A 1,136,207-nucleotide genomic window follows, 5' to 3' on the forward strand; every position below is an offset into this window, starting at 1 on the left:
AATAACCAAAGGCTCAGCGTGCCATGCCGGAACCAGATTAGGGCCTGAAGCCATCCTGCGGTGTTGCGGCCAGCTCACAAGAAAGCGAGTTGAAGAAAGGAGCTCAGGGGCACTGTAATTCACAAACCTGCAGAGTTATAAATGACAGCTATCGTCCAAAAATATACTGAAGTAAGGCTGCCAAGAGGACTTGAAAGCGGGGCAGAATTGCAGGAAACCGATTTCAGGAGGTAGACTGGAATTGCATTGAAAGCATAGGAAAAGAGGCAGAACGTCCACAATGATGCACTTGGCCAAAAAGGGCGTATGCGTTTTTTCCTGAATATATTCAGGAAAAAACGCATACGCCCTTTTTGGCCAACCAAGCAAGCTTGCAAAGGAAATCTGCACTACAATGAAGTCTCACTTCCCCCCGGTCAAAAGGGCCATCTGAAAAAAGTGTAAAATCCAGAAAGGCAGGACAGGCCATGGAGAACTGGGAGCCTTGTTATGCTGATGGGCGGGATGTAAATTGCCAACAGACACTCGGGAGAAGTGTATGGTGTTTCCTGAAACATCTAAAAAACAAAGCAACAGAGCCTAGGGCACTTCCACTTATGGTCCTATAGCTTAGGGAAATTAAAATCAAAAAGACACAGCCACCCCAAAGTTTGGGACGCCTCTGTTTACAAGAACCTCGTTTACAGTACAAGTTCAACATCGCAGAAAGTGAAAAATGGATAAAGAAGTTGTGGTATTTACTTACAAAGCAATATCACTCAGCAATGAAATCTATGTCATCAGGCCCTTAGCAGCACAATGAGTGGATTCAGGTATGATGATTCTAACTGAAATAAGTCACACAGAAAAAGAAACATCATAAGATATCAGTAATACACGGAATGTAAACTTGGCTACACAGGAACTGAATTACAGAACAGAACAGGGTCTCAAATTTAGAAAACCAACTTATGCTTGCTTAAGGGGAAAGGTGAGTTGGGGTGCTGCATAAAACCAGAGATTGAAATGAGCACAGATAAAGTTCCTTAAGCCAAATATGGAATAGACAAGAGCTACTCCTTGCTCAACGAAATGGACTCAACACCGCATATTAAACGCCTAAGAATGTACCTGACTAGTAAGTATCTTAAAACCTATGGATTGCTATGTCTCCGAAAGAGAATCAAGCATGTGTACAGGGGCATAAACGCAGCAGTGATAGGATTGGAGAGGTTCGGTGAGCAAATGAAGACCCTTTGAAGTCATATTGCATGGTACCCATTCCACGGGTTTCAACTACCCAGGTTTAAGGTATTCTTCCTTCAGCTAAAACATGCATGTGGAACCTAGAGTATGATCAACCATGTGATCGGGAGACGTGTTCAAATATGTCTCAGTTTTCGTACCCTGGTACTCGGGTGCAACATTCCAGACGCTTTACTAACACTCTCCCGACTTGGAGAGTCAGTCCCTTTAACCTCCTGTTTGGCCCAGTTTGCAATTTCTGCGGAAGATGAACAGGAATAGCGAGAACCAATGAGAGACTAGCTGGAGGTGTCTGGACGGGCAAATTTAACTCTCATTTCCCACCAGGAAGAGGAATTAACCAAAGGCTCAGCGTGCCGTGCCGGAACCAGATTAGGGCCTGAAGCCATCCTGCGGTGTTGCGGCCAGGTCACAAGAAAGCGAGTTGAAGAAAGGAGCTCAGGGGCACTGTAATTCACAAACCTGCAGAGTTATAAATGACAGCTATCGTCCAAAAATATACTGAAGTAAGGCTGCCAAGAGGACTTGAAAGCGGGGCAGAATTGCAGGAAACCGATTTCAGGAGGTAGACTGGAATTGCATTGAAAGCATAGGAAAAGAGGCAGAACGTCCACAATGATGCACTTGGCCAAAAAGGGCGTATGCGTTTTTTCCTGAATATATTCAGGAAAAAACGCATACGCCCTTTTTGGCCAACCAAGCAAGCTTGCAAAGGAAATCTGCACTACAATGAAGTCTCACTTCCCCCCGGTCAAAAGGGCCATCTGAAAAAAGTGTAAAATCCAGAAAGGCAGGACAGGCCATGGAGAACTGGGAGCCTTGTTATGCTGATGGGCGGGATGTAAATTGCCAACAGACACTCGGGAGAAGTGTATGGTGTTTCCTGAAACATCTAAAAAACAAAGCAACAGAGCCTAGGGCACTTCCACTTATGGTCCTATAGCTTAGGGAAATTAAAATCAAAAAGACACAGCCACCCCAAAGTTTGGGACGCCTCTGTTTACAAGAACCTCGTTTACAGTACAAGTTCAATATCACAGAAAGTGAAAAATGGATAAAGAACTTGTGGTACTTACGTACAATGCAGTATCACTCAGCAATGAAATCTATGTCATCAGGCCCGTAGCAGCATAATGAGTGGATTCAGGTACGATGATTCTAACTGAAATAAGTCACACAGAAAAAGAAACATCATAAGATATCAGTAATACACGGAATGTAAACTTGGCTACACAGGAACTGAATTCCAAAACAGAACAGGGTCTCAAATTTAGAAAACCAACTTATGCTTGCTTAAGGGGAAAGGTGAGTTGGGGTGCTGCATAAAACCAGAGATTGAAATGAGCACAGATAAAGTTCCTTAAGCCAAATATGGAATAGACAAGAGCTACTCCTTGCTCAACGAAATGGACTCAACACCCCCGTATTAAACGCCTAAGAATGTACCTGACTAGTAAGTATCTTAAAACCTATGGATTGCTATGTCTCCGAAAGAGAATCAAGCATGTGTACAGGGGCATAAACGCAGCAGTGATAGGATTGGAGAGGTTCGGTGAGCAAATGAAGACCCTTTGAAGTCATATTGCATGGTACCCATTCCACGGGTTTCAACTACCCAGGTTTAAGGTATTCTTCCTTCAGCTAAAACATGCATGTGTCCCTAGAGTATGATCAACCATGTGATCGGGAGACGTGTTCAAATATGTCTCAGTTTTCGTACCCTGGTACTCGGGTGCAACATTCCAGACGCTTTACTAACACTCTCCCCACTTGGAGAGTCAGTCCCTTTAACCTCCTGTTTGGCCCAGTTTGCAATTTCTGCGGAAGATGAACAGGAATAGGGAGAACCAATGAGAGACTAGCTGGAGGTGTCTGGACGGGCAAATTTAACTCTCATTTCCCACCAGGAAGAGGAATTAACCAAAGGCTCAGCGTGCCGTGCCGGAACCAGATTAGGGCCTGAAGCCATCCTGCGGTGTTGCGGCCAGCTCACAAGAAAGCGAGTTGAAGAAAGGAGCTCAGGGGCACTGTAATTCACAAACCTGCAGAGTTATAAATGACAGCTATCGTCCAAAAATATACTGAAGTAAGGCTGCCAAGAGGACTTGAAAGCGGGGCAGAATTGCAGGAAACCGATTTCAGGAGGTAGACTGGAATTGCATTGAAAGCATAGGAAAAGAGGCAGAACGTCCACAATGATGCACTTGGCCAAAAAGGGCGTATGCGTTTTTTCCTGAATATATTCAGGAAAAAACGCATACGCCCTTTTTGGCCAACCAAGCAAGCTTGCAAAGGAAATCTGCACTACAATGAAGTCTCACTTCCCCCCGGTCAAAAGGGCCATCTGAAAAAAGTGTAAAATCCAGAAAGGCAGGACAGGCCATGGAGAACTGGGAGCCTTGTTATGCTGATGGGCGGGATGTAAATTGCCAACAGACACTCGGGAGAAGTGTATGGTGTTTCCTGAAACATCTAAAAAACAAAGCAACAGAGCCTAGGGCACTTCCACTTATGGTCCTATAGCTTAGGGAAATTAAAATCAAAAAGACACAGCCACCCCAAAGTTTGGGACGCCTCTGTTTACAAGAACCTCGTTTACAGTACAAGTTCAACATCGCAGAAAGTGAAAAATGGATAAAGAAGTTGTGGTATTTACTTACAAAGCAATATCACTCAGCAATGAAATCTATGTCATCAGGCCCTTAGCAGCACGAGAGGATTCAGGTATGATGATTCTAACTGAAATAAGTCACACAGAAAAAGAAACATCATAAGATATCAGTAATACACGGAATGTAAACTTGGCTACACAGGAACTGAATTCCAAAACAGAACAGGGTCTCAAATTTAGAAAACCAACTTATGCTTGCTTAAGGGGAAAGGTGAGTTGGGGTGCTGCATAAAACCAGAGATTGAAATGAGCACAGATAAAGTTCCTTAAGCCAAATATGGAATAGACAAGAGCTACTCCTTGCTCAACGAAATGGACTCAACACCGCATATTAAACGCCTAAGAATGTACCTGACTAGTAAGTATCTTAAAACCTATGGATTGCTATGTCTCCGAAAGAGAATCAAGCATGTGTACAGGGGCATAAACGCAGCAGTGATAGGATTGGAGAGGTTCGGTGAGCAAATGAAGACCCTTTGAAGTCATATTGCATGGTACCCATTCCACGGGTCTCAACTCTCCAGGTTTAAGGTATTCTTCCTTCAGCTAAAACATGCATGTGGAACCCAGAGTATGATCAACCGTGTGAATGGGAGACGTGTTCAAATATGTCTCAGTTTTCCTCCCCTGGTACTCGGGTGCAACATTCCAGACGCTTTACTAACACTCTCCCGACTTGGAGAGTCAGTCCCTTTAACCTCCTGTTTGGCCCAGTTTGCAATTTCTGCGGAAGATGAACAGGAATAGGGAGAACCAATGAGAGACTAGCTGGAGGTGTCTGGACGGGCAAATTTAACTCTCATTTCCCACCAGGAAGAGGAATTAACCAAAGGCTCAGCGTGCCGTGCCGGAACCAGATTAGGGCCTGAAGCCATCCTGCGGTGTTGCGGCCAGCTCACAAGAAAGCGAGTTGAAGAAAGGAGCTCAGGGGCACTGTAATTCACAAACCTGCAGAGTTATAAATGACAGCTATCGTCCAAAAATATACTGAAGTAAGGCTGCCAAGAGGACTTGAAAGCGGGGCAGAATTGCAGGAAACCGATTTCAGGAGGTAGACTGGAATTGCATTGAAAGCATAGGAAAAGAGGCAGAACGTCCACAATGATGCACTTGGCCAAAAAGGGCGTATGCGTTTTTTCCTGAATATATTCAGGAAAAAACGCATACGCCCTTTTTGGCCAACCAAGCAAGCTTGCAAAGGAAATCTGCACTACAATGAAGTCTCACTTCCCCCCGGTCAAAAGGGCCATCTGAAAAAAGTGTAAAATCCAGAAAGGCAGGACAGGCCATGGAGAACTGGGAGCCTTGTTATGCTGATGGGCGGGATGTAAATTGCCAACAGACACTCGGGAGAAGTGTATGGTGTTTCCTGAAACATCTAAAAAACAAAGCAACAGAGCCTAGGGCACTTCCACTTATGGTCCTATAGCTTAGGGAAATTAAAATCAAAAAGACACAGCCACCCCAAAGTTTGGGACGCCTCTGTTTACAAGAACCTCGTTTACAGTACAAGTTCAACATCGCAGAAAGTGAAAAATGGATAAAGAAGTTGTGGTATTTACTTACAAAGCAATATCACTCAGCAATGAAATCTATGTCATCAGGCCCTTAGCAGCACAATGAGTGGATTCAGGTATGATGATTCTAACTGAAATAAGTCCCACAGAAAAAGGAACTTGTCATAACACATCACTTATAGAGGGAATGTAAACATGGCTACACATGATCTGAATTACAAGACAGAACAGAGTCTCACATTTAGAAAACAACTTGTGCCTGCTTAAGGGGACAGGTGAGTTGGGGTGATGCATAAAACCAGAGTTTGAAATTAGCTCAGATACGGTTCCATAAGCCAAATATGTAATAAACAAGACCTACTCCTTGCTCAACGAACTGAATTCAACACCCCCTATTCACCACAGAAGAATATATCTGACTAGTAAGAATCTTAAAACCTATGTATTCATATGTCTTCGTAAGGGAATCAAGGGTGTGTAGAGCGGCATAAACGCAGCAGTGAAAATCAGCTAAACCCCATTGTTAAAATAAATTTCAAAAACAAAACACAGGGGCTTCCCTGGTGGCGCAGTGGTTGAGAGTCCGCCTGCCAATGCGGGGGACGCGGGTTCGTGCCCCGGTCCGGGAAGATCCCACGTGCCGTGGAGCGGCTGGGCCTGTGAGCCATGGCCGCTGGGCCTGCGCATCCGGAGCCTGTGATCCGCAACGGGAGAGTCCGCAGCAGTGAGAGGGCCGCGTATCGCAAAGAAAAAAAAACACAAAGACAGCAAAAGAGAGAGAAATTCTTACAAAATTCGTTCAGGGGTTGTGATGCAACCTGGATTGACCACATCTACACCCACAGCCAGGTGAGACATAAGGCTGGACACTTGGGACTGAGAGGATTGGTGCGGCTGGGTGAGCGAATGCAGACCCTTTAAAGTAATGCTGCGTGCTACCCATTCCATGGGTCTCAACTCTCCAGGTTTAAGGGAATCTTCCTACAGCTAAAACATACATGGGAAAGCCAGAGGGTGGTCCACCGTGTGATCGGGAAAGGTTTCTAAAATGCACGTCATTTTTCCTCTCCTGGTGCTCGGGTTCACCATTCCAGCCTCTTTACTAACAACCTCGCCACTTGGAGAGTCAGCGCCTTTAACTTCCTATTTCTCACAGTGTGCAAGTTGTGCGGAGAATGAAAGGAAACAGCGGGAGCAAATTAGAGATTTGGTGTAGGTGTCTGGTCGGGCACATTTCACTCTCATTTCCCATCAGGAAGAAGAATTAACCAAAGGCTTAGACTGCCACCCCAGAACAGAATAGGGCCTGAAGCAATCCTGCAGTTTTGTGGCCAGCTCACCGAAAGGGAGTTGAAAAATGGAGCTCAGGGCCACTGCAGTTCACAAACCTGCAGAGTCATAAATGACAACTATCGGTTAAAAATATATTGAGTTAAGGCAAAGAAGAGGATTCGAAAGCAAGGCAGAATTGCAGGAAACTGATTTCGAGAGGTCGATTGGAGTCGCCTTTAAATGAAAAGCATGCAGAACTTCGACAATGATGCGGTTGGCCAAAAAGTGTGTATGCATTTTATCCTGAATATACTCAGGAAAAAACGCATACGCCCTTTTTGGCCAACCAAGCAAGTGGGAAATTCAAATCTGCACTACAAAGAAGTCTCATCCTAACACGTACCCTAACCCTATCCCGCTACCGTACCCTAACCTGTACCTGAGACCCTAACCCTAACCCTAAGCTGTACACGAACACTAACCCGTACGCTAACATGTACCCTAACAGGAACACATAGCCATACACTAAACTTTATCCTAACCCTACCCCGTGCCCTAACCCTTTCCCTAAACGATACCATAACCCGTACCCTAATCCTAACCCATCCCCTAACACTAACCTATAACCTAACCCGCACCCTAATCCTAACCCATACACTAACACGTACCCTAACCCTAACCCGTTGTCATACCCTAACCTGTAACCTAATCCATACCCATTCCCTAACCCTAACCCTAACCCTTACACTATCCCGTACCATAATCCTAACCTGTACACTAACACTAACCCGTACCCTAACACTTGCCCTACTCCTAACCCGTGGTCATACCTTAAACTGTACCCCAATCCATACCCATTCCCTAACTCTAACCCTAAACCTTACCCTAAACCGTACCCTAATCCTAACCCGTACACTAACACTAAACTGTACCCTAACACGTACCCTAACCCTAACCCTTTGTTGTTCCCTATCCTATACCATAAACTGTACCCGTTCCTTAACACTAAACCTAACCCTAACCCTTACCTTAACCTGTACCTAACACTAACCCATACACTAAACCTAACCATAACCCTGAACGTAAACCGTACCCTAATCCTAACCCATACCCTAACAGTAACCCATACGCTAACACTAACCCGTACCCTAACACTAAACCATAGCCATACCCTAAACTGTACCCTAACACTAACCCGTACCATAACCTTAACCCTAAACCATACTCTAAGCCGTACAATAATCCTAACCCGTATCCTAACCCTAAACCCTAATCCTTACCCCTAGCTTAATTTTGTTTTTTTGTATTTAAAAAAGTGTTTTCTTGGGTTAAAACAAACTAGCAGAACAACAAAATAGGGGGCTTCCCTGGTGGTGCAGTGGTTAGAATCTGCCTGCTAATGCAGGGGACACAGGTTCGAGCCCTGGTCTGGGAGGATCCCACATGCCGTGGAGCAACTAGGCCCATAAGCCACAACCAGTGAGCCCTCGCATCTGGAGCCTGTGCTCCGCAATAAGAGAGGCCGCGATAGTGAGAGGCCCGCGCACCGAGATGAAGAGTGGCCCCCCCACTTGCCACAACTAGAGAAAGCCCTCACATGGAAACTCAGACCCAACACAACAAAAATAAATAAATAAATAATAAACTCCTACCCCCCCAAAAAAAAGAACAACAAAATAAAACAGAAAGTAACCTGAGTGTCCCTCAAAAAGCTAAGTCTGAAATAGTTGGTACTTCTTTTCTATGGACTGTTATGTAGCCTATAAAAAGTGTGAGAGCTAAATCTGTTTTTCTACAGTGAGAAGCATGATATTCCAGATGTATAGAACACCTGGATAAAATGAGAAATCTACACATTGTGCTGGTCGTTTCAGTAAATGGGAAAGGATGGCAAGTGGTAAAATATTATCTTTTCCTTTAATTTTTTAAATTTCACTTGTTACAAAGAACTTCAATTATAATTGTAATTTAAAAAAGTAACAATGGAAATTTAAAAGAAAAAATATATATTGTGTGTTCAGTTACATTTCATAGAATTATGAAATGCTCCACCCTCTGGCCATTACCTGCAAAAGCAGCTTTAAAACCTATGCTAATTGTCACTTCATATGAACAAGTCCTGCAGGGCTGTAAAGGAAACCTGCCCTCATCATGCCTTGAGGGAGGTAAAGGCCAAAGTATTTCAAAATGTGGCACATATTTCAAGAAAACCATTTGAAGAACTAAGCTGTAATAACCGTTTGAAAAATAAAAGGACATGCCTGAAAGCTCAATTTCAAAGGATTATGAGACACATGCAAATCCAACCACACAGAGGTATCAGCTCACACCATTCAGAATAACCATCAGGAAAGAAACTACAAACGATCAATGCTGAAGAGGTTGTGGAAAAATGCATACCCTTAATTTCAAGTGGGACGAAACCTGGTAAGAGCCACTAATGGGAACAGAGTGGAGGTGCCTTTAAAAGGTAAACATTGAGCTACTATATGAGCCAGCAGGCCCACTCCTGGGCCTATAACATAAGAAGACAGAATTGGAAAGACACAGGCAGGCAAATCTGCAGCAGTATTACAATAGCCAAGACATGGAAGCAACCAAAAGTCCATCAACAGATGAGTGGACAAAGAGGAGCTGTTACATGTAGAGATGGAATATTAGCTCGGGAAAAAAATGAAACAATGCCATTTGCAGCACCATAGATGAGTCTAGAGGTAATCATGCAACTTGTAGTAAGTGAGAAAGCGAAAGACACCTAACGTATATCACTTATGGGTGTTACCTAAAAATTGATACCAATGAAGATATTTCCACAGAGAAAGGCAATCACAGATTCATTAAACAAACTTATGGTTCCCCAAATCGAAAGGTGTGAGGATTGGATACATTACGATATTGGGGTTAACAGAGATATACAAACACATGTGAAATATATTATCACCAAAGACCTACGGAATACCAAGAGAAGACTACTCAACATTGTGTCATAACCTACCTGGGAAAAGGTTCCATAGAAGAATAGATATATGTATATGTGTGAAAGAACCACATCTTGCACACCTAGAAAAACAACAAAAAAAAACATTGTAATCAAAATTTGCTGCGATAAAAAATAAAAATTAAATTAAAAATATGAACAAGAAATAATGAGACATAAACTGAAAGGAATTTTTCCTGGCACATTCCATTCTAATTTTCAACCTAGAACAGGACTTCCATTAAGGCTCTGTTGCCCTGGTAACCAGATTTGGTAAAGGAGAAATGCTGTCGCCTTGTGGCTGTTTCACACAACAGCAGCTTTAAACCAAGAGGTAATGGTCACTCGAAATTCAAAATATGTGCAGCACTGTAAAGGACACCGGGCCTCAAAAAATGTCCTGGGGTCGTAAATCGACCAGAAAATTCAAAAGACGTCAACATTTCAAGAAGACAATGTCAAGACAATGGTCACTCGAAATTCAAAATATGTGCAGCACTGTAAAGGACACCGGGCCTCAAAAAATGTCCTGGGGTCGTAAATCGACCAGAAAATTCAAAAGACGTCAACATTTCAAGAAGACAATGTCAAGAGGCATATTTTACGCACATTTTGTCTTTTCTTTTTCTTCTCCTTAAAATAAAAGGGAATTGAAACATGGGCAACATCAGCAATGAATAAAGCCATGCAAATCCAATTACAGAAATGTTCACCTCACAGCCGTCAGAATGTTCTTCAGCAAAAAGTCTACAAAGAATAAATGCTGAAGGGGTTTCAGGGAACTGTGTACCCTCTAGCGGCTGGGGGGATGTAAACTGGTAACAGCCAGTAGTGAGAACATAATGGAGGTGCGTTTAAGGGTAAAAATTGAGCTACCATGTGATCTGGTAGGTCCTTTGATGCGCCTATCACCTGAGCAGAGCAGAATGGAAAAGACACAGGCTGGCAATCCTGCCCTGCAGGAACATTTAACATAGCCAAGACGTGGAAGAAACCAAAATGTCCATCAACAGAAAAATGCACAAAGAGGAAGTGGTCCATGTAAACAATGGAATATTAGCCATGGAAAACAATGAAACAGTGCCATTTGCACCACCATATAAAGACTTAGAGATAATCACCCAACTTGAAGTAAGAAAGAAAGTGAAAGACAGATATCCTATGACATCACTTCTAGGTGTTACCTAAAAGTTGATACTCATGAACTTATTCCCAAGAGAAGGAAAAGCATGGATTAAGAAAAAAAAATTATGTTTAACCAAATGGAAAAGTGTAAAGAATGTGTGAATTAGGATATGGGGGTTAACACACATGTACTAATACATATGAAATATATAATCACAAAATACCTATGGAATACCAAGAGAGGTCTAGGCAACACTCTGTAATAACCTATACGGTAAAGAATGCAAAGATAAATGACAGATACATTGATATAATGAACCAGATTCTGTACACCTAGGAGAAACAAAATATTTTTATCTAGTTTGCTCTGATAATTAATAAAAATTAAATTTATAAAACAAACAAGAAGTAAGGAGATACAAGCTCTTGGGGATGTGCTCTGGCACATTCCACTCTAATTTGCAGCCTACTAACACGATTTCCAGGAAGGCTCTGCTGCCCAAAAACCCAGAGTTGGAAATGTAGAAATTCTGCTGCCTTGTGGCCGTTTTCCGCAAGAGCGGCGTTAAGCTCACAGCTAATGGTCTCTTAACATTCACAAGGACTCAGGGCTGCAAAGGACACCTGCCCTAAACAACTGTGCTGAGGTAGGGAATGGACAATAAAATTCAAAACTGGCAAATTTTTCAAGACGATAGTATGAAGAGGTAAGTTTGACTCACTCTCTTGTTTAAAAAAAGGAAAATGGGTGAAAGCTCAACCTCAGGAATTATTAGACTCATGCAAATCTAATCTACAAAAAGGTTTCAACTCACACCAGTCGACTGACCATCAGCAAAATGTCTACACACAATAAATTCTGAAGGGGATTTAGAGAACTGTGTACCCTCTAGCTGCTGGTGAGATGTAAAGTGGTAACAGCCAATAATGAGAACAGAAAGGAGCTACGATTAAAAGTAAAAATTGAGGTACCATTCGATGCAGCAGTCACACCACTGGGCCTCTCACCTGAGAAGACCAGAATCGAGAAGACGCGGGCTGCAAAAGCTACACTGCAGCCTTATTCACAATAGCCAAGACAGTGAAGCCACCAAAATGTCCATCAACAGATGTATGGATGAAGAAGAAGTGGTCCACGTACACAATAGAATATTAGCCATGGAAAACAACGAAACCCTGCTATTTGAGGCACCATATATGAGCTTGGACATAATCACAGAACATGAGGTAAGTCAGAAAGCAAAAGACCTATATCCTACGATATCACTTATAGGCGTTATCTAATAACTAACACAAATGAACATATTTCCACAGAGAAAGACACTCACAGACTTAGAAATTAAGTATGCTTATCTAAAAGGAAAGGTGGGCAGAATGGATAAATTAAGATTAGCGTTACCATACGTATACAAATACATATTACAAACATATATCAAAAAGACGGACCATATAGCAAGGGAGGTCTAGGGAACACTGTAATATTTTACATGGGAAGAGGATCTGAACATGAATAGACATATATATTGTACAAATGAACTAGATTGTGTACATCTGGACAAACAATATCTAATCATTACCCCGATTAAATAAATTTTAAAAACCAAGAAAAAGTAATGAGACATAAACTTATGGGCATTCCTCCTGGCACATTCCATTCTAACTTAAAACCTAGGACCACGACTTCCAGAAAGGCTCTGCTGCCCTAGTACCCAGATTTGGGAAAGGACAAATGCTGCCTCCTTGTGGCCGTTTCCCACAACAGCAGCTTTAAACCCAGTGCTAATGGTCACTAAATATTCACCAAACTTGCAGTTCTGTAATGACATCTGCCCTCCAAAAAAATCCTGGGGTCGAATATCGACCAAAACTTCAAAAGAGGGCAACCTTCCAAGAAGACAGCTTCAAGAGATATATTGTACTCACACTTTATTTTTAACAGAAAGGGAAAAGGCGTGGAAAATGATGAATTTTAGGAATTTTTAAAGTCATGCAAACCCAAATTACAAAAACCTATCAGGTCACAGCAGTCAGACTGGCCATTAGCAAAAATGCTGCAAACTATAAATGCTGAAGGGATTGTGGAGAAGTTCGTACCCTGGGTTCTAAGGGAGACATGGTAAGAGCCACTAATGAAAACACAATGGAGGTGCTTTGAAAAGGTAAACATTGAGCTACTAGTCAATCAGTCACACCCACTGCTGGGCCTATCACCTGAGAAAATGAGAATCAAAAAGTCACAGGCTGGCAATCTTGCACTCCAGCAATATTTAATATAGCCAACACTGGGAAGCAACGAAAATGTCCATCAACAGAGGAATGCACCAAGAAGTGGCCCATATACACAATGGAATATTACTCCGATAAAAATATAAATTAAATTTTAAAAACAAACAAAAGTAAGGAGACATCAGCTTTTGGGGGTTTATCCGGGCACATTCCACTCTAATTTATAACCGAAGAAGACCACTGGCCAGAAGCTCTGTTTCCCTAGTACCAGCATGGGGAACAAAGAAAGGCTGCCGCAATCTGGCCGTTACCTGAAAAAGCAGCTTTAAAGCCTGTGCTAATGGTCACTTCATGTGAAGAAGTACTGCAGGGCTGTAAATGAAACCTGCCCTCAAAATGTTTTGAGGGAGGTAATGGCCAATATATTTCAAAATGTAACACATACTTTAAGAAAACATTTTGAAGAGCTAAGCTGTAATCACAGTTTGAAAAATAAAAAGGACATGTCTTAAAGCTCAATTTCAAAGGATTATGAGTCATATGCAAATTCAACCACAAAGAGGTATCAGCTCACACCAGTCAGAATATCCATCAGCAAGAAAACTGCAAACAATAAATGCTGAAGCCATAAAAAGAAACGAAATTGAGCTATTTGTAATGAGGTGGATAGACCTAGAGTCTGTCATACAGAGTGAAGTAAGTCAGAAAGAGAGAGACAAATACCGTATGCTAACACATATACGTGGAATTTAAGAAAAAAGAATGTCATGAAGAACCTAGGGGTAAAACAGGAATAAAGACACAGACCTACTAGAGAATGGACTTGAGGATATGGGGAGGGGGAAGGGTAAGCTGTGACAAAGGGAGAGAGAGGCATGGACATATATACACTACCAAACGTAAAATAGATAGCTAGTGGGAAGCAGCCACATAGCACAGGGAGATCAGCTCAGTGCTTTCTGACCACCTAGAGAGGTGGCATAGGGAGAGTGGGAGGGAGACGCAAGAGGGAGGAGATATGCGGATGTACGTATATGTATAGCTGATTCACTTTGTTATAAAGCAGAAACTAACACACCATTGTAAAGCAATTATACTCCAATAAAGATGTTAACAAAAAAATAAATAAATAAATACTGATGGTGTTGTGGAGAAATGCATACCCTCAACTTTAAGTGGGATGTAACCTGGAAAGAACCACTAATGAGCACAGAATCATGGTGCATTTAAACGGTAAACCCTGAGATACCATATGATACAGGAGGCCCACTCCTGGGCCTATAACATAAGAAGACAGAATTGGAAAGACACAGGCAGGCAAATGTGCAGTGCAGCAGTATTACAATAGCCAAGACATGGAGGCAACCAAAAACTCCATCAAGAGGTGAGTGGACAAAGAAGAACTGGTACATGTACAGATGGAATATTAGCTCGGGAAAAAAATGAAACAATGCCATTTGCAGCACCGTAGATGATTCTAGAGGTAATCAGGCAAACTGTACTAAGTCACACAGCAAAAGACACATATCCTATAATATCACTTATAGGTGTTAGCTAAAAATTGATACCAATGAAGATATTTCCACAGAGAAAGGCAATCACAGATTCATTAAACAAAGTTATGGTTCACCAAATGGAAAGGTGTGAGGACTGGATACATTAGGATATTGGGGTTAACATAGATATAGAAACACATGTGAAATATATAATCACCAAAGACCTACGGAATACCAAGAGAAGACTACTCAACATTGTGTCATAACCTACATGAGAAAAGGATCTGAAGAAGTATAGATACATGTATATGTGTAAAAGAACCACATCTTACACACCTAGAACAAACAAAACATTTTAATCAAATTTGCTCTGATAAAAAATAAAAATTAAAAAAAGAACAAGAAAAAAAAGAGAGAAAAAAAGGAAAAAAAGAACAAGAAGTAATGAGACATACACTTAAGGGGCTTTTTGCTAGCATACTGCATTCTAATTTACAATGAGAACACGACTTCCATTAAAGCTCTGTCATCACTAATAAAGCAGCTTTATAAGCAATGTTGAAGGTAGCTTAAAAGAATTCTCACTAATTATTGATAGTAACAAGAAAACAAACAAAAGTAAAAATCTCACGGCAAAAAGTATACATAGAGTAAGAGTAGTAGATCAAACACTTATTAAACTTCTGTAAAGAATAAAAGAAAACAGTAGTATTTTTTTTTTAAAGAGAGGGCCGAAATAAATCAGAAATAAAAGAGATGATGTTACAAGAGCCACCACAGAAATACAAAGTATCCTAAGATACACACAGGGTAACTCAGGGCTCAGACTGGACACAGCCCACTCTCCACTCCCCTGTACATGACTTACAGGAGTCTCAGGAACTGAGGAGGGGGTCCTTGAGGAGAGGCACAAGATAGAAGATGTTAGGCATTAACATGACTGCATTCATCTTAAACGTGCCTGAACTACATTCACACGAGATGATTTTGTCCTGTATGTACATCAGCACCTCTAGTCGGAACTGCAGATCTTTGGCTTCACCACCTCTATGACAGCATTAGCTTTACCTGCTGTGGACCGTCTCCTATAGGATTTCTAGACAACAAAACATCGAAGCTTCACAGGACCCAGAGCCTGTGCGACTCCACTCCGCGTCTCAGAGTCTCAACTGCACTCAGAGACTCAGAGTCTCAACAGAGACTCCACTCTTGGAGGACACACACAAAGTAGTGTGCACATCAGGACCCAGGGGAAGGAGCAGTCACCCCGTAGGTGAATGATCATACCTAGCTGCTAGTTTTAGAGGGTCTCCTGCAGAGGCGGGTTATGGCTGTGGCTCACCATGGGGACAACGACACTGGCAGCAGAAGTTCTGGGAAATACTCCTTGGCGTGAACTCTCCCAGAGACCAGCATTAGCCCCACCAAGAGCAAGGTAGGCTCCAGTGCTGGGTCACCTCAGTCCAAACAACCAACAGGGAGGGAACCCAGCCCCATGCATCAGCAGACAAGCGGATTAAACTTTTTATTAAACTTTTATTTAATCCACAGACAAGCAGATTAAAGCTCTGCCCACCAGAGCAACACCCAGCTCTACCCACCACCAGTCCCTCCCATAAGGAAGCTTGCACAAGCCTCTCAGATAGATTCAAACACTGGAGAGCAGACAGCAGAAGCAAGAAGAACTACAATTCTGCAGCCTGTGGAAGGAAAACCACATTCACAGAAAGATAGAGAAAATGAAAAGGCAGAGGACTTTATACCAGATCAAGGAACAAGATAAATCCTCAGAAAAACAATGAAATGAGGTGGGGATAGGCAACCTTCCAGTAAAAGAATTCGGAATAATGATAGTGAAGATGATCCAAGACCTTAGAAAAATAATGGAGGCAAAGATTGAGAAGATGCAAGAAATGCTTAACAAATACCTAGAAGAATTAAGGAACAAACACCTAGAAGACTTAAAGAACAAACAAACAGAGATGAACAATACAATAACTGAAATGAAAACTACACTAAAAGGAATCAGTAGCAGAATAACTGTGGCAGAAGAACGGATAAGTGACCTGGAAGACAGAAAGGTGGAAATCACTGCCATGGAACAGAATAAAGAAAAAGAATGAAAATAAATGAAGACACCCTAAGAGACTTCTGGGACAACATTAAATGCAACAACATTCGCATTATAGGGGTCCCAGATGGAGAACAGAAAGCACTCGAGAAAATATTTGAAGAGATTATAGTTGAAAACTTCCCTAGCATGGGAGAAGAAATAGCCACCAAACTCCATGAAGCACAGAGAGTCCCAGGCAGGATAAACCAAAGGCGAAAAATGCCGAGACACACAGTAATCAAATTGAAAAAATTAAAGACAAAGAAAAATTATTGAAAGCAACAAGGGAAAAATGACAAATAACATACAATGGAACTCCCATAAGGTTAACAGCTGATTTCTCAGCAGAAAATCTACAAGCCAGAAGGGAGTGGCATGATAAATTTAACGTGATGAAAGGGAAGAACCTACCACCAAGAGTACTCCACCCAGCAAGTATCTCATTCAGATTTGATGGAGAAATCAAAAGCTTTACAAAAAAAAAAAAAAAAAAAGCTTTACAGACAAGCAAAAGCTAAGAGAATTCAGCACCACCAAACCAGCTCTACAACAAATGCTAAAGGAAATTCTCTAAGTGGGAAACACAAGAGAAGAAAAGGACCCACCAAGACAAACCCATAACAATTAAGAAAATAATAATAGGAACATACATATCGATAATTACCTTAAACGTGAATGGATTAAATGCTCCAACCAAATGACACAGGCTCACTGAATGGATACAAAAACAAGACCCATCTATATGCTGTCTACAAGAGACCCATTTCAGACCTAGGGACACATACAGACTGAAAGTGAGGGGATGGAAAAATATATTCCATGCAAATGATAATCAAAAGAAAGCTGGAGTAGCAATACTCATATCAGATAAAATAGATTTTAAAATAAAGAATGTTACAAGAGACAAGGAAGGACACTACATAATGATCAAGGGATCAATCCAAGAAGATATAACAATTATAAATATATATGTACCCAACATAGGAACACCTCAATATATAAGGCAACTGCTAACAGCTATAAAAGAGGAAATCAACAGTAACACAATAATAGCAAGGGACTTTAACACCTCACTTACACCAATGGAGATCATCCAGATAGAAAATTAATAAGGAAACACAAGATTTAAATGACACAATAGACCAGATAGATTTAATGGATATTTATAGGACATTCCATCCAAAAACAGCAGATTACACATTCTTCTCAATGGCACATGGAACATTCTCCGGGATAGATCACATCTTGGGTCACAAATAAAGCCTCAATAAATTTAAGAAAATTGAAATCATATCAAGCAGCTGTTCCAACCACAATGCTATGAGATTAGAAATGAATTACAGGGAAAATAACGTGAAAAACACATGGAGGCTAAACAATACGTTTCTAAATAACCAAGAGATCACTGAAGGAATAAAAGAGGAAATCAAAAACTACCTAGAGACACATGACAACAAAAACATGATGATCCAAAACCTATGGGATGCAGCAAAAACAGTTCTCAGAGGGAAGTTTATAGCAATAAAAGCTTACCTCAAGAAACCAGAAAAATCTCAAATAAACAATCTAACCTTACACCTAAAGGAACTAGAGAAAGAAGAACAAAACCCAAAGTTAATAGAAGGAAAGAAATCATAAAGATCAGAGCAGAAATAAATGAAATAAAAACAATAGCAAAGATCAATAAAACTAAAAGCTGGTTCTTTGAGAAGATAAACAAAAATGATAAACCTTTAGCCAGACTCAAGGAAAAGAGGGAGAGGACTCAAATCAATAAAATTAGAAATGAAAAAGGGGAAGTTGTAACAGACACCACAGAAATACAAAGCATCCTAAGAGACCTCTACAAGCAACTCTATGCCAATAAAATGGACAACCTGGAAGAAATGGACAAATTCTTAGAAAGGTATAACCTTCCAAGACTGAACCGGGAAGAAATAGAAAATATGAACAGACCAATCACAAGTAACGAAATTGAAACTGTGATTAAAAATCTTCCAACAAACAAAAGTCCAGAACCAGATGGCATCAGAGGTGAATTCTATCAAACATTTAGACAAGAGCTAACACCCAATCTTCTCAAACTCTTCAGAAATTTTCAGGGGAAGGAACACTCCCAAACTCATTATATGAGGCCACCATCACCCTGATACCAAAACCAGACAAAGATACTACAGAAAAAGAAAATTAGAGACCAATATCACTGATTAATATAGATGTAAAAATCCTCAACAAAATACTAGGAAACAGAATTGAACAACACATTAAAAGGATCATGCACCATGATCAGGTGGGGTTTATCCCAGGGATGCAAGAATTCTTCAATATACACAAATCAATCAATGTGATACACCATATTAACAAATTGTAGAATAAAAATATGGTCATCCCAATAGATGCAGGAAAAGCTTTCGACAAAATTCAACACCCATTTATGATTAAAAGTCTCCAAAAAGTGGGCATAGAGGGAATCTACCTCAACATAATAAAGGCAGTATGTGACAAACCCACTGCAAACATCATTCTCAATAGTGAAAAACTAAAAGCATTTCCTCTAAGATCAGGAAGAAGACAAGGATGTCCACTCTCACCACTATTACTCAACATAGTTTTGGAAGTCCTAGAGACAGTAATCAGAGAAGGAAAGGAAATAAAAGGAATACAAATTGGAAAAGAAGAAGTAAAATTGTCACTGTTTGCAAATGACATGATACTACACATAGTGAATCCTAAAGATGCCACCAGAAAACTACTAGAGCTAATCAATGAATTTGGTAAAGTTGCAGGATACAAAATTAATGCACAGAAATCTCTTGCATTCCTATACACTAACAATGAAAGATCAGAAAGAGAAATTAAGGAAACAATCCCATTCACCATTGCAACAAAAAGAATAAAATACGTAGGAATGAACCTACCTGAGGAGGTAAAAGACCTCTACTCAGAAAACTATAAGACACTGCTGGAAGAAATCAAAGATGATATAAACAGATGGACGTATAAACCATGTTCTTGGATTAGAAGAATCAATATTGTGAAAATGACTATAGTACCCAAAGCAAGCTACAGATTCAATGCAATCCCTATCAAATTACCAGTGGCTTTTTCTACAGAACTAGAACAAAAAAATCTTAAAATTTGTATGGAGACACAAAAGACCCCGAATAGCCAAAGCAGTCTTGAGGGAAATTAAAAGAGCTGGAGGAATCAGACTTCCTGACTTCAGAGTATACTACAAAGCTACAGTAATCAAGACTATATGCTACTGGCACAAAAACAGAAATATAGATCAATTGAACAAGATAGAAAGCCCAGAGATAAACCTACGTACCTATGGCTAACTCATCTATGACAAGGGAGGCAAAGATATACAATGGAGAAAAGACAGTCTCTTCAGTAAGTGGTGCTGGGAAAACTGGACAACTACACATAAAAGAATGAAATTAGAACACTCTATAACACTATACACAAAAATAAACTCAAAATGGATTAGAGATCTAAATGTTAGACCAGACACTATAAAACTCCTAGAGGAAAACATAGGCAGAACACTCTATGACATAAATCACAGCAAGATCCTTTTTGACCCACCTCCTAGAGAAGTGGAAATAAAAACAAAAATAAACAAATGGGACCTAATGAAACTTCAAAGCTTTTGCACAGCAAAGGAAAACATAAACAAGACCAAAAGACAACACTCACAATGGGAGAAAATGTTTTCAAATGAAGCAAATGACAAAGGATTAATCTCCAAAATTTACAAGCAGCTCGTGTAGCTCAATATCACAAAAACAAACAACCCAATCCAAAAATGGGCAGAAGACCTAAATAGACATTTCTCCAAAGAAGATATACAGATTGCCAACAAACACATGAAAGGATGCTGAACATCACTAATCATTAGAGAAATGCAAATCAAAACTACATTGAGGTATCACCTCCCAGCAGTCAGAATGGCCATCATCAAAATATCTACAAACAATAAATGCTGGAGAGGCATTTACTGGAGAAAAGGGAACGCTCTTGCACTGTTGCTGGGAATGTAAATTGCTATAGCCACTAGGGATAACAGTATAGAGGTTCCTTAAAAAACTAAAAATAGAAGTACCATACGACCCAGCAATCCAACTACTGGGCATTTACCCTGAGAAAACCATAATTCAAAAAGAGTTATATACAACAGTGTTCATTGCAACTCTACTTACAATAGCCAGGACATGGAAGCAACCTAAGTGTCCATCGACAGATGAATGGATAAAGAAGATGTGGCACATATATACAATGGCATATTACTCAGCCATAAAAAGAAACAAAACTGAGTTATTTGTAGTGAGGGGGATGGACTTAGAGTCTGTCCTACACAGTGAAGTAAGTCAGAAAGAGAAAAATAAATACCATATGCTAACAGAAATATATGGAATCTAAAGGAAAAAAAGTTTATGAAGAACCTAGGGGCAGGACAGGATTAAGGACACAGACATAGAGAAAGGACTTGAGGACACGGGGAGGGGGAAGGGTAAGCTGGGACGAAGTGAGAGAGTGCCATGGACATATATACACTACCAAATGTAACATCGATAGCTACTGGGAAGCAGCCACATAGCACAGGGAGATCAGCTCGGTGCTTTGTGACCACCTAAAGGGGTGGGATATGGAAGGTGGGAGGGAGATGCAAGAGGGAGGGGATATGGTGATATATGTATAATTGATTCACTTTGTTATACAGCAGAAACTAACACTCCATTGTAAAGCAATTATACTCCAATTAAGGTGTAAAAGGAAAAAAAAAAAAGAAAGAAAGCCCAGAGATAAACCTACACACCTATGGTCAACTAATCTATGACAAAGTAGGCAAGACTATACAATGGAGAAAAGACAGTGTCTTCAATCATTGGTGCTGGGAAAAATGGACGGCTACATGTAAAAGAATGAAATTAGAACACCCCCTAACACCACACAGAAAAATAAATTCAAAATGGATTAGAGACCTTAATGTAAGACCAGACAGTATAAAACTCTTAGAGGAAAACATAGGAAAATACTCTAACTTAAACCACAGCAAGATCTTTTTTGATCCACCTCCTAGAAAACTAAACAAATGGGACCTAATGAAACATAAAAGCTTTTGCAAAGCAATGGAAACTACAAACAAGACGAAAAGACAACCCTCAGAATGGGAGAAAATATTTGCAAACGAATAAATGGACAAAAGATTAATCTCCAATATATATAAACAGCTCATGCACCTCAATATTAAAAAAACAAACAACCCAACACAAAAATGGGCAGAAGATCTAAATAGACATTTCTTCCAAGAAGACATAGAGATGGCCAAGACGCACATGAAAAGCTGCTCAACATCATTAATTATTAGAGAAATGCAAATCAAAACTGCAATGAGGTATCACCTCACACCAGTTAGAATGTGCATCATCAGAAAATCTACAAACAACAAATGCTGGAGAGGATGTGGAGAAAAGGAACCCTCTTGCACTGTTGGTGGGAATGTAAATTGATACAGCCACTATGGAGAACAGTATGGAGGTTCCTTAAAAAACTAAAAATAGAATTACCATATGATCCAGCAATCCCACTACTGGGCATATACCCAGACAAAACCATAAATCAAAAAGACACATTCACCACAATGTTCATTGCAGCACTATTTACAATAGCCAGGTGATGGAAGCAACCTAAATGCCCACAGACAGACGAATGCATAAAGATGTGGTACATATATAAAATGGAATATTACTCAGCCATAAAAAGGAATGAAATTGGGTCATCTGTAGAGACATCGATGGATCTAGAGACTGTCATACAGAGTGAAGTAAGTCAGAAAGAAAAAAACAAATCTTGTATATTAATGCATATATGTGGAACCTAGAAAAATGGTACAGATGAACCGATTTGCAGGGCAGAAATAGAGACACAGATGTAGAGAACAAATGTATGGACACCAAGAGGGGAAAGCCGTGGGGGGGTGGCGGTGGGAGGAGTTGGGAGATTGGGATTGGCATGTATACATTTATATGTATAAAATAGATAACCAATAAGAACCTGCTGTATAAAAAATAAATAAAATGAAAAATAAAATTTTTTTAAAAACGGAAAAAAGTTATTCCCTTCATACATGTATTTATATGAATGAATTATTTCCATGCTTATATCTATAAGTACAAAAAAGAGGAATAAAATCTACCTTGAACCAAAAAAGAAAAAGAAAAGAACCCACCAGTTATACAGAGGAAAACACTATCAGGGTACTTGCTCCAGTGGTAAACAATTCTGAAGTTGGTCAGAGGTGGGAAATCGTCTCCCATTCAGCCAGCAGCCCCCACGCAACAAGCGTCCTCATTGCAAAGCTGGGGCACCGTGCCGAGGCCTCTGTGAGTAAACGTGAGCTGAGCCCCAGGCCAGCTGCTGCTGAACTGTTCCCACACTTCCCAGGTAAAACACCTCAATATGTACAAGGACTTGAAAGCCTACAGGAAGGGCCATGGAGCCACACCAGCGACAGCATGCCGGCCGACTTGGTGTCTGCAGGTCAGCCAGGATGGTCCTGGCCCTGGGTGCTCTTCTGGAAGATTTCCATTTCCCTGCCTGAGATACCCGTCCTGTCCCGGCCCCCACTGCTTTTTTCCTTCCTCACCTCTGCCCAGGGAGAAATTCCAGCGGCAGTTACGGGTGACACATCCTCTTCTTTAGCAGGTGGCAGCCCGGCAACTGCTGCAGAAAGTCCAGCAGAGCCCCACTCACACTGGGACACCCACAAAGCAGTGGCCTCTCGCTCCCTCCCACCAGCCCAGCCCCGAGACTGCTGACAGGGCAGAGAAAACGGCGTCAGGCTCTTGCTGCCTGGAGCGGTGTTTCTATTGATCTCAACCCAGGCACACCTGGGGAGGGCTGACCGGCACGGTCAGGCTGCCCAGGTCAGCCAATCATCACCCCTCAGGGGCTCACAGTTGCAGAAAATGGAACTTGCTGAACCGGCCAGGTCCAAGGAACAGGTGTGGGCTCCTGAGAGTCAGGATAGACAAGGGGCTGCAGCTCTGGCTTGTTTTCTAATCATTTTATCTGGCCCATGAGTGGGAGACAACTTCAAGAAGACCCTCTCCTAATGAGAGGAACCCAGGAGTCATGGAGAGGAGGGGTGGGTGGTGGGTAGAGACAGAGGCCTGGTGCCCCGGGTGCAGTGGAAGTCTCTGGAAGACCAGGTGGAGGGAGGCCGCACAGAGTGATGCTCCGGGTCACAGACGTGTCCCGGAGCTGCTGTTTGTTAGTTCAGGTCCTGCCCTGAGGTGCTCTGTGTCAGCTCTGACCGACAGGTGGGCTGGGGGTGCTCTGCAATGAGGGCTACGTGCACAGTTCCTGTGTGTCCAGCCCTGACAGGGTACCTGCCCAGGGGAGCTCCGTATCCTTGGAGGGGCCGGACCACGAGAACCCCGTGGGCTGCTGGGTGCCAGCCCAGGTGAGCTCCATATCCTGGGAGGGGCCTGACCACGAGAGCCCTGTGTGCTGGGGCGGGGGCGTGTGTATGAGCGTCCTCTCTGCAGCCGGCACAGAGTTGCTTAGCAACTTCACTGTGGGCAGTGCTGGGATGAAATGAGAACCGAGAGATGCCACGGGCCCCCTGAACTCCTGTCCACCTAGAGTGATGAGGTCAGTAAGCAGGTGCTGGCCACTGTGCTGCATGAGGGAGGCACCACGGGTACCTCTTGTGTCTTCCACCTGACACCACGGAGGCTTCCCCAGGACAGAGCAGACAGCCTGTCTGGGGCAGGTGGGAGCTCCTGGTGACGCTGCAGGGGACATGAGAGGGACGGACCAGGCAGGAGGAGGTGGGAGCCCAGGCAGAGCCATGGGGCTCGGGGCCGAGGTGGCCTTTCTGGGTCTGAGCTGAGAGTGGTTGTGCAGGTGGTGAGTGTGATCCAGGAAAGCTGCCCTGGTGACGTGAGGCTGATCGTGCTTCAGTGACAAGCTTCCGGGTGACCCCAGAACAGGATAGTGAGACGGATCCTGTTAGAAGAAGGTAAGTGAATCCCCCCAAGAGGAGGCTCTGTGAGCTGGTCCCAGGAGGGGGTGAAGGGAACAGGCGTGGAACCTGCGGGGAGTGAGCAGTCCCCCTGGGCGGGCGGCGGGTGCAGACCCCACTCCGTGTCCCACAGCTGTGCTTCCAGCTGGATTACTTGGCTTCTCGGAGCCTCAGCTTCCTGGTCTGCTCATGGGGTGATGGTAGCATGGACTGACTAGTAATTTGCTCAGAACAGGGTAGTAACGGGTCTAGTGGAAATTCCACAGAACACCGTCAGTATGGGAATCGCAGGCCCTGTTTCCCGCAGGTCTGTCTTCAGGATTGGGAGAGCAAAGCCGAGCAGACTTGCAGCAGAGCCTGGGGACGGGCTCCGTTTGGTGGGTCCCCCTGTTTCCTGAGTCTCGGAAGGAGCAGCTCCAGCGGGCAGTGGCAGCTTCATCCCACACCTGGGAGCATCCAGACCTCAAGGCCCTGCAGCCCCGAGCCCTGTGTCTGGGCCCCCGGGAGGCAGACAGGACAGGCCGGCGGCCTCCTTGCCCTCTTCCTGCCCAGAACATTCGGGGTCCAGGCCGTCATTAGGAAGAAGCAGGGATGGGGGTGTCCCATGTGGGAACAGGACATGGAGCGGCTTGTGCACATGGACGTCCACACCGGGAATGTGGGTCGGTGGGCCGCGGGCACAGGGAGGGGCAGGCAGTGGGCCTGCGGAAGCAGGGGGGGCCGGGGGTCCTGCAGGGGGGCGGTGCGAGCTTCGCCTGTGCCGGGCCTCAGACTCCACGGGGCTTCCCTCCCTTGGTGACTGGGCAGGAGGGGCCGAGCAGCGTTGGTGGAGGGACCCCTCGCGTCCCCAGGCCCTGGCAGCATCAGCCCTCCAGGCTCTGGGTCAGGGAGCCTGAGGGGCGCAGGCCCAGCTGTGCCCGCAGGGAGGCCTGGAGGGGTCGGGCGGGAAGAACGGGTATGGTCTCGCCTGTGCGGAAGCTCCCAAGCCAGTGTCCAGTGGGAGCCCTCATCTCGCACGTGGGTTTCAAGTCCATGGCTCAGATCACCTTCTAGCCGCTTGGTTTGTTTTCTAGACACAAAGTCCTAATATCTCCTATGTCCCCTGCCCGTGAAAAGGCACGTCTGATCTGGCACCAGGTGCTGCCTCTGGTCCCGCTTGACTTTCTGCCCAGCAGCCAGTGTCACCACGTCACGACTGTCAGGGGTGTCAGCCGTGGGGGGACGAGAGCACACGGTGCAGGCCCATGAGGGGCCGTGCCGTCCACGGAGCTGGTGCTGTGGCTCTAGGTGTTCCCTCCCCACCCCGCAGGCAGAGACCACCGTCCCCTTACAGACTGTTACCAAGTGAAGTCATGTGGACCCTGCTCGGGCCCCAGCCTGCGAGGCGCTCTGCCCCAGCGGGGAAGGTTTCCTTTTTCCATGTGGGTTCAAGTAGGCAAATAACAGAACCAAAGCCGAGACCAACACAGCACAGGCTCCATTCAGTGGCCAAAGGGTGGAGAAGCGGGAACTGAGCTCACAGATCACCTTCTCGCCCTCCTGGAGACAGTGGTTTAATTTTAAAGAGTAAAGACAAAGGGAGGAGGAGTGAGGCTAGTGGTGGGATGAAGAGGCCTTCCGGGGAAGGGGCGGGGCTTCTTCCAAGGGGCTGGGGTACCACCTCCTTTTACCCGTTTCTGGTCCTTCATGTCCAGTCATGGCCGCCGGTAGGTGTGTCACTTAATATGCCGATATAGTAAACTCAACACGTGATGAGACTCAGGGTCGGTTGGAGGTCACACTCGTTGCCATCCTGGTCCCAGCTGGTTCCATCTGTTTGTTTCTGGCTTCCTTTCTTACCTCTGGACCCCTTCACTTAAATACTTAGGGGAACTCCTGCTGAAGGTGGGGGTGTAGGACAGCCCTGTGAAAGGTGGGTGCACGGGGCTTGAGCAGGGCCTGGAGCAGCTCTGACAACAAGAGGAGGCTGAGACGGGTGGTCAGTCTGACGCCCGCACTGGGGCCTGTGGTCGGCATGCGGAGGGGGTCAGCCGGGGCACGTATCAGGGAAGGTTCTTGGTGTTTACACAGAAGATGTGAACGTGGGCCCACATGCACAGCTGCCTGCAGATGCTGCTACAGAAACCCCTGATTCTTTCCTCAGAAAACTGGTGGGCGGTCATTCAGGCAACAGGGCAAACTGCTTGCTCTGGAGGCTCTTGTGGGGAAGTGGGGGCATAGCAACAGGGGCTCAGCCTGCATAACCCCAGAAGCCCTCCCAGGACAGCTCCAGAACCGCTTCTGGAATGGCAAGGAAAAGTGGGTCTTCCACCTACTAGACGTGGAGGAGAGGGCTGGGGTCTGCAGGGCCACCCTTACCTTCAGGTACTGGCTGGGAGGCTCACAGGACCCAGCACATGCTTGTGACTTGTGTCCTCACAGCTGAGATGGGTCACAGCACGCAGTAGGGATGCCCGGGAGGGAGGGCCCCTGCTCCGGTCACCTCGTGACCCTTCATGCTCCCTCCTTCCCTCGAGGGTCTCTAGGGTGTCTCTTCCCCCAGCAACAAGGGCAGAACCATTACAGTTACCCCCACCCCCGTCCCCCCAGGGAAGCTCATTAGAGGCTTGGTACCCGGCTGGCGGCTGGTCACGTGGTGTGCTCTGCCCTCACCCTCCAAAATGCCGGTGCCCAGAAGGGGAGCCGGGGTTCAGCATGAGCCACATGGTTTGTGCACACAGCACAGGCGCAGGGGGCTGCCCCCAACGGGAGGCGGGAGGGTTTAGATCAGGCCAGGGAGCTGCTCACCAGCTGCATTAGCTTCCCAGGGCAGCTGTTGACAAACGACCACAAACGGAGGCTCAGAGCAACAGAAACCTGTCCTGTCTCAGTCCCAGAGACCAGACGTCTGAGGTCAAGGTGTCCCAGGCCCGTGCTCCCTCCGGAGGCTCCAGGGGAGGGTCCTTCCCGCCTCTTCCAGCTTCTGGGGGCTCCAGGCGTCCCTGGGCTTGTGGCCTCATCCCTCCTGTCTCTGCCTCCGTCTTCACATGGTGTCTCCTGTGTGTCTGTGTCTCTCCTCTAGTCTCTCAGAAGGACACTCACTGATTCAGGGCCACCCGGATCCAGGATGACCTCATCTCCAGATCCGTAACTAATTATACCTGCAGAGACCCTACTTCCAAATAAGGTTCTTTTCTCAGATTCTGGGAGCCATGACGTGGACATAACTTTTGGGGGGACCTCCCCATTCAACCCACCATAGCACCCAGTTCCCAGATGCCAGCCGACCTTCCTCAGGACAGCATCAGGCTGGTGATGTTCTGTCTTTCTGCATGGAGTTGTCTCTTGTTTCTTGTGGTAACAGTGAGGTTGGGTGGGGGGCACTTCTGGCTGACCTCCCGGTCATCCCAGGGACCATGCTGACGTGTCCTTCCTGGGAGGGTGCGAGCACGGCCAGGGCTCCCTGGGAATACTCCACACAGACCGCTCGGTGGTCAGACACCTGCATGGGCTGGACCGGTCCCTGGCACCTTCTACCACATCCACAGCCTGGTGGACTCTGTGCGGGCCTATGACCAGGAGGTGTGGACCGGTAGGATCGGTGGGAGCCCTCCTGCCTGCCACATGGCCTCCAGCCCACCACAGACCCTCCAGTCCTGCCATGGACAACCCCATCGCATTAACCCCCAAGAGGCCTTCTGGGAGGGGTGAGAACTTGACCATGAAGAAGACAGGGCAAGCCCTAACTGCAGCAGGTGGAGGCAAGTACTGGGGGTGCTTGGCTATTTGTCCCCCAAAGACCCCGAATGTGGGCTCTGACTTGATGGGTCCACCTCCACCTGGGCTCACCTGGGGGGTCGCTGCAGGGAGAGCGTGTCCTTGGGTGATTTTCCAACTCTCCCCACCCCCAGCTTCCCCCTCTGGGCCCCCCTGGCCCCATTAATAGTCTTTAAATAGTGTCTCTCACCCATCAGGCCTGCGTGGGAGATTTTAATATTGTGTGGGAGTCCAGTGACCAGCGCCCATGTGTCCTGTGTGTCTTGGGAGGGGAGGGAGCCACGCTCTCACATTCCTGCCCCAGTGCACCTGGGGTCGGGGGCAGCAGACCCAGGCTTTGCTATGGCAGAAGCTCCCTTTCTGTGAACAAGTCTTCCCCGACTCCTGTTATCCTCACTGGAGACTCAGGAGGCCACAGCATCGGGGCACCTCCAGCACCAGGACCCCACCCTAGGGAATCTCTCAAGAGCAGGGACCAGGCCTGCAGGCGGAGGGGAGGAGGGAGCCGGCCACTTAAGGATCCCCGGGGCTAGGAAGCCTCCTACGCAGGAGGGCCTTGGACTCAGCTTAACTACCACCCAGGGTCTCCTACCCCTCCCCTGGTAGGGGGGCCCTTCAGATTCCAGGGCCCCAAGATCCTCCCCACTGACTTCTGACCCCAACTGCAGAGCTGGGGACCCAGAGACCCCCCTCCCCGGCTTATTTTTTCTTGGAGGCTCCCAGAATTCCCTGAAGCTGTTATACCCAGGGTATATTATGGTGAAGGATGCAAGTTAAAATCTGCGAGGACAGGGGGACGAGCAGGGTCCAGCCTCCTCGGCTGTGGCAGCCCAGGGAAGCCCACCTGAGTCCTGAAGTGCAGGGTTTATTGGGGTCTGTCACGTCAATGTGGGACCACCATTTGCCTGACCTTAGCCTCCAGCCCCCGGGGGGGGACTCAGGAAGTCCCACCGCGCATCACGCCGTCAGCACAGACCAGCCTGGAGCGAGGCCCACGGAGCACGGACACTCCCGTCAGACTCAAGGTGACCTCTGGAGCCAGGACAGAGGCCCGGCCTCTCTGTGGGCAGGTGAACCCACACCGCACAGGCCCTGGTGCAGTGCCCGTTCCGTGGGGTCAGCTGGGTGCACGCAGGTCAGCCAGTGTCTGTGTGTCTCAGCCTGTAACCACGGACCACACTGTCCTGCTCTGCTCACAAGAGCGAGGCCAATGGAGGGACAACAGGGGTGGGAACAAAGCCGGGTCATGGTCCGGCTGGGTGAGAAAGGGTCCAAGGAGCGAGAACCCGGCTGCCCTTGCCTGGTGAGCCGAGAGCTGACGTCCACCCTGTGGGCAGCCCCTCTCCCCACGTCCCGAGGTAAGGCTGCCTTTCCTGCACCCTGGGCAGTGTCATGCCTGTGTATACAGCAGGATGCACAGCAATGCACGCAGCAGGCCTGATGCCTGCCCTTGCCATGTACCTGGGGGCTTGGTGAGGGTGGAACATCCCGACAGGACACGGGCCGACCCCGGGGAGGATGTAGGGGTGAAGCATTTGGGAGCCTCTGGAGGGGATCCTCACCTGTCTGCACAGGTGGACTGAGGACACAGACCAAGGGTGGGCAGGTGGGGAGCCCAGGAAAGGTCCTGGGTCATCCCTGAGGCTGGAGGAGGGGTGTGGAGCTGACGGTGACAGCGGTGGGGACGAGGGGCTGATCACAGGACAGTGCGGAGACAGAGCATCCGAGGCAGCGGGAAAGGTGAAGACTGTGCCCGATGGCAGGACGGAGAGACCAGCAGGCGGCGCTGCAGGTGCGGGTAGCAGGGCTGCTCCCTGCAGGGCAGCGCCAGAGCCCCGCACCGCTGGAAACCACGCAGTGTCCAGACAGAACCCCAGAGGATGGGGGCCCGGATGGGCGGGAAGAGTTTGGAAAAGTCACCTTATCTCCACATGTCCTGGGGGAGGGGTCCCTGCTCCAGCCTCGTTCCTTAGAGTCTCCCCACCTGGGGAAGTCAACACACTCAACAGCCGGTCATGCACGGCTTGGAATTTGTCCGGAGGATGAAGGGGAAGCGGGGGAAAGAATGAGAAACAAGCTCCACGTGTTTGGACAGCACATACCACTCTAATTTCCAATCAGGAAGAGGAATTTCCCAAAGGCTCAGGCTGCCCCTGTAACCAGAATGGGGCTTAAAGCGATCCTGCCACTTTGTGGCCGGTTCCAGAAACAAGTTGAAGACAGTTTCTCAGGGGCACTGCAATCCACAACGCCTGCAGTGTTGTAAATGAAAACTATGGTGGAAAAATATCTTGGGGTAAGTAATTGAAAAGGACTTGAAAACAAGGCAGAATTGCAGGAACCGGATTGCAAGACGTAGATTGGACTCGTCGTTAAATCACATGAAAGCTGCTCAACATTGCCTACGATTCAGTTGGCCAAAAAGGGCGTACAGGTGTAAATCCATACGCCCTTGTGCCAACCAAACATGCGGGAAAAACAAATCAACACTACAGAGATGCATCGCTTTGCCCCAGTCAGAATGGCCACCCTCACAAAGTGTAAAAACCAGAAATGGAGGAGAGGACGTGGAGAAAAGGGAACCCTGCTGCACTGATGGTGGGAATGTCAACTGCTAACAGCCACGCTGGAGAAGGGTATGATGTTTCCTAAAAATTCTAAAAAACAGAGCTATAGGGACTTCCCTGGTGGCGCAGTGGTTAAGAATCCAACTGCCAATGCAGAGGACACAGGTTCGAGCCCTGGTGCGGAAAGATAACACATGCCGCGGAGCAACTAAGCCCGTGCGCCACAACTACTGAGCCTGTGCTCTAGAGCCCATGAGCCACAACTACTGAGCCCATGTGCCACAAGTACTGAAGTCCAATGCCTAGAGCCTATGCTCAGCAAGAAGAGAAGCCAGTGCAATGAGAAGCCCACGCACTTCAACGAAGAGTAGCCCCAACTTGCTGCAACTAGAGAAAGCCCACATGCAATAACAAAGACCCAACACAGGCAAAAAAAATTAATTAATTTTAAAAAATAGAGCTACAGAGCATACGGCACTTCCACGCCTGGGTGTATATCTCGGGATAACCATAAATCCATAGGACACAGGCACTTCAACTATGAGTGCAGCCCTTTTGCAGGAGCCTCGACTTGGAAACAATGTAAATGTCCTTGGAAGGAAAAAATGGATAAAGAAGATGTGGTACTTCTGTACAATGGAATATTACTCAGCCATGAAATCAAGGAAATAAGGCCAGCTGCAGCAACTCAAGTGGACTTAGGTACAATCATTCTAAGTGACATAAGTCAGACACAAAAAGACACTTAGCATAAGATATCACTTATAGGTGGAATCTAAAAATGGCTACACATGAACTAAATTACAAAACAAACAGAGTCACACATTTAGAAAACAAACTTATGGCTGCTAAAGGGGAAAGGTAGGGTGGGGTGAGGCATAAACCAGAGGGTTGAAATTAGCACAGATACCGTTCCAAAGACCGAATAGGTAATCGACAAGACCTCCTCTATAGCTCAAGGAACTGGACTGGGCACACTCTGGTCACCAGAAAAGAATATGTACGACTGGTAAGAATGTGAAAAAGAATTTATGGATGTCTCTCTGTAAGTGAATCAAGTGGATGTGCAGCAGCAAGAAAGACAGCGTGGAAAATCAGCTACATCTCATTATACAAAATTCGTTACAAAATTCGTTCAGGGGCTGTGATGAAACCTGCATTGACCCCATCTAGATCCACAGCTAAACGGGACAAGAGCAGAGGGCTCAGTCTCTGTCTCTAGGTTTACAGTCTAATGCTAGCTCAAGTCATTGTACCTCTGTTCATACACTGCTGATTATTTTCAACAAATCACAAAGATATCGGCGTTTTATATTGACTATTTGGTGCTTGGGCTGGAGTAGCAGGAAGCACCTGCTGCTATTAATCCAGGCTGAGCTATGCTAACCTGGAGAACTACTTGGAGATGCCCAAATCTTTAACATAGTCATAACAGTCCCTGCACTTGTAATAATATTCTCTACAGTTGTACCCATTATGATTGCAGGGTTTGAAAACTGACTTGGGCCACTAATAACTGGGGCACCTGAGGAAACATTTCCCCAAATAAAGCATATAAACTTTTGACTACTTCCCCCATCATTCTTACTCCTACTCATATCACCTGTAGAAGCTGGTTCTGGCACAGGTGGAACCATGTATTCAGCTCTAGCCTGCAATCTGGCCCACACAGGAGCCTCTGTCGACCTAACCATTTCCTCCTTACATTTAGCAGGTGTCTCTTCAATTCTTCGTGCTATTTCTTGTATTACTATAGTCTTTAATCCAAAACCAGCAGTCATATCCCAATACCAAACACCATTATTTTTCCCCATTATTTGTTTAATCTTCCCCAACTATAGCCATATTACTATAATTACCACTCTCAGTCCGAGCAGCCAGAATTGCCATACTGTTAAGAGATAGAAATCTCAACACTACCTTCTTTGACCCTTCAGGAGGAGACCGAATCCTATACCAACACCTATTCTGATTCTTTGGTCACCCTGAAGTGTGTATTCATGGCCTACCAGGGTTTGTTATAATTTCACATATTGTTACATACTATTTAGGACAAAAACTGCCTTTCATCTATTTGAGAATATTATGAGTCATGTCCACCGGCTTTTTAAGATTTCTCTTGTGGGCCCATCTTATATTTACCATAAGGATAGCTGTCGACTCAGTAGCATACTGTGCATCAGCTACCATAATTAACTTCTATCCCTACAGGAGTAAAGGTATCTAGCCGATTAGCAACTCTTCTTTTAATTTTTTTTTTTTTTTTTTTTTTTTTTTTTTGCGGTACGCGGGCCTCTCACTGCTGAGGCCTCTTCCTTTGCAGAGCACAGGTTCCGGACGCGCAGGCCCAGTGGCCACGGCCCACGAGCCCAGCTGCTCCGCGGCATGTGGGATCCCCCCGGACCGGGGCATGAACCCACGCCCCCCGCATCGGCAGGCGGACTCTCAACCACTGCGCCACCGGGAAGCCCTAATTTTTTTTTTTTTTTTTTTTTTGGCTGCGTTGGGTCTTCGTTAATGCACGCCGTCTTTCTCTGGTTGCGGTGAGCGGGAGCTACTCTCCGCCGCTGTGCGCGGGCTTCTCATGGCAGTGGCTTCTCTTGCTGCAGAGCACAGGCTCTAGGCGCGTGGGCTTCAGTAGTTGTGGCTCACGGGCTCTAGAGCGCAGGATCAGTAATTGCGGCGCACGGGCTTTTTGCTCTGCAGCATGTGGGATCTTCCCGGACCGGGGATCAAACCCGTGTCCCATGCATTGGCAGGCCTATTCTTAACCACTTCGTCACCAGGGAAGTCCCTGATCAGCAACTCTTCACGGAGGTAATATTATATGAGCTCCCACTCTATTATGAGTTTTAGGCTTTATTTTCCTTTTTACAGTAGGTGGTTTGACAGGAATCATCTTAGCCAACTCATCCCCGGACACTGTCCTCCAGGATATATACTATGTAGTAGCACACTTCCATGACATAGTGTCCATGGGAGCAGTCTTCACTATTATAGGAGGCTTTCTACACTGATTCCCACTATTCTCAGGTTATACACTTAACTCAGCATGAGCAAACAGTCACGTCACAGGTATATTTGTCGTAGTAAATATGACTTCCTGCAGCACTTCCTTGGCCTCTCAGGGATGTCACTACGTTAGTCTGAGTACCCTGAGGCACACACTGCATGAAATATTTTGTCTTTAGGCTCATTCATCTCAGTAGCAGCAGTAATGCTAATAATCTTCATATTTTGAAAAGCATTTGCATCCAAACGAGAAGTCTCAGCAGTGGAAACTGCTACTCCTAACCTAGAATGGTTACACGGATGCCCTCCACCATATCCTATGTTTGAAGATCCTACCTATGTAAATGTAAAATAAGGAAGGACTCAAGTCCTTTTCAACCAGTTTCAAACCAACACGATAACAATTATGTCTTTCTCAATAAATGAGATAAAAGTTAAAAGTGATGTAACTTTGTCAAAGTTAAATAATAGGCTAAGTTACTGTATATCAAAAGATATATCAATTTCTTCTAGGCTCTCAAGATGCAACATCACTTGCATTACATGTTCATAATCACACATTAATAGTTATTTTTAAAATAAGTTCTCTAGTCCTCTATATTATTTCACTAATATTGACAACTAAACTACCTCATATACATACAATAGATGCACAGGTGGAGAAAATGTGAACAATTTACCAGCCATTATTTTCATCTTAATTGCCCTATCATCATTGTGAATCCTTTACAAGATACATGAAATCAATAACTCTTCCCAAACCATACAAACTATGGGTCAGTAATGATACTGACGCTACAAATACACAGATTATGAAGATTTAAATGTTGACTCCTCTGTAATCCCCACATCAGAGCTAAAACCAGGAGAATAATGACTAATAGAAGTCAACAACCCAGCAGTATAGAGATAGTCATTGGATATTAGTTTCATCTGAAAATGTTTTACACTCCTGAGCTGTTCCTTCTCAGGCCTAAAAAGAGCTGCTATCCCAGGATGCCTAAATTAAAGAATCCTAATACCGACAGGACCAGGCCTACGTTGTGCACAAGAGAGCTTGTTTTCCTGAGTTCAAAGACAGGACTGAGGGATATGGCTGAGATATGGGGTGAATCAGGAGCCCATGGGGATGTACTGTCCAAGCTCCAGGATAGGAATGGGCCTCTGGGGTCCCCGGCCACCCACCGCACCCTCCCGAGCAGGATCTTGGCAACATTCCCTGTCAGTGATGAGGCAGCCCTAGCACTTGTCATGCCCCAATGCTGTGTCCTATGTGGGTCCCATGCTCTTGGGACCACACCCACACTCTGCAGGTCCATGCTGCAGGGTCCTTTGTGCCTCAGGAGTGGAGACCACACAGCATGCAGTTCCCTCCCCAACCAGCAGGAGGAGGGGAGGAGAGCAGGGGCACCAGGGGAATCTCACTCAGACAACAACACCCCAGGGGTGCCAGCGGGGCCAGTGATGATGCAGATGAGGCCCAGGCCAAGAGATGGAACCAGAGGACCCAAAAGGCAGCTGGTCAGGTCCTGGCTCATCTGCACCCCGGACACCTTTGTCCCTCATACACCCCCTTCCTCATACACCCTCTCCTTAAATGCAGATTCTTCAGATGCAAACAGGCAGATCTTCAGACCGAAAGTCAGCTCTTCCAAAGTGACCCGTCAGCAAACACTGCAGGATTCCACTCCAGTGGGTGCCCTGGAGTCGACAACTCAGGGACTGAAGTGGATATCGGTGCCAGGGGCAGTGGGAGGGGAAGGGGAGTGAGACTTTCATGGTTGTGGAATTTTGGTTTTGCAAGATGAAAAGTCCTAGGAATGGTGGTGATGGCTCCACGAGAAAGTGAATAGATCTGATGCCTCAGAAACGTGCACTTTAAATGGTGACGATGGTAAAGGGAATGTGACATGTTTTATTTCACTTAAAATAAATTCTTAAAATAATGTCTTGTGAATTGAGATTCCATTTCGACTCCCCTTCATCACAAATGTCGGAGGCCCAGACACAGTCGCCTACCTTAGGGGCCATCACGGTACCCTCACAGAGCACGTGGGAGACCATTCTTAGGGAGGGCTAGTCTGTGCTCACCTGACCTCTGTCCAGGGGGACCCAGGCAGTGGAGACCCCCGTAGATTAGACATATGATATGCTATGATATTAATATGATACCACCAAGTGTTGTTACTCAAAAGAACACAGAGTAGCAACCCACTCAAACATGCCTGACCTCATATGAATGTGAGAAGATTAAGAGAAGAAAAGGAACCACAGGTTAATCAGGGCAACACACTTAATGCAGAGGTTGGAAATCTCAAAGGGGACAAGACACACTGCAGGCAAAGAGCACATATGCAGTCTCCCCGTACATGTGATCCTGACCCATGCAGATGTGGTGAGACCCACACAGTCCGTGCACCCTTTACCTGGGGTCGCACATCCACACTCATCACGGTGACCCCACCTCCCCAGACCCTGCACCTAAAGTCACACGTTCTCTCTCAACAGGTGACCCATCGTACCCAGACCCCTCCACCTGAGTCACATGTCCACAGTCCCAGGGTGAACCGCCCTCCCCAGACTCCCCCAACTGGGGTCACATGTGCACAGCCTCCAGGGTGACCTCACCTCCCCAGACCCTGCACCTGGGGGACATGTCCCCTTGGTCAAGACACCATGGCTCTGCTGGTGGCTCCCCTAATGCGGAAACAGGCTGTGTTCCTGGGACCTCCTGGGATGGGAAAAAGTGGCAGGTGGGTCTCCTCTCCCCACACTTGTCCCAGAGAAGTCCTCCTCTTTTCCCTTTGATTCTGTTGATTTTACCTGTTTTTAAAGCTTTCATGCTAGAGGTGAACACATTACTTGGTTCTGGCAGGCTCAGTCCCTTCTTGTCTCACTTACTTGTTGAGAAAACTCACAGGACAGCAGGGCTGAAAGCTGAGGGGCAGCTCTGGACGCTTCTGAGTAGGGACGGTAGACTGGAAGGAGAGCTCAGCAGCAGCCTCAGCTGTTACCCATCGGCCTTTTGCCCGATCTGCCCTGCAATCAATTCACCAGCTAAACCTGCTTCCCTACGCACCATGCACGTGCTGGTGAATTGGAATTATTGCCAGGTAGCCCCCCTGCAGATTCTCCACGAGCCCCAGGGAAGGTGAACCTTGCAGGGATTAAGACTGAGGCCCCGACCATAGCACTGACCCTTGGGAGGACCAGGTAACCACACTCAGAAGAGAGGCTGTTACTTAGACAAGCCCACCTCAGCTCCAGACCCCAGACATCTAAGCACTGACCTTCAGATGCAGGCATGGAGCTTCCCAGTACTGAGGCCAGGCCGGGTCTCTACCCAGGTTCCCATAGTCCTAGCGTACACAGAACATGGTCAGGTCTAAATCTTCTTATTATAGACAACACATGGTCAGCTCTAAGCATAATCAGTAGACAGGACAGGCAGAGGTCTAAATCTACCGTGTAGACAGAACTTGATCATGTTTAAACTAGCTTAGGGCTGATCTCATAGGAGGTACAGATCACCCACATGGGTCTCTCATCTTTGGACACCCACATCAGGAAACTGAACAAAATCTTTGTCATTAAACATTTCAACAGGCAAAACAGAAATGTTACCAATTTCTCTGGCCACCTGATGGTCCGGATCCACGGGTGAGCCACGAACTTCTTAGAGTGCAGCCCAGTCTGCTGCCAGGACAGATAAGAAGTGGCCTGATTCCAACCTCCCAGGCTTCCAGAAGGAGGCGGCCGCACTGGAAGCCCAGGCAGGACAGGCCTGCATGGTCCGGGCCGGGAGATCCGGTCTGTCCATTCCGCTGGCCGATTCCAGGCGGGGCGCTCAGGGCCGCTGAGAGCCCTGCACTCAGGTCCTGCTTCCCTGCAGCATGTGCGTGTGTGTGTGCGTGTGCGTGTTTGTGTGTGTAGAGGGGGCGGTGGCTGATGGCTCCCATGGCTCCCGTCCCGGGCACCGTGCTGTCTTCGAGGGGAGGCACGGGGAGAGGTAGGGGCACAGAAGCCGTTGGAGAGGAGAACCCACCACGGAACTCCTTGCACACTGGCTTGCCCCACCCGCGGACCCGCCTGCCCATCGTGGGCCACATGTCATCCCCCAGCCCCCACCCCCGAGGGCAGGGCACCTGCTCTTTCAACAGCACAAGGTCTCACATGAAGGAGACCCAGTGCGGACTGTCACGCCCCCACTCCTGATGCTGAGTTTGGGAGAATGAACCCCCTTGACTGGGCGATGGGACTCTGTGAGGAAAGAGGTGGCAGCCCCATCCAAGTCGGGGCCTGGCTGAGAGATGGGAACACAGGAGCCAAGTGCAGAGCCTGGAGGCCAGGCCAACAGGAGGGGCACCCCCAGCCTTGGCCGGGCTCTCCAACTGTGACATTGTAGCTTTAGGGGACCTGGGGCAGGTGACTGAATGTAATGGGGGTCTAAACTGGACCCTGAATGTGGCTTAAAGAAGGTGTGCAGGATGTTACTGAGACAGTGACAGTCATTGGAAAACAGACTCTGTGTCAGGACATCCTGCTCCATCCATTTAAATCCCTGAGATCTGTGACCTTTACGTGGCTACGCAGGATTGTTAGAGCAGCTGCGTGTGGATATATCTGGGGCACGATTCAGTCTGCAACCAATTTGCAAGTGGTTCCAGCAAACACACAGTTGTGCACACAGGCAAGCACAGCACACACACAAACATATGCAGGTGCACAGCACAAATATATTCACACACTAGCATATGAACACACATGCACGCATATGCCCATGCACACATTAACGTGTGCAAGTGCACATACCTATGCACATGCACAGCACATGTATGCAAACAGGCACATGCACATGCATAGCACACACACAGGGACTAAAGTGAATACCGTAAAGCATTAATTCCTGAACACAAGTGAAGCTGACATGTATTCTTCCCTTTTTCTTAGCTTTGATGTTTTTCACAATAAAAAGTTTAAGAAAAAAGTTAGTGGCAAATGACTTTTGATTCATAGGACTTTCTGACGTTATTCCACAAATATTAGGACATGAGAAATGAACGTAGATATTACATGTGTCCATTAACGGACGAATGGAGAAGCAAACATGGCCCATCCATAAAAGGGAATGTTATTCAGCCAAAAGAGGAAGGCAACTCTGACGCAGGCTGCAGCAGGGATGACATTTGAGTGCATTATGCTCAGTGATGTAAGCGAGACACAAAAAAACAAACAGTGCTTGATCCACTCATACAAGGCCCCCAGAGCAGTCAGAACCATAGAGACAGAAAGTAGGATGGTGGGTGCCAGGGGCTGAGGGAGGGACAATGGGGGCTGAGTGTTTAATGGGGACTGTTCTTAGTTTTGCAAGATGAAAAAGTTCTGGAGGAGGATGGTGGTCAGGTTTGCACAACAGTGTGAATTACTTCTTGACCCTGAAATGTGCACTTAAAAATGGTTAAGATAGTAAAGTTTATGCTTTGTGTATTTGACCACAATTTTTTTAACTTTTTTAAAAACAACAGGAAGTAGTCCATGAATACCACAAGATGCACAACTTCACTAACAACCGAGGGGTTAAAACCATAAGAAAACGACTGTGCACACACCTACCAGAATGGCAGACATGAAGACACAGTATCAAATCTCAGCAGCATGTGGAGCAATGGAAAGCCTGGTGCGCAGCGGGCGGTGCAACCACTTCTGAAACAATCGGGCCTCAGAGAGCGCACTCCATGCACACAGACCCACAGTGTTCCTCCCAGCTGAACACAAACCCCCCAGCCCTGCACCAGGACACACGGACATGGACTCCAAAGCCACAGGAGCCAAACCCGAAAGCACCTGGAGGCCATCACAAGCGGATGCAGAAATGAACCATGCACGCTGCTATGAAGGAATATTCCACAGCAATGGAGTACGTTTTGTTTAAAGGTAGTAAAACTACAAAAGTTATTTTTAAAAAAACTATATTCACAAGATGAAAGAATCTCATGGACACAATGCTGAGCCATCAAGAGCAACAAAGCAGCAAGCACGGTCCACCCACTTACGGACTTTGGAACTAGGCAAAGCTGGGCTGCGTTGTTTAGGGATGCGTGCTTGGGCGTAACCTATGAGGACAAGTCACTGACACAACATCAGGAGAGCAGCTACCTCACGGCGGGGAGGAGGCTGGGACGAGGGAAGGACACTCCTGGGTGTCCACTCATCAGGTTCTGTTTCTTGATGTTTATGATTATTCTTTACATGTATATAACCTAATCCTTAATATGTACTTACAGCTTATCATTTTGGTTTATTAAAAAAGGGGTCTCCGCAACAAAGTAGAAGGAGACCTGCTTCTCCCAGGGAAGAAAAGGAATAGTTTCTACCAGTGAAATCTCAATACCATGGCTGCTTCAACCATCAAGCCTGACAGCAACTCCCGTGAGAGGGGCACCAGGGCCACGACACTCAGAAGGAGGCTCTGGGACCTCAATCCTGGGTCACTGCCTCTGAGGAGCCCACGGCACCTGGTCAAAGTTCTCAGTCATTCTGTGCACGACCCTTTTGCCTTGGTTGCTCTGGCACAGCTCGGCCGGCACCATCGCTGGGAGAGAAAGAAACGTGCAGAAGAGGGAACCGGATTTCCAGCTGACCCACGTCCTTCTACGGAGACGATGCCACACTCTCTAAGAGATGACAGCAAGGCCACGGAATCCAGCCTCTCCGCCTGAGGCCTGGCCACACTAGCACCCCACGCTTCTGATGCCACAGGGAGAATTTCACAAGGTGCCCTCAGACCACCTCGTTTGACACACGGGGCTTTCAGACCCGCAGGTCCTGTCCGACCCCCGCACCTCTGCTGTCACATTCTGGAGGTGGGCCTGGAAGCCTCCAGGTTTTCGCTTTTGGTAACAGGATTTCTTTACCACACAGTTAACCCATTTTAAGTATTAAGCTCAGTGGTGTTCTGCATATTCACAGGGTTGTGCAGCCACCAGCACAATCCATTTGACAACATTTCCATCATCTCCCCAAACCCCCACTCTTTAGAGGTCACCCCTCATTTCCCACAGCCCCGGCATCCCCGGTCTACATTCTGTCTCTGTGGGCTTGCCTGTTCTGGATGTCTCATGTACGTGGAATCCACTAATTGTCTTTTTCTGTCTGGCCTCTCTCACTGAGCGTCATGTTTTCGAGGTTCATCCTCATCATAGCCTCTGTCAGTGCTTCACTCCTTTTCCATGGCTGAGTCACCCTTAGTCTCTCTGCTTTTAACTCTATAATTAATTGTGTCGTCCTGCCTGCACCACACAGGGCTGATGAGGATTTCACCTTCCGTCATTCTTGGGCTGTAAGCTGAACTTTGAACCAACACCATGGGATCTTGTGCAGAGGCTGAAAGCCCAGCCCCACACGGTGCACAGTCGCCGTGTGTGACCAGAGCCCAGGAGGAAGGGTGAGATGGGCCTGCCTGTTTACGGGACCAGCGTCCTACGGTCTCATGGGAAACCAACTCGCTCGTCAGCGTCTCATGAGAGCTGCTCCCCACCGTGCCAAGCGGGCAAGACAGATTGGTCAGGGACCACGGTGCTGCCTTCAGTTCAGGCCCACTCATACTAACTGTCTAGTTGGAAAGTGCTGAGGCTCCAGGGGAGGGTCCTTCCTGCTTCTTCCAGCTTCTTGGGGCCCCAGGCATCCCTGGGCTTATGGCTGCATCCCTCCCATCTCCACCTTCATCTTCATGGGGCTTCCCCTCTGTGTCTGTGTCTCCACTCATCATATAAGGACACAGTTACACAGGATTGGGACCACCCTAAGGCCCCTGTCTCACCTAGTTACCTGACCAGGCCCTACTTCCAAATGAGGTCCTGGCCTGAGCCCCTGGGGTCAGGACATGGATGTCTCTTTCCCTGGGGGTACATAATCCCCCTTCAGTCTGAGATAACAGTAATGTTGCCCAGGAAACAAGCCAGCCCCTTACCTAAGCCAGCCCCTCGAAGAGGTCTGAGCCTGCCTGGTTTCTTGGAAACTGACTGGGCAGGAGAGTGTGGCTCAGGACCCCAGTGTGAAGGACACCAGGAAGCACCCGTGTGAGGCTCCCCTTCGCAGCTGCAGCACTGGACCAGCTCATGAGGTCCAGCAGGGCAACCCCGAGCTCCTTAGAGGACTCGACCCAGGTGGAGTGGGGGCGACAGGCAGCAGTGAGTGGGTGTGTGATGAAGTATATGTGACGGGCCTGCAGTGAGCAGGTGAGCACATCTGTGTGTATGACATCAGGCACACGTGATGGGTCAGCAGTGAGCACACATGTCTGAGATCAGGTGAGGTACACACTCACGTGATCAGGTTCATGTGGCATCTTAGCGGGCAGAGCACCACAGGGCTGCAGTGCTGCCACAGGCTCGAGCCACTGACCCTGCCTGGTGTGGAGCATCCCTCCCCCACCACGTGCCCCAGCAGCTCCCACGTCCGCAACCGCGCAGTGGCTGCACCTGCGCAGAGTACTTCCCCTGGGCAAGTACTTCTTGAAAAGGGTCACCTCCGTGGTGACGGCGACCTTCCTCTTCTGCTGCTTCAGCGGGGGCCGCCCCTGACAGTGGCAGTTTGCACCAAGGCATCCGGGCCACAGAGGGCTGGTCCCTGCACCTGAGACCAAAGAGAAGGACTTGAGGGGCTGCACTTTCTCCCACCAGGAGCCCCATATCCAGGGGGGCCAGTAGGGGCATGTCAGACACACAGGGCCAGACATTCTAGTTCATCTTCCCGCAAGCCATGTGGGACCTCAGACCACGTAGGACAAGGCGCGTGTCGAGGACCATGTCACCACTGTCGCTTGGCCAATTCAGTTTGCACTCTTGTGAAATGCTGCTCATAACCGGCTTTTCTCTACGTGAAAGCTGAAAAGAACGGCTTGTATTTAAAAAGTGACACATTTGTGTGAATTTGACGAAGGGGTAGTGCAACCAAGCACACGGCTATTTAAAAAGTGACCCATTTGTGTGAATTTGACGAAGGGATACGTGCAACCAAGCACACAGCTTGGTAGGAGGTTACTGCTATTCAGGAGGGACAGATACCCTAATGGTTTTAGTGCTTTTCTAAATGTGGGAAGAGGCAAGAATCCAGGTTCATACAAATTTTCTCCTGAAAATGTGGAACTCTCTGAGGGCCACTTCTGGCCCAGGGTACAAAGTGTCTCATCCCGATCTTAGCCCTGAATTCCTTTCAGGGTGTCCTGTAAGTCAGTGATTGTGGTGGTTGAGGACTTAATTCTTGTACAACTGAATGGTGGGCAACTTTCCTTATGTTACAATCCCCCCTGTTTTGGTCGTAATTTTGACCAAGGTTTAGGAGGCATTTCATGACCAATTTATCCCACGGCACCTGGAATACTCATTCCCAGTTCAGGTGAGGATTTCATTGATAGGCCACTCAATGTGCTGTTACTGGACTAGGCCCTGTTAACAGTAGCCCAAAGCCACTGGGTTACCTGTCCTACAAGTCTGTTATGGTCCAGGAAACGGTTCCCTCTTGTAGCGTCTTCCCATATCTAGAGTTATACTAGTAAAATCACTGATCTTATAGAACTATGTATTTGACAATTGTTTTAGACACTGTCCTGTGCCTGCCCGCCCTTCCTGGGAAGGACCTGCTCGTGATTTTCTGAGCTGCGCATCTGACTCTGTTCTACTTTACACACAAGTTATTTCTATATGGCTTTAAGATAGGCTGAATTTTGCAGGAATAGAACAACGACGTGATTCTAGGAAAGCTTGTTCACACAGTTATTCAGAACTTTACCAAGAATTCTCTGACAGTTTGGAAAGTCAAATCTCCTGGTAAAGTGGCTCAGAGTTTCTGAATCGCCAGTTAATGCACCAGGATTGCTGTCACCACAGTAATTCGAATTCTATACAACAATGCCTATTTGTCCTCATTTAAAAACATTAAATATAAAGTTTGAATCGAGTTGAATGTTACCTGCCTTTTCTTAAATCTAAATTGAAGAAAAATTTAAGCAAACATCTAATTACTTAGTGTAGTTGAAGCCAAGCATTCACCTATTAAATTATGTATTATTTCATTAAAATGTATTTGTCTTTAATTCTCCTCTCTATTGTAACTGTAGCTGCATATACACATATACATAATTTTACTTAAATTGTATGTGTAGAGAGATTATCTTATCTCTGCTTCTGATTTCAGAAAGTGAGGGGAGCGTTACAAAGTACTTGGTATAAAAGGGGTGTGTCTGATGGGCTGACAGAACACCCATGACATAGCATTTCATTCCCTCTAAGGTACTAGAATCCAAAAGACAGACAATAGAAAGAAAGAGAACTTGGAACCTTCAAACAGCGCTAGTGGGAATGTGAAATGGTGCCACCATTTTGGAAGACAGTCTGGCAGTTCCTCAAAATGTCAAACATGGAGTCACTACAAGACCCAGCAATTCCACTCCTACGTATAAACCCAAGAGAAAGGAAAACACACGTCCACACAAACACTTGTACATGCATGTTTATAGCAGCATGATTCACAACAGCCAAAATGTGGAAACCACCCAAATGACCATCAACAGGGAAACAGAGAACAGATAAACACGATGTGCTCCATCCACACAATAGAATATTACTCAGCCATGAAAAGGAGTGAAGCACTGACACTCGCTACAGTGCTGACAAACCTCGAGAACACAACGCTCAGTGACAGAAGCCAGACACAGAAGGACACTGTCTTAGTCGGCTTGGGCTGCCATAGCAAACTACCAGGCTGGGGGCTTCAACAACAGAAATGTATTTCCTACAATTCTGGAGGACAGAAGTCTGAGATCAGGGTGCCACTACGGTCAGGTTCTGGTGAGGCTCTCTTCTTGGTTGTATGTGGCATCTTCTCCCTGTGTCCTCACAGGGAGAAGATGTGAGGGAGCTCTCTGACGTCTCTTTTATAAGGACACTAATCCCATAATACGGGCTCCACCCTCATGACCTCATCACTTCCCAAAGGCACCACCTCCTAATACCATCTCCTTGGGGGTAAGGATTTCAACATGTGAATTTTGGAGGGACACAAACATTCAGCCAAGAACAACCACAAACTGATTCCATTTATATCAAATGTCCAGAACAGGCAAATCCACAGAGACAGGAAGTGGGTTAGTGCCAAGGGCTAAGGGAGGGGGAAGGGGGGTCTCCTTTTGGGGGGATGAGAATGTTTTAGAACCAGATGGAGGTGGTGCTGGCACAACACTGTGAATGTGATAAATACCACTGAGTTGTTCAATTTAATGGTAAATGGTGAATCTTATGTTACATATATTTTAATCACAACTAAAAAAATAATTATTCATCACATCAACAACTTGACACCTCAGGGAATTTCCATTTCTGCCAAGAGATCCTGTCTGCTTGCCCAGGTGATTCCTGGGACCCCTGGTGACCTCGTGGGGGCCATGGAGTGTAAATGAGGGCATGAACAACCCCTCACAGGGACGATCCAGAGGCAGACCCAGGGCTCGTCCCCAATAGCACAGGACAGAATCCATTTGGATTTATCATCACACTGTGAACAGTCCCATGGGGCCGGTGGCCATGTACTGCCTGATTGCAGCCCTGGACACCGGGGCCGTGGCCCGATCACCCTCGCCCCAAGGCTGGGACCTTCCGGGTGAAGCAAACGGCGCTTCAGTCAGTCCTCGGGAGCTGCAGGAGCACGGGCCCAGCCACAGAGTAAGGCCGGAGCACTTCCAGCTACCTGAACACCCACATGTTAGAAACAGGATTTTCCCGTAACGCACGGGGGACTTGAAAGTGTGTTTTCTCAGGTAAACTGATAACACAGCCCCCTCCATGTGTGGATGCCGCCCTTATGGAGGCAGAATTGAACCCTTACCCCTCCCCCACCAGAACTGACCTCCAAGGCCTACTGGGGGTCCTCCCCAAACCCTGAGGATGTGTCCTGCCTGAGGCTCCTGACACAATATACTCCCACTCAGGCCAGCCTGCAGAGGTCACCAGAGGTCGGGATCCAAAGCAGCAGGATGTGACCCTGGACACAGGCATGTCCACGCTACACAGAGGGGTCCCTACGAACAAGTGTCAGGTCACTTCTGAGGGCCACACCCTGTCCCACTCGAGGTGCAAGGCCCACCCCACTGCTGGCCCACGTCCCTTTCTCTGTGGCACCTGTGGGACTCAAGCCTGCACCTTCCCCAGCCCTGCCTCCCCACCATGTAAGGCTATCAGCATAACTGATGCTATCTGGGCTCGTCCTTCCGCTGACCTTACCAAGGACTGTACTGTGTGGTCAATCACTTCTCTGTCCTCAAGGCTTTTCTAGTTAATAGAGGCTGTTTAGTAATTATCAGGTGGCCTCTACGCTTTGTTAGTCCCCAAACAAGGAAGACCTTTGCTGACGTGTTCCCGGCGCCCATGAGGCCAGTTACCCATTCATGAACCTTGACTTAGGAATGTAAGTCCTGTTTCCAAGCACCCTCCACCCACAAGTTAACCATAAATTGTCCCGGTGACCCCGTGGCCATGCAGAGTGCGGCTGCACATGCTTCCGATCGTTGTCCACCACATCCCAATCCCACCCTGTGAGTAAACTACCCAATAATAAACTGATCCATTAATTACCTGGAGCTTCCTGCCTCGGTTTTCGGTCTCACGATGCCCTGTCAGTTCGGTGGGCACTTCTCGTTCCCTCCATCCTCTAACACCTCAGCTAGTACTGTGGGTTCAGTAGTGTTCCCCCCCCAAATTTATATCCATTCCGACCCCAGAATCAGGCCTTATTTCTGGAACAGGGGTCTCTGCGGATGTGGTTAAGATGAGGTCATACTGGATTAGGAAGAGCCCTAAATCCAACAGGTGGTGTCCTTATAAGAAGAGGGAAATCTGGACACAGACACAGAGGAGAAGCCACGTGACGGTAGAGGCAGAGGTGGGGGTGATGCAGCCCCAAGTCCAGGGGCGCCAAGGATTTCTGGAAACCAGAGAAGCCGGGAGAGGCCAGGGCAGATTCCCTGAAGTTCCAGCAGGAACCAACCACACCTTCAGTTTGTATTTCCAGCATCCAGGGCTGCAAGAGAAAAACCTCTGCTGTTGTGACTCCCCCGGCTTGTGGCATGTTGCCACGGTCACCCCAGGACCCCCACACCTGCCAAATGATGAGACACGAGGCATCTGAGGAAAGAGCCCCTCGGTATCTGGATGAGCATCTCTACAAACACCTGGGTCCTGAAGATGGAGGACACGCAGCCGCCTCCCCACCCGAGCTGGGCGTCGGGCTGCCTTGCTGTCCCGCTCGCTCCTGTCGTATGTCCAGTGGATGATCAGCCTCTGTTGATGCAGGCGCCCCACCGCTGTCCTGCGACGTCCCCGCGCACCTCCCACCCACAGGCCGTGCTCCGGCTGTGGCCGCTCAGCAGCCTCAGCTTGGTTGCAGTGACGGGTCAGGGGACCCGCTGGCCCCGCCCAGCCCAGGGGTGGTGCCCGAAGCAGGAGGCCCTGGGCAGCCGCCCTCCGTCCCAGACCAGGTGAGGCCTGAAGCAGGCACCTCGAGCTCCTCAGGGCCCTGGATGCAGCCCCAAGTGCCACCAGCCCACACACTCCCCGGCAGGCTGGAGGCTCTGTGTCCCCAGGCACAAGACCCTTCTCGAAGGCGGCCCTGGGATGTGTCTTCAAACCGCTCCACGTTTGTCCCAACCTGGCTGGGATCCCACGGCCGGCCGCCTTCGTAGGAGCAGACAGAGGGCATCCCTGAGGCCCCCGTGCCTCTGCCCCTAAGTGACCCCACCCGGCGCAGACCAGGCCACCCGCCTCTGACCGCCACATCCCTCCACCAGCTCCGGCTCGGCCCTCTAGAGACTCCTCACTCCCCGGAGGTCAGGGCTGACCGCCCCTCGGCCACCCTCTCACCTCTGCCTGTCCGTCCATCCTCCCTGAGTCAGGACACCACTTCCTCCGTGAGGCTCCTGGATTCCGGCCTGGGGCCACACCCCCCCCACGCCCCCACGAGCTGTATCGACCACCAGGATTGGTCACCTCAAGAGGCCCCGGAAGACGGACTCCCCAGGACATCAGAATGTGACTTTGTGTGCAGATGAATCACCGCAGAGGTGGTCGGGTTGAGACGAGGTCACTGACCTGAGTGTGGGGGGGGGGGGTCCTCATGGGGGGAATTTGGACACAGACACATGGGGGAGAAGGCGATGTGACAGCAGAGACAGAGCTGGGGCTGGGAGTGGCATGGGACCGACTGACCCCAGAACCCGCGAGAGGAGACGGCCCCCAGCACCTTGACCTCGGGCTTCAGACCTGAGAATAAGCATCCCCTGTTCCAACCCGCCCCGCGGTGTTCTGTGACGGGGCCGCAGGAATCCCACACCCGGCCTGCGGGGGGTGGCGCTGTGCTCGTTGACACCCCAGACAGTCACCGGCCACCGCCCCTCTGGGCATGACCCCCACTCCTCCTCGAGGAGGGACCCAGGGCTCAGGACCCCCGTCCCACACGTCCTTGTCACGGCGACCTCCCCCCCTCACCCAGCCACCCCTGGGGCATCTCAGACCCCAGAAAGGACCCGCAGCGGAGTGGTGACCACGGTAAGTGGCCACAGGCCACCGCACCTACCCTGAGACCTGAGTGTGGCCATCTGAGAAGGGACCTACCAGCCCCCCGACCCAGGCAACCCGTTTCACAGGGCAGATCCTCGTGCCGAGTTCCTGGAAGGGGGTGTCGAGCAGGGGTGACTGAGGCCTGTAAACATGTGGGCCGGAGAGGTCCTCCCCAGGAGCCCAGGCACAGTGAGCCCAGGACGTGTCCATCCCTCCCCTGCTGTACCCCACGGAGTGAGGATAAAGCCCCAGTGACCCCCAAGAAGAGACATGACACCCAGCGGACTAGACCATCCACAGACCAGGGACTGAGTGTCCGCCTCATTCCCTCAGAGTGAACAATGTCTTCACCGGGGCTTCCCGACTGGCCCATGTCCCCATAAACACCCAGCTTCAGTGAACCAGCCAGACAGAAAACCCCCTTCCAGGGTCCCCTGTGTTAATAGACCCAGCCTTCGGGGGAGGCGGGGCCGGCCTGAGAGAGGATGGACTTGCTCCAGCACCGGACAATCACTGCCCGTCCCCCTGCCCATCCCCCTGTCCCTCTTCTGCGCCCTGTGGCCTCACCCCCTCCGGAAACCCTCCTCTCCAGGCTCCCAGCACTCACATTTCCCACCTCCACCCCATCACTCTCCACTTCAATTTGCCTGTTTCCCCGCTGGGTGAAGGACAGGCTGAATGCCCGGCACTGGTGTTTTCAGCAGTGTAGATGTGGCTTCCCTTCTCTTCTCGGCTGGGGTCTGGGACACCAGGTGGGTTCCAGCGGTGCGGGGCTAGGCGCCGCCCAGCAGGGAGCAACCCTGATACTCGCGCCTACAGCGTCGCCTGCTGGTCTCTCCGTCCTCCCATCAGGCACAGTCTTCACCTTCCCCGCTGCCTCGGATGGTCCCGCTCCACACTGTCCGACGATCCTCCCCTCTTCCCCACCGCTCTCACCCCCAGCTCCACACCCCTCGTCCAGCCTCAGGGGTGACCCAGGACCCTTCCTGGGCTCCCCCGCCTGCCCAGCCTTGGTCGGTGTCCTCAATCCCCCTGTGCAGACAGGTGAGGATCCCCTCCAGATGCTCCCAAACGCTTCACCCCAACATCCTCCCCAGGGTGGGCCCCGTGTCCTGTCGGGATGTTCCACCATCACCAAGACCCCAACTCCATGGCGAGGGCAGGCATCAGGCCTGCTATGTGCACTGCTGTGCATTCTGCTGTATACACAGGCATGATCCTGCCCCAGCACTCAAGAAAAGCAGCCCTACAGTGGCATGTGGGGAGACGACTGACTGCAGGGTGGATGTCAGCTCTCTGCTCACCAGGCAAGGGCAGCTGGGTTCTTGCTCCTTGGACCCTTTCTCACCCAGCCTGACTGTGATCGGCTTTTTTTCCAACCCTATTGTCCTTCCATTGGCCTCACTCTTGTGAGCAGAGCAGGACAGTGTGGTCAGAGGTCACAGGCTGAGGCACACAGGCACTGGCTGACCCTCGTGCACCCATGCTGAGCACACGGAATGGGCACTGCACCAGGGCCTGTGCAGTGCAGGTTCACCCACCTACAGAGAGGCCGGGCCCCTGCTCCTGACTCCGGGAGGTCACCTTGAGTCTGACGGGAGTGTCTGTGCTCCATGGGCCTCGCTCCAGGCTGGTCTGTGCTGACTGCGTGATGCATAGTGACGCTTCCTGAGCCCCCCGGGGGCTGGAGGCCAAGGTTAGGCACATGGTGGTCCCCACACTGACATGAGAGACCCCAGTAAACCCTGCACCTCAGGACTCAAGTGGGCTTCCCTGGGCTGCCACAGCCAAGGATGCTGGACCCTGCTCGTCACCTCTGTCTTCGCTGATTTTCATCTGCATCCTTCACCATAATAAACCCAGATTGTAACAGCTTTAGGGAGTTCGGGAGCCTCCAAGAAAAAAGGAGCCGGGGAGGGGTTCTCTGGGTCCCCGACTCTGCAGTCAGGGTCAGAAGTCAGGGGAGGTCTTGGGCCCTGGAATCTGAAGGGCCCCCCTACCAGGGGAGGGGTAGGAGACCCCGGGTGAGTTAAGCTAAGTCCTAGGCCCTCCTGGGTAGGAGGCATCCTGGCCCCCCGTGGATCACAAAGAGGCCAGCTCCCTCCTCCCCTCAGCCCCCAGGCCTGGTCCCTGCTCTTGAGAAATTCCCTAGGGTGGGGTCCTGGTGCTGGAGGTGCCCTGATGATGTGGCCTCCTGAGCCTCCAGTGAGGATAACGGGAGTGAGGGAAAACTTGTGCACAGAAAGGGAGCTTCTGCCAGAACAAAGCCTGGGTCTGCCACCACCCCACCCTGCCCCCAACCCCAGGCACACTGGGGGCAGAAATGTGAGAGTGAGGCTCCTTCACCTCCCAAGACACACAGGACACATGGGCGCTGGCTGCTGGACTCCCACACAATATTAAAATCTCCCACGCAGGCCTGTTGGGTGAAAGACACAATTTAAAGACTATTAATGGGGCCAGGGGGGCCCAGGGGGTGAAGCTGGGAGTGGGGAGAGTTGGAAAATCACTCAAGGACGCGCTCTCCCTGCAGCGACCCCCCAGGTGAGCCCAGGTGGAGGTGGACCCCTCAAGTCAGAACCCTCATGGCTCAGACACCCATATTCTGGGCATTTGGGAGACAAATACCCAAGCACCTCCAGTACTTGCCTACACCTGCTGCAGTTAGGGCCTGCCCTGTCTTCTTCATGGCCAAGTTCTCACCCCTCCCAGAAGGCCTCTTGAAGGCTAATGGGATGGGGGTTCCATGGCAGGAGCAGGGATCCATGACTGGATGGGGGTGTCCACAGCAGAACTGGAGGGTCTGTGGTGGGCTGGAGGCCACGTGGCAGGCAGGAGAGCACCCACCCATCTTGCCGGTCCACATGTCATGGTCATAGGCCTGCACACAGTGCACCAGGCTGTGGATGTGGTAGAAGGTGCAGTGGTCCAGGGACCAGTCCAGCCCATGCAGGTGTCTGACCACCGAGTGGTCAGTGTAGGGTATTCACAGGGAGCCCTGGCCGTGATCGCACACTCCCGGGAAGGACCAGCGTGGTCCCTGGAATGACCAGGAGGTCAGCCAGCAACGCCCCTGACCCAACCTCACTGTCACCACAGGAAACAAAAGACAACTCGGTGCAGATAGACAGAACATCACCAGCCTGATGCTGTCCTGAAGAAGGTCAGCTGGCATCTGGGAACTGGGTGCTATAGTGGGTTGAATGGGGGGGGTCCCCCCAAAAGTTATGTCCACATCACGCCCCCCAGAATCTGAGAATGGAACCTTTAGTGGAAGTAGGGTCTTTGCAGGTATAATTAGTTATGGATCTGGAGATGAGGTCATCCTGGATCAAGGTGGCCCTAAATCAATGACAGTGTCCTTCTAAGAGACCAGAGGAGAGACACAGACACAGAGGAGACAGCAGGTGAAGACGGAGGCAGAGATGGGAGAGATGTGGTCACAAGCCCAGGGATGCCTGGAGCCCCCAGAAGCTAGAAGAGGCAGGAAGGATCCTCCCCTGGAGCCTCTGGAGGGAAGGTGGCACTGGGAAACCTTGATCTCAGACGTCTGGTCTCCAGGGCTGAGAGAGGACAGGTTTCTGTTGTTCTGAGCCTCAGTTTGTGGTCGTTTGTCACAGCTGCCCCAGGAAGTTAACGCAGCTGGTGAGCAGCTCCCTGCCCTGATCTAAACCCTCCCGCCTCCTGTTAGGGGCAGCCCCCTGCGCCTGTGCTGTGTGCACAAGTCATGTGGCTCATGCTGAACCCCGGCTCCCCTTCTGGGCACTGGCATTTTGGAGGGTGAGGGCAGACAACACCACGTGACCCGACCCCCAGCTGGGTGCCAGAGCTCTAATGAGCTTCCCTGGGGGTGTGGGTAAATGTCATGGTTCTGCTCTTCGTCACTGGAGAAAGAGACACCCTAGAGAACCTTGAGGGAAGGAGGGGGCATGAAAGGTGATGAGGTGACTGGAGCAGGCGGGGCCCTCCCACCTGTGCATCCCTGCTGTATGCCATGACCAATCTGTGAGCACACAAATGTGTGCTGAGTTCGTGTAAGCCACCCAGCAAGTCCCCGAAGGTGAGGGCAGACCTGCAGACCCCATCCCTTTCCTCCAAACCTAGTAGGTGAAATACCCACTTCTCCTTGCCATTCCAGAAGTGGTTCTGGAGCTGATCTGGCAGTGGTCCTGGGGTTTTGTAGGCTGAGCCCCTGTTGCTATGCCACCACTTCCCCACAAGAACATCCAGAGCAAGTGGTTTGCCCTGTTACCTGAATGCCCCCTTCCACCAATATTCTCAGGAAAGAATCAGAGGACACTCATTCATATGCCCCTCCCAGCACAGAGGGCTCTCGTGGGCAGGCCCCTCCCAGGATATGGAGGACACCTGGGAAGGCACCCAGCAGCCCACGGGGCTCACATGGGCAGGCCCCTTCAAGGGCACAGGGGCCATCTGGGCAGGCACCACTACAGGGCTGGGCACACAGGAACCATGCATGTAACCCTCATTGCAGAGCACCCCAAGCCCACCTGTCGCTCAGAACTGACACAGAGCACCTCAGAGCAGGACTTGAACTAACAAACAGCAGCTGCGACAGGTCTGTGACCCTGGGCATCACTCTGTGCGGCCTCCCTCCACCTGGTCTTCCAGAGACTTCCACTGCAGCCGGGGCACCAGGCCTTTGTCTCCACCCACCACCCAACCCTCCTCTCCCTGACTGCTGGGTTCCTCTCATTAGGAGAGGGTTTTCTTGAAGTTGTCTCCCACTCATGGGCCAGATAAAATGATTAGTAAAGAAGCCAGAGCTGCAACCCCTTGTCTATCCTGACTCTCAGGAGCCCACACCTGTTCCTTGGACCTGGCCGGTTCAGCAAGTTCCATTTTCTGCAACTGTGAGCCCCTGAGGGGTGATGATTGGCTGACCTGGGCAGCCTGACCGTGCGGGCCAGCCCTCCCCAGGTGTGCCTGGGTTTAGGTCAATATAAACACCGCTCCAGGCAGCAAGAGCCCCTGCAGCTGTGCCTGACGCCATTTTCTCTGCCCTGTCAGCAGTCTCAGGGCTGGACTGGTGGGAGGGAGTGAGAGGCCACGGCTTTGTGGGTGGCCCAGTGTGAGTGGGGCTCTGCTGGACTTTCTGCAGCAGTTGCCAGGCTGCCACCTGCTAAAGAAGAGGATGTGTCACCCATACCTGCTGCTGGAATTTCTCCCCGGGCAGAGGTGAGGAAGCAAGAAAAAAGGCAGTGGGGGTCAGGAGAGGAGGGGTAGCTCAGGTAGATAAATGGAAAGCTTCCAGAAGAGCGCCCGGGGCCAGGACCATCCTGCCTGGCCTGCGGGAGCCAACTCAGCAAGCGTGCTGTCACTGGCGTGGCTCCAAGCCCTTTCCTCCAGCCTGTAAGGTCCTTACACATATTTAGGTTTGCTTCCCTGGGCAGGGTGGATAAAGTTCAGGAGCAGCTGGCCTGGGGCTCAGCTAAGGTTCACTCAGAGACCTCCACACCAGCTTTGCAATGAGGACGCTCCTTGTGGGGCTGAGGTGGGTGCCAGCAGGCAGGCTGCTGGCTGCATGTGAGAAAATTCCCCACCTCTGACCAACTTCAGAATTGTTCATCAGTGTAGCAAGTGTCCTGATAGGGTTTACCTTTTCTCTTTTTTTCCCATCTTTATTGGGGTATAATTGCTTTACAATGGTGTGTTAGTTTCTGCTGTATAACAAAGTGAATCAGCTATACGTATACACGTATCCCCTCCCTCTTGCATCTCCCTCCCTCCCACCCTCCCTATCCCACCTCTCTAGGTGGTCACAAAGCACCGAGCTGATCTCCCTGTGCTATGCGGTTGCTTCCCACTAGCTATTTTACATTTGGTAGTGTACATATGTCCATGCCACTCTCTCACTTTGTTCCAGCTTACCCTTCCCCCTCCCTGTGTCCTCAAGTCCGTTCTCTAGTAGGTCTGTGTCTTTATTACCATCTTGCCCCTAGCTTCTTCCTGACTGATAAGGTTTTCATCTGTGTAACTGGTGGGTTCTTAATTAGCAGCTTGAATGGTGATATCAAAAGTCCTGAATCAGGATTGAAATACTTACCCCCCACATGTACAGGTGTAAGAACCTAGGGAGGCCGTGTGCACACAGCACCCTTAGGGCTTCCAAATTGACCCCTCCACATTCTGGTGTCCAACCACTGCTTTCGGATTTCTGGGGGCCCAGTGCTGACTCTATGGGTTCCATAATCCAGCCTCTGCCTGCCTTAAGTAAGACCCACATTTCCAGGATCCTACAGAGCAGGGTCTGTGTGACTGTTCTGTAGCTTCTCTAACAAATGACCACAAGCTGGGTGGTTTAAAACGACAGGAATTCATCCTCCCCCAGTCCTGGAGACCAGACATCTGAGATCAAGGTCTTGCAGAACTAAAGTCCCTCTAGAGGCTCCAGGATAGGGTTCTTTCTGCCTTTTCCAGCTTTTGGGGGCTCCAGGCATCCCCAGGCTTGTGGCTGCATCCCTCCTGTCTCTGCCTCCATCTTCACATGGCTTCTCCTCTGTGTCTGTGTCTCTCCTCTTTTGTCTCTTACCAGAACCCTGTCATTGGATTTAGGGCCACTCTAACCCAAGATGACCTTATCTCGAGATCCTTAACTACATCTGAAAAGACCCTTTTCCCAAATACGGTCCTGTTCATGTGTTCTGGGGGGACACATCTTTTGGGGCCACCATTCAACCCATTATCTGTGCATGAAATAACCCTCTCATTTTAGGAGATTGCCAAGGTCCTGTATAGACTGGCACAGACATCAACCATGTGAGTGGGGGTCTGGGGAGAATGAGGACCCAAGAAGCACCTGGAAAGGATCAAGTCGTGGTGAGCTCTTCCACCATGGGGCCATGAAAACAGCCACTCCACTCTGTCCGTGGAAAGGGTCCCAGTGCCAAGTCCAAAAGTAGTTACCTTGCAAAGCTGGCTCTTCTGGGATTTCATCATCAATAGCATCATGTAACCAGTAACTATGGTCTTGGAGGAATCGCTTTCTGGTGTGTGATGACGGCACTGTCACTTTAGGTTCATCAGACCTAGAATAGGAATGTCTGAAGGAGAAGAGTTTGGGAGATTGTGGAGGAATCTTCTTAGGGAGATTTTGAACCAATCTTCCCTGGTTGTCAAGGAAACCAAGCAGGTTTGTTCAGGTTGTCAAGGAAACTGCTTTGAAGCACCATTACCTGAGTGGTGGTCTCAGCATGAGCTGTGGTTTGAGAAAAGTGTGATGAGACTAAGCCTTAATTTCTGTGACAGCTGGGGAGGGGTTTGTAAAGTACCTTGGTTTTTAGGGCAAAGGTTCACTGCTGGAACCAAGTGTCTCCCAAAATGGGCCGAGCCTCAAGGTGTTTCTTTCCCCTTCATGCAAGAGTCCAGGGCAGGTGGGTGTCAGGGCCCAGGCTCTGTTCCCCTTGTTTCTCCTCCCTGCTTCTGGGTAGAGAGCTCCAACCAGCAAGGTGGGATGACCATGTGGGCACCAAGCCCTCTGTCCTACCATGCAGACTGGCCAAGGCCCTCACCTCCTCCAACACTTCCCCTTTGTAACAGGAGACACTGTGCCCCAGCTGCAAGGGGTGGGAAGGCTGGAAGGTGCAGGGGAGCCATGAACAGGGAAAAGGGAAGTGGGTTCTTGTGGGCAGCTAGGCAGCCCTGCCGTGAGGGTCACCCGGACACCAACACACAGTCTCTGGGTCCTGTGAAATGTGATTACACATCAGCATGATCTCTTCGATGCTCTGTGGTTCTGGAAATCCTATAGGAGGTGGTTCACAGCCGGTAAAGCTAATGTTCTCAGTGGAGGTAGTCAAGCCAAAGGTCTGCAGTTCAGACAGAAGGTGTCGATGTACATACAGAACAAAACCATCTAGTGTGAATGTAGTTCAGGCACGTTTAACATGAATGCAGTCATGTTGTGCCTAAAATCTTCTATCTTGTGCCTCTCCTCAGGGACCCCCTCCTCAGTTCCTGAGGTTCCTGTAACTCACATGCAAGGGAATGGAGAGTGGGCTCTGTCCAGTCTGAGCCCTGAGTTACCCTGTGTGTGAGTCTGCTCGGGGATGCCATAACAAATACCACAGACAGGGCAGCTTAAACAACAGACCAATCTCTAGCCCTGGTTGCTGTCCGCAGGCTGGTTTCTCCTGAGGCCTCTCTCCTTGGCATATAGACAGCCATCTTCTCCCCATGTTCTCACATGGTTTCCCCCTGTGCCTAAATGTGTCCTAATCTCTTCTTGTAGGACATCAGTCCTATTGGATTAGGATCCACCCTACTGACTGCATTTTACCTTGATCATCTCTTTAAAAACTCCATCTCCAAATATAGCCACACCCTGGGGTCCTGTGGGTTAGTGATTCAGCATATGAATTTTGGAGTACACGACTGAGCCCACACCATCCTGCTTAGGAAAAAACACATGTCTTGGTCCCTCTTTCCCTCAGGTCACATGGGAATCATGCGATGGCTCAGGGAGAGGCCACTCCTGCAGTGTTTGTGTCCCAGCTGGGGAACCCTTCTCTGCTCTATTTGATCACACAGCAGCAGTGCCAGCCCCTTCCTGAGGTGAGCAGTTCTGGGGTTTTGTGCCATATTGCCTGGCTTCCTGAGGTGCTCAGTGTCAGGGAACCAAGGAGACAGCAGTCTAGTAGGGATGCCGGGGACTCTCAGGGCAATGGCAGATGTCTCACCAGACACCACAGCAAATGAGGGAAAACCTTTGGGGGGAATCACAGGAGGGAGAGAGTCACAGTCTCATTTATGCTTCAGAAAGACCACACTGGGGTGGGATATGAGATGCACCATGAGGGTGTTACCAAGTCCGAGCTCACACTGTTCGCTGCACGACAGGCCAATGAATCAGAGACGAGGTGTTGAGGCAAGGAATATGACTTCATTCGGAAAGCCGGCAGACCGAGAAGATGGCAGACTAGTGTCTCTGAAAAACCATCTTATCGGGGTTTGGATGCCAGCTTCTTTTATGGAACAGAAGGGGAGGAGATGAGGAAGTAAAGTAAAAACGTCATAAGATTTGCAAATGTCCCCTGGAATGGCCAGCCTCGGGGAGGTGATGTGTCAATTTCTTCTTTCTCGATGCCATACACAGGTAGACAGGGTCAGAATGTACGAAGGCACTTTGGTTTAACATTCAGGCAGAGGGGCAGGGTTCCCTGAGGCAGGCCATTATGTATGACTATAATAACAAAAGCAACAAAGAGCAAAGGTTAAAGTCAAAGAAACAGATCGAACTTGGAGTCCTATTTAGCTCTTCCCTGTTAAAATTCCCCACTGTCAATGTCCATTCCACAGTCTTGTGGAAAAAGGGATGACAACGTTCTAACTGCCCAGTCAGATGGATCTTTCTGGGAGTGTCCGCCATTGGTGTCAGTGTTCCAAATGGTGAGATTTGTCTTTTGTTCCGCTTTGGAAGTGTCTACTTTACACCTGTAGATTTAAAAATATTCACAGGAATATTTTTAATATTCACAGCCCTCAGGAATTTTGAGGGCTTCAAGCCCAGGAGGCCGCATCTCAAGTTAAGGAATTTAGCATTTTTTTTTTTTTATGTATAGGAAGATGCAAGAGTCTGGGCTCACCAAAATCATTTTTTTTGATATGTACCACAGCTATCTGGGACCTGTATCCTATATTTGCATATCCTGAGTTTCCTCAGAGCTCACCGGTTCATGTTCGAGTGCTGCAATCACTGATGACTGATCCTCTCCTCCTGGTCAGGAATTTGACCAATATTAGGGAGACATTTCATGATCAAATTTTGTCCCTTGGTGCTGGGAGGCCCACCCCAGGTCAGGCAAAAATTCTCAATATGCCACTCCAGGTGCTAATTTTCGGATTAGGCCCTATTGATAATTAAAGATTCTCTGGCTCCTCTGTCTAATTATGATAAAGTCAACATTTTCCCTTGTTGCTCCTTCCCATAATTAGAATCACATTATTACAATTATTTTATGTTATAAAAGTGATGTACTTCCTTAAGATTTTTAGCCACAGAAGTTTTGCTGGAGGCCTGGTTACACACTGGGTACTGCAAGAGACAACAATACTATAAAATAGACAGGATATAAGTAATGCAGATAGTAACACTGACAAAGACAGAGTGCAGCAGGGAGACACTTGGAATTTGGAAGTAAAAACAAATAAGACTATGATTATCATAATATCAAGTCCACAGGAAAGCCAGGTGGAGATGACAAATTCTGACAGGATCCAGTAGAGAGAAAAAGATAAAAGTTTTGTCTTTGTTTACAAAGTCATACTTTATCAACTTGTTGTAGGTCACAGCAGAAGAGAAAATGTTTTTCCGAAAAACAAAGATTAAAGCCAATATATTTCCCAAAGTCATAAAGTTATAAATCATATTTACCAGTTTATTCAGTCCCATGTCATTAATTCCTGTTGATCTGGATGAAATAATCAGGTTTCCCATTAGTTTTGTCATTTGTTGCCCAGTCCACTGATATTATCTAAAGGCTATCAGAAACATATTTGTTAAAAAGTTCCTTTCTATCAGTCTTCTTAAAAATCTTCATTTTGTAGAAGCATCCGGACAAAATTTAAAATAGGATGGTTATGCTGGCGAGGGCCTGCACCCTGCTGAGTACTCACCGCCTCCCACCAAGTGGCTGGACTCCAACACTGACCAGGGACTGGGTCTTGGTGCTCCGGCCTGGTGTCAGGCCTGAGCCTCTGAGGTCAGAGAGCCTAGTTCAGGACATTGGACCACCAGAGACCTCCCGGCCCAACAGAATAACAATCAGCGAGAGCTCTCCGAAAGATCTCTGTCTCCACACTAAGACCCACCTCCACCCAACGGCCAGCTAGCTCGAGTGCTGCACACCCCATGCCAAACAACTAGCAAGACAGGAACACAGACCCACCCATTAGCAGAGAGGCTGCCTAAAATCATACTAAGTTCACAGACACCCCAAAACACACCACCAGATGCGGCCCTGCCCACCAGAAACACAAGACCCCGCCCCACCCACCAGACACAGGCGCTAGTGTGCTCCACCAGGAAGCCTACACAAGCCACTCACCCACTAGGGGCAGACACCAAAAACAAAAACAACAGTAACTATGAACTTGTAGGCTGCAAAAAGGAGACCTCAAACACAGTAAGTTAAACAAAATGAGAAGGCAGAGAAATATGCAGCAGATGAAGGAGCAAGGTAAAAACCCACCTGACCAAACAAATGAACAGGAAATAGGCAGTCTACCTGAAAAAGAATTCGGAATAATGAGAGTAAAGATGATCCAAAATCTTGGAAATAGAATAGACAAAATGCAAGAAACATTTAACAAGGACCTAGAAGAACTAAAGATGAAACAAGCAACGATGAACAACACAATAAATGAAATTAAAAATACTCTAGATGGGATCAACAGCAGAATAACTGAGGCAGAAGAACGGATAAGTGACCTGGAAGATAAAATAGTGGAAATAACTACTGCAGAGCAGAATAAAGAAAAAAGAATGAAAAGAACTGAGGACAGTCTCAGAGACCTCTGGGACAACATTAAACGCACCAACATTCAAACTATAGCGGTCTCAGAAGAAGAAGAGAAAAAGAAAGGGACTGAGAAAATATTTGAAGAGATTATAGTTGAAAACTTCCCTAATATGGGAAAGGAAATAGTTAATCAAGTCCAGGGAGCACAGAGAGTCCCATACAGGGTAAATCCAAGGAGAAATACGCCAAGACACTTATTAATCAAAGTGTCAAAAATTAACTACAAAGAAAACATATTAAAAGCAGCAAGGGAAAAACAACAAATAACACACAAGGGAATCCCCATAAGGTTAACTGCTGATCTTTCAGCAGAAACTCTGCAAGCCAGAAGGAACTGGCAGGACATATTTAAAGTGATGAAGGAGAAAAACCTGCAACCAAGACTACTCTACCCAGCAAGGATCTCATTCAGATTTGATGGAGAAATTAAAACCTTTACAGACAAACAAAAGCTGAGAGAGTTCAGCACCACCAAACCAGCTTTACAACAAATGCTAAAGGAATTTCTCTAGGCAAGAAACACAGGAGAAGGAAAAGACCTACAATAACAAACCCAAAACAATTAAGAAAATGGGAATAGGAACATACATACCGATAATTACCTTAAATGTAAATGGATTAAATGCTCCCACCAAAAGACACAGATTGGCTGAATGGATACAAAAATAAGACCCATATATATGCTGTCTACAAGAGACCCACTTCAGACCTAGAGACACATACAGACTGAAAGTAAGGGGATGGAAAAAGATATTTCATGCAAATGGAAAACAAAAGAAAGCTGGAGTAGCAATTCTCATATCAGACAAAATAGACTTTAAAATAAAGACTATTAGAAGAGACAAAGAAGGACACTACATAATGATCAAGGGATCGATTCAAGAAGAAGATATAACAATTGTAAATATTTATGCACCCAACATAAGAGCACCTCAATACATAAGGCAAATACTAACAGCCATAAAAGGGGAAATCGACAGTAACACATTCATAGTAGGGGACTTTAACACCCCACTTTCACCAATGGACAGACCATCCAAAATGAAAATAAATAAGGAAACACAAGCTTTAAATGATAACGTTAAACAAGATGGACTTAATTGATATTTATAGGACATTCCATCCAAAAACAACAGAATACACATTTCTCTCAAGTGCTGATGGAACATTCTCCAGGATCATATCTAGGGTCACAAATCAAGCCTTGGTAAATTTAAGAAAATTGAAATTGTATCAAGTATCTTTTCCGACCACAATGCTATGAGACTAGATTTCAATTACAGGAAAAGATCTATACAAAATACAAACTCATGGAGGCTAAACAATACACTGCTTAATAATGAAGTGATCACTGAAGAAATCGAAGGGGAAATCAAAAAATACCTAGAAACAAATGAAAATGGAGACACGATGACCCAAAACCTATGGGATGCAGCAAAAGCAGTTCTAAGAGGGAATTTTATAGCAATACAATCCTACCTTAAGAAACAGGAAACATCTCGAATAAACAACCTAAACTTGCACCTAAAGCAATTAGAGAAAGAAGAACAAAAAACCCCCAAAGTTAGCAGAAGGAAAGAAATCATAAAGGTCAGATCAGAAATAAATGAAAAAGAAATGAAGGAAACGATAGCAAAGATCAATAAAACTAAAAGCTGCTTCTTTGAGAAGATAAACAAAATTGATAAACCATTAGCCAGACTCATCAAGAAAAAAAGGGAGAAGACTCAAATCAACAGAATTAGAAATGAAAAAGGAGAAGTAACAACTGACACTGCAGAAATACAAAAGATCATGAGAGATTACTACAAGCAACTCTATGCCAATAAAATGGACAACCTGGAGAAATGGACAAATTCTTAGAAATGCACAACATTCCAAGACTGAATCAGGAAGAAATAGAAAATATGAACATACCAATCACAAGCACTGAAATTGAAACTGTGATTAAAAATCTTCCAACAAACAAAAGCCCAGGACCAGATGGCTTCACAGGTGAACTCTATCAAACATTTAGAGAAGAGCTAACACCTATCCTTCTCAAACTCTTCCAAAATATAGCAGAGGGAGGAACATTCCCAAACTCATTGTACGAGGCCACCATCACCTTGATACCAAAACCAGACAAGGATGTCACAAAGAAAGAAAACTACAGGCCAATATCACTGATGAACATAGATGCAAAAATCCTCAACAAAATACTAGCAAACAGAATCCAACAGCACATTAAAAGGATCATACACCATGATCAAGTGGGCTTTATTCCAGGAATGCAAGGATTCTTCAATATATGCAAATCAATCAATGTGATACACCATATTAACAAATTGAAGGAGAAAACCATATGATCATCTCAATAGATGCAGAGAACGCTTTCGACAAAATTCAACATCATTTATGATAAAAACACTGCAGAAAGTAGGCAAAGAGGGAACTTTCCTCAGCATAATAAAGGCCATATATGACAAACCCACAGTCAACATCATCCTCAATGGTGAAAAACTGAAAGCATTTCCATTAAGATCAGGAACAAGACAAGGTTGCCCACTCTCACCACCCTTATTCAACATAGTTTTGGAATTTTTAGCCATGGCAATCAGAGAAGAAAAGGAAATAAAAGGAATCCAAATAGGAAAAGAAGAAGTAAAGCTGTCACTGTTTTCAGATGACATGATACTATACATAGAGAATCCTAAAGATGCTACCAGAAAACAACTAGAGATAATCAATGAATTTGGTAAAGTTGCAGATACAAAATTAATGCACAGAAATCTCTGGCATTCCTATACACTAATGATGAAAAATCTGAAAGTGAAATCAAGAAAACACTCCCATTACCACTGCAACAAAAAGAATAAAATATCTGGGAATAAACCTACCTAAGGAGACAAAAGACCTGTATGCAGAAAATTATAAGACACTGATGAAAGAAATTAAAGATGATACAAATAGATGGAGAGATATACCATGTTCTTGGATTGGAAGAATCAACATTGTGAAAAAATGACTCTACTACCCAAAGCAATCTACAGATTCAATGCAATCCCTATCAAACTACCACTGGCATTTTTCACAGAACTATAACAAAAAATTTCACAATTTGTATGGTAACAAAAAAGACCCTGAATAGCCAAAGCAATCTTGAGAATGAAAAACAGAGCTGGAGGAATCAGGCTCCCTGACTTCAGACTATACTACAAAGCTACAGTAATCAAGACAATATGGTACTGGCACAAAAACAGAAAGATACATCAATGGAACAAGATAGAAAGCCCAGAGATAAACCCACGCACATATGGTCACCTTATATTTGATAAATGAGGCAGGAATGTACAGTGGAGAAAGGACAGCCTCTTAAATAAGTGGTGCTGGGAAAACTGGACAGGTACATGTAAAAGTATGAGATTAGATCACTCCCTAACACCATACACAAAAATAAGCTCAAAATGGATTAAAGACTTAAATGTAAGGCCAGAAACTATCAAACTCTTAGAGGAAAACATAGGGAGAACACTCCATGACATAAATCACAGCAAGATCCTTTTTGACCCACCTCCTAGAGAAATGGAAATAAAAACAAAAATAAACAAATGGGACCTAATGAAACTTCAAAGCTTTTGCACAGCAAAGGAAACCATAAACAAGACCAAAAGACAACACTCACAATGGGAGAAAATATTTGCAAATGAAGCAACTGACAAAGGATTAATCTCCAAAATATACAAGCAGCTCATGCAGCTCAATACCAACAAAACAAACAACCCAATCCAAAAATGGGCAGAAGACCTAAACAGACATTTCTCCAAAGAAGATATACAGATTGACAACAAACACATGAAAGGATGCTGAACATCACTAATCATTAGAGAAATGCAAATCAAAACTACAATGAGGTATCAGCTCACACCAGTCAGAATGGCCATTATTAGAAAAATCTACAAGCAATAAATGCTGGAGAGTGTGTGGAGAAATGGGAACCCTCTTGCACTGTTGGTAGGAATGTAAATTGATACAGCCACTATGGAGAACAGTTTGGAGGTTCCTTAAAAAACTGAAAATAGAGCTACCATATGACCCAACAATCCCACTACTGGGCATATACCCTGAGAAAACCATAATTCAAAAAGAGTCGTGTACCACAATGTTCATGGCAGCACTATTTACAATAGCCAGGACATGGAAGCAACCTAAGTGTCCATCGACAGATGAGTGGATAAAGAAGATGTGGCACATATATACAATGGAATATTACTCAGCCATAAAAAGAAATGAAATTGAGTTATTTGTAGTGAGGTGGATGGACCTAGAGTCTGTCATACAGAATGAAGTAAGTCAGAAAGAGAAAAACACATACCATATGCTAATACAGATATATGGAATCTAAAACAAAAAAATGTTTCTGATGAACCTAGGGTCAGGACAGGAATAAAGATGCAGATGTAGAGAATGGACCTGAGGACAGGGAAGGTTAAGCTGGATCGAATTGAGAGAGTAGCACTGACATATATGCACTACCAGATGTAAAATAGATAGCTAGTGGGAAGCAGCTGCATCGCACAGGGAGATCAGCTCTGTGCTTTGTGACCACATAGAGGGGTGGGATAGGGAGGGTGGGAGGGAGACACAAGAGGCAGGGGATATGGGGTTATATGTATACTGTATAGCTGATTCACACTGTTATACAGCAGAAACTAACACAACATTGTAAAGCAATTATACTCCAATAAAGATGTTAAAAAAAAATAATAAAAAGACATGAAAAAATTGTCAACATCATGAATAATTAGAGATATGCAAATCCAAACAACAAAGCAGTATCACCTCACACCAGGCAGAATGGCCATCAGCAAAAAGTCTACAAACAGTAAGTGCTGAAGAGGTTGTGGAGAAATGCATACCCTCCTATGCTGTTGGAGATATGTAAACTTTTAACAGCCACTAATGTGAACAAAATGGAAGTGTCTTTAAAAGGTAAAAATTGAGTTATGATATGATCTGCCAGACCCACTACTGGGCCTATAACTCGAGGAAACCAGAATTGAAAAGGCAGAGACACCCAAACGTGCACTGCAGCATATTTACAACAGCCAAGACTTGTAAGCCACGAAAATGTCCATCGACACATGAATGGACAAAGAATAAGTGATACATGTACACAGTGGTATATAAGCCCGGAAAAAGAATGAAACATTGATTGCCCTTTGCAGCACCATAGATGAGCCTAGAAATAATCATACTGTGTGAAATAAGTCATAAAGAGAAAGACAAATATCCTATGATATCATTTATGGGATTATCTAAAAATTGATACCAAGGGGGCTTCCCTGGTGGCACAGTGGTTGGGAGTCCAACTGCCGATGCAGGGGATACGGGTTCGTGCCCTGGTCAGGGAAGATCCCACATGCCGTGGAGCGGCTGGGCCTGTGAGCCATGGCCGCTGAGCCTGCGCCAAGGAACATATTTTCACACAGAAAGACACTCACAGACTTAGAAGACAAACTTATGGTTAAACAAAAGGAAAGTTGGGAGGAATGGATAAGTTAGGATACGGGAGTTAACATACATATACTAACACATGTAACATATGTAATCACCAAAGACCACCTTGTACCAAGGAACGTCTACTCAACACTGTGTAATAACCTACATGGGAACAGGATCTGAAGATGAATAGATATATGTATATGTATAAAGGAACCAGATTCTCTACACCTATAACAAACAAATTTTTTTTTCAAAAATTGTCCTGAGGTCGGTAATAGACAAAAAAGTTCAATACAGGGCAAATTTTCAAGAAGACAATTTCAAGATGTAAATTTTACTCACACTAAAAAAAAAAAAACGAAATGGCAAAATGCTCAATATCACAAATTATTAGGGTCATACAAATCCTAACTACAAAAAGGAGCGGCAAAGGGATGAGACACAAGCCCTTGGGTGTTTGTCCAGGTACATTCCACTCTAATTTCCGATCAGCAAAAGGACTTTCCCTAAGGCTCAGGTTGCCCCAATTACCAGAGCGGGACATGAAGATATCAGGTTGGTTTGTGGACAATTCCCAAAACAACAACTTGAAAACTGGTGCTTGGGGGAACTACATAGTCATAAGGCCCTCGAGGCTGTAAATGACACATGTGTCTTGGGGTTATTTATAGAAAACAACTTCAAAACGAGGCAGAATTTCAGGAACCAGATATCAAGATGTAAATTTCCCTCAGAGTGATTTTATTATTATTTTTTAAAATGCCCACCAGAAGCTGCTCAACATCGGAAATTGTAGGTAATGCAAAAAAAGACTGCAACGAGGTATATCACCTCTCACCTGTCAGAATGACCATCACCACAAAGTCTCAAAAGAATAAACGCTGGAGAGAGTGTGAAGAAAAGGGAACCATGTTATACTGTTGCTGGGAATAAAATACTAACAGGCACTCTGGAGAACAGTATAGAGGTTCCTTAAAAATAGAAAATTAGAGCTACCTTAGGATCCAATAATTCCACTTCTGGGTGTAAATCCGGGGAAAACCAGGAATTGACAAGACACATGCACCCCAACGTTCACTGTAGCACTGTTTCCAAGAGCTTAGACTAGGGAGCAATGACAGTGTCCACAGAAGGATGAATGGATAAAGAAGATGTTAGACATATATACACTGGAATATTACTCAACCATGAAATGAATGAAATAAGGCCAGTTGCAGCACCTTGGATGTACCTACATGATCACACTAAGTGACATAAATCAGACAGGGAAAGATAAATTTCGTATGATATCACTTAGAGGTGGAATCTAAAAATTGATACAAATGAACTAATTTACAAAACAGACAGAGAGTCACAGATTTAGAAAACAAACTTATGGCTACCAAAGGGGAAAGGTGGCGGGGGTGGGGGGGGGGGATGGGGAGGCATAAACCAGGAGGTTGAAATTGGAATACATATTCTTATGTAGAGAAAATAGATAATCAAGAAGGACCTACTGTATAGCACAGGGAATTCGACCCCACAGATTCTAATAACCAAAAAAGAATACATAAGAATATGTAAGAATCCAAAAAAGAATATATAGACATCTTTGTATAACTGATTCCAGTTGTTGTACTCAAAAAAGGAACACAACTTTGTAAGTCAGCTATACTCCATTATACAATGAAAATTAAATTCCAAAAAAAAAAAACAATAAAAAAACAGAGAGAGAGAGAGAGAGAGAAATGGTTTCTAAATTGCTTCAGGTGCAATGACCCAAATTGGCATCACATCCCTGGAGCCAGAGCTGGCTTGGGTGCCAAGGCTGTGCTGTCATGGGGCTGAGAGAGCTGGGGAGGAAGTGCCAGCAAATGAGGTGCCCCTAGAATTGCACTGCCTGATCCCACTACAAGGATCCAAAATCCCCAGGTCCAGGCAAGCCCACCTACTGCTAAAACATGGCTCAGACACCGAAAGGATGGGGGATGCCCTGGGCTGGAAGAGATTTAAAAAGTCACCTAGTCTCCACTTCTGCTGGTGTTGGGGTTCCCACCTCTAGACTTTTTTTAGAGCCACCCCACAGATTAAGACAGTACCCTCAACAGCCGGTTGTACAGCATGGAATGAACGGGAAGGGGGGAAGGAATGAGACACAAGCCCTAGGGTGTTTGGACAGGACCAAGCCATTCTAATTTCCAATCAGGAAGAGGAATTTCCCGAAGGCTTAGGTTGCCCCAGTAACAAGAGTGGGACTTGAAGCATCCTGCCCCTTTGTGGCAGGTTCCCGAAACAACAAGTGGAAAACCAGTGCTCGGGGGCACTGCTATTCACAAGGCCTGCAGGGTAGTAAATGACACCTGTCCTAGAAAAATGTATTGGAATAAGAAATTGAAAAGGACTTGAAAATAAGGCAGACTTGCAGGAACTGGATTTCAGGAAGTACATTTGACTTGGCATTAAAGCCCATGAAAAGCTGCTCAACATTACCAATGATTCGGTTGGCCAGAAAGGGCGTTCAGGTTTGTGGCCAACCGAATATGCAGGAAATGCAAATCAACAATACAAAGAGGTAACACCTCGCACCAGTCAGAATGGCCATCCTCACAAAGTCTAAAAACAAGAAATGCTGGAGAGGGCCAGGAGAAAAGGGAACCCTGCTACGCTGATAGTGGGAATGTAAATTGCTAACAGCCACTCTGGAGAACAGTATGGCGTTTCCTTAAAAATCGAAAAAAATAGAGCTACAGAGGATACAGCACTTCCACTGCTCGGGGTGTATCTTAGGGAAACCATAAATCAACAGGACACAGGCACCCAATGTGTAGTGCTGCCCTGCTTTCAAGAGCCTCTACTTGAAAGCAACTTAAATGTCCTTGGAAGAAAAAATGGATAAAGAAGATGTGGTACTTATATACAATGGAATATTACTCGCCATGAAATGAAGGAAATGTGGCCATTTGTAGGAATTCAGATGGACCTAGATACGATCATACTAAGTGACATACGTCAGACAGAGAAAGAGAAATATCACATGATATCACTTAGGTGGAATCTAAAAATTGATACAAATGAACAAACTTACGAAACAGTCACAGATTTAGAAAACAAACTTATATTTACCGAAGGGTGGTGTGAGGGGGGGAGGTATAAACCAGGAGGTTTAAATTAGCATACATACCCTTACATAGAGAAAATAGTTAATCCATAGGGACCCACTGTATAGCACATAGAACTGGAATCAATGCACTGTAATAGCCAAAAAAGAATATATGAGAATGGCAAAAATCTGAAGAAGAATATATAGATGTCTCTTTGTAAGTGAATCAGGATGCTGTACAATAGAAAGAAACACAACATTGTAAATCTGCTACACTCCATTAGAAAAATAAACTTAAAAACAAAGAGAGAGAGAGAAAGTGTTCCTAAATTCATTCAGGGGCAGTGACCCAACCTGCTGTCACATCATCTGGAGCCAGAGCTGGATGGGGACCCATGGCTAGACTGCCGTGGGGCTGAGAGAGCTGATAAGGTTCTGCCAGCAGATAATCCCCATTGGATTTCTACTGCCTAATCCCCACTTCATGGGTCCCAAAACACCAGGTGCAGGGGAGCCAACCTAAAGTTAAACATGCCTGGGAAACCCAAAGGATGGTGGACCCTCTTGGTGGGGGGGCGCGGGGGGGGAGAGATTTTAAAAGTCACCTAATATCCACATCTCCTGATGGTGGGGTTCCCACCTCCAACCTCTTTCCTTAGAGTCTCCCCACTAGGGCAACACAACAGACTCAACAGCCAGCTTCGCACGTGTTTAAATTTTTCCGGTGGATGGAGGGTTGTGGGGGAAGGGAGGAGACCTTAAGCCCTGGAGTGTTTGGACAGGCACAGGCCACTCTAATTTGCAATCAGGGAGAGGACTTTCCCAAAGGCTCAGGTTGCCCCAGTAACCAGAATGGGGCTTCAGGAACTCCTGACACCTTGTGGCCATTCCCCGAAACAACAAGTTGAAAACCGGTGCTCAGGGGCACTGCAATTCACAAAGCCCGCAGGGTTGTAAATGACACTTATCCTCGAAACAAGACTTAGGGTAAGTAATTGAAAAGGACTTGAAAAGGCAGAACTGCAAGAACCGGATTTCAAGAGGTACATATGACCCGCCATTAAAAAACATGAAAATCTGCTCAACATCGCTGATGATTGGCTTGGCCAAAAACGGCATTCAGCTTTATCCATAAGGTATTAACGAAAAAACCAAATGCTCTTTTTGGCCAACCCAATATTCGGGAAATGCAAGTCAACACTACAAAGAGGTATCAGCTCACACCAGTCAGAATGCCCATCATCACAAAGTCTAAAAACAAGAAATGCTGGAGAGGACGTGGAGAAAAGGGAACCCGGCTATGCTGATGGTGGGAATGTAAACTGCTATCAGCCACTCTGGGGAACATTATGGAGTTTCCTTAAAAATCTAAAAAACTGAGCTACAGAAAATACGGCAATTCCACTCGTGGGCACATATCTTGGGAAAAGTATAAATCGACAAGGCACATGCACCCCAACATGAAGTGCAGCCCTGTTTAAAAGATGCTAGACTCGGGACTTCCCTGGTGGCACAGTGGTTAAGAATCCTCCTGCCAATGCAGGGGACACGGGTTCGAGCCCTCGTCTGGGAAGATCCCATGTGCCGTGGAGCAACAAAGCCAGTGCGCCACAACTACTGAGCCTGCACTCTAGAGCCCATGCTCCGCAACAAGAGAAGCCACCGCAATGGGAAGCTCGTGCACCGCAACGAAGAGTAGCCCCCACTCGCCGCAACTAGAGAAAGCCCGCGCGCAGCAACGAAGACCCAATGCAGACAAAAATAAATTAAAAAAAAAAAAAAGATGCTAGGCTTGGAAGCAACCTAACTCTCCTTGGAAGGAAGAATGGATAAAGAAGATATGGTATTTATGTACAATGGAATATTACTCAGCCATAAAATGAAGGAAATAAGGCCAGTTGCCGCAACTCGGATGGATCTAGATACAATCATACTAAGTGACATAAGTCAGACAAAGAGAAATATCATATGATATCACCTAGGTGGAATCTCAAAACTGATACAAATGAACAAACTTACAAAACAGAAGCAGAGTCACAGATTTAGAAAACAAACTTATGGCTACCAAAGGGGAAAGGAATGGGGGGGAGTATAAACCAGGAAGTTTAAATTAGCATACATGCCCTTACATAGAGAAAATAGGTAATCAATAAGGACCTACTGTACAGCACATAGAATTGGACTCAACACACTGTAATAACCAAAAAAGAATATATAAGACTGGTAAGAATCTGAAAAAGAATATATATTTGTCTCTCTGTAAGTGATTCAAGTGGATGTACACCAGAAAGAAACACAGCATTTTAAATCATCTACATTCCATTATAAAAATAAAGTTAAAGTACATAAACAAAGAGAGTGAGAGACAAATTGTTACTATTTGTTCAGGGGTGGTGAGGCAACCTGGTGTCACGTCATCTGAAGCCAGTGCTGGCTTGGGTCCCAAGGCTGGACTGTCATGGGGCTGCGGGAGCTGGTGAGGATGGGCCAGCAAATGCAGCCCCATTGGAGTTATACTGCCTGATCCTCACTCAATGGGTACAAACTCTCCAGTTGCACGGGAGCCAACCTACAGCTAAAACATGTCTGGGACACACAAAGGATGGTGGACCCCGTGGGCGGGAAGAGATTTGAAAAGTCACCTCATCTCCTCATCTCCTGGTGCTCGGGTTCCCCCCTCCAGCTTCTTTCCTTAGAGTCTGCCCGCTTGGGGAAGGTTCACCCTCAACAGCCAGTTTTGCATGGCTTGGAATTTGTCCGGGGGATGAAGGGGAAGGGGGAAAAGGAATGAGACACCACCCCTAGGTGTTTGGACAGGCACTTGCCACTCTAATTTCCAATCAGTAAGAGGAATTTCCCGAAGGCTCGTGGTGCCCCAGTAACCACAATGGGGCTTGAAGCAATCCTTCCGCTTTGTGCCTTTTCCCGAAATAACAACTCAAAAACTGATGCTCAGGGGCACTGCATATTCACAAGGCCTGCAGGGTTGTAAATGACACCTGTGCTCCAAAAATGTCATGGGATAAGTAATCAAAAAGGACTTGAAAAGTAGGCAGAATGCAGGAACCATATTTCCAGTGGTAAATTTTACTCCCACTGTTTGGAAAAACAAAGTACATGAAAAGCTGCTGAACAATGCCAAGAAGGAAGGAAATGCAAATCCGCACTACAACGAGGTATCACCTTTCACGAGTCAGAATGGCTCTCATCAGAAAGTCTAAAAGGAAGAAATGCTGAGAGGGTGTGGTTCCTCCAAAATCTAAAAATTGAGCTAGCAGAGGATACTGCAATTCCACTCCTGGGTGTCAATCTGGGGAAAACTATAAATCGACAAGATACACCCAAACATTCACTGTATCATGGTTTACAAGAGCCTCAACTTGGAAGCAATGAAAAGTGTCCACTCAAGTATGAATGGATAAAGAAGAGATGGTACATATAAACAATGGAATATTACTCAACCCTAAAATGAATGATATAAGCCCATTTGCAGGAACTCGGACAGACCTAGATAGGATCATACTAAGTGACATAAGTCAGAGAAAGATAAATTTCATATGATATCACTTAGTGGTGGAATCTAAATATTGATACAAAAAACTCACTTACAAGACAGACACTGAATCCCAGACTTAGAAAACAAAATTATGGCTACCAATGGGAAAGGTAGGGGAGGGAGGAGGCATAAATTAAGAGGGTTAAATTAGCATACATACCCTTATATAGAAAAAAGAGATAATAAGTTTCTACAGTGTAGCACGGGGAACTCAACAAAACACACTAACGACCTCAAAGAAAAAAGAATCTAAAAAGATATATAGATGTCTTTGCATAAGTGATTCAACTTGCTGTTCACCAAAAAGAAACACAACATGTAAATCAGCTATACTCCTCTATACAAATAAAATTAAATTACAAATAAGGAAAGGGTGGAGAGACGGGCTTCCCTGGTGGCGCAGTGGTTGAGAGTCCGCCTGCCTTTGCAGGGGACACGGGTTCGTGCCCCGGTCCGGGAAGATCCCACATGCCGCGGAGCGGCTGGGCCCGTGAGCCATGGCCACTGAGCCTGCACGTCCGGAGCCTGTGCTCCGCAACGGGAGAGGCCACAACAGTGAGAGGCCCGCGTACCGCAAAAAAAAAAAAAAAGCGAGGGAGAGAGAAATGGTTATTCAGTTTCCTGAGGTACAGTGACCCACCCTGGACTCACATCAAAGGAGCCAGAGCTGGCTTGGGTCCCCAGGCGGCACTGTCATGGGGCTGAGGGAGCTGGGGAAGTAGTGCCAGCAACTGCAGCCCCCTTGGACCTGTACTGCCTGGTCCCCACTACATGGATCCATATTCACCAGGTCCAGGCAAGCCCCCCTACAGCTAAATCATGCCTCAACACCCTAAGGATGGTGGACCCTCTGGGCTGGAAGCGATCTGAAGATTCACCTGGTCTCCACATCGCCCGGTGTTTGGGTTCCCACCTCTAGCCTTTTTTTTTTTTTTTACAGTCGCCCCACCTGCAGGAGACAGCGTCCTCAACAGGCGGTTGGGAGCTTGGAATTAGTCCAGGGCATGCTGGGTAGGGGGGAGAAGGAATGAGATACAAGTTCTTGAATGTTTGGGTTGGCACATTCCCCTCTAATTTCCAATCAGGAACAGGATTCTCCCTAAGGCTCAGGTTGCCCCAGTAAACAAAGTGAGGCATGAAGAAATCCTGCCGCCTTGCGGCCGTTTCCCGAAACAACAACTTGAAAACCGTTGCTTAGTGGCACTGCATATTCACAAGGCCCTCGAAACTGTAAATGTCAGCTGCGTCTTGAAGCTAGCCATCTAAAATGACTTCAAATTAAGGCAGAATTTCAGGAACTGGATTTTAAGTGGTAAATTTTACTCCCACTGTTTGGAAAAACATAAAGCACATGAAAAGCTGCTCCACATCACAAAGAGGAGGGAAATGCAAAATAGCACTACAATGAGGTATCACCTTTCACGAGTCAGAATGGCTCTCATCAGAAAGTCTAAAAGGAAGAAATGCTGGATGGCAAGTGGAAAAAAAGGAACCCTGCTACAGTGGCTGCTGAGAATGTAAATTGCTAACAGCCACTCTGGAGAACAGTATGGTGGTTCCTTGAAAATCTAAAAACAGAGCTACCAAGCTACAGACCTACTAGAGAATGGACTTGAGGATGTGGGGAGGGGGAAGGGTAAGCTGTGACAAAGTGAGAGAGTGGCATGGACATATATACACTACCAAACGTAAAATAGATAGCTAGTGGGAAGCAGCCGCATAGCACAGGGAGATCAGCTCGGTGCTTTGTGACCACCTAGAGGGGCGGGATAGGGAGGGTGGGAGGGAGGGAGACACAAGAGGGAAGAGATATGGGAACATATGTATATGTATAACTGATTCACTTTGTTATAAAGCAGAAACTAACACACCACTGTAAAGCAATTATACTCCAATAAAGATGTTAAAAAAATAAAAATAAAAACTGAGCTACCAGAGGATACTGCAACTCCACTCCTAGGTGTCAATCCAGGGAAAACCATAAATCGACAAGACACATGCAACCCAACGTTCACTGTAGCGCTGTTTATGAGAGCCTCGACTTGGAAGCAACAAAAGTCTCCGTCGAAGGATGAATGGATAAAGAAGATATGGTACGTATAAGCAATGGAATATTAACCATGAAATGAATGAAATAAGGCCAGTTGTAACAACTTGGACAGACCTAGATATCATCATACTAAATGACATAAGTCAGACAGAGAAAGATAAATTTCATATGATATCATTTAGTGGTGGAATCTAAAAATCAACACAAATGAACTAACTTCCAAAATGGACACAGAATCACAGACTTAGAAAACAAATTCATGGCTACCAACGGGAAAGGTGGGGGAGGGGAGAGGCATAAATTAGGAGGTTTCAATTAGCATACATACCCTTATATAAAGAAAACAGATAATCAATAAGGACCTGCTATATAGCACAGGGAACTCGACTCAACACACTGCAATGACCTCAAAGGAAAAAGAATCTGAAAAAGAAAATATAGATGTCTCTGTATAAGTAATTCAAGTTGCTGTACACCAAAAAGAAATGCAACATTGTAAAACAGCTATACTCCTCCATACAATTAAGTTACAAAAAAGAGAGAGAGAGAGAGAGATGGTTACTAAATTTTTTGAGTCCCAGTGCCCTAAACTGGCATCACATCCCTGGAGCTAGAGCTGGCTTAGGTCCCCAGGAGGCACTGTCATGGGGCTGAGAGAGCTGGGGAAGTAGTGTCAGCAAGTTCAGCCTCCTTAGACTTGTACTGCCTGGTGCCAGCTACACGGGACCAAATTCTCCAGGTCCAGGCAAGCCCGGCTACAGCTAAATCATGCCTAGCACACCCAAAGGATGGTGGACCCTCTGAGCTGGAAGAAATTTGAAAAGTCACCTGCTCTCCACATCTCCTGGTGTTGGGGTTCCCACAGCTAGCCTTTTGTTTTCTACAGTCGCCCCACCTGCAGGAGACAGCATCCTCAACAGGCAGTTGGGCGGGGCTTGGAATTAGTCCAGGGCATGATGGGTAGCGGGGGAGAAGGAATGAGATACAAGTCCTTGAATGTTTGGGCTGGCACATTCCCCTCTAATTTCCAATCAGGAAAAGGATTCTCCCTAAGGCTCAGGTTGCCCCAATAAACAAAGTGAGGCATGAAGAAATCCTGCTGCCTTGTGGTCATTTCCCAAAACAACAACTTGAAAACTCGTGCTTAAGAACACTGCAAAATAGATAACTAATAAGGACCTGCTGTATAAAAAATAAATAAATTAAAAAATTTTAAAAAAGAACACTGCATATTCACAAGGCCCTCAAGACTGTACATGACACCTGTGTCTTGGGGCTAGTCATCTAAAATGACTTCGGAACAAGGCAGAATTTCAGGAACCGGATTTCAAGTGGTAAATTTTACTCCCACTGTTTGGAAAAACATAAAGCACATGAAAAGCTGCTCAACATGGCAAACTAGGAAGGTAATGCAAATCAACACTACAAGGAGGTATCACCTTTCAGGAGTCAGAATGGCTGTCATCAGAAAATCTAAAAGGAAGAAATGCTGTGGAGGGCGTAGACAAAATGGATCCCTGCTACTCAGCTGCTGGGAACGTAAATTGCTAACAGCCACTCTGGAGAACAGTATGGCAGTTCCTTGAAAATCTAAAAACAGAGCTACCAGAGGATACTGCAATTCCACTCCTGGGTGTCAATCCAGGGAAAACCATAAATCGACAAGACACATGCACCCCAACGTTCACTGTAGCACTGTTTACAAGAGCCTCGAATTGGAAGCAACGAAAGTATCCACTGAAGGATGAATGGATAAAGAAGATGTGGTACATATATACAATGGAATATTACTCAACCATGAAATGAATGAAATAAGGCCATTGCAGCAACTCAGACGAAACTAGATACAATCATACTAAGTGACATAAGTCAGACAAAGAGAAATATCATATGATACCACTTATAGGTGGAATCTAAAACTTGGTACAAATGAACAAACTACAAAACAGAAACAGAGTCACAGATTTAGAAAACAAACTTATGGCTACCAACGGGGAAGGTGGGGGATGAGGGGAGGCATAAATTAGGAGGTTTAAATTAGCATACATACCCTTATAGAGAGAAAACAGATAATCAATAAGGACCTACTGTGTAGCACAGGGAACTCGACACAACACACTGCAATGACCTCAAAGGAAAAAGAATCTGAAAAAGAATCCATAGACGTCTCTGTATAAGTAATTCAAGTTGCTGTACACCAAAAAGAAACACAACATTGTAAAACAGCTATAGTCCTCTATACAATTAAAATTAAGTTCCAAAAAAAAAGAGAGAAATGGTTACTAACTTTCTTGAGGTGCCCATGACCCAGCCTGGCCTCACATCCCTGGATCCAGAGCTGGCTTTGGTCCCCAGGTGGCACTGTCATGGGGCTGAGGGAACTGGGGAAGTAGTGCCAGCAAATGAGGCACCCCTGGAATTGCACTGCCTGATCCCACTACAAGGATCCAAATTCTCCAGGTCCAGGCGAGACCCCCTACAGCTAAATCATGCCTCAGTGCCCAAAGGATGGTGGACCCTCTGGGCTGGAAGAGATAGGAAAAGTCACCTGGTCTCCACATCTGTCAGTGTTGGGGTTCCCACCTCTAAAAACATAACCTTGAGTGAAATAAGGTGCAGAAGAGTACATACAATATAATTCCGTAATTCCTAAACTACATGGCTTAGGCATGTGTGTCTAAGTGGTAAAATACTATGAAGAAAAACAAGTAAATAATTATCATATAAGTGAGAACAGTAGTTACCTTTTGGAGGAGGAACACTTTGTAGTTACAAATGGATACATGAAGCACAGGGATAGTTTCTGAGTTGCCAATACCATTCTATTCCTTGACTTGGATGGTGGTTAACAAATGTTCACTCCATAGCTGTTTCTTAAACAATGTATATAATTGTATGAATGTTTCTGTATGTATATTACAGGTGACCCCTGCACAATGAGGGCATTAGGGGTGACAACCCCATGCAGTCAAAAATAGGAGTACTTTAATCTGCGCCTCAAAAACAAAGGAATTGATAAATGACTCACCCAAGGGCATGAAGCTGAAACAGTTTGGATAGCATCAGGACTCAAACCCTAGTTCTTTTGATTCCACATATTGTGATTTCTAATTGAACACAAACTTTTCCCCACACTTAAAGATCTATAAAATGAAAATACAAGTACTATATTTATTGGGAAAAAATCTGCATATTAAGTGGACCCATTCAGTTCAAACCCATGTTGTTCAAGGTTTAGCTATCTATATCACAATAAAAAATTGTATGAGTCATACTATTAATTTGTTAATTTATTCAATAAATACTTATGGAGCAACTTTAGGATGAAAGGCACAGTTCCAACGAGCATACAGTAATAGAAAGAGAAGGTCTCTATTCTCATGGAGCTTACAGCTTTGTGGGGAGATAGTAAAAAGTAAGCCAATAAAAAGTAATTTCAGATTACTATAAAGAGTACAAAAAACAGGGCTACATACAATAGAAGGAGGCGTTGGGGATGAGAGCCTTGAGCCAGATTTGTCAGAGCAGGACTCTCTGAGAAGATGACATTTGAGAACTGGAGAGTGAGGTGCCTCATATAATAATTTGGAGTAAGTGAAAGGCACATACTTAGGGGAAGTGCCTTTCAGGGAGAGAAAATAAGTTCAGAGCTCAGAAAAGTCTGGAGAAGGAAAAGTGACACGGGAAGGACCTGCAAGCTAACATCAAACATCTGAAGGATTTGCTTTGGATGGACTCAAGGAAGTGGAGTGAGGATCAGCAGGTAAGCCGCAACTAAGGCGCCCGCAGGCTGCGTCTAAGACCCAGCACAACCAAATAAATAAATAAATAAATAAATGTTTTTTAAAAGAAAATATCAACTTAAAATCATAGACTGTCAGAGCTAGAGGAGACTAGGAGCAGACAATCTGAATGCCCTTGTTTTACATGAAGCCCAGGGACAGGGCAGGGACTGCCAAAGAATTGACAGTACAGCCTGTAATGGCAGAGACAAGCTTTAATCTAAGCTTGCTACCTCCTCCTCCAGCGCTGTACCGTTATTTAACTTGTACTCCTCTCAAAAGCCATACGTGTTAGAACTGGCTAAATGTGGCCAGTCCACAAAGGTGTCAGGAGGCAGGCCACAGAGGAATTTTTTTTTTTTTTTTTTTTTTTGTGGCAGGCGGGCCTCTCACTGCTGTGGCCTCTCCCGTTGCGGAGCACAGGCTCCGGACGCGTAGTCTCAGCGGCCATGTCTCACGGGCCCAGCCGCTCGGCGGCACGTGGGATCCTCGCGGACCGGGGCACGAACCCGAACCGCCCGCATCGGCAGGCGGACTCTCAACCCCTGCACCACCAGGGTAAGCCCCCCACGGTGCAATTTATATTCTTTATTGACAGTTAAAACTTGTGCAACTTGCAAAACCACAGTGACATCTAGTGGTGCTATTTGATAATGCAACTTTTGATGCAACCCTCGGTTTAAGCAAGCTTGTCGTAAAAAACCAAATATTGTTCTGTCATCTGGGGTTGGTCTGCTTTCTCATAAATAGGATTAATTTTTAACAGAAATATAACATACATGAAGTTGTGCCTTCCTTAATGCATCACACCGAAAGACACATGGTGATGCATGCCCTCATTGTGCAGGGGTTGTAAGGTCGGATCTTAACAAACGGCACCGCGAAACAGAGGAAAGCTTCAAGTGAGCTTTATTAGGGAGCGCTCCCGGGCGAGGTTCACTGGTCCGAGAGAAAGGGGCCAGAGAAGTCGCACCCGGGCGAGGGTTGGGCAAGATCTTATAGGGGAAGAAGGGAAAGGGGTGTGGTGAATCTGGGAGCGCGCAGGGTATTTCTTATTTGGTGGTCTTTTCGGGTATCCTGGGGGACCGTTGGTCCCGCCCCTCGAAAGGCGGGACGGCTGGGCTGGGTTCAAAGTCCCCAGGTCAGTTCCTGGAACTGGGTGGTCCGGAATGTCTCCAGGGCAGCTTCTGGAACTGGGTGGTCCGGAGAATTTCGTTCTGATGCAACCTGTGAATCTGATTGTGTTCCCCTGCCTCGGGCCAGTTGGCCTTACAGGGGTCACCTGTAATATACATACAGAAACATTCATACAATTATATACATTGTTTAAGAAACAGCTATAGAGTGAAGATTTGCTAACCACCATCCAAGTCAACGAATAGAATGGTATTGGCAACTCAGAAACTATCCCTGTGCTCCATGTATCCATTTGTAACCACAAAGTGTTCCTTTGGGGACACATGGTCCCCATCATTGGTGATACTAACTTTGATGACTTGGTTTACCCGCCTTAAAGTTACTCTCTTTTCCTTTCTAATTAATAAATGATTTATGGAGCAATATTTTGAGGCTATATAAATTTCTTTTTCAAACTTTCTTCCGCTAGTTTTAATATTCATTGATGATTCTTGCCTGAATCGGTTATTACTTATAATGGTTGCAAAATGATAATTCCATAATTCTGTCATTCCTTCCTACATTTGTATTAGTTATTATTTTACTGAAAGAAGAGATTTCCCTATTCTCTTATTTATGTTTATGTTCCTTAGTCTGGATTCATGAATTCTTACATCATCTATCACCTATACAATAGATTATATGTACAGATATTCAGTATGGCTACCATACTGGACAGCAGAAACAAAAGATTTCTTTAGGTTTTCAACCAACTATGTCTTCTCTTACCTCTGGAACTTTGTCTTTGCTGTTGTTCCCTCTCACTCGAAGACCTAATCCCAATAGATTATAGATTATGAAAGAATTAATGAGTATGTTCATGTATGCATTATATGGTACACATTATATATGTTAGATATGTTGTAGATTATATATTCATGTATATATTATAAATTATAATGTTTACTATACATAATCTATACTCTATCACTATTTTTATTTCTCTTAAAAATACAAATGTCATGAAAGTCAAAAAAGTATGAGAAGGGTGGGAGGGAGGGAGACGCAAGAGGGAAGAGATATGGGAACATATGTATATGTATAACTGATTCACTTTGTTATAAAGCAGAAACTAACACACCATTGTAAAGCAATTATACTCCAATAAAGATGTAAAAAAAAAAAAAGTATGAGAAACTGTTCCAGATTAAGGAGATTGAAGAGCTATGACAGCTCAATGCAATGTTTAATCCTGGATTCAGTTTAGTTATCAAGGACATTTTGGGATAATTAATGAAATTTGAGTAATCCTGTCAATCACCTAGCATGGATTAAATAATGATACTGTACTGGTGTTAAATTCTCTGTCTTGATCATTTTACTGTGATTATGTGAGAAAACATCCTTGTCTTAGGAAATATGCTGTAAAATACTGAGGGGTAAAGCAGCATTATATCTTCAGCTTATTTTCAAGTGGTTCAAAAAATAATAATATTACTCGTGTACTGAGAAACAAAATGATACGCAAATGTGGCAAAATGTGAACAATTGGTGAATCTGGGTGAAGGGTACACAGATTTTTTTGTACTATTCTAGCAACTTTTCTTTAAGTTTAAAATTTACATCAAAATAGTAATGACAAAAAAAGGTAAAATGTTTTAAGGAATTTGTCTTATTAAAAAACAAATTTAAAAAAAGATCAAAGTAAATACATAAACTTGCACCTAGAGGCTTTAGAATTTCAAAGTTTTAGCTACTAAGCTTCTTTCCACTGCTGCTCTTTTCATTAGGGAATTATCTTGCTAGTCAAGGAAATCTATTATAAATTACTAGTTCAAATTCCTCAGATGCCTGAAGAATCCCTCAAAGGTACACATATTTTATAAAAGCTCACACATTTAATATCATCATGTACAAAAGACTTTTATCAAGGCTGGGTCTGGCACTGAACCCAACCAACCAACCGTGATTACCCTTAATTTGGAATAGAAGTTGGCTATGAAAAAAAATTTAGTGGAAGAGACTTCACTAAAAATCTGGATTCCCGGCTGGATGCTCTGGCGAGATTGGAACATCTGGGCCCACATTCACTTCTGCTCAGCAACAATCAGCTGGACTCTCTCCAATGTGGTAGTTACTAGGCACATGTGGCTATTTATATTTAAATTAATAAAAATTAAATAAGATTGAAAATTCGATTCCTCAGTCTCACTAGCCACGTTTCAAGTGCTCAAGCCACATCTGGCTAAAGGTTACCCTATTGGCCATTTCCTTCATCGTAAAATGTGCTCTTGAGCTGCATTACCTGGAGGGTAGTGGGAGGGCTGCCTCTCGCAGTTGGAGAAACAGCTCTTCAGGTCTCTGTGGTCCCCAGCCAGCCCACTTCATCCCTTTATGTTACCTCCCTGACCCCTGTAGGCATTTGAACTTGAGAACCTTGACTACCATGTGCGTTAGGGTTTCTGCTTAGTTTTGCAATGTTTTGGAAAATACCACCAACCTTATCTGGTCATGAAAGTATAAAAGGAGTAAGAGCTAGAAGTGATCTGAAAAAGTGATTACAAAAGTAGAGATAATAAACCTGGATAGTGTGTGTGTGTGTCTGATCCTTGGTAGAAACTATTCAAGCAGGAAGCAAACTGTGGTTAGAAAGTGCTGTGCATATGTAATCAATGTTCAACAAAACGTGAGCAACAGCACCTGTCAAATGGAGTAATTCCTGAGTATGTGACCTGCAGGGGTCAAAGGTAACATAAATCACGGCGTCTTGGTAGGACTCGGTGAAGTAGGGGGTCAGGGGAGTCAATGCCAGCTTAAAGGGCAGGAGCCCCTAAGCTCCTGTTGAATATTACAAGTGGGAGTGGGCTTCTACTTTCTGATTTTTCCAGAGAACTCAAGAACCCAGATTCTTTTTTTTTTGCGGTATGCGGGCCTCTCACTGTTGTGGCCTATCCCGTTGCGGAGCACAGGCTCTGGATGCGCAGGCTCAGCGGACATGGCTCACGGGCCCAGCCGCTCCACGGCATGTGGGATCTTCCCGGACCGGGGCACGAACCCGTGTCCCCTGCATCGGCAGGCGGACTCTCAACCACTGCGCCACCAGGGAAGCCCAGGAACCCAGATTCTGTATGTGAAATCTCCTAATTTTTAAATATTAACTCAAATTTTTTAGAAACACTGTCCAAGCAAAATAAAACAAGTTTACCAGTCAGATTTGGTCCCCAGGTACCAGTTTGCCAAGTCTGAGTCCATAGTTTGGTGGTGGCAGCAGAGATCCACTTGCCAGGCTAAGTCAAGAGAAGACTGGACATTGAGAATATGAAGGTTTAGGGTGGGGGGAATTGTGCAAAACCCAGGGACCCTGATTGCAAAGGCCCCCACCTCATCAAGATCCAACTGCAGGGCATTCAAGTGACAGGGCAGTAGAGAATGCTGATCTTTTGAACACTGATTCCCAGACTTTGATGCACATAGGGATCCCTGAGGAAGCTTTTCAAAATCCTGATGTCCAGGTCTCATCTCAGCCTAACAGAATGTCTGCGGGAAAGGGGGGACCCCAGAGGATTCCAATGTGCAGCAAAGTTTGAGAACCACTATGCTAAGGGATGCTCTATGATTCCAAGAACCTGTCTCCACAACATTGATAAAGCTGGTCTTTGGAAGTAAAACATGCTTCAATATGCCTTACAGAAGGCAAGAAGACTATTTCAATTTTAAATATTGACGGTTTCTCACATTTGGTGGAAAATGAATCCAGGAGTAACAAGCTTAAACCCCCTCCTTAGTCACTTTGGACTAAGAACAATGGACTTCACAAACAGCCACAGGTAAGCTGAGAAACTGGGCCCCCCATAAAGGAACTCATCACACTTTATTGTTCTTATTTAACTGTATATCTTCTGAATGGACTATGAAAGCTCTAAGAAGGCAGGGACTACACCTGGCATTGAGCTCATGGCTGGTGCCCAGGAGTTACTTACAAACGTGTTGATTAGATGCCCTGGGGACACAGGGAAGGTAAACTAGTTGGGGAACGGGGAGGATGTGAGATGGGATACTGGTTGGAGCTATGTTTCTACAACACCTTACACAGAACTGAGAAAATATCAGTTATTCATATCAAAGAACACAGGCGGAGTTTGGAGATCATCTGTCAGCTACTGAACAAATGAAACCTACAAAGTACCCAGCACAAAGAAGTGTCCAGGAGGTAGTCCCTGAGATGTCTTCCTTATCACCTCCACCGATTTTAAGGATAAGAATGAAAAATTCTAAAAGCATGCATCTGTGAACAGGCAGGCACCATAATGTAATTATTAAGTAGACTCTGAAGCCAGACTGCCTGGGTTCAAGTACTTAGCACTTTGGACTTTGAGCAGGTCATTGAACTCCTCTGTGCCTCAGTTTCCTCATCTGGAAAATGGGGATGATAATACCTACCCTCAACAGATGGGTATAAGGGACAAAGGAGGTTTTTTTTGTGTGTAAAGAGATTAAAAGAGAACCTGGAAAAGGGCAAGGGATAGCCATTATTTTGCTGGAGAATACAAGAAAAATAGAGGATGTAATGCTACTTTGGATTAAACATGTCAGATATTTGGAAAACAGGGACCACGAGCTCAGTTAACTAGAAAGCAGGTATTCATAATGCCTTGGGGTCAACCCTAAGGGAAAAGGGAGGGGATTCAGTTCCCTGGTTCTCAGGCCCTATCTAACTCTCTTTAAATACAAGGCAATAGTCACTGGAAAGATGGGGTGGCTCAGTGAAATGACTGTGCTCACACTGATCCCCTCACCCCCATGCTGGGGGTGGTCAGCCGGGGACCTTCAAAGTCCATGTCCTACAACGTCCATGGTGTGTTATTAATTGTGCCTCCACATTGGATTCTAAAGGCATAACACTGGACCTGAGTCCACTGAACTCCCACCTCTGTCTTCAGAGGTAATGTAAAATGTATGCACATCCATCTGACAAAGCAAAATGTTTGTGTTTGCATTTGTGACCTAGGAAATGTCTGCTCCATATTTCAGTAAAAGGACTCTTTTTCTAAGTAGTTAATACTGCTTTTTTTTTTTTTTTAAAATAAAAGTTGGGGTTTTTTCTTCCTCCCAAATGACCAAGTGTACTTTGGTTGCTCCTTTCACTTTCCACTCTAGACGCAAATGCATTTCTTAGGTATCATTTCTTCAAGCTATTATTTGCTTTTTTTTCTTAAATGTGATAGAAATGACAAAAACCTAAACCCCTAACATAAAATAAATGGCAGTGGCATGAAGGCAGGCTGTGGGCCTGTGAGATACAGATTGAAAGTTTTAAATGTTCTCATGATACAAAGTAGCTCAGTTAATTGATTTCCTTCCCTTGGCAACATACTTCCTCACACACATGGCCTTTTAGGAATCAATCCTCTACTGTCAGCAACACTAAAACACAGAGGCTCCCATCTTTCAGGCTGACTTCTGTTTGAGTAGCACATTTGGTTTTTACAAATGTAAAAAACTGTGCTGCTTTTTTTTAAGGGAGAGGGAGGAGTTTCAGGGTAATTTAGGGAAGGCTTTGGAAAAGATTAAACAACTAGAGAGAAGACAGGGATTTATGTATATATTTACATCTATCCCTCACGTGTTGTCCCTCAGAGCTATGTTAATACTTATCTAGGGAAGGAAGCAGTTTTATTTTAAAATTCTCCAAACCAAGACTTGACTCCCAGTCTTAATTACTTTCCATCTGTCCTCACAGTGTGATCACAGGGTCTGCATGATTTGTGGTTCTAACAACATGCACAGCATTTTCCAAATAAATGGTACAAGGACACCTTACAGCCAGCAGCTTACAACTTCCATGTCTTGATGGGCTGTAGCTTGCCATACATTGATTTATTCTGCACCCCAACTTTTATTTACTTGCCCTTTTCCCTTTTTAAGCAATTCACCAAAATTTTGATGTCAACTTGATAGTTTTAAATTTTATAATATCCCAGAAATTCTGCTTTATCTTTTCACTAAAGCTTACATATAATACCTTTAAATGTAATGAAACGGCTCTCGTGAATGCAACGTAATAGTCACAGGTATTTGGATATAGTTTTGAGGTGAGCAGATTATAAAAGAAAGAGCACCAGACTGGAATTCAGGATATCCAAGCAATGTTCCCAGCTCTGCCATCAACTGTGTGGCCTTGGACGAGTTGGTAGTTTGCTCTCTTATAAAATAGGATAAATGATCGAAATCTCTGAAGGCTGGTTTACCTCCAAAAATTCTATGGTTCTTTAATTCTGTATGCTTGTGGAAAAGAAACTGACAATGTTTTACCTTCAAATATAAATAGTTTCAGACATTTCTGGGTGGCTAATCAAACAAAGCGGTCAGTAACCTAGGTCAGATCTCATGCATGCACCTGCACTGATGTGCCAGCCAGGCTTTGCTGCTTCACTGCAGAAGCCCTGTAGACTGTTACATCAGCTGCAATCCTTAACCACAAGTGTTCCTCAGAGGCAAACATCTTCATGTCTATTTCTTCTCTAAGAATCTTCTTCCGTAAAAGCAGTAGTTCCAAAAACAAGGACCCCCGCCCCCCCTCACTAAAAGAGCAGGAGTATTTGTTCCAGATCAAACACTCTCACCTTCCAGTGGAATCAGAATCATCTGCAAAATCTGTAAAAAGGTAAATACTCAGGCTCCATCCCAAACCTACCCAATGAGAAGCTACAGGGTGGGCCCAGGCACTTGTATTTTTCACAAGCTTTCCACCTGCTTCCAATGCCTAAAAAAGATGGAGAAACACTGTAACAATTTGGTGATATCAACAATGCAAAATTCAGATGTAGATCCAAACTGAAAATACATTCAAGTGAAACACTTGGTCATTGATTTTTTTTAATGACTAATGTAATTAAAGGCAAATGAGGTTTATCCACATTGCTTCTGGTTCTCATATTTTTCATTTTGATCAATACAGAATATTTGCACTATACGATTTTATTAAATGAGAAGCCAAACTTGCCCATTAATCACAGCATCTCTCATGTGAACAGAGGGGTTTGATGACTACAATCTAATTTTCTAGAGCAGGTAGGGGTGGGGAGGGTATCTGGGGTGGATTAGAAAGCCCCCTAGACCCACCTCAACTCCTGGCAACTGCCACCAGGCAGGAATGAGTAACTTCAAGGGGCCAGCTCTTCCAATTTTCCAAAAGAAGCTAGAAAATTTGTATGTATAGTCTTGCAACTTTTAAATGGTTGGCAACTAAATCAAATGGTTTCTTCAGGGCTTCCTTGGTGGCGCAGTGGTTGAGAGTCCGCCTGCCGATGCAGGGGACACGGGTTCGTGCCCCGGTCCGGTAAGATCCTACATGCCGCGGAGCAGCTGGGCCCGTAAGCCATGGCCACTGAGCCTGCGCGTCCGGAGCCTGTGCTCCACAACGGGAGAAGCCACAACAGTGAGAGGCCCGCGTACCGCAAAAAAAAAAAAAGGTTTCTTCAAACATCATCTAAAAATGCACCATTGAGGCCCAACAACAAAACAAAGCAAAGTTCATCAACCCAGATTTCACCTGAATACTGAAGTTTTTAAGTTCTGTTCTACGAGTTCTGAGTTCTGTATCCGAATTCGGTTAGATAATCAAAAATTATCTCACAGAAATTACTTCCAGCTGACACGTAACATTATGCTCTCTGCCTCTAGAACTAACAGAAGTCTCTGCCATTTTTGAACTAAGGGGTTTACACAAGGAGCTACGTACTAAGTCCCTCTGTTCACTCAGTAGGTATGCAGAGGGCTCCTGCCCTATGCCAGGCACTGAGAACACAGCAGTAAACTGAAACTTAGTTAAGTTTAATATTTGGCGTAGCACATAAAAAGTACATAAAGCTCATCACTCCATCGGCGGTAAAGATTAAAAATACAGATGGGCAAAGCCTTAAGAGCAAAATGGTACCTCAAAGATTATTTTTTCAGATGAGGTTGAAGTCCAGAAAAACAAAGGCTGGCCAAGGATCATACAGCTTGAAAGGGAGTAAAAATGATAACCCAGAGCTTCTGCCTTTACTCAAAGCTCCTCTCACCCCTTTTGCTGCCTATTTCCCTAAATACAAGGGGACTGATAAAGGATCGTCAAAGGAAATTAGCAGGCTTGATGCCCATCAGAGATGGGTTCAGTTTGGCAAGTTGTCATTTGGAAAATAATAGAATATTCCATCTAGAAATGACTCAGAATTTCATCTGCATTCATGGAGATTATTATTTCCAGCTAGTCAGAGGCCATTCTCTCTTACCTTAGAACATATAAAACAATAGAGAAGCAAGGAATTGCTTATATCTATTAAGAATAGAAATAAAAATTAAGGGTCATACAGCCAACATTCATAAAAAAATAGGTTAGGAAAAGAACACCAAGATCAGTGTCGGCGAGATTAAGTAAGATGAACAGGACACCAGGAGTGTGGTTAATAGCAGGGTTTACTGTCTTCACTGGCCATGTCCTACCTTTTACTCTCAACCATACTGCAACCGAATGTCCAGTCCACTGGAGGAAGGAAAGAAAGTATTTTTCTGAGTGGCCACAATCACTCATTGTATAAACTGCTCCTAGTATTTCTGATTATTTTCTAAGTAAGTACTACCTACAAATACAACCCTGTTTTTAAGAGTATTCTCTATCTTCAAAGGTGGGAGAAACAGGTGTGCCTTAACTGATAAACTACAAAATTGTTTGGAATGTATTTGAATTTCAGAAGCTAATGACAGGCACTGGACTTCAAAAAGAGATGTGAAAGAGATCCCTGGGTGGGCAGGGTGCTTGTCAATGGGGGTAGTTCTGCTATCACTGAATATAAAAGCATCTTGAAGAGACTAATTCCAAAAGTGAGATTATGGGTGATTTTTGGGTTTTTTAATTCTTTACTTTCCAAATAATGTGTTGAAAAAATTAGGGAAAAGTATTTTTTAAATCATATAGCATTTAAAAAAATAATCAAAATCTAATAATTCCTGTTTTCAACCTGCCACAATTCTAAAACTGGAGAAATTCTATTTTTAATATGAAAGCCAGAGTAGAAGCAACTGGAATGTAAAACTTGTTCTTTACAGCTTCCCCCCCCCCCCCCCGAAGATCAGCACATGATTTAGTAAGACTTAAGTCTCTGTAAGGTTCTTGTCCCATTACCACAGACATAGAAAAAAGCCTTCCCACTTAAACCGGAGACTACAAAATTTTTCCTTCCCCATTAACCAATTAAATTTACAATTTGACATATGTCAAAACCTTCTGAGAAAGCAGAGTGTTTCCGATGTAAAAGGCTTATGAAAACAGGGCATGTTCTTAAGAGAAAACACGGAAGCCCTAATGAGGGATTTCAGGGAGCCACATGTTCAGTGTTGGAAAATCAGACCTCTAGAGACATGCTGTGCAAATAGCATGATTTAGATCATTAGGACAACAGTTTTACATGAAAAAAATGAAAAGCAACACAAAGTGGAAATATAAGTTGAACGAGTATGACAGTTTCAACTGTTTAGTACTAACTTTGATGTCAGAGTTCATAAGGTGATAAAGTTTTTAAGAGGGAACTGATCATGACAGAAAATACATATACACTGTCTGAAAAACAGTGGAGATCATTAAGCAGACAGGGCTTACAGGGATGTGATATTTTCTCACTTAATTTGATCAAGTATCATAGAAGGGAAATTGAATCTAATTTTCTGGTTTTCTCTTTAGTAGTACAAACTAGGTGGTTAAACTTTATGTCTTCTTCTTAAATCAGAAGTCTGACAGTGAGTTGAATACTATTAAAAAAAAATGACCAGAAAACAGAAATTTGAAAGACAGATGGCATTATACAGTGCTACTGTCCCAGCATATCAGAACAAGGAACAAATTAAGTCAGAGATGCTCAACTGGTATATTTTCAATCATTCACAGGTGTGCTCCCAGATTTTGAATAACGTGTAAATAAAAAATTAAGTGGTGCTTCCATTGAGATGTGACAGTCATCAGCACAGCTGATGCGTTCTCTTTCCAGGCCCAGGAGGAAGACTGAACTTCCGCACCCTCTTGTGCAGGTGGGACCACAGCTCTGGCCAGGGGGTGGTGCATCCACTGCTGGGAGGAGCAAGTAACTGCTAGAGGACAGCCTTCCAGAGCCTTTTCCCTTGCCATGACCATCAGGAAGGTTCAAGTCAGTGACTGTTCCAACAGCCTAGATCCCTGAGTACCTGCACCAAATACAGCACCCCACCCACTCTCCAACAGACACATATGCAGTGTGTGGGATGTAAACCTTTGTTTTGAAGCCATTGAGATCTTGAGGGGTTTTGTTACTACAACATAATCTTGCTCTCCTGACTGAAACAAAAGGATATGCGCTGATAAAGAGAGTTATTTGCCCACCAGGCTGCTGGGCTGAGAGGCTCATGTGACTTGGTTAAGTACAGCTGGGGTCTCTGTGCTATTAGGAGGTTAAAAAGTGGTTTGTAGGGCTTCCCTGGTGGTGCAGTGGTTGAGAGTCCGCCTGCCGATGCAGGGGACATGGGTTCGTGCCCCAGTCCGGAAGGATCCCACATGCCGCGGAGCGGCTGGGCCCGTGAGCCATTGCCACTGAGCCTGCGCGTCCGGAGCCTGTGCTCTGCAGTGGGAGAGGCCACAACAGTGAGAGGTCCGCGTACCGCAAAAAAAAAAAAAAAAAAAAAAAGTGGTTCGTAGGGGCTTCCTTGGTGGCGCAGTGGTTAAGAATCCACCTGCCAATGCAGGGGACACGGGTTCCATCCCTGGTCCAGGAAGATCCCACATGCCGCGGAGCAACTAAGCCTGTGCGCCACAACTACTGAGCCTTCACTCTAGGGCCCACGAGCCACAACTACTGAGCCCGTGTGCCACAACTACTGAAGCCCACACGCCTAGAGCCCGTGCTCCGCAACAAGAGAAGCCACCACAGTGAGAAGCCCGTGCACCACAACCAAGAGTAGCCCCCGCTCACTGCAACTAGAGAAAGCCCGTGCACAGCAACGAAGACCCAACACGGCCAAAAATAAAAATAAATAAAATAAAATAAATTTATTTAAAAAAAACTGTTTTGTAATATGAAACTATGACAAAGAAACAGTTTTATGAAAACATCTGAGAACTTTTCCTGAAGTCTATATGAGAGAGTCAGTCCTTTGGTGCTTAAGGATGGCCGAGTTCGCTGTGCCATAAATAATTTCAACTTCATATGCAATTTTATTCCTTTAAACAAGGCACCAAACATTTAATATTTGAATATGTACCTTTTACACAAGGGCTGAAATTCAGTTGTTGTTGTTTTTTTTTGAAATTCAGTTTTAAATCCAAGATTGCTGCTAGGTTTTTGGACAACAGCCTGACTACCACCAGAGGGTGCCATCTGCTGTTTTCTGCCTGACCAGGATCACCAAAAGGACGGTGAGAAACTTCCGGCTATACCTGGGGAGAAATCCATTCTGGTCTAGCCACTTCCTTTCTAATTGTAAAATCATGCTGGTGTCAGGCTAGTTGGATAGAATCACCCAGGAAGCTATGAAATGCACATTCTCAGGCACCCCAAAGGCTAACTCAGTAGGTCTGAAGTGGGGTTCAGAAATGCGTAATTTTTTTTAAAAGTTCCCTAGATACTTCTGATGCAGAGCTAGGTTTGCTACCACTGGTGTAGAAGATTTCAAAGAACTGATCCTTTTCAATCAAAATGTTTTGCCATCTGCAGGGCATTTTTTGACAGGGATCAAGATATCAGAAGCCCAGCTGGATAAGCAAAACCTCCTGAAAACAGAATTTCGTTAAGACACCTTACAATAATAATTATCACAGAAATAAAACATTGTTATCTTCAAATTTAAATTTATTAAGACATTCAGCTATGTCTGTCAGTCTACATCCAAATTTGCTACTAAAAATAAAATAAAGTCACGTCCCACATTAGGAATACCGAGTCTGAAAAACACTTTTTGAGCCAAGCCTATTGTATAAATAAATGACTAGTTTCTTTTCATATCAAAATTCCCATAAAAAATTACATTCCCCCCCTCCCCAGTTCTACCTGTAGCCATGATGAATGTAAAAATTTAAATATGACAAATCCTTGTCAAAGAAAAGGTGCAAAGTCTATTAACAGCTTTAAAAGTGGCATTTGCAGAGTGTGATCATACAGTTATGTACTCATTCCCAAAGTGCAAATATTGCCATAATTTAACACTGTTTTGATTCAGTTGCAAGAATTAAACATTACACAGGATTGAAAAGTACACTTAGGGCCTTTATCAGTGCCCTAAAGCCCTTCCCACTTTGGTCTCCTATACTAACGTGGACTCCAAAGTGTTCATTAGAGTTTTAGTTTACTTCACACAGCCAACACAGTATACGATGTATTAACAAAAGTTTCATATACATCAAAATATTGAAGACTCCATCATAAAGTTCAAGAGTCTCAGATTACATGAATGCACCCGCAAGGCCCAAGTGCCCACCCACCCCCTCCCCCAAAGCACATACGAAGTATGAACGTGCTTCAATCTTTGAATACAATCAATGCTTTTACGTCTTTGATTTCATTTCAGTGCTGTACAAATAATCACCTGACTGAGTTCCAATTAACTGAGGGAAAAGGGGGTAGAGAAAAGGGCTGGTCACCACTCATACTCTGTAACAAGAATGGTCCTGTCCCATAGAAAGTGAAATATCAGTTCCACTTCTGCCTGCTTCCTCCCACAGTGTCCTCACGCTCTTTATCCTCCTTTCTTTAGCCCCTTTCAGACACTCAAATCTGATTTTATTTATCCCTTACAAATCAGGGGCCGTTTCTGAAGTTGCTGAGGTTGAATTTTCTTGGCAAACCTCTACCAAACATCAGCATAGGATATATAAATACATTTTGATTAGCATACTTTGCAAAATTTCTCCCACAAAGTCAAGGGGATGAAAGCAGGTGGTCTCCACTGAGAGTACTTCCTGGATTAGATCCTTGGAATGTCAAGTTTCCTGCCTAATCACCTCATACATTCACTCCTCAAATCTGGGCACGAACTCCGTCGTGAGTTAACTTCTCCTCCAGAGTAGCAAAGCATTACTCCTGCTGCTTTTCTTCTAGGCTGACCTCAACAGGATGTGCTGCATCTTTTGCGCTAAGAGGATTTTCCTTGGGATCACAAGTCCCTTCCTGGCTATCTGATCTTCTGGCAATGCACTCGTCATTGTCCCTAGAACCTTCTTGCACTCCAGTCCCCTGAGGATGCTCCTGGCCTGGGGGTACAGTACCTTCCTGAAGCACATTTTGCTCAGCTCCAGCAGGAGGCTGTGGAACCGGGTCAGCCCCTAACCCTGGCAGCTGCGAGGAGTTTTTGAGGTGGCAGTGGCACAGAGGGCAAGTCTCCTGGACATACAGCCACTTCTTGAGACACCCTGCGTGGAAGAAATGACTGCAAGGTGTGATCACAGCAGATTTCATGTCCTAAAACGGGGGAAAAAGATAATTCGTAAATGTCTATTATCTAAAATCTTTACTGCTATGCTCGAGTTCTAGTTCCAACATTTCTTTCTCACAAATTCTCCAGAGAAAATTTGCAACACAGATCTTAGAATAAAACTCATTTTATATTTTTGTAATAATCTTCTTGCCATCAGAGACCCCTTTATACAAATAATACATGAACCACTGGCTAAGCAATTTTTAAAAAGAAGTAAAAACCAAAAATGAGGAAGAAACGACCTTCGTAACGGGGTTCGGACTTAGTATGAAACAAAGGTTATAAAACTGTAGCAGTATGATCACTGGGTCTCCACGAGTATAATTATAACCTCAGGAAATCTGATGAAGATTGGACTTTTTCCACTTTTTTCCTTCAACACAGCTCAACACATTATTCCATGATGAGATTATTGGCAAGGAGACAAAATCAGCCACATAACACCAGGGTATTGGCAAGGAAGTGGAAACTTCATTAGGGACAATGTACATCCCAGTTTTCACGATATAAGCCAGTGTTTTTTCAAAGTGCATCAGAATCACCTGGAGTGCTGGCTAACCATGCATATTCTGGGGCCACCCCAGACCTACTGGATATCTGAAGATGGCATTCACAAATCCATAGGTAAAGCAAGCCACCCATGTGACTTTAATGCACACTTAAGTTTAATAACCACTGGAATAAGAAATGGTATACTTTGCACTAGTAGTCCTTGCATAAGATATATTTGGGGAGGGAAGGCTAGGGATATGAAGTTTAAATTGTAACAACATACATTTGGTTGATCAACCATTAATTTTGTTTAAAGTCCCAAAACAAGGAGTTGTGGCTATAATAGAAATTCCTTGCCAAGAACTGGTAACACCTGGGAGTCAACTTTTAAGCAGAAAGCCATCCAAGGAAGAGCAGCCAGCTAGGAAGGTAAGCAATTTGAGTTTTATTTTCAGTGTGATATCAGCAGGTAGTTCAAGCACCTCAAAAAAAGTGATGTGACAACAGGAAATACAAAAAGAGGACTCTCAAATCCCAGAGATGGTATATTTAGACATAGGCTGTTGAAGTTGATGTGCCACAAATCTGTCTTGGATATGCTTTGTCCTGCATACAACAAGGCTACCGAGCACAAAGGACCCAAAAGAAGACAATGACCACTTAACTTTGGGGGAATCTACATTGCTCCTCAATCCCCGCAAATGCAACAACAACCTGGAAAATATTATTTTGCTAGTACCCAAAAGTATGCTCTAATAACAATCAAAAAGTGGCTGCTTAATTTTACTCTTAGGAAAAATTCTTATTCTAGATGGCCTTCACGCACAAACACATACACATCCCATCTACACTGTAAAGCAGCCTTGGAGCAAGTACCTCCTCTGTATACTCATTAACACTATCTATAGTTTTTTTCCCACCAGCCCACACTTTTTAAGAGTGATTTGAAAGGAACAGTTTGTGCTGTGGCCCAGAATTTCTGCCCATACTTCCAACAGTACAGTTAGCTGTAAAAAGCTTCTTACTCAATCACCCTCCTGCACAGGTGACTGGTGACTAAACTCTAGGCCTGTTGTTTGTTACTGTTGTATTTCCAAGCGGATTTAAATACTATCTTTCAATTCTTGCTAGAAGGCAGTCATCAGCTATTGAGGGCTCACGTGCCAAAGATGCCAGGGAGGCCAACCATAATGTACACCAACTGGGTGCCTCTGCCATATCTCCTGCCCCCCACTTCCACACAGAGGCTGCATCCACCTCAGATATACCTCAGCCCACAGGGAAGCGCATACTCTCTCCACCTACGTCAAGTGAATGAACGTTTACTCCCTACCCTGGAAATACCAGAGGGAAAGAGTCAGAATCTTGGCACACCACTTTTCAGAAGTTGCTGACTCCTGAATGATAATATGTATTTGATAGTACGTGTGTGTGTGTGTGTGTGCATGTGTGTGTGTGTGTGTGTGTGTGTGTATGTGTATGTGTGTATATTCAGGAGTAAATATAAAATACACCTGACCTGTTTTTCCTTTATTTATGGGTGAGCAATAATGTTGAAAATAACAATAAATTAGAACTTGAGGAACTAAATTTAAAACTTACTTTAGAAATAAAATGGAAATATTTTATCAGGTCTTTAATAATATCTGAGGCCCACTTTTTTTTTACCCAGGAGATAATTTCTGCCTGGAAATTTAACTTGAATTTGGATAATGTGGTTAAAGTTGCAAGGGATACACGGTATGAACCACCCAAATGGCTTCTTACTGTATGAGTTACCTGATAACAGATGGCACAAATATCATTGTGTTTCTCAAGCTGCTCTTTCGTAGCAATGGGTAATGATTTAATCTTATTCACAGCGTCCCTTCGGAGAAGGAAGCTCTTCCATCCCAGTTGGGCCCGAAGCCACACATTATAGTAGGAATGGATGAAGATGATCATTGAGCCCATTACTGTCCATTCTCCAAAGATGGTCTCGGAGACGCCATAGGCCACCACACAGAGGGCCACGAGAAACTCCAGCAGACGGTAAGTGCCGTTCACATAGTAGATGACATCATCCATGTTTTCTACTGGCTCTTTTCTGAATTCCTCAACCATAAATAAGACATAAATAAAAAGTGTTCCTAGAACCTGAAAAAAAAAAGATGTATATAATCACTAATAAAGTTTTTCCTAGACTTTAAGTGATAACACATTACTAATATCTTTAGTATACCAGATTTCATATCCATAGGAGACACTGGTACAATTAAAATGTGGGTGATCTCAGTAATACAGATCTTTGATACTGAAAAGTACCCTGAGATATAACTTTACTAAAATGATTCTGATTAGTAATCAGTCTTCTCTGACATTCTTTCCTTCTTTCCCCTGGTCACCAAAACCCTCACAATTCTATCTAAAATTTCCTAATTCTGTACTCATATCTATTCCTCAACTTTCAAAGAACCTTTACTTCTACAAGAAACAATGAATAAATCTTTATTGCCAGTGCTACGTTTTTCTTTTACTTGTTACTGATTAGGCAGCCAAGATACACTTTTAAGTTACAGTAAGTTTATCCATTCCATGGTAACATTGTGTGTGTGTGTGCGTGTAAAGTATATATCATGTCCGTGTAATACATACACAGGTATCATTTATTTATATACATTATGAAACTATGGATATTTTTGAGTGGGCAAAATGTGCTCCAAACAAGCACTAAAATCTTTTAATATTTTATAGTTACTTATCTATTTAAGATTTACATGACAGTTCTGTATCATATCATTTTGAAAAAGAGATATTGCAAAGTTTAATTACCTTGATTAAAAAAAACTGCAGTGACAGATAGGCTTAGTATTTTAATAACCTACCTTCTAACGCCTATGCTCAAATAATGTAATGCATTCTAGTAAAGAGGATGGGAAGTAATCACCTAAATAGACCACTTATCATCATTAATCTTGAAAAAGTTTAATTCCTTTCCTGGAAGGAAAAGTAAGAAAATCAGTTATTATATAAAGTTAATTAATCCTGGGCTTACCTGAAGAGAGGTGAGAATGCTGCTAGAAATAATGATAAGAAGCCAAAAATCCATGTGGAAAAACTGGCAAATCATATAAGCCATATATGCAGGGAACACCAGTAAAAATAAACAAAGGCTCACAGCACGGAAGTGTTTCCATAAACTCCTAGAGAAAGAAAAGTATCCTTTTAACATGCCTGTAACCTAGCAGCACCACTAACCAATCTTGTGCCATGCTTCAATTTCACAGCATTTTACTGCACACCCTTCTCCGTGCCAGTCACAGTGCTAGATTTCAGGGCAAGTCATGTCAAAGGCTTCAAAGCACCTTTTCTCTTAACACCCCATACTCAGTCAATTGACAAGTACCACCAATTCTTTTTTTTTTTTCTGAATAGTTTGCTTTCAATCTCATTCCCATTCCAAGCAATCTCAAAGCGATGTCAGGCTTTTATAGCATTAAACTTCAACAATTTTAACAGTAATGTGCTGTCTTAAATTGTGACGTCCTCTCCTCACCTGCACCACCCTGGATGAAAATCTCTGCAGCCGTGAGTGCAGTGTTACTAAGAGGAATGGCTCTCCTATGAGCAGGGGTATTACCCCTCACATCTGTTGAGGTTGGGGAAAAACTATGAACCACTGCACTTTAAGACCTACTAGCTGATCTTCCTTCCCTTCTAGCCCCTGTTCCTAGAGAGATTAATCGTTCTAAAGCTCTGCTAGCATAATACTGTCAATACCTTCTCTAAACTTCCTAGCCTGGCATTTTAGGTCCTCCACTCCCAATTTTTTTTTTTAAAGCCTTTTTTAAATTTATTTTTCGGGGGCTGTGTTGGGTCTTTGTTGCTGCACGCGGGCTTTCTCTAGTCGCGGCGAGCGGGGGCTACTCTTTGTTGCAGTGTGCGAGCTTCTTATTGCGATGGCTTCTCTTGTTGCAGAGCACGGGCTCCAGCAGTTGCAGCATGCAAGCTCAGTAGTTGTGGCCCACAGGCTTAGTTGCTCCGCAGCATGTGGGATCTTCCCAGACGAGGGCTTGAACCCATGTCCCCGCACTGGCAGGTGGATTCTCAACCACTGTGACACCAGGGAAGTCCCTATCACTCCCAATTTTTTGGTCCAAACTTGCCAACATCTGTCCCTCACTACAAGCAAAGATGGTTAACTCTCTTCCCAAAAAGACACAAGCACTCTTAAAAATCCCACCAGAAATGCCTGCATTCCACTCTCTCCTTTTCTAAACGCTTTAGACTAGCTCAAGCTAAACAAATATATTTATACAGGTAATGATATCCTTTCCCCAGGAATCACCTACCCTCTCAGAATTCTTAACATCTGTACCAAACAATCATACAATAAATTGAAGCACTGCTTCAATATATAGATATTTATATATAATATTTTATACATTATGTATCATATACACCTAAACATTCTTACTTATATTTTTATTTTATATTTATTATTTAAATAAAAATATTTTATATATATACACACATTTAAAAAAAGTCTTATCACCCATATTTAATCTCCTCAAAAATAGGATAACTCCAGCTCCTAAGCACAGAGGCTTGTTTCAAATAAGTGCCAAATAAAACTTGAAAACTTATTTCTGCTTGATATTTTTCAAATTATTTTCCATCAATTACTACCTTTTCTTACCTACCCATCTATCCACCCAAGTGCAAAGCCCTATGATATAAGCAGGACAAAAGTTAATTGTGGTCATTACACAGCAGAACTGTTCCATGTATAACTTTATGCTTTTAAGACACCCAACAAGTCAAGAAATTTCTTAGACTTAGATTTCAGCTTCTGATTCCACTTGAATCCTCCTTGTCAATAGTGGAATACACAGCAGGAGTCCCCTAGTTATGGCAAAAGGAGAAGGAACATAATCTTTTCTTTTATTTAGCTCTTCGTACATTGTACTATTCTAACAGCTCATTCCTTAAATATACCCCAAATTTAATACAGATTGTAAACCAACTTCTAAAAGAAAAATGACACAAAACCCTCCCCCAACAAGTGCCTTAAGCAGAACCTTGAAAAAATCTTTTTGTGCAATAATAAAAAAGGTATGATTTCCACCCCCTACAAGTTTATTATTTACTTTATATATCCCATTTATAAGACAAATGATGATGTAATGACTTATTACCCCAAAAGGGGTTTAAAGAGGAAAAAAAAAAAGATGCTAGATACTTCCATTTCCTTGGTAAATAAAAGCCAAAGTTGGAGTAATTTTTTAACATAAGGATCACAAATCTAGAAAGAAATCAGCGTGAGCCCCAAACAGCCATCCCCTCTCTTAAAAAAACTCAATTACAATCTATGTAAACTGAATATCAAGTCCTAAATCATTTAATGATTCTCTAATAAAAACAAACACAGATTATTTAAAAACATTACGAGGAAACATGAATTTCAACCAATATAGTTTAAAGCTCATAGCCACAATAATTATGCTGTTTTAATTAAATATCAGCATCTGTGGTATGTTCTCAAGTCCATGTGAAGTATCTCAAGGAGACAGAAGAGTAACATAAATCATCCTGCCTACCTTTAACTCTACTACAACATAGGTGGGAGGAAAAATAACCACACTAAGTTAAATGCTATACTGTGTGGGACTGTCCACCGTTAGCAAGTCTGATAAGAAAGTAAATTATTATTCTGGTTAAAATTAAAGCTAGGTACTTTGGAAAATGTTTTACATCTTTTCTTGTCACACATTTTTCTTATGAGAAGTTAAGGGACAAATATAAACCTGCCACAGTAGCCCTGCTTTGAGATTCCAAACTTTTACTTTTTTTAAAGAAAAGCAGGCAGTAGTTATAATAGGGCAATTTGCCCTAAAACTTTAAATATATTTTTCAAAATCAAGCTAGCTGTGATTCACTTATATAATTTACATATACATACAAACATATATTTATACATATACAAAGAAAAGTAAATATAACATGATGCCAACAGTTTTAAACTTACGTCTGATTTCTATGTTTTATATATACACAAACATTACATACATATTTATCCTTATTTAAGCAGTTAAAATTCAATAAAAATCTAATTTAAAATTAAACATAAAACGAATAGTGGGGCTTCCCTGGTGGCGCAGTGGTTGAGAGTCCGCCTGCTGATGCAGGGGACACGGGTTCGTGCCCCAGTCCGGGAAGATCCCACATGCCGCGGAGCGGCTGGGCCCGTGAGCCATGGCCGCTGAGTCTGCGCGTCCGGAGCCTGTGCTCCGCAACGGGAGAGGCCACAACAGTGAGAGGCGCGCGTACCGCAAAAAAAAAAAAAACAAAACCAAAAACGAATAGCGGAATTTGAAACTCTGCTATATCATTTGAATACAGTAGACTCTAGTTGTAAAATTCCTTGCTAACAAATGTAATAAAATTCCTGGATAAAAGTAACAATTATATCTACAGCTAAAACTATCTGAGACACATTTTTAAGTTTAAACACTGGAAATTACCTCCAGTCTTAGCAACACCAAGATGTGTGAGGATTTTCCCCTAATAGTTACTTCCTTAACGACAGAGAGAAGCAGAGTTTCAATATTACCATTTAATTGTTAACCTAATGTGAGAATTAGGAAAATTTTCCATTTCCTTTTTTAATGGTACACTTAATTGAATTAATTACAAACCTGGTACACTTAATTGAATTAATCACAATCCTCTGTTCAGAATGCACTATCGTCATTGGTCTGTGCATGTCCCCCTTTTTTATTAGTTCGTAAGCCAATTAGCTATTTTAAATACCTGAAATGTAGCAAGCATTCATGAACCCATCTCCCCGTACAAAAGAGGCCCTGGACCATGTGGCAGGCCAGCCTAGTCCATGTCCTGCCTCCCTCCACCCAATGAAACCATTTCATGAGTCCTGTACTCTTCACTCTCTTGCCTGCTTCCCTTTCTACAGTTTTGTTTATCCATATGTACTCCTAAAGAGTGTATTTTAAAATTCTGTTTTTGACATAAAAATAACATTCTAGGGCTTCCCTGGTGGCGCAGTGGTTGAGAGTCCGCCTGCCGATGCAGGGGACACGGGTTCGTGCCCCGGTCCGGGAAGATCCCACATGCCGCGGAGCAGCTAGGCCCGTGAGCCATGGCCGCTGGGCCTGTGCGTCGGGAGCCTGTGCTCCGCAATGGGAGAGGCCACAACAGTGAGAGGTCCGCGTACCGCAAAACAAAACAAAACAAAACAAAACATTCTATATTGTCATCTTTGGGGATTTACTTTATATATTGCTATGAATCATTCAAAATGTTTAATGCATCACTATGTTTTTAACATTCCACTGTGACTATTATCACATTTATTCACCCCCTTTCCTGTTTGATTGGCACATGATTTGTTCCCAGGTTTTTGCTATTGTGAGTTGTGCTATGAACATTCTTCTACATGTCCCTCCTGAACATGCACAAGAATGTCTTGAGTATCTGCGTAGGAGGAGACAATGCTAAACTGTTTTCCAAAGTGATTACACTAATTTACACTCCCACCAGAAACGTGGGATATCTGGGGACCTATGTTTTCTTCTACCCTAGGTATCAGCTGACTTTCTTTCCTCTCTCTCCCTTCCTTCCTTCTTTTCTATTATTTATTCATTGCCACTTCCACAGGTTTAAAACAGTATCTCACAGCAGTCTTGATTCACATTTCTCTGACCACTAAAGACACTGAACCTCTCTTCATATTCATTGTTTCCGCTTTCACTAAAAGGCTGATGATGTATTTTATCCACTTCTCTCACCAATCTGAGCTATTTACATATATATTCTTGATAGTAATTCTTGAGGAAGTGTGAATACTATAAATATCTTCTCCCAGGTTTGTAACATCATTTCTAATACAAGTTTCCTTTAGGTTTAGAAAATGTTATTAATTTTGATAGTTAGATTTATCATTCTTTTCTTTCATAATCATAGTCATTCTTAGTCTCAGTCTTTCACGGCCAGTTCCATCAGTTTAATAATTTTTTTTTCCTACTTGAAGGTCCAAAATATACTACTCTATGCAGATTTAATTTTTTATTTTGACATTTAAGGCTCTACCATTCTGGAGTTGATTCTTTTGTTTACGGCTGTGAGACAGGAATCCAATTCCACCTTTTTCCAATTAGAAACCAATTTTTTCCAGCTACATTACAGAAGAGAACCACCTGCCCCACTCATCTAACATGCCACTTCGGCCATACACCAAAGTCCCATATATATATGGACCTGTCTGGGGGCTCTGTTCCATTGGTCAAGTTGTCTATACTTGAGCCAATTATTATAAAAACTTCACAGTATCTCCTATTGTGAGTGAAATAAACTTTATCTTTCTCAAATTGTCTGTTTGATTTCAATATGGATTTATACTGGTTTCAAAGAATGAGCAGGGGTGGGGGGATAGTCTTTCTATTGTCTGAAAGCATTTGTTTAAAACAGGGATATCTGCTCCTTCAAAGTTTGGTAGAACTTGCCTATAACACCATCTGAGTTACGATGTTTACCATTTGCTTCCATTTCTTTAACAGAACTATCCAAGCTTTTAAATTCTTAAGTCAGCTCTAATAAGTTTCATTTTTCTCACAACTTTTCCATTTCATTTGTTTTAAAAAGTACTGCCATTTAACTGTTGATTGTACATTCTAATTACCATAGGCAGTAGTGGGAGAGAAGTAAGAACAGAACCTTAACTGTTCATTCCTATCTCATCCTGTCACAGCCAAGAGCCTCTCTTGCCTCAGGCCAATTAATGCTGCTACAGACACGAGTAACAACAGTGACACCAATCCAAAATAACCACTCCACACCAACACACAGGGCTTCTCAGTCTTGCTTCTTTCCCTCTAAATTTCCTCTGTATTTGATCTTGGAGGAAGAAGCCAGTAATGATGCTAGTTCAGCACCCTGGAAGGACCCAGAACTGAATTTACTGGTGCCTGTGGCAGTGAAATTATGGTCTTATTTCTCTCTCTTTTCCAAACTTTCTATTGTATTATATCAGTCTTTTAATTGGTATAATTAATAATACTAAAGGATACTGCCAGAGATGACAAAATAGTAACTGTACTTAGGTCAAAACCCCAATTTAAGTGACTATTTAACTAAGTTCACCATTGAATTCAACATCTTAAATGCTTCTGCTGAGAAACCTTAAACCTAAAAACCAAATCTCAAATAAGTATAATGATTAAAATTATCTGAAACATATCCAAGAGCTTTGAGCTTATTTAAATTAAATTGACTCTTTCAGCCATTCTATGGGTTTGACAAGTTTTCAGAATATTTGGCACTATGGGATATGGGGATAGAAAGATAAATCTGATTAACTATAATTAAAATGTTAATTTCCTTACTTATAAAGCACCACCAAGGAAGCAATTAAATCGGGTATTTCAATAATCAATAATCAGAGTATGTAGAAGCATGCTGGAAAAAAATAGTGGCACTGAGTTTTAAGCAATTCCTTATAGAAAATCCTTGTATAAATTACCATAAGCCTACCATTAGGTAGGTTACACTCCTACCATTCTTAGATATCCACTGAATTATACATATTTACATCATAGTATCTTAAAGAGCCAAATAATTTGACTTTTATTCCTTATGAAAATTTCTGTAATATGAGATGAATATGAATCCAGCTGGTCCCATAAGGTGTCAAGAACCCCCATTATAACCTCAGTTAGTTGCAAAACGCCATCAGATGAGACTGTTATTCCATAAATGCCTATCGTTTTTTTGGTTTTTTTTTTCCGGTACGCGGGCCTCTCACTGTTGTGGCCTCTTCCATTGCGGAGCACAGGCTCCGGACGCACAGGCTCAGCGGCCATGGCTCACGGGCCCAGCCGCTTGGCGACATGTGGGATCTTCCTGGACCGGGGCACGAACCCGTGTTCCCTGCATCGGCAGGCGGACTCTCAACCACTGTGCCACCAGGGAAGCCCCATAAATGCCCATCTTTATGATTGTCTGAAACCTTTATTTTTCTCTCCTTCATTTGCCCTTTCTCTCAATGCTTCCTCTCCTTTAGCACTGCACAGAATAAAATTGTATATTATTTGTTATATTTACTGTGCTGAATTTTATGCTCTACATTCTTAATTTTAAAACTGTATAAGTATAAAAAAGTACTACATTTCTCTGAAGAAGAAAAAGCTGATTTGTAATTACTTGGCCTTTAATGTGACTTTTTATATACAAGAATGTTGAGAAAAAAAAACAGGAAAGTCAAATACATACAAAAAATAAAAAGGTAAACTTGTTAATAAGCTAATACCAATTATTTATCCATCTTGTCTCTAAACAATACCTAGATCTTCAGACAACAAACTTATGTAAACAATATGACAAAAATTTCTTTTAGGAAGTTTCTTACTTGTCTCGAGATGCTCCCAGCGCCAAAACAATAGGATCTGCAATCTCTAACATAGACTGCAGGATAGAAGCTACAACAATGAAAAGGATAATACTGAGCAGGAATGCCCGGTGAACAACCTGCAGCTCTATCAGACCAGTCTGCACTGCCAGGATTAACAGCGTAACTCCTTCTGTCATGCCCCTAGAAAAGCACACATTTTTGGAAAAACAAACAATAATCAGAATCACATTTAATTCCGAGGGAAAATAATCCAAAGGCTTAGACTGTTATTACATATTTGTGATCTATTCTGACTTCGACAAAAGAACTTGATCAGAATATTAATGTCAGTGTAATAATATACAAGCATAATGTATCACTACATGTGCAAAACATAATAGCTATAATTTTAGCATACAGTGAGAAGAAAAAAAAGCAACTTCTCAGATAAATAAAAGTATTCAAACCAGGCTTGGCTAACGAGTCAGACACTCCTACCATTCTTAGATATCCACTGAATTATATACATATTTACATCATGAGCTATATCCCGATTATAAAATAGAGAACCACAGGTGAATGTCTCTATAATCTTGGAGTAGGGAAGGTCTATTTAAGAAGACCATAAGAACCAGAAACATAAACAAAAATACTTTTTTTGAAATTCAATTTCCATATGGAAAATATATACAAAGTCCTAAGACCTTTTTATCCTATTGACTTGAATTATAAAGAATCTTACAAATAAACGAGAAATGAGCCAAGGACAGGTACAGTTTTCAGATACACAAATTAGCAAATATTTCAAAGCCTGATGACCCAAGTACTGACAAGGAATGTAAAAAAATATGGGCAGACTAATGTTGAGATATAAACAGGTAAAATGTTTCTGGAGAAGAATTGCTAATAAATTTAAAATGTACATATCCTTCAATTCAATAATATTACTAGTAATTTACCCTATGGATGTACTACAAAAGTTAAGATATATAGATATAGATTTTTAAGATACACACACACACACACACACACACACACACACACACACAGATTTGAGAGATAAAGTGAACAATGGAACATGTTATGTGACATCATGGGGATACAATCAGTAAAATCCAGACTGAAAAACTAAGTAGGACAAACAATCCGATGTCTTCAACAAATAACATTAAAGGGAAAAAATAAAGAGATAGCAGGAAACTAAATATTGAAAGAGACTTAAGAGGCATACCAGTCAACTACAACATGGGCATTATTTGGATCCTGAGTTGAGCAAACAAAATGTTTTTTAAAATTTAGACAGATAATTAGGGAAATATGAACACCAACTGGGTATCTGATGTCAAGGAATTCTTCTATCAGAAATGAATGCTCTATTGTAGTTATGGTTTTTTCCTAAAAGATTTAGAGGTAAAATAATATTATATCTGGGATTTGCTCCAAACAAATGCAGCTAGGGAGGGGGTGTTATGGGACAAGGTAGGTGGAATTGACAGGGGCACACAACACACAACACTGGCCATATTACTGGAGATGGGTGCCAGGTACATACATAGGGGTTCATTTTACTATTTTCTCAGCTTTACTGGTTTAAAATTTTCCTAATTAAGGGTTTAAAAAGAGAGACATGAACAAAGACACTCATAGCAGCATTATTTTTAAATAGCAAAAAAAAAAAAAAAGATACATTATTTTTGCAATACTATGCATTCATCGAAAAGAATGAGGTGTATGTGTTGACATAAAAACAAAACAAAAAACCTATCTAAACCATATTAAGTGACAAGATAAGGTACAGAACAATGTGTATAGTATGTGGAAAAGACTATATATACTTTTCCCTATAAGAAATGTTTTAAATTACCATCTATAGCTGTTACCTTTGGGGAGAGGAAATGGGAAGTAGGGGAAGAAAGTTGTCATTTTCCATTTTGTGCTTTCTGAATGGTATGAATTCTGTGAACTTAAACATGAATTATTTTTCTGTCTTGTCCCCACTCCCTTTTTCCATTATAAAGGTGTTAGCTGGGACTGGCAGGAAAATTACAGAGCATAGGTTTTTTCCTTTCTGTCATTAAAAAACTAATACACAACAAATTAAAATTTCCCCTCAATTTACAAGGTACTCAGCATCTACTAATCATGAAATAGTCCATAAAAATTTAAATACTTTAAGAAGAGGTTACATAAACTTATATAAATGAAACCATTAAACCTCTATGTTAATTCAGATAACAGAAATCATGACAAGTTCTAGAAGTAGTTTCCTAATACCTGATCTTAGTGATTTAATAACAACTGGAATAACTATTCTGCATCCTCATTAATGCATCCTTTGAAACTTCAATCAGTATCAAAATTATGTTCAAACATAAAAAAAAATCTTTAAGAAAGTATCGAATTTAGAAATCTGATTTTAGCAGAGCAACACAAACGTCAAATGGGAAAAAGCAAGCTATCCAAAAATCTCTTAAATAAATCTAGGAAAGGAAAGTGTCTAATATACATTGTTATGTAGATATAATAAAAATACATCTTTTATACACAGAAATTTAGTTATTTTTTCATAGTATTTTAATCTAAATATTGCAACCATTCCAAAAAAAAAGTCCTCAAAATTCCATTTCCTCTAAAATTCATCAACAAAGAAATTCATCATTCCTTCTTCAAGTTACATAAGATTTAAATGTCTAGAGCTATTCAGGGTGAAGAACTTACCGATTCATGGCAGGATCATTCATGAAAGCTCGATAACCCTGCAAGTAAAACTTGCAGAGTGTCAGAACACCCAAGGCAACAAAAGAAACCGTGAAGACCAAACCCAAAAGTGAGTAAGGAGTGCTGCAGCATTCAGCAATACTAGAAAAAAAGGGGGGGAAATATTGTCCGATAAAAATTGTTTATTTGGAATTGAAACATCTTAGGCCTTTAAATAACCACCAAGCTTGATCTGATCCTCAATGAAAACACCCAAAATTTGAGATGAAATCACCTAACCACTCTGTTAATAATTTAAATCCATTCTTATTATTATCCTAACCTCATTTTTCTAACTCTTTGGCAAATATTCAGCACATAGCACCAAATCTGAAACACAGTCTTTTTTATTTTTATTAACTATCATCTCCTTCAAAGGTAGTAAAACTCTGAAGGCTTAAATCTTGTTCAAACCTTAAGAAAATCTAATTAACATGCTGATAATATTCAAAAGAAATGTATATAGTTGCCCATTGTTCTTCTGAAAGGTTCTGGCTGTTCAAATTGATCAGACTGTACTGCTAATGTGGTTCCTTGTCAAAACTCCTTCTCTGACCAAACTGCTATGGGGTAGGGCCTGTGCAGACTCTGCAGCCCCTGACTCCTCTCACTCCAACAATGTCTTCCATGCTACTGGTGCTTTACATTTTAATTAATTTAGGCGTAGGTAAATGCAGGTCTTTTCTGGGTTATTTCAAAAGCATGTCCAAGAATATAGCCCAAGACCATTTCAAAATAATTTTAATAGCAATTTTTAATAAGGAGAACTGGACTTGCACTAAACCTTGGAAATACTTTCATATTTTATAGAAATACATTCAATACTTTTATTGAACACATTTGAGAATAATTTCACAAGTATTTTGCAAATATATGTAATATTATGTACCAATAATTTGGATTTAGCATTTACAAAGCAACTAATAAAAAAACATTCAAAGCATGGTATCAAGTTTTGAAATTTCAGTGAATAATGTCTTGCATGGATGAGGAATTCATTCAGGCAAATCAGTATCTGCCCTTTACTATGTAGCTCCATGCCTCTGCTACACGGTTATCCTTCTTACACAACTGTTTTTAAGTTACTTTTTATGTGAAAACATCTAATTTTACGTAGACCACTGTGCATTATGATGAGGAAAAAAATGTCTGGTTTTCCATTAGGAGCCAAAATATCTACCAATCATGGTAGTTGACAGCTAAAGAATAAATAATTTTATGGCATTCTTAAAAGTCTAATTTCTGAAATGTTTGATATTTTTCTCAGAAAAATCATTATATACCATGTTTCAACAAATTGTCCAGTAATTTAAAAATATGAGGATCATGGCTAAAAATAACACTAAAAATTTTACTTCATTGCCATTGGAAAAGTCTGAAAGTTTTACTGAATGTCCAAACAATTTCTCTATTCTTGTGTCTATTTTTAAAGAAATCTTTTTTACCCAAACAGTATGATTTAATTACATTTTCAAGAGGAGCACATTCTTTTTCTCTTACTTTAAAAAAATGTGTGGGGAAAAAAAAAAATGTGTGGTGCTATTTTTCAAGAGCATACTAAAGAAAACAAAAGGTTTCAACCTAGCTTTGGGGAAGTGAAAGAGGCTGGGAAATTTATAAAACTTTTCTTCCCATCTCTCCTCGATGAGACATTTTATTGATTTTAGTTTCTATTTCCTGGCTGCAAAAAAACCCTTCTTTTTGTTTTTCAGTTTGTTTGCCATGCTTTGTTGGTTTGTTTTAGTCAGGGTATCCTGGTAAACTTGTGATCCTCCTTTTTGAGAGTAAGTTGTTCATTGGCAAAGCAACATACACACATAACCTAACGCACAAGTGCATCAAGAAGGACAAAGAACAATGCTTACAGAGACACAAATTAATGAAAGAACCACACAGGAACTTCTCTATAAAACACCAAATTAAAATATTCTTATATAGAGAAGGGGCAATCTATCCTATGTATGGAAAAGGAATAAAGAAGAAAATTATTTTGGCAAGATATCTAAGCCTCACCTAAAATTGCAGCATTATTTTCTTACTTTGTTAAGTCCAAATTCATTCATAGCTTACTGATTTGTTAAGCCTCTTACATTATACTATGCTTCATTTGATTGTGCTTCACAATGGATAATAATCTGGTTTAAAACATGACCAGGGCTTCCCTGGTGGCGCAGTGGTTGGGAGTCCACCTGCCGATGCAGGGGACGCGGGTTCGTGCCCCAGTCTGGGAGGATCCCGCGTGCCGCGGAGCGGCTGGGCCCGTGAGCCATGGCCGCTGAGCCTGTGCGTCCGGAGCCTGTGCTCTGCAACGGGAGAGGCCGCAGCAGTAAGAGGCCCGCGTAATGCAAAAAAAAAAAAAAAAAAAAAAAAACATGACCAATCCCAGTCCCACACTTAGGTTATCCTAACCACTGAACTGTATATCTCTCTTTCTCTTTAAATTCAGTTACTTTTTGGACCATTTTAAAACTCTGCATAAAATCTCCATGATACTTACATAAAAACAAATAGCAGTGAAACAATGAATTGGCCATTAAAATGTGTTTGATATCAGTTTATTGCATGTTTATAAAAGCTACTTTTTAATTAAAAGTCTCAGAAAGTACAAAATCTGACTCAGTACCAATAAGTTTATTTTACTTACTTGTCAAAATAGGTATCGCCCCATGACATTTTTATTGCTGTTTAACTTTGTAACGTTTTCAATCTTAACAAGTAACATGCTCCTTAAAGAGAGTAAATCTGTCTTAAACTTCTCCTCCCCTACACCACTTGGTGCACAACACTCCATCACTTTGGATGGCTGCGAAACAACAGCTCTACTAACTAAAACTCTAAAGTTGTATTCGCCTATACTTCCCAGGAGGAGAGTTTCTTTCTTGCCTTTTAAAGTGACAATGAGCCAGGGAATGAAGATGTAGACCCATCTGCTAGATTCTGAGGGACTGAGATGGAAACTTGAAATTTAACAGTGACAAATGTCTAGATAAGCTCACAACAAAGATAATGAGGTAGAAAAAGGACTCTAATGACTTAAGATTTTTTTAAAATAATTTATTTTAGAAACCAAGTCTTAGAATTCCTTTAGGTTAAATAGTAAAATACTATGATATACTCATTTTACCATTATTTGACTCTATATTAATACGGAAGCAAAACATTGAAAATAACAGGGCATAGTGAAAGTGTATAGGTAAGTCATAGGATTTGGACTCAGATGGGGTTTGAGTGTCAGCATCCCTTCTTTTGGCACTGGCACCTGGGCAAGTTACTCTTGGTACAATTTCCTTACCTCTGAAATGCTAATGATAATAAGGTACCTTTCTTGCAGGGCTGCTATAAAAGTAAGTATGAAGAAGTGTTTATTAGTGTGGCTGGCACATATTAAATACTCAAAGTGATAGTTATTTTTAGTAACATATTTCTTTTCCAGTAGTTTAACTTGAAATTGAAAAAACATTTTTACAATTTGCTACATACCTTTCCACAAATCATTTGCTGTACTACGGTCTACAGTGCAGCCAAATATACCACCATTATTATATTAGCACCTCCTTACACTGCCAGACCTAGGCATCCACTGAGTGAAAATCCTATTTTAATTGAATATGAAGCACTATAAAAAGAGTGACAAAAGTTAATTTGAAAAACTTACTATTCCTAGATCAAAGTTTTCTCTTCCTAGGGTTATATATAGTATCGTATACTCTTATTAATTACCTTGTGAGGAAAAGGAAAAGAAGCCTCTCTCGTGATGCAGGCTGATCCCGAGTACTGAAATAGGAGTAAATCTGAAGAGCAAATAAGACGAGCCAGAAAACCATGAACAGTACAGGGACTACCAGCTGATTCCACAGGGACATCCCCAAGGCTAGAAGGCCATATACCTCCACTACCTGAGTAAGAAAATAGGACTTTAGGAAAACACCTCGTATCACTTCAATAAACACATTTAAACACAAAAGAGTTTAACCTAAAGTACTGAAAGAGAAAAACTGAGTAGCTTTTCTTTTCTTGCAAGATTATTTCAACTAAATTCCTTCAAAGTTAGCTCTATACATACAAGTAGGAATTAGCATGTCTTTGTTAATTTTCTGACTTTGAATTATTATTAACTGTTGACACACATTCATCAAATGGCAACAGTAAACTGCCCTAAGAGTTCAGGGATAATGTCAAAATAAAGTCACAGTCAGAGTTAAACTACGTCAAGGGAGTGTGAGGAGCCTTGGTAAACTTACTCATGTCTAATCAAAATGATCAGGACTAGCATGAACAATGCAATACTGCTTGAGGGGCTAGGAGGAAGGGAAATATAAAAGAATTTTCCAGAGTTTATTCAGGAAGGTCACAGATGAGAAGTAGTTTGATGGAAGACAGAATAATCATTGGAGAAGTTTATGATGGAGCAAAGACAGGAAGTCTGTTCCCTCAGACAAATCACTTCCCCTTGCTCCTACTGTGTATTTATCAAGCAACATTTCTCAAATGATTTGGTTTGCCAAGTGTATTAACACCAGAGAAAAAGGTACACCTAAAAAAAGTTTATTAAACTACTATAAGTCAATAAATTAGCTGTCTAGTTTATAAAACAATTCCTTATGAGACTGATTAGGAGGAATTAATTCTCATAATCTGATTCAGCCTAGGAGTACAGCTGTAACCAAGTTTCTGGAGTTACTAAGCCAGGGACTGGACCCTGGTAACACAACAAGGTTCTGCCAAGTAGGTTACAAGCTCTAACCTAAACAGCCAATTGGTCTTGCCGGAATGCTCGGTGTGACACCAGAATTTTTCAAAAACTATAAAGACCTTAAATAAAAATACACTGACTTGTAGCTTATTCTAAATTTACATTTTTTCATCTGTAAATCAAATATTTTTTCTAAAACTGAGTCATGATTAACCCCCATTTTTTCCCAACTAGAAAATATTGCAAGAAAAAGGAAATTGTCCAGCTAGCTGCAAAATTACTATTAGCAGCAAACTGATCACTGAGAGGTAGAGTACTTTTCCTTCTTTCCATTCAAGGAAAAGACCACTAAAATACCTGACAGTTTCCACTTCTTGTCTATCCAATTCTTTCCAGGTCGCGAATTTCATAACCCATACTTTATTTTCAACTGCAACACCTTGTGCTACAAGAACCTTATGGCAACCAAGAAGGTAAACATGACACTGAAAAACGGAGGCTTTGTCCTTATGGTAACTAAATAAACAGTATCCAAGTAATATTTACTGAATATCTACCACTTCTTACAAACCAGGGTAGTTCCACAAGATTGAATTCAAATAAAAAATACATAAATTCATCATTCTGACCCTGCATACAACAACCCTTCCCCACGAAGAAACTGTTCAATGAGAGTATGAAAATAACTTCATCTTCCTCTGAAGATCTACTTTCAAGAAAGTTGCTCAAGTTAATCATTATGTAAGATGAAGAAATCAGTAGAATCAGGGTAAGGCCGAGAGCTTAGGAAATTTTTCTGGGAAAATCTGCCCCTGGGGCCACAACAATAACAACAAGGAAAGGATTCATTTAGTAGTATCAGTTTGACCAATCTGAAAGCTTCCTGTACCTTAGGGTCACGCACACAGTAAAGAGCTAGGAGAGAATGCCCATTTTAATACTCTCTTTATACCAATGTCAGTTTTAAGACCTATTTTATATACTGAAATTCACTGATTAAATCAAATGAACTATTTATCTCCTCAATACCTACTGTTTGTGTCTGGAAATAATCTGTTTGAGAGCAAAGGCTGATAAAAGTAGGAGAGACAGAAGCACGTTATGTTGGCAAAATCAGTCCAAGCACCACATCTAAATGAAATCTGTCATACCATAGCCCAGAACTATTTAACTTCTCAGTCTATTAAACAAACGTAAGGAAAAAACTGTACTCACGGTAGGGCTATAATCAGGAAAAAAACAGGATTTGACCTCTAGGTATTCAATTCTACATCATTCTTGTCTTTGTTATCATAGTTAACACTGAATATCATCTACCTGGCACTGAACTCATTCAAATCTCACGGCTACCCTATGCGTTAAGTACAACAGTTATTATTAGCTCCATTTTACAGATAAGTAAACTTAAGTGACTAACCCCAGGTTACACAGCTGGTAAACAGCAGCATCAGAGTGAGAACCCAGACCATCTGCTTCTGGAGAAGCACTTACTTAACTTTACTGCCTCTCAATAGAACTTAATAAAGAATCTCAGATGCTCCTAATTAGGTTGAAAACAGTTACTATTTTGAAACTGTCAAACATAATGTTACCATGACCATGACTGTGAAATAAAAGTGAACTAAATCTTTAATATACTTAATATTTATGTAGAATTTTATCTACACAGTCTTACCTGAACCAACTCTCTGTATGCAGACTTGGCAAGGTTATAAGGTACTAGAAGGTTAGACCCAAGAAAATAAAGAACTTCCAATCCAGTAAAAATCATAGCAAATTTGTTGATGATAACAATTGTCTCCAGAGGAACAAGGCAGAGGCGTGCTAGGAGAGGAAGCATGTGAGCTGAAAAGAGCCAAATCTGCTTCGTTTTCATGACACAGGAGCATAAAGTACACACCACCAACTGACCTAAAATGGGGGGGAGAACATATTTAATTTCGAGATTTGGTAATCACAAAATAAAAACAAAACACTGTTGAAAAGGATGATGACACAGCTTTTGAAGGAGTTTAGTTAGGATCTCTTAGATAATATTTTAAATCAAATTTTAATTTCATCTGACCAAAATTACATGTTCTGTGAATTTTGGGCACCCATTCCCTAGGACTAACTTAAAAGAAGCAGCACAAATATCCACTGGTCTTCATCACATTCCAGATGACATATATAATATGGCAATTTTTTAAAATGTCTCATTCAAAAAAGAATTCAGTTACAACTAAATATATTTAGCTCCTTTTACAAAGGCCCTCAATATTTAACTGTTCTCCTCTAGAGGTGAAAGTATAAAATCCAAGAGATACAGTTACTTGTCCAAGATCATGCTGTGACAAGATTTATTCTGAGGTTTTCAATCTTTAATTGTTTCTACAGGACCATGCAAGCCTTCCCAAATGACTCAATAATGAGAAGTTAAAACTGAGAAGTTTAAACAACAAATTCTTCTCACAGAGGATTATGCATGATTATAGAAAAGTTAGGAAATACAGAGAAGGAAAAAGGAAAAAGAAGCCTCAATCTCCTACAATCCTGTCACCCAAAGGTAGCACTGTTAATGTCGTGTTCATTAAATAAGGTATTGCACGTAAAGCCTTAGCATTTTATCTGAAACCTAGGCAGTGCTCAAAGTTATTCATATTGTTACCTTTTCAGATTTATTCTATGCATGTGAATATACACAAATGTTTTATATAAAGGAGATTATAGCATACACACAATCAACTTTTTTCATTTAATACATATTATGCATATATCTCTCAAATAAATAAATAAAGGCTTTTGTTGTTTTTTTAGTTAAAAAACTGAATGCACATGACAATATTAGCATTTGGCTATTTTCAAATGTTTCATAATTATAAAATGCTTTGTTATGAATAAGCCTGTACATTTATGACATCATTGTATAAACTACTTGGAGCACATTTCCTAATATTTTCTTAGCCTAAATTCCTATAAGTGGGATTACTGAGTCAGAAGAAACATTTTTTAAGGCTTTTAACACATACTGTCAATTGCCCTACAGACACAAAACACACAGTGTACAGGGGTGCCCATTTTCTCACCTACCTGTCAACAGTGAAAATAATTTAAGAAAGGGAAGGGCAAGGAATATTTTCTAAGTTTTTGTTAAATTTGTATTTTGTCGTTTACCAGTAGCACTGAACATTACCAATAAGTAATGGGTTGGCCAAAAAGTTCGTTCAGGTTTTTCCGTAACCTTACAGAAAAACGCAAACGAACTTTTTGTCCAATCAACATGTAAACGCATTTGCAATTATTTGGCAAAACGTTTGTTCACATTCTTTGTCTATTCTTTTACTAGGATATGTAGCCTTCTGTTGTTTGATCAAGATATTAACCTCCTTTATCATATGATTCTATTTTCCCAATCTGTCATTTGAGTATTTTAATAACTTTTTCTCTCATAGTATAGAAGTTTGTATTATAAAGAGTCAAACCTATCAATCTTTTCCTTAATGGTTTCTACTTCTGGTGCCATGGTTAATTATATGGCTCCCCCTACTCAAGATCATACATGTAATCACCTATATTTTCTTTAATTTAAAAATTAATATATATGGAAATTATTTTAGAATAAGGTAAAAAGTAAAGACCTATGTTTGTTTTTCCAGATGTGTAGTCAGTTGTCTCAAAACTAGCTATTGGAATCATCCAATTCTTTTCTCATTAATTTGAAATGCCACTTTGGTATACTTCAGAATCTTCTGTGTATTTTGTGTCTGTGTCAGAACTTGCTAATTTTTTTCAGTGCTCTACTCTGATGACAGTGCCCACTATTCCTTTTCACTGACTGGACAAGTCTCCTCTTATTGCTCCTCTCAGAATTTCTTAGAAATTCTTGAACATGTCATCTTCCAAATTAATTTAGGAATCAGTCAAATTCTCTTCCTTCTTGCCAATGAAAAGCAAAACAATATTTTTAGATTCTAATTTGTGTTCTATCCATATTATTGTTAGAAGAATTAAAAAACTGCAACTATTTTTATACAAAGCTGAAAATTTATTAACAATCTACTACACTGTATGTAACATATGTGGTATTTTTTCCCACAAAGTACTAATTTTAGCCTTTAAAGAACTGATATTCAAATCACATGAAAAACATTCATAAAGGCATTAAGAAAGAGAAAAACACCTAATAATAAAGAAAACTGAGGCAGATCCCCCCCCCCCCCCCCCCCCCCCCCCCCCCCCGGCTTGCTCTCACCCTCTGCTCCCTTGCAGTGTACTCAATAGATCTCGCTTTCTACCCTCACTTCTGGCTCGGTGAATTCTTTTACCACCCACATTGCCAGCCCCATCACCACATTCCACAGCATTTTGGTGGCCCATACAGGGAATGCCTCTGTCTGCCTTTTCTAATCAGTCTTCCAATAGTAGTGATCGGCCTAATGACTTGGGGCAATTGAAGGTCCCCGGCCAGGGTTATTGCTCAGCGGGACCCAAGGTCTCCAGACGGGCTCCGACTCACTGTCACCCCAAGGGCTACATTCTGGAAAGTCTTTTCTCCTCTTCAACACTGCCGATGGTCTAAGGTCCCTGGAGACCAGGGATTGCACATCCTGACTCTCTGGCGGACCTAAAGCCCAGTCCCATATCGACTGACTGTCCCTGCCCGATGGGGTGGTAGTGTCCTTTGGGCCTAGCTTTGGGACTCCTCACTTCTAACACCTGGTGCATTCGGCAGCGGCAGCTCGTCTGGGGCAAATCCAGGCACACTGTGAGATCCTCTTTTCTCTTTCCATCCTGATCCACCAACGTCACCAAGTACGTCAAACAAGTTGCTACAAAACCAACTTCATTCCATCAAGCTACAAATGGTGACAAGACAAGGATTCCAACCTCTAGAATCAATACAGTTGACTACTCTCAAACAGCCCTCCCAAAATTTCTATTCACACAGAATCCCACAGCCCCACAGCCGACCAGCAAAGCCAACTGGGACCCAATGTCACCCTTTCTCAGCAGGAAGTAGCCCAAGATGATGTCGTTGCCCAGATGTCAATGATTTGACTCTGCTGATCTGACAGGGGGGAAATGTAGAGCTTAACAAAAGAACAGCCATCTTAGGCTGGGGCGGTCCTTTTAAGATAAGACAAATGCACTCTCCCCCCAACGGGAAATTATCAGTAGTCACAAGCAGTTGGCATTCCAGGCAGATAGAGCTATGACACACCCAGCCCTAACCACCAAACGGGTGGAACATTAACCCAAGGGTGACCAGAGGGGACCATAAAAGAAGCCCAGTTTCTCTCCCCCAGCGTAGACCCCCTCTTGGTCTCCCCCGCAGTGTACTCAATAAATCTCACTTTCTACCCTCAGAAAAAAAAAAAAAGAAAGAAATAGAAAAAGAAAACTGAGAAGAGGCCACCTAGTAAGATAAGTCAACAAAATCTTAGGGGCTAGAAAACAACTATCAGGCCACTACTCTTTCCCCACCCTGAGAAGAAGACTGAATTTTGCTCTCCAGAAAGGCTGAAATAGGCTCCTGGGCACTGTGCACAGCTCAGGGCAGAGGTGAGGTGCAGTGCCCAAATGAAAAACGGAGATTAAAATAGAAGTCTGCACCCAGAAGGATGAGATCACTCTAGATCTCCAAACACTGCTGCCATGTTTATTGCCACCCAGCTCTTGTCACTGACACTAGCCTCCCCTACAGGAGACAGAAAGATTCTTCTTTGGGGAAACTGACCCAAGTCCAAGTGAAAAGACCTACAAATACACACACTTAGGGGTCCCCCCAAAAACAGCCAGTCGCACTTGACACCAAATGTGAAACATACCCGTTGGTAAGCCTTAAAGAGATTCCAATCGACAACTTAATAACTCACTTTAATACAAATGATCACACAAGGATATTTAAGTAAAACTTACAGTTTATCAGCCTCATATGGGGTCTAGGCATCAGTATTTATAATTTTTTATGTAATATAACCAGGTGATTCTAATCCAGGCTTAAGAAATACTGCTGTCCCAGGTAAGGCAAAGACCAAAACAAATGGAGAGAACGCAAGGAACAAAAGAAAGCTTCAGGGGCTTCCCTGGTGGTGCAGTGGTTGAGAGTCCGCCTGCCGATGCAGGGGACACGGGTTCGTGCCCCGGTCCGGGAGGATCCCATATGCTGTGGAGTGGCTGGGCCCGTGAGCCACGGCCACTGAGCCTGTGCTCCGCAACGGGAGAGGCCACAGCAGTGAGAGGTCCACGTACCATAAAAAAAAAAAAGAAAGCTTCAAAGTAAATAATATATCTAAGAAATTTAAAAGACTGTCACAATAAAAAGAAAACAAACTCCAGGATATTAAAATATATAACAACAAAAGGGTTGTAAGATAAAGTTGGGAAATCTCAGAAAGTAAGACAAAGAGAGAGACAGAGAGAGAGAAAAAGGAAAATGGAACAGTAAGAAAATTAGGGGCTCAATGTGGGAGGAACCTTACCAATTAAGAGAATTTCCAGAAGGGGACAAAAGAGAAAACAGCAGGGAAAAGTTAGGTGAGTTGAAAGGAGAAAGGCCTCTGCGGAATGATACCTGAGAGTAGAGAGGAGTGGTACAGGAGAAAACCGATTTTTATCATAAAATTGTGGTATTTCTTGAGTTTTAAAAGTAAGTATATTTCTTTGATTAAAAAATTAGCTAAAACTCTGAAAGAAATAAAATACTCAGAGGAAATGCTTTAATATTAAGAATGATTAGGAATTTTCATTCTGGTATGTCTTACTTTCACTGTACTCACAGCTATGATATTTAAATTTCCTTTTTCAAATTCTCAGAGCTTTCTGAGAATCTGCTCCCTGTGTTATAATCGTCAGTTTGGCTCAAATAAAATTCTCTTTTTTCTTCTTAAAAAAAAAAAAAATTTCCTTGTTCAGCATGCTGTAAACTTCCTTTAAGCTCTGAAAATTCCCATAAGTCTAGGACAGCACATTCGGTGTTCAGCTCTGGGGTTACAGGCTTCATTTAATTTATCTTCTTTCACAGAAGACTATGACTCATATGCTGTGATTCTCTTTAAGAGAAGACTACTCCTCTTATTTAGATGAAAGAAGGAAGGAGTCATACTGTTAGTGGAAATCTTTCCTATAGCTCCAGGAGAAAAGGAAGTTGTTTAACTTGACATGCCTATTCCAACTGACAATTCTGAATAAATCAAAATCACAATGTACTCTTTGGATTTCAGAATTCCACTGTAAGAACTATCTCCAAGAAGTCTGTAATCCTAAGAAATGATGGCATATTCAAATTACTTAATTTTTCATTAAAAGTTCATTAGTGAAATGGAAGAAAAGGAGTAGAAAGTTACTTTAAAATCAAAGTCTAAAGAAAATTGCTACTTAATAGTTTACGGATTTTGTTTTATTTCCAATTAATTGAATCTTAGTTGAGTAAACACACTATCATAACCACTGATAGGAAAAATTTAAGGAAATATACAGATTTATACTAAATTGCGTCCATTATAGAATAAAAGAGAACACTTTATGAGTTTTCTAACCTAGCAAATATTTTCATACTTGGATGTCACCACTACTGAATATACCAATTCATGGGATATAGCCATAAAGCAACATTATTTTTGTGTCCTACTGTCTTAAAAGCCACTCTGTGAACTGAGTGTTCTCCTGCCCCTAAGGCAAGTCCCATACCTTTTCTAATCTAGCACAGGTTATACAATCTAATCTAATCTAATCTAATCTCAATCTAATAACAAACAAAACTTTGAAACTGATTTAAAGTTGAGGGTTTTCCTTTATTCCAGCTGAGGCGTCCTACGGCATAACAGAAAACCTGCAATTGTGAGAGGGAGTAGAGAGGTTAAGGCAATCTTCTTCCTCTTTCTCTGCCAGCACAATCTCACACTTTTCCTGACTTACTCACGACTGAAGCAGGCAGGGAAGGAGAGGGAGGGAAGTAGAAAATTCTTACTGAACTATGTTCTTACAATGGTATGGTATTGGTGCTCCCTACAGTTGGCGTATTTAAAATGGATCTCCTTTCTCCTGGGCACTTTTAAGGATTCTTCTGATTGTTCCCATCACTGTGGATCTCTCATCTGCAGTACCCTTGATGCTTGTTATGTACCCTCCTCTGGCTGTTTTTGGTTCTTTCCTCAGCTCCTTAAATTCAATCCCTGTTGGAGTCTTCTCATCCTTTTTAAGGGCCGTCTTGGGAGGACCTAAGAAAATTCCATTGACTCTTGGGGCCCTCATCTAGTCCATAGTAAACTAACATCCTTTGCCTACACAGATTAGATGATACAGGAGAACCTCTCAAGACATTTTCACTCCACGGTCAGAAACTCAACAGCCAGCCAGCCAGCCCAGTGCTGGCCTTTATATCAGACTAGAATTATAATACAAGCCATATATATAATGTTTAATATTCTGGTAGCATCATTTTATAAAGGTAAAAAAAAAGTAAAATTAATTAATAATATATTTTATTTAATCTAATATTTCCCAAATATTATCACATAGACATTCAATCTATATTAAAAAATTAACAAGACAGTCTACATCGTTTTTGTACTACGTTTGAGAAATTGGATGTGTTTTACACGACAGTATATTTTAATTTGGACTAGTCACATTTCAAGGGCTCACAAGCCACATGTGGCTTGTTTTGGATGGTGTAGCTTTAGATATTGCAGGCCTAGGTTGGACACCAGTCTCTAGTATCCCCACTAAGCCACAAAAAAATGTGTCTCCAAATGGTCTACCAGTAAATTCTCTAAATGAGAAGGGCCCAGCAGGTATTTTAGAGAAAACAGCTCCCTAAAGAAATCCTCCTTCAAATCCCAACATTCAACCTCTTAACACCCTCTACATGGGTGAATTTAAGAATTACATACTATGGGCTTCCCTGGTGGCGCAGTGGTTGAGAGTCCGCCTGCCGATGCAGGGGACACGGGTTCGTGCCCTGGTCCGGGAAGATCCCACATGCCGCGGAGCGGCTGGGCCCGTGAGCCATGGCCGCTGAGCCTGCGCGTCCAGAGCCTGTGCTCCGCAACGGGAGAGGCCACAACAGTGAGAGGTCTTCTCTCACTTTGTTTTTTGCAACTTTGGCATGGTAGGGTCTAGTATTTCACTTTGGACTGTATCTATATTGTTTTGGGGTCCTAGCCAACACTTCTGTTTTAAGCATTCTGCTACCTGAATATTTCAATCATGTCTCAAGTTCTTGATGTTTCTGGCACTTTATTTTTGACTACAGGATAATGGCTTTCAACAACAGTAAACAATACTAAGACATTACGTATTTCATTTTAATCTTACAAAGTAATTATTAGCTTTATTTTAAAATTAATCTTCCCAAATACTTACATTACCCTTAAAAAAACACAAGCAACTACAGGCTATATGTGATCATAAACATGTAAAATAAGAAACACCTATGTATGAAAGAAAAAGACTAACATTTAACAATGGCTATGTTTTGAAAGTCATCATGAATAACTTTTGAGTTTTCCAGTTTTTTGTATTAAGTATGAACCAATTTTAGAAAATAGTAATTAAGGTTGGTTGGTTCCGACGTACACTTTTAATTCTTTTATAATACTTACCTATTAAGGCTGTGGTAAACCGATTCATGGAGAGAGGTTCTAAATACATTGGTCCTTCATAGGCGGACTCCAGTTCACTCCTAACGTAGTCCCTAAATAAGTAAAATGATAAGAATGTATTAGATACATTCCAAGCACATATGGGAGATAGAAGCTGCTATAGCACAGCATTCTTATAAAAAGCATATTATGTTAATAACACCTCTATCCACATCTATACTAAGGAAAACTTTAGGTACAAAAAATTATAGAGGGATGGCCTTCATCTCCTTCGTCCATGCACTGGAAAGAGAATTTACTGAAACTGAATTTTACTATGCAGAGAAGCAGCCAAGGCTCTACTTTGTGGGATTTTCTTTCTTCCCACAACCTTATTAAATAATTTATGCCCAGGAAAAAGCCAGTTGAGATGCCATCTCTCAACCCTACTACTTAACTGATAACACCTAATACTATTACATTGAATTTCCCCTCTTTTGACTAGCTTCCATCATCCCTCCCATCTTCTTTTCCCCAAAGTTTTGTCCCAAGTTATACTTAACTAGTTACAGGTAAAATCACAAACTAGCTAGCAAACTAGCTTGTAGCAGGACAATCCTTAAAAACTGTCACTTTCAAGTCTACAGGGAATCTATAATTAGAATTATAATATTTTGTAGGCTACAAACTTATTTTGAGATAAATTTTAAATCAAATCAAATATTCCTTTTAAAATTTAATTCATTTAACATTGATCACTGAGAAATAACAAGATTTAAGTATTGGCCGAAGAGTCTTTACACTATGAGAAAACAGAACTTTTAGGGCAGAGGCAGGAAGCACAAAAAGGGAGAATTTACTTTATTATCAATAAGTTCAGTGGTAATAGTAGAACATGGTTGTCTTAAGTTCTTCTGACATCAAAGTAGGAAAGTTTGTGTTAAAAAAAATTCTCCTTTTCTTCAATTGCTGAATGCTTTATTCACTGTACTTTAATAGTTTTAATGTTTCAAGTATTTCTGAAAAACTCAGATGGCTGTATTTACTTTTTCCATGAAATTACTTCCTATTAGGCAATCAAGTTGAATTCCTTCAGCATAACATAGCCAAACAAGAAATGACCTTTACATAATCAGCAAGGAGAGTATTGCCAAAAATCAACATTAAAAACTAAAATAAAAATTTAAAGCAGTTTTGGGAACAATTATAAAAACCAATGAATGACTAAGCTTCTTGGGTGATTTTGCAATTCTCCTCTATAACTCTAGGAGGATTATTTTTAACAAATAAAGTCTCTTTCTAGTAAAGAGAAAGCCAAATTCTCAAGGGGAATGATTCTAATGCAGTGGCTGTCAACCAGGGGTGATTTTGCCCCTGAAGGGATAGTCTGCAATGTCTGGAGACATTTTTAGTTGTCACAGCTTGGAAGGGTGGAGGGGTGCTACTGGCACCTAAGCCAAGATGTTGCTAAAACATTCTACAGTGCACAGAACAGCCCCCACAACAAAGAATTACCCACTCCAGAAGGTCAGTGGTTGAAATCCTGTTTTAATGTAGAGAGACACAAACGCTACACGTGCAAATTATATATAAATATCTGATTACTAGAGTAGTATAGGTAACCGTCAATGTAATTATTATATTTTATATAGCTTTAAGATAGAAAGCTAAAGAATTAAGAGAATTATGAAGTTTAAAATAAAATAGACACATAACTACCATGTACGCTTACGAAGTCTTTGAAAATGCTATTAAAGAAATAAATTTATATTTTAGAGAGATGTAGCTCTGAGTCCCAGTACTACCTAGGCCTTTAAAGCCAAATAATTTCTTTTTGGCCATAGCACATCCCTCTCAAATAGATCCAGTTTAAAGAGAGGCCACGTGGGACTTCCCTGGCAGTCCAGTGGTTAAGACTTCGCCTTCCAATGCAGGGCGTGCAGGTCTGATCCTGGGTCAGAGAGCTAAGATCCCACATTCCTAGCGGCTGAAGGACCAAAACATAAAACTGAAGCAATATTGTAACAAATCCAATAAAGACTTTAAAAAAATTAAATTAAAAAGTAAAAAGAGGCCAGGGACAACCCATAAAGACAAAAGGCAGGTTGGTGTTTGCCACGGGATGGGGGGAGGGGGAATGGAAACAACTATTTAAGGGTTGCAGGTTTCATTCTGGGGTGATGAAAATGGAATTAGATAATGGTGATGGTTATACAACATTATGAACGTACTATATGAACTGTTCGCTTTAAAAGGTTAATTTTGTTATGTGAATTTCACCTCAGTAAAAAAGGGGGGCCTACAAGAGCACTACCTCCAAGGGGAAAAGCCAAAAGATGGACCAAAAGGACCTCAGTCCCAGGAGCTCTCTCACAGAGAGGGGTGAGGGGAGGAGATGACAGAGTTGGGTTCCCTGTCTTATTTTCTCTCACATTTGCTTTTGTCATCATATTACTGATGTTTCATAAGAAACTCAGGAAACTCAACATTATCAAGAATTTCTTATTGCTGAGACATTTGCTAATTGTTTTGTATTATTTCCTAGCCTACTTCAGCTTACCCTCTTTTTAAAAGCCTCTTTTTCTTTACTCCCTTACCTTAAATTCTAATTTCACATAACAAAACTTCTAAGGAAAATTAATATTTTCTATACGTTTTTATTCTAACTCAAAAAGAATCTGCTGTATACCTATGTTGCTAGCACACTGCTAGGCCCTGAAAATACTGCGGTAGACAAGAAAGACACAGTTGCTGTTAGGATGAAGCTTACAAACCAGGAGAGGAGACATACATTAAACAAATACTCATGCTAACCATTATTAAGTTACAATTGTGACAAATGCTGTAAGAAAAAAATACAGAATGCTGTAATGGTCTTTTAAATTTTTATTTTTATATTCACAACTCTATTTAAAAATTATCTTCTATTATCTTCATTTCTAGATTCATATTTTTCCATTTAGCTAGTTTTTTCTGTCTTTTTATTTTAAATATCACTTATTTTACCTCTCATTCTATTTCATAGGGTTATTTTAAAGGGTTTAATGCAACTATTTCCTTTTCTTTTATCCTACCCTATGTTTCTTTGGTGGTTTTGTTGTTGTTGTTTTTTTTTTTTTTTGCGGTACGCGGCCTCTCACTGTTGTGGCCTCTCCCGTTGCGGAGCACAGGCTCCAGACACTCAGGCTCAGCGGCCGTGGCTCACGGGGCCCAGCCACTCCGCGGCATGTGGGATCTTCCCGGACCGGGGCACGAACCCGTGTCCCCTGCATCAGCAGGCTGCAGGTGGCAGGCGGACTCTCAACCACTGCGCCACCAGGGAAGCCCTGTTGTTGTTGTTTTTAAAGTTTCCTCTTAACTTTCTAATTCTTTTTATGATTTTCTTTTTAGTTCTTTTTCTCTTTCCATGTTTCATTACTCTGTGGTTTGTTGAGATTATAGGACACTAAGGGACGACTACATTCCAGAATAATCACCAACCTTTAGGCCACAATGACAACACCCTGAGTTTAAGCAGTTTCTGCCCACTAGCTCTCCCACTTTGCCCTCTTCTAAGACCCTATGAACAGCTCTCTCTCAATGCTGCAGCCTCTCCCAGGACTGCCCGACCTATCATTGCATCAATCACCCTACCAAAGAAATTAACATCTTTCCTAAGCACCTCAGACCCTCTCCCCTTTGCTCAACTCCTATCTCTCAAGACAGTCTTCAGAATTTCTCTGTTTGGCTGACTCACCAATAGGCCCCACCTCAGTAAAGACAGCCAGACCCAGAAGGCCTGCAGTCCCTTTGGGTTGGCCGAGCTTGGCTTGCCAGAGCCAGGGCAGTGGCTTTGGTGGAGGCTAAACTACTCGTCTTGCCAAGCAGCCACTACTTACCTATCTCTTCTGAGAGAAGAATCTGAGCACTGCCTCCCAAACTATACAGAAAAACTGGTGAAAAAAAAAAACAAAACTGGCAACATTAACAAAGATCTCTATATCTAAGTGATGTACAACTTCAGGGAATCTCATGCTGGCAATGAAAACTCTTGGTTACTCAGTTTCAACGGAGTGGGTCACTTACAACAGTAAAAAACAAGACAGTAAGCCTAAATAAGAAGGATCCAGAGAAAGAATTATCCAAAATTCCATGAGTCATTTTAGGCCAAAATTTATTCTGAGGCAAGAGCCATGAAATTCTATTTTTAACAGAATTTTATACCTATTTTAAGACTGAATCAGATGGAATGTTCAAAAGCAGTATCAGAATTTTTAAATTTAGATTTAAAGAGTAGAATGCATTAAGTTAGTCAGAAACAAGAATTCCTGCATTCTGCTTGTAACTGAATAAAATCTTCCCCTTCTTAAACCTCTTTTCTCACTTGTGCAATCTGTGCAATGCTAACAATTAACGCTGAGCACCAGTAAACTGAACACTTTGAAAATCCACTTCTCTACACCCCTTGTGGTAGGCTATTTTCCTGTTGTTGCAACTATTTGGGGGCATAAGGAATGTGTAAGATGTATAAAAAGAGCCCCAAGGATAGCTTACAATAGGAAAAACTCTTGCTATAAAGAGAAGTATACAAGTTATAAAAAAATAAATAACAACAAAACCTAGGAGCTTATCAATTCATCAGCTGATTAAAGACCTTTATTTCTAAGTCTCTCAAGCAACCTGGCTGCGTCACTGAACAACCTAGGAACAATCTGTACATTCTGGCCACTTAAAGCTTTCAAACAATATTAATTCCAAAGAAACCTAATCTATTTGTACACAGAACAAAGTGGTGAGCCCTCCAAGTTATCTTTCGCAATATGTGCGAAAAAAAGGCACTGCTCAATTTAAGAGATCCCAGATAATGAGATTTTTTTTTTTTTTTTTTTTTTGGGCCGCACAGTGCAGCATGCAGGATCTTAGTTCCCCAACCAGAAAGTGCAGAGTCCTAACCACTGGGCCACTAGGGAATTCCGAGATGTTCAAACACCGGGATTTGAGTACCTACCACACCCTAAGCATTGTACTAGCAATTGAACAGTTCATCTACCCAGTTTCATCATTTAAATCTTCTCTGCCACACGGCCACCCTATTTTCTCTCTTCAGCTTCTTTCTGACCACCTACTAAATATTTAGTGCCTTGATCTGATAATGTTCAAAAGAAGAGAACATATCTGACACTGAAATGGACCAATTTTATTCCTGTCAAAATTAGGAGTTGAGTGTATAATGATAAAATTCATTTTACAATTCCTTTATCTAACAACAGTTCTCAAATGAAAAAATCTTGTTCCCCGGGTGACAACGTTCGGCAATTAGTGATACTTTCTGGTTTCACAATTGTGCAGAAGGGGTATTCTGCAATCTGTTAGCAGAGACAGGGTGTTGTTAACATCCTGTAATGCACACAACTGCTTCATAGCAAAGAATGACACAGCCCAAAATGCTAACAGTTCCAAAAGAGACAACCCCTCATCTATAGCTTTGAATTACACAAGCTTTCATAAAATGGAGACCTAGTTATCTGTATTGACACATAAGTAACTCTTGGGAAAGTTTTACATTTGAAATCATAGTTACACACCCAAGACAAGGATGAAAAAGAGTACACTTTTATCATTTGAGACCCATGGGCTCTTAAGTCATACATGTACAAAATTGATACATTGGTTCATAAACCTAACAATAACACAAGGCATTTAAGAATAATGAAGTTTAAAATTTTAGAGAAAAACACTTAACTGTGGATGTAAACCATGAAAACACTCTCACAGTAATGGTCATGTCACTTTGTACAATTTCTCTTTTTTTCCCTGTAGTTCTGGATTGTCTCAATTTTAAAGTAGTGTTGACGCTGTAAAATACATTCCTTAGATCACTCAAAATGAAAAGCATAGTTTAGAATTTTAAGTATTAAAGAACCTGACATTTATCAAATTCTAATGAGTTCAATTAGAATATTAATATTAAATGTTCATACTGAGCTGTGCCCATGGATTTTCTAAAGTTTAATTCTTGTGAAATGCAAGTTATACCCATTTTATAAACATATTCTAAACTAGTTTTTATTCACTTAAGGAGAATCAGCTTCATTATATGAGTAAAGGCATACCTTGGAGATACTGGGGGTTCAGTTCCAGACCACCACAATAAAGTGAATACCACAACAGAGCAAATCACATGAATTTTTTGGTTTCCCAGTGCATATAAGAGTTACGTTTACACTATACTGTAGTCTACTAAGTGTCCAATAGCATGACGTCTTAAAAAAAAGTACGTACCTTATAATTTAAAAATACTTTGTTGCTAAATAAAAGCTAACCATCAGTTGAGCCTTCAGCGAGTCATAATCTTTTTGCTGGTGGAGGGTCTTGCCTCAAGGTTGATGGCTGCTGACTGATCAGGGTGGTGGTTGCTGAAGGTTGGGGTGGCTGTGGCGATTTCTTAAAATAAGACAACAATGGATGGAGGACCTTCAAGATGGCGGAGGAGTAAGACGTGGAGATCACCTTCCACCCCACAAACACATCAAACTATATCTACATGTGGAACAGCTCCTACAGAACACCTACTGAACGCTGGCAGAAGACCTCTGACTTCCCAAAAGGCAAGAAACTCCCCAAGTACCTGGGTACGGCAAAAGAAAAAACAGAGACAGAAGAATAGGGACGGGACCTGCACCAGTGGGAGGGAGCCGTGAAGGAGGAAAGGGTTCTACACACTACAAAGCCCCTTCGCGAGCGAAGACTGGGGTAAGGGTGGTGGGGAAGCTTTGGAGCCACGGAGGAGGACACAGCAAGAGGGGTGCAGATGGCAAAGTGGAGAGATTCCCGCACAGAGGATCGGTGCCGACCAGGCTGGGAGCTGAGGCTCGGGCTTTGGAGGTCGGATCCCAGGGAGAGGACTGGGGTTGGCTGCCTGAACACACCCTGAAGGGGGCTAGTGCACCACAGTTAGCTGGGAGGGAGTCTGGGAAAAAGTCTGGAACTGCCTAAGAGGCAAGAGACCATTGTTTCGGGGTGCACGAGGAGAGGGGATTCACAGCACCACCTAAATGAGCTCCAGAGAACAGCATGAGCCACGACTATCAGCGTGGACACCAGAGACAGGCATGAAACGCTAAGGCTGCTGCTGCAGCCACCAAAAAGCCTGTGTCCAAGCACAGGTCACTATCCACACCTCCCCTCCTGGGAGCCTGTGCAGCCCACAACTGCCAGGGTCCCGTGATCCAGGGACAACTTCCCCGGGAGAATGCATGGCGCGCCTCAGGCTGGTGCAACATCATGCTGGCTTGCCCCACATTCCAATTATAACTACCGTAGCCCTCCCTCCTCCCAACCTGAGTGAGCCAGAGCCCCCTAATCAGCCGCTCCTTTAACCCCCTCCTGTCTGGGCAAAGAACAGACACTAGAGGGCAACCTACACACAGAGTCGGGCCAAATTCAAAGCTGAACCCCAGGAGCTGTGCAAAGAAAGAAGAGAAAGGGAAATCTCTCCCAGCAGCCTCAGGATCAGTGGATTAAATCTCCACAAACAACCTGAGGTACCCTGCATCTGCGGAATACCTGAATAGACAAGGAATCTTCCCAAAATTGAGGCCGTGGACTTTAGGAGCAACTGTAGACTTGGGGTTTGCTGTATGTGACAGACTAGTTTCTGATTTTTATGCTTATCTTAGTATAGTTTTTAGTGCTTATTATCACTGGTGGACTTGTTTATTCGTTTGGCAGCTCTCTTATTTTAAAATTACTTTTTAAATTTTAATAATATTTACTTATTTTTTATTTCAATAACTTTATTTTATTTTATTTTTTTCTCCCTTTTCTTCTGAGCCGTGTGGCTGACAGGATCTTGGTGCTCCAGCCGCGACTCAGGCCTGAGCCTCTGAGGTGGGAGAGCCAAGTTCAGGACATTGGTCCACCAGGGACCTCCTGACCCCACGTAATATCAATCGGCGAGAGCTCTCCCAGAGATCTCTGTCTCAACGCTAAGACCCAGCTCCACTCAAAGACCAGAGAAGTCCAGTGCTGGACACCCCAAGCCAAACAACTAGCAAGACAGGAACACAACCCAAACCATTAGCAAAGAGGCTGCCTAAAATCATAATAAGTTCACAGACATCCCAAAACACACCAGTGGACGTGGTCCTGCCCACCAGACAGACAACATCCAGCCTCATCCACCAGAACACAGGCATTAGTCCCATCCACCAGGAAGCCTACACAACCCACTGAACCAACCTTAGCCACTGGGGACAGACACCAAAAACAACAGGAACTACGAACCTGCAGCCTGTGAAAAGGAGACTCCAAACACAGTAAGATAAGCAAAATGAGAAAACAGAGAAATATGCAGCAGATGAAGGAGCAAGGTAAAAACCCACCAGACCTCACAAATGAAGAGGAAATAGGCAGTCGACCTGAAAAAGAATTCACGTAATGATAGTAAAGATGATCCAAAATCTTGGAAACAGAATGGAGAACATACAAGAAACGTTTAACAAGGACCTAGAAGAACAAAAGAGCAAACAAACAATGATGAACCACACAATAAATGAAATTAAAAATCCTCTAGAAGGAATCAATAGGAGAATAACTGAGGCAGAAGAATGGATAAGTGACCAGGAAGATAAAATATTGGAAATACCTACTGCAGAGCAGAGTAAAAAAAAGAATGAAAAGAACTGAGCACAGTCTCAGAGACCTCTAGGACAACAGTAAACGCATCAACATTCAAATTATAGGGGTTCCAGAAGAAGAAGAGAAAAAGAAAGGGACTGAGAAAATATTTGAAGAGATGACAGTTGAAAACTTGCTTAATACAGGAAAGAAAACAGTCAAACTAAAGTCCAGGAAGCACAGAGAGTCCCATACAGGACAAATCCAAGGAGAAACATGCAAAGACACATATTACTCAAACTATCAAAAATTAAATACGAAGAAAAAATATTAAAAGCAGCAACAGAAAAGCAACAAATACCATACAAGGGAATCCCCGTAAGGTTAAGAGCTGATCTTTCAGCACAAACTCTGCAAGCCAGAAAGGAGTGGCAGGACATATTTCAAGTGATGAAAGGGAAAAACCTACAACCAAGATTGCTCTACCCAGCAAGGATCTCATTCAGATTCAACAGAGAAATTAAACCTTTACAGACAAGCAAAGGCTAAGAGCCTTTAGCACCACCAAACCAGTTTTATAATAAATGCTAATGGAACTTCTCTAGGCAGGAAACATAAGAGAAGAAAAAGACCTACAATAACAAACCCAAAACAATTAAGAAAGTGGTAATAGGAACATACATATCAATTATTACCTTAAATGTAAAGGGATTAAATTCTCCAACCAAAAGACACAGACTGGTTGAATGGATACAAAAACAAGATCCATACATATGCTGTCTACAAGAGACCCACTACAGACGTAGGGACATATATAGACTGAAAAAATGGAAATCAAAAGAAAGCTTGAGTAGTAATTCTCATATCAGACAAAACAGACTTTAAAATAAAGACGATTATAAGAGAAAAAGGACACTACATAATGATCAAGAGATCGATCCAAGAAGAAGATATAACAATTGTAAATATGCACTCAACAGAGGAGCACCTCAATACATATGGCAAATGCTAACAGCCATAAAAGGGGAAATTGACAGTAACACAATAATAGTAGAGGACTTTAACACCCCACTTTCACCAAACGACAGATCATCCAAAATCAAAATAAATAAGGAAACACAAGCGTTAAATGACACATTAAATAAGATGGACTTAATTGATATTTATAGGACATTCTATCCAAAAACAACAGAATACACTTCTCAAGTGGTCATGGAACATTCTCCAGGACAGATCACATCTTGGGTCACAAATCAAGTCTTGCTACATGTAAGAAAACTGAAATTGTGTCAGGTATCTTTTCCGACCACAGAGCTGTGAGACTAAATATCAATTTCAGGAAAAAAAATCTGTAAAAAATACAAACACATGGAGGCTAAGCAATACACTACTAAATAACCAAGAGATCACTGAGGAAATCAAAAAATACCTAGAAACAGATGAAACTGAAAACACGATGACCCAACACCTATGGGATGCAGCAAAAGCAGTTCTAAGAGGGAAGTTTATAGCAATACAATCTTACCTCAAGAAACAAGAAAAATCTCAAATAAACAACCTAACATTACAGCTAAAGCAATTAGAGAAAGAAGAACAAAAAAGAAAGCAGAAGGAAAGAAACCATAAAAACCAGATCAGAAATAAATGAAAAAGAGATGAAGGAAACAATAGCAAAGATCAATAAAACTAAAAGCTGGTTCTTTGAGAAGATAAACAAAATTGAGAAACCAGACTCATCAAGAAAAAAAGGGAAAGACTCAAATCAACAGAATTATAAATGAAAAAGAAGTAACAACTGACACTGCAGAAATACAAAGGATCATGAGAGATTACTACAAGCAACTCTATGCCAATAAAACGGACAACCTGGAAGAAATGGACAAATTCTTAGAAAAGCACAACCTTCCGAGAATCAATCAGGAAGAAACAGGAAATATAAACAGAACAATCACAAGCACTGAAAACTGAGACTGTGATTAAAAATCTTCCAACAAACAAAAGCCCAGGACCAGATGGCTTCACAGTCAAATTCTATCAAACATTTAGAGAAGAGCTAACACCTATCTTTCTCAAACTCTTCCAAAATATAGCAGAGGGAGGAACACTCCCAAACTCATTCTGCAAGGCCACCATCACCCTAATACCAAAACCAGACAAACACGTCACAAAAAAAGAAAACTACAGGCCAATATCACTGATGAACATCGATGCCAAAATCCTCAACAAAATACTAGCAAACAGAGCCCAACAGCACATTAAAAGGATCATACACCATGATCAAGTGGGGTTTACCCCAGGAATGCAAGGATTCTTCAATATACGCAAATCAATCAATGTGATACACCATATTAACAAATTGAAGGAGAAAAACTATATGGTCATCTCAATAGATGCAGAAAAAGCTTTCGAAAAAATTCAACACCAATTTACGAGAAAAACTCTCCAGAAAGTAGGCATAGAGGGAACTTACCTCAACATAATAAAGGCCATATATGACAAGCCCACAGCCAACATCGTTCTCAAGGGTGAAAAACTGAAACCGTTTCCACTAAGATAAGGAACAAGACAAGGTTGCCCACTCTCACCACTATTATTCAACATAATTTTTGAAGTTTTAGCCACAGCAATCAGGGAAGAAAAAAAAATAAAAGGAATCCAAATCAGAAAAGAAGTAAAACTGTCACTGTTTGCAGACGACATGATACTATGCATAAAGAATCCTAAAGATGCAACCAGAAAACTACTAGAGCTAATCAATAAATTTGGTCAAGCAGCAGGATACAAAATTAATGCACAGAAATCTCTTGTATTCCTATACACTAATGATGGAAAATCTGAAAGAGAAATTAAGGAAACACTCCCATTTACCACTGCAACAAAAAGAATAAAATACCTACGAATAAACCTACCTAAGGAGACAAAAGACCTGTATGCAGAAAACTATAAGACACTGATGAAAGAAATTAAAGATGATACAAACAGATGGAGAGATATACCATGTTCTTGGATTGGAAGAATCTACATTGTGAAAATGACTATACCACCCAAAGCAATCTACAGATTCAATGCAATCCCTATCAAACTACCAACAGCATTTTTCACAGAACTAGAACAAAAAATTTCACAATTTGTATGGAAACACAAAAGACCCCGAACAGCCAAAGCAATCTTGAGAAAGAAAAACAGAGTTGGAGGAATCAGGCTCCCTGACTTCAGACTATACTACAAAGCTACAGCAATCAAGACAGTACAGTACTGGCACAAAAACAGAAACATAGATCAACAGGATAGAAAGCCCAGAAATAAACCCACACACATATGGTCACCTTATCTTTGATAAAGAAGGCAAGAATATACAATGGAGAAAAGACAATCTCTTCAATAAGTGGTACTGGGAAACTGGACACCTGTATGTAAAAGAATGAAATTAGAAGACTCCCTAACACCATACACAAAAATAAATTCAAAATGGATGAAAGACCTAAATGTAAGGCCAGACACTATAAAACTCTTAGAGGAAAACATAGGCAGAACATTCTATGACATAAATCACAGCAAGATCCTTTTGACCCATCTCCTAGAGAAATGGAAATAAAAACAAAAATAAATAAATGGGACCTAATGAAACTTTAAAGCTTTTGCACAGCAAAGGAAACCATAAACAAGATGAAAAGACAACCCTCAGAATCAGAGAAAATATTTGCAAACAAAGCAACTGACAAAGGGTTAATCTCCAAAATACACAAGCCGCTCATGCAGCTCAATATCGACAAAACAAACAATCCCATCCAAAAATGGGCAGAAGACCTAAACAGACATTTCTCCAAAGATATACAGATTGCCATCAAACACATGAAAGGATGCTCAACATCACTAATCATCAGAGAAATGCAAATCAAAACTACAATGAGGTATCACCTCATGCCGGTAAGAATGGGCATCATTAAAAAATCTACAAACAATAAATGCTGGAGAAGGTGTGGAGAAAAGGGAACCCTCTTGCACTGTTGGTGGGAATGTAAATTGATACAGCCACTATGGAGAACAGTATGGAGGTTCCCGAAGAAACTGAAAATAGAACTACCATATGACCCAGCAATCCCACTACTGGGCATATACCCTGAGAAACCATAATTCAAAAAGAGTCATGTACCACAATGTTCACTGCAGCTCTACTTACAATAGCCAGGACATGGAAGCAACGTAAGTGTCCATCAATAGATGACTGGATAAAGAAGACATGGCACATATATACAATGGAATATTACTTAGCCATAAAATGAAATGAAATTGAGTTATTTGTAGTGAGGTGGATGGACCTAGAATCTGTCACAGAATGAAGTCAGAAAGAGAAAAACAAATACTGCATGCTAACGCATATGTATGGAATTTCAGAAAGTGCTACTGATCAATCTAATGGCAGGGCAGGAATAAAGACGCAGATGTAGAGAACAGCCTTGAGGGCACTGGGTGGGGGAAGGGGAAGCTGGGATGAAGTGAGAGAGTAGCACTGACATACATACACTACCAAATGTAAAATAGATAGCTAGTGGGAAGCAGACGCATAGCACAGGGAGACCAGCTCCGTGCTTTGTGACCACCTAGAGCGGTGGGATTGGCAGGGTGGGAGGGAGAGCAAGAGGGAGGGGATATGGGGATACACATATATGTACAGCTGATTCACTTTGTTATACAGCAGAAACTAACCCAACATTGTAAAGCAATTATACTCCAATAAAGATGTTAAAAAAAAAAAGACAAGAATGAAGTGTTCCACACTGAGTCTTCCTTTCATGAAGGATTTCTCTGTAGCATGCAATGCTGTTTGATAGCATTTTACCGGCAGTAGAACTTTTTTTTTTTTCGGTACGCGGACCTCTCACTGCCGCGGCCTCCCCTGTTGCGGAGCACAGGCTCCGGACGCGCAGGCCCAGCGGCCATGGCTCACAGGCCCAGCCGCTCCGCAGCATGCGGGATCCTCTCGGACCGGGGCACGAACCCGCGTCCCCTGCATCGGCAGGCGGACTCCCAACCACTGTGCCACCAGGGAAGCCTGTAGAACTTCTTTCAAAATTAAAATCAATTCTCTCAAACCCTGTTGCTGCTTTATCAATTAAGTTTATGTAATATATAATATTCTAAATCCTTTGTTGTCATTTCAATACTCTTCACAGCATCTTCACCAGGAGTAGATTCCGTCTCAAGAAACCACTTTCTTTGCTCATTCATAGGAAGCTACAGTGCTTCAGTTTTTGTTGTTAGATTCCAGCAATTCAGTCACATCTGTAGGCTCAACTTCTAATTCTAGTTATCTTGCTATTTCTACCACAGCTGTAGTGACTACATCCACTGAAGACTTAAACCCCTCAAAGTCATCCATGAGGCTGGAATCATCCTCCAAACTCTTGTTAATGTTGATATTTTGACTTCTTCCCATGAATCACAAATGTTCTTACTGGCATGTAGAATGGTGAATTCCTTCCAAAAGGTTTTCAATTTACTTTGCCCAGATCCATCAGAGGAATCACTATCTTCAGCAGCTACAGCCTTATGAAATATATTTCTTAAATAAGTCTTGAAGATCAAAATCAAAATTACTCCTTGATCCATGGGCTGCAGAAAGGATGTTATATCAGCAGGCATGAAAACATTCAATTTTGTTATATATCTCTGACAGAGCTCTTAGGCAACCAAATGCATTGCCAATGATCAGTAATATTTTGAAAGGAATCTTTTTCTGAGCAGTAGGTCTCAACAGTGGGCTTAAAATATTCAGTAAACCATGCTGTCATCCAGGTTTTGTTATTCCATTTATAGAACACTGGCAGAGTAGATTTTAGCATAATTCTTAAGGGTCCTAGGGTTTTCATAATGGTCAATGAGCATCGGCTTCAACTTAAAGTCACCAGCTGCATTAGCCCCTAATAGAGTCAGCCTGTCACTTGAAGCTTTGAAGCCACTGACCTCTCTAGGTATAAAAGTTCTAGACTGCATCTTCTTCCTTATAAATATAACACTGCGTTGTCTACACTGAAAATCTGTTAAGTGTAGCCACCTTCATTAATGATCTTAGCTAGATCTTCTGGATAACTTTTTGCAGCTTCTACATCAGTACTTGCTGCTTAACCTTGTACTTTTATGTGATGAAGATGGTTTCTTTCCTTAAACCTCATGAACCAACATCTGCTAGCCTCAAACTTTTCTTGGGCAGCTTCCTCACCTCTCTCAGCCTTCAGGGAATTGAAGAGAATTAGGGCCGTGCTCTGGATTAGGCTTTGGTTTAAGGGAATGTTGTGGCTGGTTTGATCTTCTCTCCAGACCACTAAAACTTTCTCCATATCAGCAATAAAGCTGTTTAGCTTTCTTATCATTCATGTGTTCACTGAAGTAGCACTTTAATTTCCCTCAAAAACCCTTCTTTTATATTCACAACTGGGCTAAGTGTTTGGCACAAGAGGCCTAGCTTTCAGCCTATCTCAGCTTTCGACATGCCTTCCTCATTAAGTTTAATAATTTCTAGCTTTTGATTTAAAGTGAGACACATGACGCTTCCTTTACTTGAACACTTAAGAGACCACTGTAGGGTTATTAACTGGCCTAATTTCAATATTATTGTGTCTCAGGGAATAGGGAGGACCAAGAAGAGGGAGAGAGATGGGAAAAGGTCAGTCAGTGGAGCAGTCAGAACACAGAGCATTTTCTTAAGTTTGCCATCTTATACGGGTGCAGTTTGTGGTGACCTAAAATAATTACAATAGTAACATCAAAGGTCACTGATCATAGATCACCATAACAAATATAATAATGAAAAGGTTTGAAACACTGCAAGAATTACCAAAATGTGACAGAATCATGAAGCATGAGCAAATGCTGTTAGAAAATTGGCACTGGGGCTTCCCTGGTGGTGCAGTGGTTGAGAATCTGCCTGCTAATGCAGGGGACATGGGCTCGAGCCCTGGTCTGAGAGGATCCCACATGCCACGGAGCAACTAGGCCCGTGAGCCACAACTAACTGAGCCTGTGCGTCTGGAGCCCGTGCTCCACAACAAGAGAGGCCACGAATAGTGAGAGGCCCACGCACTGCGATGAAGAGTGGCCTCCGCTTGCCGCAACTAGAGAAAGCCCTCGCACAGAAACGAAGACCCAACACAGCAAAAATAAATTAATTAATTAATAAACTCCTACCCCCAACATCTTCTTAAAAAAAAATAAAGAAAGAAAAATGGTACTGATGGACTTGTTTGATGCAGGGTTGCCACAAACCTTCAATTTGTAAAAAAAACTGCAATATCTGCAAATCAAAGCGAACCCCAATAAAACAAGGTACGCCTGTACATGAATTAAAGCAAAGAGAGACCCAGCTTTTCAAGAGTTTATGAAACTTTCAATATAAGGAATACTTGCAAATGTCTTTTTCTACAGCCAATTTTTGACATATCAAATTAATTATTTAAATTATCCAAGTATTGATTTTCCTTCTCAGGATCATACTACACTCTACCTTGATATAACTAGACTGGAGTGACTGCTGGAAAATATTTGCAAATCATTTAACTGAGAAGGCACTTGTATCTAGAATATATAAAGAATTCCTACAACTCAATTTTTTAAAAAAGACAACCCAATTAAATAATGGGCAAAGGATCTGAATAAACATTTCTCCAAGGAAAACTTACAAATGGTTAATGAACACGTGAAAACATGCTCAACATCACTAGCCATCAGAGAAATGCAAATCAAAAGCTCAATGAAATATCTCTCCACGCTTACTATGATGGCTATACTGAAAAAGACAGATATCAACAAGTATTAGCAAGGATGTGGTGAAACTGGAACACTCATACACTGCTGGTGGAAATGTAATAGTGCAGCCACTTTAGAAAATAGTCTGGTAGTTCCCCAAAAGTTTAAACATAGATACTATATGATCCAGCAATTCCACTCCAAGGTATATGCACCCCCCACACAAAAAGGACACCTACACAAAACCCACAAATGTTCATTCGTATCAGCCAAGTAGCAGAAACAACTCAAATGTCCATCAATGGATGAATGGATAAACAAAATGTGTTATATTCATACAACAAAATATGATCTGGACAGTAAAATGAAGTAATGATACATGCTACAACATGGATGAACCTTGAAAACATGCTAAGTGAAAGAAGCTAGGCACAAAGGATCACATACTATACAATTCAATGTATACGAAATGTCCAGAATAAGCCAATCCATAAAGACAGAAAAAAGACTGACATGCATAGGGCTAGGGGAAGGGGATTGGTAGGAAATTGGAAGTGACTGCCGATGGATACAGGGTTCCTTTCTGGAGTGATAAAAATGTTCTAAAATTGTTTGGGGTGATGATTTACACAGTTCTGTGAACACATTCAAAACCACTGAGCTGTACACTTGAAACAGGAATGTGAATTATATCTTAATAAAGCTGTTACTTTTTTAAAAAGATACTTGTTCAGGAAGCTGCCACATGAAATATGAACCTTTATGCTTTTTAAACTAAAAAATTCAGCCTTAATAGTCTATAAATGAGACACCTTCAAGACACAAAATTTATTAAACATGACATTTTATTAATAATTCAAGGATTAACACATCTTTGCTAATCTTTTTGAGATAGTACCATGTAGTGTAAATTATACTAAAAAGAGAAATACTAAAATATTCCATAACTTGAAATTTGTTAGTTTAACATCAAAACTAACTCCATAAGATAGGCATTGTCTTACTTTACAGTTTCGAAGAATCAACTTGCCAGGGTAACATATTTACTAAGTAGGGAAACTACTTCATATCCTACTGATTGTAAAACTAATTTTCTTTCCACTAACCATGCTATTTCCCTAACAGGACAGAACTAGGAATCCGAAAACCTGGATTCAAGTTAAAGTCTGGGATCATGCCTTCCTAGATGTTGGCCAATTTCAGTTTTTTCATCTGTAAATCTCAAAGGATTATAAGAAGGATCAAAATGAAATAAAAAACAAGAAATGTTTTTGCACACTGTAAAATTTTATTACAATTCTTTTTACTGTTTAAAATAAATATAAATTTTCTGATAATGAAAACAAACTTTAAATATTGGAAAAAACATTCCTATAAACTAAAAGTAAAACGTTGAAATTGGCAGAGAAAAATGGTTAGAAAAAGGCTTTCTTTATCTCTGACACTGTTAGGGTCCCCTTTATCCCTACATAACAGAATTTTGATCTCTCTAGAAAAGCCTGGATGATAATACTGCAGATAAAAATAGAGCTACAAGGTTTTAGCCATCACTACATCACTAAACCTCATGGAAACAAAAAAAACATAAGGGGAAAGTGCTGGTTCACTGTTCTTTCACCAGGAATTATAATAACATATAAAAATAACAATTTTAATAGCTCTACCTTCAACTTTCAGATTTCTTTGATTAATCATCAAAATCCTATCAACTCTAAAAAGCTAGCATTATATAGCTATACCATGGAATACCCTGCCATGAAAAAAAATCATTTTTTAAAGACTAACAACACAGGAAAATGCTCACAAAACATCGCCGCATAATAAAAGCAAGACATAAGGAAGTTAAAATTCACTGAGCACTATGATGCGTCAGAAATTTTTTTTTTGCGGTATGCGGGCCTCTCACTGTTGTGGCCTCTCCCGTTGTGGAGCACAGGCTCCGGACACACAGGCTCAGCGGCCATGGCTCGCGGGCCCAGCCGCTCCGCAACATGTGGGATCTTCCCAGACCGGGGCACGAACCCATGTCCCCTGCATCGGCAGGCGGACTCTCAACCACTGCGCCACCAGGGAAGCCCTACATGCTTAATCTTAATGAATCTTTATAATAGCCCCTTAAAATATTATCAGCATTTTACAGGTGAAGAAACTGAGATGTACCTTTCTGATAAGTGACACTAAGGTTACAGAGCAGTAAATGAGAAACATGGATTTGAACCTATCCAATCCCCATCCGTTCTTCCAAAAGATATGTCATTCTTAGGTGCCCAAACACTCATTTTACACACTAAAATGGTGACTAAGGAGCCCATACTCTAACTACTGCATTATACTCCGTAGAAACCATTTTTATTTAAAAATGAATAAGTTAAGATAGGTTAGTGTCTCCAGCTTGAGCTGAGATTCAGAAGTGTCTGGGTAAGGCCACAGGAACAGACTGTGTCAGGGTTTGGGGCCGGTGGTCCTGGAATGGGAAGGATATCCTGTTGTCTGAATCAGTGCTGGCCCTTGGACTCCTAGTCTAGGCTCTATGGAGAAAGATGCTAAAGGAAAAGGCTCAAGTTGGTCCTGTGAAGGAGGCTAAGAAACAGGGACATACTTGTGTGACACGAAATTAGAAAAGCCGAGAGTAAAGCAGCTTGATTTGAAACACTGTGACAATTACAAACACGCAGCACTGCTCTTGCAGCTCCATATTTTGCAATTCTGACATCCAAGAACATACCCTGGGCAAGGATAGCCGCAGAAGTTAAAGAGTAAGATGCCACCCTCCAGGTACCATTTTGAGCAGAGGAAATCAACCAGATAGGAACAGAGGAGAGGAATCTGAGAAGACTGAGTTTCTGGGAAATATTTGGGGGACTTCAGGAAATAACTAGATGAAATAAGGAAGATGGCGGTCCTGCTTCAGCAAGAGGGACCAAGAGTCAGTGACTGTTAGTAATTGTCACTCTTTTGTACCCAATGAAGTGGTGAAAAGTAGAAGGTATTAAAAAACTGGAAGGAAATAACAGAATCTTAACAGGTCTATCTCAGGGTGGCATAATTTCAGGTGATTGCTACTGCCTTTAAATTTTCTATATTTCCCAAAAACTGCCTACAGCGAACAGTATAATTTTATAATCAGGGGGAAAAAGGTTTTTTAAAAGTCAACCATTCAATTCTAGTAATACAAAAGTGCTATTTCTAAGATTAAATTTCAAACGTACACCAAAATCTGTGTTTCAAACCTCTAGAAAATTATATCTTGTTATATATGCAAAGTAACTGCCACTCTTCTTAGAACTGGGAGTACATTTTGTTACAGTTATACATTTCAATCAAAACAAAAGAAGTATTGTACCCACAAAACTTATTCTACCCCATTACATTTACTGTTAACAATATTAACAATTTTAATATTGTTTCAAAGTAAGAAGCTCATATTCATTGGCAGACCAGAGTCTTAAAATTTAGGACCAGCAGACCAAGACAAACAGACAATACTTCTAAAGAGGCAGAAGTTCTGAGCTATACAATTAACCTCATGAAATAATTTATATCAATCATCCACTATATACATGGTTGCACCTTACGCTGATAACTCATGCATCATAAACCGACTTCCTAAAATGATGACAGTAATGAAGTCCATAATTGTTAAATAGTTCCTATAGCCTGTCTTTGGATATTCTTTTCTCAGGTAATAAAGAAAAGCTCATGGGTATCTTTGTAAACATACCCTTAAGGTCCATTTCATAGTAAGACTGTTTGTAAAAGCAGAAAAAAATTTTGAGACATAACCCCAGCTATTAATCCTGTATGATAATATTCATTTAGAAAACAAGTATCAAAAATAAAAATCTGTTTTGGATACCTACCAAAGCCTCAGTTTCTTAACAGTGTTCATGAAAAGTATTTTACTGGTAAAGGAAAACTTTAAATTCAGTCATACATTTCAAAAATGGCTCACATTCTTACCTGGAGATTTGATGTCCAGCATAGAGGAGCAGGGCAGTCAAAACATATAAGTAAAGCTGAACCAGATGCTGCCTGGGCAAGGTTAGTAGCACAACACTTAAGATATAACCTGTAGTAGAAGTTAAGAGAAATACAAATAAAATTCGATTCTAATTTAGTCTTCCAGTTAATTACAATAATAAAAAGAGCCTGAAGTAAATTACTTCCCAATTAGGTTTCAACAACTTTGAGCTTTTTTACTTCACTACCAAAGCAAGTTTAGGACAGCAAAATCAGTATGGATTTTTCTATTAAAAATATAAAGCATTTTTCACTTCCTTTGTAGATTTTTCTACTTTATAATCACATATATCACCCAAAGGTACAAGAGGATTACTCCATCATCTACCTTTCCTTGTCTCCTTATTTCTTCTATGCCATTTCTCTCATTCTCTAGTCCAAGAAGAACTGAGTGTCTTACTGTCTCTCTCTATGACTGCGCCTTCTCTGACTCAGATTTTATTTTTCCAACTCCGAAGGACCCTCTACCTCCTATATCTTCAATCATTCCCCTGACACCATCCTCACCTCTCTTTTCAAAGGATGTGCAGGGCTCTTCTCCCTAGTCTTAAAGAAAAACTTCTCTCCACAGATTTCTCCTTTTCCTGTTACCTATTTTTCTCATTCCACTGACAAATGTTATAAATTATCTGTACCAAAGCCTCTATTTTCTAACTATTATTCCCTCTTTACCCTTTACAATCTTAGATCCTCTACAAATCCCCTTTTCTTTTCTCTAAAGAAACTTGAAAGTCAACAATTACCTACTTGACAAATCTAAGACTCAAGTTTAATCCTTGTCCCAGCATCTGAAGCAACTGACCTCAAAACTTATTCTCTAGGGCTTCCCTGGTGGCGCAGTGGTTGAGAATCTGCCTGCCAACGCAGGGGACACGGGTTCGAGCCCTGGTCTGGGAAGATCCCAAATGCTGCGGAGCAACTGGGCCTGTGAGCCACAACTACTGAGCCGGCGCGTCTGGAGCTTGTGCTCTGAAACATGAGAGGCGGCGACAGTGAGAGGCCCACTCACCACGATTAAGAGTGGCCCCCGCTTGCCAAAACTAGAGAAAGCCCTCGCACAGAAACGAAGACCCAACACAGCCATAAATAAATAAATAAGCTTTCATTTAAAAAAAAAAAAAACAAAAAACTTATTCTCTGGCTCTGTGACGTGGATTTCCTTTTACTCTCTAAATCCTTCTCTCTACTTTCTTTTCACCCTCTCAAGTGAACATAGAAAATTTAGTTCCTGAACAACTTCTATTCTCTATATAAAGTATCTAGCTCAAAGAATCTATTTTCTTGTTTCAAATATACCATTCCAGATGACACGATAGTTCTGAGAACCCACTACATAAGCAAAAAACCTTTAATCATTTCCTATTCTAAGTAGACATCTCGTAGCTCATGATGCCTGAGATATACTCCACTTAAATGTCCTCATATACAATGAGTACAAATCCTCCTCCCTCAACAAGCTAGCTCACCTCACCCTCTTTCACTCTCCTAAATCCCATTCACTCTGACTCAAACCTGAGTCCCCTGTTATCACCCAGTCCCACTGAGTCTTCCTCAACAGATCTCTTACGTTACCCCTCCTTTCCAGACCCTATGCCCCATCTTAATCCGCTCTGTAATGTCATAATTTATTGATACTAATTGCTATTTTTCTTTGTCTCTTCCCATCCTTATCCATCCTATGCTTTGTTACCAGGGTAATAGTCCCAAAACTATCACTTTCATTGACACAACCCTCTTGCTCTAAAACCTTCAAAAGTATTGAACCTCTCAGTGTAACATTCTATGTCTTGCAAAAATCTGATCCTAGTTTATTTTCCCCTTATGAATGAGTCTTTATTAGGGCACAGATGTCCCTTCTTAGCACCTAATGTCTCGCTCAGGCTGAATCGATCATACTTAAAGCTAAACAAACAGGAGTGGTGCTAGAGACTACAGACTTCCCACACATCCTAACTTCAAGAACAACCCAGCAGAAGCCAGAGATATATATTTCTATTTGCTTTTCACTTCTTAAAATAATTTCCCCAAAATAATTATGTTAATCCCTATCTCACAGGACCTTAGAAGTATTTAAAAGGATATTTATTATATCTAGCAAGCATTTTTACTGTTTGTGGCTGAAGGATTTTCTAATCAGTCTATTGCATGAAACGTTTCCTTAAATTCTTGACTTTTAATGAACTATCATTTTCCTTTCCATATATTATCTTTCCCTTCTCCAGCACCTCTCATAAAATGAGCTCTAGATCATCTAGATCGAACATACTCATTTCATTCATTCTTTCAATTATTCAGTCATTCAACCAACATTATTATGTGTAAAGTATGATCCATATGCATTCCTAGACATGGAAAATCCAAAGAAAAAATAAAAAGATTCACAGTCTAGTGAAAAAACAAACAAGAACAAAAGTATGATACATTACTGGTGCTCTATTAAACAAAAATTAGAAGGGCTATGGTTAAGTGATTAAGTTTGACCTGGACCTCAAAGAATGAAAGGATCTTTACTAGGCTAAGAAAAGGGGGAAACATTCTAAGAAAAAAGAACACAGCAGGTCCAAAAGCCATGAAAGCACGAAGGATATTTTCAGGAGACAGTAAATTCTATAGGCTAGACTAAATTCTGGTGTAAACAGAAAGAGTATTGGGAGGGTACTGGGAGATGATGCTGATAGAACTGGTGGCTAAAGCCTCAGTATAAAGACTAAAATATGATAATAAGGAGCTTAGCCTGGGCTAATGTTCTCAGATCCTTTAGATACCATTTTGGTGAGGTAAGAAAACAAAAAACAACAAAAACCCTGTGGCTCACCTATACCCCCATTTTCACAATCCAGTGAAAAAATAATTCTGTGATAATAAAATATATCACACAAGAAGATTTTTGAGAGATTATGAATACTTATGCTGATATAAGAGCAGTAGGAATAAATCATCTGAACTACAATAAACAGTTGATCCTTGAACAATGCCGGGGTTAGGAGCACCAACCCCTCCCCCTCCTCTTCAGTAGAAAACCTGAGTGTAACTTTACAGTTGGCCCACTGTATCCACAGTTCCACACCCACGGATTTAACCAACTGTGGATCATGTAGTACTGTAGTACGTATCTATTGAAAAAATCCACATATAAGTGGACCTGCACAGTTCAAGGGTCAACTGTATACATAATCTAATTATTTGAAAAATACAAAACTACTGCTGATGCAAATATGCATCACTATTCATGCTACAGGATTATCCAAACAGAACACAACAAACTAAATTGATAATGATGAAGCTAACCCAACAGTAATGCATAATTAAAAAGCAAGACTGGCAGTATTTAAAAATGATGACCTGCTTAAAATAACATTGATGAATCTTCCTAACAAAATATAGAAATTTCTGCTATTTAAAGGATTATTTTAGCAGTGGGGGAAAAAATGAGGACATGGAATAAAACAGTAGCTTTGAATATAGAGTTGGCAGGGTCAGCTATGAGATACATATTCAAATAGGTCTTAGTGGTGATCTACTGGTGAGTGGTTGAGAACAAGGAAGTGAAGATGGTTCTGATGTTTTTAGCTTAGATAATTGAGAGGATGGCTTTGCTATTAAGACAGGAAATACACAAGAAGGAAGAGGATTGAGTTGAAGTAAAGATGATGAGTTCAGTAATAAGTTGAGGTGTCTGTAGAATATTTAGGTGGAGATATCTAACGGTAGTTAGAAATTCATTTATTCAGCATCAGGCACTAGCTCAGTACTGGGAATACTGAGATAGACAGACAACCCCAATCCTACCTTAAAGGAGTTAACAGTCTAGTTAGGAAGATAGATGAGCATATGGACCCTTAGAATTCAGCACAATAAGTGCTATGGTGGAGGTACGAACTGGATACCGTGGGATCAAAGAGGAGGAACACTACCATAGACTAAGGTGCTCAAAAAAGCTGTGAAAAATGTAGATAGAGATTTGTAGCCAAAACTATGTGAAATCACCCAAACAACAGAAGATGAAAATTAAACACAAATTCTGGAATATCAAGACTAAAGAAGTCCAAAGAAAAAAATACAGCAAAAGAGTCAGAAGGAATGGTCAATAAGTTAGAAGAATCCAGAAATATTTTTAAGAAAGAGAAAGTGGTCAACAGCTTCACAAACATGGAAAGGTCTGCAGAATAGGGATATAAATGAAGTCTGAGTTTTACATGTTAGGTCACTAATGATTTTAGTGACTGCAGTTACAACAGAACTATTCTCACATCCACTCTTTCCTTTGCTATTGCTACCATGCTAGCTCTGGCTCTCATTACCTCTTGCCTAAAATCCTAATTGGTCTTCTTACCTCCAGTTTCTCCCCTCCCCAACCCATTACCCTATACAACATTGCCTAATCAATTTTAAGATGCAGCTCACCTGCTCTAAATTCCTTACTGACCCATCATTAGCTACCAGATTAAGCGCAATACCTAACATCTGTATTCAGGGCTTTTCACAAATGGCCCCATTCTTCCTTTTCAATATTATTTCTATTCCCCTTTTTATATCTCATATGCTGCAAAACAGTTCTATAATTAACATTCCACCAATTACATCTGGACAGTCACTTTTCTTTGTTGTTCTCAGACAGAACCAACACTGGAAAGCTTCTAAGTTCAAAGGTACAATTATACTCCATAAGCACAAACATTAACACTGGTCACCTTGATTTTTAAGCTCTTAATAACAAACAATTAGAGGCTATAAAGGGGAAAAAAACTTATAATAGTAATAAAAAAGATAAAATACCTAGGAACAAACTTAACGATAAGCCTAAGACCTATATAAAGGAAACTTTAAAACACCCCAGAAGGACTCAGAAGAAATCTGAACATAGCAAGTCTCTCTGTGTTAAGGAAGAGTTAGCATCCTTAAGTTCTCTCTTCATCCTAACTTAAAATTTTAATAGTTTGCAATCTCAGCAAAGAGGTCAACAGGGTTGTTTTTGGAACAAGATTAGATAATTCTGAAGTTTATATAGAAAACTAATAATAACAAAAAAACTCAGAGAGGGAAATAAAGAAAAATGAAGAGACTAATTCTATCAGACAGTAAAATATAATCTAAATCCTCAATAATAAGAAACTAAAAAAACAGAAACATGTTTAGAAATGGAATAAAACACACTGTACAAGCAGATAAATTCTAAATGGAGCAAAAGACTTAAATGTAAAAACAAAAATAATGCAATAAAACATGACAATTCTTTATAAACTCAAAAACAGAAAAGGCTTTTTTAAATTGATTCAAAATCCTAAAGCTACAGAAAAAAAATGATAAATTCAATCACATAAAATAAATTCTGCATGTCAAAAAAATCTTAAGCAAAATCAAGAGAACTGAAATTGGAAAATATAATTCCAACTCATCACACAGGGTTTATTTCCCTTATACCAAACTCCCATAAATTGGTACGAAAAGGCTAACAAACCCATAGAAAAGTGAGCAAGGGACATGTACTGACAACTCTCAGAGGAGGAAATACGTTTTTTTAAAACACGTGAATAAATTCAATCTCACTCATAAGAGAAATACAAATTAATACTACATTAAAAAACAACCATTTTTCACTTACTGAGCAGCCAAATACTAAAGTTTGATAACTCTGTTTTGATAAGGATGTAGGATTTCAGGAACTCTCATCCACCATTTGTGGAGGTACAAAATAGTAAAATCCTATGGAGAGCAGTATCAGTCAATAGTACAAATGTATATATACTCTTTAACCCGGCAGTTTCACTTCTAATAACTTATCCCAAGGCTATATTTGCACCTGTTGAAATGATGGCTATACAAAATTATTTAGTACAACACTGAATGAAACAGCAGAAGACAGAAGCTATCTAAAACGTCCTCCAATGAAGTAATTCGTGCAATAAATTACGGTACAGCCATACAAGGGTATTATGCCACTATGAAACAGAATTGGAGGGCTGGGGGGAGAGTGAGGCCTCAACAGTTAATCAGAATCTTAAGATTTGGCAGAACAGATAGTGTCAACGTAAAAAAACAGTAAATATCTAAAAACAGCAGTTATGGCTCTATGATACATCATTAAGTTAAAAGTTTCAGAAGAGTAGTATTATGCTATCATCTGTACTAAAAAGGGAAATATATACATTTGTACTTCTATATTATACTTACATTTATATACCAATATATCTTTATATTTACTTATACATGCATAAAAATATCCATAGAATTATACACAAGGAAATAAAAAGAGCTACTTGTTGGGACTCAAAGTGAGAACTTAGTGGATGAGGAACAGAGATAGGAGGAAGGCACTTTTCACTGTGTACCTTTTATGCTTTTTGGTTTATGAACCATAAACTACCAATTTAAAAAATTTATTTAAGGGTGAAATTCTGTAAACTGGAACATTACATAAACACTACATAATACTGACACAGAGGTTACTCTAACCAAAAAACTGTTCAAGCTGAAAATATCTACTCATGTAATCACTGAGCTTACTCCACCATACCATGTAATTAAATGTATTTAAGGAGGCTCAATTGGGGCGTCCCTGGTGGTGCAGTGGTTAAGAATCCGCCTGCCAATGCAGGGGACACGGGTTTGAGCCCTGGTCCAGGAAGACCCCACATGCCGTGGAGCAACTAAGCCCGTGTGTCACAACTACTGAGCCTGTGCACCTAGAGCCCGTGCTCCGCAACAGGAGAAGCCACCGCAATGAGAAGCCCGCACATCGCAAGGGAAGAGTAGCCCCTGCTCTCCGCAATTAGGGAAACCCCACAGGCAGCAACGAAAAATAAATAAATAAATAAGAATAAAAGACGACTGAAAGCCTCCAAATTCTATCTGAATGAGGCTAAGCTTGTAAAAGTATTGATGTCTTTCCTTAAGGAGGGCAGAAATTCCAATGATCTGTCCTTTGTTTTTATTTGCATAGAACTGTATTTTTAAATAAATAAATAAATAATAAATTCTTAAAAAAAAAAAGACGGCTCAGTTGAGTTCCCAAAGTTATAAGCTGGTGAGTATGAACTACAACTGTACTAGGACCCATACAATTTCTGCAATTGATGTTTCTGGTTATTAGGCAGCTGTTTTTATAATAAATATTTCAATCTATTCAGAAATAATACATATGATAACCACATTTTTTTTTTTTTTTTTTTTTGCGGTACGCGAGCCTCTCACTGTTGTGGCCTCTCCCATTGTGGAGTACAGGCTCCGGACGCACAACCTCAGCGGCCATGGCTCACGGGCCCAGCCGCCCTGTGGCATATGGGATCCTCCCGGACCGGGGCACGAACCCGTGTCTCCTGCATTGGCAGGCGGACTCTCAACCACTGCGCCACCAGGGAAGCCCCGATAACCACATTTTTAAAACCACAGTACGAATTACTTTAGCTGATCAAGCTAAAACTCTAAGCCAAGTACCCAACTGTTCTACTACAGACTGGAATTATTTTCCATATATTGGCTAACATACAAGCCTTGAATAAAGGGCTGAGAATTAGTGTTTTGCAGCATAAAAGAACCTTCTCATTTCAGAGACTTTCCCAAGGTAGTGCCAACTAACAGAGATGAGTTTATTGTACCCAGATGTTCTGCCTCTCGTGCACTGTCTTTTCTACTATACCATACTCCTTCCCACAATGGCTTACTTGGTAATCTCTTAGAGCTGTAAGGGGTTCTCAGGGCTAAGCTCTGAAACGCAGAAAGTTCTTTTATAGATTAAAATAAGTCTCATAGAGACAGGACAACCCTTAACAATTTTATAAAGATAACCTTCACAAATTTTAAAAAGATATACTTGCTGACAATTCTAATAATAAAAATATTAATAAAACCACTACAGTACATCATTCACACCACATCTTGAATTATAAAACAGCAATGTTAAATGAAAATATATTGTTACTATCATTACATATAAAACAAAAACTAACCTAAAAATTAAGAATCATGACTTTTATTCTAGATGGATTTTATCTGCTTCCTGCCTGTATCTCTTGACTTTAATTTCTTTAACCTTTAACTCTAATTTCTTTCCACATTATTTCTACCACTAACTCCAAATCATATCAATTATATTTCAAGGAGTACTTTAATATTATAATATCATTTTCCATATTTCATTTAACTGAAATGAATACTTTATCTTCAAATGATACTAATGTTTTAGAACAATAAAAATACTGCATTTTAAAAAGCTTACTTTCTGAATTACTACCAAACCCCAAAATAATGACAAATTAGAACAGGCCAAATGCCTGGAAAGGTATTTCCTGTTATTTATTTTATTCATATTAAAATCTAAAATGTTTTCTTCTATGTACATCAATTATATCTTATAAACCTAGAAGAAAAAAATAAATTAAAAAATAAAATGTTTTCTTCTGCCTTCTAGTTTCATACAGTAAAATCCAACACTATCTGTTTTCCTCTACCCCTAATAATTCATGTGCAGTTGTAAGACAAATAAGACTATAAACAAGATTCATACTCATCGACTATATTACTGTCATCTCAATGTAAAAGGACTTCATTTTACCCAAATTTAAGAATATTCAAAGACATAAAATAAATCAGAATGCTCACTAGAAGCTTAAGAAAGATGCTGTAGACACTTACCTACATAATGCATATTAAGAGCCAAATACTTATACTGGAAAAGAGGATTGTTATTGAGGCTACTCCTCTGGATCTGCTGGAAGAAGGAGCTGACATCCCATCTGTACAGGACATCCAACAGCATGATGCTTGGCACCCGCAGGGCCACATTTAACACTGCCTCCAGTTTCTCCTTTGCAGCCATGTTTTTTTCTTGGAGCAGACCTAAAATTCAGGAGATACAATATATAAAAATAAGTCACCTCAAATAGCTTTCAGATATCCTCTTATCAATCTAATGGATTCTCACATACTACACAAAAACTATGTTACAATGTAAAAAAAGCTCCTTAGACACATCTACTACTTCTAGATATTTAGGAAATAAGCTTTGTATTGTGTTTTCACATGGACTCTCTCAGGTCTGCTCAACTTTAAGACTCTGATGAAATGTTCAGACCTCAAAATGTGTTTATAAAAAGCTCCTGGGCTTCCCTGGTGGCGCAGTGGTTAAGAATCCATCTGCCAATGCAGGGGACATGGGTTTGAGCCCTGGTCCAGGAAGATCCCACATGCCGCAGAGCAACTAAGCCCGTGCGCCACAACTCCTGACCTTGCGCACCACAACTCCTGACCCTGCGTGCCACAACTACTGAAGCCAGTGCTCCTAGAGCCCGTGCTCCATAACAAGAGAAGCCACCACAGCGAGAAGCCCGCGCGCCACAACAAAGAGCAGCCCTCGCTCGCCGCAACTAGAGAAAGACTGTGCACAGCAACGAAGACCCAACGCAGCCAAAAATAAATAAATAAATAAATAAATCCCATAAGCTGCGCGGCATGGTCAAAAAAAAGCTCCTAATTCCAAATTTAGGCATTTAACAAAACACCCTATAAGAATACTGTAACCTTTGTCCAATTACCTTGAAAAGAAAAATTCACTCCTATAAAGATCTTTGAGATTTATGCAGCTTTTAAAAAAGAGGGCAAATTTTAAATAGTTATTACATGAAAAAGCCTAAGTTACTCAACAAGCATTTCATGATTGCACATTTAGCACACAGCTTCTCGTCTATCCTTTTCCTTATTACTTAAAATCAAAACTGAAGTACTGAATTTACATGATATAGATACAGTTCAGAGAACTCATGATATAGGTAAAGATAACATTATTTGCAATATTGTTTCCTTGAATCATTAAAATTAAATTCTTAGTCTGAAATTCCCACAATCTGCCTTCAAAGTAGGAAAAAGCTCATTAAATTCTTCCCCTGACACACCAACATGCTGGCACATGGAAGAAGTCAGGCATTGTGAGTCTGCAGCCTGTGTCTTTGCTTAGCTGTTGATTACTAGTGGTGGAATGGGGAGAAGAAAAAAAAAGAAAGGAAATGAAGGATCTCCCAGACAATCTACTATTTAAAAGGACAATTTGGCGTAATACTGCTTTATATGATACAGATGCAAATTAATCCAAGGAATTATAGACAAGAGAACAGAACAAACTAAAGTGGTAAAGGACAATTTTAGGACTAATGATAATTCTAGATTGTTGGCTCTGACAATATTCTTTTAAGAACTTTGCTGAGAAAGCAAAACACACTTCTAGCTTTGGCAGTAATTTCAGACACTACAGGACAAATGAAAACATTGATTTCTGAAGAAAATTATAGTGACAGATTACTATGCTATGGTTAAATATTTGTCAGTATTTCCATTTCACCCTCTAATTTTCATAGCTTCCTAGCTCAGATAGCTGGGGGAAAAAAAGGCAGCTCAACTTAGCAAACGATTAATATAAGTTTTTCAATCACTTAAAAACTGATTTATTATATATCATTCCCACTACCCAAATGTTATGTATATCCTATCAATAATGTAGAATTAACATTTTTATAAATAAGAACTATAATTCTGATTACTTTAAAAGAACAAGACTGCTTTAATAATTTTCCTACATAAGAAAAAGATAATATTGTGAGAGAATCACAACCAAATAGCTGTGTCCTAAGGAGAAAAAAGCACTGAGAAATAAAATCTCTAATCAACATTTATTACAAATTATGCCATTTAGGAACCTAAATTTCTCAAAGCTCATGATATCATAAAGAAAAAAATATATATTCTGGGAAGAAATACACCAAAATATTCACATTAACAGCCTTCCAACAGTGGCCCTGGCGTGGTTTTTATTTCCCTCTATCTTTTTCTGTTTGCCAAATGTTTCAGTATACCCATGTATTATTTGGTGGGGAGCAGCCAACTTGAAAAAATAAATTCTTGGTAAAAAGTGTAATGTAATGTGCCTAAGCTAACTAGATGACTTAAGGAAATACACAGAAAGTAACTACTTACTCTGGTGGTCAAACTGATAACTGAATGCACTCTTGGAGTTCATTTCAAAGTACACAAATGGGGCTTCCCTGGTGGCGCGGTGGTTGAGAGTCCGCCTGCCGATGCAGGGGACACAGGTTCGTGCCCCGGTCTGGGAAGATCCCACATGCCACGGAGCGGCTGGGCCTGTGAGCCGTGGCTGCTGAGCCTGTGCGTCCGGAGCCTGTGCTCCACAACGGGAGAGGCCACAGCGGTGAGAAGCCCGCGTACCGCAAAAAACAAAAACAAAATACACAAATGATAGATTTTTCTCACAAACCACCAGTCACCAGTGTGACTGGACCTAGGTAAAAATATCACTGACAGGCTTTATTCTATAATGGAAAAGTATTTTTCCATATTCTAGAATCCAATATAAATCACTACTGCTTTTGTAAGTAACAACAACAACAAAAAGAGACAATTACTGAGTTAATATTTGTGGTCCAGGACTTTGCTGGTGGCGCAGTGGTTAAGAATCCACCTGCCAATGCAGGGGACACAGGTTTGAGCCCTAGTCTGGGAAGATCCCACATGCCACGGAGCAACTAAGCCCACGTGCCACAACTACTGAGCCTGCGCTCTAGAGCCCGCAAGCCACAACTGCTGAAGCCCGCAGCCCTAGAGACCATGCTCCGCAACAAGAGAAGCCACCGCAATGAGAAGCCTGCACACCGCAACAAAGAGTAGACCCCACTCATTGCAACTAGAGAAAGCCCGCGCGCAGCAACGAAGAGCCAACGCAGCCATAAATACATACATACATACATACATAAATTTTAAATATTCGTGGTCCATATGTATTTCATCTGACTTAGAGCCTTTGTACGTTTTTAATGTTTTCGTTATTTTTAACTGTGCCCACTTCACTATTTATTGTAGCTCTTACAGGGGTAAAGAAAAAATTTAAACCAATCTTGCATTAGAAATCAAAATTTGAAATGCTAAGGAAAAAATCTCCCAGTTCTTACAGAGGACCATATTTCTATTACAAAAGGCCATTATCAGAATGGTATACATTCCCTCTTAATTACCACTACTTCTGCCTCACAAACGGAAGAATAAAAAGAAAATCTTGGGTTCCTAAAGCTATTGATACAGAAGAACGTCCAAGACAGATCCCTAAACTCTACTGCCTGCAGAGAACGAAATATCCCCTTTAATAACAAATATATTGCTTACTAAATGTTTCATTTATTTCTGTATATGAGTGATATTTCAGTACATCGCTGGCAAACTGGCCATGTATAGGGAGGGACATGGAGGAAACAAATTTAACACATAGAAAACCAAATCTAAAATGTTACCCACAAGAGCTGTGGAAACAAAAGAGGGGGGAAAAAAAACACATTTTGAACCTTTCTACAGCAGAAGTGCCACATGATAGGGTGGTGACCATCACAGATAAATACCATACACCACACTCCAGCACCACACACTAAACCAACACCTAAACAAAATGTTGAAATATATCTTACTTGCAGATACCTGAAATCACTCACACGTGCCAAATGACTAACTTAAAAACATGAAATAAAAATGGAGCCTTCTCTACTGGGGTAAAGAGATTATTATACCACTAAGATGTTTGGTTCAAGCCTAATTTATCTTTTTCTTAGATTTGTTAGTGCTAATGAGCATATTCTAAGTCAGAGGGAGCTCAAAATTCTCTTAAAACCAAAACAATACCAAATAAGCCTCAAAAATAAGCACAAGAGCTGAAGGCAAAGAAAATTCAAAGGCCTGACACTCTCTAAAGCCAAATATATAAGATACTTCCTGCCTTGTGCAGTTACGTACATTTTGCTTTCTGTGCATGATTTTTTTTTAACATCTTTATTGGAGTATAAGTGCTCCACAATGGTGCACCAGTTTCTGCTTTATATCAAAGTGAATCAGTTATACGTATACGCATATCCCCATATCTCCTCCCTCTTTCGTCTCTGTCCCACCCTCCCTATCCCACCCCTCTAGGAGGTCACAAATGTGCATGATTTTTAAATTTCCTCCTTGAAATGTGGAAAGAACTGGGAAAGTAACACTCCACCACACCATCTCAGAAAGTAATGAAAACTAAATGCGACTCATAGATGCTTTACACAGTAAAACAGCTTTAAAGAAAAAAATCCATCCTTTCTTTCCAATAACGGCAAAAAAAAAAAGGCTCAACAAAAGCTAACCAAAAAGAGGACCAAACGATTTCATTAAATGACATTCCCAGGCTTGGAAGCAGCAAATTGCTACTTACAAACACAAGAATGCCCTGTACAAGTATAACATTGCACAGTTCATCCTTCATGTTTGTGGTTAGGAAACACAGGGGGCCTCATTCTACACTTCCCTGAAAACACTACATTTTGGTTTTGAATATGAAGAAATCAAACAAATCATCAACAATATGAAAAAACCTAAGTTTTTAAAGTCATAGCTCTTCTCATCTGCTGAAGAATTATGTTAAATAAGAAAAAGAAATGAAAATGTTATCTTACCCAAAAAATGAACAGAATTCACATCTCCTGGACAAAACAAAGAATGCCATATAATCCAATTTAAAATTATTCAGTAGAGTATTAGATAATTTAATGCCAAAAGTTTTTACACCTTTTTCCCTCAGCACAGAAGAAAAACTATCATTCATCATCAATCCCCTTTCTTTGTCCAATCCAATTTGAAAAACAAAACAAAATTCTACCATCAGCTAAAGCCAATCTTCAGAAAGACAGATTTTCTGGCTGTCCATATCCCTGAAAATGTCAGAGGGCAGAGCAAAAACCTAAAATCATAAGTAAACTCAGCCAAAAACTTAGATACCAGGGAGAAGAACGCACTTCTTACATAAGCATTGGCACACGTTTTAAATATAGCTGGTCCTCCCCACTCCCACTCATTGCTAGCTAACTTTGTATGTACCTGATTTCCACATAAACTACTAGCAATTCTGTGGTTTCTGGTCATCTCCAAATCGACAAAGATAGGGAGTCCACTCTGAATACAAGGGCCATCCTTCAACTTAAGCAGCCAGACAGAGGAAATAAAAACTGCTATCTCTGTCATTGGGCACTCAGCCTGGGTCATGACTGCAGCACCGACAGCTCATCCTTTGGGCAGGATTCAAGATTCACCAGAACTGCACAGTCCGTATTTTAAAAAATAAAGACACACAGTCCCTCTCCTTTCCTTTCAAACTAGTTTCCTGTTTACTGCAGACTGAGATGCAAAGCCATCCATTAATCTTTGATGCCTTCTCACTGCAAAGCCCCCTTCCTCTCTCCCCGCACCTCCTCCCCCGCCCCCCACGCCTGCTGATCTCAGTTGCGTTTGAACTATAGTAACCCCAACCCAGCTCGCTGCAAAGCAGGCGCTGCCGCGGGGCTAAGGGATTACGTCCACAAAAACTCTGCCAGGAGAGAGGCCCGTGCCAGGGAGCTCCCCTCCTGTCTGGCCAAGGGTGCTGGCTCCGCCGCGCCACGCACCAAAATGATTCTGAAGAAAGACACGGGCGAAGTTCTTCATCCCTGAACAGAAAGGGGACCCATTGATGAAGGAGGGCAAGGGTCTCGGGGTCCTTGGTTGGTAAAAGCATAAGTGGAGGGGGATGCAGAAAGGATGGCAAACGAGAGTAAGCGATGGGGACAAAAAGGGATGAGGACCCCTTTTACTGTAAAAAAAGGACTGACAGACGCGATGCAGAGCAAATGGGTCCCCAATTGAAGAATGACTTGGCAGGCCTTTCCGCACCCCCAAACAACCTCAAACCGAATGAAAGGGGAGAAGCTGAGTTTGGGGCTGCGTAAACCGAAGAAGACTAGGGTGAAATAAAAGAGGGAGGGAAGCTTGTGAGCAAAGCGGACAAAAACGAAAAAGAAGGAAAGTTGGAAGTGGGAACTGGAAGAAAGGAGCTAGAAAGGAGCAGCTAGGAAAGGGGCAGCTCAGGAAGGGGCTTACAAAAGGCCCCGAAATGGGGTACTGGAGAGGCGATGGGGGAGCGCTCGGAGTGAGGGCATCTTAGGAATGCCGGGGGAGATGAGAGATAGCTCCAGGAGGGTGGAGGGTGGAAACGCGGCAGACAAGGCCCGGGAGCCGGGAAAGGGGGCTCTAAGCTGGGCCCCGGGAGGGGAGGGCAGAGTCGGAGACAGCCTAAGGGGGGGCCAGGAGGACGGCGGGAGGGACTGGCGGTTGGGAGGGAGAGAGGGGCGCTGCGGGTGAAGAGGGGATGTGGACGCCGCCGAAGCTTGGGAGAAGAGGAGGGAGGCGAACGGGGGAAGGGGAGAAGGGGGAGAAGAGGACAGAGCGGGCGACTGGATGGGGGAAGGGAGGAGGGAAGGGGAAGCGGGGTAAGAGAGGATGTGGCATGCGGACCGGGCACCGGGATAGGAATGGCCCGGCCGGGGCGGACGGCTCGGTCACCTCAGGCTGCGGCCTCCTTCCCCGCGGGGCAGCGCCGCCGGCGGACAGACGGACTCCGCAACTCCCCGGCTCTCTCGCCTGCCCTCCTCTTCTCCTCGGGCGGCGGCGGCGGGGGCCGGGACGGCGGGGCTCACAGCGGCGGCTCCTCCGCGCCAGGCCTTGGATGCAGCGTCTTGGGAGGCGGTGGCAGCGGCGGCGGCAGCGGCCCGACCCGTGCGGTCACCATCGTACGCGGCGGCAGGCGCTCGCGGGCCGAGCTCTTCAGCAGCCGGCGGCGGCCATAGCCTCTTTCGTTCACTCCTCCAGCCCCCGGCGCTCTGCGGCGGCTGTGGCCGGGCTCTCGCGCTCTGCGCCTGCGCGCGGCGCTGCCAGCGCGGCGCGCCCCTCCCCCGCACGGGCGCGCGCGCGCACACGCGGTCACTCGCAGTCTCTCTGGCCGGGTGGTTCCCGCGCCGCCTCCGGTAAGTGGGCGGGAGACACAAGCCTCCCGCAGCCCACACAGGCGGGCTCCCGCCGCAATGGAGACGCGTACCACGCCGACATCTGCATGCGCACTGTGACACGCGCCATTCTGACACGTGCTCTTTCACACTCCCCAAACATCAGGAGCCACACGCGCTCACACCTATACTTACCTGACAGGACCACGTGGGAGAGTTAGTTAGAAGGGTTGATCCTCACCCGATGCAGCCGCAGAGTAGCAATGATGCCAGAATTTTTTTTAACCCCCTTACTGACTGGCCTAGACTGTCAACTCCTTAGCGTCAGAGACCACATCTGTGATGGCTCAGCAGTGCCTAGCACAGAATAGGCGCTCAATAAACTTCTGTTGAATAAGTGAGTGGATGTATGAATAAATGAATTAGACCTATTCACTATCTGTAATTTTAAAATTCCGACCCCTTGGTTTAAAGAATTTGTTCAAAGAATTTTACTGTAGTATGAAATCAAGTAGTATGTGTTTGTCTTTTAGTCCACAGTTAAAAACAGATTAGTGTACACACCCCCTTCCCAAGGTTAGGAAATCCATTTGTTCTGTCCAAGTCCCTAGCACTGACCAGCAGTCCTACCTTAATTTAAATGTGAACACACCTTGTGCAGCAGGAACTGTTCCACACTTACCCAGGATACAAAGCCTGAAACACGTTGTGCACAGAATGAATCAAGGATGTTGCTGGTCTTCTGGGCTTTGGCAGGACTCCTTATTCTCCAGTTTTTCTACTTTCCTGCCTCACCACGACCCTCCACAAATGCCCTCTCCCTCGGCCCCTTCCCAAAAATACCCCTACACTGTTCCTTGCTTTGTCTTTGGTTAGTTCCTAGAGAGCCAGTTGCTACCAGAAACCAGTCTGGCCTTTGAGGTTGGCAATGCCTACATACACAGAAGATACACACCTAATAGTGGATAAAATGTTGCCACTAGATTGGAGCATCTTGAAATTGTAAAGCCTCAACTTCTGTGTGTTAGAAAAGAAATTAACATCCTTCAACCTAGATTCGTGTTGCCGGCTCTCCTTGGAAATTCAAGCCTCTGGCTTCTGTACTCTAAACGATAAATCCCCAATCCTGAGCAACCTTTGTATCTGGCTAAAATTGTAAATGCAAACTCAACATTTAGCAGATGTAATTCCTGTAGGCATCAATCAATCAAATTCAGAGTAATTTCCCTTCCACCAGTTTGATATCTCTATAGAAAACAAGTTTTTAAAATTCCTGGGAATTGCGTTAACTCTTTATAGCCCCCTTTCATCCTGGTGCCTTAGACTACTTAAGATTAATCGTGAAGCCTGCTACATTGCCAGGAGGCAGTTTTATGAGTCTCTTTATATAGCCTGGTAAATGAGAAATTACAGAGGCCACATGACTAATGACTGGAGTAGGAAACTGCCCAAGATAGCAAGGCCTTTCCTTTGATTTCCTCCCTGTTTTAACAATTTTACTACTGACTCAGTCAAGAAAACATAAGGCCAGAAACAAGATTACAATGAAGTCAAAACCTATATAAACAGATTCGAACTGGATTTATTTATTCTACTAGGGTGAATTACAGAATCTTGACAGTATTATTTTAGCATTGTTACTGGATTTGTGTGTTTTGTTTAAATGGAGGAGACGCCTACCTCAGCTCTCACCTTTCCTTTTTTAAAGGGAAAAACACATTGGTGCGAAGCCCTATAACCCTCACTGTAAGTTCTCTGGACTGGTAAAAGCAGGAAAAAGTCACGTGTCTTTTTCACATTTGATTTTTACAGCAGCTTCCTGTAAAACGCTGGAGCTCAAAACAAGCAAAGAAAATTACTCTGGTAATTAAAGGGTTACTGCTGTTATTGCTGCTAATCCAGTTTCGGGAAAGCTCCACATAGCCAGAAACAGGTAACCAAATCAAACTAAAGAGAAAAGCAGAGGGAAAAAGAACAGGGGGGTGGGGTATTAGAGAGGACTGCTCAAATAAAAGAAAGCAATCACAGTGCAGAGTAAGTACTTTCTAGAGGCACCCAAACCCACACAATCAGGAAAGGTCAGGAGAAAAACATGGTAAGTACCTGGAACCAAGCTTAAGGAAATACCCAAATGCCACAGCTTAGTCATAGAAGGAATTAGCTTCATGTGCTAGAAGGAAAGAAGTGGAGTGTTAATGACTATGGAATAGTCATAAACAGTTCAGGTTTCTAAAGGTTATCTTACTATTCACTAACTGTATTCAACATGGAGGAGGAAGTCAGTTCCAAGTTTGGAAGAGCGCATATTTTTTACAGTTGAAGCCATTCCAAAAGGCAAGTCTCTGAATTCCTTATAGAACCAACTCTTGCTAATAATCACATAGAAATACTCCTTTGGTTCCAACCTGCAGATAAGCGGTGGCCAGTTATGCCCTGCCTTTTAGATCCAGAGATAAAAGCTCATATACCAGACTTCACATAATGGGGCCAAAATCCAAAGAACTTGGATAGCCAACATTGGAAATACGGGGAAAGGAAAACTTTCATGAATTCACTTATTCACTCATTTTATTCATTCCTGATGGTTTCTGGGAACTTCAAGGGTTTTCTCTGTCCAATTCAAAGAGTTAACTCTCTAGAATAGAAGAGTCTTGATATATAAAATCTCATTCAACCTGGCACCTCCACAGTTTGATTTTGAAAGCCAATTCTAAGAGAAAAACTATAGTTTTCTCCGGTAACATGGGTCAGTAAAGGGGAGAGTCACTCTTTTTGAGATATAATTGAGATATAATTCACATACCATACATTACACCTATTTTAAATTGTAAAATTCAGTGGGTTTTAGTATATTTACAGAGTTGTGCAGCCATCACTGCCATCAATCTTGGAACATTTTCATCACTATCTCCCTTCTGAAAAAATCCCTGCATCCATTAGGAGGTCACTCTCCCTTCCCCCTAGCCTTAGGCAACCACTAATCCTTCTGTCTCTACAGATTTGCCTATTCTAGGCATTTCGTATAAATGAAGTAATATAAGATGTGGCCTTTCACATCTGGCTTATTTCACTTAGCATGATGTTTTCAAGGTCCATCCATGTTGTAGCATATATAGGTACTTCATTTCTTTTTATTGCCAAATAAAATTCTATTGTTTGAGTATACCACATTCCATCTATCCATTCGTCAGCTGATGGACATTTGGGTTGTTTCCACTTCTTGACTCAGAAATAGAGCTGCTATAAACATTCATGTACTATAAGCTTTTGTGTGAACAAATCTTCATTTGCCTTGGGTATATACTTAGGAGTAGAATTAAATTGCTGGGTTATATGGTAACTCAATGTTTAACTTTCTGAGGAACTGCCAGACTGTTTTTCAAAGTGGCTGCTCCATTTTTACATTCCCACCAGCAGTGACAAGGAAAGATTTACTCTTAGATTCAGATGCCCCCTATTTGTTAGATGTGGGACCCTGCGCCAAGTATACAAACGCCTCCATTTGTCATCTGTAAACAGGAATAATGATAGTATCTACTTCACAGGGTTATAATGAAAAATAAATGAAACGATGTATGCTAATATTCCTGGTACAAAGTAAGCCCTCAGTAAATGTTATTAGTTCCCTTCCTTCTGCCTTTGGTATTTGGTTGGCAACATTTATTCTGTAATAAAGTCAGATAGAGATAAAATTATAACTCCCTATTAACAATGCGATGCATACACATAGTTGGTGCTGAGTAAATATTTTTCATGGATAGTTGGAAAAGCAATAGCACTTGTATATTGTTTTTTTTTGTTTGTTTTTTTTTTTGCGGTACCCGGGCATCTCACTGTTGTGGCCTCTCCCGTTGCGGAGCACAGGCTCCAGATGCGTAGGCTCAGCGGTCATGGCTCACGGGCCTAGCCACTCCGCAGCATGTGGGATCCTTCCAGACTGAGGCACGAACCCGTATCCCCTGCATTGGCAGGCAGACTCGCAACCACTGCACCACCAGGGAAGCCCTGTATATTGTTTTAATACCAAAATAAATTTATTTTTTTCTACCTCTTGTGGAACTAAGACCTAGACTACAGGAGGAAAAAGCATAGAAACACATCAGCTTTTTGTTTGGTCAAGATTTTTTAGATTTTCCCTCAAACATTTTTTTTTTATTTCCCCAACTTTTTATTTTGAAGTGTTTCAAATATACAGAAAAATTAAAAGAATATTACAATCATCGCTCACACACTCACCATCTAGAATCAACAATTGTTAAAGTTTTGAGCATTTGCTTTATCTATATGTGTGTGTCTTTTGTTAAGCTATTTGAGAATAAGTTGCATACATCAACACATTGCACCCCTAAATGCTCTAGCCTGCCTGTTCTAAAAATAAGAGCTTTTTCCAATATTACCAAATGCCATTACCACACTTAAGAAGATGAGGTATAAGTCCCTAAATCTTTTACTGTCCAGCCAATACTCCGTTTTTCCAAGTTCTCCTTGAAATATCTTTTACAGATAACTAGAACAAAGATCCAGTCAAGATCTTTTCTAACCTAGATCCAATCAAGTTTCACTCATTGCCTTATTGTTATGTCTTACAAGCCAGCTTTGCTTTTAATCAGTCTGAGCGCTTGTGGCTATTTTGAATCTCTAACATCAGCAGAGAAAAAAAATGTTTTGTTGTTGTTTTAAGATTTAAGCTCAGCTGGTGTACCTCTATCCTACCCAGCCACCTTCTTTGTCTTGATTCTGAGTAAGCCTGAGATGGTTAATAGTATAAAACTGTGTGTTACTTTTGAAGCATGATAATATCCAACTAAACAGAATGGATATTGATTGTCATAGACATTACTTATTTTGCCTCCTCAATATCTATTTCTCTCTCTCTCTCTCTTTTTTTAATACTACCTTGAATGTTCTAGCCATGTAGCCTATTGGTTATTGGCCATGGATGGATCCATCAGTTTATCCTATCTCCCATAGTGATTAGTCCAGGGAAGGATCCATGACCCAAGTCAAGCCAATCAGGGAAGACACAATAGGGCTTATGACTGAACTATTGAGAGAGTAAAGTTTCTCTTTCCTGCTAGACCTAAAGAAGGAATCCTATAATTTCATGGACTACAGGCAGCCATCCTGGATCCAAAAGGGAAGAGCCAGTCTGAAAATTTTCCAGAGGAAGTAAAAGAACCCGAGGCGTAAAAAGAAACCAGGACCTGGTCACAGTGTATAAGCACTGATCTAAGCCTCATCTGCAGCCAGCATGTCCACCCCCTATTCTTTAATTATATTAGTCAATAAATTATCTTTTTTGCTTAAACCAGTTTGGGTTGTGTTTTCTGTTATCTGCAGTGAAAAAAGTCCCAAGGCCTTCAATCCTTTTAATTTGCTGATCAGTATAATATGCTGTTATGAAGATAAGGAAGTAACTACAAAAAATGATGATGATAAGTACAAAGAAACACAATTGTACAACTGAACAAGTTATTGAGAAACACAGCCATTTAACTACTATCCAGAAATAGAACCTTGCTAATACTCAGAAGTCTCCCATGTAGTCTTTCCTATTCAAAACTGTCTCAGTAACCACAAAGGTAACCATTTTTCTGATGTAATATAGTGACTTTCTCTTCTTTGTTTGACCACCTAAGTATGAATCCCTAAATACTGTTGTTTCCTTTGCCTGTTGGTGAATTTTTTATACATGAAATAATATGGTAACTGTTGTTTTGTGTCAAGCTTTTTCTGCTTTACATTGTGTTTGAGATTCAGTTATATTCTTGGGTGAAACTGCAGTTCATTCATTTTCACTTCAGTATAGAATTCTATCTTATGAGTATAACACTATTATTTATTTATTCTTCTATTTATGAACATTTGGATTCAGGAACACCCAAATTCCAGTTTGATGCTACTATGAATGATGCTGATATCAACACTTCTGCAGTTGTCTCCTGGTGCACATGTGCACACATTTCTCTTGAAGAGAACTGCTGGCCCAAGGGTCCGCAGGTGTTCAACTTTCTTAGATAACTCCAAACTGTCTTCCAAGATGTTTGCACCAATTTACACTCTCAACAGCACTCTGTCAGGGTTCCTATTACTCTATATTCTAGACTGCAATTAAGATTGTCAGTCCTGGGCTTCCCTGGTGGCGCAGTGGTTGAGAGTCCGCCTGCTGATGCAGGGGACACGGGTTCGTGCCCCGGTCCGGGAGGATCCCAAATGCCGCGGACCGGCTGGGCCCGTGAGCCGTGGCCGCTGAGCCTGTGCGTCCGGAGCCTGTGCTCCGCAACGGGAGAGGCCACCACAACAGTGAGAGGCCCGCGTACCGCATAAAAAAAAAAAAAAAAAAAAAAAAAGATTGTCAGTCCTGTTAATTTTAGCCATTCCAGGGGAGTTTTTAGCTTGCATTTCCCTAATTGCTGATGAGGTCAAGTATGTTTTCATATATTTGGTGGCCTTTTATATTTCCTCTTTTGTGAATTGTTCAAGTCTGTTACCCAATTTTCTCCTGGGTTATTTATCTTTTGCTTTTTGTTTCGTAATCCTTTGTATATTCTGAATGCAAACCCCTTGTTAATTATATATGCTGCAAAAATCTTCTTTTGTTCTGTAGCTTCCCTTTTCATTCTCTAAGTGGTATTTTTTTTTGATGAACATAATTTATTCATTTAAATTTAATATTTTTATGTTTAATACTTGTTTTAAGCGTGTTTTCCTCCTTCTCCATAGAGCCTTCCCTGTCATAAATCAAGTGTACATATCTGAGGAGCTCTGTTTCTGAACTTTCTGTTCCAAACAACTGATTTGTTTGTCTATGCTTGTGCCAATACCAACAGTTTCAATTACTCTGGCTAAAGAAGAAGTCTTGATATGTGGTAGAACAAGTCTTCGCACCAGGTTTCCTTTCTTCTGTTTTGTTTTCTTCAAGAGGATCTTGGCTCTTTGCATTTTCTTATCAATTTTGGAGTCAAATTTGGAATTTTGGCTTGTTGAGTTTTCCAAGACACCACTGAGATTTTAAGTTTTCAGCATAGAGGTCTTGCATATCTTTTATTACATAAATTCCTAAGATATTTGAGGATTTTTATGCTATCACTAATGATAATTTAAATTGTATTTTGTTAGACTTTGAGGATATAACAGTACATCTCAAGAGTCCCTGCCTTCCAGAACTTCCAGTCTCATGAGGTTAAGGACAAACACAGAAATGGCTTTAATACGAAGTGGACTGCATTGGTTATGACAGGTAGGCAAAGGTTACCATGGAAATACAAATAAAAGAGATTAGCCCATTCTATGGGGTCATGGGGTGAGAGGAAGGGAGAGACATTCTAAGTGTTGAAAATAGACAAGGGTCAGATAGGTGAGTAAAAGGTAAGGCAAACAGAGGGGGAGGAGAGAACATACTTCACACACACATTTCAGAATGGTAAGATGGAACACTTCCTACCTCAGTGACAAATGAGGTGCCAAAACAACAGATTCAGAGACTAGCATAAGTATAAGGCAAATTCCCCCATGGCCATAATTTATAAAAGGAATGTGAGTCAACTAGTTCCAAGACTCTCCAATGCTCAACATCACTAATCATTAGAGAAATGCAAATCAAAACTACAATGAGGTATCACCTCACACCAGTCAGACTGGCCATCATCAAAAAATCTACAAACAATAAATGCTGGAGAGGGTGTGGAGAAAAGGGAACCCTCTTGCACTGTTGGTGGGAATGTAAATTGATACAGCTACTATGGAGAACAGTATGGAGGTTCCTGAAAAAACTAAAAATAGAGCTACCATATGACACAGCAATCCCACTACTGGGCATATACCCTGAGAAAACCATAATTCAAAATGAGTCATGTACCACAATGTTCATTGCAGCTCTATTTACAATAGCCAGGACATGGAAGCAGCCTAAGTGTCCAGCAACAGATAAATGAATAAAGATGTGGCACATATATACAATGGAATATTACTTAGTCATAAAAAGAAACGAAACTGAGTTATTTGTAGTGAGGTGGATGGACCTAGAGTCTGTCATACAGAGTGAAGTAAGTGAGAAAGAGAAAAACCAATACTATACGCTAACACATATATATGGAATCTATATACATATTTGAATCACTTTGCTGTACACCTGAAACTAACATGACATTGTAAATCAACTATAAGTCAGTTAAAAAACAAAACAAAACGAAAAAAGCCAGCTAGCTTCCTCTACTTGAAGTAGCAGTAGCAGTAGGGTGCTGATTGTTCAGATTCTACAAAATAACTAGTAACCAGTGTGGAAGCAGCCTGCGCACTCTGCAGCCAGGGCCCTATTCTAGTCACTGTATGCAGTAGTTTCCCAGGGCAATTAGAGAATCAGTGATACTGTGAGTCCTCTTCTATCAATTATATCACTTTCTGTTATATGTCCATATATCCTTTTCAATAAAAAGCTTCAGGTGGCCTCCACCCAGGTGGGGTCTGATGTAGCTGCTGGTTGACCACAGGCCTTCACACATGGAGAGAACTCTCACTTTTTGAACAGAGATGGAGGTATTTAACTAATCTCTTAACTAGACACATTCTAATTACAAATCAAGACTGTTATTTGTGACCTAAAATGAGTAGCACTGTCCATTAATTAAGATGTCTTGGGATTTGCCCAAGTTTGCATTGGAGGGCAGGGCAAAATTAGCTCTTCTGAATAAAAATGCTAAGGGCTAGTGGGTGACAAAATTGGGTTGTGCTTTGACTACATCACGAATATTGCTAGGTATGCCCAGAAAGTGAAGTACATGCAAGAAATGACAAGCATACAATTATGACAGGATCTCAGATTTACAGAGGGAAAGTGGGGAGAGATAAGGTAAACTGGGGTCTATTTGGGAGTTAAGGAAAGACTTTCCAAGCCATACTATGGAGTTTGGACTTTAACAGGAAATGGAGCACCGCTGAGGAGTTTGTGCAGGAGAGTAGTTTGTATTGGGCATTCACTCTGCTCTAGGTTCTGTACTAGGTGGTTTACATGAATTATCACACTTAATCTCACAAAAACCCTAGGAAGTAGATAGGATAATTATCTCCATCCTTAAAGTGAGGGAACTGAGGTAGAGAGAGGTCAGGTAACTTGCCTGATGTCACACAACTAAGTAGTCAAGAGCAGAGCTCAGTGGTGCTTTGTGACCACCTAGAGGGGTGGGATAGGGAGGGTGGGAGGGAGGGAGACGCAAGAGGGAAGAGATATGGGAACATATGTATATGTATAACTGATTCACTTTGTTATAAAGCAGAAACTAACACACCATTGTAAAGCAATTATACTCCAATAAAGATGTTAAAAAAAAGAACAGAGCTCAGATTCAACGCAGACACATCTGGGTTGGTTGTGTTGTGTCCCTGACCACACTGTACCCTGACCTCTGTTGGACTGACTGTACCAGAGAGCTAATTGAGTTTGTTCACGAGGCACATCTCAGAGTCTAGAACACAAACTCCGCTGGTCTCCCTTTGGTAATGAATACATTGGTATTAGTTTTCCCTAAACTATCTATATAAACCGGAAGGAGAGTAACACTTCAGGAGTATTCCCCGTGAGCACTCTTTGATGTCTGTACAAGGTTGCACAAATTGAGAAAGTTTGCCTTGGGCCATAGACTTCAGAGTACAGTGTGGAAAATTGCCTTTTCTTAAATAGGAAATAGAGATGGTGGTTAAGAGAGTGGAGTCGGGAGTTATTCCACCTGGATTCACAGCCTGGTTCTGCCACTTCCCAGTTGTGTGAGTTTGAGCAAGTTATTCAACCTTCCTGTGCCTAATTTCCCATGTAATAACACCTACCTTGTAGATTAAATTTTATACACACACACACGCACTATACATATATTGCTTAGAACAAGGCCTAGCACAAGAAAAGCAGCAGTAACTATTGTTATTGTTATTATTGTTGTTTCTATTTTGGCTCATCTTGCTAATAACTTCACTATTCAAAGATATAAAGATACGAAATGTCAGTCAATATTTATTAAGCACATTCATAGCCATTTGTTAGATGGTAGATAGGATATAAATGAATCAGAACACACAATTCCTGCAGATGTTAAGTATGATATATATGAAACAGATACTTCCTGCCTTCAAGCCTCTTATTGATGTTAGATGGATGGACTACTTATGATGCCTTGTATTAAATTTACTTTGTGTGTATTTTCTCCTTTGCTTGATTATAAACTCTTTCAAGGTATGAACCAATGTTTATTTTTCTTTTGAATCTCTCACCTTCTCTCCCTTCCGCTTAGGATATTGTATATAGCTAAGTCTTTTAAAATCTGGTTGAGTGAACATGAAGCAAATGAGGAACAAATTTATAGGGTTACACACCGTTGGGACAGTGTAAATGGAATGACTTCATGCTTAGTCTCTCTCCCCCATTCACTGATAACTTTACACCTGGCTCACTGAGTCCCTCTCTGTCTCTGCTTATGTCCTCATTCTTGGTGACTTCAACAACCACACAGATAATCCATGTGTTTTTTATTCTTTTTTTAATTATTATTGAGATGAAATTTACATATGATGAAATCAACCATTTTAAAGTGAAAAATTGAGTGACATTTACAATGTTGTACAACTACCACCTCTACCTAGTTCCAAAACATTTTCATCACCCCAAAAGGAAACCCCATACTTATTAAACAATTGTTTCCCATTCTCCCCTTCCCAATCTCCTAGTTTAACCCTCCCACTTAAATGATCTTTTTCTCCAACCCACCTACATCCATAGTTACCTCTCAAATTGTCTTTAACATCAACTTCCAAAACCTTTATTTCAAGCATCTTTCTCTCTGGTCACTCCTACAAACATTCTGATTCTGTTTTTTATAGTGCTTACACTCGTGTTCTTCTCAGCATCAAGCTTCCAATCCACTGAGCAGACCAACTCTTTATATACCCCTCTTAGGTCTTTACATCTCTCTTTACCCACCATAAATTCTATAGTCTACCATTTAAATTCTTGCCTGTAAATGTTCTTAACTTTCTCTCCCCTCTATCAGCTCTGCACCTGAGAAGCTGATATTGCTGGATAAACTGCACAACCGATCACTAATCTCAAAGCTTAGCCCTCAGCACTGCTCCACAAGCCCACTGCATTATTCTGATAAGTTATTCTTCATTCCCCAGAGTGGCTCACTCTACTTTCTACTCAAACCTCCAATACCACCCACCCTCTGTCTCCTCCACTCACTTTCAGCTGAGTGAGTAGCTGAGAAAATAGAAACAATCTATCAAACTCCTCATCCTTCCACTGGGAATCTACCAGCTTTAGAATGATATTCTGGGCCTTCCTTCTTCCTACAGTGGGAGAAAGTTCCCTGCTCCTATCAAAGACCAGCTCTCTACCAGTGATCTGAGTCTCAGCCTCCCTGGCTTTCTAAGGACTTAAAAATCTGCAGTAATTCCCTTTCTCCTCTGTACCGTCAACTTTTCTCCCTACTGGATGATTGCCACTAGCAATATAAACATACTTAGGTTGGCAATCTTTAGAAAAACGTTTTCCTGACTTCACGCCCCACTACCATCATCCCCACAGTGAACATATTCTGAAAAGCTGTCTATAGCTACTGTCTCAACTTCCTTACCCCCCATTCTCCCCTCAATCAGCTCCAATCAGAATTCCATCCCAAATATTCAGCTGAAACTGTTCCAAGCAAGGGCATCAAAGACTTCCCCGTTGTCATATCCAATGGTCCCTTGTCAGACCTCATCTTATTCTACTTCTCAACAGCATCCCATGGGTCCATCAATCCTTCTTTGGAAAACACTTCCATTTCTTGATTTCTGCATTGAATTTCCAGGGCTGCTGTAACATATTACCACCAATGGGTGCCTTAAAACAACAGAAATTTATTTCCTAACAGTTTTGGAGGCTGAGAGTCCAAAATCAAGGTATTGACAGCGCCATGCTCCCTCTGAAGGCTCTAGGGAAGACTCACGCCTTGCCTCTTTCTAGCTTCTGGCAGCCCCTAGAAATCCTTGGTGTCCCTTGGCTTATAGATGATGTATCCATCATCACGTGGCCTTCATACAGGACATCAGTCTTTAGATCCAGGGCACACCATAATCTAGTAAAAAGCTCATCTGAACTTAACTAACTATACATACAAAAACTTTATTTCCAAATATGGTCACATTCTGAGATTCCAGATAGACATGAATTCTGCGGGGGGTGGGGGGACAGGGACACACACACACACACACACACACACACACACACAGACACACTATTCAACCCAGTACATGTTCTGTGACTGTGCAGTCTGCTGGCTTTCCTCCTACTTCCTGGCTGGCTCCTTCTTGCTCTTCTTTGGTAGCAACTTTGTTTCCCCTGCCTCAGCTCAAAATGTTGCAACCACCCAAGTCTTGGCCCAGGGTCTCCTTGCCTTCTCTAAATGCACTCTCTCCTGAGGCAATATTATCTAATACCATGATTTTGAAATTCCACTGATGACTCCCAAATTTATGCTCCAGCCCTCACCTATACTCAAATCCCAGCCACATATTGATAATAGTAGTTAACATTTATTGAATACTTACCATGTGCCAGGTCCTATAGTAAGTGCTTTATATGTATTAATTCATTTAATCCTTAAAACAAACTTATGGGTTGAGTACTCTTTTTATCCCTAATTCATAGATGAAGAAACTGAAGCACAAAGGGGTTAAGTAAATTGTTCAAGCCCACATAGCAAGGAGAAGCCAGGATTTGAAGCTAGGTAAATTGGGTCCAAAGTCTTCTCTCTTGACCACTATATACTCTGGCTTTCTACTGGGCTCCAGGCTCACATATTCAACTATACACTTGACATCTGCGCCTAGATGTCTATAATAGACATCTTAGACATGAACTAAATAGAATGTCCCTTAATCTTAAACTACCAGCTTAATCTTTCCTTCCCTGTTTCCCCATCTCAGTATATGGCACCACCAACACCCAGTTGCTCAAATTAAAATGTGTAGAAATCAAATTTGATTCTGCTCTTTCCCCATCCACCCTTTCCTCCATTACCACCCCCAACAAATCCATCAGTGAGCCAATCAATCAATCAATAAATCCCTGATCTGTCCATTTCTCTACATTTTCACTACCATTCCAGCTCACACTGAGTTATCATCATCTCTCGAGTTACTGCAATTACCTTCTACCTGGTCTTTCTGCTTTCACTTTTGTAGTCTATCTGTAATCCAGCAGCTAAATTAGTTTTTTGAAACATAAATCAGAATGACACACCCAAGTTTCAAAGCCTCCAAAGTACCTGCTTACATTTAGAATAAAATGCACACTCTTATTCTTAGCCTACAAGTCCCTGCTTGATCTGGCCCTGCTCACCACTCTGCCCTCAATCCTACCACTCTCTTTTTTGCTCATGCAGCTCCAGGCACGCCCTCACCCCTGCTTTTCCAGAACACCTTAACCTTGTGCCTGTACCAGGTCCTTTTTACCTGTTCATCTTCAAGCTGGAAATGCTGTCATAAATGCTCTACCCTAATATCGTCTTCCCACTATGCAGGTCTCAGCTCAGAGTCCTTTTCTGAACCCTTGTTTAATTTTGTTCCCCAGTCACTCTCTATCACACCGCCCTATGTTTGTGTTTTAATAGCATTTATCACTATTTGAAAATACCTTATTTATATATTTGTTTATTTGAATAGACACATCCTCTGTCTTAATTACAGTTATATCCACAATGCCTAGAATGGTGTCCAAGGCATAACAACTGTTCTGTATATATTTTTAAATGGATGAATGAATGAAAATGAGTGAATATATGAGTGAGGTCAATCACGGAAGGCTGTTTGGAGGTCAGTTTTAAATCATAGTCTGAAAGTAGGGAAGATGATGAATTATTAGAGTGGAGAAAGGACATTTTTAGCAAAGAAGATATTCAAAGAAGTGATCCAGTCTTGAATAAGTGACAAACAGAGGCTAGTAACCATACTAACTCAGGTGATGTGGAAAGTTGGTCAATACCCAAGTAAAATTAGTTTATCAGAGCAGGAAGTCATCATCATTTGGTTAATCATACTGAACGTCAACTTAAGGAGTTTAAATTCATTTATGCCTTCAACAGATATTTATTGAGTTTCTGCTGGGTGCTAGGTACCATCTAGGTGCTTTTTATACAATCATGAGCAAGAGAGATATAATCTCTGTCCTCATGGTGTTTACAGTCTAGTGGAAGATTGACATCAAATAATAATATTCCATAAACATTTGCAATTGCCAAATAAACCATGAAAGTGTATGCTGGGTTAATATTTTGATAACATTAATCAATGTGGTTTCTGTTCCCAGTATTTTCTGTTCCCCTTTGGTCCTTACTCATTCACTCAGCTTAGTATTCTGTATGTAATGACTCAGAAAAGGTATGACACAGCAGAACCCAATATATAACTAACAGTAATCTTGTCCCAGCTTTTGTCTTTAAAATTCCAGTCTTCAGGAGGCACAGAATATAACTCTGGCATGAAGAGTGATTTTGGAAAATACTTGATGAGTCAAAGCAAATCTTCCTGGCCCAAAGACTAGCACATTTCCAGGTTGGAGAAGAGGAGAATCAGATGGGAAGTGATTAGAGCTTAGATGTTGCTGGATCTCTGGGCAAAGGAGCCTCTATCCTCTCTCATTGCCAGCCCATGATCTGGTGAATGACAGAAATCCAAGGTAGGTTTGTGGTGCATGAAACCAGAAGAGAATGGTGGTCCCCTTCTCACATGGAGCCCAGCAAGCCGACCAACCTCAGAGTAGAAATGGCTTTGTGATAGGTCTAGGCACTTGACTTTTGAAGCCTCACTTAGTCGCCAGTGCTTCTCTTTGGTGCAGAAAAGCAAAGTGATCCAAGGGCACGGAGGAATAAAACTCAAAAAAAGCTTAGTATTGTTTTGCTGACAGCAAGCCTGTCATTTTCCAACAACAACCAATTCTCTAATTCTCTGATACCAACAGGGTGTCCAACAATTCAATTCAATTCTGATCCTAACTATGTGGAATTAGTGCCTACACATAAGTTAAGGGAGTTTGTGGCTCAGTCCAACAAAAATGCCCCTACTTTGCATGCCAGCCACAAATGGGATCCCCAAGCTACTCACAACTGCCCAGCTGATTACACATTTGGGAATTCCCACTCTTCCCCTTTCCCCAGGTTCAGTAACTCACTAGAACAACTCATAAAACTAAGGAAAGCTCTATACCTACCATTACAGTTTTATTATAAACATACAACTCAGAAACAGCCAAATGGAACAGAGGTATGAGGCAAGGGGTGGGGGTGGTGTGAGGCGTACATAGAGAGCTTCTATGTCCTCCTTGGGTGCACCATCCTCCCAGCACATGGATGTGTTTGTTCACCAACCTGGAAGATCCCCAAACCTTGTTGCTCCGAAGATTTTATTAAAGCTTCATTACATAGGCATGATTGATAAAGTCACTGACCACTGGTGACTGAACTCAATCTATATAGCCCCTCTTCCCTCCCCAAGGTTGGAGGTGAGGCTGAAAGTTCCAACCTTCTAATCATGTGGTTGGTTCCTCTAGTGACCAGCCCCCATCCTGAAGCTATCTAGAAGCCAAGAATCACCTCATGAGCATAATTTCAGGTATGCAGGAAAGGGGCTTGTTATGAATAACAAAAGACATTCCTATCAGAAATTCCCAGGGTTTTAGGAGTTCTCTGCCAGGAACCAGGAACAAAAACCAAATATATATATATATATATATTTTTTTATTATAATACACACAGAGAATTTTCCATAACTTAGCGTGGTGCAGGAGCAGCAGAATGGATTGCCCCACACCTAAGGGATAAATGGAAGAAGACAGGCAGAGCTGTACCTGGAGGGTCCTATAGGTGGGAGCCAGAAGGTGACAGAAGAGGCCAGTGTAGGCTGTTACTGAGAAATTGAGGTGACAAGGGACTTCACAGCAGTCATCAGCTTGAATGAATGACAATCAAGGACCATATTCCCCCTCCCCTAATGTCGTGGTGCTAAGTAAGTCCCTGGGACCCCAGGAAGAAAAGGAGGGTGAGTAATGATTCTAATATTGTTTTTAATTTCTGGTTGAATGGAGGCTCATATTATTAATTAAGGTCAGTTATATTTTTAAAAAGTAAGAGTTTTTTCAGAACTGAGTTTGTAGATGGAGATCCATCTCTGTCATTAAACAGGGCTGTAGAAACTGTACGAGATATGTGAAAATCCAATTGGATGCTATTTAAATATCAATAAGAGATGAGCTGGACCAGCTAGGAAGAATAAGGTAATTTAGAAATAATTTAACTTAGAAGATAGTTTAAGAGGTTAAATAAGTTCAATTATAAAGTGAAACAACCTAGGTGAGGGACTATAGACTCAAATTTGGTTAGAATTAGGGAAGTGGATATGGGACCCTTTCTGGCTACGGAATCCCTGTTATAATGAACAAACAGGCCTCAGTGTGCTGGGAGAACACAAAAGCCTAAGATAACCCCAAATTGCTTGGTTTAGTGTAATTGTCTGCTTCATCCATCTGCCCATTTTAATTCCAGGAAGATTTTTTTTTTTTTTTTTTTTTTTTTTTTTGCGATACGCGGGCCTCCCACCGCCGTGGCCCCTACCGCCGCGGAGCACAGGCTCTGGACGCGCGGCTCAGCGGCCATGGCTCACGGGCCCAGCCGCTCCGCAGCATGTGGGATCCTCCCGGACCGGGGCACGAACCAGTGTCCCCTGCATCGGCAGGTGGACTCTCAACCACTGCGCCACCAGGAAAGTCCTATGACTGTCTTATATTTATAAAAGTATGGGTGCATTCTGAACTGTCATATATATTTTTTAAACTTTTTACTTTATATTAGAGTATAGTTGGTTAACATTGTTGTGTTAAGTTTCAGGTGTACAACAAAGTGATTCAGTTATACATATACATGTATCTATTCTTTTTCAAATTCTTTTCTCAAAAGACTTTGTAGGTTGTTACAGAATATTGAGCAGAGTTCCCTGTGCTATACAGTATGTCCTTGTTGGTTATCCATTTTAAATATATCAGTGTGTACATGTCAATCCCAAATTCCCTAACTATCCTTCCCTGCCACACTTTGCCCCTGGTAACCGTAAGTTCGTTCTCTAAGTAATTCCAGGAAGGTTTAGAATTGCAATTAGAGATAATGGAGTAAATGATGATAACTGATTAATTCAAACTTATTATATTGATATATTGTGGTAAGTAGAGGAGTAATAGGGGTATGCTTGCTGTTTAGAATACTTGTAGTGTTTTGGAGAATTTTGTATATTAGCAAATCAAACAGAATTGCCTGTGATTTCAAATTGTAGTATAAATTGAACAATCATTTGATTTGTGATTTTAAGTTCAGTTAATAAGAACATTTTACTAAATTTAAAGACAGTATTGAAATACTTAAGGGAATCTAATATTCACCATATTTATGTGTTTAATATATTAGTTACTTAAATTATTTTTGTTAGACAATTGAATGACAAAATAACAATTACACTAAATTTATAAATGTAATTTAAAATGTTTGAGAAGCTAAAATTAAGTTTGTAAATGACCTCACACATTAATGAAGGTCTCCTTAAAAGTAAATGCAAAAAGTCTTGTCTAGTGGCTTCCCTGGTGGCACAGTGGTTAAGAATCCACCTGCCAACGCAGGGGATACCGGTTTGAGCCTTGGTCCGGGAAGATCCCACACGCCGCAGAGCAGCTAAGCCCGTGCACCACAACTACTGAGCCTGCGCTCTAGAGCCCAGGAGCCATAACTACCGAGCCCACGTGCCACGACTACTGAAGCCTGTGCGCCTAGGGTCCGTGCTCCATAACTAGAGAAGCCACCGCAATGAGAAGCTGGCACCACAACAAAGAGTAGCCCATGCTCACCACAACGAGAGAAAGCCCGTGCGCAGCAATGAACACCCAACACAGACAAAAATAAATAAATTTATTTATGGGAAAAAAAAAAGTCTTGTCTACTTATAAATAGAGCAATGTATTTTTATTTTGAATTCAGAGGCTTGTGGACAAAAAATATTGCCAGCTATTTCAGTAAACAAAGAATGTTGACTGCCATTCCAGTAAACTACGAATGTTGCCCACAATCAAGCCATCAGCCACTGCAGGTGTCTCCAACGGTACACCCTGACGGGAATTCATGATGGAGAAAACAGGATGCCGGCCCTAGATAGTTAAGATGCATATCTAAGGAATGATTTCAGTTAGCTCAGACTTTTGCATCTTCCCATACTTAGAGAAGCACTAAAATCATTAACTTGAAATGTCTGTTTTTTTTAAGATTAGCAACAATCTTTTCATGTTTGACAGCTATTTTTTTTTTCAGCCAGAACTCCTATATATCCTGGTTCCTCCCTTAAGTTTTATGAGCTATTTGAGATTTTTGATATTATAACCTTAGGTGGAGTATTAAATTTTAAAATCAAACTAATCATTGCTAATCTTTTCTAGACACAAAAACTGCCACCAAAAATCTTACACTGACACAACCCACTATAGTGCCTTGAAGACAAAGAGTATGATGCCATGAAAGAGAGTAATTGAAGGAGTTTAATTTAGATTAGGGGTTCAAGGAAGGCTTCTCTAAGAAAATGTGTCGTGAGCAGAAACCTCAGAAAAAGGGCTTACCAGGGAAAGAAGAACAAGGAGAGGGGAGTTCCAGGTGGGATCCTGGAAAGAGTTTTGTGGGGTGGAGGAACTGAACAAGTCCAGTGTACCTGGAACAAAATGAATCAGAGGGAAAGAAACACAGATGGGGCTGGATGGAGAGGGAGTTTGGGCCTGGTCATACAGACCTTCGGAGGTCATGTTAAGTAATCTATTATACAAATACAAATACTATACAAATTCCTAAATGTAACGGAAAACCACTGAGGATTTTAAAGAGAGGCCATAGGTGCTGAGTATGGGCACTGTACCACTCCATGGGACACTGCTGAAAAAGTCCCTAGTGTGGCACATTGCCTCCCTGAAGGTGACACAGTAAAATTAGGGTTTTTAAAAGAACACTCTGGGTACTGTGTGGAAAAGAATTATAGGGCCAGAGTGGAAGCAGGGAGCTCATTTAAATGACTAATGCAGTCTTCAATCAAGTGGTCTAGCATAATATTTGTGATAAGGAAAATTGGACAGATCGTATTTGCTGTTTCCATGGTAGGCAGTAGAAGCTCAGGTAGATTCCTAAATTTGAGAGCAACCTGTTTTAAATGTGCTTCAGAAAAATTAGTCTTCCAGCCAGTGGCAGGCCAGAGCTGATCTGTAGCAGCACACACTGGCTCATTAAAGCTAATTGTGTACACTTCTCCTTAATTCCTCATTCAGTGACACCAAGTTAATAGTCTGAAATCTGTCTTGGTCGGGATATTTAAACCATGGAAATTGGCAAGTGCTACAAATGGAGCTTCTTTCTCCAAAGAATTGGTTGTGATACATTTACCAGCATACCACTCCTTCCAGCTCTTTTTGATATTTCAGCACTAGAATACTATTTATAGAATCAGTGCATAAGATATGGTTTGAAGTTATGGAACAGTCACAAGGCTGCTATAGTTAAAATGAAAGAGATAATTATGAGAGACACTGGGAAGAAAAAATTCTGTAAGATTTGATGGTTTATAAATGGCAGCAATGGGAAGAGAGGAACAGATTGTATTTTATCACCTGGAATAAGGAATCATTTCCATATCTGGTGAAGATAACAGAGAGAACATTACACAGTTTGGTTCCCTGTCATATGTATTTTAAATGTTCCTGCTTCAGCTGTCAAGGATTTTAAGTACCTTTTTAAAATTCCACATTATTGTAGCTCAGAGTTCTGAATTCTATCACCATTTACTGGTGGAATTAAATGAATGGAATAATAATTGAATCCCAAACTTTGAGTCACTGAGTGTAACTGTCTTGCCAAAACAAAAGCTCTGCAGTGATCTGGAGAAGAACATTCTTTAAAACTCAAAAACATCTTCCACTTTGTGATGTCTCAGAATCAAGGCAGCATGGGTGGAGACAAACCCTGGCTTTAAATAGATGTGTGGAAAGTTCACATAAGGGCTTCTAAAGGGCATCAGCCAAGGAAGTAGAAGGAGATACTAAGGGATTGCTCCAAACATTTTTTTACATGAAAATAAGTATTCTGTAGAATTGAAAACTTATGTCCCAAGAATAATACTAAACACCCTTTATCATAAACTCATACATCCAGCGTTTCAGAGGTACTAAATGTGTTAACTCCTAATTAATATTAAAAATATAATTACATAAAAACATATAAATATATAAAATACATTAAAAAACAAATTCAAAATGGATTAAAGACTTTAAATGTAAAACCCGAAGCCATAAAACTAAAAGAAAACATAGGCAGTACATTCTTCAGTATCAGTCTTATCAATACTTTTTTGGGGTATGTCTTCTCAGAAAAGGGCAACAAAAGCAAAAATAAACATATGGGACTGCATCAAACTGAAAAGCTTTTACACAGTGAAGGCAGCTATCCACAGAATGAAAAAGCAGCCTACTGAATGGGAGAAGATATTTGCAAATGATATAACTCATAAAGGGGGTTAATATCTAAAACATATAAAGAACTCATACAACACACCAAAAAAACCAAACAACCCAATTAAAAAATGGGCAAAGGACCTGAAGAGACATTTTTCCAAAGAAAACATACAGATGACCAACAGATGCTCAACATCATTCATCATCAAGGAAATGCAAATCAAAACCACAATGAATATCACCTTATACCTGTAAGAATGGCTATTATCAAAAAGACAACAAATGGCCTTCCCTGGTGGCGCAGTGGTTGGGAGTCCGCCTGCCGGTGCAGGGGACGTGGGTTCGTGCCCCAGTCCAGGGGGATCCCACGTGCCACGGAGCGGCTGGGCCCATGAGCCATGACCGCTGAGCCTGCACGTCCGGAGCCTGTGCTCCGCAACGGGAGAGGCCACAACAGTGAGAGACCCGCGTATCGCAAAAAAAAAAAAAAAAAGACAACAAATAAGTGTTGGTGAGGATGTGGAGAAAAGGAAATCCTCTTACACTGTTGATAAGAATGTAAATTGGTGCAGCCAGTATGGAAAACATTTGGAGGTTCCTCAAAACATTAAAAATAGAACTACTATACAATCTAGCAATTCCAGTCCTGGGTATTTATCCAAAGAAAATAAAAACACTAATTCTAAAAGATATATGCACCCCTGTGTTCATTGCACAATTATTCACAATAGCCAAGATATGGAAGCAAGCTAACTGCCCATCAACAGATGCATGGTTAAATAAGATGTGATATTTTATACATATATATAATATATATATATAATATATAATATATATACACATATAATATATACACAAAGGAATATTACTCAGCTTTAAAAAAGAATGAAATCTTGTCATTTGGAAAAATAAGGATGGATCTAGAGGATATTATGCTAAGTAAAATAAGTCAGACGGAGAAAGCACATATCATATTATTTCACTTATATGTGGAGTCTACAAAACAAATGAACAGTCATTGATACAGAGAACAAACAGGTAGTAGCCAGAGGAGAGGGGAATGAGGGGAACTAGGGAAATAGGTGAGGGAAATTAAGAGATACAAACTTCCAGTTTCAAAAATGAGTCACAGGGATGAAATGTACAGCATGGGAAATATAGTCAATAATAATGTACTATCTTTGTATGCTGACAGATGGTAACAAGACTTATCACGGTGATCATTTTGTAATGTATAGAAATATCAAATCACTATGTTGTACATCAGGAACTAACATAGTGCTGTGGATCAAGTATACTTCAAAAACAAAGAAACAAACTCAGAAAAAGAGATCAAGTTTGTGGTTACCAGAGGTGGGGGTGAGGGGAAATTGGATGAAGGTGGTCAAAAGGTACAAACTTCCAGTTATAAGAGAAATAAGTACTAGGGATATAATGTAGAAGGTGATTAATATAATTAACACTGCTGTATGTTATATATGAAAGTTGATAAGAGAGTAAATCCTGAGTTCCCATCACAAGGAAAAATGTTTTTTTCTTTTATTTTGTATCTATTTTAGTTGATGGATGTTCACTAAACTTATTATGGTCATCTTTTCATGATGTATGTACGTCAAATCATCATGCTGTACACCTTAAACTTATACAGTACTGTATTTCAATTATATCTCAATAGAACTGGAAAAAAAACAAAATAAAGAAATAAAGTGATAATGATTTTGTTATTTCTTAATTCTTTCAGCAAAACTTTGTTGAAGGCTTCCATGTGACAAGTAGTTCCCTAGATCATGGAGATAGGAAAATGAATAATTTGGGCACACTAATTGGGGAAGATAGAGTCATAAACAGACTAGAGTACAATGTGGACAATGAAGGAATTCAGTATTTAGAAGATACTACGGAAGCCCAAGCAGTGCACACAACTCAGTGTTGGAAGAACAGAGGCGGCTTCTTGGGGAGATGATGTTAATCTGAATCTTAAACTTCATCTTAACCAGGTGAAATGTGTGTATGGAGTGAGGAAATTCCAGGCAGAGAGGAGAGCATGCCAAAAGACACAGAAGTGAGAAATGACAGAGTGATGCAGCTTTAGATCCTTACCTGAAAGGCAGATGAAATAAGTGAGGAGGTTGGAGACTTTCAAATTTTCAATGGTATATCAAGGAGAGGGCAACTGGAGTGGTTTGCCCCAGGTGCAGGCAAAAAGGGGGTGCACTATCTGTGGGGTATTTGAAAGCAATAATGATTAAATTGCCAACAATTCTAAACAATAATAAAACACACTCCTCTCTTTCAAGGTGGCCACCCCACTGAATGCACCACTGCATGTTTTTCCTGAAGATCTGGGGCAAGGAAGTGACATAATCAGCTTCCTGACCCATGCAGATACAGAGATCCTGGTGGCAGTAACATGTCAGTGAGAGAACCTTTTGTTTTATCCCTACTCACCATCCCAGACAGATGAAGAGCACCTCCAGTGAACATCCTCAGAGCACTAAACACTTTTCCTTAGTAACTTTAGCAGTTTATAATCGTATCTACCAAATGAAGGAGAGAGAAAGAAAATGCAGGAGAAAGGTTTCCAGAAGATACATAGAGTTCGGGATTAGTTGAGTTGTTATTGGCTTGTGGGAGATCAAGAGGAGATATATAGCAACTGGACATAGATTTTGCACTGGAACTGTAGATTCAGGAGTCATTAACCTAGAGGTGGTGGTTAAATCTTTGGGAATGGAAGAGGTAACCTGGAAAAACTGAGAGAGACAGTGGGCCAAAGAAGGAACACTGAGAAGCTGAAAATTTCATGGGCAAAAGATGGAACAAAAGTCCAAGAAAGAGACAGTGAAGGGATGCTCAAAGACCTGAGAAGAATCTGGATAGCACAAAACTGTGGCAAGACTTCCCAGGACCAAGGGGAGAGAGAGAATCTAAGATAATTCCAGAGAGTTAAATATCAGTAAGTGTCCTTGAGGAAAGAGGTCAAACTCGCAGTATCTGTATTGGGAGGTGGCTAGAAGGTTGGGAATACAATGGCAAAAACCCTAGAAGCATTTGAGAATTACAGACTCTCATTATATGGCTTAAGTGGATCTATGGTTTCCCTACCCAAGTCCCATATTGAGCCCAGGAGGTGACAAGATCCCAGAGTTTACCCACAGGCCAGGGTGTAAGGGAATAAAGTGGACATGGCCCAGTATGGCTCAGGAGCCCGGTGAGTGTCTCCCTTGCCTTAAAAACAGCGTGTGCCCACCAAAGAGACTCACCAGACCAGAAAAGTCAGGATCCTAGGTGGACGGATGACCAAAGGCAAGGTGGGATGAGGCACTCTCAGAAGATGCCATTTTTCTAAGAGCTGGGGCCCGGATGTTCCCCACATGTGACTCAACATTACTTCAGCCTGTGCCCCCCACCCTGCCTCCACTTAAATATTATCTCAGAAAAACTCACATTATCTAAGGATAAGTTTTTGTCCCTGGGTGGAATAATAACAAAAAATAAAATTAAGGTCCAAATATAGAAAAATAAAGTCACATTTCTTACATATTTAAGTTTGTGCACTGGAATCCATATGTTTATTATTATAGAAAAAAAACAGCGTAAACTTTGTAAATCTGAGACTCATTGGCTCTTTTCACTATATGACATTGTGTTCAAAGAAGTACAATCCAAACAGCTAAGAACAATGCAAATGAAATTCTGAGCTTTAGCTTGCACTGCTCAAAAATCTTCTAACCCTCCAGGAACATTCTTCCTCTGTGCTTTTCTCTCTTCCACATTCTCCTCATACCTACAGTTTGCACTGATATTTTGCTTTCTAAATTCCCTAATCTTTCTTTCTTAGTTTTTTAGTAGATCGATTTAACTTCCCTTTCCTTCTTCCCCTCCTCCTCCTCTTTCTCTTTTTCTTCCTTCCTCCCTCCCAAGGTAGAGAAGAATTGTGAATCTACTCAGGCAAAGAGAGCAGCACCTTTATAAGAGGATAGTGGGGAAAGAGAAAACTAGAAAAACTTAAAGGTTAATTTCTTAACCACATCTCTTAAGAAAATATGGATAAGCAAAAGAGGAAACTAAATTACCTGAAATTCTACTACTGTAAACACATTGATATACTTTCAGACTTTTTCCTATTTATAACACACAAAATATAAATGACAAAAAATAGCTTCGTAATATATATACTTTTGTAGCCCCATTCAAGCAACTTAACTATATTATGAATTTCTTTCTGTCTTACGCTTTATATGCACATCATCAATTTTAAGAGCTACATGACATTCCATTGTTTGAATATGCCATAATTTATGAACTTTGTCTCCACTGTAAGACACTTAGGTTGTTTCCTCTGTTATACAATTATAAACACTGTTGTTGTCCTTTATTCAGTTGTGCAATTATGTTCATATGATTAATTACTAGGTGTGAATACTCTGGTCAAAGAGCACACATACTACATTAATTTTCTAGGGCTGATGAAACAAAGTATCACACCTGGGTGGTTTAAACAAGAGGAATTTATTGTCTCATAGTTCTGGAGGCCTGAAATCCAAGATGAACCTGTTGGCAGGGTTGATTTCTCCTGGGGACCGTAAGGAGAATCTGCTCCATGCCTCTCTCCTAGCTTCTGGTGGTTTGCTGGCAATCTTTGGCGTTCCTTGCCTTCTGCTGCATCACCCCGATCTCAGCCTTACTCTCCGCATGGCACTCTCCCTGTGTGCCTGTTCAGGTCCAAATTTCCCCTTTTTATAAGGTCACAAGTCATATTGGATTAGGGGGCCATGCTACTCCAGTATGACCTCATCTATAATGACCCTGTTTCCAAAGAAGGTGACATCGAGGTACTAGATGTGAGGACTCCCACGTACAAATTGAGGGGACACAATTCAACTCATATCATATCTTTAATACTTTTTATATACGTTTAATAAAATTTTAGAGTGCCTCTTTGAGAGATGTAAATGCGGTAGCACTGACAGGACTTGGGGTGACTTATTATAATTGGGAAAGAGATCAGAGGAAAGGAATGTATTGGGTGATTTCTAAATACTGTCCATGAGCAACTGAGTAAAATTCAGGAAAAATATACTGGGAGAGTGAATCTGGTTGGTGATGAGTTACGTTTTAGGTAAACTGAATCTGAGGCATTACAGAATCAACAAGTGGAAAGGTCTAATGAATAGCTATATTCAGAGTTTAGGAAAGACACCAGCACTGGTCTGGAGTTTAGGAAAGACACAAATTTGTGAATCATCACTACTTAAGGGGAAGTTGAAAGTCATGAAATCACCCACTAAAGTCACCCAGTAACATGAGATAGAAAGAGGACCAAGGACAGAATCCTAGAAGGAAAGAATGAGTGAACTTAATAAACAGAAAAGGTTGGAGAAGATGGGAGAATGGGCTGCTGTCATTGGAGAAAGGAACATGGATGGGATCTTGGAATTGGATATAATGAATGTTTCAGACAGTGGAGATTTCATAGAATATTAACAAAATTTTTTATTGAGGTGAAATTCAAATAACATAAAATTCACCATATTAATCATTTTAAAGTTTACAGTTCAATGTCTTTTTTTTTTTTTTTTTTTTTTGCGGTACGCGGGCCTCTCACTATTGCGGCCTCTCCCGTTGCGGAGCACAGGCTCCAGACACGCAGGCTCAGCGGCCATGGCTCACGGGCCCAGCCGCTCCGCACCATGTGGGATCCTTCCGGACCAGGGCACGAACCTGCGTCCCCTGCATCGGCAGGCGGACTCCCGACCACTGCGCCACCAGGGAAGCCCAGCTCAATGTCTTTTACTACCTTCACAGCATGGCCCAGCACATCCTTCACTTCAACAATAAACATCTCTAGACAAGTGCTGGATTTTGGTTTTTGTCCACACAACTTGAAAACAGAAGTGATGCAGCTTCTAATGAGCCTATTTCTGAAGATCAGAATCATAGGAAAAATGCATCTTTGCTTTCTCCTAAAGTAATTTGGATATTTTCTCTCTTGGCTTCATTCCTATTAAACGATCATTCCAAGCCTCAAATGGAAGATAGAATTATAATTCTTAAGATACTGTCTTACAACTGTAGACTATTTAAATGTGAATCTTAAAAGTAAATTGCTTCCATTTTATTATATTTGTAGGTAGAGTAATTACAGTATTTTTGTTGTTGACACATCCACTAAAATAATCCAGAAACACAGTAAGAATTTTGTCTTCTAAAATAATTTTGATTATATTCTCTTTTAGTTTCATTGCTATTAGTTAACTGATATAAAAGTGCTCAAATGGAAGCATGATAGAAATATTCTCAGGATGTTTTACACACATACATTATATGAATGGGAGTTTTATTAGTAAATTGCTTCCATTTTATTCAATATCTACATATACTATTTTTTGATGTTGCTATTTAACAAGTCTCTTCTATTGGTTGAGCAAAACACAATAATCTTTTCTCTTAAAGTATTTCTCAGCGTTCTCTTCTTTAGTTTTTCTGCTGTAGTTATGTGATTACACAATTGCTCAAATGGAAAATCAATGGAACTGTAATTTTAAAAATAGTGTTTATAAATTTATGTAAAAGTGAATGCCATCTTCTTCTATCTGTAGACAGTATGAAAACAGTATTTCAACTCTTGTTGTTTACTTTAAAGTCCTCAATAACATGAACTGTAGTTGTAGTAAGAGTTTTACATGAGCAATTATAACACATAGAGACATTTGAAATTCAAAGTCTAGTTCTTTATACCAGAGGCTGAATTTACTCTAATTAAAGACTAATGTCTTTATCAAAACAAATTTTAGCTAAAAAAAAAAGCTGTGTTAAAATAATTTCCTCTTCTGTATGACTTATAAGAGGCAATCTAGGAAAAAGGTACATTCTCAATTTTCTTATGTCAATCATGCTATATGGATTCTTGGGGATCTGGGTTTTCTTTTACCATTACAACCTTATACCAATTAAAGACAAAATATATCTTTAAAATAAAGGAAAAAAGTCTGCCTATAATGTACTTTAGAGACTTACAGAGACAGCAGAAGCAAGAAGAACTTCAATCCTGCATCCTGTGGAACAGAAACCACATTCACAGAAAGATAGACAAGATGAAAAGGCAGAGGGCTATGTACCACATGAAGGAACAAGATAAAACCCCAGAAAAACAACTAAATGAAGTGGAGATAGGCACCTTCCAGAAAAAGAATTTAGAATAATGATAGTGAAGATGATCCAGGACCTCGGAAAAAGAATGGAGGCAGGGGCTTCCCTGGTGGCGCAGTGGTTGAGAATCCGCCTGCCAATGCAGGGGACATGGGTTCGAGCCCTGGTCTGGGAAGATCCCACATGCTGCGGAGCAGCTAGGCCTGAGAGCCACAACTACTGAGCCTGCGCGTCTGGAGCCTGTGCTTAGCAACGGGAGAGGCTGCTACAGTGAGCCGCCCATGCACTGCAATGAAGAGTGGCCCCTGCTCGCCACAACTAGAGACAGCCTGTGCACAGAAACGAAGACCCAACACAGCCAAAAATAAATAAATAAATTAAACAAACAAACAAACAAAAAAAGAATGGAGGCAAAGATCGAGAAGTTGCAAGAAATGTTTAACAAAGACCTAGAAGAATTAAAAACAAACAGAGATGAACAATACAATAACTGAAATGAAAAATACACTAAAAGGAATCAATAGCAGAATAACTGAGACAGAAGAACGGATAAGTGACCTGGAAGACAGAATGGTGGAATTCACTGCTGCAGAACAGAGTAAAGAAAAAAGAATGAAAAGTAATGGAGACAGCCTAAGATACCACTGGGACAACATTAAACACAACAACATTCACATTATAGGGGTCCCAGAAGGAGAAGAGAGAGAGAAAGGACCTGAGAAAATATTTGAAGAGAATATAGTTGAAAACTTCCCTAACATGGGAAAGGAAATAGCCACCCAAGTCAAGGAAGCTCAGCGAGTCCCAAACAGGAAAAACCCAAGGAGAAACATGCCGAGACACTTAGTGATGAAATTGGCAAAAATTAAAGACAAAGAAAAATTATTGAAAGCAACAAGGGAAAAATGACAACATACAAGCAAGGGAACTCCCATTAGGTTAACGGCTGATTTCTCAACAGAAACTCTACAAGCCAGAAGGGAGTGGCATGATATACTTAAAGTGATGAAAGGTAAGAACCTACAACCAAGATTACTCTACCTGGCAAGGATCTCATTCAGATTTGACAGAGAAATCAAAAGCTTTACAGACAAGCAAAAACTAAGAGAATTCAGCACCACCAAACCAGCTCTACAACAAATGATAAAGGAACTTCTCTAAGGGGGAATCACAAGAGAAGAAAAGGACTTATAAAAACAAACCCAAAACAATTAAGAAAATGGTCATAGGGGTCTTCCCTGGTGGCGCAGTGGTTGAGAGTCTGCCTGCCGATGCAGCGGACACGGTTTCGTGCCCCGGTCCGGGAAGAACTCACACGCCACGGAGCGGCTGGGCCCGTGAGCAATGACCGCTGAGCCTGAGCGTCTGGAGCATGTGTTCTGCAACGGGAGAGGCCACAACAGTGAGAGGCCTGCGTACCGCTTAAAAAAAAAAAAAAGAAAAAATAGAAAATGGTCACAGGAACATACATATCGATAATTACCTTAAACGTGAAAGGATTAAATGCTCCAACCAAAAGACACAGGATTGCTGAATGGATACAAAAACAAGATCCATATATATGTTGTCTACAAGAGACCCACTTCAGACCTAGGGACACATACAGACTGAAAGTGAGGGGATGGAAAAAGATATTGCATGCAAATGGAAATCAAAAGAAAGCTGGAATAGCAATACTCGTATCAGGTAAAATAGAATTTAAAATAAAGAATGTTACAAGAGACAAGGAAGGACACTACATAATGATCAAGGGATCAATCCTAGAAGAAGATATTACAATTATAAATATATATGCACCCAACATAAGAGCACCTCAATACATAAGGCAACTGCTAACAGCTATAAAAGAGGAAATCGACAGTAACACAATAATAGTGGGGGACTTTAACACCTCACTTACACCAATGTAAAGATCATCCAAAATTAAAACAAATAAGGAAACAGAAGCTTTAAATGACACAATAGACCAGATAGATTTAATTGATATTTATAGGACATTCCATCCAAAAACAGCAGATTACACTTTCTTCTCAAGTGCGCATGGAACATTCTCCAGGATAGATCACATCTAGGGTCACAAATCAAGCCACAGTAAATTTAAGAAAATTGAAATCATATCAAACATCTTTTCTGACCACAATATTATGAGATTAGAAATGAATTACAGGGAAAACAACGTAAACAACACAAACACATGGAAGCTAAACAATACGTTACTAAATAACCAAGAGATCACTGAAGAAATCAGAGGAAATTAAAGACTACCTAGAGACAAATTACAATGAAAACACGACAATCCAAAAACCTATGGGATGCAGCAAAAGCAGTTCTAAGAGGGAAGTTTATAGCTATACAAGCCTACCTCAAGAAACAAGAAAAATCTCAAATAAACAATCTAACCTTACACCTAAAGGAACTAGAGAAAGAAGAACAAACAAAACCCAAAGTTAGCAGAAGGAAAGAAATCATAAAGACCAGAGCAAAAATAAAGGAAATAGCAACAAAGAAAACAATAGCAAAGATCAATAAAACTAAAATCTGGTTCTTTGAGAAGATAAACCATTAGCCAGACTCATCAAGGGAAAGAGGGAGAGGACTCAAATCAATAAAATTAGAAATGAAAAAGGAGAAGTTACAACAGACGCCAAAGAAATAAAAAGCATCCTAAGAGACTACTACAAGCAACTCTATGCCAATAAAATGGACAACCTGGAAGAAATGGACACATTCTTAGAAAGGTAGAACCTTCCAAGACTCAACCAGGAAGAAATAGAAAATGGGAACAGATCAATCACAAGTGATGAAATTGAAACTGTGATTAAAAAGCTTCCAACAGGGCTTCCCTGGTGGCTCAGTGGTTGAGAGTCCGCCTGCCGATGCAGGGGACACAGGTTCGTGCCCCGGTCTGGGAAGATCCTACATGCCGCAGAGCGGCTGGGCCCGTGAGATATGGCCATTGAGCCTGTGCATCTGGAGCCTGTGCTCCGCAACGGGAGAGGCCACAACAGTGAGAGGCCCACATACCGCAAAAAAAAAAGAAAAAAGAAAAACTTCCAACAAACAAAAGTCCAGGACCAGATGTCTTCACAGGTGAATTCTATCAAACATTTAGAGAAGAGCTAACACCCATCCTTCTCAAACTCTTCCAAAAAATTACAGAGGAAGGAACACTCCCAAACTCATTCTATGAGGCCCCCATCACACTGATACCAAAACCAGACAAAGATACTACAAAAAAAGAAAATTACAGACCAATATCACTGATGAATATAGATGCAAAAATCTTCAAAATACTAGCAAACAGAATCCAACAACACATTAAAAGAATCACACACCATGATGAAGTGGGATTTATCCCAGGAATGCAAGGATTCTTCAGTATGTGCAAATCAATCAATGTGATACACCATATTAACATATTGAAGAATAAAAACCATATGATAGGGCTTCCCTGGTGGCACAGTGGTTGAGAGTCCGCCTGCTGATGCAGGGGACATGGGTTTGTGCCCCGGTCCGGGATGATCCCACATGCTGCGGAGCGGCTGGGCCCGTGAGCCATGGCCACTGAACCTGCGCGTCCGGAGCCTGTGCTCCACGGTGGGAGAGACCACAGCAGTGAGAGGCCTGCGTGCCGCAAAAACAAAACAAACATAAAAAAAACCACCATATGATCATCTCAATAGATGCAGAAAAAGCTTTTGACAAAATTCAACACCCATTTATGACAAAAACTCTCCAAAAAGTGGGAATAGAGGGAACCTACCTCAACATAATAAAGGCCATATACGACAAACCCACAGCAAACATCATTCTCAATGGTGAAAAACTGAAAGCATTTCCTCTAAGATCAGGAATAAGACAAGAATGTCCACTCTCACCACTATTATTCAAGATAGTTATGGAAGTCCTAGTCATGGCAATCAGAGAAGGAAAAGGAATAAAAGGAATACAAATTGGAAAAGAAGTAAAACTGTCTCTGTTTACAGATGACATGATACTATACATAGAGAATCCTAAAGATGCCAGCAGAAAACTACTAGAGCTAATCGATGAATTTGGTAAAGTTGCAGGATACAAAATTAATGCACAGAAATCTCTTGCATTCCTATACACTAATGATGAAATATTTGAAAGAGAAATGAAGGAAACGTTCCCATTTACCATTGCAACAAAAAGTATAAAATATCTTGGAATAAACCTACCTAGGGAGACAAAAGACCTGTATGTAGAAAACTATAAGACACTGGTGTAAGAAATTAAAGATGATACCAACAGGTGGGTAGATATACCATGTTCTTGGATTGGAAGAATCAATATTGTGAAAATGACTCTACTATCCAAAGCAATCTACAGATTCAATGCAATCACCATCAAATTACCAATGGCATTTTTTACAGAACTAGAACAAAAATCTTAATATTTGTATGGAGACACAAAAGATCCCGAATAGCCAAAGCAGTCTTGAGGGAAAAAAAACCGAGCTGGAGGAATCAAACTCCCTGACTTCAGACTATACTACAAAGCTGCAGTAATCAAGACAATATGGTACTGGCACAAAAACAGAAACATAGATCAATGGAACAAGATAGAAAGCCCAGAGATAAACCCATGCATCTATGGTTAACTAATCTATGACAAAGGAGGCAAGGATATAAAATGGAGAAAAACAGTCTCTTCAATAAGTGGTACTGGGAAAACTGGACAGCTACACGTAAAAGAATGAAATTAGAAGACACCCTAATACCATATACAAAAATAAATTCAAAACGGATTAGAGACCTAAATGTAAGACCAGATACTATAAAACGGTTAGAGGAAAACATAGGAAGAATACCCTTTGACATAAATCACAGCAAGATCTTTTTTGATCCACCTCCTAGAGTAATGGAAATAAAAACAAAAATAAACAAATGGGACCTAATGAAACTTCAAAGCTTTTGCACAACAAAGGAAACCATAAGCAAGACGAAAAGACAACTCTCAGAATGGGAGAAAATATTTACAAATGAAGCAACTGACAAAGGATTAATCTCCAAAATATACAAGCAGCTCATGCAGCTCAATATCAAAAAAACAAACAACCCAATCCAAAAATGGGCAGAAGACCTAAATAGACATTTCTCCAAAGCAGATATACAAATTGCTAAGAAACACATGAAAGGATGTTCAACATCACTAAACATTAGAGAAATACAAATCAAAACTACAGTGAGGTATCACCTCACACTGGTCAGAATGGCCGTCATCAAAATTCTACAAACAATAAATGCTGGAAAGGGTGTGCAGAAAAGGGAACCCTTTTGCACTGTTGGTGGGAAAGTAAATTGATACAGCCACTATGGATAACAGTATGGAGGTCCCTTATAAAACTAAAAATAGAATTACCATATGATACAGCAATCCCACTACAGGGCATATACCCTGAGAAAACCATAATTCAAAAAGACGCATGCACCCCAATGTTCATTGTAGCACTACTTACAATGGCCAGGTCATGGAAGCAACCTAAATGCCCAACAACAGACGAATTGATAAAGAAGATGTGGTACATACATACAAAGGAATATTACTCAGCCATAAAAAGGAATGAAATTGGGTCATTTGTTGAGACATTTGTGGATCTAGAGATTGTCATACAGAGTGAAGTAAGTCAGAAAGAGAAAAACAAATATTGTATATTAATGCATATATGTGGAACCTATAAAAATGGTACAGATGAACCGGTTTGCAGGGCAGAAATTGAGACACAGGTGTAGAGAACAAACGTATGGACACCAAGGCGGGAAAGCCACGGGGGGTTGGGGGTGGTGGTGTGATGAATTGGACAATTGGGATTGACATGTATACACTGATGTGTGTAAAGTTCATGACTAATAAGAACCTGCTGTATAAAAATAAAATAAAATAAAATTAGAAAAAAAATTTTTTTTTTTTTTTTTGCGGTACGCGGGCCTCTCACCGCTGTGGCCTCTCCCGTTGCGGAGCACAGGCTCCGGACGCGCAGGCCCAGTGGCCACGGCTCACGGGCCCAGCCGCTCCGCGGCATGTGGGATCTTCCCGGACCGGGGCACGAACCTGTGTCCCCTGCATCAGCAGGTGGGGTCTCAACCACTGTACCACCAGGGAAGCCCTAGAAAATTTTTTAAAAAAGAAAGTATTTACAAAATGCCAAGATTGTCTTGGTAGTATAAGTAAATTCAGTATATAACACTATTGTTATATGAGAAATTAGATGTAAAACATAAAAAGAAAAAAAAAAAGACTTACAGTGCACACTGACAATTAAGACTGCAATTTCCCTAGGGAGGAGACGGGAAAAGCAGGTAACAGATGTGTTTACACTCAGATCTCATCTCTCCCATATACTTGCCCTCCTTCAGGGCATTTTTTCTTCCTTCTGCCAGCTGGTAGTTTGTGATACTGCAGGTGCACAACAAATGTTGAGTGAGTTAAATTCCAGTTTGAACCCACAGATACTAATTATAGTTATTTTTTATGATGTTTTAAAGACTAAAGAATACCAACAACTTCATTTTCCCCCACAAATGAATTATGAATGCAATAATAGCATTCTAAGTATTTGGAAGGGGTGTTTAAATTTTTCCTTTTGAGTGGTGTGATTGTAAAAATTTCCATGCCCAAGTTATGGATTATTTCAATTCCAATACAATAAAATATGGGGAAAGGCAAAGAAACTTTTACAAAATCATAACGAAGATATAATAGTACAGAGAAGTACTGGGAGAGGCAGAATAAAGGGTTGAAAAGGCATACTCTAAAGCTACGTTACCCAGTACAGTAGCCACCAGCCACTTGTGGTTACTGAGCACTTGAAATATGGCTAGTATGAACTGAGATGTGCTCTGAGTAGAAAAGATACAATGGAGTTCTTTTTTTTTCCACATCTTTACTGGAGTATAAATGCTTTACAATGTTGTGTTAGTTTCTGTTATACAACAAAGTGAATCAACTATATGTATACATATATCCCCATAACCCCCCCCCCTTGAGCGTCCCTCCCACCCCTCTAGGTGGTCACAAAGCACTGAGCTGACCTCCCTGTGCTATGCAGCAGCTTCCCACTAGCCATCCATTTTACATTTGGTAGTATATATATGTCAATGCTACTCTCTCACTTCATCCCAGCTTCCCCTTCCCCCACCCGGTGTCCTCAAGTCTGTTCTCTATGTCTGTGTCTTTATTCCTGCCCTGCCTCTAGGTTCATCAGTACCATTTTTAAAAATTCCATATATATGCGTTAGTATATAGTGTTTGTTTTTCTCTTTCTGACTTACTTCATTCTGTATGACAGATTCTAGGTCCATCCACCTCACTACAAATAACTCAATTTCATTCCTTTATATGGCAGAGTAATATTCCATTGTATATATGTGCCACATCTTCTTTATCCAATCATCTGTTGATGGACGTTTAGTTTGCTTCCATGTCCTGGCTATTGTAAATAATGTTGCGATGAATATTGCGGTACATGTATCTTTTTCAATTATGGCTTTCTCAGGGTATATGTCCAGTAGTGGGATTGCTGGGTTATATGGTAGTTCTATTTTTAGTTTTTTAAGGAACCTCCATACTGTTCTCCACAGTGGCTGTATCAATTTACATTCCCACCAACAGTGCAGGAGGGCTCCCTTTTCTCCTCACCCTCTCCAGCATTTATCATTTGTAGCCTTTTTGATGATGGCCATTCTTACCTGTGTGAGGTGATACCTCATTGTGGTTTTGATTTGCATTTCTCTAATGATTAGTGATGTTGAGTATCTTTTCATGCATTTGTTGGCCATCTGTATGTCTTCTTTGGAGAAATGAAAAGACACAATGGATTTCAAAGACTTAGTATGAAGAAAAGCAGATGAAATATCTCATTAATTTTTTATATTAATTACATGTTGAAATTATAATATTTTGGATATATTGGGTTGAATAAAAATTGTATTAAAATGGATATTTCCTGTCTTTACTTGTTTTATGTGACTACTGGAAAATTAAAAATTATACATATGTGGTTCAAATTATGTTTCTATTGGATAATTTTGCTGTGCAGTCAAACTATCTGGGTGCAAATCTTCCACTAACTCCTTGGTATGACTTAAGCACTTCACTATGTCTCGGTTTCCTTATCTGCACAATGGGTGTAATGATAATACTTAACCTGTTAGAGGCATTTCTTAGACATGCTGATATGCGCAGGTGTCAGCGGTTAGTAACTTAATAATAAGGGAACCAGCAGAATGATCAAAGGGTGAGCAGTTCAGAAAACACAATTGGAAGTGGGATATAACTCAGAAATGGAAGGATCACTGGAGCAGCTTATTGAAACAAACAAACAAAAACCGAAAGCAAAGAGGCACCTAATTAAGTAATGTCTGAAGTTCCATTTCTCATGATCATAAAAGCACCATGTCCAAATCAGTTGATACAGAAGACATCTGGAGAGAATAGTACCAGATATCAGATGTGCTGACCATTGATTAGAAATAATAATCAATACGACTAAAAAGCAGTGCTAATGATATGTCTGTGACTGTTTATTGGAGTCCTAAGTTTGCATTCTCCAGCCTTGTTGAGGGATCAGAAACTGAATTAAACCAAGGTTAAAAGTAGAACATCAAGTAACAAATTGTGCTTTTAAACAGACAGCTGCCCGTGATTTTCTCAAACAATGAGTAAAATGCAGAATATACAGTTTGCTCTTTAGTTTGTTATGACAATTAAGTGAAGTAATACAACTAAGGTGCTTACATGAATAAACAATAGCTGTTATCATTGTCATTGTTAATTAGCAATATTATTATGGGAAAGTAATGAAGAAAGAAGTTATACTTAGATTCACTATACCAAAAAGGGAATAGTAACTGTGACTCATGTCAAAATCAGAGTTATTCAAATGTAATCAAATTCTGAGGGGGTAATTCTAAGAAGAAAATAATGGAGAGATTTGTGTTAATTTTTTAAAAATATTTGAGAACCATGAACTAATTTGGAACTATTTAATATTTCTTCATATGTTAGTAGCAATGATAGCATAAAATACACTTGCAGGTGGTAGAATTTAAAATTTGTGTAAATCCAGTTTGGCAGGTCCTCAAAAAGTTAAACAATAGAATTACCATATGACCCAGAAATTCCACCTCTAGGCACCTACCCAAATGAATTGAAAATGTATGTCCACACAACTTGTACACAAATGTCTATAGCAGCATTATCTATAATGGTCAAAAAGTGGAAACAACACAAATATCCATCAACTGATGAATGAATAAACAAAATGTGGCATAGTCACACAATAGAACCATAAAAAGGAACAAAATACTAATACAGATGAGAATATGGATGAACTTTTAAAACACTATGATGGGCTTCCCTGGTGGCTAACATGTCGCAGAGCAACTAAGCCCGTGCGCCACAACTACTGAGCCTGCGCTCTAGAGCCCGTGAGCCACAACTACTGAAGCCCGCACGCCTAGATCCCGTGCTCTGCAACAAGGGAAGCCACCGCAATGAGAAGCCCGTGCACGGCAACGAACGGTAGTCCCCGATTGCCGCAACTAGAAAAAGTCAATGCGCAGCAACGAAGACCCAACACAGCCAAAAATAAATAAATAAATAAAATTAAAAAAAACCCCACAACACTATGTTAAGTGAAAGAAGCCAGACGCAAATCCACACACTGTATGATTCCATTTATATTAAATGTCCATTGTAGGCAAACCGGTTGAGACAGAAAGCAAATTAGTGGTTGCCAAGGGCTAGAGGAAGAGGGAAATGGAACACCGAACAAATATTGGATCACTTTGCAGGGTAATGGAAATTTTCGAGGTTAGATAGTGATGACGGTTGTGAATATACTAAAATTCACTGAATTGTACAGTTTAAAATGGTGAATTTTATGGTGTTAAGAAAACGTAAAATAAATATTCGTTCAAACAAAATAAAATAAAATTAGTGTAAATCCAAAGAGCTGAGATATGGATGGAGAGGATGAAAATGAATGATTTGCTTACAGATAAAATGTGACTATTACTAAAGAATAGAGTGGATGAATAAATATTGAATTAACTAGAATGTTAAGAAGAGAAAAAGAATAATATTGAGACCTGTCAGGAAGAGAATTAACACCCTTAACTATCAGTATAGAACATACTTCAGGAGTGGCTGTTTGACCTACAGGGAGGCCTTCTTCCCTGAGAACCCTCCCCAGTAGCCAAGGCAGGCTTAGGCAGAACCTGATGCCCTTGAAGGAGTTGAATGGTGCAGAGACAGACATGTCACCTAAGTTACGCCACCACAAGATCTGATCCCAGGATTTGGGGATTTGAAGTTGAGTGATACAGAGACTGGGAGTCAGAGTCATATTAATAGCAGTACTCTAATGATAAGGTCTGTGGATTTATTGTGAAAGATCTTAAACTTGTCTTGGTACCTGGTTCAGCAACATTTAATTAATACCCTCTGTCAGGTACTGTGCCCTTGTAATACTTCCCTTCTTCCCCACCCCAGTCCCCACTTTTTTAACACAAGCTAGCCTGATTAAGTTTCTGTTAGTTAACACCATAAATAATATTTCAAAACAAATCACTTGAGGTAATACTTATACAGCATCAAGAAAAAAATGTATCACTTTGATGTTATCAATGAAATTTTAAATACTAAATGTAAATTCTCTATGAAATTTATTTCACTACGAATAATGAAGCTCTGGAAATTCCAGGAAGGATAAACACAGACCTGAGAGAAGTAATAAAAGCTATCAATGAAAAAGAACATGATTTTTCCATTTGGCTTTATGAAAATGCACTACGTGATCTTTATATTTCTAATTTTGAAAGTGAAAGGTTGATGGAAACCATGACACAAATAGGTCCATAAGCTGTTGTTTGAGAACTATTGAATTAAAACCTAGAGTTTTTTTTTTTTTTTGGGGGGGTACGCGGGCCTCTCACTGTTGTGGCCTCTCCCGTTTCGGAACACAGGCTCCGGACGCGCAGGCTCAGCGGCCATGGCTCACGGGCCCAGCCGCTCCGCGGCATGTGGGATCCTCCTGGACCGGGGCACGAACCCGTGTCCCCTGCATCGACAGGCGGACTCTCAACCACTGCGCCACCAGGGAAGCCCTTAATGATTTTTTTTTATGTGGACCAGTTTTTTTTTAAGTCTTTATTGAATTTGTTACAATATTGCTTCTGTTTTCTGTTTTTTCAGCCTCGAGGGATGTGGGATCTTAGCTCCCCGACCAGGGATCAAACCTGCACCCCCTACATTGGAAGGCAAAGTCTTAACCACTGGACTGCCAGGGAAGTCCCCTAGATATATTTTTTTTAAATAAATATACTTATTTATTTATATTTGGCTGCATTGGGTTGTCGCTGCTGCACGCGGGCTTTCTCTAGTTGGAGTGAGCGGGGGCTACTCTTCGCTGTGGTGCACAGGCTTCTCATTGCGGTGGCTTCTCTTGTTGCAGAGCATGGGCTCTAGGCACGCGGGCTTCAGTAGTTGTGGCACATGGGTTCAGTAGTTGTGGCTTGCGGGCTCTACATGCAGGCTCAGTAGTTGTGGTGCACAGGCTTAGTTGCTCCGTGGCATGAGGGATCTTCCTGGACCAGGGCTTGAACCCGTATCCCCTGCATTGGCAGGCAGATTCTTAACCACTGTGCCACCAGGGAAGCCCTAGAGATTTAAAATATAGAATTTAAAAGCATCTTTTGGTTATTCGATTAGCTCATTTTTATAAACAGGTATTGAGGTCAGGGGAAATTGATTACCTCAAAGTCAGGATAATTTTAGGCAAGGCTGCCTCTAGAACCCCATCTAATGCTTTTTGGACATTAACACATTGCTAAAGAAAGGTTTCCTGACAATTAGAAGTATAATGAATAAAACAATGGTAAACTATTCATTACAGATAGCTTATTGGTGATCAAAACTTGCTTTGTCACATTGTAAATGTTTAGATTCTAACAGTCTAGACATTTCATTAATATTTATTGAAGTTGGGAGACATTAATTTATCCACTTATGAGTCACTGTGGATATAAAAAACAAATAAATGAAATTGCCCTCATAATGTGCAATACTGCAACATAATAACAATTTGATGTTCTTGTTTACGATTTCAAATTGAATGTTGATTAGGTTGCAGTATATCATACTAAATTTTTCATCTCAGAAATAGTTCATTAGTCTAGAATGTGTGGGTAGGGACATTTGTAATTATTTCTCACATGATTAAGAAGATATTGTCTCCTATGCACATGACTTTGGATATAAACCAGAAGCACAGGTTTTACAGTTAACACTCTCCATGTGTAACTGCCTGCACGGATAGTGTACTGTATATCTAGAATTTTTTTTAAGAGGATAGATCCCATGTTATGTTCTAAATCCAATTTAAAAAATTAAGCCTATTTTTAATATATATATATGTGTATATGTTTTGTTTATATATGTATGTGTGTGGATATATATATATATATATATATATATATATATATATACTCTGTTTTCAAAATGAAAATTTTAAAAATCCCTTTTTTCTTAATTTTAAAAGTAATACAGAGACTTCCTGTTCCAGGATGAGGCAGAGTAGTTGCATTTCTCCCCATTCCTTCTGCCAAGTACAGCTAAAAACCCTGGATGCTATAAAACAAATATAAGAAGACTGAAAGGTGGAGAGAAGGCAGATTGTCTAGTTACCTGGAAAGACAAGGGAGTGAGTTCTCTAGTTACCTGGAAAGACAAGGCAGTGAGTTCTCTGAGTTTTCTTTTTACTTCATAGTTGGGGTGCTAGAGATACTGACAACCTGGAAATGTCAGTGGGCTCAGACAAAAGCCTGTTCTCTCTAGACAAAGAACCGGGAAAGCCACAGCCTAGCAAGGCAGAAAACATTTAGTTAATAACCACTTGTGCAGAAAGGAGTCAACGTGGGAGGCCTGAGCCTGTTGTCGCCAGAAAATCCTGTTTGCGAGGTTGGCCCTTGGCTGGCATCTGGGAACTTCACTGATATTTTCCTGCACTAATATTAAACCTTCCCTAAATGAGAAGAGTGTCTCACTGTGCCTAGATTGTTCATGGAAACCACGTGGTTTATGCTGCTCACCTGCTTTCCTTTTGGGAGTGTGAAATTGATATTAGCAAGTGAGTACCTACATGACCAGACCTCCAAAAACCTTGGGTAAAGAATCTCTAAAGAGCTTCCCAGGAGAAAACCCTTCATATGTGTTGTCACAATTCACTGATTGAAAAACTGAGCACACCATGGGCCATTCCACTTAGAGAGAACTCTTAGAATCTTGTGCTTTGTTTCCTCTAGGCTTCATTCCTTGAAACTTTTCCCTTTGCTGATTTTGCTTTGTAACCTTCTGCTGTAAATCTCAACTGTGAATACAACAATAAATTGACTCCTGTGAGTCCTCCTGGTGAAGCATTGAACAAAGGAGTGTTCTTGGAGACCACTGACACATTGCCATACTCCAACCAAATATCACAAGAAAAAGTGGTGGTTCCACCACCTCTGTCAGCAGTAGCCCAGTGGGAAGTCTAGCCTTTCACCCTTGCCAGGCTATAATGAGGTACTCCAACTCCCTTCCAGGATGGTGTCAGAGAAGACTGAGTGGGAAGCCAGAACTTTTACTATCTTCCAGTGGAGGTCATGTGGGGTGTAGTGATGAAGCACCCCTCTACCTCCCAACTTGGGTGGTATCACTGGAGGCTGGTGGAGAACCTGAACCCTCACCCCTGTACAAGAGTAATGGGGTGCCCTTTCCTGCCCACATGGGGTGTCAAAGGAGGCCTAATGAGGAGCTTGGATTTCTACCACAACCACGAAAAGTATGTGAAGAAATAATGTCTAAAAATTCCCAAACTGGCAAAAGACATAAACATATAGAATAAAAATGTTGAGTGAATCTCAAATAGAATAAACCTAAATAAATCTCCACCAAGACACAGCATAGTCAAACTTCTGAAAGCTAAAGACAAAGAAAAAAATTCTTGAAAGCAGCAAGAAAGAAACAATAGCTTATAAACAGCAGGAAAAACAATTTTTTTTTTTTTTTTTTTTTTGGCGGTAGGCGAGCCTCTCGCTGTTGTGGCCTCTCCCGTTGCGGAGCACAGGATCCGGACGCGCAGGCTCAGCGGCCATGGCTCACGAGCCTAGCCGCTCCGCGGCATGTGGTATCTTCCCAGACTGGGGCACGATCCCGTGTCCCCCGCATCAGCAGGTGGACTCTCAACCACTGCGCCACCAGGGAAGCCCAGGAAAAAGCAATTTTATTGACAGATTTCCCTTCTAAAACTATGGAGGCCAGAAAGAAGTCGCACAGTTTTCAAGTGCCAAAAGAAAAGAACTGTCAATCCAGATTCTATAAGCAGTAAGAATATGCTTTAGTAATAAAGGAGAAGTCAAGACATTCTCAAATGAAGCAAGCCTGAAAGAATTTGTTGCTAGCAAACCTATCCTAAGAGAATGACTAAAAGAAATTCTCTAAACAAAAAGGAATCTTGGGACATAAGGAAGAAAGAACAATGGAAAGAATAAAAATATAGGTAAATACAACACTTTCCCTCTTGAAATTTCTAGGTTGTATCTGATGATTGAAGTAAAAATTATAACGTTGTTCAATACGGTTCTCAATGTACGTAGAGGAAATATTTAAGACAATTATAAACTAGAGACAGGAAAGGAACTTAATTAGCAGTGAAGATGTTTATACGTCACTGGAACTAGTAAAATATTACCACCAGTAGACTGCTAAGTTATGTATATATAATAGAGCAATCACTAAAAATTTATACAAAGAGATACACTTTAAAACAATACAGACAAATCAAAATGGAATTCTTAACTCATCTTTGAGTAACCAACAGAAAGACAGGAAAAAGAAAATAGAAAAACCAAAACCAGAAAACAATAAAGTGGCCGACTGAAGCCTTAAAATATCAATAATTGCATTACATACAAATGGTCTATTTTATTTGTAAAAGCCAAAAAGTGGAAACAGGGCTTCCCTGGTGGCGCGGTGGTTGCGAGTCCACCTGCCAATGCAGGGGACATGGGTTCGTGCCCCGGTCCGGGAGGATCCCACATGCCACGGAGTGGCTGGGCCCGTGAGCCATGGCCGCTGAGCCTGCACGTCTGGAGCCTGTGCTCCGCAACGGGAGAGGCCGCGGCAGTGAGAGGCCCGCGTACCGCAAAAAAAAAAAAAAAAAAAAAAAAAGTGGAAACAACCACAATGTCCAATAGGTGGTTAGACAAACTGTGATAAATCCATACCAGGGAATCCTTCTCAGCCATAAGAGGAAATGGACTACTGATACACACAATAGCTTGAATAAATCTCACAGGCCTTATTCTGAGTGAAAAAGGCCAATCTCAAAAGGCATATACCATATATTTCCGTTTACATAACATCTGGAAATGACGAAATCATAGAGATGGAAACCAGATTAGTGACAAAGGGTTAGGAATGGTGAGAGAAATGGGGGTGGGCTTGAGTATAAAGAGGGAGCACAAGGTGTATCTTTGTGGTGATGGAAGAAGTCTGTACCTTGATTGCAGTGGTAGCTATATGAATCTACATGTGATAAAATGGCATACAATTATATGCACACACATTGTACCAATGTCAATATCCTGGTTTTGATATTGTACTATAATGACATGAGATCATTAGAAAAAAGTGAGTGTACACATAATCTCTTTTTGCAACCTCCTGTGTATACATAATTATTTTAAAATATGTATAAACTGTATACACGTGTATATATCTAAAGCACAGAAAAGATTTTCAAGGATAGGCCTAAAAATTAATACTGGTAAGGATATGTTTATACTATTTTTGTTGTTGTTGTTGTTTTTGGCCATGCCACAGAGCATGTGGGATTTTAGTTCCCCGATCAGGGATTGAACCTGTGCCCTCTGCAATGGAAGCAAGGAGTCTTAACCACTGGATCACCAGGGAAGTCTTGTACTATTTTTTTTAAGTTATTATTATTTTTTGGCTGCGTTGGGTCTTTGTTGCTGTGCACGGGCTTTCTCTAGTTGCGGCGAGCGAGGGCTACTCTTTGTTGTGCTGCATGGGCTTCTCATTGTGGTGGCTTCTCTTGTTGCGGAGCACAGGCTCTAGGTGCGCGGGCTTCAGTAGTTGTGGCACGTGTGCTCAGTAGTTGTGGCTCACGGGCTCTAGAGTGCAGGCTCAGGAGTTGTGGCACATAGGCTTAGTTGCTCTGCGGCATGTGGGATCTTCCCGGACCAGGGCTCGAACCCGTGTCCCCTGCATTGGCAGGCGGATTCTTAACCACTGCACCACCAGGGAAGCCGCCTTGTACTATTTTTAAAAAAAGAGAAAAAGAATGCAAAATTATTGTAAAAAATTCAAATACAGAAAAATATAAACAAGGTGAAACTCACCTGCTCTATGATGCCATCGAGAGATAATTTCTTTCATTCATTTAACAAATACTTACTGAGTGCATCCTATGGTGCCATGAACTGTTAACATTTGCTGTGTATTTCAGAAATTTCCCACACATCCAGAGTCAATTACAAATTGTAATCATTATAAATCACCGATGTTATTATATGTATAATATGTATTATTATATAATCTCTCTATTCTCTACATTCTATTCATCCATTATTCATCCATTTGCAAATATGTATTGAGTACCTGCTTTAGCCAACATCATGCTATGCTCTGAGGATACAGTGGTGAATAGAGCAGACATGGTCTGTTTCCTCACAAAGCTTACAGTATAGTAAAAGATTGTCACTAAACAAATTGTCTGAAATAGACAATTACCGATTATGTCAAGTTTAGACAAATGCAAACAATGCTTTGAAATGCCCAACTGTGAAAGAAAGGATAGTAGTTATGACGGCAAGATACTGTAGCATGTTTATCATTGATGGAAATGAGCCTGTAGAAAGAAAGAGGTTAAAGATACAAGAGCAAGAGAGAGGGATACTGCATTTATACAAAGTTTCCTGAGAGGGAAGGAGCCAGAGCACAAATATAAGGGTTGACTTCGGGTAGAAGGAAATTGCCGCATTGAAACAAGCAAAAGAAGTGAGGACAAGTGCAGATATAACTTAGTTTGTAGATTTGGAGGTCTGAAGTTCAGGCAATTCCTCTTTGAGACTTTCTATTTTCTTAACAAAATATGAGACAATGTCATCTGCCAAAAGCAAGAATGTAAACTGGAAGATCTGAGGTTGGAAGAGAGTTGACGTTTTAAGTAGTCGTTTGGAAGAGAGTTGACGTTTTAAGTAGTCGTAGAAAGCAAGATGAATAGAGAAAGGCAGTAGTTCACTGGCCAGGGTGAGTTAAGGGCCCGCAGAGTCTGTTCTATGGGGTAGATTCTAAACATTTTTAGTTAATTGCAGTCAGGGAAAAAAACAAGGGTATAAACATTAAAAGAGAGAAACAAAGTGCTGTAGTGCACTAAATAAAAAAAAAAAGAAATTAGAAAGAGGATTGTTTTTCAACTGGAAGGACAGGAAGAAAACGGCCTGAGAAAGGGAATGAAGTAAAGAAGTCAGGGGAAGATGAAGATACATGCAGAGGGGTAGTAGCTTTCTGTCTGGGGTGCAGGAATGTCCTTTTGTCTTCCAATCCAAACATGGGCACAGTGGTATCAGCAGTTTACCATCTGATTTTTTTTTTTTTTTTTTTTTTGCGGTACGCGGGCCTCTTACTGTTGTGGTCTCTCCCGTTGCGGAGCACAGGCTCCGGACGCGCAGGCTCAGCGGCCATGGCTCACGGGCCCGGCCGCTCTGTGGCATGTGGGATCTTCCCGGACCGGGGCACGAACCCGTGTCCCCCCCATCGGCAGGCGGACTCTCAACCACTGCGCCACCAGGGAAGCCCGTACCATCTGATTTTTTGAAATTGTTCCACATTTCTTTTAATCACTTAGACGTGACAACCTATCAAAACCCTATGCAGGAATTCCCAGGCACCTTTAGTTGCTGCAGAGAAGTATGAGTGAAGCACAAGTATATCATCCTCCACACATTAGAAAAAGGCTCTAGTGAGCAACAGGAGGCAGATGTTTAATTTTTCTCTTATTGGAAGTTGTGAGTGGCTGTGAGCCCCTTTTTAGGTCCACTTTATATACATTCCTAGTTACCACGAGTCCAGTTCTTTTATTCAATGTTATCTTTCAATCCACTCCAAGTGTTTTCTTAACATTATTTTTGATTTAATGAATGTTTAGTTAAATATAAATGGACTTGGAGGAACTGAAATATAGGCATGATAACTTAAAATCATCTGGTAAATGGACCAAGTCTAGAAATGGACTTGGAGGAACTGAGATTTGGGCATAACTTAAAATCATCTGGTAAGTCTCTGCTACCATTATTCTCTGAGAAATACTACTGTTCAACACTTGGCTAGATAATTTGTAATTATTAAATTATTTACACTCTAGTAATACCAGACTTATCATTAGGCTCTTTGTACAATGGCTATTCCATGATTAAAAGGAATCTCCTTATGTATCCTGTTGTTTAGAATTAGTGAAGCTTAAAAATGTTTTAGTTCACCGTTCTGTTAACAAAAACAAGTTTCTCTAACCACAACAGCAAGAATATAAAGTCGCCAAGAAGCTATTTGGCACGTGAACAAAGCAAAAAAGATTGGTTTGAAAGAAAATTCATTCTGGAGTCCAGTCCCTTGTCTTTTGGCCATCTCTTTGGCTAGACTGCTAATGTGTGACTTTTGTACAAATTCTTTTAACTTTGGGTTTTCCGTTTCCCATTTTTTGAAGGATAGCGGGAATACTTGTTACTGAAAATACGTTTCATTTTTTAAAATGAGCAGATACTCATACATTACTAGCGCAATAAAAATTACCAAAAGAGGGAAGGAAAACGTAAAATAGTTTGTGTGTCTTAACTAAAAAACTGTTAAGACACAAAACTTGGCTCTTTGTTTCCATTCCATGACAGCCAAAAGGGAAACATGGATCAGTAACACTGCTGTCAAGTAGAAGCAAAAATACAAGTAATTCAAGGACCTAGTGCATACTTGGGGCCAATATTATTTTCTCCCTTTCCCTTCCTTTTCAAAACCTAAGTTTTGTTTGCCGCCACATACAACAATCTAGTGGGCAATTATTAACTTCTTTTTCTTGCCTATCATAAAGTGATGCACGTTGGGAGTTCGCTGTACCAGACAGCGGCTGCTCCGAATTTCCATTAAACCCTGGAATTCTTTTCTCAGGGTTTGTAATTGGCTTTCTTAGCATTCTGCAGGAAGATGGAATGGACCTGGGAACGGGCGGGTGGAGACTAATTCGATACAAGACTACAGTAATCTCGATGCAGCTCTCATGAGATTTGCTTCCTTGGTTCTCTGAGACTTGGGCTTGCCCCTTCCCTGACGATCCTGTTTCCTCTTCCATTGGGTAAAACGGGTAGAATTCTAAACTCCTGAATTGGTGGCCCCTGGTGCCAGGTAGAGTTCTCAAGTCTCAAGTCTCAAGACCTCAAATATCACCTTTCAGGCCTCATTCGGAACATGAAAAAGCCACACAAGTTTTAGGCCCGAGTCCCAGGAAGATCTCAGCACACCTAGCTCCGACTTTGGAGAAACAATACCAGAGACGTCATACCCCCGGCAGGGCCTACCCAACTCAAAAACCCGCCAGCGGACGCATGCGCAGAACGGGCGAGGGACGGAAGCCATCCAAGACTCGCAGGCATCCGTACAGCGGTCACATTATCGGAAAGGCCTGGTTCCCTCGTCGCGGTGAGGAAGTCCCTGGCAACGTCTATGTAACATCGTTGCCCGGAGAGAAACAAGGAAAGCGACCTTCCGCTCTCTGGCGCGCTTCCGTTTCAAACCCTAACTTCCGGTTCGTTAGCCGGTTCCGGTCCCCGCCTCTCACTTCCGGTCGCCTTGGATTCCGCTGCGGTCGGTTCCTGCGTCCGCTCCTGCCGGTTCCGCCGCGCTCCAGGTGAGGGGACGCGGGGCACTCCGGCGCGCCGTGGGGCTGGGGGACCACAGCTTTGCTGTCTCGAGACCCGGCCTCCACTGTGGCCGGGCGGGCGGGCTGGTGGCTGCTCGTGGGGGCCCCGCCCGCGGCGGCCCAGGCCTCCGGCCCCGGCCGGCTCTTCACAGGGGCCGACGCCCTCCCATCCAGCCTCGTCGCCTAGGTGGAGGGCTTCCGGCGCCTCAGTGGATTTTGCGTCCCCAAACCTTTATTCCTCCCTCTTCTGGGGTTTGTCCGTCTCTCCCTCCTCCCTGTTGAACGGATTCCGGCCCTCTCGGGTTTTGGGGTCTCTGCCTGCTTTCTGTGCTGTCTCATACCAATCACTTCCCACAGCTCTTTCCTCTGCACTCCCTCGCAGTTGCTGCTGCCCTGCTCTCCCGAGGAGGAGTTGACAGTACTTCAACAGTTACCCTTTACTGGGCGTGTTTAAATTTAACTCCCTCCCCTCAATTCCCAAGGTGTTAACTTTTGCTGCTGTTACTTTCAAATTAACCGCCTTTGCTACTTTTTAGTTGTGTGGTCTCGGGCAATTTGTTTTTCCTCTTTTTCAATTTTCTGGTCTGTATAATGAAGACAGTAGTTGTCAGTAGGATTGTGAAGATTAAATGAGATTATTCAATTAAGTTGTTGAGCATGTTATCATTTTCCTATCTTCACCACCATTCGTATTGCTTTTTATAGTATACAAAGTGATGTCACGGCTGTTATCGCAGGGATTAACGCTATTCTTGTCAAGTAAACATTCCTGCCCTGACTAGGCAAGTCACCACTGTATGTTAGGGGGAAGAATTTACCCAAACAGCCGTTCTTGACTGTAGTTTCACCATAAAGGTGTGCTCCTTGCTTACTTGTTCGGGTTTGATTGCCACATTTACCCCTAAAATCATTTTTCAGTTTATAAATCTGATAGGGTCCGCAGTGATACAAAACATTAAAATTGTGTAAGAAAGAAGGCTAAATGTGAAAACATAAAATGACTCATGCATTTGCATTGCATTGCTCCATTGTTGTTAATGATCTGAATATTGAAGGAATGAGGTTCAGTAACTGAAAAACAGTTTTAAGGACTTTATGCAGTAAAATTTTTTATGGTGTTTGTTTTGTTGTGCTTGGTCCTTTAGAGCAATTGTCAACTTGGAGATCCCACTTGTGCCATGGGTGATGATATTTGTATACTGCTTTACTAAGCATATAGAGCCCATGCCATCTGGCACATTTTTTTTTTAAGGCTGAGAAAATTGAAGAGCCTAGAGCGCTGGCTCTCAAACTTTAGCATGCCTCAGAGATGGGGGGAGGGGGAGACAGAGACTGTTAAAACCCAAATTGCTAGGTCTCTTCTCTCCAGACCCAGTTACATTCCCAACAAGTTACCAAGTGGGGTCAATGCTGTTGGATGGTCTGGGGACCACACTTTGAGAACACTGGTCTAGAGGTGCAGTGACTTGTCCATGCTTACCTAGAGTTCAGGTGATCTCACTTCACATGTTCTGCTCTGCCCAGCACAGTATGCTGTATTAGTGCTATTTGCATTCCTAGCTCTTGTAAATTTTCAGTTTTATTTCCACTTCTCTCAGAAAAATAATATTTAAATGATATTTCAGTTTGACTCAAAAGGGCCATTTGGCTTTTTATTGAGGATTATAAGGTTTGTTAGAGCAAGTTCTCTCCAAATAGAATACATTGCCCTAAAGTAACACACCTTCTTTAAAGTTTTAGTAGAGCAGGTTGTAAACATAGAATAAATGTAAGTGAATTTACGGTGCTCTTTTCTAATGGGCATGTTGAAGACATCTTAAATTTTCAAATTACGTTTGCATGTTAAGATTTATAATTTGCCTTCTTTCTTGCAGTTGGTTGTAATACTTGAAGAGTGAAGTCAAATGTTGTATTAAATATATGACAGCATTTGGAAATACCACTACTTTGAGATTAGAAAATCTAGTTCTCTGACCTGTTGGGGGAACCAACTTATGAAAACTGGTAGAAAGCTTTATGGGGGGAGGAGACCTACATGCTATTGTTGATGAGTGGCAGCTGCTATATAACCTTTGTGTACTTATATCTGTGCCTGTAGGTTTTGTATTTACTGATATTTGGTGCCTTAACTCCTGTAGGTGCAATTCAAGAGAGACAGTTGTGTAAGGGAAGAAAATGAGATTTAGTCAGAAGACTTGTTCTGTTATCAGCTATGTGCCAATGAGCAGATTACATAACCTCTCTGAACCCCTATTTCCTTAATTGTAAAAGAGGGACAGTTCTTATCAAACAACCTTGTTAAAGGAGATTGAGTAAAAACTGTCCAGTGTATTAAATATGAAACAAATAATGGCCATTTACTATTTAGCGCAGTGCCTGGAACACTTCAGTTCTAGTTTTTAGAACAACTTATGTAACCAGTACTTACTTGTTTAGAGCTTACTATGTGCCAGGTAGTATGTGACTTACAAAAATTAATTTATTCCTCTTAAGAACCCTGAGAATTAGGCAGTATTAGCATCCCTGTTTTACAGATGAGGAAACCTAGGCACTAAGAGTCAGTTAGCTTTCCAAGGTTAAATAGCTAATAAGAGGGAGAGCTGACCTCTGAACCCAGGTAATCTGTCTCTAGAGTTTATGCTCTTAACAACTCATTGTCCTACCTTGCAAATGGTAAATGAACATGGACGGTCCATCATGGAGGAACTTGCCAGTAGCATAAACCTGATCAGAGAGGGAGGAATAGTTAGCTCATTTATTGCAGCTTTCCACTTGAACCAGGAGAATCTGATAGAATATTAGGAAGTTGTAACTTTAAGCCAAAAATTGAGAGGGTGGGAGAATTTTAACTTTGACTCCCGATAACTTTTGGCATTCTGATAACATTTCTGTAAGTAGAAAATCCTGTTTCTCTATCATCAAGTTGTAAAATAGGACTCAAATGACAGTTTATAAAACTTAAAGTTGCAAGTTTACATACATCTTTGATATATCTGTTTTAACTTGTGTATGCCTTTCTTTCTAGGTATCTTTCTGAACAAAAGCTGCCTCATCGTATGTTTCAAGGATGGCTCTTCCTATCATTGTAAAATGGGGTGGACAGGAATATTCAGTGACCACACTTTCAGAAGATGATACTGTGCTAGATCTCAAACAGTTTCTCAAGACCCTTACGGGAGTGCTACCAGAACGCCAGAAGTTACTTGGACTCAAAGTTAAAGGTAATTTTCTCCCTTCTTCAAATTTATTGCATTGATATATTTATGAATCTTTATATTAGCTATTATCTGTTCACTTTAATAAGTCTTTCCCCTTGGAGATTTCTTTGATAGGGATATCCCTAAATTTTTTTTGATGGTACAAGTAAGAATATTTAAGGATACCTGAAAATACCACCACTATTAAGATTACTTTTGATTTCCTCTGACAGTTGATGTTTGCTTGTTAAACCTGTGACACGGAAGTCCCAGGTAAACAGTGTAATTTCTTTCTTTCTTTCTTTTTTTTAAGACTTATGTATTATTTATTTATTTAATTAAATTTTTTTTGGCTGCGTCGGGGTCTGGTCTTAGTTGCGGCACTCGGGATCTTCGTTGAGGCATGCGGGATCTTTCTTTGTGGTGTGTGGGCTTCTTTCTAGCTTTGGTGTGCGGGTTTTCTTTAGTTGTGGCGCGCAGACTCCAGAGTGCATGGGCTCTGTAGTTTGTAGCATGCGGGCTCTAGTTGAGGCGCACGAGCTCAGTCGTTGTGGCGCGCGGGCTTAGTTGCCCTGCGGCATGTGGGATCTTAGTTCCCTGACCAGGGATCGAACCCGCATCCCCTGCATTGTAAGGCAGATTCTTTACCACTGGACTACCAGGGAAGCCCCCAGTGTAATTTCTAGTATCTGTCTTCTAGCACAGCCTTTTCATTACAGTTTGGGCCTTTTATTCTCCCCAAATTATCTTTTCTGTTTCAAAAGTAATAATGATTTGTAAATTATAGGCAGTGTTCACATTCAGTTAAAAGGCATTTTCACGGTGTTTGTCTTATCATTGAATGTTGAGTTCTGAGTAGCAGTAAATGTACAGTTATCTCAGGCACTCAATTTTCAGGACTTTCTGGAAAACAGTCATCTTCATCTTGAACAACAGAATAAAACATGAATTTATTTTGTTTAGTTAGTTGAATTAAAGGTGTTCCTCTAAGAGTTGGGGAAAAATTCCAACCTTGTGTTAATTACTACTTCTTAGTGTGTTAGAAATTGCTAATTCAGCAGTAACAGTTTGTTAATTTAAGGAAAAAAACTTGCTGTGGAATCTGTACCAAACCTTTTAATGTTAGGGTTTTGTGTAATGGGATAGTGAAACCAGCACCTGAACTTTAGTGAGAAAACAGTCATTTGCTTGTATTGTAGGCAAACCTGCAGAAAATGATGTTAAGCTTGGAGCTCTCAAACTGAAACCAAATACTAAAATCATGATGATGGGAACTCGTGAGGAGAGCTTGGTAAATGTTTACTTTTGTTACCATTTGTCCCTTTGAAGATATTATGGTTTATATCACACTGTTGTATCATAGTTTTAATTGTGGTAAAATTGTCAGTTTAGCAGTCGGTGAAAAGTAAAAGCTGCACACTGAATGTGTTATTAACTCAGCAGAAACCAAATACTGGGAAATTTGTTAGTGTATAGCTAGATGTAAGTGTAGTAGTAGTGCTAATGGTCAAATTTAACATGGTAAATCTGCCCAGTGAACATATATAACGAAATATAAAATGTGGAAGTTTTCCCGTAGTGTGTGCTTGCAAGACTCTTGGACTCAAATCGTACCTCTTATTTGTTTTTTATGCTATGAATGTATTTGTTATGTTAATGATAATATGGCCAAACAAAACTATTTTTCATCTTAATAGGAAGATGTCTTAGGTCCACCTCCTGACAATGATGATGTTATTAACGACTTTGATATTGAAGATGAAGTAGTTGAAGTAGAAAATAGGTGAGTACTTTTCATCATCAAAGGAAATTGGTTGTAATTTGAGAAAAAGTGAATATTTCATCTGATCTTATTTTTCGTTAGGGAGGAAAACCTACTGAAAATTTCCCGCAGAGTAAAAGAGTACAAAGTGGAAGTTTTGAATCCTCCCAGGGAAGGGAAAAAACTTTTGGTACTAGATGTTGATTATACGTTATTTGGTAAGTCACCTAAAACTGTGCTCCATCTCTGTTATCCACAATGGCATTTTCCCCTTTTATTTGTTTGTTTTTCCCTTGCAATATGAAATATTTGAAAGCTTTTCTTTTTATTTTAAAAGTAAATCATTTTATTGTAAGGGAAAAAAGAAGTCATCCGTAATCCCAAGATCCAAAGATGACCACTCATATTTTTATGTGCATCTTCCAGGGTGTTTGTATGTATGTCCTTTTTATGTTTACTTAATGATATATTGAACATCACAGTCATTTAACATTCATTGTGAGTTAAATATATGTATTTTTTGGTCAGGCGCTTTTCTAGTTTATGGATGTGTGATAATTTAATCAAGTGATTCCCTATTGATTAACACTTAACATTCTATGATTATTTAAAAATCATTTTTGATATTTTATTCCTGGTTTTCTATTTAATTATGTTCAAGGCAGATTCTTTTCTTTTTTTTTTTTGCGGTACGTGGGCCTCTCACTGTTGTGGCCTCTCCCGTTGTGGAGCACAGGCTCCGGACGCGCAGGCTCAGTGGCCATGGCTCGGGCCTAGCCGCTCCGCGGCATGTGGGATCTTCCCGGACCAGGGCACGAACCCGTGTCCCCTGCATCAGCAGGCGGACTCTCAACCGCTGCGCCACCAGGGAAGCCCCAAGGCAGATTCTTGAATTTAAAATTTCATGTCAACAAAAAAAGCAATTTGTTCTTTCATCCTCTAATATTGCCAGAAATGATTAGTTAACTCCTGATATTAGAATGGATTTATTTACCTCTAATCCTTAACTTTAAGTACATGTCATAAGTTAGCGTAAATTTTTTTAAAAATTTGATTATTAAGTTAATCAAACCTGTTATTTTGGTGAAATATGATTATATTTGGTAGGTAAATGGCTAAAAAGTGAGTATATGTGGCCCTAGTTTGTTTTTCATATCCTAAAATAACATCTACGTTTTAGAGATTAGATGAGAAAAAAATTTACTGTTTATTATATAAGCCTGAATTCTGGATATTGGTCTTTGCAAATTGAACAGAATTGATCAATTAAAATTGGATTGCAAGAATATTGAATTGCGTGTTTTGAAGACATCCCTTTGTCAGCTGATGTAAGTTAGTCTGAAGTAGTTTGCATTTGAGTGTTCATATTACATTTCAGAAGTTTAATTGATATTGGGTACTTGTCCATGATAATAAACTAATCATCATCTCTAACTGATTTTCTTTTAGACCATAGGTCTTGTGCAGAGACTGGGGTAGAATTAATGCGGCCATATCTTCATGAATTCCTAACATCTGCATATGAGGATTATGACATTGTTATTTGGTGTAAGCTATATTTCTTGTTTAGATTTCCATGAAAATAAGTTGTTCCTTATATTACTCTGCTTTATAAAATGTGACTTAAATTTTATATTTTGCAAATTTCTGATGAAGCATGTTTGACTTTCTTGCATCACAATATAAACATGTGCATTTGCCAAATACCGCTGAAATAATTAAATATAGGAAGAGAGTAGATTATGGTGTGAAAAAAAAATGGCCTTATTTTCACAAGACCCCACCTTGATTAGGATCTTTTCTTTCTGATCTTTGCTGTAGAATCTTTGATGCTTTAGTATATTGTTGCTTTCTCCTTTCTTCATCACTCTAGTCTCAAAACACTTGGAGAAAGATATGTATTTAAAAAAATTTTACCGTGATGTAGTTCAGAAATAAAGGCAATATGAATTTACTCAAGGAAAATTAATAAAATTTTTATTAAATTTTATTTATTTAATAAATAAAGCAGTGTTACTTTAGCAGGGCTAAAGCAGTGTTACTCAACTTGTGGTCTGCCATTCCAGGAACTTACAGGTCTGTGGTAACAGTGAGTTTGCTCCAAAAAGTAAATTTATTACATTACTGAACGCACTGTTAGTTCAGGTGACAATCTTTTTGTGGTACGACCTTCTGAAAAGGGAAGGGGAGTGTATTGATTTACATCTCACCTTCCCACAGACATTTAAAGTTACGTCTTGGCAATGTCATAAGCAGAAAAGAGCTATCCTAATTGTGAATTAAATAAAATCCCTAAAGATGGTAATCGTACTAGGTTTTTGATGAGAGGCCACATAGTTGTTCTGCAGTTTGCAAATTTCCTTTGTATTTTCTTTTATTATCAGAGTATCTCAATAGTTTAGTGTTATTATGAGTACATAGCCATTATAATTCAATACATAGTTAAATACATAATTTTCTGGTTTTTAAGATACAGAGGAGAAAGCTTTCTGGGAAATAGGGTTTTGTTCAGCAACTCTGACATCTGAGATGACATTTGAGAAAAAAGTTTATCCTCTAAATGTTATTAGAGTAGACTTAGGGACTTTGAGGACATTTTACAATCATATGCTTAAAATAAATTTTTTTTTAAAATAAATTTCATGGTAGTACGTTGAGAAGGGCACCTCATTTTGGAGCTAAATAGACTAGGGTTTTAATCCTGGCTCTGACCTTACTTTGTGACACTAGGCAGGTCAGTTAATTGCTCTGAGACTTAGCTTCCTCATCTGAGAAATGAAGATAAATAAATCTACATTACAGGGTAGTTGTAAGAATAAAATATTGGTATAGCAACTAGTAACATGTCTGACATGTAATAGTTTCTTAATAATTAGAAACTCTTTTCATTAGCTGTAAATCTTTCTGTTTTTCATGTGGGGATTATAGTCCCCAAATATATATTGAATTAAAAAAATTGTTTTTCCCTGTCGCCTGATTGTTGTCATTGTAGATACATCACTCTCTAAAATTTTAGTTCAACTGACCAGTTTTGCATGTAAGGTGATTTTGGTTCTTGTATGTGTGCTAAAGATTTTTATTTTGAGGACTCAGCTCCCTCTTTGCCCTTAAAATAATATACACACACTCATACACACTTTAAATAATTGAACTCCTTTTTCCATTTTTAAACATTTTACTTTGTAATACCTATATAGTTTAGTCCAATAACTTGAGATGAGTAGGGCACATAAAACTGAAGTTTGAATTTTTATCAGTGTTCTCAGAAGTGGTTGGTGTGTGACAGTGAGCAGGAACGTGACATAGATAGGGTTTGTGAATTTAGTTGCCTCAGACTTCTTGTTAAAAGCTGCTGGACTCAATGAGCACTAAGTTTGCTGAGCCTGGCAAAATGCTAATTTTCTTTAGCATTTTTCGACAGTCTTCAGCCTAGCAGTCTTCAACATAAACTTTTGACACATAACATTAATCTGCTTATATTGACATATATACCTGTGTGTTGCCTGGCAGTAGGAACGCAGAAGAAAATGGAGATCCAGGCACCCTAAATTCAAGTTTAGAACTGATAGAGAACAGTATTAGGGCTGTTTTTAAAAGGGTGGTTAGGTCTTGATTTATGAATTCCTAGGTTCAGAGTTCTTTTGAGCATTGGTTACCTTATCTTTTAGATAAAAGTTGTTTAAATGTTATTGTCTTGAAGACACACTAAAATAAGTTTATTTTTATAAACAGTTAAAAGGAATTTACCATAAATATGCTAGGGATTATTTGTGATGTATTTGAACTTATAGTCTTGCTTAGAAAACTTAACTAATTTATACAGAAGAAAGATTTTTTAAATGAAATTCAAGCTTTTCATACATATTGTGTTATCATTCCTCATGTTTTAGCTGCAACAAATATGAAGTGGATTGAAGCTAAAATGAAAGTAAGTGTTAGAAAACAGTCCATTTAAGAACGTTTTGAAACTGCATTTGTCTTTTTAGAAAGTTCCGAATTGAATTAATTTCATTGTCATTGGAGGGCATTTAGTAGCAAAACAAATGCCAGTATCAGGAGTTAGAGGTGTGTTTAAAGTCTGCTTAATGGTGGTTTGCATTGATTACCTATGTCTTTTTCAAGAAAAAGTACAGCAAAGCTTCCTCTCCTCTTTCTTCCATTTTACGCTAATACTTTCTTTTCCTTCTTTTCTCTGGTGTGTGATACTTAAAGGAGTGATGTTCTTCTAAAATATTAAATTGGGAAGTAACCTGTTTCTGGTAGTACATTGAAAAGGGCCCCTCATTTTAGAGCTAAATAGACTAGGGTTCTTTGGACTATCATTTATCAATTTTGCTTCGTGAAACTAAAATGTTGCTAGTTGTTGAGCAAGCTGTGGTAGCCAGGGGGTAGAAAGTTGGCATTATGGGAAATTATAGCTGGACTTTTCATAAAGCCTGGGATTTTCCACATTATTATATTTTAACCACATGAATATTTGTATTTATAGGAGCTGGGAGTGAGTACAAATGCAAATTACAAGATTACCTTCATGTTGGACAGTGCTGCTATGATAACAGTGCATACTCCAAGGAGAGGATTAATAGATGTAAGAAGTCATTTTACTTTTTATTTAAAGACTTGCTTGTTTTCTGGTGTACTTTTATATTTATATTGATGGAATAAACTACACAGAGTTTAGAAATATATCTGAGTGGATAATAAAGTATCAGTTGAGTTTTGACATAAGATGTATTTCAGGTTAACAGATATGAATTTTAGTGACAAAGTTAAGGATCTTGAGGAAGGACTGTCAAGAAAGGTCATGGTTAATTGTCCCGTGATGATAACAGCACAGTGTTGCTAAAGACAGAGTAGGTGTGAAAAAATACTGAATGTTGTCAAGGAAGATACTAGAAACAGACCAGGACACACTTGCCCTGCCCTCTATGAAACTGATAAATAAAAGCAGGTATATCATGATGCATGTACTTTGGGGTTATGTACGTGAAGCCCTAGAGAAAGCAATAAGAACCATCAAGAAAGAGTTGGGCTAAAAAGATTAAGGTTCTTCACTTTGTTTACGTGTCAAGTAACTAGTCATATTATGAACTTCTGCGATCTGCAAGGCCCTGTAATGGGCACTGTTGGGAATAAAGAGATGAGGAGACATGGTCCGTACCTTTTGGAAACACAGACTAATAGGAATTGGGGAGAACTTAGCAAACTAGGAAAGCTTAGGGAAGACAGTATTAAAATTGTCAAAGTCATAAAAGTCATGAATAGAATTATGTGTGTGTAGAGTTTTCAATAAAGGAAATACTGCGTACATCAAGGAAAAGTATAATTTATTACCTACTAAAGTGGTACATGTACAAAGTCTAAACAGTAAAAAGAAGTTTGGGAAGTGTTAAACAGGAGTGTTTATAATAATGAAAAATTAAAGGAATAAAAAGAAATCCTCAATAACAAATCCCTACAACAGTAGGGAGTTGGTTGTACACATTTTTTGTTCGTCCATTTAATGGAATGCAGCTAATTATTATTATTAATTAATTAATTTATTTTTAGCTGTGTTGGGTCTTTGTTTCTGTGTGAGGGCTTTCTCTAGTTGCGGCGAGCGGGGGCCACTCTTCGTTGCGGCGCGCGGCCTCTCACTATCGCGGCCTCTCTTGTTGCGGAGCACAGGCTCCAGACGCGCAGGCTCAGTAGTTGTGGCTCACAGGCCCAGTTGCTCCGCAGCATGTGGGATCTTCCCAGACCAGGGCGCGAACCCGTGTTCCCTGCATTGGCAGGCAGATTCTCAACCACTGCGCCACCAGGGAAGCCCCGCAGCTAATTATTTGATGCAGTATTTAGTGCTTCAGAAATTTTTCATGATACGTTATTAAAGTTAAAGAAGTATTTTAGCAGTATTTGCAAACTGTTAGAAAGTAGTTTTTAACCGTTGTTTGGTTCAGGGGTTCCCTTAGCTTTACAAAAGATCTGTGAACTCTTTGAGGTTGCGGCTGTTTATCAGAAAGACTGGAGAAATATATCAGAATATCTAGTTGCATTCTTTGGTACTAACTGGATTATAGGTAATTAAATATTTTCCTTTGTGCTTTTTTGTGTTTTCGGATTTTTTTCTACAGTCAGCAATATTACTTCTCTAATAGAAAACAAGGTAGCTCATGTTTTGGAGAACATATGGTGCTTGACCTAATTGCAAAATGACAGCACTATTTAAGAAGATGTAGGATTTCTAACCCTGGGTGTCATAAAGCTCTTATATTTTTTGAGGCTTTATGTTGGCTAAGAAAACCAAGAATCTGGTTTATTGTGTCAGTTTCTGTATATTTGGCTTCAAGTATTTGGGGGGTTTGTTTCAGTAGTAAACAAATAGTGCAAACAAATACAGCAAATAAAATTTTAGTGAAATTAAAATATTTGAATAACATTTTTTGCAGTAATGAGGACACTAAGAAAAAGGCTTTCTCCGTATTAAAAGAAATTATAGAGGAGAAAAAACATTTTAAAATTAATGACAACGCTTGTCACCATTTATTTCCTACCATTTAATCTCATATAATTATTATTATCATCATATAATCTCACATTACCGTCAACGAGACTACTGCCTTCAGCAAAATGTACTTTTTCTTCTAAAAGTTAATGTATTTAAAATATTTTTGTGAGTGTGTAAAATATGTTCACATGATTCACAAATAAAGTGTATAGTGGAAAGTATTCCTCCCTCCTGGACCCTCCAGCCACTTAACTTTCCTTCCTTCAAGCAATCACTATTATTTCTTGTGTGATCTTGCAGAGAATTTATGCAAGTATCAATAGATACGAATAACTGAGAAATTACCTTTTTGGAGGCTCATTTTAAGAATTCAGAAATAAAAGCAAGAATTTACAAATTACGGTGTTTTGAAGTGAAATAATCAGATGCCCTAGAAATTGTGCACCTATACCACTGAACTAAGGAGAAAGTCCATTTTTCCTTTACAAAATATTTAAATATTGTAATAAAAGAACCAGGTACATTGTCATTAAGGTTTTCTAGTTTTGAAAACAGACCCCATGTGAAACCTCAAGCCCTGAGGGGACATGTGAATGCTCAGCAGACATCTAAACAAATACTAGATTTTAAAAAAATTAAATACTTTTTTTGATCCCGAATCTTCATATTAAAATTATAGGAAGTCTTATAATGGGCTTAGTTCCATTAGACACGAACAGACCTTTCAGAAGTTGACATTGAGAGATATGTTGTGCCTTACAGTGTGTTGCATCTTGATTCTGTTCTGTTCACAAAGCCAGCCATCACTGACTGCCTCATGGTAAAGGAACGCTCTGGCATAGTTGTGCAGGGCATCTTGCAGTATTTCTGCTTTTAAGAAAGGATGAACTATTCATGAAACTTGAGTTAAATCTAAACTTTTATTCTAAGGTAAAGCCTCTTGGTGTTATATGGGGAAAGTTTTCGGAGTTTTACAGCAAAAAAAACACCATCATGTTTGACGACATAGGAAGAAATTTTCTAATGAACCCACAGAATGGACTAAAGGTAAGACATAATTTTACTTGCTATTCTCACATATGCTGGATTATGTAGTAGAACGTTAGCACTATTGAATTTCATAAATTTTTGGAAGTAGTGTATTATCCTGTCAAGAAAAGCTTAAGTGTTTAGAAAAATTCATATAAAATTGAGCATTCTCTCTTTTTGCTTGGTATCTCCTTAGTTAACCAACTCATCCAGATGGTTTGTTTTTCTAATTTTTTTTTTACATAAATTTATTTTATTTATTTATTTTTGGCTGTGTTGGGCGTTTGTTGCTGCGTGTGGGCTTTCTCTAGTTGTGGCAAGCGGGGGCTTCTCGTTGTGGAGCACCAGCTCTAGGTGCACAGGCTTCAGTAGTTGTGGCATGTGGGCTCCATAGTTGTGGCTCGTGGGCTCTAGAGCTCAGGCTTAGTAGTTGTGGCACATGGGCTTTGTTGCTCCGTGGCATGCAGGATCTTCCCGGACCAGGGCTCGAACCCGTGTACCCTGCATTGGCAGGCAGATTCTTAACCACTGCACCACCAGGGAAGCCCCCATCCAGATGTTTTATTTTCAGTTAGCTCTGTGGAGCAACATGAGCTTACTGACATTGACTTTTAGCATCAAAAGTGAAAGCATCAGACATTCTATTAGGGATACAAATCTTGAATTTCTGATGTTCTAGTTAGCTGGAAAGCTGGCAATAAGGGTATTTTTCCTTTTTTTTTTTTTTTTTTTTTGCCGTACGCGGGCCTCTCACTGTTGTGGCCTCTCCCGTTGCGGAGCACAGGCTCCGGACGCGCAGGCCCAGCGGCCATGGCTCACGGGCCCAGCTGCTCCACGGCATGTGGGATCTTCCCGGACTGGGGCACGAACCCGCGTCCCCTGCATCGGCAGGCGGACTCTCAACCACTGCGCCACCAGGGAAGCCCTGATTTTTCTTTTTAAACTGAAACTAATAAAAGGTTTTTGAAAATTCATATAGTGTAAGTGGAGAGCTTAGAATTATGAAATGCTAGAGCTAGAAGGAACCTCAGTCATCTTTTATAGAAACAATCTGAGGATCAGAAAGTTCATGACTTGCCCAAGGTCATGATTGTAACTGGTTAATGATAGAATTTGAGTTAGAACCCAAGTAACTTGGTTTCTAGGCCAGTGTTGATCTTAGCATTAAGTCACATGCAATCTTATGTAGGCATCATAGTGATACTTAACCCTGGTAGCAGCGTAAAATTGGTAAGAGAGAAATTTGAAACTTAAAATTTCTGGTACCTGTGGTTGCCTATGTGTAAATACATTATGAAAATGGAAAAGATAGCTCTATATTATGGTACAATGCAAATGGAGTCTCCATTTGAAGTGTAAATCCTGATACTAAGATACTTTTAATTTCAGTCCTGAACTTTTCCACCAGCTGAATTCTTTCTTTTATGGTTTTTTTTAATTAATTAATTAATTTATTTTGGCTGCGTTGGGTCTTCGTTGCTGAGCGCGGGCTTTCTCTAGTTGCAGTGAGCGGGGGCTACTCTTCGTTGCGGTGCGTGGGCTTCTTATCGCGGTGGCTTCTCGTTGCAGAGCACGGGCTCTAGGTGCATGGGCGTCAGTAGTTGTGGCACGTGGGCTCAGTAGTTGTGGCTCGCAGGCTCAAGAGCACAGGCTCAGTAGTTGCGGCACACGGGCCTAGTTGCTCCACGGCACGTGGGATCTTCCCGGACCAGGGCTCGAACCTGTGTCACCTGCATTGGCAGGCAGATTCTTAACCACTCTGCCACCAGGGAAGTCACTACCAGCTGAAATCTTGATAACTTTAAAAGACGAGAGAAAAACTTGAAGAAGGTAGATTTTTGAAGCTCTCCATACAGACTGTTGATGTCGTCTTTAGTGTACAATGAGGGTAGTTTAGGGACTGAATATTAATCTAGGTAGTGAATTGTCACAAATATAAGAGCTGTTGACTTGGAAGAAAAGTACTTGGGGTAGACTGGTGATTATTCTGTCCTTTAAAAATGATTTCTGTTTGAGGCTTTAGGAGAAGTGCTTTTCCTGTGTGTAGTTTACGAGGTATAAGGTACAAAAGTATGTTCTTCAGTCTTGAGGAAAGATTCAATTGATCTAAGCCAAATTTTGTATGAAAGTAGTGGTGTCTGTACTGGAAAGGAGGTAAAGTCATGGTATTTAAGGAATGATTAATTTTTTTTTAACTGAGGTATAATATTAGTTTCAGGTATACAACATAATTTGTGATTTGATATTTGTTTATATTGTGAAATGATCACCACAGTAAGTCTAGTTAACTAACATCTGTCACCATACATAGTTACAGAATTTTTTCTTCGGATGAGCACGTTTAAGATCTGCTCTCTTAGCAACTTTCAAATATGCAATATGGTATTGTTAACTATAGTTGCTGTGCTATACCTTACATCCCCATGACTTATTTATTTTATAACTGGAGGTATGTACCTTTTGACTCCCTTTACCCGTTTCTCCCACCCACCCATCTCTGGCAACCACCAGTATGTTCTTTCTGTTCTCTGTATGTATGAGCTTGGCTTTATGTATGTGTTTTGTTCTTGTTTTTGTTTTTAGATTCTACATATAAGTGAGACAGGGAATGATTTTTGAGAAGCGCTTTAACTTAAAAAAAAAATTATTACTTTCATGTGTGTTTTTAGAAGAAACATTATTTTCCCAGCCAACATTTGGGCCCTCCTCATCTCTGGATGCAGACAGATGATGATATAAACTTCTAGTTCTTCATGTTACTTTAGAGCAAGTTGTTTGTTTGTTTGTTTTTTAGCAGAGTACTCAGTAGAATCATTGAAGGAATTCCTAAAAATATGTACGTTTCTGCCTCCAAAAATTCTAATTCAGGAGAGGTATTTTTAAGCATTCTACAGGTAATCTCTCGTATGTCTCCTTTTGAAAGCCTCTTTTAAGAAGGTAGTAATTAATGATCTGCCCACATTGACATAGAAGTGGTTTTGAAATTGTGAAATATTCTAAATTCTGTTTTGTTATCACAGTTCCATAATGTTTCTGGTAGAAATCTCAGAGATTTCACAGAGATCTTAAAGACTGCTTATTTTTAAAGTAGTTAACTTCTAATATAAGCTTGCTAATCATAAGGTTTGAAATATATAACATAGGAGGCTTTGTCAATTATGAATATAGTACTGAACTAAAGGAACTTGAATTTTGGTCATGGATTAATCAGTAGTTACTCTGAACTTCACTTTTATTATCTATATCGGGAAATGGTGATTTAAGAGAATGCAGATAATCTAAACATTCTTAATTTCCTAAAAATGTTTTTTGATATGAGACAGAGGTGGTAATATATGTTGCCTGCCCTTCTAGTGATCACTTAGATCATTCTTGAAGAATGGAACAGTGATTATACTGAAACAATTGAAGTCAGTTAGGTGAATTTTTTCCACTTAACTAGTTTAACTTTTAGATCCAGAATCTTTGGGGTATTTTAGTTTTGTTATTTAATAGTGCTTAAGACCAAATGTTTAGAAAGTAAAAGTAACTTAGCAGGGCCTTGGGTTGAAAATCTTATTTACCAGCCACTGACTCTGTACTTTCTCTTTCAGTCTAATCCCTTCTGCTTCTATACTTGGAATCACTTTGGTACATTGTATATTAATAGTTTAGAAGTCAATATATTGCCTTTACAATCTTTTTAAATGAGGGAGTACTTTAAAACATTACAATATTGCCCAGGATTATGCTGAAACTCATTTCACTACATTCTGATATCATGCCTATTTACACCTAGCTGTAGGGCTTAAGCAGGTCCCTGCAGAGAGTTTTCTTGATCTCCTGCAGTCACTGCTGCTGCTGTGAAGCAGCACTGCCCGCACTGCCTGTTTGGAATTAGGATCTCCTACAAGAGTTTGCTTCTGTGCAGACTCTGACAGCTCTTATTGGTGCCCTTCAGCCAGAGCTCAACTGACTAACAGCTGTGGAGGTCCTTGGCCTTAAACTGTTCTGATGTGAATAGAACCTGGAACGTATGGGAAACTTTTCTTCTGTCCGTTTCAAGCTGGTGGTGTGTTTTTCCAATGACAGAGAAGTAAATAAGAAAATATTTAAAACCTCTGCTCTTGATAGATACGGTAACGACTCCTATGGGCTCATTGTTCTCAACAGGTGACAATGATTAAATGTCATCTGTTTTTAAATGTCACTATGTAAAAGTGACCGGTTTGCATTTTCTCCCAATCACAATAAGGATATATTAATGCTTTACTAAAATGATTTATTCAATACTTACAGGCATATGTGTGATTTTTAAAAGATATATTTTTTTTATAATGGAAAAGTTCAAACATAAAAAGAACTACATTGAATTGTATAAACTAACCCCCATTGTATGCATTATCCTGTTTAAACAACTTGTTAATTCATGGATGTTTGCTCCATACCTTACCTACTTCCCTCTCTTTGATATTTTGAAGCAAATCCCAGATACATTATTTCATCTAAAATTAGTTAAAAGTTTTTGAAATGCTGTCTTGAGTGCTATATAGATGAGCTGGTGTCTTTAAAAAAGTAGAACTCTTTATTGGAAGTGTAACATAAAGAAAAGTGCATAAAATGTGCAGTTTAACAAATTGTTTTACATAGAACATATGTAACTACCATTCAAGTCAAGATGTAAAAGCCCTTACTAATTATAGTCTTCAACCCTGTCCACCATCCTGACTTTCATGCTTTTGAAATGAATACTTTTTATCATAAAATACATTGAACTTAAAAATTTAGAAAATATGGCTGATTTTTATGGGAAAACTCATATAATTAAAAATATTTTAATGGAGACTTTACTGATAAAAATGCTTATGATAAAATGTGAGTGAAAGTAGGTTATACAAATGTGTAATATTATAGCTATATAAAAATTTCATAGAAAATACTGATGTAAAATCATCAGTGTTAAAATTTATCTCACTCCTCTGTAGATCCAGCATGTATTGGGTACCTTTTTATGAATGAAGTGATGTGAATGAGATTATTTAATTAGTAAGAAGCAACTGGATTGATAGAAGGGGGAAAAGTCTAAGCAGTTTTGCAAAGTAGAGAAGCCACATAAGGTTCAAGTGCTATAAGACAGCTGGTGTTGTGAGGTTCAGACTGAAAAGATAACAGAAGGTAAATTAAGTGGAAGAACTTCTACTGTAAACATACCATGACTGTCAGTGAGATAATGTAAAAGTAATTCTTAGTATTGACAGCCTTGGTGATATTTTAATCTCATTAACTGTAATTTAAGTGATAAAATAGTGTAGATTTGTACTGGTTTTCTTACTACAATGTGAAGTGTTGGATAACGTTTGTTTTCTAATAGATAAGACCTTTTATGAAAGCACACCTAAATCGAGATAAAGACAAAGAACTTTTAAAATTAACCCAGTACCTCAAGGAAATAGCAAAATTAGATGACTTTTTGGACCTAAATCACAAATATTGGGAAAGGTAAGTGCTAATTGCTTATTCATTTCTTCTTTACATTAATGAATGAAAAATTGTCTGGCAGCTCTGGTATACACATAACTCTTATTTTTTGTTTAAAATGGGTGAATTCTAAAGCTATTTTCTAATCCAGTGACATCTACCCTGGAAGTATTTTTCCCTTTCTCTTAACCTCTAACTTGTTCATAAACCCACATCTCTTAAGATCTTTAATACTTCTCTACTAGAGAGGATTTAAGAGACTAGTACATGTTTGTGATACTACCTGTTAATTATTTTGTGACATTAAATGGGTCACTCTTTTATGAATCTGTTCTCATACTGTAAAATAATGTCAGGATAAAATAAAATATACTAAAAAGTTTTCTGTTAAAAATTACAAGTAACCTCTGTGTAGCAGAAAAAATAGAAAATTTATTCCTTTAGGGAAACAGTTACTTGTGATTATGAAAGATAACCACTGTTACCAGCTTGGTGTCTAGTCTTCTAGTCTTTTTTTCTGAGCACAAACATAAGTACAAATCTACATATGGACTGCATGTAAACCTCAAGATTTTGAGGCAGGAAAGACCTCTGGAGAAGTGAACAGGATTATTATGTACTGCAAGTACTTTTTTGGAAGTAAATCTTTGAAGAGCTGATTTCACCAATACAGCAACAAAAGAAACTTCATGTAATATAACACTTTGGCTTTTCAAATTACACTTTTGGCTTTTCAGATCACTCATATACTTATGTACTTATATACCTACATAATACTTATTTATATACTTCTTATTAGAGTCTCATAATCCTATTAGGAGGGTAAGGCTGGCATTTTTTTTTTTTTTTTTTTTTTTGCGGTACGCGGGCCTCTCACTGTTGTGGCCTCTCCCGTTGCAGAGCACAGGCTCCGGATGTGCAGGCTCAGTGGCCATGGTTCACGGGCCCAGCTGCTCCGTAGCACGTGGGATCTTCCTGGACCGGGGCACGAGCCTGTGTCCCCTGCATTGACAGGCGGACTCTCAATCACTGCACCACCAGGGAAGCCCAAGGCTGGCATTTTTATCCACATTTCCTGTAGATGGTGTAACTAAGTCATAGAGATAGTAAATGCCACAGTTTGAGCAAGTTTTACCATCAAAACTTGTCCAGGTCTCTTGATTTTAAGAACTCTTTCCCCACCCCCATAGCTCTGAGTGTATAGTAATTCATAAATGTGAGAAATAGAGATGTAAAAATTTTAATTTGTTGGTAGACTCCTATAAAATAATATGAAGAAAAATTTGCTTGGTGAATTAACATCTTTGCATCTTTACACTCTTGATCAGAGTTCTTTAGCAGCTTTGGCTCACTACCTTTATGCAAGAAGATCTTCAAATGGACTTTTAGTTTTGGGGGGAAATTATAATACTAGTTAATATATTGCTTTCACATTTGGAAGTAAGGCAGTGTGGAGTGATAGTGTGTAGCCTCCAGAGCCTTGTTTTCAATCTGAACTCTGCCACTTTCTTGCTGTATGAACTTGGGCAAACTGCTTAACCTCTCTGTGACTGTAAAATAGAAATAAGTTCTCACTGAACACTCAGAACTGTTGTGAGGACTAAATGAATTAATGCATGTACTTAGAACAGTGCTTGGCACATAAATAACACATGTTAGCGATTATTAACAGTTATTACTTACCTTGAAAAGTTTTGTTATTAAAATAAACAACTTTCTTTAGGGAGGAGAGTTAGATTGTTAAGTTAAATTTAGTGTGATACAGCTTAGACATCTTATTTTATTTCTTGCAGGTATCTCTCAAAGAAGCAAGGACAGTAGTTACAAGCTATACTGGCAGTTATTGAAGATACTTGAGATCCATGAACTTCTTTTTGCTTTTATGCTAAAGATCATTATGATAGTGCTGGACACTGCAGCAAATATCAGACTGCTTATACTTGGTCTTCCAGTTTTTTGTAAATTTAATTTTATATTTTTTGAAGATCATAGCAATACGCCAAAAAAAAAACAAAAAAAACCCCACCTTTTTCCCCCTGTATGAATATACTGTAACTCTTGAAAAATATTTTCTCCAACATAGAGTACTGAGTTTTATTCCCACACACACACACAAAAGTGGACAAAAATGTATGCTTAACAATGTCATTTTGTGACTTTGGAAATAAGTATGTCTTGTGTGTTTGTCTCACTGTGTTGTTGTCTAAGCCCAAACCCACCTTGAAACTACTGTTTTTAAAACCAAAAAAAGAAAAGTTTTTAGTAAGGAACCTAGTTTAGTATGCTTAAAACCACTGAGAGTTTTTCTTATTCCTTTGTCATAAACACAATTTCTCTTATTACTCCACTACCTACATCTCTAAATTCTGAGCTGTCTCAGTTTGGTGTGTATGTGTGTCAGTGTTCTTTGAGTAAAACTGGAAAACGTCTGCTCTGATACAGATATGTCATAGTGTGACAAATAGAAAACATGAGACTGAGGAATGAAACTAAGGAACAAGAGTGTGTTTCTTTGTGGTGGCCAAGTAGAAGCACTCCTGCCTAAAACCGTTGTCCTAAAAGCAGTTAAAGGCAGTACATTTTAAAATGGGACGTATCACTGGTTCAGTCCTAAAAAGCATGAACAAAAAGTTTTTGTTCTGTTCCAGCTCTGTCTTCTCTAAGTGCAAACACTGTGTTGCAGTGAAAATATCTAGCCATAAGATTAACGAAATTTATTTGCAATGCTTTTGCCTGCAGATATGTATTGTGACCACTGTTTTGTGTTGACAGTATTGCTTTATACAGTTCTTCTATTTGAAAGGAATCTGGTTCTTTCAAATAAACATGGTATGTATTGTTCCTACGGGGGACTATTTCAGTGGTGTAAATAATAAATTCCTTTTCTTAAAACATCAGTTATCTGCTCTGTATTATCCCAAATATTTTGCCTCTTTGTTGAATCATGAAACAAACACTAGGTTCAGGCAGGCATCTCTTGAAAAAAATTAAATGTGTATGGTTTCAAAAGTTTGGGAACCCCTAATTAAGATGATTCAATGAAAACGTCTTAATTATGAGGCTCAATTTAAATATTTAAGGATCGAATAGAATTTTTTAAAGCATTTCATTGGCACATTTTCCCAGTGTGAAAAGTAGTTTATTATTCCAAGGTAAGGAAGGCTTTATCCTTTTTAAAAAACTGAACACTTAAAACTATTTATATAGGTTGATAAAGAGCAAACATTTTCTAAATCAGTATAAACTGAACTGCAAAAATTAACAAGCCTCAGGAAGCAAAGCAAAGTAGGTTCTAAAAAAAATATATTTTCTGCCATTAGGTGGTGCCCAAACCAAAGTTTATTAGCAGGTATGCTAAATTAAGCAGTTCTAGGAGAACATTGTCAGCTTATTGAAATCACATGTCTTTGTGTGGTTAATACATTCATAGAGTGTGAGAATTTTAGTGTGTCTTATGTGTCTCATAATTTATTGAACAGATCTATCTCTGTATTTCTATGTATGTGGCGTACACAGCAGAACGAGGAGATGACTTAATTCAGATGCATGCTTTAGTGAAATAGCAAATTAATTTTATGATGTATATGTTCCAGACTTGCAAACAATTAGTGCCTAATAAAGTATATTTAATCTAAAAACTGCAGAACATCATTAAATCTTTGATTTAGAAGGCAGTTTGAGACCTGGTAGCCCCTCAGGTCCTTTATGAAAATCAAGTTACTGGATTAATGATAGCTGTAGGATTTACTCAGTTTTAAAGGTAAAGAATAGATAAGCAGGTCATTACAGTAAGGAACTGCAACATGATCTTCATTCATAGAAAGGAAAATGGTTGTCTTTTGGGAGGAGGTGGAGCTGTGTGGGAATAGGGATTGGTAAGGAAGGGTATGCAAAACAACAACACATGGGAAAATGCAAATTATATAGGGTTTTTCTTGGTTTTTTAATGAGTTAGTTGCCAAGAATAGTAATAAAATATGTGAATAGTGAATAAACTGGTTGAGCATTTTTCTCATCCCAAGCAATCAACAGAACTCTCTCAAGGAACAGATTGTTAGTTTTCCCTAAAGTATTGATATATCAAAATTTATTAATCTGGGCTTCCTTGGTGGCACAGTGGTTAAGAATCTGCCTGCCAATGCAGGGGACATGGGTTCAAGCCCTGGTCCGGGAAGATCCCACGGAGCGAATAAGCCGCAGAGCAAATAAGCCCGTGCACCACAGCTACTGAGCCCGTGTGCCACAACTACTGAAGCCCATGCACCTAGAGCCCGTGCTCTGCAACAAGAGAAGCCACCGCAGTTAGAAGCCCGTGCACCGCAACAAAGAGTAGCCCCCACTCACTGCAACTAGAGAAAGCCCGCATGCAGCAACGAAGACCCAATGCAGCCCCAAATAAATAAAACTAAAAAAAAAAATTATTAATCTTATTAGCTGGAATAGCAGCCCAAGTGGTGTCTCTAGAGATTAAGTGCTTAGATATTTATGTAAGGATATGCTGGGTTTAATTTTATTTTTGGCTGCATTGGGTCTTCGTTGCTACGCTCAGGCTTTCTCTAGTTGCGGAGAGCGGGGGCTACTCTTCCTTGTGGTGCGCGGGCTTCTCATTGCAGTGGCTTCTCGTTGCGGAACATGGCCTCTAGGCGCACGGGCTTCAGTAGTTGCGGCACACGGGTTCAGTAGTTGTGGTGCACGGGCTTAGTTGCTCCGTGGCATCTTCCCGGACCAGGGCTCAAACCCGTGTCCCCTGCATTGGCAGGTGGATTCTTAACCATTGCGCCACCAGGGAAGCCCGATATACTGGTTTTTAGAATTGCCTTGGAAAAGCTGTGTGGGGCTGTGTGGGAATGCTAAGTATATAGAGCTTAAGGAGAAATCCTTGAAGATTAGTTGGATAGATTTATCAGAGACCTCTGAGAAACTAATGCATCTTAACAATTGGAACAGAAATCAGTATCAGGCATCCCGTAGATTTAGAAAAGGGTGTCAATCATTTAATGTCAGCGAGGTTCCACGTAGAACGTAAAATCTTAAAAACCTCCCATGCTAATGATTTTTTAAAACTCTGGATGTAAGCAAGCACTTCTTAAATGCTAGTATAAGGATATTTCCTGATACACAGTGTTACTTATTAAAACACTGATTTCCTTCTGAAAAGCTTTAAAAGTTGAACCTGTAGTTTGTATTGATAAAAACTATGGGAAACCAGTCTTTAAAAATACCAAAAACAAAGATATTTCCATAAGTCAATATTGCCACAACAAACACAGATTAGATTGTGTATAATTTGTGATGCTAAAGGCCAAATTGATGACTTTTCAGGAATATATAGATTATCAAAATGAAGTAATTTTTGATTGAATGCCAATCACTTAATTCTATTTACAGTTCTTTTTTATGTTTCACTCATTATAATGCCTTTGAGATTTTTTTATTTGAAGTAGAGTTGCTGTACAATATTTTATGAGTTACAGGTATACAATATAGTGATTCACAATTTTTAAAGGTTATACCCCATTTATAGTTATGAAATATTGGCTATCTTCCCTGTGTTGTATAATATATCGTTATAGCTTATTTTATACCTAATTGTTTGTAACTCTTACTCCCCTACCCTTATATTGCCCTCCTCCCTTCCCTCTCCCTACTGGTAACCACTAGTTTGTTCTCTGTATCTCTGAGTCTGCTTTTTTTGTTGTTATATTTACTAGTTTGTTGTATTTCTTAGATTACACATATAAGTGATATCATAAACTATTTGTCTTTTTCTGTCTGACTTGTTTCACTTAGCATAATGCCCTCCAAGCCCATCCATGTCGTTGCAAATGGCAAAATTTCCTTCTTTTTAATGACTGAGTAGTATTGCATTGTATATCCATTCATCATTCATTGTATATTCCATCTTTATCCATTCATCTGTCGATGGACACTTAGGTTGCTTCGAAAAGATATGTGCACCCCAGTGTTCATAGTTGCATTATTTACTATTCCTAGTTCTTAATTCCCTGGAGTACTTTAGATTGCTATCACTTCTTGTTGTATAATTTGTAAGGAGAACAGTGATGATTTCCGAGATGAGGCCTTAAGAGGAAAGGGCAAGCAATTTGTCAGAAAAACACTTGGGGAGAATCCCTCCTTATGAGTGGTGGTACCTTGGGCAAGTGTCTCTAACTCTTTGAACTTTTCCTTCTTCACAAAAGTGCTAATGCTATAACCCATAGGCTGTTGCAAAGGTCAAATGAGACAATGTTTAAGCACTTTGAAGCAGCAAAGTCTTGTGTGAATTAGATGTTATTAAAAGTAGTTTAGAGCATGTGGCTATGATTGAACTATATCATTGAAATTATAATTAACAGGAGTGTAGTATTAAAAGGAAAACTTTTCTTAAGTATATTTTTTACAAATATTACCTTGGCTTTCTAAGAGTTCTGAACAATCAAGGAAAGTAGAATGAGGAAACTCTTATGATCTAGATGTTTTTGTAAATATCCAAATGCTTTTAAGTCTGCAAATGCCACTTAATAATGGTCTGGATGGAAGATCTGCTGCCACCCCCCGCCCCATAGGGGTGTATATGTTTGAAAATTTCACAGTGTTGTAATACGTCTTGTATAGTGGAATATTAACATTATTTTAATCTGTTCACTGAAATTAGAAGCTTGCTAATTTTGCCATGCTATGTAAAAAATAACAAATCGTTCCAAAGCAATGCATTTTTTAAAACATCTTTTTTTCTTAGAAAGATACACTAAGGTAAATACTAGTTTTTTCCCCGACAGCCTTGGCAGAATAAACTGTCTATGCAGGAACCAGGCAATCAACATTTAACTTGTATTTGTTAGTACCTACTGTGTGTTTCAGTCATGTTCTTCAGAGGTAAGCAACAAGATTCTCTACTCTCAGAGTGTATATTCCAATAAGGAAAACAATTAAAAAAATTTTTTTCAAAGAGTGAGAAGTGCTATAAATAGTAATATGATAGAAAGTGTGAGGGGTGGTGGAGTTGTAGAGTGGTGATTGACAATAGCGTGTGCTAACATGGGACAACCTGAACGGTAAGAGGCATCGCTCACAATATGATGAAGAAGAGTATCGGACAAAGCTAAGAGCAAGTGCGAGACCTTAAGGCAGGAACAAGATGGGCAGATTCAGGGACTAGTGGGAGGCAAGCGGTGATGAGAGCTGAGAATGGAGAGGGTGGCAGAGCCCATGGGATAGGTAGGATTCTGTAGGTCATTGTAAGTAACCTGGTGAATTCTGAGTGACTAAGTGAAATGGGAACAAGTGAAAGGTTTTAAGGAAATGACAATTTTTAAACAATCTAATTGAGATATAATTTACGTACTCTTAAGATTCATCCATTTGAATTCAATGTGCAGTTCAGTGGTTTCTAACATTTACGGAGTTGTGCAACAATCACCATGATCTAATTTTAGAACCTGATTTGTTGTTTAAAAGATCATCCTGGCTCTTGTGTGGAGAATGGATTATAGAGGAGTGAAAGTATAAAGGACAAGATCAGGAGGCTACTGATGTTAACCCAGGTGAGAGATTTTCAAAGTGACCGAAGGAAAGTTGGCATTTTTTCACTCCTTCATTGCCTCATTTCCCAACTACCTGTTGAGCCCCTGTTTTGTGCTGAGCCCTATGGCAGGAACCAGGTCTCCAGTGATGAAGATGATGTTAGCCGTGATCCCCCCCGCCCTGTGGAGTATGCAGCAGTGCATGGACTGTGTCTCCTCGCAGGTTTGATGAGGCTGCTTATCTCACCACACTTGCAGGGAGAGTCTCTGAGTGCAGCCTGCTAAAACAGACTTGTCTTATGTGACATGTAATCACGGCAGTGACACCCCACCACGTTTGCCATGTTCTGTCAGAGTCAAGTGACAGGTCCCTCCCACACTCAGGGGAGGAGATTACACAAATGTGTGAACACCAGGAGGCAGAATCATGGTCTCTCTGCCACAGTCCCTGAGCCTAATCTGTAAAGTTGGTATAAAAATAACCTATTTCACAGGGTGGTTATGTGGATTCAGAATGAGGTGTATAGCAAACTCAGCCCTTTGGGCTTCACCACTTGCTAAGAGATTTCATTTGAAGAATAGAGAACTCACATATCAAAGTCAACATATAAAGAGCCTTTCTCACTTCACCCGCCACCCACAGTGAAAAAGCCCTCTGTGCTGTCCAGAAGTGGACCCAGGATGGAGTGTCCAGCATGAGTGTGAGTGGCCTGTGACAGTGTCGGGAGAGTGCTCAGGAAGATAGATCAGTGGCCCCGCCCCTTCTGTTTCTCTGGGGAGTCGCAGTGAGAACATCCCCTTCTAGCCATTTAATACACAGGCAGCCAAGAAAATCATTTACAGAGTATTTTGCTTTCGTGCTCAATATACTGCCACTTTTTCCCAGTATCTAATGGGGTTACAGTGTGTGCCCTAAATCTATGGCTGACTTCTCCCAGATATTTCCTTAACTCCCAATCCCTTGAACCCCTTCCTCCGGCCCTCTGGGGGCTCATATCCTGCAAACTGATTCAAAGGTGCTGTGTTACAATCAGATCTTTCAGAACATGCACTTCTATAAAGTTTTTGACATTTTAGTCAAAGCAAAAACAAAAAATAAGCCTGAACTTATTCCCCTCTACTGGGGGGATTAATGAAGGAACACTTAAGCACTATTGTATGTATCACTCAACTTTAAAAGACATTTTTTTTGGTCTACTTTATTGGTTTTGTTTTTTTGTTTTTTTTCCCCTTGGCAGTGAGAGTGCGAAGTCCTAACCACTGGACCTCCAGGGAATTCCCAAGACATCTTTTTTTAAAAAAAGAATATGAGACTGTTAATATTCTTTCTTTTCCCCTAAATGGTTCTTTGCTCAGAGAGGAATGGATATGCATCATTGTTTTGGAGGATTTGTTTAGTTAACGTTAGACCTAGTGGTTAATTTTTTTTTTTTTTTTTGGCCTTGAGGCTTGTCGGATCTTAGTTCCCAGACCAGGGATTGAACCACGTCAGTGAAAGCGCTGAGTCCTAACCACTGGACCACCAGGGAATTCCCTAGACCTAGTGGTTTAAAAGATCTTTAATAGCTATGCATGATTATTTTTATTTTTAAGGGCTATTTTATTTAGGAAATAAATGTAATTTTTAAAGATTATATAAAATCTCACCACCTAAAGATAGCCACGATTAACATTGTGATGTACTTCCAAGCTTTTCTCTATGTTCATGTGTGCTGGTGAAATACATGTAAAAGAATGGCAAGATATTGCCTCTGTGGCTCTCTGTGCTTGAATTAGCCCATGTGGTTATTTTCAGATCCATATAGTTAGAAAGCCTCTGGAAGCAGAAACCATATTTCTTTTTCTTTTGAATTCTTTCCAGGTACATAGTAGGCCTCTGTTCTTGGTGGATATATGACAAATGTGAGTTAAACTGGTGAATGTGTAAACAAGCTATAAACTATGCACTTACATAATGTCATTATTTTAAACATTTGCTTCTTTAAATGCTTCCAACTGTAACAAGACTCATGACAATACAAGATATGTATTATTTCCCTTTTCTTTTTGCATCCCTGCATATTGATTTTTTCCATCTACCTTTATAGGAGGATACATTGAAATAAGGAAAATATTTTCATGAAAGCTTAGTGTAAAGAAGAAATTTGTAAATTCTAGTTACTGATGTGATGTTGGATGGTTGAACTGCTATAGTTTTATGGCTCATGATATACGAGAGAGAGTTTCATTTGTTTCTTAGGTACATTGTTTAGTGTAGTAGTAACCTGATTCATGTAGTTTACAAATGCTTTCACCAGGCAATAATAGAAGTGCACACAGTACCATATCTAAATGCCATAATCCTTTCTCATAAATTGATAGGGAATTCTGGGAGCTGAAGACTAGGTGATTGTTCTGATTAGGAGTACACTGATAGGTATCATACTAATGCCACTGAGCAGCAAATCATCAAAAGCAAAGTGCCACAGTATGCCTGCTGCCGTCCAGTTCACTGAGTAACTAACTAAGCATCCCCACATCCAGCCCCACTGTGGGACCAAGGGAATGTGCATGGGAGCCCATGTCTCTAGGAAGTCCTTCCAGGGCCACTAATCACTGACACTTATCAAACAGGGCCCAAGATGGGCCCGTATTATCATTGCTCCATCACGCAGCTGTAGCCTGCATGAGAAGGTAGTGAGGTCTGCTAGGTGATCCAAGACAGGGAAGGTCCTTTGGTCTGAGTGATTAGAGGAACTCAGCTGAGTCATGTGTTGGAGTGCAAGCTTGGATCTGAAACAATCTTTTTTTTTTTCCCCGTGTTGGTTATCTATTTTATTTTAAATATTACATTTTTATTTTCTCATGGAATACAAAGGTGACCTTTATTCAAATGGTGAAGAAGAATGACTTCTAGATGATGTCCAAAGGTGATACAACTTTTTTTTTAACATCTTTATTGGAGTATAATTGCTTTACAATGTTGTGTTAGTTTCTGCTGTATAACAAAGTGAATCAGCTATACGTATACATATATCCCCATATCCCCTCCCTCTGGCATCTCCCTCCCACCTTCCCTATCCCACCCCTCTAAGTGGTCAGAAAGCACTGAGCTGATCTCCCTGTGCTATGTGGCTGCTTCCCACTAGCTATCTGTTTTACATTTTGTAGTGTATATATGTCCATGCCACTTTCTCACTTCATCCCAGCTTACCCTTCCCCCTCCCCGTGTTCTCAAGTCCATTCTCTTCGTCTGCATCTTTATTCCTGTCCTGCCCCTAGGTTCTTCAGAACCTTTTTTTTTTTTAATTCCATATATATGTGTTGGCATACGGTATTTATTTTTCTCACTTACTTCACTCTGTATGACAGACTCTAGGTCCATCCACCTTACTACAAATAACTCAATTTCGTTTCTTTTTATGGCTGAGTAATATTCAATTGTATATATGTGCCACATCTTCTTTATCCATTCATCTGTCGCTGGACACTTAGGTTGCTTCCATGTCCGGGCTATTGTAAATAGAGCTGCAATGAACATTATGGTACATGACTCTTTTTGAATTATGGTTTTCTCAGGGTATATGCCCAGTTGTGGGGTTGCTGGGTCGTATGTATGGTAGTTCTATTTGTAGTTTTTTCAGGAACCTCCATACTGTTCTCCATAGTAGCTGTATCAATTTACATTCCCACCAACAGTGTAAGAGGGTTCCCTTTTCTCCACACCCTCTCTAGCATTTGTTGTTTGTAGATTTTCTGATGATCCCCATTCTTGGATCTGAAACAATCTTGAAAGCACCACGTAGATGGAGCAGGGCAGGGCTTGGCCCTGACGAACATGGGAGTCGACAGACCCAAGTAGGATATCCAGTCCCACAACTTATGTGGGGTCTAAGGTAAGAAACTTAACCTCTCTGTATTTATTTCCTATTGCTGCATAACAAATTACCGCAAACTTAGTGGCTTAAAACCACACACGTTTAGTCCCTCATGATGTTAGGAGTCTGAGCGTGGCTTAGTTGGATCCTCTCTGTTCAGGGTCTCACGAAGCTGCCACAAGGTATCTGCCAGGCTGGATTTTATTTGGAAGCTTACTGGGGAAGAATCTGCTTCCAAATTCATTCAGGTTGTTGTCAGAATTCATTTCCTTGAGGCTGTATGACTGAATATATGACTGAAGTCCCCCACTTTTTGGTGCTTGTCAACTGCCCTCAGGTTCTAGAGGCTTTCCGAAATTCTTTGCCACATGAGCTTCTCCCATATGGCTGCTTACCTCATCAAACCTGCAGGGAGAGTCTCTGAGTGCAGCCTGCTAAAACAGACTTGTCTTATGTGACATGAGGTAATCACGGCAGTGACACCCCACCACATTTGCCATGTTCTGTTAGAGCCAAGTGACAGGTCCCTCCCACACTCAGGGGAGGAGATTACACAAATGTGTGAACACCAGGAGGTAGAATCATTGAATTATTTTATGGTCTCTCTGCCACAGTCCCTGAGCCTAATCTGTAAAGTGGTATAAAAATAAGGGTGGTTATGCGGATTCAAAATGAGATAACATGTAGCAGGTGTTTGCATGGGTGCCTGACACATAGTAAGCATTCAGTAAATGTCAGTGATGATGATGGTGACAATCATTGGTGATAACCAATGGCTATCCTGATAAATGCTTACAATCTTCCTAAATCATGGAGACCCTTGTAAGAACTCATGAGAGTATACAGAATTTCAAGTTTTGAACTTGTGTTTTTCAAAGGAGAGTGTCAAGTCAGTTGTCTATGTGATATGGGGAGGATGGTGATGGCATTGATTATCTAAGGCAGTACAAAATTCAGGAATAATATCTAACTTGACTTTGAAATAAATTGTAAGGGTTTTTTTTTTCTTTCTGATTATTTTTGCTTAGGCAAATTATTCCATATTACAGAGGAACTCTAATTACTCTAATTTACTTCATTCCTTCCCTATTGATGGACATTTAGTTTGAATCTATATTGTTACCAACAGTGCTGCAATCAACACCCTTCTATGTATTTTCTGTACATTTGTGTGTTCCTGTAGGAAAAAGTTATTCAACCATTAATTGACAGCTTGTTATGTATCATATCAGACATTGTGCTAAGTGCTGAGTAAATAAGACAGATATGCTACCTTCCCTCATGGTCCTTATAGTCAATTAAAGATTACAGGCATTAAACAGGCATTAAATAATTCCAAGTATGGGGTGTGTGTTATAGGAGGACCTAATATAGTAGGGAGGAGGGTGAGTATGTTGCAGGACAAGGGGAGCAAGAGAACGGTCATGTCCCTGGTCTTGGGTGAGTCCCTAGAATGGGTGCCATGTGAGGGTCCTTGGCTTTGCCCAGGAAAGAATTCAAGAGCAAGCCAAAGCAAAGTGGAAGCAAGTTTATTTAGAGAGATACACATTCCATAGGCAGAATGTGGTCTATCTCAGAAGGCGAGAGCAGCCCTGGGATATGGGGTTGTTAGTTTTTACGAGCTGGTTAATTTCATATGCTAACGAGAGGGAGGAATATCCTAATTATTTGAGGGAAGGGGTGGGGATTTCCACCCCTTCCCTCAAATAATTGGGCCACTGCCCACTTTTTTGCCTCTTATGGTCAGCCTCAGAACTGTCATGACTCTGGTGGGTGTGTCATTTAGCATGCTAATGTATTACAGTGAGCATATAATGAGGCTCAAAAGCTACTGGAAGTCACATCTTCTGCCATCTTGGGCCTAGTTGGTTCTAACCAGTTTTTGCTGTATCCTGTTTTTCTCAATAGCTCTGTCATTCTTTTAATGGTTGCACCCTTCTCCCTCCCTTTCCCTCTCAAGGTGAGGTCAGATGCAAGGACATGAAGGTAGCAAAATTTGGAGCGGCCAGAGAAAACAGATAGGCCATCTCCAGAAAAGGGATAAAATCTTGTGATCCAGGGAATGAGGATTTTGACAACATTCCTGGGGCATGGGATTAAGATGGGGAAGGGTCTGGTCTTTGGTTGTCACTTAGCCACACTGGTATCTGCTAAAGTCTCTGAAATCTACTCTGGACCTTGGTCACTGGTCCACATGGGTCATTGCCACCTCAACCCTTGTTCCAAGTCAGGTCCAGGGATGTTCCTTGTTATGCTCCGTATTTCTGCTGAATGCACAGAATTTCTGCGTTTCCTCAGCCTTGAATCACTCTGTGAAGCTAAAACCCTGTGCTATCCCAGAGCCACTCTCAGCAGACTTCATAATTTCAGCCTTCTCCCTTCACAGAAGAGGAAGCTGAGCCTCTGGGAGACTGTCTAGATTCTCTCTGCCTAGGCACACCACATGGACATTTCTTCTCTGAGATCATGGTACCTCTAGTGGGCACTACCTAAGAAGTGAGGCATGCCTTCACTTTGCTCTCTGATCTCATGAACCTTCATGGATAATTCTCCATGTTCCCCTCCTGGGCTCATTTTTCCTCATACACTCCCTCGTCCTCAATTCCAAAGAACCTAATCTTCTTGGGAGGAAGCTTTGATCTAATTCATCACCTATGTTCCCAAATTTGTTGCATGGCTTTTGAGATTCAAAAGCCCAAAGCCAATTACTTTGTTCTCTCCTCTTCTCTGAGGTATCCATTCCCCAAGGCAATGAATGCCTGAATGAGGGAGAAGAGCAAGAAGTGCAAAGAAATACAGGGAAAAAAATGTTTAATATTTCAAATTTATCAATCCATCATAAACGGTATGTTGCATCCGGTAGCCATGCAATAAATATGTGTGTGTTTGAATCTGTTAAAGGATCAAACAGTTTTCGGAGGGACTTTCTTGATGCCTTTAAATCAGGCTGTTAGGGAATATTTTCCTTGGGAAAAGATGATTTATGAGTGGCAATCACTGATAAAGAAAATATTGTTTAATACTCACTTTCCTTGGATGCATCTAAGCCCTAAAGCAAGAATTACTTAAGTTTAAAATTAGGTACATGAATATTCATAGCAGCATTACTCATAAATAGCCAAAAAGTGGAAACAACCCAAATGTCCATCAGGTGATGAATAGATAAATATAATGTGGCCTATCAATGCAATGCAATAAAAAGAATCCATACTGATACATGCTATAACACGTTTGAACCTTGAAGACATTATGCTAAGGAAAAGAAGGAAGTCACAAAAACTGCTTATCATATAATTCCATTTATATGAAATGGAATAAGCAAACCCACAGAGGCAGAAGGTAGATTAGTAGTAGCCTAGGGCTGCCAGGGGAGGAGAGAAATGTTGGGATTGGGGATGATGGCTAAGTGGTGCTGGGTTTCTTTTTGGAGTATTGGAAATATTCTAAAATTGATTATGGTGATGGATGCATAACTCTGTGAATATACTAAAAGCCATTGAATTGTATGCTTTAAGTGGTCAGTTACATAGTGTGTAAATTGTACTCATTATAGCTGTTAAAAAAAACTTGATATTTAAATTGTAGTAGCTTCAGTTTATAGAGTTAGAAAAGTGAAGCCTAAGATGAGAGTTTGTTTCTATGTATTTGAATAACTTTTTCATTATTTAAAAGTGAAATGTTTTCCTTTTTGTAGATCTAGGGCTGAATGTAAACTCACAATTTCCTTATTGGTATATATTAGCCTTTTGGGGGTCAGTACTCAGTATTTCTCTTACCCAATGAAGTTTTATTACCGAACACTAGTTTGTGTGCCTGACACGCAGTGAGGCCAAACAAACTGAAATGCCACAGTTTGGGTCAGGGAAAGTGTTACTGAGTCCAAGTTCACTCTGGTCACCACACGACAGACCAATAAATTGGGAGACGAGGTGTTGAGGCAAGGAATAGCGACTTTATTCAGAAAGCCAGCAGACCGAGAAGATGGTGGACTAGTGTACCCAAAAAACCGTCTTACTGGGGTCTGGATGCCCGTTTCTTTTATAGAACAGAGAGGGGGAGGAGGTGAGGAAGTAAAGTAAAAAGGCCATTTATCTTGCAAAATATCTCCTCACTTGGCCCTCATTGGGGAGGGGATGTATTAATTTCTTCTTTTCTGCAGCCATTCGCAGGTGGGCAGGGTCAGAATGTCTCTCTGTGAGCTGAACAAAGGCCTTTTAGTTTAACAGTCAGGCAGAGGGACACGGTTCCCTGTGGCAGGCCATTATGTATGCTTATGGCTATAGACAGTGATTATAATAGCAAAAGCAACGAAAAGCAAAGGTTAAAGTAAAAGAAACAGAACCAACACGGAGTCAGAATTTGCTCTTCCCTGTTACAAAAGGTTTATTGCATGGCCAAGCAAGGAGAACCAGTGGCTCACACTCAAAAAATCCGAACTCCCCAGTGGTTTTCAGGGAGAAGATTTTATAGGCAAAATTTGGAGTGAGGGCTGGAGGGTGTGTAACTGTTTTCTGATTGGTTGGTGGTGAGGTAATAGGGGGTGTTACAGGATTGTCAATCATCAGCTTTCTGGTTTCAACCAGTCTGGAGTCTCAGCATGTATAGTTACCATCTTGCACCTGGGTGGAGGCCTTAGTTACTGCAGAAGAATTCAAAGATACTGTTATGTATATCCCTTGAGGAGGAACCAGGACCCTGCTTTAATAGCTGCACTACTGTTTCTTGATTGCTCCTCCTTTGTTTCTGCATTCCCTCACTTTCCCCGATTAGCAACTGTTTGAATCTGCTCTTTGGAACTAAGGGAAAGTCTAGGAGGCTGAATGAAGCCTATTTCCTACAAACGAGAAATGGAGGACACACAAAGGATTTGTACCTGAGAGGGTCCCACAGGGTCCTGCTCGGTTTCAGTTTCAAAATTTACAAAATTGGGGCTTCCCTGGTCGCGCAGTGGTTAAGAATTCGCCTGCCAATGCAGGGAACACGGGTTTGAGCCCTGGTCCGGGAAGATCCCACAGGCCACGGAGCAACTAAGCCCATGCACCACAACTACTGAGGCTGCACTTTAGAGCTCGCGAGCCACAACTACTGAAGCCCGTGCGCCTAGAGCCCATGATCCGCAACAAGAGAAGCCACTGCAATGAGAAGCCCGCGCACCGCAACGAAGAGTAGACCCCGCTCACCGCAACTAGAGAAAGCCCGCGTGCAGCAACGAAGACCCAACACAGCCAAAAGTAATAAACAAATAAATTTATTTTTAAAAATTTACAAAATTGAAATTATTCAGATTTAATTTTCAGAATTTATTTATGTACAGAAAATATACAAACCAAAAGCATTTGAAGGCAATAGTGAATTTTTCTGACAAGTGATACAACATTTGTAGTTTTCATGTCATGATCCAGTTAAATCCATTTTGTTTTATTACTGAACCAGATTTAGGTCTGCTTGCCTGCTCAGTAAAGCCAATCTACTGACACCAGGTTGTGTGAAGGAAAGTGCTGTGTTTATTGCAGGGTGCCAACCAAGGAGTCCAGGGCAGCTAGTGATCTAAACTCCTCCATGGGTTTCAGCAAAGGATTTTTAAAGGCAGGGTGAAGGAGGGGTGTCCCAGGGTATGTGATCAGCTTGTACACAATTCTCTGACTAGTTGATGGTGAGGTAACAGGGTGGTGTCACAGGGGTTAACATTATCAATCCTTAGGCTCCAGTAGGTCTGGGGGCTACATGGTCATCAAGTAGTTAATTTCTTTCATTTGGTGGGGTTTTAACATCTGTAAAACAACTCAGTGAATATGATAGGGACAGAGTAAAGGGACAAAGTAGGTGATTAAATAGTTAGTCCCACTAAGGGATTGTAATTAAAGAAAAAAGTATGGGAGACCCCTGTAAATTAATGATTACTGAAGAAAGCTTAACCACAAAACCAAGCAGTCTTGCTTAGCAACAAAACCATGCAACAGAAGTATGAGACATGCCCCAAAAGAATAAAACAATGGTGGCATGAGACCCACATCCTGCCCAGTGAGCTAGTAAGTTAATGATTCCTAGAACATGCTCCTCTGCGCACACCAAAAAAAAAATATAAGGAAAAGGTGACAATATACTAAAACCTGAGATGACTTGCTATTTTTAACATATGTTGTTGCCTTTTTGCTTATTTCAATTGTGCCATGACAGTCCCAGCTTGACCATGTAAGGACAAGAAAACTCCCCTGCCTGACGTGGAGGAGGAGCTGATGATGGAAGCGTGACATCTACCCAAGAATGAGGAAGAAGGTGGCCTTCTCCCTACTTTTCCTTTGATTATAAAACTGTAGCCCACTAAGTTCTCAGGGCATGGCACCCTCTCACCCTCCCACTTGTAAAAGGTGTCCTATTCTATTTTTTTGGCTGAGTTGGGTTTTCATTGCTGTGCGTGGGCTTTCTCTAGTGGCAAGTGGGGGCTACTCTTCGTTGCGGTGTGCAGGCTTCTCATTGCAGTGGCTTCTCTTGTTGCAGAGCACGGGCTCTAGGTGTGCGGGTTTAAGTAGTTGTGGCACACGGGCTTAGTTGTTCCACGGCATGTGGGATCTCCCCGGACCAGGGCTCGAACCCGTGTCCCCTGCATTGGCAGGCGGATTCTTAACCACTGCATCACCAGGGGAGCCCAAAAGCATCCTATTCTAATAAATCACTTCTTACCTATCACTTTGCCTCTCACTGAATTCTTTCTGCACTGAGACATAAAGGACCAGAGCTTCTTTGAGCCCCCTAAATGCCACCTAGCGATTTCAAATGTGCATCAGATACTGTTATCTAAGTACTTCAGAGAGGAGCTAAAGCAGAGGATATGGGGGAAGGCCCCATAGGGTCCTGCTTGGTTACACTTTTTTCCCCTGCTCCGTCTTCTCTTATTATCCATTATTCCGGTAGAAAGAGCAGGCTGTCTAAGTACAAGTGGCTGGGGTGAGAGTTGGTAGCAATATAATTCAGTTGCTGGGCCAGGCAAGCATGTTTTGAAGTCTGACCTCTTCAATACAATAACATTTTTGCATGATTAAGTCTGCACTGTTTGTTCCAAAACATTACCTTGCAAAGCAGGATGGTCTGTGCCTAGACAGCATCCCAAGCTTGGTTCTCCTGGTTTGTGAACAAGGATCTGAATACTGAAGGCTTGTATGGAGTTGACCATGGACTGGATCAAGCACAAATGGCCACACCAGGGATGCGCACAGGGAAGTGGGACAGCCATGCCTCACATTTCCTATGATATTAGCGCTAGCAGGTTCTGCCTCTAAGGACCCAGGGCTTATAGGCCAGGGCACATCAATGCATTTGCAGACTCTAGAATCACCATTAGAAAGTCATGTCCTCCAAGGCTTATGGAGAGGCTGCTTGTCCCTCACAGAGCTTGTGTGGACAGAGGATGGACTTCAGTTTTAGATTATGGCTAATTGGAAAATATTTTACTTTCTGGACTTTTTGAGCAGGGTAATCACTCCTCCTCCAAGCCCCTAAGCGGCCCCCTTTAACTCCACTGATAACAACTGCATGAAAGTGTCTTTTAATTTTTAAATACATGTTCGAAAAATACAGAGAAGTCGAAAGAAAGATATTTTTAAAAAAAACATACTAAGATATACCCACTGTTATCACTTTAGTATGTATTAGTGCTGTCCAACAAAAAGAGAAGATGAACTAGAAATATGAGCTGTGCTTGTAATGTTAAAATTTCTAGTACCACATTAAAAAAGGTTAAAAGAAACAGGTGAAATGAATTTAAATAGTACTTTAACTTAATATATACAAAATATATCAACAGATGATCAACATTAAAATTAATGGGATATTTTACATTCTTTCATACCATATTTGAAGCCTAGTGTGTATTTTGCTTGTATAGTATATCTCACCACATTCCAAGTGCTCAGTAGCCACGTGTGGTCAGTGCCTGTAACATTGAACAGTTCAAGGCTGTGTGTGTGTGTGTGCGCGCACACACACACGTGCGCACTGTGAACCTTCACTCAAATTTGGTTCCAATGTTGTACCAAAGGAGGGAGCACTCAGCCTCTCTTACCAGCGTGCCCAGGTGTGCGTGGGGGGCAGAGATAAGAGGGAGAGGCGAGGCTTAAAAGCTGTCGGTTGTCAATCAACAAAAAAAGGACCTCTCTCTGTGTGTGTGTATATATATATTAATATCTGTCTGTCTATCTATCTATCTAGTTATATAAAGTATTCTTCCAGATGAGGAAAGATATTCAAAACTACATGTTAAAAAAATTAAGTGGGGGGTAAATTGGAAGGCACAAAAAGCTTAAGACTTAGCAGAAGAAGACTGTTTTATATATAGCAAAAATGGACCAGTTTGGGGATGGACACACAACAACCACTCCCACTAGCAAATGTGGCCCAATCATGGCTCCTAAGACAGAACTGAGACCTGGGGCACTTACTTGCTGCTCCTTTTCCTGGAACGTTCTCCATCCCCCTACCCCGGGCTTCTCCCTCACTTCTTTCCGTCTCTGTCAAGTCTTACCTCCTCTACCTCATCTGAGAGGTCATCCTATTCGTTGACACCATCTGAATAGAGGTTCCCTTGCCCCTGTTATTCTCTCTTCCCTCTTGGCTTCATGTTTCTTTGAAGCAGCCACCACTTACAGGATTTGTTATTTTGTTTGTAGTTGATCTCCCCCATGAAACTGGAAGCTCTGTAGGGCAGGGGTTCAGGTCTTTTTATTCACCACTTTGGTCCCAGCACTTAGAGAAGAGGCTGGCACACGGTAGGTTCTCAGTGTGCAGTTGTTGAATGAATGCCTGATTGATTAGGAGAAGGAAAGGTTGTGGATACTTGGAAAGAGGAGCCAGCAGGCCCCACCATTGGTGCTAATAAATGTTTTCATAAAACACGAAGTCATGATTTTTCTTTTTTTAAGAAAAGCAATTTTGTTTTCAAGTACCTAGAATGATATTAGGCTAACTAAGGATTTCTGGAATGCTTTGGGATTTCTTTTAATGAATAGATGAAAATTATATCTAATTAGCATTAATTTTTATGTGTAAATGGGTACATCCAAATTGTATGAAAGCAGTTCTCTTGAATAATTTAAACATCCTCTTCACCCAACAAAGCATTTAGCACACTCTTCCCTCAAAGATTTTATTAATGGGAACTGAAATCATGAGGTCGAAATGCAAAATAAAAGATTTTTTTTCTTTATGCAGGCACGCAACTGAATACCTCAGAAGTGGGTAGACCCAAGAATCAGATTATAGGGATCCTGGGAAGTTAACTCAATGGCCTCTGATAACCTCAAATTTATTTAAAAAAATATAGGAAGAAGGGAAAGCCTTCTTTGTTGTAGAATTCAAATTAATATATAAAGAATGATGGAAATAGAAAATCACCATCAGGCAAAACTATTGCTGCAGGCAGATGTCATCACTGTATGCTAAAATTAGTGGGTGAAAGTATGATGAGAAAGAGGATATTAACACAGCCTCAGAGTATCTCTCCACAAGATAGCTATATTAATTCTCAAGGGAAAAACAGAACCTTCACAGTGGAGAATCATGGGAGACACCACCTACACCAGGTGATCGAAGTTAACATCACCAGTCCTGAGGATCTGTGCATTAACTCTGAGGACCACCTGATGTGATTCACTGAGAAGGCACAATATCACTGCGTGGGATCCTTGGCAAAAATGCAGAATCCACATTTTTTTTTTTTGACCATGCCCCACAACATGTGGGAGCTTAGTTCCCCAAGCAGGGATTGAACCCATGCCCCCTGCATTGGAAGCGTGGAGTCTTAACCACTGGACCGCCAGGGAAGTCCAAGAATCCACATTTAATCATGAGGAAATACCAGGCAAACCCAAACTGAGGGACATTTTACAAAATAACTGATAGCTGCTCTTCAAAAATGTACTGATAACGAATGATTAAGAAAGATCAAGGAATTTGGATTTGAGGTGATGATGGGGACATGAAATTATATGCCATGTTGGATCCTGGTTTAGATCCTGGGCCAGAAAAAGGACATCGGTGGGACAATTAGCAAAATTTGCATAACATCTATGGATTAGTTAATAGTCTTGTATCAACGTTAATTTCCTGGTTTAAATACTTGTACTAAGATTATGGATGATGCTAACATTAGGAGAAGGTGGGTCATAGTTATAAGGCAACTCTTATACTATTTTTGCAATTTTTTTCTATGTCTGAAATGAATTCAAAATAAAAACTCAAAAAAAGATAGGTGTATTTACTTGGTAATCTGAACTAAGCATAGTAATAATGTTAACAGTAGTAATACTAGCTGTTATGGGTTGCATTTTGTCCCTCATTCCAGTTCACAGGTTGAAGTTCTAATACTCTCAGGAATGTCACCTTATTTAGAAATAGGGTCACTGCAGATGTAATTAAGTTAAGGTGAGGTCATACTGGAGTCGGGTGTCCCCCTAATCCAATATGTCCTTACAAAAGGGAGAAATTTGGACACAGGCAGGAACACAGGGAGAACACCATGTGGAGATTAAGGCAGAGATTGGGGTGATGTAGCAGAAGTCAAGGAACGCCAAAGATTGCCAGCAAACCACCAAAAGCTAGGAGAGAGGCATGGAACAGAGTCTCCCTTGCAGCCCCTAGAAGAAATCAATCTTGCCGACAGCTTCATCTTGGACTTTGAGCCTCTAGAACTGTGAGGCAGTAAATTTCTGCTGTTTAAGCCACCTGGTTTGTGGTACTTTGTTACATCAGCCCTAACAAACTAGTACACTAGTTAGCATTTATTGAGAACTTAGAACGTTGAGCTCTTCACATGCATTATCTCATTTTATCTTCACCCCATCCCTTTGCAGAAGGCGTTATTATTGCTTCCAATTTATAGCTGAGAGGATTGATGCATAGAGTGGGTAAGTAACTTGCCCTGGCTCACACAGCTAGCAAATGGCGGGGTGGGTTAAAACCTCTATAGTCTGACACCAGCATATTCCTATCCACTGCACACACTTCTGGATTCCAATGACAAAGATTTCTTATGGGATGTGAAATGGTTACCTTTGATTAATTTCTCTCTGTACATCATATATAAATTCCAGAGATGAAAAATAGTCAAGTGCACACGTGGGTACCCTATCCTTTTCCTTACCACCCATTCCTCCACAACCACCCCAGCCTGGTGGAATCAAATGTCTGCCTCCTTGGAAACACTGAACTTCCTATGTCTTAGTTCTCCCAAGAAAGGAGTGTTAGTCATTAAGGAGAGATTCCATTTTGAATGTGAGCAACTAATTTAAGCGAATATTTGGGATTAAACTCAGTCATTCAGATACATGGGAGACTGCACTCTGGGGCAGTGGAGCTACTTAAAAAAAAGTGGAGAGCAAACATTTCCTCTATTTTAAAGCAAAGAATCTGAGAGAGAATTGCCCACTGGGTTTCATTTGTTTGCCTTCTTGAGTCATTCCTTCATTCAATTAACGTTTATTGAGCACCCCTGGGCTTCTTGGCGCCGGGCTCAGCCAGCATAAACTGACAAAGAAGACAGTCCTAGCTTTCAGTTAGTCTCTCATTCAGGGTTGGTCCCAAGGCAAAAAAGCTGGAGGTGAAAGCTTTTGAAAACAAATCCCCGTTTCTCAATTCGTAACCCATCTCCTCATAGGCATTGTTTTCTGAACGACTGAAGCTAATTTTCTTCTATTACATGCTGGTGATTCCCAGCTCCCTATCTCCAGCCAAATTTCACTTACAGGCTCCAGATCCATATATCCAAAGTTTATTGGATGCTCCAATTGGTTGTCCCATATATATGTCCACAGATGGAACGTGGAACTCATCATCTTTATTCCCTAATCTTTGTACCTTCCCCATCCTCCTCCTCCCCTCTCAGTGAATGGTACCAACAGTGACCAAATTGATCAAGTCAGAAACCTCTCAGTTCCGTGTAAGTAAGGACTGTTTGTTTATGCTGAGGCAACATTCTGTGTCTAGCTCAGTCTTGGACCGTGTACTGTGGAAGATACTAATAACGACGTGATGAGCGAATGAATGAATGGGCTTCATTCTTGCATCCTTGATTCTTCTCTCTTAGCACTCATGTCCAACCCATAGGCCCTGTCACTTCTCTCCATCATTTCTTTCAAAGTAGTCCTCTCATCTCCATCCCTTACCAGCATTTTCCCAGTCCAAACTGTCACAATCTCTCACCTGGACCACTACTGTGACCTTTACCTGGTCCTCTTGGCTTCTCTCTTGCCACCACCCAATCTGTTCTCCATGTAGCAACTTGAGTGAACTGGTAGAAACAGAAATCTGACCCCATCACTTCTCTGCCTAAAACCCTTCAATGACTTTCTGTTGTCATCGTGATGAAGCCCAAGCTTGATATTTGAGGACCCACTTAATTTAGTTCCTACTTATCTCCCTATCCTTATTTTTCATCTTTCTCCTTTCCTTCTCCTCCTCCCCTACTTTGCTTCAGCTAAAATGAATTTTCTGCTGGTTTCCAAACATATCTTTCCCTCTTCCAGACTTGTGCTCATGTTAGTTGCTTCACCTGGCAATTCCTCTTAATTCTTAAAGCCACAGCCTGGGTACTTTGGGATCTTGTTTTAGTTTGCTGCAACAAATGGCCTATATTTAGCTGCTTGCAGTAATACCCATTTATTATCTTGCAGATCTGAAGGTCACAGGTCTAGGTAGCTTTGGCTGGGTTCTCTGCTTAGTGTCTCACAAGGGCAGGGCTGCATTCCTTTGTGGAAGCTCTGGGGAACAATCTGCTTACAAACTCTTTCAGGTTTTTGGCAGAATTTAGTTCCTTGTGGTTGTAGCAGTGAGGTTCCCATTTCCTGGAAATGTGACCCCTCCATATTTAAGCCAGCAATGGCAGGTCAAACCCTTCTCATTCTTCAAAAGTCTGTGACTTCTCCCTCTAGTGCCATCTTTTTGACTTTTAAGGGCTCATGTGATTACACTTGTTCCACCTGGATAATTTGGGATAATCTCATCGTAGCCACAGGTGCTAAGGACTAGGGCATGGACATCTTGGGGGAGGCATTATTTTGCCTATCACAGATGCCCACCTTCAAATCTAGGTTCTGTGTCCCTCCCTTTTGCTCCAGTGGCAGGCACTGCTGGTTGCCTCATGAATAACTGTTTCCCACTCTCAGCTACTTTCCTGCTATCAGAGCCTGCCTCTCACTTTAGAGGGTGAAAATGCCAGGTTTTTGCTTTCCCAGACTCTCTTTTAGGTAGGGCATGTGCACATCTGCCGGAGGACTCTGGGAAAGATGTCTTCTCTGATTAAAAAAAAAAACTTAGAGAATGGCCTTTCTGATCTTCAGCCATGGTACTATGAGGACATGATGTTGGGGGCTGCAGAAGCCATCTCGAGGGGCACACGTGAGGACAAAAGCCAGCACACTGGAGCTAGTGGAGAAGAGAGTTGAGAGGAGTCAGAGTTCTTGATGACATCATTGAATTACTGAGTTACATCCCACCACAACTTACCTCCAGGCTTTTTCTTAGGTTGCCCTAATTGTTTGTTATTGCTCAAGCCACTTTTTAGTGGCTTAAGCCACTTTTTAGTTGACCTGCCCACCTTGCTCATGTACTCTCTCCTGCACCTATGTACCTGGCACAGTAAACACCTAGCAATTATTGGCTGAATGAATGAATGAATGAAAGCTCTCCCTCTCCTTCAATTTCCTCTACTCCAAGTACTCTCACTATGACAAGGGCTGCCATGTATGGTTGGGCAGGCTGTGTGCTGCACAAGGGTCCCTGGTCTAGGGGGCAAATAAGGGCTGAAATCTAGCCTGTTCTCCACTTGGTAAGCCAGCAACCTGGCATGGGGCCATGCCTGCCCAGGGGAAAGGACACTTTTTTTCTTATTAGCAGTAAGGTACTCTAGGCTAGTAGCAGTACTGTGGCAGCCTAAATTCTGACTTTTCTTTTCTGATAGGGTGCATGCCCTTGCCATTTGTTTTCCACTCTCCCAAGGAGTGAAGCAGAGGATCCTCTTTGGGTCCTGAACACCATGTTCCAATGAGCGCAGTGACTATTTTGAGAAACTGATTAGTACTAAAGTGCTTGTGGAGCTCCTAGGTTTTAATGTGCAGCCCTTCTCTGGCAATAGGCTGGTCATTTTAACACCAGTCTTCTGGAAATTATAACTTAATATAACAGGAACTGCCAAAATGGGAGTCAGGAGACCCAAATTCAAGCGTCAGCTCTGGCATTAATCAGGCTCTGAGTGCTTGGGTAAGGCAGCAACATTCTCTGGCTTTCAGTTTCCTTACCTATAAAACTAGAGGTTCTGGGCTTCCCTGGTGGTGCAGTGGTTGAGAGTCTGCCTGCCGATGTAGGGGACACGGGTTCGTGCCCCGGTCCGGGAAGATCCCACATGCTGCGGAGCAGCTGGGCCTGTGAGCCATGGCCGCTGAGCCTGCGCGTCCGGAGCCTGTGTTCTGCAATGGAAGAGGCCACAACAGTGAGAGGCCCGTGTACCACACACACACACACACACACACACACACACAAACCTAGAGGTTCTCAAACTGTGTCCTGCAGACTTTAGGGATGTTGAGGTGCCACCCCAGGGCTCTCAATGGTGAATAGGGAGGTGGGACTGAGTGGGTGGGAAGCTTCAGTCAGAGCAGTTCTGCTTTTGTTTGCTTTACATGTAGGACTTTATAAAAAATTAATTTTTAATTATGCAGGAAATCTACTAATATATCCTTCCGGTAAGGAATTAGAACATTGTAGACACAATTAAAGCCCCTTTGGTACCCATCCTCCCCAGTCCCCTTGTATGTTGGAAATTCATTTAAGATTTCCATTTGAACAAAGGGATCCTGGCTCAAACAAGTTAGAGAACCACTGGTCTGCTTAGCCTCTAAGGACCCCAAAAGTGCAAAAAAGGGGGATTTCAGAGAAAAGGGCAAGCCACTGCTGGAGAATGTTCCACAAGGTTGAGTGGAAACCCATGCAATGGTTTGCTGAAATGCAGTGTTGCTCTGGGTGCTGTAATTTGGGGGCAATGTCACTGCTGTGTACTGGCAGTGTACCCAGGAGAGGGCTGGTGGGTGGGAGGACATAGATTTATGAGTTAGAATGGAAAGGCTTGTGTACATGTCCCAAACCTGCCCTCATTTCCATGGGGAGGGAAGATGAGGTGGCATTAGGACTGCTTCTTTTGGGCCTGACTTCAGAAAAACAGCAAAAGCAACTAACATTTGTTGTATACTTGCTGGGTGCTGGGTGCTCCGAGCCTGGTCTCAGGTAGCCCTCACAGCATCCCTGGGAGGTGATGGCACTGCCAGCATACTTGTTTTAGAGGTGAGGACACTGAGGCAGGAAGAGGTTAAGGAATTGCCTAGGGGCACATCACTGGTTAGTAGAGTGTGGGGACTTGAGCCCAGGGCCAGATGCACCCCACCCCCACCACTCTGCGCTACTACGTCCAGGCACTGCCTGCTGCCATCTTAACTCCATCCCACCTGTTTGAGTGCTGGGTGTAGGAAGGGCAGAGCTGACTGGACACTGTGGTTTGTCTAAGATTTATCCCCCTGACTTTCCCTCTCCCTCAAACTCCAGGGCCATGGGCAGAATGCTCAGTTCCCTGGAGCTCCCCTCGCTCAGGTTAGCAAGCAGCCAGGGAAGACGGCAGGTGGGCTCGAGTGAGGGGCAGTGGAGAGCCGGTTTGTGCTCCTTATGAAAGGAGATGGGAGATTAGCAAGAAGTTGCAGAGCCCTGTGGCCCATCCTGCACGGGCCCCCACCAGGTGAGAGGATGAGCACGACTGCAGGCCCCGGGATCCAGGCCTGCGTGGAGGAAAGTGCAAATCAATTCTGCTTCCTGCAGAAGGAGGCTTTTCAGTATGCGTACCTGGTCTCCTCCCCCTTTGGCCCGAATGCTGATTTTATTTTTGCATTTTATGAGCTTGAGAGAGGGAATTCATTTCCTTGGTATAATATGAGCCTCTGGAGTAATCTTGTCCAAATATATTTTGCTCACAGATTCTGTCCTGGAAGAGGGGCCGTACTGAAATGAAATGGAAAGAGATGATTAAGACCTGATTTATAGGTAAGGTGAATTGGAAGATTTAAGCCAAATTATTGCATCCAGGAAGGTGAAAGGGAATGACAGCCTCTTCCTAGGAGCTGGAAACCTTTATAAAAAGAAATATTTAGGGTGCACGTACTCTTATGCCAGCCAGGCTATATTTTAATATATTCCACCATGTTTGTCCCCTTTTTCTCTCTCTCTAGACTGTACAATCCCCGAAGGCAAGAACTGGGTTCATTGCATCTTGGGCAATTTTATTTATAAGAAAGGGATTCTACACTGCAGAGGCTTTTTAATCTCAAGGGACTGAGCTGTCTCTTTCTTCCCCCTTGGCTGATTAATACTGCCTCCATCCCAACCTAGTTCTTAGAGGCATTGGGGCCTCCTAACAATGATTCCTCCATCTCCCCACCCTCCAAAAGCACAGGGTCTAGAGTTATGCTTCTTTCAGGTGACAAGTAGTATGGTAAGAATATTAACACCAAGCTTTTATTGAGTACTTCCATGGATCAGGTATTTTTAAAAAACTAATTTATTTATTTGTTTTTATTTTTGGCTCTGTAGGGTCTTCGTTGCTGTGCTCAGGCTCTTTCTAGTTGCGGCGAGCAGGGGCTACTCTTCCTTGCGGTGTGCGTGGTGTGCATGCTTCTCATTTTCGTGGCTTCTCTTGTTGCAGAGCACGGGCTCTAGGCGCACGGGCTTCAGTAGCTGTGGCTCGCGGGCTCTAGAGCGCAGGCTCAGTAGTTGTGGCGCACGGGCTTAGTTGCTTCACGGCATGTGGGATCTTCCAGGACCAGGGCTGGAACCTGTGTCCCCTGCACTGGCAGGTGGATTCTTAACCACTGCGCCACCAGGGAAGCCCTGGATCAGGTATTTTTCTAAGCATTTTCTAAGTGTTATTTCATTTAATCCTCACAACTACCCTGTTAGATAGGGACTGTTATTATCCCATTTTACACATGAGGAAACTGGGGGCTTGGGTTGCTCAAAATCACAGAGCTAGTCAGTGGAAATAGCTACCATTTTCTGGGTACTTACTATGGACCAGGAATTGTGCCAATCACATTAAACCGGTGATCTCATTTCATAGTGCTCTTAACCCTCAGGAAGTGGCCTCCAGTGCTTAGAATTTAAAGCTTAAGCCTTTGGAAACCACGTGGGGGCAAGGTCTTTTTCACTCCTGTATCCAGAAAGTAGAGGATGGTGCCAGGGGCAGAGTGATGAACAATGTTTGTGGAGTGAATGAAGGAACAGCAAAGGTGTCTGTCCTATGGGAGCTACTTGCCCAGACCACCCCTCAACACACACACACCAACACATGTGAATCCTCCTGACACTCAGGTTGCCCTTGCAGCAGGCTTCCTGACCATGGCTACCTCTCTGCAGGCAGGTAGGGTATCACCAGGACCCAACCTGGCATCGTTGGAAATCAAGTACTCCAGGCCTTCCCCAAGGTCGCACCAGCTGTAAGGGGCAGAACCAGATTTTCTGATGTCAGTCCCTTCCTGTGCTGGCCTGGCTCCTTTTTCTGACTTGGCCAACATCCTCTCATAGATGAGGATCTGAATGTTTAGGAGGATGTCTTTATTCAATTTTCAGTTTATTCATTTTCTATTTTAAAAACAGAGAGTTGTTGTTTAATGGGTACAGAGTCTGGGAAGAAGAGTAAGTTCTGGAGGTGGATGGTGGTGGTGGTTGTACAACAATGTGGCTGTACTTAATATCACTGAGCTCTACACCTAAAAATGGTTAAAATGGTAAATTTTATGTTGTGTGTATTTTACCACAATTAAAAAAACACAAATATGGGTCTGCTTTTCTAACACAACAAGACGGCTGGGGTAGGTACTCACAGGGGTTGGTTCAGTTCCTTGATGATATCACTAGGGTCCCAGAGTCTTTTTATCTTTCCTGTCTTAGCATGATGGCTTCTATCCTGGGTGCAAGGCATCCTCTGAGACTTCTTAAATTTCATCTGCTGAAGAGAGGAAGAAGGAGGGGAAGGGTGATGTAAGCCATAGCTTTGTCTTTTAACAGAAAAACCCCCAGAAGAATTTTCTTACATCTCATGAGCCAGAACTGGGTCTCATGACCTTGCTGGGCAGCAAGAGCAACTGGAAAAGTGATTACTTAGCTTCCCAACCTTTGAGCTGAGGAGGGACATCAGGGAAGAAGGCAGTTGGGAGTGAGACCTGATTGTGTCCAGTGACCTGCCGAAGGTTACATGGTCACATAGCAGGGCTGGGTAGGCCCAGGGCCCAGGCTCCCGGTGCCCCGTCCTGAGCTCTTTTGCTAGGACATTTGATGCATTTGTAGTGGCTAGTTTCCCAGTAGAAAGGACTGTCCTGGAGAATATTTTTCAAAGAGAAAAACTCTCCATTGCTTACATGTAACTGAAATTAATCAACTGCTAAGAGGCTGTGTTAGGAAAGCACTGGGCATTGGTGGAGCCAGGGCACCTGAGCGGTGCCCCAGGCTTGCCAGAAGTTTTGGGAAATGTCCCCAGGTCTCTGTGCTTATGAAATGCGATTATGTTTTTCTTGTTTACTGTTGTTCATTAAGTGCCCAGTAAGCATTTTGGTATCTCTAGATGAAAGGCCCTTAGAAGAATGCATAGTTGTTACTAACCACCCATGTGCTATCAAGTGTGGGTTTACTAACACAAGATGATATGTTTCAAATGTTGGATTAGAATGATAGAAATTTTACACTATCCCTCCAGGCCAGGAGTAGAGTGCAATAAGGGGTCCAGGTGACACTTAAAATAAGGAATGTAAACAAACATCCCTATTATAATTACCTTGCCATTGCAAGGAAGCCAGATGTGTGCACTTGGCTTTTGAAGATAGCAGAGAATGGACACCATTCTCTCTGATCCCACCACTTGTTCTTTTCGTGGCCAGGGCCTGCCAGTTCCGAGGAACTGGCAGGCCCTGGCCATCCTTTGAGCCCAAAGTGGGCACCTCCCCTTCTCTGTCGAGTCTTCCTGGGTGACTCCAGGTTATACTGATCCTTCTTCATTTTTACCCCAGGGCACCATATACACCATGTACACTGAATATTTTCACATTTCGTGGTATTGAAGTTAACTTTTCAACCCAGTCTTATAGGCTTTGCCAGGAGTGGGCACTGTTTCGGGGTGGCAAACCCAAAGTGTTTTGGAACTCCTCAACCCCAGGGCCTAGCCATTGGCCAGACAGATGGCAAACCCTCCATAAACACTGGAGTTGGACCTATGGGATGGGCTGCCCATGCCTCTATCAGGTGGGAAATTTGTTTCATGATGCTTTGGAAACCAGTAGAGTTGATTCCAGGTTAGAAGGTGACAGAAGCAAGAGTATCCAACCCCTGAAGGGGCATAATGCAGTTTAGTGCCCTTGCAGAGTCCCCCGTGGTCAGATCACAGGGACATTTCCTGAGCTTGGCAAGACACTGACTTTCCTATAAAGGGAAAGGGCCCATTGTGCAAAACCAGAAATGAAATTGCTTCATGGTGGGGCAGTCCTTCAATGGTAAGGGAAAAATAACACAGCCCTGGTAAGCGTGGGAACAGGATACCCAGTCAACTGAGAAAGCCCAAAATATTATTGCAAAGAAGAGTTATATTTTTATTCACCATCAGAATATAAAAATAAATAAGTAAACAGAAAATAAATGGAATCATTTTACAAAAAGCACATTCATTACTTAAAAGTAGCATTTTAATGGCTCGGAACTTTCTAGTCATATCCGCTTGTCGTGTTCCCTCATGCTAACAAGTAAGAGATTCATGGCTGTTTTCTCCGCGTCTGTCTGCTTCTTTGTGTGCCTATTAAGGAACAACTGGCAATTCTGACAATTTTGTCCTTAGCCATAACTACACTTGTCTTCTCTCTTGAATCATAAGATCTTTTTACTTTCCAGACACTTACGCTATCTCCACGTCATTCTCCTTCGTCTTACAGATAGAAGGGGGCAGGGGCTGCCAGGAAGGGTGAAGCTGAATTTCAATTCCAATCATCATTTTTAGCTCTTTCTAATTTCAGGCATCCAAAGACTAAACTTGTTTAGAGGTGCAAACAGCTCTGAATTATCACCACTACTTCAAGGAAGTCTTCATGGACACGGGAACTAATATCTGCTCTCCAGGACCTCCTCAAAGAGTTTGTATCTCCATGTCTATTTAACTATCTCTTGTGTTCTAATCCATTACAAATATATTATGGCGCTGGCATCAGAACACTGTGTTCTTACTGGTTGCCATAAAACTGATGCACTTGCAGCCTCGATTGAAAAGTTGTCAGTATAAATAACACATAAATTCACATTTTGCATAATAGGGCCCATTCCTTATAAATCAGGTCATGAGTATATGAAACATATATCTTGGCACACAAATGTTAAATAACAGTAATAAATTAATAAATACATAAATTACTTAAATAGGTAAATAACATAAAAGTCAGCTGTGACCTGCTAGCTGTAAACTGTATAAATAAATTAGCTGATTGTTTCGGTGGGCATTTAGCATTTAAATATAAAAATACAGCAAAGATATCTTTATAATCGTAAAAAAAAAAAAAAGCAAATTGGTAGAAAATATCTTTAGGGGGAGGGTCCTGTTCCATTGCACCTTTTAAAAATTTAGCATAATGTCTTCCACTTTTCTTCCAAAGTTTCATCCTGAGGTTAAAACCTGAAAAAGAATGGCGAGTGTCTATGAGGATCTGAAATTCAGTAGCAAACCCTTCTTATTTCACACAACACATTATCTGGGGCAGTTGGATTTTGGGGGTTCCTCGTCAGAAGGGTCCAGCCCTTTCTTATGTGGCCTAGGATTTTGCTGATACCATGCTTACCAGAGGCTATCTTGAGAGTTTTCTTTTCTTTTCTTTCTTTTTTTTTTTTTTGGCCGTGCATTGAGGCATGTGGGATCTTAGTTCCCCAACCAGGGATCGAACCCGTACCCCCTGCATTGGGAACACGGAGTCTTAACCGTTGGACCACCAGGGAAGTCTCGAGAGTTTTCTTATTTATTTATTTATTTTTTTGTGGTACGCGGGCCTCTCACTGCTGCGGCCTCTCCCGTTGCGGAGCACAGGCTCCGGACGCGCAGGCTCAGCGGCCATGGCTCACGGGCCCAGCCCCTCCGCGGCATGTGGGATCTTCCCGGACTGGGGCACGAACCCGTGTCCCCTGCATCGGCAGGCGGACTCTCAACCACTGCGCCACCAGGGAAGCCCTCGAGAGTTTTCTTAAAAGAATATCTGATCATGTCATTTCCTTTCTTAAAGCCCTTCAGTGGCCCCCAGTGGTCTCCAGATAAGATTCTAATTCCTGGAAACAGCTTGCAGGACACCTATGCTCTGACTCTTGGCTACTTCTCTCTCCCACTGCCTTCCCTTCCGGAAGGGCAGGACCTGTGCCTGCTTTCTTTACTGCAGTGTCCCTGTGCCCAGCATACTGCTTGGAATACTATGGGCATCAATAAGTATCTGTTAATGAACAAATGTATGTTTCTGCCTCTGGTGACTGCGTGCTGGGCATCCCACCCCCTCTTTCCTGTCCCACACAGTCCCCACCATTGTCCTGCACCTGGGTACAACTGAGTGTGCAGGGCTGGGCTGGGCTTCGCAGGCTTGCTCACCTAACTGCAGGATACAGATGCCCATTCGCTCCAGTATGAGCTGTAGTAGCGGTCCCGGGCTTGCACGCGGATGTTGGCATTTTTGTGGCACGTGACCTTGGCTGAGGTTTTGTCCGTGAAGAGTTTATCTTTCTGCAAAGGAGAGGGAAATTTTTGGCAACGCAATCACAAGGTGGGCTGGGCATATTTTGGCAAAGTACAATCTCCCAAAACAGCCACACCTTGGTCTCAGGGCACCACACTCGCAGTTCATAGGGGTGTGTGTAGAACTTGTGCCACCTACTGACAGCAGCTCTGAACACAGATGCGGCTTTTCTACTTTATAAGTCCAAAGCCCTGAGGGAGAAATTGTTTGGTCCAGTTTTCATCTTTCTAGCACAGTTGCCTTGCATGAAGGCCCCATGTGCACACACCGCAGTACTAGGTCAGTGGTGGGACTGAGACAGATTTGCTGTCCCCTGGATATTCTGAAATTCCATATCCTGATCCTTTTATCAGAATAAAATCTGTGTTCAAGCCCAGGCATTGCTATTTATTAGCTATGTGGACACAGGAGAATATCTTAGACTCTCTGTTTCTCAATTCCTCATTTGTAAGAGAGGGATAATAATACTTACTCCCTCATAGAGTTGTAAAAGTTAAAGTAGCAAGGTATTTAACCATGCTCAAAGTGCTCTATAAATACTACCTGTTAATAATATAGATCTTATATTGGGAAGTACATATCAAGATTTTAAATAATTTTTAGGTAAAATCTACTCCAGAATAGCCCTTCCCTTCCACAAAAAAATTCTCAGGGAGTACCTGAATCACTGAATTTCTACCACGTGCTAAACACTGTGCCGAATAAGGCCTTTGTTTAGTGATTTCTAAAACTGGCCCAAGGAGTCTCAGGCTCTATAAGAGGGCCTCTAGAACCTTGGGATTATGATGCTCAGGCAAGAAAGTTTGAAAGCCATTGTCTTAGCCAACATTCTGTTCAATAAGATAATTTCACAATATATGGGACAGCCGGGAATTATCTATTTTGGATGAGACACAGCATGAATGTTCTATCACCCATTATATTTGTCAATTTGAAACATTTTTAGGCTCCTAGAGCCCAGATTTCCTATATCAGGACCAATTCTGAGAGCAAGATAATGTTCAACCATACTGGTGGCAGTAGGGTGTTAGGTGCATGGCCTTTGTGTCCTGGTTGTGCCACTTTCTAGCTGGGTGACCTTGGGCAAGTCACTTAACTTCTCTGAGCTTCAAAATCTTCACTAGTGAAGTGGTACGAGTAACACTGCCTGCCTTTCTAGGGTTACTGTGAGAATTAAGTGAGATACGCAGGGAAAACCCTTAGCACTGTTTCAGGCACATAGAAAGTGCCAAATAAACATTCGCTGCTATTATCATCATTAATCTCCTTGATGTGGGCCTACATAAACCTGACTACAGAATAGACAGCACCTGAATCACATCTTACCCTTTCTCTCTTGTTCTTGCCCTGGACCTGAACACAAAATGTCAGGGAGAAGTAGGAATGTGGGGTGCTCCAGGTGTCAGGGTACTCCCAGCTGACCTCCACATGCTGGGAATTCTTTAATGGCTTCAGCTGCAGGTTCTTGGGTGGGTCTGGTTTGACTGTGGAAGAGAGAGAAACACCCTTTATTTTGCTAATGGGGCTTTGGGGTAACATAGTTCTGGCTTCTGGTCCCCCTTTCGCCTTTGACCAGCTCTGAGTCCATATCATAGTTACTTAACTTCTCTGAGCACCTGGTTGGCAGACATGAGACACCCCTGCGGCTGGCGCTCACGCTGGTGCCTGTACAAGGCAGCTGTCACCAACTGCTGCCTCCTCTATCGCTGAACCTGAGAGAGGCTCAGAATCCTTCTCATCCCTGCGCAGTCACAGGGGCCCTGGTGGTGGAACCACCTCTGCGTGGTGCTCAGAGGAAAGTTCTTAGAGACAAGACACTCACGTCTGGGCTTGCAGTGAAGGACCACCCTCTCTGTAATCAATTCCCCTCTGCACCAAACTCGGAATTGGGCTGAGCCTCTTGCTGGGGACCAGATGAGAGATTTTCCACTTAGTGCTCTTTCTTTAGCCCTTTCGTGGAATCTGACACCGACTTGTCCTGTGGCAGTTACAGCCAAATTGTCTCTATGCTCGGTCACTCATTCATTCAATAAAAAGCCCCCATTATGTGACAGCCACTGGACTGTGCATGGAAAGCACAACAGTGAGTGTCAGAAAGACTCTGTCCTCGAGTAATGTACATTTTTCTAGGAGGGGAGGGGGAGGGGAGAGAGTCCATGGAATGGGCTTGGGCTCTCTGGATCTAGCACCTCTCCACACAAAGACCAAGACTCCTAGCAGATGCTCCACAAATATTCTTTCCTCTTCTCAACACAGTGGCATTTTCTTTCCTTTAGGACTCAGCTAAATGCCACCTCCTCATAGAGACCTTCCTTGGTACCCTATGTGAACAAGACCCCACCCTCTCCTTTCCACCAAAGGCAATCTCCCCACAAATGCTAGAGCAGGTTCTGTGATTCTATCACTTTTTATTTCGTGATGCATGTTCACTGGATAAATGGTAAAGGAAATGACAAATGGCAAAAATCTCCATCTTCCAACTGAAAAAAACAGACATCCATTTTGGAGGGGTTTATATTCCAATAAAGAAATCTCTTTTTCAAATGCTACAGAAAGATTGGTTGGGAATAATTGCAGTTAGTAGGGGAAGCCCTGGTTCTGCATATGAATGTTATGCTTGAGGGGCTGCTCTTGAATTCATCATGGAAGGTGCCTGAGCAGCAGAATAGAAGTGTAGCCAAGAGCCTGCTTTTTCTAGCGGGGCAGATCCAGGTCTGAATTGCTATGTGTGAGTTCTGGGGCAAGTTGTTTAACCTAGCTAGGACTCAATTTCCTCTTCCTTAAAATGCAGACAATTGTATCTACATTATAATTATTTTTCGGGGCGGGATGCAGAATAAAAGAGAGAATGCGTATAAACCCCTAACCCCAGTGCATGGAGCATTGTTAACATGTGATGAACCGGCATCTATCTTTATTAAGCACATATAATCAAGCAAACTCACTGATGTCCCTGATGAAGAAGCTGCTGGTGTAGTTTTCATACTTGAGCTTATGAACAGCTTCCACCACGACCTCAATGGGCAGGCTCTCCTCGGCGGCTGGGCAGGCGCTGCCCTCCTGACACCCCACTGTGTACTTCTTATACTCCCTGTGGTCCACTCTGACCCTCTCTGCTGAGAGCGTCGCTGCTCCACACGTCACCCCTCGGGGGTCAGAGGAGCTGAAATCAAAGACAGATATTATCCTGTGTCACATGATTGCAGGCACGTCCCTACCTGTTGTAACCAGACAGCTGTCTGAGGACAAAATTTCTCCAACTGGTTTGATTTCTCTCAAGGGGGTAAGAAGCTGCCCTCCCCATGAGAACAAGCGTTGCTTTGAGAGGTAATAATTGGTTTGGCCAAAAAGTTCGTTCAGGTTTTTCCATAAGATCTTACAGAAAAACCCTAATGAACTTTTTGGCCAACCCAATACAAATGTTTGCCTCTGGCTTAAATGAATCTGAAAACTTTTAGATCCAAAGCTCCTGGTTAAATCTCCTTATTAAAATTTTTAACTCATTTTCTGGATTTTAATGACAAAATCAATACATACCAATTTTAAAAAATTAAAAAGATAAAGATGGTGTATAAATGAAATGTGTATGTCTCTTTTAACCCTAATCCCCTTTTTAACCCTAATGTCACTCCTTAGATATAAATACTATTCCTGGCTTGTTGTAGCCCTCCAGACATTATTCTGTGAATATTCAAAGCAATCATATATCCACATGTATCAATATATATGCATACACACATATTTATCTATATATACACACATAGATTTTATTTTTATGAAATAATATCAAATTATATATATATATATATATAAAATTTGGTGTACATAATTCTGCAACCATCTTTCCCCCTTCTGAACATATTATGGGGGGTGCTCCATGACAGACCACATGGATTGGGTTATTCACTTTGAGGACTGCACATTAAGCTGGGGTATAATGTACCACACTTTACTTAACATTTGCCCTGCTGATCACCAAGAACACCACAATGAACTCTTGCATCTATGTCTCTCTGCACTTGTATAAGCATTTCTTTAGTAAGCATTTTCATGTTAAAGATAGAATAGTAAGACCCCAAAGGTTAATTTACTCAGTTAAATAGTGGCCAGGTCAGGATGATCACCTAGGGTTTACTCTGTTTTCCTACACTGTTTGGGAACTTTGATGAGAGGGAAGGAAGTCACACAGCGGGTTAATGTAGGTTCTGTACTAAGGGAATTGGTTTCTCGGGGTAAGCCCAGCTGCATAGGACAAACAGTGAACTTCAGATTGGTGGTGTCAGCAGAAGAAAAAGGAATTGAAGTGGCCCTGGGAAGATTTCTAGAGGCCTCACAGAGTTTTGGAGTCAGCCTCAGGGCTTGCAAGATCTATGCCTAGAGCTCTTGTTTCTATTTTCGACTGGAGGTGCAATTTCGGCAAGTCCTTCACAGCTTCAATTTCCCCTTTTATCACCGCCATCCCCACCCCTGCCGTGGTGCTATGAGCCTTAATGAGGCATTGCCAGGCAATTTGGATGAGTGGGTTCAAACACAGCAGAGGCTCTTCCCAGGCCCCAATAATATCCTGTTCTAATGCATACATTTGTTCAGGCAATTAGCTTAAATCTCCATGTTCTCTCCCTAATTTAGACAAGGGTGTGTGTGTGTGGATGGGGGGTTAAAAATATAGGATTGGCTTTATTTTCTCCCTTATCATTAACTGATGGGCCATTGCTAGGTTGCCCTTATTTTCTTATCGAGAAAGTTCTAGCAAAATGCTGAGAAACCCGAATGGTTTCACTTACCCTGTGCTGCTTTGGACACTGAATTTCAAATCAGTACTGATTGCTGTCAGCCACCAGCAGGTGAAATGTCCGGAATAATTCTTTGCCTCACATTTTATAAAGCTCTTATTTTTGGGCTCTGGATTTGAAAAGAACAAGAATTCAATATTTAGGGGTTTTCTTTCTTTTAAATTGCAAAGATTTTTATTGCGATGAATCACAGGCCACCAAATGGTACAAGATTGAAGATCTTCCATTTATTTCCTTGGAAAATCTGCTGTTCCCCAGGCAGACAGTCAGCGAGGACTGGGAATGTCCCAATAGGATGCTGATTCTGTATGCCACACACCCAACATATCGGAGGGGGGTATTAATATTTTTCAAGGCTATCAGCCCAGTGCTGAGTTACACACTATGCACATTAACTAACTCCCATTAGCCATCCAATAATATCACTGTCATTTAAAAAGAACCTCAGGAAAAGCATCTAGACTTCCCATGAAACTCTCTCAACAGGAGATTTTGATGGTTGATAACCCAAAGTGTACAGCAAAGGAAAATGTAGGTTTCGGGTGGTTTCAGTAAGACACTTGGTATTACTTCATTAACTATACTAACCATGTCTTGCCTTTTAAATTTTTAACTTTTTTATCTCTTATGGAGCAAAAGAGAAAATTGATGCTACCCAAGGGAATGGAATTACCTTTCTGGTCCTTTAAGATATCAGTGGACCAGATTCCGTCTTCCTTTTTGTGAAGCAGCAGGAGCGAATGGCTCAGAACCTCGCCTCCTTTGTGACAGGTGTACTGCCCAGCATCTCCAAACTCTTTGATTTGGATGGTCAAGGTTTTGCCAGAACCCAAGACCTCATCGCTCTGGTCTGAGGTCCAGGTGATGCCATCTTCTTCAGGGGTATCGCAGGTGAGAACCACCATTTCTCCAGGGGCGTCAGGATACCAATCCAATTCTACAACATAAACTGGAGAGCACAGGGATTGGAGAACCAGACTGTGATTTTTGGATTACTCGGTATCTGGATGGCTAAAGCAGCACAACCTTGCTCATAACAGCAAATGCTTGGTAAGATGATCTCAGGTTTTTGGGCACCATTTGAGTTCAAGGTTGTGGAAGAGAGAAGCAAAGAGTTTAATAGCTGCCATAAGCTCATTAACTGCCAGGCTGCCGTGAATAATTAACCTCTGATTAGCTGGCAGATGAGGAAAACCTTGATATACTGAAAAATGCAAACAGCACAATATTCTTTCCCGAAGGCCTGGTGGATGTAAGAAACTTCCAGCACAGTTCACATTCAGAGAGAATAAGTGTTGAGAAAGACTGACCAGGACTGAGATCCTGTCCCCAATAGCTGGCTGGGGAATTTGGAGAAAGATACTTAATTACCATGAGCCTCAGTTTCTTTGTCTGTAAAATGACAATAATAATAGTATCTGCCTTGTAGGTTTGGCTGTGAGGATTAAATGAAAAAAGCGTGTAAAACACTTAGCACAGAACCTATCACTCAGCATTGGTTGTTATTGTTATTCACACACCAAAGGTCAGACAACTGCATGAGAAAATGCCTTCCAATTTTCCACGGGGATTGAAGGATTTATTTCCAACTGCGTGAAACTCACCAATGGAGATTTTCATTCTCTCTGTGTTTTTAAAAGCTATTTTACCTTCTTAGAGGCAGTTCAGTAGATCTTAATCTTTCCGTTTTATAGAGAAGGGTACTGAGACCAAGAGGTTAAGCAAGGTTACATCAAGTGAGAAGCACAAGAGTTATATCTCAGAACTTCTGTCTCTGCAGCTTTGCATTGGATCTTTTTTTTTGGCTGCACCGTGCAGCATGCAGGATCTTAGTTCCCTGACCAGGGATCGAACCCCGGCCCTTGCTAGTGAGAGTGCAGAGTCCTAACCACTGGACCACCAGGGAATTCCCTGCATTGAACCTTTAATACCAGTATCTAAACTGGCACTTGAGGAATGGCCTAATATAGTATTTCAAAGAGTATTTCACATCAAATCTTCATTCATTCATTCATGCACCAATTATTAATTAAATAGAATTGTTTAATGCAGTACTTCTCAAAGCATGATCATCCAACTACTACCAGCATCACGTGAGACTCTGTTAGCATTGCAAATTCTCAGTCGCTGAATCAAGAACTTTGAGACGGGCCCAGTGACCTGTTTTTAACCTCTCCAGAAGATTCTGAAACCCACTCTAGTTTGAGAGCCACAGCGGTGAAAAGCCTGGATGTTGGAACCACACAGGTCTGAGTTAGGATTCAGCTCTGTCTCTTACACTGGCCTGTGGCCTTGGGCAAGGCATTCAATTACTCTAAGCTTCAGGGTCATTATCTTTAAAATAAGCAACATATTAGTACTTGATCCAGAAGGTGGAGATGTGGATCACATAAGCTAATTTATATAAGAGCTTGACACTGCCCTTAAATGAGCTGTAACTGCTAGCTCTTGAGATTGGCGTCCAAATGTAAAGCTGTTGTGTAATATAAACTTCCCACTTGACATCAAAGGGCTTTAAAACTACTGAATGGGTAACAGAGACAAGAGGTAAAAAGCATCTGGGCCCCAACTCTTGGAAAATGGTCAGCTGTGCTGACATAAAACCATGTGGCACCTTTGGCTTTCTCTGGTTTCTGTGTCCCACTGGTGACTGACCAGCAAGGCTATTTTCCTGTCACAACTAAGATTCAGAAGCCGAAGACCCTTGCCCAAGGGCAGGGGAAACAGCTGCAGGCGGCAGCCTGATGAGGCACATCTAGAACCTAATGCTTAGCTGCATCTCATCTTGTCTCCAAAGCTGCACGCCCTCTCAGTGTTTCTCATATTGACTTTCTGGAATTTCTGTGGTTTACTAAATCAGAAGTAACTAAGGGTGTACTATGAAAGGGCCAAAGCTCCTGAGCTCACTAAAAATCCCAAGGTTGGAAGGAATCTGGCATAATCATCTGGCTCAGGGCTTTGTCCTTATTCAAGGGAGGGTCTAAAACACTCAGAACCTCCTGGGGCAGAGCAGGGATGGCTGGACTGTCATCTTCCAGAAATTCTTAAGAATGGAGGAAGAGCCCCAAATTTCTTTCAGGGACCGAGTTTAGTGTTGTATTCTCCTCACTATTGAAAGATCATTTCTCATCATCAGCTGCAATGTCTTCATTTTAAATGTATGCCTATTTCCTCTTGCTCAGCTGTCCAAGGACAGAGGAAACGATTGCTCATGTCATTCTGGTAAAACCTTCTTCAAATACTTAAGTTCATAAGCGTTGAAGTGAGACAGAATTGGGATCAAGTTCCTGTTCTACCCTTACCAGGTATGTGAAATTGGGTAAGTTAGTTAATCTCTGTGGCCTCTATTTTTAATATCTTTAAAATGGGGTACACACAGTCCCTATCTCTTATGGTTGTGGTGAGAATTAAATGAGATGCTGGCCTCAATAAATATCAACTATTATTATTATTTTATTATTAAAGACAGTAATTGCCAACATTATTATGTTGGCTTCAATGAGAAATATCTGAGCGTCTTTCAGGAACAACTAACAATCAGTTAATACATACTTAACGTGTGTGAGATACTAGAAGGATAGAGGGAGCACCTTATTCTAATAATACCTATCTATTATTCTACTAATAATTTTTATTGATCACTGGGAAAGTCAACAGGTTCTCCTGAATCACCAGAGACATTATTTTAAATAACCAAAACAATAATACTAATTAACATTTACTATCACTTCATTATCTGTTGAGTTGTCTTCTGCATTCACTAGTACATTTAATAATCTATGTAGTAGATATCACTTCGTAATCCTCAGTTTACAGTCGAAGGAACTCAGGCTCAGAGGTGACCCAGCTCAAGGTCACATAACCAATAAGTGGCAGAATCAGCCTTGAACCCAAGTCAGTGTGGGTCTAAATTCCATGCTTTCCCCAAAGTGCTTGGTCAGAGGTAAGTCATCTCGGTGCCAACTGAGGGGGTAATATTGCGTGGTGGAGTGGAAGATGTTAGAACATAGTTCTTATACTTTTCTAATCTTTCACTTTGGAATCTTAATCATATGATACAGCTGGTTTTTAGTAATACTGGCAAAATCCATATCTCTTTTCCCACCATAGTCCATAAAAATCTTCTTCTCTGGCATCTAACATGAAAGCCAAACAGTATAGATACCCTCAAGCCATACAATAATAGATACCCTCAAAGGTAGAACAAGGACATAGGGCCTGTGTTATCCCAGAGTGATGGCTTTCACTAGGAAGACCCAAGGCCCGCCCATTTCAGTCTGATTTCCCAGCAGGGGCTGCCTGACAGTCCTGTCTTAGATCCTGGGGCCTTCATAGAGAATCAGGAAAGGCTGGTTACCATTTTTCTCCAGTTCCCATATAGCCATGATGGGAGGTGCCAGCAAAACCAGGGAAAACCAGGAGACAACCAACTGCTGAGGGTACATCTGCAGGAGGGGGAGAAACAGAGGAGGAGACAGAGGAAAAGAGAAAGAAGAGGAGGGATAAGAGAAGAGAGAATGTCAGTAGTTATGCAATCACCTTTGGAAACCATATTCACATTCTATGTACATTGTCTTTAATCTTTATCTTCCTCTTTCTTCTCTACACTGTCAGGTTAATACTCAGTGAATTCCAGGAGCCCTCTGCCAGTCTCTGGGTAAGAACATCTCCAAATAGAGAAGCGCAGACGATCTGCAGCTGAAAGACCTTATGGCCAGCTATCTGATATGATGCTCTTATTTTTAAGATGAGAAACCTAAGGCTCAGAGAAGCAATGTGACTTGTCTAGATCAACATTCAGTCATTATTTACTTGGTACTTCCTGTGTAAAGGGCACTGAGCTAGAGCAGCTGAGAGTGAAAAATGATTTTTACCTGGACCCCGACTTTTAGGAGCAAATGCTTTCATTCAACAAATATTTCTTAAGTCAGTGTGTTAAATGCCTACCCTCCAGTAGGGGAGATGAGCTACATACCCGTATTACAGCAGCACAAGGCAGTATATGCGGTGACACCCAGGACTAAAGGACTTGGGTTGGGGGGCATAGGGAGTAATACTGAAGTGATCTTTCAAGTTCTGGCAGTGAGTCCAGCCCTTGTTGGTGAGGTTTCCTTTCTCTCCCTGCTTAAGACTGTAACTGTTCTAAACACAAAGATTATTTCCTCCCACATAAGGTAACCAGTAGTTCTCAAACTTGAGCATATGTCAGAATAACCTGGAAGCCTTGCTAAAGCACAGATTGCTGGCCCCCATTCCCACCCTGACCCTAGAATGTCTGATTCAGCAGGTCTGGTGGGGCCTGAGAGTCTGCATTCCTGTACGTTTCCAGGGGAAGCTGATATTGCTGGTCTGAGGACTACTCTTTCAGATCCATTGGTTTAATCCATGTTCAAGGTTGAGAGCCCCTTCTTTGGAAGAAGACCATAGAATATTGATATATTCAACATGAAAATGAAATGCATACTTTTGTGCTAAATCAGTTTCACTTATAATGAAACTCAGTCTAGATTAGTATCCAGGGTTTATGAAAATCTTCAGACTGACAATTACACCCCACCTGTGAATTAGGTGGAGATGATTATTATTTATTTTCAGTCTGATTCACCTCCTTCCATCTTGGAGAACACCGACGTTCTGTAGGAACATGGTTTCAGAAACCACTGGGCTATATGAAGAACAAGAATCTTTTCACAGTTTTCTGTGAAATACCTTAAAAATAAGCATCCCTTGGTTGGGGTAACAGAATATTGACAAATCATGGCTTTGTCAGAACTGCTGCTAATCCTAGGGCAACTTTGCCACGTATTTTATTCCCTTATATCATAAAGGTTGTGAGTGGCAGAGTCAGGAGCAGAAGTCAGGCCTTCCCGTACACTCTTGTCAGCACTCTTGTCACTGCAGCATGCAACTTTCAAGGGCACATCTATCAATTTAGTCCAAGTTATGACTGTAGCAAAGTTCTAGTTGCCATGGAGCACCAGTTAGTACATTTGTAGGCTTGGAGTCCAGCAGCATGGACCTGAATTCTGGTTGCACCACTCATTAGTTGTGTGAGATCAGCCAAATTACTCTCTGAGCCTCAGTCTCCTCATCTACAAAATGGGTATAATACCCATCTCAAAGGGTTGTTGGGAGAATGCAATGAGATGACATATTATAGAAGCCAACCAAATGTGTTAGCTTGTACCCAGCAGAAGAGATAAAGGAAAAATTTGATTTCTCTCTGTGTTGTCTGTGATGGATAAACAAAAAAGTCATGCCTGGCTGTAGGGAAATGCCCACAGAGGTACTGCAGTTGCACAGGCCTATACAACTCAGATGTCAGCACTCTGGGAATGGAAATGGTAGAGATTCCTGGCACCTCCTGGTGAATCCTTTATGCTCTCTTAACACTGTGGTTTTCCCTTTGGCTAAGTGCCCAGCACTTCCCCTCTGGGCCTCAGATGCATCTGAGAATTTCAGGTGAACAACACTTTAGGGTCAAGGGAGCCCTGGTGATGGTTCTAAGAAACAGCTCCCATTTTTGTATCACCTACATTTTAAACCACAGGACACTGGCAGAAGGTAGAGATGGTGGTGGGTCACTTTCTTAATCAAACCCAGGGGAAACCAAAAAGGGGCAGCATGCAGTTACCCTGCTGTTTTCTAGATCATCTGATACCAAGGGCTTGGATTCCGGTTTGACCACTCACTAATCATATGATAATGGCCAAATTACTTTCTAAGCCTCAGTCTCCTCAGCTGTAAAATGGACATAATACCCATCTCAAAGGGTTGTTTGGTTGTATCCCACAGATCACATTTTCTCGGCCTGCTAAATTTGAGAGTTTTAAGGATTAAACGTTTTAAAATGTAATTTCATAGGTTTTCTAAACTCTTGAAACCCTTGTATGAGGGACGCAGGGACCCCAGGTCCTGTGGTATGTTAATGCTCCCTAACTCTGGTGCCAACATGGGCATGCCAGTGACACTTGACTAGGCATCTCTTTTTTAAGTTTTATTTTGTTCATTTCTTTTTAATTAGAAAAGAGAATTATTATTTAAAAATAAAAAGACATAGTCACAGAAGGCTTGTGTAGCATATGCAAAGGGTCCCATTTCTAGAGACAGGCAGTGCTGTGTTGGTATCCCAGCTCTGCCACTTGTTAGGTGTGTGACTCTGGACAAGTCACTTGATGTCTTTGAGCCTCATACTCTTAATCTGTAAAATGGGAACGCTGCTGTGATGAAGAGGTAATGAAAGAATTCACATAAAGTATCCAGCATGGTGCCCTGATGAAGTCAGGACTCCTGGCTGTTTCCTCTCAAAGCCCCATTCCTCCTTTGACAGCGCTTACATAACACAATTGCAATCATATAGTTACTTCTTTCATGTTTGTCTTCCCCACCACACTGAGCTCTCTGACGGCAGTGATCATGTCTGTCTTATTCCACACTATGTCCCTGGAGTCTAGCAGGGAGAGTCTAGCTCAGAGGGATTTCATTAATTATTAGAAGAATGAATGGACAGAAATAGTAAAATTTCAGACTCCAGTAAAATGAACTCTAAGAGGCTGCCCAAATTCTTTCTAATACCTTGAAATTCCTTATTGAAAAAAGTGGGCCATCAGCTCAGGTTTAGTAATCTCTTTGTTAAAATGATATTTTAAACTGATCATTATTTTTTTAACCTGAAAATTATTGCACACGATTTACCTAGGCAACTATAAGACACAGTAAAGATTATCTTTTTTTTTTCCTTCTCACAGATTTTAAACTTCAGAAAGTAGTTTTAAACATTGGTGTTGCTTTCCAGTTTTTAAGTGATTAGTTAATCCAAAAGATCTGGATAACTTAACTGTCAATCCAGTTGACTGTCACAAGCCCACGACAAATATGGGACCAACTATGCTTATAACATTCAATTATGAGGTATAAGAATGAATTCATTTACTTATTGGATTCATTATTACTTACTGAATAAAAGGCTTTTAAAAAGTTTACAATAATAAGGGAAGCACCACTCACTTTATACAATCCTTTAACTTATGAGCATTAATATTGAGGAACACACTTTTATATACATACCACTTTAAAACAAGACAAACCTTTCTATAAAATGTGCATTTGTTCACAGACCTTAATATACAATTATTATTAGTTGACTTTTAAAATGAATACTTTGTATATTAATCCCCAAAGCACTGACTTTTCACTAGTGTCCCAGCAGGTAAGTCACCAGGAATGCTTCTAGGAATTCACCCACTCCACAATGCCTGGTACAGGGGTAGCGCATGAATGGTGTCTACCCTTGGACAGCCTGTGGGCCTGTGGAAGGGGTGAGAGGGCTTGGGCAAGTGCTTACCTTGCTTCTGGTCAGGCTGCAGTGTTCCCTGGGTCTGAAACCATTTGTTTCTTCTGCTGCTGCTACTATTGGAGCTTATATACCCTACTCCTACCAAGCTTTCTGATGGAAACTTAAACTAGAAACTGACTTGTTCCAAGTTGCAACACTGAAAACAACTCTCACAACCTTCTGGGGAATTTCAAGAAGTTCCTTTTTTTTTTCTCTGTGTGTATCAATAAGGCAGAGGAAACACAGGCATCAAAATCCCAGGTAATGAACTAAGAGGAAATGACTTTTGGGTGGGGAAAAAGGAAGGAGATGGGATGGTCACTTCTTTGGGTTGACATCATGGCCAAGGTGGTTAGAGACAGTAACAGGCAGCCTCCCTGGGCTCCACAGACTAGAGGAGAAAGAAGGCCAAGGAGAGGTCACACAGGAGGATGAGTTCAGGACAGGATCCAGCAGTTGTATGCTAGAGGGTCCAAAAGCAAAATCTATGGTTCTCCTGAGGTTAAAGAGGATGAGATGAAGTGCAAAAGATTTAGTATGTCCGGAGCATCCTCCCCCCACATTACTCCTGTAACATCTGGATTTCAGAAACACACTTTTACCACCCCTTGTGCTTCATGCGCCACACACACACATGCATATTCATACAGACACAGCCTTCGGAAGGTGATAAATGTGTGTATTACTAATAACATTCAAATCTGTAGGAATACTGCCTATGCTCATAGGTACTCACTCATAGATGGATGGGAGCAGAAAGTGAAATATCCACAGGCATATATACAACTGATGCCACACTCAAGGCACACCACTTTGGGCACCCAGACTATATCTTCACACTCATTTTCACACAAATCTATGTCCCTAGGAGCTCTACACAGATGCACAGAGTTAGCAGAACTATCTAGAAATTTCCAGCTGAATTTGACATTGCTAAGAGGAGTGCAAAGGCGTACACCGGCGTTAGACACCCCGACACCCATCTGCACACGAACAGGAACATTAACACGAACACCTACACCAAGTACTACAGGCAGAAAGATGCGGGCCGTACTCAAATACGTACGCTGCCGACAGAGGGCGCTGCAGCGAGGCGGTCCCCGCGTGGCGACCCGGGTCCGGGAGCGCGCCCTCTGGTGACTTCTCCATCCCGGCCTTTGGTCCCAGCGGCGGGGGAAGTTCCTGGGACCGGCCGGGTTTAAGGTGGGTGCAGATTTCCGCACTAACTTTCCTCGCAGTCTCAGTCGGGGAAAACGGGGAACCCGGGCGAGAGCGGCGGAGCTTCCCAGCTGCACACTTCCTCCCTCCCGCCATTTGTCCGGGCCGTGGGAGGGCGGGGGCCCGCTTAGCTGGCAGTCCCACTGGTTATCCGGCCTTGAGCGCTGGCTTGGGCGGAGACGTTACCTCCAGCTCAGAGGGCCTTCTCCTGTCTCCTCTGCCCTCTAGGCTTGAAGGGGGAACGGAAGTTCTTCTCAAGTCAAACAACAAAGCAAATGTCATATATCTAAGATATTTGATTATGTGAACAAAGTAGGTTGCATTGCATGTTGGTGGTATGATCCTGTGTGTGTGTGTGTGTGTGTGTGTGTGTGTGAGAGAGAGAGAGAGAGAGAGAGCGCGCGCGCGTGAGTGAGCAAGCGCATGCGCTTTTTACAGTGGGCGTCCCTGAGGAGTATAGCTAGGAGGTGATGGGACCTTTTCACAGTTTGACTTTTTGTTGTTGCTGTTGTTGTTATATGATACACAGACTATTAAATATGTATCAAAATATGTACCAAGTTGGGGGGGGGTTCTTTCTGTAAAAATGCTTTCATTTCCCCCTGCAAATCATCAACGGTTACTGAACAGAAAATTTTAAATGAATTTGACATGAAATAGTTCCACTAATTCATTTACAATGGTAGCACCACTACAGATGAGCCCTTTTGTGACCCTCCGTAAATATATACATATGTAAAATAAGACAAAACATTGAAAAAATGTGCTCATAAAAGCATCTTCAAAATTTTTAAAAATTGATCTGAAACATAAAATCTAAGTGAAAATAGCATGCTAGTTATGCAAAAAAAACTTCAAGGTTAGCCTTGGCCCCCGCTTTTCCACTGAGATTGCAGCCCCAGGGTGAGTCTTATATGAAAAGTGTGGGCCCACCATTGTTCACCAATGCCAAGTAGGCAAGTAGTAGGTGTTTAAGAACATAGGCTTTGGAATTAGAGACCTGGATTCCAGCACCTGCTCTAAAAATTACCTAACTTCTCTATGCCTCAGTTCCAACATATGTAAAGTGTGATTAATAATAGTACCTGGTCTTAGGTTTGTTGTGAAGATTAAATGAGGTATGATGCAATGCACTTAGCACAGCATCTGGCTGAGTGATTAATAAAGCACTGCTCTTACTCATTTATTCATTTACCCTGCTTGTCCCAGGTAACTCACTAGGGGACATCGAAGATGGCAAGAGGAACGAAAGAAGTCAGGGAATTCACGTGAGGAACGAGGATTAGGGCTCCTAATCGTCCTCATGCCGTGAAACCACATGACTACAGTTGGGCCATTACTTTGGCTCTGAGCATCCAGGTAGCCAGGATGAGGAAGAAGAACCTGTACTTGCGCCACCTCTGCCCCAGAGGATTGACTACCTATTCTGATGAGGCCACTTCACCCTCTGAGGAAAGTAGTTCTCATACTTTATCTACAGATAAGAAAAAAATTCAGGTTTGGGGGACCCACCCTCAGAGATGGTGACTCAGTAGATCTGGAGTGGGGTGCAGGAATTTGCATTTTAACAAGTTTGCAGGTGATTCTGACATGGGGACTGTGGTCCACACTTTGAGACATGTTACACAACCCTTGTGCTGTAGTGCCTGGAGATACATCCCATGCATTACTCATCTCTGGATACCCTACAAGGCCAGCCAGCACTCTGGTGATGTTAGCCAAATGCCCATGTCCTGATTTCACAGAAGAGGTTTATCGCCCTGTCCCACTTCACCATTCAGACACTGACCCCAGGCAAACTGAACCAAAGCTCATGATCTCCCTGTGGCTTTTCCTGTGGGAAAGGAAGCTCTGCTGACAAACAGCAGGAGTGCTGAGCTGTAAGATAGAGAGGATCCCCCTAGAAACTGAAAATAACTTGAAGAATTTTTTGACCACAAACCTTTTTTTAGAAGAATGCTCCGAACTTCTAAAGTTTCAAATAAAGGGGAAGCCACATATACTTTTTAAAATTGAAATATTTTTAGAAAATTACACAAGCAATACATGTATGCATGCTATTGTAAAAACTTCAAACCATACAAATAAAGGTAGAATAAAAAGTTGAGGCCCTGATTCACGTGGCTCCCAGAGGTCACCAGTGCCAACACTTTGGTGTATATTACTCCAGGGTCTACTCTTGGTTCTTTTCTATGCCTTTCTTTCCTCTTCCTCCCTACCTCCCTCCCGCCCTTCCTTCCTTATCTAAATGGGATCATACTGTACATATTCTTCAGCAAATTGCTCTTTCCTTGTGACAGTCTGTTTTGTGTCCGGCGGCCTCCTATGTCTTCCTACAGGTCATCTAGAATATTCTATCGCTTCAGGCTTTGTTCCCCAGCCGGCTTCTCTCAGGCTCCTAAAATGGCTCTTCAATTCCAGGCATTAATCCACACAGGACAGCATCTGGGATAATAAAAGACTGTCTTTTCTGGTGTGTCTCTCTTAGGAGCAAAGAATTTGTCCCAGAAGCTCCCATGGCCTTCTCCTTGTCTGCTTGGTCCCCTTGAGTCAATCATTGAGAAAGAGGATGGGCGTACAATGGGCGTACAATGAAAGTGTTAGCCAAGTCAGGTTTGCCCCTGAGCTGTTAAAGGATCCAGATCCCACAGGAGTGGATACTCCAGTGAGGTGGAAATGGCAGTGCAGCAAGAGTCAAATGTGTCTCATAGGTGAGCCCGACTGGTTAGTGCTGCCAATGAAGTGAAGAAATATGGCCATTTTGTGGCTCATGAGGACCAAGTCTTCTTCCCCCAAATGGTCAGCTGCTTTTGAAGGGACACTTGGAGTTTAAAGGCATTGTCAGTAATTCCCACCTGCCATCTCAGAAATGTGTGCTCTTGCAGAAAAAAGACTGGAAGATTTTATAGACAAAAATTTAACCGTATATTTATATATCTGAGTGGTAACAACTGTATGTGATTTTTGTCTTCTTCTTTGTGATTTCCTAAATATGCCAATATCTCCACAATGAACTTGTATTACTTTTCTAGTTGGAAAAATGCCATTGAAAAAAGAGATGAATGAAATATACAAAAAAGGCAGAATGTTTAGTGGTTAGGAATTTGCCTTCTACAGCCAGACAGACCTGGGTTAGAACATGATCCGTATGTCAAATATAATTGAATGTGCTCCTGGATTATAACCTTCTCCTGGGATGAAATTTGCCAAGTCACTGTGAAGTGCTATGCTTTATGGGTAGTGATGGAGAGGCATCTGTCCTAGGTATGCTGCTTCCTAGAGGCAGAAGACTGCCTGAAGTAATCTCATTCAATTATTTCAAGTGTCCTTCAAATGCCTATTTTTTGTTTTAGTGCTTTGTAAAAGATCCCTAAAGTCAGCTTCCTTTTTACAGAGACTAAGATGTCTTCACCAGCCACCTCCCCTTCAGCAATGACTCTGATCACATTTCTATAGTGTCATCCTTCTCTCCCTGGCCTGTGCTTTGAAGGCAGCAGGTGTCAGATGTAGTCACTTCTGAAGTTCATCATCCAAGTGGGCATCTTTGACCTGCTCTACTGGACTGACTGCAAAGTAAGTCAAATATTCCACTCTGAAATTGATTTTTCAATTTGAATATGGAAATCTTTTTCTCTTCCTCTCTAAGTGCAATTTTATGTTAATCCCAGTGAAAGGAATGGGTGTGTGGACAACTGGAAGGAAGTGGGTGTGTCCTGGGCTGTAGAATTGCTGAGGTGTTTAAATGCTTATGCTAGAAAGGTGTGGGGACAGTTGGTCTGGTCTTGCAGTTATCAGAGACAAGGTAGAACAAGGCAAAATGGGACAAAGGTGGAGAGGGCAGGCATCTGGGGCAAAGCCCTACCATCTACGGTCTGATGGTCCCTTTCTACATCAACTCAAACCAAAAGACAATTATTGCATATCAGCTGGCCACCCCTGCATTTGTAGGATGAATTGTTAAACCACCATTTAATAAAGCATATTCCTGTTGCTACTCAGCCTGGTGCACACAGAATCCTCTAACCAAGAAGTAACATGACTAAAAATCAGGGCCTGTGATTTGGTGCATCTTCCATTGTGACTGTTGATTTGAAATTCCCATTTGAGGCTACATTCATTTCTCTATTCACAGGAATTTATATTCTTCTAGGCTGTTATTATATCTTGCTCTGGAAGTCTGCTCAGGAAGATAACTATTGACCCTAGTCTCTTGCCCTGTCATTTTCTCGCCAATGTTTGGGTTTAAAAATTCTATTTATCTATCTTTATTTTTGATGGTGCTTTAAAAAAATAACTCATGCTTCTGGTTTAAAAAAATCAAATAGTACAAAGGTTATTAAATGTGTTTACTTTCTTGAGGTGCCTCCTGGACTCCCCAGTGTGAAATTGTTTATACCACAGCCAAGTGAGGCTGTGCTAAACTTACCCTTCACATTTGGGGATAGTCTCTTAGTCATTGTACTTGAATATGTAACAAACAAATAGACAGAAACTTAATTTTATTTATGTTTTTTTTACCAGGTGAAACATGTTCTTTTAGGCCTTGGGAGATAGAATTGTAAGACTTGGGCACTGCCACCAATAGGTTATGCTCATGTTGGGTAGACTTGATAAGGCATGAAAGTTATATGATGCCAAGACAAAAATGTGGCAAGGCACTGAGTGGGTGATTAGTAACCAAATGAATTTATGCGTAAGGCATTATCATGTTTGTGGTGTAAGCACCAGTGGTGATGAAACACCACTCTGTAGGCATTGAGAGGCCAGAGAAATTTAGCAAAAAGGAAAAACAGCATCCTCAAGTATAGCAAGAAGCAGCACAGCAAACAGACCCTAGAGTTGAACAGTCTTGTGTTTTGGCCTCAGCTCTGTTCTACTAGCTGGATGATCTTGGGCAAATTCCTTCAACTCTCTAAGCCTCTGTGTCCTCATCTGAGGAAGATGGCAATGCTCATAGTACCTACCTCAGAGGAGCTATCAGGATCGAATTATGTTTTGCGTACAAGGTGGATCAATAGATGGTAACTCTTTTTTTTTTTTTTAACATCTTTATTGGGGCATAATTGCTTTACAATGGTGTGTTAGTTTCTGCTTTATAACAAAGTGAATCAGTTATACATATACATATGTTCCCATATCTCTTCCCTCTTGCGTCTCCCTCCCTCCCACCCTCCCTATCCCACCCCTCCAGGAGGTCACAAAGCACCGAGCTGATCTCCCTGTGCTATGCGGCTGCTTCCCACTAGCTATCTATTTTACATTTGGTAGTGTATATATGTCCATGCCTCTCTCTCGCTTTGTCACACCTCACCCTTCCCCCTCCCCATATCCTCAAGTCCGTTCTCCAGTAGGTCTGTGTCTTTATTCCTGTCTTACCCCTAGGTTCTTCATGACATTTTTTCCCCTTAAATTCCATATATATGTTTTAGCATATGGTATTTGTCTTTCTCTTTCTGACTTACTTCACTCTGTATGACAGACTCTAGGTCTGTCCACCTCATTACAAATAGCTCAATTTCGTTTCTTTTTATGGCTGAGTAATATTCCATTGTATATATGTGCCACATCTTCTTTATCCATTCATCTGATGATGGGCACTTAGGTTGTTTCCATCTCCGGGCTATTGTAAATAGAGCTGCAATGAACGTTTTGGTACATGACTCTTTTTGAATTATGGTTTTCTCAGGGTATATGCCCAGTAGTGGGATTGCTAGGTCATATGGTAGTTCTATTTTTAGCTTTTTAAGGAACCTCTATACTGTTCTCCATAGTGGCTGTACCAATTCACATTCCCACCAGCAGTGCAGGAGTGTTCCCTTTTCTTCACACCCTCTCCAGCATTTATTGTTTCTAGATTTTTTGATGATGGCCATTCTGACTGGTGTGAGATGATATCTCATTGTAGTTTTGATTTGCATTTCTCTAATGATTAATGATGTTGAACATTCTTTCATGTGTTTGTTGGCACTCTGTATATCTTCTTTGGAGAAATGTCTATTTAGGTCTTCTGCCCATTTTTGGATTGGATTGTTTGTTTTTTCGTTATTGAGCTGCATGAGCTGCTTGTAAATTTTGGAGATTAATCCTTTGTCAGTTGCTTCATTTGCAAATATTTTCTCCCATTCTGAAGGTTGTCTTTTGGTTTTGTTTATGGTTTCCTTTGCTGTGCAAAAGCTTTGAAGTTTCATTAGGTCCCATTTGTTTATTTTTGTTTTTATTTCCATTTCTCTAGGAGGTGGGTCAAAAAGGATCTTGCTGTGATTTATGTCATAGAGTGTTCTGCCTATGTTTTCCTCTAAGAGTTTGATAGTTTCTGGCCTTACATTTAGGTCTTTAATCCATTTTGAGCTTATTTTTGTGTATGGTGTTAGGGAGTGTTCTAATCTCATACTTTTAAATGTACCTGTCCAGTTTTCCCAGCACCACTTATTGAAGAGGCTGTCCTTTCTCCACTGTACATTCCTGCCTCCTTTATCGAAGATAAGGTGACCATATGTGCGTCGGTTTATCTCTGGGCTTTCTATCCTGTTCCATTGATCTATCTTTCTGTTTTTGTGCCAGTACGATACTGTCTTGATTACTGTAGCTTTGTAGTATAGTCTGAAATCAGGGAGCCTGATTCCTCCAGCTCTGTTTTTCGTTCTCAAGATTGCTTTGGCTATTCGGGGTCTTTTGTGTTTCCATACAAATTGTGAATTTTTTTGTTATAGTTCTGTGAAAAATGCCAGTGGTAGTTTGATAGGGATTGCACTGAATCTGTAGATTGCTTTGGGTAGTAGAGTCATTTTCACAATGTTGATTCTTCCTATCCAAGAACATGGTATATCTCTCCATCTATTTGTGTCATCTTTAATTTCTTTCATCAGTGTCTTATAATTTTCTGCATACAGGTCTTTTGTCTCCTTAGGTAGGTTTATTCCTAGATATTTTATTCTTTTTGTTGCAATGGTAAATGGGAGTGTTTTCTTGATTTCACTTTCAGATTTTTCATCATTAGTGTATAGGAATGCCAGAGATTTCTGTGCATTAATTTTGTATCCTGCTACTTTACCAGATTCATTGATTAGCTCTAGTAGTTTTCTGGTAGCATCTTTAGGATTCTCTATGTATAGTATCATGTCATCTGCAAACAGTGACAGCTTTACTTCTTCTTTTCCTATTTGGATTCCTTTTATTTCCTTTTCTTCTCTGATTGCTGTGGCTAAAACTTCCAAAACTATGTTGACTAAGAGTGGTGAGAGTGGGCAACCTTGTCTTGTTCCTGATCTTAGTGGAAATGCTTTCAGTTTTTCACCATTGAGGACGATGTTGGCTGTGGGTTTGTCATATATGGCCTTTATTATTTTGAGGAAAGTTCCCTCTATGCCACTTTCTGCAGGGTTTTTATCATAAATGGGTGTTGAATTTTGTCGAAAGCTTTCTCTGCATCTATGGAGATGATCATATGGTTTTTCTCCTTCAATTTGTTAATTTGGTGTATCACATCGATTGATTTGCATATATTGAAGAATCCTTACATTCCTGGAATAAACCCTGCCTGATCATGGTGTATGATCCTCTTAATGTGCTGTTGGATTCTGTTTGCTAGTTTTTGTTGAGAATTTTTGCATCTATGTTCATCAGTGATATTGGCCTGTAGTTTTCTTTCTTTGTGACATCCTTGTATGGTTTTGGTATCAGGATGATGGTGGCCTCGTAGAATGAATTTGGGAGTGTTACTCCCTCTGCTATATTTTGGAAGAGTTTGAGAAGGATAGGTGTTAGCTCTTCTCTAAATGTTTGATAGAATTTGCCTGTGAAGCCATCTGGTCCTGGGCTTTTGTTTGTTGGAAGATTTTTAATCACAGTTTCAATTTCAGTGCTTGTAATGGGTCTATTCATATTTTCTATTTCTTCCTGATTCAGTCTTGGCAGGTTGTGCATTTCTAAGAATATGTCCATTTCTTCCAGGTTGTCCATTTTATTGGCATAGAGTTGCTTGTAGTAATCTCTCATGATCCTTTGTATTTCTGCAGTGTCAGTTGTTACTTCTCCTTTTTCATTTCTAATTCTATTGATTTGAGTCTTCTCCCTTTTTTTCTTGATGAGTCTGGCTAATGGTTTATCAATTTTGTTTATCTTCTCAAAGAACCAGCTTTTAGTTTTATTGATTTTTGCTATCTTTTCCTTCATTTCTTTTTCATTTATTTCTGATCTGACCTTTATGATTTCTTTCCTTCTGCTAACTTTGGGGCTTTTTTGTTCTTCTTTCTCTAATTGCTTTAGGTGCAAGGTTAGGTTGTTTATTCGAGATGTTTCCTGTTTCTTAAGGTAGGATTGTATTGCTATAAACTTCCCTCTTAGAACTGCTTTTGCTGCATCCCATGGGTTTTGGGTCATCGTGTCTCCATTGTCATTTGTTTCTAGGTATTTTTTGATTTCCTCTTTGATTTCTTCAGCGATCCCTTCGTTATTAAGTAGTGTATTGTTTAGCCTCCATGTGTTTGTAGTTTTTACAGATCTTTTCCTGTAATTGATATCTAGTCTCATAGCGTTGTGGTCGGAAAAGATACTTGATACAATTTCAATTTTCTTAAATTTACCAAGGCTTGATTTGTGACCCAAGGTATGATCTGTGCTGGAGAATGTTCCATGAGCACTTGAGAAAAATGTGTATTCTGTTGTTTTTGGATGGAATGTCCTATAAATATCAATTAAGCCCCTCTTGTTTAATGTATCATTTAAAGCTTGTGTTTCCTTATTTATTTTCATTTTGGATGATCTGTTCATGGGTGAAAGTGGGGTGTTAAAGTCCCCTACTATGAATGTGTTACTGTCAATTTCCCCTTTTATGGCTGTTAGTATTTGCCTTATGTATTGAGGTGCTCCTATGTTGGGTGCATAAATATTTACAATTGTTATATCTTCTTCTTGGATCGATCCCTTGATCATTATGTAGTGTCCTTGTCTCTTCTAATAGTCTTTATTTTAAAGTCTATTTTGTCTGATATGAGAATTGCTACTCCAGCTTTCTTTTGGTTTCCATTTGCATGGAATATCTTTTTCCATCCCTTAACTTTCAGTCTGTATGTGTCTCTAGGTCTGAAGTAGGTCTCTTGTAGACAGCATATATATGGGTCTTATTTTTGTATCCATTCAGCCAGTCTGTGTCTTTTGGTGGGAGCATTTAATCCATTTACATTTAAGGTAATTATCGGTATGTATGTTCCTATTCCCATTTTCTTAATTGTTTTGGGTTTGTTATTGTAGGTGTTTTCCTTCTTTTGTGTTTCTTGCCTAGAGAAGGTCCTTTAGCATTTGTTGTAAAGCTGGTTTGGTGGTGCTGAACTCTCTCAGCTTTTGCTTGTCTGTAAAGGTTTTAATTTCTCCATCAAATCTGAATGAGATCCTTGCTGGGTTGAGTAATCTTGGTTGTAGATTTTTCTCCTTCATCACTTTAAATATGTCCTGCCACTCCCTTCTGGCTTGCAGAGTTTCTGCTGAAAGATCAGCTGTTAACCTTATGGGGATTCCCTTGTGTGTTATTTGTTGTTTTTCCCTAGCTGCTTTTAATATGTTTTCTTTGTATTTAATTTTTGACAGTTTGATTAATATGTGTCTTGGCGTGTTTCTCCTTGGATTTACCCTGTATGGGACTCTCTGTGCTTCCTGGACTTGATTAACTATTTCCTTTCCCATATTAGGGAAGTTTTCAACTATAATCTCTTCAAATATTTTCTCAGTCCCTTTCTTTTTCTCTTCTTCTTCTGGAACCCCTGTGATTCGAATGTTGGTGCATTTAATGTTGTCCCAGAGGCCTCTGAGACTGTCCTCAGTTCTTTTCATTCTTTTTTCTTTATTCTGCTCTGCAGTAGTTATTTCCACTATTTTATCTTCCAGGTCACTTATCCGTTCTTCTGCCTCAGTTATTCTGCTATTGATCCCTTTTAGAGTATGTTTAACTTCATTTATTGTGTTGTTCATCATTGCTTGTTTCATCTTTAGTTCTTCTATGTCCTTGTTAAATGTTTCTTGCATTTTCTCTATTCTGTTTCCAAGATTTTGGATCATCTTTACTCTCATTATTCTGAATTCCTTTTCAGGTAGACTGCCTATTTCCTCTTCATTTGTGAGGTCTGGTGGGTTTTTATCTTGCTCCTTCATCTGCTGTGTGTTTTTCTGTCTTCTTATTTTGCTTATCTTACTGTGTTTGGGGTCTCCTTTTTGCAGACTGCATGTTCGTAGTTCCCGTTGTTTTTGGTGTCTGTCCCCAGTGGCTAAAGTTGGTTCAGTGGGTTGTGTAGGCTTCCTGGTGGAGGGGACTAGTGCCTGTGTTCTGGTGGATGAGGCTGGATCTTGTCTTTCTGGTGGGCATGTCCACGTCTGGTGGTGTGTTTTGGGGTGTCTGTGGACTTACTATGATTTTAGGCAGCCTCTCTGCTAATGGGTGGGATTGTGTCCCTGTCTTGCTAGTTGTTTGGCATAGGGACCAGCACTGTAGCTTGCTGGTCGTTGAGTGAAGCTGGTTGTTGGTGTTGAGATGGAGATCCCTGGGAGATTTTCGCCATTTGATATTACGTGGAGCTGGGAGGTCTCTTGTGGACCAGTGTCCTGAAGTTGGCTCTCCCACCTCAGAGGCACAGCACTGACTCCTGGCTGCAGCACCAAGAGCCTTTCATCCACACGGCTCAGAATAAAAGGGAGAAAAAGTAGAAATAAAGAAAGAGGATAAAATAAAATAAAGTAAGATAAAATAAAGTTATTAAAATAAAAAATAATTATTAAGAAAAAAATTTTTTAAAAAGTAGAAAAAAAAAAGGATGGATAGAACCCTAGGATAAACGGTGAAAGCAAAGCTATACAGACAAAATCTCACACAGAAGCATACACATACACACTCACAAAAAGAGGAAAAGGGGAAAAAATAATAAATCTTGCTCTCAAAGTCCACCTCCTCAATTTGGAATGATTTGTTGTCTATTCAGGTATTCCACAGATGCAGGGTACATCAAGTTGATTGTGGAGATTTGATCCGCTGCTCCTGAGGCTGCTGGGAGAGATTTCCCCTTCTCTTCTTTGTTTGCATAGCTCCCGGGGCTCAGCTTTGGATTTGGCCCTGACTCTGCGTGTAGGTCTCCAGAGGGTGTGTGTTCTTCGCCCGAGGGCGTCTGTTCTTCAGACAGGACGGGGTTAAAGGAGCCGCTGCTTCGGGGACTCTGGCTCACTGAGGCCGAGGGGAGGGAGGGGCACGGAGTGCGGGGCGGGCCTGCGGCGGCAGAGGCCGACGTGACGTTGCATCAGCCTGAGGCGCGCTGTGCGTTCTCCCGGGTAAGTTGTCCCTGGATCACGGGACCCTGGCAGTGGCAGGCTGCACAGGCTGCCCGGAAGGGAGGTGTGGAGAGTGACCTGTGCTCGCACACAGGCTTCTTGGTGCCAGCAGCAGCAGCCTTAGTGTCTCATGCCCGTCTCTGGGGTCCGCGTTGTTAGCCGCGGCTCGTGCCCGTCTCTGGAGCTCCTTTAAGCAGCGCTCTTAATCCCCTCTCCTCGCACACCAGGAAACAAAGAGGGAAGAAAAAGTCTCTTGGCTCTTCAGCAGGTCCAGACTTTTCCCCGGACTCCCTCCCGGCTAGCCGTGGTGCACAAACCCCCTTCAGGCTGTGTTCACGCCGCCAACCCCAGTCCTCTCCCTGCGCTCTGACCGAAGCCTGAGCCTCAGCTCCCAGCCCCGCCCGCCCCGGCGGGTGAGCAGACGAGCCTCTCGGACCGGTGAGTGCTGGTCGGCACCGATCCTCTGTGTGGGAATATCTCCGCTTTGCCCTCTGCACCCCTGTTGCTGTGCTCTCCTCCGCGGCGCCGAAGCTCCCCCCTCCGCTTCCCGCAGTCTCCGCCCGCGAAGGGGCTTCTAGTGTGTGGAAAGCTTTCCTCCTTCACAGCTCCCTCCCACTGGTGCAGGTCCCGTCCCTATTCTTTTGTCTCTGTTTATTCTTTTTTCTTTTGCCCTACCCGGGTACGGGGGGGAGTTTCTTGCCTATTGGGAGGTCTGAGGTCTTCTGCCAGCGTTCAGTAGGTGTTCTGTAGGAGTTGTTCCACGTGTAGATGTATTTCTGATGTATCTGTGGGGAGGAAGGTGAACTCCGCGTCTTACTTTTCCGCCATTTTCCCCGCCGTCCCCACTACACATTTTTATGTCCACAGCGATTTCTTGAATGACAGTTACGTGCTAAGTCACTGTGCTAAGTTCAGTGGACACAGCTGTGAGCAGACAGACTGTGTCCCCACAGAGGTAAACATGTATATGCAGAGGATAAAATCATATGAGGGAAATGAACTGTGGGTGAGACAGGATAACAGGGAGACCTCACTGTAATAGGTCAGGGGAGGCTTGTGGTCCAGTGTTTAAGACTTCGTGCTTCAAATCTTGGGGGCACAGGTTCAATCCCGTATTAGGGAACTAGGATCCCACATGCCGCACAGTGTGGCCAAAAAAAAAAAAAAAAAAAAAAAAAAGGTCAGGGGAGGCCTTTCTGATGAGGTGGAATTTAAGATGGGACCTGAGTGTAAACCAGGATAAGAGGCAGCAAGACGTGCCAGCAAGACGTCTCCATCATGGGAACGGGCTTGCTGTGTGTGAGGAACTGAAAGGAGGTCAATGTGAGCAGAGCACGGAGGACAGAGAGGAGGGACGCCCAGCAAGGCTGAGACAGGCCTGGGCTAGATGCTATATCACAAAGACCTTGTGTACTGGCACCTTGAGCACCAAAAGGTAGAAAAGCCACTGAACTGAAGCAGCCCCAGCATCCAAACCAAGATCAGGTACAAATGAGGTCCCTGAGAGCTGCAAAGCATTATTGACTGGACCAGAGGTTTCCAAACCGTCTCAGTTTATGGAGCCCTTAGTACCCCAGTGATTTTTTTCATGGTGCCCTTAGGCCAAAAGAAATACATAATGGTTCCATTTATTAAGTAGTTAGTTCCAAACAATGTAATGTCTTTATGTCCTAACAACTTTTTAGCAGTCATTTGAAAAAATGATACTCATAAATTGAAAGAAAATAATCCTATTTTTATTGCATTGTTAAATCACCTGGTTACTAATGGGATGCACATGCCTGTTGGGCACTGGACAACAACTCAAACTTTGGAATTAGATTGGACGCTGCCACCTTCATTTCCTGTTCCACAGACTTCCTTATGGGACTTGGTTTTTTTTTTTTTTATCACAGTTACTGCAGAAAACATGATTTTGCAAAGCTATGCCATCATTGAAAGGAATGCAGCATGATGTAATGTTGACATTGAACAACCCTAAATTGGTGCAGTGTTCAACAGATGCTGAGTATTTCAAGTTTCCCTTAGGGAATTTCAGGTAGCTCCTAGCACTTCCGTGAATTTATATGGTGCCTTGGGGTGACTTGGTATACAGTTGGGGGACCACAGAAATAGACATATTACTTTCAGACTATGGAACGAAGATATTCCTTTGCCACTAAATCCTTTCTCAAATCCATATTTGAGCACATAGTAACATTATGTGTGAGAATTCCAGGAAGGAAAATCACCACCTTTCTGGAAATTGTGTCCTATTTGCGCATAAATCAATAGGGGTGGCCCCAGAGTGCTAAGCCAGCCTGGCTGCTTTGGATAGAGGAGAGGAGGGGAAAGGTGAGAAATGAGTACAGATCTTCAGCAACAGCATGAAAGCATGTGCTGTTGAACAGAGGAAATGAGTATGCAATGTGCAATAGAGATTTGGGAGCCCCTGATGAAGCAATGAATGCCAGGATTCTGAAGGGTTGGTTGTTGTCAGAACCCGCAGTTAAACTGGCTAAGCCTTGGGGCGTTGCCCCTAGTAATCAGGAACATCCGGCCAGAAGATGATTATAGAACATGCAGAAAAGGAATTCAACACCTAGCTCTACCAACACATTCCTTTGGTTGCTCTCATCTGTTTCTTTTTTTTTTTTTTTTTTCCGGTACGCGGGCCTCCCACTGCTGCGGCCTCTCCAGTTGCGGAGCACAGGCTCCGGATGCGCAGGCTCAGCGGCCATGGCTCACGGGCCCAGCCGCTCCGCGGCATGCGGGATCCTCCCACCGGGGCACGAGCCCGCGCCCCCTGCATCGGCAGGCGGACTCTCAACCACTGCGCCACCAGGGAAGCCCTCATCTGTTTCTTTAGATGGATGCCATTCTTGGTGACTGAGAGAAAGTGTGAGGATTAGTGAGCAGATGAGCAGACCTGTATTTGGAATGCTCCAGAACCTTGATGCAGTATAAGCACTGTGTTGTTTCAATGAATGAACAGTAGCCAGTAGAACCAGTTGACTTTAAGGCAGTTTAACTTTCTCTTTCTGCATGACATCATTTATGCAAATTTTCCAGGCTGGTTGAGACACTGATGAAACCAGTTTGCATGGAGATAACCTTATATCATCCTTGTGATGGCTGGACCCAGGAAATCAGCTGGAGAATCCACAGTATCACTCAGAGGTGAAATGTGTCCTCATTGGTCAACACTTTAGGCATGAGAAAATCCACTCTGAATGAAGAAGCGCTCTTAGATTGGCTTAGGCCATCTCCTTCTATCTGGTAGATGATCAGAGAGAGAGAGAGATACTTCCCTGGGGGAAATCCCTAGCCTTGGAAATTTTGCACTTGTTGGCATATTGAAGGGTCCAAGTTCTCTTTGCAAGGTGTAGTCATCTGGATTCCCTCTTGGATCCACTGACTTGTCACGGTTTGCCACATGGAGAGTGGTTCCAGTGGTCAGTTAACAAAATTAAAAAAGCATGTCTTTATTGGAGGCTGGGAGTGGGGATGGAAAATAGCAATATATCCCTTCGAACATGGATGACCTGGACTGGAGCCACCTTTCCTCACTACATATTACATTTAAAGTAAGCTCGTGCTACCTTTTGAGGTGGAATATAGGGCATAGTTAAACGTAATGGTCTCTAAGAGCCCAGATGCTTAAACACCGACTACCATTTATTGTTTATATGGCATTGGGAAGGGTACATGATCTTTCTGTGCTGTACTTTCCTCATGTTACAATGGGGATGGTTTTTCTAGTACCTACCACAAAGGGCTGTTGTGAAGATTGGAGGAGATACTGAACAAAGAGGATTCATATGCTCTATGAACAGGACCTGGCTTACAACAGACATTCAGTACTTGTTTTTTTTTCGTTTTTTTTTTTGAGACTCTTGTCATCCAGGACTAGATAAATAGATGATAAGGTTCTTTGAGTCAAGAAGCCTATTTTCTCTTTCTCTTGTAAGTCCTTCAATCTTTAGAACAATGTTGAGCACAGAATTGGTGCTGTTGATTAATAACTTATAAAAATATTTCCCAGTGAATACTCAGGCACTTCTGAAAGTTGCAAGAGCTCTCAGGGTACTTGGTCATAAAACTAACAAACACACCAAGATAGTCCTTGATTACAGTTCCAGATGCTCATATCTCATTTTCTTCAATATCCACTTGACTATTGTATTTATTTATTTTAAAATATTTATTTATTTTTTGTCTGAGTCGGGTCTTAGTTGCCCCACGCAAGATCATTTGTTGCGGTGCGTGGGCTCCTCTCTAGTTGTGGCACACAGGCTCCAGAGTGCGCAGGCTTAGTAGTTTTAGTGCGCAGGCTTAGTTGCTCTGCGGCATGTGGGATCTTATTTCCCAGACCAGGGATCGAACCGGCATCCCCTGCATTGCAGGACCGATTCTTAACCATTGGACCAGCAGGGAAGTCCTGAATATTGTATTCTTTGTTGTATTCTTTGTATGTCTTTGTTGAGATGATCTCATTGTTCTATTGGAACTTTTTGGAGTTAAGGCTTGAAGTAAAGACCCCTTATTAGCCTAAACTTGCAGGATGACAAAATCTAGGGCTTTTAGGAGCCAGGTAGAAAAGGTAAACAGGGCTTCCCTGGTGGTGCAGTGGTTGAGAGTCCGCCTGCCGATGCAGGGGACACGGGTTCGTGCCCCGGTCCGGGAAGATCCCACATGCCACGGAGCAGCTGGGCCTGTGAGCCATGGCCGCTAAGCCTGCGCGTCCGGAGCCTGTGCTCCGCAACAGGAGAGGCCACAACAGTGAGAGGCCCGCGTACCGCAAAAAAACAAAACAAAACAATAAAACAGTAAACAAGTGAAGGATGCCGTGTATATGGTTCTGGATGGTCCTGGAGACATCAGAATACTAGGACAGTCATGTCACATCTAAATGCATTCAAATTCAATTTTTCAAAATTTAGACTTCATTTTTAATATCAGTTTAAGGTTTACAGCAAAATTGAGGGGAATGTACAGAGATTTCACATAAACCCCCTGCCCCCCACACATGCACAGCTTCCCCCATTATCAGCATCCCCATCAGAGTGGTACCTTTGTTAAAACTGATGAACCTACGTTGACATGTCATTATCATTCAGAGCCCATAATTTACATTAGAGTTCACTCTTGGCATTGTACGTTCTGTCGGTTTAGACAAATCTGTAATAACATGTATCCATCATTGTGGTATCATGTGGAGTGTTTTCACTGTCCTAAAAATCCTCTGCACTCTACCTATTCATCCCTCCCCTCCTCAACTCCTGGCAGCCACTGATCTTTTTACTGTCTTCATAATTTTGCTTTTACCAGAATGTTATGTAGTTGAAATCATACAGTATGTAGCCTTTTCAGGCTGGCTTCTTTCACTTTGTAAATATGCATTTAAAGTTCCTTTGTGTCTTTTCATGATTTGATAGTTCATTGCTTTTTAGTGCTGAATAATATTCCATTGTCTGGATATACCATAGTTTATCTATTAATCTACTGAAAGACATCTTTGGCAACTATGAATAAAGCTGCTATAAACTTTATAAAAACCATGTGCAGGTTTTTGTGTGGACATAAGTTTTCAACTCCTTTGGGTAGATACCAAGGAGCATGATTGCTGGCTTGTATAGTAAGAGTATGTTTATTTATATTTTATTTTTGGCTGCGTTGGGTCTTCGCCGCTGCGTGCAGGCTTCCTCTAGTTGTGGAGAGCAGGAGCTACTCTTTTTTTTTAAAAAAAATTAATTTATTTATTTATATTTTATTTTTGGCTGCGTTGGGTCTTTGTTTCTGTGTGAGGGCTTTCTCCAGTTGCGGCGAGCGGGTGCCACTCTTCATCACGGTGCGCGGGCCTCTCACTATCGTGGCCTCTCTTGTTGCAGAGCACAGACTCCAGACGCGCAGGCTCAGTACTTGTGGCTCACGGGCCTAGTTGCTCCGCGGCATGTGGGATCTTCCCAGACCAGGGCTCGAACCTGCGTCCCCTGCATTGGCAGGCAGATTCTCAACCACTGCGCCACCAGGGAAGCCCAAGAGTATGTTTAGTTTTATGAGAAACTGTCAAACTGTCTTCCAAAGTGGCTATACCTCAATTCAGTCTTAAAAACAATATTGTAATCAGTACAACAAACATGTGTACGGGTGGAATTTGACTGTACTGACTGATTGTAACCTCTGGAAAGGGTGCATAAAACTTGCCGAGGTATAATACAGCTCAGAATTCTACACTAGGAATCATAGTGAATACAACTTCTCTTGATATTTCCTTGGTCCACATGAAAAATACGATGAATGAACAATTATCTCCTTCAAAATGCTCAGGACAAAAGTGTTTTCTATGCAATGCAGGTACCAAACACATCCAGGAAGCTAGGGATCCTCTCCAAGGAAACATGAAAACAAGTGCATTTATTTATTTATTTATTCAGCCATTCCTTCATCCATGAAACTTTTATTGAATTCCTAGTGTATTGTTTGGTTGAAAGTAAATCCCTTTTCTTTTTCTTTTTAAAAAAATATTTAATTTATTTATTTGGTTGTGCTGGGTCTTAGTTGCGGCAGGTGAGCTCCTTAGTTGCGGCTAACTGGCTCCTTAGTTGTGGCATGTGAACTCTTAGTTGTGGCATGCACGTGAGATCTAGTTCCGTGACCAGGGATCAAACCCTGGCCAGCCCCCTGCATTGGGATCACGGAGTCTTAACCACTGCACCACCAGGGAAGTCCCTAATCCCTTTTCATAAGGAGTTTACAGTTTAGCGGTGGAAATAAGCCAAGGGCTCAGATGTCTATTAAACAGGACAGGATGAGAGAAGGCTCACAGTCCAAATGAACCGCTAGGGGAACAGAAGGGGTGGAGAGACCACGCCCACTTGGGAGGTTGAGGCAAGATTACATGAAGGAGGAGGAGTCACAGTAGATTTGAAGGAGAGGCTGTACTGTTACAGGAGAAGAGGGTCAGTCGGGGAGGGCTAGGAAAATGCAGGGGCCCAGTGTCCAGGAGACACCCATTTGTTCTACCCTGGAGTTTAGTGTCCACAGGAGGAAAAGTGAAACAATGAAGCTGGAAAGATGACGGCAGACAGGTATGCAAATAATTGACAAGAACAGTTGAGCACTATGAGCAAAGCCCAATTTAGGACCAGACAGAGAAGTAAAATTCTTGCTCTTCACTGAACGTGGGCTGTTTACCCTAAACTCTCTGTGCCTTGGTTTCCTCACCTGTAAAATGCGGATAATACTAACGCATTATTATTTACTTCTTGTAATGTTCTTACAAGAACTAATGCTACTTACTGAGTAAAAACCATGTGTCATGCTTTATGTGCATTAATTTATTTTATTGTTACAACAGCCTTATGAGGAAGATACATTATAATCCCCACTGATGTCTGAGGAAAATGAGGCATAGAGAGAAGAAGTAACTTGACAGATGTCACAGAGATAGAAAATGGCAGGGCAGGGATAATGAGATACTGTCTAGTGTATGATTTGGTCAAGATCAAACATGTGAGCTCTTAGCTTAGTGCCTGCCAATAGCAAGCGCTTGATAAATGCTAGCTATTAATATTATTATTATTAATTCTATTATTATTATTATTTGGCTGGAGAAGTCATCTCAGGCTTCATGGAGGAGGTGACATTTGCAATCAGCCTTGAGGGTGGGTGGGCTTTGGCCAGGTGGGGATGGAGCAGAAGGACATTTTAGACTTACGGACATAGCAGGAGCTTTGCAGCTTTGGGATAGAGAATCAGGGAGGAGACCTGGAGGCTGGATCATAGGCTCTAAGGGAAACAGGAGAGAAGGTTTCAGCTGGTGGTAGTGTGTCAGCATTTGAGTTTTAAATTTAGGCAGTGAGGGAGATCAGAGCTTTGTTCAATTTTCTGTCTGTGAACGAAGCTGCCTGCTCTTGAGGCCATGCTGTCCTCTGGGGGCAGCTCTGCAAACCTGAGTCTGTGCAGCCAGGTACCCAGTTCTAGGGGTGCTGCCCAGGCCAGAAGAGGAAACGTCTTGGAGATCAGGAGTCTCCACTCAAAAGTCCAGCTTTCATTCTAGACTCATCCCTTGATCAGGACAGGCTGTCATTGAGTACTTGTGTGTGCTCAGAGATGAAGGGAGGAAAAGAAACTGAATAGCAGGAGGCCCTCTGCAAGTCTTGTGACTTTCTGCACCATCTCTCCTGCTGATACTTCCGTTTAAGATCCAAAAGGGCACAGCTGACTTAAACCATCTCCAGGGCCAGATATTCCTGGGTGAAAATGAGGGGCTTCTTGGGAGGAAATGAAAGAAGACAGAGATGTGGTTTTGCCTTAAGATTTTCTAATGTGAACTGCTGGACGGATTCATTTTGAAATAGAAAGATGGGCCTGAAAGTGTGATGTAAGTGCAGTCATTTGGAGTCCCTCCTGGAGAACACACAGAGGTGAGTAGGGGTTCTCCAGAATTACCTTGATGGAGTCTTTGGCTGGGAAGTGGGAGTGGAACGTGCGCAGAAATAGAAACCAGACCACCAGTCCCGTGTTTTCCAAAGGGCAAGTGCTATGTGAGGTAATTTTAGACTGTAAGGGAACAACCCATTAAACAGTTACAAATCACAAATGAGAACGTTTTTCCATTTCATAGTTTTTCTGAAGGCATCGAGGAGGAGGTCTCAGTTTGGGGCTAGATGTGTCTTTAATGCCTCTCCACCACTTGTTGATCTCTTTAACAGAGAGTGGGCCTCAGGTGCAGAGGTTTTAGAAGGCAGAAGTATCAATTCTAGAGGGTCTCATCCTTGGCTCACACTGCTATTTCTTGAAAAGAGCTTTAAAAATTACTTTTGGGGGCTTCCCTGGTGGCGCAGTGGTTGAGAGTACGCCTGCCGATGCAGGGAACATGGGTTCGTGTCCCGGTCCGGGAAGATCCCACATGCCGCGGAGCGGCTGGGCCCGTGAGCCACGGCCGCTGAGCCTGAGTGTCCGGAACCTGTGCTCCGCAATGGGAGAGGCCACAACAGTGAGAGGCCCGCGTACCGCCAAAAAAAAAAAAAAAAAAAAAATTACTTTTGCCTGGTCTTCTCCTCCTCCCTCCGCTGGAATTCTGTTTTAATAGGTCCGGGGTACGGCCTGGGCATTGGGACTTTTAAAAACTCTCCAGGCAACGGTTTCTGATTAGAATTTTACATTGTATTTATTAATCTATTTTTGGCAAGTGATGGTTTTCTATTTCAGGTAATGAAGTAAAATTTCTTCTCAGTATCAATTGACTTAAGAAAATTAGTAAGTGCCCATTTAAAAAAAAAAAAAAAAAAAGATTGAGCTTTGTTAAGTTTTGTTGATTTGCTAAACAAATGTGAGGAAGGAAATAATGGTGCAGGGAGGGCTAGTTGGCAGATTTACTGAGGGCTGGATTTGGGGCATCTTAGACCAGGCTATTTGGAAGTATTGATTTCCAGGTACCATCTTCTCTCTCTTCCCACCAGAATGACCCACTGGTTTCCAGTAAAGTTATCATAGCCTACAGTAATGATTGATTTGCTCCAGTGATAAACTAAAGAACAACTCACAGTCCCACCAGGGCCTCCAAGGGTTGCATGTTCTAACAACAGCTGGACATCTTGTGTTCCTGCCCCCTCAGTCAGGATCTTCCACACGTTGGTGTGTATGGAGGAGGTGCTGGCCTGGCTCTCTGCAGACTGAATTATAGTCCTGGTTCTGCACCTACCCGCCGAGTGTCCTCCTCCATGGGCTGCCGTTTCTTCAGCAGATAAGTGAGGGGCTTGGACCAGTTGAAGACGAAGTCCAAACTCAGATGCCTTCAGCACCAAAGAGGTGACCCAAAGGTAAGGCTCTGCCGAGGGAATTGGGAGTGGTTGGGCCTGTGGCCAAGTGGAGAGCACAGTCTCACAATAAAGATATTCAGATCCAATTTCTAAAAACCATGGTGTGGTCTAAACAATAAATCTGCAAGATAACAATTGGCAATTCTTGGATGCGGTAGTTTCTAAGATCCCTTTTAGTTCTAAAAATAAGTTTACGATAGTAAAATAAATTCAAAGTTTCTGCTAGAGGTTTTTGATATGATGGCTGTATGTGGTAATACCCAGGGGCTTCCTTGATAAAAAGACCCAGCATTTAAAATAAGAGCTAAGGTTCACATGCTAAATTCTCTAAAACCATTATCTCATTTAATCCCTGCCACAGCCCTGTGAGGTCAGTACTATTATAACTGCTTCATAAAGAATGAGGAAATTGAGGCTCAGAGAGTTTGTCTTTTAAGTAAGATCTCTAAAACAGCACCATCCAATAGAAATATAATGTGGGTCACATATGTCATTTTGAATTTTCAAGTAGTCATGTTTAAAAAAAGTGAAAAGAAACAAGTGAAATTAATTTTAATAATATATTTTATCAACTTGGAACATTATCGTCTCAAAATATAATCAATGTTAAAACTAATTAATGAGGGACTTTCTTGGTGGCACAGTGGTTAAGAATCCACTTGCCAATGCAGGGGACACGGGGTCGAGCCCTGGTCTGGGAAGATCCCACGTGCTGCAGAGTAACTAAGCCCGTGGGCCACAACTACTGAGCCTGCGCTCTAGAGCCCGTGAGCCACGACTACTGAGCCCGTGTGCCACAACTACTGAAACCCACACGCCTAGAGCCCGTGCTCTACAAGAGGAACCACCACAATGAGAAGCCCGTGCACTGCAACGAAGAGTAACCCCCTCTTGCCGCAACTAGAGAAAGCCTGTGCACAGCAACGAAGACCCGACACAGCCAAAAAAAAAATTAATGAGATACCTTACATTCCTTTTTGTACTCAGTCCTTGAAATCTAACGTTTTCTCCTTTTATAAGACATAGCTCTATTGAACTGTAATTCACATACCATACAATTCTCCCATTTAAAGTGTACAATTAAATGATTTTTAGTACATTCACGTATGTGCAGCCATTTCCATAGTCAAGTTTAGAACCTTTTCATCAACTTGAGATGAACCCCATATTCTTTAGCTGTTATGCTCCTAATAACCTGGTTGCTTCCCTATGCAACCACTCATCTACTTTCTGTTTCTATAGGTTTCAATTCTGGACATTTCATACAAATGGAAACATATAATATGTGGTGTTTTGTGACTAGCTTCTTTTCTTCTTTTGTTTACAAGCTTCATCCATATATAGCATATGTCAGTGCTTCATTCCTTCTTATGCACAAATAATATTCCATTGTATGATTGCATCACATTTGGTTTATCCATTTGTCTGTTGATGGATATTTGGGTTGTTTCCACCTTTTTGCTGCTTTGAATAATTCTGCTATGACATTTGTATGCAAGTTTCTGTGTGGACATATGTTTTAATATCTCTTGGGGTTGTTACCTAGGGTTGCAATTGCTGGGTCATATGGTAACTCGATGCTTGATCATTTGAGGAACTGCCAGACTGTTTTCCAAAGTGGCTATACCCTTTTACATCCCCGTCAGCCGTATATGAGGGTTCCAATTTCTCTACAGTCTTACCAACACTTGTTGTTCACCCGACTTTTTTTTTTTTTTGTGGTACGCGGCCTCTCACTGTTGTGGCCTCTCCCATTGCGGAGCACAGGCTCCGGACGCGCAGGCTCAGCAGCCATGGCTCACGGGCCCAGCCGCTCCGCGGCATGTGGAATCTTCCCAGACTGGGGCACGAACCCACATCCCCTGCATCGGCAGGCGGACTCTCAACCACTGCTCCACCAGGGAAGCCCCTACCCAACTTTTTGATTCTGGCCATCTTTAGTGGATGTGATGTGTTATCTCATTGTGGTTTTGATTTGGATTTCCCCATGACTAATGATATGGAGTGTCTTTTCATGTGTTTATTGGCCATTTAATACCTTTCTTGTAGAAATGTCTATTCAGATCCTTTGCCCATTTGTTAATTGGATTATTTGTCTTTCTATTATGTAGATATATGTGTTCTTTATGTATTCTAGGTACTAATTCCTTATCAGGTATGTGATCTGTGAATATTTTTCTCATTCTGTGGGTTGTCTTTTTACTTTCTTATTTATTTATATTTTATTTTTGGCTGCTTTGGGTCTTTGTTGCTACACACAGGCTTTCTCTAGTTGCGGTGAGCGGGGGCTTCTCTTGTTGCAGAGCATGGGCTCTAGGCGCACAGGCTTCAGTAGTTGTGGCTCGCGGGCTCTAGAGCACAAGCTCAGTAGTTGTGGCGCACGGGCTTAGTTGCTCCGCGGCATGTGGGATCTTCCCGGACCAGGGCTCGAACCCGCGTCCCCTGCATTGGCAGGCGAGTTCTTAACCACTGCGCCACCAGGGAATGTCTTTTTACTTTCTTGATGCTGTCCTTCAAGGCACAAAAGTTTTAAATTTTGATAAAGTTCAATTTATCTATTTCTTCTTTTGTTGCTTTTGCTAAAGCTCTAAGATGGAGGTATATAGTGATAGACACCTACATTAAGTAACAAGAAAGATCTCAAAGAAATAATCTTACTTTACACCTTAAGAAACTAGAAAAAGAAGAGCAAACTAAGCCCAAAGTTTGCAGAAGGAATGAAATAACAAAGATCTGAGTGGAAATAAGTGAGAGACTAAAAAGACAATAGAAAAGATAAATGAAACTAAGAGTTGTGTTTTTGAAAAGATAAAATAGATAAAACTGTTAGCTAGATTTACCAAGAAAAACAATGAGGACTCAAATAAATAAAATTAGAAATGACATAGGCGACATTACCCATATGAAAAATATGATGAATGAACATTTTTCTCCTCTTCAAAGTACTCAACATTTTTCCCTTCTTTCTTGAGATAATCATGATTTTTCTGCTTACTCTTTTAATATGGTAAATTACATGTATAGGTTTACAAATGTCAACTCAACTTTACATTCCTGGAATAAACTCTACTTGATTGTGATACATTGTTCTTTACATATTGCTGGCTTTGATGTATCAGTGTTCATGGGTAAGATTAGTCTGTAATTTTCCTTCCTCAGAATACCCTCCTCAGTTTTTAGTGTCAAGGCTATGGTGGCCTCAAAACCAGTTGATGAGGGTTCCATTTTATTTATTGTAAAGTCTGACATGATTTCTTCTTTATATGTTTGGTAAAACTCATCAGTAATGCTATCTGGGCCTACAGTTTTCTTTTGGGAAGGTTTTAAATTATGTAATTAATTTATTTTATGGTTATAGTATTATTTTAATTTTCTCTTTCTTCTTGTGTCAGTTCTGATAATTTATATTTTTTTAGGAATTTGATTATTCAAAAATTTGGAATTTAGAAATATGTTTCAATATATTGTCCCTTATGATCTTTTTAATGTCTAAAATATCTAGAGTGATGCCCTTTTCATTTCTGATATTGATTATTTTTGTCTTCTCTTTGATCTCAATTTGTCTCACTAGGGATAAGTTTTTTATTCAATTACTTTCTACTCTTACCATTTTTTTCCTCCCACACTTTCTTTGGGTTTAATTTGTTATTTCATGTCTAACTTCTTGAGATGGAAGCATAGATCATTGACTTTTTTCAGTCTTTCTTTTTTTTTAAACATCTTTATTGGGGTATAATTGCTTTACAATGGTGTGTTAGTTTCTGCTTTATAACAAAGTGAATCAGTTATACATATACATATGTTCCCATATCTCTTCCCTTTTGCGTCTCCCTCCCTCCCACCCTCCCTATCCCACCCCTCCAAGCAGTCACAAAGCACCGAGCCGATATCCCTGTGCCATGCGGCTGCTTCCCACTAGCTATCTACCTTATGTTTGTTAGTGTATATATGTCCATGCCTCTCTCTCGCCCTGTCACAGCTCACCCTTCCCCCTCCCCATATCCTCAAGTCCGTTCTCCAGTAGGTCTGTGTCTTTATTCCTGTCTTACCTCTAGGTACTTCATGACATTTTTTTTTCCCTTAAATTCCATGTATATGTGTTAGCATACGGTATTTGTCTTTTTCTTTCTGACTTACTTCACTCTGTATGACAGACCTTTCTTCTTTCTTAATATAAGGGTCTTAAGATTGTAAGTTTCCCTATAAGCTTGATCTTAATTGGTGCCCCCAAATTAATTAATTATTATTGGTTATCTATTGTTACATCACCAGTTCCTATCAGAGTGCCCAGTCTCCCGTATGTTCAAAGTATTCCAAAGGCTTCTTATTTCATTCAGGAGAAAGCCAGAATCCTTGTATTGGCCCACTTGTCCCTCCGTGATCTGCCTTCTACTTCCTCATTGGTTTCATCTCCTATTGTTTACTCACTCCTGTATTCATCCCAGATTGGCCCTCCTGCTGTTCCTTGGAAACATCAGATACACTCTTGTCTCAGGGCCTTTGCACTTGCTGCCACCCATATCTGGAAAGCCTATACTACAAATAGATGCCTGGCTTGCTGCTTTCCTTCATTCGGGTCTCTGTTGAAATGTACCTTTTCATAAAGACCTTCTGTGACTACCTATATAAGATAGCACCCTTTAGCATACTCTGTCCTCTTTACCATTGTTTATTTTTCTTCATTATGCCTTTTGCCAACTGACACCAAATTATCTGTTTTTTTGTTTTGTTTTGTTTGGCTCTCCTCATCTCCCCTCTCTAGAATGTAAGCTCTCTGAGATGCGAGATTTTTTTTTTTCTGTTTTATTTATTGCTGTATCTCCAAAGTCTAGAACAGTGTCTGGAATATAGTAGATAATATACAATTATTCATTGATTGAATGGACTCTGTGCTTGGAGTAGATCTGGATTAAATATTTCTGAATCTATCATTTATCAGCCATGTGAACTTGAGCAATCAAATGAAACTTTCTTAGCGCCAGTTCCTTTATTTGTATAATGGGGATAATAATGTTGCCCTGAGATACTGAATATACAAGTTCCTTATGAAGTATAAAATTATAATGAGACATTTTTAATATGATAGTCAGAAATGTCTTAACATGTTTAAATTTCTTTCTCTTTGGACTTCCATGCTATTAAAAATTCACTCCTTTGGGATAAGGCATTTTGTTGCATTTGGCTCTAGTTGAATTATAAGTATGTTTCTTGGAAAGGATAACATTTTTATGCTTCTGTAGCTTTAACAAGTCAGCAGGAATTCACATAGAATTCATTGTCCCTGAAGGCATGGGATATAGGAGAGGTGTTTTTCAATGGAGAAAGCAGCAAGTAAGGATCTGAAGCATGGGGAGAGGAAGTTCTGGAAGGGCAGTTTTAAGTGCACACTGGGGAAAAAATTAAGAAGTCTTTCATTAGTCAGGTAAGGATAGGTTATGCTACAATAAAAAAACCACCTCAGAATTTCAGTAGCGTGACCAAGAAAAGGTTAGTTTCTTGTCCATATAAAGTATGCTGTGAGTCCATGCTACCCTCCAGGGGATGGGGGCAGGAATAGTTGTGTTATTATATATGTCTGTGTGTGGGACTTAGTAGGAAGTCTGAATTAAATAACTTTAATAAATTTAATAAAGTTTTATAGGATAATTGCAGTCCTATGTCCTGGCAGAAGATTTTAGAGTTTATGTAGGAATATACTTGAATATACTATTGTGATTCTGTAGCCCCTTCCACATAGAGTTTAGATGCAATTATTGCATTCTCCAACTAAAAGTTGTGTCATATATCTTTTGTGTGTGTGTGTATGTGTGTGTGTGGTGTATCTTGATGAATATATTTGTTTATGCGGGAATGGGACACATTATTTGAATTAGAACTTTAACTAAATGCTACCATTTATTGAGCACTTTCTATGTACCAGGTACACTCCCAGGTACCAGGGGCTTTAGACATCTTATCTCATTTATTATAATTCTGAAAACAGCTCCTTGAGGTAGGTACTATTGTTGTACGCACTTTATAGTGAGGAACCGATGTTCAGCAGTGTGAAGTAATTTGACTTTAGTCACACAACTAAGTGGCAGAACTTAGACCAAATTCAGGTCTGCTTGGCTCCAGAGGCCATGATCTTAACCATAATGCAGCGCTGCCCACCCCTCCCCATTTCCAGATAGTACGCCCTGGATGTATAAGTGCCGTTAAGTTTATCAACAAACCAAAATTGATGATGACAACATGATGATGATAAATGTAGTAATATGGTGGTGGTTATATTTGATTTGACAGCATTTGGGCCTAAGTTAGACTGCCAAAGGTGTCCTGTTGTATGTGTAACATTCCCAACATTATAATTACTCCTTTGGGTTCAGACTTTGCATGTGGCAGACCCCAGTTAAAATGCAAATGTATTTCCTGGGAGCAATAATAAGTTAACACCAATCATTATGACTGCATCAGCAAGAAATAGCCAATTTCTATCACCAGGGAATAATCAAGCAGAGAAGACAAAATTTAAAATAGTCAATGTGCTAGAAGGTAATTTAATGTAGTATATACTCAAATGAGAAATTAAATATAATTAGTGGAAGTTATATTTCACGTAAACATAATGGGTAGGCCAGTGAGGGAAGGGTCTCATAATGGGCAGTAATTATCAGGAGAGGTTTCTTGGAGTAGGTGGCACTTGATATGAGTCTTGAATTCCTGGGTGACTTGAAAACCATATGTTTGTCTCATAATCCTGATTTCCTAAACACTCTGTAGTAATTCTCTCTTATTTTTTTTTCTGCCTGTAACAGTCTATCTTTCTCCATATTCTTTTCTCTTCTTTCTCTACACTAATTTAAAAAATGTGACTTGAGTGGGAGCTTCATCTTTTTAAAGATCTTTGTCCTAGATAATGTTTAATGGTTCACAGATAGGCACTTAATCTGATATGAGCCAGTCCTAATACCCAAACTTACAGCCATAGTTGATGAGTTCAGTGGTGGGTAGCTGACCCAAGATTAGCCAGTTAGATCCATTTGTAGGATTTTTGAATTTGGGACTAGAGAAAGTAAGTCTCAGTTCCTCTGTGGGTTTGTGTATTGTGAGATTTGAGATACGGAAGCTATGAATATAGTTCAAGAAAGAATAAAGTCGACCTACAGAATGAAACACATGAGACACACAGAGAGGGTCTTGGTGGAATTTAAGTTTCTGATTCCAGAGGTCTCTGAGATCCACCATTAAGCACTGATGTGGTTATTCAATCTTCATATGAATAATTTCTAAATAATCTCCTCCCCCACTCCACCCCCCAACCCCCCATCTATCTTTTGCCCTTAGCTAGTCTGAGTTGAATTTTTGTCACATGCAACTAAGAGAGTCCCGGCGAATACTGTATTTTGTTTTATTGTAACTTCATGTTGAAATAGGTAGAATAAGAGATTATCTTTATTTCATAGAGAAGAAGATGAGGCTCAGAAAATATTATGTAGTGAAGAAACTGAAAAATATGAGAAGTTGATCCAAAATTTCTCACACTGGAGAAAACACTGGTAGGTACAGGGAGATGCAGGCAGGAAAAGTCTGCTAGTTTAGGAAACTCAGTGTATAAAGTATGAATAAAGTAGCTTTCCATTGCTGTGGGTATTATGAGTGCTCTGACGCCGAATTTGGTATCATTTTAGCTTGCGTTTTTCGTTTTTTGTTTTTTTGTCAGCAAAAGCTTGGCTTTTGAGGGAAAAGGAGGAAACCCAATTCCACCACAGCACCTATTTCCCATTTTACTTAAGGTCCATGGGGTTACCCAGGTGTGAAGTCAGTCATAACTCTCTGTACCTCAGGGGTGTAATACTGACAAGGATGGCTTTTGACAAGGGCTGATTTCAAAATGAAACTGAATGCTGATTGTCTCACTCTTATCAAAGCACGCTTGAATCTATATTAACCTAGGGACACCAAGAGATGCAGAAAGAACAATCCCTGGAGTTTAAGGACAAACTTTGCTTATGCCATCTTTAAGTAAAGAAAAGAAAAAGAACTTAGGACATTTAACAATTTATCTCCTCTTTTATTTCAAATAAGATTTAAGGTGGTTTAAAGGATATGAAAATATAGGAAGACAATAAGTTAAACGTAGAAGAGAACTGAAAAAATAAATGACCATAAGAGTTAGGAGTGAGGCTCATAAACAATGAATATGATACAATCCTATACATTATGTGATAACTGGTCCCCAATTTAGGCTTTAAGCTTTCTTGTCAGTGCAAACAGGGAAACCTAATTGATTACACAGTTTGCAATGTTCATGAGATAAACCAAAGCAAATCCTTGGGAGAAGTACAACTGCATCTGATCCTGTGACCAAAAACAACGTGTCCCTGGTTTCTTACAAAGAGAGTACTGTGTTATATAATGTAAAAGGCCTCGAGTGCTCCTTCCAGGAGACCCAAGGATGAGATTCACAGCCCTGGCAGTATTACTTCTCAAATTTTAATCATCTTTATAATTTCTGCTATATCTACATTTAAAAAATTATTAACCTAATATATTTCTAACATACGTTTCACTTGGATTCCATTTTTATTTTATTTTTTTATTTTTATAAATTTATTTATTTAATTTTGCCTGCGTTGGGTCTTCATGGCTGTGCGTGGGCTTTCTGTAGTTGCGGTGAGTGGGGGCTACTCTTCGCTGAGGTGCGTGGGCTTCTCATTGCGGTGGCTTCTCTTGTTGTGGAGCATGGGCTCTAGGTGCACGGGCTTCAGTAGTTGTGGCACGTGGGCTCAGTAGTTGTGGCTTGCGGGCTCTAGAGCGCAGGCTCAGTGGTTGTGGCGCACGGGCTTAGTTGCTCCACAGCATGTGGGACCTTCCCGGGCCAGGGCCGGAACTCGTGTCCCCTGCATTGGCAGGCGGATTCTTAACCACTGTGCCACCAGGGAAGTCCCTTGGATTCCATTTTAAACTTAATTTCATCTTAGCAAGGTAGATGGTCTAGTTCTAGTTTTTTAATACCCTTTAAATTAAGTTTATAAGTATTAAAATGAAAAAGTCTATTATAACCCCAAATTTTCTGATGTACCCCCTTGGTGCTACACCTTGGGAAACACTGGCTTAGGGAAAAAAAGAAATCCAACATTTGAATAACCATGACCTCATTACATCTTAATATCTCTCTTATGAAGTATTATGACCATCAGTGTTGAGAATTCTGAGGTTAAAGAATTTTCACAAGGTCCCACAACAACCAAGCCAGGATGAACCTCAAGTCCTCTGATGAAAGTCAAGTTCCAGCTTCTAGAGGAATGCATGGAGGGCCTTGTCCCCAAACCAAAGTTCAGACCCTCCTTGACCGTTTGCCCCTTTGCTTCCTCCCAGAATGCCTCATCCCCTGCTTGGTCCATAGTGATGCCAACCTGTGGTTATTGGAACCTGGTCTGCCAGACCAAATGGAGGAAGTCTGCCAGGCAGATGTGGAACCCAAAAGAGGAACTTCACCAACTGCTGTGGACAGCTCTAGCACTTCATGCCCCCGTGGACTTTTGGGGAAGTATTTTTGTGGCTCACCAGTCTCTCATTAGACAAAGGTCACTTGTCCTGTCTTGGCCTTCTCTACTGGTGGAAAGTACGGCTGGGAGATTTGGAATGGTTGCTGTTTGACTTTGATTCTTGGCACGACTGTCACCATGAGCTTTTTTGGTAAGATCACAAGCTGAAGTTTGTTGTTGAGGATTGCAGGATTCCTTCTAATCTTCGGGAACGTTTTGAATCATAACTGGCAGTGGCTTTCTGATGGCAACTTGAGCAAGCTCAGGGGGAGAAGCCATCACCCTCTCTCACACGAATATGACTTTGGGTAAATTACCTTGAACTCTTTACCTAGGGGTGTAATCTACATTCTTTCTGAGCCCTGATTTATAGTGTAAACATTTTTCTTCTTATTTTAATGAATAGAAGTAACGTTTTCTGCTCCATCCTTCTCTTAAAGAGATTTTAAAGTCTCTTATAATTAAAAAATCTTTATTATTTAAAAAATTTTTATTTTGCTATAGTTGTAGATTCACATGCATCTGTACAAAATGCTACAGAAAAATCCTGTGTACTTTTTTACCCAGTCTCCCCTAATGGTAACATTCTTAAAGAGATTTAAAATTTGCTGAGGTATAATTTAGATATGATAAAAATCACTCTTTTAAAGTGTACAGTTTGATGAGCTTTGACAAATATATACAGCTGAGTAACTGCTATCACAATCAAAAGATAGAACATTTCTATCATCCCAAGAAGTTTCTTCATGCCTCTTTGTAGTTAACCCCCTCTCCCCATTCCCAGCCCCTAGAAACCACTTATCTGTTTTCTGTCCCTATACTTTTGCCTTTTCTAGACTGTCTTTTAAATGGAATCATACAGTATGTAGTCTTTTCTGTCTTTTTATTCACTTAGAATATTGCTTTTGAGATTCATCCATGTTTCTGAATGAATCACTGGTTTGTTCCTTTTTATTGCTGAGTAGTATTCCACTATATGCCACAATTTGTTTATCCACTCACCAACTGATGGACGTTTGTGTTTTTTCCAGTTTGGGGCTATTAGGAATAAAGATACAATAAACATTCCTGTATAAATCTTTGGGAGGACGTATGTTTTCATTTCCCTTGGGTAAATTCCTCAGAATAGAATTGCTGGGTTGTGTGGTTAATGTCAGGGTAATGCCAACCTGGTAAAACAAGTTGGAAAGTGTTTTTTCCTCTTTTATTTTTTGAAAGAGTTCATGTAGAATTGATACTGTATCTTCTTTAAATGTTAGGTAGAATTCCCTAGTAAAACTGGAGTTTTTCTTTGTGGGAAGGACTTTAACTACGAATACAATCTCTTTAATAGATATAAGGCCACCCAAGTTTTCCCTTTCTTCTTGAATGAGTCTTAGTAAGGAATTTGTTTATTTTGTCTATGTTATCAAATTTATTGTCAGGAAGTTGTTCATGAAATAACATTATCCTTCCTAACATCTGATAGATCTGCTGTGACAGTCCTTCTTTTATTCATAACATTGGTAATTTGGGTCTCTGTCCTTTTTTCTTGATCTGTATATATAGAGGTTTACCAATTTTATTGATCTTTCCAAAGCACCAGCTTTTGGTTTCATTGTTTTGCTTACTAATTTCTGTTTTCTATTTCAATGTTTTCTGCTCTTATCTTTATTATCTCCTTCCTTTTATTTACTTTGGGTTTAATTTGCTCTTAATTTTTTAGTTTCATAAGGTGGAAACTTAGATAATTGATTTTAGACCTTTCTTCTTTTCTAGTGTGAGCATTTAATACCATCAATTCCTCTTCAAACACTGCTTTAGCTGGATCCTACAAATTTTTAAGATTTCTTATCATTTTAATTTAAACATATGTTTAATTTCCCTTGTTATTTCCTCTTTGACCTGTAGATTATTTAGAAGTGTTCTGTTTATTACCCACATATTTAAGAATTTTCTTAGTGTCATTCTGTTGCTGATTTATAGTTGACCACCATTGTCATCAGAAAATATACCTTTCTGTATTTTTAATCCTTTTAAATTTATTGAGATTAGTTTTATGCCCCAGAATATGGTCTACTTTTGAATATTTCATGAACATTTGAAAAGAAAGTAAATTCTCTGAGATGAAGTATTCTATACATTAGGTCAAGTTGCTTGATAGTATTGTTCAAGTTATCTATATATTTAATAATTTTTGTCTAATTTTTCTATCAGTTATTGACAAGAAAAAAGTTGAAATCTCCAACTATAATTGTTGATTTGTCTGTTTCTCTTATTGGCCATGATGTGTTCACATACTTCATCTGCCCCATTCTCTCTCTTCTTCTGGCACTCAGTTTCATTTATGTTGGGCAATTTGATATGGTCTCACAGCTCCTGGGTGTTTTCCCACTGATTGTTCTTCTCTTTTCATATTTGTAAAAATAACCTCTATCTTCAAATTCACTTATCCTTTCTTCTGCTGTGTCCCATTTGTTGAGAAGACTGCCTGGGCAGTTCTTCATCTCTGATGTTGTGTTTTCATGTTTAGCATTTCCATCTGACACTTTTTTAATAGCTTCCATCTCTTTGCTGAAATTCCCCATGATCCATACATTTCGTCCACCTTTTTATTTATTTTATTTATTTATTTTTTGTGGTACGCGGGCCTCTCACTGTTGTGGCCTCTCCCGTTGCAGAGCACAGGCTCCGGACACGCAGGCTCAGCAGCCATGGCTCACAGGCCCAGCCGCTCCGCGGCATGTGGGATCTTCCTGGACCGGGGCACGAACCCATGTCCCCTGCATCGGCAGGCAGACTCTCAACCACTGCGCCACCAGGGAAGCCCTCGTCCACCTTTTTAATGCTAAGTCCTTTAACATATTCATTAGAGTAGTTATAATGTCCCTGTCTGATGCTTCTAACATCTAGGTTATTTCTGGGTCTGGTTCTGTTGCATATTTTATCTCTTGACAGGAGGGTATTTTTTTTTTTCTTGCTTCTTTGTGTCTCTTATTATTTTCAATAAAGTGCTGGGTAAAAGAACAATAGAGACAGAGATAAATAATATATGATGCGGGCTTCCCTGGTGGCACAGTGGTTGAGAGTCTGCCTGCCGATGCAGGGGACATGGGTTCGTGCCCCGGTCCGGGAAGATCCCACATGCCACGGAGCGCCTGGGCCCGTGAGCCATGGCCGCAGAGCCTGTGCTCTGCAACGGGAGAGGCCACAGCAGTGAGAGGCCCGTGTACTGCAAAAAAAAAAAAAAAAAAAAAAAAAATGATGCCCAGAATGGCATTATGTGCCATGGAATTTGTTAGTATTTAAAACGCTTTTTGGCCATCCAAGGTGGGTGTTATTATTCTCCCATTTTAAAGGTGAGGAAAGTGTGGGGAGGGGAGGACAGCAACACAGTGCCAGGGATGAACTTGGTTTTGAATTATGGCTATGTGGCTGATCCCTTCCCTAACTGTTATGTGGGATCTTGTGGCACTGGGAAGCATGTCTGTGGAGCGGTAAAGACTGGAGGCTGGGAGGCCAGTCACAGCTGTCCCAGCAGTGCAGGGTGTGGTGTTAAATGCCCACCAGGGATCATTAATTCAAACGCTTAGAGTATACACGGCTCATTTAAGTGAATACACGTAGGCAGAAATATACGGCTCAGTATTAAAGACAAACTAGGGAGTGATGGGGACCGTGGTGAACTGGATGCACATGCTCCTTTCCAGAAGGACAGCTGTGACTCAGTTCTGGCTGACGGTGCCAGGTGCAAAACCAAGATTAGTGTTACCAGTTCTTGTGATGTTTTGATGGAAGCCAGAAATCTGAACTTAAATGTGAAGTATCCTGATTTTAAAGGTTGGCCACAGGTATAATTTTTAAAAATGTTTATTTAGGCCATACCATGAGGATTAAGCAAAACATGTCTGTAGGCTGTCAGCCTATAGGCCACACAAGCCTGGGTGGTGGCAGAGAGACTGCCCAGGTACTGCTACAACTGTGGACATGCAGTTTTACCAGGCATGTTTTTGGTCAAAGGGCTAAATGGCAGACTCCAGAGCATTTTCTATCAACATGAGACCATTCATTAGGTTTACTCATGGCTTTAGACTTTGCCAGCCTGGAGGTACATCTGTGTTTACTTTGATATCAATACCTGCCTTACTCCATATTTCATTTTTCTTTCTTTTTCATTGCAAATTCTTTTTTTTGAATTGAAGTATAGCTGATTTAGAATGTTGTGTTAGTTTCTGGTGTACAGCAAGTGATTCAGTTATATATATATATATATATATACACACACACACACACACACACACACACACACACACACACATATATATGTGTACATTCTTTTTCAGATTCTCTTCCATTATAGATTATTACAAGATATTCAATATAGTTCCCTGTGCTATATGGTAGGATCTTATTGTTTATCTATTTTTAATATAATGGTGTGTATCTGTTAATCCCAAGCTCCTAATTTATTCCTCCCCTGCTTTTCCCCTTTGGTAACCATAAGTTTGTTTTCTATGTCCGTGAGTCTGTTTCTGTTTTATAAATAAGTTCATTTGTATCATTTTTTTTAGATTCCGCATATAAGTGATAGCATATGATATTTGGCTTTCTCTGACTTACTTCCCTTAGTATGATAATCTCTAGGTGCATCCATGTTGCTGCAAATGGCATTATTTCATTCTTTTAAATGGCTAAGTAGTATTCCATTGTGTATACATACCACATCTTCTTTATCCATTCATCTGTTGATGGACACATAGGTTGTTTCCATATCTTGGCTATTTGTAAATAATGCTGCTATGAACATTGGGGTGCATGTATCTTTTAGAATTATAGGTTTCATCTTTTCTGGATATATGCCCAGGAAGGGGAATCTCCATACTGTTTTCCATAGTGGCTGCACCAATTTACATTCCCAACAGTGTAGGAAGGTTCCCTTTTCTCCACACCCTCTACAGCATAATCAAATTTGTAGACATATTGGTGATGGCTATTCTGACCAGTGTGAAGTGATACCTCACTGTGGTTTTGATTTGCATTTTTCTAATGATTAGTGATGTTATGACTTGCTCCATATTTCTACTTGTCTCCTACAGTCTCTCCCCAAGGGTGGCTGTTTACCCATGTATGCTCTGAGTAAGACAGTTTGAGAAAAGCATTGTAGCATAGTGGTTCATAGCTTGGTTTGCTTCTTTGATCTTCCATTTTCCACCTTTGTCAGAGGATATGTTTTTTACTCTCTTTGTACCAGTTACTTATCTATAAAATAGGAATAATTTGACCTACCTCCAAGGATGGTTGTGAGAATTATAAAAGATAAATATTGAGAGTTTGGAAAAATATCTGACATATAGTAAGTGCTCTACAAATGTTAGCTATTATCATTTAAATTTCTTCCTTCTTGGCCCTTCTATTGGAGGCATCTATCTTCTGTTTCTGAATTATTGGCCCCCTGGGAGAATTCACTTGGTGTTGCCCAGAACCCTCAGGATGCCAAGGCTGCATTTATTAATTCATTCAAAATATCCATCAAGACCTGCAGGTGCAATTCTGTTCCAGGCATTGGAGAGTTATCAGTGGTGCACACAATAGAAGGAGCTTGCATTTTAGAGCACAAGACTGACAATAATTGTGAAAACAAAGAAATGAGTGAAACTATTTCCAAGTGCTTATTGTTACGAAGAAAAAGAAAATGGTGATGTGATAGAGAATGAACAGGTGGCTACTTTATTTTTTATTTTTAAAATTTTAAAAATATTTATTTATTTATTTTTTTCTGCGTTGGGTCTTTGTTGCTGCACGCAGGCTTTCTCTAGCTGTGGTGAGCGGGGGCTATTCTTTGTTGTGGAGCACGGGCTCTAGGCGAGCGGGCTTCAGTAGTTGTGGCACACGGGCTCAGTAGTTGTGGCTTGTGGGCTCTAGAGCGCAGGCTCAGTAGTTGTGGCACATGGGCTTAGTTGCTCTGCGGCACATGGGATCTTCCTGGACCAGGGATCAAACCCATGTCCCCTGAATTGGCAGGCAGATTCTTAACCACTGCGCCACTAGGGAAGCCCCAACAGATGGCTACTTTAGATTGAGTGCTCAAGAAAGGCCACTCTGAGGAGTATCATTTGACATGAGGTTTGAATGACAAGAAAATACCTTTTCATTTAAAAATCTAGAGGAAGAGTGTTTCAGGCTAGTGAAATAGCAAGTACAAAGGCCCTGAGGCAGGATTGAGCTTGGTTTGTCCAGGCAACAGGCAATAGGTCAGAGTGGCTCAGAGATTAAGGGGATAGGAGGAAAGGAGATGAGGTCACTGAGCTAGCCAGGAACCATACCACACAGGCTTGGTAGACCAAGGCAAAGATTTTGGTTATATTTTAAGTCCTAGGTGGAGGGTTTGAAGCACAGGAGTTACAAGACTTTATTTATATTTCAGATGACTCACTCTTGCTGCAGCATGGAAAGACGGATTGGAGGGGAAGCAGAGAGGCCATCAGCCTCACTGTGAACTACTGTGGAATAGGCAAGGGAGGTAAGGGAGAATGGCTCTTTCCTAAGCTGTTTTTTCTTATTCATTCATTCATTCATCATTCAGTGGCTCTTTCTTGAGTGTCTGTTATGTGTCAGCAGTGTGTTAGGCCCTGGGACTACACTGATATATGATATTGTCATGAACTTTGCTACCATTGAACTTTCAATCAAATGTGCCTCTTGGTTTCCTGGGTCCTCACACAGTGCTGTCTGTACACATGATCTTTAGTGAACATTAATCCTAGAGTGGTTCATCTCAACCACATGCATCTTCATGTGGGCTCACCACTGGGGCGAGTAACCACGTAGGATTCTTTCCTCTGTAGGCACCCGCAACATCCTACCTCTCTTGGCAAAACGCAAGGGATGCAAATGGGGGCATGCAAAACGGATAAGGTGGGAGAAGGAGACCTCTGAGCTTATGTGCCAGAAGCCTAGAACCTCCTGGAAGCCTGAATGCGTTTGTGAGCATCAGGTTACCCGGGCCTCTACCTCCAGGGGAACATGGAGGGAATTACAGATCATAAAGGTGACTTTTCTTTCTGGGCTGTTCTCAGTAAGGTCATGTTTTTTTTTTTTTTTTAGAGAATTTTTTTAAGGTAGTGAAACAACATTGCCTAGTATGGAGAGCACTTTTTCAGATTTAATTCACAACTACAGGCTCTCGTGTGAAATTCAGGGTGTAACCACATTTCTCAAATGGTAAAGAAAATGGGCAATCAGCTTTTTTCAAATGAAACCAAGCACCTAATAACTGTCTTTCACTATGAGATAGGCCTGTGAAACAAACTCCCAAGAAAGTCTGCTGGGTGGGCTAAACTCCTCGATATCTTCTTTACAGAATAGAAATGTCAGTTACAATTTTTCATGGACAGAGGGAGGTTCAAGTTCAAGGAAGCAACGGGGAGTGGAACAATGATTTAGGAGGTTCTAAGTGTCTTTGGAATGAACACAAAGAGGAAAATACTAGGAAAAGGACAGGTGGAAAATCAGTTTAAGCCAGTTCCAGAATTTTTCTCACGGCAATGGAATCCTTTTTTCAGAATATTCTTCAGAGACCCAACATGAAAAAGAGAAAAAATAGGATCTGTTTTGAAAGTGGGAGAGTAAGTAGGGCTCAACCTGTTGCCATCCACCACACACCTCTCCATCCCTGGCAAGTGTTAGAGCCTCAGACCTTCAAGGAACCCAGCTGGAACCTTATTGACTTAAACCACAATACAGAACAAAGACTGTGTTAATTTAAATTTTATTTAGAGTATACCATATGCTAGGCAAGTTGCTAACAAAACAGTTTACATAACACAGTGTTACCCTTGACCCCATGAAATGAGTATTGTTACACCTGTTGTCAAGATGAGGAAACTGAGGTTCAGGGTGGCTAGATCATATGGCCAAACTTACACAGTTGCTAAGTGGCAAATCTTGGCTTCAAACTCAAAGCTGATACCAAAGAGTCTGCTTTTTTTTTTTTTTGCCACGCAGCGTGGCATGTGGGATCCCAGTTCTCTGAACAGGGATCTAACCCATGTCCTCTGTGGTGGGACCATGGAGTCTTAACCACTGGACTGCCAGGAAAGTCCCCAGAGCTTCTGCTTTTAACTAGTAAATTCTCCTAGCTCTCTCTCTTCGACAGATTTCTTCAGTTCTCATCAGGAGCACAAGCATTTCCAGGAATGTTTACAGAAAGGAGACAGGGAGGAGGAGAAGGAGGAAGAAAGAGGAATGTGGAGGGAGGCAGAGGCAGAGGGAGAGTAGGACTTAGACAAAGAGGAAGTTAGTGTAAGATGATAAAACCCAGGGAGCCAGCTGCTAAGCAATGAAACTCCATGGAAAATCCAAAGAAAGATAATACCACGAGGAGAGAGAGAAAGAGGAGGTGGGGTTCAGCTGTAAGGTCACTGCTTACTAGTGACCAAAATGCCAAGATTTCAGCCAGGGCTGGACCCCCCTGGTTTCTATTGTGATCTGGTTGACTTAGTCATTGAAAGTCAAGTTAATGGTGTCATTGAAAGTCGGGTTAATAGTCACGAACAAACAGATTAGGAGACTGGCCCAGGGCACAGGAGTCTCACCAGTGGACCAGCTAATTGGAGCTGGGCAGTCCTTTTGGGCACCCAGCTCATGAGGCCAGACAGTGCCCAGCCCCTTGGTGGTGGCTTTCCATGATGTCAGAGAATCATTTTGCCCCTGTTGACTGAAGTTTTAGCTAGGTTGCTGAGATGACTGGCTGGGTTGGGCTCCATGGGCTGACAGTGAGCTGACCCAGGGGACAACCCAAAAGACAAGAATAGGCATTGTTCTTCAAAAGAATAAAGCAGGGAAAAGAAACTAGTGAGAAACCTCTTAGCTTGTTTGTTGTTACTGGTCTCTGCCATTGGCTGGTTCACTTGTGTGGAATCAGTGGCCAAAAGCAGTAGTATTGACACCATGCAGCACCCAGGTCATGGGTAGCATTGGCGGCATAGCTCCTACCGCTATTAGGAGTTGGCTGGGTAACTGGGTGACAGTTGTAGTGGAAGTGCCTGCCTTGAGTGATAAGGGGCAGATCACTTCCTGATTCTCTGCCTCCGTTCACCCTTCTGAAGCACCATAATCACATGTGTTCCTTACCTACTTCTTTAGGTAAGGGATGTAGAGTCACAAGGCAAGAGTGTTGGAAAGCATCTTGAGTCTTCTGGGAAGAAAAGGAAAGAAACATTCAATGAGGACATACTGTATCCCAGGCAATTCACATGCCTTCTCTGATCAGATTTTTTTAAGGATAGGCAGTATTAACTCCATTTTATAAGAGATATTCAGAGGTTTCTAAGATTTGGAGAGATTGTATTGTCTGTCCAATTCTTCCACTCCTTTTTCCATCCCCTTCTTCTTTAGGTGCCTGTATACTTATAGATGCTTAGCCCTAACCAAAGGGCACCAGGATAGGTACCAAAAGGCTGGACACTAGCCCTGGCAGGGCCACTCCGTGGGCCAAGCAGATAACATGGCTGTGGGTGGCAGTCAGGAAAAGGATAACAGGGAGAGGAGAGTGATAATGAAAAGTGCATATAAAGGCATTCAGGTGTGAGAAAAACACACCATTACAGCAGTGAACAGGATAAATAAAGCCAGAGTTTTTCAGTTTACAGCATCCTGACTAGATCATCTCTTAGGTCATTTTGAGTTCCAATGTTTAATTTTTTTTGCCTCCCATCAAAACTAGCATATCCTTTTTCTATTCTCTTCAGGCTCTGCTTTCTGTTGGTAGAAGTGGGTGGTGGTAATGAGCTAATCAGATTAGCTAATCACTACTGTGGGCAAATTAGCTAATGGGCAACTCTTCCCATGACTTAATGCCATAATTGGATTAAAGCACCTCCCTTCTGATGTTGACCTGGGGGACTGACAAATGGTGGGAATTCACACTTCTATACCCAGAATCCCTGCAACTACACCCTGGGAACAGCACCCAGCACAGGGCTGGACAGGAACTGACATGTGACCCAGCTTTGTTTCCCTGCAATTATGGCATCAATAAAATGGCCAGAGCCTAATGATTGGACAAAAAACTCTGGTTTCCGTATTATGTGGTGGCCCCATAGTGGGTGGGAGGTGGCAGGGGTGGGGGAACCATGACAATGTTAAAGTCATTTTTCCCCAGTTTTATTGAGAAACAGTTGGCATACAGCACTGTGTAAGTTTAAGGTGCACAGCATGATAGTTCGATTTACATAGATTGTGAAATGATTACCACAATAGGTTCAGCTAACATCTATCTTCTCATACAGATACAATAAAAAGAAAAGAAGAAAAGAGTAAAGGATAAAAATTTCTCCTTGTGATGAGAACTCTTAGGATTTACTCACTCAACAACTTTTTTATGCTGTATACACTTGAGTGTAGAAAACGTTGTAATAAATATAGAATGAGGGGGCTTCCCTGGTGGCGCAGTGGTTGAGAATCCGCCTGCCAATGCAGGGGACACGGGTTCGAGCCCTGGTCTGGGAAGATCCCACATGCCACGGAGCAACTGGGCCCGTGAGCCACAATTACTGAGCCTGCGCGTCTGGAGCTTGTGCTCCGCAACGAGAGGCCGCGATAGTGAGAGGCCCATGCACCGCAATGAAGAGTGGCCACTGCTTGCCACAACTAGAGAAAGCCCTCGCACAGAAACGAAGACCCAACACAGCCAAAAATAAATAAATAAAAAGAAAATTATTAAAAAAATATATATAGAGAATGAGGGATCTGGAAGGAATTTTCCATAATTGTGGAAGCTGAGGCCCCAGAAAAATGAATACGTGCACTATCTTGGGTTTGTATAATGTTTTACTGTTTACAAAAGGGCTTTCCTGTTCATCATGATATTTGATCCTCTTACCAACTCCCCATATGGAAACAGAGGTAGGCAGTATTATTTCCACTGTACAGATGAGAAAACTGAGGTTCCCAGAGGTTGACTTTCCCAACAGCCAGTGCACTCATTGTCTTAGGGGCATTGGCATGGCAAGCCTTATACCTCATTGGCATCAACAGTCTTGTGGTTGGATTTCAGGTGTGGTGAGGAGAGGGTGGAGATGTAAGATAATTCCTCAAATTGCAGTACTTGGAGAGGCTGGCTATTTTGCACAAGCTGACAGCCAGCTCTGGTTCAGGTACTCTCCTGACTTCACTTACCAGGTTTAAATTGGCTCCTGGCCCTGGGTTTCCCAGGCATGGAAATGGCACCATCACTGCTTGAAGCAGAGGAGCAAGTGGAGCGCCTGGCACTCAGATGGCATTGCTCTCCCACACCTGAGCAGGTTGGAGGCTGGGTCAGTTCTCCCCAGTGTCTGTGCTTCACATGCTGGAGCCAACTTCTCTTCACACTTTCCTTCACCCTTCCCTTCATTCTGTGCTATGGAATCAGAAATGTCTGTTTCCTAACTTCATCTCTTTTGCCTCCATGGCAAGAAAGTCAGAGTTGGTCGAGGTCAATACAGTGACCCAGATGCTGTGCTCCTGACATCGGTACAGAGGCAAGCGGTACTTTGAGTTCACTCTTGAGGACCACACAGCTCAGTGGGATGGTTGGTCAGCCACATAGCAAAGTGAGTGAGTTAGGAATTGCATTTGGCTTCAAGTCACCGAGAATCAAAGCAACAGGGTTTAAACAAGTCTTTTGTTTCTTCCACATTCCGTGAAATTTGGAGCTGGATGGCCCAAGGCTGGTCTGGTTGCTCTGTCAACGTGGTGTCACCATGATCCCAGGTTCCTTCTTTTCTTCTGATCCTTTTTTTTTTTTCCCGTAGGATTGCTTCATGGTCAAAAGATGGCTGTTGGAGATCCAGTCTTCGTGTCTCAAACAGGAAGAAGGAGAAAGGGCCAAATGCAAATGGTACATAATAGCAGAGTATACCCTCTTTGAATGATTTCCTGGAAGCCCCACACCAAGGTATTGACTTACATTTCCTGAGCTACCCTATCTGCAGAGGGGTCTGGGAGAGGTTTCGTTTATCTTATTTTTTTTCTTAAATTGGATTGTTATCTCTGACAATACAGTCTTTGATATTACAAAAGAGGAGGAGAAGGGGTGTTGGGTAGATCGCTAGCAGCCTCAGCTAATCTGGGCAGTTTCAGGGCGTGGTGGTGTATTCCATGCATTCTGCTCAATGTGTGGTTTAGCTAAATAATGAAAACACTCTAGGCCTCAGTTTTCTCACCTTTAAAATGGACATAATAACACCTACCTTGTAGTGACTAAATTTTATAGGACTCATGAAAGTTCAATGAGAAGGTGTACGCCAATGTCTTAGAGCTATGGAGGTATACTGTAAGTGTCCAATAGGTGTTAGTTGTGATGGTGAGCACAGGAGATGGTGATGATGCAGATCCTGAACGCAGTCTGCCTGGGTTGTATCCCACCTGCAGCACTTTCTGCTCAGCCATGAGTGCGTTACTATGATTCAGTTTCTTCAGTGGTAAAATAGTAGGATGAGAGAATCTGCCTCTTTAAAATGCTCTCATATTGGGATGATCCGTGTAACGAGCTTAACAGAGTGTGTGGTGTATGACAGGTACTCAAAGAATGCTGTTCATTAAGATTGGAAGCACGGAGAACGGGAGTGTAAGGCTCAGCGAGGTGCAGTATCTGGGTTGTATTCAGGCCAAGGTGGGAGCCGGTAAAGAAGGTGGGGAGGGTGTCACAAGCAGAGCGAGGGGCATGCAGGTGTGAAAGCACGTGGTGTGTGCTCAGAGTTCATGGTGAGAAACATCTGGTGCGTCTGGGCCCCAAGGTCAAGGTAGGAAGCAGGACAGGCTGAGGTGGAGAGGAAGGCAGTGTTTGGGACTTGGACAGCTTGTATGACATGATGAGGAACCCACAGCCCTGCTGCCCCATCTCCTGGGGATGATTTCTGAGGGTGGATGCGATCACATTCACAGACAAGGAATTAGCTGATCTGAACAATGCTTGGATTATTGGCGTCTGTCAGCTGCTACCTGTTAACCAAAGGCCCAAGGCTCAAACTCCGACAGGCTCCTCTGGGAACAGGCCATGAATCATATAATGATGGCCACTTTGGCAGAAAGGGAATGCTAATAGCTGGAGGCTGATCTTATGACTGGAAGAAAGGAAGGCTGTCGTAGGTTTTCACAGGGATAGAAAAACAAGTTCACTCTAGGTTTCTACAGGGCTTTATTCCCCATTAGCAGATAAGAACAGATGTGTTTATCCGATTCCCCTAGAAATTAAGGTGTTAAGGCAGCCGAAGAGGTAAATTCTGAGGTGAGAGGAGGAGGAGGTGCTGGGGAGACAGGGGTACATTATAGTTAAGCGACGATAGGGGCAGCGAAGGGCCAGCTGGGGCCTCAGCAGGGAGGTTGAGTAGAAAGAGCACTTGACACAAGTTCAAAGTCTTGGGACCACCTCTGACCCCAAGTTCCCAGAAACGATGTACAGTGTTCTGTAAAACATGGATGATAACACTTGCTCGACTGGCCTGACCAGGCTGTTTGATGAAATGAGAAAATATACGTCTGCAAAGACACTTTGTGAGGGGCATCTAGAATAAAATCCACCCTCCGCCTCAATCTCCCAGGCCTTCTGACGGATTATAGAACACACCAGCCTCTTTCCCACCTTTGTCCACATGTTCCTTTTTCTGCCTAGAACATTCTTCTGCCAGTTCTTCCTACAGTTCATCTCAGCTTATATGCCACTTCCTCAGAAAGGCCTTCCCTGCCCTATTGAAAGCACGCACTCCCCTTTGACCCTCTCCTGCCCAAGATAGCTTGTGGTTAAGGACTCAGGCTCTGAAGCAAGTCTCTGGGGTTCAAGTTCAGCTCTGACACATACCAGCTGTGTGACCTTGGGCAGTCACCCAAACTCCTTGTGCTTCTGTTTCCACATGTATAAGATGAAAATCATAATAATATTTATCTCACAAAGTGGTAGAGACAAAGATGACTTCAGTAGGTGTCAGCTATTATTACTGTTCATCAGAGTGCTCTATTTCCTTTCTAGAACTAACCATGTCTGTAATTAATTTGTCTGTATATGTTTATTATCCAACACTCACCCTTTTCCATAATGGGCTCCCCATGAGGGCAGCGATCATGTCTTGCTGATTCATTCTTTTTTTTTTTTTTTCATTTAGTGTTTGTGTTGTTGGGGTTGGGTACACGTGTTGGTATCTATCTCTGAGCACAACTTATAGGAGACAATCTTATTTATTTATTTATTTATTTTTATTTATTTATTTTATTTTTGGCTGCGTTGGGTCTTCGTTGCTGCATGTGGGCTTTCTCTAGTTGTGGTGAGCGTGGGCTACGCTTCATTGTGGTGCACAGGCTTCTCACTGTGGTGGCTTCTCTTGTTGCGGAGCACGGGCTCTAGGCACACGGGCTTCAGTAGTTGTGGCGCATGGGCTTCAGTAGTTGTGGCTCACGGGCTCTAGAGCGCAGGCTCGGTAGTTGTGGTGCACGGGCTTAGTTGCTCCGGAGCATGTGGGATCTTCCTGGACCAGGGCTCGAACCCGTGTCCCCTGCCTTGGCAGGCAGATTCTTAACCACTGTGCTACCAGGAAGCGCTGATCCATTCTTATATACCATGTGTATAGCACAGTATAGCCTGGAACCTAGAAGATGCTCAAGAAATAGTTGTTGGATGAGAAATGTACTGAATGAGCATTTCCCAGAACCAAGCCCTGGGGTGACCCAGGCAGTCCCGGGACCAGCCAAGGAAGTGGTCAGATGGCCCTGCTTTGCATTTCATTCTCCCCTTGGTAAGGCTTTCACTTATGTAATGGAACAGCAGTGAAATCCCACGATACCTAAGTGCTTCCCCTCCAGCCAGCCCAGTATACGACCACAAAAAGGAGGAAGAAAAAGTAAGAGAAAGAGAAGAGCTCCAAACCACATGCTTCTTGGGACAGAAAAATGAGCTCTGTTTTCTCCCAGAGTCATGTGAGGGCACAGTGGCAGACGGGGGGCATGTTTTGCTGAGCTTCAGAGCAACCAAGCAGTGAAGAATCAAGGGCCCCAGCCTGAGTGTCAGCAGTTGAGGCTTTTTCCACCTCTGCACCTAACTTGCTGTGCAACCTTCATCAAGTCACCTTCCCTCTCTGGGTCTCCTAAGTGTCCTCATTTGCAAATTGAGGGGATTGGAATAAATGATTAAGGTAGAGCCGTCATGCAGTCCTGGTTTTGCCTATAGATCTGGCATAATTATTAACAATAACCTCTTTCATTCTCTAAGTGACCTGTACTAGGTGATAAATTATAAAATCAGTTTGATTCAAATCACACTGTTTCCATTTTTTGGATATGATAAACAATACTGCAGTGAAGTTCCTTATACATTCCTTTATTCAACAAATATTTGATAAGCATCTGTTATGTACCAGGTATGGTTCTATGCTCTGGGGATACTGGAGGAATAAGATAGATAAGATCTCTGTGTGGAAAATACATTCTTGTGAGGGAGATAGATAATAAATGAGAAAACAACAACAACAAAATAAATTTTAGATAGTTATGAAAAAAATAAAGGAGAACAGTGTGCTAGATAGTGATAGGAGGTGCTACTTTATAAAGTGTGGTGGGGGAAGGTCTCTTTGAAGAGGTCACGTTTGAGCTGAGACCTGAATGATAAGAAGGAGCCAGTTATGCAAAGTACCAGGGAGAATGTACAGCAAATGCAAAGACCCGGAGGTAGGAACAGCTCTTTGTGTTTGAAGAGTAGAAACAGAGACAGTATGACTAAAGTATAGCAAGTGGTTGGAAATGAGGTTAGACATATAGGCAGGGGCCAGATCATATAGGGTCAAGGAGTTTGAGTTTTGTTCTTAGTGCAGAATATCTGGTTGTATTTTAATCACTGGAAAATCATAGAATAAAACTAGCTCTATGTAGAATGGACTGTGAGCAAAAAATTTCGTGTATCTGGTTAGCTACAGCACAGAAAGCCATAACTTCACCCTCGGGTGTGTGGCACCCTGGGAGAGAATGAACAGCAGGGTCAGAGAGATCTATGTTCAAATTCCAGCTCCATTGGTATATATTCAAAAGAAGTGAAAGTGGGGTCTCGAAGAGATATTTGTATGTCCACGTTCATAGCAACATTATTCACAATAACCACGAAATGGAAGCAACCCATTCATGGATGAGTGGATAAACAAAATGTAGTATATAAATACAATGGAATATTGTTCAGAATTGAAAAAGGAAGGAAATTCTGGCACATGTTAAGGAAGGAAATTCTGACACATGATACAATATGGATGACCCTTGTGGGTATTATGCTAAGTGCAATAAGCCAGATACAAAAAAACAAATACTTTAAAGTTCCACTTACATGAGGTACCTAAAATAGTCAGATTCAGAGAGACGGAAAGTAGAACGGTGGTTGCCAAGGGCTAGGAAGAAGTGGGAATGGGGAGTTGTTTAATGGGCATGGAGTTTCAGTTTTGCAAGATGAAAAGAATTCTGGAGATTGGCTGCACAGTAATGTGCATGTACTTAATACTACTGAACTGTATACTTAAAAATGGTAAAAGATAGTAAATTTTATGTTATTTGTGTTTTACTATAATTAAAAAAAATTTTTAAGTTCCAGCTCCATCACGTACGGGCAGTGTGATTTGGCCGTTAATGTCTCTGAGCCTCAGTTTTTGCATATGTAAAAGGGTGACAGTAATACCTCCTAGCTCTTGTGTAGACAGGCTCAGAGGCTGTCTATTCCAATATTCCACTGCACAATTTGGAATCTCAGGCTTCCCAGCCTTCCCAGGCAGCTAAAAGACCCTTTCAGTGAATCTTTTTTTTTTTAAACATCTTTATTGCAGTATAATTGCTTTACAATGGTGTGTTAGTTTCTGCTTTATAACAAAGTGAATCAGTTATACATATACATATGTCCCCATATCTCTTCCCTCTTGCATCTCCCTCCCTCCCACCCTCCCTATCCCACCCCTCTAGGTGGTCACAAAGCACCGAGCTGATCTCTCTGTGCTATGTGGCTGCTTCCCACTAGCTATCTATTTTACGTTTGGTAGTGTATATATGTCCATGCCACTCTCTCACTTTGTCACAGCTTACCCTTCCCCCTCCCCATATCCTCAAGTCCCTTCTCTAGTAGGTCTGTGTCTTTATTCCTGTCTTGCCCCTAGGTTCTTCATGACCTTTTTTCTTTTTCCCTTAGATTCCATATATATGTGTTAGCATACGGTATTTGTTTTTCTCTTTCTGACTTACTTCACTCTGTATGACAGACTCTAGGTCCATCCACCATCTTGATTGAGTTGCCCTTGTACCTAATACACAGTAGATGCTCAATGAACATTTGTTGATTGACTTGCTGACTGGATCCGCTTATGTAGTAGACATGATCTAGAAGGAGCCATATGTGTAGGGAAATATGTACCTGGTACCTAGTTGGCATTCCATAAATATTTATGGAACAGGTGAATGAACAAAGTGGATGACACATCTGGCCATGAATTGTAAAACAATCTGCCTGTTCCAAAATATGTGAGAGATTTTTTTTTGTTATCTGGTACCATAATAGTTGCTTCAGAAAGCAAACTAACTGAAAGCCCTGCTGACTGAGTCTCGTATTAACATCTGTATTAGTTTTCTGTTGCTAGAAAATAACTTCCACAAGTACAGTGGTTTAAACAACACCAATTTATTACCTTACAGTTCTGTAGGTCAGACTTTTGACATGGGTCTCAGCAGGGTAAAATCAAGGTGTCAGTAGAGCTGTGTTCATTACTGGAGGTTCTAGGGGAATGATCTGTTTCCTTGCACATTTGGATTGTTTGCAAAATTCAGTTCCTTGTGGTTGTAGGACTGAGATGCTGTTTCCTTGCTGGCTGTCATTGAGGACTATTCCCAGCTTCTAGAGCCACTCACATTCCTTGATTTGTGTCCACTTCCTCCATCTTGAAAGTCAGCAACTCTTCTTCCCTCTCATCTTTCTGACCCAGCACAGAAAGGTTCTCCATCTTTAAGGAGACAGGTAATTAGATTAGGTTCACCTGGATAATCCAGGCTACTCCTCCCATCTCAAGGTCCTTAACGTTAATCCCACTCATGAAATCCCCTGGAAAAATTGAAAGATTCTGGGGTTAAGTCATGAATATCTTTGGAGGGTTATTACTCTGTCTACCACTGCATCCAGTATCACTTTGGAAGGATTGGCTTCTCAGAGCAGGTAATTTTCTCTCAGCAAAGAGCTATGGGAAATGAGGCCAGTGAAAGGGAATTTTGGATAAAGGGAAGAGAGATGAGGCATTGGCCATAAATGTGTTAGCAGGCCTGTGAGGGATGCGACAGAAAGAGGTTCTTGGCTTCATGGAATCCAGGTTGCTCAAAGAAGAAAGAAATACTTAACAAATGCCAGAAAGTTAAACTTTGTGTGTCTTACAGTTTCCTTTCTGATTCTGATCTGTTCTGCCAAGGAGGAAGTAATCTTCACCTGCCATGAATAACCGTTAATACCTTGCCCCATGTTTTTGTTTTTTTTTTTTTTTTTTCTGCTGTATGCAGGCCTCTCACTGTTGTGGCCTCTCCCGTTGCGGAGCACAGGCTCTGGACGCCCACGGGCCCAGCCGCTCCGCGGCATGTGGGATCTTCCCAGACTGGAGCACGAACCCATGTCCCCTGCATCGGCAGGTGGACTCTCAACCACTGCGCCACCAGGGAAGCCCCATGATTTTAATTTGTTGATTGATGGGTTGTTATTGGTTCATTGCTACCAATAATTGAAGGATGTTTTCTTTGCTGGCTTGGTAAAGCTTCCAGATGTTATCAGAGCAGGCATGACTTTGGCTCACCCAGCTCATGGCATTGGCTCTGAATGCTGTCATTGGCTCCTATAGTGGGCTCAGCCACTAATCAAGGACCTGGTGGTGTGTGACACAGACCTTTACATCATTTCTGGATCTTCCTCTCCACAGAGTCCAGTAAGTTATTTTGCTAAGATGCTGTCTGTTTCGAGTCTTTTTCTTTCTTTCTGTCTCTTTGCCATCCTCCTTTCTCTCTCCTTCTTCTATTCTTTTCTTTCTAGTTTTCTGTTGTTTTAGGATCAAAATAATGGAAAAGAACAGAAACCAATTCAACTCAGGAAATAATCCAAAGGTGTAAGAAGGACTGTGCAGGGGCTTCCTTGGTGGCACAGTGGTTAAGAATCCGCCTGCCAATGCAAAGGACACGGGTTCGAGCCCTGGCCCAGGAAGATCCCACATGCTGCGGAGCATCTAAGCCCGTGCACCACAACTACTGAGCCTGAGCTCTAGAGCCTGCAAACCACAACTACTGAGCCCACGTGCCACAACTACTGAAGCCCGCGTGCCTAGAGCCCGTGCTCTGCAGCAACAGAAGCCACGAAAATGAGAAGCCCGCGCACCGCAACGAAGAGTAACCCCCACTCACTGCAACTAGAGAAAGCCTGCACACAGCAACGAAGACCCAACACAGCCAAAAATAAATAAATAAATTTATAAAAGAAAAAGTAGTAGTGTGCAAAGTTGTGCGGTGGTTTGATATATCAAATCCACTTGCTTATGACAAAAATGAAATTGTTTTTAAGAGGGAAGTTTGTTTTGATATAAGAATGAAGTTGTCTTTATAAGTAAAGTTGTTTTGATATGAAGAAGCTGCATCAGGATGACATCTCTTGACATTCTGTGGCTGCCGATAAGCCCTCAGTAGCTCAGCTGCCCAGGGGCGCCGCTGGGGGCTTAGCAATAATATGAAGAAGCATCTATGGCCAGGGGACCTTTAGACTATAAATACCCAGAGTTTGTGAGGACAATCTGAGAGTTTAGGTCTGGGCAGGGTGACCCTTTGCTGACCTAAGCAGCTCTCTGAAGGCCTTGGTGCATTAGTTACTGTGTGGGTAACAGGGTAAGGGCAGTGGGGAAAGTGGTGCAGCGCCTCTTTCAGGAGATCATCTTGCTTGTCAACACCGGCGTCTTGGTTCCCCAGCAACGTGCTCCAGCAACAGGGAACTTGCGTTTTGCTGGTAGCTGGATGTCAGGCTCTCAGTTGGTTAAGCTGACTCTCCCAGGAACCAACTCATGTAGAAAGGCACACCTCAGTTAAATTGGGACTTCATTCCTTTCATCTCCTCTTGCCTGGAACAATAGTGTAATTAATCTATTGTTGGTTTGGAGTATGTTATTTCTTTATTGGCTTATTAAGAGATATTATCCTGTATGCTATTAACTTGTGAAATTATTATAATTCCTGCAGTGAACCTGTGTTAAATATTGACAAGACAGTCTCAGACTCTGAGCATAATTTCCCCCCCCCCCAAAAAACAAAGTTTACTGCTGTAATCTTCCCTGTTCTGATAAAAGGAGTTTATAGCAAAGGAATATATTTCCTGGTTCTCTCTGGGGGAATGAGGCAATAAGAGGCTGAAGGACCACTGCCTTGGGGAGTGGGTGGTAGTTTGCTGCCTGTTGATGTAATGCAAACTAAGGCCAGAGGGAGGAAATGGCCACTTCTGAGGCCACAGGTGGTTATAGATTTCAGGTAAAGCGTGGTTGTAATTCTCCCACATGTCGTCCTGGAGAGGGATGGTGGGGAGATTCTTGCTCACAGTTTGTTCCCAGAGAAGTTATGTGTTGGGCTTGGACCTTCTAGATTCTGCACAGTGGGAAGCCAGAGTCTCATCAAGTGTTAACAGAGGTCACAGCTCTTGGGAACAGAGGTTGTGACACAGAGGAAACTCCCCCCTCACCCTGTTTCCAGGAAGTTTCCAGGAAGGAAACTTCCCTGACCACACCCTGGCTTCTCTCACCCAGTCACACAAATCATTCCAACAGAGGCAGCTCTGGGCAGGACATTTGGAAAAGGCATTAGAGGGGTTGAAACCGTTTCTGTGGTGTCTTCAAGAATACTCCTTGGGAAACCCAAAGGAAAAAGAGATAGTGGAGCCAAGAAAAGCTACTAGAACTTTCTTCGGCTTGAGGTATTTTATATATTTGAGCCATAATAACCAAATTAATATCAAGAATTATAATATGACTGTTGAGGCACAGTTATGTGCTAATCATGGTTTTACATGGATTATCTTTAGTCATTACACTAACTCTGCAAGGTAGGCATTATCTATATGCTACAGATATTGAAGTTGGGAAAGAGAGGGATTAGGAGAAATGTCAAAAACCATCATGGTTTTACATGGATTATCTTTAGTCATTACACTAACTCTGCAAGGTAGGCATTATCTATACCCTACAGATATTGAAGTTGGGAAAGAGAGAGATTAGGAGAAATGTCAAAGACCACAGAGCATGTGTGGTGGGGCTGAGATTCAAGTTCAGGTTCATTGATTTTAAACTTTATTTTCTCCTTCCTTCCTTCCTTCCTTCCCTCCCTCCCTCCCTCTCCCCTCCCTCCTTATCTCCCTCCCTTCCTTCCTTTCTTTCTTCCTCTTCTATTTTGATTTTGCCATGCTTGCTTAATATCTTCTTTTAAAAGAAAAAAAATGTCACGCACTTAGTGGAGTTCCCTTTGTGTCCCTCCCTTGTCTCATCCCCCTGCCTTCCTATCTAGAGGCAACCTGTCAACTGACCTTAGTGAATGTCACTTCAGTCCTTCATTATATATGTCCATGGCCATAAATATTATATAGTATGGTGTGTTTTAAAATTTTACGTATATGAAAAAGGGCTAAAAGTATTTATTTACACAGAAAGAAATACAAATGACTATTAAGAAGAGATTCACTGTCTCATTCATCAAAAGAGCAATACAAAAAAAAAAAAGAGCAATACAAATTAAATCACATTGAGATATTTTTTAAACCTGTCAAGTTGGTCAGTACAGGCACTCAAGATTTGGTAAAACAGTGCATAGAAGATGTTGTGGGGAAAGGGGCACTCAGACTGATCGTGCATGAGAGAATTGGTATAATCTCTATAAATGGTAATTTGACAATCTCTATCATAAAAGCAAATGCAGAAAATTACAAAGGAAATTCCATTTCTGGGAATTTGCCTTTAGATACATTTGTGCTTGTTCGAAAGCACATGTGTTTAAGGTTATTCATTGAAGTATTGCTTGTAATAAAAAAGACTAGAAAAAATCCACATATCTATCAATAGGTGACTGGTTGAATAAATTGTGGGGCATCCCCTTTATGGAATCCTCTGCAGTTCTAAAAAAGAATGAAGACACTCTCTATGCTAATATGGAAATTTCTCCAATACATATTAAGTGAAGACAAAAAAAGTGCAGAAGAATGTGTATAGTATGCTACATTTTGTGCAGCAAAGGGGAAAATGAGCCTGCTTATCCACTGGTTTTTGTATGTGCATAAAGAAAGTCTGAAACTTTACATACAAAAAACTAGAAACAATTTTGCATGTGGGAGGAAAGAGGGGTGAGAGGAGGGAAGGAACATATTTAAATAAATTCCTTAAAGATTTTTTTGAACAGTGTGGATGTACTATGTTACCTATTCCAAAAATTAAATTAAAAAGTTAGAGTGGTATCATACAGTACATGTCATTCTGCTACTAACCTTTTCCAGTTTGCTTTATGTTTTCGAGGCCTATCTATGTGGTCATGACCTTAATCTTTCTATTAATTATGCTGCCTTGAACTGTAGGATCTTACAACTGAAAACGCTCCTTGGGATTACCCAGCTCTCAACTTTCACATTACAAGAAAGAAAACTGAAGGTGCAAAAATGGCAAGTAGTTGGCCCAGCAGGTCAGTGGCAGAATTGGGGTTGACCTCAGATCTTTCCACCCTGACTGGGAGCCTGGCTGCCTTTCTACCCCCTCGCCCAGTGCCCAAAACACCTCCCGATTCTAAAAGGTTAGTAACTTTATGTGTTATCCTTTCCTAGGGACATCTGCCTTTAAGAAACAAAACAAAGATAAGCAACAACATTCAACAACAAACTGAGTGGTCACCATTTTATGTAATAGGGATTATTCTGCCCTTAGAAGTCAGAGAGAGATTCTTTGGGGTGAGGGGAATGGTTGGCGGGAACGCTAACAGTGGTGGTGTTGGCAGCCAGGGCTGGAGTAAACTTTCTAGTATCTCCTCTCCCTTCTCCTCCAAAATAAATAAATAGGAAAAGAAAAGGCAAATACAAACAAAAAGCAACTAGGTCATCATAAGATAGGTTCTGCCTTCAGCTCAGGAAGGAACTAATTAGTGGTTTGGATTGGTGATGGTATTGTTGCAAATATTGTTAAGGTAACGGAATGTTATTAGATTTTTTGTTGCCATAGAGACAGCCAAAGCACTAATAAGCCCCTTGCCCTGCCCCCATAGCGAAGGAGACCTCTGCTGGTCAAGTCCTCTGGTCCATTCCTCTGCCATTAGGCAGGACCCCATTAACCATCCTGACAGGTGAGGACCTTTTAGGATTTATCTAGATAAATGACTTCAGACTTTCTGGAGTTGTTATAGTCAAGCACTGTGTCAGAAGTGGTGAGGATACAAAACCATATAAGATACATACTTTTAACCTCAAATTAAATGGCATGGATGGGTACCTCCCCAAATTTTATACCAAAATGTTTGTAACAGTGGAGGAGCAGCAACAATGTGAAGCAGCCCTTCCCAAGCTTGGAATTTTGGTCACATTTGGGATTTTCACATACTATTTCATGCAAATGCTGGAATCCACTTCTTAATATAAATATGTTTGCTTTAATGTCCACATTTACGTTCTATTAACCATTTTTTCTCCCCAGTCTTCTAGTAAAATCGATGCTCCAAGAAGATACCCTGGGTTGACCAGTGACCTTGGATATCTTATATGTGGATCCCAGCCTGGATCTTTGTGTACTCAAGTTTGAGAAGCATGGATTAGCCAGGAGTTGGCAAACATTTTTTTTTTTTGTAAAGAGCCAGACAGTAAACATTTAGGCTTTGTGAGCCATACCGTTTCTGTTACAAATACTCAACCCTGTCTTGTGGTGTCTCAAGAGCAGCCACAGACAATATACAAATGAATTGGATGGCTGTGTTCCAATAAAACTTTATTTACAAAACAAACAGATTTGGCCCATGGCCTGGATTTGGCCTGCAGGCTATAGTTTACCAACTCCTGGGTTCGACAATAAATGCCCAAGAGATTATAAAAGGCAAATATTTTCAGCTGGGACAAATAAGAAAGAAGAGTGGGAGCAGAAATTCTATTGATCATTGAAGGCTACACAGTATTTCAAAGAGCAGAGAGGACATGGCAGCATTATTAATAGAGGGCCAGTATAGACAAAAGTGAATATTTTTAAGTTTACGTATAGGTAGGGGACAGGAAGTACAATAAGTAAATCAGTTTGGCTTGAGGAAGGAACTCATGTCCAAGGGAAGCATTCTAAAATATCAGGGCTGGAAGGGACTTTGCTGATTATTTGCTTCTCATTGTATTTCCCATTGATGGGGAAATCAAGGTCAAAAGAGACCCCAGATCTGGAAAGAAGCTGAAGAGTGGTGTGCCTTGAATACTAAGGTAAGGGATCTCTGTTGTGCCAGGTACCAGCTAGTGATGTTTCAGCATTTCATCATTTGAATGTTTATTCATTAATCAACTTCCTACATATCTTGTGACCAGATGTCCCAAGAGAATTTCCTTTGAGATGGAGTTAATTCTCACCCATTGTATACCATTGTGAACTACCCCGTAGACATAGTGACAAGACACACCTGGAGCAATCAACAGGACAATTGCCAAGGATCCAGAAACTTTAGCTTCTCCTCCTGCTGTCAACTTGCCCTGTAACCTGGGCGAAATCCTGAGCCCTCCTCTGGTTTTCCCCTTGGTTAAACAAGAAGCACTCATTCTTGTCCTTCCATCAGAACTGGTGACCTGTTATTTTGTCACTACTCTGCCCCTTTCTCCCACCACCAACATCAAAGTCATAATGACCAGAGGACCCTGGAGTGGGAGGTGCCACAACTTTGCGTGACCCCGATGTTCATTCACTGATTTGTTTTCCCACTAATTATTGACCACTTCCCATGCACTGGTTGCTGAGGATAAACAATGAACGAGGTAAGCAGGCTTCTGCCCTCACAGAGCTCACATTCTAGTGGTATGAGATGGTGGGGAACATAATGTACAAGTCAACAAATAAAAGAATTTCAGCTGGAGATAAGTCCTGTGAAGGAAATTGAAAAAGGTATTGTGATAATGACTAGAGGGGCTCTTTTGGCTGGTCTAGCAAGGGAAGACCTCTTTGAGGAGAGACTGAAGGATGAGAAGAGCCACCGACGGAGCCTTCTGGGCCAAAGGAAGAGCAAGGGGCAAAGGCCATGAGTGTGCACTGTTCGAGGTACAGAGGGAAGGCGTGTGTGTCTGCAGGGTGGTGGGTGAGGGGAAGATGGATGGTAGACAAAGATGAAGAGGTTGACAACATGAAATTGATGAGTTTTCATCTGGGCAATCCAGTGACTCAATCTGGTTTATATTTTTAAAAGAGCATCCAGGCTGTTACCTGGAGAATGACTTGGAGGGATTAAGAGTAGAAGTAAGATAATCAACAAGCCTTGTCCAGGTGGGAAATAATGGTGGTCTAGATCAGACAGTAGTAGCCATGGAGACTGAGAGAAGTCACTGGATTCAGGATATATTTTGGAAGCAGAAGAAACAGGACCTGTTGAGCGATTAGACGTAGGCATTTGGGGTCGTGCTGGTGGTGGTACTAGGTGAAGGGAAAGCGGAAATCGAGGATGACCTCTCGGGTTGGGGCTTGAACAACCAGTAAGTTGTGGTATCTTTTACATTGTTTGTAGAGACTGGAATGCTAGTTTTGGGTGGGGAGTGTGGGGAGTGTGGGCAGTCAGTTGGTCCAACATGGGTGTGCTGAGGCGAAGATGCCTGTGACACCTCCAGGTGGGGATGTGCCGTTGGCAGCTGGAGATATATTCTTTGTACGTCTCCAGTCTTAAAGGGTTAGTATTCTCTCTAACACCCAAACAGCAATCTCGTGAGAGTTGATTTGCTTGACTACACCTTTTATATCTCTTCCCTGGAATGTCTGGGACATTCTGTGAATGTCTGTGAATTCCATGGATCCGTCCTAGATTCTACATTTCGCCTCCACCAGACATCCTGCTCCCATCTCTGCCCAACCCTTTGCTACCACATGACTTCTCTCCTCATCCTGCTTGGTTCCAGCATGGACGCATTTAAGGGACCTGATACATAGTGGCAAAAAGCTCTTCCCATCAACAGCGAAGGCCTATTTCCCCACATTCTTACCAACATCGGGCAGTATTATTTGCCAATTTGATAGGTGATAGATGGTGACGCGTTTCAATTTGTATTGCAAAGATGTGCTTTTAAACAGTAAAGCACTCTCTCTGTGTAAATTGCAATACACAGAATCATTCAAGTGTTCACAATCACGATTAATTATTCAGAAATTTCAGGGTGCAGATAATAACAGTGGCTACCATTTGTTTGTTGAAATCCCTCAGTGTACCAGGCACTGCAGTGGTGGTACCTCTTTTAATCCCCATAGCATCCCAAATGTTGTACATGTTATTATCATCTCTCATATAATGGATGAGGAAACTGAGGCCAAGGAAAATGAAGTAACTTGTCCAAATGGCATAGCTGGGAATCACACCCCAGGTCAGGGAGAGTGTTCCTAACCATTGCCTGCGTTCCTTCTGCTGTCCTGAGAAGGGGGCCAGCCCAGGACTGCTCCTCACCCAGGATGACAGCATTAATTGAACTCCTTCTGGAAATTCTTATCGCTTCTTAGCCTCCCCTTCTAACCTTTCTGTTTTCTCTTCCCAGGTTTCTAGATCCTTTGGGGGGTTTACTTCTCATTGACATCTGATCATTATAACTCTCTCTGATCCTCCCTCAGCAAAAACATCCAATTCTACAGAGTTCTATAGAAATAAAATGGGACTGAATAACCTGTAATACAATTGGACCAAGATGATTTTAAGCATTGTTAAACAGGGTTTGAGAGCACACAATTGGTGATGTTTGTGTTTGAAACCCTGGCAATCTGAGGCTCCTTAATAAATTGGGTATAATTGGAGTTATTGGGTATCAGCCTTTTAAAGACTCAATTCTGATGGCCAAATGCCCTTCCAGGTAGACTGGACTCCCGCCAGCTGCTTGAATGTGCCCACTTCACATGATGATGTTCTTTCAGGCCTGGAGAGCTGCAATCTTGATCCATTGGCCATCAAAGGCAAATGCTACAGGGGAAAGAAGGGGGGCTGTCAACAGAAGAAATTGCAGCCTCAGTAATTTGTGTGGAAGTGAGTGACAGAGCATGACTACCCCACTTACCTCTTGGGGGTGATGAAAAGTTATGAAGTGAGTGTGTATGAATGTCAGACCTTTTAAACCCATGTTTATTGCCAAATCCTTCCCTTCTGACTCTTGAGTCACTGTTCCAGCCACCTGTTTCTCATAGCAACCTGAAGTCCTAAAATCATGGGGTCTAGGATGTCACCCTAATTCCTCTCAAGGCATAGCTGTCCCTTTCGAGTAGAATGAAAGTAATATCATGGCTGATAAATCAGGAACAGAGAATTAGAAAGATGGGCTATTTGAAAACCAAAACTGCCTATTATACGCTCTGTCTTGGAAACAGGAAGAGGAAGATAGACTGAGAGGGGACGTTAGTTTTTAGTAACTTTTTTAAAACTAACAACAGAGGAAAAAAGACCAGAACCACAAACAAAGTTAACATTTCGTACTTCAGAATCATTTGATCGTTAAAAAACTCCCTAGTCTTAGGAGGGGTTGTCCCTAGATAAGTGGTTCTGTTCTGAACTGGGTGAACATGGATGAAATATAGGGTCTCTTCCCCAAATCACTCCTCCTCAGTATCCCATGATGATGGAAATCCCCGGGGTTAACTTTTGTTTCCTTTTGGCTAGAGTTAGGAATCTCATTTAATGCATTCCACTACTGTGTCTCAGTTTACAAATGAGCTAATTGAGGCAGGGAGAAATAAAACAATTAGAGCAAGTTCATACAGCTGGTAAACCACACAGCCCAGGATTAGAACCTGGATTCGTTTGATTCCAAACTCTATCACACCAGTGGGCCCAGTATGTATTCACTCTTTTAGGATTGGGTACCTTCTCTGTCAACTCCGTTACATGGTTCACTAAGCAAGTAGCCAAGAGCTCAGACTGTGATGGACTTTGGGGTCAGGAGGGAGTGGGTTTGAGTCTTGACTCCATCACTGATTGATCAGTTGTGTGACTTTGGAAACCTAACCTCAGTCTACTGAAAAGGAGTCTAGGCTGTGAGGATGAAGTCCAACAAAGCATGTGGTAAATATTTCACAAGACTATTTTAATATTTTAAAACTATATATTCTCTAGTCATGAACAAGCAATGACAGAACCGAAGAATAGACAACAGTGATCAGAACAGTAACTAACACTTACTGAGCGCCCAGGATGGATTAGACACTGTGCTAAGTCCTCTCCATGTACTATCTTCATTCGTTCTCCTAACAATTTAATGAGGTCTGTACAGTTAACAACCTCAGTGCACAAAGAAAAAGCACATCCAGCTACAAGTAGAGGAGCCAGGAACTGAACCTCGGTGGATGGACCTGGGAGCTTGTGCTCACCACCAGGAGGTAAGCTTGCATGGGCCTTCTTGGGAAATTGGAAGGAGGTGGTGATACTTAGGGAGGGTACATAGGGGGCTTTGGTCCTGGGGGCAGCACGTGGGCTTTGGGCATTGCAGGGCGGGGAAGAAGGTGACAAGAACAAGGGTAAGACAAGAAACCCATGGAATGGGGAGTTGGGTGTTTGAAGCAGCTGTCACCTGTAAGATGATGTTGAGGTAAAGCGACTGAAGCTGAATTCCCAAAGTGAATCTATTGGATCTACTCTTTCCTTAGAGATGGTCTAGTCCGGTGGTCCCTTAGAGTCCCCCAAGGGGTGGGTGGATGGAGGTTGTGGGGTGAAGGCTTAACAAATGGATCTTCAAAACCCTCTTGTTTACTTCAGCCATAGGAATTCCACTTTTTTTCTTTTGAGGTACAACTTAAATGACATAAAGCACAGGAATCTCAAAGATAAAGCTTGATGAGTTTTTATACATGTATACATCTGTGTAGCCACTACCCAGATCAAGATAAAGAACACTTTCTGCACCCCTGGGCAGGCTCTGTGCTGTCCCCTCCCAGTCAGTATCCTCCCCAGAGGTAACCACCTACTTGATCTTGCCTGTTTTTGGACTTCATGTAAATGGAATTACAAGGTTTATCCTCTTTTGTGTCTGGCTTCTTTTGCTCAAAATTATATCTGAGAGATTCATCCACGTTTTTGTGGGTAACAGTAGCCTGTCCTTTTTTGTTGCTGTGTGGAATTGTATTGTATGACTACACCGCGATTATTGATCTTTTCCACTGTTGATGAACATTGGCGTTGTTTCCAGGTTTTGGTATTATGAACATAGCTGCCATGAACATCCACGCACAAGTCTGGTGGTGGACAAATGAACGCATTTCTGTTGAGTGTATACTCATGGATGTATCATGGGGTGGCTGCGTGTTTAGCTCTGGTGGGTAGAGCAGCTTTGCTTTCGAATAGATGTTGCATAGAATGGGGAATCCTCATAAGGTTTCACTTGGGGAAAGGGTGTGGTTGCTTAAATTTTTTTTTTTTTAAAGAAAAAGTTTAAACTCCTCCAGTGTAATCCTCTGCATTTACAGATGCAGAGACTGAGTCTCAGAGAGGAAAGTGATTTGCTCAGACTCAAACTGCAGCAAAGCCACGTCTAGAACCCGACTACTAGACTGAAAATGTCTTATGGGTTTTTGAGCTCTCTAACATGGGGGCTAAATATCACTCAAACTGGATGCTGGTCAGATGTGGAAAGGACACCACAATTTAAGTCAGAAGCCCTGGGTTCAAGCCCTAATATTGTCACTACACAATGTGTGACCCAGGAACGGCCTTCACCATGCCCTCCGATGAGACGTCCCTTCCTGCCCTGCTGGACCTCGGCTTCTACGTAGTCCTAGAGAGCAGGACCTCACAGAGAGGCCCCAAACCACGTATCCTGGCACCACTGCAGGAGAAATGTCAATCTTCCACGTGTCTGTGTTAGTCCACTGTCCCTTTAAAGATTGTGCCTGCCTCTGTGTCTTCCCTGACAGGTCCATGGGAAGGCTTGTCCCGGTTAGGTCCCAGCTGCATCTTTTTTAGGAGTCAGTTCACGACTAGTTGCAAAGCATTCTGGGAAACAAGGAAGATTGCAATGAATCCTCCTTGTAATGGAGAGAGTGACGGGTTTACACCTGATCTCGGGACCTCGCTTCCACCCAAGCTCCTCACACAGTCAGTCCTCTGAGGGCTATAGGAATTGGGTGGAAATAACAGCAAGGGTGGGCACTTTCTTTCTTTCTTTTTTTTTTTTTGCGGTACGCGTGCCTCTCACTGTTGTGGCCTCTCCCGTTGCGGAGCACAGGCTCCGGACGCGCAGGCTCAGCGGCCATGGCTCACGGGCCCAGCCACTCCGCGGCATGTGGGATCTTCCTGGACCGGGGCACGAACCCGTGAGGGTGGGCACTTTCTAAGTGTCAGCCTCTGTTCAAGGCTCTACCTGTGTTAACACCTTTAGTTCCCACCGTGTGTCATTGAGGGAAGAATAGTTGTTATTCCCATTTTACAGGTGAGACAATCAGAGAGATTAAGTAACTTGTTCAAGGGTCAGCCAGTGAGCGGAAGAGGGGGATTCAAACTCCAGAGCCCATCCTCTTAACTGCTGTCCTCTGCTGCTTCTCCATTTTCAGATATGATGTTTATTATTTTTGCAATGATCATAGCTCCTATATTATTTCCCATTTCATAGATGAAGAAACCAGGGTTCAAAGAGTATTCACAGCTGCCCCAGGTCACACAGCCAAGCGAGTGGCAGAGCTGGGACTTGAACTCACGTCCGTCAGACTCTGCAGCCTGAACCCTGCCTCCCAGGAAGGGGAAGGAGTGAGAAAAGATAGGAAAAGGTAAATATAGGGGCCCGGCTTGGAATCCCTCACCACAGGGCAGGTGTTCCCCAGCCTGTGATGTTTGGGTCCGTTATCTTCAAAAGGATGAGTTTTGTTTTCATGGTTTGGAAATTCCACAGTAGGACACAAACGTCATGAGCAATGGCTCTGCCCCAGCTACACCCACCTCCGCTCTTGGCCAAGACTGCTTTCAGGATGTGACAGCAAAATCTTGCCTCAGAGTTGGAGCCTGCAAAAGTCAGGGCTCCCCTCTGGGTCTGGGGAATAGGTGTTTCAGGAAGTGGTTTCATTCTGAGTGGAGAAAACTGCTGTCCAAACCCCATCGCATGCCACATTTCAAAATTCTGCTTCAAGGTGATGGTATCGGTGTGCATCCCTGATGAGTAACAGGCACCAAGTGATGGAGCTGGAATCGTTGTTTGGTGGCCACCAAAGGCTGGGGAAGAGCTGAGAGGCTGGCATATAATGAATTAGGCATTGCCTGGTTTCCTGACCAGCATCACCATCAACTGATGCTCAACATGCAGAGCTGGCCTTGAGGGAATCCAGGATCAGTGTGACAATAACTCACATTTATGGAGCACTTGTTATGAACCAGGAGTCAGGCTGAGTGTGATACACACACCATCCACCGAATGCTCAGACAATACTGTGACATCGGTTTTATCGCTCCTGGTTGAGAGATGGGGAAGCTGAGAGTTTAAGTGGCTTGCCGCAGGGTTGAGCCTGGATCTGAACCTAGGTCAGACTCTATGTGCACAAACTGAACACGTGCACCTTGACTGCCGTGTGGAGCATAGACTGTACGGGGGCAAGGGTGGAGCTGGAAGACCAGTTAGGAGGTGACTACAGTAGTCCAGGTGAGACAGATGGATGCTCAGACTAACATAGTGTTGGAGAAGTATAGTTTATTTACAGTATTATATTAGTTTCAGGTGTATAACTTAGTGATTGAATATTTTTATAGATTATACTCCATTTAAAATTATTGTAAAATATTGGTTATATTCCCTGTGCTATACAATACATTCTTGTATCTTATTTATTTTATACCTAGTAGGTTGTACCTCTGAATCCCCTTCCACTATCTTGCCTCTCCCCACAACCCTTTCCCACTGGTAACCACTAGTTTGTTCTCTGTAGCTATGTCTGTTTCTGTTTTATTATAGTCATTTGTTTTATTTTTTAGATTCCACATATAAGTGATAACATACAGTATTTGTCTTTCTCTGTTAGACTTACTTCACTAAGCATTTAACCCTCCAAGTCTATCCATGTTGTTGCTAATGGCAAAATTTCATTCTTTTTTATGGCTGAGTAATATTCCATTGTATATATGTATCACATCTTCTTTATCCATTCATCTGTTGATGGACATTTAGGTTGCCTCCATATCTTGGCTATTGTAAATAGTGCTGCTATGAACATTGGGGTGAACATATCTTTTTGAATTAGTGTTTTCATTTTCTTCAAATATATACCCAGGAGTAGAATTGCTAGATCATATGGTGGTCCTATCTGATCATACACTCTTGGTGTGAATCTTGGTTTAACACCTGACTTCACCACTGGACTCTAAGTGCATGAGGACAGGGGTGGGGCTGGTTTGCTCACCAGTGCATGCTTCGTGTCAAGCCCGGGGCGTGGCACACAGTAAGAGTGCAACACAAAATTGTTGACTGAGTGAATGAGCAGGTGTTTAATGCAGTGAATAAATGAGCAGATGGCTTTCCTTTTGCAGAGCAATGCAGGCGCCTCTGAAAGGTTGTTTGAAAGGCAAATATAATACCAAATCTTATTCCATTTACTTTAATTACAGTACTAAGGAGGGGGAATAAATCTTGCCCTTGAAGTATATTAAAGTCATATTTTAAAATCTGGATTGTCTCTTCCACTCACTTATTTTTTAAAATGATAATTTCCTGATAAGACATAAATAAGTTCCTGACGTGGCTCCACCACTAACTAGCTGCTGATTGTAGACAAGTCAGTTGAACTCTGCCTGTCAGTATCTACCTTGTATGGGTCGTGGGAGACTGTGAGTTGGTGGTGTGAAAGCACTTTGAAAGCAAGGTCTTATTTATTATCCATTCTTCTCAGCCTTGTTAATAACAAGAAGGAACAGGCTGTGTGCCAGAGAGAGTTGAGTTGATTTGCAGGGCTGGAGGATTGAGGCCACAGAAAGAAATGAAAAGGAATGAGATTGGTTGAGAAATACTTAAGGTGGGGGGATAAAGGGGAGAGGGGGCCAGAGATCATGAAGGCTGGGGGTTTATGTCTACCAGGCTAAGCAAAAAGGGGGAGGGGACTGATGGTTTCTGAGCTGGGGAAGGTGACCTGAATAGAATCACCCTGCTGGCCAAATTCCCATATGAGGGAAGGAAAAAGAATAATCCCCCTTGGCTGGCCCTGTGGTTACAAAAGAGTGATGCTGGGCATCCCCCAGGTGACCTTGGCTGCTCAGGGCTGCAGCTCTGCAGGCAGGTCTAGGAGGCTGCACCCTGCCTGGCAGCCATGGGAGGGCAGAGCACCAGGTGAAGTCCACTGCCCAGCACAATCTGGGTTCAGTCACTGGGAGTGGGCAAGGAAGCCCCCAGGCCCAGATCAGGAGCAAAGCCAGAAGGGCAGAAGCAGGAGAGGCCCGCGATACAGGGCCCTGGAGCCAGGCAGAGAGTGTGAGGAGTAGGCAGCTCAGAGGGGGCATCCTGGAGAGCCCTGCCTGGGTAAAGGGGCAGTGGCTCCACAGCAGCAGGTTGCTGGTCCCCTGAAGGAATGGGGCTCCATCATTGCCAGCAGGCTTTTCCAGGGAGCCTGGTTTGTTGTTTTTTTTTGCGGTACGCGGGCCTCTCACTGTTGTGGCCTCTCCCGTTGCGGAGCACAGGCTCTGGACGCGCAGGCTTAGCGGCCATGGCTCACGGGCCCAGCTGCTCTGCGGCATGTGGGATCTTCCCGGACCGGGGCACAAACCCGCGTCCCCTGCATCGGCAGGCGGACTCTCAACCACTGCGCCACCAGGGAAGCCCGAGGCTGGGTTTTTAATGTGGAACCATGCTTTTGGAGGAAAAACAAAAACCAACCAAACAAAAACGCCCTGCAGGTCCAACAGGACTTCTGATGGCTGTACTTGGGATTCCCATTTGTGATCCCATTTGATCCCTTCCCTTCCCCCTCCTCCTCCTAGGGAAAAAGCCCTGCAAACTCAACTAACGAATCCTCTCTCTTTATGAGGGAAAGATAGTCTCCTGTCCTGCTTACACAGAACTGCTGTTGTCAGTTACTTCTCCCCCAGCCCCGTTCTTCTCACTGGAGCATTTAGTAGCAGCAACGTTGGTATTAACTGGAGTCAACTGAAAAAGAGACATTCATTCATTCAACAAACCTCCCTCTAGGTGTCATATCCCTTGGCGCTGCGGACACCTTGGTGATGAACACAGAATTTACATTCCAGGGGGCGAGGCCGACTACTAGAAGTAAACAAACATAAAGTGTCAGCTTGTGATAGGCACTATGAATAAAGATATGCAGGGAGAGGAGAGTGAGTGACTGAGTCAGTTATTTTAGTTGGAAGACCTGGAGAGGCCTCTCCACCCTCCCTCCCTGGCTCGCTCTCAGTGATTTAACAAGATTTCACGGGGCTTCCCTGGCCTCACTCATGGATGCTAACGAGCAGCTGGGGGTTAGCTGAGTAGCTGCAGGGATTAAAAAAGGGTTTCCCCTTCACCCCCTGGCCTCTGAAGTAGGCTCAGCCGCCAAGGGGAGCAGGTGCAAAGCTCAACTCCTGATTACCAGTAAGTATTTCCATTTGCCTGTACAGCTGGAAACATCTGACCCGTTGCGTCTGCTGGGAGGAAGGAGGCTGCCGGCTGCAGGACAGCGAACAGCAGCGGCAGGGGAAGCTCCAGGCTATGGTCATCCATCTCCTGCTCAGACTGCCTTACTGGAAGTGGAACAGACAGACACACAGGACAGGGTAAGTCAGAGTAGGCCTCACTGCACCAATGTGTCTCCCCCCGACCAGGTCCCCCCCACCCCCGACGGAAATCTTGCTATTGGATGGTCTCATTTTTTGAAGGTGAAATTGCATCTTGAAATCTCTTCTTTACCAAGGCAGATAATTGTGGGAGGTGTGACTACTTCCCATCTCAAAGAGAAAAAGTTCTTACCGTGACCCACAAGGCCCTGTGTGAAATGCAGTCCCCACTCCCTGGGTGGACTGCATAATCTTTGGGGCCCAGTACAAGATGACACACTGGCCCCTGCATTATTGTGACCCCCCTGAGGGCAGAGTTCTGTCTGTTCCGGTTGGATGGCTGCTCTATTGCCAGTGCCTGGCCCCAGACAGAGGCTCACTATGTGTAGTTGTTGAATAAAGGCACAGTGTTCGAGGCATGACGTGGATGTGTTGGTAGGGTTTCTTTTAACATGTGTTAAGGACTTTCTCTGTGTCAGGCATGGGACTAAGGCAGTGGTTTTCAACGTTGGCTACAAATGAGAATCACTCCAGGAATTCTTAAAAATCCCAGTGCCAGGCTCCACCCCGCACCCATTCTATCAGAATCTAGAGAGGGAGGTATTTTTAAAGATTCCAACGTGAGGCCAAGCTTGACGACCAGGGGGCCAGCTGTATTCCATTTGTTGTCAAAGGCTGCTGTACATCGGGATCACCTGGGCAGCTTGGCTCAGATGCCTGGGGCCATCTTCAGAGATTCTGGACCAGTAAGTTTGAGAAGGGGCTGTCCTGTTAGCAAAATCCCCAGGGGCTTTTGCTTACACTGAAATGTGAGAACGTGAATTATCTTGTTGAACCCTATGTTTATGCCCATTTTACAGACAAGAAAAAAAAAGAGACTAAGAGAGGTTAAGTAGTTTGTCCAAAGTAACAAGGCAGGTAACTGGCAGAACTGGTATTTGAACCCAGGGCTTCTGAAGCCATGGTCTGGGCTTACGCATTGGCTCTCCTGCCTTTCCTCTGTGATGAAAACCTAAGTGTGCTCCAGGAATAGAGGGGCAGGTTGGTTGTGAAAATTAAATAAAAATTAAGGGGGTGCATGTAATACTATTTTGAAGATGGGTAAGGGGGGAGGAAACAAGTCCAGCAGGGAACTGACCTTCGTCCCTGGGGTCACTCAGGTTTTAAGGGGCAGAGCTGGGATTCCACCCCTGGTTTCTGGACTCCAGATCTGGCCTATTTCCCCCAGACCCTTAAGTTCCACATTAGCAAATGAATCACTAAGTACCTAGGGCATCCAGAATCTTTGTTGCTTGCGCATAGTAGGTTCTCAAGCAATGATGCCTAAATGAGTAGCCATAGGGATGGCTGGCTGGCTGGGTGGGTGAGGGAGTAAGGGAGTGAAGGGGTCTGGGTGGCACACTTGTCTCTCTGGTGGAGTTACTTTCTCTATTTTTCAATTAGGTTGGAACCACTAGAGGGCGGGATTGGACAAGAGAAAACAGTGGCTTCACCACTGTTTCTAAGACTGGGGAAAATAATACGTTTGTGGTGTGGATTTAAACCAAAAGGGGAGGCTCTAATTCACAGAGCAATTAAAGTCAGCATTGCTTTCCCCTGGGCTTGCAGGCTTCTGAGAACCTTTTTCAAAACCACAGGAACACGTGTGGCCACCTTGGCCTTTCTAGATTTAAAATCAACAGATCAAGGGGAGGGGGGCCCCACATCTTGGTTGCCCTGAAAAGTGGATGTTTATAGATAATAGGGAGTTTTTTTTAAAAAAAGATGTTTTGTAGCTTCCCAGGCTTTTACAACATTGATGGGAGTTAATGTTTCGAGAAATGGCATTATGATGAAGTTGTATGCTGAATTCATTTTCCGTAAATAAAACCATATATTTTCACAGATTGCTTTTTCTGCCCTATCATGGGGGGTGTGTGCTCTCAGTGGATGAACATTCTTTCCCCTTACTCCACCCACCCCCTCTCCTGTCCAATAAGCCCTGGAGTAAGATAGACCTGGCTTTGAATCTGGGCTATGTTGCCACTGGTTGTGTGCCACTTACGTTCTTGGAGGTCAGAGTCATCAACTGGTAAAGAGGGAGAGGGATGATATTGCAGGTTTGTCATGGGGGTTCAAAGAGAACACGGGGAAAGGTCCCACCTTGGTGCCTCAGGCAGAGCCCTTAGCACATGGGAGCCATCTTTCATGTTACACCCCTTTTGCTTGGGACCAAGGTCAAGACCAAGAAGTAGGCACAAGTCTCCTTGGGAACTCCTTCTAGCTTCTGCTCCTTCCCCTTCTCTCTTCTCCTTTTGCATGAGGCACAAAAAGTTCTGTTGTCAAAAGAACAGCTGAGTCTTCAGTGAGAATTAACTAGTTGCTCCTCCCTGGGTCTACCACCAACTCACCCCAAGATTTGTGTTTTAGGAGATACCTGAATTGGGAGAGAGACCCAGAGGAAAGAATTTCAAATGGTGACCTTTACAACTTAGTGCTAATAATCATTATAATTATAATAACATTTGCTGGCACATATGATATGGTCTGCACTGTGCTAAATGTCCTATACGCATTATCTTCTTTAATTCTTATTGCAAACCCTGTGAGGTAGGTGTTTTGTTCTGTTCTTTTTACAGATGGGGAAATGGAGGATCAGAGAATTTAAGAAACTGGGGCTGAGATCACACAGCTATTAGGTGGCAAAGCTGGAGTCAAACTCAGGTCTGACTCCAAAGCTTGCCGTTGAGAAGGGGGCTGGGAATAAAATACGTGCCTCATTCATGCCACTCCACGTTGAGGTCACAGAGAGGTGTAGCGTGTCAGGGAAGTTGAAGGGAAGGAGAGGGCGCATGTGACAGAGACCCAGAAAAACTTGATGGAGGTGGTGCCATTTGAGCAGTGCCCTGCGGATTAGGTAGGGTTCCAGCGGGCAGAGGTGAGGAGGGAAGAGGGCTTTACAGGTGAAGGAATCAACAAGACCAAAGGCAGAGAGGCGGGCAAGCATGGGGTTTGTTTGGGGGACATGGATGTCTTCAGTAATGCATCACCGTATAAGGCTGGTGCTACCTATCATGATTTGCATTTTATGGAGGAGGAAAGTGAGGCACAGAGAGGGTAATTAACTTGGCTAAGGTCACACAGCTAAGTAGTAGACCTGGCATTTGACTGACTCTAGAACCTCTTTAACGTGGAGATCACATATGATCTCAACTTAGTCACTAAGAGACTGCAGCTTCTGGAAGGATTCCAGGCCCAGAAGCACAGCCACACCCAAGGCAGCCCACCAATGTGTACCCCACCTAGAAGTGGGTGGGGGCCAGGAGAGGGGAGAATACTGGAGAATACTGGGGAGCAGGACAACTATAGTAAGGCTGTACCTTTGCACCACACCTGCCTTTCTTTTCCTCTGCCTTGGCATCCGGTTACTCTCTTGCATTCTTTTACACTGAATAATAATAATAGCTCATTAACCACATGCTGAGCCTGATATAATAATGCGGTAAGAGGTGGAAGTTGGTTTAGAAACCTGTGGGTCACGTAGAAGATTCAAGTGCAGCCACCACTCTCCTGCTTCCCTCCCTGGTGGTTCTCTTCCTGGTCTCACAACAGCTCCAGAAAGGTCCTTGAGGCTCAGGGAGTCTGACTGGCTTGCCGGGCTTGAGACTGCTGAGCAGACTGGGAGGCCGGATCCTCACCCCTGGCCCAGTGCTCTCTCTGTTGCCCCTGCCCTCCAGCCCTCAGAGCCATTAGGCACTACCGCTCCCTCCTGTCTGTCCTCAGGCGGCAGTTGCTCACGGACCCTGAATGTCCCCAACACCACCAGAGATCCTGGCCTCAGGCTCTTGTCACCTGAGAACTCTGCCTAAGGGGGCAGGAACCCCAGGCCACTGGCAGATCTGTTTATGTGGGTTTTAGGATCCATGGAACCCTGACTCGTTTCACATCTGTGACCAGAAACCGCCTTGGCCCTGGAGGGATAGCCACAGAGGGACCAGGTGCAAATGGAAATCTCTTTTAGAGGAAGGTGAGGGGTGAGGGGCGCCGGAGGGGATTCCCAAGGTAGTGGGGAAGGTGGAGACCCACCTCCGTGTCAGTTATTCATCCATTCACTCAACATACACACATCGAACACCATATTCTGTGCCAGGGCAGTGTTGAAGGTGCTACAGAAACAGCAGGGAATAAAACAGATAAAATCCTTGCCCTCGTGGTCCCCCCTCCCCCATTCTGCTGGAAATGAGGGGGGCACGGGTGAGCAAATAAAGCAAATACGTAGTAAATTAGATGATGGTGACAAGTGACATGGATGAAAACAAACCGGGGAAGGGGGGCAGGAAGGGCTGGTGGGTTGGATTCTGTCTGCACATGCACCCTCATTCTAGTTCCAGATGGAGCTAGAATCAGGTTCTCTTTCTTCTAATCAAGCAGGTCATTATTCAGAGAACCCAGATTCACTCCATTTAGGTAAAATGCAGACAAGTCCAATATTTGGCAGGAGACACTCAGAGCCAAAGAGGGACTTAAGGGTGAAGCTGTTCTCTGCTCCATATGGGGCCAGTGCACAGAGCTGAGCTGACAGGGTGCAGGGGGTGCGCCCAGAAACCCGGCCCCCCTCAAATGGTGCGGGTGGGAACAGTACTTCTGTTAGTGGATCTCAGTGCTAAAGCGCAGAATGGACACGTGTCCTGGTGCCCCAGAGAAACAGAGGGCTTCTTGCTGGATGTTGTGGAGGTGGCCAGGCAGCTAACGCGGCGGGGAATTCTGGGACTTGGTTTTCCCTGACACGAGGCTATAAACCCAGAATGTGGCTATAAGCCCATCAGGTTGTTACATGTTAAACGGGGCTCTGGTACCCGAGCCAAATCAGCGTCAGTCACCTTCTATTTAGGGCCCACAAGCATCTCCTATGTTCACAGTCCATATGGAGGCCCAAGAAACACAGATTTATGAGACAATGGCTTTCTTTTGGCCATATAGTCCCATTCTGAGTTACTGGGGCTGGGCTTCAACATATAAATTTGGCAGGGGACACAATTCAGCCTACAGCAGATGGGCAGTGGCTAGATCAAGAAAGGCCCGGGAGCTGCGTGAAGGAGTGTGGACTTCATCTGAAGGCAAGAGGGAGTCTCGCATAGAGTGGCGATGCTCGTGTTTGCATTTTACAGAGTTCTTATAGAGGCAGCGAGGGGAAAGACTTGGAGAAGGACAGGGATGGGTTCAGAAGTGCTGGGGATGCTCTCTAAGAGAACCTGGCAGAGGGAAGGTGCAGGGGGTAGAGACAACAACCTGTGATGGGTCACCTGGGGTAGAGGCTGGCAAGGTGAGTTAGATTTCTGGTTTGGACTCCTGGTTGCACCGTGGAAATCGTCACTGAGAGTCCTGGAGGAGAGCTTGGTCCAGGTGAAGGGGTCGGAGATGGGTCCAAGGTGGTGGTGGGGACATGCTGACTTTGAGGGGCCGGTGGGACATCTGACTGAGTGGAGGCTGGTCTCCAGCTCTGGAAAGAAAGCTGGACTGAGACATGGATTTGGGACTCATTAGCTCTGGGGGGGTAATTGAAGCCACGGAATGGAGGAAGGAGGGGTACTGGCTGTAAGTTTGAATATTCGGAAGTGAGCTGAAAACTCTTCTTGTTAAAGCTGGAGATGTGTGTGCCCAGAATAACTAATGCTCTGCTGATATGGAAACCCTGCTAATTTTCATGCCCATGTTCTCCTGTCTGAGGAGGCACTGGGGGCCTGGGGTGAGGAGAGATCCTTGGGTCTCCTGGATGTTAGCTCCCTTCCTGAGGCCCGAGAGGAATCAGCTCTTGAGACTTAATGAGTCACTGGATGCCCTCCTAGCTGAGTCAGCCCAGGTCCCCCTGCTGAGAAGGGCTCCAAGTAGCTCTTGGAGAACCACCTGCCTTGTTTATCAGAGGGGCGGGAGGGCAGGGGTGTGACTCCCAGGCCAGTGAGATGCAGTGTCTGGTCTACACAGGGTCAATAATGATGCCAGTGAACAAAAATCATTTGCTGGGCTTTGAGGGTACATAACATAATTTTGGTAGTCATAGCACATTCGTCTTTTTAAGATGTCTTTCTTGGACTGCTTTTAAAATAATAACAGCTGACATGTATAGAGTCCTCATTGGATGCCAGCCGATGTGCAAAGCATTTTACCTGCGCCGTGTCAATTCATCCTCACAGCTGGACACTGTAGTTGTGCCCATTTTGCTAATGAACACACGGAAGCTCGGAGGGGGACGGAGCTTGTGCGAGGTTGTGTGGTTTGAAGTAGAGGGGCCTGGATGATCAGCCCAGCAGGCTGATGTCAAGCCTCCCACCTTGTCACGTGGCTGCTGCCCAGTGTGTTCATTTGTGGAAGGCAGATCTTTGCCTCCCCTGTTTCCCTGGCCTCACAAACACACCCGGGGCTCATTCCTAGCTCCCTCCCACGGGCTGGCATATGACTTGGGCAAGTTGCTTACCTCTCTGTATCTCAGTCTTCCTTCTTTAGTAAAATGAGAAAATAGCTCCCACTGGAACAGGACTTTGGAGTGAGTTTAAGGATAATGAGGCATAATTAGCTCCATGCTTGGAACATAGTAAGTGTCCGTGGCAGATGGTACTGCCCAGAGATGGCCATGACAATATCTATTCCATCCCACAGGCTCCTTTTCTCATGTGATGGTGACACTTTTGCATTGACCATTGGGTTTAGATTGCCTCTGCTTGAACCAGGATGTACCTTGGTAATCACCTTGGCCAACAGGGTATGATGGAAGTGATGCTAGGTGACTTCTGAGGCTAGATCATAAAAGTGTCTGCCTAGCTCTCTCACTCTGTCTTGAGACACATGCCCAGGGAGCCATGAGCCAACACGTAAGTTGTGTGGTTACCCTGTGGCCGCCATGCTGGAGAGAGCATGTGGGGAGACCCCTCAGAGGTAGAGCCCCAGCTCTTCCAGCTCCCAGACCTTTGAGTGTGTCCAAAAAGTGTATCAACTCCTATTGGCTGTTTGGGAGTTAATGAGTGGCAATAAAGGCTAATTGGATCATCTGAGACCAGAAGGTTTGGACTGTGCAAATGAGGGACAACCAGGATGAAAGCCCTGTATGTGGCAGCTTAGGAAGGGGCGTTCATCCCTCATCTCTTCCCTGCGAGCCCTCTGTAGGCTAAGGTAATAAGACGTCCTTTGTTACATCATTTTAAACTTTCCCCAACACTTCCATATCAATAATCTCATTTCAGCCACATCATATGCCTCCAGGATGGAGTAGGACAGGGATTATTTACTCCATACTCTAGCTGGGCAAACTGAGGCACAATAAGGGGAGGTGACAAGATTCAAGAACATACAGTTGGTTAGGGGCAGAGCAAGGAAAGTATATTCTCCTTGCCTTCAAAGCCTAGTTCTTCAACTTGCTAGCTGTGTGACCTTAGGCAAGCTACTTAACTTCTCTGTGCCTCAGTTTTTTCATCTGTGAAACAGGGATAAAGATGGCACTCCTTTAGAGGGTTGTGGTGAGGATTAATTTAGATATTTCATGTGAAGTGTTTAGGACAGTACTAGCACGTAGGGGAAAGCTAGGAAGTGGCTGAATTGGGGTTTCAATCAGGTAGTCTAACTCCAGACTCCACACTGGTGAGCCCAAGTCCTGGAAATTCCCACCAATCCCCCAAAAGGAGGCCAGATAGCAGTATCCCAGGTACTCCCACCATTTCCCAGAGAGCCTAATTTTTGAGTCCATCTTGGCCACTCTTCTCTGTTCACTGAGCCTTGAATACACGATTCCTGAACCGAAGGCAGCACCATCACCTCCTCTTCTGTTAGTGCAGCCCAAGATTTCATTGTTTTTTTTGGCAGTCAGATCACACAGTTGACTCATCCTGAGTCAAATCCTAAGTGTTCTTACCACAGGTGCTAGCCTCAAGCTGCTTTCCTACCCATCTAGGATGGGTGCAGTTGGAGATTTAACAAATCTGATGACAGCATTGTGCAGTTTGTTAGGTTTTGCTTGTTGGCGTCTCCTGCTTGAGAAAGAACCCAGATGAGCTCCTCCTTCCTGGGTACCTGGGGATACCCTCTATGCTTCTAATATACCCTCCCTTTTCTCTTAAGTTAGTTTGAGTGGCTTGCTGTTACTTGCAGCCAAAAAAGTAAGCCATGGACTGACTTCTGGGCAGTCCACAGGTAGGCAGGAAGGAGGTGTGGCATGGATGTCATGAGTGGTAGAGTGTGGAGAAGGCAAACACTGGGAGCTTGTGCCACATCCCACGTCCAAGCCCGTGGCTGGCATTGCAGTTGATCACGAGTCTTTTTCCTGCTGAGTCTGGATATGGCCTCAGATTTGATCAACTGTCTCTTGAATAGGACAGAGACAGTGTTCTAAGAGGCATAATTAGTCAGGCGTCTAGAATTTTGGTTGTTTAGATGGCTCCCTAGCTCTCTAAATGTACTGCCATCTAACCCACATTTTTCTAGCTTGCCCACAAGGATGAAATGATATTTTTGTCATGTCTAATTTCTTGCTGAACTACAAATTCTCTAAGTGGCCACATTGCTTGATCCTACTAGATTAGCAACACTGTGTATGGTGCTTGCTCAGATGGTCACTGGGTGGTTGTCTCTGGACCCCACAGTGGGTGGGTGGGTCAGAGTGGATGGAACCCAGTCCCAGAGCCCAGTGGGCACCACTTTTGCAGTTGGTGGTGAGATGCCAAGTCCTGTGAGGGGATATCCACCAGGTGCCTTTGCTCAGGTGACATATGGCACACGGCAGATGGACTCTGGTATGTCTGCAGCTCTCTGCGTAACTCCTGCGCAGTATCAAAAGACGGTGCTGACTCAAGTGGAGGCTGAGCCACCCCCAGATGCTTTTCCACCTTGTCCTTGGATCCTGCAAGTTATGTCCTAATTGGTCCCCATTCTTTCCCCACCTCAGTCCCTAGTCTAGGGACACCTTTCTATTCTGGGAAGAGGTAACTTCACCCTTACTTATATTCTCTCAAATATATTGTCTATGCGCAAGCCCTTCTTATTCGCCTGTGCCTAGGCTTTGGAAGCTCGAAGTTAGTCATTAACTTTTCTCTTTTCCTCTGCTTTCTTTTATGCCATCGCTTCCTTGAGGGAAGGAATGCAGACTGCCGGGCTGAACAAGAAAGGAGAGAGGCACAGGGGTATGAGGAAATGCCAGAATGAAAAAGCACATCGGTGCATGTTTTAGAAATGTAATCCCACTACACAGGTTATACAAACTTGGTCAAGCCAGTCTGAGCACATTAGGGGAGTTTATGGTAAGAGTGAAGTTTAGGGAGGGCAGGGGTAGAAATTTGTCACAGAGGACGGGGATCAGGAGCCAGGCAGCATCGGAAGCTTGGAGGAAGGCGCTCTCACCGTTGTCACTGTGTTGGGTGCCGCCGTCTCTCATCTCTGCCCCACTTGGAATGTCTACATTTTTTTTTTTTAACATCTTTATTGAAGTGTAATTGCTTTACAATGGTGTGTTAGTTTCTGCTTTATAACAAAGTGAATCAGCTACACATATACATATATCCCCATTTCTCTTCCCTCTTGCATCTCCCTCCCTCCCACCCACCCTATCCCACCCCTCTAGGTGATCACAAAGCACCGAGCTGATCTCCCTGTGCTATGCGGCTGCTTCCCACTAGCTATCTATTTTACGTTTGGTAGTGTATATATGTCCATGCCACTCTCTCACTTCGTCCCAGCTTACCCTTCCCCCACCCCATGTCCTCATGTGCCTTCTCTACGTCTGTGTCTTTATTCCTGTCCCTAGGTTCTTCTGAACCTTTTTTTTTTTTTTTAGATTCTATATATATGTGTTAGCATATGGTATTTATTTTTCTCTTTCTGATTTCACTTTGTATGACAGACTCTAGGTCCATCCACCTCACTACAAATAACTCAATTTCATTTCTTTTTATGGCTGCGTAATATTCCATTGTATATATATATGCCACATCGTCTTCATCCATTCATCTGTCGGTGGACACTTTGGTGGCTTCCATGTCCTGGCTATTGTAAATAGAGCTGCAATGAACATTGTGGTACATGACTCATTTTCAGTTATGGTTTTCTCAGGGTATATGCCCAGTAGTGGGATTGCTAGGTCATATGGTAGTTCTATTTGTAGTCTTTTAAAGAACCTCCATACTGTTCTCCATAGTGGCTATATCAATTTACATTTCCACCAACAGTGCAAGAGGGTTCCCTTTTCTCCTCACCGTCTCCAGCATTTATTATTTGTAGATTTTGTGATGATGGCCATTCTGACAGGTGTGAGGTGATACCTCATTGTAGTTTTGATTTGCATTTCTCTAATGATTAGTGATATTGAGCATCCTTTCATGTGTTTGTTGGCAGTCTGTATGTCTTCTTTGGAGAAATGTCTATTTAGGTCTTCTGCCCATTTATGGATGGGGTTTTTTTTTTTTTTTGATATTGACCTGCATGAGCTGCTTGTAAATTTTGGAAATTAATCCTTTGTCAATTGCTTCATTTGCAAATATTTCCTCCCATTCTAAGGGTTGTCTTTTGGTTTTTTTAATGGTTTCCTCTGCTGTGCAAAAGCTTTTAAGTTTCCTTAGGTCCCATTTGTTTATTTTTGTTTTTATTTCCGTTTCTCTAGGAGATGGGTCAAAAAGGATCTTGCTGTGATTGATGTCATAGAGTGTTCTGCCTATATTTTCCTCTAAGAGTTTTATAGTGACTGGCCTTACATTTAGGTCTTTAATCCATTTTGAGCTTATTTTTGTGTATGGTGTTAGGAAGTGTTCTAATTTCATTCTTTTCCATGTAGCTGTCCCCTTTTCCCAGCACCACTTAGGAATGCAAGATATTTCTGTACATTAATTTTGTATCCTGCTACTTTACCATATTCATTGATTAGCTCTAACAGTTTTCTGGTAGCATCTTTAGGATTCTTTATGTATAGTATCATGTCATCTGCAAACAGTGACAGCTTTACTTCTTCTTTTCTGATTTGGATCCCTTTTATTTCTTTTTCTTCTCTGATTGCTGTGGCTAAAACTTCCAAAACTATGTTGAGTAATAGTGGTGAGAGTGGAGGAATGTCTACTTGACTCCTCTCTCTCAGGAATGTCTTTCATGGCTGTGGTGGGCATATGACATGTGGATCCCCAGCGCTGCCTCTAGCTCAAATGGTGCTTTTGTACCAATTAGAAAAGCTGCCGTTTCACAGAAACCATCTACTGAGGACTGTCTTAAAAACACACAAATAAGGGAGGACCACAGATGTAAATGTCCCCTCTAGAGTTGTTTAGTGAACCACTTGTAGAGTTGTGTGCTGTGACTGCAAGGATGCCTCCAAGTATCCTCAGAAGCAGTCACAGAGAAAAATCAACATTCTTGAGTCCTAGCCCCCAGAGAGAAAGAAACTTATCGGTCCAGTCTGGGCCAGGTGTCTGCCTGTCTGTGCTTCAGACAGCTGTTGCAGGACGCAGGCTCACCTGTACATGCATGTCTTCAGACAATTGGCTGTGAAGGTTGGGCAGATCACCCCAAAATGCACATTATAGAGGTTCATCACGTTCATGTTAGGGTATTTCTTTGACAAATCTCCCAAATTTAACACATCATTTAAAATACTGAATTAATAAATCTCAGGATAAAAGTTCTTTAGCAGGATCAACGTGGTAGTTTCTTTTGGGGCCAGTCACTCTACAGGTCACCTAATGCATCCTTGTCTGGTGCTGTTGCTTAAAATCGGATGTATCAGCTTAAATGTCACTTCTTCAGTAAACCTTACTTGATCCCCTATAGAAAACGATGTTCCCTTCACTCAAACAAGGTAAATGAAGGGTGCTTTTCCAAAGGTAAGGGCAGAGTTAAGGGACTCCAACAGGGAAGTTGATGCCTCCTTGGAGCTAGCAAGAGCTGGCAGCCTTACCTCTGTTGGACTTGAATAGGCAGGGGTGGGAGCAGCTTTTGGGGCCAGGAGAAAGTGGTGGGAGTTGTAGGGATTGTGTAGAGGTTGCCTGGCAGGACCTGTGACCTCAGGTAGAGGGAGGCAGCTAGCCCACCAGGGAAGGAGCTGGGAAAGTAAATATCTCGCCTTCATTCTCTCCTCCTCTCCAATCTCCTGCCAGTGCCTTGATTGGCTGAATCTAACTGGAAGCTAGAGGACAAGAGATCCTGTTGAAACAATCCATACATGTCAGCCTCCCGAGGGCACAAACGATGGAGAGAGATTGAAAATGGATCTGGGAGTGGCAAATGGAAAATATCCAGCACGTCCCAAACTAGGTACCTCCGCTGTTTGCCACTCCAGCGGAGTGACTGCATTTCCCCATCATAATGCTCATTCTAATTTATTGTATCTATTGGGAGATTAAGCATATGGTAAGGATTGTGTCCAACTTGTTCATTGCCCTGTTTCCAGTGCCTACCACTGTGCCTGCTTTGCAATGGTGTGCAATAGAGCTTGGGAAATGAGTGGGTGGATATGTCTGATGTCCTCTCACGGGCCATAAATGTCTTTGGGAACAGTGAATCTCCCAGCACAATGATTGCACATAAAAGGAACTATCTGGTGAATGAATATCTGTGCAACTGTGTGAATGGATGAATTCTAAGGATGGGGCACCTAGAAAATCCCATGGTGCCAAGTTTATGTTAGGATTCAACCCCAGATTCATTAAATTTATCAAGACCTGTTCCTTCCTGAGAGGCACGAGAGCTTATACCTGCGTCATCTTCTCCCACCCTGTATCCACACCACCTTGATCTGGTAGCATCCCCTCCATTTCCTTGGAAGCAGACTAGGGATGCTTACCTCAACCCTAGTTGGGGAATAAGCTGTGACCCAGGCTGAGATGATCAGACTGTCTCTGGGAATCAGCCTCTCAAATCCACCGGAGATGGGAAATGTACCCCTCTCCTTGCCTTCTACCTTTTTTTTTCTTAAGTTGATAGGAGGTAGTGTTTGTTGCATGCATTCAAAAACTGATACACTTGAACACCAGGAGGAGGGTTCCAGACTTACCAGGCCATATGGTGATGTGGTTAAGGTCTTGAACTTTGTAGCTGTACTGCTTGATTTGAATCCCAGCTCTGCCGCTTCTTAGCTGTGTGACTTTAGGCAAGTTACTTGTCTTCTCTGTGCCTCAGTTTCTTAATCTTTAAAATGGGAGGATTCAATGAGTTAAAGCATGCAGAAGCATGTGCCTGGAACATGGTGAACACTCAGTAAATATCATCAGGGTCTTGACCATCCAAGCAACTTGAGAAAAAATAATTGATGGAGTTATACTTCTTTAAACAATGGAGAAAAAAAATCACAATCATGGAATAAATTGGAATGAATTGGACATTTCTCAAGGGTTACTTGTATCTTCCCACCCACTCTGCTGTAGGGTAGGTATAGAGAAAAAAAGGATCTAGAGCTATTTCTAAAGGAGACATTAAAAAAATGAGCTGCTGCGTTTTTAATTTTTCAAGAAAATCTAGAGGCCAGTGGCTGTTTCTGGTATTTCCTCTTCTTTTTCTGCGAAGTTCATGGGTTCTTGGCTCTAAATAAGCTTAGTTCTCTATAGCTTTCCACAAGGAAATTAAATTTTCAGGTCGTGCACAAAAGTTTAGTTATCACTAATATAATCATCGGTGCTGTCACTGCAGGGCTGTAGGATTCAAGACGGGGGAGGATGGGTTTTGACAGCAATAAAATATTTCCTCCTCTGGCCCTCCCTCTCAGACACGCAAACACGTGTCCCTCAAGTACACACCAGCACAACCATACACGTCTGTGCACAAAGGTATGGGCTTTCTCAGGAACAGTTATTATCCTGAGTGATTGTTTTAAACTCAAGCCAACCAGCCTTTTGGGGTGCCTAGTTAGCCTGAGCCAAGCATTGAGGGCACGGGAGAGAGGGGGTGCTCTCAGCATGATTATGTCCTGGTCCTGCCTTCCAGGACATTCCACAGTGATGTGCAAGGGGAGAGAGAGACACGTACCAGGATCTAATAAAAGGTAGACGGTGATAAGGGCTACTTGAGAGGTTAAAAAGTTGCTGAAGTTTGCTTTCTTTTTTTAACTTATTTTTTATGTGATTCTGGAGTATTTTCATACACTCTCAGTGTAGTTTTTGGAGTCAGCCAGCCTTGTTCTGTATCCGTCTGGATTTGATTGTGGGATTTACTACTTAAGAGTAGTGACACTCTCTGAGGCTGGTTTCCTCGTCTGTAACAGGATATTAATATCACCTCTCTGTATGTGCTAAGATTGCGTTCTGCTGCAAATAACAAAGGTCAGATGACAGTGGCTTAACTGAATAAAAACTTACATTTCTCGGGCTTCCCTGGTGGCACAGTGGTTGAGAGTCCGCCTGCTGATGCAGGGGACACGGGTTCGTGCCCCGGTCCAGGAGGATCCCACATGCCGCGGAGCGGCTGGGCCCGTGAGCCATGGCCGCTGAGCCTGTGCGTCCGGAGCCTGTGCTCCGCAATGGGAGAGACCACAACAGTGAGAGGCCCATGTACTGCAAAAAAACAAAAACAAAAAACAAAACAAAAACTTACATTTCTCATGGAAAAAGTGGTTCAGAGGTGGGCAATCTGGAGTTGGTACCAGTGCTCAAGGGACTCCTCAAGGATCCAGGGTCTTGCTGCCCCAGCATCCAGGGCCACAAGGTAGCTACTCCAGTTCCAGGCAAAGTGGTAAGAGGCCATCTGTGTCTGTCCCACTTTGGAGAGCTTTCTGGAGAGCCCTACTTAGTGACTCCATCTTACCCTTCATTGGCCACAGCTATGCTGGGATGACCAACGCTACCTGCAAAGGAATCTGGTATATCAGTATTTTAACTGGACGTGTTGTTGCCTCAAACAAAACTGAGGTCCTGTGAGGAAGCAAGAGGGGGAGACCCCAGCATATCTGCCACACTGTGTTGGGGATTGTTGAGAGGATTCCCTGAGAAATGTCAAACTCTTGGCCCATTGCCTGACATGTAACTATCATTACCACCTGAGACTCTTTCCAATGTCTTCCCCAAGGAGGATCCCCCAGCAAAGTGGCCATTGGAGACTTAGGCTCCCCACTGTCCTGGGACTCCCCCCGCCCCCGCTCGTGTGAATCTGACTCATGCCTCATAATGAGGCAATCTCAGCTCCTAGACAAAGTCTTCCCTCATCTCTCTGGTCCTCAAAGGCATCACCTGCTCTTTTGAAAACCTGTAGCACGAAACTTACTATATTACTCAAATGTAATTTAACATATGTTTCCTGGTATGACTAAATTTATATCTCTGTGTTTATTTTTTCTCTCAATAAGATGATAAATTTCTTGAGGGCAGAAATTACGTTTTATTCCTGCATCCCTGCCTCAAAGCTTTCATTACTGGTTCTGACACATAGTAGATGCTCATGTTGAATAGACTGTAGGGTATCGTGAGGTTGCTAGTATGGCTGGGGTTATGGTACTCCAGAGATTTATCCACATATGTGCGATAATGAATCACATTCTTTGGGTCATTTGCTATTTTGTCCACATTGGTTTTCAGAGTGGAGATGGACAAGATGTGGTCTAGTAGACATGGATTGTGGTCACTCTCTGAAAAAGAGCGGGATAAAAAGCAAGGTTTAGAATGCCAATATGGAATCAAGTATTCACTCATTCATTCATTCATTCATTCAACTGAGTGCCTGCTGTGTGCTAGGCACCATGCTGAGTTTGAACCACTCGATCCTGTGTCCCTTCCCACAACTTCTTCCCATCCTGAGTCAAGATGAGCTCCTTTGCTCAGCAGTACTTACTTTCTTTAGGTTTTCACTCAAGGGGACTTCCCTGAGCCCATCAATTTCAAAACCATTTCCTAATCTCGACTCAGCCCCTTGCTTTCAAGGGGAGCCCTGACAAATAATTAAGAGAGAAGAACATGAAGTAGGACTACTGTGGGTGGGAAAGCCCCATACATACATGCCCCTTTTTTCACCAGCTCATGTTCCTGGTCCCCAAATGAGCGATCAGTACCCCCTTTTCTCCCAGTTCAGTGGAAAGGAAAGGATTTGTCTTCAAGCAGATTAGATTTCATCCCTCAAAATGAATGAATTCAGCAAATGATTTCTGAGCCCTTATTATGTATAAAGTACTATGCTGGTATGGGTGACAAGAACACAGAGATATTAAATCAGTTAAGTAACTGACTCAATGTTTGATTAGACTGTGCTAGCTAATGGGGGTATCTTCATCTTTGTAAGAAAGACTGATAGAGCACTTTCTCTGTGCCAAGCCCTGTGCTTAATGCCATACCTAATTTTTCTCCTCTGAGGATTTACATCAATACTCTGAGACAGGTGGAAGGTAGAATAACTAACCTTTATCTCCTCCACCCCACCCCCTACCTCCTGCTTCCTGTTGAATCCACGAGGGAAGGGAGAGGGTTGGAAATCTAAAGTCAGGGTCTGAAATTCTGGGAAGAGACCACTTGTTGGTGGGGTGGCCTTTGCCAACATGGGGTGACTTCAGTAGAGCAGAAATGGCAGCATTTTTGGGTGGCAGAGGCCTGAGATATCTCTCCCACACCTTGCCTCTGAGTCTCTTTCAAGCCCAGAGTGGGTAGATGAGATCTAAAAATGTCCCCATGTCCCTTGATAGGGGAGAGGAAGTTAAAAAGTCAGAGCCAGATGCCGGCCATGGGGTCACTGTGATGTGGTTTGAGGTGATGTCATGGCAGAGTCTTTGTATGGATGAGCCATAGTTGGGGCCTCGGGATCAACAGAGCCAAGGAGATGCTGAGTCACATGGAGAACAACCTGCATTTACTGTGCCACTATTACATCAGCTGTGAACACTTTAAAAGTGGGTGTGACAAGGGAGAAGCCAACACCCAAGCCCAGAGTGATGAAGAATCTCAGTGGAGGCCAGCCATGATGTTGGGTGGTACCTGGACCTGCCAGGATGACAGGCTTTATCTGGAACAGATGACCTTCCCATGAGGCCAGGAGGGTGGGAAAAATCCTCCTGGGAATTTAGCTTCCCCCTCAAGGGAGACAAGAAGGAGAGAGAGAGGGGAGAACTTTCAATTCAGTGGAAATAAATTACCCCAAAGAGACGGGCTTTGGCCAGAGAAGTGTTGGTGTTATCTTAAAGTGGAAAGATTAGAGTTTTATTCACCATTTGCAGGAAGAGTGGTTCCAAAACTGTGGTTGAGAAGTTTATATCCACAAGAGGAATTTAGGTAAAAACATCCTCAAATATTTCCTTTTCTAGTCTTCTACTCTTGGCTTTCCTCTCAGAGAGCCTCCTCGTAATCTGAAGTGCCTGCCAGGACCAAGTAGATATTAAATCCATGAATAATGGCTGAGGCTTCATTTGTTCACTCCATGGTTTCCCGGAGGGAACATGTATTTCATAGTCATCTTTTAATCAATGGAGAAATGAGAGGATGACTCACCCTTCAAAGCTGAGGGGGAAGACATGATGCCTTTGACTAGAGTCCCTCTGGCTTCTGGTTCCTTCCAGGTAGGATCAAGGTGGCCCAGTGAGGAGGCCACAAGGGAAGGGGCAGGAGGTGCTGGTGAGAGAGGTGGTGGCTATTTTGAACAAGGGGCTCTTCCTGTGAGGGGCTCCATCTTTACTCAGACCCAGGCTCCAACTCAGAAGTTCGGCTCCCTTCTCCAACACCCACTGTTAGATTCACACACTCACATACAAAACCACTCCTCACCACAACAGCTAGCAATGACCCTGCCCTAAGGCCCTTGCCTCTTCCAGAGGCAGGAAGAGGAAGGAATTATGGAAAAAACAACAAAACCAAAAAAACCTACTCCCTTCCTGGGAGTATAAGCAATTCCAGTTAATTTCTTTTGCACCAAATGAGGGTGCCGAGGACATTGAAATGGGGTGACCTCCACGGTGTGTGTTCAACTTACAGAAACTCAGTATACCAATTTACAAACCAGATCAATTAAGAGCTGATTATGCACTTTATAGGCAACTGCTTTGCTTCAGCCTGTGATTCCTTTGAGCAGTTGCTCCCTAGGCATTTAGGAATTTGCTTATAGATCGTGACTATTGATGGAAGGCAGAGGGAAGCAGAAAAATAGTTAGGAGGCGTTGTCTGCTATAGATCCAGGAGGAATGAAGAAAAAAGATGAAGTACCTCTGAAATCATGTAGATCAATGGGAAAGCAGGATGGACTTCCCAAATTTAATGTATATGCAACTTTGCATAGCATTATAAAATAATAGCTTTTGCCAAAACCTAACATTTACTTTATACAACGAACTTGATAGTTTACTTGCATGCATCCTCACAAGATCTGTAAGAGGTAGCTATTATTGTCCTCATACTGTAGATGAGTAAAACAAGGCCCGGGATGTGAAGAAACTTGTCAAAGTCCCAGATGTTTCAAGTTCACATTACTCCATCGATCAATAGTCATAAATCCAACAGTTGGTATACGTCTCTCTCCCTTTCTTTTTTGGTACGAAGCGCAAAGGGTTAATGAGTATTCATGTCTCTATTTGAAAAATGTTCTTTAAAAAGGAAACTATTTTTGGATAGAGTGAATTAAAGAGTAAACACAAGTCTCACTGCTGGTTTATTTTCACTGAGTGCACACACTCCTCCAACGATAATTCATCCAGGATGTGAGCTGGAACTCATTAGAAGTCACTGGGCCTGGGGGAGAAGATAAAACCATGATTAAAGACATCTGCGCCCTTCAGGACAATTTATTATCTTGGATTTCTTTTTTTTTTTTTAATTTCATTTATTTTTGGCTGCGTTGGGTCTCTGTTGCTGCTCGTGTGCTTTAGTTGCAGAGAGCGGGGGCTACTCTTCATTATGGTGCATGGGCTTCTCATTGCGGTGGCTTCTCCTGTTGTGGAGCACAGGCTCTAGGCACATGGGCTTCAGTAGTTGTGGCTCGCGGCCTCTAGAGCACAGGCTCAGTAGTTGTAGTGCCTGGACTTAGTAGCTCTGCGGCATGTGGGATCTTCCTGGACCGGAGCTCGAACCCATGTCCCCAGCATTGGCAGGTGGATTCTTAACCACTGTGCCACCAGGGAAGTCCCTTGGATTTCATTTTTAATAGGAGATGCTAATTCATACAAGAAGTCCCCGGGGCAAATGAGTGGTGCACTGTAATTATTGTGGGTCTCTGCAGTGTCCAAGTATGTGCTGGCTCCTGGGCTGGGTGAGGTACCAGGTCTGCATGGAGGTGCCAGGCCTGGGAACTCCCTGGAACCTTGACCAGCCTGGCGTGGTGGAAGGACGATCTCTCTCAGTGCCACGAAACAGAACATGACTCCAAGTGATCCCTTATGAGTTGGATAATTTTTTCTCAAAAATTTCTCTGGTTATCACAATGGGAGGCTAAAAACTTGGCCCTTGAGATCAGGTTCAAAGCATTAAGATAGGTAGCAGGTGGCAGAGAGGCGTGACTATACTGAGAGTCAGATTCTCCCAGTTAGCAAAGTGGATGATAATGATCCACAATGGACCTCAAGCCCCTCGTCTGCAAAATGAGGAGGTGATGACACAGCCTCAAGGTCCTTTTCAAATCTGTGATAGAGTTAGAAATGTAAGGAATTGGGGGAGGCATCCTGGAGTTCAATTTCTTGCTCAGTCCCTTCCTTTACTGGGATGTTGGAAATATGTATAACAACAGCAGCAAAATAATGTTGGTTATTTACTGATGGTGAGACATAATGCTAAATTTTGTAAATATTGAGGCAATCCTATGAAGTAGGCATTGCCATTATCTCCATTTCACAGTGAGGGAACTGGAGCACAGAGGGACTAGGTGACTTACCCAAGGTCACATGGGTCCAGGTAGTATAACTTCAGCACCTGCATTCCCAGTCACTACAGTCTTCATCTGTAAAATGGGAGTAATGACATATCTACCTCAGAGGGTTACAGTGAGGATGAAATGACATCATGAACTAAAGTGCTGAGCATAGTTCCCGGCACATGATAATAGCTTGTTAAGTAAATTGGGTTTGTTTAGCTTGGAGAAGCTAATGAGAACAGGAGACTTAAATTATTGCCTTCAAATATATGAAGGATTTTTAATGATTCACTTATATTTGATGAATATTGAGCCCCTACAGAGCCAGACTAAATGCTTTGTATTATTCTTTTTTTTTTTTGCGGTACGTGGGCCTCTCACTGCTGTGGCCTCTCCCGTTGCGGAGCACAGTCTCCGGACGCGCAGGCTCAGTGGCCATGGCTCACGGGCCCAGCCACTCCGCGGCATGTGGGATCTTCCCGGACCGGGACACGAACCCGTGTCCCCTGCATCGGCAGGCGGACTCTCAACCACTGCGCCACCAGGGAAGCCCTGCTTTGTATTATTCTTAAGTCTGTGTCATTCAGGAAGAGAATTTAATTTTAAACAGGAGAAATTTAATTAGCCATAAAAATAACTTGACCTTTTTACTGGGTATAAAATAACAGAGTAAATGATTGCAATCAGCTGTGAAGGTTGTATTCATGGTGTTTAAATGAATAGCTTCCAGGTACAATTGTGCAGGTTGTATACTGCACAAAACCAGGGGCTGCCATTTACACCATAGTGAATGTGTGAATAAGCATTCTTTGGAGCTACATAATACACAACCTGCATGGCCCTTTGTGGCAGTCCGGCCTATTAGTCCTGAGGTGTTTAGACTGAAGCTCGTCCTATTTCAGCTGAAGGAATCATGGCTTTGAATAAAAGTTGAGAGTTGAGATAATTATCTAGGAAAGGTAAATATGTGGCTTATACAATACAACTCACCATACAGGGTTCCATGGCAGTCGTAGATAATAGATCATGGCCTCAGAATCCCTCTCAACACAACGCTCCAGGGAGTTGCTATCCATAAATCAGATCTGTCACTTTGGCTGAAACAAAAGTTGTTCAGCACAGTGATGAGTAGCCATTCTGGAGTCAGAATGACTGGGTCCGAACCTGAGCTCTGCCACCTATGATACTGGTGATCTTAGTGAATCAGAAGGGCTGCTTTTGGCTGCAAGTAACAGAAACCAAACTAAAAGATTACAGAGAGTGACCCTCTTGAGAAACACTGTATCACCAAAGCTCTTGATGGAACAGGATAATCATGTATGGAAAAACTTGAACATTGATGACTCAATGCAGAAGTGATTCAGGAGAGATTAGACGTTAAGTGTAAAGCAGATTTAGGAATACCTTGACTAATTTACTTCATATATATATTTAATCAATGTATAAGAGTGATAAGTGGTAGAAAAAATCTAGGAATAAGTAAGTCTAAATGCACTCTTTCACCAAGTATAATATAAAAATTCTAAATGATCACAGTATAGTGTCATAGTTTACTTGGCAGCATTTTCTTGTTTTTGTTTGTTTGTTTTTGCGGTACACGGGCCTCTCACTGTTGTGGCCTCTCCCGTTGCGGAGCACAGGCTCCGGACTCGCAGGCTCAATGGCCATGGCTCACGGGCCCAGCCGCTCCGCGGCATGTGGGATCTTCCCGGACCAGGTCACGAACCCGTGTCCCCTGCATCGGCAGGCGGACTCTCAACCATTGTGCCACCAGGGAAGCCCTACTTGGCAGCATTTTTTTCTTTCTAGTTGGACACAATGCAGTGGTTCATCTTACAACTGATGGCCTCTTAGGTTAGAAGAAATGCAGCTTATCCTATCACAAGAAGGCCAGAGGGAGGGCAGTGCCAGGGTTGGCTAATTCAGCAACTCACCAACGTTGTTAGGAGCACGGTTTCTTTTCATCTTTCCACACTGTCATCCTTAGTCTGTCAGCCTGTTCTTTTAGGTGGCTCCCCTCATGGCCCCCAGATGGTAGCCCCAATTCTAGGTACTGTATGCCGGTGACAATGTCCAGGGGCAGATAAGGGAGTGCCTCTCCTGTATCTTGCTTTGGTCTGCAAGGATTCCTATCAGACTTCTCTTCACGTCTTGCTGTCTATAATTGTGCCTCACGTTCCTAATCGTTGTCAGTGGGAATGGGGTGAGGTAATGATAAATTGTGTTGCAGACAGAAGGAAGCGTATGTGCAAAGGTTAGGAGGCAAAAGGCTCTCTGCTTGTTTTCCAAGTGTAAGTCTTGCCTCTATAACCAGAACATAAGCTCCTCAAGCTTTTAAATCTTCCTAGATTGTAAACAACACCTAGTACAGAGGACTTGCTCCCCAGAAACCTTGCTGACTGACTAACAGCTGTCCTAATCTCTGAGGTAATTCAGGCCCAGATTTTCCTTTTCTTCAATGGCAGGTGGGGATTTTACCTATCTAGCTTTAGAGCGGCGTTGTAATTATAATAACAATCAGAATAAGAACAGTACCAATAAATGCTAACACTTTTTCAGTCCTTACCATATATCAGACACTATCCTAAGCACTTGATATGTGTTATTTAATCCTCAAAACCACCCTTCAAGGTAGTTATCAATATTATTATCGCCATTTCATTCTTGAAAGAGTCATTATGGCCAGGGGTGAAGTTGAGGTATAGGTTTCCTCTCCTGCAGCATATAAACGGAGAGTAAGAGAGGTAGTGATTCCCATGGGGAAATTTGGGGTACTGTATTAGAAGAGGGGTTTTGGATGCTGGACCACAAAACAGTAGAGTTTCACTATACAATGAACAAATGTGTGAATGAATAAATTATATAGGACCAAGTAATAAAATCAGATATTGAGAGGAAAGCGCTATAGAATTTGTGGCAGGGCAGAATAATGCACACCGCTCCCCCTCCCCCCAAGATGTCCCCATCGTAATCCCTGGAACCTATGAGTATATATTACCTTACATAGCAAAGAGGAATTTAAGTTGTAGATGGAATTAAGGTTGTTAATCAGCTGACCTTAGAATAAGGAGATTATCTTGGTATGCCCAGTGTAATCACAAGAGTTCTTAAAAGGAGAAGACAGAGGCAGAAGAGGATGTCAGAATGATGTGATGGGTAAAATACTCAACTCACTGTTGCTGGCTTGAAGATGCAGGAAGGGGACCAGAAGCCAAGGAACACAGGCATCCTCTAGAAGGTAGAAAAGTCAAGGAAATAGATTCTCTCCTAGAGCCTCTAGAAAGGAATGCAGCCCTGCTGATAAGTTGATTTTAGCCCAGTGAGACTCATTTTGGACTTCTGACCTACAGAATTGTAGGATAATAAATTTGTGTTGCTTCAAGCCACTATGTTTGTGATAGTTATAACAGCAGTAGAAAATTAATAGAGTTCAAACAAAATAAATGATATTCCGGACAGAATAAATGAGTGAATAAATGAATGAATGATACAGGATCATGTAATGAAATCAAGGTAGAGAGAAGACTGCCATAGAGTTCAAAGGAGGGAGAGCTCTTTGTTGATGTAGTCAAGGAGGGTTCTTGGGGAAGGCAAGATTGTAATTGTAGTATTTTGTAAGCTCAACAAAAGGGGAGAAACTCCTGGCTGAGGAAAATGGAATGTTTCAAAGGCAGGAATGAATTGACATATTGGGAACTTCACTGAAATTGCATGTTACGATTGGAGAAGAGTATGAGATGGGGTTGGGTAGGTAAGAAAGAGGTGACTGTTGGAGGGTCTACAGATCTGGGATAAGATATTTCTATTTGTTCCGGTTAGCCAAGAGAAGGCAGTGTAGGCTTTTGAATGGAAACCTTTTGTGATGAAAACAGTGGTGCTCCGTATGGATTAGGGACAGTGGAGAGCAGAGCTGGGCCAGGCTGGCAGTGTGGAAATGGAGACAGGCAGTCTGTCTCTAGGAGCAATGCCTGGAACTCAGCAGTTAAATAGAAACGAGGGAGTCAGCAGAGAACCGTGGAAGGCAGGGCCTCTTAACCTGGGGTTCTCCTCTGTCTGTGACCTCAGGTCATCAAAGACACTCCTAAGATTAGATGCAAAATTTAGAGTGTTTGCAAGTTTCCCTGGGAGAGGGCCCACATCCTTTATTGGATTCTCAAAGGGCTCTGTGACTCCAGAAAGGTACAAGCCACTGATGTAATTTTAATTCACTGTATTGAAGAATAATATACATATAGAAAAGTGCAATATTATGAGTGCACAGCTTGCTGCATTTGCACAATCTGAATATCCCTAAGTAACCAGCACCCAAATCAAAAAACAGAACCCTGCCAGGACCCCAGAAGGTGCTTCTCAACCCCTTCCTATCATACCACTGCCCCCTCCTGGCCACCATAACCACTGCCTTGATTTCTAACTCTACTAAAGTGTGATGCTGGGGCTGCATGGGGCTAGCACCATAGGAATTGAGCCACCATTTCTAGGAGCAAGTATAGGCTAGAAAACCACCTATTGTGGTTTTCCTCCAGCGGTTTTAAGATGGAATTGGATGAGAAAACCACTTTCGTACTTTCCAGACATCCCCACATGGCTTTAGCTCAGGGCAGAACCCCTCCAAGCTGACCCCCTCCTTGGGTCTATGACCATCTGACTTGCTGCCAAGGCCGGGCTCTCCCCCAGGGCCTAAAATCTCTGTGCTTCACTCCGTTTGCTGCATTAGTCCCCATAATCCTGGGGGTTGGGCCTCGGGAAGAACAAAATCTAATTTGGGCATTTCATTTTATGAGTTGATCATTATTTGGTTTCCTCTCTGGTTCAGAATCAAGGGCCAAGAACACAGGCTCTTAAGTACATAGTTACCGTGGCGTGTTTTCACGCTGCAGCAAGTGGCTAAAATGCGTTGGAGGGTAAGAGGATTAGACAGAGAACAGTGTCTAGTAAATATTAATAGGAAGTCATCCTGCGAGGTGATGCAGAACATTCCAGCAGACCCGAGGCCGGAGGAGACATAGACAGGACGTAATAGGGTTCAGGATCTATCTATTTGCCTTTTCAAACAATAGTCAAATGAATAACGGTAACTGGATTTCAGATACGGCTTCTGCCTAAGCACATGAAAGCAGGGAACCCACGCAAAAAGAAATGAGGTGAAGCTCTTTGTGGTCTCACCAAGAATAATGGATATTGTCAGGGAAAAAAAAAACCAAGCAGGAAAATTAAATTTCCTCAGAGAAACAGGGAGGGTGTGGGGAGGGAGGTGAGACAACCATGACTTCCTTTGCCCGGGTCCAGTGAGCCAGCCCTCCCTGCCAGCCAAGCCAGGTACGCGGGCGGGTCACTGCCCATCACAACCAATTACCAGGGGCTGCCCTAATTCTTGAGTTCTATTGGGATTTTGTGGTATTGATTTGTGCTAGGCTCAGCATCGGCTGGGCTTTCAAACTCTTTTTGTTTTGGAGAGACTTTCGTTAAGATGGTATTTGTTCTCCTGGGCAGACCTTGAGCCCAGGAACAACTGTGAAGGTGGTGGGATTGGTTTGAGTCACTCTTCCGCACTCTCCGTCCCCTCCAGGCCCCTTGCACTTTGTATTTTCCCTCCGCTGCCCCTCACACTCAGCTCTCCCTCTTTCTCCAACCTGAATTGGCCCTACAGGCCAGGGAACTCTAGCCCTTTCCGGGGCCCAGGCTGTGTTATTTATCTACCTATCTATCTATCTATTTATTTAACACCTTCTTTTTTTTAACACCTTTATTAGTGTATAATTGCTTTACCATGGTGTGTTAGTTTCTGCTGTATAACAAAGTGAATCAGCTATAGGTATACATATGTCCCCATATCCCTGCCCTCTTGCGTCTCCCTCCCACCCTCCCTATCCCACCCCTCTAGGTGGTCACAAAGCACCGAGCTGATTTCCCTGTGCTATGCGGCTGCTTCCCACTAGCTATCTATTTTACATTTGGCAGTGTATATATCTCCATTCCGGGCTGTGTTTTTTAATGTAAAAAAGCTGCCATGGGCAGAGATGGTACTTTTAGTGTACCCTCTGTGTGTTTTTTGTTTTGTTTTATTTGAGAAAATATATGGCCAAAGCTAATCAGATTTCAGAAAAGCTCTTTAAGGTGCTAATTCATTCCTAATTATAATAGGAAATAAAATATATTTATTTGAACATAAAATAAATAACATTAAAAAGGTGCTTTAACATAAAAAATTAAGGTACCGTGAATACTTCCATTTAAGTGTGGTAGAGTGAACAGCTCTATTAATCTGGGTTTCCTCCCCAAACCCAGCTAAAATGACGTTAATTAACTGAAGATGGTAAAACCCATAAAGACAAAGAAAGAAAATGAGAGAAGTCAACAGGCTGGAAGATGGGAGGTAGGAGTGATAAGGGGCTTCTTAAAGAGTTAGGGAAGCTGAGACCTAGGAACATTTAAGGTGGGGGGCTGTAAAGAGCATGTTGACTCACCCCACAGAATGTCTAGAGATTCAGGAATTGGAGGCACTGGGCTCCTCTGCAAGCCAGGGTGCAGGTGTCCCGAACATAGGATGAGTTTAAAATCTGATTAAGGAGCAGTTAGACCCCACGGCCCTGCTCCCAGTCTGAGCAGCTGGGCAACTCTCCCTTTTCATCCCAGCTGAAGACAGAATGTGTCTTCTCTGGAGAGGTTGAACTTGAGAGGTTCTGGGCTTGGGACACAGCTGAGCACAGAAGTGATGTGCTTCATTGGAAATGGGTATTAAGTGAAAGGCTCTTCGTTGAGTATGGAGGGCCTCAGCTTCCTTTCATCACTCAGCTCCCAGAATGCTGTGGTCAGCCTCACACCTCTACACAGGTAAGATGGATGGTGGTTCTCAGGGGGACTGGACCAATGCAAGAAACAATCCTACAGCTACTGGGTCCTTCCTGGTCAGTGCTCCCCTTGTAAGTGAATGAACAGTCAAAGCCTTTTAGTCTGTTTGGGCTGATTTAACAAAATACCATAGACTGGGTAGTTTATAAACAATAGAAATTTATTTCTTACAGTTCAGGAGGCTGGGAAGTGGTTTGGTGAGGGCCCCCTTCTGGGTTCATAGCTAGGACCTTTTTGCCGTGTCCTCACATGGTTGAAGGGGATTCAACCCTTTGTGGTGTCTCTTTATAAGAGCATTAATCCTACCCATGAGGGGTTCCATCCTTATGACCTAAGCACCTCCCACAGGTCCCACCTCCTAATCCTATCACATCAGGCATTAGGATTTCAACATATGAATTTTGTAGGGGGCACAAACATTCAGACTATAGCAGCCTCCTCTCATTATAGCCAAATACTGAGGATAGCTTCTAAACAGAAACACAGAAACTGAAAGAAAATAATGGGGAAAACAAAATATGGAGGAAACTAAGACAATGCAGGGATAAAATGAACGGCTTAAAAAATTAGTATCTTCAGGGGCTTCCCTGGTGGCGCAGTGGTTGAGAGTCCGCCTGCCGATGCAGGGGACACGGGTTCGTGCCCCGGTCCGGGAAGATCCCACATGTTGTAAAAAGTACTCAACTTTCTAATAGTTAAAAATGTGTTAAATGGAGTAAAAGTTTCAATAAAAAACTGTGTGATAAAGTAGAGGAAATCTCCCTGAAAGTTGGTGGAAAGGAGAGAAAAGAGAGAAGACAGGGAGAGAATAGAGGATCTATCTTGGAAGTCAAACATCAGTTAATAGGAATTCTAGAAAAGGGGAAAAGGAAACTAAAGGAAAAGATAATGTCAAAGAAAGAATATTTCCTGTAACTGAAGGACCTAAGTTTCTAGATGCAAAGTGTCCGCCGAAGTGTTCAAAATAAAGACAGCAATAGGACCCTCACAGGGTGCATCATTGTTGAATTCCAGAATGCCAGAAACAGACACCTTAAAGCTTCCAGAGAGAAGAAACAGGTCATGTACGAAGGAGAGAAATCAGAATGGCATTGGGCTTCTTAACAGCTACACTGGAAGCTGGAAGTTAGGGAAAAAGTGTCTTTACATTGTTGAGAGAAAACGACATTTATTCTGGAATTGATTTCCCAGACAAGCTGTGAATCAGTTGTGAGGAATGAAAAAAGACATGTATGATCTCAAAAATTTTACATCCCATAGCAGCCTTTCTCAGTTTGTGTTCTACCCTATTGAAGAAGTACAATAAGAGAGAGAAATTCATGGCATACAGGAAATAGGGGATCCAACACAGATGAGAGCTGAAGGGAATTCCCAGGCAGATGATGAAAGAGGTTCCAAAATGACAGCTGCTTAGCTGGTCTAGAGAGCACCCAGTACAGGTTGGAACTAAAGGATGGAGGGTTCCAGGATGGGTGTCCCTAAGCAAAAATGTCCTTGAGAGATTGCCAATGGATTTGGGTACGCTGAGAGAAATTCTTAGAATTCCACGGGAATGTCTCGGGATAAATTAGTAACAGGCACATAGGAAGCTAAGCAAACAATAATCTCAGTCACAATGACAACAAAAATAAGGCAAGACAACTGCAGGAAAATCAGAAACTTGTGGAAGAAAGAAAATGAAGTCATAGCATGGCCACTTCTATGAGCAATACACACACAGTTATATCATTTTAAGTGCTACATTATGGTTAACAAAATCGTGATCAGAATGTGTTAGGCGAGTGGAGAGAGAGGACGGGCGTATGGGGAGGAGAACCGTGGAAGAAGGTCAAGGCCACGGTGGGAAGTCTATAGAAAATGTCTAAAATGGAACATTCAAGAAATACTGGTTCATGAATTTTATTTTCATGTATGAAAATAAATATCTGGAGAAGCATTTCAAAGAGCTGAAAGTCACTGGCCTTGGAGAGGGAATCAGGGGTACAAAGACTGATAAAGGGAACTCTTGTTTTTCTGGCAAAGGCCCCGTGGAAATATTTGACTTTTTAAAGGTTTTATAGTAATTGCTCTGATAAATTGAAACTTAAATTTAACAGAGGAAAAAAGGATCTTCTAATCTCACCTTCTACATATTAATTGTCAGTAGTTCGGTGAATATTCTTTTGGCCTTTTTTTCTATGCATACTATAAAAAATATAATTTTTAATCTTCCCATCTTTGGATAGTTGTCTTAATGCAAATTTTCTTCCATTTTCTTTTTCACTTGTATCTTCAATACGTTTTCCATGTTAGAGAGGTTAGTAATACTAATACATTTTATTGAATGTATGTTTCAGTAATCACAACTACAACCTTATACTTTGGGGAAAGAGCACTGCCTGTGAGTGGGAGAGCCAGCCCTCAGGGCCCCTTTTGCTTTGGGGCTTCCCTTCAGCTGACTCACCATTGGGTGTCATGTCCAAACTCCTATTCAGGTATCAATCAGTGAGGGTTTAATAAATTATGGCTCCTCCCAGACATATCTGCAATTTAATGGATAACTCCTGAAGATTAAATAACAAGCATATAACTTTAAGAATGAGCGAGTAATGAGAAAATTCCAGGTGCTTTCACAGAAAGTAGAAGGGATTGTTTTTGTGTAGAGAATTTCCAGTATAAATATTTTCCTAACCCTGCTTCTTGTTCTAGAAGAGGGACTTCCCCATTGTGCGGGGTAGTGCTCTGCGCTCCCCGTGGAACTCCTCTCTGTTTTCCCCCAACCCCAGACAGCAAGGGTATGGGCACATGCTCCAGGCTTGACACCCCTCTGCCCAGAGCTTTGACTCTTGAGAGTAACACAGAAATGAAGAGATGCTATTCGTGGTGGTGTGCTGTGTTAGCACCACATCCCTGCTCTTCTTCCCGGCACCCTTGTCTTGTCACTGTGCTGTCATCCACTGCTGCCTGTTCTTGCTACACCCTCTCTGGCTCTAAGGATGGGGTATCTGCTTTCCCCGTACATCTCCATCTTTGGGCTGAGCAGAAACCTGGTCCCTCAATTTTCACAGCGCCAAGAAGCCAGGAGGCAACTTCTAAGGGGAACATAACGATGGCTAGGGACAGTGGAAGAGGAACACACATGCAAGAGCAATACCGCACAGGATAGAACTGCCTCTGGGTCTAGGGCAGATCTGCCTTGCTCACAGCCTACCTCTGTGTTACCTGGAGCAGAGACTTTCCACTTCTGACCTCCTCTTTTCTGGAAGTGCTCTAGGTATCTTTCAAACCCCAGAGAGCAGAAAGTATTTCTTCTCATGCCTGTATAAGGACTGGTCTCTTCCCAGGAGTACTGGGAATGCTATTTCTCTTCAGGGCGAACCCCATCCTCTTTAAGGAATTTTGGTCAGGTCCCGTGGCCCAGACAAGACTATCACAAAATAGTTTGAGATGGGTACTTTTCCTAAACTCTGGGTGATTTAGTCTTTCTTATGCTCACCTGTCACCCTAACACCCTGCAATTACCAGTACGGCCTGGGATTGGCAGTTGGAGATCTGCCACTCAACACATGTGTCTGCCTAACCAAGGGAGGACAGACATGCAAGTCTCAATATGTAGATGGGAGTCGCAGTCCTGGCAGCCAAGTGAGTGCCCAATATCCATGTGCAACAGCTCTGGTTAAAGCTGGAGTAGAATATACGGCTCAGGCTCGAGGCTAATTAGGCCTCTTCTTTGCGTCCTGAATCTAAATCTGGGGACCACATACTCAGGCATGCTGACAAGCAGTGGGAGACATGCAGCAGATCCCACATCCATTTGCCCAACCTGCAGCGTGGACCGGGATGGCAAGCTTGCCTCCACTATCCAGCCGGGATGGGCCAGGAGAACCAGCCGGAGTAACACTGCTCACAGTAAAATGTTCAGGGATGGTCAGTTGTATTATCCTCCCCTCTTCCTATGCGGAGCAGTAGATAGGGGATGGAGAGGGGGACAGAAGCATGTCCTTCCAGGAGGGAGAAGGGGAAAGGCTGCCCCACAATACCTAACAGAGTGTCTGGCGCTTGGTGTCTGCTCAGTAAATGTTTATGAATGAGAAGCAGCAAATGATCAGAAGCTAATAAGAAACACAAGACAAAGAGGAGCTCAGAGAAGGCTTCATGGAGGAGGGTCACCTAGAGTCATCTTCCCCATCCCTCTGTGGCCTGAGACTGGGGCATAGCTCATCTGAGATTGTATAATTAAAATGTCCCCCTAAGTAGCTATGGAGGTCTATGGCCATGGGAGCAAAATTATCTGTCATCAGTTCGGTTGGGTGTTGGCTGGAACTTTTGGATCCATTAGTAATTGTCACTGAAGTTGAATATAAATAAGTGATATGATCTAGATGTCCTTAAATTTCACCCCACTAAAATTACCTCATAAAACTAGGACCTTCTGCAGGATTACTGACAAAAAGAAAAATAAATCTCAATAAAGCTTCCATGTACCCTTGACTAACAACTGAATCATATCCAGAAGTCATATACCAATTGTGGAGTCCCTCACCCACCATTCTGATCAGTAAATCACTCCAGCAGCCAGCGCACACCCACACATGGATTTTGGATGACAAGTGGCACAACTGGAAAAACTTGAATGTCCCTGGAATCAATGGCAGGAAGGAGGAAGCACACTGAGTGAGAGAATTGAGTGCGGAGAAAAGCTGGACAAGAGACATCCAGGGGGTGGTGAGCACACCCAATTGGCGGATGAGCTAATCTGCTCATTAATCACTCCGCCGCTCTGTCTACAGGAAGCATTTGATGCTGGTTTCCCAGAGAAACTGTCTTCTTAGGGGCAGAAGGTTATTGACAAGAATTCACAGGTGCTTAGGGGATATTCCTAAAAATTGTGCATGACCAACAAGTGTGCCCCTGTGTGCCTGTGAGAAACAATGTTTAGACTGACCTGCTCAGTTCAGGCCTCTGCTAAGAAGGCAGCATTTTATTTTAATTAATTGATTGATTAATTAATTAATTAATTAAAAATTGAAGTATAGTTGAATTTACAATGTTGTGGCAATCTCTGCTGTACAGCAAAGTGACTCAGTTACACACAGAGAGACATTCTCTTTTTTATATTCTTTTCCATTATGGTTTATCACAGGATATTGAGTATAGTTCCCTGTGCTATACAGTAGGACCTTGTTCTTTTTTTTTTTTAACATCTTTATTGGAGTATAATTGCTTTACAATGGTGTGTTAGTTTCTGCTTTATAACAAAGTGAATCAGTTATACATACACATATGTCCCCATATCTCTTCCCTCTTGCGTCTCCCTCCCTCCCAACCTCCCTATCCCACCCCTCTAGGTGGTCACAAAGCACCGAGCTGATCTCCCTGTGCTATGCGGCTGCTTCCCACTAGCTCTCTATTTTACATTTGGTAGTGTATATATGTCCATGCCACGCTCTCACTTTGTCCCAACTTACCCTTCCCCCTCCCTGTGTCCTCAAGTCCATTCTCCAGTAGGTCTGTGTCTTTATTCCTGTCTTACCCCTAGCTTCTTCATGACCATTTTTTTTTTCTTAGATTCCATATATATGTGTTAGCATACGGTATTTGTTTTTCTCTTTCTGACTTACTTCACTCTGTATGACAGACTCTAGGTCCATCCACCTCACTACAAATAACTCAATTTCGTTTCTTTTTATGGCTGAGTAATATTCCATTGTATATATGTGCCACATCTTCTTTATCCATTCATCTGTTGATGGACACTTAGGTTGCTTCTATGTCCTGGCTATTGTAAATAGAGCTGCAATGAACATTGTGATACATGACTCTTGTTGAATTATGGTTTTCTCAGAGTATATGCCCAGTAGTGGGATTGCTGGATCTTATGGTAGTTCTATTTTTAGTTTTTTAAAGGACCTTGTTCTTTAACCATCCTATATATAATAGTTTGCATCTGCTAATCCCAAACTCCCAGTCTGTCCCTCCCCCGTCTTCCCCTTGGCAACCAAAGTCTGTTCTCTATGTCTGTGAGGCTGTTTCTGTTTTGTAGATAGGTTTATTTGTGCCATATTTTAGATTCCACATATAAGTGATATCATATGGTATTTGTCTTTCTCTTCCTGACTTACTTCACTGAGTATGATCATCTCCAGTTGCATCCATGTTGCTGCAAATGGCATTATTTAATTCTTTTATGTGGCTGAGTAGTATTCCATTGTATCTTCTTTATCCATTCATCTCTCAGTGGACATTTAGGTTGTTTCCATGTTTTGGCTATTGTGAATAGTGCTGATATGAACATAGGGGTGCATGTATCTTTTTGAATTTTAGTTTTGTCTGGGTACATGCCCACGAGTGGGATTGCTGGATCATATGGTAATTCTGTTTTTAGTTTTCTGAGGAACCTCCACACAGAAGCCAGCATTTTAAACACTAAGAGGACCAGCTGGCCCTACCTCAGACCATGCTTCTCTCACCCCACCCAGTCAAGAAATCTATACCAGTGACCTAGTTCTTTCTCAGAGTGGTCATGCCAACCTCACACTTTTGTTGCTGGGGCAAGGGCAGGCTCTGAGTGCTTTGGGATAAAGGAGGCACTTAGAATCTATGCCTTTCCCTTGGCCACCAGATGCAGAGTCCCACATTTGCCAACAGAACCCTCCCCCCATCTCTGTAGGCAGGCCTCCTTCCCTTCTGCTGTGGCTGGGCTTCTACCATGTGACAGAGGACATAGGGGCATGGCCACAGTCACCTCCAAGTGCACAGTCACCAAACCTAGCAACCTCGGGAGAAAAACAGAGGACTTAGAGTTCAGAAGACTTAGAACAACGGAAAAGACTCTATTACTCTGTCTTGGGTCCCTTGCCCTGTCTTTGAACCAGTCTCTCCAGCCAGGGAAATGGGGATGGGCCATATACTAATTATTTCGGAGGGATGGAACTGGATTGGCAGTCCCACCAGGCTAACAAGGGAAGCCTAGTGAAGCAGCAGCAATGCCATGAATGGAGGTGTGTGTGTGGGGAGGCTGTTATCCAATGAACCAGAGGAGAGAGATTAGATAAAGCAAAGCAGCAGATGTCTCGCACACGAGGGAAATCAGAACAAAATGAGCAGTAAGGTTTGGCAGAATGTGGAGAAATTCTGAAGTAGATGGCAATACCTAAAGATTTCTTTAGGGTGCTAGAGGCTTTAGGTGTGGATAGGGAGGAAGTTGGTAAGACATTGGCCAGGCCCTGACATTGCTGGGAAAGTGACTGCAAGAGCCAGTCACGCCGCTTCCTACATAAACGTCAGCAGACTATGCCTGGCTGGAGGGAGCACGATACTGACCCTTGGTGGCTTCTTGGGTTAAACTTATTTTCTCTAACTTAAATGACAAATGTGTCGGGGCCTCTTTCTCACTGCTTTAGGAGGTTTCTTTCCCATTGCTGGTGGTCATTCAGCTGTCAGGAAGGCTGCCAATTTACGAAAAGGAAATTTAGTGCTTTTGTTTAAACCCTGGAGAAATTCATTGCATCCAGAAAGGCAGTTTGCATCATGGCACATTGGGCTCTGATGGAACCCATGAACAGGGAGGAGGGTATTGAATGTTTAGAAACATGAGAGTGACCACAAGAACCACAGGGAAGATGGGGTCAGCTGAAAGGAAATCTGCTGATTTCCTAGGAGGGGGAAGTAAATAAAAGTGACGTGGTCCAGGTAATATTTTGGTGTGGCAGTACATATCAAAATCATAAATTTGTTTGCCAGGTGTGGTTCCTGAGGCTGAATGTTAAAGGGTGCTTGGAGTGTTGTGTTAAGAAGGATTCTGAAGCAGTGTCTGGGCTCAGCCAGAAGCAGTGCTATAATGGATACAGGGAAGCATTCCAGTGTCATCAAAATGGAGCATGGTGGTATATATCCACTATATTTGTCTTCTTCAAGGATGCAAGAATCTAATTTCCAAGGTGTTATCCCAGGAAACAATTACAATGGAAGAAAGAAATGCTGTATGCCTCAAAAGTGTTCTTCTTGCTCTCATTTACTGTAGCAGCAGTTTGTCCTACAGAAGGGTAATGGTCACTTGTCAGAATTAAATTGTTGACCATGAAGATCATGGAGAAACACAGGAAAATGTGGGACATACTAATGTTGCGGAAAAAGAAAACATTTATATGCAAGAAATGATTGCAAATAGGTATAAAAAAGACATATAATAAATACATATTTGTGTGCATGTGGGGGCCATTTCTTTCATGTTCATTAGTGTATAGAACCCAGTTCCTATCACACAGCAGGTACAGTAAATACCTGTTGACTTTTTTATTGCTAACTTTATACATTTTTACAATAAAATAGTTCCCCAAAGAAGGAATAAAAGCTAAAACAAAAAATCCAAACTGCTGAAAATTAATGTGTTTGCAGAAATAACAATTTGTTCTGCTTTCTCCAGTCAGCTTAGCATCACACTTAGACTCATTCTAGGACTTCACTGAGTAACTCCAAAGACATCTGTTAAATTCTTCCAGGCAGTCACATTTATCAATAAAGACTTATCCACTCTTCTTTTACTTCCAGATGCTCAGGCTTGGGCTTCTGAAATTCTGAAAGCACCCTTGTTTATTTTTCTTCCAGAGATTGTTGAATTGCCCCAAAGAAAGTTTTTCTTTCATTTTGTGTAGTCAGAGAGGTAACTAACTATAAGAATGACTTCAGTAGCATCTCCAAGGCCAGCTGAAAGCTTTTGATGGAATTCAAAATTCAGATCTGAAGTCTATGAATATGATTACTGAGTGATTGACAGATCAAGGCCAGGTATCAAACAGACCTCAGATGCTGACAAAACCTCTGCTCACTGGAGTGAACTCCAAATATATGGACAAGTGATCAAATACTGTGTAACTTCACTAACTTCAGAAACTCTCATAATATTCCCTAATTCCATCAAACAGTAATTATTCTTTTCTCTGAACTACACAAAGCACTCATAACCCTCAACTAGGAAATTAAAGTTTGTTTTCAATTTCCTTGGGCAAGGCAAATGCAAGGGTAAATTCACAGTCTGTAGCATGTCTGGCACTAGAAAAGCATTGGAAATGTGATGGGGAATTACAATGTAGGAAAATCACCCAAAGACAATGCAATATTTAGCTGATGATAATCTCAGAAGATGAGAGATGAGGACAGAAGCCGCTGGATGAACAGGCAGTATCTCTGGGAGCAAAGAAAAAATGGAGAGGGGAGGCAGTTATTGCAGTGGTTTAGACCAAGAAGAAAAAGCCATGGTGTATCTGTCTATACCAGTCTAATATACTAGAAAACACAACATCTGTCTGTTTCACTGGGTCCAAAATAGTCAATTTACTGTCACATGTAATTTACTCATTATACAGTAATAGTTTTCTGTCTCTCTTTACTACTCACCTAAATATCTTCTGTTCCTAGCCCTTTGTTTTTAATACCATCATTTTTAAAATTATAATAATTCTTGCATGTATCTATTCTACCGATTTTGCTGAACGTCTACCGTGAACAGGCAGTATGTGAGCATAACGGTTAGAGAGTGAGCAATAAAAAATGGTCAGGGACACAGGTAATTACAATTTGGTGGTATGATACCAGGATGAATTAGGTGCTCTCAAAGCACTAAAGAGGAGGCCTAACCTTGGTTGGCAAAGGCTTTCTGGAAGTGGTGACAGATAGTCTAGTTCTGAAGATAAAATGGCTTGGGTGGTGCAGAAGCATCCTATATCACCTACTATCCTTCTCAGATAAAAGAACTGTTAAGGTTCGTGCCCCGGTCCGCGAAGATCCCACATGCCGCGGAGCTGCTGGTCCCGTGAGCCATGGCTGCTGAGCTTGCGCGTCCGGAGCCTGTGCTCTGCAACGGGAGAGGCCACAACAGTGGGAGGCCCGCGTACCGCAAAAAAAAAAAAAAAAAGAACTGTTAAAATTTATGTGTGTTTTATTCTAGTGTTTTTTTTCTATACACAGACAGGTAGGTAGATATATAGATATGGTAATAATAATGATTATACAGATATACATAGGTTTATAGAACTGTGATCATAATCTCTGGACCTTTCAGTGCTGTCTTTTCCATGCTTTTAAATATGTATTGAAAACATGGATTTTGATAGATAAATAATACTGTATTGAGTAGATGTTTCATAATGTAAGAGAATGTTTGATCATTCTCTTTGGGTTCATCAGAGTTTTTGTTTCCAAGCCACAAAACCCAACCCAGGCTAAATTAAGTGGAAGAGGAATTTACTGGAATAGTATTACGTAGTCATAGAATCTATGGAAGGGCTGGGAAAATAGGCTAAGAACAAGAGCAGGAATCAAGATAGACCCAGCACTGGGAACTGTATTTAGGGTTGACCACAGAAACAATGCCTTTAGCATTTATTGATACTTAGGTGTCAGTGTTCTGAGAAGGAGCATCTTTCTGACCAAGCCTAGAAAGTAAGTCTTACTTACTTTTGTAAGTACTTACTTATTGTAAGTCTTTTGTAAGTACTTACTTATTGTAAGTCTTACACCAGACTTACAATAAGAAGTGGGGCCCTGTGTCCCATCAAGACTCAGCCAATAGGGCCTTCCCCAAACAGGAAAGGCATTAGGATATGGCTAGCAGAAAAACCCCAGGAATATCCAATACCTCCTTATTGTTGGATGTTTATTGTTAGTTGTTTCCTTTTTCCTTTGTATTATAAAACTATTGAATGTTCTACAGAATCGTTGAACGTCGCTCTGATTATCTCCTTAAAATACATTCCCTAGGGGAAAAAAAAATACATTCCCTAGAAATGGAATTTCTGAATAAAAGTGTGAACATTTTTAAGTATCTTGATACCTATTGCCAAATTACTTTTCTGAAAAGTTGTATCAATTTAAACTCACTCTTGGAGTGTGGTATGTATGAATGCGCCCATTTTCTGTGCCCCACATTGGGCATTATCGTTTTTGGGAACCTTCCTGTTCACTCCTTTCTAGTCTGTACTCATATATTCAGCCTGTACCTCTTTAAAATTACATTTTGAAGTCAAAGCACCTAGTAGCACAGCAAACAGTTCAGTAAATAAGTTGTTTATTTTCTTGAGTTTATTTGAAGTAATTACCTTTATTGATTTTCTTCCCCATTAATTTGATTAATTCAGGGGCTGCTGCTTTTAATACGCTGTAGAGAAGCTGTTTCTTTTTCCATTCTGGAAGGGAACTGTTTACAAAGCAGTGAGTGCGTCTGATATAACAGAGGATTGAATTCTGCAGGTGAGGTTCTGAGGCTGTTGCTTTCCTGGGCATCTTCCTCTCAGACCTCCTGGCAGCAGGTGAGGGCACATCTCCAGAAGTAGGTACTTTCAGAGAGCCATGGCAGTGATGTAAGTCCAGCAGCCCTTAAACTGGGATGAATATGAAACCCAGAGAGGTGATGAAATATTTCATGAATCTTCTATCAACTTAGAAGAACATCTCTTTTAGCAAGAAATTGACAGGCATGAAGAATGTTAGGACCTGGGCTTCCATCAAGAGGATGCAAGTGGGGTCCAGGAAGAAGCACTTAAGGAGAAGTCTGGGCCCCAGAATGCTAGTCCCACTTTGCCATCAACTAGCTGTTTGGTGTTGGAGAAGCCACTTAACACCTCTCTGGATTTCACCAGGGAGTGGGCCATAGGATCTTAAGGGAACTTTCTCTTCTGATAGCCAAAGATTCTAAAGTTACTTACTTTGGATTTTTCAACATTGTTTGACTTCAATTGGCAGTGGTACTCAAACCATATCTTTCACTTTGCTGTCAGGTAGGAAATAACTGAATCATTAAACACGTGTCTTTTCCCCTTACCCTTGGGCTCAGAGCTTCTCTGGGGCCTGCAGGACTAGCCAAAAGTCAGGCATAAAACAAACTAAATTCTTCCAGAGAAAGCCACTTTTTTCCTCTATTTGCATAATTTGATTCTAATGTTCTGCCCTTGTCAAGTTCTTTCCTACTTGTAGACATTTATGCAATGGGTTATAACTGTATTATTTTATTGTTGGTCATTAACCATGGGTGAGTCACTTTTTAAAATGGGCTTATGTGGCTTATTAAGTATCCCGTTCACGAGGACTAGAGATAAGTCTGGACTAGAGATTTTGGATCACTGACATGAACAACCATCAATGGGTGTCTGCTTGGCAGGCAGCCAGGTTGGTGCCAAGCTCTGATTGGTTGGATGCTGTCATGACCATGTGGTCTCAGGTCCGGACGATGGTGCACATTCATGGGACAGTGGGCAGGGGTAACCTTTCTGTGAGGGGATGTTCAGCTTATTGAAAAGTTTACATAGCACAGAATTGTTTTCAATTTTCCCTAAGTAACTGCCTGGCAAGGCCCAGAATTGGATCAGATCCAATTCTGCAGATAAAATGCCCCCAAACACATTTCCCCTGGAGAAAGACTGAAAATGTATGCACATTTATATCTGTCTATTTAAGCAAATCTCATTAACATGAATGGTGCAGAAAAATATACAGTGATGGAGTGGTTCATATTCTCATGCTAGTCTGGAAGGGACTTCATTATGGTCCAGCAGAGGTTAGCATTTACTAAGGCTATCAATACATGAGGTTTTTACAAATATAAGACCCTAGTCCAGGGATAGCAAATACATGGTACTTGAGCCTCAACTGTCTTTCCCAAACCCAGAGCAGACATCACTAATGGAAGACAGCATTCGTTCCTGCTGAGACACCAGTCAGACATCCAAGGAAGAACCTAATCTCTCTCCCTGCCCCAAGGTGTCAACCAGCTTGTCCATATGGGAAGTCACCTCTCTTGGAGAGGAAAGGAGATCCTGTTACTTCTTGGATATGACTGATGGAACAAAATCGAGTGCTTCTAAGCTCATCAACCAATGTACCAGGATGTTAAATTGATTTTCATTGTATTCTCAGAGGCTTAACTAAGTCCCCAGAGTTGAGGGCAGTGAGTGATAAGTACTCATGATTTCTGGGGAAAAAAATGTGCTAGACACTAGACTCATCCCTGGAGAATTACTAAGAGTCAGCAAAAATGGTGCCTCCTGTCTATTGCTTACTTCCAGCCTACATAAGAGGAAGACCAGAAATTGGAGAAGATGGGGTTAACAGAGGGGATGTCTTAGGAGAGCACTTTGGTTTTCCCCCCCACCACTACCACTTCCAGACAAATAAGAGAACTCTAGAATGAATATCTGGAGGTACTGAGGGTGCATCCCCTTGCCTAGAACACTCTGCAGGCAGGAGGCTGGCTGGAACTGTCTGCGATGTGGAGTCAGGAGGGAGGGGAGCAGTGGCAGCAACAGTCCTGTGTCATTTGTGGGACAGGATGAATGTGTTTCCCGTGGGCTGGGTAGGCACAGTAGAGGATAGGCAGGATTCAGCCACTCTGAAAGGGCTTCCACCCCAGAGAGCTGCCTGCCTACTCCTTTTATCCAAGTGTAAGTTCAGAGCTTACATCCTCAGAAATGCCTTCTCTGACCACCTAGACTAATACAGTGCCCCCTCCAGTCAACCCTTTATTACACCTCCTTGTTTATTTCCTTGGTAGCACTCTGGTATCTGTCAAAAAAAATTTTTTTTGGGGGGGGGTGGGGAGGAGTTAAGTGTGGAGAAGTGAAGTTTTAGAGAAGGAATCTCAAAGAGGCCACTTTTTTAAAAAATAAATTTATTTATTTTTGGCTGCATTGGGTCTTCATTGCTGCATGCGGGCTTTCTCTAGTTGTGGCGAGCGGGGGCTACTCTTCGCTGCGGTGCGCGGGCTTCTTATTGCCGCAGCTTTTCTTGTTGCAGAGCATGGGCTGTAGGCGCATGGGCTTCAATAGTTGATGCGCGGGCTCAGTAGTTGTGGCTCGCGGGCTCTAGAGTGCAGGTTCAGTAGTTGTGGCACACGGGCTTAGTTGCTCCGTGGCATGTGGGATCTTCCCGGACCAGGACTCGAACTTGTGTCCCCTGCATTGGCAGGCGGATTCTTAATCACTGCACCACCAGGCAAGCCCGAGGCCACTCTTTAAAGAGTAAAAAAAGTTCCATGAGAGCTGGGACCATATTCATCTTATTCACCATTATTCCCAGTGCTCAGAATAGAACCTGGTCCATAGTAGCTGCTCAATAAAAATATATAGAATAGTAAATCTGTTCCAACCAAGAGCCCTAAGAGATCAATAGACAGCAACTGGTTCTGCGAAATGCAATTTCTCAAGTCTACGGCCTGCTTGTCAGTGTCTGAGTTAGAAGGGTTTAGTGGAAGAAGAGGGTAGGAACTCTCAACTGGAATAAAACTTGTGTCCTCCCCAGGTTTCTATTTTTCCTATGCTTCACTGCCTGGATAATTGAGAAGCAACTCTTTAGCGAAGTTCTTTCCTTCTATCCTGGGCTCTCCTAGTCTGCAAAGTCTGCTGCCCCCTGGAAACTCACAAGGGCTCTCAGTCAGTTTTGACTGATTTGCTCTGCAGTGATGCGCTCTCCTCAGCCTTGATATGCCTCCAGGCTTCAGGGTAAGTTGAGCACCTGCCCGGATGTTTGGAGACAATCTAGAAATTTGGAAACATACAAAGGCTATACATTTGCTAGTACTGCTTGTGGCTTTCTATACATTCTCCCGTGGGATGTGAAATTAAAATCATTTAACTTAAGCAAGTGTGTTTCCTCAGTGATAAGGACCCCAAATAAACACATTTATGAGAAGAACATGGGAAAACCAGGGTAGTTTTTAAAGTCATTCATTTTTCCATGCTTCTGATTAGAATCACAAATGAAATCTCTAACAACCCCAGTCATATAGTGATGAAGGAAATCATAGCCTGTCCTCTCTGTAAGATCTTTTTTTTGAAAGACAGAAATAAAAATCCCTTACCTTTGAATAGCACTTTGCAGTTTACAAGGATTTCTACCTATGTTATAGCATTTGATTGAAAAAAAAGTAAACCATCGGATAAATTTTAAAGCCCTCATAAAGCTGAAGAATCTTCTGGGTGTTCAGTAAATAAATGAATGCCTGTTTGAGTGCAGTGTTGAGACAGAACTACCACTGCATGTTCCCTTTAGAGTTAGGATTATACATCAGATTGACCTTGAGTGACAGATCACGTTTAAAAAAATCAGGTAAGGCTGTCTTGAAAACTAAAAGGTACAAAAAGTTCCAATCAGGTCCATGTTTAAGATTTTCTGGGCCCAGAGTGAGAGTACCTGCAAATAGAGGTTCACTTACATATGTATGAATATTTAAAAATGTGTAAACCAAGCCAGGAGACTGCTAAATAAAATATATTCCATCCTCCTACCTTGATAAGTAGACCTTCATAATGCTCTGGAAGGCCGGCTTTGAATTGGGAATTCTTGAACACCTCAGAGGAGTTCCCCTGTAGAACATGGTGGGGTAAGGAGAGTCTGACTTGGGTGCCCCTCCTTTTCTTCCACTCTCCATCCTGAACCACAAGGGACCTTGAGTGCAGGTGAGTGCACACCCAGCCCTACACCAAGCAACATCCATACCCTCTCAGGAAAGTGGACCCTGGGTAAGAGGTCTGCATGGTCCCAGAAGTGAACTCAGGGCTATTTAGGCAAGAAAGAGGTGGGTGCAGGAGCTAGGTAGACAAGTTCCCTAGGGCCCTGGGAGTCCTCACTCCATGGGGAGAGGTGTGGTCAGAGGAGGGAGCAGACAGGCCTCTCTAAAGTGCAGGGGCCTGGGCAGGGCCCCTCTTGTCCAGGTCTAAAGGAGGTACTAAATCCAATGATAGTTGGAATTCAACTGAGTGTTGTTTGCTCTTCAGCTTGTATCTAGTTACCCTTTACTTTAAGTAAACATTTATAAATGCTGCACTAATCAAGGGCCTATTTAAAATGATGCTCAGTTTAGTTTTGATTTTTAAAAATTATTTGAGGCTACTTGGGATGGAGCATCTAATAGTTAGAACACATGGACCTAAATTAGAAGTAGGAAGATAAAGTATGCTGGCACTAGTCTATACAGATGAATCAAAAGAGCAATAACCATAATAATAATGCCTTTAATAGTATAATTCTCTGGTTCCGAAGCTCTTTCATTTATATATGTATCACTTTATTCTTATAAGAATAAGCGTCAGTGCTTGAAATTTGAAAGATGCATATTCCAGGCAAATAAAAAGGAAACCCTGCTTGACATTTTGAGGAATACCTTTACAGAGTCCATTGGCCTGAGGAGGCAGTATAGAAGGAAGAATCAAAGATGCCAAATAGACTTCAACTTGGGGCCAGCTCTGATCTGTCCATAGTGGCTGCCTGAAGTGCTTGATTCAGAAAGTCTCAGGCCATGCCCAGCCTTAGTGGCTGGTATGAATTAGGTCAAGGGAGGGGCCGGGATGGCATGTATGCCATGAAGGTGCCACCTCTGGGCTTGAAGAATGCATGTGACAGACAGTAAGGGTAAGCAGGATTCTTGGGGTCATCCTTAATATTTTGAGGTTGTCAGTAAGGAGGAAAATCAATCCAAATTCTTAACAAGAATTCTGTTATTCTTGAATATTTGTCTTCCTCAAGCAAAAATGATCCATTCCGGGTTTCTTTGAGAAAGATGCTGCTTTCAACATGCTTTCCTGGTATGGAAAAAGATTGGCTAGACACCTGCTAAGGTGTTCATTGGTGATAACTGGATTTATATGAGACTTGGGTTCTCTTCTCATCTCTGTCACTAACTAGCTGTGTGACCTTGAGCAAATCCCTAACCTCTGGACCTCTATTTCCTTATCTTCAAAACAGGGATATTATCTCAGTGATCTCTCAGAATTTTGTGAGGCTTAAAAGAGATAGTACCAAAGCAAGCCTTTGAAATTAAAAAAAACGAACAAACATTGTATAGATGTAAACCATTTTGACTCCACTTAAAAATGAGCAGATTGGACTAGGGTAGCGTTTCCCAAAGTGTGTTGCTTGGAACATTAGTTTCATGGGATGTCAATAGGTATTGCACTAAAGCCATCAAACAAACAAAAACATGTTCTGTCGTGAAATAAATTTAGGAAACTCTGGGCTGAACAAACTTAAACAGGCATCATTACCACAGGAATTATTAGCTTTTACTATTTTTTAAAAAAATAAATTTATTTATTTATTTATTTTTGGCTGCATTGGGTCTTCGTTGCTGCGCGCGGGCTTTCTCTAGTTGCGGTGAGCGGGCTTCAGTAGTTGTGGCACACGGGCTCTAGAGCACAGGCTCAGTAGTTGTGGTGCATGGGCTTAGTTGCTCCGCGGCATGTGGGATCCTCCCAGACCAGGGTTTGAACCCATGTCCCCTGCACTGGCAGGCGGACTCTTAACCACTGCGCTACCGGGGAAGCCCAGCTTTTACTATTTAATGTGCACTGTGAATCTTTAAAATTGAACAGTCCTTTGGAAATCATTGAACAATCTGCTCTCTAAGTTCCCTCAAACTTGAATGCTCTCTGATTCATGTATTTATTAACAAAGGTTTATACAGCCCCTCTTATGGGCAGACACTATTCAGTGTACAAAACAGAGACAAGAAAATCCCTGCTTTCATGGAGCTTACATCCTAACGGGATTTGATGTCACTCATCTAAAGGATGCTTGTGCTTAGAGAAGAGACTGCTATCCCTTAACTCAAAGAAATGAAACTTTCAAGTAGAATTGTCACACACAGAGTGGGGAAGGGCAGTTTGTGGGCAGGTAGGGACGACTGCTCTTAATTGTGACTTCTGTAACTCAGCATCTGAGCTGAGGTTAAAACATGACCTTTGATCTGAAGAAGAAGATGGCTACTGCTTCCTGGGGGCACAAGATCACATTCATCCATTTATTCACTCATCCATTTATCAAATACCTCTGGGCATGATATATGTCATACATGGAAGTGTGCAAGACACAATCAGTACCCTCAGAGCCAAATTCCAGGTGGGCAGGCAGATAAAGATGTGAGTTTGCAACTCAGCATGTTCTGTGTGCTATAGTGGGGGTGTAAAGGGTGATATGGGAGCATGTTAGCAGGGTGCCCAACCTCACACTTCAGAGAAGGCATCTCAATGGACGTGACGTTTAAGCTGCATTATCCAGAGGTTGATAGTTTATTTAGTGAACTGGCTTAGGGTGAGTGGGGGAAAATGGTGAGCAGGAAAAGTCTTTAGATAGTAGAAACAGCATGTGGAAAGGCCTAATGGCACTCCCACTGAACTTGTGCAACCAGAGTGGAATGAGCAGGAAAAGATAGCTTCACGTCTATCTAGGATTCTGTGCATGACATTCTCTGAGAAAGCATTTTGTTGTTGAACTAAAACTTGAAAATCGCTGGGGTTTTTGAAAAGGAACTTCCTGAAGCCCCTGCCATCTTTATAAGTCTTAGATTCTTCCCCTTCTATCAGTCTCCCTCCCCAAAGTGTTTACATCCTCATGGGGAATTTTGGAAGATTTAGAATCTCTCAATTCTCAAACCCAAAGGAACACATTACTACTGGCACATATATTCATTAGAACTATTTTGGTGATAAATGACAGAAAACACAACTCAGGATGACTTTAGCAAAATAGTATATCATCTTACATAACAGAAAAATCCGGAGAAAGTTTGATCTCGAGGCTCTAGACCCAGTCTCTCTCCATCTCTTACATTCTCTGTCCTCCAGGTATTCTTCATTTTTAGGCTCATATGGTGGCAAAATGGCTGCCAGCATCTCTATATCTACATCTTCCATGTCCAAGTCTAGTGGAAAAGAGGGTTGTTTTCCTGAAACTACCATACAGGTATCTGTACTCACTCTGATTGCACCACCTTATGTCATGTGCACATCCCTGCACCAATCACTGCGGCCCCCTGGGATAAAATTACAATGATTGCACAGGCCTGGATCACATGATCCAATCCTTAAGCAGGAATTCAACTGAATAAATTTTAAAAATCTTATTGGCTTTATTTGTGATTCATGAATTGAGCAGCTTCCCATCGAGCACGAAGAAAGGAGCTCTGAAGAGCTGTACAAAATGAAAGACTTTTACAGGCAGAAGGGGGCAGGACAAGTTACTAGCAAAGAGTGGATTGTCTGTGGCAAAATCACCTTCCTTTATGGGACAGCAAGAGTCTTGACTGGTTTAAGATCCCACTCCTGGAAGAGGTTGAAACTGTAATTAAGTTAGGTATTATGTCTCGGTTTGGTGACTTGGGATTAGTATAAGTGGCTCCATTTTGGGCCTGCTGTCTCCTTTTTAAACTTATAGTCCTTACAGCGATCTGAAATCTTCCTCCTTGTAACTCTCTGCTGGCTTCAGTTCTCTCGTGTCCATAAAGAGAAATCCTTAGTTCATTGGCGGTAAAATGGTAGACTATGGCCAAATCTGGTCCGAGATGAGATCATTGCCCAGCACACTGTTTTAAATACAGTCGATCGTGGGTGCTTCAGGCGGGCAGGCAGGGTCTTTTCCCTGTGGTCTCCACAAGTCCCTGTTATCATATTCCCTGAGAGCTTCAAATATTTATGCCTCCTGCCTGAAGGGATTTGATTTTGCAATTCTGGTCTAATTCTTTCATGTGGTATTTGATCAGGTACTTGAAGACTGTAGTGTGACAGATAAAAAAAAAAAAAAAGAAGAAAAAAGAAAAGAAAAAGAATGGAACATGAATTTACACAGCCCAGTGAATTCTTGTCCTTCAAAGAATCACCTTGGGGGTGTTGCACACTTTTTCCAACGATACTGCTTTTGCTGGAAAGGATTTTCAAACTCCTCTTGGAATTGTTTTCAGAGCCTGAAGCAGATTCTTTGAATATCCTCACTGCTGGCAAATCCTCATTCTTTAAGAGTGGTTCTGATTTTTGGAAGAAGCCAGAGTCATTGAGAGCTGAGTATTGATGAGCAGGTTGGCTGACACGGCTGCCTGCCTCATGCTTTTTTCTGTGTCTAGAGCAAAGTGCAAGTAAGCAGTCATGAGGCTGAGGTCCTTGTAGGCTCATTTACAATTTTTTTGTTGTGTTTTTTACTTATTTATTTTTAATTTCATTAATTGAGTAAGCAACACGTTTGCGTGGTTCACATTTCAAAGGGCACTATAGGATAAGCGGTGAAAAGCTTGTTTCCCATCCTTGTCCCCCGGCCACCCAGCTTTCCTTCCAGGTTTTGTATGTATTCTTCCAGACAGTCTCTGTGTATCCCTTAAATGTCTTGAAGAAGGCCCAGAGAGGCATCTGTAAATAAGTGAAGTGCTCGCTTCGGCAGCACATATACTAAAATATAAATAAGTGAAGCATTACTTGAATGCCTTTCAGGATCACTTCACTACATTGTATATAAATTCTGATATGTTTATGCCAAATACAAGTCTCATTATTTTCTAGTTATCTGACATTAGGTGTAAACTGTTGCCTTCCTTAGGGATAAATTGGGATCCTGAGAAGTCTCTGTAATGGGAGGTGGTGTCCTGGCTTAGTCACCTGAGCTGTGTGAGAGACCTGGTAAGTGACTTTATCTCTTTGAGATAAAGAGATATCTCTTTGGTTTCCTCATCTGTAAAATGCAAAGCAGCCCCCTCATAGGTTATTGTGAGGATTAAGTGAAATGATGCATGAAAATGATCCAAGGAGAATGTGATGGTGAATTTTTAATGGTAAATTTGGCTAGGCTATGACGCCCAGTTGTTTGGTCAAACACCAGTCTAGATGTTGCTGCTGTGAAGGTATTTTGTAGATATGATTACCATTTACAATCAGTTGACTTTAAGGAAAGCAGACTACCCTCCATAATATGAGCAAGCCTTATCCAATCAGTTGAAGTTTTCCAGAGAAGAAGGAATTCTGTCTCAAGACTGTAACATAGAAATCTTCCCCAGAGTTTCCAATCTGCGTGGCCTGCCTTATGGATGTCAAAGTCAAGACTGTAACATCAACTCTTACCTAAATTTCCAGCCTGCCGGCTTGCCCTAGAGATTTTGTACCTGCCAGCCTCCACAATCATGTGAACTAATTCCTTGAGAACCCTGACTGATGCAGCGGGAGAAAACTCTGGATTTTTGAGTGTGTGTGTGTTGGGGAAGGGATTGTTTAAAAAACAAAACAAAACAGGTTTTGGTCCTGGCTCTTCCACTGGCCAGCTGAAAATCCCTGAGCAAGACTTGGTACTATTGAGCTTCTAGTTTCCCCACCTGCCTAAAGCCTCTCAAGGTTGCTGGAAGAAAGATGCTATGAAAATGATTTGTCAAGCATCACACACATGCAGATGATTATTATTTGGTTATGCCTTCCTTTGAATGAACACATACCTTTAGGGTCACCCTTTGGTGGCCCCCAGACCTACATCTCCCTAAGATGTCCCTTTCTTGGGCATTGATTCTTATCTCTGTCTCGGGCTGTCGAGCCCATACCTGGGAATGAAATCCAATCCTGCAGCGAGTAGTTGTCAAAGGGGCTGCAGAGCCTCAGAGGGCTGTGCACCCACAGGCATGGGGAAGTAGAGGAGGAGGGTAAGAAAAAGTGGAGAGAGGAACTTGTGGAGGTGGGAGCAGGGAAGGGAGAGGGAGGATGAGAGAGGAAGGGGGTCATGTGCCAGGCTGGCTTCCAGGGGGCCAGGGCTGATTTGCTGGGGTAGCTGGGTCTGCACTGCAGATTGCAGGCTGATTGCAACAGATTAGCTGGGACTTAAAAGGGGCCTCATCAGAGCACATGAATACAGCACTGAGTGTTCTATTTCTCTCATCCTGGGGCTAGAGCCAATCAAACAGGAGAGGGCCAGAGGGTGGCGGGGAGAGGCACCATGAATAACCTGCCTCCTTTAACATCACAGTGCCTCAAAATACCACTTGGTCCCATTTCCACTTTTTTTTTCCTCTGCCAGGGACTCAAGGGCTGGCACTTGAGAGGGGTGAAACTTTCTGTAGCGTCTGAGACTCCCCCCATGTTGCTGCCCACCCCATTCTGATGTTCTTTATCTCATCACTCAGCCCTCTTCTTTCATACCACTTATCACAAGCTGAAATTATTTGATAAGCAATTATTTACAAAAACCCCTGCTCTTTCCACTAGAATGTGCCATGAGATCAGGAACCTTATCTAACTTGTTCATTCCTGTAGTTCCAGCTCCTGGCAGGGTAGTACATGGTAATGCTCAAAAAATGTTCATTAAGGAATGGGGTAGATATATAACGTCTACCGAGCACTCTCTCTGCGCCAGGCAAGGAGCCCAGAGATGTATATGCATTTCTCCTCTTAATGATAGTTCTCTCAAGGAAGTATGACAATCTTTATTTTACTGATAAGAAAACTAAAGCTCAGACTGGTTAAGTAACATGTTCCTGGTCACACAGTCAGAGCTGGGATTCTAATATGGGTTTGACAAAGTATATAGGCTCTTAATCACTATGCCAGGAATAGAATATGCTTTATCTGCAGTGCCAGCGTTAATTGACTGGCGGTTGCTTCCAGGAGCCCTTTAGCTAGAAGAATTCTGAAGCAGTTTCCTGACTTAGTGGGAAGAATGCTGAGATCAGTTAGTAATGTCTGCAAGGGGTGAGATGGGATGTCTAGTGGTAGTGGTACATGTGCTGTCTATTTGCCATTCTTACAATATATGATATCACCTCCCTAAAGATGTACAACAGAGGCAAAGAAAAAAAAAGAAGAGAGAGAGAACAACTAGGAGGCAGAGTGCTTGGCTTCTTTTCTGTCCCTAGTTTTTCACTCCTTCTTGCATTTGTCTTTTCTTTGCAATGGGAACACAGCTACCTACAGGATTGTTTGGAGGACAGGAATGTAATCAGAGGTAGGAACTAGCTTTGAAGGGTCTTGCAAGCAGAGGTTGAGATATTGCTTCATAAGCTGACATCGTGATGATGGGGGGGTCCTCAGGTAATGTGTTATTTCTGTGGGACTCCAATACTTCTGTGCAAATGTGCTGTTGTTATTTCCCAAAGGCCCTTCAGTGAACAAAGGGAGCAGGGAGTGTGGGGAGGTAGGTGACAGTCAGGCTGCTGAGCTGGATTTTGGGGATTGGTGCCTGGTTGCAGGTAAGGCTTTACAATCCACTGGTCATGGGGTGATCACCACGTATTTACTCTGCCCAACAGAAACCTGGGAGGGGGTACAGTATATTGTTTAAGATTGGGGCTTGTAGATTTTAGGTCCCAAGTTTGCCACTTACTGTGTAACCTTGGGTAAATCATATAACCTATTTGAGCCTTGGTCGCTGACTTAAAATAGCATCTGTCTTAGGGGCCTATTGTGAGAATTAAACGAGACAATGTGTGGAAGGGAACAATTTGGCTCTGGTATACAGCAAGCACTCAATGCATATTTGTTATTGTCTGTGAGGAACCTATATGCCTATGTGGAAACTGGAAAATCAGGGCAGTTATCTGAATCTATCTGTGTTGCCCCAAACCAGGTGATTGATGGTTTTTCATTTTTGTTTGTTTTTTCCCCTAGTTTACATCTGGGTGTTTTGAATACCCAGCCTCAGTATTTTCAGGACCTGAAAAGAGAAGGGCAGGGTTGTTCAGACTGTGTTCAAATACACAGTCTGAGGTCCTTGTTGCTGCTGTCAGGCCTCTCTCTAAACAAGGGGAAAATCCATCCTCCCACTGCGTGCTGAAAACTGTGCTTTGAGAATATTAAGTTGGGCGTTGCTTCATTTGCCCACAATGGAAACCCACTGGGCCAGGACAGCCCTCCTTCCCCTCATTTTCCATAAGAAATGGCTTAGATCGCGGTTACCTGTGGTGATGGCTGTCATTTATTGAACACTAAGTGTGTGCTGGAACTTTATGCTCTTGACAGCCCTCTAAGGCAGCCACTATTCCCATCCTGGTTCTACAAATGAGACGATTGCAGCCCAGTATGTTTGAGTTACTTGTCCATAGCCAGGTAGTGGCAGAGCTGGGATTCAAACCCAGGCCAGCCGGGCCTCAGCAGCAACATGCTAACCACCAGACCACACTGTCTTCCGGAAACTCTGGCTTGATGAAGATGTCTGTTTGGCAGGGGGAGTAAAATGCCAGATGTGTAAGTCAGGGGCAGTGGAAACCATGGAGGGATGGGAGCTGTGGTTCTTACTCCCTGCTGCACATCTGAATCACCTGAGGAGCATTCATGAGCTAGGGATGCCTGGTCTGACCCCCAAAGACTCTGATGCTCTTGATCTTGAATGAAGGTGGAGCTTCGCAGGTGGTTCTGACAGGTTTCCAAGCTTGAGGACCACCGGAGCAGCAGAAGAAGGTCAGGAGGGGGTTAGCAAATTCCTCATGGTTAGGAACCTTTCCACTTCCTCCTTGGAAGGGGCTGATTCACATTGCAAGTGGTGTACCTTTATCTCAGTATCCCCATTTGCAGTGTGTGGGCAGTGGAGTTTGACAACACTGCAGGGTGCTGGGTAGATAAACAGCTTGTAAAGTGCCATTTAAATGGAAAGCATTGGGATGAAGTGTTCCTGGGGCTTTTCAGTTTCAGTGTGGTGGTACTCTGGGCCACATCCCTAGCAGTTCTGGATCATCAATAACCACTTGGGACCAGGATTCGAGGTATCTGCTTGCACAGCCTGGGGTAAGCGGGGAACTCTGATTGCCCCATCCTTTGGCTGAGGAACAGTGTGAGTGGATGCATAATTCGAACCATTAACTTGCTCTCAATATGGAGAATGAGATTTGTGGCTCCCTGTCACAAAGGAAATACGAAGCAGTAAACACACTTCCAGTTATGGATGGGGCTAAACACACCATTAAACTGAATGCTAATGGCTGTCTTCTGCTTCCTGTGAACATTTCACCGTGGCAACCAGCAGGTGCCCTTTTCTTGCCTTCTCTTTCATCTTCCCATAATTCTCTTCTGCCACAGCTTTTCGGATGATAATGGGCACATGCCTGAGATAGTAGTTAAAAGGAGAATTAGAGTTTTTTTTAAAAAAAGCAAGTTAGATTGGAGTAGATTTCCAGCTTCTCACACTATTTGCTTGTAGGATGTAGCAGTCTCAGGTACTGAGAACAGGCCAAGACAGGTGAACATCTTTAATTGATGTATCTTTATTTATTTTTTTAAAATAGATCTTTATTGGAGTATAATTGCTTCACAGTACTGTGTTAGTTTCTGTTGTACAACAAAGTGAATCAGCCATATGCATACACATGTCCCCATATCCCCTCCCTCTTGAGCCTCCCTCCCACCCTCCCTATCCCACCCCTCTGGTCGTGGCAAAGCACCGAGCTGATCTCCCTGTGCTATGTGGCTGCTTCCCACTAGCTATTTTACATCTGGTAGTGTATATATGTCGATGCTACTCTCACTTCGCCCCAGCTTCCCCCTCCCCACTGTGTCCTCAAGTCCATTCTCCATGTCTGCGCCTTTATTCCTGCCCTGCCACTAGGTTCATCAGTACCATTTTTTTTTTTAAGATTTCATATATATGTGTTAGCATACGGTATTTGTGTTTCTCTTTCTGACTGACTTCACTCTGTATGACAGACTCTAGGTCCATCTACCTCTCTACAAATAACTCAATTTCATTTCTTTTTATGGCTGAGTAATATTCCATTGTATGTATGTGCCACATCTTCTTTATCCATTCATCTGTCGATGGACATTTAATATACTGCCTACTGAGGGCATCAAGCCTGGCCTGACTTCTTTTTTTTTTTTTTGTGGTGGCCTGACTTCTGAAGCTTGGTCACTAAATTGTGGAAGCAGCATAACTTAGGGCTTAAGAATAAGAGCCCAGGAGTTTGACATTTGGATATAAATCCTTTGCTGTTGCCTAAAAGCTGGGTAAATTTCCCTCTATGTGCCTACTTTTCTGTAAATTGGGGATAATAATAACCACTGTCTTATAGGGCTATTGTTGGGGGGCAGGGTGGAGGTGGAGTGGGGTAAGGGAGTGGGCTGGTTAATGAAAAATGAGTATAAAGTTCTTAGTATAGTGCCTGGCACAGAGGAGGCGCTCAGTAAATGGTAGCCATCCATTCTGATGATGATGGTGATGAGTAACATTGGCTGGGCGATTTTAGGCCGTTAACTTCCCTGAGCTGCAAATCCTTCATCTGTACAAGGCAAGCTAACCACAGCACCTGGGTCATTTGTTTAAAGCTCTAGATAAGAATTACATGATGAAAAGTACTAGGCACAGGGCTTGGCACATAGTAAGAGTTCAATAAGGACTTGCTGAATGAATGGAAAAAAAAATGCTATACTGGCTGAAGAAGCTCAATCATCAGACCCAAAACGTTTAATATTAGACACAGAGAGAAAAAAATACCAGTAGCCCTGGACTTTTTGTCAGTATCATTTTTTTAGCAGCTGTGGACCTTCCTTTGCTTCCTCTCCTTGTTGTGCCCTCTCCTTTCAGTGCTTACCAAAAGCCTGTGCTGAAAAAGAGAAAGCATGATTCTGACATACATAAATGAAACCCCAGTATCACAATGGGCACTGAGCAAGGCCTCAGACGGGAAGGGCCATAAATAACAGAGCTGTCTGTGCACAGTTGCTCAGCTAGCAAAGCTGGCCATGGGCTCTTTGTCTCCTGCCCCAGCCCCTCAAGTGTCCAGCATCCTCACCTTGCCCCCCCCCCCCCCACCGCCGTCGAGCGCCCCCTCCCAGGTCTGCTCTGCAGGGCAGTGACTCATCCTCTGAATCTGCCTACTCTCAGTCTTCTGCCAACTGCAGCTCCCCTAGCTGTCCCATCCCAGCCCTCCCTGGAAGAAAACAACCTGGTAAACCAGGGACTGGCATAGCTGCTTAGTCAGCTACTCTTGGGAGTAATTGAAATGTTTTTGGATAGCATTTATGGTTTTAATTTCTAATTATAAAAGGGATACATGTTTATATTAGAAAATTTCGGGAAAAAAGTTTGCAGAAAGAAACCAAGCACACAGAAGAAAATAAAAATCCTGAGGCCCAGGCAACAACATCCCAGGCCAAGTTAAATCAGCATTACTATGGATGGGGTCCTGTATCGTTAGTGTTTTTTTAAATTTCAGAGGTGATTCCAGTGTGCAGGCAAGCCTGAACAATCAACTTACAGATACTTGCCAGTAGCACTTTGAAGTATTTCCTGTATTTTTTATTTTTATATTTGGATCATACTGTATATACCATTTGAAACCTGATTTTGGGAATTCCCTGGCGGTCCAGTGGTTAGGACTTCACACTTTCACTGCTGAGGGTGTGGGTTCGATCCCTGGTCACGGAACTAAGATCCCACAAGCTGCACAGTGTGGCCCCCCCCACAAAAAAAAAAGAAGAAAAAAAAGAAACCTGATTTTGTTTTCTTTGGCCTAACAATATGTTATGAACATCTTCCCAAATCATTAAGATTCTTCTATGACATGATTTTTAAAAGTGGCTGTGTAGTTTTCCATCTTATGCATGCACCATAATTATTTTTAGCCTATTAGCTATTATTAGACATTTTTCTAAAATTTTGCTGATTGAAATAATACTGAGATGTATTTCTACTCCTATCTGTGATCACTTACTTAGCTAACACATATAGTATATAACCATATGCTGGACACTATTCTAAGGCATTACATATGTTTCATTTAATCTTCACAACCAGCCTATCAGGTACCTACTATTATCACCCTCATTTTAGAGATGAGGAAACTGAGGCTCAGAGAGGCCATGCTCTGGAATTAAAATTGCGGGATCAAAAAACATGAACATTTTCAAGGCTTTTGAAACACATTGCCAAATGGCCCACCACAGAGGTTTTATCCTTATTATGTGAGACATATGTGAGACAGAGCAGGGGGTCTTTGAGTTTGAAAATAATTCTATAACCCAATGAAATCTATCAATTTAAAACCTCTCCTTATTGTAGGTCTTTTATGTATGTTAAAAAAATCTTTTATAGTAGGATTTAAAAAAATGATATCTATTAGGTGTTAAGTGTGGTTTTATCATTTGTAAGCAATGTGCCAAGCATAAGAGCTGGCATTGTTTTGTGGTGACAGGGAGGGGGGACTGACCAGAATTCTTCACTTTGTGGTCTTCTCAGGGGGCTGACTTCTAAGGACGAGCCTGAGTATTCATCCCTCTCCAATTCTCTTCTGTTTTCTAACTCTCTTCTTTGGGAGAATGTTTTTGGTAAAGTAGAGGAATATCTCCTGGAAGAGGTGCTACAAGAGGAGAGGTGGCATTATCAGGTAGAGAAAAATTTGTTAGGCTTCTGATGAAGTGACCCGAAGCCTCTTCCTCAAGGGAATCTGATTCGACTCCCTCCAGCTGCTCATGGGAATGAATGGAACTGGTTTTCTGGAAGCTCAGGAAGGAGGGCAGAGGGGCCCTCACAGCCGAGAGGACAAGGCAGCCCCAGGAAAGTGCAGCAGATAGGTGAGAGAGAAGAGACTTCTAGAGGCCCCTTGAGGGGCTCCGTAGGCCCTGAGGTGTCTCAAATACAAAGCTTTGTGTACCACCCCCCTGGCTTCTCTGTGTATTTGTCAAGTTCAATCATTAGCTTGGCTATTATTATTTTTCTTTTGGAAGAGGATTGCAACTCTATAAGACTCTTCCTGTCATCCCCCCGACCACACACACGCTGATAGTACAGTACCCACATTTCTGAGAGGTTTCCTACTTACAGCAGGAGAGCAAAAGAACTTGCCACTACTATGAACTCCTTGAGGACAGGGACCCGTGTCTTTTTGTTTTTTTAATTATATTCATTCTCAGTGGCTCTGGCAGGTCATAATTTTCATTTCTATTCACAGAACACCCCATCCTGTTAATTGACGCTTGGATGAGAGTTATGTTAGTGAGCTTTACTTTGGTTGCTACAAAAGCTCAATTCAAACTCTATTAAAAAAAGGGGGAGAGTCTAGGATGGAGAGGAAATATGGTTGAATTCAGAGTTTTGAAGGATGTTGTCTGTCTGTCTCTCTCCTTCTCTGGGCTGGCCTCATTCTCTTAAAAATGGGCTCCCTTCACAAGGTCCATGCCTTCTCTTGGATTTTATGTGTGAATACTGGGTGAGAAAAGTCCTCTTTTGTCTTGGGCCCAGCTAATCTGGGTTGATGAGTCTGGGAGCTGCCTGTACCTGTCCCTTGCTGTGTGATCCCAGCTTAACCTCGTGGAGAGAGAGGACTGTTCTCCCTAACATCCATATGTCAGTCCTAGAGAGGGACTGGCTGACTTGGCTTGAGTCACACCAAATCAATCAACTACTGCATCTAGAGGAATAAAGTGTAAGAGAGGCCGGACCCTTTATATGGCACCTTATGTGGTAACAGGCTGCACCTGGCACCCACAGAAAAGGACTGGAAAATAGTGTCAGGAAGATAAACCAACAAAGAACTGTGTTCAGACTCACTGTGTCCCTGGCCTAGGATTTCAGCTGGTCAAATTAATTTGGGTTTTTATTCCTGTTGTTAATGGCATATTCCTTCTAGTACTTTTCAGTCTGTAAATAAGGTAAACACTTGTTTTCATCAAAATCTGAATTTTTAACCCTTCTCCTTCAGTCATTGCTTCCCTGTAATTTTAAAATATGCAGATATCTTCACATTTATTGCCAGATTTTTCAAATAATGAGGTCAGTCTTTGAAGCCTCCATGTCTAGACCAGTTACTTGCTCTAATTGCTTTTAAATATGGGGTCCGGACACACTCCTCCACTGAAGCAGCCTCTCGCAGGCCACTCATGACCTCTGGGTCGCTGAATCCATTGTTCTTTCTTGGTCACGTTCTCCTGGCCGTTGCCAGCACTTCTTAACGTGTAATCTTACTTTTGAGTGCCATCTCCATTTTGGGAGCAAAGAATGTCCTCATGAAGGACCTGGAAAAGCTGTTTGGCACTTCTGCCTTTTGGGGCTGTCTCATTTTGTTCTCTGTCTATAAATAGAAGAGGGACTCATTGTTTGCCCCTCCACCTTTCATCTGGCTATATTTTGCCTTTGGCTGGCAGAATGGACTTGTGGAAAGAGCACAAGATTTGGAATTAGATAAACTTGGGTTCGCATCCCGGCTCTTACTGCTTACTTGCTGTGGGGCCTCCAGTGAGATGATTTCTTTTTTTCAAACTTCTTTGAGCATCAGTTTTCCTCTCCTGAAAATGGAGGGAAACAATAGCACCTGCCTCGTAGGATGGCCCTATAGCTTCATGAGTAATGTGGAGGCACAAGGCCCAGCACCCCAGCAGATACTCAAAAGATGTGGATTCTCCTACTCCCCTCAAAAGATATTTGGTTTGTCCTCTGTCCCCTTGGGAATAAGCTCTGGGATGAATCACCACATTTATATGTCCTATAAAAGTTGCCAATCTGTTATATATTTTTAAATATATTCATGCTTTCTATATTCTAAAGCAGCTGGCCATTAGAAACAAACTTAAAGCTAACTGCTCTTTGGTTAAGCCTTCCCTACTCTTTCTTCTATAGAACATGGCCTTTTTCTTTTATTCTTTCTTGTGTACAGACATTTCTCCCTTGCCCTCTCCCCTCCATCCAGTTCAGCATCTGTTCCATTCTCCCGTGGAAAGGGCACACTCCCTTTCAGGAACTGTTCCTCTTTCACAGCATCTGGTTCTGGGGGGGGGGGCGGGGGGTGGCTAAGGAGAGTCATGTGACCAAAGCTCGACCAATCGTAGTATCTCATTCCCTTGCCATAGCAGTTGGCTCAGTGGTGGCCACGTGATCCAAGTTTGGTTTATTGGTGTCCTTCTCTTGAAATTTTACTCGTGGGTTCTGGGAGAGAGAAATCTTCTTTCTCCTTGGGCGTTGCTAATCTGGATTGACGAAGCCTGGAGGTGCTTCTGCCTGGTCTCCTGCTGTGTGGATAAAGCTCTTCCATCTTAGGAGAGAATGAATCCAACACATGGAGAGAAGCAGGGAGCTGAGATATGGGGTGAGGAGAGAGGGGGAAGGGTGGGAGAGGTGATATCATCATTTGATTTCCTGAGGACATACTACTCCTGACCTTCTAAGATATGAGCCAGAGAATTCTGATTTTTCCTTAAGCCAGATTGGGTTTGGTTTCTGCTCCTCTTGAAGTCAGGCCCCCTAATAAATTGATCGGTTTGTTTAAATTAACGGCTACCTTATAAATGAGACGTGTATATGTCACCACAAAATCTGACAGCCAGTCAACGTTACTGATAAGGCATAGAGTCATATACTGAGTTCCTACTAAGGGCAAAAGGATCTACAAAGCCCCTTTTACATTTGTATCACTGGAACCCTGCCTAGTTCCTGGAACATAGAAGGTCCCAATATGTATATAGGAATAAAGCAGGGCATGAAGGAGGATCTGATTGGTTCAGCTGGCCAGTCACCATCCAGTCCAGGAGAGTCCCATTGGCTAGGCCGCTGACTCCCACGGGGCCTTGGCCAGTCTACAGCTCGGCTATCAGTAAGTCATGCCAGTTGTGGGTAGGGATCTGTGATGCAGAAAATAACCTCTTTTGCATAAGGAATTGTTTAATTTGACTGTGGGATAGCAAGTTCTTGAGTTTCACAAAGGGGACAGAATAGCAGCCTGGCACTTAGCTTGGCTTGTCCAGGCCATTTGAGCCCTCAGGGAAGGGTTTGGAGAACTACTGGGGGAGTTCCAGGAAAAGCTGAGCTATTCCTGTCCTGCTGAGGGTCTCCCCTTGGGCTTCTCATCCAGAGGAGAGCAGTGACCCCAGACCAAGGGGGGAATTCTGTGAAGCCACGGGAGCCTGAGTACCTGCCAGAGGATGGCTGACTCCAGAGTGACCTGCTGAGGCCTGCCGGTGAGAAACAAGCCCATGCCGTGGGGAGGCCAGCCAGCCAGCGCAGCAGCCATCTGTGCTGGGGATGAGAGCCTGGGGAAGCAGTAACGCTGCTGGTGGCGGCCTGTCTCTGGCCGTGTCCCCAGGCCTTGTTCCCACTGTAAGCTGACACTGGTGGAGCGGGGCCTCTCACGTCTTCCTCAAGGGGTCAGGAGGGCTCAGGGGCAGAGTCTATTCTCAGACACTGAGCAGCTGCCTGTAGGGGCTGCAGAGAGTGTGAGGAAAGCAGCCCCTACAGAGGGGGCTTGGTGAGGAGGACTTGGAATTGGAGGGTTGGCATTTGAGGCTGATTTTAATCTTGGCCCTGTCTCCACAGCAACAGAGTAAACTGGGAGGCAGTGAACTGTACCCAGAGGGGTACCGGATAGAGGTCTGGAGACTCAGGGATTCACCCAGTTCTCTCCAAGCAGTTGTGGGACCAGGGCCAAGCCTCAGTCTCCTTATGGTACATTGAGGGAACTTGGGTCACATGCTCTTGGAGGATTTCTCTTGGTGAGTAATCACACCTCCCATCAAATGATTGATCTAAATTCACTTGCTGTGTTGAGATGACCGATCTGGAAAAGGTAGGCCTCACAGTTAACTTTCTTTGTAGGCAGTAGGGGATGGATGAGAAGCAACATTATTCCAAACATAATGACAGTAGTAATAATTGTTACAATAGTGATAACAAAACAGCCATTTAATTTAAAAAATACGCACTCTAAACCAGGCACTCTATTTTATGGTACATTAGCTTATTGATCTTTTACAACACTCCTCTGGGGTGGGTGTTATGATTCCTGTTTTGGAGATGAAACTATTGACCTTCAGAGAGGTTAAGTTACTCGCCCAGCATCTCACTATTAAAAAGGTGGCAAAGCTGGGATTTGAAGCTAGGTCTGCTTGCTTCTAAACCCTATGTTCTTGTGTACTCTGTTATCAAGTGGATGAGTGGTGCCTTCTACTCTCTGCTGTGAAAACATAGATACATAGAGGCTCAGAGCCCTGCCTAGAAGACAGGGCTGATTGTTTTTCAGTTGTTAGTATGTCATACAAAGCCATCAGCAACACAGTCCCAGACTTTTTTTTTCCAACTTCATCCCTCACTTTTCCCCATCACCCCCACCAAACTCACGGTCCACTCAACACACATTCCTGCTCAGGCAAGATTCAGGTGCCATCACATTTTGAAAGATGTTCTCTGATTTCCAAGCAGTTAACCACAATACCCTTTTGCTTCTGCTGTGGCATGTATCATATTCTGTAATTATGTTTTAGTCACCATTCATTTAATGAATATTTGCTGGGGGATTCTGTGTGTTTGGCATTGTGTTAGGTGCTTGTGAATTTTTCCCTGCCCACTTTCCCTGCCCTCCAGGTACCCAACACATACTAAAACTCACAGATTTCTTTTCAGAGATGTGTCTTATTTCCCTTGAATCTCAAGTAACTGACAAAGCCTGATATATTGAAGATGCTCAACAGCTATTTGAAAAGTGGACGCATGACCCAGAACCTACCTACTTTTGAATAACTGCCTGTTTCATCCCTATAGATCCCCCAATAGATTTTTAGATGCTTGTAGACAGGAGCTGGGTTTTATTTTGCTTTTGTCCCCATTGCTGGGTCCAGAGAAGGAATTTAATACATGTTTATTGAATGAGTCATTAGTGAGAAGGATGAGTTCTGGGGAATGAATATGCTAATTCTGCAGGTGTTGATCAAGCACCCACCATGCAGATACCACCAAGATCATTGCTTGAGTGGGCACCATGGTGAGTAAATACCATGTTGATCTTACGTCCTCAGGATGCTGAGTGTCTAGTGATCGGCTTATGCTTACAAACTAACATGGGAAACAGCAGAGAGAGAAGTCAGGCACCAACCAGACACCTACCCTGTCCAGAATCACTGCTGGTCCCTGGCCACGTCCTCAGCCCCCCTGTGGCTCTGATTCCCACAGCTTCCCTTCCTCAGAGGGCTCTCTGCCTCTGGGTAGAAATGAATGTGGCCTGTGAAAGAGCCCTGAGTTCTTGCAAAGATGATTGCCCCATCTAATTCAACATGAAATAAAGTAGACGGAAGGATTGTGACCCTTCCTGAGCCCAGAATCATTGCTCTTACTATTGGAAGGAGCTGGAACAGGTCATTTGTCCTGATTCTAATATTCTGTTTGTAGAAATCATTGTAATAGGGTGGAACTATGTTAACACCTGGCCACAGAATTCTTTTTTGGAGGAAAACTATCTTGGGACCCTGAGGACAAAGTTGGCAGGGACAAAGTGATGAAGAGAGAACTGATTTTTTGGCATAAAAATAAATAGGGAGTTTGCAAGAAGGAATTTGAAAGAAGAGAGGAAATAGAAGGGAGAGGACCCAGCAGGGGAATATTGGAAGTTGAAATTTGCATTAGTGGAAATTTTAAGAACAGGGATGTGTAATTTTATTTATTTATTTATTTATGGCTTTGTTGGGTCTTCATTGCTGCTCGTGAGCCTTCTCTAGCTGTGGCGAGCAGGGGCTTTTCTTCGCTGCAGTGTGCGGGCCTCTCATTGTGGTGGTCTCTCCTGTTTGGGAGCTCAGGCTCTAGGCGTGTGGGCCTCAGTAGTTGCAGCACATGGGCTCAGTAGTTGTGGCTCGCGGGCTCCAGAACGCAGGCTCAGCGGTTGCGGCACACAGGCCTAGTTGCTCCGCGGCAAGTGGGATCCTTCCGGATCAGGGCTCGAACCCGTGTCCCCTGCATTGGCAGGCGGACTCTCAACCACTGCGCCACCAGGGAAGCCCGGGATGTGTAATTTTTGACTGCGTGTTTTTTGTGTATGAGTGTTGTAAATTTTCTGTCTTCAGTAAAGAGACACACATACTTACACACACCCCTGTATAAGTGGGTCTTGGTGGGAGGAGAAAAGAAAGAAATTGCAGAAAAATTGCTGAGTTTCTTGTTTGTATTGGCACAAACAGCTCACACAGGATGGTGAGATTATCTATAAACTAAAATAATTCAATGGAAGCAGGTGATTAAGACAAGAGGTAATAGATATCCTCAGAAGGGTGGGTAGGAATGAGTATTGTGCATCACGTGTAGGATGGGGTTTCAAACCAATTTTTTATTTGACCTTCAAAGAACAGCAGCATTCACTAGGGTTCTTTGGTTTTAAGTAACAGAAATGGATTTTGGCTAAAAAACAACTAAAGGACTTTATTAGGTGGATTCTGTGTAGCTCACAGAACTGAAGAGAAAATTGAATAGTCAGGTCACACTGAGTAGGAAGTAGAGGATACCTCTTCAGGCATCCCCACGGAGGTGAGTCAGCCCAGCTTTTTGCCATGCTAGTGAGGTTCCCACCAAGATCAGACCTCAGAGAGAGGAAGTCCTATGGAGGAGTCTGGGTCACATGTGCTACCATCCATCCCCCTACTTGGCTGCAGTAACATGGAGTCATTGATCGTCATCATTGACTGTCTTCTGAGAGAATAAGAGGAGACTTTTCAAAGAAAGGAAAGGGGGTGCTTTCGCCTAAGCTCAGAGGAAGGGATGCTGGGCAAGCAGAAATAGCAAATGTCCACACTTACAGGGTACCTCAGCTAGGAGATGTTGCTGCTCTATGTATTGTTTGTAAAAATACTTAACACAAGCACCTGGTACAAAGTTCAACATGCAAGAAGGTATGAAGATACAGTTGGGCTTCCCTTCACCTCTGAGCTCAGTTTGTCCCATAGAGGCCACCACTCTTTCCTGTGTCTCCTTGCACAACACACACACACACACACACACACACACACACACACACACACACTCTCTCTCTCTCTCTCTCTCTCTCTCTCTCTCTCTCTCTCTCCAGCTGCCACTGTGAGGGCCTGCTCCCCAGACTCTGAGCCCTCTGAGGGCAGAACCTCCTTATTTGCCTCTGGGGTACTGACAACTAGAACAGTTTGGCTCCCTGCAGAAGTTCAGCAGCCAATTGCTAAGAGCCAAATTCTTGCAGGAAAGAGAAGGGGGAGGGAAGGGGGACAGATTCTGTCTGAGATCACTTGGTGCCTCGCTCTGTGATCTATGAGTTGCTTTTAATTTCCTGTGCTTGGCCGCCAGCAGCCTGATGAAATAAAGGAGATAGCAGGGCTGGCCCTGCCTGGCCTGGGGCTTGTCTGCTTGCTGCAAGGCCATGATCTCCAGACCTTGAAAAGACAAGAGCTGAGTGTGCTCCCCTTCCCCGCGCCTCTCAGCCTCCTCTATGTGGAGGGGGTGCAGAATGGGCTGCTCGAAACCAATACGCTTCCCAGGGGGCAGTGCAGAGTTCACTCCCTGGGCTTTGGGGGCAGACAAGGATGGTTTGGCTCCTGGCTCTGTTGCCTCCTGACTGGTTGCCTCATTCTCTGAGCCTCAGTTTCCTCAATCATAAATGGAGGATATTAGTAGGACCTACCTCACTGAGTTCTTAGGAGGATCCAAAGAGCATGAATTCAATGTATGAAGCAAGGTGCCTGGGACCTGGCACATACTAAGTTGGTGGTTGGTATCAGTATCATTCTTTCTGTTTACCACATGGTCACAAGGATCACTCTCAGCAAAATGGCCCAGTTGGTGACTTTGTCTTCTACCTTTCCTTTGAACACACCTTTCCCTTCCAGGTACAGTGTGGTCTGATCTTTCCTCATCTCTTCTGACATAGACAATATTAACTCCTTCTACTGCCGCTGCTGCTACTGGCATTCCTACCAGCATCACCACCTGCCACTGATTCAGTGTTGACTTTGTACCAGGCATGGTGCCCTGAATGTGGGGTGTGCCATCTAATCTTGACAACAGCTGCTATTCCCACTCCAGGCTGAGAAAATGGAGTCACAGAGAGTCAAGGTGATTTCCTCCTGATTGATTGAATAATTAAAATTAGCAGTCTGATGGTCGTTTACAGAAGGACGTAGAGATTTAATGGATTATCTCCATCATTGGGTTTGTATTTTCAAAGTGTTCTTCAGAAAGAGGTCAGAGCTTACTCTGAAGGAATGAGTTGATGATGGGAGCAAGTTAATCTTCTTTGATGGGTTTGGGGAAGAAAGAATTGTGTGGGGGAAGAAGGAATGCTTTCCTACTACTCTTGAAATAAAACAGACGCCATTGCCCGCTCCATCTGAAATTAAGATCAATCCTAAATGTATCAATGAGAGAATAGTGCAAAATTCCCTGCTGCTTTTTTGTGGAACAGGTAATAGAGTGGTCATTCCCTGAGAATTCTACTCCCTGGTGCATGAGATTGGTTAATAAACACAGACTCAAGATCTAAAGAAAACCAAAGACCTTGCCCCAACTTCAGTGAAGTTCCACTGTTGGCTGCTGAGCCTTCACCCTGAGCAGCCACAGGGTTTTCTGCTCGTAGATGCAGCAGGTTGTTGCTGCAGCGACCTGCTGACCTGGTGCCTGGCCGATGACAGGGACAGGACAAGGGAAGGGGGAATCAAGACAGTAGGGGCTGGACACTGACCCCAAACATGACACATCATTTAGCTCCATCGGCTCTTAAGGGATGACCAGTCTCGTTCTTTTTACAAAGACTTCCAAGGAGTGGGAAGTGATCAGGCTTAGATTCCATACCCACAGTCAGTGACTGCCTTGCCCAGAATTCACTTGAATTAGTGTCTTCGGTGAAAATAATCAGAATATGAAATATTTACACAGCTCACTGTTAATCAAGGGCTTTCACCTTCTTCTTTCCTTCTTTGCTTCCCTCTTCATCTTTCCCTCCTCCCTCTCCCAACCTTGTGTGTTTCCAACCTTTTAAAGATGAGTAGAAAGGACATCTCATGCCCACATCACACTAATGTGAGTGGCAGAAGGGGGACCGAGAGTCTAAATGCCAGCCTTAGCAGTGGGGCAATCCTGGCTCTGTTACTGGTAGCCATAAGTCCAAGAGCAAGTTTCTTCATCTCTCTCATCCTTTGCTTCCTTGTCTGGAAAAGGACAATAACAGCAGCTACTTCAGAGGGTGACTCTGAGGGCTAACTGAGGTATATAAAGTGTTTATCAGAGTACCTGGTAGTTAGCAAGTGCCCAGTGAATGTCACTTTATCCCTACAGTCCTAAACATTGTCACCATGTAGACTGTGTGCAAGTCAGCTGACTTTATGTGTTGGACTTGAGTTTATACTGTGCTTTGCATTGTAAAAGATATATTTTGCAATGCCAATTAAAATATAATTCACTTTTCACTTGGCGAAGATGTTACTAGCCAGTGCTTGTGAGCTTGTGGTGAAATGGGAGATGGGCCTTCTCATCAGGGCTTGCTGCATTCACACAGTGGCAGGGGCACCTTACTGTCTTACAAGGAGGTGAGCCTGGTTCTCATGCACCAATGATGGGATGGATCATGGTGTTAACTCTGGGAAAGCGAACTTTGATGTTGTGCTTTGAATGCTGTAGAAAGTTCCACTGGAGGCAAAGCAAGATAAACTAATGTCTAAAGATGATAAGAAGTGACCTGTAGGGATTTGGACAAATCAGTAAGCATTCTTCAGGGAGTGGCATTAAAACAAGGGAAAGAAATTGAAAATGACTCATCCACGTGTGTGTGGTCAAGTGGAGGAGGAATGTTTCAGACTGTTGTTCATCGAAATGGAAGAGTGACCCCTGAAAACTGGAGTCCTTAAAAAACTACCTGTCAGCCCATTTGGATGACTCACAGACCTCTCGACCTTACCTGTCCACACCTGCATTCTTGATTCCATCCCACCCACTGAACCCACTGCGGTTGGCTCCACATGTGCTCAGTTCAAAAACCCAGGAGACTTCCTCAAGTTCTTCATTTTCCTAACCCCCATCCAAGTGATCCGAATTCCTGTGTTTTCCACCTCCACCATGCATCTCTCATCAGTCCCCTTGTCTTCTCCCTGCTACTCACCTCATAACCTGTACAACTACAAACACTGTAACTGCTTTCCTTGCTTCTGCTTTTGCTTCTGTGGATCCTTTATCCACACAGCAGGAAGTGACTTTAGGGATCTGGACAAAGACCTGGAGAGGGCCTTTGACAATATAAATCAGGTCACATCACTTCCTTGTTTAAAATCCTCATCAGTAGGATGAGGATGGTGAGCACACCTTCCTCCTAGGGTTGATGTGAGCGGTAAAGGAGAGACCTCACCTTCAAGGGTCAGCACACGTGTACTCAGGAATAGTAACTCTCCTTATGGGGGGCATGATGGTCCCTGCCCTCTTGGACCAGATTCCTTTGATATTGACTAGGAGACAAGGGACCTGTCCTCATTTGCTCATTAGTTACCTGACTTCATTAGCTATGTAGTCTTGGATAAGCCACTTAACATCTTCTGAGTCTCAGTTTTGTCATCTGTGAAATGGGAGTAACAATAGTACCTGCCTCTAGGTTCTGTGTATTCATTGAGATAGTGCATAAAGTGCTTGGCATGATGCCTGTCACGTAATAAGTGCTGAAATAATGGTAGCTGTGAGTTCCTGTTATAATTGTTATGTCTTGTGCCTGTCTGGGAGGTGGTTGGCTTTCACCAACCACCATCTATGGTGCCCCCCACTGGCATGATTGCTACAGTTTGCCTACCTTTGGCTTAAGGACAAGACTCCAGTACTCATTATCTGGCAAATAAAATAAAGATGGACATGCTGGGAGCATTTTCTCTTGCGTCTGCCTTGGCTCCTTGCTATTTTGGAACTGTGTGCTGTGTACCTTTTGCAGGTGAGGCCGCTGCCATAGCAGGACTGGGATGCCACATGCAGGGTAACTGGCTCTGGGTTCTCCACCCCATTGTAGACTTTGGCATTCAGGACTTTGGTGGAGGGCTGCCATGGTTGCATTCCTCAGAGCAGCAAAGAGAAGAGAAAACAGTGCAACTCTTGCCAATTTCCTTGAGCTCCAAGGGAAAGAAACAAGTAACATGAGTAACAACACGAAAATGAGATTGGGTTGCTTTGGAATGAGCTGAAAGCCTTAGGGACAGGTTCCTGAAAGCCTTCAGGAACATCGCTGTTCCATCTTGGCTGCCCAGGGTTTTTTATTCTGCTGGGTGTAATACACTAACAGAAGGGAGGTAGAATTTCAATGACGGGGGTAGGGGTGGAGACAAGAGCCCTAGTGATGTGGTGGCTGCGGAGAGGGAATAGACTGTGGGAAGACTGGAGAAAGTAGTGATGCTATGGTAGACTAACAGATTTCCTGTGTAGTGTGTGACATAAACCTCTGACCTTCCCCAATTCAACTCACCTGCATTCATCTCCAAGGTATGGGGAATTGGGTTTGTTTTGGGGAATGTGGCAGAGTACGAATGTAAAATCAAGGTTGGCATTAAGCAAGAGCAGAGGCAGTCAAAGGGAACCCTGCATGTATTGATCACTATTGTATAAAGATGCAGTAGCTTGCTTAATTATATAGATCTCACCCTCCACATGAAATTTAAAAAGCGGTATGCAGAAAGTACTCAGATTGCTGTATTAGTGTGAATTAATAAGAAAAGCTGGTTGGCATAAACCTCTCCCCCTCCCACCCTTACTCCTTGGAAATAGAAGCAATATTGTTTAGCTAAAGTCAAATGGAAGGAGATTATATGGACTCTTTGGAAATGGGGAGGAGGAGATAGGAAGTATTTCTTCAGACTAGAGAGAGGCAGAAGAAGCTGCTGATACCTTGAGACTTTTTTTTTCTTTTTAAATCCATTGCAGCTTAAAGAAACATTCCAAAACTTGGTGACGTAGAACAGCAACAACGTTTATTTTGCTCATGGATTGGTAGTTTGGCCAGGATTGGGTGGGAACAGTGTGTTTCTCTCTCCACTCAGCTGGGGCGGCTGGAATCCTCTCATGGTTTGTTCATTTGCACGCCTGGCAATTCATGCTGGCTGCCCTCTGGGGCCCTGTCTGGGGCTGCCAGCCAGCACACCTACACCTCTTCCTGTGGCCTGGGCTTCCTCTTCACCACATAGTGGCCAGGTTCCAAGGGTGAGCACTGTGGGAGTGAGAGCCAGGCAGAGCTGTGTCGCCTTTTCTAACCTAGCCTGGGAAGTCCTGCAGCATCACTCTAACTGCATTCTACTCATTAGAAGTGAGTCACCAATTGTATTAATTTGCTGGGGCTGTCATAACAAAGTACCACAGGTTGGGAGTCTTAAACAACAGAAATTTATTTCTCACAGTTCTGGAGTGTAGAAGTCCAAGATCAAGGTGTCTGCAGGGTTGGTTTCTTCTGAGGACTCTCTCCTTGGCTTGTAGATGGCTGTCTTCTCCCTGTGTCTTCATATGGTCTTCTGTGTGTGCGTGTCTCCTGATCTCCGCTTCTTACAGGGGCACCAGTCGGACTGGATAAAGTCCCAACCTAATGGCCTTATTTTATTTACCTCTTCAAAGTACTATCTCTGGATACAGTCACGTTTTGAGGGACTGGGGGAGTAAAGCTTCAACAAAGGAAAGCTTTATTCTTTGATTTAAACATGGAGCTGGGACAAAGTGAGAGAGTGGCATGGACATGTATACACTACCAAATGTAAAATAGATAGCTAGTGGGAAGCAGCCGCATAGCACAGGGAGGAGATATGGGAACATATGTATAACTGATTCACTTTGTTATACAGCAGAAACTAACACACCATTGTAAAGCAATTATACTCCAATAAAGATGTTAAAAAAGAAATGGAGAAACGAGGCGAGCTCGCACTCTAGAGCACGCGCTCTCCGCAACAGGCCGGGGGCGGGGCTGCTTTCGTCAGCGGGGAGGGGAGGGGCCGGAGTCCTCACGGGGCTGGCACAGCTGTGCTGCTCCCGCTCCAGCTCCAGTTCGCGCGCGCGCGGCGTCTGCACGCAGCCGCTGCCGCCGCCATCTTGGATTGAGGAGTGAGGTGCCGCCCTTTAGCACTAGGAACTCTGGTCTGAAGTGCTGGGTGCAAGGCCTCCGCACGCAGCCAACTGGGAGCGAGTGAAACCAGACTAAGCACAAAGGAAAAGAAAAAAAAGGTTAGACTTTGTTTTATTACCGGATTCTGTTTTATTCCGCGGGAATTGTTAATGGGTTTTTCTGGTGACAAGTCCCTCCTCTGTCCCGCTCCTCATTCTTGAGGGGCGCTGAGGGGCAATGGCCCATCTCTGTAAATGTTTCCTGCTGATTTCGGGTGTCGTCATAACCCCAGGTAGAGGAGCAGAGCTTCTCCCCGGCAGCCTTTAGATGTGTTTGATTGTCGCCAGGCCTCAGCCCTGTTCGTAGCCCTGAACGACCATCATTTGAAGTTTTATAGGTTCTAACTTTTGGAGACAAAGGATACCATACAGTTTAGGATGCGTGGCCCAAATATTAGTAAGAAGTTAGTGGTCATTAAGGGGCCCAGGAAAGGTAAAAACCAAGCGATGCCAGGAGGGCCTCTTTCACCCCGCTCCAAATTATGCTGAATAGTTTGAAAGTAAGGCCGGTCTTGTTTGCCACCGTTGCCACAGTGGCTGTTACCTTTTTTTTTTTTTTTTTGCGGTACACGGGCCTCTCACTGCTGTGGCCTCTCCCGTTGCGGAGCACAGGCTCCGGACGCGCAGGCTCAGCGGCCATGGCTCACGGACCCAGCGGTTCCGCGGCATGTGGGATCCTCCCGGACGGGGACACGAACCCGTGTCCCCTGCATTGGTAGGCGGACTCTCAACCACTGCGCCACCTGGGAAGCCCTGTTACCTATTTTTATGGTGACAGTGTTATGTAAGGTTCCCCTGGCCAAGGTCACTAGCACCCCTATGAGTGCAGTGATTCCTGCAATTAGTAGTCCTTCCCTGTTTCAGGTTGGGCATGACAGGTCAGTGACGTTCTAGCCTTCCTCAGTATCCCTGGTCACACTTTTGTTGTTGTTTGGAAGAGAAGCTTCAGGTCAGGGAGAGGTTCATACGCGTAGTCAGGGGGGTCCATTGCCACAGTATGTCTTTCTGGAGTTTGGGGCTTGGGGTGGGGGTCTCTTCACTTGAGTATGATGTCCCCACAGAGTCATCCTCTGCAACTTCAGGGCAGAATGAGAGGTTAGGATCACCAAGTAGGGTCCATTCCACTTAGGAGTGAGTTGGTCATGTGGGCTGCCGGTTTTCCAGGTTTTTAGGTTCACCCAGCCACCTGGCCAGAAGGAGTGGAAAGCCAGGTCCGTGGGTGCTGGCAGCACTTGGTTACCGTATTCTGTGAGGATTTTCATGGTTTCTCCTACCTAGAGGTATACTTGAGTTGTTCCATTTCAAGGGTGTCCCTTCTCTCAGGCTTGGGGAATGGGTCTAACGTACATGAGTTCAAATGCAGTTACCTTTAACTTATCTGTTGGAGCTAACTTCATGTGGAGCAGGGCAACTGGGAGTAAACTTAATCCAATTTTCTGGAGTCTACTGGTGCAGCTTGGCTAAGGTTCATTTTAAGGTCTAATTGGATCTCTCTACTTTCCCTGTTCATTGGGGTCTCCAGGCTGAGTGTAAGAGTGTAAGGTCTGTTTTATTCCTAGTGAACTTGTTATCCTTTTTGTCACCTGAGACACAAATGCTGGGCCATTATCACTTTGTAGGGATCCTGGGAGTCCAAACCTAGGCATTATCTCTTTTAGTAATACTTTAGCCACTTTGGCTGCCATTTCAGTTCTAGCAGGGAATACTTCTACCCACCCTGAAAACATGTCCACTAGTATCGAGAGATACCTGAAGTTGCCTGATGCCATTGGCATGACAGTGAAATTGATCTGCCCAATTCACACGTTTACACACACACAGATTAGACTATTTTATTACATGGATTCTATTTTTATTCCCCAGGAATTTTTAATGGGCTTTGCTGGTGATGCCTGGTCAGAGGTGCCCATGCCTCCCTCTACCCTGCCCACAAGTATCCTTTCCCATAGAACCTGTATGTTATTTACCTCCCTTTTTATATTTATTAAAATGCCACCAATGAAAGATTCAATTTTGTTGTCATATTCCTCTGGAAGGCTTGAGGGGCGATCAGTTGGTTCATTAATTTTGTAACAGGACATTTTGGTTGAATCTGGGACTCATTACCCACCCCTCCATTAGTATGAAGAAGCCTTGATTTCTTCTGGGGTAAGATGGCTGAGCTCTTTGTCCTTATATGGTTAGGAGCACAGTGCCCCCCTGCTCCCCCCAGGAGAAAGACATAGAAACTCCACCTTAATCTCCTGGAGGCTCAGAGTTTGAAATTTGCCCAGTGGCCTGTAGTAACCTCACCATAGTCAGATTGCAAAGGGCGATGAGGCCCCAGAAAGAGAATTCTCTGTGAGTGTGAAGGAGGATCGAGTAGATGGGCTGTCTTTTGAATCAAAGGTGAGACACAAAAGGGGTGTCATTTTGGGTCTGTGGGAGAGGCTGACCCAGCATCATTCCTGGCACTTTCAACAGGTGGAAACACAACCCACAACCTTCCATCCACCCTTCTTTCAGCCTCATATCAACTCCAAGTCTCTGGCACCAGAAAGGACAAACTGCCCAAGTAAATGCCTATTCTTTGCCTACTCTTCCCCCATCACATCAGTTTCCATAGAGCAAAAAATTAATAAATTTGACTACATAAAAATTCAAATGTCTTTATGGAAGCAAATTCCACAAAGCCGAGAGACAACAATAAAATGATACACAATATTTGTAACACATACAATAGACTAAGAGGTAATTCCCTTATTTTACAAAAAGCTCATACAGATCAATAAAAATAAATATGAACAAACCAACCAAGAAATGGGCAAAGGATATGAAAGGCAGTTTACACAAAAGCAAATGCAAATAGCCAATAAATGTATAAAGAGATGTTCAACTTTCTTCTAATTAAATACATGCAAATCTAAACAATGAGATGCCATTTTTCATGTATCAGATTGGCAACAATCTAAAAAGTTTGGTAATACCCGATGTTGTTGAGTGAATAAAGAAACAGAGACTCATTTACAGTTGATGAGCATGTTATTGGATGTACTATTTTAGTTGGGCATTTGGACAATATCATTCCTAATTGTAAATGCATATACCCTTTGATCCATGGGCAAGAGTTTAATCCACACATACATTCACAAAATATACCAGATTATAGCTACAAGAATGTTCCTTGCAACATTGTTTGTAAAAGGGCCATAAATAGGGTTGGTTATTCCAGTTATGGCATATTCACGTGATGGAGTATTTTGCAGCCATTATAAAGAATGTGCTAAGCCATTTCCAAACTCTTAGAGGAGAAAAGCAAATTGTAGAACAGTATGCACAAAATGGTCCCATTTGTGTGAATAAAAAAATATATATGCTAATGTATGCATAAAACACTTCTGGAAAGATTGATACAAAAAAATTTTGAGAATGGGATAGTAAGGAGTGAGAGAAAACTTGTTTCATACACTTCTATTCATGTTTTTTAAAAAATGATTTGCATGTCTTCATTTTATTTTTTTGGAAAGGTTTACAGAAATCTCCCTATAGCATAATAACCTATTTACATGTCTGTGTTCCATATGAGTGTGAACTTACTGGTTAGGGTAGGGCCCAGGAGAGGACACCTCTGCATGGGCCAGATGACATGTAGCAATGCCAGCCTGATTTATGACATCACATGAGATACTGGTGGGAGGCTTGGGAAGCTGAGGTCTTCTGTGAACAAAGTAGAACAAAAACAGTGAAATGTCTGGGTTAGTGTTGAAACTCCTCTGTACTTACAGACTGGTGGCAGGTAGGAAAACTTGGATCACAGTGATACATATGCTTTATCTCCAGCCCCCCAACTTCTGGCCAGTTCTGGTTACAGTTTTAGGTAGGATTGTAGTTTGGGGCAGAAGTTAAATGTGCCATCCATTACTGAAGGAAAAGAGCGTTTTGCAGGTGTCAGTTCTTGAATACAGTACCCCAAGGATGAAAGGGCAGTGCTTTGACTACATCCTATGACTTATTTTCCAAGCAGGAGTACTGGCCCATGCAGGGACAAGAAAGAAGTCTGGTGACTGTAGGGTGATTCTGCATAAGAGCATAGTGAAGATACATGGCATCAGACCACTCTTGTATGCAATGAGTATCAGGAAGAAAAGTGTAACCTGTCATGTCAGTCTTACAGCCAGAGTGTGTGGCCAAAGAAAGAATGTAAAAATTTTAAATGAACTCAAGTTTTTTACTTCCAGTTCTCATTTACTGTGGAAATAACACACAATTTGTGACAGTTCTTGAACTTGAGCAGGCATCAGAATCACCTGGAAAGCATTTTAAAAAGATTGCTGGGCCCTATCCCCAGAGTATCTGATTCAGTAGGTCTGAGATGGGGCCTGAGAATTTGCATTTCTAGCAAGTTCCTAAGTGATGCTGATGCTCTTGGTCTTAGGACCACACTTTGAGAACCACTGGTTTAAAGGACACTTTATCAATTTTTTTCTCTCCCATCAACGACCCTTACATCCCTTAGCTGTTCTCAGGATCTGTCCTTAAAACTCACCTAGAAACCCATCTTCTTTTATGATCCCTAAACCTTATACCTCTTTTCCCCTTTCCCTTTTCCTGCCATGTGCAAGTGCCAGAGAATGCATCTGGCCTCCCTGAAAGGGTTTGTTCCCTGAGAGGAACACATTAAACAGGCAAAGCCAGACTCTTTCAAGGACAGGGAGAGGACTGGGAATACTCATTCTGTTCATTTTTGTCTACTCCTCAGACGAGTGGAAATTCATCTTCTATCAGGGGCTGGGCATACCCCGAAGCACGCAGCAGGGGGTAGCTTTGGTCTCTGAATCTGCCCTGAGGCTGCCTGAGGATGGGGCCATAGAGGGTCCTTGTCGCCTCATTCCCAGAAGGGAAATTTTGGCAAGAGTAGAGAAAAGCCATCCAGAGTGCTTGTTTTTAGAAGCTCACTCAGTGGGGCCTGGCTCCCTGCAGAGCCCTCCCCGCTCCTCTTTCCTGCTTCTCATTTTCTTATTGCCAGGGCCTCTCTTCTGCCTCCTCAGCTGGGTGCTCCAGGGGGCTGCCTTCTAGGGCAGGGATTATCCCAGAGGGGACCAGGGCTCCTGGGGAAACGGAAGTTGGTTAATTCTTTTGTTGGAAGATAATAGGACCTTTCTTCTTCTTCTCTCCATTTTCCAAGTAGGAAAGAAAAGAAGGAAGGAGAGAAGGGAAGGAGGAGGAAGGAAGAAAGGAAAGAGGGAGAGAAGGAATCTGGTTTACAATTGACTTAGGTAGTATGGGTTGAACAAACCCTGTTCAAAATGCCATCCTTCTTCCTCCTCTGAGTGACATTAATCTCCTACTAGACACAGCTCTTGTGCAAATTCAAAAGTACTTTTCTGGAAAAAGGGGAAACTCTTTCCAGAGGGCCCAGCTGTTAAATGTGTGGTCTCATAGAGCAGTGCTTCCTAAACTTTGAGAGTATAGGAATCTCCTGGAGGGTCTTGGTAAAATGCAGATGCTAATTCAGGAGAGCTGGGTGGGGCCTGAGACCCTGCAGTTCTAACAAGCTCCCAGGAGATGCTGACGCTGCTGGTCTGTGGACAATACAGTGTAGCAAGGTTGTAGAGTGCTTAAAACTAGAAGCAACCTTAGAGATAAATTTGAATCCCATCCTTTTACAAATAAGACACCTGGAGCCCTGAGTGGTTGTGTGACTTCCCCAAGGTCACACAGCTGGTTAGTGGCAGAACCACTATTACCAGTTCAGCACTCTTTCTACTTCCCCAGGAAGGAAGCAAGGCAAGAATATAAACCAGGTGCCAGACACAGAATATGAATGCTTAAAAGGAGCATCTGGACCTGGGGAAGCCAACGTCCAAGTCCACTCTGCCAGTGGTCCCCAGTTTGGGACCCTGGACTCTGATCCTCTTCACTAAGGAGCTGGTTGCTACTGAGCAGTCACCTGACAGCCACAGATTTGGGAAAAGCAAAACTGCTGGTGTTTTTCCAAGTCTTGGTTGGGCCTGGTAATTTATGGTGGTTGTCAAGTTAGAATCTTTTTTTTTTTTTTAAGTTAGAATCTTAAGTGAGTGCCTTTATGGTCCATCAGGTACCTCCTGAGGAGACAGAATTGCCTGGAATAATGGGGCTGTGCTGGGAAAGCTGGCATCCTCACCAGGACAAACCCTCAGGAGAAAATCTAAGAAGAATTGAACGGTATACTAGAAACCCAGTGGATGTTTGATTCCGGAGAGCCCTTGCACCTTCCAGGCCCTCTCATTTTCATATCACTCCTCTTCATCGATTTGAAAGTAGCACTTTGTTCAAGACACCTGGGAATCCTGGAATTGGAAGTAAAGTTTCCCAGGAGGGAAAACATTTGTTCTGTAGTGCTGATCAAGCTAAACCGCTGTGACGAGCTGGGTTACTACAAGAAGGCACCCTAGACTGGATGTTTAAAGACCTAGATTTCAGGCCTGATTCTGTTACTTATCAGCCCTTGTGAGGGTTTCTGGGGAAAATGGTACTGTTCATTCATTCATTTGTTCACTTACTCATTTATTCAGTCAATCCACAAACATTTATTGAGCACCAATGCATGCATCAAACTTCAAAGACACAAAAAACCCTCTATGCTCTCAAGGGATTCATAGTCTAATAGGAAAGATAGGTAAATCAACTGTTTATTATAATATAGCTATGGGAGGTGCAGGAGGAAGCATGGTGCTTGGAGCATAAAAGAGAAACAGTGACATCAGATGTGTTGGTGGGAGAAGGCTTCCTGGAAGAGGTGATAGTTGAATTGAGTCTTGAGAGAAGACTGGGAAGGGTGGAGTCACAGAAAGGGTCTCCTAGGAAGAGAGAACAGTATGCACATGGCTGGGGCCTTGGAACTGCACAGATCACTCGGGATTGCTAGTTTTTATGTGCAGTTGGACCACAAGGTTCATGGTGGTGTGTTGTGGGTGGGGTCAGGCCACAAGGACCTTGTGTACTAAGGTAAGGCCCAGTTTCAATTAGATAAAGCTGTGAAGAGAAATTTTATGTAATTAGTTAATAATAATAATTGTAATCATCATAATTACATTCATTAAACCTATTACTAAAAGAAAAAAACCCAAAAAAACTCTATTACTATTATTTAATCCTCACAGTAAACCTATGAAGTAGGCATTGATATTGCACCTGTTGTTGCGTAGATACGAAATTTGAGGCCCAGGGAGGGTGAGTAACTCAAAGCCATGCAGCTGAAGTTCTGATACAGAGGGCTTGCTCTTGGCCCCATCAGATCCAGAGCACCCTTTCCTAACAAATATTTTTAATCCTCCTTTATTATTGTGAAATGAAATTCAAACATGATATTCATTTAGATACATAATTTTAAAAAACAATATAATGCCCACCTGTAATATAAATAAAAATAAAACAAACATAATTTATAATAGAATAATACATATTTCAAAGTGGAAATGCTCAGACCTGACTATTCTAGAAGCATTAGGAAGTAGTTGATGGTTGTACATATATGTAGAATCACCTTGAATGCAAGAGCTATAGATGCAGACTTATATCTCTGTGTTGAAGGAATGAAGTAAATATTGTGACCAGTGATGCTGGGAGTGAACTGATTTTCTGAAATAGTGAGCCATCCTTGGTAAAGTTTGAATGACAAAGTGCAGTATTCTCTCAAAGAGTGGTGGCAGAAGTGGGATATGAACCCTGATCAGCTAATTGCACAGTTTGAGCAAATAACCCCTACATGGGGATGATTGCTCCCTCATGGAGGTTATTTCATGTCTCAGGGGTGTTGTGGGTAGCTGGGAGGGGCCTGAAGAGACCCCAGGGAGACGAGGGTATGGTGTTGCTGAGCTCAGGGTTTCCCATAGAACTTTGCGATGAGAAGTTGGGCTGCCTTGCCTCTTTGACCTTGTTTTCCCAGTGCTTGAGGTCTCTTCAGTTCTGGGCTCTTGACTGAGTTTTCCCACTCCTTCATTAGAGGCTTCTAAGTCTTTTGACTGAGCTATAGCAGGACTCTAACCTCATCTAGCAACAGATGGAACATGTAACACTTATTGGACTTAAAGAATAAGACTTGAGAACAAGAGACTATTCAGTAATTTTTACAAGTGTTTGCTGAACCCCTGTTTTTTTTGTTTTCTTTTGTTGTTAGCAAACCATGCCAAACCTTAGTGGCCTAAAACAACAATAATTGAGTATTTCTCAAGATCTTATGGGTTGAGGTTGAGGAGGTTCTTCTGCTTCACATGGTGCTAGCTAGGGCACTCAGATGCCAGTAGGTCACGAGGGACTGTTTATCCCTTACATATGGCTGCTTGGGCTCCCTCACAGCATGGCTGCTAGATTCCTAAATGAAGGCCTCTAAATGGCCAAGGCAGAAGCTGTGGGTCTTTTTTAAGGCACAGCCTCAGGAGTTACACAGTCTCATTTCAGCAGTATTCTTGTAGTCAAAACAGGTCGTGGGGCTAGTCCAGATTTAAGGGAAGTTTAATTGATGATAAATTGCAGAGAATTTATGGCCATCTTCACTTCACCAAAACCTACTATGTTCAAGGCACAGTGCTAGGTTCTTGGGGATATTAATGGTGAGCAAAATCAGACATAATCTTTACTCCTTGTGAGTTTATAGTCTAGTGGCAGGAGAAGGAAATCAATTAGCCACACAGGTACTTGCATAAATCAGAGGGCTAGGTAGGGAGGTGTTTGATGTTGTAAGAGCATAAAAACAGAGAACAAAGTCATAACAAAGAAAGTCAGAGAAGACTTAACCTGAAAAATTAATACTCAAGCTGAGATCTGAGAAGTCAGTGAAGGCATTTAAGTTGTTTGTATGCCTACATATGGTAGCTCCTTAACTAATTTTTGTTGAATGAATGAATTAATAAAAGAGTGATGGGCATGTGCAAAATCTCTGTGGCAGGAAAACCAGTGTGGCTAGAGAGTGGAGAAATGGAGGGTGTGGTATGAGAGAAGGCCAAAGGAGGACAGCCCGTTGTAGACCCTTGAAGCTGTGTTGAGGTCTTGGGTCTTCAGCTTCAGAGTGATGGGTTTTAAGCCAGGACAAGATGATCTAATAAGGTTTGGGCTTTGAGAAGGTCACTCTAACTGTAATATGGAGAATCAAATGGTTTGGAGTGGTAGGTGGTAAGTGGGAGGAGCATAGATGAGGGATAGAGGGAGGATAGTTAGGATGCTATACAGTAGTCCAGGCAACTGGTGGCAGTGTGGCGACCAAATGATAGATGTAAAGTTAGAGAAAACTCTGAGGAGCTCTGTCAAGACTGGGAAGGAAACGGCTCTGAACTGGTGGCCAGTTCCTCTTGTGTCAGCTCCTACTGCCCTGGGAGCCTGTGGAACACACAGGTAGTCTGGACCAACCAAAAGGCTCTGAACCCTGGAAGGCAGCTTGTGGCAATCTCAGAGAAAGTCACAGGAGAGGCAAACACAACTTGTTTTCACCCCCAGAGCTGTAGTTCAGGCTGGGGCGCCTTCTTTCACCTCAGGTTCTGAAGAGGAATATTGATTTCTGCAGCTGAGACTCTAATTGGGGCATTTATTTTCACTTGCAAGTCTCTCCTCTTATCCTGTTCTTACCTGGGGGCAGTGAGACCATGGCTGTGGAGATCGATGGCTGTGAACAGGATGAGGTCGAGGAGAGCAGGGTTCTTTACTCAAGTGTATGCTGTTCCAAGGTGGTGCATGAGTCACTGTCAACTCCCTGAGACACAGGAGCCACAGAAACAAGGGCCACACATCCAGGTTTCTCCATCAGCGGCATGGTGAGAGTGTTGCTTTTAACTTTTTTATTGTGGAAAGTTTCAAACTTACTCAGAAAAAAGAATAGTATCATGAAGCCCATCGTAAGCTCTAACAATAAGCAGCTCATGGCCTCTCTCCCCTCCTCTCTCTCAATTTGTATCACTTGGAAGCAAATTCTAGACAGCATTTAATTTCATCTGTAAATATCCTATTTTTTAAAATGTAGGGACTTTTTAATTTAAAAAATAAGCTTGAAACATTAACAGTCGGAAATATATTTTTAATTATGATACAGTGTTATGCATTAAGACGATTCTTTGATATCATCAAATAATTAATAGATGTTTGTACACTTTTCCCCAATTGTTTTATTTTAGAAGTTTCTGTTTAATTTGTTCACTTGAATCATATCCAAATAAAGTTCGTACACTGTGATTGACTATTATGCCTTTTAGGTCCCTGGTAATCTATAGGTTTCCCCTCCATTGCTCTCTTTTTAAATTTTTTTCTTTCAAGACTTTTGTAGAAGAAACTGGGTGGGGTGTCCGGTAGAGTTTCTCCCACCTTGATCTTACAGTTGACATCTCTGTGGTGGCATTTAACAGATTCCTTGTCCCTTGTGCTACTGTAAATTGGTAGTTGGATGTTGAATTTTGATTACATTTATAGTCAATTTTTTTTGGCAATGCTGCTTCATTGGTGGTGCTCTGTTCTTCTACCAGGAGGCACACAGTGTCTGATTGTCTCTCTGCAATATGAGCAGTCATTGATCATTGCTTAGATCCTTTCATTCATATTACAAAGTGGCATGGACTAATTCTTTATTTTCTTTAATTGTTCACTTAAAATTTTTTACTTCTATTTTTCTTTTTTTTGAATTTTATTTATTTTTTATACAGCAGGTTCTTATTAGTTATCTATTTTATACATATTAGTATATATGTATATAATCCCAAAATCCCAACAATGGGAATGTCTTTTTGTTTTTTTATTCTTTATTTTTTTATACAGCAGGTGCTTATTAGTCATCCATTTTATACACATCAGTGTATACATGTCAATCCCAATCTCCCAATTCATCACACCCCCACAACCGCCACCCTCTGCTGCTTTCCCCCCTTGGTCTCCGTAACGTTTGTTCTCTACTACTGTGTCTCAATTTCTGCCCTGCAAACCGGTTCATCTGTACCGTTTTCTAGGTTCCACATATATGCATTAATATTACTATATTTGTTTTTCTCTTTCTGACTTACTTCACTCTATATGACAGTCTCTGGGTCCATCCACATCTCTACAAATGACCCAATTTCGTTCCTTTTTATGGCTGAGTAATATTCCACTGTATATATGTACCACATCTTCTTTATCCATTCATCTGTCAGTAGGCATTTAGGTTGCTTACATGACCTGGCTATTGTAAATAATTCTGCAGTAAACATTGGGGTGCATGTGTCTTTTTGAATTATGGTTTTCTCTGGGTATGTGCCCAGTAGAGGGATTGCTGGGTTATATGGTAATTCTATTTTTAGTTTTTAAGGAACCTCCATACTGTTCTCCATAGTGGCTATATCATTTTACATTCCCACCAACAGTGCAAGAGGGTTCCATTTTCTCCACACCCTCTCCAGCATTTGTTGTTTGTAGATTTTCTGATGATACCCATTCTAACTGGTGTGAGGTGATACCTCGTTGTAGTTTTGATTTGCATTTCTCTAATAATGAGTGATGTTGAGCAGCTTTTCATGTGCTTCTTGGCCATCTGTATGTCTTATTTAGAGAAATGTCTATTTAGGTCTTCTGCCCATTTTTGGATTGGATTGTTTGTTTTTTTAATATTGAGCTGCATGAGCTGTTTATGTATTTTGGAGATTAATACTTTGTCCGATGATTCATTTGCAAACATTTTCTCCCAAAGAGAGTTGTCTTTTTGTCTTGTGTATGTTTTCCTTTGCTGTGCAAAAGCTTTTAAGTGTCACTAGGTCCCATTTGTTTATTTTTGTTTTTATTTCCATTACTCTAGGAGGTGGATCAAAAAATATCTTGCTGTGATTTATGTCAAAGAGTGTCCTTCCTATGTTTTCCTCTAAGAGGTTTATAGTGTCCGGTCTTACATTTAGGTCTCTAATCCATTTTTTTAAAAAATTTATTTATTTTTGGTTGTGTTGGGTCTTCGTTTCTGTGCGAGGGCTTTCTCTAGTTGTGGCAAGTGGGGGCCACTCTTCATCGCGGCGCGCGGGCCTCTCACTATGGTGGCCTCTCTTGTTGCGGAGCACAGGCTCCAGACGCGCAGGCTCAGTAGTTGTGGCTCACGGACCTAGTTGCTCCGCGGCATGTGGGATCCTCCCAGACCAGGGCTCGAACCCGTGTACCCTGCATTAGCAGGCAGATTCTCAACCACTGTGCCACCAGGGAAGCCCTCTAATCCATTTTGAGTTTACTTTTGTGTATGGTGTTAGGGAGTGTTCTAATTTCATTGTTTTACATGTAGCTGTCCAGTTTTCCCAGTGCCACTTATTGAAGAGACTGTCTTTTCTCCATTTTATATCCTTGCCTCCTTTGTCATAGATTAGCTGACCATAGGTGCGTGGGTTTATCTCTGGGCTTTCTATCCTGTTCTGTTGATCTGTATTTCTGTTTTTGTGCCATACTGTCTTGATTACTGTAGCTTTGTAGTATAGTCTGAAGTCAGGGAGTCTGATTCCTCCAGCTCCATTTTTTTCCCCTCAAGACTGCTTTGCCTATTCTGGTCTTTTGTGTCTCCATACAAATTTTAAGATTTTTTGTTCTAGTTCTATAAAAAATGCCATTGGTAATTTGATTGGGATTGCATTGAATCTGTAGATTGCTTTGGGTAGTATAGTCATTTTCACAATATTGATTCTTCCAATCCAAGAACATGGTATATCTCTCCATTTGTTGGTATCATCTTTAATTTCTTTCATCAGTGTCTTATAGTTTTCTGCATACAGGTCTTTTGTCTCCCTAGGTAGGTTTATTCCTAGGTATTTTATTCTTTTTGTTGCAGTGGTAAATGGGAGTATTTCCTTCATTTCTCTTTCAGATTTTTCATCATTAGTGTATAGGAATGCAAGAGATTTCTGTGCATTAATTTTGTATCCTGCAACTTTACCAAATTAATTGATTACCTCTAGTAGTTTTCTGGTGGCATCTTTAGGATTCTCTATGTATAGTATCATGTCATCTGCAAACAGTGACAGTTTTACTTCTTCTTTTCCTATTTGTATTCCTTCTATTTCTTTTTCTTCTCTGATTGCCATGGCTAGGACTTCCAAAACTATGTTGAATAATAGTGGTGAGAGTGGACATCCTTGTCTTGTTCCTGATCTTAGAGGAAATGCTTTCAGTTTTTCACCATTGAGACTGATGTTTGCTGTGGGTTTGTTGTATATGGCCTTTATTACGTTGAAGTAGGTTCCCTCTATGCCCACTTTCTGGAGAGTTTTTATCGTAAATGGGTATTGAATTTTGTCAAAAGCTTTTTCTGCATCTATTGAGATGATCATATGGTTTTTATTCTTCAGTTTGTTAATATGGTGTATCACATTGATTGATTTGTGTATATTGAAGAATCCTTGCATCTCTGGGATAAATCCCACTTGATCATGGTGTACGATCCTTTTACTGTGTTGTTGGATACTGTTTGCCAGTATTTTTTTGAGGATTTTTTGCATTGATGTTCATCAGTGGTACCGGCCTGTAATTTTCTTTTTTTGTAGTATCTTTGTCTGGTTTTGGTATCAGGGTGATGGTGACCTCATAGAATGAGTTTTGGAGTGTTCTTTCCTCTGCAATTTTTTGGAAGAGTTTGAGAAGGATGGGTGTTAGCTCCTCTCTAAATGTTTGATAAAAGTCACCTGTGAAGCCATTTGGTCCTGGACTTTTGTTTGTTGTAAGATTTTTTTTTTTGCCGTACGCGGGCCTCTCACTGTTGTGGCCTCTCCCGTTGCAGAGCACAGGTTCTATACGTGCAGGCTCGCGGCCATGGCTCACGGGCCCAGCTGCTCCGTGGCATGTGGGATCTTCCCGGACCGGGGCATGAACCTGTGTCCCCTGCATCGGCCAGCGGACTTTCAATCACTGCACCCCCGGGATAGCCCCTGTTGGAAGATTTTTAATCACAGTTTCTATTTCATTACTTGTGATTGGTCTGTTCATATTTTCTATTTCTTCCTGGTTCAGTCTTGGAAGGTTATACCTTTCTAAAAATTTGTCCATTTCTTCCAGGTTGTCCATTTTATTGGCATAGAGTTGCTTGTAGTAGCCTCTTAGGATGCTTTGCATTTCTGCAGTGTCCATTGTAACTTCTCCATTTTCATTTCTAATTTTATTGATTTGAGTCCGCTCCCTCCTTTTCTTGATGAGTCTGACTAAAGGTTTATCAATTTTGTTTATCTTCTCAAAGAACCAGCTTTTAGTTTTATTGATCTTTGCTATTGTTTTCTTTGTTTCTGTTTCATTTATTTCTGCTCTGATCTTTATGATTTCTTTCCTTCTGCTAACTTTGGGTTTTGTTTGTTCTTCTTTCTCTAGTTCCTTCAGGTGTAAGGTTAGATTGTTTATTTGAGATTTTTCTTGTTTCTTGAGGTGGGCTTGTATAGCTATGAACTTCCCTCTGAGAACTGCTTTTGCTGCATCCCATAGGTTTTGGATCATGTTTTCACTGTCACTTGTCTCAGGGTATTTTCTGATTTCCTCTTTGATTTCTTCAGTGATCTCTTGGTTATTTAGTAACGTATTGTATTTCTGTGTTTTATACTTTTTTCCCTGTAATTGATTTCTAATTTCATAGTTTTGTGGTCAGCAAAGATGCTTGATAAGATTTCAGTTTTCTTAAATTTACTGAGGCTTGCTTTGTGACCCAAGATGTGATGTATCCTGTAGAATGTTCTGTGAGCACTTGGAAAGAAAGTGTAATCTGCTGTTTTTGAATGGAATGTCCTATAAATATCAATTAAATCTATCTGGTCTGTTGTGTCATTTAAAGCTTGTGTTTCCTTATTAATTTTCTGTTTGGTTGATCTGTTCTTTGGTGTAACTGAGGTGTTAAAGTCCCCCACTATTATTGTGTTACTGTCGATATCCTCTTTTATACCTGTTAGCAGTTGCCTTATGTTTTGATGTGCTCCTATGTTGGGTACATATATATTTGTAATTGTTATATCTTCTTCTTGGATTGATCCCTTGATCATAATGTAGTGTCCTCCGTTGTCCCTTGTAACATATTTTATTTTAAAGTCTATTTTATCTGATATGAGTATTGCTACTCCAGCTTTCTTCTGATTTCCATTTGCATGGAATATCGTTTTCCATCCCCTCACTTTTAGTCCGTATGTGTCCCTAGGTCAGAAGTGGGTCTCTTGTAGACCACATATATATGGGCCTTGTTTTTGTATCCATTCAGCAATCCTGTGTCTTTTGGTTGTAGCATTTAAGCCATTCACGTTTAAGGTAATTATTGATATGTATGTTCCTATTACCATTTTCTTAATTGTTTTGGGTTTGTTTTTGTAGGTCCTTTGTTTTTCTTGTGTTTCCCACTTAGAGAAGTTCCTTTAGCATTTGTTGTAGAGCTGGTTTGGTGTTGCTGAATTCTCTTAGCTTTTGCTTGTCTGTAAATCTTCTGATTTCTCCATCAAATCTAAATGGGATCATTGCTGGGTAGAGTAATCTTGGTTGTAGATTCTTCCCTTTCATCACTTTAAGTATATCATGCCACTCCCTTCTGGCTTGTAGAGTTTCTGCTGAGAAATCAGCTGTTAACCTTATGGGAGTTCCCTTGTATGTTATTTGTTGTTTTTCCCTTGCTGCTTTCAGTAATTTTTCTTTGTCTTTAATTTTTGCCAATTTGATTACTATGTGTCTCGGTGTGTTTCTCCTTGGGTTTATCCTGTGTGGGACTCTCTGCGCTTCCTGGACTTGGGTAGCTATTTCCTTTCCCATGTTAGGGAAGTTTTCGACTATAATCTCTTCAAATATTTTCTTGGGTCCTTTCTGTCTCTCTTCTCCTTCTGGGACCCCTATAATGCGAATGTTGTTGCGTTTAATGTTGTCCCAGAGGTCTCTTAGGCTGTATTCATTTCTTTTCATTCTGTTTTCTTTATTCTGTTCCGCAACAGTAAATTCCACCATTCTGTCTTCCAGGTCCCTTATTCGTTCTCCTGCCTCAGTTATTCTGCCATTGATTCCTTCTATTATATTTTTCATTTCAGTTATTGTTCATCTCTGTTTGTTTGTTCTTTAATTCTTCTAGATCTTTGTTAAACATTTCTTGTATCTTCTCGATCTTTGCCTCCATTCTTTTTCCAAGGTCCTGGATCATCTTCACTATCATTATTCTGAATTCTTTTTCCGGAAGGTTGCCTATCTCCACTTCATTTAGTTGTTTTTCTGGGGTTTTATCTTGTTCCTTCATCTGGTACATAGCCCTCTGCCTTTCATCTTGTCTATCTTTCTGTGAATGTGGTTTTTGTTCCAGGATGCAGGATTGTAGTTCTTCTTCTGCTGTCTGCCCTCTGGTAGAAGAGGCTATCTAAGTGGCTTGTGGAAATTTCCTGATGGGAGGGACCGGTGGTGGGTAGAGCTGGCTGTTGCTGTGGTGGGCAGAGCTCAGTAAAACTTTAATCCACTTGTCTGCAGATGGGTGGGGCTGGGTCCCCTCCCTGTTGGTTGTTTGACCTGAGGCAACCCAACACCGGAGCCTACCTGGGCTCTTTGGTGGAGCTAATGGTGGACTCTGGGAGGGCTCACACCAAGGAGTACTTCCCAGAACTTCTGTTGCCAGTTTCCTTGTCCTCATGGTAAGGCACAAGTACCCCCCGCCTCTGCAGGAGACCCTCCAACACTAGCAGGTAGGTCTGGTTCAGTCTCTTATGGGGTCACTGCTCCTTCCTCTGGGTCCTGATGCGCACACTACTTTGTGTGTGCCCTCCAAGAGTGGAGTCTCTGTTTCCCCCACTCCTGTCGAAGTCCTGCAGTCAAATCCCACTAGTCTTCAATGTCTGATTCTCTAGGAATTTCTCCTCCCATTGCTGGACCCCCAGGTTCGGGAGCCTGACGTGGGGCTCAGACCCTTCACTCCAGTGAGTGGACTTCTGTGGTATAAGTGTTCTCCAGTTTGTGAGTCACCCACCCAGCCGTTATGGGATTTGATTTTATTGTGATTGCGCCCCTCCTACCGTCTCATTGTGGATTCTCCTTTGTCTTTGGATGTGGGTTATCTATTTTGGTGAGTTCCAGTGTCTTCCTGTTGATGATTGTTCAGCAGTTAGTTGTGATTCTGTTGTTCTTGAAAGAGAGAGTGAGATCACGTCCTTCTAGTCTGCCATCTTGAACCAATCTCTGCATGGACTAATTCTGTATTTCATCTTTTTTTTATTAGCTAGACTACCTCTATGCAGAGAAACTTCAACTCTTTGGTTATAGTGAGGCATAGTTCTTATAGGAAAATATAATTAATACTCAGTTATTTTCCTTAATTTACCAGTTTTGTAAATAATATGTTGGTACGACAGCAACCTCTATGGGTGATTAATGAGTGTTTTTACATATCATGAATTTAAATATATTAGATGTGATTTGTTGGTCAGATGCTCAAATTATTCCATCTTTGGCTGATGGGAGTCTCTTCAAGTTGGCTCCTCAGTCTTTTTGATATAATTGTTATAATCTTTGATAGCTTCTTTGCTTTCTGGGATGACAGATTTTCTAGTCTCATTTTGTACATTTCCTGCCCCAGACATGAAATCAGTCATTTCTCTGAGGAGCCTTGGTTTCTTTTAGTGAGAAATGGTGTTTAGAGAGAACAGTTTAGGCACAGAAGTGCTCATTGTTTCTGGATTGTTGGTTTTAGGCCTTTTCCATGGCTAGAACTAGGAAATATGTATCATACTGATATATATCATACAGATAGTTTTTTTTAATAGCTCTTTATTCGAGTATAATTGCTTCACAATACCGTGTTAGTTTCTGTTGCATGACAAAGCAAGTCAGCCATATGCATGCACATGTCCCCATTATCCCCTCCCTCTTGAGCCTCCCTCCCATCCTCCCTATCCTACCCCTCAAATTCAGATTTACAGGGCTTTTACTCACTAGCATCTATCTTACACCCATCTTTCCTTTCTCCCATGTTGAAAATCTTGGTTTTCCATGATGCAAAATTATTGATTTGACGACTCCTACAACAGTCTCAGAGTAACAATACCAACACTACTGGCATCAATACAATTACTAAAAACAGCTTCTTTTCCCCCAGTTCCTTTTGTCTTTAGGATATGTCTCAGTGGGGATGTGCAGTCAGTTAACTATGCTTTTTATTTTTTATTTTTATTTTTATTTTTTTTTTTTTTTGATGTTGCTATAAAGGCACACACAAAAAATCCTCTGCCATTTTTTTTTTTTGATTACAAACTTTTTTTTTTTTTTTTTTACAATGGTATGTTAGTTTCAGCTTCACAACAAAATGAATCAGTTATATATATACATATATTCCCATATCTCTTCCCGCTTGCATCTCCCTCCCTCCCACCCTCCCTATCCCACCCCTCCAGGCGGTCACAAAGCACCGAGCTGATCTCCCTGTGCTATGCAGCTGCTTCCCACTAGCTATCTACCTTACGTTTGGTAGTGTATATATGTCCATGCCTCTTTATCGCTTTGTCACCGTTTACACTTCCCCCTCCCCATAGTCTCAAGTCCATTCTCTAGTAAGTCTGTGTCTTTATTCCTGTTTCACCCCTAGGTTTTTCATGACATTTTTTTTTTTAAATTCCATATATATGTGTTAGCATACGGTATTTGTCTCTCTCTTTCTGACTTACTTCACTCTGTATGACAGACTCTAGGTCTATCCACCTCATTACAAATAGCTCAATTTCGTCTCTTTTTATGGCTGAGTAATATTCCATTGTATATATGTGCCACATCTTCTTTATCCATTCATCCGATGATGGACACTTAGGTTGTTTCCATCTCTGGGCTATTGTAAATAGAGCTGCAATGAACATTTTGGTACATGACTCTTTTTGAATTATGGTTTTCTCAGGGTATATGCCCAGTAGTGGGATTGCTGGGTCATATGGTAGTTCTATTTGTAGCTTTTTAAGGAACCTCCATACTGTTCTCCACAGTGGCTGTATCAATTTACATTCCCACCAACAGTGTAAGAGGGTTCCCTTTTCTCCACACCCTCTCCAGCATTTATTGTTTCTAGATTTTTTGATGATAGCCATTCTGACTGGTGTGAGATGATATCTCATTGTAGTTTTGATTTGCATTTCTCTCATGATTAGTGATGTTGAGCATACTTTCATGTGTTTGTTGGCACTCTGTATATCTTCTTTGGAGAAATGTCTATTTAGGTCTTCTGCCCATTTTTGGATTGGGTTGTTTGTTTTTTTGTTATTAAGCTGCATGAGCTGCTTATAAATTTTGGAGATCAATCCTTTGTCAGTTGCTTCATTTGCAAATATTTTCTCCCATTCTGAGGGTTGTCTTTTGGTCTTCTTTATGGTTTCCTTTGCTGCGCAAAAGCTTTTAAGTTTCATTAGGTCCCATTTGTTTACTCTTGTTTTTATTTCCATTACTCTAGGAGGTGGGTCAGAAAGAATCTTGCTGTGATTTATGTCATAGAGTGTTCTGCCTATGTTTTCCTCTAAGAGTTTGATAGTTTCTGGCCTTACATTTAGGTCTTTAATCCATTTTGAGCTTATTTTTGTGTATGGTGTTAGGGAGTGATCTAACTTCATACTTTTACATGTAGCTGTCCAGTTTTCCCAGCACCACTTATTGAATAGGCTGTCCTTTCTCCACGGTACATTTCTGCCTCCTTTGTCAAAGATAAGGTGACCATATGTGCGTGGGTTTATCTCTGGGCTTTCTATCCTGTTCCATTGATCTATCTTTCTGTTTTTGTGCCAGTACCATACCGTTTTGATAACTGTAGCTTTGTAGTATAGTCTGAAGTCTGGGAGCCTGATTCCTCCAGTTCCTTCTTTCGTTCTCAAGATTGCTTTGGCTATTCGGGGTCTTTTGTGTTTCCATACAAATTGCAAAATTTTTTGTTCTAGTTCTGTAAAAAATGCCAGTGGTAGTTTGATAGGGATTGCATTGAATCTATAGATTGCTTTCGGTAGTAGAGTCATTTTCACAATGTTGATTCTTCCAATCCAAGGACATGGTATATGTCTCCATCTATTTGTATCATCTTTAATTTCTTTCATCAGTGTCTTATAATTTTCTGCATACAGATCTTTTGTCTCCTTAGGTAGGTTTATTCCTAGATATTTTATTCTTTTTGTTGCAATGGTAAATGGGAGTGTTTTCTTGATTTCACTTTCAGATTTTTCATCATTAGTATATAGGAATGCCAGAGATTTCTGTGCATTAATTTTGTATCCTGCCACTTTACCAAATTCATTGATTAGCTCTAGTAGTTTTCTGGTAGCATCTTTAGGGTTCTCTATGTATAGGATCATGTCATCTGCAAACAGTGACAGCTTTACTTCTTCTTTTCCGATTTGGATTCCTTTTATTTCCTTTTCTTCTCTGATTGCTGTGGCTAAAACTTCCAAAACTATGTTGACTAAGAGTGGTGAGAGTGGGCAACCTTGTCTTGTTCCTGATCTTAGTGGAAATGCTTTCAGTTTTTCACCATTGAGGATGATGTTTGCTGTGGGCTTGTCATATATGGCCTTTATTATGTTGAGGAAAGTTCCCTCTATGCCTACTTTCTGCAGGGTTTTTATCATAAATGGGTGTTGAATTTTGTCAAAAGCTTTCTCTGCATCTATTGAGATGATCATATGGTTTTTCTCCTTCAGTTTGTTAATATGGTTTATCACATTGATAGATTTGCGTATATTGAAGAATCCTTGCATTCCTGGAATAAACCCCACTTGATCATGGTGTATGATCCTTTTAATGTGCTGTTGGATTCTATTTGCTAGTATTTTGTTGAGGATTTTTGCATCTATGTTCATCAGTGATATTGGCCTGTAGTTTTCTTTCTTTGTGACATCCTTGTCTGGTTTTGGTATCAAGGTGATGGTGGCCTCGTAGAAGGAGTTTGGGAGTGTTCCTCCCTCTGCTATATTTTGGAAGAGTTTGAGAAGGATAGGTGTTAGCTCTTCTCTAAATGTTTGATAGAATTCGCCTGTGAAGCCATCTGGTCCTGGGCTTTTCTTTGTTGGAAGATTTTTAATCACAGTTTCAATTTCAGTGCTTGTGATTGGTCTGTTCATATTTTCTATTTCTTCCTGATTCAGTCTTGGCAGGTTGTGCATTTCTAAGAATTTGTCCATTTCTTCCAGATTGTCCATTTTATTGGCATAGAGTTGCTTGTAGTAATCTCTCATGATCTCTTTTATTTCTGCAGTGTCAGTTGTTACCTCTCCTTTTTCATTTCTAATTCTACTGATTTGAGTCTTCTCCCTTTTTTTCTTAATGAGTCTGGCTAGTGGTTTATCTATTTTGTTTATCTTCTCAAAGAACCAGCTTTTAGTTTTATTGATCTTTGCTATTGTTTCCTTCATTTCTTTTTCATTTATTTCTGATCTGATTTTTATGATTTCTTTCCTTCTGCTAGCTTTGGGGTTTTCTTGTTCTTCTTTCTCTAATTGCTTGAGGTGCAAGGTTAGGTTGTTTATTCGAGGTGTTTCCTGCTTCTTAAGGTGGGCTTGTATTGCTATAAACTTCCCCCTTAGAACTGCTTTTGCTGCATCCCACAGGTTTTGGGTCGTTGTGTCTCCATTGTCATTTGTTTCTAGGTATTTTTTGATTTCCTCTTTGATTTCTTCAGTGATCACTTCATTATTAAGTAGTGTATTGTTTAGCCTCCATGTGTTTGTATTTTTTACAGATCTTTTCCTGTAATTGATATCTAGTCTCATGGCGTTGTGGTCAGAAAAGATACTTGATACAATTTCAATTTTCTTAAATTTACCAAGGCTTGATTTGTGACCCAAGATATGATCTATCCTGGAGAATGTTCCATGAGCACTTGAGAAAAATGTGTATTCTGTTGTTTTTGGATGGAATGTCCTATAAATATCAATTAACTCCATCTCGTTTAATGTATCATTTAAAGCTTGTGTTTCCTTATTTATTTTCATTTTGGATGATCTGTCCATTGGTGAAAGTGGGGTGTTAAAGTCCCCTACTATGAATGTGTTACTGTCGATTTCCCCTTTTATGGTTGTCAGTATTTGCCTTATGTATTGAGGTGCACCTATGTTGGGTGCATAAATATTTACAATTGTTATATCTTCCTCTTGGATCGATCCCTTGATCATTATGTAGTGTCCTTCTTTGTCTCTTCTAATAGTCTTTGTTTTAAAGTCTATTTTGTCTGATATGAGAATTGCTACTCCAGCTTTCTTTTGGTTTCCATTTGCATGAAATACCTTTTTCCATCCCCTTACTTTCAGTCTGTATGTGTCTCTAGGTCTGAAGTGGGTCTCTTGTAGACAGCAAATATATGGGTCTTGTTTTTGTATCCATTCAGCCAATCTGTGTCTTTTGGTGGGAGCATTTAGTCCATTTACATTTAAGGTAATTATCGATATGTGTGTTCCTATTCCCATTTTCTTAATTGTTTTGGGTTCGTTATTGTAGGTCCTTTCCTTCTTTTGTGTTTCTTGCCTAGAGAAGTTCCTTTAGCAGTTGTTGTAGAGCTGGTTTGGTGGTGCTGAACTCTCTCAGCTTTTGCTTGTCTGTAAAGGTTTTAATTTCTCCATCAAATCTGAATGAGATCCTTGCTGGGTAGAGTAATCTTGGTTGCAGGTTTTTCTCCTTCAACACTTTCAATATGTCCTGCCACTCCCTTCTGGCTTGCAGAGTTTCTGCTGAAAGATCAGCTGTTAACCTTATGGGGATTCCCTTGTGTGTTATTTGTTGTTTTTCCCTTGCTGCTTTTAATATGTTTTCTTTGTATTTAATTTTTGACAATTTGATTAATATGTGTCTTGGCGTATTTCTCCTTGGATTTATCCTGTATGGGACTCTCTGTGCTTCCTGGACTTGATTAACGATTTCTTTTCCCATATTAGGGAAGTTTTCAACTATAATCTCTTCAAATATTTTCTCAGTCCCTTTCTTTTTCTCTTCTTCTTCTGGAACCCCTATAATTCGAATGTTGGTGCGTTTAATGTTGTCCCAGAGGTCTCTGAGACTGTCCTCAGTTCTTTTCATTCTTTTTTCTTTATTCTGCTCTGCAGTAGTTATTTCCACTATTTTATCTTCCAGGTCACTTATCCGTTCTTCTGCCTCAGTTATTCTGCTATTGATCCCATCTAGAGTACTTTTAATTTCATTTATTGTGTTGTTCATCGTTGCTTGCTTCATCTTTAGTTCTTCTAGGTCCTTGTTAACTGATTCTTGCAATTTGTCCATTCTATTGTCCATTCTATCTCCAAGATTTCGGATCAACCTTACTATCATTATTCTGAATTCTTTTTCAGGTAGACTGCCTATTTCCTCTTCATTTGTTAGGTCTGGTGGGTTTTTATCTTGCTCCTTCATCTGCTGTGTGTTTTTCTGTCTTTTCATTTTGCTTATCTTACTGTGTTTGGGGTCTCCTTTTTTGCAGGCTGAAGGTTCGTAGTTCCTGTTGTTTTTTGTGTCTGTCCCCAGTGGCTAATGTTGGTTCAGTGGGTTGTGTAGGCTTCCTGGTGGAGGGTACTAGTGCCTGTGTTCTGGTGTATGAGGCTGGATCTTGTCTTTCTGGTGGGCAGGTCCACGTCTGGTGGTGTGTTTTGGGGTGTCTGTAGACTTACTATGATTTTGGGCAGCCTCTCTGCTAATGGGTGGGGTTGTGTTCCTGTCTTGCTAGTTGTTTGGCATAGGATGTCCAGCACTGTAGCTTGCTGGTCGTTGAGTGAAGCTGGGTGCTGGCGTTGAGATGGAGATCTCTCGGAGATTTTTGCTGTTTGATATTATGTGCAGCTGGGAGGCCTCTTGTGGACCAGTGTCCTGAAGTTGGCTCTCCCACCTCAGAGGCACAGCACTGAGTCCTGGCTGCAGCACCAAGAGCCTTTCATCCACAGGGCTCCTTAATTTGGGACGATTCGTTGTCTATTCAGGTATTCCACAGATGCAGGGTATATCAAGTTGATTGTGGAGCTTTAATCCGCTGCTTCTGAGGCTGCTGGGAGAGATTTCCCTTTCTCTTCTTTGTTCTGACAGATCCCAGGGGCTCAGCTTTGGATTTGGCCCCGCCTGTGCGTGTAGGTCGCCGGAGGGCGTCTGTTCTTTGCTCAGACAGGACGAGGTTAAAGGAGCCGCTGATTCGGAGGCTCTGGCTCACCCAGGCCGGGGGGTAGGGAGGGTCACGGAGTGCGGGGCGGGCCTGCAGCGGCAGAGGCCGGCGTGACGCTGCAGCCTGAGGCGCACCGTGCGCTCTCCCGGGGAGCCGTCCCTGGATCCCGGGACCCTGGCAGTGGCGGGCTGCACAGGCTCCCCGGAAGGGCGTGTGGCTAGTGTCCTGTGTTCGCACACAGGCCTCCTGGCGGCGGCAGCAGCGGCCTTAGCGTCCCATGTCCGTCTCTGGGCTCCGCACTCTTAGCCGCGGCTCGCGCCCGTCCCTGGAGCTCTCTCAAGCAGCGTTCTTAATCCCCTCTCCTCGTGCACCAGGAAACAAAGAGGGATGTAAAAGTCTCTTGCCTCTTCGGCAGGTCCAGACCCCTCCCCGGACTTTCTCCCGGCCAGCCGCGGCGCACCAACGCCCTGCAGGCTGTGTTCACGCCGCCAACCTCAGTCCTCTCCCGGCGCTCCGACAAAAGCCGGAGCCTCAGCTCCCAGTCCCGCCCGCCCCGGCGGGCGAGCAGACAAGCCTCTCGGCTGGTGAGTGCCGGTCGGCCCGATCCTCTGCGCTGGAGTCTGTCCGCTTTGCCCTCCGCACTCCTGTTGCTGTGCTCTCCTCCGCGGCTCCCAAGCTCCCCCACTCCGCCTCCCGAAGTCTCCACCCGCGAAGGGGCTTCCTAGTGTGTGGACACTTTTCCTCCTTCACAGCTCTCTCCCGCTGATGCAGGACCCGTCCCTATCCTTTTGTCTCTGTTTAGTTTTTTCTTTTGCCCTAACCAGGTACGTGGGGGGTTCCTTGCCTTTTGGGAGGTCTGAGGTCTTCTGCCAGCGTTCAGTAGGTGTTCTGTAGGAGTTGTTCCACGCGTAGATGTATTTCTGGTGTATCTGTGGAGAGGAAGGTGATCTCCGCGTCTTCTGCTTTTTATTTTTTAATTATTTATTGTTTGGCCGTGTTGGGTCTTTATTGCTGCGCGTGGGCTTCCTCTAGTTGCGGTGAGCAGGGGCTTCTCATTACAGTGGCTTCTCTTGTTGCAGAGCATGGTCTCTAGGCACGCGGGCTTCAGTAGTTGTGGCTTGTGGGCTCTAGAGTGCGGGTTCAGTAGTTGTGGCGCACGGGCTTAGTTGCTTCGCGGCATGTGGGATCTTTCCGGACCATGGCTCGAACCCGTGTCCCCTGCATTGGCAGGTAGATTCTTAACCACTGCACCACCAGGGACGTACCTAACTATGCTTTAAAGTCACTTTGAATAGTTCTTCTCTCTGTGGCTATGCCAACAACTGGTTATACATTTAAGTTTCTTTGCTTCATTTTACCTTGTATTTTGTGCTTTGTACAACAAGATATATTTTTTAGAAAGTCCCTGCCACTTCCACTCATTTCCCACCTTCTTGCTATAAGTAACCACTTAAAATTTTATGATTTATCTTTCTCTTGCATAGATACTGATATAGATGGATAAATAATATTTCCTGTGTTTAAGTTGTATCCACACTCAGATAAACTATAGTATATTATACATACTTTTTATGATTTTATACACTTGATAATATATCCTGAATCACAAAAAATACTGGGTTCAAATCCCACATGTGTCTCTTACATGACCTTGGGCATGTATCTTATGCTGTTTGAGCCTCAGTTTCTCATCTGTAAAATCAGAGCAATAATATCCACCTTCAAGGGTTGTTATGAAAGTTACATATGTGTGTTAAGTACCAGCACAGCATGTGACACATAGTAGATGCTCAATATGTAGTAGCTTTAATGGTTCTAAAGATTCTGTATTTAATTTTTATGTGCCTCCCATTTGATGACACCCTATCATTCCCCATCAGTATCCTACAGTGAAGCTTAAGAGGGGTGGATGGGCAATTTGAGTCATTGCATAAAGATTCAAAGAATTAGAATGTTAATACTGGCAAGAGGCCTGAGAGAGCTCAGCAACTACCCTGCTTATTTTGGGGGGAGAGAACTAGAGACCTAGAGAGAGCAAGTGATTTGCTTCAGGGTACAAACCAGGATGGGAAAAGTCTGCTGGTGATGCCCAGCCCGAGTCTTTTTCAAGGTAACTTTTCTCTAAAGCAAAGTTCATCTTCTGTAGTTGGTAGAAGTTTCTCTGTACATTCCTGCATTCTGTCTGTAAAAAGAGAAGCTGGGTGAGGGATGGGTCAGGGAAACTATGCCTTGAAGAGAGTTTCTTCCCTCCCTTGGTATGTAAACACAGTAACATGACTGGGGCTGCGCCTTATCACGGAGCAAGGGCTCATGAATACATCCAGTTGGGGACTGTGGCAATGATAAGGAAGTTCATGGAGCAGTCCTTTATCCTCAGGGGGCTTTAGAACAATTAAAAACAACTGCAAGTTCATTTAAAAACCAAACATGGGCTGTAAAAATGTGTGTCAGTGCTTAAAACAATAATGCATTTTAATAGCATTGTCTTGTTTTCATTACCTCAACCTTTGGAGATTGTAACTGTTATTAAATACTTCTGTTTTGTATATATGGAAACTAAGATTTAAGTAGGTTTTGTGACTCTCTAAGTTACACAGCTAATGAGCAGGAAAGCTGGGTTTAAATTCAGATCTGTAGTTCCCAATCCCATGCTCTTCCTCAGATGCTCACAAGCTGTTGATGCATTTCCATTCTAACCTGTTTCTGAGTTCGTTTGTTTGGGAACAAAGAGAAGGATAAAACAGAAAGGGTATATTCTGGAACAATTTGAAGGCACTTGATATTTTACTAATTAGCTCAGCCATTCTTTCATTCATTCTCTGCTTATTCAGTGCCTTAAGAGTCTGGACTCTAAAGCCAGACAGCATGGTTGTTTTTTTTTTTTTTTTGCGGTACGCAGGCCTCTCCCTGTTGTGGCCTCTCCCATTGCGGAGCACAGGCTCCGGACGCGCAGGCTCAGTGGCCATGGCTCATGGGCCCAGCCGCTCCGCGGCATGTGGGATCTTCCCAGACGGGGGCATGAACCCGTGTCCCCTGCATCGGCAGGTGGACTCCCAACCACTGCGCCACCAGGGAAGCCCCAGACTGCATGGGTTTGAATCCTGGCTCTACCGCTTACTAGCTGAGAAGGTGACTTCCCTTCTCTGTGCCTCAGTTTTTTCATCAGTATACTGGGGATAATAGTGCCTACCTCGTGAGTTGTTGAGTTCATTTGTAAAAGCTCTTAGAACTATGCCTCCTCCATGCTAAGAGCATTATAATCGTCCTCATGTTGCTCTTGCTGCTGAGGGATGTGTTTGGTGATCTGTGTTTCAGTGAAAAGAATCAGGAGTCCTGGGCTCTGGGTTAGGTCTGCCCCCAAGAGCCACGTGACCATGGGCAGGTTATCTGTCACCCGTGAACCTCAGTTTTCTCACCTGCAGAAGGAAGGGCTTTGACTCCATGATCTCTAAAGTCCTTCTACCTTCAAGTTTCAATGTTTTGAGGGGTCTGCCCTCTCTCCTTATCACAAATATGGGAACCCATCTTAATAGCATAGTCTTTATAGCTGGAAGCTCATTTAAAAAATGTTCCTATTTCACTCTTAACAGAAAAGGAAAGGGAGGCTGATGCCTTTTCCCCCCCAGTCTTTTCTTTTTCTTTTTTAAATTGAAGTATAGCGGCTGTACAATGTTACATAAATTATAGGTGTACAATAGTGGTTCACAATTTTTAAAGGTTATACTCCATTTGCAGTTATTATGAAAGTATTGGCTATAGTCCCTGTGTTGTACAATATAGCCTTGTAGCTTATTTTATACCTAATAGTTTGTACCTCTTACTCCCCAACTTGTATGCTGCCCCTTTCCCACCTCCTTCTCCCCACTGGTAACCATTAGTTTGTTCTCTATATCTGTGAGTCGGCTTCTTTTCTGCTATATTCACTAGTTCGTTGTATTTTTCAGGTTCCACAGGTAAGTGATATCATACAGCATTTGTCTTTCTCTGACTTACTTCTCTTAGCATAACACCCTTCCAGATCCATCCATGTTACTGCAAATGGCTAAATTTCATTCTTTTTGATGGCTGAGCAGAAGGAAGGGAAGTTTATGGCCTTTTCTACATGTATTTCTCTAAGTGTGATCCTCAGACCACCCACTTCAGAACTACCTGGGCTGCTGTTAGAAATACAGATGCCTGGGCTTCAACCCACCCACTGAGTCAGAACTTCTGGACGTGGAGCCTGGATAACTACCTGTTTAGTAAGGATTTCAGATGAATCCTATGGCAACTCATGTTTGAGAACTACTGGAGAAGGGAAGAGATGAAAAAGAATGTCAGCTTTGGGTCAGATAAACCAGAGCAGGGTTCTCAAACTTGAATGTGCACTTTAGTTAGTTGAGGATCTTGTTAAAAATGCAGATTCAGATTCAGGAGGTCTGAGGTGGGGCCCGAGAGTCTACATTTCTTGCAAAATTCCAGGTGAGGCTGAAGCTTCTGGACTGCAGACCACACTTGAAGTAGCTAGGCTTCCTAGCTCCATTCATGAGCTGTGTGACCTAGGGAAAAGTACTTAATTTTTCTCAGTCCCAGGTTCTTTATAAAGAGGGAGAAAGAAGTGCCTCCATCATAGGGTTGTTAGCTGGATTAAACCAAATAACGTATAGAAAGCTGCCTGCCACACCACCTAGCGTGTTAGCAGTTATAAAAGGTGTAGCCCCATCTGTATATCTATATATCTGAATACTACAGAGAACAAAAGTTCCATACTCTCAGGGAGTGGGATGCTGGGGATGTGCTTTTTTTTTTTTTTTTTTTTTGCGGTACACAGGTCTGTCACTGTTGTGGCCTCTCCCGTTGCAGACCACAGGCTCCGGATGCGCAGGCTCAGCGACTATGGCTCACGGGCCCAGCCGCTCGGCGGCATGTGGGATCTTCCCAGACCGGGGCACAAACCCGTGTCCCCTGCATCGGCAGGCGGACTCTCAACCACTGCGCCACCAGGGAAGCCCTGGGGATATGTATTTTTAACTGAGATCTGTAGGTGACTCTTATGCGCAAGAAAGTTGATAACCCTGCACTCTGTCAAGGACAGGAAAAATCCCCAACCTAATTCTGAGTTCTCCAAAACCCACAGGCATCGGTTTGAAAATGTTTTACTTAGGAAACCATGTGGTGAGGCCTTCAATAATGCTGTTGCTCCCCAAACAGCACAAATAATGAGAGTTTTTTGAGTCAGCTTTCATTGCTTTATAAGCAAATGTACATTGGAAGACTCCTGCTTCCCCTCAGGATGTCAGAAATGGACCCAAATCATCAAATGCATGAACATGGCAATCTAACTCTACTATCCAGGCATGCATGCCAGGAGATAAATGGGAAGGGGTGCCTGGGACAATGCCGAGTCATTGGCTCAGAGCTCTTGACCTTGACTGGGGTTCCTATGGGAGAGAAATCTGTTTGTACAACAAACCATTTCCCTTTCCATGTGGGGCCTCTGGCTGTAACCTGACCTGGATTTAGAATCTGAAGTTTTCATTTATTGAGTTTGGGAAATGCAATTCAGCAAATCTTTATTGAGCATCCATCATGCCAGGCGCTGTGCTAGGTGCAGGGACCCAAGACTAGCAAGACAGTTAACATCTCTGGGAGGGGAGGTGGCAGGACATAATAAGTACATAAACTAACAAATGAATAAATAAGACCATTTTAGATTCTGACGAGGGCTAAGAAGGAAATAAGCAGAGAAATACAATAGGAAGAGGCAGAGTGAGACTGTAATTTGAAGAGGTCAGGGAACGCCTCTTTGAGGAGATGATAATTTAGGAAAGGCTCATATCATGAGCATGAATTGGCCCATCAAAGAGGAGAGGAAGAACATTCCAGGAAGAAGGAACAGTGTGTGTGTAGACTCTGAAGAGGTCAAAGAACTTGGCTTGTTGGAATAACGGGAAAAAACCCAACATGGCTGGGGAGTGTGTGTGTGTGTGGGGTGTGGGTGGAGAAGTGGCCCCAAATGAGGTTGAAGAGATGACTAATAAGAATAGATGATACTTCTTGAGGACTTACAGTGTGCCAGGCCCTGTTCTAAGTGCTTTGCCTTTAGTAATTCCTTAATGCTCACAACAACACTTATCATATCCATTTCACAGATGATGAAACTGAGGCACAGAGTGATTAACCAGGGTCAAAGTCAGGTAGGACCTGATCTGCTAACAGTTTGCAGTGTCTGTCTGTTCCCTGCAAAATATGAGATAAGAAAGCCTAATTTGGGGACCCTTGTTCTCATGCCTTGTTTTTTTCTAGGCACCTCTCCTCACCCTTTTGGTATTATTACCTTTTCACCACCCCCCACCTTTATCTCCCCATCCCCACCCCCATTGGTTACACAGAATATTATTGATAGAAAGGAGAATTTGAAAGGCTGGAAACTGGAAATGGGGATTCTTGTGCTTTTGGACTACCATGCATAGCCAGCTAGTTGTTATTAATAATTTTTCTCTTCACTTATAATGACATTAAATAATTATTCATTAAGTGCAGTGTGGTACAGTGGTTAGGGTAAGGAATCAGATGGAACAGATTTGAATGTCATTTCCCCCATTCATTATATATCCTGGAACCTAAGAACTTATCAGTTATTAGAAACATCATTAAGGTAATAAAAATGGATCAGGGGAAATACACTATACCAAAAATGTACATCATTTACGAGATTATCTTTATTCCAGAGATGTTAAAATGTGAGGGTGAATAAACATGGTGTTTTGGAATCAAGGGAATAGGGTGTGACAGTGGGGCGATTTCTCCAAACCTCAGGTATGTTATCTACAAAATGGGTGCAAGGACCCCTACCTTGCCAGGTTATGGTGAACAGGTCTAGAATTGTGAGCACAGGCAGACTGAGTATGTTCTCAAGGTACCAGGGAAGAAGGACAAGAAATGTGAAAAGTTCAGCTTTGATGAATGAATTGCGAATTTTGCAAAGATACATCAAGAAAGAAGCTATTTTAATTTCAAAATGTATTCAGGCTTTTAAAATTTGTTTTGCCACGTGTAGTTATCTTTACGTTGAATATAGTTGAGGGGGTGCACTGTCATTTTTCCTGTGCCCAAGTCTTCTGGAAGTCTTATCTGAACCCCGTTGGGAGGAGTGAATGAAGTAATTGCATGGTGAGTGATCAGCATAGTGCCCAGCACATAGCAAGGGCTTTGCACATGCGGTTTTTTCATCATTATTTCTTCACATCAGACCTTGGGTTCTCCACTGGGAAGATATAAAGAACCATGACTAGGGTGAACAAATAATTGTCACCTAAGCGGAGGAGTTTTGAGAGTGCAAGAAAGTACTATTATTAATTAAACAGTAATGATGGGTATAAACTGAAACTATCCCTGGTAAGCCAGGATGTGTGGTTTCTGTAACCACAAAGCCCAGATCCTATTGTTCAGGAATTTACTGGCTACTGGAGAGATATTAACAAATCCATTGCCCCCACGTGCCATGGGGTTCAAAGCCTCTCCAAGGCATGGACAATAATCTACCTATGTAAGAGTTCTTTCTTACGTCAAAGTTTCACATAACAAAAGATTTTGGTTTGTACGTGTGACTCTATTATATTAGAATTTTTCTTTGTAAAAGCTTCAGCAAGCCATGGGGATACCGTTCTGTGTGATGTAACAGAAATTCCTCTCCCACCTAGGGAGAAAAGACTTTCATTCTAAATTACGATGTCACAAGGAGAAGAAAGCCAATTAATTTCAGACTCTGCTAACCTGGGATTTGTGTTAAATTTGGCAGAGGTGGGGACTGGTCTTCCCTTTTGCTTTAGCTATTGGTAAATGGATTTGTAAAAATGGATTTGTTTCTTCCATATGCATGAAGTGGAAGCCTGGACATGGGGTTTAGAGGGAGTTAAAACTACATAATAATAATAGCTGATATATTCTGAGTGCTTACTGTGTCTCAGGTACTGGGCTAAGCTTTTCATGTGTATTAATTTATCTAATTCTCACCTCAGCCCTATGAAGTTGGTACACGATGAAATTGAGGCCTAGTGAGGTTTGCTTAATTTTGCACAGTTAGTAGGAAAATGATGGAGCCATGAAACAAGTTACTATTCTCTACTATATCTCGAGAAAACTAAAATATCTTACCTACTTTTAATTGACATGAGAGGTTATCCAGGGGATGCAGAAAAAAATAAAACATTGTGTAGCTAAAGTTTACCTTCACTATGAAGCCCACTGCACCTTGTATGTATAACTTATATTCTAATTATAAATTTTCATTTTGTCTTCCTTCTAGACTTTGAGCAACTTGGTTATATGCAGATCTGTCACATTTGGTGTCCAGCACATTGCCTGGAACTCATATTAGTGCTCATTACTTTCTTTACTGATTGATATTTATTGTTTAATATTTACTGTAGGCCCTCTGTATGTCAGACATTCTGCTAAGTGTGGGGATAAGCAATGAAGAAGACCCACCTGGCTCTTGTTTGAATCAAGCTCGTTATCCCACACCCCTAATGCATCATTGTGCAATGAATAGTCACAGGAAGGACAAATTGAGCCACAGAGCTGGAGGAGCCTTAAATTCTAACATGCCTCAGAGTCTCAGGCAAGACAGAGCCTTTAGGTTGAGAATAAGGGGGAAAAGTGAGCTGTTGACTAGGCAAGAAAAAATAATGCAGTTTCTCTCAAACCCTAGGGTATATACAAATCATCTTAGGTACTTGTGAAAAATGACGATTCCAGGCACTGCTTCCAGAGGATATGATTTAGTGGGTCTGCAGCACTCAAGGTCATTGATTCATTTACTCAACAAATATTTCTTGGGATCCTACTATGTGCCAGTCACTGTTTTGGAAACTGGGGTTCAGCAGTTAATAAGCTAGACATGTCCTTACCTGTAAGGAGCTTACATCCCAGTGTAATCTCTATCAGAGAAGATAAAGATGAGTAAGATCATTCCAAATTGGGAAGAATGTTATGAAGTAGGGTTGAAGAATGGCCTGCAGGGAGGGGTAAGGGATTACTTTATACTTTGGCATCAGAGAAGGCCTCTGTGAAGAACTGACATTTGAGTTGATTCTTGAAGCGTGAGAATGAACCAGCCATACACAAAGCTGGGGAAGAAGGTTCTAGGTAAAGGTTCTGTGGGATTGCCATGTTCAAGGAGCAAAAAGGAGACCAAGATTGGACTAAAATGAGCTACAAGATGAGGTCAGAGAGAGAGTCAGGTGCGGGATCATGTAACACCTTGTAGGCCACGATAGTGAGTTTGGATTTTATCCTAAGAGCAGTGTGAAGCTTTAGAAAGTTTTGAAGCAGCAGAAAGCTATTATCCTTAGACTACACTTTGAGAAACACTGATAGTGTGGCTTGGCCTTAGCCAAAGAAACAGTCTCCTGGGAAACTCACCTTATCACCTTCCCACCCTGTCCCCATCATTTGCTCTTCTCAGGGTAGCTACCATATGCAGTGGTGGTCATCTTTCTCCGTCACTGTTATTACCTGAGTGCTAAGTGGACACATTTGGCTGAGGCGCCGTGACAAACAGTTGACACAGTCACCTCATAAAATGGTTGTAGCTGATGAAGTAAGGGGCGTACGCTCCTTCAGAGTCCCTGGTGTCCTGAAGAGAGAAAGAACAGCTGTTTCCTCTGTGCTCATTAAGGACTTAAGCCTTCTTCATATTAAAGAGTTTCCATAAACAAAACCAGAGATTACTGGATGTTCCCACGAAAATTGTGTAATTGAAAGTCGTCTGTAAAAGGGGGGCTCTTGGTGTTGGCGAATGGCATGATCCAGAGGCCTGGGGGGCCAGAGGGCCAGGGCAGATTCCCAAGCTGCAAGGGATTGTCCTTCTGGATTAACGTTGTTCTTGAAGATGAGTCTGAACCTGAGGAAGTGATCATAATAATGCCTGTTTCCCAGCCTTTGCCTCAGACTTTTGATCCAGCACTGAGTTTATCCTGCATGGCCGTGCCTTCTCTCTGAGCAGCTCTGGGCCACTCTTGAACTAGGGATGCACCATCAATTTACCTTGCCCAGGTGGCAGCAGACTTTTCTTCTTGTGCTGTTCTTGCCTTGGGGAGTGTCTCTGTCTTATATCCCCCCAATGCAAGATTACTGAGAACTTCTGGAATCTTCCAGAGAATTCAGGTGACATTAGATGGTGCTACCGAACAAGTCCTCTGTAAATGTTGTGTTATGTATCCTTGAGACCCAGGCCAGCCCTCCATCCTCTTCTCTGAGAGCTGCCTTCCCTTTGGCTGCCATGTTTATAGGATGTGATCCTTGTCTTCCTGGCCAAGGCTGACAGGATGAGGTATAGACACCTGAGTCAGTGTGGGCCAAACAAGTTCTCTGTCCTGAAAGATTGAAATGAAGATTCAGAGATGCCATCCATTTCCAGTTGGTTGCTAGAATCAAAGACATAGGAGCTCTGGATCTGTGTTGTCTAGTTTCTGCCACTAAGCATTGGTCATTTGAAATGTGACCGGTACAAATTGAGATATTCTGTAAGTGTAAACTACATATTAGATTTCAAAGACTTGACATGAAGAAAAAATTTAGACTATCTCATTAAAAATTTTTATATTGATCACATGTTGAATTGTATTTTGAATATATTGATGAAAGCTATATTTAAGAAATAATTTTACTTTTAAACTGATTTTTTAATGTGTCTACTAAAATTTTTAAAATTACATTTGTGACTCACATTGTATTTCTCTTGGAAATTGCTACTCTTGATCTTGTCACATGTTCCTGGAGAAAGAGAGAAAACTGATCCATAGGGAAATAAGAATGAAGCACATGCTAAGAGAGATGCAGATACACATGAACATATGGCTCCAGAAGGAGAGAGAGAGATTGAGGGAGAGGGGAAGAGAGGGAGAGAGGGGAGGGAGGGGGAGAGAAGAAGGGGTGGGGCTGGGGGTGGGCCAGAAAGAGTCAGAGACAGAGAATCAGACAGAGACAAAGTAACAGGAAAAGTCTGCCTGGGTTCCTGATGACAGTTCGGTTCTTGGTTTCAGTCCATGGAGAGGCCTGTCAGCATTTCCAATCATTTGGTTCTAAGATGCAACTCCATGTTCTTTTAATAAAATGTCCTTTTTGGCTTAAGTCTATTTGAGCTTACTTGCAGTGAAAAGAGATACTTCTGAGATGCAATGATTTATCTATCCATTGCTGAAACACAGGGATAAGGTGAGAGTATAGATACCATCACATAGCCTAAGATGGCAAATAGCTGGCACATTTGCTACCAGTTTCTTATCCATGCCATGCTGGACATTCCTAATCAATCACAACCCCAGGCATGACTTTAGAATCCTTTTCAATGTTAGATATCTGGTTAGCCACCCTCAATAGAGTAGAAATGGCATATGAAGAAAATCCTATTTGTTATTCTTGAGAAAAATCACTGAAGTAAAAGCCTGAGGAGACACAGATTTTTGGTCCAGTTGAAACATGAACTTTTTTTTTTAAGTCATTTCATTTTTCTAAGCCTCAGTAGCCATGTCCGTAAAATGATAGTACTTACCCACAGGGTTGTTGTGAGAAATGGGTATAATAATAGACACTGTAGCCCTTGGAAGTAAAAACACAGATGCGAATTGCTGTTCTGACCAAGGCCCTCAGCTTTCAGGGCCAATCAGAGTCTCTCCTCCTCTGCCCTCAGCCTCAAGACATCTTCGTAGTAGAAGGGCCCTGGGTTTTGAAAACAATTCCTAGTAACCGTTGTAAATGAAATGGAGCTGTTTTCAGAAGCCAACCAAAGCCCATCAATTTCAGGTCTTCTTATTTTATTGTGTTTTATGTTTATTTTCTGCACATAGGAAGTTAGCACTAAGAGGCAGTACTGACAAGAGTCATTTTGGAAAATGACTCATCTGGAGTTTGCTGGAGGTGCCTGAAATTGGTAGAACTTCAGCCTTTGGGAGAAAAAAAGGAGGGGTGTGTGTGTGTGTGTGTGTGTGTGTGTGTGTGTGTGTGTGAGAGAGAGAGAGAGAGAGAGAGAGAGAGAGAGAGAGAGAGAGAGAGAGAGGGAGAGGGAAATTGATTTATGTTCCTAAGTTCTGTTCTGTCGCTGAAGCATCTGGAAAGCAGTTCTCAGAGAGCAAGAGCACAGTATGACTGGGTCTGGGTCTAATACAGTTGGTATTTCTTCTTGCGATATTAAAGTGTTTGTTGAAGAGACAGGGCTGTGGATTCAGACTAATGAAATCTACTCATAATTATGGCAGGAATGTAGGACAGATTTTGTTTCAGATGATATTTCTCACTTCCCCAATTAGCAAAATCAAAATTGTGAACACATATGATCTAATTTGGGGCTTCAAAACTATGGCCACCATACCCATAATGCACTGCTTTCCTCCTTCAAGCCCAGAGGAGACTGTCGTTGTGGCCATTTCTGAGTTATAAGCATGACCAAGGGGATGTATCTATCAGACAGTGTCCATCGTCCCATGTCCTGGCTTCAAGAGCCTTCGTCCTAAGAAGTCAGGAAACAACATAGTAACCTTGATAATAGCTAACAGTTATGTTGCACTTAAAATATGCCTTATTCTATCCTAAACGCTTTACACGTATTCACATAGTTGAATCCTCACAACAACCCAAAAGGTTGTTATTATCCCTGTTTTGTAGATAAGGAAACTGAGGCAAAGAGAGATGGGGTGATTTGCCCACGATCCTTCAGCTGGTGAGTGGAAGAAGTCACACTCCCAGTGACTCTGTGAAGACCTGGGCCACTAGGCAGGGAGAAATGAATTCCAGAGCTATTATGAGGAAGGGTGAGCTCTACTCATCTCCAGAAATAACAGTGCAGAATGTCAGAGCGGAAAAGGAAGTCAGTGACCGCACTGTCCTCCCGGCTTATTTTAGAAATGAGGAAACTGAGGTCCAAAAAGGTTAAGTGATTTGCCTGAGATCATGTAGAGAGTCAGAGGTAGAGCCAGGGAGACCACTCAAGTGTCCTGACTCCTGTTCTGTCGTCAATCCATGATTCCCTCACTGCTGTGTGGTCCTGATGGTAAGTTCCGTCCAACTGCTGCCCGTGGCCTTTCAGGTTAGGTCTCTTAGGATGCTTCCTGCTCCTGTGCTTTGGCTGATCTTTCCTGCAAAGGGAGAATTGAGGTCCCAGTCTTGGAGTTAAAATGTCATTTCTGACTCCTGTCTTTCATCTGTCATTGTCATCAGTCCACCCTTCACTTTCCCATCAGACTTTTTCTCACAACTCTGCCTGACAGTTCATCCCTTCTCTTCTCCAGAGCCTCAACAGTCCTTCCTCTCCCCTAGGATGTGGTGGTGTAGAGGACCACATCCCTGGGCCACAGTGATGGGTCTGGGGTTGTGCGTGTGACCTCATCTGAGTCAATGATACTCACTCTTGAGACTTAGCAAAGGGTTATTCTCTTTCCTAAGGAGTTGCTAAACTCATAGGATATAAGCCTGGAGGGCAACCTGAGATCCTGTCAGAGAACAAAGCAACACAGTGACAATCCATGGACTTAATTATATAAGCCAATAGTTTCATTTTTCACTGAAGCCAGTTTGAGTTGGATTTCTGAGAATTTATAAACAATTCTGCAATACTCCTAATATACCAATAGATTGGTATTTTCTCAAGTTTGTTCCTAGACTCTCCATTACTTAGATAAATATTGAGTATCTACCGTAAGTATAGGTAACAAAGACCGATAAAGATGAGCAGGACACAGTCCTTGCCTTCAGTTGCCTACTAGTCTACCAGGGGAGCGAAGACTCATACTTAAGTGTCTAACATACAAACTAGAAGGTAAAAGTGGCCTGGGGGATATGCAAACAGTATGCTGTGGAGGTGTAAAGGAGGAAGAGTCCACACTCAGTTGGAGAGTAGAGTAAGGCATTTCTTTTTTTTTTTTAAATTAATTAATTAATTTTTATTTTTGGCTGTGTTGGGTCTTTGTTGCTGAGCACAGGCTTTTCTCTAGTTGTGGCGAGCAGGGGCTACTCTTCATTGCGGTGCGCGGGCTTCTCATTGTGGTGGCTTCTCATTGCGGAACACAGGCTCTAGGCACGTGGGCTTCAGGAGTTGTGGCACTCGGGCTCAATAGTTGTGGCTCGTGGGCTCTAGAGCACAGGCTCAGTAGCTGTGGTGCACGGGCTTAGTTGCTCTGCGGCATGTGGGATCTTCCCGGACCAGGGCTTGAACCCGTGTCCCCTGCATTGGCAGGCGGATTCTTAACCACTGCGCCACCAGGGAAACCCAACATTTCTTATAGTACATAGGATTTGAGATAGAATTTGAAGATTGGGGAGGAACAAGAACAATTCCAGACAAAGAAACCAACATAAAGTAAAATGTAGAAATGGAAACCTTCTGGATACAAAAGGGGAATAAATGGAAAGTCCAGATCTTTCAGAGCAGGTATTTCAAAAGGGCAGGTATCAGAAAATTCAGTTCATTGTGTCAAATATGAGAAAATGTGGCCACATTAATATTATACTAATGTCATTTCACCTAGGACCATGTCAGTTTGGTAAACAGCTGTATCTTCAAAACGTTAAATTTTTTTGAATAAATGAATGAATGTTTACCCCTTTCCCCCACTACACAGAAACCCCATGAAGGCAGCAACATGTTCTTGATCTCCATTTTATCCCCAACTCATAGAGCAGTGTCTGGCAGAGTGAATGCTCAGTAAGTATCGTTGAATAAATTAATGAATATTATGGAAGGCTTTCAAAGTCAGACCAAGGGCTTTGTACCCAGCTCAACAGATAATGGAGGGTCCTCAAAAAATTTAAGGAAAACTCAATATTTAATGAGCACCAACTATGTGCCATCCACTCTGCAGATGTGTGACATGATCAAGGCTGTGCTTTAGAAAGAGAGACTGGGTAGCAGTGGAGAGAAAGAAGAGACATTGGAGTAGAGAGTCAGCTAACCTCACTATTAACTCATATTGAAAGTTATTGGAGCCTGATCGTGAAGACAGTGTTATTAGAATAGAAAGCGGAGGACAGCTGTGGAAGTAAAATGGCAGGTTTGGTACCAGTCTCAGAAAAGAAGTTGGGAAGAGGTTCTGAGGGATTGTGCGGCAAATTATATTTTCCAAAGATGGCCACAACGGTATCTTCTTTCCCACTACGTCAGAAATAAAGCCTAATTCCCCTACTCTTGAATCTGAGTGGGCTTATCATTCAGTTGCAACCAAAACAATATGGTGGAAGTGACATACGTGACTTCTGATGGGAAGTCATAGAAAGTGACCCAACTTCTGCCATGCTGTCTGGAATAATTTTACCCTTGATATCTTCAGTCACCATGTAAACAGCCTGACTACTCAGAGGTTGCCATGCTCTAAGAAAGCCCAAACTTGTCCCCATGGAAAGACCGCAAAGAGACCCCAAGACCACACTCAGAGAGAAAGAGAGAGATGCTTGAATGGACCCAGCAGGTGCAGCCATCCCCTCACTGTTCTAGCACTATTAAGAGATACCAGGGAAGAACCACCCAGCTAAGCCCTTTCTGAATTCCTGATCCACAGAAACTATGACAAATAATAGGTATATTTGGTTCCAGTCATGTTGAGTATACAAAAGGATCCTGCAGACATGATATCCAGCTGTCTGTGAGGAATGTGGATCTGACATTTATAAGTAAAGGCCAGACTAGGGACATAGATTGAAGTGTCAGTTGAAGAGATGTGAAGCTCTGAAGTTGTGGGAATAGATAAGTTGTCAAGGGAGATAAAATAGCCAGAATAGAGGAGGGCCCAGAGCCACATTTGGTTGGGTGAGGAAGAGAAGCTGGTGTAGAATAAAGAGATGTTATTAGATAGTTACATAATTATTAGTTGGTTCATATGCTTACTGTCTCGCTTCCCTGACTAGACTTCAGATCCGTAAGAGCAATGATCAAATCTGGTTTTGCTGCATTAATAAGTACATTAATCAGGTTTGCTACAGTAACAAACTACCCCATAATCTCAGTGGCTTTCAGCAACAAACACTTCTTTTTCACTTTTGTAATACTCATGTTCTGCTGTTGGTCAACAGTAGCTCTGTTGCAGGCAGCCATCTGCTCCATGTACTTTCTCGTGCCAGGATTCAGTGGAGAGAACAGTCTTTATCTGGGACATGCTGCTATTAGGAAGGAGAGGAGGAGCAAGAGGTCTGCAGAAATTGGTGATAGCTCTGAAAGCTTCTGCCTGGGTGTGGCGTATGTCACGCCTGCTCCCATTCCTTTGGCTAGGGCTTGACACATGGCCAAGCCAAAAGCAACCTCCAGGAAGCACAGCAAGTTACATTGCTATGAGTGAATGTGTAACCCTCATACAGAGATGTGGGTGAGGGTGAAAGATTGCAAACCACAACTTACCCCTCCCACCAAAGTAACCCTCATACCTAGTACAATCCCTGGCACCTAGCAGGAGCTCACAAATATTTGTTGAATGAATGAGTGCTTGAACATGATCAGGGAGGTAGGAGATCAAAGGATAGACATTGTTCAGAAACTCGAGGAAGATTTGACCTCCTAATTTCAAAGAGAATCTGAGAGCAGAAAACAATAGACTTTATGAATCCAGTGAGCTCATTTAAGTGTATTGCACATATAGGTGGACTTTTTTTTTTTTTTTTTTTTTGCGGTACGCGGACCTCACCGTTGTGGCCTCTCCCGTTGTGGAGCACGGGCTCCGGACGCTCAGGCTCAGCGGCCATGGCTCATGGGCCCAGCCGCTCCGCGGCATGTGGGATCCTCCAGGACCGGGGCACGAACCCACGTCCCCTGCATTGGCAGGCGGACTCTCAACCACTGCGCCACCAGGGAAGCCCCTGGACTACCTTTTTTCATGGACAGTTTCACAGACGCCTGACTCAGGTGTGGATCCTGCAAGAGAAATTCGTTTGCCCACAGTTCCAGGACACTTCTACTCTGCATCCTCTCTGAACACCACCCTTCCTTGGTTGCTAGTTCCATTTGGATCTCTTAGAAATGGGAGCTGTTTGGTGTGAGCTTAGGATGAAAATGCTCAATGCACCTAGAATTATGTGAACTATCAAAGAATTATGTGAAAGGAAAGACGTCATTCTCCACATCTTGCTTGGAACAAGATCGGGTCATGCTCTTTGAGATAGCAGAGAGGTCATTGCAAAACTAGCTGTGGATATGGAGGGGTTTCAGACTGGGGGAGAAAAGGGAGTGGGAGTTGGCCCTGTAAACAACAGAATGAATGAGAATGCTTCTGTGTTTTAACTTAGAAATATCCATGCAAGCCATGCTTGTTAGCTGTTTTAATTTTTAATTCAAACTAATGAAAAATTGAAATGAAATGAGAGGTTCCATGAGATTTAGCCAAACTAAATAGGTCTTGTGGGATCTGACTGCAAAATTAGTTATGGATGGCTTTTGGCAAAAGCCACTACTGAGATTAAAAGACCGCCTGCCTGTTCCTAAAAGGTGGTGGTGTGCACTATGAGGCCCCGGGTGGTCTTTTGCAAGGTTCCCTGTTGTTGTCCTGTTTATAATTAACCTAGAAAATAAAAATTAAAAAAAATATGGAAATGGCATAGAGATGCAACAATCTGTGAATTAGAAACCATGAGAAAAGCAACCACTGAATGATTGCAATACCTTCCTTACATGGAGCTGAGTATCTCACATGAATTTGTCTGTCTTCAATATCTGAAACTATTTTGGGTAATGAATTCTGATCCCCTGAGTGTCTGGGCCTTAACCTTACCTTGAACCCTCAGTGTGAGCAGGAGGGAGAAATTGGAACTTAGTCTTCTTTTCCTTCTAGCCAATGGGTAGTTTAGTAGAATTTCATGTTAATGCAGCAAGAACCTGTGGATTAAATCCAGTTAGTTTTGTTCTGTCATTTAGATTTCATACATCATTCTGGCTTGCCACCCATCTTGAAAATTGGGTAAAAGGATGAACACAGATTATTCCTCATTGCTAGTAAGCCTTCAAGTGTTAGTGCTCCATGTTCCTGCCACACTGAGCTGCTCGGTTCCCCAAGCATCTAAGCTCTTTCCAGGCTCAGGGCCTTTGCAGGGCTGTTCCCCCTGCCTGGTACATTTTATTCTGCTCTCTTGTCCCGGCTAACTTCTCAGGTCTCAGTTTTAATATCCTTTCTACAGAGAAGATGTCCCTAACTCCCTGTACTACTCCCCATTCCATCTGCACTGTGTTCTTCCTCCATTGAGCTTGCTCATGGCACTGTGCTCTTTCACCGTTTGTGATTCTCTATTTGCCTGTTTGGTTGTTTACTGTGAGGGCAGGGACAGTATCTGTTTGGTTCCCCACTGCTTCCCTAGCACCCAGCAGAGTGCCAGGCATGTGGCTGCTTATAGTTGCTGGATGAATAAAAGTTACAGTAAGTAAGATATTATAACAGTAAGTTAGTGAAATCCAGGAATGTTTCACTTTAGAGATGGAAAGACCTTGGAGGTTATATGGCTCTAATACCAGATCCATGTTACTTGATAGCACTTTTGTTTTTTTCAGTCTATTCTATGAGTATGCCACAGCTTATTTATTCTTCTGGCAATTGGCATTTGGTTTGTTTCTGGTTTCTTGCTATAATAAACAATGCATGTATCTACATTCCTATGTATGTTTCTTTGTGCACATTTGCAACAATTTCCCTAGAGCATATGCCTAGCAGTGGAACTGCTAAGTAATAGGATAGGCATATCTTTATCTTTACAAGATAACACCATTTATTTCCCAGAGTGGCTGTTGGCAATCATCACTCCCAGTAGCTGTGTCTGAGTGTTCCTGTTGCTCCAGTTCCTTAGCAACATTTGATCTGAACAGATTTCTTAACATTTACTAATCTCGTGGGTGCAAAATGGTGGTTTCAATTTTCATGAGTCCCATCTGTTTAGGCCAGAGGTCGCCAACCAGCTGTGCATGGCTGAATGAGGCCTGCAGTCTGGATGCCATCCATGGATGTGTTTTGTTTGACCGAAGGGTGTTTTTGAACCAAAAAATTGAATTAGTTGCCAGCATTTGAAAATTGGAAGATTTCACTTAAGAATCTGGATTTCTGGTTTTTTTTCTTGAGGGAAAAATGAGATGACATCACTACACAGAACCCTTATTCACACCTGACAACAACTGCCTCTGCTTGTCAGGCAGGGGATGTGCTTTGAAAATCGGTCGGAGTTTTACAGCCAACCTATACCTTTTGGTTCTCTTAGCTTCCTGGCTCTTGTAGGTTTTTAACTTGTCTGCCCTGTTTTGCGTCTTCATCAATAGAGAAAGGCCTCAGAAGTGGGTTGGTGGTAGAGGGTACCCCCTCCACCCAGGTTAGACCAGGAATAGCCCTGCACAACAGAGCTCTGGACATATGGTTCCAGATAAAGTCTAGAACAGTAAAACAGGTAAAGCAGCTCAGGGCTCCTTCTTTCCTAAAACCTCTCCATTCATTTTCGTGTGCTGTGTGCTCCCCCTTCTCCTACCCCTTCCTTGGATGTTGTCTTCCCTGACTCTGAACTTCTGAGCTTCTTGGTCTGCACTTCTTTTGAGCCACCTATTTCTCTTCACCATGTATTATGGTTATTTGTGTGCTTGCCCCCTTTCCTCTCTTTTGCTGAAAGCTCCTTGAGGTTTGGGACCATGTATTTATATGTCTGTCATTTTAATGTTTATATTTGTTTTTTGTTCTTCACAGTACTTTAAAGTGGTGGCTTGCACACATTAGTTTCATTCATTCATTTCAACACACATTTACTAAGTGCTTATATGCCAGGCTTTGTGCTAGGCACTAGGACCATGAGATGCCATCATTGCCTTCAAGGGTGTGACAGCACCCTGGGAGAAAGGACCACATTTGTTCATGCATTCAGTCTCTCAAACAACAGACTTACGTTGAATGCTTACAGTGGGCCAGGCACTGTGCTAGGTGCTGGGAAGCAAAAACAGACAAGAGGGACTTCCCTGGTAGTGCAGTGGTTAAGAATCCGCCAGCCAATGCAGGGGACACGGGTTCGAGCCCTGGTCCGGGAAGATCCTACATGCTGCGGAACAACTAAGCCTGTGCGCCACAACTACTGAGCCTGAGCTCTAGAGCCCATGAGCCACAGCTACTGAAGCCCGTGTGCCTAGAGCCCATGCTCCACAACAAAAGAAGCCACAGCAATGAGAAGCCCACATACCCCAACAAAGAGTAGCCCCCGCTCACCGCAACTAGAGAAAGCCTGTGCACAGCAACAAAGACCCAATGCAGCCCAAAATAAATAAATTTATTAAAACAAAACAAAACAAAAAAACAGACAAGATCCTTGCATCTTGGAGGTTAGAGACTAGTGAGGAAACAGATATTCAGTTGCCTGTAACTCAAGAAGCTGACCTAGTCTGAGAGTTGGAGGGGGGCAGGCAAAGTGAGACTTGAGCTGAGATTGGCATGATAAGCATATGTGAAAGCCTTATGATGCGAAGGAGGAGGCCCAGCTCACAGACCAGGAAGCAGAGTCATTGTGGATAGAGCCTAGAGTTTTAGGCACAGGGTAGCGGGAGATGAAGCCGGAGATGGAGATATGGACTAGACCCCAAGAGGAAATCAGTGCAGTCTAGTGTTTAGATGCTAAAATGGAGGTGCATAGAATGGAGACATTCAGTTTTTGATTGAATTAGTGCACAGGTAAGTGAATATGTGGATGACACTTCTAGAAACTCACCATCTAATAGGATAGATAGGATGTCTCATAAACAGTTATTGTTGTTCTTTAATCAGGAAGGGGCAGGATGGATGTTGAACATTTCAGAGACCTGCAAATTCTTCACTATCTACAATAGGAAGAACGCAGTGAGCCTGGAGATTTATTAAAGATGGGTGGCTCTTTGCCCTCACACCTGACTGAAAAAGGAATAGCCTTCCCCAGGCTTCTGTAGTCCCTGAAAAGAGGAGGATTGTTGCCTGTAGAGGATTAGCTGAAATAGGTCCATAATGGGCCAGCCCTAAGTTATTGACAGCACTTGGCACTTAGCTGTAAGGAGCAAGTCTTATTTCATAAGCTCTTGCCTTGCCAGTGTACCTCAAGGTTTCCGAGGTGAACAATCCTAATAAGTAGGTTTTTTCCCCTCCCTCTGCAGCGTTCAGGCTGACTGAAAGCTTCCTGCCCCTGAGTTGATATTCTAGGCCATTCCTGTAGCAGACCTTAGTCAGGAACACAGTTGAAGACTAAAACATCCTTGGGAAACCTCCCCCTTGATCCAATGACACTCTTAAGAGTGGAGGAACTTTTTTCTCATAGAATTTATCAAAGTTGATTCCTGAAAATTATAGCTAAGATGTATAAGCCCCTGCTGTCCTGTGGCTGGGTTGTTTGTTTGTTCTGTTGTTAGTTTATCAGATATTAACAAGAGGAGCCTCCTGTTGCACTGATGCCTGGTGCCATGTTGGGCCCTTTGCTCACTCCATCCTTTTGCCTGGAATGCCCTCCCTCTTTTCAACAGTCCTGTCTTCCAAGAAGCCTTCCCCAATAATGCCAGACCACAGTGCTACACCTCCTTCCTGACCTCCCTATAACTCTTACCAATTACTCTATACTTCAGTATTTGATTATATTATTTATTCTTGCACTTTTTAATATGTATATGTCTTGGTTCTTCAACAAGATTACAACTTGAAAATAGGCCGACAGGTACTTGTTGAATATAATGAATGATATGTAAAACTTAAGGACAAGGACTGAATTATATCCTCTTTGCTGGCCCCTACTATATTGAGTCCATTGATGGGATCATAAGAAATATTCAGAAAATATTTTTGTTTGTTTGTTTGTGTTTTGGGTTTTTAAATTTTGTTTTGTTTTTTCCTTTTGTGATTGGTTTATTTCACTTAGCATATGTCTTCAAGGTTCATCCATGTTGCAGCATGTATCAGAATTTTCTTCCTTTTTAAGGCTGAATAATTGTGTAGACTTTTTTTAATTGAAGCGTAATTGATTTACAGTGTTTCAAATGTACAGCAAAGTGATTCAGTTATATATATTTATTCTTTTACAGATTCTTTTCCATTATAGGTTATTATAAGATATTAAACATAGTTCCTTGTGCTATGCAGTAGGTCCTTGTTTATCTATTTTATATATAGTAGTGTGTATCTGTTAAACCCAAATTCCCAATTTATCACCCCCCACTTCCCCTTTGGTAACCATAAGTTTGTTTCCCAAGTCTGTGAGTCTGTTTCTGTTTTGTAAATAATTCATTCCTATTCTTTTTTAGATTCCACATATAAGCGATATTATATATGTCTTTCTCTGCCTGCCTTACTTCACTTAGTATGATAATCTCTAGGCCCATCCATGTTGCTGCAAATGGCATTATTTCATTCTTTTTGATGGCTGAGTAGTATTCCATTGTGTGTATATATACCACATCTTTATCCATTCATCTGTCAATGGACATTTAGGTTGTTTACATGTCTTGGCTGTTGTAAATAGTGCTGCTATGAACATTGGGGTGCATGTTTCTTTTTGAATTAGAGTTTTCTCTGGTTATATGCCCAGCAGTGGGATTGCTGGATCATATGGTAACTCTATTTTTAGTTTTTTAAGGAACCTCGATACTGCTCTCCATAGTGGCTACACCAATTTACATTCCCACCAACAGTGTAGGAGGGTTCCCTTTTCACCACACCCTCTCTAGCATTTATTATTTGTAGACATTTTGATGATGGCCATTCTGACCAAAGTGAGGTGGTACCTCATTATGGTTTTGACTTGCATTTCTCTAATAATTAGTGATGTTGAACATCTTTTCATGTGCCTCTTGGCCATCTGTATGTCTTTGGAGAAATGGCTATTTAGACCTTCTGCCCATTTTTTGATTGTGTTGTTTGTTTGTTTGTTTTGATATTGAGGTATATAAGCCATTTGTATATTTTAGAAATTAATTCCTTGTCGGTCTCATCATTTGCAAATATTTTCTCCCAGTCTATAGGTGTCTTTTCATCTTATTTATGGTTTCCTTTGCTGTGCAACAAAAATACATATTTTGTATATCCACTGAAGCTCACCAGAGGTGATTTGTGAGATTGAGGGCACACAGCTCTGGTCCCAGCTAGGTCCAGCCCCATGATCACACACTTCCTGCCAAAACGACGCTGACTTCCCTCCCAGGTCATGCCTTTAGACTCTGTACACAAATTCTAGAACTGTTGATTTGCTCCTTTAAACTACCTTCAATTTCAAAATGATCGGCTTCACTTGCCCTGGTCTTTTTGCATGAGTCTACTTGGAGGACACTTTTGAGCCAAGGGCTTGAATATTATGGTTTTAGTTGTTTTTTATTATTACTGCTACTTTCTAATATACCTCAGTGAAAGTGTAAAGTCATCACAAAGTAAACGGTCTAAATCTTTTATAGAAGATGATGAGATTAGCACAATGTCCGTTTAAAAGCACTTCCACAAAACCCGAAATTGAGCTGCCAGCTGCTCCCACCATTTTTCGGAAATACTCAGAAAATATTTTTGAAGCAAATTAAATGAACAGAAGTTAGACTGAAAAGCACTATATCACAGTCTTTAAGAGCATAGACTATGGAATTAGGTTTCTAAGTTACCAACTAAGAACTTAGACAAGTTCAGTAATTTCTCTGTGCCTAAATTTTCCCATTTGTGAAATGTGAATTTTAGTAGAGCCCACTTAAAAAGGTATTGATGAAGACTGAAAAAGATAATGCATATACACAAGGCTAACCCATAGCTGAGATTAGCTGCAAATGAGAACGTGAACAATTTAACTGTGCAGGAATATTGAGGGTTTGACTAGGGCTTCCCATTGTAAGAGGAAGCAAAGAAGTTGATGGAGCTTAGTTTATTGGAGCTTAGAATTAACCTCAAAATACAAAAGGCCTCCAGGGACCATTCCAGAGTGAGAGACAGATGAAAGGTAGTGTGTGTAAAACAAAGTAGGATAGAGCAGACCGGTATTTTCTCAGATTAACAACCCTCATACCAAGTCAGTGTAGTTATTCCCTTTTCACTCTTTTTCCATTCTCAGAAAAGTGTGATGGAATTTTCATTTGATAGAATCATTTTGGTGGTCCTCGTTCAGCTCCACTTGAACCTTGGCTAATCTCGTTTTTTTTGTAAAGAGGAGCATGTACCTCGGGCTGTAATCCTTTGATAGAATACTGTATATTTTTAGCTGGAATTCAATATCATTATTCTGCTATTAAGTTTTATGACTATCTTTTTTTCAAATAATAGCCGTGTTTTTAATTTTTTTCTTTATTATTATTATTATTTTTTGGCTGTGTCAGGTCTTAGTTGAGGCATGTGGGGTCTTCGTTGAGGCATGTGGGACCTTTTCCGTTGCAGTGCATGGGCTTCTCTCTAGTTGTGGCATGAGGGTTTTCTCTCTCCAGTTGTGGTGCATGGGCTCCAGGGCCCAGGGCTCTGTAATTATAGCATGCAGGGTCCAGAGTGCATGGGCTCTGTTGTTTGTGGCACGCGGGCTCTCTTGTTGAGGCGCGCAGGCTCAGTAGTTGCGGCGTGCGGGCTTAGGTGCCTGGTGGCATGTGGGATCTTAGTTCTCCGACAGAGATCGAACCAGTGTACCCTGCATTGGAAGGCGGATTCTTTACCACCAGACCACTGGGGAAGTCCCTATGACTGTTTTTTATAAGTAATACTGTCTTTACCATTAATAGTACACGTAATATAAAGTTTCCTTTTACATTTTTTTAGCAAAAAAGATAGTTTTTTTATACACCTTTATTGGAGTATAATTGCTTCACAATGTTGTGTTAGTTTCTGCTTTACAACAAAATAAATCTTCTATATGTATACATATATCCCTATATCCCATCCCTCTTGAGCCTCCCTCCCACCCTCCCTATCCCACCCCTCTAGGTAATCACAAAGCATTGAGCTGATCTCCCTGTGCAGCTTCCCACTAGCCATTCATTTTACATTTGGTAGTGTGTTTATGTCAGTGCTACACTCTCACTATGTCCCAGCCTCCCCTTCCCCTGCTGTGTCCTCAAGTCTGTTCTCTATGTCTGTGTCTTTATTCCTGCCTTCCCACCAGGTCCATCAGTACCATTTTTCTAGATTCCATATATATGAGTTAGCATATGGTATTTGTTTTCCTCTTTCTGACTTACTTCACTCTGTATGACAGACTCTACGTCCATCCACCTCACTGCAAATAACTCAGTTTCATTCCTTTTTATCGCTGAGTAATATTCCATCGTATATATGTGCCACATCTTCTTTATCTATTCATCTGTCACTGGACACTTAGGTTGCTTCCATGTCCTGGCTATTGTAAATAGTGCTGCAGTGAACATTGTGGTACATGACTCTTTTTGAATTATGGTTTTCTCTGGGTATATGCCCAGTAAAGCATTAATGCTTCCATATTGCTGGGTCATATGGTAGTTCTGTTTTTAGTTTTTTAAGGAATCTCCATACTGTTCTCCAGTGGCTGTATCAATTTACATTCCTACCAACAGTGCAAGAGGGTTCCCATTTCTACACGCCCTCTCCAGCATTTACTGTTTCTAGGTTTTTTGATAATGGCCATTCTGACTGGTGTGAGGTGATACCTCATTGTGGTTTTGATTTGCATTTCTCTAATGATCAGTGATGTTGAGCAGCTTTTCATGTGTTTGTTGGCAATCTGTATGTCTTCTTTAGAGAAATGTCTATTTATGTTTTCTGCCCATTTTTGGATTGGGTTGTTTGGTTTTCTGATATTGAGCTGCAAGAGCTGCTTGGATATTTTGGAGATCAAGCCTTTGTCAGTTGCTTTGTTTGCAAATATTTTCTCCCATTCTGAGGGTTGGCATTTTGTCTTGTTTATGGTTTCCTTTGCTGTGCAAAAGCTTTTAAGTTTCATTAGGTCCCATTTGTTTATTTTTATTTCCATTACTCTAAGAGGTGGGTCAAAAGGATCTTGCTGTGATTTATGTCATAGAGTGTTCTGCCTATATTTTCCTATAAGAGTTTTATAGTGTCTGGCCTTACATTTAGGTCTTTTGAGTTTATTTTTGTGTATGGTGTTAGGGAGTGTTCCAATTTCATTCTTTTATGTGTAGCTGTCCAGTTTTCTCAGCATCACTTACTGAAGAGGCTGTCTTTTCTCCATTGTATATTCTTGGCTCCTTTATCAAAGATAAGGTGACCATATGTGTGTGGGTTTATCTCTGGGCTTTTTCTCCTGTTCCATTGATCTATATTTCTGTTTTTGTGCCAGTAACATACTGTTTTGATGACTGTAGCTTTGTAGTATAGTCTGAAGTCAGGGAGCCCGATTCCTCCAGCTCTGTTTTTCTTTCTCAAGATTGCTTTGGCTATTAGGGTTTTTTTGTATTTCCATACAAATGGTAAAATTTTTTGTTCTACATTTGTGAAAAATGCCATTGGTAATTTGACAGGGATTGCATTGAATCTGTAGATTGCTTTGGGTAGTATAGTCATTTTCGCAATGTTGATTCTTCCAATCCAAGAACATGGTATAACTCTCCATCTGTTTGTATCATCTTTGATTTCTTTCATCAGTGTCTTACAGTTGTCTGCATACAGGCCTTTTGCCTCCTTAGGTGGCTTTACTCCTAGGTATTTTATTCTTTTTGTTGCAATGGTAAATGGGATTGTTTCCTTAATTTCTCTTTCTGAATAGGAATGCAAGATATTTCTGTGCATTAATTTTGTATCCTGCTACTTTACCAAATTCATTGATTAGCTCTAGTAGTTTTCTGGTGACATCTTTAAGATTCTCTATGTATAGTATCATGTCATCTGCAAGCAGTGACAGTTTTACTTATTCTTTTCCAATTTGCATTTCTTCTCTTTCTTTTTGTTTTCTGACTGCTGTGGCTAAACCTTCCAAAACTATGTTGAATAATAGTGATGAGAGTGGGCACCCTTGTCTTGTTCCTGATCTTAGAGGAAATGTTTTCAGTTTTTCACCATTGAGAATGATGTTTGCTGTGGGTTTGTCATATATGGCCTTTATTATGTTGAGGTAGGTTCCCTCTACACCCATTCTCTGGAGAGTTTTTTTCATAAATAGGTGTTGAATTTTGTCAGAAGCTTTTTCTGCATCTGTTGAGATTATCATATAGTTTATATCCTTCAGTTTGTTAATATGGTGTATCACATTGATTGATTTGTGTATATTGAAGAATTCTTGCATTCCTGGGATAAACCCCAGTTGATCATGGTGTATGATCCCTTTAATGTGCTGTTGGATTCTGTTTGCTAGTATTTTGATGAGGTTTTTTGCATCTATGTTCATCAGTGATATTGGCCTGTAGTTTTCTTTTTTTGTGACATCTTTGTCTCGTTTTGGTATCAGGGTGATGGTGGCCTCCTAGAATGAATTTGGGAGTGTTCTTCCCTCTACTATATTTTGGAAGAGTTTGAGAAGGATAGGTGTTAGCTCTCTCTAAATGTTTGATAGAATTCCCTGTGAAGCCATCTGGTCCTGGACTTTTGTTTGTTGGAACATTTTTAATCATCGTTTCAATTTCAGTGCTTGTGATTGGTCTGTTCATATTTTCTGTTTCTTCCTGGTTCAGTCTCGGAAGCTTGTATTTTTCTAAGAATTTGTCCATTTCTTCCAGGTTGTCCATTTTATTGGCATATAGTTGCTTGCAGTAATCTCTCATGATCCTTTGTATTTCTGCAGTGTCAGTTGTTACTTCTCCTTTTTCATTTGTAATTCTGTTGATTTGAGTCTTCTCCCTTTGTTTCTTGATGAGTCTGGCTAATGGTTTATCAATTTTGTTTATCTTCTCAAAGAACCAGCTTTTAGTTTTATTGATTTTTGCTATTGTTTCCTTCATTTCCTTTTCATTTATTTCTGATCTAATATTTATGATTTCTTTCCTTCCACTAACTTTGAGGGTTTTTATGTTCTTCTTTCTCTAATTGCTTTAGGTGTAAGGTTAGATTCTTTATTTGAGATTTTTCTTGTTTCCTGAGGTAGGATTGTATTGCTATAAGCTTCCCTCTTAGAACTGCTTTTGCTGCATCCCGTAGGTTTGGGGTCATCATGTTTTCATTGTCATTTGTTTCTAGGTATGTTTTGATTTCCTCTTTGATTTCTTCAGTGATCTCTTGGTTATTTAGTAGTGTATTGTTTAGCCTCCATGTGTTTGTAGTTTTTACAGATGTTTTCCTGTAATTGATATCTAGTCCCATAGCATTGTGGTCAGAAAAGATGCTGGATATGATTTCAGTTTTCTTAAATTTACTGAGGCTTGATTTGTGACCCAAGATGTGATCTATCCTGGAAATGTTCTGTGTGCACTTGAGAAGAAAGTGTATTCTGTTGTTTTTGGATGGAATGTCCTATAAATATCAATTAAGTGCATCTGGTCTAATGTGTCATTTAAAACTTGTGTTTCCTTATCTGTTTTCTGTTTGTATGATCTGTCCATTGGTGTAAGTGGGGTGTTAAATTCCCCTACTATTATTGTCTTAGTATCAATTTCCCCTTTTATGGCTGTTAGCTTTTGCCTTATGTACTGAGGTGCTGCTGTGTTGGGTGCATAAATATTTACAATTGTTATATCTTCTTCTTGGATTGACCCCTTGATCATTATGTAGTATCCTTCATTATCTCTTGTAATAGTCTTTATTTTAAAGTCTGTTTTGTCTGATATGAGAATTGCTACACCAGCTTTCTTTTGATTTCCATTTGCATGGAGTATCTTTTCCATCCCCTCACTTTCAGTCTGTATATGTCCCTAGGTCTGAAGTGGGTCTCTTGTAGACAGCATATATATGGGTGTTGTCTTCATGTCCATTCAGCCAGTCTGTTTCTTATGGTTGGAGCATTTAATTGATTCACATTTAAGATAATTATTGATATGTATATTCCTATTACCATTTTCTTAATTTTGGGGGGTTTGTTTTTGTAGATCCTTTTATTCTCTTGCATTTCCCACTTAGAGAAGTTCCTTTAGCATTTGTTGTAGGGCTGGTTTGGTGGTGCTGAATTCTCTTAGTTTTTGCTTGTCTGTAAAGGTTTTGATTTCTCTGTTGAACCTGAATGAGATCCTTTCTGGGTAGAGTAATCTGGGTTGTAGGTTTTTCCCTTTCATCATTTAAAATATATCCTGTCACTCCCTTCTGGCCTGCAGAATTTCTGCTGAAATATCAGCTGATAACCTTATGGGGATTCCCTTGTATGTTATTTGTTACTCTTCCCTTGCTGCTTTTAATATTTTTTCTTTGTATTTAGTTTTTGATAGTTTGATTAATATGTGTCTCGGCATGTTTCTCCTTGGGTTTATCCTGTATGGAACTCTCTGCGCTTCCTGAACTTAACTATTTCCTTTTCCCTATAATCTCTTTAAATATTTCCTCAGACCCTTTCTTTTTCTCTTCTTCTTCTGTGACCCCTATAATTCGAACGTTGGTACGTTTAATGTTGTCCCAGAGGTCTCTGAGACTGTCCTCAATTCTTTTCATTCTTTTTTCTTTATTCTGCTCTGTGGCAGTTATTTCCACCATTCTATCTTCCACCTCACTTATCCGTTCTTTTGCCTCAGTTATTCTTCTATTGATTCCTTCTAGAGTATTTTTAATTTCAGTTATTGTGTTGTTTAAAACTGTTTGTTTGGGCTTCCCTGGTGGCACAGTGGTTAAAAATCTGCCTGCCAATGAAGGGGACACGGGTTTGAGCCGTGGTCCGGGAAGATCCCATATGCCGCGGAGCAACTAAGCCCCTGCGCCACAACTATTGAGCCTGCACCCTAGAGCCTGTGAGCCACAGCTACTGAGCCCACATGCTACAACAACTGAAGCCTGTGCGCCTAGAGCCAGTGCTCTGCAACAAGAGTAGCCACTGCAATGAGAAGCCCACTCCACGCAACGAAGTGTAGCCCCAACTTGCTGCAACTAGAGAAAGCCTGTGCAGAAACAAAGACCCAATGCAGCCAAAATAAATAAATAAATATATTTTTAAAAAAACAACAAAAAACTGTTTGCTCTTTAGTTCTTCTAGGCCCTTGTTATACGTTTCTTGTATTTTCTCCATTCTATTTACAAGATTTTGGATCATCTTTACTATCATTACTCTGAATTCTTTTTCAGGTAGCCTGCCTGTCTCATCTTCATTTGTTTGGTCTGGTGGGTTTTTACCTTGCTCCTTCGTCTGCTGCATATTTCTCTGCCTTGTCATTTTGTTTAACTTACTATGTTTGGGGTCTCCTTTCAACAGGCAGCAGGGTTGTAGTTCCTCTTACTTCTGTTGTCTGTCCCCAGTGGGTGCGGTTGGGCCAGTGGCTTGGGTAGGCTTCCTGGTGGGGAGGACTGCTGCCTGTGTTCTGGTGGGTGGAGCTGGATAGTGTCTCTCTCATGGGCAGGGCCATGTCTGGTGGTATGTTTTGGGGTGTCTGTGATCTTAATATGATTTTAGGTAGCCTGTCTGCTAATGGGTAGGGTTGCGTTCCTGTCTTGCTAGTTGTTTGGCATGAGGTGTCCAGCACTGGAGCTTGCTGGCTGTTGGGTGGATCTGGGTGTTAGTGTTGAGATGGAGACCTCTGGGAGAGCTCTCGCCGATTATTACTCCATGGGGCCGGGAGTTGTCTGGTGGTCAGCATTCTGGACTTGGCTCTCCCATGTCGGAGGCTCAGGCCCAACCCCCAGCCGGAGCACCAAGACCCTGAAAGCCACACGGCATGGAAGAAAAGGAAGAAGAAAAACAAAACAAAAAAACCAAAATCAAACAAAAAACGAACAGACAAAACCCCAAGACAACTGGTAAAAGCAAAGCTAAATAGACAAAATCACACAAAGAAACATACACACATGCAGTCACAAAAAGAAAAGGAAAGAAAAAAAAGAGAAAACAAAGAAGAGAGCAACCAAACCAATAAAGAAACCCCAAAACGAAAGCAAACACTAAAAATTAAACTAACAAAAAAATAAAACCAGAAACAAATTAAATGCAGAAAGCAAACTAAAAAAAGGCAATGAAAGCGTCAAACACACAAAAATGATAAAAAAATGTAAAGACAAAGATGAAAACAAAAGAAAAAATACAAAACAACAAAGTAGTAAAGTAAAAATAGAAAAATATAAAATATAGTTAAAAATAAAATGAAAACAAAGCAAAACAAAGCAAAACACAAGGAAAAAACATAATATAATGAAAAAGTACATTAGAAAGGGGAAAAAAAGAAATATATTAAAAATAAAAGCATAAAAAAGAAAAGAAAAAGTAAATAAAAATTAAAAGAACAATAAAAAAGAACAACAGAACAGCAACAAAAGAATTAATGATAGTTTTCAGTGTCCTTGCCCACACAGTGAGCCATGGCTAATCCCTGCCTGCCCAGGAAGTCCTCCAGTACTTCTAGGTAGTCTCTGGACTTGTTATGGGCACTCTGGGGCCATCTCAGACTCTGATCTGGCCTTAGTCCTGAATGTACTTGCCCCCAAAGTCCACAGCCTCAGTTGTGGGAACACTCGTTGTCTATTCAGGTATTCCACAGATGCAGGGTTTACCAAGCCAACTGCGGGGATTTAATATACTACTCCTGTGGCTGGGTGGGGATATTTCCCGTTCTTTTCTTTGGCTGCACAGCCCTTGGGGTTCAGCTTTGGTTTTGGCCCCGCCTCTGTGTGTGGGATGCCCTCAGGCATCTGTTCCTTGCCCAGGCAAGAGGGGGTGAAAGCAGCGGCTGATTATGGCTCACTTGCTCACTCAAGCCGGGGGGAGGGAGGAATATGGCAGTCACACCTGGGATGTGTGGGGAGAGCCTGTGGCAACAGAGGCCAGTGTGAAGTTGCAAGAGCCTGAGGCATGCCGTGGGATCTCCCAGGGAAGTTGGCCCCGGATCGCGGGACCCTCAGCAGTGGGGGGCTGCACAGGCTGCTGGGAGGGTGTGGACAGTGACCTGCCTTGCACACAGGACCCTTGATGGCAGTGGGAGCAGCCCCTGGGGTTCAAGATAGCAGCTGCGGCTTGTGCTCGTGCTCCCGTAGGTGTTGCCCTGCCATCTGTGAGCGCACAGAGCCGAAAGCTCCTATGCTTCCCCAAGGCACCTTGCAACAAAGGTCTCCTGCCTCTCTGACAGGCCTAGGTTTTTTCCTGGACTCCCTCCCGGCTAGCTGTGGCTCACTAGCCTCCCCCAGGCTGTCCTCACGCAGCCAACCCCAGTCCTCTCCCTGGGATCTGACCTCCGAAGCCCGAGCCTCAGCTCCCAGCCCCCACCCGTCCTGGTGGGCAAGCAGACAAGTGTCTCAGGCTGGTGGGTGCTGGTCAGTGCCGATCCTCCATTTGGGAATCTCTCCATTCTGCCCTCCGCAGCCCTGTTGCTGTGCTCTCCTCCGTGGCTCCGAAGCTTCCCCACCACATCCCCACCACTGAGGGGGCTTCCTAGTGTGTGGAAACTTTTCCTCCTTCACAGCTCCCTCCCAGAGGGGTAGGTCCTGTCCTGATTCCTTTGTCTCTTTTCTTTCTTTTTTCTTTTGCCCTACCCAGTTACGTGGGGAATTTCTTGCCTTTTTGGAAGTCGGAGGTCTCCTGCCAGCATTCAGTAGGTGTTCTGTAGGAGTTGTTCCATATGTAGATGTATTCTTGATGTATTTGTGGGGAGAAAGGTGATCTCCACGTCTTACTCCTCCACCGTCTTGAAGGTCTCCCTGAAAGAGATAATTAAAAATTAAGTAGGGCTTCCCTGGTGGCGCAGTGGTTGGGAGTCTGCCTGCCGATGCAGGGGACACGGGTTCAAGCCCTGGTCTGGGAGGATCCTACATGCCGCGGAGTGGCTGGGCCCGTGAGCCGCGGTTACTGAGCCTGCGCGTCTGGAGCCTGTGCTCCGCAACGGGAGAGGCCGCGATAGTGAGAGGCCCGCGCACCGCGATGAAGAGGGGCCCCTGCTTGCCGCAACTAGAGAAAACCCTCGCACAGAAACGAAGACCCAACACAGCCAAAAACAAATAAATTAATTAATTTAAAAAAAAATTAAGTAAATTTTTATAGGAGTATAGGAGCTCCACAGTAAAATAAAATATCACAAAGGTGGAACAAAATGACTGACTAGAAAATCCTTGGGCTGATGGTTTGGGACTGAGTTCTATACCAGCTCTGCCCTTCAGGCGTTATGCAACCTTGGAAATTTATTTCCCATTCCTGAGTCCCCCATTTTCTGATCTGTAAAGTGAGTGAGTTGGACAAGAGAGAACTGCCATGGTTCTGTCTAGCTTGAATATTCTAGCATTTGGTCAGGGGAAGTGTCAGAAAACCTTCCTTGATGGTGGAAGGATGACTTGGCTTGGAAGGATTTGCTTTGCAGGGAGGTGGGGAACAGTGAGACTGAACAGAGGCACCGTGCCAGGGACACGCAGGGTATGTTTATTCTGTGGCTATATTTATTCATGCTCACCAGCCCTAAGTTGCCATCCTTATTTTAGGGCTGAAAATGTTTGTTTCAGGCACCCAAACTTGGAATAACCCAGTAAATCTATACCAACATGTGGCCAATTCATCTCTTTCTTATTTCCCCAGATTTCCTTTCCTTATGACCTTGGAAAAATATGTATTTACCCCTCCTAAAGAAAATGCTCAAAAAAAAAAAAAAAAAGAAAGAAAATGCTCTGGGTGGGTCCTGTTCTCTATTTTCTGTCTATTATGCCCATAGCTATCACTTACCAAGCTTTTAGCATGTACCAGGCACTCCGTAAAGCACTTTAAGTATATTATATAGCTTAATCTTGCAACAGTTTTGAAGAGGGAGATATTGCTATTTTCCCCATTTCACAATGAGGAAACTGGGGCTCAGAGAGCTTAAGTGACTCACTCAAGGTCACATAGCTTGTGAGAGGCAGAAATGGGATTCAAATACAGGTCTGTTTGATTCCAAAGCCCATACTCTGAAATCATTACATTATACATTATTAGCATTTTCTATATCAGTTTTTGTAATCTTAAAGTGAAAATCAAGGAGTTGCGGATCTAAAATTGAGGGTTTCTTTCTTTTTAAAATTTAAATGCTTTAAATATATGTTAATAGAGTGGGATTCTCTCACATTATTAAAATCACAAGTGTGTGGGCTATGCCAATACAGGAAAATGTTTAATGTGAAATAGCCCTGGGGAAACCCAGTGCACAGGGGAGTGTATGATTGCAACTCTGCTAAAGTAATTTTAATGTACAGTGGCACAGACTGCAGAATTTTGAAGGATTTAGATAGTTCAGAGTTTAATGTGTTTTAGACTTTTTTTCCTGCAAGTTTACTTAACTCCTAAATATGCAAATTTATATGGAGAAGTAAGGACTTTTTTTTTGAAAGTGAGTAAACAAGAGTAATTTTTTTTTTTTTTTTTTTGCGGTACGCGGGCCTCTCACTGTTGTGGCCTCTCCCGTTGCGGAGCACAGGCTCCGGACACGCAGGCTCAGCGGCCATGGCTCACAGACCCAGCCCCTCCGCGGCATGTGGGATCTTCCTGGACCGGGGCACGAACCCGTGTCCCCTGCATCAGCAGGCGGACGCTCAACCACTGCGCCACCGGGGAAGCCCAAACAAGAGTAATTTTTAAAGGAGCCCCACTATGGCTAGACCTCTGGATTCACACATTATAGGCCCACCTGAAGTATTTAGTGAGCAGGTAATTCCAGGAGAGAATTAAAAATCTCTCCTTAACTCCCAGTCCTTTATTGTCCTGAATCAACTTCATTGAATCAGAATTTAGTAAGAATGTTCCTCTTCCCAGAAGTTCGTAAACATTTTGGGTAACCAACCATATGAAAAATACACATGTGAACGTGCGTGTAATACTTTGCAAACAGTTTCAGTGGACCCATGGGCCCCTGGGCTCAGGTGAAGCACTGTGCTAAGAAAAAGTCTTCTGAAGTTCCAGCCTGGACAGTTGGAATAAAGTTGGAGTGAACCTGGAAGAGTCTGGGTTTCATGGCAGGAGAGCAGAGGTGTTCATCCCAGTGGTCTCTTACCTTGGTGTGGGGGTCTTGTGGGTGTTTCTTACAACGGACGTTCATGACTGTTTCATCTTCACAACCACCTTCCAGTCTAGATAGAGCAAATGATTTGTACTACGGTTTTAAGAGTGCAGATTTGGGAGCTAGTTGCTAGGATTAAAATACGAACTTTGTTATTTACTACCTATGTAATATTGGGCATGCTAGTCAATTTTTCTAAGCTTGTCTCTTCTTCTGTAAAGGGCAGATGATGATAATGATGAGGAGGACGAGGACATTTGGTAGCTTCCTGGGTTGTGACAATTCAATGATACATGTCATGTTAGCATTTAGCACAGTGTCTGGCTGTGAGAAAACCCTAAGTACAGTCGCCCTCCATATCCACAGGTTCCAAATCCTCGGATTCAACCAACTACGGATCAAAAATATTTGAAAAAAAAAATTCCATAAAGTTTCTAAAAGCAAAACTTGAATTTACATAGCATTTGCATTTTATTTATACCTATTTACATAGCATTTACGTTGTACTAGGTATTATAAGTAACTTAGAGATAATTTAAAGTATACGGGAGGATGTGTGTAGGATATCCGCAAATACTGTGCCATTTTATATCAGGGGTTGAGCATCCTTGGATTTTGATTTGGGGATTGAGGAGATCCTGGAACCAATCTCCTATTGATACCAAGGGACAACTGTAAACGACTTGCTTAGGCTGATACAACCAGCAGTGAGCCTCTATCTCAGATCATTCATCAACTCCAAGTCCACTCCTTATAATTTATGATAAATTATAATGCATTCGTTTTGTATTATCTTTCTACTGCATGTAATCATGTAGCTGTGTAACTTTATATCGTTTTCCCCTTTTTTCTCTTTCACATTTATTAGGCAGTTTTTCAGAGAAATTAGTGAAATGGATCATGAAGTATTCCTGTCAATAAATTATTTCATAACAAGGTTAAAAGTTTGTTCCTAAGACATACTTGTAAAATTTTGTCATTTAAATCAAAGGCTACACTGAAGAAAGCATGCTAATAATTTATGTGAAGTTGCTGGTGACTAATTTCAGCCCCATCTCTGCCATGCTTCCTCCTTGTTCTCTCTGAGATCCTCCTTCCCTGATTCTGCCCTGAACAGGCTCCCTCTCAGCACCCCCATCTTTCATATCTTGGTTCCAGTGTTACTTCCTCAATCTTCCCTAACTTACCCCCCGCTCCCCTGTCCCTATCCCCACCTAACTAGCAGTCCCTCTGCTTTAAATTCTCCTTTTTTATTGTTTTATCTCTTTTTAAAAATTAAATTGAGTAATTATTTGACTCATACCTGTTTTATCTACCAGACCGTAACAGACAGGAAAGTAGAGCCTGTATATTGTGCACTCACTCTGTGCTTAACTTTTGGTTGAATAAACAAATAAACAGTTTTGTCTGGGCACTGACTCTGTGCCCAGCCCTGGAACAGCACATATTGTACCTCTCATCCTCCCATCAAATTTTTGGGCAGGTAGTGTTTTATTCATTTTATACCTCGAGAAAGTGGAGGGTCTGAGGGGATAAATAACTCACTTCAGATTACAGGGTAGGTAAAAAGGCAGAGGCCCGCTGCCTCCCATGATTTCTTGAGGCTCAGGGATACTGCAGGCAGTGAAAGACTGCAGTCTCTGTAAACTCTGGAGGGCTGGAAGCAGGGTTCATGGAATTCTCCAACACCCCAGAGAGCAACAGTCCACTGCTAGTCAATTAGAAGAGCAATCATCAGAAACCCAATCCCCCTGACTAATGAGGTGCCCAAAATTGAGATGTTACTTATAATCTCTTTCTTCCTAGACTATCTGGACCAAAATTCGAAGGTATTAAAGAATCATTTTCATTTTTCTAAAAGAAATCTAAACACTTGAACGTTAAAAAACAACTTGTCATCAGAGAGAAAGTTAGAATGGCTTTCAGTATTAACTTCTTAATGATGTTTGAAATATGCCGATCTTGTTGGAACAGGTGTGCCACAAATGGATGGTTTCCAATGTCCTGTTAAACTCTGGGATGTCTTAGAGGCTGTAAAAATAAAATTCTGAAGATAATTTCATTCTGGCAAAGGCTGGGCAATCATTCTGGATTGGACCAAAATAACTAATTGGCTCAGGCATAGAGGATCAATGGCATTCTCCAGTTGGTGAACTTCTTATGTGAAGATTAAATGGAATCATGAGATTGTAATTAGTCATAATTATAGCAATAGTTTCGTCTGTTTTTGTCTCTTTGCTGAGGCAGTTGCCCATGATGGCTTTGGAATAACTTGTTCCTGAGCCTGGGAAGGGCTCTGAAAAGGAAGTTTTCCATTCAACTCTCAAATACCCTACTTACGCATTAGGACAAAAATGAGTTACTTTTAGAGTTACTCATTTCAAAAGCTTTTAAATTTCTTCTTCCTCAGATGGAAGTACTGGGTTAGGGAAGCACCGAGGCCAGCTATAGGGTGCAACCAACTTCCTCGCTGATGGAGAAACACCAGGCCTAAGGTGGGAAGACCAATAATAAGGAATGAGACCAAGTGGAAATTCATTCCCCTCGGGAAGTGCTACCTCACACCAGGCCCTTTGCATGACTGCTTTTTTGCTCTTTTCCAGCTGTGGGGTGTTAATGGGAGGTAAATTGCTACCAGGATGTCTGGAGCACATCCCCTGTGGGATACTGGTTCTACTCTTCCATCTCCCATCTGATTGCCGAGTTCTGTTCTTTTCCTCCTCTCGATAAGAAAATCCTTTGGTGAAAATATCTGTCACTTCATTCCTTTTGTGAGCCCATTCTTTAAAGAGATGGAGAGTAATGCGAGTCCTGGAAAATTCTAGAAACCCCCTACCCTAGGCAAATGCACACTCTTTGTTTGACTCCGGGCCCTACTGAGGTCTGGAAACAGAAGACAGGGTTAGGGTGCATTTTACAGCTTCTCTAGAAGGAAGGTCTATCTTGTGAGTTTTTTAAATAAATAAATCTATTTATTTATTTATTCATTTATGGCTGCGTTGGGTCTTTGTTGCTGCACGTGGGCTTTCTCTAGTTGCGGTGAGCGGGGGCTACTCTGTTGCGGTGCGCAGGCTTCTCATTGCAGTGGCTTCTTTTGTTGCGGAGCACGGGCTCTAGGCTCACGGGCTTCAGTAGTTGTGGCTCGTGGGCTCTAGAGCACAGGCTCAGTTGTGGTGCATGGGCTTAGTTGCTCTGTGGCACGTAGGATCTTCCTGGACCAGGGCTCGAACCTGTGTCCCCTGCAATGGCAGGCGGATTCTTAACCACTGCGCCATCAGGGAAGTCCCTGGAATTTGCTTTCTTAAAAGACTCCCAAGGTATTCATTAATGTTTGAGATCAAGGGTCATAGTAATGAGAGCTCAGACTTTAAAATCAGACGGTCTAGATTTGAATGTGGCCTCTGCCATTTACTACTTGTGTGACCTTGGGCTAGTAACTTAGCTTCCTTTCAGCCTCAGTTTTCTTATCAATAAAATGAGGACAATAATACCACATAGGATTGTGAGCATAAAAGATAATGTGTGCATATAAAGCACTTAACCAAGTGCTTTTATATAAGAAGTATTCAGTATGTATTTTTATTAAAACCTAAAACTATAAGAGAAGAGAGCAGGCCTAAGAAAGCTCACAAGGAAGAGATAAATATTATGTTTGAACTATGGCGCACCGCAGAATATGACATAACATGCTTTTTTGTTGGTGATTAAATAAGGAATGCAAAGGATGTAAGCAGTATTAGTTTTTTTTTTTTTTTTTTTTTTTAGTAGTATTAGTTTTATCATGACTGTTTCCTCCTTTTCCCATTATAGTAATGCTTTTACTGTGTGCCTCACAACCACATTGCCTTACTCCTCTGGGATCCTCTCCCATTGACCCCTGCCCCTGTTATTGAATGAAGAAATTAGATTCATAGAGATGACCTCCCACTCTTAGCTCTTGACTTGAGCTGAATCCCCCATAGAGAGCGCTCTGGCTGGGGAGTGGCGGAGGCACCTGCTTTGTCCTGTGGGCGCCTGGTTTTTGTGCCAACAGCCTACATGTTGGGAGGAATGTCTGGGACTTCAAGTTGGCATTTGCTAAGTGTCAAAGCTCTGAGCAGTTCCTTTCTAACTGAGCCCCAGGGAACCTCAGGGCCCAATGTATTAAGCAAATGAAGAATCTTTGGGCCCTAGGTCATGCTGATGGATGCAGCACTCTAGTCCTGCCTGCCAGATCTGTATAGGTATCAAACATTCCAGAATCTGTTCAGTACAACTTCTCAAGTGAAAACAAAGCCAGCAAGCCACATAACAAGATAATAACTGCAGGAGCAAAATGACTGTGTTTGGCTGTGCTGTAAACATGCTTGGAAGAGTTTGAAGGAATGTCTAAACCTGAAAGACAAGTTGGGCCTCATCTTTAAAATTTCTTTTAACTTTGATTATTTAAGATTTTTAGATTCCAGGTTCTATCATGTTATACAAAATCACTTCTCTTAGGAAGTCTCTCTATTCCACTGAATTTCCAACAGTTGGAAACAGGATGGGTGACATCTGCAGTTGAAACCAGGCCATGTTATCAAACAGTTGGCAAATCTAAGTTATTCTCTTCTCACCAGAATGGGTGCAGGGTTGCATGTTAATTTACAATTACTCATAAAGTAGACGGCAAAGGCTTCTCTTTTGTCAATGCTTGGACACACAAATTAGGTAATATTGAATGGGCAATGAATATTTCATTTTCACCTTGCCTCATGGTGCCAGTCACCTTAAACGAGACCAGTATAACCTCAGCAGTGCCTCACACTTGGTTAGATACCCCAGACTTGCTGCATGTTGGCCTCAAGTTGTCAGCTGAATTCTGTCACTGACCCTGCAAGCATGGAAGCAGAACCACATAAGCCTTTCTCCAGTTTATGCTGGGTATGAACTCCAGTATTTCCAAGTGGTCTTTGGTTCTGACTGTATGACAGAGCAAATTCATAGAAAGACTGAATAAAAAATAGAATTTTTTTAACATCTTTATTGGAGCATAATTGCTTTACAATGGTGTGTTACTTTCTGCTTTATAACAAAGTGAATCAGTTATACGTATACATATGTCCCCATATCTCTTCCCTCTTGCGTGTCCCTCCCTCCCACCCTCCCTATCCCACCCCTCCAGGTGGTCACAAAGCACCGAGCTGATCTCCCTGTGCTATGTGGCTGCTTCCCACTAGCTATCTATTACGTTTGGTAGTGTATATATGTCCATGCCACTCTCACTTTGTCACAGCCCACCCTTCCCCCTCCCCATATCCTCAAGTCCATTCTCTAGTAGGTCTGTGTCTTTATTCCGGTCTTGCCGCTAGGTTCTTCATGACCTTTTTTTTTTTTCTTAGATTCCATATATATGTGTTAGCATATGGTATTTGTTTTTCTCTTTCTGACTTACTTCACTCTGTATGATAGACTCTAGGTCCATCCACCTCACTACAAATAACTCAATTTTGTTTCTTTTTATGGCTGAGTAATATTCCATTGTATATATGTGCCACATCTTCTTTATCCATTCATCCGGCGATGGACACTTAGGTTGCTTCCATGTCCTGGCTATTGTAAATAGAGCTGCAGTGAACATTGTGGTGCATGTCTCTTTTTGAATTATGGTTTTCTCAGGGTATATGCCCAGTAGTGGGATTGCTGGGTTGTATGGTAGTTCTATTAAAAAATAGAATTTTATAAAACATCTGGCACGAAAGACAGAAAAATCTCCAGGTGCAAGAAATGAAGATACAAATAAAAGCCAGGACAATAATGGAGGGCTGGCATTTCAGCAAAATTTCTGACCCAGATACAGGCTCCAAGACCTGAGGGTTGGGGACCTGACACCCACTAGAGGTATAGGAGATGTGACCTCAAGCCCTCACTAGGTAGGAAAACTAGAACTAAGCTTTGGCATAAAGCTGGGAACCTTGACAAGTTGTACTTCCCATGGAATGGCAACAACTCTACACTTGAGTCTAGGAAAGAAGAAAGTTTGCCACTTGTCTAGGGTCCTGGTTTAAAATAAGAAAAAAAGTTACATCCAAGAAACTAAAACCCCAGGTCTGTGCCACATATGGGTATGGTATCCAAATGTGTACTGCTGATAAGTTAGCACAAACTGCTCAGGTCAATTAGACATCTAGGGTACAATCCAAGCAATTGTAAAACTATTTTATTTGGGATATTTTTACAACTCAAGGCATAAAGAACGCACAAAAGAAAATTAACCACCATGAGAGAGAGCCGGCAGTACAGCAAAAGGATAATTAGTGCCCCAAGAATCAGAAATAATAGACATAAATATGAGACTGTAAAATAGGTATATTTGAAATGAATAAAGATGTGAGAGAAGGAATAGTATGATAAAAAGAAGCAGAAGATTTTAAAGAAATATACAGATAGAGCTTGTACATAGGTTGGCCAAGTGTCTCGCTTTGCTCAGGCCTGAGGGACTTCCCAGGACATGAGACTTTCACTGCTGATAGAGTCTCTGGCAAACCAGGATGGTTGGTCACACTGTTTCAGCTGGTACTTGAAGATACTTTTAATAAAGGGACCATTTATAAACTTGTGGACAGAGTTTGGGGAACCCAACAAGGAAGGATGCTCTACCCTGAACCTAACAGTAATGGGGAGCCATTATCACCCCTAAGCCTGAAGGGGCAAGGAGAGGATGTGGTTACTGAAACCCAGATAAGCTAAATAAATAAGCTCCGTGGAGCGTGCTGCCTGCTAGGAGCTTTTAGTGGAGAGAAACACAACAATTTCCTCTTATCTTCCCTCTGAGCTCCTGTTGGGGCCTCGCATTGGCTTAACTCAACCAAAAACCAGAGGACAAAGGAGCCCATTGACATAGGTCATATAAGTCACCCTACTGAGACACAGTGACACAAGGTAAAGAAGGATGCAGAATGGATCTTGACTGGCAAATGAAAAATAACCAGGACAAACACACAGTGAAATTGACCATCTGAATACCTGTATATGAAACCTCTTGTGTTTAGCAGGTCATACAATATCAGAATGAGGAGAAAGAGTATCAGGGTGAGAATTAGAAGAACTGAGCCTTGGTGACACATCTGGGATTCACAATCCATGGGACTCTGAGAAAATATCTTTCTTTACATCACATTATCTATTAATTATGAAATCTTTCTAGAATAGAGGTCTCAAGCTGGAAGTCCATGGATCAAATCTTAATGCATATGTGTATTGTTTGGCCAATACAATATATTTTTTAAAATATTTATTTATTTACTTGGCTGCACCAGGTCTTAGTTGTGGCATATGGGATCTTTGTCGCTACACGCGGATCCTCCTTGCGGCACTCAGGATCTGTTTTTTAGTTGCAGCATGCGGTCTCTTAGTTGTGGCATGGGGGAATCTAGTTCCCTGACCAGGGATCGAACCTGGGCCCCCTACATTGGGAGCCCGGCGTCTTAACCACTGGACCCCCAGGGAAGTCCACAATATTTTAAAATAAACTGAATGACTGAACAACATTGAAAAAGTCGGGAGAACTCACCTGTTTAGGCAGCACCCCCGCCTCCCAGTTCCCAAGGCCCCACCTGGCCCACTTCACTCATTTGTATTACCTTCCCGGTCCCCATGGGAGTTTGAATTTGCAACCCTTGAAGGAGCTCTTACAGCTTTAACAATCTGTGAAATTTAAAGCATGCTGTATATTTTGCATAGTTTTCGAATCTAGGTAGATTCTGAAGTTGGCAGGTGTTTATTTTTGCATATCTTTCTTTACATCTTAAACACAGCACACATGCAGTTTTATGAAGCATATGGTTTCCATGTGCCTAACTACACTTTGTTGATTTTTCCTTTTCCTAAGTTCTCCAAAACCCCAATAGAATAAACACAAGCTGCCACTTGGAAAACAATTCTGAGGAAGAACCCAGCTGGGGTGGAAAAAGTGAGGGGACCCAAAAAGTTGCCAAGTGGCCATATTCTGGGTATGAGTTTCTACAGTTTCTACAGTTCATGAAGACCATGATTTTTTTTCTCCCCCTTTGCATGGTATACGGTGAGCATGGGTGTGACACAGCTCAGGGGTGGGATTGCCTTTTACATTTTTGGCTTATGGTGGAGAATGGAGCAAAAAAGTAAGTTCGGCCTTTCTGTGGCAGACCTTGAATAGAAACACCTGGAAATGTTTTTCTGGGTGGTGGGCCCTGGGTTTTACACCTCCTGCCAATAGTCATGGCCGGAGGTCACAGCAAGAAGAAGATTGTTTTCCAGGCTCAGGGAAAATATAAGTCAGAAAAGGAGTTTTTCTCCACAGACCAGCCCTGCTTAATAGATGCTAACAGTGAGCTTGTCAGGCCAGGGAACCTTGAGGTAGGCATTAGTAGGAATTGCAGTAACATTCCCAGAGGGACTGAGAAACTGGCACTGTCTAGCCAGCATTTGGTACTGAATCTGACTGCTTGCCAGACTCACGAAGGATTTCCCCTTCAGCCCTCCCTCAGCACTTACCCTGTACACTGTTTCAGCCATTGCTTGAAGATGATTAGGCCAAAGGATTAAAGTGTTGAAAGAGAAGCTTCTAAGTCCTTTTCCAGAATAAACAAAGATTCTGGGTTGAACATAAATTGTGAACGTGTATTAATTATCCTCTGGACAAGACTTGTTCTAATCCCCTTTGCCTCAAGGAAAGGTGAACGTGTTTTTGAGTGTTGCAGGCTGAATTGGTACCTGATGAAGTTGTAAAGGAGAAAATTTTGTCTTACGGTCTCCTGTTCCCTTGCATTGCCCACCATTTGCCATTCTTATGCCTGCCTGCATCCCTGGCACCTCCTGTTGTGTTCATGCACCTGTCTTACCTGCTAGCCACCTGTCAGCCCCCACCACAACTTACCTCTCCTGTGTGCCCCTGTGTCAATGAGGTTTCCTGCTGGGTTGGATGCCCATAGAACTTAGTGTCCAAACCAGGACAGTTTTTTTAGAAAAATTGGAGTATAGTTGATTTAAGACACTGTGTTAGTTTCAAGTGTACAGCAGCGTGATTAAGTTATTTTTTAAGATTGTATTCCATTATAGGTTATTATAAGATATTGAATATAATCCCCTGTGTTATGCTGTAAATCTCTGTTGCTTATCTATTTTATGTATAGTAGTTTATATCTGTTAATCCCATACTCCTAATTTGTCCCTTCTTCTTCCCTTTGGTAACCATGTTTGTTTTCTATCTCTATGAGTCTGTTTCTGTTTTATATATAGATTCATTTGTATTATTTTTAGATTCCACGTATAAGTGATATCATATAGTATGTGTCTTTGCCTTACTTCACTAAGTATGATATTCTCTAAGTTCATCCATGTTGTTGCAAATGGCATTATTTCATTCTTTTTTATAGCTGAGTAATATCCCATTTATATATGTAACACATCTTTTTTTTTTTTTTTGGCGGTATGCGGGCCTCTCACTGATGTGGCCTCTCCCGTCGCGGAGCACAGGCTCCGGACGCGCAGGCTCAGCGGCCATGGCTCACGGGCCCAGCCGCTCCACGGCACGTGGGATCTTCCCAGACCGGGGCATGAACCCGTGTCCCCTGCATCGGCAGGCGGACTCTCAACCACTGCGCCACCAGGGAAGCCCTGTAACACATCTTTTTAATCCAGTCGTCTGTTGATGGGCACTTGGTTGTTTCCATGACTTGGCTATTGTAAATAGTGCTGCTGTGAACACTGGGGTGGGTGCATGTATCTTTTCAAATTAGAGTTTTCATTTCTTCTGGATAAATACCCAGGAGAGGGATTGTTGGATCATATGGTAGCTCTATTTTTAGTTTTCCAAGAAACCTCCATACTATTTTTCATAGTGGCTACACCATTTTCATCCCACCAACAGTGTAGGAGGGTTCCCTTTTTTCCACACCCTCTCCAGCATTTATTATTTGTAGACTTTTTGATGATAGCCATTCTGACCAGTGTGAGGTGATAGATCATTATGGTTTTGATTTGCATTTCTCTAATAATTAGTGATGTGGAGCATCTTTTCATGTGTCTGTTAGCCATCTGTATGTCTTCTTCAGAAAGAAGTCTATTTAGGTCTTCTGCCTATTTTTCGATTGGGTTGTTTGTTTTTTTGATACTGAATTGCATGAGCAGTTTGTATATTTTGGATATTAACCCCTGTCAGTCACATGGTTTGCAAATATTTTCTCCCATTCCATAGGTTGTCTTTTTGTTTCATTGATGAAAACCAGGACACTTTTAAGAGTAAAAGGGTGTTCTTAATAATTATACCTACATGACAGTATTTTATATACCCAGAGAACATACTTGTATTTCCACACGGGCCTTCTAGCAATTTTTAAAAAATTAAAGTGTAGTTAATTTACAACGTTATATTAGGTTCAGGTGTACAACATAGTGATTCAATATTTTTATAGATTACACTCCATTTAAAATTATAAAATATTGGTTGTATTTCCTGTACTGTACATTACATCCTTATATCTAATTCATTTCATATGTAGTAGTTTGTGCTTCTAGTGATATTTATATCTTGAACCCAACAAAGTTCTCTAATGTTGTGGATTCTGATACTCTGGCATAGTAGCAGGTAAGTTGAACAATTTGGGGGCAGGTAGGGCTTTTGTACCTGGTCAAATAAAACCAAGTGAGTCTAGGGAGTCCCATTTGGAAGTAAATAAATCTGACAACTACCCTTAGAAACTTTTAATTTAATTTGGAAAGTTAGTACTGGTGGGGATGAAAAAGTCCTTGAGACAGGTTTAGAGAAAAAAAGTGATGTGTATTACTTTTTTTTTTTTTTTTTAGGCCGCACCGTGTGGCATGTGGGATCTTAGTTCTCCAATCAGGGATCAAACCCATGCCTCCTGCATTGGGAGTGTGGAGTCTTAACCACTTGACCGTCAGGGAAGTCCATGTATTACTTTTTTTTTGCGGTACGTGGGCCTCTCACTGTTGTGGCCTCTCCTGCTGCAGAGCACAGGCTCCGGACGCGCAGGCTCAGCGGCCGTGGCTCATGGGCCCAGCCGCTCCACGGCATGTGGGATCTTCCTGGACCGGGGTATGAACCCGTGTCCCCTGCATCGGCAGGCGGACTCTCAACCACTGCGCCACCAGGGAAGCCCCCAAGTTTTCCTTTTAAGCTTTTTGTTAGTTCATTGTGTTATCATCCACCTCAGACAACCATGAAATTAAACAATTCCTTGTAACTCTTTTTGACAAATGCCCATAAGGAGAAACTGGGTGAGTTCTGACTTAGGTCAAATAAATACAGCCTTTCCAGTGAGATCTTCCAGAGAACCACCAGACATGTCAAATAATGACAGTTCTTTGAGAGTGGGGCTTTGAAGTAGCTCCAACCCCACAATACCTCCTTCAGTGGGTGCCAGGATGCTGGTTTTTACCATGATTTGGGACTATTAGCATTCAAGCATATCTGAAGCTGGAGAGTGGGGATGGAACAAGGCAAGTTAAAATGCTACAAAGCTTGTGTTCTTGTTGACATTCATTTGTTTTTCTTGAATAAATGCTCCCCAGATTTCTGCTAGACTGTTTAATTTCCAGAGTTCTGAAGAAATTGATTCTAACCATGGTTTTTTTTTTTGCCAGTTTTTCATTGCTTTTATGGAGGAGAGGATCTTCAGAGATCCTTACTCTGCCTTTTTCCTCATTTGCTTTTTTTAAATTAATTAATTAATTAACTTATATTTGGCTGCGTTGGGTCTTCGTTGCTGCATGTGGGCTTTCTTTTTTTTAGTTGCGGTGAGCGGGGGCTACTCTTCATTGCAGTGCGTGGGCTTCTCATTGCGGTGGCTTCTCTTGTCGCGGAGCACGGGCTCTAGGCGTGCGGGCTCTAGAGCGCAGGCTCAGTAGTTGTAGCACATGGGCCTAGCTGCTCTGCAACATGTGGGATCTTTCTGAACCAGGGCTCGAACCCGTGTCCCCTGCATTGGCAGGCGGATTCTTAACCACTGCACCACCAGGGAAGCCCCTCATTTGGTTTTAATTTGCATTTCCATAATGACTAATAATATTGAGCATCTTTTCATGTGCTTATGTGCCATTCTTATATTTTTTGATGAAATGTCTGCTCAAATCTGTTTTCATTTTTTACAAATTAGGTTATTTGTCTTCTTGCTAGTGAGTTCTGAGAATGTTTTGTGTATTTTGTATATAAATTCTTTATCAGATATATGTTTAGCCAACACTTTCTTCCAGTCTGCAGTATATATTTTCAATTTTTGTAATGGTATCTTTCAAAAGCAATTACATTTTTTGGATGAATCTACATTTATAAATTTTTCCCTTTTATGGTCCATGTTTTGTGTCCTTTCTAAGAAATCCTTCCTTAACCCAAGGTCACAAGATTTTATACTAGAAGGCTTATAACTTTACTCTTATGTTTAGGCTTATGATCCATTTTGAGTTCATTTTTTGTATATGTATATCCACTTGTTCTTGCACCATTTGTTGGAAGGCTATCCTGTCCCTCACCGAATCACCTTGACACCTTTGTCAAAAATCAATTTACCACACATTGTGGGTCTGTTTATGGATTATTCTGTCCCATTGTTTAATACGTCTCTCCCTACATCATTATCACACTGTTTGATTACTGTAGTGTCACAGTAAGTCTTGAAATTGTATGGTTTAAGTCCTCCAGTTTTCTTCTTTGAAGAGTTGTATATTTAACTGCCTGCAGTATTTCAAAAGTGGTTGTGGATTTTATCCTCCAAACAGCAGTGCATTCAAGTTCCAGTTTCTCCACAAACCTGTCAGCATTTGGATTGCCTATCTTTTTTAAATTTCAGGATTCTAATGGGTATGAAGTGGTACCTCACTGTAATTTTAATTCGCCTTCCCTTGGTAACTAATGATTTAGAGCACCTTTTCATTTGCTTTTTGGCCATTCATATGTCTTTTGTGAAGTTTCTTTAATTGGGATTTTTGTTTTTGTACTCTTGATTTATTTTTATACACACAGTCACACACATATTAATCCATCTTCTCACAGTCTATGACTTGTTTTTTCATTTTCTTGATTGTGTCTTTTGATGAGCATTAAATTTTTAACTTTGATGAAGTCCATTTGATCTTTTATCTTTTACAGTTAGTGCTTTATGTTTTGTATCTAAAAAAGCTTTGACTTCTCCAAGGTTGTGGATTATTTTCCTAAGTTTTCTTCTAGAAGCAGTAAAGTTTTATTTTTTATATTCAGATCTATGATTCACTTTGAATTATATTTTTGACCATATAGAGGTTAATTTATTTTTTTTTCCCAGCTGTTTATCCAGTTGTTCCAGTGCCAGTCCGTACTCTTTTTGAACTGCTTTGGTGATTCTTTGAGGGATATTAAGCAGAGAAGGAATGTGATGTATTTTTTTAATTAATTAATTAATTTATTTTTGACCGTGTAGGGTCTTTGTTGCTGCGCGCGGGCCCTCTCTGCGGCGAGCGGGGGCCACTCCTCGTTGTGATGCGCAAGCCTCTGTGGTGGCTTCTCCCATTGCAGAGCGTGGGCTGTAGGGCGCGCAGGCTTCAGTAGTTGTGGCGCACGGGCTTAGCCGCTCTGCGGCACGTGGGATCCTCCTGGACCAGGGCTTGAGCCCATGTCCCCTGCATTGGCAGGCAGATTCTTAACCTCTGCACCACCAGGGAAGCCCGAATGTGATGTATTTACTGATGTGAGGGAAGTGGATGGGAAGCAGTGGGGAGATCCATGAGGAGGCTACTGCAGCAGTCCAGACTTGATGTGATAGTGGTCACAACCAAGGCAGCAGTAGTGAAGACAGAAGAACTAGAACTGTTTGCCTAGACTAATAGTGACTGATTTGTATTGATCCTGCATGCTTCCGACTTTTACCCATCTCTACAGTTTCAGCACACAGAAAGGGACAGCATAATACGTTAGACAATAATGAGTCAAGTGTCAGGAGATTTTTGTTCAGGCTCTACCACTGAGACTTAACTAATCTTGTGATTTCTCATTGAAACCTGTTTTCCTATTAAAAACTAGGGCATCAGTGATACCCTCTTCTACCCTAAAATTATGATTCTCTGCTGTTCTCTGAATACTCCAGGAAAGGTGGCCAATGAATTCCTGATGTCAGTAAACTCTCTTTGATCCTTACCTTATTTGAGCTCTCTGTAAAGTGAAAACTTCATGAACTACTACTTTCTTCTTGAAACTCTCATCTTGCTGGGCTACAGTGCCTCCACTCTCCTGATTCTCCAGTTTTTTCTCGGGCCAGTTTTTCTCAGTCTCCATCAGTGCCTCCTCTCCCTTTGTTCAATTTCTAAATGTTGATTTCACCACAGTTCTTGTTATGGCCATCTTCTAATTCTGTATCTCTTTTGGGCTGTCTCACTTATATTCATGACTTCAGGTTACTGAGATGCTATTGACTCACAGATTTCTGTCTCCAGGTAAGGGCTTTCTCTCTTGAATTCTAAACTTAGTCAGCTTTTACATGGTCATCTGTACTCGACTATCTCCGAAGTCCAAAACTTCACTCATTAACATCTCCCCCTAAACCATCTTCCCTCTTTGATTCCGTGATGAATGACACTTATCCAACCTCTCAATTTCAGATGCCTGTGAGTCATCCTAGACTCCTCTCTCCTTGACTCTCCACACCCAATCCCCCAAACCCTTTTTTTCCTTTCCTTAATATTTTTCATGCTTCTGTCTAAATTGGAACACTTCAAGAATGAAGGGGGCACAGTTAGTAGTTAATCCAGGACAACTGGTGTAAATCAGGACTGCTCTAGGCAAACAGAGATTGTGATTAGCCTAGAGCTGAGACACAGGAAGAATTTCCAGAGTGGTATGAGAAAGTACACAGCTTTTGGAGAGCTGCAAGAATTGCATTCTGGCTAGTGTAGGGTGTGTGTGTGGGGGGTGGGGGTAGAGTAGTGAGAGATGAAGCTGGAAAGGTAATTGCAATGTCAGGTTCTGCAGGTGTAAAATGTCTTTTACCTTTAGAGTTAACCATGAGTGGTAGATGTTATTGGGAGCCTGCTTAGCATTCTTTTCCTCCCCTTCCTAACAACAGCCATTCCCATGTAACCACATGCTTCAAGAGAAGCTGATCCTACCCCAGCTCCACTGGTGGATTTAATTGGTCTAAAGGTCACAACTGTCCCTTTGCCAGGATTTGTTTCATGGTGCATATGACCCTACTCTAGCCAATGGTATACTAAGGGAATCTCTTGGAGGGTTTCCAAGGAAAGTGTTCTCATTCCTAACAGAAAAGCAAAGGGATTGCCATGTCTTGATGTCATGCCTGTAATGGCTGCAGCCATTTTATTTCCAAGTCTGAGGTTGAATCAGTCATTGATGGTAGAGTGAAGAGATGGAAAAAAAGCAGGATTCTGGATGACTGTGTGAGCTGCTAAGCAACCAATCCCTTCCCTACCTCTGGACTTCATTAAATATGAAGTGATACTTGCTTTATTACCTAAGTCCTTTTTGAGTTGGAATTTTCTGTTACTAATAACAGAATAACCAATAATGATCTGAGATTCTGAGAAACTTAAGGATGTGAGATAATGGCCTTGATTTTGTGAGAACTGGGGCAAGTGTGACCTGCCTGTTACTTCCTGTCTCTGTCACTTGTTTGACAACTATTGCTGCTATTTACTTTCCCTTGTATTGTTGTCTTTCTATTATTTTTTGAATAACCAATAGTCTGAAAACTTTTTGAATCAAGGACAGAGGTAACGCCTTTTACTTCTTTGTAGCCCCACAGCCTTTCACATAATCTACACGTTTCTGTTTATTTATTCCACTCACACAGATTCTTTCAGAAGATGACTAAAATGTTACCTCTAAATGGAGATAATAATTAGTCTCATCTTCACTGGCTTCCTCTTGAATGTGGAGGGAATTACTGGATGAAAGAATAGGAACGTGGTGGCCATGTGGCCTGTTGCCCCGGAGTACTATTTGGAGATCAGCCTGGCATGGAAATGACCAGATGTTTGAAGTTGAGCCACTGGGGAGTGAAAGAAATAAGTTAGCTGTCATACTTCCCATTTGCATGGACAGTTTCTGCATTGCAAAGCCACTGGTGCCAATTATGTCACAAGGCTGCAATTGATCACTTAACCCCTTCCTAAACTTGGAGCTGGAAGACCCTGGAAGGTCAATTAGACCTCCTGGGTGTGGGTACACTAGTGTCCATCTGTTACAGGCATTCCTGGGAGTGGTGGCTCAACTCAAATCACTACCCAGGTACACAGGTGTTCCTGGATCTGATGGAGTCACCTGTAGAACATGAGGAATGGCCAGGTAAAAGTAACAAGCAGGGAAGTAGAGGGGTTTATTAGGCAGCTCTGAAGAAGCAGAGGAAAGATGATGGTCTAAAATTTGGGGTGTACCAAAAATAGGCATCTTACAGCTTAGTTGAAGACAGAAGCAGAGTCTCTTTCTTCCCTCCTCTTTTTCTTTGGACATTGATTATTTTTTTTGAGGATACTAGTAATATACGTTTTTTTGTGAAAAATTTGAGAAATGGAGGAATAAAAAGAAAATAAAAATCACCTATACACTTACACCTATACCTAATGTTTCAGTATATATCCATTTGGGTTTTTTCCCTAGTTGTGTGCTCACTTATTCAGTCAACATTTCCACAAATATTTAATGCTTCTGTGTGTATCAGGCACCTTGCTAGGCACTGGGAATACAGTTGTGATGAATAATATGCATGATCTTTTACCTCATGAAACTTTGGGTCTAGCAGAAGTGACACACAACTGCACTAAGAAGTATTTAATCTCAAATTCGGCAAACTCATCAAAGGACAAACCCTGAGTCTTTTGAGAAGATGGGGGTCCTAACCTAGCCTGTGGTGCATCTGGGGGATCACCTAAGGAAAGGACCCTGAAACTGAGACCAGAATAGTGAGAAATCGCTGGCCAGAAAAGGCAGGCATGTGTTGAGCCAAGGAGATAAGGGCAGTGGGCAGGCAGAAAGCAGAAGGGAACAGGAAGACTCTTTGTGGAGGGCACAGCTTTCCTGGGGTCCTGATGAGGAGACAGTGACTAGATGGGGGATTTGTGGAAGTTGAAGAGGGAAATAGGAGTCAGATCTTATGGGGCAAGTATTAGCAAACTACTGTCCTTGGGCCAAGGCCAGCACACCACCTACTTTTTAAAATAAAGTTTTATTGGAACAGAGACATATGTACTCACTTATGTAATGTCTTTGGTTGTTTTCATGCTGTGATGTCGAAAATGTATAGTTGCTACAAAGACTGAGTGACCTGCAAAGCCTAAAATGTTTACTATCTGGCATTTACAGAAAAGTTTGCTTAACTCTGCTTAAGGTCTTGCAGTTGGGCATGTGGCGACTTTTTTTTTTTTTTTTTTTTTTTTTGCGGTAGGCGGGCCTCTCACTGTTGTGGCCTCTCCCGTTGCGGAGCACAGGCTCCGGACGTGCAGGCTCAGCGGCCATGGCTCACAGGTGCAGCCGCTCCGCGGCATGTGGAATCTTCCCAGACCGGGGCACGAACCCGTGTCCCCTGCATCGGCAGGCGGACTCTCAACCACTGCACCACCAGGGAAGCCCGTGGTGAAATTTTTAAATCACAAATACAATGGGAAGGCTTTGAGAGGAAAGCAGGGAAGGAGCCTAGTCAGATTTCCTTTTAAAAGGAGAACTCTAGGCACAGTGGTGACCCTTTGCAGATACAGGGAACCTAAGAGTGTCCAGGAGAGAAGAGCTGGTGGTTTGGACTAGGGTCATGCCAAGTGGACACTGGCAAGTGCACACAGAGAGAAGTACATACATACCTTGGAGACGTTGGGTGTTTGGTTCAAGTACACCACAATAAAGGGAATATTGCAATAGAGAGTCACATGAATTTTTTGGTTTTCTAATGCATATAAAAGTTATGTTTACACTATACTGTAGTCTAATGCATATACTAAGTATGCAGTAACATTATATCTAAGAAAACAATGTACACACATTAATTAAAAATAGGTTATTTCTAAAAATGCTAACCATCATCTGAGCCTTCAGCGAGTCGTAGTCTTTTCCTGGGGGAGGGTCTTGCCTCAGTGTCAATGTTTGCTGACCGATCGGGGTGATGGTTGCTGAAGGTTGAGGTGGCTGAGGCAATTCCTTAAAATAAGACGACAATGAAGTTTGCTGCGTCAATTGACTCTTTCATGAACAATTCTCTGTAGCCTGCATGTAATGCTCTTTGATAGCATTTTACCCACAGTCGAGTGTCTTTCAAAATTAGAGTCTGTCCTCTCAAACCCTGTTGCTGCTTTATCAACTAAGTTAATGCAGTATTCTAAATCTTTCAGTGTAATTTCAACCATCTTCACAGCATCTTCACCAGGAGCAGATCCTATCTCAAGAAACCACTTTCTTTGCTCATGCATAAGAAGCAACTCCTCACCCATGAAATTTTTATCATGAGATTGCAGCAATTCAGTCACACCTTCAGGCTCCAATTCAAATTCTAGTTCTCTTGCTATTTCTGCCACATCTGCAGGGACTCCCTCCACTGAAGACTTGAACCCCTCAAAGTCATCTATGAGGGTTGGAATCAACTTTTTCTAAACTCCTGTTAATGTTGATATTTTGACCTCTTCCCATGAATCATGAATGTTCTTAATAGCATCTAGAATGGTGGATCCTTCCAGGAAGTTTTCAGTTTACTTTGCCCAGATCCATCAGAGGAATCTTTATTTATGGCAGCGATAGCGTTACGAAATGTGTTTCTTAAATAATAAAACTTGAGTGTTGAAATTCCTCCTTGATCCATGGGCTGCAGAATGGATGATGTGTTAGCAGGCATGAAAATAACATTAATCTCATTGTACATCTCCATCAGAGCTCTTAGGTGCATTATCAATGAGCAGTTATATTTTGAAAGGAATTTTTTTTTCCTGAGCAGTAGGTCTCAACAGTAGTCTTAAAATAGTCAGTAAACCATGGTGTAAACAGATGTGCTGTTGTCTAGGCTTTGTTGTTTCATTTATAGAGCACAGGCAGAGTAGCTTTAGCATAAGTCTTAAGGGTCCTAGGATTTTTGTAATGGTCATTGAGCATTGGTTTCAACCCAAAGTTACCAGCTGCATTAGCCCCTAAGAGAGTCATCCTGTCCTTTAGAACTCTGAAGCCAGGCAACGACTTCTCATTTCTAGCTATGAATGTCCTAAATGGCATCTTCTTCCAGTATATCCAATATAAGGTTGTTTCATCTACATTGAAAGTCTATAGTTTAGTGCTGCCACCTTCATTTATTATCTTAGCTAGATCTTCTGGATAACTTGCTGCAGCTTTTACGTCAGCACTTGTTGCTTCACCTTTCACTTTGATGTTATAGAGATAGCTTCTTTCCTTAAACCTCATGAACCAACCTCTGCTAGCTTCATATTTTCCTTCTGCAGCTTCCTTACCTCTCTTAGCCTTCATAGAATTGAAGAGAATTAGGGCCTTGCTCTGGATTGGGTTTTGGCTTAAGGGAATATTTTGGATGGTTTGATCAACCCAGATCACTAAGACTTCCTCCATATCAGCAATGATTCTGGTTCGCTTTCTTATCATTTGTGTGTTCACTGGAATAGTGCATTTAATTTTCTTCAAGAACTTTTCCTTTGCATTTACAGATTGGGCTAAGTGTTTGGCACAAGAGGCCTAGCTTTTGGCCTATCTTGGTTTTCGACACGCCTTCTTCACTAAGCTTCACTTCTTGGTTTCTAGCTTTAGATTTAACATGAGAGATGTGTGACTCTTCCTTTCACTTGAACACTTAGAGGCCATTGTAGGGTTATTAATTGGCCTAATTTCCATATTATTGTGTCTCAGGGAATAGGGAGGCCCAAGGAGAAGGAGAGAGATGGGGAAATAGCCGGTCAGTGGAGCAGTCAGAACACACTGCATTTATCAAGTTTGCAGTCTCATGTGGGTGTGGTTCGTGGTGCCCCAAAACAATTACAACAGTAACATCAAGATCACTGATTACAGATCACCATTACAAATATAATAATAATGAAAAAGTGTGAAATATTTTGAGAATTGACAAAATGTGATACAGAGACATGAAGTGAGTGAATACCTTTGGAAAACTGGCCCTGATAGACTTTCCCCGTGAAGGGATGCCACAAACCTTTAGTTGGTAAAAAATGCACTAAAGTAAAGCATTTTTTATCATCTGTAGATGGATTTGAGATCTCTTTTAGGAGTTGTGTGGGACAGGGCTTGGTGACTGACTTGGTTAGGGGAGCTAAGGAGAGAGAGGCATCCAAGACCATTCCCAGACTTCCACCTGGTGCACCTGGTTGGATGAGGGTGTCATCAACTGGGTAGGGAGCACTGAAGCAGAAGCAGGATTGAGAGGGAAAGGCATGAGATTTGAGCCAGCACCCCCCTAGTTTACCATAGTGGGTGAGTATAACCCATCCCTGTTGTTTGACATGCAGATTATTTGTATTATTTTCTTTAAGAAATAATTTTGTGATAACCTCCTTTGTGCATATCTCTGATTATTTCCTTAGGATACAATTCTGTAAGCAGAATGGTTGGATAAAAGGTGATGCAGGGCTTCCCTGGTGGCGCAGTGATTGAGAGTCCGCCTGCCGATGCAGGGGACACGGGTTCGTGCCCCGGTCCGGGAAGATCCCACATGCCACGGAGCGGCTGGGCCCGTGAGCCATGGCCGCTGAACCTGCGCGTCCGGAGCCTGTGCTCCACAGCGGGAGAGGTCGCAGCAGTGAGAGGCCCGCGTACCGCAAAAAAAAAAAAAAGATGATGCACATTTTTAAGCTCTTTGGTCTGTATTACTTAATTGCTCTCCAGAAATGTCATTTTAATTTATACTTCTGCCCATCTGTGTGGCTGCGGCCAATTTTGGTTCAATAGGCACCATATTGCCCAGAGTTGGGTGTCAGAATCTGTCCTATGACTTAAGAAAAAAAAAAAATCTCTATTGCTTCCAGCTCAAGGTATTACTGCTTGAAAAAATTTCCATGTTTGAAGGGATTTTTGTAGTGCTGGCCTATAAGTTGAACTTTCTGTGGTAGATTAAGAGCTGTGGTTGACATCCAAAGTAGGAATCCTGGCACATGAGCCTTTCCTGTTTCACCTCTCCTTGGTGTGATAAAAGTTAAGTTACAACCTGAGTCACTTTATACCCCTAGTATTTGTTAGCTGGTGTTCTGGGCCACATCTCCTGCCTCCAAAGAGGCTTTTGTTTTATGTGGCACTTCCATCTCCTGCCAAGCTCAACAGCCTTTATCCAGCCTAGCAGTGTCAGCTGCCACCCAGTAGCAGCTGGACTAATGAAAACTTTTGGCACAAGGAGCAGGTTTATATCATAAAGGAAGCTTTCTGGGATCATAGTGTAGCGAAGTGGGAGGTCTGGCTTTGGAGCTAGGTAGCCCTGGACAAGAACCCCAGAATCACCTGTTACTGGTTATCTATCTTGAGAGGCCACATGACTATTCTGACTTCACTTTCTCATCTGTAAAATGGACTTTTAGTAGCTAGCTCATGAATTTTCGTGAGGGGTAGCAATAAAGCCGGTCAGGTACTGAGTCCAGTGCCTGGCCCTGAATGGGATAAATGATACTTTGTTAAAAAATAAAGCAGGAGTGGAGGTGTCTATGGAATTTGAGGGGGCCGCTCAGCTCCCTAAACTCTGAAACTGTAAAATCTCTTAACGCACCAAATTGATCACAGTTCCTTATTTAAGATTGAGGAATGATGTCTGAGAAGGGAGAAATGATAAGTGAGGTTAATTTTCCAATCCCTGATCAGCTCCCAAACAGAAGTAAGATAATCATGGATAAAGTGCAGTGCAGATGCCTTTCTCACCACCTGGATGTACCACCTGAAATTCCTACTGCATATTTAGGTTAAAATGTTACTCTTGTTAAAATCCACATATCTTTTACGGGAGGTGGAAGATGAAGTGGATGTAAGCTCTGACACTTATTAGCTGTGTGACCTTGGGCAAGTTACTTCATGTCTCTGTGCCTCAGTTCCAGCTTCTGTAACAATGGGAATAATAAAAGGGTTTGGGGAGGAATAGATAAGATAATGCCTGGGACATAAGTGCTCAATAAAAGTTTGCTATTGTTAGAAGCTATTACTAAACTCTGAGAAGAGGAGGGTGATGAATGACTCTACTGGGAATATATTTAAGTTGCTTTCTCTTTCATGTAGGTCAGTCTTCATAGGCTTTCCAAAATAGTCACTGTTTACCATTCCTGTTTCACCTAGGAGGGCGACAAGTCTCAAAGAGATTAATTGGACCTGAGTCACATAGCTTCTGCAAGATGCCCTCAAGAAACAGGATATAATGCCCACCCCCTTTCAGCTGTGATCCTAATAATCCTCCCAAATAACTTTTCAGCCTTCGCAAGAGAGGGCTAGAGGTGGTAGCCCTTGAAATCCACCTTGGCCCCTTTCCAAGACAGTCTGTATTGGAGAGCTCCCCAATGCTCTCCCTTTTGCAGGAAGACAGGGCCCTTGGCCTGCAGAGTGAACTGCAAAAGCAAGGTCAGATCCTAAACCCACAGGGCATAGAGATTTTAAATCTCAGCTCCTATGGCTACGACTTGGCATTTAGAGATGAAAAATCATCTCCAAAACTACGTAGGTGACTTATTTACAGATTATTGATCCCATTGTGTACTATGGCCAAATCCACTTCTGCCCTTACTCCTGGTAATGTGGGGGAAATAGCATGGTTGCTGTATCTTGGGTACATTTCCATCTGCCAGGCATTCTCTTGGTTCCCAGGGGCAGTGAGTCAACAGTCTGTCAATACTATGGATTTAGTGTCTTGATGTGGGTTCCGGTGTGCGAGTTTTTATAATGCTTTACACGCTTTCACCCCTACTGGCCACAATTATGATGTCAAACCCAGAGGCCAGACACAGAAGTCTTCACTCTCCTCCAGCTCTAGATCTTCTGCCTGATGGAGTCAGGGTATCCTTATTTCATTCAACAGGTAGTTTATGAGTGCCTATTCTGTACCCAACACTGTCCCAGAATAGAAGAAAGGAAGTCTCCAGAAAATTTGGTGTAATTCAGATGAAACTGAGCTCAGACAATAATAATTATAATATCTCCTATTTATTAAGTACTTACTTTGTGCTATCCACTCTGCTGGGAACATTAGAGTTCATCCTCCCCAAAGCCCTCAGTTGTATGTCTACTGTCATTCCCATTTTACTCTTAATGAAAATAAAACAGGTTAAAAAGCGGGCCCCAGATAGCACAGCTGGGCAAGTGGTGGAATTGGATTTCAAACCCACTACAATTGATTCTTGTTATTTATGATAGTTATAGTCTATAAAGTCTCCAGTGAGTTAGTGAATACTGAACCATTGCTTTTAGGGGAAATACAGGGGTAGGGTCCTCTTGTTGTCCCACACCAGCTGTAAATGTGTGTGTTGGGTGACTCAAATTGGTCACTGCTTTGCACGTGTCTGTAACCGACTGCATAGTGCCATGAGTATTGATTTTGGAGTTATAAATAAATTTTAGCAAGCTGGCAAATTCAGAAATATGGAATCTGTTAGTAATGAGGATTGGCTGTAATCTTATTCCAGGGCATCTTTCTGCTCTTCTTCACACTTTACACTGCTGTGGTTGGCAGCCTCTAAGATAACCCCCAGTGATTCTCACCTCCTGGCCTTCGTGCCCTTGGTAATCCCCTACCCTTGAGAGTGTCCTAGACCTAATGATGGATTTCTAATAAATAGAATGTGGCTTAAGGTAATAAGATGTCACTTTCAAGATTCAGTTACAGAAAGACTATGGCTTCCATCTTGGACATTCTCCCTCACTCTCTTGTTTGCTCTGTGGGAAGCCAGATACCATGGTATGAGCTGCCCTATAGAGAGGCTAACAGGTCAAGGAATTGATAGTTCCAGCAGAGAAATGAGACCCTTGATACAGCAAAGAACCAATTCCTGAGTGAGCAGATCCCTCCCCAGTCAAGCTTCAGATGAAACTGTAACCCTGGCCAACATGTTAATTGTAGCCTTGTAAGAAATCTGAGTATCAGAGGCAATAAGCTAAGACAATTTTTAAAATATTTTAAAATGTTGTATTAAGCCAACATGTGTTAAGTTTTAGGGTAATTTGTTACATAGCAAAAGATAACTAATGCAACCAACTACTTGTAAGCTGGATTTGTTATATTGCATAGCATTACCTACTATGAGCTAAGTTCTTTATATGCTCTATTGCATTTGATCTTCACAGTGACCTGGTAAGTGACTAATGCTACTCTCATTTTATAAATAAAAGCAACTGTCCATCAGAAGGGTTGGTTAACTTGTCCAAGGTCACACAGCTAAAGGTGGAACAGGTTTTTGACCTCAGATCTGATGAACCCCAAGCTAGATTTTTTTTTTTTTTTTGTGGTATGCGGGCCTCTCCTGTTACGGAGCACAGGCTCCGGACGCACAGGCTCAGCGGTCATGGCCCACGGGCCCAGCCGCTCCAGGGCATGTGGGATCTTCCCGGACAGGGGCACGAACCCGTGTCCCCTCCATTGGCAGGCGGACTCTCAACCACTGCGCCACCAGGGAAGCCCCCAAGCTAGATTTAATTTGCATAATACTGTGGAGCTGACAGTGGAATGCAGACCACCTTACTTCATTTTTTCCACTTATTTGTCATAGAAACAATGACCAGGTCCATCAACCCACAGTCTAAGTAAAGTTAAGATGAAACTGAACAAGACTGGGGGTGAAACACAGTGATACTACTCAGTGTCTGCCACTACTCCTTCCTAATCTTCATCTACTGAAAAATCCCTTTGAGCCAAGGACTGTGTCATTGTTATTCCTTACAAAGTCACCAAGCCTGGAATCTAGCTGTATTAGTTTGCTAGGGTTGCCATAACAAAATACCACAGAATGAGTGTCTTCAGCAGCAGAAATTTATTTTCTCACAGTTCTGGAGGCTGTAATTCCAAGATCAAGGCACCAGCATGGTTGGTTTCTGGTGAGGTCTCTCTTCATGGCTTGTAGACAGCCATTTTCTCGCTGTGTCCTCACATGGCCTTTCCTCTATGCAAGCATGGAGAGAGCAAGCTCTGGTATCTCCTCCTCTTCTTATAAGGACATGAACCCTATTAGATCAGATTAATTACCTCCCTGAAGGCCTTGTCTCCAGTACCTCACACTGGGGTTAGGCCTTCACATACGAATTTGGTTGGGGGTAAGGGACATAATTCATTTCATAACACTAATCGACACTTGTTTAGTGTTGATATAATGACCATTATGTCCAAAGGTAGAGGTTAAGAATGCCATTCCCAGAGCATGAGCCTGAACCCTGGTGCTGAAAGGAACCAAGGGGATATCCAGCAATCCAATCAACTCCTTCTCTCTCAAGTACTTTGTCCCTAACAGATGCATAAAGACTGTAACCCCTGCATGGAATGCCTGTACTTAGGGTATGTTTAGCATTAGTAAATAGCCCAATGATCCCAACATCCTCATTTTACAAATGAGGACCCTGAAGCTCAGAAAGATACAATGACCTGCCCAAGGTCATAGAGCTGGTTAATGGCAGGGGCAGGCCTGAGTCTAAGTGTTCTGGCTCCCAGCTTTGTGCTTCTTCCCTTTGGCCAGACTGGGAGATGGGTGTCCTGAGAAACTCTTAAAAGGAGAATACTGAACAATCTTCTGGAAGTGGGTGGTGTACTGTGTGGAGGGGACTGTGGATGGTGTTGGAGGAATGCACTTACATCTCGGTTGGGGGAGTGTGTTTTGTGTGGAGTGTGTGGCATGTGTATGAGATGTGGGATATGTGTTGGGTGTGTGGGGGCATGTGGAATGTGTAGGAGTGCCTGGGGAGGTGGAGTGTTTACAGGTGTAGAGGCTATGTAGTGGGTTTGTGTGTGTCACGGGTAGTAAGTGTGGGGTATGTTGTGCTTGTGTGTGCAGGCACATGTATGTGTGGTCTGTAGTGTGTGTGGAGTGTTGGTGGGCGGCACAAGTCAGCTCAGGCTGCACTTTTGTCTTCCTCATTTTTCAGTGTCTTCTCTTGGGCCCCCTCTTCTGGCATAAAAGCCCCTCTTGCAACCCAGAAGGGTAGGGATTGGCAAACTTCTTCTGAAAAGGACCAGACAGTAAATACTTTAGGCTCTGTGCACCATATGGTCTCTGTTATAACTATTCAACTCTTCCATTTTAGCTTGAAAGTAGCCATAGACAAAATGTAAACACATGGGGTGGCTGTGTTCCAATAAAACTTTATTTACAAACAGGCTAAATTTGACCTAAGGGATACAGTTTGCAGAACCCTAGAATTAGATTCCAAACCCAGGTTCTCAGATTCCAAACCTAGGACTCCTCATGGCTCTGTCAGCGACCCTTCCTTCTGGCTGTGAGCCTCAATGTCACCACCACCGCCGCCAACACTGTCATTTTCCTGCTCCTTTCAAGCACTGTACTCTTCACCTTGCAGGCATTATTACATTAATCCCTTCAAAAATACCAGCAGGTAAGTATCACTCACCATCTAACAGATGAGTGGACTGAGGCTTAGAGAGTTAAGTAACTTGTCCAAGGTTACTGTAACTATTTAGTGACAGATTTGGACCTGGCTCTCCTGAGTTATAAATCCCAAGCTCTCAATAAATTTTCTACTAGCTCTTAATAGATGGTTTTATTCTAGCACAATGAGAAAAATCACCAAAGTGAAAAAGAATATAAAGTAACAAGTTGAATCTCTCTTTTTCTTTTTTTTTTTTTTTGTGGTACGCGGGTCTCTCAGTACTGTGGCCTCTCCTGTTGCGGAGCACAGGCTCCAGACGCGCAGGCTCAGCGGCCATGGCTCACGGGCCCAGCCGCTCCACGGCATGTGGGATCTTCCTGGACCAGGGCACGAACCTGTGTCCCCTGCATCGGCAGGCGGACTCTCAACCACTACGCCACCAGGGAAGCCCGCAAGTTGAATCTCTTGATCTCAGTTGTAGGCTTAGGGATCTAGAGCCATGATCACTAGGCTAGTGGTTACCTGAAGGGTCAGCATCAGACTCTCCTGGGGAGATTGTTAACATGCACATACATTCCTGGGTTGAGCCCTCAGAGATTTTGATTTCATAGACACAGGATGTGGCCTAGGAATCTGCCTTTAGACCAGAACCCACCGTGATTCTGGTCTAGGTATCCTAGGTCCAGTGGGAGGCATCACAACTTCTGAGATTCTGCTAGAAAACCCTGTAATCAGTGTTGTAACTGAGATGCTTTGAGATGTCCATCTCTGGGTCTCTGGTCCTGTTGAACGACTCAGTGGCAGCACAGTTTTTGCTGATACACTGCTGATAATGACCTAATGTTACACCCTTAGCATAACTGTTCTACTTGAAGTCTAGCCCTAGGAGGATGAAGAGACGAAAGAGACGAAAGGTCTGTTGTTCTTTTTTCCATTCCTGTGTCCTCTAGATCAATTCCTGGCATGTCTATGCATACCAAATGAGTTAATTTTATCAGAAACCTTTAATACCTTAATGTGGACATCTCTAGCTGCACTGTGGCTTTGGAGGGGGAAAAAGGGGATCATCTGCATTTGAACCTTCTGTAATATCACTAATACAAATAAGTAAGGGATGACTCTACTTAGCACACAAAAGTTTGGCATTTATGGGAATGTGGAGGTTAATGCAGATTTGGAACAAATGATTTTTTTCCTGCTTGGTGATTTAAGCACTCACATCTATCTCCTTACAGCAGCATCTTAGCTACAGCGCGAGGCAGTGAGAGCTCTGTTTTGAAAGGTGGTCCTATACTTTCAAGTTGACAACTTGCTTGCCTTTTGGTCAATCCCCAGTGGCCTGCTCCAGGCCCATTCTTTGCAGAGGTGTCCCACTCTCCCCATGAATGAGACATGGTTGTGCCACTGCAGTCTTGCAGGTGCTGTGCATCATTCTGAGCAGGTGCAGGGCTCCTTGGCTTCCACTTCAAGCATGCCGTGAGTGCTCAGTTGGGACCACTGGCTTTCTCCCGCCTGACTTCTCATCTAGTGGATATTGCTTGTGTAGGGGTGGTGGACAGTGAACAATGTCCTGTAGTTTCATGAAGATACTTGTTCTAATCAAATATTTCAAGGTCCAGAGTTCCGAATCGCATTGCCATAGGTGCTGTGGGAAGAAGTGATGTAAGTGTGTGTGTGTTTGTGTGTGTGTGTAAAACAGATCAAGTCTATCTCCTCATCTGTTAGAATAACAGAAAACAGCTCAGGCAGAAACAGGAAACAGAGGTCAAGAGGTCCCATTTGTGACACAGAATAACCTGTGCCTTAGGATATTTCATGTAATGACTTTAAATCACAGGACGTAGGAGCACAAATGCTGGGAGAATCTCGGCTCCACTACTCACTGCTCTGTGGTCTTGGCCACCTACCATAACCTTCATAAGTCTCAGTCTCCTTATCTGTAAAATGAAAGTAATAAAAGTGCTTCCCTCATTGGGTTGTTGCAAAGAAGAAATGAAACAGTATTTGTAAAAGTGCTTACATGCCTGGCATGCAGTACGTGCTCAATAAATGGTAGCTTTCTATTCATTGGATTTTCATTCACAAAACGTTTATGGGCTGCCTTTTATGCACCAAGTACTGTTTTTAGGTACTGAGGCTAAAGCGGTGAACAAACAGATAGGAATCCCTGCCTTTGTGTCTAAAGGGTCAGAAAAGTAAATGGAACTTACATGGTAATAAGGGCTATTGCAAGCACAAAGCAGAGGACGGTGCTGTGGAATGGTAGGGTGGGCTTGGCTTATTTTCCTGACCTCCCATGTGGGAGCTGTGTGAGGACCGCAGTGTGGGATACAAGGAATGGCTTGGGAGTATTGGCAGGTTGTGATGACTGGAGAAATCTTGGATAGGAGGCATAAAGAGATTAGTTCTGACCTGACAGTGTTGAGGCAGAGAGCATTCGGGGGCGAGATGGGGGTGACGGTCTTTCAGGAGCACACAGAATTCTGGGGTCCTCTCTTTATCCCTACGATTAGTTATTGGAGGCTAGGGAATGGGTGCTTTTATAGGCCATGATTATTATCTTAGCTATAAAAGTTTCCTAGCTTGGGATCAATGAATGGGGTGAAAGGGGCTTCTGGAAGTCCAGAAGTTTTATGCCAAATAATGTACGTTTGTGCAGGGAGAAAGTTCATAAATTTAATCTCATACTCAAAGGGGTCTGTGACCAAAACAGGGTTGGAACTTCTTGTCTCCGTGATTCGTAGGAAGGATGCGCACACCAGACAGTGCCAGTTTATGGCTGAGGTCCTCACATAACTATGAACAGTGCTTCCTTTCACTCTCCAAGCTGTCTAGATGACTTTTTGGTCTTTCAAGGTTTCAGGCCCCTACCTTACTTCTTTGTCTAACATAACGTCTACATCTCTCAGATGACTTTCAGCCCTGGATTGAAAAGAAGAGTCTAGAACTCTGTTCAAGTAGGGTGTTGGGGTTACTAGTTATACCACTCAGTAACTGCCTAGGCTGATGTCCCCAGGTGCCACCTGGCTGGAGAGGAAAGAACATGAGCGGCTCTAGTTTAGGAACCAGCGGTAAGCTTTCAGAGGACTCCTTCCAACGTCATGGAGAGTGTGATTCTGCTCTTTTCCTTAAGGCCACTCTCCCTTGCTTCCTCATTCGCCACAGATTGTGATAACCTGACGTTGTGCTGATTCAGGCAGTGGACAGGATGAAGCAAAAAATCCAAAGCACCTTGGTAATCAACAAGATAGATGATTAGAGCTGACAGCCCCTAACACTGGGGACTTAGGTGGCGAAAATCCCCAATCTCTTTCCACTGAACTGAGCTTGAGATATGTGTCTGCATGTCCGAGGGGCTTAGCTACAAGGGTGGCTGTAATATCCTTCCCTTAAGGCACTAAAAACATCTGAATTTTGCTTCCTAATCATTAAAACAAACAGAAGTAAAGGGAAAGTAAATGTTCAAGAGCATAAAGAACCAACAGAATTAAATATAGTTGATTGAGTTAATTTTAGAATGCCCACCCCCTGATTTTCTACCACTTATTTATTTATTTATCTCTTTGGTCTGTTTATGAGTTTACCATTCTCTCTGCACAAGAAAAATTTTGGCTAATGACTTTGAACTCCTTTGAGTCTTCTAACCTTGGAGAGCCAGGAAATAGAGTTGGGTTCAGGATAGAGGGAGAGAAAGAATAAAAGATCAAGAAACTGGAAATCAGAGTGTCCATTGAGACACGTACTCCAGCCTCATTTCTCTTTGTCATTTTTGGGGGGCTTGCTGCTTAGGTTTGGAGGTCTAAGGCCTTCTGTGAATAACATTACATTTGCTCCATGGTTTTGGTGTAATAAGTGCAAAACACCTGAGGTATGCTTTCCAAATGACGCCTATTTCTTATAAAATTATTGAATGTAACAAAACATTATCCAATATGAAACTATCTCATTTAAACCAAACCTTCCTCTTAAGGTACACCGTCACATAGGCACATACACATTCCTTTGGGACAGAGGGAGGCCACAGTACCTCAACCTTTCCATGGGAGCTTGATACAGTCCATGTGAGGGTGGATTGAAGTTCTCTTTCCAGCAGTCGCCCAGCCTAGCACTGGGGATTGGATCTAGGGTGAGGTCCAGAGTCCCCAGGCAGAGACAGGACCCTCAAGCACCAGGAGAGCATCAGGACAGCATGAGCCCTGCATGGGGAGCAAGTGTCATGGCGCCGTGGAAGCGCAGGGTTCTCATACTTGGTACACCCTGCTAGTTTGGCTAGTATACATGCTGGCTCCATCAGTTCCACCTGTCAAGCTGTAAAGGCACAGACTTTACATTTTTGCAAATCAGGCAACTCTAATGTGTACATCCTGGAGTACATGGTGGCCCTCCTGGCAACATTGGTATGATAAGGTATTACATGACTTTGAGTCATAATTTAACATATACACCATACTTTGAAAAGGCCATGGTTCATGTTCGGTCTGCAGGCATAGTTATTTGTTGTTGTGTAGTTTTTGCCCTAAGAGTGTTTGGGGGTTTTGTTTTGTTTTATTTTTTTGTTTTAATCTTTATTGGAATATAATTGCTTTACAATGTTGTGTTCGTTTCTGCTGTATAACAAAGTGAATCGGCTGTATGTATACACATATCCCCATATCCCCTCCCTCTTGAGCCTCCCTCCTACCCTCCCTATCCTACCCCTCTAGGTGGTCACAAAGCACTGAGCTGATCTCTCTGTGCTATGCAGCAGCTTCCCACTAGCCATCCATTTCACATTTGGTAGTGTATATATCTCAGTGCTACTATCTCACTTCGTCCCAGCTTCCCCTTCCCCCACCCCATGCCCTCAAGTCTGTTCTGTACGTCAGTGTCTTTATTCTTGCCCTGCCACTACGTTCATCAGTACCATTTGTTTTAGATTCCATATATATGCATTAGCATATGGTATTTGTTTTTCTCTTTCTGACTTACTTCACTCTGTATGACAGACTCCAGGTCCATCCACCTCACTACAAATAACTCAATTTCGTTTCTTTTTATGGCTGAGTAATATTCCATTGTATACATGTGCCACATCTTCTTTATCCATTCACCTGTTGATGGATATTTCGGTTGCTTCTGTGTCCTGGCTATTGTAAATAGTGCTGCAGTGAACATTGTGGTACATGTATCTTTTTAAAATTTAAAATAATTTTTTACTTATTTATTTTTTTTACATCTTTATTGGAGTATAATTGCTTTACAATGGTGTGTTAGTTTCTGCTTTATAACAAAGTGAATCAGCTATACATATACATACGTCCCTATATCTCTTCCCTCTTGCATTTCCCTCCCACCCTCCCTATCCCACCCCTCTAGGTGGTCACAAAGCACTGAGCTGATCTCCCTGTCCTATGTGGCTGCTTCCCACTAGCTATCTATTTTACATTTGGTAGTATATATAAGTCCATGCCACTCTCACTTCGTCCCAGCTTACCCTTCCCCCTCCCTGTGTCCTCAAGTGCATTCTCTATGTCTGTATTCCTGTCCTGCCCCTACGTTCTTCAGAACAACTTTTTTTTTTTTAGATTCCATATATATGTGTTAGCATATGGTATTTGTTTTTCTCTTTCTGACTTACTTCACTCTTATGACAGACTCTCAGTCCATCCACCTCACTACAAATAACTCAATTTTGTTTCTTTTTATGGCTGAATAATATTCCATTGTATATATGTGCCACATCTTCTTTATCCATTCATCTGTCAATGGACACGTACGTTGCTTCCATGTCCTGGCTATTGTAAATAGAGCTGCAGTGAACATTGTGGTACATGACTGTTTTTGAATTATGGTTTTCTCAGGGTATATGCCCAGTAGTGGGATTGCTGGGTTGTATGGTAGTTCTATTTTTAGTTTTTTAAGGAACCTCCATACTGCCCTCCATAGTGGCTGTATCAATTTACATTCCCACCAACAGTGCAGGAGGGTTCCCTTTTCTCCACATCCTCTCCAGCATTTATTGTTTCTAGAGTTTTTGATGATGGTCATTCTGACTGGTGTGAGGTGATACCTCCTTGTGGTTTTAATTTGCATTTCTCTAATGATTAGCGATGTTGAGCATCTTTTCATGTGTTTGTTGGCAATCTGTATGTCTTCTTTGGAGAAATGTCTATTTAGGTCTTCTGCCCATTTTTGGATTGGGTTGTTTGTTTTTTTTATATTGAGCTGCATGAGCTGCTTATATATTTGGAGATCAAGCCTTTGTCAGTTTCTTCATTTGCAAATATTTTCTCCCATTCAGTTTGGGTTTTTATTGTTGTGGTTATTGTTGTTTTTGACACTCACATTTTAAAGGAGTGAGATTTCACATGATCTGACTTTTGTTGTTTGTTTCTTTTTTTTAATATGTTGTCTTTTGCCTTTTAAAAAATAATTAGTTAATTTATGGCTGTGTTGGGTCTTCGTTTCTGTGCGTGGGCTTTCTCTAGTTGTGGCAAGCGGGGGCCACTCTTCATCGCAGTGCGTGGGCCTCTCACCACCGCGGCCTCTGTTGTTGCGGAGCACAGGCTCCAGACACGCAGGCTCAGTAATTGTGGCTCACGGGCCCAGTTGCTCCACGGCACGTGGGATCCTCCCGTACCAGGGCTCGAACCCGTGTCCCCTGCGTTGGCAGGCAGGTTCTCAACCACCGTGCCACCAGGGAAGCCCTGTTGTTTGTTTCTCTTATCACAAGGTCTAGTTTCCCTAAGTCCTTATTAGCAGCAGCCAAACAGGAGCAGCCATTTGCTCTCCATTTAGCCCCCAGTTCTGCCCGGCACAGTTCTCTGTCCTTGCAGCCTTGTCACTCTGCCACCTTGATTTAGAAGCCCCTGTTCTTCTCCTTGGTAAATTTGGTGGCCCATAAGTCCCCTCCTGTAGAGTCTGGCTAGTCCAGACTGGTGATATCCAAGGCTCTATCTAAGGAAGGAACTTTCGAAGGACCACCTCAACTCTTCCCAGACAGTAGGTCTGTTCTGGTGGCTGCCATCTACAGAGCTTGGCACACGGCGAACGAAGTAGACCCGGGATGAAGATCCACGTTCTCTGATCCTTGGCCCAGACTATTCTCTGCTCCTTTTTATCTTGTTATCATTTTGAGTGTGTTACCTTGGTGTGACATCTATTTCTCCCGCTCCCAGTGGAGGCCCCTTAGTATGTTTTCACTCTCCCAGCTAGTCAGTGGTCATGAATTTCACAAGTACTGCAAATGTGAATTGTCTGGGTTGCATCTCCCAGTTGGAGTCTATGGCAGTCAATATTTTCCCAAGATGTTATCTCTCAGCAAGACTGAAGCCAAAAAGTGTCAAGCAGGCAATCAACAAGTATTAGTCTCCTCATCTTTGTTCCACTTTCTGAAGAAGTATTACATTTAATTCCTCTTAGAGCAGGTGACAGACATCTGCTTAAGTAAAGGGGGAATTTATTGGCTCCAGAAATCCAAGCATGAATATCAAGTCATGGGAAGGGCAGGGTCACAGCTGGGCCTTGGAAAAACTAGAAGCAGAAACTCAGCAATATCAGGACTCTTTGTTCGGTCCTCGCATCTACTATGCCCTGCGTTGGCGTCGTTCTCAACATGGTAGAAAAATGTCCACCAATGTTTCCTAATTTTACACTTTCTGCTTCTGTCACTGGGGAATGACTTCCTCATTGTGAGTTCTCCAGAGCCTATGAAAATTCTCTGATTGGTCTAACCTAGGTCAGGTGCAAGTCCCTGAACCAGTCAGCCATGGCATGGGTGGGGAAGAAGGGAGGTACTCATTCAGTGTGAACCAGTCAGCTGTGAGCTGGGATGGCTTCTGTTCTACTAAGAAGATAGCTTCCCCTTGTGGAAGGGAGTAAAAGTGCAGAGCATAGTCCCAGAAAAGGAGGGAGGGAAAACCTTGGAAGACTGTCTTAATCTGCTGGTGTTGCCATAATGAAATATCATAAACTGCGTGGCTTAAACAACTGACATTTATTTCTCATGGTTCTAGAGGCTGGAAGTCTGAGATCAGGTTGCTGGCATGGTTGAGTTTGGGTGAGAGCTTTCTTAATTGCTCACAGCCGCCTTCTCTCCGTGTCCTCACTTGACTTTTTCATTGTGCGAGAGCCCAGGAGGGGAGTGAGAGAGAGCACTAGCTCTCCAGTGTCTCTTCTTAAAAGGGTACTAATCCCATCATGAGGACCCCACCCTCATAACCTCATCTAACTCTGATTACCTCCCAAAGTCTCCATCTCCAAATACCATCACATTGGGAGTCAGGGTTTCAACGTATGAATTTGGGAGGGCACAAACATTCAGTCCATAACAAAGAGTAAACATTGTATCCAGTGTATCTGCCCACAGGATCTTACAGTTGAGTGGGGGGTTAAGGTTTATGTATAGAAGCATTGGTGATAAACGACTGTACTGCATATAGCTGATGTGTCATTGATTATTTGGAGGAGGCATGTGAAGAGGGTGCTCGTGTAATCAAGGATGACATCACACACAGTGCTGGCCTTCTCAAATTGGAATCTTGGGATAGAAGGAGCTTGAATTAAAGCTGATCATTTTTCCTGGTGCCTCAGTTTTACTCAGAATTGGGTGTGGGAGGAGTACATTAAATCCAACATACAACACAGATACGTTATAAAGGATAATACGAAATTTGTATAACCTTTAAGATAAAAGTACAGTTTAGAAGATGAAGAAATTCAGGTTTTGTGGCCTGGGGTGCCAGTCCCCTTCCCAATACAAATTGATACTCTACTGTGTCAATAAAACTTTGGTGAAGAAGTTTAAAAAGCCTGGAGGGTAACTGGGAGTTCTTGAACATTGTTTATTAAGAACTATATGGCCTTGGAGTACTTAGTAGCTCCTCTGGCCTAAAAGAATTTGAAGTGGGTGGGGAGGGATGAGACAGACTATAGAAGGAGATCCCTGAGTTCCTTCTGACGACAGCATACTGTGTAGATTTTGTTTTCTATTTTACTTTGGGAAGCAGGATTTCTGCAGTGGCGCCGCAAACCAGATGAGGTTTAATTAGCTTATAGTTCTATAACCTCAGTTTTGGGATCTCCAGACTGTCCTTGTGATTTGCATATCACCTTCAGGACTTCCTAGATAAATGTTGCTTAAGTAATGCAAATGAGTAGAGCTATTTTGCTAATTAGAGGGATTAGATTTAAGGACACCAAGCCTCAAACAAGACAGACTAGAGAGAGAATGGAATTAGCTGGGATGAGGTCAATAGAGGTGGGAGGCCTGTGGGTAGCTTTTTTAGTGGAGAAAGAATTAGTTTGGAAACTTGAAGATCTCCCTAGGATGGCTCAGCAGCACCTACTTTGTTGTTTTTCCACCTATTCCAATGGAAGCCACACCCTTCTCATCTAAGGCACACCTCTTCACATGTGCCCTGAGCACCTTCCTCCCATCCTTATGTTGGATCAGTTGATTGCCAGTAATTGTCACTTCTCTTGTATACTTGCAGCCTCTCCCTCTCCGCTGGTATCTTCTTCCATCTACATTAAAGGTGGAGAGGCTCTTCTCAGCTGTCTCCCATGCTCTTGTTCATTCCCCTCCAGCCACACTAGCCTCCTTGCTTCCCGGCTTACTCCTGCTGCAGGACCTTGGCAGTTACTGCTTCTTGCTGGAATGCGTTTCTCCCAAATATTCGTAAGTTTCCTTTCTTCTTTCAAGATGTTGCTCAGTTGTCATCCTCTTGATGAAAACTTCCTTGGCCTTGAAATCAAGAATTTCTACTCTCCTTCCTCAAACTTATACACATTCCCACCTTTTTATCTCCTTGGTACTTATTATTATCTGCTTTACTATATATTTTTCACTTTTTAATCTTTATTCTCTTTCTCGCCCACTGGAATATAAACTACGTAGGACAGGGTTTTTTTGTTTTGTTTTGTTTTGTTTTTTGTCTTCTGTTTACTAGTGGAATCCTAAGCCTGGCACATAATAGGGACTCTATAAATGTTCATTGAATGAATGAATTTAGTCATTTGAGTATCACCGCTACAGTTTTTGCCAATATGTTTATTTTAATTGGCTCACTTTTTAAACTCAAATTAATTTTCTTACATGGAAACTTCATATCACTGTTATTAATGGAAAAACCAGTATCATTTTTTTATAAGTAAAAAGTATGCCTCAGCATGTTTATAATAAATACATAGCTATTAAATAAACAAACGTTTATTTCTGTATCACCCAAACTAAACTTAATTCCAGTGGTATTGAAATGACATTTTGGGGAACATTGCATTAAATGCCCATATTTCTTGAGGTTCTGCCCTAAATGGCCTTTTTTATATAGTATCCACGGGTAAACTTATCAGTAGCAAATGGTCTCATTTTCCACATTGTTCAGACAGCAATTCTCTGATACCAGCTGGGTGTCCTGTGATTTATTTCAATTCTGACCCTAACTACCTGGAGTTAGTGCAGACCCCATACGTTAAGGGCAAAGTCTTTGAGAGACTGCCCCCACTTCATACACCAGCCACAAGTCTCAGGGACTACCCACACTTCTGAATGGCTATAAATTTAGGGGTTCCCATGACCCCCTCATATTCAATAATTAGCTAAAACAAATCACAGAACCCACTGGAAGTGCTATACTTATGGTTGTAGTTTTATTATTAAGGATATAACTCAGGAACAGCCAAGAGATGCATAGGGCAAGATCTGAGGAGAGGGGAGGGACACAGAGCTTCTATGCCCTCTCCTCATGGAATCCAGGTACATCAACCTCCCATTACAACAATGTGCTCACCAATCAGGAAGCTCCTCTGAGCCTGGGTGTCCAGAGTTTTTAATGGAGTTTTATTATGTAGACAGGATTGAGTAAATCACTGGTCATGTGATTGAACTCAATCTCCAGCCCCCTTCCCTCACTGGGGGTTAGGCTGGCCTAAAGTTCCAACCCTCTAATCATGTGTTTGGTCTTTCTGGTGACCAGCTCCCATCCTGACACCATCTAGAGCCCACCAAGAATCATCTCATTAGCATAACAAAGACATTCCTGTCATTCAGGTAATTCCAAGTTCTTTTTTTAATTAATTTTTATTGGATTATAGTTGATTTACAATGTTGTGTTAGTTTCTGCTGTACATCAAAGTGAGTCAGTTTTACATACAGCCACTCTTTTTTAGATTGTATTCCCAGATAGGTCATTACAGAGTATTGAGAAGAGTTCCCTGTGCTATACAGTAGGTACTCATTGTTATCTATTTTAGATATAGTGGTACGTATATGTCAATCCCAATCTCCCAATTTATCCCTTTGTGCCAGGAACTGGGGACAAAGACCAGATATATTTTTTATTATATCAGACACATATATACACATGAATCACAAATTCGTTATCTCAGCTCATATCTCTCCTCTGAAATTGAGACTCTCAGATCCAGTTGCTACCTGGGTGTCTTTTTTAAGGATACCACGGTTCCTCTAATCTATCAATGTCTAAAAATAAAGCCCTCTCCCCATCGCACCACCCTATCCAACGGATATACTCTTCCTCCTGTATTTCCTCTTAGTAAATATCATATCGCCGTCCACCCAGCTGCCCAAATCTGAAACCTGGGTTTTACCCTTAATTCTTCTAGCTAACATTCTATACTGTTCCCTCATCTTTGAATGTTAATTCCCTGTCTCCCCTTCCTGTCCTACTTATCTAGATTTCAGCTTAAAAGTCATGGTGCCCAGGAAACCTTTGCTGGTCTACCAAGACTGGTTAGGTGTTCCCACACTTCCACAACCATGCCACTTATCACTCAGTGTAATAATTTCCTGTTTGTCTTTCTTGCCCACTAGCTTGGTGAGGGCAGTAATTGTGTCTATCTTACTCACTTTTGTATCCTTGCATCTGGCACATAGTTAGCACTCAGTAAATATATACTGAATGAATGAATGAATGAAACGGTCCAAAATTGGAGCATTTCAAAATAAGATTTCTATATAATTATTTTCTATACTAGTGATTACCCACTTGCTATAGGTGATGCTCTGGTTTAATCTTATTTTGAGAATTAAATGATTTATGTATTTCATAATACCTGGCTTATACGTGTCTTCACTCATACATTTATTACTTGGCTATTTATTGAATATCTGCTGATGGGGGAAGCAGTGCCCTGGGGCTGGGGATGAGTGGTGACCCTGTCAATCTACTAGGAGAATCATATGTAAACAAATTGGAATAAAATATGATAGATCCTATGAAAGAGATATGAGCAAATTGCTATGGGAAATACTGAGAGTGGTAGATTGGATTACTATTCCCATGCCCTCTGCCACATACTTTCCAGTGCATGTCACAAGAGTAGGCAGTATATATATTCTCATCCCATTCACTTGGGACTTGGTTATGTGACTTGCTTTGACCAATTAATTTAAGCAGAAGTAAAGTCACAATGTGCCAGTTCCAAGCAGACAGTTTAAGAAAAGAATAAGTTTTTGTCAGATATCTCACAATTTGCCCGTAAAGAGTAAGTTCCAGGTAGCCATTGCTCTCTTGGCCTGAGTCCTGGAATAAAGACACATGGAGCAGATTTAAATTTAAGCCATAGATTGCAGTTTAGCTTAGGCTAGCTGAGAGGAGCCACTCCTCAGGCAACCCACCTTCCCAAAAAGTATGAAATAGATACTTTTTGTAAGCCAGTGAGATTGCGAAGGGTGGTGTTTTTTTGCACAGCATCATCACAGCAGAAATCTGACATACACTGAGTATTCATCTAATGACTTTGGTGAGGGTATGAGACATAAGGAAAAGGCTATGTGGCTGTAGATATTTCCCAGGACACAAAATGCCCCCAATCCCCTGCAGGTTGCAGACTGTTAAAGAAAAAGTCAATGCAGTGAACTCAATACTGTATTCCATACACCATGAAGCCCGGGATCCACACATGGCAAGATTTAAACACAGGGGCTTGCTAAAGGGATCTGACCTATTCATACTGGAAAATCTATCTTGTATTCACAGATATTTCTCCCACAGCTTGAGTTTTCATAACGCAAACTAGACCATGTGGCATTGATCAATTAAAACATACAGTTTGTGCAGAACATTAGGGCTCTGATGTAACCACAGGGGAATTGGTACCACTTGAATGAGAAAAGCTGGTCTCCCAAGGCAGGGAAGCACATTGCTACCAGTCAGGGTATTGAGTTTCTCAGTGTGGGTTTTCTTTTGTTGGCCCTTCGTAGTTGTGAATTCAGCTACAATTTATTTCATTTTGTGCTAACAATGGATAGCAAGGGGATAAAACTGTGTAAAAGAAGCTCTTTAATTCCTAATCTCTTTTTCTCCACTGCTACAACTTTCTTGTGTTTTTGTTTTAAATGGGAAGCAGGGGAAGCAGTCAAGGATAGTAGTTATGAAAAAGCCCTATGAATTAGACTTCTCTGAATTAGACTTTGAATCCAGGCCCCATCAAGAATAGCGTAAAAATAACTTAAGCTCTCAGCCTCCGTTTCTTCATCTGTAAAATAAGGATAATAATAGTGCTTATCTTGGGATTATGAAGAGTCAGTGAAATAATCTTGTGAGGTTTAGCACAGTGCCTAGCAGACAATAAACAGTCAATAAACAATAGAATTTATTATAGGGAGAATTTTGTTAGTGCAGTTTTTCTTAGGAAAACAGCTGTTCATTATAGAAAGACAGGCTGTGGCATGGCATTTACTTTGACTTTTTTACTATCGAAGAAAAAAACCTCAGGACCCAAATCATGATTAGCTTTCTCCACTTTGGTTCTCTGAGAGGAATAAGGGTCAGTGACACAGAAAGTTTGGACTCACCGCAAAATGAACACTTCCGGAAGCTTCACTTGATTGAGGTCAAAATAGACTGGGCTCTCTGGTAACGAACTGTGGGCAAGTTTCCAAGTGCACTTGGGATCCTTCCACACATACCACACTGGAGTGACAGCAACTGTGCTGTCGAGCGGCCAGGGTGAAATGTTTCTCCAGTGAATTTGCCAGGAAGATAAGAAGAACATTCCAACAGCTAATGTGTTGCCCAAATGGCAGGTCACCTCATTCTCAGGTCTACTTTTTTCCTGACTGCAGAGAACACCAGGGTGGACAGCCTTGGGTTTACGGAAAATGTGGTTGCCAAGGAAAGTTAATTCTCTCAGAAACTACAAGTTGATAATGGTTCAGATTTTCAAGAAAGAGTTTGTTATAAGACATATTTGACTGTTTATCTTGAAAGATTCTACAGCGTGTGCAAGTGTGTGCATGCATGCACATCGCTGGTACCTCTTGTTTGAAATGAGCAAGCAATTGTAACTTACAAATTATATGAATCAGCCATTTGAAATATGTCTCAAATTCCTCCCCTGGAGAAATAGAATATTTTCCCCACCACCCAGGCATTCTGTTTCCAATTCCATTTACTTTCTCTCAGCCACTTCAGAATGCGTTGAACTCAAGTGAAGCTAGAGAAATTTACAAATTTATTGTCTTTAATACAGAGCTTGGGACTTGCTCCCATTGGGAGGGAACAGTATATATATGCGTGTATGTGTGTGTGTGTGTGTATATATATATATATACACACATATATACACACATACATACACACACATACACACTCTTGAGTTCACTCAGAAAAGAAATAATTAATTTAATGTGTAATCCTAGAGCAAAGATCAATATGACTCACCTGAAAAATTAACAAAGGGTCACAGTAAAAATCCACTTTATTTTTCTAAAAGAAAATGTAAGACATTTTACCTCGCCAAGAAAAAAAGGATATGTGTGTGTGTGTGTGTGTGTGTATATAATTATTCAATAAATAAGATAAATTTAAAATATGTACATAGTAAGCATACCTCATGGAAGGGAAGTGGGAGAGAAAGTAAAGAATAAAAGAAAAAGAAAAAGAGGAAGAAGAAGGCATAGGGAGAAAGAGTAAAAGTGAAAAATGAGACGGATACAGATGACACAAATGCATAAATGTAATACCAGACATTTTCAGAGGGTAGCATTACTCTCTAATACTATTCTAAGCCAGCTATTAAGTTTCCTAATGCTGGGCCTCAGTTAGGACATTTAATTTGGGTCTCATGCTCTGTGGCCTGATGAAATTTAGTAAGTGGTCAGACCCAGTTCATGGTCCAGGGTTTCTCCTGCTCTGCAGTAGAATCTGATCGGAGATGGATGGTATTCTCTTGAATTTAGTAACTGCTGAGAGCAGTTTGTATCCCTCTTTAAAGGGACAGTACTGAATGGCAGATGAGATTAAATCTTCTTTATATACAACCATTCTCTTTTATTTGTTACAATAAGCAGGAATTTCTCTTAAAGAAAATAAACTTATAAAACAAAAGCATCTCACACATACACACACCTAGAAAGGCAATCAATCGGAGAAGACCTCATAAAAGGGACTAAGAAGGAATGTCTGGGGTTGAGGCAGGAGGAAATCCAGAAGAGATGGTGTCACCAAGGGAGTAGTTTACCTACATCACCTGTACTTCTACTTAATTTTTTCCTGTAGTTTTACTGAGGTATAATTTATACATAGTAAAATGCACACATCTTGAACATACAGCTCCATGTCTTTTTATCAAGTAAACCCATGTAACCACCACCAAGATCAAGATGTCGAATATTTTCATCTCCCCAGAAAATCATCTCATGCCCCTTTCCAGTTAATATACTCTCCCCCGCACTCCCCAAAGTAGTCAATAGTATTCTCACTTCTATCCCAATAGACCAGTTTCCTCTGCTCTTTAGCTTCATGTAAGTGGATTCAAATAGTGTCTAATCCTTTGTGTTTCACTTCTTTTGCTCACCCTACACTTAAAAAATTCATTCATGTGGCTGTAGGTATCAGTAGTTCACTCCTTTTGCTGAATAGTAGTCCATTGTATGAATATGCAACATTATTCTGTTAACGGACATTTGGGGATGTGATGAATAAATGCACTGTGAACATTCTTTTACGTCTTTTTATATCCACTGTTTCTCTTTGGTACAGACTAAGAGTATAATTACTAAGCCATAGAGTTGGTGTCTGTTTAACCTTGTGAGAAGCTGACAGTTTTCCACAGTGTTGTGTTAGTTTATGCTCCCATCAGCAATTTGTGAGCATTCCAGTTGTTCCATGTCCTTACCAACATTTGGTACCATTAGTCTTTTTAAGTTTAGTCATCCTAGTGCCTGTGTAGAGTGGTTTCTCATGGTGGTTCCAATTTGCATTCCCTTGATGGATAATATCACTGATCCTTTTCATATGCTTATTGGCCGTTCAGATACTTTCTTTTGTGAAATGCCTGCTATAGTTTTTTTCCCATTTTAAAATATTGTGTTTTTATTTTTAAATTATTCATTTGTTGGAATGTTTAATACATTTATGTTAATACAGTTACCAATAATTTACTATCTTGCTATTTGTCCATCCACTTTTCCTGTCTTCTTTGGGGTTGGTCAAGTATTTTCTGTTTTTCCATTTCATCTTCTCTAGTGGCTTTTGCCTATATGTCTTTGTATTATTTTTAGTAATTAGTCATCTAGAGATTATAATATTTATCCTTTAGTTTATCACAGTCCACCTTAAATTACTAGTATACCAATCTGTAAACAATGTTAGAACCTTATAAAACTATAATTCTGTTTATCCCTCTTCTGCCTTTTGTCATCTATTTTACTTCTGATATAAACCTGAGGCTATATTGTTATACATGCTTTAAACAAATAGTCTTATAGAGAAAAATTTTTAAATCTTCCTCTATATTTATGCACATACTTATCCTTTTAAGTGCTTTTCATTTCTCCCTGCAGCTGTGGACTTAATCTGGATCATTCCTTCTTCAGCCTGCAGACTTTCTCTAGCTTTTTGTACTGCAGGTCTGCTGATCTGCTGATTGTAAATTCTCTGTTTTTGATTGTCTGAACATGTTTGAATTTTGCCTTCATTTTTTTGTTATTGTGGTTGTTTTAAATTAATTAGTTTATTTTTTTGGCTGAGTTGAGTCTTCATTGCTGTGCGCGGGCTTTCTCTAGTTGCGGCCAGCGGGGGCTACTCTTCATTGCGGTGCGTGGGCTTCTCATTTTGGTGGCTTCTTTTGTTGCGGAGCACGGGCTCTAGGTACGTGGGCTTCAGTAGTTGTGGCTTGCAGGCTCTAGAGCACAGGCTCAGTAGCTGTGGCACACGGGCTTAGTTGCTTTGCAGCATGTGGGATCTTCCCGGACCAGAGATCGAACCCGTGTCCCCTGCATGGGCAGGCGGATTCTTAACCATTGCGCCACTGGGGAAGTCCCTTGCCTTCATTTTTGAAGGATATTTTCACTGAGTAGAACATTTTAGATTCACAGTTTTCTTTTTCTTTCAGCACATTCAAGATGTTGTTCTATTGTTTCCAGTGAGAAATCAGTTGTAATTGTTGTTGATATTCCCATAAATGTAATGATTTTTTTCCTCTCACTGATTTTAAGATTTCCTACTTATTTTAGATATTTTAGCAGTTTGACTATAATGTACCTAAGTGTGGTTTTTCTTTGTATTTATTCTGTTTTGTGTTTGTCATGCTTTTAAACTGCATGGGTTGAAGTATTTCATCTGTTTTGGAAAATTTGGGGCCATCATCAATTCAAATATTTTTTCTTCTCTGTTCTCTCTCTTTACTCCTGAGATTCCAATTACACTTATGTTAGTTGAATTGATATTTTTCCACAGGCCTTTGATATTGTTATTTTTTTCACTTTATTTTTCTCTCTTTACTTAAGTAACCTCTGTTGACTTACCTCCAGTTCACTAATCCTTTGTTCTGCTCTTTCCAGTCTGCTGTTAAGCCCATCCAAAAATTTCCTTTTCCTAAGATACAGTATATTTTAGTTCCAGAATTTCTATTTGGTTCTTTTGTAGAGTTTTCATTTATTTGATGACATTCTCAATCTCTAACCCCATTAACTCATTTTTTTCCTCTAAATTCTTTAATGTATTTGTAATAATTGTAAGTCCTTCTCTGAAAATTTCATCATATGGCTCATCTGTGGGTCTGAGTCTGTTGATATGTTTTTACATCTTTTAACTATGGGTCACCTTTTCCTGCCTCTTCACATGTCATAGTTTTTTTATCGTATGCCAAACATAGTAAGTGAAAGACCAGGAGAGACAGAAGTAGATGATCATTTCCTCCAGAAAGGGCTGACCCTTTTGTTTCACATGCAGCTGTTATTAGAGGCTGATCTCATCAATCTAATTAGCATTTGAGCTGAATTGGGATTAGGTGGCCAGTAGAATTAGTTTTAGTTCACCTCTGGTTTAAATGTCTTCAGGGAGACTGGCACGCCCACTACACTCAAACAGGGTTTGGGGATGTAAGCACTATAAGACCATGGGATCTCTCTCTGCTTTCCTCACTTTATTCTAGGCTTTCTGATAATTCCACTTATTGAATGAAATGCCCATGGGGGAAAATTGGTAGTGGGGAGGGCTAATTCTGAGTCTGGGGCTCTTTCAGATTCCAGTGTGCCATGCCAGCCTTTGCACAGCCTTTAAAAGCTTGCCTGATTTCTCCTTGTTCCCACAAAGCTGCTCTGCGTATAGCAGTCCTGCTTCTCCCGCAGACTCAGCAACTCCCTATAGATTGAAATGGTCTCCAGTCTGTGCTCATCTAAAAAAAGTTTTTCTCCCTGTCTGCATTTCAGTTTATTTAGATCTTTCTTTTCATTTACAGACTTCAAAGCTTTAAAGAGAAGTAAGATTTTTTTTTTTTTTTTAGTATACCTGGGTTTTTGTTGTTGTTATGGAGAGATGGTGTTTTATGAACCTCAGTATCCTAACTGATAGTAGAATTCTCGAATTTGATTCTGTTGAGTTAAACAACAGATTCCTTTAACAACACATTTTATTTTAAAAATAAGATGATTAATGATATATGAAGTTATAATCCACTTGCAGATGATTTTTCCCAACTGTAGTGCCCAAAGCCAGCTAACCTTCAAGATCGTACTTATTGCCTCCTTGAGAGGTTGACATAGAGATGATATGAAAGACCTAATTTATAGAAGGGAAATGAAGGGTAACTAATATTTGTTAAGTGCTGGGATGTAGTGTGTCCCTAAGAGCTCTGCTTGGCCCTTTACATACCATAATTTTTTTAATGCAAAAATGTTTATTGGGTATTTACACTGGGATGGAGGAAACTGGTAGCACTGGAGTTTGCATGGGAACCACAGGATCAAGATTCCAGCCAGGGAACGCGGATAGAGATGAGGAATAGGTCTTTCTGAGGGAGGAGGGGAGCCAAGTAGTTAGTGCTGGACTTGGGAATGAATTTACTTGTTCCTGATTTAGTGTGTACCAGGAGCCAGGAAATGAGGCATCTGGCCCCCGCACGTATGATGTACACGCTGATGCTTGCTTCCTTGTTCAAAAATAGGACCCCGTAGGCGCCACCACAGTGGGAATCTCGAACGTAGGACAATCTCACAAATGTGGAATGCTTAGCGACCCTGAATTTCTCACTACATTATGGACATTTCACTTACTTTCTCTGTTCTGTTTCCTGGGAAAGATTTTGTTTGTCATGGAAATAATGACACCACATGGCAGTGCCCTAAGGTGAAGGGCTGACTTCGATGCTTTTAATGCAGCTTGGGCACAACTGATGAAATTTTGGGGAAGCTACATTATTCTCTGTGGGAAATGGTACACTCTGAGTGATGTTCTCCCATAGTTACAGTGATGCCTGCTGAAGAGAAAATGAGCAGTTTCTTCCTGCTCTTGTCACTTAGCCCTTATTTCTACTCTGTGCAATTTCACTTGCCATACATTTTCTCTCCTCTCCTCTTCCTTTTCTTCCGACATCCCACACCCTTCTCTTCCCTTTCTTTTTTTCTTTCTTTTCCTTCTTTCCCTATACTCATAAGTCCTGTTGGTTTCACTAATATTCCTTTATTCCTAACTTGGGGTGATCAGTGTTATCTTATTATCTTCTTATGCTTTCCATAGTGCACTTATATTTTTCAAAGCCCTTTGAGATGTAATAATAATAACTATGATGATGATAGCTAATACTTGTATAGTGCTTACTTTTGTTGGTTGCTGTTGTAAGTGCCTTACATGTATTAAGTCATTAAAGCCTAACAAATCCATTTGAAACAGGTATTATTTTTATCCTCTCTTTGCAGATGGGGAAACTCAGACACAGAGAAGTAATTTGCTCATTCAATTTACAAGTGGTGGAACTGTGATTTTAACTCAGGCAGTCTAGCTCCAGGGTACATGCTTCTTAGAACCATCCTAAATCATCTCTCATTTAAACTACCTTATAATTCTTATCCTAATCCCATGGGAAGATGCTACTCTTCTTACTTTAGAGATGAAGAAACGGAGGCTAGAACTGACCACAACACTCTGAAATGAGGGACTTGCAGTGACTTTCTGAGGAGGATAGGTCTTCAGCCTTGGGGGTGGGAGGGAAGTATGTGTGTGTGACCTTGGCGTGTTAGTTGTAAAGGAAAGATCCCTCCCTTACATCTTTATTCCAGGCCAAATGTAGCAGTTGGGATACTTTGGTCTGAAAATAATAGAAAACCTAACTAACAACAACTAAAATCATAGTTAGATTTATTTCTCACGGAAAAATGTAGAAGTCCCAGGGATGGTTGGTAACACAACAAGGTCATTAGAAGCCAGGCCTTTCCATTCTGCCATCCTCAGCATTTTACTTTTTCACCCTCATCCTGGAGGCCTCATGAATGCAAGGTGGCTGCCTCACCTACAAGCATCACATTTTCTTCTAACCATACAAAGACAGAAACAAAGTCAGCTAAGATGTTGAGAAATTGCCTTGTGTGTCTCTCTCTCTTTATCAGGGAGAAAAGTATTTCTCAGCATACTTCCCCTTCCATTTCATAGACCGGTACTCGATCATGTGGCCTCAAGGAGAGGCTGGAGAGTATCTGACAAAAAGAGTATGAGTTTGCCATGATTGAATTAGCAGGAGCAATCATGATTCACTTCCCATGGCTGTGTACTTCACAACCCAAACAAAATCAGGGTTCAGTTAGTGCTATATTGTGTGCATGGTAATTTACTTTAAAATACTTCAGTATAAGTGGTGTGATGTGTATGTGTGCAAGTTAATATTAATCAGCACTCTAGGAATGAGTGGTTAATTAGTATATGAAGAGTCCTTATCTGAATGATTACCTTTGGGTTAGTTAATTAGCATAAGGAATGTTAGGAATAATATTTTATTGGTGAAATGAGTTGTGTTTAAGATCAGTTAGGAGTGAGGTAGCAAGACCCACAAACTGTGCACGAACAAGGTAGAAGAAATGAACATGCTCAGCTGTCAGTACCAGAGGTGGAAGTTCTGGAACCCCTTGGCCTGCATCCTTCTGTGGAGGAGCCCCCTACCTGGTCTGGTAATGAGGCCTCTGATTATGCTTGAAGGGCATCTGTTTCTGAGGGAGTCGCTCCTGCAAAGGGCTTGCCAGGGAACCTAAAGGCAGAGAGAGGAGTAGTCTCTCCTTAGAACCAGAGTGTTTGCCTTCTTGCTAATAAACATCTGCATGCTTGGTGATTTTTGCCTGAGACTTGGTTTTACTTGAAGATGCCACCATGGAACAAGGTTGCAGGAATAGGACTCTTTCACCTCCTCCGGCCTCTAACCACCAGAGGCTACCAACACACACTAAAAGGAATCTGATATTTGCCAAACGGTCAAATTAGCTTAGGTCTGTTCACTTGAGTCTGCCAGGGAAGAAAAGGTGATGGCTGTTGATGAGACCACCAGACCAATATGTCACATATAACAAGGTTTTAAACAGAGATCATTTCAAGGAAGGACCACAATACAAGAGAAATGAAATTCCAAAGTGAGATAATAAACCAAAATACAACATAAAAAAATAATCAGTTTCAGGGTACTGAATGATCAAGAGTAGAGTTGGAAGAAACATTTGTGACAAACCATCTTTGGATTGATCTGATGCTATTTGGTGAGTCCCACCTTCCAGAGGGAGAGGTGGTGGGTAGTTTACCCCTTACCTCAAGTGTAAGGAGAGAGCTTTGTCAGAACCTCTTGGCATGGTGGTATATGTCCCTTGGAGATGTGGTAGGCATGACAGACTAATGTTTGATACACACTTGAGAGATCTGAAGGATTTCTAGGGGGAGATGTCAAGGCAGAAGGAAATGGGAGTTGCTAGTGTGTTGGGAGCAACTGCTATCTCCACCATTGGCAGGTGAAAGGTACATGGTTACTGGGGACCAGATGTAGAATCCATGGTAGGAATGTTTGCATGGGGCTATCGAAAAAGGAATCTTGCCCCAAAAAGCTTCTTCCAGAAAGCAAGTTACCCCAACAGAGAGCCTGTATGATGTGTCCCTTCAGAAAATAAACTGAAGCAGAGGAGGGCAGTGGGGAACAATCATATGAAGGAGAGAATTTGCCTGAATCATGAGACTAGCAGGCAGAGGGATACAACTGGAGAGCCAGAGTGCTCAGAAAATAAAGAATGGATGTAAACCTCTGGCGGGCCCAGAGATCCCAGAGTCATCTTACAACGGTTCCAGAGAAATAAGTACTTTCCTTCTTCTCCTCCATCGACCTCCTTCCATCCCTTTCCATACTCCAACCATGGGGAAAACAGAAGCCACGCTTAGCAGTTTGAGGAAAGAGAAGTAGAGAAAGAAATGAAAAGGTGACCCCATGTCCATTCAGGAGGCAGGAGGCCGGCCTGTGGCTGTGGCCCCACTTGAAGGAAAGGAGAAAGAAACCATGTCTCGTTTATAGTCCACTTTTGATTATCACAAGGGAGTAGGCATCTTAAGTACCCAAATGAGACCATGTTTTCTAGTTAAGGTGGTGTTAGGACTTGTATTTACCCAAGAGTGTTACAAAAAGTCATGGGCCTGCTGGAGTTTCCATCTGCGTCACTGAGTATATTTAAAAGGATAGAGGGAGACTCCTCAGATGGCATAAAGGGACACCCTCTCCTATTCCTTCCCCAGGTCTTTATTACCTCCTTTGCTCTTCACCCTAGCCTTCCATTTCTTCTTTATCTTGGTTTCTAGATCAGTTATCTATTGCTGTGTAACAAGTTACCACAAACTTGGTGACTTAATAAAAGCACATATTTGTCATCTCATCATTTCTGTGGGTCAGGAGTCCAGGCCTGGCTTAGCTGGGTGCCTTTCACAAGGCTTAAACTGAGGTGTGGCGGGGACTGTGATCTCTTCTCAAGGTTCCACTGAGGAAAGATTGGCTTTTAAGCTCATGCAGCTGTTAGCAGAATTCAGTTCCTTGTGGCCTACTGGACTAAGGGCCTCAGGCTTCTTGCTGGCTGATAGATGAAAGCTACCCTCAGGATCTAGCCATTTCTTTGTAGAAGGCTCTGCCCTCAGTTCTTTGCTGCATGAGCCTTCTGATCATGGCCACTTGCTTCACCAAAGCCTGCAGGACAGAGTCTGTTTTGCAAGACTGGTGTTACAAGCTTTTGTAATGTAATTGCAGATTTGACATCCCAATACCTTTGTCATCCGTTCTATTGGTTGGAAGCAGGTCACTGGAGAGCTTATACAGGGTGTGAATACTAGAAGGCAAGGATAGTTGGGGGAACATCTTGGAGTGGGTCCACCACAGCTTCTACTGTCTGTACCTTGTGCAACAGTAGCTTGGGAGACAGGGATGGGAAAAGTTGCTAAAACAGCTTCAAGGTGGAATGTCTACTAGTCAAATATACTGTCCTATTGTTGAGGCCAAACAACTCATGCAGTGCAACTCCAGTGGATGATTATGGTAGAAAGTGTCTGTCCCTTCTCTCAGTTTACTCCAGATCTCCTGCTGTGCCAGCTTGGAGTGTTCCAAGGCTCAGAAAAGGCTGGGTGTGAGCTCCAGTCAAGGCAAGGGCTGAGAGGGTAAGAAAAACCATCCCAATACACTGCCTTGTATGAAGCACCTGCTAAAGGCCAGGCTTGTGCAATGCACTTTACGTGTATTCTTTTAAATAGTCCTCACAACCTGATGAGGGAGGTACTCTTATTAGTCCCATTTTACAGATGGAAAAAAATGGAGGCTTAGAAAGTCTGAGTAACTTGCCTGTGGTGAGTGACGGAGCCAGGACTTGAAATGAGGTCAGTCTGCTTCCGAGCCTGCTCTTACCACCACCTTAAAGAAAGTGCAGGCACCTCGACAAGTGGAGGGAGCATGCAAACTGCTCTTCACTGGGAATCGGGAGGTCTGGGTTCCCATGTAGCCCAATCTCTTATAATCTGTGTGATTTGGAGCTCCTTACTTGGCCTCCTTGGGTCTCTTTTTCAGTCTGTAAAAAGGGAATCATAAACAATTTCATTTTCCATATGCAAAAAAATGAACCTTGACCCTTACCTTGCACTATGCACAAAAATTAGCTTAAAATGGATCAAAGTCCTAAATGTAAGAAATAAAACTATAAAACCTAAGTCAGGCAAAAATTTCTTAGATGTGCTATCAAAAGCAAAATCTATGAAAAAAATTGATAAATCGGACTCTATAAAAATTAAGAACCTTTGCTTTTAGAAAGACATCATTAAGAAAACAGATAAGTCACAATCTGGGGAAAATATTTGCAAAATATATATGTGATAAAGGACTTGAATCCAGACAGTAAAATAACTTCTTATAGCTTAGTAATAAAACAACCCAGTAAAAAATGGCAGAAGATTTGAATGGACACATTACCAAAAAAGATACTGGAATAGCAAATAAGCATATGGAAAGATGCTTAACATCATTGGACATTAGGGAAATTCAATTAAAGCTACAGTAAGATATCACCACAAGTTCACTATGCCATATATTAATTATATCTTTGAATCTTTACCAAGACCTTTTAAGTGAGGCTCTTTTTATTTCCATTTTACAGGTAAGAACACTTACTTGTGTTAAATGGAGACTCAAGTTCACATAACTAAGATGCAGGGCAGCAGGCTTAAAACTCAGCAGTCTGGTTCCAGTGCCCAAGTGCCATCATGACTCTATTATTCCACTCCAGTGTCAGTTCCTAGAGGACAAGGACCTTGTCTGTCTTGTGCACTGCTGGAGCTCCAGCTCCTTGCAGGTAGTAGACACTCAATGTTGCTTATTGAATGAAAACCAGTCAGTGCATGGTGGGGCTCAGGCAGCGCTTTTTCCTACCATCAAAGAACCTTTGTGAACAGGCAAGTCATACCCACTATGATTTGTGATGCCCTTTTATGACACTTTTTGTTTGGTCTCAGAAAACTCTATACCTAGTCTTGGGTGGGTCCTTTCCACCTTCTTCTTTTCCCTTCCTCCCCTCCTTTTCCCCTTCATTCATCTTCTCCTTCTTCTTTTCCTTATTTCCGATGGGGTAGTGTGACTTTACCTCACTCTGTCCATTGGCAGAGGACACATGGTGATTCTAACCTGCAGGACCAGCCATGGGGCTCCCTGGATCAGCACCACCAGAGAATAAGTGTGCATACCCTTGAGGCTGCCTGGCCTGCCCCGAGGCCCTGTTCCACGCGTGGCAAGCCTCTGTGGGCCTTCACTGCCCTGAACTATGAGGGAGCTGACTGGCCCATCCCTTTTGATCCACGGAAGGTTTGTCAGCTCAAAGTCCATCCAATGAGGATCACAAAATGCTCCTTTCTAAGAGAGGGCACAGAAGGGTCTAAAAACAGCCCTTGTGGAGAAGGGAGGCAGCAGGGTCCAGGTCAGGTAGGACCTGGCACCATGCAAGCTAGCTGGTAACTGCCTTTATCTGGCTGAAGATAGAAGAGATGGGAAACAAAGTCTGCTTCCTCCCCTGCTGAGAAGGGAGGATGGGGGTTAAGCTGGATTTGCTTTTAACTCTTGAATCAACATTGAGGCTGCCTTGTCTGCCAGGCCATATGGTTTGCAGAGGGACAGTCACAGACTGGATTTTGGCAGATGGAGGGAGCTATGCTGAAAATGACAGAGTCTAGCAACTGGGGAGGCAAGGGGGCTGGAAGGCGAGAACGTGGCGAGGAGGCTGGGAGCAGGAGGAAAACCTCAGGGAGAGGCAGGAGGCAAAGCAAAATGAAACATTTTTGGATAAATCTGGTAAAGAAAGGGGGAAAATATTATTTATCTTAGAGGGGAGAATATCAAGGAGCCCTGAATAAGGATGCTTGCATGGCTACACAATAATTCCCAAGCTGCTGCTGCTTTTTTTTGCCACATTTCTGTGCTACCTATACTATATGTCGTTAATGTTTGTCTTTATACTGACTCTTGAAAAATTTAAATAAATTAATTTAAACAGGAAAATGTCATCACTGCCACATGTGGAAAGTTTGTTATAATTGGATGGTGATCATAATCATAAGGAAAAGGAAGACAATATAGTAATATTAAATTCTAACTAGATACTATTGCCTGCTGAAGACTGGTCTTGGACCTCCTCTTCCTTAAAAAAAAAGGAGGGGGGTATTAACAATGTTAAAAACAATAGCATCAAACTGGGACTTCTTCTTTGATATGATCAGGAAGTTTGAAAAAGTAACAATTTTCCTCACTGTGTGAGTCAGTGTTGTTTAATGCAGTAGTATATCAGTGATTCATGTTTCACTGGAGCATTTCAGAAAACCATGAGGGAGAGGGCAGAACCAACAGGGCCTTAGGAATTAGGAGATGGGGGTTTCAGTTCTAGCTCCGTCACCATCATCTTGGACACACTTCTTTACTATGGGTCTCAATTTTCTCATCTGTTGGGAGGAATAGAGTTGAACGTCCCAAGAGATAGCAAATTGGTTTCAGCTTTCGGAGTTACATATTGAGAAAGATTCTGAAGCTGTATCCAAGCTTAGTGTGGGAAAGAATGCCATAATAGATTAGTGATGTCTGCACAGGTGCAGAGCTGGAAATGGTGAGATGAATGTTGCCATCTGCTATTCCTAGGTTAGAAGGTCTCTAGGGTACCCCCCAATTCTGACAGCCTGTCATTGCATGATTTCTATAATCAACCAAGAACAGACTTGGCTTGCTTATTTGCTCATATTTGATGGCAAAGTATGAAGCAAGACAATTTTTCTAAGTGATAGGCACACAATTCAGTTCAATCCAAAACTCATTGAGCACCTGTATTATGCCAGGCCCTGAACTGGGGATATAAAGATGAATAATAAGATTTAGTTCCTATCCTGGAGGAACTCACAGTCCTGCCCAGTGTAAGGAGGGTTGGTGACAAGACAGATGAATAGATTTCATGTAGGTTTCAACATGATGTAGTAAGTACTATGTTAGAGGTACATGGGAGCTGCTGGAGCAGCTCAGAGCACTCGATCAGACGTTCCCTAGAATCATATCCTGACCTGAGGGGTAATGAGGTCAGCACTCTGGCAGTTCTCAGGGGTTCATGGAATCTGACTGTTACAGGTTGAATTGTGTCTCTCAAAAAAGATATGTTGAAGTCCTAACTACTGGTACCTGTGAATGTGACCTTATTTGGAAATAGGGTCTCTGTAGATTGTTATGAGCTGAATTGTTGTGCTCCCCTCCCCGCCAAAGGAAAATAAAAAAGGTTATGTTGGAGTCCAAACCCCCAGTACTTTAGAATGTGACTTATTTGAAGATAGGGTTTTTATAGAGGTAATTAAGGTAGAATGACATCATTGGGGTGGGCCCTGATCCAATATGACTGATGTCCATATAAAAAGGGGAAACTTGGACACAGAGACAGACATGTATAGAGGGAAGATGATGTTAAGAGACACAGGGAGAAGATGGCCATCTAGAAGCCAAAGAGAGACCTAGAATATATCCTTCCTTCATGGCCTTGAGAAGGAACTAATCCTACTAAAAACTTGATTTTGGACTTCTAGTCTCCAGAACTGAAAGACAGTGCAATTCTGTTGTTTAAACCACTCAGTTTGTGATACTTTGTAACAGTAGCCTTAGCAAATTAAAACAGTAAGACTGGTGTCCTTATATAGGAAATTTGAGAGACACACACAGGGAAGAACACCATGTGACAATGGAGGTAGAGATTACAGTGATGCATCCACAAACCAAGGAATGCCAATGATTGCCAGCAACCACCAAAAGCTAGGAGATAGGCATAGAACCAATTGTCCTTCAGAGCCCTCCAGAAGGAACCAGACTTGCCAACACCTCGACTTCACACTTCAAGCCTCCAGAACTATGAGAGAATACAATTTGTTTTAATCCACTCACTTTATGGTGATTTGTTATGGCAGTCCTAGAGACTAACACACCGACCCTTTATCTTGCCCTCTCCTTCCACACCATCCCACCTCTTATTCCTCTTCTTTTGGAAAAGGTACTCACAACATAGATTATGCAGGCCATCAAGATGAACACAATGTTTAGTAGGTGAGAATGTGAGGAGATTGTACCTTCGAAATGTTGACCTATAGTTTTACCCTGTGTTTTATGTAACCACTACCACTTTTCCCATGCCATCCCTCACATTTGGACAGCTGGATGCCAGCTCTCATTGCTTCAGAAGAGTGCACAAGTAGGTCTTGGTTTTGAGTTTACAGGGTGAAGCAGAGAAGCCTTACGATGGGAGGAAGAGAACAGAGCAGTGATCGGTGTGGGCAAATAATCAGAGATAGATGAGAACAGGGCCCTCTCAGTGGGTGCCACATGGGTACCGGGCTGTGGCGCTAGGTTGAGCCCTCCTCAGCCCTACTGTGGCCTGTGCAAGACCCCTGAAGCTCAGACACAATCCAGGGGAGACCAAGGGAGCAGAGAGATGCAGGCTTGACTGATACTGCTTCCACCTCTAGCAGAATGAGATGTGTACTGGGGGGCAGGGTGAGAAGAGGGACCCAGAATATAAATGAAGTTCAGTTTAGAAAACCCAAAGTGGCTTTTTTTACACTCAAAGATTGAGCAGAGAGATGTATACCTGCCACAGGAAAGTGACTCTTTTCTTTCCCCAGAGGGGAAATATGCTCAGACATGATTTGCATGTTTGAGCTTGTATTTATTATTATTACTTTTTGGTAAATTTATAGAAGTAAAACATGTATCAAAGCAAAAGTACACAGCTCGACTAATATTCACAAAGTAAACTCACCCATGTAACCGGCACCCACACAACAGAACATGACTAGCATTGCAGAAGCCTTCGCATACCCCCTTCTAATCACACTATTTCCCCCTAGTGGGTAACTACTCTCCTGACTTCAAACAATCGTTCAGAATGTTTTCTTTTCTTTTCTTTTTGGCCGCGCCACGCGCCTTGTGGGATCTTACTTCCCTGACCAGGGATTGAGCCCATGCCCTCGGCAGCGGCAGTGAAAGTGTGGGGTCGTAACCACTGGACCACCACGGAATTCCCTAGAATGTTTTTAAACTGTATATACATGACATCAATCAAAAGGGTAGTCTTTTGTGTCTGACTTCTTTTGCTGGACATGTTTGTGAGATTCATCCGTGGTGTCACATGTAGCTGTAGTTCATTTCATCCTGTGACTATAAGGTGTTTCCTTGTATGACTATTCCAGGATCTGTGTATCCACTCTGCTGTAGAGAGGCATTTGGGCTGTTTTCAGTTTTTAGCTGTTACATATAGTGCTGCTGTGAACACTCGTGTACGTATCTTTTGGTGTACATAGGTGAGCATTTCTGTTTGGGATAATCTGAGGAGAGGAATTTCTGGGTGCTAGAGTATGGTTCTGTTTTAGAAGACACTGCCAAACAGTTTCCAGACTGATTGTATTAATATACAAGAGTGCCGTTGTCTCCATATCCTTCCCAATACTTTTGTTTCTTTTTCATTTTAGTCATTCTAGTTTATGTTAGGATTTTAGCCAGCTTGTTTCTTGGGTTAACACAAGTAGTGAGTTCTAACACACATTAGTGAGGTACTAATTCCAAGACTGCGTGGCATTTTCCTGGTCACTTCCTGTTGTAGGTGGCCCCATCCTCTCCTCTACTGCCTCTGCTAGGGAATTTGGGAACACAGGGACAACTCTGTTCTCACCATCATAGAATATTGGAACTGAAGTGGTGTCTTTCAAGATCATCTATCTCACTTCTTCGTTATACAGATGAGGAAACTAACTGAGCAGGAGGAGATGAGTTTTCCAGAATTTTCCAACCACTAATACCTGAGGCAGGACCAGGACTCAAGCCTTCTGATCCCGAATCCACTGGTTTTTCTGCCTCCCTGTGCTGTTTCTTCATTATAATTTCCAAACTTAACTACCAAACTGGACATTGGTTATTCCTTGGAGAGAGAAATAAATGCATATCAGACAATGTCTGGAGTATGAGCCCATCCCTTTGGGTGGTGAGGACAGCCAGGGTGAGTGTTCCTAGATAGAATGGATGAGCTGCATTCCTCAGCCTAGTTGTCTGCCCGGGGATTGAGATGAGATTGCATTTCAGAGCTTCCAGAAGCCTCCCTAATCCTCATTTCTCATCAGCCTTGGCATCTGCCCTCAAACTCTGTGTCCTAGTTCCCAGACAGAGCCATGACATCAGTCAGGACAGAGTGTGGTGATTGTGCTTTCTCTCCCTGTCTCCCCACGTCATGTGTCTTTTTATGTCAATAAACTTATTTAGTCACTTGTTCTTATGTGAGGAGAATACTAACACTTACTGGGTGCATAATCACATCATTTAATTCTCAAAACAGCCTTGCGTGGCCAGCACTATTTTATCCCTATTTTACATATGAAGCATGGAAATTTTATAGAAGTCAACTTGTCCAAAGACCCAAGAAGTGAAGTGTTTGAGCCAGGACCTGGTCCCGAGAATTCAAGGCCACACTCTCAAACATGGCTCTGCAGCCTCCATTGCTGCAGACCATTAACATGGGAGTGAGTAGGGAGAAAATGATGCTCAGGGCATGCCTTTCTTTAAGAAAGACATGTAAAGGAAAATCTGAAGCTATAAAGTAGATGCAGTTCCTTGTAGTAGAAACACAGTGTTGTTTAAATCCAGCACTCCACTGGGAGCACTTAAAGTGTTTGTTTTCATGGAATTTACTACTTGACTTAGGGACTTGGCAGCATCAGAGAAATTCAACTAGAGTGTTAGGGAACTTCTAGCCTCCAGTGATCATTGGGAAATCTCTTCCTCGGAAGTGGGGCAGGGAGGCATTGTGTAATCATAGATTTTGGAGCTGCTTCACAGGCAGAAATATCTCTGGGTATAAAAGTGGGGAAAGAGAATTGCATTACACAGGACAAATTCAAGAGGACTTCCTTCACCAAAATGGAGGTATACCTGCCGTTCTTTTCCTGAGAGTAGAGAGGAACCTATGTCAGAAATAAGGTTCTACAGGGAGAAGTCCAATGTGCATCTTGCTCTGATAGTGGAGTAGAGAAACAGTCAGATCAACTTCCATTAATTAGAGAGGATGTTTAGGAAACAGAGTCAAAAACATATAAAATTTACATGGAATTTTGCTGAGGGTAGAGTTCAGTGTTGGATATTTTGATTTTAAACTTTTGCAGTCTGCTTCCCACAGCATCCCTCATTTCACTGTCCCCACTCTTCTGCCTAAAACCTGCCAATGGCCTCGCGCTGCACTTAGAATAAAACTTAAACTCCTTCCCATGGCCTACAAGTCTGTACCTGAACTGGCTACCGTCTGCCTTCCCAGCCTCTTCTCATTCCATTCTCCCCACACTAGTCTGGTTTCTGTTCCTTGAACAAGCCATACTTGTGCCCAACTCATGTCCTTTGCATTCATTGGTTCCTCTACCTGGAATTCTCTTTCTTGGCTTTTGCATCACTGGCTCCTCATCTTTCCAGTCTCAGATCCTGTTCCTCAACTTAGACAGCTTTGCACTTGTCTGGTGATCCTACTTCCTTCATAGAACTTAACATAATCTCTAATTACCTTGCTTATGTGTCTCTTTATTTGATTATTGCTTGTCTTCACCCACCAGATTTCAAGCTCCAGAGGTGAAAAGAACTTGTTTTTTTGTTTGTTTGTTTGTTTTAAACTTGGTGTCATTAGCATTTAGAGTAGTGCTAGGGATTGCTGGACATTGGGCATCAACTTGCTAAATGAACAAATAAACTGCTGGTAGAACTAGATATCTCACTAACCATGTAAAGAATATTCAGACTCCTGGTTCCTACTAATAAACCCAATTTTAAAAAAGAATAGAATCATTCCTTTTTTGAAAACCAGCCTAAGCCTTCTTTAATGATTAAGAGTCCCATATCCCAGATGTAAACCTGTCAAATACAAAGATCTGAAATGCAGATGGGATCATTCTTCAGTGACAGCATGAGGGGCTTTGTGAACTCACTCCACAGTGAATCTGGTGAAAATTATTTGAAAACAACCATTTAAAGCCTCTGGAAATGGTCCTAAGAGTATATAACAAATGAAGAAAGATGTGTTCAAGAGAATCTATGAAAATTTTGTAAGAAAAGTGAGAATCTTTGGGTTTTGGGAAAAAAAAAATTGCCTCTATCCCCATTCCAAGGTCAGTGAAACTTCACTCCATACTGGTACAGCCAAGAACCCAGGACTCCTTCTACCCCCATCTCCCAGCTGGAGGGCTTTCTTCCTGGGAGGAGCATTTCAACATTTCTTATCGTGTCCACAGTGACCTGTTGCTGAGACTAAGTCCCAGTTAAGTGTGGTATAGAGGTGGAGGCTCCTTCTTCTGCCCCTTCCCCACTCATGGAATGATGCTCTGGCTTGGGCATGGTGTGCACCCTGGTTGCCCTTGCCCTGGCTCATAAGTTTGGGGTTTCATGCCAAGAGAAGCAAACTGAGAAGACCTGTGAGACTATTGTACCCCTCCACTGAGTGCTCAGCTCCTAAAGTGGGAGTGTTACTCTGAAAGAAGCATGCCATTGTCTCTATTCCCAGCTCCAGAACTCTGGTTTCAAGATTCTCCCTGCGGGAGAAACAGGCCATAAAACAGATAGCATCTAATCTCTTCCCAAAGGAATCAACTTTGTTTGCAACAGAGTGTGGAGTTCAAGCCAAAGGGTACTCTCAAAAACAGTGGGGGTAGTGGTGAAAAGCAATTGGGAGGAGATTCTTAGATTCAAAGAAGATATAGGCTAAACTGTAGGCTGACTATACCTTGTGGGAGAAAGCTAGGAAAGGAGGCAGCTGGGAGGAGCCCTCCTTTAGTCAGAACAAATATCAAACACTGACCTCAGGAACTGTTTCTTCAAGGGAGCCCAAATCTGATTGGATTAGTCTGCAGAGCAATTTATGCCCAAGGGCTTTCTTGAAAACAATAGAGTAATCAGCTAGCAATCAGTAGAGCCTTACTGGGCATGGTCGGAGAAGGAGACGAAGAGCACTCTGACAAATCATTGTCATCCAGCATAACTGTGTGTGTACCCCAAACTGTGCTTCCCTGAATTGTAACATCAGAGTCTTTACACTATGACAGAGTGGGGGTGCAGGGGGATGGACTTCACTAAAATAATCCAGCCAATCACTAAACAAATAAATAAGTAAAATTAATAGCACCAGGGCATAAGGAAGTACCCAGAGCTACTACAATGTATTATCTAAAATATCCAGTTTCCAATAAAAAACTATGAGACATGCAGAGAAACAAGGAAGTATAATCCATTCACTGGAAAAGAAAGCAGGCAATAGAAAGTACCTGAGGAAGTGACCAGATGTTGGATTTAACTGAAAAAGTCTTCAAAGTAGCTACTATAGATGTGTTCAAAGAACTAAAGGAAACCATAGTTAAAGAAGTAAAGGAAGATATGACATTATTGCACCAAATAGAGAATATTGATAAAGAGATAGAAATTATAATAAAGTACTAATGGAAATTCTAGAGCTGAAAAGTACAATACCTGAAATGAAAAATCGCTAGAGGAAGCAACAGTAGACTTGAACTGGCAGAAGTAATAGAAAACTTGAATATAAATCATAGAGATTATGCAATCCAAAAAAATAGAGAAATGAAGAAAGGTGAATAGAACTTCAGAGAAATGTGGAACACCATTAGGTATACCAACATATACATGATGAAAGTGCCAGAATGAGAGGAGAGAGAAAGAAACAAACATATTTGGAAGGATAATGGCTGAAAACTTCCCAAATTTACTGAAAAACACTAATGTACACATCCAGGAAGGACAATGAATACCAACAGACTGAACACAAGGAGAGTGACAGACACATCATAGTAAAAATGCTGATGGTCAAAAACAAGGGGAAAATGTTGAAAGCAGCAAGAACAAAATGACTCTTACTTACAGGGGAACCACAGTAAGATTAACAACTGTTAATCAGTTGTTAATCTACTGTTTCTCAGTAGAAACAAAGGAGGCCAGAAGACGATGGGATAACATATTCACAGCAGTCAAAGAAAAAACTGTCAACAAAGAGTCCTATAGTTAACAAAGCCATCTTTCAAAAAGATGAAGGCAAGATAAATAAAATGTTTAAACAGTCCCAGATATACACATATGGAGAGAATTTGTTGCTTGAAGACTCATAAGAAATATTAAATGAAGTTCTTCAGGCTGAAAGCAAGTACTTCTTGAGTGGTAATGCAAATCCACACACAGAAAACCAAAGAGCACCAACAAAAGTGATTATGTAATTATCAGAGACAGTATAAATGCTGTCTATTTTCTCCTTTCTTCTGTTAACTGATGCATATTGAGCAGGACAATCCAACTACCAATCCCAAGTAAGGATTCCTACTGTGTGAAGAATGGCAAAGACAGTAACAATGCCAGTCATCAGTAGTAGGAGCCCACAAATCTTGGCCCACTGCATCTTCTATGTGTTTGGAGTCATCAAGGAGGAGTCAATACAAGTTCTGGTTGAAACAACACTTTACTCACAGAAAGGAGAAAAGATGCAGCAAGATCATCATCTGCAGTATGCCCTGTCTCCCATGGCCAGTGGGTCCCTCTGAGTAGCTGATACAGAGTGATGGCCTACATGCACACCTCTCATGCTTCAGATGAAGACCTGTTCTCTCCCCTGGGGGAAGATATACTAGGGGAGCGTTCCAGGTGCTATATGATGCACACACTTAAGCAATACAAGGAAGTTCACTGTATAATCAGAAGAAAAATTTCTTCTCATAAGGAAGAAGAATCTGAGGCCAAGCAATAGCTTGGCACCTGGCCACCATGTAAGGGAATGTTCCAGACTCAGGGCATTGTTTGGGGAATCCCAGGGAAGGGCAACACATCAAGCAATGGCTGCTTCCCCAGCAATTGAAAAAGCAGTTGTAGAGCCTAATATGTATATAATGTATTCCTGGCCTGTAATATACAGAAATGTAATATATTTGAAATGTATTTGCCAATAACAGTACAAAGGAAGGATGTGGGAGCAAAGCTGTATTGGGCAAAGGAAATGACTATAGATGGTAAAGTAATAATTATAATAATATATTGTTAGGTTTATACCATTAACAAATACGATGTATATAATCCTAGAGCAGGATTTAACCATATAAAAGACAAAACTCAAAAAAATAAAAAATCATTAAATGCCTCAGAAAATACTTAATGCAAAAGAAAGCAGTAAAAGAAGAGAGGAACAAAAAGACATGAGACACATAGAAGATAAAGAGTAAAATGACAGACATAAATCTGATTATATCAACAATAACCCTAAATGTAAATGGATTAAACAATACAATCAAAAGGAAGAGATTGTTAAATTGGGTAAACAAAAAACAAGATCCAACCATTTGTTATCTATAAGAGGCACACTGTAGATTCAAAAACATAAATAGATTGAAAGTAAAAGGATGGAAAAATATATGTCATCAAATAACAACCACAAGAAAACTGGAGTGGCTATAACAATGTCAGACAAAATAGACTTTAAAACAAGAAATGGTACTAGAGAGAAAACAGGGACAGTTTATAATGGTTAAAGGTTTAATATGCCAGGCAAATATAACAATTGTAAACATATATGCATGTAATAACGGCACCAAATACATGAAGCAAAAACTGACAAAAATGAAAGGAGAAACATACAATTCAATAGTAATAGGTTAAGACTTCAGTACTTCACTTTTCACTATAATGAATAGGACAATTAGACAATAGATAAACAACGAAATAGAAGACTTGAACGACATGATGAAGCAACTAGACTTAATACGCATCTATAGAGCACTCAACCCAACAACAGAATATATATTCTTCTCAAGTGTACAGGGTACATTTTCCAGGATAGACAATATGCCATATGAAATTAGAAATCAAAAACAGAGATTTGTTCAAGATGGCGGAGTAGAAGGATGTGCGCTCACTCCTTGCGAGAGCAGCGGAATCACAAGTAACTGCTGAACAGTCATCGACAGGAAGACACTGGAACTCACCAAAAAAGATACCCCACATCCAAAGACACAGGAGAAGCCGCAATGAGACGGTAGGGGTGGCGAAATCACAATAAAATCAAATCCCATGATGGCTGGGTGGCTGACTCACAAACTGGAAAACACTTATACCACAGAAGTCCACTCACTGGAGTGAAGAGTCTGAGCCCCACGTCAGGCTTCCCAATCTGGGGGTCCAGCAATGGGAGGAGGAACTCCTAGAGAATCAGACTTTGAAGGCTAGCGGGATTTGACTGCAGGACTTCGACAGGACTGGGAGAAACAGAGACTCCACTCTTTGAGGGCACACACAAAGTAGTGTGCACATCAGGACCCAGAGGAAGGAGCAGTGACCCCATAAGACTGAACCAGACCTACCTGCTAGTGTTGGAGGGTTTCCTGCAGAGGCAGGGGGTGGCAGTGCCTCACCGTGGGGACAAGGACAATGACAGCAGAAGTTCTGGGAAGTATTCCTTGGCGTGAGCCATCCCAGAGCCCTCCAAGAGTCCTCCATAAGTCCCACCAAAGAGCCGGGTAGGGTCCAGTGCTGGGTTGCCACAGGCCAAACAACCAACAGGGAGGGAACCCAGCCCCACCCATCAGGAGACAAGCAGATTAAACTTTTACTGAACTCTGCCACCAGAGCAACACCAAGCTCTACCCACCACCAGTCCCTCCCATCAGGAAGCTTGCACAAGCCTCTTAGATAGGCTCATCCACCAGAGGGCAGACAGCAGAATCAAGAAGAACTACAATTCTGCAGCCTGTGGAAGGAAAACCACATTCACAGAAAGACAGACAAAATGAAAAGGCAGTGGACTTTGTACCAGGTAGGAACAAGATAAAACCCCAGAAAAACAACTAAATGAAGTGGAGACAGGCAACCTTCCAGAAAAAGAATTCAGAATAATGATAGTGAAGATGATCCAGGACCTCAGAAAAAGAATGGAGGCAAAGATTGAGAAGATGCAAGAAACGTTGTTTAACAAAGACCTAGAAGAATTAAAGAACAAACAAACAGAGATGAACAATACAATAACTGACATGAAAAATACACTAGAAGGAATCAGTAGCAGAATAACTTAGGTAGAAGAACAAATAAGTGACCTGGAAGGCAGAATGGTGGAATTCACTGCCATGGAACAGAATAAAGAAAAATGAATGAAAAGAAATGAAGACAGCCTAAGAGACCTCTGGGATAACCTTAAACGCAACAAAATTCACATTATAGGGGTCCCAGAAGGAGAAGAGAGAGAGAAAGGACCCGAGAAAATATTTGAAGAGATTATAGTCGAAAACTTCCCTAACATGGGAACGGGAATAGCTACCCAAGTCCAGGAAGTGCAGAGAATCCCAGGCAGGATAAACCCAAGGAGAAACATGCTGAGACACATAGTAATCAAATTGACAAAAATTAAAGACAAAGAAAAATTATTGAAAGCAATAAGGGAAAAATGACAAATAACATACAAAGGAACTCCCATAAGGTTAACAGCTGATTTCTCAGCAGAAACTCTGCAAGCCAGAAGGGAGTGGCACAATATATTTATAGTGATGAAAGGGAAGAACCTACAACCAAGATTACTCTACCTGGCAAGGATCCCATTTAGATTTGATGGAGAAATCAGAAGCTTTACAGACAAGCAAAAGCTAAGAGAATTCAGCACCACCAAACCAGCTCTACAACAAATGCTAAAGGATCTTCTCTAAGTGGGAAACACAAGAGAAGAAAAGGACCTAAAAAAACAAACCCATAACAATTAAAGTGGGAATAGGAACGTACATATCGATAATTACCTTAAAAGTGAATGGATTAAACGCTCCAACCAAAAGACATGGGCTCGGTGAATGGATACAAAAACAAGACCCATCTATATGCTGTCTACAAGAGACCCACTTCAGACCTAGGGACACATACAGACTGAAAGTGAGGGGATGGAAAAAGATATTCCATGCAAATGGAATATTTGGAGATATTGAGAGTTGGAGTAGCAATACTCATATCAGATAAAATAGACTTTAAAATAAATTATGTTACAAGAGACAAGGAAGGACACTACATAATGATCAAGGGATCAATCCAAGAAGGAGATATAACAATTATAAATATATATGCACCCAGCATAGGAGCACCTCAATACATAAGGCAACTGCTAGTAGCTATAAAAGAGGAAATCAACAGTAACACAATAATAATGGGGGAGTTTAATACCTTACTTACACCAATGGATAGGTCATGCAGACAGAAAATTAATAAGGAAACACAAGCTTTAAATGACACAATAGACCAGATAGATTTAATTAATATTTATAGGATGTTCCATTCAAAACCAGCAGATTACACTTTCTTCTCAAGTGCGCACAGAACATTCTCCAGGATAGATCACATCTTGGGTCACAAATCAAGCCTCGGTAAATTTAAGAAAATTGAAATCATATCAGGCATCTTTTCTGACCACAACGCTATGAGATTAGAAATAAATTACAAGGAAAAAAACTGTAAAAAACACAAACACATGGAGGCTAAAAAATACAGTACTGAATAACCAAGAGTTCACTGAAGAAATCAAAGATGAAATAAAAAAATACCTGGAGACAAATTACAACAAAAGCACGACGATCCAAAACCTATGGGATGCAGCAAAAGCAGTTCTAAGACAGAAGTTTATACCAATACAATCCTACCTCAAAAACAAGAAAAATCTCAAATAAACAATCTAACCTTACACCTAAAGGAACTAGAGAAAGAAGAACAAACAAAACCCAAGGTTAGCAGAAGGAAAGAAATCATAAAGATAAAAGCACAAATAAATGAAATAGAAGCAAAGAAAACATTAGCAAAGATCAGTAAAACTAAAAGCTGGTTCTTTGAGAAGATAAACAAAATTGATAAACCGTTAGCCAGACTCATCAAGAAAAAAAGGGAGAGGACTCAAGTCAATAATGTTAGAAATGAAAAAGGATAAGTTACACTGGACACCACAGAAATACAAAGCATCCTAAGAGACTACTACAGGCAGGTCAGTGCCAATAAAATGGACAACCTGGAAAAATGGACAAATTCTTAGAAAGATAGAACCTTCCAAGACTGAACCAGGAAGAAATAGAAAATATGAACAGACCAATCACAAGTAATGAAAGAGAAACTGTGATTAAAAATGTTCCAACAAACAAAAGTCCAGGACCAGATGGCTTCACAGGTGAATTCTATCAAACATTTAGAGAAGAGCTAACACCCATCCTTCTCAAACCCTTTCAAAAAATTGCAGAGGAAAGAACACTCCCAGACTCATTCTCTGAGGCCACCGTCACCCTGATACCAAAACCAGACAAAGATACTACAAAAAAAGAAAACTATAGGCCAATATCACTGATGAACATCAATGCAAAAATCCTCAACAAAATACTAGCAAATAGAATCCAACAACACATCAAAAGGATCATACACCATGATCAAGTGGGATTTATCCCAGGGATGCAAGGATTCTTCAATATATGCAAATCAGTCAGTGTGATGCACCATATTAACAAATTGAAGAATAAAAACCATATGATCATCTCAATAGATGCAGAAAAAGCTTTTGACAAAATTCAACACCCATCTATGATAAAAACCTCCAGAAAGTGGTCATAGAGGGAACCTACCTCAACATAATAAAGGCCATGTATGACAAACCCACAGCACACATCATTCTCAATGGTGAAAAACTGAAAGCATTTCCTCTAAGATCAGGAACAAGACAAGGATGTCCATTCTCGCCACTATTATTCAACATAGTTTTGGAAGTCCTAGCTATGGCAATCAGAGAAGAAAAAGAAATAGGAGGAATACAAATAGGAAAAGAAGAAGTAAAACTGTCACTGTTTGCAGATGACATGATACTATACATAGAGAATCCTAAAGATGCCACCAGGAAACTACTAGAGCTAATCAGTGAATTTGGTAAAGTAGCAGGATACAAAATTAATGCACAGAAATCTCTTGCATTCTTATACACTAATGATGAAAAATCTGAAAGAGAAATGAAAGAAATGCTCCCATTTACCACTGCAACAAAAAGAATAAAATACCTAGGAATAAACCTACCTAGGGAGACAAAAGACCTGTATGCAGAAAACGATAAGACACTGATGAAAGAAATTAAAGATGATACTAACAGATTGAGAGATATACCATGTTCTTGGATTGGAAGAATCAATATTGTGAAAATGACTCTACTACTCAAAGCAATCTACAGATTCAGTGCAATCCCTATCAAATTACCAACAGCAATTTTTACAGAACTAGAACAAAGAATCTTAAAATTTGTATGGAGGCACAAAAGACCCTGAATAGCCAAAGCAGTCTTGAGGGAAAAATACAGAGCTGGAGGAATCAGACTTCCTGACTTCAGACTATACTACAAAACTCCAGTAATCAAGACAGTATGGTACTGGCACAAAAACAGAAATATAAATCAATGGAACAGGATAGGAAGCCCAGAGAGAAACCCACACTCCTATGGTCAACTAATCTATGACAAAGGAGGCAAGGATATACAATGGAGAAAAGACAGTGTCTTCAATAAGTGGTGCTGGGAAAACTGGACAGCTACATGTAAAAGAATGAAATTAGAACAGTCCATAACACCATACAAAAAAATAGACTCAAAATGGATTAGAGACCTAAATATAAGACCAGATACTGTAAAACTCTTAGAGGAAAACATAGGCAGAACACTCTATGACGTAAATCACAGGAGGATCCTTTTTGACCCACCTCCTAGAAGAACGGAAATAAAAACAAAAATAAACAGAAGGCATCTAATGAAACTTGAAAGCTGTTGCACAGCAAAGGAAACCATACAGAAGACAAAAAGACAACCCTCAGAATGGGAGAAAATATTTACAAATGAATCAATGGACAAAGGATTAATCTCCAAAATATATAAACAGCTCATGTAGCTCAATATTAAAAAAACAAACAACCCAATTCAAAAATGGGCAGAAGACTTAAATAGACATTTCTCCAAAGAGGACATACAGATGGCAAGAAGCACATGAAAAGCTGCTCAACATCACTAATTATTAGAGAAATGCAAATCAAAAGTACAATGAGGTATCATCTCAAACCAGTTAGAATGGGCATCATCCGAAAATCTACAAACAACAAAGGCTGAAGAGGGTGTGGAGAAAAGGGAACCCTCTTGCACTGTTGGTGGGGATGTAAATTGATACAGCCACTATGGAGAACAGTATGGAGGTTCCTTTAAAAACTGAAAATAGAATTACCATATGACCCAGCAATCCCACTACTGGGCATGTACCCAGAGAAAACCATACTTCAAAAAGACACATGTACCCCAGTGTTCATTGCAGCAGTATTTACAATAGCCAGGTCATGGAAGCAACCTAAATGCCCATCAACAGACAAATGGATAAAGAAGATGTGGCACATATATACAATGGAATATTACTCAGCCATAAAAAGGAAAGAAATTGGGTCATTTGTAGAGATGTGGATGGATCTAGATACTGTCACACAGAGGTAAATAGTTCAGAAAGAGAAAAACAAATATCGTATATTAATGCATGTATGAGGAACCTAGAAAAATGGTACAGATGAATCAGTTTGCAGGGCAGAAATAGAGACACAGATGTAGAGAACAAACGTATGGACGCCAAGGGGGGAAAGTGGCTGGGGTGTAGGATGAATTGGGAGATTGCGATTGACATGTATACACTAACATGTATAACATGGATAACTAATAAGAACCTGCTGTGTAAAAAAATAAATAAAATTTAAAGTAAAAGAACCTGCTGTATAAAAAATAAAATTAAATTAACAAATTAAAAAAAAAAGAAATGAATAATAGAAAAATATATGGGAAACCCATAAATGTGAAAATGATACAACACTCTCTTAAGCAGTGGGTCAAAGAAAAAGTCAAAATGACAATCAAAAAATACTTTGAGATGAGTGAAAATGAAGACACAACATACCAGAATTTATGAGATGTAGGTAAAGCATTGCTTAGAGGGAAGGTTATAGCTATAAATGCCTATATTAAGGGAGAAGAAAAATCTGAAATCAATAACCTATTCTTCAACCTTAGGACACTGGAAAAAAACAGCAAACTAAATGTAAAGAAAGTAGAAGAAAGGAAATATTAATTATCAGAGCAAAATAGAGAATAGAAAAACAATACAATCAATGAAACCAATAGCTAGTTCTTCAGAAACATTGACAAAATTGACAGACCTTTAGCCAGATTGACTAAGGTGGTGGTGGTGCACGGGGGGAGAACCTCAGATTACTAGAATCAGAAATGAGAGAGGACATCAGTATCAGACTTACAAAAGTAAAAAAGATTATAAGGGAGTACTGTGAACAGTTGCATGCCAATAAATTAGATAACTTAGATAAAATAGAGAAATTCATAGAAAGACACAAATGACTGCAAAGGACTTGAGAAGAAATAGACAATCTAAATAAACTTATAACAAGTGAAGAGACTGAACTATTAATCAAAATCTACCCCAAAGATAACCCCAGGCCCAGATGGTTTTACTGCTGAACTCTACTAAACATTTAGAGAAGAATTAATATCAACTTTGCACAAACTCTTCCAAATGACAGAAGAGAAGGAAACACTTCTGAACTCATCTTATGAGGCCAGTATTACCCTGACACCAAAGACATACAAAGACATCACAAGAAAAGAAGAGACTAATATCTTTTACAAATATGGATACAAAAATCCTCAATAAAACGCTGGAAAACTGACTCTCCCAACATAGGCAATGAAAGAGATCCAATTTTATAGTCAAAACAAGTTCCTATTTTCTATGCAGTTTTGCCTCCATATCTGATTTATATAAGTACCTTCTAGGGAAGAAGACCTCCCCTGCAAGTGTGCATGCAGCTTGAGAAGTCAGCTGCATGGAAAGGGACTGGTGGAAATGAAAATTTTCCTGAAAGGTTCTGAGAAAAGGACGTGTAGAGTGCACCTGTCACTTTGCATGGTGGTCCTTGGCCTCAGAAAGTCATAGAGAAAAATCATTTTGGTTGGCTTTGAGACTTTCTTGGAAGATACAATATTTCTTTCCTTTTATATGCATACATGTTAAGTATTCCTAGGATTTCTCAGAATTCTATCCAGAATTCAAAATTGTCTAGCCATAAGTTGCAGGCTCTCACAACTTTGGCTTAATAAGAGTTCCTACAGCAAAGTGATAATACTTATGTCTCACATTGGTGTTCTATCAGTTGGGATACTTTTGTCCATACACAACAGAATACCGGATCAGCAGTGGCTGAGACAATACAGACATTTGTTACCTCACCTAACAAGAAGCCTACAGGTAAATGGCTTCTGAACTAGTTTATGAGCTCAATAATGCTGTTAAAGATTTAGTTTCTTTCTATTTATTTCATCATCCTTAACTGTTGGCAAGTGCCCTCGTGCTTGTTGCCTCACTATTGCAAAATGGAAGCTACAATTCTAGACATCACATCTGTGCTCAAGGCAGGAAAAAAGAAGGGCTAGTACCAGCAAACTCTCTTCATTTACTTGTATCTTTTATAAAAACCAAATTCTATTCCAAAAGTTTCCCAGCAGACTTTCACATATATATTCCTGGACAAAACTGGGTCTTATGGCCATGCCTAGATGCAAGTGAAACCGGGAAAACGGCTGACTAGTAAAAGTGAAAGTGTGTCAAGATTGGCTTACAACAATCACGATTCTTTTTTCTTTTTTTTGAGCCTGGAAAAGGTGCTTCCTTGAACAAAATCAGGATTCTCTTACCAGGAAGGAAGCTGAGATGACCAGGGGGTGGGCTCCTCATAGCATTTGCCACAACTGCCATACAGTGTCCTTTCCCAAGCTCTATTGTTCTCGTATTCTATCCTGTTTCATCCTCACAGCCTGCCAGGTAGCCAGGTAGGTTCTGTGTGTTAAAGATAAATGAAGTTAGACCCTAATAGGTGAGTGGCTCAGAGTGCTCTGTAGAGCTTTCTACAATGTGTTTCTTAGAATGAAAACTGGATTCTCTGGTCAAAATCTTTGGGGGAAATACTCTGTTTAAAACTTGCTGTTGAAACTGCTGAAGCTATGTTTAACTCTTGCTGAGTACCTCATAAGACAAGAACTGTGTGAGGTGCCTTAGATGTACTGTCTCATGTAATCCTCTCAGCAACCTTGTGACATAGGTTCTGCTATGATCATCTCATTTTTACAGGTAAGCAATCCAAGTTTTGACAGTTTAAATAACTTTTTCAATGACACACAGCTGGTAAGTGGCAGAACTAAGAATGAAATCAAGGAAGTCTCTTTCCAAAGCCAGTCCTCTTTATGAAAGAATGCTACAAAGCTAAAAAGATTGCCTTGCCCTAGGACTTCTCAGAGCCTTTACTGTACTAGAATGTATTGTATAAAATAAAATGTATTAGAACCTCCAAGAGGGGGATCTAAATCATTGACCATGGAACTCTCTGTTCATCACATATCTAGCAGGACTTTGAAGGATTAGTGTCGTGAGGAGCAGAGCTCTGCAAATTCTGGTGTAGTAAAATAATAGATAGATAGATAGATAGATAGATAGAACTTTAAATTAGGAAACATGGATTCTCTCTGCCATTCCCCAATCCTATAGCCCTGGTTCTTCCAGCTAATTCCTACTTGCCTCTCAAAACTTCAGCATCTCATTTCAGCATATCCTCCCCAGGTAGCTTTTCTGGGTCTACAGGCCTGATTTTGGTATTCTCTTCTGTGATTTCATATTGCTCTATGCCGTGATTTCCCAACAGGGAGCAAAATGTCCCCTCCCCGGGAGACAGTGGCAATGTTTGGAGACATTTTTGCTTGTCACAACTGGTGTTGGGGCAGGGTGCTATGAGCATTTAATGAGTAGAGGCCAAGGATACTGAGCATCCTACAATCCATAGGGCAACCGTTCCTCTTCCACAACTAAGAATGTAGCCAGCCCAAAATGTCGAGAGTGCTGAGCAATCCTGATCTATGATTATTTGAAACATAGTACTTACCATGCTGCTTGAATCTTCCATTTATTTGTCTGTGTTGGTCCCTTGCTCAAGTGTCAGCTTCCTAAGTAGAAACCAGGATTTCTCAGGTCACAGGCAGGTCTCAACCTCAACTGTTGAAGGAAAGAAGTTAGTAATAGGTTGTAGTAGGTTCTTTTGGGGGTCTCTACCTTGCACATGGCCCCCCCATTCTGGAGCACTGCTGCATGTTAAATTGGTGGGTCCCAGAAGCCATGTTTGTACTACACGACTCTGCTCCTTCGTCCTAGTTATTGGAACAGAGGTAGACACCAGCCCCCACCTTAGGCCATCTAATTTCCTCTCCAGGGAATCTGTAATTGATCCTGAGAGGCACTAGTCAGTCTCTGATTGTTATTTGAACTTGAGGCCTATAGAGCAGCCATCTTTGCCATGGTGCCATGGCGTGTGGAAAAAGTCTGACCAGAGGAAGAGGATGAATCCACTGCAGATGGGTACAGACACAAGAGAATGTGGCATTCTGGAGACAGTAACCCTGGTGTCCAATGGCTTTCCATTTGCTGGTTCCACTTGAGCCCATGAACATTCCTCTTGAACTTTCTTTCTCAGGGTTTCATTCCTGCACTCCTATAATAAACTCCCTCTATTTTATTTTTGTCTGAGTGGGTTTCTGTTTATACAGTACCAAAAAATCTTGTTTTAGCTACAGGTCAGGAAACATAGTCCAATTTTCTTAACCTTTAATATAAGGTTCTTCCTTACCCCCAAACATGAGAGTTTGGAGAAGAAAAGAAAAAATAGGGTCACAGAGAATCTATGAAATGGACATTAGAAGGCACCTCTATCATCATATTTTCAACTACAAAGGGTAGCTGGAAAGACCATTCCTATATTTAGATATTACCCAGAAAGAGTGACTAATGCCTGGGGGGGCTTGCTTTAGACTCTAAACTATAGAATGCTACAGAGGCTTGAGTTCCTTTCTGTAAATGAAAGGCATTAAGAATCTACTTCAGTTTCAATACATCAAAAGCTTCTTGTGGAGACAATTATTTGCTGAAGGGTACATGACCTTGTTGGACCTGACATTTATTTTCTCTTCCTTTGAAAACAATTAAAATTACACAGTTGATATTTTGCATTCTAGTCTTTTGCTTCTTGATGATTACCACAAAGAAATAATGATGATGATGATGATAATAATGAATGATTAAATCTATCTGTTAGCTTGAAATAGACTTTGGAGTCCTTTTTTTAAAAAGGAAAAGAGACAAATAGAAAACTTCTCTGGCTGTACAAAGGTTTCAGGGTTATGGCTGCACAAATGTGAAGCACTCCTAGCTGTGATGGCTGGAGAAGTATAGGAAACAGCAGCTACAGTTACTGGTATCAGCCCGGCCATCAAGCTTGAGTTCTGTGGCTGGCTCCAAGTTGGCTTGAGAACAGATTCCGTCAATGGTGTGTTTTCATATGCAGGGCCAGCCATTTCCCTGAAATATGCCGACCCTCCCTCTGCTTGTTCCTTGACCTCCTCCCACAAATCTCGGATAATTTTCTAGAGAAATAGCTGTTATGTTCCCTCACCTACTTTGTCCTTGATTTACCCAGAGCAAATGCCAAGTAACATTTACATGATGGATTAAGGACCCTCTGAGATCATCACTGTGCTCCATGATAGACAGTATATTTGCAAAAACTTGCCTACATTCTGGTTAACAACGGGCCATTTGTTCTTTTTCTTTATCTTTCAAAACGCTACCCCTTATTATTTGGGGCAAGGGGCACGGGGTGGGGTCGGGGGGGGACCTGCTCACCTTTGTTTCCAGATCTCAGAATAATTTTTTCCTAATCTGTTTTCTGTGGTGATCCCCAACTCCAAACACCTTTCTCCTTGGTGCTGGTTGAATTACAAATTTTTAAAAATCCTGTTTTCTTACAGCCTTTACTTTAGGCTATAGATCTTCATCGGTGCAGTGTACTAGGAGAGCCCTTGGTTTGGCAAGTCTTTGCTTTCTGCTCCCTAAACCTTCAGTGTCAGGATTAGATGTGGAAAAAAGAGTTTAAATCGTTTTATTAACTTCGTAGTCAGACAGTAATCTCAGATTCAGAAAATTTTCTATTGGCATGAAAGGATTTTATACATTGATTGAAAGAAAAAAAAGAATAGGAAAAAATAAGGTGATTTCTGTGATGTAAGGTCAGGATTTCTTTGACTCTGGAGAAAAATCCCATGCTAGCTCACTCACATTTTTTTCTTTCAGAAGCCTGTACTAGAATGTGGAAAAGCAGTGGCACGGGTTGGGCGGTGGTTGGGGGGGAGTCTGTAATTTTAATGGGACTGCAGAGACCACTTTGAAATATTGAACATTTCCATGAGAACAAATATAATAGCTTCCACCTGATGTCACAGCCGCTTGTTCTCTTTAAAAATCCAAGCGTGTAGGAGAGTTTTCCTGACGTAGGATATGACTGGGTCCTTCAGGACACTGAAGGGTGTCGCTTGCAGGGCACTGTTGGCTCCCTGCTTTGTGACTCTTCATGAGTCTAGGCTTTGATTCCAGTGTTCCTTCTCTAAGGCACAGCCACTGCAGCCGGGCATTGACTCAAGCAGATGGCTGACTGTGACAAGCCTCTTCTGATTGGTAATAAAAATACCAGGAGATACATTGCATTGTGCACAAATACGTGAGGCTATTGCAGATTCCTTTGTATCTCTAGATTCTATTTTGAGAGCGTGTTGATCTTTTCCATGCAGAACCCTCACAGAATGAGCAATCATGCCAGGTGTGTGTTTAATCAGGTTTCTAAACAATATCCTTCCCCTCTAAGGTTTCTGACAGACTGCGCCTGATTTTGGGGTAGGGGAGAGAAGAATTTCTGTCTTCTTATGCAGAAACCATCAGAGGCACTCCCAAATTGAAAGGCTAACCCAGATTATAATGCCTCTCTCTTCCCTTCAGAGATGCTGCTAATGAACAAAACAATGGGAAAATGTAGAATTGAGGGTGGGAGTGAAAGTGGGGACAGAATCTAAATGCTGAGAAAACCATTCCCTGGGTAATGAGTCCAGTCGAGAGTTGATTTTGCTTTACTTAGTTTGTTGCATTGGGTCACAAACATTTCAGCATCAGAATCACCTGGAGCGCTTTTACAAAACTGCAGATTCCCAGGCCCCACCCTCACAGGTCCTGACTGAGCACATTTAGACTGGAGCCAGGGCATCTGCATGTTGAACAGAAGCCTGGGTGGTTCTAACCTGCTACTGCTGCATTAAAGTGTGATATTAATAAGTTTATAAGTTGCGGGGCCAATTGCAACCTGAGTCAGCTAACTGCTAACTCTGTGGCCTCAGTCTGCCAGGCATGAGGATTCTGGGTGGGGCAGTGAGGAGTAGTGGGATGGAGAGAAGAGATAACAGATAAGGTATCAGAAGGTTCAGTTTCCGGTCCTTACCCTGTCATTTATTAGCCATGTGACCTTGGGCAAATGTCACTGGGAGGCTCAGTGCCTCATCTGTAGAATGGGGCCTATAATTCACACCCTGTTTACCTCACTGGGTCAGGAGGATCACATGAGAAATAACTTTATAAAACATTACATATTAGAAGTCACAATATTTTTATAAAGAGGCAGTGTTTTCCCCCTTCAGTCTAATGATGGCATACTCACACTCAGCATCCCCAGACCAAAGCACCTTTGCTCAGTGAACCAAAGGAAGCCCGGTGCATTGTAATGGCTGATGCCAAACACAGTTGTCACAACCTGGAAGGCAGTGGTTTTCAGAATTGCCAGCTGCATGCATAAAAAGGGAAGATTCTGGAGCTCCATTCTGAATCAGAGTCTCCAGGATTGTAGGAGGGAATCTGCCATTTTAATAATGCCAGAGATCATTTGTATTATATTAAAGGTAGGGGAGTCACTGGGCATGGTAATAATGGAAGTTGTTGGGGGCCTGCGAGTTGAATGTGATCTTGCAGGCCTTTTCCTTACTTCCTGTGGCCTAAGAATGAACTGTGTCTTTGTACCCTTATCCTCCCTCTCCTTTATCTCCCACCCTTCTCCTCTATCCCGTCCACTCTTTTTACCTGGCCCCTGGCGGGTCTGGCTGCACATTACCGCAGCCTTTGACCTCTGCTCCAGAATCATCACCCTTTATCAAAACAGGTTCCCCTCCTGCCAGTTCTTAAGCTACCTGTCCCCAGGGCGCTTTCCAAGATGGTGTTGGTATGTTCTGGCACTCTTAAGACTCAACTTTTGTTTTTAAACAGATTTTTTGCATTTTATCATTTTATCAAAGCATTCTGTCAAAGCATTCCTAGAAAAATTCCAGTAGAGGAATATGAGTCATCAGCACCAGGTCAGCCAGGATAATATTGGGGAAAGGATCCCTGCCCCCCAGCCTGTGTAGCCATCACAAGCCAGGCCAGCAGGCTTTCATGCCAGTCAGACTAATTCCTAGACTCCTTCACTCTCACTCCTGTACTCTCCCTTCCTTTACTTTTCAAAATAGGGCAACAGGATGTTTCTGCAAGTGGAAGGTCTCCTTCCTCTGGCCTTTCGTCACTTTATTACGCAGCTCTGGAGAGTGTCGACCTCGACTCTGATCTGAGATGGCTGCCATGGATTTCCTAAATACCGCCAGTTCCTTTTGCAGGGAGCTGGCAGCCTCCCTTCTGGCCAGGGCCTGACTCAGGGAGCCCTGCTTTTCTGTTTACGGATTTCTGGTGTGACATGGGGCTCATCGTATCAGAATTCTCAAAGCGGATGTTCCCCTAAAGTAACATTAATGAAAACTCATTTCATGCGTACTGGGCTTGATGAGGGCAGTGTGTCTTCACCCAACATTTTGAAAGATTGTTTTTGTTTGGTTTGAGGGAACGATATTTTTCTTTAACTTCCTTCTTTTAAATTGAGAGGAAAAATAAAATGGACAGTAGATCGAGAAGATAAATGGGGTGGGCAGGGTTGAGAAAAAGACTAATGTAGCAATCTTCAGTAGGGGATGGGAGGTGACAGACCCTTCAGTTGGTATGACTGCGAAGTCAGGCAGCTAAGGGTCAGAGAATGCTGGAAACTAGCAAAACCGAGGGGCCAAAACATAGTTACACTTTTATGATAGCCTATGTCTTATAGAAATACTTTCAGGAATAATCAGCTGAAAAGTCATGCTGCATCTCGTCAACATCTTGAACAAGGGTCAACAAACTGTCATCTGCCTCCTGTTTTCGTAAATAAAGTTTTATTGGAACAGAGCCATGCCCATTCCTATTGTCTAAAGCTGCTTTTACTCTACATCAGCAGAGTCGTTAGAGCAGACCGTATGGTTCACAACACCCAAAATATGTGCTATCTGCTCCTTTGCAGAAAGGTTGCTGACCCCTGGTCTAGAATGTTGTATCCCCCAGAGCACTACTTTATAAACTTTTCACTTGGCGACAGAGTGCATTTTTGTAAAGAATGTTTTAAATGTAGACGCCCACGAGAAAGATAAGGGGTGATACGGGGAGGGATATGAGTCACAGAGTCCACGAGCTCAGCCTTTCCTGATTCCCCTCCCACAATGGTGTCCCCAGAACCCAGGGTTCCATGGAATGGAGTTTGAAAATTACTCAGCACACATGCTTCTTGAGGGCGGTGTTCTGACTTAGTTTTTTGTGTGTCTATTTCTTTCTTTCTTTTTTTTAAGATTAATTTACTTTTGGCTGTGCTGGGTCTTCGTTGCTGCGCATGGGCTTTTCTCTAGTTGTGGCGAGCGGGGGCTACTCTTCGTTGCGGTGTGCAGGCTTCTCATTGCCATGGCTTCTCTTGTTGCAGAGCACAGGCTTTAGGCGCACAGCCTTCAGTAGTTGTGGCACACAGGCTCAATAGCTGTGGCTCACGGGCTCTAGAGTGCAGGCTCAGTAGTTGTGGCGCATGGGCTTAGTTGCTATGCATCACGTGAGATCTTCCTGGACCAGGGCTCGAACCCGTGTCCCCTGCATTGGCAGGTAGATTCTTAACCGTTGCGCCACCAGGGAAGACCTGTGTATCTGTTTCATGACTGACAACTAAAATATACACAAGATAAGTGTGGTGAGTGAGTGATAGAATTAAATGCCTCCAATCCAGACCCCAAATCCCCATGGCCACTGTCAAATCTCTCTATGACCTCTGTCATCTAAACTACCCCCAAGAGTGATTTCTGCCCACTGTCTTTTTTTCCTATACTCTAATGTAGCTGGTTTCTGACTTCTACCCCATCACTCTGCTGAAACTGTTGTTATTGAGGTGCGCAATGATATTCTTAATCACCATGGTCCTGGATGTTCCTCAGTTCCTATTTTCTAGTGACATGCTGGACGTTTGACAGTCTGAATCTCCCTACACCCAGCTTCTTGTTATACCATAGTCTCCTGGTTATTTTTGTCTCTCTCTGAACTTTGATTCCCTATATCTGAAATGGGCTCTGTCTTCTCTGACTTTAAAAGATGGTGTACTTGTGGCATTGACATCACCTCAATCTAAATCTAAATGCTGAGTACCCCCAAGTCACTACTTCCTAAATTTCAGATATTTATCTAATCCTCTGCTAGATAGCTCTACTTGGCATCCCAAACACATCCTGTCTCAATCTGAATTCCCTGTGGTTGTCATGAGCTTCCTCTTCAGTATTCTCTCTTTCACTTGATAACACCATCACCTGGTTTTGTCAATTTCCACCCCATAACTGTGGCATTTCCAATCAAACACCAAACACCAAATTATACTTACTTCGTGATCTAAGGATTTCTTGGCTCCATCCCCTTTCTCCATCTCTTATCATCCCTCCTCACTGGTCTGCCGAAATTTATAGTATAACCCATTCTCCACTGTGCAGCTACAGGATTATGTCACTTATCCCTCCCTCAGCACTCACACGCTTACATGCTCTGAATGGCTTCCCAGTGCACATGGGGTAAAGGTCAAAATCCATTAACATGGCTTACAAGGCACTACAAGGGCTGGTGACTGTGTGTCTCTCCAATCTCATCAGGCATACTTTTTTTCACTCACTGCCTCCTAGCCACTCTGGTCTTTCTTTTAGTCAAATATGCCATGCTCCTTCCAACCAAAGAGCCTTTATTCATGCTATTTCCTCTGCCTGATACAGTTTTCCCTAAATAACTCCTTTTCATTCTATGAGTCTTATCTCAAACACCAGTTTCTTGGAGATGCTGCTTTCCCTGACCAAACTAAGTGCAGCCATCACAGATTCCTAGGGCATCACGAACATCTCCTTCCTAACTCTTGTCACAGCTGTAATTTTACACTTGTTCTTACAATTATTACTTTATGTGTGTCTCCACTCACTAGACCCTAACCTCCAAGAAGGCAGGAACCACGTCTTGATTTCGCTCTTCCGCATATCCAGTGGCTATCCCGGTACTGCATATCTATAGCCTCTAGCACAGGGCTGGCACCTGAAATTGTTAAGTGAATGAAACTGCATCACTTCATCCAGAATTGTTCCCCTTAAATCTTCCCTGAGCACATTCTACCTAAAAGACCCACCAGATCTATCCCTGCCTGCCCTTAAATGTGTCCTCATTGGCTGCAAGATAAAGTCAAGCCTCACACTATGCAAACCCTGTCATGATCTTGACCTTTCTCTGGGCTCATCTCCTGCCCTCACTGCTGGGCATTTTATACTCCAGCGACCCTGGCCCAGTTTCCTGTCTTCAGCATACTGTGTCCTTCCTGGCCTATGTCATACCTACAGGCCTTTGCTCCTTGAATAGGCTTCATCAGGAATCACAGATTGTTAACATTTAAGCACATTTGAGCTCTCCCTTTCTCTCTCCTTCTCTCTCCCCCTCCCCCTCTCCTTCTTTCTCTCCCTCTCCCTCTCTTTCTGTATGTGCACTTGGAGGAGCATTTGAGAGTAAGTTGAAGCCGTCAGTGGTACTTCACCCCTGAGTATTTTGGGAGCCACCATCTAAGAGTAAGGTCATTCTCCTCCATAACCACAACATAATTATCACACTTGGGAAATTTAGCATTAATATAATACTATTGTACAGGAAAAATTCATATTTCCCCAGTTTCTCCAGTAATGAACTTTATAGCTTCTTGTTTTATTTTCCCTGCTATATCATTTCATCCCCCCACCCCCCCAATTCTACATCTGGTTTGCTGACTCTACCTCCTCATTTCCACACTGATTTCAGGAAGGGTGGAGACTGCAAGCTGTACATCAAAACCTGTTTCTTTTTCCTGAGCAAATAACTTGATCTCATTTCGGAGTCTCCCTTGAAATTGGGTGTGTGATTATGTGGCCAAGTTCTGATGACAGTGATGGGTGCAATGTCAGGGTCAAAGTTTTTATGAAGTAGCGAGATCTCATCCATGCTCTTGTCTTTTGCTAGATGAGTGCAGACAATGAAGACAAAGCTTTAGGGAACAGTGAAGCCACAAGATAGAAGGAGTTCTGGGTCCTCAAATCACTGGGTGGAAGACAGTCTCATGACAAACAGGGATACCTGCCTTGGGTTGTTAAGTGAGCAGAAATACACGAGTATTACGTTACAGCTGTTATGTAACATAATAAGCTGTGATCTATTTGTAATTAGGGTTCTATTTGTTAGGGCAGCTAACATCATCAAATGAGGTTAATGATCCTTCTATGGAAAGGGGACTATAGCAATCTTCTTATTCAGAAACTCTTATCTCAGGAGAGAATGAGAGGTACAGGGGAAGGTTTGGACCTCACAGGCTGGAAAATAGGTGGTCTCAGGAGCTATTGCCCTGAGCCAGAGAAGCATGCAGGAGCTCAGGACATGGAGACTCCGGTCCTAGATCTCTATCTTCCAACATGTGGGTGTGTGCTTATGTCTAATTATGCCTTCGTGCAATGAGGAGTCCATTGAAATCTTAAGTAGCATCAGAGAAAATAGTCAACACAGGGGCTTTTTATAAATGCAGAATAACTAACAAAATAGAAAGAGAAAATCCATGAAAGTTTGGTTTGACAGCATGAAAGTAATATGACTAAATAATTACAGCCATTACGTGAACTTCTCATTTTGTCTAATTACTGCACAGCACAATAAAAAGATTTATCATTAAACATGTCAGATTTGCTTTTTGTTGTTGATGTATTTGATCACAGTTCCAAACTTTGTTCTTGAATGTACAGTCTGCATTGTTTGTTCATGTTGCTGCTCACAGCTTAAAAAATTAGAGGGAAACTTTCTACTCTCCTGTCGTAAATAGCTTTATGGCTGAGTAAAACTTAAGAACATTTGTTGGTATCAAAATTTTATGGTTCTTATTAACTTGTTTTAATTTTCAGCTTTGTGAACTGGATTGGAAAGGTGCTGAGGAGTGAGAACTATTGCCGAGCCAGGGATCTGAGACTTTTGATGAATCCTCTGGTCTGGCCAAAGCCTGGCTGCTTCATGTAGCCAGTCAGACCACACTTGTGGTCAGTTAGACCAGCTGGGTTTAATCAATTTGACTTTGTTTCCAAGACATCTGCATCTCCAAACATTTAATTAATTGCATGTATTACGGGCAATATTACTTGTGTATATTAATTACATAATAATATACCAATGACATTAAAGTGTCCAGGCAGAGTTACTCCGTATGAGTAAAAATGGAAAATCTCACACTCAAATACCAGTTGATGCTATAAAATTATAACAGCATCTGACACTTGCTGGGCAGATACTGTGTGCCAGGCACTGTTCTGTTTTACGTCTTAATGAATCTTTACAACAATCCCATGAGGGAGGCAGAGTGCTTCACCACTTCCTCACCTAAACTTTGAGAGGGTATGGAACTTGCCCCAAATCACAAAGCCCAGGTAACTGGGGCTGTCTTGTAGATGAGGTCAGTAAACTTGTCTACCTTTCCAGCTTCTTTCCATCACTTTTTCTCCTTGGTATATCCTGAGAGAATGCGAGTCCTGGCTTAGACAAAACTGTGAAATAGGGAAATTTGTGTTCACTGCTCCTCCACTGTGCCTTGAAGATTTGGGGCATATTGACCTTGATTTGGGTGAGATAAGAGAACTCTCATTACAACTATTTCAATAAATATATATTCAACAAGTATATAGTATACTCAGTGTATGTATGTATATAGAATATATATATATTAAAAAATATATACCATGTGCTAGGTAGTGAGGACAACCCTATTTTCAACAAGCTTATGATCTACTTGGGAAAGACTGAAGAGTGAACTAGATAATTGTAATGCAGTGGGATAAATGTTGTGATGGGAGAAGTATAAGATTTTGTGGGAGCTTCTAATCCAAATTTGGGGGGAATCGGGGAAGTCTTCCTGGAGGAAGAGGCATCTATGCTGAGGTCTATAGTACAGGAGGGAATAAACCAGGAAAAGGGGGAAGGTAAGAAAAGAGGTTCCCAGGCAACAGAACCAGCAGTGCTGTGTGGGCCAGGAGAGACTGTTGCATACAGCCTGTTGATAGTACACAGGCTTCACCAGATAAGACTGAGTGATCCTTTTTAGAAAGTTTTCCCCTGTTTGTTACAGTGCCTGATTTTCTCAACGTTGTGCCATTAACAAATATTTCTATCAATAAATGAATCATATTTATTAAGTATTTACTATAGAAGGCATTGGGTGAGGCATTGAGAAGAATTTGAAGAACTCTGAGACCCTACCTCTGCCTTCAAAGAGTTTACTGAGTGTGGAGTTGTAACATTGTCAGAGGAAAAAAGAGGAAATTCAAATAAAAATGCAGACATTTAAGTAGGAGGAAGAAAAATTTGAGGATGAAACACTCAGGCTCTGGATTCAGACCCTAACTCCACCACTTTCTAGCTGTGCAACCTTGCACAAATTACTTAACCTTTCTGAGGTTCATTTCACATCTATCAAATCAGCGTAATAAAAGATCCTTTCCAGACCATGGCAGGGATTAAACAAGTAATGCCTGTACAACACTTAAATGCTGCTCAGCCCAGAGCAAGCTCTCAATAAATGTTTTAGCCATTAAGATATTGTTATAATTAATTCACTACATAAATTCTTGAGTGCCTCCTCTGTAATGCCTTTTATACTTTTCATTTCAGGCCTTCTGGCTTTGTGCCACACCAGCCATTGCCCTAGCATGACTCTCCTCCTTCCATTGGATTCTGCTCTCCAGTCAGCATCATCTTGCTAAAGAAGCATAAACCACAAGCTCTGGGGAAGCTGGTTTGTCTGTCTCACAAGCAGGCCTCAAAGTCTCCTGGCTACCTTCCTAAATTTCCCTGGATGGTACGTCTCACCACATGGTCGGGGTGGGAGGGACCACTCTCTCCTGACCTATCAGCTCTCTCTCTGCTTTCCTAGCCTTCTCTCCTTGCTCGCTTGGCAGCTAACTGCATACCATCCACTGACATCTTTTACCATGTTATGATATATTTTTATTTATTATTATTTCTATTAACACCTAGCATTTGTTGAGCCCTACTGTGTGCTGACAGGACTTGGCAATGGCCTTGCTTAGGGGATAGAGGATTATTAAGTTGGGTTGAAACATCTAGTTCTAAACTATTATGGAGTGCCTGCTCAAAAAGAATCACGAACCAAAAGCATATTTGTTTAAAAAAAAACAACAACGCTAAGATCTAATCTATTTACCCATTAAAGAACAAGTAAGGATTCGTCATGCGATGGTTTTGAAATAACAACACTAAAAGCAACTCCTATTTATTTATTTACTTATTTGATGGATGATGTTGAGGATGTCTGCTATGTTTCCCCCCACCCAGTGCCTGGGAAAATTGGGGCCCCATTAGGAGAAACTGGGGAATGACAAGGGAGAGCAGGTTTGATGGTACTGGCAGGAAATGGTAGGTTTAGAATTGTAGGCAAGTTCATTTCAAGGCTGTGGCAGACCATGCAAATGAAAATGTCCAATCAAGCAGTTGACAATTTCCGAATCGAGTTGAAGGGAGAGGACGAGGCAGAAGTAGATTTAGGCATTCTTCCCGGGGGGATGGACACACTTTAAGTAAGAGTCTTCTGGTGTCAGAGGTCCTAGTGAGGGGGCGTGCATTAACCATGGTGAGAAAGGCATCACCAGGACCATGTATGCTATGCTTCTTTGCCCAAGATGGAGGTAATTGACTGAGACCTAAGGGGCCTGGGGCTGCAGCCCCCAAAAGGCTTACCTTTCAAGTCTCCTCTTCTGTCTGAATACATAGTGTGAATTTTCTAGTTTATTCTGCAGTATACAAATAAGAGTTTAAATTATTTCTGAGTAAAACTGACTCTGTAGGATGACAGGGAGCATTTAGTCTGTGGCTTTACATAGGACAAATTAACCCCGGGCACACCCACATGGAAGGGAGCTCGCACTTTGGCTTATGCAGTAAGGAGCATTTTTTTAAAAAAAAATTTTTGTTGTTATTGCTTTTGTTGTTTGGGAAGAAATTTGATCATCAGATTGGCTAGTCAATTAATAGGAGAAGCCCTAGGGAGTGAGTGGGGCCTCACATAGGGATGTTTTGATGAGGGTGAGACCATCAGGAAGGTCTGGCTGCCGAGTGGCTATATGGTGGAGGGGGTTGCCTGGGGGATGTCAGGTCTCAGGGCCTTATAGGATGGAGTGAAGGACCCTGGAAAGGAGAAAGAAGGGTTGGGAAGTTGAGTCTTGGCAGGACTTTTGACCGTAAGTGGAAGGAGGGGGAGAATGCCTTGGCCTGGGTGATGGGGGCACTGTTTGCTTTGGGGCTCTGTGAACTAAGGACGCTCTAAAGTTCTCTGTAAGGCCACTAACAAGCTGAGATTTGTCTCCAGAGTGGAAACAGATTGCCAGAACTTCAGTCCCACAGCATATTTCACTGACAGATTGGGTGCGATTTTTCCCAAGATGGGGGTGTTTCTTAAAGCAGAGGAGGAAAGGGAGGCTGAGAGGGGGGAGGGGGTGGGGGAAGACAGCTGTCAGCTTCTTTGTGGCTTCAGGACAGCTCTTGCAGATGTGGGCAGAGCAACAATTGCCAATTCCCTGAGCCGCCTGCGATTCACCAATTCCCAGGATGCAGGAGGGTAAAGGCAATCCAGATTAGAGGGATCCCAAGAGGCTTCTGGACACAGAACCTAACCTCAGACGGGTTCACTTTGCATGTGAAGGAACATCTCTCCCTGCACCAAATTAAATCAATTTGATCAAAATTTGTAATGCAGAAGAGCATAATTAATTGAAGAATTTAATTAGGCACACTTTTGATGAAACTTAACAGGAGCCAGCAGGAATACTCTTGCTGTCTATTAAACATAATCCTGCCTGGTGAAGAGCTCTATAGTTGATGATCTTTAATGACTGCCCATCTCTCAGCTTCCTTGCTGGCATTCCAGTCAGCCTGGAGGAGGATGGGGAAGATGGGGAAGGGCGTAGGGATTGCGGGGGGAGGGAGGGAGGAGTGGGACATGGAACCCTCGCGTGGCGTCTCTTTCAAAGCAGTGTTGGTGCTAAACTTTCAGGGTACACAATTATTCGCTTTTCATCTGCCAAAGTGGAGAAACAGTGAAGAGTTGTGGGGAGGGCTGTTTTAGGGTAATGAGTCAGGGCAGAGAGGGCAGGGCTCCCTTCTGGTTGAGAGGCGACCCTGCTGGCCTTTTCTACTAATTGCTTTGGCCTCTCAATCTCACTTCACAAAGCGTGAATCTTGCACTGGCCTCCCAGCAGAAAACCAGAAAGAAGGCTTCTGGGAGCAGAGATCTGGGAAGAGCCCTCAGCCTGCCATCTTAGATGTTAGTAAATACTGCATTGCTGAAGAAATGATGGAATGAACAAAGCAATAAATGAATAAGTGATTCACCCAGGAACTCTGTTGAGAAAGGAGTTAAAAAGTACAGGCCAGACATGGCTGCTGCCTTTTTACAAAAAGTACTTGGGCTTCAAAGAGAAATTCTCCCTTCCTTCCTCAACTGTCCTTTTCTTCCTTTATCCGACCAGTGTTTACTGAGGCCACACTGCGGCAAGCGCTCTACCAGGAACTATATATTTGATGGGGAATACATAAGAGCCTGAGCTTTCTGTCCTCATGGAGCTAAGAGACTAGTGGGAGACACAGGCAGTGGGCACATGTTTAGGACTTATGAGAAGCTGTGAGAAAGAATAGCAGAAGAGTAATACTTTGGTTTAGGTCAGGAATTAGCAAACCACAGCCTAGAGGCCAAATCTGCCTGTTCCCTTTTTTTGTAAATAAAGTTTTATTGAAACATAGTCAGGCATATCATTTGCATATTGCCTATGGATGATTTGCTACAAAAATAGTTCAGTAGTCATGATAGAGACCACATGGCCTGTGTGGCTTAAGATATTTCCTATCTGGCTCCCTACAGAAAAGGTGTGCTGAATCTTAGCCTAGATGAAGAGGGCAAACCTCTTGGGACAGAGATTTAGCTCAGACTGGAAGACGAAAATTTAGCCTGGTTAGGAGTTGCATACTTTGGGAGGAGCAGGAGTGATGGCTCTGCAATGGGGAGCAGTTGGGTGTGTTCAAGGACCTAGAGGAAGGTCCATTTGATTGGAGGGTAGTGATGGAAGGACACAGGGCCTGGATGAGATGGAAGAGAAAGGAAACCCTGAAAAGGGGTTTAGATGTGATTCTGAGTGCACTGGAACACCGCTCGGGGGTTGTAAGCAGGGCCATGAGGTGCTGTAATTTTTAAAGAGCCCTCTGGCCGCAGTGGTCAGAGTGGCTTGGAAGAGAAATGGTCCCAGCTTCTGTTAGCTAAAGCAAAAGATGGTGGTGGCTCAGATCAAGGTCATAGAAGTAGAGGTGAAGAGTCATGGGCAGATTTGGAATACATTTGGGAGGTAAAATTCACAAGATTTAGAAATTGACGTGGAAGGGGGTGGTTAGGAAGAGGGAGGGATCAAGAATGATCTCCCTGAGGATTTTGGCTAGAGCCACTGGGTAAATGGTGGTACCATTTGCTGAGGTTGAGAAGATTGGAGATGGGGAAGAAAAGGTTAGGTGGAGTGATTTAAGAGTTCAGTACTTTTCAGCTTTCTTAAAATCGAGATTCGTATGAGACGCCAACTAGAGATGACAAGGAGACAGTTGGATATATGACCCTAAAGTATAGATGAGAGATTCAGGATGGAGGTAAAAATTTGTGAGTCATCGGCATATAGATGCTATTTAAGCAACAGTACTGGATGAGTTCACCTAGGGTGGGAGGTAAAGAGAAAAAGAAATAGGACCTACATCTGAATATTTTCTGCAGACTGCTTAGCTTCAGCTTGGCCTGTTACTCATTGATATCTATCAAAACATTAGGCTGAGGGTAAACTACTGAAGAGACTAAATTAAGGAATATGCTGAAAGAAATGCAATAAGCTATTCTAAAGCATATGCAGTTACTTTGAGATGAGCCCCCCCCCCAAAAGTGGTATCAAATGGAGGGCCTTTTGTCTCTTTGTATAATGAAAATATTGGTAGTGTATGCATTCTTGAATGTTGCATGAGAGATTTACTCCTCTGAGCATTTGTACATCCTTCTTCAAGTTGACTGATAGTTGAGTTGTTAAAAGTGGTTGTTCCCAATCACAGCTTCCCAGCAGTCATTTGACCTGATAGTTAAAAATATGAATTCCCTGGGCTCCCACCCAGAGTGATTTGTTAGATCTGTGGTAAGTTCCCAGGAATCTGTTTTTAATGAAGACCCCAGGGGATTCTAATATGGAAAACCCATTGTCTGGCATTTGGTAACCACTGTTTTCATGGATATTTCAAAGGCAAACTTGAGATTGTGTTACTCAAATAACCATATCTTCTAAACTGACAAGGATCTCAATATGTGAGGTTGGGATAAGATATAAATATTGTGCTTATACATACAATGAAATTACTGAGTTTCTTCCTCTTCCTTCCTCTTTCTCAATACCTCACCAAGGCCTGAAGATCTTAGTTCATAAAAATATTTCAGCCAACACACATATATACAACACACACACACACACACACACACACATAATATCTCTCCTTCTCTTTCCTTTTCTCTTCTTCTTGCACATATGCATACCCATGTGCACATACACTCCTATTTATCTTTGCCTTGGTTCAGGTCCACTGCCTGAAGGCAGGAACCACTGCCTTGGTGGTTGCAGTCAGGCCATTATAATAGTTTCCTAACTGCTTGCTTTGCCAGTCCAGTCAACACCAGCTCTAGTTCATCCTCCAAATTGCTGCTGGAGTTATCTTTCGTAAATCTGATTCCTTCAAGCTCCTACCCTGTGAGAAAACCCTTGTATCGGCTCCTCATTGCCTATTGGGAAAAAATCCAAATCCCCTGGTATAGTGTTCAAGGACTGCTATAGAATTACACTGATCTTGTCAGCATGGCTTCCTCCATTCCTGATCCTAATTCATTCCTGCCCATCCACACTTCACGTCTGTACTCACCTGTGCCCATCTGCCCCTCACACCTGCTCAGCCACCTCTGCCCATATTCACCTGCCTATCCATACGTGCTCATATATATCTGTCCAAACTGCACTACATGTCTTGGTCTGAAATTCATTCATCCCTGTAACTACCTGGTCAATTCTGACTCATCCTTGTAGATTCAACTCTTTTATTCCCTTTACTCTCTTCCTAGGCTCGAAAGGCAAAGCCTGGTATTTCTTCTTTTGTTCTCAACCTAGCAGTTTGTACATATTTTTACTGAAACATTTACCATGTTGCATTTTGATTATTTGTTTCTCACCAATCCCCAATTTCTAAATCAACCGGAAATTATTCATCTTTCTATCCCTAGCACCTAACTCAAAGGCAGGCTTATAGTAGGCCCTTGGCAACACATTGAGAATTTTTTCCCCCTCTATCCTTGCTGTCAGGTTCTCAATAAGTTGAGCTCTTGAGGCTGCCTGTCTATAGCAGCCCATTTTCCACTGTTTGATTTGCTGGTGGCTAGGAGAGCAGATAGTTAATCTTACTAGAATTTTGTGAAAAACAAAGAGTTAATGGGTTCCTGCAGGCACCAGAGTAACTCTTCAGGTTTAGTGCATGGTCTTCCTGTAGTTTTGTATCTTGCTTCCTTTGGGGTTCTCAGTTGTGTTCTGGTAATTTAGGCTGCTACATACTAATCTTTGGGCAATCAAGAAGTGTGTGTTACGTACACACACCATGCTGTTCATCTGTTCATTGTTCTCATACTGAAAATTAAAATGGAGAACAATGAAGAGGAGAGGCCATGAAAATTCATAGACAATAGTAGGTGTCCTTATGGACATAGTAGGTATCCTTAACCTAGAGTCCACAGATGGGCTTAAAGCATTCCATGAGTCCTTGCTGTGTTGTATATGACATGTGTGCACGTGCATGTAGATTCTTCTGGCCATAGGTTCCATAGTTTTCTAAGATTTTCAAAGGTGCCTGAGACCCCAAAGAGTTAAGACCCACCAATGTAGAATATGTTTTCATGCCTTTCTTTTTTAATGCCCATCTTTAAAATTAGCACATGAATCTTAAAAGGCCTTGAGAATGTGAATGATGTCTGTGCTATATGTTGACTTCCTTGTCCTCCAGTCTTGTCAAGAATCTCCAGACTTGCTCTGTGCATCCATTATTTTAGCCTCAAAGCCAAGGAGTGAGAAGGTGGAATCATTTCTAACAAATCCTATAAATAAACCCAGCTTCTGCTGTATTAGATCACTGTAAAACAGTTCCCTGAAGCCCAAGGGATTAAATAATAGAAGAAAATGCTTTGCATGAAACCATGCAGATGATAGAAAATATTCTCGCTATGGTAATTTACACAGATTACTTCATGACAAATTGGTTGTTTGAGCTGATCATGTTTATCACTGAAACCCTGCAGATTTTCTCCTGAGTTTGGAAATGTTGCAAATGTATTGTGAGGCCCAGGGCCTTTGTTACTGACTCACCACCATGCAAATGAACTTTAAGAAGTACTTGGTGGTCTTATAGCCAGAGCGACGGTGTTTTGCTTATGAAACGCTGGTCTTCAGTCTTCCATGTCAACATGTAGAAATTGCCAGGGTTCATTTAACATTTTTTGAGTGGTGCTGCCAACACAGTCTGCCGGGAAAGGGACATGTGATACCACTTGGTAGTGAATGGCCTTGGTGTCTTTATCACTCCTCCATCTCCCACTGTCCCCAACCTGTTCTTCCCCAGGTATTTCCATCTCATTAAATGATACTCATTCACCCACTTGACCAGAGAGGAAACCATGGGCACCATCTGGACTCCTCTCTCTCCTCATAGCCTACTCCTAAGTGCTGTTGAGCTTACTCCCTATCTTCTCATATCTGTCCACTTCTTTGGTTCAGGACACCAAAATCTCTTGTCTGGATGACAGCTATGGCTCCTAACTGGTCTCCCTCACTCCAACCTGTAACACCTTAACTCTGATAAGGTATCCTTTTCTGGCATCTAGGTGTCACGTGCCCATAGGATGGGATGGGTAGTATTTCACATAGTTGTTCATTCCACCCCAGCCTGCATTTTATAATCCACCTGGGATAGAGCCCACTTTTCTGCTGCAAGTTATGCGCCTATGGAATCCAATTTGAGGCCATTATCTGAGGATTCAATCACTGGTTTTTGTGATTGATTGGCAAGAAGTTTAGAATACTCAATTCAAGAAAGTCCCTCTTTGATAGCAATAATTTTTTGATTGCCTATTCACAGTCTTCTTTTTTCTCTGGAGGAACTCTTTCATTCTCTGAGGGCCTGGTGTGGCTGTCAATTACAGTGTCCCAGCCCCACCATAGAAAACACCTGTGACCCAGACTGGACCCACCCACATGTCCCTGACCTCCTGGGCCACAGTGACAGGCTCATTTCTGGGCATAGAACCAAGCCAGGCCATTTAGAGTCTCCTGAGATTGACAGTCGAACACAGACAAAGAGAAATCCTCTTTCCTTTGAGGATGCTACGCTCAGAGGATGTAGGTGTATGGCTGCTGGTAGCCATTTTGCCATTGATGAGATTTTATCTGCAAAATGTAGTCAACAAAGGCAAGTGATGATGGTGGTGGCAGTGGTGGTGATGGATAACATTTATTGAGTGCCATGCATATGCCAAGAACTAATCTAAGTGCTTTATGTATGTTAACTCATTCAGTCTTCATAGACTTTATACTTAATGATCATTATTATCATTATTATTGCTATTATTATCCCTATTTCACAGATGAGAAAACTGTGACATTTAGGGGTTAAATAACTCTCGGTTAAAAAAAGCTCTTAAGTGGGGAAGGCACAATTTGAACCTAGGCAGCCTGGCTCCTGAGCCTGTGCTCTCAACCATTTCACTCTGTGGCCTCTAGCACTATTGACAGAACAGGAAGCGGGGGACAGGAGAAGGAGAGGGAGAGAGGGGAAGGGGGAGGAGGAGGGAGACATGGGTCCCTAGGACATTGCTGGAGTCCTTGGATCCTGAACCCAGGGTTCCTGGATTCCTAGTGGTAACCCAATATATTTAATTTTTTTTACTTAAGTCAGTTTTAATTAGGTTTCTGTTCTTGCAGTTTGCCTAAAATATTCTGCCTCCCATCCTCTCTCATTGTGTCTCTTGTCTTACTGCCTTGCCTTGAATAATAATATCTTAAGAAAATAATATTCGAACATGGTAGAAATTTGGAAGATATAAAAAGATAATAGAAAGAAAATATCTTAAATGAAGATGTCATAACATTTGTATGGGATACAACCAATTCAAGACTATTATTTTTTGGGCTTCCCTGGTGGTGCAGTGGTTGAGAGTCCACCTGCCGATGCAGGGAACACGGGTTTGTGCCCCGGTCCGGGAAGATCCCACATGCTGCGGAGCGACTGGGCCCGTGAGCCATGGCCGCTGAGCATGTGCGTCTGGAGCCTGTGCTCCACAGCGGGAGAGGCCCGCGTACCGCAAAATAAAAAAAGACTATTATTTTTGTTTTCTTCCAGTCTTTTTTCTAATCATTTATATATACATATATACACAATAAGGTTCTACATATATAAGGTTCTTTCCTTTTTCTCTTAGCACTATATCAGTTGCATTCCCCCATGTTGTATATTTTTGAAAGCAGGATCTTAATGGCAGCACAATCTGCATGTGTGTGTGTGGGTATATGTCTTTCCACTGACTTCTCTGTGCTTCCTAGTGCTTGACATCTTTCCTCATTGAACCGTCTGCTCTGGAACCAGGAAGGATACCAAGGGCTGGGGTGGTCATGCTTGGCTTCTACCTGTATTCCTTGGTCTGTGTCTCAGTGTTCAGGGCCCTGGTGAGCAGCCCTACACCCCACAGCTCAGCTTCCAGCCAGGAAGGAGACTGTGTCAGCGATGTTGGAAGCAGAGGCCATCTTGCCGATGCTCATCCCTCTGCCCATGAGCCAGGAGGGCTCTGCAGCCTGCAGACGGGGAGTAAGACACACTCAGGAAAAGGTCTAAGCCTCTTCACAGATCAGCAAGCAGAAAGCCAGGATGGCTTGGCAGTTCCAGGCATGATTTATTTTAAGACATGCAGAGTTACCAGTTAGCACAGTAAGAAACCTCTTGTTCCTGCCTTTTTAACTCCATACATCAATAACAATTTACTTGGCAAAACCCTGGGTGCTGGACTTAAATATGCACACCACTGGGGGGAAACACAAGGATAACATTGAGAAATTAGATTTAAAATACCAAATAAACTCTTTTCACCGTATCTCTCTCAGTGAGTGCTGTATAAAGCCTCATAACATTTATGAGGCATTAAATGCCACATAAATGACTAGTTTTTGAAGTGTAGATGAAAAAAAGAAGGTGAATGAAGGAGTAAAAATAGCACAACTGTATATAATGCATATGTCGGTCTCCTATTTAACCTCTGGATGTTACCCCAAGCCATGAGCAGTGGTGGATTAAGAAAATAGACTTTAAGCCTCCAAAAAGGTACTGAAGGCAAAGGCTAGAGACAGAAGGGGTGTTCAGTAGTCAACAGCCAAGGAGAACATGAAGCCAGAGGAATTCAGAACAGAACAGTCATTCCAAGTCAAGTACAATCACAAAAGCAGAAACATGTACCCATCCATCCATTCACCCATATTTCATTATCTATCAGCTGTACTACTGCTATCACAACTATTAATTGTTCAACTTCGGACTTACTATTAATTACTATCATTTATGGAGGGCTAAGTTTGTGTCAAGTATTTTACAAAGTGTTTTGCATGAATCATCTCATTTAATCCTCATAACCATCTTGTGAACTGGGTTTTTGTCTTTACCTTAAATTGATGAGAAAACTAGCTCAGAGAGCTTAAGTGATCTGTGGAAGGTCAAGCAGAGAGCATGTGTCAGACCCACAGACCCATTGATCCAATCTTCCTCTCCATATTGTAGCTGTTGAGTTCCTGCTATGTATCATGCTTTGGATTAGGCATTGGGGCTACAAAGGAACCTTCAACAAGGCCCCTACAGCACTAATTCTGGGGTAGGTGAACCTGAAATCGACTAGAAGCTTTGGAGTCAGAAACGCAGTGGTCTCAGAGGTTGTCACTGGAACACCCAAAAAACAGTGTGCAGGCGGTCATGGTGACCTCAGGAAGAGATACCTAACTTCACTTGGGTGGATTTGGTATAACTCAACCTGGATCTTGAAGAATAAGTCATGTTCATGAGATAGAGAAGAGGGAGACATAGTCTAGGTGGGGGAAACAGCATAGGAAGAGACAATAATAATGATAAAATATATAGATTGAAACATTGTAGAAATTTGAAAAATACACACACAAAAAAATCCATGAAGAAAATAAAATTTGCTGGCTATAGCAAGTGATTCAAAGACCACACTGCAGAAGTGAACAGATTTGGGAACCAAGGCATCTCCTTTACTAAGCTGTGCATGTTGACATACAACTTATTGCAGCTGAGAGCCTGAGGGTACAAATGTATCAGTGTCATTGTGAAGTTGACAACTGGACAACCAGACCTTCCCTTGCAACCCCTACCTAAGTTTCCACCTCTCACCCTGCACCCTAGCCCCATTGCTAGATCCCCTTATTTGCTTGACTTTTTCACAGCACTTAAATATTATATGAAATTGTTTGCTTCTTTACCAGTTTATTGCCTTTCTTCCCACTAGAAGATAAACTTCAGGATAGCAGAGATTATGTCCATCTTGTTCTATGTTCCTTCCTTAGTAGGTAGAATACTGTTTGGCATGTGGTATTTGTCAAGTAAATAAGTGAGCACAACAGAAAAAAAGAACAAGATTCTTCCACTAATGCGAGGTGGGAGCAATGAAGACCCGTTATTGGCCAGGCTCCTGTCACTCACCTGGGACTCATGGTTTCTCCCTAATCACTTTTTTTTTTTTTTTTTTTTTTTAAGATGTTCGGGGTAGGAGTTTATTAATTAATTAATTAATTTTTGCTGTGTTGAGTCTTCGTTTCTGTGCAAGGGCTTTCTCTACTTGTGGCAAGCGGGGGCCACTCTTCATTGCGGTGCGCGGTCCTCTCACTATCGCGGCCTCTCTTGTTGCCAGGCTCCAGACGCGCAGGCTCAGTAGTTGTGGCTCACGGGCCTAGTTGCTCCGCGGCATGTGGGATCCTCCCAGACCAGGGCTCGAACCCGTGTCCCCTGCATTAGCAGGCAGATTCTCAACCACTGCGCCACCAGGGAAGCCCCCCTAATCACTTTTAAGTGGTTTGGAGTCAAAATCACTTCTGTTGCCCTTCAATGACTTGGGGAACATCAGAAGCAATGGCCCTAGACCTGCTATCCAAATGCTTCCTTTTTCCACCTTCAGATGCTGGCGGGCAAATTGCTTGCACTTGGTCAACACTTCCCCCTCCTGTGCCCACAGTAGACATTGTAAATCAATCATGGCAATTTTTCTCGTAGCCTTAGAATCCTTGTCAATACCACACTCTAGCAGACACTGCTAATCGATAGGGGGTGGCATTAGAGATGACACTTTTCATCCTGAGCATGAAAAAAATTAACAGATGTGAGAAGGGAGTAATGTAATTAGATATAAGGAGGAAGGGACAAATCTATATTCTGAGAAAATATTGTGAGCATTATGTCTTCAGGCTTCTGCAGCAATGACAAATAGAACAGCTTAGGGACTATATAGCACAGTGATTATGAACATGAACACTGATGTCAAGCTAGCTGGGTTGCAGTCCCTGTTTTACAGTTTTCTATCTGTAGTTGTGAGCAAGTTACTTAACCTCACTGAGCCTCAGTGTCATCATCTTTAAAATAGAACTAATAACCCTATCTAACTCATCAGATCGTTGCAGAGGATACAATAAAATAATCCATGAAAAGCACCTGGTCCACTGCCTAGGACACAGTAAGTGATCAATAAATATCAGTTACTGATTGTTTTCAAAATTGGCAGACTTATAAGCATAAAATTAACCACAGGCTGGATCTTGAACTCCAGAAACATTTGAGCTGAAATTGGTCCCCTCCCTCTCAAGAATACAGAAGACAAGACCACTTTCCATGCAACTTCAGCAAGTTTTCTATTTCCTTTTTCCAATTTTTATTCATTCATATTTAAACCACCATTATAAAAACATTAAAGTAAATGTTTCAAACAGTAGGCACTTACACAACTCATTTCATTTTTCCCGTTCTTTTCCAGTCTTTTCCCAAATGCAGGGTAATTTTTTAAAAAAAATGGTAATCTAGGTCTTCCTGGGTTTTTTTTTTCATTAATGCTCTGAGCCAGGAGATTCAGTTTTTGGGCCTTTCTCCACCACTTTGTTGCCACATGGAAGTCACTTGGTCTCTCTCAGGCTTAGTGCTCCCATCTATCAAATGAGATAATAACAGAAGCATTGCTTACCTCATAGATTTGTTGGATGGAGTAGATGAGAAAATGGATGTAAAAATAAGGTTTAAGGAACAGTTGTCTTAACCACCTCAGAGGGGAATTATCTACAGGAGCAAATGAAATGATAAATGTGAAGGAACTTATATAAAATGGTTAAATTATTAAATGAGTGGGGCAGGAGGAAAAGTTGAAATGTAAAGCTGAAAGGAAATTAGGAAATAATTCTGTAAATTGTGGAATAGAAGTCCTTTTAAAAATAATAGTAAATCTTAAAGTAATTTTCTTTGGTTATTATGGTAAATGGTTGGATTTTCTTGTTTGGTTTTATTTTTTTCTCTTTTCTAAAAAACACTTTAGATTCAATGGCAGTTTTTCTTCATAAGGAATACAGTTTCCCCCAAGGTCCTCAAATATTTAGAGAACCTATTAAACAAAATGACCTATGTTACACTAGGTGGAAGAGAAAAACTGTCAAACTGAAATCACAGGCAAAAGTAGGTAAGCATACAAACTATGTATGAAATCCAGACATCAGCAGTTCCTTCATCTTTCTGGAGTTTCCCCAGAGGAGTCCCCTCACAACAAAGGGTTAGTGAACAATGTTGGATTAACTGAGGACCTCACAGGAGAGATGCCAGAGAGACTTTAACCACAGTGAACAAACTTGAAATCTTCTACATCAGTCAGGAAAATTTAGGTGATGTTGCAGTAACAAATAATCCCCACATCTCAGGGTCTTAGCACAGCCAAAGTTTATTTCTCACTCAAATTGAATGCCCAAAATGGGTCGACAGGGAGATTCTGCTCAGTGTGCTTACTCAGGGAGAAAGACTGATAGAGATTCCATCTTGAAATGTGCTTCTGTGATCACCTCAGCAAGGGGAAAAAACAATGCCCATAAGTAACACGTGTCTTTTCTCCTCGCTTCTGCACAAGTCACGTTGACTGAAGTCAGTTGCATGTCACACCTGACTTTAAGGGATATAGGGAAATGTGACTGCATATGGCTGGGAGGAGAGGCAGAGATGTTTGGTACACAGTAGTAATGACCATCATTACTACTTAGATATTCTTCATCTCTGAGGTCCATTTATCTCTGTTGTTCCCAAGGAGGATTGGGGAACAAGGGAAAATAAGAGAAGGGGTGGAGGGAATCTTTTTTTTCCTCCATTTCTTATTTGCGGTGTTCAGTTTTCCTGGCTTTTCTTTCTTTCCAGATCATTCCTTGGCCTCTAAATTCCTCAACCTTTTACCATGAGGAGCAGTTCCACTGTGGCTTATAGTGTTATTGCTCTCAAATTTTCATGTCAAATCCATCTCTGGCCTCAGCTAGTAAATAGACCTTCTGTTACCAGATCCCATCTTCTTCAGAAGAAAAACGTATTTTTTTCAAATACATATGTACTGGCAAGTGGATATTTCTCTGAATTTTACATTAGAAAAGTCTTAAGAGGACCAAGCAGTTCAGCTTTTAAGTCAGGAACATGGGATCTGGGCCAGGCAATCAAGGATGCAAATTTGGCTCCTTCACTGACCAACTGTGTGACTTTAAGGAAATTCCTTAGCTTCTTTAAGCCTCAGTTTCCTAATCTGTAATATGAGAAATAATAATTTCTATTTCTACATAGAGTTGTAATGAAGATCTAATGAGGACAGTACCTGGCACATAGTAAGCCTTCAGTAAATACTGGCTCCTGTTGTAATGCTCATCTCCTCCTACAACCAGGAATCCCTTTCTTTTTTTAAAAAAATTTATTTGTTTATATTTATTTATTTATTTATTTTTGGCTGCGTTGGGTCTTCGTTGCTGCGTATAGGCTTTTCTCTAGTTGCAGCAAGCAGGGGCTACTCTTTATTGCGGTGTGCAGGCTTCTCACTGCGGTGGCTTCTCTTGCTGTGGAGCAAGAGCCTAGGCGTACGGGCTTCAGTAGTTGTGGTGCACAGGCTCAGTAGCTGTGGTTCTAGGGCTCTAGAGTGCAGGTTCAGTAGTTGTGGCGCATGGGCTTAGTTGCTCTGTGGCATGTGGGATCTTCCCAGACCAGGGCTTGAACCCATGTCCCCTGCATTGGCAGGTGGATTCTTAACCACTGTGCCACCAGGGAAGTCCGGAATCCCTTTCTTAACCTTAAACTTTGTGATTAGCACAGAAAACACTGGGACCATCACCTCCTTGAATGTGGTGTATTTACCTTTATTAAATCACAATATTAAGGTTTCTTTGGTTAAAAGTGTTAGGAAACAAACTCAAAATGTCTTAAAAGCAAAAAGAAACAAAAAGCCAGCTCATATGACTGAAAGATCAAGGATAGTAGGCTTCAGGCACAGTTGAATCCAGTTGCTTAAATAATTTCATCAGAGCTCTCTGTTTTCTTTATTTTCTTCATTTTGGTTCTATTTTCAGGCTGCTTTCTCCCTCATGGCGATAAAAAGACTGCCAAGCAGCTTCAGGGTCACTTCTTACTTTCCCCATAACCATGCTCAGCAGAGAGATTTCCTTTTGCCCAACATTTTAAATAGAAACCTCAGAATTGCCTTTGATTCGTTCTGCTGGAAACCTGATTATCTTTGAAATAATCATTGTGGCCATGGGGATGTGATAGACTGATTGGGGCAAGCCTGGTATTCTCTATACCAGAACTGGGAGTAGAATCAGCAACACTGGAATCATTTGCACTGAGAGTGGTGGAGGGGTGTATATCCAGAGAAAAACAGCTTTCACTTCCCAGCAGAAAGGTGAATGGATATTGGGCAAGGAAAAACAACAGGTAACTTTACACATTTTATGGATACACATCAATTTTGTCCCACTATTGACAAATAGGCAATATCTGTATCAGTGCCCTCCCATTCCTTGCCCACAGCCAACAATGGAAATCAGTCAGAACCCTCTTGTCCAGTGAGCTCAGCATATATTTCAGAATCCTGCTCAACACAGTGTTCCTGGGAGCTGGTACAAATTGACAGCAGTTTCCATGAAAGATGAAACTATTTTCTCTCTCCAGGTTATTTTCAGGTGAACTGTTAAACCATGTTATTCCTTCCTCATACATTCTAGCTGACTTTTTTTAAACTTCATAACATGATGTTTTTCCTCATAACATTTTATCTTGCCACATTTGGCCTATCGGCCTAACGATCCTAAGATCGTTGGGATCTTATTCAGTCTTGGTTCTCTCATTCAAGTTTCTGTTATACTTCAAGTTTCATGCCATCCATAAGCGCAAGCCATGTCTGTTTTGATCAATGAAAAATGGAAGGGCCAAGAACTGAGTCCTTGGTACATCTCAAAACATCACTCTCTAGTCGATTCCAGTTGTGAACAACAAAATTGATTCTGGAATGGGAAAATACCAAGTGCAATATAGTTACACACATGTATACATTCAAGTGCTATTATATCTCCATTCTCTTTCTTTCTGTTTTTGATTGACCTGGTAAAATAAACCAGTCATACCTAAATTGATTGAACCTGCAGGGTTCAATCAGGACAAAGAGCAATTCTCTAACAAAAAGGAGAAAGAACTTGGATCTGTCTTAGCTAAGTCCATAATAGCTCCAAAATAAAATACTTTTCTTTTCCCAGCATGGCAAGTTGCAGGAAGCACCATGCCCTGGCCCTGGAAAACAATGTGCTTGGGTGAAGCAGAATTGGTTTGGCTCATGTCAACAGTTTGTTTAGCTTGATGTAGGAAGAATTTAGGGGCATACATGGAGTGGGAGAGCTGTGTCCTGCGTCCCATGGGAATCCAGATCTGCAGAGCGGGAATATAACTCTACATCAGAATACAAGCTCCTCCTGGTATTTCGGAATCTGCCTCTTGCGGCTTAACACGGACTCTGTTCTCACACCCCAGCCTGGATGCCAAGGGACAAGGCCTCCATGGAACATTTGATTCCTATCGTAGAAGTTTAACCAAGAAAGGTCATTGGGTTTTGTTTTTTGTTTTTTATTTTAGTAATGGGAGAGCACATGGAACCAAGGGCTGGGCTGGTTGTTTGTACAGTACAGACCCCATCAGGCTTTTTCTTTGGCCCCCTGCTGTTTGAAGAGGTCTTCCAGAGTATCATTGCTGGGACTCAGGAAGCCAGAAGCAGAAGTGACATCGCTTCTTGTTAGTTGGGCTTAAAGCATCCCTGTATCCCCCAGCTGATCCGTAGTCTTGTTTCTTGAGCTAAGACTCTTTTTTACTTTTTCAACAATGTTATGTACCTTCTAGCCCTCTCCCTCATTTCTACCACTGAGATCATCCTTTCCTACAGTGTGCAGAGGCCTCCAATATTGGAGAAGCTGTCCTAAGCACTTTACATCTATTATAGCTTATATAATATTCACTTGGGCCCTAAGAGAGAAGCAGTATTATGGATTTATGCAAATGAGGACACTGAGGCTCAGAAACACCAGGGTCTGGGCGCACAGGAACAGAAGTGTGAATCTAAGCCAGGCCTTGCCTCAGAGCTAACTGGTACCCAAACGTTAGGCAGCCTTCCCTCCTAGTGGGTAATTCAACCATTGTTGACTGAGCGCCTACTATAGCGTGCTGGCCTTGTGGGGATATCATGAGAGATATGCCTCTGTCAAGTCCTTCAAGAAGCTGTCTGTCATCACTTCAAGCACTGATCCAGAGCAAGCAGTGTGTAGCCAATTGGAAATTGTATCATGGTCAAAAGTAAAGCTCCACCCCTGAGTGGGATCCAGAGCCAGCCTTAGATGTGCGTGAATGCTGGTGACCACACACCTCCGAACTCCTCTCCAAAGACCCGATGATCCTCTATTAGAGATATGGTCCTTCAGCCAAAGATGCCTGTGACAGCACTAGGCACAGGGCCTTGGGGAGGGCCTCTGATTGCTTGAGCCAAGTCCAGAGATGCAAAGACTGTGTCTACACAGTTGACATGATTGAGTGTTTGCAACTAGGCTTGAAGAAGACACTAGTGAGCCCTGGGTGTTATTTGGGTGGGGGTGGGCAATAGAAAGCCCCTATTAAAAGTATTGCCTCTGAGGAGGGCAGAATGGGAAGTGACTGTTTAATGGGTATAGAGTCTCCTTTGGAGTGATGAAAAAGTTTGCAACTGGATTGAGCTGATAGTTGTATAGCATGGTGAATGTACTGAATACCACTAAAATGTGTACTATAAAGTGGTTAATTTTATATTATGTGAATTTCTCCTCTATAAAAATAATAAGAAAAGTAAAAATATATTGCCTCTGCCAAGTGCCATAGTGCCTACAGTACTGTTGTTCATGGTAGGGCTAACCATCCTCTACCACCACCTCCCTTCAGCCCCTGTTCCCACCTCGACCCATTAAACAGGACCTTCTGCTTGTCTGAAGCATCGAGAAGGTAGCTTCCAGAACTTCTTTTCTCTCTCTTATTTTCTCTTACCTCTGAGAAGAGGTGCGCCTTCCCAGCTTGGTGGGGTTGGGGAAGGGAAGTAAACTGTTTCATGTCTTTGACTTAAGGTTATCCACAGACCTAGTTAGCAGCTCTGGGTTTATAGTGTTACTAGTTTTACTGCATATACACAAAGGGACCTGAGGCCTTTACAGTGCTGCCCGGAGCCACCTCCTTCTTCACCAGCGGCTCCCTGAGTCACTGCCCAGCACCAGATCAAAGTGTACCTCTCCATCTGTGTTCACGCTCTCATCTGCAGGAATACATTGGCTTCATTTCTCTGGGAAGAGTTTTTCTATAGGGAACATCTTACCTGCTTTCTCATCTACCTTGAAGTTCTCAGTGTTCAATGACAACCACCAAAAAGTGACATGAAGCTATTTGTGTAGTAAAAAAATGTAGTTACTGATTTCCTTTACATCAGTTTGCATTTTAAATTCAAGTCAAAGGGCCCTTTTCACAGTCAGTCACCAGCTGCTTCAGTTCCATTTGCCCTTCTAGGCTGATAGACACGTGACTGAAGGTTTAGAAGGGCAAGTTATCTCATTTTTATGAAATCTGTCACGTTCAGAAATCCGGAACTTCAAAGGAAAGCAAAAGGATCTTTTCATCCCTTTCCTTAGTTTGAGTTGCTTTTTCTTTGGAAGCTAATTTCTAACTGTAATCCAAAAAGAAAGGAGGTTTGAGTAATTATGCTGTGAATCTGATCTACAGAGGCAGCCCACTGGGATGCTGTTTTCCTCAGGAGCTATAATTTTGGCCAAAATCATCTGGGAAACTTTCCTCTTCTTCTAATTTATTCTGCCTATGGAGACATTGTTAACCATGCCAAAAATGCTTCACATTTGTATAGCCATTTTAGATTTTTTTCCAAACCCTTTTCACATTAATCATCTCACTTGATCTTTACAAATCCCTTGAGAGGTGGATAGAGAAGGGATTGGGATTCATATATTACAGATGAGGAAAGTGAATCCCGGAGAGGTTAAGCAACTTGCCAAGGTTACACAGCTTTCAGTCAGAGAGCACCAAGTCTAGAGGGCATATTTCCAACCCTCTAGCTTTACACGTAGAGTGAATCACAGACATGGATTGCTGACCTGTTGGCCTACCTCAGAAACCCAACTGTAAAAGTTCTAGGAGGTGAAATTCCATTCTCGGACATATTTGGTTCTCCTTCCTCATTAATATTTGACTTGGGCATCACAGTTCTTCTTTCGGAGTTATGTTTATCATGAGGTGACGTGTTCTCTTTGCTGTCTGCCTGATGCTTGCAGAACTCAGAGGGTGGGGGGAGTGATTTGGGTAAATCTTCCTTTGATCTGTTTTAAATAAAATCATATTTACAAGATACACTTCACTTCTTTTGATGTGCAGCTCACTAATTAGCTCACATCTGAGAGCAGTTTCCCTGGGAGAAAAAAAAAATTAATTAGTTCATTCCATCTCGAAAAGACACAATTCTTGAACGATTTATGGTATCTGAATGATTAATCTCCTTTAAATACACATATGTTCAGGAATTTTACAGTTAGGAGGAATGTGTAATGAGAAAGAAGACAGAAAGCAAAGGGGAAAGGAACAAGGTAGAGAGAGGTTCAAGGCACAAGCCCTATTGAGGGCCAGGGAGAAAGTTTGGGTATCGTTTATTATTCAGGTAGAATATAATTAATTTGCAGAATGATGGAGTAAGCAATATTTGTTCCAAAACCTTCTCAGGTCTCTAATTTTTTCTTCTTTACCAGCCCCTGGAGGCCAGCATCTTTAAGGTCAATCAAACTACTGTGAACCTGCTATCAGGGAGGAAAAAAAAAGAGAGAGAGAGAGACTTATTTAACTTACACTAAATTGTTCCTGGCTGATATCACTTTCCATCTAGCTTTACTCCTCCCACAATTATTTACTCTTTAATAAGAAGCTGAAATTGTATCACGATGACTGATCCTTTATTTGTGGATGTTTGGAGATGGTCAGTGGCTGTCTGATTCATGTCATATCCTGTATACAATAGGGTTGTGAAGAATAATGCTATGATACCTTGTGATATCTGCCATGGGCACAGAAATTGGGAGTGGCCATATATAAATCATGTATCTACCCTCCTGATTACAGCTCGTAGGAGAAAGCAGTATTATTTAGCATAGCAGGGAGACTTCTTCACAGTTCATGATATCACACTGTAAAAGGTATCACCTACTCCACTCAAAAGGTTGGTTGCCACTATAGATTATATTTCCAGTGGGTAAGTGATTTTCTTCACTTTAGCATTTATATTGTAAATTCCTTGAGAATAGAAACGATTTCTTTTTGTATTTCGAGGTTATGGCTCTTAGTTGGCCCTAAATAAATATTTGTTGAAAAAAGCACAAAGGAAGTAACAGTAAGTGGAAAGAAATGTGCTAGTAAATAAAAGTTGGGTGAGACTGAAGGAAGGGTATAATGTAATAGACCTGTAGTAGTCAGGGTTCTCCAGAAAAACAGAAGCAATAGGATATATATATATATATATATATATATATATATATGTATATATCTCCTACTTGACTCATTCAATTATGAAAGCTAAAAAGTCCCAAGATCTGCCACCTGCAAGCTGGAGACTCAGGAAAGCCGATGGTGTAGTTCAGTCCAAATCTAAAGGCCTGAGAACCAGGGAAACTGATGGTGTAAGTCTCAGTCCGAGGGCAGGAGACTGATGTCCCAGCCAACAAGGAACAAATTCTCCCTTCCTTCATCTTTTGTTCTATTCAGATTGGATTGTGCCCACCTACATGGGGGAGGGCAATCTGCTTTACTGAGTCCACTGATTTCAAATGCTAATTTCAGCTGGAAACACTCTCATAGACACACCCAGATATAATGTTTAGCCAGATATCTAGACTCGCCATGCACCAGTCAATTTGACACATAAAATTTACCATCACAAGACCCCTTGGATGAGCTAGTAACTGAAATTAAGCAGGTTTAGCTCCAGTCATCCTGGGAGCCCACACAAAATTAGCAACATATTGAGGTATAGAATTCTCATTCTATTATTTAAAAACCTATGCAAGTCCATCTGGAGGGACAAATTTTTCCTTTCTCTAAGCCCTAGGAGAAATATGTCATGTGGTTTATCCTTGTTAAAGGCCATTGAGTAATATAAGGGTCAGATCTTTGAAAAGCGTTTTGTAAATAATTCAGCAATATTTTTTAAATGGAGTGGGATTTTTTTTTTTGCATCAACTCTCTAAGATGTAGTGGAAATAGCACTAATCTGTGACCCAGTGAAGATATTTCTGAAATAATATGAAACAAAGTAGTAGTATGGTAGGAGAGTTAGCCTTGGAACTCCCACCAGCCCCACAGCCCCAAGGTGGGCTCTAGCCTTCTCTGTGAGCCTTTTCCTTGTGCCTTGCTTTTTTGTTCAGGGCCCTTCTGTGCCCTGGGATGGAACTGAGTCTCTCACTGTGAAGTGGAGGCTGAGTTCAACCTCCTACACAGATAACTTCCTCCATCTTAGCCCCATCAAGTAAGCTGAGGCACAGTGTAATGCAAGGAGGAGGAACAGGTGCAGCCCTGCCTCTGCCTCACGTGTTCACGGGCCGTTGGGTTAGTCATTTTCTCTTTCTGGGCTTTGCTTTCTCCCTTGGAAAATATAGTTGGATTATCAGGAATCTGCAAACTTTTTCTATAAGGGTCCAGATAATAAATATTTTAAGCTTTGCAGCCCGTACAGTCCCTTTGCAACAACTCAAATCTTATAGTATGAAAACACTCATACAGACGATATGCAAAGAAATGGTGTAACTGTGTCCACTGTAACTTTATTGACAAAAACAGATAGTGGGCTGGATTCTGGCCCACAGGCCATAGTTTGCTGACCATTGGATTAGATCATCAAAAGACAGAGCTATGCAACAGCACTAGAATGCAAGCCACAAATACGAGTCATATATGTGATTTTAAATTTTCTGATAGCACTGTTTTTTAAAGTTCTTTTATTTTAAAGTAAAATTAATGTCAATAATATATTTTATTTAACTTAGTATATCCAAACATGACCATTTCATCATATAATCAACATGAAAACTTATCCATGAGATAGTTTCCCTTCTTTTTTTTATACTAGTTCTTCAAAATCTAGGCTGTACTTTACATGCCAGCCCATCTCAGTTGGACTGGCCACATTACAAAGGGCTCAGCAGCCACGTGTGGTTAGAGACTACCATGCTGGACAGCACAGTTCTAAGAGGTTTTTTTTCGTACTCTGAATCTATTTCCGATATTCTGTCAAAAAACACAAAGCAACAGCCTATTGTTCTGTTTCCTTATCCCTGATAATTTAATATACAAGTCTGCAAAAAATGTGATAATGAATGTCGGTAGGCCAGTGCAGCTTCTGGGTGACTTGATTACTATCTCCACTATAATTAGTAAATAGCTGAAAATGTCTTCATGCAGAGCTGCAAGGAGTGCCTCCTCCCACCCACCCTTAGCACCTAATAGGAGGGACGTGTGAACATTCATTCCTGGAGGTGGTGGAGAGTGGAGGTGGGCTGGAGGCTTTGCTTGCAAAAGCCACCACAAGTGAGACATTTCTTTGAAGTCTCAGGTTATACTTTAATATGCATTCAACTTTGCTTTCTACTCCACAATATAATCTGGTTTAATTTAATTTTTTTTTTTACGGTATGTGGGCGTCTCACTGTTGTGGCCTCTCCCGTTGTGGAGCCCAGGCTCCGGACATGCAGGCTTAGCGGCCATGGCTCACGGGCCGGGATCTTCCCGGACCGGGGCACGAACCCATGTCCCCTGCATCGGCAGGCGGACTCTCAACCACTGCGCCACCAGGGAAGCCCCTGGTTTAATTTTTAATTTGTATTTCTTAACAGGTAAAGCAGTCAAACCCCTACCGTGTACAGCCCTCCTCCAGTCCCCACCCTTCCCACCACAAATCTGTGACTAATATTCGTGCTCTGAGAAGACACACCACATTTACCATGGTGCCCTTGGGGATAGGTTTATGTAACAATGTGTTAAACTACAAGTTTTAACTGAGACCTCAAATGCTACAGTCAGTTGAGGCAGATCATAATGCAGAAATTTTCTTTGGGAATTGGTTAGGTGACTCTTAAATCCCATAGTGAGAGTATAAAAGTGCTGGGAGAGAGGATTTGTGGTGAGCATTTTTTTGGAGAAAGCTGAGCTGCAGTCTTACTCTCCTCTTCAGTCCACTTTCCTCTAACCTGAGGCCTTTACCTGCAACTTGAAAGGTAGCCAGGGGGCTTGACGGCACACAGGGCCTGAATCTGAATGGTGAGAGAAGGACTGGTTAGAACCATGAGTAAGCTGAGGAGAGGTGGCTGTGCTGGGATTGTCTGGAACTCCCAGAATTTTCCAGAGTCAGGGATCCCTGTGGACCAGACATGGGCCATGAGTGAGGAAAACCAGGTGGGCAGTGGGGAGGATGGAGAAAGAAAGATACTGGTCCCTCTCCCACAGCCCCAACGTAGTTGAGGGTGGGTGACAAATACGAGTGAAGGTCGGAGCTTTGATCTTTTGACCTCCTTAGGACCAAGCAAGACTGCATTCCAGGAGTTAAAGTCATCAGGGCACTTTGTATTGTCTGAGAGTAATCAGAAAAGCACTCCTCCCCCAATAAAAGAAAGAAAATAGAATAAAACATGACTGTGTAATGCAGGAATTAAGATTCTTGGCCTTAGGATACTATAGACTCTTGGATAATATATTTATATTAAATGACAAATAGGTAATGGAGGAAATTTCCTGCCCATTGGATTAACTCCAAAGGTGGGAATTTCAGGCCCCATTCACCTGGCTGGTCAGGGAGTTATTTGGTGGTGGTGGTGGTGGTTTTTCTGCTTCCTCAAATTATACCAAATTATCACCTAAAACAATAATAGTGTCTGTGATGTGTAGCTAGCACTCAGTCTTAGAAAAACAGGAAGATCCAATCTAGAGGAAGGGATAATCATAATAATAACAGGTAATAATTTACTGAGATCAGTCAGTATGTTTTATGCACTGCACTTTTCTTACAGCAAAATGATATTTTTATATCTTTTTTTTTTTTTTTTTTCTGTCTGTGTTGGGTCTTTGTTGCTGCATGCAGGCTTTCTCTAGTTGCATTGAGCGGGGGGCTACTCTTCGTTGCGGTGCACGGGCTTCTCATTGCGGTGGCTTCTCTTGTTGTGGAGCACAGACTCTAGGAGTGTGGGCTTAAGTAGTTGTGGCTCGCGGGCTGTAGAGTGCAGGTTCAGTAGTTGTGGCGCACGGACTTCGTGTCCCCTGCATTGGCAGGAGGATTCTTAACCTCTGTGCCACCAGGGATCCCTTTTATATCATTTCATAGAAGAGGAAAGTGAAACTAAGCAACTTCCTCTAAGTCCCACAGGCAGGAAGGAGCAGTGCTGGGATTTGAATGAGGTTTTGTTTACCTTAACCCACTACCCCTTGCTGATTCTCTTTTCCAGCCCAACCATGGCCTTGGGGCTTTTACTTTGTTGGCTCTGTTCTCTTCTTCCTTCATCCTCCTCCCTCTCTCCCATGTGATGAGATTTCGTTCTCAGCTAAACACAAGTCCCTCTAATTTCCCCTCACCGGGACATTTGAAATGACCAGAGACTCGACAACATTGAGCCTGCAAATTATCTGGCTCCAGGGAGTACACCAGGAATCTTAACCCAGTCCTGCAAAATGCTGGCCAGGCAAGAAAACAAAGATGGAGAGAAGCAAGTTCTCACTACTTGGTAGAATCAGGTCAGAGTTCTGTTGACGTGGGATTGGGTTAAGGATGAAGAGGGATCTATCTGAGGATTCCAAGAAAATATCACAGTTGGAGCTTGTAGGATAAAAGCAAAAATGCCACCATCTCGTTAATTTGTACACCCCTGCTGGCTGTCCTGAGAAAGCATCTGTTCGGTGTCCCCCACAATAAAGCGATTTGCCCTTGGAAAGTGGGTCAGTAGTTTGGCCCTAGTGTCTTCCTTCCTTCTTTCAGGGCAATGCTAGAACACACCCATTCAGAACTGCAGGAGTACCCCACGGCAGTTGCTAGACACTTTCAAAATAGCTGAGCCCCATTAAAATTGTCTATGTGGGCATTGTTTCTTGCTTGCTCTTCCCTGACTCTGCTGAGTTATTTTTCTTAGGCTTCCCATAGTGGAACTGTAAAAGCTAGTGTTCAGACAGCCAATATAATCAACAGTTCAGTAGGCCTCATGCTAAAGCAGCACTAGCTTCAAATGATATTTTTTGACGGGTAGCATCAGATTTGAGATTTACATGGGATCTGTACCAGAATGAGCTTCTTGGCATGGGAGGAAGCCAGAGGAGCATTTTTTGCCTCGGGGTCTTCTTGTGAACACTGCCCTTGGATGTACATTTGAAAGAAGGGAATAGAAATTCCTCTCTGCAAGGAGCTGATCTGATCCCTGATTAAAATATGTTCAACTCTGAAATTAGTAGAGATCAGTGAAAAGAAATGAATCATGGCTTGATCCCAAATGCTGGAGCTTCTTGACTGGGAAGGGACAAGACCCAGAGCAGGAAGAGGTAACAATTAATCATTGCTAAAACAGAACCAGGTAAGGAAGATGCAAAGAGATTCATCTACAAAGTCTTTCATGGATCCACTGATTTAAAAAAAAAAAAGTTTATTTAGCACCTAGTAGGTTTGACACTGCTTAAAATAAGAAGATGGATGACAACAAAAACAGAAAATAGTTTCTGAGCATATATATACATCTCAGGCAATTTGGGCTGCTATAATGAAATACCATAGACAGTGGCTTAAACAACATTTATTTCTCTTGGTTTTGAAGGCTGGCAGTCTGAGATCAGGGTACCAGCATAGTTAGGTTCTTGGTGAAGGTTCTCTTCGGGGTTATATTCTTATATGGCCTTTCCTTGGTGCATGCACAATATCTCGTGTCTCTCCCTCTTTTTTAGAAGAGAGCTCATGTCTCTTTCTCTCTTTACTAATCCCATGATTCCCGTTAAATTAAGCGAAATATAAGCTCACAATTTAAAAAAATCACCACAAACACAAGAGATAAGCCACCATGAGTAAAAAGTAATCAAAATCACCAAATTTAATTTTAATTAGATTCCCAAGGACTTTAGATTTTGAAATTACCATATATAGGTTATAAAATAACTATGTATAAAATATATTTTAAATGAAATATTTTTATTTGATGAATTAGCTATCAGTGTGACCAAGCCACTATGAAAAAAGTGAACATTTTAGAGATTATAATTATTGCTACTAAGCCTGTGTTAGGGCTAAATAGTATAGTAAGAATAGCTTGAAAGACAATAAGCAAACTTACCTTACAGACGACGGAGCTGAAGAAATTACCTAGAATACACCATAAAGAGACAAGGAGGGACTTCCCTGGTGGTCCAGTGGTAAAGAATCTGCTTTCCAATGCTGGGCACGCAGGTTCGATCCCTGGTCGGGGAACTAAGATCCCACGTGCCACGGTGCAACTAAGCCTGCGTGCCACAACTACTGAGCCCGCAAGCCTCAACGAGAGAGCCCATGTGCTACAAACTACAGAGGCCACGTGCTCTGGAACCTGTGTGCCACAACTGTGGAGCCCACGAGCCCTGGAGCCTGTGCACCACTAGAGAGAGAAAACCCGCACGCCACAACTAGAGAGAAGCCCACACACTGTAACGAAGAACTTGCATGCCGCAACGAAGATCCCGTGAGCCACAACTAAGACCTGACGCAGCCAAAAATAAAATAAAAATAAATAAATAAATAAAATGAGACAAGGAGATGGGAAATATAAGTGATTAAAAGAAACGGAAAATAGAAAGAGGAAGTATCATTGCTTGCATTGTCTAACAGAGACCCAGGGCAAGAGAATAGAGGAGGGGATTATTCATAGAGATAATGGCTGAGAATTTCCCAGAATTGATAACCAACCTGAGTCTACAGATGCAGGAAGCACAGTGTATAATAAGTAGGATAAATAAAAAGAAACTCATATCTACATGCACTACAGTGAAGCTGAAGAAAAATCAAAGACAAAGAAAAAAATCTTAAAAATGGCCAGAGAGAGAAAATATGTACCCCCCATAAAGACTGATGTTGATTTCTCAGTAGTAACAGTGGGTATCAAATCGCAGAGGAAAACAGTTTTCAAAGTGCTGAGAGTAAATACTGTCAGACTAAAATTTTGTGCTAGTTAAAAACTATCTTTCAAGAATGAGGGATAAACAAAAAATATTTTCAGATAAACTGGGGAAATTTACCTCCAGCACATCCTCATCACAGAACCACTGTTGTCTTTCAGGGGGGAAGAAAAGTGACCCCCTTCATAATAAAAACTTTCAGCATATGAGAGATAGAAGGGAATTCCCTTAAGCAAATAAAGGATACCTCTCAAAACCCCTACTGCAATCTTATTCTTCGTGGTGATATACTAACATTCTCTTACAACTGAGGACCCAGGTAAGGAAGCTGTCACAGGCTGTGTTCCACAGGAAGCAGAACCTGAGAGAGGTCAGCCTACAAAATGCTTGTTGAAGAGTTCTCCTGAGATCGATATATGTGGAAGGGAGAGGAAGAAAGCTGGCTTAGGCAGAGGGAGAAATTGAGCTAGGAAACATTTCTAATGAAGACCTCAACCAAACTCACAGAATTCTGGAGCCAGGATGGCCCTTTAGAAGTGTACCCAATTGGGACAAAGAGGCTAGGCCTTTATACCGTCTTGTCAGTCAGTCATTGGATGAGGGTTGGTCCTAGGAGGAACCATACCTTGAGTGTGACAGGTTTCTTCAACCAAGGCGATCCCCAGAAAGGACTCACAACTGAGGGCCATTTTCCAGCAGCACTCCCAGCAGCTGTGAAAATGAATCTTTGATTCTCAAAGGGTTGTCTGGCTAGTACATTACATCATCCACCACAGTCTACCTGTTAACACAGTTTCTATTCAATATTGTCTGGAATTGTTCCAAAGAAGACATACAGATGGCCAATAGGCATATGAAAAAATGTTCAACATCTCTAATTATTAGTGAAAAACAAAACGAGATATCATTACCTTACGCCCATGAGAATGGCTATTATCCAAAAGACAAGAAATAGCAAGTGTTGGTGAGGATGTGGAGAAAAAGGAACCCTCATACACTGTTGGTGGGAATGTACATTAGAGCAGCCACTATGGAAAACAGTATTAAGATTCCTCAAAAAATTAAGAATAGAACTACCATATGATTCAGGTATTCCACATCTGGGTATTTCCCTGGAGAATATGAAACACTAATTCGAAAAGATATATGCACCCTTATGTTCATCACAGCATTACTTACAATAGCCAAGATATGAAAACAATATAAATGCCCATCAATAGATGAATGGATAAAGAAGATGTGGTATATACATATATAATATAATATTCTTCAGCCATAAATAAGAATAAAATCTTGCTGTTTGCAACAACATGGTTGGACCCAGAGAGTATTATGCTAAGTGAAATAAGTCAATGGAAGAGGAGAAATACCATATGATTTCATTTATATGTAAATTATAAAAAATAAACCAACCAAAAATAAATAAATAAATAAACCAAACCAAACAGAAACAAGCACATAGATACAGAGAACAGAGTAGTTGTTACCAGTGGGGAAGGGCAGCGGAGGGCAAGATGGGTAAAAGGGGTCAACTGCATGCTGATGGGTGAAAACTAAATTTTTGGTGGTGCACACACTGTAGTGTATACAGAAGCTGAAATATAATGTTTTACACATGAAACTTATATATTCTATATATCTAAGCAAAGCTGTAAGACACGAAGAAAACAGAGTCATAGGAAGATAATAACAAGTGAATAAGAAAGTGGCCGGACGTGAGATTAAAATGTAAAAATCAATTGCATTCCTAAACACCAGCCAAAACAGAGAGAATTCTTACATCAGGTGGTAGGTTCATGGACTTTTTTTTTATAATTATGCTTTACAAGTTGCACATATATTACAAGTACTCTTTTGTATGCGTCAAACATTTTGAAATTTAAAAAATCTTTTTAAAGAAAGAAAATGCTGCCTCATGAGAGATAACTGGATAAGTGCTACAGTGGAAAGACTGGAAAGAGCTTCATGGAGAAGATGGATGAGAACCTGGCCTTGAATTACAAATAGGATTTGAAGACCAATGAAACTAATCTGAGTAGCAAGTCACTGAAGGGGAGGTAGAGTCCCTCCTACCACCCAGTGTAGTGACAAGGCAGTACTTAAAACTTTCTTAGGGCAAAAGTGCAACCTCTTCCAGAATGAGGAGAGAAACTTGCCCTTGTTTCTGCATGTGGGGGTTTATGAAGCGTTGGCTGGAGGTGCAAAAGGAGGAACAATGGAGAGGCTGCCCAGGATGACAGTATTAATACACTACACCTGGGCCCAAGTTCCAGTACCAGGAGAAATTCTAAACTTCTAGAATTTGACCAGAACAAAGCTTCTAACTGCTATATACAGCATGACCACAAGGCCAATTCTTTGGGAATATTGTGGTGTTGCATAGATACAAGTTTAGTGAGTGGACATCTAATGTTTTTGCCTGCTTGGTGATACCCATCCACTTTTCTTCAAGACACCATACCTGAAGTTTGCTTAGGAGAATATCCCCTCCGAATTTTTAGCCCCTGCAATTTGGAGACGTGTTTCTCCCATTACCTCCAGGGATGCGCAGTTGACGCAGGTCTGGACAATCAAGTCATTTCTTTTCAGTTGACCATAGTGATGCTTCAGAGGTAGGGACTCTGGAAGCCAGGCCAAAAAGACACAATCCTAGGTCTTTACTAGGACCAAGGAGAGAGAGAATCATTTCTCCTCTTGGGGTTGCTGAAGGCATAGGATCTAGGTCTGGTGCTGATGGTAGCTATCTTGCCACCTTGAAGGGACAGATTGCCTAAGAATAGAGTGAAAGCAGAGCCAACAGATGAAGAAGAACAGTTTCCTGATACTGAGTATTCTGTTATTTACACTGAATGAGACTTGACTAATGCACCTGAGGTGGTTTGAGAAAGTTCTTCAGTGTTGAATTGGGAGAGTCAGTGTGGTGTGATGGAAGAAGTCAGAGAGACCTGACTCACATTTCCCTCTGTAACAAAAACACTATAGCACCCTAGAAAAATTCATTAACACCCTGTGCCTAAATTTCCTCCTCTGTAAAATGGAGATACATGATGGTACATATCTGTTAGGTTATCAAGATTAAATGTGATAATGCAGTGCTTGACACACAAAAAGCACACAATAAATATTATGTATTATTCTTCCTATTAGCATTCTTACATACTGACTTTTCTACCTCTGCTGCTCTGCCATTTGCCTTACTTTTCTTCGTATAAAATTATTTCAGATCTACAAGCAGGGAGAGAGAGAGAGAGAGATTGAGATTATTGATCTAGTCTCCAGGACAAATACAAGCAATTTAAGGCTGAAACCAGACAAGAAAATGTACTTTCTTGCCAAGGAAGATGCTAGCCTTGACTGCTTAACAGGTGACAGCCCTGTGGGTTTTCTTTGACTCTGTCAGTCAAGCTTCACTTGAGTTTAATCTGATTGTTATGACTCCAGAGAACTTGTCTGGGAATTGGGGAGGGTTAATAAACAATACTTCATGGCCCCTGCAGTTGTGTGGACACCTAACACTTGTCATGTTGGATGTGTCCAGATACAGTCCAGGTTGCCTAAATGCTACCATGTCATGGAGAAGCTGAGCTTTGGGATAGCAGTGTCATATAAATGCTCCTATTTTCCAAAAGAGATGAGAACTTCTAGAATCCCCAAAACACAGAATGCTTGAATGGAGGGGACTAGGGAATTCTCCATTTACAAATCAGAGGCAAAGTAAGGAACTTGCCCAAGGTCCCTTATTTAGTTAAAATTACAACCCTCTTTGTAGTACTTTTCTTTGCCGGAATAAGGAGGAAATTTGAGCCCAGGATGGCAAATAGATCTCAGCTGACATTCCAACTCCAAACAGTTGTTGGCGTTTGCAGCAGCACTGTGTTGTGAAAGATTCCCAGTCTGGCTTTAGAAGAAAATAGTACTGTAATCAATTAGCAGTGTCTGCCATGGACAACAGGCAGAAGTTTGCTGACCTTGAAGACTGGGCCAACATGTGGTTGCAGCAGGGGTAGGGGTGGGAAGGTCCAGTGTTAAGTTGGACCTATTGTACTCTCTCTCATTCTTCCTAGACAGGCCCTGTATTTCTGTTTATTCCATGGTGTATTTGATTTTGCCCACGGTCAGAACGACTGTGAATCATCACTCCAGGTTACTCCCCATCCTACCTGTGATAAGAAGATAAGCTGCAAAGTCAGGTCCTGTGCTAGCCAGATAACAGCTTTGTGTTTGTTTTTCCTCTTCCAGTGGGGTGATCACCTGGTCAAACAGATATCTCTCCAGTGCACGAGACCAGACTGCTGCAGAAGTCTATTGTTGCCTTTTCTTTGACTTATTTGAGGTAAAGATGTCATAGATTCTAGAACATAGGAGAGGCTCTGGGATCACCTGGTGAAATCAGATTTTACAGATGAGGAACCTGAGGCCCAAAGGAGGGAAATGGCTTGTCCAAAGTTACAGAGGGAAAAGCAGGCTGCCAGTCTTTCCACAGCGCCGTATTCATTTGCTTTATTCTTTCTCCAACCTTATCTCCCCAGTTATGGTCATCAAATTTCCCACATGGGAATCTTTTGAAAAATAACAAATTAATGGCATGTGACATATTGCAACTTTAGCAGAGAAGCAGCAACATAAATACAAAGTGACCATGACTAGCTTAAATTTCAAAGGCAAGTAGCAGAAAGTGACAGAAGACTTGAAATGGTGGTGATAGTATTATTCTACTAAGGAGTGTGTCCATAGTATTATTCTACTAAGGAGCACGTCCCATTTCCTAAGTCACATCAGAAATTTTTTCTAAGACAGAATGTAAAACATTCCTTTATTTGTAATATCTGCTAAGGACAATATATGACTATATTAATAATTGTACATTTTGGTAATTTTGAAAGTTTTGATAGTTTTGCATTTGAACAAAAAATGAGCCCCTGCTCTGTGCCAAAGAATGTTGCTGGGTGTTAGTAAGACAGAGATGAATAAAGCATGGTCCCAGATTTGCAAAGCTCATGGTCTGGTTGGGAAGACAAGTGGACCAAAAAAAAAAAAAGTACAGCGCAATATGAAGGAAATTATAAATGTGTTCAGAGGGTAAAATAATGGCACAGAGGAGGGCAGATTAACTTTGGGAGGCAGCAGGAAGTTTTTACAGAAACAACGTCTGAGCTAGGCTTTGAAGGATATACAGGAGTTCTTTAGTAGCTCTTGTGCACTGATCCACTCAATAAACTTAACAGCTCAGGGCATGCCAATTACTGTGTTCGGCACTGGGGGGTGAGATACGTAAGATAGAGTCCCTGGCCTCTCGGAACTCATAGACTAGACAAGAGGTAAATATATAAACAAAGAATTACATTGCAATATGTTGAGAGCAAGAGTCATTGAGAGAACCCAAGAGGGTCATAAGTAAAGGCCATGTTGAGGAAAGGACTTGGGGGGTATTTTCTCTCTATGTTTGTAATGCTCCTTTTCAGCAAGTACTTATGGGTCATCTGACAGCAATGCAATATCCACAGGAAAATAACTATTTACAAGATAATTAATGAGAAGATAAGGAAACTGAAAAAGTGACAGAAACCTAGCTAACAACATCCATTTAACAAAAAAATTTTAAGCCTCTACCATGTGCTAAGCACCATACTAATTTGTGGGCATACAAGAGAGAGAAATACCAGGTGGGCATAAAATCAAGGGGTTAATGGCATGGGTGATGGAGTCAGCCTGCCTGGGTTCAAATCCCAGTTTCCCAACCTGTTAGCTATGAGATTTTGGACTAGTTGTTGAACCTCTCCGTACTTTAGTTTCCTCATCTGCAAAAAGTGGATGACAAAATAACTCTGGTTATTGTGTTATTAAAAACAGTAAAGCAGGGCTTCCCTGGTGGCACAGTGGTTGAGAGTCCGCCTGCCGATGCAGGGGACACGGGTTCGTGCCCCGGGCCGGGAAGATCCCACGTGCCGTGGAGCAGCTGGGCCCGTGAGCCATGGCCGCTGAGCCTGCGCGTCCGGAGCCTGTGCTCCACAATGGGAGAGGCCACAACAGTGAGAGGCCCGCATACCGCATAAAACAAAAACAAAAAACAGTAAAGCAGGCAAAGGGCTCAACTTAGTGCTGGACACGTGGTAAGTGTTCAATAAAAGTGTTACCACGAAGAAGATGATGAGGAGGAGGAGGATAAACAGATGCTGAATATGAAGAGCGTTGTGATGAATTTGGACTTTCTCTTCAACCACCAAAGCCAATAAAAGGTTTTAATCAAAGAAGTGACATGATCAGATTAAATTTTAAAAATATTTTTATTAAATAAATTTAAAATATACACAAAAGCAGAGAGCATACTTTAATATACTCGCATATACATACGACTTAGATTCCATAAATATCTAGATTTTGCCCCATTTGCCTCATCTATCAATTTTTTCCCTGCTTAAGAATTTTAAAGTATTATAAAACAATCACAGACATAACTGAATCTTTACATGCCTACGAATGCATCTTGTAAAAATATGGATATTTTCTTAAGACTACCATGGCATTATCATTCTTAACATTACTAATCCCTTGGTGTTATCTAACACTCACTCCATATTCAGATTTCAATAGTTGTCTCAAATGTCTTCTTAGTTGGTTGAAATCAGGACCTAAAAAATGCCTACATATTACATTCAATTTTAAGCCTCTTGGTCTTTTTAATCCTTTTTTTTTCCATATCACAGGTTTTCTGAAAAGAATTAGATTTGTCTTTTTGCTTATTTATGGTGTCATTTAACTTGTTCCTCTATAGCACAGTTTTCTTATAAATTGGAAGATAACTCTAAAATTTTGATTAGATTTGGGTTCAGCAGATTTTGGCAGGAATATTTCATAGTAGTGTGCCAATTATAAGCACTTTTCACCAAAAATGTTCAGGTCTCCTTCCCAGTGTATGGTAGAATAGCACTTCTTTGCCTCATTAAAATTAACTGTGATCATGTGACTTGTTTTGGTTAATTAAATGAGTGGAAGCAAAACGTATATGTTCCTGGGAAGAGCTCTAAGAGCCAGTATATGATTTGCCTTTTTCCTTTTCCTCTGCCAGTGTGATCATGGGAGGACATGTTGAGATGCTCTTCTATCAGCCTGGGCCCTGATTAGGTAAGTAATCACTGAAATTTAGGTATATTTGTTATTGCAGCATAATCTTGTCCATTTTGACTAATATATTGCATTAGATCATAAGGTGCATAATGTCTAGTTGTCCCACTTGTAGTAATTGGTTGGTATATTCATGCTTTTCAAGCATACATGGAACATTCTCCAGAATAGATCATATACTAGGCCACAAAATGTCTCAATAAATTTCAAAGAATTGAAATAACACGAAGTATGTTCTCCAACCACAACAGAATTAAATTAGAAATCAATAGCAGAAAGAAATTTGAGAAACCATGAATGTTTGGAAATTAAACAACACATTTCTAAATAACTCATGGATCAAAGAAGAAACTACAAGGGAAATTTGAATTGATTTACAATGAAAGCAAAATATATCAAAATTTATGGGATGCAACTTAAAGCAGTGCTAAGAGGGAAATATATAGCTTTAAATACCTACGTTAAACAAAAATAATCTCAAATCAGTAACCAAATCTTCCACCTTAAGAATCTAGAAAGTGAAGAGCAAAGTAAGCACAAAGTAAGGAGAAGAAAGTAAATAATAAAGATTAGAGGGCAAGTCAATGAAATACACAACAAAAAGTTAAGGAAATCAATGAAATCATAAGTTGAATGTCTGAAAAGATCATCAAAATTGACCAAACCTTTAGCTAGAGTAAGGAAAAGAAAAGACACATATCATCAAATCAGGAATGAAATAGAGGATATCACCATTAACTCTACAGAAATTAAAAAGATAAGGGAAAACCATGAATAGCTTTATACCAAAAAATAGACCAAATGAAAAAATTTTTAATTCTTAGAAAGATACAAATTACCAAAACTGACCCAAGAAGAAATAAAAAATCTGAATAGATCCATAACAAGTAAAGAAATTGAATTAGTAATTAAAAATCTTCCTGGAAAAAAAGCCTAAGCCTAGATAGCTTCATTGGTGAATCCTGTCAAACATTTAAAGATATAATAGCAATCCTTCACAAATTCTTCCAGAACATACTGGAGGAAGCAACACTTCCCACCTCACTTTATGAAACCAGTATTACTCTGATACCAAAGCCAAAGGCATAACACAAATAAAAAATTTAGGTCAATGTCCTCAATATAGACATAAAAATCCTCAAAATAGTAGCAAACCAAATCCAGTGTCATAGAAGATTAGACATTATGATCAAGTGAGAATTATCCTAGGAAAGCAACATTGGTTTAACATTCAAAGGGGTAAAGGCCTACATCCCTTCATTGTAAATTTCCTCATCAATCTTTAATCCAATGATTTCATCCACTGATGATCACTGTCTGAACCAATTATTTCATTAAGAATTGCAGAATGATGAATTTCTAATGCTATCCTTCCTAACACATTTGTTAGTCAGAATCCCTCCCTAAAAGATAAAAAATTTCCCGCATCAACTAGGACTATTATGCTACTGTGGAATACACTTCCTCCAGGAAAGGCAGGATATATATTTGTTTCTTTTCCTTTAATTGCAAGTTTGCAGAGTAAGGTGTTGGTGACCTAGTTACTGCTAATTGTGTCCAATGATGTGTTTTTCTCCTTCTTTCCTTTTTTTTCCCCTTCCTTTTCTTTTTACTTTCTCTTTTTTTGAGTATCATTTTGAATGTATGGTTTTTATATATTCAATGTGTTTTAATCAATTTTAGTCATAATTCTCTTGAGGCATAAAACGTCTTGTTTTAGCCAATGAGAAGTCCCTCATGTCAGATCTTTGTTTTTTTAACTGGACCTCATTACTCTTTAATAGTTTCCTTGCTTCCTTATACAATAACATATCCCCAACTCAGTTATTCTATTTCCTGCCGTTTCTACATGCATTTCTGCTTCCTTTTAGTAGGAAGGTATTTAGAGCCCACAATCTGGGTCCTGGGCTTACTCATTATTCCTGGGTCACCATTGCTTCTAGGCCTTTTTAGTGGACGATTAGGAATAAGTATTTTTGAAAAAGAATCATGAGTTCACACTGATATTTTCAATTTATTTTTAGAGCATTATGCTAAGTGAGATAGAAAGAGAAAGACAGATACTGTATGCTATCACTTACATGTGCAACCTAAAAAAGTTGAATGTGTAAAAACAGAGTAGAATGATGGTTGCCAGGGGTTGGGGGGTGTGGAAATTGGGAGATGTCGTTTAAAGGTACAAGTTTGCAACTACTAGACAAGTAAGTTCTGGAGATCTAATTCACAGCTTAGTGATTGTAGTCAACAGTGCTATAGCGTAAACTTCAAAGTTGCTAATTAGACTAGATTTTTACTGTTCTCAACACAAAGAAGAGATAATGATTACTATGTCACTGTAGTAATCATATTGCAATATATAAATGTACCAAACCAACACGTTGTACACCTCAAACTTATATAATGTTATATGTCAATTATATCTCAATTAAAAATAAAGGTATTTATTAACTTCTAAAATAATAGTTGTCTTATTTTGCTAAAAATCTTTGTTCTAACAACATTAATATGATTAATAATTTGTTTTATCCTACAATATGTACCAAATATTTCTAAAAGTAATACCAATATTGCTATAATTTATACTATATTTAGAATATATTTATATGAATTATCTTACATTACATGTAAAATATGTTAGATTTATAGTGTAAAATAATATTACTATATTTATAGTAACCTATTAGTATACTTGCAATGTAAGAAATTGTCATTTTATAGTCAAAAATGGTAAAATATTGGCAATTTCATATGGTTCAACCTAATACTAACAATAAGACTACTGAATGAAGTTTAAGATTTATTTGCAACTTTTCTTGATTCTTAAAATATATTTCATAAGAATGTAAAGTCAAAATACTTTTATGAAAGTTACTTGAAATAATTATTTTCTTCGTGTGGTTAATAAAAAGTTGTTTTTATTTTTTTCATTTTAATTTGGTTTTAATTTTTAGAAATCTTATTTTACTTTTACTTAATGTTATTTTTTGAATGTGTAAACATTTACGTGATTCCAAAGTCAAGATTTATAAGAGGACACATTCAGACAAGTTTTGCTGCCAACCTATGTCCTCAATTGTGCACTTCCTTCTCTTGTATTTTGATAAGTTTTTGGTTTATCTTCCAGAATTTTCCTTTGCAAATATAAATAACTAGTATATACATATGTGTGTGTAAGCATGTATGTGGTTTCCCCTTTCTTATACAAAGTTATCTATACTGTTGTGCATCTTGCTTGTTTCTCATGAGAGTATCAGATTAGCATTTTGAAAAGATCACTCCATCTCCTGTAGGCAGAAGAGATTGGAAACGGACATCCTACTGGAAATAGGGAGGCAAATGTGGAGGCCACAGCAGTTGTCTAAACAAGCAATGTTGGTGGTGGTCAGGACTAGGGTAGTGGCAGTGGAGATGGAGAGAAGTGGACAGATTGGAGATAAATTTTGGAGGTTGGAGGTATAGGACCTAGAGGTTGTTTGGATGTAGGTGGAACCCACAACTTTGTGCAGAAAATCCAGGCCAGCCCCCTGGTCACATTTATATTCCCAGTGGGATGCAGTTTTTCTATGGAATAGAATACTAGACCATATCTATACTCTTCTCTTTTTTAAAAAAAGTTATAATAGAAAATTTCAAACATACATAAACTAGAAGAGTATACTGAACTCCAACATACTAATCACAGAGATCCAACAATTATCAACCTATGGCCTACCTAATTTTATCTATACTCCCAGCTACTCTTATCACCCTCCCCCACCCCTAACAATATTTTGAAGCAAATACTGGGAATCTTGTCATTTTATCTCTCTGTTCAGTATTTTCCAGCACCTTGGGGAGAGATTGTTATCTAAATCCCACTGTTCCTTTCTCTGATACCTGCCACTCTACTAACTGACTCATTAAAGTTCATTGCTTTATTGTAAGGCTTTGATCCCTTTAAAAATTCAACACAGCTTGTGTTTCACAGAGATACCCAATGCACAGTTTGACTTAAAAATGGAATCCCTTTGCTTGCTAGATGGTAGTGGTGGAGAAAAAGGTCAGGTATAAAGGTGACTTATTCATCCACAAACACTCCTCCCGACTTCCCCATGAAAACACTGCAGTGTGGTTGGCAGTAGAAGCCATAACCAGGTGCCCTTGTGCCGCAGGGCACGTGGTATGTCGTTTCTCCTAGAGAAGCTCCCTGACTCGTGGCAACCAGTCAGCCTCCCCTTTTTGACTTCCCACTGAGCTGTGACTCAGATATAACTTTCTGCCCATGCCACCAAATACCTGGACTGAGTGTGTTACAACCTATTTACTTGCTGAAGTGTAAGGCCTTTCTTCCCACTTGGAGTCTTCATTGTCATTACTTGCAGCCTGAAGCTATCCTGACTTATCTCAATGTCCTTTGCACCAATATCTGTTTTATTGTACAAGCGTGTCTGTAGGAGTTACCATGCAATGCTCAGTTACTGACAATTTTCCTAACCTCTCTCAGAACTCCATTTTCCCAGCTCTAAAATAGAGCCCATTTTACCACCTACTTCCTAGCCTTGATGTGATGATTAAAGATGGTACCTAAAGATACCTAGCACTATGTCTCAGACACACTTGTTACTGCATTAACTCATCTCATGGATACCAATTTTGTCTTCCACATTTACCCCATGTTCTGAACCCTCTTTCCTGTCTGCTTTGGTTATTATTATTATAGGGAGTAGAACTGTCTGACAAAGGAAAGATTCTTGATCATTGTGAGTCTCAATATTCTCAGGTGTAAAATGGGATTTTAATATGTGTAAAACGTTTTGTGGGTTAAACAAAAAATGAATATGAAAGTGACCAGCACTGTGCCTGGCACATAATAAGTATTTAACAAAGACTTGGGGGATTGTCAGAGCCTGGGCTGGGTCACAGATTGGGATGGTGTATGTCTCTCTGACAGATTCTTCTCCTCAGGTTGAAAAGATTTAGGTGTCATTCCTCAGGTGGGCAGAGAGAAACAAGCTTTTCCTGCCAGTCTAACAAGTCTCATGTCAGAGGGCTATAAACAGTAGTTGTTCTCCTTGGAAACTATTTGGGCCCCAAAGCAAGCTCAGCTCCAAACAAAATTATTTGAACTAACCTGAATTGTTTAATAAATGGCACAAATTTCCAGAGTTCTACAGGTATCTTAAAATGAGCTTGTTTCATTATTTATCAGTTCTCTCCACATTATCAACTGTATGTAGTCAACTAATTTATCTTGTCCTAGAGCTATGAAATCAATCCATTTTAGGTATATTATGACTATAGTTCTGGAACTCAGTAGCCTTTGTGCTACTAAACTCAGTTGAACAGGCCCCCAGGGATGAGGGGGTGGGAAGGAGACAGCACCATAGTGGAAAAAGTGGTTTTAATTTTAACTTTTATTCGGTATTAACCATTTTCCCACACTGCTTTGTAAATCATAGAGAGGAAAAAGAACAAAGCAATAAAAGCAAAATATGTTCAAATAAAGCCCCACAGTGTAACATAGTAGTAGGTGGTGAAGCCCTTGGGGGCTTAATTTTTTTTTAATGTTTCATTTGCTTCTGAATTTGAAATTTCAGAAGGCAGAAGAAAACCTCAGTTTTGACTTTTTAATAATATAGTTTAGATTGCTTTTGAATCAAGACCAAAAAATGCCCCCTCAAACCTCTCTTCCAGGACACGATTCTTGATTATTATCTCACCCAAGTTTTTATTTTATTTTTAAAAATTATTTATTTATTTATTGGTTGCATTGGGTCTTCGTTGCTGCGTGCAGGCTTTCTCTAGTTGTGGTGAGCTGGGACTACTCTTCGTTGTGGTGCACGGGCTTCTCATTATGGTAGCTTCTCTTGTTGCAGAGCATGGGTTCCAGGTGCACGGTCTTCAGTAGTTGCAGCACGCAGGCTCAGTAGTTGCAGCATGTGGGCTCAGTAGTTGCGGCACATAGGCCCTAGAGTGTGCAGGCTTCAGTAGTTGTGGCACACAAGCTCAGTAGTTGTGGCTTGTGGGCTCTAGAGCACAGGCTCAGTAGTTGTGGCACACGGGCTTAGTTTCTCTGCGGCATGTGGGATCTTCCCAGACTGGGGATCGAACCCGTGTCCCCTGCATTGGCAGGCGGATTCTTAACCACTGCGCCACCAGGGAAGTCCCTCACCAATTTTTTTTAACAAGGGGGATACTAGCCTCCTACTTCTAAGGTTTGTGTAGGGCTGTTGTATTGTTTAGGTCATTGTATTAGTCCATCTCTGGTGTACAGTGGAGTTGCATCAAATACACATTAAACTCTTTGAATTCAACTGCCTGCATTTGGCAAAAGAGGAGAGAGGCAGACAGGATTTGAAAAGTGTGAGCAAGTCCGCTCTTTATTCCACTGGCCCGTGAACAAATGTTTATTCGTTTCATGGGATGCAGTAATTGCAAAAGTTCTCCAGGCTAAGTGTGAGTTTAGTGCTGGAAACTCGAAATTTTTTTTTTTTTTTTTTTCGGTACACGGGCCTGTCACTGTTGTGGCCTCTCCCATTGCGGAGCACAGGCTCTGGACGCACAGGATCAGCGGCCATGGCTCACGGGCCCAGCCGCTCCGCGGCATGTGGGATCTTCCCAGACCGGGGCATGAACCCGTGACCCCTGCATCGGCAGGCGGACTCTCAACCACTGTGCCACCAGGGAATTTTTTTATAGTGTGGTCTTAAAACTTCTTTATTTGGTGATAAAAAGAAGAAAAAGCAATATCTTCCACCCCTAGAAAGAAGCGTAATGGACTTTGAAGGGTAGTTACAGCTTTATGCACCAACTTCAAACCAACCCCCACAAAGGTGGGACCCTACTGCAAACCAGATGTAGGAGACATGAATCAGTGTGGCTGCCCAGATCGTAGCAGTTTCCTCAATAGCACCTCTGTCCTGTCTTCCCTGGCTGAATAATCTTGGGGCAAAGACATGGCCTAAGCAAGGACAACCAGCCTCTCCATCCCAGGAACCTGAAATCTGAATGAAGAGATGCAGAAAGAGACATCTCCACAGCAGAGTTATTTGAGTGGCAGCTTCAGTGACTCCCAGGGCTGAAATCCCACAAGCTGCTCTCGTCCCCGCTCCTTTCAAATCCTGTTTGGCAACTCTTACGATTCTGTGAGTTTTCCTAATATCTTAAAGGAAGTTAGCCAGAGTTGCTTTTTGTGTTTGCAACCAAAAGAACTTTAATTAATACACCAAGTTATCATCCCATTAAGTTAAAAGCTTCTTGGAATTAGAACTGAATCATTAAATTAATTAAATTTAATTAAATTAATCCCAACATCAATGGGTAAGGGAAGAAGACCCCTCCAGTGGAGGTGGAATAGGGGTAGGGAAAGAGAATATTCACTGGGCAATAACCTATCTTGGACAGTCTCCATGTTCTTACCTTCTTCCATTTCAAGCAGGTATTCAGCCCCATAAGGGATTACTTCCTCAGGGATTATTTTGTGTCTAAGAGGCAGCAGGAGTAGAAATACTTGAAGACAGAAACTTTTCCTGTTCGTCATAAAAGCCTAAAAATTACTGAGGCAACTATATGTTTGAGGTCAGCCGGAAGTGAGAAAAATGCCTTTGAAGTTAACCAGAGGAAAAAGGAAGAGAGTTCACAGAATTTAAGTAGAAGTCAGTGAGGATGGAAAAATCATTTGCCAAAACGTGGCTCCTAAGTACAGGGATGCTGTGCCTCAAAAAAAAAAAAAAAAAAAAGTTCCCCTAGCCCCACAGGGAGCTCATGATAGAGGCCCCATACCTAAAGTGACCACTGAGCGACTGGACACCATGATAGCCTGGAGTTTGGAACAGTACCCCTACTCTTTGGACACCACCTGAGGTTCTGGATTGACATGGGGCCCTGGAAAGGTGCAGGGTCCATAATGACTGAGGCTGAATTTCCTGCTGGCTTGGGCACTTGGAAGAAGAAAAGGTTTCTCTTTAGAAGATGAAAAAGATTATATAAGTTGCACAACAGTATTTACAGCCTAAGATTCTTACCTACCACATGGGTTATTTTATTTGCTGTTATAAATGATGTTATGAACTTTTGGGGTGCTTTGAAGTTTGTTGCAAGGTTTAGTAAATCAAAATACAGATACCCAATTAAATTTGTGTTTCAGATGAACAACAAATAATTGTTTTTAGTATTAGTATATCCTAGGCAATATTTGAGACATACTTATACTAAAAATTATTCTTTATTTCTCTAAAATACAAATTTAATTGGGTGTGCTACATTTTATTCAATAACACTATGTAGGGCTCTGTAAGCATAAAGCATATTTGGACCAGTAAAGGGTGGCTATTGCATGACCTGGCCATTTCTGACCTGTTGTACAGCCATCCAACATACTCTTTGAGAGCTGGGGTTACTCTGAAGTAGAAGGTGGGCTTCCCACTGGGGACACTCAAAGGGTGCTGAGCTCCCCTGTCCCTGATATATCGAGTGCTTTGCCCACGACTTGCCTCTCTGTTCAGAAGACATGTCAGGCAAGAGCAGCAGGAATTCTCACATCCAGCCTGCTTCTTCCCTGCCCTTACTAATTTAGGATGGTTTCCACAATTTTGTGGACATAACTGTGTAATCTAATAAAGGTAGATTAAATTACAGTTGAGTATTTTCAGATCTGAACGTGGGAAAAATGTATCCTGTTTCAAAAAAATGATCAACCGCCCCGCACTCGTTTTGTTTTTCTTTTATCTGGGAACTGGGCAAGCAGGAGCTATCTTGGGTTATTGTATGTGAAAGTCTCAAAGCTGTGTTGGTTTTGTAACAAAAACAACAACAACAAGAAAACCCTCAAATGCACAAAATTTTGTTCTACCACATACCAAAGATAGGAGGAACCTGAACTGCGGCTTTGGAAATAGATATTTCACTTTAAGAAAAATAAGAGCACTCATCTTGGTCACCACCACATAGCGCACACACACACACACATACGCACGCACGCACCATTTCTGAAGACTCTTCAAGTGAGAAATGCTGGCTACTAAATCACTTCGGTAATTCTGTGAGCAGAAAAAAGAACATGAATTTGAACCAGATGAAATATTGGCTCTGCTCAGGTTCAGCTGGCAGCATATTTAGATACAGAGATTTTGATCTGGTTCAATAGGTTTAGAGTATTAGGGTGGTGAACTCTGGTTTTTGGTTCACAGTGGAGGTTGAGTCCCAAGAGAGAGAAAATGATGTTCTTCCCCACTTCACATGGTTAAAAAAAGACCTCTTGTTTCCATTGATTGATTGACTAATTGTTTGGCAGTGTTAGCTTTGCCCAGTGGTCTAATGCATAATAGCACATCTCCAGTGAAGTAGAGTTTGTTTGCTAAAAACTTGTGGTTGTTTCTTGGCCATTTTCTCATTAGTAGAGTGAGATGGGCAGGACCCATGGCAAGTCAAAAAGGCTAGCGTTGAACATAAGACCACTGGAAATGCAGTCTAATTCTATTTTGGATACCCTCTAAGAAATTTTTTCTTCTTCTTGCCTCAGCAAATGGATTTGGAGCTTTCCAGAACTCAGAAGATTCAACATGAGATGCTCAAAGCTCCAGAAAGCATAAGAAGCTTTCCTTAATTCATGCAGTACACATATTTAATCTGTTGGCTGAGGTTGACCTCTCCATGTTTTTAAGAAGAAAATGTCTGAAAACAAAGTGAGAATGTATACAAAAAAACCCCCCAAACAAAAACTCTTTGGAGGAATAAAATTAAAGTGTCCAAGAGAACAAACATTTTAACACTGTAAAACTCTTTAGAAACACCTAAATATTCAGTATACAAATTACAAACAATTCTTAGTTGTTTATTTTAATTTTTTACATGAAGTATAGTTGACTTACAATGTTGTGTTATTTTGCTGTTGTACAGCAGAGTGATTCAGTTATACATAGATATACATATTCTTTTCCATTATGGTTTATTACAGGATATTGAATATACTTCCCTGTGCTATACAGTAGTACCTTGTTGTTTATCTATTTTATACATAGTAGTTTATATCTGCTACTCCCAAACTCATAATTTATCCCTCCCCACCCCCTTTCCATTTTGGTAACCATAAGTTTGTTTTCTATGTCTGTGAGACTGTTTCTGTTTCGTAAATACGTTCATTTGTGTCATATATTAGATTCCACATAAAAATGATATCATATGGTATTTGTCTTTTTTTAAAAAATTTTATTCTATTTATTTTTTATACAGCTGGTTCTTATTAGTAAAATAGATATATTATTTTACTAATTAGTAAAAATATATTTGTATATTAGTAAAAATAGATATATTTTATACATATTATTGTATATATGTCAATCCCAATCTCCCAATTAATCCCCACCACCACCACCACCCGCACCCCGCTTTCCCCACTTGGTGTCCATACTTTTGTTCTCTACATCTGGGTCTCTATTTCTGCCTTGCAAACTGGTTCATGTGTACCATTTGTCTAGGTTCCACATATATGCGTTAATATACGATATTTGTTTTTCCCTTTCTGACTTACTTCACTCTGTTTGACAGTCTCTAGGTCCATCCATGTCTCTAAAAATGACCCAATTTCATTCCTTTTCATGGCTGAGTAATATTCCATTGTACATATATACCACATTTTCTTGATCCATTCGTTTGTCGATGGGCATTTAGGTTGCATCCATGTCCTGGCTATTGTAAATAGTGCAGCAATGAACATTGGGGTGCATGTATCTTTTCAAATTATGGTTTTCTCTGGGTATATGCCCAGTAGTGGGATTGCTGAGTCATATGGTAATTCTATTTTTAGTGTTTAAGGAACCTCCATACTGTTCTCCATAGTGGCTGTATCATTTTACATTCCCACCAACGATGCAAGAGTGTTCCCTTTTCTCCACACCCTCTCCAGCATTTGTTGTTTGTAGATTTTCAGATGGTGCCCATTCTAACTGGTATGAGGTGATACCTCATTGTAGTTTTGATTTGCATTTCTCTAATAATTAGTGATGTTGAGCAGCTTTTCATATGCTTCTTGGCCATCTGTTTGTCTTCTTTGGAGAAATGTCTATTTAGGTCTTCTGCCCATTTTCGGATTGGGTTGTTTGTTTTTTTAATATTGAGCTGCATGAGCTGTTTATATATTTTTGAGATTAATCCTTTGTTGATTCATTTGCAAATATTTTCTCCCATTCTGAGGGTTGTCTTTTCATCTTGTTTATAGTTTCCTTAGCTGTGCAACAGCTTTTAAGTTTCATTAGGTCCCATTTATTTTTGTTTTTATTTCCATTTCACTTAGGAGGTGGGTCAGAAAGGATCTTCCTGTGATTTATGTCATAGAGTGTTCTGCCTATGTTTTCCTGTAAGAGTTTTATAGGGTCTGGCCTTACATTTAGGTCTTTAATCCATTTTGAGTTTATTTTTGTGTATGGTGTTAGGGAGTGTTCTAATTTCATTCTTTTACATGTAGCTGTTCAGTTTTCCCAGCACCACTTACTGAAGAGACTGTTTTTTCTCCATTGTATATCCTTGCCTCCTTTGTCATAGATTAGCTGACCATAGGTGTGTGGGATTATCTCTGGGCTTTCTATCCTGTTGCATTGATCTATATTTCTGTTTTAGTACCAGTACCATGTTGTCTTGATTACTGTAGCTTTGTAGTATGGTCTGAAGTCAGGGAACCTGATTCATCCAGCTCCGTTTTTTTCCCTCAAGATTGCTTTGGCTGTTTGGGGTCTTTTGTGTCTCCATACAAATTTTAAGATTTCTTCTTCTAGTTCTGTAAAAAATGCCACTGGTAATACAATAGGGATTGCATTGAATCTGTAGATTGCTTTGGGTAGTATAGTCATTTTCACAATATTGATTCTTCCAATCCAAGAACATGGTACATCTTTCCATCTGTTTGTGTCATCTTTGATTTCTTTCATCAGTGTCTTATAGTTTTCTGAGTACAGGTCTTTTACCTCATTAGGTAGGTTTATTCCTAGGTATTTTATTCTTTTTGTTGCAATGGTGAATGGGATTGCTTCCTTAATTTCTCTTTCTGATCTTTCATTGTTAGTGTACAGGAATGCAAGAGATTTCTGTGCATTAATTCTGTATCCTGCTACTTTACCAAATTCATCAATTAGCTCTAGTAGTTTTCTGGCGGCATCTTTAGGATTCTCTATATATAGTATCATGTCATATGCAAACAGTGGCAGTTTTACTTCTTTTGCAATTTGTATTCTTTTTATTTCTTTTTCTTCTCTGATTGCTGTGGCTAGGACTTCCAGAACTATGTTGAATAATACTGGTGATAGTGGACATCCTTGTCTTGTTCCTGATCTTAGAGGAAATGCTTTCAGTTTTTCACCATTGAGAATGATTTTTGCTGTGGGTTTTTTGTATATGGCCTTTATTATGTTGAGGTAGCTTCCCTCTATGCCTACTTTCTGGAGAGTTTTTATCATAAATGGGTGTTGAATTTTGTCAAAAGCTCTTTCTGCATCTATTGAGATGATCATATGGTTTTTATTCTTCAGTTTGTTAATATGGTGTATCACATTGATTGATTTGTGTATATTGAAGAATCCTTGCATCCCTGGAATAAATCCCACTTGATTATGGTGTATGATCCTTTTAATGTGTTGTTGGATTCTGTTTGCTGGTATTTTGTTGAGGATTTTTGCTTCTATATTCATCAGTGATATAGGTCTGTAATTTTCTTTTTTTGTAGTGTCTTTGTCTGGTTTTGGAATCGGGGTGATGGTGGCCTCATAGAATGAGTTTGGGAGTGTTCCTCCCTCTGAGATATTTTGGAAGAGTTTGAGAAGGCTCGGTTTTAGCTCTTCTCTAAACGTTTGATAGAATTTGCCTGTGAAGCCATCTGGTCCTTGCCTTTTGTTTGTTGGCAGATTTTTAATCACAGTTTCAGTTTCATTACTTGTGATTGGTCTGTTCATATTTTCTATTTCTTCCTGGTTCAGTCTTGGAGGGTTATACCTTTCTGAGAATTTGTCCATTTCTTCCAGGTTGTCCATTTTATTGGCATAGAGTTGCTTGTAGTAGTCTCTTAATGATGCTTTGTATTTCTGCGGTGTCTGTTGTAACTTTTCCTTTTTCATTTCTAATTTTATTGATTTGAGTCCTCTTCCTCTTTTCCTTGATGATTCTGGCTAAAGGTTTATCAAGTTTGTTTATCTTCTCAAAGAACCACCTTTTAGTTTTATTGATCTTTGCTGTTGTTTTCTTTGTTTCTATTTTATTTATCTCTGCTATGATCTTTATGATTTCTTTCCTTCTGCTAACTTTGGGTTTTGTTTGTTCTTCTTTCTCTAGTTCCTTTAGGTGTAAGGTTAAATTGTTTATTTGAGGTTTTTCTTGTTTCTTGAGGTAGGATTGTGTTGCTATAAACTTCCCTCTTAGAATTGCTTTTGCTGCATCCCATAGGTTTTGAATCATCGTGTTTTCATTGTAATTTGTCTCTAGGTATATTTTGATTTCCTCTTTGACTTCTTCAGTGGTCTCTTGGTTATTTAGTAACGTATTTTTTAGCCTCCATGAGTTTGTGTTTTTTACGTCTTTTTCGCTGTACTTGATTTCTAATCTCATAGCATTGTGGTCAGAAAAGATGCTTGATATGATTTCAGTTTTCTTAAATTTACTGAGGCTTAATTTGTGACCCAAGATGTGATATATCCTGTAGAATGTTCCGTGTGCACTTGAGGAGAAAGTGTAATCTGCTGTTTTTGGATGGCATGTCCTATAAATATCAATTAAATCTATCTGGTCTATTGTGTCATTTAAAGCTTATGTTTCCTTATTATTTTTCTTTTGTATGATCTGTCCATTGGCGTACGTGAGGTGTTAATGTCCCGCACTATTATTGTGTTACTGTCGATTTCCTCTTTTATAGCTGTTAGCAGTTGTGTTATGTATTGAGGTTCTCCTATGTTGGGTGCATATATATTTATAATTGTTATGTCTCCTTCTTGGATTGATCCCTTGATCATTATGTTGTGTCCTTCCTTGTCTCTTGTAACATTCTTTATTTTAAAGTCTATTTTATCTGATATGAGTATTGTTCCTCCAGCTTTCTTTTGATTTCCATTTACATGGAATATCTTTTTCCATCCCTTCACTTTCAGTCTGTATGTGTCCCTAGGTCTGAAGTGGGTCTCTTGTAGACAGCACATAGATGGGTCTTGTTTTTGTATACATTCAGCAAGACTGTGTCTTTTGGTTGGAGCATTTAATCCATTCATATTTAAGGTAACTATAGATATGTATGTTCCTATGACCATTTTCTTAATTGTTTTGGGTTTGTTTTTGTTGGTCTTTTTCTTCTCTTGTGTTTCCCACTTAGAGAAGTTCCTTTAGCATTTGTTGTAGAGCTAGTTTGGTGGTGCTGATTTCTCTTAGCTTTTGCTTGTCTGTAAAGCTTTTCATTTCTTCATCAAATCTAAATGAGATTCTTGGCAGATAGAGTAATATTGGTTGTAGGTACTTCCTTTTTATCACTTTAAATATATTGTGCCACTCCCTTCTGGCTTGTAGAGTTTCTGCTGAGAAATCAGTTGTTAACCTTATGGGAGTTCCCTTGTATGTTACTTGTCATTTTTCCCTTGTTGCTTTTAATAATTTTTCTTTGTCTTTAATTTTTTTCTATTTGATTACCATGTGTCTTGGTGTGTTTCTCCTTGGGTTTATCCTGCCTGGGAGTCTCTGTGCTTCCTGGACTTGGGTGGTTATTTCCCTTTCCATGTTAGGGAAGTTTTTGACTGTAATCTCTTCAAATATTTTCTCTGGTCCTTCCTCTCTCTCTTCTCCTTCTGGGACCCCTATGATGTGAATGCTCATGCATTTAATGTTGTCCTAGAGGTCTCTTAGGCTGTCTTCATTTCTTTTCATTCCTTTTTCCTTATTTTGTTCTGTAGCAGTGAGTTCCACCATTCTGTCTTCCAGGTCACTTATCCGTTCTTCTGCCTCAGTTTTTCTGCTATTGATTCCTTTTAGTGTAGTTTTCAGTTATTGTATTGTTCATCTCTGTTTGTTTGTTCTTTAATTCTTCTAGGTGTTTGTTCTTTAATTCTACTAGATCTTTGTTAAACATTTCTTTCATCTTCTCGATCTTTACCTACATTCTTTTTCTGAGGTTCTGGATGATCTCTATTATCATTACTGTGAATTCTTTTTCTGAGAGGTTGCCTATCTCCACTTCATTTAGTTGTTTTTCTGGCGCTTTGTCTTGTTCCTTCATCTTGTACATAGTCCTCTGCCTTTTCATTTTGTCTGTCTTTCTGTGAATGTGGTTTTCATTCCACAGGCTTCAGGATTGTAGTTGTTCTTGCTTCTGCTGTCTGCCCTCTGGTGGATGAGGCCGTCTGAGAGGCTTGTGCAAGCTTCCTGATGAAAGGGACTGGTGGTGGGTAGAGCTGGGTGTTGCTCTGGTGGGTAGAGCTCAGTAAAAGTTTAATCTGCTTGTCTGCTGATGGGTGGGGCTGAGTTTCCTCCCTGTAGGTTGTTTGGCCTGAGGCAACCCAGCACTGGAGCCTGCAGGCTCTTTGGGCTCTGGAAGGGCTCACACCAAGGACCACTCCCCAGAACATATGCTGCCAGTGTCCTTGCCCCCGCTGTGAGCCACAGCCACCCCCCCCCCCACCCCGCCTCTGCAGAAGACTCTAACTCTAGCAGGTAGGTCTGCTTCAGTCTCCTATGGGGTCATTGCTCTTTCCCCCTGGGTCCTGATGCACACACCAGTTTGTGTGTGCCTTCCAACAGTGGAGTCTCTGTTCCCCCCCATCCTGTCAAAGTCCTTCAATCAAATCCCACTAGCCTTTAAAGTCTGATTCTCTGGGAATTCCTCCTCCTGTTGCCGGACCCCCAGATTGGGAAGCCTGACGTGAGGCTCAGAACCTTCACTCCAGTGGGTGGATTTCTGTGGTTTAAGTGTTCTTCAGTTTGTGAGTCACCCACCCAGCGGTTATGGGGTTTGATTTTATTGTGATTGTGCCCCTCCTACCATCTCACTGCAGTTTCTCCTTTGTCTTTGGATGTGGGGTATCTTTTTTTTGGGGGGGAGTATCTTTTTTGGTGACTTCCGGTGTCTTCTTGTCGATGATTGTCCAGCAGTTAGTTGTGATTTCAGTGCTCTTGCAAGAGGGAGTATTCATACATCCTTCTAATCTGCCATCTTGAACCAATCTCCTTGTCTGTCTTTCTGACTTACTGCACTGAGTATGATAATCTCTAAGTCCATCCCTGTTACTGCAAATGGCATTATTTCATTCTTTTTTATGGCTAAGTGGTATTCCATTGTATATACGTACCACATCTTCTTTATCCGTTCATTGTCAGTGGACATTTAGGTTACTTCCATGTCTTTGCTATTGTAAATAGTACTGCTGTGAACCTTGGGGTGCATATATCTTTTCAAATTATAGTCTCCTCAAGAGTGAGATTGCTGGATCATATGGTAGTTCTATTTTTCATTTTTAGGGACCCTCGATACTGTGTTCCATAGTGGTTGTACCAATATACATTCCCACCATTAGTGTAGGAGGGAATTCCTCACCTTCTCCAGCATTTGTTACTTGTAGACTTTTTAATGATGGCCATTCTGACCAGTATGAGGTGGTAACTCATTGCAGTTTTGATTTACATTTCTCTAATAATTAGTGTTGTTGAGCATCTTTTCACGTGCCTCTTGGTCATCTGTATGTTGCCTTTGGAGAACCGTCTGTTTCGGTCTTCTGCCCATTTTTTGATTGGGTTGTTTGTTTTTCTTTCTTTTGTTTTGTTTTTTATTGAGTTGTATGAGCTATTTGTATGTTTTAGAAATTAAGGCCTTGTTTGTCCCATTGTTTGCAAATATTTACTCCCAGTCCATAGGTTGTCTTTTTGTGGTGTTTATGGTTTCCTTTGCTGTGCAAAAGCTTGTAAGCTTGATTAGATCCCATTTGTCTATTTTTGCTTTTATTTCTATTGCCTTGGGAGACTGTCCCAAGAAAACATTGATATGATTTACGTCAGAGAATATTTTGTCTACGTTCTCTTTCCAGGAGTTTTATGGTGTCATGTCTTATATTTAAGTCTTTATGCCATTTTGAGTTTATTTATGTGTACAGTTTGTAGGTGTGTTCTAAATTCATTGATTTACATTTGTCTGTCCAGCTTTTCCAACACCACTTGCTGAAGAGACTGTCTTTTCTCCATTGTATATTCTTGCTTCCTTTGTCAAAGATTAATTGACTCTAGGTGTGTGGGTTTAGTTCTGGGCTCTGTATTCTGTTCCGTTGATCCATATGTCTGTTTTTGTGCCAATACCATGCCATTTTGATTGCTGTAGCTTTGTAGTACTGTCTGAATTCTAGAAGGGTTATGCCTCCAGCTTTCTTTTTCCTCAGGATTGCTGGGCAATTCTGGGTCTTTTATGCTTTCACATAAATTTTAGGATTATTTGTTCTAGATCTGTGAAAAATGTCATTGGTAATTTGGTAGGAATCACATTAAACCTGTAGATTGCTTTGGGTAGTATGGCCATTTCAACAGTATTAATTTTCCCAGTCTAAGAGCATGGGATATCTTTCCATTTCTTTGAATCATCTTTAGTTTCCTTTATCAATGTTTTATAGTTCTCAGCATATAAGTCTTTCAACTCCTTGGTCAAGTTTATTCCTAAGTATTTTATATATTTTATGTGATTTTAAAAGGGTTTTCTTAAACTTTCCCTTTGTGATATTTCATTGTTAGCAACAGGTTTCTGTATGTTAATCTTGTATCCTGCTACCTTGCTGAATTGATCGGTTCTAGTAGTTATTGTGTGGAGTCTTTAGGGTTTTCTATATATAGTATCATGTCATCTGCATACAATGACAGTTTTACCTCTTCTTTTCCAATTTGGATACATTTTATTTCTTTTTCTTGTCTGATTGCTGTGGCTAGGACTTCCAATACTCTGTTGAGTAGAAGTGGTGAGAGTGGACATCCTTGTCTTGTTCCAGATTTTAGCAGGAAGCCTTTCAGCTTTTCACTGTTGAGTATTATGTTTGTCATAAATACCTTTTATTATGTTGACATATGTTCCCTCTATACCCACTTTGGTAAAGGTTCTTATCATGAATGGATGCTGAATTTTATCAAATGATTTTTCTGCATCTAGAGATGATCATGTGATTTTTGTTTTTTCTTTTGTTGATATGGTTATCACATTGATTGATTTGCATATGTTGAACCATCCTTGTGACCGTGGGATGAATCCAACTTGATCATGGTGTGTGATCTTTTTTATGTGTTGTTGGCTTCATTTTGCTAATATTTTATTGAGAATTTTTACATGTATATTCATCAAAGATATTGGCCTGTAGTTTTCTTTTTTGGTATTGTCTAGTTTTGGTATCAGGGCGATGGTGGATTTAGAGAATGACTTTGGGAGTGTTCCCTTCTCTTAAATCTTTTGGAAGAGTTTGAGAGATACTTAGTTGTTTATTTTTAGTGATTCCCCAAAATCTTTAAGAAGAAAGAGATAAATGCCCTCCCACCACCACCACTCCACAAATATACATCTCACAGCTAAAATATACTTAAAAAGCCTGAGAGGTGTCTGTCCTGGTTTGATTACATACTCAGCCCAGTATTCTAAAATTGCTGTAAGTGCAGACTTTTAAAGTCAGGAACATAGAAATTTCAAGCTATCCAGAACATAATACCTTGATTTTTCAGATGAGTAAACTGAGGTTCAGAGAGGTGAAGTGACTTACCCAAGGTCACATGATTCATGCTTTATGGAGCCAGAACCAAAACTTGAATCTCCTGTTCTCAGGTCAGAGCATAAAAAGAATTAATATTCACAGTACTGTTCCCAAAGCCTCACAACAGCTTAGATCATCCCAGAATGACTGTCCTGGAATGACTGACCTTTAGCCATTCTGCAGTCCTTACTGCAGGTAAGAAAGAGAACATGGACGTTCTGGAAACATGTTGAACTATCCCAGGATTGGAGCAAAAGGATTTTCTGCTTCACCCTTAATTACACACAAAAGTTCCCAAACAGCCCAATTTCCATAAGCATTCATTGCTGTTTTGCATCATTTGGGGGGCCCTTACATTCTCTGTATCCCCTTTTGCCCTATCAAAAAAAAAAAAAAAAAAGGTCTTTGCTAACTCAGGCTTAAGCCACAGGATTTTCTAAGCTGTCCTAAGAGGGTCCTGCATGCCTAAAACTTGTTTTACCTTAAGTACCTAGGGTCTTGACTTGTAGGACACTGCTACTTGTTAAGCATCATGGGATGGTTAATCAGTATTTTGCCATCTCTCTTTTCAACTCCATGAGGAGGACATGGTTGTTTAGCTTCCATTCTTCCTTTATGGCAACACCTGCAAACTCTGACTCTTGGTTGATAAAGAAGAAAAAATTTGTAAACATGCTGGGATTAATTACTACTGGGATCTCTCTGCCCATCCATGCTAATAAAGTATGAGACTTCCCTCTATTTATCATCCTTATTTCCTCAGAGACACCAGAGAACAGCCCTCCCTAACAGAGTGGAATGAATCTGATTAACGCAGGATCCCAGCATCCCCAGTCCTTCATCACACCATCAGAAATAAAAAAGGTGTTTGGCGGGCGGGGGGGAGGCATACATTACAGAGTATCTATGGGACCTTTTGTCTCCTGTGGACCACTGTCACCAGCCAGATTAGCATCTGAGGCAGGTAGTGGAAAGGCCTAATGTTCAGCCCTGTGTTTTTGCTGAAACTAATTTCCTTTCCAGCATTTGAGGCCTTGGCCACCGAGTCTTCCTGACAGGTCTGGCTTTTTTTTGCCAAAGAACAAATGTCAGGGTCTTTCTTGTCTTAGAAGGGAATGTGCTGTCTCACTGGCCTGCAGCAGGTTCCTGAGACACCAGATGCCAGGTCGGAGCCTTGTATGTGCTGGTTGTTGACTAATTGCAATGAAGATTGGCCTGAAGCTATGCCAAGGCCCTCAGCATGGTACCCCTTTAGTCAGGCCTTCCCATTCTTTTGAAAGAAAAGAGGATAGCAGGGTTAGGGGAACCGGGTCCTTGGAAAGGAGAAAGGCAGAAGTCAACACAAAGAAGTCATAAAATCAGGAAAATGTTAGATACCTAAGGACTCTTACATGTCCTTCAAGGCCCTGCATGCTTGACCTCTAATTCTTCAGTTTCCTCTCCCTTCACACCCCCTCACACCCTGTTCCCTAGACACACTTGCCTTATTTCAGGGCCAAGTTCCCTCCCTCCACAGGGCCTTTTGCACAAGCTGTCTTAGCTCCTGGAACATCCCACACCGCACCACTAGTACAACCTGCCCTTTATCTATCTAATTGCACTTAACACTCAGCTCTTAGTTCTAAAGTCACAGACTCAGGTCGCCATGACTGGACTTTTGGGCAAGGCAGGGCCACCAATGTAAGGACTCAGAACACCTGCTTTCACTGTAATTTTATACTTATTTGTGGGATCATTTGAATAGTATCTATTCCTTTCCCATGATGGTAATCTCCATGAAGCCAGCTTCTCTACACTGGTTCCCTGCTATCTGCAGCCCCCAGCACACTTCATGGCACAAGGAGACATCTGTGGAATGGATGCAGTCTAGTTAGACTAAGCAGGTATCATGAACAGCATTTTTCCCCATAAAGTAACTAAACCCTTAGAGAGGTTAAGCACCTCACCCAAGGTCATGAGCTAGTTAATGGCAGAGCAGAGACTAGAAACTAGGCCACTTAACTTCTAATACAGGATACTTACTATACTTATGTGTACGTAGTTCAGAGGACCTGGGTTTTAACCTTGACTCTTCCATTTCCTTGCCTTGTAACCTTGATGAAGTAACATAACTTTTCTAAGCCTCATTTTCTTCATTTGCAAAATGGAGTTAATAATGTATCCACATTGTAAATCGATATAACTAATATAATAACTATCAACTATTACCACTCTAGGAATGCCTCAAAAAATCTAGACTTTATGAATTAAAAATTTGTGATAGGTCAGGTAAAAACTATGAAGAACTCTAAGCTCTTAAGAGCTCTTCAGAACTTATTTGAGGGGAAGAGGGAAAGGAGACAAAAGAGTTAGAATGCAAATGGAAGGTCTTAACATTTGGGAAACAGTGTGTTTAAATTACTTAAAAGGACAAATTGTTTTTAAAATGTCAAATTAGGTGTTTTTAGAAGCAATTATTTACAGAGAACCCTGTTATGATAATTACAAACACTTCTTCTCTATTCATTAAAGTAGGTTCCCTAAGGGGTTTCTATGGTACAGTTATTTATTAGCCTGCTTCCAAATAGTATTGGTGCTTAAACGTAACAACACTGCATGTCCCTTAAAATATTTTGTAATTGATCTTCTCACTAGTTCCAGCAAGCCCATGTCTCCCAGCTCTGGTGCTGCCATTTCTTTGCACAGAGCAAGCTCTTCCATGCCTCCAGACCTTTGCATTTGCTGTTCCCATTGCCAGGAGCACCCTCCCCCAGATCTTCACAGAGAAGTTTCCTTCTCATTACTGGTGCCAGGGCATGTTCATTCCTCAGTGTGCACCTTGCTAAAAGAGCCCTCCCCCTCACACTACCTCATTCGGCTTGGTTTAAACTACTGCATTCCCAGCCCTCACTGGGAATTAATCTGGATCTGTGTGGGTGTATTTAATGCCTGTCTCCACCTTCTAGGCTGGAGGCTTCATGAGAGGAAGGCCTCTCCTGCTTTGTTCCAGCATCTGGAACAATGCCTGGTATGTAGCTGGTGCTCAAGAGTTATTCAGTGAATCAATGAAATGTGCGGTATCTAGACCAACTTGGTGTCTGGGTTAGGAAAAACCGATCAGAGTTAATACTGATAGATGCAAACAAATAAACAGGAAGTCCTTAAATCTCTCTAGCATAAGAGCTCTTTCTTTCAGAAATAGCATACAATTTCAGCATTTTTACAGCAAATCAGCTGCAGTATTGGCAAACACCGGTAGTCAGGGAGATGAGAGCTGTTTAAAGGGTGGTTAAGATCGATGCTTTAATGAAACAGCATACAATAAACCTCACCTTTCTCTCTCTCCTTACCCCACCCACACAACTCGACCACCCTTTTGAAAGCTTTAACCTAGAAATGCTTGAGACCAAATGCCTTGTTTTGTGAAATTAATGCAAACTGGAAGAAGGTAGTAATGGTAACATTTATACGGGTGCACAAATTCTAGGCTTGATAAATATTAAATCAGTCATCCAGGGAAGCCAATATAAACAGTGTGTTATCGTTGATTAATTTATTTAAGAATCACCATCTGATTTACTCTCAGAGGAGCTCCATGGAAATTTCATTATTTGATGATGAACATGGTGATGCAACCTTGTGCTAATGAGGAGAGTTACTGACCCACAAAGATTACGTGCCTTGTTTAAGGAAATCCAGGGAGCCAGTGGGGACAGATGAGAAAGCAGAATTCTGACTCCTCCCTCTCTCCATTTGTCAAACCTTCCTCTCCTCATCCTGGATTTTTTTCCTTTCCCACTTGCAAATTTTCTCTCCCTTTTCACCTCTACTCCCTGTCTCCACCCTTCTCTACTCTGCCTTTCAAAACCATCTTTCACTTATTACCTTTGCCCTCAGGTCTGTATTTTGGGGGTAGCTGGGTAAGAAGGAGGTGATTTCACCAACTGGTACTAAACAATGATACATAAAAACTAAGGCTCCTGGGCTTCCCTGGTGGCGCAGTGGTTGAGAGTCCGCCTGCTGATGCAGGGGACAAGGGTTCCTGCCCCGGTCCGGGAAGATCCCACATGCCGCGGAGCGGCTGGGGCTGTAAGCCATGGCCGCTGGGCCTGCGCGTCCGGAGCCTGTGCTCCGCAACGGGAGAGGCCACAATAGTGAGAGACCCGCGTACCGCAAACACACACACACACACACACACACACACACACACACACACACACACACACACACACACACACACACTCACTCACTCACTCACTCACTCACTCACACACACACACACACTAAGGCTCCCAAACTCAGGTACCTACGGGGACTTAGATAATTTAAGTAAGTGAACCAGGCTGAATGCCACACAGTAGAGAGTGGTGGAGAATGTGGCAAATAGGGCTGGCATGTGCCCCTTCTAGACGAGAGAGCGACTCCGTAGCTCCAGTCCATTGTTGCCATGAAATGTGAACCCTGCATGACCAAGTTGTTCAAGCTGGATATTTGGGTTTTTATGGGAAATTTTTCAAATTTTAAAACCCCCAACTTTTTTAGGGCTGGATTCAGCCCATAGGCTGGCTATTTGCAAACTTGATGTTAAGTGGACTTGGCTCAGAGTCCTTATCGATGGCTGAACCCACTCCACCTCCTGGGACCTCATCTTCCTGTCTTATTCTCCTCCTCCCTTCCCACCCCCCCACCCCCCAAAGACAAACACAGCCCAGCATGTACTCCTTTTTGTTTTTTTTTTTTAGTTTAGTTTCTCTCTCTTTTGCTCTCTCTGTGCTCTGATGTTTACAGAGTTGCATCCCCTTGCAAGGCAGAGTTAGTGGAGAGAAGAAAGGTGGGGCAAGGAAGAGTGGAGACTGGTTACCAGGCTCAGGCTGGGGGCTTGCGGTGGAAGGCAACAGAGTACAGTGAGGGAACTTGGCTTGGCCATAGCCCCTGAGTACTTACGAAGATCCAGCTTAGAAAAATGTGGCAAATAAACACCAAGGCAGGGGCCCCAGCAGCCCCCATGCTCTTCTCTTATTTTCCTCTCAGCTTCTCCCTCATCAGTTCTCCAGTCTCATGATAACATTGTCCGAAGGTTCCAGAGAGCTTTCCATACGATCTGAGAACAATAAGTAAACAACCAAAGAAAGAATTTCTGATGCCTTCCAAAGCAAAATTCTGGGCTAAAGTTGTGAGGCCAGAGTGGACACCAGTCCACATTCTGTCTTGGTGGGAAACTGTCTGCTAGTGGTCAGGGTCCAGGATGGTGACCTTGAGAAGCAGCTGACATTAGTCACAGCTCTGTCCCCACGTCCCAAGGTACCATTTAAATAGCCTGTCTCCCAGAAATAGAGAACAGGCCACAGTACATAGAAATAACAGTCCCTATGGAAAGACTCTAATGCTTTACAGATATTATCCATTAATTCTTCCTGTATGGGGTAGGTACTATTAATTTCATTTTATAGATGGGAGAACTAAGGCAAAGAAAGGTTAAATGTTTTACCCAAGGTCACAAATACACCTTTCCCAAGAATACTTTGAAAACTAAATGGGATTCTGCATGTGCTACATTAATAAGATGCAAAGTACTAAAGAAGTGTTCATTTTAATTTTAAACTAATTTGCACAAAGCTATTAGCAGCAGATAATATGTTAATATATTATCCTTCCCAGGGGACTCATTCACTCAATAAATATTGATTGAACATTCACTATTTCACCCTGGATGTAGGGATGCATGTAGGAGGTTCTAGAATCTCCAAGACTCCGTCCAAAGTGGGGTCATGAGAGATGAGGAGTGCCCCCTCCTCCTACCACATGGCCCTAGACTAGGCACACCACTTGGCTTTGTTCTTAAGCTAGGTGATTCTTTCCAGAGAATGCACAGTTCAGTGGTAAAAGCCTGCCCTGAGGGCCCTTATGCTTTGCAGGACTGCTGAGGCCCTCTGCTCAATCTGTTGTCAGCCTGTGAGTGGATGATAAATCCTCAAGCCGTTGTGTCACTCAACACCACCTTTGCTGCCTTTGCCTGCTCTGCACTAAGGCCCCTTCCCAGACTCTCCTTCCTCCTCACATTCCTATTCCTGGGTCCAGGGTCAAGTCCATGACAAGTCACCTTGACATGATTTTAAATGGCAAGTTCTAGGAGAGGGCCTGGATGAACCTGCTTCCCTTCTCTTCTCACAGGACAAACTCTTTCCTCCTACTTTGGGGAATTTCAAGGACATCCAGAAAGACCAGTGATGTGGTGGCCCAATAGTGTGTACGGGAAGGTACTGGGATTCAGGCCAGCTGGTGCTTGTCAGCTGGGAGAGTGACTTCCCTCTGGGGAGTCCCATTTTCTCCATGAGTGAACTGGGAAGGCTGGTCAAGATGTTCTCTGGGTTTCCTTACTGTTATCACTATCATATTCAAAAGCTCTTCTTAGACACTCAGACAGATGGAAGGGGATACAGGGTCACTCTAGGCAAAGCCAGGATTTCTTACAAGCAGGATAGACATCCACCTCTATGGTGTAATTCCAGGAATGGGAGGCCCTTCCACCTTCCTGATGACAGAAACTCTCCCAAATTATAATCATTTAGGAAGACTGAATCCATGTTAAAATGCAATATCATCAGAGAATCTTAGCTTTAAGTATCCTTAGCTCTAAAGAGTAATGCATCTTGGGATTGCATTAAAAAACTTTCACTGTGGTGTGAAGCTGGCAGTTGCCAAGGGAAATAAATAAGGGCTTTTGGGAGCTAGCAGGGAGAAAACATTAGATGAAGTCTCTGGGGAGGAGAAACAGCATTTGTCTTTTCACTGCTATATTCCTGGTATATCCATGGTCCTCTTCTATCTTTAAGCCCATCTTTATTTGACAGAGAAGCAAATGAACAGTCCTTAGCTTTGGATGAAGGAAGGTAGAGAGAAGTCCTGCGAAGAGCTTCATGCTTTCTGGCAGAGGGTGAACAGAACCAATCCAAGATAAGTTGAGTGAGCAGAGACAATTCAGAGCTGCTTGGAGTTGGAGGTCTCATCCACAGGCCACAGAAGAAGGAAACCTGGAGGAGGCTAGGAGGGCAGGGCAGCGGAGCCCATCACCAGCGTCAGCTTCCATTCTTTTGACATTGGGTGGGGCTCCTGCTAAGAGAGGCAGTCTACTTAATGGCTTTGAGTACAGGCTTTGGAATCAGAGAGACTTGACGTTGAACACTGATCCTGTCACCTACTGGTTGTGTGACACCAAAAATATTACTTAATTTCTCTGTGTCTCAGATTCCAGTATGTTAACTCAGGATGCTAATAGTAACTAGCGCATAGGAGTATAATAAGGGTTAAAGGTGAGACTGTCTACAAAACACCTAGCCTGTGCACCTAGCCTGGGACTGGCTCAATAAATGCTATGGTGAAGATGATGAAGTGCAGTTAATTCTAAGGAACTGGGTTTGTAAATGTCAGTGTCACTTGGGTTGTGGGTCAGGGAATGAATCATATCACGTTATCTGATACCAAGGGTCAGGACTCTGGGAAAGTCCCTGACCCCCTCTGTGCCTCATTTTCACCTTCTGCAGAAGGAGTATAATAATTATATCTATCCCATGGGATTTAGGAGAGGATTCATTTATTCAGCAGATATTTATTAAGCAACTGTTATGTGCCAGGAGCTGCCCTGTGCACTTGGGATACATCTGTGAACAAAATAGGTCGAGACACCTGTGCTGGGAGCCAACATGTAGGCCTTCTGGAGGAGTTCCTGGCACTTAGTAAGCCCTCAGGGAAAGAAATGAAGAGAGTGTCAGTGACAGAAGAAGACCACCTACAACCTAATACAGCTTCATAGACTCAAAACCCATATTTGCCATTTTCCCGGCTTTGTGACATTGGACAAGTTCTTAACCTCTCTGGGTGTCAGTCTTTCTTGTCTGTAAAAAAGTGGTAACAACTCCCTTCTTGAGGGTCTTGTAGTACCAAAGTAAAGTGCCTGGTACATGTTAGGCCATCTCTGCAAGTTGGTTACTGTATTAGTTGCCTAGGGCTGCCATAACAAACTTGGTGGCATAAAATAGCAGAAATGTATTCTCTCATAGTTCTAAAGGTCAGAAGTCCAAAATCAAGGTGTTGGCAGAAATGGTTCTTTCTGGAGGCTCAGAGGGAAAATCTGTTCCCTGCCCCTGGTTCTAGCTTGTAGGCAACGCTTGGCATTCTTTGGCTTCTAGCCGCATCCGTGTGATCTCTGCCTGCATTTCCACCTGTTCTACTCCATGTGTCTGCATGTCCTCTCCTCCTTTTTTTTTTAAGCCAGTAATTTTAATTTTATTTGATTTAAATTAATTAATTAATTATTCTTGGCTGTGTTGGGTCTTCGTTGCTGTTTGCGGGCTTTCTCTAGTTGCGGTGAGCGGGAGCTACTCTTTGTTGTGGTGTGTAGGCTTCTCATTGTGGTGGCTGCTCTCGTTGCGGAGCAGCACAAGCTCTATGTGCGTGGGCTTCAGTAGTTGTGGCATGTGGGCTCAGTAGTTGTGGCTCACGGGCTCTAGAGTACAGGCTCATTAGTTGTGGTGCACGGGCTTAGTTGCTCCACAGCATGTGGAATCTTCCTGGACCAGGGCTCGAACCCATGTCCCCTGCATTGGCAGGCAGATTCTTAACCACTGCACCACCAGGGAAGTCCCGCCTCTCCTATTCTTGTAAGGACACCAGTCATTGGATTTAGAGCCCATCCTAATCCAGTATGTCCTCATCTTAATTATATTAGCTAAGAACCTTTTTTCAAGTAAGGTCACATTCCAAACTTCCAGGTGGACATGAATTTGGGAGGGACACTATTCAACTCATTACAGTTCCTTCCTAACCTCTCTCCTCCATTGCAGGGTTTCTGAGCAAAGATTTTTGAGTGAGATATAGCAGGCTTCATGGTCAGAACCTGGAGAGCATTGCATCCCCCTTATTTCACCTGTATCACCTCTCGAACCAGAAAGATCATGCTGTCTCTCTGTAAATAGCTATTGAATCATCACAGGGAATGCGCTAGAAGCCTACAACCACTTGGGAATCATTTTGCTGGTGAAGGAGGCAGGTTTGAGAGTTTCCTGACCTGTGTCCACCACCAAGAAATAAGGCATTGCTTACCTTGGAAAATGAGTCCATTCTTTCCAGACCAGTGCTGATTTAACTCCAGTGGTTGAATAACTAATAACCTGAGGTATTAATGAATCAATCCATTACATTTCTAGCTATTATATCTACATTTCAGCAGAGACCTTCTGGAGGCAAGGTTTTAAATCAAGGGAGTGACTCTAACAGTGGAACTTTCATGCATTTTGGTAGGCTGCTGTGGGAAGATGTTTGGAGAAAGGTAGAACTGTGGCCATTCAGCTTAAGTCTGCAAACATTTCTTGAGCAGCTCCCACATGCAGGGCACTGATCTAAATGCCCAAGTGGAACTCACTAAGAGAAATCCCAGTTCCTGCCTATCAGGGATTCATGATAAAGTAACTGCACACAAATAACAGTAAAGCAAGGGAAGTGCACTATGAAAGGGATATGAAGGACGTACATGGGAAAGGCAGGGATTAATTTTGATAGCAATGAGGCGATAGGGTAAATTGAAAAACCTCGAGGAATAGGCAGCTTTTAAAGGGTGAATCTACACGTGGAGGTAACGAGGAATGGCATTCCAGACAGAGGACCCAGCATAAGCAAAGGCATGGCGATGGGGAAAGGCAGAGTATGCCCAGCAGCTACGTGTTATCTGGTCTGGTGGTTGGAACACGCTGTGAGGCCACGTGGGAATTTAAGACTAGAGAACTCAACCCAGTCTTGGTGGTGGAGGGCCTGGACTGCCATCTTGAGGCTGTGAGGGTTGATCCTGAAGGCCACGGCTGATGCAGGAGAGCAGCATGCCTAGGGGCACTGGTCTGCCTGGCCTCATGCTGCTGTCCTCGCTCAGGGCATCACTGAAATCACTTCCAGAACCACAGTCTCCTGGTCTATAAAATGCAGGTGGCACTTGTCCTATTTCACAGCCTCCTTGTAAAATTTTCATAACGTAATGCATACAACTGCTTAGAACAGTGCTGGGCACACACTAAGCAGTTAATAAACGCTCATTATTAACTATAAATGTTTTGGTAAGGGAAGTGATTAAATTGAGGGGTGCTTGGTTTGTTGGTGGGTTGTTTTTTTCAGGATACAGCTTGTGGCTACCCAGACAAGCTGCCTGGCTGAGTGAAGGAAACTGAGGGAGTGGAAGGCAGGGTGGCTGCATTCTGGCATTAGGAGGAGCTGGTCCAGAATTTGGGGTAGGCTGAGGGAAAGGATGGGGACAAGTCTGCAGGTGGGGTTGGGCCTACGGGCAGCACTGCACTGGGGAGCCTGAAGGGAAGCTGAACTTTGTCGGCAGCCAAGGGAGGAATAGTTTGCTTTAGTTGTCTCAGGGAAGCAGTTTCTCTTCTCAAGACAGGGTAGAGAGGACCTCAGAGCTTCCAGAGTATCCCTCGGGAGCTACTTAACTGAATGGGACAAGGGTGGAGGAAAGAGCACAGACAAAGGCCCAGAGGTAGGATGCAGTGCATGGAATAGCCAAGTGGGTATTGGGCAGTTGCATTTGTCTTGCAACACCCTGGTCCCTGCTCAGAGGTGTGCAGAATGTGAGACTGGCACCAGTGTGGTGCCTTTGTCTCATTTATACCAGAGCCTGCATGCCCTGCCTTCTCGCCTGGTTGTGTGGAACCTGCTTGTCCTCCATGGCCCTGTTCAAGCTCATGCCCTACTTGGAACCTTTTCCAACAACTCCAGCCTGTGCTGATCTCTCCCTTCTCTGAACTCAGGTTGTGCTAGAGACAGACTCAAACTGTTTAGCACTGAAGTTATTCTTTACTCTGCCAACCAGGGAAGATGACTACTCCAAGGTTTTTCACGTAGAGTAAATGGAACAACTCTTATAAGCACTCAGCACAGTACCTGGCACCTAATCAGTGTACAGTAAGCACTGGCAGTTCTCCTCCTCTTCCTCACATCGATATTATTGTCGCAGCTTGGGGACACATGGTGGGTGGCATCCTTGGGAACAACACACTGCTGGGGATGTGGGTGTGTGGGTGTTAGCTGTTATACCAACCCTTTCTCTTCCCCTGAGGAAAACATTCTGGGGAACTAAGTGAATGAATGTGACATTATTATTGTGATAACCTTGAATCCACTCTAATTCATGTTTATTTTTTAATCATCTGCCAACATTGGTACTGTAGCTTCATGAGTCACACATTCCTTGTGGCAGACCTCATAATATATGGTGACTCACCAGTGCACTGTGGCCCTGAAGGTGAGAACTTCTGCTCAAGTTTTTACTTGTGTTAGTTTTGCCTTCCTGGCTAGACTGTAAAAACTCTGTGAGGACAGGGACCCTGGCTGACTTCTTCCCTCCCCACCATGGTGCCCAGCATAGTGGTTGGCATGTAACTGTTGTTAACTAGTCCTGTGCTGATGAACTTATATCAGGCTTAACAGCTTCAGGCTTATATTTCATCTGTAACACTTACAGAAAAATATATGTTGTTCAAATGCTAGAAATTTCAGAGGCATGTCTATAGTTTTGCCCAGTTCCTATGAAAATCTCTCTAAAGGAAAAAAATTATATATTCATCAAGACTTTTGAGGGTATAAGTGACAGAAACCTAACTCAAACTTTCTTAAGCAAAAAAGGGCAGAAATTGGTTCACATAACTGAAAAAGTCCAAAGGTATAGTTAAGTTCAGGTAAAGCTGGATCCAAGTGCTCAAATTTTATCAGCAGGAATACATCTCTCTCAGTCCCTTGACTCTATCTTCCTTCTAAATTTTCAAGCATGTTCTACACAGCTGGTGGCAAGGAGCTGCCAACAGCTTCAGGCTTATGCTCTGTCAGCTTGACAACAAAAGGCAAAACCCTGTCACTTTCCCAATCATTTTAACAGAATCTGGACCTGATACTCATAGACTCAGAATGGGCCACATGTCTATACCTAAACCAATTCCTATGACTCAGCTTGATCAGGTATTGGTTACCTGCTGGGCTTAGGCATAGGGTGGGACAGATATTATCCAACACCACTGGTTTGGATGTTTGGAAAGGATGATTTCCCAAAAGATAATCTTTATACAGTTCCGAGAGATAGAAGAAATGGGTACTGGGCAGGCAAATATTTTTGGTATTTTGCAAGCCTAAGTAGGGTACAGTGATTATGTGTAGAAGCAGGAACAACTGTTTCCATGTCAATTGCTGTCACCATGGTGACAAGGATACCAATCCATTGCATCATCTGTGCATGGAGGGGGGCCTTTTGCAGCAAACTCAGGACTCTGACTTTGGTGCTAGCATTTCAAAGTTGCACTTATGAGGCCCACACAGAGAGAGCCTGTCCCCACCAGACAGAAGAGCCATTGATGGCATCCGCTGACTAGGTTAAGAGGACCTCTGCATGTGACTGAACACCTTTTACATAACCAGCATGGGGGGGAACATCTGGGGACAGCTGCTGGTTAGTTAGCAAGAAGGTGAATGCCTTTTGCTCAATCTGATTGCTCTGTCTCAGGTATTACCTTTTCATGTGGCCCCAGAAAAGACAGTACTTCACCGTTCCACCCCTGCACTTGATATTTTCCTAATTTTTTTCCATTCTCCGTTAGCAAGAGTTGACCCTGGCCAGGATTACGGCTACCTACCACCATGGAGAAATGTACTGGTTTGGCAAGGAGCATCTTCATGAAGATGAAGGTCTTCTTGGCCAGTGTACTCTTGAAGAGAAAGAAAATACAACTGAAAGACACATCTTACTTGCTGTGATAAACACCTTTCCTCTTGTTACGTTTTCCTGCAGGAACTGTACTAAGAGGTCTTAATTGACATTGTGGCTATTTTATAATAATCCATTAACAGTGGTGGGCAGAACAAGGACCATCAAATTTTAGAATAACAAAATAAAAAGTGACTTTATCATTCCCACCCTGTAGCTTTGTGAGTTCATCATCTGAATCCATCTTGTTCACTGCTGTATTCCCAGTGTCTGGCATAGTGTCTAGCACACATTCCTTATTACTGTTTGTGGCAGGCATCACTGATCAATCACCTTACTTTTCCATTGATCCAAGATTATGGTCTCAGAAGAAATAACCTAACTACCACCTAAAGGAATTAGAAAAAGAAGAACAATAAAAGCCCAAAAGTTAGCAGAAAGAAAGAAATAATAAAGATCAGAGAGGAAATAAATAAAATAGAAACCTATATATATATAGAAAAGATCAATAAAATCAAGAGCTGTTTTTTTTGAAAACATAAACAAAATAGATAAATCTTTAGCCAGGCTCACCAAGAAGAAGAAAGAGGACTCAAATAAACAAAGTAAAAAATGAAAGAGGAAAAAAAATGAAAGAGGAGAAATAACAACCAATACCAAGATATAAAAAAATCGTAAGAGAGTGCTACAAACAATTATATGCCAACAAATTGGACAACCCAGAAGAAATGGACAGATTTCTAGAATATACAATCTGTCAAGACTGAATCAAGAAGAAACAGACAATTTAAACAGACCAATCACTAGCAGTGAAACTGACTTGGCAATTAAAAAACCCCAGCAAACAAAAGGCCAAGACTGGAGAACTTCACAGGGGAATTCTACCAAACATATGAAGAAGAGGTAATACCTATCCTCCTCAAACTATTCCAAAAAAATTGAAGAAGATGGAACACTCGCAAATTCATTCTACGAGGCCACCATTACCCTGATACAAAAACCAGACAAAGACACTACCAAAAGAGAAAATTATAGGCCAGTATCTTTGATGCAAAAATACTGAACAAAATATTAGCAAACCAAATCCAACAATATATAAAAAGGATCATAGGGCTTCCCTGGTGGCGCAGTGGTTGAGAGTCCGCCTGCCGATGCAGGGGACACGGGTTCATGCCCCAGTCCAGGAAGATCCCACATGCCGCGGAGCAGCTAGGCCCGTGAGCCACGGCCACTGAGCCTGCGCGTCCGGAGCCTGTGCTCTGCAACGAGAGAGGCCACAGCAGTGAGAGGCCCGCGTACCGCAAAAAAAAAAAAAGGATCATATACTGTGATAAAATGGAATTTATTCCAAGGACACAAGGATGGTTCAATATTCGCAAATAAATCCATGCAATACACCAAATTAACAAAAGGAAGAATAAAAATCACATGATCATCTCAATAGATCCAAAAAAAGTATTTGACAAAATTCAACATCTGTTCATGATAAAAGCTCTCATCAAAGTTGGTATACATATCTCAACATAATAAAGCCCATTTATGACAAACCCACAGTTAACGTCATACTCAGCAGTGAAAAGCTGAAGGCCTTTCCTCTAATTTCAGGAACAAGACAAGGATGCCCACTCTCACCACTTCTATTTAACATAGTATTGGAAGTCCTAGCCACAGCAGTCAGACAAGAAAAAGAAATAAAAGGCATCCAGATTGGAGGAGAAGAAGTAAAACTGCCAGTATTTATAGATGACATGATACTTTATATAGAAGACCCTAAAGTCTCCACCAAAAAACTATTAGGACTAATAAGTTCAGTGAAGTTGCAGGATACAAGATTAATATACAGAAATATGTTGTTTTTCTATACACTAATAATGAACCATCAGAAAGAGAAAGTTAAAAAAAATCCCATTTAAAGTTGCATTGAAAATAATAAAATACCTAGGAATAAACTTAACCAAAAAGGTGAAAGACCTACACTCTGGAAAACTATAAAACATTGATGAAGGAAATTGAAGATGACACAAAGAAATGGAAAGACCCTGGGCTCTTGGAATGGAAGAATTAATATTATTAAAATGGTTATACTACCTAAAGCAATCTACAGATTTAATACAATCCCTATCAAAATACCCATGACATTTTCCACAGAACTAGAACAAATAATCCCAAAATTTATATGGAACCACAAAAGACCCCAAACTGCCAAAGCGGTCTTGAGAAAAAAGAACAAAACTGGAGGTATCACCCTTCCTGACTTCAGACTGTACTACAAAGCTATGGTAATCAAAACAGCATAGTACTGGCACAAAAATAGACACATATATCAATGGAAGAAAATAGAGAGCCCAGAGATAAGCCCACACACCTATGGTTAATTAATCTACTATAAAGGAGGCAAGAATATACAATGGAGAAAAGACAGTCTCTTCAATAAGTGGTGTTGGGACTTCCCTGGTGGCGCAGTGGTTAAGAATCTGCCTGCCAATGCAGGGGACATGAATTCGATCCCTGGTCCAGGAGGATCCCACATGCCGCAGAACAACTAAGCCCATGCACCCCAATTACCGAGCCTGCGCTCTAGAGCCCATGAGCCACAACTACTGAAGCCCACATGCCTAGAGCCCATGCTCCACAACAAGAGATGTCACTGCAATGAGAAGCCCATGCACTGCAACGAAGAGTAGCCCCGCTTGCTGTAACTAGAGAAAGTCTGCACACGGCAACGAAGACCTAACACAGCCAAGATTAAATAAATAAAATAAATAAATTATTTTTTTAAAAAGTGTTGGGGATACTGGGCAGCTACATGTAAAAGAATGAGACTAGAACATTTCTTCACACCATATAGAAAAATAAACTCAAAATAGATTAAAGACCTAAAGTAGACCTGAAACCATAAAACTCCTGGAAGAGAACATAGGCAGAACACACTTTGACATAAATCACAGCAGTATTTTTTTCATCTCTCCCCTAAGGCAAAAGAAATAAAAAGAAACAAATAGGACCTACTTAAGCTTTTGCACAGCAAAGGAAACCACTAACAAAACAAAAAGTCTACTGAATGGGAGAAAATATTTGCAAATGATATGACTGACAAGGAGTTAAAATCCAAAATATATAAACAACTCTAACAAGAAAACAAATGACCCAATTAAAAAATGGGCAGAAGATCTAAATAGACATTTTTTCAAAGAAGACATACAGATTGCTAACAGGCGCATGAAAAGATGCTCAACATCGCTAATTACTAGAGAAATGCAAATCAAAACAACGAGATATCACCTCACACCTGTCAGAATGGCTGTCATCAAAAAGAATACAAATAACAAATGTTGGTGAGGATGTGGAGAAAGGGAAACCCTTGTACACTTTTGGTGGGAATGTAAATTGGTATAGCCACTGTGGAAAACAGTATGGAGGTTCCTCAAAAAACTAAAAATAGAACTACCATGTGAACCAGCAATTCCACTCCTGGATATGTATCCAGAGAAAATGAAAACACTAATTCAAAAAGATATATGCCGCCTCAGTGTTCATAGCAGCACTGTTTACAATAGGCAAGCTATGGAAGCAGCCCAAGTGTCCATCAACAAACAAATGGATAAAGAAGATGTGATATATATATATCCGTATATATATATCAATCACACATGGATATATATATGGATATATTGTATAGCAGAGGGAATTATAGCCATCATTTTATAATAACTTTTTTTTTTTTTTTTTTTTTTGCGGTACGCGGGCCTCTCACAGTTGTGGCCTCTCCCGTTGTGGAGCACAGGCTCCGGACGCGCAGGCTCAGCGGCCATGGCTCACGGGCCCAGCCGCTCCACGGCATGTGGGATCTTCCCGGACCGGGGCACGAACCCGTGTCCCCTGCATCGGCAGGCGGACTCTCAACCACTGCGCCACCAGGGAAGCCCCTATAATAACTTTTAATAGAATATAATCTATAAAAATACTAAGTCACTATGCTGACTGAAACTAATATTGTAAATCAACTATATTTCATTTAAAAAAAGAGTGTGGTCTCAGAATCCCAAGAATCTAAGGCCAACCAATCAATTGACACATAAGTTAAAACTGATTTGCTATTTCTAACTGTAGTAGTTTGTCAAAGGTTTGCAGAATCTTATGGAAAGATTTCTTTAACTATGCAGTTTCCATTTAGGAGAAAGTAGAGACTTAAGCAGTTATCTATCAACTAGGTATTATCTATCAACCAGAATAGTGGCTGCTTTAGGCTTTGAGGTTGATGCAGAACTCTTCCATTCTACATCCCTTACATCACTCATCAGAAGAAATTTTAAAAATCAGATACTGCACACCACAGATTAACTTTTGGGGACTGCATACTCTTACCAAAGAGTTTTAACTCCTTAGTAATCTGCAGGCTAATAATTAGCATGTAGAAGCCAGTCTACTTCAGTGAAAGGTTAGATGCTTAGGTACTCAAAGAAGATCCCCAGGAGTTCTTTTCCTTTCTTTGGTGCTGACCATTTAGCATTTCAAGTGGTGAAGAAATGGCACTCGGAATGAATAGCTCACTTAGGCAGCACACTCTTTTCCTTTCAGATTTTAGGCTAATTGGCATTAGGAAGCAGTCAATTATGGACAATTTGGGATCCTGCAAATAACTGTGGAAGTTAAATTGACTTTGTAAGACGAATAAACTCCTGGAAGACATCTATTCAAATAACCATTGTGCAGGGCCATGGATGCAGCCAAAAAGATCATTAACAGGCCAGTCAAATGACTGTGGTAGTAGGAGGAAGAAAGGGACTGGATCACTTAGATAATTGGAGCTGCAGTTGATCAAAAACTCTTTTGTTGAATTGAATTATAGGTCCCAAATTGGCATCAGTCCCAGTGAACAAGAACTGTAATCACATTTACTAGCAATAAGATCATGCCTTTGATACCTGACAGTTAAATTCGAGAAAGGAGTAAGGAAATAGTCATTTCCATCCAGGTTGACTTGAAGACTATTATGCAAATTCAAGAAACATATAAATAGAGTCTGTTAGTCCAGAGGCTTCCTGAGTTACCATTGGCTCTGAAGGATAATCAGCCATCCCCTGCTATCTGCTGGGAAGAGGCAAAAGCACCTGATGTCAGTCTTTGGTTTTGGGTGTTATTGGAATGACCTAGTGATTGAGCATCAGTCAGCAGCAGGTCTCAGTAGCAAGGTTCTGACTCAGATTAGCAGTCGTGGGTTGAGGCATTTCTTACCATCAGACAGAACCCACCTTTATGTTTGCATCAACAGTTGAAGCAATTGTGTTTATGCTAGGAAGGAGCAATTGAGGAGATAGATCCCCACACTTTCAGAAAGAGGAAATTAACTTCTAAACTCAGCCTCTTGACCACAAGTGGTTATCCCTGCCTATCAGGATGAGGGATGGGTATGGAGGAATTATACAAGAGTGATACCAATAGCTTGGCTTTGGTGTCAGACCTGAGAGCATATCCTGGTTCTACTACTTAATGGCTGTCTGGCCTTAAATTGTTATTTAAATTGATAACCCTCAGCCTTTTCTCTTTAAAACAGGTATCAAGTATCACCTATTTCCTCTTCATTAAAATGGAGATAAAACAGTAAGCATTGTTGTGAAGATTATAATATGAAAAAATATTTAAAGTGCTCAGTACTCTTTGGAACATTTACAAAAATAGGCCGTATTCTGGGACAAAAAACAAGTCTTAATACATTTAAAAGGATTCAAGTCATACAAAGTATATTTTCTGAACAAAATGGAATTAAGTTAGAGATCAATAACAGATAGCTATCTATAAAATCCCCAAGTATTTGGAAATTATATAAAATACTTCTTAATAACCCTTGAGTTAAAGAAGAAATCAAAAGGGAAATAAAGTCTTTTTTACTGAATGAAAACAAAAACATAGCATATCAGAATTTACAGGAAGCTGCTAAAGCAGTGCTTAGGGGGAAATTTATAGCACTAAAATGCCTATGCTTTAAAGAAGAAAGGTCTCAAATCAATGATATGAGCTCCCACTTTAAGAAACTAGAAAAAGAAGGTAAGTTAAAGCCAATGTAAGCAGAAGAAAGGAAATAATAAATAAAAATGAACATGTCAGTGAAATAGAAAAACAATGAAGAAAATTGTTAAAATCAGAAGCTGATTCTTTGAGATCAATAAAATTCATAAACCTCTAACCAAATTGAATAGGATAAAAGAGAGGAGACATACATTGCTAAATATCTTGAATGAAAAAAGTAACAACCCTACAGATTCTATGGCTATTAAAGCAATAATAAGAGGATATTATGAACATGCCTATAAAATAACTAATAAATGCATATAAATTTGACAACTTAAATGAAATGGACAAATTCCTTGAAAGACATAATCTACCATAGTTCACTCAAGAAGAAATAACCTGGATTTGTAGTTAACAACTTTCTCAGAAAAAAAACAAAACTCAAGGATTTGGCAGTTTCCTTGGGGAATTCTATCAAATATTTAAGAAAGAAATAATATACAAACTCTGAAAAAATTGAAGAGGAAGGAATACTTATCAATTCATTCTATGAGCCCACCATTACAGATGAATTACTACCTAATTTCAACACTTATTATAAAGATATACTAACCATCAGTGTGATGTTAGTGTCATGATAAATAAATAAATGGATCAGAATAGAGAGTCCAGAAATAGATCCAGAGACATATGGACAACTGTTTTTCAGTAAATGTGCAGAAGCAATTTAGTGGAGAAAGGAAAGTCTTTTCAACAAATAGTGCTAGAACAGTTGAATATGAGTACGGGGTTAGGGAGACAGAACTTTAATTCATACATTGCACCATATACAAAAATTAACTGAAAATGGATCATAGACCTAGATGTAAAACCTGAAGCTATAAAACTCCTAGAAGAAAACATAGGAGTAAATCTTTATGATCCAGGTTTCGGCAAGATTTCTTAAATATAACACAAAGCACAATTCATGAAGAAAAACCAATATCTTATACTACATCAAAATTAAGAACTTCTCTTTCAATTACACTGTTAAGAGAATGGAAAGACAAATCACAAAATGAGAGACAATATTTGTAAATCATATATGTGTCAAGAGAATTGTATTCAGAATATATAAAGAACTCTAAAATCCAATAATAAGAAAACAATCTAACTTGAAAAGTGGATAAAAGATTGAACTTACACTTCACCGAAGAAGATACATGGATGGCAGATAAGCAAATTACAAAGATGCTCAACATCATTGTCATTAAGTAAATGCAAATAAAACAATGAGATACTACCATACACCCGTTAGAATGGCCCAAACTAAAAAGACTAACCATACTAAGTACTGCCAAGGACATGGAAGTACTGAAGCTCTCATACACTGCTGATGAGGATATAAAATGGTACAACCATTTTGAAAAACAGTTTGCCAGTTTCTTATAAAGTTAAACATATACCTACTGTGTGACCCAGTGATTGCGCTCCTAGATATTTACCCAAGAAAAATGAAAGTGTATGCCCAATACAAAGACTTGTACCTGAATATTCGTAAGAGTTTTATTTGTAATAGCCCAAAACTGAAAATTTCTGATAATTGGTGAAAAGATAAACAAAACTGCAGTTTACATTGAAATGCTACTCAGCGGTAAAAACAGTGAACTATTGATACATACAACATGGATGAATCTCAAAATCATTACACTAACTATAAGAAACCAGGCCAAAAAAGGATACTTATTATATGATATCATTTATATAAAATTCTAGAAAATGGAAACTAATCTATAGTGACAGTAGCAGATCAGTGGTTATCTGGGAACAGGTGGGGATAGGGAGGGATACCAAAGGGGCACAAGCAGACTTTGGTAAGGATAGATATGTTCATAATCCTGAATAAGGTAATAGTTTCACAGGTATAGACATGTCAAAACATATCACTTTGTACACTTTGAACATGTACAGATTGTTATATGTCATTTATATCTCAGTGAAGCTGTTTTTTAAAAAGTTTAGGCCAATGTGCAACCATGCATGATCCCACATGAAGGGGACCCGAAGCTGAGAGACCTGGAGGTGGCACTCTAGGACCCCACTGGTAGAAAGGCAGCCCCAAAAGAACATGCCCCCTTCTGTAGCTGCTGAGGACTGGTCTGCTACTGCTTCTACTCCTGACTGTGGCAGTAAGAGAATCCAGGCAGATTTTTTTTTTTTTTTAAGTATTTAGCATGTGGTAGGTACTTTCTTTTGATACCAATTATCCCCTGATTGGCTTTGCTTTTTTTTTTCTTTCTTTCTTTCCTGGTGAATCTCTAAAGTAGGGACAACTTTGATCTCACAGGATAAATAGATTTGATCTCACAGGTCAGATAGATTTGATCTCATAGGTCAAATTCTAATCCAAAGGTAGTGGCTGCAGTGCATTGAGAAGTGGGGTAAGTAGAACAGTAGCCCCCAAAGATGTCCTCATCCTAATCCCGGAAACATGTACTATGCTTCCTGACATGGCAACTCCTGACTTTGCTGACTGATGAAGGTTATGGATCTTGAGATGGGGAGATAACCCTGGATTATCTGGTGGGCCCAATCTAATCAGATGGGTCCTTAAAAATGTAGAACATTTCCTGGCTATGGTCAGAGAGTGATAGCAGCATGAGAAGCATTTGATGCCTTGTTGCTGATTCCGAGAGGTAGGGAGCTATGTTCGTGGACTGGAGAGAGGCTTCTAGAAGTTGGAAAAGGCAAGGAAATGAATTCTCCCCTTGCATTTCCAAAAAGGAAAGCAACCCTGCCAAAACTGAGTTTAGTCCAGTGAGAACTGTTGGACTTCAGACCTATAGAACTGTAAGGTAATAAAGTTGTGCTGTTTTAATCTATTAAGTTTGTGGTAAGTTGCTACCACAGCAATAGAAAACTAATCCAAGCAGGAAAAAATATTGTGATCAATTAATAATGTCTACCCTGGATACCGTAGGGGAAAGAAGCACATGTGCTACATATCTGCCATACTGGCTCTTGTTTTCAAGGTGTGCTGGCATGGGAGTGAGGGAGGCACCTTCATTTATGGTGTCTACTATATGCCAAGCTATATGCTAGGCTCTTCTGGTCAGTTCTATCACGTAAATATTACTTCCCCTTCTGATAGATGGAGATCAGAGAGATTAAGACCTTAACTCCAAACTAAGATCTTAACTCCAAATGCTGTTTGTTTGTTTGTTTGTTTTACCAAACAAAACACAGAGCCCTAAGAAAATCTAGGTGAACTAGGTTTCAAGTGTTGATGGAAAACAAGAACAAACACAGATGAAGAGCCTTTGTCTTGGAACAATACTTCTGGCCCCAGAAATGGTACACGTAACATTATTAGCACAGCTGGAGCTCCTATAAGTGTCTTGGGAGTGGGAAAGGAACAAATACATTTGTAATATTTGGTAATTATCATGAAAACTACTTGCTCCTTGTTTACACTTAAACTTTAGCACTGAGGAATGCCGCTTATTTTCTTTTTCGGCATGATGTGTGTGACGCATCCAGTCAGCTGCCTCGCTGGGCTCCTGACCCCCTCTGGGAATGGGGGATTGCTTATGGCTCTGCTGAAGGGGGCGCATAGCCCTGCATCCTTCTCGCCCTTACTCCCTTTTCCAAGATTGCTTCAGAAAGACGTGCTTCAGACAGCGCTGCTGGATTCTCTGTCTTGTAGTGAAATTGCAACATCATGTGTTAGGGCAAGGGAGGGAACAAGACCCCAGATATCCTTCAGAACAGAGCTGTGGAACCAGACCAGGTCACTGTCATTTGCCATTTCACTATCTTTCTTTTGAAGGAAGTTAATGAGTTGGGAAAGCAAAAGGAAAAGGTTGAGAGCCTAGCTTCAACGCTGAATAATTCTATGACTTAACCTCTCTGAGCCTTAATTTTTTCACCCATAATATGAGAGTAATAACAGCAACCTCACTGGGGTGTAGCAATGGTTACGATTGATGGAGCGTGTTCTATGAATTAGGTACTATGTTAAGGGCTTTACAAGCAAAACTCACTTATCCCAACAGCCTTATGAGAGATATACTACTGTTATCCCATTTTACAGATGAGGATACAGAGGCTCAAAGAGAATTAGTTACTTGCCTAAAGTCACACAGCTAGTATAGGAAACTAACCAAGCCACTTGATCTAGACTCAGTGCACATAACCACTGTGGTGAAGTACTTAGCACAGCACCTTGTGTATGAGAACATGTTCAATAGATATGAGCTAGAATTACATTGGCTTTAGTATTAATGTTCAGTATTTAGTTGGGACCTCAGGTTCCGTAATCCTTCTCTCCTTTTATTACTTGTTTATGGTAGAATAAAGCACAGATATAAATAAAATAAATAAAGCACACAGGCCCCATCCAATCACAGATTCCCACCAAAAGTAACTGTGATCGTGACTTCTGTGGAAATACCTGTCTTAGTTCAGGCTGCTATAACAAAGTGCTATAGATTGGGTGGCTTATAAACAACAGAAATTTATTTCTTATGGTTCTGGAGGCTGGAAGTCTGAGATCAGGGTGCCAGCATGGTAGGGTTCTGGAGAGGGCCCTCTTCCAGGGTGCAAATTGTTAACTTCCTGTTGTGTCCTTGCATGGTGGAAAGAGAGCAAGAGAGCTCTCTGGGATCCTTTTCATAGGCCACCAATCTCATTCATGAGGGTTCCACCATCATGACCTAACCATGTATCAAAGGCCACACCTTCTTATACCATCATATTGCCAGGTAACGTTTCAACATAGGAATTGGAGAGGGGGGGAGGTTGAGATGCAAACATTTGGTCCATTGCAATAATTTTGTTGAATTTCCTTTTAGTTTTCTAACCCATTGTGCATCCCTAGACAGTATAGCTAGCTTTGCTTATTCGTTAGGATGCTTTCTGTCTCTTTTAATCTATAGGCTTCTGCCCCCACTTCACCTCCACTTCCAGTTCTTTCTCTTACAAATTTTCTAGCTTGTTTTCTGATGTTTCCCAACTCTTTCCTCACCCCCAACTTTTAACTAGACTTCTTTTTTTTCATATCTGTTGTCCATTTCCTGCTCAATTCTTGTTCTGCTCCCAGCAGTTTCTCTCGAATGTGGGTCCCTGTCCTGGAAGGGGATCCCTGGTGGTCAATTTTGGTAGCCCATGATGGCTAGACTGCTCCAGCCCTCCAGCCTGTCTCTGGACCCCTTGTACTCCTCCACTGCTGGCTTGGGCAAAATCCTCCCAGGTTCAGCTGCCACTCTCAGATTGGTTCATGTGTTTTCCAGTAAGTACCTGCTGCCTATGTTGGATTTCTCCTATTCTCAGGGCTGTCAGATACCCCATCACTTTCTTCCTTCCTCACCAACAGGCACTGATACCATGTGAGCCTGGGAGCAGTTGCTGCTTTGTCCCCATAGCTTATATTTTGGGATTCATGGGAACACCATCTAATTCTGGTTTGATTTTGTTATGTATTTGCTCTGTTTGTTTTTATGTGGAGATTGGGGTAAATTCAAAATGATTCTATCACCACTCTCATCTTCCCAAATCCCCTAGAACTCTTGAGTCCTCCTTTGATCACAGGACCCTGTCCAGACCTGGCTTCTCCCTTATGCATGGAAGACCACCAAATGTATCCCACAAGTGCCTGCCTCATGATTGACCCAACCCCACTTTCTGTCTCTGGGGGTGGAAACAGTCGGTTTGCTCTGGCAAGATGGGTCTATATTTCTTCACAACAGGGTTTACCTCAACATAAGAGATCGTTTTAAAACATTTAGCAATGAACAGAGCTGAAAAGAGATCAAAGAATCCCATAGTGGGAGGAAGTTGGACTACAGATTTAAAATCCCTTCCATCTCTAGTCTTAAGACCTGACTCAGGAAGAACTCCCCAAGAACTCCCAGCTTCTTTTAATTAATCTTATCTTAAGATAGCAGTAAGCATCCCTGGCGTTTGAATCACCATGCCTTTGAATTTGAGACTTCCAGAGGTCACCAGAACAAGACTGGAATCCTCTACTCACATATTCATAATTATAGACATGCAAATGCTATTATAAAAGAAGTTCCATTTTTTCTTGACTGCATTAGACCGTCCAAAGTGGCAGTCATTGCTCCTGCTTTCCATGAACTCATACTCTGAGTCAACAGCATGGGTTGTCATGATTTTATATTTATTTCATCTCATAGTCTTCAGGAACCCCAAAAATAATATTCACCTCAAGGAGACAATTTCTCTTTTTTTTTTGGATATGTGCATTAATGGAGAGAAACTTCTGTATCTTTATTTTAAAAGAAAAAGAAAAGCTTGTGCAACAAAGGTTTTGTTGCTGTTCTTACAAACACTGCTTCCAGCTATATTTTGCAAAAATAAAAAAGTCAAACCTTTTTAGAACACTGGTTTTACTGGTTTGGGGGGAGGAGGGAAGGAGAAGGTCTTAGTCTTTTTCTCCCAGCACCTCCCTGTCCACCTTTTTCCAGGAGAAAAGAATTATCTAATGGATCCCATTTGAGGAGGCTAATTGGGTCTCAATAACAGTAGGCAAAGTCCTTGTATGTGTGCTAGAAAGCTATGGTCTTGAGCCTAAGCTCAATGTTCCAGCCCAATTTGTCAAAGAGCTTGCGCAGGGGTGTCAGGCCCAAGACCAGCTAATAATCAAGTGGTACATGCGTTTCCCATTTAGCCTAGACCCTTGTGTGTAAGGAGGAGTGGTATCACTGAGTCTCTGGTCTGATGGTAACAGCACATCTAACCACACAGTTACTTCTAGCCTCTCAGTTACTTTGCTGTCTGGTTGATGGGCAAAGAAAGTAACTGCATACATGACTTGGGGCATATTTTCTCTCTCTCCCTGCACATGCCTTCTTTCCACTCACTGTGTCTTTCATATAACCTTCGTATTGCTACCTGGACAGTTTTTGTTTTTTGAAGCACAGATAGAATCATGCCCACTTTCTACTTCTGAAAAGCAGACCATAAGCAAAGCTTTAATGGTCTCATTGCCTAGGAGGTCAAGTCTTGTATTATGAGCATGGCATTCAGTTATCCTCTTACTCAGACTCCAACCTACGTTTTCAGCTTTATTTCCTGCCACCCCACACCCTCCATCTCCATATACACTGTGCTGTAGCCATTCTGTGCTGCTTGCATCCCTAAAGCACACATGTGCTTTCACACCTCCATTCCTTCTTTCAAGCTGTGCCCTCTGCCAGGAATTTTCCTTTCTGCTTCCAGAAATCCCTTCCAAATATAACTCACAAGTTACCTTTTCCATGAACTCCTCCCCTGGTTCTTTGTCACCAATACCATCCCTAGAGATGGGGAAATGGGGTGGATTTATTTCTCTCTCCTGGGAGCTCCATTAATATTCCTTCTCCTTTTAGGGATTCACTCCCATCCATCCCCTGAACAGATTAGTGCCTCCTTAAGACTGGTGATGATGGACCAGGTTTTGGGTTCCCCAGTGCTTATTACAGTGCCTAGGATATTATAAATGCTCCATAAAAGTTTGCTATGTGACTGAATTAATGAGTTAAGGGTGTGACTGAATTAATGAGTTAAGGGTGTGGCCAATCAGACAAGAAATATTTATTGACTACCAACCGTATGCAAAGTACCATTTCACTATAAAAAGCTATCCTAAAAACATAGACTATTAACTGGTTATTTGTACTTAGTGTCTTATTATCTGTACTAATGGCGGGGGGTGGGAATCTTAACACTTGGGATTTGAGTCAGTTCTCTCACTTCCCTGCTCTGTGGCTTATGAGTCAAAATCTCAGTTTCCTCATCTGTAAGGTGGGATGGAAAACCATCCTAGTTGCCTTACCTGCCTTCAGGATTGGTGTGCTGATCAAATGTCATGATACCAGTGAAAGCACGGTGAACTAACTCCCCTCATCTAGTAAAACCTGGAGGGCATGGGACAGAGGGGAGCTAAGTTTTGGTGAAGAAAAAGCAGTAAGCAAGGATCCAGGGGTCAGGAGGGCAGGCAGATCTCGGCAGGGTAGGGATGCGAAGTAGCAGGAAAGTGGTATGAGGAGAAGGACCACTGATCAGGAGAAACAGAGAAGCCAGACTTTGTCCACAGGAGAGTGTAGAGAGACCAGGTGGAGGGAAGAAAGAGACGAACAGGTTCTAGCCTTTCCCTGGGAAGATGAGGAGGATGCACCACCTGCCTCCACGGCCAGGTAGGATGGGATTTAATCACATAGCAAAGCTGAGAACAGCATGGGGCTTTCTCTACCTGAACCCACTTACCATTGGACATTTCTGAACAATCTCACAGGTTATGAGGTTGTTCCCATCCCTGGAGATTCAGCCTTTTTACCCCCTATTTGATGATTCACAGGGTTTGGGTCAGAGCCACACCAGTTAGTCACTTGCTCTTGCTGCTAGAAACCCCCCCCACCCTAACCCCCCAGGGGCAGAAAGAGTGTCCTGTCCTGGGACGGGACATGAGAGTTAGTGAAATGAAAGAAAGGTGAAGGCATGGGCAGTGGTTATGTCCCCCACCACCCTACATCCAGTCCACCAGATGATTACAGAACTGCTCTGGCTTCAATCAGAACGACTAAGTGGGACTTGTCAGTGAATTAATATTTCTTAGGTGGCATTGTTAGTTTCATTCTGGTGCTAAAAAGGCAACTGTCAGAGGCCTAGAATATTCTCATAGACCCCTTCTGTTCTGCTCTATCAATAGTTTTTCAACTACATCCTGGCAACCGAAGGGATTTAAAGGACATCTTGAGTCCTTAAAAAATTCATCGTTTCATTTTTAAATACATATAATCAACTGTAAAATATGTAATAAACATCTCCTCAAATGTGCTATATACTAAATTTTAGCCCTTTGAGTCTATCATGTAAAATTGTGCTGTTGGGTTAAACATTCATGGGTGAGTGGGTAGAGATTTGGAATGAAGCTTCTCCTATTTTTTTTAGAAGGAATGTCCTGATATTGCAAGATGAACTGCTTTTAAAACCATTACTTCTTGCAACTACTTATCTGTTTGAATCAGATTTCCTTAATACTGGATAATAGTCAGAAATGTTTTGGTTGCAAGAGACAGAAATCTAAGTCAAACTGGCCTGAAAGACAAAAGCGATATTATTGTCTTTTACATAACAGAAAAGTCCAAGGGTCAGGCTGGATTAAGTTCCAGCTAGATCTAGACACTTTGATGGTGACACCACATCCTCCTTCTCAGCAGAGCTTTCCCCTGGGTTGGCTTCCTTGACAGGGTTGTCTGTGTGCAATAGTCCCCAGAAACTCCAGGCTGACACTCTTCCAGTTTCTGGGAAGCACTTCCATTTCCAGCACTCCCTGGCCCTGCCTCCCAGACCCACCTTTGTAGCTGGGAGTGGGACCAGCCACTCTAGAGCCACTTGACCAGAAGTGAGATGGGAAATGAGGAATAGGGACTGGGCAGCAAAACGACAGAAGTCCATCCTACTGGGCAGACTAAGCAAACTCCCCCAAGACTTCACTGTCTCCCCTTGATACCAGTCCCTGATTTCAAACTCCTGAGTTCCCCAAAAATGACCTCATCATCCTTATATATTGATTTGGTAATAAGTAAATGTTATACATGTGAATCTAAAAGTAAATGTATGCTAATGAAATAGCTCTTTTTTTTAGTTTATACAGTACAGTTGGCAATTTCTACATAAAAATTTGTCCAAAAAGAGTGGGTTTGCTGCATTTAAAAGGTTGAAAACTCATCATTGTGCATATATCCACGTCCCAGGTAGATTTGGTCTCTACAAAGTCTTCTTGGCTACCCAAGCTCGTGGAGATCCTTGCCCCTTTTGTGTGTGTTCCACTTGTTTGAGTCTTGGTTTAAGAGGCCATGGAGTAAAGGGGAGTTTTGTCATCAGAAGTTCACGTCTAGGTTTCTCTCTTTACTGTCTGTAAGATGGGACAGTGATGCCTGTTCCCTAATCACAGGGAGTGATTAAGGCAGAAGATTTTGGGAAAAAGTTCTTTAGAATTAGTGAAATGCTATGGGATTACAAGCCATTATCTTCCATCTTGTGTTAATTATATATGTATTTTATTATGTGTTTATATAAAATTTAATTATCTGTGCATGCATCTGTCCAGTCTCCCTGCAGTAGGTTAATTGCATCGATGGCCTCATTTCTTTATCTGTCCTATATCTGCATCCTATAACATGCAACCTTGTAGTGCCCTCCAGCTCTGACTCTGGATTTGACTCTGTGCCTTGCTTTGGCCAGTAGTATGTTAGCAGATGTGACATAAACGGAGCCTTGAAAAACACTTGCACAACTGGGCTTGCTCACTTTTGCTCCTCTGCCTTCACCATGAGAGCATGCCTGGGCTAGCCTCCTGGAGGAAAGCCAAGTCAACCAGTCAGTTACCCCAGGTGAGGCCACCCTAGACCAACCAATAGTCAGTCAACCCCCCAGACAGATGATCCTAAACCAGAAGAACTGCCCAGCTGAGTCCAGACTAAACTGCCAACTGGCAGATTTGTGAGCTAAGTAAATGTTCTCTGTTTTAAGCCACTGAATTTACTATTGGTTTGTTCCACATCATTATTGTGGCAAAAGATAAGCATTATACTCCCTAACTAGGAAAGCAAAAATCTTGTCTTATATCTTATCCATTGTACTCCTGAAGCTCTCCAATTTCCCCAACCCTCTCAGGAGAAGGGACAGAAATAGAATTACAAGATTTTTAAAGCTTTCTAACGTTTAGGTACTCTGTGAGGCAGTTTTTATGAAGTACTTCATTTAATCTCCACAATATCCTTGCCAGGTAGATAGACATTTTTCCATTCTACAGATGAAGAAACTGAGGCAAGAGGGGTGAAGTAAGTTACCTAAGGTCACACGGAAAGAGTGGCAGAGGTGAATTCTCCCCCAGGTGAGCCTGCTTCCCATGACAGTTCTCAATTTCTGCTGTATTTGCCTGCCTTATGTCCCTTGCTCCCAAGGTCAGAACCACACCCCTTGGCCTTATTCTAGATACCATCTTTTTCTCCAGTGTTGTCATATTTGTTTATCTTGGGTCATAGACCTGTCTTTCTCAGATATTTTTCTTCCCTCATCACACTGGAAGATGATCTATTTATTAGCATATTGGTTTCACACTTTAAAAAATCACAGATTTTCAGTTTCCTCGTATTTGTTTCTAAGAAACTTTGTTCATTGTAAATAAACGATGGGAGGGGAATTGCTTTCCAAAGATCTCAAGAATCTAGCATTTTCTTAGCCCAAATTTGGCCCTCATTCTGGGTTTCTGGGCCCAATATTTGAGTTGTTCTCTCCACACCCAACAGAAGTTATTTTTAACTTGCAGTTATATCCAAAGAGCATTTTTCACAGAATGCTTTGGAAGGTCTTGCATTTTCTGTTCAGCTCAAGAACTGTTGCTCAGCCACACCCCCTCGGTCTGGGAATTTATTTTGGTCTATGCAAGAGTCACATGTTTTCTTTTGATTAAGTCATCAGAGTATTTTGCTTCCAGGCCCTTGATCGTATTTCCTTAAGAAAGGTTGGCCTCTCTGACCTGCCAGGGGCAGGGGTGTGGGTGCTGTTTGCTGTCAGTTCTGAAATGACATTGCCACAGACTAAGGCCATGCCTCCACTCCCCACAAACCCCACCCATGGCATCACCTGGATACCTCTAATCCAAATCCTTCTCTTCTTCCAAGGCCAACCCATTTGCTTCTCCTCCATGAAAAGTTCCCTGATTCAGGGATCATGACAATATCCCTCTTTTCTGAATGATTAGAGTCTGAAACACTTGATTATGAAATTATTTAGCACATACTCACTGAGTGTATACATGTGCCAGGCTCTACCTGCAGAGAGCTTACAGTCTACTAAGGATAGTGAAGCCACAAACAAATAAGATATAGTCAGGTAGTAATAATAATAATTTAAAAAATAGGATAATGGAATAGAATGATAGGAGGATCAGAGGGCTGCTTCATATAAGGTGATGGGGGAAATGATCTCTAGGAAGGTGACATTTGTGTTGAAAAGATCCAACCCGAAATGAGAGAGTAGCATTGACGTATATAAACCACCATGTGTAAAGTAGATAGCTAGTGCGAAGCTGCTGTATAGCACAGGGAGATCAGCTTGGTGCTTTGTGATGACCTAGAGAGGTGGGATAGGGAGGGTAGGAGGGAGGGCCAACAGGGAGGGGATATAGATATACATATAGCTGGTTCGCTTTGTTGTATAGCAGAAACTAACACAACATTGTAAAGCAATTATAAATCTAATAAAGATGTAAAAAAAAAGATCTGAGGATCTAACGTAAAACATGGTGATTATGGTTAATGTGTTTTATATAATTGAAATTTGATAAGAGGGAAAATCCTAAATATTCTCTAAAAAGGAAAGGAGGGAGGGAGGGTGGAAGAAAAGGGAAATATGTGAGGTGATGAATGTTAATTAACTACTTGGGGGGAATCCTTTCACATTGCATACACATATCAAATCACCACGATGCACCTTTAAATATCTCACAATTTTACGTCATTATACCTCAAAAAAGCTGAATTTTTTTTATTGGAGTATAATTGCTTTACAATGTTGTGTTGTGTTAGTATCTGCTATATAGTGAAGTGAATCAGCTATATGTACACCTATATCCCCTCCCTCTTGGACCTCCCTCCCACCCCCGACATCCCACCCACAGGTCGTCACAGAGCACCGAGCTGAGCTTCCTGTGCTTTATAGCATGTTCCTGCTAGCTATCTATTTTACACATGGTAGTGTGTATATGTCAATCCTAGTCTCCCAATTCGTCCCACCCTCCCTTCCCCTGCTGTGTCCACATGTCCATTCTCTACGTCTGCTTCTCTATTCCTGCCCTGCACATAGATTCATCTGTACCATTTTTCTAGATTCCACATATATGTGTAAATATGCTATATTTGTTTTCCTCTTTCTGGCTTACTTCACTCTGTATGACAGACTCTAGGTCCATCCACATCTCTGCAAATCAGCCAATTTTGTTCCTTTTAATGGCTGAGTAATATTCCATTGTATATATGTACCACAATGTTGGTACATACAATGTTGGATATTCAGGTTGTTTCCATGTCCTGGCTATTGTAAATACTGCTGCGGTGAACACTGGGGTACATGTGTCCTTTTGAATTATGGTTTTCTCAGGGTATATGCCTAGTAGTGGGACTGCTGGGTCATATGGTAGTTCTATTTTTAGTTTTTTAAGGAACCTCCATACTGTTCTCCACAGTGGCTATATCACTTTACATTCCCGCCAACAGTGCAAAAGGGTTTCCTTTTCTCCACACCCTCTCCAGCAGTTATTGTTTGTAGATTTTTTGATGATGGCCATTCTGACTGGTGGGAGGTGTTACTGGTAGTTGTGATTTGCATTTTTCTAATGATTAGTGATGTTGAACATCATTTCATGAGCCTCTTGGCCATCTGTATGTCTTCTTTGGTAAAATGTCTATTTAGGTCTTCTGCCCATTTTTGGATTGGGTTGTTTGTTTTTTTGATATTGAGCTCCAAGAGCTGTTTGTATATTTTGGAGATTAATCTTTTGTCTGTTGCTTCATTTGCAAATATTTTATCCCATTCTGAGGGTTGTCTTTTCATCTTGTTTATGGTTTCCTTTGCTGTGCAAAAGCTTTTAAGTTTAATTAAGTTCCATTTGTTTATTTTTGTTTTTATTTTCATTACTGTAGGAGGTGGGTCAAAAAAGATCTTGCTGTGGCTTATGTCAAAGAGTTTTTCCTATGTTTTCCTCTAACAATTTTATAGTATATGGTCTTACATTTAGGTCTTTAATCCATTTTGAGTATATTTGTGTGTATGGTGTTAGGGAGTGTTCTAATTTCATTCTTTTGCATGTAGCTGTCCACTTTTCCCAGCACCACTTATTGAAGAGGCTGTGTCTTTTCTCCATTGTATGTTCTTGCCTCCTTTGTCATAAAGTAGGTGACCATATGTGCATGGGTTTATCTCCGGGCTTTCTATCCTGTACCATTGATCTATATTTCTGTTTTTGTGCCAGTACTATACTGTCTGGATTACTGTAGCTTTGTAGTATAGTTTGAAGTCGGGGAGCCTGATTCCTCCAGCTCCGTTTTTTGTTCTCAAGATTGCTTTGGCTATTCAGGGTCTTTTGTGTTTCCATACAAATTTTTTGTTCTAATTCTGTGTAGAATGCCATTGGTAACTTGCTACGGATTGCACTGAATCTGTAGATTGCTTTGGGTAGTATAGTCATTTTCACAATATTGATTCTTCCAATCCAGGAACATGGTATGTCTCTCCATCTGTTTGTGTTGTCTTTGATTTCTTTCATCAGTATCTTACAGTTTTCTGAGTAGAAGTCTTTTGCCTCCTTAGGTAGGTTTATTCCTAGGTATTTTATTCTTTTTTAAATTAATTTTTATTGGAGTATATTTGCTTTACAATGTTGTGTTAATTTCTGCTGTACAGCAAAGTGAATCAGCTATACATATACATATATCCCCTCTTTTTTGGATTTCCTTCCCATTTAGGTAGGTATTTATACTTTCTGTTGTGATGGTAAATGGGCTTGTTTACTTAATTTCTCTTTCTGATTTTTCATTGTTAGTGTATAGAAATGCAAGAGATTTCTGTGCATTAATTTTGTATCCTGCAACCTTACCAAATTCATTGATTAGTTCTAGTAGTTTTCTGATGGCATCTTTAGGATTCTGTATGTACAGTATCATGTCATCTGCAAACAGTGACAGTTTTACTTCTTATTTTCCAATTTGTATTCCTTTTATTTCTTTTTCTTCTCTGATTGCTGTGGCTAAAACTTCCAGTACTATGTTGAATCAGAGTGGTGAGAGTGGAAATCCTTGTTTTGCTCCCGATCTTAGTGGAAATGCTTTCAGTTTTCACCATTGAGAATGATGTTTGCTGTGGGTTTGTCGTATATGGCCTTTGTTATGATGAGGTAGGTTCCCTCTATGCCCATTTTCTGAAGAGTTTTTATCATAAATGGGTGTTGAATTTTGTCAAAAGCTTTTTCTGCATCTATTGAGATGAGCATATGATTTTTATTCCTTAATTTGTTAATATGATGTATCACATTGATTGATTTGCGTATAGAATCCTTGCAAGAATCCTTGCATCCCTGGGATAAATCCCACTTGATCGTGGTGTATGATCCTTTTAATGTGTGGTTGGATTCTTTTTGCTAGTATTTTGTTGAGGATTTTTACATCTATGTTCATCAGTGATATTGGTCTGTAATTTTCTTTTTTGTGTGTGATATCTTTGTCTGGTTTTGGTATCAGGGTGATCATGGCCTTGTAGAACAAATTTGGGAGTGTTCCTCCCTCTGCTATTTTTTGGAAGAGTTTGAGAAGGATAGGTGTTAACTCTTCTCTAAATATTTGATAGAATTTGCCTGTGAAGCCATCTGGTCCTGGACATTTGTTTATTACATCCATGAAAAATGGAAGATTAATTGTGTTTAGCTTGATAACATTTAGGAACATAGAACATGGGTGATCCAAAAAATCCCCAAATTTAAAAAAAGGAAAAAAAAGAAAAGACCCAACCCTCTCCTCTGCAGAAAGAGCAGCCTGGGTGAAGGATATCACAAATGCAAAGGCCCTGAGGCAGAAACTAGTCTTGTGAGCAGTGTGGTTGGAACAGAGAGGATGAGAATTCAGTAGTGCAGAATAGAACTGGAGAGGAAGGGCTGGCCTACCAAGGATGTCAGAGTAAGGAGTTTGGATTTTGCTCTAAATGCGATTGAAGTATTGGAGGGATTTAAGCATAGAAGTTGTATCTGATTAATGTTTATTAAAGATCCTTTTGACTGCTGTGTCAAGACTAGATTAACTGGAAAGATAGAATGTGATAGCTTTTCTACTAAAAATAATAGAGATTTGGACAAAGATGGGAGAAAAATTGTAATAATTTTTTTAACCAGCTTTTCCCTGAATGTAATAATCTCTTTCCTCTGTATGTTGTCTGCTTGCTTTTAAACTTGGACTGAATCTTGTGTTTTGTTCTGTTATTTACAAACCCAAACCAGGATAGGACCTGTGGTAGGTACTTAGATATTTGACCAATTAACTCTGCTTGGTTTTAAAGCAAGGTATTTAAATTGGGCACCTGGTCAACCCCCTTAAGCTATACACTAAAGTTGGAATGCACCTGTGAAATCCTTGGGTTTGAGCTTGAATTTCAACCTGCCAACTAGTAAAACGTTCCATGCCAACCTTCTTCTAGACTAATGCACACCAGAAATTCCCATGACATTGATACCATGGTGAAATAGTTGCCTATTTACTTCCAAAGGATGGCTACCTGGGAAAATAAACCTCTGTTTTATATAAGCCATTGTGGTCTGGTCTCTGTACCTTGTAGCCACCCACAATCCTAATTGATATAATTGGTCACTTAAACATTGTTCAGACATGTCTCTACCTGCTTCCAGTCTGAAACAGTCAGTGATATATGGTGGGTAGTTTCCGGGGCTCTGCCAGACACCATTTCAAGGCTTTCACACATTTTCAAGGCAGCAGGTGGCACCTGAGAAGCCTCTGGGCATTTCCAATGCCTCCTCTTCAACTATTTCCTCACTTACTGTCAGATTTCACATCTCATCTTCAGAGCTTATTATTCAAGGTGGCTAAACTCCTCCACGTGAAGTGAGTATATCTTGATCTTTCTCTGTGAAGTATCACACTTTCTGTAAGCTTTAAACAGTGTTGCTAATGGATGATGAGATGGTCTACCATACACTTTCGTTCGTATAGGTTTATGTTTATTTGAACAAGTCTTCTCTCTGCCCTTGGTAATTGGCTGAGCCAAAGAGATATAAACCAAATGAGATATAAATCAAATCTTATAATTTCCTCTTAAGCCAGAGTGTTCTTTGGAGGTAAGGGACTGTTTGATTATTTGGTATAAGATTTTTAGAACAGATTTTAGAGCCAGAAAGGGTCTTACAGTTCACCCAGTCAGTTGGGAGAAGGAAAATGTATAGCATAAAGTTTAATTTGATTTCCTATGAGCATGAATTTGTGGAATTTTAGCACCAAGGTGAGTCAATCTTACACATATAAAGTATCTGTTATGTATTAGGCACTATAGTAGGTTTTAGACACATTAATCTTATTTCATCCTCCCAGTAATCATAGGAAACAGATGCTAATATCACCATATTACACGTGGGGAAACTGAAGGCCAGAATGCTGCAGTAACTTGACCAGAGTTACAAAATCTTTAGATGATATGGCAGTTGTATTATTATTTGCAAATATTCACTTTCCTTTCCCCATATTGGAAAATATTTCCCTATCCCATACATGTTGGGCTTGGCCATTTTTTTTTAACATCTTTATTGGAGTATAATTGCTTTACAATGGTGTGTTAGTTGCTTTTATATAACAAAGTGAATCAGCTATACATATACATATATCCCCATGTCTCCTCCCTCTTGCGTCTCCCTCCCACCCTCCGTATCCCACCCCCCTATTTGGACACAAAGCACTGAGCTGATCTCCCTGTGCTATGCGGCTGCTTCCCACTAGCTATCTGTTTTACATTTGGTAGTGTACATATGTCCATGCCACTCTCTCACTTCATCCTAGCTTACCCTTCCCCCACCCCTGTGTCGTCAAGTCCATTCTCTATGTCTGCATCTTTATTCCTGTCTTACCCCTGGGTTCTTCAAAACCATTTTTTTTTTTTAGATTCCATATATATGTGTTAGCATACAGTATTTATTTTTCTCTTTCTGACTTACTTCACTCTGTATGACAGACTCTAGGTCCATCCACCTCACTACAAATAACTTAATTTTGTTTCTTTTTATGGCTGAGTAATATTCCATTGTATGTATGTGCCACATCTTCTTTATCCATTCATCTGTTGCTGGACACTTAGGTTGCTTCCATGTCCTGGCTATTGTAAATAGTGCTGCAATGAACATTGTGGTACGTACATGTCTCTTTTTGAATTACGGTTTTCTCAAGGTATATGCCCAGTGGTGGGATTGCTGGGTCATATGGTAGTTCTATTTTTAGTTTTTTAAGGAACCTCCATACTGTTTTCCATAGTGGCTGTATCAGTTTACATTCTCACCAGCAGTGCAAAAAGGTTCCCTTTTCTCCACACCCTTTCCAGCATTTATTGATTATAGATTTTTTGATGATGGCCATTCTGACCCATGTGAGGTGATACCTCATTGTAGTTTTGATTTGCATTTCTCTCATGATCAGTGATGTTGAGCATCCTTTCATGTGTTTGTTGGCACTCTGTATATCTTCTTTGGAGAAATGTCTGTTTAGGTCTTCTGCCCATTTTTGGATTGGATTGTTTTTTTTTTTGCGGTACGCGGGCCTCTCACTGCTGCGGCCTCTCCCGCCGCGGAGCACAGGCCCCGGACGCACAGGCTCAGCGGCCATGGCTCACGGGCCCAGCCGCCCCGCGGCACGCAGGATCCTCCCGGACCGGGGCACAAACCTGTGCCCCCTGCATCGGCAGGCAGACTCCCAACCACGGTGCCACCAGGGAAGCCCTGTTCTTTTGATAGTGAGCTGCATGAGCTGCTTGTATATTTTGGAGATTAATCCTTTGTCAGTTGCTTTGTTTGCAAATATTTTCTCCCATTCTGACGGTTGTCTTTTCGTCTTGTTTATGGTTTCCTTTGCTGTGCAAAAGCTTTTAAGTTTCATTAGGTCCCATTTGTTTATTTTTGTTTTTATTTCCATTTCTCTAGGAGGTGGGGGGCTTGGCCATTTGACTTGCTTTGGCCAATGGAACATGAACAAACACGACATAAATCATCCAAGAAAAAACATTTAAATGCAATTGCTTGGTTCAGTTTGGTTTCTTGCTCCTTTGTCCCCTGCCATGAGGAGTCATGCCACAGTAGCTGCTTTTCTGCTAACACGAATCCTGGAGTATGAAATGGATTTGAACCCTAACCATTGCCTGGAGAAGAGCTGTGACAACTGACTTGCAGCCATTTCCACACAACATGAGAAAGAAGGGAATGTTTTTGTAAGCCACTGAGACTTGGGGGCTGCATGTCATACACCATGCCCTAGTAAAAGCTACTAAATACATATAGAGCCAGGATCCCTACCCAGGCCTATATACCTCCAAATTTGATGCCCTTTTATCCATCACACATTCCTGTCTATCCACTCCAGTCTGCATTAGCCTCACTGACAGATACTGATTTTTCAGACCCATGCCTTTAAGCCTTCCCCTTTCCAGCACTCAAGACATTTTCTTTTACTGTTTTCCTTAGGTTCAAAATCCTGCTCTCACAGAAGCCCTTCTACCAGCTTCCATCAAATGATGAACCTTCCTAGATCACAAAGAAAAAGAGAGACTGTCATGCATGAACTCCAACTTCTCTCCTATATTCCCAGATTTATTTCTACCATTGTTCGTCCTTCCTCCTTGCGTCTCAGCTCATGGAAAAGCTGTTCCATCTCCTGTCCAAGGCTGATCTCTCCACTGTTCTCTTAATCCTCCTTCAGAATCCCACTCCAGCAATTACCTTCTCTTTTTTGTTTCTTTCATTCATTTTTCTCTCTACATTTTTTTCCCTGTCCACCTACAAATGTGGAAGTTTCCCTCTTTTTCTAAAACAAAACAGAAAACATCTTACCGGATTTTCTCTTCTTCTCAGACTACTTTTCTATTTCTCACCTTCCTTGGACACAAAAATCTTACACAGAATTGACTCCCTCACTAATCTTGCTTGCTTACCACCTCTCTTCCTCACCACCTCACTTCCTCACCGTATTTGTTTCCTTGTCACGAGCTCACCAACTTTCAGATTCTGTTCACACTGCTGTGGTGAAACTGCCCATGCAGAGCACATCAACAGCTTCCTGATTGTCAAAGCCAGTGATTTCCTGTCATCCTTTGGTCAACTTGTAGGGTTCACAGATAAAATACAAAATTCCCAGTTATATGCATTATTTGGGGGCACACACACACACACACACATGTATATAAAATTATATATATAATTTATCTGAAATGAACATTTAACTGGGCGTCCTGTATTTTTATTATTAAATCTGAGGACTTTAGCAACTTTCCCCTCTTCTAATCTGATCTCGGTGCAGTTACTTCTTTGGAATCTTCTATAGTCTCAGGACACCATTATATTTCTCTTCCTACCTCTGTAACTCCTCTTTTTCTATCTCCTTGGGAGTTCTTCTGTTTTAATCTGGACTATAAATGTTGGTGTTCCCAGGGTTACATTTCAGCACTCTTCTCGTTCTGTGTGTACTTACCCACTCTGTGGTTTCATCTCATTTATGCTGACTTCCAGATATCCACTGCCAATTTCATCATGCCTCACAAGCCCTAAATTGGCACACCTAACAAGTAACTGGATATCTCCACTGGGGTGTCACATTAAAATCTTAACCTCACATTGCCTTAAACCACACTAGCTCCTTGCTGAAGATGGTCCTCCTCCTGTGTTTTCTATCTCAGTTAAAAGCATCATCAAGCTCAGAATTGATTCCCTTTTTTTTTTTTTTCGGTATGCGGGCCTCTCACTGCTGTGGCCTCTCCCGTTGCGGAGCACAGGCTCCGGACGTGCAGGCTCAGCGGCCATGGCTCATGGGCCCAGCCGCTCTGTGGCGTGTGGGATCTTCCCGGACTGGGGCACGAACCCGTGTCCCCTGCATCGGCAGGTGGACTCTCAACCACTGCACCACCAGGGAAGCCCATCAATGACTTTCTTTATTCTTTTCCCTTGTCCCTATACTGTGATCACTGTCCTGGCTCAGATTCTCATAATTGCTTATCTGGACAGGTGCAGTGGCTTCTCCCTGCCCATTTTCCTGGTCTTGCAACTCCTCTTGGCCATACTGTGCACTGCATCCAAGCCCATCTACTAATTCCCACTCTCTCCCCTCTCCTACTTAATAATATAAGTGGCTCCTATTATTCATAGGATAAATCCAAACTCCTTAACATGATATTCAAGGATCTTCAAAATAGGATCTCACTCTGTTCTTTCAGCTTTACCTCTTGACACATCTCTTCATGAACCCTACATCGTAGCCACAGTTGATGACTCATTATTCCTTAATCACAAACTGTATTTTGTTTGTCGTACTCATGTATTTCCTTTGCAAATATTACAAAAAAATGTTACCATCCTCTCTACACCAACAGTCTGACCCCTCCTTCCCTACATACATACTGTGTTTCACTGGAAAAGTTTTACACACCCTGAAAAGACGAGTTGAAAACAGCTCCCCTGATCTCTTCCAAAAGGAGTTTCCCTGGGATAACGTAGCACATGGTAATTTCTACTTCAGATTTGTCAATGAACGAGTGAGTTTCCTAAGACAGGCTCACATGAATGAATGCATCTTATCGGACTCTTAAACATAAAAGAGAATTTGGTCCTACTAGAGACTACCAGATACTTTATCTTAGTACTTAGGATTATATGGTAATAAAGAGTATATAGTTTAATGTCAACTGTGGGGGTGGTTTGGCTCTGTCTTCTGTCACCTCCAGTTGCTGAGTTGCACTGACTTCTCTGGCTAACTGAGCAAGTGTCCCTTTCATCCCATCTAGCTCCCCTTAAAGCTCTTAATTTGGGCAAAGAGGGCAACAACCCAGGACAGAAAACAGGATTTGCATGATGACAAACGGGTTTCTTTCTTGGGCCAACACCTTCATCAATTAGTAATGCCCTCCTAAAGTGCTAAAACCGCATTCAGATTCTAAAGCCACATCCAGATTTAAAGAGTGGCATGATTAATTAGGTTTGGCTACCATGGACCTGGAAAAATGAGTAGCACTTATCAAATACCCTTGATAATTTTGCCATCTTCTCAAGGATTTTTGAATAACTACCATCCCATTCTATAGTCACCAAATAAGCTTTCATGGTTATACTTTTAATATGAAAATGAGCTTCTTTGCCTAAGATTCTAGTGGTATTTACATGGTATTTTTGTTTATTAGAGGTTATAGCTTTAATTAGAATATTAAATTTAAAGGAAACCAACTTTTTGAGCATACGGTATTAGGCAAAGGAGCATGAGGTATAGTCTCTGCCTTCAAGGAAATCTGTCTGGATGGGAAGACATGAACCCATTAAAAGTTTTTTTAATTATATGAGCTAAAATAATACAAATAATAATGTAGACTATATCACAGTCACTGCATGGTTAATTGCCAACTGAGTGCTTTGAATTAGAATGATGGAGAGAGCATGAAGACATTAGTTATGGCCTTGATCATTCCTGTCATTAGGAGAAAATGTTGGGTGCGTTTGGGTCCATTCTAGAAAACCTAAGATGTGAAATGCACAGCACATATATGTGAGATGCAAACACACAACCTGTCAGGATTAGTAAGATAATAAGGAGATTTTAGTTACATTACATTACTATTTGCTGGTAGTAATGACTGATCAACACTTTTTTTTCCTCTAAAGAGTTCCTGATTGGTTAGTCATCCTGGTGGACATTAGAAATGTTTTGACCACCCAACATCACGATATTTACCTTAATTTTCATATGGTGATACATATGGGCCTCCCCATCTCTTACTCCAAGGATAAAACTTGCGTCCCAACACCAAGGTCTAAGTCAACTCCATTCCTTAGCTGCAACGATTACTTTGGGATAGGTGTGTGACCCACACCAAACTAGTCAGGCTCCCTTGAAGTTCATTGACGAACTTCACTTGTAAGACCGAAAAGAAAGAGGCATGCACACTTCCGCACCAGGCTTGCACTTGAGAGGTTGCACTTGCTCCAGCTCCCTTTCTTTCACGCAAAGCCTGAAAAGGATGGCACCACACAGAAGCAGAGTCCTGAATCCAGCTATGCCTAAAGCAAGTTCCACCTGTGGTCTTTTCAATTGCATACACCAATCAAGTCCCTTTTCTTGATTACTCTATTGTGAGTTGAGTTTCTGTCATTTATAACCAAGAGTCCTTAGTGTTAAAGTCCTTAGCCTCACTTCAGTATAACATCTTGACTATAACATCTAACATGCTTCACAAAGAACATCTCACACTATCACTTTTTACTTGTTCTTCCTAAACCTGGCCATCCAGTAACATACTCAATTCTTACCACACTTTTCTGAAGTAAAATAGGGTAAGAATTATTGATCCCAGTAGGTAAAAGCATTAACTTTAATCCAAAGAAGCTGAGTTACTGTCGCTCTCAGTGGGAATCCCCAAATTATAACAAAATCCCTGGACTAGAGCCCAGGTCTTCTGATTCTTAGCTCAGGTTCTTTTGTTAAATCTTCCTCGACGTTTCCCCCACACTTCATTTCTGCACTTGCCAGTTTTGTAGCTTTGTTCTCAGAATTGTGATTCCTAGTTTGAATTTGGTAGAATAGAAGCACCTTCTTGGCTGACAAACATTTTGGAGGTTGTGGTAGGGCCAAGCAGATTTTGTTGATTAGCAATTCTTCACCCAGAAAATTGCCCCTATTATAGGATAATTACAAACCTATCTGATGGGGCTTAATCTGTAATGGTGATTGATGATGATGATAATGATGGTGGTGGTGGATGATGAGGAGGAGGATACAGTATTGGAATGCGAAATAACTCCAAATGGGTAGCAGGCTCTAAGGAACCTGGATCCAGAGATTGACCACATTTGCAACTAGCAGTGGCCAGCAATGACAACGCTTTGCCCTTAGCAGCTTTCAGCCTTGGCAGTCACACTTTGTGCTAAATTAAGATGTTCTCAGGCTGAGTGATGGAGTGTAGCGTCACTGGAAATCAGACCCCCAGGTGCTGGAAGCCACTGGAGCCTGGCACATAGGCTGAACCACTTGGCAGTACAATGTCCCCCTCGGGAAGCAAACTGGAAGTGAAATAAATGGACTTGACAATGTTTGCTATTGCCAAGCATAAAACTGTTTCCCATAAGCAATCACTTGCAAGACAGTAAGAGAATTCTGTCCTCTAGAGAAGGGGTCCCCAGTGAGAAGGTTAGAACCTCCTGGTAGATCTCAGGGTCTTCCCAAGTAGATGCCAGAATGTAGCATCCTTGACCTTCACCTTATTAACATCAAGAGGCGATTCACCTCTAAGCCAGTAGTAACCACCACACACCCCATACCCACCCATCCTCCAAGCTTTGATGTGTCTCCCACAGGGAGCTCAGTTCAACTCCCTCTTCTGGCCCTGTTGAGAATCTTAATTCAAGACCTCTCCATATCATTCAAGTACCCTCCACACCTCTATCCATCCCAAATCTTCATGGAGTAATATTTACTCTTCTAGAAAGCCTGACATCCTATAACTTACAAAGGCAACTTCATTATTTGTAAGTCACTTGACCACAGTCAACTTCAAATTGGCTATGAATACTCATTCATTTATTCATTCCTTTCGCACAAATTTATTCATCATCTACTGTGTGCAGAGCTCCAACAGGTCAGAAATTGAGAGTACAAACTGTGTCAGGTTCACCAGCATAGCACGGTACCTAATCCATGACTTGGCACACAGCAACATTCAACAAACACTTGCCAAATAAATTAACAAAAGGGTTACAAGAAATTTAGCATAAAACCCTGTGCGTCAAGGAGCTTGCAGAAAGTGCCCTGCTGTGTAAAACTGAAGAAAAGGATCACTAAGATCCCTCCCCACTCTAAAATTCTAGAATTCAGGGTTTTAAGTCTTGGTTAGAAGATAGATGAAGATAGATAGAAGAACCTATATATCAAAGGGTTAAATGACAGAATGGGAGATGTCACAAAGCGTTCAATAATAAGGCTCATTTAAGAGATAAGAACTGAAAGTACTGAAAGTGACTAGAGGAGGGAGAGATACCCGTGGCCTGGGGAAGGAAGTAAAAGAAGGATTTGAGGAAGAGATGGGACTTGAATGAGACCTTGAAGCAAAAAAAGCTTCTAAAAGTGATGTAACCGTTCTATTTACTTATCACATATCTTTACATTCATCATTATTTACTGAGCACCTAATATACACCAGGCACTCTCTTTTGGTGCTAGGGGCACTGCAGTGAACAAAATGGACAAACTCCATGCCTTCATAGAACCCCCCTTCTTATGGGGAGGGCAGATAATGTACAAAATAAATATTTAGTGGGCTGGATGGTGCTAAGTGCTATGGAGAAAAATAAAGCAGGGAGCAGGGATGGATGTTTGGAAAAGAATAGAGTGATGATCTTAAATAAAGTGATCAGGAAGGCCTAGCTGAAAACACAGTATTTGAGTGAAGATCTGAAGGAAATGAAGGGGTGAGACTTGCAGATGAAGAGCACTGCCAACAGAGAGAACAGCAAGTGCAAAGGCCCTGGGGTAGAATGTGCCTAGTGTGTATGAAGAGCAGCAAAGAGGCCACTTGGCTGGAGCTGAAAGAGGGAGGGAGAGACTAATCAGAGAGAAGGTCCAAGAGGTAACATAGGCCAGATTAAGAGGGCCTCGTAGGCTATTGTGGAGACGTTTGAACCTCAGGTTGATTGACCTTTGAACCTCAGGTAACTCACGAGCTACTTGTCATCCATTCTCCTTTGCAAAGGAGGGGACTGAGGCTCAAAGAGCTGATGTGACTTACCAAGGATTATACGGAAAACAGTTAGCAGAGCCAGGATTCAAACCCAGGCCTACCTGGCCCCTTCTGCTTCACCTGACCCTACCCTTCCCTCTCTCACTACTGTCCATTCATGCATCTGCATGTGCATGCTCACACACACCACATTCACACACACACATACACACACCTGCACACACATGGTCACACACACCACCCACTCCACTTTCAGTCCTCCAACGTGCCAAGCTCTTCCCCACTCACACCTGCCTTCACAGCTGCTGTTCCCTCTGACCAGAATGCCCTTCTCCCTGCTCTCCGTCTGACCAGTGCATCTTTTGCACCTTGGTTCAAATGTAAGGACCTCAGAGAGGCCTTCCCTGACCCTCTGATGTAAACTGCCCCTGCCCCTTACCTTCTCTCTGAAAGCCCATGGTCCTACCTCCCTTTGTAATTGCATATTTATTTGTGGGTTAGTTTAAATTCTTCCCTCCTCCCAGGCTGTGTCTCTACTCATTGCCTAGCCCAGCGCCTGGCTCATAGGAGGTGCTCAACAAACACGTGCTGAATCAATGAAAAGTCCAAAAGGGTAAAGAAGACAAGGTAGGAAGATCCCAGAGAGGTTTCCAGACATCTCTAGGGAAGAGAAACCAGTGGCTGCAGCGAGAGAGATTTGGGGCTGTCTGTGGACCTAGATCCTTCCTCCTTGATTTTGGAATGATACCCTGTAAAGCCCATCTCTGGCTGTTCCACAATCTAATATTTGGGTTGGCCTATTTTCCGTAAGAGCTCACAGGAAAACCTGAACGAATTTTTGGCCAGCCCATACATTCATCACGTGACTCACACCTCCATCCTCCCACCCCCAGCAGCCTCTAGAATGAACGTTATTTGGAGTAATTGCCCAAGTACTTAGAAAATGCTAAGGTTTATTTTTAAATGTGATTAGGACCTGTCTCTTGCTTTCTGGAAAATCACATGAGCTTCTCAGAGATACAAAATACAATCATTAAGCACTCCTAAAACCAACTTTTTTTCATCTTGTCTTTACAACAAGCTTGCTAAGTTGGTTTAGTGCAAATCATAACCATCCCCATGTGACTGATAGAAAAACTGAGACTTAGGGGTGATTAAATGCACCATCTGAGTCCAAATACCTGTTTGGTTGCAGAGCCAAGGGCTGGTGCATTTAAACCATGCAGCAGCTGTGTCCACCTTATCACCCTGCCTCCCACTATAAATTACACATCCCTCTCCCATGCAAATAATTCATATAGTCCCCCAAACAGAAGACACTTCTAGAAAAAAGAGCCACTGCCTTCTTGATTTGGTGTTTTACGTGGTGGCAGGCAACCAGTCGTTCTAACTAGGCCACAGGAAGCCTATTTCTCTTTAAGAACCCATTAGCAAGCTGGCAAAATCTCATCGCATTACCATGTAAATAAATAAGGATAAATTTCCCCACCTTAGCTTCCCAGGGCTGGACCAAAGCTCTCCCCCTCTGCACATTTTTGATAACCTACTCATTCTGGAGTACCTCACAATTAATGACAGCGTGCACTGGAAGTCAGTAATTCATCATGGAGGGGGAAAAAAGGATGAGATAATTAACATTCTCTGGCAGGCTTTAGAAGGGAAATAGCTTGGTAAGCACAAGGACATTTTCTGGGGCTGTTTCCATCACGAGGGTAGAATAAATAAGCTGGATCCTTTTGCTCTCTGAACCTGAAAGATCATGTCAGGCTGGTTGGCTCCGGGCTTGGTTGAACTGGGTGCAGCCTTTCCACCTATGGTAAAGGAAGCTGACCAGCAAATGCAGCCGCAGGCTGGCAGGGGGTGGGTGGGTTACAGGAAGTCGGCAGAGGGTGTTTCCAAGCTGCTTCTCCTTACGCTTCTAGCCCACACCCCAAGCTTCCACTTTTCAATTAACTGCTCTCTGATCTCCAATGTTTTTCTTCCCCGATCTCCTTTATCAAGTCTAGTAACCTCACTGAGCCTTCCTTAGTTTGCCCTTATGTAAAAGGGGAAGATAATGCATAGCAAGGAGAGTTAATGAGGATTGAAACATCATCATTATCTTTATCATCATCATCATCATCATCACTAGCCTTTATGAATCATCTATAATGTGTCAGGTTTTATGATGTGCTAAATGTACTTCATTTGCACTATTACATTTCATGCCTGCTGGGATAAATGGCCACTCTTTAAACCCCAAACGAAATAAGCTAGAAATAGATTTTTTTCAAAATTCTGTGTCACACAGTGGGAAATAAACTAATGAAACACATAACCCCAAGGGGGATGGTGCAGGCAGTTGGAGAGGGTTTGGGTATGTTTATGCATGACAGGGCCATAAATGGGTGCTGGGATATACCTAACCTTTATGGTTGACGTCAGGAGGGAAGTGGTTTCTCTGTCTCTTAAGCAAGATCAAGAGTGGGTACAGCATGACTGTGCCCTCTGGGTGCCCATCCCATGGGACCTCTGTTGGCAGCAGCGTGTCAGTCTGAGTGGACCACGGGTCTGCCCCAGTATGGCAATTCCTATATTTTATGGTGTTATGATTCTTAAGATAAAAATTTTTCTCAGCTATTACTTTGGTTTCTATGCTGATCCACTGACCACTAGCCCAGTCTCTTTGTTCCATCTAAATTCTACTTTCTTGATCTGAGTAGTGAAATTTTGGTGGCAATTCACTATAGCAAGTCAGAAAGGAATTGTCCTAAAATGTTGGAATGCTTTAACTAGCACATGGAAAGTTGTCCCCCATACGATCCTTACTTATACACCTTAACACCTCCACAGCTGTCTCTGCCTCCTTCCCTGATGGAAGGATCATCCTCCTTCAATCTAAGGCTAATCCCTCCGGCACTTTGGATCCCACCCCCAACACGTACCTCCTCAGAGACCTGACTGCATCATAAACTCTCCCTCTGTCCTTCATCTTCAGCCATCCCCCAGCCCCCTAGGTGGCTCCTTCCCAGAAGCAACTAAGCTTATAGCTCTCTCTCGTCTTAAAAAATAAAGTCCTCCCTTGATCCCCCATCCTTTTCCAGCTATTATCTTATCTCTTTCCCCATCAAAGCCAATGATCTAAGGAACTTGTCTCTCCTTATGTCTTTAATTTCTCACCCCCCACTATTTCTCCCTGCAGTCAGACAGGTTTCACTCCTCTTCTGCCTCTTAAACTGCTCACACCATGACTGTATCCTTGATGATCAGATCCAGCAATCTTGCTCTGTGATGATGGACAGGAAGGGTTTCCTTCTTGAAACTCTGCTCTTGATTTCCCATCACTAGTTTTTCTCATATTTCTCCAGGTCCTCCTTTTCACTTTCCTTCAAAGATTTCCCCTGAATTGAGCCCTTTCCAGGCTGTCCTAACCTCTCACTTGAGGCTATCTTACTGGAAGATCTGATGCTATGGTCCAGTCCATTTGCCAGTGACTCGCATCATGTTCAGTTCTGCATCCCAGATGTTTTCTCAACTCCTGTACATCCCCATCTGGATATCCCACAGGCCTCTTGCATTGGTTTCCTATTGCTGCTGTAACAAATTTCCACAAACATAATAGTTTAAAACACACAAGTTTATAATATTACATTTCTAGAGGTCAGAAGCCCAAAATCAGTCTCGGTAGGCTGAAATCAAGGTGTCTGCAGGGCTTTGTCCCTTCTGGAGGATTCAGGGGAGAATCCATTTCCTTACCTTTTTATCTTCTATAGCTGCCTGCATTTCTTGGCTTGTGACTCTGAAACTTCAACTTCTGCTTCTGTGGTCATAGCTCCCCTGACTCTGACCCTCCTGCGTTGCTCTTATAAGGACCCTTGTGATTGCATTGGATTCACCCAGATAATCCAGGATAATCCATCTCAAAATCATTAACTTAGTCACATCTGCAAAATCTCATTTGCCATGTAAAGTAACATAGTCACAGGTTCTGGGAATTGGGATGTGGACATCTTAGGGCAGACATTATTCTGCCTACAACACCAGTCAAACTCAGCATGTCCAACCTCTTTTGAACCGAGATGCCTCTATCTTGGTGATGAACCATCATCCGCCCCACTGGGCCAGCCAGAAACATGGCATCATCCTTGACTCCTCCTTTTCTCTCATCCCCCCATCCAGTTAATGAGCCTGTCCTATTGATTCTTACTATCTCTCAACTAAATTCACTTCTTTCCACCTCTACTACTGATACCTTGGTTTGAGCCATCATTACTTCTAATCTGGATTACTACCACAAGCTCTTCACTGCTACTCTTGTCTCCAATTGTTGTCCAGAGTTTTCTTTTGAAAACACAAACATTAATTCTCCTAAAACTCATAAAGTTCCACTACCAGTACACAATCCAAGCTCCTTAACGTAAGCTCCCGCGTGATCTGACCTCTGCCTACCTCATCTCCTGATACCCTCCTCTTGCTCTCTTAGCCTTTAACCACATGGAACCACTAGCAATTCCCTAATAAGGCATTTGGACATTTGAACATGCTGGTACATCTCCCCTGCATACCCTTTCCCACCACCCCGAAAGCTTTTCACCTGAAAATTCGTTCTTTAAAACTAGCTCAGTTACCACCTCCTCCAGAAAGTCTTCCTGATGTGATAGACGGCAAAACTGGCCTGAGTTCCTCACTCCTCTCTGTATTCTCACCCTTTACAAGGTGGCTGAATAGCTTCTCCAGTTAAGAGGTAGAATCTACTTGCCCACATTTTGATTCTTAGTATGACAACGTGACTTGCTTTGGCCAATGGCAATGGGGTTTTAACAGTTGTCCCACAAAGAGGAACCTACAAAAGCATTTGCACTTTTTTGTTCTCTGCTTTCACCATGAGTGCCTACCCAGACTAGCCTGTTGGAGGATGAGGTACCTGGAACAGAGCAGAGTTAGAGCAGAGCAGACCCCAGCCAAGGCCATCACTGACCAACCAACAGCCAGTCCATGCCCAAATGTGTGAGAGAGCCCAGCCAAGATCAGCTGGACCAACTAACTGACCTAGAGCTGACCACAGAGATTTGAGTGAACCCATCCTAGACCAGAAGAACCAGCCAGCTAACCCAAAGACTCATGAACTAAATGAATGCTTGTTGAAGCCACTGAGTTTTGGGGTGATTTGTTATACAGAATTATTTTGGTAATAAATAACTAATACACCTGACCTCCAGACTAGGTTAGGTGCCTTTTCTCTGTGTTCCCATGTCAAGCTTGGTGTACCTCTGTCATAGCTCAGCAGGTGTCCTACTATATTGCAGCTGTCTGATTACTGTCTTTCCTACTAACACACACTGTTCATGAGATCAGGGTCTGTGTCTAATTCATCCTCAACTTTGTATCTCAGTGCCTAGCATAGTAGCTGACACACAGAAGACCCTCAATAAATATCTGATAAATAAATTGTAACAGAGCAACTATGGTATTTTTTTTTCATCTCATAATGGTTGAGTTGGCAGTTGCAATTTACAAATGCTTTTGTTTATCATTCAAAATAAATAAGCCCTTCTCCCACCCCCTCACCCCCAAAGAGAAAGAGATCAAGTGTTCAATCTAGATGCAAGGGATAGTTTGTATAACGAGAGGGAAAGGCATGCACAAAGACAGAGGTTGGGGTGAGCCTGCCAGATAAATGTGTTTAACAAGAGCAGAGCTTCATGAGAATCAGCAGTTAGCACAGCTGGGCTTTACTCCCAACTCAACTGCTTATTAGTGGTTTTATCCTGCAGGAATTAAATCAACCTTTCCGATCCTCAGTTTTCTCATCTTTAAAATGGGGAAAGTAGTACCAACCTTGTGGAGTTGTTGTACAGATGGACATCCCATGATATCAGCCTGGCAAAGAAACAAAGAGGGTGGGAAACGAGGATGTCAGCAACAATTATGACAATCATTTAACACATGGGCTCCCCTGATGCTGACAACCCTGGGGATTTTAAGGATGAATTTTCAGGTAATATGGTGATGGGGTGGTGACAAAAGGAATACAGGGTAGATCCAATCATATGAAGTCTTCGACGCGAGCCCAGGGAAATGATAGATCCCCAGTGTCCTCAACGTCCCATGACGTGATCCTGGTTCAACTCTGGGTTCTAGCCATCTTTCAGTATAAACTTATGAGGAAGCCCCCCCCATAGGCCTCAGTTTCCATATTGGTAATGAGGGTGCTCAACAGGATGAGCCCTACTAACTCTTCTACTAAAATAACCCATAGCTGGTCCTGTGGACTGGCTCACTCGATGCCCTCTTCAACCTCACTCTAGTGTGCAAAAATTGGAAAGCTAAAATCTATGCTTTACAGACTCCCTTTTAGCTAGGCTTCAGATGTGGTTTAAGTTCTGCCCATTAGATGTATATGCACAAGACTTTGATCTGGAACTGAATGTAGGAGAGAGGACAGACTAAGAGACATAATTTTGCAAGTGAATGGTAGCAGAGGTAGCATGCTTCTAGGGTCAGTGGCCATAGTGGCAGTTTCTCATTTTGCAGCTCTGTTGGAGGCCCACTTCTGTCCTGTGATTTGCAGAGTTGTCCTCTATTCAGCCCATCCAATAATTGTATGAACTATTTAATAATAATCCCCTAACAACAAAAATAGTAATAAACACTATTGATCTATTTATTAATAAACCTCCTCCTATTACAACTTACTAGAGTGGGTTCTTTTGCCTAGAACTAGGACCTCTAACCAGTGTCAAGGAGGGGGAAGGGAAGAAGCAGAAAGAGGAGGGGAGGAGGAAAATAAGCACAAGAGGAGCAGCAATCAAGAAGGCAGCGTATGTATTAAAGAAATCTCTTTATAGATTTCTTAAAAGTATGGTGAACCTCTGGAAAGATGTCCATGGCAAATACTACATTTTTAAAAAATGTGTATAAATATCCAATTTTTGCAAAGAAAAATATATACACATGCATCTGTGTATATGGATAGCAAACATTTTAAAGAACACAAACCAAATGTTAGCAGCTGTGGTTTTTAGATAATAGAATCACAAGAGATTTTAAAAATTACTTTTAATTGTTCTATAATGAGCATGGATAATAATAGATAAGTCTCATTTCCCCTGGATCCCACTCTTATTCTCTAATCTTGGCTAGTAACAAGTTTATCAGATACATTAGTCCTTGCAAATGGATACTAGGCTGAATATATACAATATCTCTGAAAATACTTTTACAGGAAAGAAAACCAAAGCTGATCCAACTTAACTCCTTTTAATGTGTTACCTCTCCCAGGTAACAAATGCCAGTAAAGCGACTAGAAGTACTTGTTTCAGAGTCGGAGTTTAGTTTCTAAATGTTTGGTCATTTAACAGTTGTGTAGCCACAGAAGTTTCTTCTGCGAGCCTCTTTTCTTTCATCTGAAAATTGCGTGTAATAATAGTACCTACCTCCAGGGTTGGTATGAGGATCAAATGAGATACTGCATGTGAAAAGTTTAGAACATTGCCTGGCAAATCATGCTCAATAAATATTAGCTACTATTTTTATTATATTAGCATCCTGCTGTAATAGGATTCTAGTACACATATTTAATTCTGAGAATAATAAGGGCAAGTGTTTTTCTCCTGGGGCACATTAAACCACGCTGATTCTGAGTTCTGCAAGAGTGGAGATGCTGCTCAAATCATCTTTGAATTCTGAGCATCCAGTATAGTGGATGCTAATTTGAATTGATGAGTAGGTAGATGGATAGATGGATGGAAATATGGACGGAGACAGATTGGTGGGAGATAAATAAATGAGTGCATTACTGGTGGGTGGATGTGGGGAGGGAGGACCTTAGGTAACTTAGTATGTCAGATGCCTGATTGGGAAGGCAGGTGGTTGAGTGGTGGAGCAGAAGGGTGGATAAATAATGGAATGGGTGGATGGGTGGATGAGCGAGTGGATGGATGGATGGATGGATGGATGGGAGGAAGAATCTTCAGTGACTTCGTGTGCGGGGAAGGCCCAGATAGATGGGAAGGCTGGTAGTTGGGCAGGTAACTGGATGGATGATTGACAGATGGACAGACGCACAGAAGGCTGCTTTTCTCCCCCTCCATCGCCGTAGCCCATCCGTCCTCAGTCCTGAGTCCTCGAAGCACCGACCCCTGCCAGGGCGCTCCCGAGGGGTGAGCTTCCTTGACGAGCATCCCGGCTGCCCCGGAGCTCTGAGGACCCGCAGGCCATGGTGCTGTGACCCGCGGGGCAGTGCAGAGAGGCATGGGCCGGCATCGCCTCCCCCATCCTCTCCAGTGCCCCGCCCACCCGCTCGCCCCACACCCGGCAGCTGAGCGCCTGGCCCTTGCCTGCTCGTCTGCATTGACGTCTGCGGCGGCGCGGCGCGGGCTCTCTGGGGTCCGCCGTGAGTTATGATGCACATCCAGCGCTGCTGCTAAAAAAAGGGCAGTGACTCACAGCGGAAACTTCCACGAGCGCTGGCGGCACAGGGGCGGGGATGCAGACCTGTGGCGGCGCCCGGGGCGCCGGGCTGCGGCCAGGTGTGGCTCGAAAGCACGGTGGCTAGGACCATGGCACGGGGTCGGGAGGGAGCCCGGGAGTCCCCAGAGCCGGCAGCAACTCCCCTGCCTCAGCCTGGCCGCCCAGTCTGGGTTCTACTGCTGCGAGCTCAGAGGCAGCCTTTGTGGCATAAAGAGCCCCATGTGGCAGGTGGCAAATGGCAGGTGGCTCACACTCCGTTCTCCTAAGCACTCTCTTGATCTTAATTCACTTAACCCTCAAAACAGCCCTTAAGGGAGGTGACCTGTTTATCTCTCCTTTGCAGATCGGATACTAAGGCCAGAGAGAAAGGAACTTGCTAGATATGACACAGCTGGTACAACCAAGTCTCTCAATATATTCAGTAAAATTGTAATTTGACAGATACTGTGGAACCCCTGCTGCATGCCCAGGCCTGTGCTGGTGGCACTGAGATGGATGAGCTTGGACCCCGCTGCGGGGAGCTCACGGATGCTCTTTCTGTGCCATTTCCACAAGTGTTTACCTGGGGGAACTCAATTCCATCCCTTTCTACTCCACAAACATTTCTGAGCCCTACTCTGTGCAGAGCTCAGTGGCAGAGGGGACAGAATGACGGTTACAAAGGTGACTGTGGCAGCCTTAATTCATTCATCTGTTCATCCACCAAGTAGTTATTCAGCACCTACTATGCTCCAGGTGAGCAAGGTAACCCTGACTGGCTTCTGCCCTCAGGGACACAACACAGAGAGGGAGCAACCAGCCTAACCCAGGCAATCAAGGGAGCTTTCCTGGTGAAGCAAACTTGATGCCAAGTCTTGGAGGATAATTGGAAGTTAGGCATATGGACAGGAGGTGGGAAGAGAGTTTCAGTAAGAGAGAACAGCGTGTGCCTAAGCCCAGAAATGTGAGAGATCATGCTGGGTTTGAAGAACTGGAAAGCATTCAGTATACCTGCAAAGATGAGAGCAAAGAAGCAAGAGTGTTGAGAAACAGGAAGTAAGAGCCAGGTGGGGAAGGGAAACTTGCTAAGGACTTGGGACTTAGCCAGAGGGCAAAAGAGCTAACAACTCGGCACACAGCCAGCTTCTTTTATGAGGAGCAGATTGATATCATTTCTATTTGTGCCAAAGAGGGCAGGAAAAAAATGCCATGCTGATGGGAAAGGGATACCATAGAAGGCTACATGGTGGAGGAGGCATTTAGGCTGTGCCTGGTTGATAGACTTTCTGTTGAAAGGGGAAGGGGAGAGAGCAAGAGGAATCATCTTGGAAGCGGGATGGATGACATAGAACCTCATCCAGCTCTTTACAGACCTTCTGGAAAGGCCAGAGAGAGAGTCACAGAACCAGGGCTAATGCAGCATGATACTTCTAGGCCTGAATGTGTGTGGGGTCTATGGTGTGGATGAAGTAGCCCACAATGACACCATGAAAGCAGAAGACACAGCCCTGTTCCTTAAGAGGCTACCATCCGTTGGTGCCAGCAACTAACTAGAAAACAGAATTGCTTAAGTCTTCAGCAGTATGTATGGAGCACCTACTATGTGGCAGTTTCTGTGTTAGGCATTAGAAATCCAGTGGAGAACAAAAAAGGACGTGGGCTACACTCATGGAGACTAATTCTGGAAGAGAAAATATTAATGTAAAAAAAGACCCAAATAGGGGCTTCCCTGGTGGCGCAGTGGTTGAGAGTCTGCCTGCCAATGCAGGAGACACGGGTTCGAGCCCTGGTCCGGGAGGATCCCACATGCCACGGAGCAGCTCGGCCCATGAGCCACAACTACTGAGCCTGCGCGTCTGGAGCCTGTGCTCCGCAACAAAAGAGGCCACGATAGTGAGAGGCCTGCGCACCGCAATGAGGAGTGGCCCCCACTCGCCACAACTAGAGAAAGCCCTCGCACAGAAATGAAGACCCAACACAGCCCAAAATAAATAAATAAATTAATTAATTAAAAAAAAAGACCCAAATAAATGAATAAGACCCACGAATAGTTATGTGGTGCCATGAAAAGGCGGGAGAGGATTATTCCATTCTGGAGAGCCCAGGCAAGAGTATTAATGGTGTTACAACTGAGCCAGGGTCTGAAAGAGAAATAGGTAACAAGACAGAGAAGGGAGGGAAGGGTGACTGGGATGGAGAATGAGGGGGAGCTTGGGACAAAATGAGGCTGTGGAGCAGCAGGGTCTTATGAACCACCATAACAACTGGGGAGTGTGTCCTAGCAACAGTAGAGGTCGTGAAGTGCGTATAACATGGGCGAAATTGTGGGCGACACACCCCAAGTGCTCTGGGTGTGCAGAGAACCAGAGAGGAAATAGAGACACATCACTTACTGACTTCATTCTTTATTCCTCTGACCTCGTTTAACTTTGACAATAACTCTGCCAGTTTCTAATCTCCAGTGTCTTGATGAGAAACCTGAGGTTCAAATAAGTTAAGTGATTTGCCCTCCTCCACAGTTTGCTAAGTCGAAGACCCAAACAACAGTCTCTGTAACCCCTGATCTTTCTAATGGGAATGAGATTAGTCTCCCAGAAGACGGGGCCAGAAGTTAGTATAAAGTAGGACTTGGATAGCCAGAAGGGACATGAAAAGGCTTTCCCCGTAAGGGCAAGTCATCAGCAGTATAGAGATGAAACAAAGAATGGCCTGAAAGAGAAGCAATGCAGGAACTGCCTGCATAGAACATAATGCAGAAAAAAAGACTGGAAGGAAAAGTACAAAGAGTTTGCTCTCAGAAGCTTATCTCTAAGGGTTATGGGTAATTTTTATTGTTTAATTTTTGCTTGACTGTGTTTTCTTAATTTTCCATGATGAAAATTTGTTTCTTGGATAAATAGGGGAAGTACCAGCAGTTATATTTTCAAGGGATCATATAAGCTTTTTCAGTTCTCATAGGCAGCATCTACATCGTATTTATTATTTTTTATTGTCCTGTGGAGCCCAGCACAATGCCGGGCACATAGTAGGTGCTCAATAAAATAAGGTAGTAGGTGCTCAATAAAATAAGTTAAACGATAAAATAATTTGAGATAGGATTAAGGATGATAGAAGGCCAAGTCTGGCACTTTATTCTGAAACAAATTTCTGGTCCTCATGTCAAAAATCAATCAGCCTTGAAACAAACTGTTGAAACTCTTAATTCACCTGTAGTCACCATCATAGCACAGAATGACCATAATAACCTCAGTGTATGCTAGTCACAGCCAACAAATGCCTCAGCAAGTTTTAATTGAGCTTTTTCAGTGTGCTCAGCCCCACATAGGGTCTATTAGGGAATAGATAACAAGATCCGTATAAACCGGGGCACCTTGCCAGAGCAAATATTGTGGTGTTGAATGATTTGGCTGCATCCAAGCAGGCGAGACCTGAGAACACTCGCTCACAAGGCTGTCTCTCCTAACCAAATGGCACCACATACTATGATGTTATAATATTAGGTTCTTAATCATGGAAACACTGGCATCTGTTTCGGCGGAAGCTCCCTCCCAGATGGTGCGTCCCACTGTTTTTGTCGTCAGGAACAGCATGAGGTTTCTTAAATGGCTTTAAGCTTCCAAGTCATCTTCCACACAATGGCAGCCTGTTAATTAAGTGGTCCCTTTGTGATTGCATTTGATAAATATGAGATGAGAAGGGTTTATTGAGATGTTAGAAAAAAGGAAGGCAAAGCAACAGGGAGGAGCTCATGTAGGCAGAAAGGCCTTTGTGTGGGTGTCTTCCAGTGGGCTTCAAGGGGATCAGGGACGGCTTAGGATACACAGAAGGGAGAAGGCTGGGATTCACAGACAAAGCTGCCACCTCTACCCATTAGATGTCCAGCCAGATGCAAATGGTGTGTGAGTTATTTCATGGCAACCATGCTTAGCCCAGCTCTTTGCATTGAGGCAGGCAGGGAGGTGGAAGCTTTCCAGATCTTTCTCAGAGTTGAGTGACTCCAGCCGCTCGCCGATGTGCAGTTGTCATTCACGCTGCCAGGCGCTGTTTTGACTCCAGTTGTCAAGATTCAAGAAGTGCAGCTCCAAAAATGGTATCTGCTCTGGAAGCAGCATTCTGTGTTCTTGGAGCAGCAGATGACTGGTGACAACATACAATTAAATATAAATGCTCAGCCCAAGAACTCAACTTGGAGGGTTGGTGAAGTTTCAGGTCTGACTTGTTAAACTTAGCTTTTTCCAAAGACTGGGCAATGTTCTCCAAAAACAGCACTCCAGGGAATCAGGCCTAAAGATAAGTGGAGGCTTCAGTTGAATATAGAGCTCTGTCAGCCAGCCTCCTGCCTTCAGGCAGAAATACATCAGCTGCAGGCCAGAGAAAAGATTCTGTGATACCTAATGACTTCCTTGTCTTGCCTACTGGTTCAATCTTAGTTCAGCTGTTCATGCAAGGAATATCTATGAGGTATCTTCTAGGAGGAAGACATATATCTGGGATGTAGTGACTGGACTGCTGTGCTCCTGCCCTTAGGAGCTTTACAGTCAGGCGAGCTCATGATTCTGTGAGCACTTGAAGGCAGAGGCTTTGGCCTTTATACTCCCAACACCTAGCCCAGTTCTTGCTGCGTAGTAGGTGCTTAATAAATGCTTGCTGAATGACTGCATGAATGAGTCCTACTTCCCACCCCCTCCTGTAGTTAGTATTGTTCTATATCTTTCTTAACTTTCTCCTCCTGCACTCATTAGTACTTACTTTTCTGGCTTTGGTGGCTATAGAGAACAGCTGTTTCTTAACTGCTGCACTCTAATACTTTGAAATTGTTAGTTATTCACCTTTCGGCCATCACTCTTCCAGTTCCTTCTGGTCTTACCCTGGTGTCAGCATCTGCTCTTGGTCACCTGTACTAAGAAAAATAATTTGTTTTGGCATCTAGTGATCCTTTACAGCTTGCAAAGGTTTTCACTTGTTAATGTAAAGTACAGTTTCAAGGACTGTGGGAGAACCCCTAACAAGCCCCAGTATCACCCAGGCTGCACCCACCCAAATACTGCCTCTAACCCCAACTCCCTCAACCTTAAAGTCCAACATCAGCAAACTGAAAGCTTTCTTTCCACGTTAAAATAAGATTTAGAAAAAAAAAAAAAAAAGATTTAGAGACTACCTCCCCTAAAACAGGCATCACATTGATAATCACATTTTTTAACATGGTAGTGTAAATTATACCAGATCCTATGCTGAAGGTGGATTATAACACAGAGGAAAGAAAGCTGGAAAAGCACAGGAAAGTCCAGATAATTGGCTCCATCCAGACCTGCCCAGCCACAAATCTCTGAACCATAGTAGAGCGGTTCATCAGTTACTAACATCTTTTTATTATTGCTATTATTACAACAACTACTACTGCTGTTACCATTAGTGTGCTTCTACTATCTAAACATGAGCCTGGCAAATTTCAGCTTCCTTTGTGACATGTAAGCTCAAGTGTCAATTACGTTTTCACAGCTATTCATAAGGAGGCTGATCCTTTTGTTTTTACTAAGTGTCAACAGATGTTCTGTTAAAATATTCACAAACTCTCAAAGGGAAAGGTTTTGATGGCTAGTTAACTTAAACAGAACTGGAACTAAGAGGAAAGGATTTCTTTGGGGATAATAAGCACAAGATAGAGTCGTGGTCTAATAGAGACACGTGTCTTTGTCTCTTAACCAGTTTCTTCTCCTTCCCATGGAGGGGAGACCCTCAGTTCAGTGGCTGATTTTGGAGGACTTTGTAAAAAGTGGTTAAGCCCGTTGTTACATGTTCCAGTGATGAGCCAGTAGCATCCTTGACTCTGAGCACTTCCCTCCCTGTACAGGGAGGTTACCCTACTTGTTCTTCACCATGGCAGCCACCACTGTACCCCAGGGTGGCTGTCTCCATTTCACACGGCTCCCCTGTAGAAGAAAGCTGATAAGAGGCTTTCTCACTGGTCAGGTGCTCCTTTCTCCTATCCATTACCCAGTCTATTTCCCTGGCTTCTGATCTCCTACCTTCCAAATTCCATATATTTCTTGACTCCTCGTCCGTGGTCTGCTTGGATTTCTCTCCTCCAGATGTTCCTTCAATACATGCTGCCCTTTTGCCTGATTCCCCCTAGCTTCCTACCTAGTCTCTGTAAGCCATCATGACCCTGCCTCCCCCCACAGAAGAAATACAGAGGATATAGAGCCATACTTTTCCCAACACCCCCTGGAAATGACAGAACTTAGCAGTCTGGCTGAAAATTGCTGGACAAGAAATGGGTCACAACTTGCTGCAAGCAGGGCCTTGCTCATTCTTGTTATCCAGTCCATGGCCTAAGCTCTTCCTCACATGATCCCAGCTACACTCTGATGCTTCTTTTTTATCCTGACCGGCCTTCCTGATAAGATGGAAGACACTGAAAATGGCAAATCCATAGAAGTGGAGTTTCAACTTCTCCCCTCAGCTTTGCTCACAGGGACACAATTTCCTCCAGAAGCATGAAAGAGAATATTATTATTTTTTTAATAGACGTTGTTTTTTAGAGCAGTTTTTGGTTCACAGCGAAGTTGAACAGAAACACAGGGTTTCCGAATACCCCCATCCCCCCAAATGCCCATCCTCCCCCACTATCAACATCCTGCACCAGAGTGAACAGTTGCTACAGTTGATGAACCTGCATGAATACATCCTTATCATCAAAGTCTGTAGTTTACGTTAGGGCTCATTCTTGGTGTTGTATATTCTGTGGGTTTTGACAAATGTATACTGACATGTACCCACCATTACAGTATCATGCAGAAGAGTTTCACTGCCCTAAATATTCTCTGTGCTCCACCTGTTCATCCCTCCATCCCCTGTGACCCCTGGCAACTACTTATCCTTTCACTGTCTCCATAGTTTTGCCTTTTCCACAATGTCATATAATGGGAATCATACAGTATGTAGCCTTTTCTGATTGGCGTCTTTCACTTAGTAACATGCATTTAAGTTTCTCCATGTCTTTTCATGTCTGGATAGCTCATTTCTTTTTGGCACTGAGTAATATTCCATTGTCTGGGTGTATCACAGTTTATTGATCCGTTCACCTGGTGAAGGACATCTTGATTGTTTCCACGTTTTGGCAAGTATGAATAAAGTTGCTATAAACATTCATGGGGAATGTTGTTTTTAATTATATTTCTAATCAATGATGACTTCCAGATGAGCAAGGATGAGTTCCAACAAACATATGTGGCTCAGTAAGTAGGATACGTAGTCAACCCAAAGCCTCCCAAACACCTGTCCCCAAATTGTCTGTAGATAAATCTCTCAAGGAGTTTATAGAAGGCATAGATTTTTGAGCCCCACTCCCAAAGACTGATTCAGTAGGACTAGGAAATCACCAGGTAGAAGGAACATAGGCTTAACCTCCAAAAGGAAAGAGGCAATGGAAAGTTAATATCTCATTTGTACCAGAGAGAACTATGTACAGTGAGGAGTTTGGCGACTAATAACCACAACTCATCTGATGGAGACATTGTGTTCTTCTCTGAGCCTCTTGGGGAAATGACATGGTGGCTAAAAGAATTGTTGATATGTACTATCCTCTCCCATTAAAAGGAGCTAAAAAAGCCCTGGGCACCAAGATGTGAACTATTTCCTTCAGGGTAGAGTGGAGCCACTAAAAATAGCCTTGGAAAATAAGGAGTTGTAGAGGTTCAACAAGGAAAACAAATCAGAAATAAATTTGGCACCAAGAAAGAAAGGAGGAGAAGGAGACGAACTCTCACAAGAAATAAGGAGAAAGAGGTTATTAGCTTGGGTACCTAAAAACAGGTACATTTTTCCCACACACAGAGCTGCTGGCTGGCATTCCTACAGCGTAAATCAGTCCCTCCAGAGCAGAGGAAGATGAGTCAGAGGATCAGCCAGGATAAGCTAGGTTATGCCAGGGTAACAAACAACCCCTCAAATCTCAGAGGCTTCAAAGCACAATGGTTTGTTTCTCATTCCTGTTGTCTGTCCAGTGTGGGTTTAGTAGGGGCTCTGCTCCTTGTAAGCAGTCAGGGACCCAGGCTGATAAAGGCTTCATCTCCCCGAGTGCTTCCAGGATCACTACAGGGGTCAGGGGTTGCTGCCCTGTTGGGCACTGACAACTGAATGCACCAGCCTGGAAATGATGCATAGCACCTTCACTCACGTTTCATTGGCCAGTGCAAGTCACATGGCCCTGCTTGTGTTGAAGTGGGATAAGGAAGTGAAGATATACCATGTGTCCAGGAGGAAGAGAATGAGAAAAGGTGTAAACAACTCTGCCAACTACTGTAGTCAGATAAAGGAGCTGAGGGAGGGCGGATGGGGACAGTGGAGGGAAGTCTCCTTGGAGCCACCAATTTGCAATTTGATTTTCATCTCTGTCTTTACTAATCAAGAGGAGCAGCCTTATCCAATGTCCCTGAGCCTCACTTCCTGCCTGCAAGAAAAAGGACAGTGTAGTAGTGAACAGCCTGGGCCCTGGAGTCAGGCCAACCCGCATTCATGTCTGGAACCTACCAGTTGTGTGACCTTGGGCAAGTTATTAACCTCTCTGGACCTCACTTTCCTTAGCTGTATAAGGTGGATGACAATAGCACCTACCTTATGGGGTTATTGTGAGGATTAAATGAGATCATACAAAAAAAGAGTTTTAGGCCAGAGCTGCTTAAACTAGGCTGTGCCAGCAAACTACTAAGGGAGCTTGTTAGCATGTATTTGTGATTCAAAGGTCTTGGATGAGGCCTGAGATCTTGCATTTCCAACAAGCTCCCAATGATGCCTATATTGCTGGTTCATGGACCATCCCTTAGTAGCAAGGATTTTAGATCAGTGTCCAGACATGGTAGATTATTCTTAAAACTGGATTAAGAGATTGCAAAGGTTCTACTGCCCCTGCCCTTGATGAATGGAAATTACAGCTGCTTGTTGGTGGAAGTGTCTGTCAATTGCTTCCACAGACAAATGTTCTATGTGGAGGTTGATGAGCAGGTGCTAGAATTGGGAGGCCTGGGTTGGTATCCAAGTTCTGCTCCTCAGCAGCTCTGTGGTTTGGGCGAGTTATGGAAACTCTCTGAACATCTGTATCTAATCTATAAAATGAGCATAATAATACAGATCCACCATTTGTCATCTGTGATTCCACAATCCAAAGAGCTCTGAAACTGTAAGTTTCTTCACTGTTTGGCATACTGTGACCTGGCAGGAAAAGCTGACATATATTGACATGAGGCTGTTTACAGCTTTTATTTTATGCCTCTTATGACTATTTCTGTGTTTCATCACAGAAATATGAATGGGTTTGATAATTAAACACTGCTGCAGATGCTGCTGGGCTTAGAATAACATATGGCAGGTGTACCATTTAGCTTTCTAACAACTAAAAAACTGATTTCGGAAACACACCTGGCCTCAAAATTTTAGAGCAGACACTACGGACCTGAAGGGAAGGAAAAAGCGCTTGTAAGACACTGAGCACCATACCTAACACAAAGTAAGTGCTCAACAGACAGGAGTTATTACTGAAGTTATTGTTCATCCCGGTGCTTCCCTCGGACAGAGGGGTAGGGAATTCAGGAGGCAGGGTCTGTGGGTCCCCTGAAGATACATAGGACAGGATCAAGTTTGTCCCTGTGTTTTTAGCCCTTTGATTTGCCTTCTGTTTTCTCCTGAAAAATAAAAAAATGCATGGAAATGAATGTATACCATGAGGGTGCAGACAGCAAGGTGGAACAAAAGCAAGACTCAGGCAGGTGGAAAGGGTTCTCCCCTGTGCCCACAGAAGCAGCTGGCAGGAATGCAGCTTCATAGGCAGCCAAGGACAGTTGCTTTCCTTGAGGCCTCTTTGAATATACTGTTGAAGAGTGTCACTTGAGCAAAAGACTCCAGTCCTTACCCTGCCATTCACCTGCTGGGGGCACTTGGGATGTCTTCATCTTCACAGGTCTCAGCTTTCTTATGTGACAACCGGACAATAATGCAATCCCGGCTCCAACTGCCGTATTGCAGGGGCCACGTTAAAAGCGGTCCCAATGTTCACTGCAGCACTATTTACAATAGCCAGGACATGGAAGCAACCTAAATACCCATCAACAGAGGAATGGATAAAGAAGATATGGTACATATATACAATGGAATATTACTCAGCCATGAAAAGGAATGAAATTGGGTCATTTGTAGAGACGTAGATGGACCTAGAGACTGTCATACAGAGTGAAGTAAGTCAGAAAGAGAACAAATATTGTATACTAACATGTGTATGTGGAATGTAAAAAAATGGTATAGAGCAGGGGTCCCCAACCCCCAGGCCGCACAACAGGAGGTGAGTGGTGGACAAGCAAGCAAAGCTTCACCTGGCACTCCCCATGGCTCGTGTTACTGCCTGAATCACCCCCTCTATCACTCGCATTACCATCTGCACCATCTCCCCCCCACCCCTCCACCCATGGAAGAATTGTCTTCCATGAAACTGGTCCCTGGTGCCAAAAAGTGTGGGGACTGCTGGTGTAGATGATCTTATTTGCAAAGCAGAAATAGAGACACAGATGTAGAGAACAAACGTATGGATACCAAGGGGGAAGGGAGGGGTGGGTTTAATTGGGAGATGGGGATTGATATATATATACACTTTTGATACTATGTATAAAATAGATAACTAATGAGAACCTACTGTATATCACAGGAAACTCTACTTAATGCTCTGCAGTGACCTAAATGGGAAAGAAATCCAAAAAAGGGGGGGTACTTGTATACGTATAGCTGATTCACTTTGCTGTACAGTAGAAACTAACACAACATTGTAAAGCATCCATACTCCAATGGAAAAAAAAAAAGCGGTCACAGATGTGAATGCATTTTGAAAGGGAAAATCCGTGTTCGCAGGTTGAGTATAATTATTCATTTGACTACAAGCAGGAGATGGTGAGAGGACTGACATCACACAGGGAACTCTGGTTAGCACATTCTTTAATCGCACTTTGGCTGTCGACTCTAATGGCATTGTTATTTGCACTTGGCTCCCTCACCTTCGTCACAGCCATTTGTGCTTGTCAATTGAGGCCAGCGTGATTGAGTTTTCACAAGTTTAACTGCCCCACCATTGCTTATAGACAACCGAAATCAAGGCTTATAGACAACCAAAATCAAGGCTTTGGGATACCGTTGTTTGGACTAACACATGACAATTATTTGAAAGAAAACAAGTATAAACAGGACACAGGTTTGAGATTTGTCCTTCCCACTTCTGTCTTTAGCTGTGTCTGCAGACTTTTTGGCTAATGACTTCCTCACCATCCTCACGTTCCATGTTAAGAGCACTGGCTTTGGGGTCAGACAGACCAGAGAGAGACCCAGTCCACTGCCTTGCTGTGTGTGGTTTGGCAACTCGCTGAACTCTCCGAGCCTCAGTGTCCCCGTGTTTAGCATTCCTAGCTCTAGGAATAATTAGAGCTAGCTGGCATGTGTTTTTGTAAGGTTTAGGTATATAGATAGGATGTTAAATTTAAATTCCTCCTGTTGTCTCTAAAATTCAGTTATATCTCCCACACAGAATACAATAAACGGTAAGTACTCCCATATGCTAAACAGGGGTGCTAGTTCCCTGGGGCAGATTTAATTTAAAAAATAGGAGAGCAGAACCATTTCAGCAAAATAACCCCATGAACCAGCAATGGTAAAGAAGATTGGAGGTTCAAAGGGTGTTGGAAGAGTCTAGAAAGGGATTTTGTTGGCTGTCCCCTCCCCAGCTCAGGAGTGTCCCTTCAAAACCCAAATGTGTTGGAGGTGGGAGTGCAGCCAAGAGAAACATTCACAGAGATTGGGGATGCCTAGAAGAAGCTGAGGCAGGCACTTACACCTGGCCGCATCTTCACAAAGGGTGCAGGATCGCAGGATCCAGTGCTGTTTTGGGGCTAGGGCCAAGAACAGTGGGAGGACTCCTGGGATAGCATGGCATGCTTTTGGTGACATTCGTGACCACAGAGGCTGGTCTACAAAAGACAGGAGGTTGGGTGGTGATACACACCACACTGGGGCCAGGAGATAGGACTTGGTAGACAACAGCCTACCCGTTGCTAAGGCAAGAATGCATGAGTTTCCCATGGGCCAAGGGGATGCTGCAGAAGCCAGCAGAGCCTGAGCCCTCATGATGGGCCCCCAGCAATAAGATGCTCTAGCACAGACAACCAGAACAGGAGCTAAGAATGTCACAAGAGGTCAGCCTGAGTGTACAACCAGAGCCTCTGAGAATCTCCAAGTGTGCCCATGAGGCCACCAAGCAGGCACCTGCCAGAGAGGGCACTGATAACTGATTCCAGCAGCCCTGTAAGAGGGTCCCTTTTCCCTTAATCCCCTCCTCTACCCTGACTCTGAAAAAGCCAGCCAGTCACAGGGACAGGAAAGAAAGTTAAGTGATAAAAGAGATTACAGTCCCCCACAAAATCCCCACTGCAGGTCCCTGTAGTTAGAGTTGGAGAGGTTGGCGGTGGGGGAGGGGGGGAGGCGGAGTGTGAATGAGATGGGATATTGAAGTTCTGATCTCACCTCAAGGGGACCATTTAATACCTGAATTGAGTGTGAACAAACAAAACAGAACTTGTTTTCATAACTTAAACTGATGAGAAAGCAGCAGATGGAACTGTCCAAGATGTCATCAAGGGGCTGGGCGGGAGTCTGCGGAGCATTGGGGATGCAGCGTTTGGAAGGCAAAAGACATCCACTGCTTGGTTGTACCTCCCTTGAGTTCAGCCCACTCAATAAATTGGGTATGTATGTCAAGTGCTTAACTGAGGCACTGCAGCCTGGCTCAGCTGTTAGATGACAGTGATTACTACTATTATCTTTATCTTAACATTCATTGCGAACTGATTTAGACCTTTTAGTCAATGTACAGAAACCCAGTATGCCTAGTAAGTGAGAGGAAGGAGAGATTTCTTATTCTGCTTTTAAAAATTTAGGAAGCTCCTGTCTTCACCGGCAAATTCAGAACTACCTGCAGAATCAGGTTGCCGTGCAGTCTGTCGATGTATTGTAATTGAGAGCTGCAAAGGCCCTTCTCACACCTCAGAACATCATGGCGATGTTGTATCTGTCACCAGCTTCAGCCACAGAGTTGGAGCGAGAGGTTACTGATGTGACTAGTTATCTTCCCAACTCCTGGTTAAGGTGTAATGAAAGTCGGACACTGTGGGCTTCCCATCAGAACAGAGTCCCCAGCATGAGCCTTCCTCTTATTGTCCCTCATCAAAACCTTGCTGTCCTAGTGCTCATTTCCTTCTGGCCCTGCTCTCTGCTTTCCTAGCATGTCTGATAAACCAAGCAGTTTGTTGACAGAGCTTCAAGAGGCCAAGGGCCTAAATGTGAATCCTTGTTCTGCCGTTTACTATCTGGGATCCCTGGGCAATTTTCTTCCTTTCACCTGGCTTCTGCATTTCCATCTGTAAAACGGGAATTGTAGTGCCTGCCCTGTTTATCTCACAGGGCTACTCTGGGGTTCAGTTGCAATTGTGGATGTGAGAGGGCTTGGAAAACTTTAAAGCACCATATAAATGACATTGAGAGATGCTCAGGAGTGTAATGTCCTCATTAAGTCCAGATAACACTCTGCATGTGAATAGGCTGGACCCCAGTGGACTTCAGAGGTGGGAAATCTAGCAATGTGTTAGGGTCAGTATGAAAAGCGTATTTGACAAACCCCAATCTGTCCCACGCACTAATTTAAGATCCAATGGTGTTTCTGATACTAAAATCCCCCTAGACTCAGTGTTTATCTGGCCCACTCCAGGATCTGCCCAAAATTTGCTGTTAAAAAAGAAAATAAAATTACTATCAAAATATGAGGCTTCTTTGGAACGTTTTCCTTCTTTCCTGTACACATTGCCTGGGCTGGGCACTCAGTGCCTCTACAACAGTCAACACTGTGGCTCAGCCTAGCCCTCCTCCTACATAAGGGATTGCAATTTATTTGACGCCCCAGTGCAGGTCCCCTCGCTTACAGATCTGGTCAGACTCACCTGTGCAGCACACTGGCCCAGAATTTTCTGAGAAGCAGCCTTTGTCCTCAGTGCTGACAAGCAACATAAACTCTCTCAAACCAAGAAAAACATTGCCATAGGCCCCCTAACGTCCAAGTCCAGAGTGGCTCCAGTCTGAATCGAGCAATTAAATCTGCGTCTGCCCCTACCCAAAACCTCAAAAATGTTAACATCTTGCACGTGTCAAGAGGGTTATTTATAAAACTATTTGCTTGTCAACCCCAGGAGGACATTCTGTACTTTTTTGCTGGAATACTGTATATTTATGACCCGTGGCTTGAAAACTAACTTTGGCAGGAATATTTATCTGCGAAAAATTCTATCAGCCCCCCATGCAGCACAGCCTGCATTCAGTCGCCGTCGTGCAGTGGCTGGGCAGGGTTCTGGTGGAGAGCTAGTCCATGGCTTGCTGCAGTAGAAAATGAATTCCAGATGTGTGCTTCTTCAGGGGAAGGATTTCAGTTTTAGATATTTTAGATCAGAGGCTTGTTTTCTTTCTATCTCTTGCGTTTTTTACTCTAGTGAATAATTAGTCTTGAACATTAAGAACATGCAGTCTGTTTGTTGCCTCCTGCACTTGATGCTTTAGCACCCTCCCCCGACCCTGCAAAAGTCTCCCAGTTTGGAGAGCTAGCCTTCTGATCTCCCAGTTTAGATCTGGTTATCTGTTAGATCTGGTTATCTGTTCCTAGCGTGTGACACACAGAGAGCCATTTGGTTGGAGAAGAGAGGGCTTGGCATGATGTGGGGTAGACTCTAATCTGGGACAGTAAACTATCTGCGAGAGACTTTTGACACCATTCTTTCCCAAGGACTGCCTTTCCCGTGGTCAGCTTCATCAGCCATAGGGTCTTCTGCTGACAGGTATGCTGAGCCCATCCAACATCACAGCAGATTTCTTGCTCTCTCTTGAGCAGTGAACTTATAGTTCATTATTCTGCTCTCTTCAAGATTGAAGGACCCAAAGTGGGAGTGGTCTGTAAGTGTGTGTGTGTTGTGCAGTGACAGATAAAAGAACTTGTATCTGAGGACCTTGAGAGACCCGAAGGAACAGAAAAATCTGTGCACACAGAGGGTGACATGTGCAATTGATCCTCATGCAGTCTCTGCAAAGTTTTCCGTAGCTGTAATGCCCATATTTTTATTCTTAAAAGGCTTTGAACCTTGATTAAGGGCTTATTCCTAAAAGTCTTGAGCTGTAATGTTATAGACACCTGGTAGGTATACTTGGAGATACAGTGAAATCCCTTTAGCTAATTTCCTTACCACACTGCATAATAGTAATACTAAGTTATTATCATATTACCATTTATCAAGTATTTGGCATTTAGCACACTCTATTTCCAATTCTTAGAAATGGCAAAGATTTTATCATCCTTATTTTCCAGGTAAAAAAAGCTGAGCCACGGAGAGGTTAAGTAGTTTTCCAAAAGACACATGACTGATTATAAGTGGAACTGGTGTTTGAACCCAGAATGTGTTGGCTCTGTGATGGGAGAGAAGAGAAAAGAGATAAGAAGTTGGAGGAAGAGGGGAGGAGGGGGAGTTGAAGCATAAAACAAAACCATCAACCCTTGGGAGTTGGGTGTTGTTGACCCCAGCTGTCCTTCCAGCCTCAGTTGACCTCCGTGAGTGAGGCACACTGTCCTTGTGTGGAGGGCCCCAGTGTATACATCCAGGGGGCTCAGGGATGGGAGGTCTCCGTGGGAGAGGACTTGGGTCATCCTTGGGCCTTTTGGCAATGGAAACATCTGCAGATCCAGCAGGGGGTTATTCAGGGCCAACTCAGGAATTTAAAATCCCTGCAAGCTTCTGGGGCTGGTCACTGGGATTCACACTCCCCCAAGCATCTCTCAGGGCACAGAATCAAGCTGTCTCTCTACTCGTTCCTCCCTTGCCCTGGGCTTAGCCCAACCCACCCACAGTTGGCACCTTGCCAGAAGGGAGCAATGCCTTCTCGGGGAGCCAGGTCCTCAGGCCACAGTCCAGGCTCGGGAGGCGGTGGGAGGCCCCCCAGGGGTGTGAGGGCAGCCCACGGTGTAAGTCCCAGGCCTGGGCATGGGCACAGAGCCAGCGAGCTCACTTAGAGAGCAGTGGACAGGGAGGGCCGGCTGCTTGAGGAAAGACCTCAGGCAGCCTCCAGACCTTGGCAGGGAGGAGGCTGTGCCTAGAGGCTTCATCCAAACACAGTTCGTTTCATGGAGTCACCAAATTTCCGAGTCTCCACATCCTTATGAGACCATGTGATTGTGTCACAAAAGCCCCATCCAGAAAGCTAAGCCCCAGGCCAGATCTACTCCTCATTCTGCTGATGTGTGAATTTAAACATATCTCTTGACACCTGAAAAATGGAAAGAACACTTTATAATCTAATAAAGATCAGAATATAGAAGTCACGTAAGATAGAAGTCACGTATTTGAGCTGTTAATTCAGACGGTCTCATTCACTTCTTGGGTATGTGACTTTGGATGAGTTACTTAATCTTAGTTTCCTAGTCCGCAAAATGGAAATAATGAAATGCATACTCTATAGAAGAGTTGTGAGGATAAATGAGAACATGTATATAAACAGATTTGGCCCCTGGCACTTCAGTGCTCAATAACTGTGAGCATTTAAAAAAAAGTACTATTAATTTAACTTCCTGGAAACAAAATAAAACCACAGGAATGGTAATGTTCTTGGGACACTGTATATTACTGTGAGGAATTATGAGTCCCTATATACAAGGAGGTAAATGAAATTCAGAAATGTTACCAGATTTGGCCAAGCTGCATAGCCAGGCATCACTGGTTTGGGAAATGAACTCACATCAGAGATTATAAGAAAATGGCTCCCCAGCTGACCTTACTAAAGGAAAGTTTATTTGCTGGGGAGGGAGGAGGGCAGGTGGAAGAGGTCAGGAAAGGGAGGGATGCTCTCGATGAGGCCATTCCATGACCGTGTAGGTGCAGTTAGAGCTTACAGGAGGATGAGGCCTCCAGAATGTACCTTTGCCAGGCACCCAATAGCCCACCCTTGCACAAGGCCACCGCCTAAGGGAAGAAGGACTGCTACGAATTGGGAGGAATTAGTTTTCCAGATTTGGACTGTATCCCAGCCAGTGGAGGCTAGTGGGAAAAGCAACTGCACTGAAGGCAGAGAATCCTAAATTCAAATCCTCTCTTAGCCACTTCCTCACTGACCTTGGACAGCTTAACCTCTTCAAACCTCTGTTTCCCCAGGCTTTAAAGTTGTAGATAATAAATGCCTGTGTCTCTGGTTTTCTGTAAGGATTAAAAGAAGTAAGTAGTAGGTGCCTTCCTTCTCCTCCCGATTCACCTCAGTGACATAGGCTAGTGGACAGATCTTGGCAAATAAGAGAGCTCTCCCCCATTGTTAATGGCCTGATGGCTGAGCACTAGATGCCGGGAGACACGGGGTCAACTTCAGTCCCCGTGAAGATGGCAGAGTGAACAGAGGCAGGAAGCCCTGCACCCTCAACATTAGAAATACCAAGCTAAATATTATTTTTAATTTTTCACAAAATGTATTGGCTGAAAATCAGGAAAGAAAATCTCCAGTTGCCAGGAATGAAGAGAGAAGACGAAATTCTTTAGATGTAGCCTGTCTCACAAGGGGAGGGGAATTGCAGGCTTGGGTCTGCCTGAGGAACTGTGGAAGCCGTGGCTGCCCAGAACAACGATGTCAGGACTGTATAAAATCCTCAGTCCACAGAGGGTCATTTTGTCTGGCATGCTACTCTGACAGAAGCAGGAAAGCAGACTGTAGAGGATTAATCCTGAAATAGCCAGAAAATTCCTTTACCCAGAATTCCACACTCTGCTGTTTTCATTTAGTCGAGGTTTTACCATGTATATCAGGAAATGATTGTGCTGACCTTTCCTTTTATCCATAATCACACAGCGTGTTTCGCCATTTTTCTTTTCTGTATTTCTCAGCTCCTTTGGAAAGGAATAAGAGACCCGCCCCAGGCAAGAATGCAATAATCTGACTATGATTTTAAGGGACCATGAGGTTCTTTCCAGTGCACCATTAAAAACTATTTACAGGAGGAAGAACGGAGACTAGGACGTTTGGGATGGAGGGCATAAGTGAGAGTCAGAGAGGGAAGGTGGAAGGGGGTAGATGGCAGTTTGGTGTGGAGGAAGGTTGTTCAAAAGAGGGAAAGGCCTGGGGTTCAGGTGAGCAGAGGACACTAGAAAGGGCTCCATTTGAGCCACCTGGATTTGCCAGTCCTCACAGGATCTGAGGACAGAATGATGTGATCTGAGCCCTGAAGGGAAGAGAATTAGAGTTAGCAAAAAGCTCTGTAGCTGCCCAGGAAATGGATGATTATTAGGGCCATGTGGGTTTAAGATGCTAAAGAAAGACTCACTCAGAATATATTCCTACAGAGGAGAAGACGGCAAATGCTTTCTTATAAAAGAACATTGCTTTTAGATTCATAAAAATGCCCCCAATTTAAATCTCCAGCTGGTAAAAAGTTTCTGAGTCATTGATGTTGAGAGGAGAATAATGAAAGTAAAATAAAATACAGCTGTACCATTTACTAGTGGCATGGCACAAGGATGTCACTTCTTTTTTTCTGAACCCAAGTTTCTTCACCTATAAAATGGGAATGATAATAGTACCTACTTCATTAGGAACATTGTGAGAATTAAATGAAATAATGCATTTAAGTGTGTATTGAGTACAGTGATGGTTCATCATAAGCCCTGTGAATGGCTGTGGTTTGGGCAGGGCTGTTTTCCCAAGATGCCCATCAGCAGTCCTGGGACCTTAGATGACTTTACTTTGCAAGTCTGGGTTTGTAGGTATAGTGGTCAAGTGTATAAGAGCTATAGTTTAGACAGTTGGATTGGAGATTGGATCCCAAGTCTGCCATTTTCCAAAGGAGTGAGTTGGGATTATATATCCTCAGTGAGCCTCATTTTTTTTTTTATATATACAAAATGGGGGTGATGACAGTACCTACCTTAGCAAACTCTCAAAAGGTGGTTACTATTGTTAGTATTACAAAGGCAAGGTCCGTCTTTTGCTTGGCTTTCCCTCAGTGGCCTATAAAGAGAATAATCACCATATTCACTGCAGGGATTTTGCACTCGGTAGGTCAGCGGCCAGCAGGCAGACTGCAAACAGTGACAAAAGGTATAGAGCCTCTCATCTGTACAGATTTGATTCATCACAAATTTACCAGGTCAAGAATTCCAGATAAAGTTTTTCAGCCTTCACCTGCAGACCATGAAAAATATGGTGGGGATCCAAAGCACCTTCATAAACTGCATATTGTTACCAGACTAAGAACTAGGAAAAGACATCCATTTGGGAAAAAGGTTACAATAAAGATGCTTGGATTAGAAAAAGCACCTATTCCTCAGGTTCACAAGAATATCCCTTCAGTGAAGGCAAAAAAGAAAGTGGTTGAACATTTGAAAAGAATCAAGTCCCCGTTGAGGTGATGGATTCATGGGTGTATACGTATGTCAAACTTAGCACCATATGCTTTTCAAGTGTGTGCATTTTGTTGTATGTCTATTATACCTCAATAAAGCTGTTAGAAACAAACAGACAAACAAAAAAAGAATCAAGTCCCTGAAGTTGCCACAAGGACTTGCAGCAAAGGAGGACATGCGTAATGCCTGCCTCATGAACACTGGAGAATTAGTAGTGCATGGCATCTAAACCCTGTGGACCAGGGAGCAATTAAGTCCTAATGCCAGAGCATTTCAGATTAAAAAATGCAAACCATCTTTATTTAAAGATGGTGAGAAAGTGTTTCTATTAAAATATATTTTAAATACACACACACAAAAAAAAGGCAAGTTCCTGATTGGTTTACCTTCCCTTTGCAGATCTGAGCTCTTGATGTACTCTAGGTCAGACCCAAGTGGTTGTCCTTTTCTTACTGTCATTTGTACCTTTCCTCCATCCATTATGAAAGAAAGCACCATGAGGATCATATACCCATCAAAGCCATATCCTATACTAGGGACCCCATCTGAGCAAATTTCAGGTTCTAATATTCAAATGACACTGCCACAGCTGCTGCCTCTGAATCACCACACAATTCCTCATCATTACAGGGACAGCCCAAATATTGGCAGAAGAAATCAGAATTAATATTATTGGAGCCAACAAGAAGGAAGCCCGAAATTACCTAAGGGTAAAAATCAGCCTGCAGTAAACAATCCTAGCTAACTGTTCAGAAAGAGAAACTTCCATCTCCATGCCCACTTCTCCTATCCCTTTCGAAATCTGTTTCAGAATGACAGAGACAAAAATGTAGATTAGAAGTCAAATAAGTGGCAAGTGAGTCAAAATATTTAAAGGGAAGGAATCTCTGATTCATGTGCCTTTGATTGCAGCTTGTAATTGCTCCTTTCATGTTTAATGGGCTTCCCTGGGCAAGGCTGGGAAACTATGCAACAGCCGCATTCCGGGTCCCCCTGGTGTCACGTGCCTGTAGCTGTACCAGGGTCCAGCCTCATCCATGGGGCATCAGAGGCAGAGGAAGAAGCATGAGAATGTTGGCGGGAATGTATGGAATGTTGAACTATTAAAGCCTGGGAACAGGGAAGTTCAGAACCCAGATGGTAAGGGAGGACAGACCTAGTGTCAGCTTAGACAAGTGATGGACCTCTCTAAGGCCAAGGCTCCCCACCTATGAAATCTCATGGGGCTCTTGATAGCATTAAATTAGAGCATGGATATAAACCATCTATCACAGGGCCTGCCACACAGCAAGTGCTCTGTGACTTACTCATTCAACATGTGTTCAGCCAACAAATAAATAGTGCCTGATAATTTGAATAGAAATCTCAGGCCCAGAGGAGGCAGATGCCCGCCCAAGGTTACTCACACAGTCATTAGAACTCAGGCATCCAACTCCCAGGCCAGTGCTCTTTCCCTGGCCAGAGTAGTCGAGTCTCAGTCATTCCTCCAACTCTTGGCTGGCCTAGTCCCAGGGAATCAAGCCTGCCCTGTTTTGGAGGTATTCACCAACAGAGCATGATTTAGGGGGCACTTTGAGACCCCCAAGTGCCCCAGGAGGCCTCCCTAATGGATTTTCCTCCCTTCTGATCTGAAGTTCCCCATTCTATCTGGGTTAGACAACGGAGCAGAAAGGGACTAACAATTCCTCAATTCCGTTATGTTTCAAATACTATTCTTGGCATGTTAAACATATCTTCTTGTTTATTCCTCATAAGAGCTCTGTGAGGTATTTTTGTCCCCGGTCTGCAGGTGAAAAAACAGGCCCAGAGATGCTATGTGACTATTTGGGTCAAATTGCATCTTCCCCCAAAACACACGTTGAAGCCCTAACTCCCAGTACCCCAGAATGTGACCTTATTTGGAAAGCGTCACTGGGAATGTAAGCAGGTAAGTAAGATGAGGTCATCAGAGTGGGCCCTAATCCAATATGACTGGTATTCTTATAAAAAGGGGAAGTTTGGACATAGAGTCATGCCCAGAGGGAAAGCACCACGTAAAGATGAAGGCAGAGAGTGGGGTGAAGCATCTACAAGCCAAGGAATGCCAAAGATTGCCAGCAAACCACCAGAAGCTGGGGGAGAGGCATGGAACAGATTCTTTCTCACAACCCTCAGAAAGAACCAACTCTGCCAACACCTTGATCTCAGACTTCTAGCCTCCAGAACTGTGACGTAATAAAGTTCTCTTGTTTAAGCCACTGGTTTGTGATACGTTGTTATAGTGGCTGTGGCAAATTAGTGACTGTGGATCCACACATGACCACTTGGTTGTTCAAGTCAGAAATGTGGGTGTCATTATTGATTCCTTCCCTTCCCTTCCGCTCCAATCTGGTCCATCACCAAATCCTACTGATGCTTTTCCTCCTTAATATTTCTGATTCATCACCTCTTTCCATCTCCATTGCCATTTCTGTCCTTCAGGCTACCATCATCTTTCAGCTGGATCATCATAACCACTTTGTATCAGGTTTCCTTAACTCTTGCCCTATCCCAGCTCAAATCCATTTTCCTCAAAATAGCCAGGGCAATCTTCATCAAATAAATCATACCTCATCACTCCCGTACTTAAAAATATTGCAGTGGCTCCCCAGTCCTCCTGGGGTACAACCTGGATTTTTTCCTAGGCCAGCAATCCTAGTCCTTATCCTAGTCCTACCTCATCTCATCCTTGATCTCTGTGTTTCATCCAGATGCACTTACTTTTAGTTATTCTCGTTCATCAGACTTGACCATCTCATGGTCTTTGCATGTGCTGGTCCTTATGCTTGAAATGCTCCCCACCCACCCGGCACCCGCACTTTCCATCCTGCTAACTGCAATGTAGCCTTCAGCTTTCAACCTGCATGACTCCTCAAAGACTTTGCCTGAGCACCATCTCCCTCTAAATTACTTCTACCTTGTTATTTCTCTGACTAGACATCATGTTCTTTTTCTTCAAAGATCTTACTATAATCTATATCTATGTATTATTTAACGTATATACTTCCCAAGAAGACTTTATAAGAATAGAGACCTCGCGTTTTGTACACCATTGTCTCCCTAGTGCCTGATATGCAATACCTGGAATATTGTTGGCACTCAATAAATATTTCTTGAATGAATAAGTGAAAGTCATCATTGGCATTCAAAGTGGGTTCAATATAACTCTGATGTTCTTCCAAACCAGAGCATGCAGACAATTGCCTCTTGAAGGTTATAGTTAAAATTAAATCATTATATAATTTCTGCTTCCAGTTATGGTGGAGTGCCTTGATTTAGACCAACCCTCCCATTAATCTTAATTAAAATAACTATAAAAGCTAGATTAAATTCAAAGACAAAAGAAAAAGTCTGTTTGATGGCATCAGAGAACAACCATGGCAGCCAGGACTTGAGGGCACGAGATTCCAGGGGACAGAGACTCTAAGAGAAGTGAGCCTGATATTCTGCTCTGCTTTTTACCTTAAGGAATTTGTTGCATCCTAAACTGGGTGGGAGAGAAAGGTCAAGAAACCAAGCAGAAGGCGGCTGGTCAGAAGCTAAAAAACTAACTCACACAGAGGTGGAGAGACAAAGGTGAAGTTCATAGACGTTAGAATGAGGAGCCCTACTAAACACGCTGGGCTTCCAGTTAAGACCAAGAGTAAAGACAGATTGACAAACTGGAAGTAGACTAACCCCTACTAACTCTCAGTTGAGACCCATCTCCATTCCTGATTGGATAGGCAGGATCTGTTCTTCCTCTCACTGCTGGCCAGAAGAAAATAAAGTTTTCTCTGGAGAAAGATGACATCATCTAAAACCGCCACAATTTCTCATACACCAAGTCCCACATTTTCCTCATTGCAGCCCTGAGAAGTCTGTCATCTTCAAAGAAGACAACATGAATTCCACATAATTCTGAATCCCCTTGGACAAGCCCAGGCAGATGCCAAGGGCAGAGCACAGGGTGAAGAGAAGGATACTGGGTAGCTAGACAAAGCTGACAATTTGAAATTACCAGAGAGCTCAGCTGCCTGGAAATTCACTTTGAAAACAGAAATCTGTCTACTGTGCAGCCAGCATGTGGACATATGGAGACCCAACGCAAAGAGCACGCAAAGCAAATGTCAGCAAAGGAATGATTTCTCTTTCGACCAGCAATGAAATTGGCTTCAATTATTAGAATAATGTGATATTACAGATGGAAAGACCCTTAAAATTTGTCTAAGCCAAACCTTTAAACCTTTCACTTGCATTGACTGAGGCGCTGAGATGGGAAATTATCTTCCTATGTCTGCACAGAAAATCGAGTTGGTTCTTGGACACAGATGGCTGGGCTCCACATCCAGCCAGACTTCCTCCTTGGTTCACTGTCTCAGTGAAGCTCCAAGCTCAGACTTCTCTAGCCAGCAGCCCATCAACACTGCAAACAACTTCAACAAGACTATAAATGTCATGTTAGACATCAGATGATAAATGTGACTTCTCCCCAGCAAAGAGAGCCCAGATGGGAAAAGACAATGGGATTCCCATGCAATTAAATTCTTCCTCTCCCCAAGGACACCACAACAATTTCCCATTTATAGTGTTGTCCTAATAAATACACAGGAAGTCATAATTCACTGCTATTAGTTAAAGTAGTCATGTTGTTCTCACTTTTATAAAGTCACATTGGGCAGGATGTTTCCATCAAGTAAGCAGCTGGGCCTTTAAAAAACACAAAGCTGGCGCTTGCATCTGTGCTGTTACCTTGAAAATAGGGATGGAGCCTCAGAGTTTGGGAAAAGGGCAGCAAACGAGGTGACAGGAGGGCCAGGTTCTTGTCCTTGTTTTCATTTCTGGTCTGGATGCTTTGGGCAGATCTCTTCAACTCAAAATAACATGAACTCCTTGTTGAGCTCTGTGCTAAGAGCTGATAAGCTTTGTCTCCTGCAACCTTCTAAGGTAGTGGCCAAGGAAATGGAGGCTCAAAGGGCTTTTGACTTGAGTAGGGCCCATTGGAACAGTTATGACAGCTGGGATTCTAACTCAATTACAGGGCATTTGGCTCTAGAACCAGAATCTTTTTTGTTGTGTTATGTTTGTTTGTTTTTACCAATGTCTTGTTGCCTTGGCTTCCTCAACTGCATGCAACCCCAGTGGCACTGAAGCCGCCATCTCTCAGACATCTAAATAACCTCAACTCAGACATCTCCCCATCCGCTGCCTGTGGCAGATCTCAATTTCTCCAAATCCTCAAGGGCATCCTTTATCATGGGCATTTTTGACTTTGGATCTGCAAGTCCTGTCTCTGTCCATCCCATACCAACATTCTCAGATGAGAAACTCAGGTCCCATGCATCCAAAAAAGAAAAAAAGGAAAGTGCAGCTAGGAATCCATGGGTGTAGTGAGTTTAAAAACAACATGAGAGGTCACGGGAGGAGTCACAGCTCACAGTTTAGCCTTGCCCTCATCCCACTCCATTGGCCAACTGTCTCTTCTCTCTCCTTCCCCCAGGACCCCAAAATGTCTTGGGTGCAGCGGTTCTAGCCCTTTCTTGAAAGCCTGGAGGTTGGCCAACATTCGTTGACTGCAGGGACTCCCTGGCCAAGCAGGTGTAGCCAACCAAGCATTGTCTCAATAATGCCAGGTTTACTTTAAACGGGAGTCTCGAGCATCTGCTGAGAACACAAATCTTTTTCTATACATTAAATGCAAAATGAAGAGGTTAAGAGACATCGAAGATGCCCAGACTGAGTTCCCTGAACCCCAGGACCATGAACTCTTTTCAAAAGCCAGATTAATACTACACATTTATCTACAGTGAAGGAACATACAATGTCAGGTGTCTTTGCTTTAAGCTAGAATTATATCAGGTCTGTGGTTTTCTCACCAAATTCTGATAACGACTGTTTATGTTTCTGGTTAATTAAAAGAGCTAAATCCTTTACTACTTAAAATTTGATCATTCACTCATTCAATAAACATTTATTGATCAATTAGTCTGTGCCAGGCTCCGGTATTCAGTGGTAAACAAGATGAAGTCACTGCCTTCAAGGTGGTGGCAGACAGTAAGTAAACAAATAAATTTGTATAATAGTGTTAGATAATGACTTGGGCACTTAGAATTCGAAGATATATGCCTTTGTAAACCCCCCTTTCAAATCCAGCCTGAAGAGTTCTCATCATTTTTACATATCTTCCTGCAATGGTTTTTTCTTTTTAACATCTTTATTGGAGTATAATTGCTTTACAATGGTGTGTTAGTTTCTGCTTTATAACAAAGTGCATCAGCTATACATATATATATCCCCATATCTCCTCCCTCTTGAGTCTCCATCCCACCGTCCCTATCCCACCCCTCCAGGTGGTCACAAAGCACTGAACTGATCTCCCTGTGCTACCTGCAATGGTTTTAAGGTAGAACACATTCCAACCAAGAGTGCAAGCCTTGGTGAGAATTGGTGTCAATCTTCATTGGATTATGAACATGAAAATGTTTCTTTGGGGGATACATGACTCTATTTTAGCAGATGCTACAGGCTGCACAGTTATAAGTTAGTTCAGTATCTATTTTGCATACAATACAGCTTGGATGTTAATTTAGACCTTGATGCCAAAGCCTCTCTCCACAGAAAAGGAAGAGGGCAGAGGAAGACAACTCAGAAAGAGCAAAGTTCCTCCAAATTCCTTGCTCACACTTTAATCTCCACAGAGGTGCAATTAACCAGGAGGCCCCTTCCCATTGCTTTCATCACCCTCACTCAGAGAGGAGCTTTCTCTGGGCACAATCAAGTGCTTTCAGAGCTTAAAAGTCATGGCTTTTCAGCGAATGTAGCTTGTCTATTTCCATTTCATTCAGAACATGAAGGAATGGGGGGTGGAGGGAAAGACAAAAGACCAGGAAGAGTCTATATTCCGAGAATGGGTAAGTGACTGTGGAGATGTTTAAATATACAGGACTGTGAACAGCCTTTTATGATTTCATAGACCCTTAGAAGGTAGAGTCGGAGAGAATCTTAGAGACCTACAAGTCCAATTCTGTGCTTGACATAAGGGGAGACTGAGTCCTGAAGAGGAAAAGCAGTCTTTCTAAGGCCATCAGGTTGGTTGATAGCCGAGTAAGGACTAGAACCTTGACCCTCTGGTGCTCTTTCTGTCAGACTGTTTCCACATTCCGTTCCTTCGTTTATCCTCTTTTATGTTGTTTTTAAAAATCTGTTTCAGCATGTAGAAATCCTCCCTTTTGTACTAACGCAAATATTCTCTAGTTTGCAAAGAACCAGTCTATATTCCATGTGCTTCAAGAAGTTAACCTAGTTATTCTAGGAATAATTTCTGCTTTGTTCTCTGAAATCACATTTGTCATCTGAGTCACGCATTTGTTTGTGTGGTAGCTTGCAAATGACGGTTTACAATTTAAACTGTCTTAAGCAAAAACAAAAAGAGACAATTTGTTTGCTGCAAAACTGAAAAGTCCAGGGGTAAACTTACTTCAGGCATGACTGGATCCTGAGGCTCAATGATACCGTCAGGACTCAGCTTGATTTTCTGCACTCCCTCTTCCTCTGGGTGAGCTCCTTTCTCAAGATCTCCACCTCACGATGGCATGATAGCTGCCAGCAGCTCCAAGTTGAACCTTGTCCTCTCAATAACACCAGCAGGAAGCAGATTTCCTCTTTCCCAGCAGTTCCACAGAATTCCCATGCAGGAGTATCATTGGGTCTGATTGGGCACATACTTGTTGTTGGTCTGCTGTGCTCACCTCCTCCTAGACCCAGGCCATGACTGTCATCATTAGATAACTGTGGCACCAGGATAGGGACACTTGGTTATTATTACATGACTTGTGCACAATGCAGCATACTGGTGTTCATGGAGAATGAAGAAATTGACAAGAGTTGCTAAAGTCAGTTTTTGCAACCGCGAAGCTACAGTTTTACAGTATGATGCCTCACTGGGAATTTCCTGAGACTGTCAGGACCTTGTGCCTGATGGGCCCAGTTCCATCATCACCAACCCAAGAGCATCTTCCATGGGAAGCTGAAGCATCTCAAGCAGCTGAAGTCTCTGAACATCCTACAGCCTGTGGTCTCCTGGTATTCTGCTGATAATATATTCTTTGAGCTTATCAGAGTAGTCTGTAACTTCTGTAAGATTCAGTTCAGAGGGTACATTTTTGACAAGCTTCTGATGACTTTCTACCCATCTCTGGGTCAATTGCTGTAGCCACAGGAATGTGATGCTCCAATTAGTCTGGCCTGAGTCACATGATGACCTGAGTAGCTCCACATGGCAAAAATGACTCTAGTGTTAGATTCTTTAATAGTATATATTTTCTGGAGAATGCTGAACAGCTCCTAATAGCATGGAGTGTGGAGTAACAATTCCAGCAAGGAAAACCAAGATGTGTTACCAGAAAAAGAGGAAAAAGAGGAAATGGAGTTTGGGCAGAGAAGAGAAATGAAGATCCATCGCAGGCTGTGTTCTCCCATCGTTTCATATGTATAAACCTAGCTTTTCCAAATCAATTTTAAGATCCTTGAGGGTAAAAATGAAGCTCAATATTTAATCAATAATCATTAAGTTGTTATTGAATAGTCAAAAGCAAACATTTATTGGGCACCCAGAGAGAACATGATGCTTAGAGGGATTTTAAGATCAGACGTTGCTTCAGATCTGGGACTCCAGTGTAGTGTGACAAACATATCCTAAATATCTACTGTATGCCAAGCATGGTGCTAGTGCTGTAGATACCAAGTTGAATAAAATATAATCCCCACCCTTAAAAAGTCTCATCTATTTGGAGTAAGAACAGTAATACCATAATTTATTGAGTATCTACAGTGTGCCTATATTCCACATACATTAATCTTAAGTCTTAGCACAACCCCTGCAAGGTATGACATATTATTTCAGTATGATTTTACTGATACCCAGAGAATGACACCTAAAATCTGATAGTCGTTTGGACTAAATAAAGTGTTGAGAATGTCCAAAGTCACACTGCTAATATGTAGTAGAGTGGAAATTTCTGGTTTCGAGGTGGCTTGTAGTTGTTTCTGATCATTTAGATATGTAGATATTAAGATAGTGGAGGGAAGAAAACAGAAAAAGGAAAACCCATTGCAAAAGCACTTTAAGCAGACCTTCTTTTCTGAAGAGTTCTGAAAAGCTCTTAAACCTTATTGCCTGCCACTGTCTTTAATTTTACTTTTGGACACCTTACATCTTCAACCCTTTCCTATGTGAATTATAAAGCCCTTCAACCATTAGAGGATCGCAGCGCCAGATAAATACAATGTATTATAATTACCTTTTTGGTCATAATTCTTTTTTTTCTTTAATGGAGCATACTCTTTGTGGCCACTGAACACTACTTCTGGTTGATTAGGCTCTTAGTATTCAATAAGTTTCAATAGGAAATGAGCAGAATTAGTACAGTATCTTGAAAAATGAGCTATTAATATATTTTTAATAACCAAGATGTTCTGACAAGAAACTTGTCGATTTTTGTCACTATAACATTATTGCAAAAATGATCTGCATGTAGGCTGCATGGTGTTTTGTTATGTGAAGTGAGATGATGTTTTAGTACATTCAGAGCACTCTTTTAGAAGCCAACTCGATTTAGGGAAGTTGTCACAAAAAGAGGAAAGAGCCTAGAGGTCTGAATTGAACTGTAACATTTTTATAGTATTCTAACCATAAAAAATATATATTTCCCATAGAGGATTTCACTTTGTCTCCTTTTTCCTTGCTTGTTAGTAGCTATTAACCCATTTTACAGATGGGCAAAGTGGAAAGGTTTGTCCTCCTTTTTCCCCCCCTAAACTAGAAGGATCATTTCTCTCTGACTTTCAGCACAATCATAAACTCAGCTCACTGTTTTGTTTTGTCTTAGTAGGAGAGACTATATAACCTCTCTGGGTCTTCTTCATCTGTTAAATGGGGATAATGAAGTGCTTGTGTCATAGGATGTTAAAAGAATTAAATGAGATAATTCATGCAAAGCACCACTAGGTCTCCCCCTCCTTTCTTCCCTAGGCCAAGTCAATTAATGTCCCCTGCTGAAGATATTAATCTTTGGGGAAATTTTGCATTTTAGTAGCCTTTAATATCCTACTTGGGTTGTGAGCTCACTGAGGTTAGGGACTGTACCTTAAAGATTTTCCTTTTTATGCCATTTAGCACAGTACTGAACACAGAGCAAGTGATCAATAAGTATGGGTCAAAAGATTGCCTCCAAAGTGCCTTTCCACATTTACATGCTATATCTACTTCCAACAGACCTCTCAAGGAGATACAGAGGGTAAAATTATACCTGGGGTAGCCTGCTCTTTTTGTAGAATGAGGGCCTGAGAATCTTGGGGTTCAGTTAAGAGACATGAAATTGACTCATTCAATGATCATTCACTACGTCACCAAAACTTTCAATTTCACACTAGTAGTGAATCTACTTGTAAAGAATATGTGGTTAGACACCATCTTTCCAGCAAACTATAGCTGCAAATGCTTCCAAGAGGTAATTGTGAATAATAATATTAAGTAAAGTTGACCCAAGAAGAAAAGGATGGAAGAAACCAAAAATCTAGTATATTTGTGTGTAGTGTTTTATTGTAGATGGTGATTTTTGATATCTAACTAGATTGGGATATTTAAGATAGGGAAGAGTAAGGAAACGAAAGAATATTTGCCAACTGATAGAATATTGATAGGATGATGATGACAGTTACTGTTTTGAGAGCAATTACTATATTCAGGTGCTATGCCAGTTACATATATTGTGGTTTTTTTAATTTTTATTTTATATTGGGGTATAGCTGATTAACAATGTTGTGTTAGTTTCAAGTGTACAGCAAAGTGATTCAGTTATACATATACATGTATCTATTCTTTTTCAGATTCTTTTCCCATTTAGGTTATTACAGAGTATTGAGCAGAACTCCCTGTGCTACACAGTAGATCCTTGTTGTTTATCTGTTTTAAATATAGCAGTGTGTCAGTACACTGAAAGGACTATACACCATGATCAAGTGGGGTTTATCCCAGGAGTGCAGGGATTCTTCAATATACACAAATAAATCAATGTGATACATCATATTAACAAATTGAAGGATAAAAACCATATGATCATCTCAATAGATGCAGAAAAAGCTTTTGAAAATATTCAGTACCCATTTATGATAAAAACCCTCCAGAAAATAGGCATAGAGGGAACTTACCTCAAAATAATAAAGACCATATATGACAAACCCACAGCCAGCATTGTTCTCAATGGTGAAAAACTGAAACCATTTCCACTCAGATCAGGAACAAGACAAGGTTGCCCACTATCACCACTATTATTCAACATAATTTTGGAAGCTTTAGTCACAGCAATCAGAGAAGAAAAAGAAATAAAAGGAATCCAGATTGGAAAAGAAGAAGTAAAACTGTCACTGTTTGCAGATGACATAATAGTATACACAGAGACTCCTAAAGATGCTACCAGAAAACTACTAGAGCTAATCAATGAATTTGGTAAAGTAGCAGGATACAAAATTAATGCACAGAAATCTCTTGCATTCTTATACACTAATGATGAAAAATCTGAAAGAGAAATTAAGGAAACACTCCCATTTACCACTGCAATAAAAAGAATAAAATACCTAGGAAAGGAGACAAAAGACGTGTATGCAGAAAACTATAAGACACTGATGAAAGAAATTAAAGATGACACCAACAGATGGAGAGATATACCATGTTCTTGGATTGGAAGAATCAACATTGTGAAAATGACTATACTACGCAAAGCAATCTACAGTTTCAGTGCAATCCCTGTCAAACTACCAATGGCATTTCTCACAGAACTAGAACAAAAAATTTCACAATTTGTATGGAAACACAAAAGACCCCGAATAGCCAAAGCAATCTTGAGAACGAAAAACGGAGCTGGAGGAATCAGGCTCCCTGACTTGTGATTATACTACAAAGCTACGGTAATCAAGATAATTTGGTACTGGCACAAAAACAGAAATATAGATCAATGGAACAGGATAGAAAGCCCAGAGATAAACCCACGCACGTATGGTCACCTCATCTTTGATAAAGGAGGCAAGAATATACAATGGAGAAAAGACAGCCTTTTCAATAAGTGGTGCTGGGAAGAGTAGACAGCTGCATGTAAAAGAATGAAATTAGAACACTCCCTAAGACCATACACGAAAATAAACTCAAAATGAATTAAAGACCTAAATATAAGACCGGACACTATAAAACTCTTAGAGGAAAACATAGCCAGAACACTCTATGACATAAATCACAGCAAGATCCTTTCTGACCCACCTCCTAGTGAAACAGAAATAAAAACAAAAATAAACAAATGGGACCTAATGAAACTTAAAAGCTTTTTGCACAGCAAAGGAAATCATAAACAAGACGAAAAGACAACCCTCAGAATGGGAGAAAATATTTGCAAATGAAGCAACTGACAAAGGATTAATCTCCAAAATACACAAGCAGCTCATGCAGCTCAATATCAAAAAAACAAACAACCCAATCCAAAAGTGAGCAGAAGACCTAAATAGACATTTTTCCAGATAAGATATACAGATTGCCAATAAACACATGAAAGGATGCTCCACATCACTAATCATTAGAGAAATGCAAATGAAAGCTACAATGAGGTGTCACCTCACACCAGTCAGAATGGCCATCATCAAAAAATCTACAAACAATAAATGCTGGAGAGGGTTTGGAGAAAAGGGAACCCTCTTGCACTGTTTGTGGGAATGTAAATTGATAGAGCCACTATGGAGAACAGTATGGAGGCTCCTGAAAAAACTAAAAATAGAACTACCATATGACCCAGCAATCCCAGTACTGGGCATATACCCCGAGAAAACCGTAATTCAAAAGGAGTCATGTACCCCAATGTTCATTGCAGCTTTATTTACAATAGCCAGGACATGGAAACAACCTAAGTGTCCAGTGACAGATGAATGGATAAAGAAGATGTGGCACATATATACAATGGAATATTACTCAGCCATAAAAAGAAACGAAATTGAGTTATTTGTAGTGAGGTAGATGGACCTAGAGACTGTCATACAGAGTGAATAAGTCAGAAAGAGAAAAACAAATACTGTGTGCTAACACATATAAATGGAACCAAAAAAAAAAAAAGTTCTGAAGAACCTAGGTGCAGGACGGGAATAAAGATGCAGACATAGACAATGGACTTGAGGACACAGGGAGGGGGAAGTGTAAGCTGGGATGAAGTGAGAGAGTGGCATGGACATATATACACTACCAAATGTAAAATAGATAGCTAGTGGGAAGCAGCCGCATAGCCCAGGGAGATCAGCTCAGTGCTTTGTGTCCACCTAGAGGTGTGGGATAGGGAGGGTGGGAGGGAGACACAAGAGAGAGGAGACATGTGGATATATGTATACGTATAGCTGATTCACTTTGTTACACAGCAGAAACTAACACACCATTGTAAAGCAGTTATACTCCAATAAAGATTCTAAAAAAATTAAATTAAATTAAAAAAATAAAGATCAAGGCTGAACAGGGAAAAATAATCAATAAATCAATATAGCAGTGTGTACATGTCAATCCCAAACTCCCCATCTATCCTTCCCCCCCCTTCCCCCGGGTAACCTTCTCTAAGTCTGTGAGTCTGTTTCTGTTTTGTAAATAAGTTCATTTGTATTTTTTTTACATTCCTCATGTAAGCCATATCATATGATATTTGTCTTTCTCTGTCTGACTTACTTCACTTAGTATGATAATCTCCATGTCCATCCATGTTGCTTCAAATGGCATTATTTCATTCTTTTTAATGGCTGAGTAATATTCCATTGTATATATGTACCACATCTTTATTCATTCCTCTGTTGATGGACATTTTCGGTTGCTTCCATGCCTTGGCTCTTGTAAACAGTGCTGCAATGAACATTGGGGTGCATGTATCCTTTCAAACCATGATCTTCTCCCAATACATGCCCAGGAGTGCGATTGCTGGATCATATGGTAGCTCAATTTTGGTTTTTTAAGGAACTTCTATACTATTCTCCACAGTGGCTGTACCAATTTACATTCCCACCAACAGTGTAGGAGGGTTCCCTTTTCTCCACACCCTCTCCTGCATGTATTGTTTGTAGGCTTTTTGATGATGGCCATTCTCACTGGTGTGAGGTGATACCTCATTGTAGTTTTGATTTGCATTTCTCTAATAATTAGTGATGTTGAGCATCTTTTCATGTGCTTCTTGGTCATCTGTATGTCTTCTTTGGAGAAATGTCTATTTCAGTCTTCTGCCCATTTTTTGATTGTTTTTTTTTTTTGATATTGAGCCGCTTGAACTGTTTGTAAATTTTGGAGATTAATCCCTTGTCTTAGTTCATCTTCACAACACTAAGAGGTAAGTGCTATTGTTTCCATTTTGTAGGTAAAAGAATTTAAATTTCTTAACTTAGTCATATAGCCCATATCTAGTAGAGGCAAATTTTTAACCCAGTGCTAATGATGTAAAAATAGCATATTTAACCCATTTTCTAGCTCAATCCTTATCTTCTCCTGTCTTCTAATGCAAACAATAAATTAAATAGTAATTTAACTAGAAAAAAATTACTACTGTATATTTAGAGAATAAGAAAAACCCTATGTTGAATGGACAGATTTATTTAGCAATGTAATAATAATTGCTAGGTGCTTACCAAAAGTTAACTATGGGCCAGACATTTTATACAGAGACATTGTATATAGATATTATCTCTCATCTACAACTCTGCAAAGAAGATGTAATAGCCCTGTTTTATAGATGAGGAAACTAGAGCTCATGCCACTAAAATAAACTCCCCCAGTTCCCAGAGGTGGTAAATGGCAGATCACAGATCTTTTTCCTTTTACCTCTGAGGCAGTATTATACCAGGAAAATCCTTTGATATAGAGAAAGAGTAACTGGGACAAGCTATGGAAAAGACATAATAATCCAGAACTTTCTTTTCAAGTTCTGGAACTAGGAGGGTTTGAGGGCTTTTGGGGTTTTGTTTTTTAAAGAAGTTATTCAAAAACATCTCTGAAATGTTTGGGATTTGGGTAAGGAATGCTAAAATGTGCTAGTTCTCTTGAGAATGTTCTTCTCTGTGTATTAAAATCTCTGTGTAGTTTCAGGCAAAATATAGTCCATATGTTTCTAATTCACTTCCTCAAACTTATCTCCATGTTTTGCAAGGCCCATTTAAAGTCTATGACTTTTGGAGTTGCTCTGAGCTACTTGTCTTTAGAGCAGGAAGTTACATTTCCCATGAGGGCACTGGACTTGACCCTCAAAGGGAAGAGGATGAATTCCAAGCTCCAAGGTGCATGTGGTTTCCAATCCTGGCTGGGCTCTGCTTCCCCACCCCTCTCTTGGAAGCCTCAGTCCAGAAACACTTCATTCACTGCCCAGTACCATAATCTGTTTCATCTTCCTTTTCCTCCAATACTGTATCCAAAATTTGGCATAGGATTGGAACCAAATATTTCTCTCCCTGAATTATTTTTAACTGCATTGAAATTTACTGCAAGGACAACAGAAATGCTTTTTTAAAAGATAAAGAATACATTAAAAATAAAACATTTTCCTTTTCTTCCCATTTCCTCCCGTTTGTTTTTTACACATATTCACAAATTCTTACAAAGCTGTAATCAAAGTGGAGACATGATTTTACATAATGAAAATTTCATTTAATCATAAATGTTTCTTAGTTGTTAGTCTTTTTTAAATTGATTTTTATTGAAGTATAGTTGATTTACAATGTTATGTTAGTTTCTGCTGTACAGCAAAGTAAATCTATACATATACATATATCCACTCTTTTTTAGATTCCATTCCCAATTAGGTCATTACAGAGTATTGAGTAGAGTTCCCTATGCTATACAGTAGGTTCCTATTAGTTACCTATTTTATATATAGTAGTGTGTATATGTCAGTCCCAGTTTCCCAGTTTATCCCTCCCCACCTCTTTCCTCTTCGGTAACCATAAGTTTGTTTTCTACATCTATGACTCTATTTCTGTTTCGTAAATAGGTTCATTTGTACCATTTTTTTCAGTTATTACTTAGTCTTAACTCTATTTTAATGTCTGCACAATATGCCATTAAGTTGATGTTCCGTAAGTTCAGAATTTTTAGATTCTTTCAAATAATTTTAAACATAAGTATAAAAAGTTAATACATTCAGAGTTCCATAGTTCCATTTCAGTGCAGCAAATTAAACTCCTAACAGACTGACCATCCTTCAAACAACAACTGTAAACTCTGGAGAACATTTTTAAAAACAACTATCAGAAGGCTCCATAAAATTAACAAAAGCAGGCATATTTGGAGAAAATCAAAACTTGAAAGAAGGTACTAGTACAGAATTTCCAGTTTTTATAGCTTTAGCCTCAGGTGAGACCTAAGTAGCAATACAGCATGAAGCAGCTAAAATCCCAAAGAAAATCCACCATCTTTCTAACCTGAAGAACTAGAGAACAGAGACTAGGTAAACACAGCTACTAGACAGTGAGAGCAAAACTCAGAAAAGAGAGGACCAGAAAAGGAGTGCTGCAAATTCTATGCAAAAACTCTTCCCTAGTGTCTGGCTAACTCATACACCATGCATGAGCAAATCACACATATAGCATCTTGCAGCTAGAACTGAACCAAGATCTGAGTTGTCACTAACCACAGGCAAGAATTTGCAGTTTGAGTCTAACCAAGTTAATTTCCAGCTGAAACTAAAACATCTATACTCTTTCAGGGAATGTGATAGAATCCAGAGTCATCACAATGTAGCAATTGTAATATCCAGGATATAATTCAGAATTACTCAGCAAATGAAGAACCAAGAAAATGTGAATCATTCTCTAAGGACAATCAAACTCCAAGATGACCCAGATGTTGGAATTATACAAGGACTATAAAGCAGCTAATATAACCATGTAATGAGAAAAAAGAAAATATACTTGTAATGAATAAAAACATAGGAAATCTAAACAGATAAATGGAAAATATTTTTAAACCCAATGGAAACTCTAGAACTGAAAAATGTAATACCTGAATTTTTTTTAAAAGCCATTGGTTGGGTTTAATAGCAGAATGAAGTAGACAGAAAAGCATTGGTAAACTTGAAAAACAGAGGAATAGAAATGCTGAATCTAAAAAAATGGCCATGGCCTCAGAAAACTATGGGATAAGATCAAAAGATTTAACATACATGTAATTAGATTCTCAGAAGGAGAAGGTGGAAAAATATGGGATAGAAAAAATATGTGAAGAAATAATGACTGAAAACTTTCTAAATTTTGTTGAAAGACATAAATTTATAGATTCAAAATAGTCAGAAAAATCAAAGCAGAAGGGGAACAATGCCTAACAGATTATAGTTAAGTTGCTGGAAAATAAATATAAAAAGAGAAAATATTATATATATATATAAAGAGAAAATCTTTAAGGAAGCTGGAGAAAAACACATTATATACAAGGGACCAATGACTCAAATGACCATGAACTTCTTATCAGAAATCATAGTGGTCAGAAGACAGGGGAGCAGCAGCTTTAAAATGTTACAAGCAAAAAAACAATCAATCCATATTGTTATATCCAGGGACATAATTCTATACCCAACCTCTTCAAAAAGGAGACTAAAATGAAATTTTCAGTTAAAACTGAGACAGTTTGTTGCCAGAGCACTTGTATTACAAGAAATGATAAAGAAAATTCATCAAGCTTAAAGCAGATGATACCAGAGGAAAAATCAAATCTTCAGGAAGGAATTAAGGGCATCAGAAATAATAAATATCTGGATAAATATAAAAGCTGTTTTTTACTCTTAATTTTTTTAAATGCATATGACGGTCTAAGGAAAAACTATAATATTGTCTTGCAGGGTTTATAACATAGGTAAATAGACTATATATGACAACTATACCATAAAAGATGGCAGATTATGGGGAAGTAAATGAAATTATATCATCACAAGTATTCTACATTTTATGTGCTGTGGCACAGTATTAACTCTAATCAAACTTTGAAAAGTGAAAATTTTATATTGTAGTCCTTTAGAGTAACCACTAAAAATGTAATGCAAAGATGTATAGCTAAAGAGCCAATAGAGAAATTGAGGATTCTAAAATTAAAGTAATTCAAAAGAAAACAAGAGCAGAAAACAGAGGGAAAACCAGAAATCAAATATTGAAATGGTAGATCTAAATCCAGCCACATCAATAATTATATTAAAGTTAACGGGCTACTAATGTAATATGTTACTAATAGGGGAAATTATGTATGTACTGATAGTTTGAGGGAACTCTCTGGATGGTGTTTGCAATTCTTCTGTAATTCTTAAACTGTTTTAAAATGTAAATTTTATTTTTTAAAATGTGATGGGACTAAACACTTCAACTAAATTATGAGAATGTATGTAAAAGCAAGACTAGACTATGTACTGCCTGCAACTCACACTTCAAACATAAAGACACATATAGGTTGAAAGTAGATGGATGTCCCATGCACATCTGTGGAGTAAATCACTATACCATGCATATAATAAGAATAAAAAGGCTAGAGTGGCTATAGTAAATTAAAATTAAATATATTTTGAGGCAAAAAAGTGATACCAGAGATAAATAGGGGCATTTCAAAATAACAGTGTCAATTCATCAAAAATACATGTAGGGGCTTCCCTGGTGGCGCAGTGGTTGAGAGTCTGCCTGCCAATGCAGGGGACACGGGTTCGTGCCCCGGTCTGGGAAGATCCCACGTGCCGCGGAGCGGCTGGGCCCGTGAGCCGTGGCCACTGAGCCTGCGCGTCCGGAGCCTGTGCTCCGCAGCGGGAGAGGCCACAACAGTGGGAGGCCCGCGTACCGCTAAAAAAAAAAAAATACATGTAATCATAAATAGGTAAATGCCTAATAAAAAGTTTCAAAAGACATGAAAATGGACAGAATCAAAGAAATACATAGACAAATCAGGAATCATAATAGAAAAATTTAACTCCACTCTTTCACTAATTGATAGAGCTAATTGGGTGCTATGATGGAGGCCCCCAAATATCAGTAGCTTAAACAACAACAAAAAAAGCTATTTACATCTCTTCTTCTATCTTGTTGCTCCACTATCCCCAGGGTATACCTTTATCCCCATGGCCCTTGATGGCTCATCACCACATCCTCACTCTCTGAGAGTCAGAAGAGGAAATGGGAGGGAGCATATCCCTTCAGTTTAAGAGTGCGGCCAGAAGAAGTTGCACACGTGTTTCTGCTCACATCTCCTTGGTCAGAATTTAGTCACATGGCCACCTTCAGCTGCAAAAGAAGATGGAAAATACAGTCTTTATCCCCTGTAGCCAAATGCCCAGCTATAAATCAGAAGTTCTGTTACTACAGGTGAAGAAAGAAGGGATACTAGGATGTGACTGGAAGTCTCAGACACACCCCATTTTCATGATGTCTTTACTTGTAGAAGGAAGGAGTTCTTTGAACTAGCAAAGCAATAGGTTGTCATGTCATGTGATCATAGGTCTTAAAGCCCAAGATACTTTAGGGGACCACCTGGTGCAACTCCCCCTCAAGGTTTAAAAGGCAGAAACACATTCTACAGGCCGTCTCAAAGCTCTTGGGAACCCATGGCTTACTTGCTTGTTCTTGCCTCCTTGGCACCTCAAACAGTACCTGACATATAACAGAGACTCAATAAAACTTGTTGACTAAGTGTACACATGTTTCTCAATTCTATTTCCTCATTGTTTGGGAATTTATGGGTCTGTTCCATAAAAAACATGAGTTACAAATCATGTGGGGCTCCATTTGACAAGGAATGTTAGGAATCTTCCGAAGCAACTTAAGGAAGAACTTTTACGAAAGAGGGCAGAGTGAAAGAAGCATCACCAGTCTTCCAGTCAGAGTGGACTTCATGTAAAAACCCTGAGCAGTGTTGGCCCTCCTGCTTCACAGGTTTCTGTGCTGTGACTCCAGGCCCTCTCATCAAATTGTCTCCCCCTTGCCTATGCAGAGGCCTGAAATTCCACCACTAATAATTCCTTCAGGTTAATTGAAGCCCACTGTAAATCAGTTATGTGAGAGGGCACTATGACCCATCAGATCACTGTTAGTTAACAACACCTTCTAGAAGACAATTCCGTCAGACTGTAGCAAGCAGAGGCCTGAAAAACAGGAACAGTGAGAAGCCAATCTTTTTTTTAATTGTGGGGAGGAGCCCAGGTCATAGGGAGCTGCCAAAAAGAGCAGACCAGAGCAAGGCGGAAGGTGAACAGAAACAGACCAGCCCAGCCAAGAGGCAGCCTAAGGACACTGGACACGAGGTGGGGGTGGGGTGGGGGGACAAGAGACCCAGGCTCACAGTTACAACCCCCCCTCACTTCCCAGATGATAGCAGGTGCTAGAGAAATATTTGTTGAGGAGATCAGTGGCGTGTGATATTTATCTAATTAATTTATTTAACAAACATTTATATCATGCTTACTATGTGCCAGGCACCATTCTGACATATTAACTTGAATTTAACCGGGGCAACAGCTTTGTCAAAAATTCGAGCTTGAGAGCCACCTCCACCATATTCTAGCTGTGTGACCTTGGGCCAGTGACTCATGCCTTCTGAGGCTCATTTCTATCACCTATCAAAGGGGTACCATAGTGATTGTACCTCAGAGTCATTGTGAAGAACTATCTAGCTAAGAGCCACAAAAGCACTTTATAGACTGTGAAATGTTCTGCAAATCATGACTAATATTATAAGTAATCCTAGAACTGGCTCGAGAGCAAATGATAACAACCAAAAAAAATCATCCTCTTGGTAATCATGATTGCTATCATCTTTTACAAACCTTGTGGACTCTGAAATTGGATGACTTTGTGCAAGTCTGTGTTGCCAATCTATTAGCTGCATGACTTGAGGCAAGCTGCTTTATCTCTCAGTGATTCCGTGTTTTCCTCTATAAAACTAGGACAAACAATAGTCTGTAAGTCATAGAATTCCTGTGAAGAATTAAAAAAGATGATAAAAATAAAGCACCTGGGACAACAACCTGGAGTGAATGCACCATGAATGATACATACCTCTGCTCTTTTAAAACTCACAGCATTACAGAGTAGGTAGTATTACTGTTATTGTCCTTATTTTCCAGGGGAGAAAGTAGAGGGACAGAGAGGTTGAATCACTTGTCCAGTGCCACATACCTAGGGAGTGATAAAGCTGGGATTCCTAGACAGGTCTGTTAGACCTGGGCATTTTTGTGGTTTCCTAAGCAAATATTCTCACTGTCCCTAATGACACACCAGAAATGCTTAAGGGAACTCATGAGCAAAAGAAAAAGGATTTAAAAAGTGAAAAAAGAAAGAGAGGTGATAAGTATCTGGACTTTTCCTTACGTGCTAAGCTGTTACAAAAAGGAAACACAAACCTTTAAACACAAATGCTGGGGACTGGAGAGGCTTCCAGAAAAGATCTGCTCCCACCTCCTGCCTATGTAGGCACAGCACAGCCTGACGGATTATGAACCAAACTCATCCCCTCTCTCTCCTGGGCCATGACCCAAACCTTGTTAGCTTGGTGTATAAATTTAATGCATTTTCCATCTTAACTAAGCACTTAACAAGCACCGTGGCCATAAGTTTTGTAGTCTGTGACAGCAAAACTAGCATGAATTCCTTTTCCCTTCACATTTTCATGGGTAGAAGATTCATTTTTAGCATAAATCTTAGCAACTTCAGCATATGATTTTTTTTTTCGTATTAAGTAGAGAACTTTTACCCTTCCACTTAAAGGAGGCACTATAGCTTCACTTTGCCATATCCAAATTGCCAGCATCACTACTCTTGCACTTTGGGGCCACTGGTAAATAAAATAAGGGTGACTTGAACACAAGCATTATGATACTGTGATAGTAAATCTTATAACTGAGGTGGCTACTAAGTGATAATGGGCAGGATGCTCTGGACAAAGGGAGGATACACGTTCCAGGTGAGACAGAGCCGGGCAGCATGAGATTTCATCACACTACTCAGAATGGCATGCAATTTAAACTTATGAATTGTTTACTTCTGGAATTTTCCATTTAATATGTTTGGGCCATGGTTGACAATCAGAATCTGAAACCGCAGAAAGTGAAACTGCAGTTAAGGGGAGAACTACCGTATTGAAGATGATGGATCCACAAGATGGAAGGGTCCTAAGTCCCTGAACCACCCCTTAGAGAGGTGTTGCCTACCCATCAGAATTGCCCAGCTGAAACTAAGCATAAGCAAAAAGAACTCACTTTGATAGTTGAACAATTATATAGTTTGGGTCTGTTTGTCCCAGCAGCTAGCCTGACTTACCACTGCAGGAAATAGGAGGAAGGAGAGCTTTCTAGCATCCCTGACTATTGACCACCCAACTTCTGCCTAAATCTTTCCAGTGGTAGGGAGTTCTTTTCTTCCTGAAGTATTCGTTCACTCTTCATTCAGTCAATCAACTAATGGGTTTTTGTTTGGTTTGGTTTGGTTTTTATTGAGGTATATAGTACAATATATATATATGTTTCAGGTGTACAACATAGTCACAATTTTTAAAGGTTGTACTCCATTTATAGTTATTTATAATGTATTGGCTATATTACCTGTGTTGTAAAATATATCCTTGTACCTTATTTATTTTATGCATAAGGGTTTGTACTTCTTAATCCCTTAACCCTATCTTGCCCCTTTCACCTTCCATATCCCCACTGGTAACCACTAGTTTGTTCTCTATATCTGTGAGTCTTTTTGTTATATTCACTAGTTTTACTTTTTAGAGTCCACATTTAAGTGATATCTGACTTATTTCACTTAGCATAATTACTCTCCAGGTCCATCCATGTTGTTGCAAATGGCAAAATTTCATTCTTTTTTGTGGCTGAGTAGTATCCCATTATATATATATATATATATATATATATATATATATATATATATATATATATATATACACACACACCACATCTTCTTTATCTATTCATTTGTTGGTGGACATTTAGGTTGCTTCCATTAGCAATTGTAAATAATGCTGCTATGAACATTGGAGTGCATGTATCCTTTCGAATTAGTGTTTTTATTTTTTTCATATATATAACCAGTAGTGGGATTGCTGGGTCATATGGTAGTTCTTATTTTAGTTTTCTGAGGAACCTCCATACTGTTTTCCACAGTGGCTGCACCAATTTACGTTCCCACCAACAGTGTATGAAGGGTCCCTTTTCTCCACATCTTCTCCAACGTTTATTATTTGTGTTCGTTTTGATAATAGTCATTCTGACAGGTGTGAGGTGATATTTCATTGTGGTTTTAACTTGCATTTCTCTGATGATTAACAATGTTGAGCATTTTTTCATGTTCCTGTTGGCCATCTGTGTCTTCTTTGGTAAAATGTCTATTCAGATCTTCTCATTTTTTAATTGGTTTGATTTTTTTTTAATGTTGAGTTGGATGAGCTGTTTATATATTTTGAATATTAACCCCTTATCAGTCCTGTCATTTGGTTGTCTTTTTGTTATGTCAGTGGTTCCCTTTTAAGTTTAATTAGATCCTATTTGTTTATTTTTGCTTTTATTTCCTTTGCTTTAGAGGACAAATCCAAAAAATATTGCTATGATTCATGTCAAAGAGTGTTCTGCCTATGTTCTCTTCTAGGAGTTTTATGGTTTCAGGCTTTACATTTAGGTCTTTAATCCATTTTGAGTTTATTTTTGTGTATGGTGTTAGAGAATGTTTTAAGTTCATTCTTTTACAAGTTTTCCCAACACCACTTATTGAAGACACTCTCTTATCTCCACTGTGTATTCTTGCCTCCTTTGTCATAAATTAATTGAACATCAGTGCATGGGTTTATTTATGGGCTATCTATCTTGTTGCATTGATCTATATTTCTGTTTTGTGCCAGTACCATACTGTTTTGATTACTGTAGCTTTGTAGTATAGTCTGAAGTCAGGGTGCATGATTCCTCCAGCTATGTTCTTCTTTCTCAAGATTGTTTTGGCTATTCAGGGTCTTTTATGTTTCCATATAAATTTTAAAATTATTTGTTCTAGTTTTGTGAAAAATGCCATTGGTAATTTTGATAGGGATTGCATTGAATCTGTAGATTGCTTTGGTTAGAACTAATGTTTATTGAGTTCCTACTATGTGCCAGGCCACATGCTAGGCACTGGGGAAGCAAGGATGAATGAGGCACAAGATCTCTGCCCTCATGAAGCTTGTCATCCAGACTGGTAGACAGAAACTGAACAAGTGAGCAGGCAGTAGGTGCAATGTTTATTGACTTTGATAAGTAACTTGAGGGAAACAAGCAGATTGCTGGCACAGAATAACTGAGGGAGGATCAAGTGTAGTGGAGGAAGAGAGGGGGAGGAGTTCGTCGAAGTCTTGTCTGAGGAGGTGACTGAGACCAGATACAACAATTGGCAGATATCCATGATTGTTTAAAAAAAAAGAAAAGAAAAGAAAACTTGAGGTTTTTCTTGTTGTTGTTTTGCTTATTTTAATAGGAAGATAAGTCTCCTTTAGCTCCATGTCGGGCCCTAATTATAGTCTGGGGTCCCAGAAAAGTCTGTTTTTTCCGATTACCAATTGACAGCTTCTCCAATATTCAGTATTTGCAGACAGCTGTCACATCTCTCCTATCCCCTCAAATCCCTCCTTCACCTGGACCCCTTCAAGCAGCCCCACAGGGTTTGGAGGCCCAGATATGTGCTGCAGTTATTAAGAATAGCCAGTAGCAGCAAGGATTCAGGTAAACAAGGAGGTCACAGAGACCCCCACTGTAAAGGTTATGTGGACCCTCCCAACATCTTGGGGATAACTGGTCCAACTCCCACAGCATTGCTTGTTCATTTCCCTACAGCTGCTGCTAACTGCTGGTTCCCATCAGGCATTAAATTCTCTGAGATTGGGAGGGAGCAGGCGGGGTTAGAGCCTTCAAAGGCTCCCACTGGAAGCCTTCTCTCTCTCTTGAAAACACTTTATTTTTTCGATGTTAAAATCATGTCCCTCCCCCCTGGTTTGAACACCAAAACAAACCTAGCTGTCCCCAGTGCTGGGCCCAAACCACAGGCGTGTGGCTGGGGAGCCAAAGAGGCAGCAGGAGGAGCTGCTCAGAGTCTTGCTCCTCCAGATTCCTGCTGGGCTCCACTCAGGAGGCAGGGAGGCTGTGTTCTGCAAAGACCCAGCCTCCCCTTCTTCACAATTAAACAGGACAGCACCTCAAGGGCAACAAGTCTGCCCTGCCCCCGAGGTGGCTCACAGGAGGTAGAGGCCTATGCAAGCTCCTGAGGCCTCTGAGTTAGCTGATACCTCCTTCCCTACCTGCCAGGAATGGTCCCCAGCAGCTCTGGGGGCTCCCAGAGAGTCAAAAGGCTGAGGCCTGAGATCCAGGCAGTGTCCACAACTGTTTTCTCTGCTTGGTTTGGAGATAAAAACAACTGCTGCTTCTTGCTTTCTCACAATTTCCACTGAGGTCACTTGGGGCAAGACTGAGTCAGGGCTTCCAGAAGGTCTGGCAATAGCGTGGAAGCAAACAGTGGTGCTATTAGCACAGGACACACTCTCCCCAGCCGCCTCCACAGCAGGGGAATCAGAGCAGCATCATACAGCTTGCAAAACTGGCCTTCAGTGGCCTTCACACCACTTTGTCCGCTTCACTCAGCCTGACCTGTAGATATGGTTTCCCCTGACTCACATCACCTCTCTCCGCTATACCCCACCCCTGCCTTGCTTAGGGTTGCAGGTAGGACGAGGTGAGTGAGGGACCCAAGGTGCAAAATTGAAGGAGGCAATCACTCTCCAAGTCATGCAAGTTCAGTGTTTTTTGCACTCTAGGTGTGTCATTCCCCCCATCCTACTGCAGGTCCTGCAGATGCTACCTAAACCTGGTCCCTGAGGATATAGTTTATTTCTCTGATCTCTCCCAAACTCCATCCATTAGAAAAAATCTATACGTGGCTTCACACTCCTATGTAAAAGATCAAGTCCAGCTTGGAGAGGTCTTTCTGTTTGTTTGTTTTTTAGCCAGACAGTACTTTAATTTTTCTGTTGTTGTTGTTGCCAGTGCTTAAAATTCAGAAGAGTTCCAATGAAAAAAATCCTCGTTTCTAGCTTCTTTTGAAAACACAGAAGATATGGCCTCTCCGGCTGGAGTGGAGCCACAGCTGCCTCTTTAGGCCCACTGGACATGGCCTGTGCTCTCCAGCCCCCCAGAGCCCCACCTGTGCCAACTTACCATTCATATTACCTTCTTAGCCCCCATAGGCATTTGAGGTTGAACCTTCGATCTAAAGACAGATTATGTCCAGACATAAAGTAGCTTGTCTCTTATGGTGCAATTCTGGCAGCAGTGACTGACTAGGGTGGGAGACGGGGGCAGGAAGGAAACAGAGAAGATTTCCCGATGTCCTTGAACTCGGACCATGGAGGCAAGTCCCCATTCCACCAGCCAGGGTGCAGAAAAGACTAAAACTTGCAGTTTGGGGGAAGAAACATGTTACGTGACAGCATCAGAAGAGCTGCGGAGATAAAGGGATGAAACTTGAGTTGAAAACAGCACTGACCAAAGGTCAGGAGGCCTGCCTGGGTATCCCACATTTGCCCCTGACTTCTGTGTAATGTTGGACACAACCACTCCTGAAACTTCAGCTTCCTCGTCTCTTAATAAGGAGAGTCAGGCTGGATTATTTCTGAGATCCGTCCTAGCTCTAACTCTCTTGAATGTAATGGTTACTATTCTTCAGTGGAATTATTCTAGTAAAAGAGAATCTCAGCATTGTTTGGGCCAGCTTAAAAGAGCAGTTGAGAGGAGATCAGAAACCACATTTCATCGATAGCATGGAATTTTGCACGTTTTGCAGTGCTCTACTTATCCTTTCATAAGTTCTCTGATTCTGCTGAGAATATACACATAGAGGAGCTCAAACAGTAGCCTGACTCAACAGTCTCTTGCCTTAAAAACTGCTCGTCTGCTTGAAAATTCACTAGGTGTGAAATCTAGTTTGCTAAAGGCTGTGTCTCTACCTTGAAGATGCTGGAGGAGAAGAAAGCTCCCTGTCCGCCCTGTGGGGGGCAATCCAAGTGGAATTCAATGCAACAGGCACTAACAAATATCTAAGCAGCACTCTACACAGTGTAGACTCTGGGAGGATACCAGGAAATACATCCAGGAGTAAAGCCCACTCCTTGTCCTTGAGGAGATTACAGTAGGGCAGAGAGGTCAGCACAACAGCCACAGAATCCAAATGCACAGCAGAGTAAGATAAAAGTCAATCAGAGTTATAAAGTGCTAGGAGGAGTCAAAAACAGGAAGGGGTTACATAGGCCTATGGTGTGAACTTTAGACTATTAGTGAAGGATGAATAGATGAGGATGGGCAGGAAGGAACAGTGGCTTCAGTTACTCACTGATCTACCAAGGATGAAAGTTTCCTACTGCCTACATTGCCTTAGGCACTGGGATGTAAGGGTTAACAAGACAGGAGGGAGTCCTGCTTTCATGGAACTTACTTTCTAGTGAGGGACTTAGACAAGTATACAAATACATAAGCTAATTTCAGATATTGTTGAATGCTATGAAGAATATGAAATGAAATGATTACCATAGATGTTGATTGTAAGATGGACAGGGAAGACCTCCCTGAGGAGGCTCCAGTTGAGCTGTGTCATGGGATCATCTGGAGAAGAGCACCCCGAGTCATTTCCAAATGTTGCACATTGCCAGTATCCCTGGGGGACAAAAATGCCCCCGGATGAGAACTAATATAGACCCTACTATAGCTAACACCATAAGGTTACTGGGGCTGACTTGAGTCTTTCTTAACCCAAGAATCCTGCATACAAAATGGTTTTAGCCACCAAATTAGGGGCAGCATGAATTGGTCCCCAGTAGAGAAAAGACAAATGCCCTCTTACAAAATGTTGTTTTACCTCCATATTCTGTGGCATACAGGCTTCTTCCATAGCCTCCGGTTCTCTACTTGAGTAAAAGTAATGTGGGGTAAGGGGCAAAGAGTGATGGAACCTAGGGGGGATATTCCATTCCAGGGCTATTAGCCCCCAGACAAAGGATAAGACAAAAGCTCCAATTTGCCCTTTTTAGTGCTAGGACAAGCCTCTTGCAATCCTGGCTCAAGATAGACAAGTCAGCATCAGGAATTTATTTCAGTTATCCCTGTTGTTTAAGGTACAGTTTTCATAGCTATGTTGATCTGTGTCTTTATTTTTGTTGTGCTTTTTAAAGACGACAAGAGGGAAAAATAAAGTATGATTTGATTCAACAGATATATAACAAGCCCCTACCTTGTCTTCACTACATCAGTTTTCTCATGGGCACAAGAAAAGGCACAGTGGGATAGAATCCCCAGGTGCATCTGAGGAACTGCATGTCCTGGATATGGCTGGAGTGTGGGTTCCTGTGGGGCCCAGAAAGGACCAGGCTGCTTCCTTTGCTTATGCTGGGGTCCAGGCGGGGGTCAACAGCCAGGTTGGCCCCAGGATGAGCGTGGCATGAACATCTCTGCTAAGAAGTGATTGAGATCATATTTTTCAGGCTGGAATCTCAGTAAATTAGCTCTTCAAAGGATTATTCCTAAAACGTTAGCCGAGTGGCTGACAGGGTCTTGGTGCTCTGGCCGGGTGTCAGGCCTGAGCCTCTGAGGTGGGAGAGCCAACTTCAGGACACTGGTCCACCAGAGACCTCCCGACCACACGTAATATCAAATGGTGAAAGATCTCACAGAGATCTCCATCTCAAGGCTAAGACCCAGCTCCACTGAACAACCAGCAAGCTACAGTGCTGGACACCCTATGCCAAAAAACTAGCAAGACAGGAACACGACCCCACTCATTAGCAGAGAGGCTGCCTAAAATCATAATAAGGTCACAGACACCCCAAAAACCACCATTGGACGCGGTCCTGCCCACCAGAAAGACAAGATCCAGTCTCATCCACCAGAACACAGGCACCAGTCCCCTCCACCAGGAAGGCTACACAACCCACTGAACCAACCTTAGCCACTGGGGGCAGACACCAAAAACAATGGGAACTACGAACCTGCAGCCTGTGAAAAGGAGACCCCAAACACAGTAAGTTAAGCAAAATGAGAAGACAGAGAAACACACAGCAGATGAAGAAGCAAGGTAAAAACCCAACAGACCAAACAAATGAAGAGGAAATAGGCAGCCTACCTGGAAAAGGATTCAGAGTAATGATAGTAAAGATGATCGCAAATCTTGGAACTAGAATGGAGAAAATACAAGAAATATTTAACAAGGACCTAGAAGAACTAAAGAGTAAACAAACAATGATGAACAACACAATAAATGAAATTAAAAATTCTCTAGAAGGAATCAATAGCAGCATAACTGAGGCAGAAGAATGGATAAGTGACCTGGAAGATAAAATAGTGGAAGTAACTACCACAGAGCAGAAAAAAGAATGAAAAGAATTGAGGACAGTCTAAGAGACTTATGGGACAAAATTAAACGCACCAACATTTGAATTATACGGGTCCCAGAAGAAGAAGAGAAAAAGAAAGAGATTGAGAAAATATTTGAAGAGATTATAGTTGAAAACTTCCCTAATATGGGAAAAGAAATAGCCAATCAAGTCCAGGAAGTTAAGAGCGTCCCATACAGGATAAATCCAAGGAGAAACATGCCAATATTAATAGTTTGATATTAATCAAACTATCAAAAATTAAATACAAAGAAAAAATATGAAAAGCAGCAAGGGAAAAGCAACCAATAACATACATGGGAATCCCCATAAGGCTAACAGCTGATCTTTCAGCAGAAACTCTGCAAGCCAGAAGGGAGTGGCAGGACATATTTCAAGTGATGAAAGGGAAAAACCTACAACCAAGATTACTCTACCCAGCAAGGATCTCATTCAGACTCAATGAAGAAATTAAAACCTTTACAGACAAACAAAAGCTAAGAAAATTCAGCACCACCAAACCAGCTCTACAACAAATGCTAAAGGAACTTCTTTAGGCAGGAAACACAAGAGAAGGAAAAGACCTACAATAACAAACCGAAAACAATTAAGAAAATGGTAATAGGAACATACATATCGATAATTACCTTAAATGTAAATGAATTAAATGCTCCAGCCAAAAGACATAGACTGGCTGAATGGATAAAAAACAAAACCAGTATATATGCTGTCTACAAGAGACCCACTTCTTCAGACCTAGGGATACATACAGACTGAAAGTGAGGGGATGGAAAAAGATATTCCATGCAAATGGAATTCAAAAGAAAGCTGGAGAAGCAATTCTCATATCAGACAAAACAGACTTTAAAATAAAGACTATTACAAGAGACAAAGAAGGACACTACATAATGATCAAGGGATCAATACAAGAAGAAAATATAACAATTGTAAATATTTATGCACCCAACATAGGAGCACCTCAATACATAAGGCAAATGCTAACAGCCATGAAAGGGGAAATCGACAGTAACACAATCATAGGAGGGGACTTTAACACCCCACTTTCACCAATGGACAGATCATCCAAGATGAAAATAAATAAGGAAACACAAGCTTCAAATGGCACATTAAACAAGATGGACTTAATTGATATTTATAGGACATTCCATCCAGAAATAACAGAATACACCTTCTTCTCAAGTGCTCATGGAACATTCTCGACGATAGATCATATTTGGGTCACAAATCAAGCCTCAGTAAATTTAAGAAAATTGAAATCATATCAACTATCTTTTCTGACCACAATGCTATAAGACTAGATATCAATTACAGGAAAAAAAATCTGTAAAAAATACAAACACATGGAGGCTAAACAATACACTACTTAACAACCAAGAGATCACTGAAGAAATCAAACAGGGAATCAAAAAATACCTAGAAACAAATGACAATGAAAATACGGTAACCCAAAACCTATGGGATGCAGCAAAAGCAGTTCTATAAGGGAAGTTTATAGCAGTACAGTCCTACCTCAAGAAACAAGAAACATCTCAAACACACAACCTAAGCTTACACCTAAAGCAATTAGAGAAAGTAAAACAAAAAAAAACCCAAAGTTAGCAGAAGGAAAGAAATCGTAAAGATCAGACCAGAAATAAATGAAAAAGAAATGAAGGAAACAGTAGCAAGGATCAATAAAACTAAAAGCTGGTTCTTTGAGAAGATACACAAAATTGATAAACCATTAGCCTGACTCATCCAGAAAAAGAGAAGACTCAAATCAGTAGAATTAGAAAAGAAAAAGGAGAAGTAACAACTGACACTGCAGAAATACAAAGGATCATGAGAGATTCCTACAAGCAACTCTATGCCAATAAAATGGACAACCTGGAAGAAATGGACCAATTCTTAGAAAAGCACAACCTTCTGAGACTGGACCAGGAAGAAATAGAAAATATAAACAGACCAGGGCTTCCCTGGTGGCACAGTGGTTGAGAGTCCACCTGCTGATGCAGGGGACACGGGTTCGTGCCCCAGTCTGGGAGGATCCCACATGCCGCAGAGCGGCTGGGCCCGTTAGCCATGGCTGCTGAGCCTGCGCGTCCGGAGCCTGTGCTCCGCAACGGGAGAGGCAACAACAGTGAGAGGCCTGCATACCACAAAAGAAAAATAAATTAAATTAAATTAAATTAAATAAACAGACCAATCACAAGCACTGAAATTGAGACTGTGATTAAAAACCTTCCAACAAACAAAAGCCCAGGACCAGATGGCTTCACAGGTGAATTCTGTAAAACATTTAGAGAAGAGCTAACACCTATCCTTCTCAAATTCTTCCAAAACATAGCAGAGGGAGGAACACTCCCAAACTCCTTCTACGAGTCCACCATCACCCTAATACCAAAACCCGACAAAGATGTCACAAAGAAAGAAAACTACAGGCCAATATCGCTGATGAACATAGATGCAAAACTCCTCAACAAAATACTAGCAATCAGAATCCAACAGCACATTAAAGGGATCATACTCGATGATCAAGTGGGGTTATCCTAGGAATGCAAGATTCTTCAGTATACACAAATCAATTAATGTGATACATCACATTAACAAATTGAAGGATAAAAACCATATGATCATCTCAATAGATGCAGAGAAAGCTTTCAACAAAATTCAACACCCATTTATGTTAAAAACCCTCCAGAAAGCAGGCATAGAGGGAACTTACCTCAAAATAATAAAGGCCATATACGACAAACCCACAGCCAGCATTGTTCTCAATGGTGAAAAACTGAAACCATTTCCACTAAGATCAGAAACAAGACAAAGTTGCCCACTCTCACCACTCTTATTCGACATAGTTTTGGAAGTTTTAGCCACAGCAACAGAGAAGAAAAAGAAATAAAAGGAATACAAATTGGAAAAGAAGAAGAAAAACTGTCACTGTTTGCAGGTGACATACTATACATAGAGAATCCTAAAGATGCCACCAGAAAACTACTAGAGCTAATCAATGAATTTGGTAAAGTAGCAGGATACAAAATTAATGCACACAAATCTCTGGCATTCCTATACACTAATGATGAAAAATCTGAAAGAGAAATTAAGGAAACACTCCCATTTACCATTGCAAGGAAAAGGAATAAACCTATCTAAGGAGACAAAAGACCTGTATGCAGAAAACTATAAGACACTGATAGAAAGAAATTAAAGATGGTATAAGCAGATAGAGAGATATACCATGTTCTTGGATTGGAAGAATCAACATCGTGAAAATGACTATACTCCCCAAAGCAATCTACAGATTCAGTTTAATCCCTATCAAACTACCAATGGCATTTTTTATAGAACTAGAACAGAAAATTTCACAGTTTGTATGGAAACACAAAAGACCCTGAATAGCCAAAGCGATCTTGAGAAAGAAAAACAGAGCTGGAGGAATCAGGCTCCCGGACTTCAGACTATATTACAAAGCTACAGTAATCAAGAGAGTATGGTACTGGCACAAAAACAGAAATATAGATCAATGGAACAGGATAGAAAGCCCAAAGATAAAGCCACACACATATGGTCACCTTATCTTTGATAAAGGAGGCAAGAATAAACAATGGAGAAGACAACCTCTTTAAGAAGTGGTGCTGGGAAAAGTGGACAGCTGCATGTAAAAGAATGAAATTAGAACACTCCCTAACACCATACACAAAAATAAACTCCAAATGGATTAAAGACCTAAATGTAAGGCCAGACACTATCAAACTCTTAGAGGAAAACATAGGCAGAACACTCTATGACATAAATTACAGCAAGATCCTTTGTGACCCACCTCCTAGTGAAATGAAATAAAAACAAAAATAAACAAATGGGACCTAATGAAACTTAAAAGCTTTTGCACAGCAAGGGAAACTATACACAGGATGAAAAGACAACCCTCAGAATGGGAGAAAATATTTGCAAACGAAGCAACTGACAAAGGATTAATCTCCAAGATATACAAGCAGCTCATGCAGCTCAATATCAAAAGTACAAACAACCCAATCCAAAAATGGGCAGAAGACCTAAATAGACATTTCTCCAAAGAAGATATACAGATTGCCAACAAACACAGGAAAGGATGCTTAACATCACTAATCATGAGAGAAATGCAAATCAAAACTACAATGAGGTATCAGAATGGTCATCATCAAAAAAATCTACAAACAATAAATGCTGGAGAGGGTGTGGAGAAAAGGGAACCCTCTTGCACTGTTGGAGGGAATGTAAATTGATACAGTCACTATGGAGAACAGTATGGAGGTTCCTTAGAAAACTAAAAATAGAAGTACTGTATGACTCAGCAATCCCACCACTTGGCATATACCCTGAGAAAAACATAATTGCAAATGAATCATGTACCACAGTGTTCATTGCAGCACTATTTACGGTAGCCAGGGCATGGAAGCATCCTAAGTGTCCATCAACAGATGTATGGATAAAGAAGATGTGGCACATATATACAATGGAATATTACTCAACCATAAAAAGAAACTAAATTGAGTTATTTGTAGTGAGGTGGATGGACCTAGATAGTGTCATACAGTGTGAAGTAAGTCAGAAAGAGAAATACAAATACTGTATGCTAACACATATATATGGAATCTTAAAGAAAACAAAAAAAAGGTTCTGAAGAACCTAGGGGCAGGACAGGAATAAAGATGCACAGGTAGAGAATGGACTTGAGGACACAGGGAGGGCGAAGTGTAAGGTGGGACGAAGTGAGAGAGTGGCATGGACATATGTACACTACCAAATGTAAAACAGATAGCTAGTGGGAAGCAGCTGCATAGCACAGTGAGATCAGCTCGGTGCTTTGTGTCCCACTAGAGAGGCGGGATGGGGAGTGTGGGAGGGAGACGTAAGAGGGAGGGGATATGGGGATATATGTATACATATAGCTGATTCACTTTGTTATACAGCAGAAACTAACACACCATTGTAAAGCAATTATACTCCAATAAAGATGTTTTAAAAAAAAAGGGGGGGTGCCAGGGTGCAGAGGAAGACCAAAGCCAGTTCTTCAAGGGTCTTGAAGTTTAAGTTTATCCTATAGGACACAGATAATTGGGAGCCATGGAAGGCTCAGAAGCAGGGAAATATCACTGTGAGACCTACGCTCGGGTATAGGCAGGGAATAGACATTTCTATGTGAGAAGAGTGAAGAGTCTGAGGACTCACCCTCCTATTTAATACCTGAGGGGCTAATATTCACTTTCAGCCGAGTTGACCTTCTGGATTTTATTGCAACCCTGTGTCTCCACCTTTTGGCATGGCTCAGCGTGAGAGCTGCAGGGGCAAGAGCCAGGAGCCTCCCTGGGAACACAAGCTCTCGCCATCAGTTGCTCCATTGCTCAGGGGGGATTCCAGCTCCCAAGGGTCATGAGGCCTTGCCCCTGGAAGGAGTGGGGGATGAAGCTGCCTCGGTGTGACTCAGAAAACAGATCCAGGCTTGGCAGCAGTTGAGAACTGTTTGGAAACTTCATACCAGGTTTTGCTTTGTTTTGTTCACAGGCCCTCAGAGTAAGCTGCAGGAATAGGCTTCTGCGGTCTTGGATCTCCTATTGCTCCCCCGCTCCCACGAGCTGCCGAGGGCCTTTCCTGGCTTGGAGCCACACCCAAGTCCTCATCAGCGTGGTCATCTTCTTTCCAAAATTGAGCCTACCTACCACAGCGGGACCAGCATTTACCAGGTCAGCTCCAGGCAGAGGTGAAGGATGACTAGAGCTGTTAATGAACACCACCACCAAAATACTTGTGATCTATCGAATGACTCGATTCCCACATGGTGGATGTCAAGTTTAGTACATGTGTCCTGTCATCTGATGGCCAGAACAGCTTAATGAAGTAGGTACAAGTATTTTCTTCATTTATCAGATAAACTGAGGCACAGAGAGCAACTTGCGGCTGGTATTTTGCAAAACCTAGATTCAAAGCTGGTTCTTACTCCAAAGCTGGGGCTCTGTGGCCCACCAATCTCCCATTTCTCAGCACTTCCCTTGGGCAGCTGCCCCTTTCTCTACCCACCAAGTACCCATTGCCTTGCAGCTGTGTTTTCTCACGTAAACATCCAGTTCCTCCCACATGCAGCTCATTTGTCGGGGGAGTCTCAGCTCTGCCATGAATTAGTTCTGTGACCCTGGAAAAAGTCCTTTAAGCTACCTGGGCCTCAGTTTGCCTATCAATAAAATGGGGATGCCCTCCCTTTTTTATAGTCAGTGTAGGGATTTAATCCTCTGCTCCTAATACCTCAGAAACCTGTTTGGGACACATAATCGAAAGGTCTTATTATGTCGATGCAGAAGTGACACATAGTCAGAGGTTCGAGTCCTGCCTGAGGCATTGAACACCCAGGAGGTCTCCACAAGTAGACTGGAGTAACAGGTGTCTGCACCGGGGGGCAGCTCTGACCCAGCCAATTCTGCTGGCAAAGCTTGCTCTTGGCTCTTTCCATGGAGGGAAGTCACATTCCACAGCCTGGCAGCCCAGCACCAGGAAACAGCCCTGCTCAGACACAAGGAAAATGAACATCAAAGGGGCTCTGTTGGTTTATAAAAGTATTATGAGCCTCCAAGTTCTCTTGTTCGTTGCCAAGGTGAGAAGACAAGGGAGGAGAGAGACTGGGTCCAAGGAAAGCATGGAGGATCTCCTTGTTCTTAGCTGTTAAACAAAAGCACTGTCTCCCCCAGGCTGAGGCCAATAGCTTTCTCTACAGGCTGGCTATGCTCTGCTGTGTTCGCAGCTCAGCCTTGGGTCTGATTAACAGGAGCCTAGAAGCATCATTTTAGGGCTTCTATCACATCTGCTGTGTTCATTTCCTGGAGTTGTTGTAGCAAAGTACCCACAAACTGGGTGGCTTAGAGAAATAGAAATGTACTGTTTAACAGCTCTGGAGGCTAGAAGTCCAAAATCAAGGTGGTGGCAGGGCCATATTCCCTCTGAAATGTATAGGAGAAAGATCCTTCTGGCCTCTTTCAGCTTCTGATAGTGTTACTGACTCTGGTCCTTGGACTCTTTAATCAATAGAAATTGATAGGCTAGACAAGGAATTCAGGCAAGGCTTTACTGGGACCTGTGCTACAGGATGAGGGAGCAAAAACAAGTAACAGGTTCCTTTGTTCACTCCCTGAGGAGGGGCAGGCTGGTTCCGAAGGTGGAAGGAGGGTAGGGGCAGATGGATGGGTTGGGCCGCAGGGCTGGTTTCAGTGGACTGCCCACCCCCTGTGTGCAGGGGTCCTGTGTTGCACCCTGCTTTTGCTCCTGGCACCTCAGAAGTGGCAGTTGGTTTGTGACCTTTGTGTATCTTATTGTTCATAATTGCTCCAGCTGTGGACGCGTGCAGTACTTTTAGTCCCTTATAGTTTCTTTGTATTCTGTTGCTCGGAGGAGGCGTTTGTCCACGTGTAAGCACTCCGGTAAAGGGTCCCAAGTCCCAGCCTGTTTCAATAGCTCTGGAGACTCCTCAGCTTGTGACCTCATACCTCCAATCTCTGCCTCCCCCATGGCATTCTCCCCGTAGCTTCACACCATCTTCTGTCTAGGAGCACCTGTGTCCAAGTTTCCCCTTCTTAGAAGGACACAAGTCATTTGGATTAGGGCCTACCACAATGACCTCATTTTTACTTGGTTACCTCTGCAAAGGCTCTTTTTCCAAATTAGGTCACATTCTGAGGTGTAGGGGTTAAACTTTGACATATCTTCTTGGGGAGCACACTTCAGCCTATAATGCCTGCCCTTCTCACTCTGTAGAAAAAAAATGGCCCAAAAGATTTGGATTTGATTTCATTTATGCCCATAACTGGCTTCTTGGTGTTGACAAGTGATTTTCAACATGGTTCCTCATCTTGCTGACTTGGGAGGAAGATTAAATGAGATTATAGAAATTACTAACTATATAATTTGAAGTGACCTCTGAGATCATGCAGCATTTCCCAAAATACTCATGAGAGTATTAATCCTACAAAGTCCTTTTGGGATAACAGTGGGGAGTGGTGCTACGAGTCCCTCTCAGAGACTCTCACTGTGCATTAGCAGGCCAAAGGCTCTGAGAAGTCCTATGGTAAAAATACCTTTTTGTCCCAGCATCTCCCACATTAATTTCACCATGGAACCCTATTATTTAGATAATCTCTGGTAGCACTCTCTTGATCACTGATCCACCCTTGGGAAATAGTCGTCTAGATTAATATCTCTAGTTCATTAGAAAACCAGGACTTAGACTTCTATCACCTCCTACATAAACTATCCCCAAATCCCAAATCCTCATTTTAGGCTCAGCTTTGAGGGGAACCCAAACTGAAACAGATCTTTGTTCCCCAGAATAAAATCATCTTTATGGCTATTTAAAAATTTTTTTAATACTATGTACTCGTTAGTAAATTTTCAAAGAATGCGGAAAAGAATAAGAAAGATAAGTAAAGCTCACCTTAAATATAAGGATAAGTAAAGCCACCCAAAAATAACTGGCTAAAATGAGATCTTTATTATTTGTGCCACATTTTGATTACAGAAGGAGGTGATGAGGCTTAGGAACTGGGATGGGAGCTGGACCCAGAATCAGTGAGCTCAGAAGCACGTCCTGATGTTAGTTAGCTCTTGCTCAAATTTTATGCAAGTCCCTTGGCCTCCCTGTGCCTCGGCTTCCCCTTCCCCCTTTAGGGAAAAATGTGTCTGTCTATTGCAGAGCCTGAAGATTGGTAATATTAATGGCTATCATTTTTGGGGTGCCTACTGGGTACACACAATATTATATTACATGTTATTTCATCCAGGAAATTAACTTAGATGCAGGTGAGATCATTGAGGCTTTGAGAATTTAAGTGACTTTCTTAAGGTTCTACAGCTGATGGCAGTAACAGGGGCAGAATTTGAACCCAAATCTGCCTAACCCTGCAGCTTCTTACATAACCACAACTCTATGGTTTCTTATACCACGTACTGCAAAAATCAGTTGTGTTTTCTGACTTCTTGGCTCCTGTTAAATGATTTTGCTATGTTTGGGATAATTTCAGCTCTGTGCATCCCACTTCTCCTAAGCAGAACTTAGAAATCTCAAAGCAAATTCCAGCCTTTCTTGCAACTTGAATGAAGACATGCATCTCAGGTTCCACCAATCGGACACACTCCTATACACTTTGATTCCAAAAGAGCAACTTAAGGAAAGAAATTTCCAGAAGATCCGTTTTGCTGGCAGAATGGTGGCAAGAGGTCTGACTTTTGGGATGACAACATTTGTAAGGTTGAGATCCTGGCGCAGAAGCAGTGGTGGTTTCCTCGGGGGCTTGGTGGTCCCTCCACCACAGAAGGGGCAGTGATCCCCCCTCAGTCCAGTTCTAGGGAGTGATGTTTTCATTGCTCCTGGAAGCTCAGCTTCAAGCCTGGCTCTCCATTTCTCCTAACAACTCTGAGAGCTCCCAGGATCCTCTTGATAAACAACTTCTCTGCCCAGTTAGCCAGAGTCACCTTCTGTTGCTTGCCACCAGAATGATACCTCTCACTACACAGAATCCCAATTGCTTTATGTATCTACATAGTAACGAATAGAGCCAGTCCATTTCTGATCAATTTGATCAAAATAGGCAACAAATTCATTTTGATCCCAAAAGGAACTTTTGGCCAAAGTTATACAAATTGTTTTCAACTGTGCTGATCATAGTACCCATCAATGGCTAAATCTCCAGTTCATATTGCACTTTGTGCCTGGAGTCTAGGTGTCAGAAGCCAAAAAGAAACTAGGCTTGCCTGAATGAGTTTTCTGAAAGAAGTTTAATTGGAAATCATAGTTATCCTTTCACCCAACAGTTCTCAAACATTATATCCCCCAAACACTTTTATGCTCTTAAAAATATTGAGGACCCAAACAACGTTTGTGTAGGTTATATCTATCCACACCTACTGTATTCAAAGTTAAAACTGAAAAGAAATTATTTATACTTTTATTTTCAAAAATAATAAAAACATTACATGTTAATATAAATAACACATTTTTAAAATAACTATATTTTCCACACTACAAAAAAATTAGTAAGAAGAGGGGCATTGTTTGACATTTCTGCAAATTTGTTTTCTTATTTATTTATTTTTGAATTTTTGAATTTTGTTTTTTTTTTTTATTAGCAGGTTCTTATTAGTTATCCATTTATACATATTAGTGTATACATGTCAATCTCAATCTCCCAGTTCATCCCAGCGCCCCCAGCCACTTTGCCCCTTGGTGTCCATACGTTTGTCTCTACATCTGTGTCTCAGTTTCTGCCCTGCAAACCGGTTCATCTGTACCATTTTTCTAGGTTCCATATATATGTGTTAATATACAATGTTTGCTTTTCTCTTTCTGACTTACTTCACTCTGCATGACAGTCTCTAGATTCATCCACATCTCTACAAATGAACCAATTTCGTTCCTTTTTATGGCTGAGTAATATTCCATTGTATATATGTGCCACATCTTCTTGATCCATTCCTCTGCTGATGAGCATTTAGGTTGCTTCCATGACCTGGCTATTGTAAATAGTGCTGCAATGAAGATTGTGGTGAATGAGTCTTTTTGAATTATGGTTTTCTCTGGGTATATGCCCAGTAGTAGGATTGCTGGGTCATATGGTAGTTCTATTTTTAGTCTTTCAAGGAACCTCCATATTGTTCTCCATAGTGGCTGTATCAATTTACATTCCCACCAACAGTGCAAGAGGGTTCCCTTTTCTCCATACCCTCTCCAGCGTTTGTTGTTTGTAGATTTTCTGACCTTGCCCATTCTAACTGGTGTGAGGACCCCACTGTAGTTATGATTTGCATTTCTCTAATGATTAGTGATGTTGAGCAGCTTTTCACGTGCTTCTTGGCCATCTGTCTGTCTTCTTTGGAGAAATGTCTGTTTAGGTCTTCTGCCCGTTTTCGGATTGGGTTGTTTGTTTCTTTAATATTGAGCTGCATGAGCTGTTTATATATTTTGGAGATTAATCCTAGTCCATTGATCCGTTTGCAAATATTTTCTCCCATTCTGAGGGTTGTCTTTTCGTCTTGTTTATGATTTCCTTTGCTGTGCAAAAGCTTTTAAGTATCATTAGGTCCCATTTGTTTATTTTTGTTTTTATTTCTATTACTCTAGGAGGTGGATCAAAAAAGATCTTGCTGTGATTTATGTCAAAGAGTGTTCTTCCTATGTTTTCCTCTAAGAGTTTTATAGTGACTGCTCTTACATTTAGGTCTTTAATCCACTTTGAGTTTATTTTTGTGTATGGTGTTAGGGAGTGTTCTAATTTCATTCTTTTACGTGTAGCTGTCCAGTTTTCCCAGCACCACTTATTGAAGAGACTGTCTTTTCTCCATTGTATATCCTTGCCTCCTTTGTCATAGATTAGTTGCCCATAGGTGCATGGGTTTATCTCTGGGCTTTCTATCCTGTTCCATTGATCTATATTTCTGTTTTTGTGCCAGTACCATACTGTCTTGATTACTGGAGATTTGTAGTATAGTCTGAAGTCAGGGAGCCTGATTCTTCCAGCTCTGTTTTTTTCCCTCAAGACCACTTTGGCTCTTTGGGGTCTTTTGTGTCTCCATACAAATTTTAAGATTTTTTGTTCTAGTTGTGTAAAAACTGCCATTGGTAATTTGATAGGGATTGCATTGAATCTGTAGATTGCTTTGGGGAGTATAGTCATTTTCACAGTATTGATTCTTCCAATCCGAGAACATGGTATATCTTTCCATCTGTTCGTATCATCTTTAATTTCTTTCATCAGTGTCTTATAGTTTTCTGCATATAGGTCTTTTGTCTCCCTAGGTAGGTTTATTCCTAGCTATTTTATTCTTTTTGTTGCAATGGTAAATGGGAGTGTTTCCTTAATTTCTCTTTCTGATCTTTCATTGTTAGTGTATAGGAATGCAAGAGATTTCTGTGCATTAATTTTGTATCCTGCAACTTTACCGAGTTCTTGATTACCTCTAGTAGTTTTCTGGTGGCATCTTTAGGATTCTCTATGTATAGTATCATGTCATCTGCAAACAGTGACAGTTTTACTTCTTCTTTTCCAATTTGTATTCCTTTTATTTCTTTTTCTTCTCTGATTGCCATGGCTAGGACTTCCAAAACTATGTTGAATAATAGTGGTGAGAGTGGACATCCTTGTCTTGTTCCTGATCTTAGAGGAAATGCTTTCAGTTTATCACCATTGAGAATGATGTTTCCTGTGGGTTTGTCGTATATGGCCTTTATTATGTTGAGGTAGGTTCCCTCTGTGCTCACTTTCTGGAGAGTTTTTATCATAAATGGGTGTTGAATTTTGTCAAAAGCTTTTTCTGCATCTATTGAGATGAACATATGGTTTTTATTCTTCAGTTTGTTAATATGGTGTGTCACATTGATTGATTTGCGTATACTGAAGAATCTTTGCATCCCTGGGATTAATCCCACTTGATCATGGTGTATGATCCTTTTAATGTGTTGTTGGATTCTGTTTGCCAGTATTTTGTTGAGGATTTTTGCATCTATATTCATCAGTAACATTGGTCTGTAATTTTCTTTTTTTGTAGTATCTTTTTCTGGTTTTGGTATCATGGTGACGGTGGCCTCATGGAATGAGTTTGGGACTGTTCCTTCTTCTGCAAGTTTTGGAAGAGTTTGAGAAGGATGGGTGTTAGCTCTTCTCTAAATGTTTGGTACAATTCACCTGTGAAGACATCTGGTCCTGGACTTTTGTTTGCTGGAAGATTTTAAATCACAGTTTCAATTTCATTACGTATGATTGGTCTGTTCATATTTTCTATTTCTTCCTGGTTCAGTCTTGGAAGGTTATACCTTTCTAAGAATTTGTCCATTTCTTCCAGGTTGTCCATTTTAGTGGCATAGAGCTGCTTGTAGTAGTCTCTTAGGATGCTTTGTACTTCTGCGGTGTCTGTTGTAACTTCTCTTTCATTTCTAATTTTATTGATTTGAGTCCTCTCCCTCTTTTCCTTGATGAGTCTGGCTAATGGTTTATCAATTTTGTTTATCTTCTCAAAGAACTAGCTTTTGGTTTTATGGATCTTTGCTATTGTTTTCTTTGTTTCTATTGTATTTATCTCTGCTCTGATCTTTATGATTTCTTTCCTTCTCCTAACTTTGGGTTTTCTTTGTTCTTCTTTCTCTAGTTCCTTTAGGTGTAGTTTTAGATTGTTTATTTGAGATTTTTCTTGTTTCTTGAGGTAGGCTTGTATTGTTATAAACTTGCCTTTTAGAACTGCTTTTGCTGCATCCCATAGGTTTTGGATTGTTGTGTTTTCATTGTCATTTGTCTCTAGGTATTTTTTGATTTCCTCTTTGATTTTTTCAGTGATCTCTTGGTTATTTAGTAACGTATTGTTTAGCATCCGTATGTTTGTGTTTTTTACGGTTTTTTCCCTGTAATTGATTTCTAATCTCATAGCGTTGTGGTCAGAAAAGATGCTTGATATGATTTCAATTTCCTTAAATTTACCGAGGCTTGATTTGTGACCCAAGGTGTGATCTATCCTGGAGAATGTCCCTTGCGCACTTGAGAAGAAAGTGTAATCTGCTGGTTTTGGATGGCATGTCCTATAAATATCAATTAAATCTATCTGGTCTATTGTGTCATTTAAAGCTTCTGTTTCCTTATTAATTTTCTGTGTGGACGATCTGTCCATTGGTGTAAGTGAGGTGTTAAAATTCCCCACTATTATCGTGTTACTGTCAGTTTCCTCTTTTATAGCTGTTAGCAGTTGCCTTATGTATTGAGGTGCTCCTATGTTGGGTGCATATGTATTTATAATTGTTATAATTGTCTTCTTGGATTGATCCCTTGATCATTATGTAGTGTCCTTCCTTGTCTCTTGTAACCTTCTTTATTTCAAAGTCTATTTTAGTTGATACGAGTATTGCTACTCCAGCTTTCTTTTGATTTTCATTTGCATGGAATATCTTTTTCCATCCCCTCACTTTCAGTCTGTATGTGTCCCTAGGTCTGAAGTGGGTCTCTTGTAGACAGCACATATATGGGTCTTGTTTTTGTATACATTCAGCAAGACTGTGTCTTTTGGTTGGAGCATTTAATCCTTTAATCACCTTTAAGGTAATTATAGATATGTATGTTCCTATTACCATTTTCTTAATTGTTTTGGGTTTGTTTTTGTAGGTCCTTTTCTTCTCTTGTGTTTCCCACTTAGAGAAGTTCCTTTAGCATTTGTTGTAGAGCTGGTTTGGTGGTGCTGAATTCTCTTAGCTTTTGCTTGTCTGTAAAGCTTTTGATTTCTCCATTGAATCTGAATGAGATCCTGCAGGGTAGAATAAGCTTGGTTGTAGGTTCTTCCCTTTCATCACTTTAAATATGTCATGCCACTCCCTTCTGTCTTGTAGAGTTTCTGCTGAGAAATCAGCTGTAACCTTATGGGTTGTATGTTATTTGTCATTTTTCCCTGGCTCCTTTCAATAATTTTTCTTTGTGTTTAATTTTTGAAAGTTTGATTACTATGTCTCGGCATGTGTCTCCTTGGGTTTATCCTGTATGGGACTCTCTGCACTTCCTGGACTTGGGTGGCCATTTCCTTACCCATGTTAGGGAAGTTTTCAACTATAATCTCTTCAGATATTTTCTCGGGTACTTTCTCTCTCTCTTCTCCTTCTGGAACCCCTATAATGTGAATGTTGTTGTGTTTAATGTTGTCCCAGAGGTCTCTTTGGCTGTCTTCATTTCTTTTTATTCTTTTTTCTTTATTCTCTTCTGCAGCATTGATTTCCAGCATTCTGTCTTCCCCATCACTTATCTGTTCTTCTGCCTCAGTTATTCTGGTATTGATTCCTTCTATTGTAATTTTCATTTCAGTTATTGTATTGTTCATCTCTGTTTGTTTGTTCTTTAATCTTCTGGGTCTTTGTTAAACATTTCTTTCATCTTCTCGATTTTTGCCTCCATTCTTTTTCCGAGGTCCTGGATCATCTTCTCTGTCATTATTCTGAATTCTTTTTCTGGAAGGTTGCCTATCTCCACTTCATTTAGTTGTTTTTCTGGGGTTTTATCTTGTTCCTTCATCTGGTACATAGCCCTCTGCCTTTTCATCTTTATCTTTCTGTGAATGTGGTTTTTGTTCCACAGCTGCCGGAATGTAGTTGTTCTTGCTTCTGCTGTCTGCCCTCTCTAGTGATATGATCGGTGTTGGGTGGGGATGAAGTGACAGTCTGCCAAAATCTGAACCATCCTTGGCAGGTTTGAGGTTTCTGTAGAGAAGTTTCCTGCCCCAGGTCTGACTGCCATAGCTCAGGAAAATAGTGTAGTCATTCCTCCTAGCATAGAATGTACTTCAGAAGAAGATGTTTAAGGGACCAGTGGTGCCTCGCTGCCTCCCCAGAGGCAGCCGTTCAACAGGTGCCTCAGTCAGAGCGCCACCCCACGGTGGGGTGTGTCGAGCCCGCCCGCAGCTCTCGGATCCACTCAGCTCCCTGCAAATTTGTTTAATGTCTGGCTTAACAGAAGATGATTAGATTCTCATATTTCTGCCTGCATTCATTTTGTTGTGTGTTACATGTCATGTGTCCTCTGGAAAACACCACTGTATACTTGTGAGAGAATGAGAATGGAAGAGGAGCAAATATCATTTAACATTATTATGAAAATAGTTTTAACACAAACCTCTTGAAAAGATCTCAGGAACTCCCAGGGCTCCCCAGACCACAGTTTGAGAACGACTACTCTAATCTCTAAACCTTTTCATGCCTTACATTGTAAGGCTTACATCCTAGGTTTCAAATGTGAGGTGCATCTGATTGACATGACAGTTCACATCCTACCTAAAAGCCTAATAATATGGCTTCAGTCTTCAGAATTATTCTATTCACTGGTCCATAATCCCTCTGCCTTGAGGTGTCATTGAGTATTAAAAGCTCTGTTCAAAAAGTCAGGAACTCTGGTTCTGGCACTAACTAGCTGTGTGATCTTGGATAGATCAGTTGTCCCCTCTAGGTCTTCAATATTCACTTGCCAAATAGATACTTGTTTACTTCATAAGATGGCTTAAAGATTAAATTGAATAGTAGGCATGAAAATGCTTTTAACACATCCATGTAATAGGATATTATACTATTATGTAAAATGATTTTATTATTTAGGATGCTTTGGGTTGCCAGTAATAGATAACATGACTCAAACAAGCTTAAATTTATTGACTTAACTGCAGAGTATAGAGGTGGCATGATCCTCAGGCATGGTTTGATCCACAGGATCCTGATGGAGTCCAGGCTCTGATTCATGTTTTCTACTATACTCTCCACTCTGCTCTATATAGCTTCAGTCTCAGCTAGTTCCCCCTCCTGTTAGTGACAATGACCACTGGACTTCTAATCCCACCTTATGCCATACTACCTGAGGTAAGAGATAGAATTAATTCCAGAGGCTTCCATGAAAGAGAGAGGAACTTTCTAACCTAGGAGTCCTTAGCAAATGTCTCTTCTTTGATCCAAACTGGGTCAGGTGCCCATCGTTTAACTAATCTCCAAGGTCTGGATAATAAGATAAGCTGATTGACTCGATCTAATCAAAGTTTACTCTGGAGCTAGGGGTAGAATGACGTATCCAAACCGCATGGCCTAGGAATTCTGCATTCTGTTAAGAAATGAGAAGGCAGCAATAGTTCTTTGGAAGGTAATCAAATGAATGTCCAATATGACATCATGGATCTGATTCACTGACCAAGGAAAATGATCACAACATACTGACAGTAAAAAGTAGGTTAAAAAGAGTATGTCACCTAAGATACCTATCTTACAAAATGTGTGTGTGTGTGTGTGTGTGTGTGTATAAAATTCACTTAGTTGAAATGACTGCAGGATGGCATTATGGGTAACTATGCACTCTTGTTTGTTCATTAGTTTGTTTTTGGCTCATCTAGCTTTTATATAATACAACGTGTTGTACTTTATGTAAATTTCACCACAGAAACAAGTCTATTATAAAGATATGAAGCCTGGTCACTGACCATCCCATTTCCTACTCCTATTCTAGTCTTACGTTCTAGCACCCACTAGCCTTCTGTCCTAGGACCTAAGACTGACCTTGGCTACCATCTCTCATGTCTCCTAATGGATCCCTAGACAAAGGGCTGAGCTAGCCACAAGAAACTTCTCCCATCTGTGTACATTTTGCTTCAACACCCCTAAGGAATCACTAAACCAGTATCTCTTGCTCAGAATAGAAAGTAGTCTATTTTCATTCATATGCAATTCTAATTTTCAGTGGTTCTCTTCCCCTCTCCTCCCCCTCTCCCCAAGCCCTCTATCAGCTCCCATGACCTCATCATGATATTTAGAATAATAGTCTTTTCCCACAGGTCATCAGCTTCTAAAATAAATATATTTCCATCAACGGAAGCTGCAGAGTCACCAAAATTATTATACTTCGGTTCAGAGTCACAAGCTCATTAAAGACTGATTATTGTGCTTTTCCAAAAAGAATGGCGGCGGAAGAAGCAGGATGATTCTTTATTATTTAATGAGGGAAAGAGATGCATAGGCAGATTAATGTAAAAGGCAGCCTTTAGAGGAGGTAGCTGAGAGAGCTAGCAGGTAAGAAAGTGAGGGAATAACAATCAAAAAAACCACTAAGGTCTTAATAAGTATTTCATTAGCCTCTGAATTTTTCTGCAAGACACCAACAGCAGTGAGGCAGCTTGGGCAGAAGGAAGACTCCAGAAGCCAGGAATTCTAGATCCCATACTGCACCTTACTGCACACTTACACCTTGTCCACCTCTCTGGGCCTGTGAAGTTGGGTAAAATCAGAGATGGCAAATGACTGACATCCCTCCACCGTCCCATCCTTCCTCTTCCTGGCAGCCATCACTAATCCTTTCCCAGTGAGCCCAGGTGTGCCCTGAGAATCAGCATCGTGCTTCAAGTAGCCACTCTCCATTTATCAGTGAACACATGAGGCTGTCTATTATCCCTGGGCTAATGATTTCTAAAATGCCCATAAAATTATGACACTCTGGTTTCCCTTTGCTGACCCTGTTAAGTGCTCATGTCTGGCATTTAACAATCAGTCATAACATTGCTAACATCATTCATAAAAACAGCTGATAGTTATGGAGCGCTTACTGTTGAGAGGAGGTTGAAACAATGGCAACACATCTGACTTTGAGTGTCAGAGGAACTGTCATGTGCAAGAGACAGTCAGTACAATCTGTGCAGCCCCAAAAGATAGGACTGGGGCCACTGAGTGCAAGTTTCAGGACGACAAATGGTGGTGTTTGCAAGGCCATGGGCTGACCCATATGAGGGTATTTCTCTGTTTCTGAAGGCATTTCAGGCAAAGTGGGCTCAGCTACTTCCTGGGGAGGCTGTAGAACATGACTCACAAGGCTAAACACCTACAAGGGCCAGGCAGGTAATGTTATCATGTGAGGCAGACACAGTGTAAGCAATGCTGGCCATGGTGAGGCCAATGGTAACCAGAGAGCACATGTCCAGTCTAACTGGGACAGCCACCAAGGTGCTGCAAACAAATGCAGCCCTGCGATTATCTCCTCCCTGCCTCCCAGCCCTCCAACTTCTCCTGTCTCCTTCCAAGCGAGCCTCTCTCTTTTTCCCTGCTGGGCAACTAGCAGTGTCTACCATAGATGCGTGTGTAATAAATGAGAAGGTGGTGTAAGTGGCAAGGTGCCATGGGAACACAGAGCAGAGGGAGTTGGATGTGGCATGATGGGGTTGATGGAGACCCCCGGCATTGGCTTTGGACTCTGAAGGGAGCTGGAGTCCAACCTGCAGAGGTAAAAAGGAAAGTCCGTCCAGACAGGAAAGTAGCACAAGCAAAGGCATTGGGATGAGAAAATGTTGGAGCAGAGGGAACATAAAGAAGGAAGAGATAAAGCTGGAAATGTAGGTCCCAGAAAGATCACAAAGGTGCTCAGATGCTTTGTCGAGGAACTTAGGCCTGATGATGTAGTTTAGGGGTTTTTATATTGTTCCTTGCTCCTCACCTTTCCCAGAGCAGCCCTCCTGGCCTCTTGACCCCAGTCCTTACCCATGCCGCCCCTGCAGGAGGATGGGAAACAGGCACAACTCATCTGATCTGTGAGTTGGATTTGGGAGGAAGAAACGGGTGTGGGTAGCTTAGGTCCCGTGGACCTGCCGGTCCACAGAGCACCTGTGTGCTGGCCTGTTCCCTGCCATGGCATCAGAGGCCAAGGTCTCCCCCCAGGGAGGCACATGGTGATCCTTCTCTGTCTGCAATCAACTAAGTGTCTAATCCAGTGATGGAAGTACTAGAAAGCCTATTGGTCAATACGACTAAAAGTGGCATTCTTCGAACGGCCTCATCAAAAAGAAAGGCAAATTTTTGTTCCTCGCTTGCCTGATTCTTGTGTTTCTTCAAATGGTTCAGAGCTCAGGCTTGCGGTGGAGTTGTGGAAAGGTATGGTTGACCCCCTGAAGCCCCAACAACAAACCCCTCCCCAGACCTACTAAATCTCAGAGGTTGAAGCCCAAACATATGTCTTTAGGAAAAGTTTCCAAAGTGTTTCTGATATACAACCCTGGTTAAGAACTGTTGACATAAGTACTAGGGAGCCATAGAAGGTTTTTGAGAAGGAGACTATGGCAGAGACTGAGATTTGCCTACCCAAGTATCTATATTCCTCATCACCCTTATTAACAAAACCTCCAAATTCATTTGGAGCAAAAATTTGTCCTTAAAACAGACTACATTTCCCAGGCTCCCTTGCAGACAGATATAGCCATGTGACTAAGTGCTGGTTAGTGAAATGAAAGCAGAAATGTGTGGTGGCATCTTCTGGGAAACTTTCTTAAAAGACAACTGGCACCGGCTCTTTTTTCCCTCATGTTTCACCTCTTCCTGTGACCTTCTCCCCAGAATATGGATGTGATGACCTTCTCCCTAGAATATGGAGCTCTAGCTGTCATCTTGGACATTGAGTACAATGGCCATACCCATAGCCTAACAGCTAAACACTGGAAGGAATCCAAGCCCTTGATTGCCATGGAACCATCATACCAGAGGAAGAAATAAAGTCCTATATTGTTCAAGCCTCTGTTATTTTTAGTTTTCTGTCTGCTGCTGAACCTAATTCTAACTGGCACAGAAGGAATAAGAACCAAAATGTGTTTTAGTCACACCACTCCCTGTGTTGGGCTTGCTCAGATTAGTCAAGCAACAAATCGAGAACCCATAATGTGCCAGGCACTGGGGACAAAATGAGGGAAAAAGCAGACTAAGTCCTGCCCTCTTATTGCTTAGAATCTATTGGAGGATATGGCTAATGATCAAGTAAATAAATAATGAGATAATCACAAAATGTAACAAGAACAATCAAGGAAATAAATATGGTCCCAAGAAAAGGAATGGGGTTGATAGCAGTGATCAGAAACCCTACAGTAGACATGGCAGTCAGGGAAGTTTCTTTGAGGACGTGATGTTTAAACAGAGAACTGAAGAATGAAAAAGAACCAGCCATATAAAATCGGAGTGGAGGGAGGAGATTTGCAATAGAGGTGATGGCGTATGCAAAGGACCTAGGGCAGAAAAGAGCCCTGTCTGAAAAAGAAACTTGAAGCATACCAGGAGAGCTGGCTCATTAGTAGAACAAAGACTGTGATTCTCACCACAACTGACATTGACCCATTGACAAGAGGAACAAATTCATTTGAACATGTATCCTGCTAGTCCTCATTTTAAAATTTGACATCTTATGTGAAATAACTTTCTGAGGATGATGGATACCTCTGTGAAGCCAAATGCCATGTGTTCATAGTCAAAAGGAAGGGGCAAACAAGCTTTCACATATTGTGGAGTTGAGGGCGGTGGGAAAAACAGATGGTTTTCCTGTTGGGAAATAAACTTTCAAGGAGAGTTAGAATATGTCCTTTGAGTTTATTCATGAGTCCACAAACCTCGGCTTTTTTTAGCCAAACACAGCACACCCCAGGAACCTCCAGATACCAAATATTAGCATATTTCAGGAATTTCCACTGGAAGGGCGGTGATCAGTGGTAGCTTTTCAGGAGGGAAGGGGAATCAAAATCAAAAATATATATATATAAGGGAAAGTTTCAGTGCTGATTAGAAGGAAGAATGGTGGAAGAATCAAAATTTCCTGGCAGTTTCTCCAAACCAAGCAGCTGATTTGACCTAGAGCACAGAATTAAGTGAAGGTTCCTTTTAAAAGCGAGTTGATACTCCAGAGGCATCGGTTCTCAACCCCAGTGTGGCTAGGAGCACTGAGACCCTTACTTCCTAGGTAGATACTGGACCCATCTCCAAAGATTTAGATTCAGTAAGTTGGCAACAAGGCCCACGGATCCCAGAAGAAAGTCAGAGGTACAGGGACTCCTCAGGAAGTTCGCACAACTCTGAGCTGCATTCATATTGGGCTGGGATAATGCCTGGCTCAAAACCCGTGGCTCCTCACTTCCCTCCTTGCCCTCCCTGTGATCCGTGCTGTCCCTCCCAGCACACACCCTCAACTCCTCACCACACTCCCACTCTGTCCTAACCTCCTGACAAAACCCCAGCCCTGAATAAATCCAACTTCCTGCCACCCTAAGCAGCTCACTGTGGCTAGAAAAGACACAGACAAGGCTGCCAAGTCTTACTTTAACTTTCAGGCCTCAGATCTCGGATCCCCACTGATCATCCTCCTAAGGCCAGCACCTCCATCTGTGCATTGCTTCTCTCCTCCTCAGGGACTTTGCTAACATCTTTCTTCCCCTGTGCTCCTTTGTGAACGAGCTTTCCTTCTTCACTGTATCATTCCCTAGGCCTACAGGCTGCCTGTAATATCTCCCATCACCTTGGCACCCACATCTGCCTCCAGCAGCCACCCTCTTTCCTCTGTCTTCCCAGAGCAAACCTCCTGTAAAAATTGTCTCTACTTGCCACCTTCAATCCCTGCCCATGCATTGTCTTTGTCATCTTCTTCAGCCAGGCTTCCAAACCTCTGCTATACAGAAATCTGTACAGCATCTCCCCCTAAGGTCCCTAGCCATCTCCATGTCACCAACCCAAAGGATTGCTAATCCTTAGCTCCCCAGCAATTCCTTTTTTCTTTCATAACTTTATTTTTGGCTGCATTGGGTCCTTGTTGCTGTGCGCGGGCTTTTCTTTAATTGTGGCGAGCGGGGGCCACTCTTCGTTGCGGTGCGCAGGCTTCAGTAGTTGTGGCACGCAGGCCCAGCAGTTGTGGCTCACGGGCTCTAGAGCGCAGACTCAACAATTGTGGTGCATGGGCTTAGTTGCTCCGCGGCATGTGGGATCTTCCCAGACCAGGGCTCGAACCCGCGTCCCCTGCCTTGGCAGGCGGATTCCCAACCACTGCGCCACCAGGGAAGCCCTCCGCCACTAGCAATTCTTATTTGGACCACAGTGGCATTTGGCACAGATGATTACCCCTCCTTTTTCTTCACTAGGCATCTAGGACCCCATCCTCTCCCAGTCTTTCTATCAACTCTCTGGACCTCCTTCTCTATTTCTTTTACTGCTACATACTCCTGACCTCGCGTTGTTGGAGGGCTCCTAGAGTTCTGCCCTGGATCCTCTTGTCTCCAACTTCTATCTTCACTCTCATGATGAACTCATCCAGTCCTGCCTGTGGCTTTAAATACATCCATATGCTAACTCCCAAACATATACCTTCTGCTCAGCTATTCCCCTGAACTCCGCACTTGGATTATCTAACTTCTCACTCTTAATGTCTTTTAGGCATTTCAAACTTAATATGTCCAAAGCAGAATTCTTGATTTCCCTTCCTGGCTCCCACTTTAAAAAAATCTTCTCCTCTCCCAGTGCTTTATAGCTTAAATGGCACCCCATTCTCCCAGGTTCTCAGGCTAAAAACGTGTCATCCTTGACACATCTTTTCCCTTGCACTGCACATCCAATCTGTCAGCAGGTCCTGTCGGCTCTAACATCAAAACATATCCCTGATCTAATCACTTTTCACCACCTCCACCCAACACCAGAGTCCACGCCCTCATTCCCTCCAGGACAACTGCAGAAGCCTCTCAGCTCATCTCTCTGCCTCCACTTCTGCCCCGGCCCCCATGATCTGTTCACACAACAGCCAGAGGGGTCTTCACCATCATTAAATCAGGTAGTGTCATTTTCTTGACCAAAACTTTTCAGCTCTTTCTTATCACATTTGGAATAAAATCTAAAGTCTTAGCAGGAACAACAAAGCCCCACACAAGACTCAGCCTGTCTTGTCAGCCTCATCTGGAGGAGATGTATCCAGAAATATTGAAGAGAAATTGGCTCTAGCTCTGTGCCCAGGAGTGTTCTGCCACTTGCCATGTATTTCTTGCTCATGAGGCTCACGATGGCATTAGGTCCTCCACTGATACATCTGAGAGATGGATGGGTGAATAACGTTGTAATTCACCACATGAAGAATCTTAGGCAAACCTCACGGGACATACTATAACTATCAAGGGCTCTTGTTTGTGAGTTATAGAAAACCCTACTCAAACTGTCTTCCTACAGAATGGGAAGTGTTGGCTCATATAACTGATAGGTCCTACAGGATTGCTACTTCATTCATGGTTTGACAGTCATCATCATCATCAGGACCTGGCCTCTCTCCATCTCTTGACTCTGCTCCCATTCATGATTTCTCCATTCTCAAGCTCTCTGTGGTGTTAAGTGGGCTACCGTCTCCTGACTTGCATCCTTTCTGCTTCAGACCCAGTTGAAAACATGGGTATGCTTCTTGCTCACCACTCCCCTTTGTCCAGAGGTGGGCCACGTGCCCATCCCTAACCAGTCACTACAGCCAGAAGGATGAGATGCCGGATCTGAATCCCACAGGCCCATGCCTGAAGCCAAGTCAGTATTACTTCACTCAAAACATATGGATTGTGAGTGGAGTTCTTATTATTAGGAGTTCTTAGAGGAAAATCAAGTATGATAACCAAAAGTAGGGGAAATGGTTGCTTGCTGGCAAAACAAAAGCCTCCTATGAACATCTCAGACACGTGGTCATTCAGCTCCTACTAGGTTCCCTTAAGGGACAGGAAGCTCACTACATTGTGAAGGCGATCTACTCCACTTTTTGTGCTAAATTGTTAGAAAAAGTGTCCTTACATTGGGTCATGTATAACTTCCATAGACTCTGACTGTGGTTCGGCAGCAATACAGAAGGAGGGCATCCAGGCACATTACAGCCCTTCAGATAATCAAAGATAGTTTTCATAGTCCTCTCAAGTTTCCATTCTACAGGCAAAACATCCCAGTTCCCTCAATGGTTCTTCTAATGCTATTTCACTTTCCTCCTTGTGAACCATGACCTGTCAATATTCCTCTCAAATTAGAGCAGAACCGTCACATCCATCCATCCTGCCCCCGTATATTGGAGTCATAGGTCACATAGAAAGTCAACTCTAAAATCAGCACACAAGGCAGAAATTGAGTGCCACCTAAATTACCCTGGAAAAAAGAGGCCACATTGGAGAACAGTACTGTCGCCTCTCAAGAAATCTAACACCTCTAGTTTTCCACCAGTGTTAGAACAGATCATTGCTCTTTGCTTGATCACATGATGATCATTTGCTCCATTAGGGAGCCGCTTGCATTTTAACACATGGTATTATATATAATATGTACCTATAGAGAGTAGAATCAGACTCGACACAAGGAAGTACTCGTGTTCAGAGAGACACAAAGGAAATGAAACTAGCACATCTCAGCTCTTACTCAATCTGAGGCATGCACACTCAACTGAGTGGCAAGGCAAGCAAGGCCTCTGTACAATTTTAAGTTTCTCTGTCTCTGTCTCTCTCCTTCTCTGATCCTGCTACCCCATGCAAGTCCATAGACTTGAAACTAGACTTCACTATACTTCTCTTAATGAAATCTACAGTTAGCCTCACCATATTTTCAGCAGTCATTTTATATTAGCTCATATTAAACTTATTCTCAACCAAACTTCCAGGGTTTATAATCTTTCCACAGGATAGTTATCAAGTCACATCTCCCTGATATTCTTTTTATGTAATTGGTTATTGGTATCTAAATACTATACCTTAATATTTACTTGTGTTCAACTTCATTCTGCTGGTTTTACCCATGATTCTTACCTATGTTGATTCACTTAGGGATCCCACTTCCATTATACCATGCATTCATTACTCTTCCCAAGCTGGTGTCAAGGACAGATGTGATGAACCATGGTTCAAGCAAAATGCTGCTAAAAGTATAGACCCAATGAAGGGAGCCTGAGTGCAGAGCCCTGAGGCAAACCTCAACCTCTTCATTCTAACTTGCCAGATACAGTTGCTCCCTCAGCAAAAAAAAAAAAACATAAACCATCCTAGTCACATTTCTCATCTCACCCAAAAGAGATGCTATCAAAGTTGTGCTGAAACCCAGCCTCATCGTTTATGTTATTCCCCAGAGCCACCAGTCTCACAATCCCTCTAAAACCAAATAAGATATATGTGGCATGATTTTTAGAGAACCAGGCTGAAGGACAGCAACCACTCCTTAATCCAATTGCTTATCACTGTCTGTGAAAAAAAATTCTAAAATTTTGCTGCTGAGTACCAACAAATGGAGGCTTATTGTCTCTCTTTTTCATTAAGTTTATTAAAAACCAGTTTTTCAAAGTTTTCTGTTCTAGGAAAAAATTAAGGATACTGAAGCTTGGATTTATTCTAGGAGAGACTAGGAATACTAAAGCTAGAGCTGAAAGAGCTTGAGTATCATCTATTCTGTGGCAGGCTATATCAAAGTTCCTGTTGATCCCCAGTAAAAGGATTAGACATCTTCACTATTGTCATCTGACTTTTTAAAATTGAAGTATAGTTGATTTACAATTGTGTGTTTCAGATGTACAGCATAGTGATTCAGTATTTTTTGCAGATTATATTCCATTATAGGTTATTACAAGATAATGGGTATAATTCCCTGTGCTATTCGGTATATCCTTGTTGCTTATCTATTTTATATATAGTAGTTTCTATTTGTTAATTCCATACCCTAATTTGTCCCTACCTCCTCCTTCTCCCCTTTGGTAACCACAAGTTGTTTTCTATATCAGTGAGTCTGTTTCTGTTTTGTATATACATTCATTTGCAGTATTTTTTAGATTCCACATAAAAGTTATGTCATATAGTATTTGCCTTTCTCTGACTTGTTTCATAAAGCATAATATTCTCTAGGTCCATCCACATTGGTGCAAATGGCAGTATTTCATTCTTTTTCGCTGTTGAGTAATATTTCATTGTATGTGTTTATATACACATATATCACATCTTCTTAGTCCAGTTGTCTGTTGATGGGCACTTGGATTGCTTCCATGTCTTGGCTATTGTAAATAGTGCTGATGTGAATATTGCGGTGCATGTATCTTTTTGAATTAGTGTTTTCTTTTTTCCGGATATATGCCCAGGAGTGCAATTGCTGGATCATATGGTAATTCTATTCTTATATTTTTAAGGAACCTCCACACTGTTTTCCATGGTGGCTGCACCAATTTACATTCCCATCAATAGTCATGTGACTTTCTGTGCCCTCCCATGGGAGGGGTATACTTCCCTGCCCTGTTCATGTTAGGCCTCGCCATATGGCTTGCTTTGGACAATAGGATGTGAGCAGATGTGAAGTAGACCCTGTTCAAGCAGAAGTTTTAGGAGCCCTTGCATAACTCAGTATGCCCCACCAGGACTGCCCCTTCAGCCAGGGTCCAGAGTTCCCAGTCACTAGCTCAAAGAAACAACTGATCCATGGCCAGCATGAAACATGAGCAAGAAATAGACCCTTATTATTATAAATCACTGAGATTTGGGGATTATTTATTGTCACTAATACATAATCCATCCTCAACCTCCATACACAGAGAAATTGAGACCCTAACAATTCGGTGACCAGCATAGCTATTTAATCCTTAGCAGTAGCGCTAAGTGGAAGTATTCAGGTTTCCTAATATTTAGGCTACTAATTCACCCTTCAGTAGTTGCACATTGAGGTTTTATCAAGGAAGAAAGAATAAAGCTCTTAAAGTTCATTAGGAAGGTTTTCTGAGGGAGATTGTTATAGTCAATCTACTGATATTAGTAGGAAACCCATATGATAAGAACCAAGAAGTGTTATATGGTGCCTTAGTTCAAGGCTGCTATAACAAGTTACTATAGACTGGGTGACTTAAACAGCAGACATTTATTTCTCATAGTTCTGGAGGTTGGAAGTCTGGGATCAAGGTGCCAGCAGATCCCATGTTTGGTGAGGGCCCACTTCCTGGTTTGCAGATAGTCGTCTTCTCATTGTGTCCTCACATGGTAGAGAGCAGAGGACAAGCTCTCATGTCTCTTCATTGAAAAGCACTGATCCCATTTATGAAGGTGCCACTCTTATGACCTCATCACCTCCCAAAGACCCCCACTTCCAAGTCCGAATACCATCACACGGGGGGGATTAGGATTTCAACATATGAATTTTGAGGGGATTCAAATATTCAGTCTGTAATATATGGGAATTTAGATACCCAGATGTATCCCTAGCCATATCTTAAAAGAGGCAAACTTAGATTGGAAATTTTCAGTTCAATAATCATCATGTACTCAGAGTGGACCTATCAGTGTGGTAGGTACTGGGTGCTCAGGTGAAAGTAAGACACAGGTCCCCTCCCCCCAAAATCAAACTTATAACTTAGTCTATTGTTCCTGTAGTGTGATTGGAGGAAGGCCTCTCTTACAAAGTGCTCTTTTTTTTCCTAATTGAAGTATAGTTGATTTACAATATTTCAGGTGTACAACAGTGATTCAGCTATGTGTATGTATACAGATTGTTTTTCATTATAGGTTATTAAAAGATATTGAATGTAGTTCCCTGTGCTATACAGTAGGTCCTTGCTGTTTATCTATTTTATATACGCAAAGTGTTCTTTTTAAAAAGGCGCATACATGGTGTATTATTTTGCTCCTCCTTAAGCATGCATGAAGTCATCTTTACAAGCTCTAAGAAGTCTTATGGTAGAAAAACCCTGTCAACCTTGTTTAAGCCAGTGTATCCCTGACTTATTTGACCATGGAATCCCCATTTTGAATAACACCTGCTTGCATCCTGCAAACTTGTGTTCCAAGGTACAGCCTTATGAAAACAATTCTCCCACCCTGCTCCAGTGCTGCCTACACCCTCACCCCAATCATAAGGGAGAGTGCCACCAAGACTCCCCTTTTCAAGGGTAGCTAGGCCTTGAGTCCTCCCTTCCTCTGGTCCCCTTCTTTCATTTTTACCAGTATAATTACTTCATCTGGGCTCATGGGATCCTGGAGGGGAATAATTTAATGTAGATCTAGCACTAGTCCTTGGTAAGTGAATTTCAGGCTCACTAGGAAGGAGCTTCCTGGAGCGGACCAGGAGATGGGGTTATTTTGGTCCAGGCAGGCGGTAAATCACAGCACAGAGGCAGCTGCCCACTCCTCCTACTGTCAGGCTGCCCTGTGAGATGTTCTCACTCTCCGCAGTCCTGCTGCCGCTCTTCTAGAATGTCGCCCTAACTCTGCACTGCTGAAATAGAGCTGGGGTACACGCGTTGCCTGCATAATGTGTGCTGCTTCCCCCCTTTGCACATTCTTTCTGCCCAGAGTTATAAGAATCCAGAAGCAGAAAGAATTCATGTCTAGAGCTCATCTGACCTGATACCCTCATTTTACAGATGAGAAAACTGAGGTACAGAGAAGCTAAATGACATGCCTAAAGGCGGGAATTAGGAACAGTAGCTAAAGTTTGTGGATCTCAAGTCCAAGGTGTTTTCCATTCAACAAAAAGTGCTAGTAATAGCAAAGGGCTGGAAACAAGCTAGGCCAGCACAAACTTCTATGCTATGAATATATACACATATATATGCAGAATATTTATATACAAAGTTATGCATATTCTTTTTAAAAAGACAAATAGAATCACATGTATGTTTCTACAGCTTGCTGTCATTTTTTTTTTTTTTCACTACTGATGTTTTGAACATCTTCCCTGTGATTACAGCTAGACCTACCTCCTTATAAAACCCTGGTCTCCTTGCTTTGGCTCTTGCTTTCTCATCTTCCTTGCCGAACACAGCAGTCAGAACAATCTTTTTAAAATGTAAATCAGGTCTTATTACCTCCAGGCTTAAAAACCTTCAGTGACCTCCCATTACTCTTTTTTTTTTTTTTAACATCTTTATTGGAGTATAATTGCTTTACAATGGTGTGTTAGTTTCTGCTTTATAACAAAGTGAATCAGTTATACATATACATATGTTCCCATATCTCTTCCCTCTTAAGACAAAGACCAAACTGCCTGATCTGATCTCTAAGGCCTTAGGTGACCTTGCTCTTCACTTCCTCCCTGGCCTCACCTCTGGCAGCTCCACAGGCTTCTCTCATTCCTTCAAGGCACCAGACTCCTTCCTCCACCTCAGGGCCTTCCAGAATGCTCTACCCTCTCATTGAAATGCCCCCCATATGTGCACACGTGTGTGCATACAGGCAACACATATGCATTCATGCTCACATTTACACATGCATTCACACACACACACCTCATCTAGTCTTAAAAGCTCAGCTCAAACATCACTACCTGTTTCTCCTAAACACCCCCCATTTCCAACCGCACTCCAGACTATATCACATATCTTACTATTCACCCTTATAGCAGCATCTATTTTTCTTTACGTCTTTATCCAAGTGTATATATGTATATATAAATGTTTGTAGAAGTAGTGGATGAATAAATGTCTCTCCCATAAGACTTGTAAGGTCCGGAGGAGGGGTGCGGGGGGCAGGAGCCAACTTTGTATATCATTATAATCCTCCGCATTTAACCAGAGTACTTAACAAACAGTAGACCCTCAATTAATGTTTATGGAATGAATGAATAAATGGAAATGCCAAAAGAATAGAGGGTGTGTGCAAGTTGTAAAGGAAACCATGTCAAAGTAAAAGACCTGGATAAGTCGGCACCCTGGAATCAAGAAGGCAAGTACAAATTGCAGACCTCAAATCCAAGCTTGAAAGGAATATCACCTTTTTTATTTTTTAAATTGTTTATTTACTATTCTGAGCCCTCAATATGCCATACCGGAGATGGAGGGGTAGTGGGTTTTTTTTTTTTTTTAATTTTACTGATGTATAGTTGATTTACAGTGTTGTGTTAATTTCTGCTGTACAGCAAAGTGATTCAGTTATACATATATTTATTCTTTTTCATATTTTTTGATTGTGGTTTATCACAGGCTATTGAATATAGTTCCCTGTGCTATAAAGTAGGACCTTATTGTTTATCCATCCTATGTATAATAGTTTGCGTCTGCTAATCCCAAACTCCCAGTCCTTCCCTCCCCCACCCCCCTCCCCCTTGGCAACCACAGGTCTGTGAGTTTGTTCCTATTTCATAGATATGTTCATTTGTGTCCTATTTTAGAGTCCACATGTAAGTGATATCAGATGGTATTTGTCTTTCTCTGTCTGACTGACTTCGCGTAGTATGATGATCTCTAGGTCCATCTATGTTGCTGCAGATGGCATTATTTCATTCTTTTTATGGCTGAGTAATATTCCATTGTGTGTGTGTGTGTATGTATATATATATACACATACATACACACACCATATATATATACACCACATCTTCCATCTTCTTTATTAATTCATCTATTGATGGACATTTAGGCTGTTTCATGTCTTGCCTATTGTAAATAGTGCTGCTATGAACATAGGGGTGCCTGTATCTTTTCGATTCATAGCTTTGTCTGAATATATGCCCAGCAGTGGGCTTGCTGGATCATATGGCAACCCTATTTTAAGTTTTTTGAGGAACCTGCATACTGTGTTTTCCACAGTGGCTGTACCAATTTACATTCCCACCAACAGTGTGGGAGGGTTCCCTTTTCTCCACACCGTGGAGGGGTAAAGTCTTTATTGGAGCACCCCATCCCCTCCCAGCCATGAATAAGAACACGGGATTATCAGCACAGTGACATGATGCTCCAGAAACAGAAAAAGGGTCTGCAACCTCCAACCTACCATGGAAACCGCTGAAATCAAATTGTCAAGGTCCACCTCCTACAGTGATACTTGAAGCCTGGCAGCCCTACTTCCTCCCCATGCTGTGCATGGGGCACAGAACTCTGTTGTGACCCAGGTCTCAAGTTCCAAGTCCTATCTTCCTGGGGGCACCAAGCTGCCATCCCCACAAGGTCTCCTCTTGCCCTTAGGGAGTTGCCACAGAAAGGTGCACCAGTCCACATTGCCTGAAGGACCTCCACACAGAGCAGGAAGCACCATACTTGGAGAATGTGCCTAAGAGATGCATCTCCTGTTCCCCACCCCAGCCTGCTTCTGGCCCCAGACCTCTCTTCCCTTTCCACGCCAGAAGCGACTTGCTCATTGCCTCCTCTTTCTGCTCCCCCAGGGACACCCAGTGAGATGTCTTCACAAGTTGCAAATGGGCTGTGGGCTGTAGGCTGCTTCTGCTGACAGGAGTCCCTGAGCAAGAAGCCCAGAAGGGCCAAGCTACCTGCTTAAAATGGGTAGGAAGAAGAGAATTGAGGGAACTCAAAAAGAAGTTAATATTCCAATAAATCATCTTGCCTCACAAGTCACTTTGATGCCTCACACACCCCCACTTCCTGAGCCAACTGTCATTTGCAAGAAGGTTCTGTTTGCCGGGGGTCAGCCCCATGGGAGGAGTTGAGGCTCAGAGAAAAGAAAGGAACTTGAAGTGGTACTGGGGGCTACTAATAAAACTGAGAGTCAGGAGGTGGGGCATCTGGTAGCACAAATCCCCAAAACCTGCACTAGAAGACTCTTCCCCCTTCCTCCCTATACTGCTTTAAGGCACACTTCATGGGAATTCAGTTGGGTTTAGTCTGGGAAGACAGGAATGTCAGCACTTAAGAACGGGACTCTTGCAAAGGATGGGTGGTGGGTAGTGGGCGGTGGGTGGAACAAGCCCTCCCGATATTGACTGCTGGACAGAACAGAGCACAGGCCAGCTCCTTCACAGCTAATCAGTCAGAAGGATCTTCTCACCCCATGGCCCCTGCCCATCCAAATTACCTAAATGCACCCTTTGAGGGGTTTCCTTTGAGGAAGCTATGGCCTCTCAGTGGTTAGAAGACAGCCAAGGAGTGGACTGTGAGACCGTGGCCTGAAGATGAGTCACCCTGTCTAATCTTGAGGGTTAGTCACACACCCTCAAGCCTGGATGTCCCCATCCAGAAATCTTTCACCTGACCTCAGCTGTTATCTCTAGCAGCTCCCAGCCCTCCAAGGAAGGTGTGCCCAGCTTCCACTGTGGCACCAACTTTTGGGTGAACCACAAGTGGCTGGAATGACGTATTCTGTTAGCTGATCTGTAGCAGCCAGTCAGTTGGATTGTGACCCAAAGGCAGAAATTCCTCCTGTAGTTAATCAGCACTGGTTTCTGCCAAGGAACTGGGTAGAGCACAGGCTCTGGCCCACCACGGGTCCCTGCTGACACACAAGCCCAGACTCAAGGCTATGGCCAATGGAGCCACTGGACCTCAGGACCTTGAGCTGTGTCCAAGATATCATCTGAGGTAGAGTATCTCCTTACCCAGGCCCTCTTTGGCCAGAAATCTCCAACGGGATCCTGGTGGTGATAAGCACAGTGATTACAAGGGCCTCACCCTGCCTTGTCCTAGACAGAGATAAGAACCCCAGAGGACAATACCAATGCCTGTGTCAGCCATCAGTGAATGCTTGTTGAGTGAATGAATAACTGAGGGGAACACATGGCTTCATATCAATAAATATTAAGGATCTACATGGTTTCAGAGCTATTTTACATGCTGTGGGGATACAGATGTAGTTTTGGATGCTCTCCATATATGATTTTCCTAGGTGAAGAAAGCAGACTCATGCGATGAGCACTCATTAAACAGTTACTGAACACCTACTGTGTGCAGATCACTGTGTTGGAACAAAAACAATGACCAGCCCCTGCCTCCATGGACTTCACACTCTCATGAGACTGACAAGAAATTAAATGAAAAATGTACAATAAAGTGTGATGGATATTTCTGAGTGCTGTGAAGTACAAAAAGAAGGGAGCTTCACTGGAACATGCTATTCAAGAGAAGTCTTCCTGGGAAGGGCAGAAGGAAGAGGAGGGAAGACAAGGACCCATGCTACAAAGACTTGAAGAGCAGACCAGGGGTGGACATACCAGCTCAGAAGCTAGTGCAGAAATTGAGGCATAGCCACCTCCTCACATTCAAACCCCACCTATCAAATAAGCTGTTGTTTGATCTTGGACAACTTCCTCACTTGGACCTTCAGTTTTTCATCATCTGTGATAAGATGGTGATAATAATATTGCCATCTCATAGGGTGGCTGGGAGAGTTAAATGAGTTGATTAATACAAGGAAAGATCTTAGCAGAATAAGACTCAATATGCAGTAACTAATAATGTTATTGTCACAAGAGCTTAGCTGAGGCTAGAACCAGGGAAATCATAACAATAGGCTGAATCCAAGTCATCCTGATGGAACGAAGTCATGGGACTTGGTGACAGGCTGTGTCTAGGTAAATGAGATGGTGGAAGAATCAGCAATGATTCGCTCATTGTTGATGAACAGTGTGGAAATTGCAAGGACCCCTGAATTAGGACATCAAAATACCTGGGCTTACTCCTGACTCTGACATTTGGTAGCAAGGTAACACTGGAAAATCACTTAGAGCTCTGAGCCTCAGTTTTCACATCTGTAAAATGGAGGTAACATTGGCTGCTCTGTGTACCGTACAGGGTGGTACTGCAAAGCAAGCAAAAAGTAGGTGTGAAGGCTCTTTAGTCAAATTGTAAAGTGCTACCAGTGTGTGAATTGTTGTTATCCTAAATGTTCTAGCTTAGGAAACCAAAAGTACATGCTTTGGACTCAATCTCCAACAAAGAGGAGACTCTAGATTTCTTTTCTTCTTTTATTTGTTTTTAAAGGTTCTAAAGCTGTGCTTCTCAGACTTGACTGTGTCTACAAATCACATGGGGGTCTCACTAAGTGCTGAGTCTGATTCAGTGGGTCTAGAGTGGAACCTACATTTCAAACAACTTATGGGTGATACTACTGCTGCTGGTCCATGGACCACACTTTGAGTAGCAAGATTCTTTACAGGACCATGCAGACAAAGTGGGTCCCATTCCACAGGGTGAGCTGACAGCAAAGTCTAAGGAGGGGTGTGGAAACCTGTGAGAGCGTTTAAGATCCACAGCCGTCAGGGTCCTGCCAGCTGCTCTTCCTTTATTGACTGTCACTCTTTTTTTTTTTTTTTTAATATACATATTACCAGGTGTGTCCCTGGTGGATCTGAGTTTTATATTATTTTATTTTTTTCACATCTTTATTGGAGTATAATTGCTTTACAATGTTGTGTTAGTTTCTGCTGTACAACAGAATGAATCAGCTATACGTATACATATATCCCCATATCCCCTTCCTCTTGAGCTTCCCTCCCACCCTCCCTATCCCATCCCTCTAGGTTGTCACAAAGCACCCAGCTGATCTCCCTGTGCTATGCAGAATGGACAGTCGCTCTTGCTGAGTGCCAAGCACTATCTAAACACTTGGCCGATATTTAATTTCATCCCCGAAACATCCCTGTGTGATAGGTACTATTTTTGCCCCTGTTTTATAGATAAATTGTTTATAGGTTAAATTGTTTGCCCAAGATCACACAGCACACAGTCCTTATACCTCCAATTCTAGAGCTGAGCCCAGAGCAGAGATTAATAAAGCACAACGCATTCTGTGATTAGCTGCCCCTCCAAACTACAGAGCGGAAAAGCAACTGCTGATATATCATCCACTGCTGAAGGCTGGTTAGAGCTGAGTCACTCAATGACAGTGACCTAAACAAACAATCCTAGATCTGCCCTGGTTCCTGTCCTGCCTGACGTTCATCTCCCTTTCATTCCGTGAGCCCCCTAGGATCCGTCCAATAATCCCTTTCCTTGTGTATATTACAGCTTAAACACTTTGTAACCAGGCTACCTGTCTTCAAACCCTGACTTCGCCACTTATTAGTTACTTCACTGCCTCAAGGCTCAGTTTTCTCATCGGTAGCATAGGGATAATAATAGTACTGACCCCATAGAGTTGTTGAGAAGATTGAACGTGATAATGCACGCCGAGCACTTAACCAGATACCTGATACACAGCATGCGTTCCATAACTGTTCTTGGTATAATTATTAAGGTAAAAGTAAGAACAGGCTTGCAATCCCTGTGCTGTGAAATCAGCCCACCACACCACAACCACCTGACCCCCGCCTCAGATGCTGTGAGGAGGACCCAGGGTGTGTGGGCTTGGGCAGTGTGAATGACTCGTACTTCTGCAGCAAGTTCCAGGCCACTGCATCTGCCAGCCGCATCTGCCACTGCTTCTCTTAGAAAATGGGGAATGTGTCACATTTATGCGGGCGCTTTATCGCACATCAGGGAGCGCTTTGCACAAATGTGTGGATCAACTTCTCATGACTCTGGCTCCAGGCCTGCTATGAGTCAGTCTTGCAGTCCCGACTCAGTGCCACACTCCTCCAGAGTTGGTCCTGCATGCCATGCCCCTCCCTCCACCCCTACCTGCTGTCACCAGCCACCACCCTGAATCCCCCAGGAATCCAGGAAGGAAGAGAGAGATGTTGAGTGATGTGAATGACAATTGCCAAAGAGCCACACTGGCCCTCCAGGATTTGTTAACTGCTATTAAAAGATACTCCAAGTCATTATTGTGACATTATGGGGACTTCGCTAATCTCAGACTCCCTTTGTGTTCCTAATGGAGGGGAGTGGCCTCCTGTGAAAAATCCCATTTTGTGCCTTTCTTCTAAAATTTAGTTTAAGAAAAATAACTAGGGGCCAAATGTGATATTCAGCCACTGACAATGAGTAAGATAAGGGTTTAGGTACAGAGCAAGTGAATCACAGAAGAGTCAGGTAGAGACATTAGAGATGGCAAACACACAGGATGAGTTAAGGAGTAGAGGATATTGAATCAGTTGGTAGCAAATTGTCCTCTTCCGATTCTCTTTAATGCCTTCCAGTTGCATCAGTGAGAAACTCTCCTTTAGAGCTAGTGTGTCTTTAACATCCTGTGACACCAGCTAATCTTCCTTTTTAACAAAGAGACAGCTGGCCCACACAGAGAGGCCACACAGGACAGCCTGCTTGGGGTAAAATCTCACCTAAGACACACACTGACCTTGAGACCTTGGGCAAGTTAATCAACCTCCCTGTGGCTCAGTTTCTTCATCTGTAAAATGGGGATAATAATAGTCCCTCTTTCACAGAGTTACCATGAGGATCAAATGAGCAATTTCATGAGAAGCAGGCTTGGCACAGGGCAGTCAGCCAATGTGAGCTACTATTATTTGACAGCCAACAGTATCTGACTGAAATATAATAGCTTTGTTCTTATTGTACTTATTTTTAAGGTTCTCTTCTACTTGGAGGACATATGGTTTTCCATTTTTAGTAGCAATACGAAATGATTTATGAAAGAGACGTACTTAAGTGTCAGTCAAAAATAGTATCCTGGGCTTCTCTGGTGGCGCAGTGGTTGAGAGTCCACCTGCCGATGCAGGGGACACGGGTTCATGCCCCGGTCCGGGAAGATCCCACATGCCGCAGAGCGGCTGGGCCCCTGAGCCATGGCCGCTGAGCCTGCGCGTCCGGAGCCTGTGCTCCGCGACGGGAGAGGCCACAACAGTGAGAGGCCCACGTACCAAAAAAAAAGAAAAAGAAAAAGAAGAGAAAAAATAATAGTTTACTAACAATAAAACAGGTAATATTAAACTGTAAAAATCACTGAAAGTGGTACTTGAACAACTGAATTTTGGGAAGGAAGATCCAGTCTAATCCATTCATTTTCCAAGTGAAGACCTAAAGCCCAGAGAAGGAAAGTGACTTTCCTGAGGTCACACAAAGTTTCAGGCAGAGTACCTCTAGAATCCAGAGCCCTAACTCTCAGCCAAGTGTTTTACCCAACACACTGTACTCAAGTCACTAAGTTGATAGTGCCTTAAGGACAAATTAAAAGGCAACTTTGAAGTGAGTAGCCACTCCCTTTGAAGACCTAGAATTGGAGCTATTATTATGGAAGGCCTCAGCTACAATGAGACACTTTGCTCACACACACAAAAAAGGAAATAATATCATTTTTGGAGTTTTAGATAATTCAAGCAAGGCACGAAAACAACTCAGAACCCAGGATACTGTTTTCTTTGGAGCATGTACAAGATATGCCTTCGGGTTCCTAATTTTTTTTTCCTCATAAAAGCGTATTCAGACTAAAGTAGAAAATACTGTGATGATTTTTTTTTAATAAAAGCAAAAAGGGCAGGCAAGAGGGTGTTTGTCTTATTAGAGAACAAAGGATGAACTTACATGGTCCAGTGTAACCACAACATAACAAGATTACATCGCAGGCGGGGAAATAAGTCCAGTGGCAATTGGAGAGCAAAAAAAAAATTTTTTCCTAGCCATGGTCTGAGTATTTACTGACTCCAAAACTGAACATTGAACTCCCAACCCTCTTTATCCTTTCTTTTTAATAGGCAGGACCAGGGTGGGGGGTCTTTTAATTTCCACCCTTCTTTGGCATTGATTACTTGCGAATGCTCTGGAGACCGGGGAATGGGCTTCATTCTATTATTAGGAATAACAACCCACACCCACTGCAATAAGCAGCATACTGAACTTCACCTCTAAAGAGCTTCTTCCTTCCCTTTAGGAAGATAGAACTCATGTCTTGTGAATAGAATCTGGACCAAAGAGGAAGAGTTTGAGGTGAAACCAGAAAAAGAGATCTACCTTGGAGTACATTATCTGATGAACATGCGTGTTCCCCAGCTGTACGTCCCACCCATTACTCTATGAGGATCACAAACTCAGACATCTTCAGGGCTCAGGCAGATAATGGAAATGAGAAGACCAGGCCCTCTGGCAACAGTGGGGACCTGGAAAATGTGTGCCTCTCTAAAGGGCCACAGCAACTCAGCTCCACTCACCTGTTGCCTTGTGATGTGGGCCCAGTATTGCCACATCCTTCCATCATTAAAGAGAAGCCAAAAACCTAGATTTTTATGTAATTTTTTTTTATTTTTAAATGTCAGTGACTAATTCACTTTTTCCCAAAACACAGTGTAGGCTCCACACAAGCCTCTGAGCACCAGATCCAGCCTGCAGGCAACTCTGCTCTGTGGCCTCTCCCTAAGCAGTCTCATTCCTTTCTGAGCTTCAAGCACAAAGTGTGAGCAGTGAATCCCCGGGCTACAGTACAGCCTCACCCTCACCAGTGCTCTAGATCTGATTTTCTCAGCTCAGGCTCTCCTTCTGTTTTTTTTCTGTTTGTTTTGGACCAACATTAAAGGCATGGGTGAAGGAGAAGGAAGCAACGAAGGAAAGAGAAGAGCCTAGTCAATGGCATCCAACATGGCAGAGCTCAGAATTGCCTCTTGTTCTTCTTGGTAGCCCCAACCCTGAACACAGTGCCCGGCGCACAGTAGGTGCTTAATAAATGTTTGTGTTGGGCTTCCCTGGTGATGCAGTGGTTGAGAGTCCGCCTGCCGATGGAGGGGACATGGGTTCGTGCTCCAGTCCGGGAGGATCCCACGTGCCGCGGAGCGGCTGGGCCCGTGAGCCATGGCCATTGAGCCTGCGCGTCCAGAGCCTGTGCTCCGCAACGGGAGAGGCCACAGCAGTGAGGCCCGCGTACCGCAAAAAAAAAAAAAAAAAAAAAAAGTTTGTGAATGGATGATAAAATAAAGGAATAAACTGGGAAACAAATGAAGTCACTGTGTTGTCCATAGGAATAATAACCAGCATCTGAAGCAGAAATTATCAGCCACTGTAATGAAATCACAGATGGCGAGACTGGAGCCTATGAATTCAGAGGACAAACTAGGGGAGAAAAGAAAGAATTTTAAATTCCATAGCCTGGATCAAAGTTGGGATGTATCATTTAGAGACAGAAAGCTTGGATTTGAGTCATTGTTCTGCAAATTATTAGCCACGGGATTTGGGGGCAAGTCATGGAACCCCACTGGGTCTTGGTTTCTACATCTGGAAACTGGGGCCAGAGTTATCTAGCTCCTAGAGGTGACGTGGGGATCAGATGAAATAATGGAATTTAAAATACTTTGTAAACTGAAAAACACCCCAGAAGTGGGTGAAGGGGACAGGAGAGTCAAGTCACGTAGAGGATGATGAGTCAGAAGGACGGTGCAGAGCCAACATGTTTCTTGGGCTGTCTGCATCATTTAACGTGTCAAGACAGCTCTTGGCTTAGCCCTTGGCTTCAGTCATCCTGATTAACAGGTGCCTGCCCAGCCAGGAGTTTGACTCCAAGCTGATTGGATGATTAAATGGGCATGAGCTCCTGAACCTGGCCTGTGACTGGAGAAAGCTAAGACAGCAGCCAAGAAAGAAAGCAGCCTTCCCTGTCCAGCCCAAGGACAACTGGGTTGTCTATGAAACTCATCTTACAGTCTGTCTCCAAGGGTACATGTACAATTCTACTGGGGTCTCACTGTTGATAAAGAGGGCACTCCAGTGAGCAAGCTCATTCACGGTGTGAATTATTTATGTTCATAACATGCAAGTTTACACAGATCCATTAATGAAAATTATATCTGGCAACTACTTCTAAACAATTATAATAACTGTGGTTTTAAATAGTGAGCAAGATAATAAAATAGAGCAGCTGTCCTCAAGCCTGCAGAGTATCCCCTTTACTTCAGCAGCTGAAGCTGGATAAGTGGTTAAGAACATGGGCTCTGGAGACAGACAGACCTGATTCAAAACTTAGCTCTGTCACCTGGGGCCATTTATTTAACCTCTCTGAGTCTCAGTTTCCCCAAATGTAAAGTGGGAATAATAATATTAGCTACTTTTGAGTGAGGTTCTTAAGATTAAATGAGTTGACCTTTGCAGGACACTGAGCACAGTGTTTCCGTCAGAGAAAGCGGTCCAGAAATGGTAGACAGCACGTCTTCTTCTACAGCCACTTTGGAATTCCATCTTAGATCTAGTCCCTTTCTCACTGGGATCTGGAAGATTTCTAGACTGTTAAGGGTGGATGCATCATTTAATTAAGACTATTGAGGACAGAAGGTTTTTTCCCTTGGTGCCAGAGAGTATCTTGAAGGTCCGTAAGAAGCTTTTTGGGGAGACCAAGAGAACCCCAAATTAGAAAAGCTCTAGACCTCCCATGAAGTCTTCACCCAGCAGGGCTCCACTTTGATCTGTTTTCTTATATTGTAGCTCAGTGTAGAATTTTTGCTTGTTGAAAACTGTTCACTAGTAAAAGTAATTCTACCTCTTTGTTGTACAAAGAGAGGATCTGAGACCCAGAGTGAGGTGACTTGCCCAAGGGTACCTTGTAAATATAAATCAGACACAGGACTGGCTTTTATGTCTCCAAACCTTCATTAAGCATAAATAATAATTAGTCTAAATTATTAGTTATTGGATAATTACTATCCCCAATGCAGCTATTCTGTCCTTAATCAAAGTTACACTCAGTCCAATATGCTGCTTCTACTTTAAGACATGGGTTAAGAAGATATTATCTCACATCCAGGGATATGGGGAATCTCACTTAGATATGTAATATGTATTATATACCTTGTGCCTCGGATCTGCAAAACAACCGAAGAACTTTCACCTTCTGTTGCTTTACTTTGACTTTTATTTTCAAAATAATGGAAGAGCAAACCAAGCCAAATTAAAGGATATAGGGAGGAAATAAGAAAGAAGGGAGAAAATAGAATGCATGAAATCCCAAATTAGAAGGATTCTGGATAGGTACATTGTCTAACCCCCAGAAGCAACGTTAAGTATCACCATGATGTCCTCATGTGCATCCTCAGAGCTGGCAGCCATTGAGTGTTTGTTTGAGCCAGGCCATGTTCTAGGTACTCTGTACACATTTTCTTATTTGAACCTCTCAAGGACCCTATGAGGTAAGTATTATTGTTCCCATTTTTACAGATAAGGAAAGAAGTAGAGAGAGAATTAAGTACATAGGACAAGATTACAAGACGGGCAGAGCCACAACTGGAATTCACATCAGTGTGACTCCAAAACTCTTACTTTTAACCATGGTATACAGTGGACTCACTCTACTCCCACATGTAACTTACACAATTTCTGCTAATGTTCTAAAAATCAAAACAGAGAGAGATAATACAATAGTATAGGTGGTCCCACCTGTCCTACCCACTGACCATGAACCACAGGGAGAGTGTCAGATAGAAGATGTGCTCTGATGGTCGGTCCACAGCCACATGCCTTTTGTAGCATCCTTGCCACAGCATATAGAGTAATTCTAGACATGATTTTTCATTTGACCTAAATGTAAGCCAGCTGTGTCATTTGAGAAGCAGCAGCAGTCAAGTCCAATATTGGGAGAAAAATTACTCCATCAGTGTTTTGACTTCATCAGTCTCCAACCAAGGCAAGTCCTTCTAAGGGATGGTTAAGGAAAATTTTGACCACACACAATTTTTTTCCTTACTTGCTCACTTTAGAACCCAGTTCCCAGGACTTCCCTGGTGGCACAGTGGTTAAGAATCCACCTGCCAATGCAGGGGACACAGATTCGAGCCCTGGTCCGGGAAGATCCCACATGCTGCGGAGCAACTAAGCCCATGTGCCACAACTACTGAGCCCTCGTGCCACAACTACTGAAGCTCACCTTCCTAGAGCCCATGGTCCACAACAAGCGAAGCCACCACAATGAGAAGCAGGCACACCCCAATGAAGAGCAGCCCCTGCTCGCTGCAACTAGAGAAAGCCCGCGCACAGCAATGAAGACCCAACACAGCCAAAAAATAAATAAATAAATAATAAAAAGCCAATTCTTTAAAAAAAAAAAAAAGAACCTGGTTCCCTTAGAAGTTATGCTTCCTTCTCTGGACACTCAGAGAGCCTGATGGGAAGGCAGGAGAGCAAGCTTCTTGTCCTGACCACACCACCAATCAGGAGGGCGATGCCTCTTCACTGTCTGCCACAGGAGAGATTGGTCTAAGCTGATCACTGAGGAGCCAGATGATGAAGAAGCCTGGACCTGGTATTTGGGTCTAGTCTCTGAAGGCTGAGGGAACTGGGTTAAGCCAAGTTGAGCTCTACAAGGGGACTGCCCAGACCCTCAGGATATTGTGGGTCTCACACAGCAGACACCCACCAACACCCCCGCCCCCTTCCCAGGTACTCCATGTTGTTTAGCGGCTAGGCCAGACCTCCTCCTGGGTATGTGGGGAAATGAAAGGGACAGTTTCCTGGCCTGGAGGCACAGTCACAAGTGGGCTGGGACTCAGACTTTGAGCTGAGGAAACAAAGGCTACAGAGCCTCTCTCCATCCAAATCAGCCCCCCTCCTCTGCCCCAGCCACCAGCCACTTGATAATTCATAATCTTGATGACAGGAGAGAGATGGGGGAGCCAAGAAAAGGAAAGAGATCCTTTCCAGCCAACTGGGATCTGAACTGTTGAATCCAGAAGTTTATTTTATTAAAAATAAAAAGAGAAAAGAAAAACAATTGACCAAGTGTGACTATAGAGTGTCTGAGACTGCACATGACTGGCCTGCCTGTGAAAGATGAGGACATCCTCCTTCAGCCAGTGGTTTTGTCTACATTGTGCCAAACAACCCACCACATTCTCTTTGTTTCTTTAAACAAATTGACCTGTTTTATTTGAACAAATAGACCAATTGTTTGAGTGCCAAGCAGCAAATCCTTCGTATTCTCCTGCAGCGTAGCAAAGTTTCTCACATAACAGCCTGCCTGCCTTTCTGAGCTGATGAAACATACTACTTAATCATCTAGGGCCATGATCCAAGGTGATTGCTGGAGAGGACAGTCAAACACAGCAGCCTATGTGTAATGTAGGTCCAAGGCCCTTTGAGAACTCAGTGGAAATCAGTGCTCTTTGGAGCTACACCCTATTAAGTCGTTAGATCTTCCCCCAGTGGAGTTTCACTTGTAAATACTGAAAGGATCAAGAATCAGACAGTTCTAGACTGAACCTTTCTGCTGCTGAACTTTGTAATGCAATAACCCCTGACTTCTGGGTCTGCCCCATGGAGAGGGTCGCTCTGTCCCTAATCAGATATGCTCTGCAGACAGACCAGCCTGCTTAAGGAACCAAGCCCCTCTCTGCCTCCAAAGGCTAAGACAGGTACTCATTTGCTACTGGTGCACTTATTCTCCAGTTTTAGGAGGTAGTGTATGTGTGTGTATACACACACACACATATATATATACATAATTAATATTAACATCAATGTTATATCTATCTTGTACCTGTGAGCTGTAATACAGCCCAAGAGACTTCATCTCCTGTTGCCACTCATTTATTCTAAAACTTGTTCATGAGTAAGTCTTTCCTTTTCTTACCAGACTATGAATATCTCTTGTTTTCCTTTCTTTTTTTTTCAAATATAATAATCCTGTTGTATCATTCTTTTTTTTAACATGTTTATTGGAGTATAATTGCTTTACAATGGTGTGTCAGTCTCTGCTGTACAACAAAGTGAATCAGCTATACATATACATATGTCCCCATATCTCCTCCCTCTTGCATCTCCCTCCCACCCTCCCTATCCCACCCCTCTAGGTGGTCACGGAGCACCGAGCTGATCTCCCTGGGCTATGTGACTGCTTCCCACTAGCTATCTATTTTACATTTGGTAGTGTATATATGTCCATGCCACTCTCTCACTTCGTCCCAGCTTACCCTTCCCCCTCCCTGTGTCCTCAAGTCCATTCTCTAGTAGGTCTGCGTCTTTATTCCCGTCTTGCCCCTAGGTTCTTCATGACCTTTTTTTTTTTTTTTTGGATTCCATATATATGTGTTAGCATACGGTATTTGTTTTGCCCTTTCTGGCCTACTTCACTGTATGACAGTCTCTAGGTCCATCCACCTCACTAAAAATAATTTCATTTCTTTTTATGGCTGAGCAATATTCCACTGCATACATGTGCCACATCTTCCATATCCATTCATCTGTTGATGGACACCTAGGTCGCTTCTTCCATGTCCTGGCTATTGTAAATAGAGCTCTCTTGTTTTTCTAAATCAAGAGAATTACAGTGGATCTTAAAGGGGAGATCTTAAAGGTACATTTCGCCATCCAGTGCTTGGCTTCCTGTCCCAGAGCCCAGTACAGAACCAGCTCATAGTTGACACTCAGTAAATAGTTGGCAGCTCAATCAGAAGGTTGGGTAAAGGGCTGATTGGGGCTTACCCCAATCAAAGGCAGCTCAGGGAGTTGGTCAGTGGGAGTGGGCATGACCCTGAGCATTGGCTCCGTGTCAGCAGGACCTTCCCCTGGAAGCACCTGGGAAACTCTTACTGAGAACTGGGATGCTCCTCCCCTAAGACTGGCAGGGGAAGAGAGAATCATCTGTTGCAGAGTCATGACACCTCATCAGTCTCCAAGAACACAGGTGATTAAGTCTGTCCTCATTCATGTCGCATCACTCCAGAACCAAATGTTAGCAGGCAAGGGGGATGTTGGCACCTTCGGTTGTTGCCATCACCCAAGTCTGCTTTCCACATGTGCCAGAAGGACTGTCATCTTGGACATGCAGACTCTACACTCCCATGTGGAGTTGGGTCCTCTCTTCCCTGGGAAGGTGTGCCAAGCAAATCTTGAGGGGGTGGCCAGGAGCAAGAATCCTGAAGAACTTGAAAACACAAGTTTCTGCTACAGAGCCAAGATTAAGGCCACTAAACCAGAATGAACTCACAGTTTGGACAGAGAGAAAGAGATTGAGATGTGGAAGGAAAGATTTCAGCATTGTCTTCCAGGAGCTTTTGGATTTCCTGTGGCAACGTTTAGATCTGTGCATGGCACCCACCCTCTGAGGCTAGATCTCTTGCTGCCAACACTGAAAACTCCCAGCTCAGCTGCCTTCCTTCCAATCTTGAGATCAGTCTGAAAACCAGGTGAGGCAGCCAAGGCCACCTACCAGTTCTATCAGTGCGAGAGGGAAATCCCTCCTCCTTAGTCTCTCTGGAGCACCTAGGCCTTCCCTCTGCTGACAAGAAAGAGAAAAAAAATAATAAGGAATCGTTTAGTGTGAACCCCAGTGGAAATCAGCTCTTAATCTCACTCTATTCTCCTAAGAGGAAATCTTAATGGATCATTCCAACTGGGGCAACTTGCCAAACTCCTCATTTTCGCAGATAAAATTTAAGGCCCAAAGAAGGAGAAGTGACTTGCCTAAGATCTCACATTATTTATAGAACATCTGTGACTAAAATACCAGTTTTTCCTTGTCTAGCGCCTTTTTCTATACTAATTATAGACAAAATCTTTTTTCCTTTAGCTGTGCTTTTTTTTCTTTCTTTCTTTGTCTCTATTTATTTGTTTGTTTTTTTGTTCATTTGTTTAGTTCTGTCCCTGGCACATAAACTTTCATCAAACATTTGTAGAATGAAGGATTATATGAATATATGAATGAATCTCCTCTCTAAGGGAAATCTTGGGACTTTCTGGGTTTTTTTAAGTATATTTATTTATTTATTTAGCTGCACTGGGTCTTCGTTGTGGGCTTCTCTCTAGTTGCAGTGTGTGGGCTTCTCTAGTTGTGGTGCAGGGGCTCTAGAGTGGGTAGCTCAGTAGTTGCGATGTGGGTTTAGTTGCAACGTAGGTTTAGTTGCCCCATGGCATGTGGGATCTTAGTTCCCCGACCAGAGATCGAACCCACGTCCCCTGCATTGGAAGGTGATTATTAACCGCTGGACCACCAAGGAAGTCCTCGGAACTTTTTTTAAAAGATGATTTTTTTACCTTCAGAGATCTTCCACATGGTACAAACATAAGCATGTTGGACAAACAGCATTCTTTTTTTAATTGAAATATTGTTGACATATGATTTTATGTTAGTTTCAGGTGAACTACATAGTAATTGGACATTTGCATTCATTATGAAATGATCACCACAATAAGTCTAATGACATGTCCCCATACAAAGTTATTGCCATATTTTTTACCGTATTCATTTTTTTTAACATCTTTATTGGGGTATAATTGCTTTACAATGGTGTGTTAGTTTCTGCTTTATAACAAAGTGAATCAGTTATACATATACATATGTTCCCATATCTCTTCCCTCTTGCGTCTCCCTCCCTCCCACCCTCCCTATCCCACCCCTCCAGGCGGTCACAAAGGACTGAGCCGATATCCCTGTGCCATGCGGCTGCTTCCCACTAGCTATCTATCTTACGTTTGTTAGTGTGTATATGTCCATGACTCTCTCTCGCCCTGTCACAGATCACCCTTCCCCCTCCCCATATCCTCAAGTCCGTTCTCCAGTAGGTCTGTGTCTTTATTCCTGTCTTGCCCCTAGGTTCTTCATGACATTTTTTTTTCTTAAATTCCATATATATGTGTTAGCATACGGTATTTGTCTTTTTCCTTCTGACTTACTTCACTCTGTATGACAGACTCTAGGTCTATCCACCTCATTACAAATAGCTCAATTTCATTTCTTTTTATGGCTGAGTAATATTCCATTGTATATATGTGCCACATCTTCTTTATCCATTCATCCGATGATGGGCACTTAGGTTGTTTCCATCTCCGGGCTATTGTAAATAGAGCTGCAATGAACATTTTGGTACATGACTCCTTTTGAATTTTGGTTTTCTCAGGGAATATGCCCAGTAGTGGGATTGCTGGGTCATATGGTAGTTCTGTTTGTAGTTTTTTAAGGAACCTCCATACTGTTCTCCATAGTGGCTGAACCAATTCACATTCACACCAACAGTGCAAGAGTGTTCCCTTTTCTCCACACCCTCTCCAGCATTTATTGTTTCTAGATATTTTGATGATGGCCATTCTGATTGGTGTGAGATGATATCTCATTGTAGTTTTGATTTGCATTTCTCTAATGATTAATGATGTTGAGCATTCTTTCATGTGTTTGTTGGCAGTCTGTATATCTTCTTTGGAGAAATGTCTATTTAGGTCTTCTGCCCATTTTTGGATTGGGTTGTTTGTTTTTTTGTTATTGAGCTGCATGAGCTGCTTGTAAATTTTGGAGATTAATCCTTTGTCAGTTGCTTCATTTGCAAATATTTTCTCCCATTCTGAGGGTTGTCTTTTGGTCTTGTTTATGGTTTCCTTTGCTGTGCAAAAGCTTTAAAGTTTCATTAGGTCCCATTTGTTTGTTTTTATTTCCATTACTCTAGGAGGTGGGTCAGAAAGGATCTTGCTGTGATTTATGTCATAGAGTGTTCTGCCTATGTTTTCCTCTTAAGAGTTTGATAGTTTCTGGCCTTACATTTAGGTCTTTAATCCATTTTGAGCTTATTTTTGTGTATGGTGTTAGGGAGTGATCTAGTCTCATACTTTTACATGTATCTGTCCAGTTTTCCCAGCACCACTTATTGAAGAGGCTGTCCTTTCTCCACTGTACATTCCTGCCCCCTTTATCGAAGATAAGGTGTCCATATGTGCGTGGGTTTATCTCTGGGCTTTCTATCCTGTTCCATTGATCTATCTTTCTGTTTTTGTGCCAGTACCATACTGTCTTGATTACTGTAGCTTTGTAGTATAGTCGGAAGTCAGGGAGCCTGATTCCTCCAGCTCCGTTTTTCATTCTCAAGATTGCTTTGGCTATTCGGGGTCTTTTGTGTTTCCATATAAATTGCGAAATTTTTTGTTCTAGTCCTGTGAAAAATGCCAGTGGTAGTTTGATAGGGATTGCATTGAATCTATAGATTGCTTTGGGTAGTAGAGTCATTTTCACAATGTTGATTCTTCCAATCCAAGAACATGGTATATCTCTCCATCTATTTGTATCATCTTTAATTTCTTTAATCAGTGTCTTATAATTTTCTGCATACAGGTCTTTTGTCTCCTTAGGTAGGTTTATTCCTAGATATTTTATTCTTTTTGTTGCAATGGTATATGGGAGTGTTTTCTTGATTTCACTTTCAGATTTTTCATCATTAGTATATAGGAATGCCAGAGATTTCTGTGCATTAATTTTGTATCCTGCTACTTTACCACATTCATTGATTAGCTCTAGTAGTTTTCTGGTAGCATCTTTAGGATTCTCTATGTATAGTATCATGTCATCTGCAAACAGTGACAGCTTTACTTCTTCTTTTCCGATTTGGATTCCTTTTATTTCCTTTTCTTCTCTGATTGCTGTGGCTAAAACTGCCAAAACTATGTTGAATAAGAGTGGTGAGAGTGGGCAACCTTGTCTTGTTCCTGATCTTAGTGGAAATGCTTTCAGTTTTTCACCATTAAGGATGATGTTGGCTGTGGGTTTGTCATATATGGCCTTTATTATGTTGAGGAAAGTTCCCTGTATGCCTACTTTCTGCAGGGTTTTTATCATAAATGGGTGTTGAATGCTTTCTCTGCATCTATTTAGATGATCATATGGTTTTTCTCCTTCAGTTTGTTAATATGGTTTATCACATTGATAGATTTGTGTATATTGAAGAATCCTTGCATTCCTGGAATAAACCCCACTTGATCATGGTTTATGATCCTTTTAATGTGCTGTTGGATTCTGTTTGCTAGTATTTTGTTGAGGATTTTTGCATCTATGTTCATCAGTGATATTGGCCAGTAGTTTTCTTTCTTTGTGACATCCTTGTCTGGTTTTGGTATCAAGGTGATGGTGGCCTTGTAGAAGGAATTTGGGAGTGTTCCTCCCTCTGCTATATTTTGGAAGAGTTTGAGAAGGATAGGTGTTAGCTCTTCTCTAAATGTTTGATAGAATTAGCCTGTGAAGCCATCTGGTCCTGGGCTTTTGTTTGTTGGAAGGTTTTTAATCACAGTTTCAATTTCAGTGCTTGTGATTGGTCTGTTTATATTTTCTATTTCTTCCTGATTCAGTCATGGCAGGTTGTGCATTTCTAAGAATTTGTCCATTTCTCCCAGATTGTCCATTTTTTTGGCATAGAGTTGCTTGTAGCAATCTCTCATGATCTTTTTTATTTCTGCAGTGTCCGTTGTTACTTCTCCTTTTTCATTTCTAATTCTATTGATTTGAGTCTTCTCCCTTTTTTTCTTGATGAGTCTGGCTAGTGGTTTATCTATTTTGTTTATCTTCTCAAAGAACCAGCTTTTAGTTTTATTGATCTTTGCTATTGTTTCTTTCATTTCTTTTTCATTTATTTCTGATCTGATTTTTATGATTTCTTTCCTTCTGCTAGCTTTGGGGTTTTTTTGTTCTTCTTTCTCTAATTGCTTGAGGTGCAAGGTTAGGTTGTTTATTCAAGATGTTTCCTGCTTCTTAAGGTGGGCTTGTATTGCTATAAACTTCCCCCTTAGAACTGCTTTTGCTGCATCCCATAGGTTTTGGGTCGTTGTGTCTCCATTGTCATTTGTTTCTAGGTATTTTTTTAATCTCCTCTTTGATTTCTTCAGTGATCACTTCGTTATTAAGTAGTGTATTGTTTAGTCTCCATGTGTTTGTATTTTTTACAGATCTTTTCCTGTAATTGATATCTAGTCTCATGGCGTTGTGGTTGGAAAAGATGCTTGATACAATTTCAGTTTTCTTAAATTTACCAAGGCTTGATTTGTGACCCAAAATAAGATCTATCCTGGAGAATGTTCCATGAGCACTTTAGAAAAATGTGTATTCTGCTGTTTTTGGATGGAATGTCCTATAAATATCAATTAAGTCCATCTTGTTTAATGTATCATTTAAAGCTTGTGTTTCCTTATTTATTTTCATTTTGGATGATCTGTCCATGGGTGAAAGTGGGGTGTTAAAGTCCCCTACTATGAATGTGTTACTGTCGATTTCCCCTTTTATGGCTGTTAGTATTTGCCTTATGTATTGAGGTGCTCCTATGTTGGGTGCATAAATATTTACAATTGTTATATCTTCTTCTTGTATTGATCCCTTGATCATTATGTAGTGTTCTTCTTTGTCTCTTTTAATAGTCCTTATTTTAAAGTCTATTTTGTCTGATATGAGAATTGCTACTCCAGCTTTCTTTTGAATTCCATTTGCATGGAATATCTTTTTCCATCCCCTTACTTTCAATCTGTATGTGTCTCTAGGTCTGAAGTGGGTCTCTTGTAGACAGCATATATAAGGGTCTTGTTTTTGTATCCATTCAGCCAATCTGTTTCTTTTGGTGGGAGCATTTAGTCCATTTACATTTAAGGTAATTATCGATATGTATGTTCCTATTCCCATTTTCTAAATTGTTTTGGGTTCGTTATTATAGGTCTTTTCCTTCTCTTGTGTTTCTTGCCTAGAGAAGTTCCTTTAGCATTTGTTGTAAAGCTGGTTTGGTGGTGCTGAACTCTCTCAGCTTTTGCTTGTCTGTAAAGCTTTTAATTTCTCCATCAAATCTGAATGAGATCCTTGCTGGGTAGAGTAGTCTTGGTTGCAGGTTTTTCTCCTTCATCACTTTCAGTATGTCCTGGCACTCCCTTCTGGCTTGTAGGGTTTCTGCTGAGAGATCAGCTGTTAACCTTATGGGGATTCCCTTGTGTGTTATTTGTTGTTTTTTCTTGCTGCTTTTAATATGTTTTCTTTGTATTTAATTTTTGACAGTTTGATTAATATGTGTCTTGGCATATTTCTCCTTGGATTTATTTTGTATGTGACTCTCTGTGCTTCCTGGACTTGATTAACTATTTCCTTTCCCATATTAGGGAAGTTTTCAACTATAATCGCTTCAAATATTTTCTCAGTCCCTTTCTTTTTCTCTTCTTCTTCTGGAACCCCTATAATTCAAATGTTGGTGCATTTAATGTTGTCCCAGAGGTCTCTGAGACTGTCCTCAGTTCTTTTCATTCTTTTTTCTTTATTCTGCTCTGCAGTAGTTATTTCCACTATTTTATCTTCCAGGTCACTTATCCGTTCTTCTGCCTCAGTTATTCTGCTATTGATCCCATCTAGAGTACTTTTAATTTCATTTATTGTGTTGTTCATCGTTGCTTGTTTCATCTTTATTTCTTCTTGGTCCTTGTTAACTGTTTCTTGCATTTTGTCTATTCTATTTCCAAGATTTTGGATCATCCTTACTATCATTATTCTGAATTCTTTTTCAGGTAGACTGCCTGTTTCCTCTTCATTTGTTAGGTCTGGTGCATTTTTATCTTGCTCCTTTATCTGCTGTGTGTTTTTCTGTCTTCTCATTTTGCTTATCCTACTGTGTTTGGGGGTCTCCTTTTTGCAGGCTGCAGGTTCGTAGTTCCTGCTGTTTTTGATGTCTGTCTCCAGTGGCTAAGGTTGGTTCAGTGGGTTGTGTAGGCTTCCTGGTGGAGGGGACTAGTGCCTGTGTTGTGGTGGATGAGGCTGTATCTGGTCTCTCTAGTGGGCAGGTTCACGTCTGGTGGTGTGTTTTGGGGTGTCTGTGGCCTTTTTATGATTTTAGGCAGCGTCTCTGCTAATTGGTGGGGTTGTGTTCCTGTCTTGCTAGTTGTTTGGCATAGGTTGTCCAGCACTGTAGCTTGCTGGTCGTTGAGTGAAGCTGGGTGCTGGTGTTAAGATGGAGGTCTCTGGGAGATTTTCACCGTTTGATATTATGTGGAGCTGGGAGGTCTCTTGTCGACCAGTGTCCTGAAGTTGGCTCTCCTACCTCAGAGGCAGAGCCCTGACTCCTGGCTGGAGCACCAAGAACCCTTCATCCACACGGCTCAGAATAAAAGGGAGAAAAAGTAGAGAGAATTAGTAGAAGTATGAAGGAAGGAAGGAAGGAAGGAAGGAAGGAAGGAAGAAAAGGAAGGAAGGAAGGAGCAAAGAAGGAAAGAAGGGAGGGAGGGAGGAAGGAAGGAAGGAAAAAAGAAAGAAAGAAGATACAGTAAAATAAAATAAAGTATAATAAAGTTATTGAATTAAAAAATAATTATTTAGGAAAAAAAAGGGACGGATAGAACCTTAGGACAAATGTTGGAAGCAAAGCTATACAGACAAAATCTTACACAGAAGCATACACATACACCCTCACAAAAAGAGGTAAAGGGGAAAAAATCATAAATCTTGCTCTCAGAGACCACCTCTTTAATTTGGGATGATTCGTTGTCTAAAGGAGGGAGGGAGGGAGGGAGGGAAGGAAGGAAGGAAGGAAGGAAGGAAGGAAGGAAGGAAGGAAGGAAGGAAGGAAGGAAGGAAAGAAAAGTATAATAAAGTTATTAAAATTAATTATTAAGAAAAAAAATTTTTTTAAAAACTGTGGACGGATAAAACCCTAGGACAAATGGTGGAAGCAAAACTATACAGACAAGATCTCACACAGAAGCATACACATTCACAAAAAGAGGAAAAGGGGAAAAAATCATAGATCTTGCTCTCGAAGCCCACCTTCTCAATTTGGGATGACTCGTTGTCTATTCATGTATTCCACAGATTCAGGGTACATCAAGTTGATTGTGGAGCTTTAATCCGCTGCTTCTGAGGCTGCTGGGAGAGATTTCCCTTTCTCTTCTTTGTTCTCACAGCTCACAGGGGCTCAGCTTTGGATTTGGCCCTGCCTCGGCGTGTAGGTCGCTGGCGGGCGTCTGTTTTTTGCTCAGACAGGACGGGGTTAAAGGAGCCGCTGATTCGGGGGCTCTGGCTCACTCAGGCTGGGGGGAGGGAGGGGCACGGAGTGCGGGGCGGGCCTGCAGCGGCAGAGGCCGGCGTGACGTTTCACCAGCCTGAGGCGTGCCGTGCGTTCTCCCGGGGAAGTTGTCCCTGGATCCCAGGAACCTGGCAGTGGAGGGCTGCACAGGCTCCGCGGAAGAGGGGTGTGGATAGTGACCTGTGCTCGCACACAGGCCCCTTGGTGGTGGCAGCAGCAGCCTTAGCGTCTCCCGCCCGTCCCTGGGGTCCGTGCTTTTAGCCGCGGCTTGCGCCCGTCTCTGGGGTTCGCGGTTTTAGCCGCGCCTCGCGCCTGTCTCTGGAGTTCCTTTAAGCAGCGCTCTTAAACCCCTCTCCTCGTGCACCAGGAAACAAAGAGAGAAGAAAAAGTCTCTTGCCTCTTCGGCAGGTGCAGACTTTTCCCCGGACTCCCTCCCGGCTAGCCGTGGTGCACTAACCCCTTCAGGCTATGTTCAAGCCGCCAACCCCAGTCCTCTCCCTGCGCTCCGTCCGAAACCGAAACCCGAGCCTCAGAGCCTCAGCTCGCAGCCCCGCCCGCCCCGGCGGGTGAGCAGACAAGCGTCTCGGGCTGGTGAGTGCGGGTCGGCACCGATCCTCTGTGCGGGAATCTCCCCGCTTTGCCCTCCACACCCCTATTGCTGTGCACTCCTCCGCCGCTTCGAAGCTCCCCGCTCCGCCTCCCGCAGTCTCCGCCCACGAAGGGGCTTCCTAGTGTGTGGAAACTTTTCCTACTTCACAGCTCCCTCCCACTGGTGCAGGTGCCGTCCCTATTCTTTTGTCTCTGTTTTTTCTTTTTTCTTTTGCCCTACCCAGGTACGTGGGCAGTTTCTTGCCTTTTGGGAGGTCTGAGGTCTTCTGCCAGCCTTCAGTAGGTGTTCTGTAGGAGTTGTTCCACGTGTAGATGTATTTCTGGTGTATCTGTGGGGAGGAAGGGGATCTCCACGTCTTACTCTTCCGCCATCTTCCTTTACCGTATTCTTTATTCCTTATGTATGTTACATCCCCGTGGATTAATTTTATAGCTAGAGGTTTGTACCTCTTAGCCCCCTTCACCTATTTCTCCCCTCCCACACCCCTCCCCTCTGCAACACCACCCATTTGTTCTCTGTATCTGTGAATCTGTTTTCATTTTGTATTGTTTGTTTGTTAGTTTTGTTTTTTATATTCCACATACAAGTGAGATCATATGGTATTTGTCTTTCTCTGTCTGACTTATTTCACTTAGCATAATACCTTCTAGATTCATCCATGTTGTCACAAATAGCAAGGTTTCTTTTTTATGGCCAAGTAATATTCCAGTGTGTGTGTGTGTGTGTGTGTGTGTGTGTGTGTGTGTGTGTGTGTGTATCCATTCATCTATTGATGGACACTTAGGTTGCTTTCATATCTTGGCTATTGTAAATAATTCTGCTATGAATATTGGCATGCATGTATCTTTTTTGAATTAGTGTTTTTGTTTTCTTCAGGTAAATACCCAGAAGTGAAATTGCTGGATCATATGGTAGTTCTGTTTTTAATTTTTTGAGGAACCTTCATACTGTTTTCCATAGTGACTGCACCAATTTATAATCCCACCACAGGGGTTCTCTTTTCTCTACATCCTCACCCACACTTGTTATTTGTGGCCTTTTTGATGATAGCCATTCTGACAGGTGTGAAGTTGTATCTCATTATGGTTTTGATTTGCATTTCCCTGATTATGAGTGATGTTAAGCATCTTTTCATGAGTCTGTTGGTCATCTGTATGTCTTCTTTGGAAAAATGTCTATTCAGTTCCTCTGCCCATTTTTAATCAAGTTGTTTGTTTTTTTGATGTTGAGTTGTATAAGCTGTTTATGTATTTTGGATATTAACCCCTTATCAGATATATCTTTTGCAAATATCTTCTCCCATTCAGTAAGCTGCCTTTTCATTTTGTTGATCATTTCCTTCACTGTGCAAAAGCTTTTTAGTTTGATGTAGTTCCATTTGCTTATTTTGCTTTCATTTCCCTTGACTAAGGAGACAGATCCAAAAAAATATTGCTAAGACTGATGTCAAAGAGCATCCTGCCTATGTTTTCTTTTAGGAATTTTATGGTTTCAGGTCTTATATTTAAGTCTTTAATTCATTTTGAGTTTATTTTTGTATACGGTGTGAGAAAGTAGTCCGGTTTGATTCTTTCACATGTAGCTGTCCAGTTTTCCCATCACCACTTATTGAAGAGGCTGTCTTTTCCCCATTGTATATTTTTGCCACCTTTGTCATAGATTAATTGCCCATATAAGCATGGGTTTATTTCTGGGCTGTCTATTTTGTTCCATTGATCAGTGCATCTGTTTTTTATGCCAGTACCATACTGTTTTGATTACTGTAGCTTTGTTGCATAGTTTGAAATCAGGGTGCATGATACCTCCAACTCTGTTCTTCTTTCTCAAGATTGCTTTGGCATCCAGGGTCTTTTGTGTTTCCATACAGATTTTTTAATTATTTGTTGTAGTACTGTGAAAAATGCCTTTGGTATTTTGATAAGGATTGCATTGAATCTGTAGATTTCCTTGGGTAGTGTGGTCATTTTAACAATATTAATTCTTCTAATCCATGAGCATGGTGTATCTTTCCTTTCGTTTGTATCATCTTCTATTTCTTTCATAAATGTCTTATAGTTTTCAGAGTATAAATCTTTTACCTCTTTGGTTAGATTTATTCCTAGGTGTTTTGTTCTTTTCGATGCAATTGTAAATGGGGTTTTTAAAAATTTCTCTTCCAGATACTTCATTATTAGTGTATAGAAATGCAATACACTATTCTCTAATAATTTCTGTACATTAATTTTCCATCCTGCAAAATTGAATTCATTTATTAATTCTAAACAGACTGCATCCTTGATGGAAGGTGAAGTTACAGGATGGCGGGTGATGCAGTTCAGAGTTCAAAATTAAAAGGAGTGATGGAGAATATGTGGCATTTGGCAGCAATTGAGAATACCACTGCAGCAGCACCTCCTTGGAGGGTTCTTAGACCCCTCCCCATGGGGGCCTAAGGCAGGGAGAAAGTCATCAAGAACTTGCCTCATGGCAAGGCTGAAATTATTTCCAGTTCTAAAATTCCATAATTCAGTACACCAATTGACTAAAAATCAGGATACCTCTGGTACTGTCTGTGATCATGTCTACACCCCCAAAATACTTAACTTGATAAGATGATTTGGAAAAAAAGAGGTTATTTTGATCCAAAACGGCTACAGTGATTTCCACCTAAGAGAGAAATCTCTAGACATCAGTCTATCTCTTTTGCAGACTAAGCTTGTCTTTCTTTGGCTTTATCTACTTATCATTAGCACTAGAGCATTGTAAATCAAGCAGTAGCTTTTATTTTTGTTGATTTAAAGTTTTCTATTTACTAGCCATTCTTTTCTTTTCAATAAAACAGTCTAAACAGTTTTTTTCCAAACAGCACACACACTAACAAAGAAGAAAATAAAAATCACCATCAACATTTTTGTGAGCATTCTTCCTTTCACTTCTCTGACTCTGTCACCCAACATTTTAACTTCATCCTGCTGCTTCCAGTCCCCTAGTACTACCTTTCTTTGACTCCATTGGGCTGAACCCCCTATGTTACCTCACCTAATTCTTACAACATCCCCACAATGTGGCATTTACCATCCCTGTTTTACAGTTTGGAAACTGAGGCTCAGAGAGTTTATGACCTGCCCAAGGGCACACAGCTAACAAATGACAGAGCTAGGTTTCAAATCCAGGTTTGCCTTACTCCAAAGAACAAGTCTAAAAAAATACATAGTGACCATATTTTATACCTTTACCATGTGCCAGACACTGTGCTAAGTGTCTTATATACGTTATCTTAGGACAGCAAATAGATAAGGTAGGTTTTATTCTATTGTTGGGAAGTCTAAGGCATAAAGGGGTTAAGTGACTTGCCGAGAATCACACAGCTGGTAACAGGCAGAGCCAAAAAGCAGATTCAAGACTTTTGACTCCTAAATCCGTGGTGCTCTTAACCGGGAAAATACATCGTACCCTCCATTCCACTGGTCTAGACAGATTTATGTATATGTGGAGTCATAGTCTACCCACTGTTCTGTAACTTACTTGTTTTTCTCATAGGTAAAGGTAGTGAGTTTTCAGTCCTTGCCTTTAAATTTGAAATGACATGATTCAGTCCTGCTCCCTTAAGCCAGTGGTTGGCCCCTGTCCCACCATTGGTGGCCCCACTACTCAATCACAGCCCACGCCCTGATCACTCATCTCAACTGTCACACCTCAACTCCTCACAATGGTCTCACCTTCAGGTTGTCATCTTATACCTACCCCTCAAAGCAGATACTGCATAGAGGCCCACTGACCAGACCTCAGGTTTCAAACAAGCTCTCATCCCGATGATCTGGACACTTCTGACCACTCTGGTGAGCTACCTCACCCCACCCAGCCTGCTACCCAGTACTGGAACCCTCAACACAGGACCTTGCTTTGCTAGTAGCACTTGCCACCTTCCCTAGACGGGCTCTGGCTTCATAAACACGTCAGCAACAGGAATTCTAAATTCCCTGTAGTTTGAAAATAATATCCAATGTTACAACTTAAATAAGGAGACAAAAGTTGTTGGGTGAATATGCACAGACTACACTACCCTGAAGTTGAGTTGCATCCATCACTCTGCTTGAGCTAATCTCGCTGTGTAGCTTCAGGCAAGTCACTTCAGCTCTCTTGTCATCAGTTTCTTTATCTGTTACACAACAGGTAGAAACAGATGGTCCCAGGCCCCTGCCAACTCTGAAATTCTATTAGCTCATGATGAAGGAAATGACAAGCCTGGTAGATATTACTCCCATCAGTGTTTTTGTCGAATCATCAACCAAACTAATGAGGCCGTTTATACAATCCAACTGCCAGGTTCACTTTGGGGAAGAAGGGGAGGAATCGGGGCAGTTGGACATTCCAGGACATCGCTGGGGGCCAAACATAAAGTTGACAGTAGTGTGCTGGCCACAGTGAGAGGAAATTGAGGGGATCCTCGCATAAATGGGGTGCACTTTGGAATGAGCGGTCACTTTTAGTGAGTAGAAAACTGTTACCTGACTGAAGCCAAGATGAAATCTACTTTTTTTAAATGTTTGTTTTTGTTTTTTTTTAAGTTTGGCTCAATCTCTTGTTTTTCTCTGTTCCTTATGTAATCTTGTGGGATGCAGCGTCCGAACGTCATAAATCATTCATGGTGCTCTGGAAAAAAAAAATCACTTGTGCAAAGCAGATGCAACTTAAAATGAAATGGGAGAAATTTTTGCATGAAACCCAAAGAAAAACGTAATTTCTATGGTTCGTTTAACTCACAATGATCACTAATTCTCGCAGTCGCTATGTGGCTTGGTCATTTGTTTCGGGCTTCTTGTGCTTCATTTTAAATAGAGACTGAGTTAAAGATATAGCCTGTCACAACTGTACTGCATTTTTCCAGGAGTCTTAGAAAAGATGCTGTAGTAGCAGCATTTGTGGGGACAATTGAAGCTGGCAGATTTTATTTCCTGCTTGAAGAAACCAAGAAAGCCCCCTCTTTGTCCAAAAAACCTTTTTCAGTATGCCCATTATGGCTTTCCAAAATTACTAGGAGTTAATTAAATTCCCTTTGGAAAATATACTCTTTCCCAAAACCCACATACAAAGACACAAGTAGCCCCCAGCAGAGGTAACCCATAAAGCTGACTCTCAAATATTAATGCCTTAAATAAACTGGCTTAGTTTTATAATTTCGAATGTGGCAGCTAGCTGTGATGAGATTTCTAATAAACAAGCAAATTATGGGGTTTCTTTAACCTCTTTCATATTCATTAACTCATTCAAGCTTCACAGAAGTAGCAAGGACAGGTATGTGCTCATTCATTAATTCATTTCATATTTTTTTTATTCATTTATTTATTTGGCTGTACCGCGTCTTAGTTGCGGCATGCAGGATCTAGTTCCCTCACCAGGGATCGAACCTGGGCCCCTTGCATTGGGAGCATGGAGTCTTAACCACTGGACCACCAGGGAAGTCCCCCCCATTAATTCATTTCTACAACAAACATTACTGTCAAGCACTGTTCTAGGGTGCTAAGAATACAGACAAGATAACACTGCTTGCCTTTGAGCCACTCACAGAATACTGTGTGACAGACAGGTAAAAATCATTATAGGGAGACAAGTTAAAATGAATACAACTCCCAAGAGTGAAATGCTTTGCCCTAAGTCAAGCAGCTGGAAAGTTCTGGAGCAGAGATTTCCTCCTAGGTCTCCCAAGTCTAAGTTCAGAACACTCTTAAAGAAGTCCCGTAGCTTTTTGTAAATTGACACATTTTGTTGGGAAAAAGTGAGGGAAAGAAAGCTCTCAGACTGAGGTCCTGCCTCTGAGAAGAATAATCTGGGTTAATTACCTTAGGAACCAATGCGTGACCAGCAGAACTGAGAAAGAATTCTCAGCAGAACAACAGAGGGAAGCATTCCCAGAGGTCAAGTTTACAGTTTCTCCCAGTTAGTCCAGAGAAGATGTCCAGTCTGTCACAGTGCCTGGCTTTGGGTTAGTCCTCAAAAACCGTCTATTTACTGTTTGTCCAGTTGAATTCAAATTAGCCATGTGACCACTTGTGGCTATGTTACCAAATGACAGACACTTGCCCCAAAAAACTTTTGAGATCTCAGTGATATTGCCTTAAACCCCCAGTTCCACAGCATGGGAAAGCCTTAAACCATCCTCAAGATCTTGGCTTTTTCCTAATGCTGAGAATCTTATAACTGGATTCACTGTCGCCATTGTACTCCCATGTCCCAAGGCACAGTCTTTTCCCCATTTTCCAAGAGAAATCTATACAAACCATTTGCTAAGCTTCTAAGAACTGACTGAACATCAGACAGTTATGGAGGGTAGTTACGTCATGCACAGCCCAGCACAGCTGATTAACCATCTTGCTGATTCTACCACCCCTCCTCTCTCCCTCTCTCATATTTCCCACTCCCTTTCCAGAACAACAAATATGTCCTTCCTCTTTGCTCAGGCACAGTATATATATATCCAGAGTCCCAGTTTCTACTGTAGGAGGATTTATCAAGGGTTAGCAAGGTGAATCTCTCCTTAGAAAGAATTCTCAGACCAACTGCTAAGATAATAAGAATTTCCTGCCTTTCATTCCACCCAAGACTAAAATCAAAACTATAGACCACTGCCCTTTTTTTCAGTATTTCCTGTGGCCACATGACAGAGAGTTCCTATTGTAATATAGTTTCTCAATGCAAACCTAAGGTTTGCTTTCACCTCAATCCAATGCCCTGCCTATCCACCTGGCTTTAATTCTCTTGTACCACATGCTTTCTGTACCCTGAGTGTGGTGTGATGTTTTCTGGGTCTGTGCAATAAGCAACAGAAAGAAAAATCATTAAACACCTACTGTGTACAAAACACTATGCTGGGGACTGGGGAGAATAAAGAATCACGGCTCTGTCCTCCAAGAACTCATAAGCTAATCTCTGGCATAAACTTACTATGTAATCTTAGGAAAATGACAGTGTCCAAACGTCAGTTTCCTCATCTGTAAAATGATGGTGTCATAAACATTTACCTCATAGGGTCATTGCAAAGAGTAAATGAAATAAAGAAAGAAAAGGCAAAACATGTAAAGTGCTCAGCTTGGCATATGGCTAACAATAATAATAAATAGATTAATCTCCAAAATTTACAAGCAGCTCATGCAGCTCAATAAGAAAAAAACAAACAACCCAATCCAAAAATGGGCAGAAGACCTAAATAGACATTTCTCCAAAGAAGATATACAGATTGCCAACAAACACATGAAAGAATGCTCAACATCATTAATCATTAGAGATGGGCAAATCAAAACTACCATGAGATATCATCTCACGCCAGTCAGAATGGCCATCATCAAAAAATGTAGAAACAATACATGCTGGAGAGGGTGTGGAGAAAAGGGAATACTCTTGCACTGTTGGTGGGAATGTAAGTTGATACAGCCACTATGGAGAACAGTATGGAGGTTCCTTTAAAAACTGAAAATAGAATTACATATGACCCAGCAATCCCACTACTGGGCACGGGCATATACCCTGAGAAAACCATAATTCAAAAAGAGTCATGTGCCAAAATGTTCACTGCAGCTCTATTTACAACAGCCAGGACATGGAAGCAACCTAAGTTTCCATCGACAGATGAATGAATAAAGAAGATGTGGCACATATATACAATGGAATATTACTCAGCCATAAAAAGAAACGAAATTGAGTTATTTGTAGTGAGGTGGATGGACCTGGAGTCTGTCATACAGAGTGAAGTAAGTCAGAAAGAGAAAAACAAATACCGTATGCTAACACATATATATGGAATCTAAGAGAAAAAAAAAAAAAAGGTCATGAAGAACCTAGGGGTAAGACGGGAATAAAGACATAGACCTACTGGAGAAGGGACTTGAGGATATGGGGAGGGGGAAGGGTAAGCTGTGACAAAGGGAGAGAGTGGCATGGCCATATATACACTACCAAACGTAAAATAGATAGCTAGTGGGAAGCAGCTGCATAGCACAGGGAGACCAGCTTGGTGGTTTGTGACCACCTAGAGGGGTGGGATAGGGAGGGTGGGAGGGAGGGAGACGCAAGAGGGAAGAGATATGGGAACATATGTATATGTATAACTGATTCACTTTGTTATAAAGCAGAAACTAACACACCATTGTAAAGCAATTATACTCCAATAAAGATGTTAAATAAATTAATTAATAATAATAATAAATGGAGGGCAAAAATATAAATACTGATTCCTGAATGAAACAGGAAAACATACATAATATAAGGCAGACTTTGAATAAGTTTTATAGGAGTTATACAAAGTGCTAAGGTGGTATGTGGGAGGGAAAGTTTCATTCTAGTTCAAAGGATTGAGAAAGACTAGTCAGAGTAGATAGAAGTTGAAGAAGGCATGAAAAATGAGTAGGATTTGGACAAATGGTCTTGGGAAGTTCTCACAAGGAATTGGTAATAAGTGTTTAAAAGCTGTATGTTTATGGCAGTGTTTCAGTCTTGAAGGATGATGATCTTGGCTCCAGCTGGGAGTAAGAAGCAATGCTGCTATATTCAGAAATGATTTGGTTGGTAGAACTCTTCAAAGTTTTATGGCTAAAATTCTGACTCCTATGTCATCTGTGGGTGGCATAGAAGTATAAGACTGGACATTACATCACCTGAAAGGTCATTTAGACCAATATTCATTAAATGTCTCAACTGTTGCTGTAGGTACAATATCCCTGCCCCAAAGTCATCTGATTATCAGTTTGTACACCTCCAATGACAAGAGGCTAATTGCCAATACAATTTTGAGAACAGTTGATGTATTGAAAAGAACCAGAGCTGGGGAAATCCACCAGATTTATGGGAGATCATAAGGCTGGAGGACATAGCTTCCAGAAGATACAATTTTAGAAGGAATCTTAATTTTATTACTAGTTTGACCCTAAGCAAGCCACTCATTCTCTCTGGACCTCAGAGTACCTCTCACACTGCTTGTAATGCTAATATCCTTAAACCTCTGATCAAAAAGGTAATGGAGATCAAATGTCATATTGTATAGAAAATCAACTGAAATCGAGCATGCAGAAGTGTTGTGTAACTTTTCAACTATAAAATAAAGGGATTTTTATTACCATTATAAATCACTCAATTTCAATTCAACAAGCAGCTCATTTAATCTCCAGGAATACAAAGATGAATAATCCCACCCTGCGCTTAGCATGCCTGGGAAGCCTTGTATCCAGACATGGACACTGCAGTTTAATAGAGATACCAATACGCTATGGTTTGGCCAGAAGCTGGAGCTATTGCTGGGTCAGATGCTGTCACCTAATTAGAAATTCCTATTAGAGCTATGTGGGAGGGACTAAAATTCTTTTAAACTACTGAGGGCAGAACAAGTATCCACAGGTAGAAGTTCCATGGAAGTGAATTTCAGCTTCGTGTAAGGAAGAGCATCCCAATAGAGTTGCCCAATTAGAAAAGTTAGCGAGTCCCCATTACCAGATGTGTTTCAGAAGGATCTGGAGAACTAATTCTCAGTGTAGCTGTAGGAGACATTTCCACAGGGTCTCAGAGGTTAGCCCAGAAGATGTATACATGTCCTCCCAGTTCTGAGTCTCAAAGTTGCACCATACACAGTCATATTTATCATGGTTCATTCATTTGTCCAACAAATATTTAGTGACTGGTCCTGACTTTAGGACCATCGTGGCTGGGTTTAAATCTCAACTCTGCCACTTCCTACCTATGAGACTTTGGGCAAGTTAGCTTCTCTATATCTCAGTTTCCTCATCTATAAGATGGGAATAATAATAGTTCCTGCTCATAGAGTTGCTGTAAAGATGAGAAGAGGTAATTCGTTTAAAGCACTTTTGAACAGTGTCTGACACATAATACACAGTCAATTAATAGCAAACATTGGTAACAATAGTAGTATATGTCAGGCATTGAGCTAGACATTAAATCACCACAGTTAAGAAAACAGACATGAATCCTACCTTCCTTGAGTGTAAAGTCATCCAGTAGGGTATAAAAGATATTAGACAAAATGTCAAAAAATATATAGTTTCAAACTATGACAGTTGCTATGAAGGGGAAAAGGAAGATGCTGTGATAGCATATGACAGAAGAGACGGGAACTCGTCTAGACTGGGAGGTGCAGGGAAGAGTTCTTTGAGAAGCTGTTATAATAGAGACATATCCCAGCACCAGTAGTTTAAAGGGGTGCCCCAATGCCTGGCCTTATTTTAAGTCAGCAAAGAAAGCAAACCAGCTATATGCTAGGGTATAAAGTTACTTATCCGTCTGAGTCCCAATTTGTATATCAAGCCTCACATTAGTCAGTGTAAGCAAGCTCTCTTTGCTTTGCCTATTAGTTCCCATATGATTTTTCTCTGGGTCTATAAACTCATCAGTCTATCCATCCATCCATACGTACATACATACACACATGTTGGGTGAAAAATATGAATTCTTAAATGCCGAGGTCACACATAGTGTGGGGTCCATGGGGGAGCAGAGAAGCAGTCATTGCCACATCTCCTGCATCCTCCAGGGTGGCACTCACCACTTACCGTGTGGAAAGGGGCAGAGCTGCCCCAGTAGCTTAACTATTAGTTCACCCTTACTTTCTGCCTCTCTCTATCGACCTATCAATTAGCCTATCTCTTATTTTTTACCAAATACTTAGATTTGCATACGTTATATAGAAATGATGTGTGTCCAGTGTAACATAATCAAAGACCTGAGGTCAGCAAAGAGTTGTGCTTTCGGGAAATAGCTTACTTACACAATATAGCTGAAAGTTGGGGTCTGTATTAGCTTCCTAGGGCTGCCATAACAAACTGCCACAAACTGAGTGGCTTGAAACAACAGGAAGTTATTCTCTCACAGTTCTGGAAGGCAGAAGTCTGAAATCAAGTTGTCAACAGGACCATACTTCTTCTGGAAACTCTAGGGGAGATTTCCTTCTTTGCCTCTTCCAGCCTCTGGTAGCTCTGGCATTCCTTGGCTTGTGGCAGCATAGCTCCCATCATCTGCCTCTGTCTTCATGTGGCCACCTTCCCTGTGTCTCTGTGTCTCAGTCTTCTCTCTCCCTTTTCTTAAAAAGGCATTGGAGGGACTTCCCTCGTGGCGCAGTGGTTAAGAATCCACCTGCCAATGTAGGGGACACGTTTTCGAGCCCTGGTCCGGGAAGATCCCACATGCCACGGAGCAGCTAAGCTCGTGTGCCACAACTCCTGAAGCCCGCATGCCTAGAGCCCGTGCTCCTCAACAAGAGAAGCCACCGCAATGAGAAGCCCACGCACCACAATGAAGAGTAACCCCCACTTGCCGCAACTAGAGAAAGCCTGCGTGCAGCAACAAAGACCCAATGCAGCCCCCAAAAATTAAATAAATAAATAAATTTATTTATTTAAAAAAATAGGCATTGGATTTAGGGCTCACTCTAAATCTAGAATAATCTCACCTTGAGATCCTTAACTTAATTAGCATCTTCAAAGACTTCATTTCCAGATAAGATTACATGCATAGGTACCTGGGGCTAAAACTTGGACATACCTTTGGGGGCCACCACTCAACCCACTACAAGGTTCAAGAAAGGGAGTAATAAAAGTGGATTGATTCCATATATATGTGTTAGCATATGGTATTTGTTTTTCTCTTTCTGACTTACTTCACTCTGTAGGACAGGCTCTAGGTCCATCCAACTCACTACAAATAACTCAATTTCGTTTCTTCTTATGGCTGAGCAATATTCCATTGTATATATGTGCCACATCTTCTTTATCCATTCATCTGTCGATGGGCACTTAGGTTGCTTCCATGCCCTGGCTATTGTAAATAGAGCTGCAGTGAACATTGTGGTACATGACTCTTTTTGAATTATGGTTTTCTCAGGGTATATGCCCAGTAGTGAGATTGCTGGGTCATATGGTCGTTCTATTTTTAGTTTTTTAAGGAACCTCCATACTTTTCTCCATAGTGGCTGTATCAATCTACATTCCCACCAACAGTGAAAGAGGGTTCCCTTTTCTCCACATCCTCTCCTGCATTTATTGTTGGTAGATTTTTTGATGATGGCCATTTTGACTGGTGTGAGGTGATACCTCATTGTAATTTTGATTTGCATTTCTCTAATGATCAGTGATGTTGAGCATCCTTTCATGTGTTTGTTGGCAATCTGTATATCTTCTTTGGAGAAATGTCTGTTTAGGTCTTCTGCCCATTTTTGGATCGGGGTGTTTGTTTTTTTGATATTGAGCTGCATGAGCTCAATATCAAAAGCTCATGCTCAAAAGCTCAAAAGCTACAAGCATGTAAATTTTGGAGATTAATGCTTTGTCAGTTGCTTCATTTTCAAATATTTTCTCCCATTCTGAGGGTTGTCTTTTCGTCTTGTTTATGGTTTCCTTTGCTGTGCAAAAGCTTTTAAGTTTCATTAGGTCCCATTTGTTTATTTTTGTTTTTATTTCCATTTCTCTAGGAGGTGGGTCAAAAAGGATCTTGCTGTGATTTATGTCATAGAGTGTTCTGCCTATGTTTTCCTCTAAGAGTTTTATAGTGTCTGGCCTTACATTTAGGTCTTTAATCCATAAAATGAAAGAAATTCTCTTTTTTCTTGACTACCCAATCAGAGGGCAATGAGCTACAGAAGCTCTGTAGGACTGTAGCTGGCATCCCCCACATACTGTTTTCTTCCCTGCCAACTAATTCCTGCCCTTAACCTTCTTAGGTGTCAGTACAGCACCTATTATTCATGGCTTCATTGACATTTCTTCTCAATCCCCGAAGCTGGTGGTGACTCATCGTCTCCTGTCATCGACGGGCATCACTGGGCTGTGTACAGTGCACTGTATGAAGTCCATGTTAGCTCTTCTCTGATGCCTTTCAACAGAGGTGCCCTGGAAACTTTTTAATTTGATGACCTAGAGGAAAACATGAAGATTTCCAATTTTATAACCTGTAGACTTAAATTAAGCCACCTTCCTGGGGCATGCAGAGACCCAAGGACTCTGGACTTGCCCTGGGGGAGCAGAGTCCCCAGGCTAGTTTAGCAAGGGTCTAAAATGTCCATAGCCTTCTCTAGGGGGATGTGTTTGAACTTACCCCCCACCCCCCAAAATGTTCTTAGCATGGAAGAGGAATGATACTTCAATGCAAGCCTCTTTCTACAATGTCTTTGGATTCTCCATGGGATTTTTTTTTTCTTTTGCTGAAAAGCACTGGCACTTATTGGGCTAAATGGGACTGAGGAGGCTTGCTCCCAGATAAAATTTGTGTCCACAGCACTAATGAAGTCATATAGGATGGTGACTTCCTAGGAGGTTGCCTCCAACTTCCTAGCCTCATGGCTGTTTGGTAGGATAGATTCTCCTTACTCCCATTCTTAGAGCCTGAACCATAGCGATGCATGGATAAGAGAAGGGGCCCTCTGTTAATGGGACTTAGTGGAGAAAGTGACAACTTAGTGGAGAAAGTGACAACTTAGTGGAGAAAGTGACAGTGACCCTTTTAGTAAAATCACATGCAGTACAAAAAGAGAAAGTTTATCCTGCGGGGTAGAGGTTTGTGGTCTTGCAGATGTCCTGCCTTGACGGCAGGCAACAGTTATGGCCTTTGCCCTTCCTTCCCCCATCCCTCTATCTCCCATCTCTAGATCACCCAAGCCCACAAACATAGCCCTACCCAACAGCAAAATTTGAAGGAGGTAACTGACAGCCCACACTTGAGGTCAAGCCAAGGAAGAGACAGAACTCTGGGGCTAAAGCCAGCTCACAAATGTGTGACCTCTAGACTATACATAGTTCTCAGATGTGTCCATTTAGTCCATGCAGTATCTTTCTTTAAAATTTAAATGCACATATAAAATTGAGAGATTCTACATAAAAATATGGTTTTCCAATTTCTCTTGAAAAATAAAACCATCTGACCACATCATGCTAGCATTGCCATGCTAGCATTGGCCACTACCAGCCAGAGCTGGTTAACCAACACCAGCCCCTTTACAAGAAGCCCTCACTCTCCAATTTGCTTCTCTTACACAGGGCCTGTTTCACCTTTCTATATCCCTGCCCTGGCCCCTACAGGCATCCAAGTCTGAGTCTCTTGGGTTAAGGCAGGGAAGAGAGAGGAAAGAGAAGAGGTCAAATGAGAAGAGATACTGTTTATACAATATGTATCCATGATGTATTAGTTAAAGTGCTTTGGGATATATGTAACAAAATATCTGACTAAAAGTTGCTTAAACAGTAAGGACTTTTAATGCTTTAACAGAAATTGGCAAATTGGCAGTTAGATCAGGCTTAGATCAGTGACTCAACAATTTCAGGGCTCTAGGTCAGCTTCTCTGAAGTGTTCTTTGCTTTTGCCTCATGGTGACAAGATGGCTACCACAGCTCCAAGGACCACATCCTCACCCAATGACATAGAAAAGAAAGAAAAGAGAGACCAGAGTTTCTCCTCTCATGTCTCTCTCTTATCAAAGAGAAAAATCTTTCCAGAAGATTCCAGAAGACTTTGCCGCAGGCCCCATTGCCTGGAGCTGGACCACATGACCACCCCTAAGCCAATTGTTAGCAAATGAGAACTGAATCATCATGTTTGAGTGAGACCAAACATGATTCATCCCTGCATCTAACACAGGGGTCCACTGTGCACATTGCTGCCCAACCAGTTCTACTAAAAAGGAAGAAGGGGAGAATGTAGTTGTTTGTAAAACCTACCACCTGTGAAAGGTGTGGCCACACAGGACATCCCAAGATTCTACTAAAATGGCTCCATGTCACCTGGGTTGCTGGGGAAGACCTAAAATATGGCTGAGCAGAATCAGCCCCTGTGGTGTCTATAAGGGTGGTAAGATAAGGCTGGAATACAAAGTAAAGGACTATTTGCCCCTTCTTATGAGCTCCATTTTGCCCACCTGACGGTAAGATCATCTTGCTATGAACTCTACCACCCCTTTCCACAATTAGGGGCCTGGCACTTTTGTTTCAGGTATTCATCTGGCCAGTAGAAGGGTCGATTCCCATCCTGACCCCATCCCAGAATTTGCTCTCCAGGTTTTTTTCCCCCTGAGGGTACATAAAAAGGCATTGCCCTTGGGAGCAGGCCTGGGACTCAGTCCTGCAGCTGGAAGGGCATTTCATCTGGTTAAAACTCTTTCCCAAAGGAACTGATTATATGGCTTCTGGAATTGGAGCCTCAGGTCGTAAATCAGCGTTTGTTGCCTGGTCCCTTGTCACTTCTTCCTTGGCTTACTCAGTCCCAGGCAGCCTCAGAGTCACAGGCTCTGGGATATGGTTAGCAAATAAAGCTTTAGCTCCTTGTCTTATGTGCTCTCCCCACTTATAAACCGCTGTGCTAAGCTGGAAGGAATGAGCAACATTGATGGTCCCAGAAGGTGCTGTAAGAATAGGAGGACCCTGTCAAAGCACTTTCCATCCCACTGCACCAGATTACAATGTCATATAGGAGCCTCGTCGAGGGAGTCCTTCATGCCCTCTGTTTGCCAGGTGCCCAATCCATGTCCAACAGCACATCAATTTGCAAATTTCAAAAGCTGAGACCTAAAATAATTATATCAGTACTCTATATTGACATCATGCTCTGCAGCCTCCTAAACATGTTCAAATCCACTATCTCATCAGAGCCTCCCAATGACCCTGAACGGCTACCAGTGCAGGAGTCAAAGAACAAGTCTGTCACCATAGCTACCATTTTATTGACTGCCTGCTGCGTGCCAGGCACTGTGCTGAGCACTTTACATCCATCGCCTCATTTAATGCTCTCAACGGCCCTGGGAGACAAGTACATTACTGACCCCGTTTTACAAGTGAGAAACCCAAAACTCAGAAAGATGGTGCAACTTGCCCAAGCTAGCAAGCGACAGAGCCAGGTTTCAAGCTCAGGTCTCTCTGGTTCAAAAGCATGGACTTTTCGTAACCACTGTGTTATTCTTTCAGTGGTGTTTTAATGGTGGCTGGTTTGACTACTCTTCATCTCAAGGATAAGGATGGGCAGTCTACCGTTACTGTGACTGCCCTCCACTTCCGGATTCTTCCTTCTCTCCCCAGACTCACTTCCTGCTCTCCCTCGCCCTCTGACTTTCCCCCGGGAAAAACTTCAAGGCTCATGCTGGGTTTGGTTCTCTGTATCCTAGAAGAACAGGTTCAGTGCTCTTCAGCTTGGTCCCATCAGGACTCCAGGGCTGAACTAGGCCTGAGAATCAGAGGTGGAAACTGGCAAGACCAAACACCAGGCCAGTCTCAGCCAACCCTGACATGTCAGGGAGGTCAGGACCAGCAAGCCCAAAAGGAGCCACTTGAATCAAGATGTCAAAGATGAGCAACAGCTCTTACCTGTGCCACATTCAGGGCCAGAAGCCAATGTGACAGTCAGGGGCCAAGAGGAAGAGCATGTGAGGAAAGAACACAGGGTCTACACTGGACAACAGGTATCCAGTCCAAGGGGTCTCCCGCCTCAGCTAGGAACAAAGGTCCAGGCTCATACTTAAGCCAACTGAGAAGCATGAGAGCTAAAAGGAGAACCCACACTCAGAGCAGGGCTCCAGGCCATGCAGAAGGGCTTAGAACTAAGGGGCCAATAGAACAGACAGTCCCAGACAGCCTTGGGGTCCCTGTTCCCTTCCAGGACCAATTAATTAATCTGACCAATTAATTCAACTGAAGTATTATTGGCTGATAGTACCTTCATATCCATCCCTCTCAGGTAGTATATAATTAAGTAACTTACTCGTACCATCTCTTATCCTTAGCATAGCCCCCAAAACATAGTAGGTATCAGTGAGTTACCATTTTACAAGTGAGCAAACTGAGGCTTGAAGCAATTAGGTGACCTGCCCAAGGTCTTCTAGCAGAAGAGGCAGGATTGGAGCCCTGGTCTTCCTGACTCCCTAGAAAATGTTCTTTCCTCTCTAGCATGCATCTTACCCAAGAACCCTAACTGTCATCCTCATATACCAGGAAATTAAAGAGATCATGCATGTATCCAGCTGTCAACTAAGATCTTCTAGGTACTGCCTGTGTGTCAGGCAGTGTGCTGGGTGCCTCAAGTGCAACAGGAGATGAGACAGAGTCTGCACTCAAAGAACTCACTGCCCACCCCTCCCACTGGACTTTGCCAGTGTCCCTCAAAGCCTGACAAAGAGCCAGCTGCCTCTCCCTGTCCTGCCCTGGCCCTTGGGAGGGCAGGTTGAGCCTGCTGTTGCATTTGCTCCATGAGCTTGCTCTGCTCATTACAGAAACCACACTGTTGACAGAGGCAGGACCACTGGGTCAGCGGATTAAACAGTATCATTTGAATCTAAACTGCATCCTCTGTGATCAGTGGCCTCTGCAGGCCCAGAGAGGCTTCTGTTTGTTTGGAGCTGGGAGGATTTGCTCAGATTAGCATAGAGATTGTCTGTGCACCAGGGAAAGGGGCCCAGTGGCTGCCGATGGACCAGCTAGAACACAGTCAGCTCAACTCCTCCCTGTGGACTGCAACCCTGGAGTGACACAGCACTTCTCTGGGCTCCAGCAGCAACAGGCGCCTGCTTCTAAGAGAGCACAATGGTGGGAATGACATCTCTTGGTTATCTTATCACTCTCCGTCACTGAAGCTCCTTAGGAATGATTTCAGCCCCCTCTCCAGCAGCCAGGGCTATAAATAAAGATTCCCCAGGGATGCTGAATCCTGCCCTTTATCCCGATTGCCTCTGTGACTCATCCCACAGGCAGATTCTTCTTGCATCTTCTTGATTACAGGGAGGGGGAAGTGAAAGTCTGTGCCTGTCTGCGCGAATGGGTGTGCATGGCCATGCTTGTCTGCATGCCACGTGCATTTACTTAGGTGCAGTCTGGGTGCATGCATGCATATCTGTGCATGGAATTCTGTGTGTATACTGCATCTATTTGTGACTCAATATTCAATTTTAAAGGACAGAGGAGACATGCATTCTCACATAAATTTTGCCGTAAAGACTGTTAGCTAAGACTCCATATTAGATCGCATCTACTCGTATTTATTAAGGCCCTTCTTTGTGCACAGCCCTATGCTAAGCAAGGAGAATAAGACACAAGCTATATCATCTTCAAGGACTACAGCTGCTTAAAGCAAATCAAATCCCTGAATTGGCAGTGGAAGTTGAGAAAGCAGCATTTCAAGAAAAGAAAAGCCTCACCTGCAGCAGAGAAGAATCAAGAAAACACTCAATTACTGAGTTCCTTCTCTGTACCAGGTCATTACTAAGTGCTGCATCATTTATTTCTCACAACATCTCACAGATGAGAAAACAGCCTCAGAGAAGTTAAATAACTTACTTGAAATCACGAAGACCATAAAGGTCCAAGGTAAAATTAGAACCTAGAGCTTTGGGGCAGAATCTTAGAGGTCATCTCATCTAAACCTTCATATAATGTTTGCATCAACCCTACAAAAATCCGTGAAAACTGGTCATTTGGCCCCTTGGTAGGAGAAACTCAACTTTCAAGACAAACTGTTCTATCTATAGACAGTGCCAAACTGCTGGAAAGTTCTCTCCTATGTTGAGTCCCAATCTACCCCCTTCTCATTTCTGCTCGTCAACTCTTATGCCCTCTGGGGCTAACAAAGTCTAATTCCTCTTCCCGTCACTTCCCTTCAAATAAAGGATGACAGCTGTCATGCTGTTTCCTCACCAAACTAAACGCTTCAACCATTCCACACTTGAAATAATTTCGAATCCCTAAATATTGTTCATCACTGTATCCTTCATGCTGGTATCTACGGTGCTGGCACATTTTGGTTAGGTAAATATCAGTTGAGTGAATAAAGAGATAAACAAGGGACTTCCCTGGCGGTCCAGTGGTTAAGACTCCACACTTCCAATACAGGGGGTGCAGGTTAAATCCCTGGTTGGGGAACTAGGATCCCACATGCTGCGGCCAAAATAAAAAAATAAATTCTTTTTTTTTTTTTTTTGATGATTATAGCAGCTTTATTCTTTCTTTTTTATTTGAATTTTCTTTTATTTATTTTTTTATATAGCAGGTTCTTATTATCCATTTTATACATATTAGTGTATACATGTCAATCCTAAACTCCCACTTCATCCCACCACCACCACCATCCCCCCGCTGCTTTTCCCCCTTAGTGTCCATACGTTTGTTCTGTACATCTGTATCTCAATTTCTGCCCTGCAAACCGGTGCATCTGTACCATTTTTCTAGGTCCTACATATATGCATTAATATACGATATTTGTTTTTCTTTTTCTGACTTACTTCACTCTGTATGACAGCCTCTAGATCCATCCATGTCTCTACAAATGACCCAATTTCGTTCCTTTTTATGGCTGAGTAATATTCCACTGTATATATGTACCACATCTTCTTGATTCATTTGTCTGTCGATGGGCATTTAGGTTGCATCCATGTCCTGGCTATTGTAAATAGTGCTGCAGTGAACATTGGGATGCATGTGTCTTTTGGAATTATGGTTTTCTCTGGGTATATGCCCAGTAGTGGGATTGCTGGGTCACATGGTAGTTCTATTTTTAGTTTTTTAAGGAACCTCCATAATGTTCTCCATAGTGGCTGTATCAATTTACATTCCCACCAACAGTGCAAGAGGGTTCCCTTTTCTCCACACCCTCTCCAGCATTTGTTGATTTTCTGATGATGCCCATTCTAACTGGTGTGAGGCGATACCTCATTGTAGTTTTGATTTGCATTTCTCTAATAATTAGTAATGTTGAGCAGCTTTTCATGTGCTTCTTGGCCATCTGTATGTCTTCTTTGGAGAAATGTCTATTTAGGTCTTCTGCCCATTTTTGGATTGGGTTGTTTGTTTCTTTAATATTGAGCTGCATGAGCTGTTTATATATTTTGGAGATTAATCCTTTGTCCGTTGATTCATTTGCAAATATTTTCTCCCATTTTGAGGGTTGTCTTTTCGTCTTGTGTGTAGTTTCCTTTGCTGTGCAAAAGCTTTGACGTTTCATTAGGTCCCATTTGTTTATTTTTGTTTTTATTTCCATTACTCTAGGAGGTGGATCAAAAAAGATCTTGCTGTGATTTATGTCATAGAGTGTTCTGCCTATGTTTTCCTCTAAGAGTTTTATAGTGTCTGGTCTTATATTTAGATCTCTAATCCAGTTTGAGTTTATTTTTGTGTATGGTGTTAGGGAGTGTTCTAATTTCATTCTTTTACATGTAGCTGTCCAGTTTTCCCAGCACCACTTATTGAAGAGACTGTCTTTTCTCCATTGTATATCCTTGCCTCCTTCTTAGTAGAATAGTTGAGCTTAGGTGCCTGGGTTTATCTCTGGGCTTTCTGTCCTGTTCCATTGATCCATATTTCTGTTTTTGTGCCAGTACCATGTTGTCTTGATTACTGTAGCTTTGTAGTGTGGTCTGAAGTCAGAGAGTCTGATTCCTCCAGCTCCGTTTTTTTCCCTCAAGACCGCTTTGGCTATTTGGGGTCTTTTGTGTCCCCATACAAATTTTAAGATTTTTTGTTCTAGTTCTATAAAAACTGCTGTTGGTATTTTGATAGGGATTGCATTGAATCTGTAGATTTCTTTGGGTAGTATAGTCACTTTCACAATATTGATTCTTCCAATCTGAGAACATGGTATATCTCTCCATCTGTTTGTGTCATCTTTTTTTTTTTTTTTTTTGTGGTATGCGGGCCTCTCACTGCTGTGACCTCTCCCATTGCGGAGCACAGGCTCCGGACATGCAGGTTCAGCGGTCATGGCTCACAGGCCCAGCCGCTCCGCGGCATGTGGGATCTTCCCAGACTGGAGCATGAACCTGTGTCGCCTGCATCGGCAGGCGGACTGTCAACCACTGCGCCACCAGGGAAGCCCTATTTGTGTCATCTTTAATTTCTTTATCAGTGTCTTATAGTTTTCTGCATACAGGTCTTTTCTCTCCCTAGGTAGGTTTATTCCTAGGTATTTTATTCTTTTTGTTGCAATGGTAAATGGGAGTGTTTCCTTAATTTCTCTGTCAGATTTTTCATCATTGGTGTATAGGAATGCAACAGATTTCTGTGCGTTAATTTTGTATCCTGCAACTTTACCAAATTCATTGATTAGCTCTAGTAGTTTTCTGGTGGCATCTTTAGGATTCTCTATGTATAGTATGTCATCTGCAGACAGTGACAGTTTTACTTCTTCTTTTTCAATTTGGATTCCTTTTATTTCTTTTTCTTCTCTGACTGTCATGGCTAGGACTTCCAAATCTATGTTGAATAATAGTGGTGAGAGTGGACATCCTTGTCTTGTTCCTGATCTTAGAGGAAATGCTTTCAGTTTTTCACCATTGAGAATGATGTTTGCTGTGGGTTTGTCATATATGGCCTTCATTATGTTGAGGTAGGTTCTCTCTATGCCCACTTTCTGGAGAGTTTTTATCATAAATGGGTGTTGAATTTTGTCAGAAGCTTTTTCTGCATCTATTGAGATGATCATATGGCTTTTATTCTTCAATTTATTGATATGGTGTATCACATCGATTGCTTTGCAGATATTGAAGAATCCAATAAATTCATTCTTAAAAAAGAGAGAGAGGTAAACAAGCCCTTTCACGGTAGATGGTGCCATGACTTGTTTCATTAAGTCTTTTGTCTTAATTAAGGATTTCCTGGTTGCCAGGAAAAGAGCCTATTGTAGCTAGTTCAAGTGAAAATTCAGGTTTAAAGGAAGCATCCAAGGGATTCTAAAGTAAGCTAAATGTGGAAGAATTAAAGGGACTTGTAGAATGAGAACAATATCAGAAAGCCCCACCACCACCACTACCCCCACTTCCTTGTGTTCTCTGATCTCTACCTTCACTTCATGTGTCTACTATGTACACTTCTTGACATGCTGGTTTCCACTATTGCTCATGGCCCAGCGTGTGGCTGTCCCATAGCCATAGTCCCATACAGCTCCATGTCCATCAGCATTAAGTAACAGGGGCTCTGTGTCCCGGTAGAAAGGAACCAATTGGTCACACTTGAGTCAGGTGGCTACTCCTAGACCAATCATCAATTGTTAGTAGGCAGGAAGGAGGGATCATCTAGTACAAACATGCATCCTTCAGCACCTCTTTAGCAAGGGTTCAAAGGGTTTGTTTAGCAGGAAGGGAAGATTCTTTGGTAAAGGAGTATGGGTGAATAGAAATGCTGGCATCTCTTGTATACCTTTAAGTATCAGTATTATAAATTTGTCTGAATGGCTCATGATGCTCTCAGAGAAGCACTTTATCCTTAGGATGTCCAAACATGAGCTCTAGGGACTAGGGCCTTTCAGAACTTCTTATGCTTCTGTAATTCTACTTCAGTGCCATGAGGCCCTGAAAAGCCTGACCAGTGGCCATAGGTGCTCTGGAGAGGGCTCAAGCTTCCCATCTGCAGGAGCATGTTCTAGTGGAGTTATTAGTGGCGCCTTAGATCCTGTCAATGATCTTGGCCATCTCTGGTAATACAGAAGATCCAATCAGCAAGTGCTAACCACATAAACAGCCCATTTTCTTCTTCCCTGTATTCATAGAGAAAGTATGTGTACATGGAGTAGTGAGGGTTATGGTTAGGTAAGGGCTAGAGAAAAGGGACATATGGCTGTTTTGTAAAGGAAATTAAAATTGACTGACTCATAGACTGGAAATTCCCTTAGCGATCATCTAGCCCTGTGATCATCAACTGTGTCTCTTGGACCTCTAGGGTTCCTCAAGAACCAAAGAAGGAGGTAAGACAGGAACAACTGGCAGGCAGATTTCCACCCACCACCACCACCTGGCCCACCAGCATTTTTCCAGCAACCAGAGAAATTCTGCTCTTCTTAATAGTCTATGCTGGGTTGCTGTGTGTTATCTCACTCTTTTATAGGTGAGTAAACTGCAGAGAGGGGAATGACTTGCTCAGGGTCCCACAGCTAGCTGAGCTGAGCTGAGCTGGCTCCAGCTGTGCTGATTCCCAGAGCCCTCTCTCTGTTGGCACAGGTCATACTGAGACAAGAAAGAAAGCAATGATTTTTGACATGGAGGAGTATCATGATAGCTAACCATCTGTGTTTTCCTCCTGCAGCAAAGTGTGAGGCATTCACTACTGACACGTTTCCATTGCCCGATAGCCCAGGTATGCAGCTGTGCTTGGCAGTGTTCAAGTGGCAGGACAGTGATGAAGTGGTAGCTTTAGGGCTCAAGCCCCCTGAAGGGCCAAACTCACTCCTTAAGTGTCTATCTATTTTGCAATTAGCTAATTCATAAAGGGACCCTGTAACAGTTAGGGTAATTTAATTGCAATCAACGGAGCCCTACTCTAACTAACCTGAAAGAGAGATCGAGAGAAAATACTGAGGAATCCTCCAAACTGACAGTGTCAAGGCATCATGGCTGGAATGAATGAAGGTCAACCAATTTTCCTGAGATTGCAAGGTCATGGGGGAGGGAAACAGGTGAGTGAACTCAGTTCACATGACCACCTCCTTAGTGTCCACTGAGGTTCCTTTGTACAACTGCTGGTTCCAGGCTCTCCAGGTCACCATATTTACTGCTTCTCTTGAGCCAAGTCTTGGGTGGCATGGCTCAAGCAGTCACAGGCTACCTAGCCCACAAGTGGCCCTTGCTCCTTCTCCCCTCTCCCAGTCTGACCTGGCTTTTGTCATGCTTCTACCACTCCAAGAATCATAACACCAAACTCTTGTCATACCCCTAAGTAGAGTTTCCATGCTCTCTGAGTATCTTGCAGCCTGGTGTTAATGATTCCTTTGACTCACAAATACAGTTTCTTACTGTGCCCTCTCTTTTGGGAATCTGGGAATGGTTTCTTTGGGACCAGGATAGAGGGCAAGATGCAAAAAAGTGTAGCATGCCGAATTATTCCCCTTCTTTGACAGACCATCTAAGAACTGGACTCAAACTTAGAGTTGGTTCAAGAGTTAAGGGGCAACCTTTGTTCCCCATCTTGGTTTATGAATTTCAGCCTAGAGCAAATAGTCAACTCCAACATATTTCCTCACTGGCTCTCCTAGAAGATCTATGGGGACTTCATACAGACTGAATCCCTACATCAGAGTCCCGGCAGCAAACACAAATTAGGTCCACCCATGGACTTTGCTGCAAAAACATTTAAACACATAACCTCCAAAGTCACTTCTAGCTCTAAGTGTTCATGATTCTCTGATGAAAACAAAGGGAATTTATTTCTGAGAAGAGGGTGATAAACATCTTACTCAAGGAACCATAATTCATCTGCTGGATTCTGGAGACTTCCTGGCTGATCATTGAGAATACTACCATAATGCTGAATTGCTGCCATTTGCCTGGGAGTTTATGACGTCAGACAGCAGAGTCTGACTTGACCCTTGGAGGAAAAATGTTATCTAAGCTATGAGGCGACAGACCCAGTCTACCCTCGGAACCAAACACATCACTCTCTGGTTGACTCAGGCCAACTGACCAGCGGCTGAGGGGTTGCTGATGGTTGATTGAACAGACCATTTGCAACAGACAGAAAACATGGTCTGTGCCATCTGCTCAGCAAGCAACCTTCATTGTGGCCAAAAGCCAAGGATAAATTCAAATGAAAAAATCAATTCAATTATGCATGTGACTAAGCTATGTTTCACGGTGAGGAAACTAAAAAAGAATTGGTTGTCCCATGTAACTGAAGAATATTTTCCCAACCCCCAAATGGCATGCTATTATGTTTTGAGTTGTTCCTTCAAAATGGGAATGGTTGTTATCAACCATTTGCACTGATCCTTCCAAAAAAAAAAAAAAAAAAGTGTTAGCCATACAATATGTGACCGCAACACACAGAGGAGCTAGAAATGTTCAGATGTACCACCCTTCAATCCAAAACACTATTTGAGGTGGGCTTGCCATCTTGGGTAGAGGAGGGATTCCCAGGTATGTTCCTGAAGTAGAAAAAGGCAGACCCTTTGGCAGTTAGTCAACTGTATCATCAGCTCAGTTACACAACTCACTGTTGTGACAGTTGCTGGGATCTTGAAATCAATCCTTTGGCTTGTTTTGAGTAACTCTGCACACCTGGAGTGTTTGGCTTGAGGTATTTCTGAGAAGGGAATAAAAGTTGGAAATAGAAATGGTACATTTCAGTTGACCTCTCATTAGAAGAGGCAGGGACCAAACTTAGCCCAGCAGACACTGAGAATGCTAAGATCAGACTCATGACTCTCAGAACAGGTAGAGAGACTGGGAGAGCAAGCAGTCCAAAGCAAAAACTGATGATAAAAAGAGTAATAGTAAGAATAATAATAGTAAGACTTATGGATTGTAGAGATTTTATTCAGATGCCTAGCCAGCATCCATATCTCCCTTCTTCTTTCCCAACAGAACTTCAGTTTTCTTTGGACATCCAAGCTCCCTCCGTGTAGCCTCAGGTGAAGCTGACTGTACCCCTCAGAGCCAGGGTAAGTTCCACTGGTTAAATGTGTCTTACAAGTAATTGGTCAGAACAGGCATGTGACCCAATTCTGGACAATAAGATATGCGCAGAAGTTTGCTGGTAGGATTTAAAAAAATAATAATAAAGTTACTTTGCTTCAAATAGAGAGTCATAGGAGAGACATCCTTTTTCTTCCCCAGGACATTGACATATGTAGATGTGGTGCCTGGAAGTAAGGCACCCATCCTGATACCAGCCTAGGAGTGGAGCTAACACTCAGGATCACAAATAGAAATATGGAAAGAGCCAGGTTCTTGAGGAAGTCACTGAGGAACTAATTTAATCCTGAAGACATCCTCTCCCTAAACTTTCAGTCACATGAGCCATTACACTTCCTTTTCTAAGCCACTCTGAGATGGAGTTTCAATTACTTGCAGCCAAAAACATCCCAAGTTAGAGAATGCTTACCATGTGCCAGCCACTGTGCTTGGTACCCTATAAGCTAAAGGGAAATAATTTCCCCTTATTTGCCTTGTGACAACCCTGTGAGATGAATATCATTGTTATCTGATTCTACAGTTGAGGAAATTAAGTCTTACGGATAATAAATAATTTGTCAGAATCAGCTGGTAAGTGGTGGAGACTAGATTCAATATTTAAGCACTTTGAGTCCAGGACCTACAATTTTAGCCTCCATGCGCTGTAACAGAAAAGGAAAAGGTTTGTTCCAAAAACACCGTAAGTCAGTATCATCCAAGGGTTGAAACCAAGGTCCAGTGCTCTTTCAACGCCCCTAAGGATGGTGATGATTTCAGAGATCAGGAGCCAGTGTGGTCTCTCCTTTAACCAAGGCATCGCTTCTCACAAGACCCATACTCTGGCTTGAATGACTAGCCTTTCTCTTTAATCATTAGCCATATTACCTGGTTCTCTATGCCCTTCCACCTCCTTTTTCATTTCTGCCTTTTCAGCTCATTAATTGACTTTTTGCAGCCATTGAAGAGAGACATGATTATCCTGGAAACCCTTGCCATGACAGGGGTTACATCATTGCCAGTGGGAAGTTCTCACCACCAGGGAAATTAGGCTGTCTGCTGGGAACTTGGAGGATGAGTTGGCAGGTTTCCCATGCTAATTGGTTTCAGTCTTGATTCAGTGGGTCTCCCAAGCCAGGTGACAGCTCAGTAGTGGCCAGAAGTCCCAGACACGGAAAGAAGACAGACACCTGAAGCTGCTTTAAGCCGAGGATGGGTCACCAGGAGCCCCCCATAGGGACCTCACAGGCCTTTGATTGTCCATGAGTGAAAAGATGTACTGACAATGGCATGAAAGACAGATATCATTATGCTAATAGGACAAAGAGAAATGAGGAGCCCACCCTTGCACTGTGGGGTTCTAGAAGTGGGAAAGCAGTAGGATGTCGTGGTTTTGAGCATGGTCTCATAATTAAGCCCATATGGATTTGACTCCCAGTTCAGTTACTTGTTGACTAGTGAATGCAAAAAAGTGAGTAATGGAACATCCCTGAACCTCAGTTTCCTCTTCTGTAAAAAATAAGGGTAGGATGATTGTGGGGATTAGACATGATGAGCATTACTCTGGAACATAGTAAATGCTTAGCGCCTTTGAAGGTAATGACACTGGCTGCAATAATGATGACAATAATGATGAAAAATTGAGTGGATAGAGAACATGTGTTAATTCTCATGGGCAAAATTTCTTCTTAATAACAACTCCAGACAGGTCCCATACTTGAGACTCTCTGCTTCTGTTTTGCCCCATGCTCCCATGTTTCTTCCCTCCTTAAGGAAAGCACAATTTGGTGCACTTGAACTTTACCCAAAAAACTGGATCTTCTGTGACTGACTACAAAGATGATTTCCTATTGTATCAAGCTGTGTTAATGGTGAACACCCACCTCAACTCAGTAGAGCCAATTAGTCAGGCTACATACAGAATTGGAAAAGGTGAACCAACACAGATATGGTTACTTTCAAGAGAAAATGTTGGTTACAGGGTAACTAAGCCTCAGTATTCAAAGCTATTATAATGATCTTATCAGGTTCATGGTGTGAGGACTTGGACTATGCCTTATTCAGATATCTCCACAGGATTTCATTTTATCTGCCATTGGATATGGTGTAGTTATCCAGTTGGCCAAAATATACATGTCTTATCTGACAAGGTAGCAAGGAAGATTTGCACCCAGGTTTCTAAGTCTATTGGTTGAAGTAAGGTATGTGCAGACTATCATTTGAGCAATTTTTTTGGCATCATATTTAATTGGATCCGCTCCTTTTGTGCCTGTATGTGTAAAACTGAAATACATAGAAGAAATGATCTAGTGCAGAGTTGTAACTGTGCTCCATGGATCCCTGGTGGAATGATGAAGGTACTGCCAAGGGTTTGAGGCTAGGGGAAGACTGGAGTTTATGAAACTCTAGAATGCCCACCCATGACTTCAACCAGATCTTCTATTTCTGGTTTCCCTGCTGGGTTTCCATGTGATGTTACTCAAAAAAATTTTTTAAAGTCTGGACATCACCCTCCTGATTGAACCCACTCATTTTTCAGGAGAGGAAACTACGGCCCAGAAAAGTCATCTGACTTCCAAGGTTGCACAGCTAGCTACTAATGGAATCTGGATTAGAATTCCAGACTCAGAGATCAGCACAGTTGCCTAAGAAAAGCTACTGAAGCATTCTCTTGCAAACATACACTTTTAATCTTCATGACTGTCACTGTGAACATCAACAAACACTACTGTCATATACCTCCCTGTGAGCGTGTGATACTATATTTGGCACTTTAGGGCTTAGAGGGGCAGAGTGCAGGGGTAATATCAGGAAGGCTTCTGGAGAATGAATGCCTGGACAAAGTTTTGAATGCTACATATGAGTTTAGCAGGTGGAAAAAGGAAGAAACGGGAGTATTCCAAGCATTAAACCTCTTTGAAATTGAGAACAGTGTTATAAATATAAGTCCTATAGTTCTCACCAAATTACCAAGTGTAGCAGTCAGAGTCCAGTCAGAAAACAGCAAGCAGATTAATATTTCAAATCAGAGGATTTAATCCAGCAAAGTACTTACAAAGTGTTGGAAATGCTAAAAGAACAAAAAGGAAAAGTTGAGGTAAGCCGGAGACTAGGAAAAAGCAGAAAGCAGCTCTATGTTGGGACAAAGACGAGAACATGTTATTATCTAAGTGCAGGAATGCACTTATGACTGCGCCACTGGGGGTGCCAGAAAGGGTGATGGAGCCATGAAGGAGGACCAACAGGGAGGACTCTCCCAGGCCGGTACTGAGCCATTGTGACTGAGGTTGGAATTGGCAGAGATGCAGTCACTCCCAAAGATCACACGAAGAGCACACCGTCTCACTTCCTCCCACCATCCAACTTCCTGCCAGTGCTTCCCCTTGGCTGAACCTACAAAGCGGGTCTGAGATCTGTGGTTTGCAGGGGTCCAGGCCCTGTAATGCAGAGCAGCGTGTGTAAAGGCAAGAATGGTGCTGAGAATAAGCAGGAAATAACCAGCACACCATATTTTCTAAATGTAATATTCTTCCCAGAAATGTCCCCAGGGTCTTGCTCCCTCTCCTCTACAAACACACACTGACACAGTGATATATCCACAGTAGCAACCCAGTAGTGGATATTTGCAATTCTTTATCTGTCCAGTACGTGAAGTCTCTTCCTATCTGGGAGGAATCCCCCATTGTACAAAGATGAAGCTCTAGATCCTGGATTTCCCTGCTTACTTGCAGCTAGGAGGTGGCACATGACCAAGGCTCCACCAATCAGATACATCTGTTCCTAGACTTGGAATCAGGAACTAGTGACCCAAAGAAGTTACAACAGGGAGGTTCCATCCTGATGGAGAAGTAGCCACATCCAGGTTCCAAGTGCTGTGGCAATTGTGTCCTTACCAAACTGGTCTGACATGTGACCTGGCCCTTAATCTCTAGCCTCCCAGGGATTTTGGAAACTATCCAAACCTTTCTAATAATTTCACTTTCTGCTTAAATCATCTAGAATAATTGTCTGTTGCTCACAACAAAGAACCTCTACTAGCATAAACTCCTTCCTTGTTTTGTGACCAGAGATCTTATATCTTCAGTCTAGCCCTTATGATTGCCCATGAGTTTTAGGGAGTTTCATCTCCTACAATATCCAAGAGAAACAGGCACTGGCAAATAAGTAGACTTTGGCCTAGAACCCTCTAGAAGTCCTGAGAGGCTGGGATGTGCTACCAGCCTCCAGCATCCATAGGTATGGAATCAAGCTATCCCCAGCCATGACCATGGAGAAGAGTCACTTGCCTTGAGGGTTAAGTTCAAAACCCAGTGGCAGAGACTGGATCATCTTCATACCTTTCCCACAAAGGTTCACCGCACCCAGGAAGCTCTTGACTTTGTTGCATCTCCTTCCCTCTCCCAAGCCAAGTTCTGTCAGAAGTTATTAGCCTCTACCCCCTTGCAATTTCAGAACCTCCAGCCTCCTTGCGATATCAGTCAGCAATTTCCAAGGACCTCTCTTACTCTAAATCATCATCTATTAAATTAGTCATCTATTGCTGTGTAATAAATCACCTCAAAACTTAGTGGCTTAAAACGATAATAGTATTTATTACTTCCCATGATTTCTGGAGGTCAGGCATTCAGTCAGGGCACAATAGGAATGGTTTATCACTGCTCCACAATGTTTGAGGGTCTCAGCTAGAAAATTCAAATGCTGGAGGTTATACTCATCTGAGGGCTCATTCATTCAGATATCTGACAGTTGATGCTGGCTGCAGACCTAGCTGGGGTGACCAACTGAAACACCTCCCGCACATGGCTTCTCCATGGCTTGGGCTTCCTTACAACATGGCAGCTGCGTTCCAAGAAACAGGTGGAAGCAATATTGCCTTCTAGCCTCAGAAGTCATGTGGCATCACTTCCACCACATTCTGTTGGTCAAGCCAGTTACAAAGATCCACCCCATTTCAAGGGAAGGACACAAAGACCTCCACATCTCAGTGGAGGAATATCAATGTCATATTGTAAGACAAGCCCATGGAATGGGAGATATATTGATGAAGTTTTCTTGAAAATATTTTCTGCCCCAGTCGCCTTCAGTAATTCTCAGGTTTAAAAGGCCTCTTTGGACTCATTCTTCTTTGATCATGTAGCAACTTACTCTGTACCTGACCTTCTAAGTATAGCCGTTCTCAGTGAGTCCACCTACCTTCTAGGAAGGGGACTGCACTCAGTGTGTCCCAGGGGCTCTTCCGGATCCTTCTTCTGAAGAAAAGCAAATAAATGCAAATGTCATCTCAATAGAGCTCTCTGCTACACACACGAACCCAAAGATACTGATTTCACTGACTCCTCGGAGCTGTACACCACATTATGGTTCACACTGCTCTTTTGCTCGCACAGCTCATTGAATCAATAACTCCAAAGTGATTTTTCTGATGAAAAAAATAAATAAAACTACACAGAATTAAGTACAAACTTGGCTCGAAAATTGCTCACACTACACTTTCCCCGCTCAGCTTCTGCCACCTTGAATTACATTCGTGAAGACCCAGCCCCTCAAGGGCTGACACCTCAGCATAAAATGCATTCCACATCAGCAAGCTTGTTGAGGTGGGAGAGGAAACCCAACAAGGTAGGGTAGGAAGGTGGCTTACACAACAGGAAGAGGAGGCCCTAAACTTGAGTTAATGTTCCCAAGTAAGGATCCTGCAGGAGCTGGATGATTTGGAGATGGAAAGGCAACAAATAAATTGACTGTGCTTTTAGTCCTTAGGCAAAGCATCAGGGATTCATTGCTGAGAATTTTCACAACACCCTCCTGCAGCCTTGCTCCCTCAGTCCTTTGCTGTAGGCCAGGCCTGACTCTGTGTGAGATGAGGGCAAAGTCATGTCAGGGAAGACGGAACTGGGTAAAAACTCTAGACTGCTCAACAACGTAGAGATTCTAGTCCCTGATTTTGATGGAGGAGAATCACTTTAGGTTTCTACCATGACTGTAGAATAGGAGTCACTTGCACTTGTCAAAAAGCTTTAGTTTATCAATGCTCGAATTTGAAATGGGCCTCTCATAGTAAATAAAAAGAATAGCCATCCTTTGAAGTTGCTTAGTTTGTGCCAATCACTGAGCCATGCTCTTCACAGGTGTTATTGAATTTGATTGATTAATCAACTTAATCAAACACGTTATTGAGTACCTATCATGGTCTCCTAGAGTTTATATTCTTTGAGGTATGTCCGTTAGAGCTGGGACTAAAACTGCTTCTCTGGGATTCCACAGCCTGACACATTAACCACAAAGCCATAGAACTGCATGCTGGTAATGGGTGTATCTTCCATGACCTGAGGGGTTAGGGCCAGGCATCCAAGGGTTCATCTTGGGCTGCAGGGCTTAGCAGACTGAACTAAGAGTTTGGAATCCCTTGGTGATTTGTGGAGACAACTCAAAGGAGGAAAATGGAGAGGTTCTCACAGGCCCAGCCTAGGTAGAGAGGATGTCAGAATGACTGGCCAGGCCTAGGTTGGAATTCCAGCTCTGCCACTTGTTAGCTATGTGACCTTGGGTGAGTTACTTCACCTCTCTGTAAAGAGGGGATAAAATAATTAAACAAGATAATGAGCTCAATATAGTCCCTGGCCCACAAGAAGTGATCATTCATTCAATGCTCAGTGAAGATGAAGATAAGGATGAGGATGCAGCCTAGCAGGAGGGTCTCCAGGTGGCAGTCAGAGCCTAGAAGCCAAGAATGAGAGTTGAATATACTGCGAAACAAAGTGGTGAACAAAATCTGCATGCCAGCACCTCAGAGCTAAAGACTGGGGGATTGCACCAAGCTAGGAAAAAGGCAGAAGGTCAAATATCAGAAAGATGCAATTCACTATTTCTTTAATTCGTTCATCCACTCAGTCATTCAGTAAACATTTCCCAGGCCCCTGCTACATGCAAGAAGCTCTGTAGTGCCAAAAGGAATATAGGAACTGGTGCTGTCTGAGAAAGCTGGGCAGAGAGGCAGTCAGGAGCACAAATATCATCAAAAGGCTTTTGGAAATACCAGTCCAGAGATGTGGGGCTATGCTGGTGCATCAGGAAACAGAGTAGGGACTCGCAGCCTTCTGCCATGGTTCAAGTAGCCTCACAGACATTGAATTCTAGCAGTTTAAGATGCCATCAGGGACTAGATTGGAAAGGCCTCCCTGGATGGTCCTGTCCAGTCTGGACCATCCCAAGTAAACCTAATCACTCTTAGAGCCAAGCTCTGAGACAGATGTGGTTTCAGGGGTCTCAGGCTTGCCCCTCACATGTCCAAAACAGGCAGCTACCTACCACTGCAAGGGGCCAGCCAGCCAAAAACGGTCCTTTTGAACTGCCAGAAACCCCCTCACCAGAGCCAGGCCCACAGGGAGACATCCACTCAGCAGCTCCACTCACATGTACCAAGAGCTTACTATGTGCCAGTCTCTGGTCTAGGCCTGGGGATACAGTATTGAATTAAAAAAATGAGGTCCCTGCCCCCTTGGGGTGTATGTTCAGGTTGGGGAAACAAACAGCTAGAGAGCCACAATCCCTTATCTGAAACATTCACCACAGATATTTTGGGGGGAAAGAGAATTTTTCACATTTTAGAGAGGTCATGCTGTTCAAATTCCATGTAATACGTTATACCCCATGGAGTCTGAGCCAGCTCTTCATAGTCAAACACATTAACAGTTCTGTAGCTGCACATATTCATGTTTACACTAAGAGGGATAAATTAAGAAAAAAGATAGTTTCACATCAGTTCAGGTCATATTTTGCTACAAAAACTGCAGATTTATATCAAAAACAAACTGTTGCATGTCCAAACTATTTTTTATAATGTTCTACCTTGAGGGCATTTGGAATTTCAGAATTACAGAGGAGGACTGTAAACAAGATAATTTTAGATAGTGATACAGGCAATGAAGATAATCAAAGAGGATCATATAATCCTGAGTGAGGCAGGGAGAGAGCAACTTCACGTAAGATGGGCTCTTATCTGAAGCACCATGCAGGACCTTCATACACATTGTCTCATGTCATCCCTCTACTCCCTGGGAGGTAATGCTGTCTCTTCCATTTTACAGTAAGGAGCCGGAGGACTGGTACCATTCAGAACCTCGTTCTACGCCAGCATTTCCCAAATCTCCGCAAACAAATACCACTCGTGGTTTTACCACATTCACATACCACACTGCTAGTCCTTAAGGTTCTCCTTTAACTCAAATCAGTTTTTTTAACTTACATAAATTTATTTTTAAAGGAAGCATTATAGAACTACCATAAGTGGAAAGATAGTTTCTTCGTAATACACATACAAATGTTTGCCTCAACGCTACCTAAACGTTATCTATGTAGACCACACTTTGAGAAATGCTGACCTATAGGCCAACAAGCGGAACTCAGCCTGAGCCCAACAGTCTTCCTCTTGCCAGGCACTGCCATTCTAGACCAGGGTGGTAGCAAAGACCAACTGGACCCATTTCCCCAGCTCACTCCACATCTTAGACCCAGTGGAGTCTTCACCTTCCTAGGAATGTGTCCAGAATGGACTCTGAGGATCAAAGAAGAGGAGGAGCCTCCAGGCACTGTGCCAGCGCCTTGTTGAAGCTTCACAATCCTGGGGTGGATGACACTACTACTCTCATTTCACAAAAGAGGACACTAAGACAAGCGGGGGAGGCCAAGGTCAGAGAGCAACCAGAGGCAGAGCTGGACCTCAAACTCGGCTCTCAGACCTCCAAAGCTTTCACTCAGTATTTCCAGCCTCAGCCTTGCCCAATACTGCTCGCATTCTCCCTTAGGGTTCCCAGAGCGCTCTGCTACACAGCTCTACTAAAGTTCTTCCTCACCTACCAAGCCAAGAGCTCCTAGAAGGCACAGCCCATGTCTTAGTGCTCCCTGAAGACTGTAAGATCTATGAAAGCAGGGATCATTTCTGTCTCATTCAGCTCTGTGTCCCCTTCACATAGTGCAGTGCCTGACACCTCCAGGAGGTGCTCAAAACTACTTGTTGAATGAATGAATGGATAGACGAAAGAATGGCTGGGTATCCACCCACGAACCTGGTATCCCAATACCTAGAACAGTGCTTGGCATATAGAAAGAGCTCAGTAAAGACTTGTGGAATCATTAAATAACACTCCTGTTACTTACAGATTAAGTAGAACTAAGAGTTTCTAATTCTGTTACCTAGAATTCAAAAGAAAATGAATTTTAAATGGGATGTTCTTCTGTTTAAATAAACAAACAAGCTACCAATAGGCAAAGAAAGAAGAGAGAACACTTTTTAATTCAGTGACTCAAGATCAATATTCAGATAAACTTAAAATGTTAAAAGCCTTGGATTTGAAACCAAACCTAAGCCCGAAAAGAGACATCTTTTTGGCAATGTGCTTCCACAAGAACACTTGCTGTAATTCCCAGCGTTTGTATCAATTCCCCAGAGATTGATGGCACCGACCAAATTTAAGTGATTAAATGTGTTCCTGGAATTCTCAAGTGTTCCTCCTGACTCAGATGGAAGGTGTGTGCTCGGGGAACGGAGGGAATATCTGACGATCTCTACTGTTCAGTGAATGTGGGTGTGGAAGGGTGGAGAGGAAGGATAGGGGCCCACGAGTCCCTTATTTCACAGGGCTTGGAAATTTAATATAATGTGAAACCAACTGCATGTAGAAGGGCACATTGGGTTCTCTGTCAAATCCATTCTTGTTTTACGACGTGATCATCTCAGGAAACACACTCATCAGGCACACTCCACTGGAATTTCAGATGTATTTAGCAAGCCCCTGGAATAAATTCTCAGAGACAGAGATTTGCCTAGCACAGGGCAGATCAAGCATCTTACTCCTCCAAGTCAATAAGACAGAAGATGCAGGATTGTTGTACGTATTCAGTGATAGCAGGGGAAGTGTCTAACTCAGTGCCTAGCACGTAAGAATCCAAGAATTCCCTTTTGTAGTAATAAAAAAGCTCCATGTAACCAAATTCTGTCCAGGTCCCAAATAATTATTTACATAATAAGGGCAATTTGGAAATTGCCTGAATTTCTTTCCTTTCATTTTTTTCCCCAGACAGCCCTTTGAGGCCCGTTGACAATGGCTGTATTTAATCTCCATGCAGTTGAGGAGGCAATCAAGGCTAAGACAATCAGGCAACTGACCCAAAGTCACACAGCAAGGATGTGGCCGAGCTGGGATGGAAGTGCAGTGTTTTGGACTCCAGGGGCTATTTTCCTGGACTCCTCTGCCTCTCCCAGTTGCTGATTTGGCTATGTCTTGACCAGCCCCACCCATGGATGAAGCAGATAGTCATTTGAGATGAGTGATTTTTTTTTTTTTTTTTTTAGAGAATTGAAATTTCAACATTATTGCGGATAACCACAGGATTAGAGAATGTGGCTTTGAGTCTATGGCAAAGTGGACTTGCCCATTCTTTACTTTTTTTTTTTTAACATCGTTATTGGAGTATAATTGCTTTACAATGGTTTGTCAGTTTCTGCTTTATAACAAAGTGAATCAGTTATACATATACATATGTTCCCATATCTCCTCCCTCTTGCGTCTCCCTCCCTCCCGCCCTCCCTATCCCACCCCTCCAGGTGGTCACAAGGCACCGAGCTGATCTCCCTGTGCTATGTGGCTGCTTCCCACTAGCTATCTATTTTACATTTGGTAGAGTATATATCTCCATGCCACTCTCTCACTTTGTCACAGCTTACTCTTCCCCCACCCCATATCCTCAAGTCCATTCTCTAGTAGGTCTGTGTCTTTGTTCTCGTCTTACCCCTAGGTTCTTCATGACCTTTTTTTTTTTCTTAGATTCGATATATATGTGTTAGCAAATGGTATTTGTCTTTCTCTTTCTGACTTACTTCACTCTGTATGACAAACTCTAGGTCCATCCACCTCACTACAAATAACTCAATTTCGTTTCTTATTATGGCTGAGTAATATTCCATTGTATATATATGCCACATCTTCTTTACCCATTCATCGGATGATGGACACTTAGGTTGCTTCCATCTCCTGGCTATTGTAAATAGAGCTGCAATGAACATTTTGGTACATGACTCTTTTTGAATTTTGGCTTTCTCAGGGTATATGCCCAGTAGTGGGATTGCTGGGTCATATGGTAGTTCTATTTGTAGTTATTTAAGGAACCTCCATACTGTTCTCCGTAGTGGCTGTACCAATTCACATTTGCACCAGCAGTGCAAGAGTGTTCCCTTTTCTCCACACCTTCTCCAGCATTTCTTGTTTCTAGATTTTTTTTTTCTTGTGGTACGCGGGCCTCTCACTGTTGTGGCCTCTCCTGTTGTGGAGCACAGGCTCCGGACGCGCAGGCTCAGCGGCCATGGCTCACGGGCCCAGCTGCTCCGTGGCATGTGGGATCTTCCCGGATCGGGGCACGAACCCGCGTCCCCTGCATCGGCAGGCGGACTCTCAACCACTGTGCCACCAGGGAAGCCCTGTTTCTAGATTTTTTGATGATGGCCATTCTGACCAGTGTGAGATGATATCTCACTGTAGTTTTGATTTGCATTTCTCTAATGTTTAATGATGTTGAGCATTCTTTCATGTGTTTGTTGGCAATCTGTATATCTTCTTTGGAGAAATGTCTATTTAGGTCTTCTGCCCATTTTTGGATTGGGTTGTTTGTTTTTTTGTTATTGAGCTGCATGAACTGCTTGTAAAATTTGGACATTAATCCTTTGTCAGTTGCTTCATTTGCAAATATTTTCTCCCATTCTGAGGGTTGTCTTTTGGTCTTGTTTATGATTCCCTTTGCTGTGCAAAAGCTTTGAAGTTTCATTAGGTCCCATTTGTTTATTTTTGTTTTTATTTCCATTTCTCTAGGAGGTGGGTCAAAAAGGATCTTGCTGTGATTTATGTCATAGAGTGTTCTGCCTATGTTTTCCTCTAAGAGTTTGATAGTTTCTCGCCTTACATTTAGGTCTTTAATCCATTTTGAGCTTATTTTTGTATATGGTGTTAGGGAGTGTTCTAATTTTATTCTTTTACATGCAGCTGTCCTGTTTTCCCAGCACCACTTATTGAAGAGGCTGTCCTTTCTTCACTGTACATTCCTGCCTCCTTTATCAAAGATAAGGTGACCATATGTGTGTGGGTTTATCTCTGGGCTTTCTATCCTGTTCCATTGATCTATATTTCTGTTTTTGTGCCAGTACGATACTGTCTTGATTACTGTAGCTTTGTAGTATAGTCTGAAGTCATGGAGCCTGATTCCTCCAGCTCTGTTTATCGTTCTCAAGATTGCTTTGGCTATTGGGGGTCTTTTGTGTTTCCATGCAAATTGTGAAATTTTTTGTTCTAGTTCTGTGAAAAATGCCAATGGTAGTTTGATAGGGATTGCATTGAATCTATAGATTGCTTTGGGTAGTAGAGTCATTTTCACAATGTTGATTCTTCCAATCCAAGAACATGGTATATGTCTCCATCTATTTGTATCATCTTTAATTTCTTTCATCAGTGTCTTATAATTTTCTGCATACAGGTGTTTTGTCTCCTTAGGTAGGTTTTTTCCTAGATATTTTATTCTTTTTGTTGCGGTGGTAAATGGGAGTGTTTTCTTAATTTCACTTTCAGATTTTTCATCATTAGTGTATAGGAATGCCAGAAATTTCTGTGCATTAATTTTGTATCATGCTACTTTACCAAATTCATTGATTAGCTCTAGTAATTTTCTGATAGCATCTTTAGGATTCTCTATGTATGGTATCATGTCATCTGCAAACAGTGACAGCTTTACTTCTTCTTTTCCAATTTGGATTCCTTTTATTTCCTTTTCTTCTCTGAATGCTGTAGCTAAAAGTTCCAAAACAATGTTGACTAAGAGTGGTGAGAGTGGGCAACCTTGTCTTGTTCCTGATCTTAGTGGATATGGCTTCAGTTTTTCACCATTGAGGACGATGTTGGCTGTGGGTTTGTCACATATGGCCTTTATTATGTTGAGGAAAGTTCCCTCTATGCCTGCTTTCTGCAGGGTTTTTATCATAAATGGGTGGGGAAATCAAAAGAAAGCTGGAGTAGCAATTCTCATATCAGACAAAATAAGCTGTAAAATAAAGACTATTACAAGTGACAAAGAAGGACACTACATAATGATCAAGGGATCGATCCAAGAAGAAGATATAACAATTGTAAATATTTATGCACCCAACATAGGAGCACCTCAATACATAAGGTAAATACTAACAGCCATAAAAGGGGAAATCGACAGTAACACATTCATAGTAGGGGACTTTAACACCCCACTTTCACCAATGGACAGATCATCCAAAATGAAAATAAATAAGGAAACATAAGCTTTAAATGATACATTAAACAAGATGGACTTAATTGATATTTATAGGACATTCCATCCAAAAACAGCAGAAAACACATTTTTCTCAAGTGCTCATGGAACATTCTCCAGGATAGATCATATCTTCGGTCACAAATCAAGCCTTAGTAAATTTAAGAAAATTGAAATTGTATCAAGTACCTTTTCCAACCACAGCGCTATGAGACTAGATATCAGTTACAGGAAAAGATCTGTAAAAAATACAAACACATGGAGACTAAACAATACACTACTTAATAACAAAGTGATCACTGAAGAAATCAAAGAGGAATTAAAAAAATACCTAGAAACAAATGACAGTGGAGACACAACGACCCAAAACCTATGGGATGCAGCAGAAGCAGTTCTAAGAGGGAAGTTTATAGCAATACAATCCTACCTTAAGAAACAGGAAACATCTGGAATAAACACCCTAACCTTGTACCTAAAGCAATTAGAGAAAGAAGAACAAAAAATCCCCAAAGTTAGCAGAAGGAAAGAAATCATAAAAATCAGATCAGAAATAAATGAAAAAGAATTGAAGGAAATGATAGCAAAGATCAATAAAACTGAAAGCTGGTTCTTTGAGAAGATAAACAGAATTGATAAACCATTAGCCAGACTCATCAAGAAAAAAAGGGAGAAGACTCAAATCAATAGAATTAGAAATGAAAAAGGAGAAGTAACAACTGACACTGCAGAAATACAAAAGATCATGAGAGATTACTACAAGCAACTCTATGCCAATAAAATGGACAACCAAGAAGAAATGGACAAATTCTTAGAAATGCACAACCTGCCAAGACTGAATGAGGAAGAAATAGAAAATATGAACAGACCCATCACAAGCACTGAAATTGAAACTGTGATTAAAAATCTTCCAGCAAACAAAAGCCCAGGACCAGATGGCTTCACAGGCGAATTCTATCAAACATTTAGAGAAGAGCTAACACCTATCCTTCTCAAATTCTTCCAAAATATAGCAGAGGGAGGAACACTCCCAAACTCCTTCTACGGGGCCACCATCACCTTGATACCAAAACCAGACAAGGATGTCACAAAGAAAGAAAACTACTGGCCAATATCACTGATGAACATAGATGCAAAAATCCTCAACAAAATACTAGCAAACAGAATCCAACAGCATATTAAAAGGATCATACACCATGATCAAGTGGGGTTTATTCCAGGAATGCAAGGATTCTTCAATATACGCAAATCAATCAACGTGATACACCATATTAACAAATTGAAGGAGAAAAACCATATGATCATCTCAATAGATGCAGAGAAAGCTTTCAACAGCATTCTTTACTCTTGAGTCAGGTGGGCTTTTCTAGCAGGCATGGTCGAGGTAGACATTTTCAGGGGTGGGTCCCTTACGGCACAGAGGTACTGAGCAGATCAGAATGTTAGCGTCTGCTCAGGTAAGCAGCTCTTAAATGAACGCCTATCACAGACAGGCCTTGAAAGTTGCTTCCTTCTTAAAATTGCCAATCAGTCAATGCATAAGTCATTCTTCTTCCTCTAGAGAAGGGCTCCTGAGGTTAGGGGAGAGAAGCCAGGGTGAGCACTAACTCTAGCTAATGGAGCCTCAGGAGTTGGGAATACATATCTCCCCGGTACCCATCTAATTGAATGTTAGATTCTTTACACGAATTGTTTCAAGTAATCTTCACATTTTTATCACCATTTTATAGATGAGGCAACTCACACTTAAAGATGCTACTTTACCTAAGACTGTATAGTTTGCAATAGGAAGACCTCTGTGTGTTTTGACACTTGTCTTTAGTTCCGCTGCTATGTTTTGTAAAGAAATGAACTAGCAAGAGGACCTTCAAGATGGCGGAGGAATAAGATGTGGAGATCACCTTCCTCCCCACAAATACATCAGAAATACGTCTACATGTGGAACAAGTCCTACAGAATACCTACTGAATACTGGTAGAAGACCTCAGACTTCCCAAAAGGCAAGAAACTCCCCAAGTACCTGGGTAGGGCAAAAGAAAAAAGAAAAAACAGAGGCAAAAGAATAGGGATGGGACCTGCACCTCTGGGAGGGAGCTGTGAAGGAGGAAAAGTTTCCACACACTAGGAAGCCCCTTCACTGGCGGGGAGGCGGGGTGGCAGGGGGATAAGCTTTGGAGCCATGGGGGAGAGCGCAGCAACAGGGATGCAGAGGGCAGAGATTCCCACACAGAGGATCACTGCCGACCAGCACTCACCAGCCCGAGAGGCTTGTCTGCTCACCTGCCAGGGCAGGTGGGGGCTGGGAGCTGGGGCTTGGGCTTCCGAGGTCAGATCCCAGGGAGAGGACTGGGGTTGGCTACATAAACACAGCCTGAGGGGGCTAGTGCACCACAGCTAGCCAGGAGGGATTCCGGGAAAAAGTCGACCTGTGTAAGAGGCAAGAGACCATTTTTTCGGGGTGTGCAAGGAGAGGGGATTCAGAATATCGCCTAAACGAGCTCCAGAGATGGACGCGAGCCACGGTTATCAGCGTGGACCCCAGAGACAGACATGAAACGATAAGGCTGCTGCTGCAGCCACCAGGAAGCCTGTGTGCAAGCACAGGTCACTATCCACACCACCCCTCCCAAGAGCCTGTGCAGCCCACCACTGCCAGGTTCCAGGGACAACTTCCCCGGGAGAACACACAGCGTGCCTCAGGCTGTTGCAATGTCACGCCGGCCTCTGCCACCACAGGCTCGCCCCACATTCCGTACCCCTCCCTCTCCCCGGCCTGAGTGAGCCGGAGCCCCCTAATCAGACACTCCTTTAACTCCCCCCTGTCTGGGCGAAAAACAGACGCCAGAGGGCAACCTACATGCAGAGGCGGGACCAAATCCAAAGCTGAACCCCAGGAGCTGTGCAAACAAAGAAGAGAAAGGGAAATTTCTCCGTGCAGCCTCAGGAGCAGCGGATTAAATCTCCACAATCAACTTGATGTATCCTGCATCTGTGGAATACCTAAATAGACAACGAATTATCACAAAATTGAGACGGTGAACTTTGGGAGCAACTGTAGACTTGGCATTTGCTGTATGCGACTGACTAGCTTCTGATTTATATGCTTATCTTAGTTTAGTTTTTAGCACTTGTTATCATTGGTGGGTTTGTTTATTGGTTTGGTTGCTCTCTTCTTTTTTTTTTAACTTTTTAAATTTAATAATATACTTTTAAAATTTTTTATTTTAGTAACTTATTTTATTTTTCTTCCTTTTTTTTTTTTTAAAGAAGATGTTGGGGTAGGAATTTATTAATTTATTTATTTTTGCTGTGTTGGGTCTTTGTGTGTGAGGGCTTTCTCTAGTTGTGGCAAGCGGGGGCCACTCTTCATCGCAGTACACAGGCCTCTCACTATCGCGGCCTCTCTTGTTGCAGAGCACAGGCTCCAGACGCGCAGGCTCAGTAGTTGTGGCTCACGGGCCTAGTTGCTCCGTGGCATCTGGGATCCTCCCAGACTAGGGCTCGAACCTGTGTCCCCTGCATTAGCAGGCAGATTCTCAACCACTGCGCCACCAGGGAAGCCCTTTCTTCCTGTTTTTTTACTTCCTTTTCTTCTGAGCCATGTGTCTGACATGGTCTTGGTGCTCCGGGCAGGTGTCAGGCCTGAGCCTTGGAGGTGGGAGAGCTGAGTTCAGGACACTGGACCAGCAGAGACCTCCCGGCCCCATGTAACATCAACTGGCGAGAGATCTCCCAGAGATCTCTGTCTCAATGCTTAGACCCAGCTCCACTCAATGACCAGCAAGCTCCAGTGCTGGATACCCAATGCCAAACAACTAGCAGGACAGGAACGCAAACCCACCCATCAGCAGAGAGGCTGCCTAAAATCATAAGTTCACAGACACCCCAAAACACACCAGACGTGGTCCTGCCCACCAGAAAGACAAGATCCAGCCTCATCCACCAGAACACAGGCACCAGTCCCCTCCACCAGGAAGCCTACACAACCCACTGAACCAACCTTACCCACTCAGGGCACAAATCAAAAACAATGGGAACTACGAATCTGCAGCCTGAGAAAAGTAGACCCCAAACACAGCAAGTTAAGCAAAATGAGAAGACAGAGAAATACACAGCAGATGAAGGAGCAAGGTAAAAACCCACCAGAACAAACAAATGTAGAGGAAATAGGCAGTCTATCTGAAAAAGAATTCAGAGTAATGATAGTAAAGATGATCCAAAATCTTGGAAAAGAATGAAGAAAATAAAAGAAACATTTAACAAGGACCTAGAAGAACTAAAAAGCAAACAAACAATGATGAACAACAAAATAAATGAAATTTAAAATTCTCTAGAAGGAATCAATAGCAGAATAACTGAGGCAGAAGAACGGATAGGTGACCCAGAAGATAATATAGTGGAAATAACTACCACAGAGCGGAATAAAGAAAAAAGAATGAAAAGAATTGACGACAGTCTCAGAGACTTCCGGGACAACATTAAACACACCAACATTCGAATTATAGGGGTTCCAGAAGACGAGAAAAAGAAAAGGACTGAGAAAATATTTGAAGAGATTGTAGTTGAAAACTTCCCTAATATGGGAAAGGAAATACTGAATCAAGTGCAGGAAGTGCACAGATTCCCATACAGGATAAATCCAAGGAGAAACATGCCAAGACACATATTAATCAAACTATCAAAAATTAAATACAAAGAAAAGATATGAAAAGCAGCAAGGGAAAAGCAACCAATAACATACATGGGAATCCCCATAAGGTTAAGAGCTGAACTTTCAGCAGAAACTCTGCAAGCCAGAGGGAGTGACAGGACATATTTCAAGTGATGAAAGGGAAAAACCTACAACCAAAATTACTCTACCCAGCAATGATCTCATTCAGCTTCGACAGAGAAATTAAAACCTTTTCAGACAAGCAAAAGCTAAGACAATTCAGCACCACCAAACCAGCTTCACAACAAATGCTGAAGGAACTTCTCTAGGCAGGAAACACAAGAGAAGGAAAAGACCTACAATAACAAACCCAAAACAATTAAGAAAATCGTAATAGGAACATACGTATCAATAATTAGCTTAAATGTAAATGGATTAAATGCTCCAACCAAAAGACATAGGCTGAATGGATACAAAAACAAGACCTGTATATATGCTATCTACGAGAGACCCACTTCAGACCTAGGGACACGTACAGACTGAGAGTGAGGGGATGGAAAAGATTTCCATGCAAATGGAAATCAAAAGAAAGCTGGAGAAGCAATTCTCATATCAGACAAAATAGACTTTAAAATAAAGACTATTAGAAGAGACAAAGAAGAACACTACATAATGATCAAGGGATCAATCCAAGAAGAAGATATAACAATTGTAAATATTTATGCACCCAACATAGGATCACCTCAGTACATAAGGCAAATGCTAACAGCCATAAAAGGGAAAATCGACAGTAACACAATAATAATAGGGGACTTTAACACCCCATTTTCACCAATGAACACATCAACCAAAATGAAAATAAATAAGGAAACACAAACTTTAAATGACACATTAAACAAGATGACCTTAATTGATATTTATAGGACATTCCATCCAAAAGCAACATAATACACTTTCTTCTCAAGTGCTCATAAAATATTCTCCAGGATAGATCATATCTTGGATCACAAATCGATCCTTGGTAAATTTAAGAAAATTGAAGTCGAATCATGTATCTTTTCCAACTACAGTGCTATGACACTAGATATCAATTAGAGGGAAAAAACTGGAAAAAATACAAACACATGGAGGCTAAGCAATACGCTACTAAATAGCCAAGAGATCACTGAAAAAACAAAGAGGAAATTAAAAAATAGCTAGAAACAAATTACAGTGAAAACTCAATGGCCCAAAACCTATGGAATGCAGGAAAAGTAGTTTTAAGAGGGAACTTTATACAATCCTACCTCAGGAAACAACAAACATCTCAAATAAACAACCTAAAGCAATTAGAGAAAGAAGAACAAAAAAACCCTAAAGTTATCAGAAGGAACCAAATCATATAGATCAGATCAGAAATAAATGAAAAAGAAATGAAGGAAACGATAGCAAGGATCAATAAAACTAAAAACTGGTCTTTGAGAAGATAAACAAAATTGATAAACCATTAGCCAGACTCATCAAGAAAAAAAGGGAGAAGACTCAAATCAGCAGAATTAGAAAAGAAAAAGAAGTTACAACTGACACTGCAGAAATACAAAGGATCATGAGAGATTACTGCAAGCAACTATATGCCAATAAAATGGACAACCTGGAAGAAATAGACAAATTCTTAGAAAAGCACAACCTTCCGAGACTGAACCAGGAAGAAATAGAAAATATAAACAGACCAATCACAAACACTGAAATTGAAACTGTGATTAAAAATCTTCCAAAAAACAAAAGCCCAGGACCAGATGGCTTCACAGGCGAATTCTATCAAACATTTAGAGAAGAGCTAACACCTATCCTTCTCAAACTCTTCCAAAATATAGCAGAGGGAGGAACACTCCCAAACTCATTCTACGAGGCCACCATCACCCCGATACCAAAACCAGACAAAGATGTCACAAAAAAAGAAAACTACAGGACAATATCACTGATGAACATGGATGTGAAAATCCTCAACAAAATACTAGCAAACACAACCCAGAAGCACATTAAAAGGATCATACACCATGATCAAGGGGGGTTTATCCCAGGAATGCAAGGATTCTTCAGTATACACATATCAATCAATGTGATACACCTTATTAAAAAATTGAAGGATAAAAAACGTATGATCACCTCAGTAGATGCAGAAAAAGTTTTCAGCAAAATTCAATATCCATTTATGATAAAAACTCTCCAGAAAGTAGGCATAGAGGGAACTTACTTCAACGTAATAAAGGCCATATATGTCAAACCCACAGCCAACATCTTTCTCAATGGTGAAAACCTGAAATCATTTCCACTAAGATCAGGAAAAAGACAAGGCTGTCCTATCTCACCACTATTACTCAACATAGTTTTGGAAGTTTTAGCCAAAGCAATCAGCGAAATAAAAGAAAGAAATGGAATCCAAATTGGAAAAGAAGACGTAAAACTGTCACTGTTTGCAGATGACAAGATAGTATACATAAAAAATCCTAAAGATGCTACCAGAAAACTACTAGAGCTAATCTATGAATTTGGTAAAGTAGCAGGATATAAAATTAATGCACATAAATCTCTTTCATTCCTATACACTACTGATGAAAAATCTGAAACAGAAATTGAGGAAACACTCCCATTTACCATTGCAACAAAAAGAATAAAATGACTAGGAACAAACCTACCTAAGGAGACAAAAGACATGTATGCAGAAAACTATAAGACATTGATGAAAGAAATTAGAGATGGTACAAACAGATGGAGAGATATACCATGTTCTTGGACTGGAAGAATCAACATTGTGAAAATGACTCTACTACCCAAAGCAATCTACATATTCAGTGCAATCCCTATCAAACTACCACTGGCATTTTTCACAGAACTAGAAGAAAAAATTCCACAATTTGTATGGAAACAAAAAAAAACCCAAATAGGCAAAGCAATCTTGAGAAAGAAAAACGGAGCTGGAGGAATCAGGCTCCCTGACTTCTGACTATACTGCAAAACCACAATAATCAAGAAAGTATGGTACTGGCACAAAAACAGAAATATAGATCAATGGAACAGGATAGAAAGCCCAGAGATAAACCCATGCACATATGGTCACCTTATCTTTGGTAAAGGAGGCAAGACTATACAATGGAGAAAAGACAGCCACTTCAATAAGTGGTGCTGGGAAAACTGGACAGCTACATGTAAAAGAATGAAATTAGGGCTTCCCTGGTGGCGCAGTGGTTGAGAGTCCGCCTGCCAATGCAGGGGACGCGGGTTCGTGCCCCGGTCCGGGAGGATCCCACATGCCGTGGAGCAGCTGGGCCCGTGAGCCATGGCCGCTGAGCCTGCGCGTCCAGAGCCTGTGCTCCGCAACGGGAGAGGCCACAACAGTGAGAGGCCCACATACCGCAAAAAAAAAAAAAAAAAAAGAATGAAATTAGAACACTCCCTAACACCATACACAAAAATAAACTCAAAATGGATTAAAGACCTAAATGTAAGACTGGATGCTATAAAATTCTTAGAGGAAAAGATAGGCAGAACATTCTATCACATAAATCACAGCAAGATCTTTTTTGATCCACCGCCTAGAGTAACGGAAATAAAACCAAAAATAAACAAATGGGACCTAATGAAACTTCAAAGCTTTTGCACAGTAAAGGAAACTATAAACAAGATGAAAAGAGAATCCTCAGAATGGGAGAAAATATTTGCAAACGAAGCTACTGACAAATAATTAATCTCCAAAATATACAAGCAACTCATGCAGCTCAATATCAACAAAGCAAACAACCCAATCAAAGAATGGGCAGAAGACTTAAATACACATTTCTCCAAAAAAGACATACAGATGGCTAAGAAGCACGTGAAAAGCTGTTCAACATCACTAATTATTACAGAAATGCAAATCAGACCTACCATGAGGTATCACCTCACACCAGTTAGAGTGGGCATCATCAGAAAATCTACAAACAACAAATGCTGGAGAGGGTGTGGAGAAAAGGGAACCCTCTTGCACTGTTGGTGGGAATGTAAATTGATGCAGCCACGATGGAGAACAGTATGGAGGTTCCTGAAAAAACTAAAAATAGCACTACCATATGACCCAGCAATCACACTACTGGGCATATACCCTGAGAAAACCATAATTCAAAAACAGTCATGTACCACAATGTTCACTGCAGCTCTATTTATAATAGGCGGGACATAGAAGCAACCTAAGTGTCCATCGACAGATGAATAGGAACTACGCGACTGACGCAACATTTCTGACCTACTTCACTCTGTATGACAGTCTCCAGGTCCATCCACATCTCTACAAATGACCCAATTTCATTCTTTTTTATGGCTGAGTAGTATTCCATTCTATATATGTACCACATCTTCTTTATCCATTCATCTATCATTGTGCATTTAGGTTGCTTCCATGACCTGGCTGTTGTAAATAGTGCTGCAGTGAACATTGGGTTGCATGTGTCTTTTGGAATTATGGTTTTCTCTGGGTATATGCCCAGTAGTGGGATTGCTGGGTCATATGGTAGTTCTATTTGTAGTTTTTTAAGGAACCTCCCTACTGTTCTCCATACTGGCTGTATCAATTTACATTCCCACCAACAGTGCAAGAGGGTTCCCTTTTCTCCACACCCTCTCCAGCATTTGTTGTTTGTTGATTTTCTGATGATGCCCATTCTAACTGGTGTGAGGTGATACCTCATGGTAGTTTCGATTTGCATTTCTTTAATAATTAGTGATGCTGAGCAGCTTTTCATGTGCTTTCTGGCCATCTGTATGTCTTCTTTGGAGAACTCACTTTTTAGGTCTTCTATCCATTTTTTTATTGGGTTGTTTGTTTTTTTAATACTGAGCTGCATGAGCTGTTTATATTTGGAGATTAATCCTTTGTCCGTTGATTCATTGGCAAATATTTTCTCCCATTCTGAGGGTTGTCTTTTCTTCTTGTTTATAGTTTCCTTTGCTGTGCAAAAGCTTTTAAGTTTCATTAGGTCCCATTTGTTTATTTTTGTTTTTATTTCCATTACTGTAGGAGGTGGATCAAAAATATCTTGCTGTGATTTATGTCATAGCGTGTTCTTCCTGTGTTTTCCTCCAAGAATATTATAGTGTCTGGTCGTACATTTAGGTCTTTAATCCATTTTGAGTTTATTTTTGTGTATGGTCTTAGGGAGTATTCTAATTTCATTCTTTAACATGTAGCTGTCGAGTTTTCCCAGCAACAATTATTGAAGAGACTGTCTTTTCTCCATTGTATATCCTTGCCTCCTTCTTCATAGAACAGTTGGGCTTAAGTGTCTGGGTTTATCTCTGGGCTGTCTATCCTGTTCCATTGATCTATATTTCTGTTTTTGTGCCAGTACCATAGTCTTGATTACCGGAGCTTTGTAGTATAGTCTGAAGTCCAGGAGCCTGATTCCTCCAGCTCCATTTTTTTTCCTCAAGACTGCTTTGGCTATTCAGGGTCTTTTGTGTCTCCATACAAATTTTAAGATTTTTTCTTCTAGTCCTGTGAAAAATGCCACTGGTAATTTGATAGGGATTGCATTGAATCTGTAGATTGCTTTGGGGAGTATAGTCATTTTCACAATATTGATTCTTCCAGTCCAAGGACATGGTATATCTCTCCATCTGTTTGTGTCATCTTTGATTTCTTTCATCAGTGCCTTAAAGTTTTCTGAGTACAGGCCTTTTACCTCCTTAGGTAGGTTTATTCCTAGGTATTTTATTATTTTTGTTGCAGTGGTGAATGGGATTGTTTCCTTAATTTCTTTTTCTGATCTTCCTTTGTTAGTGTATAGGAATGCAAGAGATTTCTGTGCATTAATTTTGTATCCTGCAACTTTACCAAATTCATTGATTAGCTCTAGTAGTTTTCTGGTGGCATCTTTAGGACTCTCTATGTATAGTATCATGTCATCTGCAAACAGTGAGTTTTACTTCTTCTTTTCCAATTTGGATTCCTTTTATTTCTTTTTCTTTTCTAATTGCTGTGGCTAGCACTTCCAAAATTATGTTGAATAATAGTGGCAAGAGTGGACATCCTTGTCTCATTCCTGATGTTAGAGGAAATGCTTTCAGTTTTTCACCATTGAGAACGATGTTGGCTGTGGGTTTGTCATATATGGCCTTTATTATCTTGAGGTAGGTTCCCTCTATGCCCACTTTCTGGAGAGTTTTTATCATAAATGGGTGTTGAAATCTTTTTCTGCATCTATTGAGATGATCATATGGTTTTTATCCTTCAATTTTTTAACATGGTGTATTGATTGATATGTGTATACTGAAGAATCCTTGCATTCCTGGGATAAACCCCCCTCGGTCATGGTGTATTATCCTTTTATTGTGGTGCTGGATTCTGTTCGCTAGCATTTTGTTAAGGATTTTTGCATCCATGTTCATCAGTGATATTGGCCTGTAATTTTCTTTTTTTTTGCAATATCTCTGTCTGGTTTTGTTATCAAGTTTATCGTGGCCTAGTAGAAAGAGTTTTGGAGTGTTTCCTCCTCTGCAATTTTTTGGCAGAGTTTGAGAAGGATGGGTATTAGCTCTTCTCTAAATGTTTGATAGAACTCATCTGTGAAGCCGTCTGGTCCTGGACTTTTGTTTGCTGGAAGATTTTTAATCATAGTTTCAACTTCATTACTAGTGATTGGGCTGTTCATATTTTCTATTTCTTCCTGGTTCAGTCTTGGAAGATTATACCTTTCTAATAATTTGTCCATTTCTTCCAGGTTTTCCATTTTATTGGCATAGTGTTGCTTGTAGTTGTCTCTTAGGATGCTTTGTATTTCTACAGTGTCCATGGTAACTTCGTTTTCATTTCTAATTTTATTGATTTGAGTCATCTCCCTCTTTTTCATGATGAGTCTGGCTAATGGTTTATCAATTTTGTTTATCTTCTCAAAGAACCAGCTTTTAGTTTTAGTGATCTTTGCTATTATTTCTCTTTCATTTATTTCTGCTCTGATCTTTATGGTTTCTTTCCCTCTGCTAACTTAGGGTTTTGTTTGTTCTTCTTTCTCCTGTTCCTTTAAGTGTAGGGTTAGATTGTTTATTTGAGGTTTTTCTTGTTTCTTGAGGTAGGATTGTATTGCTATAAACTTCCCTCTTAGAACTGCTTTTGCTGCATGCCATTGGTTTTGGATCATTGTGTTTTCGTTGACATTTGTCTGTAGGTAATTTTTGATTTCCTCTGATTTCTTCAGTGATCTCTTGGTTATTTAGTAGCATATTGTTTAGCCTGCATGTGTTTGTGTTTTTACTTTTTTTCCCCTGTACCTGATTTCTAATCTCATAGTTTTGTGGTTGGAAAAGATGCTTGATATGATTTCAGTTTTCTTAAATTTACCACGGCTTGATTTGTGACCCAAGATATGACCTATCCTGGAGAATGTTCCATGTGCACTTGAGAAGAAAGTGTAATCTGCTGGTTTTGGATGGAATATCCTATAAATATCAGTTAAATCTATCTGGTCTATTGTATCATTTAAAGCTTGTGTTTCCTTATTAATTTTCTGTCTGGATGATCTGTCCATTGGTGTAAGCAAGGTGTTAAAATCCCCTATTACTGTGTTACTGTTGATTTCCTCTTTAATAGCTGTTAGCAGTTGCATTATGTATTGAGGTGCTCCTATGTTGGGTGCATTTATATATCTATAATCGTTATATCTCCTTCTTGGATTGATCCCTTGATCATGTAGTGTCCTTCCTTGTCTCTTATAACATTCTTTATTTTAAAGTCTATTGTATGTGATATGAGTATTGCTACTCCAGCTTTCTTTTGATTTCCATTTGCATGGAATATCTTTTTTCCATCCCCTCACTTTCAGTCTGTATGTGTCCCTAGGTCTGAAGTGGGTCTCTTGTAGACAGCATATAGATGGGTCTTCTTTTTGTTTCCATTCAGTGAGCCTGTGTCTTTTGGCTGGAGCATTTAATCCATTCACATTTAAGGTAATTATCAATATATATGTTCCTGTTACCATTTTCTTAATCGTTATGGGTTTGTTTTTGTAGGTCCTTTTCTTCCCTTTGTTTTCCACTTAAAGAAGTTCCTTTAGCATTTGTTGTAGAGCTGCTTGGATGGTGCTGAATTCTCTTAGCTTTTGCTTATTTGTAAAGCTTTTGATTTCTCCATCGAATCTGAATGAGATCATTGCCAGGTAGAGTAATCTTGGTTGTAGGTTCTTCCCTTTCATCTCTTTAAATATATTGTGAAACTCCCTTCTAGCTTGTAGAGTTTCTGCTGAGAAATCAGCTGTTAACCTTATGGGAGTTCCCTTGTTTGTTATTTGTCATTTTTTCCTTGTTGCTTTCAATAATTTTTCTTTGTCTTTAATTTTTGTCAGTTTGATTGCTATGTGTCTCAGCCTGTTTCTCCTTGGGTTTATCCTGCCTAGGACTGTGTATGCTTCCTGGAGTTGGGTGGCCATTTCCTTTCCCATGTTAGGGAAATTTTCAACCATAATCTCTTCAAATATTTTCTCGGGTCCTTTCTCTCTCTCTTCTCCTTCTGGGACCCCTATAATGTCAATGTTGTTGCATTTAATGTTGTCCCAGAGGTCTCTTAAGCTGTCTTCATTTCTTTTCATTCTTTTTTCTTTATTCTGTTCCGTGGCAGTGAATTGCACCCTTCTGTCTTCTAGGTCACTTATCCGTTCTTCTGCCTCAGTTATTCTGCTATTGATTCCTTCTAGTGTATTTTTCATTTCAGGTATTGTTATTGTTCATCTCTGTTTGTTTGTTCTTTGACTCTTCTAAGTGTTTCTTCTTTAATTCTTCTAGGTCTCTGTTAAACATTTCTTGCATCTTCTTGATCTTTGCCTCCATTCTTTTTCCGAGGTCCTGGATCATCTTCGCTATCATTATTCTGAATTCTTTTTCTGGAAGGTTGCCTATCTCTACTTCATTTAGTTGTTTTTGGGGGGTTTTATCTTGTTCCTTCATCTGGTACAAAGTCCTCTGCCTTTTCATTTTGTCTATCTTTCTGTGAATGTGGTTTTTCTTCCACAGGCTGCAGAAGTGTAGTTGTTTATGCTTCTACTCTCTGCCCTCTCGTGATGAGGCTATCTAAGAGGCTTGTGCAAGGTTCCTGATGGAAGGGACTGGTGGTGGGTAGAGCTAGGTGTTGCTCTGTTGGGCAGAGCTCAGTAAAAGTTTAATCTGCTTGTCTGCTGATGGTTGGGGCTGGTGTTGGTTGTTTGGCCTGAGGCGACCCAGTACTGGAGCCTACCTGGTTCTTTGGTGGGGCTAATGGCAGACTCTGGGAGAGCTCACGCCAAGGAGTACTTCCCAGAACTTCTGCTGCCAGAGTACTTGTCCTTGAGGTGAGCCACAGCCATCCCCTGCCTCTGCAGGAGCCCCTCCAACCCTAGCAGGTAGGTCTGGTTCAGTCTCCTGTGGGGTCACTGCTCTTCCCCCTGGGTTCTGATGCACACACTACTTTGTGTGTGCCCTCCAAGAATGGAGTCTCTTTTTCCCCCAGTCCTGTCAAAGTCTTGCAGTCAAATCCTGCTAGCCTTCAAAGTGTGATTCTCTAGGAATTCCTCCTCCTGTTGCCGGACCCCCTGGTTGTGAAGCCTGACGGGCTCAGAACCTTCACTCCTGTGGGTGGAGTTCTGTGGTATAAATGTTCTCCAGTTTGTGAGTCACCCACTTAGCAGTTTGGGGATGTGATTTTCTTGTGATTGCGCCCCTCCTACTGTCTCACTGCAGCTTCTCCTTTGTCTTTGGATGTGGGGTATCCTTTTTGGTGAGTTCTAGTGTCTTCCTGTCGATAATTGTTCAGCAGTTAGTTGTGGTTCCAGTGCTCTAGCAAGAGGGAGTGAGCGCACATCCTTCTACTCTGCTATCTTAAACCAATCTTTTAAGCAGAGTGACTTTTTAAAATTTTTCTGCCTCCGAAAATATCTCCTCTAATGATCTTCCAAGGCTTCTGAAATCCTTGTCCACTTCTCTTCAAGGTCAAGTGCCAACAGGTTACGGTCCACAAAGTTGTCCTATCTAGGTCTTCAAAAGAACCTAGGCCTTTCCCTGTTGATGAACATTTGAATCTAGATTTTCCTTCTGGACTCCCTGTTCCTTCATCTATAAAACAAAGCCTCTGGGTCACATGATCTTCAAAGTCCCCTCCTGCTGGGACCTTCTCTGTCACTCTGATCTATGTGGATAGGCAAGGAGTTTGGCCACCTCTTCCTTGTGCACTTATAAAAGGCCCAGTAGCAAGATAAGGGCAAGGAGCACTGACGCCTGAAAAAATAAGTATGGCTGAGAGCCCAGGGGCTGGCACAGCTCCAGTCGTAATGGCATTAAGCTAATAACACTCGCCACCCCTCCCTGCTCCCTCTCTCACCCTCCCTCTCTCCTCCCTCTGCCTGGTCAGGATGACAAACCACAGTGAGAGAAGTCCTGGGCAAGGCTGTTCTGTGGTATCTCCGCTTGTTCTGCCTATGATTCCATTTAAAGTAACCAGTTGTGCTGGTTCCAAATTGGAAGCGGAGAAGTAAAACTGTCACTATTTGCAGATGACATGATACTATGTATAGAACGCCCTAAAATCTCCACCAAAAATTTATTTAAACTAATAAGAAACTGTCTGAAAGAGAAATTAAAAAGTAACCCCTTTACAATCGCATCAAAAAGAATAAAATACCTAGAAAGACCCATACTCTGAAAACTATAAAACATTGATGAAGGAAATTGCAAATGATGTAAAGAAATGAAAAGATACCCCACGCTCTTGGATTGGAAGGATTAGTCTTGTTAAAATGTCCATATTACCTAAAGCAATCTACAGATTTAATGCAATCCCTATCAAACTACCCATGACATTTTTTACAGAACTAGAACTAATAACCCTAACATTTATATAGAACCACAAAAGACCTTGAATTGCCAAAGAAATCTTGAGAAAAAAGAACAAAATTGGAGGTATCACACTCCCTGACTTCAGACTATACTACAAAGCTACAGCAATCAAAACATCATGGAACTGATACAAAAACAGACACATAGATCAATAGAACAAAATAGAGAGCCCAGAAGTAAACCCATGCAGTTATGGTCATTTAATCTACAACAAAGGAGGCAAGAGTATACAATGGAGAAAATACAGTCTCTTCAGTAAGTGGTGCTGGGAAAACTGGACAGCTACATGTAAAAGAATGAAATTAGAACATTTTCTCACACCATATACAAAAAAAAAGCAAAAATAAAGCAAAACAAAAAACCTCTTCGTATGGGTAAAAGATCTAAATGTAAGTCCTGAAATCATAAAACTCCTAGAAGAGAACATAGGCAGAACACTCTGACATAAATCATAACAATATTTTTTTGGATTAGTCTCCTAAGGCAAAAGAAAGAAAAGCAAAAATAAACAAATGGGATCTAATTAAATTTAAAAGCTTTTTTACAGTGAAGGAAACCATTGACAAAACAAAAAGAAAACCTGTTGAATGGGAGAAAATGCTTGCAAATTATATGACCAGTGAAGGGTTAATACCCCCCCTATATATATATATATATATATATATATATATATATATATATATATATATATATAGCTCACACAACTCAATATCAAAATATCAAACAACCCAATTTTTTTAAATGGGCAGAAGACCTGAATAGACATTTTTCCAAAGAAGACATCCAGATGGCCCACAGGCACATGAAAAAATGCTCAGCATCGTTAATCATCAGAGAAATGCAAATCAAAACCACAATGATATAGCACCTCACACCTGTCAAAATTACTATCATCAAAAAATCTACAGATAACAAATGTTGGCAAGGATGTGGATAAAAGGGGAACTCTTGTACACTGTTGGTGAGAATGTAAAGTATAAATTAGTGCAGCCACTATGGAAAATGGTATGGCATTTCCCAAAAACACTAAAAATAGAGCTACCATATGAACCAGCAATTCCATTCCTGGGTATATATCCAAAGAAAATGAAAACACTAATTTGAAAAGATACATGCATCTCAATGTTCATAACAGCGTTATTTACAGTAACCAAGTTACGGAAGCAACCTAAGTGTCTATCAACAGGATGAATAGATAAAGAAGATGAGATATATATAGATATAGATTAGATAGATAGACATACACATATACAATGAAATATTACTCAGACATAAAAAAGAATGAAATTCTGTCATTTGCAACAATTTGGTTGGATCTAGAGGGTATTATGCTTAGTGAAATAAGAAAATGACAAATAATATGTTTGATGTATGTTATCACTTATATGTGAAATCTGAAAAATAAAATGAATGAATATAACAAAACAGAAACCGACTCACAGATATAGAGAACAAACTAGTGGTTCCAGTGGGGAGAGGGACGGGAAGGGGCAAGATAGGGGTAGAGGATTAAGAGACATAAACTACTATGTATAAACTAAATAAGCAACAAGGATATATTATACAGCATGGGGAAATAGTCATAATTTCATAATAACTTTAAATGGAGTATAATCTATTAAAATACTGAATCACTATGTTGTATACCTGAAATATTGTAAATCAACTATAATTTTTTAAAAATTTTTTTAAAGAAAGAAACCTATAATTCAAAAAGAGTCATGTATCACAATGTTCATTGCAGCACTATTTACAATAGCCAGGACATGGAAGCAACCTAAGTATCCATCGACAGATGAATGGATAAAGAATATGTGGCACATATATACAATGGAATATTACTCAGTCATAAAAAGAAATGAAATTGAGTTGTTTGTAGTGAGGTGGATGGACCTAGAGTCTGTCATACAGAGTAAAGTAAGTCAGAAAGAGAAAAACAAATACTGTGTGCTAACACATATATATGGAATCTAAAAAAAAAAAAAGGTTCTAATGAACCTAGGGGCAGGACAGGAATAAAGATGCAGATGTAGAGAATGGACTTGAGGACACGGGGAGGGGGAAGGGTAAGCTGCAACAAGTGAGAGAGTAGCATTTACATGTATACACTACCAAATGTAAAACAGATAGCTAGTGGGAAGCAGCTGCATAGCACAGGGAGATCAGCTTGGTGCTTTGTGACCACCTAGAGGGGTGGGATAAGGAGGGTGGGAGGGAAACGCAAGAGGGAGGGGATATGAGGATATACGCATACATATAGCTAATTACTTTGTTATACAGCAGAAACTAACACAACATTGTAAAGCAATTATACTCCAATGAAGATGTAAAAAGAAAGGAAGGAAGGAGGGAGGGAGGGAGGGAAGGAAGGAAGGAAGAAAAAGAAAGAAAGGAAAGAAGGAAAGAAAGAAAGAAAGAAAGAAAGAAGAAAAGAAAAAAGAAACAAGTTATGCTGATGTCTGTGGTCCTACCAAGTGTGTTTGGCTGCTTTTGTATCACCCATAAGAACCACTGAAGGATGGCCCCTCTTGACCCCTGTCACCACCACAAACCCTCAAGTTCACTGGTTTCCTGTGAACACAGAAAGCAAGGGAAAAAAGAGAGGAGACTGACTCCTGAGATAGTCATAAGGCATAAGAACAGAAAGAATTATGCCCCCTAGATTTCTAGATTTTAGAAGCCACTGGATCACAGAACCTGATCCCCAGAAGGACTGTGTGTGTGTGTGTGAGAGAGAGAGTGAGTGTGTGACAACTGAAACTCTGATAAGCATCTAATTCTCAATCATACTCAGCAAATTATACCTCTGACTTATGTTTGTAACCTAGTGGCTAAATCAAGAATACAGACATTAGGGGCTGTTAGCACATTAAACATATGTTTATAGATTCCAACAAGGTGATTTTTAAATATTTTATTATAATTTTGAATTACTAATTGTTGACCTTTGCAAGATGCCAGTCACTGTCTAAGGACTTTACTTGTATTATCTCATTTAATCCTTAAAACATTCTGTGAAGTTATCCTGACAGTATTGACTGCTTGTTTTGCTTGGGAGTTTTCTCACTATCTGATGCTAGTACCAATGAATAGAAGCTAAGGTAGAGATTTGGGAGGGGAATCATTCAGAGGACAGATGTGAGCTACTTACTTTAGTATAGGAAGGCAAATAGATTTTAGCCCAAGTGCCAGCTACAGTTGAACACTGGTGGTAACGAAGAGGGTTGGGTTGAGAAAGATTCTGAGATTAAATCTGAGTTTAGTGAGAAAGAGTAACATGATTGACAGGTAATGCCTGTCATGAGTACTAGAAGAAGTGTCACTACATGTGATAAGTATTTGCCATCCCTACTGAAGGACTCCTACTATGCCCATACACATGCTCTTCACAACTCTAATGAGTGTCATTCATATAGATTTTGATATAAATGGAACCCCCTGGAATTGTGCAGTCCATAACCTGCACTAATGTACTCAGCAGCCCTGCTGCTATGATCCCTCATGGAAATGAAAACTGAGGTAGAAGATGATGACCTGAGCTGTAGCGATGGGTCCTTAAAGAGTAGGTGCTTTAGTGCGAAGAGCTCCAAATGGGAAGTAAAGAGCCCTTGGCCCTGCTCTTAATTTGTTGAGTGTCCTGGGGCAATCTCTTTGACTTTTCTGGGCATCAGTTTTATAACTTATGAAATGAGCTGTTAGACCACAGGATCCCCAAAATCTCTACGAACTGTGTATGTGGTAAACTTTGTTGTTCACCTTTGTTGGTCTCCTCCCCCTCTGTGATGTCATAGCCCAATTTGGGGGTAAGGGGAGCTGCCTTCCCCACTCTCAGCTTTTAAGCTTTATGCTAGTCATGAGCATATAACTAAGCTAAACCAAGCAAGGCATCTCATCCACCTTCTAACCCCCAGCCACAGTGACTGGTTCAGAGTTCGATCTAAACAGAGCCAATGAGACTCAAGTCCAGGGATTTGAAGTGGGCTTTATCTTTCCTACTAGATATGAATAGAAGGATGTAGCCTCAGGAAGTGTTGGCAGTTAAGTTGGTTGAGCATGAAGGGAAACGCTGTCTTAAAACAGAGCTCTTACCAAAACCACAAAATCAAAACAGAGAAATTGTATTCTGGTTGGAATATGTATGAGCCCTTTACCAAGCCCTTTACCAAGCTTCTCCTGAAGCCAGACATTCTCTGACATGAACCAACAAATTCCTTTTGCTTAAGCAGTCATGGAACTTTAAAAGTATCCTAACTGAAAATGTATGAATTCATGAATCTAAAGAGTGAATTTTACACCCTCTAACTCTGGCCAATACTGGTCTTGGTATCACTGACAAGAGCCCAACAGAAATGGGAGGTCTTCATGATGCTCTGAGATGCTCATCACGATGAGCATTCCAGATTCCATTCTAGTGGTTCTCCCACACACATCATACATACACAGTGGGCCTGGGGAAATGCAACAAGTGTATTACTATGCTTACTAAGATGTCCACTTCCAAATGAGTGCTGTCAGCCAAGCAGTCACCTAGGGAGTCAGGCTATGGATTTTTTTTATATCACAAATACATCCAGTCCTCTTTTCCAAAGGTCTACAGATCCAGTTTGCAGAACCCCCAATGAGAACCCCTAGATCAAAATTAAAACAATCCTTTACTGCCCACTCATTAGGTGGAAGGGGCTATAACAAACACTGAAAGATGGCAACAACAACAACAGCAAAGTCCAGAACCTCAAAGCATTTATAATTTAGAAGGAAAAAATAAGGCAGATGTCCAATCTATCCAAACATTACACTCTGACTGGCTCATAAAAATAATTTTCAGGGCTTCCCTGGTGGTGCAGTGGTTGAGAGTCTGCCTGCCGATGCAGGGGACAAGGGTTCGTGCCCCAGTCCAGGAAGATCCCACAGGCTGCGGAGTGGCTGGGCCCGTGAGCCATGGCCGCTGAGCCTGTGTGTCCGGAGCCTGTGCTCCGTAACAGGAGAGGCCGCAATAGTGAGAGGCCCCGTACCATAAAAAATAAAATAAAATAATAATAATAATAATTTTCAAATGTTAAGTGGTTTTCTAGGCAAACCCTCAGGCTCTTCTTTCCTCCATCCCATTCTGGATCTTTATGTGCTCTGCAGTGAATACCCATGAGGCACCTTCTTGCTAAGAACTGTCCCTCTCTCATCTATATGGTCATCATGGATACCTTCCCAGAAGAATGTGACCCCCTTTCCCTGGCCAGTGTTGATGGTCCAGGGCTAGTCACCTACCAAAGCCTAGCCACAGCCGATTGGTCCAGCTGTAAGCCCCTGATCCTCAGATTTACCTGAGCCCTTCTGTGGGAGTTTTGGAACAAGACTGATATAAAGGAGCCAGGCTTTTTCTGACTGCCCACATGCTGAGATGTAAAAATTAGAGCTTTTTGTGGTCTTGTTTCTCATCTTGTGGATCACAGAAAGAGGGTTTCATCCTGTGGAAAGAAACAAAGGTGAAATATGGTATGTGAGGAGTTATCCAAAGGGTCTTGAACACTTGGGTCCAGTTGCTACTGAAGCCCAGATACATGCCAGGTTTTGAATTGCTTATTATACCCCACTAACACAATAAAGTCTTGTTTTTGCTTAAGTTACTTGGAGCTAGTTTTCTCGAACCAAGTGTCCTTCCAAGCGCATGGTCATCTGATAGGTCTTACGTCTCTGGTTCCAATTTAAGTCCACCCAGCCAGATTTGGTCACGCCCTCATTCCTGAATTTGGACCTTCATGGTTGTGAGCATTGAGCTCCCTTTCAACTTGATGTCTTTTGTTCTCTGTTGGGGCTTCCCCACCCTCATCCCAGCCTGCAAAACTGCATCTTGATTCTCCTGTGAAGGGAGGGGAATAGGACAATCCCCAGAAACCGTGACACTTGGGGGCAGGTGTGGACTGTGCCGGCGCCATGTCCACAGTGCTGTGGAAGCGCTGAGGAAGGAGCAAGCAGATCCAGCTGCAGTAGGGCCGGGGGAGGTCCACAGGGACTTAGCTATAACCCTCAGAGGCTGGTAGGAATCTCACAGGTAGAAAGGACTGGAGGAAGGCAGCTTGGAAAGACTATTTCTAGCAGAAGGAACAAAATGGGCCAAAATGTTTGTGGGAAAATGGGTAAGTACAGCTTTAGTGGATCTCTAAGGAAAAAAGCCTTCCATCTTGATTCCTACATTACTTAACATATTTGGCTCCAATTGACTTTGCCCTTTCAAAATAATTTTTTGGGGGAGAGGGAGGCAGTTGATTACATGTCTATTATTTAAAAAAGAAAAGAATATGGGCTTCCCTGGTAGCGCAGTGGTTGAGAGTCCGCCTGCCGATGCAGGGGACACGGGTTCGTGCCCTGGTCCGGGAAGATCCCACATGCCGCGGAGTGGCTGGGCCCGTGAGCCATGGCCGCTGAGCCTGTGCGTCCGGAGCCTGTGCTCCACAACGGGAGAGGCCACAACAGTGAGAGGCCCGCGTACCGAAAAAAAAAAGAAAAGAAAAGAATACCTTCAGAATATATGGAAAATTATGAAATCATCTATAATCTCTCCACCTACTCAGATATAATCTCAGCTAATGTATTTGTCTATACGCTTATTACCTCTTTTTAAAGCATTTATATATTATAAAAGTAGATTTGAGCTATTTATATAGTTTGGCATCCTGGTTTTTTTCACTTTCAATATTTTATGAGAAGAATGTCTTTAAATATATACAACATCATGATTTTACATCGTCATTAAATGGCTGCGTGGCAATCTCTGTGTGGATGTACAGTAATGTCTTAAGCAGTTCCCTTGTGGCAAACATTTAGGCTGCTTCCAGTCAGGTTACAAGCGTGTGTGTGTGTGTGTGTGTGTGTGTGTGTGTGTGTGTGAGACTTTGCTTTTATATCAAAACTGTGCTGACAGATCTTTATGCATTTGTTTGCTTGTTTTATTGAGGTAGATTCCAACAAGTAGGATTGCTATGTTAAAGAGCTTTCATATTTTCAAGTCCTTTGACATACTGTCAAATGCCCTTTAACAATGTGCCAATTTGCATGCCCTCCCTCGCTGTATGAAACAATCAATTTTTCCTCACCCTTTTCAGACTTTTTAGACTCAGTTTTATTCTTTTCTATCTGCCCAGTAGGTAAAAACCAGATATCATTGTTATGCAATTTGCCTTTCTTTTACAAGTTTGTATATGATTATTGATCATCCATGTATTTTATTTAAGATTTATCCATTCATGTCCTTTTCACATTTTTATTTGGATGTTATTCATCTTTTTGTAATTGATCAAAAGGATTTCTTAAATATCTAATATTAGTTATCTATTATTTGAATAAGTTGAATGTGTGTTTTGAATATGTCCTTTGTGAGGTGGTTTTGGGTTTTTTGTGTGTGTGTGTGGCTGCACCACGTGGCATGCAGGATGTGGGATCTTAGTTCCCCGACCAGGGATCAAACCCGCACCCCGCTGCAGTGGAAGCACAGAGTCTTAACCCCTGGACCGCCAGGGAAGTCCCTATCCTTTGTGTTTTAACTTCATCATGTGGGAGGTTTTGCCACATAAGTTTTACATTTTCATTTATAGACATACTCTTTCTTTTTTTTTTTAACATCTTTATTGGAGTATAATTACTTTACAATGGTGCGTTTATACTCTTTCTTTTATGGTTTCTGATGTTAAATGCTATTGCTAAAAAGAATTCTCTAACCCTAAGAAGCTAAAACTATGCACCTATGCTCTCTTTTAGTGTTTTTATGATTTAGATGGTCACATTTAAATCTCTAATTTGTGTGGAATTTGTATTTTATGTAAGGTGAGAAGTAAGGCTCTAACTTTATTTTTTTCCAAATATCCAAAATTGACACCATTTGTGAAGAACAGAAATGTCACCTTTATCACATTTTAAATTTCATGTATAGTTGGATCTTCTTTCAGATGATCTCTTCTATTCCAGTGGTCTGCCAGCCTACCCTCTGCCAGTGTCATTATCCAGCATTTTAATCTAGTAGGGAAATTCCCTCTACATAGCCCTCCTTTTTTGAAAAAAATTTTGGCTATTCTTAAGCATTTACTCTTCCAGAAGTATTTTGGAGTCATTTTGTTAAGTTCCTTCCAAATCCCACTGATATTTCAGATGAAATTACTTAAATAACTAGATTAAACTGTGGGGCATTGACATCTTTACAATACTTCCAGAAGCACAGTACATCTTTCCATTTGTCCACGTCCTCTTTCATGCTCCTCACTAAAGTTTTGTCATTTTCTCCATTTGGGTCTTATACATTTCTTGCTAAAGTTATTCCTGGGTATTACATATTTGTTTGCTATTGTGAGTGAGTGAAATCTCTTTTGTATTATTTTATAGAAAGTTCATGCTGGTATATAGCAAGCCATTGAGATATATATAGGTATAGATAGAGATGGAGATAGAGATGGAGGTAGAGGTAGAGACTGAGAGATTTTATTGAACCTGTCTGGTGCAGGAGGAGTCATGGAACAACTCTCAGGAAGAAGAAGAGAGAGAAATGTCCTGACTTCTCCTGTTTCTCTCCTTCCCACCATGCCCACCACTGACCAAACCCAGCTAGAAGCCAGATGACAAGGGAGTCTGGGAACTCCAGCCTGGAGTGGGGGCTTAGCCCCCAGCCATACAGAACAGCACAGGAGAAGTCATGGAAGGAATGTAGGACACAGAGGCCACGGACCAGTGCTAGATGCCTTCATAAGACTATCTATCGGTTGCTTCTAAAAATCTGCTCTCAAATAATGAATGTTTAACTCCACCATGATGATCACAAGATGTGCATTGGTTTGAAAACAATATTGAAAGAGGAGAAAAATTAATTTTAATTGGATTATTGAAACAAGCTTATCGCCTCCTGAAGTGACCACTTTGAAGGGGAACACCTACATTTGGAAGTATTGGTATTATTTTTAAATATGCACATTAATGTAGAAATATTCACTATGTAAAATACATGTGTTACTTCAACAAGCTCCCAAGGAGTGGAGAACAAAAATAGTTCACTCTCTGCAAGGACCCAGAAAGATCTTATTTTTCTCCCTCTGTCTCAGAACAGCATGCTTGCCATCCTCAGAGGGAAAAGTGAGGGGACTTATCAGCAGGTGCATCCCCTCCTGCCTCAAGAAGCAGCCAAATAGGCCAAATAGAATCCCAGTAAGAACAATACTTTACAAATAAATAAAACTTGCTAAATACCAGTATGAACTAATGAACCTGCTGTAAAAGGTAATTTCAGTTCTGTATCATTTAACTTTCTTAAAATCAACCAGATGTTACCTTGAGGAAAATCCCAACACTTTTCTAAAAGTTTCTTGAGAGGTTTCTTGTTCATCTCCGCTGTCCTCAGCACCTAGTAAGTAGATGCTAAAAGAATGAAGTGAAGTGAAGTGAAGTTGAACCTACTTAAGTACAAATGATTGACAGCTAACTCTCAGAGCCCTCCCACACTTTAACGTCCCTCCCTGGTAATGGTTCCCTATTCCACGTCTTAGCCCCTTGCTTAGTCAATAGCACTGTTGATGGCAGAGTCTGTGTTTTCTCCATGTTTGTGTTCCCCACATGATCTAACCCAACCTGGCACAAAGCTCAGCAAATGTTCGTGTCATCTGTGAAGGAGCAGATGGAATAGGGCCTCAGTATCCCCATCTATATAAAATGGGAGCCTTGACATCTGCCTTTTTTTTTTTATTATTCATGCTGGCCAGTTTATTTAGCCAATTCATTGACAAAAGTAGATTTGTTGAAGAACATACTTAGGGAATTTCTTCTATCATATATTTTCCTAATATTTTTATAAGCTCTTTTTCATTATTGTTGGACTTCTCACCTAATAACCTATTTAGCACAAAGCTTCTCTATTGTATTTTATTATGTTCTTATACTTTCTTCATGGTAGTTTTATTTTTTTTTTACATCTTTATTGGAGTATAATTGCTTTACAATTGTGTGTTAGTTTCTGCTTTATAACAAAGTGAATCAGTTATACATATACATATGTTCCCATATCTCTTCCCTCTTGTGTCTACCTCCCTCCCACCCTCCCTATCCCACCCCTCCAGGCGGTCACAAAGCACCCAGCTGATCTCCCTGTGCTATGCGGCTGCTTCCCACTAGCTATCTACCTTACGTTTGCCTTTTTAACAGTCTGTGTGATGGAGCAATTCTCTTGGTGTTCTTGCTTTGGGGATGTAAGAAGTGGGGTTTTGTTCCTTCTGTGCCACCCACTTGTGTCTGTTCTCCTCCTGATGAGTCATCTGGGAGCCAGACACCATCGCTCTCAGAACATGTAAGGTACTTGCTCAGCAGTGGGACCATAAATCTGTGCTGCATCCCTGTGGTTACCTAGGGAACACTGGGGCCCAGCCAGGGAGGGGGCACTGTAGACTGAGAGGGCTCTGGCCAGTGCCCCAGCCTCCAGGCAACAGCCCGGCAAGCACTTCTCACTCTCTAGTTTGGAACCAGTGTCCTGGCCTCTGTAGAAGGCAAGCGTGGCCCCCAGCCAAGAGGCTCTGAAATACACCATGATCCGCCTACCAGACATTCAGAGAGACAGAAGGGGTCAGTTAGCAAAATGACTGTGACAGGAACCAGAACAGCTGGAATCTGGTCCTGCCCTTCATTCCTTCACCATTTACACAAGCAATCATAAGCAGATTCCCCTTCCACTCTCTGTGAATGTGAAAAGTAAATGAAACAATATATTAAACTGCTTGGCTTAAGTCCTGATCCCACCAAACAATTAACGAGGCAGTTGTAAATTTAGTTATTATGATCGGTACTGATAGCAGTAGTAGTAATTATTCTCACAATAATCTCCCAAGTAGTATCCCACTTTAGAGATGAGGAAACTGGGTCAGAGAGGTAAAGTGACTTGCTCAAAGTCCTTTAAGAATCGAATACACTGGTAACAGCCAGCTAGCTACTCTAATGCACGGGGATTATTCTAGTAAGTACTATGGGAGAGTGTGGGAAGGACAGACAATATCACTCAGCTCCATTCAGCTCCAGACCCAGACAGGTAGGCCCTCCCTGGAATACTTGCAGACCTTGCTCCAAACTTTACGTCGTCTCATCCTCAAATCCCATGAAAAAAGAGTCCCTGGGCCCTCACTGGCTCTGATTGGGTTGGATTGTCCACCCTAGAGCCACAGGGGAGGGTCAGCCTGGGTCTGAGAGGTGGGGAGCTCAGCAGACAGCTGTGGGTGCAGAGGGATATAGAATAGAGGCTAGGGGCCCAAGCAGCATGGGGTGTGTGTGTGTGTGTGTGTGTGTGTGTGTGTGTGTGTGTGAAGTCTGAAAAACATTTGCCAAAAATGTTTATAGAGATGCTATCTCTGGATAGTGGAATAAAAAGTTGATTTCCCTTTTTTTTTTTTTAACATATAGAGAATACTTTTTTAAAAAGTTTTATTGAGTATAATTGATTTATAATGTTTCCCTTTTGTTTTCTATACCTTTCCATAGCTTTACCATAAGCACATACTTTGATAATTTTTAAAAGCTATTTTCATTTGCTTAGTGGTTGAATAATACACATAGTATACAGTTATGTTAAGTATATTTATTTTAAGAGTTTGGGGCTGGATATTTGAGGGCTCAGTCCTCGTTCTGGCTCTGAGTGACCACGATCATGTCACTTGTCTGGCCTCAGTTCCAGCATCCGTGAGATGAGGGAAGAGCTGTACAACCTCTGTAGTCCCTTCCAGCTCTGATTCTCTCTCTTCTGTGTACACACATCAAGTAAAAAGGTGTGGATCAGCTGGGTCCTAGGAGACCTGCTTGAATGTGAAGAGAACACAGTTGACCCTGAAAAACATGGCTTTGAACTGTGCGGGTCCACTTACATGCAGATTTTTTTCGATAAATACGTACTATGTACAGAACTACACAATTCCCAGTTGGAACCACGGATACAGAGGGCCAGGCCTGACTGTAAACTCTCCTCTCTCGACCCTAAACCCCTCCTTTGCCCCCTCTCCCCACTCCCATTGTTTAAGGGTTAATGTAATTGCTTTTTTTGTAACTGAAGTATAGTTGATTTACAGTGTTGTGTTAGTTTCAGGTGTACAGCAAAGTGATTCAGTTATACATATATATATATATATATATACTCTTTTTCTGTAATTGTTGCTTTTTTTTTTAAAAGTGACTCAGCCCTTGCAGTGTTGTTTTGGGAGGTCACCACTCTTTTTTTTTTTTTTTTAAATTTTTGGCTGCATTGGGTCTTCATTGCTGCACGCGGGTTTTCTCTAGTTGCTGTGCGAGCGGGGGCTACACTTTGTTGCGGTGCGCGGGCTTCTCATTGTGGTGGCTTCTCTTGTTGCAGAGCACGGGATCTAGGAGGGCAGACTTCAGTAGTTGTGGCATGTGGGCTCAGTAGTTGTGGCTCGCGGGCTCTAGAGCGCAGGCTCAGTAGTTGTGGCGCACAGGCTTAGTTGCTCCACGGCCTGTGGGATCTTCCCAGGCCAGGGCTCGAACCTGTGTCACCTGCATTGGCAGGCAGATTCTTAACCACTGCACCACCAGGGAAGCCCCTGTAATTGTTTCTTAATAGAAATCAGTTCTGAATAAAAATGGGTACATTTATGGAGTTGAAAAAGTTTCTTCACAAGTTGAATATGTTCCCAGAGCTGCTAAGAGAGCACCCCTCCTAAGTGGAGGCCAGCTAACCTACTCCAGCCCTGAAAAATCTCTCCCTCCCTAAGAGGGAAGAAGAATTAACATTACTGACTGGGCCTACTATGTATCAGGCTTAATACAAAGTGTATTATACACACAGTCTAATTTAAACTCATAATGTGTTTACCATTGTTTGTTTGACAAGCAACTAGATACTGGACTCCTACACTGTTATTGAATGCTTGTCTTCCCATAAAGATGCTTGAGAAGAAGAAATGCTCTTTATTCATCTTTGTATGTCCCTCAGACCCTAACACAGGGCTCAATAAATATTTGCTGATCATTAGAAACCTCCTCCTATCATCACTGCTTCTTGGGCTCCATAGAGGATGATTCCTAATATCAAAGTTTTGACCACCTCCTTGGTTAAGAGAATGATGATCAAATTAAAAGGGAGGAAAAGGAGCAACAGATTAGGTCATTATCCACTGTTGGCAGGAAGCCGTCACTTTACACAGTTGTCCTGATATGCACAGGGCCTTCAGGAAATAGGATGTTGGACAGATGGACTTTGACCAGGAACAGAAGGTTAGAAAGGTCAGGATTAGGGGTGACTGGAAGCAATATGAGAGCACTGGGAATTTTATTTTTATTGAAATACAGTTGCTGTACAATATTACATTAGTTTCAAGTATGCTACATAATGATTTGACATTTGCATACATTATGAAATGATCACCACAATAAGGCTAGTAACCATCTGTCTGCTTACATTTATTACAGTATTATTGACCATATTCCTTATGCTGTATATTACATCCCTGTGACTTGTTTATTTTATAACTGGAGATTCGTACCTCTTAATCTCCTTTGCCTATTTTGTCCACCCCATCACCCCTCCCCACTCTGTTCTCTGTACCTATGAGTCTGTTTTCCTTTTGCTTTGTTTGTTTGTTTGTTTTTTAGATTCCACATATAAATGAGATCACGCAGTATATTTCTCTATCTGACATCTCACCTAGCATAATACTCTCTAGATCCATCCATGTTGTCACAAATGACAAGATTTCATTTTTTTATAGCTGAGCAATATTCCTGTGTGTGTGGGGGTGGGTGGGTGGGTGGGTGAGTGGTGTGGTGTGTGTGTGGTGTGGTGTGTGTGTGGTGTGGTGTGTTTGTGTATACCTACGTCACATCTTTATCCTTTCATCTACCTATGGGCACTTAGTTGCTTCCATATCTTGGCTATTGTAAATAATGCTGCAGTGAACATTGGAGCACATGTATCTTTTCTAATTAGTATTTTTGTTTCCATCAGGAAAACACCCAGAAGTGCAATTGCTGGATTACATGGCAGTTCTATTTTTAATTTTTGAGGAAGCTCCATACTGTTTTCTATGATCTCTGCACCAATTTACATTTCCACCAACAGTGCAAGAGGGTTCCCTTTTCTCCACGTCCTTGCCAACACTTGCTCTTTGTTGTCTTTTTGATGGGAAACAAAAGCAAAAATAAACCCATGGGACTACATCAAACTAAAAAGCTTTTGCACATCAAAGAAAACTGTCAGTGAAACAAAAAGGCAGCCTACTGAATGGGAAAAGACATTTGCAAACAATCTATCCAGTAAGAGGTTAATATCCAAAATATACAAAGAACTAATACAGCTCAATATCAAAAAGACAAACAACCCAATTTAAAAATGGGCAGAGGGAGAGACCTTCAACATGGCAGAGGAGTAAGTCGTGGAGATCACTATCCTCCCCACAAATACATCACAAATACATCTACATGTGGAACAGCTCCTACAGAACACCTACTGAATGCTGGCAGAAGACCTCAGACTTCCCAAAATATTTTTTTTTCCTTTTTCTCTTTTTGTGAGTGTTTATGTGTATGCTTCTTTGTGTGATTTTGTCTGTATAGCTTTGCTTTTACCATTTGTCCTAGGGTTCTGTCTGTCCGTTTTTTGTTTGTTTGTTTTTAGTATAGTTTTTAGAGCTTGTTATCATTGGTGGATTTGTTTTTTGGTTTGGTTGCTCTCTTCTTTCTTTCCTTCTTTCTTTTTTTAATTACTTTTAAATTTTTTTATCTTATTTTTAATAATTTATTTTATTTTTTATTTTAATAATTTTATTCTTTCTTCCTCCCTCCCTCCTTCCCTCCTTCTCTCTCTCTCTCTCTTTCTCTTTCTCTTTCTCCCTTTCTTTCTTTCTTCCTTCCTTCCTTCCTTCCTTCCTTCCTTTCTTTCTTCCTTTCTTTCTCTCTTTCTCCTTCTTTCTTTCTTACTCCTCGCTTTTCATCTGAGCTGTGTGGCTGACAGGGTCTTGGTGCTCCAGGCGGGTGTTAGGCCTTTGCCTCTGAGGTGGGAGAGCCGAGTTCAGGACATTGGTCCACCAGAGACCTCCCAGCTCCACACAATATCAAACGTCAAAAGCTCTCCCAGAAATCTCCATCTCAACACTGAGACCCAGCTCCACTCAACAACCAGCTAGCTACAATGCTGGACACCCTATGCCAAACAGCTAGCAGGACAGGAACACAACCCCACCCATTAGCAGAGAGGCTGCCTAAAATCATAATGAGGTCACAGACACCCCAAAACACACCACTGGATGCAATCCTGCCCACCAGAACGACAAGATCCAGCCTCATCCACCAGAACATAGGCACCATTCCCCTCCACCAGGAAACTCACTGAACCAACCTTAGCCACTGGGGGCAGACACCAAAAACAGTGGGAATTACAAACCTGCAGCCTGCATAAAGGACACCCCACACACAGTAAGTTAAGCAAAATAAGACAGAGAAACACACAGCAGATGAAGGAGGAAGGCAAAAACCCACCAGACCAAAGAAATGAAGAGGAAATAGGCAGTCTACCTGAAAAAGAATTCAGAGTAATGATAGTAAAGATGATCCACAATCTTGGAAATAGAATGGAGAAATACAAGAAACATTTAACAAGGACCTAGAAGAACTAAAGAGCAAACAAACAATCATGAACAACGCAATAAATGAAATTTAAAATTCTCTGGAAGGAATCAGTATAGCAGAATAACTGAGGCAGAAGTGACCTGGAAGATAATATAGCGGAAATAACTACCACAGAGCAGAATACAGAAAATAGAATGAAAAGATTTGAGGACAGTCTCAGAAACATCTGGGACAACATTGAACGCACCAACATTCAAATTATAGAGGTCCCAGAAGAAGAAGACAAAAAGAAAGGGACTGAGAAAATATTTGAAGAGACTATAGTTGAAAACTTCCCTAATATGGGAAAGGAAATAATTAAGTCCAGGAAGCACAAAGAGTCTCATACAGGATGAATCCAAGGAGAAACAGGGCAAGACACATATTAAGCAAACTATCAAAAATTAAATACAAAGAAAAAATATTAAAAGCAGCAAGGGAAAACAACAAATAACATACAAGGGGATCTCCATAAGGTTACCAGTTGATCTTTCAGCAGAAACTCTGCAAGCCAGAAGAGAGTGGCAGAACATATTTAAAGTGATGAAAGGGAAAACCGTACAACCAAGATTACTCTACACAACAAGGATCTCACTCAGATTTGACAGAGAAATTAAAAGCTTTACAGACAAGCAAAAGCTAAGAGAATTCAGCACCACCAAACCAGCATTACAACAAATGCTAAAGGAACTTTTCTAGGCAGGAAGCACAAGAGAAAGAAAAGACCTACAGTAACAAACCCAAAACAATTAAGAAAATGGTAATAGGAACATACATATCGATAACTACCTTAAATGTAAATGGATTAAATGCTCCAACCAAAAGACATAGACTGGCGGAACGGATAAAAAAAACAAGACCCATATATAGGCTGTCTACAAGAAACCCACTTCAGACCTAGGGACATATAGAGACTGAACGTGAGGGGATGGAAAAAGATATTCTGTGCAAATGGAAATCAAAAGAAAGCTGGAGTAGCAATTCTCATATCAGACAAAATAGACTTTAAAATAAAGACTGTTACAAGAGACAAAGAAGGACACTACATAATGATCAAGGGATCAATCCAAGAAGAAGATATAACAATTGTAAATATTTATGCACCCAACATGGGAGCACCTCAATACATAAGACACATGCTAACAGCAATAAAAGGGGAAATTATTGTGAGAGTAACACAGTAATAGTAGGGGACCTTAACACCACATTTTCACCAATAGACACATCAACCAAACTGCAAATAAATAAGGAAACACAGGCTTTAAATGACACATTAAATAAGATGACCTTAATTGATATTTATAGGACATTCCGTCCAAAAACAAAAGAATACACTTTCTTCTCAAGTACTCATGGAACATTCTCCAGGAGACATCATATCTTGGGTCACAAATCAAGCCTTGGTAAATTTAAGAAAATTGAAATCGTATCAGATAACTTTTCCTACCATAACGCTATGAGACTAAATATCAGTTACAGGAAAAAATCCGTAAAAAATACAAACACACGGAGGCTAAACAGTACACTACAAATAACCAACAGATCACTGAGGAAATCAAAAAATACTTAGAAACAAATGAAAATGAAAACACGATGACCCAAAACTTATGGGATGCAGCAAAAGCAGTTCTAAGAGGGAAGTTTATAACAATACATCCTACCTCAAGAAACAAGAAACATCTCAAACAACCTAACCTTACACCTAAAGCAATTAGAGAAAGAAGAACAAAAAACCCTCAAAGTTAGCAGAAGGAAAGAAATCATAAAGATCAGATCAGAAATAAATGAAAAAAGAAATGAAGGAAACAATAGCAAAAATCACTAAAACTAAAAGCTGGTTCTTTGAGAAGTAAAGACAATTGATAAACCTTTAGCCAGACTCATCAAGAAAAAGAGGGCGAGGACTCAAATCAATAGAAATGAAAAAGGAGAGGTAACAACTGACACTGCAGAAATACAAAGGATCATGAGAGATTACAACAAGCAACTATATTCCAATAAAATGGACAACCTGGAAGAAATGGACAAATTCTGACAAAATCAGAACCTTCCAAGACTGAACCAGGAAGGAAGAAATAGAAAATAAACAGACCAATCACAAACACTGAAATTGAGACTGTGATTAAAAATCTTCCAACAAACAAAAGCCCAGGACCAGATGACTTTACAGGCAAATTCTATCAAACATTTAGAGAAGAGCTAACACCTATCCTTCTCAAACTCTTCCAAAATACAGCAGAGGGAGGAACACTCCCAAACTCATTATCTGAGGCGACCATCACCCTGCTACCAAAACCAGACAAAGATGTCACAAAAAAACAGGAAACTACAGGCCAATATCACTGATGAACATAGATGCAAAAATCCTCTACAAAATACTAGCAAACAGAATCCAAGAGCACATTAAAAGGATCATACACCATGATCAAGTGGGGTTTATCCCAGGAATGTAAGGATTCTTCAATATACACAAATCAATCAGTGTGATAAACCATGTTAACAAATTGAAGGATAAAAACCATATGATCATCTCAGTCGATGCAGAAAAAGCTTTTGACAAATTCAACACCCATTTATGATAAAAACCCTCCAGAAAGTAGGCATAGAGGGAACTTACCTCAATATAATAAAGGCCGTATATGACAAACCCACAGCCAACATCGTTCTCAATGGTGAAAAACAGAAACTATTTCAACTAAGATCAGGAACAAGACAAGGTTGCCCACTCTCACCACTATTATTCAACATAGTTTTAGAAGTTTAATCTACAGCAGTTGGAGAAGAAAAAGAAATAAAAGGAATCTAAATGAGATTTAGATTCCTTCACTGTTTGCAGATGACATGAGAATACATACAGAATCCTAACGATGCCACTAGAAAACTACTAGAGCTAATCAGTGAATTTGGTAAAGTAGCAGGATACAAAATTAATGCACAGAAATCTCTTGCATTCCTATACACTAATGATGAAAAATCTGAAAGGGAAATTAAGGAAAAACTCCCATTTACCATCTCAACAAAAAGGAAAAAATACCTAGAAATAAACCTACTTAAGGAGACAAAAGACCTGTACTCAGAAATCTGTAAGACACTGTTGAAAGAAATCAAAAATGACACAAAGCGTTAGAGAGATATACCATGTTCTTAGATTGGAAGAATCAACATTGTGAAAATGACTGTACCACCCAAAGCAATATACAGATTCAATGCAATCCCTATCAAACTACCAATGGCATTTTTCACAGAACTAAAACAAAAAATTTCACAATTTGTATGGAAACACAAAAGACCCCGAATAGTCAAAGCAATCTTCAGAAAGAAAAACGGAGCTGGAGGAATCAGGCTCCCTGACTTCTGACTATACTGCAAAGCTACAGTAATCAAGAAAGTATGGTACTGGCACAAAAAACAGAAATATAGATCAATGGAACAGGATAGACAGCCCAGAGATAAACGCACACACATATGGTCACCTTATTTTTGATAAAGGAGGCAAAAATATACAATGGAGAAAAGCCTCTTCAGTAAGTGGTGATGGGAAAACTGGACAGCTACATGTAAAAGAATGAAATTAGAACACTCCCTAAGACCATATACAAAAATAAACTCAAAATGGATTAAAGACCTAAATGTAAGGCCAGACACTATAAAACTCTTAGAGGAAAACAAAGGCAGAACACTCTATGACATAAATCACAGCAAAATCCCTTTTGACCCACCTCCTAGAGAAATGGAAATAAAAACAAAAATAAGAAAATGGGACCTAATGAAACTTAAAAGCTTTTGCACAGTGAAGGATACCATAAACAAGATGAAAAGACAACCCTCAGAATGGGAGAAAATATTTGCAAACGAAGCTACTGACAAAGGATTAATCTCCAAAATTTATAAGCAGCTCATGCAGCTCAATACCAAAAAAACAAACAATCCAATCCAAAAATGGGCAGAAGACTTAAATAGACATTTCTTCAAATATGTACAGATTGCCAACAAACACATGGAAGGATGCTCAATATCACTAATCATTAGAGAAATGCAAATCAAAACTACAATGAGGTATCACCTCACACCAATCAGAATGGCCATCATCAAAAAATCTACAAACAATAAATGCTGGAGAGGGTGTGGAGAAAAGGGAACCCTCTTGCACTGTTGTTGGGAATGTAAATTGATACAGCCACTATGGAGAACAGTATGGAGGTTCCTGAAATAACTAAAAATAGAACTACCGTATGACCCAGCAATTCTACTACTGGGCATATACCCTGAGAAAACCATAATTCAAAAGGAGTCATGTACCACAGTTGCAGCTCTATTTACAATAGTCAGGACATGGAAGCAACCTAAGTGTCCATTGACAGATGAATGGATAAAGAAGATATGGCACATATATACAATGGAATATTACTCAGCCATAAGAAGAAATGAAATTGAGTTATTTGTAGTGATGTGGGTCGACCTAGAGTCTGTCATACAGAGTGAATTAAGTCAGAAAGAGAAAAACAAATACTGTATACTAACACATATATATGGAATGTAAAAAAAGAAAAAAAAAGGTTCTGAAGAGCCTTGGGGCAGAACAGGAATAAAGATGCAGATATAAAGAATGGACTTGAGGACAAGGGGAGGGGGAAGGGTAAGCTGGGACAAAGTGAGAGAGTGGCATGGACATATATACACTACCAAATGTAAAATAGCTAGTGGGAAGCAGCCGCATAGCACAGGGAGATCAGCTCAGTGCTTTGTGTCCACCTAGAGGTGTGGGATAGGGAGGGTGGGAGGGAGATGCAAGAGGGAGGAGATATGGGGATATATGTATAGCTGATTCACTTTGTTATACAGCAGAAACTAACACACCATTATAAAGCAATTATACTCGAAAAAAAGATGTTAAAAAAATAAAAGAAAATAAATAAAAGAAAATAAAAATGGGCAGAGGACCTGAATACATATTTTTCCAAAGCAGATATACAAATGGCCAACAGACACATGAAAAGATGCTCAGCATCACTAATCATCAGGGAAATGAAAATCAGAACCACAGTAAGATATCACCTCACACCTATCAGAGAGCATTGGGATCTTAGGCAAGGGTTAGAATTGAAAGTGAGGGAGGGTTGCATAGAGAAGAATGGATTTCCAACACAGAATTCACTGGAAAGATAGAAAGATTAAAGAAATAGACAGATGATCAAAGAAAGCAAACCTCCTTCTACACAATTTTGCCCGCAAGAAGCTCTGGTTTGAGGGATGGGATTAGATGTTGGGATCAAAAAGGTGGGTCAAAAAGAAGAACCAAAAAAAAAAAAATGTCTAAACAGAGAAAGCCCATTGAAGGACAAAAGTTTCACAAATTTTTCTTTATTTTGACTTTCAGTTAAGGCTGAAATCAACCTGTCCTTTTCATTCACTCATTCATTCTATTGCTCATCTAATAAATATTTATTGAGCACATACAATCCATCAGACAGTGTGCAAGCTCCTTGGATGAGCAAAAAGAAACACTGTGCCTGCTCTCATTGAGTATGAAGTCTAGGAAGAGAGGCAGATATTGATCCAATAATCACGTGGAGGAGTGAGTAAACAGAAACCAGGGGGAATGCCATGAAGGAGAGCGGTGTGGTTTTCTGAGAGCAGAGAAGAAAGGAACCTCACCTAGACTGGGGTGGGGAGGGGCAAAATAGTCTCCCTGAAGAATTGACCCTTGACTTGAGGTGTGAAGAACCATAGGCCCCTGGCAAGGAATAAGCCACGGCAAATGGAGGCCAAAGTCACTTTTAATGGGTCCAGCTTAGGTAAGACTAGCAATACTGGTAATCAGAAAATCTAAGTTTAAGATGTAGACCTTCCAAGAACCCTCTCTGTGAGACGTTTAGCTAAGTCATTTGTACTTTCTGGGCCTCCATTTGATGATCTGTAAAATGGGGATGATAGACTAAAGTGATGTTTCTCAAAACATGATGTGCCGATCTTCTGTAGTAGAATCAATTGGGTTGCTTGTGAAAAATATTAATTCCTGGACCTCACTTCAGACCTACTGGATCAAAATATCTGTGGCTAGGACCCAAGAATCTACATTTTTAAGGCTCACTCTAGGTGACTGTTATGCTCAGTAAAGTTTGAGCATCACAGGCTGTGTAGGCAAACTTTTGCCTGCTAAATGGCTCCCTATTTCTTTCTAAATTTCTAGGTTCTCAATGGAGCAGCACCAAGAAGAGGTGAGGTGGGCAGTCCTCCAGACTGAGCAAGGAAACATTCTGAAGTTTTCAGGTGACAACAAAGGTCTGAGCTTTTATACCTGGAGCCGGGCCAACTGTTTTAGGGACAGCTTGACTTGAGAGAAAATAGCTCCAGGCTGAATTTTTTTTTTTTGCTCTTCACTTTCCACTCCACCCCTGGGATTTACTTGATTTACTTGAAAATATATATTCAATGAATTCTGTTCCCTGCCCTTTTCCCTCCTTTCTTCTTCCCTTCTTGTGGATCTGGTTCTCTGCAGTATCGGGGGCCAGTGGAGGTTCCCATGGGTCCCCCTTCCTTCCGTACCTTTCTAGGGCACAAATGGTCGGCCTCTGATATGATGGTTTATAGTCTGTGAGCCTTTGGCTTGCTACACAGGGAAAATTCCTGTTGACACTAATTGTACCAGGGACCAAGAATTACAGGCTGAGATCCGGCTGCCTCGCCTGCTGGACCAAGCCATTTCCCTTTCCCTCTGCACAGCAAGCTCACAGAGCCTACTGCCCAAGGCCACCAATAGCCATACTGGCTTGGCCTCCAACCTCACTTGGAGTTCTCTGTGTGAAGAAATATTTCCAACAAGTCCTGGGGTCTCTAGGTGTGGTAGAGCCAATCTCACAGGTTGCTTCTCAAAGGCCAGGTATATTATTTCTGCCTACCTGATAGAATTCTTGTATTAAAATGAGATAGTGCATGTAAAGCACATAACACCAGCCTAGCACACAGTAGCTCTCAACAAATGTTAGTTAGTGTTCTTTATATTTTTGTTATTTTTCTAGCCACTGTTTGTTCAGGGGTATTTATAAGGAAATAAAAAAGAAATCAGTTATATCAACTGGCAAGTAAAGGGTTGAAAGTACCATTGAGAGATCAACTAGGAAAATCTGTACCTAAATACTCCAGATACTGAGAAATATGTTGTGTGTTAAGACTATACAAAACATCAACAATAACTAATAATTACTGAGAGCTTTCTAGGTGCTAGGCAAAGTTTCACTTAATCCTCATAATAACTTGATGGAGTAAATACTAAATCCCCATTTTACAGATAAACAGAAGCTTAAATAAATGAAGTAAAGTCACAAAGTCACAAAGCTAGGAAGTAGCAGCAACTAGAATTTGATCTGATGCTTAATAAGCTATTTCCTTAGGTCTAACTGATATCTCTCATGCTGTATTTGGAGGCTATATCTGCTCACTCTCTCTCTCTCTGCCTCACTCTCTCTCTCTCTCTGCCTCACTCTCTCTCTCTCTCTGCCTCTCTCCCTCTCTCCCTCTCTCCCTCTCTCTCCCCCCCACCCCGAGATAGACAACAGTTGATTGCCATCATGGGGTCAATAACCTTTGCAGTCCTTAAAGCAATTATTAGATCAGGTCTCTTCCCCTTCTTCTTGGAAGAATTAAGGCTCAAGCCTGATACAAGCCCTTGATCTCATTTGAGGTTCCCAGGGAGGGTTAGGAGGAGAGATGCAATCCTCAGATGCAACCCAGAGAAGGGCCCGTGTTTGCATTGTGCGATTAGTACACAGACCACATCAACTTCTGCCTTTCTGACCCATGTCTCTGGCCTGCTGAGGTGCCCAGAAATTTCTGTCATTTTATCAGTGAGGTCAGCCTGCAGCCAAACTTGGGTTATCTGAGAGGTGAAAAGTATCAACTTAGAATCAAACCACCTCTGTTCCAATCCCATCTCTGAATAATCTTGAGCAAGTTAATTAATCACTCTTATCCTGTTTCCTCACCTGTAGATTGGAGCCAATAGTGTCTTCCACAAAAGTGCTGTTTGGAGGGTTAAATGAGATGATGCCTGTGAATTAGCTTGACACATGCTTGGTGCATAACTGCACTCATAGTTAACATAGGTGATTTGGAAGAGGGCAATGCTTACATCTAAATGGATAACACTCCAAAGGATTGGGGAGATATTTGGAAGCCCTTCCAAGAACTTGTAATTCACACCATGCATCTAACTGCGATTATCCCAGGTGCTCCTATCTAGAAGTTTCCACAAACTCTTCCACATACCTTAACCCCCAGCACTTACCAGGGCAGTCCCACAAGAGGCAAAAAACCAAGGCTCCTCCTTCTCCCTTCATCTTTTCACGACTCCCAAGGCAACCTTCCAAATTCGTCTGTCTGGCGTCTAGTAAACAGTAGAGACACGCTGGGCATTTCCTGTCCCAGCATCCCTCAGGACACAATAGAGATGGGCAAAGAAAACGGTCTCTTTCTCACATTCCTCCTTCCTTTGCCATGCCCCGGGGCCTGAAGTGATGTCACACACATTTCCCAAGCATGCCCACCTGCATCCCAGGGTCCTACCCTGTCACCCCTGCCAGAGAAGGCAGAAATCACTCTATGACATCATTCCCTGCCTTGGTCCCCAGGGGCCCAGTCTGTCCTCTCCAAAGCTGGCTCTAACACTTTGTCCAGATACAATTTTTAGATGCCCTCAAGGAAAAAGTTTCCCACCACTTTCTTTAGACCTTTCTGAACTTGGTGGCCACCACAAGTAATTGGTTCAAAGAAACCAAAAGAGGAAGAGGAAGATCGGAGAAACATGAGACCTATGTCATGTATTTATGTGTTTCCTTATTTAACTCACATCACTGTTCACTGTCAGGCACAATCCTCTCTACGTCCTCAGACACACATTCCCGTTATTCATCTTAGACTGTGAACTCCGGGAGGGCAAGAAAGGCCAGCGTCCATTTACTTTATTCAGTGCAAGTTCTGCTCCATGATGAATGGTAAAACACTGGATTAGTTCTGTTGCTCAAGAGAGGAAGAGGTTACACCAAGATAGAGTTAGCAGGAGAGAGGCTCAGCAAACAAAAATAAGAATAACAGGGTGGAGATCAATTGATCAAGGGGTCCTGCCAAGAACTTGGCACTGAAGAAGCCCTTATAAGGAATTCAGAAAAAATGTGGAGTAAAGCAAAATTTCCACAGCTTTCAGTAGATTCTTAATAAGGTCTAGGACCCAAAAAGTTAAAGAACCACTGGGAAGGGATATCACTTTTTCTTATGAAATTTGGAGGGGAGGGGAATAAGATTAATACATATAAAATTACAGAGAACATCAGTATAATAATAGTGCTACTTTTGACTGAGTGTTGTTTATGAGCCAGGTCCCAGCCTAAGCATTATAGACTACAGTTCCTTTAATTCTTGCGACCACCTATGTTGTTGTAGATTATCTCAAGAAATAGAAAGGATTATCTCCAGGTCTCAGATGAAAAAATGGAGGCTGAAAGAGTTACGTAGCTTGCCCAAGGTCACACATCTGGTCAGCCAAAGCTCGGATTCAAACTCAGACTCCATGCCAGGCTGCAGAAATTGATAACAGCAGTGGCAAAAAAAAAAGAGCCATGGGGGCAGAGTCAAATCTCCAGGCTATGGACTCTGGTTCTGCCTTAGGTAAATCCCTTCCCCTTTCTGGGCCTTTGTGTGTGCCTACATGTAAAATAAGAGCGTTAGATTAGATAAACAAACATTTGATGCAACAATGTTTATAGAACATGCAACAAACATATTCTGTAAAGGTTCAGAGAACAAATATTTTAGGCTTTACAAGACTGTCTCTGTTGCAGCTCTGCCGGGGTACCGTGAAAGTACCCGTAGACAATACCCAAGCGAATGGGCGTGGCTGTGTTCCAATAAAACTTTATTTACAAAAACAGGCACAAGGCTGGATTTGTTCCATGGGATTATAGCTTGCTGACCCTGGACCAGATGATCTGTAGGGTCCTTCATGGTCTGACATTTCAGAAGTTCGGGTTCTGATTGTAGCAGTGGAGCCCAGAGGGGCCAGTGCCTTAAAAAGTCAGCTGTACGGAGCCTGTTGCCATAACTTTTGTTTTGTTATGTTTTGCTTTAACCTTTGACAGTTTCAACAAGTGTGTTTAGAAAGTAAATCCTGACAGTGGCACTACAAAGGCAGCTTGAAAGAGCTTTAGCCCCAGAAAAATCTCCATTGGTAACATGGACAACTACCTCTGTCTTGTGAAGAGCCTGGTACAAACACAGCTGCGTGCCCACCTTCAAACCATATTGCAACCCAAAGGCCATTTCTTGAGAAATTTGGGGCCCACGACAGATTCCTGGACAAAGTGATGGGCAAAGCCCATGGATAGTAAAGGGACAGCCAGAGTCTTTCAAGAAAACGGCGTACGCTCCCCTTTGTCCTCAACTCTGCAGCACTGCACGTTGGTGTTGGTGACCTGTTTACCTTGTCCCACAGGAGAAGCTGCTAGGGCATAAGGAAGCAGGGACCCATTCTTGGTTCCAGACTCAGTAGGCTTTTCACACTCCACGCTTTGGTGCCCTCACACCCCAGCCCCCAATTCAGGGCTCCCAGGCTCTCCCAGAACATGTGATGTGATGTCAGCCCCTGGATGACTTGGCAACTAATCTTCACAAGTTTACTGCACATGGTTGCTCCAAGCTCTCTCTCACTTAACCGAGACATGCAGTGCATCTAGAATTTCTGGGCTGGGGGAATCCTTTCTCACCAAAGATTGACAAATTGTAATTACCAGAGAGAAAAGCAAATTTGCCCAGAGGGAGCTGAAATCCCTCCCTCCTGGGAGCTTCTGACCTGCTGCCTTTAGAGGAAATGCCTCTAGTGCAGCCAGTGTCCTCTGCTCAGAAGAAAGGGTACTTCTCCTCTTTCCCATCTGGGCTGCAGCAGGGGCAAAAATCCTCCTTCAGGTCCCCAGAGACCCTAGTATACCTCATGAAGCAGAGGCCTCATACCTCCAATTCTTTTTCCATTTTTAGTCTCATTTACTGGGTACTTTGTATTCCAGCTGTGCCACCTGCCAGGCCTGTGGCCTTGGGCAACCACTCTGAGACTCAGTTTGCTCATCTATACAATGTCAGTAGTAATAGCATCCACCTCATAATATTATTAACAGTATTAAGTCAGAAAATGTACATAAGGCATTTGGAGCACAATGCTTACATTGTGGTAAGCACTTAATAACTCACATTATTAAGTGCTGATATTTTCACTATTACTCTGTGCTAGGCACTTTACACACATTATCACATGTAATCCTCACCTCAGCGCTCTGAGGTAGGCACTGTTATGATCTTCATTTCACAGATGAGGAAACCACAGCTCAGAGTGGTTAAGTGACTTGCCCAAGGACGTACAGGTAATAAATTAGTGGACGTGGGACATAAACCCAGGTCTGTTTGATGCCAGTGTTCAGACTCTTAGTCACTTTACTATCCTGCCCAAGGTCACATTAGCAGCTATTAAATAAGGGAAGCAGGATTAGACTCCAAGTTGGCTCTCAAATCTTCAGCAGACTGAGTGCTGGCCTGGGAGGCAAGAAAGCCTGACCCAGGGAGCTCGTCTGCAGAACCTTCTCACCCAGACAGCTCTGCCGTGCCATCCCTTCCCTGACCTCTGCCTCGCTCGGGAACCTGATCACATTCTGTCTTCTACTGTAATTTCCTTCTACTGTAATTTCAGGGCTAACACTGAAACTTCTGCTGCCTTGCTGCCTTTTTTTTTTTTTTTTTTCCCCTTAATCTCAGTCTGGTGCAGAGAGAAGGATGCAAGCTTTGGAGCCAGACAATAATGCTTTGAATACCAACGCTGCTTACTCATTGAATGGGCTTGGCCATGTCACAAAACCTCTCTGAACCTCAGTTTCCTCATATGTAAAATGGGGATAATTCCTACCTTGCATTGTTGTAAAGATTTAAGTAAGTGCACATAGAGTACCTAAAACAGTGCCTGCCACATAGTAGGTACTCTCTGAAGGGCACTTTACCAACATCATCATCTCCCATGGCACCTAGCTCAGTGCTAGGTTATTGTTTGCTTGATTTAATTCACCTTTGATTTGCCCGCAGCACCTAGCATGGTCCCTTACACAGAGTAGATGCTCCTGTATACGGCTGGTTGAATTGAAAACTGGAGAGAGCGAGAGAGGGAATACCATGCAAAGCTGCATGATCACAGATGACAGATCTCCCACAGGTCCTCTAAACAGATCTCTGAATCTCCCACAACCTTGGTCTCCCCACAGGTCAAACTCAGTGGCAGCTTCTCCTAGAGGGCTCACAGAAATGGGAGTTTGCAACATCAGAGATTTCTAATGTAATCAGATGGTTAATGAAAAGGTTCTTCTTCCCTGAGCCTCGAGTGAGTCAGAGCTCTGTGCTTGGCTTTGCCCCAGGGAGTACCAAGAAAATGAAATATCGTCTGTATCCTCATGACACCTAAACAAATGGTCATTTCTCTGGGTCAGATATCAGCCAGAGGGGTTAAAAGGCATCTCCAGTGAAGGGAGGAAAGGAGCAGCAGGGAAAGGACCATGAGCAAGGTGCTTAGTGGGGTACATGGCTCCTGTTAAGGTTAATACCTGTTTGCCTTATGATGGGATGTTCGTTTTGCTTTCGTGAAAGATGCTGCTAAATGACAACGTGTCTGAAATCCACAAGCGTTTTGAACCCCTCATTCTGGCTCAATAATCCCTTCCACATCCTGACACCTGAATCAAGACATAAGTTCTCATTTAGGTAACAAACTGTCCTCTTTTGTAACAACTATAAACCACATCTGTATCTCAGACTTGCTCTTTTTCTTCCTGGCCTTTTGCCACTATAGGAAAATGTCAGATAGGCTAAGTTTTCACATTGCAGCTGGTTACTGTGATTATGTAGACACAGCCTCTACAAATTCAATGGTGTGTTGCTGGCTGTTCAAGAGGTGGTGAAATTAATGCCCAGGGAAGTGGGAAATGGACCACCACAATCAAAATGTGGACTGGAAACTTGCTCTTCATTCTGCCCCACTCTTTCCCTCCTACATCCCTGTCTTTGTGATAATCACCAGCTTTCTGCCAACCTGCTGGCGTTCTCTTCCTCCTCCCACTTCCCCTTGGGAGTAAAGCAGTTCAAGAGAAGCACCATCATCCTAGACTTAAAGATATAGGAGGATGGTGGGAGCTGAGTGTATGAGACCCCACTCCCACCACCGCTGTGGACAGTGCATTGGAGAAGGGGCAGCATGGTTGCCTTCAGAGGCCTCTTTATCCAGCAAAGGAAGCTGACCACCTGGAACTAGAAGACCTCAAAAGATCATCTGGCCCAGACCCTATCTCCAGACAGATCAGTACATGAGCCCCCCAGGACCAAGGACAATCTCTCCTCTTCATAAGGACCCCTGGTAGAGGCCTGCCCAAGTCGTCCCTGTCTCACAGTCTGCTGTATAAGTCATGAGTAGCTGCCGTGTGTGGCTTCTGTCTGGGGCAGAGGAAGGTGCACCGCTCTGTGGGGCAGGGAAATGGAGTTTGAGAACCCGCTCTGCACCTGACTAGCTGTGGGAGTTTACCAATTTTCTCTGCCTCCTCGACCACCTCCAAAATGGGAAGATGGGCAAGCAAGAGTTCTGCTAGCTCTTGAAGAGCTAAATCACTATAAACCAGTGAATCTCTTATTTTAAAATCTTCATATACAACTTAAGCCAGTTTAATTGAAATAGAAAAAGTCTGTTTTTAGGGCTATCTCTATCACAGATTCCTTAATCTCAGGGAACTCCTTGAAATTGTGTATTTTGTGCATTTGAGGGTCTGTAAATTTTGGTGGGAGATTAAATCCCTAGATAGGTGTATGATATCCTACCACCTCCAAATATACATATATACATATATATATATATATATATATGTATATATATATATATGAGGTTAGGACCCACCTTTAGGATGGAGAGCTTAAATGTAAATCACCCTGAATGGCTTCCTGGTTCCCCACCTCTGAATACCAGGCTACAGTGATTATCAAGGGCAGGAAGTAGGAAGCCCTAGATGCAGGATTCTGGACGAGAGTAAAGAAGGCATCAGGCTTTACTTTTTTTTTTTTTTTTTTGCTGTGTAGCATGTGGGATCTTAGTTCCTGGACTAGGGATTGAACCCACGCCCCTGCATTGGGAGCATGGAGTCTTAATCACTGGATTGCCAGGGAAGTCCCCAGGCTTTACCTTTCAGTCTCCAGCTCTCACTACCCATTGCTCTGCCACATGCTACTAGCCATACAACCTCAGGAATATTCTAACTCTCTCTGAACCATGGTTTTCTCAACTGTCAATGGAGAATGGTATACTTCTGTTAAAAGTGGTTGTGAAGAATAAAAGAAAATGAGTAAATGCTTGGCTATCAGTGGAAACTCAATAAATGTGAGTTCCCTCCCAGCACTAGTAGCTCAGGTACCAAAACTGACTACTTGGAAGACAGCTCCATCTATAACAATCAATCCACCCCTACCTCAAATGTAAATTGGCACAGTCACTATGGAAAACAGTAAGGAGGTTCCTCAAAAAATTAAAAATAGCTATCCCACGTCTGGGTATATATCCAAAGCAAATGAAAAAAGGATTTCCTTTGCACTCCCATGTTCTCTGCAGCATTATTCACAAGAGCTAAGACATGGAAACAAATGTCCATCAGCTGATGGATGGATAAAGAAGATGTGGCATACACACACACACACACACACATATACACACAATGGAGTATTATTCAGCCAAGACAAAGAAAGAAATCCCACCATTTGCAGCAGCGTAGATAAGACTTGAGGGCATTATGCTAAGTGAAATAAGTCAGACAGAGAAAGACAAATACTACATGATATCACTTATATGTGAATCTAAAAGAAAAAAAAATCCTCATAGAAACAGAGTTAGTTAAGTGGTGGTGACCAGGGGTTGGGTGGGGAGGGGCTGGAGTGGGGAAATGTTGGTCAAATGGTGAAAACTTCCAGTTATAAGATGAATAAGTTCTGGGGATCTAATGTGCAGCATGGTGATCGTAGTTAATAATACTATATCATATACTTGAAAGTTGCTAAGAGAGTAGATCTTAAATGTTCTCACCACAAAAAAAGAAATGGTAATTACGTGACATGTTGGCAGTATTAGCTAACACTATGATGGTAATCACTTTGCGATATATAAGTGTCTCAAATCAACTTACATAATGTTATATGTCAATTATATCTCAATAAAGCTGGCGGTGAGAATTCACCCCCTTCCTTGCTTCTGTGGGAAAAGTGTGACGTAACAGCTAAGTGCTCAACTTTGGATAGACACGCAGTTGGGTTCAACTCCCAGATTCACTCCTTGATGGCCATGTGGATTTACACATAGTTAAATTTCACTGCACCTTGGTGTCCCATCCACTAAATGAAAATGATTATGAGAATAGTCCTTCTTTCCTAGGGTCGTGAGAAGATGCGACAAGTGGATAAATGTTAACTAACATAAGGCTCTCCCTCGGCATCCTTGGCCATACCCTCTTTCCTAAGTACCATTCACCCACCTTGGGAAGTGTGTCCCTATAGCTGAATGTCCAACATGGAAATCAGGCAGAAAGGGGAAAAGAATTCAACAAATAATCTGGATTCCCCAAGTCCCCTCCCCATTTGCCTGGAGGTCTTACCCCATTCCTACCCCCAGAGAGCCCACAGTTTGTTCATTTCTTTCAGGTCTTGGCTCAAACATCACTTCAGGAAAATCCTGAGCACCCATATAAATTCCAAATGCGCCCCACAGCATTCCATTTCCCCAATCTTGCTTTATTTTCTCTGCTACGCCTGACAGCATAGGGCGCACCTCAGAATTTGCCTACTTATTTGTTGGTCTCCTCCCACTAGAATGGAAGCTCCCCAAGGACAGGGGTCTTTGTCTACTTGGTTCAATTACTCTACCCACAGCGCCTAGAACAGAACCCAGGGCAGACAGGGGGTTCCCAGTTAACAATCTGTTAAATGAATGAGTGATTGAATGAATGATTGACAAGAAGCTTCCGAGTTTTCTTATGAGACCAGAGAGGTTTCACAGGGAGGGAAGGATGGGGGTTGGTCTCAGATCTGACTCAAGTCCCTCTCATTTGACTAACTTTGGAATTCTTCCTCTTTTAGGTGCCACGCAAGTTGCAGAGCCCCCTATATCTGAGTGCTGACTCCAGACGCCCCTCAGTAAAGGCAAGCACCCCCAGCCCACTTTTGAAACTGCGGAGTGAATAGGAGGAAAAAAGAATCCCAGTGAGCCACCTGGGGGTGGGGGACAGGGGGATCCCCACGCTCAAGTCACTCTGCCCCCACCCCCGCCCCCGCTCCCCCCACCTCTTACCCTCCCCCTACTAGCCTGCCCTCGGGGAGACGGGGGGCGCGGCCCGCCTCCGGGCTGAGCAGGGTGGCGGCGTCGGGGCTGCGGGCGCCTTCGCCGGACCCGCATTGCCCCCTAGTGCCGCGCGGAGTCAGGGCGCCGGGCTCCCCCGCCTGATGTCACCGCCGTGCAGTCATCCCAGAGGCGGCTCATTGAAAGCAGACCCTCCTCGGCGCTAGCTGGGCGGAGGCGCCGCTGTCCGCAGACCCGCCGCGGGCCGGGCAGAGCCGGGCGCCCCCTGCCCCGCCGCCCGCTCCTCCCCGACGCTCCCCGCGAGCCCGGCCCGGCGCTCCTGACGTGGACCATTAAACTTGGAGCTGCCGCCTCGTCCCCTCTCTCCTCCTCTTCGCTCTGACAGGCGAGCGAGCGGCTCGGTGCAGGCAGGAGACGTGCTGCCGGGCTGGGCTGCCCGGGGGAGATGACTTCTCGCCAGGAGGACGCCTTTGGGAAGAAGACCACGGGGGAAGCAAAGTTTCAGGGCAGCTGAGGAGCCTTCACCAGCCCTTCCCAGCCCTGTCACCCCTCTGGCTATGGAGGGCGGACTCTAAAATGAATCCCGATCTGGACACCGGCCACAACACAGCAGCACCTGCCCACTGGGGAGAGTTGAAAAATGCCAACTTCACTGGCCCCAACCAGACCTCGAGCAACTCCACACTGCCCCAGCTGGACATCACCAGGGCCATCTCCGTGGGCCTGGTGCTGGGCGCCTTCATCCTCTTTGCCATCGTGGGCAACATCCTAGTCATCTTGTCTGTGGCCTGCAACCGTCACCTGAGGACGCCCACCAACTACTTCATTGTCAACCTGGCCATTGCCGACCTGCTGCTAAGCTTCACTGTGCTGCCCTTCTCTGCGGCCCTGGAGGTGCTCGGCTATTGGGTGCTGGGCCGTATCTTCTGTGACATCTGGGCTGCCGTGGATGTCCTGTGCTGCACAGCCTCCATTTTGAGCCTGTGCGCCATCTCCATCGACCGCTACATCGGGGTGCGCTACTCTCTGCAGTACCCATCGCTGGTCACCAGGAGGAAGGCCATCTTGGCACTCCTCGGTGTCTGGGTCTTGTCCACGGTCATCTCCATTGGGCCTCTTCTTGGGTGGAAGGAGCCGGCGCCCAATGATGACAAGGAATGTGGGGTCACTGAAGAACCCTTCTATGCTCTCTTCTCCTCCCTGGGCTCCTTCTACATCCCTCTGGCGGTCATTCTGGTCATGTACTGCCGGGTCTACATCGTTGCCAAGAGGACCACCAAGAACCTGGAGGCTGGAGTCATGAAGGAGATGTCCAACTCCAAGGAGCTGACCTTGAGGATCCACTCCAAGAACTTTCATGAGGACACCCTCAGCAGTACCAAGGCCAAGGGCCACAACCCCAGGAGTTCCATAGCTGTCAAACTTTTTAAGTTCTCCCGGGAAAAGAAAGCGGCCAAGACCTTGGGCATTGTAGTCGGTATGTTCATCTTGTGTTGGCTACCCTTCTTCATCGCTCTACCACTTGGTAAGTTGGGAACTGGCGGAGGGGAACGGGGCATTTTCAGATCTTGGGTTTACTGATGAGCTTACTATAAAGTTTTTTGTGGGTTTTAGTTTTTTATGCAGTCTGTGTGTTTGGAGGTTGGGGAATGTTGTTTGTTCTGCAAAGGCTTTGCAGATTGGGTAGGTGGCTAAGAACCAACTCAGGTGTTAGTGAAACGCGCTAAGGTACGAGTCACTTGAAATAGAACCTCAGGAGGCAAATCTGGTATGTGCAATGACTCATTCAACAGCCTTGGTTTAATAATTTAAAAGGACACTGGACTTGAACATCACACCAGCGTTATTACAGTAGTAATCATGTGCCCACTAAGGTGGTGTCACTAATGCTGCATACAAAATAGTTTGTAGTTACCGCAGACACGGCATTTGGGAAGCAGGGAGGCAGCTCGTACACAGAAAGGCAGTTTTCATTCAGCATTTCCAGGGCTCCTGCAGAGATCCACGCTCCTCAAGAGCTTTGCAGAGGCTGCCTTCTCCCTCTCCTCCTTTCACCACTTGCTATCACCTCCATGCACTCCCTCCATTACGAGTTAATAAGAGCATTTTACAGCCTCACAGCCCCAACCAGCCTTTATCTAAAGCTTGAGATTTGAAAGAGAAGGAAGACGGCCAGAGGGTCACACAGTCTCAGTTTTCACCCCAAAATATCCCTAACTCTGGTGGTTTATGGAATGTCCAGAATTAAATTATAGTTGCCCCTCACCTTCAGCTACCAGACACCAAGTCCTGCTAGTATGAAACTGAGCCCTTTCTCTCCTGTGAAAATGTGCCCATCTTCTTTTGTTTGGGAGTCCTACTAAGTGAGTTGTTCAAAAGGCTACCTGACTTCCTCTAAGGATGAAGCCAAGGTCTGGGTAGGAGGTAAACCTAGAGGAGGGTACTGTGACATGCTGTCCACACGGCTCAGGAAACACTTGTCCCTTCTCTGAGGCAGTGATCTGCTTTGATTTCTTTTTCTATCCCTGGGGACACTCCAGAAAATGAATGGAGGGAGGTAATTATGACAGAGTCATGTGCTGTGATCTCAGAAGAGACAACAGCTGTTACTTGCCATGGACCACTAACACCTACAGTCACACCAGGGGCTCAGTTGGAACTGAACATAAACAAATCCCCAAAGTAACAAAAATCCTAAAGACACACTGCTTCCAAGAGAAAGAGCCAAATAGAAAGAGGGTAAACTGATGTCGGGAGTTTCCGTTTAAAAATGATAAAGAAAAACTGTTTAACCTACTCTCCATATTGTCATTTCTAGGGCTAGCTTTCGAGCTAATGCCTTTCAGAAATATTTTCAGCGTGTTAAGTGGAGAGGGTTTGAAGCTCTACCCCAAGTAGTGATCACATCCCGCTGCCCAGCTTTCTTTTCTTTCCCAAGGTCTCAGGGTCCTTTCGCAGGCTTGTCCAGTTAAAGTGGATGACAGTTCACACTCCATTGGACCATACAAAGATCGTGGTTGCACATGGAGTGATTTGGCCAATAATTAGCCATGTGACCTTGGGCAAATGATGACTTCTCTGTGAGCCTCAGTTTCTTCATCTGCAAAATAGGGCTAATTACTATTTGCTCCATGGGGTTTGCACTAGTACATGGAAAGGACTTAATACGGTGTCTGGTACACAGCAAATACTCAATGAAAGTTAGCTCTTAGTAGTACAAACCAAACCCCAATACCCCCTGCAGCTAAAACTGTGTTTTCTTCTCCATTCAGTTGCCAATACCTGTTATTAAAGGCTCAGAAGGGAACTAGATCCTTTTCCTTTCTTCCTTCTTCCCCCCACCGCCCCCCCCCCCACCCCGCCACCCCGGATCCTCAGCTGGCAGAGGCTGTGACCAGAGCATCCTCAGCAAAGACAAAGCCCCAGCAGGATGCAGGAGTGGATCAAAGGTGCAGGCTTTTACTTTAGGTGGCAGGGGAAACAACTGAAGAGGCTGCCAGCATGTTGAAATGGAAAGAGTACTGCTCTGAAGGTCAGGAGCAATAGAGTTATGTATGTGAGCTTTGCCATAGATTAGCTCTGTGAACTTAGGTGTGTTGCTTTACCAGCTGGGCTTCAGGTATCACTTCCAGGGACCAAGAGGGCTGGACTTGATCAAGGGCTCTCAGACTTCAATAAGGATCAGAATCATTTGTGGAACTAGATAAAAATTCAGCTTCTAAGACCTAACGCATAGAGAATCCGAGCCAGTACATCAGAGAAGTCCCAGGAATCATGTTTAACCAGCCCACCAGGTGATTCTGAAGAGGTGATCCCCAGACCAGGCTTTGAGAAGCACCGGCCAGGGGATCTCTCTGCTCCTTTCAGGCTCCAACCTCCTGGACACCCAGGTTTTTAAACGCTGCAAAGGTTAGCACTTCACCACCCACACGGTGGTGCAGGACGATGTGGCTTCTCTCTGGGTCCTGTTCTTCACACCCACCCTCAGTTTCTTCTCACTTATACTATTTCAGTTTCCCCCCTCTTTCTGTCCATGCCTTTCTGAGACCTTATGTTCCTAACATATCAGGTCCTTGGCTTCCATGCCACAGAAAGTGAGATGTTCTTGCCACCCTGATGCTATCAGAGCTTGTTTCTCTTCTCCTTGACTTGAAGACTTCCTGACCAACTGTTATCTCCCGGAGTTCTCCCAGTGTGCTGTCCCTAAGCTGAGTCTATCCACATGCTTCTCCCCTGGAAATCCAACCCTTGGCGGGTAAGGAGTGTGGACTCCAGGCCTTGAATTTGGGATGGACTTCGAAAGTTACTCAAGAGTTTCAAACAGAGAAGGTGCTTAATTAACATGTTCTTAGTAATTTATCAATAGAAAGAGCATCTGAGCAAAATGAGATGTGGGCTTCTACTTCGTCTGAGTTCAAATAACACCCAAATAAAAGTAGCATGGGGCTTCCCTGGTGGCACAGTGGTTGAGAGTCCGCCTGCCGGTGCAGGGGACACGGGTTCGTGCCCCGGTCCGGGAAGATCCCACATGCCGCGGAGCGGCTAGGCCTGTAAGCCATGGCCGCTGAGCCTACGCGTCCAGAGCCTGTGCTCCGCAACGGGAGAGGCCACAACAGTGAGAGGCCCAAGTACAGCCCAAAAAAAATAAAAAAAATAAAAAAAATAAATAACATGATGTAGAACAATAACTCCTTTGGAATCTGATGCAGTTTCCAAATTCTAAATTTTCCATGAAAGGCTTTTCACTCAGAAGGGGAGAAAGCAGATCTGGGGGAAGCCAGTGGTTGGCAAACAGAGAAGCCCAGGTAGGAGTAAACTTCTAGTTGGCGATAGACTTCCAGGTGCCTGGAAGTTTCTGTCGCTGTGTTTGTCTTCTCCGTGGAAGAGGAGGGTTGGGATTCCTCCTGGGAAGGAAGGAAAATAGCCTTGCCCCCTACAGGGTCCTGGTCAGGGGCCCCATTTGTTTTCCTTCCTCCCTTGTTTTTATTTTTGCGAGCGAGGTTGGACTGCCTGCAGAGACAGGCCTCCCATCTCCTGTGGAGCCCTCCCCACCTGTAACACCCTCCCTATCTCCTCCCACCCTTTTTCCCTGTGGCCTCACACCAAGTTGGGCCAGGGACCAGCTCTCACTTACTCAGGAGCAGGGATGGAGCCACCAAACAAGGACCTCTTTATTCAGCCCCTGGAATCAGGCCATGGAGGGACAGGAAATAATTGGAATATAATATAGTAGCATTTCTACTTGATGGGCGATGTGCATGGTGTCCAAGGAATCTTCAGCTGCCTGGCATTACAATGAAGGCCAACTCCCACCCGCCTGGTCAGGGTTCAAGAAGCGGCTGGGCTATTGAGGGATATGCATTGCACTGGGGTGCAGGGGGGTGTGTAGTAGATGGGGGTGCGGGTGGGTAGCAGGAAGCGCTGGGCAGCCAACTGGTAGCTGGGCTTGGTGTGTTGTTTCGAAAACACTGGAACCTTGCCTCGCTCCAAATCCTTCTTCCGTCTTTTAAAATGCTGAAAGGCATCAGGAAGCCATTATTGAACTAACTGCTTTCCCCTCCAAATAAATGGTCAGCTTCAAAGAAACAGTTGTAATCTCTATAGTACTTGAACCAAATCGGAATCCCTCTCTCCATTGATTTGTTTCTCCAGTCCTCTCATTCAGATTAGGGCTGATGAATTTCCAGCTCCCACAAGAGCATAAGGGAGGGTGGGGGTCTCAGAGATGACTCAGGACAGAGCCACCCCCACAGACACACACACTAATCCTCCAGTTCTGAGGTTTCAAAACACAGGGATTTGAGTTGCTCACAGGGAAATCAATTGGTTTGAGTGAGGGAAAATTTTACACACAGGGAATCCTTCCTAGAAGAGGGGGATCTTACTGCAGGAAAATACATTCAGTCATTTATAAAATCATTAATGAAGACTTCCTAAAGCACCTACTATGTGCTAGGCTTTGTACTAATCACTGGGTTGTTGAACCAAAGCAAACATGGCCCCTGCGTGCAGGAGGCTCACAGCCTAGTGAGATCCTATTATCATGGAGCACATACTATGTACCAGACATTCTGCTAGGCCCTCTACAGACATTATCTCACTAATCCTCACAGCTACCCTGACAGGGGAAAGTAATAGCTCCCTCTCGACAGTTAAATATACTGAAGCTCAGAGAGGTTAGACTTCTTGCCCAAGGTCACACAGCAAGTAAATGGTAGAGACAAGAATTGAATCCGTGTCTGTCAGAACAGGCACTTACCTGGTCCAGTGCACAAAGATGTCTGACCTTTTTGCTTTCTGGTCCCAACCTGCTCTCATAGCAAATGTTCTCCAGGAACCCCAGAGCCACCTTGTCAAAAGCTGATTATTCTACTTCTGTTACAAAACCCTGTCTTTCTTCCATTCCCTACTCACCCCTGAAAAAAATTCACTCATAAACTATCAGGGAAGGTCATCCACATTCTAGCTCAGGGCTCGGCTTTCTCTCTACCTCCTGCACTGTGTATGACATGGGTCTCTCAACATTGGGCATTTAGTCACCCCAACCAGGAATAAAAAGTGAGATCTTGGCCTTCATATAGGGACTTGTTTCCACATCTTTAATCATTCATTCATTCATTCATTCACTGAATAAGTATGTATTTATTGGAAGCCTACTAGGTCCAGGCGTTGTGTATTTATTGGAAGCCTACTAGGTCCAGGCGTTGTGCTGGAGGTCCAGGCGTTGTGCTGGAGCAAAGCAGCTGTGTTTCACGTTCTCATAGAATTTAGTTCTAGTGAGGAACACAGATAATTTGAAAAATACACACATGCAAATAAACATAAATGCAAATCGTGAAAAAAGATTTGAAGAAAAGGGGTATGCTGCTGTTAGAAGTATACGACAGGGATCGGTGTATTACAGGGATCCCTGACTGGCATTTAGGCAGAACCCTGAACAGTTTGGAGGAGTTAATTCAGTGAAAGGGGCAGGTAGAAGAAGAGAGCTCCAGGCAGAAGGAAGGGCACACCTGAAAGTCCTGAGGGAGGAGCTGGTAGGGAACTACCAGAGCCCGGAGAACAGAGGGGAGGCAGGTGCAAGTCGAGGCTGGAGGTGCAGGCACAGGTTGGGCCATGCAGGGGCTTTTGTGCCACATTAATGATTTTAGATTTTATGATAAATTGCCATGGCCAGTACCGAAGGGTTTGAAGCTGACAAGAGAGACAATCTGATTATGTGTTTAAAAGATGACCCAGGCAGCTACATGGAGCACAGAGCAGAGATGGGGCAGTTAGGAGGCTGTAATCCCAGTGAGCGCTGGTGGTAATTTAGACCACACTGGTAGCAGTGGAGGTGGAGAGAAGTAGACAGAGTCAAGGACTTGGGGATGGGTTGGTTATGATACAGGAGAATAAGAGATGTATCTGGAATAGCCCTGAGTTTACTGGGTGAAACACAACCAAGAGGATTCCTCCCAGGATCTCCTCAGACCCCATTCATCAGGGCTCACAAGATACCATGCTAGGAATGATACGCCAGACACTCTTATGAGGTGAGTGGACAAAATGTCCCAACCCAAAAACCAGGAGCCATGACCATCAGCAAACCCAGTTGCTCATTAGAAACATCTGGCAGGGGACTGCTTTCAAAAGCACAGATTCTTGACCTCCACCACAGACCTTTGTATCAGAATCTTTCATGATGGGGCCATGAATCTCAATTTTTAACCAGTTCTCACAGGCAATTATGCCACCAGCATAGCACTAGTCCTCCCCATGCCTGGGAACCTGGAATGAACACCCCTTGGAGAACCAGAGTTTGGTTAAACTTCCCCCAGTGCAGCCAGAAACATCCCCAGTCCTGCCCAGTCCCTCGGGCCAGTCCATACAGAGGAAGGCAGAGGATTGTTAGGAGGGAAGGTGAACTCTTCAAACTAGAGCCTCCCTGGAGAAGGGGAGGAGAATGAGCCCTGTGGAAGCAGGTCTTCAATGTAGCAGGCAACACTGCTCAACACTAAGTGTTCTATATAGCTTGTAATTCTCACAGCCCCTCTGCAGAGCAAGGATCATCACCCTGTGTCTAGAGTTCAGAGAGGTTCGGTAAATTGCCCAAGGTCACACAGCTAGTAAATGATAGAATCTATTAGACTCCATATTTGGCACTCAATAAACATATGTTATATTATTCTTGTTGTTACTACAGTGCTTCCACACATTTGTCTGAGGTCTGGTGCCCATGGGTGATAACATTTTTACTGGCTCATGACAAAATGAAAGAAGAGTTAGGAAAATCCTGTGTTTTTCCAAATGTACTCAATATAAATGACTGTTCTTTTGTTCTAAAGACTATGTCCTGTCTATTTTGGGAAACTGAAATAACATTTCTTTAATGGGATGATGGTAATAAGTGATAGTGATAGTCATTGTGTGTGTGTGTGTGTGTGTGTGTGTGTGTGTGGTATTCTACTTGGCAAAAGAAAAAGTTGGTAACTCTATGTCTGTCCCCACCAAAAATTTTTTTTGAAATTTTACTGTGAGTCTCCTAAAGTCTTAGAATCATGGGAGACACCATGATAGTTAGGCACGATAAATATTTGTGGGAGAAAGCAGGAAGAAAGGGGGAGGGTGATTTATCCTCTCAGTGATGGATAAACAAATTAGTCTCAGCTTTGCCATAAGAGTCAAAGGCTTAGGGCGGGGGGCAGGGGGGCGGTGAGGGGGAAGGATGATGTGTGTGGAGTCATGCTTGTCAGGTATGATAGGATGGGGGCCATTTGTGGAAGCACCCAGTCCTTCTGGGGTGAAACAGACCACAGAGATGCCAGTGGGCATGTGTGTAGCTGCAGTGCCATCACAGATGGGCCTATTAAGATCTCTAATGCAGGAGATGCCTTTACCTGAGTATGTGTGGCTCATAAAAATAACTGATGGCCACCAGGCCACAATGGGAAATTGCTTTCTCCCACATCTGCAGGATGTCACTGTGCTCCCTAACCACATCTGATAACAGTAATACTAATAGCTCCATTTATTAGGTCTTGCCATGTGCCTGGCTTAACCAGGCTAAGGGTGCTTTCTATGCAGGCTCTCATTCACTCCTCTCCAGAGGCTTACCAGATGGACACTATGGTTGTCTCCATTTTACAGATGAGGAAACTGAAGTTCAGAGAGATTGGGTGATTTGCCTCAGGCCACCCAGCTGATTAGTGACAGAACCTGGATTCACATCTAGGCAATCGGAATAAGCTAAAGGGCTCATTACTGGGGGTATACTAGGTGTGGGGCTCTGAGCCCTGATTTATGGAAGCCCAGAGAGGCCCTAGGGAAAGCAGAGTCTATTCTGAGAAGATGGAAAGGAAGGGCAAGTGGCTGCCTGTTATTCAGCAACCAAAAGGCACCATATCCTGGTGAGAACATAAGGAATATAAAAATAATTGGGTCTTTCCCCTAGCAAGCTAAGTCAAAATTTCTCTTTCTTTTATTATGGGTGCTTTAGATTTTTTTCAGCTTCACAACATATTACGGGTAGTGCCATATACCTTTAAGGCTTTTATCAAATTTGGGCTTTGGGGTTAAACACATAAAATTTACAACACTTTTTCACAGCCTAACTTCTGGCTGAATACATTTCAGAACTTGATTCACCTCTTCACCACATACGTGTGATCTCAGCACCATAGGACTCTCTCCTACCTTGGATCAGCCTCTGGTCCTACCTCTTCTTGTCACAAAGGGTTGCATCGTGGACAAGAGAGTATTTCTAGAAGCTGTTTTTCCACTTTGCAGTAACCCTGACTAGTGATAACCTAGCTATACAGAAAGAAAATGCACATATATGTATATAAGGATATACATATATGCACACCATATATGTATATTCAAGAGAACCCAAATGAAATGTATCTTTAACTCTTAGCTAGTTCCCAAAAATGCCCACAACCCCTATACTAACACCCACATGAAGGGAAATTATGACAGAGGGAAGTCGGAGTGGAATTAGATAGTGATCCTAACCAGTTGCATGTAATAGACCTTACTCATGAAAACTTTGCAAAATAATACTACCTAGAGGAGACACGCTGGGATCCCACCCAGGGCTTTGGAGGATCCCATGAAGAGAGGAGCCCTGAGGTTAAGGAAGTGCCCATGGTCCACCCCAAACACTACAGGGGTGGCTCTCTCTAGCAGCCTCGTGACTGATGGACTTATGTGTGAACTTCTTGTAAGCAGTGACCGCATCTTTCCTCTTTGCCTAACACGGGTGCTAGGAGCGCACATTAACTCAAATTGCTTGCTGTTTCCCCAAATACACCTTACATTTTCCTTACCCTATGTGTTTTTCGTACTCTTCCCTCTGGCAGGAATGCTCTTCCCGTACCCTCTGAACATCCAAATCCTGTCCACCTGTAGACCCCCAGTTTTGTGGACACCTCTCTTAGGAAGTTTTTTCTGGTCCCCACCCCTTTCCCTGATGGTGATGGCTGTCTTTATACCTTGTGTATGGTGCTTGTCACATTTGTTCACAGGAATCAGGACTGATTGGCACATCTTCAGCAGTGTTACTGGGCTGCAAACCTCCGGAGGAAATGGTCCAGGTTTCACTCATCTTCCTGTCCTCCATGCCCAGAGACATGTACCTACTAGACTCCCAATAAAAATAGCAATTGCAGCTATGATTCACACAGTATGTGCCAGACTTCATCTACCATTTGAACCTCCCAATAGCCCATCAGATAGGTATTAATGTTCTGCTCACTTTATAAATGAGGAAACGGGCTTAGAGGTTAGGTGACTTGTTCTACATTCCTTGAAAATACCACAAGCACGTTGAAACTGTCTTGACTGCTCTTGTGAAACCAAATGGCCAATATGGGTCTGGTTATGGACCCAATGAAGAAAGATTAGATAGATGAAGACCGGAGTGGACCCAAGTTATGAGCTTGAAAATTGGACAACATCTTCATTCTTCATAAAAGGTTGCCATTCCACCGCCTCTGGGGGAGACTTGTCTTTTGCCAGTCAGTCCCCATTTTCCCTCACCTTCTCAGCCCTTGTCACCTGCCTCTCGCCTCTGGGAGGAATATGGTCAGAGTTGGTCCCCACAGAAGTAGGAGAGGAGGACACAATTCTGGTGACTTTATAGCAGGGCCTGATTAAGACCTTCAGAAAGGCCCAAGGTATTGAGAAGTGAATGCTGCCCCCACCTCCAAATGTAATTCTAAATTCTCTCTCTCTCTCTCTCTCTCTCTCTCTCTCTCACACACACACACACACACACACACACACACACACACACACATACACACACACGACATACACACACGGCCCTAAAATTAATGGAAGGAAGGCCAACATTCTAATTTATCCCATGAAGTCTACTTTGATTTCTTTAATATCAAAGCATTTCCCCAAAAAAGTGAAGGTGTCCAGCTTTGCTAAATGCACCAAAGATACACTGGGTCTGTTTGTAGGTGATAATAGCATTGCTCTATAATGGGGTGACCAGACATCCCACCTTGCCTGAGCCAGTCTCCACTTATGTCTGTTACCAAGGGCACTATGATGATTATTGTAACCCTCTCATATTCTCAAAATGTCTCAATTTGAATGATAAAAGTACCTCGATATTTTAACTCCCGGAGTAAGAGTGTTTACAATGGAACATCCAATGGTGCCTTGGTTTCACTGAGAAGCCTGAGATGGGGGAGGAGAGAGTCTGGCATCCATGGCCTCAGCAGTACCGAGAAAGATTAATAATGAGTGAATGAAGGGAAGGAGGAAAGACACAACTTCACGGGTGTGTTTTTTGTGGGAAAAAGGAATTAATGTAAAGGTTGGTCGGAAATTTTTAAGTCTTCATTCAGTTAATTTACCCTACTTGCACAAGTGAGTCACTGAGCTGGGATCTGAATCCATGGCTGGCTGACCCTAAATACTTAGATGAGTGAGTCAGTGAAGGAGTGGATCCATTTCAGCACAAGGCAGATGGTGTGATCTGAATGATGAGTGTCTCCAGAATGAAGAGGAGACGGAAAGAAAGGTGGGCCAAACTGATATTGGGGGGAGGAGGAGAAAAGCCAGCTATGTCCTAGGTACTTGTCAGGCTGGAATGATGGTGGGGGAGGGGCATCCTCACCCATTCATCACCCCCCTCCTGACATGACAGAGCATAGGTCAGCCCATTGTACCATCCTCACTGGCAGGCTTGTGTTCTTAGATTGTGTCAACAGCACACTCGTGACCACACCCAGGGGCAGCACACGTGAGTCCCCTTTGAGCACTCAAGTGCCCCTCTCCGGTGTGAGCACATAAAGTCCGCTGTAAAAGTCGCACCAATGAACAGTTCATGCCGAAATGTTCAGAAATAGAAAGTCCTAGCACATACAAGTGGACCATTCCTTTCAGAGACCCATTTAACTTTTTCCAGGGGTATCTGCGCACAGTGTCTTGTTCCCCTGAAGCTGGGATGCATCTGGGGCTTAGCTTCGCACGCTTTTTGAAATTCTTCTTTAAGATAGAGTTTCCTGCCAAGCTAACATGCATCGCTTTGAGGCTGAGCTCAGCACCCTGGCCATGGCCCAGAAGGAGGTTAAAATAGGACCAAGGGCAAGCCGGGCTCACTGTCATTCACAGGCATGGGCCCCAGGGCTCACGCCACCAGCACAGGGCCGGGCAGAGATCCAGAGAGGCAGCTGGTGGGGGAGGAGGGGGGTGCTACCAACTGGAACAAACAAAAAAAATTACATCTCTGATTTATATATTCAGGCCATCAATCAGCCCCTGGCATCAAGAGAAAGTGGTACCTGCTTCCAGGTATACCCTCATAGTGTCATTTGTGACTCCTTATCCCCAGCTCTGCAGACTTTATCTTAAGCAAAAGTTCTTGGGCTTTTTTGTTGCACGGGCCCCTTTGGCAATCTGGTGAAGCCCCTTCTTACAATAGATACATAAAATAAGATACACAGGATATCAAAGAAAATCAGTTATGTTGAAATAGCTATTATAATGTTAAAAAAACAAATTTACTGTAGAGTAAACCAATGTTCTTCATTATTAACATATTAAACAAGATCTAGCAGCAAGCCAGATAAATAACTACTATAACTTGAAGTAGTGGCAAGTGGAAATATTTCAAGATATCTGCAGCAAACGTAATATAATATCGTAAATCTGATTTCTGTGGGCGACAAATCCTGCTAATTCTACTGTGGCTTGTTGCCTGCATTCCTGTGGAAGAAAATGCTAACTTTCAGCCAAAGGTTAATTCTTTAAAAAAAATAAAAATAATTTTTCCCATCCAAGTTCAGGGACTCCCTAACCCCAGAATAAGAACCCTGTCCTATGACATTATAAAGATGTACTTCAGGGCATGAGGTTTTCTATACTTTCTTCTTTCAAATTATATAGTCTTAGGACCACAGGGAACTTGGACTATGCCATTGTGCTTTGTAACTGTCTTGCGTGATTACTTGTAGCAATTTTTAAATCTACTTTCTTTATTTAAAAATAGTGCATTGACTTTTATTTAAATCAAGAAGAATAAAAAAAAAAGAAAAATCATTCTACCCACGCCAGACCCCAGGTCCACCTCTATCCAGCACTCTCAGTCTTTTTTCCCAGGAGCAAACACTGTTACCAGATTGTGTATAGTTCCAGAAATATTCTATTTATCTGTAAGCATCCATATACATTGTATGTATGTGTAAATATTTGAGTGTGTATGTGTGTGGAATGTATGTTTACATCCTGTTTATTTTTACAAATGGTATCATTTTATAAACACTATAGTGGAGGTTACGTTTTACACTCAACGGCATATCTTGGGCATAGTTCTGTCAGAATGTATAGTTACTGCTTTCCTTTTCATGGCTGTATAGTAATCCATCTATGGAATATCCTATTTTATTTAACAATTTCCCAGCTCATTGACATTAGGTTATTTTTGGTTTTTCCATACTAAAAACAATGCTGCAGTGAGTACTCTTGTCTATGTGTCTGTGCCCACATATTCAGGATAAATTCCTAGAAACAGAATCACTGGAGCAAGAAATATTTGATATTTTAGGTTTAACCTGATTATGTTCAATTTTACTAAATAAGGAATTTTAAATATATTAAAATGTAAAGTTGTTAAAATAAATAGGTTAGATCTATCGTGTAGGAGGGTTGTCATGATATTTATGTGAAAAAGACAAGTCATAGGGTTTTATATAATCCTATTTTTAAAAGCTATTAGTCACCTCCAGGGGTAGAGAGAAGTGAGGAGGAGTAGGTTATTAACTTTTTTATACACCTCTGTATTTCACAATATTTCACAATATTTTTATACACCTCTGTATTTTCACAATATTTCACAATATTTCACGTGTGTGTGTGTGTGTGTGTGTATGTATACATAAATTACATCATCTAGTGCTTTTATCACTAAGTATCAAGTGTGGACTTCTTGCTGTTTCAATAAAACTGAATCATTTCAGTTTTGTTTTTTGTTTTTTTTTTTTTTTGCGATACGCAGGCCTCTCACTGTTGTGGCCTCTCCTGTTGCAGAGCACAGGTTCCGGACGCGCAGGCTCAGCAGCTGTGGCTCACGGGCCCAGCCGCTCCATGGCATGTGGGATCTTCCCGGACCGGGGCACGAACCCATGTCCCCTGCATAGGCAGGCGGACTCTCAACCACTGCGCCACCAGGGAAGCCCTGTACTTCACATATTTTAACTGATGTATTGCAATCCATAATAAAAGGTACCATAATGTATTATATATAACCAATCCACTTATGACAATAGTGGTCATGTTTATGTAAATAGATAAGACACACACAAGGTATCACATTCACAAGGCCCAAGTGTAGAATGAAAAGAATGTCCCTCTCAGTTCCTTGGTCCCACATATCGAATTCCCCTACCTGGAGGCAACTATTAATACCAGTTTCTTGTACATCCTTTCAGAGATATTCTATGCATATAAAAATATATTTATACGTTCTTTTTAATAGAAATAACATGCTATTCTGCACTTTGCTTTTTTCACTGAACAGTGCATCTTGAAAATTTTCCACTTCAGTATAAATAGAGCAACCTCATTCTTTTTGATACTGCATAGTATTCCTTTTTCTTCCAAAAAGACTTCTATAGAAGGACATTTAGGTTGTTTCAAATCTTTTATTATTACAAACAACACTGTAGTGAATATTCCTGTACATACTTCACTATTTCCCATGTTATACAATTAAAATCCTGAAAGTGGACTATTCTGAGTAAATTTTTTTTTAATTTTTATAAATACTGCCAAATCATCCTGCATAGAGATTGTACCAATTTTCATTTCCTTAACTGACATTTGAGAGTGCCCACTCATTCCCTAACAGTTTGTTATCAAACTTTTTGATCTCTGCCAGCTTGATACGTGAAATATCTGTGAATGAGGTTAAGCATCTTTTTGTATGTTTGATAATCCATCCCCTCTTGATGTACAATTGTTTTGAGTTTTTAGCTGTGACAGATTTTCTTATACATGCACTTTTTTCTTTAATATCTTTTGTACACTTGCCCTTTAGGATTGCCTTAGGATAAAATCCACTTTGAATGGTTAGGATCAAAAGGTAGACTCATGTGAAAGGCCTCAGACACGTATTATCAAATTACCCTCTGGGAAGGATATAGCAATTTACACTCCCACTAAGCGTGTTTCAGCACAGCTGAAGAAACCACTTTTTATGCTGACAGTTCCTCACTGCCTGGGGAAGTTTCAGACATCTGCGTGACAAGTCAGCTTCCCCTCAGAGGTGATAAGATGGCTTGAAAGCTTCAAATCCTTCCAACTAATTTGGTGTCAGCCTTCCAGACTTCAGGGCTAGCAAGCTGCCCTCTTGGAATGCAACACCCCATCCATCAGGGGAGCCAGAGCAAGCAGCAGCCTTGGAATGTGTGTATGTTACCCAGGATCTGAGAACAAAAAGCAGTCACCCACAGTGTGTAAATGGATTTGATCTTTCACATGGCTGCCAGGGCCACCACGATCCACATCAGTGGTTCGAGGCTCTGGGGCTGATGTACTGATTAAAAACCGTAACAAAATAAGATACTCCCCCCGCCCACCCCAGGAAAACAATCAACTTTGAGGCACTCAAGGATGAGTTAATAAGGAAGGATTCCTCTGGGCATCCAAGCTTGCCTCACCCGACCATGGGGGCCTGTGCTGATCCAGGGAACTCAGTGGACAGTCTATATTTAGACAAGAGCATGGCAAATGCACCACATTTTAGTTGCAAAATTCAAATTGGCTCGGAAGATGCCAGCCTCACGAATGGAAAATTTAATCGAGCACTGCTTAAGAAGCAAGGAGATGGCATGTTGAGCAGATTCTTCTGGGGAAGGAGGCTTTTTTGAGAGGCAGGCAATGAGCCCTGGTTAGTCAGGGTGGTAATTTAATCCCGACCTTGAACTGCTAGTCAGGATGGAGAGGCAGAGTTATTTTCAGACTGTACTTAACCTAGAGGTGTTGGAACCAGCATCCAGGACAGGGCAGGGAAGAGATGAACTCTGACCCACTGCCACCAAGTTGAGAGATCAAGATCCTAAGCCAGGAGCTGAGATCAGCCAGGGAGTCTCAGAACCTCAGGAAATCCTTTCCTGCCACCTGTCTCTGTCACTGCCATCCCACCCCACCTCATCCAGTAAAGAGGGCTGGTACCTTCCCTTTTCCTTTCCTTTCCCTTGCCTTTTTTTCCTTCCGTCCTTCCTTCCTTCCTTCCTGCCTGCCTTCCGTCCTTCCTCCCTCCCTCCCTCCCTCCTCCCTCCCTCCTCCCTCCCTCCCTCCTCCCTCCCTCCCTCCTTCCTACCTTCCTCCCTCCCTCCCTCCCTTCCTTCCTTCCTTCCTTGCCCTTCACAGGTTCTGTTTGGCTGGCAGCTTGGAGTACTAGAAAGAACAGGGACATTGAAATCAGGCAAATCCAGGTCTGAAGTCCTGGCTCTGCAGCTCATCTCTCTAAGCTTCAGTTAATACATCTGTAAAACGAGACTGAAATCATCTGCTCATAGGATTGGAGTGAGAAATAAATAGGAAAATGGATGAAAATGACTCAGCTGGGTGCCAGACATGAGTAAATAATTCAAAAACATCAGCTATTAATGTATGTGAAGCCTCTAATATAATATCACCTTTGGAGGATACATTTAATAAGGATCTGTTGATAAATTGGGATTTTGAGTAATTCTATAAATGGGCTATGTCTTTGGGGGAAATAAAAATGGGACCAGTTCCTTCTCATTAAAAGGTTAGGGGATTAAAAATAATTTGAGGGCTTCCCTTGTGGTGCAGTGGTTGAGAGTCCGCCTGCCGATGTAGGGGACACGGGTTCGTGCCCTGGTCTGGGAAGATCCCACATGCTGCGGAGCGGCTGGGCCCGTGAGCCATGGCCGCTGTGCCTGCGCCTCCAGAGCCTGTGCTCCGCAACTGGAGGGGCCACAACAGTGAGAGGCCCGCGTACCGCAAAAATATAATAATAATAATAATAATTTGAGACACCCATGACTTGTCCACCCAGATTTAACCAATGTTAACATGTTGCTGAGTTTGCTACCTATCTTCTTTCTCCTCTTAAATAAAATGTTGCAAATACACCTAAAAGGCCCCACTCTTCATCCCATTCATCTCTCTCCTTCTCAGAGGCAATCACCAGGATGCATATGATTAAGCAGACGCTCTTCTCTACATCTTCCTAGATGTGTCCTCTTAGAAAGGCTGAGGGGAGTGGTGGTCCAAAATGAGGCCTTGGATTATGTCAGTCCTGAGTTCAAATTCCGCTCCTGCTCCTTTACTAGCTGGGTGGTCTTTGGCAAATTGCTCAACCTCTCTGTTCCTCCTCTCCCTCATTCTTCTCTAAAATGGGACAAATAACACCTACTTTACTGGGTTTTGTGAGAATGAAATAAGATTATTCATGTAAAGCAGTGGTTCACAGTCAAGGATGATTTTTCCCCGCAGGGGACATTTGACGATGTCAGGAGACATTTTTGATCGTCACAACTGGAGTGTGCCCCTGGCATCTAGTGGGAGAGGCCAAGGATACAGCCGAACATCTTACAATGCACAGGAAAGCCCCCCACAGCAAAGAATAATCAGTCCCAAGATCTCAATAGTGCCAAAGTAGAGAAAGCCTAGTATAAAGCACACTGTCACAAGGGCTTAAAAATACTTATTCAATAAACAATAAAAAATGATGATTTTTTTATTTGTTAAGATATTATGTTAGACCCTTCCACGTGCATTATCTCACTAGTATTCCGTGAGTTGCCCCTTCTTGGTAAAAAGAATGATAGAAGGCAAACACAGTTGCTTCTGCTTGTCTGAGACTATCTGTCCTGCTTGTTAAAGTGGTAAACTTACTGAAAATATAAAATTTCAGGCAAATAGATTAATTGGAAGTTGTTACTCAGAGCCTAACCCCTCCTTGTCTCTGTGAAGAACAAATTGTATCAGCACTTTCAGCCATAAAATGGATTTATTTAAACCACAAATATCCCTTCAACCTAAGCAGGCCCAAGGACTGGCATGGCAAAAAATTAAGTCATCATAATTAAGCCTTTTTGCACCCTGTTCACAAGGACTGGATCCCAAAACCTCAAGAAACTACAGAAGTGGGGTAGAATATGGGGGAAGAGGAGAGAGGCCAGAGCTCTGCTTCTCTGATTCACCGCAGGCTCGGATGGACTCCAAATGTTCTGTCCAGGGATTAGAGCCACTGTTAATGCACAGAGAGTACCCATTATGAAAGGCCTTTGCACTGAGTCTCTAGGTGTGGTCCCCAGCCCAGCAGTATCCACATCACCCAGGAACTTGGTAGAGATGACACCCCAGACCTACTGAGTCAGAAACTGGGGGTGCAGCCAGGCAATCTGGGTTCTCAAGTTCTCCAGGTGATTCAGATGCACACTCAAGATTAAGAAGCAATAACCTAATAAGCCCAGATCTCACTTTCCCTGTGGGTCCATTTCCTGTTGCCCATGGCCCTGCCTGCTGTAACCACACAGCTCACCAATACCTATTCCGAAGTGGAGGAGCCACTCCTTACTGGCATTTCCCCTGGGCTGGAAGCTTCACACATATTCTTTAACCTCCACAAAAATATAAGGAAGGTACCATTATTCCTTTTTCCAGATGAGAAAATCCCAGCTGAGAAACCTTAAACAGCTTGCCCAGGGTCATACCTACAGAAAAGGGCTGGAATCAGGATCTGAATCTAGGTCAGCCTGCCACCAAATCCTATCCTCTTAATGATGACATCACACTGCCCATTTTTTGATGAAGAGAGACAGAACATGAACAGATCAGCCCTGCTGGGGCCAAATTGTAAGCCTTGCCAAGTTAGTCTTTAGTGCCCCTCAATCCTCTGTCCTGGGGTTCACCTGCCCATAGGTGATCCCCTGGAATGCTTAACCCCCAGTGACCTGATACTGCCCCCTAGAAGCCAAGGCTGCCCACACTTCAGTGCTCTTCTAGCCTTTGTCTGATGTCCTGGGACTTCAAATCCCCTCTCTTCCTCTTACTAGCTGTGTGACTTTGAAGCTGACTCAAACTCTCTGTGCTCCTGTTTCTCATCTGTAAATCAGTTATAATAATACATTCATATCAAGGTTGTTAAAAGGATTAAATGGGATAATAAATATGAAAATATCTAGCCCAGTGCTTCGTGCATAGTAAAAACTAACTCTTCTTTTGTTTGTTTTTTCCCCCATGCTTTACACACTAACAAATATCAAAACTACTCAGTCCAGGGTTGATTCTACTGCAGTCTCATTTATTGGCCATTAGCTAATATGAGGAGCTAATCTTCACTAAGGTATTAATTCATAATAATGGTTTTCTGTGTTTGCCTCCAACATACCATTTGCACTTCAACCAGGGGACCTAAGTCCTTGAAATTGTACAGCTTGGGAGGGATTAATGATGGAAATATTAAAGAATATGGAAGGCCAGTGAAAAGCCTTTCCCCATCCTTCATATTGTTCCAATTCAACTCTAATAGACAGGGAATCCCAGAGAAATGGGAAAAATGGGATAAGAAAGGGAAGTATGCCTTCAAGGTTGCACCTGGCTTTGAAGAGAAAAATGAGCTCCTGGCATCTGAATATCAGGATAGGTGGGAACAATGCAAAAAAAGAAGTGAAATCAAAGACTGATGAGCCGGGGCTTCCCTGGTGGCACAGTGGTTAAGAATCCGCCTGCCAATGCAGGAGACACAGGTTCGATCCCTGGTCCAGGAAGATCCCACATGCCGCGGAGCATCTAAGCCCGTGCGCCACACCTACTGAGCCTGCGCTCTAGAGCCCGCGAGCCACAACTGTTGAGCCCACGAGCCACAACTACTGAAGCCTGTGCACCTAGAGCCCATGCTCTGCAACAAGAGAAGCCACCGCAATGAGAAGCCCGCGCACCGCAACGAAGGGTAGCCTCCACTCACCGCAACCAGAGAAAGCCCGCAAGCAACGAAGACCCAACGCAGCCAAAAATAAATAAATAAAATAAATAAATTTATTTAAAAAAAAAAAAGACTAATGAGCCGTTTGCCAACATCTAACACAATTGCTTGGTATCTGCATAGTTGAATGTAATAAAGCTTCATTAAAAAGTAGTTATAACAACTAATAAGACTCTAATTAAATTACCTTTCACTGGGCAAGCTGCTTGTGAAGTCCTAATTAGGTTATTTGCTGCCATTGGCCTAGCCTGGGAACAAAGAAGATTCTCTTATGTCTTCAGGGATGCCTAGAAAGCCAGATCTCTAGACTCATGCAGGGATTGCTAAGAGGCTCTAAACCTGGGGGCAGCTGGTCTGAGACTATCTTAGCTCTCCAAAAACCATGATGTGTGGCCAGAGTGAAATCCCTTAATAGGTCCCACTGCTCTTAGGAGCCAGACAGTTTAAAAGATGGAAAAGATATTTAAAGACGGAAATTCTAAGAATTTCATTTTACAGAAGAAGGCCTGAGAAGTGATTTATTCAGGGTCTTCCAGCAAGGAGCAATGTGCCTTTCCCCCAACCTCCTCCCACCATGGTCTGGAAAAGACACAGAACTTGGGCTGCTAGCATGGATTTTCATTTGGGAAGGGAAAGAGAAACAAAAAGCACTGGATTCCCAGGGGCTCCTATCTTTGAAGCCGTGTGTGTGTGTGTGTGTGTGTGTGTATGTGTGTGTGCGTGTTGAGAGTGGTTCAGTCCCAGGTAAACTGAAGACCTACTTACAGTGTGGGTTGAGCTCTCTCCAACACTGTCTTTGCATTGGTGCCACAGTGTCTTCCTAAAACATAGATCCGGTCACGCCAGCCTCCTGCTGAACTACCCAGCGGGTAACTTCTGAGTTCCTGAGTGTGGCAGAAAAGTCTCCTCACAACTGGGTGCCATCCTCCCTCATCACTCAAGACTGAGCTTTGTGCTCAACAAACGGGAACCCCAGCTCTGCCCTCACTAGCTGGGCAGCCTTGAGCAAATTATTTCATCTCTCTCAGCTTCCACTTTCTGCCTATAAAATGGGGATGACATTTTACTTATCAGGGGAATAGGAGAATTAAATGACAATAAAGCAGGTAAGCCACTGTGACCTGTGCTGTTACCTCTCCAGCCACACAGGAGCACTCTCCCTTCCCTGAGCACACCTGGCTCCCTCATGTCTGAAACCTTTGCACACGCTCTTCCCTCTGCCTGCAACACCCCTCACCCTTTTCTCTGCGTCATGAATTCTTCCAATTCAGAGGTCCAGCTCAAATGTCATTTCACGTTTGCAGTCTTCCACAGCTCCCCAGGCAGTAGCTACTCCTGTCCTGTGCTTTCCCTGGCCTCGCTTCACCCCTATCAGAACCTTGTCACACTGGGATGAATGGGTTTTTGATGTCCTTCTCCCCCAGGAGTCTGTGTCTCACCCAGCACAGGCCTGGCACACAGTGAGAACACAGTAAGTGAATAAAATCTTATCACAGGTACTATGAGAAGGGACTGTGAACAAGGAACAAGATTGGTTCCACTGTCAGTTTTGCTCCTGTCCTCAAAGCTGAAATATAAATAAATTCCATGTATGTGCACAAACACACACACACACACACACACCCCTCAAGATATTAAGAGTCGGGCTTCCCTGGTGGCGCAGTGGTTGAGAGTCCACCTGCCGATGCAAGGGACACGGGTTCGTGCCCCGGTCCGGGAAGATCCCACATGCCGCGGAGCGGCTGGGCCCGTGAGCCATGGCCGCTGAGCCTGCGCGTCTGGAGCCTGTGCTCCGCAACGGGAGAGGCCACAGCGGTGAGAGGCCCGCGTACAAAAAAAAAAAAAAAAAAAAGATATTAGCAGTAACTACCTGTAATTGTTTTTGTTTTCTTCTCACGCTTCTCTGTGCTGAATATGTATTGCTCTTGTAATAAGAAACTAAACACTTCTTCAAATCGAGTGAGCTGAAAGCATAAAGGAGGTACACAAAGGGCTGATTTTCCAAACACATCTCTGAAAAAGTTGGGAATTTCCTGAATTTCAATGTGGTGCGGTTCTGATTTAAGGCTTTGTGGTCTCTGAATTTCTTCTCTGTGATGTCTGTGACAGGAGCTAGTTTGGAGCTGTGAGGTGCAGACCAGAAGGCAAGTCACTTTCTCAGTATCTTTAAGGTGACCTTTTGGGAAACAATGAGTTTTTCCAGACAGGAGAGAGTAAGTACTCTGCTGTCCAATATAGTAGCCATGGGCCACAGAAGACGAATCCAACTTATTATTCATTACAATTAAATAAAATTAAAGATACAGTTCCTAAGTCACAGGAGTCACATTTCAAGTGTTCAGTAGCCATATGTGGCTGGTGGCTACCATACTGGACAGCACATCATTGCAGAAGGTTCTACCAGACAGCACTAAATTAGTGTGTTTCTCAGCTTGCTCCAAACATGGTTGGTGATGTCTCAAGAGAATAAACACATCCATTTGCCCTATGAATATGTTATTTCTTGCTTAAATATACATAGATATAGATATTCGTGGCAGTGTAAAATGATGCAGTGACTTTGGAAAACAGTTTGGCAGGTCCTCAAAAAGTTAAACATAGAGTAGCCTTAGGACCCAGAAATCCCACTTCTGATATCTACCCAAAAGAATTGAAAACACATGCTCATACAAAAATTTGTATGTGAACGTTCACGGCAGCATTATTCATAATAGACAAAAATTGGAAATAACTCAAATGTCCATCAGCTGAAAAATGGATAAACAAATTTGATATATACATACAATAGAGTATTATTTAGACCAAAAAAAGAAAGAAGTAGTGATATATGCTACATGGATGAACCTTGAAAAGCATATGCTAAGGGAAAGAAACCAAACAGGTCACATATTTTGTGATTCCATTATACGAAATGTCCAGAGTAGGCAAATCCATGGAGAGAGAAAGTAAATTAGTGTTTGCCAGAGCCTGAGGAGAGGGGGAGATGGGAGTGACTGCCAATGGGTACTAGGTATTTTTTGAGGGTGATGAAAATGTTCTGCAATTAGCTGGTGGTGATAGTTGTACAACTCTGTGCATACACTAGAAACCACTAATTGTACACTTTAAAAGGATGAATTTTATAGTGTGTGATAAGTCTCAGTGAAGCTGTAATTAAAAAAAAATACTCTTCTAATTGGGAAACAACCTAAATAAATGTGCATCTATAGGCAAGTGAGGAAAAATCCCTGACACATCCATACAGTGAACTTCAGTGCAGCAGTTAGAAAAAATGAATTAGATGTAGGTAAGAAAGATCTTCAAGACAAATTGTTGCAGGGGGAAACAAATTTCAGGGAGTTGCATAAAGTATAAAATGTAACATTAAAAAAAATCCCAAATATTCTATTTCCTATGAGTGTATGTATGAAAATACAGGCATCTCGTTGCATTTCTCTTTATTGCACTTCACAGATACTGTGTTTTCTACAAACTGAAGGTTTGTGGCCACCCTGTGGCAAGTCTGTGGGCACCATTTTTCCAACAGCACTTGATCGCTTCATGTCACATTTTGGTAATTCTCACAATATTTCAGACTTTTTCATTATTATTATATCTGTGATGATGATCTGTGATCAGTGATATTTGATGTTACTATAGTAATTCATTGGCGGGGGGAGGGCACAAACTGTGCCTGTGTAATTAAGACTTAATCAATAAATATTGTATGTGTTCTGCCTGCTCCACCCACTGGCCACTCCCCCATCTCTTTCCCTCTCCTCAGGCCTCCCTATTCCCTGAGACACAACAATATTGAAATTAGGCCAATTAATAGCCCTACAGTAGCCTCTTAAGTGTTCAAGAGGAAGGAAGAGTCACACATCTCTCACTTTAAATCAAAATCTAGAAAAGATTAAGCTTAGTGAAGAAGGCATGTGGAAACCCAAGATAGGCCAAAAGCTAGGCCTCTTGTACCAAACAGTTAGCCAAGTTGTGACTGTAAAGGAAAAGTTCTTGAAGAACATTAAAAGTGCTACTCCAGTTAACACAAGAATGATAAAGTGAAACAGTCTTACTGCTGATGTGGAGAAAGTTTTAGTGTTCTGGTAGAAGATCAGACCAGCCACAACACTGCCTTAAGCCAAAGCCTAATCCAGAGCAAGGCCCTAACTCTCTTCAATTCCATGAAGGCTGAGAGAGGTGAGGAAGCTGAAGAAGAAAAGTTTGAAGCTAGCAGAGGTTGGTTCATGAGGACTGAGGAAAGAAGACGTCTCCATCACATAAAAGTACAAGGTGAAGCAGCAAGTACTGATGTAGAGGCTGCAGCAAGTTATGCAGAAGATCTAGCTAAGATCATTAACGAAGGTGGCCATACTAAACAACAAATTTTCAATGTAGAGAAAACAATCTTACGTTGAAAGAAGATTTCACCTAGGACTTTCATAGCTAGAGAGTCAATGCCTGGCTTCAAAGTTTCAAAGGACAGACTGACTCTCTTGATAGGGGCTAACGCAGCTGGTGACTTTAAGTTGAAATCAGTGTTCATTTCTCATTCCACAAATCCTAGGGCCCTTAAGAATTATGCTAAAATCTACTCTGCGTGTGCTCTACAAATGTAACAGCAAGCCTGGATAACAGCACATCTGTTTACAACATGCTTTACTGAATATTTTAAGCCCACTGTTGAGACCTACTGCTCAGGAAAAAAGATTCCTTTCAAAATATTACTGCTCATCAACAATGCATCTGGTCACCCAAGAGCTCTGATGGAGATGTACAATGCGATTAATGTTGTTTTCATGCCTGCTAACACGACATCTGTTCTGCAGCCCATGGATCAAGGAGGAATTTCTATTTCAACTCTTACTATTTAAGAAATACATTTCATAAGGCTGTAACCAGCATAGATAGTAATTCCTCTGATGGATCTGGACACAGTCAATTGAAAACTTTATGGAAAGGATTCACCATTCTAGATGCCATTGACAACATTAATGATTCATGGGAGTAGGTCAAAATATCAACATTAACAGAAGTTTGGTACAGCGTGGTATTGGCACAAAAACAGACATATGAATCAGTGGAACAGAATAGAGAGCTCAGAAACAAACCCACACACCTATAGCCAATTAATCTTTGACAAAGGAGGCAAGATTATACAATGGAGAAAAGACAGTCTTTTCAGCACGTGGTGTTGGGAAAGCTGGACAGCCACATGTAAATCAATGAAATTAGAACACACCCTCTCACCATACACAAAAATAAACTCAAAATTACTTAAAGACTTAAATATAAGGCATGACACCATAAAACTCCTAGAAGAGAACATAGGCAAAACATTCTCTGATATAAATCACACCAATGTTTTCTTAGGTCACTCTCCCAAGGCAATAGAAATAAAACTGAAAATAAACAAATGGGATCTAATCAAACTTACAAACTTTTGCACAGCAAAGGAAACCATAAGCAAATGAAAGAAAGGACAACCTACAGACTGGGAGAAAATATTTGCAAATGATGTGACCAACAGGGCTTAATTTCCAAAATATACAAACAGCTCGTACAACTCAACAACAACAAAAAAAACAACCCAATCCAAAAATTGGCAGAAGACCTAAATAGACGTTTCTCCAAAGACATATAGATTGTCAATAGGCACATGAAAAGATGCTCAACATTGCTAATTATTAGAGAAATACAAATCAAAACTACAATGTGGCATCACCTCACACCAGTCAGAATGGCCATCATCGAAAAATCTAGAAACAATAAATGCTGGAGAGGGTGTGGAGAAAAGGTGACTTTAAGTTTACATTCTCACCCTCTTGCACTGTTGGTGAGAATGTAAATTGGTGCAACCACTATGGAAAACAGTACGGAGATTCCTTTAAAAACTAAAAATGGAGTTGATATATGATCCAGCAATGCCACTCCTGGGCATATATCCAGACAAAACTATAATTCGAAAAGATACATGTACCCCAATGTTCACAGCAGCACTATTTATAATACCCAAGACATGGAAGCAACCTAAATGTCCATCGACAGATGAATGGATAAAGAAGATGTGGTAATATACATAATGGAATACTATTCAGCCATTAAAAAGAGAATGAAATAATGCCATTTGCAGCAACATGCGTGGACCTAGAGATGATCATACTAAGTGAAATAAGTCAGAAAGAGAAACACAAATACCATATGGTATCACTTATATGTGGAATCTAAAATATGACACAGAGTTATCTGTAGAGACGTGGATGGGCCCAGAGTCTGTCATACAGAGTGAAGTAAGTCAGAAAGAGGAAAACAAATACTGTGTGCTAACACGTATATATGGAATTTTTAAAAAATGGTTATGTAGAACCTTGGGACAGTACATAAATAAAAACACAGACGTAAAGGATGGACTTGAGGACACAGAGATGGTGAAGGGTAAGCTGGGATGAAGTGAGAGAATGGCATGGACATATCTACACTACCAAATGTAAAATAGATAGCTAGTGGGAAGCAGCCGCATAGCACAGGGAGATCAGCTCGGTGCTTTGTGACCACCAAGAGGGGTGGGATAGGGAGGGTGGGAGGGAGACGCAAAAGGGAGGAGATATGGGGATATATGTATATGTATAGCTGATTCACTTTGTTATAAAGCAGAAACTAACACACCATTGTAAAGCAATTATACTCCAATAAAGATGTAAATAAATAAATAAAATATGACACAAATGAACTTACCTATGAAAGAGAAACAGACTCACAGACATAGACGATTACCAAAGGGGAAAGGGGGTGAGGGAGGGATAAATTAGGAGTTTGGGATTAGCAGATACAAACTACTATATATAAAATAAACAAGGCCCTACTGTATCACACAGGGAACTGTATTCAATATCCTGTTATAAATCATAATGGAGAAGAATATGAAAATATGTATATGTATAACCAAATCACATTGCTGTACATCAAAAACTAACACAACATTGTAAATCAACTATACTTCAATTTAAAAAAAAATTTTTAAACCCAGAAGTTTGGAAGAAGTTGATTCCAGCCCTCATGGATGACTTTGAGGGGTTCAAGACTTCAATGGAGGGAGTCACTGCAGATGTGGTGGAAATGGCAAGAGAATTAGAAGTGGAGCCTGAAGATGTAACTGAATTGCTGCAATCTCATGATAAAACTTTAATGGATGAGGAGTTGCTTCTTATGGATGAGCAAAGAGAGTGATTTCTTGAGATGGGATCTGCTCCTGGTGAAGATGCTGTGAAGGTGGTTGAAATGACACCAAAGGATTTAGAATATTATGTAAACTTAGTTCATAAAGCAGCAGCAGGGTTTGAGAGGATTGACTTCAGTTTTGAAAGAAGTTCTACTGTGGGTAAAATGCTATCAAACAGCATTGCATGCTACAGAGAACTACAGAGAAATCCTTCATAAAAGGAAGAGTCCATCGATGTGGCACACTTCATTGTTGTCTTATTTTAAGAAATGGCCTCAGCTACCCCAGCCTTAGCAACCACCACCCAGATCAGTCAGCAGCCACGGACATAGAGGCAAGACCCTCCACCAGGAAAAAGATTATGACTCACTGAAGGCTCAGATGATGGTTAGCATTTTTTAGCAATAAAGTATTTTTAATTAAGGTACTGTATGTACATTGTTTTTTAGACATAATGCTATTGCACACTTAATAGAGTACATAATGTAAACATAACTTTTATATGCACGGGGAAACCAAAAAATTCGGGTGATTCACTTTACTGCATGTGATACTCGCTTTATCACGGTGGTCTAGAACCAAACCTGCAATATCTCCGAATGCCTGTACGAAGAAAAAAAAAAACTAAGGTTATTCACCAAAAAGATAAACAGTAGCTACCTGTGAAGGAAGGGCCTGGAATTAGGGGCAGTGTTCAAAAGATAGGTTCTGAATTTTTACAAAGAAAAATTGTTCATTTATGTGTGTAATTAACAATTGTTAAAGCTCTCTTTATTAAAAATAAAAGCATAAATTAGATCATCCCTGTAGGAATAAAGAAAGATATAACAAAGAGCATGCTTCGAAGGAATAAGCTACCTAAGTATAATCAGATACTTTGTTAATTGACCTCATATATTCTCCCAGGAATACAAACTTACTCTTAAACTTTGCCTATCCCTGAACCCTCTAGAGCTGAAAATACTCCCGTGGGGCTACTTCCTCTGGTTTCCCTGCTGAGAGAGCTCCAGACCTGAAGGGCCTGAGCTCCAACCTGATTAAATTTGTTAGTTGGATGATTTCCTCTCTGTGTCACCTGTCATCACCTCTCACTAACCAGCTCTAGCTAGGTAAAACCTTGAAATTCTTTTATGCTTCCTGTAGCCTATGCCTCTGCTGAGATGGTTAAGGCATTGCATGTGACCTATTTAGCAGATTTTTTTTTTCAGGGTTTGGAGAGAAGAAGAGATTTGCTTTTCACTTGATTTTTCCCAAAGTTTTTCGATCTTCTCTTCACCAGATCACAAGAAAAAAGATAAAATGAAAAAGAGCACAAAGGAATACTTTCTCATTTTGTAGCTAAAATTCTGTGATGGTTTTCTTCCAATCAGTATATTATTACTGGGTGACTGACTTACACCCATGATTGGCTCTCATTCTCATTTATTCTCTCTCTCTTTCTCTGACTCTCACGCCCCAGTTTTATTTTTCTGGGTCTTCTGTTCCTTTCAGATGAGTAGCTGTATATCATTCAATGAGGGTCTTTACCCAAGATTTGCCCATTTATTTACATCACCATCTTATAGAGACCACTTTTACCTTTGGGAACTTCTTAAAACAGACAGGTCCTATTCCCTGTGAACCATTCAAGCAGGCTTTTTTTTTTTTTTTTTTAAACAAAGCACTTCTAAAGATACCAATGTACTCGGGATGCCCCAGGAACAAATGATCCCATTTTTTACAGTGGAGAGCCTTGGCAATCTGCTTTCTCACCAGCCAACATTTCCTGGCCTGAGTGTCCTGCTCCTGTGTTTCCATTTCTTATATGTCTGTCCCTGGCGCAGTGTCCCACAGGCTGCTCATTCTTCTAGATACAAATTTCATCTGCCCTGTCTTTTGAAGAATGATCGGTAGCACAAGATCTCTGTTAATCAGTCAGTTATTGATTGACATGGAGGGAATGGCTAACAGCCATAGAAACATCCGAATGATGTTGGGAAATCTGGTCTCTCGACACGCCACGTTACAATTTTGTCCAAGTGTCCCTAACAAAAGATGATTGCTTGCTCATGATAAATGAATCAGAGGCCTCTAGTAGGTGTAAGATTAACAAAGCCCTGCAATTAGCACCCAGTGAGGACAGCCACCATTTGTACAGTGTTCTGGGTGCTGTGCTAAGTGCCTCACATACATTATCTCCCTGCAATCTCCACAACAGCCCTAGAGATGAGAGGAGAGACTTATTATTAGCCTTATTTTACAGACATAGGCATTGAAGTTCAGAGGTTGAGAGGCTGACAAAGATCCCATAGATCACATGTTAAATACCTACTACATGTCATGGTCTCTTCTAGGCACTACGGCTCCAAGAGTGAATGAGACAGGCAAAGCCTCCACTTTCATGAAGCTGCCATTCTTGGGGGGTGGGTATGGACAAATACTCGATATGTAAGTGAAAATGATATATAATTGTATGTACTAAAGAGATGGTGTACTAGAGGGGACAAGAAAGTGGCAGCCAGAGTGCTGGAGTGAAGAGAAAGAGGAGAGTGATGACAAAGGATGTCAGGCAGAAAGATAGCGTGGACATTCTGTACGGCCTGCTGGGTCATGATAGTTTACGGTTTTCTCTGAGTGCAGTAGAAAGTCATTGGAAGGTTTTGCAGGAAGTAATATAATCTGATTTATGTTTTTTAAAGACCTCTGTGGGTAAGTGGAGAATGGATTGTAGAGGCTCAAGAGTGGGGGCAGGGAGGGCACTTGGGAGGCTATAGAAGTGGTCCAGGAGAGAGGTGATGGAGGTTTGGGATTGTGCTCTGTCCTTACATATAAAAAGCGAAACCATCCAGGAAAAAACATGATCTAGGCTTTACAGAGAACCCAACCTTCCTTACTAAGCTGACGTGAGATATCTTCAGGCCTTGTCCCATCTCATGCTGAATGCGTGCGAATTATGTGCCACTTGTTTTTCTTTAAACTTTTTATTTAAGTCTGACATACATACAGAAAAGTGCACCAATCATAACGGTAGAGCCCTGTCAGTTTTCACAAAGTGAACACATCCCTGTAAGCAGCACCCAAAACAAGAAAGAAAAGATTATCCACACCCTGAAGCTCCCCTCATACCCCCTTCCTATCAGTCTCTGGCATTCCAAGTATGTTTTTCCAGAATGACATTCTGTAAATCACTTTTCTCCATCTTGCTTAACCCATGACCCCTTTTTCCAAACTGAAAGTTGCATGCCCTCTGCAATCAGAGATTCTCTTATACAACCAGCCAAGAGATTTGAGCTTTGTATTCTGTGATGGGTAGTATGAGAACAACAAGTGTATTCATATTTAAAAAATCTAATGTAATGTTGAATGTGCTTTTTTCAAACTTGATATAAATTCCCACTCCCAGATTCTATTAGGCCCCCCTCTTAAAAATCACGTGTGCAAATTCTGGAAAGACTGCAAGTTGCTGTTGTCTAGAAGAACAGTCTGGAAATCTAACAGCACAGACAGTAGGACTGGGATACACGAGTCTGTAATAGTACAAAGCCATGATTTCCGGGCTTTGTTCAGGGGACAAGACACTGGCAGAGAGCTAATATTTACTGAGCACTTATCATGTCCCTGGCACTGAGCTAAGGTGTTTCAGTATGTGATCTTATTTAACCTTCACAACCCTTTGAGGATACCATTCTCTTCATTGTATAACTAAGAAAACCAAGGCTAGGAAAGGTGAGATATTTGGCCCAAGTTCTCAGGACTCATAGTGACCAGACTTGGAAACAGCTCTGTCTGTCTTCTTATCCCAAGCTCATTTCACTCAACCAAAGCAACCTCTCTCATGTTTTTCTTCCTCTGATCAGTACTTAAGAAATTGAAAATGTTGGTCTCAACATTTGGTTCCTGCAATAAGCCGCATTTCTGCTAGTGGTTTCCCATTTACATTTTTTTTTAATGCATGCACTTTCAAATTCATGGTAAAGCTATTCATAAATGAAATGGGGAACCTGGCTATAACTTTGCTTCCTTCCAGAAAGCAAAGGCTCTTTAAGCCTGATGAAGTTTAATGCTTGCTGTAAATCCAGGGAAAAAATAAACAGGCACCATTTAAATCACCCAACCCAGAGCCTGGCCACGTGAGGGACACGGAAGCCACACTGTGTCACCATATTATCCATTATTGAGAAGGGAGCCAGCAATTAACAAAGCAATCTAGATTAACCACGTTAACATCTCTGGCAGAGTAAGTCATGTTCTCCGGCTTTCTGGAAGCTCTTCCAAGCTCAAGCTGTCCCTGGGTTCTGTGGCTTTGCATCATGAAGGGAATTGATTTGATTAATTACATTGCTGCTGCCTAATTAGTAAGCGTGGCCACACTTGCCAATCAGTTTCACAGAGATGAAACTTGGGATCCTGACTGCAGACCAATTTTCATAGCTGAAAGTCGCTGTGGCTTGCATCCTCTATCCATACCAAGTTCCCCAGAGTTGATCATAGCAGGACTTCAGTCCAGAGCCAGGGGCAGGTTTTCAAAGTTCAGACAGCTGGGTCTCTGGGGCCCTCCTGCATTTCAACACAGATTATTTTGTGAAAGCTTCTCAGGTTAAGAACCCCTGCCTTTCTGCACATGCCAGGTCTCACCCTACACAGAGCACATCCACCCTCACCCTTTCATTTGGGTTTCCCGGTTTCTCAAGAAGAAAGAGGTACAGCTCTCATTTTAGACACGAAGAAAGGAACCTTTGCAGAAATGATTACCCAAGGCCACAAAGCATTTCTCAACTAAGATTAGTCATCCTTTTTTATTTTTTCAATTTAATTAATTTTTTTATACAGCACGTTCTTATTAGTCATCCATTTTATACACATCAGTGTATACATGTCAATCCCAATCTCCCAATTCATCACACACCACTCCCACCCCCCGCCACTTTCCCCCCTTAGTGTCCATACATTTCTTCTCTGCATATGTGTCTCAATTCTGTCCTGCAAATCGGTTCATCTGTACCATTTTTCTAGGTTCCACATATATGCGTTAATATACGATATTTGGTTTTCTCTTTCTGACTTACTTCACTCTGTATGACAGTCTGTAGGTCCATCCACGTCTCTACAAATGACCCAATTTCGTTCCTTTTTATGGCTGAGTAATATTCCATTGTATATATATGTACCACATCTTCTTTATCCATTCGTCTGTCCATGGGCATTTAGGTTGCTTCCATGACCTGGCTATTGTAAATAGTGCGGCAATGAACATTGGGGTGCATGTGTCTTTTTGAATTACGGTTTTCTCTGGGTATATGCCCAGTAGTGGGATTGCTGGGTCATATGGTAGTTCTATTTTTAGTTTTTTAAGGAACCTCCATACTGTTCTCCATAGTGGCTGTATCAATTTACATTCCCACCAACAGTGCAAGAGGGTTCCCTTTTCTCCACACCCTCTCCAGCATTTGTTGCTTGTAGATTTTCTGATGATGCCCATTCTAACTGGTGTGAGGTGATACCTCATGGTAGTTTTGATTTGCATTTCTCTAATAATTAGTGATGTTGAGCAGCTTTTCATGTGCTTCTTGGCCATCTGTATGTCTTCTTTGGAGAAATGTCTATTTAGGTCTTCTTCCCATTTTTGGATGGGGTTGTTTGTTTCTTTAACATTGAGCTGCATGTTCATATATTTTGGAGATTAATCCTTTGTCCGTTGATGCATTTGCAAATATTTTCTCCCATTTTGAGGGTTGTCTTTTCGTCTTGTTTATGGTTTTCTTTGCTGTGCAAAAGCTTTTAAGTTTCATTAGGTCCCAATTGTTTATCTTTGTTTTTATTTCCATTACTCTGGGAGGTGGATCAAAAAAGACCTTGCTGTGATTTATGTCAAAGAGTGCTCTTCCTATGTTTTCCTCTAAGAGTTTTATAGTGCCCGGTGTTACATTTAGTTCTTTAATCCATTTTGAGTTTATTTTTGTGTATGGTGTTAGGGAGTGTTCTAATTTCATTCTTTTACATGTAGCTGTCCAGTGTTCCCAGCACCACTTATTGAAGAGACTGTCTTTTCTCCATTGTATATCCTTGCCTCCTTTGTCAGAGATTAGTTGACCATAGGTGCATGGGTTTATCTCTGGGCTTTCTATCTTGTTCCATTGATCTATGTTTCTGTTTTTGTGCTGGTACCATATTGTCTTGATTAGTGTAGCTTTGTAGTAGAGTCTGAAGTCAGGGAGTCTGATTCCTCCAACTCCATTTTTTTCCCTCAAGACTGCTTTGGCTATTCGGGGTCTTTTGTATCTCCATGCAAATTTTAAGATTTTTTTGTTCTAGTTCTGTAAAAAATGCCATTGCTAATTTGATAGGGATTGCATTGAATCTGTAGATTGCTTTGGGTAGTATAGTCATTTTCACAATATTGATTCTTCCAATCCAAGAACATGGTATGTCTCTCCATCTGTTGGTATCATCTTTAATTTCTTATATCAGTGTCTTATAGTTTTCTGCATACAGGTCTTTTGTCTCCCTAGGTAGGTTTACTCCTAGGTATTTTATTATTTTGGTTGCAATGGTAAATGGGAGTGTTCCCTTCAGTTCTCTTTCAGATTTTTCATCATTAGTGTATAGGAATGCAAGAGATTTCTGTGCATTAATTTTGTATCCTGCAACCTTACCACATTCATTGATTAACTCTAGTACTTTTCTGGTGGCATCTTTAGGATTCTCTATGTATAGTATCATGTCATCTGCAAACAGTGACAGTTTTACTTCTTCTTTTACAATTTGTATTTCTTTTTCTTCTCTGATTGCAGTGGCTAGGACTTCCAAAACTATGTTGAATAATAGTGGTGAGAGTGGACATCCTTGTCTTGTGCCTGATCTTAGAGGAAATGCTTTCAGTTTTTCACCATTGAGAATGATGTTTCCTGTGGGTTTGTCGTATATGGCCTTTATTATGTTGAGGTAGGTTCCCTCTATGCCCACTTTCTGGAGAGTTTTTATTATAAATGGGTGTTGAATTTTGTCAAAAGATTTTTCTGCATCTATTGAGATGATCATATGGGTTTTATTCTTCAATTTGTTAACATGGTGTATCACATTGATTGATTTGTGTATATTGAAGAATCCTTGTATCCCTGCGATAAATCCCAGTTGATCATGGTGTATGATCCTTTTAATGTGTTGTTGGATTCTGTTTGCTAGTATTTTGTTGAGGATTTTTGCATCTATATTCATCAGTGACATTGGTCTGTAATTTTCTTTTTTTGACATATCTTTGTCTGGTTTTGGTATCAGGGTGATGGTGGCCTCATAGAATGAGTTTTGGAGTGTTCCTTCCTCTGCAATTTTTTGGAAGAGTTTGAGAAGGATGGGTGTTAGCTTTTCTCTAAATGTTTGATAGAAGTCACCTGTGAAGCCATCTGGTCCTGGACTTTTGTTTGTTGGAAGATTTTTAATCACAGTTTCCATTTCATTACTTGTGATTGGTCTGTTCATATATTCTATTTCTTCCTGGTTCAGTCTTGGGAAGTTATACCTTTCTGAGAATTTGTCTATTTCTTCCAGGTTGTCCATTTTATTGGCATAGAGTTGCTTGTAGTAGTCTCTTAGGATGCTTTGTATTTCTGCTGTGTCTGTTGTAACTTTTCCTTTTGCATTTCTAATTTTATTGATTTGAGTCCTCTCCCTTTTTTCCTTGATGAGTCTGGCTAATGGTTTATCAATTTTGTTTATCTTTTCAAAGAACCAGCTTTTAGTTTTATTGATCTTTGCTATTGTTTTCTTTGTTTCTATTTCATTTATTTTTGCTCTGACCTTTACGATTTCTTTCCTTCTGCTAACTTTGGGTTTTGTTTGTTCTTTCTCTAGTTCCTTTAGGTGTAAGTTTAGATTGTTTACTTGAGATTTTTCTTGTTTCTTGAGGTAAGCTTGTATAGCTATAAACTTCCCTCTTAGAACTGCTTTTGCTGCATCCAATAGGTTTTGGATCGTCGTGTTTTCATTGTCATTTGACTCTGGGTATTTTTTGATTTCCTCTTTGATTTCTTCAGTGATCTCTTGGTTATTTAGTAACGTATTGTTTAGCCTCCATGTGTTTGTGTTTTTTACGTTTTTTTCCCTGTAATTGATTTCTAATCTCATAGCGTTGTGGTCAGAAAAGGTGCTTGATATAATTTCAGTTTTCTTAAATTTACTGAGGCTTGATTTGTGATCCAAGGTGTGATGTATCCTGGAGAGTGTTCCGTGCACAGTTGAGAAGAAAGTGTAATCTGCTGTTTTTGGATGGAATGTCCTATAAATATCAAGTAAATCTATCTGTTCTCTTGTGTCATTTAAAACTTGTGCTTCCTTATTAATTTTCTTTTTGGATGATCTATCCATTGGTGTAAGTGAGATGTTAAAGTCCCCTACTATTATTGTGTCACTGTCGATTTCCTCTTTTATAGCTGTTAGCAGTTGTCTTATGTATTGAGGTGCTCCTATGTTGGGTGCATATATATTTATAATTGTTATATCTTCTTCTTGGATTGATCACTTGATCATTATGTAATGTCGTTCCTTGTCTCTTGTAACATTCTTTATTTTAAAGTCTATTTTATCTGATATGAGTATTGCTACTCCAGCGTTCTTTTGATTTCCATTTGCATGGAATATCTTTTTCCATCCCCTCACTTTCAGTCTGTATGTGTCCCTTAGGTCTGTAGTGGGTCTCTTGTAGACAGCATATATATGGGTCTTGTTTTTGTATCCATTCAGCAAGCCTGTGTCTTTTGGTTGGAGCATTTAATCCATTCACTTTTAAGGTGATATTGATATGTATGTTCCTATTACCATTTTCTTAATCGTTATGGGTTTGTTTTTGTAGGTCCTTTTCTTCCCTGTGTTTCCCACTTAGAGAAGTTCCTTTAGCATTTGTTGTAGAGCTGGTTTGGTGGTGCTGAATTCTCTTAACTTTTGCTTGTCTGTAAAGCTTTTGATTTCTCCATCAAATCTGAATGAGATCTTTACCAGGTAGAATAATCTTGGTTGTATGTTCTGCCCTTTCATCACTTTAAGTATATCATGCCACTCCCTTTTGACTTGTAGAGTTTCTGCTGAGAAATTAGCTGTTAACCTTATGGGAGTTCCCTTGTATTTGTCGTTATTTGTCGTTTTTCCCTTGCTGCTTTCAATAATTTTTCTTTGTCTTTAATTTTTGCCAATATCATTACTATGTGTCTCAGCGTGTTTCTCTTTGGGTTTATCCTGTATGGGAGTCTCTGCACTTCCTGGACCTTGGTGGCTATTTCCTTTCCCATGTTAGGGAAGTTTTCGACTATAATCTCTTCAAATATTTTCTCTGGTCCTTTCTCTCTCTGTTCTCCTTCTGGGACCCCTATAATGCAAATGTTGCTGCGTTTAATGTTGTCCCATTGGTCTCTTAGGCTGTCTTCATTTCTTTTCATTCTTTTTTCTTTATTCTGTTCCCCAGCAATGAATTCCACCATTTTGTCTTCCAGGTCACTTACCCGTTTTTCTGCCTCAGGTATTCTGCTATTGATTCCTTCTAGTGTATTTTTCATTTCAATTATTGTATTGTTCATCTCTGTTTGTTTGTTCTTTAATTCTTTTAGGTCTTTGTTAAACATATCTTGCATCTTCTCGATCTTTGCCTCCATTCTTTTTCCGAGGTCCTGGATCATCTTCTCTATCATTATTCTGAATTCTTTTTCTGGAAGGTTGCCTGTCTCCACGTCATTTAGTTGTTATTCTAGGGTTTTATCTTGTTCCTTCATCTGGTACATAGCCTTCTGCCTTTGCATCTTGTATATCTTTCTATGAATGTGGTTTTTGTTCCACAGGCTGCAGGATTGTAGTTCTTCTTGCTTCTGCTGTCTGCCCTCTGGTGGATGAGGCTATCTAAGAGGCTTGTGGAAGTTTCCCGATGGGAGGGACTGGTGGTGGGTAGAGCTGGCTGTTGCTCTGGTGGGCAGAGCTCAGTAAAACTTTAATCTGCTTGCCTGCTGATGGGTGGGGCTGGGTCCCATCCCTGTTGGTTGTTTGGCCTGAGGCGACCCAACACTGGAGCCTACCCGGGCTCTTCGGTGGGCTCTTTGGTGGGGCTAACGCGGACTCTGGGAGGGCTCACGCCAAGGAGTACTTCCCAGAACTTCTGCTGCCAGTGTCCTTGTCCTCACGGTGAGGCAGAGCCACCCCCCACCTCTCAGGGTACCCCCCAACACTAGCAGGTAGGTGTGGTTTAGTCTCCCCTGGTTTCACTGCTCCTTCCCCTGGGTCCCGATGCGCACACTACTTTGTGTGTGCCCTCCAAGAGTGGAGTCTCTGTTTCCCCCAGTCCTGTCGAAGTCCTGCAATCAAATCCCGCTAACCTTCAAAGTCTGATTCTCTAGGAATTCCTCCTCCCGTTGCCAGACCCCCAGGTTTGGAAGGCTGACGTGGGGCTCAGAACTTTCACTCCAATGGGTGGACTTCTGTGGTATAAGTGTTCTCCAGTTTGTGAGTCACCCACCCAGCAGTTACCGGATTTGATTTTATTGTGATTGAGCCCCTCCTACCATCTCATTGTGGCTTCTCCTTTATCTTTGGATGTGGGATATCTTTTTTGGTGAGTTCCAGTGTCTCCCTGTCAATGATTGTGCAGCAGTTAGTTTGATTCCAGTGTTCTCGCAAGAGGGAGTGAGAGCATGTCCTTCTACTCCGCCATCTTGAACCAATCTCCAGTCATCCTTTTTTTAATTCAAGTAACTTTTACTGGGTTTGTTTTGTCTTATTGCAAGAAGTTATATATGCTCGTTATAGAAAAGTTTAGAAGATACAGAAAAACAAAAAGAAGGTAGTAAAAAAGCCATCCTTCACACATAACTACTGAAATGTTTGATGCATATTTATTCAGCCATTTTTCTATGGGATGATATTGTACATACTATTTTGTAACCTACTCTTTGTCTTTTGATATATTATGAACACTTTTCAAATCATATTCACTAATTTAATCTTTAATGGTTGAGATATATGGATCATTAAACCAATCAGTTATGTTGGATATTTGGGATTGTTTCAAAACTTTAGTTATGATAAATAATGTGGCAATAAAATCCTTGTATCTAAATCATAATAACTAACATTTATTGCGTATTTATTACTCAAGCACTATACTGTTTTACATGTATTATCTTTTTTATTTATTTTTTAATTGAAGTATAGTGGATTTACAGTGTTGCACCAGTCTCTGCTGTACAGCAAAGCGACTCAGATATATATATATATATATATATATATATATATATATATATGTATGTATGTATATATATATGTGTATATATATATATATATATATATATATACATTCTTTTTTTTATAATCTTTTCCATTATGGTTTATCCCAGGAGACAGGATATAGTTCCCTGTGCTATTCAGTAGGATCTTGTTGTTTATCCATTCTATACATAATAGTTTGCATCTACCAACCCCAAACTCCCAGTCCATCCCTCTCCCCCTTCCCCTCCCCCTTGGCAACCACAAGTCTGATCTCTATGTCTGTGAGTCTGTTTCTGTTTTGTAGATAGGCTCATTTATGCCCTGTTTTAGATTCCATATGTAAGTGATATCATATGATATTCATCTTTCTCTTTCTGACTTACTTCACTTAGTGTGATAATCTCTAGTTGCATCCATGTTGCTGCAAATGGCACTATTTCATTCTTTTATATGACTGAGTAGTATTCCATTGTGTATATATATGCCACATCTTCTTTATCCATTTATAGGTTGTTGGACATTTTGGTTGTTTCCATGTTTGGGCTATTGTGAATAGTGCTGTTATGAACATAGGGGTGCATGTATCTTTTTGAATTAGAGTTTTGTCCAGGTATATACCCAGGAGTGGGTATATGCCTATGGAAATTTTACTTTTGGTTTTCTGAGGAACCTCCATACTGTTTTTCATAGTGGCTGGACCAACTTACATTCCCACCAACAGTGTAGGAGAGTTCCCTTTTCTTCACACCCTCTCCAGCATTTGTTATTTGTAGACTTTTTTTTTTAACATCTTTATTGGAGTATAGTTGCTTTACAATGGTGTGTTAGTTTCTGCTTCATAACAAAGTGAATCAAAAAAGTTATACATATACGTATGTTCCCATATCTCTTCCCTCTTGCGTCTCCCTCCCTCCCACCCTCCCTATCCCACCCCTCCAGCCGGTCACAAACACCGAGCTGATCTCCCTGTGCTATGCGGCTGCTTCCCACTAGCTATCTACCTTACGTTTGGTAGTGTATATATGTCCATGCCTCTTTCTCACTTTGTCACAGCTTACCCTTCCCGCTGCCCATATCCTCAAGTCCGTTCTCTAGTAGGTCTGTGTCTTTATTCCTGTCTTACCCCTAGGTTCTTCATGACATTTTTTTCTTAAATTCCATATACATGTGTTAGCATACGGTATTTGTCTTTCTCTTTCTGACTTACTTCAGTCTGTATGACAAACTCTAGGTCTATCCACCTCATTACAAATAGCTCGATTTCGTTTCTTTTTATGGCTGAGTAATATTCCATTATATATATATGTGCCACATCTTCTTTATCCATTCATCCGATGATGGACACTTAGGTTGTTTCCATCTCTGGGCTATTGTAAATAGAGCTGCAATGAACATTTTGGTACATGACTCTTTTTGAATTATGGTTTTCTCAGGGTATATGCCCAGTAGTGGGATTGCTGGGTCATATGGTAGTTCTATTTTTAGTTTTTTAAGGAACCTCCGTACTGTTCTCCATAGTGGCTATACCAATTCACATTCCCACCAACAGTGCAAGAGTGTTCCCTTTTCTCCACACCCTCTCCAGCATTTATTGTTTCTAGATTATTTGTAGACTTTTTAATGATGGCCATTCTGACCGGTATGAGGTGGTACCTCATTCGTATTATCTAATTTAACCCTCCCAGGAGTCCTATGAATAAGTAATATTACCTCTATTTTACAGGTGAGGAAACTGAGGAGTAGAGAGGTTGAGTAATTTGCCCACAGTGACATAGGTAATGACTCCAGAGGCAGCACCCTTAATCACTAAGATAAATTCTTAGACTTGTAATTTCAAGATAACTAAATACATAAAATTGTAAGGTCTCTGAGTCATATTGTCCAATTGCCCTCCAGAAAGCATGTCCCAATCAATATTCCCACCGTCAGGATATGAATGCCCACTCACTTGCATCATCGCCAGCACAGGACACTATTAATTTTTATTGTCATTAGAGAAATGAAGCTCAGACTTCTGATAGCTTATTCATGCTCTTTAGAGCATGCGTGCAACCCAGTTCCCAACTGAATCATTGATTTTCTTTAAACCAATTGTTCTTATCCTTTTTTTGGTACATGGGCCCCTTTGAGAATCTGATGGAAGCTATGAAGCAGCTACACAGAAAATGCACATGTGCACATCAAATAACCCCATATTTTTCAGGAATTCACAGACACCATTAAGAACTCCTATGCTTGCTAGAGGATCGATATATCACCAATACTGAAACTAAAACTAAAAACAGGGCTAATGAACCCAGTCAAATGCTGGTTTCACCAGACTGTTCTTTTTAACAATCCTGCAGTGTAAGGAACCAGATCAGAAGAGGCTGGAATAAAATGCCTAGGCACTAAAATGGTTCATTTGCCCTGTGGAGTCGAGGTACCCCGGTCAAAACTCTCTCCTGAGGTCATGCTGTCCTCCACCAAACCAGTAAGACCTCCGAGCAGATGGACAGGCCATCACTGGACCTGACCCCATTGGTGCGCTTCAGCAGCCTCCAAAGAACAAGTCTCCCTCTGCCAAATGCTCTTCTTCACACACTAGTGTCTTTCACGATCTCCCCTCGCATCTTGCTCCGTTATGGTCTGGAAAGCCTCATCCCAGATCAGTCAAGCCTCCGCCAACCCTACCCACCCCTCTCCTATCAGAAGCATCGGATGAAGACAAGAGGGGAGGGGAGCATGAGGGCCAGGACCTTGCCCATCCATCTGCTGTGATGCTGCTTTGCCAGGAAGATTTTTCTGGGAACTTTCCTTGGCCTGAGCATGTGCTTTGGGGGCCGTGTTTAATGATGATCCATCGAGGCTCAGTGGCATTTTCAGAATTGGGGGTGGAACATCTGGTCCCAGCCTGAGAGGAAGGAGGCGGACAGAGGAATTAGCACTCTGGAGTGAATTGCTAATTCACTGGGTCACCTTTTGGGTGACCCAGTGGAGAATTCAGCTCCATCTGGATAGACAGGCTAGGGCTACCAGACCGCGAGACACACACAGAGGATGCAGGCAGCTCCTCAGGCTGGAAGCTGAGCTGCCCTGTCCTTGCTGCCCGTCCATGGCCACCTTGGGGTCTCATTTTGCACAAGACCACCATATCCTTGTCAGAAATGTGAGGAGGGGTGGTGATGGGAAAGGGGGCTGTTCTGCCCTTTCATTGTCTGGCTTAACTCTATCTTTTGATCTCTGTTTATTAATTTTTCTCCATCCTATGCCCTGTCCTCTTGCTTATGTTCTTGGCATTGCCCATCTACAGATGATGGAAGGATTTGTGAGTTAAGCATCCATTCTCCTCCCACCTTCTTGGGTCCCTGGGACTTATATTCACAAGGCCAGGAGATGGCAGATGATGACTTTTCAATTCTAAATAATTACAGTTCCTCCTGGATTTGGCTGGGAACATGAGTCATCTGAAAACTAGTATATTCACAGCCAAACATGGCTCTTCTGTTTCCCCCTGCACCCTGTACTCCCTTGTGGAATCTGCTCAGTGTTTTTACATGTCCTTTTAGTCTTTGGTGTTTTGATGGCCTTCCTCACCAGGTCCAAATAGCAGAAGATGGGAGAGCAGAAACTCTACTACTTAATATCTCTGTGACTCTGAGAAAATTACTTCTAAGCCTCAATTTCAACATCTGTAAAATGGGGACAGTAACTCTACCTCCCACATTGAAATGTTTTGAGTACAGAGTTAGATAATGTATGTTAGGAGTTTGATACAGTGCTTGCCTCCTGTAAGCTCCCAGTAGACGGTAACTGCTATTCTTATTGTTGTCGTTATTAAATTCAGATCACCACCATCTTCTGTATTTTCTTGGGCACCATCATAAACGTTGAGTCCATTTCTAACTATCACGAGAGTCAGCACGACTTCTCCACCTTCCTTGTGATCAGAACACTGCAGAGGAAGTCAGGCCTCCTCTCTCAGGCTCTAAACATCCTGAGGTCACCAGCTCTCTGAGACACATTGCCCCACTGCCGTTGCACCCTCGTGCACAAAGGGGATGCAATTCCCTGCCTTTGCAGCTCCTGTCTCCTCAAAATGTGCAAAGATGAAATCGTTTTTGCAGGAAAGTTCTCTGAAAGTAGCAAAGTCAAGTAACTCCTCCTTCCCAAACTATCACCCACACTTATCTCTCCATCCCAACATGTAACCAGCACCTCCTGGTTTTCTTCTAGGTGCCTTCACACAGAACATTCCAGGGATATAACAAGTCCCCAGTCTGTGGGAATCAGCACTGAGGTGCAGAAAGATCAGTTGCTCCAGGGTCAGACCTGGAATTGAATCCTATCTCCACCACTGTGTAATCTTGAGCAATTTCTTTAATTGCACTAAGCCACAGTTTTTTTCATCCATAAAATGGGCATAATAATTGTATTCACCTCACCGGCTTATAGGTACTGAATAAAATAATTGTTGAAATCTCCTTGCTTCCCCAGTCAATGTTAATCTCCTGGATTAAATTCTCAACCAGTTCCAGGTACCTAAGGGATGTTCGATAAAGACTGTCTGTAAAGTGGGACAAAGCTTGGGGACCTCCCACTGCAAGCAATAATCTAAAAACCTGCATCAAACTGAGAATATATTTCATGTGTATTTACATGAAAGAGGTGAAGAAATTGTATTTTCTGAAAATCTAGTAATTTGAGGAAAGGAACTGTCTTTAGGAAAAATCTTAAATAGAGCTGAAGGTAGAAAGTGAAACCCATTTCCCCCTGTCACAACCTCCATGCCCCTCTTCCTCGCTGCCCTCAACAAGGCTGATGCCAAAGCTACCAGAAGAGAGAACAGAAATTATTGCCTAAAAAAGCAATAAGAATTTGGAACTCTTGGAGCAATCTGCGAGGAGAGGAGCTGAGGTGAGAGACGACAAGGAGGGGGCCAGGGAGCCCAGCACTGAGTAGTAGTACCTTAAACACTTGGTGCGGGTAATTTTCCTCTTGAGGAATCACTGCTTCCAGGTGGTATAAGCAGAGCAGGCATCAAGGGAAATAGAGCCCAAGAAGCAGAGTGGTGGGAATGAAGTTATTCCCCCTGCCCCACTCCAGGAATCCAGAGACTTTGAGGGAGGGCTTTGGACATCCCAGGGTTATGGAAAAGGGACATTCACAGTCATCTCGCCTAGCTTTCAAGGGGTGGAAAGGCCCCCAGCTGATGTCTGGGCTACACATATATAAACAGCATAGACAGTAAATACTGAATTACATCTTGTCCCTTCAGGGAAACTCTCAGAAAACATTCTCCCATGGCTGCAGCAAGCCCAGCCAGCTCTCTGTCCTGTAGGCCATCTCTGAGTTGAGCAGTAAATTGTCCCTCGGGCACTTGCATCTGCAAATTTCCTAGCAATGAGGAGCCTTTGAGCTATGAGAAAGGGCAGCAATTTCAGGGTCATTTTATGGCATGTCTGTGGACCTGGACTGAGAAGCAGGAGAAGGCCCTGCTTTGCTAAAATCTGGACAGCGGCACATATGCAGTGGCAAAGACTAATCATTTTCATCATACAATATTCATGACACCAGCGATGTGCCTGGCCCTCGGGATAAAGAAAGGCAGGCAAGGGCTCTGGTGAGAAGACAAGACGCCCTAGAGACAGCAGGCTGGCATCATTCACTCCAAGGGCTGCAGGTGACAAGGCAGGCATGACACCCAGGTGTGGCCCCCAGAGGAGGAGTGCATCGCAGACCAGGCCTGACAAGTGGAGAGGAGATGCAGAGCTGTGCAGGGGTCCCAACCTGAACCTGGCAAGCCAGTGGTTATAGGAAAAAGTTTGGATTACCACCAGCCAAAGGACAGATCAGAGGGATGAGTCAGAAAGAGGAAGGCAGGGGAGTCAGTGGACAGCTGCTGAGAGAAGGGATGAAAGGCGTTGCACGGTGCCTAATGGCTTAAGTGGTCCAATCTCAGCGTTTTACCACCTGATTCCTCAAAGCCAGTAACTGTCCCTGTTCTCTCTGGAGCCTTTCATCCCAAGGTACCGAGCTTCTCAGCCAAGCAGGAGGCTCATCTGCTCCCTCTGAGGGCAGCATCCAGTATTGCACAGCCTTTTTGTTACAGGCTCAAAGACACTCTGGCCACAGGTTTATCTGTAACTTTTCCCCTCATATCTGTTCCACCTCTGCAGTGGAGTGAACACAGCTGACAATCCAAGAAGCAGGGAGCCCCGGTAGCTAATGCAACCCCCTCGTTTCATACATGAGGAAACGAGGCCCAGAACTGTGATGACCCTGAATAAAGGTCGGCCAGCTTCTAGCCCTAGGCTGGGTCTTTCCCCCTATATTCTCAACCACTCTCTCTGTTTCTTTCTCTCTCTCTCTCTCATTTTCCTGCCTGCCTCTCTCCCTGTTTCCCTCTAATTACAAAAGCAATGATTGTTCATTGCAAAAAGAATTTTAAATAAAAAGTGAAAATCTTCCCATACAGCCATCCTCCAGAGATAACCATTATGAACAGTTTTTTTCACATTCACCCAGATTTTTTTCTGTGAACACACACACACGTGCACACACACAAAAAATGTTTTTTATAAAAGTCAGATATTAGACATTCTCTCCTGAAATTTGATTTTTTCTACTTAACTCTGGCATGGGCCTCATTCCATGTAGACCTAGCTTGCCATTTTAATAGATGTATGGTTTTTCAATGCGTGGATGCTACGTGGTTTATTTCATAATCCCCTATGGCTGGAATTTAGGTTATTTCCCATTTGGGGGGAACATCACTGCAGTTTCCTGTACTTTTATCTTTGCTCCCTTTTAAGAGTACTTATGTAGGATAAATTCCTGGATGTTGAGTACTTACATCAAAAGCTAAAGTTATGCTCATTTCAATTGTATCAGATAACACCAGTTTTCCACCCAAAATCTGTAGCCCCACACAGAATGCATGCAAATGTCTGTTTTCTCATACTTTTGCCAAACTAATAGACCTGAAATATTTTGCTGCTTTTTAATTCACATTATTTGCTTTGTAAATAATTTCATGAGGTTTTCATTAATTCACTGGCTGTCCATTGTACTTATTCTTGTTATTTCCTCATCCATATGATTTGCTTTGTTTTCTATTGAGTTGCTTTGTCTTCTTGATTTGAAAGAGAGTTTTGTGTATTAGAAATATTCCTTTTACTGTCCTTTAATTTACAGATGTTTCTCTCAATTCTGATAAGTTTGTTTTCAAAGTTTATGACCTTATAGAATTGTCTAGGCAAACGCAGCGATACTTTTCTTTATGGATCCTGAACTTCTGTCATGCTTAAAAAGATCCTTCCTATTTCAAAATCATAAAAAATATTCACTTCCATCTTCTTATATCTTAATAATCTTTTAATATTTAAAATCTTAGATCCATCTGGGTTTATTTTAATGTAAGAAAGTAGAGGTCCGGCTTTATTTGTTTCTAAATAGCTAGAGACTCTTGTCCTAACACCACTTAGAGAATAATCTGGTTTTTCCCCACAGGCATTGAAATGGCATATAAAATTCTCATGGATATTTGGTTCTGTTTATAAACTGTATAATTTCATTGATCTATCTGCATTTTCTTGCACCTCCTGCCCTGGTATTTTTTAATTACTTTTATGGTATGATATGATTTTATGATAGGTTTTACTCTCCGTATGGGTAAGTTTCCCCATCTTCCCACACCACTCCCACCATTCCTCTTTATTTATTTTAATTGACCTGGCTATTTTTTCATGGTTATTCTTCTATAATCTATATTCTTCCATATATTTAGTTTGGGATCATTTAGGTTCCCCTGTCTACCACCCCCCCCCCGAAAAAAACCTGGTGGTATTTTAATGAGATTATCTTGAATTTCCAGATGAATTTGGGGAGAACTGAAGTTTTCTTGGAGATTTTCTATACTAAAGCAAGCTATGTCTCTCCATTTATACATGTCTTCTTTTTATCCCCCTCCATAAAGTTGTATCGCTTCCTTCACATATGTTCCCCCCAACACTCAGTTTTAAAAGGGTTCTATGGGGAAATTGCCATTGAGGTCAAAGCATGGAACACACTCAATTTGGCATCAAAGATAGACCCTTAAGTGCTGCAGAAACTCCTCCATCCCATCTGCTCCCAACTCTGGGCCTAAGCCAAGAGGTCGCTTCCCTCTTTGAAGTTGGAATGGGTCCATCAAGTAACCAGCAGGCAACTGATGGCACGGACCCCATGCCCAGTCCTGTGCTAGAAGTACAGAACACAGACTCCGTCTTCAAAGAGCTTTGATGCTGCCTAAAGAGACAAGTGGCACATCTCTTAAGAATGACATTCCATATGAATCCATGTGGTATGGCCTTTGTTTTGATGGGAAATATAGGAGAAGAAGCCTGGAGCAGTCAGGAAAGATTTCAGGAAGAAGATGAAAACTGACTGGGCATTGGCCTGTGGTTACCATTTAAATAAAGAAGAGGAAGGAAGCACATTATAAGCAAGAGAATCACTCCACAACCATTTACCTAGTACCTACTATGAACCAGATACTGAGCCAGGCACATGAAGAGGAGGTTATGTGCTCAACAAATAGTTTTACACATTCACTATAACCCAAGCTCTATGTTTGGTGCTAGAGAAACAGGAAAAGTAAGGTTGACCCTGGCCTTGAGGAGCTTGTAAACAAGGGAGACAGACTCTTAAATAAATAAGTTCAACAGCTGTTGTGATAGAATTCTGTGGAGAGAATAGCAGAAGACTCTTAATCTGGTGACTGTGCACCTCCTGGGTACCCATGGATGGGCTTCAGTGAGTCTGTGAGCCCCTGAAATTATATGATGCTAAATTATTTGCATAACCAGCATTTTCAGGTTAAGAACCATCGAGGTAGAGTGCCACAAAATTCTTGGCTTCTGTGTTTTAATGACCATATAAAATATATAGAAAGACCATTATAAATAAGAAGTAAATAATTCTAGCCTTCCCCCAACCAGAACTATTCTAAGAGTTGAGAGGCAGTATCATCTGTTGTGAAAACTGCCCAGCTTTGAGACCAGGCGGATTTGGGTTTGAATACCAGCTCTACCGTTTAATAGCTGTGTAACATCGGGTGAGTTCCATACACTTGAAGACTTTATTTCCTCATCTGTAAATTGAAAATTGAGAATTACAGAACCCAGTTCTCCCTCATGCCTTATTGTGGGAGTGAAATTAGCTAAGGTGTGTCGGGTTACCTGGATCTGAGCAGGTCTTCACAGCCTGCTCACTCCTTCCTTCTGCTTTCACACTTCACGGGAAGCTCTGCATCATGGGCTGTGGTTATGACAAGGAGGAATCTGAGCCAGGCCTGGAAGGGATGGAGAGGAGGAGGGGAAAGGAATGGGCATCTCAGACCAGTGGACAGAGTAGATACAGGGAAAGGAGCCGGAAAGGTCAACTCGTGTTGTGAAGAATCAGTCCGTTGCAACCAAGTTGAGCAGGTCTTCAATTCCAGCCGAAGCAGTTTGAACTTTATCCTATAACCTACAGGAGCCACTGGAGGGTTTGGGACAAGCAAGTCAATCCCATGGTGAGGTGGTTCTGAACCCAGCCTTTGCCCATCATGAAGCCCAAGACACCCAGGAAAACAATTTTTACAATAAAATTATAATGTGGACTAAGGCAATGCTGCTCACCTCAGGATCTTGTTAAAAAGCAGCTTCTGATTCACTGGATCACTGAGATTCTGCATTTCTAACAAGCACTCCGGTGATTTTGATGCTGTTTACCCATGAACCTCACTTTGAGTAGCCAGAGGCTAACGTATTTTTGGTTTTGTCATTTTTATTACTAATATTATTCTTGTAACACATGTTGGCTGAGTGCCTGTCCTGTGTCAGGCACTGTGCTAGGCCCTGAGCAGAAAGAGAAGAATCAGACATGAACTCTTTTTTCTAGAAGCTCACAGTCTAATCTGAGGAGATGTGGCATAGCCCTAAGCAACTGTAATTCAATATAGAAAGTAATAAATGCCATATTTTAGCCTCAGATAAAATACTATGACAATTTGGTGAAGAGAAGGATTGTTCCCAGTTGAGGGAGAAATTGCCTGGTGCTTAAGGAAGTGAATAGTAGCTTCTTTTTCTTATTATTAAACAGTGAGTAAGAACCAGTGAGTAGACTTCAGAGTTAGACTTTAATCCTAACTCTACCACTTACTAGACATGTGACTTCATTAATATCTTAAACCTCAGTTTTCTCATCCGTAAAATGAGATATGTTAATAGCAAGGTTCTGGAAGGATTGTATGAGAGAATGTTTATAAACATAGTACCTAATAATTGGTTCCTAGTTCATTATAAATGGTAGCTCTGGTGATTATTATTGTTTTCAGTATTTGCTGTAAATCTTAACATGTGTCTCTTTGGCCCCAAGGATATTGTATTTGTTAGACAATTTTGTGATCTCATTCCAGGGTTAAGCAGCAAATGAAAATGGAAAAACCTCGAAGGGAATTTCCAAATCCAAGGAAACTTCCTTCACAAAGCCAGTGCTGAAAGAATTAGCAACTAGTGTTTTCAATTTTTGAATTTTTTTTGGACCAGACTGTTTCCACTGGGGAGACTTGGCTTGGCTAAAGGTGTAGCCAAGTGCTCCTAATAACAGCCACATTGAAAGGGAGCTCCACTCTATTTACAAGCTGATCGAAATGGTTTCACCACCCACTGGCTCCCTTGAGATGTCTGCTTGTGTGATGCTGACTGTGAAATAAGTCAAATCAAATTTATAATCCTACAGACCCAGAATGTCAGAGCTCAGAGGGATGTTACAAACCACCCAGCCCTGGGGGGACCAGATAAATGATGCTTTACATCCCTCTATGCCTTGCTGCAGTCTCCAAGCCCACCCACTGGTCATTCCTTCAACCGGTATTTAATGAAGGAACATTAAAGAGCCCTATAGTAAGAGGATAAGGCACATCAGGGAACCGACAGGCACATCAGGAACTAACAGAGGAGGCTGCTGGGCTTAACAACAAAAAATCTCATTTCCAACCTCTCTCTCTCTTACCTGTGGAGGACCTTGCTGCAAGTGTTGCCTTCTAGCTGCAGGTCCATTTCTTCATCTGTAAAGTAGGGATAATCCCACTTTGCTCATAGAACTTTCAGGGGGATTAAATGAAAAAGAACATAAGATAGTTGGCTGACATATAACTAGGACCCCATAAACACAGTATCTTTTGATTCATTTTTCATTTTTTTAAATAATATTCATTGGATTTTTCCCAATTACAAAACTAATTCGTGTTTATGGAGAAAATGTTGGAAAACACCAAAAAGCCCAGAGAGGGAAAATTCATGCATAATTTCACCACCCAAAGATATACATGGTTGATGTCTCCTTTCATGTATATTTTTCCTGTCCTTTTATACACACCAACATGTGTATTTTGTTTCCCCATGAACTGTATTGGAAGTGATTGACAGCTTCTGTTAGGGCTTCCTGGACTCATGTTCAAACTCTATCCCCCACTAGGTCTGTGACCTGGAGCAACTTGCCTTCCATTCCCCCAAGTGTAATAGTTGTGGCCTCCAGCGGGCGCGGCAGGTTGGACCCAGTCACCAGGAACGCTATAGACTGCAGTGCGAAATGGCGCGCCCTAGAGCCGTGCCAGGCGCAGTCATGCTGGGCTGCCTTGGGAACAGACAGGTTGAAGGAGTAATGGGCGTAAAGATGTTTAGGCATTTGGCCAGTGGCTGACACAGGATAAGAGCTTGTTAAATAGTAGCTACTACTCCACAAACAAACCTTGGGGTTTTGAAGAGTGGAGGGAGGTTCACTGTTCAGATCTGTTAAATAGCACCTTAAGGTGACCCATTGGGACCATGGTCCAGCCAAGAAGTCCCTCTCCTTGTGCTGGTCCTGCTCCGCTTTAGCTTTTTTTCAAAAATATATTTATTTTATTTATTTGTTTTTGGCTGCGTTGGGTCTTCATTGCTGTGTGCGGGCTTTCTCTAGTTGCGATGAGCGGGGGCTACTCTTCCTTGTGGTGCGCGGGCTTCTCATTGCGGTGGCTTCTCGTTGCAGAGCACGGGCTTCAGTAGTTGTGGCTCGTGGGCTCTAGGGCTCAGGCTCAGTAGTGGTGGCGCACGGGCTCCGTTGCTCCGCGGCACGTGGGATCTTCCGGGACCAGGGCGCAATCCTGTGTCCCCTGCATTGACAGGCAGATTCTTCACCACTGTGCCACCAGGGAAGTCCCCACTTTAGCTTTTGATCCTTGCACTTCACCATGCCTCTAAGTCGCCCTCAGGCATGCAAAGCCCAAGTGATGTGAGTGGGCTTACTGCACCATCTGCTTGCTGCCTCATCCCTCCGCTCTCAAGTTCTGCCTCCTGCTCACCCCATCCAGGTGTGCAGCTTTCAACCCCTCCAAGCCCTTTCAGAGGTGTTGTCTCATTTGACCTGTTTAAAAAACCTCAGTAAGAGGCTAGCAAGAGGCAACCGAGTGGAGCCATGTGGCCTCCCGCAAGTGGTTTCCCAGGGCTGCACCCATAATGCTACTCAAAATGACTACAGATCTGAGTGGTGTGCAAGATAGCTTGAAGTGACAGCTAGAGATGGCACAAAAAACTCTGAGTCACGTATTCAATCGGTCGGTCGGTGAACAGATATTTATTTAGCACTACTGTGTGCCAGGGGCTGGGTTCTCCAGTGAGAAAATATTCCCTGTTCACTTCTCTTTCAATCCTTCGGGTCCTCAAAGAGGAATGAATTCCTCTCAGTTTAGGGCCAGCAAGTCTTCAACACCCCTCAACCCCAGCTAATCTCCCTTTCTGAAAAAGGGAGCAGGCTCAGACCCACTACTGTATGGAGGCATCCAGAGGTACTAATATTGTTTAGTTTTCATCTTATTTTTCTCTACCATTGCATTCTGTTTATAGCAAATGATGCACGTTTTTAAATGATGATAGAAATCTTCCTTTTTTAAAAAAAATTTAGCTTAGATACCAAAAGTGAGTTGATTTAAAGAAAAGCATTAAGTAACGGGTGGTCCGGGTGGTAGAATGACTGATGCTTAGGAAGCCCTAGACTTGAGATGGGTCTAGCCTAGACTTGAGGCTTAACCCTTTCAGGTTTGCTGACCCAAGCCCATGATGACAGCTATGGATTCTCCCCCAGAAAAATGCATGAACATCACGTACAATTTCAAGTTCCAGAACTACCTGGAGTCCCATTCCTGGGCCTGTATTGGAAAGAGCAGCAGGGTGAGAGTTCCGAGGCCTGGTCTGCACGGGAGATCCTGTTTGCCACCTGCCTCATCTTCTTGGCAGTAGTACTGGCAGTGATAGCAGTGTTGGCAATAGTAACAGTAGTTGTGTTTGAAGCAGTCAAACTGTACTTTGAGTACAGCTTTGCGTGCTTTCAACATGCCAGGCACTTACCAAGCCTAAGCTCAACTCATCCATGCAGAAAAGAATTATCACCATCCCCACTTTCTGGGAAACAGAGCTCCAGTAGTTTCCCCAAGTTCACTCATCTGGGAAGTCAGGGTCAGCACTTGAACCCAGCTGTACCTGCCTGTGATGTCTGAACAGGTCCTTAACCACTGGACTCCATTGTCTCGATAAATCTCTGTTGGATCAATTGAAGGACATTTGAACAGGTTCTGGCCATCGTTCTGCCATTCACCAGCTGAGTGACCTTGAGCAAGTTACTCACCCTGACTGACCTTCTGTTAAGGAAGAAGGTTTCGGAGTCCTGCCAAGCCATGATGCTAAGACACAGGGCAAAGAGCGTGGGACCATTTCATGAGCAAGAGAAGTGGAGACAGGCTCAGGGACATGCACTGCAAGTCAGTGGCCCTGGCAAAGAGCAGGCATAGCCCTGGCTTCCAGCAGAGAGAGCAGGCTTCCAGGAACCCACATTTCCCATTGGTATTTGCTTCCTCTCCTGGCAGCTTCATTGGCCCCCAAAGGTCTGTTTGGGTGCCCAGAGAAAAAGATCCCTGTCACCAATCCGCTTTCACGCCCCAAGGGCCTCAGCACCTTCCCTAATTAACGAGGGCTTCTTGGCTCCCCCCCCAGGGCAGGCTGGCGTAGCAAACAGGGCCACTAATCCACGTGGCTGCTGTGCTGCTGGCAGGTGAGGGAGGAGGGAAGGGTCCAACATATGTGTGGAATCCAAGGCAGCTGGCAGTCCAGTCCCTGACCCGCACTGCCCCTCTGTGGTGGGTCTGGAGATGGGCAGGGCTTCTAGCTCTGGCCTCGTGGAGGCTCTGAATGTTAAGGCTGGACGGGACTCAGATCAAACCACTCAACTAAAGGAGGGAAACCATGTCAAATTATTATGTAGTGCACCTGAAACTAACATAATATTGTCCGTCAACTCTAGTTCAGTAAAATAAAAAAATACATTTTTTTAAAGGAGGGAAACTGAGGCCCGGAAAGGGAAAGCAACTTACCCAAAATGATACATCAAGTTATCAAACAGGTTTCCTGTAATTAGATTTCCAGCCCAATGAGTGGTTTACAGGAATAATTATTATTTGGTTAATAAGCATTAATGCAGAGTTGATTGAGGTGGCAGGAACCTGGTACCCAACAAGCTAGTAAGAACTTTACATGTTTTTACCATGTTTAATCCTCACAACAACCCAGGGAAGGTGGTATTCTTATTAGCTCCATTTTACTGATGAGGAAACTGAAGCTTAGGTATAGTATGAAACTTGCCCAGGGTCATGTGTCTGGTGAGAGAACCAGGATTCTGTCCCAGGAATCGGAATCTAACGAGAAAAGGGCAGTCGTTGTCAGAAGTCACTGAGGGCTTGCTCAGGGTGCGAGAGTCATGCCGGGGTCTGTAGGAGGACGAAGCAAAGTAGAATGCAAATGGAACAAGAGGGTAGGTGAGGTCATTATTCAGCTTCCAAACACATGAGGATTAAGAACTGACCACACCCAGAGTTGTGGAGGTGTAGGGAAAATATCACATTCATACACAGTCGATGGGAGGAGGGTAAATTGGTACGACCAGTTCAGGAGGCAATTTGGCCAGCTGTCGGGACTTAAATGTGGAATTGACCCAGTGATTGCTCGTGAAGGAGGTTAGCCTGCAGAAACACTCAAACGTGCGAAAAGCAAAATGCATGAGGCTTGTCATTACTGCAGTTTGTGATAGCCAAAAATTGGAAATCACCTACTTGACTATCATCAGGAAAGAGTTTAGTGAACTACTACTATATATCCAGAGGACAGAATGTAATGCTGTGACATGGGGAAATATCTTTTATGCATTCTAAGTGAAGAAAGAAATTTGGGGAAAGGTATGTGTATGACCCCATTAAAAAAGATCCGTCTGAAAGAATAAAAACAAAACTGTTAACTCTGGTCCTGTCCACTTAAATGAAGAAAGGATTTTCACTCTATATTATATAGATTTTTTGTAATGTGTAATTTTTTAATTTAGCAGGTGTAAGTGAGGGGTTTTTTAGTTGAAGTATAGTTGATTTACAATATTGCGTTTCAGGTGTACAACGAAGTGATTCAGATATATATATATTCTTTTTTTCAATTCTATTCCATTATAGTTTATTACAAGATATTGAATATACTTTCCTGTGCTATATAGTAAATCCTTATTGTTTATCTATTTTATATATGGTGGTATGCATCTGTTAATCCCCTACGCCCAATTTATCCCTCCCCCACTTCCCCTTTGGTAACCATAAGTTTGTTTTCTATGTCTGTGAGTCTGTTTTTGTTTTGTAAATAAGTTCATTTGTGCCACATTTTAGATTCCACATATAAGTGATACCACATGGTATTTGTCTTTCTCTTTCTGACTTACTTAGTGTGATAATCTCTAGGTCCATCCATGTTGCTGCAAATGGCATTCATTTTGTTTTATGGCTGAGTAATATTCCAGTGTGTGTGTGTGTGTGTGTGTGTGTGTGTACACACACACACCACATTTTCTTTATCCATTCATCTGTTGATGGACACTTAGTTGCTTCCGTGTCTTGGCTATTATAAATAGTGCCGCTATGAACATTGGAGTGCATGTATCTTTTTGAATTATAGTTTTCATCTTTTCTGGATATATGCCCAGGAGTGGGATTGCTGGATCATAAGGTAACTCTATTTTTAGTTTTTTAAGGGTCAGTGAGGTTTTTTTTAATAGACTTTATTGATTTTTATTTTTTTAGTTTTTTGCGGTATGCGAGCCTCTCACTGTTATGGCCTCTCCCGTTGCAGAGCACAGGCTCCGGACGTGCAGGCCCAGCAGCCATGGCTCACGGGCCTAGCCGCTCCACGGCATGTGAGATCTTCCCGGACCGGGGCACAAACCCGTGTCCCCTGCATCGGCAGGCGGACTCTCAACCACTGTGCCACCAGGGAAGCCCAATAGACTTTATTTTTTAGAGCAGTTTTAGGTTCACATTCAAATTGACAGGAAGGTACTGTGATGAACCCATACTGACATATAATCACCGAAAGTCCACAGTTTACATTAGGGATCACTCTTGGTATTGTACATTTTATGGGTTTTGACAAAGGTATAATGACATATATCCACCAATATAGCATCATACCGAGTAGTTTCACTCCCCTAAAAATTCTCTGTGCTCCCCCTATTCATTCTCCATTGTGTCACTTTTGTAATAAAAACATACAAATCTGGAAAGGAAAAGAAATAAAGATATGGTTTCTGCCCAGAAGGAGTTTACAGTCTGGGTGGTAAACAAGGACTCAGCCAGCCCGGAGATGGCTTAATTAACAGACAAACAATAAAATAACAGAATAAGGTCTGATTGTATATGTTCTGTGGGGTACAGAATGAAGAATTCAGTCTGAGTCGGGTAGGGTTAATCAGAGCAGAGTTCCTGGAAGAGGGCAATGAATGGGCCAGGATATACAGTATATTTGGAAAATGGCCACCATTTATGAATTTTCAAGGTGCCAGACCCTGTGTCACGTATGTTTACATGGATATTTTCATGTATTCAGAATAACCCTATGAAGCAGATGTTATCCCCAATTTATGGATAAGAAAATTTAGCCTGAGAGAGCCAATTAACTTTTCAAAAGTCAAACAGCCAATACACCAAAAGGATGCAAAACCAGGCTTCTGTAATCCCAAACTCTGAGCTCAAGTCACCAGGCCACATTGCCTAAAGCGGCTGAAGGCAAAGAATGACCTTCTTCTCAGAGGAACAAGTAACTCGGGGAGCCCAAACTCAAATTGTGGCTGTAAGTAAATGCCATGAGAAAAGTCAGCATCACCCCCTTCCCTTTGGTTGAGCACATCTCAGCCCCATGGTCCTTGGAGAGTGCTTTGTAAGAAAATAAAGACAAAGATCCAGACTGTCTTTATCCCTGACAAGGTGCTTCCGTTGTGATGGAGGTGAAGAAAAACCTAGAAAGAAATGGCACAGGGGTACAGAATGATATTTATGCGCCTATCATAAAGCCATGTGTGTTCTGTGGCAATGAACTGTGAATGCATCAGCCTTCCCACAAGCCTGTGGACTGCCACAGGGCAGAGCCCACCCCCCTGTTTGTCTGTATCCCCACAGGTTGGCCTCATGCCTGGCACTTAGCAGAGCTCCGTATTTGTGGAATGAATGAATGAACAAATGAATGAATGAATGTATAAAAATGTAAAAAGCTACGACTCTTATATGCTGGTGTCCTGATCCATAAAATAGGACCAACTGGGGGCTTCCCTGGTGACACAGTGGTTGAGAATCTGCCTGCCGATGCAGGGGACACGGGATCGAGCCCTGGTCTGGGAAGATCCCACATGCCACGGAGCAACTGGGCCCGTGAGCCACAATTACTGAGCCTGCGCGTCTGGAGCCTGTGCTCCGCAACAAGAGAGGCCGCAATAGTGAGACGCCTGCGCACCGCGACGAAGAGTGGCCCCCGCTTGCCTCAACTAGAGAAAGCCCTCGCACAGAAACGAAGACCCAGCACAGCCATAAATAAATAAATAAATAAATTTAAAAATTCACGACATATGTCAATATTTTAAAAAAAAAATAGGACCAACTATAGTCCCTTCATCTAGGGATTACTGTGATCATTAAATGGGCAAATGGTGTAAAGGATTTAGTGTAAGATGTGTACAAGAGCACACACAATGTGATTGACGGTTCTGGTATTAGCTATTAGCACTATTGTTATTTGTGTATCCTTTAAAAGCTGGTCCCTCAGGATACACACCTGTTAAGCCATTTATTGACCATTTTACTAACATCTTCAACAGGATTGGCAAGCAGAGTTACAAGTTTGTCTTCAGCAAGTATGCTTTCCTGCTCTGGATCCTGCCCACCTTTGCCACAGCTGTCTGTGCCTCCCCAGCCTCTATCCCAGGCCTTAACATGTCCTCATGGGTGGTGTGCCTACCTGTGCACATGCTCACCAGCATTTACCGTCCAGGGCGATTCACAAGGCTTCCAAGTGTTACCTCCCTCTCTCCACTTCCCCAAATTTATTCTCCAGTTTCCCATTTTTGTCAAGACCAGTTTAACTATGCCCTTTAGACTCAGTGACAGAAACAAGACCATCCCCCTGGGCAGAAACAACTCACCCCATCATGGGTACTAGGTGTTCACACGTCATATTTGCATTTCCACTGGGGCCTTCTGTCTAGTGTCTTATTCCAAAGGAGAATCTGGGACAGTGGGACAAAAACCTAATGGTGCAAGCCTTGTCACAAATCAGACCACGAGGTGGCGCCCTCATTGGCTCCCACCTAGAGCTAACCCACAGTTGAGAAGAGTCAGCATACTTTATGTATAGTTAGCACTTACCCGGATTATGGATAACCTTCTTTCCAAGTTAACCCCTCTTTGGTTTAACCCCACACCAGGAACTCTGGCCATCTCCCCCCAGCCACCACCCCTGCATTGCCAAGCAGAGAAGTTGGAGGCTCCCTGTAACGACAAGCCGAAGCTCAAATAATCAAGAAGGGCAAGTGCTACAGGGGGGAAACTCAAGGGCAATACAAAATAGGGATTCTTATGGCATCTATGCCACAACTGTGGGATCTGCAGCCACTTTCTGGGTCTCGGTGTCTCCATCTGCCAAGCGAGGAGGTTGGACTTCATGATTTGCTAAGATTTCTCCCATTCAGATGTTCTTCCTTCAACAAATGGATTCAAAGGTGATCCCACAGTGTAACAGAGGAGATAAGACAGGAATACAAAAGTCACTGTACTGCAGGTGGAGTGGCTGGCTTAGGGACATGGTTTGAAGTTACGAAATGTTCTGTAAAGTATATTTGCATTTTTTAAAGCATTTACATACATATATACAACAGGAAAAAAATCTGAAAGTTTATGTACCAAAATGTGATGTCTCTGCATTATGGGTATGTGTGCTTTTAAAATATTTTTTCTTTCCTTTTTGCTTTTTAATAGTTTCTCATTTTTCCACAGAGGGTATGATTAATAGCATTAAAAACAAAAACAAAAAATCACGTTTCATAGTCAAACAGAATTGAGTTTAAATCCGAGCTATATTACAAACATGCTACGTGGCCTGGGGCAAGTCATCTAACCTCTCCAAGTCTCAACTGCCTTGCATTTAAAATGGAATTGTTTTTGACTTAATATTGCCATTAAATGCTTTGGGACCTCAAATTCACAGGGATGAGTTAATCATGTTTCCCAATTCATAGCACCTCATTGTCATCGATCTAAGCCAGGCCTCTCTCTTACTTTATTGATTTATTTCCTTTTATTCCCATCCCTTATTCCCCTTTCCCTCTGCCTCACCCTTAGGCACCCATTTTGTATTTGATATGTATAATATTTTTTAACTTGAAAATGTTTTTGAAAATGTGTGTGGTTGGTTGTATCTTATAACAAAAGATATTATGCTATAAATCTCATTGTTTCCTACTTTTTTCACAAAGAACAATGTATTTAAGATCTTTCCATATTGCTTTTTGGACATGTCATCCAGGACTTCTAAGTACTGCATAATTGCTGTGCTATGCATGTACTCCACTCTACCTTTCCATAATTCCCAGTGAGGGGCACCCAGGTGTTTTCCAACTCTCTGTCACCATAAACACCACCCTGAGCATAGTTGTACATGGCCCCCGATGGACCTGTGTGAAAATTCTTTGAGAGCTCTACCCTGGAGCAGAATTGCTGGGTCAGGAGGTATCTATATTCCTAATGGGATCAGAAGGTCTTCACAGCCTCTGCCTCCACCAGCAGGAGACTTCCCATGTCTCCACACCCTTGTCTGTACTTGGCACTATCGAGTTTTCTAATTTTTGCCAACCTAACAGATGTTCTATCACTCTGTGGTTTTCACTTTATTTGACTGCCTAATAGTTTGAGCATCTTGGCATATGCTCATTAGACCTCGGGTTTCCTATTTTGTAAATTGCCTGTTCCTTTTCTTTGCCCACTATCTACTAGGAATGCTGTCTTTTTCTTGTTGACTTTCAGGAGTCCTTATATATTCTAAATATCAATCCCTTGACTGTCTTAGACATTGTAAATAATCTTCTCCCATTCTTGCCCCATAGTTTATCTTTTTGAAGTGTTAAGCTGTTTTTCTTCACCTCTCCATCAATAAGATCATCCTTTACCTTGTCTTCTTTTACCTTATAAAGGTTTACCTTTCACCTTTAGGTCTTTAATACATCTCATATTTGCCATGGAAATACTTCATGGCATTTTGTGAAGGATAAAATAATACAGGTAAAGCGCCAGTACAGTGCCTCAGACCCAAGAGCTGTACCATTGTGGGTGATTATTATTATCATTTGAGTAGAAAGTGGTAAGCACTGCCCTAGGAAATCTAGAGATAACGGGAGTTTGAATGCTGTTTTAGCTAGATCAGAAAAGATTTTATGGGCAAAGGTTAAGTGATGGAGATTGGCCTGAAAAAAGAATGTAGGAGTCATTTATTTTGAGATGTAAAGGGCAGTATTCCAGGTAGAGGAACTGGCCTGGGCAAAGGCCTGGAGGCAGGAATGCCACAGGTTGACAATGTTTGGGCCGATCACATCGAAGAGAGGGGTCTGACTACTCACCAACTGCTGTCTGTCTTTCTGCCCATACCCACCCCACCCCTTCCCCCTGCAGGCTCCCTGTTCTCCACCCTGAAGCCCCCCGACGCCGTGTTCAAGGTGGTGTTCTGGCTGGGCTACTTCAACAGCTGCCTCAACCCCATCATCTACCCGTGCTCCAGCAAGGAGTTCAAGCGCGCCTTCGTGCGCATCCTCGGGTGCCAGTGCCGCGGCGGCCGCCGCCGCCGCCGTCGCCGCCTCTTGGGCGGCTGCGCCTACACCTACCGGCCGTGGACGCGCGGCGGCTCGCTGGAGCGGTCGCAGTCGCGCAAGGACTCGCTGGATGACAGCGGCAGCTGCCTGAGCGGCAGCCAGCGGACCCTACCCTCGGCCTCGCCGAGCCCCGGCTACCTGGGCCGCGGCGCGCCGCCGCCCGTCGAGCTGTGCGCCTTCCCGGAGTGGAAGGCGCCTGGCGCCCTCCTGAGCCTGCCCGCGCCCGAGCCCCCGGGCCGCCGCGGCCGCCACGACTCGAGCCCGCTCTTCACCTTCAAGCTGCTGGCGGAGCACGAGAGCCCCGGGACCGACGGAGACGCCAGCCACGGGGGCCACGAGGCCGCAGCCGACGTGGCCAACGGGCAGCCCGGCTTCAAAAGCAACATGCCCCTGGCGCCCGGGCAGTTTTAGGGCCCCGCGCACCGCTTCCTTTCCCTGGGGAGCCAATCATCGTGGGGGGCGGGCGGGCGGAGGGGGGGAAGGGAGCGTCGGCGCCCGGTAGACACGGGCCCCACGGGGAAGCGGGGGGAGGGGGGCGGGGAGAGGGGCAGCTGCTTTTCTGGCAGGGGCATGGGTGCCAGGTACAGCGCGGAGAGCTGGGCCGAGCATGCTGAGAGCCTGGGAGACCCGACGCCAGCCGGGATTTCCGTCTCTCTCTCTGTGTATATATCTAAACGAGTTCTTCTGTACATGTATTTAACCGTGGGTGCACGTGTGTCTGTGCGGTGTACGTGTGGTCTGCGTGTGTGCGTGTGTGTGGCCGCCCGCGCGGGGGCAGAGCGAGTGGGTGCCCAGGAGGCACCCTGGGCATTGTTTGTCTCGTGACTTCGTACCTCGCAAGCCCCTCCTGTACTTCACTGAACGGTGGCACTCTGGCGGGGTTGGAAGCAAAGTCGGACATTAAAGGTCATTTCTTCTGTGCGGCTTTGAGTAGTTTGTGAACGGGGTGGCAGGCAGATCTTGAGTTGCCTTTTCGTTCACATTAAGGTGTGCCCCTGTCTCTCCCGCCGGCCCTGTGGGCAGTGATTGTGCCGGCCCCCCCTTGACCCCGTTTCTGCCTTTGCCATTCCTGCCCTTCAGGGCTAAACAAATCTGACCCTGTGGCCGAAAGTGACGCCCTGGACTTGTCCCATAAATCCTTCCTGCCTGCTTTTGACCGTTCCCATATCCAAATCTTCCTGCTGTGGGCAACATAGGGCAATGTCTGGCCTGGCCCTGATCCCCAGGACCCCGATCCTAGTTGGAGCTACCAGGCCAGCACCCTAGGTGGGCCTGTCACCTGTGAGGGGACTGGTCCCTTACCTCCTCCAGCATCTTCTGACCAAACACTGCATTATTTGCCTGTGCCCATGGAACCTGAAAAAGAGAGCCAGACTGCAGAATTTTCTGGACAAGATAAGGATCCATATGTCAATGCAACACCTATGGGCACAGGAACCCTCCTAAGCTCGGCTAACTGGCCAGCCTGCCTGGGAAAGAAGCACTGAGGAAAGTCACGCAGAGAAGAGGAGCATACCTTGAAGAAGGTAACTTCCGTTCTAGTCTCAGCGCTGCTACCAATTTACTCTGTGACCTTGAGAAGGTCACATCTCTTCTGGATCTTGGTTTCCCATCTATGTAATGACAAGATTGATTCTAAGGGGCTTCCCTGGTGGCGCAGTGGTTGGGGGTCTGCCTGCCGATGCAGGAGACACGGGTTCGTGCCCCGGTCCGGGAAGATCCCACGTGCCGCGGAGCGGCTGGGCCCGTGAGCCGTGGCCGCTGAGCCTGCGCGTCCGGAGCCTGTGCTCCGCAACGGGAGAGGCCACAGCAGTGAGAGGCCCGCGTACCGCAAAAGAAAAAAAGATTGATTCTAAGGTCTTTTCTGCCTCTAAAAGCCACCAGTTTGCTAAAAGAATAATGGATAGGGAACAAAAGAGGGAGCATTTTTCTTCCCTGAAATTAAAAAAAAGAACCTAAGAGGAAAACCCCCACCCCAGTCCCTTTCTCTTCCTGCTTTGCTTTTTCTAAGTTGAGATTCATTAATTTTTCAAATGGTGAGAGCTTCTCCCAGTAATATTAGCAAATCAGTCATTTATTCTATAGGCGATTGAAATAGAAAATCCCTTAATGGGGGAGGGGCAGTCATTCATTTAGCTGAAAAGTGTAGGGGTATCAGGCATGGCTGGATCCAGGGGCTTAAACAGTATTGTTAGCTTGCTCACTGGCTCTTATCATTCATCTAGCTCCCATCTTTTGCTCTGCTTATCTTTATATGTTACACTTGTTTCCTTTCTGCAAATAGCTTTCTCACACCATTCTTACAACTTGAGCCCCCTCCCCAAAGAGAAGTAAGATTTCCCAGCATATCTGCCAAAAAAAGAAAAATAAAGAAAAAATCCAGAGAAGCTAGATGTTCTGTATCACAGACCCCTTTGAGACTCTAATGAAAGCTATAGATATACCTTCCAGATAAAAAAATGCACATACAAAAAAATTACATTTTCATACAATTTCAAGTGACTCACCTCTGTTTAAGATCCTATGAACTAAGCATGATACCCCAGATTCACTAGTTATTTGAAAAAACAATGTTCAGAATTATCTAGGCCAATCCCCTCATCTTTACAGATGGAGAGACTGAGGTAAATAACTTGCCAAGTCACACTAACCTAGGACTAAGACCTGGATCTGCTACATCCCTGTGAAGTACATTTTCTCCTCCCTTGTGCTGCCATCTTGGGGTTGAGTATATCCTCCAACAGAAAGTAGGTTTCTTCTTGCTGCTGTAGAGAAAAGGGAGTCCTAGGGAAGGAAGAGCCTGCACCCAATTCGCAGAGAAGAAGGAACAGTTTGGGATAGTCCTCTGGAAACATTTGCTTAACAACACAAGTCTTTCAAACAAGTCTGACACAGAATCCTGATACAAGTGCAGTCTGCAGTGAAGTGAGGAAAAGAGGACAGAGCCTCGCCCCCTTGGCCTCCTCCTCCATGTCTTCAGCCCCTTCCCCTCACCTGCCCCAAGCACCTGAGGGCTCCACGGCGTGAAGTTTGAAAATCCCTGGTGAATGGGACTTGGAGTCAGTAGGACCTGGCTTCAAGTCTTGGCTCTGGGTGACCTTGGGCAATTTACCTGCCTCTTCTCATCTGTTTCTCCATCTATCAAATGGACATGACCTTCACAGCCTAGCAGGAAGCACAAAGGATTCGATGAGATCACTGTGGCATAAATACTGAACTGTGAATCACTGGGCAAATGCAAGTTGTAATTTGGACTTCAGATATCTGAAGCCACAGTCACCAAAGGTATTTCCTGAGGTGCTCAGTTACAATGACCTCACACATTACTGATCCTTGGAGGCCACCCAGGCAGCACAAAGAAGCAGTGGCAGCCTCCTACCTCTTTCCAGAAGGAAGGTTGGCCAAGCAGTGGCTCACATCCCTGTAGAGGGCTAGGTTCCATTTGTGCCCCCAGCCAGGGCCTGCATTATGCTGACCTCTCCAGGCTGCCTCACTGTGGTCTATCTACCCCAAGGAAGGCGTCGAGTTCCTCAGGAGCCCTTGGAGTGAACATGTCCTCTCTGCTCTGACCTCACAACTGGCCACAAAGCAGCCTACTTTATCATCTCTAACTACCCAAATACTGCTGGGTCGTTTGTCACCCCTGAGGCATGCACAGGGATACATCTTTACACCAACCAAAGTAAAGAAGGAAGTGGCTTGGCAAGGGTAGTAGTTAATCCTGCAGCTCTGCGCTCAAATCCCACTCCTGCCATGGGTTCTAAACCTCAGTTTCCTTAACTGTAAAATAGGGATAATAATAGTACTTATGTCATAGGGGCATTAGGAGGATCAAATGAGATCATGAGGGTAAAAATGACACCATGCCAGTCACGTGGAGAACATCCAATAAGTGGTAGCTATTTGCAGAGGTATTAGTTATTTAATTCATTACTTTGATATATGAAGTTTAAAAAATCTGAGTAAAAAGACAAAACAAATTTGGTACTATTCATCAGATATCAGGGTTTTAGGACTCAGGGTCCACCCTGAAGAAGAAGGACACACGTTTATGACAGAGTAAAAGAATTTTATGTCTTACAGCATGAAAAAACATATTACTCAAGGTGATGATCAGCCCAAACTAAAAGGAAAAGTGAAATTTAATCAGATAATGTTATAGAACATCCTAGAGTGACAAAGCCAGAATAGGTGTGTGAGAGAAGTCTGGATGTCTTAGGGATAGTGCATCCCGTGACGAAGTAGTGGGAGGAGGGGACACAGGGCTGCTCTGAGCATGTACCTGGGTTCAAGGCCCAGCTCCACTGTCTGAACCAGCTATTGAGGCCTGAGGCTGATTGCCCTGTGTGGAAATAGGGGATGTGGTTAGCACTGACCTCACAAGGTTGGGATGAGACAACATATGAAAGAGCTTGGCCCAGACTGGGCATTGTTTTTATTACCTGTGGGCTACCTTACATATCCTCCTTTCCCGCAGTTCTCAACTTTCTTAAACCAGAAGCTCCTTTAAGAATCTGGTGAAAACCAAAGAAAAGTAAGCATAACAGCCCAAATGTCACCTACAATTCATGCCCCCCAAATCTCCCAACAGACATATGGAACCCATAAACTTTTCAACAGATTTTACTCCCTTGATATACAGATGCAGCCAAATCCAGAGAGAAATATACGCACGAGACATGCTAGCCCTCAGGGAGCCCAGCCTGGATGCGAGGTGGGCAGGTCACCAGGGAATTTGAGTGTGTGACAGGAGTTGGGCGTCTACCACCACCCTCACTTGGTAAGACCCCAAGTGTCAGGCTCCATCTTCCATTTGGGGCATGGAGGTGATGGATAAGTGCCCTGGGATCTTGGGAGTGGGCTGCATGGGACCTAGGCAAAGTACTGAGCATCACTCCTCCAGATGAAGAACAGGCCTCCTCCTGCCTGCTGTCACCAAGAGGTCCTCACCAGATGCCAAAAAGTAGAACAGCAACCACTCCTCAGCTCAAATTAGGGGTTGACTTCCACCCAGCCCTGGAAACAGACATGGCAGCCTCTAGCTATACCACCTCCTCTCAGCAGATTCCTTCAGTACGGTCTTCACCTTACCCCCCAAGTCCATGGAATCTTTATTTAGTCCGGGTAAGGGTGAGAGTCAGGATACAAAGGCATGGCTGGATCAACTTAGAAGAAATTGCGTCCTTCCACAGCCTTCCCACATTACACCTGGACCTGCCTTCTGAAACTTAAGAACCAAGCATTGGCCATGTTTTTCTTTGGCTTCCCCTGGAAAACCTCTCCCTTAATCAATGGGACTAAGCTGGCTTTCCCTTAGTCAATGGGACTGGCTGGCTTGGCTACAGTCAGAGCCTCAGTGTATGAGTTAGTTCGCTGAAGTGTGGGTGTTGGGAGGTGGGGAGGGGACAGATGTTCAATCTGGTCCCATTCCTGCTCTAACCTCTCAGCCCTCTCCTTCCCCACTCTGCTCCAGCCACGCTGGCCTCTGCTGTTCCTCAAACTGGGGAGCCTGGCTCCCCACTCAGGGCCTTTGCACTTGCTGGCCCCTCTACCTAGCTCTCCTTCTCTCCACACGGCTTCCTCCCTCACCTCCTTTGCATCTTTGTTCAAGGGTCACCTCTCAGGGCTCATCTGATTCCTCTGACTGTCCTATTTAAAACTGACCTCCTCACTGCCCACATCATCTAGCCCCTCCTATAGCCCTTTCCCACTTTTATTTTCTCCATAGCACTTATTGCTGCCTAGCATGCTTTATATTTTATCTGTTTTTATGTTTTTTTGTCTGCCTCCCCATGCACACTAGAAATACAAGTTCCATGAGGGTGGGGATTTTTTTTCTGTTTTGTTCAGCATTGTATCCTCAGCATCTAAAGTAGTGCTTGCCACCTGGTTAAGTGTTCGAATATTTTTGAATGAACAAGTGTATGTTACCTCACCATGAGTGTGGGAGTGCTATCATAGTAGGAGAACAGAGTGCTAGGGGAGCTCATGGCAGGGGCTCCTACCTCTAACTTGATGATGCGAGCTGGGGCAGGGGGCAGTTCTGGTCAGGGAAGGCTTCCTGTAGGAGGTGGCATCTGAAGAATGTCAGCTGGGCCCTGCCTACCCAACACCCACTGTGGTTCCGTTGTTAGTGCTTTCATACACCACCTGGGTGGAGATGGGAGTCTAAAGGCCAGGTATCTGGTCATAGCCCAGCTCCTAAGTCTCCACCCTCTTTAGGCTTCTGTCTACCGTCTGACAGTCAGAAGCATTGAGCCAAAGACACCCCTAAGCTCTGCCGATCTATGATGCCGCTTTTGTTCTCTCCTTAATGCACAATCCCCATAGACAAGCTACTTTTTGGAGACAACGTCATAGTGATTAGTAAGATAAACAGCATTGGCCCTTGCTGATGGCCTCATTCAGAAAAGCAGCATCTATATAAGAAGCTTCCAGAACTGCTCGGAAGCAGAGGAAAGTGCTAAAACCTGGTGACTGCCCTCACATATAGTGCCACCTGCTTCTGCTGAAAGCATGTTTGTGTCTCCGCCAAACCCCACCTGAAATCCGGCAACCACTTACACCTGTATGTCACGCCCCCGTTTGTTCTTTCATTTAGTCTACAAATGATTGTTGATCTGGGAGCCAAAGAAACAAAGGCAAATAAAACGCAGCCTTTGCACTCATGAACATTTCAGTCTGGAAGAGGAGATTGGACATTCCCTCCAAACAGGAATTCTGGACACAGACATCGTCAGTGCCATTGGAGGCATGTAAGTAAAGGGCTTTGGGAATTCAAGGGAGAAAGGATGCAGGCTGAAGCCCTAACCTTCCATGTGATGGTGTTAGGAGGTGGGGCCTTTGGGAGGTAATTAGTTTAGCTGAGGTCATGAGGGTAGGGCCTCCATGATGGGATCAGTACCCTTATAAGAAGAGGGAGAGGGCTTCCCTGGTGGCACAGTGGTTGAGAGTCCGCCTGCCGATGCAGGGGACACGGGTTCATGCCCCGGTCCAGGAGGATCCCACGTGCCACAGAGGGGCTGGGCCTGTAAGCCATGGCCGCTGAGCCTGCGCGTCTGGAGGCTGTGCTCCGCAACAGGAGAGGCCATAGCGGTGAGAGGCCTGCATACCAAAAAAAATAAAAGAAGACGGAGAGACACCAGCGCTTCCTCTCTCCACCATGGGAGGACACGGTGAGAAGGCAGCCACTTGCAAGTCAGGAACAGGGTCCTCACCAAGGACAGGGTCTGCTGGCACCTTGATCTTGGACTTCTAGCCCCCAGAACTGTGAGAAAGAAATGTCTGCCACCCAGTCTGTGGAGTTTGTTTGGCAGCCCAAGCTGACAAATACAGGACGCTCTAAGAGGTCAGAGATGAGAACCTGGGCGAGGAGGGGTCTAAAAGAGGTGAGAGATGTGAGAGGTGACACGGTGAGTGTGTAAAGGTCTGGCCCAAGCAGTTGCATGTCCAAAGTGATGCCAGAGCACAGTTTTCCTACGACAGGCTGAGCAGGTACGGGAATCCCCACCTGACAGACCAGGAAGCCGAACCGCTAGAAGTTCCTTTCCCAGGTCACATGGCTGATGAAGGGGAGAGTCAGAACAAGACTCCACACTGCCTGGCCCCAACCTAGAATTTGTTCTCTCCTACTGGATCTGTCTGTGAGATAGATGTGTGTCAAGCCTAGATTCCAATCAAAAACATAGCTTGGAAAGTGGCGGTACACCCTGGTCCTTAGGGCTGAGTTCAAACCCTGGCTCTGCTCTTCATCAGCTGTGTGGTCCCAGTGAAGTGATTTAACCTCCTTGAGCCTCAGTTCCTACACTAGAAAGACTGCCATGATAGAATCTTCTTCACACAGTTGCTATGAGGAATAAATGAGCCAATGCTTGGAACTGAGAAGTGTTGGGCATATAGGAAATGCTCAACTAGTAATAGTGGTTACGTCAGTATCCTTGCTGTGAGGAAACAGGGAAAAACCTAGGGTCTCAGCATTGGCCAACAGGAAAGTTAAAAGCTTTTGTCTGAACCAGGGTTAACAGGTGTTAGAGGGTTCTCTTCTAAAGCGACATTATGTCCACACTCCAACTCTTCTGAGAGAAGTCCTATCTGGGGAGAGCTGAGAATAAAAGAAAACCCGGAGAAAATGAATAGTGCGTTCAGATCATCCGAGTAGGGGCAGATGCTACCAGGGCCTGGTGAGCAAATCTCAGTGGCAGAACTAGATTCAGGAGCTGGACTCACAAGGAGTCTTCTAGTCTAGGGGCTCTCACAGTCTTTGCAACCCACAGGATGGAACACTGCACATTGCAACTCAGTACATGTAGATATAGATACACAGATATCAAGGTTTCTCAGTCTCCTCACTGTTGAAATTTTGAGTTGGATAATTCATTGCTAGGGAGTGGGGAGGGGGCTGTCTTGAGAATTGTAGGATATTTAGCAGCATCCCTGGCCTCTACCCACTTGATGTCAGTAGCATTTCCTGCCCCCTTCAGTTGTGACAATTAAAATTGTCTCCAGACATCTCCAAATGTCTCCTGGGAGACAAAATTGCCCACAGTTGAAAACCACTAATGCACACAGATATAAGGAACAAAAGTTTCATAAAATTTATCCTTACAAAATGTACTCTGATATTTCTCGTTTTGTATTATTAGATGTCACTTGTTTAAAAGTGCCAATTGTGGCTCACTAACTTAATTTCACAGTGCAAGAACCGTAGTTTGAGGAACACTGTTCCAGGCGAGGCTTTCTGCTTATCCCTGGCCTTCAGAAACTCAGTTGTAACTGTTTTCCAATGTCACCTGTCCTTCCCGGAGGGGAACCCGTATTGAGAATTGGGAAGATGTTTGGGTTGGGAAAGTTACATATCATCTTAGGATCTCTGTCCCACCCTCTGTAAAATGGAGATCAAATGCCTACCTCAAAGGCTTGGGTGGACAGTAATGAGATAATCCCTAGAATAAGCACTATCTCTGAGCAATTGCTATGTGCCGGGCACTGTGCTAGGGGGTTTACACACACATTTTCTCATTTAATTCTCATAGCATTTCTATGAACAAGGGACTATGTTTACCATTACTTGATAGATGAGGAAACTGAAGCCTGGAGAAGCTAAGGATGCAGACTTTGGAAGATGTGGTGGTTTTAAAATATTTCTGCAGGTTCTTCTTATTAAGAGGTGAAGTCTAATTATTCACTCCTTGAATAGAATGCGGCAGAAGTGACCCCCTGGGACTTCCAAAGTCATGTAACATAATTCAATCCTCATGTCTTTCTCTCTTGGGATGCTTGCCCTTGGAACCCACCTGTCATTTTATGAGGAAGCCCAGGCCACATGAAGAGGCCACAGTAGATGTACCTGCCAGCTGAGGTCCGGCCAACAGCCAGCCTCAACCACCAGACATGTAAGTGACCCTTGAGTGAGAATCACCCAGCTGAGCTCAATTAACACCCAGCATCATGATAGATAATAATGAAGGACTATTGCTGTTTTGCACCACCAATTTTGCTTTGCGGCAACAGATAACTTGTAAATAAGGGAAGACCTAAGATTTCTACTTAGACAGTATGACCCTGGAACCCACACTTATAACCATTACCCCTAGGGCCAGGAAGGGCTTGTACTTTGTGGTTTGATTTTTTTCCCCCCAGCTTTATAGATGTATAATTGACAAGTTAAAATTGTATATATTTAAAGTGTACAACATGATGTTTTGATATAAGCATACACTGTGACATGCTTACCACAATCAAGCTAATTAACATATCTATCACCTCACATGTTACCTTTTTGTGTGTGTGGCAAGAACACTCTCTTAGCAAATTTCAAGTATACAATACAGTATTATTAACTATAGTCACCATGGTGTACATCAGATCTCCAGAACTTATTCATCCCGCATAACTGAAACTTTGTATCCTTTGACCAACATCTCCCCATTTCCCACACCTCCCAGCCCCTGGCAACTACCATTCTACTCTTTGGTTTTGTAAGTTCAATGTTTTTACATTCCATATGTAAGTGAGATCATACAGTATTTGTCTTCTGTGTCTGGCTTATGTCACTTAGCATAATGTCCTCCAGGTTCATCCATACGGTTGCAAACGGATTTCCTTCTCTTTCAAGGCTGAATAATAGTCCTGGGTGTGTGTATAAATTGTTTTCTCATTGTTCTGGAAGCCAGAAGTCAGATCAAGATGTCAGCAGGGTTGATTTCTTCTGCGGCCTCTCCCCTCGGCTTGTAGATGGCTGTCTTCTCCCTGTGTCCTCACACAGTCTTTCCTCTGTTCCTGTCTGTGTCCAAATGTCCTCTTCTTCTGAGGACACCAGTCATATTGGATTAGGGTCCACTCTAATGACCTCATTTTATATTGCTGACCTCTTTAATGACCCTATCTCCATATACAGTCACATTCTGAAGTAGTGGGGGTTAGGACTTCAATATATGAACTTGGCGAAGGGGGCGGGCAGCAGCGGGGAGTACACAATTCAGTTCTTAACAGGTATCCCAAGAGCCCTGGGACTAAAGCCAAAATGTTAGAACACATCAGTGAGGTAGACATTATTACTGTCTCATTTTTAGGCTTAGAGTAGTTTAAGTAACTAGTCCAAGATTAGGTGGTTTCCAGGTAGCAAAGCCAGAATTTGAATTGAGCAGCCCCTCTGACTTTGCTCTACACGCCCCTTACCTGGAACAACCTTCTTTGTATGTTGAAGGAAGCACCTCTCACCTTCCTGCTTCTCCAAGCTCCCTACTCCTTCCCTCTGACTCTGTCTGCCCGTCTCTCGTCTTGAGCTTTTAGAAAACAAAAGCCGGGAAACCTTGCAAGCTTCTCCTGCTTCCGCCATCCATGCCTCACTGGAAGGAATGAAGCACAAACCTACTGTCTGCTTGAATGAAGGGAAAGGGCAGAAAGGCGTGGGGCAGAAACATGAGTGAAAATCACAAATATCACCCAGTCACTCACGACCCAAATGTCCAATCAATCCCCATCCAAAGGGTGAATCCAGCCACTTAGATGCTCTGCATGTGTGATACACGTCAGGATGAAGCTCGCTGACTCCACACCTGGCTGAGGAATCCAGTCCACACAGCTAATCTAGCTCAAGACCATCCCTTATGAGCGTCCGCAAAGCAGGGATTGATGAGGAAGCACCTGCTGCAGCATCAGGGTTGAAGCAGCCTCCTTCCATCCCTCCCTAGCTGACCCCAGGACAAGCCAGCAGGTTTCACAGGAAGGGGCTCCCAGGGCAGAGACTGGTGGCTGTCCTGACACAGCAGAGTCAGCAGGGCTTCCCCTTCCCAACCGGAACAGTCTGCTGCCCCAGAGAGCCCGAGAGGCTGGCCAGCCCCTGGCTGTGATGCACCCAAGGAAACACCTGAGCAGGATTCTCCCCCTCACCTGCCCCCCACTTGAAATCACCTACACAGAGATGTCAGAAGGCACTGGATCTTCCCCACTGCAAGGTTCAAGCCCCAGCTATTCCAGCACAGCTGTCCTTGAGCATTGTCCCTAAGGTCTCTGAGGGACCGGTGTTCTTTCAACCATTTGCCACATATTGCTGAGGCCTCCTCCAAGCCAGGCATGCTTAGGATACAGAGGTGAGTAGACAGAGCCAGCCAGCCTCTCTGCCTCGGCGAGGGGGATGTGGCAGGAGTGCCAGCCGAATGGAAACTGGAATTCACAGTCCAACTGTGCCTCCTGCGCCGGTGGCCCAGGGGCCCTCCCCAGCATCTGCTGGGCATGAATTGACATGCAGGAAATCAAAGGAGTCTACAAGGGCAGTTTTGTAGGTGGGCATCAGGGAACAGAGAGACAATGCTCTCTTTTTCCCAGCATCACTGGTCTCTACCGCTCTCCCTCTGCCGACCTACTTTATTTCCCTTGACAGAACCCCCCTTCGTGTTTACACTCCATGTCTTCACTTGCTCTCCCCCGTTTCCTCTCCCATCCTTTGTAAACAGGCTTTCATCCCCACCACTTCCTGGGAACCATGCCTGTCATGAAGGGCCTCGATGCTGCCAAAGCCAAGCCTTTTCTCAGTCCTCATCTTCCCGCACCTCTCAGCAGCATTTAGCACAACTGATCAGGCTCCTCTGTACTTTTAAGCACTTCTTTTGCACAGTTTCCAAGCTCGCTGACTACTCCTTCTCAGCAGAGAGCCTTCTCATCTTCCCATCTTCTCGGTGTTGAAGGTCCCCACTGCTCCATCCTTGGATCTTCCTCTTCCCTCCCTGGTGACTTTATCCACTCCTGTGGCGTTAAAGTCTATCCACACCGTGATGACTCCCAAATCATGTCACCAGCCCAGGCCTTTCATAGGCAGCTCAAGCTTCCCATGCTCCCAGCTGGCCTCTTGGTTCCTCCCGAATCCCAGTAACTGTATCACCATTCGCCTGATTACACAAACCAAATATCCCAGAGTCTCTTTGACTTCCCTGTGGATCTCAAACCCCACATCAACCATCAATAGGCTTGATGGCCTCTTTTGCAAAACGTATCTGGAATCCATCCACTTCTCACCACCGCCACCATCACCTTCTCCAGCAGTTGCCTCCCAACTCAACTCCCTGCTTCCCCCTTAGAAAACTGTCCATCTGTACCACCCTCCCCAGCGGCAAGAATGGCCCGTTGGAAAAGTAAATGAGACCATGCCCCTGCTCAAACACTCCAATGAGTTCCCACTACAAGAAATCCACATTGCATGCAATGCTCTGCTCCCCCATTTCTTTTCCCACCTCCTCTGCTATACTCTCCCCTCCCTCTGCTCCAGAAACACAATGGCCCCCTTGATGAACACACCAGGGATACGCCTTTCTTAGGGTCTCTGCCGTTGCTGTTTCCTCTGCCTGTGCTACTCCAGACATTTACAGTTTTCACCCCTTTGGGACTCAATTCAGATGTCACCACCTCAACGAGGCCTTTGCTGATCACTGGTTGTAAAATAGATCACCCATCGCTGTAGCTCCTTACCTGGCTTTCCTTATTTTATAGCACTTATCAAGAGCTGGCCTGTTTGTTTACTTATTTATTTATGGGCTGTCTCCTCCACTAGAAGCTGAACTCTACCTGGGCAAGAGCTTGATCCCTTGTATTTACTTCCGGATCCCCAGATCAGAGAATAGCAACTGGCATATAGCAGGCACTCAGTAAATAGTTGTTGAATGAATGAATGATGTTTTGGTATCTGGTCCCTGGCCAGCCCTCAGGGAGTGTTGTGCCAGTGACGCCTTTTCCCAGCTGTGACACTGATGATGAGCGCCTCTTTCCAACTTTGCTTAAAATCTGCAGTGATGGGAATATTTATACCACAGGAATCGGTAAACGTGACAAATCAGGGCTTTGATTTTTCTTTTTTGGAAAGCAGTTTACCAGTACACCACTTTTAATCTCTGAAGAAGCTCTTTGCTCAAAGATCTTTGGGACACTGGGAGCCCAAGCAGCACTACCTCTGGGCCCTGATGACAAAATCTGATCCTGAGTTAGAAACGGAAGTATTCTGTTTGGAGCAAAGCTTGGTTTGGGTGCTGTGAGACCTAAAGGGAAGACACCTCCATCTGGCCTTGAGGGTTTGCAGCTTTGGGCGGGTGGGGACTTAACCCCACAGGAGAGGGTGAGCTCTGGAAGCACCAGGTGAAGGAGCCGCACTGGTCACACTTGCGGCTACTCTTTCATGCAACTTGCGGAAAGCAGTTATTACTGAGGTGGGGGGAGAAAAGGAACTCACAGGGGCTCCAGAAATATTGGGGGAGACTCAGAGGGCCTGAGGCTTGATAGATGGGGGGTTACTAGGCAGAAATATTGTATACTTATTTGTATGACCAAATTTGCACCCTCTGACCGGTGGGACTAGAGCTAGCCCAGTTTGGAAGGACATGGGCACTCAGAGGCTGGTTCTTGTATCTGAGCTGCCAGCTTTTAGTACACAGAGCTGGGGCTGTGGTTCTCTGACTCAGAGAGTAGAAGAGCTACTCAAGGGCTTATTAGAAACACAGACTCAGCACTACCACCTCTGGCCTCCTCCATCTGATTTAGTAAAGCTCTGCAAACTGCATTTTTAGCAAATGATCTAGGTGGTCTGTAGACAACATGTTAAGAAGCACTGTACTTTAACCTGCACCCCGTCAGGAAAAGGATCAGAGTTTACTCCCCTCCAGATCCCCTAGAGGGTCCACTGTCTTCGGGGACCCACTTGGGTAAACACTGAGTTGGAAGAGCCATTCCTCTCTCCCCTAGTCACTGACTTTTGTCTGCCACCTGCCTTAAGCCCAGGTGGCTTCAGAGAAAGGGAACCTCTCATCTGACCCTTCTGCCCCAGATTGTTGACCTCCCCACCCCTGCCTCCAGCGAGGAAGAAGCTAGGCCAGGGGGTAAAAGGGCGATGCTGTAACAAGCTCGGAGACACGGTTTCCAGAAACCAAACAGCAGCTGTTTTCATGCCTTTCCAGTCACACCAGGAAGTTTCAATTTCCTCCTCTTGCAGGCTCATAAACATTTGGCGTTCGGTTTCTGTGTTTTCTGCAACTGCCGGAAGCTACCTTCGCCATTCCGGGCGGGGGCGCAGTGCACGCCCAGGTGCGGAGGGCTCTCCTGCGGGCGCCCGCACCGGGCGCCGCCGCCGCGTCTCCGTCTGCGCGCAGCAGAAATGAAGCCTTCCGGGGCCTCTCCTTGCCACCCAGAGCCGGCCTGCCTTCCTCTGTACGTGCAGAGACGGGGAAACAGTTCTTTAGACCGCTCCGCTGCCCCTTCCCCTGAGCTGGTGCTGGGAGTGGGGCAAGCTCGGCGCTGAGGAGGACCCGGGCGCCACCTGCCGTCCAACGCGCCTAAGCGACGGGAGTGTGAACGCACCAAGTTGCTTTGCAATTCCCTGGCCTCCCCAGGATTCAAGTCAAAGAGACGGAAGTGCACCAAACACCAAGGGAGTGGATTTACTGAACTTCTTCCCTGTACCCGACAGGTAGGTGTACATCTGAGTCCCTTTCTGGAGAGCTTTGGGACTAGTGAGGAAGGTCAGATTCAGACTGCATTTTTCTCCCTGGGCTTTACAGAGGCGTGCCAGGGACTTCACAAAACTATGGGATAAATGTGGGGCATCTCCTGGAGCGCCAGTTTTATGGGGTGAGACAAGAATTAAAACACTTTTAATATAAAACTAGAATTTTAAGATAAACAAGGGACTTGAAAGAAATTTTCCTCTCCCTATAGCCACTTGCAATTGACCTCCCCAGACATTCTGGGTTCTGCATTCACTCTCTCCTGCTGTTAGGGATTTTTTAGTGGGAAAAGCTGAGAAGCTCTAGATAAAGAAACAGGAGCTGTTGAAGAAGCAGTGGAAAGTGCAGTTAGGTAAGCCTTGACTACATGGAGGCCTCCAGGGAGAAGGTGAGGCAGGGGCATCCAGGAAGACTGCTGAGGAGGGGGAGCTGCAGCCCACCTGGAAGGATTTGGGAAGGCAAAGTGGAGGGGAAGGGAGGGGAGAGGAAGGGAGGGTATTCTTAGAGGGAGAGACAACAGAAACACAACCTAGCTGGTCCCCACTGTCAGTGGAAAAAGTGGGCGGCGTGGCTGTGGTGTTTTGGAGGCCTCTGAAAGCACAGCAGGAAATATTCTTTAAATTGATAATCTGTTGAGAGTGTGAAGACAAAGGCAACCTCATACAGTGCTAAGGGGTGATCTTAGTGCAGACATTTTGGAGGACAGCTTGGCAATATCTGAAATATTTCAAGTAAACATTCCTTCAGCAGAGCATTTGTAGGCCTCTGACCCACAGGGAGACTCTTACAAGCCCCCAGGGATGTACAAGGATGTTTACTGCAGCTTTGTCTGTAGAAGGGAAAAATGGAAATGATGCAACTGTCCATCCAGAGATAGATTATGCACATCCCTGCTGTGAAATGCAATGTGGTGGTTAGCAAGAATGAGGTCCCTGGCTGTATACTGACATAGAAAACCTCTAAAATGAGGTGGACACTATGGAAAAGGCAGATTACATGACCATATATATAGTTTCATTCCATTTACATACATTTTAAAGCTGTATGTTTGAATGTATGATTCTCAGCCGGAAATGGGAATGAGAGTATGTACTAGGGAAAAAAAGAGGAACAGAGAAGGTCTTCTCTTTTTATTTCATATATTCCCTATCTTGGCTTTTTTGTATATAGAAAATATATATATATATTCCTAAAGTACTCTAAGGTTTTTTTTTTAATTGTGGTCAAATACACATAACATAAAAGTTACCGTCTTACCTATTTTTAAGTGTACAGTTCAGTGGTGTTAAATATATTTACATTTCACACTGTTGTGCACCAATCTCCAGAACTTTTTCATCTTGCAAAACTGAAACTTGGTCAACAACAGTTCATCCACCCTCCACCTCCCTGCCCCTGCCCCTGGCAACCACCATTCTACTTTCTGTTTCCATGAGTTTGACTAGTCTAGATACCTCATGTACAGTATTTGTCTTTTTGTGATTGGCTCATTTCACCTGCCATAATGTTCATTTTGTAGCATATGTCAGAGTTTCCTTTTTTTAAGGCTGAATAATACTCCTTTGTATGTATATACCACAATTTGTTTATCCATTCATTCATCGATGAACATGTGGGTTGCTTCCATCTTTTGGCTTTGGTGAATAATGCTGCTATGGACATGGGTGTATAAATACCTCTTCAAGACCCAGCTTTCAATTCTTTTACATATATATATCCATAAATGGAATTGCTGAATCATCTGGTAATTCTAATTTCTTGAAGAACTGCCATACTGTTTTCCATAGCAACTGCACCATTTTACATTCCCACTAACAGTGCCCAAGGGTTCCAATTTCTCCACATCTTCACCAACAGTTGTTATTTTCTGGTTTTTCTTTCTTTTTTAAATAGTAACCATCTGAATGGGTATGAGGTGATATCTCATTGTGGTTTTGATTTGCATTTTCCTAATGGTTAGTGATGCTGAGGATCTTTTCACATGCTTGTTATCCATTTGTATATCTTCTTTGGAGAAATATCTATTCAAGTCCTTTGCCCATTTTTAAATTAAATTATTTTTTATTGTTGAGTTTCAAGTAAGTTTTTTTTAATATAAATTTATTTATTTTTTAATTTACTTATTTTTGGCTGCGTTGGGTTTTTGTTGCTGTGCACGGGCTTTCTCTCTAGTTGCGGTAAGCGAGGGCTACTCTTCGTTGCGGTGCACGGGCTTCTCATGCGGTGGCTTCTCTTGTTGCAGAGCATGGGCTCTAGGAGCGCGGGCTTCAGTAGTTGCAGCACATGGGCTCAGTAGTTGTGTCTCACAGGCTCTAGAGCACAGGCTCGGTAGTTGTGGCACACAGGCTTAGTTGCTTCGTGGCATGTGGGATCTTCCCAGACCAGGGCTCGAACCCGTGTCCCCTGCACTGGCAGGCGGATTCTTAACCACTGCACCACCAGGGAAGCCCCTCAAGTAAGTTTTTAAGTCAGTTTTATTGGGGTATAATTTATATAAAATAAAACTCACTCTTGGGGGAGATAAACTAGGAGTTTGGGATTAACATATACACACTACTATGTATAAAATAGATAACAAGGACCTACTGTATAGCACAGGGAACTATGTTCAATGCATTGTAATAACCTATAATGGAACAGAGTCTGGAAAGGAATATATATATATATATATATGTGTGTGTATATATATATATATATATATATATATATATATATGAGTCACTTTGCTGTACACCTGAAGCTAACACAACATTGTAAATTAACTATACTTCAATTTTTTTTAAATGGTTTAAAAAATTTTTTTAACTCTTTTTTTAAGAGTATGGTCTGATAAATTTTGACAAACGTATGCATTCGTGTAACCAATATTAAAATCAAGATGTAGAAGATTTTCAACACTCCCCAAATTTCTCTCATGCGCCTATGCAGTCAATCTCTTCCCACTTTCAGTCCTAGAAACCACTGATCTTCCCTACAGTTTTCCCCAGTGTCATACAGATGAAATCCTCCCTGGAGGAACTAAATATGGGAAACCTGAGTCTTAGTCGCCTCATCACACCCCGTGTCTCTCTCCTTTTTTTGAATTTTATTTAATTTTTTATACAGCAGGTTGTTATTAGTTATCTATTTTATACATATTAGTGTATATATGTCAGTCCCAATCTCCCAATACATCACACCGCCACAACCCTACGCTGCTTCCCCTCCTTGGTGTCCAGACCCTGTGTCTCTCAGAGTGGGATCTTGTGAGCTGTTTGGAGGTCTTTCTAGCATCTGAAACACAAAACTTTTTCATATGTATATAACCTTCTGTATCTGGCTTTGTCCACTTAGCATTATGCTTTTCATTCATGATTTGCATGTATCAGTAATTCATTTCTTTTTTAGTGATGAGTGGCATTCCGTTGTATGGATAAACCACAATTTGTTTATTAATTCCCCAGTTTATGGACATTGGGTTGTTTCCAGTTTGGGGGTATTATTAATAAAACTACTGTAAACATTTGCCTACAAGTCTTTGTGTGTGAATGTATGTCTGTTTTCCTTTCTTTTGGGTAGATACCTAGCAGTGAGATTGCTGAGTTGTATGGTAACTTTATCAAAACTGCCAAACTGTTTTCCGAAATTGCTGTACCATTTGCATTCCTGCTAAGAATGTGTGAGATTTCTAGAAGCTCCACATCCTCACCAACATCTGGTATTGTTAGTCCTTTCAAATTTAGTCATTCTAGTAGGTATATAGTTTCCCTTGTGGCTTTAATTTGCATTTCCCTAATGACTAATGATATTGAACATCTTTTTTGTGTTATTTGCCCACTGTACATCTTCTTTGGTCATGTGTCCAAATCTTTTGCTCATTCTTATTGTTTTTTTAAATCTTCTTATTCATTTTTAAGAGCTCTTTATATATCTTAGGCCCAATTCTTTTAATATATACGTGCTTTGCAAATATTTTCTCCCAGTTTGTCTTGTCTTTTCATTTCCTTAACAGCGTTCATGCTTTTTATTGTCCTATAAGTAAATTTTGAATTTAAGAATCAAGCAAACCCGGCAGACAGCTCTGCATGGTTGATGAGGCTTTTGGGGAGGAAAAGTTGGTCTTTGAGCAAAGGAATGCAGAGAAAGGAAAAATTTGTCCTTCTTCATTGGGAGGACTGAATGGAAAAGAGAAAAGACAATTGCTCCAGGTTCAAGCAATGTCCAAAGCTTCATTGGCTGACTCTGCTCTGCAAGCAGAGTGAAGGTGGAGCTCCCCGACAGGATGAAATAATGACATGAATAAATGTGTAACTGCAGACAGGGGTGTTAAAAAGGCAAGATGCACAGTGCTCTGGCAGCTGAGGACCAGCCCCCTGGCCTGGTGGGGGGTGGCTTTCCTGAGGAAATGAAGCCTGAGCTAAGCTTTGAAAGGGTGGGAAAGGGAGCATTCCAGGCAGAGGGAACAGCCCATGCTCTGGCAAGAGGATGCTTTCTGAAAGGCCGGGGTTCATGGTGCTGATTGAAAGGCAGACAGGGACCAGACCATGCAGGGTCTGGAGGACTTTAGGTGGGTTTTTTTGTCTTCATCCTAAGAGACTGGGATCAAAAAAGTGGGTGATGTGATCAGATGTGCATTTTGGAAAGATTAATTTGGCTGTTGAGTGGAGAATTAATTAGAGAAGAAATGGAGAATTAGTGTTCCATCAAAGTTAGTTAGTTAGTCAGTCCATCTCTCTAAAATGGCCAAAATTAAAACAACAACAACAACAACAAAAAACCCAGAAAGTAACATGTGATGACAATGATATGGAGAAACTGGAACCATTGTACATTGCTGGTGGGAATGTAAAATGGTACAGCCCCTATGGAAAACAGATTGGCAGTTACTCGGTAACTTAAACATAGAATGACCATTTGACCTGACAATTCCACTCCTAGGTATATACCCAAAAGAATTGAAAACAGGGACTCAAACAAAAACTTGTACATGAATGTTCATAGCAGCACTATTCACAATAGGCAAAAGGTGGAAGTAACCCAAATGTATATCAGCTGATGAATGGATAAACAAAATGTGGTATATCCATACAATGGAATATTATTCAGCCATAAAAAGGAATGAAAAGTACTAATACATGCTGCAACATGGATGAACCTTAAAAACATCATGCTAAGTGAAAGAAGCCAGATACAAAAGGCCAGATGTATGATTCCATTTATATAAAATATCTAGAGTCAGCAAATCCATAGAGACAGAAATCAGATTAGTGGTTGCCAGGGCTAGGAGAGGAGGAAATGGGGAATGACTGATAATGGGTACAGGGAGGCCTTTGGGGTGATGAAAGTGTTCTGGAACTAGATAGTGGTGATGGTTGCACAAAATTGTGAATATACTAAATGTCACTAATAGTAAATTTCATGTTATGTGTATTTTACTATAATAAAAAATTTTAGTTTGTCCTCATATCCCCTCATCTATGCAAGAAGGAAGTTGATTTCATTATATGCTTCTGGTCCTAACTTTTTAAGATGCCATAACTGCTCAGCTAGTATACGTTGCTCTCTGACCACCCACAGGATGACTTAAGTAAAACACTGAATAGGCAATAATATTAGACCATAAAATGAGAAAGTACTCTTTTCAGTGTCTTTTAGTCCTTCCCATTACGTCAAATTGAAAGTCTGACTTTGATACTAGTAAAGCCCTAACACCCCTCTAACACTTTCTCTCAACCTCTGTCTCTCTCTCTTCCTCCCCCCTCTCTTGTTTAAGTACAGAGAAAGCACACCTCAGGCGCAGCCCTTTAGATAGGCAGCCTCAGAGCTCAATTTTAATCATATTGTTTTGTTTTCATTGTATTTACTTTTGTTGAAAACTTCTCTTTGGAGCAAGTGGCACTAGTATTTCAACTGTGCAGATTACCTAAAATTTTTCTTTTAAAATAGATTTTAGGGCTTCCCTGGTGGTGCAGTGGTTGAGAGTCCGCCTGCCGATGCAGGGGACATGGGTTCGTGCCCTGGTCCGGGAAGATCCCACATGCCGCGGAGCGGCTGGGCCCGTGAGCCATGGCCGCTGAGCCTGCGCATCCGGAGCCTGTGCTCCACAACGGGAGAGGCCACAACAGTGAGAGGCTCGCGTACCGCAAAAAAAAAAAAAAAAAAATTATTAAGTGGGGAAATTATTTTTAAATATGTATTTTATAATAATAGAGGACCACAGAAATAGCAAAAATCATGGTGTGGCTATGCTAATGACTGAAGTCTGGGAAACAGTGCAGTGTTCAATTACTGCTGCTACTTCTCAGGATCTAGAGGCCATCAAACCCGTGTAAATTATGGGCTGTGGACAAAGTTCTGGCTAAGACTCGGCTAGTACCAGCCCTCACCCATCTCCCACCCTGTCACTGTGTCACTGTGATGGAGCAAGGGGAGTGAGCCAGGGAGGCCTGTGGCTTGGAAATTAAAGCTGAGGAGACAGGAACTGGCTTCTCATCCAAGGCCCTTGAAGCTGACCTTGAGGGTAACTGGGGACTCAGCTGTGACTCCCTCACAGAAATCCTCAGCAGGGGAAGGGATGGATGAATGGTGAAAAGAATCAATCAACCTGATCAGACTCACTGCTTCTCAAACCCCACCTCATCCTCCCGAAGTGAGAGGATCTGTTAGAAACAGGTCTTCATGAGTTGTGCTCACCCTGCTGGTCCCAGTTACCCTCACAAGAGGATGCTACTGGCAGAGTCCGTTCCTGTGAGAAGAGGTCATAGCTCTCCAGGCAGCCTCCACAAGCACTCAGACTTCTTCTCATCATTCATCCTATTCAAGGAGCCCCTCAGAGCAGGGTTTACTAAGAAGCCCCCAAATAAGTACTGTTTCTAAATCTAAGATCTAAAGGGCTGTTCATTTTAAGGTATAATAAAAGCAGCTCTCTGTGCTTTAGTTCTTAGAAAAATCTTCCTAGATAAAACATTTTGAGGAGTTTCCAATGTCCTTCAAACTGATGCCTTGAGAGCCCCAGGACTTTAGCATAGACAGCTGGGTTAAATAGCAAACCAGCTCTGTAGCTTCCTGAGGGGAGGGAGGATCTATAAGAAATGCTAAAACATCACTGGGATAAATTAGTGGACAAGTTAATTGGTCTCATTCCTGCTCTAAAAGGCAGTTCTTGATGGGGAGATTTTTTTTAGAATCCACTCTTTCCTAACATAGACCTAACTCTGTACAGTGCATGTGTTTGGTCAGAGTCAACAAAACATTGGTAATCATGGCAAAGAGTATGTTTCTTAAAGCTCTAGTTCTGCCTGTGCCTGGGAACATTCTCATACAAATGTTTCTTCTCCCTTTAAAAACAGAGTTTAAAAAAAAATAGGTATTCAAATGATGATTATGTTTTGGCTCAAAAGGTATCACAAATCAAGATATAACTTTGTACAACTCCCCAGCAGAACCCAGACAAAAGAAGAGCCCCCTTAACTGAACTCAGCTCCTAGAGTAGAAAAGTCCTGTTTACAAACTTGGAAGAGATGGGTGGTAGGAAGCTAAGGGACAAGACTGGAAGGTCAGGCATGGGAGGGGTGCTTGTTGAACCCCGGGACTGTTTGTATGTATCCATCAGCACATGGCCTCACAAGCAGCCCTGTCCTGGGACTCCCAGACACAGGAGGGGGAGACCCAAGTTCTACGCTCTGATCCAGAAGGAGTGTTAAACTTTCGGTAAGAGACCTCCACCTAGAAAATAGGTCTCAATCTGTGGGTGTCTTCTGCCCTGAAGTCAGGCGAAAGAGGAGTGGAAGGTAGACAGTTGACGTTGCTTCTTGCTGTTCCTTTTTGTCCACACCAGAAAATAATTTGTTTTCTTCCTAAGTGCCTGGTGGTAAAGAGTGATTAATTCATTTGAAGCATGCAGGTGGGGTAGAACTAAAGTATGCTGAAAATAATTGAAGTTAGCCTCACAAAATCAGTGGGCACCTCACCAGAGGTGAAACTTTGAAACTAAATAATGGACCTGTTTATGAGGACTGGATAATTTGTTAAATAATCTTAATTTTGTACCCTTTAACCTACCTCCCCAAAAGTTGTCTGATTCAGAAAAATCACAAAAGAGAGTTAACAAGAGAATAAGTACATGGAACAATAAGAGATGCTCCCGTGGATTTTTTTCTTAGAACATTAATAGGCCCTACTGGGTGGTTAATCTATTTCTATGTGTTTTGGTTTGGTATTTTTTTTTTGACCGTGCCGCGTGGCTTGCGGGATCTTAGTTCCCTGACCAGGGATTGAACTCATGCCCCCTGCAGTGGCAGTGCAGTCCTAACCATTGGACTGCCAGGGAATTCCCTATGCATTTGTATTTGTAGAAAATCTGTTCATCCTCATCCCCACTAAACAAAATCTGAAGGGCAAAGTTTGACAATATACTTTGGAGAGAATGTTGGCAAACATGTATAGTACTCCTGGGAATGGAAGTAAAGAAAACCTCTTAAGGAGGAAGACACTTCAGCCACCCCTGAGCTAAGGAATTGCAAATGCCGACTGCCTCCTTAGTAAGAGGGGGAAGGAAGAAATAGAGAGTTTAAGCACAATGAAATATTTTGATAAATTGTCCTGCCCATATACTTACATAATGAAGTCAGAGTATTAGTCACCCCAGGCGGCCATAACAACATACCACAGTCTGGGTGCCTTAAATAACAGAAACTTATTTTCTCACAGTTCCAGAGGCTGGAAGTCTAAGCTCAAGGTGTTGGCAATGTAGGTTTCTCCAACGCCTCTCTCCGTGGCTTACAGATGACTGCCTTCTCACCGTGTCCTGACATGGCCTTTTCTCTGGCCTACGCACCCCTGGTGTCTCTCCCTCTGCTTATAAGGTCATCAGTCTTATTGGAGTAGGACCCTACCATTATGATCTCATTTAACCTTTATTACCTCCTTATAGGCTCTATCTCCAAATATAGTCACATTGGGAGTTAGGGTTTTAATATATGAATTAGGGGGGAAACACAATTCAGTCCATTACAGTGTATGAAAATTTTCTGGAAGGCTACGCAGCAAACTGTTGCTAATATCACTTCCGGGGAGTGGTGCTGGGATTCCAATTTAGTCTTATTTCTTCTACCGACATTTTTTTCCTCCTACCTGAATTTCTTTAGTGATATTATTTTAACAGATGATGATAAGAGGATATTAATTGGAAGGGGTGCCAAATTTTAGCCTGCCCAGTACACTTACAGAGGCCCAGGCAGCCCTGAGTGTAGAGAGCCATGTGCCTCGCTTCTAGGCCCCATGGCTCGGGAAGCCTAGTTTGGAAGGAATTAGCATCCCAAGTGGTCCCCAGTCCATCAGTGCTGGGGAAAGGGATGTCCAAGGAAGGAAAGGACCAGGTGGGGAAATAGCGCCGTCCTGTTGACAAGACCATAGGCCAAGAGTACCACCCGTAGGGCCCCAGCTCTGATGGTAAAGGTCCAGCAGAGTGGCCACAGGAGCGGGGTTGAAGGGGTGTTTGGAGCGGGGTGGAAGGGGTATTCACAGCCCCCTACAACCACTCACTTCTCATCCCACATTCTTCTTGTGAAGTCAGCATTGCTGGCAGAAATAACATCTCAAGGGCTTGTGCAAGAAATCTGAGGAATAAATGAGAAGTTGCTTTCATCCCCTGAATTTATATAAACCTCCTAACTGCTTCCATGTCTGTGGTTGTTACCCACTAATTATTAGGTGTTCTGCCTCTGTCAGCATTTTCATAAACTGTTCCTTTCTGTGAGACATGATAAGCATTTAATCAAGGCTGAATTCGAGGCATGTGTACCAGAGGGAGGGGAGAAGGGTGCTGGGGGTAGGTGGGGGGTAGATGGGAATGGTGAGTGTGGTTTTGAAGCTGTGAGCCAATACGGAAGAAAGAGCACTGAACTGCGAGACACTGAAACAGAAATAGTAGCAACAGCTGCCTTTAACTCTGCACTTGAAATTGGGCCAGGCACTGCGTTAAGTTCTACGTATCGTCTGATCCTCACCAGAAAACCTTGGTGTTGCGCTTACAGAGTGAGAAGCTCAGAGACAGTCAGCCAGCCGGCCAGCAAGAGCTGTGTGTCAGTGAGGGAGTTGGCTGCACCTAACAGAACACAAGTATCAGTGGCTTGAGCAAGTCAGATTTTTTTCTGTCGTGTGAGAAGTCGGGGGGTAGGTGACCCAGGGTTAATGCGGCCGCTCCATACCATGAGGAGAGCCCCATGTCCCTTCTAGCATTTGCCTGTACTGTCCTTCTAATGTGGACGCAATGTCTCTCTTCCAGGCAGGAAAAGGAAAGGGACACGGGCAAAAGGCACATACAGCTGACTCTGTCCCCCTTTTATCTAAGGAGATTTCCAGAAAGTCCCATCTCTGTGTGCTTCCACTGCATCAGGTGGCCATGTTTTTTGCAAGATGGCTGTTGTGTGCCTGATATTGTGCCAGCATTTACATATATTATTGTATTTACTCTTCATAATAGCCCTGTAAGGAAGGCCTTTTCAACCCCTGGGTTCTGGTTTTTTGTTTTTTTGTGTGTGGTACGCGGGCCTCTCACTGTTGTGGCCTCTCCTGTTGTGGAGCACAGGCTCCGGACGCGCAGGCTCAGCAGCCATGGCTCACGGGCCCAGCTGCTCCGAGGCATGTGGGATCTTCCCGGACCGGGGTACGAACCCGTGTCCCCTGCATCGGCAGGTGGACTCTCAACCACTGCGCCACCAGGGAAGCCCTGGGTTCTAGTTTTATCCCTGCTATTACATAGCTAAGCAATCCTAAATAATCACTTTCTCTCTCTGGCCCCCAGTTTTCTCATCTGCTTTATGAAGGACTAGACTAGAGAAGGAGTTCTTAACTTAAGGTCTACAGAACCTTGTCGGGACCATGGATAAAATTCAGGGAGAAGGGTTGTGAATTTGGATGGGGAAAACTATTTCATTCCTATTTTCCCTAACCTCTACTTGAAATTTAGCATTTCCTTCTATTATGACTGTAGGCAACAGACCACAGTAATATTAGGAGAATCTGTGACTTTTTCACCAAAAGAAATCACAGATATTTTAGAGCATATTATAGTTGCATATTATAGTTGTTTCAGACATGTTAAGTTATCATTTATGTTTATCACTACCTCAAAATTATGGTAGTTATTAGACCTGCCATATTTAATGTGTTAATAAAGAGATACATTTATATAGATCTACCTTACAAATTTTTTCTCATATTTTAGTAACTATATTTCAAAATAATTTATTTTCTTCATAATCCTGTGTATTTTGCTTTATGCCTTTAAAAACATTTTCTAAGAAGGGGTCCATAGCCTTCAGCAGACTACCAAGGAGTACATGGAACAAATGAGACAAAGCTTCTGAAATATGAGATCTCTTTGTCCCTCTGGCTGTAAATGAAACTATGCCACTAGCTATCATGGTCATCCTGAACAAGACCCTTCAGCTCTCCATTTCCTTAGTTTTCTCTTCTGTAAGATGAGAATAATACTTGCCTTATCTAATTAAGAACTGCTAGGAGAACCAGAGAAATCTGCACGTGAGCACACACAGATGCAGAGCTTATGCCTTTTCAATTATGCACAGTCAACTTCTGAAGTACTAAGTAAATGATAAGGGTTATTAAATTATCCAACCTTAGACCTATTTCCCAGAGATGCTGGTGTTTTTCTATCACTTCTAGACAAGTGTCCTGAGACAGCCATATATTTTCCTAGTGCCAGAGTGGGATTGAACTAGTATAAAATTCAATAATAAAGGGGAAATTGCACCTTAAATGCACTCGGATGGAACTACTTATGAACACAAGGAGATAAAATGAGATTTCTCCAATGGGTCATATAACTCCATACCTTAGGCTCTGAAAAACTTAAGCCAATGTACCATGGTTAAAAGAAAAAATCATAGATCAGCCAGTCATTTCCTCTGTAATCTCTAAATACAGGGATAATTGGACAAATGACAGGAAAATTGAGAAAGTTGGTTTGTTTCATAATCTGTGCCTTTAAAATACCTGTGAATATTTATCAAATATTTATTCATCCAAGAAATCTGCTGAGGTGACCATAATTAATGTTTTTTTGTTTGCGGTACGCGGGCCTCTCACTGTTGTGGCCTCTCCCGCCGCGGAGCACAGGCTCCGGACGCGCAGGCTCAGCGACCATGGCTCACGGGCCCAGCCGCTCCGCGGCATGTGGGATCTTCCCGGACCGGGGCACGAACCCGTGTCCCCTGCTGCATCGGCAGGCGGACTCTCAACCACTGCGCCACCAGGGAAGCCCCCATAATTAATGTTTTAAATAGCAAAGTAAATATCTACAAATATCTTAACTTGCTAAATCATATTTTAGGAATGACCTCAAATTATGTTTGGGGTGTTACTTAGTGCTTTCACAGTCTTAAACTCAAAGACACAGGATACTGGGAGGTAGTCAGCTTGGTCAAGGAAGATGGTTCCTAAACAAGCTGGTATTTTGATTGGTTTCCCCAAGGATTCATGGAAATACTTTGGGATGTTTTTGTCGCAGAGGATGTCTGGTTTGCACAATGGAAGCTGCCCTTTTTTTCTGGCTTTGAGAAAATGTCAGTCTGATTCTGGTGTCTGAGCCTCATAGAGAAGAACCCAGCTAAAAGTTAGGATTAGGGGAAATTTTTATGCTACTAAAAACGAAAAAGAAAAGCCTACTTATATATATATATATATATATATATATATATATATATATAAATAAAAACAGAGAATAAACCCTGGTTTTCTCATGATCCTAGTGAGAGATCATTCATTCATTCATTCATTTACTCATTCATTTGTTTACGAGTGTTCCTTGACCGCTTACATTTTGCAAGGCACTGTGCCAAGCACAACTGATGTGGACTTTGCCCTCCTGACACTTAAGACTAATGTCATTAACATTAAAAATTTTAAGAGACAGGCTCTGTTCTAGTATTTTACTTATGTTAATTCATTTATGCTTCCCAATCACCCTAGAAGGAAAATACTGTTACCCCATGTTACATTATAGATAAGGAATGGGGAGTTATATTATAGATAATGTTACATTATAGATAAGGAATGGGGAGTTTATTAAAGTTAAGGAGCTTGTCCAAGTTTACAGGACTAGTCGGGGGCTGAGCTGGGATTCAGTCTCAGCCAGTCTGATGCCACAATCCGTGCTCTAAAACAGCAATTGGCAAACTACAGTCACTGATCAAGTCCAGCCCAATGTCTGCTTTTGTAAATAAAGTTTTATTGGAACACACATGTTCTCATTCATTTACATGGTGTCTTTGGCAGCTTTCAGGTGATAATAGCAGTCTAGTAGTTGCAGCAGAGACCACATGGCCCACAGGCCCTAAAATATTTACTACCTGTCCCTTTCCAGGAAAAGTTTGCCAACTCTTGCTCTAAAACTGCTATGCTTTATCTGTAGCAGAAAAGACAAGAAGGAAGTAAAATAATTGAAAATAATTTTTTAACGTGCCATGATTCATGAAATGGAGCCCTGTGAAAGAGAATCACTGGAGTGGTGGGGTGTGGTTAGAGGCATCCTCTTTAAAATGTGAGCCCCCGGAGAGGGGACCTCCAAGCTGAGATCTGAAACCTGGGACAGAGCTTCTTGCTGTGGAATTTGTAGGTTATTTAGCTCCCCCAATATCGACTGGCTCTGCTTTGACCTGAACAAAGGATGACAAAGAAACCAGTCTCCTTTCTAGAGTGAAAAGATTTCCTCCCCCTTTAAATGGGAGCCTGGGAGGATTCAGTGAGGGGAATGACAGATGAAAATGTTCAGCACAGTGCCTGACAACCAGTTGGCACTCAGCAAACAATCCCTTCTTCCCTCTGACTCCCGTCCTTGACACCTGCTGGACCAAAATTGGCCTGCTGCCTGAACTTGCAAAGGTTTATACATCCTGAACACAATGCTTTATGCTTTAAAATGGGCATTGACATTTAATATAGTAAAGTGAGGGTTGGAAGTATGTGTCCTAACTCAGAATAAATTGTTTGGTCCAGCGGATGAGTCCCAGGGGAAAAAAATGTCCTAGCTCAGTCATTCCATTTGTGGTTGGGGCACGAATTCCCTTTCTTGATCCAGATGACAGAGATTGAGGGCAGAGGGGGGTTGGGCAGTAGGGCAAGTGAGTGCAGGATGCTTGCCTTGGCAGTCTTCTGCATGCCTCCCTCCAAGACTGTCAGACTCCATTTTATATGGTACCTTCATCCATCCACTACCAGCATTAAAGGCCTCATCTTTAACCAGGCTCTGAGCCATTAGCTTGACAATGAAAAACTGCTGAGTTTTCCTGCCAAGTATATATCCATATTTTTTATAGATATAAATCACCTTCAAAGCCACTTCTCCTTTAACAGTTAAGGAGACTATATCTGCCCACCCCTTTTGTTCTTTAGAAAAGCACAGACTTTGTGGTTAGACCCAGCTTTATGTCCTTGTTCTGTTCGACTAGCTGTGTGACCTTGGGGAAAACTTTTAACCTGTCTGAGCGTCAGTCTTATCATTTGTAATAATAATACCTTTCAATGTCATCCATTTATACAATATTTGAGTTTCTATTGTGCAGCAGGCATTGTGCTGGGCTGTGTGGATTTCACAGCAAAGAAGACAGACGAGCTCAATCCTTGTGGCTCTTACAGTCTAGTAGAAGGAGTTATTATAATCAAGTAAATAAATACTCAAGATTGTTACAGATGTGATAAATGGTATGAAGGAGACCGGGTGATGTAATAGAGTGAGCTACTTAAGTGATATTTAGGCAAGACCTGCAGAATGAGAATGAGCAAACCATGGGAAGAGCTGTTAATGGCATCAGGCAGAGGGAAAGTGGAACAGAAAGGTCTTGAGGTGGGGAAAATATTGTGTTTTAGGAAGGAAGAGAGTAGTCAGCACCCAAGAGGGACAGTGGTACAAGATGAGGTCAGAGAGGTAGGTAGAGATCAGCTTACATGGGCCTTATGGGTCGTGACAAGGAATTTTAGATTTTATTCTAATCAGACTGAGAAGCCAGTGAAAATGGTTAAGACTTGAACAGGACTCGTGTGTTTAAAAGATCAGTCTGGTTACTACTGCATGGTGATGGGATCATAGGAAGAAAGGGTGAAAGTAGGGAGGCCAGGGTTGTTGTAAGGATTACGTACAATTACAAATGTAAAATAATGCGCACACCCCCTGACACACCTAAGTTCTCTATGAATGTTAGTTAGCTGTTTTTCTGGAAGATCTAAGCCTCTCTTATCTGGTACTGTAGACATTAGCTTCATGTGGCTGTTGAGCATTTGAAATGTGACTAGTGCAACCATATTAATGGTTTTATTTCATATTAATTAAATTTAAATTAAAAAACTAGTATTTGACTCAGTCATTTGGCAAGTATTTTTGAAAATTTTGGATATATGAATCTATTTTTTTAACTGTAAATTTTATGAAATCTGAGTACAGATTCAAATTTTTTTTTTAATTTATTTATTTATTTATTTTGGCTGCGTTGGCTCTCCGTTGCTGTGTGCGGGCTTTTCTCTAGTTGCGGTGAGCGGGGGCTACTCTTTGTTGCAGTGTGCGGGCTTCTCATTGCCGTGGCTTCTCCAGTTGTGGAGCACAGGCTCTAGGCATGCAGGCTTCAGTAGTTGTGGCACGTGGGCTCAGTAGTTGTGGCTCGCAGGCTTACTTGCTATGCAGCACGTGGGATCTTCCCGGACCAGGGCTTGAACCCGTGTCCCCTGCATTAGCAGGCAGATTCTTAACCACTGCACCACCAAGGAAGCACCCTGCTAGAACTTTAAAAATTGCATACATTACCGAATCCAAGCTTGTACTGCTCACCACACGACAGACCAATAAATTGAGAGACGAGGGGCAAGGAATAGCGACTTTATTCAGAAAGCCAGCAGACCGAAAAGATGGTGGCCTAGTGTCCCAAAGAACCATCTTACCTGAGTTAGAATTCAGGCTTCTTTCATACTAAAAGGGGAGGGGTGTGGCTAGTTGTTGCAAACTTCTTATGCCAGAAATCCTTTATTCTTGCAGCTGTCCACATAGATGTGGTCACAATGTTCCTATAAACCTCCAACAAGCCAAATGTTATTCTCTGTTCTGCAACTTTTTAATGGGAAAGTGTTATACCTTTAAAGGTCAGAGCCTTGAGAACGAGCTGTTTGGTCTATTGCAGGCTATAGGCAACATTCTTTCACAAAGGTACAGAGCCAGCATGACTAAGCACAGGCGACAGAGCACAAGGGTTAGAGCTAAAGGAATAGATCTAACATGGGGTCAGGTTTGTTCTTCTCTGTTACACATACATGTCTCACATCTATTACTATTGGACATGCTGATCACAGGGAAACAAAAATCTAGAAATTTAAATGCACAGGATGTTAACTCTTGATTATGTCTCCTATCAAGAAATCTCAATTTGAAAATTAGAACTGGAAAAAAAAAAGCCATAGCATCCCTTGGAAACACTATAAGAATACAGGATCTACCTGTTAATTATATATTTTTATATACATCCCTGACTATTCCTGGATATTGGACCCTGCTTTAGCAAATTCAAGCACCCCAACTCTGGGAGAAGGAGCCCAGGACTTAGAGGATACCAGAGTGTAAAGCTTTGTCCCCAGAGCTGGGCTCAGTAGCCTTGTGGTATTAATATATTCACATTGAGCACAAAAAGGACTGAATCAGTGTAGCATAGGCTTAAATCTCTAGCTCCAGGGAGCATAGATGCACAGAGCCTCCTAAAGTTTTAGTACAGTGTGTACATAATAAGTCACTGGGAGAGGCAGGAGTGATTTCCATCTCTGCCTGCAGATTCTCCACAAAGCAATTAAAATAAATTGCTTTAATTTAAAATACAGTTAAAGTTTGAGCTGGGGTCTGTACAAAGTGTTTTAGGTTCGTTATCCCATTTAAGCTTCATGAAACTTTCCGAGGTAGGTGTTAAGGTTTAGTGACTTGTCCAAAATTATATCACACAGCTGCTAAGAGGCAGAGCAGGGATTCAAACCCAGGCAGTCTGACACTAGAACTTACACTCTTAACCACCATACTGGGCAACAATCCCGTTGCCATGCCAGTGACCCAGAGGAGCACCCTTGAGTATAAGACTCCTTCTCTAATATCTTCCATCACTTCTACCCATTGCTGAGACTTGCTTACCCCCTTCCTAGTCCCTGCTCTGCTCCCAGCCCAGAGCTAGCTGGCCCAGACCAAGTGGGCAACTCCTTATGATTGAGAGATGGGCATGTGCCACTAAGAAACCACCCAGCTGCTCCCCACCAGGGAGAAAAGCAAAGAGTAAATGATTATTTTGCTACTCTCCAGATTTATTGCTGTACCTACCACAGGGTCTAGTATGCTGCCTAGCATTCATTCATTCATTATTTATTCATCCATGTTCAGCTTCCATTCTTTCAACAAACTTAGGTGCTCAGTCCCTTGTCTGGGGGGGTGTGAATGAAAACTTCACACATATTATCACTATTAATAATATTATTGGTTATCATTAGTAACACAAGTAATAATTAAATTACTATTAGTAATTGGTCATAATAGTGGTAATACTATAATACCTTCGTTAATAATAATGATTACAATAACAGCAAATATTTATTGGGCACTTGCCACGCTAAGTGCTATTAATATTAAAGTATTTTTTTCTATCTTAAGCCCTTCACTTTCTGTGTTTAATTCTTACAACAGTGGTATAAGGAAGTTCCAGAAGTCTCAAAATCTTCTTACGCAACCCATCAGAGCACTGAGTTACTCAGTGTTTTGGCCATAAATTCCTGAAAGAGGTTCATTCACCCATGTGATAACAGGATGTTCACTGACCCCTTACAACTGTAAACAAGACAGACATGGTCTTTGCGCTGGGAAAATAACAGAACTGCCCTCTAGATGAAAAACATTTCTTTTCCTTTTACAGAGGGGTTGTAAGCACAAAGAGACAAAATCTCCATGGTTCCCAGAATTGACTGGTGGGCTTGCATCTCTAAAAATGTTTCGTGCTTTGTGCTCTCTACCTCAGCAACATCCGACTGCTTATCATTCCCCAGAATGCTCCTAATATTTTCAAGATGTCCTTCAGCCTCTCTAGTTTTTGTCCTCTTAATGAATTATTCCTCTTTCAACAGACTAACTCAAATATCTTATTAGTGAAGATCTACCAAATTGGTCCAACTGGATGTTTGTTCTTCTTGATGTTAAAAGAAAAGAATGGATTGCTTCTTCCTTTACGCTCAGTAGTGCCTTTATCCCCCCTTCCCCTCCCCCACTAGCCTGTGCATTCCTTGGGATGGGGGAGGGCAGGGACTGTTTCTTATTAGGTTTCTGGTACACAGCTATTGTCACAAGCCCTGTCACATATTATTATTTTCTCTCACATTAATTAAATATTATGTGCCAAGTCCTGTGGGTCCTTGTCTTCTAGATTATATCATTTCTTTCTGCCAAAAAACTAAAGAGGGAGGAACCATTGTTACCCATCCCAATTTTTACGTATGAGGTAAATTTATATATTAAGCTTAGAAGCATTAAGTAATTTGTCCCAGTGTCACACAGCTAGTCAAGTGGCAGAGCCAGAATTAGAAATCAAATAATCAAATAATCCATCTAAAGCATTTTTCACAGCATGTAGCACCTAATAAGCACATAATCAATCAAGGTTAGCTACTAGAATTATTGTACAAAGTTGGACAGCTAGTAAAGAAGGTGACATTGTAATGCATTTATTTAACTTATATACTTATTTAGTTTGCTCTGAAATTTATAGCCTTTCTATCACACCAGAATTTATTAACAGGATTTCTTGAAGATCATAAGACCAAACCACTTACCTTTTTATAGTTCTTGCTGTATTTAGAAAATTAAGAAATATTAAAAGGTTTCCAAAATTCTGATGTATTTTTAATGTTTACGTTCAGTATATTAAAGCTTTTGATTTACACAAAAATATAACTGTATGCATAACCTCATTTAGACATAAATTGAAGAAATAAATTTGATATCCTTCTGGAAAAAGTCCCTCCCAGCTATCTCTGCAATAGATTCTGTGAATTATAGAAAACTAACTAATACCCTGCTGTTCTTGCTGGTAACATGTCTGGCTACCTTAAGGGATATCTCAATTCTGTATTCCTAGTGGGCAATGCTTGGGGTCTAATAAACATTTAGTAAACATTTCTTGAATGAATGTATAGGCCAACAGTTCACTTCTGGTTCCAGGACCACTTAACACTCTCGAATATTATTGAGGACCACAAAAAGCTTTTGTTTATGTGAGTTATACCTATCAATATTTACTAGTAGAAATGAAAACATTCTTATGTTAATTTGTCCATTAAGATAACAATACACCCATTATATGCAACATAAATAACCTTTTTATAGATACTGTGTTTTCCAAAACAAAAAAATATATATAGTGAGAAGAGTGGCATTGTTTTACAGTTTTGCTAACCTCTGCCTTAATAGAAGACATCTGGAGTCTCATCACTCCTTCTGCGTTCAGTTCCTTGCACTATCACAGGACACATAACCTTTAGAAAAATCCATTGTACGTTCATGAAAGAAGGAGTATGGAAAAAGGAGATAACAACTTAGTATTATTGTCAACACTGTTTTTATCTAGCGGTAGACCCCTTGAAAGACACACTTTGAGAAACATAAGAGGGAAAACTTTATTTCTGGACAAGGTTCATGCTTCAGGTTCATGCTACTATACACAGCATAGCTGACATGAAAGAGGTCGTAACGGAGGTGTAAAAGGAACATCATAGAAACAGCCTTTCGCTTTTCCTTTTTTTCCTGCAGTGCGTAGTAGCGCGGACTCTTGCCGTAACCCAAGACGGTAACCGTCGCTCATATTTAAGCCCGGACAATGACGTCACACAGCGACAGCAACGCCCTGTCACCCTGAGGTTTTACTACATTTCCCAGGATGCTTTGCCAACAGCGACGGTATTGGTCAGCGCCGACGGAAGAGCATCTGACTGAGCGGAAGTAGAGGATCTCAGAGGCGAAGAAGGTGAGGACGAGAGGAGCTGTGAAGCTGTGAGTAGCCCCACAGGTCTCTTTTCTTAGCGGTGAGGGACACAGCTACGGGACGAACCTTTGAGAAGGAAGGGTGGGGTGGCCCTATGGGGGCCTGAGGCCCCCACAACTCTGAGGCCTCAAACCCCTGTGTTTTTCCACTAGACCTGGGAGCGGGGAGAAACAAAACGTTGCTGTGGAGGCAAAGTCTCTGTAATAAAATCGTGCTGTTTTAAGTTTTCTTGGGACGAGCTGGAGCGAATTCGGGTTCTTGTCGCAACACAAGGGTCGTTGGCGTGATTTTACTGCGACCGGAGGGGCGGCGGTGCTGACGATCTGACTCAGCTTCTACAGCACTGGTTCTCAATTGGCTGCACGTGAGAATCACCTCGGATGCCTTTTTAAAGATACAGGTGCCCTGGCTCCACGCCAGAGCAACAAATCAGAATCTGGAATATAAGATCTGGGCAGCAGAACTTGCTAAAGCGTCCCAGGTGTTAACGTTGTGCAGCCAAGGTTGAGAGCCACGCTTTTCGTGGCTGATTCTGACCCCCTCGGGAATGCTGATTAGGGCCACCTGAGCCAGGGCCTCCCACTATAACCTGCGTTGGCTCTACCACACGCATGTGGGGGAAGTTGATGATGATTCTTTTGGCACGGATTGTATTTTTAGCTCCAACAGAAACTTATTTTTGAGCTTCGTGTGGTGGTGCTGGAAAGACAGGCCGTGGTTCCTTATTTATGATCTGGCTATTCGTTCTGAATAAAAATTATTAGAGACGCTTCATTTTTCTTGCCATTGTTTTCGCTTCTGCCTATTTCTTGCTACCCCGACAAACTGAGAGCAGTGGAAAGTGGAAGAACCACATTAAAATCGGTGTCTCGTTGCTTATAAGAAGTTCTGAAAAGGGAATCAGTTAAAATTACATTTGGCATTATTTATGGGCGTATGATGCCCTTTATATATGAATATATAAATGCATTAGTTCCAGTGAAAGGAAGTTAGGGTGTGATTTGGGCTTTGATGCAGAAGTTTGTTTAGGTGTGATAGGTAGGATTTGATAGATAGATACCATTACCTAACATGTTTTCTCTTTCCCAGAGTTTCAGCTTCACCTCCCTCACTGATTCAGCATGGGGGAGAAGTCAGAAAACTGTAGGGTTCCAGAGGATCTGTTCAATGGTTTGAAAGTAACAGAGCTCCAGGAAGCAGAGCGTGTTGACCCTCCAGTGTCTAATGCCAAAGATCACCATTCCCAGAGCAAGCTGCTTAGCGATGTTGAGGCCCATCCCCAGGAGGACCAAGAAGAAGAGGAGTGCTTTCATGATGCAAGTGCCTCATTTGAGAAGGAAGAGCCAGGAGTGGGCAAGGTTGAGAACAAACCTGATAATGATGTGAATTCTTCTGAACTAGATGAAGAATACCTAATGGAACTGGAAAAAAACATGCCAGATGAAGAGAAAAAGGTAAGTGTTTTGTTTATTGTGCATGATCTGTCATGTAAACTGCTTTTTAAAGTGAATAAATGTGGCTGATGCTCTATCATAGACTGCTTCATTTGTGGTAAAGAGTGACTTGCCCATCTGTATGTTTGTTGTTTTAGTAGTGATGGACCTGAGATAAATCAGTGGCATGGTGGGGCAGCATTGAGTGTGTCTGCATAGCAAAGAAATTTCCTTTTTTTCCTGTGAACTTTGAGTTCTTACGTTCATCTTGTGTAATTGTTTCTAACATATATATATATATATATATATATATATACCTTTTAGCTTTTTTTAATGATCTATGGTTGGCTGCTGAAATTCCTGTAATGGCTGTTTTTTTGGTCAGACTTTATAGAATTATGGTATGCTGCTTGTTTATGCTAATCCATTGTTAGCAAAAAGACTGCCTGGATTTCCTGGTGGTAATGATTTGGCTACAGAGAGCAGTGACTGGGACCTGTGTCATTTACAGTTCGTTCTTGAGGAACAGAATTGTGTGTGATGGTAGCTGTCATTTGTTAAACACCAGAAATGTGCCAGCCACTGAGCTTAAAATGTTACTTGTGTTTTAATCTTCACAACATGCCTATGACATATACTGTTAACAACCTATAAGAGAACAGCTTAGAGTAGTACAGTAACTTGCCTGAAATCACATACCTAATAAATAGCAGAACTGATTCTCAAACCCAGATCTCCTTGATTCCAAAGCCAAAATATGTAGAACTTAATAACAAAAACAGCTGTCTTCCTACAAAGCAGATGTCCTAATAAAATGCACACTTTCCTGCTACTTTGCCCTGGGCTTAGTAACTGAGCAAGCCTTCACTTTGGGAAGGAGAGGCTTAGTGTCCTCCATATATCCTTCCTTCTGATCCCGTAAGCAAGGTCGCATGAAGAGTTACTGTAATATCTGAGTTTGCAAAGAACGTGAATGAGATTTGTGGCTTATGCCTCTGAAGAGCTCACTCAGTGAACAGGTTATGATGGATTGGTGCTGGACTGAGATGGTAAATGTGCAGTGTGAGAATGGGAGTGGGGAGGTAGTGGAAGGTGAGGAAAACCTCACCTTCCTTAGGCCTTGTCTGTGTCCTTCCTTAGGCACTTTTCATGATCAAATCTGTTGGTTTTAACATGCATATGTTAGCTTTTGTGTTAGTGTGTGCTACCAGAAGAGAAGGATAAAGGGCAGAAATGAGCCCAGTTCATGAACGACCTCACCAGAAATGGCTCGGAAAATTAAATCAAGTACCGTACAGTAACATCAGGGCAATGATTTTCCAGAAAGTGAGTGTTTGGTTCAGCTTTCACATCACTGGTGCAGGCTTTTTAGAAACATTGACAAAACGTCTATGTTAAAATGTTAGCAATGCTTTTCTAATACTTTAATATATTTTGCCCTGATATAGAGGATTGCCATCGGTTTGACAATTGAGTGGTTTGCCTCAAAATGTTACATACTCTGCTCTCCATCCCCATTATAAAAATTAAGGTATAATTTACATGTTGTGAAATTGTTTAAGCTCTGATGTGTACAGCTCAGTGAGTTTTTTGTTTGTTTTTTTTTTTTTGCGGGGTGGCGCTGCGTTGGGTCTTTTGTTACTGCGTGCAGCCTTTCTCTAGTTGCAGTGAGTGGGAGCTACTCTTCGTTGCGGTGCGCAGGCTTCTCTTGTTGTGGAGCACGGGTTCTAGGCGCGCAGGCTCAGTAGTTGTGGCACATGGACTTAGTTGCTCCGTGGCATGTGGGATCTTCCCAGACCAGGGCTCGAACTCTGTCCTCTGCATTGGCAGGTGGATTCTTAACCACTGTGCCACCAGGAAAGTCCCGCTCAGTGAGTTTTGACAACTGTGTACACCTGGGTAACTCACCCCAATTGTAGTATTAGCTATTTTTATGCTGCTTTAATAAATATCTTTGTGAAATTAATATTAGGAAACCAGCAAAACAGATGAAGAAATGTCTCTTTGCTGCACATAAGGTTTGGTTTTATGGGTCATTGGGAAAAGGATATGTTTAAGCTTGATTCTTTTAAAGTAGACAAAGTTCAGATAATTCAACAACAAAAATAAACACAAATGGCCACAAAATGTGCAGACTTTCAGCCTCACTAATAATTTTTAAATGCAAATTAAAACATGTCTCATCTCTCAGATCAGAACATTGATCTGATGTTGACAAGAAGAGGAGGTAGGAATTCATGTACTGATATTGGGAGTTTGGATTGCTACATCATTTCTATGGGGTACAGATATCAAATTTTTATATGAACATTTCTCTAGATCAGGGCTACCAGTGGAACCTTTTGCAATGATGGGAGTGTTCTGTATCTACACTGTCAAGTATGGTAGCCACCGGCCATTGACTGCCACATTTTAACAGTCATCTGGCTGTTGAGCAGTTGAAATGTGGCTAGTACAGCTGATAAAATGAATTTTTAAATTTTTTATTTCAGTTAATTTAAGTGGTCACACGTGCCTAGTGAGTACCATATTAGACAGTACAGCTTTAAACCTGATTCTCTTCTAGTCACTTATTTTAAGGAAGTTATTAAAAATATGTATAGGTGTATATATAAAGATACATTGCAGGATCATTCATAATTTTAGAAATTTTAGAAAACTAGAACTAATGTTGAACAGAGGGTATTACTTTAAACATTTTTGGCATATTTATGTGGTAGTGTACAATGTAGTCATTAAAGAGATAAATATTAGTATTGGCATGGAGTAATGCCTGAATGTTAAATGTATTAATAAGCAGGTGTGATAATATGATTTATAATAAACATGTATTTGGTGTTTGTCCAGTTCCTGGCACAGAGTTCCTAAAACCTTTGGGATTTCCTAGGTGGAAAGAGATAAAGGTTCATTTTGTTACTCATAACAAGCCTCTTTCAACCACACCTGAGTTAATGTTAATGTGATGACTTTTGGAAAGCCCCTAAGGATGAGGTCTAGTTGTCAGAGTTTGGAGCTCTCAGCCTCACCCCACTCCACCCCCATCTCTGGGGAAGGGAGAGGGGCTGAAGGTTGAGTTAATCACTAATGACCAGTGATTAATCAATCATGCTAACTTAATGAAGCCTCCATAAAAAACCCAAAGGATTGGGTTCAGAGAGCTTCGTAGTTGGTGAACACATATAGGTGGTGGGAGGGTGCACATCCATAGGGCATGGAGGCTCAGTGCCCCTTCCCACATACCTTGCTTTATACATCTCTTCCATCTGACTGTTCCTGAGTTATGTCCTTTATAGTAAAGTGGTAACCTAATAAGTAAACTGCTTTCCTGAGTTCTGTGAGCCCCTCTAGCAAATTAATTGAACCTGAGGAGGTGGTCGTGGAAGCCGCCAACTTATAGCCCATGGGTCAAAAGCAGAGGTGACTGCAACAACATGGATGGACTTGGAGGGCATTATGCTAAGTGAAAGAAGTCAGACAAAGACAAATACTGTATGATATCACTTATATGTGGCATCTAAAAAGTAAAACAAACTAGTGAATATAACAAAAAAGAAACAGACTCACAGATACAGAAAACAAATTAGTGGTTACCATTGGGGAGGGGAAGGAGGGAGGAGCAAGATAGGAGTAGTGGATTAAGAGGTCCAAATTACTATATTCAAAATAAATAAGCTACGGGGATATGTTGTGCAACACAGGGAATATAGGCAAAATTTTATAATAATTATAAATGGGGTATAATCTTAAAAAATTGTGGATAACTATGTTGTACACCTTTTATGTAACATATAATATTGTACACCTTTTATGTAACATAATATTGTACATCAACTACAGGAAAAAAAGAAAAAATATATAAACAGACCAAAAAAAGTAGAAATGACAGCCTGGACTTGCAGTTGGTATCTGAAGTGAGGATGGAGCCAGTCTTGTGGAACTCAGTGCTTAACCTGTGGAGTCTGACCCTATCTCTAGGCAGATAGTGTCAGAATTGAGTTAAAGTGTAGGACATTGGCTGGAGTCCACTGCAGAGCTGGAGTTGCTTGGTGTGGGAGAAACTCCTACACATTTGGTCACAGAAGTGTTCAGAGTGAGTGTTGAGAGTAGAGGAGACACCCAGGTGTTTTCTCTTTATAGAGGGTTATGGAACAGTCAGTGATGATTCCTTTTACGTTAAAAACCTGTGTGAAAATATGTTTATACATGAAAGTTTGGCAGGATATACACCAAATTATAAAAAGTGAGTAGCTCTAAAGGGTGTGATTATTGGGAAGTTTTCATTTATATTTAATATAATTTTGTAATGTTTGCTTTTTTTATGGTAAGCATGTATTACATTTATGATCAACAACAATAAAAGTTATTCCAATTTGAGAATATAAATAAAAACTTGATTCTTTACAACCAGGGTGGACTTTCTACTAAAGAAAAAAGCACATAAAGCTGACCTTTGAGGATTTGGGAAAGATATGCTATCATAGGATATATGTATTACTAAATGTATCAAGTATTAATAGCTAAAGTCTGGGGCTTCCCTGGTGGCGCAGTGGTTGAGAGTCCACCTGCCGATGCAGGGGACACGGGTTCGTGCCCTGGTCCGGGAAGATCCCACATGCCGCGGAGCTGCTGGGCCCATGAGCCATGGCCGCTGAGCCTGCGCGTCTGGAGCCTGTGCTCCGCCACGGGAGAGGCCACAGCAGTGAGAGGCCCGCGTACCGCAAAAAAGAAAGAGAGAAAAAAAAAGCTAAAGTCTGTTATTCAAGCTGACTTGACTTGCCCTGTGGCCGAGAAGATGATCCAGGCTCAAGAGGGTGCCAGTTCTCAGCAGATCAAGAGTAACAGAGGAGGAAGGCAGTTAAGATTCATTTAAAACTGGCAAAATCTCTTAAGGAAAGCACTATGTGTGTGTTTGTTTCAGCAGCAATCTTAACTGTTTGTGAAACCTTAAATGTAGCTATGACTACCTAGAGGAATAGGATTTTAGCTTACATTTGAGATGTACTAGATCTGCAAAGCAAATAAGTGATTCTTTTTTTTAAATTTATTTATTTATTTTTGGCTGTGTTGGGTCTTCGTTTCTGTGCGAGAGCTTTCTCTAGTTGCGGCAAGCAGGGGCCACTCTTCATCACGGTGCGCAGGCCTCTCACTGTCGCAGCCTCTCTTGTTGAGGAGCACAGGCTCCAGACGCGCAGGCTCAGTAGTTGTGGCTCACGGGCCTAGTTGCTCCGTGGCATAGTCGGATCTTCCCAAACCAGGGCTCAAACCCACGTCCCCTGCATTGGCAGGCAGATTCTCAACCACTGCGCCACCAGGGAAGCCCCAAATAAGTGATTCTTAAAGGCTTGGCTGAGGAAGACATATCTGGTAGCAGATGAGAATTATTGCTATAATAATATTCTGATACAAAGATGCTTATAGTTTGGGGACCTATGGAATATACTGCATTGTGGTGATATTGATGTAAGAGAATCATCTTTTGTGGGCTGCTTGTCAAAATGGGGTTCTTATGCCTCACGTATAAATTCTCTCATTCTTGTGCACACACTAAAGTTTGAGGACCACTGTCATGGGGCCTTGCACATAGTCTTCCTTCATTAAATAGCTGAATAATGTTTTCTCTCTCCCATGAGGGCCAGTAATTGGTCTTACAAATTACAGAGATTTTATCATTCATTTATTCAAGAAATGTTTGCATTTCTTCCACATGCCAGGCATTGTTTGAGGCACTTAGGAATACAGTGGTGAATAAGACACACATCTCTCATATGTATATTCTAGTTGGTATGGGTGGGGTGGGGGGAATGATAAGATGAAGTGAAGTAGGCATGGGAGTTGGAACCATGGGCAGGACTACTTAAAATTGGTTGGTCAGGAAAGGCCTCTCTGGGGAGGTGCCATTTCGGGAAAGACTTGGATGGGAAAAGGAGTCAAATGTGTATCTGAGAGGAAAATATTCCATAGAAGGGGAGCAGTTAGTATAAAGACCCTACAGGTGTGGCTGTATTCTTGGCATGCAAGGAGTGGAAGGGCCATTAGTGGGAGCATAGTGATTAAGGAAGAGAATCGGGGGATGAAATAAGAGAGGGTCTGATGATGGAACACTTTGTGAGCCATGGTAAGGGATTTGAATTTTTTTCCAAGTGCAGTAGGAAACAGATGGGTAGTTAAGCCAGCGGAAAGATGAAAGTTATTTCCATCTTATTAAGAGTATTCTGGTGGTTGTGCAGAGAACGCAGGGGGTGGGGGCAGAGTGGAGCACGGGGACCAGCTAGGGCCTAACATGGCGAGCTGGGCGAAGATGATGGTAGCTTCAACTGTGGATCGAGTGAAGGTAAGTGAATGATTTCAGGCTGCATTTTGGAAGTGGAGTTGACGAGACATACTGGATTCAGTTGGGAGGGCTGGAGTGAGAAATAAGCTTGATTCCTTGGCTTTGGCTACTGGGTAGCTGGTGATGCCCTTTACAAATATGGAGATGATGGAGGGACTTGGAGTTCGTCAGGGCTCTGGTGATTTAATTCTTGCTTGCAAATGAAAAAGCTTTTTTATTTGTAAGCCCAAATGCAGATTTCGTCCTTTTAATGGATTTGCTCCCTGGTGCCAGTTGTCGGCACATAGTGTTCATTTACAAATGCGTAGATACAGTTAAGTAATAGATACAAAAGTCTGTTGCTTGGTGAACGTGGGCTCACAACATATGGTTTCTGGGATTTTAAAACGTTTTCCTTAGGTTCTGAAACTGTAAAGGATTGTTTTTTCCTTTAAGCCTGTGTAGTCTTTAAACAGGAGCCATTATTGAAGTATTGGTTTAGTGCCAAAGTTCTATATCAGTCTTTCCCCCGTCGCTCTCATTTTTCTTAAATCCCACATAATCCTTTTGATTTCCATGTTTCTCCTGCCTCATTGCAATATTTTCATAATCTTATCAGTGTTGTAACAATGGACATGTTTGCAGGGAACAATTCTCTTGGTTGCTTCCAGAAAGTTTTCAGTAACTTTTCTATAGTGGCCTGCATATTCTGTTAACCTTATGAGAAAACCCTTTCTGATTTGTTTCCCTTAATGGGCATCCTTTTGAACTAAGGTTGCCATATTTACCAATTTCTTAGAGTTTACCAGCATTGAGTTTAATGAATGCTATTGGCAAGTGATTAAATAAAATCCTAGAATTTAAGAACTGGAAGGGACCTTAGATTTTTTTTAATTTAATTTTTTTATACAGCAGGTTCTTATTAGTTATCTACTTTATACATATTAGTGTATATATGTCAATCCCAATCTCCCAATTCATCCCACCACCCCCACCACCCCCACCACCACCACCACCACCACCACCACCCACCCCCAGCTTTCCCTCCTTGGTGTCCATATGTTTGTTCTCTACATCTGTGTCTCATTTCTACCTTGCAAACAGGTTCATCTGTACCATTTTTCTAGATTCCACATATATGCGTTAATATACAATATTTGTTTTTCTCTTTCTGACTTCACTCTGTATGACAGTCTCTAAGGAAGGGACCTTAGATTTCTGATTCTGAGTTTAAACCAGGGGAAGTAAGGGTTGTTTTACCCTAAAACATTTGGAAGTTATCTGCTGATGGAGAAGTTAAAGTGGCATTCAGTGTTTCCGGTGTTTATTAAGGAAGATCTCTCTGTGTAGATCAGTGGTTCTCAAACTTAATTGTGTCTAAGAATCACAGGAAACTTACTAAACATGCAAAGCCCTCAGAAGCGTTTGATACCACAGACTTGTGAGGTGGCATCTACTTTGTTAATAAGCATCCTCAGGTTTTTTTGGTTTTTTTAATTGAAGTATAGTTGATTTACATATTGTGTTAGTTTCAGGTATACAGCAGAATGATTCAGTTATATTTTTTCTTGATTATATTCCATTATAGGTTATTACAAGATATTGAATATAATTCCCTGTGCTATACGGTAAATCCTTGTTGCTTATCTCCCAGGTCATTTTGGTTCAGGTAGAACTGTGGCCACACTTTGGGAGACAGAGGGCTAGATGGACACAGATGACTAAGCTTCCAAAACAAGAAGTATTGATTAACCTGTATAGTGACTCCATCCAGCATCAGAAGAGCTTAATAATAGGATATTTTCTTTTACCCAGATCTGTGCTCAAGGTCTAAAAAACTTAAAGAAAGAGTTGTTGGGCAGAATTTAAGCAGTACCAAAATAAGAAAATTTATTTCTGTTAAATTGAGTTTTGGGAGATGGGATTTTCTGAGTTAAGAAACAAGGAAGTATTTTCAATATCAGTCATCTTTCCTCAGAAGGGTAAGACTTAATGAGAGTCAGGTTCTAACTATAACCAAAATGTGGAGATTCTCCCTCCAAACTCCTAGTGGACTAGTAAAAATGACTTGTGGAAAGAGCAAGTGTGTCTATATCTGTAAGGCAAGTGATGTCAGATTTCAAAGAAAACAAAACTGAAGCTTTTGTTCCCTTTTTAATGATAAAGAATTCCCTTCAGAATAATTTGTAGGACTGGTGTCCCTAGGCCTTTCAGTTTGAGGTTTCCTTATCCCACCTAAATAGGACTGAAGCAGAAAGTTTTATTGCATAGGCTTCCACTTTCCAGCCTTTTAGCAAGTGTGTAGCTTTTTTTAATCATCCTTTTTACCCAGGTGTGATTGATCTCTGCTTACTGTGCTTGACTAAGTTTGTGCCAAGTTTTATTTTGTAGCAGTTACTTTACAAAGCTGCAGGGGGAAGCAGATAGCTGCTGATAGAGTTACAGTATGGAAGTTAACTTGCTGATGTGAACCTCTTGTTTTTCTCCGTTGTCTATTAAACACATGGTCACTGTAGAATTATTTAATTAACACATTATTGACCAGAGACATATTAATACGTTTTTGTAACCTGAATGTTATTGACCAGAGACGTATCAATATGTTTTTAGAGAATGATACAGTTAATTAATATCACCATGCTAAGTTGTTAGAGCTTAAATTGATCAAGGGTTCATTACACAACTTATGATTGCCGTTATCATTCACATTTTCCTCCGTTAGGTTTTTGTTCCAACCTTGTGTATATTATAAGTGCAAGTTTATTACCATAATATTTTCTAAAATGACGCATCGTGAAGTTTTGAATGAAGAAGAATTTTTCAGTGAATTTTATGCAGATACTTTCTCTGATTGTCCGAGCGACATATATACTAGTGTCTCAGAAGATGATAGTTCTTCAGAGTATAGTTCTGATTCAGAGGATGTGAGTATTAGACCAATAAAAAGAGAAAAAACCTTAGTGATTGATTCTAACACGGAAAGTGAACATGAAACTTACGGTGCTGGAGAATGCTCCTTTGCTTCTACAGGAGAGTGGATTGAAGACAACATTTCACGAAAATTAGAAGACTTTACAGGTGTGTCAGGTGTAACTATTAAATATAACCACCCACAAAGTGTTAGTGAAATAACAATTTTTGGTGATGACTTTTTCGAGTTGGTCGCTTCTCAAACAAACTTGAATCACCAACAGAATGAAAAATCATATAAAAGTATGATGAGGCTTTAAAATGGACTGATGTGACCAATAGTGACATGAAGAAGTTTCTTGAATTAATAATTTTGATGGGACAAATAAGAAAGTCACACTGGAAAGAATATTGGTCGACTGATCCCTTAACATGAAATACCTATCTTTCCAAAGATTATGATGAGAAGAAGGTTCGGACAAATAATGACGTTTCTTCACTTTAACGATACCTCGGAAACTCCACTTCCTGCAGACAGAATTTCAAAAGTTAAACCTCTCTTGGATTATTTTCTACCAAAGTTCCAGTCAATCTATATACCCAAACAAGAGCTATCACTTGATGAGGCGATGAAAGTGGAGAGGATGATGCAGATTCAAAACCTGTAATCCCAGAAAACTTACAAAATAATGGAATTCTGGTCAGCATGGTTAGGGAAAGTGAAACTGGATATATATGCAACCTTGGGATTTACAACAGTGTGTCCACATCTGAAATATTGTTGAAAAATAAAACCAGAGTTTTTGAGGCTATAAGAGAGAATCGTGGTCTACCAAACCAATTAAAGGAGATATCTAAAAACCTAGAGGGGAGAAATGACATTCTTACTGAAGGGAGAAGTGATTCTTCTATGGAAAGACAAGAGGTTAGTCTACATGGTGACAACTATTCATGACGCCTCCATGGCATCTACAGGGAAGGAAGACAGGAGGACTGGCTATCAGATAACTAAGCCCACTTGTATATCAGAGTATAATAAATAAAGGAGTTGATCAGCCTGATCCATATCTGGCAAACTTCAGTATCTTCCAGAAAACTTGAAAATGGTATAAGAAAGTGGGTTTCTCTTTGAGTAATTGTGGTTTATTCAATGCGTTTAAGATTTATTGTAGCTTTAATGCACAGAATAAAATGACTTACAAGCAATTTTTGTTAGCAGTAGCTAGGGAATGGGTAACTGACCATGCTGGTGAATGTAGTGGTGGTCCCGCACCTAGTCCTTCTTGTGGCATTTCTAAAAGAGCCCCCCGCAAATATCCACCTTGTCGACTATCAGGTAAAATAAAAGAACATATTCTAGAGGAAATAATACCCACAGGACTGAAAAAAGAAAAATGCTGCCAGAAAGTGTAGAGTCTGCTCTTCCAGGGGAAAGTGCAATGAAACCCGGTATATTTGTAATAGATGTTCTGTTCTCCTACACAGAGGTGCCTGCTATACTGCCTATCACGCGCTAACAAAATATTAGAATGCTTTAGTAAGACATGTACAAAGTTTCAAATAAAGTGCAAAAATTTGTTGATACTTACTCAAATGTGGCTGTTTCAGTGTTCACTTACATAACAAATTGCTGGCCACAGGCGTTACTTTCTGCAAAAATCCCCCGGTCAGTAACATGTTAAGAGAAGATTTTTTTTAATGTAAAAAATTTTTTGCAAGTGCAAATTTTTATCATTTAATAATGAAATAATGATAGAAGGGATATACACTTTTAAGTTCCAAGTCAAGTGTGTTTATGTTGTGTTCACTGACCTAAAGTATAGGGAATATCCCTAGCCAGCCACTTCATTGAGTGGGTCTCTGGTGGAGAGTGGTTGTTTTATGATTGATAAGGGAATGGTTGAACACCTGACATTTTTGCCAGGTTACGCCAGTATTTAAAGTTAGATCAGTTGGAGTTCTCTAGGATTTTGAGTCACAGAAAGCCATTCCAACAACTAAGCTTAAAAAGGAATTCACCTGTTTTTTTCTAGTACTTATATGGGTTCACTTTTTACATTTAGGTCTGCAATCCACTTAGCGTTTATTCTTGTGTATGGTGTGACATAGCAATCTAATTTTATCTTTTTACAAATGACTACCAACTTCTCCCAGCGCTGTTTTTAAAAGTCCATCTTTGCCTCAGTGATCTAGTTAAATTTTAGTATCAACTAAGACCAAGTTTGTATCCTTTCCGAAATGCTTACCTTCTTCCTGTTTGTCAGATAATCATTTAAAACCTAACTTAGTTTATAGTGGCATTATTTGTCAAAACAGAGAACCTCATTTAGACTCAGACTGGGACACCAGAGATTTGTGTGGTAATAAAATTTCAAAATAACTGGAGAATTGATTAGTATAGAAGTAAGAAGCATGCAGTTGAGATGGTTTTCTGTGATATATTTCAATACTTTCATCTTTAAGAAAGTACTGTTCCCCATGTCATGTGAATTTCTTTTCTTTAAAAATAAATTATTAGTTATTAGTTTGGCTCACAAAATATAGGGAAGACTAACACAAGGGCTATGCCTGTGACCCCTTGGGCTGTACTTCCCTTCCATAAACACCTTTTAGAACCCCAGACTCATGCTGCCAAAGCATTCTCTCACATCTTAACAGCTGCAGAGTATAGTATCCGACCACGTGGGAAGCTTAAACAGACTCCCTGTAAGCGATACGGGGGGTCCCTTCCAATTAGGTCTTCCAGCTCACTTTTGCCGGTATTAGGACAGCACTGGTTGTTCCAGCTGCCCATGTCCTAAAACTCTCATGAATGAACAGGTCACAGGCAAATTACGCCTGCACAGCCCTTATAACTTTTTAAAAGTTTTTAAAAAGGCCTTTCTTAAACAGGAGTGGCTAAGGCCCCTTCGCTATATCCAGTCTTCTAAGCCCCAGGCTGCCTGTGGCACCTGGATGGCAGCCCCTGGGGGTCCCCCACATCCTAGGGTGGCGATGGAGGAAGGGCAGGCCAGGCCAAGCATGAAGAATAAACAGTCAGTTTTATTGGGCTCAGACTAGGAATCCATGGGTCTTGAGGACCTCTGTGAATTTGTCAGTTTTCTTCTCTATGTTCTTTTCGGCCTGCTTCCGTAGCCTCGTGACCTGCTTCTTTTTCCGGTAATGGATCTTGGCCTTCTCCTTTCTCTTCTCCCCCAGGGCAGCTGTTACTGCCTGGTACTTCCAGCCAACCTCATGAGCCAGGCGCCCTAGGTAGGCAGACTTCCGCGTGGGCGTCAGGCGCACAACCTTGAGGGCAGCGGGAACCGCCAGACGCTTTTTCTTGTCATAGGCTGGCGGGAACCCTTCAAACATCTTGAGGCGGTCCAGAGTGGCCTGGTCTCGCTTGGTCTTGTGGGGCAGCATGCCTCGCACTGTCTGCCCGAAGATGCGGCTGGGGGCTCGGAAGTGGTAGGGGCCGTGGGAGGGGTTGCTGTTCATACGCTTGCGGAGGAAGGCCAGGTACTTCCACTTGTTTCTGTAGAAATTGCCAGAAGTGTTGATGCCCTCACGGCGCACAGCCACCACCTTTTGACCCAGAAGCACCTGCTCGGCCACGATGGTCGCCAGGCGGCCCAGGAGATGGCCTCGGCCATTGAGCAGCAGGACCTGCCCCTCCACCATCTTCAGCAGCCACCTGGGAAAACATGTGAATTTCTTTTACCCAATGACACAAGAAAATAATTTCCTGGAAAACATAATAAAATAAAAGATCCCGGGCATCCCTGTATTTGTAAAGGCAAAGAATAAGTTTTAAACACTTGCAGATTGAATTCATCCCTCTGCAAGGAATCCATTTTGCTAACTCAGTGAAAAATGGCCTTGGATTAACTATAGAAGAATAACCCAAGACCTGTGGTGCAAGTCCCTGATTCAGTGAGGTAGAGGTTTATTTTTTAACATAAACCTCTACCTCAAAATGACTAAACATCAGATCTCTGGGACTTGATGACATGTTCTAGAGCAGTGTCATCTTCTTTTCAAGTGCCCTAATTCTTGGTAGCAAGGGAATTTAAAGTCACTTTTTCTTTAGGACAGTGAAACATATAAGCTCTGTGCTTATTACCTTTTTATAGCAGTTCCTGTGCCTTGCTCAGTTACTTCCTCCTGTGAACAATTCTTTATTTCCATACCTGTGGAAGAAAATATAGTCTTGTGGTTAAAAGCATAAAAGGTTAGACAGATCTGTCCTAGCTCCATCATTTAACTTGATGTAAAGTGGGATAATAATAGTACCTGTCGGGCTTCCCTGGTGGCGCAGTGGTTGGGAGTCCGCCTGCCGATGCAGGGGACACGGGTTCGTGCCCCGGTCCGGGAGGATCCCACATGCCGCGGAGCGGCTGGGCCCATGAGCCATGGCCGCTGAGCCTGCGCGTCTGGAGCCTGTGCTCCGCAACGGGAGAGGCCACAACAGTCAGAGGCCCATGTACCGCAAAAAAAAAAAAAAAAAGCATAATGAATATTACAAATTTTTAGAATTATGCTAACCTCAGTCAATAATCCATAAATTATCCTTCAGGTTAATTTATGAAGAACAAATTGAGTGTTTGCCTGGGGATATGAGCTTGGGGTGAGAGAGAGGGTATTACAGATTTGGAAGGGGCACATGGGAAGTTTCTGAGGTTCTGGCAGTTTGTCCTCTTTGTGTATTTTGTAACTGCCGTTAAGTGCATATACATTTATAGCTGTTATATTTTCTTGAGTTATTGACTCCTTTATCGTCATGAAATGTTCCTTTTTTGCTCTAGCAATATCTCTTTTTTTAAAAACTATTTTGTCTCATACTTCTATAGGCATTGCTATAGACTAAATGTTTTAATCCTCCCAAAATTTACATCTTAAAAACTAACTCCCAATGTGATGATATTAAGAGATGGAGCCTTTGGGAAATTATTAGGTCATGAGGGTAGAGCACTCATAAATGGGATTAGTGCCCTAATATAAGAGATCAAAGAGAGCTCCCTTGACCATTCTGGCATGTGAGGCTATGGTGAGAATACCCCTATGATCCAGGAAGCAGGCCTTCACCAGACAGTGAATCTGCCAGTCCCTTGATCTTAGACTTCCAGCCTCCAGAATGTTTGTTGGTTATAAGCCACCAGTCTTTAGTATTTTTGTTGATAGCAGCCCAAACTGACTAAGACAGCTACTCTTTCTTTTATGGTTAACTGTTTGCATGATATATTTTTTACATCCTTTTATTTTCACCCTATTTGTGTCTTTGAATCTAAAGTGTGTCTTATAGATAGCATATGGTTGGATCTTCTTGATTCCAGTTTGACAGTCTCTGCTGTTTGGTTAGAGTGTTTAGTCCATTCACATTGTGCTGTTGACATGGTTATACTTATATCAGCCATTTTGTCTTCTGCATGTCTCTTGTCTTTTTTTTTTTTTTTTTTTTTGCAGTACGCGGGCCTCTCACTGTTGTGGCCTCTCCCGTTGTGGAGCACAGGCTCCGGACGCGCAGGCTCGGTGGCCATGGCTCACGGGCCCAGCCGCTCCGCGGCATGTGGGATCCTCCCGGACCGGGGCACGAACCCGCGTCCCCTGCATCGGCAGGCGGACTCTCAACCACTGCACCACCAGGGAAGCCCCTCTCTTGTCTTTTTTATTCCTGTTTCTTTCACTGCCTTCTTTTGTGTTAATTTTTTTAGTGTATCATTTTAATACTTCTGATTTTTTAACCATCTGTTTCTTAGCCAAAGTTTCCTAGTGGTTGCTCTATGGTTTACATTACGCATCTTATTACAGTCTACTTTAATGCTATGTAATTCCAGTAAAAAATAGAAACTTTGCCTCAGTATAGCTCCATTTCCTCCCCCCTCCTTTGTGCTACCATCATCATATATCAATATATTTTGTAAACCCAACCATATGGTGTTGTAATTACTATCTTATAAATCTTTCTGCCTTTTAAAGAAATTAAAAGAAGAAAGAAAATAACGTATTTATAGAACCTTTGATGTATTTACCATTTCTAATTATCTTCATTTCTTCATGAAAATTTACCATCTCCTTTCAGTCCAAAGGACTTCTTTAGTATGTCTTGTAAGGCAGATATGGTAGCAGCAAATTCTCTGTCTTTATCTGTGAATGTCTTTATTTTGCTTTTGTTTTGAGGTATGGTCTTGCTAAATATCTAATTGTTGATTGACAGTCTTTTTTCTTTTACCATTTTGAATGTGTCGTTATGCTGCCTCTGGCCTTCATTGTTTTTGGTAAGAAATCAGGTATTAATAGTTTTGCTGTTCCCCTATACCTGATAAGTTGTTTCTAATTTCATTGTGTTCAGATTTTCTCTTTGTCTTTGAATAATTTGACTCTGGTGTCTCTAGATACGGATCTACATACTTGGGGTTTGCTGAGCTTCTTGGATCTTTAGATAACATTTTTCACCACGGTTTTGAGATTTTCAGTCATTGTTTTTCAAATATCTGTTCTGTATCTCTTTTTATGGGACTCTTATCACATATATTAATGAAGGGTCTGTTCATTTTTTTCCATCTTTTTTTCTGCCTTTAGTTCTTCACACTGGATGTCTGTTGCTCTAACTTCAAGTTTACTGATTTCTCATGCCAATTCAAATCTGTTGAGCCCATCTGTGAATTTTTTATTTCAGTTATTGAACTTTTCGGCTTTGTTTTCTTGTTCTGTTTTTTAAAAATAATTTCTGTCCCTTTTTCATGATTCTCTTTTTTAATCGTTGTCATCATGCTCATTTAAGTCTTTAAACACATTCCTTTTAGTTTTTCAACAAATTGTTTATAGCTGCTTTATTTTATAACATCAGCATCTTAATTTTTTAAAATTTTTATGGAGTTTAGTTGATTTACAATGTTGTGTTAGTTTCAGGTGTACAGCAAAGTGAATCAGTTATTTATTTATTTTTATATATATATATATATATATATATATATATATCTATCTCCATTCTTTTTCAGATTCTTTTCCCATATAGGTCACCACAGAATATTGAGTAGAGTACCCTGTGCTATACAGTCAGTCCTTATTAGTTACCTATTTTATATATAGTAGTGTGTATATGTTAACCCCAAACTCCTAATTTATCCCTTCCTACCCCCTTTTTCCCTTTGGTAATCATAAGTTTGATTTCTGTGTCTATGAATCTGTTTCTGTTTTGTAAATAAGTTCATTTGTATCATTCTTTATTAGATTTCACATATAAGTGATATCATATGATACTTGTCTTTCTCTGACTTCACTTAGTATGGCTATCTGTATGTCTTCTTTGGAGAAATGTCTATTTATATATTCCACCCATTTTTTGATTGGGTTGTTTGGGGTTTTTTTGATAGTGAGCTGCATAAGTTGTTTGTATATTTTGGAGATAAATCCCTTGTCGGTCACATTGATTGCAAATATTTTCTCCCATTCTGTGGGTTGTCTTTTCATTTTGTTTATGGTTTCCTTTGCTATGCAAAAGCTTTTAAGTTTCATTAGGTCCCATTTGTTGTATTTTTGTTTTTATTTTCATTCCTCTAGGAGGTGGATCAAAAAAGATCTTGCTGAGATTTGTGTCAAAGAGTGTTCTGCCTGTGTTTTCCTCTAAGAGTTTTATAGTGTCTGGCCTTACATTTAGGTCTTTAATCCATTTTGAGTTTATTTCTGTGTATGGTGTTAGGGAGTGTTCTAATTTCATTCTTTTACATGTAGCTGTCCAGTTTTCCCAGCACCACTTATTGAAGAGACTGTCTTTTCTCCATTGTATATCCTTGCCTCCTTTGTCATAGATTAGTTTACCATAGGTGCGTGGGTTTATCTCTGGGCTTTCTGTCTTGTTCCATTGATTTGTGTTTCTTTTTCTGTGCCAGTGCCATACTGTCTTGATTACTGTAGCTTTGTAGTATAGTCTGAAGTCAGGGAGTCTGATTCCTCCAGCTCGGTTTTTTTCCCTCAAGACTGCTTTGGCTATTCAGGGTCTTTTGTGTCTCCATACAAATTTTAAGATTTTTTGTTCTAGTTACATAAAAAATGCCATTGCTAATTTGATAGGGATTGCACTGAATCTGTAGATTGCTTTGGGTAGTATAGTCATTTTCACAATATTGATTCTTCCAATCCAAGAACATGGCATATCTCTCCATCTGTTGGTATCATCTTTAATTTCTTTCATCAGTGTTTTCTGCATACAGGTCTTTTGTCTCCCTAGGTAGGTTTACTCCTAAGTATTTTAATCTTTTTGTTGCAATGATAAATGGGAGTGTTTCCTTCATTTCTCTTTCAGATTTTTCATCATTAGTGTATAGGAAGCAAGAGATTTCTGTGCCTTAATTTTGTATTCTGCAACTTTACCAAATTCACTGATTAGCTCTAGTAGTTTTCTGGTGGCATCTTTAGGATTCTCTATGTATAGTATCATGTCATCTGCAAAGAGTGACAGTTTCACTTCTTCTTTTCCAATTTGTATTCTTTTATTTCTTTTTCTTCTCTGGTTGCTGTGGCTAGGACTTCCAAAACTATGTTGAATAATAGTGGTGAGAGTGGACTTCCTTGTCTTGTTCCTGATCTTAGAGGAAATGCTTTCAGTTTTTCACCATTGCGAATGATGTTTCCTGTGGGTTTGTCGTATATGGCCTTTATTATGTTGAGGTAGGTTCCCTCTATGCCCACTTTCTGGAGAGTTTTTATCATAAATGGGTGTTGAATTTTGTCAAAAGCCTTTTCTGCATCTATTGAGATGATCATATGGTTTTTATTCTTCAATTGATTAATATGGTGTATCACATTGATTGATTTGCGTATATTGAAGTATCCTTGGATCCCTGGGGTAAATCCCACATGATCATGGTGTATGATCCTTTTAATGTGTTGTTGGATTCTGTTTGCTAGTATTTTGTTGAGGATTTTTGCATGTATATTCATCAGTGATATTAGTCTGTAATTTTCTTTTTTTGTAGTATCTTTGTCTGGTTTTGGTATCAGGGTGATGGTGGCCTCATAGAATGAGTTTTGGAGTGTTCCTTCCTCTGCAGTTTTTTGGAAGAGTTTGAGAAGGATGGATGTTAGCTCTTCTCTAAATGTTTGATAGAATTCACCTGTGAAGCCATCTGGTCCTGGATTTTTGTTTGTTACAAGATTTTTAATCACAATTTCCGTTTCATTACTTATGATTGTTCTGTTCATATTTTCTATTTCTTCCTGGTTCAGTCTTGGAAGGTGATACCTTTCTACGAATTTGTCCATTTCTTCCAGGTTGTCCATTTTATTGGCATAGAGTGCTTGTAGTGGTCTCTTAGGATGCTTTGTATTTCTGTGGTGTCTGTTGTAACTTCTCCTTTTTCACCTGATTTTATTGATTTGAGTCCTCTCCCTCTTTTTCTTGATGAGTCTGGCTAATGGTTTATCAATTTTGTTTATCTTCTCAAAGAACCAGCTTTTAGTTTTATTGACCTTTGCTATTGTTTTCTTTGTATCTATTTCACTTATTTCTGCTCTGATGTTTATGATTTCTTTCCTTCTGCTAACTTTGGGTTTTGTTTATTCTTCTTTCTCTAGTTCCTTTAGGTGTAAGGTTAGGTTGTTTATTTGAGATTTTTCTTGTTTCTTGAGGTAGGCTTGTATAGCTATAAACTTCCCTCTTGGAACTGCTTTTGCTGCATCCCATAGGTTTAGATCGTCATGTTTTCATTGCCATTTGTCTCTAGGTATTTTTTGATTTCCTCTTTGATTTCTTCAGTGATCTCTTGGTTATTTACTAACGTATTGTTTAGTCTCCATGTGTTTGTGTTTTTTACGTTTTTTTCCCTGTAATTCATTTCTAATCTCATAGTGTTGTGTTCAGAAAAGATGCTTGATATGATTTAAATTTACTGAGGCTTGATTTGTGACCCAAGATGTGATCTATCCTGGAGAATGTTCCATGCGCACTTGAGAAGGAAGTGTAATCTGCTGTTTTTGGATGGAATGTCCTATAAATATCAATTAAATCTATCTGGTCTATTGTGTCAATTAAAGCTTCTGTTTCCTTATTTATTTTCATTTTGATGATCTGTCCATTGGTGTAAGTGAGGTGTTAAATTGTTGATTGCCTCTTTTACAGCTGTTAGCAGTTGCCTTATGTATTGAGGTGCTCCTATGTTGGGTGCATATATATTTATAATTGTTCTATCTTCTTTTTGGATTGATCCCTTGATCATTGTATAGTGTCCTTCCTTGTCTCTTGTAACATTCTTTATTTTAAAGTCTATTTTATCTGATATGAGTATTGCTACTCCAGCTTTCTTTTGATTTCCATTTGCATGGAATATATTTTTCCATCCCATCACTTTCAGTCTGTATGTGTCCCTAGGTCTGAAGTGGGTCTCTTGTAGACAGCATGTATATGGATATTGGGTCTTGTTTTTTGTATCCATTCAGCAAGCCTGTGTCTTTTGGATGGAGCATTTAATCCATTCACGATTAAGGTAATTATTGATATGTATGTTCCTATTACCATTTCCTTAATTTTAGGGGTTTGTTTTGTAGGTCCTTTTCTTCTCTTGTGTTTCCCACTTAGAGAAGTTCCTTTAGCATTTGTTGTAGAGCTGGTTTGGTGGTGCTGAATTCTCTTAGCTTTTGCTTGTCTGTAAAGCTTCTGATTTCTCCATCGAATCTGAATGAGATCCTTGCCGGGTAGAGTAATCTTGGTTTGTAGGTTCTTCCCTTTCATCACTTTAAGTATATTATGCCACTCCCTTCTGGCTTGTGGAGTTTCTGCTGAGAAATCAGCTGTTAACCTTATGGGAGTTCCATTGTATGTTATTTGTCATTTTTCCCTTGCTGCTTTCAATAATTTTTCTTTGTCTTTAATTTTTGCCAATTTGATAACTGTGTGTTTTGGTGTGTTTCTCTTTGGGTTTATCCTGTATGGGACTCTTTGTGCTTCCTGGACTTGGGTGGCTATTTCCTTTCTCATGTTCGAGAAGTTTTTGACTATAATCTCTTCAAATATTTTCTCGGGTCCTTTCTTTCTCTCTTCTCCTTCCTGGACCCCTGTAATGTGAATGTTGTTGCATTTAATGTTGTCCCAGAGGTCTCTTAGGCTGTCTTCATTTCTTTTCATTCATTTTTCTTTATTCTGTTCTGCAGCATTGAATTCCACCTTTCTGTCTTCCAGGTCACTTATCTGTTCTTCTGCCTCAGTTATTCTGCTGTTGATTCCTTCTAGTGTAGTTTTTATTTCAGTTATTGTATTGTTTATCTCTGTTTGTTTGCTCTTTAGTTCTTCTAGTTCCTTGTTAAACATTTCTTGTAGATTCTCCGTCTGTGCCTCCGTTTTTTTTCCGAGATTTCGGATCATCTTTACTATCATTACTCTGATTTCCTTTCCAGATAGATTGCCTGTCTCCTCTTCATTTAGTTGATCCTGTCAGTTTTTATATTGTTCCTTTGCCTGAAACATATTCGTCTGTCATGTCATTTGGTCTGAATTTCTGTGTTTGTGGTCTTCTTTCCACAGGGTGCAGGATAGTAGTTCCTCTTGCTTCTGGTGACTGCGCCCTGGTGGGCGAAGCTGGATCTTGTCCCTCTGTTGGGCAGGGCCGTGTGAAGGGGTGTGTTTTGAGGTGGCTGGGAGCAGCCTGTCTGATGATGGGTGGGACTGTGTTCCTATCCTGCTGGTTGTTTGGCCTGAGGCATCCCAGCACTGGAACCTGCAGGCTATTGGGTGGGGCCACCAATCAATATTCCCTGCTTTGTGCTGTGTCCCAGCGCTTGTGAGACCTTGTGTGCACCCTCCAAGAGCTCCTGGCCCTGTGGAGCTCCTGCGCTCAAGCCCCACTGGCGTTCAATGCCAAATGCCATGGAGTTCTTCCTCCTGGTGCCAGACCCTCAGACTGTCTTAGAGGGCTGTTTTTATGTGGGAGCATCCCTGTGTAGCTTGTGTGGGTTTAATATTTTTTGGTGCAAGGGCTTTTTTTTGTATGAATGTCTGCCACCTCTTTCCTCAGTGTATGCTGGCTATTATCCCCTTGATGGGAGGTGTGACTGATGTTGTGGTGGCCAGAGCCTGCACTGGATATTGAGCAGGGCCTCCCCTTGGCTCTGTGGTTGTCACTGCCCTGTCAGGGGCAGGGTCTGCTATCCATTTGTTGAAGTAGAAGCCCCCAGATCCATTTCTGCGGTGTGTTTCTGATCTGTGGTGCAAGATAGGCAGGATTGGAGCACTCCCATTGGGAGAGAAGCCACTGAGTATTCCTCCTCTGGAGCTGTTCACCTGTGAGTGTGCTCTGCTGCGTCACCCTTCACCAGTTGTGCGCACTCACAAATTACCCTTTTGTTGGCACTGCTCTCGGCCTCGCCTTAACTGTGGGTATGCTGGCAATTGGCTCTGGTGTCTCTGAGGCATTGTTTTCACCAGGACACCCGCAGAGATCCACTGAAGTCAGGTCATAGGACTGCAGTAATCGTGCACCTGGACCCTCTGTGGGAGCTATGGAAGCAGCCCAGACTCTGGCCTGGCCCAACCCCTTGTGTGTATGTGCCCACAAAGCCCACGGCTGCTAGAGCTAGATGTGGCTCAGCTGCAGGAGCCCTCGTCTGTTTGGATGTTCTGCAGGCGCTGAATTTACAAAGCTGGCAGCGGGAGATATAAATCCATGGTTCACACAGCCGTGAGGAGAGATTTCAGCTCTTCTTTCTTAGTTGCACGGCCTCTGGGGCTCAGCTGTGGTTTCAGCCCCACCTCTGCGTGTGGGCTACCCACCCACCTGCATCTGCTCTTGAGGCTGCCCCGGGGCACATGAGCCTGCCCAGGCGGGAGGGGGCCAAGGTGGCAACCAGGGCAGCAAGTCCACCCAAGTGGGAGCCCCTCCTCGTGCCTGTGGAGGCAGGGGCCGGTGCATGGGGAAAGGCTGCAGTGGCAGCCCCACCCTTGATGCACCACTCAGCCATGGAGCTGCATCTCTGTGGCGGCCCAGGTTTCTTCCACAAACATTCCACGTTGCGGAGCTCCTCAGTCCCATCCCTTCAGGCTGTCTCTTCGCAGCCAACAGCAGTCCTCTACCTGGGTCTGCTCTCCAGACCCCACATTCTAGCACTCAGCCCCCATCTGCACCAGCAGACACACGTCTCAGCCTGGGGAGCTCAGGGCTTTGGCATGCACCGTCTGTGTAGATCTCACTCTGTCCTACCTGCCACAGACCGGTTGCTGGGCTCTACCTCCAAGCCCCCAAAGCTCCCCTTCTGTCCCAGCTGATCTCCCCACTGGTGAGGGGGCTTCCCCAGATGATCTGTATATACTCATGTTTCTGTTGACTGCTTGTTTCCCCGATTGTGGGTCAAACTTTCTTGCCTCTTTGCATGTCTTACAATTTTTCTTTTGTTGAATCTGGGCATTTTAAGTAATATTGGAGCAACTCTAAAGTCTGACCTTCCCCCACCCCCCAATTATTTTTGTTGTTGCTATTTTGCCTGTCTGCTTATTTGTTTAGTAATTTACCTGGACTTAGCTGTGTGATTCATTTCCTCTGGGATGTGTGGCCACTGATGGCTCTGCTCAGTTGGTTTTTGGTTTTGTTCCTGTTTTTATTTTTAAGTCTGGCTTTCTTGAGGTTGCTTCTGTTTCCACACAGTTTAGTGGCCATGCAGTACTGGTCAGAGATTATGTTCAAACATGTCAAATCGATACGGCTTCCACCTGCTGTCATTGGATCTATGTGTGGATTTAGAAGTGTGTTCTAAGTTCAGATAGTTTTCAGGTCTGCCCCATTGGACCCTCTTGCATTTCCTCAGCACATGTGCACAGGCTTCTAATAGAACAAGGATGCATGAATAGTTTCAGCCCTCTCCATCCTTCTCAAGTGTGCACACCAACTCCAGTCAGCCAGGATATTTGAAGAGCTTGTCAAGTGCCTCTATGACTGTCTCTTTGTAGCTTGTTACATTTGTCTGACCCATGGGTCCCTTATTTGCCCAACCAGGACTGCTACCACAGATTAGTAGAACCCCTGGCCTTCCCTGTTTGCTAGCCACTCAGATTGCAACACCACTGGGCATGGATTATTTCACCTTCTTTGAATCAAGTCAGTGAAACTGCTGGTTATTCACAACCTACCTTGCGGTGTTAGAATTACCACATTGAATGATGGGAGGAAAAAGGGGAGCAGTCTCTAGCAAGTATGCCACAGATTTTCATTGTTATTTCCTAAATGAGTTTTTCCTAAAATAAGTGTTACTCACTTTGTTGTTAATCCTGTAATCAATTTCCAGGACACTGAAATGGTTGTTTTTTATCTTTCTGTCCAGTTTTGTAGTTGCTTTTGGGTTAGAGGGTTTGTAAACCTCCTCATTTAGACACATCAGAAGTCCCACCTAGGGACTTCCCTGGTGGCACAGTGATTAAGAATCTGCCTGCCAATGCAGGGAACACGGGTTCAATCCCTGGTCCCTAGGCATGCGGGAAGATCCCACATGACACAGAGCAACTAAGCCCATGCACCACAACTCCTGAGCCCGTGCTCCACAACTGCTGAAGCCCGCGTGCCTAGAGCCCGTGCACCGCAACCAAGAGTAGCCCCCGCTCGCTGCAACTAGAGAAAGCCGCACACAGCAACGAAGACCCAACACAAGCAAAAAATTTTTTTAATTAAAAAAAAAAAAATCGTGTCTTTATAAAAAAAAAAAGTCCAACCTAGTATTGAGTTTTGAACTGTTTAAACATTTTACACATTCAAATGTTAAAATTAAATCAGAAAGGATAAGGAAAATTAAGCCTAAAATGGATTACAAAGAGGAACAAATTAATGTAACTATATCAAATTGACTACATGTTAACATAACTATATCAAATTGATTACATAGAGAAGATAATTCCAATAACTTTGGACATAATATTCTGACTGTATACCCTTAGTAGAATATATCCTAAAGTCGGAAAGAACTGCAATGAAGTCTTGAACTTTACGTAGTAGGTTATAGGTAGTGATAATCATATAGTAATTTTGAACATTTTTGTTTATTTTAGGATAGAGCAAATGAGTAAATATATTGCTGTTACTGGGAACTAGAGTTTTCACTGTGGGAGTTGGTGTGGTATTCACTTACTTGAATACATACATAGAAGATTTCACTTGTATGTATTCTCTGACTCCTGGGATTTTTGTTTTATTTAAGATGTATTTTCATGGGTATCTTCACTGAGAGGGCCTAAAAGCAGTGACTCCCTAGTAACACCTAGATCTTGGTTTCTAAGTGCCATTCCCCACTAAAAGAATCCAGGACTCCTTGGAGAAATGGCTGATTCCAGGTATGAGGAAGGCAGAGTACAAAGTATTGCACCTGGAATATAATGTACACCTGCAGCAAAGTTCACCCTTGGGGGATAGATCCAAGCAAAGGTTTACGCAGATCCTAGAAGTGGGCTAAGAAAACTTAGGTAAAAAATCTGGAGCATGGTCTAAAGGGGCCCCACGGGAGGAAGGGTGCGGTCAGAAGAGGACCTTGACGGGCCCCTCTTGCCCACGCCTAAGGAATGTACAGTGTTCTTCAACCCATGAAACCATCTGAGCATTTTATAACGTTCCAGACTTTTTGCAGTGCTTTTTTTAATTCTCTTATAATTTTTTTTTTTTTTTTTGGCTGCGTTGGGTCCTCGTTGCTGCTTGCCACCTTTCTCTCGTTGCGGTGAGCGGGGGCTACTCTTTGTTGTGGTGCACGGGCTTCTCATTGCAGTGGCTTCTCTTGTTGAGGAGCACGGGTTCTAGGTGCACAGGCTTCCATAGTTGTGGCTTGTGGACTCTAGCACAGACTCAGTAGTTGTGGCGCACGGGCTTAGTTGCTCCGCGGCATGTGGGATCTTTCCGGAGCAGGCTTGAACCCGTGTCGCCTGCATTGGCAGGCGGATTCTTAACCACTCCGCCACCAGGGAAGTCCTCTTATAATTTTTAAAAATAGCCTGTGAGGTAGAATTGAGTTGCCCAATTAGAGGCATTATGTACAGTCTACATTCAAAGGAAGATCATGTGGGGAAGGAAGTGAAAGGTAGTCCTGGGGAGGAGATATGGTTTTTGCTAGACTTTGAAAACAGGCAAATTTGGTTTGGGCAGCTGGAAGGGAAATCTAGAAGAAAAACAATGGCATTCCAAGGTGGGTAGGTAAGCAAAAGAATGGAGTGAAGAATAAGAGAGCCAGCTGTCTAGAAGAGATGACTTGTGTAGTAATGGGAGATTAGGTTGAGTAGGTTGGAATAGAAGTTTGTTGCAAAGAATAAAAGATTTCTGAATCTTTTTTTTTTTTAACCTGTAAAATATGTAGATACCTCCATGCCCATCTCTCAGAATTGTCTTGGGAAGCAGATGAGCTGAGCTAATGTATGTGACAGCAGGTGTTAAGCAATGAAATGCTATACTGGTATAAGTTATAGTGAACTTTGAGTGCCAGGCTGAAAAGTTTGCAGTTGTGGTAATAACTGTTGAAATAAACTCCATTCGTCAAGGGCATTGTCTTTTTGAGGTTTTCCTTGGCAGTTCCTGTGATGATTTACAGTGCAAGGTAATGTCACTATTTCTCCCTGAGTTTTTAGTGATGGGGAGGACTACTGAGTTAAGAGCCCTGTAAGAATGGTCCCCATTCTTATGCAAATACAATTCTAGAACAGATGTTACTGTGTGAGGTCTCTGCAATGTGTTAAAAGGCATTGTGGAGGAATGTGAGAGGGCTCCTAACCACGTTAGACGAGAACCTGGAAGATTTGCACCCAGTAATGCAGCAGGATACCAGCACTACCAGTTCACTTATGTGTGAATACTGCTGGCACTTAGCATGCTAAGTAAGACTTATACACGATGAAATCTGTCCTTGGATTCCGTAACATTACAGTGTGCGTGCCATCCTTTGGAAAAAAGAGTATGTTCCGGCAGCAGAATAAATCCTAGTCTTTGTACTGGGATCAAGTTAGTCTCCTGGCACAGCTGGGAGATAGTGCAGCTTTCTCTTCAAAGTGCTATTTTTAGCTGTTGCCAAGGAGATATTCAGCATGATATTGATACTTGAATTAATCCTCAATTTACACAATCTGTGGAAGCAGCAGCTCTTTTTCCAGGGTTTACTGCTTAATGGGTCACTGAGTTGTGATTTATCAAGACGAAAAAATAAAATTCCTTCCTTAGAATAATTGGCCTCTGAAATACGTTCTGGAGCTCACCTCTTGGCCAGTTCAACTTTTAGGCCTAGTTATAAAGACACCGTGAGCTTTTCTCAGGCTGCCTGCTCAGGCTGCCCCTTATCAATAATTCCTTCTGGGTGTACCTTGGATCTAGGCTTTTCTCATTGAAATGTTAATGTTCTAAATTTACCAAATAATGATTAAGCTCTTAAAACACACACACACACACAGGCACACACGCACGCATGCATGCACACAGGCACATGCATGCGAGCTTCACAAGAGCCTGATCTGGCCGTCTGAAAGACTCATCTGTGTTCATAGAACATTCCTGATAAGTTGGCACTGGATAACAGATTATAGACCAGAAAGTAGCTTGAAATTAGAGTTAAAATAGATTGAAATTGTTAATGTATGGACATTAAACTCTAATAACTTGATGAGTTGCCCTTCTCTAAAGAATTTTTTTGATATAACTGTTTTTTTTAAATATATTCCAGACCTTTAAGACCTGTAATGCATTTATTCATGTGATCCTATAATTTTTTCTTTTAACTTATTAACATGCTACCTTGCATTAATATATTTTCTAATGTGAAAACAACTTTTCATTGTTACAACTTTATTAGCCAGTGATACATGGGTGTGTGTGTGGTTTTGAGTGAATTTAAAATTGATCGAATGAATTCCCTAATATTTATAGGGTTTTGATTTTACCCTAATTGAAATTGTTTTAGAATTCAAAATTTTTTTTAGTTTTTCTTAAACCCCTTCACCCATTCTCCCACCCCCACCCCACCCCCACCCCCACCCCCCGGCCCCAACCTATGAGCCTGGTGTTTTTTGTTTTGTTGTTTTGTTTAGATTCCACATATAAGAGAGATCATGTGGTGCTTGTTTTTCTCTTGACTGATTTATTTCATTTAGCATAATGCCCTCTAGGTTCATCCATGTTGTCACAAATATGAAGAGTTCATTCTCTTTTATGGCTAAATAATATTCTGGTGTGTGTGTGTGTATATGTGTGTGTGTGTGTGTGTGTGTGTGTGTGTGTGTGTAACACCACAGTTTCTTTATCCATTCATCCATTGACGGCCATTTAGGTTGTTTCCATATCTTGGTTATTATAAACAATGCTGCAGTGAACATGGGGGTGCAGATATCTTTTTGAGTTAGTATTTTCATTTTCTTCAAATAAATACCCAGAAGTGGAATTGCTGGATCATATGGTAGTTCTATTTTTAAGTTTTTAAGGAACGTCCATACTGTTTTCCATAGTGGCTCTACCAATTTACATTCCCACCAACAGTGCACAAGGGATTTCTTTTCTCCACAGTCTTGCCAATGCTTGTTATTTCTTGTCTTTTTGATAATAGCCATTCTAACAGGTGTGAAGTGATATCTCATTGAGTTTTGATTTGCATTTCCTTGCTGATTAATGATGTTGAACGTCTTTTCATGTAGCTGTTTGCCATGTATGACTTCTTTGGGAAAATGTCCATTCAGATCTTCACCCACTTTTTAATAAGATTGTTTGAGGTTTTTTGCTGTTAAGTTGTATGAGTTCTTTATGTATTTTAGATATTAATGCCTTATCAGGTATATGATTTGTAAATATTTTCTTCCATTTATTTTGTTGATGTTTTCCTTTGCTGTCCAAAACTGTTTATTTTGATGCAGTCCCACTTGTTTATTTTTGCTTTTGTTGCCTTTGCTTTTGATGTCAGATTCAGAAAATCATTACCAAGACCTATGTCAAGGAGCTTACTGCCTTAGTTTTCTTCTAAGAGTATTATGGTTTCAGGTCTTACGTTCAAGTCCTTAATCCATTTTGAATTAATTTTTGTGTCTAATATAACAAGGGTTCATTTTCATTCTTTTGCATGTGGTTGTCCAGTTTTCCCAGCACCACTTATCGAAGAGACTGTCCTCTCCTCATTGTATATTCTTGGCTCCTTTATCGTAAATTAATTGACCATGTGTGTGGGTTTATTTCTGGGCTCTCTGTTCTGTTTCATTGATCAATGTGTCTGTTTTTATGCCAATACCATACTGTTTTACTTACTATAGTTTTGTAATATAGGTTGAAATCAGGGAACATGATGCCTCCAGCTTTGTTTTTCTTTCTCAAGATTGCTTTATCTATTTGGGGTTGAAATAACTTTTTTTTTTTTTTTTGAAATAACTTTTAACTGGATTCGTTATGGGGTTTTCTGGGCCTCCAGCATCAAATCCCCTTTCTCATGTAGAGGAAATTCCCCTGTGCTGTAATGATGTTGAGTGCCAGTCAATCCCCCAATTCCCTCACTCTGTTTTCTGACAGCCAAGGCATGTGACCTACGCTTGGCTCATTGGATGCTTCTGACCAAAACTTTAAATCTGGATCAGGACAAAGAAAGGGGAATGGTTAGGATTTATTGGCTGCTATTACAGTCCTATCTTGGCCAGATTCTTCCGCTAAAAGACACTTACGTTTTCTTGCTTTTTGACTTAACAGAGCTGACTTGAGTCCTGCCTGTTTTCTAAGTGTGTATTTTAGGCCTCCCTTTGATTGTGTGAGCCCCACAGTAGCTTTCCAGTAATTTTTTTTTTTTTTTTTTTTTTGGCCTAAGATAGTCCTTTTGCTAGCATCCAAAAATCCTAACCAGTACAATAGAGGATATTATAATTCAAGCACCTCCTTCCTGGGTAGTACTAGGTAAATGTGGCCACATTTTTGTGTTTTGATTGCCATCACCACTACCCATTTTATTTTTTCCTGTATTCCCTTAGAGTAGTCCTTCTTCAGATATGTTGTATCTTAAAATGAATTATTATTGTGTCTGCTGAACATTAATAGATGTCATAAAAATTAAATTCAGTTTATACCTACCTTTTAGTTTCTTTATTGAGATTCATCAAGTGTTCTGTTTCATCCAGAGTATAGTAATAAGGTATTTGGAAAGCACCCTGGTCTCAACAGCTCATTTACAGATCTTCTCCAGAGACATAACATTTTTAGTTTAGTTCCTAATCTTAAGAGTACCAATTGTTTAGGCTCCCAGTTTGTACTGTAGATGAAAAACCCTGCTAACTTTATTTCCTCCCTTTGAAGTTTTTATTTAGTCAGAAGCTTCAAGAATGAAGGAAGAGATTTTTGGAGATTCTCTCTTTTTAAAAATGCTGTCAAAAGGTGGCAGGCAGGGCTTCCCTGGTGGCGCAGTGGTTGAGAGTCTGCCTGCTGATGCAGGGGACACGGGTTTGTGCCCCGGTCCGGGAAGATCCCACATGCCGCGGAGTGGCTGGGCCTGTGAGCCATGGCCGCTGGGCCTGTGCGTCCGGAGCCTGTGCTCCGCAACGGGAGAGGCCACAACAGCGAGAAGCCCGCGTACCGCGCAAAAAAAAAAAAAAAAAAAAAAAAGGTGGCAGGCAGACACTGCTGCCAGTTCTGCTTCTGCCGACCATATTGCTAAGATGTTCAGGGCTGAAAGCACATAGGGACTCGGCACGTGTCATCTTTGCTCTACAGAATAACATTCACTCTGCCTTTGAGTTCAAAGAGTGCTTGGCCATCTGTGTTAATTTCTGAGTTGTTAGAAGAAGCTAAGAAAAGAGAGGTTTCTCTGGGTTTCTTCAGATTTCCCTGTGTTAGCCTGCTAACTGCATACTGCCTGACCCTGCAAATAAGACTTGTCCTCCATAATGCACTCTGGTGGCTACTGTATGTCTCCTTTATGACACAAACTGCAATTGTAGCTAAGTAAGTATTACATTATTTATTTTACAGAAAAATAATGGCTCATATTTATTGAGCCCTTATTTGCCAGTCGGTGTATTGGGAGTTTTACATAAATTATCACATTAATCCATAAATCTATTAAAGCCTTAATTTTTAGATGAAGAAACTAGGCTCAAAACGATCTGGAACTTGTCCAGGATCTTCTACAATTAATAAGTAGCAGATCTAGAATTTGAACTTATAATGGTAAGCGTACCAGTGGGTATACTTAGTTTCATTTTTAGTAAATAGAAATTACTGTTCCGTGCAAAAGCTAGAAACATAGAAAACCTGGGTTTTATCTTTAAAACATCAAGAATTCACTTGATGATAATCCAGATGTCATGTGTTTTTTTCTGTATGTTTGAGATTTAGATAAAACTGACCCAGTTCTCAAAAGTCAAGCTGCTGCCTGTTGAATAGCATAATGTGTAATGAAAGCTGACCTTTTTGTTCATTTATCATAATATTGTGAGAATTTATGTCATTCTCTGATCTCTTTCAGAGAAGGAGAGAAGAGAGCTCTAGACTAAAGGAGGAGGGAAATGAGCAGTTTAAGAAAGGAGGTAAGATACCTATTTCAGCATTGATGCTGGGCGTCTTGACTCATTCTTTTGTAGATTCTGTGAAGAAACACCAAAGAACATTTGGAAACAATTAGCAGATCTAAACTGCTAATAATACCCTGTTGCCTCCCAACACATTGGAATTTTGTTTTTTTACCAGGTCCAAATTATTCTCAAGTGACAGTGACCAGTTACCATGTGTCTCTAGGCACAGGCATAGTTTTTCTTTTCTGTAATCTACTGTCTATAAACCCAGAGATTAGAAGGAAAAACTCTTGAGTTTTTACTTTGGGAAACTCTAAACTGGAATGTTAAAAGGCTATTTTGCTACATTGCTGTAAAAAGATTGTCCCCGTTACTTGTGACAGTGCTGTGAATACTGGCCCAATGCATCCGGTGTGGCCGAGGGGAGGATTTTCCTTGTACTTTGGTTGCTCTTTCATGTGCCTTTTTCTGTGGATGCCTTAAGTAGAGAGATGTTCCTTCTGCGTTTCCTATATTTGCTTAGGAATAAGTGGGGTTCGTTCTTATAATTTGGGGGAACTATTTGATCTTATGATCAAATTCTATCACATCTCAGAGTGTGCATGCTTTAGAAATCTAGGAGTAGTAACATCTTCCCCTAGTTACTTTTAGGTTAAAAAAATTTTTTTTCTTATATCCTGGTTTAGCAATCATCACTTCTTTTTTTCTAAGAAAACTAAAGCTTCTCTGAAAGCGTATCTCCTTGTATTTTAGTATTAAATATTTCAAACCTGAGAAAGGAGTGAGTAGGCAATTTTTCTTTTAGTACCCTGACCATAATTCTTTGTGTGGCAATGAATATATAAATTTATCACCATTTTCTCTTTTAAGGTGTTTAGTCAACTGCTGATTTTTACATTGTGCTTTTGGCTCTATAAAATGTCTCTCCAAACATTTCATGGAAGCAGTTTTAGCCGGGTTGACTCCATGAAAGCACAATGTCTTTAATGAAAATATATACATAGAATTTTTTTCTTCATTCCGGGCCATTAATCCCAGATTTCAGTCTCTTTCATCTGTCCAGTTCCCTAATCCCCTTTCAAAACTCTTTACTAAATTGATAAGCCAAATTAAAGGTGAACATATAGAGCATTCTGTTGGAGACCTTTGTCCCGTGAATGGAAAGCGATGCATTCTGAGATCTTTTGGAATACAGTGATATCAGGTATAAAATCATAACGACCTCTCATATTTTACCTTATCCTCAGATTATATAGAAGCTGAAAGTACTTACAGTCGAGCCCTTCAGATGTGTCCATCCTCCTTCCAGAAAGACAGGTCTATCCTGTTTTCAAATAGAGCTGCCGCAAGGATGAAACAGGTATGTATCTTTGACCTTTTCTTTTTAAGAAGCACATGAACTTACAGTGTTTTCATAGGATAGCTTCTCTCCAGAAACAAGCATAGGGGCTCTAAAGTTGCTGGCTCTCTTTTCCTACCCATATATTTCCCTGATTTAAAGGGCATGGGGAAGATAGAAAAAATATTTTGAAAAACTTCAGTCAGATTACTGTTCACATTCCTCATTAAAGTGGCTGAGTGAACACTTCCATGGAAGGAAGCCTGGCAAAGTTTCCGCCAAACTAGGGCAGGTTAATGAAGCAAAGAGCCTAGTGCATCTCCTAGAATAGCTACAGCTGCTTATTTTAGGCCTCTGGAACTCTAGATAAAGACCCGAAGGGACAGGAAACAGTGCTTAAAACTGAACTTCAAGATGCTTATCTCTGAGATTCTGATTTTCTGTTGAAAGTGTGGACATAGGGAGAAACGTCCAAGAGTTGGGGTGAGAGGTATGCTTAAATGCAAAGTAGGTGTCAGGGAAAGTTCAAAGGTATTTTATATTTCCAAAGGATTGAGAACCTGGTGTAACAGGGTGGATTTAGGACAGATGAGAGTGTAAATATATTTGTTTGGTATCGTGCTGGATACCAAAAGTTAGATTTGTGATTTGTCTGATATTCCTATTTAGTCAACATAGTAAATCTTGCCAGATTGAAATGATGAGAGCTTGAAAAAAACAATACCACTTGTTTAACTGTGACTACTTGTATTCCAAGCACAAAGGATAGGTTTTTTAACACACCTCTAAGCAGCTACGAAGCAGGCCCAAGACTGGGTGGAGTGGTTTTCTGTTCTTTTAGATCAGGTATCTACATCACTTTCTTTTTGATGTTGACTGGAATTCTCTAGTGCTTCTACGAAAGTCACTTTGGATGGCCCGGGTTTTTAAAGGTGGGTGGGGGTGTGCTTGAATATTCGGACATGCAAAAAGTTTTATTTCAACCCAGACTCATACGTTTTATTATTGGATTGAGTGTCTAGGGTGAAGTTTTTTAGAGTGATTCATGTGGCATGAGAGAAGGAATCATTCTAGAGTATACAAACAAACATTTTGTATTAGGGGAAATAAAACAACTGTTTTAAGTTTATTTAAAACAACAGTCATTAATATATTTTACCATTGATCAGAATTCACACCTAATAGTTTTTACACTTAGCTGGAAAATTCTGATCTTTCACTTTTGCCTCTTGGAGACATCTAGCCACATTCTTAGACTGGAAATTGTCATTGTGAAGTGAGATCAAGGATACCTTCAGTGTCAGAGAAAACTTTGTACCATACCCATTTGGCTCCTGGGTTTTGGGATTCTTTGTTCCCACAATTGCCAAGTTACTGGCATTGCTAGTGTTAGGCTGGTATGATCAGCTGGTTCTTGAATTAGGAAAATGTATGGCCTTGCTAGTCTTCTGTCTGTCACAGCTGAGGAGAACTCAAAAGAGAGTTGCTCTGTGACTCTTTCCTGAACAAAGGATAGGTTTGTTAGTGGGGTTTTTGTTTGTTTTGTTCTTTTAACTTGCATTCCTAATATTTTTAAAAGATCCTAAAATTATAGACTTGGAGACTTTCAGAATTAATGTACTGAAGTGATTTAAGGAGCATGTTCTGAGTTTAAGGAAGTGATGGGTTAACTGCTTTAAGAATTTCTGAAAGGCAAGTTTGCAGGCTCAGCATCCCTGACTGGGTGTGCCTGGGCAAGCTTTATGTTTCATGTCTGGAGAGGGAAAAGGCAAACTGGAGTTAGGACAGAGTTTCAGCTCTAGGCCTGACTACACAAGAGCAGACAAAGCCCTAAAAAAATAGGCTCTAAAAGTAGTTACTTGGGGGCACAAAGTATAACTTATAACATAAGTTATAAAGATTTGGGACTTCCCCGGTGGCACAGTGGTTAAGAATCTGCCTGCCAATGCAGGGGACACGGGTTCGAGCCCTGGTCAGGGAAGATCCCACAGGCCACAGAGCAACTAAGCCCGTGCGCCACAACTACTGAGCCTGCGCTCTAGAGCCCATGAGCCACAACTGCTGAGCCTGCATTCCACAACTACTGAAGTCCGTGTGCATAGAGCCTGTGCTCCGCAACAAGAGAAGCCACCGCAATGAGAAGCCCGCGCACCGCAACAAAGAGTAGCCCCCGCTCACTGCAACTAGAGAAAGCCCGTGCACAGCAACGAAGACCCAGTGCAGCCATAAATAAATAAATTAATTAATTAATTATTTTTAAAAGTTATAAGGATTTACTCCTATTTCAGTTTAAAATATGAAGTTGTATCTTAGATTTATAGAAATCTAATAAGTTGGGGAAATACTGACTTACAGATTTCTTTACTACAGGACTTCTTTCTTGTTAGAGTTTTTAATATGTAAATTGCTATGATGAACATTGGAAGAGATAATATAGTTAGTGTTTCCCAAATGACTCTGGGACCTTTTTTGCTTATTGTGGGTAAAATACACATGCTACAAAATTGACCATTTTAACCATTTTAAAGTATACAATTCAGTGCCATTCACAGTGGCACTGGATACATTCACAGCGTTAGGCAGCCGTCACCACTGCCTGGTTCCAAAGTTTTTTTATGACCCTAAAAGGAAACCCATTAAGCAGTCACTCCCTCCCCATCCTGGAACTGTTTCTGATTGAATCCTGAAACTCAATTTGGTAGACATTGCTCTAAAATATTCTGCAGAATATTTGGCATTTCCTACAGTAGCCATTATGGAAGTATTGAATGTTTATTTGAACTCACATTTCTCTAACATTGTAGAAAATTTCTAATTTGGGGAAAATAGACATTTAGAGCTTAGAAAAGTTAAATAGCAGATTAGTGTCAGAGCTGAAACTAGTTCTTTTGATATCCTGTGTTCTTTCCACTGTGCCATGCTTCGCAATTCAGCAAGTTATGTTAGTTAGATATCTTATTTAGTGAATTGTTTGGTATTTTTGTTTCATCGGTGGATAAATTAAGGTTCATAACTGAGACTACGCAACAAACCATACAGTGTCTGTAGATGGACCATCTGTATACATTTTCAAGATACCACTTTGGGTGCGATATATAACAGCTAGCCAAAGAGGAGGGTTATTAATTCAGTTATTCATATATCAGTCATTTGCCCTGTTAATTGATCACAAAGTTTTCTCACTGTAACATTCTAATGTAAAGTGTCTTGCAAATATAACAAGTCAATTGCAACAGTCTTTAAAGATACTTTAGGAAGAAGCTGCTTGAATAATTTGTCACCAGGAGGCTTTCAAGTTAGAGCTGTGAGCATAGTTTGAATTTTAGCTTGGAAGTAACACGCGTGTTTTGGTGTTATTTCCTTGAAAAGCATTCTGCATCTCCATAAGCAATTATTAATGATCAGCATATGTCATTGAGCCTTTGGGCTTTTGAGACAGAATTAGGGTGACATATTAATGATCTATTTTGTTTTAGGACAAGAAAGAGATGGCCATCAGTGACTGCAGCAAAGGTACAGCTTTTTGGTCTTGTTGCATGTTAACATACAAAAAGCATTACCTCAGCTAGACAAGCAAATAAGGAGGCTCTCAGTCAGGTGTTTACTTGTACACATGTACTCTTCTTCTGAGGCAGTTAAAGAAGAAGCTCTCGGCCTTTCTTAGAGGTACTGCACAGTAGTTGTCTTAGTGTAAGCATGCTTTTGAATGGATAGTTCAGTCCGTTTATCCTGTATTGGTAAATATATGGAGAATAATTCCAAGCTACCTTGGCCACAGAAACAGAGTTTATTCCCTGTATGTCCAAATTACTCTCCTTTGAAACTGAAGTTGAAGGTCTTAGTCAGCTGCTGTTGGGGCACCTGAATCTGTGTGTTTGGAAGGGCAGTTGCTCTTAGGGAATTGGTACTCTCTTCAGATGTAGTACTTAATCCAAACCTCCTTGCCATCATTTTAATTATCCTTTCAGGTTCCACACAGTGAATCAAGCCTCTGCTATCTGAGTTCCATCGTGGTCTTTTCGTTCTACCAACTGATGGAGACAGCCCCAGACATAGGATCACCATTGTTTTTTCCACAGATTTCCTGATAGGCCAGACGGTTGTCTTGTCTTGGTGTGGAGAACACGCAGTCATTTTCCTTGCATCTTGCTACTCTCATGAGTCTTTCTAGCTAATTACTACTCTTGTAATTTGTGGGTTGTTGTTGGTTTTTTTTCCATTTTCCTCCTTTGGATAATATTTTCTCTGAGAGAATCATAGAGTTAGAAAGAACCTTATATATTATCTAATCCCACTCTCAGACCAAGCATGAATTCCCTCTTCTGTTTTGTTTTTTAGTTTTTTTTTTAACATGAATTAGTCACCCTCTCTACTGGATTTCTTTTCTTCATCCTTGGTATTTCTATAGAGTATCTGAAGGATGTATCTGTAATGTATCTGTTACTACATTAGAATCTAACAAACTTCTTCTGATCTATTTATCTTGGACTGCAACTAATTCTGAATGTACTGTTTTGTTTGGAAGAAGGTGTTCAACCTTAATCTGTGTGAGATGTGTGGGTTTGAAGAGTTTAAATTAGGAACAAGATTCTGATTTTCAGTTCTTTTCTCTGTAACCAAACTGTGAGAAAATGCCTTGTAAGCCTGATTAGCAGGGTATACACTAAGAAAGAGAATTCATTTCTAGCTGTAACCCTCAGTGTAGGAGCCAAGAAAATGGGAGGAAGGGGAAGGAAAGTGTTTCCAACCAAAGTGTTTCCCAGATTTGTTTTTGGATTTGGTTAAATCAGTATTCATGTGCTTATACTTAGTTGTTATGGACTGCATATGGGTTGTTGAACCCATAGGCCAAATACGTTGACACTAGTATGGTTATTTGTATTAAGGACCCTTCTCCTCCCACTAACCCCCCCAAACACATGCCCACTCAGTGCATAAACCCTGGCAAAGGACTTATTTCTGAGGTCATATTTGGAGCTCATTACTACCAGTTATATGGAACAATATTTAATGCTAGTCACCTTTGGTCTTTTAGCCTTGGCATAAATAAAGTTTAAGTTAATTCTGTTTATATGGATTGAGAAAGAAAATCACAAGTTACAGTGAAAAGTTGACATTTGAGGTTTTTATAAAGTAATCATGGGGAATTCCCTGGCTGTCCAGTGGTTAGGACTCGGTGCTTTCACTGCCGGGGCCCGGGTTCAATCTCTGGTCAAGGAACTGAGATCCTGTAAGCTTTGAGGCGTGGCCAAAAAAAAAAAAAAAAAAGTAATCATGGGAAGAATTCTTTCTCTTCAATACATATTTGCATTGTTAGAAGCTATCCACTAGTCGAGAAGGGGGCAGTATCTGAGTTAAAATGTAAATTAGGGGGTTCTGTTTTTTAAAAGATGTAGTAGAAGTCACTGGAGTATTTTTTTTTTCCTGTATTATGTAGTTGGGAATATTTTAAGAGAATATGATGTGCTGGACTAAGCGGAGATTGACAGCATGTAAAGTTGAAATGTTGAGGTTTGGGTTCTTTCAGAAAACCTTCTCCTGAACCAGTATCCCCCTCCAACCCCTGTCCCATTTCTCTGGTCTGCTTCATTGAAAGATTGTCTATACCTACTGTGTCTCCTTTGTCTTCTCCCATTCTCTCCTTACACATCCATTGGACTTCTGTTTCATTCATGCCCCTGAAACCCATCTTGTAAAGGTCACCAACACCCTCCTCTTGTTCGGTAGTTGCTTCTCTATCCTCATCTTACTTGACTTCCCAAAAGCATTTAACACAGTGTGTCATTCCTCATTTTCTTCTGTTTCATTGGCTATTCCTTTTTAGTCTCTTTTGCTGGCTTCTCTGTCAGCCTCATCATTTTGGAAGTCCCTAGTTCTTCATCTATAGGGCCCTCTTTTTTTTTTCCGTCTATATTTTCTCCCTATGTGATCTCATCTAGTTCTGCAACTTTAAATAACCCATCTCTATGCTATAGTTTATATTTTTGGCTCTGCCCTGTAGCCTGGAGCCCTGTATCCCATTGCAAAGTTGACATCTCTGGGATGTCTAGTAGGCATTGCAGATTTAACGTGCCCAGAGCAGATTCTGGTGCCTCCGCAGTCCCCACGCACGCATGCATGCGTGAATACAACTTGAGGTTAGTTTTTTTCATTCTAATGAATGGCATTATTATCCATTATTTACTTGCTGAAACTAAAACGTTTGGAGTCATCCCTGATTACTCTTTCTTTCATTCCACATGGCTTAATTAATTAGCAAATCCTTTGGGCTCTGATTCAAAGACATTTCCTTAATCTGGCCTCTCCTTTTCATCTCCACTGTTAGCAGCTTAGTCAGCATCCTCTCTCATCTGGACCATTGCAGTGACATCCCAGCTGTCTCTGCTTCCCCTCATCCCCTCCACACTGTAGCCAAAGTGATCCTTTAAAACTGTAAATCAGATTATGTCTTGATCTGCTTGAAGACATTCCAGTGGCTTCGTATCACACTTAAGAAAAAGTCCAAGGGCTTCCCTGGTGGCGCAGTGGTTGAGAGTCCGCCTGCTGATGCAGGGGACGCGGGTTCGTGCCCCAGTCCGGGAAGATCCCACATGCTGCGGAGCGGCTGGGCCCGTGAGCCATGGCCACTGAGCCTGCGCGTCCAGAGCCTGTGCTCCGCAACAGGAGAGGCCACAACAGTGAGAGGCCCGTGTACCACAAAAAAGAAAAAAAAAAAGTCCAAGCTCCTTTCCCTGGCCAGGAAGGCCTCCATGACCTGCTTGTTGCGTATCTTCAGCCTCATCTCTTCCGCAGCCCTTACCTAGTCACCAACAAACACGTCAAAGTTATTCTTGCTTTAGAGCCTTTACTCTTGTTAGTCCTTTTTCCTGTATGCTCTTCCTCAGCTTTTCAAATGGCTGGCCTCCCTCAAATAATCCTTTTTCATATTTGACCACTCTCTAAAGTTACTTATTCCCCTCTTCACCTGAATTTACATCACCTTGTTTTATTTTTCTCTACAGCACAAAACTATCTGAAATTATTTGTATGCCATCTTCTCTTGCCTCCTAGAATAGCTTAAAGCTTCATGAGAACGTGGACGTAGTCTGTTCTGTTTGCCACTACTATACTCCAGAGATACACTGCACTAGGTGCATATATTAGGTACTAAATAAATAGTTACTGAAAGCATGAGTGAATTTAAAAATGAGTATATCACTTGAAAAGAAAAAAGTTCTAGAGCCATGATATTGCTTTCTAACAGAGAAAGAAACAACTTAAAAAAGAATACAAGAATGTAGTATACTTGAACCAAAACGCGGGCACTGGATTATTGGAAGGGTTGTTGTTGGAAAAAGGAGAGGATATTATGTGCCAGTGATGTAAGGGTGTTAGAGCAGGAGTTTGAAGGAACAGTGAGGATTTAGCTAAAAATGTAACCTCAGGAGTCAAGGCACGGCCACAGTAGCTGAGGCCTAGAAAAGAGAGAATGATAGCAGAGTCTGCCACCAAAGTTCTCCCTCAATTTTTTAATATGTGCCTTCAAATTCCCTCTTACGTTTTCACTGTGCCTCGAGCTCTGTGTTTTGGTCTGTTCTGAAGTGGGTGAAGGACAAGTAGGTGGAAAGCAGGACTTGGGTGTGGACCAGGGTTTGGTAAACTACAGTCAACAAGCCAAATCCAGCCTGCATGCCACCTGCTTTTTTACAGCCTACAAGCTAAGAACGGTTTTTACATTAAATGGTTGGAAGTAAAAGAGAAGTAATATTTCAAGACACATAAAAGTTATGAACTTCAGACTTCAGTCTTCATAAATAAAGGCTTATTGTGATACAGCTAACCTTATTTGCTTATGCATCGTCTATGCTTGCTTTCATGCTACAATAGCAGAGATCAGTAGTTGTAACAGACAGTCTATCCCACAAAGTGTAAAATCTTTACTATCTGCCCTTTACAGAAGAAGTTTGCCAACTGTAGGTATGTCCTTTGCCAAAAACTTTTCCTTATGGACCCATGGAGAATAATAAACTTGATATAGCTGAGGATGTACAGGCCCTTTTTCCTCATGGTGACAATTATTTCTTCTCTTTTTATAGCAATTCAATTAAACCCCAGCTATATCAGGGCAATATTGAGGAGAGCGGAGTTGTACGAGAAGACTGACAAGCTGGATGAAGCCCTGGAAGACTATAAATCCATACTAGAAAAAGATCCGTCAGTACATCAAGCAAGAGAGGCTTGTATGGTAAACATAATTTTTTTACAAAAATATTTTCTATTCCTTGTGTTGCTACTTGGTGAATGTTAAATGATCCTTAGAGACACAACTATATGCCATTTCTAAGCCTTTGAGAAGCTTATCAGAATATATGGGAGATAGAACTTTGAAGTGGTGGCCACACACCCACTGTACCATGTACTATTTAATCTTCATTCTAAAAGTGTTATCTTTGTAAACCTCTAACCTCTAAGGTTGACAAGAACTTTATTTCATTGTTGGACTGGGAAATCTTGTCTACTTGTAGGTGCCTGGTTTAGTTGAAAGTGAGTCTTAATATTATAGGTAACACATTTCTGGTTTTCTTGTCATCCTTTTCCTTACTCAGTCACCAAGTTTCTATTCATTGTTATATGGCCAGCACATTTCCAATTGAATATATCCTAAACTAACTTTCTTATCTCTCTTAAAATGACTCTAGTTCTTGTCCTTGGCACTAACAATCCTTTTGCTTCTAAATGGCATAATATTTTTTATGTCAGTTGTAAGTTAACTAAATGTTACTGGTTTTCCTCCCTTTAAAAATAACTCCAGATTTAGCACCACTCTTTGATTATCTCTAACGCACAGAGCAACATACACTCTGAATGATATACTGCAGTATTGGATGTGTATATCTTATTGCCCCAAAATAATGCGTGTTCAAGTAAGTTCGACAAACACTGGCTTTAACCAAACAGGTTTCTTTGCTGCCAGACTTTTCAGAGGGCCATTAGGATGGAGAGGTCCATTCTGAACCCAGTATGCCACAGAGGTGGCAGGAGCCGGGGAGCTACAGGAGTCTTTTATTTAAGGCAGACTTCTCGGTTTTGTTTTTGGAATTGAGGGCACTTGCCAACATTTACAAATGGAAAGATTTTACTAGATGAAAATCTAAGTCGGGCTTCTCTTGAAATTGGAAGATGCGGACGTGCTGGCTCCTCCTTGAGCTCCCACATGCCGGTGCTCAGCTGGCGCTCTCGATTCCACAGTGAGCATGCCCATACTCTTGCCTTACTTACTACCTTTCCCCTCTGGCCCCTGAGGGCATCTGAGCCCCTGCTATACAGGTTCCTGTCTAGTTCACAGGACTGTTATTCCACCAAGCGGACCTGAGAAATGTTGACTCCTCTCCCTGCACTAATATTCTAGGTGGTTTGGGTTTTGTTTTGCTTTGTTTTTATACCCACTTGAGGTGAATTCCTTCAATAACAACAGATCTTTTGAATAATCGGAGAAGGGCTCGTTTGGGTAATTAAAATACATAAGCAATTTGAAAGCAGTTTATCTGACTTTTAACGTATCTCTGAATGGTGTTAGGATTAACTTAAATTTGACATGAGGAAAGGGAATAGAGTTCTTAAAATCTTGGCTAAATTCTTGGTAGCCTTTATCCTTGTCAAATTAGTTTTAAGAGTTCCATGAAAGGGAGCCTTTTTTTAAAGCTAGCTGTTATATGCATAAAGAATTTATTTTATATTGAATTATTACAACTGAGTTAATACTGGACTCCCAGAGTACTTGGGGGCAATTACAGAGCTAAAAGGGACCATAGAAGACTCTAATCTAGGTCAGCTGGAGGTGATTTGGTTCCAGGGGGCATTTGGCAGTGTGGGGAGGCACTTTGTCATGACTGGGAGGGTACTGTTGGCATCTGGTGGGTGGAGGCCAGGGATGCTCTAAACATTCTACGATGCACAGGACAGCCCTACAGCAGTTACCCAGTCCAAAATATCAGTAGTGCCAAGGTTGAAACGATCTGATGCTTTCTCAACAAATTAGATTATATAAAGAAAGGACTTCAAGTTAAAAAATACAAATGAGCAAAAAAATTAATAATATAAATATCACCTATAATCCCACCACCTAAATATACTCCTGTAAACATCTGGTTTGTATCCTTTCAGACATTTTCTGTGTGTGTGTGCGTGTGCGTGTGTGTGTGTGTGTTTTTCACCAAGTTTTTATTGAGGTCCTCCTTGGGCCACTCTGCTAAGAACTGGGAATATAGCATTGAACCAAACCAAACTCCAGTCTCTGTGGCTCCCCCACAGACAGACATTTGTTCTTCTCTATGTTTAATAGGCTCATGTATAGGTACTTAACCTGGTCTCGCTTTCACATGAGGTTTTTAATGTTTCTCAAATTCAAAATAAAGCCAAAAGATTTTCACAACCCATGTTTTGGTGCTTTTTCCCTCAGAGGTTACCTAAGCAAATTGAGGAACGTAATGAAAGACTAAAGGAAGATATGTTAGGTAAGTCTGCTTCCCTTACCTTCTCTTGACCATAAATAGCTAGGAAGCCGGGGATGGGGCCATCAGTACTTTTATTCATTAGAGGAGAATACAGCAGTTAGAAATAGCTTTGGGGCCCTTTGTTTGTTGTGGGCACCAGTACCGTGGGGCTCGTGAGTTCTTAGCCATTTTTAACTCTAGAAGGAGCAGTGTGGTTTAGAGTGGATAGCAGCTTTTCAAAAACTAAACTTCCATTTTGTGGGGTTGTTTTTTTGTTTTTGGAAAATTTTCCTCCCTTCAAGAATGCAAACATAATTAACTCCCAACCTGGGCTGCCACCAACCTCTATTTCAGATCATGAATTTCTTAAAAACAGTTGAATTTCTTCATTTGAGTAAACAACTTCAGGTTTTTTGGGTTTTGTGTTTTTTATCTATTTATTTATATTTGGCTGCACTGGGTCTTCATTGCTGTGTGTGCGCTTTCCCTAGTTGTGGCAAATGGGGGCTACTCTTCATTGCGGTGCGTGGGCTTCTCATTGCGGTGGCCTCTCTTGTGGAGCACGGGCTCTAGGCGCCCGGGCTTCAGTAGTTGTGGAGCATGGGCTCAGTAGTTGTGGCGCATGGGCTTAGTTGCTCCGTGGCATGTGGGATCTTCCTGGATCAGGGATAGAACCCATGTCCCCTGCACTGATAGGCGGATTCTTAACCACTGCCCCACCAGGGAGGTCCCAGCTTCAGGTTTTACGTTCCATTAGGATGCAATCAGTACAAGCCAATACCATGTCAAAACCAAGGGGACTTTTGTTTTGAAAATGGCGTTCAGAGTCCCTTTAGTGTTTGAGAACACATGCGAGGGCAAGAATTAGTAGTAAATAGGAAGGGGGAAAAGACTGTGGGTTGGGGGGTCGGGGAAATGGTTTCATTTGACCCGTGTTTTAGTTACTTCTTGTGTTTGCCAAAGCATGTTTATAGTTGGAATTACAGAATTCCTCTCATGAACAGTCTGCTTGACGAAGGGGAGTAAAGGTTCCTGGACAGAGACCTGCCCAGCATAGTCTGCTTATAACCTGTCTGATAGTTCTCTGTTCAGGATCTCCTATATATTTTTCCTTATGAATATTTTCTAGATCTATATTGTGAATTGCAATCACATGGGACTAAAGGAAACTCATTTAAAATAAATTGAGCCTGGCCATGTATGGCCTTTAGGCATTAGTATCCAGAGAATGAGACAGATTTCCCCAAAGATCACTGATAGCAAAGTTGATTGAGAAGAAGCCACTAACCTAGTCGATCCAAAGCCCTCGCCCCTGCTGGATAGACTCAGACTCCAAGGGGAGATGCTTCAGACTTGGGGAGATTTCTGGAGCCTTCCTCAGTTTTTCCAAAATTGGCTCTTTCCCTAATTTACATATTTAATTAAATTTGACACCATGTTTGAGCAGAAAAGTTATTTTGGAGGTACTTTTTCTTCAAAGAAGAGGGAAGAGAGCATTTTCTTACCTATTCACAATGATGCTTTATTTTAGCAAAAAAAAAAAAAAAAAAAAGGAAGGAAAGAATTTGCATTTAGCTGAGCTGGATTTCATGCTGAAAGAGATGACTTGGTGATTGAGCATAGTGGTTTTGGAAAAGACACTTAGGCACTGGTCCCTGGGTCCATTTGTTTTGAACCAATATGGAAAAATAAAGAGATAGGTGTAAATTGAATCTTACTGCCATTGTCAGTTCCAGATGGAATCAAAACTTCCATCTGTCCTTGTCACTCTAAATTCTAATGAGCTGATGTTTCCTGTCTTGTGGCTTTGGCTTTTACTTACGTTGTTCCCTTCATAAACAACTTAAGTTGCTTGGTAAGTAATATGTCAGTTTGTTGTTACACATCAGTAGTCTGAATGGCTGGACTCTTTTATATTCTTTTTTTTATTATTACTTTTGTCTGCATTGGGTCTTCCTTGCTGCACGCAGGTTTTCTCTAGTTGCAGTGAGCAGGGGCTGCTCTTCATTGCAGTGCGTGGGCTTCTCATTGCAGTGGCTTCTCTTGTTGTGGAACATGGGCTCTAGGCACACGGGCTCCAGTAGTTGTGGCACATGGGCTCAGTAGTTGTGGCTCACGGGCTTAGTTGCTCCACGGTATGTGGGATCTTCCTGGACCAGGGCTTGAACCCATGTCCCCTGCATTGTCAGGCAGATTCTTAACCACTGCGCCACCAGGGAAGCCCCTTCCTTTATATTCTTAATGAATATAAGGATCATGAATAAAAATTGGTTCTGGGTGTCACCTCCCGTAGGAGAGCCTTAAAGGGAGAAGTCACTCTCCGCCCCACAAGAGCTTTCTGGTGTTCTTCCTTCCTTGTTACAGATGAACCACCTTTGATTCGTGTGCTTTGAGATTTTTGGAGGCTGGTCCCTCTAGAAGCGCAGAGTAACGTCACTTGCTTAGAAGTTCTGAGCAAGCTTTTTGCAGTGGACTGCATGATTTTTAGTGCTAGTTTCTCTGGGAATGATGGCTTCTGCTGGAAGATTGGCAGTTAAAGATTTTTAAAACTGCTTAGCACCATTTGTCACTGGCATTTACTACGTTATGTGATAATTTAACAAAATGAGATTGTCTTTAAGTTTGTTTGATAATCTTGACTTGCTTTTCCTTTTCTCTCTGTAACTTGACTTCCTTGTTGTTAGAAAGAAGAGCTACGTACCCCCCTTCTTGGGAAAAAAAATTCTAATTGGAATTATAAATGGGTAGAACATACTTGCTCCTCTCTTCTTAGTCTGTCATTTATAAATGTCATCCTTAGAGCAGGAGTGGAGACCCAGGGTGGCAGTCACTCATAGTGCCACAGTCCTTGCCAGAGAGGGACAATCATGCTGAGTTTAGATTTGAGGAAAGGAGTCAGTAACTGGAGTGTTTCCTTTTGTCCTTTCCTCTGGGAAGATAGCCTGGTGGCTGTTATAGCCAGGGAATGACTTAAGGGTATAGTCAGTGGTGTGATGAGGCGGGAAAGATGTCCTGGACAGAGCACCCCAAGAGACTCAGAGCATTTAGCTTCTGTTCCAACAATTCCGGGGGATCTGCTCTTCCTACCTCAGTCGAGAGGCTGTCCTGACCTGGAAAACCTAGAGCTGTGACATGAAACTCTTTGATTCCCCCAAAGGATCAAGAGACATGGGTGAGGCACTGCCCCAGAAACCCTACCTTCCTTTCACTGGCACACAGCTGCTCGGCACACACAGGGGCCTTGTTCCGCATCCAGCCCAGGTTTTCCACTTGTACCATGCCCTCCTTCCACCTTCTTGGAACGTGCTGCTGGTCTCCTGATTCCTGAAGTTACTCAGGTGTTCACTCCTGGCCATTAGCATCCTAATGAGTGTGTAGTTGTGAACTGAATTAAGAATACCACCTTGTATGTTCCATGTTCAAAAGCTAGATTTGGAGCCGGAAGTAACTTGTTCATTGTCATTGTGAGGATGCAACAGGTCTTTTTTGGCTATTCCTGTGCATTGTGTGCCTCTCTGCAAGTGATAGAGGGGCCTAGAATCAGCTCCCTTGCCGAATATCACGAGAGCCTCGAAATTGTTACTGTCCCTTAAAACTGCTGAAGCCATACATGTGGGTATGGAAATCCAGGCTCTTTTTTCACATTTCTCTTCCTGCTGCCCTGCCTGATACTCGTTACAGACTGTGCACTTGCCATGCCATGTGCTCTGGCCACTGGAGACTTTCTCAGCCAGTTCCGTGTTGCTGTCACCCTCTCAGTAGGGAATGTCAGTTTTGGGTTTTCGATGCCCTGCTTTTTGCTTCGTTACCTAGTTGCTGCTCCTGTAGCTTCTCCTCTTTGATAGTTCTTGGTAAGGCTTCCTTCCACTTCTACGTTCACCCAAGAGCTGACTAATATATAAGCATTTGAATTGAGTGTGAATTTTATTTTCTCTATTCTGTGCCCTCTTAATTTGCCTTTTGCTCAGAGGAAAGCAAGAGTCACAGCTTCATGGCTTAGTTTTCTGCCTCATAAGAGGAAATGCAGTGTCAAGATTCACTTGGATGCAATTTGGTTCTCCTAATAGGAGAAAATCCTAAAGGATCTATTCCACTGGTTCCAACCTCAGTGATCTTAAGGAGGTGAAAACAAATGGCCTTCCAGGCTCTCCTGATGCTAAACTGACTACTGCACAGTCAGTATCTCTGAAGAGAAATTATGTGTAATGAGTCAGTTGGGTTTTTATAATACAGTGTTGCTTGGAGACGCAGAAGTTAATATTTATCAGAACTGGATCCAGTGCCAAGCCTTGATCTCGTGTCATAACTGTTCTTGTCTGAGCACAAGCAGTGTTGGACTCTTCTCTTTGCCATGGGATCTCTTATAGATGAGATCCTAACAGTTAGGGGCATGTGGGCACATTCAGGCTGAGTCATGGTGTCAGATTTGCTACAAGTGGAAATAAAGGAACCTAATACTGCCCAGGTCGGGGGAGGGGTGGGATTTGGCGGCCAGTGGAAAGTGTGGCAGATAGGCTAGTTTGGCAGATGGTCCTGTCTTGGGTTCAGCGAAGCTGCCCTAGTCTCTGAGCGCCCACCCTGACTGTGAACAGCAGCAGGAAGATGGTGAGTGTGTGTGTACAGAGCTAGGAAGGAGCATGACCTCTGCTGAAGGTGCTTCTCTGCCACCATCATCAACAGTAAAAGGTGAATCTTGCAGACACCGAAACTTGTTGGTTGTACCTTAATGTTGTGCTCTGTTTCCTTATGTTCCCATTGGCCCTACGCTAATTTCAGAGCTTTTTCTAATTGAAGCGTAGTTGATTTACAATATTGTGTTAGTTTCAGGTACACAGCATAGCGATTCAGTACTTTTGCAGTTTATACACCATTTGAGGTTATTACACGATAATGGGTATAATTCCTGGTATATCCTTGTTGCTTATCTATTTTATATATATAGTTTGTGTCTGTTATTTCCATACCCCTAATTTCAGAGCTTCTTCACCTGACAGTGTAAACATCAAATGTTTGTTCAGTGAATAAACGGCCTCTTTCCCGTTAGGCCTCACCAGCTTTCTGTCAGAACCACCTCCAGGCTCTCCTCTTGTGGTTTATTCTTCACTTTGCCCCGTAGCATTATTAACCCTGAAAGCTGTTCTCAAACCATCAATGGTCTTTGCCGCGCCCTGCCACCTCCCTTTCAGCCCTTTGGACACACTGCCCACCCTTGCCTGCCTGTCTCCGTACATTTGATCCTACCATTTTTGCCTGCACTGCCCACTCCCTCTATCTCAAATGGTTGCAGTCCTGCCTGTCCTTTAGTGGTGATTGAAATGCAGACTCTCACACACAAAGCTCTGCCAGATCTCCCTCCTCCCTGCCCAAGCTGGAGGGCATCTTCTTCTTATTGACTCTCATAGCATTTTATATCTCAGCTACATGTGAACTGGCTTCAGTGTGTGTCTTATCTTCTATCATATCTAAGCTTATTTTGGTGTAAAGACAGTGTCCTGTATCTTTGCATCCCCGCCACACATATGTACTTAGTACATGTTGGTTGAATTAATTCAAGTCAGGTTAACCTCAGGTCTTCTCTAATGGGGAGACTATTTAATCATGTGTCTTTTTTACGTGTCTGCTGCCTTCCAGGGATTTCATGTACGTTGTCTATTTAGCAAGCAGACTTCCCATCTCCTGTTCTACTGTTCTGGCGATAATAGTCAAGCTATTGTGGAATGTTATAAAGGCAGAGATATGAGAATAAAAGGAAAAAAGAATGATGCCATATGTGTTAGGTTGGGTCCTTGGAGAAACAGAAGGCAAGATTTGATTAGAAACACAAGAGAGGACTTCCCTGGTGGCGCAGTGGTTAAGGATCCGCCTACCAGTGCAGGGGACACAGGTTTGAGACCTGCTCCGGGAAGATCCCACATGCCACAGAGCAGCGAAGCCTGTGCGCCACAACTACCGAGCCTGTGCTCTAGAGCCCGCGAGCCACAACTACTGAGCCCAGTGAGCCACAACTACTGAAGCCCGTGCAGCTAGACCCCGTGCTCCGTAACAGAGACAAGCCACCGCAATGAGAAGCACGTGCACTGCAACAAAGAGTAGCCCCCACTCGCCTCAACTAAAGAAAGCCCACGCGCAGCAACGAAGACCAAGCACAACCAAAAATAAATTAAAAAAAAAAAAAAAAGAAAGAAACACAAGAGATTTATTGGAGGAAACACCTGCAAGGGAAAGTGAGGCAGAGGGGCAGGAGCTGGACGTGAGTGGGAGCCGCGTCAGGTCCCTGGGAAGAGGGAGGACTTGGTTCGGAGAAGTCCTGCACTGCAGGGTGGTGCCAGGGACGTTTCAGCAAAGCCACTGGGGAGCCACAGTTACCTGTCACAGGGGCCCCTGCTCTGTCCCTGCCCTGCTCCGCCACTGACTGTGGACAGCCGTGGGACCCTCGACCTCTGCATGGAGGGAACTGTGCTCCCTGCATCTGGAGAAGCACGTGTTCACGGCTGCCACTCCACAGAATCAGCCAAGCGAAGGTCCAGGGCTCCTTGTGGCGGGCAGGTCCTCCAACCAGTTAGGCAAAGTCTGGGCCTGCGCAAAGCCCCCTGCCCCCTCTCCATCTGCAGTTTGAATACTTGTGCCCTTGCTTTGCCGCCGTCTCCAGGTGCAGCGGCCTCCTCACCACCTTCAGTAACTGCTCCCCGTCCTTCAGAGCCTTGTCTCTCCTGAAATGCCTTCCTCACACCCCTGAACGGGCCTGCGAGCTCCTCTGCGCTCACCTCAGTCTTGTGTCTGGGTGCCCACTAGGCTGTGAGCATCTCAGAAGCCAAGAATAACTTGTATTCTTTAGATCCCAGTGCCTCCTATAGTAGATATCAAGTCATATGTACATTTGCCTTCAAATTGTTGTTCTGGCAGTCGAGGTGGACTTGCAGTGATCCCTCCAGCCCAGGTGGTGGCCCCTGGCTTGGTCGACAGTCCACAGTGGCCCTGGGACAGGCTCTTCCTGGGGACTGTGATGTGAGTGGCCCTTGAGGCTTCTTCTTACTTTTTACTCACTCCGTGTCAGAAGAGTCAAGAATTGTGCCAGCAGTGACATTTTATTGGGCTTCTTTAAATGATTGTTTCCTCGCTGTCCTCTCTCCTCTCTCTTCAGCCCCAAGACAGACTGCCCAAGTTCTGGCTGACTCACGCTCTCCTGGTGGGGGGGCCCCTCTGTTTTCTTGGCTTGTTGCGATCCCCTATTCACGCATCCATCTACCTGCAGCAGTGCTCTGGGCCTCTCTGTGCTGCCACCTGTGCGCAGGGGCAAGGGCTGTGCCGGTGATTCTCCTTAATCAGCAGCACTGAGCATATGTGTTCCAGGTTTAAGTTTGGGAAGCCTGCCTGGAGAGGGGTCAGTCTGGGTTTTGGGAACTTACTGTGAATATGGTGAGCTGCCAGGGGGCTAAATCTTAGACTGAGTCCAAAAGTTGCCAAGAGTTACTAGAAAAGGTCTTGACATTTAAAGGCCATGCATCTTTAAGTTCTTTACCTGGGGTTTATTTCAAGGTGGGAGACCTCAAAGGGACAAAGCTGCTAACAAGGGCAAGGTGGGAAGGAACCTGTACCTCTGATGATCTGGGGTTTCTTTCCCTTTTACCCTCATCCTCATCTCCATTGGAAGCAGACCTGCAAGAAAAATTAGAACAGTGTAGAAATGGTCGAAATACGTATTCACCCATCCTCACCAAGATTTTCCAAAACACTCCTAGCTTCAGATATTCCATCCTGTTGCCCACATATCCCTGTAAATCTCTCAGATGTCCTGGAAACTCCAACTTCTGTATAAACTCCGTGGCCCTCTTGTATGGAGAATCAGCATAAAAATCCATGGTTATACTGTGTGTCTTCATTTGGTCTTTATGACATGAACTCACTTGGTGATTAACAAGGAAAGCCTGAAACTTGGGGAGGGAGACTGGGCTGTTGAGGTGATGGTGCTGTGCAAGAGAACAAGATCTCCCATCTCCTGAGAAATGATGAGTTCAGTGTGGAAGCTAAGACTTGCAAAAGCAGGAGGCTCTTGTGTTTGAACCCAGGTTCAGTAGAAACCCGCAGAGTGGAATTAGATTCAGCAAGTCGCTCTGCTGTTCCATGGAGAACAGACTTGGGGGGGGGGCTTGGCCCTCCCCACCAGGCTTGGCCTTCAGGCCCCAGGAAGAGCAGCCCATCGCTCATCCCAGAGCCTGTCCCCTGGCGCCTCTGGCCAGTCTGGACAGGAGGCTTTGCTGTCGCGGCAGGGCTCCCGTGTGCTCCCCTACGCAAGCCATGGCTCAGGGTGGACGGCGCTGAAGTGATTGCTCTGCTGTACATTGGGGGCTGAGGGTTTCATGATTTTAAAAGCAGGAGTTTCTTTTTAACTGCAGAGAATCTCTTTTTATCTTGTAATCAGATAGTGAGGCACTTGGGGTCTTCCTGCTTCTGCTGACTCCCTGTATTTACTGGACTTTTTGCTTTTACATTGCAGGTAAACTAAAAGATCTTGGGAACTTGGTTCTTCGGCCTTTTGGACTCTCCACAGAGAATTTCCAGATCAAACAGGATTCCTCTACTGGCTCCTACTCCATCAATTTTGTTCAAAATCCAGATAATAACAGATAACAAAGATAACAATGGCTTTTAAAGCTGGCTTGGAAATTGTATGCTGCCTGTGTTAGCAAGGGGAAAGGCCCTGCCAGTGTTTAACGTTTAACAGCATCTTATCTCAAAGACAGGCTATCTAGTAGAGGCCAGTGCTCCCTTCTCCCCCTTGTTTTATGATCAGGGTGAAACGCAGTTCCTGATGTAATGAGCCTAATTTGATTTCCATTTTAAGGTGGTGTCTGTGCAGCTGTTGCCTTGGTTCTGGCTGTTCTTTGTTTTGTCCGGGAGAAAGCCTGCTTGTCAAGGCTCACCTCCCCGAGCTCCACAAAAACAAGCCCAGCTGGAGTCTCCTGGGCCGAGCAAACCTGCTGGTCGGAGACTGCCCAACCACGATCGATGGGGTCCCCACCTGCTGTTCCCTCACCCCGATCACACGCACTGCCCAGGCTGCCCTGCGTGGGCTCCAACATCTCCTAATTTCCTCTGTGGTAATAAACGCTTTCTGTGACAGTCTGAGCTGGGTTGTGAATTTTGTCCCCATAACAACAGCTAAAGCAGTGTTGGTTTTGAGCAGTGTTCCTGGATTCCACAAATCTGCCCAGAGTCTTAGTTGCCACCTTGAAGATGATCTTGAAGAGCTGACCATCCTACCATGTATTAGGATTCAGAAACTCCACCTTACAAGCTGTCCCGGGCCTCTCCAGGTTTGTGCAGATAATTATGAAATCAGTGTTTTTGACCAAGTATCAATCTTAGTAATTTCAACTTAAAATAGCTTCATTCAGGAATGGTGGTACGTGAATCCCAGAACAAAACCATGTTCTTTTAGACTCCATGAACCCAGAAGTTTCAAAGGTAGATTTTTTTTTTTTTCTAGTCATCAGTGCTGGTGAAAAGCTTTTAATTGTTATGGTTTGAGTGTCAAGTGCAGTGACGTGCAGGTTTCATCTTAGAAATGAAGTAAGTACACGTATAATTCTGTAAGTGACATGCAGTAGGCATGCTCCCAGTGTTAAGAATCGTGCTGTTGTTTTGCTCTGTTCCTCAGAGCCCCTCAGCGTGTGTTGGTAGGCAGTGGAGTCATATGCTGTATCCACACTTTGTGATTTGCGAAGCCTTTATCCCAGATTGAAATGGAATTCCTCACACACTTTATAAGGGGAAAGGGAGAAGGAGAATGTGGTTTTTAATTTTGCTTTGCTATCTTTATGATAAATCCGGCATCTGATTTTTCCCGAAAGGTGTGTGTGAGAAATCATACAAGTTGTACAGAAAGCTTAGCTGAAAGCCGTGTGGCCCACCCAGCGGTGATGAGTGCATCCTGGGCAGCTGGTGCTGTGCACTGCTGCTCCAGCAGGAGCAGCCCTTCTCAGACCTCTTGATCTCAGGACCCCTCCACACTCAAAACAATTTAAAGAGCGATTTGGTTTATGTGGGTTACATCTCTTCATACTTACTGTATTCGAAATTAAAACAGAAATTTCTTAAATATTAATTCCTTTAAAAACAACAAAATACATTTTATGTTAATACAAGTATTTTAGAAAAAATCTAAAAATCACATTTTAGTAAGAAGAGAGACACCGTTTTACATTTTTGCAAATCTCTTTTAACGTGTGGCTTGATAAATCTGCTTACGTACTCGTTTTGTCACGATATCACATGTCATGTAGCCTGGAAAATTCTGCATACCTGTGTACTTGTGACAGAATGAGGCAAATAACCTCTTATGAAAGGGTCTCAGGAACCCCTGGGAAGCCTTGGACCACCTTGAAAACCACTTTGTCAGATTATGACTTTTGACCTCAGTTGCTGAGACTAAGCAATGGTCAGGGCTGAGATTCCTGAAGGCTATCTGAGTCTCCAAGGAATAGGAAATAAACCTGTTTGCCTGGAAACAGCCTTTCTTAAGACAATACCATTGCTGCAGGGGGTAGAGGTTTTGCTTCTTAGGCATCCTTCCTCCTCCTCCGCACTTCCTCGCTGAAATCTTAAAGGAGGCCAAACAAGGCGAATATTAAGTGCTTCTAGTGACTGGGCCAAGTAATATACCTGGAAAGGTAAGGAAGGAAACCTAAGTAGGTGTGAGTTTGCTTAAGCCAAGGGGTTTTTGTATCACTGTTACTTTTCTGCTTCCAAAATCTGGAAGAAAAGATAGATTCAAACCTTTTGAAAATGTTTGTTCAAACCTACAGAAAAATCCTGAAAGGGTTGAAAAGTAGGAAGAGTGTACGTACGAGGGAGGAAGGTGGCCTGTTGCTAAGATGTATGATTTAAAATTCTGTGATGCCTTCCTTCCCTCACACACAAAAAAAAGGTATAACAGAATTTACTTTTAAGGTAATCACACTGTGACATCGTATATATACTTATGCCAGTGACATTGCAATGGATCAAAATAATTTTGGAATCTCCTTCTAGAATTTCCTTGAAGGCTCAAACACATGTTTAAAAATACTATGATCTATTCCCTATCTGCCTCCATGAATAGACCAAGAGCTTCTGGAAGGTAAGGGCCATATTTATATTCTTAATAGCACCAGTAGCTACTGCTTTACTAGAAATTTAGTAAATTGGTATTAAAGGATGTTCCACGAGAAGTGGTCTCAAAGTGAACCACCATTCTATCCAAACGTCTCTAGATTCTGTGGCCTTTATTTGGTACCTGTTTTTTTGACGCTTAAAAAGACATAGAGTCCCTTTAAGCTGGTCGAGCGCATCTTGTGCAGCCACGTAGAATGTCCTCAGATGGTGATCATTCAACCTGGCCTGTAAACATATGCCTCCTGTTTTCTTGTTTGTTTTTGTTTTTTTGGCTGCGTTGGGTCTTCATTGCTGCACGGGCTTTCTCTAGTTGCGGGGAGCGGGTGCTACTCTTCACTGTGGTGGCTTGTTGTGGAGCACGGGCTCTGGAGCACAGGCTCAGTAGTTGTGGCGCACGGACTTAGTTGCTCCACGGCATGTGGGATCTTCCCGGGCCAGGGCTTGAACCCGTGTCCCCTGCATTGGCAGGCGGCTTCTTAACCACTGCGCCACCAGGGAAGCCCTGCCTCCTGGTTTTTAAATTCTCATTTTTGCATCTTGTATATTTACAAGGATTTGTGTTGAGACTTTCAGAAATCCCCAACTTTTCCTCTAGTTTCAGGCTCCCCTCCTTCTCCCAGGTCATCTTGTGTTCTGCATATATGTTTCCACACCGTCTCCCAGTTCTCACATGAGCAGCTTTTCCATTCATGGGAGCCTCTGCAGAAGGCTTGCCCAGGATATGGCACTGTCACTACAACAAATTCACACTTGAAATGGTAGTTTTTCTGTGCAGAGTGTACTGTGGATTAGTTCATTTTCCATACATCATGGTTGAATCCTAGTCTTAAAATCCAACCTCTTTTTCTAAGAACTGTGACTTTCCACACGCATCTTCCTCCCATCACAAGCACTGCAGCTGGTTTCTCGTTCCCCTGCCCTTTAGCTCCTCGTCCCCCCCCCCGCCCCCACCCACCCAAACGTCTCTTATTGCGTTGTTGTGCTTATAGGCCTAGAGAATGTTAACACCATGCCGCGATGTGGAGGCTGGGAGTGGCCAAGCCTGCTAGCTAATGACCTGAACATTGCAGCCCGGGGCCCGCGTGTGAGCTTCAGTAAACTGACAAGACTTCACACACTGGACCTCCAGAGTTACTCAGGTACAGTCAAAGGCGTGAATGTTTGTTGAGTCCTACAACACTTTGTGTAGTTGAAGGTAGGGAACTGCTTTAGGAAATGTTGCTGGGCCTGGTGATTATTTCTGGTGCTCCTCAGGTCTCTGTGGTGGTTTCCAAGCCTATCGCTGTTACATCTCACACAGCTCTCAAGCTAAAATCCAGACTGCTTTAGGAAGACCAGGCACAGGGACTTTACGGAAGCATGTTCCAGTCTGATTGGACTGCCGTGGAATGGGGAGCCGGCAGCGGCTGTTAAATGTGAACCTGATTGGAAGGTGTATTTGGAAGGTTGTTCCTAAGAGCTAAATAAGCAGACCTGCAAATTCTGTCTTTTATAACTGGTTTAGCAAACTTGGAATGTCAAAAGGGAAGGCTGTGATAGGAGACCAAGGAGGATGGGAACAGCCGTGCAAGTTAATGGCTGCTTTAATCTTGAGAAAGATTTTTAAAGGGAAGGGCCCAATAACCCTCCAGACCAGAGTGCAAATCTGAGACATGGCACAGGACAGGAGAAATCAGCAGCTTAATTAAGCGCCTGCCCTTTCCCTCTCGGCTCTCTGTGCGTTTTCGCTGTGCGAAGGGAAAGCCTGCGGCTGCCCGAGCTCAGTCTCCTTGGTGCGACTGAGCCTGCAGCCCAGCGGTCGCCACCAGCCCACTGTTATGTCGGTGTTGCTCTCTGTTCACTTCTGCTTTTGACCCTGCCTTTTTCACCTCCCTGCCTCGTCCCTCCAGTATTCCTTAAGATGCTGTACTCTTCCTCTTCTACTCCTGTGGGTGTATGCTGTGTACTCGATACACACCCCACACCTTAGTAGAATCTCCTGGAAGCAATTTCAGTGAGATGTTTATGACTCTTTTCAGCCTGCCCCCTCTGCACTTCAGTAGTAACAAGCTTAGTCCTTCCATCACCTAGATTTCCTTTAAAAAAGGAAGTATGTGGACATTCCACCACATACTTCCAGAAGTGGCTGGAAATTCTGTTCCTTCAGGGAGCTGCACAGCTACGCAGAGAAGGGAGGTTTCCAGTCACTTTCTGTTGTCTGGAGAGCGGCCTTGAGCCCACACTAGACCAAGTCCATTAATATTGCTGAAAATGAGAAATGGACTACTTGCTACCAGCCAGTCCAAGAGGTGGGGCTAAAATAAACCGCAGAACATCAGAGTGACTGCTTAAGACCCTTCAAAGGGCAATCAAAGAAACTTTTATTTTAATGATAAAATCAGTTTATGAAAACTAGTGAGGATGTCCTCATGTTTCAAAGTATCAAAAATTTCAATCTTCCTGGCTAAGAGCTGGTAACTGTTGAAGGGAGGGATGGGTATATGGGGTTTATTGTACTCTACCTTTACAAATGTTTGAAATATTCTATGATAAAAATATTCCATTTTCTTCTAATTTCTCAACCCTCTGAGGGCTATAAGCTAGGAATAAGCTCCATCACACAGAAGTTAATTCAGCCAGACTAGAAATATGACTCCCTACACCATTTCCTTTCACTCAAGGGGAAACTTTGTAAGCTCACATTTTCCCCTTAGCTAAAGCATGGCAGAGCCTGCTACCCCACTGCCAAGGAAGCCCACAGCTAATAATCTGGCCATGATTCAGTCCCAGCTGCTAGTTCCGGCTTGCTGAAAAATACAGCCTACCCAGATGGCAACTCCTATCAGGCACTGGACCCCTCAGCCATCAGGCATCATGACAGATGTGAAGGGAGTCAACCCAGAGGCTCCTTAGGAAGCCCTTAGTTCCAAACGTGTGAGGAGCTAGATCTGCAGATAGTGAACCCTCATTGTTCTTGGTGTGGTGCTTTGCTAGGCTGATGTCTGTATCAGACACCCCACCGACTCACACCAGGCAGCTGCCCTGTGCCGCCAAGCACACAGGTGCCCTCCAGCTCCCAAACTCAGCAAGTCGGAAATCCACAAACATGAAAGTCGTCAAGCAAACTGAAGACAGAACGAGGCCAGGGATGGGGAAGCAAGGGAATGGAGTGAGGTGGGGCGTGTTTATTGATAAATTTCAAAGGATATAGGCTTTGGTGGACGCTGTGGTCCTTGTTGTCAAGTACACTAGACTGTTTTGTAGGGACGGTCTGACTGCCCCAAAGGAGAATACGCCGTCTGCAACTTTGCCTCAGGAAGTTAACTGGGAGAAAAGGTCTCGTAATTTCCTAGAGCTCTGTGACACTGACTGGATTCTGCCACTGGCTGGTTGGCATCAGACCAGGAGTTAGAGCTTCAGCTTGTGCATTTCCAGCCGCTCCCTTTCTACAGGCGTTAAAGCAAGGTGCGTTTAAACATGTGAATCACCCCCATCACCATCTTGTAAAGTTGCTTTGTGTCTCACTGAAGCCCCTGGCTGTGCCTTCCTAGGGCAGTGACACATCAGGCTCCCCTTTACCTCAGGGCCCTTCCCATTTCGGAATTCACTCACCTCCTTTAGATCACAGGTTTGAGTGGTCTGCTCAGTGTCCAAAGGAGTCAGGCACTGAGCACAGACAGAGTTCAGAAACGTAAGATGATAGAAGATTTCACTCGGGGAAGAAGGTTCCCTGATGTTGCCCATGTTTTTGGCCTTGGCTGAGTAGGAACTAAAGAGCTAGTTGAGTGAGACACTTATTTTCCATACCCCATTTTGGCCAGTGTGGCCACTAAGTGATTCTTCTGTTGGTAAGGTAACTGATAGAACTAAGATTAGAGTCCATGTCTCTACCTTAGACTAAATAAAGCAAGTTATTCAGATAAAAGCGTCATCATAATATCACCCACTCTCTTTCCCTCCTTTATGTTAGAAAGTTGCTTCTACAAATGGGCTTCAGGAGGGAATGAAGAAAGGTCTAACCCTAGAAGTATTAACTCTCCAGGTCAGTGACCTAGCATTGGGTTTGGCCAGCTCTTTCTTTCTCGGGCACAGGATGCCTTCCTTAGTGGTATTCTCTTTCATCCCAGGGTCATTGCCTTCTTGATATCAAAGGAGTTAGGCCGTGAAATTTTTTTGTGAGTAAGGCAAGATTTGGCAGGATGCTCATCACTAGAAGAAAGTATGCTTAAAAAACACATAGTATGCTCTATTCAAAGCTCTGAGGGAAGACTCATTACTTGAAAGAGTAGAGACGAGCTGTCAGGTATAAAAGCAAGAAAACGGCTAACTTTTACGTGCAGTGACACGCCCAGCGTGTGCAGGGAGACACTGATACAGCCTTAACGTGATTTGAGGGCATGGATCTAAATTATGCTGTTATCTGAAGACAGCACCCAAAGTTGCTATCTGTGGCTTTTGTTACTCATTCCCTCTATCTTGTAGGAGTTGTATCTATAAATATACTGACATGTATACAAGATGGTTAGGAATGGTATTGCAGGGGGTCTCTTCTAAGGCCTTCCCAGATAATATGCACATGACTTGTTTACCTTCCCTGGTTCTCTCGTTCCATTTTCATTTGTGGGAAACATGAGGGGAAAAAAAAGATATTAACGGAGCCAGATTTCAGTGGCCTCCTTCTTATGCTCATTTAGATAAACTGAAATGGGAGAATGTTTGCGATTAAAGACTCCATGATACTCTGGAATAACAGGCAGCCTTCTAAAGGATAGCTTTACTCAAATGGGGAAAGAAAAAAAAAAAACGTACACTGACTGAAGTTTCTGGGTCAGCCCTAAAAAATCTCAACTGTCTGGTAGGTATCAAGAGGCTAATTTTTCCTGACAACTGAGTGTTTCTGGTCAAACGCTTGACCTAATGTTGGATGTACTGGGCTTTTAAAGAAGTAACCATTTATCCATAAGGGCAAGGCTAATTAAAATTAGGACAAGCCCAGCAGTAGATGTTTGTTTAATTACATCCAACTCTGAATGATGGGTTATTCGTTTCCATCAGAAAAGAAAACAGTAATGTTGGTGCACAGGTTCCTAGTTAAACTATTCTCCTTTCCTCTATCCTCTATCCTCATAAAGACATCCCATTGAATCTCCCAGTGATTAAAAACTACAGGTTGTTCTCCTAAGGAAGCAGTGCTAGTTAAAACAGCTCCCTCAAGGACAAGTGGTTGAATTTTAACAATTTAAAAAATAACCTTTAAAACCTAACTAACTCCTAAAAAGTAAATGAATAGTTTTTAAATAACTAAATTTAAAAAAAAATCAAGACTTTATTGGATAAATGTTGCACAACATTCTTTAACATTTAGGTCTCAGCATAGTTTAGGTGAGAAACAATTTTTGTCATTCAGGTCTACAAAATGAAATAGGCTTGTGAAGATTTGAAATACAGACAAAGGAAGCATGAAGCAAAGCTTAAATATTAAGCAACTAAAGCAGTGAAAGTGAAATAGCAACATGGTATGTCTAGATTTTAAATACCACCAAGTTTCATTTTTAAAAAAAATGAAAATCTGGTTTATAACAAACAAACACCACTGAGAATTGTCTTAAAAAATATTCAGATACTTAAAACCTGATCTCTCCCAGTTCTTTTGCCTTTATATTACTTCTTGGTCATTTCCATCACTCTGCAATTAGAATTTTTGATTACACAAAATCTGCTATGACCTGGGAGTTACCTGATTCTTGAAGTGAGCCTGAAAGGTACTGCTGGGTTACATATCTGAAAGAACAAGAGGGACCCGAGCCTAAGCTCTGGGGCCAGAGAGCAGGGCGCCACTAAAGTGTGCATCATCTTTAGAACGCCCTGCTGCTACAGTTCCTGAGCTTTTTCAGACTTGATCAAATGTGTAATGACTTCATGATCAATGATTTTCCGTAAAGACAATTTCAGAATGCAGTCTAGACTTTTAGTTACTTACAGTGTAATTAGGATTTGCATTAACTGGCTAGAAGCAAGACTGCCTACCTTTTCTTGAGTTGTAAAACAAATCCTAGTCAGGTATAGTAAATATTCTAAAACTCACCCAGAACTTTTTGTTACTCTTGAGTGTGGGGTTAATAAGTAATTCCAAACCTATACTGTAAGATTATGCAAAGCTTGAACACTTGAGCCAAATGCTCAAGTTATGTTGCTTCAAATGCATTTTCTATTTTTCTCCTTTTTTTGTATTAAGTAATCAATATGGATTATCTTTCTGGTTTAAAAAATAAATCAGTATTGCCACTAAAAAACTTCAGGTTTATTATTAAAAGTATGGCACCATCAAATATAAAATGCCTTAAAAATGTAGTACTAACAGGTCCATCTGGTTTTCTCATCAATGTTTTCTCCATTCATTAAAAAAGAAAAATTAAGGTTTTTCATAATATGTATTTTTCATAGACAAGAAGAACATTACCGTCTCCATTAATAAGAATTCATACTTTATGCATGAAAAGTTCACCATCTTTATGCGTCTGTTCCTGCTGCTTGTTCCCCAGGGTCAAGTCCCATCTGACACCTGTGAGGATTTCTTGCACTTAGAAAGAGAGGCTCTCTGTGGAGAGAGGTCAACATCAAAATTCAGATATTATCACCTTTTCTGAACTAGTTCAGAAATCAGTAAGGATAGGGAGAATAGTACAAGCCTTTCCAGCTCAGCAGAATTAAGAACTGGCTCTTAGAGTACATTTTCACTCCAAGATCAACACTAGCCTGATCCACTTTGAGTCAGAATTTGAAAGGTAAGAATGTAGTTATGAAAGTGTGCACAAAATATTAAATACTGGTGGCAAATAAATACATCTTAATATGTTCTAACAAGCAAATGTATATTTAAGATAATATAGCCCTGCTTTACTAAAGATCCAAGTTTTCTTAGTGGGTTGGGGACACTTTGCCATCCTTTTAGTAGGATGTGTTTGTTAGATAATCTTTTCTGTTTCCACTGGCATCCTGAAGGAAACATTGGCCTCGGCATTTGTGACTATTGCTGTTTCATTAGAAGAGCCATTTTAGAAATACCTTTGTTCATATCTGAGCTGATTAAACCTTGGAGAAAGCACAAAGTTTTAATATGAAAAATAATTCAGCATTTCTGTCATCATCTCATGCCTTTCAGGCGTGTCCAAACTGTACTGAGAAGAACTTCATGTTCAAAAGAAGGTACTGTCAGTGATTCTTCACACATAAAATTCAAGAGAGTTCTTTGCGTATTTCACATCACTTTTCTCCTCATCTCATGCATAATTTATTGCAATAGTTTTTTTATAAAATATTCCCCTAATACCTTTTCTTCGGTTTAATATAGCACAATTTGCAAGTGCCCCTTTATAGACTGTTGGTTTTAACCACTGCCTGCATATTTACTTCTTAGTGCAGCTTTAAAAATCTGAGTCTCCAATTTCATTCAGTCCTGATGCTCTGGTGTTCTCTGTCATTGTGGTACAGGTCCATGAAACCAGCAGCCTGCTAATGTCTTTGTGCTGAAATACAGTAAAGAAAAGGAAGAAAATGTAGTTAAGCACAAGTAATTATATAAGAAAAATGATGTCCTTGTTTAAATTAAGCCCTATATAGACTGTGGGATCACACCTGATTTTTTACTTTAAATCAGTTAAACCTGACCCGTGTAGGTTTTTTGAGAAAACAACTTACTGCCACTGTAAACCAGCAGAAGCATTCATGTTCTTTCTGAAGTATATCTGGCCAAATTCCAACACAAATAAAATGGTTTTCACCTTCACGTAATCAATCTGCACTTGAGTGTATTTTTTTAAATACTTTATGAATATTTGCCTAATAAAGGGAATTTTAGCTTTGTTCTTTATGCTGCCATTTCACAAGTAAGTAACAATGTAAAAGTTTGCAAGTCAGCTTCGCCGCTGTGGACTATGAAACGCCAGCAGCCTTCCTCTAGCACAGTCTTAAGAAGCAAATTTATATACAAAACCAGACTATGGAAAAATCAGCTGCAGGTGACACTGTCTACATATGTGCAAGAGCACAACAGAGGGGGGGGTGGAGGGTGCCTCCCCAGAGGTAGACACACACAGCACATCAGAAGGCATCAAGAGCACCATTTTGCTACTGGAAGAGAACTTAGGTACACTGGTTCCATTGACCAGTGTCCCTTGTTACAACAGCAAACCAAGTTATCAGCAGAGGCACTCTGCACCATAACTTCAACAAAAAGCCGGGCTCTGAGCAGAACATTTATAAAGGGCAAGGCTTAGCGAAGTTACTGCCAAGTAGCATGACCAGAATGCCCAACATTACCGACCTCCCTTTGATATCAAGAAGTAGTAGAATCCCACTAAAACGCTCTACAATCCCTGGTTATGCCTCTCAAACCTGGGAGCCTAAGTACCAATAAGAGTTTGAATTCTATAAGAGGTGATCCGTGGAAAGAATAATGATTACTTTTGGTCAAATGTATTTTTAAACCAAAGATATGGTATCTTCAGTGGAATAATAACAGACAAAACAAAAATGCAAAAAGGAAAAAAACCCACCCCCATCCTTCCCAATATTTGACTATGAAACACTTCAAAGTAGATGTATTTCTCATTCTTTGATAGAACTCTTGATCTTGTGTTAACTTTCCAGTGCTGCCATAGTTCATTCACTTATTGGATCAAGGCCTACAAAATAAATTTCACAGGGCATTCTATCACATTTCTTCTCAAGCAATGAAAAATTGCTTCTAGCACACATCAAAACAACAGCAGTCCCTGCTTATTACTAAAGCAACAGAATCATTAACATGATTTTAAAATTTGACACTGAGCTAAGAAAAGTTTTTATTTTCTAAAAGTAAGATATTATATGATCATTAATACTAATAAATTTAGACTCATATGGAAATTTGCAAGTAAACATCCCCATTTTATAAACTGAAAGAGAAGAAAAGGTAAACAGCCAGTTCCATGTACAACTCCATTTCCTTCTGCTTATGACTTTCAATATTTGGCTTCAACCTTAGTGAGGCCTATTCCAGTTGGCAGAAAAGCCAAAGATCAAAGCAGATCTTACTACTACTCCTGTTGGAGGTGCAGAAAATTGAAAATGCTGTTCCCTCAAGGGGTCACCAGGTAGCTACAACTCCTATAGAGCTAAGAGTCCAAAATACCCCAGCCTTAATCTCTGATCCAAACTGTGCCATTCTGACCCAGTTTGCAAATTATAGCTCATACACAATGATACAGTCCAATTACAGCTCTTCACTAGCTTCAAACACCAGAGTTAAATAGCCTTATTTCAAGAAAGCAAAGAAAAGATCCTAAGTTCAAAAAGCAGCACAACAAAAATCCCTAAACCCTTCCTGCCATGTAAGAGCCCCAAATAAGGATTCTGAGCATTATCTAAGGAGGTTTTAACAAATGTACTTAATTACAACTACACCTCAGCATTATCTTTTGCCACCCTCTAAGTTTTGACATGCCTTATGTAAATGACAATGGTTTTGAGGTTGATTTAATTAAGAATATATATATGTTCATATACCGATATACATATATATTCTTTATATTAAGTAATGACTATCTGAGAAGTTAAAGTGATGAGTATAAAAGTGACGAAGAAAGACTGAGAGAGTGAAAAGATAAATCCACTAGTTGACTTTCCATGGAGACTCAGTTGCTACTTGACATAATTCTGCAATCTGACACCCAACTTCTACCACCCTACGAGAAATTCCTCTGGATTTATGGAAGCTCTCAGGAGGCCGGCTCTACCTTTTTTTTTTTTTTTTTAAACACAACAGGTAATATTGACTGAAAGCTATTTTCACTCAATGAAAATTATCACCAACATGAGGTACACCCAGCTACCAAGGTCAGTGAAAACAAAGGAAAAAGAGCTAGTGCATTCTTTTACGTCTAGCCTAATCTACTTTGGGAATGGTAAGTGATGACATGAAGCCCTCTTCACTTTGTGGCAGGGCTTAACACAGACAGACCTGCCCGTTTCACTGTTAACGTCAATGCTCCCAGTCTGAATCCACAGTGGTCTGTCAGACACTGTAAGGGAGCAGCAGCACTCGTCACTGTCTGATGTAATAGCTGCCATTTGTTGAGACCTATGGTAGAAAAAACCAAGTTAACAAAAATAGAGCATTTGAGTTCTTTTTCACCCATTTTACCAAAAAAAAATTTAAAAATAAGACCAAAATTCAGGTGAATTTTTATAATGAATTTATTCTAGATAACTTGCTGGCTTCACACAACGTGAAGCTCTGGTACTAAAGGAAGACTTGAGGTGTGTACACACCAGTCTTGTCCAGGAGAGGGCACTCTCCAGCCCAAGTCAGTTGAGCTGCAAAATGCCTTAAGGCTCATGAAGATGTTGCCCTCCAATGCTAACTCACAATTTAATGCTCCTGACAAAAAATTTTTACTGGCCTAACAATAGCCTAGTGATGGAGTAGTCCTGACCTTCTCAGTATTCAATAAGGGCCAAAGTTGTCATCCCTATCTATATCATATCATTAATGAGCTCAGAGACACCATTTTGAAGAATCACCAAAACTGCCTGAATCCCTCCCCTTTCTCCTTAATGCCAATGGCACCTGTGCATACTATTCAGCACCTGAACTTAGTGAGGTAACACCTACTTGAAATAAGTTTGACAAGGTAAGCTTTCTCTTAGGCTTTCAGAACAGAGACTTCAAATACTAAGCAAATGAAGGATTACTATTTTAAGCCTTATTTTTTATTAACCTATTTGCTTGTTTCCTTACTTTCCCTACTTTAAGTACAGTATAAATAAGAAAAAACTCATCTATCATGTCAGTGTAGGCAACTGTGGGATCACTGATTTAGATAATGTCCAGTCCCTGTAATATTTTTTTAATGCTGAATCAGAAGCAGTAGCTAATCAAAACCTTAAAAAAAAAGGCTTTTCTGACACTGAAAAGGAGAAACTTTATACACCTGATCTGTAAAGAAACATGATTACTTCTGAATTTTAACTCAGAGGAGAACAATTTTCTTAAATGTGGTTTAATAATGAGGTTATTTACCCTTTTGTTCATGGGAAAACTTAAATATACTATTAGCTACAATCCAACAGCTGTCACACAAGAAAACCAGAAATATGAACGCACAAAGAATTCATCTTTTGAACCTCCCCCTCCATGGGTAAAACTTAGGTTTCAACAATCATTCTAAAGAATCTCCTTTTCACTTCTAGGCAAGAGGAGAGTCAAATCAAAGAATGATCTTATTCCTGTGCATTTACCCCTCCAGTGCCCAGAAATGCCGTGTAAAATGGTAACATGCGAGACCCCAGTCCACAGAGCCTGGCCCATGAGTCTTTTGTGCTAATGTTTAAGATGAGTATCCCCTCAATGCTTTTTAGGGTCTCAAGGTTTTTCTTTAGAAACTGACCACACTTGCAGGATCCATGAGGAAGTGCCAGGAAGCCCCAGCAGTGAGGCAGTAAATGGAAGGAGATCCTCATGAAAGGCAGTGATTTCACTGGAAATTACTTGTTTTGTCCTTTAAGAGAAAGCTTACATTCAACAATGGCAACTACTCCTGGGAGGCAGCAGAGATATAAAGGGGCAAATCAGAACACGGTAAGAACCTTCAGTCTCCTTTGTAGAGTGCATGAAAGAAGGAAGTAGAGGTCACACTCTTAGAGCAAAGCCCAGAATTAAAAACTAAAGAATTAAGATTACTATCTTCCTGAACACTCAATATAAATTTTCTCTTAATACAATGTAGCGTGATGCAACATGAACAACCAGGAAAAGGATAGTGCCTCATTTTACAATAGACATTCTGGTTTTCCACCCTAATGCTATTTTTCTAACCAGTTATTTCGTTAGGGTTTTAGACAAACTGCACATAGTTCTTCCCAGCATACCAGGACAAACACCAAGATGTGCCACTCCCAGCCGGATTCCCTGCTAAAAACTAAACGGTGAGGGGAAATCATAGGTTTGTAATCAACAGCATCTCAAACAGGAGCCATGGGTAGAAATGACTACCCTCTGGAAAATATGGCCACGACGCACACAGATCAAGGCCTTGGAATGTGAGGTATTTCCCTCCTGCAAATGGGAAACAATCTAATCATACCAGTGGCAATAAAAGGGGATGTTCAAATTAATGTCCACTTTTTCACCATTTGGCAAGATATTAAAATAATAAAACACCAGGGTTCCAGGAAAACACAGTATATGTACAAAAAAGCTTATTTACACTACTTAAAAGCTGACAAGTACAGCTCTGTGGTTCTAATACCTTTGGAAATTCCTCCTAAGAGGGACCTCTACTCCACTGAGCCCCGCCAGCTCAGATACTTCTCATGCCTTTGAAAGGATCTGGGGTGTGCTGGGCTTCTCAGATGGTTACTGATCATTAGTACGTAAGTGTCTGAATCATAATTCCTTTTCCTCATTCAAGAGTTGAAATGTCAGTGGACTTCTCCCCTCACCATATTCCCCATGACCTCCAACCCAGCTGCCCTCCGCAAATGCCTGTTGGGACTAGTCAGACCATGCCTACTTCTAGATATCTGTGGATGATCAGCATACTATGATTATTGGAATTTTCAGATAAGAATAACGTCGCTGTAACATTTTTTAAATTTATACTGCGTGTATGTTGAAGAAAGATACTATCAAAAGCTACCAGAATGAAATTTCTATGCCACATACAGAGAGCGCTAGTTGTGGTAATGACAGCAAGTATATACGTAAGTCTTGCGCCAGGCACTGTATTGTTTTAAACATTTAAATTCTCACAATTACCTTTTGAAGAGGTACTACTTCTCTCCCCCATCTCACAGATCATGACACTGAGGTAACCTGCCTAGGATCACACAGCTTGTAAGTGGCAGATCCAAGTCAGGCTTTGCCTAGGAAATCTGGCTCAAGAGCCTGTACTTTCAACCATGTGCCTGAAAAGTGAACAAAAAGTGATCCTTTGCTCAATAAAAAGACTGATACCGAGGACTATTAGTGCAAAAATGTTAACGGACACTCCAACTCACCTGCATCAGGCGCAAGTTACATTCTCATAAGTATTTCTATCATTTACACTGAACAGGATGATCCTCTCACAGTTCTATTAAAAAAAAAAAAAAGTCTCCCCAGGCAAGCCCAAAAAACCCCTATTATACTTTACCTGGGGGGAAAAATGTATTCCTTCCAGGACTTTTCAGTAGCTTTTAAGAGAATCTTTGTGCTGCAGAAAACTGAGTGAGGGATACTGAGGGTTACAAAATTATCTTAAATATTTAAAAGACAAGCTCTTGCTAAAACTTGATATGTGTTAAAATTACAAGTTTTTTAGTTTACATGAAAAGGAAAAAGTGTGATTATAACACAGCCTTAACACTTTGGCTATGGGGGATCTGGTATTCCTTCTAGATAACCACACTGGATAGAAAAAATTATAAGGAGGTTTCTGGCACTAAGACTTCTAAGGCAACAAAAGGTTAACTGTCACATTCTTATGATACAAGGAAAATTCCATATTTAAATAATGGCTGTGTTTTCAACTTATTTTTAACGAGATCTTACAAATATCAGGAATTTAAAGAAGAAATATTTCATGCACTTTTAAACCAACTTTTAAGACAAGTTAATTTTAGAACTGGCCAGTTTTCAACATCAAAGTTTTATGAAATTGTTTTACAAACCAAAGTGTCTAACGGAAGAAGGCCCACAGCTTAGACCATATACTACAGCCATGTAATTTATTCAGTTGAAAATGAGAATCTGACTCAGAAATTCACTATTATGATAAATCCTGGTAACTTTTGAGTCTATTTTCTTCATTTCCTTTACATATCCCCTCAACCAATCTTTAATTTATGCTAACATAGGAATCTATAAGAAAAAATTCAAGTTTGGCAATTAGTTTTTTCAGAGATTAGATACATTAAAATTTGATTCTATCCAAGATGGATTTTAAGGCATGATATAAAAATTCAGTATTTCCTACCAAAGTGTAGTATACAAGATGATCTTAGAATTTTAACAGAATTATCTACATGTCAAGGCATATTTGTTTTCCATTGGTAGTACTGACATAAAAAGTGGAAAAATGGTACACATGTGAAAATATGGTAAAGAGTGTGATGGTATGTAAAATAAAGTTTTGGAAACTAATTTAATTAACTCCATTACTAAAATCATTTAAATGGTTTCCATATTCACAAAATTGTTTTTGTCATTAGGAGGTGATGGTTTTAACCTAAAACCTACTGTTAAAGAGTATTTAATAGGTAAATGCAGTCATACTAATAGACCTAAAAATTTTACCAAGAGGTAGGGATAGTTGTTAAAAATGGGGGGCACCGGGCTTCCCTGGTGGCGCAGTGGTTGAGAGTCCGCCTGCCGATGCAGGGGACATGGGTTCGTGCCCCGATCCGGGAAGATCCCACATGCCGCGGAGCAGGTAGGCCCGTGAGCCATGGCCACTGAGCCTGCGTGTCCAGAGCCTGTGCTCCACAAAGGGAGAAGCCACAACAGTGAGAGGCCTGCATACCGCAAAAAAAAGAAAAAAAAAAAAAAAAAATGGGGGGCACCATTAGCCCTGTGCAGGACTGCAGGTTGATTAGGAAGGAATGCTGGAAGCCAGGCTGCCAGAACAATACCATCCAAACTTAAAAGATTTCTATCAAAAAACAAATTACAGATGGATGGTAGTGATGACTACACAACAACATGGATGTACTTAGTGCCACAGAACTGTACTTACGGTAAAAATGGTAAACTGTATGTTAGGTATATTTAATAATTTTTTAAATACCAAAAAAAAAAACCCAGCAAATTACAATTCTCTATTAATATGAAGGGAAAAAATGATTTCCACCTAAAGTCCCAAAGAAAGTAAACCGGAAAAAAACCCTGTTTGAGTCTATAAAGGTTAAATCTCTTGAGTGAAGAATAAACAAATGAGTTGAGCTGTTTCTCCTCTGATCTCAGTATCAACTATCCATGGTAAAAACACCAAGATATCCTGGAAAACTAAAAATATATAGATCACCTATATGACTTAAACTACTGAAACTTTCATTTTTTTTACTTCTCTATTCACTCTTTGTTGAATGGAGTACAGTAAATGTATACAAACTGTAAATACAGAATATTAAGAGCCTAGTAACTAAGTCAGAACCAGGTAAAGGTAATTAAGGCAGCTTAGCTGTTTTATTTCTCCTGGCTATTGGCAAGGCACCAGCCTCCTGTTCTATTTCTGAATTCCCTCTATCAGGCATTTTAATTGTTTTAATAGCAACCATATTAATACAATTCCAAAGCAAACACTAAATTTGTCCCAACTTAGAAACAGGGTCTTCAGAATTCTCTCTGGCAAATTCCCTGTTGGAGGCCATCACCGGATACAGATCAAAACACTGACCTGAATTTAAACATTATCAACTTCTCTAGACATCTGCCAATCTCTTCTCTGCTACGAGTACTACCAAATGTGAACCAGTGCAGCACAAGCTATAGAAAAAATTCACAACTTAAAAGGAAAAATCTAATTTTAGATCCAAATTATAGGTTTCTTAAGGTATTTCCAATTCTCAATTCAGTTATTTTATATTAAAGAATATGTATGTATATAAAAGAATTTAAATGTGTATCTTCAACATAACCAATAGTAAGTACAACCTGCTCAAATAGGGGTGCAACTCTATTTTTTAAATTAGAAATTCAGACCCGCTAATGAAGATATTCATTTAGCTGATTTTAGTAAGTTCCATATCCTTTGCCCACAGTCCATCTTCATATCTATATTCCTGTCTGTTGTCTTTGCTACTTAGCACCAATCTAAAATTACTATTTATAGATTTTCCCCATGAAAACCAAGTAGGGACACACCATCTAGTCCTGTAAATAGGCTTCAGACTAGTGAATTCTACTTTCTTGGTCTCACTGATATCTCAGGTCTCTGGTTCCACATCTATAAAGAGTCCCTTCCAAACTTACAGAAGAGACCTTTTCTGGTCTATAAATTCTAGAAAACTGAAAGACAAAAACACTCTGATGCTTTACATTTCCAAAGATTTCTAGAAATAAAGACATCTTTACCTTTCACAGCTCTTACTTCCCTTAGTTTCTCCCCCTTGCTAATCCTATTCTAATCACTTTTCTTAGACCACTAGAGATCTGGCCTAAGCCTAGTTTTCTCTCTGCAAGGGGGAAAACAAATACCCATTTGGTTGTCTCCATATAAAGAGTTCAGTGTCTCCTTTTTTGTTGTTGTTAAAGAGAAATGTAAGAGAAAAATGGCTACAATTACCCAATTCAACTCTATCTCCATCTACAGTGGATACTGGACAAATATATCTTAGCTGCTTAAGAAATTTCTGTTTGAAAACACTGTTTAGTATGCAGCTATTGGTTTACTGTTTAGAACACACAGTACATCTTTAAGATTACAGAAATTCTTTCAAACTTGTTTCCCTATAGAAACTTCAGATGAAATATGCCAGACTGCTGGTTTAAAACAGAGGGATTATTTGGCATAATAATAAGAGATCATGCACATTTGTGATTATGCTTCAACCTTTTCTTCAAAGGTATGGACTATATCAAATTGTTACTTTTATACTCAACAATCATGATTTTATCTTTTTCTTTCTTCTTTTTCTCCATGGCTTCTGAAACAAATCAAATTTAGTTTATCCCACAAGAGCACATTTGCCCAAGCACTTAACTACATCAGAAGTATCCACTGTCAAAACCATTTCTATGTTAGGATAAAACTCACCTGGATCATTACCCAAAGCCTTAGAATTACATAACTTAGGTGACTCTTTGCTTTGCCTGGTTTAAATCTTCCTGAACCTTAGATTTCAAACTTTCGAAAATATCTGCATGAACAAATTCACTAATCTGAAACAAGTTCTCTGAAAATCTTTTAAGATACTTCCTTAAAACCCCTCAATCACACTATGAACTTCTTTCAACCTGTTATAATCAAAGAATTTTTAAAATACTATATTTCTGTTTGCAGGAAAGAATATGTTCTATTCAAGTGAAACATTTTTTTTAAATTGTGTGTTTATTATGATCAAAAAGCATTGACTGAGTTCCCCAGAAGAAATTCCACTTGCTTTTGCAGAAATTGGTACATTACCTTAAGGAAGCTGACCGAAGACTACTGATTTTCAATCTCCATTAATCTTTTCATAATTAATTCCATAGTAACTAAGATATTTCAAACTGCATTACTTAGAAATCCATAAAAAGTTGCTCTCTTTAAAAGTTCCAAGTTTCCAAAAGTGTCAAACTGACATTGTATCACATTTAAAAGGTAAGTTGGAGCCTAAAATATGAAAGCAACTTAAAAAATCTTGGGACAAACTTGCCTCCACAGGCAATCAATCAGATTTTTCACTAACAATACAAAGCTAAAAATGGAAAATAAGAAATCAAATCTTAGGGACAGATGGACCATGTAGAAAAATAGTGAGCTAAGTTACAAGCCCCAAAAACAATGATACCTGAGGCAGAAGATAAAGCAGAAAAGAGATTGATTTTAATTACACAAATGTAAAAAAAGAAAAAAAAGAAAAAGAAGCATGTGATGAAATATTAAAGCTAAAAATGAAATAATTAAAATCCATACACTTATAAGAAATTGGCTGCAGGAGGGTCTCAAGTCTAGAAGTACATCAGACCTCTATACTACAAAACCTCATTTTTTAAGAATATATTGATTAGTCACTTATTTGAATTTTATCATGCTCAGATTATATATTCCCTGATAGGGCAAATAGGAAAATAAGTGATTTTTTCACCTCCTCTATACACTATTACAAAGAATAATTTTCTACCATCTTGAAATTTTTCAAAGCTTTTTGAGAAACACACACAAATAATTTGGATTTAGTCGATTTTATTTACAGCTTGTTTTTTTTTACATTTCAGAGCATTACACAATTACATTTTCTCATTTTCTGACCTGCAAACAGATACCTTAAATGGAAATATTTTTTAAAAATTATCAAACTAGGTACATCCAAAATGCAACAATTACATATATGACAATTAATTCACAAAGTGTAATTTACCAGGACGTATCCTAAGAATTTAGGAAGAGCCAGTCAGGAGAAATCTGACCAAATTTAGCAATCACCTATTTACATATCCAAAGACAAACCTATCTAACGTCCCAAACCAGAAGTCTGAAAGTTTTTGTTAAGTCCCCACTGGACAAGAGAGAGAGCGATGATTCAGACCTAGCCAGCCTTGACAGTCTTAATCCCAAATACTGGGCTATTTCCCCAGCGTGCAATTCAACAGCAAGCATCTCAGTTTGTCAAACATCTTACGTATCAAACTCCCATGCCATTATGCACACAGAAAGGCTAAGTGTTCATTAATTAAAAAACAAGTAGTCATTAAATATCCTCACTATTCCCCCTAGCTCACCCGCCCTTACTATGATCCCAGATATGCAACCTGTGTCACATAGTGACAGGCTTTATTTGATACATGTATGTATCTATGCGTACACACACACATATATTTACATGTGTGTATATACGTATACACATACACACAGTACTAGGTACAAATGGCAATTAACAGTCCCTGCAAAAATTCATTTTCAGTTGAGGCTATGGCTCCTATGCCTTGGGGTGGTTTTAGACTTCAAAACTGAAAAATACTAAAATCTCACTTCCTTAAGACAAAATTTGATTGCTTGTTCAGTTTAAGCTTCTCAGTCTAAAAATGGCTGTAAGGTTAAGTATAAAAAAGCAGCCAACTGAGTGCAAGTTCTCTCCCCAATTTGGCCAAGCTATCTCGTAGAAGTTACCCCTAACTAGACTAGAAAATCTGTGGCACCTTCCAAAGGTTCTTGCCTACCTTACTGTCCATGTTCACGTTTCAAACTGTGTCAACAGAGCCCGCACTTCAGGGGTCAGCTGTTGGGCAGCCTTAGCTGCCTCTGTGATAGCCTTGCGATACAGGCCCTTTCTCTTCTTATTAAAGCGTGACTGGAAGTTTTCTAAAAAGGGGGAGAGTTGCGAAAGAGCCAGGAAAGATGTTGTTGGAGAGCCGAACCATGAAATACGGGCCTCCTGTCGGACTAAAAGGCCGTTATCTTTCCGGCTCACAGTTATAGTAAGAATACGGGCTGGCCACCAGGGGAAGCCATATATCTTGGCCCAAACAATGTCCCCTACACATATGGTCCTGCCGTCTGGTGTGACGCACTTAGAGACGTTTTTGGAAAAGACTTTCATTTTCAAGGAATTACTGAGCTTTTTCTCTTCCTTTGAAGAGGAGGAAGTAGAGGATGTGGAAGGTGCATGCATACAGCCTGGAGGAAAATCAAAGCTTTCAGAAGAACTACACTCAGAGTTGGAGGATTTCAAATCATCTGTGCTATCAATGCTACACACTGAAGCACTGGAAGAGTCAGACTTCTTTTGATTTAGGGTCATGTAAACAGAGACATTGCTTTTGCTGCCCTTTTTCCCCAGTGTCTGTGGTTCATCCTGCTCACCAGGCACAAGCACTTCAGTTGTGTCCTGAACCTCACTGCTGGCCTCTTCAGGGCCTTTGGAGGGACTCTGATTTTCTGAAGGGGCCTCACCTGCTGAGCGGGTAGAGGTGCAGCGGGACTGGGGCTTTGGTGCCATCTTGCCGCTCCGCATTTTCTCCAGTCCTGTCTTCAGAGAAGAGTCATTTTCTTCATTCCTGTACCTCTGTGGTTTTAAACGAACCCGGGGTGGAAGGGAACCTGAGCTAGGATTCTGGTATCGACGTGTGAAATGGACTTTTGAATGTGCATTTTTGGATGTAGAGGTTTCATTTTGCTTCTTCTGTGCCTTTTCTTTGGCAATTTTCAGCACTTCCCGAGCTTTTGCATGATCCATGTTCTTATTCTGGAGCACTTTTTTAGTACTTAACTGAGCTTTTGATGTATTTGCCTGAGCAGAAACTTTGACTACTCTGCCTCTGCTGTGAGCAATAGTTGAAACCTTAACCACAGCATTTCTTTTCTGGCTTTCATTTTGGTTTTTCCCATCCACCTTATGGTCAGTTTTCAGTTTTTTGTTCACAGTAGTTACACTTTCATTTCTCCGTTTTTTATCTTCATATTTAGAAGAGTCACTTGCACTACTACCTTTTCTAATTTCTTTTTTTTCAGCAACGACACTGTTTTTACACTTGTCACACAAGACTTGTCTGGGTCGTAGTTTAATAGCATTCATTATTGAAGTAGGTTCTTCCCTGTACATTTTTCGTTTGGGTCGCTTAATTTTCCGAGGAGGTGGCTGAGGTATTGATTGGTTATATGTGTCCCTGATAAACAAAGGGGGAGGATAAGGTGCTCCTTCATGGAAGAGAGGTGGTGGTTTGCAAGTCCACAGGCTTTCAGCCAAGCTCAGCTCAGGAGGCGGGACAGGAGAAGGGTCTTCGGGAACAGCACCATTCACGTCACGCTTGACATCTGTCCCTTGGAATGTATTATTTTGGAGCTGCATGGCTTCAGGTTTATCCTTATATTCCCTTTTGGGAAATACTGTCACAGGGATCCCATGGGGCCCAAACCTTTGAAAGAAATGAAAGGAGAAAAGAAGCCATTAAGTTAGTGTCTATAATTCAGTTTCTTGAAACACCACCTAATGTTTATTTATACGACCTTTCCTGAAAACTATTTCACTTTAAAAAACAAAACCAAAAACCTAAAGACAACCTCCCCGAGTCTCAAAGCCCTCCATTTTTGGGGGGCTTACATTTTAGGTCTACACTCAAAAAGAAATACTCAATAGTTGCTCTAAGCAATGCCATAATAGCTGATGTTATTTAAAATAGATCTTTCCAGTCTTGAATCAGTAAGGATGTTCTATCAGATAGCTTAATAGTTAATATCATTTGATATAATGTTCGCTCAACTATAGACAACATGTCTAGTAAATGCAACTATAAATTTGTAACATACGTATCTTCCTCTGGTTATAATGGCTTTCAAAAGCTTCACAAAACAAATACAGCCCTAACTACCCCAAAATATTGAATCAGTAAAATTCCAACTCAACTTTATTGTTTAAACACTATAAAGATTCAAAGGCATTTGCTTCTCTACTGTTCTACCCTAACTCTTAAGGCCTTCATCCAACCCAGCCACCCCCCCAAGAAAAAAACCACAAAAACACTAGAAATTCAGATACTCAAATAACCTCAAAAGCAGACAGTTATAAGGCTATAGCTTTCTAGCTTTTTAAAATCACATCATACATTAAGAAATATTTTCACATTGCAATCCAATAAAATGTTTATGCATGTATATATACATGCATGCACATAAATACACACACTTAAGCAAAAGTTTCATTAAATACTTGACCTTATATTATGTGATACATAATTATATTTTTTTCCTACTCTGGTCTATTTTCATTTGTTTTGATGCTAGTCAGATGCATTAAATGGATTTCAAAACTCCCTTACAGGTCCAGACCCAGTTTGCAAAGCACTGGTATAGAACACAAATCTCTACAATTATCAGTTTCTAATAAAACAGGGGTCAAGTAACCTTGTTTCTCCTGTAGACTTAGAAATAACTGTGGTTTAATCTGCCTGGGCTAAACATCAAGAACCCTTAAATCTAAACTTGCTATACTCAGATTCCTGCATATAAAAATAAAATCAGACTACCAAATGATTTCATCATGTACATGCTAACATGCTAATTTTAGGCACTCACTGAGTCAAACAGTACTGAACACAATACAATTCTAACATCAATCCTCTAAAGCAGAGGTGCTTAGAACCTAAGGACTGGCTTCAAGTAGTTGGGTAGAACCCCTGACATTATTAGATGCAAATGTTTTGTAAAGTTCTCTTTTTCTGGAGAATGAGTCTTGGTTCTCAGAGTCTCTAAAATGTCTTTACGTCCCCAAAAAGATACAGAATTCTTTGTTGGAAAGAAATCTTGAGATTAAGTTCTTAGGGCTGCAGATACACCTAAACTTGGTTAGGGATATAGGAAGAGCCAACACCAGGATATCTGGTTCCAACACCTAAATGGTTTTTTTCTTGAAGTCTTGTTAGCTTGGCTACCACAAACCAACAACTTTTAGCAAATACAAACCACAAAGGAAGAGGAAAGCCTTTTTACCTGGAGTGGGACAAGTTTGGGTCTGGGCTAATCCACAAAGGAAGGACACATTCCTCACTATACCAAACTTTGCAAAAAGTAGCTTTCAATTCAACTATACTTCAATTAAAAATAAATAAATAAATAAATAAATAGCTTTCTATTCTAGCATAGTATTTCGTACCCAAGTGTTTGCTTCCTGACTACTTAACTGCAAGGCACTTTGAGCATCTGGCCTTAGCTTATATGGAGGTGCTCAACAACCACTTTTTCAAGGTGACAGGAAGACAAAGGTTATTCTTGTGTTTTCATCTAGAACTACATAAAACAATATAACTTATGAGATGAGACCACTATTTGTATTAACAATAAAATTTTCTAACTTGTATAAGAAGCCATCATTTTGCCCCATTACACTTTCACTTGTTTCCATAACTGAGATAATAAATTTCCTCCTTTTATTAGGAATAACCAAACCTCGAGCATCTTAAAAGTTTTTTTACCAACTTTGTATCCTGAAGCAGTACTAAACCTCTCTAAATTCAGTTTTTGCATATGTAAAAGGGAGTAACACTATTTCCTACCTTAGAGAATTCAGGGGAGGATTAATAGGTCAACAAATGTTAGCCATTTTTCTTGGCTAAACTTTATTTAATTTACTTCATTTAAGTAATATGATCTTACTTTCAACTAATAATACCGGAGTTTGGGATCCTTTCTATAACTCTAATTCATTATCTCAATGTGAGGATGATCCAGCCAATTACTTTAAAGCTGTTTATATCAAATAAGCTGTGAAATCTGATACGTCTACCTTCATGGAGTTTAATAAGAACATTAATTTCACTTCTGGGTTTTTCTTCTTCCTTGCCTTTCCTTCTTAAGAATATAAAATACAAGGATTAAATGTTTTTAATAACATAGGGAGGCACTTAATTGTGTAATGATGAATGGAAACTGCAGGCACCAAAAGAAAAAGGGAAAATAAAAAGACTGGTAATTGTGGGTAGTGGATTGGCAAAAGCAGAAAAAAAATTTTTTTTAATTCATTTTTAACATCTTTATTGGAATATAATTGCTTTACAATGTTGTGTTAGTTTCTGCTGTATACCAAAGTGAATCAGCTATACATATACATATATCCCCATATCCCCTCCCTCTTGCATCTCCCTCCCACTCTCCCTATCCCACCCCTCTAGGTGGTCACAAAGCACCGAGCTGATCTCCCTGTGCTATGTGGCTGCTTCCCACTAGCTATCTATTTTACAATTGGTAGTGTATATACGTCGATGCTACTATCACTTCGCCCCAGCTTCCCCCTCCCCACCATGTGCTCAAGTCCATTCTCTGTGTCTACGTCTTTATTCCTGCCCTGCCACTAGGTTCATCAGTACCCTTTTTTTTTTTAAGATTCCATATATATGTGTTAGCATACGGTATTTGTTTTTCTGACTTACTTCACTCTGTATGACAGACTCTAGGTAGAAAAATATTTTTAACTAATAATAAAACTTCCTCAAAGACCAGAAGGATAAATTATTGTAAGAGGAAAAGGGAAATCAGTGTCCCACTCCATCTTAGTAATCATTCTGTTTCCCTTCCATGGACAACATTTAATACCATGGCCATGTTTTCAAACTGGCTGTGGAGAGGTTGGTTGCGAAATCAAATTTCATGGGTCACAGCTATGATTTAAATTAAAAAACAGTGTTAAGTATATGTAACTGCAATGAATCTGTTTCATGTATCCATGTATATATAGGAGTCTACAGATAAAATATATCTGTAACTATGCTCAAAAGTTTGAAAGCCACTGACTTATGAAACTATTACCTTAATAAGAATATAAAGTAGCAACAAAATTATGGTCTCCTAAAACCCCTAAAATCTAATTTCTCAAATATAGTCGGGGAAATCTGCAACACAACAACACTCGGTGATGTTTGAAAATGGGGTAGGGCGCCTCAAGACTGAATGGTAAGACTCTCCTAGAGTGGAACCCAGGATCTAAATTTTTAGCAAGCATGTCTGCTTTAGCTTTTTCTAAGGTGAAGATATTTATGTCCCATATGAATGCTCACCAAAGAGTGACCTCAGCAGAGGAAGAATTTAATGATCAGTGGAGATGTGCAAAGCTGACTAGTGTCCCTTGCTTGAGCTTTTCCTAAAAGAACTTTTTACAAATACTCCATGAGTTGAGTAGTAAGACTCAAATTATCTCTGCTCCTTCCCCTCCCCTTCTTTGTGCAGCATGAATGTATTTATTAATGTATTAGTGACTCATTCTAACCCTTACCCATTTACAACTTTTTGTACCCAAAATTTCTAAAGGAAAATTACTCAGGTATTACGGTTTAATTTAAAATAGCTTTTTGGGAAAACTAGGTAAAATATATAAGAGACCTCTCTGCACTATTTTTGCAAATTCCTGTGAATCTATAAAAAGTTTTAAAACTAGCTATCATCTTAATAATTTAGGAGTAGTGAGTGTCAAAATTCTGAGGAGGGAGAATACTGGGGCTTCCTAGTTATTTTTGTGTCAAAGCAAGAGAAAATCACTGTGAAAAAGAATCTTCAGCGGGCTTCCCTGGTGGCACAGTGGTTGAGAGTCCGCCTGCCGATGCAGGGGACACAGGTTCGTGCCCCGGTCCGGGAAGATCCCACATGCCGCGGAGCGGCTGGGCCCATGAGCCATGGCCGCTGAGCCTGCCCGTCGGAGCCTGTGCTCCGCAACGGGAGAGGCCACAACAGTGAGAGGCCCGCGTACCGCAAAAAAAAAAAAAAAAAAAAAAAAAGAATCTTCAGCTAATGTAAATGGGAAACAAATGCTCAGAAAAAAAGTTCAGGCGTGTTAGTTGAGACAGGCCCCAGTGTTCTTTCTGGACCAAACCTCCCTCCAATAAATATATCAAGGAAAGACAAAAAGAAAGCTTTCCCTCTCTTAATTCTTTTCTCTTAAAGAAGCTACAGTAGGAAAAAATTACATGCAACTAACTCATTTAAAAAAAATCTAGATGTATTTCATTTCAAGCAGATGTTTTCAGAAACTACCTCCCTCCTTAAATTAGCAACAGGTTCAATCATAAAGGAGGGAAAACTGTGAAGCAAGCTTATCCTGTTTCACATTGCATCTCTGCAAGATTGGTTATTATGGCAGAGTTTAATCTCAGGACAAATGAAATTAGTTCACAATAGAAAATTTTACAAAATAAAATGTATATCTACACCGCAAAAAATTAAAAATACAAGCCAGCACATCCACTTCTGGGTATATAGCCAAAATAATTGAGAAAAAAGGATCTCAAAGAGATATCTGCACACCCATGTACATAGTAGCATTCACCATAGCCAAAACGTAGAAACAGCCCAAATGCCTCTTAAAAGACAAATGGATAAACAAAATGTGGTACATACATACAATGCAACACTATTCAGCCTTCAAAAAGAAATCCTGTCACATGCTACAACACGTATGAACCTTGAAAACATTATGCTAAGTGAAATAAGTCCATCACAAAAAGATAGTGTATGATTCCGCTTATATAAGATATCTGAAGTAGTCAAATTTATAGAAAGAAAAAGTAGAATGGTTGCCGGGGACTTGGGGGAGAGAAAAATCAGGAGTTGTTTAAGGGGTATAGAGTTTTAGCTCTGCAAGATAAAAAGTTCTGGAGATCTGCTTCACAACAATGCGAATGTACTTAACACTGCTGAACTATATACACTTAAAAATGATTAAAATGGGCTTCCCTGGTGGCGCAGTGGTTGAGAGTCCGCCTGCTGATGCAGGGGACACGGGCTCGTGCCCCGGTCTGGGAAGATCCCACATGCCACCCCACATGCCACGGAGCGGCTAGGCCCGTGAGCCATGGCCGCTGAGCCTGTGCATCCAGAGCCTGTGCTCCGTGATGGGAGAGGCCACAACAGTGAGAGGCCCGCGTACCGCGCAAAAAAAAAAAAAAAAATGATTAAAATGGTATATTTTATGTTTTTTACCACAATTAAAAATGTTTTTAATCGTCTATCTACCTAATGAAGAGGGGCAAGTTTGACGAGAAGCAGTATATTTCCATGATAGTAAAGGAATTATTAGTCCAGGGGAAATAGTAATTACACTGGAGAATAACAGGACAACACCCTGACCTGAGGAAGGACTCAAGTGAACATTCACCAATGAGGGCACATGAAGATCACATGCCCACAGATATGGTGCCCTGAGCACACAACATTGTGTGTATAACCTGAGCCTCTCCTAAGCAAGTATCAGACAACCCTAAATTGAGAAATAGTCCCCATTACATATATTCTATATTATATTGCAACTAAATGCAATAATACATGATCTTTTACTGGACGAAAAAAGTTTTAAAGGACATTTCTGAGAAAATTGACAGAGTAATGAAATATGGGCTACAAAACAGATAAAAGTTCTCTTATCAATGTTTCCTGAATTTGAAAACTATATTGTGGTTATGTACGAGAATATCTTTGATCCTGGGAAATAAATACTCAAGTAAAATCAGTGCATCTAGATAAAGAGTTTGAGTTCTCTGCTTTGAAATTATTTCAAAATAAAGTTTAAAAATTATTTTTAAAAGTATAACCTTAAATTTAGTTTACACCTCAGTTCCATCAAAACTTTCAAGGAGGGACTTCTCTGGCGGTCCAGTGATTAAGACTCCGGGCATCTATTGCAGGGAGCACGGGTTTGATCCCTGGTTGGGGAACTAAGATCCCACATGCTGTGGCATGGCCAAGAAAAAAAAAAAAACTTTCAAGCAAAGAAAGTATATAAAAAAGATTTGTTCTACTTAAGCATAAATGCCAGCAAACTCACCTGAAGTACCACTAAGCGCAAAATCTATTCAAATACAAGTATGCTAATTAGTCACATAGTATAAAACTAGGTCCCAACCCTAGGACCTAACTGCAGTAGGTGAGACCACAGTCACTGCCAAAAGAGGCTATAGACTAGAGGGAAAGAAAGCACTGAGGATTAGTGATTAGGCAATGAGCTTTGCAGAAAACTGACTACACCTGGAAGGGTCCAAGCACATTAAGCAAAACAGTAGAGGCAGAGAGTGGTTGCCCATTTCTGAATGTTGGTAACCAACTTAAGTTAGTTTAAAAAAGTGAAACACTGAGGTGCAGAAAAGCCAACAGGTGAAAAGATGCAGCGTAGGAATTACCAGTCAGCAAACAGCCCCCCTCCATAGGAGACAGGTAAGGATTCAGAGACTTAAGCAATAAAATACAGATAACCACCTGGTGGAAAAAGAGGGCATGTTGGTGAGTGTATTAAGGGAGGGTTAGGTAACAGTGTGATGGATGAAGAATACTAGTCTCAAAAATAAATAAATAAATAATGGTTCTGAGGAACCTAGGGGCAGGACAGGAGTAAAGAGGCAGACTTAGAGAATGGACTTGAGGATACAGGGAGGGGGAAGGGTAAGCTGGGACAAAGTGAGAGAGTGGCATGGACATATACACACTACCAAATGTAAAATAGATAGCTAGTGGGAAGCAGTTGCATAGCACAGGGAGATCAGCTCGGTGCTTTGTGACCACCTAGACGGGTGGGATAGGGAGGGCGGGAGAGAAGGAGACGCAAGAGGGAGGGGATATGGGGATATATGTACAGCTGATTCACTTAGTTATAAAGCAGAAACTAACACACCATTGTAAAGCAATTATACTCCAATAAAGATGTTAAAAAAAAAATACTAGTCTCTTAAAAAGACAAGACCAGTGAAGGCTTCTGATTAAATATAGTGATGGGACCAAAAGTGTACATCACTTTGTTAAAAAGTTTAGCTGTACTAGTCTGTTTCCACCATTTAATAAGTACAAAGAACACAAAAACATCTTCCTTTCCCTAACTTTGAAGTATGTCATTCTCAAATGTGAGCCCTTCTCAATTATGGTTTTTTTAATTTTTATTTATTTGGATGCATCGAGTATTAGGTGGCTCGTGGGATCTTTCGTTGTGGCGCGAGGGCTTCTCTAATTGTGGCGTGCAGGCTCCAGAGCACACGGGCTCAGTAGTTGGTGACCGGCAGGCTCTAGAGCGTGCGGGGCTTAGTTCGCTTGCGAGGGCTTAGTTGCCCTGCGGCAATGTGGGATCTTAGTTCCCCGACCAGGCATCGAACCCTAGTCCCCTCCATTGGAAGTCGGATTCTTAACCACTGGACCACCAGGGAAGTCCCTCAATTATGATTTAGAAGCATGTAAGAAGCAGAGAGACTGTAAGGACTAAATTTCCCTAATGAGACTGTAACTTTCTCTTCATGACAAAGCCCATAATTTCCTCATAAGCCACCTGCCCCAAGGGGTATTGGGAAGAAAAGATTGAGACACATCCCCTACCATCCATCACAAAACTCCTAGTTATCTCATTCTCTCGTAAAATATGTCATCCTTCCTTATTAAAAGGGGAAAGTCATACTTCACCAGTATTACCTGAAGCTTCCACAGACTTTTTCAAGGTATTTTGAAGATGCAGATTATACTGTAGGCCACAATACATTTAGGTTGAGTGGCTATTCAAGCAAACCGATTTAAGTGACTATAATAGCTGCTGTCATCTTAGTGCTGCCACTTAGTAGCTACTTCATAGAAGTATTATTAGCCAACAACTATATAGCATTTACTATGTGCCAGGCACTATTCTAAATACGTACTTATTTGCATCAGTTGATTTAATCATCACAGTTTATAGCTGATGAAACTAAAGCACAGAGTGTAGTGGCCTTCCCAAGATCACACAGCTAGTGAGCAGTAGAGCCAGGACATGAACCCAGGCAGTCGGCCCAGTCAGGTTCTTAACCACTACTACTACTATTACTGCTTCCCTCACGTCAAGTTACTTAACGCCCCTCCCTCCACCTCCATGCCCCACTAAGGAAGTGGAGGAGCTGACAGGTACACATACTCTTTTCTGAACCCCATGGAGGTGAACAGGCTTCAGAATTCAGAATTTTCCCAGTTTTCAAAAGATAATAAGCACCCTATCATCAAGCATATTACTATTTCAGCAGTAAAATGAAATGAAAGAACATTCACGCTAAATGGGATAAATACATACAATATGCTCACATAATTTCAGTCAGGTTAGGGTCTGCCACCAAAAAATTAACAGGAAGTTCAGTTTTCAGAGCTTTTTGGATATTGGAATTGCAGTTAAGTAACTTGACAGAATTGTCAAGATTAACTTCAAGATTAATTAATATACATAACTGCTTACCATACAGCCTAGTACACAGTAAGTAGGCATGATACATGGTAATTATTATTAGAGTAAAATTAAAACATACTCAACTTTGTTAACTAAGTAGATGGACGGTGTTTCTAATTAAAAGCCCCAAGTATTACAAGGGTAATCTGCAGGGACTGTGGGTACCCAAATGGGTGAGGAGGGAGGGAGGATGACTTTATCAACATACAAACAAAACATCCACCAATTATGAACAAGAATGCCAGGAAGTATCTTTTAAAATTAACTGAGGGTGGGCTGCATAAAAGTCTTAAAAGAACATCTCTGTAACCATAAGAATTTACTCAATCTTTTAAAAAGTCTATGCAATCCCCTTTTACAAATATAGCTTTGCTTTTGGAGGGAGGGAAAAAAGAAGTTAAACCCGAATAATTCAGATTTTAAGCTCCCACTCACGTACCTTCAAACAATCCTCTAAAAACAACTTACCTGGATATTTTGAAAATAAAGATGGAAACAACTATAGAGAAAACACTGACGCTTCAGCCTTTTTAAAAGCAAAAATAGTCACAACATCTGTATGGTACTCATACTATTTAACTCCCTAACAGTAAATTCTTCTTTTAAAATAACCATCCAAGAAAATGATAATGACCACAAAGTGGCAAAATACTTTTAAGAGCAGACAGATGTTGACTTCACTTTTGTACAACATCACTTAGAGAAAGATACTTGACATTTTCCCAAGAAAATGAACACTGATATAAAAGAATCTTTTTAATTATTAACATAAATACTCATCACAGCTTTCAAACACTTGAAAAGAATTCCCTTGGTCCTGGCCCTAAGACACCAATAAGCAGTTTTACGTTCTCTATGTTTCCATTATGATTTCTATGTACTTTTGATATTTCTTTTGTATTATGTCCAATAGAGTCTACCACACAGAGGTCTAAGTTATTTTTCAACAGATGGACTTTTTCTAAAAGGCAAATTATTCAGTTTATTTCACTATTTCTATTTTACCAAAAACAGGTTGTCCAACAACTTACTATATGTTAGTCTTTAAATTCTTTTCCAATTCAATCATCCAGCACTTAATGCTGATCTCATGCTCAACAAAATTCAAATCTGACATTTTGTGATTCCTCCCATGATGAAGTGGACTCCACTGTTGCCAGGGCCAGGCCAACCAAGGCAAAACATTTAAGACCTAGGACCATATATGAAGAAGAAACCCCATTTTCAAAAATGCCTGAAGAATTCACTAAATTGAACTGAAGAGCAATTCTTATTTTAAAACCAAGCAGCTATTCCTGGTTGAGTGAGGAACAGAGCGCTCTGCCATTTCTACCTACCAGGGTAACTCCCCACCAAAATCATAAGCTACATGGTAAGGGCAAAATATAGAAATGTATTAGAACAGCGTTGTTATCAAACCTTAGAGAATTGTATATCATTCAGAAAAGCATCTTCAATTTCTCAGTGCTTTCCTATTCAAATCACAAAACGTAACTCTCACAAACTGCTGTGACTCCCAGCTGTTCATCTTATTCCATAAGCAAAAAGGCATCTTCGATACACCTACTAATATCTACCACTTATAGTTTTAGGCAATTTAATCTCTCTGAGCTTTCCTGTCTTTATCTGTGAAATGGGTATTAATAGAATTTACTTCATTCGATTTTCTAGAGTAAAATGAAACAATGTACACAAAGTGCACAGTGCCTAAAACAGGAGTGGGAAATACATAGTAGCTATTATTAATTACAAAGTAAAACTTGGCAACCTTCCTAGATGGTGGGAATAGGCAGAAAAGTGAAGTCTAATACTATAGAAGGTATGTGTTTTAAAAAGCTAAAAAAACATTATTCTGTTTTAAGGCCACTTGGTACAAAGGGAGAGAGACAAAAATTATGGACTACTTAAATTTCTAGCGGGCAGCCAGATTTAAGAAACAATTTGCAAGTCTAATTACCAGTTCTACAAAAAGTATCTGGATCTGCCACCCAAGTGGCCCATCCCCATATGTACTGCTTACTTTACAATTACATTCCAATCAAATTACCCAACAACTTAAAAAACAGGTTTAACAAATTTACGGTCCCATTATTTTGGCAAAACTATCCCCTAAAAGTCAGTTATCTCCAAATATGCTCTAAGAATCATCTGCATCGGAATCACCTTGTTAAAAACAAACTGGTAGAGTGGAGCTCAGAAATCTTAAGCACATTTGTTTTGAGAACAACTGCCCAAAAGATGTTTAGCCAAAACATTCTATATTAAATGCACCCGGAGTATAACTTAACCTCCACTTTCCTGCAAGATCTGCCACTATAGCAAGCTCTGTTCTGCTGGTGTGCCTGAATTAATATGGGAATTAAGGTAGAACAGGACGAATAAATATCAAGAAATAAGGATGCACTTCAGAGGCACAAATAACGACTAAGAACATCTTTCATTTTTAATCAATGTGAAATTAACTCAGCCGTAACAGAGAAGATGAACACATAATACACAAATTCTTTAATGGCCCCCCACAGAAAAACTGATCTTATGAAGATTAAACCTAGTTTCATCAGGAGCTTTGCTTTAAAACAGTACACTGTGAAGTATGGTCTTATTTACACATAAAAGGCTGAAAATTAACCTTATTAGATACCCAACTCCAATAAAACATGCCTGGAATAATTTGTGTGTAACACATCTAGTTACCTAGTTCATGAAATTTATTTAATACTGTGATGTTACACAGAGTCCTTACATTCAAACTAGACTTTTAATGTCCAACAACTAATCATTTCCAAAAAAAATAAATCACTGCAGTCCAACAAGTGATGAACAGCTCACTCTCAATACTGTATATACTAGTACAGCAGTAGGTGTCCTAAAGCTGCCTGGGTCAGAAGGTGATTAGCACTTGTCTCAAAGCTATTTCACTGTGGAAACCCTTTATCAACACCTTGGGGTATAAGCAGAATAATCATCAAAAAATATTAAAAGTGTTTTAAATAGGTACAACTCAACACAATCATTCAAGCATACTACTTGAGGGCCTAAATTCTCAACCTGGACACTTAGTATAAGCTACTCATACCACTACTCACTGCTTCACCAGAATGGCTGTATATTTTTCCCACCAAAAGTAGGGCTATTGCACCATACGTTTCATGATCTCTGTAAAGAAAAAAAATCATTGTCTTGGTTTATATTTCCTTAAAAAAACAAGTAAATCTACAACTTGTCTTAAGAACTTAGTGAAATCTGAAGATTTCTAAAGAAATCACCTCAATTCTTTTTAATGCAACCCGCATACACACACAGAAAAGGCAGTATTTGTAAAAGATCAATTCTGAAATACAACCAGCTACAACCTTTAATAAGCATGTACCACAAAATTAAAATGCACAAGGGTTTTTAAGCATAAGCATTTACTTCATGATCCCTTAATTCGTATCACGTACCAAAAAAATGGAATCAGAAAGGTTTCTCAGGATTTCAAAGCAGCTTTATAACTTTAAAGATGTGGAGAACAGTAACAAACAGTTTAAATGATCCCTCTTGTAGGAAGCAACCACAGGTCCCATTAAATATGTCCCTTCAAGAATAGATTGAGAAGACTGAGAAACTACCATTTCAGAGGACTGGGCTGAAGGCTGGTTAAATTCTTCTAGGTTTGGAATTACTAAAGTTGGAGGTGTGTTTAAGGGATAGGCCTAGAAGTTTGCAGGCAGGCAAGAGATATCGTACCATTTCTACTGACCCAAAACAAGGCCCTTAGGGGACTACAGCTGTCCCTTCTGTTTGCTCTTGAGGGAAAAGGACTATTTTAAAAACGTTATGGAAATGCATCCAAGGGGATGCAATCGGAAAAAAATCCAGAATGTGGAAAATTCTACCAAAAAAAGTCTATGGAGGGCTTCCCTGGTGGTGCAGTGGTTGATAGTCCACCTGCCGATGCAGGGGACACGGGTTCGTGCCCCGGGGTTCGTGCCCCGGTCCGGGAGGATCCCACATGCCGTGGAGCGGCTGGGCCTGTAAGCCATGGCTGCTGAGCCTGTGCGTCAGGAGCACCGCAATGGGAGAGGCCACAGCAGTGAGAGGCCCGCATACCGCAAAAAAAAAAAAAAAAAAGTCTATGGATTAACAAATCAACTGCAAGGAAATAAAAGTAATGGCAGGAGAACTACAGATGAAAAACTCAGGAAACTTCTCAAACAACTGCAATGTATAAACTTTACTTGATTTCTAATTTGAACAAAACTTAGATGTTGATTTTGAGACACTGCACATGATGATGTAAAGGAATTGTTGCTATTAATTTCAGTGTGACAACAGTAGTACAATTGAATTTTTAAAGTTCTTATCGTTTTACAGATCTCTACTGAAATACTTATGGTAAAATTATATGTTTAGGATTTGCTTCAAAATAATCCATTGGAGCTGGGCATACAATGAAACACATTTGGCTAACAGCTGATAAATGTCGAAGCAAGGGACATTCATTTACCATAATATATAATACATGGATGTTAATTTACCATAATAAGAAAATTAAACAAATATTGTGGTACAACCACTGATTATTCTGTCTAAAATAAGATAGTTTAGCAACCTGAAGGAATGCTTATTATATAATGCTAAATGAAGAAACAAATGTACCTATGTCAAAATTTCAAAAGCATAAGGTTAAGGAACAAAAGAGAATAGGAAGACCAAACTGAATTTGTGAGTTAGTTGATTATCTACTTTATCTACTAGTATTAGACTACTCTCATTAGACATTGCTAATGAATTCAGTAGGCAGGTAATTTAAACCACCTAAGAGAGCTGCGTATAAAACAATAGTGGAGAGGCCTAGAATAAACTAGAGAATGCAATGCATACCTCAACTTAAAAGCATTCAAATAAATACTCCACTACATAAAATCCGTTTTTAACCAGATATTCAAATATCCTCATTTTTAGGGTGACCAAGTCATTTAATTGCCAAAGCAAGCTACTTTGAATGAAGAAAGGAGGTAAGAATCAAACCAGGATGGTACAGGAAAACCAGACCACCTGGTCACCCTATTCACTTTATCTATATAAACTGAGGCATTAAGTTTGTTTGCTTATTTGTGCTTAAAGTGAACTGCCTAAACTCAAAATGAATTAGCCTCATACACACTAGAGACTGAAGCCCAGCGAGGCACAGAGATTTGCTCAAAGTCATGGTGTTAATTGAAGAGGCAGGTGCTACAAGTCAGCACCCAGTACCCTGACACTGTCCAGATCAATCTACTATTTAGTACCATTTTCTTCTCTTTAGGTTTTGGTTTTCTTAAAATTACATGTGTCCTGCTCCTTTTTTCCACAAAAAGAGTCTCTTCAAAATGTGTTCATCAAATAATTCTAAAAATAAGGCAAAAAAATAATACAATAACAGGAAGGTGAAGAATGTCCAACAAATGCTTACAAAAGCAAACTCCTGATTAATCCACATGTATATGAAATCCTGTACTCTAAGATCAAACACTTTTTCTACATGCTGGACAACCCTAAGACATTTCTGTACCGTGCATGATGTCAGAATAAAAAAATTAATAAAAGCAGTAACTGGACCCTTGGAAGACCGGAGAAAAGCACACATACGTTGATGCACCTAGTAGCCTCCCAAATGTTAATTCTTTCCTGATTATCTCACTGAAGAGGCAAGAACCAAGACCTCAGAGTCTACTACATTCCCAATAGACAGCTAAGGAAATGGGGAGTCTCCAGAGCAGCTTCTATGGCTATGAGCTGACTAAAGAATCTCTTTGGCTCCAACACCCATACACAACCTCTGTATTATCCCATATAGCTATTAACATCAAGATAAGCACTATATTTCAGAAATATGCAATTCTTTACTTACTGCTTAACAGGAAATCTGCCAGCCCAACTACCTTCCTAATATGAAATTAGAAAAAGCATAGACTTTAAAATCAGATCCAACTTACATCTGAGCCCTTACTTTGCCATTTACAAGCTAGCCAAACTGAAGGAACTTCAATTTCCTCCTATATAAATGAAAAATACCACCAGAATTATGGAGGTTAAAGCATGCGGTACAAAGCCTGGTACTTAACAGGCACTCAGTAGGAAGCTCTTGCTTTAATTTTTATTTTATATTGGAGTATAGTTGATATACAATATTGTGTTAGTTTCAGGTGTACAGCAAAGCGATTTAGTTATACATATACATATATCTATTCTTTTTCATATTCTTTTCCCATATAAGAGGAAGCTCTCGTTATTTCTACCTAATGGTTTCATTCAATGGCCAATTCAAATAGGATACAAACTATTTTTATTTTATTTTTTATTTATTTATTTTTTGGCTCTGTGCCGCCTTGTGGGGTCTTAGTTCCCCAACCAGGGATGGAACCTGGGTCCGGGCAGAGTACAGAGTGCTAACCACTGGACCGCCAGGGAATTCATGATACAAACTATTTTTAAAGCAACTGATGACTACAGTCACGGTCTTGGTAAAGTCTGTAAAGAGCTATCTCCTGGATCATCGGTTAACCCCAAAACTGTGCATGAAAGTATGCAATCAACGTAAGCACAGATTACAAAATATATTGGCAGATCTATTTTTCCAAATTATATTAAATTATGAAAAAAAGATACTCAACTAGTCAATCACTGGTCCAATAATAATTCCTTGAAGTGCTAAATTTTAAAAACACTGCTTCATTTCCTCAGCACTTCCACAATGTGTGTGACTCCCATATAAACTTCTAGAAGGCACAGACTGTGTCTCATACATATAATATTCAGAATAGCTAGGAGGGTGCCTTATACAGATGTGCTCAATAAATATTTGGTGAATGAAAAGTTGATATGGTTCCCTTAATGGCGTTTTAAAAAATACTTTAATGACAGGATCCTTTCACTTCAAAACATTAAATTGCAAAAGGTTCATAATAAGAACAGCACCCCCAACAAAAGAAGCTGCTGTTTATAAGCACTGTAGGTAAAACAGACCAAAACTCAAAAAACGAATGGCTTTCCCTATGAAAGAAAATTTTAAAAAACAAAACACCAAGACAATGAGCACCTCAAAAGAGGACAGCACTGTCCATTCCATTTCCAGAAACAACTTACCTTTTTGCACCTCCCTTTTGCAGATTTGAAATCCAGATTCTCACACAATCACTGGCCTTCGCTTCTGTTTGATTCAATAGCATACACACTACTGAACATACACATTCTCTCTCTTGCTATTATTAAATACATCAGTACTGGTCTTATTCTGCTTTATAATTCCGAAAAAAAAAAGTGCAAAAGTCCTAACGCAAAATTCTTTAAAGGAAAAAAAACTAATTAAAAAAAATTTTTTTGAGATTTAACAATGTTTGAAGTAACTGTAAAGGCTCCCATCTTTTCCCATACTTCAATTATGTATTTTAAATGGCTTTCTTCCCCAAATGAGAAGATTCTTGTGTCTTGATGGGAGGGCAAGCAGTTACAAGTAAAACGTACTAAAATAAGCCATTTCTCAACAGGTGAGAGACCATCAGAGTGTGTGCTGTTGCAGGAAACAGAATGGAGAGCCGTGAATGGGAGTCTCTGCACTTCATATCTGCAAAAGAAGAGAATAAAAAGGTTAACTTAACTCTAGACTTAGAACAGAGTATCTTCATCTGTTTAAAGCAATGCCCATAAACAATTTAAATTTAAAAATGAAAATGTGCTAAAACAAGAGGTTTGTGGGTGAACTCAACCATTTAAACTGTATCTACAGTTTTAGAAGTCAGTATCTTGACACTTTTATACCACACCATCTTGATATTAAAGGTTTAATAAAAAATCCCATCTCTTCTTTAGACTTTTCTTAAAGTTATCATTAGCCAGTTAGCCAAATGTGCTAGGGGGAATTAGTTCTAACCATAAGAATAACAGTCGAAGAGCTGATTTTTAATAAACGTTCTTCCCTTTATAAGGAGCGGCAGTTAACCTTTTGGGAACCCCAATGCTCACACCCCTTTCTCCGACCTCATTAAAGTTAAAGGTTAATTTGAGAACAGCGCAATCTCCCGTACCCAGCACCGCGTTCTCTGCGAAAATCCTTCTGCGTTTTGCACTGACCCACCCGCCGCAGTGTGGGTGAGCCAGGGCCAGGTCACGGAAGGAGGCCGGGGTTGCCGGGGGGTGGGGGTGAGACCCGCGAGCCCGTCAAGCACCCGCGGCCCCCCCCCCCACCCGGCGGCACACCTGCCTCGCAGGCGCCCACCTGGGGCAGGGACCGCCCTCTGACAGCCCCGCGCGCCTGCCCCACTCGGAACGCGCGCCACGCGCCACGCGGGACCCGAGGGCGGCGCAGGCAGCTGGGCGCCGGAGAGGCGAGAGCCCGGCGTGAAGGGGCCGCCCGGGCTCGCTCCCTCCCCGGGGACCGAGCGGACCGGGGCGTGCTGGGGGCGGGAGCGGTACCTTTTGGACAGATCCATGAGGACCCCGGAGAAAAGCTTCTCCCCGAGGCGGAACGACACGACGAGCGCGTCCTCAATGATGTGGTCCAGCGTGACCCGCACCTCCGAGCCGGGGATCAGTTGCGACACCGCGGAGTCCCCACCCGCCGGCGGCACGAGCGCCGGGGCTGAGGGCTGGGGCAGCGGCGGTTCCTGGCGCTCCTCGGGAGCCGCGGGCTCCTCGGGCGGCGATGCAGGGGAAGGTGAAAGGCCAGGCCCTTCCTGTGGCGCGGCTGCCGCCGGCTCCACCACCCGGGCGGGTAGCTTCTCCTCAGGCTGCAGCTCCGGCCCCGCCGCCTCCGGGCTGCGGGCTAGCTCCCCCGGCGGCGGTGGCGGCGGCGGCGGCGGGAACGGCGGCTCGTCGGCCTGAGGAGAGGACTGCTGCCCGTCGGCCTCGCCGTCCGGCACAGACGCTTCAGTGGCCGTGACCGGGAGGGGGTCAGTGCCGGCCTCGCTGCCGGGAATGGGCTCCATCTCCGGCTCGGCCTCGCCGGCGCCCCCCTCCCCGGGGGACGCTGCAGTCGCTGCCGCCTCTGCAGCTACGGCCGCCATTTTCTTCCTGGCTTCTCCCTCCTCCAACTCAGTCAGTCTACAGCGGCGGCGGCGGCAGCGCTGCTTGGTTCCCTGGGCCTTCCCCTCCCTCCAGCGAACAGTTTTGTCCCGCCCTTACCCCGATGCTTGTTATTGGCACCGCGCCATTGGTTCTGTCCTACAGCCCTCCCGCACTTGCAATATTCCATTGGCCAGGTGGGGACGTCTATCATCCAGTCAGTCCATCCCTCCCATTACAGAGTAGGAACTTCTCATTGGCCGGACTAGTTGTCAAATGTCGAATCTTAGAGGAGGAGTGTGGGGCGGGCTCAAAGGGGGCGGGGGGAAGTCAAAAAGCTGAGCCTTATACTTATTGCCTCTTTCTATTGGATGGAAGAGAAAATGTAGTCTTATGGTTGGCCTATGCTCCTGCCCATTATCAGCCAGGGTTTCAGAGGTGGGATAAAGGAGGGAATCACGTGGCGTGCCTGTTCTTTCAAAGGCTACGGAGGGGAGGAGTAACGAGGTAATGAGGGAGGGGAACCGCTTCCCAAGAATCTCTGCGCAGAGGTCCTTAGAATAAATGTTATTTCTGGGCGCGTACCTGCTTGTAGCCGCGTGTGGGCACGACAGGCTTCTTTGGGAAGGACAACTAAAGTTTGAAGATAATTCTACAAACAGTTTTTGAGCTCCTCCTATGCTAGGCACTGTGCTAGGTGCTGGGGATAGAATGATGTGCAAGACGTTCTCCATAACCTCATGGCAGCCACTTCAGCTCCCACACAAGGGGTGTTTCCTTGAGTTCTCTCCACTTTCTGGGAACAATGTACCTACTTATTTCAAAGTAGGAAAATGCTAATGAAAACAGGAAGGATACCATGCACACTGGATTAAGCTGATGAATGTTCCAGAGAGCAGTACAGAGGCACTGCTGAACTTCCAAGTGAACACCAATTTTCAACCCAAATTCACTGGAAAGTGGTCGCACCTGGTTACTTGCTTCAGCCTTTATCTTTCCTTGCCGCTAGTATGCCACAGGTGCAAAAAGCCTCTGCATCGTCCTAATGCCTCTACTTCTCTATTCCCACTTTAAGTTTCTTGATTTGTTTTGTCTGGAAGAATCTGCTGAACCAGTTTCTTTCAAAAGACTCAGAGTGAGCCTTTTCTCCAGAAGAGATTGTAAGCACTGAGAATGCGTGCAGGAGCGAGGAGAGAAAAGTTGCCAACATGAGGGGGAGTAAAAAATGAAATTCTAAAGACTAATTACAGCCAACATTTATTGGGCACCCCCTATGTGCCAAGCACTAGTACAAACATTTAGTATAACACCTCATTTAATCCTTACAATACTACTATAAGGCAGGTACTATTATACCCATCTTATAAATAAAGAAATTGAGGCCCATAAAGGGTGCTGAAGGTCACTCAGTAAGTTGCACAGTCAGAATTCCAGTTTTGTTTTTGTTTTTTTTTGGGGGGGAGATAAATTAGGAGATTGGGATTAACAGATACACACTAGTATATATAAAATAGATAAACAGCAAGGACCTATTGTATAGCACAGGGAACTATACTCAATATCTTGTAATAACCTATAATGGAAAAGAATCTGAAAAAGAACATATATATATATATATATATATATATATCTGAATCACTTTGCTATACACCTATAACTAACACATTATAAATCAACTATACTTCAATTAAAAAACTAAAATAGCAAAAAGAAAAGAAATTCCAGTTTTACATTGAAAGGACTGAAAATGGGAAAAAGTAACTATTACCATATGCTCTATTTCAAGCCCTGGGGCTCTTGGGAAAGGCACGTAGGAAATCCCAGTCAGGGCAGGATCAGCATCTGCAAAGTAACAGAAGGAAATAAATTTACTGAGTGTCCACTCTGTACCAGAGATCTTCCCATAAGCTCTCATTTAAAATCCTGTGAGTTAAGTCTTCTCCCTCTTTTACAAGTGAGGAAACTGATCCTTAGCCAGGTTAAAGGTCTTCTTGCCAGTCACACAGATAGCTAGCAGCAGATCCTATAGAACCCAGGTCTTTCCAAGTACATGATTGTTTCACTCATTCACTGAACAAATAATTTATCCCCTGCAGGCTAGATGCCTGCAGAAAACAGCCATGGATCCCACCTTACAGAGTTTTTGCCATGATCAATTTTCTATATTTCAACATAATTAATTAAACATAACACATAGTCCTATGAAACGTGTAGACCCATACTGAGTTCCCACATTGTATAGTATCCCACATGGAGAAAAATACAGTTCAGGTCCTACAACCTGATTACCTCTTGCAGTAATTCATTGCAAGACGCTGCAGTAAATCATTTAAATTAAGGATTTATAGCAGATGGTGGCATATCAAGTCACCCTTCTAAATCACCATTTTCAGCCTGCAACTCAAGATCCTCTACTGGCTCCCTATGTGCACATCAAGTGTATCCTCTTCTGCTTGTCATTCAAGGCCCTCTCTGTTCCTACTTTATCTTTCAAGGTCTGTTCTCTACTATTCTTCAAGCTTTCTAATACTGGGAAGATCTTTCATCAATTTATTCCACAGATAAATATTCAAGGCCTACTATATGTCAGTTACTGGGCTAGGCAGTTAGAAGCCATGCAGAAAGAACATGAAAGCCTCCTTGGAGTTATTTTTCTAGTTAGGGAGCTAGAAAATAAGCAGTGAATAAATAACATGATTCACAGATTATGAGCAATGCCATAAAAGAAATCAACAGGGTGAGGTGATAGGGAATAGCTGGGGGAGGGGCAGAGAGTGTCTCATTCAGATAAGGTGATCAGAAAAGACCTCTCTGAAGACAAGATATTTTAACTAAAATGCAAAGGATAAGAAGGAGCCAGCTGGGCTTCCCTGGTGGCACAGTGGTTGAGAATCTGCCTGCCAATGCAGGGGACACGGGTTCGGGCCCTGGTCTGGGAGGATCCCACATGCCGCGGAGCAACTGGGCCCGTAAGCCACAACTACTGAGCCTGCGCGTCTGGAGCTTGTGCTCCGCAACAGGAGAAGCTGCAATAGTGAGAGGCCCGCGCACCGCGATGAAGAGTGGCCCCCGCTTGCCACAACTGGAGAAAACCTCACACAGAAACGAAGACCCAACACAGCCATAAATAAATAAATAAATAATTAAAAAAAAAAAAAAAGGAGCCAGCTATTGACATTGTTGAATGAACACTTGGGTTAAAAGGAGCAGCAATTGCTAAAGTCCTGTGGCAAAAGAGGGCTTGGCTTACTCCAGAAACAGGAAGAGACCAATGTGGTTGAGGAGGCATAAGCAAGAAGATAAGTAGCTGAGATAAGGTTGGAAAGGAAGACAGGAGTCAAATCATATTTTATGTACTGCAAATACAAAAATGAGATTCTGCCCTTGGAGGGTTCCATATATACTGGGACCCCAGGTTTTACATGTGCTGTTGTATCCTAGTCTCCCCTGCCTTCTGTCTCCTCCTGGCATAGGATCAGCATAGAAGAGGCCCTTGGTATTTGTGGAATGGATAGCCACATGATATTTGGTGCTGAATGGATAGAGGTTTTCATGAATGATTGGAAGGTTGGATGATGTCTTAGTCCATTCATACTGCTAGAACAAAATGCCACAGACTGAGTGTCTTATAAACAACAGAAATTTATTTCTTACAGCTCTGGAGCCTGAAAATACAAGATCAGGGTGCCAGCACAGTCAGGTGAGGGCCCTCTTCCAGGCTGCAGAATTCTTATTGTATGTTCATTGGCAGAAGGAGGCAAGGGCGCTCTCTTGGACCTCTTTTTTTTTTTTTTGCGGTACGCAGGCCTCTCACTGTTGTGGTCTCTCCCGTTGCGGAGCACAGGCTCCGGATGCACAGGCTCAGCGGCCATGACTCACGGCCCCAGCCGGTCCGCGGCATGTGGGATCTTCCCGGACTGGGGCACAAACCCGTGTCCCCTGCATCGGCAGGCGGACTCTCAACCACTGCGCCACCAGGGAAGCCCATCTTGGGCCTCTTTTATAAGTGCATTCGTCTCTTTCATAAAGGCCCTGTCCTCATGACCTAATCACCTCCCAAAAGCCCCACCTCCTAATAACCACCTGGATGGTTAAGAGTTCAGCAAATGAATTTTGGAGGGACACAAACATTCAGACTGTAACAGATGAACAGCTGGTTGATTGGACAAATCGTTGAATAGATGGATGGATGGGTGGATGGAGGGGTGGATAGATGAATGGCAGGGATAAGGAATCCAGCTGACTACCCAAGTGCATCCTCACTGTCACAAGCCGACTTTGATCTCTGAGCTCTGTGCGTACTACAGGTTGGTGGCTAAAAACTCAGAAAGTAGAACGAATGAACCTGTATATGACTCCTCAGTTGGGCTCTGACTAGCGTATCATCTGGGCATAATCTTAGGCAAGTTGCTTAACTTCATTTATAAAATGTCTTAATAATAACTACCTTCCAGGACTTCCCTGGTGGCACAGTGGTTAAGAATCCGCCTGCCAATGCAGGCCCACACAGGTTCAAGCCCTGGTCCGGGAAGATCCCACATGCCACAGAGCAAGTAAGCCTGTGTGCAACAACTAGTAAGCCTGCGCTCTAGAGCCCGTGAGCCACAACTATTGAGCCCGCGTGCCACAGCTACTGAAGCCCGCACACCTAGAGCCTGTGCTCCGCAACAAGAGAAGCCACTGCAATGAGAAGCCCGCGCACCACAACGAAGAGTAGCCCCCGCTCACTGCAACTAGAGAAAGCCTGTGCGCAGCAACAAGGACCCAATGCACCAAAAATAAATAAATAAATTTTAAAATAATAATAATAACTACCTTCCTCTAGGACTTGTTTTTTAAATTATGTAACATATATGAAGTGTTTAACATAGAACCAAAATCATAGTGAGCATAGCTCAATAATTGTTAGCACCTACATCCAGAAATGCAGAATTAGGACTTCCCTGGTGGTCCAGTGGTTAAGACTCGGTGCTTCCACTGTGGGGCACGGGGGTTCAATCCCTGGTCTGGAAACTAAGATCCCACATGCTGTGTAGCACAGCCAAAAAAAAAAAAAGAAATGCAGAATTATCATTGCATCTGGGGCTGATCGTACTCCAGGGGCTCTGACTCCCAATAACCAAACTTGTGAGAGACTAAGTAAAAACCCAGACACTGGGGTGACATGAAGAGGGATAAATGGCTACTTATGGCTTAGTAGGTTTTGTTTTTGTTTTCTGGGCCTGGACTCTCAGGAAATCAAATTATCGACAGACAAAGCATGGGTAGTGGAGACTCAGGACAAAAGGAACTAACTGACAGCACGTGGCTGAGAAGCCACAGTGCCGAGTAAATTGCTCCTCCTGTTCTAGGCCTATTTTTGTCCAAGTAACCAATATTTCTCTTCTAAAATCAGATCGCCCACTTCCAGACCAAGATCGTGATAGAGAACTACTAACAGACATGTCAATCACTGGCTCTCTCTCCATGTGTCTCAGCAGTTCTCAATGTATTGAGGGATCTCTCTGAGAATCCGCTAAAAAGCTATGTTTTACATACTGTGTGATCACATTTATATAAAATATGAAAACAAGCAAAACAAATTTATGCTGTTAGAAGTCAAGATAGAGGTTATTCTAGGCAGGGGGAGGGGGGCAGTACAGGGAGTGACTAAAAGGGAATACGAGTGCAGTTTTCTGGGATTCTGATAATTTTCTGTTTTTCATCTACTCACTAGTTATACAGGAAGGTTCAGCGTATAAAAATTCATCAAGCTGTGCACATATGTGCTTTTCTGTGTACAGTTTTGTATTAGTTATCTTTTACTGCTAAGTGTCTTAAACAACATATATTTATTCTATAGTGTCTCGGGGCAGAAATCCAGGCATGGCTTAGGTGGGTCCTCTATTTTGGGTCTCTCTCCAGGCTATAATCAAGATGCCAGCAGGGGCTGCAGTCTCTTCTGAAAGTTTGACTAGGGAAGGGCCCACTTTTAAGCTCATTCATATGATCTTTGCAGGATTCAGTTCCTCAGTGGCTGTGCTCAGCTTGCCAAGTGGCCCTCTCCATAGAACAGTTTGTGATTTAGAGCTCGCTTCATCAGAGCAAGCATATGAGAAGAGCCAGAGAGAAATGATGCAAGGAAGAGAGAAGTCACAGTCTTTTATAGCCTAATCTCAGAAGAGGCAGCCTGTCACTTGTGCTGTATTCGGTTCAGAAGGAAGTCACTAGATCCAGCCCAAACACAAGGGGAGAAGATCATACAGGGGCATGAATACCAAGAGGCAGGGATCCTTGGGAGCTGAGGGTCACATCATTTCAAGTTTTTTTTTTTTTGTTTTTTTTTTGCGGTATGCGGGCCTCTCACTGTTGTGGCCTCTCCCGTTGCGGAGCACAGGCTCCGGACACACAGGCTCAGTGTCCATGGCTCACGGGCCCAGCCGCTCCGCGGCATGTGGGATCTTCCTGGACCGGGGCACGAACCCATGTCCCCTGCATCGGCAGGCGGACTCTCAACCACTGTGCCACCAGGGAAGCCCAAGGAGACTTTTTTTTTGTGTGTGTGTGTGTGGTACGCGGGCCCCTCACTGCTGTGGCCTCTCCCGTTGCGGAGCACAGGCTCCAGATGTGCAGGCTAAGTGGCCATGGCTCACGGGCCCAGCCGCTCCGCGGCATGTGGGATCTTCCCGGACTGGGGCACGAACCTGTGTCCCCTGCATTGGCAGGCGGACTCTCAACCACTGTGCCACCAGGGAAGCCCCATTTCAAGTTTTTAAAACATGAAAAGGAAAAGTATTCCAGATGTTTCCCCAAATCTCCCCCCACCCCAACATACTCATCCACAGACGCTGCTAAAGCCTCTTGTTCGATGTGGATGCTTTCCACCCCACGCTACCTGCTCCCTCCTAACAGATCCTCACTTCAAACTGGCAGGTGGAAGAGGCCATCATATTACAGAAGTAAATCCCAGTATTGAGGACAATCCCTATAAGGAGAGTCATCATTGACCCAACCATTATTGAGCACCTACTATGTGTCAGGCTAAGACAGCAGCCAGATGAGCCTGGTGGGGGGGGGGATCAAGCACATCAAAGGTGGGCACTGTCCTGAGACATCTTCCTCCAAGGTCTCGAGTGTCCTTTCACATGCTCCCCTCCCCTCTCTGTATATTCTCAACAGCTGCCATGTCAACGTAGTTCCTTAAAAATGGACCCCAAGGGAGGGAGTAGTTCTAGGCTGATCATCTCAGTTTGTCTGTGACTGAAGGGTTTCCTGGGACACAGGATGTTCAGTGTTAAAAGTGGGACAGTCCTAGGCAAACCCTAATGGTTGGTCAGGGTTCATGCTTCATGTCCTGCAGAAATGAACCCTGATCTTTGCAACAACCCAGCAAGAAAGGGAGCCTCGGAGAGGTTAAAGAAAGCTTCCAAAGCTAAAGACTGGGCCCCTCAGTCTCCAAAGAATGTGCTCTCAGCAACTTAGATCTTTTGGCTGTTTCTTGTATTTCCTTAGACATCCCCTGGGACAGGATCCTTGGGTAAATGGCATATCAGTGTGCATTTTTGTGTCTAGCCTTCTAGTTCCAAGCCCACAGGTTAAATCTGACCTTAAAAATAAAAGTAGAAAATGTGAAAAAACAAAAACAAAACCTGACCTTAGATTCTAAACACCCCTGATTGTACCCACCCCATCAAAAAATTCTAAGAACTTGTATTTACTTGACATTCCTCTAGGTTGGGTTCTGCCATCATTTCAAATGTGATAGCTATTATTAGATTTTTAGACCCTTGTAAAGTAAGGACTTTATTTTATAGCTTCCTTAGCACAGTGCTGGGACAAGTAATATCTAATATTTATCAAGTGCTTACTTCACATCAGGCCTTAAATCAATTAAGCCTTTTATATCCCTATGAGGTACATCGCATAATTATCACCATTACAGATTAGGAAACTGAGGCACAGAGAGGTTAAGTAAGTTGCCCAAGGTCACACAGCTAGTAAGTATAGGGACCAAAGAGTAATATCTATTTGCTCATTGATTATAAAGAGTTCCCTGTGTTTTTTTCTGGAAAGACTATCATCTGTTCTGACAGACTTAAGTGAAGCTTTCTGAAAAATGGGTGGAAACCTCAGCTAAAGAGGTACATGTGATATGCCATCCACTCTTGAAAAACCATGAAAGCATGATCATTTTGATAGAATTGCTTCTGTGTCATCACAGTTTCTCTCTGTCTTGGTTTCGTCATCTCTACATCAAATGATAATAATCATCTCTACCTCAAAAAAACTGGACCAGGTCTAAGAAGCAGCAACTATTCTTATGATCCCTCCCAAAGGTCTGGAGGCCTGGGCGGGAGCATGGAGGTCATTTGGTTAGTCCAGTATAAATTCTGAACCAGAAGCTGCAGGCCAGGCCCTGGTCTTAGCATTTGGTTCATGGCTATTCACTTCCACACAGCTATTTCAGTGTTTACCCCCAGTAATTTCTCTCACTACACACTTGCTATATATGCAAATGAAAAATGAACTGAATATTCAGTTCTAAGTAGCTTTGGTTCATTTTTATACCAAATTCCTACTCTCTGTTTTATTTGTATTTGTTTGTTTTTAAAACAGCAGAGAGTTTTTAGGAAGGAATGTATGTATAGCTAGACATAGAAAAAAAACCCCGTGATGTCTGTCTTGTGCACCATTTGCACCTCTCCTACAGAGCACAGTGCCTGGAGTACAGTAGGCCTTCAAAAATATTTGTAGAATTCAAAACAAATGACTAAATGAATGGTTATTTCTAGGAAGTAGGATCACTGTGAGTTTTTTTTTCTTTTTGCCCATCTACATGTCCCAGTTATCCTAATTTTCTCATTTTTCTACAATGAACATGTATTTCTTACGGAAAATGTTTAAAATCTTACTTCAGCAAATAAATACATAAGTAAGTGAATAAAATGGAGCCTGGGTAGCCTTGTAATAGGAAGGTTTCAAACATGGGCTGCCTGGACAGGGTGTGCATGACTCCGTTGCCTGGGATCTGATGGGAGAAGGAACAGGAGTCCCCATCCTAGAAGCCAGAGGCTCCACCAGCCTGCCCTTTCCGTTTTCCTTTGGCCCACAAGACATCGTTTCTTTGCTCTCGTGTGTTTACTGGGTGAAAGCAAGAAGCAAGTCCCAAAAGTGTTTTTCAAGGATTGTAAATGATTCATAGGGAGCTCATAGACCTTGGCTGTCTTCACGTTGCTGCATTGGAGGTGGTGCCGCTCCCACGCCCTCCCCGCCCCCCAACAGTTCCTGAACCCTCAGAGGCGACCCTCTTCTGTAAGTGTTGGCCCCCGTATCCAAATCCGAATTCCTTCCAGACTCAGCCCACTCCACCCAGGTCTGTGGATGCTGACGAAGAAGGGAACAGACAAGCCAATTTAGTTGTCATCCTCTCTTTGTTCCCTTGACCTTGAGGCACTTAACTCAGCAGAGCTAGCCGTGGGGGGAGCCCGGCAGAGTCCGAGAACGAAAGACTAGAAACCTTGAAGGGCTCTTGGAGCCCGCGCTCCTTCTCTCTGCTTTGGTCACCATAGTGACTTCTCTCTGAAACCTCAACCCTATGGTTTCTGCTGGATATTCATTCATAATAAGGCCACCTCTGCGTTTTCCGCCCACTGCGGAACAGGCACCAAGTGCACGTGGCTGACGCACTGGGCCTTTAAACTGCGGGACGGGGGGCGGGGGGGGGGGAGTCAGGGCGTGGCGGGGGGGGGGAGTCAGGGCGTGGCGGGGGGAGGAGAGTAGGGGGGTGGCGCATGGCGGGGAGGCGGTCCTCTGCCGTGCACAGGGAAGGTTCAGAACTGGAGAGGGGTTCAGACCCCTTGTGGTTCTGTCCCCTCGGTTTACAGAGGAGAAAGGACTTGCCCAAGGTTTCTCAGCCCTTCGAGAGACAGCCCCGACTGGAATATGACAGCCCTGACTCCTGGCCAACTGCTCACTGCACTCCATCATCGGGGTGCACGTACGGCCCATGTTCTCACCCCAGATTTTCTAACTTCTTGGCCTTTTGTGCCAAGCACTGGGCATACTTTCTGGGTCTGTTACTAAACGTTATGGAATTTATGGTAATCAGATCGTGATGAGCCCCTAGTGAAAGTCTAGAACTAGAGTTCCTGTAGTGAGACAAAACACTTCCATTTCCAGTACAGATTTGCAAGTAAATTAGCTCATTTAATCCCTAAAATTACCCTGCAAAGTGACTGTTATTATTCCCTTTTAAATTGAGAAACCTGCGTCTTCAGAGAGTGTTTGAATGGGTAAACTTGGAGTCAGGTGAATTTGAATGCTAACTCTGCAATTTACTAATGATAAAGGATGGCACAATAGCTCATTAGTACAGGCAATGACTTCAGATTCACTGAGCTCAGGTCCTGCCATTTCCCTGCTGTGTGACTTTGGGCAGGTTACTTAACTTCTCTGAGCCTCTATTTCTCCATCTGTAAAAACATAATAGAACCTACTTCATAAGTCATTGTGAGGATTAATAAAGTAATGCATGTAAATCACTTAGCACTGCGCCTGAGGGTTAATAAGTGGTTTCTGTTATTCCAAAATTAGAAAGTACTCTCTCCTGCTAGAACTTCTGGTCACACACAAAAAGAGAAAATCTACACCCCTCTTCCAGGTTCACCCAGAGCCCAAAGCCTTTCCTTTGTGTCAGCCAAGGAACAGAGCACTTGAAAAAAATGACATTCCAAAGAGAGGAAGGTGAATTTGAAAGATGCTTTTCATAGCTTGATTTCACATTTTTAAAAGATTCAGACAAGGGAAGATTGGAAATCTGTATCTTTCTATAGCCTTGCTGCTAATACCTCCAGAGTTATGCTGCCCAACACGGTGGCCGCCAGCCTCGTGTGGTTACTGGAAACATGAAATGTACCTGGTCCAAATTGAGATGTGATGTAAATATAAAACACACACTGCATCTTAAAGACTTGATACGAGAAAAATATTATAAAATATCCCATTGGAAACAACAAGGTCCTATTGTATAGCACAGAGAACTATACTCAACATCCTATGATAAACCATAATAGAAAAGAATATATAAAAACAGAATGTATATAGGGCTTCCCTGGTGGCACAGTGGTTGAGAGTCTGCCTGCCGATGCGGGGGACGCAGGTTCGTGCCCCGGTCCGGGAAGACCCCATATGCCGCGGAGCGGCTAGGCCCGTGAGCCATGGCCGCTGAGCCTGCGCGTCCGCAGCCTGTGCTCCGCAACGGGAGAGGCCACAACAGTGAGAGGCCCGCGTACCGCTAAAAAAAAAAAAAAAAAAAAGAATGTATATATATGTATAACTGAATCATTTTGCTGTACAGCAGTAATTAACACAACACTGTAAATCAACTATACTTCAATAAAAATAAACAATTAAATTTAAAAAATAAATACCACATTGATAAGTTTTATACTGATTTCCCATTGGAATGATTTTTTTTTGGTTGCACCGTGTGGCATATGGGATCTTAGTTCCCTGACCAGGGATCAAACCCATGCCCCCTGCAGTGGAAGCAGGGAGTCTTAACCACTAGACTGCCAGAGAAGTCCCTGGAATGATATTTTAAATAAAATACATTGGGACTTCTCTAGTGGCTCAGTGGTTAAGAATCTGCCTGCAAATTCAGGGGACACGGGTTCGAGGCCTGGTCCAGGAAGATCCCACATGCCACGGAGCAAGTAAGCCCCTACGCCACAACTACTGAGCCTGTGCTCTAGAGCCCGCGAGCCACAACTACTGAGCCCGCGTGCCATGACTACGGAAGCCCACGCGCCTAGAGCCCGTGCTCCGGGACAAGAGAAGCCACCGCAGTGAGAAGCCCGCGCACCGCAATGAAGAGTAGTAGCCCCTGCTCGCCGCAACTAGAGAAAGCCCGTGCACAGCAACAAAGACCCAACGCAGCCAAAAATAAATAAATAAATTTAAAAATAATAATAACTACCTTCCTCTAGGACTTGTTTTTTAAATTATATAACATATATGAAGTGCTTAACACAGAACCAAAATCATAGTAAGCATAGCTCAGTAACTGTTAGCACCTAGATCTAGGAATGCAGAATTAGGACTTCCCTGGTGGTCCAGTGGTTAAGACCTGGTGCTTCCACTGTGGGGCACGGAGCAGCAATCAAAACCCAATGCAGCCAAAAATAAATAAATAAATAAATTTTAAAAATAAAATATATTATTAGAGTTAATCTTACCCATTTCTTTTTTTTTTAAAGATTTTTGATGTGGACCATTTTTAAAGTCTTTATTGAATTAGTTACAATATTCCTTCTGTTTTATGTTTTGGTATTTTTGGCCCCGAGGCATGTGGGATCTTAGCTCCATGACCAGGGATTGAACCCGCACCCCATGCATTGGAAGGTGAAGTCTTAACCACTGGACTGCCAGGGAAGTCCCCTACCCATTTCTTTCGATGTTTTTAATACAGCTACCAGAAAATTTTCAGTTATATATGTGGCTCACATTGTATTTCTCTAAGGCTGAGCTAGTATAGAAAACTTTAATTCCAGCTCAGCTGACCTTCATAGGACACCTCCTCACATTTCTCTCGCTTAATTATCACAACAACATTATCTGGAAAGTATCGTTATCTACATTTTACTGGTGGAGGACAAGCTTAGGGATGCCAACCCTTCATTTTGCCAGGTAAGGTCACCAAATCACTATTATTATGTACTATCATCATTTCATAAAGAAAAGACATCTTTAATAAGAATAAAATTGAAAGTTTCAACTATGTAAAACAGTACATTGACGCCCACAACTGTCTCCCCTAAAAAAAAAAAAAGCAGTGGCATTCTTTAAAAGTTTATTATTTTGCAGGCACTGGGATAATATATGCTTCATCTTATTCAGTTCTGTAAAATCTATGAGGTCAGTACTATTATCACCCTTTAACAGATGAGGAGACTGAGGCTCTGGCTGTAGGATTTTAAGAAGATAGGTTACAGGGTCCCTGGAGAAAGAGAACCGGGAATGGCTTTCTTGACGTAAGAGAAGCCATTTTGGCCTAAGCCATTTTGTAATCTAAGCCTGGCCACAATGCTTGCCCTTGAACAGGTCTCAGTAATCAATGATCTTCAAGAACAAAGGAATGCAGGAGCAGAGAAAAGGCAGTCAAACAACACTGCAGTGATAAAGCAAAGTCCTAGTTCCTCCTCAAGGGATATACATAACAATATATCTTTGAGTTCTTCAAGAACTAAGGCCTCCACCCAGGTGGGGAATGTAATGATGATGTTGACCCTCCTGACTTCAATCAACTAAAGCTTAGACTCTGTGACCTTGGCCCCAATTCCACAGTGAATCCTCCTTTGCTCAAGCCCCTTCATGAATATGCATGTACACTTAGCTCGAAAATTCCCCAATTTTGCTGTTGGGGAGACACTGCTTTGGGAAAGATCCCCAGTGATCTCCTTACTTCCTGCAAGTAATAATAAATCCGTCCTTCTCCCCATCTGTGGCTTGGTGTGTCTTTGGTTCAACACCCACCAAGAAGCAAACCCATTTTTCAGGTAACAGGATTTGAACTGTCAAATGACAAAAATAATACAATTTTGTAATGAGTATCATGTCCTTTACTTAAGGGAAAACAACCCATGGATTGGGGGAGCACAGTGCCTCACAAGCAGTGCAGCACTCCTTCTGAGGGATTCTGGGCAAAAGCGAGTTTTACAGAGCATTAGATGAGGCAATGCAGAAACAGGGCATGATTGGCTAGGAGGTCAGGGATTCCTTATAAGGCCAGCAGGTCCAGTTTTCTAGGATAAGGTGAACTAGATTTAGCTGTTATTGGTGTAGTTAGGTTTCCTAGACAGTGAGGTGTTTCCAGTCCATGTGGGCTGACTCAGGTTTAGATTTGTAACTTGGGCCAGGCCACTGGGCAGCCTCCATTTTGTGGGTACCGATATAGGAATGTCCCTTATCAATTCCCCACTTTTGATCAATACTCTCAGTTGTACTAGAGTATTGATCAAAATTTAAGGTGTTAACTCAGCTCTGAGCTACTGCTTTTTGTGAATGCTGGTGTCAGGTTGGATCTCTGACTGGAATTCATGGCATTTTTGGCGTTCTAGGCAAAGGGAGATCATTTGTCTGGTCCCCAGCGGCTGCATGCATTCATTTATAGCCTTTGAGAGAACATAGCACACAAGGGAGACTATTAGAATGATTATAAGCAGGATGGTACCCAACATTTGGAGGGCACTCTGACTCTGAGGCCAAGGTGCCATGACCCAAACCAACTCAGATCAGAAAGATCAAAGAAAGACCCTGTTGAAGGAGTCACCTTCTTAAACCAAATGGCTTGCTCAGTGATATGTAGCTGAGTCTCAGCTTCCTCAGACTATTAATCCAAGTGCAGAAAGTGGTGTTGGGCACAGCACAGATACCTCCTTGCTCATCCAAAAGATAATCAAGGGCTATCCTATTAACAACAATTTTGGCCAGGGAGTCCAGGGATTTTTGTTGGACAGCTATTCCTTTAGCAGCAGATTCTGTGATGTCTTCGGGAGTTAAGGAAAGATTCCTGATCATAACTTCCTTTGCACTTACTTCAAGCCAGAGGAGGAGGGATCTGCTAAAGGAAGGGAATTCTGAATCATGAATGCCTCCTGGTAATTCCTGTTTGGTTCGATAATACAAATTGAGGGGAGTTACAAATGTTCAAATGGTACTTTTGGGGGTGGAGTTATTCCCCCGAAACTTGGATGGTTTTACTAGGATTATAAATTTGACAGGTTAAGCACCGATTAAAAACTATAGTTGCAGGGCTGCCCTGGTGGCACAGTGGTTGAGAGTCCGCCTGCCGATGCAGGGGACACGGGTTTGTGTCCCGGTCTGGGAAGATCCCACATGCCGCGGAGCGGCGGGGCCCGTGAGCCATGGCCACTGAGCCACGGCCGCTGAGCCTGTGCATCCAGAGCCTATGCTCCACAACAAGGGAGGCCACAACAGTGAGAGGCCCGCATACCACACACACACAAAAAAACTATAGTTACAGCCTTACGACATAATTTGGACCTTTTTTCCCCCCAGTAAATTAGTTCTTTATTCTAATCAGAAAGGTCTGAATTTTATTTACCTGTTGCGTTATTAAAAGAAAACTTTTTAACGGTCAAAAAATAAATATCATAAGTTCAATTTTAACTTTATAGGCACTTTCAAGTTCATCATTCCATTTACAGTATCATATCAAAGCTACATTTAAAAACTTTAAAGGGACTTCCCTGGTGGTCCACTGGTTAAGACTCTGCGCTCCCAGTACACGGGGCCTGGGTTCAATCCCTGGTCAGGGAACTAGATACTACCTGCTGCAACTAAACGATCCTGCATGCTGCAACTAAGACCCAGTGCAGACAAATAAATAAATATTAAAAATAAATAAATAAATAACTTTAGAAAAGTTTTCCTTGTAGAAAAAGAAATAGGTAAATTCTTTAAAAAAAACTTACTCTTTCTCTTAAAAGAAGTGGACATGCCAAGTGAGAAACGTGCTGATACCTTGTAAAAGCTTTTTTCTGTTCCCATGGTGTGTCATGGAACATAAGGTATGGAGAAGTGGTACCCTGAGAGATTATGGGAGAACCAAGTGGCCATGCTGACTCTCCCAGAGTTTGGAGGTCTTACTTATATAAGACCCTTTGATTTCCAGTATCGGTGTTCCCCAGGAGACGAAGAAGTGTGTTGTAAAATGATGACCTATGATGTTAGAGGCTGAGTTAGAATATTAATGGACATTTGAACCACGCAGTAAATTTCATCCATCTCTGTGGACGCAGTGGCTTTGGCATGAAAATCTGCCTATGCCTTTCTCTGGTATTCGGGCTCAGTTCTTTTAGTGTGAGCCTTGATCTTCATGAGAGCGAGTTTAGAAGGGAGGAGAATGGCAGAGAGAAGTGCTTCTACTTATACCCTCTTCTGAATAGGAGTGCCGCTTGAAGTTGGAAAACCTCTTTGTTTCCATAACATTCCAAAGCCATGTTCCACACCAAAGGCACAGCAGCTATCAGTGTAAATGTTAACTAATTTTTCTCAAGAGATCACGCAGGCTCTTCTGGTCAAGGCAAATAATTCTGCCTGTTGTGCTGAATTACCTTGTGGGAAAGGTCTGTGTTCAGTGAACTCATATTGAGTAGGGACTGCACCACCAGCTTGATATTTTCCCTGTTTATTTTCGGTAAAAGACCCATCCACACAGAGAATTAAACTTAGGTTATGTAGGCCTATGTCCTTTAGATCTGGACGTGGGGTAACTAATTGGAAAGTGACGGTCTCACAGACATGTTTTTCTTCCGCATCTGATAAGGGAAGTAAGGCAGGAGGATTAAGAACGTTGCACCAAAAATAAAAATTAAACAAAAATTAAAATTAAAAAAGGGGGGCTTCCCTGGTGGCAGAGTGGTTGAGAGACCGCCTGCCGATGCGGGGATGCGGGTTCGTGCCCCGGTCTGGGAAGATCCCACATGCCGCGGAGCGGCTGGGCCCGTGAGCCATGGCCTCTGAGCCTGCGCGTCCAGGGCCTGTGCTCCGCAACAGGAGAGGCCACAGCAGTGAGAGGCCCGCGTACCGCCAAAAAAAAAAAAAAAAAAAATTTTAAAAACGGAATTCCCTTTGGGAGATTGGGATTGACATATATACACTAATATGTATAAAATAGATAACTAATAAGAACCTGCTGTATAAAAAAATAAATAAAATTCAAAAAAGATAAAAAGGAATTCCCTAGCGGTCCTGTGGTTAGGACTCCGTGCTTCCACTGCAGGGGGGAACAGGTTTGATCCCTGGTCGGGGAACTAAGATCCCTCATGCCTCACGGTAAGGCCAAAAATTTTTTAAAAACCTTTTTTTAAAATTAATTAATTAAAAAAACCTCAAACATCGCAGAGTTTAAGATGTATGTTAGATGGACATAAAAGCAGGAGTCCAGGACTTCCCTGGTGGTGCAGTGGTTAAGAATCCACCTGCCGGGCTTCCCTGGTGGTGCAGTGGTTGAGAGTCCACCTGCCGATGCAGGGGCATAAGTTCGTGCCCCGGTCCAGGAAGATCCCACATGCCACGGAGCAGCTGGTCCCGTGAGCCATGGCCGCTGAGCCTGAGCATCCGGAGTCTGTGCTCCGCAATGGGAGAGGCCACAACAGTGAGAGGCCCGCGTACCGCAAAAAAAAACAAAAAAAACAAAACAGCATCCACCTGCCAATGAAGGGGACACGGGGTCGAGCCCTGGTCCAGGAAGATCCCACATACCGTGAAGCAACGAAGCCCGTGCGCCACCACTACTGAGCCTGTGCTCTAGAGCCCGTGAGCCACAACTACTGAGCCTGTGCACCTAGAGCCCGTGCTCCGCAACAAGAGAAGCCACTGCAATGAGAAGCCCGCGCACCGCAACAAAAAGTAGCACCCACTCACTGCAACTAGAGAAAGCCCGCACACAGCGACGAAGACCCAACACAGCCAAAAATAAATACATACATACATACATATTACGAACTAAGCAGTTTAAAATATTAAAAAAAAAAAAACAGTAGGAGTCCAGGGACTTCCCCGGTGGTCCAGTGGTTAGGACTTCACCGTTCAGTGGAGGGGGTGCGGGTTCGATCCCTGGTCGGGGAGCTAATATAAGCGAGCAGGACCCTATGGGGCCTTCCCGGGACAGTGCTTCCCCACATCCTCTGCTTCAGCCCTGTTCTGAAGTACCTAGGTAATAGTATTTGATGCACATTTCCTGAGTTGTTTTGCAGATGTGAACCACTCCCCGCCACCAAATGGAAGAACTACTTGATGACCATGAGCACATAGCTCCAGGCCTCCTGGAGCCTAAGGCCTGATCATGTTAACCCCTGTGACACCACCCTGCTGCCTCACCACCAGCCAATCAGAGAACTGGGTACAAGCTGGTCACATACCCTGCGACCCCCACCCCCCCGTTCCTGGCCTTTAAAAATACTTTGCCAAAACCCTTCGGGGAGCTCGAGGGTTTTCAGGGCGTGAGCCACCTGGTCTCCTTGCATGGCCTTGCAATAAACCTTTCTCTGCTCCAAACTCCCACGTTTCAGTTTGTTTGGCCTCACTAGGAGTCGGGCACACGAACTCGAGAACTTGACTTAACACTGAGATCCCACATGCCTTGCAGCCAAAAAAACCAAAACATAAAACAGAAGCAATATTGTAACAAATTCAATAAAGACCTTGAAAAAAAAAACAAAGGAGGAGTCCATAAGTAGTGGGTCTACTTGAGGAAAGATGCTGATCTTAGAACAACAGCAGAAAATGTTGGATGATAAATACATCTCCTAAGGTCAGGTCTGTTGAGGCTTCTATTAACTGAGTTGCAGCTGTGACTGCCTTAAGCTGATTTGGGTCAACTCTGGCTACTGAGTTTGGCGGCCTGCCGTAATATTCGGCAGGTCTCATTCTTCCACTGCAGTCTTGAGTTAACATTCCTAAAGCCTGATTATTCCTTTCTTGGATGATTATGGTCAAAGATTTGTCATAGTTGGGTAGACCCAGTGCCGGAGGATTCTGGAGGGCTGTCTTAAGGTCAGTAGGTGCTTGTTTGTTTTTTGTCTTCCCATGATGGGGGTTCTGGTGTGGTTTTGGTGAGTTCATAAAGCAGGGAAGCTGTTGAGGAAGAATTAGGAACCCAAAGCCTGCAATATCCTGCCAGGCCTAAAACCTCTCTGTTTTTTTGTGGTAGGTTTTAGACAGTTTTGTATTCATTGTATGTACTTTAGAGAAAAGTGAAATCCCCTAGTGCTTTTTTTTTTTGTAATTTATTCATTTATTTACTTTTGGCTGCCTTGGGTCTTCGTTGCTGTGCACGGGCCTTCTGTAGTTGCAGCGAGCGGGGGCTACTCTTCGTCGCGGTGCGCAGGCTTCTTATTGTGGTGGCTTCTCTTGGGCGCTACAGTGCGGGCTTCAATAATTGTGGCACATGGGCTCAGTAGTTGTGGCTTGTGGGCTCAGTAGTTGTGGCTCGTGGGCTCTAGAGCGCAGGCTCAGTAGTTGTGGCATACGGACTTAGTTGCTCCACAGCATGTGGGATCTTCCTGGACTAGGGCTTAGAACCCGTGTACCCTGCATTGGCAGGTAGATTCTTAACCACTGCACCACCAGGGAAGAACCTCCCCTAGAGCTGTAAATCATGTCCTAAATAGCAAATAACCTGATCGCAAACTCAAGTTTTTCCTTTGAGGACTTGTGACTTTTGCTTGCAGACTGTTGGAGTAAATATATTGAGTCTAATTTAGAGGCTTCCTGTGTGGAAGAACACAGCAACAGATCATCCATATACTGTAAAAGTTAGGGAATGTAGGGTGCTCAGATCTTGCTAGAGGGCTTGGGAAAATATGTGTAAGTTCCAGTAAGTCCCTGAGGCATTATGGTCCGAGTATATTGCCGATTGTTCCAGGAAAAGCAAAAAATGTTGGTGATTTGAGTCCAGAGGGATGCTGAAGAAAGATGAGCTGAAGTCTACCACTGTGAAACACTAGCAGTTGGTGGGACCTGTGATAATAACGTCTTTGGATTGGGTACCACTGGAAGATGAGGAATCACAATTTTATTTATCGCCCTTAGGTCTTGGACAAATCGCCATCCTTGCCCACTTTGCTTTTTTTTTTTTTTTAATTTTTATATTTATTTTTGGCTGTGTTGGGTTTTCGTTTCTGTGCAAGGGCTTTCTCTAGTTGCAGCAAGCGGGAGCCACTCTTCGTCGCGGTGCGCGGGTCTCTCACTATCGCGGCCTCTCTTGTTGCGGAGCACAGGCTGCAGACGCGCAGGCTCAGTAGTTGTGGCTCACAGGCCTAGTTGCTCCGCGGCATGTGGGATCTTCCCAGACCAGGGCTCGAACCCGTGCCCCCTGCATTGGCAGGCAGATTCTCAACCACTGCGCCACCAGGGAAGCCCCACCCACTTAGCTTTTTAATTGGGAGGATGGGAGTGTTAAAAGGGCTGGTGCAGCCAGCCCTTGTAAAATTTAACCCTTGTAAAATTAAAGATTCAACAATGGGGATGAGTCCTTGTGTAGCCTCTGATGTTAGTGGATATTGAATCGATTTAGGCAAAGGTTTGGTAGAGTGTATTTTTATGGGTTCAGCACTCTTGATTTTCCAATGTCTGATGATAAACTTGCCCACAGATTCTGGGGAACTCCAGAAAACTCCTAGGGTGAAACATCTTCAATACTATCTATAGCAAATTGTAGAGCACATAATAATTGCGATTCGGGTTGGTCAGGGAATTCAAGGGTTATTTCTCCATCGGGCATGACCTTTATGTGCCTTTGTAATTTTTTTTCTTCTTTTTTTTGGCCGCTCGGCTTGCAGAATCTTAGTTCCACAATCAGGCACTGAACCTGGGGCTATAGCAGTGAAAGCTCCAAGTCCTAACCACTGGACTGCCAAGGAACTCCCCTTGTCCTTGTAATTTACATCAAAGATCTTAGCCCATTAAACTCGAAAGAGGTTGAGTCACAAAGTAGAAAGGTATTCTCATTGAACCTTATTTGAAAACCCCACTATTTTATATTGTTTTTCACTCTGAGGGATAGGTTGTTTTTATTTTTTTAATTAATTAATTAATTTTGGCTGCGTTGGGTCTTCGTTGCTGTGCTCGGGCTTTCTCTAGTGGCGGCGAGCGGGGGCTACGCTTCGTTGCGGTGCTCGAGCTTCTCATTGTGGTGGCTTCTCTTGGTGCAGAGCACGGGCTCTAGGCACATGGGCTTCAGTAGTTGTGGCTTGTGGGCTCTAGAGCACAGGCTCAGTAGTTGTGGCTCACGGGCTTAGCTGCTCCGTGGCATGTGGGATCTTCCCGGACCAGGGCTCGAACCTGTGTCCTTTGCATTGGCAGGCGGATTCTTAACCACTGCACACCAGGGAAGCCCGGGATAGGTTGTTTTTAAAAGATGGGGGCTGACTTAGGTTTAGATTTGTGACTTGGGCTGGGCCACTGGGGCAGCCTCCATTTTGTGGGTCCTGATATATGAATTTCCTTTATGAGAACCCACATCTGGTCAACCAAAGCCTGTTCTCTATCAGTTCTACCTCCCCATAACTGTCCTAGGAAGTGATTGCAGTTTGCGTTAGGTTGTAAATTTGATGAGTTTTTGTTGTTTTTTTTTTTTGAATTCCATTATAGATTTATATCCTTTCCCCAGCCCAGTCTGTACTTGAATTTGGAGAAAGGTAGTTACAGTTGAAGTGACACATGTACTTAAAAGGAAATCAACACCTCTGCCTTCATCCTGCATGAATATGAAAGAGGGATTTCTATGTAACTAGCCCTTTGGATTTTCCCTTCTGATGAGGAAGCTCTAGAGAAGTCCAGGCTGTAGTTGGGCTGCCTGCCTCTTTTTCACACATGGCTTCATCTGCATCCTTCCAGGCAGTGCCTGAGGCCCTGGAGACCACGCCACTTCAGCCCTCTTTCCACCTGACAGGGGATTTAGAAACGAGCTTCCCATGCCTGATCAACAATTGATTTCTAACTTGTCCACCTCCTGGCTTTCAGCTCTCAGAGCTCAGCCCTCAGGGAGATCACACTTGACGTTGAAAGTTGAGGGGAAACCTGCTTGGCATTAACCTCCAAATTCAAATCCTGAAGTTGCAGATTTGCAGGGTGGGTGATTAGGGAGGCTGGCATTTTAAAGCCACAGGTATAAGGGTAGGCCCTTATGTCTTTTAGTCATATTGGGCTTGTGATTATAATGACTATTGCTTGGTAGATGCTTTGCAAACATGGAATCATCATGGAATCATGGCAACTCTTACTCATCATACAAATGAGGAAACTGAGGCTAAGGGAAGTGAAGTGATTTGCCCATGTCACACAGCTGGTGATGGCTGAGCCAAGACCCCAAACCTGGTCTATCAGACTCCAAAGCTTAGAACTCGAAACTAGTTTGCCCAAGGTCATGTCATGGCTAGTAAGTGATGGGGCCAAAATTCCAATTAAAACAAAAATGAGAGACCATGCCTTCGCCAGCAAACTTGTAGAGATGAAAGAAATGATGATATCAAATGTGAGTGAAGGTGAGTGAGATGAGCTTTCCTTCAGGCACTCAAGCGTCTGCAATTTGATGTTTCCCTTTTGAATAGCAATTTGATAACATATACAAAGTCCTTAATTTTCTTTTCTTTTTTAAAAAAAATTATTTATTTATTTATTTTTGGCTGCATTGGGTCTTCATTGCTGCACGCGAGCTTTCTCTAGTTGTGGTGAGAGGGGACTACTCTTTTTTTTTTTTTTTTTTTTGGCGGTACGCGGGCCTCTCACTGTTGTGGCCTCTCCCGTTGCGGAGCACAGGCTCTGGACGCACAGGCCCAGCAGCCATGGCTCACGGGCCCAGTCGCTCCGCGGCATGTGGGATCCTCCCAGACTGGGGCACGAACCCGTGTCCCCTGCCTCGGCAGGCGGACTCTCAACCACTGCGCCACCAGGGAAGCCCGGGGACTACTCTTTGTTGCGGTGTGTGGGCTTCTCATTGTGGTGACTTCTCTTGTTGTGGAGCACAGGCTCTAGAGCACAGGCTCAGTAGTTGTGGCACACAGGCTTAGTTGTTCCACAGCATGTGGGATCTTCCCAGACTAGGGATTGAACCGGTGTCCCCTGCATTGGCAGGCGGATTCTTAACCACTGTGCCACCAGGGAAGTCCGAGGCAGCTTGTAAAAAAAAAATTCTTTATTTATTTATTTGGCTGCACTGGGTCTTAGTTGCAGCTTGCAGGGTCTTTTAGTTGCAGTATGCGGGGTCTTTTAGTTGCGGCATGTGGGGTATTTTAGTTGCGGCGTGCAGGGTCTAGTTCCCTGACCAGGAATCGAACCCAGGCCCCCTGCATTGGGAGTGTGGAGTCTTAGCCACTGGATCACAAGGGAAATTCCTCACTATGTACTTTATTAAAGGGGAGGGAAATTTCACCAACAAGGTTGGTAAATTTCACCAACAAGGTTTGGTAAATTAATTATAATATGGCCACTCAATGGTATATTATGCAACTTTAAAAGTTGTATTCATAAAGATTTGCATTAACATGAAAAGTGCTTATGACATAAGTCTAAAAGGATAGAAAGTACTACGATAATGTTTAAATGCATAAAAATTCCTGGGAATAAATACTCTAAAATATTAATATTTTACATTTGAATATTTAATATTTGAATGTTAGAAATAGAAGCCATTGTAATTTTTCTTCTTTCTATTTTTCTGCATGATTAAAATTTTTCATAAGGAATAAACCTGACCAAGGAGGTGAAAGACTTATATGCTGAGAGCTATAAAACATGAATAAAGGAAATTAAAGATGATTCAAAGAAATGGAAAGATATCCCATGCTCTTGGATTGGAAGAATTAATATTTTTTAAATGGCCACACTACCCAAAGCAATATACAGGTTTAACATGATCCCTATCAAATTACCCATGATATTTTTCACAGAACTAGAACAAATAATCCTCAAATTTATATGGAACCATAAAAGACCGAGGATTGCCAAAGTAATCCTGAGGAAGAAGAACAAAGCAGGAGATATAGCCCTCCCAGACGTCAGACAATACTACAAAGCTATAGTAATCAAAACAGTGTTGTATTGGCACAAAAACACACATATGGACAAATGGAACAGAATAGAGAGCCCAGAAATAAACCCACACACCTACAGTCAATTAATCTTTGATAAAGGAGGCAAGAATATAAAATGAGAAAAAGACAGTTTCTTCAGCAAGTGTTGCCGGGAAATTTGGACAGCTGCATGTAAATCAATGAAGAACACACCCTCCCTCCATGCACACACACAAAAAAACTCAAAATGGCTTAATGACTTAAATATAAGACAAGACACCATAAAAATCCTAGAAGAGAACATAGGCAAAACATTCTCTGACATAAATTGTACCAGTGTTTTCTTAGGTCAGTCTCCCAAGGCAACAGAAATAAAAACAAAAATAAACAAATGGTACCTAATCAAACTTACAAGATTTTGCACAGCAAAGGCAACCATAAACAAAACTAAAAGACAACCTACAGAATGGGAGAAAATATTTGCAAATTATGCAACCGACAAGGGCTTAATTTCCAAAATATACAAACAGCTCATACAACTCAACAACAACAAAAAAACAATCCATTCGAAAATGGGTGGAAGACCTAAATAGACATTTCTCCAAAGAAGAAATACAGATGGCCAATAGGCATGTGAAAAGATGCTCAACATTGCTAATTTTTAGAGAAATGCAAATCGAAACTACAAAGAGGTACCATCTCACACCAGTCAGAATGGCCATCATTAAAAAGTCTACAAATAACAAATGCTGGAGAGGGTTTAGAGAAAAGGGAACCCTCCTACACTGCTGGTGGGAATGGAAGTTGGTGCAGCCACTGAGGAAAACAGTATGGAGGTTCCTCAGAAAACTAAAAATAATTGGGATCCACCAATCTCACTCCTGGGAATATATCCAGACAAAACTCTAATTCAGAAAGATACATGCACCCCTATCTTTATAGCAGCAGTATTCACAATAGCCAAGACATGGAAACAACATAAATGTCCATCCACAGATGAATGGATAAAGAAGATGTGGTACATTTATACAATAGAATACTACTCAGCCATAAAAAAGAACAAAATAATGCCATTTGCAGCAACATGGCTGCAACTAGAGATAATCATACTAAATGAAGTAAGTCAGAAAGAGAAAGACAAATACCATATGATATCACTTATATGTGGAATCTAAAATATGACAAATGAACCTATATACAAAGCAGAAACAGCCTCACAGACATAGAGAACAGACTTGTGGTTGCCAAGGGGGAGGGAGGGTGGGGGAGGGATGGACTGGGAGTTTGAGGTTAGTAGATGCAAACTATTACATACAGAATGGATGGACAACAAGGTCCTACTATATAGCACAGGGAACTATATTCAATGTCCTGGAATAAACCATAATGAAAAAGAATATTAAAAAAAGTATATATATATATATATATATATGTATATAAACTGAATCACTTTGCTCTACAGCAGAAATTAACACAACATTGTAAATCAACTAAACTTCAATTAAAAAATTTTTTTTCCATAAGGATATTTTTCCCTTAATGGATAAACATTGGCCACTATAAAGAGTATTCAAAAGTATGTGCTGTGGTCTTTGAAAGCTATTCCAAGAGAAGGAAAATCATAATGAATAATATCAATATCTTTGGACTAAGTGTAAAGCAGCACAAAGTGACTAATTTGAAGGAAGCATGATAATTTATTCAGACTCTGCACCTCCCCCTTTCCTTTCTTTACTTACTCCCCTTTACTTGTTTTCTTTTTTTAATATTTATTTAAGTTATTTTATTTTTGGCTGCATTGGGTCTTCACTGCTGCACGCGGGCATTCTCTAGTTGCAGAGAGCAGAGGCTATTCTTCGTTGCGGTGCAGGGGTTTCTCACTGCGGTGGCTTCTCTTGTTGTGGAGCACAGGCTCTAGGCATGTGGGCTTCAGTAGTTGTGGCACGTGGGCTCAGTAGCTGTGGTGCACGGGCTTAGTTGCTCCGTGGCATGTGGGATCTTCCCAGACCAGGGCTCGAACCTGCGTCCCCTGCACTGGCAGGCGGATTCTTAAGCACTGTGCCACCAGGGAAGCCCTGTTTTATTTTCTTTTCATCACTGATCACTATAGGAAATGATTGTTGTCTCTTCTGTACCCCTCCCCCACTGCCCCCACCCCTGCACCTAGATAAGTCTCTAGCTGTCAGTAGGCCTCAACAAAGATTTGTAGAAGGAATGAATTCACTCTTGCCCTGACGTTCCCCTAAGGCCAGAGTGCTGTTATGTTCACTCAAGTCAGGAGTTCAAAGAAGAGAAACTGAGAAGGAAAGGACAAGAACGTAATATAAAAATATCTCCGATCCATCTGGCCACTGGTATATGAACAACTGACAGCCTGCAATGGATCAGGATTCCCATGCCCATTGCCAACCTTAAAAAGAATAATTCACTGTTGGCCAAAAATGTTAATAAAAATAACACCTGGGCTTCCCTGGTGGCGCAGTGGTTGAGAGTCCTCCTGCTAATGCAGGGGACACGGGTTCGTGCCCCGGTCCGGGAGGATCCCACATGCCGCGGAGCAGCTGGGCCCGTGAGCCATGGCCGCTGAGCCTGAGCGTCCGAAGCCTGTGCTTCGCAACAGGAGAGGCTGCAACAGTGAGAGGCCCGCGTACCGCAAATAAAAATAAAAATAACTCCCATATTCGGAATGTTTACCACATGCCAAGGACTGTGTTAATAGAAATGTTTCTGTGTATTAATATTATTTCATCTTTATGATAGCCCTATGGGTAGATATTATTAATCTAATTGAAGAAACTGAGTCTCAAAGAGGTTACAAAACTTGCCCAAGGTCACCCAGATGGCAGGTGACGGAGGTGGCATCCAAAATGAGAGCATTATGGTTTTCATCCCTTGCTAAGCATGAGAAAATGGAGATTACCAGACCCCACCTGAAGTCACCAACTCAGGATTTCCCAGAGTCTGGCCCTGGGATGGACTGAAAAGTCTCCACAGGTGACCTGAAACCCACCAAAAGTTGAAGACTTAGGCCCAGTTTGGTCTTAATCCAAACTCACCTTTTTAACCACTCACTTGGCTTGGACCCAGTACTAATCATATTTTGTTACTTCCCCAGAAGAATCTGTGGTAGAACCATTGCTGATCTTTGTGAAGGCTTTGGTCCAAATATCAGCCTTCAGGATGTGACTTTGTCTTTGGAGTAATGGAAACCAGTGCACAAGCTCAGAGGATTCTTAACAGAAAGGGTCTCAAAAACCCAGATGATCTAATAATATCTTTCAAGCCCAGGAACATACCTTTCACTCAGCCTGGAACCCTGCACGCTCCTCCTTGCCTCTTTAGCATATACCCTTCCATCTCTCAGATCACAACTTCCCACAGAGCTTTTCCTATTTAGTTGTGGTTTTTATTTTTAAAATTTATTTATTTTTTTATTTTTGGCTGCATTGGGTTTTTGTTGCTGTGTGCGGGCTTTCTCTGGTTGCAGCAAGCGGGGGTACTCTTCATTGCGGTGTGCAGGCTTCTCATTGTAGTGGCTTCTCTTGTTGCAGAGCACAGGCTCTAGGCACGCAGGCTTCAGTAGTTGTGGCACGTGGGCTCAGTAGTTGTGGCACGTGAGCTCTAGAGCACAGGCTCAGTAGTTGTGGTGCATGGGCTTAGTTGCTCTGTGGCATGTGGGATCTTCCTGGGCCAGGGCTCGAACCCATGTCCCCTGCATTGGCAGGCAGACTCTTAACCATTGTGCCACCAGGGAAGCCCCTTACTTGTGATTATTATTTGTTGTTTCCCCCTGCACTGGACCAAAGAGAGCAAGGACTAGCCCTTGTGTTGCTTATCTCCAAACTCTAGCCCCAGGCCTAGCATGTAGTGGGTGCTCAGTAAATTATAGCTAATCCTTATAGACCTCCTACTATGTGCCAGGTTCTGTGCTGAGCACTTCACAGATATTAACTCACTTAATCCTTACAACGACCTAATTCCCATTTCACAGATGAACAAACTGAGGCATAGAAAGACCAAGTGGTCACTTAAGGGTCGAAAAGGCTCAAACCCACCACACTAGTCAATTGTAAAGCCCAGATTCAAACCCAAGCAGTCAAGCTCCATAGTTGAAACTCTTGACTAATTCCTATTATGGTGGTTGATTGATTGATGGTTTAATTAATGGCCTGTGGAGCAGCCATACCCACAGTTCACCTGCTGGAGACTAGAGCTAATGCCTGCCTGGGCAGGCCTGAACAGCATATCCAGGCAACATGACCAAGCACCAGCCATCAGAGAGAGGCAAGGTACCCCTGAGATTACATCCTGGCTCCATCTCTTATCCTCTTTGGACTCCAGTTCTCCCATCTGCTATGTAGGCTAGTAATTATCACCCTCAAGAATATTATGAAGATTAGATGACCTGATATACATGAAACAATCTCCCATGATACATGGGAGATTCATATACATGAAACAATCTCCCATGATGCATCATACCAGGCAGGAGGCATACAACATCATACCAGGCAGGAGGCATACAACACCTTTCTTTAATCAATCTTTCCCTTTCTGCAATTCAGTCTAAAGACTGTTCTAATAAGGCTCTAGCTTTTTCCGATGAACATTCTCCAGAGGACATACAAAAGCAGCTGTGGCCTTTGCTTGCGTCTGCCTGCTCCCTCACTGAACACTTCTGCTATTTCTAGCTCATCTCTCATCACGGTCTTTTTCTTTTTCCAAGGTATCTAGGATACACACTTGCTAGACCTGGCTCTGAATTCCCAGAGGTGGCCAAAGCAGGGCCTTGGACAAGTAGCCACATGGGGAAGCTGAAAAGGACAGAATCAAGACAAAAAATTTTGCCCTGAGAATGGAGGCAAGGCCAGCCAAGACCTCTCTTCTGACAGCAGCTCAGAAGCAGAAACTGGGGGAAAAGTGGAGCGTCTTTACTCATTCTTTCCTTCCTCCCTTCATCTCTCTCCCTCCCCCATCCCTCCCTTCCTTCCTTTCTTTCTTTCTAGACAAAGGCCATTTTTTTTTTTAAAGGACTGAATGATTTGGGACTCCAAATGACGTGAGTATTGACTAGGACCCATGACAAGCTAGGAAGGACAGTGCCTTTATTTTTAAACATTTTTTTAAGAAGTTTTATGTATTTATTTATTTTTGGCTGTGTTGGGTCTTTGTCGCTGTGTGCGGACTTGCTCTAGTTTCCTCGAGCGGGGGCTACTCTTCATTGCGGTGCACGGGCTTCTCATTGCGATGGCTTCTCTTGTTGTGGAGCACAGGCTCTAGGTGCGTGGGCTTCAGTAGTTGTGGCATGTGGGCTCAGTAGTTATGGCTTGCAGGCTCTAGAGTGCAGGCTCAGTAGTTGTGGCGCACGGGCTTCCCGGACCAGGGCTCGAACCCACGTCCCCCACATTGGCAGGAGGATTCTTAACCACTGCACCACCAGGGAAACCCAAGGACAGTATCTTTGTAGAGACAGGCTACTGTGGCATGTTTAAGCATAAGGAAAAATTAGACTCAAAAGCACCTCCCCATGGGTCTTTTGTTGCTTGAGTAAACATCCGGCCTGGCAGTGCAAACAACTGGCAGAACTCTCCTGCAAGGGCGATGAACCACTTGTTCTTGAAATCACTCTCCCGAGCACCAGTGAGAATAGGGGAATGGGTACAGGAGGGAGTCCACACAAAGATCCAGGTCCACATGTCCCTTTTTTAGGTAGGCCTCCTGATTTCCTCTTTTTTTTTTCAGATTAAAACGTTTTTCCAATAAATACATGCACATAGTGAACAGTTCAGACCACTCAGAAGAATAAAGTGAAAAGTTAGCCTTCTTTCTACCCCAGTTCTCAGGTTCTTGGGTACAACTATTATCTTCCCCCGCCCCCCAAGATATTACATAACATCAGATCTCCTAGTCCAAGCATTTTGCTTCCTGTAAATTATTTCAATCACCCAATATGTATGGAGCCCATTCTATATGGCAGGCACTGAGGATACCACGATAAGCATAGAGTCCCAGTCTCTGGCCTCAGGAAGCCTACAGCTTAGTGAGGAAGAGCACTAATTAAGTAACCATGGGAACTCCCTGGCAGTCCAGTGGTTAGGACAAGCTTCCACTGCAGGAGAACCGGGTTTGATCCCTGGATGGCAAACTGAGATCCTGCAAGCCATGTGGCGTGGCCAAAAAATAAAATAAAATAAAATAAACCAGTAACCGTACATGCATAAATGTGAAAAGTGCCATAAAGGAGAAGTACAGGCATAGAACATGCCTGGCCAGGAAATGATATTTAAGCTGGTGTCTGAAGAATTTTAGGAGTTAAAAACAAGAGGGAAAAGGTCTTTCTGCCAGAGGGAACATCATGTGCAAAGGCCCTGCAAAGGGAAGGCATTTGTAGGAGGGACTGGGAGAAGGCAGTGTGGCTGTACAGAGTGAGAGGGAGGTGTGAGGTGAGATTCAAGGGCAGGCAGGGCCGGCTCACACAGCCATCTGGCAACTCTGGCAACCAGCCCAAAGCTTTTTAGAGTTGTGACTGTAACAAGGCCGTGTGCCAAGCACTTTGGAGAAATCAAAGACCTTTCAGAAATTACTGGAAAAAATATGGACAAATGAAGCAAAGGCTCACAGCAGGAATTCGAGCCTGGGGGGCAGAACAGTCCTTGTGTGGGTTTGGAGGCAGGACAGAAGCCTTCACCAGGCTGGGAATGGAGGAGACCCCCAAAAGAATTGAGAGTAGGGGCTTCCCTGGTGGCACAGTGGTTGAGAGTCCGCCTGCCGATGCAGGGGGCGCGGGTTCATGCCCCAGTCCGGGAAGATCCCACATGCCACGGAGCGGCTGGGCCCGTGAGCCATGGCCGCTGAGCCTGCGCGTCCGGAGCCTGTGCTCCGCAACGGGAGAGGCCACAGCAGTGAGAGGCCCACGTACCGCAAAAAAAAAAAAAAAAAAGAATTGAGAGTAGGATCTTGAGGAGATATTTGTACACCCATGTTCACAGCAGCATTATTCACAGTAGCCAAAAGGTGGAAGCAACCCAAATGTCCATCGATGGATGGATGGATAAACAAAATGTGGTCCATATAGACAATGGAATATTATTTAGCCTTAAGAAGGTGGGACATTCTGACACATGTTACAATATGGATAAACCTTGAGGACACTATGCTAAGTGAAATAAGCCAGTCACAAAAAGACAAATACTGTATGATTCCACTTATGATATACCTACAGTAGTCAAATTCAGAAAGATAGAAAGTACTACAGTGGTTGCAACAGGCTGGGGACTTGTCATTTTATCTTCTATATAGTTTCCTATGTCCACACTGCAGACAAGATACAGAATAGCTCCATCACCACAAGGATCCCTTGTGTTGCCCTTCTGTAACCACACCCACCTCCTGCTTCATCCCCAACCCATGTAACTCATCCATCCTCCACTTCTAAAATTTTGTTATTTCAAAAATGTTATGTATGGGACCTCCCTGGCGTTCCAGTGGTTAAGACTCCACACTTCCAATGCAGGAGACACAGGTTTGACCCCTGTCTAAGAACTAAGAACCCATATGCCGTGTTGAGCAGCCAAAAAAAAAAAAAAAAAAAAAGTTATGTAAATAGAATCATACAATATGCAGTCCTTTGGAATTGACTTTTTTCCGCTAAATTCCATGGAGACTCATCCAGGTTGTTGTATGGGTGAGTAGTTTATTCCTTTATGTTATTAAGTGGTAAGTACTCCATGATATGTACTTACTTCAGTTTGTTTGACCAGTCACCACTGAAATATATCTGGGTTGATTCCAGTGTTTGACTATTACAAATAATGTTGCTATGAGCATTTGTATACTGGCTTTTTGCGTAAACGTTAAGTTTTTATTTCTCTGGGGAAAATGCCTAGGAGTGCTATTGCTGGGCTGTATGCTAGTTGCATAATTAGTTTTTAAAGAAACTGCTAAACAGTTTTCCACAGCTGTACACTGACACTCTCACCAGTAATATGTGACTGGTTCATATTCTCTGCATCCTCACCAGCATCTGGTGTTGTCACTAGTTTTTTTTGTTTTGTTTTGTTTTTTGATAAATTTACTTATTATTTTATTTATTTATTTTGGCTGAGTTGGGTCTTCGTTGCTGCGCGCGGGCTTTCTCTAGTTGCAGCGAGTGGGGGCCACTTCATTGCGGCGAGCGGGCCTCTCATTGAGGTGGCTTCTCTCATTGTAGAGCACGGGCTCCAGTCATGCGGGCTTCAGTAGCTGTGGCACGTGGGCTCAGTAGTTGTGGTGTGGCTTGCAGGCTCCAGAGTGCAGGCTCAGTAGTCATGGCGCATGAGCTTAGTTGCTCCATGGCATGTGGGATCTTCCAGGACCAGGGCTTCAACCCATGTTCCCTGCATTGGCAGGCGGATTCCCAACCACTGCTCCACCAGGGAAGCCTGTCACTAGTTTTTATTTTAGCCATTCTGATAGATGTGTAGTGATATCTTGTAGTTTTAATTTGTATTTCCTAATAGCTAATGATGTTGAACATGAAAATGTGCTTATTTGTCATCTATTCTTTTTGATGAGCTTTTTCTTCATGTTTTTTACCCATATTCTCATTAGATTGCTTTTTTGTTTTATTACTGAGTTTGAGGGTTCTTGATATATTCTAGATACTAGTCCTTTGTCAAATATGTGGTTTGCAAATATTTTCTTCCATTGGATAGCTTATCTGTTCATTGTCTTCATGTGTGCTTTCACAGATCGAAAATTTTATATTTTGACAAGGTCCAATTAATCAGGTTTTCCTTGTATGAATCATACTTTTTGTGTTAAGTCTAATAACTTTTTACCTAGTTCTAGATACTGATTTTTCACTCTTTTTTTCTAAAAGTTTTGTAGTTTTACAGTCTATGATCCATTTTGATTTAACTTTTGTATAAAATGTGAGGTTTATACTGAGGTTCATTTTTTTTTTGCCTATGGACATCTAGTTGGATTTGCTTGATTTTTTTTAAAGACAAACTTATCCAGCACCATGATCAGACTATTAGATTTAGCCATCAACAGCACAGATGCAAAAACAAACAAACAAAACAAACAAACCCAAACCTATATTAAAACCCTTTGTTAAAACTCCTAGAAGAGATCATAGGCAAAACATTCTCTGACATAAATTCTACCAATGTTGGGACTTCGCTGTTAGTCGAGTGAGTAAGAATCTGCCTTCCAATGCAGGGGATGCGGGTTCAATCTCTGGTCGGGGAACAAAGATCCCACATGCTGCGGGGCAACTAAGCCCACCCGGAGCAACTACTGAGCTGGCATGCTCTGGAGCCCAGGGGGCTACAACTAGAGAGAAGACTGCTCGCCGCAACAAAGATCCTGCGTGCCGCAACTAAGACCCCACGCAGCTAAATAAATAAATAAATATTGTTTTTAAAAAGTCTATAAATAACAAATGCTGGAGAGGGTGTGGAGAAAATGGAACCCTCCTACACTGCTGGTGGGAATGGAAGTTGGTGCAGCCATTATGGAAAACAGTATGGAGGTTCCTCAGAAAACTAAAAGTAATTGGGATCCAGCAATCCCACTCCTGGGCATATATCCAGACAAAACTCTAATTCAGAAAGATACATGCACCCCTATGTTCATAGCAGCACTATTCACAATAGCCAAGACATGGAAACAACATAAATGTCATTGACAGAAGAATGGATAAAGATGTGGTATATATATATACAATGTAATACATAAAAAAGAACAAAATAATGCTATTTGCAGCAACATGGATGCAAATAGAGAGTATCATACTAAGTGAAGTAAGTCAGAAAGAGAAAGACAAATACCATATGATATCACTGACATGTGGAATCTAAACTATGACACAAATGAATCTATTTATGAAACATAAACAGTCTCACAGACATGGAGAACAGACTTATGGTTGCCAAGGGGGAGGGGACTGGAGGAGGGATGGAGTGGGAGTTGGGGGTTAGTAGATGCAAACTATTACATATAGAATGGATGGACAACAAGGTCCTACTATATAGCACAGGGAACAATATTCAATATCCTATGATAAACCATAATGGAAAAGAATATAAAAAAAGAATGTATATAAATGTATACTAAAATCACTGCTGTACAGCAGAAATTAACACAAAATTGTAAATCAACTATACTTCAATTAAAAAAAAAACAGGGTTTCCCTGATGCCCCAGAGGTTAAGAATCCACCTGCCAATGCAGGGGATACGGGTTCTGGCCCTGGTCCGGGAAGATCCCACATGCCAAAATTAATTAATTAATTAAAATAATGTATTTTAATTATTAGCCAAAAATATAAATAAATAAAAAATAACCTCTTGGGTGATGTTCTTCAGCGTCTTCTTTAATGCTGCCAACAAAACCTTTTTCACTGTTAAGCGGGCATCTGGTCATAGAGAATGTTCTCTGGTTCCATGACCATGCCATGTGCCTCCATCCACGGCCGCGTCTTCCTCCTCCACAGTGGTGTAGGGGACCAACCTAAAGCCCTGGAGCGCGTGGTGTTTGGACCTCTCCCACCTGCAGTCCGCAAGCGAGCGTTCCCCACAGCTCAAGATGGCTCCTTGGCATCCATTGTTTCAAAGCACAAGCCTCTCATGAAGAACCTAACAGCTGTTGGCCCTCTTTGGGAGCCTCGGACTCAATAGGACGGCAGTGGGAGGAGACTGTAGTGATACTTACTCAGCAGTGACCACCAGGAGAAAGTGCGTTGGCTTCTTTTTTTTTAATAAATTTATTTATTTATTTTTGGCTGCCTTGGGTCTTTTGCTGCTGCACGCAGGCTTTCTCTAGTTGCAACGAGCGGGGGCTACTCTTCACTGTGGTGCGCGGGCTTCTCATTGCGGTGGCTTCTCTTGCTACGGAGCACGGGCTCTAGGCGTGCGGCCTTCAGTAGTTGTGGCTCGTGGGCTCTAGAGCGCAGGCTCAGTAGCTGTGGCGCACGGGCTTAGTTGCTCCGCGGCCCGTGGGATCTTCCCGGACTAGAGTTTGAACCCTGCATTGGCAGGAGGATTCTTAACCAGTGTGCCACGAGGGAAGTCCCTTCTTGATTTTTAATCATCACCTCTCTCCTTGTTACTCATTCCCAACACACAGAGACAGCCCCACCCGACTCCTTTAGGACATGTGGGGTTAGGTTTTGTTTTGCTCTAAAATAAATTGACATTACCTCTTTTACAGGTATTCACAGGATCTCCCTAGGGTACTAGAAACCTTTCTAGGTGTCCCCAAAACACGTTTGGGCACCATTGCACCAGAAGCTTTTGGGGGTTTGATATATTGTTGCTTTTCTGATTTATTCATTGATTTCACATGACAATCATGCTAGTAGTTACCATGTGTGGTGTCCAGCCATATGCCAATTGCTTTGCACTATTTATCTCTTTTTATCTTCACAATATGCCTGCAAGGTACGTATTTTCATGCCTATTTTATGGATAAGAAATTGAGCATGGGAGAAGTTCAGTAACTTACTGATAGGAGAACTGGAATTTAAACCCAATCTTTCTGATTTTAAAACCTGTGTTGAAAGTGAAAACATAACCCGCAGAATGGGAGAAAATTTTTGCAAATCATATGTCTGATAAGGGAGCTTTATCTAGAACACATAAAGAATTCTTATATCTCAACAATAAAAAGACAACCCAATTTAAAAATGGGCAAAGACACTGAGTAGACCTTACTCCAAAGATATACAAATGAGCAGTAAGCACATGAAAAGCTGCGTAATGTCATTAGCCACCAGGTAAGGTAAATTAAAATTAAGAGATACCAACCACACCCACTAGGATGGCTATAATTTTAAAAAGATGAAGAACAGAAGGCTTTGGTCAGGATATGGAGAGGTTGGGACCCTCACACACTCTTGATGGGAACGTAAAACACATGTAGCTGCTTTGAAGAGATGCATCTGGATGGTCCTCAAAAGGTTAAAACAGAGTTACCACGTGACCCAGCAATTACAATCCTAGATAAATAGCCAAGTGACATGGAGGCATATGCTCACACAAATACTTGTATGTGAAAGTTCATAGCAGCATTATTAATAATAGCCAAAAAGCAAAAACAACTCAAATGCCCATCAGCTGATGAATGAATGAAGTGTGGAATATCCATACAACAGAAAACGATTTGGCAATAGAAAGAAATGAAGTACTGATACATGCTATAACCTGGATGAACCTGGAGAACATTATGCTAACTGTAAGAAGCCAGACCCAGAAGGACCACATATCATTTGATTTCATTTATATGAAATATCCAGAATAGGCAAAGCCACAGAGACAGAAAGTAGATTAGTGGCTGCCTAGGGCTGAGGGGACTCAAAGGGAAATGGGTAGTGACTACTAAAAGAGGCTTCTTTCTGAGACGATGAAAATATTCTAAAATTGATTTTGGTGATGGTTGCACAGCTCTGTGAATACACTAAAAAGCACTAAAGGACACACTTTAAATGAATGAGCCATATTTGATTTATATCTCAATAAAGCTGTTAAAAAAATAAGGCCTGGGTTATCACATGCCTTGTCAGGGACTCAGTTTCTCATTCAGTCAGTCATTCAACAAACATCTGTTAAATACCTACCGTGTGTCAGGCACCATTCTGGGCACTGAGGATACAGTGGTTTACAAACCAGACAAGGGGCCCGCATTTACGAGGCTTATATTCTAATGTAGGGAGACAGAATATAGACAAAGAAATTTTAGAGAGATCAGGACTTCACTGGTGGTCCAGTGGTTAAGACTCTGCACTCCCAATGCTGGGGGCCCGGGTATGATCCCTGGTCCGGGAACTAAGATCGCGCATGGCACATGGTGCGGCCAAAAAAAAAAAAAAAAAAAAAAAAACAGAAATTTTAGAGAGATCATTTCAGATATTGATGCATGCTATACAGAAATGAAATGGGTGGTGATCATTTTGTAATGTATAGAAATACTGAATCACTAGGTTGTGTACCTGGAACTAACATGGTATTGTAGGTCAATTATATTTCAATAAATAAATAAATTAACTAGCTAGTTAACTGATTAATTAGAAAGAAACTAAATGGGGGTTTTAAGATAGGAAGTGGCTGGTTGAAAGGGAAGTGAGCTACTTTAAATAGGGTTGCTAAGAAAGGCTTCTTTGATAAGGTGGCCTTTAACTGAATTATTCCTTCCTCCCTTCCTTCCTTCCTTCCTCCCTCTCTCCCTCCCTTCCTTCCTTCCTTCCTTCTTTCCTCCCTCCCTCCCTTCCTTCCTGCCTTCCGCAAACATCCCCTGAGCTCCTGTAGGCCCTGTGATAGGAACTCATTCCATGGCCAAATCTCAGCTTCCACCAATGCCTTTTCTGATTGACTAATCTGTTTCCTTGTTCAATTTGGTGCCCATCTGATTTGTGAAATGTTTACATAGCATCTTTCCCTTTCTCTGTCTGGTGGGAGAGAGGGAGATAGCAAAAATTGCTTCCCCTTGGGACAGTGAAATAGAAATCATTCAGCAATTGCAGAGAAAACCGGAAAATAAAGCAAACATTTTCTCAAAATCAGTGCCATGGACTAAACACATTGGTTTTGTTGAAGTCCCTGGGAATTTCCCCAGCTCTTACATAAACCTGGTTGACAAATGAGAGAGTCCTAGAGGATGAAACTGCCAGTTGGTCAGGCTGCGGCCTCTGCTCAACAATTCCAAGCCCTGCGGTCCAGACTCTGGCGCAGAACAGTTCTTTGAGTTTCTAAGTGAGTTCATGGCTTTCCCTGTCAGGACCCTCATCCCAGTCCAGTGATACAGGCAGCGCTGGGTGGCTCTGAGACCCCTGACCCCCGAGGGCTCACCACCCATTTGAATGCCACCGGAAGTGGTATCTCTGACCCTAAGTACAGCGAGCTACCCCTTCACCGGGATCTGCGGCAGAAGGCACAAAAGGCAGACTGACCCGTGGAGACAATGGGAAGAATTGGTGGCCCAAATTCTGGTCCTGGTTCTGCCACCGACTAAACCTGTACCTTACTTAAATCTTATCACTTTTTGGGGCCCTTGTTTCTCCTTTTGTAAACTGAGAGGGTTGGACCACTTCTGGGATGAATAAGACCAGATCTGAATTATGCTACACATACCCCTGCCACGCAGATGTCACTAATGGATCACACCACTGATGTGACATCACACACTAATGTCACTCTTGAGATTCAGCTACAGAATCCTTCTCAATATAGCGTTCTAATCAGCTACCATACCACCAACGGATCAGAGTTAGCACACAGCTTAGCACCTACTAGCCATGTGCCTGAACTGGGTTGTTTCTAATATCCTGCTGAATCTGAGCCTCTAAGTTTGCAATCACAACAGAGGTTGGGCCTGAGAGTGGTAGGAAAGGAACATGGGCATCAGAATCAGAGAGTCCTGGGTTTGAATCTCAATGGTGCCATTTACTAGTTTTGCAATCTTGGGTGAGTCCGTTCTCTTTGAACCTCAGTTTAGTCTTCTCTGTAAAACAGGATCAGTGTCCCTAACACACACAGGGTTGTACGAATTAAATTAGATAATGCTTGTGATATACCTTTTGCTTGCACACGGAACACAGACACATCCAGCAAATGTGTACACCAAGAGATTTGTCTTCTATCCTGCTATGCTCCCCTCTCCACCCCACACAGCAGAGAAGCCCTGAAAGGGGCTGCTGACCTGTGCTGCCTGAAGTCCCCTCCTCCCAGGGCTGTCTCTTCTGTCAATGTCAGATAGATCTCTGCCCTTCTAACACTCCCTGGGGCCTGCCAGCATGTCAGGGAGCTCAAAGCAGCCTCACAGTCTTCTGGCCAAGGCAGAAGCTGGAAAGAACCATCAGAGATCAGTGAACGATGGGCTTTCCCTCTGGTTTTCACACTTGGCTTCTGCTTAACAATAGCAGCACCAGATGCTGGATGCAGGTGGGAATATAGTTTCTTAGAAGCAGGGCTGTAGCTGGGCTATTGTTTTTGTCATTTAATATAGGTACCCGGGGCCATTGTGGGAAAACTTGGTTTATAATTTCTGCAGGCCCTAGATGGCAAGTTCATGGCCCAAGTACCACCAATCTCTTTACCTTAGCCCACCCCCCATCACTGTGCTAAGAGCTGGGTTCTCTGGGAAGCAGACTGTGAGACAGAAATTTACACGTGAAAAATTTACTGAAGATGCTTTCAGAATCAACAGCTGTGGGGAGGGGAGGAAGCAGGATGGAGCACCGGAGAAGATGAATTATGATGTACATGCAACAAAGGCCCCAGTGCATTCTACCGGGCGCTCAGGAGCTGGAGTGACCTGGGCAGCGTTGCCTCCTATTGTTGACCCACATTGATCAGTGGGGCGGCGCGCTTCAGCCAAGGGCAAGTCCTGGAGAGGGGTCCCAACAACACTCCCCCATGACGGGCGAATAAATGACTCAGTCCTGGAGCCACAAACCTGTCTCAGGATCCATCACATGCACTCATGCAGACATCGCATTTCATTTCACTTATTTATTTATTTGGCTGCATCGGGTCTTAGTTGCGGCACGTGGGATCTTCGTTGCGGCATGTGGGATCTTTCGTTGCGGCACGCAGCCTTCTCTCTAGCTGTGGTGCAGGCTCCAGCACGCTCGGGCTCAGTAGTTGCTGCGCATGGGCTTAGTTGCCCTGTGGCAGGTGGGATCCCAGTTCCCCGACCAGGGATGGAACCTGCGTCCCCTGCACTGGAAGGCAGATTCTTAACCACTGGACCACCAGGGAAATCTAAGACATTGCATTTCTTCTCCAAGGCAATGTGGGGCTTCAGAATTCTCCTCCAGACTGTGCTCCAGGTAGCTGTCAGCAATCCATGAGGGCTGGCATGCTAGAGGAAACATGTCATCCCTACCCTAATTTTTTTTTGCCTTTGGCACGCCGTGAGGCATGCAGGATCTTAGTTCCCCGACCAGGGATGGAAACCACGCGCCCCGCAGCGGCAGCGCCAAGTCTTAACCACGGGACCGCCAGGGAAGTCCCCTAATCTTAACCCTTCATTTTATAGAGTCGGAAACTGAGGCTCAGAGAAAGAAAGCCACTTGCTCAAGGCCACACAGATGAGTTAAAATCAGAGGCAGGACTAGAGTCCAAGCCCCTTGACTCTGAAATTGATGCTCTAGACCTGTTCAGATTTAGGTTTAAATAAATCGAAGTTAAATAAGGTCCTCATTTGCACTTGCCACATTTCAAGTACTCAATAGCCACATGTGGCTGGTGGCTACTGTATTTGATGAGCGTACGTTATTAGAACAGTTCCATCATGGAGAAAAGTTCTCCTGGGCAGCACTGCTCTGGACCCAGTACCCATGCTGCCCCTTTGTCCTCAAATTCAAAAGTTAGAGGACATCCCCCAAACACCTTTGTTTCCATTAGCAACCCTTCTGTCAGTGGTTGGTGATGGTGAGTTATGATAAGGGGTATGTAAATGTGGATGTTAACAGAAATATCTACCTAAGTGCAAGCCCTCCTGGGGCTACTAGGGAACCAGAGATGGACTGTTTTCTGCAAAAGGAAGTCATTATTTGTCAGGAGAGATGTACAGTTCCTACTTCATTTACTTATTCATTCATCCAACAAACGTTTATCAGTTTCAGTCTAGAGCCAGGCACTAAGCTGGGTGCTGGGGGTACCAAGATGAATTAGACTCGGATCTTGTCCTGGAGATGTTCACGGTCTAGTGGGGGAAACACAAGGTACATCTCCATGGAAGTAACCTGGTGGGACACCTGTAGAATGCGTATGAGTTTGCCAGGTGGGTAAACGCTTCTGCAACCACAAAGGACGGAGAAGTAAGCAGCTAGAGAGCAACTGTCCCCCAGGGAACCTTTGGCAATGTCTGGAGACATTTTTGGTTGTCACAGCTGGGGAAAGGGATGCTACTGGCATCCCAGTGGGTAGAGACCAGGGACGCTGCTCAGCACCCTACAAAGCACAGGACAGCCCCCACGACAAAGAACGATCCCCCCGCATATGTCGCTAGCATCAGGGTGGAGAAACCCTGGTCAGGGTCTGCACTAGAGATCTGCAGGTGACAGTCTTCAGTCCCATTGTCACGGAGAAGGGTAGGTGAACGGGAGCACGCAGGAATTGAGAAGCTGCTTTAGAAGGCCGCAGGAAGCCACTGAAGAACCTTAACAGATTCAGTGGCAGGATTAGATTTGTACTTTAGAAAGGCCCCTGGTGGGGCCCAGGGTAGCCCACCCCAAAAGGTGCCTCAATGGCATATTGATTATTTTGAATTAAAGTTTCTTAAGAAATGGCCAATGCAAGAGGGACACTCTGGCCCTCCTTTCTGTCCTCCTGAAAGCAGGAAATCTCTCTCTTCTGTGAAAGGTGCTCTCCTTGCATCTGGGGAGAGACGGACACGTGTATCACCAAAGATAAGGAATTTGGGCTGAGAATCCTATGTAAACAAACCTTATTAACGTCTTTCATTTACTATTTCAAGCCCAAACTCTGTTTAGATTCCTCATTAATTGAGCACCCAAAGCCTAAGTTTCTTCGTCCTGTCAATTCCTCACAAATGTATTGTTTCTCTGTCTAAAAAGTATAAAAGCTGCCTGCTTTAGCCACTTCATTTCCATGGAACCTCCCCATACACAAATAAAATGTGTTTCTTTTTCTCCTGTTAATCTGTCTTGTGCCAATTTTATTATTAGTCCAGCCATAGAACTCAACAAGGGTAGAGGGGAAATTTTCCCCCTCCCTGACACCCCCCTAATTACTTGGTGAGAAACGGACTGGAGGGCATGGAAGCTGGGACACCTCTGGGGAGGCTGTTGATGATGGTGGCCATGGAGACACAGAAAAGAAGGTGGACCGTGGAGCTTGGTGATGGGCTGTGGTAGAACAGGAGAAGACCTAGCACTTGTTACAACTGTGATTGAATAACTTTCCGTGTAATTGAAACTGAGCAGGACCCTGCAGGGCCCTCCTGGGTACAAAAGGCCCTCTGTGCCCTGTTCTTGTTTGTAGAAAAAGGCTTTAGTCTCCTAGATCTTCCCTGAGTTCCAAAGAGCAGATTCAAGCTTTTACTAATCAGGGAAGTGAGGGAATGCAGAAACAAAGGAAAAGCAGTTAAGAAACAATAGTTCAGCAGAAGAGTCCTAGCTCACCCTCAAGGGATATACACAACAATCTGACACCTATCTTTGAGTTGTTCTGACGGAACTTAAGATCCCCCACTCAAGTGGAGGAAGGTGACTTCATGCTGAGCGTAAGCACACAGACCCCAGACTGGATGGAACCTGGAGGAAGGTGATTAAGACTTCCAAAACACCATCCTGTTACCTCACCACCAACCAATCAGGAGAAAATCATGCCGTCTGCCACCCTCACCGCAAATGTTACCTTTAAAAACTCTTCTCTGGGCCTCCCTGGTGGCGCAGTGGTTGAGAGTCTGCCTGCCGATACGGGGGGCGCAGGTTCGTGCCCCGGTCCGGGAAGATCCCACGTGCCGCGGAGCGGCTGGGCCCGTGGGCCATGGCCGCTGGGCCTGCGCGTCCGGAGCCTGCGCGTCCGCAGCCTGTGCTCCGCGGCGGGAGAGGCCGCGGCAGTGAGAGGCCCGCGTACTGCAAAAACAAAAAACATAAAACTCTTCTCTAAAAGCCATCGAAGAATTCAGGCCTTTTGAGTACAAGCCACTGTACTCCTTGCTTGGCACGCTGCAAATATAGGCTGTACTTTCCCTTACCACAAGCTGGTGTCAGTATATTGGCTTTGCTGCATAGCAGGCGAGTGGACCCAAATTCAGTTCAGTAACATAATTAACTGCTTAATGTCTTTCTTCTCCCCCCTAGACTGAAGCTCCAAGAAGGCAGGGATGGCATATCTTTTAATTCACTTCCCAGACTTGGGCAAATTAATTCTTTTGAGCTTTGGTTTTCTCATCTGTAAAATGCAGGTGATACTGGTAACCCTCCTTCTTAACTAAGGATTAGGATTAAATGAACAATCCAGCAATTCCACTTGTGGATTGTAAAGAAGAAATGTTGCCTGCCATTCCAGTTTTACAAGAGTCAAGCCATTGGCCACTGCAGGCACCAACCTGAGGGGAATTCAGGATGGAGAAAACAACAGGAAACATTCTGTGCTTTGGATATACTGGCTCCTAGATAGTTAAGGTGCATATCTAAGGAAAAAGTTCAAATTACCCCATACATAGAAAAGCACTAAAATCATTAACTTGAGGTGTCTGTTCTTTGTTCTTTGTGATTAGCAGTAATTTTTTCATGCTTGACTACATATTTTCCTGGCAAAAGTTCACAGATATTCTGGCTCCTCCCTTACCTTTTCAGAGCAGTTCCTCACAGCTATCTGAGAGGCTGTATCCCAGGCTACAGTCCTCAGTAAGGTCCCCAAATAAAACTTAACTCATAGGCTTCCCTGGTGGTGCAGTGGTTAAGAATCCGCCTGCCAATGCAGGGGACACGGGTTCGAGCCCTGGTCCAGGAAGATCCCACGGGCTGCGGAGCAACTAAGCCCGTACACCACAACTACTGAGCCTGTGCTCTAGAGTCCACAAGCCACAACTACTGAGCCCACATGCCACAGCTACTGAAGTTCGCGCACCTACAGGCCGTGCCCCGCAACAAGAAAAGCCACTGAAATGAGAAGCCTGTGCACCACAACAAAGAGTAGCCCTTGCTCACCGCAACTAGAGAAAGCCCGCACGCAGCAACGAAGACCCAATGCTGCCAGAAATTAATTATTTAATTTTTTAAAAATTTAAAAACTTAACTCACAACTTTTACATTATGCATTTTTCCTTCAGTCGATAGGGTATATACCCAGAAGAATTGAAAGCAGGAACCTAAACAGGTACTTGTACACCCATGTTCATAGTAGCACTATTCACAATAGCAAAAAGGTAGAAGCAACCCAAATGTCCATCAATGGATGAATGGATAAACAAAATGTGGTCCATACATACAACAGAATATTATTCATACATGACTAAATGAAATTTTCATACACGCTACAACATGAACCTTGAAGATGTCATGCCAAGTGAAATAAGCCAGACATAAAAGGACAAATATTTTGTTATTCTACTTTTATGAGATGCTTAGAATAGGCAAATTCATAGAGACAGAAAGTAGAACAGTGGTTACCATGCACAACAATGTGAGAGTACTTAATGCCACTGAGTTGCATGCTTAAAAATGGTTAAGATGGTCAATTTTATGCTACATATATTTTACCACCACCACGACAAAAAGATTAAATGAGATCATTTTATAAGGCCTCTTAGCATAGGGACAAATATTCATTATTATCACTTTTTTCCTAGAAGTGTTCTCATAAAGAGAGGAACCAAGAGCTAGGGGAGCAGAAGCAAGCAAGCTGGCTAACTGTGTGTGGTCTGCCTCGGGGACCGTTCACAGCTGAGATGATATTGGAGTGAGACTTTGCTGCAGAGTTGGAGGGGGAGGCTCTGAGAGGCCAAAGCTGCAGCTCCTATGAGCCTGAAACCACCACGACCATCAAGCTCTAGAAGGGGGGCTCCGCACAGAGCTGGGGGGCGGGGGTGAGGGGTGCGGTGGTCTGCCTGGGTGAGCCCTTCCCCATAAGGGCCTGAGGGCCCATGCTTTGTCTTCACCAGGCAGGAATTTCTGGGCCTGGGGACATCTGCGTTTGGTATCTTGATTGCTGACCTGTCCCAGCAGCTGCTAAACCACGATACGCTTTCTCTGAAACCCAGTGGGCAGACAGAAAACAAGTGAGCCTGGCCTTCCCGGCTTTTGTGTCATAATTAGTATTCTATTCCTCGTGTAGAGAGAAAATAGCCAGAGCACCTACTCTGAGAGGCGTCCGTCGGCGCCAGATCTCCCCGGGGCATTCTTTACATGTATACCATTTCAGGGGAAAGACCTTCAGGAGCCTTAGTCTAACCCACTCATTTCACAGCGAAGCCAGCACAACGCCAAGGAAGTCGACAGACTTGGAGAGCAAGGGCTATGGTTCAAATCCCAGCTGGCCACTTCCAAACTGTGCAACTTCGAGCAAGTTCTTTAACTTCTGGAAGCCTCATTCCTCCTCAGTAAAATAAAGATAGTAATACCTGTCTCTTGGAGATCTTCTGAGGAATGAAGGTCAAGGAGAAGTTTAAACTCCCGGCAGCTGGCTGGAGGGAGGTTTGGCCACACCTCCTCCGAGAATGCTCTCTGGACCAGCCACATCTTTTCACGCTCCATCTCTTGCCTGCTTATTGTGTTATTGTCTCCCTGACATCTATCCTCACCTGACATTGTTTATGTGTATACTCATTGGTTTTATTCTTCCCCTTTCCTCCACCAGAAAGTAACTCTGACCCATTCTGGCTCAGCAGCTAGGGCTGGATCTAGCATATTAATGGCATTTAGTAAATGTTTGTGGAGTAAATGGCCCTCAAGAGTTACTCTGGGGTTAGATCAAGCCTCGTTTCTTCAAAGTGCCATACAACACATGGGCACTTTAGGTAAATTATTTCAGTAACTGTTGAGAAGTCATCAGCCTGAGAGAGAGACATTTAGCTGTGTGGACCAGAAGTAGTTCATATCTCCAAGGCCTAGACAAGGACAGTAAATAAAATGAAGGCCTCTGGTACCAGTCCCTCCTTTGCTGGAACCCAGTGTCCAGGTAACGTGGGCAAAGCACTGGGGTTCTGAGGGTAGAGGTGGGAAGAAGATGGAAGTGAGAAGGGTAAGGCTGAGTCAGGGAAATAAGATAACCCAGAATGGGGATTGGCTTTTCTAGGATTCTGACTCTTGGCTGTGCAGTACATTGCAGAGTTGGGTTCTTAGAAATCACTGTATTGAACCAGGCCATCATAGTAGCGAAATACGTAGGCTCTGGGTCCAAATCTAGGTTCATCCCTTACCTCCTGTGTGATCTTGTCACCGCAGAATCAGTCCCACAGTGGCCCTATTCTGGTTCTAACAAGACACTGAGCTGTTTTTCAGGGACGACAGAACAAAACCGCAAGTCATGCAGCCAAAGCATGTGCAGAGGAAAAAATTTTGACCTCAAACAAATTCGTCCCCTTCCCCCATCCCCCCACCCCCTCAAGAAACCAAAGGACCTGGGACATGACCGGAAGTTGAATGACGGAACCCAGAAGGGAAGGATCCATTGTCCAGGAAGATCTGGTGGTGAAGCCCCTTTCCCATACCTTTTACCGTAAATGGCCAAGTTCCAGAGCCCTCCAATCAGAACCTGCCTGGCCAGACCTTCAACATACCAACCGTCCTCCCCTAATTCATAAAAGTTTGACAGAACCCCAGATGGGGAGACAGATTTGAGCTGTGCCTCTTGTTCCCTTGCCGGCCAACCTCGCAATAAAGTTCTTTCTTTTCTCAAATGCTGGTGCCATAGTATTGGCTTCTATGCACGTAGGGCAGTGAGCCCTTTGCTCAGTAACAATCTGGAGTCAGGTTTGTTTCCTCTCTGGGTTTCAGCTTCCTCATCTGTGAAATGGGATGATAACAATACAAGGTACTTTGAAAAGTTATCCCCTGGTTAAATGAGGTCACCCAACAGTTAGCATAGTGTGCTACTGAAATACATTTCGAGTCCCAAGATGGAGTCACTCCCACCTGGGGTGCCAAGTCAGCAAACCTAAACTTAGATAACGTTCATGTCCCAGCAAATGCTCCACCTGACCAGGAACACAGTATACCCAGGCAGCCAATCCCCAAAAGCCGAGCTAACTCTGGGCTCTATACTTATTTCCTTGTTCCTTATTCTTTATCCTATAAAAGCTTCCTGCCTTCTGTCCCATTTCGCAATTCTTTGGAACCTTGGGAACCGAGACTGCCTGCTTCATGAAGTGTTAAATAAAGTGTTTGCATCACCTGAATTGTCCTCTTTTTTTTTTTTTAACATTTATTTATTTATTTATTTGGCTGCACCAACTCTTTGGTGCAGCATGCGGGATCTTCATTGTCACGTGCGGGATCTTTAGTTGCGGCATTCAAACTCTTAGTCGCGGCATGCGGGGTCTAGTTCCTTGACCAGGGATTGAACCCGGGCCCCCTTGCATTGGGAGCGCAGAGTCTTAGCCACTGAACCACCAGGGAAGTCCCTATATTGCCTTCTTTACTCATTTGTAACAGCACTCAGCACAGAGGAGCAGCAGAATCCTTCTTAGCTATATTTTCATTCAGATGAAATGTTGAGATCTAGCGTAGAGACATGACTCCAGTTGGTGGCAGAGCTTAGAACTCACTGCTCTCAGTTCATGCTCTGTCCTCTATCTGTGGTGGCTGCCATCTCTTGTCCCCAGGGCCTTGGGTCTAAGAGGGGAGCCTGAATATGTAAACAATAAATCTCAGGAAACTACAAGGATGACAAACGAGGCTCAGTATGTGTAGTCAAGTAGACCCATGCCTTGTGATATTAGGATCTTCAGAAAGAATCCCCTATCCAGAATGATGGTAACGAATACAGTTTGTTGAGTGCTTTCTCATATGTACAAGACATAGTTTGAGTGCCTAAAACGATTATGTTATTTATTCTCCACAGCAACCCTAGGAAGTAGGAGCTGTCATGACTCCCATTTTATGGATGTGGAAATTAAGACCATAAGGAGTTTAACTGGTTCAAGGCCATAGTAAGAAAGTTCTAGGGAATTCCCTGGTGGTCCAGTAGTTAGGATTCCGCGCTTTCACTGCCGAGGGCCCTGGTTCAATCCCTGGTGAGGGAACTAAGATCCCACAAGCCACACGGCGTGACCAAAAAAAAATAAAGATAAATAAAAATTTTTTTTAATTAAAAATAAGAAAGTTCTAAGTGGAACTATGTGGCATTCCCTCCTTGCCCCACCACAGATTGACATTCCAGTATTAAAGAGTCCTGCCTAAGAATCACAGCATCTTTTTTTTTTCTTATTTTTTGGCCATGCCATGCAACATGTGGGATTTTAGTTCCCCGACCAGGGATCGAACCCGGGCCCTCAGTATTGAAAGCATGGAGTCTTAACCACTGTACCGCCAGGGATCGTAGCATCTTATACGCTATACTTGGTATAGTATATAAGACTATACTAAGTCCTGGCAGTTATGTACATATTCAAAATGTATGAATCTGTTCACAGTAGAATCTCAGAGGTGACAGGAGTATTAGCAATAATAACAGCTAATACTATGTCAACTATTGTTGTAAGTTCATGTAAACTTTAAAAGCAAGACTACAAAGTAGGAACCATTATTACTCTTGTCTAACAGAGGCACAGAGAGGTTAAGAAAGTGGCCACTGGAATGGCGTGGCTGATGGTCAATAAGTGGAGCAGGGAGCTGAACCCAAGGAAAAGCCACAGGCAATCTTGTGTCTGCACTTTGCCCTGTTCTGCCTCTTGGTAAATGACCTGCCCAGCTCCTTGATAACCTGTTGGTAGGCTGTTTGTAGGCTCAGGTGACCCTTTGTGAATCTGAAAAACAAAGCCATAAATACTCTCTTCAGACACATAACTCTCTGTGATTTTAGGGGCTTCCCAAAGCCTCTGTCAGAAAACCTCCAAAAAGTAACCTCATTTCAATCCAGACCCTCTACCTCTAATCTCCCCATAACACCCTCCATCATTGCCCTTTAGCCTGGCTCTACCATCTCCAAGAGTGGGAACGTCCTACCTCCCAGGCAGCGCATTCTTCAATCAGCAAGATTCAATAGAAACTTCTCCCCTCTGATGAGATGATGTTGCCTCCCAGAGCCTGCTGCACAGAGCCTGGAGCCTTGGAGAGCAAGTCAGCTTCCAGCTCCCAGACAGCTCTTCAAAGGACAGCCCTGGGTCCATCCCATCCCACCCCTGCTTCCTGCAAAGCTTCTGATAGGCAGGGAGTCCTGGCCTCTCATCTAGTTGTTTGTCTCCCTCTTGAAGCAAGAGAAGTAGAGATGAGGGTGATGCTGCTTCACAAAGGATGGTCTTGTCCCTGCTGAGAGCAGGTATGGATGGAAGGAGCCTAAAGAGCCCTCCTGGGGCTTCCCTGGTGGCACAGTGGTTGAGAGTCCGCCTGCCGATGCAGGGGACACAGGTTCGTGCCCCGGTCTGGGAAGATCCCACATGCTGCGGAGCGGCTGGGCCCGTGAGCCATGGCTGCTGAGCCTGCGCATCCGGTGCCTGTGCTCCGCAACGGGAGAGGCCACAACAGTGAGAGGCATGCGTACCGCAAAAACAAACAAACAAACAAACAAAAACCAAGAGCCCTCCTGATCCAAGAACTGCAGGTGCGGATACCCTTCTGCTGGCTTGCTATGCACGCTTGGTCAGAGGCTGGACTGCATGTTTCTGGGCCCAGGTTAGTCTTTCTGCAAAACTAGGGGGGTTGATTAGATTGAGGTTGCAAACCCAAAAGCTCATTGAGGCCAAGCTAATGATAGAAATATCTAGGAATATTCATTTCCTCTACAAAGAAGAAGGTTCTCTTCTGAACCTTCTTCAAAGAAGAAGGCCACTCTCTTTTTCTATTTCTGATGGAGCCCTGGAGGCAAACTATCTAAAGTAATAAAGACAAAACTGCCAGCGGTGAAGAAAATGGCAATGAGCACTTGGTCTTAGTGGAGGGGACCAAAGGGGACTGTCGCCCACTTCCCGTCTGCAGGGGCAGCTGTGGGATGCCGACTCTGTCTATAGGAATGTCTGACACTCAGCATCACCAATGTGGACACAGAGACCTGGTGATAGTAGATCTTACCCACTTTCTTTTTTTTTTTTTTTTACAAATTTTATTATTATTATTATTTTTTTTTGGCTGTGTTGAGTCTTCGTTGTTGTGCGTGTGAGCTTTCTCTAGCTGCGGCGAGCAGGGGCTACTCTTCATTGTGGTGCGTGCACTTCTCATTGTGGTGGCTTCTCTTGTTGCAGAGCATGGGCTCTAGGTGCGCACGCTTCGGTAGTTGTGGCTCATGGGCTCAGCAGCTGTGGCTCATGGGCTCTAGAGCGCAGGCTCAGTAGTTTTGGCTCACGGGCTTCGTTGCTCCATGGCACGTGGGATCTTCCTGGACCAGGGCTCGAACCCGTGTCCCCTGTATTGGCAGGTGGATTCTTAACCACTGCGCCACCAGGGAAGTCCCTTACCCACTTTCTAAAGAAGCCAGACACATGAATTTTTATGTGAAACTCCCAATTTTTAGAATGTTGGCTCAAATTTTTCTTAAACAGTGGGAGGGCCAAATACATGTTCTGAACTGTGATCCACCGGTTTGCAATCTCTGGAGCCGGTGGTTTTAAAGCTCCCTTTCTGCTGGAACATTCTGTGGAGGGAGAAGTGAAGAGAGCAGGAGGGCAGGAAAGAAGGAAAGATGGCAGGAGCCGCAGGGGAATCTCTCTGAGACCTGGTTTGGCCTCTGCTGAGCCTCTGAACCTCTGCTAGTTCAGCAGAGGGGAGGGGGAGGGGGGAAAGGAGAGGAAGGCCTGGCCTTTCTAGGCTTGGGAGGCTGTGTTCAGTAAACCATCCTTTCCATTGCTTTCAGTTCTCACTTGGGAGAAACATAATGGCCCCAGGCCTCAGGAGTGTCTGAGCAGGTCTGAACGGGAGGCCCAGGTCTGTGGCTGGAGAGGCGGTGCCCTGGCTCCCAGGGCTGATGGAGAGGGGGAGGGGAGGGGGCACTCAGCATCCTAGGCCAGAGGCGGGCCCTGGGCCTCAGCCTCAGGCTGGACTGCTGCCTGCTCCCTGGCTTGCTTCTAGCTCCCAAGGAGCCCTGGATATCTTTCCAACTGGGCCTCTGTGTCAAGAAGGGAGTTTATAGCCCATGGTTAGCATGGCTGACCGCCAGCCTGGCAGATGGCCAGAGCCCAGAGCACATTGGGAAGGAGCATAAACAAGGCCCCTGGTGGGCAGCTGTGACCCAGAATCTTCCAGCAGAACAGAAGTAAGCAGGGAGGAAGAACACCAGGGGGACCCTTCCCCTGACCTCTCAGGCTCCCTGGGCTCCGGCATCAGCCAGGGACAGGATGGTGCTCCATGAGGCCCCAGGCAAGCAGCCGTCACAAAAGGGCTGCAGGAGTTCACTTTTAAGGGGCCTTTCAACCTTCTGAGACTGTGAATCCATGACTATGATCCAGCTTTTCTCACACTGTCCTCTGTACAGAGGACATCTGTGGTTTCCCCTCGCCTGGAATCCACTTCGCTCCTTTTGTTAGAGGCACCCTAGTTATCCTTCCAGAAACAATCCCTCCTCCACTCTCAGTCCACGTGGATCAGGTGAGGCCAACCTGGCCTTTCTACCTGCCTGGCTCCAGGGTGGAGGAGGGATTGTTTATATGTGCCAGGCCTGGCCTGGCCTGGCTGATCAGCCGATTTCTACCTCTGCTGGGTCCAATGAGACCACCAGAAGGAATTTTGCTGGAACTCTTGGGAAAAGAGACATTGTCAGCAGTCAGCTTCCTGCACATCTGGAGGTGCTGGAGACCATCTGGCCATGACACCGGAGGAGTTTCCTTGAGGACGACACCATCACAGAAGGAGACCCCATGGAAAGAGAGGGAGAGAAAGAGACGGAGAGAGAGGGGACCAGATTGATGGATGCACTGATGTGTATAAGAGAGAGATAGAGACCTGAGACTTGATGAAACGGTTTAAGCCCCTGGATCCAGCTTTAACTGATGAAGTGTTGGATCCCCGGACTTTTCAGTGAAACAGTGAAGAATATGCCACTGTGGCATAAAAATTACTTTGAGCAGAAGGCATTTGAGTTCCTGATATTTTTTATCTGCTTGAAAGCATAGCTTCTCAAAAGAACTCAATTGTCCTAAATCCCTCCCTGGGGAGCAACAAGGGAAGATTGACTAGAGACTAGAATTACCCACCTAAACAGACACTGTCATAAAGTGATCATATCTCCCATCTAGTCTCCTAAGGGCCCATTTCTCTTTCCTCATAGTAATTTGTTTTCCTGTAACTGCCCTCCTCCCTCCTCCCCTTCCTCTAATAAGATGGTATATAGGGACTTCCCTGGTGGTCCAGTGGGTAAGACTCCACACTCCCAATGCAGGGGCTCTGGGTTAGATCCCTGGTTGGGGAACTAGATCCCACATGTATGTCGCAACTAAGAGTCCACATGCTGCAACTAAGAGTCTGCATGCCACAACTAAGAGTCCGCATGCTGCAACTAAGACCCAGCGCAGCCAAAATAAATAAATAAATAAAATAAATTAAAAAAAAAAAAAAGATGGTATATAAACCCCAAATTCTTTTTTTTTTTGGCTGCACCGGGTCTTTGTTGCTACGTACGGGCTTTCTCTAGTTGTGGCGAGCGGGGGCTACTCTTCGTTGCGGTGCGTGGGCTTCTCATTGTGGTGGCTTCTCTTGTTGCGGAGCACAGGCTCTAGGTGCGTGGGCTTCAGTAGATGCGGTGTGCGGGCTCAGTAGTTGTGATGCATGGGCTTAGCTGCTCCGTGGCATGTGGGATCTTCCCAGACCAGGGCTCAAACTGTGTCCCTGCACTGGTAGGCGGATTCTTAACCACTGTGCCACCAGGCAAGTCCCTAAACCCCAAATTCTAACCACCTCCTTGAGTCACATTTTTCTGTAAACTTCTGTATATTATGTGATTAAACCTATCTTTTTTTCTTACTAATCTGTCTGTTGTTGGTTTAATCCACAGGCCCCCATTTACATAACCTAAGAGGGCAGAAGAAACGTTTTTCCTCTCTTACATCAGTTATATAAGCAAAAAAAAAAAAAAATCTACCTCTGACATCAGCTTCCAGGACTCCAACATTCCACACGAGATTATATAATTATATTATGTAATTATACAGTAAATCTGTGATTTACTCTATAATTTGCTTAAGGAGTAAATTCTACTTTACCTAATTTTTTTTAGGACATAGAGAAGCCAGCAATAACCCAGGCCTCTGAAATCCTGCCCTGGTTGACTGAAACTAGGGGAATTTGCCCAAGAAGCCTCAAGGATCCTGGCTGCATTCCTGCCCTGCCTGCACGTCCAGCATACACCCTAGACAGCCCTGGTCAGTACCGAGACCTGCAAAAGAGAATGCCACAGGTCCCAGTGGTGCCCTTTATTCATTCATTTGCCAATTGAACACATATTTATGGAGCACCAACTGTGTTCAGAAATGATGTTCTTATCCTCAGAGATCTTAGAATTTGGTGAGGAAAACAGACCAGTAAGAAGAATTTCATCAGAATGTGATGACTGCTATGCTAGAAATAAACACAGAGAAGGGACCTCTAGACTGGGGAGAGTGGCAGGCATGTCATAGAAACTTCCTGAAGGAAGTGACCCTTGAGATGAGTTCCACAGGATGAGAAGGAGTCAGCTGGATAGGGGGTAGAGGAAATGCTTTCCAGGCAGGCAGAAGGAACAGCATGAGGTACAAACTCCAGGGGATGGGAAAGGCTGTGGCCTGTCAGTGGGAGTGACTGGGGTAGAGACGGAGTGGGGGGAAGTGCAGGGGATTCCCATCAGGGAGCAGGGCCTGTCTGACAAGCTGGCTTTGATGAGGACTGCTTCCCTGCGCATACATCGCACAGATGGCTCAGACCCGAATCTGAGGCCAGGGCAAAGCCTGACTCATGCCGCAGGGGAAAAAACAAACTGGAGGAGCCCCAGGCAGGGCCCCAGGTCAAGGGTGTGCAACAGAGCCCTGGCCACAGAGAAAGCCTGGACCTCCCTATTGGAAATGATTGAAGGCAGGGCCTGTAACCTCATCTTCCATCTCCGGATTCCTCCCTTTCCCACACGTGTCCTTGAGCTCTGCAGGGTCTATAAGGATGGGAGAAATCATGGGTAAAAGTAAGGACTTTTGAAGTCAGGCAATCCTGGCCCCCAGTCCTAGCTGTGTCACGAAGCATGGCCTTCTTCCTCAACCTCTGTGTGTCTGTCTCCTTGTCTGCAAAATAAAGCTAGTAATAGTACAGATTCAATAAAGTAATGCGTATCTGGTGACACAGTCATGCATTAATTCATTTACTCTTTCTTTTTATGTTGTCTCTTAGCATCCCTTTCTTCGGGGATCCACTCCACTCTCTGTGTTTTGTTAAGACTTTCAGGGGACTTCCCTGGTTGTCCAGTGGCTAAGACTCCACACTTCCGATGCAGGGGGCACGGGTTCGATCCCTGGTCGGGCAACTAGATCCCACATGCCGCAACTAAGCGTGCTCATGCCGCAACGATAAATAAGTAAATAAATAAACATTAAAAAAGAAAAAAAAAGACTGTAGGTTACAGAGCCTTGGCCTCTTCCGGGCCACAGGGATGGGGCACAGACTATGTCCATCCAGTCATGCTATCCCCTTCTTGGCAACAGTGATTGGTCCCTAGGATGGACCTGAGATTCAAGCGGGCCAACCAGAGACTGGATTTCTCTTCCCCGCTGTTACTGAGCTGGAAGAATATGAGTTTGGAGAGAGAGCGCATCTACCTGTGGGTGACGTCACTTCTTACAAGGAAATAGAGCCAAGATCACGATGATGATAATGATGAGGATGATGATGATGATGACATCACCAAGCTTTGCTTGAAGCCAAATCTGTTCCGGAACTTCCCAGTTTGAAGAACATATTCATTCACATTTTCCTTAAGCCAATCTAGTTTGGTTTCCTTTATATGCAGCTCCAAGACCCTTAAGCCATTTGGCATGTGAAACACTGACCACAATATCTGTCCCCATAGGAAGAGCTCAGTGAACTGTCACTACAATGAAGAGGGTGAAAATATCTTAAGCTCCTTCACCATCACCCCTTTCCCTCCCAGAACACAGTCTCAGCCCTCACCTTCTGGCCTGGGGAACATGCTACTAGCTGTGTTGGCTTCCCATTTGCAAGAATGGCCTGGGGCTGAGGGATATGGTGACAGGCAGGCCAAACACCCAGTGCCTACCAGTTAGCATGGGAGCTGCAGCAGCCCCGCCGAGGTCCCCAGCTGCCCACTGAATGTGATTTGGATCGACTGCCTGGTAGCGTGGCCATCAGCTGGAGTCCCACTGGCCTGGTCTGCATCCCGTCACTACAGAAGTGTGTCTCAGTCACTTTATCTTTCTGAGCTTCTGTTTTCTTTTCTATAAAACTGGCACAATAAAAGCCCCTGTCGCTCAGAGAAGTTGTGAGGACTAAATGAGAAAAAATTAATAACAAGCCTAGTATTGACAGTATGCTCAATATATTCCAGGCATTGTTCTAACCACTTTACAAACTGTTAGTCCAATTGACCTCCACAGTAAGCCAAGGGGATAGGTACTATTATTATTCCCGTTTTACAGATGAAGAAACTGAGGCTCGGAGAGGTTAATAACATGCCCAGCGTCTCAAAACTAGGAAGGGGTAGAGCTGGGATTTGAATCCAGGCATTCTGACCTGAGTCCACATCAGTAGAGGTCTAGGCAGGATCAAAACCCACGGCAGAGGGTTGAAGCAAAGGAATTTAATAGGGGCAACTAGTTAGAGAGGGGCTAAAAGAGACGAAAACCAAGGAAAGATGGGGCAACCTAGAGGTTAACAACTGCAGGAAATCACTATTTCCCCAGGGCTGATGGGACAAAGGGAGGAGTCAGTGACACTGCAGCCCAAGGAGAGCCCTGGCTGCCTGGCAGGAGCTAGGACATTGGAGGAAGGGGCCATCCTCTGGAGTCACTGCCCGAGGTTGCACGAGTGGTGGTGTTAGGGGTAGGGGATGGGGTGGAGACATCTCAACTTCTCCCCACCCCCTGCTCTCTAAGCTGCTGGCACCTTCCATTAGCCAAACTGAAAAGGAAGCCAGTGGGCAGGGGAGCCTGGGAAACATAGTTCAGCCCCCTAGATGTGAGCCCAGCAGAGGAAGGGCAGGGTATGGGTCTGAGAGCAAACAGTAAATGACCTGCATACCCACCATGCCATACAGCCTTTTCATCAGAATGCAGGGCACATAAGGGCAAGTGCACTCATAAATGGGAATTGTGAGGACAAGAATTTAGGTCTCTGACTCCTGGTTCAATGTTGTGTCTGGTACAGGAGTAGAACCCAACAGTTACCGGCATCCTGTGACACTGAAAAGCAGCGAAAGGGGCAACTGGGGCTCCGGATGGTGCCTCCTGTTCTTGGCCTTTGCACATCTGGAAGCTTCTACAGACGGCTCTACGCAGCAGAGTGCAGATCCGCAGTAAGAAGCAAGCACTGTTTTTCTCTTTCAGGGGTATGAGAGCAGCCTGAATATCCCCAGCAACTGCTTTGGGATCTGAGAGAAACAGATGCAGCTGCTGCTGAAAAACAGGAGGCAAATACGTGGGGTGAGGCGCCTCTCAGCTCCCCACGCCCTCCTTTCGCAAAGGCCGTCACCTCTGTCCCTGTGGAGTTCCCTCATTCCCCTCACCCCTGCAGGCCCCATATAAGCTCGGTGAGTAGCTGGGAAGCAGCTGCCACCTGCTGCCCTGGAAGCCGGCAGGATCCCACAGGTGACAGCACGAGCAAGGGCAGAAGGTCCAAGCCAGAGCGCAAGAGATGTGGAGTTGAGCAGGTCCTGCCAGGATGGAGTAGAGATGGTCATGGGAACCCTTCCCTTTGACCAGAATTCTGCCTCTAGGGATTTATCACACAGGTAATCTTACACAAGCGCATAAAGACTTCTGGACAGGGCTATTCACTGCAGTGTGGGTTATGATTCACAGAAGACAAGGACAAAAAAGCCAATCGGAGGTGATGTGATTAAGCAAATAATGGTGTACTTCAACAATGAAACGCTCTGTGCACCTACGAGGAATGAAACATCTACATTTGCTGAAACAGGCTCATCTTCCAGACAGGCTGTTAAGTGAAAAAGGCAAAGGCCAGAACAGTGTGTCTAATATGCTGGGGCGGAGCCAGGGGTCGGGGAAGAAATGTTCTTATGTGTATTCATGCAAGCACCTCTTGCTATCCAAATCTGTTTGGTTTCTGAATTCAGATAGCAGGGGTTCCAAGCAAGGGATGCTACATTATTGGAATCTTTGACTCCTGTCTTTCATTTCCGATAGCAAATAGCAAGAGTTCATTAGTAACCAGTTCATCCAAGAGGCTATCTGAATCTACTTTGTTCCTGAGTTGGAATAGTGTTTGGATAACCAGAGTAGACAGTAGGGATATCTGTATATGTAAGGCTCTCACCCTGTGTACGTGTGTATTTTCTCTCTGGGAAGATACACAGGGAATTGGTTAGCAGTGGTTGCTGCTAGGGAGGGTAATTCAGCCCTGGGGGAATGGGGTAGAAGTGAGACTTATTTTTCAGTTCACACATATGTGTGGTGGTTTTAACACATGGCCCCACAATTTTTTCAGAGGTGGGATCTATGTCCTGTCCTGTTCCATCTGAGGGGCTTTGCATCTGCTTAGTCCGATGAAGAATGGTGGAAGTGATACTACATGACTTTGAAGGTTAGGTCATAAAAGGTCATGCAGCTAGATCTGGGACACTTTCTCTCAGACCCCAGCCACCATGCTGGGAGAAGTCTAAGGCACGTGGAGAGGCCCTGTGCAGGCCCTGTGGTCCCCAGTGCCACCTGGGCTCCAGCTCCAGCTAATATCATATGCAGCCGTGTGAGTGAGCCATCTTGAAGTTCAGCCCCCATCAAGCATTCAAATGACTGCACCCTCAGCTGCCATGTGACCACATCAATGCTAGAGACCCCAAGTGAGAGCCACCCATATGAACCAACACAGCAACAGAACTGCAAGAGACAATAGTACATTGTTGTTTCAAGCCACTGAGTTTTGGTGTAGTTCTTTGTATGTGAATATTAACTGGACCATATAGATCATCACACATATTATCTATTCAAAATTAAGAATATCAGGCTTCCCTGGTGGCGCAGTGGCTAAGAATGCCAATGCAGGGGACACGGGTTCGAGCCCTGGTCCTGAAAGATCCCACATGCCGCGGAGCAACTAAGCCCGTGCACCACAACTACTGAGCCTGTGCTCTAGAGCCTGCCAGCCACAACTACTGAGCCCACATGCCACAACTACTGAAGCCTGCATGCCTAGAGCCTGCACACCGCAACAAAGAGTAGCCCCTGCTTGCCGCAACTAGAGAAAGACTGCACGCAGCAACGGAGACCCAACGCAGCCAAAACTAATAAATAAAATAAATAAATTTTTTTAAAAACTAAGAGTATCTTCCTTGTAAACATACAGGGATGGTGCTAAATGTTAAATGTACAGAATCTCGGGCTTCCCTGGTGGCGCAGTGGTTGAGGGTCTGCCTGCCGATGCAAGGGACACGGGTTTGTGCCCCGGTCCGGGAAGATCCCACGTGCCGCGGAGCAGCTGGGCCCGTGAGCCATGGCCACTGAGCCTGCGCATCCAGAGCCTGTGCTCCACAACGGGAGAGGCCACAACAGTGAGAGGCCCGTGTACTGCAAATAAATAAATAAATAAATAAATGTACAATATCTCATTTATTCCTCACAAGTTCACTGTAGTTATCTCCATTTCACCAATGAGAAAACTGAAGCTCTGAGGGGTTCTCTGGTTACCTGCCCAAGATCACACCTCACAAAAAGCAGCCCTAGGATAAGAAACCAGGAGGCCTCTCAGTCCCAGGGTAACTGTCCCTCCCGGGACCCTGCTCTCACTCCTTCCCACTGCGGGCCTCACCTTCTCCAGTGACGGGTTGGGAAGAGGTGAGGGGTGGAAACTCACAGCCCACAGGGGCCTGGTCAGTAACACAGAGGGGTGAACTGGGCGTGGTGGGCTCAGCTCTGGGAAAACCAGCTCAGAGTTGCCAGATCGTTGGATTTTTTGAATAGAATCCAGAAATCAGATTTTTTTTTTTTTTTTTTTGCGGTACGCAGGCCTCTCACTGTTGTGGCCTCTCCCGTTGTGGAGCACAGGCTCCAGACGTGCAGGTGCAGCGGACATGGCTCACGGGCCCAGCCGCTCCGTGGCATGTGGGATCCTCCCGGACCGGGGCACGAACCCGTGTCCCCTGAATCGGTAGGCGGACTCTCAACCACTGCGCCACCAGGGAAGCCCCCTAGAAATCAGATTTTTATGGGCACTTTATTTCTGTTTTAATGCTGGCAACTAGTTATGTGTGTGGGTATTGTTATTTTTGTTTTTTTCATCGTGTAGACTGACAGGCAAAACAAAAACAAAAGCCTGCGGATTTGCCTCTTTGGACTAGAAGATCCCCAAGGAGTCTTTGGCGCAGACGTTCTGACTTTCGGCAGAGCCTCTCCGGAGAGAGTGCAATTCCAATCCCAGGAGGCTCAGATCTGAGAAAGGAGAGGGGTGGTGAAGACGGAGACGTCCCAGCCTCTCCAGCAGTGGGGAGGGGAGGCAGGGGGTGCCGGGAAGCCAGGCCACAGGGACCCACAGCAGTGCTGGAGGGCAGCTGAGCCTGTGGCCAAGCAGCCGCCATAAGCTGCCCGCCTTCCCAGAGCTGTCGGTCTGCTCCCCGGGGGCCCGTGGAAGGCAGCCAGGGCACCGGGGGGAGACTGAATTTCCATTGCAATGGGAAAGCACCTCTGCCCGCCCACACCAGCAATTTTCTCCACTTCTTCTGCTCATCCCACTGCTTTTCCAACAGGAACGCTGCCCCCACCTCTTCCCCATCGACCCTTCTTAGCGGAGGGGGGGATCGATCCCGACCTCGGCTGTCTCCCTGGGCCTCTCCCTCCCCACTCCCCACTCCCCAGTGTCTTCGATTCCCTCCTGAGCTTGCGGCCCATTCCATTTTCAGCTGACTTGTCTTCCTCTGAGATCCAGCCTGGCAGAGCGCTGTGGAGTGATTGATGAGCTAGGGAGCTCTGGCTGGCAGGCGGGTGGGCAGCCAGCCAGAGACGCAGCTTTCACAAGACAGCCCGGCCGCCCAGGGAGAGCCCCCAGCTACTGGGGTTCTCCCTGAGGTCCCCCCGCCGCCACCCAGGTTGACATGGCAGCCGCTCTGGACAAAGCAGATAGCCACGAGGGCCACCGCGTACAGTACCTGGCACACAGCAGTCCCTCAGGCAATGAGAGCGCTCTATTCTCCACTCCAAAAACAGACCCAAGAAAATGAAGACCGTGAGCTCCTTAAAGCTGGGAATGTTCTCATTCAGCCATGCCTCTCAGTCCAGGTGTTTATAATGTGTACATTCATTAATGCAGCATGAGCCTTTGCTATGAGGATCAGCTCTTCATTACAATTGCTAGCGAGGTCTTGGAGGACAGGGTGCTTTGAATCCAGGCTCCATCGCCTCCTAGCTCCGTAAACTTGGGCTCGTCACTTCAGCTCTCTAAGCTGCAGCTTCTCTCCCAGGGTTGCCGCCATGAGATTGTTAGATAATATGGAAAAAGTGCTTAGGACAGACCCTGGCATATAAAGGAGATCAAGAAATGTTTTCAGCTGGGGCTTCCCTGGTGGCGCAATGCTTAAGAATCTGCCTGCCAATGCAGGGGACGTGGGTTCGAGCCCTGGTCGGGGAAGATCCCTCATGCTGCAGAGCAACTAACCCCGTGCACCACAACTACTGAGCCTGTGCTCTAGAGCTCGCCAGCCACAACTACTGAGCCCATGTGCCACAACAAGCCCGTGCTCCACAACGAGAGAAGCTACCACAATGAGAAGCCCACGCACCGCAACCAAGAGGAGCCCCCGATCGCCACACCTAGAGAAAGCCCTCCTGCAGCAATGAAGACCCGATGCAGCCAAAAATAAATAAATTAATTAAAACAAAAAAAAAGAAATGTTGTCAATAAACAGCAAATAAATGAGGGCCTATGACGTGCCGGGTTCTGGGGCTACAACTCTGAGCGAGGCAGATAAGATCCCTGCTCTCATGCAGTTCACCTTGGAGAGAGTTTGGAAGACCAACAACAAAAAAATAACTGAATGGAGAAACAGGAAATAGCAGGTAGAGCTAAAAGGGCATAGGATGGAGAATGGCAAGGAACGATGGTGATGGGAGCGATGGCCTGAAGGCCCCTCCAAGGAGGTGACACTGGAGTTGAGTTGGGACGAGGAGGACAGGTAAAAATCTGAGGAGACAGCATTTTAGGCAGAGGGAACAGCACATGTAAAGCTCCTGAGGCAGGAGCAAAGCTTGGAGTATGTAAGAATCAGAAAAAGAAGAGAGAGGGGCCCACGTGGCCAGAAGAGCAAAAAAGAGAATGTAGGAGATGAGCTTGGAGACCTAGAACAGGCCAGAGCAGCAAGGACATGTAGGTCAGGATGATGGTTTTATTTTAAGCACAGTGAAGTGACTATGCTTTTGTTTCTGTTTTGCTTTTCAGTCTTCACAATTTAAAAAAAGAAAATGCCACAACTAAGTAGCCTGTGTGCCGCAACGAAGATCCCACGTGCTGCATCTAAGGCCCGGCACAGCCAAAGTAAATAAAAATACACAAATAAATAAATATTAAAAAAAATAATAAAATAAAAATTAAACAAACAAAAAGGATTAGTTGCCAACATTTTAAGCAGGGGAGTGGTGTGATGAGGGAATAGAAGAGGGAGCAGCTGAGAGGTTCTCATGGTGACTTGGACCAGGGAGGTGGCCATGGCAGGTGCAGGATGGTCTGAGAAGTAGCAGGGACAGGTCTTTTCCTAGATTCCCAGGAGAGAAATTGGACCAGGTGTCCATGATGATTCCTGGGGTTTTCATTTGAGCTGCTGGATCAATGGTGGTGCTGTTTACTGAGATGGGGCAGCTCCATAAAGTGTATGTTGCTTTATGCCATCCAAGAACAGGAGGCACAGTACTTAACCAGAGGTGATCTCTGTCCTTAGGAACTCGTGGTCTGGATGGGGAATCAAAGAAATGAGCAAGCGATGACGATTTAGCGTGACAGGTACTATGACAGGGAAGGAGAGGAGGAGAACCCACCCAGACATGGGGGAGGGGCCCAGCTCCCTGAGGAAGGACCTCCGGGCCAATGTGCTCCAGCCCTTCCCTCCAGCCTCCCTCTGCCCTCCTCCCTCACTATACTCCAGCCACACTGATCTTTCTACTCTTCTAAAAAGCCACTTCGGGGGCTTCCCTGGTGGCGCAGTGGTTAAGAATCCGCCTGCCAATGCAGGGGACACGGGTTCAATCCTTGGTCTGGGAAGATCCCACATGCCGCAGAGCAACTAAGCCCGTGCGCCACAACTACTGAGCCTGTGCTCTAGAGCCTGCGAGCCGCAACTACTGAGCCCCCAGGCCTGGAGCCTGTGCTCTGCAACAGGAGAAGCCACCGCAATGAGAAGCCTGCGCACCGCAATGAAGAGTAGCCCCCGCTCACCGCAACTAGAGAAAGTCCGCACACAGCAACAAAGACCCAACACAGCCAAAAATCAAAATAAAAATATATAAATTTTAAAAAAAGGGCTTTTTCTTTCCTGCCTCTGAGCTGTGCACATGTGCTTGCATCTTTTAGGAGTGCCCACTTCTATCTCAGCCTGTTTCTATCCCCCTCTATGTTCATCTCAACTTAATTTTTTTTCCTGCTGAAATTGTTGAATTGACCATCTCCTCCTATAAGAATCTGTAAGGGAATAGGAACAGATCTGTGTCTTATTCACTCCTGGATCCTAGCCCTGCTGGGATCATGTGCACAGCCCTGCACACGATAAGTACTCTATAAGTATGGGGGGACTTTCTTGGCAGTCCAATGGTTAAGACTCCACACTTCCAATGCCAGGGGCATGGGTTTGATCCCTGGTCGGGGAACTAAGATACTGCATGCTGCATGGCGTGGCCAAAAAAAAAGCACTCTATAAGTATGGGTTGAATGAATAAGTGAACAGATGAATGAAGGTAAGGCCTGAAAAATGAATTGAGTTAGACAGGAGGTAAGACTAGTCCAGGCAGAGGGGATGGCTTGTGGAAAGGCCAGGAGGCAAGACAACACAGTATAATCAGAAAACCAAAAGTACTGACAGATCGGCAGCTACCTGTATTTTCTCCATGCCCTCGGCCTGGCCAGCACACAGGGGGTCCTCAGTAAGCATGGAGGCCTCCCTGCTCTCTCCCGTGTGGTGAACAGAGAAACTGCAGCAGGATGGCCAGAGCCCAGGAGCTCCCGGGGTAGGGACTGTGCCTCACTCTGGGCCAGGCCCAGACCAGCACATCATAGGTTTTGGACGTTGACTGATGCTGAGAGGACATTCACACCTCAGCTGCAAAAGTGACGGGACTTGATAATTCCAGAATGTTAGCTCCAACAAAGTCTTTAGAGCCCAACCTGCCCCTTGTTACCAATGAGGAAACTGAGGCCCAGAAAAGGGAATGGATTTGTGCAAGGTCACACAGCAAGTCAGTGAGGTGGGAGCCCAGATGTCCTGACTGCTGGTGCAGAGCCTCTCCCACCCTGTCCCCACTTCTACCAGTCCCCCTCCTTCCCTCTCCATCCTTCTGCCTTTCAAAATGTCAGAAACCAGCAGATTGGAGCCAACAGAAAATCCCTGAGTGCCTTTTACCAGGGTGAAGGCATTGTGTTACAGGGAGGGCAGATGGGGCGACCCATTAGCAAGCAAACACTGAGTTCCTGTGGGTTCCATTAGTGCTTCTAATTAACCCATTAGCACCCACTGGAAACGGGAAGCACAGAGATCCCCAGAGGGGATGAGTAATGGAGTAAGACAGCTTTGATAAGGCCAAGGGAGCAGAGTTGGAGAGACAGAGAAGGGGTCTTTCCTCTTTCCTTAGAGAGGGTGCCAGGTACTGTCAGGGATGAAGAAGACCAGGCAGGACTCAGAAGCCTGGTATTTCAGAGCTGCAGGGAACCAGCTGAGCTGACCCTTTGTACAGATATGAAAACTGAACAACAGAGAGGAAGAATTTGTCCCTGAGTCACTCATGGAGAACCCAGGATTCCTGGCCATCACACTACATTACAGGACTCAAGTGTGTACCAGGAATTATGGCTAAAAATACAGCAAACCATTATTGGAGCACCAAGCTAACTGCTTTACATATTTCTCTTATTCTCAGCAATCCTGGGAGGCAGGTACTATTACCTCAAAACTGAGGCTCAGAGTGGTTGAGTAACTGCCCCAAATCACATAGTTAATATGTGGAAGAGCCAATATTCAGACCCAGGCAGACTGATCACCAAATTCTCATCTTCATCGTCATGCCATCTTGGGGAGCAGCAGAAAGAGACAGAACCACCATTTGATACATTGTCTGCACAGCCCTTCACTGGGTCATGCTTTTTATTTTAAGCACTTAAAGATGATACTATTGTCCTATTTTACAAGTGGAAAACCCAAGGCACAGTGAGGCCAAGGAGCCCACCTAATGTCACACACACAGATACTGTCAGAGTCAGGATGCAAACCGGCTGATCTCACTTCATCGCCAAGGCTCTGGGCCACTCCACTGCATGCGTGTGAGGACCCCTACTCTAGGACAACCGTGTAAATGTGCCTACCTCTCTGCTTGGCATCCAGACTGAGCCTTCTGCTTACTCGGGGAACCACTGAATGAAACCGCCTGCCCTGGCCAGGCACCATAGCAAGCACTTGTATGAGTTATGTTAAACAGGCGGTCCTGGTACGGAATGTGGAACTAACAAGCTACCACCAACCAGAAGAATTTGGGAAAGGTCAAAAGGAGAGAGGAGACTCCAGTCCAAATGCCCTACCAACCACCCAGAATCCTTCTCGCTGGAATCCATCTTGGCTGAGCGATGTGCGCACCACCAGGAAGGACCCCGAGTCAGAGTGACTGGCCAGAGACAAGCCGGAAACTAACCCCATGACCATAAAAGCTGAGACTGCAAGCCACGTGGCAGAGCAGTCCTCCTGCGTTTCCTTACCCTGCTGCTCTCCACCCGGGCCCCCTTCCCAATAAAGCGTCTTGCTTCGTCAGCACGTGTATCTCCTCGGACAATTCATTTCCAAGTGTTAGGCCCACTCTCAGGCCCTGGAAGGGGTCCCCCTTCCTGCAACACACTTGTTCCTCTATTCATTCACTCAGACAACAAATGTAATATTGCGTGCCTGCTGTGTCTGCCAGGCCCTTGCTGACGAGACCAGTGGGATTCCAGCACTTGTGCAGCTACCATTCTACTTGGGGGCAGGAGAGACAGATAGCGATTCCAACAGGGTAGGGATGAGCATTGGGTGTCATGGCATCACCTAGTCCTAGGGGACAGAGAAGGCCGAGCTGAGTCTTGTAAGCCAATTAAGCATTGTCCAAGCGGAGAGGAGCTAGAAGCAGCCCACACAGAGGCCCAGAGGTATAAGAGAGCCCCAATTCCAGTAAAAGCTGGGTGGGAGCTTTCACTGGAGGAGGCAGGTGGAACTGGAGAATCAAGAAGTGGCTGGAGTGTGGACTTTACCCCCAAGACAATGGGGAACCACTGCAGGATATTACATGTATCATGAAGATTTGCATTCAGAAAGCTTGACTCTGGAAGAAGGGTGTGATGGGCTGGGGGTAGATGCCTGGAGGTGGGTTTGGTGGTGGAGTTTCCAAAGATAAGGAGGACTAGGGTGATTGATTTGATCCAGGAGTGAGAGGCAGGGACGTGGCCTGTTACTGACTAGGATGACAGGAGAATCAGGGTGGGGGTTGGGAGGATGAGAGACAAGTTCCTTAGACCTGCTGAGTATGAGATGCCTAAGGGCGTCCAAGAGACTCTGTCTAGAGCGTGCCTGCACTTACTGGCCTGGATTTCAGGCCTACTGGTCTTAAGATTTTGCAGAGAACTGACTCCAGACCTTCTTACTCTGTGCCTCAACTTCTTCATCTGAGGACTTCCCTGGTGGTCCAGTGGGGAAGACTCACGCTCCCAATGCAGGGGGCCTGGGTTCAATCCCTGGTCAGGGAACAAGATCCCACATGCATGCTGCAACTAAGAGTCCACAAGCTGCAACTAAGAAGTCCACATGCTGCAATTAAGAAGTCCGTGTGCCACAACAAAAGATCCCACGTGCCATAACTAAGACCGGGCACAGCCAAAATAAACAAATTAATTAATTTTAAAAAATTAAAAAATTTTTTCCTCATCAGTACAATGGGTAATAACATGATCTCATAGAGTTGTGAAGATTAAAAGGATCTAAAATATATAATTAATGTATAAAGCATTTAACACAGTCCCTGGTACATGGGGATGCTTCATAAAGGTTAGTTGAATAAATATATGAATGGATGATTCTTTGGGCTGTGGCTGCTAGAAGTTATTTGGGAAGAAAGAGTTGATTTAAAAATTCATGGACCTTATTCATACACCATGATCAGGTGGGATTTATCCCAGGGATGCAAGGATTTTTCAATATCTGCAAATCAATTAGTGTGATACAACACATTAAGAAATTAAAGAATAAACACCATATGATCATCTCAACAGATGCAGAAAAAGCTTTGACAAAATTCAATACCCATTTATGATAAAAACTCTCTAGAAAGTGGGCATAGAGGGAACCTACCTCAACATAATAAAGGCCATATATGACAAACACACAGCTAACATCATTCTCAGTGGTGAAAAGCTGAAAGCATTTCCTTTAAGACCAGGAACAAGAAAATGATGTTCACTCTCACCACCTTTATTCAACATAGTTTTGGAAGTCCTAGCTATGACAATCAGAGAAGAAAAAGAAATAAAAGGAATCCAAACTGGAAAAGAAAAAGTAAAACTGTCACTGTTTGCAGATGACATGATACTATACACAGAAGATCCTAAAGATACTACCAGACAACTACTAGAGCTCATCAGTGAATCTGGTAAAGTTGCAGAATATAAAGTTAATGCACAGAAATCTCTTGCATTACTATACACTAACAACGAAAGACCAGAAAGAGAAGTTAAGGAACCAATCCCATTCACCACTGCAACAAAAAGAATAAAATACCTAGGAATAAATCTACCTAAGGAGGCAAAAGACCTGTACTCAGAAAACTATAAGACACTGATGAAAGAAATCAAAGATGGCACAAACAGATGGAGAGATATACCATGTTCTTGAATTGGAAGAATCAATACTGTGAAAATGACTATACTACCCAAGGCAATCTAAAGATTCAATGCAATCCCTATCAAATTACCAATGGCATTTTTCACAGAACTAAAACAAAAAATTTTTTAAATTTGTATGGAAACACAAAAGACCTCAAATAGCCAAAGCAATCCTGAGAAAGAAAAATGGTGCGGGAGGAGCAGGCTTCCTGACTTCAGACTATACTACAAAACTACAGTCATCAAAACAGTATGGTGTTGGCACAAAAACAGAAATATAGATCAATGGAACAGGATAGAAACCCCAGAAATAAACCCACGCACCTATGGCCAATTAATCTATGACAAAGGAGGCAAGAATATACAATGAAGAAATGACAGTCTCTTCAATAAATGGTGCTAGGAAAACTGAACAGCTGCATGTAAAAGAATGAAGTTAGAACATTCTCTAACACCATATGCAAAAATAAACTCAAAATGGATTAAGGATCTAAATGTAAGACTAGATACTATAAAACTCAGAGGAAAACATAGGCAGAATACTCTTTGACATATCTTTATGGATCCACCTCCTAGAGTAATGAAAATAACAAAAATAAACAAATGGGACCTAATGAAACTTAAAAGCTTTTGCACAGCAAAGGAAACCATAAACAAAATGAAAAGACAACCACAGATTGGGAGAAAATTTTTGCAAATGATGTTACTGACAAGGGATTAGTCTCCAAAATTTACAAACAGCTCATGCGGCTTAATATCATTAAAACCAATCATCAAACAACCCAACCCCAAAACGGGCAGAAGACCTAAATAGACATTTCTCCAAAAAAGACATACACGTGGCCAAGAGGCACATGAAAAGATGTTCAACATCACTAATTATTAGAGAAATGCAAATCAAAACTACAATGAGATACCACCTCACTCCAGTCAAAATGGCTTATCATCAAAAAATCCACAAACGGGACTTCCCTGGTGGCACAGTGGTTAAGAATCTGCCTGCCAATGCAGGGGACATGGGTTCGAGCCCTGGTCTGGGGAGATCCCAGATGCCACGCAGCAACTAAGCCCGTATGCCACAACTACTGAGCCTGCACTCCAGAGCCTATGAGCCACAACTACTGAGCCCATGAGCCACAACTACTGAGCCCATGAGCCACAACTACTGAAGTCCACACACCTAGAGTCCATGCTCCACAAGAGAAGCCACCACAATGAGAAGCCCATGCACCACAACAAAGAGCAGCCCCCGCTCGCTGCAACTAGAGAAAGTCCATGCACAGCAACAAAGACCCAATGCAGACAAAAATAAACAAATTAATTAATTAAGGAAAAAAAAGATGTGGTACATATATACAATAGAATATTACTCAGCCATTAAAAAGAATGAAATAATGCCATTTGCAGCAACATGGATGGACATAGAGATTGTCATACTGAGTGAAATAAGTCAAACAGAGAAAGAGAAATATTGTATGATATCGCTTATATGCAGAATCTAAAAAGAAATGATACAAATGAACTTATTAACAAAACAGAAACAGACTTCGAAAACAAACTTATGGTTACCAAAGGGAAAAGGTGGTGGAGGAAGGATAAATTAGGGGTTTGGGATTAACATATACACACTATTATATATAAAACAAATAATCAACAAGGACCTACTGTATAGCACAGGGAACTCTACTCAATATTCTGTAATAACCTGTATGGGAAAAGAATCTGAAAAAAGAATGGATATATATGTGTGTGTGTGTGTGTGTGTGTGTGTGTATGTATATATATGTGTGTGTGTGTGTGTGTATATATATATATATATATATAAATATATATATATATATATAAAAAACTGAATCACTTTGCTGTACATCTGAAACTAACACAATATTGTAAATCAACTATACTCAATATAAAATAGAAATTAAAGTTTTAAGAAAGAGAAAAAATTAAAATTCATGGACATTTTTCCTCCTTCTTCAGTATTCAGGGCTGGGTTGGAGGGTAGGGGAGAAGGGTAGTAATGCCAGTGTTAACCTGGAAACGACTGGGTAAGGGAGGGGATGGTTCCATCTTCCATCCTCACCCCTACCCTGGAGAGACACACACACACCTCTAGGTATTGAATAATTATAAACCTATAAAACTGGGGGGAATGGTGCGGGGGTGGTTGGTTGGAGGACATTAGAGCCCTTATAAAGGAGGCTCCAGAGAGATCCGTGTCCGCCATGGTGGCACCCTGATCTCTGACTTCCAGCCTCCAGAACAGGGTGTAAGGCTTTGGGACATTTGTTTTGGGAGGAAAGGAATGGCCAGGCCTTTTCTGTGCTCTCTCTCAATGGAGCTGGGGATCTTTCTGCAGGAAAGCACTTTTTAAGCTAGGGAGTAGAAAAAAGAGCTCAAGGTAGAGCTCAAAATTGAGCGCATTCATTCATTCATTCACTCATTCATCCATTCATTCAACTAATTAAGTGGTTCTCAACCAGGGGTGATTTTGCCCCTTGGTGAACATTTGTCAATACCTGGAGACATTTTTGGGTGTCATAACTGGTGGGGAGGGGGAGGTGTGCTATTGGTATTGAGTGGGTAGAGGCCAGGGATGCTGCCAAATACCCCAAATGCACAAGATAATCCCCACAACAAAGAATTTTCCAACCCAAAATGTCAATAGTGTGGCATTGGAGAAATTCTGATCTAGTTAGTACTTACTGAGAGCCTATTGTATGCCTACTAGGAGATACTAGGAAGAGGAGACAGTCAACTTTACTACCAGGTAGGGGAGACACACACTAAATTTATCAGGTGATGATAAGAGTTATCAGGAAAACGTGAGAGATGCTGGGGGCTGCAGCACAGGGAAGGGACCTTGACTTTTCTTTTTCTTCAATTTATTCATTTTTTTGGCTGCATTGGATCTTCGTTGCTGCACGCAGGCTTTCTCTAGTTGAGGCGAGCAGGGGCTACTCTTCGTTGTGGTGCACAGGCTTCTCATTGCGGTGGCTTCTCTTGTTGTGGAGCATAGGCTCTAGGCCCATGGGCTTCAGCAGTTGCAGCATGTGGGCTCAGTAGTTGTGGCTCGCAGGCTCTAGAGCACAGGCTCAATAATTGTGGTGCAGGGGCTTTGTTGTTCCATGGCATGTGGGATCTTCCTGGACCAGGGCTCGAACCCATGTCCCCTGCATTGGCAGGCAGATTCTTAACCACTGCACCACCAGGGAAGTCCCACTTTGACTTTTCAACTGCAAAGAGCTGGAGGAATGGAACTGCTAGGGCAAAGCCCCTAAAGGCTGTGGAGAATCTGGTTTCATTTATTCTGAAACTACTACTGAAGTGCTTCCTGTGTGTTAGGCACTGTCCCAGGTGCAGAGTATAGATCACAGGGCAATACAGATACAAATTCCTTCCCTCTTCAACAGCACAGCCTCCGGCCCCTAAGGAGACTAAAATAATGAGGAAAAGTGCCTCCTGTGGGCACTGAGAAGGTGACTGAAACAAATATGGGAGGTGAGGGAGTGAGCTTCCCAGGAAGCAAGGACCACCAGTGCAATGGTCCTGTGGTGGGAGCGCAAGCATGTGGAGGAAATGGGGAAGGCCAGTGTGGCTGACTGGAGTAGTAGGAAATGAGTCAGAAAAGGTCTATGGTCTGAACGTTTGTGTTCTCCCCAAATTTATATGTTAAAATCACCCAAGGTGAAGGTATTAGTGAAACAGGAGGGAAGGGGGCAGGGCACAACCTTTAAAAGAATGACATAGCCATAGGACATGACAAAAACTGGTTAGAGCGAACTAGGTCCAAGATGGCGGATGAGTCAACTTCTAGTAGACCTTGAGCCTTATTACAGGCTCACTGTAACACATCAGTACTCTAAATGACACACCCACAGGCACCATGACAGTCCCAAGGCCGACCAAAGATGGTAAAAAATTGGGTGGTGGCCCCAATTCCTGGAAATCCCCATCCCTTCCCCAAAATATTGATAGTTGGAATAATCTTCCCACTCATTAGCCTATGAAATTACTCACCCCTACAAAAACTGACAACCCCATACCCTGAGGCCTCTCTTGTCTTCTGAGATGGCCCACACTCTGTCTGTGGAGTGTGTTTCTCCCTAAATAAATCCACTTCTTATCTATCACCCTTTCCCTCACTGAATTCTTTCTGTGATGAGGTATCAAGAACCTGAGCTTCATTAAGTCCTGAGGCCAGGTGTGTGATCTCAATTAATAGACTGTGGGATTAAAAGACCACGGGTTTGGGCTTCCCTGGTGGTGCAGTGGTTGAGAGTCCGCCTGCTGATGCGGGGGACACAGGTTCGTGCCCTGGTCCGGGAATATCCCACATGCCGCGGAGCGGCTAGGCCCGTGAGCCATGACCGCTGAGCCTGTGCGTCCGGAGTCTGTGCTCCGCAATGGGAGAGGCCACAACAGTGAGAGGCCCGCGTACCACAAAAAAAAAAAAAAAAAAAAAGACCGTGGGTTCAAGTCCCAATCTGAGTTCCATAGTTTCATTAGGAGGTGGGGCCTTTGAGAGGTGATAAGGTCAGAAGGGCTCTCACGGGATTAGTGCCCTTATAAGGGAGGCTCCAGAGAGTTCCTTGTCCCCCACGGTGGCACCCTGACCTCTGACTTTCAGCCTCCAGAACTATAAGAAATAAATTTCTGTTGTTTATAAGCCAGTAGTCAGTCTGTAGTATTTGGTTACAGCAGCCCTAACAGACTAAGACAAGAGGTCATGGGGCCCAGATCATTGGGCCTTGTAGGTCACCATAGCGATGTAAGCAGATAGGGTAGGGGGAACCCGGAGAAAGAGAACCAGGCATGGCTTTCTTGACATAAAAGAAGCCATTTTTGGCCTAAGCCATTTTGTAATCTATGCCTGGCCCCAAAGCTTGCCCTTGAACAGGTCTCAGTAATCAGTGATCTTAAGGGAAGCGAGGGAATGCAGGAACAAAGGAAAAGCAAAGAAGAAACAATAGTTCAGTGAAAAAACAGTGTCCTAGTTCCTCCTCAAGGGATATACATAACAATTTAATACAGTCCTTGAGTTCTGCAGGAACTGAGGCCCGCACCCAGGTGAAGGACGGAATGATGATGTTGACCCACAGGACTTCAATCAACTAACACCTGGACTCTTATCCATCATGGCCCCAATTCTATGCTGAATTCTCCTCTGCTCAGGCCCCTTCACGAATATGCATGTACCCTTAGCTTAAAACTTCCCCAAGTTTGCTGTTTGGGGGAGACACTATTTTAGGGAAGATCCCCAAGTGTTATTACTTGCTGCGAGTAATAAACCTTTCCTTTTCTCGATCTTTGGCTTGGTTTTATCTTTTTCTGACCCCCACCGAAAGGCGAACCCAGTTTTCGGGTGACAACAGGATTAAAGGAGAAGATGTCTGACCAGTAAGAGCTGACTGTGAGAAGCTTGTAGAAAAGAGTAACAGGAGGGGTTATGGGCTGTCTAGACTGGCAGTAATAAGTCCACAGGAAGCAATGTGGAAGGAGAGGGGAGGAGAAATGGGTTGCAAAGCTCCACAAGGAGAAAGCAACGGAGTGACCTTACCCCCTAGACCCTGATCTACCGGGAGTACCTGGGAAAATTAACAGCTTCCCTTGAGGGGACAGTAAGGGAACAGGGTCCTGGGGTGGTGGGCAGGGGAGGGCAGGTTTCAGGCCAGGAAGGGGAAGAGAACGTGCAGAGAAGAGGCTGAGAATCAGCAGTTTTCTGATGAGGACTGTGGGCTCCTGACAGCACCATGGCAGGGTGGTCGCAGAACTGGAGTCAGATTAGCTGTGCCCGGGCTTGTGGGAATCAGAGTCTCGGTGATGGAGGATCGGGCTCCTGGTGGGGAAGGATGTAACAGTTCCACAAATGGTTACTCTCACAGCTCCTATTCTGAGCCACACCTTTAATAAATGTTTGCTATTACTTCTATTATTTCTCCAGGAAGCCAGAGGAAGGAGCTTCTGAATTCCTCCGGGGCGGCCCTCCCAGTTCACCCCGGAGGAAAACAGGCTGGGGCGGGTCTCGGATTCCAGCCGGGCGGCTGGAGCCACCGCGCACCCCACGGCTGCCCTCCGGCGGCTCCTCCCGATTCCTTATCAGCCAGGAGATCCCCAACCAGGCGCAGACCAGATGCTGCTTTCAGAGCCCTAGGCAGCTGGGTGTGTCTTCCCTGCTTTGCAAAATCGGGGAGCAAAAAAAAAAGAAAAGCCTGGACGAATATCCTGGCTCAGGTGTGGGACTCGCCTTAGAACTGGGCGGCAGCGGAGTCGGGTCAGAAGCCGCGTGCGGCACCACGCGGAGAGCGGAGCGCGGGGGGCGGAGGCCGAGACGCAGGCACCTCCCCTTCCCCGCCAGCTAAGGGCCTCTGCCAACCCCCGCTGCAGCCCCGGTCCTGGCCCAACTGAACCTTACAGGCCCCAGGGGCCGAGGCGCCCGCATCCCGGCCCGCTGGCCCACTCCTCCCCGAGGGAGGCAGCCCCCAACCTGGCTGTTGGCCACATGCTGAGTGGCCTTGGGCAGATTGCCTCCAGTCTCTGGGCCTAAGCTTTTCTCATGTAAAAAGAGGACGCTGGGACTTCCCTGGTGGCGCAGTGGTTAAAAATCCGCCTGCCAATGCAGGGGCACACGGGGTCGAGCCCTGGTCCCAGGTCCCACGTGCCGCGGAGCAACTAAGCCCGTGAGCCACAACTGCTGAACCCCTGTGCCACAACTACTGAAGCCCGCGCACCTAGAGCCCGTGCTCCATAACAAGAGAAGCCACCACAATGAGAAGCTCGCGCACCGCAACGAAGAGTAGGCCCTGCTCACTGCAACTAGAGAAAGCCAGCGCGCAGCAACAAACACCCAACTCAGCCAAAAATAAATAAATAAAATAAATTTATAAAAAATACATAAAGAGGACGCTGGACTCAATTTCTCCAAGGTCCCTCCAGGTTGGGGCAGTCCCTGCAATGACCTACCTTCTCCGGATTTGAAACTCTTCCCTCCTGGCAGCCTTCAGGTGGACCCTGGGTTATCTCGGATGGTATTTATCGTTTCTGCATCCTTGGGGGCAGAACAGTTGCAGTGCAGCTGTGCTTCCCAGCAGAGGTCAGCATACTTTTTCTAAGAAGGGCCAGATGATAAATATTTTAGGCTTTCTAGACCAGGCGTTCTCTGTCACAACTATTCTACTCTGCCCTTGTAGCAAAAGCAACCATGGAGGATGGTAAACTAATGAGCGGGGCTGTGTTCCCATAAGCCTTTGTTTATGGCAGCTGATTTGAATTTCTTGTAATTCTCAGGTGTCAAGAAAATTTTCTTTTTATATATTTTTTTCTTTCACTTAAAAACACAGAAAGTGTTCCTAACCTAGCAGGCTGCACTAAATCAGTTTGTAACCCCAGGCTTTGAAATGTGGGCTTTGGGGCTGATTCCTTCACTTTTCTGGAGCTGTTTCTCATCTGCAAAACACTGACAAACTTCAGCATGGTTGTGGGGGGGGGGGATGATGTCAGACCACAGATGAAACTACTACATAATTGATGTCATTCTCCATGTTGTAGCTGGTACGTGTCCCCAGCAGAAGATGGGGGCTTCGAGGTCAGGATGGTGTCTTGTTGCGTCCCACACTCCCCTCATTTCCTGAGTGCAATTATGTGACAGGCACTGTGTTAGCTGCTCAACATGCAAATCTCATTCAATCAGCTCAGGCTCAGGAGATAGAAATTGTAGGCAGATAGCGTAAGGGGTCCCGGATAGGGAGAACCGGGCATGGCTTTCTTGACATAAAAGAAGCCATTTTTGGCCTAAATCATTTTGTGATCTAAGCCTGGGGCACAAAGCTTGCCCTTGAACAGGTCTCAGTAATCAGTGACCTTAAGGGAGGTGACGGAATGCAGAACAAAGGAAAAGCAGCCATGAAACAATATAGCTCAGTGATAAAACAGTCCCAGTTCCTCCTCAAGGGGATACGTAACAATCTGATTATGTTTTTGCATTCTGCAGGAACTAAGGCCCCCACCCAGGTGGAAGAGGGAATGGTGATGTTGACCCTCCTGACTTCAATCAACTAAAGTTTGGACTGCCCAGGCCCCTTCATAAATATGCATGTACCTTTAGCTTAAAACTTCCCCAATTTTGCTGTTGGGGAGACACTGCTTTGGGAAAAATCCCCAGTGTTCTCCTTACTTGTTGTAAGTGATAAATCCTTCCTTCTTCCTTTCTTTGGCTTGGTTGTTTCTTTTGGTTCAACACCCAACGAGAGGCGAACCCAGTTTTGGGGTAGCAAGATGACATATTTCTACTTTACCGGTAAGAAGGTGAGGCTCAGAGCCCAGATTTGAACTGGGTGTTAGGTCAGCCTCCAGAACCCCTTTCTTTGTTTTCTTGTTTTTCTGTCTGATAAAACTTAGAGTTGCTTAGTCTAGCAATGTGACCTCAAACAGAATACTATTTTTCTAGATATCTGTAAACTCTTTGGTCAAAGGACAAGCTATAATTAATACCCGTTATGTGCACCTGTCATTTGCTCCCATTTTTCAGAACAGAAAACTGAGGCTTGAAGAGGTTGAGGATTGAAATCTGGGCCTGTCTGACCCCTAAACTGAGCCCTTTCAACTGAGAACAGTTTCCATGTAACTGGTTGCATAGGCTCCAAACCTAGGAGCCCTCTAGGTCTCCTCCCGTCCCTTCCCCCATGCCCAGTACGTTGGCAAGTTGTTTTGATTCATCCTCGAAAATATATCCTGAATCTATCATTTGGGGTAGGGAGAAGAGCTGCTTTGGGGCTACTGTGATCTTTTGAAAATGCATATTAGAACCTTGGAAGCCTTCCTAGTTGACTTGGAATAAAATCCCAGACCTTACCTAGAGGGCCCTGGGCCATCTAGCCCATCTCTCTCCCCTGTCCCCCACTCATGGCCACATTCCCTTAGTTCCAGCCTCAGTGGCTTCCTACCTTCCAGTGTAGCGAGAGGCTGCAAGAGATAACGCAGGCGCCGTGTGGTCACAGAGAGATCGCCTGGTAAATGGCAGTGTGACGGGAGTGTGACTGCGATCAAGAGGACAGTCTCTTCCGGGCTCTCAACCTCAGCACTGTTGACATTTGGGGCCAGATCATTTTTTTGTTGTGGGTGGGCCATCCTGTGCCTCGAAGGATTTAGCAGCATCCCTGGCCTCCACCCACTAGAGGCCGACCCTCTTCAATTATGATAACCAAAAATGTTTCCAGATATTGCCAAATGACCCAAGGAGACAAAACTGCCTCCAGCTGAGAATCCTGGGTCTTGGGGGAAATGCTGCAGGAGCCGAGAGGGTGGCGTGGAGGCAGCAAGAGCAGGAGGTGGAATGTGAAATGCAGCAGAGGCTGCCTCCCCTCCTTGCACAACTCCACAGTCAGCTCCTCTGGCTCTGTCCCTGGAGACCCTTTGTCTCTGCTGGAGGCTTCCTTCCCATAAGGCTGCAGTAAACTGCATGTGTGTGTGTGTGTGTGTGTGTGTGTGTGTGTGTGCGCGCGCGCAAGAGCTAGAGAGGGAAGGGAGACAGGGAGAAAGAGAGAGGGAGAGAGAGATTGGGAGGAGAAAGAGAGAGACTGCAGATGGAGGGGAAGAGATAAAAGCTCTTTGAGGCTGGAAGCCCCTCTGGCCCCAGGTCCCAAGCCTCTGAACACACCAAGCTACAGCCCTGGGGGCCTCTGGCAATGGAGTCTAGGGTCCTTTGCCCCTCCACTAAGTGACCTGAGGGAGATGACTCAGTGGCCCCATCCCCAGGCTGGAAGGGGTGGGGGTGGGGGGATGGGGAGGCACCAGCCTGGTCTCCACCATCCCCTCCCCACCAGACAGCCCACCAGCCGGTCCTGTCCAGCCGGCCTCTCAGGTTCATCAGAACCTGACCCCTCCCCGCCCTGGTTCGGCAACCATCCCTCTGTATCCGGAGGCCTGGAGTCTCCCTGTGGCTGCCTCCCTGCTTCCACCCTCACCCTTCCTATCGTTTGTGCTCCGAGAAGCAGATGGAATGACCTACTAAGACTGCAAGTCAAATCACACCATCCTGGCTCAAAGCACTCCAGTAACTTCCTCGGCCCCCAGAATCAAATCCAAACCCCTGGCACACCTTCAAGCGTATGTGGTCCCCAGCCCCCATCTTTTACCTGAAGTTTCCCCTGCCTGCTCTCCCCAGTTCTGTGTCCTCAGCATTAAGGTGTCCCTTACCTGACAGGCCTTCCTGCCCACCCCGTCTGAAAACAGTCTCCTCAAGCTCCGGCACCTCCGCCTGTTGTGTAGTCTTCAAGGCACTTTTGACCACACGTCTTACCTTGTTTCTTTCTTGCCTGCCTCAACTAGAATCTCAATTCCTTGCCTGTCATTAATTTCTGCATCCCCAGGGCCCATGTGGCCAGCACATAGCAGAGCTCCATAAATATTTATCGAATAGACAAACGAATGAACAATTCGACAGCCTCAAGAGCCCCTGTCCTTGCTATGGCTCTGCATCTCATCACAGGCTTCGTGGCCTTGTGCTCAGTGAGGCTCATAGGCAGGGACGGCTCAGCCCATGGTGGTGGGGCAGCAGGCGCAAACAGGACAGCCCTGAAAAGGTGCAAAGATGTCAACAGAGGCAAATGCAAGGATGTCCCTGGTCACAGTGGGGAGGACACTTGGGGGACTTGGACATCTTTCCATGACTCTAATGATGACTCCATGGCTTCAAGAATCCTTTCCCTCCTTTTATCAGTCTCTTTGTGACCCTTTTTGAGGGTGACTCATTGTTACTATTATTAAGCTGGCTTCCCTCCACGGAAGTACCCACCCCCGGGAGAAGCCGCGGGCCCGCTTGGGCCCACAGACGGTCATGGTGGAAAGTAGGTGGCCCCTCCTCCCCTGGGCCCAGCCTTCCCAGGCCAGGCTGCGGAGCGTGCCACCAGAGGGCGTTCCAGGCCACCGCATCCCTGTGCACTGGCGGCCAGAGGCAGGCAGGGCGGTGCTGGGCTCTGCTGCGTGTACGCCTGCTGGGGCCTCTCTCCCTCTCCCTCTCTCTCTCCCATTCAGGTCTTCCTGCAAGAAGTGGGGCTGGACCTGGCCGTCTCTGTGAAGGGGGCTCCATATCTCCACCCCCACCTGCAGTTAGCTCCTCTTTGAACCCCTCCCTGTGTAGTCACAGGCCACATGACTTTCTGAGCTGGAAGAGGCTTAGTCAGGGTCTCGCTGCCTTACCTCGCTGAAGGTTAATCCAAGGCCGTGAAACACAGTGTTGAGTCTGGCTTTATATCTGCACTCTGTCATTTAAGAGCTGGACCACCTTGAGTGGGTTCCCTAACCTCTCTGAGCTCAGGTTGCAGACGTTCCAGCCTTTTCAGGCTGCGGGAGGTGACACATGCAAAGTGCTTAGCACTGTGCCTGGAGAGAGCCATTATCATTATGAAAGTGGCCTGCTGAAGGCCACCTGTCAAGCTGAGGTGGCAGACTTGGGCCCAGAATCCTCAAACTCTCAGGCCCCAGCTCTTCCTGTTGTGGTGGGCAGAGGCCCCCTCTGCTTGCACCCTTACTTGGGGGAGAGGTCTGTGTTACCAGCCGAGGTCGCAGGACAGTCCCCACGTGCCTCATCTGTGTTTTCCTGCCGTGGGCTTCCCTTGGGAATGGCTCCACCCTTCCTCCTGGCCTGGCTACACCTGAGCTCCCTTCAAACCAGCCCAGGGGTGGGGAGAGGGGGAGGCAGTCTCCAGCGTGTTGGGAGGCGGCTCTGCCAGGATCTAGCACATACTCTGTCCCAGCCGTTCTACTTCAGGAGACTTAATCCTACAGACAACAGTAAAATAATGCACAACGTTTCCCACTGCAGCTTTGTTTGTGATTACAATAGTTGGAAGTAACATAAACGCCCCTTCAGTAGGTGACTGGTCAAATACGGTGGAGTCATAGAATGAAACACTAGGCAGCTGTAAGAAAGAATGAGGACGTCTTTGGTACCAACATGGAACACTCTTTAAGCTGTATTAAATAAAAAATCAAAGCATGACAAAGGGGGGAATATATATACACATAAAAATGTATACATATTTGTGTACATATGCATCAGATCGCTCTGAAGGACACATACAAAACTGATCATTTTGTTTACCCGGGGTAGGGGGGATCAGGGTGGCAGGAGACCTGGGTGTGAGGGGAGATTTTCTTTTTTCTTTTGGCTTTGCTGCGTGGCTTGTGGGGTCTTAGTTCCCCAACCAGGGATTGAATCTGGGTCCTCGGCAGTGAAAGCGCAGAGTCCTAACCACTGGACCACCAGGGAATTCCCTAGGGAGATTTTCTTTGCAGCCCCTTTTGTTACTCCTGAATATTGAAACGTGCATGTGTTACCTGTTTTGAAAATTAATTTTAAAACTCTCTTTAGGGACTTCCCTGGTGGCACAGTGGTTGGGAGTCCACCTGCCAATGCAGGGCACATGGGTTTGAGGCCTGGTCCGGGAAGATCCCACATGCCACACAGCAACTAAGCGTGCGCCGTAACTACTGAGCCTGTGCTCTAGAGCCTGCGTGCCGCAACTACTGAAGCCCGTGCACCTACAGCCCGTGCTCTGCAACAACAGAAGCCATCGCGATGAGAAGCCCGCGCACCACAACGAAGAGTAGCTCCCGCTCGCCGTAACTAGAGAAAGCCTGCGTGCAGCAACGAAGACCCAACGCAGCCATAAAAAATAAGAAAAAAATCCCCTCTCTTTAATGAAAGGAAATGGTGACCAAAGAAAAAATTATGTAATACAACATAATAGGATATAATATAATGTAATATATTTGGGTTGGAGAGAATCCAGCTGGGATGCTTCTCCCCTCTCTGTCCCCCTCCTTTCCCCTCTTCCCTCTCTTTAGGAAGCTGCCTCTTCTAGACCAGCTCACATGGTGAACTGTCTCTGAACTCATTCATTCATTCACTTGTCATTGATTTATTCACCAAATGAGCTCTGGGACAGAAGCAGGATTTAGGCAGACATAACTACTTTCTGCTGTGTGTGGGGCAGAGAGGTACTGTGAACACGCAACTAGCCAGCAATGTCATTACACTCAGCATAAGTGCGGTGAAGGGGAGGTCACATGGCAGCACAGAAAAGGGGACCTGACCTAGCCTCTGGGTTGGAAAGGCTTTTCTGAGGAAGTGACTTGTTTTTCCCATTTATTCTTGGACAAGCTCTTATAATCTCTTATGAAAGAATTCAAACACATACAGAAATAGAGAATATATTATCATGAACCCCATATGCACCCATCACCCAGCTCCCACAATGAACAACATGGCTAATCTTGTTTTGCCTCTGCACCACACCCACTCCCTCACTTCACCTCCACCCAGTTATTTTGAAAGAAAATCCCAGGCCTCTTATTATTTCATCTGTAAATATGTATCTCTAAAAGATAAGGACTCTTTAAAAAGAAAAATTTAATCACAACACCATCATCACGCCTAAACAAAATGAACCTTTCCTTAGGAGAGGAAGTGACATTTAAGCTGAGAGCAGGCCAACCAGGTGCAAAGGCCTGAGGCAGAGACGGGCATATATATGGGGCTTCCCTGGCGGTCCAGTGGTTAAGACTCCATGCTTCCAAAGCAGGGGGCACAGGTTCGATCCCTGGTTGGGGAACTAAGATCCCACATGCTGTGTGGCATGGCCAAAAAATTAAAAAGAGAGGGGCATATATATATATATAAGTAGATTTAAGGAATAAAGACAAGGCCCGGTGGCCGAAGCAAAGAAGACAAGGGTGGTGGGCAGCGGCCAGACCATCTGGGGCTTTGTAAGCTGCAATAAGGAGACTGGCTTTAAACGTTATCCTCATAGCAATGGGTAACCCCTGAATGGCTTTAATCAATGTTGAGAGATGATCTTTGGGCAGTAAAAAAAACAATTCTAGCCGAATACCTGGCTCCTCATTGAGCCTGAACTGTGCTTTCATGTTTTGCAGGTTGAGGAGGTACTTCTCTCCTTCAAGATGTTTGGACATCTGTGTTCCTGTTTGACAGAGTGTGAACTCTGGAATCGGGCCGAATGGAGTTCAAATCCCACCTCTGCTCTTTATAAGGGGTGTGACTGTGGGGAAGTCTCTCTCCCTTTCCAAGCATTCTTTCCCTCATCTATAAAAAGACCCACAAAGTCCTTGCTTCAGAGCTCACTGTGGAGATAGAATGAAATTCCATAGGGGAGTCGCAGTGTCAGGCCTTTCCCTCCCTGCTTCCTGCCCCCGCCATACTGTCTTTACTGGGAAACGTGCTGTAGAGAGTGAAAGAGAAGCCAAGGGCTCAGGGCCTACCTGGGGTAGGAGGCCTCACCCTGCCAGCAGCCTTGAGCTCCGCTTCCTGGTCTCTGTGAAGTCCGGTCCTGAGGTTTACAGCCCCACGGGTGGGGCTGGGGTGGGGATCACGGAGGGAGGCAGTACGGCAGCTAAGCTTTCCTATTGGCTGTTGGAGACCAGTGGTGTCCCAAGTAGAAAACGGCAGGCTCTGGGGGATCAAAAAATGTGGCAGGTCTCCTCCTCCACTGCCAGCAGTGTGGTTTTAGTTTATGATAAGGCCTGAGTCTTCTGCCTGGCTCAGAACCCAAGGCCTTCCAGTCAAGGACAAGTTCCCAGTAAAGATTAGACTGTTACCCTTGGCCAGGATTTGCAGTCTCAGGAAGGCCACACCCCGGCAGGTCCACCCCATCAACTGTCCCTCTATGTATGCACACATACGCAGGCCCCTGGCTCAGGCGGACGCTTATACCTGCACACATGTGCACACTGCCTTGTGTGTATATGCACTTTTCTCCACGCATACTTACCCACCTGCCTGTGCATATATGCACATAAACAGGCATGCATGTGTAAACTGACACTTATATACACACCTGCACACTTACATACACACTGCCACCTACACATAACCCACAATCCTTAAAACGCACACACACAAACTGCACACACTCAGATACACTCACCCTCATATTCAAGACATACTCCTGCTGTGGTAGATCATTTCTAAAGATGGCTGCCATTAATTCTTTTCTTCTCTGCACGTGCATGCTCCCTTACCTATCAGCAGGTAAATTCTATTCCCTTCCTCTTGAATGTTTGTGGAAGAAGCAACATTCTGAGATTTCTGAATCCAGGCTTTAAGAGCACTGGCAGCTTTTACTTCCTCCTTGTTGGAAGTCAGCTGCCACGAAAGAATTGCAACCATTCTGAGACTACCATGCTGTGAGGAAGCCCAAGCTATTCATATACAGAGAGAGAGGAGCCATGCTGATGTGCACTAACATGTCAGAAACAGGAGGGAAGCCTTCTTAGACCTTCTAGCTCAGCCTAGCTACTAGTGGAATGTAGCTTTGTGAGTGACCGCCGATGATGCCATTTGGTGCAAATGACCACCCAGCCACACCCTGCCCAAATTTCTGACCCACAGAATGATGGGAAATAATAAATAAAACTTTAAATAGTTGTCTTAAGGCAGTATGTTTTGCAATAGTTTGTTATGCAACAATAGGTCATTGAAACACCCATACATATTACATACTCACTTATGTTCATGTATACAAACCCATGTACACAAACATCTGTGACACGTGTGCATAAATGCACATACCTTTGTACTAGGCACTTCCTTTTTGTTGGTCATGCCACACAGCTTGCAGGATTCCCCGACCAGGGATAGAACCCAGACCCTCAGCAGTGAAAGCCCAGAGTCCTAACCACAGGAATACCAGGCGATTCCCTGTACTAGACTACCCTTCCTCCAAGCAGCCTCTTGCTTTGAAAGGCTGATACCATCCTCAGTTCCAGGACAGGGATCCTGATGAGTCTAAACCAAACTTGGTGGTCTCATCCCCTCCAAGATGGGTTTAGCTTTGGCAACATTTAGTTCTAGCCAATGAGACACGGGGGGAGGTAGGATTGGGCTTCTGGGAAAACTTCCTCATTCTTAGGAAAGTCACCCTAGAAGCAAATATGCGTTTATCAGTCGCTGGATTCTTCATGTCTGAGTGTGGGATATGGAAACGCTACAGTCGTTCTGTGACCATGAGGATGCAGAATTAAGCAAAGTGGAGACGTGGACAGGCCCTTAAAGACATTATTGATCGAGGCAATCAGTCAACTTGAGAGTCCTCCCTCCCCACCTCTGGAATTCCAGTCATGAGAGATAAAACTTATTTATTGTTTGGGGAGGGTTGTTTGTTTGTTTTTGCTTGAAGTCTAAGGCATCCAACTAATATCTACCCTCCCTTCAGTAAATAAACACTCTCACATACCTGTGAACAACAGACCCAAAGCTGAGCACATGTGCACTCTGCTTTGCATGTATATACAAACATATAATAATACTCCACACGTATACACAGTGATACACACCCATACACAAAGGAAGCATGTATCCTTCTACATACAGATACAGGGGGACCTACACATACTTTGTTACACATGCATGCAATTCCTGTGTACAGTACCACAGACATAAACGCGCCTGGGCCATGTGCATTTTTATACAGAGAAGCACAAACACTGGTCACGTTAATGTCAATGTGAATTTACCTATTCCTGCCCACGTCTGAATAGCTGTAACAAACATACAGCTCTGAGGGGCTCCTTGGCTGCAGTGAGAAGCCACTGGCAGAGGACAACAGTACCTCACCTGGGACTGACAGAAAGTTCTGGATAGAGATAGGAAAGAGGGACTTGCAGACCAGAACATGGCCCAGGAGGCAGGAGGACAATTCCAGTGTGACCTGGATGTGCAGCTCCATAGTCATGGTGGCTGAACTCAACACAGCACCAAGGAAGGCTGTGAGAAGTTCGCTTCCACCCTCAAAGGGGAAAGAAAACCTCCCCGCACCTGCCCAGCATCTCCTTCTACACTGACACAAAACCTATGCTGTGAGGAAGCCTAAGCTAGCTTGTCCTCCAAGGGCCTCTTCTGGCTTTCCTCATAGGCAAACACTTGACCTGGACATTGCATGAAAGTGAATTTTCACCATTTATGGCAGTGGGCACTCCAGGTAGACAGACAAGTGTATGCAAAGGCACGGAGGTGCAAAACAGCATAGTGAGTGTAGGAGATTCCAGTGACCATGAGTCTGCAGCAGAGTCAGCGTGCGACAGAAAATGAGGCCGGGGAGGTGGGCAAGGGCCATGTCGGGCCCCTGGGTTCACCTCTGCACTCCACAGCCCTGTCCACTCACCCTGACCCCCAGTGCCAAGTGACTCTGCACTTAGGCCTTCATCTTCCATCCACTGGTCTTCTCATGCCAAACTCCTGCATCAGACTGAGAAACAAGATGTTTGGTTTCTTTTTTTTGGGGCTGCGCTATGGCTTGTGGGATCTTAGTTCCCCGATCAGGGATCGAACCCGGGCCCCTCAGCAGTGAAAGTGCGGAGTCCTAACCACTGGACCACCAGGGAAGTCCCTAAATGACGTTTTGGAAGATAAGGTAGCAATAAGCAAATTTCCTTTCTGTCTTGCATATGAGGTTATTTGGACTTTATTCTCTCAATCCCCCTTCTTGTATCTTCCCATAACCCAGAGGAGTTACCAAGGAATTTTTTTTTTTTTTTTTTTGGCCACACCTCACGGCACGTGGAACTTCCCTGACCAGGGACTGAACCCTCAGCCCCTGCAGTGGAAGTGCAGCGTCTTAACCACTGGACCACCAGGGAAGTCCTACCAAGGATATTTTTGTTACATTAGTTTTTATTTATCATCTGATAATGTAAATTCATCTTCCAGAAATTTCCTATTTCTTTTTTTTTTGAATTTTATTTATTTTTTATACGGCAGGTTCTTATTAGTTATCTATTTTATACATTAGTGTATATATGTCAATCCCAATCTCCCAATTCATCCTACCACCACCACCACCCCAGCTTTCTCCCCATAAGTTTGTTCTCTACATCTGTGTCTCTACAGAAATTTCCTATTTCTAAGTTTAAGGAAATGCAAGTTCTAAAATAGCACATATGATACAATCTCATTTTGGGTAAAAGGTTGGCATTGTATATTTACGTGTGCCAATAAGGTCTGGAAGGATACATACACCAACCTGTAAACAATAGTTATATCTGAGTGATGGGATTACAGATGATCCTTATAGGTTTTTAGGCTTTTCTTCATTTTTTAGAATTTTATGCAAAAACATATGTTACTTTTATCAGCAGGAGAAAATGATTTCAAACCTAAAAAAGACTTTAATCTACATTTTAGCCAAAAGTATGAAGTTGGTTGTAAGAAAGTGAGAATAAAGAGAAAACTTCAGGGAGAAGTGGGGAAAGGAGACATGAAATCAACTTGTGCAGGATGGAATCTTCCAGGTGTCTTCAGGAGCCCTGACCTACCCTTAGCAAGGGAGTCCTGCAGCCCATCCTCTGAACCAAGGCCAGTCAAATAGGTGAAGGGGATCACAGAAACAGCTCCCACCTCAAGGAAGGTCTGATCTAGGTGGCAGTATGAGTCATGTGCAGGAAAAGCATGCCAGGCAGTAAATGAGAGGTGAGCTGAAGAGCTAACTCACCTGGGGGTGGGAGACATGGGTTCTGTTCCCAGCTCTGGCACCCAGCGACCTTGGGCAAGTCGTGTCACCTGTGTGAACCTCAGTCTCTTATTTGTCAAGGAGGTATAATGACAATAATTGGAATGCTGTGATGATCAGATGAGATAACTTACCCGTGACTGCCTTGTGAACTCTGAGGTGTGCCATAGGTCATCTTTCAACCTGCAGCAGGGCCTCTGATGCAAAGGAATCCATCCCTATGATGGAATTTCAGACCCAAGCAGTAGGCAAGTGGAATAGACCATGTGGGGGGCAAGGCCACCTTTGGATGGTCCTTAAAATCCCACCATGCCGGCTGCAGCCTGCACAGCTCTGACATTTCAGAATATAAAGTCAGGAAGGGCACTCACGTCTTAGCTCAAGGACCCATACAGCCCATTCCTCTCTGTAGAGCAGTACACCCCAAGGAGAAAAAAAATAGGAGTGGCCACTTCCTGGCCTCCTCTGAATGTCCAATCCTTTTCATAATTTAACTGCCTATCTGGATAATTACTTTTCTCCTGCTTATGAGCTTAGAGCAATAGTAGTTCCCAATAACTTAATAAGGCTAAATTATAATGAGTGTCCTGCGGAATTACACACTGCATTAACACCAAATGAATTCATCAGAAATTCATTAGGAGTGATTCCTAGGGCTGCCACAGGAATTAATCACGGTTAGCCTGCGGCAGGAGAAGGGGCAATGAATAATTGCACAGGAACTGGATGAAGACCTTTCGGCATCTGACTTTGGCCTGAAGCAATATTTTTAAGAGTCATGCGGTGCTTTGGTTGTCAGTTTGGAGGTGAGGTTGTTTGGCTGTTGTTGGATCTACCTCCCTTGCTTCCTCCTCCTTGCTGGCTATGGTCCCACCAAGGATCAGACCAGGAGATATGGGGGTGGGCATGCCCAGTTCTGGGGTGTTGAGAAGTTATAGAGAGGACTTAGAGTTCTCGCCTGCCCAGCATGCATTTCCCCTCCCTCTGTATGAGCCTCTCCATGTTCCTTCCACGTTCCTTGAAGAGCTACCCCTCCCCCTCGGCACGTGGGTCTTCACGGGACTGTCAATCAAGAGGCTCCGCCCACCCCCAGGAGTTGCATACAACCTAGCTAGGCCAATTGAACTTTGTCTCTTGGTACTTTTTTTTTTATTAGCTAGCATCTATGAAGTATTTGCTAGGTGCCAGGCCCCTTCCTAAGTACCTTCATGTACTGAGTTATCCAGTCCCCCCATGTCTCTAGGAGGCAGGTTTAATTGTTAGCCCCATTCTGCCAACCGGGAATCTCAAACAGGTTAAGTAACGTGTCCAAGTGATACAGCCAGTAATTGGTTGTGCTGGAAATTGGAGTCTCAGGTGCAGGGCTATAAGGATGGAGGGTGGTTGAAGATGATTCACTGGATGGCAGTGCCCCATGGGGTCTGTCTCTTCCTTCCTTCTTGCTCTCTAGTGCTATGGGCTGTCGGGAGGTCTGGTGGTTTAGCTTTTCCATCCCTTCTATGAGCTACCCTATACCTTCCAAGAAATCCACTCCCACTTTTTTGCTAGTCACCAAGAATCAGTGTCTGTACTTATATCTGAAAGAGCCCCAAGTCACCCAACAAGTACCTGTAAAGCCCCTTAAGACAGGCCTCGGGACTTACCTGGTGGTGCAGTGGACTCCACAGTCCCAATACAGGGGGCCAGGGTTTGATCCCTGGTCAGGGAACTAGATCTCACATGCATGCTGCAACTAAGAGTTCGCATGCCACAACTAAGGAGCCCACAAGCTGCAACTAAGGAGCCCACCTGCCCCAACTAAGACCTGGTGCAACCAAATAAATAATTAAAAAAAAAAAAAAAAAAAAGACAGGCCTGCCCTGGCTCAGCTGACATACAGGTCACACAGAAACATAAGGCCAGTTTCCTGCCCTCCAGCTGCTTACATCTCAGATAGAAAAACAATGGTAACGATTGAATCCCACACCCTCCTATGCAGATTCTAAGCAAAAGAGAGCCAGACCTGGGTGGGCTAGATGCGTGGAGAAAAAGGCTTCATGGAGGGCACAGCACATGATCTTTGGGGATAGTCACTGTCGTGGACACCTTTCCATCATCTGCCATGCCACAATCCCTTCTTCAAACACTGTCCCTCTCTACACAGAACAGCTGGTCCTGATTGCTGAGGTGGTACCTCAGGACCCCATTGGTGGGGCAGAGCATCTGCACCCTGTCTCTGTTCAGAGAACTCCTCACTGCATGGACCCCACCTTCCAGTATGAGGCTGAGAAAGCCAAATACTCATCTTCTCATCACCCCATTACGTGGCAACGAAGTGCCTGCCTGTGACTTGGGCGCCACCAATCAGACATTCTCACAAAGACATTTTCTCTGCAGCTTGCAATGCGAAGAAGCAGGGGCAAGGGAATCCATTCTGGTGGTGGTGGAGGCCATGTCCAGTGCCCAGGGGAATGGTGGCTGCAGTGCCAGTATGCAGTGCCGCTGTTGGTAAGGGCTACAAACTGCCCAGTCCAGCTTTTGGTGGTACTGGCAGCAGGATCCTCACAAAACCATTTCTGTGATGTGATTGTGGCTATGGTTCTAGCTGTTTGTCCACTCTCGTCCCTACTTGTTTTCCAAGCCTGAAAATTCTGTGATCTAATTGATATCCTCACAATAAGTTTATTTTCTGCTCAAATCAGTTTCCATTGCTTGCAATGAAGAGCTCGGCCTCCCTGCCCACAGCTGATTGGACCAGAGGCGGACACTTGACTCGTGACAGACCAATCAGATTATCTCTCTCCTGACTCAGCTTCTATTGCGTGTTTTGAAGGCCCTGTTGTCTGCGAGCACATGGACAGCAGAGAAAGGGCGTCTGTGCAGAATCAAGTTGAAAAAGAGAGAAGATGAAGATGAAGAGAGGGGGAGGGGGAGAGAGAGAGAGAGAGATTCCTCTAGTTCCTCATGAAGCCCTCTATTTCCCCTTGGGTTCTCCGAGTTGCCCCTGCATCCTTAAAATATTAGGTTGAATTATATGAAATTGTTGTTTTTATAGGTCAAAAAGGTCAGATAGCAGCAATTATGTGTGCTGTAACCTAGTAAGCTCCCCTTTTGGCCTACGCTGGATCAAGTGGGTTTCTTTACTTGCAACCCAAAGGGCTTTGTCTACAACAGTCAGACATTCCATTAGCTCAAAAATAGGGAGTGGAGGGCTTCCCTGGTGGCGCAGTGGTTGAGAGTCCGCCTGCCGATGCAGCGGACACGGGTTCGTGCCCCGGTCCGGGAGAATCCCACATGCCGCGGAGCGGCTGGGCCCGTGAGCCATGGCCGCTGAGCCTGCGCGTCTGGAGCCTGTGCTCCGCAACGGGAGAGGCCACAACAGTGAGAGGCCCACGTACCGGGGGGGGAAAAAAAAAAAGGGAGTGGAGCGGGCAGAGACAGAGCAGAAGCAGGAAATAAGGGTTTTCCATGTGTGGCAAAGACTGTCCCCAGTGAGAAGGCTGCCTTGCAGACCAGTGGCTACAGGACTTCCCATCTCCTCTCTGGGCACTGACTCTGAGGTCACTGTCCTCCACTGGTTTGTAATCCATGAACTTCCAGAAGATCTTCAGCCCCACCCTACTCACCTCAAGTAATACCACAGTTGACCCTTGAACAACAGGGGATTGAACTACCTGCCTCCAATTATATGCAGATTTTTAAAAACAGTAAATACTATGGTACTACACAATCTGCAGTTAGTTAATCTGCAAATGCAGAGGAACCACAGATACAGGGGGGAACTAAAAGTTTTTCATGGATTTTCAACTATACAGAGGGTCTGTGCCCCTAATCCCTTGCATTGTCAACTGCATTCATGTTAATATATGATCTTGAATAATGTTTTTGTTTTTGTTTTCTCCACATGGTGGTGTTTCCTAGTCACGTATGCACTTTTCCCTACCTAACCTGACTATCCGATAACAGGGGACTGGTTGAAGAAGTTGTGATATATCCATACAGTGCATTGCTATATGGCCATTAAAGCGATGGCTGGGGCTGCGGTGAGCAGGCGGGCAGTGGGAGTGATGTAGAAGACTTGATAAGGGTAGTTGGCATGGAAAGTGAGGTTGAGAACCACCCACTGATGAAGGGGAGTACCACTGAGCTGTTCAAAACCTGGCTGAGGGCAGACCATGAATCTGTGGTGATGTGCACCCCCCGATCCCATGCCTTTTCTTCTGGTTGTAGCCAGCAGTCCTGGAGATGGGAGGTAGAAAGACACTTTTTTTCTTGGTCCAAAGATGGGACCTGGGAAGTCAAGGTGGCCAAAGGACATTGAGGATCCTAGTGAAAGAAGTGAAGCAGCCATGGGCTGGATAGGAAAGGAAGTGAGGCTTAGAGTAGGGGATGAACTGGGGGAAAGGGGATGAGCTGTGAGGCTAGGAGATTCATTCAATGGGGGTGGGGACTATCTTCTATTCTGCTGCATATCTTCCTTCCCTAACACAGCCAGGTGCTCAGTAAATGTATTTTGAATGAACGAATATGTGGGTTATAACTCTGACATTAGAGCCAGAGACTGACATTCTGCTTTTCGTCAGAGAACCAGCGGTACCCATAGTGGTGGCAAGTAGCACTTCAGGTCAGAGAAAACTGAGTTCACATCCAAGCTGCATCAACAAGCTGTGTGACCTTGAACAAGTCACCTAACCTTTCTGAGCCTAGGCTTTCTTTTCAGTAAATAGGGATAATGACAGCTTTCTTGGAAATTCGTTGCAGGGATTAAATGAGATGCCATGTGTCGAGCACTTAGCACAGTGTCTGGCACTTTGGGATCACTTGCTAAGTACTGCAGGAGGAATAATGGTCTCCAAGAGCCTGGCTGGTTCTGGAGGCTGCATCCTAATCCAATTGCTGCATTTAGTTAGAGTTCATGAGCGCAAGACCTGAAGCTAAACCGCTTCCTCAGTCAACTAACTGTGACATTTCTGAGCCTGTTTACTCATTTATACAGTGGGAATACTATCAGGACCTATCCAATAGACTGGTGGGGAAAATTGGGTGATAATTTATGTAAAGCATTTAGCATACTGCAGGTGCACAGCAGAGGCTGGCTGCTGGGATCCCTCATTATCTGAGATGCAGAAGGCCATGAGAGGAGCTGACTTTGTTGAGGGCGGAAGAACAGTTTTGGACCTGTCAAACTTTGAGATGGCATAAGACATGAAGTGCAGCTGTTAGGTGGGCAGTTGGATGTAAGTCCAGAGGGGAGGTCTGAGATGGGGAAAATATCTGGGAGTCATCAGCATACAGATGAGATTTAAAGCCATGGACTGGATGACATCACCACGGAAGTGAGGGCTTACAGAAAAGACAAGACTGAGGACTGAACTCGGGGTCATCTGATGCTTTGCAATGATGGGGATGATTGCTACTGCAAAGCTGGTGACCAGACACAGTGGGGCTGAAGCTGCACAGCCAGCCTGCCCCAGCAACATTTACTTAACATGCTCTTATATACTCGGCCAGGCTCTGAAAAAAGCGCTTTACAAAAGTTAACTCATTTAATGCTCGTAACAACCCTTTAAGTTAGAGGCAATTACTAGCTCCATTTTGCAGATGGGAAAACTGAGACACAGGAAGATAGTTAACTTGCCCTTGCATACACAGCCAGCAAGTAGCAGAGCTAGGATTCAAACCCAGGCAGGCTGACCTCTGAGTCTCTATCTCTTCCAATTTTAAAATTCTAATTCTAATTTCTAATTGTGGATAAATAAAGTGCCAACTGGACTTTCCAAGGGAATGCTGAATTTCTTAGTCTCTGACCCTTGAGAGCACAGCTAGGCAAATCATCCTGGAATAAACTACCATCAGAGGTCCCATTGATCCTCCAGGATCAGCCCCAATTAGCATTTCAGATCCTTGGCTGAGGAAAGAAGAGGAAGGGGGGTTTGTTCAAGGAATCTAGAGGATTGGCCAAAAAGTTTGTTTGGGTTTTTCTGTAAGGTGTTATGGAAAAACCCCAACGAACTTTTTGGCCAACCCAGTATAACACTGATGGATCAATTACTACACCCACGGCTCTGGAAAGTCCTGGGGTGGGGAGGTCAGGGAGAGGTCAAGGGTTCCTCTTCCAACCACGGACTCCAGCACCTGCATTTCCTACTTTCTTCACTAGTTACTCTTAGAATAATGGTGGCTGATTTGAGGCAGGAGCCAGAGTCCAGGTGGGAAGTTGGGATGGCCCCGGGAAATTAGCCTTGGGGCCATTCTTTATCTCCATGGGGTATAGCTGCTCTATTGGTTCAACTGCCCCATAAAACCTCACTGTGATAGGGAGGCAGTTTGAGTTCATTTACCCCTCTTGGAAGGTTCTCAATAATGAGTGTCTGAGCAAATAGGTGAACCCCAGTTGAAGAGGGAGAGAGAGAGGGTGTGGACGGGAGGAGGGTTGGAGGGTAAAATTCACACATAAACTCCAGTGAAAGGGAGCACAGCTGAGTCAGGTGTCTCAGTGCCAAGGCTGTCCTTTCCCACACCCTTGCCACTCCCATCCTGCCCTTGACGCTGGCTTTGGATGAGCTACTAAGGAGAAGAAGGTTCTGACCATGCACAAGGAAGTCGATGGGAAAGGGACTTAATTGGGGTTCTGGAGAGCCCATCTGCCAGCTCCTGCCCATGTCCGCTGGCCTGGAGCTTCTCAGGGTAACTGCAGCACAACCAGCAGGGAACTTGTCAGATGCAGATTCCAGGGCCCCACCAGGCCTACCAAATCAGAACTCCTGTGGGTCAGGGCCCAGAGGTTTCCGTTTTTCACAAGCCCTCCCCTCCTGCATGTATGATAAAGATCATGTATGATAAAGTGTATGATAAAGTGTATGATAAAGATCACATTTGAAAAACTGTCTCACAGCCTATTCCAGACTGATCTGAACAAATAAAATCAGAGGGATCCCAGTGCCTACTAGCTGCACAGCCGTAAGGAAGTATGAAATGCAGCCTCTTTCCTTAAAGGGGTTATAATCTAATTGGGAGGGACTTCCCTGGCGGTCCAGTGGTTAAGACTCTGCATTTCCATTGCAGGGGGCATGGGTTCAATCGCTGGTTGGGCAACTAAGATGCACATGCCGCGTGGTCAAAAAAAAAAAATCTAATTGGGGGATAAAAGACATACTTTGTGAAGAGTTAAGTTAATGCTACAATGAATAATTCAAAACAGTAGGCAGATAGGCTGGACAAACTGCCAATGAGTGGGAATAACAGTATCATTCAATAAGCAGCTACAAAATACTAGATCCTATGCTAAGCTCTTTATTTATATACTGATTATCACACTAAAATCCTGGAAAACAGGTATTTTTATCCCCATTTAATAATGAGTAAATTAAGGATTTGGCTTATTTGCCAATCTCTCTCACATCCGCCTTCCCTGACCCTTAAGAGGTGATCAGGGTGATGCCTCTGTTTTCCCACAATACCCCAATGTTACAGACTTTATCTCAGTTATCACACCGTGTTACAATTGCCTGTGTACTAGGCTGGTTCTCTCACAAGATTTGAGGACAGATACTTGGTAGTTCCAGAATCTAGTGAACAGTAGGTACTCAGTATTTTTTGAATGACTAAAGATTGTGTGTCTGAAGTCTCAGGGCTAATACTGTGACTCACAAGCCCAGGTTTCCCCCTGAGCTATTACAAGCAGCTGGTATACACCTGGGGGGTTCCTGTAAAGGACAATCTACAGGTTGGAGTAATCAGAGAAGACTCCCGGGAGGAGGTGGAGTTGGAAAGACAATTCAAATTTGGAAAGATGGCTGAAAAGTGAGCAGTCATTCTATGCAGGCCAAGGCATAAAGGTGAGATTCTGCAAAGGGCACACCTCCTTCGAGCCTAGAGACCCCAGGGGATTTCGGGAGACTACACCCCTTTCCCTAAGCCTCCCTAGCCTCCTTAACCATCTTAAATCGAACCTACATCCCATACTTCTGTGAAATTACAGGGAGATGGCCAATGCTCTATTGTTTCCCCATGCCCAGACCGGTATGACATGTTTTTTATTAGTGAATTTCTCCATTTGGAAAGTCCCTTTTAAGAATTAATGGGAGGGCTTCCCTGGTGGCGCAGTGGTTGAGAGTCCGCCTGCCGATGCAGGGGACGTGGGTTCGTGCCCTGGTCCGGGAAGATCCCACATGCCGCGGAGCGGCTGGGCCTGTGAACCATGGCCGCTGAGCCTGCACGTCTGGAGCCTGTGCTCCGCAATGGGAGAGGCCACAACAGTGAGAGACCTGCGTACCGCAAAAAAAAAAAAAAAAAGAATTAATGGGATAGTTTTCAGTTTCCATGAAGAAATAAGACTTTACCCAGCTTTGAGCTTTTGTCTTCTTAAACACTGAGTATGTATTAATTTTACAACTGAAAAACAAGACCCCATGGTGGGATTATAGGTAGGTTTTAGTTTATTTGTGCTTTGTTCTTCCCAAAGTATCTACTATGAACAACTATTGCTTTTATGAACAGAAAATTAAAAACCCTTTCCTCCATAAAGATTGTTTAAAGAGGAAAGAAAGAGAATCTCAAAGTGGCACAATTCATGATGCTGGGAAGCAGGATGTTTGGGGGAAAAGAACTAAAGATGTTCTAAATTCTGAGTTCCAAGAACTTCAGCACCCAGGCAATCTGGGGCTAAACCAATTCAGTCTCAACATGGCAAAACATATTAAGAGCTGTAAGAATGTTCCAGAGCCCATAACTTTGTAATCCCATCCTGGGGCTTTAGCTCAAGGAAATACTTTAAAAAAATTATCTACATATAAAGAAGCTCACTGTGGCCTCTCATTTAATGGGGTAACCTGGGCTCCCCCTAAAAGTCCAACAGCAAACATTATGCAGCCATTTCTAACAATAAACATGGCAGCTTAATAGAAACATGGGACTGTGTTTACAAACTAATACCGAGCAAAGAAAAAAAGAATGGAATATTGCATTATATAGTGACGATGGCTATTATACACCTGCTATAATTAGAGTGGTGGGAAAGAAAGCAGGGATGACAGAGGAGAGAGATGAATGAAAGAGGCAGGAAGACAATTAAAAAAGTAAAAATAGTTATAGTGTTAGGGTAATGGGATTATGGAGGACTTTTGGAAATCTGTTTAAATGATGATGAAAGTTGCCTTGGTAGTAAATATGAACTATACATAGGGGCACTGTGACTTTGAGCAAGTTACTTAACTTCGCTGAACCTCAAGTTTCCTCCCTGGCAAAATGGGGACAATAATGGCACCTACTTCATAGAGTTGTTTGGAAGATTAAATGATATAATTCATATAGAGCACTCGGCATCATGCCCAATGCATGATAAATATTCAATAAGTGTTAGCTATTATTGTCAGTGTTATTTCATCATTATTATCAATGAGGGGAAATTCTCATATGCTCCAGGTGGGAGTGTAAACTGTTCTAGCCTCTGAGAAAGGCATTAGGGTATAGATATAAGTTTATATATAACTTTAGATACAAAACCCCTTTGGTTCCAGGAATTGCATGTCTAGGAATTTATCCTTAGCAAATAATCTCAGTAAATAATCTGACATGTACACCAAGGGGTGTGAATGAGAATGTTTATCTCAGAGTTATTTATAATAGAAAAAGACTGGGAACAACCTAAAGACCTGGCAATAGTTACATAAATTATGTTTTGTTTTTTTCTTTTTTTCTTTTTTTTTTTTTTGCGGTACACGGACCTCTCACTGTTGTAGCCTCTCCCGTTGCGGAGCACAGGCTCCGGACGCGCAGGCTCAGCGGCCATGGCTCACGGGCCCAGCCGCTCCGCGGCATGTGGGATCTTCCCTGACCGGGGCACGAACCCGTGTCCCCTGCGTCGGCAGGCGGACTCTCAACCACTGTGCCACCAGGGAAGCCCCTCAGAGTTATTAATAGAAAAAGACTGGGAACAACCTAAAGACCTGGCAATAGTTACATAAATTATGAAACATACATACCACAGAATATGTACGATATACCTTTATGTAATGATATACACGTGTACTTACATCATTACATGAAAAAGAAATGACAGAACAATATAATCTTATTTATAGAAGAAAGTATAGGTGTGCATTTAAAAGTCTAGAAGGATAGCTACCGACCGTTATCAAGGGCCATCTCTGTCACTTGCTCTGAATTATGAAATTTTAATATATACAATTCAGCATCAGAAAATCCACGATGAGGTGTGGGTGAGGGGAGTGTGGGTGTGTGGTTTTGTGCTTTTTTAAAGTGAGACACCTGGCTGGAGTGAGGAATTCTAAGATTGGAGATTGCAGACTGGCAAAATGTGGCAAAGCTGGTTTCATCAGTTCAGAAACCACTCAGTCCCAGGTCTGGGGGGTTAGCAACTGTGGTGAATTCTGCTTTGGATAGAAATGATGGGGATTCTTGGAGAGCCCACTCTGGAAGAGGAGACAGATGCAAAACTTTCCTTATTTATAACAATAAGAGTGACGGCCTTTGTAAGTGCTTCATACTTTCATGGCCAATCGGTTTGATCCAGAGAGCAGTCCCACGAGACAGGCAGGGCAGGAGTTATCACCGAGGAGATGGGAGTCCTTAAAGTGAAGTGGTGCCAGAATCAGAACAGGGACAGGAAGTGGGGGCTGAATTACTAGCCCTTCCAGTGATGAAGCTGGAATAGAGTGAAATTCACCACGCTCCCAGCCCATGCCTGGCACACAGTAGGTCTTCAGCGCACCTGGCACTGCCTCCTCTGATCGGCTCCCTGGGCCCTTGGGCAGCTGCTTCCCTTTGCTCGCACCATCTACACCCATCTTGTGCCTATTCTCCTTCAAGTGCTCTTTGCTGCAGACAACTCATTGTTTCCTTTCATTGTGGCCCTTCCCACCTTCATCACATTGTTCCCTCAACTTAGAATGTTACCTGCCTCCATTCTCAGTGTCTTCCAACCTTACCACTTCTGTAAACATCCAAATTCCTTCAAGACCTGTATTAAATGCCATCTCCTATGCAAAGCTACACCAGCCAGCTGGACACCATCACTCCTTCCCTAGGCCCCAGGCCCCAGATCTGCACGTCTCTCGGGACACATCCCATCCTGCTTGCACAGGGGTTCTCTGCAGGTGTGTTTTGTCCCTGGACCAGACTGGAGGCTGTTTTGGGAAGGGGGTATGTCTCACTGCTTCCTCAGTGCTGGCCCCAAAATGAGGTGCCCGAGGCACTTTGGTCGATGAATGCAGGGGTGACTGAGTAAATGAGGGAAGATGGGAGCGTGGATAGAGGGAGGGCTGGGTAGAGGTGGATGACACCTCAAACCCTGTGGCAGAGCTGGCCCTGGCCTTGCCAGTGGCAATGGGATTCCAGCCAACGAGTCCCCAGGGTGAATAACCTCAAGTTTCTGCTGCCTGCCTACATCATAAAATTGCCGGTGCTTCCTCTTCAGGGGTGGGAAGGAGAAGTGGGGTGACTTTGGGGCTGAGCCTCAGCATCTGGGAGGGTTTATAAGCTGAGGCACCAGACCCCTCAGCACCGCAGCCCTGCTTCCTCATTCTTCTTCTCCTGAGCCTCCAGCTCTCCGGCAGCATGTCCTTCACCGGCAAGTATGAGATGGAGAGTGAGAACAACTATGACGAGTTCATGAAGCGCCTGGGTGAGTGAGCTCCTGAAAGCACCTTCCTGGGGCTGGGCTGTCACGGCCAGCTCTGCACAGGGAACCCAAAGTCTGCGAGGCTCAGAGAAGTTGAGTGACTCGTGCAAGGTCACACAGCCAGTAATGGGTGAGGTGGAGAGTTGATTGGTTTATTCATTCAAACATTTACTGAATGCTTGCTACACGCAGGCCAACCCAATGTTACGGATGGGGTGCCTCAGCAAGACTTGCCCGAGGTCACACTGTGCATCAGTGGCAGATGTCATTAGACCCCCTGGACCCGGGGATGAGATGATGAGTGGTGTCACCACATCCTGCCTGGGGAGAGGTGACCAAGGGGTGGGAGCACAGAGATCAGGTTTGACAAGCCACTCGTTCACTAAGTCACTGAGCAAACGGGGGCCTCTTACAGTGCTAGGCACTCTGGGTGGAGATCAAAGACCCCACTCTTCTGTTTGATTTGCAGCACTGGTTGTGAAGAACCAAAGAGATAGTGGACTTGACAATCCTGCAGAAATCTTGGTGTGCTAGCTAAGTGTGAGGCAGTGCAGTTTTCTAGATTGAGGACAGCCCCAGGGGACCAGGGCCTACGACCTCCTGGTAGGAAATGGGCCCCAAGAGCAGGATCCATGTGCCCTGGGGCCTTGGGAAGGCAAGAGCCCTTCTGAGTCAATCACTGGGACTGGCCCTGAAGGAACAGTGACTTGGTTTCACCTACAACAGTCTAGATGTAGCAATCTTTATCTGTAAAGCAAGAGCATTTCAAGACAGTCTTGAAGGTCTCATTCATTTTAGAAATTTGTGAGGTTGGCAAATTTCTGTTCTACTACTATCAGAAGAGCAGCTATTATTTATTCTTAACTATATGCCAGCAGTTTTACCAGACACAAACACTGTAATTTAATCCTTGCAACAGCCCTGTGAAATGGGCCTTATTATCCCCATTTTTTGGATGAAAACACTGAGGCTGGGAGAGACAGTGACTTGCCCAAGCCACATGGCTCACGACATGGGGCTTGTGCTCGACTGTCAGGCTAGCCTGCCGTAGGGGAGGCAAGCTCGTGCCCAAAGCCACAAGTTGTAGGCAGCTCTTACATGGCCACTCTGCTTGTCCCCTGGCCCAGGGCTCCCCAGCGACAGGATTGAAAAGGGTCGCGACCTCAAGACTATCTCAGAGGTGCAGCAGGACGGGCAGAACTTCACCTGGTCCCAGAACTACCCCGGGGGCCCCTCCATTACCAACAATTTCACCATCGGCAAAGAGTGCGACATGGAGACCGTGATGGGCAAGAAGTTCAAGGTGAGAGGCAGCTGGCCACCCCTCCCTCCTTCGCCAGGACTCTGGCTGACTTCTTGGTCCCCACCATGTCCCTGGGGGCTGCTCCCCGAGCTGAGGCTTCTTCTCGAGTCTAGCCTCCAGCTTTAACAGCCTGAGTTACTTGGCAGTTTAGCCTCTCCCAGTTTTTAATGCTACCGTCAATAACAGACACTATAATGATAGTAAAAATTGTTAACATTTGCTGAATCCTTCACACATATATCCCAGACACTTGCTGGATCTGTCACACATCTTAATGCAGGTAAGCCCATGAGGTCGCTACAATTACTGCCCTGTTTTACAGATGGGGGAGCTGGGCTGAGTCATAGGATGAAATAGCTGCCTGGATCCCACAGCAGGGGTGGGCCTGTATAACCAGGCAGTCTGGTTCCGTAGAGCACAACCACATTTTTTTTTTAATTAATTTATTTTATTTATTTATTTTTGGCTGCACTGGGTCTTCATTGCTGCACGCGGGCTTTCTCTAGTTGCAGCGAGCAGGGGCCACTCTTCATTGCAGTGCACAGGCTTCTCATTGTGGTGACTTCTCTTGTTGCGGAGCATGGGCTCTAGGCGTGCGGGCTTTGGTAGTTGTGGCCCATGGGCTTCAGCAGTTGTGGCTCGCGGGCTCTAGAGCGCAGGCTCAGTAGTTGTGGTGCACAGGCTTAGTTGCTCCGCGCCACGTGGGATCTTCCCAAACCAGGGCTTGAACCCGTGTCCCCTGCGTTGGCAGGTGGATTCTTAACCACTGCACCACCAGGGAAGCCTCCATAACCACATTTTAATGCTTCCTCCAGCGTGGCCTAGAGATTAATTGCCCAGGCCCTAGAACCAGACTCATCTGGGTTTGAAACTGCAGTCTTGGGTAGCAAAGAATTGAAAGGTGGTTGTTTGTCCCTTCCTACCCAGACTGGTCCCCCAGGTCTTCCACCCATTCCCCTCTGTAGCCTCCAACCCTGGCCAAGAGAGTACTTTGCTCCTTCAGGCTTCTAGGCTGCCAAGGTGGAGGATACGTAGTCATAATATTCATATTCTGCCACTTGGGTATTTTAAAAATTTAACAATTTCTCACAGATGTCTTTCTGTGTCAGCACATATTGACTTGCCTCTTCTTTTTTAATGGTGGTACAGTATCCTATAGTATGGAAATGCTATCATTTATTTACCACTCCCTCATTAATAGATTTTTAGGTTATTTACCAGTGGATAATACAGCATTGTATTACAAACAATGCTGCAATCAACACCCTTGGATGACGTTAGCATTCTTCTAAAAATGATGATCATAACTGACTCCATAGTTAACAAGGGGTGCTCAACACCAAGCCAGGCACTGCTCTAAGCACTTTATATGTATCATAGTAAATCATTTAATCCTCCCCATAACTCCAGGAAGTAGGTACAGTTACTACCCCTATTTTAGAGATGAGAAAACCGAGGCACAGGGACTTCCCTGGTGACGCAGTGGTTAAGAATCCGCCTGCCAATGCAGGGGACACGGGTTCGAGCCCTGGTCCGGGACGGTCCCACGTGCCGCGGAGCAACCAAGCCCGTGCGCAACAACTACTGAAGCCCGCACGCCTAGAGCCCGTGCTCCGCAACAAGAGAAGCGACCGCAATGAGAGCCCGCGCACCGCAACCAGGAGTAGCACCCACTCACTGCAACTAGAAAAAGTCCATGTGCAGCAAAGAAGACCCAACGCAGCCAAAACTAACTAACTAAATAAAGATAAATAAACAAACAAAACCGAGGCACAGAAAGGTTCAGTGACTTGCACAGGTTATCTGTATCTTTGGATATATGTAATCAGATGTCTATAGGGTAAATTAATTCCCAAAGGGTGATTGCTGAGGCTGCAAGCAGGCCCTTCATCCCTGAGGGGCTGGCCTGTGTTTGGGGGGTGCTCTGCAACTCTGTGTTTTGCTTCTCTTCCAGGCCACTGTGCAGATGGAGGGTGGGAAGGTGGTGGTGAACTTCCCCCACTACAACTATACTGCGGAGATTGTGGATGGCAAGCTGGTGGAGGTGAGTGTCCCACTGGTTCCTGGCAAAATCGATGAGAATGTTTTTCTGCCCCCAGCCACGGCCCCCAAGAGGTGGTCCTCTGGGCAGCTGGCTTTATGGGCAACCCCCCCTACCCGCCCAACCATGGGCCAGGCTCTGTGCTGAGCACTGGGTGCACATGACCTCATTTGACCTTCACAATCACCCTGTTAGGTAAGGATTTTTATCCCCATTTTGCAGGTGAGGAAACTGAGACACGGGATGGCTAAGTGCTTGGCCGGAGGGCACAGAGCTTTTTTGACAAAGCAGGGATTTGGCTCTGGGCAGTCTGACTCCAGTGCCCATGCTCGGCCACCGCAGGGACGCACGTCTGGACCCCTCCCAGAGTGTGAATGAAGTGGGGAGTCTGGGTGGGCCCTGCAAGGGTAGCCATCGCCATTCCACTTCCACAAGGGACTTTAGGCCCTTGCTGCTAGATGTTCTGGTGTTTCAAGAGAAGCTGGAAATTGGCACTTCCAAGTGAAATTTCCAGTCTAGCAAACGTTGCCAACTAATTAAACATTTATTGAAACGCTGACAGGGACAACTCACACACCTGTGGACTGACCCCTCCCACATGCCATTCTCTGTAAACACAGGTTGGAGGTGCTGCCCTGGAGGGCCCTCATCTCACATCCCTCTCTTCTCCCTGGGGCTCCAAAGTTTTCCCCAGGTGAAAGAAACGGTGTGAGGTTAAGAGGAAAAGGAAGGCGTTTCTACGTGTCATTCCCCCTTCGTGAGCCTGTGTCCTGGGCTAGAGTCCCCCTGGGGGAGGTCTGGTCTGTCCTCCCCAAGCCTCTCCAGAAGGGAAGTGATGAGGAAAGCAGGGTTTGCCTCCCCCTGTCCTCTCTCTCTGTCTCTCAATCTCTCCCTTGTTTCCTTGTTTTCCTCATCTCAAGCCCAGTCTAGAGAAAAGGAGCACGTGGCCCAAGAGGCTCAGTGCCCTCGCATTACTCCCATTTTACAGAGAAGCCATAGAGTCTCAGAGACACGAGTAACTTGCCCAAGGTCACACAGCTACTTTGTGGTGGAGGCAGATCGCATCAGCTGACTTCTAAATTCTCTGCCTGCTCTTCCCAGGCCAACGGGTCTTCTTTCTCCCCTTCATTTTAGTTTAAAAAAAAAAAAAATCTAAAAATAAATAGATGTACAGTGTTTTAAAAATATATCTATGTGTATGTGTATATATATCTATGTATATATGTGTGTGTGTGTGTGTGTGTGTGACATAAGTGACTATACCTTTTCTTCTGGATGGAAATCAACCTCTTGGAGAACCTGATGAAAGCTAGAGGCAAAGCTCCCCAGCCTGTAAGGAGTGCAGGGAGAACACAGGGCAGGAGAATGGAGCACATTTGTGCCCAACTGAACTGATCTTCCCAAATGGAACAAACCCATTTCCTAATTCCTAGAGGCGCCTGACCGTGGAGCCTATATGGTGTGAGCAGAGCCCAGAGTTCAGGGCCATTATACACACGCACGCGCACGCACACACGCAAATGCACACGCACACAGACTAGGCACCAGAGACAAGCCATCTTGGTTGCAGATCTCCCAACTCTGGAGGCCCAGAATCGTTCTGGATACCTCCCTTCTTCTCTACCAACATGGTGCATTTTGCAAGCACCCCTCCTCCCATCTCCACCCACCACCAGCACCCCTTCTCTCATCACCTCTCCTCTAGACCGTGCCCCAGCCTCCTCCCCAGCCTCCCCCTCCACTTCATCTTCCATCCATCCCATATGCAAATCACACATCACTTCACACTGCTGCCCTTTGACAAAACTGCTTCCACCAAACTCCACTTGCCACCCACCCCTCCTCACAAGAAAGCTGCTCTCCTCTGCTGGGGATCTGGACCAACTGATGCTACGCACACATCCCAAGACAGCGTGTCTTGGCCTTGAGCCCAGGGCACCACACACAGTGGGCCTTGGCCGAACAGTATCCTCTTGCAGCCTCTTCCATGAATGCTTACACTTCCTGAGGACAGAGAATGTATCTTCCCATCACCGAGCACAGGGACCCCATAAATGCTAAATGGTGCAGAGGGTGAGCATGGCCCCTCGGACTTAGAGGGGTGACTGATTTCTCTAACCTTCAGTTTTCTCATCTGTACAATGGGGACAATCTTGGTGTCGTGCAGATGGGCCTGGCATGGGTGAACTGATATGGACAGATGGGTGGAAGATTATCCCACGAAAAGCCACATCACGCCAACATCTGTTAGCACTTTGGCCATGTAGAGTCCACACAATGAGTCCTGTAACAAATTGGGAAACTGAGGCCCGGAGAAGCAGTGCAGCAGGCTCACTCCCACTCAGGGCTGGGACTGGAAGCTGTTCTACCTTCTCTGGGCCCCATGGTCACCTTGGGGCCCCTGCACTGACACCCCCTGTTCCTGCTGCTTCTTCCAGATCTCCACCGTTGCAGGTGTGTCCTACGAGCGCGTGAGCAAGAGGCTGGCCTGAGCTAGTAGGCAGGGCTCCGCGGGGGCCGCAAAGCCACCAATAAAGCTGATGTAACAACAGACATTCTGCTCCTTCCAGAGCCTCTGCCTTTGTTCTCTGCTGTCTTGGGGCAGTTCTGGCTGGTGGGGGTGGGAAACCCCTGACGATGGCTACACAGGCCACACCTTGGCCCTGAGATCTCTGCGGGACCTGTGTCATGGCAGAGGGAGACGGGTATGGATGGAAGACCCCTGGCCCCGGGGAGAGGGCAAAGGCGGTGCTCAGGATGCACGGCGGGCACACTTCTGTGGACCCCTCGCCCCAGCCTGCCATCCACATTCTGCGTGGAGACCATCCTTTCAAGAGACAAATATCACCTTGGAGGTGGCACACTGACTCTCAGATGGGCCACAGGAAGGCGGGGAAGGGCTCCCCGCTGCTGGGTCCCGAGGCTGCACGGACACTGGGATGCACCCACCAGGGCTTAGCCAGGGAAGGTGTTTCAGCATGGCTGTGGCTCTCTGCTAATCTGCTGTGGAGTCGTTCCTTTGGGTTTCAGTTTACCTGCTGGTACGAGAGGGGGCCAGGAGGACCAATGAGGGACTGAGGAGAAATGGGAGTCTATGAGATGGCAAAGGGGTTATGGGAATGCCAGGCAGGAAGCGAGCTGTCAGAGTAGGGCTTAGACAGGGGCGCCTGGGAGAAACTTGGAGAAGCTGCAGTGGGCTGGGAAAGGTGGTCAGAAGAGTCACTCTGATCCCCTGGTAGGTGCCTGGAGCCCTGCATCAGGAAGGATTCTGAGGCAGCATTTGGACTGAGCAGGCATCCCTGCCTGATTACAGCGTCTCTCCGGGGCATGGAAGAAGAGGAGGGAGCTCTGCCTGTCCCGTGGCTAGATAATCGCTAATCCTGATGCGCTTTTTTTCATTCTCCTCTTTCATACTCCTTGGGAGTATTCCCCATCCGGGTACCACCCTAACTTCTATTTTATTACTTTTTTTTGGCCGCGCCATGCAGCAAGCAGAATCTTTAGTTCTGGACCAGGGATCAAACCTGTGCCCCCTGCAGTGGAAGCATGGAGTCTTAACCCCTGGACAGCCAGGGAAGTCCCCACCCTGACTTTTTTTTTTTTTTTTGTGGTACGCGGGCCTCTCACTGTTGTGGCCTCTCCCATTGCGGAGCACAGGCTCCGGATGCGCAGGCTCAGCGGCCCTGGACTTATGGGCCCAGCCGCTCCGCGGCATGTGGGATCCTCCCGGACTGGGGCACGAACCCGCGTCCCCTGCATCGGCAGGCGGACTCTCAACCACTGCGCCACCAGGGAAGCCCCACCCTGACTTCTTCTTACCCCATATTTTTCTCTATGGCAACTCACTTATTTTTACTACAATGGAAACTTTATATCACTTATATACATGGAAAGCCAACATCATTTCATAAATAGACTAGGACTACTTAAAAAAGTCAAAGCTGAACAATGTTGACTTCTAGCTGGATTCTGCTGCCACAGCCATGACTTTGAGGCCTCCCTTAGTGAAAAGCGTAAGAACCTTACAAGAGCCAGTAGCATCAAATGGGAAACTCTCTCCTTCCCTAATCAAAAATCCTGCAGGACTCCTTGAAAAGAGAAGAATGCACTCACTGTAAGAGTTGAATTATCTAAGTGTCCATCAGTGGATGAATGGATGAAGATGTCTCTCTCTCTGGCTCTTTCTCTGTCACACACACACACACACACACACACACACACACACACACACACAAACACACACAGGAATACTATTCAGCCATAAAAAAAGAATGAAATCCTGCCATTTGTGACAACACAGATGGACCTTGAAGGTATTATGTTATGTGAAATAAGTCAGATGGAGAAAGACAAATATCGTATGATTTCAAAATAAAACAAAAACTCATAGATGCAGAGAACAGATTAGTGGTTACCGGAAGGGAAGAAGGTTAGGCGGGTGGGTGAAATGGTTAAGGGGGTCAACTGTATGGTGGTAATGGATGCTACCTAAACTTGTGCTGGTGATCTCTCTTCAGTATATACAAATACACTGCAAAGTATATACAAATATACAAAGTATACAAATATACTGCAGAGTTGAATTATAATACTGTATACCCGAAACATATACTACAAAGAGAGCTGAATGATCTAAATTATCTTGAATATACAAGTCCCACATATGGGTTATTAGAAATAAGGTTTGCCCGACACCTTGCGAAGGGTCTGGCACACAGCAGGTGCTTAGTAAGTGCTACCTGACCTCAGGTCCTTGCAGCCTGTGTAATCTATGGCCTTTCACTCTCAGGGGCCAGCCTCAACTTGGACGGACAGCACAGCCCAACTCACTGGCAGCTCAGTCCTCGCCTCCCCCCCCACATTGTGCCCTGAAACTTGCTTTCCAAGGACAGCACTCAGCCTCCCGCACCCACCCACCAAGCCAGGACCCTGTGAATGCCATTATTTTGCCAAGACTTATTGCTAATTAAGTTAACTAGGTAAGCATTAAATTAAACTAGCAGTGTTGCTGTTTCCCCTCCAGACTGAATAGTTACTCATAATGAGCTTGGATAAGAAGTCTGTAAATAACAGAGAGGTAACCATAATTAGGCTGAAAATTGAGAGAGAGAGAAGGAAAGGAGAAGAGTAGAAAAGAAAGAAAAACCTGAGGGGGAAGAAAGATTGTTTATACTTTGGTAACCGATTCAAGGACAAATTCAAACACTGCAGCCAGTGTTACAGAGTCACAGATTCATGGAATAGAAGGATCTCAGAGCTCAACTAGTTTAAACTCTGTATTACACAGATATAGAAACCCAGGCTCAGAGAGGGGAAGAAATTCACTAAGGTCACACAGCAGATTAATGAAGGGCTGGGCATCACTGGCTGATGGAGGCTACAGTTTCTTATTCCAGCTTATGGGGGTAAGTGGAGTAAGGTGAGATGCGGTGAAGTGTCCATGTTGCTGGCATCTTGGAAAAGAGGCTTCCTCAGCCAGTAGAAGGGACAGTGGTTAAGAGCTTCGACTCTGGAGTCACATTGCCAGGGTTCAAATCCCTCTTCTACCACCTAGAAGCTGTGTCACCTTGGGGTAAGTTCATCCATTTCTCTGAGCCTCAGTTTCCTACCTTGTCAGCAGGGAAAACAACTGCGCTTACCTAATAGAGTCGTCATGCTACAAATTAAATACTAGCCACTGCGACCGCGACCACCATCATTCCATTCTCAGCACTGTCATTCCCAAGCCAGTGCGATCAAAGTGTTAGGAGTGCCCCCTCCACTCACTTTAAGGCGCACGGGCACGCTGTAGTATTTCTTGGCATCTTGTCTTGTCCATGTGTAAAATAGGCTAATAAGACCTTCCCTTCCCGGGTGACAGAGGAGTTGCAAGAGTTAAAGGTAAAAATCCTCGCTAGTGGCCTCCATAAAGTTAGAGGCGCTTCACCATTTTGCTGTGCTGTTCAAGGTGCGGTAGTGACTCCCTGCTCAGTTCAGGTGCCCTTCACCCTGACCCTTGGAAGTCATCTCTAGCAACCATTTCCCTCCTGCCAAGCTCATCTGGTGAAACAGGGGCTTCTCAAAGCATCTTTAAAGACTACCACTAGGTGGCGTTCCACCACACACCTGTGGCCCCCCAAGGATACCAAGAGGTGTTTGTATGCTGGGGGTGGGGCGGGGGGGTGAGCAGTGAAATCCCAAGTGATTGGGCCATAGTGTGGGTGTGTGTTTCCTCTGGGGGGGGGGCAATGCGGAGGCCACAAGTCTCCTCAGTCCGGCATATCTAAGTGCAAAACTGAGTCCACACCACTTGCCCATGGTGAGACCTTGGGCCTCTCTGAACCTCAGTATCCTCATCTGGAAAATGGTGATAATGATGTTGTCGTGAGGACAAAAGAAGAGCAGGGGGGATAAGAGACCATGAGGAAAGTGTCAAGTACAGGGAATGGAACACAGTAAGTGCTCACTAAACAGGGCCCTTCTTGGAGGTTCTACTGGTGTGACTGGGAACACACTAGGTCAGAGCTTCTAGAGCAGAGAGATATGGCCAGACCTGGCTGTGCATGTGCATCTCCTGGGGATCCTATTAAAAGGATAGCCCAGGCCCCACTGCAGACCTGCAGAACAGGACACTTTGGGTATGACGACCAGGGAGATGTCACTGTTCTGAAGTGCTCCCCAGCCAGGTGTGACCTTGGAGACCATTCCAGTCCCAACCCTCCCATTTTGCAGATGAAAAAACTGAGATCTAGAACAGGGGACTGACTGGCCCTCGTCCACACAGCTAGGGAGTAGCAGAAGGCCTGACTCCAGTATATACTGCCTGCTGTGGCTCTGGTAAGGGCAGGGCCTGAAACAATTGTCCGAGCTGGGCCAGCAGATGGCTGACCACTTGAGTTCTTCCTCCTTTAAAGCTAGAGCTGGGACGGGGGGCGGTGAAGCTCTGGGGCTCATCTGGGCCCCTCCTCAAAAGGGAGAGGCCCACTCATCTACAATATTTGTCACAGAACTCACTGCTGAATAATGATGCCACATATTCCATGTCTTCTTATCATAAACCTGAAGTGCAGCCCAGGCTGACAGCTTTCTCACCTTACAAATGAGAAGACGAGTTCAGAGTGGAGAAGCAGCTTTCCTCAAGGTCATCTAGCTAAGAGCAGACAGACCCGCACCTTCCACCTCTCGGGCTAACGTTCTTCTCCGTACACTAGAAGCTGCAAGCTTCCAGCCTAAGAACCACCTTAACCTGCAGTGTGTTTTATTGGTCTTCTATTGCGTTGCAATTTAAAAAAAAAATTTTTAATCACGAAAGATTAGATTTCCTAGCAAGTGCAGATATCCAGTTTCTCTGAAAATCTGAAGTTGTGGCAACATAAGGCTTATATCCCTGAAAGGTTGTAATTAGCCAGAGCTGAACAGAAGCCACACCCCCTACAGGGGACACACTGGCTTCATCAGTCCCCATCACCTCGCGCTGTCTCAGTCATCCAGCGGATTCACTCACTATGTTACCTGCCTGGTCCTGGTGGGCCTTTGGATTTGAGACGCCTGCCAAACGCTATGGCCTTTCTGCTGAAATTCGTCCCAAATGGCTTCCCTGAGGAACAGAGAATGAGGTTAATGAGATTGGTAAGATTCTTTCCCAGGAACTTGGTGCCAGGGATTACCAGAGGCAGCCCAGAGGTGGGGTCCCTCCCAGGGGATGCTCTGGGGAAGTCCCAAGCCTGGTCCCAGATCTTCACCTTCACAGATGGGGCTGGGGGAACCCCTCCCACATCAGAGCCTGTTGGGGGCAGGCAGATGGAGCCGTAAATCACGTTAGCCTGTGGCAGCTGTGCAAAAGCTATGTTTCTGTACGTTTGCTGCTGAGCACACTCTGAGAATCCCCTTGACCCCGTCAGTCAGCAGCACGCATGCCTGGCCACTCTTTTGCGAACCCATATCCATTATTCTGTCGTGTCTTCTTCACCAGGCGAGCAGGACAGCCAGCTGGAGCCTTGCACTTATTCAAAACTCGACTGAGGCATCTCAGGGCGGCGGGGCAGCTCCAGGCTGCCTGGGTTTGAATTGTGCCTCCTTCCTTCACCACACTTTTAGGCAAAGAACTTCTCTGTGGCCCTGTTTTCTGCTCTGTAAGGTACAGCTGCCTTGTAGGGTTACTAGGATGATTATAGTAAATAGTATGAGCGAATTCCTTAGCAGAGTGCTTTATAAACAGCAAACGCTTAATAAACGTCAGCT

General features: G+C 42.4%; 8 protein-coding genes, 4 long non-coding RNA genes and 1 pseudogene across 35 annotated transcripts; 7 read left to right on the top strand and 6 right to left on the bottom strand.

The window, feature by feature from the left end:
• Nucleotides 1–55,409: 55,409 nt before the first annotated feature.
• LOC141278351 (uncharacterized) lies at nt 55,410–58,264 on the top strand. Its single transcript, XR_012330932.1, has 3 exons — nt 55,410–55,458; nt 57,072–57,192; nt 58,254–58,264. It is a non-coding gene; the product is annotated as an uncharacterized lncRNA (long non-coding RNA).
• Nucleotides 58,265–77,539: 19,275 nt separating this feature from the next.
• On the bottom strand, nt 77,540–87,723 carry LOC141278352 (uncharacterized). Its single transcript, XR_012330933.1, has 4 exons — nt 87,710–87,723; nt 85,920–86,633; nt 80,015–80,058; nt 77,540–79,391 (listed from the first exon to the last, which is right to left on the bottom strand). It is a non-coding gene; the product is annotated as an uncharacterized lncRNA (long non-coding RNA).
• A 3,333-nt stretch (nt 87,724–91,056) lies between these two features.
• Nucleotides 91,057–156,665, bottom strand: RNF145 (ring finger protein 145). Of its 3 annotated transcripts, none has more exons than XM_019945168.3 (11): nt 156,336–156,665; nt 149,580–149,783; nt 140,889–140,997; nt 120,609–120,700; nt 112,700–112,935; nt 110,052–110,227; nt 106,293–106,433; nt 103,593–103,775; nt 96,225–96,372; nt 94,970–95,326; nt 91,057–92,682 (listed from the first exon to the last, which is right to left on the bottom strand). In XM_019945168.3, the coding sequence occupies exons 2-11, from the start codon at nt 149,761–149,763 to the stop codon at nt 92,299–92,301; spliced, it is 2,010 nt and encodes a 669-aa protein (XP_019800727.1). In that variant the 5' UTR covers nt 149,764–149,783; nt 156,336–156,665; the 3' UTR covers nt 91,057–92,298. The 3 variants fall into 3 exon arrangements, with proteins under 3 accessions (XP_019800727.1, XP_019800736.1, XP_019800743.1); XM_019945177.3 differs by lacking the exons at nt 149,580–149,783; nt 156,336–156,665 and adding exons at nt 126,310–126,421; nt 126,849–127,010; XM_019945184.3 differs by lacking the exons at nt 149,580–149,783; nt 156,336–156,665 and adding an exon at nt 126,849–127,010.
• A 35,229-nt stretch (nt 156,666–191,894) lies between these two features.
• Nucleotides 191,895–204,253, bottom strand: LOC141278353 (uncharacterized). Its single transcript, XR_012330935.1, has 3 exons — nt 204,119–204,253; nt 197,211–200,810; nt 191,895–196,151 (listed from the first exon to the last, which is right to left on the bottom strand). It is a non-coding gene; the product is annotated as an uncharacterized lncRNA (long non-coding RNA).
• A 68-nt stretch (nt 204,254–204,321) lies between these two features.
• On the top strand, nt 204,322–225,288 carry UBLCP1 (ubiquitin like domain containing CTD phosphatase 1). The gene is made up of 11 exons (XM_004326196.4): nt 204,322–204,447; nt 207,485–207,680; nt 208,856–208,947; nt 209,354–209,439; nt 209,521–209,636; nt 210,868–210,966; nt 213,309–213,346; nt 213,908–214,006; nt 216,836–216,952; nt 222,285–222,412; nt 224,185–225,288. The coding sequence occupies exons 2-11, from the start codon at nt 207,527–207,529 to the stop codon at nt 224,210–224,212; spliced, it is 957 nt and encodes a 318-aa protein (XP_004326244.1). The 5' UTR covers nt 204,322–204,447; nt 207,485–207,526; the 3' UTR covers nt 224,213–225,288.
• A 28,024-nt stretch (nt 225,289–253,312) lies between these two features.
• Nucleotides 253,313–270,385, bottom strand: IL12B (interleukin 12B). The gene is made up of 8 exons (XM_019945227.3): nt 269,790–270,385; nt 264,746–264,833; nt 261,062–261,337; nt 260,380–260,497; nt 258,541–258,758; nt 256,922–257,079; nt 255,451–255,582; nt 253,313–254,499 (listed from the first exon to the last, which is right to left on the bottom strand). Exons 2-7 carry the CDS (start codon nt 264,831–264,833, stop codon nt 255,451–255,453), a joined length of 990 nt encoding a protein of 329 aa, XP_019800786.1. The 5' UTR covers nt 269,790–270,385; the 3' UTR covers nt 253,313–254,499.
• A 2,516-nt stretch (nt 270,386–272,901) lies between these two features.
• On the top strand, nt 272,902–900,114 carry ADRA1B (adrenoceptor alpha 1B). 9 transcript variants are annotated; one of them, XM_073802761.1, is made up of 19 exons: nt 272,902–273,514; nt 290,695–291,054; nt 300,415–300,735; nt 306,988–307,083; nt 312,356–312,498; nt 323,170–327,864; nt 328,887–329,149; nt 331,375–331,528; nt 335,346–335,501; nt 382,416–382,495; nt 393,619–393,724; nt 545,417–545,603; nt 576,914–577,007; nt 579,741–579,796; nt 705,650–705,982; nt 778,574–778,650; nt 829,306–829,397; nt 839,295–841,039; nt 899,440–900,114. In XM_073802761.1, exons 18-19 carry the CDS (start codon nt 840,091–840,093, stop codon nt 900,045–900,047), a joined length of 1,557 nt encoding a protein of 518 aa, XP_073658862.1. In that variant the 5' UTR covers nt 272,902–273,514; nt 290,695–291,054; nt 300,415–300,735; nt 306,988–307,083; nt 312,356–312,498; nt 323,170–327,864; nt 328,887–329,149; nt 331,375–331,528; nt 335,346–335,501; nt 382,416–382,495; nt 393,619–393,724; nt 545,417–545,603; nt 576,914–577,007; nt 579,741–579,796; nt 705,650–705,982; nt 778,574–778,650; nt 829,306–829,397; nt 839,295–840,090; the 3' UTR covers nt 900,048–900,114. The 9 variants fall into 9 exon arrangements, with proteins under 9 accessions (XP_073658862.1, XP_073658867.1, XP_073658869.1 ...); XM_073802766.1 differs by lacking the exons at nt 382,416–382,495; nt 393,619–393,724 and having other exon boundaries at nt 323,170–325,855; nt 327,698–327,864; XM_073802768.1 differs by lacking the exons at nt 382,416–382,495; nt 393,619–393,724 and having other exon boundaries at nt 323,170–325,855; nt 327,698–327,806.
• LOC109551900 (large ribosomal subunit protein uL30m-like) lies at nt 670,048–670,923 on the top strand (annotated as a pseudogene).
• A 14,182-nt stretch (nt 900,115–914,296) lies between the features above and the next one.
• On the top strand, nt 914,297–987,697 carry TTC1 (tetratricopeptide repeat domain 1). Of its 2 annotated transcripts, none has more exons than XM_019945247.3 (9): nt 914,297–914,583; nt 934,431–934,644; nt 935,752–936,116; nt 966,718–966,778; nt 968,011–968,123; nt 971,579–971,615; nt 976,178–976,326; nt 978,541–978,595; nt 987,069–987,697. In XM_019945247.3, the coding sequence occupies exons 3-9, from the start codon at nt 935,784–935,786 to the stop codon at nt 987,200–987,202; spliced, it is 882 nt and encodes a 293-aa protein (XP_019800806.1). In that variant the 5' UTR covers nt 914,297–914,583; nt 934,431–934,644; nt 935,752–935,783; the 3' UTR covers nt 987,203–987,697. The 2 variants fall into 2 exon arrangements, with proteins under 2 accessions (XP_019800806.1, XP_004311340.1); XM_004311292.4 differs by having other exon boundaries at nt 914,300–914,583; nt 934,431–934,670.
• On the bottom strand, nt 948,189–949,485 carry LOC101320296 (large ribosomal subunit protein uL13-like). Its single transcript, XM_033853533.2, has 2 exons — nt 949,421–949,485; nt 948,189–948,991 (listed from the first exon to the last, which is right to left on the bottom strand). Exons 1-2 carry the CDS (start codon nt 949,483–949,485, stop codon nt 948,367–948,369), a joined length of 690 nt encoding a protein of 229 aa, XP_033709424.2. The 3' UTR covers nt 948,189–948,366.
• Nucleotides 987,698–995,013: 7,316 nt separating the features above from the next.
• Nucleotides 995,014–1,028,178, bottom strand: PWWP2A (PWWP domain containing 2A). 13 transcript variants are annotated; one of them, XR_002178396.3, is made up of 6 exons: nt 1,027,502–1,028,176; nt 1,009,321–1,010,282; nt 1,002,883–1,002,952; nt 999,708–999,827; nt 997,118–997,233; nt 995,014–996,305 (listed from the first exon to the last, which is right to left on the bottom strand). XR_002178396.3 is itself a non-coding variant. In XM_019945242.3 (5 exons), the coding sequence occupies exons 1-5, from the start codon at nt 1,028,089–1,028,091 to the stop codon at nt 997,185–997,187; spliced, it is 1,791 nt and encodes a 596-aa protein (XP_019800801.1). In that variant the 5' UTR covers nt 1,028,092–1,028,176; the 3' UTR covers nt 995,014–997,184. The 13 variants fall into 13 exon arrangements, 11 of the variants coding, with proteins under 11 accessions (XP_019800801.1, XP_019800805.1, XP_019800802.1 ...); XR_004525937.2 differs by lacking the exon at nt 1,002,883–1,002,952 and having other exon boundaries at nt 1,027,502–1,028,174; XM_019945242.3 differs by having other exon boundaries at nt 995,014–997,233.
• Nucleotides 1,002,631–1,027,093, top strand: LOC109551709 (uncharacterized). Its single transcript, XR_002178402.3, has 3 exons — nt 1,002,631–1,006,291; nt 1,024,013–1,024,065; nt 1,026,577–1,027,093. It is a non-coding gene; the product is annotated as an uncharacterized lncRNA (long non-coding RNA).
• A 96,392-nt stretch (nt 1,028,179–1,124,570) lies between the features above and the next one.
• On the top strand, nt 1,124,571–1,130,479 carry FABP6 (fatty acid binding protein 6). Its single transcript, XM_004311289.4, has 4 exons — nt 1,124,571–1,124,646; nt 1,125,771–1,125,946; nt 1,127,901–1,127,990; nt 1,130,426–1,130,479. The coding sequence occupies exons 1-4, from the start codon at nt 1,124,580–1,124,582 to the stop codon at nt 1,130,477–1,130,479; spliced, it is 387 nt and encodes a 128-aa protein (XP_004311337.1). The 5' UTR covers nt 1,124,571–1,124,579.
• Nucleotides 1,130,480–1,136,207: the final 5,728 nt, after the last annotated feature.

Source organism: Tursiops truncatus, chromosome 3, assembly GCF_011762595.2.
Source record: "Tursiops truncatus isolate mTurTru1 chromosome 3, mTurTru1.mat.Y, whole genome shotgun sequence".
NCBI classification, from domain to species: Eukaryota; Metazoa; Chordata; class Mammalia; order Artiodactyla; family Delphinidae; genus Tursiops; species Tursiops truncatus.

What these genes read in the sequence shown, in the direction of transcription:
- RNF145 (XM_019945168.3), bottom strand. Translation starts at nt 149,763, where the DNA reads ATGGCTGCAAAGGAGAAACTGGAGGCAGTGTTAAATGTGGCCCTGCGG. An exon ending in TCTTAATATGCATTATGTAG is followed by an intron (nt 140,998 to 149,579) that starts GTAAGTGTCTAC and finishes CTTCTACTACAG; the next exon opens with GTTATATCTTAAGTGTTGTG. An exon ending in GTTTACCACAGCCTTAATAG is followed by an intron (nt 112,936 to 120,608) that starts GTAAGTATTATA and finishes CCCCCATTTTAG; the next exon opens with GTCAGTTGGTGGTGTGTACT.
- UBLCP1 (XM_004326196.4), top strand. Translation starts at nt 207,527, where the DNA reads ATGGCTCTTCCTATCATTGTAAAATGGGGTGGACAGGAATATTCAGTG. An exon ending in GAACTCGTGAGGAGAGCTTG is followed by an intron (nt 208,948 to 209,353) that starts GTAAATGTTTAC and finishes TCATCTTAATAG; the next exon opens with GAAGATGTCTTAGGTCCACC. An exon ending in ACCCACAGAATGGACTAAAG is followed by an intron (nt 216,953 to 222,284) that starts GTAAGACATAAT and finishes GTTTTCTAATAG; the next exon opens with ATAAGACCTTTTATGAAAGC.
- IL12B (XM_019945227.3), bottom strand. Translation starts at nt 264,833, where the DNA reads ATGTACCCTCAGCAGTTGGTTGTCTCCTGGTTTTCCCTGGTTTTGCTG. An exon ending in AGTGTCCAAAGCAGCACAGG is followed by an intron (nt 258,759 to 260,379) that starts GTAAGTGAAACC and finishes CTTTGATTTCAG; the next exon opens with CTCCTCTGACCCCCGAGGGG. An exon ending in GCAAGAACAAGAGAGAAAGG is followed by an intron (nt 255,583 to 256,921) that starts GTAAGATGTGAT and finishes TCTCCTTTGCAG; the next exon opens with AAAGATAAACTCTTCACGGA.
- ADRA1B (XM_073802761.1), top strand. Translation starts at nt 840,091, where the DNA reads ATGAATCCCGATCTGGACACCGGCCACAACACAGCAGCACCTGCCCAC. An exon ending in CTTCATCGCTCTACCACTTG is followed by an intron (nt 841,040 to 899,439) that starts GTAAGTTGGGAA and finishes TTCCCCCTGCAG; the next exon opens with GCTCCCTGTTCTCCACCCTG.
- TTC1 (XM_019945247.3), top strand. Translation starts at nt 935,784, where the DNA reads ATGGGGGAGAAGTCAGAAAACTGTAGGGTTCCAGAGGATCTGTTCAAT. An exon ending in CTGCCGCAAGGATGAAACAG is followed by an intron (nt 968,124 to 971,578) that starts GTATGTATCTTT and finishes ATTTTGTTTTAG; the next exon opens with GACAAGAAAGAGATGGCCAT. An exon ending in CATCAGTGACTGCAGCAAAG is followed by an intron (nt 971,616 to 976,177) that starts GTACAGCTTTTT and finishes CTCTTTTTATAG; the next exon opens with CAATTCAATTAAACCCCAGC.
- LOC101320296 (XM_033853533.2), bottom strand. Translation starts at nt 949,485, where the DNA reads ATGGAAATAAAGAATTGTTCACAGGAGGAAGTAACTGAGCAAGGCACA. An exon ending in ACAGGAACTGCTATAAAAAG is followed by an intron (nt 948,992 to 949,420) that starts GTAATAAGCACA and finishes ATGTTTTCCCAG; the next exon opens with GTGGCTGCTGAAGATGGTGG.
- PWWP2A (XM_019945243.3), bottom strand. Translation starts at nt 1,028,091, where the DNA reads ATGGCGGCCGTAGCTGCAGAGGCGGCAGCGACTGCAGCGTCCCCCGGG. An exon ending in CTCATGGATCTGTCCAAAAG is followed by an intron (nt 1,010,283 to 1,027,501) that starts GTACCGCTCCCG and finishes TTTCTTTCAAAG; the next exon opens with GTTTGGGCCCCATGGGATCC.
- FABP6 (XM_004311289.4), top strand. Translation starts at nt 1,124,580, where the DNA reads ATGTCCTTCACCGGCAAGTATGAGATGGAGAGTGAGAACAACTATGAC. An exon ending in CGAGTTCATGAAGCGCCTGG is followed by an intron (nt 1,124,647 to 1,125,770) that starts GTGAGTGAGCTC and finishes CCCCTGGCCCAG; the next exon opens with GGCTCCCCAGCGACAGGATT. An exon ending in TGGATGGCAAGCTGGTGGAG is followed by an intron (nt 1,127,991 to 1,130,425) that starts GTGAGTGTCCCA and finishes TGCTTCTTCCAG; the next exon opens with ATCTCCACCGTTGCAGGTGT.